We start from the raw sequence: 841,016 nt of genomic DNA on the forward strand, positions 1-841,016 counted from the left end.
TATGTTCCGCATAGACTCAAAATTGGCTGAACTGATTTTTTTTGAAAATTTCAGAGAATATACAAGGAACAACCGAGGTGAAAATAGACTTTTTATTTTTTTGCAAAAGTTATGAAAGTATCAGTCAGAAAATAAATTTGCGAGGCAACGGTTGTTGAATCTCCGACCCTAAGTACTTATTCCATGTAATTTTCAGATTATGCACAGGGATGTCCCTTGGTTAAAGTAGGCTATATATTATGTTAGATTTCGGAGGAGCGGGTTACACCAGTGTGCTATATATAAAACTTACGAACGATTCAGTTTTCCCAATCCTGGGTACATATTTTAGCAAATGAGAACCGACCACTTTCTTAAATATGCTACAATTCAATGGAAATACCAGATGTTATGCATAACGAAGCTTTGGTCTTATTGGAAAGCAAGTGTTTGGATTAGAAGGCAACATATCGATAGCTATAGTTTCATCAGGTATATAAGATACATTATAAGAAGGTGGACACAGTCAGCATGCCTCAAGTCATCAGTTCTTTGGCGATATGTTAAAATTGCATATCGACACCAACATTTCTGAAGATTTTTATACACTCCACCATAATATGGAGGGTATAATTAAATTTGTCATTCAGTTTGTAACATATCGATATATTCAGCGGTGACCCTATACATACTGGGTGCCACCGTGGTGCAATGGTATGCACGCCCGCCTTGCACGCAGAAAGTCGGTGGTTCGATTCCCCGGCCAGGCAACATCAAACATTTTTCAACGGTGGCAAAATACCCCTCAGTAATGTTGGCGACATTTCCTGAGTATTTCAGCCTTGTAAATCTTCTCTACAAGTGGTGTCTTTAGACACGCCGTTCGGACTCGGCGATAAACAGTAGGTCCCATATCATTGAGCTAATATGAATCGGGGTGCACTCATTGATATGAGAGAAGTCTCCCTTGTCCCGTATGGGATGTTGTGGAACAATGTTTGTTTGTTTTGACCCTATACATTATATATTCTTGATCAGAATAAAATTCTAAGTCGGTATAACCATGACCTGTCCGTCTTTTGAAATTAAGATACAGCTCGCAATTTTTAAGATAGATCTTCGTGATTTGGTATAGAAGTTTCTATTACTTCTAGAATGTTTGGTATTGAAAAGGGTGAATATCGGTCAACGTTTTGATATAGCCCCCATAGATCGGTACCTCCTGATATTCGGTATTTTCAAGGTTTTAGCTTCATTATCCCATCATATTTGGTATTTAGTTTAGTCTTCGTTGGGGGTATACAACTTTCCCCTAGAATGTTGTCTGTATAGGATCACGCCTTCATATATCCCTCCCGATTTCCGGCATTTTGAAGGTTAGCCACATTGTTTTACCGAAATTGCTGAAATTTGGTATTTAGTCTACTTCATAAACGAAAGGAAACTAATTGAAGTAAAATTCAATACAACTCATGGTGTAGGGTATAACAAGTTCGGCCTGGCCGAATTTAACGACGTTCTTGCTTGTTATTGATAGTCACTTGCATATCCCAACTAATTTGCGATGCAAAAATATATAATTGGCATAAGAAAAGGTAACATGAACTGTTTCAAGGGCCAGCAACGTTTTTTTAATATAAAACATGACACGTTGTACCTACGAACTTGTATTTTTCCTTCAATTAAATTTCATGATTAATTCCGTTAATGTACGTGGTTTCTTAGCTACATTGTAATCCCAAATAGTGTCCTTTTTTGTCTTCCCAAGTATTTCTGCCCCAACTCCCTTCATCTTTTGTTTTTGTCTGCAAACCATGTAGAATCTTCAGCATGTAATGTCTTCCTGCGTTTAGAAGTTTATCATCAGAGCTTTCATAATCACTGTGAAAACCATAGGGAACTAGACCCATACTGCTCTTTGTTAGCAAAAACCGTGATGTCTTCTATGTTTAATAACATTTCAATCAATTATTATTTTAGAATCATTTAATAATATAATCATTGCACTTACCCGTCCGTTAGAAGGTATTAATTTATTGAATTCAGAATACAAACTAATCTCGTTGTGTGAATAAATGTCCCTAGAGAAACCACAAATCACCAGTTAATAAAGTTAAGTAAGATATACGATAGTAAAAGCAGTGAACATTTTGATTTTTTTTTTACAAATTTTTCAATATATGAGGTATTTGAACACATACAGCATCCCAATTTGTATCAATGAAAAGGCCAGAAGTCCGTCTTTCATAATCAGTTCGCTTATAGGGGAAAATAGATTTCAAATGTAAATTTTCGTTGCAATATATAAATGATCACATTTAGTTTGGTCCACTTGCTTCGCCAAATATCATCCGATTATCATCCAAAGGTGTATGCTAGTTCTTTGCATTGTACCCCAACCATGGATGACGTTAAACTTTATATCTGAACTACATTAGCTGTAGTATTCTTTTAAAATATAAATATTCCTGTGGACTTACGACCTTTTCGTACTCAAATTTGTACGTTTTGTGGACTTACGACCTTTTCCGACAAGAGCAAAACATATAGAAAAACGCGACATACTACCATTTTCTTTGTATCATACGATGTGTTTTGACTTGTACTATCATCCTGTAACAAAAACGCGATTTCCAAAAAAAGTGGACTTACGACCTTTTCCCACGGAGCAGACGATATGTACTTTATAAGTCTCCGACGAATATTTCGATGTGTTACAAAGGGAATAACAAATTTAATTATAATCCCCATATTATAGCGGAGGATATACAAAGTGTTAAACGAACAGAACGGGACGGGTACAAAAGTATATATGGGCTGAAAGAGGGCATTATTCTAAAAGTTCTAGACCACTAAAGTTGGAATTTTACTAAAATTTTGTAAATGAGGAAAATTAAAATAGCTCAATTTGAGTAAACGCTACGGTAATTTATTGAAACGGTTCTTAAAGACAACAATCCTCTCTACCTAACAAAAAAACAATAAATACAATATCTGTTATAGTACTCGAGAAATACACCTTTCTCCAAAAAATTACAAAAATTACGTTTTTTCCAAAACTGCGAAAAAAAATGGTCGTCATTAGGAGCACGTCACTCATTGTCACGACCGTGGCCAAAAATGGTCAAAATCAAGTACTTCGGAATACAAATTTATTGATGAGAATTTGAAGGAATTTTAATTATGGTATTTATTTGTCAAGTAGTTTTGTCGATGTGAAGTTTCAAATCCGATAATTGTTGGAAATGTGTATTTCCAAAATTTTAATATTTAAAGTAATTTATCGTCCTAAAATAAATTCATTAAGATTCACGGTGCTCTTGAAACAATTTTAAATGGAAGGTGCTTACACCTCGAAAGTGCACTGACTGTATCGCCCCCTTATAAAACAATGACATGAAGGGTGCGCCTTAACTAACTTTTGATGAAAACCGCTTACACAGGGGAAGTTTTTGTGAATTCTGAAACAGCAATGTTCATAGATGAGAAAAATCCAAAAACAAGAAAAAATCGCTGTAGGGTATTTTAAATAAATCGCGGTCAAAATTCACATTTTTAGGTGTTTTTTAGGTTTTCACGATTTTGCTTGTAAACCGCAAGTCCAATCGAAATGGAGCTAAAGAAAATGTTGTAGCTGTGAAAAATTCTCTAGAGGATTGGCGATTTTGCTTGAATACGGTAAGTCTTATCGATATTGGACCTGAGAAAACCTTAAAGCTGTGAAAATTCTCTACAAGACTTGCTTGAGTAACTTATCCTAAGTTGTAATTTGCAGTCATGACATTGTTTTATAAGGGGGCGATACAGAATTGAATTGAATTTGAATTGTCCAAATTTGAACATCTATATCTCAAAAACGGTAAAACCGACGAGAATACCATAAGAGTCAATCATGTAGAGAATTTTCATAGCTACAACATTTTCTTTTGTCCCATTTTCATAGGACTTGCGGTTTCTAAGCAAAATCGTGAAAACCTAAACAACCTCTAAAAATGTCAACTTAAATCGCGATTTATTTAAAAAGCGCTCCGGCGATTTTTTTTTGTTTTTTGATTTTTTTCATCTATAAACATTGTAGTTTCAGAATCCGCAAAAACTTCCAAGGTGTAAGCACCTTCCATTTAAAATTGTTTCAAGAGCACCGTGGGTTGCTTTGGATGTAATAAACATAGATTTAATTTTGTTTGGGAGTAAATAGGAATCATATGGTGTTTGCAGCTACCCAATTCTGTGGTACTTAGCAAATCGATTTTGTAAACCAAATTTTAGAATTAGTGGAGTGGGGAAAAAATTTTATAAAAGTGTATATCGATATTATTTGCTGTTTGAATTGTGAAAAGTGAGTACTTCAAAAGGTATAAAGGTTCCAGCTGCAGAGGTTTGCAGACGAACATGTTATTTCTCTTTTTCAGCGACCACCTCACTCAGGGGTTACCCCCTTTTTTAGCAAAGCCTTTTGCGGTGTTGGCTATAGCTCAAAAACGAATGAACCGATAATCATATATGTTTGTGGGCTTATTAAGTACCCAATAATCTTGCTTTAAAAAAAGATACTTTTACAAATATCAATTTTTTAAAAAAAAATGGTGATAAGCGAAATTTAAAATTCTATTTTTTACAAAAAATTTACCTTTTTTGACCATTAATCGTTCAAAAAATGTTTTTAAAGGAAATTTCTCATATATATATAGACCAGATTTTGATGTATTCAATAAGCTCACAAAAAATATGAAGTCTAAACACCAACTTTCAGTCATTTCGGGTGGATATTGAGGCCACAACATTCAAAATACCGAAAATTAGGAGGCATGGTTCTATGGGGGCTATAGGAAGACGAGGACCTATACCGACTGATTTCTGGTGGAACGTTATAAGTCCCAAACGGAGACTTAATACCAATTTTCAGCCATTTCAGTGTGATAATCAGACTAAAACCTTCAAAATACCGGAAATCGGGAGGTACCGTCCTATGGGGGCTATATGAAGGCGTGGACTTATCAGACAAATTTCAATGTGAAAACGTGGACCTACACCATGTGTACCAAAATTGATGCACCTACAATAACTCCTTCTATTTTTGGCCATAGTTAATATGAACTCGCGACAGTGTGCGTCATGCCCACACCATGAAATATTTTGACTTAATTGTTTGGTTTCCTAGTTTCAATATGTTTACTATCGAATCCCATATATAAATTAACAATTGGTGACGACAAAAAATTGGGTTTTGGCCAGTAAAATCGATTCCTGAACCATTGTGCGGAGTAGGCTTGTACAATCTGTTGTGTTTGCAGCTTCTCGGCATCTTGCGGTACCCCTGTTTTAGATCGCACTTTTGCCGCAACATTAGGAAGAAAGGAAGTGGTCCAAAACAATGTTGGCTTCTCGAATCGGTCAGACATCTAACACATTAGAAGAGTGTATTCCGTCTATCATAACATGATGTTGTGTACATTAGGGTTATGACTTTTTTACAACCTCATAACCCTGTATCATAACGTGATGAGTTTCTACATAAGATTACATAAAATTTTTCGATAAAAAAAGCTTTTAAATTTTTCCGAACTTTTGAAATTTTTTTGAAGTCACTGTAAACGGATATTTTACTGAAACAAGGTATAGGAGTAAACGACATACCCAAAATGACATAACCGTTTGTTTCTCACTAATTTTATCATCATAATATAAAATATATATCATTATACCCTATACAACAATGTGGAAAAGGGTATTATAAGTTTGTTTTGGTAAAAATGCATGTAACACCGCGAAATATTCGTCGGAGACCCCCAATGTGGTATACCAATCTTCATATCTCGACGAGATAAAGCGATTTTGAGATGTGTGTCCGTCCGTCAGTCCGTTCGTCTGTCCATTATAAATTGTAAACACGCTCCAGGCCGCAATTATGGACCGATCGTCACGAAATTTTGTATGGAGGTCGGGTTCAGATCAGAATAGATCCCTATTCTTATTGGTGATGATCGTGAAATATTTAGCGGGTGAAATGGACCAATAACATAATAATTATCCAATTTTCTAGCGGATCTGTAGGTCTCAATAATAGTCCGACCAACGCGTAATTTTAAATAAGGTAAGAGTATATCACAAAGGAGAAGCTTGCAATTTGAGATGGCGATCGGATAATATTTAAAGGGTTAAATGGACCAAAACTTTTGTGTGAAAATTGTGAAAATTTTTAATATACAGCTTATATCATAATTCCTGGAAGTGACATTCCGGACATGTGAGATATACTTGAAAGTGGAACGCTTGACCTTTCAACTGATGCCAATTATGTTGGTGTGCATGATCAGATAACAGAGTTACAGTCTAATATATTCCGTTATTTGTTTGTAGTGTAATAATAAACTCGCTAGAAGTCGCAATTATACATCAATAGTCACGAAATTTTGCACCGAGTAAGAGTATAGGGCGAAAAAGATGCCTACAATTTTGAATCATGATCTGATATTCTTTAGCGGGTGAAATGGACCATTACTTTTGTATGAAAAATATACAAATTTTATTTTTGGTCGATATTTTAATTCCTTGAGGACATATATATTTCGCAAAGTAGCCTACATATGGAAAAAACTACTGACCTTTCCTCTGATGTAAATTGCAATAAAGTGTTTGCTAGGTAACGGGCCTACTGCCTAATATATAGTGAGTTCTGTGTAGAGAACCACATTTTTATCCCATGCTACTTATTGTCTCTCCAAAAGTTTATGTAACACCACGAAATATTCGTCCTAGACCCCTTATTTGGTATGCCGAAATTCATATCTCGACGAGATAAAGCGATTTAGCGATGTGTGTCCGTCAATTAAAAATTGTAAATAAGCTTAAGGCCGCAATTATGGACCGATTGTAACGAATTTTTTAAGGAGGTTGGGTTCGGGCCAGAATAGAAATGATTAGTTTTTGGTGATGATCGTGAAATGTTCAGGGGATGAAATGGACCAAAAACAAAATTTTAACCAATTTTGTAGCGGCTCTGTAGGTCAAAATAATAACCCGCAAAATTTTAAACAAAGTTTGAGTTTGTGATAAAGAAGAAGCCAACGTTAAGATCAGATAATACTTAGCGGGTTAAATGCACTGAAACTTTTGTGTGAAATTGGTAAAAATTTCAATAACATAGGAGTTAAACAACGGAAGTATAGTACTACATAAGTGGGTTTCATTACATTTTAGTTTGTGTGAACTAAATTTTCCTTTCCTGCTACAAAAATGTCTTTGTCATGCTAGATAACTTTTTGGTTTTGGTCATAAGTATTATACATTACATCTCTGATATTTGATAATTAAATTTTCACAATCATTGAAATGAAGTTCCGTGGAGAGCGATTGCCCAGGGATAGTGGTGTAGGGTATCCCATGGTCGGCTCCGTCCGACTATAGACTTTTCTTACTTGTTTTATATTATATACTAGCAAAGTGCCCGCTACTTCGTATGCGTTAAATATACAAAACAAATAAACAATATATAATATAGAATGGTGGAAACATTTTGTGTACTAATACGTACCACTTTTGTTCGATTTTCGTCACGCCTTCACATCAAGAGCAATCCACATTTTTTGAAATATTTTAATTGAGGTTCTCAGCGCAAATACGGCCTAACCCAACAACCGCCATCCTCATTTCCAGCACTATCTGTTCCCCCAGAACCAATTATAGAACTATTTAGTAGTTTACATGTAAATAGATAAATACGAACCTCCTCCTATTATTTCAAAATTCCCTTTACACAATAACAAATTGTACCAAATCCTTATTTACAACTTTTCGTATATTTATGGCACATATTTCTTAAATCGGACGTTATAAGCAAATGGTAACAGTAATCTTAATTCCAAATCTCATGAATCCAGATCTATCCGTTCATCCAATTCCACATATTAGGATTCGAGCGCTATAATTTCACCCAAATCCTAATTGTACAAAATGTAGTACTTTTTGTAAGCATAAGTACGCATTTCCAAAACTAAGTACGCATTTCCAAAACTAAGTACGCATTTCCAAAACTAACCCCAACAGTAATATTGACTCCAAAATTCAAGATTCTAGCTCTAATCGTTCGCTCAAATCCAAGTTGTACCAAATATAGTACCGTTTAGTACTTTTCGTACATATAAGTACGAATTACCAAAACTTTCTCAATCCTACACCCCAACAGTAATCTTAATTCCAAACTTCAAGATTCCAGCTCTAGCCGTTCGAATTTCCAAAACTACTTCCATATCTCAATCCGACACTCCAACAGTAATATTAATTTCAAATTTCTTGATTCTAGCTCTACCCGCTCGCTCAAATCCAAGTTGTACCAAATTTAGTACCGTTTAATAGTTTTCGTACATATAAGTACGAATTTCCAAAACTTCTTCAATCCTACACCCCAACAGTAATCTTAATTCCAAACTTCAAGATTCCAGCTCTAGCCTTTCGCTCAAATCCAAATTGTACCAAATTTAGTACTTTTCGTACTCATAAGTACGAATTTCAAAAACTACTTCCATATCTCAATCCTACACTCCAACAGTAATCTTAATTACAAATTTCTTGATTCCAACTCTATCCGTTCGCTCAAATCCAAATTGTACCAAATTTAGTACTATTTAGTACTTTTCCTACCCATAACTAAAAATTTCCAAAATTTTATCAATCCTACAATTCAACAGGTATTTTAATTCCAAACTTGAGGATGGCAGCTACATCAGATCACCGAAATCCAAATTGTACCAAATTTAGTACCATTTAGTACTTTTCGTACCCATAAGTACAAATTTTCAAAACTACCTCAGTGCTATGTTCAAACAATAAGCTTAATTCCGAATTTCAGGATTCCACATATATCCGATAACTCAAATCCAAATTTGGTACCATTTAGTACTATTCGTATCCATAGTACGAATTTCTAAAACTACCTCTATCAACACTCCAACATCAATTTTAATTCCGAATTTCACGATTCCAAATGTATCCTATCACTGAAATCCAAATTGTACCAAATTTAGTACTATTTAGTACTTTTCCTACCCATAACTACAAATTTCCAAAACTTTATCAATCCTACACTCCAACAGTACTCCTTATTCCAAATCTCGGGTTTCCAGCTATATCCGTTCCAAATTTGTACCAAATTTGGTACCATTTAGTACTTTCGTACCCATGAGTACGAATTTCTAGAACTACCTCAATCCTACAAGCCAACAGTAATCTTAATTCCAAAATTAAGGATTGCAGCTGCATCCAATCACCGTAATCCAAATTGTACCAAATTCGATACCATTTAGTACTTTTCGTATCCAAAGTACGAATTTCCAAACCTTCCCCTTTCAACACTCCAACTCCAATCGTAATTCCGAATTTCAGGATTCCAAATGTATCCTATCACTGAAATCCAAATTGTACCAAATTTAGTACTATTTAGTACTTTTCCTACCCATAACTACAAATTTCCAAAACTTTATCAATCCTACACTCCAACAGTACTCCTTATTCCGAATCTCGGGATTCCAGCTATATCTGTTCACCCAAATCCAAATTGTACCAGATTTGGTACCATTTAGTACTTTTCGTACACATACATAAGTACAAATTTTCAAAGCTACCTCAGTGCTATGTTCAAACAAAAAGCTTAATTCCGAATTTCAGAATTCCAGATACATCCGATAACTCAAATCCAAATTTGGTACCATTTAGTACTATTCGTATCCATAGTACGAATTTCTAAACCTACCTCCATCAACACTCCAATATCAATTTTAATTCCGAATTTCACGATTCCAAATGTATCCTATCACTGAAATCCAAATTGTACCAAATTTAGTACTATTTAGTACTTTTCCTACCCATAACTACAAATTTCCAAAACTTTATCAATCCTACACTCCAATAGTACTCCTTATTCCAAATCTCGGAATTTCAGCTATATACGTTCACCCAAATCCAAATTGTACCAAATTTGGTACTATTTAGTACTATTCGTACCCAAGAGTACGAATATCCACAACTACCACAATCCTACACGCCAACAGTAATCTTAATTCCAAATTTCAGAATTACAGCTGCATCAGATTACCGTAATCCAAATTGTACCAAATTTAGTACCATTTAGTACTTTTTGTTCCCATAGGTCCGAATTTCCAAACCTACCTCTATCCAGCACCCCAAAAGTAATCTTAATTTCGAATTTCAGGATTCCAAATGTATCTGATCACCCAAATCCAAATTGTACCAAATTTGGTACCATTTAGTACTTTTCGTTGCCATAAGTACGAATTTCCAAAAGTATCCCAATCCCACACTCCAATAGTAATCTTAATTCCAAATTTCACTATTCCAGCTCTATCCGATCACTTAAATTCATATTGTACCAAATTTGGTACCATTTAGTACTTTTCGTACCCAAAAGTACGAATTTCCAAAATACCTCTATCCTACACCCCTACTGTAATCCTAATTCCAAATTTCAGGATTCCAGCTCCATCCGTTCCCCCAAATCCAAATTGTACCTTATTTGGTACTATTTAGTACCTTTCGTACCCATATGTACGAATTTCGAAAACTACCTCCATATCTCAAACCTACGCTCCAACAGTAATAGTAATTCCAAATTTCAGAATTCCAACTTTATCGGTTCGCCCAAATTCAAATTGTACCAAATTTAGTACCATTTAGTACTATTCGTACACATGAGTACACATTTTCAAAACCACCTCCTTATATCAACTCATCTTCTAAACCTTGATTTTCATTCCAAATTTCAAGATTTTAGATCTATCCGTTCACGTAATACCAAATAGTACTAAATTTAGTAACTTTTAGTACGTTTCGTACACTTATAGTTCGAATTTCCAAAAACCATTTGGTACACCTTTCTAACTCTCCATCAGTGAACCTCATTCCAAATTTCAGAATTCTAGCTCTACGCGTTTGCCTAATACAAAGGGTACCATATTTAGTACCTTTTAGTACTTTTAGTACAGTTCTAGTTCGAATTTCCAAAAATCCAGCCTTATCCGACACCTTCGGACCAAGAGTGACCCTCACCCAAAATTTCAAGATTCTAGATTTAGCCGTTTAGTCTGGGCGTTGATTATCAGTCAGTCAGTCAGTGAGTCAGTGAGTCATCATTACTGAACTCTTTTATAAGTATAGATAACTTAATTTCATATATCATAAAAATTAAAAGTGGTTAGTGCGGGACCTTTTTCAATATTTAAGTGAAATAAAAGTTATTTTAGGCAATGTTTATATTATAGCCTTTTGCAGGGTTAACATTCTTTATGAGGATTTATTTGAAATCTAAGCAATGGAATTGACATTTTTAAAATATAAACGTACTATTAGTCATTAATGGGCAAAAGGCCATTTATTCATGCAAAAGGAAATAATTTTTTGAGAAAAAAAATTTCTCATTTCATAGTATTTTTTCAACAAAAAAATGAAAGTGGTTTGTGCGGAACGTTTTTTCATAATAAAATAAAATGAATGTTATTTAAGGCATTAATAGGCAAAAGTTCATTCATTCTCACTACAGGAAATCGTTTTTGAGAAAAAATTTCAAAATGTCATAACCCTAGTGTACATACAGTCAAGGACAAAAGTTTACATACACCCCATAAATCTCGGGTTTTAGGACAAGTAATGACTTTTACGAAATTCCAAGTATGCAGTTTTATTTCTTCTCACTAATAAACAATATTTGAAACAACAAAAGTATAATCCATAATACAAATAACGGTAAATTTTACAAAAACCAAAAAATGGTGGGGACAAAAGTTTACATACAACCCAAGAAAATTGTGTATTACCGCAGAATTTATGGAATTAGCGGCAATTTTTATACATTTTATCGCTTCAGGGAACGTCTCTGGGTGTCGAAGATATATTTTAGAGAAACAATAATAATTTTTGGGGCTTAAATGCCGTTATTTAAGGTCAGAATTCTTGTATTCCTCATCCATGCTGACCCTTGCTTAATTCTTTGCGTTTTAAGGTATTGTACTTTATAAAAAGCATAAAATTAGTGTCAGATGGCAAATTTTGAGACTCTAGAAGCTGTTCTTGCTCATAATATACCTTCCTGGATGTCGATAAGGCACGTTTTCCCTGAGATTTCGCTGGAAGTTAATAGATTCCGCCGAATTCTTTGCGCAAATTGCATACCGAAGGCCTTGAATTGCCTTGTAATATGGTCTGATACAATCCTTGGACATCAGTTGAACCAGAAATGTGAAATATTCTGTTATAAACCTGCTCCCAAAGCTTCCATAGCATCAAAATATAAACACTACCAAAAAAGCATGAAATTTGTACCGTGAACAATGTCGTTTTTGTATTATGATAATTACCGTCACTATAGGTGCGAAAAGTTTCGGATAATTGTACATTTCTGAGTCAATTGATGTCCAAGGATTGTATCAGACCATATTACAAGGCACTTCAAAGCCTTCTGGATGTAATTTGCGCAAAGAATTCTTCAGAATCTATTAACTTTAAGCAAAATCTGAGAAAAAACGTGCATTACCGACTTCCAGGAAGATATATTATGAACAGGAACATCTTCAAAGCTTTCTAGGGTCTCAAGATTTGCCATCTGACACTAATTTTATGCTTTTTATAAAGTACAATACCTTAAAACGCAAAGAATTAAGCAAGGGTCAGCTTTGATGAGGAATACAAGAATTCTGACCTTAAATAACGGCATTTAACCCCCCAAAAATTATTTTTGTTTCTCTAAAATATATCTTGGACACCAAGATTCGTTCGCTGAAACAATAAAATGTAGACATTTTGCCGCTAATTCCATAAATTCTACGGCAATACACAATTTCCTTTGGGTGTATGTAAACTTTTGTCCCCACCATTTATTGGTTTTTGTAAAATTTACCGTTATTTGTATTATTGATTATACTTTTGTTGTTTCAAATATTGTTTATTAGTGAGAAGAAATAAAACTGCATACTTGGAATTTCGTAAAAATCATCACTTGTCCTAAAACCTGAGATTTGTGGGGTGTATGTAAACTTTTGTCCCTGACTGTATGTCGAAGTATTGGAACCTGATGCTCACTACCATGTTTTAGTCGCTGTAAAATCGATCAGCCTCATTCCAGATCTTACTTTATGAAGACTGACCGTGGGACCAAAGATAATTTCCCTCCCAATACTAGCATTAAAATCACCTAGAACAATGTTATGGCCAGAGCTGGGCGCTCGTACCTCCCCCACATTATTATTCCACATATTATTCATTTCAGGTTCGAATATGCACTATATCGGTCTACTCCTTCAGGTACCTTACACACAAAATTTTCAAAAATTTCGTAAAATTGATGACATATTTTTTTTCGGTCATATATTTTCAATAGGAAAATCTTTCAATAATAAAACTACTTTTTTAATATAAGCATTAAATATTTATTAAAATTCCTTAAAAATATATATAATAATAACATCAACTAATTACTACAACGACCACACAAATATTGGCTCATATCCGCCGCCAATCGTGAGGCGTTCTTACCAAAAGGATCTTTTGCATTAACCGACAAAAAGTAATCTCCTTTTATGTAGCTGGGTGTTGCAATACCCATTGGATATTCCAAACCATCACACTGACCCGCATTATAGCTAGTCAATGAATTACAACGTTTTGCAAGAAAATTATTTTCATTTCCAGGAAAAACTGTTTCAATGAAATACTCATAGGCACGACTGTGTGAACAACTGAATATGACACAACCCGGCTTTATGGGTGCTAAACCTTCAGGATAAAAATCAACATCGCCCAAGGGTTGGGCTTTCCCCAAAACACCAGGATTCGAGTGTATAACATCAACAAAAACGGCATCACCACGATGTAAGCCCGATAGAGCTTCACCTTCATTAAAGCAAGGATTGGCGGGATCTAAACCAGTTATACGTGCCAAAGTTTGTCCAGTGAGTTTTCTAAAGTGGCGACCTGCTTTGCCGGCAATATGTGCACCCAAACTGTGCCCAATCAAATGTATTTTTTTCGCTGGAATTTGTTTGGCTAATTTTGCAATACCTTTACCCACATAAGTGCCCACAGCGTCAGTATTAAAGGCCGACCAAGTGTACAATGTTTGGACAAAATTTGAAGCGTTGAGAGCCTTAAGTAATTGAGAACAATTTTTAATACAAATAATTAAATTAATTGAAGCTTATGTCCAACTCACCAAAAAGTTGTAATTGCCTCTGCAGTGAAATGCCCTGGCAATATCTTCTATGTAGTCTGCATCAATTCCAGACATCCAGCCTGTTATAAAAATAACTACTCTTTTGGTGGCATCAAATTCCGGATAGTCAAGTAGTTTTTGTGTTTCATTCAGGGGAACACTGATGTTTGAACATGGCGTTCTAAGTTGTAGGTGCATTTCATTGAGTTTGGGCGTTATTCGAGGATCGATATTATCCGAAGCCACATAAAGTGAACCTGAAAGAATAAATAATAGCAATAATTGACTATATGCGAATTTAAGAAGCAGTTGCTCACAACTTATCGAATCTGAGTTTCAGAGTAAATTTTCTGTGTGGTATGATCCCTGGGTTTACAGTGTCAGTCTTTTGCCCTCCCTAAATATCAAACACCACGTTCATTTATCAGAACTTCAAAATTCACATGTTTGGGCAATGGGATAGTAGGTTGGCTTTCCACCAAAACTCACTTCTATGGGAAAAACAAGTAAGAACGGCATTAAGTTCGGCCGAACATGTTATACCCTCCTCCACGACTTGTATTGAAATAAAATGGAACAATTAGTTTCCTTTCTTTTATGAAGAAGACTAAATACCAAATTTCAGCAAGTTCAGTAAAACAATGTGGCTAGCATTCAAAATACCGAAATTCAGAAGGTACCGGTCCATGGGGGCTTTATTAAAACGTCGATCTCTATCTAAAAATTTCTGCCGCAAAGTTTTTAGAATCAAAGAAGACTAAATACTAAATTTCCAACATTTCTGTACAACCTTCATAATACCGAAAATCACGAAGTACGCTTCTATGGGATATTTAGAAACCCGCGGACCTACACTGATAATACTCTTCTGGAATATTTTATAACCACATGGAAGACTAAAAAACAAATTTCAGTCTTTCTGTGGGATATTGACGTCACAACCTTCAGAATTACGAAAATCGGGAGGTACCGTTCTATGAGGGCCCCTCCAACAAAGACTAAATACCTAACTTCAGGATTATTGTGGCCACAACCTTCAAAATACCGAAAATAGTGCACCAGTACCGACAAATCTCTGGGGGAAAGTTTTGTACCCCAACGAAGATTAAGTAGCAAATTTCAGCCATTTCGGTGCTACAATGAAGCCACAACCTTCAAAATACCGAAAATCGGGAGGCACCGTTCTATGGGGGCTATGTGAAGGCGTGCACCTATACCAACAAATATCTGGGGGAAAGTTTTGTACCCCCAACAAAGATTAAGTATCAAATTTCAGCCATTTCGGTGTTATAATGGGCTAAAAACTTCAAAACACCGAAAATTGGTATGTGCCGTTCTATAGGGGCTATATCAAAACGTGGACCGATATAGCCCACTTGCAATACCAAACAACCTAGGAGTAATAGAAACTTCTGTACCAAATTATAAAGCTCTATCTTATAAAATGCCAGCTGTATCTTGATTTCACTAGACGGAGGGAGAGTCGAAGGAACAGGCGGACATGGTTATATCGTCCTAGAATTTTATGCTCCGACGAATATTTTAAGGTGTTAAAAACGGAATGACAAATTTTATTATACCCTCCATATTATGGTGGAGGGTACAATAACAGTATGCAACCATATTCTGACACCGCAAAAAAGAGAAGACACGTGTCTCGCCGTTTTTCCTATCTCATCAACTTTCGCGGTTATAGGCCTCCAAAAGTTTGCGGCTTTGAAGTCAAAAAGGGTTAATTTTTTCAGGATTATATCTTCCAAACCGTTAGAAAATTTGAATTAATCTCAGAGGCAATTTGAATTAATCTCAATAAGAACCAAAACTATGAACACATAAACTCCATCAAACTTAATCTTCTAGGTCATAATCGTCAAGATGTAAATTCTTTTTAAATTTTTTCTCGGGTTTTGGTCTACAAATGTGAAACCGATCTAATTTGAAGCAAACTACCAAAAACAAAAATGTACTTTAGACCTCAATAAACATATTTTTAAAACATACAAACTCTGTATAAACGGTTCTTAAAGGTCAAAATAGCAAAGGAAATGGGATTTTTATCCTGTTTTCTCTGGTTCTGGTCCACAGATACTAAACCGTTCAATATGCAAGAAAACATTCAACTACAATAATGTAGCAAAGATATCAGTAAACAACTTTCTGTAGTTGACTGTATTCTTTAATATTGGGAGGTTTGGTATCTATGGACCAGAATCAGAGAAAAAAGTATAAAAATCGAATATTTTCTAAAGTGTTTTGCTATTTTGACCTTTAAGAACCTTTCGCAGACAGATCGTCTGTTTCAGAAAGTTGTTTACTAATATCTTTGCTACATTATTGTAGTTGATTGTTTTCTTGCGTATTGAACGGTTTAGTAGATGCGGACCAGAACCAGATAGCCCGGTCAAAATAGACATGCGTATAAGGGGGAAATAGCAAAAACTCTCACAAAGCTGAATTTTGGTGGAGAGCTAGTTGTTACCATTAGAAGCAACGTTCTAAAAGTCCCCATCGATCCCATGTGTGCAAAACAAGTTATTCGGGGTCAAAGTTCACTTTTAGAGGAATTATTCAGTTTTTTTCTCGAAAACAGTAAGACTTAGCAAAAGCCGGCTAAAATAAAAGTTGTAGATTTAACAATTATCTACAAGAATGATATTTATGATTTTTAAAAAAGACTTACCATTTTCGAGATATAGCGAGGTCAAATTAAAAATTAGACAAGTAAGTACATTATGAGGCTAACCGGTTAAAATAACCAAACTACGTGTTAGGTATTTTCATAAGCTTTCAAACGATATCCACTTTGCAGTAATTGATTCAGTAAAACCGGGTCTAACCCGGTTTTTAAATCTGTCTACAATATTTTCTTTAGTCACTTTTTGATTAGATCAACCGTTTTCAAAAAACAAATTCGAAAATCTAAAAAACCCTTAAAATTTTACCTTTGACCCGAATAAATTTTTTTGGGATTGATGGGGACTTTTAGGGCGTTGCTTCTAATGACAAACCCTATCTCTCCACTAAAATTCCGCTTTGTGAGAATTTTTGCTATTTCAAATGTCTATTTTGACTGGGCTACAGAGAAAACAGGATAAACATCCAATTTGCTTTGCTATTTTGAACTTAAGAACCGTTTATACAGAGTTCGTAAGTTCTAAAAATATGTTTATTGAGATCTAAAGTACATGTTTGCTTCAAATTTTATCGGTTTGATATCTGTAGACCAAAATCCGAGAAAAGATGTAAAAAGAAATTACATCTTGACGATTATGACCTAAAAGATGAAGTTTGATAGTTTATGTGTTCACAGTTTTGGTTCTTTTTGAGAAGTGCTACAACTTTGCCTCTGAGAGTAAATCAAATTTCTTAACTGCTGGAAAGATATGATCCTAACAAAATGATCCCTTTTGACATCAAAGCCTCAAATAGATAGGGAAAACCGGCGAAACGCTGCGGTGTCAGAATATGGTTAATAAAACGTGATTCAAAAAATTACACTCAGTGTTAGTAAAAGAAGCTTAAGCCGCCTAATGTTGACGGCCTCCGCAAAAGTTTTAAGAAACATGATCTGCGGGTCTTCAGCTTACATGGCCAGACTACAGGAAGTGTCATAAAATGGAAAAGACGTCACACTGCAGCACTGTATTATTGCTGCCATGAACCATGGCATGAGATTGGATGTGGATTAGTTATCAACTGTAGTTTAAACATCTCGTCTCCAAATTCATCCCGGTTGATAAAGAACATGAACAAAGAAAGAGTGTTTCTATAGACCCTTTCCGAAAAAGAGTGCTCCTATAGACCCTTTCCCAAAGAAAGGGTGCTTTTATAGACCCTTTCTGAAAGAAGGGGTGTTTCTATAGACCCTTTCTGAGAGAAGGGGTTCATCTAAGTAAGGGTGCTTCGTGGGTGGATGGTCTTGGCTTCAGGAGGTTTTCCGCTAACTAATGTTGTTTTGTAGCTAATGTTCTTTTGCTCTAAATTTGCAGTTTATAGCGGTTATTGCAAAAATGTTTCTTATATAAGTGGGTATCATGGTGCTAAATATGGGCCAGAAAGACCCGCGGTGCGCTCATGTAACAGTGACGACCGTTTTTACGTATGCGGTTCATTTTTTTAACCAATTTTCCTATTTCCATATTTTAAAGGTCCCAAGCACATTTACCAACCTGTTTGATTGTATTTTGGCATTTTTGTGTTCTTCGCAGGTAGAAAAGCGCTTTGCGAAATATTAGCAACGTTGGTTCTCGTTTTGCTATAGCTCCAATATGAGGGGTCCCCCATTTGAGATATTTTGATGGTGTTACGTAATTATTGCCAACGGAGTTTAGTTTACTTGAAAATTTGTATTCTTTGAATAGAAAATGTTCTAATGAAACAATTTACAGCATAGATCCTTGATTTGGCCCGAATTGCCCTTCCCCCGAACTTAGTCCATATTTACATTCGACAATTTTCCTCTGCGGCAATTGTCAGATTGTCGGTGAGAGAGGATGTTGAGAGGCAGAGGGTTACCATACGCCTCAGTAAAAAAGTATCAGTCGGCTTGGCCGACAGAGATATACCCTCAATCTGTGTATATTGAAACAATATTTTCCAAAAAAAACGTATGTATTTAGAAAGTTTTAAAAATTTTGGGCGTATGAACCGGCAAAAATGTTGATTAGGATTAAAGAGCAAAAGTTTGGCGGAGGAAATACTTAAAGGAATGGATCGACATGGACCATTATGGAAGTGGATCTCCAGCCAGTACATATGGTGCCATATGGGGTTTTACACCCTTCGGGCTGTTTGCTCAAGAGGTGTGGATTTGCCCCTGAAAAAAACTTTTACCATCGTAATTAAGGCGGCGAATGCAAGTTGCTTCAACAAAAATCAAAGTGATTTGAGAGCAGGTCTTAAAGCGAACTTATCCGAAATTTTGTTTAAGAGGTACTGGATGACGTGGACAAATATAGTCCATATGTGAACCTGATCTATATCTGGTAGATATAAAAAGTATGGACCAATTCGGCCACTCCCTTCAAAAATTACCGTACGAACAATTTTTCCGAACATTTTTGAAATTTTGTGTTGGAGGTACCTGAAGGAGTGGACCGATATGGTTTATCTTCGAACTTAAACTATGTTTGGACAAAATATTAATAAGGCAATATTTTGGACCCAATCGGCAGATTCGTTCGAGAGTTATCTTGCGCTCCAACAACCTCACAATGTGTCATAGGGGTTTTGTGCAACTTTCAGGCTATTTTCTGAGGAAGTATGGACTTGCCCCTTGTACCGTCGAATGGGGACAGTAAATACAAATTGCTAAAACAAAAATCAAAGCGATTCGAGAGCAGGTCCTAAACTGAACTTATCCGAAATTTTGTGTAGGAGGTACCCGAAGGAGTGGACCGATTGAGTCCATAATGGAACCTCATCTAAGTCTGGTAGACATTTCACGATTTGCAAAGTATGGACCAAATCGGTTACTTCCTTCAAGAGTTATCGTACGTAAAAATCTTCCGAACATTTTCAAACTTTTGTGGGGGAGGTACCGGAAGGAGTGGACCGATATAGCCCATCTTCGAACTTAAACTCAGTTTGGGTAAAATATTAGGAAAGCCAAAATTTGAACCGAATCGGTTTATCCGTTCGAGAGTTATAGTGCGCTCCAGCCAGCCAGACAGACGGACGGACATTGCTCAATCGACACCAAATTGTCTGAAACACATTTCGTCCAAACATACTTGGGGTCTAAAACCATTATTTCGTTGAGGCACATTTTACCCGTTTGAAAGTGTATATACCCTCGTTGGAATAAATGCTGAGGGCATAAAAATAAAAAAAAATATGAGATTTTTTTTTTATAGTATCATTGGATTACAAATTGAACTTTTCGATTGAGGATATGTTCATCTTATTACGCGGCTCTACAAATGAGGCTATCGCCTAAAAGCATCTGGTGTAACTATGATTTGTTTTATGTACTTTACGATGTCCTGCGAAAACTGCTCAAATTTGACCATTTTTTTATAACGTGAATGAAATTAGCAGGAATAACCTTCAAACTATAAAAAGCAAAATTTTTTAGTGTTTGAAGCCATTTTGGCATACCCGAAACCAACAATGACGTCTAATGCGGGAACTTCTATCAAATTTTCAAAAATATAGATATATGAATATTCAAACGACATTCCGAAAAAGTTGCACATCTCTCAAACCTGCGGAAACCTGCAGCTAATTTTAGGTTTACCCAAAGAAAACTATCCTACCTCTCAGAAAATGTGCGATTTATTATCACCACAACACATTAAAAAACCTCCAAAACTTATAAAAAATTTAAAAGGCTTTTAAAAAAGCAAAATTTTGGGGAACGAATAGCAACCAACCTAAATTAGACACAACAACTCTATAAACGCCAAATAATTAAAAAATTGTCAAGAATTATAACACCGACAAAAATATAGTCAATTAACTTACCATTTGTTTCTATCAATATATTTCTTAAGCAAAGCTTGAGGCAATTTTGCATTTCTAGTTGTTTCGCTTGGTAAATCACAAAACTGAATATGAGACATTTGTCGTGGGATACCTAGCAATGGATTCCAACAAGAATATCGTTAGTTCTATGTACTTTAAGCTTTGAGTAAATAAAGTTCCACTAAAGTTCCCATATTTCGCACTGTGCGATGGAGAGAGTTACCTTCATATTGAACATATGCCAAAATATGAACCCATATTGGTAATTTTCTTCTTTGAGCTTTTCTACCCATTGAGAATTCGAAATACCACTACAGTAGACTAATACTTTAAAAGACTTCACATCGAGCGGTGTCTTAGTACCTACCCTCCAATCTGAGAACCAGCAACGCCTCTTCTACGGGAGTTGTATTAAAACGTTCATCTATGTCCACAATTATCTGTAGCCATGTTTCATACCCACAACGAATACTATATACAAAATTTCAACCTTTTCATAGCGAATACATGAAAACGAGGTTCTATACCCACAAATTATTGGTGATATAATGTGGCTAAAATCTTCAACATACCGAAAGTCGGTAGGTACCTTTGTATGGACGATATGTCAAATGGTGGACCTATACTAGGGGGCTCCAAAGAAGAATTACAGCCAAATGTCAGCCATTTCTATAAGATAACGTAGCTAAAACCTACAATATACCCAAAATCGAGATGTACCGTTCTATGGGGGCTATATAAAAACATGGACCGATGTGACCCATTTTCATTATCAAACATCTTAGGAGTAGTAAAAACGTATGTACCAAATTATAAAGTTCTATTTAGGGAAGGAAGGACAGACGGACATGGTTATATCGACCTAGAATTTTATGCTGATCAAGAATATAAATACTGTGTGGGGTTCTTCGAAGAATATTTTAAGGTGTTACAAACAGAATGACAAATTTGATTATACCCTCTATATGAAGCAATGCAACATTGGTACATGATCGAGTAAAAGCTGGGCAATGTTTAAATCACTCTCGAATTGGGGAAAGAACATTTCCGAAGATGTGAGCGTGTTATTTTAACCAAAATTTTTTTCAAATTTTTTTTTTCAAAAAATTTAATTTTTTCCAAAATTAAAAAAAAATTCTACTTGGGTTTTCATAAAATTATTTTAACTCTTATAAAAACTCATATTAAAACAAGTAAGAAAAGTCTATAGTCGGACGGAGCCGACCATGGGATACCCTATACCACTATCCCTGGACAGTAGCTCTCCACGGAACTTCTTTTCAATGATTGTGAAAATTTAATTATCAAATATCAGAGATGTAATTTATAATACTTATGACCAAAACCAAAAAGTTATCTAGCATGACAAAGACATGTTTGTAGCAGGAAAGGAAAATTTAGTTCACACAAACTAAAATGTAATGAAACCCACTTATGTAGTACTACTACTTCCGTTGTTTAACCGCTACGTTATTGAAATTTCTACCAATTTCACACAAAAGTTTCAGTCCATTTAACCCGCTAAGTATTATCGGATCTTCACGTTGGTTTTTACGTTTCTTCTTTATCATAAACTCAAACTTTGTTTAAAATTTTGCGGGTTATTATTTTGACCTACAGAACCGCTACAAAATTGGTTAAAATTTTGTTTTTGGTCCATTTCACTCCCTGAACATTTCACGATCATCAACAAAAACTAATAATATCTATCCTGGCCCGAACACAATCTCCTTAAAAAATTCGTAAAAATCGGTCCATAATTGCGGCCTTAAGCTTGTTTACAATTCTTAATGGACGGACACACATCGCTAAATCGCTTTATCTCGTCCAGAAATGAATTTTGGCATACCAAATAATTTGTCTAGGACGAATATTGGTGTTACATAAACTTTTGGAGAGACAATATGTAGCATGGGATAAAAATGTGGTTCTCTACACAGAACCCATTATATATTAGGCAGTAGGCCCGTTATCTAGCAAACACTTTATTGCAATTTGCATCAGAGGAAAGGTCAGTAGCTTTTTTCCATATGTAGGCTACTTTGCGAAATATATATGTCCTCAAGGAATTAAAATATCGACCAAAAATAAAATTGTTATATTTTTCATACAAAAGTAATGGTCCATTTCACCCGCTAAAGAATATCAGATCATCATTCAAAGTTGTAGGCATCTTCTTCGACCTATACTCTTACCCGGTGCAAAATTTCGTGACTATTGATGTATAATTGCGACTTGTAGCGAGTTTATTGTTACACTACAAACAAATAACGGAATATATTGGGCTGTAACTCTGTTATCTGACCATGCACACCAACGTAATTGGCATCAATTGAAAGGTCAAGCGTTCCACTTTCAAGTATAACTCACTTGTCCGGAATGTCACTTCCAGGAATTAAGATATAAGCTGTATATTAAAAATTTTCACCATTTTCACACAAAAGTTTTGGTCCATTTAGCCCTCTAAATATTATCCGATCGCCATCTCAAATTGTAAGCATCTCCTTTGTGATATACTCTTACCTTATTTAAAATTACGCGTTGATCGGACTATTATTGAGACCTACAGAGCCGCTAGAAAATTGGATAAATATTTTGTTTTTGGTCCATTTCACCCGCTAAATATTTCACGATCATCACCAATAAGAATAGGGATCTATTCTGATCTGAACCCGACCTCCATACAAAATTTCGTGACGATCGGTCCATAATTGCGGTCTGGAGCGTGTTTACAATTTATAATGGACAGACGGACGGACGGACGGACACACATCTCAAAATCGCTTTATCTCGTCGAGATATGAAGATTGGTATACCACATTGGGGGTCTCCGACGAATATTTCGCGGTGTTACATGAATTTTTATCAAACCAAACTTATAATACCCTTTTCCACATTGTGGTATAGGGTATAAAAATCATTTGTGTAAAAAAGCTATAATTTATATGGGAAACGGTATGGAAAAAGCATACCATGTAATTTCAAAAAATTTTAAAAAGCGTTAAGCGGACGGAACGTGACGAGTACAAAAATATATGTGGGCTGAAACGCTATGGTAATTTATTGAAACGGTTCTTAAAGACAACAATTCTACCTACCCAACAAAAAACAATGAACACCATATCTGTTACAGTTTCCGAGAAACAGCTATTTCTTTCTCCCGAAATTTGCAAAAATTACGTATTTTCCAAAATTTCGAAAAAGGTCGTCTTTAGGTGCACGCCAAGCCCAGGCATTCCAATATTTTGAACATTTTTTTTTGGCTTCCTTAGTTTTAATGTGTTTAGTATTAAATTCCATATGCATGAGCATTGAGCAGCGATATAATAGGTGTTCAGTTGTCTCAGATTCTTCCTAATCCTCGCACAACCTGCAGCCGTCAACAGTATCATATTTTTCCCATTTGCAGGTCAGGTCTGATTTCTTCAAGGAGAGCAGAGATGTAGTCCTTCTCTCGGAGATGGTGGGCTAGATTACCTTACAACCGTGTTCGATGTGCCAAATCTGACCAGCTCTGTCCTGATATACATATTTGTTCTAACTGCCGCATGAAATGGCACAAAGGTGGCTTTATTGAGTTGTCGATTTCAGTATCGGTTGACTCAGATCCGCAACGCGCCTGTTCATCCGCTGTTTAATTTCTTCGATGTTGCAATGTCCAGGGACCCTACACATCGAAACGATTGATTTTGGCTCCTCCTAAGATTTCCTGCAATCCAGACCGCCGCAGATTTGATTGAGTTGAGTGATCAGTGTAGAAGAAACATCAGTGTATTTTGTAGCATTGCAGGAAAGATATCGTCCGGACCTCGTGATTAAAAGGGCTTGAAGATATTTATTGCCCATGCTATCTTCGAATTGCGAACTTCGGATTTGTAGTCAAACACACTACGCACTGTGCCACGCGTACCAACATTAAGGATTGTTTAAACGCTTACACCAAGTCTTCGTAATTTTGCTAACAAAAAAATTGTTTGTCGACGGTGATCATTGTAGTCAGAAACATACGATCTGAACGTTACGAAATAACCCAGTATTTTTCAGCTTACTGGTAATGCAAAGTGTAGCTTGTTTGGCGCCCAAATTGTTGAGGGGCCAGAACTCAAATTATAGGACAATCTTTTGAAAAAGTTAATGTAAATCCGCAAAATAGTTCGAATTGGGGATGTACGTTGTATAACCATGACCCAATTTTTACCCAATTATTATGATTGAGTGACCAACATACTTTGTTGATATTTGCACATGGAGTTTTTTTGGCCGCTGTTTCTCTGGCGTCAAAATAGGTTGTTATAATTTGTTTAAACTAACTTTTTTGGCAAATATCTTCCTAAGATTCTGTACTATGAAATACTTTCTCAACTTTTCTATAAATTGAACCGAATTCCTTAAAATATTTAGAATACATACAAATTATTCGTAACACAGTGTTTAATATTTGCACACATTTCAAGATAAATATTTAAAAACTTTCTGTCATTATGTTTGCTTAATTTAAAGGTGTTAAGGTCATATAAAAACAGTTATTTCAAATAGGTATGTATATATGCACATTAGGGTTATAACTTTTTTACAGTTTTTTTTTTTAAATATCAATAATATCAGTACAAAGTTGTGTAAGCCGGGAAGAATATTAAAAATATGGGACGCTATCATGAAGAAAAATTCGGAACTGACTGCATTCAAGCTTCATTGCGGATTTAGATTTTTAGTTTTTAAAAAAGACAGATACGTTTCTTATATATTTGTATACCCTTCACCATGATATGGAGGGTATAATTAAATTTGACATTCCGTTTGTAACACATCAAAATATTCGGCGGAGACCCTATATATAAATATATATACTTTATATATATTCTTGATCAACATGAAATTCTAAGTCGATATAACGATGGGGCACAAAACTTTAAATCTGAAAATTTTCGGTATAGGTTAACGCCTTCATATAGCCCCATACAGAGGTACCTCCCGATTTTCGGTATTTTAAAGGTTGGGGCCTCAAAATTACATCAAAATTTCTGAAATTTGGTACTTAGTCTTCGTTTGAGGTATACAACTTTAGACCTGAAATTTGTCTGTATAGGTCGAAGCCTTCATATAGCCCCCATAGAACGGTACCTCCCGATTTTCGGTATTTAGAAGGTTGTGGCCCACCAACTTTCTGAAATTTTCTTTTAGTCTTCGTTAGAGGTATAAAACTTACACCTGACATTTATCGGTATAGGTCCACGCCTTCATATATATAACACCCATAGAACGGTACCTCCCGATTTTCGGTATTTAGAAGGTTGGGGCCTCAAAATTACATCGAAATTTCTGAAATATGGTATTTTTTCTTCGTTGGAGGTATATAACTTTACAACTGAAATTTGTCGGTATAATTCTACGTCTTCATGTAGCCCCCATAGAACGGTATCTCCAGATTTCGGAAATTGTATTTTTAATCTTCGTTGGAGGTATAAAACTATACACCTGAAATGTATCGGTATAGTTCCACGCCTTCAAATAGCCCCCATAGAACGGCACCTCCCGATTTTCGGTATTTTGTAGCCTCAAAATTACTCCGAAATTTTTCAAATTAGGTATTCGTTGGAGGTATACAACTTTACACCTGAAATTTGTCGGTATAGGTCCACGCCTTCATGTAGGCCCCATATAACGGTACCTTCCGATATTCGGCACTTTCAAGCTTGTGGCCTCAATGTCCAACTGAAATGGCTGAAATTTGGTATTTAGTCTTCCATTGGGATATTAAATATTCCAGAAGAGAATTATAAGAAAATGTCCACGTCTTCATTTTGCCTCCATTGAACTGTACCTCCCGAAGAGCTTAGTACTTTCAAGAAACGAAAGGAAAATAGTTGCTTCTATTCAGTTCGGCCCGGCCGAACTTAACGTTATTCTTACTCATTTCTCATTAAAATATTAAGTGAAAAGCCATTCTTCGTAAGTATAAATTAAATTTTGTGTGTGTTCGAAAAATTAAAATCTAATTTTTTATAAGGAAGAAAGAAAAAAGAAATATCAAAAGGCCGTCAGAAATCGCTTGTTCACCGAATCGTCCAAAGAAACGGGTTGTTATTATCAGGCCAATATTCCCCACATTGTACTTGCATATATTTTTTGTTCTAACCCTAATATACATTTACAATTGCACCAACATACATTTCATTTACACTTCAAACACTTACACAATTGATTTAGAACTTTAAATAAAGCCTGCTCCGGTAAACCGAATAACATTTGTTTCGTTGCTGAAAACAATCGGGATACTGTTGGAAAATTCTGTAATAGCTCTGCACCAACACCAGATATAATACTAGTGGCAGAATTTAATAAATCCAAACCCATTACCGAGAAGCCTGAGCCACCACGAACCACAATGCTAAGAATCAGAATTGTTATAATAAACTTCTTTGTAGCGTGAAACTCCATAGTTGGAAAACTAATTAAATGAATAACATAAATTGTACTTTTATAGCAAATTCTAAGCAAATAATGATGATTCGGTAAAGCAAGCAGAGATCTTGTTTGATTTTAATTGTTTAATTGAAAAAGGTGTCGGTAGACACAAGTAAACAAACAAAACGCACAACATATTTGTGCATAGATAAATGAAAGTTTGCTAATATTAAACAATTAGATTTTAAACCTATACGCAAAAATTTGTTGGAACATATGTTCAAAATCAAGGTTGAATATAGAGGATTAGTGCGGGCAATTCATATATAAATAAAACAACTAAGCCAAGGCTATAGTCGGACGGGGCCGACCATGTGATACAATACACCACTACCTCTGGGAATTAGCTTTCCACAAATCAAATTTTTTATGGAACAAATAAACTTATTGTACACGATGCGCCTTAACTAACTTTAAATGAAAGGTGTTTACACATAGAAGAGGAAAATCAGAAAACAAACAAAATCAACGGTCTAGGTACATTAGACTGTAACTCTGTTATCTTATCATGTACACCATGATCTGAACCCGAGCTCCATACAAAATTCCGCGATGATCGGTCCATAATTGCGGCCTGGAGTTTGATTACAATTTATAATGGACAGACGGACGGACAGACATCTCAATATCGCTTTATCTCGTCGAGATATGAAGATTGGTATACCACATTGGGGGTCTCCGACGAATATTTCGCGGTGTTACATGAATTTTTACCAAAACAAACTTATTATACCCTTTCCACGTAGCACAGAGGGGAAACATAGGCCTAAAGTTGCTCAAAACTCAGAATATGAAAATCATTTTTTATGAAAAAAAATGTTGATAAACGGCAACCAGACTCTTTTCTACATTTACTATAACCATCTTCGACTTTGTAAGCTGAACAAATCCAATGCAGCAGTCGATTGAACTCAGTCATACTGAGAACAAAAAGTAAATTTTCGAAAACTAAGAGATTAGGTGAACATTAAAATGACATTATTTTCGAGAAAATTTATATTTTCCAAGATTTATTGTTTATGAACAGTCTCCGAACAAGATTAGCATTTAAAATTTTCAGATTGAATTTACATCTTTGCTATTTAATAATGGTGATACATATCCTCTTTATAAAATTTTTTTATGATAATTTTTAAGATTACTACAATTTCAATAGTGAAAAAGTCTATTTCCCCGTCGTTTCCCGACCATAGTTTCTTCTAATGTTTTATGCGCTTGAGTCTCAAATATCAGACTCAACCATACAAAATTGCGCATATTTGCGCCATTTCGAAAAAATCAAATTTTTCTCAACTAAAATATGAAATATTTTTATATGGAATTGCAATGTTTACTCACACTACATTTTGTTCCGCCTTATAACCGGGACTCTTATTTATCAGACTAAACCAACACCTATCAAATATGTATGCATTATTCAGAAACATTCAAGGCTTTTCTTATGTGAATTCAGAAAAATTTAATTTAAGTAAGTTTCAAAAAATAAAATTTGGAATGAAATATATGTATATGGGACTATATATACATCTGTACCGATTTGTTTGAAAATTGGTTCAATGTTTTTTAGGCTAGTTCAGGTTGCATGTGTCAAATTTCAGTGATTTTGGTGCATTTTTATCTCATATCAGATGCGAATATATATGGAAGCTGCATCCAAATCTGGACCGATTTTCATTATTTTCTATTAATTCTTAATCCTTGTATAGAAGATATGCTTTGTGCAAAATTTTATATCAATCCGACTATAAATGAGCTTTCTAGGGCTTTTGATCAAATTTTAACACAAATTTCCCCTCTGTGCGTAGTGGAAACTGAGTGAGTGGCTGAGTGACTGACATATAATCTCCCATAGTGGTGCAGGGTATAAAAACTCGAAGAAGCGAACGTGTAAAAAAGTGGATCAAAATTTATGAAACAACTGTTTTTGTTAAACATTTTCCACTTTACAGAGTTAGAACTTATCTTTCACCTGTGCCGACTGAGATATACCCTCAGCTTCGGACCAAAAGAAAGGAAACAAACACAATTTTGTACCGGTTTAACATAAAAAACTTGTTACCAAAATTTTAAAAACTATCCCAGACGAGTCCTTAAACTGCAATCTTTCTAATCTTTTTGTGGGAGGCACCCTACCGAGTGGGCCGCTGTAGTCGCTATTCTGACATAATTCGAAGCTGTAAGAAATAATCCAATGTATGTATGTATGTATGTCTTACGTACTACCCAATGTAGCTGGTACCTGCAGGCTTTTTTTGGATATTTTGGGCCGCCGTAACAGGGACTGCAAGAAGAACTTTTTGGAAAAAAACCAAAATGTTCCTAGATCAGCTTTTAAACTCCCGATGAAGTGATACATGTTGAAATAATACGATGTGCAAAGTTTGGACCAATCAGAAAATCCCTGCAATACCTATTTTGTGGATATGTCATTTAAGTTGGTACCGTCAGGGTTTCTTCGCAATTTAAAGCCATTATTTCAAGCAATATGGACTTGCGCCCGAAAAAAAATTGTACCGTCGTAAATGGAGTCGCAAAAACAAGCTGCTGAAAAAACTCTAAACGGTCCGTGAGGAGCTCCTAAATTTCACTTTTTTCGAACCCGATATATATCTAGAAGGAATAATACGATGTGCTAAGTTTGGACCAAATCGCTTGGTACCTTCTAGAGTTGTAATTCGCACCCTTTTACAGAATCATATTGAACTTTTGTAGGGGAGGTACCCGAAAGAGTCGACAGATATGGTCCGTCTTCGAATTTCATATAAGTTTGGGCAAAATACTAAGACGTGCAAAATTTCCGTTCCAGAGTTATAGTGCGCACCAGCCAGACAGACATGGCTAAATCGACTCCATATTGTCTGAAACGAGTTTCGTAAAAATATACTATACTAAAACCGTTATTTCGACGAGGCACATTTTTGGTCGTATCAAAGTGTACATACCCTCGTTAGCCTAAAGCAGCGTCTCCCAAGAATTTCCATCAATGTTTTAGTATGTGTGCATGTATAGGTGAAGAAAACAACAGCCACATGATGTTTATCGTTTGTTTTTATTCACGTACACTGTAAGTGGGAGAGAGAAGCAAATGCAAAACAAACTCAGTGGCCGCCGTCCCTATACTTCTTTGCAAAGAAGCCCGTCTCTGGCCTAAATGCTGAGATTATTATGAAATCAGGAGGCATTTGTGGATATTTCGACACTTAAGACTTCTGAAATTTACAATTCGGCTTAAATTCTAAAGCGAAATTGTATACCCTCCACCACGACCTGTATTAAAGTGAATAAGAACAATTAGTTTCCTTTCGTTTATGAATGTACTAAGTCCTTCTTCTTATTGCAAGAGGGTATATATCTAAACTGATAATAGTCCCTTCAAAAGAGCTCATATGGGGCGTTATCGTAGTTCTTTCCAAAACCTGGATCAATATTGACGATTTTCCGAATTGAGCTTTTGAACTCCTGGCAACACATAATATTAAATTACAGCAAACTCGGTTCGAAAATTTGACAAAAAACCCCTCGAAATATATAAAATTGGGCCACACTGGCTAGTCTTAAATCTGGATATATCAAGCTTTTTGTAGAAAATTAACTTATGTTGAAACTGAGGTATGGGGTATTGTAACTCGCGATCAGTTTTACTATACCATAACTTTTGACCGCATTTCGGTAATATAAACTGTTTTAGCCCGATTCGCTTAGGAGTTTCTTAAAATAATAATTTGAGCGGAAGCTGTGGTCGTGCTAATGTAAAAAAATCGGAAAAAATCGTTGAAGCAAACGAGTTTCATTATGTTATTTTCCAATTAGTGGTTTTACACCACAAGCTCTACATTGTGTTGCTCAAAGGAGAAGTTTAAGAGTACACTTCAGAGATGAAGTGTCTAATGTATGATTTTTTAATATATCCACTGTATCTACCTCAAACGGATGCTGACATTTTGAAACCTGAAAAATGGGGTTTTTTGAATTTTTGCTCTAGTCGGGACGCGCAGCTGGATTTCCCTAAAAGCTTATTATTTGATTGTAGTACTCGCGATTTCGCATTTTATAATATATAACATGAGGGTGTAGCCCTCACAGGATCACAGTAATTTGCTCCCAAACACGAAATTTTTGTGCGTAAATTTTTCTCAAAAACCTATTTTTTTGGTTTAAAATTTACAAACGTCATTCGATTTCCGTGGAAACCCGCGTAAATTTAGTTTTTTTACGTTCTGAATCTAACAAGCCACGACGCGTAAAAATCCACCCACTAGATCGGCGGATATGATACCCCTCAAATTTCGAAAATTTGCAAAAAATTATTTTGAAAATATCGCATATTAAAACGCGATGTTTCAGTTCTACTTAAATAAATAGATCGATACGTGTGTTTAAACTGCGCGAAACAGATATTTAAAAACTCTCGTAAATCCAAAGATATAATAGATTTTTTCTAGAAATTGAGTGCGATGCTACATCCACGGTTCTGGATGGATCGCTTTAAAACGGCATAGAATGATGTATTTTTTAATGGTGATTATTGAAATCGGATGCGCATAAAATGTAAATGAACTTCGCGGAAATTATGACCATTTTACTGTATTTTGCACTCTAATATGCAGCAGATGCTACATCGAGGCCGCCAAATAGAATTTGACAAACTGTACATCAAATAAAAGGGATTGATTCGCTGTGTTGGAAAATCGGATGCGCATCATGTCATTTTCATAATTACGCGGTTTATATGCGTCTCAAACGTTGTAATATTCAATATAACATTATTTTAACGTTATGCCACAATTGGAATTCCTTGTGATTTAATATAAGGTTCTAATAATATTATCCAATAGGAAAACTATAAGCGAAAAATTTGTTACAACGGAATATCATCATTATTGCGTGAAATTTTGACGAAAATGCCGAAGAACTCAAACATTTTTTCTCCAACGTTTCCTATAAAATAAAAACAAAATTAGAATAATATGATTTTATTTTTAAGTTTGTTTTGGTAAAAATTCATGTAACACCGCGAAATATTCGTCGGAGACCCCCAATGTGGTATACCATTCTTCATATTTCGACGAGATATAGCGATTTTGAGATGTGTGTCCGTCCGTCAGTCCGTCCGTCTGTCCATTATAAATTGTAAACACGCTCCAGGCCGCAGTTATGGACCGATTGTCACGAAATTTTGTATGGATGTCGGGTTCAGATCAGAATAGATCCCTATTCTTATTGGTGATGATCGTGAAATATTTAGCGGGTGAAATGGACCAAAAACATAATATTTATCTAATTTTGTAGCGGCTCTGTAGGTCTCAATAATAGTCCGATCAACGCGTAATTTTAAATAAGGTAAGAGTATATCACAAAGGAGAAGCTTGCAATTTGAGATGGCGATCGGATAATATTTAGAGGGTTAAATGGACCAACAATTTTTTGTGAAAATTGTGAAAAATTTTAATATACAGCTTATATCTTAGTTCCTGGTAGTTACATTCCGGACAAGTGAGATATACTTGAAAGTGGAACGCTTGACCTTTCAATTGATGTCAATTATGTTGGTGTGCATGATTGGATAACAGAGTTACAGCCTAATATATCCCGTTATTTGTTTGTAGTGTAATAATAAACTCGCTAGAAGTCGCAATTATACATCAATAGTCACGAAATTTTGCATCGGGTAAGAGTATAGGTCGAAAAAGATTCCTACAATTTTGAATGATAATCTGATATTCTTTAGCGGGTGAAATGGACCATTACTTTTGTATGAAAAATATAACAATTTTATTTTTGGTCGATATTTTAATTCCTTGAGGACATATATACATCGCAAAGTAGCCTACATATGGAAAAAAACTACTGACCTTTCCTCTGATGTAAATTGCAATAAAGTGTTTGCTAGATAACGGGTCTACTGCCTAATATATAATGGGTTCTGTGTAGAGAACCACATTTTTATCCCATGCGACATATTGTCTCTCCACAAGTTCGTCCTAGACCCCTTATTTGGTATGCCAAAATTCATATCTCGACGCGATAAAGCGATTTAGCGACGTGTGTCCGTCCATTAAAAATTGCAAACAAGCTTAAGGCCGCAATTATGGACCGATGGTAACGAGTTTTTTAAGGAGGTTGGGTTCGGGCCCATACAGAAATGATTAGTTTTTGGTGATGATCGTGAAATGTTCAGGGGATGAAATGGACCAAAAACAAAATTTTAACCAATTTTGTAGCGGCTCTGTAGGTCAAAATAAAAACCCGCAAAATTTTAAAAAAAGGTTGAGTTTATGATGAAGAAGAAGCGTACAAACCAACGTGAAGATCAGATAATACTTAGCGGATTAAATGGACTGAAACGTGTGAAATTGGTTAAAATTTCAATAACGTAGCGGTTAAACAACGGAAGTAGTAGTACTACATAAGTGGGTTTCATTACATTTTAGTTTGTGTGAACTAAATTTTCCTTTCCTTCTCCAAAATTGTCTTTGTCATGCTAGATAACTTTTTGGTTTTGGTCATAAGTATTATACATTACATCTCTGATATTTGATAATTAAATTTTCACAATCATTGAAAAGAAGTTCCGTGGAGAGCGATTGTCCAGGGATAGTGGTATAGGGTATCCTATGGTCGGCTCCGTCCGACTATAGCCTTTTCTTACTTGTTTCGTAATATTTTCTTCATATTATTGCAAATAACATGAACACTATAGCTCCAACCTTCACATTTTAGGTTTCATTTTATTCCTCAAAATGTCTGGATGCTGTTATAATTTTTTTTATATATTTTTCGTAAGTATGTGCGCTATTGTTTCAAAAATATGTTTGTAAATACGTGAAATTATTTAACAAATTTGATTTTTCGCGAATCCATTGAGACTTTGCGATTATTTTTTGCATTATCGCAAAGGTTACGAATTCAGTTAACGATAATAGGATATAACAGCTAACTATATTAAGCTGCGATTTTTTTAGAATTTTTTCTAATTATCATAATTAAAACGGTCATATATTTTGCGCGCAACGATCAAAGTTAGTAACGAAAACAGATTTGGAATGCTGATTTTTTTCTTAATCTATGTGCCAAAAATCATTGATGTAGTACCAAAATATTTTTTTGATTTTTTTGAAATGGAAAATACAATTTTAGACATTTTTCCTGATGTATAGGGACAGCTTGATTGCGAGTAAGTTTTAATCTTCTACTTCTATCTTCTGGAAACACAAAAATCCAATTAACGACCAATTCGGTAAAAAATGTGACTAAAATCTTCAAAAGTCTTATACCCCCAACGAAGCCTTAATACCAAATTTCAGAAATTTCAAAGGAATATTGGGACCACAAATTTCAAAATACCGAAAATCTGGAGGTATCGCTCTGTGCGGACTATATACTCGTATAAGATGGAAAGTTGTATGCACCTAACGTGGTAGCTATATAAAAGCGTGGACCTATACCGACAAATTTCAGGTGTAAAAAGTTTTATACCCCCAACGAAGAAGAAATACAAAATTTTTGCCATTTCGGTGGAATATTGATGCCACAAATTTCAAAATACCGAAAATCGGAAGACGTGGACATATATCAACAAATTTCAAGTGGGAAGTTTTATACTCCCAACGAAGATTAAATACCAAATTTCAGTAATTTTGGTGGGATATTGAAGGCACTACCTTCAAAATACCGAAAATTGGGAGGTAAAGTTCCATGGGGCCTATATGAAGGCGTGGGCCGCGTGGACCATTTTCAGTACCAAACATCCTACACGCAGAAAAATATATCTTAGAAATATGTTTGAATCCAAACAAATATTTTTTAGATCCAAACATATTATGTTTGGGTCCAAACAAATATATGTTTGCAACATTTTGTATCATATCTTAATATTATTTGTTTGGGTAACAACATATTTTTTATGTTAGAACATATTTGTTTATGGGTGGAGAGAGGACTTTTTCAAAGAGAGTAACAACAGGTAATATTTTGTAGAGCAGTTGTTTGGTCACTGGAAACATCAAATGCAAAATGTCAGCTAATTCGGTCAGAAAATGTAGTTTAAATGCTATAAATCGGGAGGTACCGTTAAATGGGGCCAATACCAAAACGTCGACCTATCTTGGAGAAGTTGTTTGGTCATTGGGAACCTCAAATGTCAAATTTCAGCTAATTCGGTCAGAAAATGTACCTTAAATACTATAAGTCAGGAGAAATGGGACCTCTTGAAACTCCAAGTGTCAAAATGGATCCAATTTGGGCGGAAAATGGACCTAAAGTCCCCGAAATACCTTAAATCGGGAGGTACCGTTAAATGGATTCAAGCATATATTTGGTTGCAACCAGTCCAAAACAAATTTATATTTGGATCCAAACATATTTCTAACATATATTTTTCTGCGTGTGCAAGCTTAACTACGGCGTATGGTCTTGGCAACAGACCACTCAGGATTGCAAAAGCAACATAAACGACAGGTGCGTTTGGCTCATGATACAAAGGTTCTCGCCTAGTTCTTTGTTTTTAGGACTTACTACTAAACGAAGAATTTTAACAATAGCTGAGCATAACCCGGACGAATTATTCAATGTTCACTTTTATTAGTAACAATATTTTTCTACATTTTAGTTATAATTTAGAAAAAATATAAGCTTTTTAACATTTGCACAATATTTCAAATTATTTTATTCATCTCCACAATGTCCACAATGATGATCATTTGCGTTGGCTGGAGCATTCTGACCATATGGCCGTTGGGCATTCGCTTCCAAATAATGAATACCCTCCACATCATGTGGTGTTGAATAGCCCATAGGATGCTCAGGTCCATCACAGTGATTAGCATTTAAACTCTCCACCGAATCACAACGTTTGCCCATAAAATTTGCCTCATTTCCCGGTAATACAGTTTCAATATAATAATCAACTGACCGCAGGTGGGAACAGCTGAATTGAAGACATCCTGGTTGTATGGGTTTTTTACCGCCCACATAGAAATCAACATCACCCAAAGGCTCCGATTTGCCCAAAACACCAGGATTTGTATGAATTATATCAACAAACATAGCATCACCACGATGTATACCAGAATTTTTATTGAAACAAGGATTGGCAGGATCTAATCCAGTAATACGTGGCAACGGTTGACCAGTTAATTCTTTAAATTTTCGCCCTACTGCACCAACAACTTGAGCTCCAAAACTAATACCAATTAAATGAATATTCTCTATGGATACAGATGAGGTTAACTTGTTTAGACTTTCAGCCACAGCTTTGCCAATTTCTTCAGTATTTAATGCTGACCATATGTAGAGGGTTTCAATCTTATCTGCAATATTTAAATACTAGAGAATAAAAAAAATAAATCATTTCCACATTTTTAAATTGAGTTCAAAATTAAAAGTGGATCGTCAACCTACCACAAAATTGTAATCTCCTCTACAATTGTAGGCATTGGCCAGTTCTTGAATATGATCTTCACTGCCTGTAGTTGCCCAGCCACTTAGGAAAATAACCACCTTTTTATTAATATCAAATTCCGGCAAATTAACTAGATTTTCGGGTTGTTGCAGGGGAACGGTTATATTTTTACAAGATGTTCTCAACTGGTAATACATCTCTTCAGGTTTTGGTGTAACGAGAGGCTTTTTTATATTCGATGTCATGATAAGAGAACCTTAAATAAAAAATAATAATTAAACAAATCAAATATTTTCAATACTTCTATTGGTCCCTGTCCTTACTTACATGCTTGATTGAGAACCGAAAACATGACTTGTTCTGGATAACCGAATAAAACTTGAATTGGTGTAGAGAACAGTATACTAGGAGATGGTATTTTCTTTTCTCCTTGAGAACCCGAACCCTGCATCATGTTAACGGCCGAATTTTTTATACCATTAAAATCCATGGACTGTGCATTGCCTTCGGTGGTAATAGCACAAACTAAAACTATTGCGCCAATAAATTTCCTTCCGATCATTTTGATATTAACGTGAACTATTGCGGTTTGGAACAATTCTAAAACTTCGTTTTTATATGAAACTGATGTTTAATGATTCACATGTTTTGTTATTTGTTCTATTCATTTTTGTAAAAGACAATTCTATAAAGGTAACAATTATAAAAGAATAGCCGATTGTTTGAAGAACTGATGATACGATAGTGTAGATAAAACACAAAGTTAAATGCTCACGCTAACTATTTCATGGTGAATATCATGATAAATATAACAATGAAGTTACAATTGTGATTTTTTATGAATATTTGTTAAAATTTTTTTAAGGAACAACAACGGGCTTTTTCTTTTCACTATCTGCCTGAAAGATCCTTATTCAGTGATAAAGTATTCGATTTTTGTGACCAAAACCCTATTTTAATAGGACATCATAGTAACAATATACATCAAAATGGAGCTCAAGATCTGAGATCGGAAACCCCCTTTTGGGGGTGAAAATACGTTTTGGATAAATTCAGAACACTCTGAGCCGAACTTTTGAGTTATGGTTGATGTTCCCAATAACCAAAAAAATTTCCAATAGAGAATTGATATAGCCCCCGATTTAAGGTATTTTGAGAATTTTAGCTACATTTTTTGACCGAACTGTTTGTAATTTACAACTTCTCCATTAACAATCGTCAATATAGGTCCATATCTTGGAATACCCACCATATAACGGTACAACCCGATTTTCAGTATTTTGAGGATTTTAGTTACAAATTTTAACCGAACTAGCTGTAATCTGACACTTTAGGTTTTCAGTGGTCACGAAACTTCTCCACCAAAAGTCGATTATAGCTACAATTTTTGATATTTTGAGGTTCTCGGTGATCCCGAAACTTCTCCACCGAAAATAAGTACTTTGCAATTTTCGGTTTATTATGGATTTTAGCTAGAATTTTTAACCGAACCAGCTGTAATTCGACAAAAAATCGTCCACATAGATCCAGGTTTTGGTATATCCCCCATATAAAGGTACCAACAGATTGAAGACATTTTTAGATACACTTTTTTACCTAATTTAGTAATTTAGTGCATCCGTGGTCGAACAATTTTTGCACCTAACAGGAAACTTGTAATTCCATTTCAGTTGAGAATATTTTATGGTGAAGGGTATAACAATTGTTTTCGAACTTAATGTTTTACTTGTTTTAGTTTGTTTTCCAACTCTCAAACTGATAATGTTACCCTTCGTCAAATGCGAGGGCTGCACGAAAACTTTCTTAGCCTAAACGTACTCAGGACAGTTTGACATACTACCCACAGTGGTTCAGAATCGTTTTTTCCTGCTCAAAACTTTGTAACTTTTGAACGGATAGAGATATTTTCATAATACTTTTTTTGTTCACCAGATAACACTTTCAGCTTTTTGACATATTAAAAGCCACAAAATTCGGTTCAGCAGTTGCAGAGGAATTCAAGACCAATATTAAAAATCTGAGGTTTTTTCATATTTTGCATGAAAATATGAGTGTTATTGAGTTTTTCATATGTATGTTCTAACTATTTAAAACAGCTCAAACACATATAAGCAACCCACAAAATACAAAAAAAAAATTAAAAAAAAGATTGGAACAAATAGTTTAAAAAATTTGTTCAAATATTGTTTTTCAAAAAATTAAAATTTTTTCCGAAATTGAAAAAAAACTCCTTGGGTTTTCATAAAACTCTTATAACTATTTAAAAAAAAAGTATTATATGGGAAATGGTATGTAAGGAACACATGTTTTTACCCATGTAATTTCAAAAATTTTAAAGAAGTGTTAAACGGACGGAACGGGCCGTGAAAAAAGTATATATGGGCTCAAAGAGGCCGAGAGGCCATCATTCTGTGATAACGGAACAATGTTCTAAACTGTTCCCTAAAAGTTCTAGTCCACCACATTTACAATTTCACTAAAATTTCACTTCGTGTAAACGCTACGGTAATTTTTGAAACGGTTCTTAACGACAAGAATCCTACCTACCTACAAAAAACAGAACAGAATATTTTTTATAGTTTATGAGAAATAGATGTTTCTTTCTCCAGAAATTTGCAAAAATTACGTATTTTTCAAAATTGGGAAACATTTTTCATTTTTAGGAGCACGCCACGCCCACACCTTCCAATATTTTGATATAATTTTTTGCTTTCCTTAGTTTCAATATGTTTACTATCGAATCCCATATAGAAATTAATAATCGATGACAACAAGGAAAATCGACTTCTGAACCACTGTGCGACCATGTTTTCTGTTGTTTACAATGACTTGAAAAAATCACTTTGAAAAAAAATTAATGTACTAGTGAACATTTTCGACCGATAATTTTTCACAACTTTCGACGTGGATAATCACGATCAAATTAAATCTTTGTATGTCGATAAAGGGCCATCCTATAGCACTATGAAAAATTGGTTTAATGAATTCAATCGTGGTCGACACTCGCCAAAAACGATGGTCGTGAGGGTCGACTAACATCGGCGATTGTCCCACAAAAAAATCCGTGGGTGAACAGACAGTGCAACATCGCCATGTTAAATACCGTGAGATAGAGGCATCCTTGGGCATTTCTTCCACCAACTAACATTTGATATTGTGCAAACACCTGACCCCAAAAATCGATTTTTCTCGTTAGATCTAGTAAAATTGGACAATCGCTCAAAAAACGGATGTTGGGGATTGGTGCAAAGAAATAGTGAATAAAAACAATCACGCTGCTTCAAACGACATTTTTAAGATCGCCACAGACGACGAATCTTGGATCTATGCTAAGGAGCTCGAAACAAAACAGGAATAGACACCTTGGGTCTTCGAAAGCGAGCCAAATCCAACGAAAGTTGTTCATGTAAGAAGCACATCGAAGCAAACGGTCGCCTGTTTCTTCGGCAAAACTTAAGGTGTGGCGATTATACGGCTTGAAAATTGTAGGACGGTCAGTTCTGAGTGGCACACTACAATTTGTTTGTCTGAAGCCTCCTGAGAAATTCGAAAAACGAACAAAAGAACACGAATCATTCTGCATCATGACAATGTGAGCTCTCATATATCGATTCAAACCAGCGCACGGTGGTCGAAAGCACTAATCTAGCGGCGTGAAATTAATAACTTGCAAACGAATTGAGATAGGTCAATGAAATTTTGCACAAACTCAGCTTGTACCTGTGGGTAATAACACTGTGCAGCAGCATTTTTGGGAGGTGGAAAATTTCTTTTGGAGATAAAAGTCCTTGATGAGTATACTAAGAACCCAAAAGAAAATGTTCGCCATAGGTCAAGTTTGTGAGATATCGCGCGATAAAGTTTTTGATTTCTTCCCTATAATACTTGGTAAAATAGCTCCATATCACTGTTTGGCGTTGCTGTAGCATCATTTTGAGATGACATGTCTTCAGTCAAATCTATTGGCGAATATTTTTGTAGAACATTTCATTCTTCTAACTCAATGCCTTTCATGTCCTTTTCGTCCTTTATTTTTTGAACCGTAGTAAAAGTACCACAGAATGAGATTTTTCAGCATCCAAATATTCTACAAAAATGTTTCTCAGACAATTTTAGGTACGGTTCACTTTGGCAACTAATCGATTTTGTCCCGTTTTCATTGTCCTTTTTGATATTTAATCGGTTTTTGGTTCAGAAATGAACTATGTTTTGTTTTTCTGTATATTCGTCATTGGTTATTTATTGGTATGTTGACATAAGAATTGGTTATTGCTTGTGTAGACATCTGGGGTGCTTCTGAAATATTTACCACAAATAGCTCATGTAATGATGAACACGTTAATAACAAATTTTCTTGGAGGATAGTTCCGGTAATCTCAATTCTTGATCCGGATATTCCGACATTAAAACCGATTTTTGAACCGGTTTTAAGTAACCAATTAAACATATATGTATACCGTTAAAAGTTATGCCGTAGGTCAAACTTCGGAGTTATGGCGCGCGATCAAATTTGTCATGTACGTTTTGTCATGTAGGTATGTATAGTTTGTCAAGAAAGAATTCATTTCGCTATAGCTCAAAAGTTTTACCTACGGCATGACTGTCCTTCCGGGTTCGTAATATTATCTTCATCGACTTTCATCGCCAAAAAGAATTGTTCGCCCCCAGCCTTTGATCTCCATATTTGCGCGTACTGATATTTTCCTCAAAAACGGTTTAAGAAAACGAGTTTTTTGGTTTAACACTGCAACTAGCAAAGTTTCAATCAACGCATTAATTACATTTGATTGACAACTCTATAAACTTTTTAACGGTATACATATATGTTTATTCTTATATCAACATACCAATAAATAACCAATGACGAATATACAGAAAAAAAACATAGTTCATTTCTGAACCAAAACCAAAAGGACAATGAAAACGGGACAAAATCGTTTAGTTGCTAAAGTGAACCGTACTTAAAATTGTCTGAGCAACATTTTTGTAGAATATTTGGATGCTGAAAAATCTCATCTTGTGGTATTTTCACTACGGTTCAAAAAATAAAGGACGAAAAGGACATGAAAGTCATTGAGTTAGAAGAATGAAATGTTTTACAAAAAGATTCGCCAATCGATTTGACTGAAGACATGTCATCTCAAAATGATGCTACAGCAACGCCAAACAGTGATATGGAGCTATTTTACCAAGTATTATAGGGAAAAAATCAAAAACTTTATCGCGCGATATCTCACAAACTTGACTTATGGCGAAAATTTCCTTTTGGGTTCTTAGTATACTCATCAAGGACTTTCGTATCCAAAAGAAATATTCCACCCCCCAGACTTTGAGTTCCATTTTGTGTCACAGTGTAATGGACCAAATATGAACAATATCGGCTAATGTTTTGGTATAGCCCCCATATAACGCTACCTTCCGATTTTCGGTATTTTGAGGATGTAAGCCACAATTTGGTAGCAAATTAGCTGTAATTTGGTACTTAGGGTTCCTAGTGGTCACAAAATATTTCCACCAAAAATTATGGACATAGGTGCACGTTTTGATATAGCCCCCATGTAACCGTACCTCCCTATTTAAGGTATTTTGAATATCATGACCACATTTTTAAACCAGCTTGGCTGTAATTTGGCATTCCGTGTTCTCACTGCGTATAAAATCTTCTTACAAAACATTTTCAATACGGATTTATGTTTCGATGTAGCCCCTTTTATGGTACCCCCGATTCGTTGAATTTTTACTTGTTATCCCATATTTAATAACATATTTAGCTATAATATGGTATTATAGTGTCTCCGGGGGCAGAACTCCTTCCTCCTTGCAAACATTTCTCAAGATAGGTCCATATTTTGATTTAGCTCCCATACAAATGCACAGCTAAATTTGTATGAATGTCATGCAAAATCCCTTATTTTAAAAGTGTAGTCATCAAAAGATTTGCAAATATTTGCAGCCCTAATGTGGTTATTCCGTATCCAGAGAGTCCAACCCATAAAACCATAAAAACACTAAAAAATTCAATTTTTTTAAAAATTTATTGCTATATAACTAAGTACCTCCAGACCCCAAACTAATTTTTATAATTTAAATCACACACTCTGCTATTAATTAAAAATAAAAATAGGTTAAAAAAACTTTTTAAGTTAAACGGTTTTATGTTAAACATACATTGCAATGTTTAAGAAAAATGTACTAAAAACCAAAAAATAATAAAATAGATACAGTCGTGGGAATTGTAAACATATGCATAGACTAGACTAAAATAAAACCGTGGGGTACGTCAATTGTCTACGAATTATGGAATTATGGACTTAAACATTGCAATGTATGTTTAACATAAAACCGTTTAACTTAAAAAGTTTTTTTACCTATTTTTATTTTCTAGTTTTTAGTTTTTATTTCGCATTCTGTTTAATTCGTTTAGTGCTTCATTATTGCAAGGTTTCTTGCCCGTTAGTTTATTGCAGTCCAACTATTCTATACGTAGTCCCTGCAAAGATCTTACTCTACTAAGAGCCACGTAGGCTTGACCTTCTTCAAACAGCTTCGCACCTAAGTATACGACTACGTGATCCACAGTGCTGCCCTGCATTTTATGTATTGTAGAAGCCCATGATAGTATTAAAGCCAACATTCTTCTTTCAGCCGTCCTGTAATTGTACTTAGCTGGAAACTGTATGGCTTTCGGATGTATAAGATGTACTGTATAGTGCACTGTATTCTTCTTGTCAATCCCTTTTATTTGATACCCATATTGGTGGGATTGATAAAAAAAATTGTTATCAGCCATTTGGTAGCGGCTGTCATCTTAGATTAAAATTTTGCATAGTAAATTGTATTCTACTTGTTGAGACCTTTCATTTGATACCCATGTTCATGGGATTGATAAAACCTAAGTTATCCGCCATTTTGTAGAGGCCGCCATCTTGGATTTTAATTTTATATAGTACATTGTATTCTACTGGTTGAGCACTTTCATTTGGCACCCATATTGATGGGATTGATAAAACCTACGTTATCCGCCATTTTGTAGCGGCCGCCATCTTGGATTTAAATTTTTTATAGTATATTGTATTCTGCTTGTTGAGCCCTTTCATTTGATATCCATGTTGATGGGATTGATAAAACCTACGTTATCCGCCATTTTGTAGCGGCCGCCATCTTGAATTTCAATTTTTTATAGTATATTGTTTGTTGAGCTTGTTGAGCCCTTTCATTTGATACCCATATTGATGGGATTGATAAAACCTACGTTATCCGCCATTTTGTAGCGGCCGCCATCTTGAATTTATAATGATAATGAATAATTATACCCTACACCACTATGTGGGGAGGGTATTATAAGTTGGTTTTGGCCAAAAAGTTTGTAACGCATCGAAATAATGGTCGTAGATCCATACTTATATATATCAAAATGAATGTCTCGACGAGCTGAGTCGATCTGGCTATGTGTGTCCGTCCGTCAGTCCGTCCGTCCGTCCGTCTGTCCGTCTGTCCGTCTGTCCGTCTGTCCGTCTGTCCATCTAAACCTTGTAATCACGCTACAGGTCGCAATTTTGATCGGATCGTCACGAAATTTTGGATGTTGACGGGGGTCCCTGAGGGGAAGAAGCCTATTGATTTTGGTGATGGTCGGATAATATTTAGGGGTCGGAATGGGCAAAAAACTTATTTGGATAAAAAGACAACGTTTTTTTTCAAAGCGAATATCTTAGCTTCTGTACGGGGTATACCAAAAGCAAAACCTGACAATAAAAGTAGAAAATATCGCCATTCTAATGATGTAAAGTAGGTTCTCGTAGGTGATCAAACAACGAAGATATCACAATAGTCGCTAATAAAATCCAAATTTTCATTTTTGCAATTTTAATTAAAATGACGAATATCACAGCCTTGGTTGGAGACTTTCCAAAAGCAAAGCCTGGCTGTGAAATTAGAAGATCCCATCTTTACAATGATGTAAACTAGGTCGGCGTAGGTGACCAAATAACGGAGATATCGCAATAGTAGGTAATACATCTCATTTTTCCACTTTTTTGGAAATCACGCTACAGGTCTCAATTTAGATCGGATCGTCACGAAATTTTGAGGGTTAATGGGGGTCACACAGATAAAGAAGCCTATTGATTTTGGTGATGGTCGGATAATATTTAGGGGTCTTAATGGGCAAAAAACTTATTTGGAGAAAAAGACATCGTTTTTTTCCAAAGCGAATATCTCAGCTTCAACATGGGATATATCAAAAGCAGAACCTGGCCATGAAAGTAGAAAATATCGCCTTTCTAATGATGTAAAGTAGGTTCTCGTAAGTGATCAAACAACGAATATATCGCAATAGCCGTTAATAGAACCCAACTTTTTATTTTTGCGATTTTAATAATAATGACGAATATCACAGCTTCGGTTGGGGATCTTCCAAAAACAAAGTCTGACTATGAAAGTCGAAAATCCCATCTATACATTGATACAAAGTAGGTTGGCGTAGGTGGCCACATAACTGAGATATCACAATAGTCGGCAATACATCCCATTTTTTTCATTTTTTTGTAATCACGCTACAGGTCGCAATTTTAATCGGATCGTCACGAAATTTTGGGGGATAATGGGGATCCTACAGAGAAAGAAGCCTATTGATTTTGGTGATGGTCGGATAATATTCAGAGGTCGGAATGGGCAAAAAACTTATTTGGAGAAAAACTCAACGTTTTATTTCAAAGCGAATATCTCTGCTTCTAAAAAGGGTATATCAAAAGCAAAACCTGGTGATGAAAGTAGAAAATATCACCTTTGCAACGATGTTACGTAGATTGTCGTAGGTGGTCAAACAACGAAGATATCGCAAAAGCCGCTAATAGAACACAACTTTTCATTTTTGCGATTTTAATAATAATGACGAATATCACAGCTTTGGTTCCGGACCTTCCAAAAGCAATGTCTGATAACGAAAGTAAAAAATCCCATCATTACAATGATGTATAGCAGGTTGGCGTAGGTATCCAAATAACGGAGATATCGCAATAGTCGGTAATACATCCCATTTTTCCACTTTTTTGGAAATCACGCTACAGGTCGCAATTTTAATTGGATCGTCACGAAATTTTGGGTGTTATTGGGGGTCCCACAGAGGAAAAAACCTTTTGATTTTTGATAATGGTCGGATATTATTCAGGGGTCGGAATGTGACAAAAAAAAAAAAATATTTGGAAAAAAGGCCAACGTTTTATTTCAAAGTTAATATCTCCCTTCTGTAGGAGGTATATCGAAAGCAAAACCTGTCAAGGAAAGTAGAAAATATCACCTTTACAACGATGTGAAGTAGGTTGTCATAGGTGGTCAAACAACAGAGATATCGCAATAGTCGGTAATGAATCCCTTTTTTCATTTTTGTGCAATCACACTACGAAATTTTGATCGGATCCTCACGAAATTTTGGGGGTTGATGGGGGTCTAACACAGAAAGAAGCCTATTGATGGTTGGCATACATCCCACTTTTCCATTTTTTATTTGGGTTGTACTGTCGATGCACTTAAATGCGTTTCAAAAAATAGACCTGCGTTAATGAAGACATTCAGAGCAAAGGCGCTAAGCTATCCCAATTTTAATATTTTGAATTTTATTAGTCAAAAGCTTATGAACAAGGGTAGTGGTGTAGGGTATCACATAGTCGGCCCCGACCCGACTATAGCCTTGGCTCACTTGTTTTTTTTTTATTTTATTTACATTAACTAGTAGTAAATACAAATTTAATAAGAAGGTAGCATTGGCTACTAAGGACATCAGCTATAATAATGAATAAATATAATTGTATTGTCACCAAAATCCAAAGTGTATACAAAATTTCAGATTAATCGGTTGACAGGAAGAGGGTGAAATTTGAATTACTAAATTTGACCCAAGAATAAATAATAAATAAAACAAACGGGGTGAGCTAAATAAAACCATTTAATTAATAAATCTTGTCCAGTTTCATTACGATTTTATTTAACATTTAAACAAATATGAAGTTAATTTTTTTGCTACAATTTTTTAAAATCTGATGCAACAAAAACTCTTGTATTTGATAGTGAATAACTGAGTGAATATTTACAACAACAAAAATGAAAAAACAAAATCTTTGTCTGCAAAGTGTCTGTAATCGATACAATGGAAAATATTTCGCAATTTTATAGTTCGATTTTTTGACTTTCGCGCCGCTAGATCAGGTGTTTCGACCAGTGTGCAGCGCCTGTTTGATCGGACAAAACGTGGACTTGATGTGTCATCCGGAGTGGAAAAAGTGCTTCAACAATTTGTTTGATCGCATGAAAAAGTGTATAAATCATGTTTGAGACTACTTAAGAAAACAATAATACTATTTTTGATGGTAAATATTCGCGTTTTAATTGTTAGGCCAGATATTTACAAACCCCCAATATGTAATATGTATATTGCACCAAAAAAGGGTGTTGATGCTCCAAAAAATTGTTCCAAAATCGGATGAAAATATATATTGGAACTATATCCAAATCTGAACTGATTTCAATATAATTTAGCAAATCGGACAGAAAAATTATATTCCCCAATTTTTATTTGAATCGTACAATAAATGCGACCTATACTTTGATTATAAAAGTACATGGACAGTCGGACGGACATGCATAAATCGACTCAGAAAGCGATTCTATGTATATGCCTAAAAGGAACTACGGGTCTATCTCGTTGCCTTTTGCATGTTACATACAAATGCACAAAAACATAATACCCCTACCACAATGTGTCCAAATTTTAACTCGACTACTTTCACTTAATCAATTATAACTTCACAAATTTTCTATTATGAAGGGTAGGCGTTTTTTATTTGGGATGACAACTTCTATTTTGCTTTTCAAAATTGTCAACGTGGCAACGTGGATCAAATGGAAAACATATTTACATAGGAGTTGACAAAAGTGTTGGGCAGACAATAGTAAAGTTACAAACCATTTTCACCAATACATTTATACTTTTCTCAAACCGGCAAACCAAAATCGGATGAAACATCCGAGTTCGAATGCGAATTCGCTCCGAATTCTGACCGAAAGTCATATGGAGTAGTTGACGTGTTCTCTGATCGAAATTCCGATGAAAATCGGATGTGTTTGTCGACTTTCGGACCGAATTCTGATTAACTATCGTATGAATTACGGATTTTTTAACTGACATTCGGACAGATATCGGTCTTATGAAATTAGGAAGTTTTGGCTGACTTTCGGACCGAATTCGGCCCGTACTCTGATGAACTATCGTATGTATTTCTGATTTATTATTAAAGGTTTAATATCATCTTAGGCTTTTAAATATGTATGCGTCACTTTGGCAATTGGTACACGCAGAAAAATGTATGTTAGAAATATGTTTAGATCCGAACAAATATATGTTTGGGACCGGTTGCAAACAAATATATGTTCGGGTCCAAACAAATATATGTTTGCAACATTTTGTAACATATCTCAATTTGATATGTTTGGGTAAAACATATTTTTTATGTTAGAACATCTTTTTCTTGGGTGGAGAGAGGATGTTTGTCAACGAGAGTAATAACAGTGCTCTCGCGGCTGCGGAATGCTGTTTTATAAAAAAAGAGTTGTGTGTATTGTATAATAGAAGACGTAGAAGCGAAGAAGGGGGCTTTGGTGCTTTGATGGCGTGTATGCGTCAAACTCGTGTGTTTCTTATTTTGTTGTTGTTAACCAACGTAGCAGGCGAAGAGGATAAGAAGAAATGGTATGAATTATTTTGTTTTTTCTTTCTTCAGTGTTTTAGTTGCCAGCGTAGCGTCAAGACGGTAAAGTGAGTCAATAAATCAGCGTTTTGTGTTTTCTTAAAGAAATTGTATTTTTAGTAAATTAAATGCCCAATACATTTTATAATTGAATCGAAAAGTTGAATGGAATTATTTTATTGGACAAAGAAGAAATCGCATTTAATATTGGTAATTACATACATATGTATATTTGAAATATGGTATATCCATATTTATTTATTACATAATCATTTGATTCCAGATGCCGATTCCCCACTGATGATGTCAACTTTGAGTAAAATTTGTTTTATTTCAGAACTAAGGAGAAGCGTTCAACTACGTTTCTATATATTTTTCTTTTTAAAAGTGTGACTATTTACAAATTATTTCAATCAGTTTTTCTTTTATTAAAGTGTGTTATGTATTTCTTTGGAATTTTGTATGTACCTATGTGTCTGTTGTTGTTGTGCCTTTCAATAAACAAAAACACCATCATTTGTGTGTATATTATAGAGATAACAAGTGAGCTCTTACAGAGAGCAAGAGAGCATACATTTCAAAGTGTTTTACATTGAAATTTACGCTCCCTTGCTCTCAGTAATCGCCCACTGGTGCATGTGTTTGTTTTTTTTTTGTGGCTTTTGGGTTTCTATTTGTTTGTACCCATACATTTAAATTGTTTGCACCCAAACATTTAAATTATTTGCACTCAAACATATAAATTGTTTTGACATAAATTTGTTTGCACCCAAACATATATTTGTTTGCATGACCCAAACATATGTTATGTTTGGGACTGTTGCAAACATATATTTGTTTGCTGCAAAATATGTTTGGGACATATGTTAGAGAGGCCATGTTTTTTCTGCGTGTAGAAAAAAGCAATATGTTTACTTAACAGTGAAAAACAATAAGTTCATCAACAGCATCTGCGACATATGTAAAACAATTGTTATTAATATATAAAATACTTGTATTCACATGTAAAAGTTGATATAAAAGTATTCAGAAACTTAACTTTGACAATATGTATAAAACATATGACTTTACACGAAACAGTGTTGAAGTTTGACCGAGAAAATTTTAACTTTAACTCACTTCATAAAACTAAACAAATATTATACAACGGATCACTATGAATTATCTTTAAACACTATCATGTATCAAGACGCATAACAAAAATAAACCAACCAATGCCCGAACACTCATTTTTTAGTTCGTACTTCATCAGCGTCGGCAAATCAACAATTAAACATTTACAATTTATTTTCTCTCTGCTTGCTTATAACAAATATTGCAACCCAAATACAAGAGGAAGTAGAAAAAATTCCCTTCAGAGAGAGAGCGAGAGAAAAATTCCCCAGTCATGTCGGACAGAATTCGGACCGAAGTCGATCAGACGCGTCGGAAAAACTTCCGACTTTGAGCAGACGCATCAGCAAAGCAGTCGTACCGACATCGTAACGAAATCGGAACAAAATTCGGACGCTACGTCCAATGTCGTATCCAAAATCGATATCTGGACGAAAGTTGTATGAAGTGGTTGGCATAATTTCGGAAAGAAATCGGATCGATTTCGGTCCGATTTCCGAACGAAATCTGAAGAAAATCCTTGGGAATTTCGGAATGGAAATTTAATGGCGACATTCGCTCCGAAATCGGTACAAAATCTGAACTATTTCCGACTCAGAAAATCGTTTAGAAATCGGAATGAAATCTGAACGATTTTGCTTCCGAAATTGTTAAGACGCGTCGGACATACGACATTTGGTTTGCTGGGAATACACACATAAAAATTTGCTAATGTATTGGTGAAAAATATTTGTATTTTTGCTATTGTCTGCCTAAAACTGTCGTTTGTAAACGCCGGTTTAGAACACAGCCAACCCAGAAGAGGGCACACAAAATTCTCAATATTTGCAACTTTTGACAGTGTGTTAGTAACGTTATATGCACGCATGCTGCAAAACAAAAACAAATCAAAACATTTGTGTGCTCTTTCGTTGCGTTCGGGTCGTGTGTGTGTGAATTGCCGAAAAACTTCGTAACTTTAACAATATCAAAGCACGACATTGGTTTAGAATAATCCAACAAATAACATTTCATTTTAAAACAATTTATTAACAAGTGCTTATAAACATAAAGTGCAGGTTCAATATATAATATATGTAGGTAAATTTGTATATATTCTTATAAATATTCTATATTTACGACAGTGTCAAAGCTTTCAACTTTTATTGTTGACTTTCACACAGACCACATTGATTTGGTCGAATAATGGCATTATCTGAAGCATTTTGCCCATATGGCTGGTCGGCATTTACATCCAAATAATAATCCCCCGCCAAATCATACGGTACCGCATATCCCATGGGAGATTCAGATCCACGACAACGTTCACCATCTAAACTCGCCAATGAATTACAACGCTTCGCCAAGAAATTGCGTTCATTTTCAGGATATATAGATTCAATAAAATAATACAGTGAGCGTTCATGAGAGCAACCAAAATAAAAACAACCAGGTTTAATGGGACCTTTTCCGCCCGGATAGAAATCAACATCTCCCACTGATTCTGGTATACCCGCAACACCAGGATTTGTATGAATTATATCAACAAATGAAGCATCGCCACGTGAAATACCCGATAACGTTTCACCTTCATTGAAACATGGATTAGCTGGATCTAAACCAGTAATATGGGGCAAGGATTGTCCAGTTAAGTTTTTATATTGTCGTCCGGTTTTGCCCACAATTTGTGCACCCAAACTGTGTCCTATTACATGGATATTTTCGACGGGTACACGTTCCGTAAATTTGCGTAGACTCTCAGCTAGAATATTACCAATTTCCTCAGTATTATAGGCTGACCATGTATAGAGCGTTTGTATAGCAGCAGCGGTATTTAGATACTAAAATCAAAAGAACAATAAATAATTCGTCGATTACCTAATACAAAGTGTATAAAAACGTGTTCTCTTTAACTTACCACAAAATTATAATCACCGCGACAGTTATAGGCATTGGCAAAATCTTGAATATAGGACTCATTGCTATCAGAATGCCAACCGCTAACGAAAATAGCAACCTTTTTGTTTATATCAAATTCTGGCAGATCAGCAAGTTTTTCAGCTTCTAGCAGTGGAACACTTACATTTTTACAAGACGTTCTCAATTCGAAGTACATCTCCTCAACATTTGGTGTAAAACGAGGATTTATTGCACCCGAGGCCAAGTAAAGGGAACCTTAAAGAACTTTGATTTAAAGGAATCTAGAAATTGACATTTTGCTTTCTACTTACATGCTTGATCGATAATTGCAACAATTGTTTGTTCAGGAAAACCAACTAAAACTTGAATTGAAGTATAAAACAATTCTTCTGGTGTTGGTAGTTCTCTTATTGTTTCTGAGCCCAATCCACGAATAATATCTCCAATTGAACTTCCCAAACCAGTTGTATTAAAACGTTGAGCCTTCCCCTGCTGGGCTAAGGAACAAAGGAAAAATGTACTGGCAATAAATTGTACTGCTGATTGAAGCTTCATCCTCAACAGAATATTGATTTACTTAATCTACTCGAACTCATCTTTATATATAGAGAAATTAAAGCCACAATGATACTAAAAATATTGATAATTTAGTGTTACTTGCTATTGCTGTTAACGTAGTAACTACCACAACAAATTTTTATATGATCATTAAATATAAATTACAATTTTCCAAGCTTATTCTACATATAACCATAACGGACAGGGAAAACGTCCACTTGCAAAAACAATAGTAGAGCATGATTGTTGAATCTGCACTTGGAAAACCATTATCAAGTAAAAACCGAGTTAAGTTCGGTCGGGCCGAACTTTTTGAACCCTCCACAACAATAAGAACAATTAGTTTCCTTTTGTTTATGAAAGTACTAAGCACTTCCTCTTACTGCAGGAGTAATATATCCCAACTGATAATACTCCCTTCAAAAGAGCCCATATGGGGTGTCATAGTAGGTCTTTCCAAAACATGGATCAATATTTACAATTTTCGGAATTGAGCTTTTGAACTCCTGGCCACACACAATATTACAACAATCTCGGTACGAAACTTTGACAAATGTTGGGGCAGAGATAATTCCTTTTGGAGATGAAAGCCCTTGGTGTGTGTATATTAAAAACCCCGAAGGACAGATGCGCCGTGAGTCGAACTTCCGCGTTATGGAGTGATGAAGTTTTTGCATGAGACCCTGTAAGCCATCATGAATTAGTATTATATCTTTGTTTGTTGTTTTTGTAGAGCACTTAAGCAAAAGTGAACAAAGATATAACATTAATTCCTGATGGCCCAGAGGGTCTCTAACAAAAATTTCATCACGCCATAACGCGGAAGTTCCACTCACGGCGGATCTGTCCTTCGGGGTTCATAATATACTCACCAAGGCCTTTCTTCCACAAGAGGAATTTTCCGTGCCCCAGACTTTCACCTCCATTTTGTTGCACAGTGTTATCTAATCTAATCTAAAAAAATGTGTTCAGCTAGGTGAAAGGTACCACCTACGGGTGGCGGAAAAGTTTTATAGCTGCAGGGAACTTCAAGAGTCAAATTGAGGGTAGTTTCATCAAAACAATGTAGACGCTCAAAAATGGATCCATGTTGACGAATTTTAGTGCTGAAATTTCGTGACCACTGAAAATTCCCGAAAATCTGGAGGTACAGTTATATGGGGGGATATACCAAAACATGGACCTATATTGACGATTATTTTTGAATAGACAAAATTGTAGCTAAAATTCTCAAAATACCGATCATTACAGCTAGTTCGGTTAAAAATTGCAGCTAATATTCTCAAAATACCGAAAATCGGGAGATACCGTTATATGGGGGCTATACCAAAACATGGACCTATGTTGATGATGTTTCGTTGGAGATGTTTTATGACCACTGAGAACTTCAATTGTCAAATTACAGCTATTTTGGTTAAAAACTGTAGCTAAAATGCTCAAAATACCGAAAATCGGGAGGTACCGTTATATGGGGGAGGTACCACTATATCGGGAGGTACCGTTATATGTTGACTATGTTTCGTGGAGATGTTTCATGACCACTGAGAACCTCAAATGTCAAATTACAGCTGGTTCGGTTAAAATTTTTAACTAAAATGCTCAAAATACCGAAAATCGGGTGGTACGGTTATAATGGGGCCATACCAAATCATGGACCTATGTTGACGATGTTTAGTAGAGATATTTCATGACCACTGAGAACCTCAAATGTCAAATTACAGCTATTTTGGTTAAAAACTGTAGCTAAAATGCTCAAAATACCAAAAATCGGGAGGTACCGTTATATGGGGGAGGTACCGTTATATCGGGAGGTACCGTTATATGTTGACGATGTTTCGTGGAGATGTTTCATGACCACTGAGAACCTCAAGTGTCAAATTGCAGATAGTTCGGTTACAAATTGTGGCTAAAATTCTCAAAATACCGAAAATCGGGAAGTACCGTTATATGGGGGAGGTACCGTTATATCGTAAGATACCGTTATATGTTGAGGATGTTTCGTGGAGATGTTTTATGACCACTGAGAACTTCAAATGTCAAATTACAGATATTTTGGTTAAAAACTGTAGCTAAAATGCTCAAAATACCGAAAATCGGGAGGCACCGTTATATGGGGGAGGTACCGTTATATGTTGACGATGTTTCGTGGAGATGTTTCATGACCACTGAGAACCTCAAGTATCAAATTTGCAGATAGTTCGGTTACAAATTGTGCCTAAAATTCTCAAAATACCGAAAATCGGGAAGTACCGTTATATGGGGGCTATACCAAAACATGGACCTATGATGACGATGTTTAGTAGAGATATTTCATGACCACTGAGAACCTCAAATGGCAAATTACAGCTATTTCGGTTAAAAATTGTAGCTAAAATTCTCAAAATACCGAAAATCGGGAGGTACCGATATATGGGGGCTATTCCAAAACGATGTTGTCAAATGTCAAATTGCAGATAGTTCGGTTAAAAATTGTGGCTAAAATTCTCAAAATACCGAAAATCGGGAGGTACCGTTATATGGGGACTATACCAAAACATGGACCTATGCCCATATCCTTTGGGATATAAGTTTGCTGATCACTAGGAACCCTAAGTGCCAAATTATAGCTAATTCGGTCTGCAAATGTGGCGAAGAACGTCAATATACCTCAAATCCGGAGGTACCGTTATATGGGGGCTATACTAAAGAGTGGACCGATATAGCTCATCTTCGAACTTGACCTGTCTATAGAATAAAGACCCTCGGGTGCAAAATGTCAGCACTCTATCTCAATTATTGCGGACGCTAGAGTGATTACAACAGACGGACATGGCTAGATCGTCTTAGAATTTTATCCTGATCAAGAATATATATACTTTATAGGGTCGCAAATGATTAGTTCGATGTGTTACAAACGGAATGACAAACTTAATATACCCTCCATACTATAATGGAGGGTATAAAAATTGGGCGTAAATGTGGGCGTTGCATAAAAACCTAAGTTGGGTTATGGCAAACATTTCACAAAAAGAATTATCCAAATCGGTCCAGCCGTTCTCAAGTGATGCCATTACCAACGAGCGACATTTGATTTTTATTTATAAATATTACTAAGGTGTAGTCACAAAGTTGTATGTCTCTCAGTTCTGATTCTATAGGGAACTTTGAGTAATCGGATTGCAACACCTGTCAACTTCTGGCACTTGTCGTAAGTGCAATACTACAAATTTCTAATGAAAATGTCGTTGAATTGTTAAACGTGATCAAGTTGTATAATATCAATTAAATTCGCTGTTTTTCATCAAAGATTTCAAAACGAACATGTGAGTAAAAAACCCAAATTGACATGCATGCAAAAACGTCATAAACATTAAAAGTTTGTGACATCCTACGGAACACGTCCCATGTCAATGGATACTGGGTGGATAAGTATTTTTATTTAGATCAAAGACGGGTGATTATTCAATGTTTTTTGAAGAATTTGGACCTAGACATATACGGTCCCCTGAAGAAATTCTTATTTTATTAAACAATTTAATGTACACTTCTAGGCAAATAAGTAAGACGGACATAGGGCACAAAAACAATGTGTAACATTTTTCTGCCAACCACTATAGTACGGAGGGTATATTATGTTTGTTTTCCGTTTGCAGCTCATTGAAATAATACTTTTAAAAGTAATATGTGGGGACCTTCTGATTGAAATCGAACACTTTTACAAAAAGTGGTTTTTGATTTTCTGGCTGGCTGGAGCGCACGATAACTCTCGAACGGATCTACCGATTCGGTCCAAACTTTGGCTTTCGTAATATTTTGTCCAAACTTAGTTTAAGTTCGAAGATGATATCGGTCCATTTCTTCCGGTACCTCCCTCACAAAAGTTCAAAAATGTTCGGAAAATGTGTGCGCACGATAACTCTTGAAGGGAGTAACCGATTTGGTCCATATTTTGCACATTGTGAAATTTCTACCAGGCTTAGATGATGTTCTAATATGGACTCAATTCTTTCGGGTACCTCCCACACAAAATTTCGGATAAGTTTAGTTTAGGACCAGCTTTCGAATAGCTTTGATTTTTGTTTAAAGAACTTGTATTCACTGCCCCCCATACAACGGTACAAGTTTCATCTGAGGCAAGTCCATACTTCCTGAGAAAATAGCCTGAAAGTTGCAAAAAAAACCCTACGACACCGTGTGCAGTGGTTGGAGCGCAAAATAACACTCGAACGGATCTGCCGATTCGTTTCTAAATTTAGTTTAAGTTCGAAGATAAGTTTTTCAGGTAACTCTCCCACAAAAGTTCAAAAATATTCGGAAAAGTTGTGTGCACGATAACTCTTGAAGGGAGTGCCCATACTTTACACATCCTAATATATCTACCAGATATTTATCAGGATCGAATATGGACTATATATGTCCAATCCTTCGGGTACATCCCACACAAAATTTCGGATAAGGGGCAAGTCCATACTTCTTGAGAAAACAGCCCAAAAGTTGTAAAAAACTTTATGGCACCATATGTAGTTTATGGAGAGCACGATAACTCTCGAACTGATCAACCGGCTTAGTCCAAAATTTGGCTTTTTTCATATTATGTCCAAACTTAGTTTTATTTCGACGATGGGCAATACTGGTCCATAACTGCCGGTACTTTCCTCCAATATTTAAAAAATGTCACTAAAATGGTATGCATTTTGGATCCACTAATATTTTTAGTTTAACTTCTAAAATGGCCCATATCGGTTCTCTCCTTAAGGTCCCTCCCTCACAAAAGTTCAACATTTGTGTCTAAGTGCATTTTAGGATCTGTCGGAAGATACTTTGGAAATGTATACCGATGCTGTTCGTTGTGGTCCTGTTAACAGCGATATTATGTTTTCCGTGGACAAGTTCATGCTTCCTAGCATACTGGTCCAACAGTTATACGTTGACCCACTGAAATGACTAGTGGGCGCGATATCTATCGAAAAGATATGACTCCCAAAATAAGATCCACTTACATAATGGACTATACCGGTCCATTCCTTTAAGTACCTCCTCCGCAACACTTTTGAACTTTAATCCTAATCCACATTTTTGTCGGCAAGTTCAAATGCCCTAAAAGGGCCACAAAATTCCCCAAATACATTCGATCTGTCCTTAGATAAAAGTTTCAATTCACATAGGCTGAGGGTATATCTTTGTCGGCAAAGCCGACTGATACTTTTTACTTGTTTTTGTTTTGATACTGCTCATCATTGCAGTTTTCTTTACTAACGGTTCCAGAGTTATAAAAAGTCGAATCCTGTAAAAACTATACAGGATACTCATAAATAAATACTCATAAATAAACGCAACAAAAATAGTTGCAATAACTCGGTAATTCTGAATATTTTCGTAGGTTTTTTTCATTTTGATTTAGTATTGTCTGTTATCTGTCATTCCACATTAGTTTCATTTGGCCTATGCATTTCCACGCATTAGGCATTTTTAAAAGATAGCCTGATTACAGGAAATCTATCCGTTTTAGAGAAAAAAGTAAGAAAGGCATTAAGTTCGGCCGGGCCGAACTTTTTATACCCTCTACCACGAACAATTAGTTTCCTTTCGTTTATAAAAGTACTAAGCTCCTCTTATTCAGGAGCAGATGGCCTACCAGCAGAGCTGTTCAAAACCGGAGGCGACACGCTGATAAGGTGTATGCATCAGCTAGTTAGCACCATCTGGCAGGAAGAACGCGTACCCGACGATTGGAACGTGAGCATCCTATGTCCAGTCCACAAGAAGGGTGATAAGACTGTGTGCTCCAATTATAGGGGCATAAGTCTGCTCCCTATTGCATATAAGATAGTATCTGGCATATTGTGTGAGAGACTAAAGCCTATGGTCAATGAAATTATTGGACCCTATCAGTGCGGCTTTAGACCTGGCAAATCCACCATTGACCAGATATTTACCTTGAGACAAATCCTGGAAAAGACCCAAGAAATGCAGATCGACACCTTCCATCTTTTCGTCGATTATAAAGCATTCGACAGCCCTATACGTTCAAAGGTGTTCCAAGCCATGTCTGATTTTGGTATTCCTGCAAAGCTCATTCGACTTTGTAGAATGACATTAACTGAGACGAGATCCTCAGTTAAAATTGGAAAGAACCTCTCCGAAGAGTTTACTACCAAAAGAGGTTTCAGACAAGGAGACGGCCTGTCGTGTGATCTATTCAACATCCTGCTGGAAAAGGTCATACGAGACGCGAAGGTCAAAAGAAATGGAACGATATACACGAACAGCCACATGTTACTGGCTTATGCCGACGACATTGACATCATGGGTCGATCGGTAAAGGAAGTAACTGACACCTTTGCAAAAGTCGAAAGAGAATCTGCTAAAGTTGGTCTGGCAGTAAACGGCGTAAAAACCAAGTTGATGGTATCGACGCGTAATATGTCCATAAACACCGCACCATCTGTGAATGTTGGTACCTATAATTTTGAGGTAGTAAAGGACTTCGTCTACCTCGGCACCGCCATAAACACAACAAATAACATCAGTTGTGAAATACGAAGAAGAATAGTGTTGGCTAACAGATGCTACTTTGGGCTGAGTAAGCAGTTTAGGAATAAAGCCACCTCTCGTCAAACAAAAATAACACTGTACAAAACACTGATACTACCCGTGCTAATGTATGGTACCGAAGCATGGGTACTTGCTCAAGCAGATAAGGCAGTGCTTTGTGTGTTTGAGAGAAAAATTCTTCGAAAGATCTACGGGCCAATCTGTGTTGACGGCGAATATCGGCGTCGTATGAACATCGAGCTGTATCAACTATACAATGACATCAATATAGTTGAACGAATCGAGATACAACGATTGCGATGGCTAGGCCATGTTATAAGAATGAGTGATGATGAACCCGCTAAAAAGGCGTATAAATACGGGCCGCATGGAGGTTCTCGCAGATCTGGAAGGCCAAAGCTTCGTTGGAGCGAACAAGTGAAACGAGATATCACAAAGCTACATATCCCTGATTGGGAAAATACAGCAGCAAACAGAGAGGATTGGAGATTTTTTCTTAGTTCGGCTTATGGAACAAATGTTCTGTAAAGGGCCAGCTAAGTAAAGTAAGTAAGCTCCTCTTATTGCAGGAGTAGTATATTCCAACTGATAATACTCCCTTCAAAAGAGCTCATATGGGGCATCATCGTAGTTCTTTTCAAAACATGAACCAATATTTACAATTTCCCGAATTAATCTATTAAATAATATTAATATTAAATTACAGCAACCTCTGTTCGAAAACTTGACAAAAAATCCTTGAAATACACAAAATTGGGCAATAGCGGCTAGACTTAAACCTGGATATATATGGACAGTTTGCTTACGAGTAAGTTTTCTATCTCCGGGAATACAAACATCCAATTAATAGCGAATTCGGTAAAATCAAAGTGATTCGAGCGCAGGTCTTAAAGTGACCTTCTCCGAAATTTTGTGTTGGAGGTACCGGAAGGAGTGGACAATTATAGTCCATATTTGAACCTGATATATATCTGGTAGATATATTAGGTTGTGTAAAGTATGGACCAAATCCATCACCCCCATCAAGAGTTATCGTGCGCACAATTTTCCGAACATTTTTGAAATTTTGTGGGGGAGGTACCTGAAGGAGTGGACCGATATGGCTTACCTTCGCACTTAAACTTTGTTTTGACAAAATATTACGAAGCCCAAATTTTAGACCCAATCGGCAGATCCGTTCGAGAGTTATCGTGCGCTCCAACCACTACATACGGTATCATAGTGGTTTTTTGCTACTTTCAGGCTATTTTCTCAGAAAGTATCGACTTGCCTATAGGGGGTAATGAATACTAGTAACTACAACAAAAATCAAAGCGATTCGAAAATAGGTGCTTAACTGAACATTTTCGAAATGTTGCGTGGGAGGTACCCGAAGGAGTGGACCGATTGAGTCCCTATTGGAACCTCGTCTAAGTCTGGTAGAAATTTCACGTTGTGCAAAGTATGGACCAAATCGGTTACTCACTTCAAGAGTTGTCGTGCGCACCAATTTTCCGAACATTTTCGAACTTTCGTGGGGGAGATACCGGAAGGAGTGGACCGGTATATCCCAATATTACGAAAACCAAATTTTGGACCGAATCGGTTGATCCGTTCGAGAGTTATCGTGCGCTCCAGTCAGCCAGACAGAAATGATTTTAGTTCCCATAGGATATTAGCTTATGTTACACATTTTATAATTTTTGAGTAAAATTTTAAACTGTTTTAAATTGTTAAAGAAATATGTAAAGTAATTGGAAGCATTACAGAGAATTATTTAACTAGATTGCTATACTTATTGTCCAACATATTTGAAAATTTAAAAATAATGAACAAGTTAGGCTTTTTGAGCAATTTCATGCATAGTTCTTGTTAAGTTTTAAGGTGTTGTTTAAGCGTTTAATCGGAATTTTAGGCTGACTGTAAGTGTTACTGAGGTCAGAACACTACTTTTATTTGTATCTATTGAACGTTTGTAACATATTACGTCCAATACTTTGGCTTACAACATCCAAAAAACCATTTTTGCGATATTTTGCTTTTGAAATTTTTTATAAGAGCAATTCAACAATAAAATGTAAAACCGTTGCTTAATCTTTGTGGTTTTAAGTTTTTGTATATTTCCTCTAACAAGTTTTTTAATGAACTATTTTGAAATTTCAGAACAATTACAAATTTCTGAAATTTTTATAGCCTAGGTTACCTTCAGGCCATGTAGTAATATACTCTGAACATTTCAGGAAGATCAGTTCAGCGGTTTTTGAGTCAATAAACTTCAAACAAACAAACGTACAAACATTTTTCTACTTTATATATATTGATTTACAGTGGTGGCCAATACATTTGCAACAAAATTGCACCTTTTTAGAAATTTTATTTTAAATATTTTTTTGAAAGTAATTTTTTTTTGCAATTATTTATATTTTATTGTCTCAAATATAAGAATATAAAAATTTTGACACGTTATACAACAAAAAATTTGAAAAAAATATGAAAATACATAACACGCCTAAAAATTTAATGGTCAAAACATATGCAACTGAACCAAATCCGATGCAAAAATCTTCAATATTTTGTAAAATATAATTTTTTTGTTTGATTGAAGTAATTTGTATTTGTTTTGGGAAGATTAAAAGTGAATAAATTTTGAAACTGGTCGTACGGGAGAAGTATGGATATGGATGGGACCAAGGGTCAAAATTTTCAAAACTAATGGAATTTTCTTCACATTTCAGTTGTCAATTTAATAAAATTCAAAGCTTAGAGTGCAGTTGCATCATTTATTTGCAAAAGCCAGAAGTCTGGGTATTGAAAAACATATGATCGTAGGGATTTGGTCCATATCAGAATGATGGAGACTGATGTATTGAAGTTATAACGGGCAGTATCATTGGAACTTAAAAAGTTTTAGAAAGCTCATCAAATGATAACTAAACACCAAAATTGAGTATGTAGACACTTCCAGAAAAACGAAATGAATGAGCTATAAATAATTGCAAATAAATACTTAATTTTAATTTCAAAAAATATTTTAAATAAAATTTCCTAAAACGTGCAATTTTGTTGCAAATGTATTGGCCACCACTGTATTACATATTTTTTCCAATCGGAAACAGTATCTTCTTCGTAAAAATCTCAACAAGTACTATAAGACTTTGCGGACAGGAATATACCCTGAGCCTGTGCGAACTGAAACGTTCATCTATAGCCAGATCGAATAGCGTCTACACAGCCAAAATCCTTAAACTCAAAAACTATGCATTAGGAGATTTTCAGAAATGTTTACCCATTTTCGAACGTACGAACTTGCAAACAAAATATGGATTTGTCTCATTGTGTTGCGGAGGAGGTATAGATAAATTGACCGGACCGACGTAGTTCATTTTGGGAGTAGATCTTATTTTGGGAGTCATTACTTTTAGAAGATATAGCGCCCACCAGTCATTTCAGTTCGCCACAGTATAATTTTCAGCTTTTGACTCTAATGTCAGGAAATATGTACTTGCCCACGAAACACAAGGAATACCTTCAGTAAAAATTTCTAAAGATCCTCAAATATACATCAAACTGCTCTTAAATAGCTATTTTAAAGGTTTGCGAGGGAGGTACCCCAGTATGCCCCATTTTCGAGCAAAAACTAAGTCTGGAAAAAAAATATTACTAAATCCAAAGTTTGAACCAAATCTGTTGCTCCGTTTAAGAAAACTCGCGCATACCACTTTAGCTAAAATTCTGAAAATACCGGAAGAAGTAGACCGAAAAGCAGGATCTCCGAATTTTGTATGTATAATGCTCGCTGAAATATTGCGATAAACAAAGTTTGGACCAACGCATTATCCGGTTCGAAAGTTGTCGTGCGCATTAGCAACAACACACACTTTCCTTAGGTGTTCTTTACAGCTTTCGGGCGGTATAATAGGAGCCCCGGGAACACTTGTTGCAAAAAAGCGAAGCGTTTCCAGAGAGTTTTTTTATTTATTAATTTATTTATTTCATATTTTCACTTATAACAAAAAGGAAGTGAAGCCATGACCATTGAGGTCTTAAGCCTACACAGCTTATCCAGAGAGGTCTAAAACTGCACTTCGCTTAAAATTTTTAAAATACTCTGCGGAAGTTTGCCGATTGAATATATCGATATGGCCCATCTTCGAAGTTGATCAAAAAATCACGAAGGCTAAATTTTGGACCGAATCGGTTGATCTGTTTGAGAATTATCGTGCTCTACAGGTATCTACACATACGAACGGACATAGATAGGTCGACTCCAAGTTTTCTGAAACAGATTTCTTCCAAACACACTTTCGCCCTAAAGTCATTATTTCGATGAGGCACATTCTGGCTAAAGGCTGAGAGTATAAAAAAATTTAGATTGGCAAAAATTGTATTTATGGATTTTTGCTAAAAGAATGTATACATGTATAGACCTTGGATTGGGCGACATAATTTCATTTTAAAAGAAGTTAAGACTGGATTCCAGAGTTTCCTTTGTTCCTGATAAATTTATGAAAAGAATTTCTATAAGTGAAGTCCGACGATTGTACGCAAAAATTAGTCTATTGACAGATGCACGATTTGGCGACAGAATTTGTCATTTGCATAACCGCGATTAGGTGCTAGAATTTCTTGATGGATAGACTAACTATTGTTCAGCATTAGTTCTCGGCCTTCAGAAATTCTTTGTGAGAAGAAGACATCGGATTTCTGCATATTTTTGAAAATTATAATGTTAAGATATTTGAAAATTAAATGTTATGATAAATTTTAAAGTTTTCCGTTGTATTCGCTTTCTTTGGTCTTACCGAAGTGATATCACTGAATTTCATAACATTCACTGTAGTTGTGAATTATTTGATAAATGATACGCCCAAAAATATATGGCATTATTAATATATTCATTGATTTGACCATATATTAACTGTGACATATTGTCAAAAAAGTTCTAAAAACAAGATAAAATTGGTCAAGAAGTCTTGCGCCATATGAACTAAAAAATAGTATTGAAAATTATTTCATCAGTAGAATATGTCTAATATAAAGTTTACATCTTTGCAAAACAAGACATTTTCGCTAACATGAATTTTCAAAATTTTGGTCAGGTGGGTTATTCGAGGTCAAATCATTTTTCCACGTACAATTGTGGACAGGAAAGAAAACTAATTATTCCATTTTATTTAATATTATATAATAAAAAGGTCAAATGTCATTTCATTAACGAGAAAGGACAGACATATGGGTAAACAATTAGAAAATAACTGTTTTACATGCATTTGCTCATAAGCCACAAAACCAGTGTTGCCGTTCGAAAAAATTTTTTCGGACCAACATCTTCCTAAAAAACGGCCCAACATTTAAAATTCAAACAAAACATATTTTCTGAGATTGAGTTTTTTTAAAATGTATTTATAATTTTTATACGCTCCACGATAATATACGGCGTATAGTTAACTTTAGAATTCCGTTTGTAACACATCGAAATATTTGTTGGAGACCCTATAAGTACATATATACTTGACCAGCATAAAACTCAAAGTCGATATAACCAAGTCGGTCTGCGGAAATCAAATTACAACTCGCAATATTTAAAATAGAGCTTTATATTCATTCCCCCTAGGTTTTTGGTATTGAAAATTGGCTATATCGGTCCAAGATTTGATATAGCCCCATACAACTGTACCTCCCGCTTTTCGGTATTTTAAAGGTTGTGACCTCACTATCGCACCGAAGTTGGAAATTTGGTATTTAATCTTCGTTGGGGTAAAGAACATCCAACCAGAAATAAAACGGTACCACTACATTTGCGGTAGTTTGAATGTTGTGGCCTCATTATTCTACCGAAATGGCTGAAATTTGGTCTTCGTTGGAGTTACAATAATTTCCTCTAGACATTTCTTGGTCAGGTCCACGTATTTATACAGGCCCCACAGGACGGTACTCCTGATTTTCGGTATTTTGAATGTTTTAGCATCATTTATTAACCAAAATGACTAAAAAAACATCCCTTGGAAAAAGTATAGCCTCAGCATATGGGTACCACCAGTTTTAAGCTTTGTTGAGGATTTTAGTCGCATTTTTTTACCGAACTGGTTGTCAATTGGAATTTTGTGTTCCCAGAAGATAGACTTACTCGCAAAACACTTTTCATATATATGTCGGTATGATCCTAGGCCCCATGAAGCGGTATTGCATAATTTTATGTATTTCAAGGATTGTTTGCCAACTTACGAACCGAGATTGCTATAAATGGGTAGAAAACCTCCATGCAGAAAATTCTCAATAAATAGGAATTTTCCTAGGAATAAACCTTAATGTGGAGGAAGAACTAAATACTTTCATACATTAACCAAATTAATTGTTCCTATTTACTACACTAAAAAGTTCACCCCCTCCGAACTTAACGCCGTTCTTACTTGTTTAAAATTGTTCACAAAAAAACGGACCAAAATGGATTTGTACCGACCATCGGACCAAAATAAAAACAAGTAAAAAAGTATCAGTCGGCTTTGCCGACAGAGATATACCCTCAGCCTGTGTACATATATTGAAAAAATACGTATGTATTTAGTGTGTGTGAGATACTAAAAGGAATGGATCGACATTGACCGTTATGGAAGTGGATCTCAAGCCACAACATATGGTGCCATAGGGGGTTTTTACACTCTTCTGGCGGTTTGCTCAAGAAGTATGGACTTGCCCCTAAAAAAACTTTTCCCTTCGTAATTGAGGCAGCGAATGCAAGTTGCTTCAACAAAAATCAAAGTAATTCGATAGCAGGTCTTAAAGTGAACCTATCCGAAATTTTGTGTGGGAGGTACCGGATGGAGTGGACAAATATAGTCCATATTTGAACCTGATATATATCTGATAGATATGTATATTAGGATGTGTAAAGTATAGACCAATTCGGCCACTCCCTTCAATAGTTACCGTACTAACAATTTTTGCGAACATTTTTGAACTTTTGTGGGGGAGGTACCCGAAGGAGTGGACCGATATGGCTTATCTTCAAACTTAAACTATGTTTGGACAAAATATTACTAAGGCCATATTTTGGACCGAATCGGCAGATCAGTTCGAGAGTTATCTTGAGCTCCAACCACATTACACGGTGTCATAGGGGTTTTTTGCCGCTTTCATGCTATTTTCTCAGGAAGTATGGACTTGCCCCTGATGGAACTTGTACCGTCGTATGGAGGGCAGTGAATACAAGTTACTAAAACAAAAATCAAAGCGATTCGAGAGATGGCCCTAAACTGAACTTTTTCGAAATTTTGTGTGGGAGGTACCCGAAGGAGTGGACCTATTGAGGCCATATTGGAACCTCATATTACCCTGGTAGAAAGTTTACGCTATACAAAGTATGGACCAAATCAGTTCGAGAGTTATCTTGAGCTCCAACCACCTTACACGGTGTCATAGGGGTTTTTTGCCGCTTTCATGCTATTTTCTCAGGAAGTATGGACTTGCCCCTGATGGAACTTGTACCGTCGTATGGAGGGCAGTGAATACAAGTTACTAAAACAAAAATCAAAGCGATTCGAGAGATGGCCCTAAACTGAACTTTTTCGAAATTTTGTGTGGGAGGTACCCGAAGGAGTGGACCTATTGAGGCCATATTGGAACCTCATATTACCCTGGTAGAAAGTTTACGCTATACAAAGTATGGACCAAATCGGTCACTCCCTTCAAGAGTTATCGTGCGCACAAACTTTCCGAACATTTTCGAACTTTTGTGGGGGAGTTACCGGAAGGAGTGGACCGATGTAGGTCATCTTCGAACTTAAACTAAGTTTGGGCAAAATATTACGAAAGCCAAAATTTGAACCAAATCGGTTCATCCGTTCGAGAGTTATCGTGCGCTCCAGCCAGCAGGAAAGACAGACAGACAGACGGACGGACAGGGCTAGATCGACTCCAAATTGTCTGAAACACATTTCGTCCAAACATACTTGGGGTCTAAAACCATTATTTCGATGAGGCACATTTTCATCGTATCAAAGTGTATATACCCTCCATAGCCTAAAGGCTGAGGGTATAATTAATTTTTATGCCCAAACACTGCACAAAACATAGACTAATGAATGTATAGACTACAAATGTTTCTCAGCTCTTATAATCGAAAAAATTGAAGCAATAGATGTCGCAGACAGTTTTTTACGGGTTGAGTGAAAGCTACTCGCTTCACTCAAACCAAAATTCATAAAAATTTAAACATTTATAAAGTTATTATTCACTTAAAGGGCATTTTAGTTAATTTGACTCGATGAAGTCGAAAAATTACAAAACAAGTAAAAAAGGATCAGTCGGCTTTACCGACAGAGATATCGGCCTTTTTGTAGAAAATTGACTTATGTTGAAACTGAGGTATGGGGTATTGTAAATCGCGAATTGTTGTAATATACTATAACTGTTGAACGCTTTTAGGTAAAATAAACTGTTTTAGCTCGATTCACCGATGGATTTCTTAAAATTATAATTTGAGCGGAAGCTGTGGTCATATTAATGTAAAAAATAGGAAAAAAATCGTTGGAGGAAACGAGTTTTTTAAGTCAATTTTGAATTAGTGGCTTTATAATGTTCAAAGAAGAAGTTAAAGAATCCACTTCAGAGATGAAGTTTCTAATGTATGATTTTTTAATATAACCACTGCATCAATCTCAAATGGATGCTGACATTTTAAAGACTGAAAAATTGGGTTTTTTGAATTTTTGCTCTAATCGGGACGCGCAAATGTACCCGTTAAAAAAATGATTATGAGATTGCAGTACTCGCGATTACGCATTTTTTGATGTATAACTCGGGCATGTAGCCTTCAAAGGTTCACAACAATCTCAGCTTAAATTTTTATAAAAAACCTGTTTTTTATACCCTACACCACTATGTGGGGAGGGTATTATAAGTTGGTTTTGGCCAAAAAGTTTGTAACGCATCGAAATAATGGTCGTAGATCCATACTTATATATATCAAAATGAATGTCTCGACGAGCTGAGTCGATCTGGCTATGTGTGTCCGTCCGTCAGTCCGTCCGTCCGTCCGTCTGTCCGTCTGTCCGTCTGTCCATCTAAACCTTGTAATCACGCTACAGGTCGCAATTTTGATCGGATCGTCACGAAATTTTGGATGTTGACGGGGGTCCCGGAGGGGAAGAAGCCTATTGATTTTGGTGATGGTCGGATAATATTTAGGTCGGAATGGGCAAAAAACTTATTTGGATAAAAAGACAACGTTTTTTTTCAAAGCGAATATCTTAGCTTCTGTACGGGGTATACCAAAAGCAAAACCTGACAATAAAAGTAGAAAATATCGCCATTCTAATGATGTAAAGTAGGTTCTCGTAGGTGATCAAACAACGAAGATATCACAATAGTCGCTAATAAAATCCAAATTTTCATTTTTGCAATTTTAATTAAAATGACGAATATCACAGCCTTGGTTGGAGACTTTCCAAAAGCAAAGCCTGGCTGTGAAATTAGAAGATCCCATCTTTACAATGATGTAAACTAGGTCGGCGTAGGTGACCAAATAACGGAGATATCGCAATAGTAGGTAATACATCTCATTTTTCCACTTTTTTGGAAATCACGCTACAGGTCTCAATTTAGATCGGATCGTCACGAAATTTTGAGGGTTAATGGGGGTCACACAGATAAAGAAGCCTATTGATTTTGGTGATGGTCGGATAATATTTAGGGGTCTTAATGGGCAAAAAACTTATTTGGAGAAAAAGACATCGTTTTTTTCCAAAGCGAATATCTCAGCTTCAACATGGGATATATCAAAAGCAGAACCTGGCCATGAAAGTAGAAAATATCGCCTTTCTAATGATGTAAAGTAGGTTCTCGTAAGTGATCAAACAACGAATATATCGCAATAGCCGTTAATAGAACCCAACTTTTTATTTTTGCGATTTTAATAATAATGACGAATATCACAGCTTCGGTTGGGGATCTTCCAAAAACAAAGTCTGACTATGAAAGTCGAAAATCCCATCTATACATTGATACAAAGTAGGTTGGCGTAGGTGGCCACATAACTGAGATATCACAATAGTCGGCAATACATCCCATTTTTTTCATTTTTTTGTAATCACGCTACAGGTCGCAATTTTAATCGGATCGTCACGAAATTTTGGGGGATAATGGGGATCCTACAGAGAAAGAAGCCTATTGATTTTGGTGATGGTCGGATAATATTCAGAGGTCGGAATGGGCAAAAAACTTATTTGGAGAAAAACTCAACGTTTTATTTCAAAGCGAATATCTCTGCTTCTAAAAAGGGTATATCAAAAGCAAAACCTGGTGATGAAAGTAGAAAATATCACCTTTGCAACGATGTTACGTAGATTGTCGTAGGTGGTCAAACAACGAAGATATCGCAAAAGCCGCTAATAGAACACAACTTTTCATTTTTGCGATTTTAATAATAATGACGAATATCACAGCTTTGGTTCCGGACCTTCCAAAAGCAATGTCTGATAACGAAAGTAAAAAATCCCATCATTACAATGATGTATAGCAGGTTGGCGTAGGTATCCAAATAACGGAGATATCGCAATAGTCGGTAATACATCCCATTTTTCCACTTTTTTGGAAATCACGCTACAGGTCGCAATTTTAATTGGATCGTCACGAAATTTTGGGTGTTATTGGGGGTCCCACAGAGGAAAAAACCTTTTGATTTTTGATAATGGTCGGATATTATTCAGGGGTCGGAATGTGACAAAAAAAAAAAATATTTGGAAAAAAGGCCAACGTTTTATTTCAAAGTTAATATCTCCCTTCTGTAGGAGGTATATCGAAAGCAAAACCTGTCAAGGAAAGTAGAAAATATCACCTTTACAACGATGTGAAGTAGGTTGTCATAGGTGGTCAAACAACAGAGATATCGCAATAGTCGGTAATGAATCCCTTTTTTCATTTTTGTGCAATCACACTACGAAATTTTGATCGGATCCTCACGAAATTTTGGGGGTTGATGGGGGTCTAACACAGAAAGAAGCCTATTGATGGTTGGCATACATCCCACTTTTCCATTTTTTATTTGGGTTGTACTGTCGATGCACTTAAATGCGTTTCAAAAAATAGACCTGCGTTAATGAAGACATTCAGAGCAAAGGCGCTAAGCTATCCCAATTTTAATATTTTGAATTTTATTAGTCAAAAGCTTATGAACAAGGGTAGTGGTGTAGGGAATCACATAGTCGGCCCCGACCCGACTATAGCCTTGGCTCACTTGTTTATAGATCTATATGTCTGTTTAAAATGTGCGAAAACATATATTTCAAAACTATCGCTAATCCGGAGATACAATTGATTTTTTCTAAAAATTAAGTGCGATGCTACATCCACGGTTCTTGTTGGATCGCGTTGGAACGGCATAGAATGATGTATTTTTTAGTGGTGATTATTGAAATCGGATGCGCATAAAATGTAAATGAACTTCGCGGAAATTATGACCATTTTACTGTATTTTGCACCCTAATATGCAGCAGATGCTACATCGTGGCCGCCAAATAGAATTTGACAAACTGTACATCAAATAAAAGGGATCGGATGCGCATCATGTCATTTTCATAACTACGCGGTTTATATGCGTCTCAAATGTTGTAATATTCAATATAACATTATTTTAATGTTATGCCACAATTGGAATTCCTTGTGATTTAATATAATGTTCTAAAAATATTCGCCAATAGGAAAACTATAAGCGAAAAATTTGTTGCAAGGGAATATCTTCATTATTGCGTGGAATTTTAACGAAAATGACGAAGAACTCAAACATTATTTCTTCAACCTTTCCTATAAAACCATAAAAAATAAAATTAGAATAACATGATTTTTATTTTTTCGTCATATTTTCTTTGTATTTTTGCAAATAACAAGAATACTATAGCTCCAAACTTCACGTTTCATTTTATTCCTCACAATGTCTGGATGCTGCTATAATTTTTTTATATATATTTTTTGCAAGTATAAGTGGTATTGTTTCAAAAATATGTTTGTAAATACGTGAAATTATTTAACAAATTTAATTTTTCGCGAATCCATTGAAACTTTTCGAATTTTTTTTTGCAGCATCGCAAAGGGTGCGAATTCAGTTAACGATAATAGGATATAACTGCTTACTATATTAAGCCGCGATTTTTTAGATTTTTTTTCTAATTAGCATAGTTAAAACGGTCATATCTTTTACGCGCAACGATCAATGTTGGTAACGAAAACAGATTTGGAATGACGATTTTTTTTCTTAATCTATGTACCAAAAGTCATAGATGTATGTAGTATCAAAAATGTTTTTTGATTTTTTTGAAATGGAAAAGACGATTTTAAAAATTTTTGCTGATATACCCTCAGCCTGTGAGAATTGAAACACTTTTTTTCCAAAAACGTATACATATATTTAAGGGGTTTTGACAATTTTAAGCGTATGAACCGACAAATATCGCGTGTAATATTTTAGCTAATATTATCGATTTTTGGTGAGGGAGGTACCGGAAGGATCGGACCTACAAGCACCACCTTCGAATTTCATCTAATATTCCAATAAATATTACGGGAGTTGTCGTGCTCTCCAGCCACTACATGGTGCCATAGAGCGTTTTTACACTTTTAGGGTTGTTTTCTCAAGAAGTATGGACTTGCCCCTGAAAAAATTTTTACCGTCGTAACGGAGGCATTGAATGAAAGTTGCTTCAACAAAAATCAAATTGATTCCAGAGCAGTTCTTAAAGTGAACTTATTCAAAATATTGTTTGGGAGGCACCCGAAGGAGTGGACACATGTAGTCCATATTCGAACCTGATATATATTTGGTAGATATACTGGGATGGGTAAAGTATGGACCAAATCGGTCACTACCATCAAGAGTTATCATGCGCAGAATTTTTCAGAACATTTTTGAACTCTGAGGAAGTAGACTGATATGGCTTATCTCGAACTTAAACTAAGTTTGGACAAAATATTACGAAGGCCAAATTTTAAATGAATCGGCAGATCAGTTCAAGAGTTATCTTGCGCTCCAACCACTACACACGGTATCATAGTGGTTTTTCGTAATTTTCAGGCTATTTTCTCAGGAAGTATGAACTTGCCCCTGATAAAGCTTGTACTGTCGTATAGACGACAGTGAATGGAAGTTACTGCAACAAAAATCAAAGGTATTCGTGAACAGGTCTTAAACTGAACTTTTCCGAAATTTTGTGTGGGAGGTACCCGAAGGAATGAGTCCATATTGGAACCTCATCTAAGTCTGGTAGAAATTTCACGATGCCCCAGTTAACCGTGAGTCAGTCGACTAGACCCAACATTACTTTGTGCGACATCTGTTAGGAACAGAAAGTGAAAGCTTTTGGTGTCTATATTTTTCTTTGTCTATGGGCTATATTTAATTAGTTTATGTTAAAACTTGTTGAATAGCAAGACGACCAACCATATCATTAAACTTAACTTACTTGAAATTGATGCATACTTTTGGGCATATAAAAAAACTTTTTATACCTTCCACCATGAAATATTCTGAACTAATATGGACCAAGCAAAAAATTCGGCCCGGCGGAACCATAAAATAAATATTGTGAACTAATATGTAATAATTAGTTTCTTTTCCTATCCACAATTTTAGGTGTAGAAGTTTTTCGACCACGTATACTCCAAATGCCTAAATTAGGACAGAAAATGATTGAAAATGTTTTCAATGGGTCGGTACCATTATATATGTGCTATGTCAAAGTGTGCAACTATGTTGAGGAGTGGAAAGGTATTGTGACCACTGGGAACATAAAATGTCAAACTACAGATAGTTCGGTCGAGAAATTCTCCAAAACACTTCAAATCCGCAGGAATCGTTAAATGGTTGTTATACCAAAACATGGACAGATGTTGACAATTTTTGATGGAAAGATTAGGGGATCACTGGGAAACTCAAATGTCAAATTAATCCTCAAAATACCGAAAATCAGGATATACACCAAAATGTGGCCCGATATAGGGTGCAAAAATATAGCGTTCTAGCTCAATTACACTGTGCAACAAAATGAAGCTCAAAGTCCTGTTAGAGATGAAAGCCCTTGGTGGGTATATACAGAACCCCGAAGGACAGATTCGCCGTGAGTCGATCTTTCGCGATATTAAAATTTTCTGGCCGACATTTTTGCAGAGCATTTTGAAGCTGAAAAACGTCATCTTGTGGTACTTTTATAGCGGCTCTTAAAATAAAGGACGAAAAGGACATTGAAGAAAGCGAGTTATAAGGTCGAAATGCTCTACGAAAATAATCCTCATTCGATTTGACTGAAGATATGTCATAACAAAAATAAGCTAAAGCAACAGTGAACAAAGATATAACGCTAACTCCTGATGGCTTACAGGGTCTCTAGCAAAAACTTCATCACGCCATATCGCGAAAGATCGACTCACGGCGAATCTGTCCTTCGGGGTTCTGTATATACTCACCAAGGGCTTTCATCTCCAATAGGAATTTTCCACCCCCCAAAATTTCGGTTCACAGTGTTATTGTAGACGCAAGGGAAATGCAACTGACCGACAGACGGACATGGCCAGATCGACTCAGCATTTTATCTTGATCAGCATTTTATCTTTTATAGGGTCGCAAATGATTATTTCAATGCGTTTCAAACGAAAACCAGTAAGGAAAAGATCAAAGTGATGACTTATTATTCGGAGGAGAAAACAATAGATTTTTTGGACGCCTTTCATGTTTCCGTTACCTATAAAGGTTTATAAGATGAAATGGAACCGATTTACATCTTAATAATTTATTTATATCTTAATGTATATCTTACAATTTTAATAGGTCAGTATTACTATATACCTCTCGGTAACTGTTTGTATTTCATAATAAAATATATATGGGAGCTATATTTAACTCCGAACCGATTTAAATTAAATGTTGTTACGATATATTTCGCCACAATTCTGTCACACATCCCAATTTGATTCAAAGATCTTCCTCTTTTTCTTTGCAAGAACAGAATATTTTAACTGATAATATTCCCTTTGAAAGAGTTCATATGGAAAGTCAACATTGTTCTTTCCCAAACATGGATCAATATTAGGGTGGGGCGATTTGTGTGGAAGCAAAAAAACCTTAATGAGCCCTTCGCGTTTCTGATTCCTGGGATTGAACTGAGCAAAAAAGTCCACTGGACCATATATCTACCGTGAAAATCGAGCCTCCCGATTTTGACTTTAAGTTTTTTATTGACGTTTTTTGGATATTTTGGCATATAACAGCCAAACCATTGGGATTTTCGATCCAACACAAAGACAAACATTGTAGCCAAGACAGTAATTGAAAACTCTCTAATACATCGCAAAAGCATTGGAACGCTCCTTCAGGCAGTTTTGGCCTTAAGAATGTGCAAACTTTTCGGAAAATGTCGATAAATGACATTGTGCTACAAAATTTGACCCGAAAAATATTCAAGTGTTCTGATGCAAAATTATATCGTGTTGGGATCCATGGACAACGACAATGCCTTTAGTTCGTTGGGGTCACTTCGTTTTATTTTTTTATAACGGTGAAAGTAGTGAAAATCTGGGTTTCTTACATTTTCAAATTTAAACGGGCATATCTTATTTTTTCCACAACGGATTTCTTTTGATCCTTCTTCCTTTTAAAGGGGTGAATAATGTCTTTTGAATAAGCTATTATTGTTTTAAATCGGTTAACAAATGGCTAAGTTATAGTGGTTTATGTCTGAAAACCCCCACAAAAAACCTATAAAGGAATTTCTCATAATTTTCAAAATAAATATTGAACAAAACAAAAAAAACATTATATTTTTGAAAATTATGAGAAATTCCTTTATAGGTTTTTTGTGGCGGTTTTCAGACATAAACCACTATAACTTAACCATTTGTTAACCGATTTAAAACAATAATAGCTTATTCAAAAGACATTATTCACCCCTTTAAAAGGAAGAAGGATCAAAAGAAATCCGTTGTGGAAAAAATAAGATATGCCCGTTTAAATTTGAAAATGTAAGAAACCCAGATTTTCACTACTTTTACCGTTATAAAAAAATAAAACGAAGTGACCCCAACGAACTAAAGGCATTGTCGTTGTCCATGGATCCCAACACGATATAATTTTGCATCAGAACACTTGAATATTTTTCGGGTCAAATTTTGTAGCACAATGTCATTTATCGACATTTTCCGAAAAGTTTGCACATTCTTAAGGCCAAAACTGCCTGAAGGAGCGTTCCAATGCTTTTGCGATGTATTAGAGAGTTTTCAATTACTGTCTTGGCTACAATGTTTGTCTTTGTGTTGGATCGAAAATCTCAATGGTTTGGCTGTTATATGCCGAAATATCCAAAAAACGTCAATAAAAAACTTAAAGTCAAAATCGGGAGGCTCGATTTTCATCTTAGACATATGGTCCAGTAGACTTTTTTGCTCAGTTCAACCCCAGGAATCAGAAACGCGAAGGGCCCATTAAGGTTTTCAAATCGCCCCGGCCTAATCAATATACACCATTTTCCGAATTGAGCTTTCGTATCTTCTGCAACACGCAAGCAGATAAGGCAGCTTGCTTGGTGTTTTCAAGAGGAAAATTAGGTAAGAAAAAAGTAATTTTCTTTAGCGGCACGCAACGTTAACTCTTTCTAATATTTTGACGTATTTTGCATTTTGTTTTCCTTGCTCTCATGTTTTCTATAGAATTCCATAAACAACTAAAAATTCGATAAAGACAATTGCTGGTTGTGGTCAGAAAATTTTAATTCTGAATGGTGTAAGTCTCACACCTCTAACATAAAATTTCTGACGAACGTACTGTGTGAGTTGATAATACTTATGGCCAATGAAATAAGCGGCATCTCTGCCAGACTTTCAATGCCAAACGATCACTTAGTTGTGTTTCAGAACCTGCAAACTAGTACTATTAAGTACTATTTTTCTAATTTTGTGCTAGAACATCGATCTTTTGCTAACTTTACAATAAAACAAGTGAGCCAAGGCTATAGTCGGGTCGGGGCCGACTATGTGATACCCTACACCAATACCCTTGTTCATAAGCTTTTGACTAATAAAATTCAAAATATTAAAATTGGGATAGCTTAGCGCCTTTGCTCTGAATGTCTTCATTAACGCAGGTCTATTTTTTGAAACGCATTTAAGTGCATCGACAGTACAACCCAAATAAAAAATGGAAAAGTGGGATGTATGCCAACCATCAATAGGCTTCTTTCTGTGTTAGACCCCCATCAACCCCCAAAATTTCGTGAGGATCCGATCAAAATTTCGTAGTGTGATTGCACAAAAATGAAAAAAGGGATTCATTACCGACTATTGCGATATCTCTGTTGTTTGACCACCTATGACAACCTACTTCACATCGTTGTAAAGGTGATATTTTCAACTTTCCTTGACAGGTTTTGCTTTCGATATACCTCCTACAGAAGGGAGATATTAACTTTGAAATAAAACGTTGGCCTTTTTTCCAAATATTTTTTTTTTTTTGTCACATTCCGACCCCTGAATAATATCCGACCATTATCAAAAATCAAAAGGTTTTTTCCTCTGTGGGACCCCCAATAACACCCAAAATTTCGTGACGATCCAATTAAAATTGCGACCTGTAGCGTGATTTCCAAAAAAGTGGAAAAATGGGATGTATTACCGACTATTGCGATATCTCCGTTATTTGGATACCTACGCCAACCTGCTATACATCATTGTAATGATGGGATTTTTTACTTTCGTTATCAGACATTGCTTTTGGAAGGTCCGGAACCAAAGCTGTGATATTCGTCATTATTATTAAAATCGCAAAAATGAAAAGTTGTGTTCTATTAGCGGCTTTTGCGATATCTTCGTTGTTTGACCACCTACGACAATCTACGTAACATCGTTGCAAAGGTGATATTTTCTACTTTCATCACCAGGTTTTGCTTTTGATATACCCTTTTTAGAAGCAGAGATATTCGCTTTGAAATAAAACGTTGAGTTTTTCTCCAAATAAGTTTTTTGCCCATTCCGACCTCTGAATATTATCCGACCATCACCAAAATCAATAGGCTTCTTTCTCTGTAGGATCCCCATTATCCCCCAAAATTTCGTGACGATCCGATTAAAATTGCGACCTGTAGCGTGATTACAAAAAAATGAAAAAAATGGGATGTATTGCCGACTATTGTGATATCTCAGTTATGTGGCCACCTACGCCAACCTACTTTGTATCAATGTATAGATGGGATTTTCGACTTTCATAGTCAGACTTTGTTTTTGGAAGATCCCCAACCGAAGCTGTGATATTCGTCATTATTATTAAAATCGCAAAAATAAAAAGTTGGGTTCTATTAACGGCTATTGCGATATATTCGTTGTTTGATCACTTACGAGAACCTACTTTACATCATTAGAAAGGCGATATTTTCTACTTTCATGGCCAGGTTCTGCTTTTGATATATCCCATGTTGAAGCTGAGATATTCGCTTTGGAAAAAAACGATGTCTTTTTCTCCAAATAAGTTTTTTGCCCATTAAGACCCCTAAATATTATCCGACCATCACCAAAATCAATAGGCTTCTTTATCTGTGTGACCCCCATTAACCCTCAAAATTTCGTGACGATCCGATCTAAATTGAGACCTGTAGCGTGATTTCCAAAAAAGTGGAAAAATGAGATGTATTACCTACTATTGCGATATCTCCGTTATTTGGTCACCTACGCCGACCTAGTTTACATCATTGTAAAGATGGGATCTTCTAATTTCACAGCCAGGCTTTGCTTTTGGAAAGTCTCCAACCAAGGCTGTGATATTCGTCATTTTAATTAAAATTGCAAAAATGAAAATTTGGATTTTATTAGCGACTATTGTGATATCTTCGTTGTTTGATCACCTACGAGAACCTACTTTACATCATCAGAAAGGCGATATTTTCTACTTTTATTGTCAGGTTTTGCTTTTGGTATACCCCGTACAGAAGCTAAGATATTCGCTTTGAAAAAAAACGTTGTCTTTTTATCCAAATAAGTTTTTTGCCCATTCCGACCCCTAAATATTATCCGACCATCACCAAAATCAATAGGCTTCTTCCCCTCCGGGACCCCCGTCAACATCCAAAATTTCGTGACGATCCGATCAAAATTGCGACCTGTAGCGTGATTACAAGGTTTAGATGGACAGACGGACAGACGGACAGACGGACGGACGGACGGACTGACGGACGGACACACATAGCCAGATCGACTCAGCTCGTCGAGACATTCATTTTGATATATATAAGTATGGGTCTACGACCATTATTTCGATGCGTTACAAACTTTTTGGCCAAAACCAACTTATAATACCCTCCCCACATAGTGGTGTAGGGTATAAAAACTACAGGAACAAAGCAATTGTGAGACCTCTGTAATATCCTAATGATAGGTTGGCTTATAGTTACACTTTAATAAATTTAATCAATACCTATGAGTTCAAAAATAACACTAAACTATACATATATCAGTTAGCTACTTAGTATGCTGATTAGGTCGGCATAATTGTTTCAATCATTTCGCAATAATGTGAATTTATAGGCCATAAAAATTTCATTGCGAACGCATTCATCTTATCACTAGTCAATTAACTTAATTTTATCATAGTCTTACTAAATGATTTGGTTCATTATAAATACAGAAAAGCAAACATCCCAAATGACAGGTTATTTATCATATTCGCTTGACATAACAAATCTCGTATTGCATGTAATTCCGAATTCAAACTTGTATTTTATCTGACATTTTCAAACTCGACTAATCTAAACACGTAATCTTTTGATGATGGAAATTAATTGGCTTCTTTCTTACTATCAATGTGTACAAAAATATTCATGCATATTTCGAGAATGTTTTAGTTACAAGTATTCTATATTTTGATAACTTTTCGAAAACAATACAGTTTTAAGCTGCATTAAATGGTAAATCATTGCGAAGTTGGAGTCATTGACACAAGTAAACAAGTAAGAAACGCGTTAAGTTTGGCCGGGCCGAAATTTTTATACCCCTCACCACCACTGATAATTTCCTATGTGGAGATTTTCTACCCATTGAGATTCCACACTACCAGGTTACATCCACTTCAGAAGGAAAGTGTAGCAACCCCCTTTAAAAGAGCTTATCGTTGTTCTTTCTATATTCTGACTAAACACAATACCAAATTACAGCAATCTCGATTCGAAAATTTGACAAAAATTTGTTGAGTGCTACGTATTACTACTGACTTCAGGTCAGAATTAACATTTTATCCCAACTATACCATCCACCATAATACGGAGGGTTAATTAAATTTGTCATTCCGTTTGTAACACATCGACATATTCGTCGGAGACCCTATAAAATATATATATATATATTCCTGATCAGCATACAATTCTAAGTCGAAATAGCCATGTCGGTCTTCACGTCCGTCCGCCTGTTGAAATCCAAATTCAGCACGAAATTTTTAAGATAGAGTTTTATAATTCGGTACAGAAGTATATAATACTCCTAGGATGTTTGGTATTGAAAATGGCCTATATCGGTGAACGCCCCCATAGAACAGTACCTTCCACTTTTCGGTATTTTGAAGTTTTTAGCCACATTATCCCACCGAAATTGCTGAAATTTGATACCTAGACTTCGTTGGGGGTACACAACTTTCCTCCTGAACTTTTTCGGCAAAGGTCCACGCCTTCATATAGCCCTTATAGAACGGTACATCCCGACTTTCGGTATTTTCAAGGTTTTAGCCTCAATATCCCACCGAAATGACCAAAATTTGGTATTTAGGGTTCGTTGGAGGTATGCAACTTTCATATAGCCCCCATAGAACGGTACCTCCCGAATTCCAGTATTTCAAATGTTGTGGCCTCAAAATCCCACAGAAATGGGTAAAATTTGGTACTCAGTCCTTGTTGGGGGTTTATACCACCTCAACGTGAAATTTGTCGGTATAGGGCCACGCCTTCATATAACCCCCATAGAACGGTTCCTCCCGATTTTCGGTATTTTGAAGTTTGTGCCCTCAATATCCTACTAAAATGGCTGAAATTTGGTATTGAGTCTTCGCTGGGGGTATAAAGATCTCCACCTGAAATTTGTCGGTATAGGTCCAAGTCTTCTTATAGTTTCCTTAGAACGGTGTTCCCGATTTTCGGTATTTTGAGGGTTGTGACCTCGATATCGGTGCCCGCTTTGATATGGCCCCCATAGAACGGTACCTCCCACTTTTCGATATTTTGAAGTTTTTAGCCACATATAGCCCCCATAGAACGGTAGCTCCCGAATTCCGGTATTTTAAGGTTGTGGCCTCAAAATCCCACCGAAATGAGTGAAATTTGGTACTTAGTCCTCGTTGGGAGTATACAAATTTCCACCTGAAATTTGTCTGTATAGGTCCACGTCTTTATATAACCCCCATAGAACGGTACTTTCCGATGTTCGGTATTTTGAAGTTTGTGATCCCAATATTACCGAAATGGTTTAAATTTGGTTTTACCCTTCGTTGGGGGTATAAAACTTTCCACCACAAATTTCTCGGTATAGCCCCCATACAACGGCACTCAAGGATTTTCGACATTTTAAAAGTTTTAGCCAGGGGTATAAAACATTATAACAGGTACAAAGCATCTCTTGCAAAAAATCAGGCAGTATACGTCCAAGTTTTGCGAAAGGCCCCATCTGAGGGTACTCCCCGATTTAAGATATTTTGAAGATTTTAGTCACATTTCCCTACCGAATTGGTTGTTGATTGGAATTTTGTATTCCCAGAAAATAAAAAACTTTCTCGAAAAAAACTATCCATATATATGTAGGTTTTAGCCTCCATTTAACCGTTGTTGTCCAATTTTATGTATTTCGAGGGTTGTTTTGTCAAATATTCGAACCGATATTGCTGTGATTTGGTGTTGTTTGTAGTCAGAGATGTAACAACGATGAGGTCTTTAAAAGAGTGTTGCTATTTCTGAAAATTATCAGAATAAAGTAATTATCATCAGTTAAGATATTATTCTCCTCCAAGGAATTATACTTAAGCTTAGTAGTTACTAATTATTCATATTTACTTCAATACAGTGGTGGCCCGGCAGTACTTAACACATTTCTTACTTTTTAGCCGCTAGTCTTTCTTTCATCCGCCGAGGTGATTTGTGCAACACACAGGCAAACTCATGTCCGGTTTCATGACAGCTGCAATACATACAAGTTCTTTACAAACAGTTTCCCATCAGGATGTAAGCTGTGCCTTCTCGTCAACTAGGGTTACTACTTTTCTACCTATTGTTCCCATACGAGATCATGGTACATATTACATATGTTAGGTGCTCAACAGACACGCGATATTTCCATGTACACAACGCGTCCTGAAGAACTCAGAAAAAGCATCCCCAAAACGTGCAAATTAGATACAATATAGTTTAAAATAATTCCTACTATAGGGTATGATGCTGTGCTGTTAAATTTTCACACAAATGTTACTAGAAAACTGCACTGCATGCAATAGTTCAGTCACTTCGAAACTCTGTTGAATATCGGTCGGTAGAGCGGAAGAAAATCATCTGTCAATATAATTCTAACGAAAAAAATGTTATATTTTCTCTTAATAATATTCACATGCCTAAGCTTTCTCATTTATTTATTTCTCATTTGGAATTTTGATCATTGGCAAAATAGAAATGTGCGTGCTCCAAGGCCGTACCCACTATTCGGTTCATTTCCCAACCTATTGTTGCGACGTCAACATTTTGCTGATGATTTGTGCGATATTTACAAGTTAAGTGACAACGATGGTGTTAATTGCGGATAAATTAACAAATGAATAAAAACGATTATAAGTTTGTTTATAAAGTTTTGCCTTTTGATGCATTTGAATGGTCGATTTTCCGCTTATTAATACCGTGAATGAATGATTTTTTGTGTTTGTCTGTTTTTAGGCGATACAAAATAACTGACAACTACGTGGGAACCTATTTGATGCGCACGCCAACTCTAATGGTAATTGAGCCACAAATCGTGCATGATATTTTTGTAACAGCATTCAAACATTTCGATGATAATGATGTTGGTAAATTGGTGGGTAATATTTTTTATTTGTCGTTATTTAATATTTTTCATAAAATTATACATTTATAAATTTATTATGAATTTGTGTGACAATAATTGAAAAATTGCATGGTAAATTCAATTTGGTATGTAATTTTCCTATTATTTTAAAATATTTAGAAAAGAAAAAATTATAAAAGTGCGGCCGTGTGAACTTTTTCTATGGAGAAAACCGTGGTGCAAAAAAGAAGATGATACATTAATACAAACTGATGTGAACAAATGTGTTCTCCACATAAGTTGTTTGCCCATTCCGACCCCTGAATATTATCCCATCATTACCAAAATCAACAGGCTTCTTCTTCTATGGGAGGGACTCACACAAACCCTCAAAATGATGTGACGATCCGATCAAAATTGCGACCTGTAGAGTGCTTAAAAAATTGAAAAATGGGATGTATTACCGACTATTGTCATATCTCCGTTATTTGGTCACCTACGACAACCTACTTTGCATCATTATAGAGATGGGATTTTCTACTTTCATAGTCAGGCTTTGCTTTTGGAAGGTCCCAAACAAATGCTGTGATATTCGTCATTATAATTAAAGTCGCAAAAATGAAAAGTTGGGTTTCATTAGCGACTATTGCGATATATTCGTTATTTGACCACCTACAACAACCTACTTTACATCGCTAGAAATGCGTAATTTCATTGTCAGGTTTTGCTTTTGGTACACCCCTTATAGAAACTGAGATATTCGTTTTGGAAAATAAGTTTTTTGCCCATTCCGACCCCTAAATATTATCCGATCATCACCAAAATCAATAGGTGACGTCATTCACTATTACCCCCTTCTGCTCTCGCTTATTTCTTACCGCTTCCCTATTAGCTGTTTACATTAATGTGTCTGTTTGTGTATCCGCATCTCGTTTGAACATTGTAGAACCTCCCAGATGAAGGCTGCTAGAACAGCCTACGCATACGCAAGCGGGTATAAATACTCGAGCGGTGTGGGTGGGCAGTTGAGTTGTACATTATACCGCGACTTTAAACCGTCAGTGTAATCTAAAGAAGAAAAGTATAAACTAACTGTACTGAAGTCTTGTGTGAATAAGTGAAGTAAAGTCAATAAAGCAATGTAGAATCGTAATTTGAAACGAAACCTCGTTTTATTTGGTACACGTAATTAAGTTAAACCCAAATTCCGTAACGATTTGTATCAGAAGTGGGATTACGAAAAATCTTACAATGAATTTGAAGGATCTACGAGTGGAAGACTTGAAAAGGGAGCTTCGCAATAAGGCTGAGCTACAAAAACGTCTTTTGGTTGAGTTCGAGCGCCTCGGCAAGGACGTCCACACATATGAGTTCGACATTTTGGAAACAGGCTTAGAGGAAGCAAAAATTTGCCAAATACAAAGATAAATTAGAGGAAAATTCCATATAAATTAACGAGAAGCTTGAGACTGTTACACAAGTCATTAAAAAGCGAATGGAAGATGTAAAAGTACATATTAAAGATTTGGATAAGAAAATTCAGTCCGTTGATAAGAAATTTCTGGCTCAGGACGAGAAGTTTCTGGACATTGAGAAGAAAATGTCAGAATTGGAAATAAAAGGTGGTCCCATGAGAGTTATTGACAACAAAGGTGATCTTTTTATGGCTGGAACAGATGTAAAACAATGAAGTTAATACAAGGGGTCCTTCATATCTCGATTTCTGCAACGAACATAATTTAATCGTTCTAAATGGACGGACGGTAGGCGATGAGGATGGAAATTTCACATACATTAGTACTGCTGGCGAGTCTGTTAATGATATATGCGTAATGTCCCATGCCTTGCTACAATATGTGGACAGTTTTCATGTAGAAAAAATGGTCTGATCATCAGCCAATAGTAGTTACAATGGAATTAAGTTCACCGGCTCAATATGCAAATAAATTGAAATTGTTAACCAAACAATTGTGGAAAGAATCAGAGAAAAATTTGTACCAAAATAAATTCAATTACAATCTTCAAAATCTTCGAGAAACAAACGAAAGCCTTTGTTTGAAAGACTTAGCTGACATTATTGTTTCAGCATCAAACAAAAACAATATAATCAAAAGCATATACCCCCAAAACTAAATGGTTCAATGAAACATGTCATTGGGCTAGAAAAAAGTATTTGAACAACTACGCAAATTTCGGAAGACCAGCAACGAAATCCAGAAGCAGGCATATTTTCATGCAAAGAAGAAGTACAAAGAGGTATGTGAGATATGCAAAAACAGGAACTAAAAATAAGCCAAAAAATATCAGCCGAAGTGTTTAAAGAATACGTTCGACACTTGTTAAACAGTCTGCAATGAATGCTCATAACAGACCACTATTTGGATAAGGAAATATCAATGGATGAAATCAAGCACATGCTAAGAATGGTAAAATATCAGAAGGCACCGGGTGAAGACGGAATCCTTTATGCGTTTTTTATCAACGCCGCTGATGGTTTTCTTACCGAATTAGCTCGATCTTTCAAAGGAGACTACGAAATTAAAGACGTAGAGGATTCTTTTTCGTATACCCTTATATTTCCGGTCCATAAAAAATAAGTCTAAACGAGGTGTCCAATTACAGGGAAATATCTTTCGTGAATAGTGTGGCTAAAATCTTTATGAAGTTATCATTGAAAGACTATTCGAGCAGGCTGTTTTCAGGAGGAATTATTCAACAGCTGGTAATGTGTACAACCTGGCCTCAATAGTCAACTTTAAATTTAAATTGTATGCACATTTCGTGGATTTTATTTGATGATATTTGCCGGAGCCTATTAATTTACAAATTACAAGTTTGTGAAAATGATAGGAAGCATATATAAAAGAACCAAATCAGCTGTACTGAATTGAGAGGAAAGATTATATTATTTTGACGCAGTATCTGGTGTGAAACAGGGCTGCCTGTTATCACCTCTTCGCACTATGCATTAATGATCTTCACGACTGCTTGAATGGAGGAGTTACTATAGAGAATCTGAATATCAGATTATTGTTGTACGCAGACGATATCATTATCTTAGCAGAGGATATCCAAATACTTCAGAATATGGCAACGAATTTGGAAGAATACTGTTCAAAATTATATATAATAGTGAATAAGAACAAGTCAAAAATAATGGTTTTCCGAAAAGGAGGCAGATTATCTACAAAGGAAAAACCTATATACCGTGGCGAGCAGATTGAAATCGTTTGACAATACGATTATCTTGGTGTCATTGTTACTCCGCAAATGTCGTTCCGAAAACACATTCAAAATTGAAATAGTCAAGCAAAGAGTGCATTGAATGTCTTCTTCTGTTATCCTTCACTCCCTGTGGAGCATAGGGCCTCAACCATTCTTTTGTATCGAACTCTGTTGTGCGATCCTTGATTGACGTCGTTTCATTGAATGTAACATGGAAGAATTTTATAAACAAAAATGAGATTGATTTGCCTCAGAAATGTAACGTACATAAATTTTGGTCTTTTTGGGATTCGAACCGTACATTTGCTAATGTATGCAAATATTGCGCACTTTTAATTGTTATTACGGAAGACAACCTTATTGTCTATCAAATAAAACTAATTGTTTGTGTTTTCAATAAGTTATAGTGATATTTATCCCTAATACATTTTTATTCCAACAGTGTATACTAACTTTTGCGACAGACTGTATATCAAGCAGTTTGTAGGGCAATTCAATCATATGCGGCGCAAGTATGGGGTCACCTACACTTTGGTGAGACAGTTAAGCTTCAACGTTTCTTTCTCAAATGGGTCTTTAAATTACCGGATTCGACGCCAAACTATACCCTTTTGATCGAACCAGGCATAGAGGCAGGACATATCCACAAGCTCAAATTGTATCTATAATATACATATATGTAGGATTTTGTTCCAATGCAGCAAAGACAGATTACCATGAAAGCTGAGCGAAATATTGTTGCGGAAATCAATCTTCTGGATCAGATCTTTAAACTAGGTGCTGAATACAGTGCAAATGCAAACAATGGAAGAGTATATTTCTCAAAATGATTGGAATATTATGGAGTCAACTTTAATAGATCGATTAATATCAGATTATAAAGCTAAAAATTTAAAGAGGGCTCCTCAAAGTAATTTCCCTATCTATAAGAACTTAGACCTATATTTAGATGAGATCTACAGCCAACAAGAGATATCCTGAATATTTAAGACTAGGTGTGACCTTTTTTTACTTAATAGAAGTCACAATATACCAGAGCCAGACGCAAATAACTTTACGATTTGCAACCTTCGCGAAAAAGAAACCCTGTAACACTTCATCGGTATTTGTCCAATATTCAGAGAGTATCGATTACAAATTCTGGCGTTTCATCCGAGATACATACATTCCGACCAAGGTAGACATTTGAGTCGGCAATATTAAAGGAGATGTGTGACTGCTATGGAATTAAGAAAACCAGGACAACGCTCATACATCTCTAATCCGACATGTCCTTTAAATTCAATTGTGAGAAAATTTTAAATTGTATGTTGGAGGTACCTGAAGAAGTGGACCGATATAGTCCATATTCGAGCCTGATCTAAATATATTTCGAGAAACAATTATGGACCAAATCATTTGTTCCGTTCAAAAGTTATCGTGTGCACCACACTGTCTTGTTGGTTTCTGTTATTACTTATCTTACCAAAAGCAATTACTCAAGTATAAATATTTTACTTAAAAACAATTTACATAATTAAACGTGATTTTAAAATTTGTATATTTTTAAATCATTTGTGCTAAACAGCAGCAGAATAAATACCATATGGTTTATTCCAACAAATTCTTTTGTTATATAAATATCAGTTTACCTAAAAAAATAATTTCTTTTGCAGATCGACACAACGAAAGACCCACTCATAGCCAAAAATCCCTTTATATTGAGTGGAAAAGAATGGCAATTGCAGCGTTCACTGATATCACCAGCTCTAACCGGTTCCCATATTAAGCAAACCTACCATGCAATTGCTTTAATTTGCCAACAAATGTCGAAATTTATTATCAAACAAGGTTTGTGTGGAATCAATGGGAAAGAGGTATCTATTAAGTGGAGTTTAGATCATTGGAACTATTTTCAAAACTAATTTTCTTTCTTACAGCTAGCTTTACGTTTCACAGCGGAAAGTTTATGTAGCAGTATTTTGAGTATAGAGGCAAACAGTTTCACCGATCGGCCACTACCAATTTCGGAAAATGTAAACAAATTTGCTTCCGACAATATAGCTTTTACAATTTTTACACTGCTTGTCGGTTTATTTCCCATGATTTTGAAAGTTTACCAAATGAAATTCTTTCCCAAAGATTGTGAGAAATTCTTTACAGATCTTATAGATCGGGCCTATAAATTGAGATGTCTCGAACATTGTGCTTCCAATGATATTTTAGACCATTTATTGAAAATTAAAGATTTGCAAAACCTCAGTCAGATGGATTTATATTCTCACACAATGACATTCTTAATAGATGGCTTGGATACTACGGCGACTGTTATTTCTCATTGTTTGTTAATGGTGAGTTGTGGATTTTACAAGAAAATGGGAAAATATAAAACTGGAAAATATTAAATTACAGTTAGCATTGGAACCTACCTGTCAGAATACATTATTTGAAGAAATTCAACGATCGTCCGAAAATGAAGCTGAAATATCTTTTAACAAATTGAATGAAATGCCTTATTTAGATGCCTGTATCCATGGTAAGTAAATTGTATAATACGGAGTACTTGAGTGAAGTGAAAAAGAAAAGTGAACAAAAGTTGTGTTCCAGAACTAAAAAGTTATTAAATTTTTTACCACTTTTGCACATTTTGCGTTCCTCACGCAGAGAAGAGATATTGTAGAAGCAATCATATTCTAAGAGGAAAATAGTGTATTTTAAAAATCTGATAAAATATATTATTGGTGTAACAATACATTTTGTGGCATTATGTTTCCTAACACAAAATATATGGTTGAAACAACAATATATATTTTCACATTTTTAAAAAAACACTATTTTGCTCTTAGAATATGATTGCTCCCACAATATATCTTCTCTGCGTGCTTACACCAAAACACATCAGGGAGTCGCACAGTGTCACGACCGTGGCCAAAAATGGTAAAAACCAAGCACCCCGTAGTACAAATTTATTGTTGGGAAATGATAAAAAACAAACAGTACCTACTATATAATAAATTAGAGGATATTTACTATCATTTGAAGTCTAGTCTTATCATCTCCAATTTGTTTACACAATGCATGTCGAGAATATCTTTTCGGTCCAATTGATTCTTTATATTTTTGCAAGCAAAATTGATGTTCTTTGACGATCGAATTAATTGGACATTGAACGTCTCCTATATAAATCCTACAAGTAGGTTCCCCACATCCAATATATCGATATTGTCACGTTTTTATTGTCCTTACATAGTTCTATCCGCTCCATTCTCAAAAAAAAAAAAAAAAACGTTATTTTAATGTATTTCCGTACATTTCGTAGTAGTGATTAACTACGATGCATGAAATTCGGATGGTTACAGTGTTATGTTACAGTGTTATGACCCCTTATCCCTGTATAATATTTTGATGCGATTTATATAAGATTAGATAAAATCTTAATTATTCTATAAAAATCTAGTAAATATGTACATCAAAATCTAGTAATTCATCGAACGATTTAATTCTTCAAATTGTGTTTGCCCGTTTATGACCAAAAATTTCAGTTCTAAGCCAAAAATTTTAAATTTGAATTTTTCTATCCATTATTCCCGTAAAATCTAATATTTTTATACACAATCGATCGATGAAGGACTAATCTTTGTTGTCCTTGATAAGCCCACAAAAATATTTATTATATTCCAACGAATGCTTTTCTAAAGAATATTTTAGGAAAAACCAACAGATTAGCCTATATGGGCCCAAATATAGGAAAAAGTTAATAATTTGTGCACGCTTTATTAATTTTAAGTGCTATTGGAATTTACCCTCGGAGTCGGAGCCGGAGTCGTGAAAAAAATATGGTCTGGAGTCGGAGTCGAAGTCTGAAAATATCTCGACTCCGAAACCCTGGTGCGAACAATTTTGTATAAAAGTGTATATCGATATTATTTGTTGTTTGAGTTGTGAAAAGTGAGTACTTCAAATGTATAAAAAAGCCAGCTGCACATATTTGCACACGAATACGTTATTTACCTTTTTCAGTGGCCACGTCATTAAGGGGTTATCCTCTTTTTTAACAAAGCGTTTTGCGGTGTCTACTAAAGCTCGATAAAGATAGACCGATCATCATACATTTTTGTAGGCTTATTATGTACCTAATAATCTTGTCTTTAAACGAGGGAATTTAAAAAATATGGTGTACATTCAAAATCGAAATTTCCAACAATTATAAAATATTTTGTTGCAGCTAAAATTTTACAAATTTGTAAAGAACTAAATGTACTAAAAATAAAATAAAAAAATCTACGCGCCATCCTGCGACAGTTGAAAGAAAATCGGATGTCACATGTTTTTAGTGTAAAATCCGAGTTACAATAAATAACATCTTATATTAAATATTTTTACTCACCTGTCTTCACGAAATGTGTAATACAATAAAGCTTTAAAATTACTTTGTAGGAAGACTGCATGCGACTATAGCAAATTTACTACAAAAAAATATTTTAAAAACCACTACATAAATTGTGGACAAAAAATGAACCTTTATTCCGCTCTGCCTGATGTAAAACAAATTATTTTAACTGTCGTTTGCACGCTAGATCGGTATTTTTTCCACTGTGGTCCGTTTTTATACCCTCCACCATAATATGGAGGGTATAATTAAATTTGCGATTCCGTTTGTAACACATCGAAATATTCATCGGAGACCGTATACAGTATATATATTCTTGATCAGGGTAAAATTCGAAGTCGATCCAACCATGTCCGTCTGTTGAAATCAAGATACAGCTCGAAATTTTTAATTTGGTATAGAAGTTTCTATTACTCCTAGGATGTTTGGTATTTCAAATGGGCGATATCGGTCCACATTATGATATAGTCCCCATAGAACGGTATCATGCAATTTTCGGTATTTCGAAGGTTTTAGATCCATTATCACACCTAAATGGCTAAAATTTGGTACTTAGAATTTAGTCGGTATAGGCCCATGCCTTCACATAGCCCCCATAGAACGGTTCCTCCCGATTTGCGGTATTTTGAAGATTGTGCCCTCAATATTCCACCGAAATGGTTGAAATTTGGTATTTAGTCTTCATTTGGGGTACAACAATTTCTATATGAAATTTGTTGGTATTGAAGGTTGTAGCTTCAATATTTCTCCGAAATGGCTGAAATTTGGTATTTAGTCTCCATTTGGGGTATAAAACTTTCCATATGAATATTGTCAGTATAGGCCCACTCCTTCATATAGCCCACATAAAACCGTACCTTCCGATTTGCTGTATTTTGACGGTTGTGGCCTCAATATTCCTCCGAAATCGCTGAAATTTGGGGTATAAAACTTTTCTCCAGAATTTCGTCGGTATAGGTCCACGCCTTCATATAGCCCCCATAGAACGGTACCTCCCGATTTTCGGTATTTTGAAGGTTGTGGCCTTAACATTCCTCCGAAATGGAAATTTGGTATTTAGTCTTCATTTTGGGTATCAATTTTTCCATATCAATATTGTAGGTATAGGCCCAGGTTGAAGGTTGTGGCCTCAATATTCCACCGAAAAGGCTAAAGTTTGGTATTTTGAATTTTGTCGGTAAAGGTCTACGCCTTCGTATAGTCGCCATAGAACCTCCCGATTTTACGTATTTTGAAGGCTGTGGCTTCAATATTCCTCCGAAATGGCTGAAATTTTTTATTACCACCAACGAAGGTGGTATAAAACTTTCCTCCAGAAATGTGTCGGTACAGGTCCACGCCTTAATATAGTCTCCATACAACAGGTCCACGCCTTAATATAGCCTCCATAGAACAGTATTTTCAAGGTTATGACAACAATAATCCATCGAAATGGCTGAAATTAGTCCACGTTGGGGGTATTCAACTTTCCCCTCAATATTCCACCGAAATGGCTGAAGTTTGGTGTTTGGTCTTCATTTGAATAGGTCCATGCCTTCATATAGCCCCCATAGAACATCGCATCCCAGTTTTTGGTATTTTGAATGTTGTGGCCTCAATGGCTGAAATTTGGGATTTGGTCTTCATTTGGGGTATAAAACTTTCCATAAGAAATTTGTCGGTATAGTTCCACGCCTTCACATAGTCCGGCTTCTCCGCGCCGAACTTAACGCCGTTCTTTCTTTTAAGGAAAATTCTCTTATTTAATGAAAACATTTTTATATATTCAATAAGCCCACAGAAATCTATGAAGACTTAACACCAAATTTCAGTCATTTCGGATGGATAATGTGGCTAAAACCTTAAATCGGACGGTTAGTGGCCGCAATCAAGGCACCATCAACCAATATGCCTCATTTCAGCCCACAGGTGAACAGTGCGGCAGTGGATTGAGCGGCGGATATTTTCATACTTCTCAGATGGAAGAACTGCACTAAGTCAGATATGTAGACATTTAACCTACCACATATCTCATCGACGATAGTACCCTACGCAAAGATCGTACAATAATCCACTTACATTACGATATCTATATCGTCTGGAGGGTGTAGAGTTTTAGAAAGTTAGAGATTAAACAGTTCCGGAGCTAACGCCCCGCTTTGGGGAACACCCAGTTTCACTATACGGGTCTTGGACTTCTTATTTCTGAATTCTAAAAACGACTGTCGTCCATATAGTTGATTCAAACACGACCTATATCCTCTAAGAGTTTGGCATGGTAGACGGTAGTCCAGAGCCACCATAACTGTTCGGCTTGCTCCGGTGCTCGACTGATACGTGTACATATGTCGTATAATGTTGTTGTAGTGCTGTGTGTTTTCCGGAATCTATGCTGATGTTGGCCAACTGGCAAACTTTTCATCAGTAGTGCCTCAAAAATCTTTGCTACGGGCGACAAGAGGGAAATGGGCCTGTACGATTCACCTCTTCAGTAGCGGGACCACCCTGTCAATTTTCCAGGCTTCAGGTACAATATGGGTGGCTAACGATAAATTAAGGATGACCAACGTTTTGGATGATTTCACTTTTCAGAAAACGTATTCAACTTCGCTCTTCTTAAATTGTGGTGGTATCTCCTCCTGGTCATACCATGGGTTCCAGTAATTTAATATGCAAGTTGCATGTGGTTGCAAAACTTCTCCTCGAATTTGTAGGTATTTTGAGAATTTAAGTACATTTTTGACCAAACTATCTATAATTTGACATTTGAGGTTCCCAGTGGTCACAAAACTTCTCCATCAGAATTTGTCAACATGGTCCCTGCTTTGGTATAGTCCCCCATTAAACCTCCTTCGGTATTTTTATAAAAGCTATAAAAGCTATAAAACATTTTTGTCGATATAGGTAATATGTTCGGCTTGGCCGAACTTAACACCGTTTTCACTTCTATTTTTTTGTACTCTCCACCATAGTATGGAGGGTATATTAAGTTAGTTTTTCCGTTTGTAACGCATTGAAATAATCATTTGCGACCCTATAAAGTATATATATTCTTAATCAGGGTAAAATTATGAGTCGATCAATGCATGTCCGTTCGTCCGCCAATCTGTGGTAATCACTTCAGCATTGAGATAGGACGCTGAAATTTTGGGAAAATGCGTCTTTTGTTTGCAGGCATGTCAAGTTCGATTATGGGCCATATGGGTCCACGTTTTAGCATAGGCCCCTTATAATGGTACCACCCGATTTCAGGTATTTTGAAGTTTTTAGTCACATTTTAAACCGAATTAGATATAATTTGACATTTAGGGTTCCTAGTGATCAACAAACTTATAATCCAAAAATTATGGGCATAGGTCCATGTTTTGGTATAGCCCCCATATAACGGTACCTCCCGATTTTCGGTATTTTGAGAATTTTAGCTACAATTTTTAATCGAACTACCCGTAATTTGGCTTTTGAGGTTCCCTGCAGTTATAAAACTTTTCCACCAAAAATTGTAAAGACAGGTCGACACTTTGATATAGCCCCATAGGTGGCATCTTCCCCAGGCTGAATACATTTGTTAGATTAAATAAGTTAGGCATTTTGTGTGTTCATGGTAGAAAAATGTTTCCACCTAAAATTGTGAAATTATTCCATTTTAAGTAAGACTATTTTATGGTGGAGGGTATAAAAATTTCGGCCCGGCAAACGTACGTTTTTACTTTTTTTTTTTTTTTTTTTGATCTGTTGACAGTCAGTATTACGAATGTCGAGGTGCTTAAATCTGGTGCTACTAACTACCATATTTGTCGCCGCTGCGAAGTCTATCATACTTATTCCATTGTCAGATGTTCCACCGACTATTGGGTCAAAGATATTCTCCTGTTCCTATTAACATCGTCCGGAATAATATTTTTGTCATGGGTCGAACACCGATAATATATTTTTTAAGTTCTTGTAAAATATATCTTTGTTTTGCAGTTCCTTGTCTTCCGTGGGGACATGAGCGCAAATAATAACAAATTTAGCGTGCATCTGAATTGTAGCAAGTCTTTCATCCACCGATGTCAAACAGGATACCAAATATTTTAACCTAAAACTAACAGCTTCGTTGTGACGCCTTTCCGAAGTAACTATGCCAGTGCGTAAACTGTACCTTCTCTACAAAGAGTCCGATCATTCGAGGCACATATTCGCAGGTCATGGTTCTTAAAACGTTAACGGGGGTCGTCAACTTTAGAAGTCTCTGTTCATCCCCTACAAAAATAACACAATACTGTAAAATTCTTATAATTCACAATTTTTAGTGGGGGACCGCCCACTTAATATGAATTATTGGAAGTTTCGATTTATCGGCATACGAATTATACCAATTCAATTCTATCAACAATATTTCATAGCTAATAATGTGTTATTTTATTATTTTTCTAGAATCTCTCCGCATTTATCCTCCCGGCTTGTGGGCGACGAAATGCTGCTCAAAATCCTACCAACTCAAAAATAAGGATGGAAACATTTTAACGCTTCAAAAAGGTGACTCGATAATAATACCCATTTATGCGCTGCATCATGACAGTAAATACTATCCAGAGCCGTATAAATTTAAACCCGAAAGATTTTTACAGGAAAATGGTGGTGTTAAGCATTATCGAGATCATGGGGTATTTTTAGGTTTTGGTGATGGACCCAGGACATGCTTGGGTACAATTATTTTTTACATTTAAATACATTTTTCATATTTCACGATATTCTCCTTCATCTATTATAGGTATGCGTTTTGCACTATTCCAAAGTAAGGCGGCCATAACATCGCTGATCCGGAGATTTCATATCAACATAAATCCGAGAACTCAAAGGGAATTTAAATTGGATCCCAAAAATTTTCTGGCATTGCATAATGGTGGAGTTTGGTTGGACTTTGAAGAGCGTTAAGAAAGTTAATACAGAAGTTAAGAGGTTAATACCGTAGTAAATGGATGTAGTCTCTATTTTAAAACAAGTAAAAATGCGACCGGGCCGAACTTTTTATACCCTCCACTTGGTGATGCCAGATTTGCCGATTTATAGGCATTTTGACGATTTTTGGACCAAAACAACAGAAATGCCGATTTTTACCCCTAAAATGACGATTTTTAGTTGTGACAACTTTTTCACAAAAAATTTGCGTTTTGTGTGAATATTGTCATTGGTAGCATTGATCTCTGAAATACAACTATACATAAATCTATCACCTTATTATATTACATTTATATAAAACCGAATTTAATAAAGCCACTGGGTTTTAAATGACAATCCCATTATGCATTCGTCAAATAAATCCTCATAAAGAAGGTAAACCCAAAAAAGCCTATAATATAAACAGGCTTTTAATTAACCTCTTAAAACTTAGTCGTACAGCTCAAAAAATAAATTTTTTTATGATTGTTTTTTCAAAAAAAGTATTACATTTTTAACATATATTTTTTCATGAGAAAAGACACATTTTGATCTACCTTCGGTAATTTTTTGATGAAAAATATTGCATAGTTTTGTGGCAAATGGCCATCTACGAGGCACTGTTTACAAAATCGTCTTGCGGTGTCCGCTCTATCTCGAAAACTACTGGACGGATCATCACATATTTCTATTGGCTTATTAAGTACCTAACAATCTTGTCTTGAACGAGGGAATTTAAAATGTTAATTTAAAAAAAAAATGGTTGATTATTAAATACAAACTTTGTTAAAAAATTGGGTAGTTTTTTTCACCAAAATAACGTTCAAAATTAAAAAAATCTCTTTTTTAAAGAAAAGATTTTTATGTACTTAATAATTTAGTATAATTGCCAGAAGCGGCAAGTGAGGCTTGGGTTGGTATTGTATAAGCCCACAAAAATATATGATGATAGTTACAGTCCTTCTCGACCTATAGAGAATACCACTTTTTTTTAAAACAGTATTTCGTAGGTGGTCATTTGTCACAAAACTGTTTTGTTTTATGAATTGGTACTTGTTTTCTTTACTTAACATTTTATTTTCTAATTTATATAGTAATAATTTGAACTGAAATACTGTATTTGCCGATTTGACGATTTTGGCTCCCGAAAATTGATGATTTTCGACAAAACTTATCTGGCATCACTGCCTCCACCATAAAATATTCTGAAAAAAGCACAATAATTATCATATTTCCTGTACACTACCGTTATATGGGGGGCTACAATAAAACATGGACATATGTCCATAATTTTTGATGGAGAAGTTTCTTGATCACTGGGAACCCTAAATGACAAAATATATCTAATTCGGCCTGCAAATGTGGTTAAAAACGTCAAAATACTTGAAATCGGGCGTACCGTTATATTGTGGCTATTCAAAACGTAGACCTATATTGTTAGTGGAGAAGTTTTTTGGTCATTGGAAACCTCAAATGACAAATTTCAGCTAATTCGATCAGAAAATGTAGCAAAAAGCCTCAAAATACTTTAAATCGGGAGGTACCGTTATATAGGGGCTATACCAAAACGTGGGTCTATCTTTGTAATTTTTGGTGCAGAAGTTTTTTGATCTCTTCAAACTCCAAGTGCCAAATTGGAGCAAATTTAGGAGGAAAATGTAGCTAAAATCCTCAAAATACCGTAAATCGGGAGGTGCCGTTATGTGGGGGTAAACCAAAACGTGAACCTATGTGGACAATTTTCGTGGAGATGGTTTGTGACCACTAGGAACCTTAACTGTCAAATAAGAGGTAGCTTGGTCAAAAATGTAGCAATAATTCTCAAAAATCGAGAGGTACGGTTACATGGGGCTATACCACAACATGGGCCTATGTTGACAGTTTTTGGTGGAGACGTTGTGTGACCACTGGGAACCTCAAACGTCAAATTGCAGGTAGTTCAGTTAAAAATTGTAGCGCAAATCCTCAAAATACAGAAAATCGGGAGCTACTGATATAGGGGCTATACCAAAACATGGACCTAAAATCGATTGGGACCGATATATGTATGGGAGGTTATACAAAAACATGGACCTATGTTGACAGTTTTTGGTGGAGATGTTGTGCGACCACTAAGAACCTCAACTGTCAAATTACATGTAGTTCGGTTAAAAATTGTAGCTAAATTCCTAAAAAATACCGAAAATCGAGAGGTACCGTTATATGGGGGTTATACCAAAATATGGACCTATGTATGTTTACAGTTTTTGGTGGAAATGTTTTGTGACCACTGGTAACCTCAAACGTCAAATTACAGGTAGCACGGTCAAAAATGTAGCTGAAATCATCACAATATCGAAAACCAGGAGGTACCGTTCTATGGGGGCTGTACCAAAGCATGGACCTGTGTTGACAGTTTCCGGTAGAGATGTTTTCTGACCACTGGGAACCCCAAATGTTAAATTACAGGTAGTCTGGCCAAAAAATGTTGCTAAAATCCTCAAAATAACGAAAAGCGAGAGGTACCGTTATATAGGGTTACACCAACATGTACCTATTTTAACGGTTTTTGGTGGATATGTTTTGTGACAACTGGGAACCTCAAATGTTAAATTACAGGTAGTCTGGTCAAAAAATGTGGCTAAAATCATCAAAATATTCAAGATCGGGAGGGGCTATACCAAAACTTGAGCCGACAAAGCATATCTTCGAACTTGACCTGCCTATGGAAAACAGACACTCGGGTGCAAAAATACAGCGTCTTTCAATGCGTTACAAACGGAAAACCCAACTTAATATACCCTCCATACTATGGTGGTGGGTATAAAAACAGTTACAGAATTCCAGCATATGAAACATGAGTACTAATTACTACGAGCATGTACATTAGGGCGGCAAAAGAAATTATAATTCCTCCCCCCTACATTTTTCCCCTTTGATCCAAAAACCTTACATATGCTTTTTTTGTCAATCGTTTAACGTTAACCCGTGCCACTCGATCCTGATCCAAAAAAAAAACATTTTTTTTTTTCGATTTGATTCACCACCTGGGGGATCTTTGTTTCCATAGTAATTTATATGGGGCCAAAGGTGCATTTCCACAAAAATTCTTTAAAGGCCGCATTTATGGTCCAATCGATGAAAAAACATTACCAGTTTATTATTGTGGCTAAAAACCGAATCCTACAAAAATTTTGAAAATCGGATCAGAGTTTAATATAGCTCCAATATGAATATTTGGCCGATTTTGGGCCCTATATAGCTATGTCAGCCATTTGCTTTATACAAATTTCAATGGAAACAAAGATCCCCCAGGTGGTGAATCAAATCGAAAAAAAATGTTTTTTTGGATCAGTCTAATGTACATATATATCGATATTATTGTATGGACTGTTATATTTAGGGATTTAATTTTAAATTTTATGAGTATATTCCTAGGGTTATATGAATATAGCACCGTTATTAGCCAAGGTTTTGGTCCGCCTAAACTTAATAAATCATCTTTAAAATTTTTATGTTATCTTTTTTAAACTAAAAATAAATAATTTATAACTAACTCAAATCTAAATCATTTTAACCAACATTGATCTCCAAATATATTCAACACAAATAACATTGTTTGCAACAACAATAACAGCTATTAATTTCATATAAAAAACATCAGATTCTGTTAAACGACGATGATGCCAAATCAAATATCCAATTCAACAAATAAAAACCCACAATTATCAAACCCAAAATGATTGTTTGTTTTACTGAAAACTAATCCAAATGAATGGAAATAAAGAGATCCAATAAATAAATATATGCATCATGCATACAATTAATAAAACGATTTTGAGTTTATTAACCCATTTCTATTGTAGTTGTTGTTGTTTTTTTTCAAATGTGATTTTCAATAATACAGTTTTTAAATACTGACAAATTTTTTGTTTCAATAAAAGAGGTCAATGTTAAGGCCTACAGCTATGAAAAAAGTGAGAAGAAGTCTATTGTAAAGGCTCAATTTTAAACAATGAAAAGATTAGTTGAAGAGCATTTGTAAGTGATAGGGGAAGTTTCGGATGTTAAGCGTGAATTGGAAACATCATTTTTGTACGTTCTAAAAATTTAAACAAATAACAAGGCAAAGGCAATGTAGACATTGGCATACCATCAATTCAAAGAAGTATATGGGACCTATACCCAAATATGGAACTATGTTGACAATTTTTAGTTAAAAAGTTTTGTGTCCACTGGGAATCCCAAATGTCAAACTACTGGTATTTGTGTCAAACCATGTAGCTAAAGCCCTCAAAATATCGAAAATCGGGAGGTACCGTTATATGGGGGCTATATCAAAATATGGACCTTTGTTGACGATTTTTGGTGGAGAAGTTCGATTAAAGATTGTAGCTAAAATCCTCAAAATACCATTACCGTACCGTTATATGGGGGCTATACCAAAACGTGGGCAGTTGACCTGCCTATGGCAAATATACGCTAGAGTGATTGCAACTGATGGGCAGACTGACATGGCGAGATCGTAGAATATAATTCTGATCCAGAATATACATATGTATATACTTACAGAACATTTGTTCCATAAGCCGAACTAAGAAAAGATCTCCAATCCTCTCTGTTTGCTGCTGTATTTTCCCAATCTTGGATATGTAGCTTTCTTATGTCTCGTTTCACTTGTTCGCTCCAACGAAGCCTTTTTAGCGGGTTCATCATCACTCATTCTTATGACATGGCCTAGCCATCGCAATCGATTCGTTCAACTATATTGATGCCGTTGTATAGTTGATAAGGCTCGTTGTTCATACGACGTCAATATTCGCCGTCAACGCAGATTGGCCCGTAGATTTTTCGAAGAAATTTTCTATCGAACACACCAAGCACTGACTTATCTGCTTGCGCAAGTACCCATGCTGCGGAACCATACAATAGCACGGAACCATACAATAGCGAGATGTGGCTTTATTCCTGAACTGCTTACTCAGCCCAAAGTAGCATTTGTTGGCCAACACTATTCTTCTTCGTATTTCACAACTGATGTTGTTTGTTGTGTTTATGGCGGTGCCGAGGTAGACGAAGTCCTTTACTACCTCAATATTGTAGGTACCAACATTCACAGATGGTGCGAGATCTGTGGGCGTATTACGCGGCGATACCATCAACTTGATTTTATCGCCATTTACTGCCAGGCCGACTTTAGCAGATTCCCTTTCGACTTTTGCAAAGGTGTCAGTTACTTCCTTTACCGATCGATCCATGATGTCAATGTCGTTGGCACAAGCAAGTAACATATGGCTGTTTGTGTATATTGTTCTACTTCTTTTGACGTTTGCGTCTCGTATGACATTTTCCAGCAGGATGTTGAAGAGATCACATGACAGGCAATCTCCTTGTCTGAAATCTCTTTTGGTATTTAAGTTTTCGGAGAGGATCTTTCATATTTTAACTGAGGACCGAGTATCAGTTAATGTCATTTTACAAAGCCTAATGATCTTTGCGGGAATACCAAAATCAGACATGGCTTGGAACACCTTTGAAGGTATAGGGCTGTCAAAGCTTGCTTTATAATCGACAAAAGATGGAAGGTGTCGATCTGCATTTCTTGGCTCTTTTCCAGGATTTGTCTCAAGGTAAATATCTGGTCAATGGTGGATTTACCCGGTCTAAAGCCGCACTGATAGGGTCCAATTATTTCATCGACCATAGGTTTTAGTCGTTCACATAATATGTCAGATACTTATGACTTATACCTCTGTAATTGGAGCACACAGTCTTATCTCCCTTCTTGTGGACTGGACATGGGATGCTGACGTTCCAATCGCCGGGTATGCGTTCTTCCTGCCAGATGGTGCTAACTAGCTGATGCATACACCTTATCAGCGTGTCGACTCCGGATTTGAACAGCTCGGCTGGTAGGCCATCGGCTCCTGCTGCCTTATTATTCTTCAACCTGTTTATTGTTGTTTTTACCTTATCTTAGCCGGGCGGTATATGTATATTCAATGCCATCTTCTGGGATTGGATTTGTGGTATCTTTGATGTCTTCGTTAGTATTGGATACCAGCACTTGGAAAATTGTTCTTTCCATATCCCGAGCACACTATCTGTATCAGTTGCCAAATTACCTTGCTGGTCTCTACAGGAGGAGGTGCCTGTACCAGATGATGCTACACTCTTTGGTAGAATTTTCGGACTTCATTCTGGCTCCTGTACATCTCAATTTGTTCGCACTCCCGCTTCTCTTTTTCTCACTTTTTCCTGCGGAAAAGACGTTTGTTCTCTCTTCTTTCTCCCGATATCTATCTCGTGCGCTACGCGTTGCTACGGCACAGATGAACAAGATGAGAACTCGCCTTTACGTTTTCGTACGATTCAGCATACAAATTCTCTCTTCTATACGCCGCATTTTTCTCTTCGGTAGCAGCACGACTCTCCTGATCATACCATGGATTCCTTGGTGGAGGTCTCTGGTATCCAAGTATTGATTTTGCGGCTGTTTGCATGGAGTGGGCAATGCTTTGCCATTGCGCTGATATGCAATCGGGATGAGGAGTGCTTTGATTAAGCAATTGGGCCACTTGTGTGGAATATGCAGTGGCTATTTGTTGTGATTGCAGCGTACCGATGTCTAACTGTCGACTGTTGTATCTGTTCGTATTTTATTTGCTACGTTTAACAGGGTACGTACCTTTGCTGCAACACGGTGGTAGTTCGACTCTATGTTTGCTTCTCGGAACGAGCGTACCTCCAACACGCTCGATGACTGACTTTCATCTATTAAAACGTGATCAATTTTATTTCTTGTCTACTGATCTGGAGAGAGCAAGGTGCTCTTATGAATATGAATCTGGTGCTACCATGTTTTTTGCCGCTGCAAAGTCTATCAGCATCGTACAATTGTCAGAAGTTTCACCGCGGAGACTAAATTTCCCCACTATTGAGCCAAAGATATTCTCCTTTCCAATTTTGGCATTAAAATCGTCTAGAATAATGTTAATATCAAGGGAAGGACAACGGTCATGTGCGCAAATATAGCTGATGTTGAAAGATTTAGCTTTTATCCGAAATGTAGCAAGTTTTTCATTCACTGGGGTGAAGCTGGAGAACAGATGTTTTAACCTCCGGCCAACAGCAGATATGGGTAAATCCTGCGTGACGAACGCTACATTTGTACGCGTTTTCGGGCAAAAATAGTAACATTTTTTGAACTTTCCAGATAGATGCATTGAATCTATACATGGTATTTAATAGAATTTGGTAGCACTTTCAAATGCCATAAAACAATTTTTTTTAACAAGTATAATTAGCGGAAAAAATTGATTATAAGTTATTGTGACGCACGCCACAAAAAGTGGAAGTAGCTTCCGACCTTGTGCTATGTTTTCATAATTTTTAGCAAATTTTGCATAATAAAGCACACAAAATGAAAATTTTAAAAGAAAGATGAATATAAGAGAATTCTAAAACAATTAATTTTTAGGCAAACAATTTTGTATTTTTTTTTTCCAAAATCAGCGAACCTAATGTGACGCACGCTACGTGATGCACGCTACATTTTTTCCAGTATATAGTAAATAAAAACCAGTGTATTTATTTTAACGAAACAATGTATATTTCTTGTAAATAACGTTATTTAAGTCATATTTTATGTTCATAAATAAGTTTATCAATGCGTATATGTCTATAAATAAATTTTATGTTTTAATGAATCTGACGTTAGTGCGATTTTGAGCACATTTTTGTTATATGACGAAAAATAATGTTTGCTTTTAATTCCGGGAATGCTCTTAACGTTAGCCCATCTCTCCGAAAGAATTCCAGCTGATTTTTGTATATAACTTCTGCTTATATATAAAATGAAAATACCATTTGTATTCATTTTTGCCAATTTAAAAAAAAAATCATGGGCGTTATTAAGAACAATATTCGGAGCTTTTACCATTTTCCAATTTTTTTTCTTTACGACAGCTCTGATTCCGTCTACAGCACCCTTTCCGTGCAGTTGCAAAAAATTCCACTCAAATTTTTCTTTGAAAAAGTGTATACTACTTAAAATGAATTTGTTTTTAAATCGACTTGCACATCCATCAGAAAATAAATATAACTTTGAAATATCATTTCATTTTTTTAATTTCTTAACAATTAACTGAACTCAAATCGCTACGAAAACAGAATAAAACAAAAATAGAATACAAGAGAAAGTGAAAACAGAATTAAAAGGCAAATGTTTTTTTTTTTATTTTTTGGGAGAACTCAAATCGTGACGAACGCTACAGAAATTAATGCACTGTAATTTTTTTATTTTTTATTATTGTAGATTTTTTTTCTATTTCCTTAAAATCAGGATATTAATTTAATTTAAATTTATAGATGAATTTAAAAAAAAGAAATTTCTGCCCACAGTATAAAAAAAAACATAATTTTTCGTGACGAACGCTACACCACTTGGATCTGTCTTTTCATACCTAATTTCACTTTTTCCAAAATAGTAAAAGATAATATTTTCTGTCAAAATCTAAGAGAATTGAGTGAATAACAATATAGCTTTTGAGTTTACCACTTATGTTAACACTAAAGTAATAATATGAACATGTAAAAAATGTACAATTTTTGTATAAAATTAAAAAACCTGAGGTAGGGTAGAATTTTGTAATAATTTTTGTGTTAATAATGATAGAAAAAAAAGTTTTTAACATATTTCTAAAATTAGATATCCAGCCTAATCTTCTGTGAAAAAATAAATTAATTTGGATATAATAAAAAAAATTTTGGCTGGTAGACTGTTTCTGGGATTTGCCCATATTTCAAAACCGGTTAACCGGTTTAAACCGGTTTTGTTAAATAATTGATATATATTTGATTAAAAATGGGCGGCAAGGGGTAAATTAAGTATATTGACTTCGTTATTATATAATAATTATCTCATAATATCCTTGTTATTTGACAATAAACCTCGAAGTGAGGACAGCAAAATTAAGATTGAAATTCGGCCCTAAGGACAGTAAAAGCCCTTACAAATATAAAATTGTGTACTAAAAGAATTAAGTTTACATTTTATTACGTTCGGATTCTTCGTCTTGCTTTGCCAACCTCAAATTATCGTGAAATGCCTGAAAATTCGGCGGTCATTTGAATAATGACTAAGTTGGACCAACCACTCGTTTTAAATTGTAGCTACTATAGCTCTAGTTCCTAGTTCACTGTATTAGTTCCAAAATGTATGAGTAACTTCAAACACAAACTAACGTGTGATATCACGTATACGCAAAATTTTCATGCAAATGGTGGGTACCATTGGAACTGCGTAGTGAACTAAATTGGCACAACTCTACATTTTACACAAAATATTTCTAAGATTTAAAGATATCTGACATTTAAAACTTTGCCGTACCTGGTGTTAGTTAAGTTTAGCTTACTTTTGAGAATACAATTGTAATGAAATATTTAAAATATTACTCCTTTTTTAAAACCGGTTAACCGACACAAATAACCGGTTTTTTCGGTTAACCGAAAATGACGTTTTTGGCGAAAACCGGTTTCGGTTTTGTCACTCAAAACCGGGTAACCGGTTAACCGGTTTCGGTTTTGGACACCCTAGTGCGAACCTTCCGCGTGCAGATTCGCAGTCGTCAACTTTAGCTACCTTGCTAAGGGGTGATGCCCCCTTGTAAAGTCCAAAAAAGAAAATGTTTCATGATTTTTTTCCAAGAAAACTAACAAACTTTTTGGACGATTTTTTTCCTCTGAAAAAGCAATAAAATATTATGTGGTTCCGTGGCAAATAACCGTCCACGAAACCCTTTTTTGTAAAGGCATTTTGCGATGCCAATTCTAGTTCGAAAACTAAGTAACCGATCATCATATATTTTTGTGGGCTTATTTAGAACATAAAGATCTAGTCCTTCATTGATCAATTTAAAAAAAATAGATTTTACTGAAATGGTTGTCCAAAAAACTCAAAATTTCAATTTTTGGCTGAAAAAACTGACGTTTTTTGGTTATTCTACTTAAAAATAATAATAATTGTTCCACAAACATCCCCGAAGGGTCAAGGGAGAATTCTCTCATATCAATGAGTGCACCCCAAAACATATTAGCTCAATGATATGGGACCTACTGTTTATCGCCGAGTCCGAACGGCGTGTCTTAAGACACCACTTTGTAAAGAAGTTTCACTTGGCTGAAATACTCAGGAAACGTCGCCAACTGAAAAATGTTTGATGTTGCCTGGCGGGGAATCGAACCCACGACCTTCAGCGTGCAAGGCGGGCGTGCACACCATTGCACCACGGTGGCACTTAAAAATAAACCAATAAAAAATTTTCGATTTTCTGAAATTTACAAGTGGGGGCCACCCCATAAATGCACTTAGCCAGGTCGAATCAGCTCGTCGATGCATTAATTTCGGTATATACGTATATAAAGGTGAGTCTACGAACATTATTTCGATGTGTTACAAACCTTTGGGACAAAAACAACTTATAATAAATACCCTCTTCGTTTAGTGTCTAATAAAAATTTTCTATTAACATTCATGGAATGATTTCCCAAGAGCATATATTTATGATCGAATAATAAGTCAAAATCAAAGACAACACAGAAAAATAAGAAGAGAATAAGAATCTACTATTTTTTAAATTTCTGTCAATTATTTATTTTTTCTGGTTATTGGTTATTTTCCATGAGTTCAAATGAGATCGTAAGAATTTGGATTGACTCTAATTGATAAAAACAAGTACCCGTATAATAAATTAGCAAGTAATACACACGATATTAATTGCTAAGGTGAAAAACAACTTTTCTTAATGCGTCGATCTTTTTTGTTGCCATCCAATTCGAAGTTGAAACGTACAAGCAATGAACCGATTCTGCTTATCGCAGTCAATATAAGTTGAAAGATGGAGGCACCTTCTATATATTCGTTTGTTTGCTTAATCCAAATACCTTTTGCTATAGTTAAAGGAAACACTCAATTTTTCATTTTGTTGACCAGTGTAATAATTGATTACGTTTGCAATTTGGGTATTTTGGTACACACTCAAAACAATAGAATAAGTAGGCGTTATTCAATATCATACACTAGTTTAATTAATATCATCTACACACGTAGATACAGATGAAGGAACCGTTGTGAATTATTCAATTGCAATCTAAGAAATAATTTACTGCGCTTTTGTTTATTGCCAAAAATATTCATTTACGTGTTTCGAATTAATTTAGCTATTTCAATTCACAGACTTGTTGTTTTTATTTGTAAACCACTCATAAATAATTATTATTTCGAATAAATAGAACCAGTTTGGTCTAATTTGAAAGTATTTACACTTTGCTTGAGCCTAAAAATTCAGCAAAAATGACAGAAGAATATATAAATAGAATAGAATAACCTTTATTGTATCAATTTAAAAAATATTTTTAAGATAAGGTAATGAATGATATGGTATGAATGGAACAAATTTGTTCCAAATAGACTGAACTGCAGAACAAGTCTCAAAAGAATTTTAAGTTCTCGGGATACACACTTGTAACAGTTTAATTCATAAGCAACTTTTCATTCCTAGCCGGTATTTCTAGGAAATTTGCTGCTAGTATTTCGTATACACACATGCAGCATGTAAACATCTCGGAAATGAATAAACAAGTTTCGGAATGTCATATTTCAGCAAATCTTTAGTGTATTTTATTAAGTCGCTCCTATTAGTGGGCGATGTTTTCGCGTCATATGGAAATGAAACTCGTGTAACGATCTTATTCAAAATATAACAAGTAAGAAATGCATTAAGTTCGGCCGAGCCGAACTTGTTTTACCATCCACACAAACTTTATTCAAGTAAATAGAAACAGTTTAATTTCGTTTCCTTCCTTTTATTGTGGCGTCATCGTTGTTCTTTCCAAAACATGGACCAATATTTAAAATTTTCCGAATTGAGCGAAATACATACAATTGGGCAATACCGACTAGGCCTAAACCTGGATAATCCGGATTGGGATGGTCAACGAACATCAGGGGCGCCGTTCTATGGAGGCTGTATAAAACGTTGACTTGTACCGATAAATTTCTGGACGAAAGGAAAGTTTTGTAACTCCCGCGAAGACTAAATACTAAAATTCAGTTACTCCGGTTGAATAATGTGGCTAAAACATTCAAAATACCGAAAATTGGGAGAGACCATTCTATGGGGGCTATATAAGGACATGGAACAATACCGGACAATTTTAGATGAAATGTTTTATACCACCAACGGAGACTAAATATACAAGTTCAGCCGTTTCAATGGGATATTGATGGTACAACCTTCAAAATACCGAAAATCGGGAAATATGCTTTTATGGGGGCTATTTGAAGACATGGACTTACACTGATAATTCTCTTCTGCAATGGAAGTCTAAATTCCAAATTTCAGTCATATCGGTGGTATATTGAGGCCACAACCGATAGGTACGGTTCTATGGGGATTAGTGAGGCCACAACTTTCAAAATACCGAAAATCGGGAGGTGCCGTTCTATGGGGGCTATCTGAGGACGTCACCGACAAATTACAGGTGGAAAGTTGCAAACCCCCAGCTTTAATTTTCTACCAAATATATAGGCCACAACCTACAAAATAACGAAAAGCGGGTGGTGCCGTTCATGTGGGCTATATGAAAGCGTGGACCAATACCGACATATTTGAGGTGGAAAGTTTTATGACCTCCACGAAGACTAAGTATCAAATTTTATCCATTTCGGTGGCATATTGAGGTCACAACCTTTAAAATACCGAGAATCGGGAGGTACCGTTCTATGGGGGCTATATGAAGGCTTGGACGTATACCGACCAATTTTAGGTGGAAAGTCGGGAGGTACCGTTCTATGGGGGATATATGTAGGCTTGGACCTATACCGACAAATTTCAGGTGGAAAGTGTACCACAAACAAAGACTAAATACCAAAGTTCAGCCATTTCTATTGGGCTATATGAAGGTGTGAACCTATACCAAATGTCGTCTATTTCGGTGTTATAATGAGGCTAAAACCTTCAAAATACCGAAAATCGGTAAGTACCATTATATGAGGGCTATATCAAAACGTGGATCGATACCGACAAATTTCTGGTGGAAAGTTTTGTAGTCCCACACAAGAACAAAAACCAAATTTCAGCCATTTCGGTGTAATAATGAGGCTAAAATCTTCAAAATACCGAAAATTGGATCTATTTACCAGTCACGGAAGTAGGGCAATAACAACTTTATTTTGGCCGAAAATTCTTCAAGGTGTCAAAATGTTTGTTTACGTTTTCATATAATTTATTCACAATAACAAAAAATTTGACAGATTGAAACTACGACGCTGGCGTTTTACGCTACCTTATAATTTCATCATGGACATAGTGTTCTATGGGGGGGTACATAAACACGTGGACCGATACCGACAAGTTGAGGGAAAGTTTTGTTGCCCCGAAAGCGACTAAATAGCAAATTTCAGCCACTTTGGGGATATAATGAGGCTAAAACCTTAAAAAATACCGAAAATCGGTAGGTACCGTTCTATGGGGATATATCAAAACGTGAACGTATATAAACATTTTTTGTTTCTTAGCCTCTGTAAACACAAAATACCAAATTACAACATACATATAGGGGGTGTTATATGGGGGCTATAGCAAACGTGGTGGTTGTTGTTAGAAATGTTTGTTTCGGTGGTCAAATGGGATACATATCTTAAAAATTCCTTAAACTGACGACGCGTCACTTTGTATGGGGGCTATACCAAAACGTGGACCGACATAGCCCGTTTTCAAAACCAAAATTGCTACGTACATACATTTCAATAGAACTTGCGGTTTCCAAGTAAAATCATGAAAACCTAATAAACTCTAAAAATGTGAAACTCTAAAAAAGTGAAATTTAAAAAGCGCTCCGGCGATTTTTCTTGTTTATGAATTTTTCTCATCTCATTACTGTTTCAAAATACTCATTAAAATTTAGTTAAGGAGCACCGTGCATGACACTGTCTTAAGGGGAGGGGATACAGTCAGCGCATTGTCCCAATGTGAACTTCTATATCCCAAAAATGGTAAAACCTACGAAAATATCATAAAGGCCAATCTTGAAGAGAATTTTCACAGCTACAACATTTTCAGTAATGCCATTTCAATAGGACTTGCGGTTTCCAAGAAAAATCGTGAAAACATAAAAACCCTAAAAAATTGAGCTTTGATCGTCGATTATTTTGTGTTTTGTTTTTTCTCATCTATGAACATTGTAGTTTCAAAATCCGCAAAAGCTTCACAGGTATAAGCACCTTTTATTTAAAGTTAGTTAGGCTCACCGTGTTTGTTAATATATATTCAGGATATCGATGTGATAACCAGGTGCTGGATTCTTGTTCTATGAAAATTTGAAATTAAAAATATTTCCTTTATAATTTTTTTTTCATTTGACAGTGTTTTCCCTTATAACAGTTTTTATTTCACAGTATCATAGAAATAGAATTGAGCCCCAGATAACAAAATTCGATATTGCTAATTATTTTCACTTATCTGTTTTGTACGATCCGATCAAAATTGCGACCCATAGCGTAATTACAAAAGTTTTGATGGCCATGCAGACGGGATGGACGGGCGAAAACGCATAGCTATACAGAGATGGTCTGTATGACGATTTTTTAGGTTTTCGACGGTAAGAAAGTTGTAAACGTCATATACCCGTAGAAAACGTATAAAAAGTAGTAAACGTTATAAACCTCAAAAAATGTATGTTACCATCATATTTTTCACTTAATATTAATTCTGCAAACCTGTCTTTGTTATTGTATAGCGTCCGTACCTTTTTTGAAAATAACAGCATATTTTTTTATTCATATTTCAATTTTTAAAATAACTGAAATCATTGATCAATAAATTGGATTACGCACTTAGCACACCATCTACAATATATTCTGAACACTACCACTACTTTACGTATGATTCAAAGAATTTGCGGATGAAGTAATAAACAAACATATGTATAATGTCCATATAATATAAAAAAATATATAAAATGTACATTTTAGAGTGAATTCTATTTACGCCTGTTTTTTAATAAAATAGGATCTCAACAAATAATAATAATATGAGTTTTATAATTATAAAAAATTATAGATTTTTAGGTTATAAAATTCGTTTGATTATGTTGATATTATATATCAAATTTTTATCCTTAAACTTTTTTTGTCTCTAAGGGTGTTTTACATAAAGTTTTCTCCCTACTTTTTGATATTTTTCCCATGTGTATATAAAATGAATAAAAAACGCTCATATTTAAGTTTAATATTTTATATTTAATATTATTTAAGTTTATTCTGTCAAAAGCCTTGTTTGTTTGGCTAGGTTTACGACGTTTCCGACGTATGTAATATACATAAGAAATGTATTTCAGATACGTCATAATTTGCAGACAGACCATCTCTGTAGCTATATCGACTCAGATCGTCAAGACGAAGGTAGGTCTACGACCTTTAGTTCGAGGCGTTACAAACGTTTGATCCCAAAACAACTTATAATACACTTCATGACAAAGTTTTATTATAACACTAGTATGTATCCGCTCCTTCTTTAGCGAAAAGTTCTCATTTCATTATAGAAAAGAGAATGCAAACTACACGCCAAACTTTTCCCCAAATACCAAATTTCAAAAATGTAATATCCTTGCCACCAATACCAAATTTAGTACCATTTATCACTTTTCGTACACATATGTAAGTACGAATTTCCAAACCTCCATATCTCAATCCTACACTCCAACAATAATCGTATTTTCAGGATTCCAGCTCTATACGTCCGACCAAATCCAAATTGTACCAAATTTACCACCATTTAGTATATTTCGTAGACAAAGTACGAATTTCCAAAACTATCTCAATATCCCAATCCTAATCTCCAACATGAATCTTAATTCCAAATTTCAGAATTATAGCTCCATCCATTCACCCAAACTAAATTTAGTAACATTTAGTACACATAATTACGATTTCCCAAAACTACCTCCATATCTCTATTATACACTTCAACAGTAATCTTAATTAAACGTTTCAGAATCAAGCTCCATCCGTTCCACCAAATACAAATTGTACCAAATTTGATACCATTTAGTACTTTTCGTACCCCTAAGTACGAATTTCCAAAATTACCTCAACATGACACTCCAAAAGTAATCTTAATTTCAAATCTCAGGATTCCAGTTTTATCCGTTCACCCAAATCAAAATTGAGTACCATTTAGTACTTTTCGTACCCATAAGTATGAATTTCCAATACTACCTCAATCCTACATTCCAACAGTAATCTTAATTCCAAAATACAGGATTCCAGCTCAATTCCTTCACCCAAATCCAAATTGTACACACATCTATGTAGTACCATTTAGTACTTTTCGTATACATACATATGTACGAATTTCCAAAACTACCTCAAACCAACAATCTAACAGTTATCATAATACCATATTTTAGGATTCCAGCTATATCCGTTCATGCAAATTCAAATTGTACCGAATTTAGTACCATTTAGTACTATTCGTACCCATAAGTATGAATTTCCAAAACTACCTCAATCCTATAATACAACAGTAATCATAATTCCAAAATTCAGGATTCCAGCTCAATCCGTTCACCTAAATCCAAATTGTACCAAATTTAGTACCTTTTAGAGTAATTTTCGTGCACTTTTAGTTCGAATTTCCAAAACCCCTATGGAACATCTTTCTTACCCTTCATCAATGACCCTCATTTCAGGATTCCAGCTCTATCTGTTCACCCAAATCTAAATTATACTAAATTTAGTATCATTCGCATTGGCAGACGTACTTGAAAAATACAAGGCCGATATTACTGCCATACAGGAAATACGATCGACTGGGAAAGGCGTCACAACAAAGGTGACGCACTGTATTCTAGCTGCCATGATACAAAGCATGAGTTTGGTTGCGGTTTTGTAGTTGGTCAGAGGTTAAAACATCTATTCTCCAGCTTCACTCCAGTGAATGAAAGACTTGCTGCAATTCGAATAAAAGCTAAATTCTTCAACATCAGCTTTATTTGCGCTCATGCACCCACTGAAGAAAATGACGAACAGACCAAAGATATATTTTACGAGCGCTTAGAAGAAACATATGACAGTTGCCCTGCCCATGACATTAAAATCATTCTAGGCGATTTTAATGCCAAAATTGGAAAGGAGAATATCTTTGGCCCAACAGTCGGGAAATTCAGCCTCCACAGTGAAACATCTGACAATGGTATGAGGCTGATAGACTTTGCAGCTACAAAAAACATAAAGCACGAACAGACTCAACGCGGAAGTTGGACATCGATAGGCTGCATACACAACAGATAGCCACAGCATATTCCACTCAACTAGCCCAATTGCTTAACGCGAGCACTCCTTGTCCTGATAACATAACAACACAATGGCAAAATATTGCCCACTCCATGCAAACAGCCGCAAAATCCATACTTGGATTTCAGAGACCTCCACAAAGGAATTCATGGTATGACCAGGAGAGAAAAATGCGAAGAGAAAAATGCGGCATATAGAGATACTTTGCAATCAGTATCAACTCGTAGCGCGCGAGAGATATCGGGAGAAAAGGAGAGAGGAAAAACGTCTTTTCCGCAGGAAAAAGAGGGAGATAGAAAAGCGGGAGTGTGAAAAAATCGAGATGTACAGGAGCCAGAATGAAGTCCGAAAATTGTACCAAAGAGTGAAACATCAAACAGATGGCTTTGGTACAGGCACATCCTCCTGTAGAGACCAGCAAGGTAATCTGGTAACAGATACAGATAGCGTGCTCAGGATATGGAAGGAACATTTCTCCAATCTGCTGGTATCCAATAGTAGCGAAGACGATGATACCACAGATCCAATCCCAGAAGATGTTATAGAATGTATACCGCCCGGCCAAGATAAGGTAAAAACAATAATCAACCGGCTGAAAAATAATAAAAAAGCAGGAGCCGATGGCTTACCATCCGAGCTGTTTAAAACCGGAGGCGACGCGCTGATAAGGTGTATGCATCAGCTAGTTAGCACCATCTGGCAGGAAGAACGCGTACCCGACGATTCAAACCTGAGCATCCTATGTCCCGTCCACAAGAAACGAGATAAGACTATATGCTCAAACTATAGGGGCATAAGTCTTCTCCCTATTGCCTATAAGATAGTGTCAGGGATATTTTGCGAACGAATAAAGCCAATGGTCAACGAAATAATTGGACCATACCAATGTGGCTTTAGACCTGGCAAATCCACCATTGACCAGATATTTACCCTGCGGCAAATCCTAGAGAAGACCCAAGAGATGCAGATCGACATATTTCACCTTTTTGTCGATTATAAAGCAGCATTCGACAGTCCCCTCCGATCAAAGGTATTCCACGCAATGTCTGAATTTGGTATCCCCGCAAAGCTCATCCGGCTTTGTAAGATGACTTTAACTGATACTAGGTCCTTAGTTAAAATTGGAAAGAACCTCTCCGAAGAATTTTGTACCAAAAGAGGTTTCTGACAAGGAGACAGCCTTTCGTGTGACCTATTCAACATTTTGCTGGAAAAGGTAATACGAGATGCAAATGTCAAAAGAAATGGCACAATTTACACCAATAGTCACATGTTACTTGCCTATGCTGATGACATACACATCATGGGACGATCAGTAAAGGAAGTAACTGATACCTTTAGGAAGGTCGAAGCAGAATCTGCGAAAGTGGGTCTGGCGGTAAACGGCGAAAAGAACAAATTGATGGTGTCGACGCGCAAAGCGTCCATAGAGCTCGGACCAACTGTGGAAGTTGGTACCTACAATTTTGAGGTAGTTAAAGACTTCGTCTACCTCGGCACTGCCATAAACACAACAAACAACATCAGTTGTGGAATAAGAAGAAGAATTGTATTGGCCAACAGATGCTACTATGGTCTAAGTAAGCAATTTAAAAACAAAGCCACATCTCGTCAAACAAAAATAACACTATACAAAACGCTGATACTACCCGTGCTAATGTATGGCTTCGAAGCATGGGTACTTGCGCAAGCAGATAAGGCAGTGCTTGGTGTGTTTGAGAGGAAAATTCTTCGAAAGATCTACGGGCCGATTTGCGTTGACGGTGAATATCGACGCCGTATGAACCACGAGCTCTATCAGCTATACAAAGACATGAATATAGTTAAACGTATCGAGATGCAACGATTGCTTTGGCTAGGCCATATCATGAGAATGAGCGATGATGAACCCGCTAAAAAGGCGTATGAATACATGCCACATGGCGTTGCACGCAGAATAGGCAGGCCTAAGCTTCGATGGAGCAAACAAGTGGATGAAGAAATGGAAAGGCGCGGTATTCCAAAAAGTCAAACGAAAAACAGAGAGGAATGGAGATCTTTTCTTAGTTCGGTCTATGGAACAAATGTTCTGTAATGGGCCAACTAAGTAAGTAAGTATAGATCGAACATCCAAAAGCCCTATGGTACATCTTTCCTACTCGCCATCAGTCTAGATCTACCCGTTTACCTAATACACAGGGTACCATATTTAGTACCTTTTAGTACTTTTCGTACCGTTCTACACCATTTTCAACTGTAATTTAGAAAATAGCAGTTGCAATTTAGAAATTCCATTTGAAATTCAGATATTTTATTTGTAATTCAGAATTTCCATTTGAAATTCAGATATTTTATTTGAAATTCAGATATTTTATTTGTAATTCAGATATTCCATTTGAAGTTCAGATATTTTATTTATAATTCAGATATTCCATTTGAAGATCTGATATTTTATTTGTACTTCAGATATTCTATTTGATATTCAGAAATTACATTTGATATTCAGAATATTTCATTTGAAATTTAGAATATTTCATTTGAAATTTAGAACCCATCAATTATTTTTTCTGAAAATAATCAATTTATGAAATATAATTTAAATATGATGTGGTTTATTTACATCAACAGAGAGACTTGCTAGCGTTATAAAGTAATTCTGAATTTCAAATGAAATATCTGAATTTCAATTGGAATTTCTGAATTTCAAATGGAAATTCTGAAATTCAAACGATATATTCTGAATTTCAAATGAAATATCTGAATTTCAAATGGAAATTCTGAATTTCAAATAAAATATCTGAATTACAAATAAAATATTTGAATTTCAAATAGAATTTCTGAATTAATCGATTTATCTCAATATGCTTAACATTGAAAAATTCCCACACAATAACTTAGATAAAAGATTTCTAGTTTTTTAACTTTTAAATCTACTGCTAGTCATACGTTAAAGAGTTCTTTATTCTAGTTTATTCAGTTTATCTTCTATGACCTTCTCCATTGATGTAGAATACAATAAATAAATCGGAATTAAATTGTTCAACTAACAAAATCTCTGTGGTGACCTGTTAACGTGTTTGAACAATTTAAATTCCAAATCAAAGAAAATGAAACTATTAACAAAATTCCCACAGAAGTTGCAACGAAAATAAAACAAAATATGTTAATTATTTTTTTTTTTAATTTATTCGTAAAAATATAATTTTTTTAATATATGGCTAAAATAAGTATGTTTGTGTTTTGTTTGGTAAGAAACAATTTACATACAATGCGAAGAAAACGATCACTAACAAACAAAAAATACTAACAATAAAATGTAACAAACCAAACAAAAAATGGCAACAAAAACTAAAGAAAATGAGGTGAAGTTTTGAAACTAAATGGGGCAAGATGCTCGGCACTGGTGCTGACTGCTGACTACTGACGGCTGTAAATGATAATGATTACGACAATTAACAAATCACATAATTAATGACTTGCTTTAGCCACTGATGAAACTTTGCTAATGTGGGGTGAGATAGTAATTAAACCAAAAATGGGCTATTAATTGGTCCATAATGAGTCCCAGCCATAAACGATGTTTTCACATAGGCTTACGAAATTCGCACAGGTAAGCAAGTGAGAGATGTCGTAATTTAGTTAGTGGTTATGATTAAAGCTAAGATATGCTATAACGTGTTGCCAAAAACGCAACACGACATTCGAATTGGGTCGAAGAGATGATGTTATATGAATGAGTGTCGGAAGGTCGGAAGACCTTTTAACTCTTAACAATACGTCTGCGACCCCTGGGTGTGACCCTTTTGTGATTACGTTTACGGCGTGGTGGCAAATATGCATGGGATTCTCCTCCACTTGTGTGCTGCTCAATAACATCCTGATGATCGTTAAAGATTTTGACCGTTTGTACTGACTGCTCATGACCATTAACAACTTTTACGACACGATGTTCTCCCTTGGGTTCTTCATTACTGGTTCCTAGAATTTTTATCGTCTTAACACCGCTGTGATCCAGGGACTCCAGAACTTTAAGAGTTTTCACGGCTGTAGGGTTTACAATTTGTACGGTGCGTATTTTAGCCGTAGCTGTTGGAGCAGAAGACACCTTTGTATTGGTGCTGCTGGAAATGGCTGTTGACGAACTGGTGACAACATTTGAACGACCACTGGGGATTTCTTGTCGTAAGTCTTTGGGCATAAATGCCTGCAAGGCTTGACGTGTTTGTTCATTAAAGGCGGAGCTGGTAAAGCTATGAGTGGCTTCTTGACTATAAGCCTGTGTACTGATTGTGTTTTGGGCATAGGACATGGCTGGAGCGTAATACTGGGGTCTGCTGGCTGCTTCTTTATACATGGGGGCAACTTCATTGGTTGTTGTGATTGCTGTTGTTGTGGCTGCGGGTGGTGGTCCATATTCGGCAAAGGGCTTTCTGGCACTGCCGTAACGTTCATAGGGCTGTACACTGGTCATGTAACTGCTCAGAGGGCGCATATAACTGTGTTGTGGTGCTGGAGTTTGAGGTGAACTAACAAATGGTGGTAAATAAGCAGGTCCCTGATATCCTGCAGAAGGTAGGGCATAGGAGGGTCTAGGTTCATTGGAAGTGGGTGGCAAATAAGCGGATGGCTTAAAGTTAGAAGACACAGGATTGGGGGCCTGGAATACTGAAGTTGAAATTTGCGGAACTGTCGTGGGTGGTAATAGACCTGAAGGTTCATCATTAGCTCCACCTGCATTTAATGGAGGTAAATACTCGGGACCCTTGAATGGAGTTTGATTGTTGGGTGGCAAATATCCAGGGGCCTTGAAGTTGTTGTTACCAATATTTGTTCCTTGATTGTTTTCATGTTCTGCAGGTTTTTGGAAATCATAACCAGGAGGTAAATAGCCGGGAGCCTGATAGTTACTGGTTGCAGCAATATTTGATTGTTGAACAGTTTGACTTTGAATCGATGATCCCTGATTGACTACTTGTTGTTCTTCAGGTTTTTGGAAATCATAACCGGGTGGTAAATAACCAGGAGCACTATAACTCTTCGATTCTGTTTCCACATTTCGTTCGGAAATTTGTCCTGGGCTTGGTGGTAAATAGCCAGGTGCTTGATAGGAACCACCCTGTGTTGGCGTCGATTGGAGTGGTGGTGGTAAATAACCAGGGGCCTGATAGGAACCACCCTTTGCTGGCGTGGATTGGGGTGGTGGTGGCAAATAACCAGGGGCCTGATAGGACCCACCTTGGGTTTGCGATTGTGGTGGAGGCGGCAAATAACCTGGAGCCTGATAGGATCTGTTCTGGGTTTGGGATTGTTGTGATGATGAAGTCTGATAACTGGAAGCAAGGGCAGTTGGACTTAGTGGAGTATTACCAGGCTTAGGATTACCATAGATAATATCTGAGGATTGTTGTTGCCCAGTAACAGGTGGTAAATAACCAGGACCTTGATATTGGCCAGCAGATACGTGATTTCTTGACTGCACTTTTCCTCCAGATACCTTTAAATGGGCATGTACAGTAACTTCTTGTTTATTGTTGTTGTTGGCATCATCATCGGGTAAGGTGTGAAGTTCGTTGATGGCTGCTTCGGCATTTTCTGGCTTAACGAAATCATATCCGGGCGGCAAAATACCAGGAGCATTGAATACATTTTGAGCTACACTCTGTTGTTCTGCACTTACTTGAGGTGGCAAATATTCTGGAGCTTTGAAGGGATTACTTTGAGGTGGTGGAGGTGGTGGCAAATAATCTGGCCCCTTGAAGGGATTATTGTTGGCATAGGAATTTTGACCATTAGCAGGTGGTTGAGGTTGGTTGGATGTTTGGTATGGAACTTGGTTTGCTGATCCACCATTTGAGCTTGGTGGTGGCGGTAAGTAATCGGGAGCCTTAAATTGTGTGTTCGTTTGGTAGGAACCTTGATTAGTGGCACCTCCGTTAGAAGTTGGCAGAGGTGGTAAATAATCGGGACCCTTAAATGATGTTTGCGTTTGGTAGGAATTTTGTGGCTGATTTGCTGCTCCCTGGCTTGATGAATATTCCGGGGCATTATATTGTTGATTGTCGAATGATCTGCCTTGGGATGCATTATTTTGGTATGAAGAACCTTGATTTGTTACTCCTCCAGTGGGGGGCAAATATTCGGGGCCCTTGTAGTGATGGTTGTTAGTGGAAACACCTGCCGGTGGTGGCAAATAATCTGGACCTTTGAATGGCACACTGGGTTGGAATTGCCCTTGATTTGATGATCCTACATTAGGTGGCAAATAGTCTGGCCCTTTGAAGGGTCTGTTATCATTACCTGTTGACTGTTGACTTCCAAGGGGTGGTAAGTATTCGGGAGCCTTAAATACTTGACCTGTACTTTCTCCACTACCAGTTACGGGTGGTAAATATGGACTGCCTTTGAATGGTGTTGCTTGAGGAGCAACTTCGTTTTGGGGTGGCAACAACTCCGGAACTTCATAGGAATTTACAAATGCATTCGATTGTTGCTGTTGTTGTTGATGGTTTTCATTGTAATTATTTTTCCTGGATGATTTTTCTGGAAAATCATGACGATAGTTTGAGGGGAATGGTATGGGTATTTGTTCGTTCTTCGGAATAACTTCATTATCCTCTATCCTACTCTCACCGGCAGCACCATCGTTAACAATTCTCAGCAAAGTGGCATCAAGATTTGGATCATCCAAAGGAAAACCAGGTGGTGCATTGATGTGTTCTATGTGTATTTCTTGTGGCCGTCCAGAATCTCTCGCTGGACTATTATAACCGTTATGTACCTCGAACACTTGATATTTCGAGTTGCCATATTTAGATTCTTCAAAGTTTTGTTGCTCATTTCTTGATTCTCCAGTGTTTGGGGGTAAATATTGGCTTTGTTGTTGTTCTTTCAATTTCAGTGAAATATCGGCGGCGACAAAGCCCAATAATAGTAATCCAACAAAATGGGCAAAAAGCTGGACATCAACGTTTATTCCAATCAAATCCAGACGAAGTTATGACATTAAATTTTATCAGAAAAAAGGTAAAATATTAGAAATAATTTGAAAAAGACAGCGCTTGTGTGTGTTTTGTGAGAGGCTGAGCGGTAATCCACAGTTGCTCGTTTGCCATCACAAAAATCCAATGTTATCTCTAACTTACCTTCATCTTGATGTTGGTCTTGTGTGTATCTATCGAGGTTCCAACATGCAATGTTACTACTAACTGACCTATCCACACATTTTATATCAATCTAATCTTCCAATAAACGAATCTAAGCGTTTTACGCGTCTTTGTTTCATTCATAAAAACGACTCGTTGATGTCTCATCCACTCATCTCCATTGTGCTTGAGTTGAGCATGCGCAGCACTTCATAAGTTGACTTAGGTGAAAACAAACAAAAAATTATACAAATTAATAATATCAGATAGACAGAGTAAGGTGTATTAGTGTGATCTAGTTAGTCGTTTATCTAGCTAGACGATCAATTTCGTTGGCTTAGCCTTTTTGGCACAGTGGGTGCAAAAACAAATTATTATTATTAAGTGAAATATGAAATAAAGACATTTTTATTTATTTATTTATTTCAAACATTTATTATAATAAAAAATTACAATAAAATTATATAAAAAATAGCACTAGCATCTAAGGCTATCGGCTAAAATAAAGACATAGTCTCATAGATTTGCCATAATATGCAATGAAATGTACAATATTATTAAATTAATAACTCCCACTGACATAACTCCCAAAATGATTTTGGGCGTTATGTCCGCTTTGTTTTGCGAACATAACTCCCAACGATTTTTTTTCAAACTTTTCGGAAAACTTTTACCAGAATATGGTATTCGACAAAGACATTTCGTATACATCCATTATTTTTTAATATAGACTAAATATAGTTTTTTCTTAAATTGTAGTAATAAGAAAAATCGCTATTTTTTATTTGAGCGATTTTTACAAAAAATGTTATTTCTTAAATCGTAAAATCGTGCAATTTTTTAAAAAATGTTTTCGCCTTCGTCGTTTTTTATATTCAAAAAGTATTTGCATATTTTTACCAAAAATATTTTTGAACAAAATCGAGCGATTTTTTACAAAAATATTTTAAATTTTTATGAAAATAAAAACTTTTTAAAAAAAAAAAACGCAGGCGAAAATATTTTTGAAAAAAAAACATTTATTATTTGCTTATAAAATTAAAAATTTGTTGTAAAAAATCGCGCGATTTTTTCAAACATATTTTCGCCTGTGTCGCTCTACTTTTTTAAAAAAGTTTTTATTTTCTTAAAAATTTAAAATATTTTTGGAAACAATTTTCTTCAAAAATATTTTCGCCTCCGGCGCTTTTATTTTTCAGAAGGTATTTGCGCGCGATTTTTTCCAAAAATATTTTCGCCTGCGGCACTTTTCTGTTTTAAAAAGTTTATATTTTCCTCAAAATTTAAAATATTTTTGTAAAAAATCGCGCACATTTTTACAAAAATCGTTTTGGGAGTTATGCCACGGCACCCACTTTCACCTCCAACAAAATAAACCTCCTCAAAATACCGAAAATCGGGAGGTTCCGTTCTATGGGGGCTATATGAAAGCGTGGACCTACACCGACAAATTTCAGGGGGAAATCTTGATACTCTCCACCTATGAAAAATATGTTCTAACATAAAAAATATGTTGGTACCCAAACATATAAAATTGAGATACGTTACAAAATGTTGCAAACATATATTTGTTTGCAATCAGTCCCAAAGAGATATTTGTTCGGATCCAAACATATTTCTAACATATATTTTTCTGCGTGTAATTTATTATTATTATTATTATTATTATTATTATTATTATTATTATTATTATTATTATTATTATTATTATTATTATTATTATTATTATTATTATTATTATTATTATTATTATTATTATTATTATTATTATTATTATTATTATTATTATTATTATTATTATTATTATTATTATTATTATTATTATTATTATTATTATTATTATTATTATTATTGTTATTATTATTATTATTATTATTATTATTATTATTATTATTATTATTATTATTATTATTATTATTTATTGCTTTTACGCCAAATCGTGGGCACATAGTGTCAATACAAAATTATTCCAATCATTTCTATTTGAACTTAAAGTTTTAACATTATTCCAAGATAGATTTCCTGGATGTATGGTTATTTCTTCTTCAATGTTTCTTATCCAGCTACCCCTTGGTCTGCCTCTTCTTCGCATTCCTTGTGGATTCCAATCAAAGGCTTCTCGACATATATCATCCGCTGGTTTACAAAGAACGTTGCCTATCCACCTCCATTTCCTTTCACAGATTACTGTGGCAATCGGCTTAATATCACTCCTCTGATAAAGATCCAAGTTTGATATCCAGTTATTTGGCCACAATATGCGGAGAATAAAACGCAGGGATCTATTAACGAAAGATTGCAGCTTATTTGTGAGCTCGTTGGACACAAGCCAGGTTTCGCATCCATAAAGAAGGACTGACAGAACATTACTTTTAAATATGCGTATCTTTGTTTTGGTACTTAGTTGATTGGACCTCCATATTTTATACAAACCCGCAAAAGCGACCTTAGCCTTTCGGATACGGGTTGATATATCATCACGTGTACCTCCATCTTTCGTAATTTGACTGCCTAGGTACGTAAAGTTCGCCACCTGTTCGATGTCTTGTCCATACAGAGAGAGCGGTTGTCTTTGAGAGGAGTTTAAGTGAAGTGATTTGGTCTTGTCCACGTTAATCTTTAAGCCATATGTACTTGAAGTTGATGCTATGTCGGTTATTTTGCTTTGTACATCTGATAACCGCTTAGATATTAAAACAATGTCATCAGCATATACAAGGTCGTTGAAGTGTCCCATCTTTAATTGGTGCCACAATATTCCTCGGCGCTGATTGTTGTCGATTGTCCTGACAAGTATTTCATCAATAACAATAAGAAATAGCAGCGGTGACAGCACACATCCTTGTCTCACCCCGGATTTTACGGATATAGCAGGGGAGAGTTTATCGCCATGTCTTACTCTGCATTCAAAACGGTGGTATTGTGCTTCGATTAGGTTACAAATCTTGTCGGGGACACCTTTTCTGCTCATAGCTTTCCAAATACTCTGGTGATTAATTAAGTCGAACGCTTTTTTGAAGTCAATGAAGACAAGGTGGAGCGAATCTTGCATTTCGTTTATTTGTTCCATTATTATGCGTATAGTGGCAATATGGTCGACACAATATTTGCGACTGCGGAATCCGGCTTATTGGCGCCTAAGCGTATCGTCAATTTTCTTCTCAATACGGTTTAGAATGATTTTGCAGAATATTTTTAGACAGCTGCACAGGATAACGATTCCTCTCCAATTGTTGCAGTCGCTTAGTGCCCCTTTTTCTGTATTTTTACCACTATTCCTTGTAGCCAATCGTTTGGAAACGTTTCTGACGTCCAGATATCCTGAAATAATTTATGCAAAGCCATAGCAGATAGTTCATTATCCACTTTAAAGAGTTCTACATGGACATTGTCAATACCGGCCGCCTTCCCACTTTTCATACTCCTAATTGCCGACTCAATTTCTGTGATGCTGGGGCATTGGGACCCGACGCGGTTGATATGCTGGATTGCGTAATGAGGTACGAATTCCGCCAGGTTGTCATTATTCTCAGATGGAACCTGAAAGAGCTCGGTGAAATGCTCATACCATCGTGAGAGCTGTTCTACTTCTGAGGTAAGAATTGTGCCATCATTAGCTTTTATTGGGACATTTCCATTTATTGGTCTACCTGACAATCGTTTTGTGCATTCGTAAAGCATTTTAGTCTTCCCAATTGCAGCTGCAGTTTCTGCTTGTGTCGCAATCGAGCCGATCCACATCAGCTTATCGTGTCTACACATTCGCTTTGCAGATTTGTTTGTTAAAACACGAGTTCTTGCTGAATTTACAGCTGCCTTTTTTCTTCGGCGTTCATCTATAACCTCCCAGGTAGTTGTACATATCCAGTCTTTTTTGGTTTTGCGTTGGTGACCGAGTACTTTTGATCCTGCATCGATAAAAGCATCACCATGCGGTGCTATGTTTGTGATGTTTAATTGTAGCTGTTGACGTTATTGCTGTCGGATGTTTGGATTTTTGAGTTTTTGGATGTCTAATCGTGTCGATGTGTGGATGTTACGAGTGTCAGTGCGCACAATTTTTAGGCGGAATTCGCCGATCAGAAGATGATGGTCTGAGCCAATGTCCGCACTACGTTTGTTCCGCGTATCTAAGAGACTGTGTCTCCACATCTTATTTATGCAGATATGGTCAATCAGATTTTCGGTACGGCCATCTGGGGAAACCCATGTAATCTTATGGGACCTTTAAAATCGCCAAGCAAGATCTTAATGTTTCCTCGAGGAATGTTGTTCAGCGTGCCATTGAGTTTACTATAAAAACGATCTTTTTCGCAAAATGGTGAAGTTTCCGTGGGTGCATAGCACTGAATTATAGTGGCATTTCTACATCTAGTGCGGAACGTTGCCGTCATAATTCTTTCATCAATAGGATCCCATTTGATTAGAGATTGGTGGGCATTACGGCTGAGTAGTAGACCGACACCATGGTGGTGGGGTGCATTGGAAGCGGTTAGTCCCGAGTATAAAAATACTTGTCCAGTAGAGAGTTTGTGATCGCCATAGTTGGACCATCTCGCTTCAGATATACCAAAAATTTCTATGTTAAAGCGGGACGCTTCTCTTGCGACTTGAGCCAGTTTACCCGATTGAAAAAGTGTTCTTACATTCCAGGTTGCAATTGGTGTCAGTTTTTTCATGCTAAGGGTCGTTGCCAAATTTCGATTCATTTTTAATTTTCTATTGGTTTCAGGCATCGCTATCATGATCTTTACGCTTACTGGACCTCCCCATCGCGCTTGAGATGACAATCCATCTGCGTGTAATAGTATATAGAATATCTTTGATAAAAGCCAAAAATGCAAAATATTGTAAATCACATGGAACAAAGTGACAAAAACAGTTTACTATTTTTGCCTCAATAAATTCAAACCTTCTAAATCGGAAATTAAAGTTCTGGTTTTTGGAAGATGTTTTTGAAATTGCAGTTTATTAAAATATTAATGTCATACCTGAAAAGAGCTTAAGCTTTCGGCCCGAAACGTGATATCTCAGAAACTAGAGAAGATAGGAAAACCCAAGAAGCTATTTGGTCAGAAAATGTAGCCTAGAAATATAAGAATACCTTAAATATGGGGTCTACCAAAACATATACTGATATAGCCCATCTTCGAAATTGACCAGCCTGCAAACAAAGGACGCATACGTGCAAAATTCCAGCATCCTATCCCAATTTTTCTACTTTTTTTACCCTGCTCCAGAATATTTGAGGGTCGCAACTGATTATTTAAATGCGTTAAAAACGGAAGGACATACTTATTATACTCTCCATACTACGGTTTGAAAATGTATGCCGTTTTCCTTTAGCATAAATTCCCGACAAATTTTGCAAAATATGTTACACATGAATTATTTTGCCACTTAATTGGCAATTGCTACTTCATGATAATATTTCAGATGTATTTTATATCATGTTTATAAGTTTGGAAACACAATACGACAACATATTTATTCAATTCATCGCAAACAAATTATATCTCATGGAATAACAAATCTCAAGTGGAGAGTGTAAATTAAAGTGTTTCAAAGACATTGGCTAATTTTTGCCAAACAAATACAATTATTAAATGGCATTGTATTCAAAATGTGGTTCATGATCGCCACAACAAGTGTTTCAACGAATTCACGACTTCATATAAACACTCTATTGACATTTTTCGAATTTTTAGCGACGCCTACAATGAAATATATTGTCATATTAAATTATAAAGATTTGATATTGACACATACAACCAAATTTGGATTAGATTTTAAATGTACTTACTGTAGTGACCAATGTAAATAGAATTAAATTGTTATATCCTCCACCATATAATGGAGGGTACACTAACTAATTTAAAAATATCCGTCCCTTGTCGGTACCAACCGATTAAGGGTTTTCTAAGAGTTTAGTCAAATTTTCGAATAGAATTAGTTGTAATTTGGCATTTAAAAATTTGAATGATCAGAAAACTTCTCCACGATAGGCATAGGTTTATATTTTGATGTAGCCCCATATAACGGTTCCATTTTTGACCAAGTTAGCGCTTATTCAACATTTAAGGTTTCAAAAGGCCTGAAAATTTCTCATCGAAAAATTGTGACATTCCATATTTTGGTATAGCTTCCAAATGACGGCAACTCACGATTTTAGCTACGTTGGTTATTGTATCTACATTTTCCGATCAAAATATATAGCTGTAATTTGCAATTTAAAGTTTTTAGTGTTTAAAAATGTATGTTGTGTAAGCTGAGCTTCAACAAGGTAGTTGTTGTTGTTGTATCAGCATGAAACCTACGTAGAAGCAAAGGCTTGATGCTGGGTTGGCAGCCGCTGGACGGAACCCTATGCATTCGTCTTTATTCGGTAAGAACCGGCTGCCGTGGGATTGTTGTTTTGCTCTAGCATCGCAAATATGTTGGTTCGTATATCTTTTAATTGTCTGCCCTTGGTTCCTCTGTGTCCAAATTCAATTATTCTCAAACCGACACTGGCTGCGTCCATAATGAATCAAAATACAGGTGAGCGGGTTTAGCTAGACAATTAAACAAATGCAGAGTGTCGTAACATCAATTCGAACCCAATATGCATGAGGCGGCTGCATTGTACGGATCTTAACGGGTCTTAAACCACTCGTGTTTGCTTTGGCAGCTAGCGTTCTATTTTCATTTCTGCATCAGCGTGAATGCATTCAGGCCAGGGTTTAAAAGTCAGCATCTAAAAACATTAGCATTAGCTGTACACTTCAACTGCTACACAATATTCACACACACCGCTAAATAAGCAACCGAACGCATATTTATTTTTGTAAATTTTTGCTTATTTCGTTTTTTTGTGCCTAATCTTGTTTTCGTTAGGCATAATCGACAACCACGCTACATATTTAGCTGTCGGCTGACCATTCGTAAGAGGGAATTAGCAACCGAGGGTGGTTTTGTGATTAGAGTTGCCAACGCAGTAATAAAAAGGGTGTCATTTAATGTCAAAATGATGATGGAGGCATTTGGTAGAACCTAAAGAATACTAATTATAATTGTTTAAAAATAAAAAATATATATTGAACGGCTTCACCAAAAATTCACATGTCCTTTGAACGAAAAAGTGGAATAAATTATATCGTGATTTTAAATGCATTACACTGGTAACCCTGATCTCAAAAACAATTGTTTGCTGAAAATATGGCTAAGCTGTTAAAACTTTGTTGCTTATTCTCTTTCCTGATATGTGTTGATCATGTGTGCTGCAAAATATGAGTATGCGTGTCCGTTGCTATTTTATTATAGCGACAATATCAAATAGCATCAGCATCGCTAGCAATAGTTGTGTCTTTTTACGTGATAATTTGTAATAATTATTACTAATGTTGCATATTTTGACAGTTGTACAAAGGAAATGTTGCTGAAAAAAATGTTTCAGCAACATTTAGTAAGTAAAAATACACCCCTAATATTTTTGTGAAATTTGTTGCTACATGTTGCTGTTGTTCTTTTTGCTAAACATATTTCGAAGAAATTTTAGCAGGCAAAGCTGGAAATATTCGGTGCATTTGCTAATATGGCGTTAACATTTTAAACCCTGATTCAGGCCTGCCTGTGAAACACTTTGATTTAGAGGTTCCCGCCTATTCCTTTGAGACTCTCTCTCCCTAGATTATGATAATCTCTCCTGACGTGCCTGGTCGTTACAGAGATGCTCACAGCGGTAACACACAAGCAGGTACTACATCGACCACATCTTGTTATGATAAAATACCGGTAAAATATTCACCTCTTTTTGAAGTTGACCCACCGGTATCATGAGCAGGGACCCTGTTGCAATCCTCATGGAGGCATGCTGATAGTCGGCAACTCAGCCTCAAGGGTCTTGTTCCTGATGACATTCGCAACATCATGTCTTGTAAATTGTGATGGTTCATCCTCGGCAAGCGTAATACTCTTCGCTCTGTCACTTCCGTTGTGCTTCCCAAAATGTCGATTAAAATAACTTGCGCACCTCTTTGCATCAGTCAACATAACGTCGCCAAACCATAGACTAATGAATGCATAGACTACAAATGTTTTTCAGCTCTTATCTTCGAAAATTTTGAAGCAATAGATTTCGCAGACAGTTGTTTACGGGTTTAGTAAAAGTTACCCTCTTCACTCAAACCAAAACCAGATGACTGGCCCCAACATCAGTTTGTACGACATATGTTAAGAACAGAAAATGAGAGATTTTGTTGTATATACATTTATTAGTTCATAGCCAAACATGACTGAGGTCCTATCTTCCTTCCTTCCAGAGTTCGAGAGTGAGTTCATCATTGCCCACAATTCGCTTATTCCCTCTCCAACTCTTCCGATGATTTAGCTAAGTTTCCAGTGTCAGCTCCCGGACTCGGGGCTCACTGGGTCGGCACGACGAAGCTCATCTCGCTCATTTGCTAATACCCGGAAATTTGGTCTCACTTCGAGTATATAGAACAGCAACTAAATGGCGAACGTCAGGCGAAGTGATATTGTCTCGGAACGTCGTTTCTTCTACCCGATCATCAGAAGGGTTGGGCAGATCATTATAGCGGTGATTTGTGAAACTGAAACTATGTCAGCTTTCCTATGATTTATGAAAGTGCGGTGTTCAGAGATGATGAATTATGGCGGTCTTCTGATGGAGATGAATGAATGATGAATTATGGCGGTCTTCTGATGGAGATTATTATGGGGAGATTGTCTGATCCAAGAGAAACGACAGATTGTTAGGTGTCGTCATTTCTCAGACTAGATGGCACGACGATTATGACTGGTGGGGGCGTCCTATCTTAAGCAACTCTACCTCGGCTGTTGCACACCTGACTGCTACACCCATACATTCCATGTGAGCCAGTCTCAAGCGAGATAGGTCTGTATTGGACAGACTGACGCAATAGGAAAGCTAATTCCCCACCCCCTGGTGCGATCCGTCCTCAGTACGTTGAAACCATCACAACGTTTTAAACTACAGTTGTTGTTGTTATGCTACATGTGTACACTGAGGTGGCAGCCGCTAGCCGGAACACGGGTGATGTGTGGTTCCGGGACAATCTGGTATCAATGAACCCGCCTCCGTGGGATTGTAGTTAACGGATACGATCGGATCGGATTCCTCAATGGCGATTCTGGCGAGCTGTTGTTTAAACGCTTATGTGTATGTACGAGTATATCAAGAACAAGAGATAGTCTATGGACCACCATTATTCATTATTTAGTAGTGAGTGAAATAAGTGATTTTTCTTGCAAAATTTCTTAGAAATAACACATTACATTACTTTGTAACGGGTTATGCGGTTCATGTGGATCACTAATTATTGATGTGCACCTCGCTAAAGACCTTGTATCTCTATCTCTTGCTAGCATCTTGACTTGACTCCATGTAAATTTAGCTCCTTCGTATTCTTGTTTCACCCAGCGTATCCATGTATTACGGCTGCGGTTCCCAGTATACTGGCCCAACAAGTGATTACCAAGTAATGACTTTATTAAGTCAATTTTGGCAGTAGTAACTACTTACAAATTTAACGTAAAAGTCATTATTTTTACCTGGGGATGTCATAGGAAGGAAGCACATCCTTAAATATATTTTTAAGTACATATTTAACCACATACCGACATTAAAAAAAAGCTAAAACACGTACGTTATAATTTTAGAACAGCATTCGGCACACAAAAACAACAATTTGAGCAAACACTGTTGTCAGTGCAAGGTTTTTCAATAAGTGAGTGGAGAGAGAAGCTCTCTTTGCTAGCTCGCGAGTAAAGAAGTGCCGAATTCTGTTTTAGAACCATTTGGGTGAATTTATGTTCAAATTCAACACTCCACATTTTTCTTGTTATACCCTCCACCATATGGAGGGTATAATTAAATTTGTCATTCCGTTTGTAGGTCCATATTTACATTAGGCAATTTTCCTTGCGGCAATTGTTATTTTGTAGGAGAGAGGTGAGGTATGGTAACCCTTTGCCTCTCAGCACCTACAAACTGACAATTGCCGCAAGGAAAATTGCCTAATGTAAATATGGACAAACACATCGAAATATTCGTCGGAGACCCTATAAAGTATACATATTATTGATCAGCATAAAATTCTATGGCGATTTAACCATGTCCGTCCGTCTGTCTGTCTGTTGAAATCAAGATGCAGCTCGAAATTTTAAAGATAGAGAGTCAATATTTGGTACAGAAGTTCTTATTACTTGCAGGATGGTTGGTATTGAAAATGGGATATATCGGTCCACGTTTTGATATAGCCCTCATAGAACGGTACCTCCCGATTTTCGGTATTTTGAAGTTTTTAGCTTCATTATCACACCGAAATGGCTGGAATTTGGTACTTAGTCTACGTTGGTGGTATAAAACTTTCCCCCTGAACTTCGTCGGTATCGGTCCATGTGGCCTCAATATTCCACCGAAATGGCTTTGGTTTTGTAGACTTCGTTGGGAATACTCAAACTTCCCCTTTAAATTTGTCGGTATAGGTCCACGACTTCATGTGCCCCCATGGAAAGGTACCTCCCGATTTTCCGTATTTTAAAGGTTGTGGCTTCAATATTCCACCAAAATGCCGGAAATTTGGGGGTCGATTATGGATAGCAACTCAACTGTAGTTGCGTAGCCAGAAGAGAAAATCATGCTATTAAAATGAGTAAAAAGACGGAAATATTTGTCAAATTCAATCAATATCAGTGTTTTGAACCTTCAGCTATTAATTTAATTGTAAAAAAGTATAAATTTTAATGCAGAAATAGACAATTATATTACTAAATTTGCTGTAGGCAACGCAACTGGAGTTGGGTTGCTATCCATAATCGACCCCTTGGTATTTAGTCTTCAATGTGATATAAAACTGTTCAGCAGAAATTTGCCTGTACAGGTCCACGCTTCCATATTGGCCCATTTCCGACTAAAATTAGTCGGTATAGGTCCACGTTTCCATATAGCTTCCCTAGAACAGTACCTCCCGATTTTCGTAATACTGAAGATTGTGACGTAATATCCCACCGAAATGGCTGAAATTCGTTATTTAGTCTTCCAAGAGTTATAAAATATTCCAGAAGAGTATTATCAGTATAGGTCCACGTTTCCTATAAACTTGAAATTCTACTGAAAATTGGGTATTTTTGATCGAGAAACTTCAAATTCCTTCGACTTCTATTCCATAATACGGGTCAATGATGGCATTAAGATAAGTTAACCATTTAAGTATCAGGTGATTGTTATTGCTCTGAGTCTGAGCCAACAAAGATACTTCATAAAATTACAAACCAAGATATATAAACTTTCCCGAGGTTATTCCACGGATATCGACTAAACTGAAGTAACAAAAAGCAATTTGAAATGTGCTATTGACATGAAACAGAGTGTATATCCCCATAGGAGCGTACTTCTAGATTTTCGGTATTTTTTAAGTTTTGGTCACATTATCTTACCGAAATATAGTAAATTTGGTATTTAGTCTTCTTTGAGTCTAAAAACTTTCCGTCAGAAATGTTTCGGTATAGATCGACATTTTGAAATAGCCCCCATAGAACGGTGCCTCACATTGTTTTACCAAAATTGCTGAAATTTAGTAATAGGTCTTCTTCATACACGAAAGGAAACTAATTATTCCATTTTACATCAATACAACTTGTGGTGGAGGGTATAACAAGTGCGGCCCGGCCGAACTTAACGCCGTTTTTACATGTTTTTGAACACACTAACTTCTGACTTGTGCCACCGTACTCATTACTTAGTAAGTACTTAGTAATGAGTAAAGTAAGTTGTTATGTGTAAGTCATTATTTATGTACTGCCTGATAATGCGGAGAGTAACGAGCTCTCATTACTCGGTAATGCATGAAGTAATGGCATGTGCTACCAAATTTTTGGTGGGTTAAAGCGTAATATTTTCCTGAGGCAGCGGTTCACAAAGGAGTGTAACTTTTGTTGCGTTGCTTTTGTAAAGCTACATGTCGTACATCCGCATAGCAAGACAGACTTGACGTCAATGTACGCTTTAGTTGTATGTATGCTGTCACTAAGACTGGATCCGTGTATTATGTCTCGGTGATTCCCATATATATTTGTGGATATTTATGTGCTGGATTTTAATCCCACCCATAAAAACCGATGGCGTGCACAGAAGTCTAGTCTTTATCCATTATTGTTACTTACCTCTCCAAGACCGTTACTCCACATGACCGATTGCAGGTTTTCGTTATCTGACCCTACTTTTGCATTGAAATCACCTATGCAAAATTTCATATCACCGGTATGCAGCGAGTTCGTTATCGCATCGAGTTGGTTGTAGAAATCATCTATAATATCATTTTCATCAGGTTCTGTTCGGGGCGTAACACTGTACGATGCCTATGTTTCAAAATTTGCATTTAAATCTTGCTCTGATGATTCTGTCTTTGTGTTCAATCAGTGCACTCTGAGCTTTAGGGGAAATAATAAATCCCACGCGTCTTATTTTGTTATTTGAATTGCAACAATCATGCAGTTTACTATCAGTCCATCGGACATCACTTAGACCCAATATATCTATCTTATACGAGGCTATTTTTTCGGGCTTGATCAAGTCTCGCTGGTTCGGAGGGCTTGTTTACATTATTTTGAAATATGCTGTTCAGATCATTTGCCTTCAAGTATTTTGCTAGGCTACTCGTAGTTATTTACTTATTATTTGTACTCGTATTGTCGTCAATAAATCTCGAACCAACGGCTTTCAGTTTTGTAGTTGGACATTTAGTAATTTTGCCTTGAATTTTAATGGAAAAACTCATTATTTCTCATTTACTAGTAATGCAAAAGGTAGCTGCTTTATATTACATTGTAATGCAATGTAGCTCCCAAATTTTTGATGGGATGACACATAAGTATACTATTTTCGCCCACTGTGCTGAAAATTAAGATTTTGATAAATTTTAATACATATTTTAGCATTTTCACTAATAATCGCAGTGCCGTTTTAATTTATACAGTTTGTAATGTTGTTGGTAAATACATAGTGGATAAAGCAATGATATTTGCAATACTGTCTTCGTTATGTGAATTTTACTGATTGAGTTGTTTTTTTTTAGGAGACAATGAAGCACTGTTTTGGCTGGTTGTTGAGCTATTAATTTGTCATTACAAATGATGTTGGGTCTTCAGATTTATGTTTTTCTTATTTAATATAATTTTAGTCATTATTTTGATTAATGTTTATATTTTCCGATTCGTTGAAATCGACCAATAAAAAGCTACAACAGAAACACACCAAAATTAAATCACAGAAGGAGTTTAAGGCAAAAAGAAACAATAAAATATGAATTTAAATCGTATTTGAATTGATTTGTTATAAACATATGTTTTGATTCATTCGAGACAATCAAAATATTTGCATACATGTGCTGTAGTGGATGGTCAAATAGCCGCAACCATTTTGCCCGTAACGACAGACAATAAGCCAAAAAAAAATATAAATATTTGTCTTTTATTAATATTTCTCATTGGCTTTTGGTGTATATTTGTTTTATTAATCTGTTGAATAAAAAATAGATTTGTATCGGGATTATTATAGTTTCAGAAGGTTATGATCTCCAACACATCATTTATCTTTTCGGCTGTTCCATTCTCAAATAACAGATGTTTTGTTTTGTCAATGCAAAACTTGGGGATCCCTAGACTCGTAAAACGCCTTTCTACTTACGACAATCCATTGCAGATATATCATTGTATTAGATCGGGTGAATGGTGTTGACTTTGAACTCAATAGCTAAAAGAAAAAAAACTGTACTATGTCATCCTTCAAAAATCTTCAATAAAACATGCAAAAAAATGTTTTGCCTTCTATCGTGTACACATATAGCAAATTTGCATAACCAATTTATGAATTTAATTCCAACTTTAAATCATTCGAACTTTTGACATTTTATCTTATCCCTAGTTCAAATGAATATGCAATTCATTAAATTGAAGATAGCATCAACATGTGTTATACTTCATGTATTTTATATTGTTTTTTTATATATAATTAAGAAATATAACTTCATGGCAGTTTCTATGCAATGCAGAGGTGTTTTTAACCAAACTTCCTAAATCATATAATAATAGTTATTCCTCATTGTCAAAAATGTATAACAAGACACTCCTTTAAATTTAAACTGATTAAAAGTCATCTAGAGATCAACCACTTTGAAAAGAGAAAAAATAGACAATTGTCCATTTTTGCACTAATTTTCAACTACATCCATTTCAGAAGGAAAATGTAACTAAAACCTGGATACATATGGATAGTTTGTTACGGGTAAGATTTCTATCTTCTGGGAACACTAAAATCCAATTAACACCCAGTTTGGGTCTATACTAAAACGTGGACTTATGTATAAGGGAGACTTCTCTAATTCACATTAGCTCAATAATATAGGACCTACTGTTTATCGCCGAGACCGAGCGACGCGTCTTAAGACACCGCTTGTAGAGAAGTTTTACATGGCTGGAATACTCGGAAATGTCACCAACATTATTTTTGAACATTTTTGATGTTGTCTGACCGGGGTATCGAACCCACGAACTTCAGCGTGCAAGGCGGGCGTGCATACCATTGCACCACGGTGACACCCAAACCTATAGTGTCTGATTTTTTTTCAAGCGATATTTTGTACCTGATATAATGTTTTATACCATTAGCGAAGACTAAATACGAAATTTCAGTTACATATATCGGTTGAATAATGTTGCTAAAACTTTCCAAATACCGAAAATCGGGAGTACCGCTGTATGGGGATGCCTGAAAACGTCGACCTGTACTTTCAAAATACCAATTATGGGGGTACCGTGGACCTATACCGACAAATTTTTGGTGAAAACGTTTATACCAATGAAGGCTAAATAGCACATTTCAGCCATTCCGATGGGATTTTGAGGTCACACACAACCTTCAATATAACGGAAATCCAAAGGTGCGGTTCTCATAATTCTATCCCTTGGGGGATAAATACCAAATTTTATCCATTTCGTTAAAAATACCGAAAATCGGGCGGTACCGTTCTATGGGGGCTATATGAAGTCTTGGACCTATGCTGACGAATTTCTTGTGGAATGTTTTATACCGTCAACGAAGACTAAATACCTAATTTCAGCCATTTCGATGGGATATTGAGGCCACCGATTTTAAGTACCGTTCAATCAAAACGTGGACCAATATTTTTTGCTAATACAATTGTTATATACACAAACAAAACGTTCACGAAGAACATAGGGCATTAACAAAATCTCTCCATCTCTCTCTATCTCTTGCTAGCATCTTGACTTGGTTCCATGAAAGTTGAGCTGCTTCATATTCTTGTTTCACACATCGTATCCATGTATTACGTGGGCGCCCTTGGCTGCGGTGCCCTTGAGGATTCCATTCAAATGATAATCTTGATATTTCTGATGGTGGTCGTCTAAGTGTCCGACCAATCCATGTCCACTTTCTCTTCCTTATTTCAACGGATAATGGACTGCAGTTTGCCATTTGCCATAAAGCTTCGTTTGAGATCCAGTTGGGCCAATAAATGCGTAATATTTGCCTCAGACAGCGGTTCACAAATGATTGTAATTTCTGTTGCGTTGCTTTTGTAAAGCTCCATGTTGTACATCCATATAGCAAACAGACTTGACGCTGCTGTTGAATATTCTAAGTTTAGTTTTCTTGGATATTGTTGGATCTCCATATTTTATAAAATTTCATAAATGCTGATCGCGCCTTATTGATACGATCATTTATGTCTTTCGCTGAACCGCCATCTCTAGATATTGTACATCCTAGGTAATTGAATGAAGACACATCTTCAATAGTTGTACCATTGATTGTCATTGGGGTTGAGTTTTCGGAACATATACGCATTAGTTTGGTCTTGGTGAAATTAATTCGTAATCCGACCTTATTCGCGTTTTCGGATAATTTCTTAAGTTTTGCTTCTATAACAGAGTGTTTATGAGTCATCAGACAGATGTCGTCGGCGTAGTCAATATCACCAAGAAAACTGTTTAAATTCCATCTTATACCCTCAGGAACTTGTGAATTTGTTTCCTCCATTACCCAGTCCAACAGTATGAGGAATAATGTGGGGCATAATACACATCATTGTCTCACTCCAGCTGATGTACTAAAAGGGTTGCTCTCCTTACCAAACGTACTTTATATTCTGCTTCGTTGTATAGTTCTTGTATTGGAGCAACTATTTTTTCTGGTTTACCCTTATTTAACAGTGTTAACCAGATAGCATCACGAGAAACGGTGTCAAATGCACGTTCAAAATCAATAAAAGGTAGATAAAGCGGGGAATTGTACTCTATCGATTGTTCAATTATAATACGCAAGGTGTTAACATGATCTACACACGATCGCCCCGGTCTAAACCCTGCTTGCTCTTTACGCAACGTCTCATCAATTACAGGTTGGATTCTTTGTAGAATTAGTGTAGCTATAATTTTGCCGATCGAGTTCAGCAATGTTATACCTCTCCAGTTTTTGCAGAGTGTTAAATCACCTTTTTTGGGAATAGTGATAACCGTACCCTCTTTCCAGTCATTTGGAATGTTGTTGTTGATCCATGCATTGTGAATAAGAGGAGTTGAGTATTCCGCTATCGTATTGGACCCATACTTCAAAAGCTCTGCCGCAATGTTATCTGGGCCTGCCGACTTACAATTTTTCATATTGTCCAATATAGCTATCATTTCCGTTGTTGTTGGGGGATCCGTTGAAATAGTTCTTCTGGGGTTGCGTCTGGTAATTAGTATATCAGTTTCAGATACGATCCACCGGACTAATTATTCTTCGGTGGTCGTTAGGTCTGAACCATCATTAGCCTTCAAGATTGCCGTACCTCTGATATTATTACCGCACGGCTCTTTAATGGCAGTGTACACGCCCCTTAGGTTGCCGGTGTTCGATGCTAGTTTAGCTTCGTTTGCTATTTCGTTTAAATATCTCTCACAGTCAATACGGAACATATACGTTACTTTGCGTGCTGATTCACGGTATGCAATTCGCGCTTGATTTTTGGTGCCTGGACATTTAGAACAAAAAATAGCGTTGTGAAGCTTTTTGCGGTTTTGTATTTCATTCCACGTTTCTGGCCCAATCCAAGGTTTTATATTTTTGGGTTTAGTACCGAGAACCATTTTCGCTGATGTTTTACATGCTTGCTTGATGTGTTGCCAACTGTTCTGGGAGTTTTCATTGAGGCGTAGATGTAGGTTTTGGTTTTATGATGTCACTATTGCAGGATCCTTGAGCCGAGCTGTATTATAACTCTCATTATTTGTTCTTGAGTTATTTATTGGTGCTGGTCTCAATCGTAACGTTGCTACTACAAGGTTGTGATCACTGTCAATATCGGCCCCTCGCCTTGACCTGACATCCATTAAAGAACCCAAAAAAAGTTTGCTCACCAAGAAGTGGTCGATTTGATTTCTTGTATAATGTCCCGGCTGAAGTCTCTGGCCGGCAGAACTTGGGGTGCTGACAAAGAAACATTGTAGGCCTTTTATAAAAAAATAACTCGGCCTGCGGTAAACTATGCGGCGTCAGTGCGGAATGCAAATGATAGCGATACGCTAACATTATTTGAAACATGATCCTAGATTATATTCTTCTGTTATACTATTATTAAGCTCAAAATTTGCGGGGATAAAGATAGATAGGGGTTTTTATCACACTAGCCTACGAAAAACATAATAATCCTGTAAACAGGGCCACTAGGAAAACCTTCAGTAAAAATGTCCAAAGGATCCTCGAACATACCCTTAACCGCACAAAAATGTTGAACATTTGTGTGGGTGGTACCATAAGGATTGGACAGATAGGACCCAAATTTGAACATAAACTAAGTTTCGACAATATGTAGAGATCCGAAGTTTGGACCAAATCGGTTGCTATGTATACTCGAAGAAATATTATAATATCCAAAGTGTGGACGCATGCAGTATTCGGTTCAAGCTCTCCACCCATATGTGCCATAGAGGTTTTTTACAACTTTCGGGCTGTTTTCTCAAGAAGTATGGACTTGCCCCTGAAAAAACTTTTACTGTCGAAATTGTGGCAGCGAATGCAAGTTGCTTCAACAAAAATCAAAATGATTCGAGAACAGGTCTTAAAGTGAACTTAGCCAAAAATTTGTGTGGGAGGTACCAAAAGGAGAGGACAAATATAGTCCATATTCGAACCTGATCTATATCTATTAGATATATTAGGACGTGTAAAGTATGGACCAAATCTGTCACTCCCTTCAATAGTTATCGTGCGCACAATTTTCCGAACATTTTTGAACCTTTGGTGGGGGGGGGGGTACCTGAAGGAGTGGACCGATATAACTAATCTTCGAACTTAAACATAGTTTGGACAAAATATTACGAAGGCCACATTTTGAACCGAATCAGCAGATCTGTTCGAGAGTTATCTTGCGCTCCAACCCCTACACAGTGTGTCAGAGGGGTTTTTTGTTCATTTCAGGCTATTTTCTCAGGAAGTATGGACTTGCCCGTGATGAAACTTATAGCGTTGTATGGGGGGCAGTAAATACAATTTGCTACAACAAAAGTTAAAGCGATTCGAGAGCAGGTCCTAAACTGAACTTTTCCCAAATTTTGTGTGGGAGGTACCCGAAGGAGTGGACCGATATAACCCATCTTCGAACTTAAACTAAGTTTGGACAAAATATTACGAAAGCCACATTTTGAACCGAATCGGTTGATCCGTTCGAGTGTTATCGAGCGCACCATCCAACCAGGCAGACAGACAGACGGACGGACATTGCTAAATCAACTCCAAATTGTCTGAAACACAATTTCATCCAAACATACTTGGGGTCTAAAACCATTATTTCGATAAGACACAAAAGTAATGTAAAAAGTCACAATTCTGAGCCTTATTTATATAGCGACGGAGTGAGTTGCATTTGTTTTGTCTTCCTAAAAAATGGGATATTTTTTTAAGTACGATATTAAAAGTGGAACGCCCTTATAAGGTACAAAAACTAATTATGGGTGTTTTGTTCCGAGTATGAAGAACATTTTGTCATGTTTTGTCCGATACTGTAGATCATTTTCGAAATAAATCAGTAAAGTTCTATATTGTCGTACATTTTTATACGCCGCTTGCACTTAACCGGATTTAATAAACTCACTGTGTTTCAAATGTTAAACGTCAAATATCACCTCATAAAGAAGGTTAACCTTGCAAACGGCGCTAATGCAAACGGCGTTTTAACGACTAATTAAATTTTGAAAATTCATTTTCAGTTACCTGCGCATATGCATCTACTTTAATTATTGTGATATGTTTGAAATCAACAAAAAAATAAGTGTAAACACCGGGGTGAATTTCAGGATTTCTCGAAATCCAGTGGATTTTGGAGCGTGAGTGTAAACTTGGCATAAAACCTTCAAAATAACAATAAAACATGGAACACATGGATATAGCTTAGTCCCCATATAAGGGTACCATCCGATTTTTTTTTGTATTTTGAGGATTTTAGCTAAAATTTTTTGGCTAACTTTAATTTGATATTTGAGGTTCTTAATGGTTACTACTAAAGACTGTCAACATAGGTCCATGCTTTTGTAAAGCCCTATATAAGGATGCCTCCAGATTTTCGGTATTTTGAGAATATTAGCTACATTCTATACCGAAATAGTGGTAATTTAATATTTGAGGTTCCCAGTGGTCACGAAACTTCTCCACCAAAAATTGTCAACATAGGTCCATGTTTTAGTATAGCCCCCATATAACCTCTTGATTATCGGTAATTTGAAGATTTTAGCTTAAATTTTTAACCGAACAAGCTGTTTTTTGACATTTGAGGTTCTCAGTAGTCACGAAAGATCTCCTCCAAAAATCGTCGACATACACGCACAGAAAAAATATTTTTCATTTTCATTTCATTTTTTCAACATTTTCATCAGGCAAACGAACAAAAGATTTACGACATTCTAGCCAAAAATGAGTTCCCACATAAAACTATCGAAGAATTAATAAAACATACGAAAGAAAAACATAGAATTGTCAAGGAAACCAAAGAAGCAAAAGCATACAAAGCGATTACCTATGTACCTGGATTCTCAGAGAGGTTTAAGAATTCCAATATATATAATAAGGACAATTACCAGTTAGCTCTAAGGACTACGAACAACGTCAACAACATATTTAGCAAAACAAAATCGAAGTTAAAAAAGGAGGATAAGTGTAATGTTGTTTACAGAATCAAGTGCAATGGAGACGGAACCAACATATGCCCTAAGGTATATGTTGGTACAACTAAAACAAAATTAAAAACCAGACTTTCCGGACATAAGTCGGATCAAAATACGGACAAACCCTTAGAACAAAAGACGGCCTTAGCAGCACATTGCACATTAACTGGACATACGCCAAATTTCAAAGATGTGGATATATTAACGCAAGAAAGCAATTACAAAAGACGATATACTTTAGAAATGTTGCACATAATAAATACCCCTACAAACATTAGAATGAACTATAAAACTGATACTGACCACTGTGCACACATATACAGGAACTTAGTCAACAAGCACTCAAGACAACAAGAAAGAAAAACTTAGTTTAGCTCAAACGGCGTAAGAAAGCAGAGGCTTTTCTCTTTAAATGTAATTTTTGTGTTATAATTGTAATGATCAAATTGTAAATGATTGTTCTTTTTGTAGTTTATCCCTGAAGATGGTTGACGAAGTCAACCGAAATATTGGAACAAAAATAAAAATTTAAAACTAAACACAAACAACGTTTTTTCACTGACCTTTAGCCGAAATATACATCACATTAAAATTACCATACAACAGGTCAACAATAAATAACAACAAAATATTTTTCGCTTTTTTTGGAACAAAAATATATGTTTTGGTTCCAAAAATGTATTTGTTTTGTTCAAACATTGTAATCCAAATCCAAAAATACCATCTTTTGTTCCAAGCATAGAAAACAAAAACAACTTTCGAATTTCCGCAATATTGTTAAAATCGTAAACAATACCGATTGTATGAACTATCATAATCTAATTTTGTTTACAAAAAGTATTGTCAATACAGAAAACCAGCCCAGAAATTTTTGATTTGAGTGCATATACTTCTCATATACACTTTTCGCATAACTTGGATATAAATGTCGCGTATAATATTGCAATCATTGATGAACACAATACATGGTTTGCTGCATTGGCTGACAACAAAGACAAACAAAAAGCCACAAGAACCCACCACAACATAAGGAATAATTAAACACCATAACAAACATGAAAAGGAAAGAAGAATGAAACAAAACAGAAACAAATAAAAACAAGAGTCTCACAAGTACATACACACAAAAACAAAGGTAAAGGCAGCATGTCATACAAACACACCACAACTCACCAAAATTGTTTTTTCAACACGGCATCGAATAGCGAGAGAAGAGAAACAAATTTTCGAAGAAAAGAGAGAAATATTGTTCAGTTGACACAAACTATTTTTGGATTTACAATACTACATGAATCCAACAATATGTTAACAATACATATTTTGCTCTTGGAATATTGTTGGATCAAACATATTTTTTTCTCTGCGTGTAGGTCCATGTTTTGGTATAGCTTTTTAGCAGCATGTTTTGACCTATCTACACACCTGTAATTTGAAATTTGAGATTTCCAATTGGCGCAAAACATCTACAAGAAAAACTGTCAAAATAGGTCCACGTTTTGGTATAGCCCCCATATAAGGGTACCTCCCGGTTGTCAGAATTTTGATCATTTTAACAACATTTTATACCTAAATAGCGGTAATTTTACATTTAAGGTTCCCAGTGGTCGCAAAACACTGACCACTTTACAAAACACTGATACTACCCGTGCTAATGTATGGTTCCGAAGCATGGGTACTTGTTCAATCAGATATGGCAGTGCTTGGTGTGTTCGAGAGAAAAATTCTTCGAAAGATCTACGGGCCAATCCGTGTTGACGGCGAATATCGGCGTCGTATGAACAACGAGCTGTACCAACTATACAATGACATCAATGTGGTTGAACAAATCGAGATACAACGATTGCGATGGCTAGGCCATGTTATAAGAATGAGTGATGATGAACCCGCTAAAAAGGCGTATAAATACGGGCCTCATGGAGGTTCTCGCAGATCTGGAAGGCCAAAGCTTCGTTGGAGCGAACAAGTGAAACGAGATATTAGTAAGCTACATATCCCAGATTGGGAAAATACAGCAGCAAACAGAGAGGATTGGAAATTTTTTCTTAGTTCGGCTTATGGAACAAATGTTCTGTAAAAGGCCAGCTAAGTAAGTAAGTGGTCGCAAAACTTCTGCACAATAATTTTTTTGCTTTGGCCCGAGTTTAGGTAAAGCCCGCATATAACCATACATACCGATTTTAGGATTGTTTCGAGAAATCTAGCTACATTTATTGTCCGAAATATCTGTAATTTGACATTTGAAATTTCCTGTAATCACAAAACTTCTCCACTAAAAAAGATCCATGTATTAGTTTAGCCACCATATAAGAGTACCTACGGATTTTCGGTATTTTTAGGATTTTAGATTCAATTTTTTAACCGAACTAGCGGTAATTTTAAATATCAGTAATTTTACATTTAAGGTTCCCAGTGGTCACAAACTTCTACGCGATAAATATTTAACTTTGACTTCTCCACCAAAAATTGTCAAAATACTCGTAGGTCGACACTTTGGTATAGTTCATAGGTACCCTCGATTGACGACATTTGTACATACATTTTCTGACCTTATTTAGGCATTTGGGGTATCCGAAAAACTCTTTCATGGTGTGTTTTTATGGTGGAGGGTATAAGGCACGGTAAACGGCGAAAAGACCAAATTGATGGTGTCGACGCGCAAAGCGTCCATAGAGCTCGAACCAACCGTGGAAGTTGGTACCTACAATTTTGAGGTAGTTAAAGACTTCGTCTACCTCGGCACTGCCATAAACGCAACAAACAACATCAGTTGTGAAATAAGAAGAAGAATTGTATTGGCCAACAGATGCTACTATGGTCTAAGTAAGCAATTTAAAAACAAAGCCACATCTCGTCAAACAAAAATAACACTATACAAAACGCTGATACTACACGCAGAGAAAAAAATATGATTGATCCAACAATATTCGAAGAGCAAAATATGTATTGTAAAGATATTGTTAAATTCCAAATGTAGTATTGTGATTCCAACAATTGGGTTTTGTTAAATCCAAAAATAGTTTTTGTCAACTGGACAATAGTTCTCTCTTTTCTTCGACAATTTTTTCTCTTCTCTCGCTATTCGATGCCGTGTTGAAAAAAACAATTATGGTGAGTTTTGTTTGTATGACATGATGCCTTTATCTTTGTTTTTGTGTGTATGTATACCAACAATGAGACTCTTGTTTTTATTTGTTTCTGTTTTGTTTCATTCTTCTATCTTCATTGTGCTTTGAGGTTTGGTGTTATATGGGGAGTTTGTTATGGTGTTTAATTATTCCTTATGTTGTGGTGGGTGCTTGTGGCTTTTTGTTTGTCTTTGTTGTCAGCCAATGCAGCAAACCATGTATTGGGTTCATCAATGCTTGCAATATTATACGCGACATTTATATCCAAGTTATGTGAAAAGTGTATATGAGAAGTATATGCACCCAAATCAAACATTTCTGGGCTGGTTTTCAGGGTTGACAATACTTTTTGTAAACAAAATTAGATTATGATTGTTCCTACAATCGGTATTGTTAACGATTTTTACAATATTGCGGAAATTCGAAAGTTGTTTTTGTTTTCTATGTTTGGAACAAAAGATGGTATTTTTGGATTTGGATTACAATGTTTGAACAAAACAAATACATTTTTGGAACCAAAACAGATATTTTTGTTCCAACAAAAGCGACAAATATTTTTTCTCTGCGTGTACCCGTGCTAATGTATGGCTCCGAAGCATGGGTACTTGCGCAAGCAGATAAGGCAGTGCTTGGTGTGTTTGAGAGGAAAATTCTTCGAAAGATCTACGGGCCGATTTGCGTTGACGGTGAATATCGACGACGTATGAACCACGAGCTATATAAGCTATACAAAGAAATGAATATAGTTAAACGTATCGAGATGCAACGATTGCGTTGGCTAGGCCATATCATGAGAATGAGCGATGATGAACCCGCTAAAAAGGCGTATGAATACATGCCACATGGCGGTGCACGCAGAATCGGCAGGCCTAAGCTTCGATGGAGCATACAAGTGGATGAAGAAATGAAAAGGCGCGGTATTCCAAAAAGTCAAGCGAAAAACAGAGAGGAATGGAGATCTTTTCTTAGTTCGGTCTATGGAACAAATGTTCTGTAATGGGCCAACTAAGTAGGTAAGTAAGGGTATAAGGCACGTCCGAACTTACCAATATTTTTCTTGTATAGATTCTCCTTTAATTTATCTTATTAATTTGCTCCTATTGGTTTTTGTTTGTTGTTGTTATTTCTGCTATTTTCGCATTTATTACCTTGATGTTGTATAAACCAGACAAAGCCACAGATACATATCAGGAAAAATGTCTAAAATTGTCTTTTCCATTTCAAAAAAATCAAAAAAAAATTTTGATAGTACATCAATGATTTTTGGTACATAGATTAAGAAAAAAATCAGCATTCCAAATCTGTTTTCGTAACTAATTTTGATCGTTGCGCGCAAAAGATATGACCGTTTTAATTATGATAAGTAGAAAAAATTCTAAAAAAATCGCGGCTTAAAATAGTTAGCTGTTATATCCTATTATCGTCAACTGAATTCGAACCCTTTGTGATGATGCAAAAAATAATCGCAAAGTCTCAATGGATTCGCGAAAAATCAAATTTGTTAAATAATTTCACGTATTTACAAACATACTTTTGAAACAATAGCGCTCACACTTACGAAAAATATATAAAAAAAATTATAACAGCATCCAGACATTTTGAGGAATAAAATGAAACCTAAGTTGTGAAGGTTGGAGCTATAGTATTCATATTATTTGCAAAAATACGAAGAAAATATTACGAAAAAATTAAAATCATATTATTCTAATTTTATTTTTTTATGGTTTTATAGGAAAAGTTGGAGAAAAAAATGTTTGAGTTCTTCGGCATTTTCGTCAAAATTTCACGCAATAATGATGATATTGCGTTGTAACAAATTTTTCGCTTATAGTTTTCCTATTGGATAATATTATTAGAACCTTATATTAAATCACAAGGAATTCCAATTGTGGCATAACGTTAAAATAATGTAATATTGAATATTACAACATTTGAGACGCATATAAACCGCGTAATTATGAAAATGACATGATGCGCATCCGATTTTGCAACACAGCGAATCAATCCCTTTTATTTGATGTACAGTTTATCAAATTCTATTTGGCGGCCACGATGTAGCATCTGCTGCATATTAGGGTGCAAACTACTGTAAAATGGTCATAATTTCCGCGAAGTTCATTTACATTTTATGCGCATCAGATTTCAATAATCACCATTATAAAATACATCATTCTATGCCGTTTCAATGTGATCCATAAAGAACCGTGGATGTAGCATCGCACTCAATTTTTAGATAAAATCTATTATATCTCTGGATTTACGAGAGTTTTTAAATATCTGTTTTCGCGCAGTTTAAACACGCGTATCGATCTATTTATTTGAGTAGAACTGACACATCCAAAACGCGTTTTAATATGCGATATTTTCAAAATAATTTTTTGCAAATTTTCGAAATGTGGGGGGTATCATATCCGCCGTTCTAGTAAGTGGATTTTTACGTGTCGTGGCTTGTTAGATTCAGAACGTAAAAAAACTAAATTTACGCGGGTTTCCACGGAAATCGAAAGACGTTTGTAAATTTTAAACCAAAAAAATAGGTTTTTGAGAAAAATTTACGCACAAAAATTTCGTGTTTGGGCGCAGATTACTGTGATCCTGTGAGGGCTACACCCTCATGTTATACATTAAAAAATCCGAAATCGCGAGTACTAAAATAAATAATAAGCTTTTAGGGAAATCCAGCTGCGCGTCCCGATTAAAGCAAAAATTCAAAAAACCCAATTTTTCAGGTTTCAAAATGTCAGCATCCGTTTGAGGCAGATACAGTGGATATATTAAAAAATCATACATTAGAAACTTCAACTCTGAAGTGTGCTCTTTAACTTCTCCTTTGAGCATTAAGCTCTACATTGTGTTGTAAAACCACTAATTGGAAAATAACATAATGAAACTCGTTTATTTCAACGATTTTTCCCGATTTTGTTACCTTGGTACGACCACAGCTTCCGCTCAAATTATTATTTTAAGAAACCCCTCAGTGAATCGGGCTAAAACAGTTTATTTTACCGAAATGCGGTCAAAAGTTATGGTATAGTAAAACTGATCGCGAGTTACAATACCCCATACCTCAGTTTCAACATAAGTTAATTTTCTACAAAAAGCTTGATATGTGTAAAAAATGCAAAATATTTTAATATATTCTCTTATTGTAATTTTTAAGTGATTGCCGATTTACTAAAAAAAAATAATTTTTGGCAAGATAGACGACATATCTTGATATGCATATGTTATCTAATTTTACATTGACTTCAAACAACCCTGTACCATAAAACACCCTAGAATTTTGTAAAATAAACTCATGTTCATTCATTTAAAAATGTTTACAAGCTACAACATAATTCTCAAAATAGGCACACCAAAAACAGGTTTTCCATTCATTGTGGCGCCCAAATGCAACTTCTCTTCTTTTTTCACCTTGTGGCTTAAAACAATCTTCTCTGCGCAAAGTATCAACACTTTGTATCCAAAACCAATGACCTTGATACTGAAGTACGAATTCAAACTTAATTATCATATTAATGAGTCCCAATAACGTTTTACATCGACAGTGATGAGTGATATTGTGATTTATTTAGATATAAAATCGAAAGTCATAGAAATATTTATTTGTTGCAAATCTAGACAATAGGTAGCCAATTTAAATTTAGCTTCTCATCAAATCAAACAACAACTGAGAAGTGCAAATCGATAAAACAAACATCTTTGGGAATATTGTCTTTTCAAATCGAAACAATATTAGCTCCCCAGTTTATAATTGCCAGCAGATTATTATCAATAAAATACATAATTTGTGAATTTTTATTTGTGGTTATGTGTTTGTTGTTGCCTTTTGCTAATTTTTAACGCCTCATTTATGCAGCGAGGTGAATCGAACAATAAACTGTGACAGTTATGGTTTCATTAATGGAATTTGAATAAATTTATTGGTTTTCACGATGAGGCGGGTGGTCTAACATAAATATATGTATAGTTTTCTATGAGATAAAAATAACAGCTTTTATGGAATAAGTCATACATTTCCCTTTATCTCAAGTATGTACTCGTACTTATAAAGGTTGTGAAACAACAGCTAAAATACTGAATAAAAATTCTCAATATTTATGTGGCTACAACATTTCATCATATGACCCATAATGTAAAATATTCACACCGTACTCGTCTGTTTAAACTTTTTATATCAAACACGAAATACAAACATACGATTATTTATTTCCCTCAAAATGTCTAACCCTAGTACAAATATCCCAAACATGATTTAAACAACAAAAATATGAACGAAATCTTCAAATCAACGGAAACTACATAACAACTTTAATTAAGGGAAGCCTTAAAACCAAGAAATTATTTAAATTGTATTTCCACAGACAAAACAAACATTCACAGCTAAGCTATGCGGGTCATCAATCCATAGATGGACTGACAAATAAATTTTAAAATGTAAAGAAATGTATAATTTAAAATACAGATGTTAGTAACACGATATTTGTTAACGAAATGCATTCCAGTTCGCTGGGAAATACTATACAAATTAAAAACATTCATCATCTTCGTGTGGCCGTTGTCGATCAACTTCAGCATCTTCCACAAAGCCAGTGATCTTCACTACCATAATTGGCTTTACCAAATAAGTTAATGGTTTTTAATTAATGAAATCAACACCAATCATCACATTCATACCGAATATATCGTTATGTGCAAAACATATTACAAATGACCTTGAGAATTGTTTTAATGAAAAAATTTAAAAAAATATTTCACACATGAAATCATTACTGCAATTTTTTAATCTGAACATGTCTCCCGGCTATACCCATGTGTAAAATTCCCTTAAAGATGAATGCGTATTTACATACGATTATGTTCAGTGCCGGCATAATTATTTTGACAAGTTTGAAAAAATGATGTGTTTGGTTTTTTACCGGATTAGTCTTCTACAAAAATATGAACAAATATTCCGGCTAATCCTTTACTAGAGTACTCAAAATTTAGTTATAAATGTTATCAATTCAAATATACGCTTACACTTTTGTAATGGAAATAAAATTTCACTGCGTGGCATAAGTATTTTGACAAAATTGTTCTATTGATTTTTAGACCTCAACAATTCAAATTTTATTTAACTGAATTCATCGAGCTAACATGGCCTAAGGAGTTTGCATTGAAAAATTAATTCTAGCGAAGTACCACACATCCAACCATTATGCTACGATCGTTTCGCTGGTGTTTTTCAGCCAGCTCATCAAAAGACAAAGGCTGATTTTGATAACTTCTATTTATACAACCATTTTTACAAAATTGTAGATGTGAAGTATTTTTTGAAGTCTTTTTCTATATCAAGTCAAGTCATCTAGGAATCATTTTCTCAATACATACACATGTACAATCGTGAATTGTAATGCCTTCCATTTCGGAAGTTTTGTTGATATCATATCAAGAAGATTGTTGATATGATAGATTGGCAGTGGCTTAGAACGCTAAGACCTCGACAACATTGTCTGTTTGTTGGAGATGACACAGGTTCAAATCTCAGCCGGGGCAGCCGGGCTCTGCTGTGAGTTTTTATTTATTATTGTCTTTTTAGGACGAAGGCTATTATTTATGAAAGTTTTTAATTAATTAATTGAATTAATCGAGCTAACATGGCCTAAGGAGTTTGTATTGAAAAATTAATTCTAGCGAAGTACCACACACCCAACCATTATCCTACGATTGTTTCGCTGATGGTTTAAGCCAGCTCATCAGGTATATTTGAATGTAAATGGCTAGAAGACAAACAATCTTGTTGATATCAACAAAACTTCCTAAATGGAAGGCATTACAATTTATGAAGGAAAACCCCCTTCGATTGTACATGTGTATGTATTGAGAAAATGATTTCTAGACAAAACACTAGGGTGACTTGATATAGAAAAAGACTTCAAAAAATACTTCATATCTACAAATTTGTAAAAATGGTTGTATAAATAGAAGTTATCAAAATCAGCCCTTATCTTCTAGCCATTTACATTCAAATATGCCATTTTTATGAAAGTAAGAACATTTTTATACCCGCCACCATAGTATGGAGGGTATGTTAAGTTTGTTTTTCCGTTCTTGATCAGGGTAAAATTCTGAGTCGATCTATGCATGTCTGTCCGTCTGTGTTAATCACTCTAGCATCCACAAACGTGGAGATAGGACGCTGAAATTTTGGAAAGATGCGTCTTTTGTTTGCAGGCAGGTCATGTTCGATGATGTGCTATATCGGTCCACGTTTTGATATAGCCCCCATATAACGGTACCGCCCGATTTCTGGTATTTCATCGTTTTTTGTCACATTTTCAAACCGTTTAGGATTCCTAGTGATCAATAAACTTACATTCAAAAAAGTATGGACATAGGTCCATGTTTTGGTATAGCCCCCATTTAACGGCACCTTCCGATTTTCGGTATTTTGAGAATTTTATAAACAATTTTTAAGGGCACTAGCTGTAATTTGACATTTGAGGTTCTCAGTGGTCGCGAAACTTCTCCACCAAAAATCGTCAACATAGGTCCATCGTTTAGTATAGCCCTCATATAACGGAACCTCCCGATTTTCGGTATTTTGAGAATTTTAGAAACAATTTTTAACCGCACTAGCTGTAATTTGACATTTGAGAGACCCAGTGGTTACGAAAATTCTCCACTTAAAATCGGCAACATAGATAAATGTTTTGGCATAACCCCCATATACCGGTACCTCCGATTTTCGGAATTTTGAGGGTTTTAGCTACAATTTTTAACCGAACTAGCTGTAATTTGACATTTGAGGGTCTGCGGGCCACGAAACTTCTCCACACAAAATCGGCAACATAGGTCCATGGTTTGGTATAGCCCCCATATAACGGTACCTCCCGATTTTCGGAATTTTGAGGGTTTAAGCTACAACTTTTAAGCGAACTAACTGTAATTTGATATTTTAAGCTCTGCGGGGTCAGGATATTTCTCCACCAAAAATCGTCAACATAGGTCCATGGTTTGGTATAGCCCCCATGTAACGGTACCTCCCGATTTTCGGTATTTTGAGAATTTTAGCAACAATTTTCAACCGAACTAGCTGTAATTTCACATTTGAGGTTCTTAGTGGTCACGAAACTTCTCCACTAAAAATCGATAACATAGGGCCATGGTTTGGTATAGCCCTCATATAACGGAACCTCCCGATTTTCGGTATTTTGAGGATTTTAGTTACAATTTTTAACCGAACTAACGGTAATTTGACATATGAGGGTCTCAGTGGTTACGAAAATTCTCCACCAAAAATCGGCAATATAGATAAATGTTTGGTATAGCCCCCATATACCGGTACCTTCCGATTTTCGGTATTTTGAGGGTTTTAGCTACAATTTTTAACCGAACTAGCTGTAATGTAAAATTTGAGGGTCTCAGTGGTCAGGATACTTCTCCACCAAAAGTCGTCAACATAAGTGTATGTTTTGGTATGTAACGATACCTCCCGATTTTCGGTATTTTGAGAATTTTAGCAACAATTTTTAATTTGACATTTGAGGTTCTCAATGGTCGCGAAACTTCTCCACCAAAAAATCGGCAACATAGGTCCATGGTTTGGTATAGCCCTCATCTGAGGTTCTCAGTGGTCGCGAAACTTCTCCACCAAAAATCGTCAACATAAGTCTATGATTTGGTATAGCCCTCATATAACGAACCTCCCGATTTTCGGTATTTTGAGGATTTTAGCTACAATTTTTAACCCACCTAGCGGTGAGGATTTTAGCTACTATTTTTAACCCACCTAGCGGAATTTAGGATTTTTTCACCTAAAATTGTGAAAGGAAATTAATTAAATTTTAATTAAGACTATGGTGGAGGGTATAAAAAGTTCAGCCCGGCCGAACTTAACGACTTTTTACTTTTTTTTCTTAAAAATGTGATATTTGAAGGAAATATCTTTAAGTTTGAATCCGAAAAATGCTGCAAACGTGCTCCACAACATTCCGACTTACCATAGTAGCAGTGTTCTGTAAATTAATACATAACACGTCGATCAGATCGTTCAAAGTGCCAAAATGTTCATTATAGTCCACAGCATGAGCGATAAAAATTACATATCGCAGTATTTTAAATGGTGGATCAGACTATTCTTATGCCTGGGAGCATTTGGGCATGGAAATAACATCAGAAGAACATTTATTTCACAAAGATACCCAACTTTTTGGCGGTTTTTTGACTCAAGCTAACCGAAAATTGTATTTTAAGATAAATTATGTTCAAATACATTTTTATCAGTTCACAATATGCTCTGCCACAATGATTGTGTGGGGTAAATGATTTTTATTGAAAATGGAATAGTAGAGTGAATAGCAAAATATGACTTCAAATAATTTTTTTTCTAATGTGTAGAGCAAGGCCTACAGAAGGTCGGTCATTCAGAGTTCTTTGCAATATTGTGATTTGAGTTTCTTTGTATTTTAAATCACGATAATGTTTATGAGAACAAACATAACAATCAGTTGCGGGAATCCAATGATTTTGGATTCCAAGTCACGGCTTTACGGCACATAAATTCCACGTTGTCCGGTCAAAAAGGCGCTGGTTTGAATCGATGTGCGAGAGCTCACATTGTCATGATGCACAAGGATTCGTCTTCCCTTGTTCGTTTTTCGAATTTCTCAGAAGACTTCAGACAAACAAATTGCAGCGTACCACTCAGAGTTAACCGTCCTGCGTTCCTCAAGCCATATAGTAGCCACATGCTCCGTTTATCCAAAGAAACAAATGAAGGAAGTGCTTCTTCCATGAAAAACGTTCCTTGGATTTGGCCCGCCTTCGAAGATTGTTGTTTTGTTTCGGGCTCATAGATCCAAGGTTCGTTATGACGATCATATAAAAATCGCTGGAAGTACGGCGATTGTATTATGCACAAATCGACAAGAGTCTTTTTTGAGCGATTGTCAGGATTGTGCTGGATCTAACCAGAAAAGCCCATTTTTGCGGCCAGTTGGTAGAACAGCAACAACAATATTAAATTAGTTGGTGGAAGAAATGTCCAAAGATGGCTCTATCTCACGATATACAGCATGGCAATCTTGCATTATCCGTTCACGCACGTCTTATTTATTTTTTTTTTTTTTTTTGGCAACGACCGTTGCTGGACCTAAAATTCGAAGGTACCGTTATAAGCCCCCATAAACCAAAAACATGGACTTATATTGACAAATCTCAGTGGTGAGGTGTTATGACCGTTAGGAATATACAGTAGAAACGCGATAATTCGTAATCTTCGATAATTCGTAACAAACTGCCTGTCCCTTGAAACCATTTCCTCGAAATTCGTAGAAAATGGCCGGTCTCTTGGATTACGAATTATCGAAGTTCCGCTGTAATGGAAATTTGCATCTAGTTCGGTTAAACATTGTAGCTGAAAACCTCAAAATACCGAAATTCAGGAGATACCGTTATATGGGCGCTATACCAAAACATGGTAATTTTGGATAGAGAAGTTTTTTGACCACTGGGAACCTCAAATGGCAAATTACAGCCCGTTCGGTTAAAATTTTTAGCTAAACACCTTAAATACGGAAAATCGGAAGGTACCGTTATAAGGTGGCTATACCAAAAGTGAACCTATGTTGATAATTTTTGATAGGGAATCTTTGCTTTGGTGCTGTGACTTGGAACTTCAAACGGCAAATAACAGCTACACCTAGAAAAAAATTTAACCAATAAAATATATGTTTGGGTGCAAAAAAATATATCGTCTGCTCCGTCGGAAAAGGTCGTAAGTCCACTTTTTTGGAAATCGCGTTTTTGTTACAGAATGATAGTACAAGTCAAAACACGTCGTACGATACAAAGAAAATGGTAGTATGTCGCGTTTTTCTATATGTTTTGCCCTTGTCGGAAAAGGTCGTAAGTCCACAAAACGTACAAATTTGAGTACGAAAAGGTCGTAAGTCCACAGGAAAATGTATACTTTAAAAGAATACTACAGCTAATGTAGTTCAGATATAATGTTTGACGTCATCCATGGTTGGGGTACAATGGTTTGGATGATAATCGGATGATATTTGGCGGAGCCTGTGGACCAAACTTTTGAACAAAAATGTGATAATTTCTATATTGTAACGAAAATTTACATTTGAAATCTATTTTCCCCAATAAGTGAAATTATTAGGAAAGATGGCCTCTTTCCTTTTCATTGATACAAATTGGGTGCTGTATGAAATTAGACGATGGTGTCATGGGTCTAGTTATCTACGGTTTTCACGGTGATTCTGAAAGCTCTGATGATAAACTTCCTAAACGCAGGAAGACATTACATGCTGAAGATTCTACATGGTTTGCAGACAAAAACAAAAGATGTAGTGAGTTGGGGCAGAAATACTTGGGAAGACAAAAAAGGACACTATTTGGGTCCACATTGCTGGCCCTTGAAGCAGTTTATGTTACCTTTTCTTATATCAATTAATTTTTTTGCATCGCAAATTAGTTGGGATATGCAAGTGAATATCAATAACAAGTAAGAACGTCGTTAAATTCGGCCAGGCCGAACTTGTTAAATGGGGCTATATGAAGGCGTGGACCTATATAGACAAATTTATGGGAGAACGTTTTATACCCGAAACGAAGAATAAATACCAAATTTCAGCCAGTTTAGAGGAATATTGAGTGCACACCTTCAAAATACCGGAAATAGGGAGGTACCGTTCTATGGGGGCTATATGAAGGCGTCAATACCAAACATCCTAGAAGTAATAGAAACTTCTATACCAAATCACGAAGATCTATCTCAAAAATTGCGAGCTGTATCTTAATTTCAAAAGACGGACAGACGGTCATTGTTATACCGACTACGAATTTTACTCTGGTCGGGTCTTATTGCTAAAATATGTACCCAGGATTGGGGAATCGTTCGTAAGTTTTATATATAACGCATTTACAAAGATAGGGCAGAGCTGTAACCCGTCCTCCGAAATTCAACAAAATATATAGCCTACTTCCACTAAGGGACATCCCTGTGCATAATCTGACCGTTGCCTCGCAAATTAATTTTCTGACCGATACTTTCATCACTTTTGCAAAAAAACGTTTTTTTTTAATAGGGCCTACCCCCGTCCCCTCCGAAATTCAAAAAATATAAAACCTATTTTTACCTCGGCTGTTCCTTGTATATTCTCTGAAATTTTCAAAAAAAAAAATCGGTTCAGCCGTTTTTGAGTCAATGCGGAACATACACACATTGTCTTTTATATAGAAGATTTCACACAAAAGTTTTGGTCCATTAAACCCGCTAATAATTATCTCATCACCATGTTAAATTTCAAGCTTATTTTTTGTCCTAAACTCAAATCATTCTTAAAATTTCGCTCCGATTAGAATATTACTGCAATCTACAGGACAGCTACAAAGTCGGGTAAAAGTTTTAAGTTGGTGAATTTCACATCTTTCGATCATAACCAACATCTAATGGGGTCACTTCTGGTCGGAACCCGACCTCTCCACAAAAATTTCGTGACGATCGTTCCAAATTTGAGGCCTGGAGTTTTATTACAAGACGGCCACACATAGCTATATCGCTTTATCTAGTCAAGATATGGAAAAATGGCAAGGGGAGGGGGTCTACGACAAATACTTCGCGATGTTACACGAATATTGGACAAAACGAACTTATAATGCCCTTTGCACATTGCTTTGTAAAGTATAAATATTTTATTTTAAAAACGTCCGTAAATTATAGGAAAAGGTCGTAAGTCCCTACAAAAATATAAAACTGTACAAGGAAAAGGTCGTAAGTCCAAAGACATCCAATTATCTCCCAAACGCAATGGAATTTTATCAAACAAAGTACAGGTATTGAAGCGGAAAAAATAAAAGAAAAATACTGCCTTTACCACCATAATAAAATATTTAATGCAGAAAGCGCTGGAATGTTTTTTCTTCCTCCTGAAAAATTTATTTAGAGGGACTTACGACCTTTTCCGACGGAGCAGACGATATGTTTGGACCTGCTGCATTTTTTCTCCGTGTAAAAATTGTAATTAAAATTCTCAAAATATCGAAACAAGGACCTATCTTTACAATGTTTAGTGGAAAAATGTTGTGACCACTGGGAACCTCAAATGTCAATTTACAGGTAGTTCACCGAAAAAAGTAGCTAAACTCTTCAAAATAATGAAAATCGGGAGGCATGGATTTTTACCGTGATAAACAATATAGAAAAATAAACTTAATATACCCTCCATACTATGGACAAAAATATAAATAAAAATTCTAAAATCGTTTTATGCTTGCGGTTTTTATTGAATCACCTTATAATAATAAAAATAATCAAAATAGGATAGGAGGTTGTAAAAAAGTCATCACCCTATTATTCATATGCCTCAGCATAGAGTTCCAACTGGCTTCAGTTTTTGACCCTTTTTCAAATGTCACAATTGATAAGTGTTAGCCCACCAGAATGCAGAACTAATAAAAACCCAAAATTGTTTTAAAATACAACATTTTTCGTTGCATTTAACATTTGACCCGCTGCCAAACAATGTTTGTATGTCAGAAGCATGTGAAATGCTTCATTTAAACGTTTCGACTCAATGACAGTAAAATATTAACCGCTTATTAACATTTTGAAATATTTGATATCTTCGTTATGAATATAAAGTAATATTTATTTCTTTGGACATCATAAATATGCTAATTTATTTTAATATCCAACAGAAAATGATTAATTGTCGTTTGTTTCGCTTTCAAAATAACTTTAGTACAAAAAGTCACATCAGTTTTGAACTGAAATTTAAAGTAGTATTTAACTAAAATTTGTTGCAGTAACACAACGCAAAAAAGTACCACAAAAATGTCGTGAGAAGATTATAAATTATTTGAAATTTTATTGCTATTTTCCCCCTCAACTGACACCTACTAATCATAATCAGCGTAGCTATCATCTATTAAAGCAATGTCATGATATCTACAAACGATATCATCGATTTATTTCTGCTTTTTGTTTGTTTAAATTGAGACAGCAATTAATTTGTAAACATTTAACAAATTAATTGGCGGTGTTTGTCACAAACTTGGGTTTGTAAACTGTTCTACTGTGGAATAAAACCGAGGAAAAAAGTGATAAGTTCGACCAGGCCGAACTTTGTTACTCCCCACAACTGAAAAAAACAAAAAAATCGTCTAATAAAAAATAAACTTATAAATTAGGGCGGGGCGATTTGTATGGAAGGAAAAAAACCTTAATGGGCCCTTCGCGTTTCTGATGTCTGGGACTGAACTGAGCAAAAAAGTCCACTAGACAATAGGTCTACCGCGAAAATCGAGCCTCCCGATTTTGACTTTAAGTTTTTTATCCACGTTTTTTGGACATTTTAGAATATAACGGCTAAACCATTGAGATCCTTGAGAAGGTGCAAACTATTCGGAAAATATCGATAAATGACATTGTCCTACAAAAGATGACCAGAAAAATATTCAAGCGTTCTAATAAAAAATTTTATCGTGTTGGGATCCATGGACAACGTGAGTGCCTTTAGTTCGTTTGGGTCACTTCGTTTTGTTTTTTTATAACGGTAAAAGTAGTGAAAATCTGGCTTTCTTACATTTTCAAATTTAAACGGACATATTTTCTTTTTTTTACAACGGATATCTATTGATCCTTCTTCCTTTTAAAGGGGCGAATAATATCTTTCGAACAAGTTATTATTTTTTTAAATCGGTTAACATATGGCTAAGTTATAGTGGCTTAAGTCTGAAACCCCCCACAAAAAAACTATAACTGAATTTCGCACAATTTTCAAAATAAATATTGAACAAAACAAAAAAACATTATATTTTTGAAAATGATGAGAAATTCAGTTATAGTTTTTTCGTGGGGGTTTTCAGACAGAAACCACTATAACTTAGCCATTTGTTAACCGAATTAAAAAAAATAATAACTTGTTCGAAAGATATTATTCGCCCCTTTAAAAGGAAGAAGGATCAAGAGATATCCGTTGTGAAAAAAAGAAAATATGTCCGTTTAAATTTGAAAACAAAACGAAGTGACCCAAACGAACTAAAGGCAATTACGTTGTCCATGGATCCCAACACGACAAAATTTTGCATTAGAACGATTGAATATTTTTCTTGTCAACTTTTGTAGCACAATGTCATTTATCGATATTTTCCGAATAGTTTGCACCTTCTCAAGGCCAAAACTGCCTGAAGGAGCGTTCCAATGCTTTTGCGATGTATTAGAGAGTTCTTAATCACTGTCTTGGCTACTATTTTTGTTTTTGTATTGGATCGAAAATTTCAATGGTTTGGCCGTTATATGCTAAAATATCCAAAAAACGTGGATAAAAAACTTAAAGTCAAAATCGGGAGGCTCGATTTTCGCGGTAGACCTATGGTCTAGTGGACTTTTTTGCTCAGTTTAATCCCAGGAATCATACATATTATTTTTTCAAAAGTATTTATTCATCAACGATTGAGGAGATAAAAGAAAAATCGAAACAGGAGCTGTTGGCTATACCAAAAAGCGAGTTTCAGAAGTGTTTCGAGGATTAGAAAAAACGCTGCCATAAGTGCATTTTATCTGAAGGGGCTTTTTTTTAAATAACTTTATTGATGATCTTAAATTAAAAAAAATTTCATTGGCCTACGAACAATCAACAGTGGTACTATTAGTAAATTGCAAATTAGGCTGTAGACTTCATTATTTAGCCTGTTTTTCTAATTTAAATAATTATTTTTAGTGTTACTTATCTAAAAACAAGTAAGCAAAGGCTATAGTCGGACGGGGCCGACCATGTGATACCCTATACCACTACCCTGGACAATAGCTCTCCTCGGAACTTCTTTTCAATGATTGTGAAAATTTAATTTTCAAATATCAGAGATGTACGAGGGCAGTTCGGAAACTTCTTAGCCCAGCACAAAAAGCGCGGTATAAAGAGAAAAAAGTTAAGTGTTTTGGAAACTTCCATCTCTGTTATGAACAAATTGTTACGGAATTAGATTTAACTAATCTCCGTGTAGACGTTGTTTTATTCCCCGATACGATTTGTACCAAATAAAACAGGGTTCGTTTCAGATTACGTTTCTACAATGCTTTATTTAATTTATTACACTTATTCGGAGCTGACTGTTATAGCTAAGTACACCGCTTTACTTTACTAGTTGATGTTTCACTTCGGTATAAAATTCACAACTAACTCAATGTTGCCGTTCCTATCGCTATTTATACCCAAAATCTCCTTGGTCTAGAATTATCTACAAAATCTAGCAACACATCGAATCTGTGCAGCGAACACACAGACGCACATTCGCACTAAGCGAACAACCATACTCACATACATACAAGTGGACAAACACAGTAATGACGTAATTACAACAACAAACAAATGCAAGAAATAAAGAAGTAACAAACTAAACGATAATTACATGATTATGGCAAAACAAAATAAAAGCGCATTAATGAAAGGTAAAGAACTAGAATGATGAAGAGAGTTCTACATGGTAGTTGTTGTTGCTTAAATAAAGTAACTGCGTAATACGAACTTTACGTTACAATTCAAAATTTTAAATTAACGGAAATTAAACTAAATTAACTTAAACCTATCAGTTACATTCGTAACATTGCCTCCCGCTTAAGCCTGTTCGTCCCAAATAGGCACAGTTCCCTCTCGGGGGTATGGGCATTGGTAACACTGCCTCCCGCTTAAGCCTGTTCCTCTTGATTAGACACGGTTCTCGTTCCGTAGTGGTGGCAACCAATTTAGACGTACCCTCTACGCCATCTGCTTTGGACTTTCGCTCTTCTAGACGACGTTGCTTTCTCTCCAGGAATCGCGACGTTATATCTTCTTTCTTCGTGGTCACCCTCCTAAGTGCCACCTGTTCTTCATCGGACTTGTCCTTCCTTGCTGTACGGCCGCTTTTCCATGGACCATTCCTAGACGTACATCTTCGCTTTTTCGCCCTCGTTGCTGGATTTTTCCGCTTCCCTACGGACCAATTGTCGGCGGCTTCCACCTTCAGCGTACGGACATCGACACCGATCTCGCTGGATTCTGATTTCGGGCGATGTTTGCTTTTCTCGTTGTAGCCCACACTTATCGGTATTTCCACATTGGACCAAGTCATCACACGGTGCTTTATGTCCAGGTTGATATCGAAGGCAATCATGAAGTCTACACCAAGTATAACTTCGTCCACAATATCGGTCACTATAAAATCGAAATTTACAGATTTTCTACCCATACTTAGCCTTTGTTAGGCCTTTCCATGCACCGTTGTAGTCTCGCCTGTGGCCGTCCGCAATTTGACTCCATTTAACGGCAATACCTCCCCTTTTACCAAATCCGGCCTAATAATGGAATTTGTTGCACCGGTGTCCAATGTCAAGGTATGCAATACACCATTGATAAAGCCCTTAACCGTTAAGTTGTGATTCTTCTGCTGGACTATGGCTATAGAAATTGTGGGACCATCGTTTTCATCATCTCCTGGCGGCGCCTCGTGATTAGCAGAACTTGCTGTATTTGATTCACCTGATGTCTCTCTTTTTAGATTCTTGGCCACCGGTTGGTTGTCGCTTTTTTAAGGCGGTGAGGTGGATCTGGACCTTGCTTGCCGCAATCTGCATTCTCGGGCCATGTGTCCAGTTTTCCGACAGTTATAACAAGTCTTTTTCGTTCTAGAAGCCCCTCGCTTCACATGCATTAGTGCATCTTTCAGCGGGTCGACAACGGTCTGGGAATTGTAGTCCTCAACGTCCAGCCTCCTCACGTTGTAAGCTTTAGGTTTCACCAGCATCCTCGCGGTTTCTTGGGCCAGGGCAAATGACACGGTTTCTGCAAATGTGCCGCATACGTCGCAAATTTTACCTCTGGATCGCGAATACCACTAGCAAATGTCTCAATCTTTATGCGGTCCACCAATGGATGTGTCTCTCCCGGATATGCCAGCTGCGCCAATTGCTCTATATCAGCCGCAAAGTCTTGTAAGGTCTCATTTGGCTTCTGGACTCTTCCCCTCAGTTCCATTCGGTAGATCTCTTGCTTGTGTGCACTACCGTACTTACGTTCAAGAGCAGCCATTATATCTCCGTAGTTGTTTCTCGAGTCGGCGGGAATACTCTGTAATACGTCAGCAGAGCTGACTGTTATAGCTAAGTACACCGCTTTACTTTACTAGTCGATGTTTACACTTCAGTATAAAATTCACAACTAACTCAATGTTGCCGTTCCTATCGCTATTTATACCCAAAATCTCCTTGGTCTAGAATTATCTACAAAATCTGGCAACACCTCGAATCTGTGCAGCGAACACACAGACGCACATTCGCACTAAGCGAACAACCATACTCACATACATACAAGTGGACAAACACAGTAATGACGTAATTACAACAACAAACAAATGCAAGAAATAAAGAAGTAACAAACTAAACGATAATTACATGATTATGGCAAAACAAAATTAAAGCGCATTAATGAAAGGTAAAGAACTATAATGATGAAGAGAGTTCTACATGGTAGTTGTTGTTGCTTAAATAAAGTAACTGCGTAATACGAACTTTACGTTACAATTCAAATTTTTAAATTAACGGAAATTACACTAAATTAACCTATCAGTTACATTCGTAACAATATGTTAAATTTTGTTTCGATCTGGCAACTCCTTCATATAGAAACAGGTGTTCAAAAAAGACGCATCCGCAATTTTTTTACAATGGAAAAATTAGAAATGCGTGCTGTCATTAAATATTTACATAAAAAAGGTTTATCGGGACAATAAATTCATAATGATATGGTGAATGTGTTAGGTGAAAGTGCTCCTTCATATGCAACAGTAAAAAATTGGGTTGCTGAATTTAAACGTGGTCGTACAAGCATTGAAGATGAACCACGTAGTGGACGTCCAAAAACAGCAACAACAACAGAAATTGTAGCCAAAGTGCATGATATGGTATTAAATGATCGACGAATAAAAGTGCGTGAAATTGCTAATATCATGGGCATCTCAAATGATCGAGTGCATTTAATTTTGCATGAAGAACTGCGGATGAAAAAGCTTTCTGCCGCATTTGTTAACAGTCGATCAAAAACGCATAAGAATGAACATTTCTCAAGCTTGTTTGGATCGTTTTAAGCAAAATAAAATGGATTTTAAGCGTCGTTTCATAACTGTTGATGAGACATGGATCCACCACTATACTCCAGAGACAAAGAACAATCCAAACAATGGACTGAAGCTGGAGGAAGTGCCCCAAAGAAGGCAAAAACAATTCAATCGGCTGGTAAGGTTATGGCAACGGTTTTTTGGGACTTCAAAGGTATTTTATTGATTGACTATTTGCAAAAGGGTAAAACAATAAATTCAGAGTACTATTGCAACCTTTTGGATCAATTAAATGTACAAATTCGAGAAAAACGTCCTGGCATACAACACAAAAAAATAATTTTTCATCAAGACAACGCACCAGCGCACAAGAGTGTTTTAACAATGGCTAAAATCAACGAATTAAAGTACGAGTTGCTTGACCACCCACCTTATTCTCCTGATTTAGCGTCCAGTGACTTTTACTTGTTCCCAAATCTAAATAAAATTCCTTGCTGGCAAGCGTTTTACCTCAAATGAAGATGCAATTACAGTTGTAAACCACTATTTTGAAGACCTTGAGGAAAACTATTTTAATCAAGGGATAGAATTGCTAGAAAAGCGTTGGACTAAGTGTATTGAAGTTTCAGGAGATTATATTGAAAAATAAAAATATTTTTGAAAAACTAACTATTCTCTTTCATTGATAGGCTAAGAAGTTTCCGAACCGCCCTCGTAATGTATAATACTTATGACCAAAACCAAAAAGTTATCTAGCATGACAAAGATATTTTTGTAGGCCCGTTATCTAGCAAACACTTTATTGCAATTTACATCAGAGGAAAGGTCAGTAGTTTTTTTCCATATGTAGGCTACTTTGCGACCAAAAATACAATTTTTATATTTTTCATACAAAAGTAATGGTCCATTTCACCCGCTAAAGAATATCAGATCACCATTCAAAATTGTAGGCATCTTTTTCGACCTATACTCTTACCCGGTGCAAAATTTCGTGACTATTGATGTATAATTGCGACTTCTAGCGAGTTTATTATTACACTACAAACAAATAACGGAATATATTAGGCTGTAACTCTGTTATCTGATCATGCACACCAACATACTCGTAATTGGCAACAATTGAAAGGTCAATGGTTCCACTTTCAAGTATATCTCACTTGTCCGGAATGTCACTTCCAGGAATTAAGATATAAGCTAGAAGTGACGAAGCGGCGTATTGGCTATTCTGGTCCCAACCTGTATACTGAACTCCCACTGTTTTTCAAGAATATATGTATATGTTTGTCTACATTTAAATTTAATTAAAAAAAAAATACTTACTACTCAATGTGGAAACACTTTTAAATCTGCAACATAATTGATTTTATTAGTTTTGTTTTGCCAAGCGATTTTCAATTCAAAGTAATACGTATGTAGATATACATATGTATATAAATCGTTGCCTTTTTTGCCTCTAAGGCGCAGGGGCTTTTATTGTAAATTTGTGTAAATTAAACAGTTCAAAACCAACTCTCGTCAAACAAAATACACGGATACTACCCTTACTTGTGTATGGATCCAAGGGTACACACGAAATCAGATGAGACAGAATTTGGGTGTGTTTGAGAGAAAAATTCTTCGAAAGATTTATGGACCAATATGCGTTGACGGTGAATACCGAAGTCGTGTGAACCACGAGCTGTACGAGAGGACAGACATGGATTTAGTAAAACGTATGTAACTACGAAGCCAGCGAGTCTAGAAGGTGTGATCGCCCCGGAGAATCTCCGAGTGGCGGTCATCGATAAGGCTGATCTAGATGGGAGGATCAGCGACACGCAGTGGAACGCCTTCTTAGGAAGGCCATCACCTCCGATGAGGTAGACGCCAGAAAGACGGCTTCGGCAGAGCGGTTGTCCAAAGGGGAATCAGAATCCTCTATTGTCAGGATGAGGAGTCGAGAGACTTCCTCATTCAGTTAATAGAGGGTGCTGGTGACCTCTGGAACGGCTGCATGCTGGTTGCTGTCCCTGTTGATGAGATTCCCAGGAGGATCGTAGCCACAACGTGGGTGCCTCCTCCTGACTCTGATGCAGGGGAAGTAGTCAAGATGCTGACGAAGCAGAACAGGGACCTTTCTGTTGATGGCTGGAGGCTTCTCAAGCTTTTTAAGGAAAGAGACGGCATGGTGATGCGATTCACCATTGATAGTGAGAGTGCGGGCTACATCAGAGACTGTGGGGGAGTGCTGTTCTTCGGTTCTGGTGGACTTCGGTTCCGGTTCTCGAGGTCGCAGTAAGGTAGTTCAGCAGCATGGCCTTCGGGTGCTGCAGATAAATCTGCATCACTGTAAGGCCGCGGCTGCTGAACCCCTTCTCTCCCTCACAGACTCTGCAGTAGATATTGCTTTGGTACAGGAACCCTATTTATATAAAAATAGGGTTTCTGGACTAAACAATAAGCATTTCTCACTATTCTATACGAATAATGGAGACAAGGTAAGAACCTGTATTGTAGCTAGAAAAAGTCTAAATCTTATTGAACTCTACAATTACAGTGATGGCGATACGACTGTAGTGAGGCTAGACGAAGTTACCGGTAGGGCTTTAGTTCTGGCCTCGGTCTACATGCCGTACGAGGCACCTAACCCACCAAGCGGATTGGTGCGCAAACTAGTGGAGGAAACAACGGGCGGATGCAGGTTAGTGATGGGCTGTGATGCAAATGCTCACCATTTCCACTGGGGAAGCAGAAACACCAATGCGAGAGGTGAGTGCATATTCGATTTTATTTTAACTAATAATCTACGAGTATGTAATAGGGGTAACACTGCCACCTTCCATAATAGGGTAAGGGAGGAGATCATTGATCTCACCCTTACAAATATGGAAGATACAGCCATAGTGAACTGGAGAGTACCGGAGGAGTGCTCTTTTTCAGATCACAGAGCGATACACTTTCAAGTCCACTGTGGAAGTAAAAGGCAACCGCCTCATAGGAATCCAAGGAGGGCAAACTGGGAAAACTACAACTCCCTTATTTCCTCGAGGTTGTGCGAGTTCCCTGAACCACGCACAACGGAGGAAATAGATGGCCATGATGCAGATCTTACGTGTGTCCTCCAGGGTTGTTATGAGGTCTTGCCCATTATTTTATCCTGGCAGGAGAACTCAAACAGTTTGGTGGAACAAGGAGCTAGCAAAGCTTAGAAAAAAAAAACAGCAGGAAAGCTTTTAATAAAGCTAACAGTACCAAATCTGATACCGATTGGAATCTCTATAGAGAGAGCTTTAATCGGTATAAAAGTGAAATCAGGAATTTCTCATAATTTTGAAAATAATTATTGAACAAAACAAAAAAACATTTTATTTTTGAAAATTATGAGAAATGCAGTTATAGTTTTTTTCAGGGGGTTTTCAGACTTAAACCACTATAACTTAGCCATTTGTTAACAGATTTAAACAAATAATAACTTGTTCTAAAGATATTATTCACCCATTTAAAAGGAAGAAGGATCACTAGAAATCCGTTGTGAAAAAAAAGAAGATATGTCCATTTAAATTTAAAAATGTAAGAAACCCAGATTTTCACTACTTTTACCGTTTTAAAAAAATAAAACGAAGTGACCCCAACGAACTAAAGGCATTGTCTTTGTCTATGGATCCCAACACGATATAATTTTGCATCAGAACACTTGAATATTTTTCTGGTCAACTTTTGTAGCACAGTGTCATTTATCGACATTTTTCGAAAAGTTTGCACCTTCTCAAGGCCAAAACTGCCTGAAGGAGCGTTCCAATGCTTTCGCGATGTATTAGAGAGTTTTCAATTACTGTCTTGGCTACAATTTTTGTCTTTGTGTTGAATCGAAAATCTCAATGGTTTGGCTGTTATATGCAAAAATATCCAAAAAACGTCAATAAAAAACTTAAAGTCAAAATCGGGAGGCTCGATTTTCACGGTAGATATATGGTCCAGTGGACTTTTTTGCTCAGTTCAATCCCAGGAATCAGAAACGCGAAGGGCTCATTAAGGTTTTCAAGCGAAGGCGAAAACTCCGATGAAAAGACCGTTTAAGAAGTAAGAACAATTGGGATGTTTGAAAATCTGTTCTAAATTCGGCTTATGGAACAAAACGTTCTGTCATAAAAGCGAACTAAGTATGTTCGCACTGATGCATAAGTCTATAGGGCAGTGACCATGCAAAACATCTAAGAACTTCTAGTACGTCAGCAAATCCAAATCGTTTGTTTACAGTTTTTTTCTCAGTACATATCTATATATATAAAAATGGTGTAAAAAATGTATAGTAATTCATAAAATGAGAACGGCTGGGCCGATTTCTGTAAAATTTTTTGTCAGTTATTCGTATTTTCGAGGAGAAGGTCTTTACGGAAGAAAATTTTGGAAAATCTCTCTGGAAAAGTCGGAAAATTGGAAAAATCGAAAATTGAGTTTTTGTATGAAATTTTATTCCTTAATAGCGAGACGAAGTTCGCCGGGTCCGCTAGTTTAATATATATTTTAACAAATAAAAAAATACTTTAAAAGTCTTAAAAAATAATCTCTTAATGAATAGTATAAAAATTATTTACATTTTCGCTTAATATCTATCGCCTATCTAACTTGTACATCATAGTTTTGTAGAATGTCAATGAATTCTTTCAAATCGAGGGTTGTTAATTTCTTTAGATATTCAATGGCATTCAATTCTAAAGCCTCTCTATTAGCATCATGGCACAAACCCTCCACATCATCCCAATAAAATTGTTGACCTTCAACGACCAATGTTGTGTTGCGCACCATTACTTTCAAGTCCGGTTTGCGACGTAACAATTCTTTGCGCACAATCATTAGTTTGTCTTTGCGTTTACGTTGTAGTGGTGAAATTTCTGGTTCTATAAAAATGCCAGTATCTTTAAGTTTAGGAATTTGTCGGAGAATATTTTTAGCATCCAAAGGATTTTGTAATTCAATAAGTAGACATTTTTTCTTAGAATCTACGGAAAATGGTTTAGTTGGTGGTATAATGGTGCAGTTGATAATTTTGATATCCTCTAATCCAAGTTTTTTGCACAGAAAGATTTCAATTGATTTCTGAGGCTTTTGATCATCTTTAAGTTTTAAGTTACGTATAATTAGTTTCCGTTGATGTAATAGTTTGTCCACACTTTCCAATTCGTTTTGTAGTTGCCTTTTACTAGCCTGTGATTGCTGCACCGCCAGCCGTAAAGCTGAACACTCTTTTTTCAAATTGTCTACTTCCTTCTTGAGTTGATTGAAAGCTGTCGTATCTGAGGAACTTTTTTGAAATGTTTCCACATCCGATTGTCTTACAAAGTCTTTTAGTTTTTCTTCAACAATTTTGTTAATTACTTCCGTTAAATGATTGGTTGTTGAATCTCTTTCTGATATATTAATGTTGATATTATCTGAATTACCACCTTCATTCGCCTCTGTCGGTTGGGGATTTGTAAAATCATCATCATTGTCAGAATTTTCGTAATTTTTATTATTCTCATCTTCCGCCTCTGCTTCCGCATCATTTTCACCATCTCCTAATTCCGATGAATCTAATACAACTGATGCCTCAATATATTGTGAGCAATTTTCATCATCATTGGAATCACCAACAATGCCAGAACTATCATCTCTTTCAAATTTCCCATTATTTACATCCATTTTGCAGCCTGCAATTATTTGACTTATGTGCGGTAGTACACCCGTCTTGATGCGATACATTTTATAGCTGTCATAGATTTTATTGATCTCTGGATGACCACGTTTCATGTGTTTTATAAAGTTGGAGGATATACTTTTATTGCCACGAACAACTTTGCCGCAAGCATAACAACGAGCCGCAATGGCATCTTTGTGGTTGGGTGATGTGAATCCTTCTAACTGAAATTAACATAAAAGGGGAAACAAGTTATATACCGTGATTAGATCAAATTGATAATTATGAGAGGAGGAAATGTTTAAATTGATATAATTCTCATTTTAGAAACAATCTTCAAGGACATAATGCGTTTATAGATTTCAAGAAATAACTATTGTTGTTGTGTTGTAGGTTATCTGGTTCTGGTTCCTTGGTATCTATACTCAAGAATTCTGCAACCTGGACCGGTAACGTCTATAAAAATCCGGAGACAGGTGAGTGAGGTTAGCTGGGCAGCTAAACAAATGCAGTGTATCGTGTGGCCCCAATCCACATGCTGCGCATGTGTTGGTTATCGTGGTGTCAACTCGGTCCCAATATGAATTGAGGCTGCTGCATCGTCCGGATCTTAACTGGGCTAAAACCACTCGTGTTTCCCTTGGCAGTTGGCGTTCTTCTGCTGCGATGGATGGGGGTGGTACCCAAGCAAGGCATTCGCACTGTATCTCTGTACTTACTGGCTGTGCAACCATGTCAGCGTGAATGCTATCCAAGCCTACATTATAGGCTCGTTGGTCTAGAGGTTATCTTTTCTAACTTGGACCTCTCTCTCTCTAGATCATGAAGATTCCTACTGACGTGCCTAGGTTGGGGAAGCCTGTCCATTAAATCCAGACAGGGATGCACACTGCGTTAACACCCAAGCAGGTACGGCATCGACAACATATTGTTGTGCTGATGCACCGGTAAAACCTTCGTCTCCTCAAGAACTGGTGTCATGAGGAGTCACCCTTGCAGTCCTCAGGGCAGCATTGTGGCGGGTTTGAATATTCTTCCACTGCGTAGCGTTAACATTAGCATACCACGCTGGTGCCGCGTAGCTTACCACAGACCGGCCTATTGCATAGTAAGAGGTCAACTAGGTTACTTTGTCCGCAACCCGATATTTTCATATTCCTCAGATGGAAGAACTGCACTAGGTCAGGTATGTAGACATTTAACCTATGTAGACATTTAACCTATCACATATGTCATCGACGATAGGACACCAAGATCATTCGCATACATTACGATCTCCATGATGTCTGGAGGTTGTGGAATTTCAGAGAGGTAGAGATTAAAAATTCCGGAGATATCACACCTCCTTGGGGAACTCCCTGTTTCACTTTACCGGGTTTGGACTTCTTTGTCTCTGAATTCCACAAACGACTGGCGTCCGCACATATAGTTGATCATCCAACGTTTCAAACACGGCTGGAGAGTAGTCTTCTCTATATCCTCGAACAGCTTGGCATGGTTGACAGTGTCGAAGGCCTTCGATAGGTCAAGAGCCACCATGACTGTTCGGTCGCACGGCCTGTTCTAGTTCAGTCCTCTACTGATATGTGTGGATATGGCTATAATGCTGTTGTAGTACTATGCTTATTCCGAAATCCAAGTTGATGTTGGGCAAGTGAAAAAAAAAACTTCTTATCGTGGGGAGGAGTAGTGCCTCTAGGATCTTTGCTACTGGCGACAGGAATGAAATCGGCCTGTAGATTAACCTCTACTGGCATACTTGTCAGGCTTTAGTAGCGGGACCACCCTTCCAACTTCCAGTCTTCTGGTACAATATGGGTGGCGACTCTTGGGGTAGTTAGTCTTCGGTCACAGTCACGATTTATTAGCGAACATTTACGGGACATGGACTAATACAAAAGAAACGACGGGTTGCCAGGGGAGGTCATTTGTCAGACAAGGAGACACGATGGTTATTTCTGGCGAAATGCTAATTCTGGTAGGCGCGTCCTTATTGACCGTGCAAAACGTAGAGCTACCAATCTTCTCTGCCAGCACTATACCTATCTAGTCATTTTCGAGAACCAAATGCCACAAATCATGACGAGCATGATATTCTTCCGACTCATCTTGCCTAAATACATATAGTTTTTTTATACACGTTCTAGTTCCACGAAATCATATTGTTACTTTGAAAACTGTCCTAGACATTTGCAGGTGCCTATGGACAAATTGGATTGTTAAATGCTACCTCTAAGAAGAATAAAACCGAATTGATGTTACCTCTGTATACAAAATATTAATGTATGTTTATGTCCGTTGCTTACCAATTTGAAAAACGGTGGGCTAAAAAGTATGCTGGATTCTCCACGCTTATATTTCTTCATAGGTTTAGCTTCGGTATGGGAATTTGTATTTGAACCATAAAGATGATCTATGTGTGCATTTAATTGATTGAACATGTCATAATCAGGTGGATGGGATGACATACTACCACCGCTAACACTTCCAGCATACGACGAATGTGTGTTAAAATAAGGATTTGTCATATTGCTGTTGGAGTTATGATAATTTCCACTTCCAATTGAAGTGATACTGTTCTGTTGTTGTTGCATCTGGTCAAAAGTTCTTTTCATCGCCATAGTTGTCGAAGTCGTTGATTGCTGTTGACGATGTCCTGACTGGTGCTGGGAAGCCTTTTGATTCGCGGAATGTTCAATTGGATTGTCGTAGTAATTAGGATTCATTGTTTGTATATCGTCTTCGCTATATTCCACTTCATAAACATTGCCATCAAAATCTTCGTATTTTCATGGTAAATTGTTAATCATTTGTGAGCTGCTTAACTGGCCTTATACTAATAAGTATGTCCACTTTGGCTTTAGTGCATTTTAACCGACCATTCCAATTCAATTTCAAGTACTACACAAGAAATTCAAGTATTATCTGCCATTTTGTTATAAGTACTTTTTCAGTTTTTTCTTTGTTCAATTCTTTATTTATCTATGTTTTGTTGTTTTCTTCTTATTTAGGGTGGTTCACATCACAGGTAGGCTCTCCATATGACAAGTTTAGTGTTGTAAAACTCTATTTTAACTGAAAGTAATGCCAGTTACTGTCAAATTTTCCTTGGTTTTTGGTGTAGCATACACTCAGGCGCACTATTAATTTTAAAAGGAACTCAATAGCTTTGTTCTAGAACTAAACAGTTTTTACAATATTTACCACTTTTACGTTCCCGTACACAAAAAAGTTGAAAAATGTTCACTTCTTTTTAAACAAAAATGGCGCTGAATGACACCCTTTTTAAAAACTTTTTACTCGCCAAATTTGAGCGTGTAAAAAATAGTAACATGGTTGCCACCATCTGATTGTCTGGTAGACCGACTTTAACCCTGCGTTTACCAATGACAGGACAGTTGACTTCATGTATTGATTGTCAAAATCCCACAACTTGCCTGTGTGACGTAAGCGTCCGGACAACTCAACAACATTTGTAAAATTTTGAATGAAAATCATCGATTTATTTTTGTTTTCCATTCTGATATTTTGTTTTTGTTCATGTTCTTTTGTTTTCAACACATTTCAATTATTATCTCACTTATTTTTACAAAAATGCCAAAAAGTTGTCTTCCTTACTGTCTGTGAAAAAATGATGGACAGCTGTAAGACAAACGACAAATGTATATATGTGTTAGTAAATCAGAGTTGTATTTGAAGACAAACTGTCTGGTGTAAACGCCTAGCGATGTGCTTTTTACACAAGACAGACTGTCTACAAATTCAACTCTGATTTACTAACACATATGTACATAAATTTGTCGGCTGTCTCCCAGCTATCCATCATTTTTTCACAGACAGTCGGGTTAACAAATGTTTGACACTCTTGTAAAAATAAGTGAGATAATAATTGAAATATGTTGAAAACAAAAGAAAATGAACAAAAACAAAATATATGAGCGGAAAACAAAAAGAAATCGACGATTTTCATTCATAATTTTACAACTGTTTTTGCAGTTGTCTGGACGCCTACGTCACACAGGCAAGTTTTGTGTTTGTTTGTGTGACAATCATGGTTTAATAATGCTAAGTTTACATTTACGAAATCCACTCGATTTCATCTGTCAATTCCATAGCTCAAACGTCAAATGAAATCTCATCTTAAAACCATTGGATTTCATTTGACGTTTAACCTATGGATTTGACAGATGAAATCGAGTGGATTTCGTAAATGTAAACATAGCTTAAGAAAGGTTAGCTAAAGCTTCCTGTCAATTTAAATTTTTTCTTTCGACTGTTCCTAAAACGTCAAAACAATATACAGTAGTTTTCACTTAGCTGCATTAGTTTTAGCTGCGTTTTGGCGTTAGCTGCCCAATTTAATTTTTCTTGCGTAGAACAAATGTGCTATTTTATATCAAATTTATTTATGATAACCGCATTTTTGGCTTACGTGCACAAAAATGTCTGCAATTTTTCAATGTGCAGGTAAGCGAAAACTACTGTACACAATTTTTGTATTTGTGTGTGCTGTTTGAATAATATCCCAAACAATTTTAAAAGCAATCGAATTCAGTGGTTTCTAAAATAGTTTTTAGAACATTTGTATGGAAGAAATTTGTCAGCTTTTCATTGAAACAAACATTTTATCATATCCACAACTCGATTATGTGGAGTAACCTTGGCCCTTCATTCATTTTCGCGTGTTTTTATCAAAATCTCAACATTGGTATTGTAAACAAACCCACTTGTTGCTTTTGGGTTTACTAATTTTGATGTTTTAAGCTGAAAACAGATACAACGTTTGATTAAAGTTTTGCGTTTGGCGTCGAGAAAAAAACAACAACAACAGGGCGACGACGATACCAAAGTCCAGCGTTTATGTTTTTGCCGGCATATATTTCAAATGAATTTGAATTTTTCGGCATCATGCCCAACAGTGTAAAAACGGCCAAAACGACACAAAACTTTACCCAAAGGTTGTATCTGTTTACAGCTTTAGGAATTCAGGAAAAACAAGGGTTCTATAGATTTTTTCCATTTAAATCTACCTCTTTACTTATACCATGTTGACAATCAATACATGAACTCAACCGTCCTGTCATATGTAAACGCAGGGTAATGTGCTTTTTACATTAGCACGAAAAACAGGTTTTAGGGCTGTTTCGTCATTTATTTGCTAAAACTTTTTCGTTATTAGCTGTGTTCCTTTACTTACCTGAGGTTACCATTTGTTACAATTTTTAACCTGCAAAGCGTTCCTTAACCCCGAAAAGTGGCAAAACTGGAAGCAATTTTTAAAAGAGTGAGAGAGGAGAGAGGTCGAAAATGGCTTTCTCTTCTACCACAGGCTACCAGCAAAATTTTTGCAGATAAAAAATGGCAGAATTGATTTTTCGACTTTTGTTTGACGGTTACTTCACAATGAAGAAGAAAATGTACGAAAAACAAAAGAAAATGTCGAACGCTGACAAAACTAAATTAAAAACTGTGAAATAAAAGACGAAAATTGATTTTTATGTTTCTTTTTGACATTGATGCCAGATCTGCCATTTTTCCGTTCCTTTACTTTCCTGGTAAAAATGTTAATGAGAGAGCAATTTTGAGCAATATTGACACTTTTCTCTTTTACCACTCTTACCATTAAAAAAGTAAAGGAACAAAGCTATAAACTACCAAAAAATGCAACTGTTTTATGATGTCTTTGTTTATGTGTGTTGTAGAAAAAGAAAAACACTCAAACGATGACAAAAGTGTAAATAAATGGTTAAAAAAATGCAAAAGTTATATTTTTTAATTTTGAATTAAGTCCCGGTCCGCACTAGATTGAATTTCATTAAAAATTTTCATGAAATTAGGTGTTCTTAGGTCGAATTCCCCACTACAGCAATTTCATGATTTTACTCTACTATGGAACTCGATCTAGAGACGCATAATTTCATGTCAAAATTTCAGTGGAATTACTCTAGTGTGGCTCGGGACTAAGTCAAGTTAGTTGGTAAACACTAGTGTTGTGAACTCTTATGAAATTCTTGTCATGAAGAAATACAATTCAACTGCTAAATATCTGTGAATTTATAAAAACACATTTGCATTTGAAAAACCAAAAGTTCTAGGACAGAGAAGCCAACCAACAGGCGATACGTCTGAAGAGCTACTCAACTAAGCAAAACTAGGGGCTCAATTCTGTTTCTATGAAAATGTGAAATGAAAACTTTTATAAAGGAGAAAATTGTCAAATGAAAAAAATTATAAAGGAAATATTTTTCCGAGTCCTTGGCTTTCTTTTTCACTTGAAAAAATTTTCGATCATTTAGAGCTTAACTCTAAACGAGAAAATTAATAAAAATCATTAAAAATGATCTTCGCCTTTACAGGCAAAATTTCAATAAATTAACTTTATGAAATGGACTGCTGGGTACCAACAAACAACACAAAGAGATGTTTCATAAATGCAGAAATTGTCGTCTGTCAGGATAAAAAATTAATTCAAATTAAGGAGTTTTTAATGCAAATTAACTCTGCCGTCTGTCTAGGAGCGTTTTCAGACGATAGGGTTTGACTGCTCAAACACGCGTTGTCCGTTTTGGTTCTCATTCGCAAACTGTGCCAGTGTTGAAACAAAATGTGGAAGTAAATGAACGAAAACGTACATAAAGTACTTTTTTTGCTAAATTCGTCCTTAAAATATTTTTTTATTTATTTTGTATTATATAAACATTACTTCAAGAACATGTTATGATTTTTTAATTAATTTCTTTTATAGTTTTCGTAATTGAGATTATTTTAAATGTTTTGAAATAAAAAAATGTTCGAACAGAATTGTTTGTATAAAAGGGAACGAAAAAATACGTCAAGGAAAATTGCCTAATGTAAATCTGATCATGGTATAATTGCCTAATGTAAATCTGATCATGGTATAAGTAATAACTGTTTCCTCACATATTTTTATAAAATAAGAATGTGTGTGTGCGAAATGTGTAAGAATAAAAATGTAAACTAATAATCATTTTTGTGTTAAATGCTGTAAGAAGTGACAATACACACGTAAACCTTTAAGCTGAAAACACATACAACGTTTGAGTAAACCCAGCAAAAAGTTTGCATCCACGGAAGCAGTTAAATCACTGGTGCAAGTGTCACGAAGTGCTTCTTTTTCTATGAATTCCTCAGTGAATTTTACAAGGGAGCGCGCAGAAAGGAAGCACTCCATTTTGCTTCCGCGGCACGCAGTTAGGAAGCACTCCATTTTGCTTCCGCAGCACGCAGCTAGGAAGCACTCCATTTTTACAATTTTTACCACTTTTACGAGTTTTGCGTTCCCGTACACAAAATTTGTATGAAAATCGTTTACGACTTTTACCACTTTGTAAAGTACGGGAACAGGCCATTAATAAGACATTTTAATTTTATTCTTATAGGCCGTTTATATATATCAAGGTTAACCCAGTGGGTCTGGGTTTCAAATGTCATTTCCATTGTATATACTTCAAACAAATCCTCATAAAGAAGGTTAACCCTGCAAAAAACTATAATATAAACGCCGTATTACTTTAATTTCATTTGTTGAATGAAAACTGAATTTTTTATCGTTTATACATAAAAGTGGTTGTTGGATGTAATCCAAATGTGAGGAAAAGGATTGCCTTTTTCATTAGTCCACTGGAAGCGCATCCATGCATGTAATGAAATCCTCACTCCAACTTGCACCACTTCCATTTTTTTTTGCTGGGAAGTTTTGTGTCGTTTTGGCCGTTTTTACACTGTTTGGCATGATGCCAAAAAATTCAAATTCATTTGAAATATATGCCGGCAAACACATCAACGCCGGATTTTGATGTCGGCGTCGACCTGTTGTTGTTGTTTTTTTGCCAACGCCCAATGCAAAACTTTAATCAAACGTTGTATGTGTTTTCAGCTTTATGGTACATTTATGTAAAACCGTACTTCTTTTTGTTCAAAAAGTACGCTTGTATAAAATGACTTCAAAAACGCAACACTAGATGTGAAAATTACGAATGAGAGTCAAAACGGAAACCACGTTTTGAGCAGTCAAACCCTATCGTCTGAAAACGCTCTAGGGTATTAGCAACTCGCAGAGTTAAGGGTTGTTTACACCATCTATCAATGTCGTATGAGATGCCAAATTTTCTACCTGCGAATGTTGTACACATAGTGTAACCACTATGAAAATTTTCATCTATCAAAATGATTTGGCAACTCATATGTAAATTTTTCATTTAGGGAGCGCTCTATTTGATACGGCATTCTCGTATGTAAACATAAATTTATCAGCTGTTTTCTGACATTATCAAACAAAAAATGAAAAACAAAATCTTTTAAAAAAAGAAAATGGAAAGGTATGTATCTTTAAATATTCAGTAAAGTAAATAAATGGCGTTTATAATGTTATTTTCAGATCGATTGGTCGAAAGAAGCAGTCTCTGAAATGATTGTTTGGCGCCAAAAACATGAATGCCTCTATAACTCCAAACACCAATTCTACCAATTCAGTTTTCTTCAACCAAAATTAAAATTTGCGCAAAATTGCAACTCAACAATAAATGTAAATAATGACAAAAACAGCTGTTTTTATATTTTTAGGTTATGTCATACGAAAATAAGACTTGCAGGTATGAACGCACAAATTGAAAGTTGTATGGATGACGTCAATTTTGACAAACATAGAGAATGTCGAATGGGTGAAAGAAATGGCAGCCCATATGACATTGATAGATGGTGTAAACAGCCCTTTATATGTTTTGCCCTTAAATAAAGAATGATATACCTTGTAAATTGTAGTGTGGCTACGCCACTTAACTTCTCCATCTTGGAACACTTTACATCTGGCAACATTCTTCAATTGAAACCATAATTACGAATGTCAGCTAAATGTAATCACCGATGACAACAATGAGAATTTTGCAACATTTAAAGCATCCAATCCAACTATAATACCCCAAGTGTGTCTTCTTATTAGATTATTAAAAATGACTGAATAATTTCGGTAATAAATGAAGGCAATAGATTTAATTGGTTGCATTTAAACAATATCCGTACAAGCTGAATTCTAAAACCAAGAATAACAAATAAATTATATTTAGGTAAAACGGTGAAACTTTACAGACGAGTCAAAGGAAGAAGAAAGGAAGAAAGTGTTGTCTGCAGTGTACACAAGTGTTTTTTGTTTGGATTTGACCAAATATAAACAAACCAGTGTGAGGTTAAATTATTTAAATTATTCTTAAAAGCATAAATTGATAACACTTTGTGAAACTAGGGAAGCGTTTTGACGATTTCTTAAAAACTATTATTGCCAGAAACGCTAACCAATGAAAACCGTGCCGTTTTTATTGTCAGCCCTTGTGTTTTGATTTGTCAGCCCCTTTTTGATTCTCTTTTGGTGTTTTGTAAAAATAACAACTAATTATTGTTAATACTCTGTCGCTTTTGAATTGGGGTCCAACTCGGTGGTTGCGTTCAGTTTATGTTTGTTGATGCTCCATTTAAGTTTGTTGTTTGTCGTGAGTTCGTACGTTCGCCGTTTGTGAGTACGGGGGAGCATTAACAGTGTTTGTGTGTGCTATTCGGAGTATACTCTTTTTAGTGGAAAGAATACATATTTGTATATCAACGTGACAGTAGTATCCCGCATCCCGCCTTCATTGTTTGCTGACGGAACGTTGGTTTGATTGTTTGACGTTTAGCCAATCTAAAGAAATTGAAAAAAGAATGAAAAAATGAAATATTGAAAAATTCGTCAATAAAAACGTGTATTGTGCGTTCTCTGTCTGTGTTTTGTGTGTGAGAAAAAAAATCAGATTTCAGTTAAATGCCAAAAATATAAAATACAACAACAATAAAAGTGCTAAATTAAATTGTGTTTTTTCTTAATAATTTTGCATTTTCGCCTACCCATCATCTTACCGGTATTTTTCGGCAATTTCCTTTGTTGGTTTTGCGCTGTCAAGTCTCTGCCACTGTCTCGCTCTGCTCTCCGCATCATTGCTGTTGTTGTTGCGACGTCTACGTCCAAGGGGTTTGTTTGTATCTGCGCATGGTGTATTTTGTCTCGATTGCCACTGACTGTCATTGCCTTCATCATCAACAAACAGCTGTGAATACAAGAAAACACCTTCAATTTATTGACGTTCTGTATTACGCCTGCGTTCGCAAAAATAATAACACAACAACAACAAAAAACGTAAATTAATAACCAAGAAAAGACCATCAAAACCCCAAATAATTTTATAATGTATCGCATTGGTCCCATAGGCCGTAAATCCAATTTCCATAATCGTGAGAAATGTCTCATTGGCTTGGTATTGGCCACCTTGTGCTTCCTTTGTTTTGGTGGCATATTTCTACTACCCGATAATTTTGGTGGCGATCGCGTGCTGCGTGTCTATAAACAATTTCAAAAAGCCGGTCCTGAAATTTTTATACCGGCACCACCCTTAGCTAAACATGCCCCCAAAGACCAAGACCCACATTTTATGAATGACCGCCAAAAGCTACAAGCCAAAATAAAAGAAGAACTCGGTGAAATAATGGATAAACCACAACTACAGAAAGACAATGCTATGGACAATAGTGAAGATACGGGCGATGATGGTTCACCCCAGCAATTTGATGATACAGCACCTGGTGCGGGTGGTGCCGGTGGCGGTGATGAACAGGGTGCTGCCCCTCCCGTCAATGGCCAGTCAAAGAAAAATCGAAATAGCAACAACAATAATGACGACATTGCTGCCGTTTTAGACAACAATAATCTGCCCCTGGGAAATGTTAATTTACAAATGCCATTAGGAGGTCATGCCGACAGCGACGCCAGTGTGGAAGAGAAACGTCAAAAAGTAAAAGAGGTAAGTGAGAACGTAAAGTAGATAGGTATGCATTTTTCTTTTGTGTTTTGTTTAGCTATTGTGAAGACCGACCGGTTAAAGAAACAGGGTTGTGTTCCCTTGATTTTATAAAAATTTCTACAGATAATTAGCCAAATTAAGTCGCTATTAATTCCCGAGATATGGACCTTGAAATATTCGAATATATTTCTGGTTTAACCCAGCCAATATTGGCATCCCTGAAATACAATTTATTATAAAATGGGGTACAATTAACTTTGTCATTCGAAATATTCGGCCGGTTTAACTATGTCCGTTTGTCTGTTAAAATCAAGATACAGCTCGATGGAGCGGGTACAGGATGTTCGGTACAGAAGTTTTTTCTACACCTAGGATGTTTGATAATAAAATTTGGTTATATCAATACCTGTAGTAGAGATGTACCTGCCAATTTTCAGTATTTTCAAGGCTATATCCGCATTTAATTTTCGGAATGACATAAATTTGGTATATAGTCTTGGTTAAGGGCAGAAAAAAAATAATGCAGAAAATTGTCTGGAAGAGCCGGGAGTGGAGTATCTAACTAAAGTTCTCAACCTGTCTCTAGCCACCCTTATTGTTCCCGAAATCTGAAAATGGCCAGAGTGGTCCCGCTACTGAAGCCAAGCAAGGATGCCAGCAAAGGTGAATCGTACAGGCCGATTTCGCTTTTGTCGCCCGTAGTATCAGGAATAGAAATCAATTTGCTGATCATCAGGATGGATTCCGTAAGCAGCACGGTACGATAACAGCGCTGCACGCCATCTCCACATGTATTTGTCAAGGTCTTAACCAGAGACCGCCGTGTGACTCAACCAGAGATCGCCACCAGTGATGGTGGCGCTTGACTTATCAAAAGCCTTTGATACTGTCAAGCACTCCACGCTATTCGAGGATATCCAGCAGACAACCCTCCGGTCAAGTCTGAAACGTTGGGTAATCAACTATATTTGTGGTCGCCAGTCGTATGTGGAATTCAGGAACAAGAAATCCAAGCCCCGTATGGTGAAACAGGTAGTTCCCCAAGGAGGGGTGATATCTCCGGAACAGTTTAACCTCTACATTTCCTGTATTCCGTCCCCTCCAGACGGCATTGAGATCGTAACGTATGCGGGTGACTGTACGATCTTGGCGTCAGGTACCTACCCTGATGACATCTTTGAGAGACTGAACTCCTATTTAACCGATCTTACCACATTTTTCCACGCGAGGAATATGCAGATATCCGCCACTAAATCGACGGCCACACTGTTCACCACATGGACGGCGCAGTATAGAAGAGAGCTGAATATCAGGGTCGATGGTAGAAGAATTCCGATCACAAACTTCCCCAAAATTCTAGGGGTCACATTCGACACCACTTTCACGTCGTCCTCGCATGCCACAGCTATCTGCGATAAACTGAAATGTAGGAACAAGGTCCTCAAGACCCTAGCCGGCAGCACTTGGTGCAGATAAAGAAACCTTGTTGACAACGTATAAAGCGATAGGTCGGTCTGTGGTATGCTATGCGGCGCCAGTTTGGTCCCCGAATTTATGTGACACGCAGTGGGATAAGATTCAAATTTGTCAGAACGCCGCCCTGAGAACAGCAAGAGGGTGCCTCCTCAAATCTACAGTGGACCATCTACATGAGGAGGCAAAGATTATGCTATCGTTGCAGTACTTGCCCGGGTGTTACCGTGAGAGCCATCCCAATCACCATCTGCTGGCCACCGATACACCCAGGCATATCAAGAAGGATATTCGTGCTCTAGAGACGGCGGTCCAACAATATAGGAGAGAACCTCGAGATCAACAGGCATATCAGGTAGGTTTGAACAGCATTCACACGGACACAGTTGCTAAGACCATTAGTAATTATTGTGTGAATGCCGTCGTCGATGTACATCCCCCATCTATCGCAGCTGAAGAGCGTCAGCTGCCACGACAAACCAGAGTAGTTTTGGCTCAATTACGCTCGGGATATTGCAGTAGCCTTCCTATTGGGCGGGAATCGATCGCACCGTGCAAGACATCTGCCCAGTATGCTGCATGGGTCCGCACGATACTAAGCACCTATTCAACTGCCCCGCCAAACCTACTCATCTAACTCCAGTGGATCTGTGGTTACATCCCATCGAAGTAGCCACTTTTCCTGGAACTGGAGATAGACCCAGAGCCAGATTGGACAGGAGAACGAACATACAACATATATTTTCTATATATACCATCATTTAAATATACATAGTCAAATCAGTAGTTTGATTTTTTTTCCAACAAAAACCATTCTAATATTTCCGGTTCTTACTACAGCAAAAACAAATTATTTAAAGTTGCCTTTCCTTGGGTTTTTTGCTGATCTATGTTAAAAGACAATGAATTCTACTCATTTTGCAATACGTTGCAACAATACAGAAGAAAGTGTATCGTAAAAAATTCAGAGTATTTGGTTATATTTGAATTTCTTTGTTCCATATCCGTTGCAAAATATGTCGTAAACGTCAAAAATATGATAAATTGGAAAATAACGATATATCGAACGAATACTACGCAGGAAACGTTTTCAGTGGGGTCAGCTCCAATTGTTATATTCACTCATAACGTAAAATTATTGGAACAGTCTATATTCTGATGACAATTTTTTCCTGTTTATTTTGAATTTGTTTTTTCTTCGTAATTTTTAATTTGATATGGACTTCGGCGGAAAAACTTCAGATACCCATACAAGAGATACCATTGTGCACTTGTAGATGAGATAAAAAAAACTAAAACGACATGAAGGGCGACAACTGTAAATTAAACTGGAAAATTATTCGAACAATTATGTCCAACAGCTGTATGAAGACAGAGGTAGAAAGATACGAATGGAGATATTTAGTCTACGGTATTCTAAAAACTTTGTAAATATATTTGAAACACGCTATAGTAATATTTTCAGTTTTACGCTTCTTTCATATTTTTTTTGACTATCAACATTTTACACGTTTTTCTCTATAAATGATAATTAATATTTTTACGGCAACATCAACAAACTTAACAACTGATGCGCTATCATTTATTTATTCATTGCGTGTCTAAAGGCAATGTAAGGGGAAACGGGGGTGGTAACAAGTTTAAGTAATAAACGTATTGATTCAAATGTGATTACAAAACGTTAATGGCACCAAAGAACTTAGTTTTTTTTCTACGAATTTTTCATAAAGTGAATAATGTTGTTAGATAAAAAGTTGTTTTTTAAGAAACAATACCAAACAGTTTCTAGCGTAAAATAATGAAATAAAACAAAAAATTTATATGTATATTCTTAACTATTTTTTGTTTTGGTTTTTGATCAACACGGAATTTTGGAATGTTTCATAACGTGAATAATATTATTGAAATATTAAAAACAACTTTGTATCACGTGAATGCGATATATGGAAACTTTAGCGGAACTTTATAACTTTTAATGTGAAAAATGTATACGTGGTTAGTATGGGGTTGAATATGCACCATAAAGACCGGAGGTTTCGTGCAGTCCTACTTAACAGCCTTTAAGTGTTATTTTAATTTTTGACCAATTTGTATACACGTCTATTGGTTATTGCTTATATAGACATCTGGGGTGCAATGACAAATTTTCTTGGAAGATAGATCCGCTTCGCTAAATTTTTGAGTCGGATATTCCGATATAAAACCCGGGTTTTGAACCGGTTTTAAGTAATCGATTAGGCTTATACATATGTATACCATTACAAAGCTTATAAAATCGTCAATCACATGAAATCGTATATGGAAACAAATCAAAAATTTCAGCGCGCGATATCTCACAAACATGACCTATGGCGACAATTTCCTTTTGGGATATTTATATACTCACCAATGGCTTTCATTTTCAAAGGGAATTTTCCACCCCTCAAAAATGCTGCTGCACAGTGTTAGAAGTCCAAGTTTTGGAGTAGGCACAAATCTAGTTGAGTATGTTTGACAGGGCAGTTGCTGACGTCATAGCGTTCTGAACCGCAATCCACATAAAAATCTTCCGATGTGAAAGACATACTACAGTATGATGAAAAAAAAAGCTATCAACTGTAATATGATGTAATATTGAAAAATTGATTTCCAGAATAGAAGGTGGACAAATGAGTCAGTCGTCTTTGGAAATAAAAAAGCTTCAATTTGAAATTCACAAATGCACATTTGCAATCTTGGATGCTAAATAGAAGCTCCAAATGGCGAAAATTGTCTAGCAACAACAACAGATAATATGCCTGAGAATGTTAACCTAACCAGTTAACGAAACGATCGTCGCATAGCGGTTGATGTGTGTGTAGGACTTCGCTAGATATCAATTTTTCAATGTAATCTCCCTACGTCATATAGCTCGATTAATTAAATTAATTAAAAACCTCACAAATAATGGCCTTCGCCCTAAAAAGGCAAAAATTTAAAAATTAAATTCTTTTAATTTATTATTTTTTTTCCATCGCGTTGCTCTTATATTCGCTGATAACACTGGTGCTGTACAGCTTACCAGAGACCGACCTAGACCGAGTTACATATGTGTGGTCAAAAAGATTTCTTTTACTGTACCACAAATGCTGCTGTCTAGGGACTTGAGTAACTTCTTCCTACATATCACATTATCGCAGGTAGCTGTGGCATGGGCGGATGATGTGAACATGCTATTGAATGTGACCCCTACAATCTTGGTGTAGTTAGTGGTCGGATTTCTGCTACCACCGATCAAACTCAGTGCTCACATCTGCAGTCCATGTTGTGAACAGGATGACCGTAGATTTATTGGCGGATATTTGCATATTCCTCGCGTGAAAAAGGGTGGCAAGATCAGCCAAATAGGACTTCAGCCTTTTACAAATGACATCGCGGATGGTATCTGACAACAAGATCGTACAATCAATCACATACTTTACGATATCAATACCGTCTGGAGGGTGTGGATACAGGAGAGCTGGAGGTTAAACGGTTTCAAAGATATCACCCCGCCTTGGGGAACTCCCTGGGAACGATGTGGGTGCCTAGCGGCTGGTTGAGAATGGCGTTCCGGATGCAAACATCATCCATTGTAAATTGTGGTAGTATCACCTCGGCTGGCTGAAAAGTAATACGACGTTGTACTCTTCTCTTTCCTCTGTTATTTCCGGGGTGCTCGATAAACTGTTGATTAAAACATCTTGCACTTTTTTTTGGATCAGTCGGCGTAACGTCGCCAAACTGCGGTCATATCTTCATTCTCTTCGTGAGTGACTTAACCGTTGCCCACAATTCCTGCTCCTATGTCGCAACGCTTCACATGATCTAGCCACTTGTTCCGCTTATGCTCACCGACCAACCTCTTAATTTACAGTGTCAGCTCCCTGGTTCTGATATCAAGTGGATTGTCATTTGCTAATACCGCCGCCTCTGCTGGGAAATTTGGTGTCACTTTTATATGACGAGGGACTGCAGCAGTGATGATGTCTGAAGCGGTAATTAGTGAACTCCCTGAAACTAGCCTAATTAGCTTTCCCATGATTGATGAAAGAGCTGTCTTCGTGCGAGATTGAGAAAATAATGGCGAGATGGTCTGGCCCAAGAGAAACGACGGTTTTCCGGGTGACGTCATTTGTCGGAACAGGTGATTACTTACTTAGCTGGCCCATTACAGAACATTTGTTCCATAGACCGAACTAAGAAAAGATCTCCAACTCTCTCTGTTTTTTGCTTCGTTTTCTGGAATACCGCGCCTTGTCATCTCTTCATCCCCTTGTTTGCGCCATCTATTCTTTCGCCTGCCGATTCTGCGTGCACCGCCATGTGGCACGTATTCATACGCCTTTTTAGCGGATTCATCATCGCTCATTTTTATGATATGACCTAGCCAACGCAATCGTTGCATCTCGATACGTTTAACTATATTCATGTCTTTGTATAGCTGATATAGCTCGTGGTTCATACGACGCCGATATTCACCGTCAACTCAAATCGGCCCGTAGATCTTTCGAAGAATTTTCCTCTCAAACACACAAAGCACTGCCTTATCTGCTTGCGCAAGTACCCATACTTCGGAGCCATACATTAGCACGGGTAGTATGAGCGTTTTGTATAGTGTAGTAGCATCTGTTGGTCAATACAATTCTTCTTATTTCACAACTGATGTTGTTAGTTGTGTTTATGGCAGTGCCGAGGTAGACTAAGTCTTTAACTACCTCAAAATTATAGGTACCAACTTCCACAGTTGGTCCGAGCTCTATAGACGCTTTGCGCGTCGACACCATCAATTTGGTCTTTTCGCCGTTTACCGCCAGACCCGCTTTCGCAGCTTCTGCTTCGACCTTCCTAAAGGTATCAGTTACTTCCTTTACTGATCGTCCCATGACGTCTATCATCATCCGCATAAGCAAGTAACATGTGGCTATTGGTGTAAATTGTGCCATTTCTTTTGACATTTGCATCTCGTATTACATTTTCCAGCAAAATGTTTAATAGGTCACACGAAAGGCTGTCTCCTTGTCTGAAATCGTCTTTGGTACTGAACTGTTTGGAGGGGTTCTTTCCAATTTTAACTGAGGACCTAGTATCAGTTAAATTCATCTTACAAAGCCAGATGGGCTTTACGGGGATACCAAATTCAGACATAGCATGGAATACCTTTGATCGGAGGGGACTGTCGAATGCTGCTTTATAATCGACATAAAGGTGATATGTGTCGATCTGCATCTCTCGGGTCTTCTCCAGAATTTGCCGCAGGGTAAATATCTGGTCAATGGTGGACTTACCAGGTCTAAAGCCACATTGGTACGGTCCAATTATTTCGTTGACCATAGGTTTTAGTCGTTCGCACAATATCCCTGACACTATCTTATTGGAAATAGGGAGAAGACGTATGCCCCTATAGTAGGAGCACACAGTCTTATCTCCTTTCTTGTGGACGGGACACAGGATGTTCAGGTTCCAATCGTCGGGTACGCGTTCTTCCTGACAGATGGTGCTAACTAGCTGATGCATACACCTTATCAGCTCGTCGCCTTCGGTTTTAAACAGCTCGGCTGGTAAGCCATCGGCTCCAGCTGCTTTATTATTCTTCAGCCGGTTGACTGCTGTTTTTACCTCATCTTGGCCGGGCGGTATACATTCTATACCATCTTCTAGGATTGGATCTGTGGTATCATCGTCTTCGCTACTATTGGATACCAGCAGATTGTAGAAATGTTCCTTCCATATCCTGAGCACGCTATCTGTATCTGTTACCAGATTACCTTGCTGGTCTCTACAGGAGGATGTGCCTGTACCAAAGCCACCTGCTTGATGTTTCACTCTTTGGTAGAATTTTCGGACTTCATTCTGGCTCCTGTACATCTCGATTTTTTTCACACTCCCGCTTTTCCATTTCTCTCTTTTTCTTGCGGAAAATACGTTTCTCTTCTCTCCTTTTCTCCCGATATCTCTCTCGTGCGCTACGCGTTGCTACTGATTATAAAGTAGCTCTATATGCCGCATTTTTCTCTTCGGTAGCAGCACGACACTCCTGGTCATACCATGAATTCCTTTGCGGAGGTCTCTGGTATCCAAGTATGGATTTTGCGCCTGTTTGCATGGAGTGGGCAATATTTTGCCATTGTGTTGTTATGTTATGGGGACAAGGTGTGCTCTCATTAAGCAATTGGGCTAGTTGAGTGGAAAATGCTGTGGATATCTGTTGTGTTTGCAGCCTATCGATGTCCAACTTCCGCGTTGTATCTGTTCGTGCTTTATTTGCAACCTTTGCCGCAACTAGGTAGTGTTCCGAATCAATGTTTGCGCCTCGGAACGATCGTACATCCAAAACGCCCGATTACTTGTTCTTTGATTTGGAGATAGCCAGGTGCCCTTATGGATGTCGAGATGTTAAAATCTGGTGCTGCTAACTACCATGTTTTTTTCAGCTGCAAAGTCTATCAGCCTCATACCATTGTCAGATGTTTCACTGTGGTGACTGAATTTTCCGACTGTTGGGCAAAATATATTCTCCTTTCCAGTTTTGGCATTAAAATCGCCTAGAATAATTTTAATGTCATGGGCAGGGCAACGGTCATATGTTTCTTCTAAGCGCTCGTAAAATATATCTTTGGTCTGTTCGTCCTTTTCTTCAGTGAGAGGATGAGCGCAAATAAAGCTGATGTTGAAGAATTTAGCTTTTATTCGAATTGCAGCAAGTCTTTCCTTCACTGGGGTGAAGCTGGATACCAAATGTTTTAGTCTCCGACTAACCACAAATCCGCAACCAAAACTCATGCTTTACGTGATGACAGCTATAATACAGTGCGTCACCTTTAGGTGTTGTTGTGACGTCTTTCCCAATCCATCGTACTTCCTGTATGGCAGTAATATCAGCCTTGTACTTTTCAAGTACGTCTGCCAATGCGAAGACTGCACCTTCTCTATAAAGAGTGCTAACATTCCAGGTGCAGATTCGCAGATCATGGTCCTTAAAACGTTTGCGGGGTTCGTCAACTTTAGAGGGTTTCGTTTTTTCATAGTAGGCTGTTTTTTTAGGGGAGGGTTACTAACCCGACGCCCAAACCCAAGTTTTTAACGTTCTTATGTGTGAACGCGCTGCACATGTTAGCTCACTACCTTTAACGGGTGTTAAAGGTAGTTCCCCAGGTGACACCACGGGGAGGTCAGTGTCCACTTGAGATGAAAGAGGGACCAAGATAAATCCTGGGCTTTGCCATGTTAAAACCGGTCAGGACCGTTCCTTGGTATCTTCCATCCCCTACGTCGATGGTTATGGTTATATCTGCCGAACTGTGACACTCTCCGCAAATTTCGTACGCTCTCCTCATTGACCGTGCAAAACGTAGAGTTATCAATCTGCTCAGCTAGCACTATACCATTCTGGTCATTGCCGAGGACCGAACGCCACAATTCAGGATGCAACATAGTTTTCTAGGACCAGTCAGTTATTGCAGCCCATTTTTTGTAAATTCTGTTAAAATCGCTTTTATTTTTTCAAAACGTTCTTAGGGTTATGTCTTTGCAATTCAAAATTAATCTTCATGTAGTTCTCCATTATATTTTAGTTCTTTGAAATAGGGTACAAATCCTTGACCTTTCAGTACTTCTAACAAAACTAATGTTTAATATGAATTTTCAAGACAAAAATTGAATTTCTAAAGTCCGATATTGAAATACCATCATGCCCTTTTTTATTTGTTCAATCGTAAATCAATGAATTTATTTTATACATTTTGAGGTTATTGACCTTGCAATTATCAATTCTCGCTTTAAGACATAACCTGCTCACATTGAATAGCCAACATCTAAATACATACTTCGTCATCGACAAGGCAACAACATCTGCAGATAAGTGATGACGATTTTCAATTATTTATTAATTACGACGATATAAATCAGTCTCCTGCAATTTCTTAATGAAATCTTTTGCATTAGAATTTCAAAAAAGTATTGAAATTCTCTAACTCTCTCTGTCTCACAATCAAAGAACCTAAACTAATTCCACAGACGTGGCCAGCCAGCCAGGCGTAAAATTATCAGCATTTGTTGTTAATAAATGTGCTTTTTATTGCTGTTTTTGCTATAGTAAACATTATCATAGTTTCGTCTCACCAATACAAACAAACAACATCACATTTGCATACAATTCGTAACATCAGCTTAGAAGAATTTGAGTGGCGTTAACATCTAATGATGTGATTTTGTTTTGTTCTATTCATCGCATTTCATATAGAAGAACTGGGTCAAACTAATTCATAACCACAATAAAACCACGACCGAAAAATATTAAAAAAAAATATAGTGAGACGAATTAATAAAATAAAACCTCAAAATTCTCGCTTGATGTTCAACCACAAACTCGTCACTGCTGCGGTGCATTTAACATTTTTGCGATGAAAATGCTAATCATTTTGATAATTCGACTTAATTTGAAGCATTGTGGCGTTTTTTTATTGGGATAGCGTTTGCAATTTTGTTTTTTCAAAATAGTCTGGCTTAATCCCATTGTTGTTGTTTTAATATTTTAAAACAACTATTTTATTAGTGGAAAAGATTTGGCATTGTTCGCCAAGGGGTAAGGCAGGGAATACTATACTTTCGATCCACGCCACTGGATCTCATCAGTTCCCTTGTTTCTTGTTTGTGGATATTCTCCACCGAAGTTATTTTTCAATAACTTCTTCAACAAGAAACTTTTTATACCCAAACATCAATCGTCAGCTCGAAGTATAAAGGTAAGCAAAGAAAAAAGTTCAATGAGAAGTTTTTCCTTGGCAACCTCATACAACAGCCAGACTATTTTGAAAAAACAAAATTGCAAACGCTATCCCAATAAAAAAACGCCACAATGCTTCAAATTGAAGACACTGGCACGACGTGTGTTGTTTTTGCTGTAAAGCAGACCAACCAAATTTTGGTGTGTGCATTCGTCAAAATTCGACGACACATACAAGTGGAAGAGGTTTGTATTGTTTCGCAGACACTTTCGTCGGAGTTGTATGAGGTTGCCAAGGAAAAACTTCTCATTGAACTTTTTTCTTTGCTTACCTTTATACTTCGAGCTGACGATTGATGTTTGGGTATAAAAAGTTTCTTGTTGAAGAAGTTATTGAAAAATAACTTCGGTGGAGAATATCCACAAACAAGAAACAAGGGAACTGATGAGATCCAGTGGCGTGGATCGAAACTATAGTATTCCCTGCCTTACCCCTTGGCGAACAATGCCAAATCTTTTCCACTAATAAAATAGTTGTTTTAAAATATTAAAACAACAACAATGGGATTAAGCCAGACTATTTTGGAAAAACAATTCGACTTAATGTTAGGAATTTTTTTATTCATGCAGCGGTTTGAGAAACAGCGTTCCATTGCATCCGATGAATTGTGACGTTCCGCAGTTATTAAACATCGTTTTATACCCTCAGTATTTATTTATATACACTTTCATGCGGGCAAAATGTGCCTAATCGTAATAATGGTTTTATACCCCAACTATGTTTGGACGAATCCTCTTTAAACAACTTGGAGTCGATTTAGCAATGTCCGTCCGTTTGTCTGGCTGGCTGGTGCCTCCCCCTTTAAAATTAAAAAATTGTCGCTAAAATGATGCTCGCGATATTTCTTCCAGACATAGGTCATTATGTATTATATCGGTCCACTACTTCAGATATGTCCCACACAATATTCAAAAATTTCAGCAAAAACACAGTTTAGGGTTGCATATTTCGGATTATTTTTCTGCTTAATCTGACTCTAGGTATATATCCAGTTCTAGGAATGAAGCTGTTCCGATGGGTTGTAACCACAAAGGTACTGGAGCTAGTTGAGTACGTATAGCAGAGTAGTTTAAAAGGTGCAATATGTCGACCGGGCCTCTGCCGCATGCTGGGCAGGTGGTTTGCACGGAGTCATCAATACTTGCTCTATAGGGATTTAGACGTCTGCACCATTCCGACACCGTTGAGCCAAAACTACTCTGGTTTGTTTTGGGGCAGCTAAAACTACCATAGATGAGGAATGTACTCCGAGGATCACATAGTTGTTGATGGTATCTGCGACCACATCAGTCTGAATGCTCTGAATGCTGAATCCCTCCTGACTTGGGTGGGTGGGGTGTCCTGCAACGAGAGCATGTCATTGTGTTGCTGTATTAAAATAATTTTTTCTCCTCATGTAGGTGGTCCACATGAAGAGGCACCCTGGCTTTGTGACAGGTTTGAATATTTTTCACACATAGCTTACGACAGACCGACCTTATATGCGGTCAACAAGGTTTCTTTACCTGCTGGCGGCTAGAGACTTGGGGACCTTATTCCTTTATCTCAGCTTGTCCCTTATATTTGTGCCATGCGCGGACGACGTGAACAGACTCTGGAATCACTGGGGTTGACTCGACAAAGCTCAATACGCTCATTGTCCTTATAGTCCCGTTGCCCTACAGGGAAATTTGGTCTCACTTCGGGTATTTGACCAGCATGCATATACTACAATCTTTTCTAATACCCGATCATCAGAAGGGTTGGCTAGATCTCAGAAGCGTTGGTTGGTGAACTCTTTAAATCTAGGCCAATGAGCTTTCCCAGGATCGATGAAAGTGCGGTGTTCAAAGGGGAGGATGATGATAATGATACTGATGAAGACAATTATGGGGAGAGGGTCTGGGTTGCAGGTGACGTCATTTGTCAGACCAATTATCTGGCGAACTGTGACTTTGACCGTTCCGGTTTTCTCAGATATCTGTGGCATGCGCGAACGAGGTGAAGACGCTGGCGAACGTGACCCCTAGAATTTTGGGGTAGTAGATGATTTAGCCACTTGTTCCGCTTATGCTCACTGACCAACCTATTAACTTTCAGTGTCCGGTCCTTGACTCTGGGGTCACGGGGGTTGGCTCGACAAAGCTCATCACGGTTATTTGCTAATCCCGCCGACTCTAATGGGAAATTTGGTCACAGTTCGGGTATTTAACCAGCAGGTATATAGGGAGCGGCTGCAGCTGTGATGATAACACTTTTCAACGCGACTTTTGTTTCAACCGAAATTTGTTTCGTTTCTAACTAAAATCGGTGAGTTATTTTAAATTTTCATGACGATTTTTAGGTTATGGTCGAATCATGGGCGCTATGAACTTTATATTATATATTTGAATACTGGACTATAGATATATGAAGAACCTATGACTTCCCACGATGACGTAATTACAGCTTAAAGTACACAAAATATGCAATTTTTACAAGGTCCGTCGTATGTTTTCTCTATTTTTCATATATTCAAAAACTTTTTGAATCGAGCGTACAACATGTCCTTGATATATTAGTGTCGAAAAACCCACAAAAATATTTGTTTGTATAAAAAAAGAAGTTCGGTGTAAAACTCGTAAAAAACGATTTTGAGCTGTATCTCAAGAACAAGAGCTGATGGAGAAAAACCGAGACCGGATTTGAAAATAACTCGCCGATATTAGTTAGAAACGACAAAAAAATCGGTTGAAACATTCAACTTTTTAAATTTTGTTCAGCAGTGTAATCGTTTATGAACATCAGAAGGGTTGGACAGATCCCTGAAGCGATGATTAGTGAACTCTCTGAAACTAGGCAAATTAACTTTCCCTTGATTGATGAAAGTGCGGCGTTCAGAGGGGGAGAATGATGGGGAGATGGTCTCACCCAAGAGAAACGACAGGTAATCAGGTGACGTCATTTGTCAGACCAGTTGATATAATGGTAATATCTGGCGAAATGTGATATTGACCGTTCAAAACGTATAGCTCTGGTAATTGCCGAGGACCGAATGTTACAACTTATAACGCGTATTAAAGGCCCCTAAGACCAGCCCCTATTTCGACCGTACACTTTCTTCGTGGGTAAGTCCATACTTCCTGAGATAACCCACTACCTCTGAAAACCCCTATCGGCACCAAAAAAATTGACTGATGAGCACGATAACTTAGGAATTGAGTATCTGATATGGTCGAAACTTTGGATTTTCGTCTAAACATACAATAAGTTCGAAGAGGAGGATAGGACAACATAATCACAAAAGTGCATCATCGATAGAGTACCGTTTAAGGGCTGTTAGCAGATCCTTTAGAGCGATATAATGTTTTTCCAACTCCATGTTTCCAGGCCTAAAGGTTTTAAAGCTCTAAATCCTAAGGCGACCAAATAAAATGACTGTTTTGGAGGAGATAAATTTTGAAAGTAATGAATCTCAAAATTATATCCACATACAAAATGGACTATGTATGACCAAAACGTAAATATTTATTAGAAACGACCACAATCGTTAAGTTAAATAACTCAAAAGTTTCTATGTTCTTGTCGGGAAGTTCACACCTTCAAAAAGTCCAAAATTCTGGAAACCTGTTTAAATGCGCTTTTTAGTGAAAAACATTTCTTTCGGTTATGTAGCCGGTATTCGTTGTTTCTATTGATGAAAGTCTCACTACTCACAGGCTCTCTGTCGACAAAAACGGTTGATACGTTTTTACTTGTTTAAAGCCATTATCATCACTGTCATTGGTTTTTTTGTATTTAGAGTATTTATTTTTCTGCTAAGCCGACTGATTTTATTTTACTTGTTTATTTTATTATCTGCTCGTATTATTTGGAATGTTTGGAATTTTAAATAAATGGTATAATTCTGATTGCTTCACAAGAGCTGTTATCAGTGTTTATTTAAGCATTTCCTGCATTCGAAATCTGTTTTTTTTTTCTAATTTACTAAGCAATATGGATGAATATTATTATTAAAAAATGGAAAAGGGGTGTCGTTTACTATACTCGAAAGAAATTGGATCATATGGAACACTAGTATTCATCGTCAGGCTTTAAAAAGTCGACGATTTGTTAGAATGTGTTTACCGTGGTTCTTCTCTAGAATTTGGAGTCGAGTGACCATATTTTTGGTCATTTGCCCAATATGCCTGTCATTATCGGATGTTGTTGACTTATGTGGACTAAACTTGCGATCGTGGTCCAAATGTATTCTCTCTAACAATACACAGTGCAAATTTTCCAAAAAACCCGACCAAAAATCGAAAAAAAGTTATCAATTTACACTAAATAGTGTAAAATATGTTTTATAGGAACGCATTTGTAACGGACCACCACTCGGTCCCTACTTCCTCCCGAAGTGGCTACCTCCTTACCTCGGCCGTGCTCAGTCTTGGGGCAGTTCTTTCCCTTCTGGAGTAGGCTCGGTTTTGAAATCATAAAAGTAAAAATAAAGTAGCTCTTATAGAAGAAGGAATAGAATTGAAATGATAGTAGGAACTGGGAAAAGATTAGTGGGAATAAAAATAAATAATGATGTTACTATAGGGTGCAGTAGCAGATGATATTCTACTGCTTCAGCGTAGCCTCCCTTCCATGCTGAATTGTAAGCTTTCAGTTTTAAACACCTCTTATATAAACACCTTCTCCTTTCGCAAGTGAAAAATTACCACTTAACAATTCATAGTATTTATATTTAAAACTTGAGTAAACATTATCGAATATTAAAATTAGAGTTCATATAAAATTGAGTAATTTTGGAATAATAGTACAATATTGAATCCTTGTAAGCAAATAAAAAATGATTTATGTTCTAGCTATTATCTCCATATAAATCGAATATGTTATTAGGATAAGATAATAAACACTAGTTAAATTGGTATTATTTAATAATAAATGATGAGAGCTAAGCAAACTTTAAAATGGGTAAGACTCACCAATTAAATTTCGCGTTGTCCTCAGGCCTATTGACTTTGATTCACGCTTTTAACTGCGGTTAAGTTTAAATGATAGGATTAAGTTTGCTTAGCACGTATGTGGAAATTGAAATGAGTACAACAGAAAATGCAAGATTAAAATTCAAAACTGGAACTTCAAGGTCCTGCGGGTCGTATGGTTAATATATGATATTGTGATTACAGTATCGGACAAAACATTTGCAACAGACGCATAAAATTTAGTTTAAGCGCTATAATTTTTGTAAAAATTTGTTACATTATGCTTCGTAGGGCTTTAATCGCCAATAAGTTTGAGAATATGGCAAGATGGACTTTCGTATATAGTCCAAGTGTGTTTATATAATCGTAATATTTTTCCATGGTTAATTCCGATACATAACTAAAATTTTTCACTTCTGTCGTCTTTATGAACCTCCATAAATGGACCCGGTATGGGACCGTTATTCACAGCAGACCTTTTATGGACTTCAGCATACAAAATCACTTAAAAACGTGAAAAAATCATTAAATTTATCTTGTATGGTCTTCGTATGTAACTAAAAGCTATTCTTAGGTATGATCCTAGCTTGTATTCTCCCGTTATAGGATTTCCTAGGCCTTTTTCAAACTTATCAAGTTCCTAACACAAATTAGATTAAAATATTCTGTTCCTATTCACAATGTAACATTTCTACTTGTATATATTGATGTATTCAGTCTTAAAGATACCATTAACTAATAAAAATCTGGATATGACACAAAAATAATGTAAAAAGTCATAATTTTGAGCCTCATTTATGTAGCGACGGAGTGAGTTGCAATTGTTTTGTCTTGCTAAAATATGGAATATTTCTTTTAAGTACGCTATTAAAAGTGGAACACCTATATAAGGTACAAAAACCAATTGTGGGTGCTTTGTTCGGAGTATGAAGAACATCCTTATGCTGAAAAACTGAACAAAAAGATGTTTTTTACACAAATTATAGCGCTAAAACGAAATTTTATGCGTCTGTTGTAAATGTCTTGTTCGATACTGTATGTAGCCATCAGGTATCACGTTAATTAATGGAAACTCTTATATTTATGTGGAGAATATTCTTATTTCAAGATGGCTTCAATGAATTTTCGCCATATTGAATCGTTAATTGGGAAAATTGGTTCCCGCTTTAGCGGGATTTGCTCTAAATTGATATAATTCCTTTTGTTGCCTCTGGTTTTATTCACAAAATTTAAAAAATCTGGTTCAGCAAATTATAATTTTAAATCCGTATTTTATACTATACACAATCTTGCAAATGCTTGTATATTTTTTAAATCAGGCGTAAATCGTTGATACTTTGTAGTAGCAAAACTGTATAAAAGGTTTCAGTGAATTGGTATGTTCGTTTGATCTACATGGAGGAAAAAAAGGCCTCTCTAACATATGTCCCAAACATGCTTTGCAGCAAACATATATTTGTTTGCAATCAGTCCCAAACATAACATATTTTTGTTTCCTGCAAACAAATATATGTTTGGGTGCAAACAAATTATATGTTTGGGTCCAAACAAATTATATGTTTGGCTGCAATCAAATACAAACCCAAAAGCCGCAAAAAAAAACAAGCATACAGTGGCGGCCATATAATTAAGAACGACATCGTATTAAAAAGTATTTGACTTGCTACGTTTCAAATATTTGAATATTTATATGGAACAAAATTTGTAAATATAGTACAGGGTAAGCACTTTCAAATAAAGCCAAAACATGTTTTAATTCTCCCTCGTTTATACGAAAGAAACCATGATTTATTTAAATAGTCATAAATCGACCTGGCCACATAATTAAGAACGATATAAGTAAAGGTTACTTTAAGGTAATTTTCATACACAATGTGTGAATATATCGTTATGTATTTTAGAAATCGGTTACTTTGATTCATTTTTAGTATCAAATGTCCTTCAATGGTACCTATTATTGAGTCTAAATTTGATAATTAGGCCATACCAAACGTTTTCAAAGACTTGCCCATAATTTGACGAATTTATTTTATTTTTGGGATCTAAAGCCACAGTTTTGGCTTCCTCTCATTCCCTGGATGACGCTCTAAACGATACCTTGTGATTGTCGTTCCATAGTCGGCGCTTATTTACCCTTAAATTGGTCTTTACCCCACTTCTTTGAGTCCTTTACCAGAGAATTGTCTAGGAAAAAGTTTCGTATGAGCCATTTCCACCTTATAAATCGGTAGAATTGTTGTCTGCAGATAGTAGACAGGAAATAAAAAAATAATTTCGTTTTGTACAAAAAATTGGCCTAACGGTATACCGAACAAAAATAAAAGGTTTAATATTTTAAAAGCCTTCATTGCACAATGTCTTTGTGGGTGTGGTGGGCATAGCTATGAAAGACTTTTTAATCAATGAAGCTCATATTAATATCACAATCAGTCAAATCAATAATTTTTATGGTTGAAAATACAATTTTTGTATAAACTAATGTCTGATGTACATACACAAAATTATTGTGGAATTCGAGCATTCAAAACATTATGTTAGTAAATGTTATATTCGGTGTGGAATTCTTCCAATTTTTGTATAGACGTGATATTATTGTTTCATTTCCTGTCTACTACCTACAGACAACAATCCTACCGATTTATAAGGTGGAAATGGATCATACGAAACTATTTCCAAGACAATTCCCTCGTAAAGGACTCAAAGAAGTGGGGTAAAAACCAATTTAAGGGCAAATAAGCGCCGATTATGGAACGACAATCTCAGGGTATCATTCAGACCGTCGTCGAGGGAATGAGAGGAAGCCAAAACTGTGGCTTTAGATCCCAAAAATAAAATAAATTCGTCAAATTATGGGCAAATTTTGGAAGACCTTAGGTGTGCGCTAATTATCAAACTTATACTCAATAATATGTACCATTGAGGGACATTTGATACTAAAAGTGAATCAAAGTAACCGATTTCTTAAATACATAACGATATATTCACATATTGTGTATAAAAATTTCCTTAAAGTAACATTTACTTATATCGTTCTTAATTATGTGGCCAGGTCGATTTATGACTATTTTAATAAATCGTGGTTTCTTTCGTATAAACGAGGGAGAATTGAAACATGTTTTGGCTTTATTTGAAAGTGCTTACCCTGTACTTTATTTACAAATTTTGTTCCATATAAATATTCAAATATTTGGAACGTAGCAAGTCAAATACTTTTTAATACGATGTCGTTCTTAATTATATGGCCGCCACTGTATGTACCAGTGGGCGCTTACTGAGAGCATTGGACCGTAAATTTCAATGTAAAACACATTGAAATGTATGCTCACTTGCTCTCAGTAAGCACTCACTGACTATCTCTAACATATACACACAATTATAAATGGTGGTGTTTTATTGAAAGCCATAGAAATACCAAACACAAAAGCAACAACAGGCACATAGGTACATAAAAAATTCCAAAGAAATACATAACTTAATAAAAGGAAAACTGAATGAAATAATTTATAAAAAGTCAGACATTTAAAAAGAAACAAGTAAGAAAACGTTAAGTTCGGCCGGACCGAACTTTTTATACCCTCCTCCAAAATTAAATTGAATGAGAACGGAATAATTAGTTAACTTTCATCTACGAAAGTACTTAGCTCCGCCTAATTACCAAATTTCAACCATTTTGGTGGGATAATGAAGGTAAAACCTTCAAAATACCGAATATCGGGAGGTACCGTTCTATGGGGGATATATGAAGGCGTGCACCTATACCAACAAATTACAGGTGGAACCTTTTATATCCTCAACGAAGACTAATTAACAAATTTCAACCATTTTGGTGGGATAATAAAGCTAAAACCTTTCAAATACCGAATATCGGGAGGTACCGTTGTATGGGGGCTATATAAAGGCGTGGACCTATACCAACAAATTTCATGTGGAAAGTTTTATACACCCAACGATAACTAAATACCAAATTTCAGGTAGGATAATGAGGCTAAAACCTTAAAAATACCGGAAATAGGGAGGTACCGTTCTATGGGGGCTATATCAAAACGTGGACCGATATATCCCATTTTCAATACCAACCATCCTGCAAGTAATAAAAACTTCCGTACCAAATATTGACTCTCTATCTTTAAAATTGCGATCTGTATCTTGATTTCAACAGACAGACAGACGGACGGACAGACGGACGGACAGACGGACATGGTTAAATCGACATAGAATTTTATGCTGATCAATAATATATATACTTTATATGGTCTCCGACGAATATTTCGATGTATTACAAACGGAATGACAAATTAAATTATAACCTCCATATGGTGGAGGGTGTAAAAATTATGTATGTATATAGAAACATCGCTAAACGCTTCTCTTTAGCTGTGAAATAAAACGCATTTTCCTCAAAGTTGAAATCATCGGCAGGAAAGCTGGAATCAAATGATTATATAATATAATAAATAGGTACATCCCTATTTCAAATATACATATGTATGTATATGAAAAATGTATTGATGTAATTACCAATATTAAATGTGATTTCTTCCTTGTTCAATAAAATATTTCCGTTCACCTTTTTGATTCAATTATAAAATGTATTGGACATTTAATTTACTAAAAACACGATTTCTTTAAGAAAAGACAAAACACTGATTTATTCACTCACTTTACCGTATTTACTCAACGATTGTATTTAGACAACTTCAGAAAAAATAACAACATAATTAATACCATTTTTTCTTTTCCTCTTCGCTTGCTACGTTAACAACAAAGCACGAAACACGCGTGTTTTACTGCACCAAAGTTTCTATTACAGCATACACACAGCTCTTTATTATAAAACAACATTCTGCAGCCGCGAGAGCTCTGTTGTTACTCTCTTAGCTACTCTCTCCACCCATAAAAATATGTTCTAACATAACAAATATGTTGGTACAAATAAAATTGAGGTATGTTACAAAATGTTGCAAACATATATTTGTTTGGACACAAACATATTATGTTTGGATCCCAACATATATTTTTTCCAATCAGTCCCAAACAAATATTTGTTTGGATCGAAACATGTTTCTAACATATATTTTTCTGAGTGTATAGTAAAATTTTATGGCGAACACATTTCTGGAATATTTTGATCTGATACGAACGATCACATTTTATAAGAAAAGGAACCAAAGAAAGGGACTAAACTGGTGACCGCCTGAGGGCCAAATAATATGAAAAATGAAACCAGCGACCCTAAAAACATTAGAACCCAAGGTTAGGTCAAAATCCATTCATTTTTAGAGTTTTGCCCAGGTTTTTCGGCCAATTGGCCACGGTGCATTGATATAATTAAAATCATAAGTACAACCTTGAAACTTCCAACTAACATCTTAAATATCTTCTGGTACATTCTCAATATCACAGCTACAGCTAGGTTTTTACAACATTTACATTCCCAATTATCATTTTTCTGTTTAAGAGATTTACCTAGAGAAATCAATGTTCAAACTTGTTAATTACTAATCAAGCCAAAGATCTTATCATTAAATAAACAGATAAATCATTTTTCAATTTTTTTATTACACACCTAAATATAAAAGTTCTTTATCGTATTGTATGTCAACAGTTATAGTTTCCATCTGATACAAATCTATATCCCCTTTACAAATATAGACAAGCTTTTATTATTTTATGGTGGCATTTAATGGTCTGTAAACAAAAATTAATTGTTCACTGTACTTACCGAACGATTTATTTGTCATAAAACTGTCCGTTGGCTATTACACCTGTCTAATCATTTAAAAGCAAATGAGCGATAGAATTATGATTGTAAAACGATTACAGCTACATTCAACACCTTAATATAAGTGGCAATAGCAAGAAGAACAATAACAAATGTGATTTACAAACTAAGCTGGAAATGTTTAATTACTGTTTTGCATTTAGCCATATCAAATGACTTTGACAATGAGCATTGAATAACAAAAATGCCTTGGTTCACTCTACCAAAGCCAATGGAAGCGATGGTAAAGTGCATTCATAAAAAAAAAAACAAAAACAATCAGTGCATTGACCACTTCTGCTGACTAAACTGAGTTTCCAAACAACAAGTCTCTAAACGCTTGAGTGAACGAAACAAAATTACAAAAATACATGCATTCGTGCGTTGCTATTTTTTAGTCGCTTTCAAGCAAAGCTTTCGCTGTAGAGATTAGTCCATAATTATTCTCCTTTTAGTAGTTTTTATTTATTTTTTCCATGCTTTTTGATTTTCTATTCGTTAAATGAGTTAGTTGCTGATTATACGGCAGATTTGTATACTTTTCCTTGTGTTATTTTTTTTTTTCAAAGCATTGTTGTGAAGTGATTTTTTATAATTTTGTGTTTTTTATTTAGGCGACTTTGTTACACTCGAAAAAAAATCCACTGGAAATAGTAACATGATAGCAATGTGTTCTGGGTTCTGCTTTTACTGGAAATGAAGAAAATAAATATTATCGGCATGTATTGCTGTCAAAATGAAGACCAAAAATTTTCCAAAACAGTTGAACATCAACATCATACTTAATCTCAGCCAAAATAATGTCAGCATTACAAAACGGTTATATGGGGGTGTGATGTCTTTTATCGAATCACCTTTTATGTAAGATTTTATTTAATCTTAAAAAAACAACTCATTAAAATATGATGCCCTAATTTAGATAGACCCTAATGCAAATCTATATAAATAAAAATCAAATGTCGTTCGTTGGTAATGGCATCAGTTGAGAACGGCAGGAACGATTTAGAAAGTTCGTCATAACCAAACTTAGGTTTTTATGCAAAGAAAATTTTATCACGCCCACTTTTTTCAGTTTTCAATTTTAATTTTTGTTGGTTTAGTTTGGCTTTTAGGTCTGGAATAAAAACAAGAGTTTTTGTATTTTTTTTAGTTTGCTTTATTATCCAATATTTCGAACGCCCTCGACGTTCATCATCAGGGATTTTTAATTTCACTTAATTAGCTATCCGTTACAACATCTGCACTTCACAACTAATGTCCAGTAAAGTGCAGATGTTGTAACCGATAGCTGATAAAGTGAATTTAAAAATCACTGGCGATGAACGTCCAGGGCGTTCGAAATATTGGATAATAAAACAAACTAAATAAAAACAAAAACTCTTGTTTTTATTCCTGACCTAAAAGCCAAACTAAACCAACAAAAATAGACAGTCCAAAGGTCAACAGAAACTACATTCAACAAATTTCAATTTTAATCTTTTCTACAAAAACTACTGAACTGATTTTCCTGAAATTGTCAAGGAATGTACAGGGAATGAAAATAGGCAACATATTTTGTTGAATTTCGGAAGGGGTGGGGTACCTCTCCTATACCCTATTTCTTTAAAAATAAATAAAAATCAAATGTCGTTCGTTGGTAATGGCATCAGTTGAGAACCGCAGGACCGAATTTTAATCTTATCTACAAAAACTATTGAATCGATTTTTCTGAAATTGTCAGGGAATGTACAGGGATGGCCCCCGGTGAATATAGGCTACAAATTTAGTTTCGGAGGGGGCGGGTTGCTTCCCCTATACCCTATTTTTTTAAAATGCTTTATTTCCAATATTTACGAATGTATCGGTTTAAAAATTAATTTGCGAGACAATTGTGGTTGTGTCTCCGACCTTACCTACTTTTTTAGGACGCAAAGACTTGACCACTCCCACTTTTTAAAATATGTAACATCTACAAAACTACTGTAATTGTCAGGGAATGTACAGGGATGGCCCCCGAAAACAGGCTACATATTTTATTGAACTCCAGAGGGGGCGGGGTATCTCCCCTATACGATATTTTTAAAAATGATTGCAAAAATTACGCATGTATCGGTTTAAAAATTTACGAATTAACCTACAATCTAGGTACTTCTTTGGGGCCTAAAGACCCGGCCACAGCTGCTTTTTTAAATATGTTATATCTCCAATACTACTGAACCGATTTCCATCAAATTTACAGCAAAAGCTCACTGTTTGCCGTTGTATGAATTTCTTTAAAACGCTGTATCTATAAGCCAAACTTATGGTTATATCGGTTTCAGAATACATTTTGGGAGGCAAAGGGGTTGTGTGTACCGTAGGTACATATTTGGAGTCAAAATAGCGGACCACGCCCACTTTTTTGAATATGTTATTTCTTGAAAGCTGATGACCGCGCCCACTTTTTTCAATGCATTATTTTTCCAAAACTACTGAACCTAATTTCGTGCAATTTTCAGAAAATGTTCAGGATTGTACCGTGTTCAAAATGCTATATATTTGCAGACGAATTTCGGGGGCCTATTGTTTTATAATCGCTATGATTGCTAAACTTATGAGTGCTTTAATTAATTTTCGAGAAAACGGTGCTTGCGCCCCGATCAAGAAAAACGATATATTTACAAATTTTCAATAAGCGGGAGAATTTGACTTAAACACTTTTTTTAACTTTTATAATTAGATCGCATTATGATTAAGACAGGGGACATGGACGATAATAAATCCTAAACAGCATCAATGGACGAAAAAATCCGACAAAGTCCGTAAGAGAAAAGAAAGGTTACAGACAAAATCAGTTGATAAATTTAAAATCCTCCTCGGTTTGACAATGGACCGAAAAAGTAAGCTAGAAAATACCTATTTTTGAATTGTCAAGCTGAAAGTCCATAAAAAGTTGTCATTAAAATTCATTACGACGGGCCAGCAACGCGGACCCAACACATGTTCGTATGTAAAACTGTCCTGAGTACGCTTATTGTCTAGGCTACATAGTTTTCTAGTGAACCTCGTATATTTGGTTTAAAGCTCAAAAGTTTTGCTGAGGAGGTACCTGAAGGAATCTTATGTAGGGAGTCATTTTCGATAGATAGATAGATAGATAGATAGATAGATAGATAGATAGATAGATAGATAGATAGATAGATAGATAGATAGATAGATAGATAGATAGACAGATAGATATATAGAAAGATAGATAGATAGATAGATAGATAGATAGATAGATAGATAGATAGATAGAAGATAGCGCGCCCTCCAGTCATATCAGCTGGTCATCGTATAACTTAGTTATTTTGGACAACACCGTCAGGAAGCATGGATTTGCCGATGAAAAACATAATATCGCTGTAAACCGGACCACAACGAGTAACATTGGAATAAATTACCAAAGGATATTCGAACAGATTCTAAAATGCACTTAACAAAATGTTGAACTGTGGGGGAAAGGTACCCTAAGGAGTGGACCGATATAGTCCATATTTGAACTTTCTCTAAGATTCGCAGAAATATTACGATGTGCAATGTATCGAGAGTTATCGTTCACTCCATTCTAGCGAAATGTTTTGAACTTTTGTTGGGGAGGTACCTGAACGAGTGGACCGATATGGCTCGTCCTCGAACTTTAACTATGTTTGGACAAAATATTACGAAAGTCAGATATTGGACCGAAACGGCTGATCACACAATTTTATAGTTTGATATTTTGAATTTCCCTCCGCTAGATCACTGATTTCGACAAGTGTTTATCGGCTGCCACCACAGGGTTAGGGGTTTACGTCTTGGGGCATTTCAGGTGACGATATGTTTGTATTTGTATCGTTTATCTGTCTGTTCTGGATAACTTTAGTCCGTATCGGGACGGAGGAAAATCCAGGACCAGTATGGATGTGCTCGGGTTTTCAGATACACACCACTCTAACTTCTGTGAGTTAGTAAGATCAACGAAAAAGTGGACTTTGTAAGTCGGAGGAATATCATGGTTGCGGCGGTGCTCAACAACAACTGCAGTTTAAATCATTGTGATGGTTACAACGTACTGAGGAAGGATCGCATCAAAAGTGGAGTTGGGGGACTAGCGTTCCTTTTTCACTAGTCTCCAAATAATACAGACTTATCGCCGACTAATAAACGTACTCCATGTTATAGGCACAACATTATTCCGCTTTTGGAAGCTCGTAACATTCTGCTCTTATCATGATTTGAGTCATTCAGTCCTCGGCAAGGACCAGAGGGGTATAGTGCTGGCTGAGTAGATTGAGGACGCCCCTACCAGAATTAGCGGAGAGTGCCGTAGTTCGACAGACGTATCTATCGTGTCACCTGGTCTGACAAATGACGACACCTGTCGTTTTTCTTGGGTCAGTCCACCTCCGTATAATCGTCTCCATCAGCAGACCGCCCGACTTCAACATCTGAGAACGCCGCACTTTCATCTATCATGGGAAGAGATATGTCCAACTCTTCTCATGTTCGGGTAGCAGAATTGATGTTCCGGGACATCATCACACCTGCAGCCGCTCGCTATATAACTGCCGGTCGAACACCCGAAGTGAGATCAAATTCCCCAGCAGAGCGGAGGGATTAGCAGATGAGCGTGGTCAGCTACGTCATATAAATCCAAGTGACCTCGAAGTCAGGGAGCTCACACTGCACAGTGGTAGCACTTACATGAGAAGATGTGACAAAAATACTTCTAAATGCTATATCGAACTGAAATTGTTATCAATGGGTCATAGTGGCCTAAAAACATATTATTGTGGTCCTCGGTCCAAAATTTCGCGTGGTTCCCATCAAACGAATCATCTTGAATTTAAGTATTTTACTGTTACCAAGACATTGTTCAACCAAATTTGCTGTAATCCGGTACCAGGAGTTATTATTGCATTGTAAGCATCCCCACGAAAAATTGTCAGTATGATTTATATATCGATTTATTTGGGCAGATGTCAACCAAATATTCTAAGCGACTATGTTCTTATAATGATCTCAGACCTCAGAACACAATCTTATAAAGAATTGTCATATCGGTCCACTTTTGACCACAGCCTCCATATAGGGTTACCATCCTTTTCTTGGTACTTAATATGATTTAACCAGTCTGCAGAATTACTAGTAATAATGAATTTTTGGTTCTCAATGCGGGGAAAAAATCTCCACTTTTTAGCGTGGTCCAACATTAGGGTGTCCCAAAAATAAAATAAGTTATTTGTTAAAGTGAATACCCCAAAATCTTTTTTCGCGAATTCTCATTACAGATCTAAGTTACCATGACCATAGAAATCGCTAATAGTACAAAAACATTATATTGAAACCAAATTTAAGAAAGTATGTTAAAATTACTTAAAAATATTCCAAAAAATATAAATTCAGCAACTAAAAAAGGGTGTTAAACTTTTGGTCATAACTGCCAAAACTGCAAATTTCCGCAAAAAGTCTATGACGTTTTGAAATCTACAGGCGCTAGTCTTCAATTTGGTACTAGAGGCCATTTGTGCGAATTTGTGGAAAGTAACTTAAACTTTAAGGAAATCCATACATCTATATTAAATATTTTCATTTTGACCGATATTATTACCAAAATATATGGCAACCCTTGAAATTTAGAGGAATTTTCATAAGTAGAAAAATGAAGCTAAGGCAATTTACTAAATGATTCAACTTATGTTAAGGCATTAAAAATAGTGATTGTTTCATAAATTTGATTAAAATATAACCATTTTTTCTCATTATACCCTACACCACTATGTGGGGAGGGTATTATAAGTTGGTTTTGGGCAAAAAGTTTGTAACGCATCGAAATAATGGTCGTAGACCCATGCTTATATATACCAAAATGAATGCCTCGACGAGCTGAGTCGATCTGGCTATGTGTGTCCGTCCGTCCGTCTGTCCGTCTGTCCATCTAAACTTTGTAATCACGCTACAGGTCGCAATTTTGATCGGATCGTCACGAAATTTTGGATGTTGATGGGGGTCCCGGAGGGGAAGAAGCCTATTGATTTTGGTGATGGTCGGATAATATTTAGGGGTCGGAATGGGCAAACAACTTATGTGGATAAAAAGACAACGTTTTTTCCAAAGCGAATATCTCAGCTTCTATACGGGGTATACCAAAAGCAAAACCTGACAATAAAAGTAGAAAATATCACCTTTCTAATGATGTAAAGTAGGTTCTCGTAGGTGATCAAACAACGAATATATCGCAATAGCCGCTAATAGAACCCAACTTATTTTATTTTTGCGATTTTAATTATAATGACGAATATCACAGCTCTGGTTGGGACTTTCCAAAAGCAAAGCCTGGCTATGAAAGTAGAAGATCCCATCTTTACAATGATGTAAACTAGGTCGGCGTAGGTGACCAAATAACGGAGATATCGCAATAGTCGGTAATACATCCCATTTTTCCCACTTTTTTGGAAATCACGCTACAGGTCGCAATTTTGATCGGATCGTCACGAAATGTTTAGGGTTGATGGGGGTCACACAGATGAAGAAGCCTATTGATTTTGGTGATGGTCGGATAATATTTAGGGGTCGTAATGGGCAAAAAACTTATTTGGAGAAAAAGACAACGTTTTTTTCCTAAGCGAATATCTCAGCTTCAATATGGGGTATACCAAAAGCAGACCTGGCCATGAAAGTAGAAAATATCGCCTTTCTAATGATGTAAAGTAGATTCTCGTAGGTGATCAAACAACGAATATATTGCAATAGCCGCTAATAGAACCCAACTTTTTATTTTTGCGATTTTAATAATAATGGCGAATATTACAGCTTCGGTTGGGGATCTTCCAAAAACAAAGTCCGAATATGAAAGTAGAAAATCCCACCTTTAGAGTGATGCAAAGTAGGTTTACGTTGGTGGCCACATAACGGAGATATCACAATAGTCGGCAATACATCCCATTTTTTCATTTTCTTGTAATCACGCTACAGGTCGCAATTTTGATCGGATCGTCACGAAATTTTGGGGGCTAATGGGTGATGGTCGGATAATATTCAGGGGTCGGAATGGGCAAAAAACTTATTTGGAGAAAAAGTCAAGGTTTTATTTCAAAGCGAATGTCTCCGCTTCTAAATGGTTATATCAAAAGCAAAACCTGCTAATGAAAGTAGAAAATATCACCTTTGCAACGATGTTACGAAGGTTGTCGTAGGTGGTCAAACAACGAAGATATCGCAATAGCCGCTAATAGAACACAACTTTTCATTTTTGCGATTTTAATAATAATGACGAATATCACAGCTTTGGTTCGGGACCTTCCACAAGCAAACTCTGACAATGAAAGTAAAAAATTTCATCATTACAATGATGTAAAGCAGGTTGGCGTAGGTATTCAAATAACGGAGATATCGCAATAGTCGGTAATACATCCCATTTTTCCACTTTTTTGGAAATCACGCTACAGGCCGCAATTTTAATTGGATCGTCACGGAATTTGGGTGTTATTGGGGGTCCCACAGAGGATTGATTTTGATTTGATTTTGGTGATGGTCGGATAATATTCAGGGGTCGGAATGGGCAAAAAACTTATTTGGAGAAAAAGTCAACGTTTTATTTCAAAGCGAATATCTCCGCTTCTAAATGGTTATATCAAAAGCAAAACCTGCTAATGAAAGTAGAAAATATCACCTTTGCAACGATGTTACGTAGGTTGTCGTAGGTGGTCAAACAACGAAGATATCGCAATAGCCGCTAATAGAACACAACTTTTCATTTTTGCGATTTTAATAATAATGACGAATATCACAGCTTTGGTTCGGGACCTTCCACAAGCAAACTCTGACAATGAAAGTAAAAAATTTCATCATTGCAATGATGTAAAGCAGGTTGGCGTAGGTATTCAAATAACGGAGATATCGCAATAGTCGGTAATACATCCCATTTTTCCACTTTTTTGGAAATCACGCTACAGGCCGCAATTTTAATTGGATCGTCACGGAATTTTGGGTGTTATTGGGGGTCCCACAGAGGAAAAACCCTTTTGATTTTTGATAATGATCGGATATTATTCAGGGGTCGGAATGTGAAAAAAATATTTGAAAAAAAAAGACCAACGTTTTATTTCAAAGTTAATATCTCCCTTCTGTAGGAGGTATATCGAAAGCAAAACCTGGCAAGGAAAGTAGAAAATATCACCTTTACAACGATGTGAAGTAGGTTGTCATAGGTGGTCAAACAACAGAGATATAGCAATAGTCGGTAATGCATCCCTTTTTCATTTTTGTGCAATCACACTACGAAATTTTGATCGGATCCTCACGAAATTTTGGGGGTTGATGGGGGTCTAACAGAGAAAAAAGCCTATTGATGGTTGGCATACATCCCACTTTTCCATTTTTTATTTGGGTTGTATAGTCGATGCACTTAAATGCGTTTCAAAAAAAATTTACCTGTGTTAATGAAGACATTCAGAGCAAAGGCGATAAGCTATCCCAATTTTAATATTTTGAATTTTATTAGTCAAAAGCTTATGAACAGGGGTAGTGGTGTAGGGTATCACATAGTCGGCCCCGACCCGACTATAGTCTTGGCTCACTTGTTTTTAAATAATTTTTTTTCTTCAAAATTAGTCATTCTTGTGCGGCTTTTTCTCCTTAAGAACCGCGAAAAATGGAAATAATAAGTTGACTTTCGAAAAATTTGGAAAGTTTTGAAGCGATTTGCATTTTTAAATTTTTGAAACGATGTCATGAATTTTTTATTTTTTTCGTTGGGCGCATCCACTGTGCACTGGAAGTTAACAGGTTGGTCGTTGAGTATAAGCATTGGACCCTGATACAATCTTCACGGTTATGCTGAAACAGCTGGATATGGATTCTTAACCTGTCGCTAGCCACCCACATTGTTACCGAAGTCTGGAAAATGGGCAGGGAGGTCCCGCTACTGAAGCCAGGCAAGATGAGTCGTACAGATCGATTTCGCTTTTGTCGCTCGTAGCCAAGACTCTTGAGGCTTTACTCAAAAATAGCTATCATCATCATGAATTCTGTGAGCAGCGCAGCACTACAACAGCGCTGCACACAGATTAGCCGAGAATGTAACCATAACAAGCCATGCGTTTGGACAGTGTTGGAGGCGTTCGACTTATCAAAAGCCTTTGATACTGTCAAGCACTCCACACTGCTTCAGGACATTGAGCCGACCACCCTCCGACTACTGTTTGAAACGTTAGATAATACATAGCACGCGTGGACTCTCGCCATATGTGGAATTTAGGAACAAGAAGTCCAAGCCCCAAAGAGTTAAAAAGGGAGTTTCCCAAGGTGGGGTCATATCTCCTCTTAAACCTCTACCTCTCTTGTATTCCATTCCTACAGACGGTATTGAGGCCGTAACGTATGCGAATAATTGTACGATAGTATGCCATTTGTTAACGATTCGATGGCATCAGAATTCCGACCACTAACTACCCCAAGATTCAAGGGATAACTTTCGGCAGTATCTTCACATGGGAGCCCCCCGGGTCTGACAGGTTCATACGCATTAAAAGAAAATCTAAATGAGCTCTTTTAAATAATTTAAATTTAACTTCGAGTGTAAAAAAGCCGTTTGTTGTCACAGATAGTTTCTTTATTACTTTTAATTACTGTAACGTGCTTAGTTCTTTCTGCCGGAAATAATTTATTATGCAACTGATTTGCGTGAAAGTGACTGAACTATTGTAACCCATGTAGAAATGCTATAAATAGCTTTTCAACATTTTTAGTTCGACTAACTTATTCTATTCTAGTATACGAGTTAGTATAGGTATTAAGCTTGTGACTGTAATACCAAGATACATACATATGTATGTTCCCACAAACATTCCGGAGGGGTTAAGGAAGACTTCCCTCATATCAATGAATGTACACTGATTCATATTCAAATTTTAGATGCCGATGTTGTTTTTTAATGAAAAACGATTTATTTAGGAAATATTTGTCATTTCTTATTATGATACGATGGCTGCTAGAAAAGTGTCTGGCCTAGGCAACACTACTCAGTGATTTGAAAAAATCACTTTGCCAAAAAATGGAATTCACTTCTGTACATTTTTGTCTAGTCGTTTTTCACGACTTTCGACGTGGATTATCTATCACGGCAAGAGTGAATCAATGAAATTAAATCTTTGTAGGGGGATGGAGCACTATCCTATGGCAATAAATTCATTCGTGGCCGATGCTCGCTCATTGACGAAGTTAGTGAAGGTCGTTCAAAAACGGATGTTATGCCATAGAACATTGATGCCGCGCGTGAACTAATAATTCAAGATCGTCATGTAAGAGGGCATTGGTTCACCACCATACATTCACACGAACACCTGTCTGTAAAAAATGTGTGTCTTTGTTGGACTCCGCACAACTTGACAATAACTCCAAAAAGGCTCGTTTCGATTGGTGCAAAGTAATTTTGAAAAAATACGTTTGTGGTGCTTTAAAACACGTTAATGAGATCGTCACGGATGACGAATCATGGATATATGCGTGTCAGCCCGAAAGAAAACAGCAATTGACCGTGGGGGTCTTCGAAGACGAGTCAAGTCCAACAAAAGTTGTTTTAGGAAGAAGCACTTCGAAACGAATGGTTGCCTGTTTCTTGGGCAAAACTGGCCATTCGGCGACAGTTCCGGTTGAGCAACATAGGACATTCAATTCTGAATGGTACATCACAATTTATTTGCCTGAAGTCTTCGGAGAAATTCGAAAAACGATCAAGAGAATACAAATCATTGTGCACCATGACAATGTGAGCTCTTTCACATCAGTTCAAACCAGAGGCTTTTTGACGAGAAAATTTGGAATTGATGGATAATCCGCGCCGCACTCTCCTGACTTGGAACCGACTGACTTACTTTTATTTCCGCACATCAAGAAAAAAACGTGGTCGATGGTTTTCGTCGCCTGAAAATGCTGTTGAAGAACTTTCTCAATCGGAGTGGAAAAATTGCTTTGACGCTACGACGCGTAGAGAAGGACGCGTGTTACGATCGTGACACTAAACAACACAAACTAAAGTCTTGGTTTGTTAGTGTCAAGATGGTGACACGTGTCCATCTCTAACCATGTTAGATAACACCGCCATTAAATTTGTCACGCAAAAGAGCCAATGTGTAGTACATATCATGCACATCCATATCTTTCAATTCACGACATCGAAAACCATTCACTGTAACAGCCTGCTCTGCCCCATTTTGCAAAAAAACACTGATCGATAATTATACCAGCCCATAAGGCGCACCGAGCAGTCACTCCTTGGCGGTGCATCAGTTTTTCGTCAATCAGTATTGGACTATCATTCGTCCAATTCAACTCTGTTTATTAATTTAACCACCCTTTAAAACAATCAATCTTCATAAATCCGACAATTGTGGGAAGTTAACCTATTACTTCTTTGAGGCTCCATTATTATTCAAATTCATTGGTCTCATACCCCATTTCAAGTGCTCACCATAGAATAAAACTCAAAGAAGATTTATAAAACAAATAGTTGCAAAAAAAAAAGCAACCAATGAAAATTGTGTCGCATTCGAAACCGTATTTCTTTCGTCACGTTTATTTACGATTGCATTCAAGCAAATGTGACGCCATAAAATATAATTGCTTCCATATTCTGACAACTGAGAAAGAAGCAGAAGCCACAAATGCATGGAACTAATTAATGTTTAATTAAATTTCATTGTCACCAGAGTATCAAAACGAACTAAAGACAATGAAGAAGTCGGCAGATAAGCATTGCACTGCAATAAAATATTGTTGTGTGACCCCGTAAAATAACGCCATGCAACCAACAATGCAATGCACCAGTTTGAATATTCGTACAGAGGTTAAATGTAATTATCACTTGGGAGCGTCACAACAGTCATGGCAAAATGTTATTGTGACACATAAAAAGGGGAATAAAAAGAATGACGAGCAGGAAAATTGAGAAAATATTTTTTGAAATAGTCTTTTGGTTTGAGTCCGACAGACTTCCGAAAAAAAATTCTAAAACTGATTTCGATCTCGACTTCGTGGCAACATTTTATAATAGACAAGCGGAACCTGGTCGAAGTTGCTGTTCCATAGCTTTGATTTTTAATGGCAATTTGTTGTGCCTTTTATACTTTGCAATTCAAAAATAGGTACTTTCTAACTTATTTCTTCGCGCCCGTTATCAAATCGATTTTTTGGTATTTTGAAGTTTTGGCCTCATTATCACACCAAAATTGCTGAAATTTGGTATTTAATCTTCGTGTATGGTATAAAACATTCACCCAGAATTTTGTTTGTATTGATCCACGCTTTCATATAGCCCCCATAAAACGTTACCTCCCGATTTTCGGTATTTTGAAGGTTGTGGATACAATAATCTCCGGAAATGACTGAAATTTGGTACTTGGCCATCATTTGAGGTATTAAGCTTTCCATATGAAATTTGTCGGTATAGGTCCAATATAGGTATAGGTCCCGACTTTCGGTAATTTGAAGGTTGTAGCCTCAATATTCCTCAGAAATGGCTGCAATTTGGTATTTAGTCTTCGTTTGGTGCACAACTTTTCCCCAGAAACTTTTCGGTGCAGGTCCACGCCTTTGTATAGCTCCCATGGAACGGTATGTCCGGTATTTTGAAGGTTGTGACCTCAATATTCCACCGAAATGGCTGAAACCAACTGATTTTCGGCATTTTGAAGGATTTAGCCTCATGGTTGAAATGGTTGAAAATTGGTACTTAGTCTTCGTTGGGGGCATTAAACTTTCTCCCAGAAATTTGTCGGTATAGGTGCACGTCTTCGTGTAGCCCCTATAGAACGGTACCTCCCGATTTTCGGTATTTTGAAGATTGTGGCCACAGCAACCAACCGAAAGGGCTGAAATTTGGAGTTTAGTCTTTGTTGGAGGTAAAAGCCTTTCTGACTGAAATTCATCGGTATAGGTCCACGTTTCGCTATAGCCCCCATAGAACGTAATGTTCGCAATTCTGAAGGTTGTGACGTCAATATCCCACCGAAAGACAAATTTGTTTTTTTTAGTCTTCCATGGGGTTATAAAATATTGCAAGAGAGAATTATCGGACTAGGTCAGCGGGTTCCTGTATCCCCCATACAAGCGTATCTCTTGATTTTCAGTATTTTGAAGGTTTTACCGAAATATCGGAAACTTGGTATTTAGTCTTCTTTGGGTCTTAAAACTTTCCGCCAGAAATTTGTAGGTATGGATCGACATTTTGATATAGCCCACATAGAACGGTACATCCCGAATTTCGGTATGTTGAACTTTCAAAAATGTGGTATTTAGTCTTCTTCATAAACGAAAGGAAACTAATTGTTCCATTTTACTTCAATACAACTAGTGGTGCAGGGTATAACAAGTTCATCCTGGCCGAACTTAACGTACCAAATTTCGATATTTTGACGTTTTCTGCCACATTACCCAAGCGAAATGGCTAACATTTGGTATGGGGTTGGTTGGGGGTATAAAATATTCCGACAGAGAATTGTCGGTACAGGTTTAAGTTTTGACATTGCCCGTAACGGTACCGACCGATTTTGGTAATTTTGAAGGTTTTACCACCCCTCGAAATCTATAAAAATATGCATTGCCTCGTCAAAACTTCTGAGAAACAACCACCAGTTTTTCCCAAATTAAATTTCAAACCGATACGTCGACAATTTTAACAAATATAGCGTTTAAAAAATATGGCACAGGGAAAGTGCCCAAAGCCCCTCCGAAATTCCTCAAAATTTTCTTTCTGTTCTGTTCACGATGAGACAACTTCAAACATTGTCTGAAAATTTCATGAAAATACCTTCAGTAGGTTTGTAGATAGATACAATATATTTAAAAAGTGGGCGTGATCGGGTCTTCAGGCTCCAATAAATAAGGTCGGAGACACAACCACCATTGTCTCACAAATTTAATTTTCAAACCGATACATTCGTAATTTTTGCAAATATACCGTTTTATAGGGGAAGCAACCGATCCCTCCGAAATTCCACAAAATATATAGCCTATCCCCGTAAATTCCACGAAAACTTCAGGAAAATACGTTCAGTAGTTTTGTAGATGTAACATATTTAAAAGAAGTGGGCGTAAAAGTGGGTGTGACCAATTTTACTTTCCGTAAAAACAAAGTTGGACTATTTAAGAAAAAAATTATTCAAATCGATTCAGCTGTTCCAAACTGATGCAAGTACCAACGAACGACATTTGATTTTAATTTATAAAGATTTGAAATAATCGACAGTCGGCTTTCGGTTGAAAGTGCAATTTTACAGTAAAGGTCAAGAATTCCATACTCCGGTATTCTCAGCCATGTGAACTTCTTGTAAGTTGCAACTGGTGGTAACACCTTAAGGAATGGAATACTTTATGTTGAAACTTTCTTTCACTACTAAAACTAGTATAAGTTAGAGAGCCACCGTGGTGCAGTGGAAAGCACGTCCGCCTTGTCCTGAGAAGGTCTGCGGTTTACTCCCCTACCAGAACATCAAAAATATTCGCCGGTGGCAAATCCCCTTAGTGTAATATTGGCCTACATTTCCTGAGTATTTCAGTCATGAAAAACAACTCTGCAGGTGGTATCGTAAAATACGCCGTTCGGACTCCGCTGCAAAAAGTAGGTTCCATATCACTGAGCCAATATGCACCGGCGTGTATTCATTGATATGAGAGAAGGGAGGGGATATTGTGTTAACATATTTACGAGTATATATGAAAAATAGTATCATTCCCATAAAAATTGATTGTTGATTGTAACTCTAATTGTTTTTTTTTTGCGGCAACTGTTTGCGCCATTTCACTTCCAGTGTTTCCTTTTTTAATTCGCCCAGAAATCAGTTTAATTGCAAACATACATGTTTTCATTTAGTCATTCGTCGTTTCATTGATTCGAATGCCGGGCAATTCGCAATGACAAACATTCCCAGTCTACGGCGTCACACATTCATTAATTTTTGCATGCACCAGTAGCTCAACACCAAGCAAGCTTTTGCTGTTTGCCGCGTTTTTTATTGCATTAATTGCCAACATTTATACGCACAAAATCATTTCTCAAGTCTACATTAAAAGTGGTTTATATCAACTCAGACATACATTCAATAAGCAGCGAAACTCTTTCTCACTGTTTAATTAAAATTGATAATTGCCACATTATCTGTTTTAATGGTGGGAAAACTGAAAGAAATGAGGTTATGAAATACAAAATGTTAAATATGTATACATAATTGTTTATAAATCTGGGGCATAATTTTATAACTTAAGTCCGTAATTCAGGAATTGGATAAGATAAATGGTAAGTGATTTGGAACATGTATTTATTAGATGAAGGACAAAATTTTGCTGAAGAAACGCATAATTAACGATTAGATCCTACTCAATGCAGCAAGCCCGAACAACATGAGAAAGTAACACCGGACAATAGATAATCCCACAAGTCGAAGGGGTAACAAGAACCAAGCAGTAAAAAAATGTAATGGTGAACTACTAATGAACGATAATGGAGAGAACATTTCGAAGAAATTAGTAACGTTAGAAACACCTTTTTTTGACAGATCACGCGAGAGTCGTGTCACGTGTTCTTGTTATTTTTGTTTACTACTGTTTGACATTTTATCATGGAAAAGCTTACGCCTCTACAATGTTTACAAATCGTTCAACTTTATTACGAAAATTCGCATTATGTGGGGAGTGTGTTTCGAGCCTAATTTTGTTCAGTGATGAGGCACATTTCAGGCTTTATAGGTATGTAAAGAAGCAAAATTGTCACATTTGGGAAGAAGAGCAAATTAAAGAGATTCAAGAGCTGCCACTTTATTCAGAAAAAATAACGGTTTGTGGGTAGGTGGAATCGTCGGACCCTATTTCTTCAAAATGATGCCGGTTAGGACTTCATCGTCGATGGCGACCGTTATTGCGCCGTGATAACCGACTATTTGATGTCTGAAATTGAAGCTCGTAATCTCGGAGATATTTGGTTTCAACAAAACGGCGCGACTTCCCACACATCGCATCAATCAATGAATTTATTGAAAGAACATCTTCGGTGAATACGTTTTGGACCAGTCGATTGGCCACCAAGATCATCTCATATCACTCCGTTAGACTTTTTCCTATGAGAATATATAAAGTCAAAGTTGTATACGGATAAAGCTGCTACGATTCCGGCCTTGGGAAAAAACATCAGACGTGCCATTCGCCAGTTACCAGTTGAAAAGCTTGAACGAGTCATTGAAAATTGGACTCAACGGTTGGACCGTCTGAGACGTAGCCTAGGTCAATATCTGTTAGACATAATCTGCAAAAAATAAATGTAAGCCATATGGGAAGCATTGAGCAAAGGGGAGTATAACGATGTACGAGGATGCAGAACTCTCAGTTCTTCCCAACGGGATCATAAGCCAACCGTCACACCTACCCTCTGTCACAGAGAAGAAGCATAACATGGATTCTCTTATGACAACTCGAAGACTCACAAGATATCCAACATGCAGTCAAAATTAGAAGACTTGGAGAGACTTGTTCGCAATGTTCAACTTGAAATTAACATTAGGAAAACAAAGGTCACGAGAATAATGTGTGATGTGCGTGAAGATAAAATCGATTTTATCTAGCGAAGATAAAAACCACAATACTAGAGGTATAACAGATTCGTAGAAAGGTAAAAACGATTTTCAAGGATATATGTTTACGCGACTGCATAGCACTCAGCATTTCTTTGTAGAACATTTGAAAAAATTAAAAAAAAAATATTTTGAAAAAATGCGATTTTTCAAGAATTTAGTATCTTTTGACATATTACTCAGGATCTAAAAAGGATGCGCCTATAAGGAAAGTCGCGTTGGACAGTTGAAGGTGTCTAGCTTCCAAAAATTGTTAGCACTAAGCATTTCATTTTAAAAATGTTGACAAAAAATTTTTTTTCAAGAGAAAACTAATTTTAAAAATTGCGATTTTTCAAGAATATAATCAGGGTTATCATGAATATTTCCCGCGGAATTTTCCGCATGGAACATAATTTTGAAAAGTGAAATTCTTTTAAAATAGATATTGAAGGGAAGTGCTAAAAACTACTAGAATCAAGTAATTATTCAATATTCTCACCAAAATAAAAAATTGTAAAATTGGGGAAAGGGAAAAAAATCCGCAAGGAATTTTTATTCATGATAACACTGAATATGTTTTGGCCTAATACTCAGGATCTAAAAAGGGTGCGCCTATACCGAAGGTGACGTTAGAAAACTGGCGATCTCTCCTTTCAAAAAATGCATAGGATTTAACATTAAAACTATTTTGGAAAACTGCGATTTTTCGCGAATATAATATATTTTGACCTATTACCCAGGATCTAAAAAGGAAAGTAGCGTTGGAAAGCTGACAATCTCTCCTTTTCAAAAATTAATAGGATTTAGCATTTCATTGTAGAAAATTTGAGATTTTTTTTTTTTTTTAAAAACTTTGAAAAATTGCGATTTTTCAAGAATATAATGTGTTTTGGCATATTACTCAGGATCTAAAAAGGATGCGCCTATACGGAAGGTGGCGTTAGAAACTTGACGATCTCTCCTTTCCAATAATGCACAGGAATTAACATTTCATTGTAGAAAATTTGAGAAAAAATCCTCTACAACATTTTCTCTAATCCCATTTCGATAGGTCTTACGGTTTCCAAGCAAAATCGTCAAAACTATGAGCCCTAAAAATGTGAACTTTTACCGCGATTTGTTTGAAAATCCCTCCGGAATTTTTTTCGATTTTTCTCATCTATGAACATTGCAGTTTCAGAATCCGCAAAAACTTCCCAGTTGTAAGCGGTTTTTATTTGAAGTTAGTTAAGGTCCACTGTACATGACATTGTTTTATAAGGAGGCGATACAGTCAATACATTGTCCTAATTTAAACTTCTACGAAAATACCACAAAGGTCAATCTTATAGAGAATTGTCATGGCTACAACATTTCCTTTTGTCTCATTTTGATAGGATTTGCAGTTTCAAAGAAAAATCTTGAAAACCTAAAAAACCCTTAAAATGTCAACTTGAATCGCGATTTATTTAAAAAGCGCTCCGGCAATTTTTGTGTTTTTATTGATTTTTCTCATCTGTGAACATTGTAGTTTCAGAATCCGCAAAAACTTCCCAGGTGTAATCACATTCCATTTAAAGTTGCTTCAGGAGCACCGTGATTTGTTAAGGCGCACCGTGTACATTGTGCAGCGAGTAAAATATTAATACATTTAGACGGCAGATCGTGTTCAAAAATATAGTAAAGCATGTGCATCGGATATTTTATTGAAGAAATGGATAAGAAATGTCTATTAAAAATTGAAAAAGGATTGGATTTTGATATGCTTATTGGAGCTTTATCAAAATCCGATCCGATTTTAAAATTTTTTGTAGAAATCGTTTTTTAGCCACAATAATGGACTGGTAGAAAATGCACCCTTGGCCTCATACAAAGTACAAAGGAAACAAAGATCGCTATTTACTTACTTAACTGGCCCATTATAGAACATTTCTTCTATAGGACGAACTAAGAAAAGATCTCCATTTCTCTCTGTCTTTTGCTTCTCTTGTTTGCGCCATCTATTCTTTGGCCTGCCAACTCTGCGTGCACCGCCCAGGGGCTCTTATTTATACGCCTTTTTAGCGGGTTCATCTTCGCTCATTCTTATGATATGTCCTAGCCAACGCAATCGTTGCATCTCAATACGTTTAACTACATATATTGATGTGGTTGTATAGCATATACAGCTCGTGGTTCATGCGACGTCGATATTCACCGTCAACGCAGATTGGTCCGTAGATCTTTCGAAGAATTTTTCTCTCAAACACACCAAGCACTGCATTATCTGCTTGCGCAAGTACCCAGGCTTCGGAACCATACATCAGTAGTATCAGTGTTTTGTAAAGCGCTATTTTTGTTTGACGAGATGTGGCTTTGTTTTTAAACTGCTTACTTAAGCCAAAGTAGCATCTGTTAGCCAATACAATTCTTTTTATTTCACAACTGATGTCATTAGTTGTGCTTACGGCGGTGCCGAGGTACACGAAGTCTTTTACTACCTCAAAATTGTAGGAACCAACGTCAACAGTTGGCCCGATCTCTATGGACGCATTGCGCGTCGACACCATCAACTTAGTCTTCCCGGCGTTTACCGCCAGACCCACTTTGGCAGATTCTTCTTCGACCTTCATAAAGGTATCCGTTACTTCTTTTACTGATCGTCCCATGATGTCTATATCATCAGCATAAGCATGTAACATATGACTATTGGTGTAGATTGTGCCACTTCTTTTGACGTTTGCCTTTCGAATAACCTTTTCCAGCAGGATGTTGAAGAGATCACACGAGAGGCTGTCTCCTTACCTGAAACCTCTTTTGGTACAAAATTCTTCGGAGAGGTTCTTTCCTATTTTAACTGAGGATCTCTTGTCAGTTAAAGTGATTTTACAAAACCGAATGAGCTTTGCGGGGATACCAAATTCAGACATGGCCTGGAATACCTTTGAACGTAGTGGGCTATCGAAGGCTGCTTTATAATCGACAAAAAGGTGGTAGGTGTCGATCTGCATCTCTTGGGTCTTCTCCAGGATTTGCCGCAGGGTAAATATCTGGTCAATGGTTGACTTGCAAGGTCTAAAGCCGCATTGGTATGGCCCAATTATCTCGTTGACCGTAGGCTTTAGTTGTTCGCACAATGTCCCTGACACGATCTTGTAGGCAATCGGGAGTAGACCTATGCCCCTATAGTTAGAGCATACAGTCTTATCTCCTTTCTTATGGACGGGTCACAGGATACATAGGTTCCAATCGTCGGGTACTCGTTCTTCCTGCCAGATGTAGCTAACTAACACCTTATCAGCGTATCGCCTCCGGTTGTAAACAGCTCCGGCTGCCCTATTATTCTTCAGCCGGTTTATTGCTGCCTTTACCACATCTTGGCCGGGTGGTATACATTCAATACCATCTTCTGGGATTGGATCTGTGGTATCTTCGTCGTCTTCGCTGGATACCAACAGGTTTGAAAAATGCTCTTTCCATATCCTGAGCACACTATCTGTATCAGTTACCAAATTACCTTTCTGGTCTCTAAAGGAGGAGGTGCCTGTACCAAAGCTATCAGTTTGATGCTTCACTCTTTGGTAGAATTTTCGAACTTCATTCTGGCTCCTATACATCTCGATTTTTTCATACTCCCGCTTTTCCATCCCTCTCTTTTTCCTGCGGAAAAGACGTTTCTCCTCTCTCCTTTTCTCCCGATACCTTTCTCGTGTGCTACGCGTTGCTACGGATTGTAAAGTAGCCCTATATGCCGCATTTTTCTCTTCCATAGCAGCACGACACTCCTGATACTACCATGGATTCCTTGGTTGAGGTCTTTGGTATCCAAGTATAGATTTTGCGGCTGTGTGCATGGAGTGGGCAATGCTTTGCCATTGCGCTGATATGTTATCGGTCTCTTGTGTTTGCAGCTTACCGATGTCTAACTTTCGTGTTGTGTCTGTTCGTACTTTGTTTGCTACGTTTAGCCGGGTGCGTACCTCGAAACGAGCGCACATCCAACACGCTCGATGAGTGTCTTCCATCTATCACAACGTGATCAATTTGATTTCTTGTTTTCTGATCTGGAGACAGCCAGGTGACCTTATGTATGTCGAGATGTTTAAATCTGGTGCTGCTAACTACCATGTTTTTTGCCGCTGCGAAGTCTATCAGCCTCATGCCATTGTCAGATGTTTCATTGTGGACTGTATTTTCCGACTGTTGGGCCAAACATATTTTCCTTTCCAATTTTGGCACTAAAATCGCCTAGAATAATTTTAATGTCATGGGCTAGACAACGTGCATATGTTTCTTCTAAGCGCTCATAAAATATATCTTTGGTCTGTTCGTCCTTGTCTTCAGTGGGAGCATGAGCGCAAATAAAGCTGATGTTGAAGAATTTTGCTTTTATTCGAATTGTAGCAAGTCTTTCATTCACGGGTGTGAAGCTGGATACCAGGGGTTTTAAGCTTGACCAACTACAAATCCGCAACCAAACTCATGCTTTATGTCATGGCAGCTATAATGGAGTGCGTCACCTTTATGTGTTGCTGTGACGCCTTTCCCATTCCATCGTATTTCCTGTATGGCAGTAATGTCGGCCTTGTATTTTTTAAGTACATCTGCCAATGCGTAAACTGCGCCTTCTCCATAAAGAGTGCGAACATTGCAGGTGCAGTTTCGCAGATCATGGTCCTTAAACCGTTTGGGGGGATCGTCAACTTTAGAGGGGTTTGCTTTTCTTTTCTTTCGTTTTTTCATAGTAGGCTGTTTTTTCTAGGGGAGGGTTAATAACCCGGCCCCAAACCCAAGTTTTTAACGTTCTTATGGGTGAACGCGCGGCACATGTTAGCTCACTACCTTTAACGGGTGTTAAAGGCAGCTCCCCAGGTGACACCACGGGGAGGTCAGTGCCCACTAGAGATGAGAGAGGGACCAAGATAAATCCTGGACTATGCCACGTTAGAGCCGGACCGTTCCTTGGTATCTCTCATCCCCTACGTCACCCAAAGATCGATATAAAATAAAATTTTATATAAAAAGTTTTTGGATCAAATGGAAAAAAAAATTTGGGGTGCAGGAAATCCAAACAATTTGTTTTGTTTTTTTTTTTTGGGTCACTCCATTGTACTCTCATTGCCGGTAGGTCATACCCAGTAATATTGTTAGTTTCCATCACGTTACAACACCATACATCTTCATCTAAAAAAGTTCTCAAGCTTTTAAAATAATTAAATGTTTTTCAATTTGTAACCATAAAATTTCTCTTTGATCATCAAAAAAAGTGATAATTGGAACACCAATAATGTTTGAAGCATACGCGAAATGTAATTGGCACTATCATTATAGATGTGCGTGAGACAACAGTAATAGATAGTTGTAGTGTAATTGTCAAACGAAGTAAGTTATGGAAAGCAAACACAATCGGCAGATAACACTGTGCAACATTTTTAAGGTGATCTTGTGCAAACAATTCGAACTGAAGATTTTTTGAAAGTACAGACCCAAACGCCAAGAAACCCTAGTTGGGTTTTGTTGTGTCAGATCCAGCTCGGATTTTATGGCCCCATCTAAACATGGTTACATATTGAGTTTTTAAAGAAATTCGGGGCTATATCTCTGAAATCAATGCGAATCTTCTTCTGACCTCTGAAACAAATTTGTAGACAAGGACAAGAAAACAATATTTGGAGAAATAATGAACTCGAAAAACTACATTTATTGCCTCAAATTTCAAAATATATGCAAAAATACCACAATTTTTATACATTTCGCACCGATCTCCAAAACCGTTAATTTTTTCTGAATATTTTCTTTTGGAAAAATATTCCCTGGAATGTAATACACAACTCTTCAGAACATGTCATTGTTGTAAAATGCCTCTGTCCCGTTGTTTTCAGTACATTTCTCAACGACGATTTAATAAAAATGTCAATAAAGTAGTGAACTCCGAAATGCGAGAATAAACTGTTGGTGTGAACTGTGTTTAAAATACTTGTTGTAAAAGATATGATGTAAAATACCGCTGAAACAACATGAAGTAAGCATATTAGAGTTTGAGAATGTTCTGAAGAATTGTTGTTATTTGGAAGATTTTTGCAAAAAGTTACTTGGTTCAACTCCCAATAGTTTAGCCGATACTGACCAGAATTTCAGCAATTATGTAAAATTTTCTATATTTTATAGATTTTGATGCCCTAGATGGAGTTTTTCTTATGTGGTTTCTTCAAAAGATAAGTTCTACTAGTTTATGGCTACAATATTGCTAAAGATAGCAAGGTCAAATTCCTATTCGTTTCTGAAATAAAGGCCTGATAAATGCAAAAAAGTGTAGATTTAGCCCGGTTTAGATGAGGCCATAAAATCCGAACTGGATCTGACAGGACAAAACCCAACTAGGGTTTTTGTAGTCTAAATATGTACTTTCAAAAAATTAATACTAGAAGTTGTTTGCATTTTCAGTGTTGCATAGTGTAAAAGTCGGACTGACAATTATTTTAAATACAAAAAATAATGTCTCGATGAGCTTGGCAATCATATGGTAAAACAACTCAGTAACTTATTTCGAGAGTGATAATAAATTTTATTTTAAAAAGATGATCACAACACAAATTCAATATTTAAATGAAAGTGAGTTATAAACAAATTCATAGACACATTTTGTTTCTAACCATCAATAAAAATTCATTCACATACTACACTTCGTGTTGCCAACTAATGACAGCAACACTGGTCGTATGTACACGTAATATTTATGACCAAATCTTCATATTGGCTTTTGCCAATTTTCATGCTTTCAGACGTTCAATGAATACCAAACACCCAGACGCTGAATGAGATCAATTGTTGTAAAGAGTGGTTCGTTCAATGGATATGATATCGCTCTTAGTCTGAATTTCTGGAGCCAATGGACAGACAACAAACGACACATTCAGACATGATTATTACTACTACATACTTATTACCGGCGGTCATTGAACCAAACAAATCAATTTGCTGGTTGAAATCATTTGTGAAATGTGTGGAGCTGAAGCTGTTTTTTGGCGCTGTTGTGTAAAACACCACCATCATGTCTGACCATACTTTGACGAACATCATGGTGGGTTGGCCAACAAACGCAACAAGCAAAAAAAATATTAAATACCATTTTCAAGCACGGCTAAGACTATTTACCGGTCATAAAACAATTACCCTTAACTGGTAGGTGGGTAGGGTATTTAACAACAAATGTAAACACAAAAGCAAACAAATTTATTTAGTGTTTATGAACTGACTTAGTGGGGTCTAATTTCTTGGTCGGTAGTTGTTGTTGTTACCCACTTAATATTGCTTAAAGGTAAATAAACATCAAGTGTTTACATGAGTCCCTCTCTCATACCCACGAATAACATGTTTTATGTGGAGATAACAAGTGTTGCACTGTGGGTTTAAATAAGGGGAATTTTAAATGCTACATTCGCACAGTGGGAAAAATACCGATCTATCTGAAATGCAGAAAATCAAAAAATGGACTGAAAGTAAACTATGAAACGCTAGTACAGTATTGAACTAGAGTGTTGACTGTACTTAACGGCATATGTAATTATTAGAAATAGTTAGTCAGAACGGAATAACGGTACATTTAAAATTGATATTTTTTACAATGTTAACGATGACCTTTTTATACCCTCAGCATTTATGCAAACGAGGGTATATACACTTTCATACGGGCAAAATGTGCCTCATCGAAATAATGGTTTTAGACCCCAAGTATGTTTGGACGAAATGTGTTTCAGACAATTTGGAGTCGATTGAGCAATGTCCGTCCGTCTGGCTGGCTGGCTGGAGCGCACGATAACTCTCGAACGGATGAACCGATTCGGTGCAAATTTTGGCTTTCGTAATATTTTGCCCAAACTTAGTTTAAGTTCGAAGATGGGCTATATCTGTCCACTCCTTCCGGTACCTCCCCCACAAAAGTTCGAAAATGTTCGGAAAATTTGTGCGCACGATAACTCTTGAAGGGAGTAACCGATTTGGTCCACCTCTGCCCATCGTAAAGTGTGTACCAGACTTAGATAATGTTTCAAAATAGACTCAATCGGTCTACTCCTTCGGGTACCTCCCACACAAAATTTCGGAAATGTTCAGTTTAGGGCCATCTCTCGAATCGCTCTGATTTTTGTTTTAGCAACTTGTATTCACTGCCCCCCATACGACGGTACAAGTTTCATTAGGGGCAGGTCCATACTTCCTGAAAAAATATCCTGAAAGTTGCAAAAAAACCCCGATGACACCGTGTGAGGTGGTTGGAGCGCAAGATAACTCTCGAACGGATCGGCCGATACCGTCCAAAATTTGGCCTTAGTAATATTTTGTCTAAACATAGTTTAAGTTTGAAGATAAGCCATATCGGTCCACTCCTTCAGGTACCTCCCCCACAAAAGTTCAAAAATGTTCGGAAAAATTGTGCGCACGATAACTCATAAAGGGAGTGACCGATGTAATGCATACTTTGCACATCGTAATATATCCACCAGATATAGATCAGGTTCGAATATTGACTATATTTGTCTACTCCTTCTGGTACCTCTCACACACAATTTCGGATAAGTTCACTTTAAGACCTGCTCTCGAATCACTTTGATTTTTGTTGAAGCGATTTGCATTCGCTACCTCCATTACGATGGTAAAACTTTTTTTCAGGGGCAAGTCCATATTTCTTAGTTTCATGGGGCAATACCGGTCCACAACTTCTGGTACTTCTCCCAAATATTAAAAAAATGTCACTAAAATGCTAGGACGATATCACTTGAATGGGGCAACCAATTTGGTCCAAACTTTGGATCTTCTAATATTTTGTCAAAATTTAGTTTAACTTCTAAAATGACACATATCGGTCCTCCCAAGGGTACCTCCCCCACAAAGGTTCAACATTTGTGTCTTGGTGCAGTTAATTCCTAATCCACAATTTTGTCGGCAAGTTCAAATGTCCAAAAAGGGCCACAAATTTCTGAATAAACCTTAAAAACATTCGATCTGTCCGTAGTTGAAAGATTCACTTCACATTGGCTGAGGGTATATATCTGTCGGCAAAGCCGACTGACACTTTTTTACTTGTTTAGGTGTAAAATTGCGATAGACGTGTGAATTCAGAGAATATATTATTGCTGAATCTACTGAATTAATAAATTAAACAGTTTTGTAACCCATAAGTTGCTTTAATTTAGATGTTTCGGGGTAAATAACTGTAAGGCCCATTTTCTCTAATACTTCAATTAAAATAGGAGTTTAGAATGGAAATTAGTCGAGTTTAGCTTACATTTTTTTATGTATCTTGTCTAGAATAATGTATTAAATTTTTACCTGCGACTTTTGGTTTTATATCAATTTTTAGGAAATATGCCAATTCGGAAATTAGTTTTTTTAAGTTTGGTTCAAATAAAACTAAGATAATGGGAAACATTTTGATAAATAAGATAAAATACCACTTGGAATTGATAACGGCATACCAGATAAGAAATTACAAAATGAAAACGTCCGTCCTACGGTTCAACGATACAGGTGGAAGTAGGAAACTTAATGCAATGATGCGTCTCCAAACAAACTGTTAAATACAAGTTTTTATTACCAAAAAGTGCAGAATGGGGTGATTTTTACTTCTTATTACACCCTCCACCATAAATTATGTATATTCAAATGAATGATGTGGGTGAAGTTTCAAAAATACCGAAAATCGGGCGGTACCTTTCTATGGGGTCTATATCAAAAAGTGGGCCTTTGCCGACAATTCTCTGTTGAAATATTTTATACCCCCAACGAAGACTAAATACCAAATTTCAGCCATTTCAGTTGGATAACGAGGCTAAAATCTTCAAAACTATAAAAATCAGGCGGTAACGCCCTATGGGAGTTAGATAAAAAATATATAAGTTATACAAATAGGCCAATTATATCAATAAATGAAGTAAAATTGCAATCTAAAGCATTTATTTTTATTTTCTGCACGCTAGACCTGCATTTTTCCACTGTGAATCGGCATGACGAAGTAGTTACCAAACAGAATCTTTGTAAAGGTTTCTATAAATATATTCTTAAAAATAAATATATCGACGCATCTTTGTAAAGGTTTTCCTAAAATTATTCTTAAAAATCCGCCCACTTTTGTAAAGGTTTCTCTAAAAATTTTCATAAAAATCCACGCAACTTTGTATAGGTTTCTCTAAAAATATTCTTTAAAACTTTACGCACCTTTGTAAATATTTTTCTAAAAATATTGTTAAAAACCCAACGCGCCTTTTTAAAGGTTCTCTAATTTTTTTTTTGCAATCAACGTACATTTGTAAAGTTTCTCTAAAACCTTTGTAAAGGTTTCCCAAAAAATATTGTAAGAAATCCACGAAACTTTGTAAAGGTTTCTCGAAAAATATTCATAAAAATTCACGAAGTGTTTTAAAAGTTTCCCTACAAATATTCTTAATAATCCACTCACCTTTACAATGGTTTCTCTAAACATTTTCATAAAAACACACGAAGTATTGTAAATGTTTCTCTACAAATATTCGTTAAAATCAACGAACTTTTATAAAAATATTCATAAAAATCCACGCACCTTTGTAAAGTTTTCTCTAAAAATATTCTTACAAATCCACGCAGCTTTTTAAAGGTTTCTCTAAAAAATCCTTAAAAATCTACGCACCTTTGTAAAGGTTTCTCTAAAAATGTGCTTAACACGTTCGCGGACACCCAATTTTTTCAGAAGTTAGTTTTTTTGTATTTATTAAATAATTATTAGTCCTATTACAATTTTTTATTTATTATATTATGGATATTGATAAAATTAATAGTACTATGCACTTTAATCGCAAAAACGTACGATTGTATAGAAGTAAATGACAAAAAATTGACTTTGCAAATGAATGCTATAGCATTCACGTCCGCGAACGTGTTAAGAATCCACGCACCTTTGTAAAGGTTTCTCTAAAAATATTTTCAAAAATCCACGAACCTTTGTAAAAAAATAGCTGTATATTTTTTAAAAACGTTTGTAAAGTTTTCTCTAAAAATATTATGGAAAATCCACGAACCTTTGTAAAGGTTTCTCTAAAAGTTGTCTTAAAAATCAACGCAACTTTGTAAAGGTTTCTCTAAAAATGTTCTTAAGAATCCACGCATCTTTGTAAAGGTTTCTCTAAACATTTTCTTAAAAATCCACGTACCTTCGCAAAGGTTTCTCTAAAATTTTTCTTAAAATCCACGCACCTTTTTAAAGGTTTCTCTAAAACTAGTCTTAAAATTCCACGAACCTTTGTAAAGGTTTCTCTAAAATATTCTTAAAAATCCACACACATTGGTAAAGGTTTCTCTACAAATATTCTTAAAAATCCACAAAGTTTTGTAAAGGTTTCTCTAAAAATATTCTTAAAAATCCACTACGTTTTGTAAAGGCTTCTCTTAAAATATTCTTAAAAAATCACGAAGTTTTGTAAAGGTTTTTTTCAAAAAATGTTCTTAAAAGCCCACGAACCTTTGTAATGGTTTCTCTAAAAATATTCTTAAAAAATCCACGAAGTTTTTGTAAAGGTTTCTCTAAAAATATCCTTAAAAATCTACGAGAAATATTAAATATAGCTAAAAATATTCTTAAAAAATCCACGAAGTTTGGTAAAGGTTGCTCTAAAAATATTCCTAAAAATTCCACGAAGTTTTGTAAAGGATTCCCTAAAAATATTCTTAAAAAATGTACGAAGTTTTGTAAAGGTTTCTGTAAAAATATTCTTAAAACTCCACAAAGTTGTGTAAAGGTTTCCCTAAAAATATTCTTAAAATCCTCGAAGTTTTGTTTCTTTAAGAATATTCTTTAAAATCCACGAAATTTTGTAAAGGTTTCTTTAAGAATATTCTTTAAAATCCACGAAGTTTTGTAAAGGTTTCTTAAAGAATATTCTTAAAACTCCACGAAGTTCTGTAAAGGTTTCTTTATGAATATTCTTAAAACTCCACGATGTTTTGTAAAGGCTTCTTAAAGAATATTCTTAAAAATAAACGCACATTTTTAAAGTTTTCTCTAAAATATTCTTGAAAATCCACGAACCTTTTTAAAGGTTTCTTTAAAAAGTATTCTTAAACATTTACGAATCTCAGTGTTTTTTATTTTATTTTTTTTTGTAAAGCATCTAATTTGTTTAATAAATGAATTAATATATTCTTTCTTTTATTCCAGGTAAGATTTTACGAAAGATAACACACATACTTATTTCACTCTACCTAAACGTAAGTCCCCCCTTTAATCTAAAATCCCATTGTTTTTTTTTATTGCAGTGACCCATTGTTTCATAATGGGTTAATAATATATATTTACATTGAGTGAAATCAATTATTCATTGCTTAGGAATTTTCAGCATTCTCGGAATTGTCATTGAAATAATCAACAAATCACCAAAGCAAATAGATACAGAGCTCTAGCCCCATCATTCCCCCACCCTTGACATTTGCAACTAACTACTGCTGCATTTGTGCTTGGGCACCAACAACGTGGTGAAAACAACAACAACACCACCAACAAATCAATAATCCATGGAATGAAAGAAGCACATGTTTTTCGAAGTTGTAATTGTATACAAATGTGGCCTCCAATCTGACCGCCCTTACTCCGGAAGACACACTCCAAATCTGTTGTTGGCTGTGGTGGCCTTGAGCTTTGAGCAAGCAATTGATTTTTTCTTTTCGCTCACACAAATCACGACGAGTACCTAATTTTTCTTTCCTTCGTTATATTGTTATTCACCTAATGATGATACACATGATACACCACCAATGACGAAACGAACAACCGCACCGTACATCTGACACACCAACAAGCCGTTGCTATAATAGAAGTTGAAATATAATCCGGATTCAGCTGCTTGCTGGCTGGCCGACTAACATCAACAATTCAATTCCATTTGGGAATAGAAATGTAATTGAGAAGCTTCAACTTTGTTGCGGAGAAAGCTTTGCAAAAAAAGTTTTCTCCATGAAATTAAAAGAGGAATGAAGTGGTATTTGAAACGGGAAGGAGAAATGAAATGTTTTGAGAAGTAAACTGCTGGAGAAATGAAAACTTTTAGAATTGCCAAAGCTTTGTGAAATGTTAGGGGCAATTTGTCATGCTTTGCGGTGCGTTTTTGTCTGTTGGAGGGGAATAAGGGCTTTATTGGTTGTTTAACTTTAAACTTGAACTTAATATCAGGGTTCGGCTTTTTGTAATACAATTTTGTGAACTTAAAGCACCAGTAATGTTTAAGAACTAACTCCGAAAAAAACATGTTCATTCTTCGATTTAACTTGTATTTTAAACATCGCGAAAATGCGAGGACTTCAAAAAAAAAAAAAAAATAATAATAATAATAAAATAAATAAATAATAATAAATAAATAAGCGAAATTTAATAAGGAATGCTCAGAAGAACTGCAACATTATTCAAAGATAGAGGTTATGCTCATTTTATTTAAAAATTATTGAATTCACGAAACTTTGTAAACGTTTCTCTAAAAATATTCTTAAAAATCCACGAGTATACTTCAAGTTCTGGATTATTATTTTTGGTATCGTAATACCTCACCAATAGGAAGGCGTATTCTCAAAGTTTTTCCGAAAAATCCATAGACTTTTTGGGCGCCATTTTCAAAATATTCAAATATTTAATATACGAACAGAAAAATCTTTGAGATCATTCTTTTCCGATACCTTACAAAAATATTCTTAAGATAAAGAATCTTTTGTATTAATTACTTAGTTGGCCCTCTACACAGAAAAAAAATTGTAGCCATTTGATAAAGAAATTCAAAGGTTCAACCAAAAATTTATCGATTTTCCGGCAATAAAAAAAAATTGTCATATTGACAAAATTCGATAAAATTATTTGATCACAAAGTAAAAATAAAAAAAAAAACATTATTCCACAACATCCCATACGGGACAAGGGAGACTTCTTTCATATCAATGAGTGCACCCCGATTCATATTAAGCTCAATGATATGGGACCTACTGTTTATCGCCGAGTCCGAACTTGTAGAGAAGTTTTTCAAGGCTGAAATACTCAGGAAATGTCGCCAACATTACTGAGGGGTATTTTGCCACCGTTGAAAAATGTTTGATGTTGCTTGGCCGGGGAATCGAACCACTGGCCTTCTGCGTGCAAGGCGGGCGTGCATACCATTGCACCACGGTGGCACCCAAAGTAAAAATACAGTTTGATAAAATAAAATTGTAATATTGACTAAAATATTTATCGAATTTGTTTATCTTGATCTGATAAAATATTTCACATATTGACAAAAATATTTATCAAAATATTCCACATTTTGCTTGATAAAAACAAAATATTTTCTTGATTAAAAAAATTGTTGAATGCATTTTTTTCAATCGATAAAAAATGTTCATATTTACAATTATTTCGTAGTTTATTTATTTTTTTGTTTGTTAAATACAAACCCAAAAGCCACAAAAAGATACATACAACACACATTTATAAATGGTGGTGGTGGTTTTTTATTTAATTAAAACGCATAAAAATGCCAAACAAAAAGCAACAGCACACACATAGGTACTTAAAAATAACAGATACAAACAAGAAATAACAGATGAAAGAAAGAAAAACGGAATGGATAATAATAAATAACAGAAGTAAATAATTATTTGGTGCCTCACTTCAATTTTAATAAAAGAAAACAAAAAAACACTTTTAAATATAAAATACAGGGAACATCGTTGAACGCTTCTCGTTAGTTGTGAAATAAAACACATTCTTCTGCCACATTAAAAATCATCTGCGGAAAAATGGATATCTGTAATTACAAATATATTACATATTTCAAATATATAAAATGTATTGACGTTATTACCAATATCACATGCGGTTGCTTCTTTGTCCAATAAAGTATTCTTATTCTCCTTTTTCAGATACGTGAATTCAATTATAAAATGTATTAGGAATTTAATTTACTTGAAAGACACTTTTACTTTAAGAAAACACAGAACCACTGATTTGTTTCTGCGCTACCGATCCACACACAACTACTGCTTTAAAGAGACTGCCAAAATTAACCAAACTGACGGTTAAGAAATATTATCTGCCTAACTTAACCACCAAACAGAACAAAACATGAGAACTCGTACCATTTTTTCCTTCCCTCTTCGTTTGTTAGGTTCCTAAAAAACAGTAAGAAACTTATTGTATACATACAAGCCTTCACCCGAGCACAAGTAGATAAACAAACCAAATGCCAAACAAACGCATCATTCCTCCATTCCGCCCATAAACATAGCAACGACAGTCACATTTCATGAAAAAACACAGCACATTGTTGTAGCGCGCGCTCTCTCTCTATGCCGTAAAAAAGTTTTTTTCTCTCGCTCTTGAGAGCGAGAACATGCGACAAACGTTGAAACCCATTTTAACAACAGAAATTCATTAATAACCATAAACAAATTTCAATAAATTATTTGTTTGAAATCGTTTATCGATCGCTTTCTAGTGACATATATTCGTAATATTTTATCACCATTCGACAAAAATATGGTGATAAAGCTTTTAACCAATATTTTCGCGGTGGCTTTTTTTCTGTGTACAGAACATTTGTCCTAATAGCCGAACTAGGGAAATATTTCGATTCATCTCTATTTGTTTCTTCATTTCTCTATTTTGGAATTTCGCGCTTTTCGATCTAATCTTCCACTTGTTTACTTCATCGAAGCCTTGGCCTTTATACGACTTTTTAGCTTATGGCATGGCATAGCCAACGTAATCGTTGCACCTAAATACATTTCACCACGCTAATGTCGTTTTATAGCTGGTACAGATTGCAGTTCATACGAGGTCGATATTTACTGTCAACGCAGATTGGCCGTAGATCTTTCGAAGAAATTTTCGCTCAAACTTACCAAGCTTTGCCTCATCTGTTTGTGCAAGTATCCAGGCTTCGGAACGGAAATACATTAGCCCGGTAAAATCAGCATTTTGTAAAATGTTATTGGTTTTATGGAAGCATTTCACGTCGATACCATCATCTTGTCGCGCTTACTGCCAGCCCCACTTTAGTAGATTCTTTTAACCGAACGACCCAATTTTATCAATGTCGCACAGTGGTGCCGCTTCCTTGTAAATGTGGACAAAAATAGAGGGAGTAGACCAAGGATGATAAATTCTGTGCAAGTACTTATGAGGGCATAAGAATGAAAAATATCAACTTTGGACCATATCGGTTCAGATTTGGATGTAGCCCCCACACACATCTTTCCCTGATTTTGCAATAACTCCGTCAATTTTAAAAGAATAGACTTCAAATTAAATACGTGATATATTCATAGGCCCCTGATCAGTTTCGCCGATTTTGACAAAAATCGGTTCAGATTTGGATAAAGCTCCCACATATATTTTTGCAATAAATCGGCCAATTTTAACTGAATTGCGTTCAAATTTAATATGCATTGCTTTCTTGGGTCGTTGATAAGTTTTATAGATTTTGACAATCGTCCCTATATATCATTCTCCGATTTTGCTATAACTCAGTAAAATTTTTATTGAATATCCTTCAAGTTTAATATAAGATTTTTTCTAAGGTCCCTGTTAAGTTTTACCGATTTAAACAAAAATCCGTTCTGATTTGGATGTCGTCCCTATATATATGATGTGTTCAACGTTTGTCTACACCGCGTTAATTACGCTAATTATAGTCCATTAACACGGGCTTTTTGTTTTATTAATTCCGTTAACTTGAATTACCAAAAAAAAAAAAAAAAAAAATTAAACAGCATATAGAATTCAGCATTTCAAAAGACAATTTTAAATTTTATTTTATAAATACATTTGATTAAAAATATATTTTGTTCTTATTTGTACATATTTATTATCTCATAGTCTCTAAGAAAATTATGTTCCATAGACCGAAATAAATAAATAAAATGGTGCTATTGTTTTTAATATTCCGTCTTTAATAACCTGCCTGGAGTTGCCACATAGTTAGTTTGAATTTCTTATGGGAGAACGTTCTTATAGTTGAAAGCGCGGCGCATGTTCACTCACTAACTTTAACGGGTGTTAAAGTCAGCTAGCTAGCGATTTTCCTGAACAAAACCCAAATTTTTGTCGTCATCGATTGTTAAATTCTATATGGGATTCGATAGTAAACATATTGAATTTCCCAGGTGAAACCATGGGGCGGCCCGTGTCCATTTGAGATGAACGAAGTACTAAGATATGTCCGGGCCTTTGCCATGTTTAAGTCGATCGGCACCATTCCTTGGTATATTTCAACCTCTACGCCACCCGAGTAAGGGTATATTGTTTTTTTTTTTTTTTGTGGATGTGGTATGGGCTGTTCATTATAGGTGTGGGTACTAACCCCAGGCCCATTCCAAATTTTTATCCTTATGGGCGGTTGCGCGTTATATGTTAGCTCACTACCTTTAACGAGCTTTAAAGTTAGTTGAGATGAACGAGGGGCCAACATAAATCCTGGGCTTTGTATGTTAAAGTCGGTCCTTGGTATAATTCAACCCCTACGACACGCGACTAATTGTATATTAAATTTGTGTCAACAGAAAATTTTATGTTTTATTTCGAAAATTTCCAAGCAAAAATTTGGTAGCCACGAGAGCAGAATAACCCATTATAAAGTTACTACATATTTTCTGCATTACCAGTAAGATGAAGAATAATGGGATAATTCTTAAAAAGTTTACAAGGCAAAACTACACACTTTGCTCCTTACTAAGTAATGAGTACGGTGACATAAAGCGTGTATGTCCGACTACAAATCCGAGGGTTCAACGCTCACCGTCGTCTCTTGAATTTTTTGTAACCAAAATAACGAACAGTTTGTGATGGATATGAAAGCGTTTAAAGAACCCTTAATGCTCGTACGCAAGACACAGTTTGTAACGTATTTGCCTATAAATCAAAAGTTCACATGATCAAATCCAGCAGAGAGCAAAATAAAACAAAATAAAAATGTGGAATGTGTTGTAATTGAAAACAAATTCAACTCAACTGTTCTAAAAATAAAACATATTTTTTATACCCTCAGCCTTTAGGCTAGAAGGGGAATATATCGACAGTTTTTGATCGGAAATCGTCGAAAAAAATGGGCAAATGGCCAATAAAATTTGGAAAATCGTCAAAATTTGGACTCCTACATTTCTCACAACGAAATGGACGATTTTCGTCCATTAACAACCCTAAACTGATATAATTCGAATGTGAGGGGAAAAAAGCTGGAAATTGCTAGGAACATTAAAAAAGCTCATAAAATCGTGTTTGCAACAATGTTGTCTTTAAACTCTTAAATTTTTTCGTTAAATTTTGGTTAAAATACAGTTATCCTGTTTTATTTCATGCAATTTTGGCTAACATCAAAAATCGTCATTTCAGGGTATAAAATCAAATCGTCATTTTCTAATTTTGTGCCAAAAAATCGTCAAATTCGGCAACACTGGCATATACATTTTCAGACAATTTGGAGTCTATTTAGCCATGCCCGTCCGTCTGTCTGGCTGGCTGATGCCCACGATAACTCTCGAACGTTGATCCGTTCGATTCGAACCAAATTTTGGGTATCGTAATATTTCGTCCAAGCTTAGTTTAGGATCGAAGATGGGTCATATCGGTCCACTCCTACGGATACCTCCCCCACAGAGTTCAAGATTTTTCTGTAAAATGGTGTGAACGATAACTCTCGAAGCGAGCAATCCTTTTGGTCCAAACTTTGCACATCGTATTATTCCTTCCAGATATAGAGCGGGTTCGAATATGGACTATATCGGTCCACTCCTTCTGGTACCTCCCACACAAAATTCGGATAAAGGAAAGTTTAAGTAAGTTTTCCTTGCGGCTCCCTTTACGTCGGTTCAGTTTTTTTTTCTTGCTCAAGTCTATTACTTACTTACTTAGTTGGCCCATTACAGAACATTTGTTCCATAGACCGAACTAAGAAAATATCTCCATTCCTCTCAGTTTTTCGCTTGACTTTTTGAAATACCGCGCCTTTCTATTTCTTTATCCACTTGTATGCTCCATCGAAGCTTAGACCTGCCGATTCTGCGTGCACCGCCATGTGGCATGTATTCATACGCATTTTTAGCGGGTTCATCATCGCTCATTCTCATGATATGGCCTAGCCAACGCAATCGTTGCATCTCGATACGTTTAACTATATTCATGTCTTTGTATAGTTTATATAGCTCGTGGTTCATACGACGTCGATATTCACCGTCAACGCAAATCGGCCCGTAGATCTTTCGAAGAATTTTCCTCTCAAACACACCAAGCACTGCCTTATCTGCTTGCGCAAGTACCCATGCTTCGGAGCCATACATTAGCACGGGTAGTATCAGCGTTTTGTATAGTGTTATTTTTGTTTGACGAGATGTGGCTTTGTTTTTAAATTGCTTACTTAGACCATAGTAGCATCTGTTGGCCACTACAATTCTTCTTCTTATTTCACAACTGATGTTGTTTGTTGTGTTTATGGCAGTGCCGAGGTAGACGAAGTCTTTAACTACCTCACAATTGTAGGTACCTACTTCCACAGTTGGTCCGAGCTCTATGGACGCTTTGCGCGTCGCCACCATCAATTCGGTCTTTTCGCCGTTTACCGCCAGACCCACTTTCGCAGATTCTGCTTCGACCTTCCTAAGGGGTAGTTTACACTATATGTAAATGTCATATGACATGAAATTTTCCATCGTTATATATACGCTAATTTTTGCAATATTGGAGATTTTCCTTACGCCATTTACTCTGTGGGCCCACACCATCAAAAATGTAAAAAAACTACGTCTCCACATTGCCTCCGTGGGTAGATATGTAATGGTTTTTTTTCGTGTCATATGACATTGACAGATAGTGTAAACTACCAATTTTAACTGAGGACCTAGTATCAGTTAAAGTCATCTTACAAAGCCGGATGAGCTTTGCGGGGATACCAAATTCAGACATTGCATGGAATACCTTTGATCGGAGGGGACTGTCGAATGCTGCTTTATAATCGACAAAAAGGTGAAATGTGTCGATCTGCATCTCTTGGGTCTTCTCTAGGATTTGCCGCAGAGTAAATATCTGGTCAATGGTGGACTTGCCAGGTCTAAAGCCACATTGGTATGGTCCAATTATTTCGTTGACCATTGGCTTTAGTCGTTCGCACAATATCCCTGACACTATCTTATAGGCAATAGGGAGGAGACTTATTCCCCTATAGTTGGAGCATACAGTCTTATCTCCTTTCTTGTGGACGGGACATAGGATGCTCAGGTTCCAATCGTCGGGTACGCGTTCTTCCTGCCAGATGGTGCTAACTAGCTGATGCATACACCTTATCAGCGCGTCGCCTCCGGTTTGAAACAGCTCGGCTGGTAAGCCATCGGCTCCTGCTGCTTTATCATTCTTCAGCCGGTTGATTGCTGGTTTTACCTCATCTTGGCCGGGCGGTATACATTCTATACCATCTTCTGGGATTGGATCTGTGGTATCATCGTCTTCTCTACTATTGGATACCAGCAGATTGGAGAAATGTTCCTTCCATATCCTGAGCACGCTATCTGTATCTGTTACCAGATTACCTTGCTGGTCTCTACAGGAGGATGTGCCTGTACCAAAGCCATCTGTTTGATGTTTCACTCTTTGGTAGAATTTTCGGACTTCATTCTGGCTCCTGTACATCTCGATTTTTTCACACTCCCGCTTTTCCATTTCTCTCTTTTTCTTGAGGAAAAGACGTTTCTCTTCTCTCCTTTTCTCCCGATATCTCTCTCGTGCGCTACGCGTTGCTACTGATTGTAAAGTAGCTCTACAGTATCGGCCAAAACTAAAGCACCCCCTCAGTAAATTTTTTTGAAATGATAATTTTTTTATGAAATCTAAATTATAAATTTATTTTTTATTTTTCTTTTTATTTATTTATATCTTTATAATTGAAAAATACAAAAATAAGGAGATCAGAATTTAATAAACAAAAGTTAAAATTCAAAAAATATTTTACGTCGCAAATATAAGCGGACAAAACTAAAGCACCCCCCCATTTGAGGTACAGCAAAAACTATTGAAATCAATATTTCGTTGCTTATCCTCTATTCTGGATGACACAATCACATCTTTTAGGCATAAAGGATACTAAATTATTAATTATTGCAGGCGAAATAATCGGTTTTCGGAAAATTTAGCCTAAATCCTCAAAATACTGAAAATCGGAAGGTACCGTTATATGGAGGCTATACCCAAACGTGGACCCAGGTCCACGATTTTTGGTGGATACGTTTTGTGACCACTAAGAACCCTTAGTACCAAATTACAGCTAATTTAGTAGGAAAATGTGGCTTAAATATCCGAAATACCGAAGATCGGAAGGTACCTCTATAAGGGGGCTATACCAAAACATTAGCCGATATTGTTCATATTCATCCAAAAATGATGCTACAGCATCCACTAGTCAAGTACAATACGCTAACGTTTAAAAATTAGCAAAAGAACGAATTGCAGAAGAACGATAGACGCCGGCTTCTTCAGTCGACGACCAGCAAAAAAAACGTTTCATGTCGACTAAAAATGAAGGAGCCAGACTGGCATTCGCCAAGACCCATTTGAACTGTTTTCCGATGAATCTATGTTTAATTTAAAGTATTCAGATGGTAAAAGGCTTGGACCAAATGGGCAACCGTTAAATCCTAAATATTGCAAAGACGCTGTAAAACATGGAGGCGGAAGGTTTTTTGCAGGTCGTCGACTGAATAAGCCGGCGTCTACCGTTCTTTTTCAATTCGGTATTTTGCTAATTTTTAAACCTAAGGGATTTAGTATTTGATCAGAGAATGCTGTAGCATCATTTTTGGATGAATATGAACAATATCGGCTAATGTTTTGGGATAGCCCCCTTATAGCGGTACCTTTCGATCTTCGGTATTTCGGATATTTAAGCCACATTTTCCTACTAAATTAGCTGTAATTTGGTATTTAGGGTTCTTAGTGGTCACAAAACATATCCACCAAAAATCGTGGACCTGGGTCCACGTTTGGGTATAGCCTCCATATAACGGTACCTTCCGATTTTCAGTATTTTGAGGATTTAAGCTAAATTTTCCGAAAATCAATTATTTCGCCTGCAGTAACTAATAATTTAGTATCTTCTATACCAAAAAGATGTGATTGTGTCATTCAGAATAGAGGATACCCAAAGAAATATTGATTTCAATAGTTTTTGTTGTACCTCAAATTGGGGGGTGCTTTAGTTTTGTCCGCTTATATTTGCGACCTAAAATATTTTTTGAATTTTAACTTTTGTTTATTAAATTCTGAATTCCTTATTTTTGTATTTTCCAATTATAAAGATATAAATAAATAAAAAGAAAAATAAAATATAAATTTATAATTTAGTTTTCATAAAAAAATTCTCATTTCAAAAAAATTTACTGAGGGGGTGCTTTAGTTTTGGCCGATACTGTATATGCTGAAGTCTATGCTTCCTGAGATATTGGCCTAAAAGCTCCAAGAAACCCTGACGGCACCAACCGAAATGGCAAATCAGCAAGATAATTCTCACAGGGAGTTTCTGATTAGTGCAGACTTTGCACATCGTATTATTTCACCCAGTCATATATCACAATTCGGCTAAAGTAGAGGATGAGGCAGAGGATATTTATTATTTGAGCAACACCATCATCAATTTGTATGTCTATTTTGCCATGTCAATATATCAGTTGAATTCAGTACAGAGTTTTATGTTATATATTTTTAATATAGGAAAAAATTGTAAACTTGTACATATTTAATCTTTTATAGTGGCATTGAAAATTACCCTCGGAGTCGACTCCGGAGTCTGGATTTGTGAAAAAAGTCAACTCCATAGTCAGAGTCAAATTAAAAGTAACTCGACTCCGAAACCCTGGTTGCGATCAAAAATTACTGGTAAAACCTGTTATTTTTTTGGTCGGTTACAAGGTACACGGTGCTCTTGAACCAAATTTAAATGGAAGGTGCTTACACCTGGGAAGTTTTTGCGGATTCTGAAACTACAATGTTTATAGATGAGAAGAATTAACGGTAAAAACTACGAAGATATCATAAAAAGCTATCTTGTAGAGAATTTTTATAGCTACACATTTTTTGTCCCATTTCGATAAGACTTAAAAAAGTCAACTTGAATCGTGATTTTTTTAAAAAGCGCTCCGGCGATATATATTTTTTTGAATTTTCTCATCTATGAACATTGTAGTTTCAGAATCCGCAAAAACTTCCCTGGTATAAGCACCTTCCATTTAAATTTGGTTCAAAAGCACAGTGGCCAAGTGACAAGGATTTTTTGAATACAGAATTAGGGTTAATGTGTAGCTATATTCGCTGTGAGAACTTTGCTTATCCTCTGATTTACATCTTGTTATGCTGCCACTGACACATAGCGCCATTGTTGCCATATTTCAAAGCTACATTCCGTTATTTTTAAAATCAGCTGTCATTTACGGTAATATTGTGTTTGTAAACATTTTATTGGCGCGCTTTTACAAAAGTGTGCTCTCTGTTGTGGTTTTCAACAAAGCGCACTGAAAGAGTAACGCCGAGAGAGATGGTAAATTTAAATGTCACAGTTTCATTTTGAAATCTCTCTCTGTTTACATTCATGGCGAAATGTTGATGGCCAACATTTTGTATTCATGAGGATACTAGAGCGTTCTTCTTCTTCGTTTAACAATGTGTTGTGATGGAATTTTAGCCAGCTTCATTTTCTCCACATCTACCACTACCATAAAATAGTTGGAAATATTGGTTGAATTACTATGAGTAGGTAGGGATGTGTGTGTGTTGGAGCTCCTCTTGAGAGCTCCACATACTTTGTATATCCTTATGAAAGAAAAAACTGCGTAACAACAATCATTCGTATGATGTGCTGTCGTAGATGGTCCTCGTAATGGCTTCGTGTGTGTTAATGATTGACAAAACAAAGGACCGAAGCACACAACACCAGGATTGCCTGCTTGCACGAATGACTTTTTCAGTTCTTAGCCGTTAGTTCAACTTTGCTGACCGAGCGCCCGCAACCAAAGTCTCTGTAACGGACGGAAAAAAATCCTTTTTGTGGAAATTTAACTCGAAAGCGGGAAACAAACCAAATTTGGGGAAATAAATTAACAAAGAAAAATAGAGAAATCCTTTACAGGATAACATAAAAAATAACAACAAATATGTGAAAAATACCATAAAACAAATGTGCAGCATGTTGTTAAAATAATAAAAAGTGCAACAAATTAAAAAAAAAAAATGTGAAAAAGTTTTGTTTTTCTCCCTTTCTGACTCAAATCATATTTGGAGAAGTTTCCTAAAAAAACAATCTCTCTAGCTCTCTGTTTGACTGGAGCATTGGTGGCAGTGTTAAACTTCATCACCGTTGCCGTCTTCTTCTTTTTCTTCTTGTGCTAGTTTTTTATGTTGCTCTGTTTATTTACGCAATCTTCTCCATCTCCATCTCCACTCTAAGTGAGCCAACAAAAAAATCTCCAGCACCGAGACTGGGCTTTATTTACTTATTTATTGCTACCACGACCACGACCACTGTGACTTTTGTGTGTTCTTTGTGCTATGCTACACTTCATTACCTAAGGCTAAAAGAAGCGGCAAAGTCCTTTTTGCTGCTTGTGTAACTGGTGTGACAAAAAGTGAAAAGAAGAAAGGTTTTTTTTCGGCGACAGTGTTTGCTTTAATGGCAACATTTGTGCTTTGGTATGGCAAATTGTCTATCAACAACAACAATCAAATAAACAATAATGACAAATAAACAAATAAAGTGGTTAAATAAATGACAACAATAAATAAATATTTTGTGGTATATGTCTAATAATTAAGAATTATTTTCCGTTTTTTTTCAAAAAGGACTTTTAATTTACATTTGACTTGTAGTTTAGATTATTAAATAGTTTCCCCTTATTTTGATTGGTTGATGGAAATGTTTCATATACTTTTTGGATGAAAATGTTTGATATAGATTCATGGAGTTACACTTTAATTAATCTATATTAGATCATATTTTTCCACGTCCTTGTTAAAAACAGGAAATCCTGTTAACATAAATCAAAAGTCCTCAGCTTTAATTTTCTTTGCTTATAAAAATATTTCTAGAGTTGTTTGAAATTTGTAACACTTATAAATACATATGTAAATAATTTAAAGAATTTTCTCGTGTAAACAAGGTTACCTAAAATTGCAGATTTTTGTTCTAACCAAACAATTAAAAAAAATACATTTAAAACTTCTTGGTTAAACATATGATTCATGATTAAATTTCTAGGCACGGTGCTGTTGAAGCAACATTAAATGGAAGGTGCTTACACGTAAGAAGTTTTTGCGGATTCAGAAACTACAATGTTCATAGATGAGAAAAATCAAAAACAAAAAAAAATCGACGGAGCGCTTTTTAAATAAATCGCGATTAAAGTAGACATTTTTAGGGTTTTTTAGGTTTTCACGATTTTGCTGGAAACCGCAAGTCCCATAGAAATTGGACTAAAGAAAATGTTATAGCTATAAATACTCTCTACAAGATTGACCTTTATGAAAATTTCATAGGTGTTACCGTTATTGGGATATAGAAGTTCAAATTGGGACAATGCATAGACTGTATCGCTACTTTAAAAAACAAGTTCATACGTGGTGCTCTTTAACTAACTTTGAGTGAAAACCGCTTCCACATGGGAAGTTTTTGCGGTGTAGTATAACAAAGTAGCGTAAACACAATGTCACACAGTGCAATAGCCCGCAATGTTCATAGGTGAGAAAAGTAAAACAGAAACAAGAAAAAATCGCTGGAGGGATTTTTAAATAAATCGCGGTCAAAATTCACATTTTTAGGTTTATTTTAGGTTTTCGCGATTTTGCTTGGAAACCGCAAGTCCTATAGAAATCGGGCTAAAGAAAACGTTGTAGCTGTGAAAATCCTTTAGAGGATTTACCATTATGATTTCTTCATAGGTTTTACCATTTTTGAGATATATAGATGTTCAGGTCACATTTTTAGCTTTTTTGTTAGGTTTTCAAGATTTGCATGAAAACGGTAAGTCTTATCGAAATTGGAGTAGAGAGAGTCTTTTAGCTGTGAAATGACCTTAGTAATTTTTTCCTAGGTTGTACCTTTTTCGAAATATATAAGTTTCAAGAGTACTGTGTAGGTTTTCTTTAAAAATGTTTAATTACTTAGTTTTTGTAAAATTGTGTCTATTTCCAGCAGGGCACTATGGGTCTCATATCCTAATTTTGTGGCCAAAACTACTTCAGCGACCATTTTGTATTCACATTGATTAGTATTTATAATATACAGTTAGAAGACAACAAATGTATTGCAAAGACGAACATTGTAAACAATTTCATATTAACACTGTGTGTAATTTTTTGTATCATGGAAAATTAACCACATTCTGACACCGCAGCCTGATAGAAGACGAAAAATAAGAAGACACGTGTCTCGGCGTTTTTCCCTGTTACTTCGAATTTCGCGGTTATGGGCCCCCAACAACCTGAGGCCTTGATGTCAAAAAGGACAATTTTGTCAGGCTCATATCTTCTAAAACGCTAAGAATTTTGGTTTACTCGTGGAGACAAAGTTGAAGCTGTCATCTTAAAGAATAATAATGTTCATATGTTCTAGGAAGTTGTTAACTGAGATCTTAGGTATATTTTTGTAGTTGCTTGTATTCTTGAATTTTGAACGGTTTGGTATCTATGGACCAGAATCGGAGAAAAAAGTATAAAAATCGAATATTTTCTAAAGTTTTTTGATATTTTGAACTTTAAGAACACTTCGTAGTGGGCTCTAATGTTCCACAAAGTTGTGTATTGATATATTCGCTACATTATTGTGGTTGAATGTTTTCTTGAATTTTGAATGGTTTAATTTCTATGGAGCAGAAACCGAAAAAAGAAAACAAATATTGCATTTGTTTTGCTATTTTGACCTTTAAGAATCATTTCTACAGGATTCGTATGTTCTAGAAAGTTGTTTATTGAGATCTATGGTACATTTTTGTAGTTGGTTGTTTGTTGGCGTTTTTTATTGTTGGACTGCAGAATTTTACATCTTTGTGTTTATTTCAGCTTGAGTCCATATTTTGTTGTAATTCAATTGTTTGAATAACAACAAAATATTTTAAAGTGGATATGAAATTGATTAGTTGCGGGCGAAGGGTAGGGAATACTATAGTTTCAGTTGTCACCAAACAACTTCATCAGTTCCCTTTTTCGCCGACTCTGTATCGATAAACAGGTCAATACAGCCATCTAGCAAATTAAATAAAATGAGAAATTTGCTGTATGGCCCTACAGCTGTTTACCCTACAACAGTGTTTCATATCCACTTTAAAATATTTTGTTGTTATTCAAACAATTGAATTACAACAAAATATGGACTCAAGCTGAAATAACCACAAAGATGTTGGTTGTTTGATTCAATTTTGATCGGTTTGATATCTGTAGGCCAAAATCTGAGAAAAAATTATAACGAAAACTTGACCTTAAAGATAAGGTTGAATGGATTTTATGTCTTCACAATTATTAATCTTTAAGATGAGAGCTACAACTTTGCCTCCACAAGTAAACCAAAATTCTTAGCGGTTTAGAAGATATGAGACTGACAAAATGGTCCATTTTGACATCAAGGCCTCAGGTTTTTGGGGGTCCATAACCGCGAAATTCGAAGTAACAGGGAAAAACGCCGAGACACGTGTCTTCTTATTTTTCGTCTTCTATCACGCTGCGGTGTCAGAATGTGGTTAATTTTTTTCGTGTCGCACAGTGTAATTGTTCGTTTATGGCAACAAATTATGTAAACACTATACTGTTTTTTAGGTAAATCTCTTGCTATTGGTTCTCAAAACAATATTCCGTCAAATTATACAAAGGTTTTTTGCGATTTTTAAGAAATGCGGACTAAAATAAGAATTATGTAAGACTTGGGGGTGACAATAAATAAATTGTAAAAATTACCAAATCTATGGTTTCTTGGAGAATTACCAAAGTAATGTTCCTCAATAAATTGTTTATCCACTTTGGGCATTTATTGGGGCTTTAATGAGCTTGGTTAACCCAAAATGAAGGCTCGGCATGTTCCACTCTAGGGGTACTGGTTCCCCAATTTTTAGTAAAGCTTGATCCTTCGTTGGAGGATCTTTTTCGAGTTTGTTTCTTAAAATGGACCCAAAGATTTTATAAGGGTCAGGATTTTGGCCCGAGGTATTGAAAAGTATAGTGTTGTTATGTTACATCAGAAATTTACACAAATAAGATTAATATGTTATGATCAGGCCTTTGGAATGGTGATAGTTGAACTGGCTTGAACTTTCTGGATCCCATTTACTGACTTTTAGAATAATGACTGTTAAATATTTCCTAATTATGTCAGTGGAGAAGTCTTCCAAATCATTATTATGTCCATGAACCCAATTTTGCATACTTTTTTACTTGGTAAAGAATATACTACCCAAAAATTCGGTATTCCAGCTTTTCTGGAACGGGTTTTATTTCCATACTTGATGGGTTCTAATGGCCACTTTTTGAGATGTATTATGATAGCATAGGGTAATATATATCCATTTAGTAAAAATCAAGTCATTCCAATACTATTGAGAGAGAGGAAATAGAGCTCTCTTGTTGGTCGTTTCAAAATACTGCACTGAGGGCCTATTTTTCCCAATACTTTCCAGAGATATTTTGATGCTTTCAAAGCCAAAATCGGACTGTTGGTCCATTATCCGACAATATATATTGAGTCAAATATTCATTTTTTGCATACTAGTCTGTGGCCAATTCGTCAGTCTTTCTTTATTGTTAATATGGTCTTAAGCGTTTTTTACCTGTATGAAGACCCTCCATGACGGCTTTTTTATCACTAAACTTTATCACATTCAATACTGTTAGACCATAATTAGCTGCAAAAGTCATAAAAATGCATAATGACTACAAAAATTTCCAAATATGATTAGTTTTATAGTACTGTTTTTGCCTTTGCAATACATTTATTGTTACCTTAAACTAGTAGGTAATTATTATTTTAGCACGCATTTGTTATAAATTGCAAGAGATTTGCACAAAAAACCGTATAGTTTCTATATAATTTGTTACAATAAACGAAGAATTATTATATTTTTTACCATTTTGGTCTTTACATTACATTTGTTGTCTAACTGTGAGTGAAAAAACACTATTACGAGGTTTCGGCCAAAATAACGAAAAACCTCTAAAATCCATTGAACCGGGTGGTCCCGTTGTGTGGGGTCTAAACCAAAACATTAACATATGTTAACAATTTTTGATACGAAGGATTCTTATCTTGCAAGAAGTCGAAGTCGGTGACAACGATAGCTGGAAAACGAATTGACCGATCAATATTTTTCAACAACAAAAATTCCAATAGTACTATAAGATTTGTTCTTTCAGATGAAAAAAAGAAATACTTAAAAATGTAGGTTGTTTCTTTGAAAAAAAAAAAAACTAATAATGAAAAATGAGGTTTTTGTTCTGCACAACTAGGGATAACCCCTTAATATTAGGCAAGTAGCCAATTTTGATAGTAACCTTATTCGAGTTATACCAAGCATTGAAGTCTTCAATATTCTAGATCTTTAAATTTAGTAACTGGGACTACAAATACCTACTATATTTAGAGATCTTAAGCTGCAATTATAAAGTTTTCAAAAATCAGACGCGATCGCGGTATTCTGCTTCCAACACATCAATTGAAGGTAGAGGTCACAATTACTATTGTTTTTTATACCAATACGTCCAATAATCTCTAAATTAATCAGGATGTGATCTTAGGGCGGCTTAAATATAAATATGAAACCGGATGAAACATATATATGAAAGCTACATATCTGAACCGATTCCTACTAAATTTTGCAAATGTATTTGTATGCTCATTTTAAACATCGGAACGAAATTTGGAAGTTCCAGCTGCTTCCAGTGACGTGTTGCCTAAAAAACCTGTCATTGGGCTCATAGTGCAGAGTTTCGGAGTCTACGAGACGAGTCAACAATTTCGCTGGAGTCTGAGCAAAAAAAAAAAAAAAATAAATAAAATAAAATAAAACTCGACTCCTACTCCGACTCTCTCGATAATTTTTTTTTTACATTACAGAAATATAATATTAAATTCGAAACAGAAATATTTTTTTGAAAATCGTTACTTTTTTTAAAATAGAGCTAGAAAAAACATATAAGCAAACGGTACATATATTATACTAAGTTAGATGATATTAACTATCCTTTGAAGTCTAGTCTTTTCATCTCCAATTTGTTTACAAAATGCATTTCGATAATAATTTTTGGTCCAATTGATCCTTTAAAAGTTCTATGACATTCGAATTATAATTGGACATTTTAACGTCTTCTATATAAGTCCTACAAGTCTTCTACCGGAAGACCTACTGGTCTTCTCACATAGGTCTACTGCTCATCTTGTCTGTTGGACTCATATGAAAGACATAGTGGTCTTTATGGGAAATCCTATCATTACACTGTGACACAAAATGGAAGTAAACGTCTGGGGGTGTAACATTCCCTTTGGGTATACTAAGAACCCCAAGCTGAAGTTTCGTAGTTATGACGTAATGATTTTTTGATATCTTTGTTTGGCGATATTGTTTCATCATTTTGAGATAACATGTTTTCGGTTAAATAGAATGAGGAATCTTTTTATAGAATATTTTGTCCTTCCTTTTTGTTCTTGAATTGAAATAGTACGGCAAGATCAAACTCTCCTGGAATGTCCATTTAAGTGACATCTCTTCTTCAGCATAAGACAACATCACGCCTTTTAATACGTTACGATACTTGAAATGATCCTTAATTCCATTAATTTTATGAATTGGTCCAATCCCTTACCCCGAGAAAAACTTAAAGACCATCCTGTTCCGCCATTGCAATATTTAGGTTTTAACCGTTGCCCATTTTATCCACGCTTTATATCATCTGAATATTTTAAATTAATTTTAAAACAGCACAGTCCTCCATTTTTTGACGATCCAGCTCAGATGGGTCTTGGCGAATTCTACTCTGGCTTTTTCATTTTGTTTGTCAATATGAAAGGTCTACCGCTCTTCTGCAAATCGTTATTTTGCTAATTTTTAAATCTAATCGATTTTGTATTTGACCCGAAGATGCTGTAGGGTCATTTTCGGATGAATATGAACATTATCGGCTAATATTTTGGTATATCCCCCTTATAGCAGTACCTTCCGATTTTCGGTATTTTGAGGATTTAAGCCACATTTTCCTACTAAATTAGCTGTAATTTGGTACTTAGGGTTCCTAGTGATCACAAAACTTTTCCAACAAAAATTGTGGACCTGGATCCACATTTGGATATAGAGATTTTCAGTATTTCGAGGATTTAAGCTAGATTTTCCGAAAATTAATTATTTCGACTGGGTTATCCAGAATAAAGGATACACAACGAAATATTGATTTCTGCTTTAATTTTGTGCGCTTTCATTTCCGACTTAAAATGTTTTTTTTTTTTTAATTTTAACTCTTTTATTGCATTCAGAATTCCTAAAGATTGTGTTTTTACAATAATAATAAACAAAAATAAATAAATTAAGAGAAAAATATAAAAATTACAACCATGGTTACTAAAAAAATAATAATTTTTTTAAAAAAATTACATATAGAAATAAAAAATGTGGAAAGGGAACAACTTTCGCAATTTCTTTAAAATATGGAGGCTATTTATTTGGTATGCTTTTTTGATAACCTTTGATCTCTACGCTTTTCTTGGTAATATTTGTTCGGCTTAAGGTCATAGTAACAAAACAAACTTTATTTTGTTTTATAATTGTATTTATTTCCGATATTTCGATGCGTCTTCCACGATCATCATCAGGGATATTTTCTTTAAATAGAAAAAAACAAACAACATTTACTTACATATATGTAAATACAAACAAAAATATTTTTAACAAATAAGTAATATAAAGACTCCCTTCAGTTCGTCTATAACGACTGCCCCCAGTTCGTCTATAAAGACTCCCTTCAGCTCGTTTATAAAGGCTCAATTCAGCTCTTCTATGAGGACTCCCTTCAGCTCGTCTATAAATACTCAATTCAGCTCTTCTATGAGGACTCCCTTCAGCTCGTCTATAAATACTCAATTCAGCTCTTCTATGAGGACTCCCTTCAGCTCGTTTATAAAGACTTAATTCAGCTCTTCTATGAGGACTCCTTTCAGCTCGTCTATAAAGACTCCCTTCAGCTCGTCTATAAAGACTCAATTCAGCTCTTCTTTGAGGACTCCCTTCAGCTCGTCTATAATGATTCCCTTCAGCTCGTTCCTATATATAGAGTATATATAGAGTTCCTGCAGCGCGTATATAAAGACTCCCTTCAGCTCGTCTATAGAGACCCCAAACCCGTCTATTCAGCTCGTCTGTGAAACTCCCCTCAGCTCGTCTATAAAGACTCCCTCCAACCCTTCTATAAAGAGTTCCTGCAGCTCGTCTGTAAAGACTCCCTTCAGCTCGTCTATAGAGACTCCCAACCCGTCTATTCAGCTCGTCTGTGAAACTCCCCTCAGCTCGTCTATAAGGATTCCCTATAAAGACTCCCTTCAGCTCGTCTATAAAGACTCCCTTCAGCTCGTCTATAAAGACTCCCTTCAGCTCGTCTATAAAGACTCCCTTCAGCTCGTCTATAAAGACTTCCTTCAGCTCGTCTATAAAGACTCCCTTCAGCTCGTCTATAAAGACTCCCTTCAGCTCGTCTATAAAGACTCCCTTCAGCTCGTCTATAAAGACTCCCTTCAGCTCGTCTATAAAGACTCCCTTCAGCTCGTCTATAAAGACTCCCTTCAGCTCGTCTATAAAGACTCCCTTCAGCTCGTCTATAAAGACTCCCTTCAGCTCGTCTATAAAGACTCCCTTCAGCTCGTCTATAAAGACTCCCTTCAGCTCGTCTATAAAGACTCCCTTCAGCTCGTCTATAGAGACTCCCTTCAGCTCGTCTATAAAGACTCCCTTCAGCTCGTCTATAGAGACTCCCTTCAGCTCGTCTATAAAGACTCCCTTCAGCTCGTCTATAGAGACTCCCTTCAGCTCGTCTATAAAGACTCCCTTCAGCTCGTCTATAAAGACTCCCTTCAGCTCGTCTATAAAGACTCACTTCAGCTCGTCTATAAAGACTCACTTCAGCTCGTCTATAAAGACTCACTTCAGCTCGTCTATAAAGACTCACTTCAGCTCGTCTATAAAGACTCACTTCAGCTCGTCTATAAAGACTCACTTCAGCTCGTCTATAAAGACTCACTTCAGCTCGTCTATAAAGACTCCCTTCAGCTCGTCTATAAAGACTCACTTCAGCTCGTCTATAAAGACTCCCTTCAGGTAGTGTATAAAGACTATTTTAAGCTTATTCAAAAATCCCCCTTCACCTTGTCTACAAAAACTCCCTTCAGCTTGTCTACAAAGGCTCACTTCAGCTCGTCTCATTTCAGATGTATCACTCCTTATAGTTCCCTGTTCCCCAGAAATTGTTTATCCATTTTTAAGGCATTGATTTTTCTTATATATAATTTTACCTAGTCCGAAATAAAGTCCATTGAACATACAGCTGCCAACGAAGACAATATTTATTCGTTATTACAGCAACTATTCTTTTCAATCCATCCACTAAAAATCCTCTTGAATCGATTAAAAATAATATCCTAAAAAGCATACACGATACAAACACAAATTTCTCTGATGAATATGTTATGCCTAAAAGTATGCAATGCATTTTATAGTATTAACAAAAATTGCATAAAATTCCCATGGAAATATATTCACATAAAATTCATGTTTTTATATCTGCTTTCATATATATTATGTTTTCTTTTTACAAAAAAAAAAAAAATGAAAAACAATAATGTTTATACAAACATACACAACTGTAGAACTGTTATAGCAACAACAAAAACAACAAACAAAACAAACTATAAATTTACAATATCTTCCTAATACTAAATATTCAGCTGTAGCAACAAATACAAAATATCATAGCCCCAGGATAGACAAAAAGTAAATGTCACAGCACACAATTTTGTGCATATGTTTGGGATCACATGGACACACACTTCCAGCTATATTTAAAGTACTGATGGTGGTGTCTGTATGCTTTGATGCAACTCATGTCCATATGTGTGTATTTTTTCTACACGTCTACATATACCAATAGTTATTGCAAATAATTATATTAGTGTGATTTTGCGAAAGTGCTCAATTCTTGTATGAAACCAAAAAAATAAATTTTTGAAACCAAAAATCATATACTTCAGATTATAGTCGATTATATTTTCTGGGAGTTCCAAACTGTCCCCGGCGTGAACATTCTGTTCCTTCGAACATTCGGTACGAGGTTAATATCTTCGGCTTCAACTAGTCTCTTAAGTCTCCATTCTGCTCCTCTGTAAAGACTCCCGTCTCGCCTGAAAAACCCCCTTCACCTAGTCTGCAAAGACTATCTTCAGTTTCTCTGTAGGGAATCTTTACAGAGCAGCTCAATGGAGTCTATAGGGACTAGTTTGAAGTCGTCTAAGAACGTGTCCTATTCAGGTACATTTCGTTTATAGATTTGTTGTTCATTAGCTCTTTTCTCAGAACTACCTTTACCTCATCTAAAACTACTTTCTTCGGCTGGTCTAAAAAGACTCCTACCGTTCGTTTTAAACGACTTCCTTTAATTACTTTAAATTCTACTCATCTATAAACTCCCTTTATGTCGTCGAAAAATACTCCTGTCAACTACTCTCGCTATTTCGTTTAAATAGAGTACCTTCAGCTCGTCTATAGAGACTCTCTTCAGCTCGTCTATAGAGACTTCATTATGCTTATCTGGACTATCCTTCAGCTCCCATCAGCTCGTCTAAAAGGGCTCTATCAAACTGGTTTAAAATTAGTCTCCCCAGCTCGTCTAAAAAGTTACAGGTTACAGGTCACCTAAAAGACTCCATTCAGCTCATCTATAAAAAGACTTCCTTTAGTTCGTCTATAGAGACTTCCTTCAGCTCTTCTATGAAAACTCTGTTCAGATCGCATGTAAATGCTCCGTTTAGCTCGTCTATAGAGAATCCCAACTTGTCTATCACTTCGTCTGTGAAAACTCCCCTCAGCTCGCCTATAACGACTCCCTTCAGTTCGTCTATAAAGACTCCCTCCAGTTCGTCTATAAAGACTCCCTTCAGCTCTTCTATAAAGACTGCCTTCAGATCGTCTATAAAGACTCCCTCCAACTCGCCTATAAAGAGTTCCTGCAGATCGTCTATAATAATTCCCTTCAGCTCGTCTATAGGGATTCCATTCAGGTCGTCTATAAAGATTCCCTTCAGTTTGTCTATAAAGACTCCCTTCAACTCGTCTATAAAGACCCCCTTCAGTTCGTCTAGAAAGACTCCCTTCGTCTCGTTGCCTTTCAGATGTATCCTTATAGTTGGTCTATAAAGACTCCATTCAGCTCGTCTATAAAGACTCCCTCCAACTCGTCTATAAAGAGTTCCTGCAGCTCGTCTATAATAATTCCCTTCAGCTCGTCTATAAAGACTCTACAACTCGTCTATAAAAACTCCCTTCAGCTCGTCTATAAAGACTCCTTTCAGCACTCTATCGAAACTCCCATCTCGTCTATAGAGACACCTTTCAACTCTTCTGTAAAGAATCCCTTCAACTCGTCTATAAAGACTCCCTTCAACTCGTCTATAAAGACTCCCTTCAACTCGTCTATAAAGACTCCCTTCAGTTCGTCTATAAAGACTCCCTTCAGTTCGTCTATAAAGACTCCCTTCAGTTCGTCTATAAAGACTCCCTTCAGTTCGTCTATAAAGACTCTCTTCAGTTCGTCTATAAAGACTCCCTTCAGCTCGTCTATAAAAACTCCCTTCAGCTATAAAGACTCCGCAACTCGTCTATAAATACTCCCTTCAGCTCGTCTATAAAGACTCCTTTCAGCTTTCTATCAAGACTCCCAACCCGTCTATTCAGCTCGTCTGTGAAACTCCCCTCAGCTCGTCTATAAGGATTCCCTTCAGCTCGTCTATAAAGAATCCATTCATCTCGTCTATAAAGACTCTCTTCAGTTCGTCTATAAAGACTCCCTTTAGTTCTTCTATAAAGACTTCCTTCAGTTCGTCTATAAAGACTCCCTTCAGTTCGTCTATAAAGACTCCCTTCAGCTCGTCTATAAAGATTCACTTCAGCTCGTCTATAAAGACCCCCTTCAGTTCGTCTATAAAGACCCCTTTCAGTTCGTCTATAAAGACTCCCTTTAGCTCGTCTGGAAATACTCCCATCAGTGCGTCTATAAAGACTCTGCAACTCGTCTACAAAGACTCCTTTCAGCTTTCTATCTAGACTCCCAACCCGTCTATTCAGCTCGTCTGTGAAACTCCCCTCAGCTCGTCTATAAGGATTCCCCTCAGTTCGTCTATAAAGATTCTTTTCAAGTCAGGTGTAAAGACTCTTTTCAGCTCGTCCAAAAATCACCCTTCAGTAAGTCTATAAAAAGCTTAAGCTTAAAACTGGCATTTAAAGCTGATAGTGTGTACCCCGCTTTAGTTCTCAGTAGGTAAAACAAATTGCCTTGACATTTTTTGAAGCCCAGAATTACTATGTTTTTTGAGACCTGTGATATAGACTACGTCCGTCCCATTCAGATTAAAATCCATGTGCTGTGTTATTCATTGATATGTAGGACAACCCCTTTTCATTTCACGTTTCCAATACTTTTGGCTCCTCCCATTAACAAAAAAGCAATATTCATATTTACGAATATTGATCCACCCTTTTATTAATATTGTTGCACATAACCTCTATGTTATGTTTCACAAACCCCCATCACGTTATGTACTTAAGAATGTTTTATATTTGGCACACAAACACCATCGTAAAATATACTTCATTCCACAAACAAACTCACACAGACTCGCACACATCCATTTTAGAGATACGTTTACAATATATGAAAGAATGTAAACACTTTTTTTACACACATGATGTCGGATGATGACACCTGAAAGAGGACTACAAACTACTATAACGGACTGGTGTGTGTGTGTTTTGTATACATATGGGAACGATTCGGTAGATACCTTTTGACTCGCACACACTTCTGTAACACTCAGCCTGATGCGGATACACTGTTGATGACATTGGCTTTAGTAGGTATACTCACTCCTCACTGTGTAAAGTTAATGCAATGCTTTGCACTTTTAAGCCAGGTTAAGTGTTGTTTACAATACACTTGAATGCTTCAATTTTTTTGCGCTAGCTTGTTGTTTTTTTGCTCTTCTTCATTTTTATGGGCCTACCTGCCCTTAGACTTAAGAGGTAGGATTTATGCATTTATGTGTTGCACATACCACAGTAGAAGTGATAGAGGCAACAATGGAATTTAAAACGTCACACATACTCCTAAACATGCAATTACTTTGCGTTATCTTGGTGTGCGAGTGTGTTGATTTCTATGCATCATCATTATCTGTTTGCGTTACGAGGAAAATTCTATGTGCCACAGATGTGGACATGTTGGTCATCCATCCACTTTTTCATTTCCTTAAAAACACAGGCTGTCACCGTGGTGGCATGGTAGGTTAGCTTTGCATCCTTGAAGTCTGAGTTGGAATCCCAAATAAGAATACATACCAAAACGTGGATCAATATTATAATTTTCAAAATCGGTTGGTTAATTGTGGTTAAATCCGTCAAAATACAAGAATTGGGGTACCTTTATATGGGGGCTATATCAAGATGGGGACATGTGCCCATATTTTTTGCAGCCTACTTACAGCCAAATATATTGGAAAATATGGCTAAAACCTTTAAAATATCAACAAGTAAAAGTAAATCCAACTTTAACTGAATAACACTGTGACACAAAATGGAACTCAAGTCTGGGGGGTGGAAAATTTATTTTGGAGATGAAAGCCCTTGATGGGTATACTAAGAACCCAGAAGGAAATTTTCGCCATAGGTCAAGTTTCTGGGATATCGCGCGATTAAGTTTTTGATTTTTTCCCTATAATACTTGGGAAAATAGCTCCATATCTCAGTTTGGCGTTATTGTAGCTTCATTTTGAGGTGACATGTCTTCAGTCAAATCGATTGGCGAATCTTTTTGTAGAACATTTCATTCTTCTAACTCAATGCATTTCATGTCCTTTTCGTCCTTTATTTCTTGAACCGTAGTAAAAGTACCACAAGATGAGATTTTTCAGCATCCAAATATTCTACAAAAATGTTGCTCAGAAGATTTTAGGTACGGTTCTCTTTGACAACTAATCGATATTGTCCCGTTCTAATTGTCCTTTTTGACATTTAATCGGGTTTGGTTCAGAAATAAACTATGTTTTGTTTTTCTGTATATTCGTCATGGTTATTTATTGGTATGTAGACATAACATTTGGTTATTGCTTATGTAGACATCTGGGGTGCTTCTGAAATATTTACCACAAATAGCTCTTGTAATGATGAACACGTTAATAGCAAATTTTCTTGGAGGATAGATCCGGTTATCTCAATTTTTGAACCGGATATTCCGACACTAAAACGGATTTTTGAACCGGTTTTAAGTAACCGATTAAACTGATATGTATACCGTTAAAAAGCTTATAGAGTAGTCAAACAAATTAAATTAATTTGCTTCTGGAAACTTTGTTAGTTGCAGTTCTAGAACAAAAGAACCGTTTTCTTAAACCGTTTTTAAGGAAAAATATCAGTACGCGCAAATATGGAGATCAAAGGCTGGGGGGTGAAAAATTCTTTTTGGTTATGAATGTCGATGAATATAATATTATGAACCCGGAAGGACAGTTATGCCGTAGCTCAAACTTCTGAGTTATATCGTGATCAAATTTCGTTAGGTTTTTTGTCATGTAGGTATGTATAGTTCGTCAAGAAAGAATTTATTTCGTATGCAACTTTGCGAACGATGTAGAATAGATTTGTGAAAACACACAAATGAAAGAGAAAAGTCATGCTCCCGGCCTGTACGGTTTCTGGCAGAGCAACGAACTGTCAAATATATATATAATTGTTCCACAGACATCCCAGAAGGGACAAGGGAGACTTCTCTCATATCAATGAGTGCACCCCGATTCATATTAGCTCAATGATATGGGACCTACTGTTTATCGCCGAGTCCGAACGGCGTGACACCACTTGTAGAGAAGTTTTACATGGCTGAAATACTCAGGAAATGTCGCCAAAATTACTGAGGTGTATTTTGCCACCGCTGAAAAGTGTTTGATGTTGCCTGGCCGGGGAATCGAAGCCACGACATTCATCGTGCAAGGAGGGTGTGCATACCATTGCACCACGGTGTCACCCAAACGAACTGTCAAATACAATAAATAAATTGTGGAGAAGTCTTGTGTCTAAAAAATAGCCTGTGCACAATTTAGCTAAAATTTTTAAAACACCGCAAATCGGGACGTAGCTTTTTATGGGGCTATACCCATATAAGTCCCAATTTACATTAGAGTTGGGTCGTTCATGAACGAACCGGCTCAAAGGAACGATTCCGTGAAAAGAACGAACGGATCCGTATCCAGCTCATTGTTTTATATCGTTCATTTAGATCCCCGATGGACGAGTCATTGCTGCTTACAAAATTAGCAGCATTGGTTTTGCTCTAAACAAACGCTGCGTTAGCGGAAGCAGCACAAATTTCCACACAAAACAAACAATGATTCAGAGAGCTACTCTCGCTCAGTAACTCACCTCATTCAGTAGCACATCTCGGTCATATCTTTCTTTTGCATCATTCGTTCATCTGGTTCTTTCATATCAAAACCACCAACACTACGTTCAGAAACAAAACCACCCCCATTAGCACACAAACAAGCAAGTAACACAACAGTTGTGTCATTCGTAAACGAACATTTTCAAAAGAACGATTCGGTGAAAAGAACGACGGAGTCATATGCAGCAGAGAACGAACGACTTCAAAAGAAAATAATACAGTCAAATGTATTGTTGAACGAAAAGGAGCCAACGAACGAAGTAAATGACCCGGATCTTTTTGGTGAACGGAATGAAAAAGATCGATCCGCTCAATGAACGAGATTGCCCAACACTAATTTACATTAGGCGAGTTTACTTGCGGCAATTGTCAGTTTGTCGGTGAGAGAGGGTGTTGAGAGGCAAAGGGTTACCATATTCCTCACCCCTCTCTTCATCAAACTGACAATTGCCGCAAGTAAACTCGCCTTATGTAAATTGGGACTATGTTGAAAATTTTTGTGACCACTGGGAACCTCACCTCAAATGCCAAATAGCAGGTAATTCTGTTAAAATATAAAGCTTAAATCCTCAAAATATCTAAAATCGGAAGGAACTGTCATATATTATGGATCCATTGGTGCTAAACGGTTCGGAGATGTTACTTCCTATTTTAACTGAGGGGATATCAAATTTAAAACTGGATTGACTTAGCATTGAGCGTATGGGGCCATGGAAGGCTGCTCTTTAATTGATAACAAGATGATAAGTATCGATCCGCATATCTGGACTCGTTTCCAGGATTAGTTCCAAGGTAAATATCAGGTCATTGGTGGATTTGCAAAGTCTAAAGCCGCATTGGTATGGCCCAATCATTTCGTTGACCATAAGCTTTAGTGGTTCACACAATATCCCAGACACTACGTTATACGCAATCGTGAGCTGATTTTTGTCCCAGTCTCATGTCCTTTCTTGTGGATGGACGGGACATACATAGGCTGCTCAGGATCAACACACTACCTTATATGCAATTGAGAGCATTAGTATTTCATACTAACAGGTTGAAAATTTTCCCTATCCATATCCTTAGCACACTATCAGTATCTGTTACCATATTACCTTTCTAGTCTCTACAAGAGAATATGCGCGAACCAAGGCCATCAGTTTTATGTTTCATTCTTTCATTCATTCATTCTTAATAAGAAAGTGACGTTTATACTCTCTCCTTCTCTCCCGACAACTCTCTCTCTCGTGCGCGCCAAAGTTTGTAGAGTAGCCATATATATCGCATTATACTCTTCCCCAGCAAAATGTTAGATGCCAAAGATGTCATTCAATCATGGGTGAAAGTGATCTGGCATGCCATCTTTTTAGCATCTTCATCGATGAATTTTATATGAGCGTGGACCCCAAAAGATGCTATTCCTTTTTGGATCCAAAGATTGTCATTTACACCAATGCTTTGGCATGTCATTTTCACCAATGCTTTGGCATGTCATTTCCACCAATGCTTTGGCATATCATTTTCACCAACTCCTTGCAATGCAATTATCATTATGACGAGAGTTTTAATAACGTTGGTTGTGATTTCATCATCATGCCTATTGTAAGTAATTAATCTTATATATTTAGAAAAATGAGTATAAATAAAAACACAAAATTAATCTCTATTGGATCGATGGAATGGGTTCAAATGCTGGTGAAAAGATCGGATCTTTCACGACTTCCTTTGCATGGGTTCAAATGCTGATGAAAAGATCGGATCTTTCACAACTTCCTTTGCATTTGCTCAAATGCTAATGAAAATATCGGATCTTTAACGACTTCCTTTGCATTTGATCAAATGCTAATGAAAAGATCGGATCTTTCACGACTTCCTTTGCATTTGCTCAAATGCTAATGAAAAGATCGGATCTTTCACGACTTCGTTTGAACCAATGCAAAAGACGCCATGAAATCACGTCATCGCATGGAACCCCTTCCCTCAAATTTTGCTTGGTCGTTAACTGCACGGCACTCCTGGTCATACCATGTTTCTAACTTATGGGCTGTTTACACTATCTATCAATGCCATATGACACGAAATAAAAACATTCCATATCTACCCACGCAGGCAATGTGAAGACGCATTCTCATTACATTTTTGCTGGTATGGACGCACAAAGTAAATGGCGTAAGAAAAATCCCCAATATTGTACATATTAACGACTATATAACGATGGAAATTTTCATGTCATATGACATTTACATATAGTGTAAACTACCCCTTAATAATCACTTGCAAAAAAATCTCGACAATAAAGCTTAACTCTAAACGAGAGAATTAATAAAATTAACAAGTATGAAAGTATCAGTCAGCTGAGCTCATTGACAAAAAAAAAAAATGGTGCTCAGGAGGTATTGACTTACTCTGGAAAAGGTTGAACCTTTGAAAATGAGGCCGCTAAAACAACCTACTGAAAAAAGAATCAAAACGATGCGAGAGGAGCGCTTAAACTTTACTTTTTTCGAACTTTGTGTGGGAGGTACCCGAAGGAGTGGACCAATATAGCCCATATTCCAACCTGATACATGACTGGAAAAAATAATATGATGTGCAAAGTCTTCACCAATCAGAAACTCCTGCGAGAATTATCTTGCGGATTAGTCATTTTGGTTGGTGCCGTCAGGGTTTCTAGGCACATTAAGGCCAATATATCAGGAATTATAGTCTTGCGCAAGAAAAAAATTGTACAGTCATAAAGGGAGTCGCAAGGACAACCTGCTGAAAAAATTCAGGACGACCCGAGAGGAGCTCTTAAACTTCACTTTATCCGAATTTTGTGTAGGAAGTACCCGAAGAAGTGGCCATTATGGTTGGTGTCGTCAGACAGACAGACGGACGGACATGGCTAAATCGACTCCAAATTGTCTGAAACGAATTTCGTCCAAACATACTTGGACCAATATACTCCATATTCGAACACGATCTATATCTAGAAGGAATAATACTACGTGCAAAGTTTGGACGAAAACGATTGTTCCCTTCGAGAGTTATCGTGCGCACCAGCCAAACAGACGGACGGACATGTCTAAATCGACTCCAAATTGTCTGAAACGAATTTCGTCCAAACATACTTGGTGTCTAAAACCGCTATTTAGATGAGGCACATTTTTGGTCGTATCAAAGTGTATATAGGTGCATTACGATAACTTTTAAATTGAAGTCCCAAGCCACAAACCACGCAGTTGGCAGAGCGTTAGCAGCGCACAACATTAAAGCTATTGCAAAATTGATTTTCATACAAAATCGAATTTATTTACTCAATTCAGCCAAAAAGGATCAAAAAGGACACTTTTTACTAATTTCTATTGTTTACCAAGTAATCCCGGCTCTATGGTTATTTACAACCTGTATGTAATAACAGAAGTATAGCGATCGGTCATTTGCGTACTACGTCCACAAGGACAATCCTGCAAGGACAAAATATATACCAATGGAAAGCTATTGATGAGTAGCATCTACTGAAATAATAAAACAGTCGAAAAGTTCAGCTAGTTTTCGAGATATTTGACCATTTTGGGAGGTTACCCTTAGTCAGGACGATTATTCTAACTCCTGCGTCCGCAAGGACAATTCTGCATGGTCAAAGAGGGTACCAATGGAAAGCTCTTGAAGAGTAGCATCCACTGAAATAATAAAACAGTCGTAAAGTTCAGCTAGTTTCCGAGTTATTTGACCATTTTGGCGGTAACCCTTAGTCCTGACGATTATTCTGACTCCTGCGTCCGCAAGGACAATTCTGCATGGTCAAAGAGGGTACCAATGGAAAGCTCTTGAAGAGTAGCATCTACTGAAATAATAAAAAAGTCCGAGTTATTTGACCATTTTGGCGGTAACCCTTAGTCCTGACGATTATTCTGACTCCTGCGTCCGCAAGGACAATTCTGCATGGTCAAAGAGAGTACCAATGGAAAGCTCTTGAAGAGTAGCATCTACTGAAATAATAAAAAAAGTCCGAGTTATTTGACCATTTTGGCGGTAACCCTTAGTCCTGACGATTATTCTGACTCCTGCGTCCGCAAGGACAATTCTGCATGGTCAAAGAGGGTACCAATGGAAAGCTATTGATGAGTACCATCTACTGAAATAATAAAAAGTCGAAAAGTTCAGCTAGTTTCCGAGTTATTTGACCATGTTGGCGGTAACCCTTAGTCCTGACGATTATTCTGACTCCTGCGTCCGCAAGGACAATTCTGCATGGTCAAAGAGGGTACCAATGGAAAGCTATTGATGAGTAGCATCTACTGAAATAATAAAAAAGTCGAAAAGTTCAGCTAGTTTCCGTGTTATTTGATCATTTTGGCGGTAACCCTTAGTCCTGACGATTATTCTGACTCCTGCGTCCGCAAGGACAATTCTGCATGGTCAAAGAGGGTACCAATGGAAAGCTATTGATGAGTAGCATCTACTGAAATAATAAAAAAGTCGAAAAGTTCAGCTAGTTTCCGAGTTATTTGACCATTTTGGCGGTAACCCTTAGTCCTGACGATTATTCTGACTCCTGCGTCCGCTAGGACAATTCTGCATGGTCAAATAGCTTTCCATTGGTACCCTCTTTAAAACCGCTGTTTTCGCAAAAACGCGAGTGACGTTTCAGTTTCTTCATTGACAAGGAAACGATCCACAGAAAACGCGATTAAATCCCCGATATTTTCAAAAACATTTTTCACACATTTTTCGGTTATTGCAGTTGCTGTTTTCGCCGTTCTAGTGGATGGATTTTCACGATCTATGATTTATATGATCCGGACCGTCAAAAAACTAAAATATCTTGGGGTCCCAGCACAATCAAAAGGATATTGAAAATACTGTACCCAAAAAATGGGGTTTTTCGAACAAATATCGCTGTATGGGCTACATAGTCAATATTCGTATCAAATTATGCGTAATTGCGAGTACTTTAATCCTATTAATGGTTCATAGAAAAAGCCGAATGCGCGTCTTTGTTAAATAAAAAATACAAAAAACACCTAAAATCTGGCTTCAAAATGTCAGCATCCATAAAAGGTGGATGCAGTGGAAATTTTGAAAAGTGATACATTAAAAGTGTAATCTTCCTTTTGTATTCTTCTACTTTTTCTTTCGGCAGATATCCGTACTTTAAACGGCTTTACCGTCAATCGAACAACAACGTAAAAAAACTCGTTTGCTTCAACGTGTTTTTACCTATTTTTATTCATTTACGCGGTCATAGGTTCCGCGCAAATTAACTTTTTTAGCCAAATTTTTGAGCTTCGATCAAAAACACTTAATTTGGTCCAACTATGGTCATATTTTGTGATACGCTTGAATACTATTCTTCGTAGGGACAAGGGAGACTTCTCTCAAATCAATGAGTGCACGTGGACTCATATCGGCTCAATTATATGGGACCTACCTTTTATCACCGAGTACGAACGGCGTGTCTTACGATACCCTTGTGAGAAGTTCTTCATGGCTGAAATAGTCAGGAAATGGATGCCAACATTACACTGAGAGGATTTGCCACAGCTTAAAATGTTGATGTTTTGGCCAAGCATTGAACCGCAGACCTTCTGAGTGCAAGGCGGTGGTGCTGTCCATTACAGCACGGTGGCTCCCTTGGATAATATGAAAAATCGTCATTTTAGACCATAAAATCGTCAAATCATCATTTTTCATTTTTGGTCCAAAAAATCGTCAAAATGACGATAAATCGTCAAATGCAACAACACTGATAAAAATGCGAATTAAATCGCTCAAGGATACGAGAGTTATTTTTTTACGAATGTATATGCTGTTTTATTTTTCAGGACACGAATTACTGTATACTCGCAGCAAAATACAATTGAGCTGGCTCAGAATGAGGTGGTACTTCTACTGCTTCTTTCAAAGAAGTCCACAGGGAGTCATGATGGATGCACTGCTTTCTTCATATTTTTAAATAATTCAAATTAGAGTTGTGTAGTTCCGGAACGACCTAGTTCCAAGGAACTATTCCGGACTTGAAACTATTGGAACTATATCCGGCTCTTGCATTTATATAGTTCCTTTAGTTCATATAGTTCCAGTCGTGTATATTATCCATTTCATTTGTATAGTTCACTCTCTTCCTTTACTTCCACACTCACTTCGATATTTCTCGTTCGGTTCGTTCATCATTCAGATGCGCAAACATTGTTAAATAAACGTAAATCACATCCTTCTTAAATCACTGCAACTTATGATAAAAAGGTGAAAACAAGAAGAGAAAGATTCGTTAAACTTCTTCAATGTCGGAGCTATTTGGAACGTAGAAAACTGAAAGAACGATGAAAGAGAAAGATTCATTGAACTATGTCGCTCTCGGAACTATTGAACTATATTAAGGATATAGTTCCTTTTGGAACTAGATCAATCCGCTCCAGAAACTAGATTGCCCGACTCTAATTCAAATGATGACTTCCTCCTCGTAAAAAGTTTCGGAAGCTCTACACGATTCAATTATATTTTCTTCTTCAAACACTTGGCTAGGTTTTCAGAACATCAGAACATAAACACAAACAAAGGAAATCACTGCAAATAAATATTTCCTATGTTACTAATTTATATTCATCTATCCTAACCCATGGCCCTTAATGACGGTATATTAACACCATTAATTTTAATATTTAGCTGTTTTGAAATTATTATTAAGTTATTTCATACACATGTTCGTCAAGGCTGGAAACTTTGCAAATTTCTTATTAATAATTAATTTTTCCCCACGAAAAAGGCTTTGTTTATTTTTCAATTTGAAATTTATTTTCTTAAAGCTCATAATATTCCTGAAGTTGTTTGCTTTGGTTATATAACTTTTTTATGAGCATTGAATTGGGTAGGCTTTAAATGTTTTTTTTGTACTGATTGCCTAAAAGAATGCTATTTAAATTGTAACATGGCGTTTGATTTTCACAAATAGGAATATCAAATCGAAGAATATAAGTCAAGAAATTTCTACTACCAATAAAACGCCTATTTTCAACACCGACGTAGCTCATAATATTCCTGAAGTTGTTTGCTTTGGTTATATAACTTTTTTATGAGCATTGAATTGGGTAGGCTTTAAATGTTTTTTTTGTACTGATTGCCTAAAAGAATGCTATTTAAATTGTAACATGGCGTTTGATTTTCACAAATAGGAATATCAAATCGAAGAATATAAGTCAAGAAATTTCTACTACCAATAAAACGCCTATTTTCAACACCGACGTAGCCAGGGGGGGGGGGCCGCCCCCCCCCCCCCCAAAATGATTTTCGTTCCCATAGGATATTAGCTTATGTTACACATTTTTTTAATTTTTGAGTCAAATTTTAAAATGTTTTAGATTTTTAAAGAAATATGTAAAGTATTTGGGTCAACTACATTGGTTTACTTATTGAAAGTATGAAATAATGAAGAAGTTAGGTTTTTTGAGCAATTTTCTGCATAGTTGTTGGTAAGTTTTAAGGTGTTGTTTAAGCGTTTAATAGTAATTTTAGGCTGACTCTAAGTGTTGTTGAGTTCAGAACAAGATGTTTACTGGCTTGTAAACAATATCTAGAAAAAACATTCTTGTGGTCCTTATTCTTTATTATGTTTCAAATTTGCAAAAAAAGAACTATACCAACCATTTTTTATGCTAAAATTTCTGTTCCACCGCAGTCTCGTTCGTTGAGATTATTAGAAACTGGTCTCTTGTTACAAATTAGTAAATGTCTATTGTACAAAAAAGGATTTTTCTGTCGTACTTTTATGTTTTGTACTACCTTTCGAATGTTAATAAAACCAAGATTAATGAGCTTGAGGTCAATATTTATATTTTATTTATGGCATATTATTTCCAATATTTCGAAATTACATTGAATTTCAACTTCAGGGATTTTTTTCTGTCGATTACACTGTGCAACATTTTTAATGTGATCTTGTGCAAACAATTCAAACTGATGATTTTTTGAAAGTACAGACCCAAACGACAAGAAACCTTAGTTGGGTTTTGTTGTGCGAGATCGAGCTCGGATTTTATGGCCCCATCTAAACACGGTTAAATATTGAGTTTTTAAAGAAATTCGGCGCTATATCTCTGAAACCAATGCGAAACTTCTTCTGACCTCTGAAGCAAATTTGTAGATAAGGACAAGCATAAAATATTTGGAGAAATAATGAACTCGAAAAGCTGCATTTATTGCCTTAAATTTCAAAATATATGCAAAAATTCCACAAATTTTATACATTTCGCACCGTATCTCTACAAGCGTTAATTTTTTCTGAATATTTCCTTTTGAAAAAATATTCCCTGGAATGTGATACACAACTCTTCAGAACATGTCATTGTTGTAAAATGCCTCTATGCTGTTGTTTTCAGTACATTTTTCAACGACGATTTAATAAAAATATCAATAATGTAGTGAAATCCGAAATGCGAGAATAAACTGTTGGTGTGAACTGTGTTTGAAATACGTGTTGTAAAAGATATGATGCAAAATACAGCTGAAACAACATGAAGTAAGCATTTTCAGAATGTTCTAAAGAGTTGTTGGGAACTTTATTTGGAAGATTTTTGCAAAAGGTTACTTGGTTCAACTCCCAATAGTTTAGCCCATACTGACCAGAATTTCAGCAGTTATGTAAAATTTTCTATATTTTATAGATTTTGATGCCGTAGATGGAGTTTTTCTTATGTTTTTCAGCAAGGCCAAATTCCCATTCGTTTCTGAGATAAAGGCCTGATAAATGCAAAAACGTGTAGATTTAGCCCGGTTTAGATGAGGCCTTAAAATCCGAACTGAATCTGACAGGAAAAAACCCTACTAGGGTTTTTGTAGTCTAAATATGTATTTTCAAAAAATTCATACTAGAAGTTGTTTGCATTTTCAGTGTTGCATAGTGTTACTCTTTGAATTGTATTTTGGGAGTTATGGATGCACATTTGTAGAAATGTTCCTTTTTCCTGCTTTGACAAAGGACTTTGTGACGACAAACGAAATCAAAAAAAAAAAAAAAAAAAAAAAAAAAAACTGATCGGATCAGATTCTCTTCTTCGTCAAAATCTCAACAAGAATCAGTCGGCTTTGCGGACAGGAATATACCCTGAGTCTGTGTGAACTGAAATTTTCATCTATGGATAGATCGAATAGGGGCCACACATGTATTAGGAGATTTTCAGAATTGTGTAGGCATTTTCGCACGTATGAACTTGGCGACAAAATGTGGATTATATCACTGATCACAAGTGTTGCGGAGAAGTTACCTGAAGGAATGGACCGGACCGACATAGTTCATTTTGGAAGTAGATTTTATTTTGGAAGTCATTCCTTTTAAAAAATTTTGCTCCCACCAGTCATTTCAGTTCGTCACAGAATATTTTTCAGTTTTTTTTTCACGAAAAACACAATACCGTTCTAAACACAAGGAATACCTCCAGTAAACATTTCTAAGGATCCTCGAACAGACCTTAAACTACATTTAACAACTATTTTGATGGTTTTTGAAGGATGTACCGCAGTATAAGGTTCGAAAGTTATCGTGCGCACCAGTCACTACACATGACGGCCGCAGGTGTTCTTTACAGTTTTCGGGCCATTTTCTCTGAAAGTATGGACTTGCCCCTGAAAAACTTGTACTGGAGTAATAGTGGCCCCGAGAACACTTGTTGCAAAAAAGGAAAGTGTTTCCAGAGAGGTCTTTTTATTTATTAATTTATTTATATCATATTTTTACTTATGACTACTTAGGTCTTCAGCTTACACTTATCCACTCATTTATTGTCGAGAGAGGTCTTAAACTGCACATCTCTGAACATTTTTGAAATACTCTGTGGAAGGTTACCGAAAGAATGGATTGATATGGTCCATCTTAGAAGTTGATCAAAATTTGGACAAAATAAAACGAAGGCAAAATTTTGGTCCGATCTCTTCGAGAATCATCGTGTCCTCCAACAAGACGGACGAACATAGCTAAGTCGACTTCAAGTTTTCTGAAACAGATTTTTACCAAACACACTTTGGCCCTAAAACCATTATTTCGATGAGGTTTATTTTGACTAAAGGCTGAGAGTATAAAAATGTAGATTGGGAAACATTTTGTTCATGGATTCTTGCTAAAAGAATGTATACATGTATTGATCTTGGAATGGACGCCAGAATTTCATTTTAAAAGAATTCAATACAGGTTGCCAGAGTTTTCCTAGTTCCTGATCAATTTATGAAAAGATCCACGATCGGAAATAGAATTCTCCATTTACATACCCGCGATTAGGTGCTAGAATTTCACGATTGATAGATTCACTATTGCTCAGAATATTTTTTTATCAAAAAAACCACTATCTGAATTCGGAAATTCTTTGTGATAAGGTCTACCTACGATTGGACACCAAAATATCTTTAGGGAAATAACGATAGTTGGTTTCTTTATGACAATAAAAAACGATTGGACACCTGAACTTCCGAAATTGAAAAATTTACCATACTCTGCAGTGGAAAATTTTTAATTAAAAAATAGTAATGAAAATTATTTCATCAGTAAAATAAGCCCAAAATAAAGTTTAAATCATTGTTAAATAATAAATTTTCGCTAACATTAACTTTAAAAATTTTGGTCAGGTGGGCCCCCCCCGAAATGAAATCCTGGCTACGTCCCTGATTTTCAACGTATGCTTTAAATTTGCTACAGAACGTCACTAAATTTGTAATATTTCAAATTTTGTTTATTTGCCTCGTAAACTTTTACTCAAATTTTAAGCAGCGTAAAGTTTTTTTGTTTTTCTAAATTTCTTACTTCCAACAAAATTTCTCCTCTCTTCATTTCATATTGTCATATTTACCAAGGGATTGAACTAGTTTGCTATTTTATAGCTCAAACAAAAACAACAAAAAATGCATACATGTCTACTTTTAGGAGGATGAATTTTGTTTTTGTTTGAAGCATATGTTAAGGCAGTCGTCTACGATGTGTGTTAAAAAGTTTTAAAGAAAGTTTTTTTTTTCTTCTAATGTGTATTCTTTCATTCTCTTTTTTGATTCTTGTTTGCGGTGGCCATGAATATCAAATATGGTTTTGCCCAAAAATATTTTGTTCCCTAAACTATATATATTTTGTTGTGAATTCAACCGTGGCATGGTTTGGGTTTTATCTATAATCAAAATACGTGCTAAATCATATAAAGAAAAGAAATTATTTAGTTTTTGTTAAATGTTTGTTCTATGTAAATGTTTTCATTTCTTAGATATGAAACTATTAAAAAACTAGGAAGTTGGATAAACTTAATATTTCCGCATGATAAATTTTATTGAATTTTAAAAACTTTTGCAGATTTAAGTATGTTTATTTAGACAACTCAAATAAAAAAGTAAAACAATCATGTTACGAAGGGAGGGTATAAAAAGTTCGGTCCGGTCGAACTTAACGTTTTCTTACTTGTTCAGTATGGAAGTCTTCATCGAAATGCTTGACATGGTTGATGGTATCGAAATCATTCGGTATCATATTATACGCTGCTCGATGGAAGCCTTCATCGAAATGCTTGGCATGGTTGACGGTATCGAAAACCTTCGATAGTTCGGGAGCCACTATAACTGATCGGTCACACTGCCTGTTCTGGTTCAGTCCTCGACTGATATGTATGGCTATGGTATGTAGTGATGTTGTGGTGCTGTGTATATTCCGGAATGCATGCTGATGTTGGACAAGTGGGAAACTGCGTCTCATTATGGTAACGATTAGTGCCTTTAAAATCTGCTGCTGTTGTCAAGGTGGAGATCGGCCTGTAAGATTTACCTCAGCTGGCATCCTTGCCTGGCTACGGTAGCGACACCACCCTTTCAACTTCCCAGGCTTCTGGTACAATATGGGTGGCTAGCGGCAGATTGGGGATACTTGACAAATATGTACTTAACTCCGGGTTTATCCAGTTGCATATCCGGTTGGTAGAGCTCTTATACTCCCTAGCACTCTCCTTTTCGCCCTATCATCCTCGGGGTGACTATAAATTGGCGGTTAAAATAACACGTGCACCTATTCGAATCTGTCATGCAGTTGAAATGCAACAGACGGATTCGTGAGCCATTTAACCGTTGCCGACCATATACATAAACAATGTTGCATTGCTTCAGGTGGTCTAGTCACTTTTTCCGCTTATACTCCCCTACTACCCTGTTGACATCAAGAGTAACTGAAGCGGTGATTGGTAAATTCTATGAACTTTTCCCAATCAGGTTTTCCATGGTTCAGAAAAGTACGGCGGCCAGCAGATATGAAGTCGGGGTGGTCTGTTAACGGAGATGATGATGGGAAGAATGTCTGAGCCACGGTAAAATGATGAGTTGCCAGTACACGTCATTTATCAGATAGGGTGCCACATTTGTGATGTCTGCAGTGCTATGGCAATATCATTTTTTGCTAGTAGGAGCGTTTTCGTTCACCGTGCAAAATGTGGAGCTATGAATTAGCTTGGCAAGCTCCGTGCCCTTCAGATCATTACCTAGGACGGAATGCCAAAGCTCATGATAAGCATAGAAATCCCCTGGCACCAGACGGTTATTGCCCTCCAAAAGCGAACTAATCTCTGGCATATAACGCAGGACACAACTATTTATCGGCGGTATGTACACATTAAGCAGTTCTACCTCGTCAGTAGCACACTTTACTTCTGTTCCCATACATTCGATGTAAGGGTCACTAGAGTCGAGCTCAAGCCAGATTGGTCTGTACTATTTAGACTATGTATTGGCAAAGCAAGTCCTCCTCCTCCGCTTTTTGTACGATGACGAAGAGTCTTGTTTTCTGGCTCGCAACGATCATTATGTTTCTCTTTCTCGTAAAGTCTACAATTTCCAATTGCAATGCAAAAACGTTGCATTTCCTGGGCGCTGATCAACAATGTGATGTTGGATGCTGTTTTTTTGTTGGGGAGACTGCGTGGGTGTTTTGTGTTTGAACGCCGCGCCTGGTAGATGTTCTGGCGCAACAAACAGCAACATGCCTTCAATCGCAGTACCCCTGGAAGCGGTTAAGACCAGAGCTGTTTCGGAAGTCCACCCATTACTTATATCCATAACATCTCACCGATGTTGAAATGTGGTAGTTGCGTTTGTGGCAAACGGAAAAGATTTTTCTCTATCCCGTCATGGACCAAAAGCGTTCATAGCTGGCATTCCACTCCCATGGTGAAAAATATACGAACACAAACGTTGTGGGATTGATCGGGTTCATTTAAAAACAATTAGTTGGTGCCGGCAGGGATTTGTAGAGCTTTTGTGTCATCTCAGGAAGTATGGACTTGTCCACTAAACAAACTGTACCATTGTTATAGAGGCCGCAGGAGGCATGTACTTAAACTGCAATAATGCAATTTTTTTTTAAAAATTTTGATTGGGAGGTACACGAAGCAGTGGCCTGGATGTGGCATTTTTTCGAACACATTATCATGAGGACCAAATTTTGGACCGAATCCGTTCGAAACTTATCGTACTTTCCAGCCAGATAGGCAGACGGACGGACAAGACTAAATCGGCTTCTAAAACCAATTTTTGAGTCTTACAACTGGTGGCAACCCCTTTAGCAGGAAACAAAACACGTTTTTGCTGATCTTTATTTAAGGAAATGTCAACCATTCCTTTCTCCACATTAAATTTAACATCCTACAGATATGAATCTGTTCACAGGAAACGCTAAAAACCAAGCATGTATACTTGATAGCTTATGCTCTTACGTTTGCATCTGAACCTTCAAAGGAATCACCTTTTAAACCTTTTAAATACCAGCTTCCTTAGGAAATCTTTAATTTCTTATCTTCCAAATAATTGAAACAAAATCGCATTTCCACCACGTTTTTCTTATCGGATGAGCATACCTATATGTATGCTTCCACGTGACTAAACGCTTCTTTCGCCTATATTCTGCTGCAAACATTTCATTTTTCTTCAATCTCATCTAAACGGAAATTTCCTTTAGTTTAACCTGTCCTTCTACATTCCATTTTTAAAAACTAATCGGGCCTTGTGTTATCATTATCATCAACAACAGCGCGTCATCATAGTCATCGGTGTCATTAGTTTGTATATCAACTGTCTCTTCTCCCTTTCCTTTGCTTCGCTTACATCGCTGAGTAACTTTCATGACATTCCTCTTGCTCAACATGAAGCTTCAATACTAAAAGCAGGTATAAACAACTAAAACAAAATTGTATGCCTTGATTTGTTCCAATTATTTTGTCATTTGTGTATTTTTGTAAATGTGTTTGTACACGAATTCTATACAAAGATTCCAGGCCATAGTTATTTCCCGTGTCCTCACATTTCAAAACACAGACAAAAACTATTCATTCGTTCACTGAAATGTCTACCTGACTATTTGTGATTACTTTTTTTGGTTCTTTGCTTTTTATTTTTGACTAGTTTGATGCATTTTCTTGTTCGTTTGTTTTCTATTTGTTGTTTTTTTTCTACCTTTAATCAATGTTGCTTAACCTTTAAAGGACACAGACTAGCTATAACTATCTTCCCAACTATTTATCCACTAAACATATGCCTTCTTTGTTATGACATATTTTTTATATTCTATGGATGGATTAGGATACATTGGAAATAGCTGATTAAGTTATAAAATTAATATCTTTCTCAGAAAAATACTTCCCAGCAGTTTCTAGTGGAAAATCATTTTTTTCACAGAGAAAAACCACTTATCGGAGAAAGACTACTTCTTAGCAACTTTTCTGTGAGGAAAGCTGCCTCTAAGAAACTTTTCTATGAGCTGCTTCTTCAAAACTTTTCTAGGAGACTAGCTGCTTCTCAGCAACTTTTTAAGAGAAAAACATCTTTTCAGATATATTAGATATGTTTCTATGGGAAAAGCTCAACAACTTTTCTATAAGATAGGCTGCTTCTCAGACACTTTTCAATGAGACAAGCTGTTTTCAGCAAATTTTTAAAGAAAAAAACTGCTTCACAGCAACTTTTTAATGACAAAATTTGATTTTCTAAGAGAAAAGCTGTTTCTCAGCAAAAATGCTGCTTTTCAGCAACTTTTCCATGAGAAAAACTGCTTCTCAGCAATTTTTCAATAAGAAAAGCTGCTTCTCAGAACCTTTTCTATGAGAGAAGCTGCTTCTCGGCAAACTTTCTATGTGAAAAGCTGTTTCTCAGCAACTTTTCTATGAGAAAAGCTACTTCTCAGCAACTTTTCTGTTGGAATAACTGCCTCTTAGCAGCTTCTCAGCAACTATTTAATAAGAAAAGCTGTTTCTCGGCAACTTTTCTATGAGAAATGCTGCTTCTCAGCAACTTTTTTATGCATCTCACCAACTTTTCTATGAGAAAAGCTGTTTCTCAGCAACTTTTCTATGAAAAAAGCTGCATCCCAGCAACTTTTCTATGAGAAAAGCTACATCCCAGTAACTTTTCTATGAGAAGAGCTGCCTCTCAGCAAAAAGCTGCTTCTTACGAACTGTTTTATGAGAAATGCTGCTTTTCAGCAACTTTTCCCATGAGAAAAACTGCTTCTCAGCAACTTTTCAATAAGAAAAGCTGCTTCTCAGAACCTTTTCTATGAGAAAAGTTGCCTCTCAGCAACTTTTCTATGATAAAAGCTGTTTCTCAGCAACATTTCTATGAGAAAAGCTACTTCTCAGCAACTTTTCTATGAGAAAAGCTGCCTCTCAGCAACTTTTCAATGAGAAAAGCTGCCTCTCAGCAACTTTTCAATGAGAAAAGCTGCCTCTCAGCAACTTTTCTATGAGAAAAGCTGCCTCTCAGCAACTTTTCTATGAGAAAAGCTGCCTCTCAGCAACTTTTCTATGAGAAAAGCTGCCTCTTAGCAACTTTTCTATGAGAAAAGATGCTTCTCAGCAACATTTCTATGAGAAAAGCTGCTTCTCAGCAACATTTCTATGAGAAAAGCTGATTCTCAGCAACATTTCTATGAGAAAAGCTATTCTATGAGAAAAGCTATTCTATGAGAAAAGCTGCTTCTCATCAACTTTTCTATGAGAAAAGCTGCGTCTCAGCAACTTTTCTATGAGAAAACCTGCTTCTCAACAACTTTTCTATGAGAAAAGCTGCTTCTCAGCAACTTTTCTATGAGAAAAGCTGCTTCTCAGCAACTTTTCTATGACAAAAGCTGCCTCTCAGCAACTTTTCTATGAGAAAAGCTGCCTCTCAGCAACTTTTCTATGAGAAAAGCTGCTTCTCAGCAACATTTCTATGAGAAAAGCTGCTTCTCAGCAACATTTCTATGAGAAAAGCTGCTTCTCAGCAACATTTCTATGAGAAAAGCTGCTTCTCAGCAACATTTCTATGAGAAAAGCTGCTTCTCAGCAACTTTTCTATGAGAAAAGCTGCTTCTCTGCATCTTTTCTATGAGAAAAGCTATTCTATGAGAAAAGCTGCTTCTCAGCAACTTTTCTATGAGAAAAGCTGCTTCTCAGCAACTTTTCTATGAGAAAAGCTGCTTCTCAGCAACTTTTCTATGAGAAAAGCTGCTTCTCAGCAACTTTTCTATGAGAAAAGCTGCTTCTCAGCAACTTTTCTGTGAGAAAAACTGCTTCTCAGCAACTATTGTGTGAGAGAAGCTGCTTCTCAGCAACTGTTCTGTGAGAAAAAATGCGTCGCAACAACTTTTCTATGAGAAAAGCTGCGTCGCAAAAACTTTTCTATGAGAAAAGCTGCGTCGCAACAACTTTTCTATGAGAAAAACTGCCTTTCAGCAACTTTTCTATGAGAAAAGCTTCCTCTCAGACACTTTACTATGGGAAAAGCTGATTCTCAGTATTAAAAACATTGAGAGGTATAGTGGGAAAAGGTGTTTTCAATATCTAACTAAATATCAATGTTGTGGCAACTGTAATTCTGAACAATGTATTTGCACTAATCTATATTTCATGTAATGAACAAATATAAAGTTCGATGGAAATTGTACATAACATCCACTAATTAAAACTTATGAAAAAAATGCTGATCTTGAACTCATATTTTTATCCTTCACAAATCCAATTTGTAAAATTTGTGTAGAGCTCTTAATATACGTTGTTTTTGTGACGCTTTAACGCCCCATTCCCTTTTGGCCTATTAAATTGTATTCACAACATAATTATGATAATTTCATTGAGGGACACAGCATCCATCCAGCCACCGTCAATCACTTGTTCCACAACCACTTACAGCCTGAAATGGAAAATGTTTGCTACTGACATATAACACGTGTTTGACAACTATGTTGGTTCGTTGGTTGGTCATATGGTTGAGGTAGTTCAAGGTTTTAATTGAATTTAAACGGACATGTTTTGGCATCAAGGCTTCATAAGTTTTTTTTTATTTCGTTGGTAGTCGTCTTTTTTCATTTGGTTAGCAAAGAGCAGTGGCATTTATACCAGGAGAAAAGGACCTCAACCGCATACCCTCATTTGCACCTTGTTGATGTTTGTGTTTGCATATTAAAAAACATCAACAGTCGTCAAAACAGCCGAAACAACAAACAAGACAACTTACCGACCACCGTCGTGGCATCCATCCAGCGGCAACTAAATGAACATAAAAGGAAGCAGAAAAAATATATGTTATAATAATGACCTGTTATGTTTTAATTAACACGTAGACTTTTGTACGCAAACACTTGCACACATTTATAGAGTCATGAGCTAATAAACACGCACTCAGGATATTCATAGTACATAACAAATCTGCTGTGGAAGATGACGACAATGTCAAGTTAAATATTACTAAGTTAAAGGTATAAATAACATGTGTATGTTTTCGCAGAGATAAGTTTGAGAGGATAATTAGGGGATAAGTAGGAAATAGTAAATGGGGAAGACGATTACAGGGCTTTAATTCAATTAGACGTTTTGAAGATAAGAAAAATTGCATGTCAGCAACTTGACTATGGGAAAAGTTGCTTCCCGGCGGCTTTTCTGTGAGAAAAGCTGCTTCTCAGTAACTTTTCTATGAGAAAAATTTCTTCTCGGCAACTTTCCTATGCGAAAAGACGCATCTCACCAACTGTTCTATGCGAAAAGTCGCATCTCAACAACTGTTCTATGCGAAAAGTCGCATCTCACCAACTGTTCTATGCGAAAAGTCGCATCTCACCAACTTTTCTATGCGAAAAGTTGCCTCTCACCAACTTTTTGTAACGTGGTTTTCTCGTCGGCTGGGGTAAGTCCAGTCGCGTCCAGGGTCTCCATAAGGACCCACTAAACCTTACGAAATAAAAGACTAGTTTTATCCCTTCTAGGGGTTCAATAGGATATTTATTGATCTAAATACTAGTATGTTCTACTTCAATGAAATGCGATATTATTACTTTGGCCCTTCTTCGGAGCGGAGGATGCTGATAGGACAGATGATAACGATTTATAGGTGATCGGGAACTTTATCAACTCGTATGTGTTGGTGTTCGGCAACTAAGCAAAAGCTGTTCGGGAACGACGATGGTTGATGAAGCTCGGTGATGTTCGGGAACGGAAATGGTTGACGAAGATCGGTGACGACGATTCGGCAACTCGGCTAATGCTGTTCGGCAACGACGACGCTTGACGAAGCTCGGTGACGACGATTCGGTAATGTTCGGTAACTCGTCCGAAGTTGTTCGGGAACGGCGACGGGTGACGACGCTCGGTGATGACGTTTCGGGGGTGTTCGGGAACGCTGATGGTTAGCGGGGATCGGTGATGACGATGCTGGGAACGTGTTGATTGATGTCGGGCGGGTTGACGACGATCTGCTGTTCTGTTCGGAACGACTACTACACAACACTAATTACAGCTACGAACTCATACAGACTACTGCGTATATCTAGGAACAAAGAACCAAAGTCCCTGTGTGGGACGGGAAACCGAAGTCTCCGTGTGGGACGGGAAACCGAAGCCTCCGTGTGGGACGGGAAACCGAAGTCTCCGTGTGGGACGGGAAACCGAAGTCTCCGTGTGGTACGGGAAACCGAAGTCTCCGTGTGGGACGGGAACCCGAAGTCTCCGTGTGAGACGGGAAACCGAAGTCTCCGTGTGGTACGGGAAACCGAAGTCTCCGTGTGGGACGGGAAACCGAAGTCTCCGTGTGGTACGGGAAACCGAAGTCTCCGTGTGGGACAGAAAACCGAAGTCTCTGTGTGGAACAGGAAACCGAAGTCTCTGTGGGGGACAGTAAACAGAATTCACTGTGTGCAATTTATTAATGGGACAGCCACAATGGGTAGTCCCTTCCAAAATTTGCCAACGCAACAAACCACCCAGGAATGCCTTGGTGGATAGCAAGCCCCCAGCAGTAGCAAGCTGACTCCAACCGCGAAAACCAAAATACTAAAGGCTTACGTTGTACAGAGTGATTGCGAATTATTTAATATACTTAAAGTGAGCAAACAACCCTGCTACACGACTGAAGTAGATGGAGGCGCTGTTGAATGCGTATTGTCTCACTGTTGTTATGATATTACTTGCGGACAGTGGGTGTTGTTGTATGTGTGTGCTATTTGCCTTGTTGGCGCTACGCTGTTAAAGGCAGAACGTGGGCGTTGTTGCATGTATGTGACACTTGTCACGTTACATTTTCTATAGGAAAAGTCGTCTCTCACGAACTTTTCTATGCGAAAAGTCGTCTCTCACGAACTTTTCTATGCGAAAAGTCGCCTCTCACCAACTTTTCTATGCGAAAAGTCGCCTCTCACCAACTTTTCTATGCGAAAAGTCGCCTCTCACCAACTTTTCTATGCGAAAAGTCGCCTCTCACCAACTTTTCTATGCGAAAAGTCGCCTCTCACCAACTTTTCTATGCGAAAAGTCGCCTCTCACCAACTTTTCTATGCGAAAAGTCGCCTCTCACCAACTTTTCTATGCGAAAAGTCGCCTCTCACCAACTTTTCTATGCCAAAAGTCGCCTCTCACCAACTTTTCTATTACGAAAAGCCGCCTCTCAGCAACTTTTCTGTATACGAAAAGCCGCCTCTCAGCAACTTGTCTGTATACGAAAAGCCGCCTCTCAGCAACTTTTCTATATACGAAAAGCCGCCTCTCAGCAACTTTTCTATATACGAAAAGCCGCCTCTCAGCAACTTTTCTATATACGAAAAGCCGCCTCTCAGCAACTTTTCTATATACGAAAAGCCGCCTCTCAGCAACTTTTCTGTATACGAAAAGCCGCCTCTCAGCAACTTTTCTGTATACGAAAAGCCGCCTCTCAGCAACTTTTCTGTATACGAAAAGCCGCCTCTCAGCAACTTTTCTGTATACGAAAAGCCGCCTCTCAGCAACTTTTCTGTATACGAAAAGCCGCCTCTCAGCAACTTTTCTGTATACGAAAAGCCGCCTCTCAGCAACTTTTCTGTATACGAAAAGCCGCCTCTCAGCAACTTTTCTGTATACCAAAGCCGCCTCTCAGCAACTTTTCTGTATACGAAAAGCCGCCTCTCAGCAACTTTTCTATATCGAAAAGCCGCCTCTCAGCAACTTTTCTATATCGAAAAGCCGCCTCTCAGCAACTTTTCTATATACGAAAAGCCGCCTCTCAGCAACTTTTCTATATACGAAAAGCCGCCCCTCAGCAACTTTTCTATATACGAAAAGCAGCCCCTCAGCAACTTTTCCATATACGAAAAGCCGCCTCTCAGCAACTTTTCTATATACGAAAAGCCGCCTCTCAGCAACGTTTCTATATTCGAAAAGCCGCCTCTCAGCAAGTTTTCTATATACGAAAAGCCGCCTTTCAGCAACTTTTCTATATACGAAAAGCCGTCTCTCAGCAACGTTTCTATATTCGAAAAGCCGCCTCCCAGCAACTTTTCTATATACGAAAAGCCGCCTCTCAGCAACGTTCCTATATTCGAAAAGCCGCCTCTCAGCAACTTTTCTATATACGAAAAGCCGCCTCTCAGCAGCGTTTCTATATTCGAAAAGCCGCCTCTCAGCAACTTTTCTATATACGAAAAGCCGCCTCTCAGCAACTTTTCTATATACGAAAAGCCGCCTTTCAGCAACTTTTCTATATACGAAAAGCCGCCTCTCAGCAACTTTTCTATATATGAAAAGCCGCCTCTCAGCGACTTCTCTATATACGAAAAAAGTCGCCTCTAAGCAACTTTTCTCTATACGAAAAAAGTCGCCTCTCAGCAACTTTTCTCCATACGAAAAAAGTCGCCTCTCTGCAACCTTTCTCTATACGAAAAAAGTCGCCTCTCTGCAACTTTTCTCTATACGAAAAAAGTCGCCTCTCAGCAACTTTTCTCTATACGAAAAAAGTCGCCTCTCAGCAACTTTTCTCTATACGAAAAAAGTCGCCTCTCAGCAACTTTTCTCTATACGAAAAAAGTCGCCTCTCAGCTACTTTTCTCTATACGAAAAAAGTCGCCTCTCAGCTACTTTTCTCTATACGAAAAAAGTCGCCTCTCAGCTACTTTTCTCTATACGAAAAAAGTCGCCTCTCAGCAACTTTTCTCTATACGAAAAAAGTCGCCTCTCAGCAACTTTTCTCTATACGAAAAAAGTCGCCTCTCAGCAACTTTTCTCTATACGAAAAAAGTCGCCTCTCAGCAACTTTTCTCTATACGAAAAAAGTCGCCTCTCAGCAACTTTTCTCTATACGAAAAAAGTCGCCTCTCAGCAACTTTTCTCTATACGAAAAAAGTCGCCTCTCAGCAACTTTTCTCTATACGAAAAAAGTCGCCTCTCAGCAACTTTTCTCTATACGAAAAAAGTCGCCTCTCAGCAACTTTTCTCTATACGAAAAAAGTCGCCTCTCAGCAACTTTTCTCTATACGAAAAAAGTCGCCTCTCAGCAACTTTTCTCTATACGAAAAAAGTCGCCTCTCAGCAACTTTTCTCTATACGAAAAAAGTCGCCTCTCAGCAACTTTTCTCTATACGAAAAAAGTCGCCTCTCAGCAACTTTTCTCTATACGAAAAAAGTCGCCTCTCAGCAACTTTTCTCTATACGAAAAAAGTCGCCTCTCAGCAACTTTTCTCTATACGAAAAAAGTCGCCTCTCAGCAACTTTTCTCTATACGAAAAAAGTCGCCTCTCAGCAACTTTTCTCTATACGAAAAAAGTCGCCTCTCAGCAACTTTTCTCTATACGAAAAAAGTCGCCTCTCAGCAACTTTTCTCTATACGAAAAAAGTCGCCTCTCAGCAACTTTTCTCTATACGAAAAAAGTCGCCTCTCAGCAACTTTTCTCTATACGAAAAAAGTCGCCTCTCAGCAACTTTTCTCTATACGAAAAAAGTCGCCTCTCAGCAACTTTTCTCTATACGAAAAAAGTCGCCTCTCAGCAACTTTTCTCTATACGAAAAAAGTCGCCTCTCAGCAACTTTTCTCTATACGAAAAAAGTCGCCTCTCAGCAACTTTTCTCTATACGAAAAAAGTCGCCTCTCAGCAACTTTTCTATATCGAAAAGCCGCCTTTCAGCAACTTTTCTATATACGAAAAGCCGCCCCTCAGCAACTTTTCTATATACGAAAAGCCGCCCCTCATCAGCTTTTCTATATACGAAAAGCCGCCTCTCAGCAACTTTTCTATATACGAAAAGCCGCCTCTCAGCAACTTTTCTATATACGAAAAGCCGCCTCTCAGCAACTTTTCTATATACGAAAAGCCGCCTCTCAGCAACTTTTCTATATACGAAAAGCCGCCTCTCAGCAACTTTTCTATATACGAAAAGCCGCCTCTCAGCAACTTTTCTATATACGAAAAGCCGCCTCTCAGCAACTTTTCTATATACGAAAAGCCGCCTCTCAGCAACTTTTCTATATACGAAAAGCCGCCTCTCAGCAACTTTTCTATATACGAAAAGCGGCCTCGCAGCAACTTTTCTATATATGAAAAGCCGCCTCTCAGCGACTTCTCTATATACGAAAAAAGTCGCCTCACAGCAACTTTTCTCTATACGAAAAAAGTCGCCTCTCAGCAACTTTTCTCTATACGAAAAAAGTCGCCTCTCAGCAACTTTTCTCTATACGAAAAAAGTCGCCTCTCAGCAACTTTTCTCTATACGAAAAAAGTCGCCTCTCAGCAACTTTTCTCTATACGAAAAAAGTCGCCTCTCAGCAACTTTTCTCTATACGAAAAAAGTCGCCTCTCAGCAACTTTTCTCTATACAAAAAAAAAATCGCCTCTCAGCAACTTTTCTCTATACGAAAAAAGTCGCAACTTTTCTCTATACGAAATGTCTCGCCTGTCAGCAACTTTTCTCTGTACGAAAAAAATCGTCTCTCTGCAACTTTTTATGTGTGTTTCTTTATAATCCTAATTGTATTTTAATTATTCGTATGACCATGAAAAATTTTTTTCCTAAAAATTCATAAATTTGTTGTGGCTTTAACTAAACATGTTTTTTTTGGTTTTCACATAGCTTAATCAACATAGAAGGTCAAAAGTTTTACTGAGTGGTAAGCAAAGAGTTTATTATTTTCATATCACTTGCTGCCATTGTGTGTGTCATCATCATTCTTAAGTACTATCATATGTGGGAATAACTTCCTGTAACTTTGAGGGGAAATTTTGAAAAAAAAAACAAAAAATGGAGGTTACTTTTTGTTGTCGATATCATTTTGTTGGCTGTCATATTTTCCAAGGCAAAAGAGGATTTTCTTGTTGAGTTGTTTCCCCGTGTGTGTGTTTATGTTTTTTGTTTCGTTTAGAAACAATCCTGTCAATTTTTGTTGTCATTTTCCCTGTGAATTGTTGTTGTGAAATTTGCTAATTTCCGTTCACTGCTTAAAGCCAACCAACCATCCAGCTTTGGTTAAGAGTAGCATTTTACGTTTGCCACAAAATACTGCTCATAACAAGCGACGTGTGATGCATGTCAAAAGACAAGGATTGTAGTGATTGTCATGAAAAAGTGAGGCGGAGGGAAAAGGCCAGAAGGACAAACTGCTGCGAAAGAAAACGATAGTGAAAAGGAATCATAATTAAGTTTCATTTATCCATTTTTATTTTCATATACAAAAGACTTCTTAAAGGCTTAAGTTTATTGTTATTGTCGGATTTCATTAGATGTTGGCATGAATGCGGCGGGGTTCGGTGTGATCAGTTTGGGCAATTTTTCTGCTTCTTAACTTCTCTTTGAGATGTAGTTGCTTCTGAGTAACTTCTGTATGAAAAAGATCTTTGCTCCTCACCATTTTTCTGTCAGAAGGGCGGTTGATTAACTTCTAGTTGCAAAAATGTACTGTGAAGGCTATTCATTCAACAACTTTTTGGGAGAAAAAATGGTTTTCAGCAACATTTATGTGGGAAAACCTGTTCACCAGCTGCTTCTGTTCAAAACTACCATCTTTTGAAGGACAGTTTGAACTTTAAATAATTAGTTTCCAAAAACATTATTAACTGAAGAGGTGATTTTTTATGAATATGTTTTAAGGATATTTTGAGCTATAAATATAGAATTTTCGGAATATTTTTAGAAAGGCATTTTGAATTTCTGTAAGTAGAATATGTCACTTATAAGCCGAACTAAGAAAAGATTTGCTTTTTGGAATACAGCGTTTTTCGAGCTCGCCTTCCACTTGTTCGCTCCATCGAAGCCTTGGCCTGCCAGCTCTGGGTGTACCGCAATGTGCCCCTTTTTATATGCCTTTTTAGCGGGTTCATCATCTTGTGAGATGGGCCAGACAAGCCAATCTTTGTATCTCGATACGCTTAACTATACTGATGGCGTTGTATAGCAGATACAGCTCGTCGTCATATGACGTCAACGCAGATTGGACCGTAGATCTTTCGAAGAATTTTTGTCTTAACCCTTCATTGGACATCTGAGTCCGGCCAGGCCTTTTTCATTTTATTTTGCATTTTAAACTGGGTTACAATAACGCTAAGGACCTGAGATTCCAGGTAGCTTCCTGAAATTTTCTTACATTTACGAAAGAAACATGAAGTCAAAAGGATCCCCAGAAAAGGAGCTACAAGGATTTTTTGGCATACATATCACATTCGTAACACATGAGTCTGGCCAGACTCCACCTATTTTAATACAAATTATTTGATAAAATGAATACCCTTGTATGAAATTTGTCGCATTTCTCCCTACCATGTCTTCAAAATTGCACATTAAAAGGTCGCAAAAGTAGGGGATGGGTTTGAAATCAGTGAATGTAACACAACCTAAAAAATCCTTTGCAAATAGGGTTAAACATTTATTTCAGACAATTATACACATAACTGAACAAATAAAACCCATTACATAGCCTTTATGCTCTTTTTGTGGGGTGGAATGGTTCAAATACAGGATTTTCCATATGAATTAAACGAAATCCTTAGGATATGTGCCTCCATTTACCTATTGATATTATCGTTATTATACTGCAATAAGCTGTAAAGTTATAAAATAGACACTATTCATTCTGAATAATACCCCAAAATAAAATATTGTGTATCAAAATTATATATAAATAGGATTTTCGAGCATTGATACAAGAAAAATCCGAATTTTTACTTTATAGGCATATGTCCGTTTTTATTAACTTGATAAAATTAACTAAATTTAGTGTTTATCGGCATATTTTTGACAAATAAGGATTATTTATGTAAGATTAGGATCCTTTAAACATATTCTATAACTTTTTATACGAAAATGTTAATTAAGTTTTCTAAAAAAATATAAATAATTATATGGGTCTGTCCAGACTCATGTGTTACGAATCTGACAAACAATATCGGTGTCCAACGAAGGGTTAAACACAACAAGCACTACATTTCATAATTAGTGCGCTTATAAAACAAAATTGCTGTCAAGTATACATTTCCGTTGCAAAAAAAATAAATAAATCATCAAATAGAAATTATCAGATTTGTATGCAAAAGTTCGATCCTTTGGCTCCGCCAAGTATCATTCGATTAGTGTCCAAAATTGTAAGCTGCTTCTTTGCAAAGTACCCCGACTATGAATGACGTTTATCATTACATCTGAACTACATTAGCTGTAGTATTCATTCAAATTATAACTTTTCCTGTGGACTTAAGACATTTTCCCTATTTTGTGGACAGGGGCAAAACATATAGAAAAACGCGACATAATACAATTTTCTTTATGTCATACGACGTGTTTTGACTTGTACTATCATTCTGTAACAAAAACGCCATTTCCAAAAAGTGGATTTATGTCATTTTCGTGCATCGCAGACGATATTTATCTTTTTCTATTTTTAGAACAGTTTTGTTTTAATTTCTCCACACTTCATATTTTTATTTTATGTTGCTCTCAACGGTATTTGATCATGCGAATATTCACCACCAAATGTTCTTTGTTTTTTTTTTTACAAAAAGTACCCGGTCGACGGTGAGCGTTGAACACACCACCCTCGTATTTGTAGTCGGACACACGCGCTCTATGCCAACGTACTCATAACTTAGTAAGGAGCAATATAAGTTGTTATTTTTGTTTACATTACTTTGTAATGGCTTACATAATGACTACCGGATCCGAATTTTTGCCGGGATGTTCGTACATAAAATCGTACTGAGTAGGCTACAGCGCGTTAAACTTTCAAATGGATTTGTCAAATGGCGCCTGGCAACACGTGGTATTTCCTAGGTCGGAGACTTATCTACTAGCCCTCGTAGCAGCACGGCACTCTTGCTCATACCATGGGTTCCTTGGCGGAAGTCTCTAGTATCAAAATATGGATTTTGCCGCCGCACATTGGGGCAACAGGGTTTAAAATGCTAACGCCATATTAGCAAAAGCACCGAATATTTGCAGCTTTGCCTGCAAAAATTTCTTCGAAATATGTTTAGCAACAATGAACAACGGCAACATGTAGCAACAAAATTTCACAAAAATATTGCTAGTGATGTTGATGCTATTTGATATTGTTGCTATAATAAAAAAGCATCGGCCACGCATACTCATATTTTGCAGCACACATATCAGAAAAGAGAATAAGCAACAAAGTTTCAACAGCTTAACCATGTTTTCAGCAAACAATTGTTTTTGAGATATCACCAGTGTAATGCATTAAAAATCACGATATAATTAATTCCACTTTTTCGTTCAAAGGACATGTGAATTTTTGGTGAAGCCGTTCAAAATATATATTTTTTTTATTTTTAAACAATAATAATTAGTATTCATTAGGTTCTACCATATGATGGGGACATTTTGACATTAAATGACATCTTTTTTATTACTGCGTTGGCAACTCTAATGACAAAAACACCCTCTCTGGCTAATTCGCTGCGACGAATGGTCAGCCGAGTGCTAAATATGTAGCGTAGTTGTCGATTATGCCTAGCGAAAAAAATATTTAGGCGTAAAAACGAAATAAGCAAAAATGTACAAAAATAAATATGCGTTGTGGAATAACCTACATTTAAAATATTTTGCTACTTTTTTAACTCTAAATACTTTTCAAAAATAGGGAAATATGTATACATTATGGATACATATCGCTCATTTACTCAAAGAGTGACACATCTCGAAAAAATCTAATTTCGAGAAAAACGCTTTTTAAATTGCAGACTGAAATTTGACTTCCCAACTTATTACACAAAAACTAAAAAAATGTTGGACCATCTTTTATAAAGAGCTAGCCAGATATAATAATAATTGTTCCACAAACATCCCAGATGGGACAAGGGAGACTTCTCTCATATCAATGAGTGCACGCCGATTCATATTAGCTCAATGATATGGGACCTACTTTTTATTGCCGAGTCCGAACGGCGTGTCTTACGACACCACTTGTAGAGAAGTTTTTCAAGGCTTAAATACTCAGGAAATGTCGCCAGCATTACTGAGGGGGAGTTTTGCCACCGTTGAAAATTTGATGTTGCTTGGCCTGGTATTCGAACCGCAGACCTTCTGAGTGCAAGGCGGACGTGCTAACCATTGCACCACGGTGACCCCAGATATCAGTGCTAAATTTCTGTTCACGTTCAAGCATAATTTGAAGTGCTTTATTCATTACCACAAAAAACGTTTTTGATGATTTACGCCAAATTCCTAGAAAATAAGCTGTAACTTGTTGAGTTTTAGAGATATCAACATGCAATTTTGAAACAAAATAAAGTAGAAGTCGTAGAAAAAATAGATATTGCTAACTCACAAAACGCATTTTTTGAGTTATGCCACTCTTTGAGTAAATAGGCGATATGTTTCTAAACTTCTTTTGCCATAAATATATTTTTTTAAGATTCTAAATCTACCTGAAGATGACGGTTTCATTCTAAAATGGACACTTTTGTTGTCTTAAAAAAATTACTTTAAATTATTGCTGCTCTTATTGGTGCTCTTCAAATTATTAAAAATTCTTTAGCTTTAACACAGTGTAACTTAAGAAGTAAATAATATGTGATATTGACACTTTGGTTAGGGACTTAAAATTTTATACCATATTACCATGTAACGACAGTTATACCAAAAACCGAATTTAATTATTTTAATTAATCTCCTTTTTTGCGATTTCACGCCTTGTGTATCGCCATTATTCTATATAAATCATTATATATAGTACCTATAACATAATTGTGGCCGTGCACACATTATCTTATGTAGGGTGAACACAGACATTAAGCCAAACCACGACATACTGCACAACAATAACAGAGAAAATGAAGACAAAAACCCCAAAATGCAAACATTTGACCCAATGTTATTTTCATTTTTTGGCATAACTCAAAATGCGTAAGCAAGACGCACGTTTTGTTTGCGCAATATCAAATACAACACTCAAGAGAAAAATACAAAAAATGTCTTTCTTTCAATTAAGACCCGTTTTTTTTCAATCTTGCGCCAACGTGCGCTGTTTGTATGTAGTGGGCAATACTTTGCCACTGTGCTGAAATATTATCGGAACGAGGAGGGCTTTGATTAAGCACTTGATTAAGCACTTGATTCCACTTGAGTGGAATACACTGCAACTATCTGTTGTGATTGCAGCTTCCCGATGTCCAACAACCGTGTTGTGTCTACTCGTACTTTATTTGAAATGTTTAATGGGGTACATAACCAACACACTCGATTTATGTTTAATTTTCGAGGTGCATTACGATAACTTTTAAATTTAAGTCCCAAGACACAAACCACGCAGTTGGCAGAGCGTTAGCAGCGCATAACATTAAAGCTATTGCAAAATTGATTTTGCTACAAAATCGAATTTATTTACTCAATTCAGCCTAAAAAGGATCAAAAAGGACACTTTTTACTAATTTCTATTGTTTACCAAGTAATCCCGGCTCTGTGGTTATTTACAACCTGTATGTACTAACATAAGTATAGCAATAGGTCCTTTGGGTACTACGTCCACAAGGACAATTCTGCAAGGACAAAATAGATACCAATGGAAAGCTCTTGAAGAGTAGCATCTACTGAAATAATAAAGCAGTCGAAAAGTTCAGCCAGTTTTCAAGATATTTGACCATTTTGGCGGTAACCCTTAGTCCTGACGATTATTCTAACTCCTGCGTCCGCAAGGACAATTCTGCATAGTCAAAAAGGGTACCAATGGAAAGCTATTGATGAGTAGCATCTACTGAAATAATAAAACAGTCGAAAAGTTCAGCTAGTTTCCAAGATATTTGACCATTTTGGCGGTAACCCTTAGTCCTGACGATTATTCTGACTCCTGTGTCCGCAAGGACAATTCTGCATGGTCAAAGAGGGTACCAATGGAAAGCTATTGATGAGTAGCATATACTGAAATAATAAAACAGTCGAAAAGTTCAGCTAGTTTCCGAGTTATTTGACCATTTTGGCGGTAACCCTTAGTCCTGACGATTATTCTAACTCCTGCGTCCGCAAGGACAATTCTGCATGGTCAAAGAGGGTACCAATGGAAAGCTATTGATGAGTAGCATCTACTGAAATAATAAAACAGTCGAAAAGTTCAGCTAGTTTCCGTGTTATTTGTCCATTTTGGCGGTAACCCTTAGTCAGGACGATTATTCTAACTCCTGTGTCCGCAAGGACAATTCTGCATGGTCAAAAAGGGTACCAATGGAAAGCTCTTAAAGAGTATCATCTACTGAAATAATAAAACAATCGAAAAGTTTAGCTAGTTTCCGAGTTATTTGACCATTTTGGCGGTAACCCTTAGTCCTGACGATTATTCTGACTCCTGCGTCCGCAAGGACAATTCTGCATGGTCAAAGAGGGTACCAATGGAAAGCTATTGATGAGTAGCATCTACTGAAATAATAAAACAGTCGAAAAGTTCAGCTAGTTTCCGTGTTATTTGTCCATTTTGGCGGTAACCCTTAGTCAGGTCGATTATTCTAACTCCTGTGTCCGCAAGGACAATTCTGCATGGTCAAAGAGGGTACCAATGGAAAGCTATTGATGAGTAGCATCTACTGAAATAATAAAACAGTCGAAAAGTTCAGCTAGTTTCCGTGTTATTTGTCCATTTTGGCGGTAACCCTTAGTCAGGACGATTATTCTAACTCCTGTGTCCGCAAGGACAATTCTGCATGGTCAAAGAGGGTACCAATGGAAAGCTATTGATGAGTAGCATCTACTGAAATAATAAAACAATCGAAAAGTTCAGCTAGTTTCCGAGTTATTTGACCATTTTGGCGGTAACCCTTCCGAAGATGGGCCATATCGGTCCACTCCTTCAGGTACCTCCCCCACAAAAGTTCAAAAATGTTCGGAAAAATTGTCCGCACGATAACTCTTGAAGGAAGTAACCAAATTAGTCCATAGTTTGCACATCGTGACATTTCTACCAGACATAGATGAGGTTCCAATATGGACCCTATTTGTTCACTCTTTCGGGTACCTCCCACACAAAATTTTGCTTAAGTGCAGTTTAAGGCCTGCTCTCGAGTCGCTTTTATTTTTGTTGCAGCCACTTGTATTCACTACCCCCATTACGACGATACAATTTTTTTCAGGAGCAAGTTCATACTTCCTCAGAAATCAGCAAGAAAACTGCAAACAACCCATATAATACCATGTGTCGTTGTTGGAGCGCACAATAACTCTCGAAAGGATCAACATATTTGGTTCAAATTTTGGGTATATCAATATTTTGTCCAAACTTAGTTTAAGTTCGAAGATAGACCATATCGGTCCACTCCTTCCGGTACCTCCCCTACAAAGGTTCAAAATTGTTCGCCAAGATAGTGGGCATGATAACTCTAGGAGGGAGTAACCGAATTGAGCCAAACTTTGCTATTGGTAATATTACTTTCAGGCATAGATCGGGTTCTAATATGGACTATATCGGTCCACTCATTTGGGTACCTCCCACACAAAATTTGGAAAAAGTATAGTTTAACAACTCCTCTCTGATCTTATTAATTTGTGATGCAGCAGGTTGCACTTGCGGCCCCTGTTACGACGTTGTATTTTTTTTCGTGGGCAAGTCCATAGCTCCTGAGATAATGACCCAAAAAGGTCCAGAAAATCCTACCGGCACCACCTAAACTGGCTAATGTATAAAATAACCCTTTAAGAGAGAAATCGATTTAGCTCAAACTTTGTAAATTGAAAAGTAAAATTGTAATATATTTAAATTCAGAAAATTAAGTACAACATATTTAATTATATAGTCTGTAAGGAAAATATCCATAGACTAATAAAGAAAAAAATATTTCCTACAGATTTGTATTAGGTCCGAATATATACTACATCGGATCACTCCGATGGGTACACCCTACCCAAAGTTTGGAAAAAATTCACTCGTCTTGGATGATTCTGAATTTTGTTGCAACATGTAGTTTTTTGCGGCCCTTTTCATCCTGGAAAATTTTCCCAACAGCTAAAAAACCTACAGAAGTATTGTGTTAACTTTTTTTCTCCGGGTACGTGGCTGAGGGTATATCTCTGTCGGTTCAGCTGACTGATACTTTCTTACTTGTTTTTATCGTTATTGGTAAGATTGAGATCAGATGTTTTTAACTACCCCCATGAGGTAGCTATGCGGGATTTTGGTAACTGCCTTTTCCGCATAACTGCACACAAAACAACAACTTGATTTTTTTCTATAGAAAAAAATTCACAAAACCACAGTTTTGATTTTTTTCTATAGAAAAAAATTCACAAAACCACAGTTTTGATTTTTTTCTATAGAAAAAAATTCACAAAACCACAGTTTTGATTTTTTTCTATAGAAAAAAATTCACAAAACCACAGTTTTGATTTTTTTCTATAGAAAAAAATTCACAAAACCACAGTTTTGATTTTTTTCTATAGAAAAAAATTCACAAAACCACAGTTTTGATTTTTTTCTATAGAAAAAAATTCACAAAACCACAGTTTTGATTTTTTTCTATAGAAAAAAATTCACAAAACCACAGTTTTGATTTTTTTCTATAGAAAAAAATTCACAAAACCACAGTTTTGATTTTTTTCTATAGAAAAAAATTCACAAAACCACAGTTTTGATTTTTTTCTATAGAAAAAAATTCACAAAACCACAGTTTTGATTTTTTTCTATAGAAAAAAATTCACAAAACCACAGTTTTGATTTTTTTCTATAGAAAAAAATTCACAAAACCACAGTTTTGATTTTTTTCTATAGAAAAAAATTCACAAAACCACAGTTTTGATTTTTTTCTATAGAAAAAAATTCACAAAACCACAGTTTTGATTTTTTTCTATAGAAAAAAATTCACAAAACCACAGTTTTGATTTTTTTCTATAGAAAAAAATTCACAAAACCACAGTTTTGATTTTTTTCTATAGAAAAAAATTCACAAAACCACAGTTTTGATTTTTTTCTATAGAAAAAAATTCACAAAACCACAGTTTTGATTTTTTTCTATAGAAAAAAATTCACAAAACCACAGTTTTGATTTTTTTCTATAGAAAAAAATTCACAAAACCACAGTTTTGATTTTTTTCTATAGAAAAAAATTCACAAAACCACAGTTTTGATTTTTTTCTATAGAAAAAAATTCACAAAACCACAGTTTTGATTTTTTCTATAGAAAAAAATTCACAAAACCACAGTTTTGATTTTTTTCTATAGAAAAAAATTCACAAAACCACAGTTTTGATTTTTTTCTATAGAAAAAAATTCACAAAACCACAGTTTTGATTTTTTTCTATAGAAAAAAATTCACAAAACCACAGTTTTGATTTTTTTCTATAGAAAAAAATTCACAAAACCACAGTTTTGATTTTTTTCTATAGAAAAAAATTCACAAAACCACAGTTTTGATTTTTTTCTATAGAAAAAAATTCACAAAACCACAGTTTTGATTTTTTTCTATAGAAAAAAATTCACAAAACCACAGTTTTGATTTTTTTCTATAGAAAAAAATTCACAAAACCACAGTTTTGATTTTTTTCTATAGAAAAAAATTCACAAAACCACAGTTTTGATTTTTTTCTATAGAAAAAAATTCACAAAACCACAGTTTTGATTTTTTTCTATAGAAAAAAATTCACAAAACCACAGTTTTGATTTTTTTCTATAGAAAAAAATTCACAAAACCACAGTTTTGATTTTTTTCTATAGAAAAAAATTCACAAAACAACAGTTTTGATTTTTTTCTATAGAAAAAAATTCACAAAACCACAGTTTTGATTTTTTTCTATAGAAAAAAATTCACAAAACCACAGTTTTTTTTCTATAGAAAAAAATTCACAAAACCACAGTTTTGATTTTTTTCTATAGAAAAAAATTCACAAAACCACAGTTTTGATTTTTTTCTATAGAAAAAAATTCACAAAACCACAGTTTTGATTTTTTTCTATAGAAAAAAATTCACAAAACCACAGTTTTGATTTGAAAAAAATTCACAAAACCACAGTTTTGATTTTTTTCTATAGAAAAAAATTCACAAAACCACAGTTTTGATTTTTTTCTATAGAAAAAAATTCACAAAACCACAGTTTTGATTTTTTTCTATAGAAAAAAATTCACAAAACCACAGTTTTGATTTTTTTCTATAGAAAAAAATTCACAAAACCACAGTTTTGATTTTTTTCTATAGAAAAAAATTCACAAAACCACAGTTTTGATTTTTTTCTATAGAAAAAAATTCACAAAACCACAGTTTTGATTTTTTTCTATAGAAAAAAATTCACAAAACCACAGTTTTGATTTTTTTCTATAGAAAAAAATTCACAAAACCACAGTTTTGATTTTTTTCTATAGAAAAAAATTCACAAAACCACAGTTTTGATTTTTTTCTATAGAAAAAAATTCACAAAACCACAGTTTTGATTTTTTTCTATAGAAAAAAATTCACAAAACCACAGTTTTGATTTTTTTCTATAGAAAAAAATTCACAAAACCACAGTTTTGATTTTTTTCTATAGAAAAAAATTCACAAAACCACAGTTTTGATTTTTTTCTATAGAAAAAAATTCACAAAACCACAGTTTTGATTTTTTTCTATAGAAAAAAATTCACAAAACCACAGTTTTGATTTTTTTCTATAGAAAAAAATTCACAAAACCACAGTTTTGATTTTTTTCTATAGAAAAAAATTCACAAAACCACAGTTTTGATTTTTTTCTATAGAAAAAAATTCACAAAACCAAAGTTTTGATTTTTTTCTATAGAAAAAAATTCACAAAACCACAGTTTTGATTTTTTTCTATAGAAAAAAATTCACAAAACCACAGTTTTGATTTTTTTCTATAGAAAAAAATTCACAAAACCACAGTTTTGATTTTTTTCTATAGAAAAAAATTCACAAAACCACAGTTTTGATTTTTTTCTATAGAAAAAAATTCACAAAACCACAGTTTTGATTTTTTTCTATAGAAAAAAATTCACAAAACCACAGTTTTGATTTTTTTCTATAGAAAAAAATTCACAAAACCACAGTTTTAATTTTTTGGAGCAGGATGAATGCTTGGACTGGATTCGGATCGATCTGATATTTTTACCACAGATAGGGCTTGCAGTGCTGATAACGCCAAAAATATATCATGGGCAGGAAGTCCATGCTTCTAGAGGTATAGGCCCCGAAAGTTCAAAAAATCCCTTGGTATTCAAAATATGTTTAGGTTAAATCGAATTTTTTCATAGAATAATCGTTTTATTATTTCAGTAGATGCTACTCTTCAAGAGCTTTCCATTGGTACCCTCTTTGACCATGCAGAATTGTCCTTGCGGACGCAGGAGTCAGAATAATCGTCAGGACTAAGGGTTACCACCAAAATGGTCAAATAACTCGGAAACTACCTGAACTTTTCGACTGTTTTATTATTTCAGTAGATGCTACTCTTCAAGAGCTTTCCATTGGTACCCTCTTTGACCATGCAGAATTGTCCTTGCGGACGCAGGAGTTAGAATAATCGTCAGGACTAAGGGTTACCGCCAAAATGGTCAAATAACTCGGAAACTAGCTGAACTTTTCGATTGTTTTATTATTTCAGTAGATGCTACTCATCAATAGCTTTCCATTGGTACCCTCTTTGACCATGCAGAATTGTCCCTGCGGACGCAGGAGTTAGAATAATCGTCAGGACTAAGGGTTACCGCCAAAATGGTCAAATAACTCGGAAACTACCTGAACTTTTCGATTGTTTTATTATTTCAGTAGATGATACTCTTTAAGAGCTTTCCATTGGTACCCTTTTTGACCATGCAGAATTGTCCTTGCGGACACAGGAGTTAGAATAATCGTCCTGACTAAGGGTTACCGCCAAAATGGACAAATAACACGGAAACTAGCTGAACTTTTCGACTGTTTTATTATTTCAGTAGATGCTACTCATCAATAGCTTTCCATTGGTACCCTCTTTGACCATGCAGAATTGTCCTTGCGGACGCAGGAGTTAGAATAATCGTCAGGACTAAGGGTTACCGCCAAAATGGTCAAATAACTCGGAAACTAGCTGAACTTTTCGACTGTTTTATTATTTCAGTATATGCTACTCATCAATAGCTTTCCATTGGTACCCTCTTTGACCATGCAGAATTGTCCTTGCGGACGCAGGAGTCAGAATAATCGTCAGGACTAAGGGTTACCGCCAAAATGGTCAAATATCTTGGAAACTAGTTGAACTTTTCGACTGTTTTATTATTTCAGTAGATGCTACTCTTCAAGAGCTTTCCATTGGTACCCTCTTTGACCATGCAGAGTTGTCCTTGCGGACGCAGGAGTCAGAATAATCGTCAGGACTAAGGGTTACCGCCAAAATGGTCAAATATCTTGAAAACTAGCTGAACTTTTCGACTGTTTTATTATTTTAGTAGATGCTACTCATCAATAGCTTTCCATTGGTATCTATTTTGTCCTTGCAGAATTGTCCTTGTGGACGTAGTACCCAAAGGACCTATTGCTATACTTATGTTAGTACATACAGGTTGTAAATAACCACAGAGCCGGGATTACTTGGTAAACAATAGAAATTAGTAAAAAGTGTCCTTTTTGATCCTTTTTAGGCTGAATTGAGTAAATAAATTCGATTTTGTAGCAAAATCAATTTTGCAATAGCTTTAATGTTATGCGCTGCTAACGCTCTGCCAACTGCGTGGTTTGTGTCTTGGGACTTAAATTTAAAAGTTATCGTAATGCACCTTAATTTTCGGCTGCCAGCGGTCGCTACTCAAAAAGCTGAGAGGAGAAACTCTACTACAAAAGTTGCTTCAGAATCTCGCTTATAATATAACTATTTTCTCATTCTAAAATCATTTTTGTTAGCCTTTTTCTCCGCGAAAATGGCAAAAATAAGTTGAGTTTCGAAAAATTTGAAATGTTTAGACGCGATTGGCAACTTTGAATTTTTAAAATAGTGACATAATTTTTGTCGTTTCCACTGTACAGTGGGAGCATGAGCGTAAACAAAACTGCTGTTGAAAATTCGGCTTTTGTCCAAATTGTAGCAAGTTTTTCATTTGCCGGGGTGAAGTTAGTTTGTCGAGTTAGCGACGACTCCAAACCGAAGTTTTTTTCTCCATATGGGCGAACGCTCGGCACATGTTAGCTCACTACCTTTAACAAGTGTTAAAGGCAGCTCCCCAGGCAGAAACCAAGTGGAGGTCAGTGGAGGTCCACTTAAAATGAAAGAGGGTCCAAAATAAGTCCTTGGCTTTAGCAGGTTAAAGTCGATCAGGTCCGTTGCTTGGTATCTTTCATCTCCTACGTCACCCAAACAACAATAATATATATTTTAATTAATGATTTTGGATACCCTCATTTAGATTAATATCCTTTATTATTTATAAATATTATTAGTAGCCCTTTGTGGCAATAGGCCATTATAAGTTTTTCTTCAAACATACACACATATCTTAATACAGTCTTTTTTCTGCCACTAATGTCAAATACAATGTGACCTTTTAATAGTCATCATAAAGCCACACGCGCCCACAAATCTTCCTCTCCCTCTCTCTGGCTGTCCTTATATTTTCAACAAATCCTTTTATCATCAATTCCAACTCATACACATGTGTCGGCATTTTGTGGTTTGTGTTTGATTATATTTTGTATAATTAAATGAATCTAAGCAATTATGTTTTTTTTTTCTACATACGTATGTATGTACATATGTATTCGAGGGCGTAGATATTTCTGTGCGTTCTAATGTAAAATTGTATACATTTAAGTGGCTTTCAGCTTCAGCTTTGTGACATTATTATATAGCCGTCATATTTGAGGTTTTGTTTTCATGTATTGTCCTTATGGAGATTATATTGGGCCAAGCCTACAGGGAGCTGTGTGTGATATTGTGATATGTTCATTATTAAATAGAGACGACAATTCCTAAGTGTTAGATAGATTTTTGTTTGAGAATAAAATTTCTTCTGAAGACAATGAAATGAAGGACACATTTATTTTTATTTGAAGCTGTGGTAGTTTTTTCGGATGTCCAGAGAGGAATATGAAATTGATGTTACTACCTCAAGGAGATACCCTTTTATGTGTCTGGTCGTTTTTAAACACCCTGCTCGAGAAGATGTTTGACATTTTCTTGAGACTTTTAAATCTGAAACAAAGAATGGCGGTTCAAGAGAAAACAAATTTAAGAACAAATCTTTTCTTCTGAGCATTTTATTAGGAATATGAAGACCACAAGCAGTGGATTTTAAGAATGTCTATTAACTTATAACCCTTAACTAACCTTTCCAAAACAATTCAACAAAATTTAATAATTCTCAACATCATGTACCCGGAAAATTAGCACAATTTTCCACTACCAGCCAGCCAGCCATGCATTTCATTAACCATATTTACTTTCGGAAATAATTTTTCCCTAAAGCCATTACCATTATCCTGCCACCAACAATTATCCCGGCAACACCTCCATTTCTATGACATTGTTGTTGTGGTGGTGGTACAGCGAACAAAATGACATTTTAATATTTGTGCACTACAACATCCTTTTGGCTTATGTTCGTTCGCTGGCGTTTACAATTTTACAGCAACAAAATTGCAAAGCTAAATGTTAAACAAAATCATCTCATAATTACCCTGAAGCGTTTAAGCTCTACGTTTTGTTACATATTTTAACAGTGTCAGCAATGGCATTCCGGTATTCTGCATTCTGCCATTGTATTATTCGTGTTCAGCCATCATCTCTATTGGCCTTAAAATCCTTGTAAAATGGGATTTATTTTTATGACATTTTCGGATATTCTGTCATGGTGTTGTGTTTATCTGGCGTGGGAAGATTTGATTATAAATTGAAATATGTTAAGGCAATGGTGGAGAATAAAAGGGTATATAAAGTTTTGGGTTAATTTTCAGCGTTTTGTTTTAAAAATTTATTTGAAATGCCAACTAGAAGGTCTATTGTAGTAACTTTGGGCCTTAATTTAGAGTTTTTTATAGGATTCTTACAAAGTTTTTGGTAATCACAGAAATTAAAGTGTCGTGAGACCTTATTGAAAGGTTGAAAATGTGAGGTTTGGCAAGGTTAAAGAAAGACTTAAAGCTAGTAATGCCATAAAATAATGCAAATCCTGAAGACATACATTCCTTAAGGCCCTATAAGCTCCTGAGAAGTGAAGTTTATACCCTCCACCATAATATGGAGGGTATAATTCACTTTGACATTCCGTTTCTTACATACTATTTATATGCCCATTAAGATAAATTAGTATGTATTAAATTAGCGAGGACACAAGCCACCCTAGCGGAGACACAAAGCGCTCTGATAACACATTTGCTAACAGCGCGTTAGCAGACTCCTATTAATGTTAACAGAGCTATTTAAAAGTGGTTCTTTAAGGAAAATTCTGTCAGGGCAACATGGGTACCATTGGAAAGCTTATCGAGACAGCTATCCCCTGATCTATTCAAATATATAAAAAATATTGTCCGATGTCGCTTTATTTACTGTTTATGGGAATGACCCTGTAATAAGACTATTCCGTTAGAAGAGTCCTATTAATGTTAACAGAGCTATTTAAAAGTGGTCCTTTAAGGAAAATTCTGCCAGGGCAACATGGGTACCATTGGAAAGCTTATCGAGACAGCTATCCCCTGATCTTTCAAATATATAAAAAATAATGCCCGATGTCGCTTTATTTACTGTTTATGGGAATGACCCTGTTATAAGACTATTCCCTGAGCTAATAAAATCTTCATATTTTGAAGGTCGTGGCCTCAATATTCTACCGAAATGACTGAAATTTTTTATTTGGTCGTCGTTGGGGGTACAAAACTTTTCACCTGAAATTTGTTCGCATAGGTCCACGTCTTCATATAGGCCCCATAGAACGCTACCTCATGATGTTCAGTATTTCGAAGGTTCTCGCCTCATTATCACACCGAAATGGCTGAAATTTGGTATTTGGTCGTCGTTGGGGGTACAAAACGTTCCACCTGAAATTTGTTCGCATAGGTCTACGTCTTCATATAGCCTCCATAGAACGGTACTTCCTAATTTTCGGTATTTTGAAGGTTGTGGCATCAATATTATACCGAAATGGCTCGAATTTGGTATTTAGTCTTCGTTGGGGCTATACAACTTTCCACCTGCAATTTGTTCGCATAGGTTCAAGTCTTCATATAGCCGCAATAGAACGGTATTTCCCGATTTTCGGTATTTTGAAGGTTGTGACCTCAACATCCCACCGAAATAGCTGAAATTTGGTAATTAGTCTTCGTTGGGGGTATGAAATTTTTCTACCGAAATCTGTCGATATAGGTCCACGTTTTCATATAGCCCCCATAGAACTGTACCTCCCGATTTGCGGTATTTTGAAGGTTGTAGCCTCATTATCACACCGAAATGGCTGAAATTTGGTATTTAGACTTGGCATTTGTCGGTGTAGATCAGTGTCTTCTTATAGTCCCATAAAACGGTGCCTTCCAATTTTCGGTATTTTGAAGATTGTACCCTCATTATCACGACGAAATGGCTGAAATTTGGTGTTTTGTCTTCGTTGAGGGTATAAAACTTTCCACCAGAAATTTGTCGGTATAGGTCTTATATAGCCCCCATAGAACGGTACTCACGGAAATCCGATATGTTGGAAGTTTTAGCCGGGGTACAAACCATTATAACAGCAATCAATCTGACAGCATACGTCCACGTTTTGCCAAAGGCCACATGTAAGGGTACCACCCAATTTAAGGTTTTTCACCCAATTTAAGAAATTTTGTTTTCCCAGAAGAGAGAAAACTTACTCGCAAACAACTATCAATACGAGGGGCACTAGAAAACCTTCACGCAGTGTCGCCATTCGTCTTTGGAAACTTTTTGGAAAGTTTTACAGTTTTTAGCCTAAGCGTACTCAGTAGAGTTTTACATACGACCATGTGTTGGGTTGTTTACAGTGGCTTGATTGAGACACCTCCAAAACACGGTTTTTGAACGCTTGCTCTTCTGGTGACGAAAATCTTTGAACACACGCCTTTTTTTTTGATGTGCTGGAATAAAATGAAATTATTGGATCCCCAGTCAAGGCTGTACGGCGCATGACCCATCAATTCCACGTTTTGTCCGGTCAAACAGGCGCTGGTTTGAATTTATGTGTGTGAACTCGCATTGCCATGATGCAGAACGGTTCGTCTTCTCTTCTTCGTTTTTCGAATTCCTCAGGAGATTTCAGGCAAACAAATTATAGTGTAACACGCAAAATTAACCATTTCTCAAGCCGTATAGTAGTAGCCACACGGTCAGTTTTGCCGAAGAAACAGTCGTTTGAAGCACGGCGATTGTTTTTATTCACAATTTCTTTGCACCAATTCACAAATACCTTTTTTGAGCGATTGAATAATTTTTGCTGTATCTAATGAGAAAAATCCATTCTTGCGGCCAGGTGTTCATGCAATATCAAATGTTAGTTGGCGGAAGAAATGTCCAAGGATGCCTCTATATCACGGCATATAACCGTTCACGCACGGCTTTTTTTCTGCCACAACGGCCGATTTTTGGCGACCCTCACGGCCTTCGCTTTTTTCGAGTGTTGGCCACAATTGAATTCATTAAACCAGATTTTCATAGTGATATAGGATGTCCCTTTTCGACATACAAAGATTTAATTTGATCGATGCACATGAAAAATTATCGGACGAAAATGTTCACAAGTAAATTCCATTTTTCTGCAATGTGATTTTTTCAAGTCACTGTAAACAACCCAACACAAGGTCGTATGCCAAACTGTCCTGAGTACGAAGAAGGTTTCCTAATGTCCATCGTTTACATATATGGTTTTAATCTAACCCACATGGACGTGTATTGCCTAATTTTATGTATTTCGAGAGATTTTGCCGAATTTTCGAACCGAAGTTGTTATAATTTGGAATTGTGTTTAGTCAGAGGATAGAAATAACGATTCCAAAATGCCAAGTTACATGCTCTTCGTTATTTCTATCCTCTGACTAAACACAATACCAAATTATAACAATTTCGGTTCGAAACTACACAGAAAACGATCAGTATAAAGCACGGTGCTCTGGAAGCAACTTTAAATGGAAGGTGCTTACACCTGGGAAGTTTTCAAGAAAATGTAGCTATGAAAATTTTCTACCAGATTGACCTTTATGATATTTTCGTAGGTTTTACCGTTATAGATATATAAAAGTTCAAATTGGGACAATGCATTGACTTTATCGCTACCTTATAAAACAATGTTATACTTGGTGCGCCTTAACTAACTTTAAGTGAAAACCGCTTACACGTGGGAAGTTTTAGCGGATTTTGAAACAGCAATGTTCATAGGTGAGAAAAATCCAAAAAGAAGAAAACATCGCTGGAGGGAATTTTAAATAAATCGCGGTCAAAGTTCACATTTTTAGGTTTTCACGATTTTGCTTGGAAACCGCAAGTCCAATCGAAATGTGACTAAAGAAAGTGTTGTAGCAGTGAAAATTCTGTACAAGATTTACTTGTATAATATTTTCGTAAGTTTTACCGTTTTTGAGGTATAGAAATTCAGATTTTTTCTCAGGTCTTGCTTGAAAAGCGCATGTCCTATCGGAATTGGGACTAAAGAAAATGTTGTAGCTGTGAAAATTCTGTACAAGATTGGCTTTATCATATTGTTCCTAGATTGTGCCATTTTTGAGATAAGTTGTTAATTTGCAGTAATTTGCACTGTTTTATAAGGAGACAATACAGTCAGTGCATTGTCCCTATTAGAAGTTCTATATCTCAAAAATGGTAAAACCAATGAAAATACCATAAAGGTAAATCTTGTAGACACTTTTCATATCTACTACATTTTCCTTTGTCCCATTTCGATAGGACTTGCGGTTTTTAAGCAAAACCCTGAATACCTAACAAAAAAATCTGAACGATTAATCGTAAAAACCTAAAAACCCCTAAACCCCTAAAAATTTGACCGTGATTTATTTAAAAATCCCTCCGGCGATTTTTTTGATTTTTCTCATACAATGTTCATTGTAATTTCAGAATCCGCAAATACTACCCAGGTATACGCACCTTCCATTTAAAGTTGCTTCAAAAGCACCGTTTAAAGTGATTATAATCAGTTAAGATATTATTTTCCTCCAAGGTATTATACTTAACGTAGAGAAAAAGCCTCCATCCATAAAGGCCCGGAATTTAACGCCGTTCTTTCTTGTTTACATTTATCGTTATAAAATCACTTTATGAAGTCAAACACCAAAGTATTTTCGTCGTCCGTGGACTCCAACAAAACCAAATTGGTACATTAGATACCCTGCATAATTTTGGTGTAGCAGAGTGTAATTATTGGTCCAATTCTACCTTTGTCGTCCTCCGAGGCTAATGCGCTCTCTTATGTTTCTAAATGATAACACGGTGCTACACGAAAAATTTGCAGGGGTTCTGATACATAAATTCGGAAAAAATAAGATATGCCCGTTTAAAGTTGAAAATCCAAGAAACCCCGTTTTTCACTACATTTTCCGTTATAAAATCAAGAAAACGAAGTGACCCAAAGAAACCAAAGGTATTTTCGTCTTCCACGGACTCCCAAAAATCCGAATTTATGCATCAGAACCCCTGCAAAAATTTTTTGTCAACTTTTGCATCACAGTGTAATTTAAACTAAATTCCCATAATCACTTTATGAAGTCAAACACTTTATGAAGTCAAACACCAAAGTATTTTCGTCGTCCGTGGACTCCAACAAAACCAAATTGGTACATTAGAAACCCTGCATAATTTTGGTGTAGCAGAGTGTAATTATTGGTCCAATTCTACCTTTGTCGTCCTCCGAGGCTAATGCGCTCTCTTATGTTTCTAAATGATAACACGGTGCTACACGAAAAATTTGCAGGGGTTCTGATACATAAATTCGGAAAAAATAAGATATGCCCGTTTAAAGTTGAAAATCCAAGAAACCCCGTTTTTCACTACATTTTCCGTTATAAAATCAAGAAAACGAAGTGACCCAAAGAAACCAAAGGTATTTTCGTCTTCCACGGACTCCCAAAAATCCGAATTTATGCATCAGAACCCCTGCAAAAATTTTTTGTCAACTTTTGCATCACAGTGTAATTTAAACTAAATTCCCATAACGTTCCTCCAACTGTCCATGGATTTAATGGTTTTTCTTTTGACTGATTTAAATTTAAATGCATTCACTGGCATATTGACATTTGATCAAATTGCACACTATTGTGGTTCTATTAGTTTATTTATTTGTGTTTTATTTTTCCGCAATTTCTTTCTGCTGTGCGAATCTCGACAATTGACAATTTATCAATGAGTTGGCAAATCACTTTTGTGCGCTGTCATAAACCACAATAATCGCTGTGAAATTTCAAACAACAATAAAATTTTGTGATTCATATTTAACAAAAAAAGGTCAATCGATATTTGATTTGCCATGGGTCGGTCTGTTAGTTGTTTGGTGGTTAGTTGGTTATATTTCGACATAAAAACAGAAACTGGAGAAAAAAAGTAAAACAATTTTAAATGCTTAATTTACATTTTATTTTTTGGTGACAAAGCAAATCTTTTGATTATATTTGCTAAATATCACTCAATTATGGAGCTAAATTAAAAAAAAAAAAAAAAACAATTTTGTCATGTAATTAGGGTCAGGAAAATATAGCTGCAATTTGGTGGGGGAACTAAAACATGAAAATGTGATCGTATTGAAAATTTCAGGCAGGGATTACTGAGGCAATATATAAAGAATCATTTTAATAATTTCAATTTTATTTATTTAGTACATATCCACTTGGCTATCTTCAAATATGTTTAATTATTCAATATCGTATTATGTTGAAATATTCGTTGCAGTTTTATTCCTTCTTTCCACGTACCTCTGTGTTTGCATATTCCGCCATACAATTCTGAATATAAAAGAGTAGCGAATCACTTTGATTTGATGCAATCCTTTGTTCCGTCTTAAGCCAACGGAAAGCTAATTGCAATTTCTTGTACACCACAATTTGCAATTAGCATTCTGTTAGGAACAAATCATTCAAATGAAATGGCACGACTGTTGTCAAAGGCTAATGAAGACAATTGACAGTGTAACCACTTCGAAAACTACTTGGAAATTCTCTTGTCCGTGTAAAATCGATAATTTGATGTTTGAGGCCACAAACTTTAATGAGTTAGTTTTGTGCACAGATTTTTCAGTTGAAAAGGAACAGTGCCTCGTGTGGGCTTGCGGCGCATGCTGGGCAGATGTTTTGCAAGGTGTCATTAATTCTTGCCCTATAGGAATTTAGACGGCTGTACTATCCCGAGCGCAGTTGAGCCAAAACTGCTTTGATTGTCGTGGCAACTGACGTTCCCCGGCTGTAATAGATGGCGGATGTTCTCCAAGAACCGTATTCACACGATAGTTCTGTGTGACTGCATCTGTGTGAATGCTATTTAAACCTGCTTCATAGGTTTGTTGGTCCAGGGGTTCTCTCTTGTAACATTGGACCTCTCGTTCTAGATTATGAAGGTCCCTCTTGACATGCCTGGATGGGGAGGATAGGATGCATATTTTCTTGAATTTCTAAGGGGGTTGGGGTACTTCCCTTTGCCATATTTAAAAAACGCCGTTCTTTATGACTAAAAATCAAATGCCGTCATAACCCAATTTAAATTTTTATGGTAAGAAAATTGTACCACGCCCACTTTTTTCAATTTTCAATTTAATTTTTTTCTGCGAAAACTGGAAGTGCCAGGGAATGTACGGGGAAGGCCCCGAAAACAGGCTAAATATTTTATTGAAATCCAAAGGTGCGATATTTTTACAAAACGCTATATTTGCAAAAATTACGCAGGTCTTGGTTTAAAAAATTACGCATTAATGTACAATCTAGGTACTTCTTCGGGGCCTAAAGACCCGACCACGCCTGTTTTTTTAATGTGTTTAATATCCAATACTACTTAACCGATTTCCATCAAATTTGCAGCAAAAGCTTAATGTTTGCCGTTGTTATGTATATTTTATGAATTTCGGAGGAGGTGGGGTACCTTCCCCACGCCTTTCTTTTAAACGCTATATGTATAAGCCAAGCTTATGATTATATCGGTCTCAGCATAAATTTTGGGAGGTACATATTTGGAGCCAAAATACCGTACCACGCCCACTTTTTTAAATATGTTATATCTTGAAAACAGATGACAACGCCTACTCTTTTCAATACATTATTTCTCTAAAACTTTTGAACCTAATTTCATGCAATATTCAGAAAATGTTCAGGAATGTCCCGTGGTCCAAAATGCTATATACTTTTAGCCGAAGTTCGGGGGCCTTTGGTTTTATAATAGTTATATTTGCTATATTTACTTATGAGTGCTTCGGATTGCAAATTAAAATGATATATTTACAAATTTCCTTAAATGGTGAGGTTCAGCGGTCCATCAGCCATGAAAAACTAAAAAAATTTGACTTATCAATAAGCGGGAGAATTCGACTTAACCATTTTTTTTTTTAACTTTTGAAACTATATCGCATTAGGATAAAGACAGGTTACATGGACGATAATAAATCCTAAACAGCATCAATGGACGAAAACCCCCACAAAGTCCGTAAGAGAAAAGAAAAGTTACAAAGAGGTTACAAAGGTTTGACAATGGACCGAAGAAATGAGGTAGAAAATACCTATTTTCGAATTGTCAAACATAAAGTCCATAAAAATTTTTCATTTAAATTCATTACGATGGGTCAGCAACGCGGACCGGGGTCAGCTAGTAAGCTAATAAAAAATCTTAGATTTCTTTTAAATATGCAAGTGGGTGTAACCCCTTAAAAATTAAATTAAAAATGCTATGTTTGGTATGTTGGGATTTCAGTTGTTCTGCAACAAGTTTTTTTTTAATTTTTTTTCTTTGTCTTAACTAGCTCTTTTACTCGATTTAATTTCATCGCCGAAACAATTAAAATAGCTTGTCATGTGTTTTGTAATTAAAATGTTTTTGAAAATCGGACCTCCGCTGTTGCCTCTCTGTTTATGTTCTTGTTAAAGTGTCGCCTTCTATGAGGTTTAACTTTTCCTCCTATTCCAATCTAGATATTTTACAAATGGTATTTCATGTCAGTTCCAGAGAAAAAATGTGTCAGACAATCAACATTTCTGCTTGCCAACACCACCATCACAATCAACATCATTGGCAATTGCATTCTGTCTTTGAAGATGACGACTACGACGAGGACGTTGCATTCAGTGGTAGTAGTAGCCATCAGCGAGAGTGTCATTGTCGTTCACACTTTGTTAATTGTTTTGCTACGTTTATGTTCTATGTGCTTCGGCTTCTTTTTTTTCTGGTTAACACATGCTTTAGTTTTTTTTTGGTAGTGTTGCCAGGTTTCGGGATAATATTCTTCGATCAAGAGAGTATATTTGGTTTCTGAGTTTTAGGACTAAGGGAGAGTTTCTATGAAGGCCTAGATGTCCTTGATAAGCCCACAAAAATATATGACAACTATTCGTTTCGTGCTAGAATGTGGCACTGATTTTAAAATTTCATAACGAAATCAAAAGTATTTTTGCGGCCTGTTTTTCTAGAACGATTCGAAAGAAAATTCGTTCGAATTAGTACTGAACTCCTGTAGTCCTATTCTGTAACTTTTAACAACTATCGATATTGTTTAAGTTTCTTTTGTTTTCGTAACAACTACAAAAAAATAACAAGTGAAAACATTGAAAATAAACAATGTGTAATGTTGTTAAGAAAGTTACAGAATAGGCCCCCTGTAGTGTGATTCTCTAACTCATTCTTTGAGTTACCGACAAAAATCGGTAACATTAAAACCCAAAATTATGAATGAAATTTTCAAATAAAAGTTGACAAAACTGTTGCTATCGGTACAAATGTATGAATTTTTCATATGCAAAAATGTATGCATTTTGCATAATTTTGCATATGTCATATGTTTCGATTGCAATTTAAGCAGAAGCCAAAAATATGCCCAATCCCAAAATTTGACATGAATCGGACAAAAAATAGGGGTTGCATAAAATTCCGCTGTCTAATAATGAACCAAAAGCTCCAAACCCCTGGCGGCACATACTAAAATGGCTATTGTGCAAGATAACTCTAAAACTTTTTGAGTCCTTTATGAAGAAGTTTGGTTACTAAAAATTTGTTGGTATATATGAATAATTTGGTATAGCCCCACATTACTGTACTTACAGATTTTAAAGCACACTCGCCATACAAAATCCATATATTTTATATACGGCATAATTATTGTGTTTGGTTTGGTTGTTTTTGTTTTTTTTAAGTCCTGAGGGTATATCTCTGTCAGCACAGCTGTCCGATACTTTCTTACTTGTCTAGTTTTAAATGCATTTATAAATAAAACACTGTAACGTAATTTTTTTAATTATTTTTTATTATTTAATGATTCTAACGAATTTGGATTCGAATCGTCTTAGTGAAACTGGGGGTTAGTTTCTATGCTACACACAATACATTTTTCCCTTTCAACACTTATATCTCAGGACAGTATTATTCTGACACTTATATCTCAGGAAAGTATTATTCTGATCGACTTGAAAATGTTACCACATGTTCTGTGCTACTTACATTTTTTATATAAATTTCGATTTTCTGAAATTTACAAATGAGTGGGGGCTATTCCGTAATCGGAAGCGTACAAATCGTAGGATTTAAACGAGTCGAAGGAGGGAACATTTAGCATTCAAACATAATCAGAAGATCATCCGAGTTCAGACAGACATGTCTGGACTTGAAAAGGAAACAATTAAAAAAATATCATTCAAAATGACCTTCGCCTTAATAACGCAAAAATAAAAAAAAAAAACAGATAAGACATTCAGTCCAGAAATTGTTCGGAATTTCTTCAGAGCTATTGAAAACAAGTTTAGACAGTAGAATTGCATTTCTGCAAAACAACAAAAAGAAAAAAAAAACCTGAAAAATATTCCTAGCAGTGGCATCTCTGTTATAACTCTGTCAATATCGTTTAATCTGCTTCTACTGTTGTTGTCGACGTTAGTTTTGGTGTTGAACATTTTTACGTTATGCAATTTTTTTACACCATTTGAGATGATTTCTTACTGCAACAATTCATTTCACACCTTTGTTTGATTTACTCAATAGTGGTTTTCCTTTTTTGTGTAAAATTTGCAATATGAATCTATCTCTCTCTAATAAGATAGTTCGACTTGCATATGAGTATGTAATTCTCTGAGCTGAGATTAAACAGGAATGGGAGTTGTTACTAACGCAAAGTGGTCGCTGTCATTGGCTAATAGCCTAGACAGACGGCAGTTTTAATTTGCATTAACAGCCTAAATTCAAATTTATTTGAACATTATTAGAGATGGTTTTTACCGGGTATTTACCCGGTAAATACCCACACGGTGGGTAAATACCGGGTAAATACCCATTTGTGGGTATTTATTTGGGTATTTACTATATTGAATGGCAAATACAACATTTTACACCCTATTCCTGGGTTTAGGTTGTAAATTCGTTTCAAATGGGTAGTTTAACAATACTTTAGACTAGTGGGTAAATACATGGGTAAATACCCGAGTATTTACCCTAGTGTTGGGTAAAAACTCATTAACTGCCGAACTACTTGACGTAGGCTGACAAAATTTGGCTTACGTCTTTCTTATGGCAACAGAACTTCTGGTACTGAACATGGGGTCTCTGGGTCCATGTTTTGACATAGCCCCCATATAGCCGTACCTCCCGATTTAAGGTATTTTTCATCTATTAGCCACATTTTACAACCAAATTGGCTGTAATTTGGCACAGTGAGTCCTCAAGGAGCAGCAAATATCCTTGCAAAAATTTGTCAATATAGGTCCACGTTTTCTAATAGCCCCCATATAAGGGTACCCCGATTTCGAGTATTTACCCAAATTTTGGGTAAAAACTCCTTAAGTGCCGAACCACTTGACGTAGGCTGACGAAATTTAGCTTAAATCTTACTTTTGTCAAGAGAATATCTAGCATTGAAAATGGGGTTTCTGGGTCCATGTTTTGATATAGCCCCCATATAACCGTACCTCCCGATTTAAGGTATTTTTTGTCTATTTGCCTCATTGTACAATCATAGTGGCTGAAATTTCGCATAGTGAGATCTCAATATGTAGAAAATGCCCTTGCAAAAACTTGTCAACATAGGTCCACGTTTTCTAATAGCCCCCTATATAAGGGTACCCCGATTTCGAGTATTTTCCCAAATTTTGGGTAAAAACTCTTTAACTGCCGAACCACTTGACGTAGGCTGACAAAACGTGGCATAAATCTTTCTTATGTCAAAAGAACTTCTGGTACTGAACATGGGGTCTCTAGGTCCATGTTTTTATAGCCCCCATATAGCCGTACCTCCCGATTTAAGGTATTTTTCATCTATTAGCCACATTTTACAACCAAATTGGCTGTAATTTGGCACAGTGAGTCCTCAAGGAGCAGAAAATATCCTTGCAAAAATTTGTCAATATAGGTCCACGTTTTCTAATAGCCCGCATATAAGGGTACCCCGATTTCGAGTATTTACCCAAATTTTGGGTAAAAACTCTTTAACTGCAGAACCACTTGACGTACGCTGACGAAATTTGGCTCAAATCGTACTTATATCAAGAGAATATTTAGTATTGAAAATGGGGTCTCTAGGTCCATGTTTTAATATAGCCCCCATATAGCCGTACCTCCCGATTTAAGGTATTTTTCATCTATTAGCCACATTTTACAACCAAATTGGCTGTAATTTGGCACAGTGAGTCCTCAAAGAGTATAATATATCCTAGCACATATTTGTCAATGTAGGTCCACGTTTTCCTGTAGCCCCCATATAAGGGTACCCCGATTTCGAGTATTTACCCAAAATTGGGTAAAAACTCATTAACTGTCGAACCAGTTGACGTTAGCTGACAAAATTTGGCTCAAAACTTTCTTATATCAATAGTAATAAGGGTATTGAAAATAGAGTCCCTGGGTCCATGTTTTGATATAGGTCCCACATAGCCGTACCTCCCGATTTAAGGTATTTTTAACTATTAGCCACATTTTACAATCATACTGACTGTAATTTGGTACAGTGGGTTCCCAATATGTATAAAATATCCTTGCAAAAAATTGTCGACGTAGGACCACGTTTTCTTGTGGCCCCAATATATGTTTCTGAAATCGGGAGGTGCGGCTATATCAAAAAGTGGACCCAGGGACTCCATTTTCAATGCTTTTAATACTATTGATATAAGAAAGTTTGTAGCCAAATTATATGAGCCTACGCCAATGGTTCGGCAGATAAAGAGTTTTTACCCAATATTTGGGTAAATACTTAAAATCGGGGTACCCATATATGGGGGCTATAAGAAAGCGTGGACCTACGTTGACAAATATTAGCAAGGATATTTAATGCTCATTGAGGACTCACTCTGCCAAATTACAGCCAATTTGGTTGTAAAATGTGGCTAATAGATGAAAAATACCTTAAATCGGGAGGTACGGCTATATGGGGGCTACATTAAAACATGGACCTAGAGACCCCATTTTCAATACTAAATATTCTCTTGATATAAGTAAGATGTGAGCCAAATTTCGTCAGCGTACGTCAAGGGGTTCGGCAGTTAAAGAGTTTTTACCCAAAATTTGGGTAAATACTCGAAATCTGGGTACACTTATATGGGGGCTATTAGAAAACGTGGACCTATATTGACAAATTTTTGCAAGGATATTTGCTACTCCTTGAGGACTCACGGTTTAAAATTACAGCCAATTTGGTTGTGAAATGTGGCTAATAGATGAAAAATACCTTAAATCGGGAGGTACGGCTATATGGAGGCCATATTAAAACATGGACCTAGAGACCCCATTTTCAATACTAAATATTCTCTTGATATAAGTAAGATTTGAGCCAAATTTCGTCAGCGTACGTCAAGTGGTTCGGCAGTTAAAGAGTTTTTACCCAAAATTTGGGTAAATACTCGAAATCTGGGTACACTTATATGGGGGCTATTAGAAAACGTGGACCTATATTGACAAATTTTTACAAGGATATTTTCTACTCCTTGAGGACTCACTGTGCTAATTTACAGCCAATTTGGTTGTAAAATGTGGCTAATAGATGAAAAATACCTTAAATCGGGAAGTACGGCTATATGGGGGCTATATTAAAACATGGACCTAGACCCATGATCAGTACCAGAAGTTCTTTTGACATAAGATAGATTTATGCCAAGTTTTGTCAGCCTACGTCTAGTGGTTCGGCAGTTAAAGAGTTTTTACCCAAAATTTGGGTAAATACTCGAAATCGGGGTATACTTATATGGGGGCTATTAGAAAACGTGGACCTATGTTGACAAGGGTGTTTTTTCTACATATTGAGAACTCACTATGCCAAATTTCAGCCACTATGATTGTACAATGAGGCAAATAGACAAAAAATACCTTAAATCGGGAGGTACGGTTATATGGGGGCTATATCAAAACATGGACCCAGAGACCCCATTTTCAATGCAAGATATTCTCTTGACATAAGTAAGATTTGAGCCAAATTTTGTCAGCCTACGTCAAGTGGTTCGGCAGTTAATGAGTTTTTACCCAACACTTGCGTAAATACTCGGGTATTTACCCAGGTATTTACCCACTTGTTTAAAGTATTGTAAAACTATCCATTTTGAATCGATTTCATAGCCTAAACCCAGAAATAGGGTCTAAGATGTTGTATTAGCGATTCAATATAGTAAATACCCAAATAAATAGCCACAAATGGGTATTTACCCGGTATTTACCCAATTTACCCTATTTACCGGGTATTTACCCATTGGGTATTTACCCACTGTCCATCTCTAAACATTATCAACATCTTTAATGGACAAAATCAAACTGAATTTATATTGAATTTAGAAATTTCAATATGGCAATGGTGTTGAAAATCATTTGTCTTTTGTCAAATTAAATTTCCAGGTTTATGAAAATAAAAAGGAAAACAAATTAGAAATTTGCCGGTTTTGACATTTTTTGATGCTGTTCCCAAAATACTATCGATACTTCCCAGGTTGCTTTTGTCATTTTCAAAATGTGCAGGCAAAAAAAAAAACAACTTTTCATGCATATCGTAGATAATACCGAAAATCTGGTGGTAACGTTCTATGTGAACAATATCAAAGTATGGACCTTGGACCTACATACATATAGCGACAAATTTCTGCTAGGATTTTGTTTACCTCTAAGAAAAATTTAATGCTAACTTCGGTCATTTCGAATGGATAATGTACATATATAAAACTAAATTCCGAACACCGGGCGGTACCATTCTATGGAGACACTGTCCAAAAGTGGACCCACCTCCAATGATCTGCCCATGAGTAAGAAATGATTGAACAGATTTTACGCAACCTGTTCCGGGTTTTTCAGGCATCAGGATAAACGCAAGATGAGTTAGGATAGCACGAAAGTTCTAGCGCGCATTGCACATGTTTGGGATCTTCTTTAACTTCACCATAGAAATCTCACTCCACTCAGAGAAGTACTGCAGAGAAACTTAGTGTTGTTTGTACGTTCACTTTCAGCCTAATCTGGTTCTGGGTTCAACTCCAGTTCTAGGAAGGTTGCGACCATAATGCTACTGGAGATAGTTCAGTAGGTTTGGCAGGGCAAATAGGAAGGTGCGATGTGTAGTGCGGGCCTGTGTCACATACTGGGCCGATGTTTTGCACGCTGACAGAGATCCTTGCGCTATATAAATTTAGACGGTTGCACCATCCCGAGCATGGTTGAGCCAAAACTAATCTTGTCTGTCGTGGCAGTTGTCGCGCCTCAGCGGCGATATATGGGAACTGTTCTCCGAGGACCGCATTTACACGTTAGTTGTTTAAGACATCTGCGACTGCATTTGAGCGAAAGCCATTTGAACCTGCTTGATAGGCTTTTTGATCTAGGGGTTCTCACTTGGAATGTTGGATCTCTCTTTCTAGATCATGAAGATCCCTTTTGACATGCCTGGGTGGGGGGTCCTATCCACCATCTGTTGGTGATTAGGATGGCTCTCACGGTTACACACGAGCATGCCACTGTGTTGCTGAACTGGAAGAATCTTTGTTTTCTCATGTTGGTGGACCACTGAAGACATGAAGAGGCACAATGATGCAGTTCTCGGGGCAGCATTCTGACAAGTTTAAATCTTTCCCCATTGTGTATCGCATAAACTCGTGGACCAAACCCGCGGACGATGGGAACATGATGTCGAATGTGACCGCTAGCATTTTGGGCTAGTTGGTGGTCGGAATTCAGCTACCATCGACCATGATATTCAACTCAGTGCTCATCTCTGCAGTCCATGGGGGATATTAGCATATTCCTCGCGCGGAAAAAGTGGTAGGATCCGTAAAATAGGACTTCAGCCTTTCACGAATGACATGGAATTCTGTAACCATTTTTCGAGTTACCGACAAATATCTGTAAAATTGAAATGTTAAATTTTTGGGAAATTAACGATTTTTCTGTTAGTTAACAACTAAATTAAAGTTGTCGCTTAGTCCTACCGATATCAACAGTGTTGTCAACTGTTATTAATACTTTTCATTCATAATTTTGCGTTTACGTTTTACCGATTTTTGTCGGGAATTCAAAAAATTTGTTACAGAATTCCACTACAGGGAAGGTACCTGACACCATGATCTTACAATCATCCGCATACGTTGCGATCTCATTGCCCGCTGGAGGGTGGTGGTGAGGTAGAGGTTAAATAGACATCACCTCACCCTGCTGAACTTCCTGTTCCACTCTACGGGGCTTGGACTTCTTGTTCCTGAATTCCATATACGACTAGCGTCCAAACATATAATTGATTATTCAACTTGGCCGGCGGTTAGTCTGCTCAATTTCTTAAAACAGCGTGGAGTGCTTGACAATGTCAAAGGCTTTTGATAAGTCAAGTGCCACCAACACTGTCCTATCTCCTTGAAGCTGGGGAGGACAAAAGCGTATTAGGTCTGGCCATTTCCAGACTTCGGGAACGATGTGGGTGGCTATCGACACGTTGAGAACTTTAGTGAGATATTCGACTCCCGACATATCCAGCTGTGTCAGCATTACCATGAAGATTCCATCAGGGTCCAATGCTTGAGATGATTTAGCGTTCCTGATGACATTCGCAACATCATCCATTGTAAATTGTAGTGGTTCATCTTCGACAGGAAGAGATCTAATGCGTCATGTCAGTCTAGAGATGGACAGTGGGTAAATACCCAATGGGTAAATACCCGGTAAATTGGGTAAATACCGGGTAAATACCCATTTGTGGGTATTTATTTGGGTATTTACTATATTGAATCGCTAATACAACATCTTAGACCCTATTTCTGGGTTTAGGTTATGAAATCGATTCAAAATGGATAGTTTTACAATACTTTAAACAAGTGGGTAAATACTTGGGTAAATACCGAACCACTTGACGTAGGCTGACAAAATTTGGCTCAAATCTTTCTTATGTCAAGAACTCTTGGTACTGAACATGGGGTCTCTGGGTCCATGTTTTGATATAGCCCCCATATAACCGTACCTCCCGATTTAAGGTATTTTTTGTATATTTGTCTCATTGTACAATCATAGTGGCTGAAATTTGGCACAGTGAGTTCTCAATATGTAGAAAATATCCTTGCAAAAATTTGTCAACATAGGTCCACGTTTTCTAATAGCCCCCCTATAAGGGTACCCCGATTTTGAGTATTTACCCAAATGTTGGGTTAAAACTCTTTAATTGCCGAACCACTTGACGTAGGCTGACAAAATTTGGCTCAAATCTTACTTATATCAAGAGAATATCTAGCATTGAAAATGGGGTCTCTGGGTCCATGTTTTGATATAGCCCCCATATAACCGTACCTCCCGATTTAAAGTATTTTTTTATATTTGCCTCATTGTACAATCATATTGGCTGAAATTTGGCGCAGTGAGTCCTCAATGAGTATAATATATCCTTGCAAAAATTTATCAACGTAGGTCTACGTTTTCTTGTAGCCCCCATATAAGGGTACCCCGATTTCGAGTATTTACCCAAATGTTGGGTAAAAACTCTTTAACTGCCGAACAATTTGACGTAGGCTGACAAAATTTGGGTCAAATCTTTCTTATGTCAAAAGAACTTCTGCTACTGAACATGGGGTCTCTGGGTCCATGTTTTGATATAGCCCCCATATATCCGTACCTCCCGATTTAAGGTATTTTTTACCTATTAGCCACATTTTGCAATCATACTGACTGTAATTTGGAATAATGAGTTCCCAATATGTATTAAAATATCCTTCCAAAAAATTGTCGACGTACGTCCACGTTCCCTTGTAGCTCTTATATGGGTTTCTGAAATATAGGGGCTATATGGGGGCTATATCAAAACATGGACCCAGAGACGTCATGTTCAGTACCAGAAGTTCTTTTGACATAAGAAAGATTTGAGCCAAATTTTGTCAGCCTACGTCAAATGGTTCGGCAGGTAATGAGTTTTTACCCAACATTTGGGTAAATACTCAAAATCGGGGTACCCTTATATGGGGGCTATTAGAAAACGTGGACTTATGTTGACAAATTTTTGCAAGGATATATTATACTTGTTGAGGACTCACTGCGCCAAATTACAGCCAATTTGATTGTAAAATGTGGCTAATAGATAAAAAATACCTTAAATCGGGAGGTACGGCTATATGGGGGCTATACCAAAACATGGACCCAGAGACCCCATTTTCAATACCAGATATTCTCTTGATATAAGTAAGATTTTGGCCAAATTTCGTCGGCCTACGTCAAATGGTTCGGCAGTTAAAGAGTTTTTACCCAACATTTGGGTAAATACTCGAAATCGGGGTAGCCTTATATGGGGGCTATTAGAAAACGTGGACCTATGTTGAGAAATTTTTGCAAGGATATTTTCTACATATTGGGAACTCACTGTGCCAAATTTCAGCCAATATGATTGTACAATGAGGCTAATAAGTAAAAAATACCTTAAATCGGGAGGTACGGATATATGGGGGCTATATCAAAGCATGGACCCAGAGACCCCATGCTCAGTACCAGAAGTTCATTTGACATAAGAAAGATTTGAGCCAAATTTTGTCAGCCTACGTCAAATGGTTCGGCAGTTAAAGAGTTTTTACCCAACATTTGGGTAAATACTCGAAATCGGGGTACCCTTATATGGGGGCTATTAGAAAACGTGGACCTATGTTGATAAATGTTTGCAAGGATATTTTCTACATATTGGGAACTCACTGTGCCAAATTTCAGCCACTATGATTGCAAAATGTGGCTAATAGGTAAAAAAATACCTTAAATCGGGAGGTACGGATATATGGGGGCTATATCAAAACATGGACCCAGAGACCCCATGTTCAGTACCAGAAGTTCTTTTGACATAAGAAAGATTTGAGCCAAATTTTGTCAACCTACGTCAAGTAGTTGGGCAGTTAATGAGTTTTTACCAAACACTTGGGTAAATACTCGGGTATTTACCCAAGTATTTACCCACTTGTTTAAAGTATTGTCAAACTATCAATTTTGAATCGATTTCATAACCTAAACCCAGAAATAGGGTCTAAGATTTTGTATTAGCGATTCAATATAGTAAATACCCAAATAAATACCCACAAATGGGTATTTACCCGGTATTTACCCACCGTGTGGGTATTTACCGGGTAAATACCCGGTAAAACCATCTCTATGTCAGTCCCAGACTGGGTGTCCCAGTACGCGAAACGTGACTGATGTCCCTTCTTCCTTCTTTCCAAGAACCCTTATCCACAATTCACTTATTCCGTCTCCAATGTTGCAAGTCTTCAAATGATTTAACCACTTGTTCCGCTTATGCTCACAGACCAAACTGTTAACTTCCAGTGTCAGCTCCCTGATTGTGGGGTCACTGGGTTTGGCACGACAAAGCTCAACATGAGCATCTCATCTGCTGGGAAGTTTGGTCCCACTTCGGATATTCTACCAGCAGCTATATGGCGTCAGCTGCAGTCTTTCTGCAACCCGAACATCAAAAGCGTTGGGCAGATCCCTGAAGAATTGACTAGTGAACTCTCTGAAACAAGGCCAATTAGCTTTCCCATGATTGATGAAAGTGCGGCGTTCAGAGGTGATGAAATCGGACGGTCTGCTGATGTAGACAATTCCAATTGAATCGACGGGTTGCCAGGTGACTATATTTGTCAGACCAGGTGACACGGTGGTTATGTCTGGCGAACTGTGACACTATCCGCTGGTAGTGACGTCCTCATTGACCATACAAAACGTAGAGCTATCAATTTGCTAAGCCAACCGAATTCCACAACTCATGTTGAATATCAAAGTCCCCCACGCATATAAATTGGTCCTGAGTTTTCTTCCGTTCCGGCTCGGATCAAAAGAATCCGGAGGAGGAATTCTGGGATATGCCAGAAAACAACACAGAAGAACGTTACAAATACAAACATGTGTACACTGAGGTGGCAGCCGCTGGCAAGAACACGGTGTTGCGTAGTTCCAGGTAAATCCGGTATCGAAGAGCGCGTGACCGTGGGATTGTACATTTCTTGTGTATTTAACTTTTGTAAAATTTCATACAGAAGTATTTTCGCACAACATCCCTTTATAAGACAACATACCTTTTTCCCAAGTGGAAATTGTGCAGTATTGTTGCATTGTTAAACAACTTCCATCTCTGGCAGTCAATATATCTCATTTTTTCTGAGCTTCTGAATATTTCACTCTCCACATTTTAATGTTTGCCAACATTCGAGGGAGTATGGAAGGCCGTTACCACAGATAAAAAATACAAACAGGAATAACATTGAAACGGAAACCTTAACAACAACAACAACGACTACTATCACTAAATATACAAAAAACATAATCCTCGAGCATGAATGTAACCAGTCAGCTTGCCAAAAGAGTCAGACCAAACACTACAGTTCTGATGACGGTGGTGGTGGTGCCAATGGTGATGATGATGAAGGAATGAAAGAAAACACAAAAAAACTTCTTCCTTGTTATGTGTCTTGTTCAATTCTCAACAACATCATGTTGCGAATATCTAAATGTCATGTTTTGTTTTGTCGTTTTACCGCTGATGTTGATGCCAAGCCAGCCGGATGCTATGGTTTGTGCTCTGTCCCGGTTTCCCTTTTGGTCCAAAACAGCAACACTGACAGCAGCTGTTGCTTTGTTACTGTTTCTGTTGGTGTCTGTTGCAGTTATTGTTGGCTGATTATTATTATAAGCCATGTTCCTGTAGCATGACTGCTTATGTTTCTGCAGCAGTGGCTTGTTGTTGTTTTCACTGGCATATCTTCAGGCCATGTCGCTAATGTTTTAGTTGCAGAGCTATGCACTCAACATGTTTGTAAAGTTGTCGATTTGTCGTTTACATCATAAAATCAGACAAAAAGAAACATATATTTTGTCCTTTGTTCTCTCTCTCTCTCAACATCCAGCAAAAGCATGCAGCAACAGCTGTTTTGAAGTTTTAAATCGGTTCAACGTTTGGTTTGGATGAATGGCTTATGGCCGCTGTTTTGGGATTAAGCCAGAAGTTGCTTATGACTGGTCTCTGGCGACTGTTTTGTTTGCTTTTTCAGGGCGTTAAGGAATTCAGTGTGTCATTTCTTTTTCTTCCAGTGGTATCATTCACTCTGTCATTTTATATTGTTGTGTGTTTTCATCCTCCTCCTTCTCTGATGTCTGAACGTTGGCCCACCCACAATTGTGCATACACATGAGTCATCAGTATTGTTATTGTCGCAATTATTAGGTTGGTTCTCGGATGTGAGATACCTTTTTTATTGATTTCAAATTGGCGAACAATGTCAAATATTCCGCACTAATAAAATATTTCGAATAAAATACTAAACCAAGTTAACCATTTTGATGACAACAATTTTTAAAAAGTTCAGATCTTAGTTTGTGCATTGATTTCGGGGTGGTAGACAAAATGTAGCTAAAATAACACTGTGCAACATTTTTAAGGTAATCTTGTGCAAATAGTTTGGGCTTAGGATTGTTTTAAAGTACAGACCCAAACGGCAAAAGCCCTAGTTGGATTTTGTTGTGTCAGATCCAGCTTGGATTTTATGGCCGCATCTAAACATGGTTAAATATTGACGTTGTGAAGAAATTCTGGGCTATATCTCTGAAACCTATGTGAATCTCCATCAGACCTCTGAAGCAAATTTGTAGATAAGGACAAAAAAAATATATATTTGGAGAAATAATGAACTCGAAAAACTACATTTATTGCATCAAATTTTATTAAATATCGAAAATTTCCATAAATTGTATAGATTTTGCAGCATATCTCCAAAACCGTTAATTTTTTCTTAATGTTTTCTTTTGGAAGAATATTCGCTGGAACGTAATAAAATGCCTTTATCACGTTGTTTTCAGCATATTTTACAACCAGCATTTCCATGGTTCTGTTTACGGATACAATGATCGGAAGATGGTCTGAGCCAAGGGAAATAAAGGATTGCCAGGACACGTAATTTTTCAGACCGACATGTTTGGTGAGCTGTGGCAATCTCCTCTTATTCTCGTAGGAGGGCCTTCATTCACCGTACAAAGTGTGGATATATCATTTAGCTTGGTTAGCGCTGTGCCTCTCTGGACAGTACCTAGGACGGAATGCCAAAGCTTATGATGGGCATTGAAGTTCCCTAGCACCATACGGTTGTTGCCCTCTAAAAACGAACTAATGTCGTGCATATACCGCAAGGCGCCGCTATTCATCGGCTTATGTACACATTAAGCATCTCCACCTCGGCAGTACAACACTTTACTGCTACCCCCATACATTCATGTATGTGTCACTAGAGTCAAGCTCAAACGAGATAGGTCTGTACTGGACAGACTATATATAACTGTTCCACAAACATCCCATGCGGGACAAGGGAGACTTCTCTCAATGTGTGCACCTCGATTCATATTAGCTCAATGATACGGGACCTACTGTTTATTGCCGAGTCCGAACGGCTGACTATACGGACTTAAAAATGACAGAGTAATGACACGTAAACTTATGAAAGGCTTCAGTCATGGCTCGTGGACTTACAAATACCTGAGACCTGGCATATAAAATGCCTGCGTTGAGTATCTGCACTTATAAAAAGCCTGAGATACGGATTGTGAACATGTAAAAGGCTTGAGGTATGGCTTCTGGGCTTATAAAAGACCAGAGATACGGCTTGTGGACATATACAACCCCTGAGCTTCAGCTTCTGCATTTATAAAAGGCCTGAGATACAACTCGTGGACTTATAAAAGTCCTGAGCCATGGCGCACGGGCGTATAATACACCGGTGAATTAGGAAGGCAAGTCCTCCTCCTCCGCTTCTTGTACGATCCTTTCGCTAAACGTTGTAACCATCGCAACGTTGCAAGCTACAGGTAGCAGTGGGCTTTGTTACCTGAATCGCGGCGACCATGATGTTTTTCCGACTCATAAAGTCCACAATTTCGCTGACCTTATCACGGGGACCGTTGCAATTGAATTGCAGGAATGATGAATTTCCGGGGCGCTGAACAACAACATGCTGCGTTTGTTGTTCTTGGGGAGACTGCGGGGGCGTCTCGTATTCCGACGACGACGAAGAATCGGACTACGAATTTAGAGAGATCTTCTGGCGCAGCGAGCAGCAACACACCTATCGCAGTGATCCCGGGTGCGAATAAGGCCTGAGCACCCATGGAAGTGCATCCCACATCCATTACATCTCACCATTGTGGACATGTGGTGGATGCGGATATGGCAAACGGAACAGACGGACACGGGGTTCATCTCTCTCTGGGGGCAGGCATTCCGGGATAAATTGCCGCTGCCATGGTGAAAAAATATTACGAACACAAATACATCCTCCTAGTCAAGGAACAGCCTCGGGTGGATGCTGTAGACTCGATGATGATCGGGTTGATATAGTTGGCTCGATGGTTATCTGGTGGTTGTAGTCGGCGGTTACTGACGGCTAGATGGTGATCGGGTTGATAAAATCCGCTTGATCATAATCGGGTGCTATTCGGGTGGCTGTTGGCTCACTAATCGTCGGGTGATTGTAGTCGGCTTGATGGTAATCGGGTTGTTGGTGGCTTTTGAAGTATTTTGATGCTGTCGGCTCTAAGGTAATCGGATACTGTCCGCGCTCGGCTGGGATCGGCTGTAGTCGCATGTGCAATACACGGCTCTGTGACGATCGGCTGTGCTATTCTGCGCTAACATTTGCATACCACGCTGGCGCCGCATAGCTTGCCACAGACCGGGCTATTGCGTTGTAAGAGGTCAAAAAGGGTTCTTTGTCACCACCCCAAGTGCTGCCGGCCAGCGACTTGAGGATCTTGTTCCTACTTCTGATCTTATCGCAGATAGCTGTGGCTTGCGCGACGACTTAAACATGTTATCGAACGTTACAGTTACCCGAGGATTTGAGGATCTGGGATGGGCAGCTCTCTGAAGCGGTGATGGTAAAATCTCTGAACACTTGGCAATCAGCTTTCCCATGGTTCAGGAAAGTACGGGGTTCAGAGGTTATGAAACCGACTAGTCTATTTACGGAGACGATGATAGGGAGGTGGTCCAAGCCAAGGGAAATGACGGGTGGATGCGGATATGGCAAACGGAACAGACGTACACAGGGTTCATCTCTCTCTCTCTCTCTCGGATCAGGCATTCCGGGATAAATTGCCGCTCCCATGGTGAAAAAAATACACGAACACAAACACATAATTATGTATGTATTGTTCTTGTCTCTACTGCAGTAATCCCAGCCAGCAATTGGGAGTGAGTGAGTCACTTCCTCTATCAAAAGTAATCGCTTTCTGAACTTCTATTCTAGAAAATAGCGATCCTTTATCATTTTACAATAACAATTGCATTGCTGTCCCTTTTTGAACTTCTTGAATAACTACCTAGTGTCAGAAAAGGAGATCGAAATTCTATTATTGCTTTTTTACACTAACAATGCTACTACTTACGACTATCGCATGGGCAGACACTTTCTCTGGTCAATGCAGACACTTCGATTGTTTACGTTCATTTGAGGCGTGTACAACCTTAAACTAATATAAGACTTTAGCCTATCTGGTGTTTAAAAGGTACGGTGGTGCAGTGGTAAGCATGTTCGCTTTGCATTCTTAAGGTCAGGGGTTTGATTCCCAGGCCAGGCAACATAACATTTTTAAAAGTACAAAAATTAATGAAGATGGCAATTTCATCTAAGGATAGTGTTCTTTAAAAACGTATGTAATTTGAAACATTAATTAGAATAGTAAAAAAATAAAAATTAAAAGAATAACAACAGGTAAAATGAAAAACGAAAAAAATGTTTTTTTTCGTCACAACCAATTTTATCGCTAAAAGTACTTCTAGGAAGTCTCGAAAGCGGCATTGACAAGTAGTGTCGTGGACGTGGTTCATTTCTTCCCGAACGGTGTGCCTACTGCAATTAGAATGCGAGATCGCGGATGTGTATTTCTATCGCCTGGGAGTGACTGCTTCGGGTAATGGGCGATAATAAATGCTTGCTGGGATGAGACTGATGTAGGTAGATCATATGTAAAGGTCACGTTACACACTTGTATAGAATTTTTTTCATGGCTGAAATACTCGGGAAATGTAAGCAAACATTACACTTAGGGGATTTGCCACCGCCGAAAATTGTGATGCTCTGTTCGGGGATTGAATCGCAGACCCTCTGAGTGCAAGGCAGACGTACTTATCACTATACCACGGTGGCTCCCATATTTAATTCCTACCTTCAGCAATAAATTATTTTGTTTTTGACTGATTAGGGCGGAGGTCATTTTATAGCGATATTTGATTTAACTATCTTTCGAATCGAGCTGTTATGAACAAAGAGGTGCAATGGAATTTTATGAGTTCACCGAAGTCCACACATTCAACTATTATTTTGTTAATATATTTTTCGATACATCCTATTACACATATGTATACAATTTAAAAATACACACAATCATACATACATTTTACATTATGAGTTCCCAATATTTGGTTTATTATTAAATTGTGGAATAACAACACATTGTGGACAATGCGGCGGGGAGTGTGCATGGAAAGAGTTGTGTTCTCTGCATGTCTGTGAAGCTTATAAAAATGTGACAAATTATTTAACAAGACATAACAACACACGCAAACACACCCAGATATTGTAAAATTCACACTCCAACACACAATCGCATTATAACCCTTTATGTTGTGGTGACATATTTGAAAAAAAAAATCGAATCAAGCAGACAGACAGACCGAATGAACGAACAAAAAAGAAAATGGACAAACATTTCACACATCAAAAGGATAAAATAATGGTAATATTTGTCATGTCCATAAAACATAAAAAGGACGAATGAATATAAAAAGAGAGAGCAAAATCATAAACAATGTACGTCTCCTGTACATTGAAATTGTTGAAGAAATATTTAACCATTGTTGTTGGTTTTTATTATCTGCTGTTGAAAAAGTTGAAAAAAGTTATTTAAAATATTGTAATAATTATTGTTGACCTTTGGACTTTTTAATTTCATAAGAATTGTTTTGGCTCTTATGTTATTTAAAATATTTATTTATAATTTGTTTTCTCTGTAACCGATGTATTTATTATTGCCTTTGGGATTAATACTATCTCACCCCCTTTTAGTTTACTGCAGAGATTTGTGTTCGCAATCACTATAGTGGAGGGGCATCTACACCTAAAACTATCCCTAAGTTCATATTTTGCAAATCTCCGGGGAGCTAGTTCTAGCTTCGGTGCCATTGATATACAACGACTGCATGTTGCAATTATTTTTTCATTCAAAAGTATTTCCAAAGATGAGTGTTTTGCTGTAAATCTTGTATTTTTTACACTGCCTTTTTGGTTCTGATAATGCAGATCATCATCTGATGTTTCCCCTTGGAAGCTTTTGTTTTTTTTTCTGTTTTTCCTTGTAACAGATAATTATAAAATATTCGAAATAATTTTGTCAGACACTGACTGACAAGCACCAAGTAAACCAGTCAACCTACCTACCTCCACCATTCATTCACCTTACAAAGTATCGTTAATAACATGATGGGAATATTTTTCTTAAATTATGAGAATATTTTGGTGTTGCCGCATGTTATTGTTCCGGAACATAAACTAGAAAAGATGGAAGAGGAATTAAATATTCAAGTGTGGATGGGATTGTAATTTACTATAAATATGCAGAAAAATTTAATAATACAGTGTACGTCTCAGTATTTTGAAGTTAAATTCAGGCATTTAACCAAACATTTTCTTACATTTGTGGTGTTGCAAAATCTGTAAGATAGTACTCTAGTACTACTTTTCCAATTATGTGCTACTCAAAGTTGTTTCTTACTCCCAAACGTAGCGAAACTAGCTCTTCTCTAAAAACAAAAATTGCGCAGTTATTTCCTCGAACCTTAGTCAGCAATAAGCGGCCAGTCTAATATGTCTGAGCTAAAATCACGAATTTCCAATATTTTTGCAGAAAAGAGACATTGTGGGTAGTACCAATCATGTTATTGTTCAACAATATGAAACAACAATATATATTTTAAGATTTTTAAAATACCGTATTTTGTTCTCAGAATATGATTGTTCTAGCAAGATCATGGGTACCTAATATCATGAGTTTCAGACTCGGGTGACATATTTACATGTTTTAGTCGAGCACAATGGTTCCGAAATCAAATTTTCTGGCCAAAACCCAAATTTGTTGTCGTCACCGATTGTTAATTTCTATATGGGATTCGATAGTAAACATATTGAAACTAAGGAAACCACAGAATTAGGTCAAAATATTGGAAGGTTTAGGCATGGTGTGCTCCTAAAGACTACAATTTTTTCCCATTTTGGAAATTTTTTAATTTTTACGCATTTCTGGAGAAAGAAATAGATATTTCTCAGAAGCCATAACAGATATTTTGTTCATTATACCCTACACACTATGTGGAAAGGGTATTATAAGTTTGTACGTATGTAATCTTATGTACAGTACCGGCCAAAACTAAAGCACCCCCTCAGTAAATTTTTTTGAAATGATAATTTTTTTATGAAAACTAAATTATAAATTTATTTTTTATTTTTCTTTTCATTTATTTATATCTTTATAATTGGAAAATACAAAAATAAGGAATTCAGAATTTAATAAACAAAAGTTAAAATTCAAAAAACATTTTAGGTCGCAAATATAAGCGGACAAAACTAAAGCACCCCCCCCATTTGAGGTACAGCAAAAACTATTTAAATCAATATTACGTTGTTTATCCTCTATTCTGGAAGACACAATCACATCTTTTAGGCATAAAGGATACTAAATTATTAATTATTGCAGGCGAAATAATCGGTTTTCGGAAAATTTAGCTTAAATTCTCAAAATACTGAAAATCGGAAGTTACCGTTATATGGGGGCTACACCCAAACGTGAACCCAGGTCCACGATTTTTGGTGAATATGTTTTGTGACCACTTAGAACCCTAAGTACCAAATTACAGCTAATTTAGTAGGAAAATGTGGCTTAAATATCCGAAATACCGATGATCGGAAGGTACCGCTATAAGGGGGCTATACCAAAACATTAGCCGATATTGTTCATATTCATCCAAAAATGATGCTACAGCATTCTCTGGTCAAATACTAAATCCCTTAGGTTTAAAAATTAGCAAAAGAACGAATTGCAAAAGAACGGTAGACGCCGGCTTATTCAGTCGACGACCAGAAAAAAACTTTCCGGCTCCATGTTTTACAGCGTCTTTGCAATATTTAGGATTTAACGGTTGCCCATTTGGTCCAAGCCTTTTACCATATGAATACTTTAAATTAAACATAGATTCATCGGAAAACAGTTCAAATGGGTCTTGGCGAATGCCAGTCTGGCTCCTTCATTTTTAGTCGATAATGAAAGGGTTTTTTTTTGCTGGTCGTCGACTGAATACACCGGCGTCTATCGTTCTTCTACAATTCGTTCTTTTGCTAATTTTTTAACCTAAGGGATTTAGTATTTGACCAGAGAATGCTGTAGCATCATTTTTGGATGAATATGAACAATATCGGCTAATGTTTTGGTATAGCCCCCTTATAGCGGTACCTTCCGATCATCGGTATTTCGGATATTTAAGCCACATTTTCCTACTAAATTAGCTGTAATTTGGTACTTAGGGTTCTTAGCGGTCACAAAACATATCCACCAAAAATCGTGGACCTGTGTCCACGTTTGGGTATAGCCTCCATATAACGGTACCTTCCGATTTTCAGTATTTTGAGGATTTAAGTTAAATTTTCCGAAAATCAATTATTTCGCCTGCAGTAATTAATAATTTAGTATCTTCTATACCAAAAAGATGTGATTGTGTCATTCAGAATAGAGGATACGCAACGAAATATTGATTTCAATAGTTCTTGTTGTACCTCAAATTGGGGGGTGCTTTAGTTTTGTCCGCTTATATTTGTGACCTAAAATATTTTTTGAATTTTAACTTTTGTTTATTAAATTCTGAATTCCTTATTTTTGTATTTTCCAATTATAAAGATATAAATAAATAAAAAGAAAAATAAAATATAAATTTATAATTTAGTTTCCATAAAAAAATTATCATTTCAAAAAAATTTACTGAGGGGGTGCTTTAGTTTTGGCCGATACTGTATGTATGGCCGGACGGCTAAGATATGTCGCAGTCATATAAAATAAATTCCGCAGAAAAACTAGTACCCAGGGTTAGTGGTGTAGGGTGTCAATGGTCGGCCCCGTCCGACTATAACCCTCTCTTATTTGTTTTTTGTTCAGTTGGTAGGATTATTGTCGTTAACAATCGTTTTAATAAATTACTGTAGCGTTTACATAAATTGAGCTATTTTATTTTTCCTTAGGTGCTAAATTTTAGTGAAATTCGTTTGCGTCCGTTTAAGACTCTTTTTAGTTTGTTGAAATTACAGGGGTAAAAATATTTTTTTCTTACGGTTTTCCACATAAACTATAATATACTAGGGGCAATAGAAACCTTCTGGCCTAGGCAACACGTAGTGTCGCCAACAGCATCGGGGAAATCGATGTGTGAGAGCTCGCATTGTCATGAGATTTCACGCAAACAAGTTATAGTGTAACACTCAGAATTAACCGTCCTACATTTCCCAAGCCGTATAGTCGCCACACGATCAGTTTTGCCCGAAGAAACAGGCGACCATTTGCTTCGAAGGTCTTCTTCCATGAACAGCTTTCGTTGGAATTGGCTCGCTTTCGAAGACCCAAACGGTCGATTCCTATCTTGTTTCAAGCTCCTAAGCATAGATCTAAGATTCGTCGTCTGTGACGATCTTATAAATGTCGTTTGAAGCACCGCGATTGTTTTTATTCACAATTTCTTTGCACCAATCCACAAGGGCCTTTTTTGAAAGATTCGCCAATTTTGCTGAATCTAGCGAAAAAATCCATTTTTGGGGCCAGGAAAAAATTCCCAAGAATGTCTCTATCTCACGGTATATAGCATGGCGATCCTGCATTATCCGTTTACAAACGGCTTAATTTTTTTTTGGCATAGTGATTTTTTTCAAGTCACTGTAAACCAACACATGGTTGTATGTCAAACTATCCTGAGTACGGTCAAACTCTCCAAAAAATGTCAAACTCCCCAAAAAATGTCAAATACGCCTGGCGACACTGCATTTTGCCTTTTAGTGCCCCTCGTACTATAATAAACTATTATTATTATACAAATGTACATTTTTGAAATAAATGATTTTTTATATAATACTAGCCGAATCCGGTGTGCTTCGCTACCCCGCACCACATTTATTTGTAGGCCAAATTCCGTCACACATTCCAAATTTCATTGAAATCGGGCATATATAACGTGTTTGTTGCATCAAATACTTGAAATCGGACGAAAATATATATGGGAGCTGTATCCAAATCGGAAGCGATTTCGATATATTTTGGCACATTTAGTTATAGGCCAAATTCCGTCACACACTCCCAATTTCATTGAAATCGGAGATATATAGGTTTTTTGGTGCATCAAATACTTGAAATCGGGCGAAAATATATATGGGAGATGTATCCAAATCGGAACCGATTTCGATACATTTTGGCACATTTAGTTATAGGTCAAATTCCGTCATACATTCCAAATTTCATTGAAATTGGACATATATAGCGTGTTTGGTACATCAAATACTTGAAATCGGACGAAAATATATATGGGAGCTTATCCAAATCTGAACCTATTTCGATATATTTCGGCACATTTATTTGTAGGCCAAATTCCGTCATACATTCCAAATTTGGAGACTGTATCTGTAACCGTTCTAGAGATATTTGTATACAAAGTTTGCATTTTTTGGAGGTACCTCCGATTCTGGTGCTATATCTCCGGATCAGAGCGGAATTTCAAAACTGTTTATACCCTCAGCATTTATGCTAACGATGGTATATACACTTTCATACGGACAAAATGTGCCTCATCGAAATAATGGTTTTAGACCCCAAGTATGTTTGGACGAAATCCGTTTCAGACAATTTCCAAAATTTGGCTTTCGTACTTACTTAGTTTAAGTTCGAAGATGGACTATATCGGTCCACTCCTTCCGGTACCTCCCCCACAAAAGTTCGCAAATGTTCGGAAAATTTGTGCGCGGATAACTCTTGAAGGAAGTAACCGATTTGATCCATACTTTGCACATCGTGAAATTTCTACCAGGCATAGATGAGGTTCCAATATGGAATCAATCGGTCCACTCTTTCGGGTACCTCCCAGACAAAATTTCGGATAAGTTCAGATTAGGACCTGCTCTCGACTGTTTTCGATTTTTGTTGCAGCAACATGTATTCACTGCCCCATACGACGGTACAAGTTTCATCAGGGGCAAGTCCATATTTCCTGAGAAAATAACCTGAAAAATGCAGACAGGCCCTATGACACCGTGTGTAGTGGTTGGAGCGCAATATACATAACTCTGGAACGGATCTGCCGATTCGGTCCAAAATTTGACATTCGTAATATTTTGTCCAAACATAGTTTAAATTCGAAGATAAGCCATATCGGTCGACTCCTTCAGATACCTCACCCACAAGAGTTCAAAAATGTTCGGAAAATTTGTGCGCACGATAACTTTTGAAGGGAGTGACCGATGTAATCCATATTTTAAACATCCTAATATATCTACCAGATATAAATCAGGTTCGAATATGGACTATATTTGTCCACTCCTTCGGGTACCTCCCACACAAAATTTCGGATAAGTTCACTTTAAGACCTGCTCTCGAATCACTTTGATTTTTTGCTGAAGCGATTTGCATTCGCTACCAGCATTACGATGGTAAAAGGTTTTTCAGGGGCCAGTCCATATTTCTTGAGAAAACAGCCCGAAAGGTGTAAAAAACTCCTATGTCACCATATGTGGCGATCGGAGAGCACGATAACTCTCTAAATGTTCAACCGATTTGGTCCAGCATTTGGTCTTCGTCATATTATATCCAAACTTAGTTTCATGGGGCAATACCGGTCCACAACTTCCGGTACTTCTCCCCAATATTAAAAAAATGTCACTAAAATGCTAGGACGATATCACTTGAATGGGCAACCAATTTAGTCCAAACTTTGGATCTCCTAATATTTTGTCAAAATTTTGTTTAACTTTTAAAATGGCCCATATCGGTCCTCCCTAAGGTTACCTCCCCCACAAAAGTTCAGCATTCTGTCGTAGTGCAAGTAATTCCTAATCCACATTTTTGTCGGCAAGTTCAAATGTCCAAAAAGGGCCACAAAAATTCTGAAGAGACCTTAAAGACATTCGATCTGTCCGTAGGTGAAAGTTTCACTTTACAATGGCTGAGGGTATATCCATCCAGCTGATGGATACAACTTATCAGCGTGTCGCCTCCAGTCTTGCACATCTTGTCTGGCAAGACATCGACTACTGCGGCCTTATTATTCCCCGCCACGGGCCGCCTTGGCTACGTCGATGCTTCTGGGTTTGAAACTGTGGTACCTTCGTCAACAGTTTGGGAAATGCTCTTATCATTACCTAAACATCCTATGTGTGTGTGCTACCAGATTACATTGTTCCTCTCTACCAAATCAATGAATTTTTTTTTTATTATTATTTCCTTTTATTAGTCAATGGAATTCAATATATTCTTACAGACTAAGATACAATATATTTAAGTAACAAATGTTTAAACTTAAACAAAAAATTAAAAGCTTAAATAGATATTATATAAAATTGATTTAAAAATGTCTTTTGATGTACTAAAATCAATATATGATTTCGATTCCCTTTGTAGCTTTTTATTTAAAGCATTTAAATTTAAAAATGTACGAGTTAATGGCCCATTTAGGGCATAATTAGTGCGGTGAAAAGGAACGTTGAATAAATTTATAATGCGTAAGCTTCTTGAAGGTACAAAGATTGGAACTAAGGATAACAAATCTGGAGAATCAATGTTGTTATTGAGCAATCATCAGCAATTTTATGTTTCATTTTATGGCAACAATTTCCAACTTCATTCTCGCTCCTATAAATCTCTATTTTTGTACTCCCGCTTTTTCATTACTCTGTCTTGCCAGTCAAAAAGACTTTTCTCCCGTTACCATGGGTTCCTTGGTGGAGCCCCCTGGTACATAAGTATGGCTATATGAGTGGAATATGCGGTAGCTATCTGTTGCAATTGCAGCTTAGCGATGTCCAACTTCCGTGTTGCGTCTGTTTATACTTTATTTGCCATTTTTACTGTGATCAGATGTCATATTTTTATTTCTTATTTCTTATTCTTATATTTTGAGTTCAAATAAAACTAATATCCCTACAATGTGTGACCTTAATAAGAGATTGGCTACCATTGATTAAAAATTTCATAACTTCCGTATATTTTGTCCGTTCAAGAGCCCAATAGTTTAGCATCTCCGTCCTGATCAGCGTTAAGCCAACGAGCTACATGTTAGTCAATTTTAATGCTTAAAATAGTTGCTGACAAGCCATGATTTTGTTGCAGTTCACTATTTTTCTTCTCCTTTTCTGTATTCACTGAAATTACGCTCAGGAGGAACATAGTTTCTGTCATATTAAAATTCTTCCACATAAATCACTGATTGCCACTAATAATTGCCACCCATAAGATTTTATGTTAGTGCTTTTTTACGTAGCCTAGCTATGGTATGGCGCAGCATATGTGTTTCGGGGATTCAGGATGAAGTTATGAATGTTTTGTCGGTTATCTGTATGTATACTGCTGCTCACTTGACTAGTATCCTCTGTTGCAAAAGACTAAATTGCAAATAACTCGCGCATTGTTCACTTTTTGGTATTTTTTTGCGAATGACAACAGAATGACTCAGAAAAATTACAGACTTAAGAAAAATATTGCATTAGATAGAATACTGTGAAATCATTTATGTTGAATATGCCTTATTTAAAATAATTAATAAATGGAAGTAGTGCAGATTTTTTTTATGTGACAAGAAAATTTCAGCACAATTGTGCTTCCATTCATATACGGGCGGCCATGTAAATAAACCTTCACCACCTTATTTTTCCCAAATTTTTTAAAGTTCAACAAACAAAAGCACTATTTTAGGAGACGCTATTTAAGTGAACGGTAGTGTATTCGTTTGTGTACATTGTAATCGGCAAGCAGAATTAATCATAGGGAGAAACATTTTTTTAAATTCCACAAATATTTAGACATCATCAACTGCTGCAACATTGTTTTACAAAACTAGTATTTTGTTGTGGCAAAGAATATAACGACAAATCACAAAGTTAATCAAGTGTTGGGATTTTTTCCAAAGGAAAAATGTTCTCATGGATTAGGGACATTGGTGTTCAGAACTGAACCACATCAAGATTTAGAGCTAATACATATCCCATGAAGCAACAACCGCTAAAAATTTAAGAATTTTAGGGAAAGGAAATTGCGGACAACATCACATACTTCAGGGTTACCTAATCCTCTTTGGTCTGCACTACCTTGTCTTCAGTGGGACCATGACCGCAAATAAATTTGATGTTGAAAAATGTAGCTATTATCCGAATTGTAGCAAGTTCTTCATTAACCGTGGTGAAGCTGGAGACCAGAAGTTTTAAACTCCGATCAACTTTAGGTGTTGTTGTGACGCCTTTCCCAATCTATAGTATTTCCTCTATGCCAGTAATATCGGCCTTATGTTTTTTAAGTACATCTGCCAGTGCGTAAACTACACTTTCTTAATAGGCAGTCAGGTGCAGATTCGCTGATCATGGCCCTAACAACTTTGGGGTGTTCGTCTATTTTGGACGAGTTTGTTTTTATACCCTCAGTCTTTAGACCAACGAGGGTACGGGCAAAATGTGCCTTATCGAAATAATGGTTTTAGACACCATGTATGTTTGGCTGAAATCCGTTTCAGACAATTTGTAGTCGATTTAGTCATGTCCGTCTCTCTGGCTGTAGCGCAAGATAATTCTGGAATGGATCAGCCGATTCGGTCCAAAATTTGTATTTTTGTCTAAACATAGTTAAAGTTCGAAGATGAGTTATATCGGTCCATTCTTTCAGGTACCACCCCCACAAAAGTTCAAAACTTATCTAAAAGTGTGTGCACGATAACTCTCGAGTTAGCCCATACTTTGGGCATCGTAACATTTCTACGAGACATAGAATAAATTTTTATATAGACTTTATCGGTCTACTCCTTGGGGTACCTCCCACACAAAATTTCGCACAAGTTCAGGTAAAGCCTACGCTCAAATAGCTTTGCTTCTTTTCGCAACAACTTGCATTCGATGCCCCTATTACGACGGTACAAGTTTTTTTTCAGTGCAAGTCCATACTTCCTGAGAAAATGTCCCGAAAGCTGTAAAAAGCTCTACTGCGCCATGTGTAGTGGCTGGAGCTCTTTTATTTGGAGTACATATAGGTCATCTCCTTAGAGTATCTCCCCATAAAACTTCGACATTATTGTTTAAGTGTAGGTTGGGATCTGTTCGAAGATCCTCTAGAAATGTATACCGATCCCAAAATAAGATTCACTTCCAAAATTGATTATTTTGAGCTATTTCTTCATATACCTCCTCCGCAACACGTTTGCGCTTTAATCCAAATATACAGTGGCGGCCATATAATTAAGAACGACATCGTATTAAAAAGTATTTGACTTGCTACGTTCCAAATATTTGAATATTTATATGGAACAAAATTTGTAAATAAAGTACACGGTAAGCACTTTCAAATAAAGCCAAAACATGTTTTAATTCTCCCTCGTTTATACGAAAGAAATCACGATTTATTAAAATAGTCATAAATCGACCTGGCCACATAATTAAGAACGATATAAGTAAAGGTCACTTTAAGGTAATTTTCATACACAATATGTGAATATATCGTTATGTGTTTTAGAAATCGGTTACTTTGATTCATTTTTAGTATCAAATGTCCTTCAATGGTACATATTATTGCGTCTAAGTTTGATAATTAGGGCATACATAACGTTTTCCAAAATTTGCCAATAATTTGAAGAATTTATTTTATTTTTGGGATCTAAAGCCACAGTTTTGGCTTTCTCTCATTCCCTCGATGACGCTCTAAACGATACCCTGTAATTGTCGGTCCATAGTCGGCGCTTACTTACCCTTAAATTGGCTGTTATCCCACTTCTTTGAGTCCTTTACGAGGGAATTGTCTGGGAAATAGTTTCGTAAGAGCCATTTCCACCTTATAAAGCGATAGGATTTTTGTCTGAAGGCAGTAGACAGGAAATGAAACAATAATATAAGGTCTATACAAAAATTGGAAGACTTCCACACCGAATATAACATTAATTAAAATAATGTTTTGAATGCTCGAATTCCACAATAATTTTGTGTATGTACATCAGACATTAGTTTATTCAAACATTATATTTTCATCCATAATAATGATTGATTTGACTGGTTTTGATATTAATATGAGCTTCATTGATTAAAAAGTCTTTCATAACTATGCCTACCACACCCACAAAGACATGGTACAATGAAATCTTTCAAAATATTAAACCTTTCATTTTTGTTCGGTGTACCGTTAGGCCAATTTTTTGTACAAAACGAAATTATTTTTTTATTTCCTGTCTACTATCTGCAGACAACAATCCTGCCGATTTATAAGGTGGAAATGGCTCATACGAAAATATTTCCCAGACAATTTTTTCGTAAAGGACTCAAAGAAGTGGGATAAAAGCCAATTTAAGGGTAAGTAAGCGCCGACTATGGAACGACAATCACAGGGTATCGTTTAGAGCGTCATCGAGGGAATGAGAGAAAGCCAAAACTGTGGCTTTAGATCCCAAAAATAAAATAAATTCGTCAAATTATGGCAAATTTTTGAAAACGTTAGCTATGCCTTAATTATCAAACTTAGACGCAATAATATATACCATTGAAGGACATTTGATACTAAAAATGAATCAAAGTAACCGATTTCTAAAATTCATAACGATATATTCACATATTGTGTATGAAAATTACCTTAAAGTAACCTTTATTTATATCGTTCTTAATTATGTGGCCAGGTCGATTTATGACTATTTTAATAAATCGTGGTTTCTTTCGTATAAACGAGGGAGAATTAAAACATGTTTTGGCTTTATTTGAAAGTGCTTACCGTGTACTTTATTTACAAATTTTGTTCCATATAAATATTCAAATATTTGGAACGTAGCAAGTCAAATACTTTTTAATACGATGTCGTTCTTAATTATATGGCCGCCACTGTATGTATATATTTATCGGAAAGCTCGTGCGACCAAAACTGGGCCACAAAATCTAAAAACCTCCCAAATACATAATTATTGGTGAAAATAATTTTGGTTTCGTAGTCGTTATTCGATTCGATATTGTTAATAGATGAACGTTTCAATTCACACAGCCTGAGGGTGTATCTATGTCGATAAAGTCGACTAATACTTTTTTACTTATTTTTCTTTGTTTTTACTGACCCATCCCAAGTTTTAACGTTCTTATAGTACGCTCGTCACATGTTTGCTCACTACCTTTAACTTGTCTTAAAGGCAGCTTCCCAGGTGACACCACGGTGAGGTCAGTGTCCACTTGAATGAAAGTGGGACAATGATAAGTCCTGGGTTTTTCCATTTTGAAGCCTGTTGCATGGTATTTTTCATCCTCTACGTCTCCTGGGCACTAAAACATTGTACCGTTTGTCATGTGTGTGTGAAGATAAATTGGATTTCAAATTGGAAAATTTAAATTTAGCAAAGACACGAACCAACAACAGCGTACTGTACAGATCACTTCTAGGGCCTAATTTAAATTTGAATTTAATGACAAAATTTAATTTAAGAATGAAAATTAATATTTTTATAATATTTAACTGAATTAAAGGAAACTGTAAATATTTAATTATCATACAATTTTATTATATTAATGAGGTTTGTTTAAACGTTTAAATAATTACATACCACGGTGCTCTTGAATCAAATTTAAATGGAAGGTCCTTACACCTGGGAAGTTTTTGCGGATTCTGAAACTTCAATGAGAAAAATCAAAAAACTAAAAAAATCGTCGGAGCGCTTTTTAAATAAATCGCGATTCAAATTGACATTTTTAGGGGTTGTTTAGGTTTTCACGATTTTGTTTAGAAACGGCAAGTCCTATCAAAATGAGTCTGAAGAAAATGTTGTAGCTATGAAAATTCTCTAAAAGATTGAACTTTCCGGTATTTTCGTAAGTTTTACCATTTTTGAGATATTGAAGTTCAAATTGGGACAATGCACTGACTGTATCGCCACCTTATAAAACAATGTCATGAAGGGTGCGCCTTAAGTAACTTTTAATGAAAACCGCTTACACAGGGGAAGTTTTTGTGAATTCTGAAACAGCAATGTTCGTAGATGAGAAAAGTCCAAAAACAAGAAAAAATCGCTGTAGGGATTTTTATATAAATCGCGGTCAAAATTCACATTTTTAGGTGTTTTTTAGGTTTTCGCGATTTTGCTTGAAAACCGTAAGTCCAATCGAAATGGAGCTAAAGAAAATGTTGTAGCTGTGAAAATTTTCTACAGGATTGACGTTTATGATTTGTTTTCAGACTGTACCATTTTTGAGATAAAGAAGCTCAGTTTACATTTTTAGGTTTTTTTGTTAGGGTTTCGCGATGTTGATTGAATACGGCAAGTCTTATCGGCATGGGACCTGAGAAAATCTTATAGCTGTGAAAATTCTCTACAATACTGGATTATGTAATTTTTCCTAGGTTGTACCATTTTTTTTAGATATATAAGTTTAAGTTGGGAAATTGCAGTCATGACATTGTTTTATAAGGAGACAATACAGAATTGAATTGAATTTTAATTGTTCCAATTTCAACTTCTATATCTCAAAAGTTGTAAAACCTACGAAAATATCATTAAGGTCAATCTTGTAGAGAATTTTGATAGCTACAACATTTTCTTTTTTCCAATTTTTATAGGACTTGCGGTTTCCAAGCAAAATTGCAAAAACCTAAACAACCCCTAAAAATGTCCACTTGAATCGCGATTTATTTAAAAAGCGCTCCGGCGATTTTTTTAGTTTTTTGATTTTTCTCATCTATGAACATTGTAGTTTCAGAATCCGCAAAAACGTCCCAGGTGTAAGCATCTTCCATTTAAATTTGATTCAAGAGCACCTGTGATACGTGTCAAAAAAAATTGGAAAAAAATTATTTTATATACCCACTACCATGGTAGAACAAATACAAGGTAAAGTTAATACTACAACAAATACAACTCGAACAACAACCACAAAGGAATTTGTTTTTGTTTGTAAACCTTAGTGTCAACGTAAATGTAAACAAAACAAGGAAATGTCTATAAATTATTGGAATTTAAAAAACTAATAATTTTTCACATTTGATTGAATATTTTGGAAAACGTGAATGAAAACTCGTTAGATTTTCAATTTGAATGTTTCCATATCATTCCACTAAATGCATAATTTCTCGCAGAAAGTAGAATACTTGCAAAAATGTTACGGGTCGCTGGTAATTCATTGAAAAAAGAGAAGATGTTTCAATAATTTGCTTTTGAAAACAAAAAAGCACATGTTTATTAGGGCTTTATTCTTTTCAAGTTTAACAAAATACCACACATATTAACAAATATTGTACCGCCTCTATAAGCGGTGTTTTAGTGTGCGGCATGTCGTTCGGACCTGGAGGAGGTTACACGTCAATGATATGAAGCCGTCTTTATGGGAAATAGTTTTTTTTTTCTGATGAATAAATTTGTTCTTCAAAAATATATATCCCTAATATACATCGAACATAGAAATAAATACATAAAATGTCGAATGAAATTTGACACTAACACTACAACCCAGTTCAGTCAGCTGGGTATTGCTGCTACCTTTTCTTGTTCTACCATGACCCACTACGAAAGCTGGTAAAGGGTAATTACTTTGTGGCCTCCCACTTAATGATCGGGAGGGGTTCTTCCACGAAATAATTTTTTCTGGATAGGGCATGTACATCAAGCCCATGTCTTTCAATAGATTTTAAATATATTCAGATTTTGGAAAAAAATTATTTTATATATTCACACTACGAAAGCTGCTAAAGGGAAATTATTGTGCCCCCCACTAAGTAATGGGGAGGGGTTCGTCCACGGAATATTTTTTTTTTTTTTGGATAGGGCATCGAATGTACATCAAGCCCATGTCTTTCAATAGATTCTAAATATATTCAGATTGTGGAAAAAAATTATTTTAGATTTTTGTTGATTTCTTCGACCTTTCTATTTGATAATAAAAGACAAGTTTTTTTGAGCTTGAGGTCTGTTATGTTGTTGTTTTTATTTTCTTTCCAATATTTCGCAATTCACTGAATTGCTTCTTCAGGGAAATTCTACAAACATAAATTGATATTTAAAATTAGTTTCACAGCATAGTTTTTGATTTAAATTATTTGAATTGTTTGAATTATTGAACAAAAAACAAAACAATACCAACAAAGAATATAACACAGAAATAGGCTTACAAGTAAATTGAGTGTCAAATTAACTTAAAACTATGATAGACTTCACCATCATCGTCGAATGTAAATATTGCACTGAGTTTACTTATTGCACTTCTTCTTCTGTGTTAGGTGACGGAGAATGATGTTAGAAATGCTTCATATAAACAACCTACCAACAATGAAGAGAATAAACTTCAAGAGTGACACCGACAATGCAGCGTTCTGTTACCGTCACCTAACACAGAAGAAGAAGTGCAATAAGTAAACTCAGTGCAATATTTACATTCGACGATGATGGTGAAGTCTATCATAGTTTTAAGTTAATTTGACACTCAATTTACTTGTAAGCCTATTTCTGTGTTATATTCTTTGTTGGTATTGTTTTGTTTTTTGTTCAATAATTCAAACAATTCAAATAATTTAAATCAAAAACAAGTAAGAACAGACTATAGTCGGACGGGGCCGACCATGTGATACCCTATACCACTATCCTTGTGCACTAGCTTTCCGGGCTAGCTGTTATAAGATGTGCATTAGAAATTTTACCAATTTTCACACAAAAGTTTTGATCAATTTAACCCGCTAAATATCATCCGATCATACCGTTGACTTGCACGCTACTTCTTCATCTCAAACCAAAACTACGTTTAAAATTTCGCGCCGATCGGACTATTATTGCGACCTACAGAGCGGCTACAAAATCGAGCAAAAATTTTGTTTTTGGTCCATTTCATCCCTTTAACATTTCACGATCATCGCCAAAAACTAATCAGTTCTATTCTGGTCCAAACCCGACCTCCATACTAAATTTCGTGACAATCGGTCCATAATTGCGGCCTCTAGCTTGATTACAATTTTTAATGGACGGACAGACGGACGGACGGACGGACACACATCGCTAAATCGCTTTATCTCGTCGAGATATGAAGTTTGGTATACCACATGAGGGGTCTACGACGAATATTTCGCGGCGTTACATGAATTTTTGGGAAAACAAACTTATTATACCCTTTTCCACATTGTGGTATAGGGTATAACTATGCTGTGAAACTAATTTTAAATATCAATTTATGTTTGTAGAATTTCCCTGAAGAAGCAATTCAGTGAATTGCGAAATATTGGAAAGAAAATAAAAACAACAACATAACAGACCTCAAGCTCAAAAAAACTTGTCTTTTATTAAAAATTATTTTATATATTCCCACTACGAAAGCTGCTAAAGGGAAATTACTGTGGGGCCCCCACTAAATAATGGGGAGGGGTTCGTCCACGGAATATTTTTTTCTGGATAGGGCATCGAATGACCATCAAGCCCATGTCTTCCAATAGATTCTAAATGTATTCAGATTTTGGAAACAAATTATTTTGTATATTCCCACTACGAAAGCTGCTAAAGGGAAATTATTGTGGGGCCCAGCACTAAATAATGGGGAGGGGTTCGTCAATTTTTTTGACACGTATATAATTATTTAAACGTTTAAACAAACCTCATTAATATAATAAAATTGTATGCTAATTAAATATTTACAGTTTCCTTTAATTCAGTTAAATATTGTTCAAATATTATACAAATATTAATTTTCATTCTTAATTAAATTTTGTCATTAAATTCAAATTTAAATTTGGCCCTAGAAGTGATCTGTACAATACACTGTTGTTGGTTCGTGTCTTTGCTAAATTTAAATTTGCCAATTTAAAATCCAATTTATCTTCACATACATCCGTTTGTCTGCGTTTGTGTTGGTGCCTATGACTGATTTATACTAAAGTCATTTGGAAAGTGTACATGAGAATTATATAAAACCAATATAAAACTTCAGCGACTGATTTTCTGGGATGAAACCCCTATTGTAAAAATGTAGATCACGTTCATGAAGACAATTTTTTTTATAGTTTTACCAAAGGTTTTTTTTCAGATTTGAAATAGCAGTGTAAAAAATGAGAAAAAAATAAAATCATTGTCCTAAAAAATATATTTTTTTCTGTGTGGATAAGTAAAGTTTAAGTGACGTCTTTATAACATGGTTGAATGTATGCCGTCTGATTCTGGGTTAAGTACCCAAAACTAATCTTCGGAACAAAGACGCTAGGGTACAATTTGAAATGAAATATACCTTATTCTTCGCGCTTTCTTGATGTCTACCATAATATGCCATTATTCTTGTGTGTTCAAACAACTCTAGAAATATGAAGTAAATTTTAATTAATTGCATGCTTTATATACAAACGTTAATTGCAAATATTCACGTAATTTCTGTTTTAAGAACGAAATAAATAAAAGACAATTGATTTGATATTCCATTTGTGCAGTAAAATTTATAAATAAACAAATGAGTTGCATAATTTAAAGGTAAAAAAAAAAACAAATATAAAAATAACCCAAATTAACATAAGACAAAAACAAAAACCAACAAACAACAACAATTGATATATTTTTGAAAACATCCAAATGGAGTACCCAAGAGGAATGTTGTTAAACAATGACCAACCTCAAAATGAAGCTGCCACAGATTTTACTGCAAAGTCATTGTCGTCATCAGCAAGAGCAGCAACAATAACAACAACAACCAAAACAAAAACAACATCAGCAGCAACAACAACATTATTACTTTAAGTATTATTATCAAAATGAATATTTTCTCGTTGTCAACTCAAAAAAGATCAATGTCCAGTGGTGGTAAAGTCTGTCTCGTCTGTTGTGTCCGTCACCAGATTGCCAAGGAGCTGAATATAAAGATACACAACGCGCATACATAAAAAAATTAACAAATTGCAGCAGCAGTATTACCGCCAGCAGTCACAACGATAACAACAAAAACTAATAACAACAATTTTAATCCCCCTCAAAACCATTATTGCCGGCACTACTTAAAAATCTACCAATTCTTCTTCTTCTACTACTACTCGTTGCTGCCAACAACGATTTTGAGAGGGAGCTGCCTGGGCAATTAACCAGAATAGCAACAACAAAAACAACAACAACAACAGCAGCATCAATAATATCGCCAACAACGATCACATGTAACAGCAGCAGCCTTTAACCAGCCTCAACACCGACTAAAAAAGTGATTTATAAAAAAAAGTTAAGCCTTCCCAAAAAAAGGGGGAGAATCAGAAGAGAGCAAACTTTTTACAGAGACTTACTTCGAACAGAGAACTAAGTAAACATTGTTTAAAAAATGCCGGCTTAAAGGAGAGTTTTGTGTTTTTTCAGTTCAGAACTTAATGATCATGAGAGTGACACTATAACCAGAGAACATTAAGCGGAGCGTAAAAGAGTTAACCCCCCATTTTTCTCTTTTTCACTCTTCATGTGGTGTTATTATTTTCCCCCAGAATTGTTGATTGTTTCCTCCTCCTTCTGCTGCTGTTGCTTGCTGCTCATTACTTGTCAAGTTATCAAACCTAGCAGACGCGCGCTCCTCTGTTAACCGATCTCCATTCCATTTCCCCCAAATGTAAACGTGTGATGCGTGCGTGAATGCGATTTTGTAAAATAATACAAAAAAATCACTTTAATTGTTGTTAATTTTTTAACGAAAATAAAAAATATATGTATATGAAATTAAATTGAAGATCAGAAAAAGTTGGAGTATTAATAAAAAAAATTTGCTCCCTCAATTAACATAAATACCAAAGTGTGAAGTGTTAAAACAAATTATTTAATAAGTGCCAATAAATGTTAAAAACAGTTTAAACGCAGTTTTTATCCAGTGTAAGAAATGTTTGTTAAAAACAAAATACAAAAAAAAAAAAACAAAGAAGATCAACCATTTGATATCCTATTTCGCAACCTATAATATGAATTTTTATAAAGATAAAACATTTAGTCATTATTGCCATATGAGTTTTCAAAATATTTAAAAATATGCGATTAGAAGAGGACTACGTAAATATAATAGGGAGTTTTCTTTAGCGAAAAATGTTAATTTTAACGAGTGAGCAAAGGCTATAGACGGGTTGGGGTCGATTACGAGGGCTGAACGAAAAGTATATGGCGCGTGTTGCCAGGCGCTTTCTGAAAAATTTTATGGAAAGTTTGATAGTTTTTAGCCTAGCCGCACTCATGACAGTTTGTCGTACGACCATGTGATGTGTTGTTTACAGTGACTTGAAAAAATCACTTTGCAACAAATGGAATTTACTTGTGAACATTTTCGTACAAGAATTTTTCAGAATTTTCGACATTGATAATCACGGCAAGAGTGCGTCGATGAAATTAAATCTTTGTATGTCGATAAAGGACAATCCTATAGGACTATGAAAAACTAGTTTAATGAATTCAAAGGTGGCCGGCACTCGCCAAAAAAAGAAGGTCGAGATGGTCGCCAAAAATCGGCAGTTGTGCCAGAGATCGCCATGTTATATATCGTGAGATAAAGGCATCCTTGCGAATTTCTTCCGCAATCGCTCAAAAAAGGCTCTTGTGCATTGGTTTAACTAAATTGTGCAATCGATCGCTGTGCTTCAAACGAGGTATATAAGATCGTCAAAGACGACGAATCTAGGATCTATGCTCAGGAGCCCGAAACAAAGCAGGAATCGGCCGTTTAGGTCTTCCAAAACAAGTCAAATCCAACGAAAGTTCATGTAAGAAGCACTTCGAAGCAAAAAGTCGCCTGTTTCCTCAGCAAAACTGACCGTGTAGCGACTATACGGCTTGAGACATATAGGACGGTTAATTTTGAATGGTGCACTGCAATTTTTTTGCCTGAAGTCTTTTGAGAACTTCGAAAAACGACAAAGAGAAGATGAATCATTCTGCATAATGATAATGTGGGCTCTCACACATCAATTGAAACCAGAGCCTATTTGACCGGACAAAATGTGGAATTGATGGGTCATACGCCATACAGCCCTGACTGGAGATCCAATGACTTCATTTGATTCCAGCATATCAAGAAAAAAGGATTGGTCAACGATTTTTGTCGCCTGTTGAGTCTGTAAATGCGCTCAAAAACCATGTTTTGGATGTGCCTCAATCGGAGTGGAACAAGTACTTCTCCAATAGGTTTGAGCCCACGAAAAAGTATATAAATCATGCTGGAGACTACTTAAGAAAACAATAAAACCGTTTTTGTTGGTAAATATTCGCGTTTTCATTGTTAGACCAGATAGTTATCGTGCAACCCCCGAATGTGATACCCTACACCACTACCACTGTGCATAAGCACGGTGCTCTTGAAACAATTTTAAATGGAAGGTGCTTACCCCTGGAAGTTTTTGCGGATTCTGAAACTACAATGTTCATAGATGAGAAAAATCAAAAAACAAAAAAAAAATCGCCGGAGCGCTTTTTAAATAAATCGCGATTTAAGTTGACATTTTTAAGGGTTGTTTAGGTTTTCACGAATTTGCTTAAAACCGCAAAACCTATGAAAATGGGACTAAAGAAAATGTTGTAGCTATGAAAATTCTCTACAAGATCGACCTTTATAGTATTTTAGTAGTTTTTACCATATTTGAGATATATAAGTTCAATTTGGGACAATGCACTGACTGTATCACCCCTTATAAAACAATGTCATGAAGGGTGCGCCTTAACTAACTTTTGATGAAAACCGCTTACACAGGGAAAGTTTTTGTGAATTCTGAAACAGCTGTGTTCATAGATGAGAAAAATTAAAAAACAAGAAAAAATCGCTGTAGGGATTTTTAAATAAATCGCGGTCAAAATTCACAATTTTTAAGTGTTTTTTAGGTTTTCACGATTTTGCTTGGAAACCGCAAGTCCAAACGTAATGGAGCTAAAGAAAATGTTGTAGCTGTGAAAATTGTAGTTTCAGAATCCGCAAAAACTTCCGAGGTGTAAGCACCTTCCATTTAAAATTGTTTCAAGAGCACCGTGTAAGCTTTTCACTCGAGAACATTTCTTTTAGGGAGGTACTACATTTTTCACCGGTCTGGCTTTTATACTAAATGACTTAGGCGAACTGAACAAAAATAATTAATATTTATTGAACATTGGTGGCGTTTATTTAATTGGGATAGCTGTTACAATTTTGATTTTTCAAAATAGTCTGGCTTAATCCCTTTTGTTGTTTTAATATTTAAAACAACAAGTTTATTAGTGGAGAAGGTTTGGCATTGTTCGCCAAGGGGTAAGGCAAGGAAGACTAGTTTCGATCCACGCCACTGGATCTCATCAGTTCCCTTTGTTTCTTGTTTGTGGATATTCTCCACCGAAGTTATTTTTCAATAACTTCTTCAACAAGAAACTTTTTATACCCAAACATCAATCGTCAGCTCGAAGTATAAACGTAAACAAAGAAAAACCTTCAATGAGAAGTTTTTCTTTGGTAACCTAACACAACTCCGACGAAAGTGTTTACGAAACAAAGCAAACCTTCTTCCACTCGTATGTGTCGTTGATTTTTCAACAAATGCACATACCCAAATGCTGTTTGGTAGCTTATATACCAACAACAAACAAAACCGTGCCAGTGTTTCTCAAATAGAACATTGGTGGCGTTTATTTAATTGGGATAGCTGTTACAATTTTGATTTTTCAAAATAGTCTGGCTTAATCCCTTTTGTTGTTTTAATATTTAAAACAACAAGTTTATTAGTGGAGAAGGTTTGGCATTGTTCGCCAAGGGGTAAGGCAAGGAAGACTAGTTTCGATCCACGCCACTGGATCTCATCAGTTCCCTTTGTTTCTTGTTTGTGGATATTCTCCACCGAAGTTATTTTTCAATAACTTCTTCAACAAGAAACTTTTTATACCTTACCCCTTGGCGAACAATGCCAAACCTTCTCCACTAATAAACTTGTTGTTTTAAATATTAAAACAACAAAAGGGATTAAGCCAGACTATTTTGAAAAATCAAAATTGTAACAGCTATCCCAATTAAATAAACGCCACCAATGTTCTATTTGAGAAACACTGGCACGGTTTTGTTTGTTGTTGGTATATAAGCTACCAAACAGCATTTGGGTATGTGCATTTGTTGAAAAATCAACGACACATACGAGTGGAAGAAGGTTTGCTTTGTTTCGTAAACACTTTCGTCGGAGTTGTGTTAGGTTACCAAAGAAAAACTTCTCATTGAAGGTTTTTCTTTGTTTACGTTTATACTTCGAGCTGACGATTGATGTTTGGGTATAAAAAGTTTCTTGTTGAAGAAGTTATTGAAAAATAACTTCGGTGGAGAATATCCACAAACAAGAAACAAAGGGAACTGATGAGATCCAGTGGCGTGGATCGAAACTAGTCTTCCTTGCCTTACCCCTTGGCGAACAATGCCAAACCTTCTCCACTAATAAACTTGTTGTTTTAAATATTAAAACAACAAAAGGGATTAAGCCAGACTATTTTGAAAAATCAAAATTAATATTTATTCTTATATTTGACAACTGTCGACATCTACTTGATACTGATTGAAAGCTTTTCTGGTCTTTTTGATTAGCATGTTACATGTCTTTAATACACCAAATAACAGCAGAGGTATTTGTCATTAAAGTAAAAACGTCAAAATATTAAATTTGTGGTACCTTAAAGCCTTTTGCAATAACTCTGACATTTTACCATAAATAAATAACGCAATTGGGAACTTTTTAAAGCTCAGAATGTCTTCATTGTTGAATCGCATCCAACCAAAGCAGAGATACTCGTTAGTACAATTCAAATAAAACAAGTACGAAAAGATATATCCTCAGCCCATGTGAATTGAAACTTTTATCTACCGACAGATCGAATGTATTTAGTGTCTTTTCTTGCCGACAAAAATGTGGATTAGGGTTAAAGTTCAAAAGCGTTGCGGTTGAGGTACTGACAGCATTGGACCGACATAGACCATTATGGAAGTGGATCTTATTTTAAGTGTCATATCTTTACGATATCGCACCTACTAGTCATTTCAGTGGACCATCGTATAACATAATGACCAGTATGGGAAGCATGGACGTGTCCACGGACCACAACGAACAGCGTTGGTATACATTTCCAATGGATCATCGAACATACCCTAAACTGCACTTTGACGCAAATGTTGAACTTTTGTGGGGGAGGTACTCTAAGGAGAGAACCGATATGGGCTATTTTAGAAGTTAAACTAAATTTGGACAAAATTGGACCAAATTGGTTGCTCCGTTCAAGAGATATCGTGCATACCATTTTAGTTAAATTTTTTAATGTACCGGAATTTGGGGACCAGTGTTGCCAATCTTCGAACTGATACTAACGAACTGGACAAAATATGACGAAGGCCAAATTTTGGACCTAATCGGTTGATCAATTCGAGAGTTATCGTGTTCTCTAGCCACTACATATGGTGAAGTATGGACTTGCCCTGAAAAACTTTTAGCGTCGTAATTGAAGCAGCGAATGCAAGTTGCTTCAAAAGAAATCAAATTGATTCGAGAGCAGGTCTTAAAGTAAACTATCCAAAATGTTGTGTGGGAGGTGCCCGAATGAGTGGACAAATAAAGTCCATATTCGAACCAGATCTATATCTGGTAGATATATAAAGATATGTAAAGTATGGACCAAATCAGTCACTCTCTTCAAGAGCAATCGTGCGCACAATTTTTTCGAACATTTTTGAACTTTTGTGGGGGACATACCTGAGGGAGTGGACCGATATGGCTTATCTTCGCAATTAAACTAAGTTTGGATAAAATATTAGGAAAGCCAAATTTTGGACCGAATCGGCAGATCAGCTCGAGCGCTCCAACCAGGGTTTTTAGCAACTTTCAGGTTATTTTCTCAGGAAGTATGGACTTGCCCCTGATGAAACTTTTACCGTCGTATGGGGTGGTAGCGAATACAAGTTGTTACAACAAAAATGAAAGCGATTCGAGAGCAGGTCCTAAACTGAACTTTTCCGAATTACCCGAAGGAGTTGACCGATTTGGTCCATATTGGAACCTCATCTAAGTCTGGTAAAAATTTCACGATGTGCAAAGTATGGACCAAATAGGTTACTCCCTTCAAGAGTTATCGTGCGCACAAATTTTCCGAACATTTCCGAACTTTTGTGGGGAAGGTACCGGAAGGAGTGGACTGATATAACTTCCATAACTATCTTCGAACATAAACTAAGTGTGGACAAAATATTACGAAAACCAAATTTTGGATCAAATCGTTTGAACTGTTCGAGAGTTATCGTGCGCTCCAGCCAGACAGACGGACGGATATGGCACGGATTTCGTCCAAACATACGAGCCCTAACCACTATTAATTCGTACACCAGGTATTTTTTCACTATTTAACATGAAACTTAATTAACACCAAATGTATGTCTAAAAAGAATAAATTTTCATAAATCTTTGTAGGATTCATTTTTTAGGCACAATAATATACTGGTAAATTCTTTTTCCATCGATTGGAAAATAATTATGGCCTGTAAGGCGATTTTCGGAAAATTCGTTTTTGGTCCCCATACAAAGTTTTATGAAAAATAAAGAGCGGCCAGGGGACACGGGTTATCGTTAACTGATCGTCATAAATTTTTGTAGAGATCATTTTTTAGCCACAATAATGAACTCCTAAAGTTTTTTCATCGATTGGACCATAATTGCGGACTTTAGAAAATGTTCGTGAAAATGCACCTTTGACCCTATACAAATTACTATGGAAACAAAGATAGCTCGGTAGATACGGGTTAACTTTAACCAATCCCCGTAAAATTTCATATATAAGGTTTTTGCATCAAATGGAAACAAATTTTTGAGCTAGGAGCTTCAAAATAAACATATTTTGTTTTTTTTGGGTCGCCCTCATATACATACTTTAATAACACATTGTTGAAATATGCTCTGTGTACGAATTAATAGTGGTTAGGGCTCGTACATGGGGTCTAAAACCATTATTTCGATGAGGGACATTTTGCCCGTATGAAAGTGTATATACCCTCGTTAGCATAAAACATGAGGGTATATAAATGGGAAAGTGAGATGGGCGCTAACCCATTTTGCATCATAATAAAGGTAATATTTTTCTCATCCATTGACGGGCTTTCCTTTTGGAATAGACTACTAAAAGCGGAGATATTCGCATACGAATAAAACTTTGAATTTTTGTCCATATACTTTTTTTTGCCCATTTCGACTCTTGAATAATATGCGACCATCACCAAACTGCTTCTTTCTTTCTCGGAGCCCTATTAACCACCAACATTTCGTGACGATCCTATCAGCGTGATTACAAAAAATGGAAAAATGGGATGCATTACTGACTTTTACGATATCTCCGTTATTTGACCGCCTACGCCAACCTATTTTGCATCATTGTAAAGATGGGATTTTTTATTTTCATAGTTAAGCTTTGTTTTTCGAAGATCCCCAACCAAAGCTGTGACATTCGTCATGATAATTAAAATCGCAAAAATGAAGAGTTGGTTTTCATTAGCGACTATTGCGATATTTCCATTGGTTGACCTTCTACGAAACCCTATTTTACATCGTTGTAATGGTGATATTTTATGTTTTCATTGTCAGTTTTTGCTTTTGGTATACGCTTATAGAAGCTGAGATATTCGCTTTGGAAAAAAAACTTTAACTTTTTCGCCAAATAAGTGTTTTGCCCATTCCGACCTCTAAATATTATCCGACCATCACCAAAATCAATAGGCTTCTTTCCTTCCGGGACCCTCTGTAGCGTGATTACAAAGTTTAGATGGACACACACATAGATAGATCGACTCAGCTCGTCGAGACATTAATTTCCCTACGTTACAAACTTTTTGGCCAAAACCAACTTATAACACCCTGCCCACATAGTGGTGTAGGGAATAAAAATTGAGGAAACTTATAAGGCTGTTTTGGGAAAATGTGAACCTACAGTGTCGGCCAAAACTAAAGCACCAACTTAGTTTATTTTTTTTTATGTTATTTTTTTTAAGAAAAGGTTTATTTTTTTTTTGTATTTTTCTTTTTATTGATCTATATCTTTATTAGAGGAAAAACACAAAATTACAGAATTCTGAATTTAATAAAAAAGTTGAAATTCAAAAAACATTTTAAGTCGCAAATATTAGTGGACACAACTAAAGCACCCACCCACTATATTAAAGAACAAAAAAAAAAAAAACTAGTGAAATCAATATTTCGTTGCGTATTCTTTATTCTGGAGGATGTTAAATTATTAATTATTTCAGGCGAGGTTATTAAATTATAAATTATTACAAGCGATATTCCTTACCAGGCTGCTTTTACGGTTTCAAATAAAGTTTTTATGTTTTGCAATTTTTTTGATTGATTTTTGAGTTAACGATCTCACACAAGTCCCAATCGGGAGCTGGTATCAGGGAATTCGGCAGGCCAATGGAAAACTTATGTGGGATTTGTTTGGAATCACTCCTTAACCACTTTCGATACATGTTTTGGTTCGTTATCTTCCTGGAATGTCCATCTAAGTGACATCTCTTCTTCAGCATAAGGCACCATGACGGATTTTAATACGTTACGATACTTTAAACGATCCATGATTCCATTTATTTTATGAATTGGTTTAATCCCTTGCCCCGAGTGCCTTTCCAATATTTAAGATTTAACCGTTGTCCATTTGATCTATGCCATCTGAATCCTTTAAAATAAACTTAGGTTCATTAGTTCAGATGGGTCTTTGCGAATTCAAGTATGGCTTATTCATTTCTTGTCGATATGAAAGGTTTTTTTGCTGGTCGTCGACTGAATAAATCGGTGTTTGGTAGTAACCTAAATAGGCGTGGCAATTTCCGCCCATTTCTACAGGTTTTGAAATATTCGACATCAGATTCCTTGGAATCCTTGCATTTTAGGTATAAAGTGTCTTTGGCAATATTACCGACAACAATGCGGGGTATCTTTTTATGAAAGAAATTAACCCTCATGCGAGTCAATAAACGGGTCTTTTTGGTCTCTCTTTTCAAAAACGTTTAAAAACTCTGTCTAAACTACGTTTAAACTTATAAAATTATCAATTATAATTAGCATAACATCCATCTCTGTAAATTCATTTAAAATTTGGCATCATTGTCTTCTTATTTCTCTATTCCTTTTTTTCCTGTCACTTTTTTTGTAAACGTCAAATGCAACTTAATAAAAATCGGCCTCTTTTATCCACGGCCACCGAAGGAACCACAACTCAGCTCTAAGGGAAGTAATAAAACACTAATACAAAACTTACTTGGTATTTCTTTTTGTTCAACCCCGCTAAGGTAATCATTAGCCACACTTCGATGGTTTTTGTAGTGATTCTCCTATCTCTGGAAATTGCGTGCCTACTCTTCTCTCTACCAGGTTTTAAAGTTTTCAAACAGTACCAGAAAGTACCCTGCAACTTTCTTCAAACTCCTTTAAAATGTGATCGTATCAGATCAAAATATTCTACAAAATTATTTGTCGTACACTTTTATTTTAGGCCCCCGAATACATCAAAACTCAAAATCGTACCTAAACGGCAGGAATCTGCCAAAAGTAAAATCACGTTTAGTGTTAATGTTGTACTTTATTTGAGTTTATTAAGTTTTGTTCCACAAAACTTCATTCTAGATAGAAGACGTCAAAGACAAAAATGTTCTCCATTAAATTTCAATATAAGTCGCCGAATAAATTAAATATGTATTTACAATATTTTTTAAAGTTTTTATTTTTAAAGTAAGACCCACCTTAATCACAGATTTGTTGTTTTCAAATTTTAAAAACAACAAGTTTTTAAAGTGGGGTAGTTAAAATTGATTTACTTTAGGGAAAGAAAACACCCAAATATTTTTTGAATAAATTTGCTTTGTTCTTTTTTCGAGTTGATGCATGAATGTAACATGAAATTTAGTTTTAGACGTAAGGTTTAAAAAGGTTCATCTATGCACATTTTAGTTTCAGAATCCGTAAAAACTTCCCAGGTGTAAGCACCTTCCATTTAAATTTGGTTCAAGGGCACCGTTAATAATAAAGATATACATACATAAATAAAAATAAAAATAAACAAGTGAGCAAAGGCTATAGTCGGAATTTATACCAAATGACAGACGAACTGAAGCAAAATAATTAATATTTAATAGAACATTGGTGGCGTCATTGTTTATTGGGATAGGTGATACAATTGTGGTTGTTCAAAATAGTCTGGCTTAACCCCATTGTTCTTGTTTTATTATTTTAAAACAAAAAAAGTTTGGCATTGTTCGCCAAGGGGTGAGGCAGGGAAGACTAGTTTCGATCCACGCTACTGGATCTCATCAGTTCCCTTGTTTCTTGTTTGTGAATATTCTGCACCGAAGTTATTTTTCAATAACTTCATCAAAAAAAAAAAAAAAAAAAAATAAATAAATTTTGTTTTTCAAAATAGTCAGGCTTAATCCCATAGTCGTTGTTTTAATATTTTATTAAAACAACTTTAATTTATTAGTGGGAAAAAATTGGCGATGTTTACCAAGGGGTAAGGCAGGGAATACTATAGTTTCAGATCTCGCCACAGATCTTCATCAGTTCCCTTATTTCTTGTTTTTCAACAAGAAACTTTTTATACCCAAGTGTCAATTGCTAGCTCAAATAGATACGTGCGCAAAGAAACACTCTGATCGAGAATTTCTTTGGCACTACCTAAACTCTAGCAACTTCACTTGCAAACAAATCCAAATTTTTCCCACTGCTATGCGTTCGTCGATTCTCGACGAAAAAGCACATAACTAGTTTGTTGGTATTGCATACTACAGCAATAAACAACATTTTGACGGTGCCCGGTCTCACAATTAGGAGGGTTGGCGTTTTTTGTTTGGGATGACGACTTCTATTTTGTTTTTCAAAATAGTCAGGCTTAATCCCATAGTCGTTGTTTTAATATTTTATTAAAACAACTTTAATTTATTAGTGGGAAAAAATTGGCGATGTTTACCAAGGGGTAAGGCAGGGAATACTATAGTTTCAGATCTCGCCACAGATCTTCATCAGTTCCCTTATTTCTTGTTTTTCAACAAGAAACTTTTTATACCCAAGTGTCAATTGCTAGCTCAAATAGATACGTGCGCAAAGAAACACTCTGATCGAGAATTTCTTTGGCACTACCTAAACTCTAGCAACTTCACTTGCAAACAAATCCAAATTTTTCCCACTGCTATGCGTTCGTCGATTCTCGACGAAAAAGCACATAACTAGTTTGTTGGTATTGCATACTACAGCAATAAACAACATTTTGACGGTGCCCGGTCTCACAATTAGGAGGGTTGGCGTTTTTTGTTTGGGATGACGACTTCTATTTTGTTTTTCAAAATAGTCAGGCTTAATCCCATAGTCGTTGTTTTAATATTTTATTAAAACAACTTTAATTTATTAGTGGGAAAAAATTGGCGATGTTTACCAAGGGGTAAGGCAGGGAATACTATAGTTTCAGATCTCGCCACAGATCTTCATCAGTTCCCTTATTTCTTGTTTTTCAACAAGAAACTTTTTATACCCAAGTGTCAATTGCTAGCTCAAATAGATACGTGCGCAAAGAAACACTCTGATCGAGAATTTCTTTGGCACTACCTAAACTCTAGCAACTTCACTTGCAAACAAATCCAAATTTTTCCCACTGCTATGCGTTCGTCGATTCTCGACGAAAAAGCACATAACTAGTTTGTTGGTATTGCATACTACAGCAATAAACAACATTTTGACGGTGCCCGGTCTCACAATTAGGAGGGTTGGCGTTTTTTGTTTGGGATGACGACTTCTATTTTGTTTTTCAAAATAGTCAGGCTTAATCCCATAGTCGTTGTTTTAATATTTTATTAAAACAACTTTAATTTATTAGTGGGAAAAAATTGGCGATGTTTACCAAGGGGTAAGGCAGGGAATACTATAGTTTCAGATCTCGCCACAGATCTTCATCAGTTCCCTTATTTCTTGTTTTTCAACAAGAAACTTTTTATACCCAAGTGTCAATTGCTAGCTCAAATAGATACGTGCGCAAAGAAACACTCTGATCGAGAATTTCTTTGGCACTACCTAAACTCTAGCAACTTCAACAATTTTTTCCCACTAATAAATTAAAGTTGTTTTAATAAAATATTAAAACAACGACTATGGGATTAAGCCTGACTATTTTGAAAAACAAAATAGAAGTCGTCATCCCAAACAAAAAACGCCAACCCTCCTAATTGTGAGACCGGGCACCGTCAAAATGTTGTTTATTGCTGTAGTATGCAATACCAACAAACTAGTTATGTGCTTTTTCGTCGAGAATCGACGAACGCATAGCAGTGGGAAAAATTTGGATTTGTTTGCAAGTGAAGTTGCTAGAGTTTAGGTAGTGCCAAAGAAATTCTCGATCAGAGTGTTTCTTTGCGCACGTATCTATTTGAGCTAGCAATTGACACTTGGGTATAAAAAGTTTCTTGTTGAAAAACAAGAAATAAGGGAACTGATGAAGATCTGTGGCGAGATCTGAAACTATAGTATTCCCTGCCTTACCCCTTGGTAAACATCGCCAATTTTTTCCCACTAATAAATTAAAGTTGTTTTAATAAAATATTAAAACAACGACTATGGGATTAAGCCTGACTATTTTGAAAAACAAAATAGAAGTCGTCATCCCAAACAAAAAACGCCAACCCTCCTAATTGTGAGACCGGGCACCGTCAAAATGTTGTTTATTGCTGTAGTATGCAATACCAACAAACTAGTTATGTGCTTTTTCGTCGAGAATCGACGAACGCATAGCAGTGGGAAAAATTTGGATTTGTTTGCAAGTGAAGTTGCTAGAGTTTAGGTAGTGCCAAAGAAATTCTCGATCAGAGTGTTTCTTTGCGCACGTATCTATTTGAGCTAGCAATTGACACTTGGGTATAAAAAGTTTCTTGTTGAAAAACAAGAAATAAGGGAACTGATGAAGATCTGTGGCGAGATCTGAAACTATAGTATTCCCTGCCTTACCCCTTGGTAAACATCGCCAATTTTTTCCCACTAATAAATTAAAGTTGTTTTAATAAAATATTAAAACAACGACTATGGGATTAAGCCTGACTATTTTGAAAAACAAAATAGAAGTCGTCATCCCAAACAAAAAACGCCAACCCTCCTAATTGTGAGACCGGGCACCGTCAAAATGTTGTTTATTGCTGTAGTATGCAATACCAACAAACTAGTTATGTGCTTTTTCGTCGAGAATCGACGAACGCATAGCAGTGGGAAAAATTTGGATTTGTTTGCAAGTGAAGTTGCTAGAGTTTAGGTAGTGCCAAAGAAATTCTCGATCAGAGTGTTTCTTTGCGCACGTATCTATTTGAGCTAGCAATTGACACTTGGGTATAAAAAGTTTCTTGTTGAAAAACAAGAAATAAGGGAACTGATGAAGATCTGTGGCGAGATCTGAAACTATAGTATTCCCTGCCTTACCCCTTGGTAAACATCGCCAATTTTTTCCCACTAATAAATTAAAGTTGTTTTAATAAAATATTAAAACAACGACTATGGGATTAAGCCTGACTATTTTGAAAAACAAAATAGAAGTCGTCATCCCAAACAAAAAACGCCAACCCTCCTAATTGTGAGACCGGGCACCGTCAAAATGTTGTTTATTGCTGTAGTATGCAATACCAACAAACTAGTTATGTGCTTTTTCGTCGAGAATCGACGAACGCATAGCAGTGGGAAAAATTTGGATTTGTTTGCAAGTGAAGTTGCTAGAGTTTAGGTAGTGCCAAAGAAATTCTCGATCAGAGTGTTTCTTTGCGCACGTATCTATTTGAGCTAGCAATTGACACTTGGGTATAAAAAGTTTCTTGTTGAAAAACAAGAAATAAGGGAACTGATGAAGATCTGTGGCGAGATCTGAAACTATAGTATTCCCTGCCTTACCCCTTGGTAAACATCGCCAATTTTTTCCCACTAATAAATTAAAGTTGTTTTAATAAAATATTAAAACAACGACTATGGGATTAAGCCTGACTATTTTGAAAAACAAAATAGAAGTCGTCATCCCAAACAAAAAACGCCAACCCTCCTAAAAAAAATAAATAAAATCTTTTTATGCCCAAATATCAATCGTCATCAAAGCAAAAACTTCAATGAGAAATTGTTCTTTGGCAACCTCACACAACCCCGACGAAAGTCGGATTTCGTCCAAACGTACCTAAAACCATTATTTCGATTAGGCACATTTTGCCCTTATGAAAGTGTATACCCTTGTTAGCATAAATGCTGAGGGTATAAAAACAACGTGATAGAGGTTTTTTACAACAACGGCATGTTCTGATGGGTTGTGTATTACATTCCAGCGAATATTCTTCCAAAAGAAAACATTAAGAAATAATTTACGGTTTTGGAGATATGGTGCAAAATGTATACAAATTATGGAATTTTTAGATATATTATAAGATTTGAGGTAATACCTCCCCTAATATCTTATTCTTATCATTATCTACAAATTTTCTTCAGAGGTAAGAAGAAGATTCGCATTGGTTTAGAGATATAGCCCGAATTGCTTTAAAAAGTCAATATTTAATCATGTTTAGATGGGGCCATAAAATCCAAGCTGGATCTGACACAACAAACCCCAACTAGGGTTTTTGTCGTTTGGGTCTGTACTTTAAAAAATCCTCAGTTCAAATTGTTTGCACAAGATTACCTTAAAAATGCTGCACAGTGTTATTGTGTTAAGGAAGATTTTCATTGTTTCAATGAATGAATATTGATGCAAGGAAGACTTTTTCTTTCAGTGTTAAACTAAAATCAAAAAACTGTCAGATGGATCCTAAAATATAGTAGAGAACATTTAAATTGAACATATGAATATATTTTTGAAATTGGGGAAAAAGTTGGCAATGCATTCCTTTAGAAAAACTACAAGAAATGTGTTTTGAAAATGATGTTTTCTCTAACTTTTTCAGAAGAAATTCGATCATAAACCAATATATAGGATATTAAGTGGTTGATCATTTTCTTTTCATCGCAAAGTAAAAATAATACATACTTTAAAAAATTATATTTATAGAAAACAAACTCTGTGAACAAGAGTGGAATTCAATATCAACAAAAGTGTAACAATAGAAGATCTTAAAGAAAATAAAACACAAATAAAAAAATAAATTAAGAATTGAACGTTTTACAAAAATATTAGCAAAATAGTTTTCAAAATGTTTAAAAATTAGAACTATGTTTGCTTAAATGTTTCCAGTTAATAAAATTAAATTTGGAATTAAAATTCAATACTACTTTCCTGAAGAAAAGCGAAAAATCACACCCAAATGTTTGTGCCTTAATAAATAATAACAAGAAAAACTTAACAACAATATTTTTATGGGTGTAAAGTGATCAAAATCTCAATATCGCAAAGTAACCACCTTCGCTACCTGTGGTTCTTTGGCATTTCCAAGTTATCTCGCATTAGTCACTATTACGCTGTGATCCTCGTGCGCTCCTTTGCTCTTTCTTTGTCGTTTTTGTTTTGTTACCGTATCTCTTAATTATCTTGTCGTTTTGTCTCGTCTTGTGTCGTCTGTCGGTATTTCGGTTTACGGTACGACAAACAATGTGCACAAAGAAATGTTTTCGCATGCCCACGTTAGTCATACTCGGTGTCATTTTCACAATCGTTTTGGTCTTCATTACCGGCATCACCCTGACGAACAGCATCAATATTTCGAATATTATAAAGTTGCGTGAAAAGGTTGCCAGTGATTCGGCCGCAGCCAATAGTGCTAATGCGGCCCAAACTCGAGCGGCATTGGTTGAACAGCAGTATTCTACGTTGCAGCAACATCATTTGTCGCGTAGCGATTTAAACTATATTACCGCAAATCATCCGAAAAATCTACAACGTTTTCAACAAAATTCAGCGAATTCACAACAAGAACAACAGCATCAGCAACACTCGTTGCCTCATATCTCAACAGCAAATACGAACAATAAAATTATCATTGAAATTGGTATCAGTAACTACAGCTTGCCACAAAAAACGCCAAGTTCTGCACTGAATTCCAATAACAACAATAATGCCACATCATCGGTGTCCTCCTTTGATAGTAATCAAGGAGCATCCGACTTAACTGCCTCTGCAGTTCACCGAACTGCCTCCTCTGCTGTTGAAGATTTGGTGGCGCCTTTAAATGGCGCCATTATTGATGGTCACATAGAATCCATATCAGTGCCAGCCACATCAGAAATTCGTCAACAATTAAATGAGACTCTTAAATATTTTGGAGGAAATGGTCAAAATGGCCCAACGGCACAACCTCCACAGTCAACTTCTATGCCAACAATTTCAACGGTGACATCAACTTTTCAAACTGAAACCACCTTGAATTCCAGCATAAATGGTGCGGCACCCCTTAATGAGCATCCCAAGAACAACAACAACAACCACACATCCAATGCTGTTGTTCATCTACCATTAACAAAATCCGTGGCCTCATTGGTCTCCTCTTCATCCGAAACTGAAACATTTGAAAGCTTTTTAAATAATTCTTTAAATTCCGCAACTTCATCATCGCCAGCAGAAGCAACAGCAATAAATGCATCATCTTATACTTCGTCAATTTTAAATGCTACAATTTCACCAGCCTCAATTCCAGCTGCCAACTTATCAACTGGAACCGTTTTTATTGCCACAGAAGCACCATCGTCATCGACATCTTCGCCATCATCATCAGTGGCAACAAATCAATTAAGCATTGAAGATCATAATCCCGGCATGATTGATTTTGAAAAACGCAATTATGTTAAAAAGGTAACTTGAACCAATTCAAATAATCCCGCAATCATTTATCATTTCCTAAAACAGCATGTGAAAAGCCGTTTAATGTGCGGAATTTGTATGGGAATTGTTTTCAATAAATCGATTTGAGTCGTCATGCCGTCATGACAATGAAACGGTAACTAAAAAAAAGCAGACACACAGTAGTAATATGGATTAGATTAGGCCTACCTACCTCATCACTAATGAAAAATAACTTTAATCCTAAGGCAAGATTTCTCATGAAATGTTTGTTTAACCTAATTATTTGTCGAAAGCTTGTTTTGAAGTTACAGTGTGAATGAAAAGTATTTACCTACTTACCATGGTGCGTATAATTTAAGATTTGTTCATGAAGCTGAACGTAGTATAACATCCAGAAACCGACACCAGATCTTCATTTGTCCTTCCTCCTTTGTCTGGTATATCGATTTTTCCCAAACTCTCCTCTTTGTTCTAGCGTACCGATACATCTAAGTCTTTTGAACACAAGGTGGCTCACCGAAATGCTCTGTTTAGACCCTACTTTATTACTGGACTATATCGGCCAACGACCTTCTTACCGTCCATAAAAGTGGAGAAATAGCCCTCATATAATTTCACTTCCACGAATATTGGGTAGATAGTCGGTGAAACATATTTTTTAAAAAAATCCACGTTTATTGACCGGATAGTCGGTGAAAAATATTCTGTTAAAAATCCATGTTTATTGATCGGATAGTCGTTTAAAAATATTCTGTAAAAAACCACGTTTATTGGTCGGATAGTCGGTGGAAAATATGCTGTAAAATATCCATACTTATTGGTCGGATAGTTGGTGAAAATATTCTTTAAAAAATTCACACTTATTGGTAAGATAGTCGGTGAAAATATTCTTTAAAAAATTCACTTTTATTGGTCGGAGGGTCGGTGAAAAATGTTCTGTGAAAAATCCAGGTTTATTTGTCGGATAGTAGGTGAAAAGTATTAAAATCCACGTTTATTAATAGGATATAGAGATGGGCGCATGCCTAAAAATTAGGCACGAACATGCACGAACACGGAACAACATTTTTATGCACATTCACGCTCAAACACGGCGTTTTTCAAGAAGGCACGAACACGCGCACTCACGCCTAAATTGCAAAGAACGATATATTCATATATTTGTACAATTATTTGTTCAAAAAATATTAATATATACTTCTAAAATATTCATATTGCTAAATTACTTATAAACTAATATTTACATATTCTTATTTAAAACAAGTAAAAAAGTATCAGTCGGCTTTGCCGACAGAGATATTCCCTCAGCATGAATATATTGAAACTTTTTTTTCCCAAAAAACGTATGTATTTAGGGGGTTTTAAAAATTTTGGGCGTTTGAGCCTACAAAAATGTTGATTATGATTAAAGACCAAACGTTTTGCGGAGGAGATACAAAAAGGAATGGATCGACATTAACCATTATGGGAGTGGATCTCCAGCCACTACATATGGTGCCATAGGTGGTTTTTACACCCTTCGGGTTCTTTGCTCAAGAAGTATGGACTTGCCCCTGAAACAACTTTTACCATCGTAAGTGGGTCAGTGTATAGAAGTTGCTTCAACAAAACTCAAAGTGATTCGAGGGCAGGTCTAAAGGCCTGCGTACATAAGCTGCTTTGCCTGATTGCCTTGCTTGCCTGCTTCATTTCTGACGTAATAAAAGTAATAGAATAAAGACGAAATTTTGAACTGGGTTGCCATCAGTTGGAAATTGGGTCGGCCTTCTTTGTTCTTTTATTTTTTATTGAAGCAGCAAAGCAAGGCAATCAGGCAAAGCAGCTTATGTACGCAGGCCTTTAAAGTGAACATGTATCCGAAATTTTGTGTGGGAGGTACCGGATGGAGTGGACAAATATAGTCCATATTTGAACCTGATCTATATCAGGTAGATATATTAGGATGTGTAAAGTATGATCCAATTCGGCCACTTTCTTCAAGAGTTATCGTACGCACAATTTTTCCGAACATTTTTGAACTTTTGTGGGGGAGGTACCTGAAGGAGTGGACCGATATGGCTTATCTTCGAACTTAAACTATGTTTGGACAAAATATTACTAAGGCTAAACTTTGGACCGAATCGGCAGACCTGTTCGAGAGTTATTTTGCCCTCCAACCTCCTCACACGGTGTCATAGGGGGTTTTTGCAACTTTCAGGCTATTTTCTCAGGAAGTATGGACTTGCCCCTGATGAAACTTATACCGTCGTATGGAGGGCAGTGAATACAAGTAGCTAATGCAAAAATCGAGAGATGGTCCTAAACTGAACTTTTCCAAATTTTTGTGTGGGAGGTACCCGACGGAGTGGACCGATTGAGTCCATATTAAAACCTGATCTAAGTCTGGTACACGCTCCACGATGGGCAAAGTATGGACCAAATCGGTTACTCCCTTCAAGAGTTGTCGTGCGCACAAATTTTCCGAACATTTCCGAACTTTTGTGGGGGAGGTACCGGAAAGAGTGGACCGATATAGCTCATCTTCGAACTTAAACTAAGTTTGGGCAAAATATTACGAAAGCCAAAATTTGAACCGAATCGGTTCATCCGTTCGAGAGTTATCGTGCGCTCCAGCCAGCCAGACAGACAGACAGACAGACGGACGGACATTGCTCAATCGACTCCAAATTGTCTGAAACACATTTCGTCCAAACATACTTGGGGTCTAAAACCATTATTTCGATGAGGCACATTTTGCCCGTATGAAAGTGTATATACCCTTCATAGCCTAAAGGCTGAGGGTATAAAAACATTATTTCCAGATGTGGAAAAAATCTCTCGCTCGTTGCTGAACTGGCGGGTGTAAAGCCAAAATTTTCTTGGCTAATTGTTTTAAAAATTTTACATTACATTTACTGTTTCCAAAAGTTCAAAACATCAGTCTGGCTAGATACGGCGCTCGCTAAATATGTATCAATTTATTTATCAATTAGATACTTGTCCATTTTTCGTCTATTTGCCAAATTCGGAACCAAAAAATCTGAAAATTCGTGTAAATGTGGCATTATAATTTCCTGCTAATACTTAGAAAACTCTATGTTCTCACTTAGTTTATCAAGTAACAAGTGTATTTTCCGAGCTTAATTTTTCGGATCACTCTTTGCATATTTTGACAAAACCCAATAGAGGTTCTAGCAATGAGAACTTTAAGTCAGATGTAATACTCTTAATCTAATTCCGGACTTGGAATATGCTCTCAAGCATAATATATGTTGAATTCCATCGTGTTCTTATATCTTGTCAAAGACATAGAACAGTAAAGATTGGACAGAGTGCATAATGCAGTTCAATTTTACTATTAAACCATAGATGGTGTTTGTGTATAACAGACAACGTAAAGAACACGACGGCAACAAAAGCAAGTATAACATATTTTTATGTCACCATATTGGAACATAACATTATGTTAGACCTCCAGCGCCATCTGCCGATGTATAATAGCAATGGAAATGTCTCATCTTGTTATATTTTATATCTTTGATCTTGTTAACTAAGTTCAAATTGTGGCAAGCGCAAGGTATACATTTAAATCTTTTAAAATCCGAAACAACGTTGGAACCATTCTCGGTTACAAATACAGAATTTCCCAACTTGTCTTCAATGTCAAATTTAGCAAGATAAACAACTGATTTTCAAAGACGGTATATTGCGTTAACCCGCTGAGTATGTATTTGCTTCTCTCTCATGAGCAAAACAAATGGCAAACAAACATCATCTTTTTGCTCTGGTCTCTCCATAACAAAACGGCAAAAAGTACCAGACTACAAAAACGAAGCAAATAATTTTGGGTAAACTACAGTTGGTGAATTTTGTGGTCGGTTTTATATACTTGTTCGATTTTTGCGTTTAGTATAGTCTCTCGCACGACTTCTAAAGGAAGCCAAAACATTTAGCACGATCCTGACACACAGTGCAGATTGTGTTTGGTCGAGTCGTGCAAAATCGTGCCTTGAAAAAAGGCACGACACGTGCCCACTTCTAATAGGATAGTCCGTGAAAAATATTCTTTAAAAAATCCACGTTTACTCGTCGAATAAAACAAAACAATTCTTTAAAAAATCCACGTTTACTCGTCGGATAGTCGGTGAAAACAATTCTTTAAAAAATCCACGTTTATTGGTCGGATAGTCAGTGAAAAATATGCTTTAAAAAATCCACGTTTATGGTCGGATAGTCAGTGAAAAATATGCTTTAAAAAATCCACGTTTATTGGTCGGATAGTCAGTGAAAAATATGCTTTAAAAAATCCACGTTTATTGGTCGGATAGTCAGTGAAAAATATGCTTTAAAAAATCCACGTTTATTGGTCGGATAGTCAGTGAAAAATATGCTTTAAAAAATCCACGTTTATTGGTCGGATAGTCAGTGAAAAATATGCTTTAAAAAATCCACGCTTATTGGTCGGAAATATTCTTTAAAAAAATCCACGCTTATTGGTCGGAAATATTCTTTAAAAAAATCCACGTTTATTGGCCGGATAGTCGGTGAAAAATATTCTTTAAAAAAATCCAAGTTTATTGGCCGGATAGTCGGTGAAAAATATTCTTTAAAAAAATCCACGTTTATTGGCCGGATAGTCGATGAAAAATATTCTTTAAAAAATCCACGTTTATAGGCCGGATAGTCGGTGAAAAATATTCTTTAAAAAATCCACGTTTATTGGCCGGATAGTCGGTGAAAAAATATTCTTTAAAAAATCCACGTTTACTGGCCGGATAGTCGGTGAAAAATATTCTTTAAAAAATCCACATTTATTGGACGGATAGTCGGTGAAAAATATTCTCTAAAAAATCAACGTTTATTTATCTGATAGTCGGTGAAAAATATTCTCTAAAAAATCAACGTTTATAGGTCGTATAGTCGGTGAAAAATATTTTTTAAAAAATCCACGTTTATTGGTCGGATAGTCTTTGAAAAATATTCTTTAAAAACTCCATTCTTTAAAAAATCCAGGTTTATTGGTCGGATAGTCTTTGAAAAATATTCTTTAAAAACTCCATTCTTTAAAAAATCCAGGTTTATTGGTCGGATAATCGCTGAAAAAATGTTCTTTAAAAACTCCACGTTTACTGGTCGGATATTCGTTGAAAAATATTCTTTAAAAAATCCACGTTGATTGGTCGGATAGTCGTGAACAATATTCTTAAAAAAATCCACGTTTATTGATCTGATAGTTGGTGAAAGTACCGTTATATGAGGGCTATGTCAAAGCATGCAACTATGTCGACAATTTTTAATGGAGAAATTTTGCGACCACTTACAACTAAAAATACTGATTAATGGTGGCTATAACTTTCATAACTTCATTAGTATGTTTAATATACCACGCCGCTCGTGTAATGATTGATATTCCGTTATAATCTATTGGCAATTATAACCAGCCTGATGGTTTGAGAAATCTCAAAAAGTCTCCCAGACCTAGTTCGGTTGTCTCAGCGGTATTGAACTCGGGACCGTCGTACTAAGAAAAGAGTAGATACACAATCGCCTCCTCCTCCTATTTTTTTCTTTAGTTGTTTATGTACCTAGTTGTTGTTGTTTAGTCTCACAATCGTGACACGCGCCTACCTTTAGTTTACACCGCAATCAGTATTGCGAGATTCCGTTGTTGTTGTAACATCATATGCTAAGTTCATTTGTCTCCTGATTTTACGTCTGTCCTAGGGTAAAAGTTTCGAATTCCGTAATGCGAAAGTCGAGTTCCGAAAATGCATGACCCCCATGTGGTATACCAAAATGCATATATCGACGTGATAAAACGATTTTGAGCTCTGTCCGTCCATTAAACATTGTAATCAAAGACCACTCCGCAGTTGTGGGTCAATTGTCACGAAGTTTTGTATGGAGGTCGAAGTTTTGTATAGAAAGAAGTTTTTGGTTGTGATTGTGAAATATTTAGGGAGTGAAATGGACCAAAAACAAAATTTTCTTTCGGTTCTGTATCGGCTTGCAATTTAACAGATAATATTTCGCGGGTTAAATGGACCACAATTTTTAGTATAATGACTATATGTTTATTCCTCGAAGATATGTTCCATCCCCGTAAGTTATATTTAGAAGAAGATCTTTTGACCTTTCCATGAATGCCAATTATGTTGATGTATGTGGTCAGTTATTTGTATGTAACATCGAAGTTTTAAATGCGGTTTTCTCAAAATGCCATTTTGGACGGCTGTGTCCACTGTAGCTCGAAAACGGACGATCCGATCTTTATATGTTTTTGTGGGATTGTTGTACATATTAAAAGCTTGTACTTAAGAAAGAGGAATTTTTTAAATTTTTTTGACGGATTTATGGCGGAAAACTTTCAATTTTTTAGTTAAAATCTAAATAAAATAATATGTTGATCGGTTTATTCGTTTTCGAGCTACAGTGGACACAGCAGTCCAAAATGGCTTTAGCAAAAACAGTGCTTCGTAGGCGGCCATTCGTCAGAACACCGTTCAATTTTTTCCAACAAAAAAATCTCCGAAAGTAACTCTAGTTGTGAACTATCAGATAAAACAAAGTCTTCTAAAAAAATTGGTAGATTTCTTGTCAAAAATTCATGAAAAATTTCATTTTTCGTGGTCAATAAGTGGTCAGAAATACATCTCGAGAGCTTTTCGGATGGGGCCCAATGGGCAAAATTTGAATATTTACGAGAATATGTTTGACGTTTCCAGAACCTCTACTGTACTGTACTAACCTCTCTAATACCAACGGCTTCGATGCGTAGTTTCTTTCAATAAAGGTTGATTACTTTCTCCGCAAAATAAATCCAATATTTCCTATAACTTTGATCCAAATGGCAAAAATTGTTTACGTTGCATTTGAATTAGAAGACATTCTCATATTCCATTTCTCTCACTCATTTCCGGTTAATATTGTTCCCTTTAATCAACTATCTCTTAAGGGGTTACCTCTACTTATCGAAAAATATTTTATTGGCTTATTGTGAAGTACAAGTAATATGGAGTATGCCGCAAACAATGTCAATCGGAGCAATTTTGGCTGAGATATGAGCATTGGAAAGGAACATTTTATTGTGATTTGTATGTATTTTTGAAGTCGTGCCAACGATAACTCGAAAACGAATTGACCGATCTTCATATGGTTTGGTGACCATATTAAACACATAAAAAGCTTGTCTTTATGCGAGACAAAACGATAAATTTTTTTTCGTTAAAATCGAAATCGAAATTTTGATTTTAAAATTCGGTTTCGCTTAAGGAAAGATAATTAGGTTCTTAAAACGCCCACAAAATATATAATTAGGTTTTTAAGATTTTGTTTGGAAACCGCATTATTGCAGTTAGGTAATTGTACCTTTTCTTGTCCATGCGGAGAATGATGTTGACGTTTCTAGTACCTCTACAAGCTGTACTTACCTCCCTAATATCAATGTTTGAGCTGTATACATTTTTAATTTATAGTTTGATTACTTTCTCCGCAAATTCAATTCAATATTTCCTATTCGATCCAAATGTCATTCTGATTTCCGGTTAATATTTTTTCCTTTAATCTACTCGCAATCTCGTAATGACAAATTATCAACACAAAATATTTTATTTAGTTATTGCTTTTGCAGTCTCTCATAGGTTCCCGCTGCACCCTGGAATCGCACACGCTTACCTTTTGCTATTCAATCATGTGAAAATGTTAATTATCCATATTATTTAACCGTCATTAAATTCTGCTCGTAGCACGATTACCGTTGCTTCGATTTTTGTTGTGATGCCACTGGCGAACGAATGTATGTATGTTCGAATATTTTATCAGTTTGCTGAGAACAGATTTTAATGACGGCTATGTTGCACTTGACAACTTTCAGCTTACCGACTGTCGTCTTTGTTGATTGGTTGACGGGATTCGTGATTCTCTTTTACAGCGGTGGTTAGCACCTTTTGAATGATTCGTCTGAACTCTGATTAATTGGCGATGTTTCGGTTCGTCTGAATTCGCATTTGCACAATAGTCATTTCACAATTCAATGGAGCTCTTGAATATTCATCAGTTGACAGTCTTTCCTGTCATTTTTTTCGGAATAAAAATGGTAGCAGGGAGTAGCTCTCATTTTTATTTCCTTGCGAAATGCAATCGTTGGCTAATTTAAAAGTTCTTTTGGCCATTTTTACGGTCCACAATGTTGGTTCTGGTCCTTTTATGGATTCTTTGGAATTGAGCCAATACAAAAAAAAAAAAACATTCTTAGAATTTTCTTTTCATCTTGAAATCGATATTTGTTTGGTTGTTGTTTTTGCGATGTTTTCAGCATTCATTAACCGTCATCCTCGGTTGTGGTTGATGGATGAGTTTTGACAAATTGCCATCAGTTTTGTCATGAAATGAATTACTTAGAATGTGTTAATGATACCCAACAAATAAATAATTAATCTAAAATGTGTCCTTTTCTTTTTTCGTTCCAGGTGAGTTGTGAAGTTCGTTGTTTCCTTGGTTTCTGTGTCCAACATACATGTAAGTATGTTACTTACAACTAAAAATACTGATTAATGGTGGCTATAACTTTCATAACTTCATTAGTATGTTTAATATACCACGCCGCTCGTGTAATGATTGATATTCCGTTATAATCTATTGGCAATTATAACCAGCCTGATGGTTTGAGAAATCTCAAAAAGTCTCCCAGACCTAGTTCGGTTGTCTCAGCGGTATTGAACTCGGGACCGTCGTACTAAGAAAAGAGTAGATACACAATCGCCTCCTCCTCCTATTTTTTTCTTTAGTTGTTTATGTACCTAGTTGTTGTTGTTTAGTCTCACAATCGTGACACGCGCCTACCTTTAGTTTACACCGCAATCAGTATTGCGAGATTCCGTTGTTGTTGTAACATCATATGCTAAGTTCATTTGTCTCCTGATTTTACGTCTGTCCTAGGGTAAAAGTTTCGAATTCCGTAATGCGAAAGTCGAGTTCCGAAAATGCATGACCCCCATGTGGTATACCAAAATGCATATATCGACGTGATAAAACGATTTTGAGCTCTGTCCGTCCATTAAACATTGTAATCAAAGACCACTCCGCAGTTGTGGGTCAATTGTCACGAAGTTTTGTATGGAGGTCGAAGTTTTGTATAGAAAGAAGTTTTTGGTTGTGATTGTGAAATATTTAGGGAGTGAAATGGACCAAAAACAAAATTTTCTTTCGGTTCTGTATCGGCTTGCAATTTAACAGATAATATTTCGCGGGTTAAATGGACCACAATTTTTAGTATAATGACTATATGTTTATTCCTCGAAGATATGTTCCATCCCCGTAAGTTATATTTAGAAGAAGATCTTTTGACCTTTCCATGAATGCCAATTATGTTGATGTATGTGGTCAGTTATTTGTATGTAACATCGAAGTTTTAAATGCGGTTTTCTCAAAATGCCATTTTGGACGGCTGTGTCCACTGTAGCTCGAAAACGGACGATCCGATCTTTATATGTTTTTGTGGGATTGTTGTACATATTAAAAGCTTGTACTTAAGAAAGAGGAATTTTTTAAATTTTTTTGACGGATTTATGGCGGAAAACTTTCAATTTTTTAGTTAAAATCTAAATAAAATAATATGTTGATCGGTTTATTCGTTTTCGAGCTACAGTGGACACAGCAGTCCAAAATGGCTTTAGCAAAAACAGTGCTTCGTAGGCGGCCATTCGTCAGAACACCGTTCAATTTTTTCCAACAAAAAAATCTCCGAAAGTAACTCTAGTTGTGAACTATCAGATAAAACAAAGTCTTCTAAAAAAATTGGTAGATTTCTTGTCAAAAATTCATGAAAAATTTCATTTTTCGTGGTCAATAAGTGGTCAGAAATACATCTCGAGAGCTTTTCGGATGGGGCCCAATGGGCAAAATTTGAATATTTACGAGAATATGTTTGACGTTTCCAGAACCTCTACTGTACTGTACTAACCTCTCTAATACCAACGGCTTCGATGCGTAGTTTCTTTCAATAAAGGTTGATTACTTTCTCCGCAAAATAAATCCAATATTTCCTATAACTTTGATCCAAATGGCAAAAATTGTTTACGTTGCATTTGAATTAGAAGACATTCTCATATTCCATTTCTCTCACTCATTTCCGGTTAATATTGTTCCCTTTAATCAACTATCTCTTAAGGGGTTACCTCTACTTATCGAAAAATATTTTATTGGCTTATTGTGAAGTACAAGTAATATGGAGTATGCCGCAAACAATGTCAATCGGAGCAATTTTGGCTGAGATATGAGCATTGGAAAGGAACATTTTATTGTGATTTGTATGTATTTTTGAAGTCGTGCCAACGATAACTCGAAAACGAATTGACCGATCTTCATATGGTTTGGTGACCATATTAAACACATAAAAAGCTTGTCTTTATGCGAGACAAAACGATAAATTTTTTTTCGTTAAAATCGAAATCGAAATTTTGATTTTAAAATTCGGTTTCGCTTAAGGAAAGATAATTAGGTTCTTAAAACGCCCACAAAATATATAATTAGGTTTTTAAGATTTTGTTTGGAAACCGCATTATTGCAGTTAGGTAATTGTACCTTTTCTTGTCCATGCGGAGAATGATGTTGACGTTTCTAGTACCTCTACAAGCTGTACTTACCTCCCTAATATCAATGTTTGAGCTGTATACATTTTTAATTTATAGTTTGATTACTTTCTCCGCAAATTCAATTCAATATTTCCTATTCGATCCAAATGTCATTCTGATTTCCGGTTAATATTTTTTCCTTTAATCTACTCGCAATCTCGTAATGACAAATTATCAACACAAAATATTTTATTTAGTTATTGCTTTTGCAGTCTCTCATAGGTTCCCGCTGCACCCTGGAATCGCACACGCTTACCTTTTGCTATTCAATCATGTGAAAATGTTAATTATCCATATTATTTAACCGTCATTAAATTCTGCTCGTAGCACGATTACCGTTGCTTCGATTTTTGTTGTGATGCCACTGGCGAACGAATGTATGTATGTTCGAATATTTTATCAGTTTGCTGAGAACAGATTTTAATGACGGCTATGTTGCACTTGACAACTTTCAGCTTACCGACTGTCGTCTTTGTTGATTGGTTGACGGGATTCGTGATTCTCTTTTACAGCGGTGGTTAGCACCTTTTGAATGATTCGTCTGAACTCTGATTAATTGGCGATGTTTCGGTTCGTCTGAATTCGCATTTGCACAATAGTCATTTCACAATTCAATGGAGCTCTTGAATATTCATCAGTTGACAGTCTTTCCTGTCATTTTTTTCGGAATAAAAATGGTAGCAGGGAGTAGCTCTCATTTTTATTTCCTTGCGAAATGCAATCGTTGGCTAATTTAAAAGTTCTTTTGGCCATTTTTACGGTCCACAATGTTGGTTCTGGTCCTTTTATGGATTCTTTGGAATTGAGCCAATACAAAAAAAAAAAAACATTCTTAGAATTTTCTTTTCATCTTGAAATCGATATTTGTTTGGTTGTTGTTTTTGCGATGTTTTCAGCATTCATTAACCGTCATCCTCGGTTGTGGTTGATGGATGAGTTTTGACAAATTGCCATCAGTTTTGTCATGAAATGAATTACTTAGAATGTGTTAATGATACCCAACAAATAAATAATTAATCTAAAATGTGTCCTTTTCTTTTTTCGTTCCAGGTGAGTTGTGAAGTTCGTTGTTTCCTTGGTTTCTGTGTCCAACATACATGTAAGTATGTTAAATATTTTAAAATGGGAATTTCGCTGAAACGATTTTTAAAATGTGAAACTTTCTACGTTTGCGAACTGTTAAAGGAAAAATCGTATTTGATTATGATCTAATTCTTTTCAAGGTTCCGGATCCAATATTTAATTCATTCGTTTTGGCCACAAATATTGTTCCAGAAACAAGACTAGGGATTGATTTAAAATGCAACGAAGCTATGATAATTAAAAAGAAAGAAATTCTGTAGCTTTAGACAAATTTTATCTAATGCCCTTTTTGTGTTTTATTTCCTTTATATACTGTTCACTTCGACATTTTCAGAAAATCTCTTAGGTTTTTTAACATTTCTCTTTGCACAATTAAAGTCAAAAATATTATCATAAACAAAAACACTTAATTGTCAATGGGCAACCACCGGCCACCCACTAGCTGTGTAACTTGACAAATATTGTACACACCTTTTTTTCTTGCCAATGCTGCTGTCATTTGTCCGTCTATCCATGCAACGAACCAGTCATCCGTCCATCCATCCTCAATGTGAAAGCTCGATGCCACCACAATCCTTTCGTAAGACAAAAAGCAAAATTAATGAAGCTCATTTGTGTATGAAATTTTCAAAAAAAAAAAAAAAAAAAACTAAAATGAGAAAATAAAAACAAGCCGTGTAAGAGAAGAACAGCTATAAAAGCGAAACATTCAGCCATTAATTACAAGCAGCATCAGCAAGCGAAACCAAGAAGAATCTGACGCTACCATAAAACACGGAACAACAGTTACGTAAACTGTTGTATGGGAAATAAATAATAACACCGCGCACAAGACAAAATTATGTTTACACCCTGTTGGCAGTGTTTTAAAGATCACAAAAGTGTTCAATGTTCTTAAAAAACAACAGATTTTAATAAAAGTACAAAATACACCTTGGAACATTGTTATCTACACAGAAAAAAATATTTCTAGTATTTTTACGTATTTTCGTTCCTGATGTAGTTTTTTCATAATGTACAGTAGGGCTATAACCAAAAAAATACCACCACATAGCCGTGTAGAGCATGGAAAACTATTATGAAATACGGCGTCAATTTTTCTCTATCGCGAAAAAAGTTTCCGCACCAAATGCATTGAAGTTCAGTAATGCATTTTTTAATTTTAGCTGTTATGAAAACATATTTGCTTTTAATTAAAATTTTTATTTTTTTGTAATCTAATTTAAAATCATTACCAAAGCGTTCTGGACCAATTTGTTCTCAAATCGCGCCATTTCGGAGCATTTTAGGAATTTTTGACACTATTGCAATTTTTGTTTTTTCTTTATAAACTCGTGAATTTTATGTTTATATTTATTGTACCTATCGGACAAGAGAATATCGTGTCATTTGCAACAAATTCGCGAAAGTTACAGACAGTTTTTAAGGACTATGCCTGTGAGAATTGTATTTTTTTCTATGAATATTTATTCAAACAAAGCAAATTTAAAATTATAAGTAGAAAAAATATCAAAAGGGTTTTAGTAATTACAGTCGGCGCGGAAACTTTTTTCACCGAATCGATCTTAGAAAAGCGTTTTCATTATTAGGACAAAATTCCCCAAGTGGTACTGGTGTTGTATTTTTGTAAAAAACATATACGATTCTCACAGGCAAAGTCAACAAAAACAGACTGTAACTTTCGCGACTTCGTTGCAAATGACCCCATATTTTTTGTCCGGTAGGTACATAAAATATAAACATAAAATTCACGAGTTTATAAAGAAAAAGCAAACATTGCAATAGTATCAAAAGTTCCTAATATGCTCCGAAATGGCGCGATTTGAGAACAAGTTGGTCCAGAACGCTTTGATAATGATTTTAAATTAGATTACAAAAAAATAAAAAATTTAATTAAAAGCACATTTGTTGTCATAACAGCTAAAATTAAAAAATGCATTACTGAACTTCAATGCATTTGGTGCGGAAACTTTTTTCGCGATAGAGAAAAAATTACACCTTTTTTCATAATAGTTTTCCATGCTCTACACGGCTATGTGGTGGTATTTTTGATATTTGCAAAAAAGTGCAAAAAGTTATATACCTAATGTACAGGTACCTCACATAAAATACATGTGCAGTTTCTTATATATGTACATATGAAAGCCACTATTTTTTCAAAAATATGTAAGATTTTCATGAGATGCAAAATCACTTTCCTATTTTTCCTTACATTTTCATTATTTGCTCTCATGTTTCTCTCTTGTTTGGTAAATGCTCTCAGTTCTTTTGTCTTTGTTCTTTTTTTCCTTTAAATGGTCTCATCGTCTCACCATCACATTGCCAATGTATCAACAAACCACAACACAACAACCTGACTGAAATACAGCTAAATGTGGTTTTTCCGCCCCACCATCGTCTCACCGTCACATTGAGACTATATGTATCAACAAACCACATAAAACACAACCTGACTGAAATATAACTAAACGCATTACGCTAAACTACCACCGTCGTAACAACTGACAAACCCAAAAACTACAGTACGTTTGGTGTAAAAAAAAACAAAGTGATTGGCTATACGATATTATTCGCATCTACAATTTTTAAATTTCTTAAATATAATGCCAACATCTAATATCTCAAACTAGTGTTGATAGACTCAACATATACAGTGATGTTCAAAACTTTTGCAACTCAGATGCCTACATCACATTCAATCTATTTTAGGGACATTTTGAGTTTTGAAATATCTTTGTTTTTATTATTTGATTCTTTATTGGCCTAATTTTCAAGATTTAAAAATGATTATTCAGTTATGAACTCTTATGTTATGAACACTTATGTTACAAAAAGGTGTGAGATGTTGGAGGAACACGTGTTTTAGCCTGCTCAAAATATTTGCAACTCCGTGGTACGAATATTTATTAGTTCATTTTAGACGAGTTCATTTGTATTGATTGTCATCAGATTGTTTTTAATCAGAATAAGGGGGCAAAAAGCTTCCATGAGGAGTACATTTTATCCCACCTATGTTTAATTTTGACATACAATTATGCCGAAAACAAGTCATTACCAATTTTGTAAGAAAAACTTAAATTATGACCAGAAATTTATATCACAGCTTTCCTAAAATGTTAATTTTTGAAAATTGTTGATCCAACGATGTCCAAAAATAACAATAGGAGTAGCACTATCTATATCTATAGCAATATCTAACAGAACAGAACTGGCTACCGCGTAAAATAACTATAATCGCCATAAGATGGGAAGGAGGTGTAAGGGCAACAACATCTCCTGCAGGGGATTATCAACTAATTATGTGAATTATTAAGCAGATTTTTCAGAGGTCATCAACAGATATTAAAATAAGACTTGACACCATTAAATCTATACAAACCTCTCCGATACATACCAAGGATATACCCGTATCCAAAATAGGAAATTATGTAAAACAGTAATTTCCAGGAAAATGAAAATTTTTAATGGAAATTTTGCAAACAAGTGTGGTGGTGTTTTTGGAGTAGTGAAACCGAGTACTTCTCGTCCCACAGTGGATCCACTTGTATGGAGAAAGTGGCCAAAAATATTAAGAGTGTAAAAATCAAGGCAATGTGCCGGTGCCGGCGACCCACCATTTACAGTCTGGCACTAGATGACAGCGGATTTTAATACTGAATAATCTTAAACCCATGACCTACTTTGGAAAATTATTCCCGAGGTGGGCACTGGTGGGCATCATGACTAAAACCTTAGGTCAACTTTAAATATATGATCGAATTGGCATTACAATATCCACTAAAAAAATATGCAGCTATCTGGAATTCCACAACACGCTAAAACACTATTTTTTAATGAAAATTAAAATCCACTATATTATATTGCTATACGTATTAGTTCCGCGATATTTTGAATATATTTACTTGCACTTTAAATATAGGTTGTACTCACAACAAAAAATATTAGACAAATGTTCCGACTTTTGAAGCTGTTCTTAAGAAGATCGCGTTCGAATGATAAAAAACTAATATATTTTTAAAAAGGTCCATGTCATAGCTGTCAGATTTGCCAGATGTTGTACCAAAATTTTGACATTCATTTTTTATTTTTGGCCAATGGGTGGATCCACTGTGCGTCGATTTAAACCTCCGTCATGCACATGTATCTGGCCACATATTTTACGAATTCAACTGCGATTTAAATATATTTCTGATATAGCTAGGGGTTTGAGTCTCCAGGTACCCTCTACAAATATTGTAAGGTATCGTTTTATGAAAAAACACTTTAAAAAAACAACAACAATCTAAATTTATGTAGATTTTTTCATCTATACATCGTATACGTAGCGCATGTATCTGACCAGATACACACACATTTTGCTCCAATCCGCTTTGCCTACAACAATCGAAGTCAGATTATAGCTCTGTTCCAGAACTAAAAAGTTTTTACAATTTTTACCACTTTTACACATTTTGCGTTCCCGTACACAAAATTTATATGAAAATCGTTTACGACTTTTACAACTTTTACGACTTTTACCACTTTATAAAGTACGGGAACAGGCCATATACATGTTTTAGTTGCTTACCTGAAGCTTTGTTAGACTTTTTTAATTAAGAATTAATTAAAACTTACTTTATAACTACTAAATTTAATTGAAATGAACTTTATACCAATTCTTCTTAGTTTTTTGACATTACGAGTAAACACAAAAATACAATTTTTCTTGTTTTATTTCTCATATTTTTTTACACGGGTTAAGCATGTACTAAGATCAAAAAAAGTGAAAATATATCTGCCTGGCATGATAACAATACAAGAATATAATATTATCACTAAAATAGCATATTTTTCGTATAAATGTACTGAAATACATACTGTATCTGGCCAGATACATGCGCTACGTACGTGACTATTGGAACATGTGCATGACGGAGGGTTAAATCAATACTTGAGTTATATGACCGGAAAAATTTACTGGGTCACCAGATCGAAAAATAATAGCATTTGTCCACAAAATGTAGAAGGTGTTTTATATTGTCCTAGAGGTATTTTTATGGAGAGAAATGGGACTGGATGCATGAAGTCGAGATGTTTATTAGATGCTAAAACTAACCGGACAGATAACATGCAAAATCTTTGGCATAATGCCGCCTCTAAATCTATATATAACCACGAAAAATAATAATATTTTGCAAATATGTTTATGTTCTTATAGGGCCCTATCAGCTTAACTAATTTAAATTCATATAGGATGTTCCGGGACTCTAGTCTGGACTCTAGACTATTACATATCGAATAAAACCTAGGTATTTAACAATTATCCTTAGAGCACAGGATTCCAAAGGATATATTACATTATTTAGTTAACTGGTTTCCTTTATTATGTGTCCAAATAATAAATAAAATGTTTAACTAACAATATATTATCAAAACATCAGATTTTGAATCAAATTTTCTCAGTTGCAAATGTTTTTAGCAGAACCAGAAGTGAGTTCGAGCTTTGTTTTGTATATTTTTGTAAAATTAGTGCAGTTCTTGCGAATTTATTTTTTAAATCTTTAAAAAGGGAACTAATAAACATTCAATCTACAAAAATATTTGCATTTCAAATCCACAAACTAACTCAAAACTAGATAAAATACTTGCAGTGCCCGCTATTTCGTATGCCGAAAGGATATAAATAACAAATAAAGGCGTTTTATTATGTAAGTAGCGAACACTGAAAATTGTATTGTAATAATACCAATTTTAATCAATATTTATTTTTATTTAAGTACTGTTTGTACCACTTTAGTTCGATTTTCAAAACAATCAGCCGTAGCTCACCCTTATCCATCAACAGCGAGCCACATTTTTGAGGCATTGTAATAAGGGGTTTATGTCCTCGGAAGGTATCACATTGTTATAAAAAATAAACCCAAGACCAATCTTAGTACCATTTAGTACTTTTTTTGCGTTATAGTGGTATTTCCAATACCATTTCAGACCTCTGTGACCCTGATACCAAATTTCAGAATTTTGAACGCATTAAAAAAACTCCCTATATTATGGTTCATCCAACAGTAATCTGAATTCAAAATTTTAGGATTCCAGCTCTATTCGTTCAACCAAATCCAAATTGTACCAAATTTAGGACTTTTCGTAACCATAAGTATGTATTTTGAAAACTTCCTCAATCATATACGCCAACCGTAATCATAATTTCAAATTTCAGGATTCAAGCGCTTATCCGTTCACCCAAATTCAAATTGTACCAAATTTAGTACCATTCAGTACTTTCCTTACCAATAAGTACAAATTTCCAAAACTTCATCAATCCTACACTTCAACTGTAATCTTAATTCCAAATTTCAGGATTCCAGCGCTATCCATTTAACCAAATCCATATTGTACCAAATTTAGTACTTTTCGTACCCATAAGTACAAATTTCCAAAACTTCTTCAATCCTACACTCTAACAGTGATCTTAATTCCAAATTTCAGGATTTCAAATCAATCCGTTCACCAAATTTAAATTGTACAACATTTAATACCATTTAACACAAGTACGAATTTCAAAAAGTACCTCCATCCTACAATTTTAGGTGTTTGATGGATTTAATGCTTCAACAAAAATATTGCGAGGGTGTTGGCAACTTTTTTTCCTTTGTCACTATCGGTATTTGTTCTATTTTGCCTCATGGTGAAGAATAAATGTTATTTATTGGCTCTTTTTAACAGTTTCCTATCTGCATGAAAAATAAAAAAAACATTTTTTTTAATTTAAAGAAACATTTCGACCAGATATTGTAGGTGACTGACTGTCTCTGTCAGTTATTGCCCTTATTCTTTAGCTTAATATTAGCTGACCGTGTTAACGAATTCGTTTAGTTCGTGCAGTTAAGTGAATCTGCGTGCGAGCATAATAACTTAATGAAGGCAATTTTCATTTAAATGAAATAAATAACACCTTTTTTAAACAAATCACTGTGACTGACCGACCCATAGCTGTGTATTGTTGGTGGCTGTCTCCATGCTTGTGTGCCTGCCTGTACAGCTGTGGCATAATATTTTCCAAATTTACATTCATAACATTTTTGGCAACAGTTTAATGACTGGCAGCCATCAGGACTACATACCGAATTTTAGGTGGTTAAAGAAAGCAACGTTTAAAATTTTCATAAATATGGTCATTTTGTTTGCCCATCTCTTCCCTTAAATTCGACTTCTTTTAGTAATTTCTTTATCACATGATTGTTGTCCGCAGGACATGACAGCCGCTGCTTTCTACCGTCTTGACGAGATAATTGTGCAAAATGAAAAATTTATTCTTACTTTGTTTTTTGTTAAGCAATTTTTGAAATATCTTCAAGATATTATTTAAAATGTGTGGTCCTTTTTTGTTGGGAAAAATACCGCACGATCATTATAAGCGGGTGTATGACTTGCTTACGAAATAAATATATAATTTTATTATAAATAAAAATAAACATTTTTATTACTATAACGGTATGTCTGTTTTACATATTTTTCATATGGCTGGTATACTATGCGGAATTTTATTATACTTTAAACCACTATGTGGGGATGGTATTATTAGTTGGTAACTAATGTTTGTAGGCCCATACTTATATATACCAAAATTAATGTCTCGACGAGTTGAATCGATCTGGCTACGAGTGTCCGTCCTTCCGTTCTGTCCGTCTATCCATCTAAACCTTGCAATTTTGATCGGATCGTCACGAACTGTTCGTGGGAAGAAGACTACTGATTTTGGTGATGACCGAGAAAAAGTCAACGTTTTATTCCAAAGGAAGTATCTCAGCGGCTAAAAATTAAATATTAATTATTTTGGTTCAGTTCTCCTGAAGTAATTTGGTATAAAATCCAGATAGGTGAAAACTTTAGAAGCTCCCTAAAATAAATGTTTACGAGTGAAAAGGGGTAGTGGTGTAGGCTATCATATAGTCGGCCCCGTCTATAGCCTTTGCTCACTTGTTTTTTTCAGGAAGAAATGTACTCAAATTTCAGTAGAAGTTCAAGTTTATTTTGTCCCATCTGTCATCTACATATCATTCTTTATAAATCTTAAAAAAAAAAACTGTCATCTTATGCCAAATTTTTAACTAATTATAGGCAATTAGAGACCACAGCCTTCAAAAGGTCTTATTTCCCTGGTATTAAGGCCATAGTTTGGCCAATGTTAGCGTTTTAAACTTAAAATGGCTTTTATTGATTCCATTTTTAAAAATATGTAACAGTATCATTGAAAATTTGAATTGTGGGTTTTATTGAAAGAAAATTAAAATATATAGTCAATTAATTTGGTCAAAGTATAATTTACAGCTTTTGGGTTATTATATCAGGAGACATGGACTTACTTATTTGGCCCTCTACAGAACATTTGTCCAATAAGACTTTTGCGGAAAGTATAATAAATACCAAATTAATGGGACATACAGAAACACGTGGACCTATACTGATAATTCTTTTCTGGAATAATTTATAACCCCATAGATGACTATAACCCATGGATGCCGACTGAAAAACCCTCAGCCTATGTGAATTGAAACTATCATCTACGGACAGATCGAATGTATTTAGGATCTTTTCAGAATTTTTGGTCCTTTTTGGACATTTAAACTTGCCGACAAAAATGTGGATTACGATTAAAGTTCAAAAATGTTGCGGAGGAGGCACTTAAAGGAATGGATGGTCATAGTAGAGCTGGTAAACAATCGATATACCCAACATTAGATATTTTCGATATTTCATTTCAAAAAAATCGATTGATATCGATATTATCGTTAATTTGTCATCACCATTAATTTGGAAATGAAAATGGCGGAAATGTCTGTGTTTTTGTTGACATTTTGCATAAGTAGTCCCCAGAAATATAAAGGAGAAAAAACAATTGCTTTTATTTAATAAAAATACTCATAAATACAGTTTACTTTCCCGAAAAATTTGTACGTGTTTATACGGACTTACTTTCTCACGTCCACAAAACCGAAAAGTCACGAAATTTGTAGTTATTTCAATTAATTTTAGGTTAGCGGGTTTCAATCCGATAATATCGATAGACAAAACTATTTATCGATATTTAATTTTTAGAAAATTATCGATATTATCGATAGTTCCATCGATTTTTTGCTAGCTAACTATGTCGTACATAGTCCGTTATGTAAGTGGATATTTTTTGGGAGTCATATCTTTTCAATAGATATCGCGCCCACTAGTCATTTCGTACAACTATTGGACCAGTATGCCAGGAAACATGGACTTGTCCACGGATAACATAATATCGCTGTAAACAGGACCAAAACGAACAGCATCGGTATACATGTCCAAAGGATCTTCGAAATTTGGACAAAATGTTAGGAGGTACAAAGTTTGGACCAAATTGGTTGCCCTGTTCAAGAGATATTGTGCATTCCAGTATAGTGAAATTCAGTAGTTGTGGACCGGTATTGCCCATCTTCGAACTGAAACTAAGTTTGGACAAAATATGAAGAACGCCAAATTTTGAACCAAATCGTTTGATCATTTCTAGAGTTATCGTGCTTTCCAGTCACTACATATGGTGCCACAGGGGTTTTTTACACCTTTCGGGCTGTTTTCTCAAGAAGGACTTGTTCCTGAACAAACTGTTACCGTTGCAATTGAGGCAGCGAATGCAAGTTGCTTCAACAAAAATCAAAGTTATTCGAAAGCAGGGGCTCAATTCTGTTTCTATGAAAATGTGAAATGAAAACTTTTATAAAAGAGAAAACTGTCAAATGAAAAAAATTATAAAGGAATCCAGCCCAGGTCTTAAAGTGAACTTATCTGAAATTCTGTGTGGGTGGTACCCGAAGGAGTATAAAAATATAGTTCATATTCGAACCTGATCGATATATTGTGTAAAATATGGACCAAATAGGTCACTCCGTGCGCACAATTTTTTTCGAACATGTTTAAACTTTTTGGGAGAGGTACCTGAATGAGTGGACCGATATGGCTTATCTTCGAAATTAAACTAAGTTTGGACAAAATATTATGAAGGCCAAATTTTGGACCGAATCGCCAGATCAGTTCGAGAGTTATCTTGCGCTCCAACCACTACACACGGTGTCATAGGGGGTTTTTGCACCTTTCAGGCTATTTTCTCAGGAAGTATGGGCTTGCCCCTGCTGAAACTTGAACCGTCGAATGAGGTGCAGTTGTTACAGCAAAAATCAAAGCGATTCGAGAGCAGGTCCTAACCTGAACTTTTCCGACATTTTGTGTGGGAGGTATCCGAAGGAGTGGACCGATTGAGTCCACATTGGAACCTCATCTAAGTCTGCTAGAAATTTTACGATGTGCAAAGTATGGACCAAATCGGTTACTCCCTTCAAAAGTTGTCATGCTTACAAAATTTCCGAACATTTTCTAACTTTTGTGGGGGAGGTACCGGAAGGTGTGGACCGATATAAACCATCTTAGAACTTAAACTAAGTTTGGACAAAATATTACGAAAGCCAAATTTTGGACAGTGGGATGTTGACGCCACAACCTTCAGAATTACGAAAATCGGGAGGTACCGTCCCATTGGGACTATATCGAAACATGTCCCTATTCCGACGAATTTCAATCGCAAAGGTTTTTACCTCCAACGTAGACTAAATACCAAATTTCAGCCATTTCTGTGGAATGTTGAGGCCATAACCTTCAAAATACCGAAAATCAGGAGGTACCGTTCTATGAGGACTATATGAAGCCGTGGACCTATACCGACAAATTTAGAGGGGAAAGTTGAATATCCCCAATAAAGACTAGATGAGGATTGATTTTTTTTTGCATAAAAATACTTTATCATGAAAATTGGTATTTTACCAAAGCAGAAAGTCCTGAAAACCTATGCCCTAAAATTGATTTTTTTCTGGTAGAAAAATTATCTGCCTGGTTGATAGATTTTTTCCTATCCTGGGTTTGATTTTTTTCTATAAGATAAAATCGTCAGTCCTGAGAATTGATGTTTTCCTTTAGAAATAACCCACAGACCTGAGGATAGATTTTTCTATAGAAAATCCTCAGAAATAAACTAAAGACTTGAGGATTGATTTTCTTCCTATAAAATCCTCAGCACTAAGGTTTGATTTTTTTCCTATAGAAAAAATAAGAATGTCCTCAGTCCTGAGGATTGTTTCTTTTGTGTAGAAATAATTCTTAGTCTATGAATTGCGTTTCTTTAGAAGAAAATTCTCAGACCTTAGGATAAAATATCCCCTATATTCGCCATTTTTTATAGAACAAATCCTCAGATCCTAGAATTGATTATGTCCCAAAGAAAAACGTTCTGTCATGAGGATTTATATCTTCGTATAGAAAAATCATTACTTTTGACTATTGAATTTTGTATAATAAAAAGTAAAAGTATAATAAAAAGCAAACTACGGCCAATATTGACGGAAAATGTGGATAAAATCCTCAAAATACCTGAAATCGGGTGTTACCGCTATATGGGGGCTATTCCAAAACCTTGGCCTTTATCCACAGTTTTTGGTGGGAAAGTGTCTGTACCATTGCGAACTCCAAATGCCAAGGTACAACCAATTTGGGATAAGAATGAAAATAAAATCCTCAAAATACCTGAAAACGGGTGGTACCTTTATATGGGGGCTATAGGAAAAAATGGACCCAAGTTGGTTTTTGGATATGCGAAATAAAAATATCAGATCCGTGAGAGATGGAAGCTTCAAGAAATTTGTTTAAGTCAAGATCCATGTATGGGAATTTTTCCCAAATGAATCATATCATGAAGATTGATTTTTTGTTCTTAGACAAAATATTCTAATTTCTGAGAATTAAGAACTAAGAAAGCATTCGAAATATACGAAAAAACGCAATAAAAACCCCGCAAATAAATTCCCACAGATTCCGTTTGGCTTTTTGTTTTCTTCTTCAAAAACCAAGTCCCAAAGAATTTAAATACCGAATAAATACCAAATCCTATAAACGGAAGCCAGTATAAACAATTAAATCCATCTAAATTCCTTTGGAACACGCACTAATTCCGTTTCCATGCTGGCTTTTGTTTTGCGCACGGCCTTGTGTTTGTGACTTCTTTATTGTATTTATTGTCCTCCCCATAAGTGAATGAGAGATATTAGCGTCACAAAACACGTCAATAACAACTTTGAACTTAGCGGTTTTCTTTCGCTTCCTGCTGCTTGCTCTCTGCTGTACATACTTCATGACAAAAAAGTCGCAGCATGCAAACAACTATTAAACAAAACGGCAACGACAACAAGAAAATTCGTGTAATTCGCTTTAAACAAGTTTGTGTTTCTTAACACTTCCAATAATAAACTCTATAAAATGTTCATTGCGTTCGTTCATCGTTCAGCTCTTAAACTTTGTTTTATAGCATATGGCCGAGAACTGTTAGTGCTGATGTTGTTGTTCTTGTTGCTGCGTATCAGCTTGGCCAACTCAGAGCTGACTGAGTGAGTGACTCTGTGATTACAATGCTGCTGGTGACAACGACAACGTAAATGTTTTGCCAACAACCAACCAACAAACCACCAGCATTTTACAATGAACTAGCCAAACGCAACCGCCAAGAAAAGCCAGCAAGTTAGCCAGTCCGGAAGACAGTCAACTAAAGAATTATACGCACGCATAAAGTTACAAACAATACGACAATGAGATGAGACATAAACATGAACATGCCGAAGTTTTTTTTTGCTTTTTTCGTTTTGATATTAAGCCCCGTGAAACGTGGACCAAATGGTATAGAAAAGAGATGGACAAAGGATTCTTATTTTACGAAAAATCTTCCGACATTTTGACTATTTTTAGTAATTATTACATAGTGGGGGTTATTCTGAACGTAAATTCCCCGTGATTTTTCTCACTCTCTTAAGTGGAAACGGCGGAAAGAAACAATTTTTGAATTAATTCTCTTTAGATTTGAGCTGTCTATGGGAAAAGTTTGGAATTAAATAACTGACATTAAAATAAATAAATAATTCGAATATACAACTTTCGTATGATTTGTGGTATAAATGCTAGTTTCCAAGCATAGCCTTCTTCCACCCACTAAAATAACATTCTAATATGCCTGACGATCGGACTTAACCACCCGTGAAACGTTCCTTAATGGTTGAATGTATGGAGGGTATACTTAAATTTGTCATTCCGTTTGTAACACATCGAAATATTCAGCGGAGTCCCTTTAAAGTATATATATTCTTGATCAGGGTAAAATTCTAAGTAGATATAACAATGTCCTTCCGCCCGTCTGTTGAAATCCAGATACAGGTAGCAATTTTTAAGATAGAGCTTTGTAATTTTGTATAGAAGTTTCTACTACTCCTAAGATGGTATTGAAAATGGGCTATATCGGTCTACGTTTTCATATATCCCCTATAGATCGGTACTTCCTGATTTTCGGTATTTTGAAGGTTTTAGCCTCATTATCACACCGACATGGCTGAAATTTGGTACTTAGTCTTCCTTTCCACCTGAAATTTGTAGGTATAGGTTCACGCCGTCATATAGCCCCCATAGAACGGAACCACCCGATTTTCGGTATTTTGAACGTTCTGCATTTAGTCTTCGTTGAGGGTTAAAACTTTTCCCCTGAAATTTGTCGGTATAGGTCCACGCCTGCATATGGCCCCCATAGAACGGTAGCTTCCGATTTCGATATTTTGAAGGTTTTAGTCTCAAAATACCACCGAAATGACTGAAATTTGGTATTTAGTCTTCGTTAGGGGTTAAAAACGTTTCCCCTGAAATTTGTCGGTATAGGTCTATGCCTTCATATAGCCCCCATAGAACGGTAGCTCCGGATTTTCGGCATTTTGAAAGTTGTGGGTTCAATATTCCACCGAAATGACTGAAATTTGGTACTTAGTCATCGTTGGGGGTATAAAACTTTTCCCCTGAAATTTGTCAGTATATGTCCACGCTTTCATATAACCCCCAGGGTAAAATTCTAAGTCGATATAACCATGACCGTCCGTCCGTCTGTTGAAATCACGATACAGGTCGTAATTTTTAAGATAGAGCTTTGTGAGTTTGTATAGAAGCTTCTATTACCCCTAAGATGTTTGGTATTGCAATTGGCCTATATCGGCCCACGTTTTGATATAGCTACATAAAACGGTACCTTCCGATTTTCGGCATTTTCAAGGTTTTTGCCTCATTATCACACCGACATGGCTGAAAATTTGTTACTTAGTCTTCGTTGGTGTTATAAAACTATCCCCCAGAAATTTGTCGGTACAGGTCCACGACTTCATATAGCCCCCATAGAACAGTACCTCCAGATTTTTGGTATTTGGTAGATTGTGGCCCCAACAACCCACCGAAATGACTGAAATTCGGTATTTAGTCTAAGTTGGAGATAAAAACCTTTCCGACTGAAATTCGTTATTTTAGGCACACGTTTCGGTATAGCTACCATAGAACAGTACCTCCCGATTTTCATAATTTTGAAGGTTGTGACGTCAATTTGCCACCGAAATGTTTGGCATTTGTTTTTTAGTCTTCCATAGGGTTATAAAATATTCCTGAAGACAATTATCAGTATAGGTCCACGTCTTCCCATATCACTATAAAATGGCCCTCGCTTTAATAAAATATATTCTTGCAGCTGAACTCCAGATATACATACATACATCTAAGCTTTTACCCTCTGGACTTTTTCAACAGTTTCTAAAATTCAAGCCAGTTCACCTGGTATCCCTTCACCTATAATTACCTTATTATTATTCAGACTGCTCACTGTTATCTTGACTTCAGTCTGGCTAAGCGGTTTATGTTCAATACCCTCTTCAAGGATTGTGTGCCGCCATGGTGACGGGGCCGTCTTCGTACTTTAAGACTTCCCTAAACGAGACAGGTGCAGTATTAGCCTAGCACCAATTGCGGTTAGGTTTTACTTCATGACCATAGGTTTCAGAATACGTCAAGTTCAACACATTTCTCGTCCACATAATAATGACCCTAAAGAAGGTTATTAAAAGCTGCTGGCTTGCTGCAGTTAGACATTGACTTGACATACGTTGTTGCATTTATCTACAAGATTCTCTGTGGTTCACTGAGAATGAAATTTATTCCAATATAGAGCACTGTCAGGCAGAAGAAGACTCACGGGACAGCTCTCATTGAACATTTAAAATACTTTGACCACTTCGCTTATTGCCGTTTTCCTTCCTTTTGTCGGTACTTTTGGATCCCTTAACATTTGTTTTACTTCTTCGAGTTAATCTGCATATTTGGGTTTTTTGTACGTCCAGAGGGTTAGGTTAGGTTTAGGATGCGTAACTGAGGTCCATTGTGATCATCCTGACTATTGCAATATATGTGTTGTGAAGATGATGATGATGTTACTGTGATTCGATGAGGTGTATGGTTGGTTATTGATTTGTAGATGAAGAATGTGGCTAAGTGTATTGTTGAAGAGGTGTACCGGTTGTGGATTCAGAGGGTACTCAGTTTTAAGTTCTGTCACAGCTTAATCTAGCAATTTTACTGGCTGGCTCATTTACGATACAAATACTATAACCATGCTGTTGGAGGAAGGACAGGAGGTCAGTTAGATATGGTCAGAATTTCAAACACATAACGATTTAGTTTTGAATCTCGTCTTCTTATTTCCCGCACAATTGTCAATCTCTTCTCAATTGCTACGCCTATAGCTTTATTTTTCTTATAGAAGAATTATCAGTTCTATATAACACATCCTTTGTCTTGAGTATTAATTTTTCCCTTAAAACAAAATCTTCAATACTGAGGAGTGATTATTTTCTACGGGAAAAGCATAGAAAAAATCTCAGCCCTGAGGATAGATTTTTACCCATAGAACAATATTTTTCGGTAGGATTGATTTGTTCCTTAGAAAAATGATCTGTTCTGAGAATTGATTTTTCGTATAAAAGAAAATCGACAGTCCTGGGGATTGATTTGTTTGTATAAAAAATACTTAATGAAAAAAAGATTATTTTTCCAAATAAGAAAGTCCTAAGTCCTGAGAGCCTCTGCCCTGAGGATTGATTTTTTTTCTTTATAAAGAAATGGTCCGTATCTTCGGGTTTTCCTATCCTGGGGATTGATTTTTTCATCATAAAAGTGAAGTTTTCCTCAAATTGATGTTTTTTTTTCAGAAATACACAACCAATCTAAGGATTGTTTGTTTGTTTTTTTTTTTTTCTATAAAAATTCTTATTAGTGACGTTAATTTTTTTCCTATAGAAAAAAGAAGAATGTTCTGATGATGCTCTCGTATAGAAATAATTCTTAGTCCTGAGAATTGACTACAGAAAAATATCCTGAGCCATGACGATAAGAAATCCCCAATATTCGCTTTTCCTACAGAAAAACCTAAGAGCCAAAGAAAAATCCTGTCCTGAGGATTGAAATTTTCATATAAAAAAAAACACTATATTGATGATTAAATTTTGTAAAAAAACATGTTCAGTCCTGAGAATAGATTCTTTCGTACAAAAAATAATTGTAGTATTGAGGATTGAATTTTTCGTACAGAAAAATCCTCAGTTCCCTTATAAGGCATCTTCCAGCCCTATTGATACAAAAATCTTCAGAGTTTGGCTTTTCCTATAGGAAAAAATCATCAGACCCAAGAATTGGTTTTTTCCCAAAGATAAAAGTACTGTACTGAGGATTGAGATTATCATAGAAAGAAATCATTTCTTCTGAGGATTACATTTTGTGAAATTTTGTGTGGGAGGTACCCAAAGGAGTGGACCTATTGAGACCATATTGAAACTTCATATTACTCTGGTAGAAAGTTTACGCTATACAAAGTATGGACCAAATCGGTCACTCCCTTCAAGAGTTATCGTGCGCACAAACTTTCCGAACATTTTCGAACTTTTGTGGGGGAGGTACCGGAAGGAGTGGACCGATGTAGCTCATCTTCGAACTTAAACTAAGTTTGAACAAAATATTACGAAAGCCAAAATTTGAACCGAATCGGTTCATCCGTTCGAGAGCCAGTAGGACAGACAGACAGACGGACGGACGGACATGGCTAGATCGACTCCAAATTGTCTGAAACACATTTGGTCCAAACATACTTGGGGTCTAAAACCATTATTTCGATGAGGCACATTTTCATCGTATCAAAGTGTATATACCCTCCTTAGCCTAAAGGCTGAGGGTTAGGCCGGGGCGATTTGAAAACCTTAATGGGCCCTTCGCGTTTCTGATTCCTGGGGTTGAACTGAGCAAAAAAGTCTACTGGACCATATGTCTACGATGAAAATCGAGCCTCCCGATTTTGACTTTAAGTTTTTTATTGACGTTTTTGGATATTTTGGCATATAACAGCCAAACCATTGGGATTTTCTATCCAACACAAAGACAAACATTGTAGCCAAGACAGTAATTGAAAACTCTCTAATACATCGCAAAAGCATTGGAACGCTCCTTCAGGCAGTTTTGGCCTTAAGAATGTGCAAACTTTTCGGAAAATGTCGATAAATGACATTGTGCTACAAAATTTGACCCGAAAAATATTCAAGTGTTCTGATGCAAAATTATATCGTGTTGGGATCCATGGACAACGACAATGCCTTTATTTCGTTTGGGTCACTTCGTTTTATTCTTTTATAACGGTAAAAGTAGTGAAAATCTGGGTTTCTTATATTTTCAAATTTAAACGGGCATATCTTATTTTTTCCGCAACGGATTTCTTTTGATCCTTCTTCCTTTTAAAGGGGTGAATAATGTCTTTTGAATAAGCTATTATTGTTTTAAATCGGATAACAAATGGCTAAGTAATAGTGGTTTATGTCTGAAAACCCCCACAAAAAACCTATAAAGGAATTTCTCATAATTTTCAAAAATATGATGTTTTTTTGTTTTGTTCAATATTTATTTTGAAAATTATGAGAAATTCCTTTATAGGTTTTTTGTGGGGGTTTTCAGACATAAACCACTATTACTTAGCCATTTGTTATCCGATTTAAAACAATAATAGCTTATTCAAAAGACATTATTCACCCCTTTAAAAGGAAGAAGGATCAAAAGAAATCCGTTGCGGAAAAAATAAGATATGCCCGTTTAAATTTGAAAATATAAGAAACCCAGATTTTCACTACTTTTACCGTTATAAAAGAATAAAACGAAGTGACCCAAACGAAATAAAGGCATTGTCGTTGTCCATGGATCCCAACACGATATAATTTTGCATCAGAACACTTGAATATTTTTCGGGTCAAATTTTGTAGCACAATGTCATTTATCGACATTTTCCGAAAAGTTTGCACATTCTTAAGGCCAAAACTGCCTGAAGGAGCGTTCCAATGCTTTTGCGATGTATTAGAGAGTTTTCAATTACTGTCTTGGCTACAATGTTTGTCTTTGTGTTGGATCGAAAATCCCAATGGTTTGGCTGTTATATGCCAAAATATCCAAAAAACGTCAATAAAAAACTTAAAGTCAAAATCGGGAGGCTCGATTTTCACGGTAGATATATGGTCCAGTGGACTTTTTTGCTCAGTTCAATCCCAGGAATCAGAAACGCGAAGGGCTCATTAAGATTTTTTTCCTTCCACACAAATCGCCCCACCCTACTGAGGGTATAAAAACGCAGTTTCATTAGGGCATATAGTAAAATCATTAGTCTTGAGAACTAAATCAGTCCTGAGGATAGATTCTTTCGTATAAAAATAATTCTTCGTCTTGATTATTTGACTTGTCGTACAGAAAAAATCTCAGTTCTCTTTAAGGCATCTCCCAGCCCTATTGATACAAAAATCATCCGAGTTTCCCATAGAAAAAAAATCCTCGGAACCAAAAATTGGTTCTTTCCTAAAGATAAAAATACTGTCTTGAGGTTTTATATTTACATATAAAAAAATCATTTTTTGAGGATTACATAAAACAACATTGTTCCACAACATCCCATACGGGACAAGGGAGACTTCTCTCATATCAATGAGTGCACCCCGATTCATATTTAGCTCAATGATATGAGACCTACTGTTTATCGCCGAGTCCGAACGGCGTGTCTTAAGACACTACTTGTGGAGAAGTTTTTCAAGGCTGAAATACTCAAGAAATGTCGCCAACATTACTGAGGGGTATTTTGCCACCGATTAAAAATGTTTGATGTTGCTTGGCCGGGGAATCGAACCCCCGACCTTCTGCGTGCAAGGCGGGCGTGCATACCATTGCACCACGGTGGGGATTAAATTTTGTAAAAAGACAATATTCTCTGTCCTGAGGATAGATTCTTTCATATACAAATGTATTCTTAGTATTGAGGATTGAGTTTGTCCTATATAAAAATCTTCAGCTGCTTTAAAAGGCAACTCCAACTCTGAGAATAAAAAAAAAATCAGCATTTGGCTTTTCATAGGGAATAAAATTATGTTCGGTTATTATTAGCTTCTGTCGTTCTTTCTGGATCCAAACACTGACCTGTAAGACGAGTGCTATTGGCCAGTGGTTACAGTATTATTATCTAATTCAGTCATAACTTGTAATACATTTGGGACTTCAATCTGGCTCCTGTAGATCTCGATTTTATCATATTCTCGTTTTTCCATTTATATATTTGTGGAGTAGCAATTTTCTCTAGGAACGAGGAGGTTTGCATTAAGCAATTGGATTGGAAAGTGGAGTAGTGTATATTGTAGCTATTTAGTTGTGATTGCAGCTTACGGATGTCTAACTTCCATGTTGTGTCTGTTCGTACTTTATTTACTACCGTTTAATCGGGTACGTACCTCTGCTGCAACGAGGTGGATATCCGAGTCGATGTTTGATCCTCGGAAGAATCGTACATCTAACACACTCGATGCATGATTTATTTACAACATCAACTACTGTATAGATTTTCACTCACTGTTTTCCATGTTTATTTTATTATTGTTTTTGTTGAACTCTCTCTTCTTCTGCTCTTCTTTTGATTATTAAGTTATCCTTCTACATCAGCCACGGCACCGAATACATACACATTTTGTAATTGTGTTTGTTTAAAAATATAAGCACTTTTTCAAGTTTCCCAATATACCATTTTTTCGTAGATAATTAAATTAAAACAAATATTTGAAAGAATATTCTACAATTATGGTATGTTGGATTTGTTTTTTTTTTTTTTTTTTTTTAACAAAATGAGTACATATTTTGAAAATTGTCATTTGAAAAACAAAGGTTTTCTTTTTTATTATCGGTGTGAAAAAGGTTTACACACTACTAGAAAAGGGGCTCCTATTTCCGAGGCCCGTTTTACATTGTGATGCCATTCATTCTAACCCCTCCTATACTCTCTCTTATTCATTACCAATGTCCATTTGTTGTTTACATTCATCAGTCTCTTTGTATGTGCGAATCGGTTATCATTTCGCGTGAACATTAGAGAACTTCCCAGATTATGGAAGATAGGCCTGTTCTACATTGTGACGCCATTCATTCTAACCCCTCCTATACTCTCTCTTATTCATTAACTATGCCCATTTGTTGTTCACATTCATCCGTCTGTTTGTATGTGCGAATCGGTTATCATTTCGCGTGAACATTAGAGAACTTCCCAGATTATGGAAGCTAGAACAAATACGGGAGAGTAGCAGGTTGGTGAGTTGAGTTGAAACTCAGACCGCGAAGTGAAACCGTCAGCTGGAGATAAGTAAAGGAAAGTTATGTGCTAAGTAAATAAAGTCGTTTACGGATAGTTAAATTCAATACAGTTAAACCGAATCCCGTAACAGTATCTTTAGTCCTACGGTGGTTGCTTGGTGTTGCAAAAATACAGCCCCTAAGAAACTCAATAATTTTCAATTAACTAAAATTAAGTTAACTGGGTTATCTCAAATCCCAATTAAATACATGTTCTCATTGTCCCGTTTGTACATATGATCTTGTTGTTAAACTATTAAATTGATGGTTAAACTTTAACGTATGCACTTATGTACGTGTGTACGAGTGTACACGTAGGTATGGATGAACTGGCTTCACAAGCTGCTTACATTCATAGCAGCGGCAACAGCAGGGCAATAAAGTTGAAGAGTATTAAACATTCTCAAGTTTGTTCGACGGCTTGGCGTTTAGCTGGTGAGAATGTGCGTTGCGAAAAAATTCAAATGTTTTATTGGAAAAACTAGAAAAAGTTCTCACTGGCCAAAAGTTTATGTAGTTTTTTTTCGTGCACACTCTACGCAAGGGAGCTGTTCGTGAAAAGAACATTTTTTTTATTCTATTGGTTATCCTACTACGCTGGCACACAATGAAAAGCGGAGATTTACATTAATAATTTAGTGGTGAAATAATGTAAAGAACGTTTTGTGTGGTGAACAATTTAACTTTGCCACTGTTATTGCTTGCTGAGGCTACAAAGCTTATGCACCGCAACGCCTTCTTTGTCCATAACTATTGTATAAAATTATGCATTTGTGTACGTAATTTTTCCCTTTCAACGCAACCCTTCGCATGGACCACTAACATTTTTAACAATTGCTTATTTACATTTTAATTTGTAAGCCATTAAATTAAATTGCCACTGTGGTGTGAGGAATTTAAAGCATGGAATATAATAGTAAGGGTCAAGAGTAGAGCTGGCAAACTATCGATATTCCCAACATTAGATATTTTCGATATTTCATTTCAAAAAATCGATTGATATCGATATTATCGTTAATTTGTCAACACCATTAATTTGGAAATGAAAATGGCGGTATTGTCTTTGCTTTTGTTGATATTTTGCACTAGTAGTTCCCAGAAATATAAGGGAGAAAAACAATTGCCATTATTTAAACAACAATACACAAAAATGCAGTTTGCTTTCCCGAAAAATTCGTACGTGTGAATACGACCGAAAAGTCACGAAAGTTCTATTTATTTCAATGAAATTTAGGTAAAGGGTTGTTAATCCGATAATATCGAGAGTCAAAACTATCTATCAATATTGAAAAAACTAAAACTGAATTTCTCTCAATTTTCAAAAAAATAAGTTTTTTTGTTTTGTTCAATATTTATTTTGAAAATTGTGAGAAATTTAGTTATAGTTTTTTGTGGGGTTTTTCAGACATAAACCACTATAACTTAGCCATTTGTTAACCGATTTAAAAAAATAATAACTTGTTCGAAAGATATTATTCACCCCTTTAAAAGGAAGAAAAATCAATAGAAATCCGTTGTGAAAAAAAGAAGATATGCCCGTTTAAATTTGAAAATGTTAGAAACCCAGATTTTCACTACTTTTACCGTTATAAAAAAATAAAACGAAGTGACTCAAACGAACTAATAGCACTTTCGTTGTCCATGGATCCCAAAACGATAGAATTTTGTAACAGAACGCTTGAATATTTTTCTGGTCAAATTTTGTAGCACAATGTCATTTATCGACTTTTTCCGAAAAGTTTGCACATTCTTAATGCCAAAACTGCTTGAAGAAGCGTTCCAATGCATTTGCGATGTATTAAGAGTTTTCAATTACTGTCTTGGCTACAATTCTTGTCTTTGTGTTGGATCGAAAATCTCAATGGTTAAGCTGTTATATGCCAAAATATCCAAAAAACGTCAATAAAAAACTTAAAGTCAAAATCGGGAGGCTCGCTTTTCGCGGTAGATATATGGTCCAGTGGACTTTATTGCTCAGTTCAATCCCAGGGATCAGAAACGCGAAGGGCTCATTAAGGTTTTCAAATCGCCCCGGCCTAATGTCCGTATATTTGCCACGGGTTTTCGTTTTTTGTAATTTAAATGTCCTATTCGTATAGATGGGATTCTTCCAGGTATTTATCTAAAACATTGGTAAATAATTGGTAAATACCTTGTAAATGCCTTTTTCGGATGTTTATTTGGGTAAATAAATTTGTATTTTGAAATCAAAATTTTGCATTTCAGTCAGAAAGAAATTAAAAAAAAAATACAAGAAAAGTGGTTTAACCACGCGGACTAAACGTTTTATATGTCAAATCTAGCGTTGGAGTTGCTTGTGCGAAAAAGTCAATGCAGACTGCAAAAATTATATCTTTGTCGAAGAGGACCTACATCTCAAGATTATCAACTGAAATCGAGGGTTAAGCCATCAGATATATGACAAGATTTGAATCTGGGTCTGTGTATTTCTGTTTTTCTCCAACGAAAACTTCAACCAACCGCTCTTAAAGCTCTCAAATATCAAAAATTATGCTGTCACTTTATATGAGAGATTTGTTGGTCTTATTTTAACATGTTCCATATCCAAAATAAGGTAATTTTATTCATAGTATGTACATTTTTTTTACTCATCTAATTGGGGGATTTTAGTTTATACAGTTTGTACCCACATATTTGGTAAATTTCTGGTATTCACCCATTAGTACCCAACTTACCCATTTTAATGGCTATTTACCATTTGGGTATTTACACTTAAATTTAAGATTTTTCAAAAAGTGGAGTTAATCGATGTGTGCATTGAACAGCTCAATTATCAGTTCTCTAGCACAACGGCCATTTTGGACGACTATTGTCTTTGATCGAGCATCGGCCACTATTGAATTCATTAAACCAATTTTTGGCATTACTATAGGATGGTGCCTTCATTGCAATACAAATTTTAAGTTCATATATGCAGTCTTATGCTAATAATCCACGTCGAAAGTTTAGAAAATTGATTGGACTAAAATGTTCACCAGTAAATTCAATTTGTTTGTCAAATTGATAGAGAACCGAAAAAGAGGAGACATGTACATACATATATCGGCGTTTTCCCCCATCACTTGCACTTGCGTGATAATTTAAGATCGTAAGATTTAAGGCCTTCATTTAAAACAAATCGTTAAGAATTTGATTTTACTCTTGGAGGCAAAGGTGTAGCTCTTGTTATAAAGAACGAATGTTGCGAATAAATAAAGTACATTAAACTTAATTATCAAGGTGAAAATCGTCAGGATCAAATTTCTTTTATAAATTTTTGTAGGGTTTTGGTCTATATATCAAACCATTCACACACTTCAAGCAACCAACTAGCTACAAAACTTTACCAAAGATCTCAATAAGCAACTTCCTGGGAACGGTTCTTAAGGGGTGACACCCACTTGTAAAGCCCAAACCAATTTTTCCCAAGAAAACTGCCAAACATTTTTGGTAGATTTTTTTCATCTGAAAGAGCACATCCTATTCTAGTGTCTGCATTTTTTTCTTGAAAAATATAATGTAATTTTCCGAAACCTTTTTTAGTAAAAGCTTTTTACGGTGCCAATTCTGGCACGGCGTACTAAACGTTCGTCATATATTTTTGTGGGCTTATTTGGAACATAAAAATCTAGGACCTTATGGATTGATTTTTTTTAAAATATTAGATTTTACTGAAATGGTGCACCAAAAAAATTTAAAATTTCAGTTTTTGGCTTAAAAACAGACGTTTTCTAGTAATAAACTGAGAAAAAAAAATTAAAAATAAAATGAATCGAAGATGGGCTGCATTTTGATGTCCTTAATAATCCCACATAATTGTATGACAATCGGTTCATTAGTTTTCGAGCTAGAGTTGGCACCGATTTCAGACTGTCTATGCTGCATACAATTAATTTTTCTCTTCCAATGCTCATATCACTATCATATCAGGCAATATTGTTCCGATTGACTTTAAAATTTTACCACACACACTACTTTAAAATAAACCAATAAACAAATTGTTCGATTTTCTGAAATTTACAAGTGCGGGTCAACCCTTAAATGCCACAGATCGATTATTGTTCCTAATTGTTTCTAGTTCAGATCCTTAAAAGCCAAACCGTTCTAATTTCCTTGAATTTTTAATAGTTCTTTTTTATTTACGGATCTGGCCAAGTAACGGCCTAGGCCGACATTAACATTGCAAAGTCCAGTTCTTACATTGGTCCCTCTTTCATCTCAAGTGGACACTGACCTCCCCGTGGTGTCAGCTCCCTGCCTTTGACACTCGTTATAGGTAGTGAGGTTAAAACATATGGTCTCCAGTTTAACCCCGGTAAATGAAAGACTTCCTATAATTCGCATAAAAGCGAAATTTTTTTCAACATCAGGCTTATTTGCGCTGATGTCCTTCGGTGTGGATAAGGACGTGCATACCAAAGATATAATTGAGAAGCACTTAGAAAATGCAGCCCATGACATTAAAGGGTGACACCCAATTGTGCATAGAACAAGTCGATCGGAACAATATTACCTGAGATATGAGATTTGGAAGGTACAAATTTATTGCGTTTTGTATGCAACATAGAAAATAAAAAGTAAGAAAGTATCAATCAGTCAAAAAAAAAAAAAAAAAAAAAAAAAAACGCAACAACAAAACCAAACCAAAATCTGTACGTACCGTATTGTGGTGCTATACCAAATCATTGACATATCGTCGCCATTTGCATGATTCGACAAAACCTCAAGTTAAAATTTGAGCCCATACTGGCTAAAAGTGGTGCAAAAATCCAATACTTTAAGAGCTCAGTTCTACTAAACTAAACTCAAAGAATATATCAGGAGTTTATTTTATTCACATATCTGTAATAATCTAGAAGTTATGGTCAATTTTTATAATTGCAAAACGTTGCTTCACTTTTTCGAATTTTGTATGTTAGGTACCCGAAGTTGTGGACCGATATAGTCCATATTCTAAACTGATACATGACTGTATGAAATAATACGAATTTCAAAGTCTGCACCAATCAGAACTCCATTCGATAATTATCTGGCGGACTTGCCATTTGGGTTGGTGCTGTCAGGGTATCTTGGAGCTTTTAGGGCAATATCTCATTAAAATATATCAATCAAATTGTACCGTGGCAGAGGGAGCCGCAAGGAAAACCTAAACTTAAACTTCACTTTATCCGAATTTTTTGTGTGAGGTATCCTAAGGAGCGGACCGATATATAATCAATATTCGAACCTGATCTATATTTGGAAGGAGTAATACGATGTGCAAAGTTTAGATCAAATCGACTGCCGTTATTTCGATGTGGCACATTTTTGGTCATTTCAAAGTGTATATACATTAGGGTTAGTCAATTTTTAATTTTTTTTTCGAATATCAAAAATCTGTGGAAATGGCATGTAGGGCAGGCAAAAATAATAAGAATTGCGTTTTTACTTTTTCGAAATTGTAAAAAAACCTTCCGCACAAAATGCAATTACTTTAGCTAAAAACAAACTTTATTAGTTTACTTTTTTTTAAATTTTTAAATTTGAGAAATTTTTTCTGCAATAGTTGTTCTTGGAAATAATTTTTTTTAGTTGGTTTTAGTGCATCGATTTCAAATATGCAATTTGATCAAAAATCTGTCATTTAGTTTTTAAGCTACATCTATTTTAAAATTTGCAACTCGGTTTCATTTCCCAGTTTTAAAAATTTTAAACGAGTTGCTCTAAAAAAATTTTGACAATACAGAAGTAATGTAAAAATAAATGACATATTTTGGATCAAATTATATTTTATTAAAAATTTCTCAAAATTTATTAAATAAAAAAGTATAAAAAAAAAATTAAAAAAAATATTATTAAATTTTAAAAATCACAAAAAAATCAAATAAAAAAGTTGGTTTTGAGCTAAAGTAATTGCATTTTGTGCGGAATGTTTTTTCACAATTTCGAAAAAGTAAAAACGCAATTCTGCTTGTTTTTGCCTGCCCTATATGCTATTTCCACAGATTTTGAATCTAAAGAAAATGACTAACCCTAATATACATACCCTCGTTAGCCTGAAGGCTGATAGCACGAGGGCTGCACGACAACTATCTGACCTAACAATGAAATCGCGAATATTTACCATAAAAATAGTATTATCGTTTTCTTAAGTAGTATCCAGCATAATTAGAGATGGACAGTGGGTAAATACCCAATGGGTAAATACCCGGTAAATTGGGTAAATTGGGTAAATACCGGGTAAATACCCATTTTTGGGTATTTATTTGGGTATTTACTATATTGAATCGCTAATACAACATCTTAGACCCTATTTCTGGGTTTAGGCTATGAAATCGATTCAAAATGGATAGTTTTACAATACTTTAAACAAGTGGGTAAATACTTGGGTAAATACCCGAGTATTTACCCAAGTGTTGGGTAAAAACTCATTAACTGCCGAACCACTTGACGTAGGCTGACAAAATTTGGCTCAAATCTTTCTTATGTCAAAATAACTTTTGGTACTGAACATGGGGTCTCTGGGTCCATGTTTTGATATAGCCCCCATATAACCGTACCTCCCGATTTAAGGTATTTTTTGTATATTTGCCTCATTGTACAATCATAGAGGCTGAAATTTGGCATAGTGAGTTCTCAATATGTAGAAAATATCCTTGCAAAAATTTGTCAACATAGGCCCACGTTTTCTAATAGCCCCCATATAAGGATGCCCCGATTTCGAGTATTTAACCAAATGTTGGGTAAAAACTCATTAACTGCCGAACCACTTGACGTAGGCTGACAAAATTTGGCTCAAATCTTTCTTATGTCAAAAGAACTTTTGGTACTGAACATGGGGTCTCTGGGTCCATGTTTTGATATAGCCCCCATATAACCGTACCTCCCGATTTAATGTATTTTTTGTATATTTGCCTCATTGTACAATCATAGTGGCTGAAATTTGGCATAGTGAGTTCTCAATATGTAGAAAATATCCTTGCAAAAATTTGTAAACATAGGTCCACGTTTTCTAATAGCCCTCATATAAGGGTACCCCGATTTCGAGTATTTACCCAAATGTTGGGTAAAAACTCATTAACTGCCGAACCATTTGACGTAGGCTGACAAAATTTGGCTCAAATCTTACTTACATCAAGAGAATATCTAGCATTGAAAATGGGGTCTCCGGGTCCATGTTTTGATATAGCCCCCATATATCCGTACCTCCCGATTTAAGGTATTTTTTGTATATTTGCCTCATTGTACAATCATATTGGCTGAAATTTGGCATAGTGAGTTCTCAATATGTAGAAAATATCCTTACAAAATTTTTTTAACATAGGTACACGTTTTCTAATAGCCCCCATATAAGGGTACCCCGATTTCGAGTATTTACCCAAATGTTGGGTAAACACTCTTTAACTGCCGAACCATTTGACGTAGGCTGACCAAATTTGGCTCAAATCTTTCTTATGTCAAAAGAACTTCTGGTACTGAACATGGGGTCTCTGGGTCCATGTTTTGATATAGCCCCCATATAACCGTACCTCCCGATTTAAGGTATTTTTCATCTATTATCCACATTTTACAACCAAATTGGCTGTAATTTGGCACAGTGAGTCCTCAATCAGTATAAAATATCCTTGCAAACATTTGTCAACGTAGGTCCACGACTTCTTATACCCCCATATATGAGTACCCCGATTTCGAGTATTTACCCAAATATTGGGTAAAAACTCCTTATCTGCCGAACCACTTGACGTTGGCTGACAAAATTTGGCTCAAAACTTTCTTATACCAATAGTATTAAACGTATTGAAAATGGGTCCATGTTTTGGTATAGCCCCCATATAGCCGTACCTCCCGATTTAAGGTTTTTTTCATCTATTAGCCACATTTTGCAACCAAATTGGCTGTAATTTGGCACAGTGAGTCCTCAATGAGTATAAAATATTCTTACAAACATTTGTCAACGTAGGTCCACGCTTTCTTATAGCCCCCATATATGAGTACCCCGATTTCGAGTATTTACCCAAAAGTGGGTAAAAACTCTTTAACTGTCGAACCACTTGACGTTGGCTGACAAAATTTGGCTCAAAACTTTCTTATATTAATAGTATTAAAGGTATTGAAAATGGAGTCCCTGGGTCCACTTTTTGATAAAGCCGTACCTCCCGATTTCAGAAACCCATATTGGTGCTACAAGAAAACGTGGACCTGTCGACGATTTTTTGCAAGGATATTTTATACAAATTGGGAACTCACTGTACCAAATTACAGTCAGTATGATTGTAAAATGTGGCTAATAGGTAAAAATACCTTAAATCGGGAGGTACGGCTATATGTGGGCTATACCAAAACAATTACCCAGGGACTCCATTTTCAATACGTTTAATACTATTGGTATAAGAAAGTTTTGAGCCAAATTTTGTCAGCTAACGTTAAGTGGTTTGGCAGATAAGGAGTTTTTACCCAATATTTGGGTAAATACTCGAAATCGGGGTACACATATATGGGGGCTACAGGAAAACGTGGACCTACGTTGACAAATGTTTGCAGGGATATTTAATACTTATTGAGGACTCACTGTGCCAAATTACAGCCAATTTGGTTGTAAAATGTGGCTAATAGATGAAAAATACCTTAAATCGGGAGGTACGGCTATATGGGGGCTATATCAAAACATGGACCCAGAGACCCCATGTTCAGTACCAGAAGTTCTTTTGACATATAAAAGATTTATGCCAAGTTTTGTCAGCCTACGTCAAGTGGTTCGGCAGTTAAAGAGTTTTTACCCAACATTTGGGTAAATACTCGAAATCGGGGTACCCCTATATGGGGGCTATTAGAAAACGTGGACCTACGTTGACAAATGTTTGCAAGGGTATTTAATACTTATTGAGGACTCACTGTGCCAAATTACAGCCACTATGATTGTACAATGAGGCAAATAGACAAAAAATACCTTAAATCGGGAGGTACGGTTATATGGAGGCTATATCAAAACATGGACCCAAAGACCCCATGTTCAGTACAAGAAGTTCTTTTGACATAAGAAAGATTTGAGCCAAATTTTGTCAGCCTACGTCAAATGGTTCGGCAGTTAAAGAGTTTTTACCCAACATTTGGGTAAATACTCGAAATCGGGGTACCCTTATATGGGGGCTATTAGAAAACGTGGACCTATGTTGACAAATTTTTGCAAGGATATTTTCTACATATTGAGAACTCACTGTGCCAAATTTCAGCCACTATGATTGTACAATGAGGCAAATAGACAAAAAATACCTTAAATCGGGAGGTACGGATATATGGGGGCTATATCAAAACATGGACCCAGAGACCCCATGTTCAGTACCAGAAGTTCTTTTGACATAAGAAAGATTTGAGCCAAATGTTGTCAGCCTACGTCAAGTGGTTCGGCAGTTAATGAGTTTTTACCCAACACTTGGGTAAATACTCGGGTATTTACCCACTTGTTTAAAGTATTGTAAAACTATCCATTTTGAATCGATTTCATAACCTAAACCCAGAGATAGGGTCTAAGATTTTGTATTAGCGATTCAATATAGTAAATACCCAAATAAATACCCACAAATGGGTATTTACCCGGTATTTACCCACCGTGTGGGTATTTACCGGGTAAATACCCGGTAAAAACCATCTCTAAGCATAATTGATACACCTTTTTATGAGCCCAAACCATTTGTTCAAGCACTTTTTCCAATCCGATTGTAACATCTACAAAACATGGGTTTTGAACTCGTTTACAGCATCCTCTGGCGAAGAAAATCATTGACCACACCTTTTTTCTTGATATGATGTACTGGATCCCCAGCCAGGACTGTTTGGTGGATTACCCATCAATTCCACGTTTTGTCTGGTCAAACAGGCGCTGGTTTGAATCGATGTGTGAGTGCTCGCATTGTCATGGTACAAAATGATTCGTGTTCTCTTGTTCGGTTTTCGAATTTCTCAGGAGATTTCAGGCAAATAAATTGTAGTGTACCACTCAGAATTAACCGTCCTACGGACCTCAATTTCTTTGCACCTATACATAAGAGCCTTTTTTGAGCGATTGTGCAATTTTGCCGAATCTAACGGGAAAATCCATTTTTGCGGCCAGGTGTTCATGCAATATTAAATGTTAGTTGGTGGAAGAAATGTCCAATGATGCAACTATCTCACGGTGTATAACAGCTTAATTTTTTTCTGGCACAACGACCGTTTTTCGGCGAATATAACGACCTTGGTTTTTTAGCGAGTGTCGACCACGACTGAATTCTTTAGACCAGTTGTTCATAGTGCTATGGGAAAACCTTTATCGATGTAAAAAAATGTTAATTTGATCGAAAAATGATCGGACGAGAATGTTCACAAGTAAATTCCATTTTTTTGCAAAGTGATTTTTTCAAGTCACTGTAAACAATACAACACATGGTCGTATGACAAACTGTCATGAGTACGTTTAGGCTAAAAACTCTCAAACTTCCCAAAAAATTCCAAATGACGCCTAAGTTAATTTCCTTTTTGGTGAAAATAAATAATTATACTTTTTGTTTTTTCTTCTAAGCAACCTAAAGTTCAAAAAATTGTCCACTTCCTACAAACATCTGTAGTGCGATTCTCTAACTCATTTTTTGAGTTCAAAGTTCAAATAAAGGTTGACAACGCTCTTGCTATCGGTAGAACTTTACGACACATTTTTATTCGTCGCTAACATGCCGAAAATCATCTTTAATTACCGAAATTATAAGCATTTGAATTTTACCGACATTTGTCGGTAGCTTAAAAAATTAGTTAGAGAATCGCACTACTGAAGTATCACTTTTCTTGTTTTTTTTTTATTTTAATTTGCTCAAATAACCACAGATTTACAGCTGTTCGTGCAGTTGGCGAGATTTTAAATACTGATTGTGGGAAAAACAAAAAAAAAATATTCAAAGGGATATTATCGATACGCGTACTTCGAACAAATTTGCAATACCGGAATTTGTTGTTTGTTTATGCATTATAATTATAATTTTAATATTGCAATTAATTTTAGTTATTGAACGTTAAAAAAATTCACAATAATTGTTTGTTTTGTTTTTTATCTCTTCCTTCTTTTTTTTGTAATTGCATTCAAATTGTTTGTTGTATTATAATTTTATAAATTCAATTTGACAAATCACATTTTGTTATGTAATTTTTAATTTTTTTTTCGTTCGTAACATTGTTTTGTTTACATTTGTTGAAATAATGCGAGTGAATTAATTAGATTGTGTAAAAATTGAAATTATGAAAACAATAATTCAAAACAAAAAGTGAGAGGATTTTAATTTAAATTGCATTGATAAACAACAATTATTGTCTAATAAATTTATGACAATTACATGTGTACGGTAAGGGTAATAAAAACATAAATTATTAAAAGAACAAAACTTTTTGTGAATAAATATTTTGAAACATAAAGGGCGGCATTGCAAAACATTTATGAACATAAACGCATTTTACAATTCCGTACAATATCTGTCAAATAAATGACGCAAACTCCCAAAACACCTGTTTTAATACAGGTCATTAACATGGAGATTTCAGCAGGGACCAAAGCTTGGGATGATTTAGCGTTCTAGATGACATTTGCAATATACGAAGACGAAGACCAAGTGGTCTACTATACGAAGAACAAGTGGTCTACTATACGAAGACCAAGTGGTCTTCTATACGAAGACCAAGTGGTCTTCTATACGAAGACCAAGTGGTCTTCTATACGAAGACCAAGTGGTCTTCTATACGAACACCAAGTGGTCTTCTATACGAAGACCAAGTGGTCTTCTATACGAAGACCAAGTGGTCTTCTATACGAAGACCAAGTGGTCTTCTATACGAAGACCAAGTGGTCTTCTATACGAAGACCAAGTGGTCTTCTATACAAAGTCCAAGTTGTCTTCTATAGAAGGCCAAATTGACTTCCGAGCTTCTTCTCGTCGACATATGGGTTCTACTTTTCTTATCCCGAGCAGTGATAGATTCAAATCCTACAGACTGAGCCCAATTTTGTAAGCGGTTTTGATCGTTTCAGTTATAAAATGCGCAAAATACATTCCGGAATAAAGTGGATCTTAGGTGACACCACCCTGGTATTGCATAGCAAATGTATAATCTCTGGCGCCTAAAAATGCTGCTCCGTCCATCCCCAAAATCCATCAATGATACTCAATTTTGAGCAGAATTTTATTACTTTCTAACTTTTATTGGTAATTAAGTTTCCTCAGGCTCTTGGGATAATCGTTTGTTATTTATCTCCAATTATTATTTTTCTTTAGACTTTTCTGATCCAAAAATAATATTTTCTACCTTGGGCCTGAAAAAAAGAAATTGTTTTAATAACTTTTAACTAAGCTGCTTAACGAAGAAAATTACCCGTCTCTATTATCCGTATTTGTAGCCTACATTTCGGCTGGGTTGGTTGCTGAGATCACAATCATTAACCGTAATTTGTAAAGCATAGTTTCAGGCTTAATGTCAAGACTTAATGAAAGTTTATTTGAATACAATTTGCTCTTGAGATTTAAATAGGCTTAAGTAATAAAAATCCTTTTCTTTTTCGTCTTCGTCTGCTTCTTCTTGCTTGCAGCAACTTAATTTTTGTTCCTTTCTTCCCTCCCTCCCCCTCCTCTGCTTTGTGGACTATTGTTCAAATTTATTACCGAAAATTCTTTTTAGTTTGGGGTTTTACGTTTTCAGATTTTCTTTTTGTTTTCTTGAAGTGCCTTCCTACCATGTTTCGTTATTTTCATTCACACAAAGTTACAGTTTATATTTATACTACAGTCAAGGTTTTGTTGGTGGTATTTTGGATTTTCGCAGAAGAAAGTTCAGAGAGAAAACGTGTGTCTGTTTATGTACTGTACATAAAACTAAATGAAAGGTTGAATGGAATGTTATATATCCTCAAGCCAAAAAGTTCTATAGTCTATTCCCTTTGCCTTTCATTTCGGAAGCAGTAGCAAAGCATTAAACAGAACAATGCCTTCGAAAACAGACGATGATGCAAAATCCTTCCATTATCCTTTTGTGTAATTTCCTAGAAGTAGTGTTGTGTGCACTTTACGCAAACGTCTTTGCATTTCATTGTTTTTAGCCAGCATTCGGTTTCATTTGTTGGCCGTAAAGAGCGAATGACTGACTGACTCACTCTCCAAACAGCAATTGTTCGTTAGTGGTATAAAGTGGTCGCGCCTTATCTATTACAAACAATGAATGATAAAGAAAGGGTGTTTGGAGTGTTGCTCATGAGACTGCTGAAGTACTATTGTGTGGCTGGAACATTTGTTGCCAATTTTTTGACTTTTTTGTTTTTTCTTTTTTTCTGACAATAGAATCCTTGGCAAAAGTTTGAATAAATGTTAAATTTCGTCCAATGGTTTTAAGATTTAAGCTAAGTTTTAACTTTTTTATCAGCTGCTACCAATTTTAATGCCAAAATATTTTTAAAACAATTTTTCAACTTTTGTTGCTAATAAATTTCCCAGCCTTGCCCATTAACTACTTTGAAAATTTTCTCATTCTAACTTCCTCTTCTCTTCTTCTATCTTTTCAGGTAAATTCCATAATTGTTTAAAAGCTTTTTGACAATTACTTTAATTTTTCTGCCATCAGTTGTCGGTCGAAAGTCCGGCACAAATGGAGAAAATGTAACATCTTAGTGGTAAGTAAGTCTTCTAGACGTCATGGTCTGCTACGCTCAACACTCATCCCACACACTCTGTTGGAGGTTTGCTGGCTGGTAGTAGCTGTCGACTAAAAGTGATCCAAAACACATGTATTTTCACAGCTGTTGCTGAGTGAGAGTGTATGACGGTGGTGGTGGTCAAGGCGTTTACTAAGCAAAAATTCCATTATTATCATTTAAAAAGCCCACATAAATCTTTAAAAACACGAAGATGTTGTTGGCTAAAAGAAAATATGTATGTCGGCATTGTCAGCAATTGCCTCTTTTTTTCAAAACTTCTTGGCTTTTAGTTTGGTTAATAGCTACCACTTAATACTGAATATCATCACCTCTTCTACCACCAACGTCCGTCCTTTGCCTTGGCTATTAATGAGTGCAAGGCAAAAACAACACGGCATTTGTCCATTGTAATCATTGTTATTAGACCTAGTGAATGCGAACCATGAAATCGGAATTTCTTTTCATGTTAGCCAACCAACAAACTACTCCTCAGCTAAGTATGTGACGTATGTTGTGTTTACATGCAATTTCGATTGATAAGAGAAAAAATAGAACAAGACACCCTAAGTACAATTAGTAGCTAGCAACGGAAGTAAAGCACGGTGCTCTTGAACCAACTTTAAATGGAAGGTGCTTACACCTGGGAAATTTTTGCGGAGTCTGAAACTAAAATGTTCGTAGATGAGAAAAAAAAAAAACAAAAAAAAAAATTTAGGTTTTTTTAAGTTTGCACGATTTGCTTGAATACGGAACGTCCTATCAGCCTTTATGCTAGAAAGGGTATATACACCTTGATACGACCAAAAATGTGCCTCATCGAAATAACGGTTTTAGTATGTATGTAGTAGGTTAGGTTAGGTTAGAGGATGTGCAGCCACTAAATGTGACTGCGCCACTCGGAGACCTTATGGTCCATTGTGATCATCCTTTAGAAAAGTGGAGAGAGATAAAAAATAGATAAGAGAGATAGAATAGAAATAATAGAATAAATAGATAAATAGGAATAAAAAGAATTAAAAGAACTAAGAAACAGATAAGAAAACAAGGTAGGCAGAATAATCGAAAAAACAAAGCGTTACGCATTTAAGTTGCGCTGTCCCAGCCACTTTAGATTTTTAACGATGTTGCAGATTACAGTAGGTTCCACAGTTGAGTAGAAGGTTAGAGACGGCGGAAAACGAACACCCACTAGTCTGTGTCGTCTACGAGCCAGAGCTGGACAACGACACAGGAGGTGTTCGATCGACTCCGACTCCTCCTCATCCTCACAGAGTCTGCAGTAGTCATTAACATCCCTATCCCATTTAATGGTAAAGGCCCTGACATAGCAGTGTCCAGTGATGACTCCCGTCGTTACCTTCACTTCCGCTTTGCTCAGGTTCAACAACGAATTCGTTCTTTTGGCTGACAGAGACGGCCATATGGATCTTGCCACAATGCACCTAGGTTCATTGCGCCACAATTCACTGGCTCTTTCGTCAGAGAACGCTTCAACTTTTTGGAAAAAGTGACAGATGGGTGGTTTGATAGAGTCAGTGATAGCTAGATCAGCGGACTGTGATCCTCGTCTAGCTAATTCATCTGCTTTTTCATTACCCTGGTAGTCACGATGTCCAGGTACCCAACATAGCCGAAAGCCGTTAGTTAGCGCATCCAGAGCTGCTCTACACTTGAGGACGACGTCGGATTTGATGTTACAGGATTTGATGGCTTTAAGAGCCGCTTGACTATCCACATAGATAGTCACCGGTTCAAAGATTTCTGCATCCAGATTTTTAATCAATTCTGCCGCCTTCCAAGTCGCGAAGATTTCAGCCTGGAACACACTACAGTTGCTGTCTAGCCTGTATGTGCATTCAAGTGATAGACTTTCACAGTAGACACCGGCACCGGTACCTTCCTCCATCTTGGAGCCGTCTGTATATATAGCCAGACCGCCCAGAGGGGGGTTAGTGCGGTTCCAGTCGTCTCTACTAGGAATAATGACTTCTATATCGTCAAATCTCAAGACTGGTGATATATAGTCACTTATTTTGCCACAATGGTTCACAAAAATACCTGATTCATTCAGGATACACCCATGCCCATAGGTACGACCACGCCAAAGACCCTGTTCATGAAGCCGCAGGGCACTCCTGGTTGCCTGACACTTAATGCTGATACTCAGTGGTCTTAAGTTCAGCATTGCGCTCAGTGCAGCCTGTGGCGTGCTCCTGGTAGCTCCAGTAATAAGAGTTGCGGCGGCTCTTTGTACCTTATCGAGCTTAGTGGATGTTGACTTTTGACGCAATGAGTGCCACCAAACGAGAGAACCATAGGATAGGATGGGTCTAACCACTGTATTATACAGCCAGTGTATAATCGAGGGAGTTAGTCCCCAGCTTTTCCCAATGGAATTCTTACATGAATAAAGTGCAATCATTCCCTTCTTCGCCCGCTCCTCAGCATTCCTATCCCATCGCAATTGACAGTCAAGGATTGTGCCCAGGTACTTTGCTTCGGGGGAAAGTTGGAGCTGCACCCCATCCAGTGTTGGTGGAACAAAGGCGCCGAGCTTACGCTTTCTTGTGAACATTACCAGTTCCGTCTTCGTTGGGTTAACCCCAAGGCCATTAGCCTTGGCCCAGCGTGATAGAGTCGATAGTTCTCCTTGCATAAGCTCCGAAATGGTTGACGGAAATTTACCGGAAATCAGCAGTACCACGTCATCGGCATAAGCAACAACTTTGATACCTTGATTGTCCAGCTCCATCAAAATATTGTTTATAACAAGGAGCCACAGTAATGGCGAGAGCACACCTCCTTGAGGGGTGCCTCTAGTCACTGTTTTCCTTATTTTTACCTCCCCAATGCTAGAATTTATAATCCTGCTTTGAAGCATATTATTAATCCAGCACGTTAGGGGTTCAGGTGCATTAACTTTCTTCAGTGAGAGATTGATGGACTCAAGTTTTACATTGTTAAAAGCTCCTTCTATGTCTAGAAAGGCAGCCAAGGTAAAGTTTGAGTCTTCCATGTTTTTCTCAATGAAGCCGACCACCTCATGCAAGGCCGACTCAACAGATTTACCTTTAACATAGGCGTGCTGTGAGTTGCTTATAGAGACGGTGTCTACATGACTCCTTATCTCCAGGTCGATCAGTCTTTCGAGTGTCTTAAGGAGAAAGGATGATAAACTTATGGGTCTGTAGTCTTTAGGTGCAGAGTGACTAGGTTTTCCCGCTTTGGGAATGTAAGTTACCTTTACCTCCTTCCACAGCCCCGGTATAAAAGAGAAAGTCAAGCACGCCCTAAAAATCTCCTCCAGGATTTGGTATAAGGTCGGTGATGCAAATTGTAGCATCGCCGGCGTTATGCCATCCGGCCCAGGAGACTTGTAAGGCTTAAAAGTGCTGACCGCCCACTTAATTCTACTTCTGTTGACCACCCTGTCAATGAGTACCAAATCCAAAGGCTCCTGAACTCGGAAGTCGTCACGCTCATTGTTGACAGTATCCTCATCCTTGCAGCCTGGGAAGTGGGTCTCCGCAAGGAGATCAAGAGTCTCAGTGGCGGAGTCTGTCCACGCACCATCTTGTTTCTTGATACTTCCAATGGATTTGGGGTCCTTGGAGAGTAGTCGTCGAAACCTAGCTGCGTCGTTAACTCCTTCTACCGACTCACAGAAGTTAACCCAAGATGTTTTCTTTGCCCGCTTGATTTCACTCTTATATTTATTGAAACTCACTTTATAGGAGTCCCAATCAATATCGAGTTTAGTCTCATGCGCCCTGTTATACAGTCGTCTAGTGTTTTTCCTAAGTTCGCCAAGCTCCTTGCTCCACCACACCGGTTGAGATTTCCTCCCAGGATATGTTAGTGGACAGGACTCCTTATAGCAACGAAGAAGAACATCAGTGAGATTATTTACGGTTCCATTGAGGTCATCAACTGTTTCCGTACTAATATTAGGAGTTAGTTGCGAGTTCGTTAGTTCCGTGTATTTGTCCCAGTTTGTCCTTCGTGGGTTCCTATAAGGAATTTGGCGACCTCTGTCCAGAGAGACCTCAAAGAATATCTGCATATGGTCCGAAAAGGAACATTCTTTAGATACCCTCCAATTCCTCAGGACAGAGTCATCTAAATTAGAAAGGGTTAGGTCAATGACCTCTTCCCTGTTCCTAATATCCGTAATATCCTACATATCCTACATAATATCCTACATATCCGTAAATTATAAGATAAAATAAAATCGAATATGGACTCACCCCTCTTGTTGGTGTCCTTGCTGCCCCACTGGAAATGGTGAGCGTTTGCGTCGCAACCCAGGATTACGTTACAGGTACCCATCATCTCGTCAAGCAGACGTCGGACACACTGGTTGGGTGGGTCTGGGGCCTCAAAAGGCATATATATAGATGACAGCAGCGTGGCCTTGCTTTCTCCATGCTCCATCCTGACCGTGCATATGTCACCGTTACTGTAATTAGATAGAAAGATTAGATTTAAACTCTTTTTACCTACTATACAAGTCCTTACCTTGTCCCCCTCGGACGCGGCAAAGACGTCGAAATTGGCATTGTTTAGTCCAGAAACCTTATTTTTATAGATATAAGGCTCCTGGACTAAGACAATGTCTACTTCAGAGTTCGTGAGGGACAAGAGCAGTTCAGCGGCAGCGGCCTTGCAATGGTGCAGATTAATCTGCAGTATGCGCAGCCTTTGCCGCTTCCCTACCCTTACTGTTTTTCGTGAGGTGGACTCAGTCGAAACCGAACCCATCCTGAACCGAAATTCAGCTTTCCCTCACGTTCTCTTAAGTATAACTCCCCAGGGGGGTCGACCGCCACTCTGGCCACTAAGCCACCCAACTCGCTACAGGGGACTAGACTAATAACAGTCCAGCCTGTTGTAACAAGATTGGGATTCTGCAACCTCAGCATTCTCAGCAGGATTTCCTTGCTTACCGTAGGTGGGGGAATCCACGCTGAGAGTACCTTTCTGGACGGGATGTCCGATAGGGAGACCGCCGCCAGATCAGCTCCTTCCCACAGAGCACCAAGACCACTCACTGTCTGAACGAGAAAGTCTCGCGACCTTTCATTCATACAGTTGATGACCTTGACACCCTTACGCAAGAAGGCGCTGCCAAGCTGACGGTCTTCCGGATCTTCCGGTCCAGAAACTATCGCAGCCCGAAGACCAGTTTCAAATAGCAACCAGTGACTGTCGCTGATTTTTCCATTTGGATCAGCTCTGTCGATGATTGCTATTTGCAGGCCATCGTCTGTCACAGCAGTTGGTCTACCGTATGGCTTATTGCGCCTTTGACCGCGTACCTTGGATTTAACTCTTCCAGAAGAGGCGGAAACCTTCTCCGTACTCAGTTGCTTCTCCTTGGTCACACGCTCAGCGGCCGCTGCATACGAGGTTGATGGTTCGATCAGCTGAGAAGTCATCGTCTTCTTGGCTGAAGGCTGCGGACCCTCAGAGGAGCGCACACGCTTCACAGATTTACTCTGCGAGGCGCTGTTCTCCCCACCCGAAGACGATATTTCCTTAGCTGGTCCAACCCTCTCCCTGTTGAGACCAGCATCTTCGATTGCGTCACCCTTGCCTTTTGGAGCAGAATCGGGCTTTGAGGCAGAGTCCTTTACCGCTCGATCACCACTAGGGGTGACTGTTGGCTTAGGGGTGCTCTCAATAGCCTTTTTCTTTACCTCTCGGTTCGGGTTAGGCTTCGAAGAAGAAGATTTTGGCGCAGCACATTTACCAGAGGTAGCAGGCTTTGCCTTCTCTACTACGTCTTCCGGGAGGAAGATCCTCTCCACCGGGAATTCGCGATGAAATTTACGAGGGTACATTCTTTCGAACTTCCTCATAAATTTCAACTTGCCCTTGATGAGGTGGACCTCCCTCTCCGAATGCAAGCTAGCATCTCTCCCTACAAACCTGCGGAGATAGGATACGGCACGCTTGTAGTGTCTCGCATCCGATGCTTTGCGGGCCGAGGCAAACTTTGAGCAGCTGTCCGCTTTCGGGTCATCTACCGATTCCCCGTCGTCGGACATCATTTCCGTCGCCTCCTGCCTTTCAAGCTTTTTGTCGGCATGTGCCGACACAGGACCAGTCGGAATACGACTTGCCTCCGGTTGAGTCACCAGGCTTATACCCCCTTCGTCAGGGCTGCAACAATCTACCCGTGTAGACTTGGCCGGGATCACCGTGGTGTCCAGCTCATCGTCAGTCAGAGTAAGATTGTGCAGCAGTTCCTCCGGGAACATGTCCTCAGTGGGTTCTTCCGGCACAAGCCTTTCCAGCTGGTCGAGGAGTTCCCTACTCTGTCTCTCTAAACTGTCGTCGATAGTTTTTTTGAGATTCGTCCTAGGGTCGTCCCCGCCCAAACTTGCAGTCCTGTCTGCCTTGGACTGGCTTTCACCAGCCCTGGTCAAATCATGATCCTTACGAAAAGCCGAGTCGTCAACTTTGGGGTTAGAAACTGATGCACTTGTAGCAGGTACAGCTGTAGGTGCCAAGGCATCCACACCTAAAACAGCCGGATCACAATCACTTGATCTCGACGACACATGGCTTGTGGTCACACCAACACTTGCCGCCGGTACTGGGTTATTAACTCCCTGCACCGTAACTTTATTCCTTCTTTTTCTTCTACCCATGTTTAGTTAATTATTTAAGGGGACTACCCCGATCCAGTTTTTGTTCCACGGGGGGTCCAAAGACTCCCAGAGTCCCCACAATGTGCGGAAACGGCCCCGTCTTTGGTTGCCCTAGGACGATTTCGTTTTCGCACATTGCAGTGACCCCCTTCCCATCCGCCACCCGGGAAGACGCGCCTGGTAGGAGAACGGCAAACTCCACTGTTTAGACGAAATTCGCTTCAGACAGTTTGGAGTCGATTTAACCATGTCCGTCCGTCCGTCTGTCTGTCTGACCGCACCAGCCAAAATGGCAAATCCGCAAGTAATTCTCGCAGGAAGTTTCTGATTGGTGGAGACTTTGCACATCATATTATTTCATCCAGTCACGTATCAGGTTGGAATATGGACTATATCGGTCCACTTCTTCGGGTACTTCCCACACAAAATTCGGATAAAGTGAATTTTTTCAGCAGGTTGTCCTTGCGACTCCCTTTATGACGGTTTAATTTTTTTCTTGCGCAAGTCCTTCCTGAGATATTGGCCTTAATGTTCAGAGAAACCCTGACGGTAACAACCAAAATGGCAAATCCCCAAGATAATTCTCGCAGGAGTTTCTCATTGGTGCAGACTTTGTACATCATATTATTTTATCCAGTTATGTATCAGGTTGGAATATGGGCTATGTCGGTCCATTCCTTCGGGTACCTCCCACACAAAATTCGAAAAAAAGTGGAGTTTAAGAGCTCCTCTCGCATCGTTTTGATTCGTTTTTCAGTAGGTTGTTCTAGCGTCCTCGTTTACAACGGTGAAATCTTTTTCCGGAGTAAGTCAATACTTCCTGGGATAATGGTCCAAACCACCATCCCGTGCCGGCACATATTAAAATCGCTATTGTACAAGATAACTCTAAAACTTTTTCTAAAATTTCTTTCAAACTTAATTTAACGAAATTTAATATTTCGAGTCCTTTTTGAAGAAGTGTGGTTACTAAAAATGTTTGGTATATATAAATGATTTGGTTTAGCCCCACATTACGGTATAGATTTTAAAGCAAACTCGTGATACAATATCAATATATTTTATATACTGCATAATTATTGCTTTTTGTCAGTGGCTGAGGGTATATCTCCGTTAGCACAGCTGACTGACACTTTCTTACTTGTTGAGATATAGAAGTTCAAATTGGGACATTTTACTGACTGTAGCGTCTCCTTATAAAACAATGTGAGGACTGCAATTTCCCAACTTAAACTTATATATCTCAAATATGGTACGACATAGGAAAAAATTACTAAAGCGGACAAACCTAAAAAAAAAAATTGACCTGAACTTTTATATCTCAAAAATGGAAAACCTAGGAACAAATCATAACGGCCAATCCTCTAGAGAATTTTCACAGCGACAACATTTTCTTTAGGCCCATTTCGATAGGACTTGCGGTTTCCAAGCAAAATAGCGACCTAAAATAAACCTAAAGATGTGAATTTTGACCGCGATTTATTTAAAAATCCCTTCAGGGATTTTTTCTTGTTTTTGGATTTTTCTCATCTATGAACATTGCTGTTTCAGAATCCGCAAAAATTTCCCAGATATAAGCGGGTTTTATTTAGAGTTTGTTAAGGCGCACCGTACATGACATTGTTTCATAAGGAGGCGATACAGTCAGTGCACTGTCCCAATTTTAACTTCTATATCTCAAAAATGTTACAACCTACGAAGATATCATTAAGGTCACTCGTGTAGAGAATATTCACAGCTACAATATTTTCTCTAGTCCCTTTTCGATAGATGGGGTTTCCAATCAAAATCGTGAAAACCTAAAAAACCCTAAAATTTACAACTTGAATCGCGATTTATTTAAAAAGCGCTCCAGCGATTTTTTTTGGTTTATTGATTTTTGTCTTCTATTGACATTGTAGTTTCAGATTCCGCAAAAACTTTCCAGGTATAAGACCCTTCCATTTAAAGTTGGTTCAAGAGCACCGTGAACGCTAAGGCAGACATAGCTCTAAGCCCAACAAGGCTAGAAATGGTAAACAAAACGTTTTTATTGAACTTTTGAGGGTTTTTATAGTAGGCGGAACATTGCAAAATCCCACGGCGGCGGGATCTTCATTACCGCATTGACCCATAACCACACAACACCCGTGTTCCGGTCAGTGGTTGCCATCTTAGTGTACAAATTTTTGTAGTTGTATCGTTTTGCTGTGTTGGGAGCAGCATATACGAGGGGCACTAAAAAACCTTCTGGCCTAGGGAAGTTTGACAGTTTTTAGCCTAAGCGTACTCAGGACAGTTTGACATACGACCATGTGTTGGGTTGTTTACAGCGGCTTGATTGAGACACCTCCAAAACATGGCTTTTGAACGCTTTTACAGCATCTTCTGGCGACGAAAATCGTTGACAACTCCTTTTTTTCTTGATGTGCTGGAATCAAATGAAGTCATGGGTCCCCTGTGATGGCTGTACGGCGCATGACCCATCAAATTCAAGGGTTGTTTGGTCAAACAGGCGCTGGTTTGAATCGATGTGTGAGAGCTCGCATTGTCATGATGCAGAACGATTCGTCTTCTCTTGTTCATTTTTCGAATTGCTCAGGAGACTTCAGGCAAACAAATTGTAGTGTAACACTCAGAATTACATTTCTCAAGCCGTATAGTCGCCACACGGTCAGTTTGGCCGAGTATTTAAAATATTTCACTAAAGTGGAATGCACGATATCTCTTGAAAGGGGCAACCAATTTGGTCCAAGCTTTGGATCTCCTAATAGTTTGTCCAACTTTATTTTAACTTCTAAAATGGCTCATATCGGTCACCTCCTCAGGAAACCTCCACCACAAATGTTCCACAATTGTGTCTAAGTGCAGTTTAGGGTCTGTTGTTCGTTGTGGTCCTGTTTACAACGATATTATATTTTCCGTGGACAAGTCCATGCTTCCTTGCATACTGGTCCAAAAGTTATACGATGACCCACTGAAATGACTAGTGGGCGCGATATCTATCGAAAAGATATGACTCCCAAAATAAGATCCACTTCCATAATGGACTTTGTCGGTCCATTCCTTTAAGTACCTCATCCGCAACATTTTTGAACTTCAATCCTAACCCAAAATTCTGAAAAGACCCTAAATACATTCGATCTGTCCGTAGATGAAAGTTTCAATTCACATAGGCTGAGTGTATAATATACACTGGACATATCTGTCTTCAAAGCTGACTGATACTTTTTTACTTGTTTTTCTTTTTTAGCAAAAGTATCCCCATAACTTATATTTTTACACATAATTGAAACCCAACAAGAATACAAGCTTCTCCATGTGCCATCTTTTCCCCCATTTACATTTATATAGCCATTGGAAAATCTCAGTGAGAAAACAAGTTAACACTATTCTTTACATTAAAATAACAAAATTAAAATTTAATTTCCATATTCCGTGCTAGTTACGACAGATTTAAATCACTTAAACAGTTTTTTTCTGAACGTTGCTCTTGTCTCTGTTGATCTCCCTCCCTGGGTCGTAAAAAGGGTAGAAAACGAAACATGAATTTCTAATAAAACTTAATAACAATTGTTAGACACAGGCGAAATAAAATCAACAACAACAAACAACAATTACATGTATAGTCATACCAGAAACGTGAAATAGAATACATTAAAGTTGTTACGAGGTATGTTAAGGAAGTACGTGTTAAATTAAAATGTTAGTAATTCCAATTTACTCTTTAATCACGAAAACTTTTCACACAACCATTAATATTCAAACAAGATGAAGATAAATTGCCATTTGGCACAAAATGTTTAACTCTTATTCAAACCTAACACAAATTCTTCGTCTTTCTTGACAATCACCATAAATCACTTGAAATAATTTCGTTCAAATTTAAACGAAGAAATGCCAACGAAATTTCTATAAAATGTATGCATCTTTGGGAGAATGCATTACCACCACCAAGCGACTGCATTCAATGGTGTGGAAACTTAGTTTATCGGTCATTAAAATTGACACACACAATAGAATGCCAAAAAAAAAAAAAAAAAATGAAAAAGAAAAAAAAACAAAAGGTCAGAAGTTTAAAAACAAATCATGTAAATGGTAGAAATTAAAGCTGAGAAAAAGCTATTCTCTTGGCGGGAAATGGGGCAATTATGTTTTTCTAAAGTTTAAAATGCATTTTCAACAATCTCAACATTTGGGAAGTCATGTTTTCTTTTAGGAAAAAGTTTCTGTCCCAGCTGACCGGATAGGAATATAATAATAATGTTCTACAAACATGCCAGAAGGGACAAGGGAGATTTCTCTCATATCAATGAGGACATCCCGATTCATATTAGCTCAATGAGTAGGTCCCATCTACTGTTAATCGCCGAGTCCGAACGGCGTGTCTTACGATACCACTTTATAGAGGAGTTTTACATAGTTCAAATACTCAGGAAATGTCGCCAACATTACACTGAGGGATATTATAACGTGGGTTTTATCTAAGGCTGAGGTAAGTCCAGTCGGAGCCAGTCGGGTCAACTCAAGGACCCACGAAACCTTAAGTGAATACACGAGTGATGAAGATTCAATTCTTTATTATCACCTCTTGGTGCTTAAATTATGATAACCATGTGGATATTTTCGTGATATACTTAGATAAGTTGATTGGATGAAATCTTACTGTGGGCTCTCGAGGAAGAAGAATGTTGGTACAGTTGTGGTAGTCGGCTCAGCGGTGCTCGGATGGCAGGTGTCGGCTCGATCGTACCCACTGGTAGTGGTTGATGTGTTGATACTCGGCTGTAGTAATCGTACCCGGCGACTCGGCCTGCTGTATTCAGGTTGATCATACTCGAGATAGTATAGTCCTGCTGATCAGGGATCCATGTAAGTGATGTCAGGAATATCAAGGACCCTGTCAGGCATGTCAGGGATTTCAGGGACCCTGTCAGGGAACCTGTCAGGGGTGTAAGGGACCCTGTCAGGCATGTCAGGGATTTCAGGGACCGTGTCAGGGATCCCTGTAAGGGATGTCAGGGACCCTGTCCGGCATGTCAGGGATCCCTGTTAGGCATGTCAGAGTTGTCGGGAACCCTGTCAGGCATGTCAGGGATTCCTTTCAGGGAACCCTGTCAGGGATATCGAGGATCCCTTTCAGGGATGTCAAGGACTATTTCAGGGATCCACCACAGGGATGTCACTGTCGGGGATGTCACTGATGTCAGGGATGTACCGAATGTCAGGGACCCTGTCAGGGATGTTAGGGACACTGTCAGGCATTTCAGGGACCCTACCAGGGATGGGAGGGACCCTGTCAGAGATCCCTGTCAGGGATGTCAGGGACCCTGTCAGGCATGTCAGGGATTTCAGGGACCCTGTCAGGGATCCCCGTAAGGGATGTCAGGGACCCTGTCAGGGATCCCCGTAAGGGATGTCAGGGACCCTGTCCGGCATGTCAGGGATCCCTGTCAGGCATGCCAGGGTTGTCGGGAACCCTGTCAGGCATGTCAGGGATTCCTTTCAGGGAACCCTGTCAGGGATATCAAGGATCCCTTTCAGGGATGTCAAGGAGCCTGACAGGGATCCATGTCCGGGATGTCAATGTCGGGGATGTCACTGATGTCAGGGATGTACCGAATGTCAGGGACCCTGTCAGGGACGACAGGGACCCTGTCAGACATGGCGGGGATCGCTGTCAGGGATGTCAGGAACTCTATCAGCCATCCCTGTCAAGGATGTTAGGGACCCTGTCAGCGATATCAGGGGCCCTTTCAGGGATCCCTGTCAAGAATGTCAGGGACCTTGTTAGGGATGTCAGGAACCCTGTCGGCGGTGTCAGGAACCCTGTCAGGGATACCTGTAAGGAACCCTGTAATGGAACCCTGTAATGGATCCCTGTCAGGGATGTCAGGGATGCCTGTAAGGGATGTCAGGGTTCATGCAGCATCATTTGCTAGATTAGGAATTATTCTTCTGTAATCTTCAATATCATATCTTGTTGGTATGTAACAACTGTATACTATTAATCCGGCGACAATAACGCGGACAAATCCGGATTTGGAACTCAAAGCATTCTGTGTTGGTTTGTTTATGGACCAGGCGTTTCACATAACGAATTTGATGAGATAATGTTCTTGTAGGACTCGCTGATAATTGCTAGAGCCACCTCTAGTTCCCGAACTATCTGCCACGCAGTGAGTTAAATTTAGTTGTAATATTTCATAGAGTTCATCTCAGTTGGCATAGAGCCTCCTTGTATCTCGGACACACAGTCGACCCTGTCATGTAACCTCTATCTATCAATGTATCCTTGCATATCATACTTTTGGGAGGGTTTTTGCTCCACAGCAAATGCAGCGATTTGAATTGTCGTTCGGATTTTTACATCTAGCTGCCGTATGACCATTTATAGGCATTTATAGCACCTCCTTGGTATTAACTTTTTACGTATCGGACAGTCATCCCATCCAAACCGTACTATTCTTTTCTGAATTCATTTGTGTTCTGGTGTGCTGGTTTTCACGTTTAAGATAGCCCAGCTTTGTTTCAATTTTCACTTGTTTGAGAAGTTCTGCATATGAGGAGTTCCACACGATTTAATTATTATTACATCATTAATGTCATTAATGAATCCGTTACACCATGAATTACATATGTACACGACACCATTAAAAGCTAATGACAGATACAATATTCTGTCAGATAGTGTATACGATGCTCGGAGATCAGTGCAATCAAAACAAGCTATCACAATACAAGGTCATATAACCACTAAGCCAGCTGCAAATCAAATCAACGAATCCCAACACAAACACATTGCCTTCAACCAATAAACGTTGGGCAAACGCAAAACATTATTTATTACATTTCCACAATGCACCAGTGTATCAATCCCTGGCCCTCGTGATGCCACCATTAGCCTAGAAGTGGCATATACAACTGATAGAGACTCCTCACATCCGTACTAGAAAAGTTGTATCAAAGAGGAAGGCATGTTGCAAATTGAATTACACATTTGATGTGTGAGTTTGTGTGTTTTGCGTCCGGGTATTCATGCCTTCTGTTTAAATGAAGACAAGGACTAACTCTTTTCGTAATGTCCTTGCTTTGCAGGCACTTATCGTCATCATCATCGTCAACATCATAAACATCCAATCGACAAGTGGATACTGAAGAAAGTATATCTTTCTTACTCTCAAAACAGTTTTACTAGCTGGGTATGGGTCTCGTTGAAAGTTTCAATGGTGAAGGATGTGTTTTGTTTAGAACTTTAGTATCATATTTCTTTTTATATTTTTGTTTTGTTGTTATTATTTCGAAATGAAAACAAAGACATTCAGTGTACTTTTATTATCTGAAATTGTTATTGAATATCTAAGGAATTGTTAGCAATAATAAACTTGTTTGATAACTCAACACAGAACATGAAAGGAAACTATCATCTGTGCACCAGAAACAGAAACGAGAATTTTTTTTCTAAGATGAAATTTTATATTATTTCCCAAGTGGTTGGCATCGACACATGCTTGAAAAAATGTGCAGTGACTGTAAAAAGTTGCAAATCAAAACAGTGTCCAAAGGTTTAACGCTTAAGAATTCTGAATATGGAAAGGGCTTTTGGTTTTAAGGCTTTCAGTCCACAGGAATTGTCATAAACATAACCATACATAAACAGTTCCTAATGACTCAGTTTAAGGGTAATGTTAAAATTAAAAAAAAAAAAACTATAAAAAGGTAAATCCCAGAGGCTTGGAGTTCTTCCAACGTGAAAAAACAATCCACAAGTAAGGTGCGCTTTTATCGATAGCAAAAAACCAGACCTTACATACGGTGCACTTTTCTTTTCTCCATGATGTAACATACCCTTATAGTAGTCTTAGGAATCACCCTTTTCTTTGGAAATGGTCTTAGGAAGCACCCTTTCCTTTGGAAAGGTTCTTAAGAAGCACATTTTCCTTTGGAAAGGTTCTTAAGAAGCACATTTTCCTTTGGAAAGTATCTTAGGAAGCAACAATTCCTTTGGAAAGGGCCTTAGGAAGCAAACTTTCCTTTCGAAAGGGTCTTAGGAAGCAAATTTTCCTTTGGAAAGGGCCTTAGGAAGCAAACTTTCCTTTCGAAAGGGTCTTAGGAAGCAAACTTTCCTTTGGAAAGGGTCTTAGGGAGCACCCCTTCCTTTGGAAAGGGTCTTAAGAAGCACCCTGTTCTTTGGAAAGGATATTACGAAGGACCCTTTACTTTGGAAAGGGTCTTAGGAAGCACCCTTTTCTTTGGAAGGGGTCTTAGGAAGCACCCTTTTCTTTGGAAGTGGTCTTAGGAAGCACTCTTTCCTTTGGAAATGGTCTTAGGACGCACCCTTTCCTCTGGAAAGGATCTTAGGAAGCACCCTTTCCTTTGGAAGGGGTCTTCGAAAGCACCTTTTCCTTTGAAAAGGGTTCTTAGGAAGAACTGTTTCTTTTGGAAAGGGGTCTTAGGAAGCACCCTTTCGTTTGGAAAGGGTCTTAGAAAGCATCCTTTCCTTTGGACAATGTCTTAGAAAGCACCCTTTTCCTTGGAAAGGGTCTAAGGAAGCACCCCTTTTCGATTGGAAAGGGGTTAGGAGGCACCCTTTCCTTAGGAAAGGATCTTAGAAAGCACCCTTTCCTTAGGAAACGGTATTAGGAAGGACCCTGTACTTTGGAAAGGGTCTTAAAAAGCACCCTGTTCATTGGAAAGGGTAATAGGAAGGACCCTGTACTTTGGAAAGGGTCTTAGGAAGGACCCTTTACTTTGGAAAGGGTCTTAGGAAGCACCCTTTTCTTTGGAAGGGGTCTAAGGAAGCACCCTTTTCTTTGGAAGGGGTCTTAGGAAGCACCCTTTTCTTTGGAAGTGGTCTTAGGAAGCACTCTTTCCTTTGGAAAGGATCTTAGTACGCACCCTTTCCTCTGGAAAGGAAGTTAGGAAGCACCCTTTCGTTTGGAAGGTGTCTTAGAAAGCACCTTTTCTTTTGGAAAGGGGTCTTAGGAAGCACCTTTCGTTTGGAAAGGGTCTTAGGAAGCACCCCTTCCTATGGAAAGGGTCTTAAGAAGCACCCCTTTTTTTGGAAAGGGTCTTAAGAAGCACCCTGTTCTTTGGAAAGGGTCTTAAGAAGCACCCTGTCCTTTGGAAAGGGTATTAGGAAGCACCCTTTACTTTGGAAAGGGTCTTAGGAAGCACCCTTTTCTATGGAAGGGGTCTTAGGATGCACCCTTTTCTTTGGAAGGGGTCTTAGGAAGCACCCTTTTCTTTGGAAGTGGTCTTAGGAAGCACTCTTTCCTTTGGAAAGTGTCTTAGGACGCACCCTTTCCTCTGGAAAGGATCTTAGGAAGCACCCTTTCCTTTGGAAGGGGTCTTAGAAAGCACCTTTTCCTTTGGAAAGGGGTCTTAGGAAGAACTCTTTCTTTTGGAAAGGGGTCTTAGGAAGAACTCTTTCTTTTGGAAAGGGGTCTTAGGAAGCACCCTTTCGTTTGGAAAGGGTCTTAGGAAGCACCCCTTCCTTTGGAAAGGGTCTTAGGAAGCACTCTTTCCCTTGGAAGGGGTCTTAAAAAGCACATTTTCCTTTGGAAGGGGTCTTAGAAAGCACCCTTTCCTTTGGAAGGGGTCTTAGAAAGCACCCTTTCCTTTGGAAGGGGTCTTAGAAAGCACCCTTTCCTTTGGAAGGGGTCTTAGAAAGCACCCTTTCCTTTGGAAGGGGTCTTAGAAAGCACCCTTTCCTTTGGAAAGGGGTCTTAAGAAGAACCCTTTCTTTTGGAAAGGGGTCCTAGGAAGCATCCTTTCTTTTGGAAAGGGGTCCTAGGAAGCATTCTTTCCTTCGGAAAGGGTCTTAGAAAGCACTCTTATCTTTGGAATGAAATTCTTAAAAACCGCTAAATACATAAGTTTTTGTGGAAAAAAAGTGTTTCAATTCGCACAGGCTGAGTGTACATCTCCGTCGCCAAAGCCGACTGATTGTTTTTTACTTGTTTAACAACAGATTTCTATAATTTTTCTTTTCTCTAGAGGAGTCGAAAATTATCTGTCATACAAGCAAGTGAAGGATAACAAATGGCTAAGTTATATTGGCTTAAGCGTTTTTTTGTTAGTGTTTTTTTTAATGTAGGGTCATGTGTGGTGTATTTTATCTCAGTAATAAGAATAGTACACCTCAAGAGAATAGTACAGTAATAAGAATAGTACACCTCATATAACATATTAATTGATTAATGTTTAATTATCATCCGACCTTATTTGTCGATAAACCCGACAAATATTTTCATATTTTCCTTTTTTGTTGTTTTTATTTACTATTAAATCTGCCAACTCAACTTAACTATCAAATTTCAGATTTTTGCGAAATAATTTAATCCATCCAAAATGTCTGTCATCGTCAAAATAAATCTCGGATATTTGCTATTTTTGTAAATTTATTCTTCAAAACTATTATTATGACATAATACTGAACTAAAAAGTATTGCCATCAACGACGTCATACGTTATTCTAATCACTGTCATGTAATGCCACATATAAACACGGGTAACTTGACTGCAAATGCAAGCAACATAAAATGATTGATGATTTTTGGCTACTACTTTAGTCGAAGTAAGAGTGAAGAAGAGAAAGCAAACAATATCCTTTGTAGTTTTGAGTGCTGTAGTACTTGAAGAAATTTTCAAGAAATCATATCCGGACACAATTAAACTTCTTGCAACAAAACACGTACATACATACATAGAAAAACTATTTTTCTTTTCCTTTTAAACACTTCCCTTTAGTTTATGTGAACAATTTCTGTTTAAGTAACAAGGATATTTTACTGCAATCTTTAGAATTCTTCACAATGTGATTCGATAACATTTCATGCAGCACTTCCATATTTCTAACAGATGTTTATGTAACTGTAGTTGAGTTTTATACATCACTATCATAACAGTTGCAAAATGTGTGGAAGAAAATCAGAACAGAGTAAACGCAAAAACAAGTAAAAAAATATCAGTTGCCGACAGAGATATACCCTCAGCCTGTGTGCATCGAAACACTTTTTTCCCCAAAAACTTGTGTATTCAGCGGTTTTTCAGAATTTCGGGCGTACGAACTTGCCGACAAAAATATGGATTTGGATTAAAGCTCAAAAGTTTTGAGGCGGAGATACCTAAAGGAATGGGCCGACATAGTTCATTTGTGTCTTATATTGGGAGTCATTCCTCTCGATAGATATTGTGCCCACCGGTCATTTGAATTGGTCACCATATAATTTAGAGCCTTTGGAACACATAACATCGCTGTAAACTGGACCACTAGGAGTACCTTCGGTCAAAATTTCCAAAGGATCCTCGAACAGACCCCTAACAGCACTTGAACAAAAATGTGGATCATTTGTGTGGGTGGTATCCTAAGGAATGGACCGATAGGGCCCACTTTTGAACATAAACTAAGTTTGTACAAAATATTTCCAAATCCAAAGTTTGGACTAAATCGGTTGCTCCTTTTATGAGACCTAAGACCCTTTTCTAAGGAAGGGTTGCTTCCTAATACCCTTTCCAAAGGAAAGGGTGCTTCCTAAGACCATTTCCTAAGAAAAGGTTGCTTCCTAAGACCCTTTCCTAAGGAAAGGTTGCTTCCTAAGCTCTTTCCAAAAGTTGCTTCCTTAGACCCTTTCCGAAGGAAAGGTTGCTTCCCAAGTTCCCTTTCCAAAGGGATGTACTCGAAGGAGTGGACCGATAGAGTCCATAGTGGAACCTCATCTGTACCTGGTAGAAATTGCACGATTTGAAAATTATGACCAATTCGGTTACTCGTTTCGAGAGTTATAGTGCGCAAAATTTTTCCGAACATTCTTTTAACATTAGTGGGGGAGGTACCTGAAGGAGTGGACCGATATGGCTCATCTTCGAACTTGAACTAAGTTTGGACAAAATATTATGAAAGCTAACTTTTGGACCAAATCGTTTAATCCGTTCGAGAGCTATCATGCGCTCCAGCCAGACGGACAGACATCGCTAAATCGACTCCAAATTTTCTGAAACGGTATGGATCCTATTTACTGATTTCCAGAATAATGAATATTAAATACTTCCTAATGATGTCAGTGGGAATGTCTTCTCAATCATTATTATGTCCCTGAACCCGATTTCGCATACTTTTTGCTTGGTAAAGACAGTGCTACCCAAAATTTCGGTATTCCAACCTTTCCAGAAGGGGTGTTATTTCCATATGTTATGCGTTTTATTCGATTTGGAGCACTTTGTGAGATTTATTGTGATAGCAGAGGGCAATATCTATCCATTTAGTAAAAATGAACTATTGAGAGAGGATTTAGAGCTATGTTGTAGGTCGGTTCAAAATACTGCACTGAGGGTATATTTTTCCATATACTTTCCAGAGGTATTTTGATGTTCTCAAAGCCAAAATCGGACTATTTTGCATTGGTCCATTATCCGACAATACATATTGTATCAAATATTCCTTCTTTGTATACTTGTCTGTGGCCAATTCATCATTGTTTATTGTTAATATGGTCGCGTTTTTACCTGTAGGAAGACCCTCCACGACAGTGAAAAAAACACTGAATACTGTTGGTCCATTATTAGCCGCAAAAGTCATAAAAATGCATAATGACTACAAAAATTTTCGAAAATGATTAGTTTTATAGTACTGTTTTTCCCTTTGTAATACATTTATTGTCACCTGAAAGTAGTAGGTAATTATTATTTTAGTCTATATTTGTTATAAATTTCAAATAAATGTTGTATATAGCAAGAGATTTGCACAAAAATCGTATAGTTTTTACATAATTTCCCAGCACAATTTGAGGGGTTCCTTGCGATGCTGTGATTTCATGCCATATTTTGCATTGGTTCAAACAAAGTCGTGAAAGATCCGATCTTTTCATTAGCATTTGAACCAATGCAAAGGAAGTCGTGAAAGATCCGATCTTTTCATCAGCAGTTGATCCCATGCAAAGGAAGTCGTGAAAAATCCGATCTTTTCATCAGCATTTGAACCCATTCCATCGATCCAATAGGGATAATTTTTGTGTTTTTATTTATACACAATTTCTAAATATATAAGATTAACCCCCAGTTTATGTATTTCGAAACGAAAATGTGTGCGCACGAAACACACCTAAACTTTAGTTTTTGAAATGTTATTGCCTTTACTTTTGCTTCAAAACAAAAAACAAATTTGAAAAACACACTCAAATTTGGTAGTTTTTCTTGCGCATTCATTTTCTTATCGACATACATGAACAGACCCTAAGTATTTACAATAGGCTTGATGTTGTCGGAGTCTCGAAATCACAACCAACGTTGTTAAAACTTTCGTTGTAATGATAATGTCATTGCCAAGGGTTGGTAAAAATTACATGCCAAAGCATTGCTGGAAACGACATGCCAAAGCATTGGTGAAAATGACATGCTTTGCATCCAAAAATTAATTGAATCTTTTGGGGTCCACGCTCATATAAAATTCATCGATGAAGATGCTAAAAAGATGGCATGCCAGACTACTTGCACCCATGATTGAATGGCATATTTGGCATCGAACATTTTGCTGGGAGGGGGTTCTATGCGATGACGTGATTTCATGGCATCTTTTGCATTGATTCAAAGGAAGTCGTGAAAGATCCGATCTTTTCATTAGCATTTGAACCCATGCAAAGGAAGTCGTGAAAGGTCCGATCTTTTCATCAGCATTTGAATCCATGCAAAGGAAGTCGTGAAAGATTTTGTGTTTTTATTTGTACACATTTTTCTAAATATATAAGATTAGTTATTTACTCTCATCGTAATGAAAATGTCATTGCAAAGGGTTGGTGAAAATGACATGCCAAAGCATTGGTGGAAATGACATGCCAAAATATTGGTGAAGATGACATGTCAACGCATTAGTGTAAATGACATGCTTTGGATCCAGAAATGAATAGCATCTTTTGGGGTCCACGCTCATATGAAATTCATCGATGAAGATGCTAAAAAGATGACATGCCAGATCACTTGCACCCATGATTGAATAGCATCTTTGACATCGAACATTTTGCTGCGTTGTTGCCATAAACGGACAATTATTATGATTTTTTTTTACAATTTTGGTCTTTGCATTACATTTGTTGTCTAACTGTAGCTTCTTTCAAATTAAAAATGTCTATCAATTTTTTGTGTAAGTCACTGAGCCTTCCTTATCTTTTCCACATTGATTTCAAATCGTTTTTTGTTAATAGAATTTATTTGCAAATAAATGTCACTTCCGGCACTTAAAATCGTTGAAATACCAATGTTCGAATTGTATATATTGACAAAAACAACAACATCAATAAAAACAACTTGTATGTGTATTGATTGGTATTTGGTGTAGAGAACAGAATTGTCAACATTTTATTTAGAATGTTATGGTTGTGTGTGTAAATGTGCTGAAAAGGAAATTTACGCATAATGTCAACCGGAAATTGAATAGTTTCCGGTATTGAACCAGAACGTGTCTGTACACCAAATATACGCGTAGCAATACACAAATGACAAAATACATGTAGCGTAACAGCAGGACCTGAGCTACGTCCGTCGTACGTTTTAATAAAATCAACAAGGTCTTCCTCTTACTCACCTACCTACCTTCTCTTAAATAAACAAACAGATTCATCCTTAAATAATGGAGACACAATTTTGTTACACTTTTAGTGACATTTTGAACTTTTTGAATCTTATCCTTCGTTTCTCTTTCATCATCCAAATTGATACGGAAGAAGATTTGAAGTGCTTCTAACCACAAAAGGAAAACATAATCTCCCCTGTGTTGTCACAACATCGGCCATGAACAAATGTGAGGTGCAAAGTGAAATCAGCCGTTCAAGCGTAAATGTTACTCGTGAAATTTTGTCAATTTATACACACCCGAAATATTGCTACCACAAAACGTATGTTTTTTGCCTCAGGTGTAGCAAAATAAAGTATTCTCCGTGGTGAAGAGATGAGATGCTTTACGAGAGGCACTAGAAAACCTTCTGGCCTAGGCAACACGCAGTGTCGCCAGGCGTCATTTGACATTTTTTTTGGAAAGTTTGATAGTTTTTAGCGTAAGCATACTGAGGACAATTTGAGCAAAATTCGTACCCATTACAAAGTAATGTAAACCAAAATACCTACTTAAATTACTCCTTAATAAGTTATGAGTACGGTGGCACAGAGCTAGTGTGTCCGGCTACAAATCAGAGTATTGTGTGTTCAACGCTCACCGCCGGTGGGGTACTTTTTGTTAAAAAAAAAAAAAAAAAAACAATGTACACTTTGTGGTGAACATGTAAACATTTAAACAATCCTTAATGTTCTTGTACGTGGCCTAGTATGTTGTGTGTTCCGCTTCAAAGCAGAAGTTCGTGTGTTCAAATCCAGTAAGGGGCGAAATAAAAATATGAAGTGTGTTGATATTGAAAACAGATAAAAAATTCCACCTAAACTGTTCTAAAAAAATAAATATTTTTTTTAAAATATAGCTTATTTTTCAACTTCCAGTGGCCGTAGAATAACTAGTTATTCTAGTTGTCATAAAATAACTAGTAATTCAGTGCGACATGCCCTCGTTAAAATAATGGGTTAGTAGGGGGATTTGTAAGTAGTTACGACTGCCAAAAAATCCCTTACAAAACCCATTATTTTGGGAGGATTTTTTTTGCTGGTGTATAATGTAATAAAAGAAAAAACAAGTGAGCCAAGGCTATAGTCGGGTCGGCGCCGACTATGTGATACCCTACACCACTACCCCTGTTCATAAGCTTTTGACTAATAAAATTCAAAATATTAAAATTGGGATAGCTTAGCGCATTTGCTCAGAATGGCTTTATTAACACAGGTCAATTTTTTTGAAACGCATTTAAGTGCATCTACAATACAACCCAAATAAAAAATGGAAAAGTGGGATGTATGCCAACCATCAATAGGCTTCTTTCTCTGTTAGACCCCCATAAACCCCCAAAATTTCGTGAGGATCCGATCAAAATTTCGTAGTGTGATTGCACAAAAATGGAAAAAGGGATGCATTACCGACTATTGCGATATCTTTGTTGTTTGACCAACTATGACAACCTACTTTACATCGTTGTAAAGGTGATATTTTCTACGTTCCTTGCCAGGTTTTGCTTTCGATATACCTCCTACAGAAGGGAGATGTTAACATTGAAATAAAACGTTGGTCTTTTTTCCAAATATTTTTTTTGTCACATTCCGACCCCTGAATAATATCCGACCATTATCACAAATCAAAAGGTTTTTTCCTCTGTGGGACCCCCAATAACACCCAAAAATTTCGTGACGATCCAATTAAATTTGCGACCTGTAGCGTGATTTCCAAAAAAATGGAAAAATGGGATGTATTACCGACTATTGCGATATCTCCGTTATTTGAATACCTACGCCAACCTGCTTTACATCATTGTAAAGATGGGATTTTTTACTTTCATTGTCAGACTTTGCTTTTGGAAGGTCCCGAACAAAAGCTGTGATATTCGTCATTATTATTAAAATCGCAAAAATTAAAAGTTGTGTTCTATTAGCGGCTTTTGCGATATCTTCGTTGTTTGACCACCTACGACAACCTACGTAACATCGTTGAAAAGGTGATATTTTCTACTTTCATGGCCAGGTTTTGCTTTTGATACACCCCTTTTAGAAGCGGAGTTATTAGCTTTGAAATAAAACGTTGACTTTTTCTTCAAATAAGTTTTTTGCCCATTCCGACCCCTGGATATTGTCCGACCATCACCAAAATCAATAGGCTTCCTTCTCTGTAGGATCCCCATTAGCCCCCAAAATTTCGTGACGATCCGATCAAAATTGTGATTACAAAAAAAAAAAAATGAAAAAATGGGATGTATTGCCTACTATTGTGATATCTCCGTTATGGGATGGGATTTTCTACTTTCATAGTCAGACTTTGTTTTTGGAAGATCCCCAACCGAAGCTGTAATATTCGTCATTATTATTAAAATCGCAAAAATAAAAAGTTGGGTTCTATTAGCGGCTACTGCGATATATTCGTTGTTTGATCACCTACGATAACCTACTTAACATCATTAGAAAGGCGATATTTGCTACTTTCATGGCCAGGTTCTGCTTTTGGTATACCCCATATTGAAGCTGAGATATTCGCTTTGGAAAAAAACGTTGTCTTTTTCTCCAAATAAGTTTTTTGCCCATTACGACCCCTAAATATTATCCGACCATCACCAAAATCAATAGGCTTCTTCACCTTTGTGACCCCCATTAACCCTCAAAATTTCGTGATCTGATCAAAATTGAGACCTGTAGCGTGATTTCCAAAAAAGTGGAAAAATGGGATGTATTACCGACTATTGCGATATCTCCGTTATTTGGTCACATACGCCGACCTAGTTTACATCATTGTAAAGATGGGATCTTCTACTTTAATAGACAGGCTTTGCTTTTGGAAAGTCCCCAACCAAAGCTGTGATATTCGTCATTATAATTAAAATCGCAAAAATGAAAAATTGGGTTTTATTTGCGACTATTGTGATATCTTCGTTGTTTGATCACCTACGAGAACCTACTTACATCATTAGAAAGGTGATACTTTCTACTTTTATCGTCAGGTTTTGCTTTTGGTATACCCCGTATAGAAGCTGAGATATTCGCTTTGGAAAAAAACATTGTCTTTTTATCCACATAAGTTTTTTGCCCATTCCGACCCCTAAGTATTATCCGACCATCACCAAAATCAATAGGCTTCTTCCCCTCCGGGACCCCGATCAACATCCAAAATTTCGTGACGATCCGTGACAAAATTGCGACCTGTAGCGTGATTACAAGGTTTAGATGGACAGACGGACAGACGGATCGACTCAGCTCGTCGAGACATTAATTTTGGTATATATAAGTATGGGTCTACGACCATTATTTCGATGCGTTTCAAACTTTTTGGCCAAAACCAACTTATAATACCCTCCCCACATAGTGGTCAAAGATGTCAATATTATAAGATAGGAAAAGTCAATTGTGAAAAATTAACTGTAGGTGGAGTTAACCTCTGTTGCTACGACATCATAGCAACATTCTGTTAAAGGAAAACTGTTACTCATTGGAATATTGACAAGAAAAACAATTAAACTAAAAATTTCCGGCATTCGCTTTTGATTTTTTATTAAATAAACAATAAGAAAAGTAAAGAAACAAATTTTAGCCACAAAACACAACGTTTATGTTTCCTGTGCGGATAAATGAGAATCAAAAACGATTGGCATTGATGTTATCAATTCCAGTAAGTTGTTTTGCCATCTGTAACCAAAATGTGGAACTATTATCATATGTTTTTGGAAAATGCATTTGTTCGAGTCTTTATTTCTCAACGTCTTTGTAGTGGTGTAGGGTATAAAAAAATCACGGCAAGGGTGCATCGATCAAATTAAATCTTTGTATGTCGATAAAGGGCCATCCTATATCTATATGAAAAAATTGCTTAATGAATTCAATCGTTTCCGACACTCGCAAAAAAACGAAGGTCGTGAGGGTTGACCAAAATCGGACGTTGTACCAGAAAAAAATTAAGCCGTGCGTGAACGGATAATGCAAGATCGCCATAATATACCGTGGGTATATCTTCCACCAACTAACATTTGATATTGCATGAACACCTGGCCGCAAAAATGGATTTTTCTCGCTAGATCCTGCAAAATTGGACAATCGCTCAAAAAGGCTCTTGCGGATTTGTGCAACGAAATTGTGAATAAAAACAATCGTGGTGCTTCAAACGTCACAGATGACGAATCTTGGATATATGCTTAGAAGCCCGAAACAAAACAGGAATCGACCGTTTGGATCTTTGAAAGCGAGCCAAATCCAACGAAAGTTGTTTATGGAAGAAGCACTTCGAAACAAATGGTCGCCTGTTTCTTCAGCAAAACTGACCGTGTTGCGCCTATACGGCTTGAGAAATGTAGGACGGTTAATTCTGAGTGTTACACTACAATTTGTTTGCCTGAAGTCTCCTGAGAAATTCGAAAAACGAACAAGAGAAGACGAATCATTCTGCATCATGAGAATGCGAGCTCTCACACATCGATTCAAACCAGCGTCTGTTTGACCGGACAAAACGTGGACTTGATGGGTCGTCCGCCGTATAGCCCAATGACTTCATTTGATTCCAGCACATCAAGAAAAAAGGCGTTGTCAAAGATTTTCTTAGCCAGAAGATGTTGTAAAAGCGTTAAAAATCCATGTTTTGGAGGTGTCTCAATCAAGCCACTGTAAACAACCCGCTTAGGCTAAAAACTGTCAAACTGTCAAAAAAAAAAAAAAAAAAAAATGTCAAATGACACCTGGCGACACTGCGTGTTGCCTAGGCCAAAAGGTTTTCGAGTGACCCTCGTAATGCAGCTTTTCAAAATTTAAAAACAAACAAGTTTTGTTTTTTTAAGTTGGAGGTAGTTAAATTGATTTACTTTCGACAATGGCTGAGAAGACTATAGTTTTGTTCAACGCCACCAGGGAGCTCCTCTAAACTTGTGTACCATTAGAATAGCGGGACATCGCTTACAATTATAGCCTCTTTAAAAAATCCGATGTAGTAACTTCAAAGCATATTTTAATACTTCAGGCTTTCTTCTATCGGATCGTAATAATAGGGTTCACATAAAATCGTCGAATTTCCTTGCCATTTCAAATACAACGGTAAAACCAACGGAATTTTAATTGTTTCTTTTAGCTAGCTTGTTTTCTATCTTTACAAGTAAACATTTTTGGAAATTCTTAAAAACATGCATATTGAATTTGGCCACACTGTGCAATGCATTGATATGGACGACACAATGGGTTCTTGGAAAGTATTTTTAAGTTTATTTATCTTGCTTGCTTGCCAAAGCTGATATGACTCTCTCAATTTCAATTATTTAACTTTAATTGCATCACGTACATTATTAAGGATATTATGAGAATACAAACACAAATTTGTATTATTGATGTTGTAAAAATAATAAATCCATCTTCTTTATTTGCTACCGAAATCCTGTGATATGGCAATCTTATTTGTAACTAATACATAAATCCTCCAAATTATTACAATTACTGATTGCTATCAATCTTCTTCTGCTATCGCCGCTTTCCATTTACTTCTGTCACAGAGTGTTGTTTTTATCTTCGTTTGAAGATTCTTTGATGAATTCCTCCTTGTCATGTTTAAATGCTGCCTGCCTTTGTGATGGCAAGACTGGTGGTACTCTGTGTGTACTTTTGTTTGTACAACATATCCACTTACAACAAATAAGCAAACAAAATGACATTAACATATATTTACATAAATCTCCCTACGTGCTTTCCTTTTTAGTAGTCATGTTTGTAATACAGTCATCCGTCATCGACAATCACTTTGTCTTGAAGTTAGAAGTATTCTAATAGTTTTTATTTTTTGATTAAGACGAGGATGTTAAGGATGTGTTGTGTGTGACGTCAATCAAGTTGATAAATTTAAAAACAAATGTGTGTAAATTGGGAATGTATTAAAATGTCTATTAAGATATTTTGATATATGTATATTTCTATTGACTTTTAATTAAAATGATAAGTAAGTCGTCAACCAGAAGGATACTAAATCTATGACTAGTCATCATGTTTACAGTTCGGACAAGTGAATCAAATATTTTACTAACATCTAAAGAAACAAGTAACAAAGTATCAGTCAGCTGTGCTAACGGAGATATACCCTCAGCCACTGACAAAAAACAAAGAAAAAACACAATAATTATGCCGTATATAAAATATATTGATTTTGTATCACGAGTTTTCTTTAAAATACGTGGAATATATAAACTAAATAATTGACAAATACCAAAAATTTTTATAAGGCAAACTGCTGGTTGATAGAGGACTCGATATCTTAAATTACGTTAAACTAATTTTGGAAGACATTTTTGAAAAAATTTTAGAGTTATCTTCCACTATAGCCATTTTAGTATGCGATGGCAGGGGTTTTTGGAGGTTTTGGGCCATTATTTCCGAAAGTATGGACTTATACTGGAAAAAATTGCACCCCTGTAAATGGGGCACAAGGTCAACGTATTGAAAAAAGACTCAAAACAAACCGAGACGAGCTCTTAAGCTTAACTTTTTCTAAATTTTGTGTGGAGGTATCCAACGGAGTGGACCGAATATGGACTATTCCAACCAGATACATCACTGGATGAAATAATACGATGTATTTTTGATTGACCTAAACTTTGGCCAATCAAAAACTTCCTGCGAGAATTATCTTGCGGATTTGCCATTTTGGTTGGTGCCGCCAGGGTTTCTTAGAGCTTTTAGACCATAATTTGAGGAAGTATGGACTTGCGCCCGATAAAAATTGTGCCATCGTAAAGGAGTCCGCAAGGATAATCTTCTGAAAAAAATTTCAAAACGATCTGAGAGGTGCTCTTAAACTTCACTTTTTTTCCTAATTTTGTGTGGGAGGTACCCGAAGCACGGTGCTTTTGAAGCAACTTTAAATGAAAGGAGCTTACACCTGGGAAGTTATTGCGGATTCTGAAAATATAATGTTCATAGATGAGAAAAATCTAAAAAACAAACAAGAAAAATTGTTAAAAGGATTTTTAAATATATCGCGGTCAAACTTCACATTTTTAGGTTTATTTTTGGTTATAGCGATTTTGCTTGGAAACTGCATATCCTATCGAAATCGAGCTAAAGAAAATGTTGTAGCTGTGAAGATTCTCTAGAGGATCGACTGTTATGATTTGTTCTTAGGTTTTACCATTTTTGAGATATAGAAGTTCAGGTCACATTTTTAGGTTTTTTTTGTTAAGTTTTTCACGATTTGTTTGAAAACGGTAAGTCTTATCGAAATGGAACTAGAGAAAATCTGGTAGCTGTGAAAATTCTCTACAAGATTGGCTTTCGTAATTTTTTCTTAGGTTGTACCATTTTTGAGATATACAAATTTAAGTTGGGAAATTGCATTGCCTTATAAGGATACAGTCAGTAAATTGTCAAAATTTGAACTTTAATATCTCGAAAATGGTAAAACTTACGAAAATATCATAAAAGACAATCTTATAGAAAATTTCACTGCTACAACATTTGCTCTAATCCCATTTCGATAGGACATGCGGTTTCCAAGCAAAATCATGAAAAGCTAAAAATGTGAACTTTGACCGGGATTTATTTCAAAAGCGCTTCGCCGTTTTTTTTTTATTTTTCTCATTTATGAATATTATAGTTTCAGAATCCGCAAAAACTTCCTTTCATTTAAAGTTGGTTCAAGAGCACCGTGAAAGGAGTGGACATTTATTTTCCATATTCTAACGCGATCTATATCTGGTAGGAATAGTACGATGCGCAAAGTTTTAACCAAATCAATTGCTCCTTCGTCTTCGAGCATTGTCGTAGACACCATTTTTCAGAAAAATTTAGAACTTTTTTGTGGGAGGTACCCGAAAGAGTTTACCGATATCGAACATCGAACCTAAACTAATGGCCCCTTCCACTAAGACGATTCGTATTCAAATTCGTTCGAATTACAACCAAACTCCTGTTATTCTAAAAAATTTGGTTTAATTGAAAATAAAAAAAATTGTTAGTAGTTCAACAAATTTGAATTCGAATCGTCTTAGTGAAAGAGGCCATAAGTTTGGCAAAATATTACGATACCCAAAATTTGGTCCGATTCGGTTGATCCGTTCGAGAGTTATCGGGCGCAGCAGCCAGACAGACGGACATGGCTAAATCGACTCTAAATTGTCTGAAACAAATTTTGTCCATACATGGGTCTAAAGCCGTTATTTCGATAAGGCACATTTTTGGTCGTATCAAGGTGTATATTGACTTTTTGTATATGACTTTTTTACAACCGCATAACCCTGTATGAGTTCTTACCTAAGATTACATAAAATTTTAATCATAAAGTGATTCGCTGAAAAGCTCGGTTCAGTAGTTTTTTTAGATGTAACATCTTTTAAAAAAATTGGGCGTGATCAAGTCTTTGGGTCCTAAAAAAGTAGGTAAGGTTGAAGACACAACCACAATTGTCACGCAAATAAATTTCCAAACCCGATACATTCGTAATTATTTTAAACATAGCATTTTTACAAAATAGGGTATAGGGGAAGTACCCCGCCCCATCCGAAACTAAATTTGTAGCCTATTTGCACCGCACGACAACTCTCGAACGGATCAACCGATTCGGTCCAAAATTTGGCTTTGGAAATATTTGTTGGTTAGTTGAAGTTGGAAGCCATATCGGTCCACTGCTTCCGGTACCTCCGCCACAAAAGTTCGAAAATGTTCGGAAAATTTGTGCGCACGATAACTCTTCCGCGTATTGCCCAATTCGGCCCGTACTTTACACATCCTAAAATATCTACCTGATATAGATCATGTTCGAATATGGATTATATTTGTCAACTCATTTGGGTACCTCCCACACAAAGTTTCGGATAAGTTCACTTTAAGACCTGCTCTCAAATCACTTTGATTTTTTTTTGAAGCAACTTGCATTCGCTGCCTCGAATTCGACGGTAAAAGTTTTTTCAGGGTCAAGTCCATACTTCTTGAGAAAAACGCCCAAAAGGTGTAAAAACCCCCTATGACACCATATGTAGTGGCTGGAGGGCACGATAACTCTCGAACTGATCATTTGGTCCAAAATTTGCCCTTCGTCATATTTTGTCCAAACTTAGTTTCTGTTCGAAGATGGGCAATACCGGTCCACAACTTCCGGCACTTCCCCCCAATATTCACTATAATGATATCTCTTGAACAGGGCAACCAATTTGGGCTAAACTTTGGATCTCCGTATAGTTTGTCCAAATTTTGTTTAACTTCTAAATTGGCCCATAATGGTCCTCTCCCTATGGTACCTCTCCCACAAAAGTTCAACATTTGTGTCTAAGTGAAGTTTAGGGTCTGCTCGAATATGTATACCGGTGCTGTTCGTTGTGGTCCTGTTTATAGCGATATTATATTTTCCGTGGACAAGTCCAGGCTTCCTGGCATACTGGTCCAAAAGTTATACGATGACCCACTGAAATGTCTAGTGCGCGCGATATATATCGAAGAGATATGACTCCCAAAGTAAGATCCACTTCCATAATGTACCAAGTCGGTCCATTTCATTAAGTACCTCCTCCGTAACACTTTTGAACTTCAATCCTAACCCACCTTTTCTCCTTATTGTCTGCATGTCCAAAAAGGCCAACATTTCTGAAAAGCCCTGTAAATGAATGTGTGTGAAAATAAATTGGAATTTAAATTGGAAAATTTAATTTTAGCAAAGGCGCACACCAATAACAGGGTGATTATGAGATGACATTTTAAATTTAAATTGGACAAATTTAATCACAAATTCCAATATAAGGTGACATTTTAAATTGAAATTGGACAAATTTAATCACAAATTCCAATATAAGGTGAAATATTAAATTAAAATTGGACAAATTTAATTACAAATTTTAATACGCAAATTTGCTGATGTGCATACTGCTGGAACCACTGTTCGAAAACGGTGATGGGTGCGCCGGCGGAATAATTTTTTTTGTAATCAACATCGAAAATGCCTACAGGCCATGAATGTCGGATTTTTCTATATATGTTCAGAGGCTGGTAAACAATTATTTGATATATCCCCAAGAGAAAATTTGATGAAGTTTATATATTGTTTGGCCCACTATTCAAAAACGGTGCCTCGTGCGTCGATGAAATAATTTTTGTCGGAATCAGCATCGAAAATACCCCTAGGCCATGTATTTTGGGAAGATCAATGCTTATTAAAATCTTGGAAAAAAATTTATTTGTATGTACACCCAATGAACCTCTCGAAGTGCATTTCCTGTTGGGCCCACTGTTCTGAAACGGTGGCTCGTGCGTCCGCGGGATAATTTTTTATTGGAATCAGCATCGAAAATACCTCTAGGCCATGTATTTTGGGAAGATCAAAGCTTATTAAAATCTTGGAAAAAAAATTATTTGTATATACACCCAACTTGCAGAAATGCATATTTTTTTAGGCCCACTATTCCGAAACGGTGGCTCGTGCGTCCACGGGATAATTTTTATTGGAATCAGCATCGAAAATACCTCTAGGCCATATATTTTGGGAAGATCAAAGCTTATTTAAATCTTGGAAAAAATTTATTTGTATGTACACCCAATGAACCTCCCGAAGTGCATTTCCTGTTGGGCCCACTGTTCTGAAACGGTCACTCGTGCGTCCACGGGATAATTTTTATTGGAATCAGCATCAAAAATACCTCTAGGCCATGTATTTTGGGAAGATCAAAGCTTATTAAAATCTTGGAAAAAAAATAATTTGTATATACACCCAACTTGCAGACATGCATATTTTGTTAGGCCCACTGTTCTGAAACGGTGACTCGTGCGTCCACGGGATAATTTTTATTGGAATCAGCATCAAAAATACCTCTAGGCCATGTATTTTGGGAAGATCAAAGCTTATTAAAATCTTGGAAAAAAAATAATTTGTATATACACCCAACTTGCAGACATGCATATTTTGTTAGGCCCACTGTTCTGAAACGGTGACTCGTGCGTCCACGGGATAATTTTTATTGGAATCAGCATCAAAAATACCTCTAGGCCATGTATTTTGGGAAGATCAAAGCTTATTAAAATATTGGAAAAAAATAATTTGTATATACACCCAACTTGCAGACATGCATATTTTGTTAGGCCTACTGTTCTGAAACGGTGGCTCGTGCGTCCACGGGATAATTTTTATTGGAATCAGCATCGAAAATACCTCTAGGCCATGTATTTTGGGAAGATCAAAGCTTATTAAAATCTTGGAAAAAAATTATTTGTATATACACCCAACTTGCAGACATGCATATTTTGTTAGGCCTACTGTTCTGAAACGGTGACTCGTGCGTCCACGGGATAATTTTTATTGGAATCAGCATCAAAAATACCTCTAGGCCATATATTTTGGAAAGATTAAAGCTTATTAAAATCTTGGAAAAAAATTTATTTGTATGTACAACCAATGAACCTCCCGAAGTGCATTTCCTGTTGGGCCCACTGTTCTGAAACGGTGGCTCGTGCGTCCACGGGATAATTTTTATTGGAATCAGCATCGAAAATACCTCTAGACCATGTATTTTGGGAAGATAAAAGCTTATTAAAATCTTGGAAAAAAATTTATTTGTACATACACCCAATTCCCAACTTGCAGACATACATATTTTGTTAGGCCCACTATTCCGAAACGGTGGCTCGTGCGTCCATGATATAATTTTTATTGGAATCAGCATCGAAAATACCTCTAGGCCATGTATTTTGGGAAGATCAAAGCTTATTAAAATCTTGGAAAAAAAATTATTTGTATATACACCCAACTTGCAGACATGCATATATTGTTAGGCCCACTGTTCTGAAACGGTGGCTCGTGCGTCCACGGGATAATTTTTATTGGAATCAGCATCGAAAATACCTCTAGGCCATGTATTTTGGGAAGATCAAAGCTTATTAAAATCTTGGAAAAAAATTATTTGTATATACACCCAACTTGCAGACATGCATATTTTGTTAGGCCCACTATTCCGAAACGGTGGCTCGTGCGTCCACGGGATAATTTTTATTGGAATCAGCATCGAAAATACATCTAGGACATGTATTTTGGGAAGATCAAAGCTTATTAAAATCTTGGAAAAAAAATTATTTGTATATACACCCAACTTGCAGACATGCATATTTTGTTAGGCCCACTTTTCGGAAACGGTGGCTCGTGCGTCCACGGGATAATTTTTATTGGAATCAGCATCGAAAATACCTCTAGGCCATATATTTTGGAAAGATTAAAGCTTATTAAAATCTTGGAAAAAAAATAATTTGTATATACACCCAACTTGCAGACATGCATATTTTGTTAGGCCCACTGTTCTGAAACGGTGGCTCGTGCGTCCACGGGATAATTTTTATTGGAATCAGTATCGAAAATACCTCTAGGCCATGTATTTTGGGAAGATAAAAGCTTATTAAAATCTTGGAAAAAAATTTATTTGTACATACACCCAATTCCCAACTTGCAGACATACATATTTTGTTAGGCCCACTATTCCGAAACGGTGGCTCGTGCGTCCATGATATAATTTTGATTGGAATCAGCATCGAAAATACCTCTAGGCCATGTATTTTGGGAAGATCAAAGCTTATTAAAATATTGGAAAAAAATTATTTGTATATACACCCAACTTGCAGACATGCATATTTTGTTAGGCCCACTTTTCGGAAACGGTGGCTCGTGCGTCCACGGGATAATTTTTATTGGAATCAGCATCAAAAATACCTCTAGGCCATGTATTTTGGGAAGATCAAAGCTTATTATAATCTTGGAAAAAAATTATTTGTATATACACCCAACTTGCAGACATGCATATTTTGTTAGGCCCACTGTTCTGAAACGGTGGCTCGTGCGTCCACGGGATAATTTTTATTGGAATCAGCATCGAAAATACCTCTAGGCCATGTATTTTGGGAGGATCAAAGCTTATTAAAATCTTGGAAAAAAATTATTTGTATATACACCCAACTTGCAGACATGCATATTTTGTTAGGCCCACTATTCCGAAACGGTGGCTCGTGCGTCCACGGGATAATTTTTATTGGAATCAGCATCGAAAATACCTCTAGGCCATATATTTTGGAAAGATTAAAGCTTATTAAAGCTTTAATCTTCCCAAAATATATGGCCTAGAGGTATTTTCGATGCTGATTCCAATAAAAATTATCCTGTGGACGCACGAGCCACCGTTTCCGAACAGTGGGCCTAACAAAATATGCATGTCTGCAAGTTGGGTGTATATACAAATAATTTTTTTCCAAGATTTTAATAAGCTTTGATCTTCCCAAAATACATGGCCTAGAGGTATTTTCGATGCTGATTCCAATAAAAATTATCCCGTGGACGCACGAGCCACCGTTTCAGAACAGTGGGCCTAACAAAATATGCATGTCTGCAAGTTGGGTGTATATACAAATTATTTTTTTTCCAAGATTTTAATAAGCTTTAATCTTTCCAAAATATATGGCCTAGAGGTATTTTCGATGCTGATTCCAATAAAAATTATCCCGTGGACGCACGAGCCACCGTTTCCGAAAAGTGGGCCTAACAAAATATGCATGTCTGCAAGTTGGGTGTATATACAAATAATTTTTTTTCCAAGATTTTAATAAGCTTTGATCTTCCCAAAATACATGGCCTAGATGTATTTTCGATGCTGATTCCAATAAAAATTATCCCGTGGACGCACGAGCCACCGTTTCGGAATAGTGGGCCTAACAAAATATGCATGTCTGCAAGTTGGGTGTATATACAAATAATTTTTTTCCAAGATTTTAATAAGCTTTGATCTTCCCAAAATACATGGCCTAGAGGTATTTTCGATGCTGATTCCAATAAAAATTATCCCGTGGACGCACGAACCACCGTTTCAGAACAGTGGGCCTAACAATATATGCATGTCTGCAAGTTGGGTGTATATACAAATAATTTTTTTTCCAAGATTTTAATAAGCTTTGATCTTCCCAAAATACATGGCCTAGAGGTATTTTCGATGCTGATTCCAATAAAAATTATATCATGGACGCACGAGCCACCGTTTCGGAATAGTGGGCCTAACAAAATATGTATGTCTGCAAGTTGGGAATTGGGTGTATGTACAAATAAATTTTTTTCCAAGATTTTAATAAGCTTTTATCTTCCCAAAATACATGGTCTAGAGGTATTTTCGATGCTGATTCCAATAAAAATTATCCCGTGGACGCACGAGCCACCGTTTCAGAACAGTGGGCCCAACAGGAAATGCACTTCGGGAGGTTCATTGGTTGTACATACAAATAAATTTTTTTCCAAGATTTTAATAAGCTTTAATCTTTCCAAAATATATGGCCTAGAGGTATTTTTGATGCTGATTCCAATAAAAATTATCCCGTGGACGCACTAGTCACCGTTTCAGAACAGTAGGCCTAACAAAATATGCATGTCTGCAAGTTGGGTGTATATACAAATAATTTTTTTCCAAGATTTTTGATAAAATATAAATGGCAACCCTCATAGCAACATGTATGACGTTCGTTGTACTCACACTCTTCTAGTGTGGGCATATGTAAATATTTGCAAAATACACTTTATCAGTCTCTTAATAAAACTCCTGAAGTAAAGTCATATTTTAGTTTCTTAATTATTATTCAATAAAAACTCTTTTTATAAAACGAAACAACACAAGTGTTTTTCTTCAGGTTATGAGCCCAGAAGCATAACTGCGTAAAAGAAATTGTGAAATAATAATTAGAGAAACAATTCAAGATGAGTGCACCCAATTTCCAGATTGACAAATTGGACGAAAACAACTATGATAGTTGGGTCATCCAAATGCGCAGCATTTTGATTCATTGTGGCCAGTGGAAAATTGTAAGTGGACAATTGAAGAAGGCCAAGGAGAATGAAGATCAATGGTTGCTGGAGGATGAGAAGGCGTTAGCGTCCATTTTTCTGTGTGTGAAGCCAACACAGTTGGGGTACATAAGGAGTTGTACCACATCACACGAAGCATGGAAGAAATTGGAGGAGACATACAGACCTCGTGGGCCATTGCAAAAGGTGTCGCTGTATAAGCGTTTGGTAAATTTGAAAATGGCAGAAGGAGGCAGTATGGTGCAGCACATCAACGAGTTCGCCGAGGTGTATGAAAAGCTGAAAGAAGCCGGAATAGAGATGCAGGAGGAGCTCTTGGTTATCATGCTGTTGTCGAGTTTGCCAAGTGAGTATGAGAATTTCGTCATAGCCATGGAGACGCGGGACGATCTACCTTCTCTCTCAGTTGTTAAACAAAAACTTCTCGAGGAGGGGAAGAGGAGAGAAGAGAAGGTGGTTGACTTGACAACCGAGCAGGCGTTCGCGGCAAAAGCTACAACAAGCAAAAAGGAACAGAAACCGAGTAGCAACAACAAGAAAAAGAATTTCAAGGGCAAATGTTTTGTGTGCGGTGTAACGGGCCATTTCGCCAGTAAATGTGAACAGCGAAAAGCAGGTACAAAACCGCAAGCATTGACGATGGTGGCAGCGACGGATTGTGCATCGATGGGCAGCAGCAAATGGTACGTCGACTCCGGAGCCACATCGCATATGTGTAACCAGCGGTCTATGTTCGCTAATTACCAAGATCATGATGAGATGATTTCTTTGGCTGGTAACAAGCACATCACCGCAAAGGGAAAAGGCGACATAACCCTGAAGCTACACGAATGCGACATTTTTCTTGAGAATGTTCTCTATTCACCAGAATTGCAGGCAAATTTTATTTCAGTGAGCAAAGCCGTCGACAGAGGATTGAGCGTCAACTTTAATTCAAATGGTGCTGTAATAAAACGGCCAAATGGTGAGGTTGTCATGCGTGCAAAGAGAAAAGACAACATGTTCGAGGTATGCGAGAAGAAAAAACAGGGGTTGTTTTCGGCTACCAACAACAACAACACAATTACATGGCACAACAGGTACGGTCATTTGAATTTCAATAGTTTGCATGAGTTGTCGCACAAGAGTATGGTGAAGGGCATGCAGGTAGAAAGGGCTACTGATGTGCATTGCCGAACATGTATGGTGAGTAAAATCCACACATTGCCATTTCCCACAGAGTCGCAGACAAAGTCAATGGAGTTGCTAGAACTTGTGCACAGCGATGTGTGCGGGCCATTTAGGACAAGTTCGATAGCTGGTTCGAAGTACTTCGTTACCTTCATAGACGACAAGTCGCGGCGAATATTTGTGTACTTCATGAAGCACAAGAGCGAAGTATTGGCGAAATTCAAGTTGCTCAAGGCCATGGTTGAGCGTCAGACAGGTCGTAAAATAAAGGCGCTTCGAACCGACAATGGTAAGGAATATGTGAATGCCGAGTTCGACAAATATTTGCAAAGCGAGGGAATATGCAGGCAGCTGACTGTGCCATACACACCACAACAAAACGGCGTTGCAGAGCGGGCAAACCGAACAATTGTTGAGATGGCGAGATCGATGATGCTTCATGCCAATGTGCAGCAGCGGTTGTGGGCAGAGGCTGTTAATACAGCGGTCTATATTAGAAATAGATGCCCGACGAAACAACTGAAAGACAAGACGCCATATTATGTTTGGTATGGTAGAGAGCCGAATGTCAAACACTTTAGAACGTTTGGTTGTGTTGCTGTAGCACTTGACAAATCTGGCGGTAAGTCAAAGTTTGATGCTAAAGGGAGTCAGTGCATTATGATTGGGTATTCAACAACAGCGAAGGCATACAGGTTGTACGACATGAAGAAAAATAGGGTGTTTGAGCAGCGAGACGTTCTCTTCGACGAAAACAATTTTGGCACTGCTGACAACAACAAAAATGATCAGGAGGAGTCAAACAACGATTTATTTGTTTTTCCTTTTGTGGCTGAGGGGGAAACGCGTCAGGGTGTTTGTGCTGATGTAATTGAAGAAGATACCGGCGAACACGAAGAGAGTTTCGACACAGCAGACGAAGAAGAGGAAGACAATAACATCGTTGTTGATGCAGATGATGATGACATCGATGATCATAATGATGTTGAGGTAGAGCAGCGTATTGGACGAGGAAGGCCGAAGATAATTAGAACGGGTAAGCCAGGTAGACCAACAAAGCAATATAATAAAGTAAATAGCGCCATAGACGAGAATTTACCACAAACATTAGACGAAGCCCTGTCATGTAAAGAGAGTGGTAAATGGATAGAGGCAATGAGAGCAGAGTACAATGCTCTGCAGAAAAACAAAACGTGGTCGTTGGTAAGTTTACCTGAGGGGAAAAGGGCAATACCGTGTCGATGGGTTTATGCCATAAAGAGAGACGTCAATGGAGAGATTGAACGTTACAAGGCGAGATTGGTTGCTAAGGGGTGTAATCAACGTTATGGCATAGATTTCAATGAGACATATTCTCCGGTAGTGCGGTATTCGACAATACGAATTCTCTTGTCATTGGCCGTGAAAGAGAAAATGCATCTTCATCAATTAGACGTTAGCACAGCGTATTTGAATAGTACCCTACATGACGAAATTTATATGCAGCAGCCTCCACATTTTGCGAACAAGAAAAACAAAGGCAAGGTGCTGCGGCTTCATAAAGCGATATACGGGTTAAAGCAAAGTGGGAAAGAGTGGAATGAAAAACTTGATGCAACTCTTCGTCGATTAAATTTGGTGCCGTGTGCAAACGAGCCATGTTTGTACAAAGGAATGGCAGATGGCAAATTGATTGTTGTTGCGGTGTATGTTGACGACATTATTATAGGGTGCGTAGACAAATCCGTCATCATGAAGTTAAAGTCGCAAATTGGAGAGCAATTTGATGTGAGCGACAAAGGAGAACTTCGACACTTTTTGGGGATGGAAATTGAACGTAACGGCGAAACAGGTAGCATAAAATTGAGCCAGACACAGTACATACGAGATGCACTAAAACAGTATGGCATGGAGAATTGTAAATCTGTTTCTGTTCCGCTAGATGCTGGCTACCAGGTAGATTGCAATGGTGATTGTGAAAAGGTAAATACACAACAATATCAATCGTTAGTGGGTACATTGATGTATTTGGCCATTTGTACGAGACCTGACATTTTGCATTCGGTAACAAAATTGGCGCAGCGTAATTCAGATCCTCATAAAGAGCACATGACACAACTCAAACATATTCTTCGATATTTGTCTGGGACAATAAATTTGAAATTGCATTATGAGAATAGAGGGACAAAACTAGAAGGTTATGTGGATGCTGATTGGGGTGGTGACTCTGTGAATAGAAAATCATACACTGGTTTTGTGTTTTCTCTTTATGGATGTCCAGTGACTTGGCAGTCAAAAAAGCAAACATCGGTGGCGCTTAGCAGTACTGAGGCCGAATATGTGGCGGCGTCAGAAGCGGCGAAAGAAGCTGTTTATTTAAAACGGTTGTTAAATGAAATTAATGCTTTAAGAGATGATACGGTGATTCTGCATATTGATAACCAAGGTGCCAAGAAGTTAGCAGAGAATCCAGTTTATCATAAGCGAAGTAAGCACATCGACATACGTTTTCACCATATTCGAGATCTGGTTCATAACAAAGAAGTTGAACTGGTGTATTGTCCGACAGCTGATATGGTGGCCGATGTAATGACAAAGAACCTGCCAAGAATCAAGCACATTAATTTTGTGGAATTACTGAATTTAAAATGAATCTTATTTTGTAAGATGTCATCCATGTTGAGGAGGAGTGATAAAATATAAATGGCAACCCTCATAGCAACATGTATGACGTTCGTTGTACTCACACTCTTCTAGTGTGGGCATATGTAAATATTTGCAAAATACACTTTATCAGTCTCTTAATAAAACTCCTGAAGTAAAGTCATATTTTAGTTTCTTAATTATTATTCAATAAAAACTCTTTTTATAAAACGAAACAACACAAGTGTTTTTCTTCAATTTTAATAAGCTTTGATCTTCCCAAAATACATGGCCTAGAGGTATTTTCGATGCTGATTCCAATAAAAATTATCCCGTGGACGCACGAGCCACCGTTTCAGAACAGTAGGCCTAACAAAATATGCATGTCTGCAAGTTGGGTGTATATACAAATTATTTTTTTCCAATATTTTAATAAGCTTTGATCTTCCCAAAATACATGGCCTAGAGGTATTTTTGATGCTGATTCCAATAAAAATTATCCCGTGGACGCACGAGTCACCGTTTCAGAACAGTGGGCCTAACAAAATATGCATGTCTGCAAGTTGGGTGTATATACAAATTATTTTTTTTCCAAGATTTTAATAAGCTTTGATCTTCCCAAAATACATGGCCTAGAGGTATTTTTGATGCTGATTCCAATAAAAATTATCCCGTGGACGCACGAGTGACCGTTTCAGAACAGTGGGCCCAACAGGAAATGCACTTCGGGAGGTTCATTGGGTGTACATACAAATAAATTTTTTCCAAGATTTAAATAAGCTTTGATCTTCCCAAAATACATGGCCTAGAGGTATTTTCGATGCTGATTCCAATAAAAATTATCCCGTGGACGCACGAGGCACCGTTTCAGAACAGTGGGCCTAACAAAATATGCATGTCTGCAAGCTGGGTGTATATACAAATAATTTTTTTTCCAATATTTTAATAAGCTTTGATCTTCCCAAAATACATGGCCTAGAGGTATTTTCGATGCTGATTCCAATAAAAATTATATCATGGACGCACGAGCCACCGCTTCGGAATAGTGGGCCTAACAAAATATGTATGTCTGCAAGTTGGGAATTGGGTGTATGTACAAATAAATTTTTTTCCAAGATTTTAATAAGCTTTTATCTTCCCAAAATACATGGCCTAGAGGTATTTTCGATGCTGATTCCAATAAAAATTATCCCGTGGACGCACGAGCCACCGTTTCAGAACAGTGGGCCTAACAAAATATGCATGTCTGCAAGTTGGGTGTATATACAAATTATTTTTTTTCCAAGATTTTAATAAGCTTTAATCTTTCCAAAATATATGGCCTAGAGGTATTTTCGATGCTGATTCCAATAAAAATTATCCCGTGGACGCACGAGCCACCGTTTCCGAAAAGTGGGCCTAACAAAATATGCATGTCTGCAAGTTGGGTGTATATACAAATTATTTTTTTTCCAAGATTTTAATAAGCTTTAATCTTTCCAAAATATATGGCCTAGAGGTATTTTTGATGCTGATTCCAATAAAAATTATCCCGTGGACGCACGAGCCACCGTTTCCGAAAAGTGGGCCTAACAAAATATGCATGTCTGCAAGTTGGGTGTATATACAAATAATTTTTTTTCCAAGATTTTAATAAGCTTTGATCTTCCCAAAATACATGGCCTAGATGTATTTTCGATGCTGATTCCAATAAAAATTATCCCGTGGACGCACGAGCCACCGTTTCGGAATAGTGGGCCTAACAAAATATGCATGTCTGCAAGTTGGGTGTATATACAAATAATTTTTTTCCAAGATTTTAATAAGCTTTGATCTTCCCAAAATACATGGCCTAGAGGTATTTTCGATGCTGATTCCAATAAAAATTATCCCGTGGACGCACGAACCACCGTTTCAGAACAGTGGGCCTAACAATATATGCATGTCTGCAAGTTGGGTGTATATACAAATAATTTTTTTTCCAAGATTTTAATAAGCTTTGATCTTCCCAAAATACATGGCCTAGAGGTATTTTCGATGCTGATTCCAATAAAAATTATATCATGGACGCACGAGCCACCGTTTCGGAATAGTGGGCCTAACAAAATATGTATGTCTGCAAGTTGGGAATTGGGTGTATGTACAAATAAATTTTTTTCCAAGATTTTAATAAGCTTTTATCTTCCCAAAATACATGGTCTAGAGGTATTTTCGATGCTGATTCCAATAAAAATTATCCCGTGGACGCACGAGCCACCGTTTCAGAACAGTGGGCCCAACAGGAAATGCACTTCGGGAGGTTCATTGGTTGTACATACAAATAAATTTTTTTCCAAGATTTTAATAAGCTTTAATCTTTCCAAAATATATGGCCTAGAGGTATTTTTGATGCTGATTCCAATAAAAATTATCCCGTGGACGCACTAGTCACCGTTTCAGAACAGTAGGCCTAACAAAATATGCATGTCTGCAAGTTGGGTGTATATACAAATAATTTTTTTCCAAGATTTTAATAAGCTTTGATCTTCCCAAAATACATGGCCTAGAGGTATTTTCGATGCTGATTCCAATAAAAATTGTCCCGTGGACGCACGAGCCACCGTTTCAGAACAGTAGGCCTAACAAAATATGCATGTCTGCAAGTTGGGTGTATATACAAATTATTTTTTTCCAATATTTTAATAAGCTTTGATCTTCCCAAAATACATGGCCTAGAGGTATTTTTGATGCTGATTCCAATAAAAATTATCCCGTGGACGCACGAGTCACCGTTTCAGAACAGTGGGCCTAACAAAATATGCATGTCTGCAAGTTGGGTGTATATACAAATTATTTTTTTTCCAAGATTTTAATAAGCTTTGATCTTCCCAAAATACATGGCCTAGAGGTATTTTTGATGCTGATTCCAATAAAAATTATCCCGTGGACGCACGAGTGACCGTTTCAGAACAGTGGGCCCAACAGGAAATGCACTTCGGGAGGTTCATTGGGTGTACATACAAATAAATTTTTTCCAAGATTTAAATAAGCTTTGATCTTCCCAAAATACATGGCCTAGAGGTATTTTCGATGCTGATTCCAATAAAAATTATCCCGTGGACGCACGAGGCACCGTTTCAGAACAGTGGGCCTAACAAAATATGCATGTCTGCAAGCTGGGTGTATATACAAATAATTTTTTTTCCAAGATTTTAATAAGCTTTGATCTTCCCAAAATACATGGCCTAGAGGTATTTTCGATGCTGATTCCAATAAAAATTATATCATGGACGCACGAGCCACCGCTTCGGAATAGTGGGCCTAACAAAATATGTATGTCTGCAAGTTGGGAATTGGGTGTATGTACAAATAAATTTTTTTCCAAGATTTTAATAAGCTTTTATCTTCCCAAAATACATGGCCTAGAGGTATTTTCGATGCTGATTCCAATAAAAATTATCCCGTGGACGCACGAGCCACCGTTTCAGAACAGTGGGCCTAACAAAATATGCATGTCTGCAAGTTGGGTGTATATACAAATTATTTTTTTTCCAAGATTTTAATAAGCTTTAATCTTTCCAAAATATATGGCCTAGAGGTATTTTCGATGCTGATTCCAATAAAAATCATCCCGTGGACGCACGAGCCACCGTTTCCGAAAAGTGGGCCTAACAAAATATGCATGTCTGCAAGTTGGGTGTGTATACAAATAATTTTTTTTCCAAGATTTTAATAAGCTTTGATCTTCCCAAAATACATGGCCTAGATGTATTTTCGATGCTGATTCCAATAAAAATTATCCCGTGGACGCACGACCACCGTTTCGGAATAGTGGGCCTAACAAAATATGCATGTCTGCAAGTTGGGTGTATATACAAATAATTTTTTTCCAAGATTTTAATAAGCTTTGATCTTCCCAAAATACATGGCCTAGAGGTATTTTCGATGCTGATTCCAATAAAAATTATCCCGTGGACGCACGAGCCACCGTTTCAGAACAGTGGGCCTAACAAAATATGCATGTCTGCAAGTTGGGTGTATATACAAATAATTTTTTTTCCAAGATTTTACTAAGCTTTGATCTTCCCAAAATACATGGCCTAGAGGTATTTTCGATGCTGATTCCAATAAAAATTATATCATGGACGCACGAGCCACCGTTTCGGAATAGTGGGCCTAACAAAATATGTATGTCTGCAAGTTGGGAATTGGGTGTATGTACAAATAAATTTTTTTCCAAGATTTTAATAAGCTTTTATCTTCCCAAAATACATGGTCTAGAGGTATTTTCGATGCTGATTCCAATAAAAATTATCCCGTGGACGCACGAGCCACCGTTTCAGAACAGTGGGCCCAACAGGAAATGCACTTCGGGAGGTTCATTGGTTGTACATACAAATAAATTTTTTTCCAAGATTTTAATAAGCTTTAATCTTTCCAAAATATATGGCCTAGAGGTATTTTTGATGCTGATTCCAATAAAAATTATCCCGTGGACGCACGAGTCACCGTTTCCGAAAAGTGGGCCTAACAAAATATGCATGTCTGCAAGTTGGGTGTATAAACAAATAATTTTTTTTCCAAGATTTTAATAAGCTTTGATCTTCCCAAAATACATGGCCTAGAGGTATTTTCGATGCTGATTCCAATAAAAATTATCCCGTGGACGCACGAGGCACCGTTTCAGAACAGTGGGCCCAACAGGAAATGCACTTCGGGAGGTTCATTGGGTGTACATGCAAATAAGTTTTTTTCCAAGATTTTAATAAGCTTTGATCTTCCCAAAATACATGGCCTAGAGGTATTTTCGATGCTGATTCCAATAAAAATTATCCCGCGGACGCACGAGCCACCGTTTCAGAACAGTGGGCCCAACAGGAAATGCACTTCGAGAGGTTCATTGGGTGTACATACAAATAAATTTTTTTCCAAGATTTTAATAAGCATTTATAACAATCTGGTTTCGATTGTATATAATACACAAGCGACGATTGATGTTGACTGCCGGAGGAGCACTTTGTCTCATTGTGATCTTATCTGGTAGTTACCATAACGTGTTAGAATGGAGATCACCCCTTGTGATCTTATCTGATGGTTATGTAACGCGTTAGAATGTAGATCACAGACTGAGCGATTTTATTGAATTTTGTTCTAGCCTAAGTACTAATCGTGAGAAGAAATAGTAGGGCGTTAATAGTTTACAGTTGCATAAAATGGTATATCGAAAGTAGTAATTAATGGGTTGTTTTACAAGAGTAGTAGAATAAATTATTTACATGGTTGCATTCTGTCAGTTAACTTTAAAATACATTGAATCAATCACAATGGGAAATTGGAATATTTACAAACTCACAATGACAAAGGTACAAAACTATGAATATTGTTACTATTGAAATGTAGAGGGCATTAAAGTGTAATTATTGAAATATGGATTGCTTCAGTCTCCCCCTCTGATGCTGAAAGCGTCCCGATGAAGCATCAGAAATTACGGATTATTGAACTTCTATTGTAACCTGCATCAGGATTGTTGCTTCTGCTTAGGATGGACTGCCTCAGGAACAATCGGATGTTGAAACTGCTATTGTGCCAATAAGACTGTAGTAAATGCATAAGGATGGCGTTGAAGACTTTCTGCGGAACCTCCCCCTGGAGTAAAGGTGACTAACTAACAGTAGAGGTGGATGTATTTTGTCTCCCCCTGGAGTAAAACTGCATCGTACACGTACATTGTTGTCATCAACCTTCTTCTTCTCAACATGGTTCGCGGTTCATTTTGCAGGAGTAAAGATGAATAACTGACAGCAGAGGTGGATGTATGTTTACCTCACCCTGGAGTAAAACTCATACATCGTACACGTACCTAGTTGTTGATTCATCAAGCTTCTTTTCCAACAGGCACTTTCTTCTTGTGGGTCATCTTTGGATACGAATGCGGCAACTGATCGTTCCAAGATTTACGCTGTGCTATTGAATTTGTTGTTGTTGTCCTCGGCTATTACTCACAGATTATGGTTGGTGTGGTCGCGATACATGGCCCCACGTTGGGCGCCATTATAACAATCTGGTTTCGATTGTATATAATACACAAGCGACGATTGATGTTGACTGCCGGAGGAGCACTTTGTCTCATTGTGATCTTATCTGGTAGTTACCATAACGTGTTAGAATGGAGATCACCCCTTGTGATCTTATCTGATGGTTATGTAACGCGTTAGAATGTAGATCACAGACTGAGCGATTTTATTGAATTTTGTTCTAGCCTAAGTACTAATCGTGAGAAGAAATAGTAGGGCGTTAATAGTTTACAGTTGCATAAAATGGTATATCGAAAGTAGTAATTAATGGGTTGTTTTACAAGAGTAGTAGAATAAATTATTTACATGGTTGCATTCTGTCAGTTAACTTTAAAATACATTGAATCAATCACAATGGGAAATTGGAATATTTACAAACTCACAATGACAAAGGTACAAAACTATGAATATTGTTACTATTGAAATGTAGAGGGCATTAAAGTGTAATTATTGAAATATGGATTGCTTCACATTGATCTTCCCAAAATACATGGCCTAGGGGTATTTTCGATGCTGATTCCGACAAAAATTATTTCATCGACGCACGAGGCACCGTTTTTGAATAGTGGGCCAAACAATATATAAACTTCATCAAATTTTCTCTTGGGGATATATCAAATAATTGTTTACCAGCCTCTGAACATATATAGAAAAATCCGACATTCATGGCCTGTAGGCATTTTCGATGTTGATTACAAAAAAAATTATTCCGCCGGCGCACCCATCACCGTTTTCGAACAGTGGTTCCAGCAGTATGCACATCAGCAAATTTGCGTATTAAAATTTGTAATTAAATTTGTCCAATTTTAATTTAATATTTCACCTTATATTGGAATTTGTGATTAAATTTGTCCAATTTCAATTTAAAATGTCACCTTATATTGGAATTTGTGATTAAATTTGTCCAATTTAAATTTAAAATGTCATCTCATAATCACCCTGTTATTGGTGTGCGCCTTTGCTAAAATTAAATTTTCCAATTTAAATTCCAATTTATTTTCACACACATTGTAAATGAAAGCTTCAATTCACATAGGCTGAGGGTATATCTCTGTCGGCAAAGCCGGCTGATACTTTTTTACTTGTTTATAATAAAATGGAATGAATGTTATTTTAGGCATTAATAGACAAAAGTTCATTCATTCTCACTACAGGAAATCATTTTTGAGAAAACATTTCAAAAAGTTATAACCCTAATGTACGAAATTAAACTAAGTATTGTAATTTATACCCTAGTATTTATACCCTCATTAGGCTAAAGGCTGAGGGTATAAAAACTTCTGATGAACACCCTCTAGCAGATTGCGGGCATTAGCTATTGTAGAGATGTTCTGAAGCAATGAAATATACCTACAAATATAACTTATTTATTTCTATTAGTGTATAATACTGAAGCTAAACAGAGACAATTTGTATCTACCCAACGTGTTATCCTTATAGTTTCTTCACTAGCTGTCAACAAAGGATTTGTCTTAAAAAGGAAACAAAACAAATTGATATGTCATCACAATCAACACAAAACACTTCTTCAACCCTTTTCGTCGGCATTAAGTTGGCAATCAAACTACCAAATTGGGAACTCCCCAAGGATATTAGTACACCATGAACATTTATTTACTCTGTTTTCACTTTTATGCTTAAAACATTCCCAAAAATATACTTAACAAACTTATAAAGAACAAATAACTGTATGAAAGCTGATGAAAACATAAAGGAGGCAGGAGAGAATAGGGAGGATGTGTTATTTAGCTTCGGAAACAAATTTAATAGATTAAAGTTGTCAGGAAACCTACCGAAATGTTGAAATACCAAAACTTGCTTTCAAATCTGGGGTATTTATATTAACGCTTATTTGCTCGATAGTGTGGATGGTTGGTATCCCAAATGTGCTATCCATATTATACCTTTTTTGCCAACTAGTTCTATAACCTGAGGCAAGGATACAAACAAACACATGTCAAAAATAACAAAAATTGTTCTTTTTGTCCTTTTTCCCCTTGTTTAAACTGGTGTACTCGTTGTTGTTGATTTCTTTGACAAAAAAAACCTTTCGACTTTATGGACTTTTCTCGTGTTGTTGTCGCTATCCTTTTTGTGATTCATTGGGATTTTCCCTCGTGGTCATAGCTTAACACTAAAATAAAGGTCACCACCACAAATGAGTCAATAACAAAAGAAGGATATGTGACCATGGTTTCAGTGAAATCAACACAAAACTTAAATCCACACCTAGAACATAACTATGGGAGCATAGCATACACATAAAAAGGGTTAAAGGATTTAAAAGTAATGGTTGTAGAATTATTGCCCTTAACCGCTGAGTTGAATTTTATTATGTGGTGGATTTAATACAGAGTATTGAAAAATTTACAATTTACGACAATCAAAACATTTGTTCCCTTCGTTACGCTTATCCTTGACAATCCTGTAACCAAAACTTTATAACCTCGTCAACTCCAGCAAACGACCATAATCTAATTAGGGTTTTTCTTTTCCCGGACTTTTTCATTTTCCGGGAAATCAGGAAATATTTTTCAATCTTGGGAATTCCCGCTCATATATACTATAATGGTAAATCGCAGTATAATGACAAGAAAAAGTAAATATCAAGGGCGAAAATGTACCTAAGAAAATTATAGCTCTTAAATTAGCTTTCTGTTTATCTCTGCAGGAATTATCTGATTGAAAACTGAGAAGTCTGGTGTTTGAAACTCGTTTAAAATCTTCACAATTTCCCTTAATTTGTTTATTTTATTATTCTTTTATTTAATTACGGAATTGAGCCATGGGTATACTACGACTCACTTCCATCAGATTTAGAGAATTAAAAAATGAATTCTTTTGTAATAATTTTTTGAATTATTACAAATAATAACAATTATTGTGGAGCTACTGAACAAATAGGCAATTCATTTAGATACATACATTTCAAATCATCAGTACGTCGAATATCACAACGATAAGAAAACAACAAGTAAAAAAAAAGTATCAGCCTGCTTTGCCAACAAAGATATACCCTCAGCCTATGTGAATTGAAACTTTCATCTACGGACAGATTGAATGTATTTAGGGTCTTTTCAGAGCTTTGTTTCCCTATTTGGACATTTGAACTTGCCGTCAAAAATGTGGATTAGGATTAAAGTTCAAGAGTATTGCGGAGGAAACCATGTAGAAGGTTTGTAGAAGACATTTAGAGGTTCTTCTATCAGTAGAAGAACTTTAGAGGTTCTTCTATCAGTAGGAGACCCTTGGAGGGTCTAGAAGACCTTGTAAAATACCAGAAGAGGATCATTAGAGTTTCTTCTATCAGATATATACCTTTAGAGGGTCTAGAAGACCTTATAGAACTCTAGAAGACCTTTAGCAGGTATTCTATCTCTAGAATACCTTTATAGAATACGTTCCTATCTTTAGAAGACATTTAGAAGCAGCAGACCTATTTAAGGTCTTCTATCTGTAGCAGAGGATTGCCTTTGTGTAGAGGACCTTTAGAGATCCTTATGGTTTCTTCCACCTGTAGAAGACGTTTAGAGATTGGACCTACATAGTCCATTAGCGAAGTAGATCTTATTTTGGAAGCCATAACTTTTCGATAGATATTGCGTCCACTAGACATTTCAGTGGGTCATCTATAACTTTTGGACCAGTATGCCAGGAAACATGGACAGGTCCTCGGAAACATAATATCGCTATAAACAGGACACAAAGAACAGCATCGGTATACATTTCCAAATGATCTTCGAACATACCCTAAACTGCACTTAAGCTCAAATGTTGAACTTTTGTGGGGAAGGTACCCTAAGGAGAGAATCCATATGGACCACTTTAGAAGTTAAACTAAAGTTGGTCAAACTATTAGGATATCTAAAGATTGGGCCAAATTGGTTGCCCCGTTCTGTGACATCTTTTTATACCCTACACCACTGTGTGGGGCAACGTTTTATTTCAAGGTGAATATCTCCGCATCTATAAGGGGTATAGTAAAAGCAAGACCTGCTAATGAAAGTAGAAAATATCACCTTTCTAACGTTGTCGTAGGTGGTCAAACAACGAAGATATCGAAATAGTCGCAAATACAACCCAAATTTTTATTTTCGCGATTTTAATTATAGAGACGAATATCACGGCTTCCAAAAGCAAAGCCTGACTATGAAAGTAGAATATCCCACCTTTACAATGATGCAAAGTATGTTGGCGTAGGTGGCCAAATAACGGAGATATAGCAATACATCCCATTTTCCAAATTTTTTCGAAATCGCTATCGGATCGTCACGAAATTTAGGGGGTTTATGGGGGTCCCACAGAGGAAGAACCCTATTGATTTTGATGATGTTCGGTCAGTAATATATACAATTTTTCCATTTTTTGTAATCACGCTTCAGCTTGGAATTTTTATCGGATAGTTACGAAATTTTGGGGGTAGATGGGGACCCCACAGAGGAAGAAGCCTATTGATTTTGGTGATAGTCGGATAATATTTAGGGGTCGGAATGGGAAAAAACTCATTTGGAAAAAATTCAAAGTTTTACTCTTTGTGAATATATCGGCTTCTAGTAGGGTTATTCCAACGGCAAAGCCTGTCAATGGAAGAAGAAAATATTACCTTTACATTGATGTAAAGTAGGTTGGCGAAGGTGGTCAAACACAGAAGATATCACAATAGTCGGAATGCATCCAATTCCTCTATTTTTTTGCAATCACGCTACAGGTCGTAATTTTTATCGGATGGTACCGAAATTTTTGTTGCTTATGGGGGTTCCAGAGAGAAAGAGTCATATTATGTTTGGTGGTAGTCGGATTATATTCCCTAAAAGAAATGTTTACCAGTGAAAAGCTTATGCGCAGGGGTAGTGGTGTAGGGTATCACATGGTCGGCTCTGTCCCGACTATAGCCTTTGCTCACTTGTTTAAATATGGGAGAAAATACCTGAAGTTGTGGACCGGTATTGCCCATCTTCGAACTGAAACTAAGTTTGGACAAGTTTGGCCGAATTTTGGACCAAATCGGTTGGCCAGTTCTTCAGACACTACATATGGTGCCATAGGGGGTTTTTACACCTTTCGGACTATTTTCTCATGAAGTATGGACAATATAGCCAATATTCGAACCTGATCTATCTCTGGTAGATATATTAGGATGTGTAAAGTGTGGACCAAATGCGTCACTCCCTTCAAAAGTTATCGTGCGGCAGACCACTGTCCTATACAGCCAGTGTAGTAAATTCGGTCTAAGACCCCATCTTTAACTATGGAGTTCTTACAGAAATAAGGTGCAAATAGGTCCCCTCTTGGTGTACTCCTCAATGTTCCTATTGCATATTAACCGATGGTCAAGCATCACCATTGGTAGAGATATTTAATTGCACGCCATCCAGTATTGGCGGCGGAAAGCTGGTGGCATGCTGGTGGCATACCGTTGCTGCTTTTTGAGACGACGTTGAGCTTATAATAAAACGTCTAGCAATGCCTGTTGGGTTATGCATCCTTCTGGTCGTATATGCTGCCATTTCATCCTCCCAAGGCTATCTTTACTGCTGTCGAATGAGTGCGTTGTACTTTCGGAACAATCACGTATAGCTGAGCTGGTAATTGTGGACACGGTCGATTCCATTGTCCGCATTCGCTTGGATGGATGGATGGTATTGGCACCAGCAGGTTTACCAAGTTATAATTAAACTCTACACCACTAAGAAGTGTATAACTTTTTTTGACCAAAAAGTTTGGTAACACATCGAAAATGAATGTCTCGACGAGCTGAGTCGATCTGGCTATGTGCGTCCGTCCGTCTGTTCATCTGAACATTTAAAAGGTACAGGTCGCAATTTTGATCGGATCGTCACCAAATTTTGGTTGTTGATGGTGCTCCCGGAAGGGAAGAAGTCTATTGATTTTGGTGATGGTCGGATAATATTTAGGGGTCCGAATGGACAAAAAACTTATTTGGAGAAAAAGTCAACGTTTTTTTTCAACGCTTCTATAAGAGTTACACCAAAAACCTGACCTGACGATGAAAGTACAAAATATCACTTTTCTAACGATTTTAATTATAATGACAAATATCACAACTTCGGTGACTTTCCAAAAGCAAAGAATGACTATGAAAGTAGAAAATCCCGTCTATACAATGATGCAAAGTAGAATGATAACGGAGATATCGCAATAGTCGGTAATACATCCCATTTTTCATTTTGTTGAAATCACGCTACAGGTCGGAATTTTGATCAGATGTCCCGAAACTTTGGTTGTTAATGGGGTGCCGGAGGGGAAGAAGGTTACTGATTTTTTGAACAAATATTCTTTGAAAAGTAAAATCGTTGGGTCTTCATATACGAAAACTTAATTCTTTCGATTTAAAATTTGTAGATTGCCTAAGTAACCATGACAAATGAAAGCGCTAATAGCATCAATAATAGTCTTAGTACAATATATAGACCCTAAAAACATTTATTGAACATATATAAGAAAATGTAAAAAATACATTAAAATATTCCAAATAATATAAATTCAGCACCTAAAAACCGAGATAAACTTTTGGCTATAACTGCCAAAACCGCAAAAAATCTAAACAGTTTTGAAATCCATAGACCCTAAAGCAAGAATTAGACGTGACATAACCATAACTCCATAAGGCCATATCAGTCAGCTGATTGAACCAAATCTATGGAAATCAATGTATAAGATTAGTAGTAACATAACATAATGCCACACCCATAACCATAAGAAACCAATTGGGTTTTGGTTTTCTTTTATGTTATGGCGTTATGGCTATGTCACGTCTAATTCGACCTTAATACCCTAGACAGACGGTAGCATTAACTGCCTTATTTCAAATTTATTCGTGCATTATCCACATTCAATATGGCAATGCCGTAGAAGAGAGCCCATATTCATACGAGGGAGAGAGCATATTCATGCTCTGAGACACAAGGAAAATAAAAAAGACAATGCAAACAACAGCAATCAGCTGCTTCGTAAATGCAGAAACTGTAGTCTGCCAGGATAAAATGAAATGCACATCTTAATGCAAATTAACGCTGCCGTCTGTCTGGGTTATTGGCCTCAATTTGGTACTAGTGCATATGTTTGGAAACTAACTAAATCTTTAAAGAAATTCATGCATCTATATTAAATATTATTATTTTTCCCAATATTATAACCAAAATATTTGGCAACCCTTGAGATTTAGAGTAATTGTTATTAGTAGAAAAACAAAGCTTAGGAAATCTACTTAAAGATTCAACTTAAGTTAAGGCATGAATAATAGTCCTTTGTTTCAGAAGCTCGCTTTTAATATAACTATTTTTTCTCATTTTTAAATGTTTTTGTTTTTTTTTCAAAATTGGTCATGTTTGTAAGGCTCTTTCTCCTTAAGAACCGCGCAAATGGAAAAACAAAGTTGAGTTTCTAAAAATCTAAAATGTTTAGAAGCGATTGGCATCTCTAAATTTCTAAAATGATGAAATGATTTTTTTATTTTTGTCGGTGGGCGCATCCACTGTGCCTTGTTATATGCCTTCCAGCTGGCTTTTCTGAGGTTGGCCAGAGCTTTATCTCACCAAACTGGTTGAGTTCTCCTATCTGGATATTTTAAGGGGCAAGACTTCTCATAGCCATACCGATGAACATTCGTGAGGTCTTCCTGTCATCTTCCCTCCCTGTGTAAAGTTCTGGAATTTAACACTGTCTTGAAGAAGCTAGAGAGCTGAATTCCTAGCAGTTGGCCCTTTTGGGCCAGGCAACATCAAATGTTCAACAGTGGAGAAATATGCCTCAATGTATTGTTTGGCGACATTTCCTGAGTATCTTAGCCATGTAAAACTGCTATAAACCGTAGGTCGTATATTATTGAGCTAACATGAATCGGTGTGCACTCATTGATATGAGAGAGTTTCCCTTTCCCTTCTGGGATGTCTGTGGAACAATAAGTCTAAGTTGGGACAGTATCACTCTGGGTTGCCTAGGATTGTATCCTCTACAGCCAATGATGAACGATGCTCTCATGACACGGCCATCTCCTTTACTAGTCTAATTGACAAATTTAATCCCAAAACAATCTTGTACGATGCCTTTAAACGAATTTAAATTGGCCTAGATTTGTAAAACGAAAAACAAAAATAGGAAAACTACGCAGCACACCCACATCAAATTGTCATTAACTTCATCACTCTTTTGCCTCTTTCATGTGTATTTGCTTATCGTCGGCCTTTTGCAGGCCTCTATTGACATTTTAACCATCTCTTAGGATTCCCAGCTGTAATTGTATTTTCATGCTGCTGCTTAATGGCCAATTTGAGGATTTTTATGCCAATAAAAACAAAAACTTTATTGAACAGTGACAGTTGCAAGAAGCTAAGAACAATTGAGAGAAAAAGAATAAAGAAAAGGAAGTGCTAGGAAACATTAAAAAATATGAATGTTATTGGGCGGGGTTATTGTCAACACAATGATGGTTCTTAATGGAGAAGAAGAACTGTTGTCTTGCAAGTAATGTCCACAGATTTTTGGATTTCAAACTGCCAAGGCGAAGAGGAATTTTGTGCTGGAGGAGGAGGAGCTTGGAAGCTTGTCAATTGGTCATAAATTTTCTAAAAGTCCTTTTGAGATGTTTTTTATTTAAAATGAAATTTCATTTGCCACTTTTGCTGGCACTAAGTGTCTCTTGAATGTGACAACAATGATGACATTTCTTCTTAGCACTTTCCATCCTAGGTCATGGTACAATATGTTTTCCTCTACTGACACACACACAAAGGGGAAGAGATGTGAAAAAACATTCAATGTGTTTTTTGTTAATGGCAATCAACTTGTGATATTTTTAGCTATAATAGCGAAGCTATTCCAAAACCATCTGATCCATGGTAAAAAAAGAATGACAACAAGTATAGGGGGAATGGTTACAAAAACATGTGGATGTTAGTGGGACAAGGGCAGCAACAAAAATTGACAATGCGATTCAACATAGCGAAGGAATTTAAATGTCTAATAGGAGTTTAAAAGGATTACTTCAAACTTAATATTTAGTCCAGGACTGCGATTGAAAGTAGTAGCAGGTTCGTATTTGGAATAACTTAGTACCATCCTATACATTCTCATTGTATACTATAAGACTGTAAAAGTTGGTTTTATATTCTTCATGAAATTGCCTAACTGGTAGATCGATTAAGGTTTTAAATACTTTCATTTCACAAGATTTTGAACAGAATAATTAGGCACGATTGTGACACGCATGTTTCGTGGGAGTTTCAATTTTACATAAAAGCATAAGTAATGTAACCACGACCCAAAATTTTTGGTGCACGTGTGACACGAAACTCGCCTTTTTGAGAAAACACGACAAACACTACTCACGACAAAATAAGCGCCCATCTCTCTCTACTCGGAACCTAACATTTGTTCGTTAAACTGAACTTAAGTTGGAAACATAATACTTTTACATGATTATTCTATGATTCTTAAAATTGAAAAAAAAAATTGTGAGAAACAAAAAAAAAAGCTTTTTAAATTTATGCTAAATTTATAGTAGCCACCGACGTAACCAAATTTAGATATTTGTTGTATATTTTACTTGCAAAAGTTCAAATTTTGTCCGTTGGGAAGGAATCATAACCCAACAGACATTGCCCGACGCTTTATTATAAGCTGTAGTCCCGTAGTAGCAACGGTGGATCACCGCTGAGGGCATATCAGGAATCCACAACGTTATATATAAGGAAGTTGCTCGGATGAAGGAGTACTTGGTAAGCAGTGGAACATACCCTTTGACGTCAAACATAGAAATTAAAAAGTAGGCTGTGCTGAAATTGAAAGATGGGAAATCTCAAACAATCGCAGAAGCACTCCAGAATGTGTTAAAGGGTTTCAATCTGTGGGCATCGATTGTTGTTGTTGCTGTGACAGGATAGGATATGGATCTATTTCCAGTTCTGGGAATGTGACTGTTTCGATGGGTTGTGGGGTAAGTTGAGTAGATACTGGGGTAAGTTGAGTAGATTTGGCAGTTCAGTTGAAAAGGTTCAGGGTATCAGGCTGTCCTGTACCGCTGATGTTTTTTACCGTTCCTTGTGCTATAAGAATTTAGACAACTGTACCATCCCTAACGTAGTTGAACCAAAACTAACTACTCAGATTAGTCGTGGCAGCTAACACTCCTTAGCTGCAATAGATGAGGGATGCACTCCGAGGACCGCAGCCACACTATAGTTGTTTATGGCATCAGTGACTACACGTGTGTGAAACCTTTTCCACCTACTTCATAGGGTTCTCTATGCCATGTTTGTCTTCACTTTCCAGATTACGAAGATCCCCCCTTACATTTTTGGGGGGGTCCTATCCAACATATGGTGATTAGGATGGCTCACACATTAACAACCGAGCATGTACTGCAGCGAGAGCATATCATTGTGCTGCTGTGCTGGAAGAATCTTTGTCTCGTCAGGTAGATGGTCCACTGAAAACAATGGAAGGCACCCTGTTGCAATTTTCAAGACGGCAATCTGATAGATTTGAATATTCTTCCATCGCGGATCACACTGGCATCGACTAGCTTACCACAGGTCGACCTATCGCGTTATATGTGGTCAGAAAGCTTTCTTTGTCTGGGCCCCAATGCGGGATACTCATACTCTGTAATGAATATTTTTGCTGGGATAGATCGAACGCCACAAACATTGTCCCATCGCACTGCTTGTTCTGGTTGAGTCCTCGACTAATTTGTATGGAGATGGAGTTCATCACAGTTGTAGTGATGTGCTGCTTGCGGTACCAACGCTGATGATCGGCAATTAGATAGCTGTTTGTGACGCTAATCAGGGTCACACGCTGTGGATGATTTAGCGTCCCATTGTAAATTGTGGTAGTTCCTCCTCGACAGGATGAGATCTAATGCGACGTACTAGTCTTCTCTTAGCCCTGTCACTACCAGTGTGCACGACAAATTGTCGCACCTCTTCGGATCAGTCAGGGTAACGTCTCACAGTCGTTCAGAATCGTTTTTCCTGGTCAAAATTCTGTAACTTCTGAACGGATAGAGATATTTTCATAATTCTTTTTTTGTTACACATACAACACAATCAGCTTTCTGACGAATTATAAGCGGCTAAATTCGGTTTGGTAGTTGCAGAGAAATTCAAGGTCAAAGTTAAACTTTTGAGTTTTTTAACTATTTTTCATAAAAATATGAGTGTTTTTGTGGTTTTTATATCTTCCTATGTATTAAATATAGTCAAACACCAACAAATAAACAATAAAATTACAAAAAAAAAAAATAAACAAATACTTCTTGGGTTTTCATAAAACTTATATAACGCGTAATTCATATGGAAGCATTATAGAAAAATACTCATTTTTACCCATGTAATTTCAATAAATTGAAAAAAAGTGTTAAACGGACGGAACGGGACGGGTACAAAAGTATGTATGGGCAGAAAGAAGAGATTCTCGGGCATATTTCTGTGAAACAGAACTTTGTTCCAGAAATTTGCAAAAATTACGTATTTCCCAAGAATGGGAAAAATGTAAGTCTTTAGGGGCACACCACACCCACACCTTCCAATATTTTGACCTAATTTTTTTGGTTTCCTTGGTTTCAATATGTTTACTATCGAATCCCATATAGAAATTAAATATCTTTGACAAAACAAAATTTTGATTTTTGGCCAGGAAAATCGATTCCTGAACCATTGTGCGTCGCCTAACGGACTGCGATCCAATCTTCGTTCGTTCTAAGAATCGACCGTTGCCCATAATTCACCTATTCCGGCTCTAATGTTCCAACTTTTCAGATGATTTAACCACTTGTTCCACATATGCTCACCGACCAACCGCCTAATTTCCAATATCAGCTCCCTAACATTGGAGTCACTAGGGTTGGCTCGTCTAAGCTTATCATGCTAGTCCCGCCGCCTCTGCTGGAAATTTGGTCTCACTTCGGGAATTCAACGAGCAGGTGTTTAGCCAGTGGCTACAGCAGTAATTATCTCTCGGAACGTCCTGTTTGCTATCCGAATTGTTGGGCAGATCTCTGAAGCGAGTATTAGAGAACTCCTCAAAACTAGGCCTATATCTAACGAACTGCGACACTCTCCGCTAATTCTGGTAGGGGCGTCATCATTAACCGTGCAAAACGTAGAGTTATAAATCTGATCAGCCAGCACTCTACCCCTCTGGTCTTTGCCGAGGGCCGAATGCCACAACCTATAATGAGCACTAATATCCCCTAAGACCTGTCGATTGTGACCTTTCAAATGCGGACTAATGTTGGACTTTTAACCTGGAGTACAAGCGTTAATTACCGGAATGTATGATGCGATATTTCCTCAGTACGATGTAACAATCACAACGTTTTAAACTGCAGTTTTTTTGTTGAGCTTGGCCTTGGTCGATTACTTTTGCAAAAAGAATGCTTTTGCAAGGATTGCGTAAAATCCGTTCATTCTTAACCAAGGGCGGATCACTGATTCAGTAGTTAATTGTTTGGAGCCGAAGATTTTATATAACTACCTATAGCTCTGAATGACTACTCAAAGCGCTGAAATGCTTCAAGACCCACTGGAAAAAAGATGAATTTCCAATAAGCCATACCTAAAGCAACCAATATGGTGAGCGCACGATCAAAGTTGTGTAAGATTTATACCACTTCTGCCGAAAGAAGTACAACATATCTCTAATGTTACATAAAAGTAGTTCCAAAGCTTGTGTTCAATTATATATCTGCTTACAATGACTTTGAGGAATTGCCAAAACATATAAATAAAAAGTTTAAAATTATTTTCTGCTTTAGGTTTTTTATTGAATCACCTTATATTTAATATTTTATTTTATCTTAAATAAAAACTCATCAAAATATGTTACAGGGATATGAAGTTGTAAAAAACTTATCACCCTAATCATCAATCATTCTCATGGCTCATTCAGGCAATCACGCAGATAAAATCATTCTGCAGTCTGTCCGATGACATCGACTTAGCCTGGTATATTTAAAAAGCCGACAGTTTGAAATTGTAGGTCTAATATTTTAAGGTGTCGGTTCATATTTTCGACGAATTCAGTTTCCTCTATATTGTGGGGTTTCAAAACTTAGACCTTGTCTTTCTTAATGCATCTCTCGCGATCTTTTTATAATGTACTAGCCGACCCGGTCCTCGTTGCTGGCCCTTTAAACAGTTGTATGTTACCTTTTCTTAAATGAATTATATTTTCTTGCATCGCTAATTAGTTGGGATCGGCAAGTGACTATAACTAAAAAATCTTCAGAAATGTTGGTGTCGATGTGCAATTTTAACATACCACCAAAAAAGTAAAGACTTGAGGCATGCTTTTATTTCATCTGCTGGAATAGTATAACTGGAAGTGTTTGTCTGAAATTTAAACGTGAATTCCTTCTTAAATCCTTCAAGAATCGTTCTAAGGCTTATAGTCAATTTTTCGGGGAAACGTTCGTAAGTTTTACAAATGTGGCGCATTTAAAAAATAGTGCTTCTCCGAAATTAAAAAAAAATATATATATGGTAACATGGGGCGCCTTCGCCACGTTTTTGTTCAAAATGTTTTCATACCGACACCGTTAAAGTTTTTTCAAATATTATTTTTGGTACAAATATTAGCATATATTGACTATAAGTTTTGATATATAAATGGTTATAATTTTGTTTTTAAAATATTATTTTTGAGAATTTACAAAATGTGTAAAAAGTGGCGAAGCCTCCCCACCCATGGGGCAGCTTCGCCATCGATATTGAACATTCTCCAACGGACTCTAAAAATGTAATTTACCATACTTCCTCCTTAAATATCATCATTATACAAATAATTAACATGTTTTCTATTGAATAATCAAAAATTATTTTAAAATTCACAAAAAGTAACCGATTCTAGCGGTTAATTGATGTAGGTGCCTTGAATTTATGTACAAAAATCATAATATAACTAAGACAAGATACGTTTAGGATAATATTTGATTTTAACTTCATATTATAATGTGGAATATCTATGGTATAAAGAATTTAAGTTAAACATGGCAAATTTCTAACATTAACCCACCACGCCCCTATCATGGCGTAGGCGCCCCACCCCTTACATATTTCATAATATAAATATATTGATATTTGCAATTGCTTTTTTCATGATAATTATTGGGATTCATATTCTTCAGTAGTTGTCTTCTAACGGTATAAAATATGTTTTTGATATCACAAAAGGTAAAGACGATATCACAAAAAATACCTACCATAAATATTTTTCCCAATACCCTGAAAACACAAAACCGCGTACGTTCGCTATCATACCTATGACACAACTGCAAACTTTTGGGAGATGATAGGTCTTCATTAAACTTACAATTTTGCTTTTAACGGATTTTTTCTAGCACTTGTATTTTGCGAGAAATCGGCGATGGCGTAGCCGCCCCAGTGGCGAAGGCGCCCCATGTTACCATATATATATAGCCTATTTCCACCAGGGGTCATCCCTGTACATCATATAAAAATTACATGGAAATCGGTTCAGAAGTTTTGGAGATATAACATAGTTAAAAAAGTGGAAATTGTTCTTGAAATTTTCTGTAGTTTCAGAGATATAACATATTTAAAAAAACGGGCGTCGTCGGGTCTTTAGGCCGTAAATTAATTTTCTAAGCGATACGTTCGTATCTTTTGCATTAATAAAATTTTTAAAAAATGGGCCTCCTGTTTGGGAGGGACCTGTTTTGCACCACGAGTCCTCCCTGTACACTCTCTGAAGTCTCCCGGAAAATAGGTTCAGTAGTTTCGGAGATATAATACACTTTAAAAAGGCATAGTCGGGTCTTTAGGCTCTTAATAAGAACTTAAGTTTGAAGAAAAAACCACTATTGCCTCGCAAATTAATTATCTAACCGATACGTTCGTCAGTTTTGATAAAATAGCGTTTTGACAAAATAGGGCATAGGTGAGGTACCCCGTCCTCCAAAATTCAACAAAATATATAACCAAAAACCAAAATATATTCACCACGGGTGTTCCTTGTACATACTCTGGAATTTTCAAGAAAATCGGTTCAGCCGTTTTTAAGTCTATACGGAACATACAAACATACACACATTGTCTTTTGTATATAAGATATGTTTTTGACGTAAAGTAACATTTTGCTAATTAAATGTTTTTTCTTATATTTTCAGGTACGTTTTCAAATATTTTAAAAACAGGTGAATTGAATTTAAATACTTATTATAACTTTAAATTATTAATATATTAAAATAAAAATGATGTCTAAAAGTATGCATTAACAATCGTTTTCTCCACCATTGTTTAAATATTTCTTAAATTATACTAAAAATACTATCATATTCCTACACTTCACCCAAACCACGTGGAATACATATTCCTAGCCTTTTTCTCTTATCCTTTGACTTCCGAACATTATTCCCTCTACCTTTGCCATTTTAATGCAATTTGTTGCTCATATGCCGTTGTCTACCATAGTTTTGTTCAGGTGGTGGTAAAAGATTTAGTGTGGTTTACTAACCATTTTTTCTGGTTATCATTCCGAGCATTAGCATTACGGCTGAGGGAAATTTTCATAGCCTTGGCTATGAAAATCACCTTTTTCTATTATGTATTCTCTGTGTATGGGGATCGTAATAATGGCTATGGCTTGTGTTTTTTTTTTCTTGCCTACCTTTTCCTGCAAAAACTCATCAATTATGTTTGGGCTTTTGCGGTTTCTCCAATGCGGCTCTCTCTCTTAAATGTAATTAAATTGTTATTATGGTCTAAATACATTTCTGTTTATAAAAATTTTTGTTATTTATGTAATTTTTGTTATATGCAATTTATATTATGGATATTACAAGAAATTTGTTGTTGTTTTCTTTGGAAGGTTTTAATAGCTTCAGAAACAGAACTTAAAAATATATATGTACATATTGAATTATTTTATTTGTCCTTGTTTTGCAGCTGTAGAAAATGAATGAATTTGAATTCCCAGAAACCTCTTTTTAATTGCACTAAATCCTAACAATGTGCCATGAAATTAAAATTGTTTTCATGGAAACTTATTTCCTGGCAATGAAATGAAAATTTCACATTCACATTTCACACAAATAACATGAATATCACCACATCAAAGAAATCGTATTACCGGATTATTTTTCTCCGAAAAGTATGCTTTTCCCCAAAAATGTTTTTCATGCCTAACAAATTCTGTTCGCATCCCCTTTGGGATATGCAATATTAATGAATGAATGAATGAATTTGTCTGTAACATAAAACTGCAATTTGAAACTTTTCTCGACTGTTTCAGTTTCCGTTTTGTATTTGCATTGCTGCTGCTTTCAATTTGTGTGAATGATTTTTATTGGAAAATTATCAATTTTACACATCAATGAACTAAGCGGGCGTTGTTTACCGACGACAATGTCACCCACTTGCGTCCCCAAAAATGATTGTTGAAAATTATAGAATCCTTTACAAACAAAAGGTAACCGAAAGAATTAATGTCTGTCTGGCAATGGCATTGCATTTTTCTATGAAAAATGACAGTATTGTTGTTATTAAATTGCTTTTTTGTGACAATAAGTTCTTTATTCTTAAATCCTCTATTGAAACTTTGCAATTTTTATTATTGACTTTGCTATAGAAATTTGTATTCCTTCTTTTAAAAATCTGTCAGGTATCGTTTCTTTTACTTGAGGTATATTACACAGTACAACAAAGTTCAATTACAGGAGGAATCGGGCAGATCATGCCAGAGAAGCAGAAAAATGGAGGCGTTTCCAAAGTTTACTTTGGAACGGCCAATATTCCCGGTTTTTACCTTTTTTGGGAATATTCGCCCAAGACTTCAAGGATAACAAGAGGTCTTGATCCGAATAGTTGTAAAAATATCAGCGTACGTAAAATACTTTAAATAACATTTCCATTCGTTTCGTATTTTCCATAGGAAGAATACAAAACGAAACATAACCCAAGCTGTTTAGCTTCGTTTTGTTTACATTCGTGAGTGCGAACAAAACGATTATCGAAAAGTACTCAACTCCACAAGAGCAGATAGAAAACTAAATAGTACTAAACACATGTGAATAAATCAAAAACGTTTGGTGGTTGATAAAATATTCCCTGTGGTATGTTGATGTTAGTTTGTTGGGTTGTTAAGCAATCACATGTGTGTGCCTGAGTGTGTTATTGACCATAACGCACGGCAAACGTTTGCCAAAAATTCTTTTTGTTCCGGTGGTGAATGAAACAACTCGGCAAAGCATAGCCGAAGTGCGTTTGAGCAATCGTACGGTTTTCATCTTTACACATTGAAAAGTTTGTGGTTTTGTTTTGATTGTGAGAATGAAACGATTCAGAGAAGCTGAAAAGTATGTGGCTTTGTGTAATTGGTACGGGAATCGTTTTGTTTGTTTACTTACGTTCATTGAAAAATATTTTAAAAATAATTTAGGTAACTTCATAAAATGATTTTATATAGAGATAAAAGTAGAGAACAACGGAGTTTCTTAGATTCATCCTCTCCAATGACAATTTTAAAGTGTGATAAAACGCAGCATATAGAGGTTGATGTGAAAAACGCCTTAAAAACAGAAAAATATTTTTCCTAGGGCTGTAAGCTGGTTAGAAGACACCAAACAATATCACTATTTCAAAAATGGTAGGGAACAATAAAATCGGTTAAAAATTGATAAGTTATGACATTTTTTGTGTTTTAACTTTTCGGTTTTGTCATTAATATTTTGCTTTTTTAACATTTGAATACCCTTGCGAATGATTCTTATTATTTAAAAAAATTATAATATGAATCATACGCATAGGTGTTCGAATGCTAAAAAACTTTTCACGCTTTAACAACTATAAGTTAACCATTTGTAAACCGATTTTAAAAATATATGGTTAGTTTGAAAAATAATATTTGATTTTATCATAAAAATAAATAGTTATGTACATACAGTGGCGGCCAATACATTTGCAACAAAATTGCGTTTTAGAAAATTTTATTTAAAATATTTTTTTGAAAGTAGAATTAAGTATTTTTGTAATTATTAATAGTTCATTGCTTCAAATATAAGAAAATAAAATTTTTGACACTTTATACAACAAAACTTTTGAAAAAATATGAAAATACATAATAAATAATAAATAACCCGTTATAATTTCAATATATCAGTATCCATTATTCTGATATGGACCCAATCCCTTCGATCCTATGTTTTTTGAGACCCAGACTTCTGACTTTTGCTAATAAATGATGCAGCTGCACTCTAAACATTGAATTTTATTAAATTCACAACAGAAATGTGAAGAAGTGTCCATTACTTTTGAAGTTTTTGATCCTTGGACCCATGTCCATACTTCTCCCGTACGAACCGCCACTCCCCCAAAGAAGTGCGTATGACTGATATCAGTTTCAAAATTTTAATCACTTTTAAACTTCCAAAAATTAAAATAAATTATTTGAATCATATAAAAATTGATATTTTGCAAAATTTTTCAAAACTCCTTAGGTCATGATAAGCTCAATTAATTCAATTAAATAAAAACTCTCACAAATAATTGCCCTTCGTCCTAATAAGACAACAATTAAATAAAAGTTCTGAAAAATAAAAACTTTAATAGATTTTTGTGCGAAAGCTTTTTTTATCGAATCACTTTATAATTAAGATTTTATGTAATCTTATGTAGAAACTCATCACGCTATGATACATGGATATGAGGGTGTAAAAAAGTCATAACCCTATTGCATATGTTTTGATCATTAAAACTTTTTATTTTCTTATATTTGTAGCAATAAACCATAAATAATTGCAAAAAATACTTAAAATTATTTTACATAAAATTTTCAGAAATGTGCAATTTTGTTGCAAATGTATTGGCGACCACTGTATATTGTTTGGTATATTCTAAACAGCTTACAGCCCGAACAAAAACATTTTCTTTTAATTTTTTAAGCGTTTTTTCCACGTTGTCATTGGAGGGCATTAATCTCAGTGAGAGGTTGTCCTTCGTGAGGCAGTGTGCATTGCAGTGAAGATAAACGTTAAGTCTGCTTTGCAACCGTATGTTTCCTTAATCTCAGTATTACCATTGCTGAAGGCTGCTTTAAATTGAGCATAATTGTTCATCAAATTCTGCACAAAGAACTACTGGATGTTTGGTGATTTATTCGATCCATGAATTAAGGAAACGTGATCCAGCACATTATGCTGAAGTTGGGTGTGGGGTGGGCTTTTTCTCTGCGAACATCTGCTGCAGCCGAACTACAACGCCTGTCATTCATATGAACAGCACGCTTGTAGTATCAGCAACAATCATAGCAATTGATTGAATCGTACAGGCAGAACTCCACGCTGTCGAGCAGACAATCCTCCGACCAAGTTTGAAACGTTGGATAATCAATTATGTGTGGACACCAGTAGTTCGTAAAATCCAGGAACAAGAAGTCCACGCCCTGTAGAGTGTAACAGGGAAAGATGTAAACCGCCCAGACTAAATAACAAATTTCAGCTATTTCAGTGGGCTATTGAGGACACAACCTTCAAAATACCGAAAACCGTGAGGTACCGTTCTTTAGGGGTTATATCAAGAAGTGGACCTACAGACAAACTTCAGGTGGAAAGTTTTGCACCACCCACTGACACTAAATACCAAATTCCAGCCAAATCAGTGGGATATTGAGGCCACAACCTTCAATATACCGAAAATCGGGAGGTACCGTTCAATGGGGACTATATGAAGATGTGGACCCAAACCGACAAATACCACATTTCAGTCATTTCGGTGCGATATTGAGGACACAACCTTCAAATACCGAAAATCGGGCGGTACCGTTCTATGGAAGCTATATGAAGACGTGGACCTATACCGACAAATTTTATGTGGAAAGGTTTGTACCCCCAACAAAGTCTAAATAACAAATTTCAGCTATTTCGGGATTATAATGAGGTTAAAACCGTTATAGCCCATTTTCAATGCCAAACATCCTAGGGATAATATAAACTTCTATACCAAATTACAAAACTCTATCTTAAAAATTGCGAGCTGTATCTTGATTTCAATAGACGGACGGACGGACATCGTTATATTGACTTAGAATTTTATGCTGAACAGAATATACACAATTTATACAAAAACAAGCAAAAAAAGTATCAGTCGGCTTTGCGGACCGAGATATACCCTCAGCCTGTGTGAATTGAAACTTTCATCTACGGACAGATCGAATGTATTAGGGTCTTTTCAGAATTTTGTGACCCTTTTTCGACAATTAAACTTGCCGACAAAAATGTGGATTAGGAGTAAAGTTAAAAAGTGTTGCAAAGGAGGTATTTGAAAGAATGGAACGACCGACCGATAGTCCATTATGAAAGTGGATCTTATTTTGGGAGTCATAACTTTTCGATAGATACAGCGCCCACTAGTCATTTCAGTGAATCATCGTATAACTTTTGAACCAGTATGCCAAGAAATATGGACTTGTCCACAGGAACATAATATCGCTGTAAACAGGACCACAACGAACAGCATCGGTACACATTTACAAAGGATCTTCGAACAGAGCCTAAACTGCACATAGACACAAATGTTGAACTTTTGTGGAGGAAGTACCCTAAGGTGAGGACCAATATGGACCATTTTTGAAGTTAAACTAAATTTGGACAAAATATTTGGAGATCCAAAGTTTGAACCAATCCCATCTTCCCATCTTCGAACTGAAACGAAGTTTGGACAAAATATGACGAAGGTCAAATTTGGGTGAAATCGGTTGATCACTTCGAGAGTTATCGTGCTCTCCAGCCACTATCAATGGTGCCATAGAGTTTTTTTACACCATTTGGGCTGTCAAGAAGTATGGATTTACCCCTGAAAAAAACTTTTGCAAGTTGCTTCAACAAAAATAAAAGTGACTGGAGAGCAGGTTTTAAGTGAACTTATCTGAAATTTTGTGTGGGAGGTACCCGAAGACGTGGACAAATGTAGTTCATATTCGAACCTAATCTATAGCTGGTTGATATAATAGAATGTGTGACATATGGACCAAACCGGATACTCCGTTCAAGAGTAATACTGCGCAAAATTTTCCCAACATTTTTGAACTTTTACAGGGGACGTACCTGAAGGAGCGGGCCGATATGGCTAATCTTCGAAGTTAAACAAAGATTGAACAAAATATTACGAAGGCCAACTTTTGGACCGAATCGGCAGATCCGTTCGAGAATTATCTTGCGCTCCAACCACTGCACAGAGTGTCATAGGGGTTTTTTGTAACTATCAGTCTATTTACTCAGGAAGTATGGACTTGCCTCTGATAAAACTTGTACCGTCGTATCGGGGGCAGTGAATACAAGTTGATACAACAAAAATCAATGCGATTCGAGAGCAGGTCCTAAAGTGAATTTCTCCAAAATTGTGTGTGGGAGGTACCCGAAGGAGTCCATATTGGAACCTCAACTAAGTGTGGTAATAAGTTCACGAGGTGCAAAGTATGGAAAAATTGGTTACTCACTTTAAGAGTTCAAATTGTCTGAAACGGATTTCGTCCAAACGTAGTAGGGGTCTAAAACCATTATTTCGATGAGGCACATTTTGCCCGTATGAAAGTTATATACCCTCGTTGGCATAAATGCTGAGGGTATAATAATGCGCACGATAACTCTCTAAGGGACTAACCGTTTGGGTCCATACTTAGCACATCGTTACATTTCTACCAGACATAGATCATGTTCGAATATGGGCTTTATCGGCCCACTACTTCGGCTACTTCCCACACAAAATTGCGGAAAAGTGCAGTTCAAGACCTCCTCTCGAATCGCTTTGATTTTAATTGTAAAAATTTGTATTCGCTGGGTAAGTCTATACTTCCTAAGAAAAAACACGCTAAGGAACTATGTGTAGTCGATGCAGAGCACTTTAACACTGCAAAGGATAAACCAATTCGGTAGTCGTAATATTTTGTGCAAACATTAATCAAGTTCTAAGATCGGCCATATCGGTCCACTCCTTTGGGTACTTCCTCCACAACAGTTAAAAACTTTTCGCTAAAAAGGTGCGCACGATAACTCTCGGAGGCAGTAACCCATTTGGTCCAACGTTGTTTTAGTCATTAATAAGCATAATATTCATTCCTTTCTGCTACAGAAAGACATTTTTGAAGAAAAAGTCGAAAAGTCATCACATTCGTACACACATTAAATAAAAAATAAATTATGAATCAACAGTAAAGGAATTTCGAAAAAAAATATTTTTCATAATTTTGCATTTATTTTCTAACGATTTTCTTCCATTAACGGAAACAAGTTACAGAATTTCGCTACGGTAACTGTTGCATACCGACTTACCGATTCATAAGGGAACAACAGCCAAACGTACATGATTCACAAAATGAAATCTATAACTTACTGCCCAGACACCATCATACCATTACCATAACCTTTCATTTAAAATATTAAACACATGACTAGCAACGTTCTGCACAAATGTGATAAATAATGGCATTGCAAATGTGAACCAGCATATTTAATGCGGTGTGTGCAATTGTGCAAATATGCAATAACATTAGCATAATAAATGAGCCTGAAAATATGTTACACATTATAAAATAAAATTAGCTAAACATATATGATCAATGAATTGTAATCAATTGCTGTTTTCTGTTGTAGAACATATTTATAATATTTCGATAAACATTAGTTAAAGGGAATAATGAGCATAATGCCAATATACTGTATTTATTGCATAATGCCTTGATATTTAAAATTATATTTTTAGCTAATAATGAAATAAATTTGTTTGGGAAACATTGAATAAATCGCTTATGGTTGGTAATCACATATGATATACATACATTCGAAATCGCTTATAACGTCATCGTTTATAATGTCATATCGCGTATAACGACGAAATCCAAAATTCCTGAATTTCTGTCTTTTAAATATAATTTTTTTCTATCGGTTATATATATTTGGATTTTTGTATCGTTTATAACAACAAAACATACGAAGAAGCAACAGTTTGCTCTACTTTTTGTTGCATTTTTTCAAACTCAAACAAGTGTTCAAGAATATGTACTTGTAAAATAGCCAACATATGTGCAACATGTTCGAAGATGAGGTTGAACTACCGAGTTACGACCAACAAACTATGACTGATTTATAACAAACAAGTTGGACGGAAGTCTTTCTTTGAATAGCGTTCTGTGAGAAAAAAACACAACAACGAAGTTCAATACAAAATGTGAAATGAGGGTCACGGCACATTCTGCTCTTTTTTACACTAATACCTCGATTTGCGTTAACAAAAAAAAAATAATAGATGTTGTTTCGATTTGCGTTACTGATTCGATTTGCGTTGTAAAAAACAATATATGGGGATTTCTGAGCGATATCGGACACTTTTTTCAAAATTAGGTTTTTTGAGTTCCTTTATGTTTTGCTGCAATGATACTGCTCATTACCAAAACATTTTAGTTTATCTTAATTTTTTTGACTAAAGGTTCAGATATATCGCACCGGAAAAGGCTAATTCTGTAAAAACTATATTCAAATAAGTACTCATAACTTATTTAATATTGGTTCAAATGGTTAAAAATCTTTTTTTGTATTTATTTATGAGCTATCTAATAAAAATAGAAAAAAAAATTGCACAGTGGGCTTGGATTCAATTTTCGCGATTTAATATTTAAAATAAAATTTTATCAATGATTGTACTCCAGCCACTAAACATGCCGCCATATAGGGGTTTCTCAGAAAGAAGGAACTTGCTCCTGAAAAAACTTATACCGTAATAATTGGGGCGGAGAATGCAAGTTGTTACAACAAAAATCAAAGGGATTGGAGAGGAAATTTTGTATGGGAGGTACCAAAAGGAGAAAACCGATATGGTTCGTATTGGAATCTCATATATGTGTGGTAGAAATTTTACGATGTACAAAGTTTGGACCAAATCAATTGAACCCTTTTCGAGATATCGTTCACAACATTTTACAAAAAAAATCAGAACATATGCGGGGGACGTACCCGAAGGAAAGGACCGATATGAAGTTTGTCGTTAGACCAAAGACTGAGGCCGTAAACTTATCTTCAAACATTTGCGAAGGAATTTATCAGTAATTAATTTATAACTGGGCTCAAAATATTAAGCCGAATTGTTATGGCTCTTGCCGCGCTGTATATAAAATGTATCCAAAAAATGGGGGAGTGAATGTAAATTGTATGCTTATCCCTTCTCAAGGCATATAAATCATATTCCAAGTTCTGTTTACTTCGCATTTCTAACCTAAACTTAAACACAAACCAGTCACACCAATTTACACACACACAATTAATTGCATTTCTGTCTAATTACCTAATTAACAATTATACAGATGAGCATATACAAGAAAAAGAGTTTTGTAGCTAATTATTTTTTTGGGTAGTAAATCTCTGAACTTGAGAAATTAACGGTAATGAATCGTTGCCAACCATCATCATCTTCTCTAAAAAGGTGATTATACATTTTGCGTCCATGACTGGCTTTAGCCACTAAAGTATTCGCAAACAAACACACAGACATACACAGTAATATTATACAACATGACAAAGCATTATCGGTCATGGTCAAGCGAGGCCAAGAGTCCTTCTCCTACGGCAAATGTGTAGTAATAATAATTTGTTTGTATTATCCTGCGGTAAACAGAAGGACCAACCAAAACCAGCAGAAGCAATTTATTGTTTATTTTCCGATGTTTATCAGATGTTCTCGTTCTCTCCATTGCTGTAGCATGAAATTACTATTTCCGTACTCTAGTTGTCGTTTGGACATTACATGAAATTTATTTATGTTGGCTTTTGTGGAATCATGTTTCAGTCATTTATACCTGACATAAGTGGTTAGTTTTTCTCTTTTGCAAATATAACTAATTTGTATTGAAATGTTTCAGGGGGATAGTAGGCATAACTTTGTGGTATAGAAGAAGACTTTAAATAAGTAATAATAATACTAAACATATATCTATTTCTTACAAAGTAAGAGTGGAAGACTTCTTAGTTTGCTTGTGTTAAGATGTCCCGATACCGAAGATTTGTTCCATAATCGACCTAGCAATATATTTTCAATAAGTCAATCTGTCAAATCTTCATTCGTCTCTTCCTGGTTTCGAGAAAAACGCGTTTTAAGTTGTCGATTGAAATTTGACTTCCCAACTTAAACAGTTTATTACACAAAAAATAAAAAAACTGCTTAGACCATATTTTGCAAACAGCTAGGCAGATATCAGTGCTAAATTTCGGTGTAAGATTAAGTATGATTTGAAGTGTTCTAATGCTTCATAAACTCAAAAAAACTTTTTTTGTTGAGTTATGTCAAACCCGTAGTAAATGAGATATAACTCGTTGAGTTTAAAAGATATGATATGGCCTGTTTCAGACATTTTGGAGTCGATTGAGCAATGTCCGTCTGTCTGATTGGCTGACGTGCGCATAACTCTCGAACGAATCAACCTATCGGGTCCAAGATTTGGCATTCGTAAAATTTGGTACAAATTTTTTTAAGTTCGTAGATAGGCCATATCTGTCCAATCCATCCGGTACCTCTCCCATAAAAGTTCAAAATTGTTCGCTAAAATGGTGCGCACGATAACTCTCGACGGGAGTTACCGAATTGGTGGTCATAACCTTGCGTATGGTAGTATTACTTCCAAGCAAAGATCGGGTTCGAATATAGACTATATCAGTCCACTTCTTCGGATACCTCCCATACAAAATTCGGAAAAAGTGAAACTTGAGAGCTCCTCTCAGATGGTTTTAAAATGTTCTTCAGCAGGCTGTCCTTGCGCCCCCATTACGACGGTACAATTTTTTTCGGGGGCAAGTCCATACTTCCGGTGTTAATGGTCTAAAGGCTCCAAGAAACCTTGACGGCACCAACTGAATTAGTAAATCTGATTGGTCCAAACTTTGCACATCGTGTTAGTTCAACTAATCATGTATCAGGTTGGCAATATGGTTTATATCGTTCCCGCCCTTCGGGTACCTACCACACAAAGTTTGGGAAAAGTATAGTTTAGCAGCTCTTTTAGGATAGTTTCAAAATTTTTTTCAAAAAGTTCTTCTTGTGGGGTCCATACTTACTGAGATAATGGCCCAACATATCTGAGTAGACGTAAGATAACCTTCCAAGGGAGAAATCGATTTGGTCTAATCGTTGTACAACGTACTATTTCTTACAACTTCGAATTATGTACGAATATCGACTACATCGGACCACTCTTTTCAGTACCTCCCACACACAGTTTGGAAAGAGTACAGTTTAAGGACTCGTCTGGGGTTTTTAGCAAACATGGTTTTTATGCGGCCCTAGTTAAGACTGAAAATCCATACTTCCTGGGAAATTGGTCCAGAAACACAAAAAACCCCTATAAACGTCAGATGTATTGTGTTTGCTTCTTTTCGTTAGGTGCGAGGCTGAGTGTGTATCTCTGTCGGCACAGCAAGACACTCCTGGTCATATCATGAGTTTCTTGTATCCAAGTGTGGATTATGCGGCTGTTTGCATGGATTGGGCAATACTTTGCCATTATGCTGATATGTTATCGGGATGAGGAGTGATTTGACTAAGCAATTGGACCAGTTGAGTGCAACATGTTGCGGCTATCAGTTGTCATTGCATTATACTGATGTCCAACTTACGTGTTGTGTCTGTTCGTACTTTACTTTTATAGCTGTCATGATCTAAATCACGAGTTAAGTTGTGGATTTGTAACTTAGTCGGAGGTTAAAACATTCAGCTTCATCCCCTTGAATGGAAGACTTGCTTGAATTCGAATAAACGATCAATTTGTCAACAGCAGTCTTATTTTCGCCCACATCCAATTATATCTAGTCCGTAGACTCTATATTACTCACGATTTCGTAATCGGTATGGAAGCGATAATTGCCTCTGTAATTAGAAGCTACAATCTTGTATCATTTTAGGTGAACGGTGAATTTTGGCATTGTTTGCCAAGGGGTTAGGCAGGCAGAAACTACACACAGAAAAATTTATGTTAAAAACTGCAGCAAACATATAATAGGTTTGGATGGAAACATAAAATATGTTTAGATCCAAACATATTATTGTTTGGATGCAAACATATGCTATGTTAGGGACTGTTGCAAACATATAATATGTTTGAATCCAAACATATTTTATGTTTTGCAAACATATTTTATGTTTTGCAAACATATTTTATGTTTTGCATCCAAACATATTATATGTTTGCAACAGTCCCTAACATAGCATATGTTTGCATCCAAACAATAATATGTTTGGATCCAAACATATTTTATATTTCCATCCAAACCTATTATACCAAAAGTACAACCTGACAATGAAAGTATAAAATATCACCTTTCTAATGATGTAAACAATGAAGATATCACTATAGTCGCAAATAAAACCCGAATTTTCATTTTTGCGATTTTAATTATAATGACGAATATCACAGCTTTGGTTGGGGACTTTCCAAAAGCGAAGCCTGATATGCGACCAAATAACGGAGATATAGCAATAGTCGGTAATACATCCCATTTATCCATTTTTTGGAAATCACGCTACAGGTCGCAATTTTGATCGGATAGTCACGAAATTATGAGGGTTAATGGAGGTCTCACAGAGGAAGAAGCCTATTGATTTTGGTGATGGTAGGATAATATTTAGGGGCCGGAATGGGCAAAAAACTTATTTGGATAAAAAGACAACGTTTTTTTCCAAAGCGAATATCTCAGCTTCTATAAGGGGTATACCAAAAACAAAACCTGACAATGAAAGTAGAAAATATAACCTTTCTAATGATGCAAAGTAGGTTCCCGTAGGTGATCAAACATCCAAGATATCAAAATAGTCACAAAAAAACCCAACTTTTAATTTTTGCGATTATAATAATAATGACGGATATCACACCTTTGGTTTGAGACCATCTAAAAGCAAAGCCTGACCGAGAAAGTAGAAAATCCCAACTTTAAAATTATGCAAAGTAGGTTGGCGTAGGTGGTGAAATAATAGAGATATCGCAATAAACGGTAATACATCCCTTTTTCCACTTCTTCTGCAATCACACTACAGTTCGGAATTTTGATCGGATCATCACGAAATTTTCTCACATATTGATGATGGTGATGTCGATAGTAGTCAAATATAAAATTAAAAAAAAAAATAGTTCGCATTAAGTCATTTGGTATAAAAGCCAGGTAGGTGAAAACTTTAGTATCTCCCTAAAAGAAATGTTTTCGAGTGAAAAGATAATGCACAGAGGTAATGGTGTAGGGTATCAAATAGTCGCACAGAGGACGAAATCATTGATCTAGCGGCGCGAAAGTCAAAAAATCAAAGTATAAAATTGCGAAATGTTTTCCATTATATCGATTGCAGACACTCTGCTGACTAAGATTTTGTTTTTACTTTTTTGTTGTTGTAAATATTCACTCAGTTATTCAGTGTCAAGTGCAAGAAATTTTGACGGATCAGATTTTAATAAAATTCTTCCTAAAAACCTGATCTCATATTTGTTTAATTGTTAAATAAATTCGTAATAAAACTAAATAAAGTTTATTTTTTATTGATAGGGGAGGGTTTAAGTTAAATTAAAATAAAATGTTTGGGGCCTGAAGTTACATAGTTTATATTTTCAAAAATTATTATTTTTTGTATGTTTTTAGTGCAATATACTTTTGTTGGATGGGGCGTAACTGCAAAGGTCCACCGAGGTTCGGTCCAGTTATTTTTTTAATAATTAAATTGGACTCCCTAGATTCCGAATAACCAAAATTTAGCTGCAAATAGCTGCAAATCTTGCTGATAAATGGTCTTGAAAAATAGCTTAAATCCCAAAATCTGTCAGTACGGTTATATGGGGCTATATCAAAATGTAGACCTATGTTCGCAATTTTCGGTGAAGAATTGTTGTGTCCACTGGGAACCCCAAATACCAAATTACACCTAATTTGGTCGGAAAATGTAGCTTTAAATCCCCAAACTACTGAAAGTCTGGAGGTACCTTAAAAGTGGTCTAAACCCAAACGTGGACCTATGTCCACAATTTTTGGTGGAATAGTTTAGTGATCACTAGGAACCCTAAGTACCAAATTACAACTAATTTGGAAGGAAAAGGTGGCGTAAATCCTCAAAATATCGAATATCAGGAGGTACCGTTATATGGGGGCTATACCAAAATATTTGCCTATGTTGGTCATATTGAGTCCATAATTACCCACAGACACAGATTGAGTTTGTGCAAAATTTCAGAAAGATATCTTCATTCGTTTCCAAGTTATTAATTTCGCGCCGCTAGATCAGTGGTTTCGACCACTGTGAGTCGGCCCCGTACTGACTACAGCCTTTTCTCACTTGTTTTTTTTTAATTTGTCAATAAAATGTTTCGTTTATACAAGTGTGAAACATTCGTTACTTTACCAAAAAAAAAAAGAAAAAACTTAATTACATTTTTTAACATTTGCTTTGTTGTTTTATTTAGGAATTTGTCTTAAACATCTTAAAAACTGCGTCATTTTTCGATTTTAAAAATCTCCAAACATAAAACAAAATTATGTATGGTAAACAAAAAGGTATTAACTTTATTAATTTTTAGTAGCTCAAAAAATTTCTTTGGACCTATTTCGGGGTCGAAATTGGATATCTACAGTTGCATTCAAAATAATAGGAGTGCCCATACAAAAAGGGAATGGTCCAAAAAAACATGGTTAAACTTCTCCATTTTGGCTTATTTTTTATTTGGTTAACATTGTTGACATTCCAACTGTTATTCCATTTAGAGAAATGTGGCAAATTTTATTAAATTATGTCATGTTACACCAGCATTATAAATCGTCTTAAAATTTTTTGTTCAAAAAATAGGAGTGTGGAAGAAAAAGGACAATAAAAATATTTTTAATTGAATTTACGACCAAAACTGTAAATATTTATGTTGATAGTACTAAATACAATATATTTGATTTTTTTTTTTGAAAACAAAAGTCCTTTGGTAGTATCTAAAACAGGCCATTGTCCCTGTGGCGACTTTTCCAATAAATTAAGCTCTTATTGGGGAATACAGTGGATTTTATACACAAAACCTTCATTGATTAGACTTGTTTAACACTCTGACTGTTACCTTAAACAAATAATGATTGGTATCCCATAAATTGGTGTATTTTGAACCATGAACCAAATTTCAGCCAGTTTCCATTAATCCTTTATGAAAGGATCGGCCAAAACAGCGCATTTATAAGTCATTTATTCCTCCACCAAATAAAATTATGAGGTCCTCAGGATGTTAGCTTTATGTACACAATCAATTTCACTTCTATTCCAAAAATATTTTAAAGCGTAAACGGTTGATATTAGTTTTACACCATTTTGTGATAATCCGGCTTTGACTACTCTGTGGTTGGTATACACCGTACTATATTTTTCTACATAAATTCATGTTTTTCGTTTAAAATTACTTCATTTAGATTAGTTCTCATAAAAAATTGTGTTTTATTCGATGGAAACCTAATAAACATATTCGCAGGGCAACTTCAGAAGTATTTCCTTAAAATTAGCTTTTTAACAAAGTGTGTAGAAAAATGGCTCATATCTGCTAATAAAATATAAACAAAATAATTGTTCTGCGTATAGTTAACGTTCTAAGGGCTTTAAAACAGTATTTGGTCGAGGAATTAATGCCTTATAGATACGATTTTTTGGCCAATACTTACATAAAAGTCTATTGGAAACTGGCTAAAGCTTGGCTCAAGGATCAAAATGTACAAATTTATGGGGAACCAATCATTATGTATTGTTCGAGGTAACAGCTAGAGTGTTAAACAACTCTAATCAACAAAGGTTTTGTTTATAAAATCCATCGATTTGCCAATAAATGCTGAATTTATAGGAAAATAGCTGCAAGGACAATATCCTGATTGTGGCCACATCCAAAACCCTTTTTTGTTTTCAAACAGCCTTCAAATCTATTAAATTCACTACTAATAACTAAAATATTGTCACTTCTGGTCCTAAACTCAAATAAAAATTGTTTTATTCTCCTTTCTCTTCCACATTCCTATTTTTTTGAACAAAAATGTTTAAGACGATTTATAATGTTGGTGTAAACAGTAAATATTTTAAAACATATTGCCACATTTCTGTTAACGAATTAACAGTTGGGATGTCGACAATGTTAAACAAATGCAGAATTGACGAAAATGGAAAAGTTTAAACATGTTTTTTGGACCATTCCATTTTGTGTATGAGCACTCCTATTATTTTGAACACAGCTGTAGGTCGTGGAGCCAATCAGGTATCTGCTGTCAACAGCAAACGTTTTCTGTGCACTGAGAAATTCTTCACACGAAAAATTAGCAAAAAAAACCCATTTCCCCCATTTCACTTTTTTATACCTTCCTTTTTATTTAATCATCTTTCGTTGTATTTGAGGTAAAATTTGTATTGGTTTAATTTATTTTTCATGGATTTCAGCAGTCTCTGGCAAATCTGTTTTTCACATCGTTTTTTTAAGTTTTTCCTCAACACTTAGCCGATCCTAACAAATTCTTTTTCAAATCCCTTTTCAACTTCGAATTCTATGCAAAGACTTTTCTCATTACGGCAAGCAGCCTTTTCTATCTTATCCTTTAACAAATAACAAAAAAAAAAAAAAAAAACGCTTCAACTGTTTGTTAGTATTGGGGTTTTGTTCCAAAGCGTCGGCTTGAACAATATTTAATCAAATTTCGCCAACCTAATTTAATAGAAAAGAACAACACAAAAGCTTTTCTAAATTTGTACAATATTTGATTATGCCTTCGAAAGGTAGGTGTGCCAAAGGCCTTATCCTTGCTGCGATGTTACCAAAGAGTTCCTTAAAAACAAAACACAAATTGTACAACGGATAAGGGGTTTTGTAGGTTCACGGGAGAGTACATAAACCCTATTACAGATTACCTTCCACCCAACCTGCATTATGATCCACGCTGTAAAACATTGACAGTTGTTATTTTCATTTCTCCCCTTTTGCACTCCATCTGTCTCCCTCTTCCGCTTTCTTTTACTCATTTACACTTAGTGCTTGATGTAATGACTGTGAAATTAAATCAAGTGTTTCCTTAAGAGTCATAACGTTGATGATGCCAGTGGCTGGGTGTTAGCTGGTAAAGGTCTCGTCTACATCAGCACTGGCATCAAATCAATTAATTTATTGCTCTTTTTGATGATGATGAGGTTGTTGTTGTTGTTGCTGTTCATAAGTATAATTTGTTTTTCCTTTTCCACTTGACATAATTGAGTTAAGACGGTTGTGCGTTCGTTCGTCTATACATTTAAAAACAACAACAAAAACACTCGATTCTAATTAAGATGTATGACATCATTAAAAAATATATTGCCTACCATAAGGATTTTGGTCTTATTAGAAACCAATAGACTTGGTGTAAAGTCGTTGTGACTTTTATGATTTAGAATATACGAGTATTTGTAAAATACCTATATGTTTTGCCAACTTCAAGGTATTTTTATGAACAGTATGAAGAGAGATGGTGCGCACAACAACTTCTTAACTTTATACTGGGTTGTTCCAAACTTTGCAACGTTCGAATATGGTACTTATTTGTCCACGGTACCTCGCCCACAAAAGTTCAAGAATATTCGATACTGGCGATATCTCATAAAGGATCAACTGATTTGAATTCCCTAATTTTTTGACCAAACTTAGTCAATGTTCGAAAATGGGCCATATCGATACACTCTTTTCTTTAAGTTCAGCTGAAGTCTTTTTGGTCGTTTTTACAACGATATTATGTTTTTCGTGGGCAAGTCCATACTTCGTGACATAATGATCCAAAAGCTCCAAGTTTTACGGAGACAATGTGAAACGACTGGTGGGCCCTATACCTATCAACAAAAATGACTCCCAAAGTAAGATCCACTTCTATAATGGACCATGTCGGTCCATTGCTTCATGTATCACACAGGCTGAGGATATATCTCAGACCATGGATCTCAAGTGTAAAGTTATAGAAATTAATTAGGCTGTTCTCATTTAGCTGTGCTGCCTTTACAATAGTTGTTTATGGAGTTTGCTACTGCATCTGTGTTAATGCTATATAAATCTGCTTGATATGCTTGCTGATCTAGGGATTCTCTCTTGTAACATTGGGTCATGAAGATCCTTCCTGGCATGACTGTGTGGAGGGTCCTATCCACCATAAGGCGATAAGGATGGCTCTCACGGTAACACACAAGCATGTACTGCAACAGGAGCATACCTTTGTGTTCCTGTACTGGAAGAGGCTTTGTCTTCTCATGTAGGTGATCCACTGAAGACATGAGGAGGCACCATGATACTCTTCACAGGGCGGAATTTTTAACAGGTTGATTATTTTTCCATTGCCTTGCGCTTATATTCACTGGCCACATTGGCGCCACATAGCTTACCATGGACCGAACTATTATCGCATTATATGTGGTCAAAAAGGTTTCTTTATCTGCACCTCAAGTGGTGCCGGCAAGAAATTTGTGGACCTTGTTTAGTATATCACAGCTTGTTGTCGAATATGACCTCTAGAATCTTGGTGGTCGAAAGTTTGCTACCATTGACCAAGACATTCAATTCAGTACTCACCTTTACAGTTCATGTGATGAAACATTAGATTTAGTGGTGCATATTTGCATATTCCTCGCGTGGAAAAACGTGGTAAGATCTCTCAAATTAGTGTTCGGCTTTTCACAAATGACATGCCAATATAACACAGTCATCCTCATATGCTACCATCTCAGTGCCGTACCGGGAGGAAATGGAATACAGGAGGGATAGAAGTTAAACAGTTCCGGAGTTATCATACCAGCTTGGGTAATGCCCTGTTTTACTCTACAGTGCTTGGACTTCTTGTTCCTGATTTCCGGGTACAACTGGCGTCCACACATATAATTGATTATCCAACGTTTAAAGCTTGGCCAAGGGTAGTCTGCTCAATGCCCTCAAACAGCGTGGAGTGCTTGATAGTTTCAAAGGCTTTTAATAAGTCGAGCGCTACCACCACTGTCCTCTCACACGGTTTGCTCTGGTTGGATGAGTCTTAGCTAAAGGCGGCAAAATCGAAATCGGTCTGTACGATTCACCTTTGCTGGCATCCTTGTCTAACTTCTGTAGCGAGATCACCCTGCCAATTTTCCCGACTTGTGGAACACTATCCACCCACGGCTAGTGACAGGTTGAGTACTTTGGTGAGATAACCGGCTCCCAGCTCATCCAGCTGTTTCAACATTACCATGTAGATACCATCAGGTCCTGATGACATTCGCAACATCATCCACTGTAAATTGTGGTGGTTCCTCTTCGGCAGGAAATGATCTATTGCGACGTAGTATTCTTCTCTTCGTCCTGTCACTCCGCGGTGCCTCACAAACTTGCGATTAATATAACTTGCGCATATTTTCAGACCAGCCAGTGTAAAGACCTCAACGTGACTGATGTTCTATCTGCCTTCTTTCTAGAGTTCGAGAGTGACTTAACCGTTGCCCACAATTCACTTATTCCGGCTGCAAAGTTGCAACTCATCAGATGATTTAGCACTCGATCTGCTTATGCTCACCAACTAACCTGTTATCCCTTGTTGTTGTTTTAATATTTGAAAACAACGAATTTATTAGTGGAGAAAATTTGGCGTTGTTTGCCAAGGGGTAAGGCAGGGAAGACTATAGTTTCGATCTTCGCCACAGGATCTCATTTCTTCCCTTCGTTCGTCTCGGAACGCACCAAAAGAATCCGGAGCAAGCACTCCGTTATATGCTGCTCTCACCACAGAAAAACGATTTCCATGTCAGATATTTCTGCTTCTGTTGGACATATTCCAACCAAGCGGATCAATTTTTTATACTTTTTATACCCTACACCACTATGTGGGGAGGGCATTATAAGTTGATTTTGGCCAAAAAGTTTGTAACGCATCGAAATAGTGGTCGTAGAACCATACCAAAATGAATGTCTTGACGAGCTGAGTGGATCGGGCTATGTGTGTCCGTCCGTCCGTCTGTCCATCTTAACCTTGTAATCGCGCTACAGGTCGCAATTTTGATCAGATCGTCACCAAATTTTGGGTGTTAATGGGGTTCCCGGAGGGAAAGTAGCCTATTGATATTGGTGATGGTCGGATAATATTTAGGGGTCGGAATGGGCAAAAAACTTATTTTGCAAAAAGTTAAAGTTTTTTCAAGACGAATATCTCAGCTTCTATAACGGGTATACAAGAAGCAAAAGCTGACAATGAAAGTATAAAATATCACCTTTACAATGATGTTTTCGTGGTAGGTCAAACAATGGAGATATCGCAATAGTCGCTAATGAAACCTAACTTTTAATTTTTCCGATTTTAATTATAATGACGAATATATCCCATGTTTACAATTATGCAAAGTAGGTTGGCGTAGGTGACCAAATAACGGAGATCTCGTAATAGTCGGTAAAACATCTCATTTTTCCATTTGTTTGAAATCACGGTACAGGTCGCCGTGGTCCCGGTGGGGAAGAAGCCTATTGATTTTGGTGATGGTCGGATAACACTATGCAACACTGAAAATGCAAACAACTTCTAGTATGCATTTTTTGAAAGTACATATTTAGACTACAAAAACCCTAGTAGGGGTTTGTCCTGTCAGATCCAGTTCGGATTTTATGGCCTCATCTAAACCGGGCTAAATCTACACTTTTTTGCATTTATCAGGCCTTTATCTCAAAAACGAATAAGAATTTGGCCTTGCTGTCCTTAGCAATATTGTAGCCCTAAACTAGTAGAACTTATCTTTTGAAAAAAACACATAAGAAAAACTCCATCTAGGGCATCAAAATCTATAAAATATAGAAAATTTTACATAATTGCTGAAATTCTGGTCAGTGTCGGCTAAACATTGGGAGTTGAACCAAGTAACCTTTTGCAAAAATTTTCCAAATAAAGTTCTAAACAATTCTTTAGAAGATTCTGAAACTCTAAAATGCGTACTTCATGTTGTTTCAGCGGTATTTTGCATCATATCTTTTACAACACGTCTTTCAAACACAGTTCACACCAATTGTTTTTTCTCGCATTTCGGATTTCACTACATTATTGAAATTTTTATTAAATCGTCGTTGAAAAATGTACTGAAAACAGCGGCATAGAGACATTTTACAACAATGACATGTTCTGAAGAGTTGTGTATAACATTCCAGGGAATATTTTTCCAAAAGAAAATATTCAGAAAAAATTAACGGTTTTGGAGATACGGTGCGAAATGTATAAAAATTGTGGAATTTTGCATATATTTTGAAATTTGGGGCAATAAAAGTTCATTAATTCTCCAAATATGTTATCCTTGTCCTTATCTACAAATTTGCCTCAGAGGTCTGAAGAAGATTCGCATTGGTTTCAGAGATATAGCCCCGAATTTCTTTAAAAACTCAATATTTAACCATGTTTAGATGGGGCCATAAAATCCGAGCTGGATCTGACACAACAAAACCAAACTAGGGTTTCTTGTCGTTTAGGTCTGTACTTTCAAAAAATCCTGAGTTCGAATTGTTTGCACAATATCACCTTAAAAATGTTGCACAGTGTAATATTAAGGGGTCGGAATGGGCAAAAAACTTATGTGGTGAATGTTCAACGTTTTATACTTAAGCGAATATGACCGCCTCTTGTAGGTAGATTCCAAAAGAAAGGCCCGTCAATGGAAGAAGATAAGATTTCCTTTATAATGTTGCAAAGTAGGTTGGGGTAGGTATTCAAACAACGAAGATATCGCTAAGTCAGTAATGCATCCCATTTTATCATTTTTTGTGATGACGCTACAGAACACAATTTTGATAGGTTCGTCGAAATTTTGGTGGTTAATAGGGCTCCCAGAGAGGAAGAAGCCTGTATAGCTTGGTGGTGGTGGGATAATATTCAAGAGCCGACTCGGGGCATAAAATGGGCAAAAACCTTATGTGGACAAAGATGCAATGTTTTAATCATATGCATTCCAAAAGGAAAGCCCGTCTATGGATGAGGAAAATATCTCATTTATTTTGATGCAAAATAGGTGGGCGTTCACCTACTTACCCATTGTTTTATTTGAATTGTTCTGACGAGTATCTCAGCTTTGGTCGGATGCGTTGCAACCATGGAGATATTCAATGCTAATCAAGAAATCAGTGCCAAGTAGATGCCGATTGTAGTCAAATATAAAATTTAATATTAATGTTTGTTTTGTTTTGGTTGAAGTTTCAATCTCCTTTGATTGTTTTTAAGTCCGGGTATTACCCCAATGGCTAAAACTACATCATTACTTTCTGTTACAGATAATCATGTTTTTCAAAACGAACTGACGGTGTTGAAAGTTTTTACTGATCGCTACCAATAAACTGATTTCATTCCAGCGAAGGGAATTATCAGTTGGCTTTTCAGCTTTTTGAAAGGAATGTTTTTTTAGCGAAAAAACCGAACTCTTTAAGTGTCTAGTATGTATTCTCAAATAAATGAGAATCACACTCACTTTTCGGCTTTCCCAAAGAAACATCAGAACAAAAATATTTGCAAACAACTATCAGCACGTATCAAGTAAGAACTCAGCCAGTTCTGTAAGTTGAAAAGAACATCACCGCAGTTGCCTGTGAGTAATTGTTGTTGGAATTTGTTAAATTCCCCTGCGCGTGCCATCCGCTGTTTTTGTTTGTTTTGTTTTGGTCGACCAAACATCGAGACTTGTGCTAGATTCATACATGTGAAAAAGCAGATGGTCTGATGGCGGCCTTAGTTGGAAATAACTTTCACAAAAGGCAAAACTGCGATTAAGGAAGCAGTCGGCTGTAGAGGCGACATTAGTTTTCTCCTCCGTCACTTTACTAAGAGGAATGAATCTGATATGCATGAACATGTTACACGAACCATTCTAGATCTTCTGTAGATTATACTGATGCCTGAAACCCGAAACAAGTTGCGTAAAATCTGTTCACTCATTTCATACTCATGGACTGATCTTTGGGTCAGTGTTCAATTGTTCCGCTCTGAAAATTTTGAAGAACTACCTGAAACTCTGAATGACTACCCAAAAGCTCTCAAATGCATGAAGGTTTTTTATCGATTGGACCATAATTGCGACCTTTGGAGAATTTTAGTGAAAATGCATTTTTGGCCCCATACAAAAAAAAAGGGGGTAGGAGTTCAAAAACAAATCTTTTGGGTCACATGTCCTATTCAGCGGCCTTCATCATTGGTGTACTTTGTTATTATTAGCCATTCTTATAGTCAGGGATATTCTATCATCATACCCCAATCTTTCAAATATTCTTAGCAAATATTCAAAAAAAAAAAAAAAAAAACAAAAACACTGCATATCCTGATTTACCATCTAATTAATATTAAAATTTTAAAATTTTCTCTATGTGTTATTTTGCTAAATGTGGTCAGTGGGAGTTTGTTAAACAGCAAATAATGGTGGGGAGGGAAATTTGTATTTACATTCTGTCTTCTGACGGATGGATGAACTTGTTGTGTTAAACAATAAAAAACACATATTTACATACCTGGTATCAGTGGTATGTGGCTTATATTTGTTGTTTACCTACTTTAAAAAAACGCAAATACGTTATTATATTGTTCACTTGTTTACGTGTCCTGTCATAACTTCATTTATTTTTTATGACCGCAAACGACACGTGTTGCCGTTTTAAATGCGACTCGAAAGCTCACGTTTTATTTTTTTCTCACTCAACTCAATGTGGAATACTGTGAAGGAGGACGAGAAGGAGAATATTGGGAACAACATTGGTAAAAGTTAATGGTTTGATGTTACAACCTGAACACATTTGTTGCATGCTCTGATGGTGGTTTTAACATTATTCTTAAAGGGACCTCGGAAAGTTGTTGACATACATATTGTGTAAAAAACAGCATGTTTGGGGACATGTGATAACTGCCAACAATAAATTTATAAACTATATTAAGGTCAAACATAATAAACAAAAAATACAAAATATAAATATTACTTTTGGGAATATGAATTTTATGTATTATTTCCACATTTGAAATAAAAATTATTGTTTTTGTTTAAAGTAAGCCTTAACGTATGCCATAATATTCGCACATCCGAAAAGTAGGCAACTTAAAGAGCATTTTTTGTTTGTTTTTATTCAGTGTTCGAAAATAAACACTATGGTATCGTACCGTACCGTTCTGTACCGTACCAAGGTGGATAGGTACACTACGATAGTGTACCGCTCCGGAACACAAACACTAAAAAATATTTTAGTGATACTGTACCGGAACACAACGATAATCGTAGTGTACCACATGCCGGAGCACTAAAAATCGTAGTGCTCCGACTGCGGAGGACTAAAAATCGTAGTGTTCCGACTGCGGAGCACTAAAAATTTTAGTGTTCCGACTGCCGGAGCACTAAAAATCGTAGTGCTCCGACTGCGGAGGACTAACAATTTTAGTGTTCCTACTGCGGAGTACTAAAAATGTTAGTGTTCCGACTGCCGGATCACTATAAATCATAGTGTTGGAACACAAAAAATAATAAAAGTATTATGTTTTCTTAGGAAAATTAAATATTTGGTTAAATTTGATCAAATAAAATTTAAGATAAACTGTTACATCCATGTATGTTTAAATTAGTTAAACACATTGCGAAATTTGGTCAAAATTATGAAAAAACAATATTTAGTTTTTTGTGGAATGAAGCACAAAGATCGTCGTGCCGGAGCACTAAAAATCGTTTTTTACCACGTTTTGAAACTATAAGGTAATGAACCATACATGAATTTATTATGATTTCTGAGGAAATTAAATATTTATATATATTTTTTAAAAAAATAAAAATTAAAAGAAAATGTGTAAAACATCTGATTTGGTTCTTGGACAATGGAGTACTAAAAATCGTAGTGTTCGTCTGCGGAACACTACAAATCGTAGTGTTCCGACTGTCGGAGCACTAAAAATCGTAGTGTTCCGACTGTCGGAGAACTAAAAATCGTAGTGATCCGGCAGTCGTAACACCACGATTTTTAGTGCTCCGCAGCCTAACACTACGATTTTTATTGTTCCATTGTTTCGATTTTTAGAGATCCGCAGTCGGAACACTAAAATTTTTAGTGATCCGGCAGTCGGAACACTACGATTTTTAGTGATCCGGCAGTCGGAACACTACGATTTTTAGTGCTCCGCAGCCGAACGCTACGATTTTTATTGTTCCATTGTTTCGATTTTTAGAGATCTGGCAGTCGTAACACTAAAATTTTTAGTGATCCGGCAGTCGGAACACTACGATTTTTAGTGCTCCGACTGCGGAGCACTACGATTTTTAGTGTTCCGACTGCGGAGCACTACGATTTTTAGTGCTCAGACTGCGGAGCACTACGATTTTTAGTGTTCCGACTGCGGTACCCAACGTTTTTAGTGTACCAAAATGTGGTACACTACGTTTGTCGTTGTGCTCCGGAACAGTATCACTAAAATATTTTTTAGTGTTTGTGTTCCGGAACACTAACGCTAAAAATATTTTAGTGATACTGTATTCGGAGCGGTACACTATGTTAGTGTACTGTTTATTTTCGAACTCTGTTTTTATTATCCTCTTGACTTTGAATGAAAACCAAATTTTTTGGATTTTGTTCAAAATTTTTTCTTATCTGCCGACCATGAGTGCTTAAATATTATCTCTCTCCCTAGACGACATATTTATTGTCTTTGGAAATGTTCAGTTTGTTTTTTTTTTTTTTTTTTGGCACATTACTTGCGCTGCAGCTACTAGTGTGTGACGTCAATGAGAACCTTAGCCAAAAATCTGGGTCAGACGAAACCAATGGTAAAGTTCTACACTGCTTCATGCAGTTTGTGTAAAAACAATAAACAAAAAGAAAATCTTTTTTAAAATAAAATTTAAATTTAAAAGCAACTGTAGTTTATGCGGACAAATTGTGTTGAGATATGTCATTGTAACTTAAAGTAGATAAGCTTTGTAGGCAAAAAAACTGGGGAGGAAGGACAAATGCGAGCTAGCTAGACAGATGCGAGCTAGCAATAGTTATTAAAAAATACTTTAAAATAGATATAGATCTTAGAAAAATGGAATCAGTGATTTTAAGAGGATGAAAGCATGCACTAAAATAATCGAGTGTACTGTCAAAGCCAAAATTCTCCAACATGTTAACTTACAATATCTTCTAAGCAAAAACGGTATGAAACGGTAGACACGAATTCCGCTTTAAACAAAGGAGGCACCACGTTGCAAGCCTCTGGGCGCATTCTGGTAGTTTTGAATATTTTTCTACTGCGTATAGCTAACATTTGCATACCACACTGGAGCCGCGTTGCTTACCACAGACCGGTCTATTGCTTTATAAGAGATCAACAAGGTTTCTGCCGGCTAGCAACCTGAGAATCTTCGGTAGACATTTAACATATCACATATATCAGCCACGATTGGACCCGATGTGAAGATCCTACAATCATACATTACCATTCTTATTGCTCCTGGAGATGTGGAAATTCAGGAAGGTAGGTTATTTTTCAAATTATTCAAACGACTAGCGTACACACAAATAACACTGTGACACAAAATTGAGGTGAAAACCTGGGGCAGAGATAATTCCTTTTGGGGATGGAAGCCCTTGGTGAATATATTAAGTATCCCGAAGGACAGATCCGCCGTGAGTCGAACTTCTGATTTATAGCGTGATGAAGTTTCTGCTGAAGACCCTGTAAGGCATCTGAAATTAGAGTTATATTTTTGTTAACTGTTGTTTTAGTTTATTTATGAGATGACATGTCTTCAGTCAAATTGAATGAGGATTATTTTCGTAGAGAATTTCGACCTTCGACCGAAATGGACATTGAAGGAAGCAAGTAATCCTTCAATGTCCTTTTCGTCCCTTATTTTAAGAACCGATATAAAATTACCGCAAGATGACTTTTTTCAGCTTCGAAATGTTCTGCAAAAATGTCGTTCAGAAAATTTTAGGTACGACTCCCATTGGCAACTAATCGAAATTGTCGCGACGGCGGATGTGTCCTTCGGAATTCTTAATATACTCACCAAGGGCTTTCATCCCCAAAAGGAATTATCTCTGCCCCAAAATTTCTGTTCACAGTGTAATTCATTATCAAACGTTTCAAATTTGGCCGGAGGGTAGTTTCTCTATATATCCTCGAACAGGTTGGCATGGTTGACGGTATCGAAGGTCTTTGATACGTCATGAGCCACCATAACTGTTTAATAGCACGGTCTGCTCTGGTTCAGTCCTCGGTGAAAATGAATATGAATGTAATGCTGGCGTAGTGTTGCTCCTTTTCCGGAATCCATGCTAATTTTTGGCAAGTGGGGAACTGTGTCTCATCATGGGAAGGAGTACACCATTTTTAACTGTAATTTCAAATAGAATTTCTGAATTACAAATAAAATATCTGAATTTCAAATGAAAATTCTGAATTAAAAATAAAATATCTGAATTTCAAATAGAATTTCTGAATTACAAATAATATATCTGAATTTCAAATGGAAATTCTGAATTAAAAATAAAATATCTGAATTTCAAACGGAATTTCTGAATTACAAGTGCTATTTTCTGAAGTACAGTTGAAAATGGTGTAGTTCCTGTAGGATTCATCTCTGCTGGGATCATTGTCTGGCTTCAGTATAGGCACCACCCTGTCAACTTTCAAGGATTCTTCTACGATATGGGTGGCTAACGATTGTGGACACTTGTTAAATAAGCAACCCTGGGTTCATCCAGATTCTTAAGCATTACCATTGAGATTCCGGGTGGGTCCAACGCTTTGGATGCTTTTGCGTTTCGGGTGACTTCGGCAACATCGTCTATCGTAAATTGTGGTGGTACTCCCTCGTCTGGGAGAGCACTTCTTTTACGGCGTATCACACTCCTCTTCTCTCTATCAATCTTGGTTTGCTCTGTAAGCTGCCGGTTAAATAACTCACACACACCTCTTCGGTTTTGTTACTGTCACTCCATTGAAAATAACAGCCGTTCTTTCATCCTTCTTTCTGAGTTTCGAGAGTGATTGCCAACAATTTGCTTAATCCTGTACCATTGTTGCATTGCTTCAGGTGGTCTAGTCACTTTTTCCGCTTGTGTTCGCCTACTAGCCTGTTAGCTTCAAGTGTAAGCTCTTTAATTCATGGTTTTCAGGGTTCATACGACGAAGCTCATCTAGCTGATTTGCTAGTCCCGTTGCTTCTGCTGTGAAATTTGGTCTTATTATACCCTCAGCCTTTAGGCTAAGGAGGGTATATACACTTTGATACGATGAAAATGTGCCTCATCGAAATAATGGTTTTAGACCCCAAGTATGTTTGGACGAAATGTGTTTCAGACAATTTGGAGTCGATCTAGCCATGTCCGTCCGTCTGTCTGTCTGTCCTGCTGGCTGGAGCGCACGATAACTCTCGAACGGATGAACCGATTCGGTTCAAATTTTGGCTTTCGTAATATTTTGCCCAAACTTAGTTTAAGTTCGAAGATGAGCTACATCGGTACCTCCCCCACAAAAGTTCGAAAATGTTCGGAAAGTTTGTGCGCACGATAACTCTTGAAGGGAGTGACCGATTTGGTCCATACTTTGTATAGTCTAAACTTTCCACCATAGTAATATGAGGTTCCAATATGGTCTCAATAGGTCCACTCCTTCGGGTACCTCCGAAATTTTGGAAAAATTCAGTGTTTTAGCAACTTGTATTCTCTGCCCTCCATACGACGGTACAAGTTTCATCAGGGGCAAGTCCATACTTCCTGAGAAAATAGCATGAAAGTTGCAAAAAACACCTATGACACCGTGTAAGGTGGTTGGAGCGCACGATAACTCTCGAACGGATCTGCCGATTCGGTCCAAAATATGGTCTTAGTAATATTTTGTCCAAACATAGTTTAAGTTTAAAGATAAGCCATATCGGTCCACTCCTTCAGGTGCCTCCCCCAAAAAAGTTCAAAAATGTTCGGAAAAATTGTTCGTACGGTAACTCTTGAAGGGAGTGGCCGAATTGGTCTATACTTTACACATCCTAATATATCTACCAGATATAGATCAGGTTCAAATATGGACTATATCTGTCCACTCTATCCGGTACCTCCCACACAAAATTTCGGATAAGTTCACTTTAAGACCTTATATCGAATCACTTTGATTTTTGTTGAAGCAACTTGCATTCGCTGCCTCATTTTCGATGGTAACAGTTTTTTTAGCGGCAAGTCCATACTTCTTGAGCAAGCAGCCCGAAGAGTGTAAAAACCCCTTGTGGCACCATATGTTGCGGCTGGAGATCCACTTCCATAACGGTCAATGTCGAACCATTCCTTTTAGTATCTCCTCCGCAAAACTTTTGATCTTTAATCCGAATCAAAATTTTTGCTGTTCAAACGCCCAAAATTTTTAAAACCCCCTAAATACATACGTATTTTGGGAAAAATTGTTTCAATATACACAGGCTGAGGATATATCTCTGTCGGCAAAGCCGACTGATACTTTTTTACTTGTTTTTTCGGGGTATTTGACCAGCAGATATGTAGCGAGCGGCTGCAGCAGTGATCATGTCCCGGAAAATTCTCTCAGATAACCGTGGATCTGAGGAAATGGACTCGCCAATCAGCTTTCCCGGATACGACGGTGAGGGGGTATGAAGTCGGATGGTCTGTTTACGGAGACTATGATGAAGATGGTCTGAGCTAAGGGAAATGATGGGTTGCCAGAAAACGTCGTTTACCTGAGCGGGAGCAGTAATGGCGATGTCTGTGGCAATCTAGTCTTATCCTCGTGGGACGTCTTCATTCACCGTGCAATTTGCTCAGCCAGTGCTGGACCCCTCTAGTCATTGTCTGGAACGGAATGCCAAAGCTCATGATGAGCATGGAAGTCCCCCAGAATCGTACGGCCAGGTCTTTACTGGACAGACTGGTGTATAACTAAGGCAAGTCTTCCTCCTACGCATCTTGTACGATCCTTACGCAAAACTTTACAAGCTACAGGTGATGGTGGGCTTTGCTTCTTGTATCCCGTCGACCATGTTGTTCTTTCGACTCATAAATTCTTTTATTTCGCTGATTTTGTTGCGGAGACCGTGGCAATTGAATTGCAGGAATAATGCATTTGTTAGTTGCTGAACAACAACAACTTTGTGTGTTAGATGTTGCATTTGTTGTTTTGCGGAGACTGCGGTGGTGTTTCGTATTCCGTCGACGAGTCACACTAGGAGATGTTCTGGACCAGCAAGCAGCAATATAACTCCTATCGGAGTAGCGCTGGAGTCGACTAAGACTGTGCAGCCTCTGAAGAGCCCCCATTCCATTACATCTAAACTAAGGACGGTGCGCCTGAACCAAGTTCAAGCGGAAAATGCTTACATCTGGAAAGTTTTTGCGGATTCTGACGAGAAAAGTGATAAAACAAAAACAAGTAAAAAAAAAACATCAGTCACCTTTACCAACAGTGGTATTCCCTCAAACTGTGTGAATTGGAACACCTTTTCCCCAAAAAAAGTATGTATTTAGGGGGTCTTCAGAATTTTTGGCCGTATGAACTTGCCGACAAAGATATGGATTAGGATAAACTCACAAAAATTTTGCAGGGGAAATACCTAAAGGAATTGACCTACATTGTCCATTTGGTAAGTGTGACTTATATTGGAAGTCATTCCCCTCGATAGGACCATTATATCAAGAACAAAGGCTTGCCCACGAAAAAATCATATTGCTGTAAACAGGGCTACTAGGAGTACCATCGGTAAAAATTTTCAAAGGCCTCTCGCACAGACTCTTACAACAAAAATCAAAAGTATTCGAGAGGAGGTTTTAAACTGCACTTTTCCGAAGTTTTGTGTAGGGGGTACCCGAAGGAGTTAACCGATATAGTGCATATTCGAACTTTATCTATGTCTGGTAGAAGTATTACGACGTGCAAAATATGGACCGAATCAGTTAGTCCCTTCGAGAGTTATCGTGCGAATAATTTTTGCGAAAAAATTAAACTTTTGTGGTGGAGGTACCCGAGGAAGTGGGCTGATATGGCCCATCTTGGAACTTAAACTAAGTTTGGACAAAATATTACGAAAGCCAAATTACGGACTAATTCGGTTAATCTGTTCGAGAGTTATCGTGCGCTCGAGCCAGACAGACAGACAGATGGACGGGCCTTGCTAAATCTACTCCAAATTGTCTGAAACGGATTTAGTCCAAACATACTTTACTGCATGAAAATGTATATACCCTCGTTAGCATAGATGCTGAGTGAATAAAAATCGCCGGAGCGCTTTTTAAATAAATCGCTGTCAAAGTTCACATTTTTAGTGTACTATTAGGTTTTCACGATTTTGCTTGGAAATCGCAAATCCTATCGAAGTGGGACAAAAAAATCTTGTAGCAGTGAAAATTCTCTACAAAATTGACATTTGTGATATTTTTGTAGGTTTTACCGTTTTTGAGATATAGAAGTTCAAATTGATATGTATAGCTGCACAAATTGGCCTGACCTTGGAATTTCATACATTGAACTATGGCACCTCTCGTTCCCTAACATGCAGTACAATCATGCAATTCCATATGTTTTTGTATCAAAAAGAAAATAAATGCAATACAAGGGTAAACAAATGCTATTATATGTTGATATTCATTTTATATCCGTCATTTTTGTGAAATAGAGACCATAAATGACTAGGAAACAGAATATGGTTAAGAATACCAACTGGAAAAAAAAGATGTTAAAAACAAAACGCATACAACACAATTTATTGCTGCTCCAAGTACACCAACCAAACTCATAAATAACAATTTCCGAATACATACATTTACTACATTTGTGGAAATAAATGAAAAGAGAAATAGGGGAAATGAGGAAAAACACAAAACGTTGAAAATGACATGAAACAACAACATGGAAATAATTCCAAGTGCAGTTTCCCACATGAAAAGTTCACAAGTTATAACAGTGCTCCAACAGTTTTTTCCGAAATATATGTTCCCTCATAACTTATATTTCATACACTCAATTACAATCAAATGTAAATAAGTTCGTCATAGTGTAACTCACAATGACATTAAATGGTTGGCAAAAAAAAGTTTTCTGTTTTTTTATTCACTTGAACTCACTCACATGTAGTTTTATTTGTGAAATGAAATCAAAGCAATATTTTAATAATTATTTTGTACACGCGAAAGGTGGTATGATTTGTGTAACACATACTTGACAGAAGCTGTTATCCTGACTTAAAAACCAAAAATATACCGAAATTATTTAGGTGGCATATTCAGAAAAATATTCTGTAATTTGATTTTAGAAACACCATTTCTTTCAGAAGGGGTCTATAGAATCACCCTTTTTTCATAAAAGGTCTATAGAAACACCATTTCTTTCAGAAGGGGTCTATAGAATCATCCTTTTTTAAGAAAATGTCTATAGAAACACCCTTTCTTTCAGAAGGGTCCATAGAAGCAGCCTTTCTTTCAGAAAGGGTCTATAGAAGTACCCTATCTTTCATAAAAGGTCTATAGAAGCAACCTTTCTTTCAGAAGGGGTCTATAAACGCAGCCCTTCTTTCAGAAAGGGTCTATAAAAGCATTTTTTTTTTCAAAAAGAGTCTACAGAAGCACCCCCGCTTTCAGAAAGGGTCTACAGATGCATCCCTTCTTTCAGAAAGGGTCTATAGAAGCACCCCTCCTTTCAGAAAGGTTCTACAGATGCACCCCTTCTTTCAGAAAGGGTCTATAGAAGCACACCTTCTTTCAGAAAGGGCCTATAGAAGTACCTTTTTTCAGAAGTGGTCTATAGAAGCAGCCTTTCTTTCAGAAAGGGTCTATAGAAGCACCCTTTTCTTTCAGAAAGGGTCGACAGAAGCACCCCTTCCTCAGAAAGGGTCTATAAAAGCACCCTTTCTTTCAGAAAGGATCTACAGAAGCACTCTTCAGAAAGGGTCTACAGAAACACCCTTTCTTTCAGAAATGGTCTATAGAAGCGTCCTTTTTTCAGAAATGGTCTATACAAGCAAACTTTTCTTCAGAAAGTGTTTATAGAAGTACCCTTCTTTCAAAAAGGGTCTATAGATGCGCCCTGTCTTTCAGGAAGTGTCTCTAGTAGTACCCTTCTTTCAAAAAGGGTCAATAGATGCGCCCTGTCTTTCAGAAAGTGTCTATAGAGGCACCCTCTCTTTCGGAAAGTGTCTATAGAAGCATCCTTTCATTCAGAATGGGTTTATAGAAACACCCTTTTCTTCAGAAACGTTCTATAGAAGCGTCCTTTCTTTTAGAAAGGGTCTATAGAAGCACCCTTATTCTTCAGAAAGTGTCTATACATAGGTGACATATTCAGAAAAATATTCTGTAATTTGATTTTAGAAGCACCATTTCTTTCAGAAGGGGTCTATAGAATCACCCTTTTTCAGAAAAGGTCTATAGAAACACCCTTTCTTTCAGAAGGGGTCTATAGAATCATCCTTTTTTAAGAAAATGTCTATAGAAACACCCTTTCTTTCAGAAGGGTCCATAGAAGCAGCCTTTCTTTCAGAAAGGGTCTATAGAAGTACCCTATCTTTCATAAAAGGTCTATTGAAGCAATCTTTCTTTCAGAAGGGGTCTACAAACGCAGCCCTTCATTCAGAAAGGGTCTATAAAAGCATTTTTTTTCAAAAAGAGTCTACAGAAGACCCCCGCTTTCAGAAAGGGTCTACAGATGCATCCCTTCTTTCAGAAAGGGTCTATAGAAGCACCCCTGCTTTCAGAAAGGGTCTATAGAAGCACCCCTTCTTTCAGAAAGGGTCTATAGAAGCACACCTTGTTTCAGAAAGGGCCTATAGAAGTACCTTTTTTCAGAAGTGGTCTATAGAAGCAGCCTTTCTTTCAGAAAGGGTCTATAGAAGCACCGTTTTCTTTCAGAAAGGGTCGACAGAAGCACCCTTTTCTTTCAGAAAGGGTCGACAGAAGCACCCCTTCCTCAGAAAGGGTTTACAGAAGAACTCTTCAGAAAGGGTCTAAAGAAACACCCTTTCTTTCAGAAATGGTCTATAGAAGCGTCCTTTTTTTCAGAAATGGTCTATACAAGCAAACTTTTCTTCAGAAAGTGTTTATAGAAGTACCCTTCTTTCAAAAAGGGTCAATAGATGCGCCCTGTCTTTCAGAAAGTGTCTATAGAGGCACCCTCTCTTTCGGAAAGGGTCTATAGAAGCATCCTTTCATTCAGAATGGGTCGACAGAAGCACCCCTTCCTCAGAAAGGGTCTATAAAAGCACCCTTTCTTTCAGAAAGGATCTACAGAAGCACTCTTCAGAAAGGGTCTACAGAAACACCCTTTCTTTCAGAAATGGTCTATAGAAGCGTCCTTTTTTCAGAAATGGTCTATACAAGCAAACTTTTCTTCAGAAAGTGTTTATAGAAGTACCCTTCTTTCAAAAAGGGTCAATAGATGCGCCCTGTCTTTCAGAAAGTGTCTATAGAGGCACCCTCTCTTTCGGAAAGGGTCTATAGAAGCATCCTTTCATTCAGAATGGGTTTATAGAAACACCCTTTTCTTCAGAAACGTTCTATAGAAACGTCCTTTCTTTTAGAAATGGTCTATAGAAGCACCCTTATTCTTCAGAAAGTGTCTATAGAAGCATCCTTTCTTTCAGAAAGGGTCTATAGAGGCACCCCTTTTCAGAAAGGGTCTATAGAAGCTCCCATTCTTTTAGTAAGGGTCGATAGAAGCGCCACCTTTTTTTCAAACAATACACTATAGAAACACCCCTTCTTTCAGAAAGGGTCTATAAAAACACCCCTTCTTTCAGAAGGGGTCTATAGAAACACCCCTTCTTTCAGAAAGGGTCTATAGAAGCACCCTACTTTAAAAAAGGGTCTATAGAAGAACCCCTTCTTTCAGAAAGGGTCTATAGAAGCACCCTTCTTTCGGAAAGGTCTATACCCTTTCTTCCAGAAAGGGTCTATAGAAGCACCATTTCTTCCAGAAAGTGTCTATAGAAGCCACCTTCTTCCAGAAAGAGTGTATAGAAGCACCCTTTCCTCCAGAAAGGTCTATAGAAGTACCCTTTCTTCCAGAAAAGGTCTATAGAAGCACCCTTTTCTTTCAGAAAAAGTCTATAGAAGCATCCTTTCATTCAGAAAGGGTTTATAGAAGCACCCCTTTCTTCAGAAAGTGTGTATAGAATCATCCTTTCTTTCAGAAAGGTTCTGTAGAATCATCCTTTCTTTCAGAATGGTTCTATAGAATCATCCTTTCTTTCAGAAAGGTTCTATAGAAGCACCCCTTTCTTCAGAAAGGTTCTATAGAAGCATCCTTTCTTTCAAAAAGGTTCTATACAGGCATGTCACAGAAACGAATTCCGATCGAAAGTGGAATTGATTCCGTATTTAGCTTCTTCAGAAAACGAAAAACGAAGAATTTTTCGGAATGAAACCACTTTTGATTTTGCATACGGAATTGTATTTTTATTTTGTTTAAATCTCCCACTTTAAAACACTCTAAAAACACTTAGAAATAATTAAAATGTTGTTTTATTAACAAATTTACATTTACATGAGAGAAGTCTCCCTTGTCCCGTATGGGATGTTGTGGAACAATGTTGTTTTTTTGTTTTACATTTAATTTCGCATTTAAAATAAATAATTAAGTTTTTTGACTTCACAAAATCGATCGGAATCTAAAGAAGCTAAGACAAAAACGATCGAAATGAAATTTCGGAATTGCAACTATTCCGATCGGAATCTGTGACATGCCTGATAGAAGCACCTTTTCTTTCGGAAAGGGTTTATAGAAGCACCTTTTCTATCGGAAAGGGTTTATAGAAGCACCCCTTTCTTCAGAAAGGTTCTATAGAAGCATCCTTTTTTTCAGAAAGGGTCTATAGAAGCATTCTTTCATTCAGAAAGGGTTTATAAAAAGCACCCTTTTCTTCAGAAAGGTTCTATAGAAACATCCATTCTTTCAGAAAGGGTCTATAGTAGCACCCTTTTCTTCAGAAAGTGTCTACAGAAGCATCCTTTCTTTCAGAAAGTGTCTACAGAAGCATCCTTTCTTTTAGAAAGGTTCTATAGAAGCACCCCTTTTTCAGAAAGGGTCTATAGAAGCACCTTTTTCTTCAGAAAGTGTCTACAGAAGCATCCTTTCTTTCAGAAAGAGTCTATAGAAGAACCCTTTCTTTCAGAAAGGTCTATAGAAGCACCCTTTCTTTCAAAAATAGACTTTCTTTTTGAAAGGGTCCATAGAACCACCCTTTTCTTTCAGAAAAAGTCTATAGAAGCATCATTTCATTCAGAAAGGGTTTGTAGAAGCACCCTTTCTTTTAGAAAGGGTCCATAGAAGCACACTTTTCTTTTAGAAAGGGTCTATAGAAGCATCCTTTCATTCAGAAAGGGTTTATAGAAGCACCGCTTTGTTCAGAAATGCTCTATAGAAGCATCCTTTCTTTCAGAAAGGTTCTATAGAAGCATCCGTTCATTCAGAAAGGGGTTAAAATAAACACCCTTTTCTTCAGAAAGGTTCTATAGAAGCGTCCTTTCTTTCAGAAAGGGTCTATAGAAGCACCTTTTTTTCAGAAAGGGTCTATAGAAGCATCTTTTATTTTAGAAAGGGTTTATAGAACCATCCCACCCCACCCCCTTGTCTTTAGACCCTTTTCCAAGAGCAAAAATTTCCATTTGTATATCCTAAAATCCTGGCTTTCCTCCCATAATACCAAAGAAATTATTTGCTGCTTGCAACAAAAATATTTCACTAAAATTGTAGAATCTTAATCCAATATTAAGGACAATTTTCTTGCATAATATAATTCCCGACAGGTTCAACATAAATTTATTTCCAGTAATGCTTAAAAAGCTACGGCGTATGCTCCACATTGCCGTCTTGGAAGCATAAAAACCATTAACTGCTAACAACATTCATAAATTCATAAAGCCAAATGTCGGTTTAAATTCAATTAAGTTCTGTGTCAGATTGAGGTTGCTCTACGTCCATAGTGCTGAGCACCATCATCACCTTCTTCTACATCATCTTCTTCTAGGTTTGGCCTTTGTGGTGTACCCCAGTCTGTCTCTGCTTCGGCAATTTTACTTAATTTCGTTTTCGGTATTCGCACAGTAGCGCCAGTCTGCATCCTTCGTGTTGTACGTTTTTCCATTTCCGGGGTTGCACTAACCAGCTAGCCCTCCACCCAGCCAATATTGCATAATATTGCAGTCAAATGGCTATGTTAGTTATGTTAGTTCTTCTTGGCAAAAATATTGGGAAGTTGGTGGGTAGCCACCACTTTCGAATGGCAAAAGAACCTTGTATTGCAATCTGTTGTAGTATTTTTTTCTTTTCTTTTTGTGTGTGGCCCGTACGTGCTCCTGCACAAATGCTTTATCAGTTATAGAAACAAATATAAGGTCTTTACTTCCGTTTGCCACCTCCTTCCGGTTAATTTGTTGCCGCCTGTTAGTTAGGTCGAAGGCAGTCAGGCTTTTTTTTTTGCATATGATTTATTAGTTTTACTTTTCATAGTTTCCCAATGTGCCTGCATTGCTGCCTCCTGTTACTGTTTGTCGGTTGTTATAAGGCAAAAGGTGTCTGGGGCATATTCAATTTTTTTTGCTTTAAGCAGAGACAAATGTTCCTTCTCTGCTAAGTATGAATAAGTTTACTTTCTTAATTTGATGTTTTATTTCATTCAATTTGTTTGAAACTACTATGAGCGTTTAAACATCCCCTTAGTGCTAAAAAGCGTACTGCTGTGTGTATTGTATATACCCAGCAAATGTCGGATGTCCGACACATCTGAAAAATTTCGAAAGCAAAATCGTTCAGATTTCGTTCCGATTTCTATACGATTTTTCGTAGGGAAATTCGTTCAGATTTCGTTCCGTTTTTGGACAGAATGTCTGAAGTAAATCTCTCTTCGAATGTACAAATGTTTTTCTTCCGATTTCGGTACGAATCCAAAATCGTTCAGAAATCTTTACGAAGATTCGGAAGGTACGTCCGAATTTCATGCGACATTATTCCGAAATCGTTCAGAAATCTGTCAGAAAATTCCAAAGAAAAAATTAGCCTTCCGAATTTCCCAAGGATTTTCTTCCGATTTCGTACCGAATTCTGACCGAAATCGATCCGATTTCGATCCGACATTTCGTTCCGAAATTATGTCAACAACTTCATACAACTTTCGTTATGATATCGTTACGATCGGATCCGACTTTTGTTCCGGTTTCGTTACGATGTCGGTACGATTGGTTTGCTGGGTAGGTACAAAGTAAAAGTTCCCATGTTCAATCCCATCATAAGTTAATCTCTTCGGTTATATTTACGCATTCCACTGCTCTATATACCACTCTGCCCCATTTGTATGACATTAATTTCAAATTAGGTTGACATAATTTAAATAGCAATTGCTTGTATGGCTCAATACCTCTCTGTACCAACTAATTTCCTGCTAATGGATTTTTCATTTACTTATATTGCTCTCCCGTAGTGGTAGTAGCCGTAACAGCACTGGTATTACATCACCTCACATGGTCCTCTTTATCAATTTCACAATCAAGAGCATTACAATATGAAATGCTCTATTAATTGCACTTACCAGACAGACAACAAACATTGTAGGACGCCATTTTGTCCTGCAACTGACGCATATAAAGTCTGCACTGGAAACTAATTAAAGTATAAAGTGCCTTTTATTTAACACACAAATGTTGAGAACTTTCAATTAGAACTTAATTATGTTGATAATCAAATGAAAATTACATCTGAGTTCGAAGCATTAGTGTGTAGTTCACAGGTTCATGGAGAGGTCCTCCATGGATAACATATGGTTGCAATGCAAAAGGATTTTATATTATTTGTTATTAATTTAATAATTAAATTTAAACCAGATACTTCAATATACTTGAGTATGTTTGTATGTTTGGACGAAATCCGTTTCAGACGATGTGGAATCGTAGCTGGTGCGCACGATAACTCTCGAACAAATCAACAGGTTTGGCCAAAAATTTGGACCTCGTTATATTTTATCCAAACTTAGATCATGTTGGAAGATGGGGGATATTGGTCCACTCCTTCCTGTATCCTCAAGAAAAGAACCATTTAAATTCAATTTTAGAAAGTTTTTCATAAGTTTCGGATGAGTCAACCAATTTTGGTCGTTTTTTTCCAGACATACAGTGGTGGCCAATAAATTTGCAACAAAATTGCACGCTTTACAAAAATGTCTGTAAAATATTTCTTTGAAAGTTCAATTAGGTATTTTTTGCATTTATTGTCCAATGCTTCAAAAATAAGAAAATAAAAAATGGTGACTCGATATACAGCAACAATTGTGAAAAAAAAATATTTAGAATACATAACGCGCCTTAAAATTTAATGGTCAAAACATGTGCGCTTCCTCGCAAAATCCTGAAAACCTAAAATAAACCTAGAAATGTGAACTTTGGCCGCGATTTTGTTAAAAAAATCACTCCAGCTAATTTTTCTTGTTTTTGGATTTTTCTCATCTAGGAACTTTGCCATTTCTGAATCCGCAAAAAATTTCCCAGGTGTAAGCGGTTTTCATTTAAAGATAATTAAAGCGCACCGTGCAGAACGTTGTTTTTGAAGGAGGCTATACAGTCAATGCATTCTATTAATTTGAACTTCTGTATCTCAAAAATGGTAAAACCTAGGAAAAAGTCATAGAGGTCAATCTTGTGGAGAATTTACAACATTTGTTTTAGTCCCATTACGATAGAACTTGCGGTCTCCAAAAAAAATCGTGAAAATCCTCATGTGAACTTTGTCCGCGATTTATCTGAAAATCCCTCCGGCGATTTTTTTTATTTTTCTCATCTATGGGTGGCACCGTGGTGCAATGGTATGCACGGCCGCCTTGCACATTGAAGGTCGTGCGTTCGATTTCCCGGCCAGGCAACATCAAAAATTTCAACGGTGTAAAAATACCCCTCTGTAATGTTGACGACATTTCCTGAGTCTTAAGACACGCCGTTCGGACTCGGCAATAAACAGTAGTTCCCGTACCATTGAGCTAATATGAATCGGGGTGCACTCATTGATATGAGAGAAGTCTCCCTTTTCCCGCATGGAATGTTTGTAGAACAATAATAAAAAAATAATAATAATAACATCTATGAACATTGTAGTTTCATAATCCGCAAAAACTTCCCAGGTGTAAGCACCTTTCATTTAAAGTTTTAGACCCCAAGTATGTTTGGACGAAATGTGTTTCAGACAGTTTAGAGTCAGTCGTTTTAGCCATTTACGTCCGTCTGTTTGGCTGGTTGTTGCGCACAATAACTCTTGAACGAAGCAACCGTTCGGGTCCAAAATTTGGCATTCGTAACATTTTGTCCAAACTTAGTTTATGTTCGAAGATGAGCTATATCGGTCCACTTCTTGAGGTACCTCCCCCAAAAAAGTTCGGAAAAATTGTACTACCGATAACTCTCGAAGAGAGTAACCGATTCGGTCCATACTTTGCACATCGTGAAATTTCTGCTGGACTGTCGGTACACTACTTCGGGTACCTACCACACAAAATTTCGGAAAAGTTCAGTATAGGACCTGCTCTTGAATCGCTTTGATTTTTGTTGTAACAACTTACATTCGGTGCCTCCATTACGACGCTAAAAGGTTTTTTCAGGGGCAAGTCCATTCTTCCTGAGAAATAGCCCGAAAGGTGTAAAAAGGCGCTATGGCACCATGTATAGTGGATGGAGCACACGATAACTGTCGAACGGATCGTAATATTTTTTCCGAACTTAGTTAAAGTTCGAAGTTGAACCATATCGGTCCACTCCTTTAGGTACCTCTCCCACAAAAGTTCGAAACTTTTCACGAAAATGATGCGCACCATAACCCTCGAAGGCAGTAACCGATTTGGTCCGTACTTTGCACATCGTAATATTTCTACCAGACTTAGATCAAATTCGAATATGGACCTCCCACACAAAATTTCGGAAAAAAACTTGAATCTTTGTCGTAACAACTTGCATTCGCTGCCCCAATTACAACGGTACAGTTTTTTGCAGGGGAAAGTCCCTGAGGAAATAACCCGAAAGCTGTAAAAAAACCTTGTGGTACCAGTGGCTGGGGCGCACGATAACTCTTGAAAGGATCAGCCGAATCGGTCCAAACTTTGGCATTTATAATATTTTGTCCAAACTTGGTGTAAGTTCGAAGGTGGGCACTATTTGTGCGCAGCTTCCGGTACCTCCCCCAATAGTTAAAAATGTCACGAAAAAGGAACGGAGCAACCTGAAAACTTTGGATAACCTAACATTTTGTCCAAATGTAGTTTTATTTCAGAAATGGTCCACATAGGTCTTCTACTTATGGTACCTCCCCCACAATAGTTCAACATTTTTGTTTAAGTGCAATTTAGGATCTGTTCAAAGATCTTTTGGAAAAATATACCGATGTTTGTGGTACTGTTTAAGCGATACAATGTTTTTCGAGGGCAGGTCAGTTTTCCCTGACATAGTGGTCCAAAATAAGGTGACCAACTGAACTGACTAGTAGGCACTATATCTATCGAAAGGAATGACTCTTTAAACAAGATCCACCACCAGCAAATATATTTTTTGTCGGCAAGTTCATACTTCCAAAAAGTGCCACGAAATCTGCGTAGCCGGTAGTAGATTCATTATTGGCAAAACCGACTGATACTTTTTTACTTGTTATACCCTCCGCCATATGGAGGGTATAATTAAATTTTCATTCCGTTTGTAACACATCGAAATATTCGTCGGAGACCCTATAAAGTATATTTATTATTGATCAGCATAAAATTTTATGTCGATTTAAACATGTCCGTCTGTTGAAATCAAGATACAGCTCGCAATTTTAAAGATGGAGAGTCAATATTTGGTACAGAAGTTTTTATTACTTGCAGGATGGTTGGTATTGAAGATATATCGGTCCACGTTTTGATATAGCCCCATAGAACGGTACCTCCCAATCTTCGGTATTTTTAAGGTTTTAGCCTCATTATCCTACAAAAATGGCTGAAATTTGGTATTTAGTTATCGTTGGGTGTATAAAACTTTCCACCTGAAATTTGTTGGTATAAGTCCACGCATTCATATAGCCCTTATAGAACGGTACCTCCCGATATTCGGTATTTTGGAGGTTTTAGCTTCATTATCCCACCAAAATGGCTGCAATTTGGTATTTAGTTATCGTCGGGTGTATAGAACTTTCCACCTGAAATTTGTTGGTATAGGTTCACGGCTTCATATAGCCCCCATAGAACGGTACCTCCCGATATTCAGTATTTTGAAGGTTTTAGCTTCATTATCACACCGAAATGGCTGAAATTTGGTACTTAGTCTTTGGGGGGGTTTAAAATGTTCTCCCAGAATTTTTTCGGCATCGGTCCACGCCTGCTTGCAACCCGATTTTCGGTATTTTGAAGGTTGTGGCCTCAATATTCCACCGAAATGGCTGAAATTTGGTACTTAGTCTTCGTGGGGGGTATACAATTTTCTCCCAGAATTTTTTCGGTGTCGGTCCACGCCTACATGCAGCCCCCATAGAACGGTACCTCCCGATTTTCAGTATTTTGAAGGTTGTGGCCTCAATATTCCACCGAAATGGCTGAAATTTGGTATATAACCTTTTTTTTGGGAGTATAAATCTTACCCCCTAAATTTGTCCTTATAGGTCCACGCCTTCATGTAGCCCCCATAGAACTGTACCTCCCGATTTTCGGTATTTTGAACGTTGTGGCCTCAATATTCCACCGAAATGGTGGTATAAAACTGTTCCCATGTCTGTACAAGTCCACGCCTTCATGTTGTCCCCATTCCCGTCTAAAATCCGTCGGTATAGGTCCACGTTTCTATCAATATTCCACCGAAATGATTGAAATTCGTTATTTAATCTTCCAAGAGGTTATAAAATATTCAAGAACAGTATTATCAGTATAGGTCCAGGTCTTCCTATATCCCCATAGAAGCGTACTTCTTGATTTGCGGAATTTTTAATTTTTAGTCACATTCTCTTACCGAAATATTTGGTCTTCTTTGAGTCTAATAACTTTCCGTAAGAAATTTGTCGATATAGATCGACGTGCCTCACATTGTTTTACCGAAATTGCTGAAATTTGGTATTAAGTCATACACGAAAGGATACTATGTATTCTATTTTACTTCAATACAACTCGTGGTGGAGGGTATAACAAGTTCGGCCCGGCCGAACTTAACACCATTCTTACTTGTTTAACTGTAAAAAATTGTCCTGTATGTGCGGTTTCAATATTTTGGCAGTTGGATCAACCATCTAGTTTAGAGAAAATACCCCTTTATGTTGGGTTTGCATTATTTCATTACTTGACCTCCCTAAAAGCAATATTCCATCATGCTTTCGTAGTTTTTGGATTACTTTCAACGATTAATTACCAATCAACTATCCTATATGGGTGGTATAGGTATGTCTGTCTCTCCATATGTTACATGTCTTTCTGCACTAATATTATTCTAACCTTTACCTTTGTGGTGAAAATTATTGCTACTTTCGAGGTTAAACAAACTAAATTAATAGGAAAAACAAGTTAAACAATAAGCCAAAACTAATGTCTCCACCATGTTTGTAGTAGCCATGGAATGTTAGAATTTCAAACATACAATTGAAAATACCAAACCCATGCTTAACATTGAATTAGTACTGAACATAAACGTGCATTATACAAACATAAAGACATACATACCTACACACACAAGCAAAGATATTTCAAAAAGCCATTTATTTTCTATTGCCATGAACATTAAGCCAATTGCAGACCAACAAAAACAATGGTAATGCTTATAATACCCCCAGCAGACATCGAATGCCCATGGTTAGACTGTGTGGAAAGTTCAATGTTTATCGTTAGACCAATGAGCCGAACGAATACACAAGACCAGGGGAAAAGTTTTACAGCGATGGTTAGATCAATAGCATACAAATAATATTTAGATTCTAAATTTTAGAATATTAAAATAGTGAACTTGGTAAAGTCAATCCATGGAGATTAGAGTAGTAAATTACAAAGTCTACACTTGTAGAGCAGTGATTGGCACACAAATATTTTTGGAGTTTAGCGAAGTATTTTTGCCATGACTAATGCATACTCCTCTTCTAATACTTTCAATGAATAACCTGAAAACCTGTTATTTTCCTAAAAATTTTGCTATTTTACAAAGCAGATCACACAAATTTTGCTATATTTTTCTTCACCACTCTAGCGAAATGTTGGCTAAAAAAGAAAAACAACCGTAACAATATCGTTTAAATAAGTTTACCATAGCGGAAAAATTCAATTGCCAAGTAATTAAAATTGCTATTGAAACGTTCAGCTAGAATTCAAGAGCATCAGACTCCAAGAGCATGTGTGCATGAGAACTCATGATAACGTAATATTGCAACCATACACACAGAATGATATATGGAATCGGCTTTGTTGGGGATGAAATCTGGCATAAGGTCAATATACAGTGCTGCTCAAAATATTTGCAACTCAGATGCCTATATCACATACAATCTATTTTTAGGGACATTTTGAGTTTTGAAATATTGTTGTTATTTGATTCTTTATTGACCCTATTTTCAAGATTTAAAAATTATTATTCAGTTATGTACACTTATGTTGCAAAAATGTGAGAAATATCGGAAGAACAATGTGTTAGCCTGCTCAAAACATTTGCAAATAAGTGGTACGAATATCTATTTGTTCACATTTGGGTTTTTTTGTACTGATTGGCATCAGATTGTTTTTGATCAGAAGAAGGGACAAACAGGTTTCATGAGGAGTACATTTTATTCCACCTCTGTTCACTTTTGACCGATAAGTATGCCGAAAAAAGCATGTCTAATTTTTTAAGAAAAACTTAAATGATGACCAGAAACTTATGGCAAAGCTTTGCTAAAATGGTAATTTTTAAAAATTGTGGATCCAACGAATTCCAAAAATAAACATAGGAACAGTCCAATACCCAAAACAGATGCCGATTAAAAAAACTAAAATCGCCATAAGATGAGAAGGAGGTGTAAGGACAACAACATCTCCTGCAGAGGATGATCAAATAATTATACGAATTATAAAGCAGATTTCTCAGAGGTCATCAGCAGATGTTAACATAAGAGTTGGCACCGACAAATCTATACAAATCCCTCCGATACATACTACCAAGGTTACTGGTATACTAAAACAGGCAAATTTTGGGAAAACAGTAATTTTCAGGAAAAATTTAATTTTTCATAGAAATTTTTCAAAAAAATGTGTGATTTTGTTTTTGAAGTAGCGCAACCGAGTACTTCTCGTCGATTTAAATCAATATTTAAGTTATATGACTTGAAGTTGTGTTAAACAAGTTATCAGTCGGCTTTCCCGACAGAGATCTCAGCCTCAGCCTGTGTATATTGAAAAAAATTTTTTCCCAAAAAAACGTATGTATGTATTTAAGCGGTTTTAAAAATTTTGGGCGTTTGAACCAACAAAACTGTTGATTAGGATTAAAGATCAAAAGTTTTGCGTATGAGATACTAAAAGGAATGGATCGACATTGACCATTATGGAAGTGGATCTCCAGCCACTACATATGGTGCCTATGGGGTTTTTACACCCTTCGGGCTGTTTGCTCAAGAAGTATGGACTAGCCCCTGAAAAAAAAATTTACCATAGTAATTGAGGCAGCGAATGCAAGTTGCTTCAACAAAAATCAAAGTGATTCGAAATCAGGTCTTAAAGTGAACTTGTCCGAAATTTTGTGTGGGAGGTACCGGATGGAGTGGACAAATATAGCCCATATTTGAACCTGATCTATATCTGGTAGATATATTAGGATGTGTAAAGTAAGAACCACTTCGGCCACTCCCACCAAGAGTTACCGTACGAACAATCTTTCCGAACATTTTTGAACTTTTGTGGGGGGGTACCTGAAGGAGTGGACCGATATGGATTATCTTCGAACTTAAGCTATGTTTGGACAAAATATTACTAAGTCCAAATGTTGGACCGAATCGGTAGATCCGTTCTAGAGTTATCTTGCGCTCCAATCACCTCACACGGTGTCATAGGGTTTTTTTTTTGCAATTTTCATGATATTTTCTCAGGAAGTATAGACTTACACCTTATGAAACTTGTACCGTCGTATGGGGGGCAGTGAATACAAACTGCTAAAATAAAAATCGAAGCGATTTGAGAGATGGCCCTAAACTAAACTTTTCCGAAATTTTGTGTGGGAGGTACGGGAAGGAGTGAACCGATTTAGTCCATATTGAAACCTTATCTAAGTCTGGTACACATTTCAGGATTTGCAAAGTATGGACCAAATCGGTTACTCCCTTCAAGAGTTATCGTGCGCACAAATTTTCCGAACATTTTCGAACTTAAACTAAGTTTGGGCAAAATATTACGAAAGCCAAAATTTGAACCGAATCGGTTCATCCGTTCGAGAGTTATCGTGCTCTCCAGCCAGCCAGACAGACAGACGGACGGACATTGCTCAATCGAATCCAAATTGTCCGAAACACATTTCGTCCAAACATACTTGGGGTCTAAAACCATTATTTCGATGAGGGACATTTTGCCCGTATTTGTAAACCTTTTTGACATTGTTGTAACAAATTGCTAATGTATCTACCATATCAAATGTACGGTTGGTGTAATTCGTATGTCGTAATTTTGATCGGGTCTTCATTTGTTTGTAATCACGCTACACGTCGCAATTTTTATTGCATCGTCACGAAATTTTTGGTGTTAATGGGGTCCCACAAGGAAAAAACCTATTGATTTTGGTAAAGGTCGGATATTATTCAGGGGTCGGAATGTGTTTTATTTCAAAGCTAATATCTGTCTTCTGTAAGAGGTATATCGAAAGAAAAAGGCAAGGAAAGTAGAAAATATCACCTTTACGACGATGTGAAGTAGTTTGTCATAGGTGGTCAGAGATATCGCAATAGTCGGTAATGCATCCGTTTTTCTATTTTCTGTGCAATCACACTACAGGTCGGAATTTTGATCGGATCGGTTGATGGGGGTCTCACAGAGAAAGAAGCCTTTTGATGGTTGGCGTATATCCCACTTTTCCATATTTTTATTTGCGTTTCAACAAAATTGACCTGAATTTATGAAGACATTCAAAGCAAAGGCGCTAAGCTATCCCAATTTTAATATTTTGAATTTTACCAGTCAAAAGCTTATGCACAGGGGTAGTGGTAGTCGGCACCGACCCGACTATAGCCTTGGCTCACTTGTTACAAATATTATAGCGCTAAAACTAAATTATATGTGTGTGTTGCAAATGTTTTGTCCTATACTGTATATAAAATATGAACTAGTCATTCCAATAAATATGAACTAGCTCCTGTTTTGAGTCGCACTGTATATTATGAATGTTTTAAACATTGCACAGTGTATCCACCCATTGGCCAAAAATAAAAAAATTAGTGTCAAAATGTTGGTACAACATTTCGCAGCTCTGACATATATGGGATGGACCTTTTTAAAAATATATTAGCTTTTGTTTCATTCGAACTCGATCTTCTTAAGAATTGCTTTAAAAGTCGGAACATGTGACTACTATTTTTTGTTGTGGGTACAACCTATATTTTAAGTGCAAGTAAATATATTCAAAATATCGCGAATCTTACACGTATAGCAAAATATTATAGTGGATTTTGAAGGTGGATGTAATAGCTTAATTTTCATCAAAAAATAGTGTTTTAGCGTGTTGTGGAATACTAGTTACCTGCATATTTTCTTAGTGTATTTTATAATGCCAATTCAATCATATACTTAAATTTGACCTAAGGTTTTAGTCATGATGCCCACCAGTGCCCATCTCGGGCATAGTTTTCCAAAGTAGGCCATGGGTTTAAGATTATTCAGTATTAAAATCAGCTGCCATCTAGTGCCAGACTATAAATGGTGGGTCGCTGACTAAAGCTGCCCTAGAATAGGGTTTCTATGGATATATCAGCGTATAACTCTGTTATCTGAACACGTACATTAACCTAATTGGCATCAGTGGCAAGATCAAGAAATCTTCTTCCAAATTTGTTATATGTTGGCGGTACATGCCTTCCAGGAAGAACGCTATAAGATCTATATTAAAAATTTTACAAATTTTCAGACAAAAATGTTGATTTTTTTTAATCCGCTAGATTGGTTGGATTTTATGTTGTTTTGGAGATTGTTTTGTTTTCCCAAGCCTATTTTTCCATTATAAGATAATCGGGACCTTTGTTCATGTCATTTTGTATTAACAGCATAATACAATTCTTACCGTATACCCCCTCCAGAGGGGAAAGGGGGGAGAATGTTGTTTTCTTAAAACACTCTTCGCAGCAGCACAAAGCTGTAACCGGCACATTGGCTTGATTTTTACACTATAAATATTTTTGGCCACATTCTCCATACAAGTGGATCCACTGTGCATTGAGACATTTCTAATAAAAAGGGCATTTAAACTAGACAAATTATGCCAAATTGTAATCTACCCTCAGCCTGTAGGCTAAGGAGGATATATAAACTTTGATACGAAGAAAAATAATGGTTGTACACCCCAAGTATGAGTGGGTTAAATCTGTTTCAGAAAATTTGAAGCCGATTTAGCCATGTTCGGCTGGATCGCAGGATAACTCTCGAGCGGATGAACCGATTCGGCCTTAGTAAGATTTTGTCCAAACTTAGTTCGAAGATGAGACATATCGGATACCTCCCCCACAAAAGTTGAAAGGAGTACCCATTTTGATCCATACTTTGCACATCGTGAAATTTCTACCAAACATAGATGAGGTTCCAATGCGGATACTATCGATCCACTCCTTCCGGCACCTTGTTTTCGCTGCCCCCATTACGACGGTAAAAGTTTGTTCAGGGGCAAATCCTGAGAAAATAGCTCAAAATTTGTAAAAAAAAAAAACCTCTATGACACTCAATGTGCAATGACTGGATCGCACGATAACTCTCTCACTGAGCAGTGCCCAGATGAAGTGCTGTAGGGTATACATGGTCGGCTCGGTCCGACTATAGCCTTCTATTACTTGTTTTATTATATATACTAGGCATAATCTTAATATATAGACGTGTTGGTTGATGTGTGAGTGACTGACTGACAGATTAACGCCGCACAGTGGTTCTATTAAAATGTGCGTAGAAGTATTTGTATTTGTATTAAAGTTCTTTTGAACGGTCGAATTTGTTTTGGAACCATTTTACGCCAATATGTTTAGTTCTTTTTCAGTAGGATATAACTAAAAAGTTCCACGGGGTTCCACTATTTTAATGGTACAGAAATTTAGAAGAACTCTCGAAATATCAATTTCTTAATAGATTAATTGCGACTAACTGCGACGCCGGGGAAAAGACCCCCTACAACGGTACCGCCGGATTTTACGTACTTTCACGATTTTACCTACAATAACACTATGCAACACTGAAAATGCAAACAACTTCTAGTATTAATTTTTTGAAAGTACATATTTAGACTACAAAAACCCTAGTTGGGTTTTGTCCTGTCAGATCCAGTTCGGATTTTATGGCCTCATCTAAACCGGGCTAAATCTACACTTTTTTGCATTTATCAGACCTTTATCTCAGAAACGAATAGTAATTTGGCCTTGCTGTCTTTAGCAATATTGTAGCCCTAAACTAGTAGTACTTATCTCTTAAAGAAACCACATAAGAAAAACTCCATCTAGGGCATCAAAATCTATAAAATATAGAAAATTTTACATTATTGCTGAAATTCTGGTCAGTATCGGCTAAACTATTGAGAGTTGAACCAAGTAACCTTTTGCAAAAACCTTCCAAAAAAGTTCTCAACAATTCTTTAGAACATTCTGAAACTCTAAAATGCTTACCTCATGTTGTTTCAGTGGTATTTTGCATCATATATTTTACAACAAGTATTTTAAACACAGTTCACACCAACAGTTTGTTCTCGCATTTCGGATTTCACTACATTATTGACATTTTTATTAAATCGTCGTTGAGAAATGCACTGAAAACAACGGTACAGAGGCATTTTACAACAATGACATTTTCTGAGGAGTTGTGCATTACATTCCAGGGAATATTTTTCCAAAAGAAAATATTCAGAAAAAATTAACGGTTTTGGAGATTCGGTGCGAAATGTATACAAATTGTGTATTTTTGCATATATTTTGAAATTTGAGGCAATAAATGTAGTTTTTCGAGTTCAGTATTTCTCCAAATATTGTTTTCTTGTCCTTATCTACAAATTTGCTTCAGAGGTCAGAAGAAGATTCGCATTGGTTTCAGAGATATAGCCCCGAATTTCTTAAAAAGCTCAATATTTAACTATGTTTAGATGGGGCCATAAAATCCGAGCTGGATCTGACACAACAAAACCCAACTAGGGTTTCGTGGCGTTTGTGTCTGTACTTTCAAAAAATCTTCAGTTCGAATTGTTTGCACAAGATCACCTTAAAAATGCTGCACAGTGTAATCAACCGATTTAACTAAAAATGTAAATATAACATTTTCTACGAGTATAGTATCTCCTTACTAAAATTGTCAATATAGGTCCATATCTTGTTTTAGCCCCCCATATAACGGTGACAACTACGAAACTCCTGTTGTTGTGAAAAAATTTTGTTTGATTTAAAATAAAATTATATCAACATTTTTCAAAAAACATAAGTTTGGTCGTAGTTCGATCGAATTTGAATTCGAATCGCTTTAGTGAAACAGGCCATTAATGTAGGTCCACGTTTTGATATAGCTCCCATATAATGGTACCGCCGATTTGAGGTTATAAATTAAAAAATATATAAATGTTGTGTAACTCTTTAAAACAAAAGATCTTCATTCGATAAACATCTCCTCCAATTATCATAGCTCTATCTTCATTCTTTAGAAAGTATAGATTTTTGACACACTGTGGCGTGGCGTGCTCCTAAAGACGAAAAATGTTTCCCAATTTTGGAAAATACGTAAACATGGGTAAAAATTTATGTTATTTCCATACCGTTTCCCATATCGACGCCTCCAAACAATAGTATGCTAAGTCGACTTAGCACGTTTTCAAGTTCTTTACATTTTTATATTCAACGTCCTTTCACCTAAATTCTGTCAAATTTTGATAATAATCGGACAATCCGAACAGAAGTTATAAACAAATATTTACTTTTAGAGCTTGTCCTGCAGAACTCACTGTTCAGAACTAGCAAACTATTATTTGAGGTGTCGAACGTCCTTTAACTTAAATTCTGTCAAATTTTGGTAATGATCGGTCAATCCGAACAGAAGTTATAAGCAAATATTGACTTAGCATAGTACTTAAGTTCAACAAAATTTCCACACTTTGAGAGCTTCTCCTGCAAAACTCACTTTTTAGACTTAGCATACTATTATTTGGAGGTGTCGATATAAAATATTGCTTTTTCACACCAAGTGGACAATTTTTTTAATGTACGAGTTCTTATAAAAGTTATAAGGGTTTTATGAAAACCCAAGGAGAATTTTTTTCAGTTTTGGAAAAAAAATTAAAAATTTTTTTGAAAAACATTTTTGAAAAAAATTTTAAATTTTTTTCCAACAAAAAAATATTTTTTTTTGTATTTTTATGATTGTTTATTGGGGTTTGACCTTTTTAATAGTTACAACATATGAAAAACTCAATAACACTCAAAAAAATTCTGAATACCTGAAAAGACTTTTAATAATTGACCTTTTGTCCCGAATATCTTCTATTGCACTCATTACATTGATGGGGACTATTAGGACATTACTTCTAATGGCAAATTGACCACCAAAATTCATGTTATGGGAATTTTTGCCATTTCATTGTCTATTTTGGCTGAACAATTTTTTCTACATTTTCAAATCTATTCACCTGTGGTGTGTACCAGCCAGGGTTTCGGAGTCGATCCATTTTTCCTTCGACTCCGACTCCGACTCCAGGCCAGTTTTTTGTCACGACTCCGACTCCGGAGTCGACTCCGAGGGTAATTTCCTATACCACTAAAAATTAATAAAATTTGCTAAATTTTTCAACTTTTCATATACTAGGACCCTATATGCTTATCTGTTCTTTTCTCTAAGACAATTTGTAATGCAATGCGATGTAAAATTGATGTTCCGTATTGAATCTGCTGTATCTTATATCAAAAAGAACAACAACAACAGAAAGAATTTAGAAAGTTTCAGTAGATTTTGCCGAAATATATGTACGAGTATACCCTCAGATTATCAATTTAAAACAAAAACAAGTAGAACTGACGAGTTTGATTAAATTTTTTTTTGTACGGAAGCATAGAGGGAAAACATAGGCATAAAGTTGCTCAAAACTCAAAATATGAAAATCGTTTTTTTTTTTTATGAAAAAATGTTGATAAACGGCAACCAGACTCTTTTCTACATTTGCTATAACCATCCTCGACTTTGTAAGATTAACCAATCCAATGCAGCAGTCGATTGAGCTCACACGGTGCTCTTGAAACAATTTTAAATGGAAGGTGCTTACACCTTGAAAGTTTTTGCGGATTCTGAAACTACAATGTTCATAGATGAGAAAAATCCAAAAACAAAAAAAATCGCCGGAGCGCTTTTTAAATAAATCGCGATTTAAGTTAAAATTTTTAAGGGTTGTTTAGGTTTTCACGATTTTTTTTAGAAACCGCAAGACCTATCAAAATGGTACTAAAGAAAATATTGTAGCTATGAAAATTCTCTACAAGATCGACCTTTAGGTATTTTCGTAGTTTTTACCATTTTTGAGTTATAGAAGTTCAAATTGGGACAATGCACTGACTGTATCGCCCCCTTACAAAACAATGTCATGAAGGGTGCGCCTTAACTAACTTTTGATGTAAACCGCTTACACAGGGAAAGTTTTTGTGAATTCTAAAACAGCAGTGTTCATAGATGAGAAAAATCCAAAAACAAGAAAAAATCGCTGTAGGGATTTTTGAATAAATCGCGGTCATATTCTCATTTTTAGGTGGTTTTTTGGTTTTCACGATTTTGCTTGGAAACCGCAAGTCCAATCGAAATGGAGCTAAAGAAAATGTTGTAGCTGTGAAAATTCTCTATAGGATTGACGTTTATCATTTGTTCCCAGCCTGTACCATTTTGAGATAATGAAGCTCAGTTTACATTTTTAGGTTTTTTTGTTAGGGTTTCGCGATTTTGCTTGAATACGGTAAGTCTTATCGATATGGGACCTGAGAAAATCTTAAAGCTGTGAAAATTCTCTACAAGACTGGCTTAAGTAACTTATCCTAAGTTGTAACATGTTTTTAGATATATAAGTTTAAGTTGGGAATTTGCAGTCATGACATTGTTTTATAAGGGGACGATACAGAATTTAATTGAATTTGAATTGTCCCAATTTGAACTTCTATATCTCAAAAACGGTAAAACTGTCGAGAATACCATACAGGTCAATCTTGTAGAGAATTTTCATAGCTACAACATTTTCTTTAGTCCCCTTTTGATAGAACTTGCGGTTTCTAAACAAAATCGTGAAAACCTAAACAACCCCTAAAAATGTCAACTTAAATCGCGATTTATTTAAAAAGCGCTCCGGCGATTTTTTTGTTTTTTGATTTTTCTCATCTATAAACATAGTAGTTTCAGAATCCGCAAAAACTTCCGAGGTGTAAGCACCTTCCATTTAAAATTGTTTCAAGATCGCCGTGCTCAGCCTTACTGAAAACAAAAAGTAAATTTTCGAAAACTAGGAAATTAGGTGAACATTAAAATGACATTATTTTCGCGAAAACTTATATTTTTCCAGATTTATTGTTTTTGTACAGTCTCCGAACAAGATTAGCATTAAAAATTTTCAGATTGATTTTACTTCTTTGCTCTTTAATAATGGTAATACATATCCTCTTTATGAAAATGGTTTATGATCATTTTTAAGATTACTACAATTTCAATAGTGAAAAAGTCTATTTCCCCGTCGTTTCCCGACCATAGTTTCTTCTAATGTTTTATGCGATTGAGCCACAAATATCAGATTCAATCATAAACAAGTGAGCTATAGTCGGGACGGGGCCGACCATGTGATACCCTACACCACTACCCCTGTGCATAAACTTTTCACTGGTAAACATTTCTTTTAGGGAATATAATCCGACTACCACCAAAAATAATATGTTTCTTTCTCTCTGGGACGCCCATAAGCAACCAAAATTTCGTGACCATCCGATTAAAATTACGACCTGTAGCTTGATTGCAAAAAATGGAAGAATTGGATGCATTACCGACTATTGTGGTATCTCCCTTGTTTGACCACCTTCGCCAACCTGCTTTACACCAATATAAAGGTAACATTTTCTTCTTCCATTGACAGGCTTTGCCGTTGGAATACCCCTACTAGAAGCCGATATCTTCACAAAGAATAAAACTTTGAATTTGTCTCCAAATGAGTTTTTCCCCATTCCGACCCCTAAAAATTATCCGACTATCACCAAAATCAATAGGCTTCTTCCTCTGTGGGGCCCCCATCTACCGCCAAAAATTTCGTCACTATCCGATCAAAATTCCAACTTGTAGCGTGATTACAAAAAATGGAAATATTTTGTATATTACTGAATTTTGCAATATCTCGGTTTGCTCACTTACGCCAACATACTTTGCATCAATATAAACGAGATATTTTCTTCTTCCATTGACGGGTATTCCTTTTGGATTACTCCAATCAGAAGCGGAGATATTCGCATAAAAAAACGTTGACTTTTCTCCACATAAGCTTTTCGCTTAGTCCGACTCCTGAATATTATCCGACTATCACCAAACTAAATAGTCTTCTTCCTCTGTGGGACCCGCATCAACTCTCAAAAAATTCGTGACGATCCGATCAAAATTGTGACCTGTAGCGTGATTATAAAAAAATCGGAAAATGGGATGCATTATCTACTATTGCCATATCTCTGCTATTTGACCACCTACGACAACCTGCTTTACATCCTTGTAAAGCTGATATTTTCTACTTTCCTTGCCAGGTTTTGCTTTAGATACATCTCTTAAAGAAACAGAGATATTGGATTTGAAATAAAACGTTGACCTTTCCCCAAATAAGTGTTTGCCCATTCAGACCCCTGAATATTATCCGACCATCATCAAAATCAATAGGCTTCTTTCTCTTTGGGACCCCCATTAACCCCCAAAATTTCGTGACGATCCGATCAAAATTGCTACCTGTAGCGTGATTACAAAAAAAATCGGAAAATGGGATGTATTACCGACTATTGCGATATCTCCGTCATTTGGTTACCTACACCGACCTAGATTACATCATTGTAAGGACGGGATCTTCTACTTTCAGAGTCAGGCTTTGCTTTTGGAAAGTCCCCAACCAAAGCTGTAATATTCGTCAATATAATTAAAATCGCAAAAATGAAAATTGGGGTTTTATTTGCTACCATTGTAATATCTTCGTTGTTTGATCACCTACGAGCACCTGCTTTACATCATTAGAAAGGTGATATTTTCTACTTTCATTGTAGGGTTTTGCTTTTGGTTTACCCCATATAGAAGCTGAGATATTCGCTTTGGAAAAAAACGTTGTCATTTTATCCACCTAAGTTTTTTGCCCTTTCCGACCCCTAAATATTATCCGACCATCACCAAAATCAATAGGCTTCTTCCCCTCTGGGACCCCTATCAACATGTAAAATTTCGTGACGATCCGATCAAAATTGCGACCTGTAGCGTGATTACAAGGTTTAGATGGACAGACGGACAGACGGACAGACGGACGGACGGACGGACTGACGGACGGACACACATAGCCAGATCGACTCAGCTCGTCGAGACATTCATTTTGGTATATATAAGTATGGGTCTGCGACCATTATTTCGATGCGTTACAAACTTTTTGGCCAAAACCAACTTATAATACCCTCTCCACATAGTGGTGTAGGGTATAAAAATTGCGCATATTTGCGCCATTCCGAAAAAATCTAATTTTTCTCATCTAAAATATGAAATATTTTTATATGGAATTGGAAGGTTTACTCACACTAAATTTTGCTCCGCGTTATAACCAGGGCTCTAATTTATCAGACTAAACAAACACCTATCAAATATGTTTGCTTTATTCAGAAACATTCACGGCTTTTCTCATGTGAATTGAGAAAAATTTAATTTAAGTAAATTTCAAAAAATAAAATTTGGAATGAAATATATGTATATGGGACTATATATACATCTGTACTGATTTGTTTGAAAATTGGCTCAATGGTTTTAAGGCTAGTTCAGGTTGCATGTGTTAAATTTCAGTGATTTTGGTGCATTTTTATCTCATATCAGATGCGAATATATATGGAAGCTGCATCCAAATCTGGACCGATTTTCATTATTTTCTATAGGATTAATCCTTGTGCAGAAGATATGCTTTGTGCAAAATATTATATCAATCGAAGTATAAATGAGCTTTCTAGGACTTTTGATCAATTTTTAACACAAATTTCCCCTCTGTGGGACGGGTCACATATCTTTTTCGTTTTATTTTGTCGAAATATGAAGATGGGTATGCCAACAGTAATTTGTTACTTACAGATTTTATGAAAGCGAAATTTTGACTTCTACAGTTCCCTTTTTTTTAAATTCATATTTTTTAATTCGTTTCGCTTAAATACACGATTATTATGTTCTTAATGATCCCACAAAAACATATGCTGATCGGTTTATTCGTTTTCGAGCTTCAGTGGTCACCGCAAACTGCTTTAGTAACAAGTAAAAAAGTATCAGTCGGCTTTGCCGACAGAGATATACCCTCAGCCTGTGTATATTGAATTTTTTTTTTTCCCAAAATACGTATGTATTTAGGGGGTTTTAAATATTTTTGGCGTTTGAACCGACAAAAATTTTGATTAGGATTAAAGATAAAAAGTTTTGCGGAGGAGATACTATAAGGAATAGATCGACATTGACCGTTATGTAAGTGGATCTCCAGGCACAACATATAGTGCCATAGGGGGTTTTTACACTCTTCGAGCTGTTTGCTCAAGAAGTATGGACTTGCCCCTAAAAAACTTTTACCATCGTAATTGAGGCAGCGAATACAAGTTGCTTTAACAAAAATTAAAGTGATTCGATAGCAGCTCTTAAAGTGAACTTATCCGAAATTTTGTGTGGGAGGTACCGGATGGAGTGGACAAATATAGCCCATATTTGAACCAGATCTATATCTGGTAGATATATTAGGATGTTTAAAGTATAGACAAATTCGGCCACTCCCTTCAAGAGTTACCGTACGAACAATTTTTCCGAACATTTTTTAACTTTTGTGGGGGAGGTACCTGAAGGAGTGGACCGATATGGCTTATCTTCAAACTTAAACTATGTTTGGACAAAATATTACTAAGGCCATATTTTGAACCAAATCGGCAGATCCGTTCGAGAGTTATCTTGCGCTCCAACCACCTCACACGGTGTCATAGGGGTTTTTTGCAACTTTCCTGCTATTTTCTCAGGAAGTATGGACTTGCCCCTGATGATACTTGTACCGCCGTATGGAGGGCAGTGAATACAAGTTGCTAAAACAAAAATCAAAGCGATTCGAGAGATGGCCCTAAACTGAACTTTTCTCAAATTTTGTGTGGGAGGTACCCGAAGCAGTCGACCTATTAAGACCATATTGGAACCTCATATTACTCTGGTAGAAAGTTTACGCTATACAATGTATGAACCAAATCGGTTACTCTCTTCAAGAGTTATCGTGCGCACATTTTTTCGAACATTTTCGAACTTTTGTGGGGGAGGTACCGGAAGGATTGGACCGATGTAGCTCACCTTCGAACTTAAACTAAGTTTGGGCAAAATATTACGAAAGCCAACATTTGAACCGAATCGGTTCATCCGTTCGAGAGTTATCGTGCGCTCCAGCCAGCAGGACAGACAGACAGACGGACGGACATGGCTAGATCGACTCCAAATTGTCTGAAACACATTTCGTCCAAACATACTTGGGGTCTAAAACCATTATTTCGATGAGGCACATTTTCATCGTATCAAAGTGTATATACCCTTCATAGCCTAAAGGCTGAGGGTATAAAAACAGTGTTTCGTAGGTGGCCATTTGTCAGAAAACTGTGCAATATTTTTCAACAAAAAAAAATTCTGAAAGTAGCTCAAGGTATTATAAATCAGATGAAAACAATATCTTTTGGAAAAAATTGGTAGATTACTTGTAAAAATTCATGAAAAATTTCATTTTTCGTGCACAATAAGTGACCATAACCCCTTAATTGTGGACAAAATAAACTTATAATACTTTTTCCACATTATATTGTGAAGTATAAATATGTGAGATCGAAAACTAGTATTCCAGAGTGTATATAAGTTTTGTCATAAATGTGATGGTATATTAAGAAATCGATTCATATTGAAAGATGCAATTATAATTCTATTGTCATGGAACATTACTAAATATAATAAACCCTTTGCTTACAAGTTTACTCATAGATTTCCTATAAAATGAATAAACGATTTATCAAAATGTTAATAAAGTTAATCTCTCTATCATAAAAAAATAAAAAACTCTTTTGATAAATGTAGAAAAAAACATTTTGACCGGAGTCGGAGTCGAGCTTTTTTTCACGACTCCAGACTCCGACTCCGACTCCAGCAAAATTTGCTAGACTCCGACTCCGAAGCCCTGGTACCAGCCGGCCAAACAATTTATGTTGTTTGCAAAGGCCTAAACCAACACACAATCTTCCGGTCAATGGCAATTCGTTTAGTTCGTTTATTCCAGGTGTCTGATTAATGACATTTTGTTTATTTGTTGACGACATCGATGAACTGCACTGGTTGTAGTTGTCGTTGTCCTTTAATTCAATATCCTGTTGTTATTTCGTATAATTCGAAGCATGTTTTGGTATTTTATGCTTCTCTTTTCCCCCATGATTTTCACAATGTATTCCATTGGACTTTGCCGCCCCATCTGATGCCGTATTTTGGTTTGTGATTTTATTTTGCAGCATCTGTTTTGTATTGTGGCAGCAGCGCCTATGGGATAATGGTTTGTTGTGGACGTGTTGGTGTGTGTGTGTGTCCTGAAGGCCTTAAGGATGACAGTGTTGTTTTTATGGTCAATAAATTATTGAATTATTTCGATTTATGTATGCTCTGCTCTTTCTCTCTCTGTCGTTTTCTTCTATTAGTATGTCAATGTGGCAAATTGTGAACACTCGCCAAAAATTTGTTTAGAATTTTCACAATTTTTATGACCTTATCGAAACAATGTGTTGCATACAAATTATACCGTTGGCAGAGTTTTCAAATGAACTTGTATGAATATCCTTGTAGAGTGGTGGTATTGATATTAATTAAAAGCCGTAACTAACGTAATTTATTCTGTAATAATTTTGCAATTTTTATTACATTTTATTTCAATGATTTATAAATCTGAACGCGATTCGCAAACAAAATTCTACTTCCCTGCCAATTATTTGAATAAAATCAAAGTTTTGGTCAAGTCAGTAAAAATAAAACCTGTATAAATTCAAATAACGACTACTCCCATCACTGTTGGGTGGGTACCCATACCAGTATATACACGAAATAGGGGTAACAAGATAGCTAACTCTTTGGCTAAACATTTCAAAGAACAAACTACGATAAACAAACTTAAGAGCGGCGCACATAGAGTTAAAAGCAAATGTCCATATATCCCTTTGGAATAATGAATGGAATAGGGGAAGACATCAAAATTCGATGGTGAAAGTCAGAGGAGGACAATCAAAAATCCTTACAGAAGGTGTCCAGGGCATGCGGAGAGAGCGATGAAATGTTGGAGCACTTTCTCTGCCATTTCTAGCTTTCAGGGCAAACGAGTCTTGAACATTTGTTCTGGAAGTAAATGTTATATACATATAAGGAGGATATTTAAATTTAAGCTTTGCTTATTAGATCTTGATATAGCACCGTAGCAGAAAGGGCCTACCGTAGCACCCCTTCATTCAAAAAGGGTCTACAGTAGCACCCCTTCTTTCAAAAAGGGTCTATATAAGGGCCCTTTTTCAGGAAGGCTCTATAGAAGCACCCTTACTGTGAGAAAGGCTTTACAGAAGCACCCTTTCTTTCAGAAAGAGTCTATGGAAGCACCCTTCTTTTCAGAAGGGGTCTATAGAAGCACCCTTCTTTTCAGAAGGGTCTATAGAAGCACCCTTTCAGAAAAGTCTACAGAAGCAAACTTTCTTTCAAAAAGGGTGTACAAATGCACCCTTTCTTTAAAGAAAGGTTCTACAGAAGCACCCTTTCTTTCAGAAAGTGTCTACCGAAGCACCCTTTCTTTCAGAAAGATTATACAGAAGCACCCTTTCTTTCAGAAATGGTCTACAGACGTACTCTTTATTTCAGAAAGGGTCTACAGAAGCACCCTATCTTCCGGAAAGGGTCTACAGAAGCACTCTTTCATTCAGAAAGGGTCTACCGAAGCACCTCTTATTGCAGAAAGGCTCTACCAAGGCACCCTTATAGAAGCACCCCTTATTTCAGAAAGGGTCTACAAAACCACCCTTTTTTCAGAAAGGGTCTACAGAATCACCCCTTCTTTCAGAAAGGGTCTACAGAAGCACCCCTTCTTTCAGAAAGGGTCTATAGAAGCACCCTATCCTTCAGAAAGGGTCTACAGATGCACTCTTTCGTTCAGAAAGGGTCTACAGAAGCACCCTTTAGTTCTGAAAGGGTCTACAGAAGCACTCTTTCATTCAGAAAGGGTCTACCGAAGCGACCTTTATTTCAGAAAGGGTCTTCAGAAGCACCCTTAATTTCAGAAAGCGTCTACAGAAGTACCCTTTATTTCAAAAAGGGTCTACAGAACCACCCTGTCTTTCAGAAAGGATCTACAGAGGACTAAAGAAGCACCCTTTATTTCAGAAAGGGTCTACAGAAGCACCCTTTAGTTCGTAAAGGGTCTACAGAAGCACCATTTAGTTCGGGATGGGTTACAGAAGCGCTCTTTCATTCAGAAAGGGCCTACCGAAGCAACCTTTATTTCAGAAAGGGCCTACAGAAGCACCCTTTAGTTCGGAAAGGGTCTACAGAAGCACCATTTAGTTCGGGAAGGGTTACAGAAACGCTCTTTCATTCAGAAAGGGTCTACCGAAGCAACCTTTATTTCAGAAAGGGACTACAGAAGCGCTCTTTCATTCAGAAAGGGTCTACCGAAGCAAATTTTATTTCAGAAAGGGCCTACAGAAGCACTGTTTATTTAAGAAAGGGTCTACAGAAGCACCCTTTATTTCAGAAAGGGTCTACAAAAGCACCCTTTTGTTTCAGAAAGGGTCTACCGAAGCCCCCTTTATTTCAAAAAGGGTCTATAGAACCACCCTGTCTTTCAGAAAGGATCTACATCTATAGAAGCGCCATATCTTTCGGAAAGGATCTATAGAAGCACCCTTTCATTCAGAAAAGGTCTACAGAAGCACCCTTTCATTCAGAAAAGGTCTACAGAAGCACCCTTTCATTCAGAAAGGGTCTAAAGAAGCACCCTTTCATTCAGAAAGGGTCTACCGAAGCACCCTTTCCTTTAGAAAGGGTCTACAGAGGCACCCTTTCTTCCAGAAGCACCCATTATTTCGGAAAGGGTCTACATAAGCACTCTTTCATTCAGAAGGGGTCTACCGAAGCATCCCTTATTGCAGAAAGGCTCTACCGAAGCGCCCTTTCTTTCAGAAGGGGTCTTTAAAAGCACCGTATCTTTAGGCTAAAGCACCCTTATAGAAGCACCCCTTATTTCAGAAAGGGTCTACAAAAGCACCCTTTTTCAGAAAGGGTCTACAGAATCACCCCTTCTTTCAGAAAGGGTCTACAGAAGCACCCCTTCTTTCAGAAAGGGTCTATAGAACCACCCTGTCTTTCAGAAAGGATCTACAGAGGTCTAAAGAAGCACCCTTTATTTCAGAAAGGGTCTACAGAAGCACCCTTTAGTTCGGAAAGGGTCTACAGAAGCACCATTTAGTTCGGGAAGGGTTACAGAGCGCTCTTTCATTCAGAAAGGGCCTACCGAAGCAACCTTTATTTCAGAAAGGGCCTACAGAAGCACCCTTTAGTTCGGAAAGCGTCTACAGAAGCACCATTTAGTTCGGGAAGGGTTACAGAAACGCTCTTTCATTCAGAAAGGGTCTACCGAAGCAACCTTTATTTCAGAAAGGGACTACAGAAGCGCTCTTTTATTCAGAAAGGGTCTACCGAAGCAAATTTTATTTCAGAAAGGGCCTACAGAAGCACCCTTTCATTCAGAAAGGGTCTAAAGAAGCACCCTTTATTTCAGAAAGGGTCTACAGAAGCACCCTTTTGTTTCAGAAAGGGTCTACCGAAGCCCCCTTTATTTCAAAAAGGGTTTATAGAATCACCCTGTCTTTCAGAAAGGATCTACATCTATAGAAGCGCCCTATCTTTCGGAAAGGACCTATAGAAGCACCCTATCTTTCAGAAAAGGTCTACAGAAGCACCCTTTCATTCAGAAAGGGTCTAAAGAAGCACCCTTTCATTCAGATAGGGTCTACAGAAGCACCCTTTCCTTTAGAAAGGGTCTACAGAGGCACCCTTTCTTCCAGAAGCACCCTTTATTTCGGAAAGGGTCTACATAAGCACTCTTTCATTCAGAAGGGGTCTACCGAAGCATCCCTTATTGCAGAAAGGCTCTACCGAAGCTATAAAAGCACAGTATCTTTAGGCTGAGGCATTGATTATGTTCCGGAACATTCTCCTACGGGAAAAAAATGCAAAAAAATATATAACAAAAATTACTTTGTTTGAATAGCTCATGTTAGATTTGTTATGGAAATATATAGTCCCACTCCCTCTGATACCCCTTTGAAACAATGTTAAAATTATGAATTGAATTGGCGGTATCGGATGCCCGTTTTTCTATCATGAACTGATGGTATATTTCTGTGGGCAAACCCGGCTACTAATTTCTTCGTTTGCTGTTGAAGACTTAGGTGTTAATTATAACTATTATTTCTTATATCTTCCGTTAACTTTAGCTTTTCAATATTAACATAATTGTATTTTTTCTTTATATTTTCAGGTATGTTTATCCTGTCATAACATTAATGTTTTTTCTCATAAAGAATTTGCTGTGGATCTTATTTTGGGACCGTGCTAGTTACTGTAAGATTTTATTTGTTATATTTCAAAATAACACCACACAAAAAACAATAAAACATTTCAGATTATTTCGTTGTGCTATAGGGAGCAAAAAGGACGAACGACCTCCCGTCGGAGTACGATATGTGTTTCTATCACACTGCGACTACATTACAATTTATTAACATATCTCCACATGTGGTGTGAAGAGAAAAAAAAACAACTCATGCCTTTACAAAAACAACAATATTTCCTTAACAGATAAAAACATTGTTAGAAAGTCAATCCCTCGTCTTCCAACAGAATGTAAATTGGGTGGCAAACAGCAGTGTAATAAATTATCTAAAATAACATTATTTATGAATAACCGCAAGATATCTGTTATACAAAAAAGAAAAAATCCTTCAATAAATATTTTGCTTTGTCTTTTTTCTTCGTTGAATATGCTTTTGAATAACCTTAACTTCAAGCATCCCTTTCCAATTGCCAATGAGGAGATGGAATAATAATATAAAATATTCATGGTCAAATTGATAAGAGGCCTGATTTTGGGGTCGAATGTAATTATTCATTTCGTAGCCAATAATGTTTGACTTTTTACAAATCAATTTGTGATTTTTATAAAATATATTTACGAAAAAGGCTACTTATCAAGTCAAAGAACGGACATTCAGCACTTTATATTCTTATTCCTTCAATATATTTTTATCTAGAAATAAAATAAAACCAAAATATACATACATAAATCAAGAAAAATTTAACTTAAACCTAAAATATGCGCTACGATAAAATATGAATTAAAAGCTTGTTGTTTTTAAACACATTGAAATACTCATTTGCGACCCTATAAAGTACATATGAGTAAAGGACAAAAATTAGCTTCCATGCCAAGATTTGTACTATTATAATACGAGAACTGTTTTAGTTTAACAGTAACTATGACTATTAAGTGTTATTAAGTGTTTTTGAACAAAGCTCAAAAATTTAGCAAAAAAATAAATAATTTGCCTGGAAGTTATGACCGCGTAAATGAATAAACATAGGCAAAAACATGTTAAAGCTATCGAGATTTTTTACATTGCCATTCGATTGTTGGTTCAACTATTCAAATGACGGACATCTGTCCAAAGTAAAAGTAGAAAAATACAAAATGAAGATTACACTTCTAATGTATCACTTTTCAAAATTTCCACTGCATCCACCTTTTATGGATGCCGACATTTTGAAACCGTATAAGTGTTTTTTTGTATTTTTTTTATTTAACATGGACGCGCACTCGGTAGTTTCAAAAAACCAATCATATGATTAAAGTACTCGCAATTACGCATAATTTGTATAATGACAATGTAGCCCACACAGCATCACAGTAATCTACTGTCAAAGGCCAAAATTTAGTGCGATATTAAAAAAAAAAACAAATTTTGTTGGTACAGTTTTTACAATATCCTTTTGAGTGTGCTGGTAACCCGCGATATTTTAGTTTTTCAGCGGTCCACTAGATCGGCGAAAACGGCTACTGCAAAAATTGAAAAATTTTCGAAAAATGTTTTGAATCACTCACGTTTTTGCGGAAACTGAGGTTTAAAAAGTTAATCGGTATGGAAACTCTATTGGATTTATCCCAAAAATACTGTGTGATGCTACATCCACGGTTTAATTGAAATAGGTGTAGATCAGTGCATTTTTTCTCGGTTGATAGTGAAATCGGATGCGCAAAGAAAGTGTGTGCACTTTGTGCAAATTATTAGCGTTATAAAATTTTTTGCACACTAAACTGCAGACGATGCTACATCGCCGCCGCCAAAGTAAATCTTGGTAAATGATGTACTTTTGTTGACCTTTGGACTCTCTATTTCTGTTGGTTTAGTTTGGCTTTTAGGTCAGAAAATAAAACAAAATTTTTGTTTCCAATATTTTGAACATCATCGGTGTTCATCACCCTCTGAGCAAGAAGAGATGTGTACCGATAGTCGATAAAGAAACACCGAAAATGTAACTATTTTGATGAACGCCGATGATGTTGGAAATATTTCGCGATTTAGACGCATCTCAAAATGTATATTACCCGATACAGTATTCCTTCAAAATTATTCCCCATTGAAAGGTACCCAAAATGTTTATGAACATCTGCCCTATCTTTCACAAGATGTTAGTGTGTATTCGGGAAGTGATTACAATGATAATGTGCGTTTTCGTGTGAATTTTACACAGAAAAAATATTTCAAGAATTTGTACATATTTTCGTTCGTGATGTAGTTTTTTCATACTGTACATATACCTCACATAAGATACATGTGTAGGTTCTTATTTCCATCCGAAAGCCACTATTTGTTCAAAAATATGTAAGATTTTCATTAGATACAAAATCACTTTCCTATTTGTCCCTATATTCCACTATTTCCTCTCTTGGTCGGTAAGTGCTCTCAACTTAGTTCTCGTTTTCTTTTGAATGGTCTCGTCATCTCACCATCGTATTTACAATGTATAAACAAACCACAACACAACTCCCACCATCGTCTCACCATCACATTGAGACTATATCAACAAACCACACCACATGCATACACACCACAACAACATATCTAAACTACCACTGTAGGTCGCAACAATTTTGTTGTTAGTTAACTGACAAACCAAACAATAACAGTGCGTTTGCTGTCGAAAAAACAAAGTGTTTGGCTGTATAGTTCGCAACTACAATTTTTTAATTTCTTTAATATAAAGGCAACATCTAACATCTCAACCTAGACTCAACATGAATGTACATATGGTTCGTATTGTTCTGCTATGTTCACAAGACGATAACAACTACAGTGAAAATGCATTAGAAGAAACGGTAAATTAAAATAATTCCAAATAAAAGCAATGAAATCAGGAAAAAAATTCTGAATCGATTCTGTTCGTCTGTTGTAATCACTCCAGCGTCCGCAAAAATCGAGCTAGAGGGCTAAATTTTTGCACTCGATAATCTTTTTTCCATAGGCAAGACAAGTTCGAAGATGGGCTATGTCGGCCCATTTTTTGGGAATAGCCCCCATATAACGGTACCTCTCGATTTTCGGTATTTTGAGGGTTTTAGCTACAGTTATTAACCGAACTAGATGTAATTTGACATTTAATGTTCTTAGGGGTCACAGCACTTCTTCACCAAAAACTGTCAACATAGGTCCATGTTTATGTATAGCCCCCTTATAACAGTACCTCCCGAATAAAGTTATTTTGAGGAACTTAACTACATTATTTGACGGAACTACCCGAAATTTGCAGTTACTAAACTTGTTAACCAAAAAAATTCTTAGGGGTGCATGTTTAGGTTTACCCCCCATATAACGGTACTTCGGGATTTTCGGTATTTTGAGGATTATAGTAACGGTTTATAACCGATCTAGCTGTAATTTGACATTTGAGGTTCTTGGGGGTCACAGCACTTCTACACCAACAACTGTCAACATAGGTCCATGTTTAGGTATAGCCCCCATATAACAGTACCTGCCGATTTCCGGTTTTTTTGAGGGTTTAGCTACTATTTTTATCCGAACAAGCTGTAATCTGTCATTTGAGGTTCTCAGTGGTTACGATATTTTCTTCACTAAAAATCGTCAACATGGTTTGGTATAGCCCCCATATAACAGGACCTCCCGATTTTCGGTATTTGAGGGTCTCGATTTTCGGTATTTGAGGGTCTTAGCTACATTATTTGATGGAACTACCCGTAATTTGCACCAAAAATTGTCAAGATAGGTCCACACTTTGATATAGCCGCACACGTGGTACCTTTCATCTGGTTGAACACATTTTTATACCCTCAGCATTTATGTTAACGAGGGTATATATAATTTCATATGGGCAAAATGTGCCTCATCAAAATAATGGTTTTAGACCATAATTTGGAGTCGATTTAGCTATGTCCGTCCGACTGTCTGGCTGTTGGGCACGATAACTCTCGGACGGATGAACCAATTTGGTCCAAAATTTGGTGTTAGTAATATTTTATGCAAACTTAGTTTAAGTTCGAAGATGAGCCATATCGGTCCTCTCATATAGATACCTTCCCCACAAAAGTTCGAAAATGCTCGGGAAAATTGTGTGCACGATAACTCTTGAAGCGAGTAATCGATTTGGTCCATACTTTGCACATCGTGAAATTTCTACCAGACATAGATGAGATTCCAGTATGGGCACTATAGGTCCACTCCTTCGGGTACCTGCCACACAAAATTTCGGACGGTACAAGTTTTATCAAGGGCAAGTACATACTTCCTGAGTAAATAGTCTGGAAGGTTTAAAAAACCCCTATGGCACCATGTGTAGTGGATGGAGCGCGCGATAACTCTCCAACGGATCAGCTGATTCGGTTTAAAATTAAGCGTCCAACTCATTCAGGTTAAAACACAAAATTTGTGAAGAGTTCAGTTAAAGGCCGTTTTTTTCAGGGGAAAGTCCATGCTTACTGAGAAAATAGTCCGAAAGGTTTAACCCACTTAGCACCGAGAATTTTTTCGCGAGAAAACTGAAGATTTTATATAAAAATTATATTGTTTTTCAAAATAGTCAGGCTTAATCCCATAGTCGTTGTTTTAATATTTTATTAAAACAACTTTAATTTATTAGTGGGAAAAAATTGGCGATGTTTACCAAGGGGTAAGGCAGGGAATGCTATAGTTTCAGATCTCGCCACAGATCTTCATCAGTTCCCTTATTTCTTGTTTTTCAACAATAAACTTTTTATACCCAAGTGTCAATTGCTAGCTCAAATAGATACGTGCGCAAAGAAACACTCTGATCGAGAATTTCTTTGGCACTACCTAAACTCTAGCAACTTCACTTGCAAACAAAACCAAATCTTTCCCACTGCTATGCGTTCGTCGATTCTCGACGAAAAAGCACATAACTAGTTTGTTGGTATTGCATACTACAGTGGGAAAAATTTGGATTTGTTTGCAAGTGAAGTTGCTAGAGTTTAGGTAGTGCCAAAGAAATTCTCGATCAGAGTGTTTCTTTGCGCACGTATCTATTTGAGCTAGCAATTGACACTTGGGTATAAAAAGTTTCTTGTTGAAAAACAAGAAATAAGGGAACTGATGAAGATCTGTGGCGAGATCTGAAACTATAGTATTCCCTGCCTTACCCCTTGGTAAACATCGCCAATTTTTTCCCACTAATAAATTAAAGTTGTTTTAATAAAATATTAAAACAACGACTATGGGATTAAGCCTGACTATTTTGAAAAACAAAATAGAAGTCGTCATCCCAAACAAAAAACGCCAACCCTCCTAAAAATTATTTTTTTGAGACTTTTTAAAAAATAATTTTTTTCTCTAAAGCGTAGAGTTTCCTGCAATCGGGGCTCCTCTTAAAAGTGCCGAAAACTTTGAAGGGTAATATAGGTGTATTCTTAAATGCCAATCCCTTGGTTTTTGATTGAGAAAATACTCTTACTATATTCCTAACAAATCCATGACCTTATATGAACGTAACATTTACGATTAAATTTTTATCGCATATTTAAATTTTTCATTAAAAGTCGAAAATTACAGAAGAGTCGATTTTTTGAGTTGCTTGCGTTTCAGGCCAATTGCGTGAAAATGCAAAGGCCAAATAAAGCTTTATAAGCATGGAATGGCAGATGACAGACAATACTATAACAAAATACAAAAAAAAACTCAAAACTTTGCCAAAAAAAACCCGAGTTTTACGTAAATTTTTGCAATCATTTTATGTGGCGTTTAAACAACCAGTGCTTTATCTTGGTTAAAATACCCCTGTGGCACCGAATCGGTCCAAAATTTGGACTTTGAATCCCTTTGATTTTTGCTGTAACAATTTGTATTCGCTTTCCCCATTACGACGGTCTTTTTTTAGGGGCAAGTCCTTACCTCTTCAGATAATGGTCCAAAAGCTCCAAAAAAAGCGTGCCGGCACCAACTGAATTAAGTAGTACGTAAGATAACCCTCGAAGGGAGATACCGATTTGGTCCAAACGGTGGACATCGTATTATATAGACGTCATAAGTATTGTATGTTACTTCATTAGGTCTGAGGCTGAGGGTATATCTCTGTCGGCCAAGCCGAGTGATACTTTTTTACTTGTTTAGACTAAATTAGATAATTAGGCATTTGGGGTATCCGTGGTCGAAAATTTTTGCACCTAAAATTTAGGACAGGAAAGGAAACTAATTATTGCATTTTAATTAAGAATATTTTATGTTGGAGGGTATAAAAAGTTCGACTGACCAAACTTAACTTTTTAATTTGTTAAATTAAAAAAAAAAACATCCGAGATTGAGCTGAAATATTTTACAAACAATAAGTTACTGAAAAATCTTAACTTTAGTAGGTTATTTCTCCTATTTACTTCCTTTTGTACGCAAACCTCAAAAATTTTTCCTACACTATTACTTCGAGGTCAAACAAGGTTTTCTATTTTTCAGTTTTCATTAAAATTGTTAAATTAACCTTTCAATTTAACAGTTTTAATCAAACTTTTTGTTCTTTATAGCACACTTCTTCGCATCAACAAACACAAGCTACCAACCAACCACTTGAATTGCTTTTTCAATATGAATTACCCTGGTGCTGTTTTCCAATGAATAAACATATGCTTAAGTACCATCCTCCTCCTACTCATCATGCAAGCACTTTATACAAGAGTGCAACAAGGACTCTCTTACACTCGCTCTTTATCTTTTTGCATGTATTTTAAGTTGACAATAATAAAACCCTTGACAATTTGTTTGTTGTTGTTGTAGAACACATATTTATTTTCTCAGTGAAATACAAAACTTGTGAAATGATAGTGGGAACAAATTACAGCTGAGGTACAGGCGATGACAAAATTAAAATTAACGAAAAGCTTAATGGTTGATTTTCGCAACTTCGGTAGCAAATCAAAAAAAAATCCAATAACAACAATTTCCGCTATAATAAAAAACACGTCATTTTTGAAAGTTATTGGGGAAAGAAATTGCGTTCATTCGAAAACTTTAACAGATGTTGTGTTTATTGTTGTTTGTAAGCTAAATAGGATTCTTGTATTTATGAAACGTTCGAGTAAATTACCGGATATGGTGCTAATCGGTACACTCCTTTCGTTACCTCACTCACAAACGAAAGGAGTGTACCTCCCCACAAACCACAGGAGTGTACCGAAAGGTAACGAAAGGAGGGTACCGATTAACGCCGTCTTCGAACTTTTTTAAGGTTTGCTGCAGGGAGTCGGAGTCGAGCAATTTTGCTGGAGTCGGAGTCTGAGTCGAAAAAAATTACTCGACTCCGACTACGGGCAATTTTTTTTTTAATTATAAAAATATAACATTAAATTCGGGATACCAAAATTTGTTTGAAAAATCATTATTTATTTTTTAAAAAAGCTATAAGATAACATACAAGTATACGGTATATTATACTAAGTTAAAGGAAGATTTACAGCATATTTACTATCCTTTAAAGTCTAGTCTTTTCATTTCTATTTTGATCACAAATCGCGAGTAGATAATATTTTTGGTCCAATTGATCATTCGATTTTTTGAAACCAAAAGAAAAATCTATTACAATCGAATTATAATTGGAGATTTAAAGTCTTCTATATAAGCTTTGACACTTAAATTTAATATTTTTAAAAGCAAAGTTAATCAATGTGTGCTCTGAGTAGCTCATTATATAAAATCCTAGTTATAAAAAAATTAATAAGGACATCAAAATCTAACAATTAAACGACTGATTTTATTTTTCAAATTTTGTTTGTCCGTTTTATGTATGACCAAAAACTTCAGCTTGTTAAGCCAAAAATTGAATTTTTGTTTTTTTCTGACTACCATTTCCGTAAAATCTAATATTTTTACAAAATCGATCGATAAAGGACTAGGTTTTGATGTTTATTAGTTTTCGATCTTGAGTTTGCGCCGGAAAACACTTTAATAACAAATAAGAACGGCCGTTAACGGAATTCGGTTCGAAACTTTAATAAAAAACCCTTGAAAAACATAAGATTGGGCAATACCGGTTCATGGAGGCTAGGCCAAGATATACATATATGGATAGTTTTTTTGTAAGTTTTCTATCTTCTGGGAAAGCAAAATTCAATTCGATAGACACTTGTGACTTAAAAATTTAAGAAAAACAGAAATGGGGGTGCAAATATGTATATATGGGGGCTATACCGAAACGTGGACCTATACTGTCTGATTTTTTGCAATGTTCTGTAACCTTAGCGAAGAATAATTGCAACATCACGAAAATAGGGAGTACCGTTCTACGAAGTCTTCAGGCGAGAAATTTCTGGAGGAAAGTTTTGTAACTACAACGAAGACTAAATACCAAATTGCAGTCATTTCGGTTGAACAATTTGTTTATACTTTCAATATTAGGTGAAAAGTTGTACAACCCCAAACGAAGACTAAATACCAAATTTCAGCAGTTTCGATTATCGAGAGCGCAATCTTAAAAATACCAAAAATCGAGAAGGACGCTTTTATGGGGGCTATATGACGATATGAAAATATATTTATAAATCTCGTCTAGAATATTTGATATCCCCATGGAAGACTAAATACCAAATTTTATCCATTTTAGGCCACAGCCTTGAAAATACCGAAAATCGGGATGAATCATTCTATGGAGGCTATGTGAAGACATGGACCTATACCAACAAATCTCAGAAGGAAAGTTGTATACCCGCAGCCATTTCGGTTGGATAATTGGGCTAAAACCTTCAAAATACCGAAAATTTGGAGGTACAGTTCTATGAATCTATATCAAAACGTGGACCGATATAGCCCATTTTCAATACCAACCATCCTAGGAGTAATATAAACTTCTGTAACAAATTATAGATCTCTATTTTAAAATTTGCGAGCTGTATCTTGATTTCAGCAGACGGACACTGTAAAATCGACTAAGAATTTTATGCTGATCAAGAATATACATGTATATTTTTAAGGTGTTACTATATTTCGATGTGTTACAAACGAAATGACAAATTTAATTATCCCTTCAATTTAATGGTGGAGGGTATACAAAAAGGGTTTCATAAACGGTCATTTGTCACAAAACTTCTTAATATTTTTCAACAAAAAATTCAGAAAGCAGATTAAGTTATTCTCATTCTGATGAAGAAAACATCTGTCACAAAAGTTTTCTAGAACAAAAATCATGAAAATGGGTTTTATTGGGCTTTCAACTGGATGCCACACCTTAAGGCTCTCGAAGCACTCTAAAAAGTTGGCTTACTTCCATGTTTAAACCTGGTCATGAATTGCTTTTTATCGCATGTAATCCTTATGTTTTGTATTGCCCCTCCATTTTCACATATTTTAAAAGCTTAAAATTTTTTTTTTCACGGGGAAGAGTTCCTTCCAGAATATACTCGTGCAAAAAACCGGCAAAACCGACAAATACTTTATATCTCGTATTTTGTTGCCGTTTTTTAAAGTAAGATTTAGACGACACAATATAAGTATTCATTTTACTTCATATTTATGTTCTGTAGTTGAGTATTATAACCGAACGAATGCTCTTTCTAAAAAATAATTTAGGAAAATCCAACAGATTAGCCTATATGGGACCAAATATAGGAAAAAGTTAAAAAGTTAAAAAAAAATGTCCTGCAGACAAGCACTTGGCTTCGCGGGAATCATGAAATGTAAATTATATGACAATATCAATAAAGATTTAAATTAAAAAAATATATTAAATTACACTGGGAGTCGACCCGGAGTCGGAGCCGGAGTCGTGAAAAAAATTGGTCTGGAGTCGGAGCCGACCCAAAAATACCTCGACTCCGAAACCCTGGTTTGCTGAAATATTTGTATAAGCTATGTTTGGACCAAGGCAGAGTAGCCTGTTCCAGAGTTGTAGTGCGCAACAGCCACCAGTGCACAGTGGTCCCACTTGTATGGTGCGACAAAAATATTTATAATCGTCGGATCAATCTGATTTTTTCAGTATATGCTAAAAATAAGTAAAAAATACTTTTTCCAAAAAATCATCAATATTGGTCAAGTTTTTACTATAGCCCCCATGTAGCGGTACCACCCGATTTCAGGTATATTGAAGCTTTTATCTACATTTTCGGCCCTAATTGGCTGTACTTTGGTATTTGGGGTTTCCAATAGTCCAAAACCTTATGCGGCAAAAGTTGTGGTCTTAGGTCCAGGTTTCGGTATAGCCCTCATATTACGGTACCTCCCGATTTCAGGTATTTTGAAGATTTAATCAACATTTTCGGCCCAAATTGGTTGTAATTGTCATTTGGAGCTCTCAATAATGAAAAACCTTCTGCGCCAAAAATGGTGGTCTTAGGTCCAGGTTTCGGTATAGCCCTCATATTAGTTACCTTCATATTTCACTTCAATTTGTAGGACTTGGAAAAAAATCCACAAAAAAGTATTATAAAAGATGTGATTTCCAGCACATTTTATGCGAATAATGTGTACACATTTTTATGTACAGTTAATTAGAAAACCTTGTACTAAAACTTCCATTTCGAAAAAAATAATTTTATCCTTTCAATTTTGAGTTACTGGCCTTGTAAGAAGTCACAACCTTAGTGATGTTTTTAAAGCTTTTAAGAGATCATACGTAAATGTCAACTTCTTCTGTTTTGTTTTGTCAAATACCGTTACAAATTACAAAAACAGTGTCGGAATATTAAAATATGATATGTTTAGAGCAGCGTCGCCCATAATATTTCCATCAATACTACAGCATATGTGTATGCATGGGTGAAAAAAACAACAACCACATGATATTCATCGTTTGTTTATTTACACGTACACTCTACGTGAGAGAGAGAAGCAAATGCAAAAACAACTCAGTGGGCGCCCTCACTATACTTCTTTGCAAAGACAGCGCGACCCTGGTTTAGAGACAACTTTCTGAATTGTCGCAGAGATTTGCTGATATCGATTTTTCGATTTATGTCGCAGGTTGGGACCAGTGTGCAGTGTAACGGCACAATATGATCACGTACATAACACAACAACTACTACCACTTACACTTACAGTCTTACAGTCATGGGTAAACAGCGCTTTGACAACACTCCAGCATACATTGTCTCTACCTGACACTAGTGGTGGAACAGGCCACACACTGGTAAATTTAACTCCAGTGAATTTTTGCAACCATCGTAGTCAGTGCTTAGGGTGAATAATTCGCATTCACTTCATGCCTCGAGTCACTCATATATTTCAGAGTTGGTTGCTGATGGCGAGCTGGCTACTGCAGGGAGTTAGCTACACGGGTTGGAGCTAATCCAAATATATACGCATTGAATGCATTCTTAACGTATTTAAACACAAGTAGATTGTCAATTAGTATTTAATCAATAAATCCCCGATTTAGCCCCCAGGAAAGGGAGAATACTAGTATTTTCATTTCGTAAGGTTTAGTGGTCCCTTATGGAGACTGAAGCTACCCCAGTCGACGAGAAAACCACGTTACACCAGCCACACATGGTGGTCGTAGAGATTTTTACAGTTTTCCTGTTATTTATTCATAAGGTAAGGACTTGCCCCTGAAAAACTTGTACCATCGTAATAGGGCCCCGAATACAGCCTGTTGTAAAATAAAAGCAAAACGATTTGCGAGGGGGTTTTAAGCTGCACTTTTTCGAAATTCAATTTTATCTAATTTTAACAAACAATTTTGAAAATATATGGTGGAGATACCCGAAGATGTGGAAGGTATGGACAAAATAAAACGAGACCACAAGTTATACACTGTAAGTGCAGTTGTACCCTCTGGTGACTGCCATTTAGGGAAATGGCAATTCTGTCCATGTTTGCAAAAGGCTCAACTCAGAGAGGGGCTTTGAATTGGATTAGAAATTTGTATGATATATCATTCACTTCCGCCAATGTATCAATATTAATTGCAACGTCTTCCAAACAGACATTCTAGCTGTTAGGAAAGCATCCGAGTTAGGAAACTTGAATCCAGCCCCCCCTGACAATATTCTTATTTAAAACGGCTTAACCCACAAGATGAAAAAATTAAACAGGCTACAAAGAAAAAAAATCCGGCGATAAAAAAAATGATCATATTGACGAAATTCGATAAAATTATTTGATTATAAAGTAAAAATACAACTGATAAAATATTTCACATATTGACTAAAATATTTATCGATTTTTTATATTGAACTGATAAAATGGAATATGTGTAATATTTTGATAAATATTTTTGTCAATATGTGAAATATTTTAGCAGTTGTATTTTTTACTTTGTGATCAAACAATTTTATCGAATTTTGTCAATATGACAATTTTTTTATTGCCGGAAAATCGATAAATTTTTGAATGAATCTTTGAATTTTTTTTATCAAATGGCTAAATTTTTTGTCTTTGTATAAAGATCTATCCGAAACCTTTTGAAAAAAATAGTAAAAATCTCCATATTGCATTGTATAACACTAGGTTATACTACATGCTAAAACAATTCAATATGGATTTTTTAAGTATTTATTTCAAACGGTTTCGGCTAAATCTTTTTTTGAACATGTGGGTTAGGCCGTTTTGGTTCTGAGCGCCTCATTTGTCCTATAAGCCGGACTAAGAAAAAAATGTCCATTCCTATACATTAGTTGTTTTATTTCTTGAAGCGTTTCTGCTGGTCCGGCTATTCTTAAGAATTGCTCTAAAAGTCGGAACATTTGACTAATATTTTTTTTAAGTGCAAGTAAATATATTCAAAATATTGCGAAACTAATACGTATTGCAAAATATTAATGTGGATTTTGAATATGGAGGGTATAATATGGAGGGTATAATTAAATTTGTCAATCCGTTTGTAACACCTCGAAATATTCATCGGAGATCCTATAAAAGCTCGCAATTTTTAAGAAAGAACTTTTTAATTTGGTGTAGAAGTTTCTATTACTCCTAAGATGTTTGGAATTGCAAATGGGATATAATATTCCACCTTTTTATATAGCCCCCATAGAACGGTACCACCCGATTTTCGGTGTTTTAAAGGTTTTAGCTGCATTATCACACCGAAATGGCAGAAATTTGGTATTTAGTCTTCATTGGAGGTATAAAAATTTCCCCCACGCCTTCATATAGCCCCCATAGAACGGAACCTCCCGATTTTCGGTACTTTAAAGGTTTTGGCCACAATAATCCATTGAAAATGCTGGAATTTGGTATTTAGTCTTCGTTGGGAGTATTCAACTTTACCCTCTAAATTTGTTGGTATAGGTCCACGCCTTCATATAGCCCCCACAGAACGGCACCTCACGATTTTCGGTATTTTGGAGGTTGTGGCCTCAATATTCCTTCGAAATTGCTGAAATTTGGTATTTAGTCATCGTTGGGGATACGAAACTTTCCCCCAGAAATTTTTTGATATATGTCCACGCCTTCATATAGCCTCCACAGAACGATACCTCCCGATTTTTGGTATTTTGAAGGTTATGGCATCAATATTCATCTAAAGTGGCTGAAATTTTGTATTGGTCTTCGTTAGGGGGAATAAAACCTTCCCCAGAAAGGTCCACGCCTCAATACAGCCCCCCTAGGACGATACCACCCGATTTTCGGTATTTTGAAGGTTTTAGTTTCAATATCACACCGAAATGGCTGAAATTTGGTACGTAGTCTTCGTTGGGGGTATCACATTTCCATCCAGAATTTTGTTGGTATGGGTCCACGCCTTCATACAGCCCCCAATGAACGGTACCTCCCAATTTCCGTTATTTTGAAGGTTGTGGCCTCAATATTCCTCCGAAATTTTGAAATTTGGTATTTAGTCTTCATTTGTGGTATTAAACTTTCTATATGAAGTTTATCGGTATAGGTCCACGCCTTAATATAGCCCCCATTGAACTGTACCTCCCGATTTGGGGTATTTTGAAGGTTGTGGCCACAACAACCTACCGAAATGGCTGAGATTTGGTATTTACTCTACGTTGGAAGTAAAACCCTTTCCGACTAAATTACATTGGTATAGGTCCGCCGTACTGTCGTACCGAAATAATTGAAATTTGGAATTACGTCTTCTTCATAAACGAAAGGAAACTAATTGTTCTTAAATACCACTCGTGGTAGAGGATATAACAAGTTCGGCCCAGCCGTTCTTACTTGTTTTTTAACTTATTGTGAAATTCCAATTAGCTGTATGTTTTCTCAGTGTATTTTGTAATGCCAATTCGTTCATATACTTAAATTTGACTGAACGTTTTAGTCATGATACCCACCAGTACCCACTTTGGGGATAATTTTTCAATGTAGGACATGGGGTTAAGTTTATCCAATATTAATATGAGCTGTCATCTAGTGCCGACTTTAAATTGTGGCTCGCAGACTGAAACTGCCTAGAATATGGTGTCTATGGATATATTAGGATATAACTCTGTTATCTGACAACGTACATTAAAATAATTGACATTAATGGAAAGGCCAAGACTTCTTCTTCTAAATGTGACTTTCGTGGGCGGTACGTGTCTTCCAGGAAGAACGCTATATTAAAAATGAACGATCTGTATTAAAAATGTTACAAATTTTCAGACAAAAATTTTGGTATTTTTAACCCGCTAAATGGCTGGTTTTTATGTTGTTTTGTTTGCATCTTAAGATAATCGGTGCTTTTGTTCATGAAATTTTGTTAAATACAACAATTCATACCAGAAGGGCAAGAGGAGAGACTGCTGCGCTCATGGTTTCTTAAAACAATCTATATTTTTTACATATTTAGAAATATAATATTTTTTTACATATTTATAACTAAATCATAGACATCAGCGTTTCTTACAAATAAATAAATATAAACATGCAGACATGATGATGTCTGATTAAATAAAATACAATCAACAAATTAGGTTATTAGCGCTTTTAATGATCTTTACCGCTGACAATGCATTCAATTTTAAATCATTTCGCCCGCTTTTGATTTGTTCATTACACAATACAATGAAAGATTTACCACCATATCCTATAATTGATTATGACCCAGACTCATTGCGCAATACGTTTTAATGGCGGTATAACCGCTAAAGCTATGCAAAACCACTTAAACCAGTTCCATAAAAACAAGACAGGAAATGCATTCTGAATTGTGTTCTATTTCATGGTTTTTTATTGGTGCCTCCCGCCATGGCAAATGAACAAACATAAATGCACACACACACACGCAAACATTTCACAACACCTCAACATCAAATGGAATTGTCATAAAAGATTTGCTTGCTGTGACAAAATTTCCTTATCTTCATCATTGTCATTTTCCATAAATTCGTTTGTACAATTCGTTTGAGTTTGCAATTTCAAATATAGTGCGGCTGCGGATGGCTGTGGTTAGCGACATTCACTCACTCTTAGCTCTACCAGTTTGAAAAGAAAAAAACTAGGAAAAAAAGCATAATTTTTTATAGACACTCATAAATATACCCCACTGTGTTAAGCTGTGAAATTGTAATATTTATAACAACAAGAGACCGACCGTTCGTTGTACACCAAAGAATGACCGGCGGACCACACCATAACATGGCGTAAACCATAATCCACAGTTATTGGTATCCTGGATAAGGCAGCAACAACGTCACTTCGTGATAAATAGAAGATGGAAAGACATTTGCTGTTGCTGCTGATGATGATGACGATGTTTAAGCGAAGGCTGATGGAAAATAATGTCACTGAATTGTTGTGCGTTTTCTGTCTGCCATTGTGAAATGTTGAAAAAGGTCTGCTTGCATTTTAAGAAGCAAAATAAAAACGTTTTATGTCCTTTTTTCTTCGCCATCAGCATATTCCAAAACAGTTTTACTTGTCAGGAATATCACCCACCATAAGCTTGGCGAAAAATAATAAAAAAAGCATATTGGGTTTTTGTCACTTTTCTATGACAAACTTCAATCCATCCAGACCATAATAGTTGGTTGGCTGGGCCTTGGCAATCACTATCTGCGTACTTCTTCTATACAATTGTCACGTTGTCTTGCTGTGATTCTGTCCCATGAATTTCTAAGTTCTTTTTACGACACTTAAACTTTTGTCGTCTAGTCAAAGTGTACCACTTTAAACTCAAGAGCAAATGTCTGTTACTAATAAAAATACAGTTTTTTGTTGTATTTGAATTTTTAAATAATAATAAAATTACAAAACCCAGCGAACATTACAATAAATGGCAGATATGACAATATGGTACTCTACACCTTTATGTAGAGGGTATTATACAGTCGAACCTCGATTAATCGTAAAGCTCGCGACCGGAAGCATTACACGGAAGCAAAAAACGGCCTGTAGTCAATTATCTACTCTCTCGTATTTATTACCTATGTCCCATTTGTTGTTTACATTCATCCGTCTGTTGGTACGTGTATTACGAATCGATGAACATGTCTCTTGATCATTGCAGAACATCCTAAACTGGGGAATCTAGAATAATTCTCATTCTCTTCTTATTTATTTGCACATTCGTTTTCCGAATATTAGCGACCAATACAATTTAATTACAATTATCATATATACATTATTTGTTTTCATACATTATTTATCAAATCTGCAAATCCCTCTCTGTCTCTCGCCATGCTTAATAGATTTGTGACATCTCGAATACCGGTCCATTCCGTGATGTTATCAAGCCATGTTAACTCTTTTCTTCCTCTAATGGGGTTTCCTTCAATTTTTATGCGGGTTATATTTTGTAATAATTTATATTTTTGATTCCTCATAATATGTCCCAAATAAGCAGTTTTTCTTCTCTTTATGGCTGTGATGAGTTCTCTTTCGCAATGCATTTTCCTCAATACTTCAGCATTTGAAACATGAGCAGTCCAAGGAATTTTAAATATTCGCCGATATATCCATATTTCAAAGGCTTCTAACTTTTTAATATCGGCAGATTTCACTGTCCACACCTCCATTGCGTACAGTAGGACTGACCACACATATGCTTTGACAAATCGAGTCTTCGTTTCAAGATTGACGTCATGGCTGGTAAAAACTCGCTTGTATTTCAGAAATGCATCTCTCGCCAACTCTATTCGGCATCTTATTTCCTTCGAGGAGTCCCATTGTTCGGTAATTGTAGCTCCAAGATATTTAAAAGTTTTAACTCTCTGTATGTTTGAATTGTGTATTTTTAATATGGCGTTATTGTGTTCTTGTTTTTTGCTTATAATCATAAATTTTGTCTTCTGGATATTAATTTTTAAGCCATATTTTTCACTGCAAGTTGAGAGTGTATCCACAAGGTTCTGAAGTTGGGATATGTTATGTGCCATTAGAGTTGTGTCATCAGCATATCTAATGTTGTTTAAAACCGTACTGCCTATATGGATGCCATTTCGCAATCAATTGATCGATTCGAGAAATATTTGTTCTGAAAAAATATTGAAAAGCAATGGAGACAGTATACACCCTTGCCTGACTCCTTTGGATATACATAGGTATACTTTCCGTCATTTCTCCGTTTACCTCAATTTGAGCAGTCTGGTGCCAGTATAGACTCTTTATACATTGTATTTCTTTCTTATCTATATTTATTGAGTTAAGAATGTCTATCAGTTTATCATGTAGTACGTTGTCGAAGGCCTTTTCATAATCAACGAAACATAGGAATACATCTTTTTGGGCGTTTCTACATTTTTGTATCAGAGTGTTTATGGAAAAAAGGGCTTCTCTGGTACCCATGCCTTCTTTGAAGCCGAACTGAGACGTTCCCATTACGCTTTCGCATTTCGGATATATTCTTGAATGAATAATTCTAAGGAATATTTTTAGAGCATGGCTCATAAGACTAATTAGTCTGAACTCGTGACAGTATTTAGCGTGACTTTTTTTAGGGATGGTAATAAATGTCGATTTTAACCACTCCTGTGGGTATAGGCCTGTATCATATATGTTGTTGAATAATTTTGTTAAGAGATCCATGTTTTCATGATTTATTAATTTTAAAATTTCAGAGGGAATCTCATCTGGGTCACACGCTTTTTTATCTTTTAGCGACTTTTTTGCAGATTCTACTTCTGCTCTACTTATTGCTGTTCCTGATAGATGTTGCTGGGAGTGCTGCTCAAAGATTGATCTGGTGTCGTCCGTAAATACTTCTCTTATGTAGTCTCTCCATAAAGTTTTCTTTTCATCAATGTCAAATAAGGGTTTGTTGCTTTTATTATACAATACATTTGATAACGTCTTTCGGTATGCACCGGCAATTTCTTTTAGTTTTCGATGGAGGTTGAAATCGTCGTGTAGTTGTTGTAGTCTTTCAATCTCCAGACATTGGTTTTTTAGACATTCCGTATTTGCAGTGCGTATTGAAGCTTGAATTTCCCTATTCAGCTCCCAATATAATTCATGATTAATAATTTTATATTTTCTTCTCCGGTCCACCAAGTTCAATATATCTTGTCTCATCCATTCCTTGTTTTTAGATCGGTTAATAATATCCGAGAGTATTTTCTGCTATGGGTTTGAGTTTGCTCTTTACATCGTTCCATATGCTTTCAACATTTTCTCATAACAAAATAAAATAACGAATCTAAAAGAACACAATGACAATACTAGTTGGTGCTATGGGATTGCCATCAAATAAACAGTGGGAAACACGAATTCAAGGCGTTTTTATAACAATTAATTTTATTGTAAAACAACTCTAAAATAATATTAGGAATTCCTCAGAGGAAGTCGACAAAAAGGCGACGAAACGTCGTGAATAATAAACAATAAAAACTTTGTTTTATTTACTTCAAATACCAGAGGTCTAAAAGCTTAACCAAAACCAACAACAAAAGACCGAAAAAATAAAATAATATCTTGTTTTTTTAAATTTCCACTGAAAAATTAAAATAATTTAATAGATAAAGGAAACTTTCTTACCAAAATTTGTCGACTTGGACCTTTATGTTTTAGATTTAGCACCAAAATGCGTTTTCATTTGCCTTTCTGGTATGGTTACACTGTGCAACAAGCAAAAATTTACCATATTCTGATATCGGGGTCTTTACTTAGATACACATTGACAGCTTTGTTGAGATATGTATTACATATTATTTTTAAGGTCACTTTTTATGGCAAAATATCTACATTTTGGAACCGCAGCATGATAGAAACCTAAAATAAGGAGATACGTGTCCCGGAGTTTTCCCACATCACTTGCACTTAAGAGGTTAAGGGCCCCCAAAGGCTTGAGACCTTGATGTCAAAAGGTATACTTTTTTCAGGCTCATATCTTCTAAACCATTAATCATTTTGATGTAATTTAGAGGCAAAATTATAGCTCATGTCATAAAAAACACAGAAAATCCATCAAACTTCATATTCAAATTCAAATTAATTTTTTTATTTGGTGTGGTTTTTTTTCTAAAAAGCCGGGCCCGAAAATTTTGATTTCGGGCTTTTCTTTCTGATTTTCGGGCTTTTTTCTGATTTTCGGGCTTTTCTTTCCCATATACCTAGTTAGGCTTCGGACCCCATACATTAGCATTAGCAATATCTGGGCAATGCTTGCTTGTGGAAGAATAAATCACAACAACAACAAAGAACGAAACACACGCGTTTGGCCGCATACTGCGTACACACCACCAAAACAAAAACAAACTGTTTTACCCTCGCGTCGTCGCTTCAGTGGTTCTATTCCACCATACACATAGCTTTTTATTATACCCTCCATCATAATATGGAGGGTATAATTAAATATGTCATTCCGTTTGTAACACATCGTGATATTCACCGGAGACCCTATAAAGTACATATATATATTCTTGATCAGGGTAAAATTCTAAGTCGATATAAACATGTCCGTCTGCCCGATTGTCCGCCTGCCCGTCCGTCCGTCTGTTGAAATCTAGATACAGCTCGCAAGTTTCAAGATAGAGCTTTGCAATTTGGTATAGAAGTTTATACTACTCCTAGGATGTTTGGTATTACAAATGGGATATACCGGTCCACGTTTTGATATAGCCCCCATAGAACGGTACCACCCGATTTTCAGTATTTTGAAGGTTTTAGCCACATTATCACTCCGAAATGGCTGCAATTTGGTCCTTAGTCTTCGTTGGTGATTTTCAAATTTTCGTCCTAAATTTGTCGGTATAGGTCCACGTCTTCATATAGCCACCATAGAACGATATTTTGGCCTCAATTCAATATTCCACCGAAATGGCTAAAATTTGGTATTTCGTTTTCGTTGAGGTTATAAAACTTTGGAACAAATTTCCTTTTCGTGAGATTCTTTTAATAGCCGGGCTTCGGCCAGGATTTTTAGACTTTCTCCTATTGACAGGTACAAATCTCGGGAACGGGAACACACTTTTCTTTTAATTTATAATTTTTCTCTAAGTAGCCGGCTATTGAACAAGGAAATTTTAGAAACTTCAGAGACTCATATCCTTCGTATAGCTCCCATAGAACGGTACCTCCAGATTTTCGGTATTTTGAAGGTTGTGGACTCATTATTCCATAAAAATGGCTGACATTTTATATTTAGATTTCGTTGTTGGTATAAAACTATCCCCCAGAAATTTGTCGGTTCACGCCTACATATAGGCGCCATAGAACGGTACCTCCCGATTTTGGGTATTTTGAAGGTGTGGCCACAACAACACACCGAAATGGCTGAAATTTGGTATTTGGTCTATGATGGAGGTAAAAACCTTTCCGACTGAAATTCGTTGGTATTGGTCCACGTATAGCCCTCATAAAACGGTGTGTCCCGATTTTCAGTATTTTGAAGGTTGTGGCCACAACAACCCACCGAAATCGCTGAAATTTGGTATTTGGTCTTCGTTGGGGGTATAAAACTTTCCCCCATTAATTTCTCTGTACTGGGCCACGCTTTCATATAGCCCCCATAAAAAGGTACCTCCCGATTTTCGGCTTTTTGAAGGTTGTAACCACAACAATCCACCGAAAAGGTTGAAATTTGGTATTTAGTCTACGTTGGATTTTTAAACCTTTTCGACTGAAATTCGGTCCACGTTTCTGAAGGTTGTGACCTCAATATCCCACCGAAATGACTAAAAATTTTTATTTAGTCTTCCAGGGGTTTATAAAATATTCCAGAAGAGAATTATCAGTATAGGTCCACGTCTTTCTATATCCTCCATAGAAGCGCACCTCTTAAATTTCGGTATTATGAAGATTTTAGCCACATTGTCTTACCGAAATATCGTAGATTTGGTATTTAGTCGTCTTTGAGTCTAAAAACATTCCGCCAGGTATAGATCGACGTTTTCGTATAGCCCCCATAGAACGGTACATCCCGAATTTCGGTATTCTGAAGTTTAGACATTGCTTTACCAAAATTGCTGAAATTTGGTATTTAGTCTTCTTCATAAACGAAAGGAAACTATTTGTTCCATTTTAATTCAAAACAACTCGTGCTGTTCTTACTTGTTATAAAATAAGCGAGAGCCCTGTTGTTAGGCTCTCTGACAAAAATCCTCTCTCCGCCTATAAAAAATATGTTGTAACATAAAAAAATAAAACAAACAAATAAATAAAATTAAGATATCTTACTAAATGTTGCAAACATATATATAGTTTTTGGACTCAAATATAATATAGTTGTTTGCAACCAATTCCAAACATATATTTGTTTGGATCCAAACATATTTCTAACTTATATTTTTCTGGGTGTAGGCATTGAATTTTTGTATAGATACAAAATCAGTTACAGTGATTACTCAAAATCTTCCATTCTCTATAGAAGCATGAGCCTCCCCCAAAATCATCAGTTTTATGCTTCTCTTTGTGGTAGGATTTTTGGATGTCATTCTGACTCCTAAACATCTCTAGCCTAAAATACAGTGACCCTATTTGTAATTAAATTTTGTAATAGAAAAGCGTATTTTTAGTTTATAGCATCACGTAATGTTTTTATTTAATTTATATGTAAAAAAAAGAGTGAAACAGAACACAAGGCATTTGCCATTTTGATTTATCTTGTCGTTATTTTTCTGGTCTGCTTTGATGACATCTTTTTTGTCATTTTGACTGATTTTCATTATACTTTTTGACAAAGATGAATATGAAAAATAACAATTGACGGTGCAGCAAAATGTTCACTTTAACGGAAACGGAAATGGTATAGAGTTTTCTAGATTTTTTATCACAGAAATCCTAAAGATAACTTTATACCATGCCTTAATTCTGTTCTATTTTTTTCTTGTCTATTTTGTTTTGTTTTTTATTCTTTGTCATTTTTCAGCCTTGTGGCAATTTGTCGTTGTTTCTTATGGGCTAAACAGATTCAAGGAAGGTGTCATATCCTTATTTACGGTGAAATGTGTATATGTTTGGTTTCTTACACAATGGTAGATGTATAGATAGATGTACGGATCAAATGCTACGTGTCATTGTTATGTGTATTTATGAAACAACAAGCGAGATACGTAAGCTTAGTTGGAAACATATGAACTATGCCACAGTGCTTAGGTAAATTTGGGAAAAGTTATGATAAACTTTGGTAACGTTTTTTTATGGAAGAAGTTTTAAAATTCGTATTTAGTTGCAAACAGAACGCTAATCGTACATTAATCGAAAGGAAAGGCAAATTGCTAATGATATCTAAAAGATTTAATTTATTTCTTGTGGCAAAATATGAAAAATAATAAATAATAATAAAATGAACAAGTTAAACCCCAAATGCCTAAACCATCTAATCTAAACAAGTAAAAAAGTGTTAAGTTCGGCCGGGCCGAACTTTTTATACCCTCTACCATAAAATATTCTGAAGTAAAACGAAATACTTATTTTCTTTCCTGTCCACAATTTTAGGTGACCACTAATACCTAAATAAGGTAAAAAAGTCATTACAAATGTATTCAATCGGTCGGGAACTTTATATGGGGCTAAATCAAAGTGTGGACCTATGTTTTTGGTGGAGAAGTTTTGTGTCCACTGGGAAACTCAAATGTTGAATTGCAGATACTTGGGTCAAAAGTTGTAGCTAAAATCTAAAAACCGAAAATCGGGAGATACCATTATATGGGTATGTCAAACAATTTTAGGTGACCACTGATACCTAAATAAGGTAAAAAAGTCATAACAAATGTATTCAATTTGTCGGGAACCTTATATGGGGCTAAATCAAAGTGTGGACCTATGTTTTGGTGGAGAAGTTCTGTGACCGCTGGGAAACTCAAACGTCGAATTGCAGATACTTGCGTCAAAAATTGTAGCTAAAATCCACAAACCGAAAATAGGGAGGCGCCGTTATATGGGGGCTATTTCAAAACATGGACCTGTGCTGACCGTTTTTGGTGGAGATTTTGTTTGACCACTGGGAACCTAAAATGTCGACTTAAAAATAGTTCGGTCGAACATTGGAGCTTAAATCTTCAAAATACCGAAAATCGGAATGTAACGTTATATGTGGGCTGTTCCAAAACGTGGGCCTTTGTTTACGGTTTTTGAAGGTGATATTTTGTGATCACTAGGAACCTCAAATGTCAAATTACAGGTAGTTCGGTCAAAAACTTTAGCTAAAATCCTCAAACTACCGAAAATCGGAAGGTACCGCTATATGGGGGCTATACCAAAACATGGACTTATGCCAACAGTTTTTAATGGAGAAGTTTTGTGATAACAAGGAACCTCTACTATCACATTACTACTTTGGTGCAAATTTTTAGTTTAAATCCTCAAAATACCAAAAATTGGGAGGTACCGTTATATGGGGGTTATACCAAACATGGACCTATGTTGACAATTTTAGGTGGAGATATTTTTTGATTACGAGGAACCTCAACTTTTAAATTACAGGTAGTTCGGTCTAAAATTGTAGCTAAAATCCTCAAAATACTAAAATCGGAAGGTACCGCTATATGGGGGCTATACCAAAATATGGTGCTCTGTTGACAGTGTTTAGTGGAGATGTTTTGTGATCACTAGAACCTCAACTGTCTAATTACAGGTAGTTCGGTGAAAAATTTAGATAAAATTCTCAAAATACCGAAAATCGGAAGGTACCGTTATATGGGGGCTATACCAAAACATGGTCCTCTGTTGACAGTGTTTAGTGGAGATGTTTTGTGATCACTAGAACCCCAAACGTGAAATTACAGGTAGTTCGGTCTAAAATTGTAGCTAAAATCCCCAAAATACCGAAAATCGGGAAGTACCGTTATATAGGGCTATACCAAAACATGGACAGGGTGGAAAAGTTTTGTAACTGCAAATTACGGAAAGTTCCGTCAAATAATCTAGCTAAGACATCAAATACCGGAAATCGGAAGGTACCGTTATATGGGGGCCATACCAAAACATGGACTTATGCCAACAGTTTTTAATGGAGAAGTTTTGTGATAACAAGGAACCTCTACTATCACATTACTACTTTGGTGCAAATTTTTAGTTTAAATCCTCAAAATACCAAAAATTGGGAGGTACCGTTATATGGGGGTTATACCAAACATGGACCTATGTTGACAATTTTAGGTGGAGATATTTTTTGATTACGAGGAACCTCAACTTTTAAATTACAGGTAGTTCGGTCTAAAATTGTAGCTAAAATCCTCAAAATACTAAAATCGGAAGGTACCGCTATATGGGGGCTATACCAAAATATGGTGCTCTGTTGACAGTGTTTAGTGGAGATGTTTTGTGATCACTAGAACCTCAACTGTCTAATTACAGGTAGTTCGGTGAAAAATTTAGATAAAATTCTCAAAATACCGAAAATCGGAAGGTACCGTTATATGGGGGCTATACCAAAACATGGTCCTCTGTTGACAGTGTTTAGTGGAGATGTTTTGTGATCACTAGAACCCCAAACGTGAAATTACAGGTAGTTCGGTCTAAAATTGTAGCTAAAATCCCCAAAATACCGAAAATCGGGAAGTACCGTTATATGGGGCTATACCAAAACATGGACAGGGTGGAAAAGTTTTGTAACTGCAAATTACGGAAAGTTCCGTCAAATAATCTAGCTAAGACATCAAATACCGGAAATCGGAAGGTACCGTTATATGGGGGCCATACCAAAACATGGACCTATGTTGAAGGTTTTTAGTGGAGAAAATACCGAAAATCGGGAGGTAATGTTATATTGGTTTTTGACATGGACCTAAATACGGTTGTAGTGTTGTAGTTAAAACCCTCAAAACACCGAAAACGGGAGGTACCGTTGTATGGGGCTATACCAAAAAATGGGCCGATATAGCCCATCTTCGAACTTGACCTGCCTATGGAAAAAAAAGATAATCGGGTGCAAAAATCTAGCCCCCTAGCTCGATTTTTGCGGACGCTTGAGTGGTTACAACAGACGGATAAACGGACGAGCCGAGATCGACTCAGAATTTTATCCTGATCAAGAATATAAACATATACTTTATGGGGTCGCAAATGATTATTTCAATGTGTTACAAACGGAAAAACAAACTTAATATACCCTCGGTACTATGGTGGAGTGTACTGCCTGATTTACAAAATACTATAGATCTTAGCCATATTCAACTTATATGTGGTCTTAATGAAACGGTGCCGCACAGTGTCACGACCGTGGCCAAAAATGGTAAAAACTAACTACTTCGTTGAACAAATTTATTGATGGGGAGTGATAGAAAACATATTAGTTAAGAAGAATCTGAATTTTGGTACTGATACGTGAAGTAGTTTCTGCTATATGAGGATTTAAATCCGACAATTTTATTTAATACGCATTTTTGTGTTTTTTTTTTTTCTAAAATTAATAAATTATATTATGCGTTTATATTTAAAATTTAAAAGTAACGGTCGCTGCAAAAATGGTTCCTGAGTTCTCTTTGGATGTAATAAACTTGGCTACACTTTTGTTTGCATGTAAATATTAATCATATGGTTTTTACATTTACCCAAACATGTATTACTAAGTTTATTAATTTTCTGAAGCAAATTTTAAATTGAGGGGGGTTGGGAAAAAATTGTATAAAAGTGTATATCGATATTTTTTGTTGTATGAGTAGTAAAAAGTGAGTACTTCACATATATAAAGGTCCCAGCTGCAGAGGTTTGCAGACGAATGTGTCATTTCACTTTTTCAGCGACCACCTCACTGAGAGGATACCCTCTTTGTTGACAAATCGTTTTGCGGTGTTGGCTATAGCGCGAAAACGAATGAACCGATCATCATATATTTTTGCGGGCTTATTAAGTACCTAATAATCTTGCTTTAAAACTAGAGAATTTTAAAAATATCAATTTTTAAAAAAATTGTGAACAGCGAAATTCAATATTCGATTTTTTACAAAAATTGACCGCTTTTTGACCACTAATCGGTCAAAAAAATTGTTTAAAGGAAATTTCTTATATATAAAGACAATAGTTTGATATATTCAATATGTTCACAGACAATATGAAGACTAAAAACCAAATTTCAATCATATCGGGTGGATATTGAGGCCGCAACACTCAAAATACCGAAAATGAGGAGGCACGGTTCTATGGGGGCTATAGGAAGACGAGGACCTATACCGACATATTTCTGGTGGAAGGTTATAAGTCCCCCAACGGAGACTAAAAACCAATTTTCAGCCATTTCGGTGTGATAATCAGGCTAAAACCTCGAAAATACCGAAAATCGGGAGGTACCGTCCTATGGGGGCTAAATGAAGTCGTGGACCTATGCAGACAAATTTCGAGGTGAAGATATAATGCCCCCTACAAAGATTAAATACCAAATTTCATCAATTTCGGTGTAATAATGAGGCTAAAATCTTCAAAATACCGAAAATCGGGAGGTACCGTTGTATGGGGGCTATATCAAAACGTGGACCTAAGCCCACAATTCTCTGTTGGAATGTTTGATACCTCTGCCGAAGACTAACCACAAAATTTGAATATTTTCGGTTGGTTATTGTGTCTAAAACATTCAAAATACCGAAAATCGGGAGGTACGGTTCTATGGGGGCTATATCAAAACGTGGACCGACCAGCCCAATGTCCTGAAGATTGTAAGTCAATAATAGGTACGTGTACCAAAATTGATACACCTACGACAACTCCTTCTATTTTTGGCCACAGTTAATATGAACTCGCGACATTGTGTGCCGTTTACCGCAGGGCATAAATTGTACGCTGCAAGTATTATACGTTTAACTAATTTCTCGTTGAAGCTGTTCTTAATGATCGCAGATCTTTTGCAAGTGAAAAGACGATGATTCGAACTCACTTAACCACCATTATGTGAACTGGTATCGCTGTTGGTAGCAACTCATCAGACATATCGGCTGTGGAGTGGCTCCTGTGTCATCGAACTTTTCCTTTTCTCATTCAAACTGTATGATCTCGACTACAAAGGCTTTTAAGCGCAGCCTTCGGAAGTTATGAGTTTGGCCTTGAACGCTAACACGCCGTGATAACACTTTTCATATGTTTTTCAAGGACATGGGTTCAAACCCACTCTGACTCAAGCAGATTTTTATTTATTTGAAAATTTTGCCTATTATGGCGATGATGATTTTAATATAAATTTTAATTAATTTCTCGTTGGAGTCGAGCATAATTTCCGAAGGAAAGCCGAAGATTCGATCCTACGAAATTACACTTTTACTTTTACATCAATACAAGTATAGCAATTTGATAATTTTTCTTTTTTCCTTTTTGATACTCATTTTCTATGAAACAAACAAAACATGTAATCCAACACCAACATTTTTGATGCACACAACGATACTGAGGTGCTGTGAAAAATGAAACATATTTTCGACATTTAAGATAAGTCGTAAATTGTACAACAAGACTCGTTTAGACAGACACATCGTAATCATGGCATTAGCTAATCTTTGGTACTAAAAAATAAGGCTCCCACAGAACGTTGCCATCGCCACAACCACCGCCGCAGCACACAATTGACAATCAATATTGTGGCTTTTTTCTGTTATATGACTTGATTTGACTGCGTCACCACTGGTTGAAATTACCCACAGCTTACGGTAACTGCTTGAGGATTTGACTTTTTGTAAATCCTCTTTTAATGACACCTTCGTTACACGGTTACACCTTTAAGTGTCTCTTGTGTCTTTGTAGAAAATTTATTGCCTATACATGTGTGTGTGCGTTATTTTTAGTTGTTTTGTTGAGACTGAAGAGTACTTAAGAAGGCTCAAAGATTTCGAACTTTGTTTGAATTGGACGTTTTGAAATATTGAATGTACTTAAACAAACTAGAAAGTAGAAAAAATGATATTTTGTTAGTTGCTCGGGCTGATGAGTGCGCATTAAGAGTGGACAAAACAGACAAATTGCAACTCAACCTTTGAAACAAATCTCCCTACGAGAAAACTAAAAAGTACCCTAATCTCAAACTGGAATGCCCATACAAGACCCATAAATGGCTGAATTAACTGGAACGAACGATCGTTGTCCTGAAGGGTTAGAAAAACTTATAAGAGAGCAGGAGAAAGCACTGGTGCTAAAACTTCCAAATAAAGTAGTACCAAGTAAAAAAGTAGCAGTCGGCTTTGTCGACAGAGAAAACCTCTGCCTGTGTGAATTGAGACTGTCCCCTATGGACAGACCGAACACAGGCTACACATCCGAAATCATTTTCACCAAAAATATCGAAAATGTTGGGGTATTTGTTTTAACGATTGTTGACGTTCTGAGTATATGTTTACGTTTTTCTGATAAATTCAATTTGGCTTAAAGCACAAAACTGTTGAATTTTATGGGTGTATATATAGGTACCTTTAGGAATGGATCGATAGTGCGTTTTGGGAGTGAGTCTTATTTGAGGCGCAAGGTGCTCCTGAACAAATTTTGAACGAAAGGTGCTTACACCTAGGAAGTTTTTGAGGATTTGAAACCAGAAAAATAAAAAAAAAACAAATAAAATCGCCGGAGGGAATTTTAAATATATTTTTTTTAAATTTACTTTGGCAGATTTGTTGAGATGTTAATTTTAAAAACAAGTTTTTTTTAAGTTGTACCCTGTTAACATTGTTTTAATTTGGGAAATGCAGAGAAAACTAGTTTCGTCCAACGTCACTTGGCTTCATCTGTTCTCTTAGTTCTTTGTATTGAAACAAAGAACTCATTCCCAATTTAATGATGGCACGAGCTCAAGAATAAATGTGACCGATTAATTCATTTAAATGCGATTTCAACAGAAAAATCTAAAAATCTCGTAGCTGCATATGTTAACCAAATAACTACTTTCCCCTGTTATGCGTCCTAGCTTTGCTGAGAATCAACAAAACAATTTGATGGTTTGTTGTAAAGCAACAACAACCTATCTTCCACCGTGCTGTGTGTGTCTATTTTTAGATTCACTTCATTTTGTAAAGGAATGCAGATTAATCTTAATTTTTATTTTTGTTTACATTTTGGACGAAACTAGTCTTCTCTGCCTTTCCCAAAATTAAATCAATGTTGCATGCATCCCACTTAAAACAAAACTTGTTGTTTTTAAAATTTAAAAACAACAACAAACTGAGATTAAACTGCATTATCTTACAAAAATTTGTTTTGTAAATTTTAAATAAATCGCGGTCAAAGTTCAAATTTGTAGGTTTTTTTAGGTTTTCAGGATTTTGCTTGAAAACTACAAGTCCTATCGAAATGGGTCTATAGTAGTACTTATACCTGGGAAGGAAAAATTTCAAGGCTAATATTTTAGAGAATTTTTACAGCTATAAGATTTTCTCTAGTCCCATTTCGATAAGACCTACTGTTTTGAAGCAAATCGTGAAATTGTTAGGTTTTTACAATTTGCTCGAAACCCCTAAAAATGTGACCTTAACATCTATATCTCAAAAATGGTAAAACCTAGGAACAAATCATAAAGGTCACAATGAGAATTTTCAAAGATACAACATTTTCTATAGCCCCATTTCGATAGGACTTTCCGTTTTGAAGCAAAATCGTGAAAACCTAAAAAAACCTGAAAACGTGACATTTGACTGCGATTTATCTACAAATCCCTTCAGCGTTTTTTTTTTCTTGTTTTTGGATGTTTCTCACCTATTAACATGACATTAGGTTTATAAGGAGACGATGCAAATGGTAAAACCTACGAAAATATCATAAGGTCAATCTTTTAGAGAATTTTTACACTTTTCGCCAATCCGTTTTCGATAGGACTTGGGGTTTCCAAGCAAAATCGTGAAAACCTTAAAAAACCTAAAAATGTGAACTTTGATCGCGATTTTTTTAAAAAGCGCTCCGGCAATTTTTTTCTCATCTGTGAACATTGTAGTTTCAGAATCCGCAAAAACTTCCCAACTGTAAGCTCCTTTCATTTAAAGTTGGTTCAAGAGCACCGTATACAATACGTAACCTTTAGGTGTTGTTGTGACGCTTTTTCCCATTCATCGCATTTCCTTTATGGCCGTAATATCGGCCTTGTATTTTGCAAATACACATGCCAGTGCGTAAACTGCGTCTTCTCAATTAAGCGGCCGAACAGTCCAGGTACAGATTCGCAGATCATGCTCCCTAAAACGTTTGCAAAGGTCGTCAACTACGGAGGATTTGTTTTACTTTTTTTGTTTTTTCTTCATAGCAGGATGTTTTTTAACAGGACGCCCAACCTATTTTTTATCATTCTTATGGATGAACGTTAGCTTACTACCTTTAACGGCTGTTAAAGATTACATGTGACACCGCTTGGAGGTCGGTGCCGACTTGACGTAAAAAAGGAACCAACATAAATCCTACGCTTTGACATGTAAAAACTGGCCAGGACCGTTTCTTGGTATCTTCCATCCCCTACATTATGGACCAATAACAACAATATTTTGAGAAGAGATTTCTTGCCAACAGTGAAGCGGATAAGCTGAATTAAACCACCAGCGAAACGGTCGTAGCATATTGGTTGAGTGTGCGGTGACTTCGCTAGAATTCACTTTTTCAATACAAAACTCCTTAGGTCATGTTAACTCGATTAAAATTCAATTCATTAAAAACTTTCATATATAATGACCTTCATCCTAATAAGACAACAATAAATAAAAGTGAACAATAAATGCTTATATACACAATTAAATCTATTGACGTAAAAATGAATTCAATGACTCAACTTATATCAGTGTTTCAATTCAAGTAAATGTGAAAACTTTTTCATTAATCGGGATAATCCGCTTTTGTGGATTATATATCCACATTATACAAATCATTTGATTCGTCCATTAACTTGTTTAATTGACTGAGATTTTGAACAAATGTGAAGCGAAAGAAAACTGCAAAAAAAGGGGGAAAAGAAGTAAAAACATTTCAAAGTTTTATGTTCAACACATCCATGCGAAGAAAAATAGATGCGCATTAATACCAAAAGCATAAAATAACAATAAAATGGGAGATTTTTTTGCAACTTGAATTTAACATGAAATGTTACAAAACTACAACTCATTGTCATTCACTTCGCTGTGATTTGTTCGTGAAAAACGAATTCGTACCTCATGAGTATTGTATTCAGGTAGCAGCAAACATTTGAAATATTGGGGTAGATATGATAACAGGAGTACGAGGGCGGTTCGGAAACTTCTTAGCCTATCAATGAAAGAGAATAGTTAGTTTTTCAAAAATATTTTTATTTTTCAATATAATCTCCTGAAACTTCAATACACTTAGTCCAACGCTTTTCTAGCAATTCTATCCCTTGATTAAAATAGTTTTCCTCAAGGTCTTCAAAATAGTGGTTCGTATGTAGTTCAAAAATGTTCGGAAAACTTATGCGCACGATAACTCTTGATGGGAGTGACCGATTTGGTTCATACTTTACACATCCTAATATATCAACAAGATACAGATCAGGTTCGAATATGGACTACATTTGTCCACTGCTTCGGGTAACTTCCACACAACATTTCGGATAAGTTCACTTTAAGACCTGCTCCCGAATCACTTTGATTTTTGTTAAAGCAAATTGCATTCGCTGCCTCAATTATAATTGTAAATGTGTAGTGGGTACTCTCCACTGATATACCGATTTGGCCCAAAATTTGGCCTTCGTCATAAAACTTAGTTTCAGTTCGAAGATGGGCAATACCGGTCAACAACTTTCGGTACTTCCCCCAATATTTAAACAAATTCACTAAAATGGTATGCACGATATCTCTTGAACGGGGCAACCAATTTGATCCAAACTTTGGATCTCCTTATGTATTGCCCAAATTTAGTTTAACTTCTAAAATGACCGATATCGGTCCCCTCCTTAGGGTACCTCCCCTGCACACATTTTTGTCGGCAAGCACAAATATCCAAAAAGGCCACAAAATTCTGAAAAGACCCTAAATAATTCGATCTGTCCGTGGATGAAAGTTTAAATTCACATAGGCTGAGGGTATATCTCTGTCGGCAAAGCCGACTGATACTTTTTTTATCTGTTTATTTTAAACTTCGTCATTATACCCTCAGCCTTTAGGCTAGAAAGGGTATATTTTTGAAAATTTAACATAGCTGAAGACAAGGTTTACCCTTTTAGAACACGCGACTTGTGATTGTATATTAAGCAAATTAAATATTTTTGGATAAAATTAAATGTTTTTGAACGTGGCAAAATATTGGCTTTAAAAGATAATTTGCGTGGAAGCTGTGGCTATATTTATATTAAAAAATGGGTAAAAATGGGTTGAACCAACCAACTTGTCTTTTTTATTTTCTCTCGATTTGTGAGTAAACCACACTTCTCACGATTTTCCTGTCAAAGTAAAAGTAGAAGCAATCTAAATAAGGACAATCTCACTAATGTATTACTTTTCAAAATTTGATCTGTTTCAGTCAGATTTACAGTGTTTTTTGACATTGGTATGCAGATGTCAGCGCTAGACGGTGAAAAGATATTCAAACCTTTCAGAATGCTGCACTGAGGACATCAACAGGTTGCTTCTCACGACACCAGTACATCAACACAACCAGATGTTGTGGAGGCAGTATCTTCTTGGGTGTTACTGCCGCACAGTGGTCAAACTCTGTAACTTTTGAACGGATAGATATATTTTCAAGGGCCATTCAACCCATTAACATGGAGTATTTAAGCCATGAAAAACTTCTCTACAAGTGGTGTCGTAAGACACGCCGTTCGGACTCGGCAATAAAAAGTAGGTCCCATATCATTGAGCCAATATGAATCGGCGTGCACTCATTGATATGAGAGAAGTCTCCCTTGTCCCATCGGGATGTTTGTGGAACAATTATTTATATTATTTTTTCAAAGGCCAATAAACCAATAAACTTGGATTTTTAAAGAACAAATTTTCAAGGGCCATTCAACCAATAAACGTGGATTTTTTAAAGAAAAAATTTTCAAGGGCCATTCAACCAATAAACGTGGATTTTTTTAAAGAAAAAATTTTCAAGGGCCATTCAAGCAATAAACGTGGATTTTTTAAAGAAAAAATTTTCAAGGGCCATTCAAACAATAAACGTGGATTTTTTAAAGAAAAAATTTTCAATGGTCATTCATCCAATAAACGTGGATTTTTAAAGAACATTTTTCAAGGGACATTCAACCTTAAACGTGGATTTTTTAAAGAATATTTTTTCAACGTCCATCAATCAATAAGCGTTGATTTTTAAAGAACTTTTTTTCAAGGGCCATTCAACCAATAAACGTGGATTTTTAAAAGAATATTTTTTCAAGGGTCATTCACCCAATGAACGTGGATTTTTTAAAGAACTTTTTTTTCAAGGGCCATTCAACCAATAAACGTGGATTTTTAAAAGAATATTTTTTCAAGGGCCATTCACCCAATGAACGTGGATTTTTTAAAGAACTTTTTTTTCAAGGGCCATTCACCCAATGAACGTGGATTTTTTAAAGAACTTTTTTTTCAAGGGCCATTCAACCAATAAACGTGGATTTTTTTAAAGAATATTTTTCAATGGAGACCATCTCTATCCATCACAGCAGAAGAACGCCAGCTGCCAAGGCAAACACGAGTGGTTTTAGCCAGCTAAGATCCGGACGATGCAGCTGCCTCAATTCATATTGGGCCCAAAGTAATGGCACGATTCTCAACACATACATACATATATATGTATGTGCTGAATTTGTTTAACTGCCCAGCTAACCCCCCACTCCTGACTCTTTAGGGACACATCCAATCCACGTTGCAAAATATTTGAATACGGATGTAGAAAATCCAGAACCAGATAACTGAATAAAATATACGAATTAAAGTATTTACGTTTTTACCACCCGTGAAACGTAGTGTAATTGTTGGATGCGTGGGACTTCGGTAGACTACTAATTTTTCAATGTATCTCTCAAGGCCTTACAGCTCAACTCGAAAGAAAATTAATTAAATATCACTACAAATGGCCTTCGCCTTAATAAGGCAAAAATAAAAAATAAAGTATTTTCGTCTTTCATGGACTTCAACAAATTCGAAATGGTACATCAAAACACCTGCAAATTTCTTGTTTTCAACATTTGCACCCCACCTACCCTACTGTACTGCTGTGGTTTACATTTGCATTGTTGTGAACAATAGTCGTTGTAGTTGTGCACCTCTTTCTCATTTTGTTATTTTGTTTGATTGCGTGTAAACACACATAAAAAGTGCATCATGTACAAGCCGATTTGATGCTGCGCATGTTGTTGTGACAACATTAGCCTTCACAAAAGGTTTTATAGCCTGCGGTTTGGCAATCGTTGCGACACCGTGTGTAACACAGAACCCCGCACACCTAGCTACAAATCATACACAAGATAACTGTCGAATGTTGTCAGTCTGGCTGTCATATGCATAAAAAAACGACAAAAACGTGCCTTATCACTATTTTGTTAGTCTCATGTGTAAGGGGTGGTAGTTGTTGGCATTTGTTTCATTAAAATATCCTAGACATTTGTGTTTCCATGTTATATATGTATGTGTTCTTTAAATTATTATTCTTTCGATGAATTTTTTACATTTATATTTTAATATATATACACTTATGGCCAAAATAATAAGTACATCATAGTTTATGTTTGATTTTGTGCTCAACAATCAGTATTTTTCTCAAAAAGATGTGAACTGCTTTACATTTCGAAACTTCTATTCGTAAACAATGATGCAACAAGCATAAAAACACAAAAAATTGGTAATATTTTGTTTCTGTGCCACTTTTTTTCTAAAAGTTCAAAATTTGGTTGGCCAAAAAAATAAGTACATTTTGGATTTTTTATTATTTACCAATAATCGAGTAAATTTTAGGAAAGGTGGGTTAGTAATTTAACTTTGCTAATAATATTAGACAAACATAAAATAAAAATTAATTGATGGATGCGACGAAATGAGCACTATTACACTGGAGAGAGGAGATTGGCGTCAAAATTAAGAAATGAGGGAAAAAATTTTCGATAATAGCCAAACCTCTGGAAAAGCCGGCGGATTTTTTCTAAAACATATTGAAACCAAAATGAAACCGAAGAAACATGGTGTAGGCCTAAAAAGCCAACAATAAACAATCGATAGACCCATTATTGCTCTCGCTTTAGATACCTATTAAACTCATGTTGGGTAATTACTGTTGGCATAGGTAATGTTATATTCACCCGAATAGCTCGGAGAATACTAGGGGCTACAAAATTACCAGAATAATTAACAAAAGGCGTTCAAATGTTTCGGGAAAAATTTTTGTTGACGAGGTCTTCCTTAGCTAACAATCATATGGGTTGGTCCGGAAAAACGTACATGGGCAAAATTGGCGAAATTTCCTCTAGAGCAATGAAATAAAAATGAATAAAATAAATTTATTCAGTAACAATTACGGCAAGATGAATTTCAATCTCAAGGGAGAGGAATTTCATACAATAATTACAAAAATCCAATTAAACACGGAGGTAGCCACCTAATGGTGTGAGGCTGATTATTTTTCCTGGTATGGTCTTTATCCAATATATCGCATTACAGATGCTGGGACCCATTTCCAATACAAAAACATATCGGTCAACACATTGTTGCTGCAAGCAGAAGAAAATTTGAGTTTTATATGGATTTTTCAACAGAACTACGGTCCAAAACATGCATCCCTATATGTCAAGGATGGGTTCCAGAACAATATAATAAAGTTACATGACTCGCCTATGCAGTAATCGGACATGAATGCAATAGTAAACCTTTGCGGACACTTAAAAAAGAGCGTTGGTACACAATCGTTCCAAAATAAACATCGAATTTGGAATTTTATTCAAAAAATCTGGTATTAAATAACTTTTGAAAATTACAGCAAACTTCTAAGCAATATGCCAAAAAGAATACAAAAAGTAGGTCAAAATAAGGATTGAAGCAACAAATATTAAGAATATAAACATCCTAAATTACAATCAATCCTAAAACAGTTGAATATACTAATATTAATTAATGATTTCCAAAATGTACTTATTATTTTGTCCATCAATTTTTATGACTTTTTTCTTAATATCGCATTTAGAAGTTTGTTTACCTTGAAGATCTACGCAAAATTTATTTTTTAAGTGTCATTTATGTTTCAAAACTTAAATTTAAACTTAACTTTGCCTTACAGTGAATACATTTTCTGAATTGAAAGAAAAATATGGATACTTATGTTTGTACTTATTATTTTGGCCATAAGTGTATATTTTTTTGTTTTATGGGAGCGTATTAGTAATCGTTGGTTCACTGGTTCGTATGAGTAATAAAATTGAACATTTTCTGACTTTGAATACAAAAAGGCGTTCCTATAAACTCTAAAGCTGGCACACTATCGATAGCACGACTATTTTGTTGTTCTTGTAACAGTGTTTTATTCTACGTTTGTAAGTTTGTTTCCGGATTAACCAGGCAGGGTGTATATCAAATTCTAGGAATGTGGCTGTTTCGATGGGATGTAACCACAGACAGTTAGTTGATTAGGTTCGGCAGAACAGTTGAAAAGGTGCAGATTGTCGTGCAGGCCATTGTGTTGTTGTCATGGAAGTATCTGCCTCCTAATCAGATGGTCCACTAAAGACATGAGGAGGTACCCTGTTTCACTTCTCAGGGCGGCATTCTGACAGTTTTGAATATTTTCCAGTCGCGTTCTACTTATATTTGCGACCCAGGTGCTGTCGGCTATTGAGTTAAGGTGGTAAGATCAGTCAAATATGAGTTCAACCTTTCACAAATGACATCAGGGAAGGTACCTGGTGTCAAGAACGTACAATCATCCGCATAAGTTACGATTTCAATGCCAGAGAATACAGGAAACGTGGAGATTAAACAGTTCCGGAGATATCACCCCACGTTGGGGAACTCCCTATGTCACTCCACGGTGCTTGGACTTCTTGTTCCTGAATTCCACGTACGACTTGCGTCCTCACATTTCAAACTTGGCCAGAGCGTTGTCGAGCAGCGTGGAGTGCTGGCTCCAATAGCGGGGCTACCCTGCCCATTTTCCAGACAGCGGGGACAATGTAGGGTGACAGGATTAGAACTTTAGTGAGATACTATACTCTAAATCATCTTCAGATGATTTAACCACTTTTTCCGTTTATGTTCACAGACCAAACTGCTAACATCCAGTGTCAGCTGTTTGACTCTGGGGTCTCTGAAACTGGGACGGCAGAGCTCATCATGCTCATTTGCTAATCCCGTCGCCTCTGGTGTGAAATGTTGTCCCACTTCTGGTATTTAGACAAGCAGGTATATGACAAGGGGCTCCAGCAGTGATGACGTCTCAGAAGGATTGTGCAGACCTCAGAAGCGGTCATTAGTGAACTCTCTGAAACTCGGCCAATTAGCTTTCCCATGAATGATGAAAGTGCGGCTTACAGAGGTAGGGAAATCGGGCGGTCTGCTGATGGAGACAATTATGTGAAGATGGTATGATCCAAGTGAAACGATGGGTTACCAGGTGATGCCATTAGGTCACGCCAGGTTACGCGATGGTTATGTCTGGCGAACTCTGACAATCTCCGCTAATTCTGGTAGGGGCGTCCTCACTATACCCCTTCGACGACCGAACGCCACAACTCATGATGAGCATTAAAGTTCCCCAAGACCAGACGCTTATGACCTTCCAAAAGAGGGCTAATGGTGGGTCTATAACCTGGGGTACATGGGCAACTCTACCTCGGCAGTTCCACATCTGACTGCTATCCCCATACATTCCGTGTACGTTCATTAGAGCCAGGCTCAAACGAGATAAGTCTGCATTGAACAGACTGGTGCAAAAGGAAAGCTAGTCCCCCACCTCCACTTCTGGTGATATCCATCCTCAGTACTTTGTAACCATCACAAAGCTGTATGCTGTTGAGCTTGGTTTCCTGCACTGCCGCAACCATGATATTCTTCCGACTCATGTGGATTTCATGATCATCTTCCTCGATCTTAACTCGGAGTCCACTGTAGTTAAGTTTCAAAAAAGATGCACTTTCAGGAATTGAAACAACGACGGTTGGTGTTAAGTGCTGTGTGTGAGGCTGCTATTGGGGAGGATTGCGGGGGAGTCGCGTAATCAGATAACGACGAGTCACTGGGGACTATGTTCACGCAACATGCAGCAACATAGTCCCCGTCGTAGTCGCTCGCATGGACGACTGCGGAGCAAATCCTGAGATGCACCACCTCCCCACATCTATTGCATCTGACCGAAGGTTGAGCGCGGCGGATGCGGACGTGGCAAACCGAGCACATATACATTTGTCCTGGGCCTTCCTCCGTTCATGACTGAAAGAATCGGGATCAGGCACTCCGGATATGCTACCAACACAGAAATACGATATAAATACAAACTAAAACAAGTTATTAAAAACATAATTGCTTCTAAATCCGCTATAAACAACGCCTTGCAACAGTAGTCAAAACGATAGTCCGATTATCGATAGTTTGCCTATTCGTAATACACTATATTAACTTTATATTTTAAATATCAACAAATATATATATATATATATATATATATATATATATATATATATATAAATATATATTTTTTTTTCATATAAATTTTATTAATTATTTATACTTATCACGGTGCTCTTGAATCAAATTTAAATGGAAGGTGCTTACACCTGGGAAGTTTTTGCGGATTCTGAAACTACAATGTTCACAGATGAGAAAAATCAAAAACCAAAAAAATCGCCGGAGCGCTTTTTAAATAAATCGCGATTCAAGTTGACATTTTTGGGGGTTGTTTAGGTTTTTGCGATTTTGCTTGGAAACCGCAAGTCCTATCAAAATGGGAATAAAGAAAATGTTGTTGCTATCAAAATTTTCTACGAAATTGACCTTAATAATATTTTCATAGGTTTTACAACTTTTGAGATATAGAAGTTGAAATTGGGACAATTCAAATTAAATTCAATTCTGTATCGTCTCCTTATAAAAAATGTCATGACTGCAATGTCCCAACTTAAACTTATATATCTAAAAAATGGTACAACCTAGGAAAAAATACATAAGCCAGTTTTGTACAGAATTTTCACAGCTATAAGATTTTCTCAGGTCCAATGCCGATAAGACTTGCCGTATTCAAGCAAAATCGAGAAACCCTAAAAAAACCTAAAAATGTAAACTGAGCTTCTTTATCTCAAAAATGGTACAGCCTGAGAACAGATCATAAACTTCATTCCTGTATAGAATTTTCACAGCTACAACATTTTCTTTAGCTCCATATCGATTGGACTTGCGGTTTCCAAGCAAAATCGTGAAAACCTAAAAAACACCTAAAAATGTGAATATTGACCGCGACTTATTTAAAAAGCCCTACAGCGATTTTTTCTTGTTTTTGGATTTTTCTCATCTATGAACGTTGCTGTTACAGAACTCAGAAAAACTTCCCCTGTGTAAGCGGTTTTCATTAAAAGTTAGTTAAGGCGCACCCTTCATGACATTGTTTGATAAGGGGGGCGATACAGTCAGTGCATTGTCCCAATTTAAACTTCTAAAGGGTGTTTTTTAAGCTAGATAGAACTTTAAATTGTAAAAAGTAACACAAAAAATTAAATTTTGATGAAACTTTTTTTTATTTGTTTCAGTATACTCTGACAAATCATCATGAATAGACTCACGCTTGAACAACGCTACGAAATTATCCAAATTTACTTTGAAAATTAGTCGTCGATTCGCGCAACTTATAGACGACTTCGTCATTTGTATGGCGTACATAATCGTCCATCTGAACAAGCCATTCGTCGAACTGTGGATAGATTTCGTACACACATACTCATACACAATCCACAAGAGACCCTACAGACTCCATTACGTCCAGAAAAATGCACCGTATGGTGCGGTTTTCACGCTGGCGGCATCATCGGACTTTATTTCTTCAAAAATGAGACCGGAGCTCGCGTTACGGTCAATGGAGATCGTTACCGCACCATGATCAATGATTTTTTGTTTGAAAATATGGATGACATTGATCCGGAGGAGATGTGGTTTCAACACGATGGCGCTACGTGCCATACGGCGAACGCAACCGTCGACTTATTGAAATCAAAATTTGGCGATAAGTTGATTTCGAGAATTGGCCTCCAAGGTCGTGCGATTTGACACCTCTCGATTATTTCCTGTGTTATTCGTGACATACGGCCAGCATTGCTCGAAAAAGTGGCCAAAAATTGGACGTCCAGAATGCACTTCGTCAAGAACAGCCGCGGTGCCCATATGCCCGAAATCATTTTCAAATGTTAATGTCACGTATTGATCTTTCGAATAAAAAAAAATTTGATTACAATTTAATTTTTTTGTGTTATTTTTTACAATTTCAAGTTCTATCGGGCTTAAAAAAACACCCTATATATTTCAAAAATGGTAAAACCTACGAAAATACCGAAAAGGTCAATCTTGTAGAGATTTTTCATAGCTACAATATTCTTCGGTCTCATTTTGATAGGACTTGCGGTTTCTAAGCAAAATCGTGAAAATCTTAAATCATCTATGAACATTGTAGTTTCAAAATCCGCAAAAACTGCCCAGGCGTATGCACCTTCCATTTAAATTTGATTCAAGAGCACCGTGTTATGTACATATATTAATTTATTATAAACTTAGTACACGTCTCTTATCTCAACTTATAAGCATTTTACATATTTGTCAGTGAGGATCACGTCGATCTCTGTCTAATTTTTCAAAAATAATTCTTATTTTTTTGAAATCAATAAAAATAAATAACATTTATTTATTTATTTCTTTTCAGGTAAGTCTCAAAATGTGATCATAATGACGTAAGTAAATTTATTTTTATGATTTGAAATGCTGGTTAAAAACCAAATGCCTTATATTCAATCAAGGAACCAAAAGCGATATTAATCAACTCAGTTGGATCGTTATATACATACGTATGTATATATATACGTCAACATATTTACTTGTATTGTATGCAAAACGAACATGACCAACATATTACCCTAATAATTATATGCTTCTATGTAAATTACTTTCCATTAAAATGCACTCATATGAATTAACATCCATAAGCATAATGAGACTACAAAAGCGAACAATTGTAACAACAACAAAACACATTACCACAAAATGACTTCAAATAGAACATCCGCAACAAATGTAATCACCATAATACATTTAGGATTATTAACACACCTACATTTCCTCTTTCACTTTGCAATGTTGAGTAGTTCTTATTTTAATAAAAGGTAAATTTGGTAAAAAAAAACAGTACCATAGCTTTTTTGTATTTACAAAAAAAAAGCTCTGTGCATTACCTTGTCAACGCAATGCATTTTTACAATGACAAAAGAACGCCTATAAAGTACAATAGGCGTGTTTTCACTCTCTTCACAAGAATGTCATTCAACAAACAACGTTACTTTGCATGTAATTTTGAGCTTAAAACAGCTCACAACAAACACACACACACTCAAACAAACAGCCTCACAATGGCTATGCATTACACATCTCGCTTATACAATGCAGGTGCAATGTGGAGATGCCATTACTAGTGAAATAGTGCATAGAAAGGACTGCACAGTGTTTTGAAATTGTCGAAATACGTTGAGACGAAGTAGATTCCCAAATCAAAGGAATCAATTCTAACCATTTATTCTTAGGACATGTTGCTCAACTAGAGTTGAGCAATCTCGTTCACTGTCCTCGTTCAAAAACGTATGATTAATGTCATACAAACGAACATATGAAATTAAGTATACGCATTTTGTCATACAAACTACCGGAGTCCATTGAACGAGATGGGGAACCGGATCGTTCAATTGATCGAGATTGGCACAACTCTAGTCAGAACACTTTCAAATTGAAAAAAAAAAATCATATGGATTGCTTCACTGTTTCAATTTCAAAACACTGCACGTCGTTTGTATAATTTAAACAACAACGATATCAAAGAATGAATGAAGTGGTTGCTTGGTTGGTGGTATTGTGCATTTGTGTAGTAAATTTGTATGCACCAACACGTTGACACAACAAAAACAACAAACAACCCAAATTGCTTGCATTCGGCGGCAGCAAAAACAAATACTATGGCAAACAATAGAAATGCATTCACTCATTGTTATTGGTTATGTTTGGTCTTGATAAATGGAAATGTTTGGACCAGTGGTTTTTACACATTTTTTGGGGACAATGAAACCAGCAGAATTCGCGCACTAAATGTGGTTCAGTAAGTAAATACGCAGGGTATTTAGTTGGCATTGTTATTCCAACTAGCAGAAGTTTGGATAGGGTGGTAAACGATTGTAAAGTATAGCGAAGTAATTAATTTGTAAATAACATCCTACCATGTTTGATACTTTTCCAGTGGGTCTTCAAACATTTGAGAGCTTTTGGATATGCATTCAGAGCTACAGATATTTCTTCAAAATCTTCACCGCGGTACAATTGACTACGGAACACATTATCAGCCCATGAGTAAGAAATGGATGAAAAGATTTAACGAATTTATACCCTGAAAGCATTTAGATGTGGTTTTCTAACTCCCTCGAGACACACCAAGGAAGCTTAAAGAAGATTGTTGATTCATCGCGTGTGTAGACACTTCTGTGTGACTTCCTTCGGATTAAAGGGAGATTATATACATTTCTTTAAGAATTTAACACAATTGTAGAAACATAGGACATTTTCTATCTGAGGATTATGTGACACGTGGGTGCAGTGGTGAACGTTGGTTCGTTTCCCAAGCCAGACAACATCACATTTTTTAAATGACAAAATTGACATAGGTGGAAATTTCTGAGTATTTCAGATATGTGTAAAATCTCTAAAATAATACATCTCGTTTGGGTCTGACTCTAATGACCCGTACATGGAATGTATGAGGGTAAAAGTTATGTGTGGAACTGTACATCCCGCCTAAAAAAAGCTGTATTCCAGGTTTGGGCCCAACATTAGCCGGTTTTGGTAATTGGGCAACTCTATTGCTCATCATGAGATGTGGCATTCGGTCCTCTGAACGATGGCCTGATCTAAGAACGATGCACTTTCATCAATCATGGGAAACTTAAACCGCTTCAGAGATCTGTCCAAGCATTCTGATTTTCGCGTATCATAAAAAAGGGGGTTCCGTGAATCATCGCTGCTGCAGCCTCTCGCCATATACCCCCTGGTCGAATACCCAAAGTGAGTCCAAATTTCCCAACAGAGGCGACAACGTGACTGAGGTACGTTTGGCGATTTCTCTAGACCCTCGGGAGTGACAGGGCGACGGAGGAACCACCACAATTTTCAATGGATGAGGTAGCGAATATCATTAAATCATCTAAAGCGTTGGCCCTTATGGAATCTATATGGTAATGCTGAAACAGCTGGATGAGGCGGGAGTCGAGTATTCTCACTGAAGTTATGAACCCGTCGCTAGCCACCCACATCGGCAAATGGGCAGGGAGGTTTCGCTACTGAAGCTATGCAATGATGCCAGCAAAGGTGAATTGTAGATACCAGTGACCTGCAAGCGGTAGCAATGTAAAGTAATAAGTAAGGTAATAATTTTCTTGCTTCATAAAAATGATTGACTTCGTTTCGAGTTTACTTATCGATACGACTTACGAAAGGAAAGCAAGCCAAAACACATAAAAAATTTATGTACATCAAATATAATCACAGTTATGTAGGCCGCTATACGTTCGTAACACCAAAAGAAACGCGTTCTATGTTTAGCTAACATGGCCTTTGTGTGGCAGAGCAACATGTCTCTCGCATAAATTCCTCATATTTTGTGGTGGCTATGTTTACACACCGTGGTGCAATGGTATAAATACCCGCCTTGCACGCTGATGGTCGTGGGAACGATTCCCCGGCCAGGCAACTTCAAATTTTCATCGGTGGCAAAATACTCCTTAGTAATGTTGACGACATTTCCTGAGTATTTCAGTTATGTAAAACTTCTCTACAAGTGGTGTCGTAAGACACGCCGTTCGGACTCGGCGATGAACAGTAGGTCCAATACCATAGAGCTAATATGAATCGGGGTGCACTCATTAATATGAGAGAAGTCTCCCTTGTCCCATCTGGGATGTTTGTCGAACAACTATAATTATTATGATGTTTAGACCGGCATTCCGCAGCCCTTTACTCGCGAGCAAGCAAAGAGAGCTTCTCCCTCCATTAACTCATTGAAAAACAGAAATGCTCGGCCTCATACACAAAAGTGTAAAAAATACATAAGTCTCTCGCAATTTGCCCACCATTGTTGACATAGATGGTCAAAATTACTCTTAAATATGTTTTAAGGGAAAAATATAACAGCGTTTTTGTTAGAATTTTTTTACTTTTTTAATATTTTTAACACACAGACGACATCTAAACAATTACAAAAAACGATTTTATAAATTATAAAATAACTAAACAACATGTAAATGTTTATTTATGTTGTAACAACGAAAAAGAGAAACAAACCACAGCAACGCTGGCGTGCGTGAAAGCCCATCTATGATTGTTGAAAAACTATGCACTCACACAGTGTTTGCTCAATTTTTTGTTGTTGTGTGCTGATTGCTGGTTTAGACCAATATGTTTGTGCATTAGTCTCTCTGAGAAAATCTTTCCTTTGCTAAACCATGACAGATGAGAATAAAGATAACTTGTGTTGTTGTTGCAGTCACGTTAACGTATATGTGTGATCTTGGCTGGTTTAGACAACCGTGTTGTCTTTGTTCTCAGTTCTCTCGCACTTTATGCCATGTAGGATTATTCCTCTCTATTCATGCGGTGATTGTTTATCCATGCAACGACCACTCATTAGTAGTTTGTAGATCAATGATGCACAAGAAGAGAATGCTATTTTGTGTTTTGTATGGGAAAGAGAGTTGTAGTTAACTTTTTCGTAAAGACGCGTGCATGGCTGTTGTAGATCACACACATTTATGAATGAATTAAACCGATTGTATGAGACAACAAATGATTCAATCATGTTAACGGAAATTCTTTTGGTAAAAATTAATGATTTCTTTACGAAATGATGCGATACACTACAAAGTTGCGTAGATGCAAAGCAGGCCTCTGGTACGGACCGATTTCGATTTTGTCACCGGTAGCAACAAAGCCTCTAGAGGCTCGGAGAGTATAAGTGTTATCGGATGTAGGTTCATACTGACGCCAAAATATTAATCTTTATTTCTAGTCCAGTTAAAATAGACATGTGTATAAGAGGGAAATAGAAAAAATGCCCACAAAGCTGAATTTTGGTGGAAAGCTAGGGTTTGCCATTAGAAGTAACGTCGTACAACTCCTCATAGATTCCATGTGTGCAAACGAAGTTATTCAGGGTCAAAGGTAATATTTTGAAGGCCTTATTCCGTTTTTTTATTTTTCTCAAAAACGGTAAGACCTAACAGAAATCGACTTAAGTAAAAGTGGTAGGCTTACAAATTTTCTATCAGAATGGTCTTTATAACTATTCAATAGGAGTCGCCATTCTTGAGATATCGTGATATGAGTTTCAAATTACACGTGTGAAGAAGTAAATTGCGTAAGAACATCATAAAAATAACAGCGCCGTGTGTTAGGTATTTCCATAAGCTTTCAAACGATACCCACTTTGCAGTAATCGGCTCAGAAGAACCGGGTCTAAGCCGGTTTTAAATCTGGCCTTTCGGGCCAAATAACCTCGAACCGGAGCGCAACAAACCCTGCCTTTTGACAAAAATTCACAGAAATCGGAGAGTTTTTTATGAAAAATTGTAAAAATTTGTGAATCCAATTTTTTGCTTTTGCTCCTTCTTCACAAAATGCGAAAATTCTTTAAGGATGTCGAAAAATGAATAAAATTGCTTGTGCACAGGCTCAATAGTTCAATAATTTTATGCAGTTAATTGCTCTGTACCAGAAATTGCAAAAGTTACTATTTTTGAAATGTTGGCAATATATGTATATATTGCTTTGTTCACTCATGGCATATTGAATAGGTAGTGTTGCCACACCAGCTGTTCGAATATGAAGTTTCAAACACGCTTTGGTAAAATTATTAATGTCGTAACATAATGTCAATTCCAGAACCCTCAAGATTATAAAAATGTTTACTGCCATAACATTTTTCCTTTTTGGCATTGAAAAAATAGTAAAACTGAGTAGATTCCTGCAGTTCTGGAGCTGACCAACAAAAAAAAAATTTTTTGACAACATATTCCAAATATGACGATGACACTACCTATTCAATATGTCTTGGATAACATCTTTAGAACAAGTTATTATTTGTTTAAATCGGTTAGCAAATGGCTAAGTAATAGGGGTTTAAGTCTGGAAACCCCCACACAAAAACTGTAACTGAATATATCATAATTTTCATAAATATAATGATTTTTTGTTTTGTTCAATACTTATTTTCAAAATTATGAGAAATTCAGTTGTAGTTTTTTGAGGTGTTTTTCAGACTTAAACCACTTTAACTTAGCCATTTGTTAACCGATTTAAACAAATAATAAATTGTTCTAAAGATATTATTCACCCCTTTAAAAGGAAGAAGGATCACTAAAAATCCGTTGTGAAAAAAGGAGATATGTCCGTTTAAATTTGAAAATGTAAGAAACCCATACTTTCACTACTTTTACCGTTATAAAAAAATAAAACGAAGTGACCCAAACGAACTAAAGGCATTGTCGTTGTCCATGGATCCCAACACGATATAATTTTGCATCAGAACACTTGAATATTTTTCTGTTAAACTTTTGTAGCACAGTGTCATTTATCGACATTTTTCGAAAAGCTTGTACCTTCTCAAGGCCAAAACTGCCTGAAGGAGCGTTCTAATGCTTTCGCGATTTTTGTATTTGTGTTGGATCGAAAATCTCAATGGTTTGGGTGTTATATTCATATAAATTCAGGGATTTGTTAGGAATTGTGTAAGTGTATTTTCTCAATCAAAAACCAAGGGTTTGTCAAAAGGAATATACCAATATTACCATTCAAAATTTTCGACATTTTAAAAGAAAGTCCGATTTCAGGAAAACTTTAAGTTTTAGAGAAAAAAGTTATTTATTAAAAAATACTTAAAAAGTTTCCGAAATATCATTTACATATAAAATTTTAAATTTCCTGGCAAAAAAAAATCTGGGCGCTAAGTGGGTTAAAATGCGATTATCTCAAAACAGAAAATGGCTGGAAATAAGTATAAATTCCATTTTTTTCTGGTGCCTAGACCCTTACACACATCATATTCACTTTCACACTGTGTATGTTCATCACTGCTAAAGCAAACTTTTGTTCCACAGTGTAATCTTAAACATGTGTGTGTGCATTGTTTACTTATTTTTTCATAAATATGGCATCTCTTGCTTTGAATTAAAAGCTGTATGTGAAAACGAGAAGCTTTTAATTTCAACTTTGAGGTCTATTAGCGACTGTTAATTTGAAAATGCAATAAGAAATTATTGCGCAAACTCCTGAAGAATGAACTTTTAAACTTATTACCCCTTAAGAAAGTATGGGAAATGTTGCATGGATTTTCCACATCCTTAGCTTTTGACGGAGGAGAAAATGTTTTGATTAAAAGTCTAATGGCAGCACGTGCGACAGCTGGGCGGGCGGTCTTGTACTTTGTTTTGGCCCAGGAGAGAGGCATTGAAATAAAAATGTTCCTTGGTTTACAGAGAGTGAGTGAACTAAATAGAATTAAACGGCGGGCAACCTACCTCAAGCAATTTTGCGTTGAATCTCCAAAACACAACAAATGTTGTGGTTAACGGAAAGAGCGGGTAGCTGTTGTGTTGTTTGTCTGTCACACAAGTGACAGTTTTTTGTTATTATTTTTATTTTGTTTCACCCGCATAGTTGGGGCTGAAAAATTGCCAGTCCCCCTCCTCTCTTCTTCTTGCTTCATTTCCATTGCGTTTCTCTGCTCTGTATTATTTTGTTGTTTTCAATTACCCTCAAACGAAGAGCTTAAGAACACCGAAGAACCGAATGGAATTGTACACCGCACGGTCCCAGCTGAGATGACCATAAAAATTCAAATACTTTTTATGTGGGTTTTTAGTTTTATTTTTGTCGCAACAACGAACGGGCGGTTGTTTTTGTTTGTTTTCTTTGGTTCGCACGTTCGTTTAGCAAAAAATAAAACAACAATCCAAACCGAAAAAATAATAGTGGGCCAAAAAAGAATCATCAGCAACAACAACAAAAAGAAGTATTTAAACAAAAATATGTTGTATCAATTGAAATTTGAAATAAATTGATATACATATGTATGAGTGTGGTGTCTCAATTAATCAAATAATTATAAATAAAATAAAATGTGAAGTGAAGTGAAAACATATTCGTAATTGGGCAACAAAAGTGCAAGTAATTTTCCAAGAAATATGGGAAAATTTTTGGAATAATTTACAATCTGTGTGATATTCTAAAAATCCATCACAGCAATGCCCCAAGCGTTATTGCAATTACTTTCATTACTCCCATAAAGTTCCATCTACATATTCTCATTACTATCATTGCCATTATCCTGACCAGCAGAGCAGCATCCACAAAAATTGTTGGGAAAAGCTTTTAATTCAAACTGTTGCTAATAGTTTCCTTTGCCATATTCCCCATCATATATTCTTCATTTGTTTCTGATGCTCTCCTGTTTTTCATTTTCACAGAACATTTTAGTTTTTTTTCAGTTTGTTTTCATTGCCGTCATGTTTAGCCATGCATGCTGCCATACATATAAACAAAAACAAAACCAAACGTTAAAAAAATCGCCCATCAAGGAAACAAAATAACTTTAGGCTATTTGCAATGTTGTTTTGTGTTTTAAAGAGAAAACCCCATGAAAGGATATCAACAACACAAACTGAAAAAAATGAGGATTTCTACACAACAACCGACATCAAAAGTGGAATTGGTGGTAATGGTTTATGCTTATAAAAACACGCACACACATTGAGAAATGTGTAAATAAATTATGGTAAATTTAAAACATATCTTTCCAAATCCGATTTTGAACTTTTCACAACAAGTATGATGTTGAACTCTCACGTAAGGTGAAAATAATGATCGCCTTGGTTTGTATTGTCTCACATGCTATCCTGTACAATCTTCTCCAGGAATATCTTGCAGATAACACCCAATAGAATCCTATATTTTGTCCAATGGCTCGAAAAACCTTATCTATTTTATTTAATTGAATTAACTGAGCTTATCATGACCTAAGGAGTTTTGTATTGAAAAAGTGATATCTAGCCAAGTCCACACACATCCAACCAATATGCTACGATCGTTTCGCTGGTGGTTTAAACCAGCTCATCAGGCATATTTAGATGTGGTGCTAGACAAAGGCTGAGTTTGAAAACTTGTACATGTACTAAACTTATTGCAAATTTGCAATTGCGAAGTATTTTTGAAGCCTTTTTACTCTCAAGCCAACCTAGTGTCTCTGGTCTTGCTAGAATCCTTCTTCAATTCACACACATATACAATCGAAGACTTTTTTCTTCAAAAATTGTAATGCCTTCCAGTTCAGAAGTTTGAGAGATTGCCAGTGGCTTAGAACGCTAAGACCTCGACAATATTGTCTGTTTGTTGGAGAGGACCCAGGTTGAAACCTCAGCGGGGGCAAGATGGAAAGACGATTTTTTTTCACTGCATACGCGTCCTCTATCAAGTTAGTAGCATCCAGGGATGGAAAATCCAGTACATTATTACTCATTCCGAGCATTTCATTGGAGATGTTAGTGCAGAAGAAAAGTCTTTACATAATATCGGAAAATCAGATTTAGGATGTGGATTCAAATATCTTAGACACCTTTCGGATAGCAAACACTTTCTTATCGCAGGAAACACTTATAAGTATGTAAGAAGAAGTCAAAATACCTCAGTCTTTATGCTAACGAAGGTATATACAGTTTTATGCGATGAAAATGTGCCTCATTGAAATAAGGACAAAACGATCCGAGAGGAGCTCTTAAACTTCACTTTATCCGATTTTTGTGTGGGAGGTACCCTAAGGAGTGGACCGATATAGTGTGCACTAAATCGTCCAAACATACTTGGGGTCTATAACCGTTATTTCGATGAGGCACATTTGTGGTCAATCAAAGTGTATTTACGCTTTCTAGCCTAAAGGCTGAGGGTATAAAAATAAAATGCTTTTTAATACATAGATTTTTTCAATCATTGTTAGAAGGTAGACTCCATTTCTTCTGGTAATTCCCAGCATAAACTCGGAACCGTTAGTCGTTATGTAACCCATTACAAAGAAATGTAAACAAAAATAACTACTTATATTACTCCTTACTAAGTTATGAGTACGGTGGCACAGGGCGTGTGTGTCGGACTACAAATCCGGGAGTTGTGTATTCAACGCTCACCGTCGGTCAGGTACCTTCTTTCTTTAGACAACACAAAGACCTGTTGGTGGTGCACATGTAAGCGTTTAAATAACCCTTAATGTTCGTACGCGTAGCATAGTGGGTAGTGCGTCCGGCTACAAAGCAGAAGTTCATGTGTTCAAATCCAGCAAAGAGAGAAATAAAATAAAAATATGAAGTGTGTTGAAATTGAAAACAAATTTCAACTGTCATTCCGTTTGTAACAAATCAAAGTATTCATCGGATACCCTATAAAGTATATATATTCTTGATCAGGGTAAAAGTCTTAATCGATATAACCATTTCTGTCTGTCCGCCTGTCCGTCTGTTGAAATCAAGATACAGCTGGCAATTTTTTAGATAGAGCTTTGTAATTAAGTATAGAAGTTTCTATTACTCCTAGGATTTTTGGTATAGCAAATGGGCTATATCGGTCCACGTTTTGATATAGCCCCCATAGAACGATACAAGCCGATTTTCTGTATTTTTATGGTCTTTTCTTCATTATCACAATGAAATGGTTGGGCTGTAAAAATTTTCCCCAGAATTTTGTCGGTATATGTCCAGGCCTTCATATAGCCCCCATACAACGGTACCTCCCGATTTTCGGTATTTCGGTTTTGGCCTCAATATTCCTCCGAAAAAGCTGAAATTTGGTATTTAGTCTTCATTTGGGGTATATAACTTTTCATATGAAATTTGTCGGTATAGGTCCACGCCTTCATATAGCCTCCATAGAACGGTAACTCCCGATTTTCGATATTTTGAAAATTGTGGCCTCAACATTATTCCGAAATGGCTGAAATTTGGTATTTAGTCTTCATTTGGGGAATAACACTTTCCATATGAAATTTGTCGGTATAAGTCCACGCCTTTATATAGGCCCCATAGAACGGTACCTCCCGACTTTCGGTATTTTGAAGGTTGTGGGCTCAATAATCCTCCGAAATGGCTGAAATTTTTTATTTAGTCTTCGTTTGTGGTATAAAACTTATTATATGAATTTTGTCGGTATAGGCCCACGCCTATAGCCCCCATAAAACGGAACCTCCCGATTTTCGGTATTTTGAAGGTTGTGGCCTCAATAATCCTCCGAAATGGCTGAAATTTTTTATTTAGTCTTCGTTTGTGGTATAAAACTTTCCCACAGAAATGGGTCGGCACAGGTCCACGCCTTAATATAGCCCCCCATAGAACGGTATCTCCCGATGTTTGATATTTTCAAGGTTATGGCCACAATAATCCATCGAAATGCCTCAAATTTTGTATTTAGTCTTCGTTGGGGTATTCAACTTTCGCCTCTAAATATGCTGGTATAGGTCCACGCCCATCATATAGCTCCCATAGAACGGCACATTCCAGTTTTCGGTATTTTGAAGGTTGTGGCTTTAATATTCCACCGAAATAGCTGAAATTTGGTATTTAGTCTTCGTTGGGTGTGGAGAACTTAAATTTATAGGTATAGGTTTACGTTTTCATATTGCCCCATAGAACTGTACCTCCCGATTTTCGATATTTTAAAGGCTGTGGCTTCAGTATTCCGCCGAAATGCCTGAAATTTGGTCTTGTTAGTTGGTCGTATAAAACTTTCACTCCGAAATTTGTCCGTACAGGTCCACGCCTTCGTATGTCGGCTATAGGACGTTACCTCCCGGTATTTTGAAAGTTAGCCACATTGTTATACCGAAATTGCTGGAATTTGGTATTTAGTCTTCTTCATAAATGAAAGGAAACTAATTGTTCAGTTTTACTTCAATAAAACTCGTGCTGGAGCACGCAAAAAACGGCCTCTCTAACATATGTCCCAAACATATTTTACAGCAAACATATATAGGTTTGCAACAGTCCCAGACATAATATATGTTTGGGTGGAAACAAATATAAGATTGGGTGCAAACATATATATGTTTGGGTGCAAATATATTTATGTTTGGGTGCAAAGATATATATGTTTGGGTGCAAACAAAGATATGTTTGGGTGGAAACAATTTTATGTTTGGGTGCAAACATTTTATATGTTTGGGTGCAAAAAAATACAAACCCAAAAGGCACAAAAAAACATACACATGCACCAGTGGGCGCTTACTGAGAGCAAGGAAGCGTAAAATTCAATGTAAAACACTTTGAAATGTGTGCTCACTTGCTCTCAGTAAGAACTCACTGGCTATCTCTATAGTATACACACAAATGTTGAGGTTGTTTATTGAAAGGCAAAAGAACAACAAACACATAGGTACATACAAAATTCCAAAGAAATACATAACACACTTTGATAAAAGAAAAACTGATTGAAATAATTTGTAAATAGTCACACTTTTAAAAAGGAAAAATATATAGAAACGTAGTTGAACGCTTCTCCTTAGTTGTGAAATAAAACAAATTGTCCTCATAGTTGAAATCATCAGCGGGGAATCGGCATCTAGAATCAAATGATTATATAATGTAATAAATATGGATATGCCATATTTCAAATATACATAAGTATGTATGTAATTACCAATATTAAATGCGATTTCTTCCTTGTCCAATAAAATAATTCCATTCAACTTTCCGATTCAATTATAAAATGTATTGGGCATTTAATTTACTAAAAAGCACAATTTCTTTAAGAAAACACAAAACACTGATTTATTCACTCACTTTACCGTCTTCACTCTACAAAGGCATCTAAAACACTGAAGAAAGAAAAAAAATATAATTCATATCATTTCTTCTTTTCTTCTTCGCCAGCTAAGTTGGTTAACAACAACGAAACAAGAAAAACACGAGTTTGTCGCATACATGCCACCAAAGCCCCCTTCTTCGCTTCTACGTCTTCTATTATACAATACACACAACTCTTCATTATAAAACAGCATTCCGCAGCCGCGAGAGCACTGTTATTACTCTCGTTGACAAACATCCTCTCTCCACCGATGAAAAAAATATTCTAACATAAAAAATATGTTTTACTCAAACATATCAAATTGAGATATGTTACAAAATGTTGCAAACATATATTTGTTTGGATCCAAACATATTTCTAACATAAATTTTTCTGCGTGAGGGTATAACAAGCTCGGCCGGGGCGAACTTAACGCCGTTCTTATTTGTTACATTTAAAAACAAGGTTGAGGATATTCAGATTGATGATTTGTACAGCTAAGGACATCCTATAAAGCCCACCACGTTCATTTCAGTAAATGATTACCCACCACCTGTTTGCTATAGCCTTCGAGGAAGTACGTTTTTAGTTCATATTTATTTGTTTTTTTTTTCCTACTGCATGCATCTATGTCTGTTAGTTTTCTCGTGCTATGTCGTGTTTTAATTACCTTTGGCCTTGAATTGTTGTCAGGATGTAGTTTTGTTTTCATGGTTTTACTCTTCTTTAGTAGTGGCAGCATTTGTGGAAGGTATAAATTTCTCTTGTTTTATGTCTTCTATATGTCTGACTTGTTATATTTCAGCATGTACATATGTACGTACATATTTGTGCCTTGATTATGCTCTTCTCGATGCTGTTGATGTTGTTGTTTACTTAGAAGTACATACAAGTAGTTATTCCTTTGAGTGTCTGTGTGTACGAACGAACGAGAGTGCGGATATTAAATATTCAAATGAATTTGTACATTGCTTTAGCTTTATCACAAGCAAAACTTTTGTGTTGCTTTTCAGTTTGTTTATACTTTGTCTTCTCTGTTTTTTTGCTTGCTAAAAAGAAAATCCTAATGATATCTAATTGCAGTTGCAATTTGTTGATTGTGTGTATGTATGTTTGAGTGTGAATTTTCAAAAGAAATGAAAAAAAATCTTCAAAATTATACTAAAGAGCATCATAAGAATAGTTGGAAAATCTTCATCTTTGCAGCCTAAATTTTCCGTTTTTTTTTTCATAAATTAAAATATTACCTCTTTTTTGTTAATTGTAAAAAATTTTATCATCATTACACCCTAATATGATTCCTTACTGGCAAGTTAAATATTTCATATGCATGTCTGTAGCTAGTTTATGTTACGCTAGTTTTTCAAGACGCTCTTTTCGTGCATTCATACGATTTTTTGCTTTCAATTACGTGTTTGATGTGTGCGATTTTAATTAGTATTTCATACTTTGAAATAAATCAAGGTTTTTTTCGTGTAGTTCGTTACGTTTTGTTTTTTCTATTTTTGACGTTAATGGAATACTTCCAATATGTCAAATACTAGAAGAATGATTAACATGCATTTTTCAGAATGCATGTTTCGAAAGGAAGGATTGCCATTAATTAAGAAAAAGACAAACATTGAAATTCCGCAAGCTTCCAGTGACACGCAGTGTGCGACAAAAATTGAAAAGTCGATGGCAAGAAATTACATTGTCAAGGCAACTAATCTCCTTACAACACAGCAAACTTTAATATTTCAACTTTGTTTTTTTATTTCTAAATGTATAATCGGATGCCAACTTTTACCTACGATAAAGTAATTTCGTTTGCTAACACAGTATCTACAGGTTAAGTAAAATTACACTGTACAACCAAAAAAAAAAAAAGTAAAAACGTATCAGTCGGCTTTGCCGACAGAGATATACGGGACAATAATGAATATTTCCCTCGGAATTTTCCGCACGGAAAATAATTTTAAAAACTAAAATTTTTTTTAAATCAATATTTTGAACCTTTGAAAACGATTAGAATCGCTTAATTATGGAATATTCTCGCCGAATCGAAAAAATATATCCACTTTGGACATAAATATAGAAATAAAAAAAATTGAAAATGGGGAAAGAGAACAAATTCCGCACGGAATTTTTAATTTATGATATTAGAGTTGTGCCAAAGGAACTATATGGAACTATCTAGTTCACTTCGCAGTTCCAATGGCCCACATTTTTTCTTTGAACAAGCTGCGTATACTTAATATCACACGTTATATTTCATGATGTTACTCATACGTTTTGGAACTAGTACAAGGAACTAGATTACCCAACTCTACCTGATACCCTCAGCCTATGTGAATTGAAACTTTCATCTACGGACAGATCGAATGTATTAAGAGTCTTTTCAGAATTTTGTGGCTCTTTTTGGATATTTGAACTTGTCAACAAAAATGTGGATTAGGATTTAAGATCAAAAGTGTTGCGAAGAAGGTAATTAAAAGAATGGACCGACATAGTCTATTATGGAAGTGGATCTTATTTTTGGAGTCATATTTTTTCGATAGATTTCGCGCCCACTAATCATTTCAGTGGGTCATCGTAAAACTTTTGGACCAGTATGCCAGGAAGCATGGGCTTGTCCACGGAAAGCATAATATCGCTGTAAGCAGGTCCAGAATCGGTATATATTTCCAAAGGCTCTTCGAACAGACCCTAACATGCACCTAAGAGAGTACCGATATGGGCCATTTTAGAAGTTAACCTAAATTTGGACAAAATATTAGGAGATCCAAATTGGTTGCACCTTTCAAGAGATGTCGTGCATACCATTTTAGTAACAAAATATGACGAAGGCCAAATTTTGGACCAAATCGGTTGGCCAGTTCTTCAGCCACTACATATGGTGCCACAGGAGGTTTTACACATTTTCGGGCTGTTTTCTCAAGAAGTATGAACTTGCCCCTGAAAAAACTTTTACCATCGTAATTGAGGCAGCGAATGCAAGTCGCTTCAACAAAAATCAAAGTGATTCCATATCAGGTCTTAAAGTGAACTTATCCGAAATTTCGTGTGGGAGGTACCGGATGGTGTGGACAAATATAGTCCATATTTGAACCTGATCTATATCTGGTAGATATATTAGGATGTGTAAAGTATGGACCATTTCGGCCACTCCCTTTAAGTGTTACCGTACAGACAATTTTTCCGAACGTTTTTGAACTTTTATGGGGGAGGTACCTGAAGGACTGGACCGATGTGGCTTATCTTCGAACTTAAACTATGTTTGCACAAAATATTACTAACGTCAAATATTGGATCAAATCGGCAGATCCGTTCGGGAGTTATCTTGCGCTCCAACCACCTCACACGGTGTCATTGGGGTTTTATGCAACTTTCAGGCTATTTTCTCAGGAAGTATGGACTTGCCCCTGATGAAACTTGTACCGTCGTATGGGGGGCAGTGAATACAAGTTCCTAAAACAAAAATCAAAGCGATTCGAGAGATGGCCCTAAACTGAACTTTTCCGAAATTTTGTGTGGGAGGTACCCGAAGGAGTGAACCGATTGAGTCCATATTGAAACTTTAAGTCTGGTACACATTTCACGATGGGCAAAGTATGGACCAAATCGGTTACTCCCTTCAAGAGTTATCGTGGGCACAAATTTTCCGAACATTTTCTAACTTTTGTGGGGGAGGTACCGGAAGGAGTGGACCGATATAGCCCATCTTCGAACTTAAACTAAGTTTGGGCAAAATATTACGAAATCCAAAATTTTAACCGTTCATTCGAGAGTTATCGTGCGCTCCAGCCAGCCAGACAGACAGACGGACCCTCCTCCCTAATACCCCGTTTGCACTTACCCAGATTTACCCAGTTGGTTTTGTTTTCAAATGTCAATTCCATAGCATAAAAGTCAAATAAATCCTCATAAAGAAGGTTAACTCGGCAAAAAGTTCTAGTGAAAATGCCGTTTAAGTGTAGTTTAAGGGTTATTCGAGTATTTATTTTGATTCTTTAGTCCTTGTGATTCTGATTACAACGATATAACATTTTCGTGGGCAAGTCCATGCTTCTTCACATAATGACACAAGGGCGGTAAAAAATCCTACGGTGACCCGCTAAATGTCTGGTTGGCACGATAACTATCCAAAGGAATGTCTCCGAAGAGCTGCGATCCACTTTCCGAATGGACTATGTTGGTCCATTTCTGCACGCACATCCTTTGCAAAAGTTCGAAATTATTTAATTATTTCCCCCATAATTATTTATTAGGGTGTTTTCCGATTTTGTGGGCATTTTTAGACGTATAAACTTGCCGACAAAAATATATTTGGATTAAAGCTCAAAAGTGTTTGAGAAGGAGGTAACTGAACTAATGCATCGTCAATGCATGCCCATTTTGAAAGTGGATCTTATTTAGATTGGAGTAATTTCTTTTCGATCCTCCAGTCATTTCAGTTGGTCATGGACTTACCCAAGAAAAACACAATATCGCTGTAAACAGCGAATCTTCGAACAGACCCTAAACTGCACTTAAACAAAAATGTTGACATTTTGTGGGGGAGGGGCCCGATATATTCCATATTCTAACTTTATCTAAGATTCGCAGAAATTCTATTACGATGCGCAAAGTATGGACCAAATCGAGAGCTATCGTAAACACCATTTTAGCGAAAAGTTTCGAACTTTTGTGGGAGAGGTACCCATTATTTCGATGAGGCATATTTTGGTCGTATGAAATTGTACATGTCCTAGTTAGTCTAAAGATTGCAAAAATCTAGTAAAAATTTGGTAGTTTTCTTCAAAAAATATCATGAAAATGGGCCCTACAACTATTGGCAGCCCCTTAATAGCTAAACTATATGGCGTATAAGTATTATATTTATTAATAATAACATTACTTATACGTAACATGGTGGTGCAATGGAACACACACCCGCCTTACACACCACAACGCACAGTGGTCCCACTTGTATGGGAAGGTGCGACAAAAATATTTATAATCGTCGGATCAATCTGAATTTTTCAGTGTATGCTAAAAATAAGTCAAAAATACTTTAGCCAAAAAATCATCCATATGGGTCCAGTTTTTCCTATAGCCCCCATGTAGCGGTATCATCCGATTTCAGGTATTTTGAAGCGTTTATCTACATTTTCGGCCCTAATTGGCTGTACTTTGGTATTTGGGGTTCCCAATGGTCAGAAACCTTCTGCGCCAAAAATTGTGGTATAGCCCTCATGTTGCGGTACCTCCATATTTTTATGTTGTTTTGAGGTTTTTATCTACATTTTCGGTTCGAATTGGTTGTAATTTGCTATTTGGAGTTCTTACAGGTCAAAAAACGTCTCCGACTGGTATCGTGGACAGGAAAGGAAACAAATTATTCCATTTGAGGTCAGAATATTTCATAATAAAGTTCAATGCGACCGAACACACTTAAGTAGATGCCAAAACAAAAATGTCTAAATCTTTAAAGAAAAAAACCAAAACAAACAATTAAAACGCAAACCAAAGAAGAAACTGAGAATACAGTAATACGGCATATTCACTGAAACGACCAGAGGCATCGTCAGTATTTTTACTGTCACACACGGAAATGCAAATATATGCAGCTGGAACCAAATTTTTTGTAAACTTGATACTATTTTGAACATTCTTCAAAAAATTTGGAGAGTTGTGAAGGATGGCGAAGTTAGTAAAACTCTACTTCAATTTTTAGGACTTGGAAAAAACATCCACAAAAAAGTATTATACAAAATGTGATTTCCAGCACATTTTATGAGAATAATGTGTACACATTTGCATGTAAAAGTAATTAAAAGCCCTTGTAATAAAACTTCCATTTCGAAAAAAATAATTTTATCCTTTCAAATTTGAGTTACTTGCCTTGTAAGAAGTCACAACCTTACTGATGTTTTTAAAGTTTTTAAGAGATCATACGTAAATGTCAACTTCTTCTGGTTTGTTTTGTTAAATGCCGTTATAAATTACAAAAACAAAAAATATAATATGTTTAGAGAAAATTTGCTGAATAGTCGCAGAGATTTGCTGATATCGATTTTTCGATTTTTGTCGCAGGATGGGACCAGTGTGCAACGGTGGCAATATATAGCCCTGTAATGCTGGCGACATTCCCTGAGTATTCCAACCATGTAAAACTTCTTTACAAGTGGTGTCTTATGACACGACGTTCGGACTCGGCGTTTAAAAATGGGTCCAATATCATTGAGCCATGGCACAATTACCAAGGTAGTGGTATCACACCAGCTGTTCGAATACGAAATGTCAAATCCCCTTATAAAAAAAATTTGTTGTAATTTCCCCAACAACACAAAGAAATTTTTAACATAACATATTCAAAATTTTACGATACCACTACCTGGGTAATAGTGCCATGCATTGAGCTAATATGATTCGGCGTGCACGCATTGATATTAAAGATGTTTCCATTATGCCTTCGGGGATGTGAGTGGTAACATTTGTGTGTATGTAATTTTAGTATTTTTGGCCTTAAATTTTAATCATAACTGCTTTAAATAGACAAAAGATACCGTAAAGTAAAATTCATGGGTGGCATACTCCCTGAAATATCACTGATGTTGAGAATTACTTTCCTTTTATGTTTGATATGAAATCTCCTTTAGCCCCGAAACACAGAACAACAATCTTAAACGTTATTCATAACTAGCTTAAAATTTATAGGCGGCTTATTTCCTGAAATATTGAAGCTAAAGTGTCTTACCTCTTTATAAATTAAAAATTTCTTATATTGACTCATGTTGACAATAACTTTCCCTTTATATTTAATAAAAAAGAATCACCTTTTAACCCAGATACACAGAATAATAATCTTATATTCCCATGCCAATGGTTCAACCTCTTGTTTTTACTTCTTGTTAATTTTGTTTTATTGGATCTGACCATGTTTAATGTACAATATTGTTATACTCATAGCCATCATTGACGATGAGGATATGTACATATTCTTCCTCTTCAGTTCTCAAGTACATATGTCAACAGCTGAGATGAAATTTTCTGCCATTCTAGACTGCATGAATAAACGAAAGTAAAACAAGCAGAACAAAAATGGGGTAAAATATTAAAACTTGGCTGGTTGGTTGGTTGGCAGGCTGGCTGGCAATCCGCTACAACTTTTTGAATAAAAACAGAATATTCAAAAGAATTTTATTTAAACAAAAATATCCTTTTTATCATATTACATTTTTTGCTATTTATATTTGCTTTCTTTTATGATAGATATACCCTTTTGTTTGTACAACATCATTCGATACTATTGTGGCTATGGGATACATATACCTTTTTTAACGTGGAAAAGCAATAAGTTCGGTGTAAACAATCCTTTGCTTATTATAACAAGAAAAACAAATGTATTGGAGCACCTGGTGCAGTGCTCAGTTTCAAATAAGTTTCCACCAAGGATATACTTTCTTCTTTGTTATGTAATAAATTATATATATTTTAATAATTATAGTAAGCTTAAGTGACACAATTATTTTAAGGTTTACCCCAGCCTTGCAGCCCCAAAAACCCCAATTTCATTATTGTTTTCCATGAAAATCATCGGTCTTTTTTAACAGATCTTTCTTTCATATGAAAGGGCACATCTTGATCTACTTTCGGTATTTGTTTTTTTGAAAAATGTTACATAGCTTTGTGCCGAATAGTCGCACTGTGTTTAATAAGCAAAAGCGTGTCAGTCGGATTTTCCGACAAAAATATACCCTCAGCCTTCAACAGCCTTCAGCCTTCAAAACTGAGATTAAGGAAACAGGCGGCCGCACAGACGACATGAAGTTTCTCATCCGTCACTTCTATGAAAGGAATGAGATCCCTATTCTAAAATTTAAGCAGATCCCAATGTAAAACTTCTCTACAAGTGGTGACTTAGGACACATCGTTCAAACTCGGCGATAAGCTACAGTTCCCATATGATTGAGTTAATATCTATCGGGTTACACTAATTGTTATCTGAGAAGGGACAACTGCGAAGTTTGCGGAACAATTATTTATCTCTGTAGCTCTGAATGACAAGTTCTCAAATATTTGAAGAATCACTGGAAAAATGTGAATCTCCTATTAGCATTGACCGAAGCAACCAGTTCTGTGAACGTGCGATCAGAGTTATGCCAGAACTCCGCAGCCCCTTAGCATCACCTTAATATACACATTTTGAAACGATGAAAATGTACCTCATCGTAGTAATGATTTTAGAACCCCCCATGTGTTTGGACGAAATCCGTTGCAGGAAAATTGGGCACGTTTTAGCCCTGTATTTCCGTCTGTCTGTAAGTCTGGCTGGAGCACGATAGCTGTCGAGCGGATAAACCAATATGGTCCTCGTAATATTTTCTCCAAGCTAAGATCATGTTCGAAAATGGGCCATACCGGTCCACACCTTCCGGTACATCAGTTCAAAATTATTGGCTAACAAATTTGATCTTCCTAATATGTATTTCTTCCAGACATAGATCATGTTTAAATGTGGACTATATCGGTCCACTCCTTTTTGTACTCCCCAAACGAAATTTCGATTTTTTACACAAGCGAAGTCTATGAATATGTCTCAGATCGTTTTGAGTTTTTTTGCATGAGGTTGTCTTCGAAGCCCCTATTACAGCGATATAACTTTTTCCGGGTACAAGACTATACTTCCTGAGTTAATGGCATAAAAAAGCTCTAAAACAACCTGCCGGCGCCAACTAAAATGACTGATTAGCACGAGGATCCGATTTAGCCGAAACTTTGCACATCGTAAAATTTCTACCAAACGTATTTCAAGTTCCAAGAAGGACTATATCATACCTCCCTCACAAAAGTTCAAAATGTTCGCTTAACTACCGTTTAAAAGCTGTTCGAGGACTCTTTTGAAACTTGTACTGAAGGTACTTTTTGTGTCCCTATTTACAGCGGCATAATGTGTTTCATGGGCTACTAGTCCATGCTTCCAGATATAATGATCCATAAGCTCTGAAGTCTGCTAAAATCCAACGGTGAACTCTTTGACTGACTGGTAGTCACTGTAGTCGAAAGGAGTGGCTGATATTGGCCTTAACTTTGCACATCGTAATACATATTTCCCTCCAATGTACATCAAGTTCCAAAAAGCTCTATATTGGACAACACCTTCAGGTACTTTCCTTAAAAAAGTTCCAAACTTTGCTTAAGTTCAGTTTAAGGCTTGTTCGAGGATTGTTTTGAAATTTTCATCGAAGATAGTCCATTGGATTCTGCTTAAAGCATTATATATTATATTTTTTTGTCTGCAAGTCTATGCTTCCTGGCAAAAGCTCAAAAATAGTTGCAGCATTGGAGCCGAAAAGTGAACGGTTATGTCACTCTCGAACCCTCGAAAAAAGGAAGACAGGACATCAGCCATGAATAGGCGCGCAAGTTATTTTAATTGGACAGTTTGTCGAGCACCCCACGAATGACAGGGCGAAGAGTAGAGTACTACGGGTGTCCTTATTTGAGCTGGAGGTTTCTCTAGTCGTCGCTTCGATGGGGTCTCGATGCGGGTTGTTTTATTTGTACCGATTGCTTACCGATTGTAGTATTTCATTGCCCTTAGGTATCCTTTGGCATTTTTGGAGTTTTGCGGAATAAGTGAATCATCCGTCTTATCATGCTGTTCTCCTCCTCCAGTGTTTTTTACCTGAGAAACATAAGTTTGCCAGATTTTTCTAACACTGAAACGCGTCCAATTGGAGGTTGGGACATGGCTCAATCCACTTCAGTCAGCGATAAATTCTTCTAAATATCATCCAAAATGCTCTTCTCCTAGAGGATCAGGGATACGCTTTCGTCAATAAGGTTAGCGAGTAACAAAGTATGTTTGTTTAAGCTGTCGTTGCTGCTTGACCGCATCTGGAGCGTCGTCCCCGCCCTTATTAGCAGTCCGCTTATCTGCAACACCAGAGTTTGAGCTGCTGACTCAAGATTATGGGATTCGTTGTCAGCCTCCATGTTTCTGTTGGTCAGGGATAAAGTGGTTGATGCACTTCAGGGAGTGAAGACTGAGGGTGCCAAGGCATACCTACATCAGTCGTAGTATTATTTTTGGGGGTTTTTATTAAAAGTTCATGTATCCATGATTTATGGAGGGACTGAGTTCAACCGTGACATAGCTTCCTTACCACGACAGGGAATTGACAGCTAAGCCTAATACTCGTTGAGTCGCCCAGGTGTAAACGAGGCTCCGTTCAAATGCAGTTGGTACCCTAATTGCAAACCTTGAGGACACCGAGATGCACGATGTTGCTTAACACCCCGGTGCTAGGGGATCTCATTTAGGGTAGGAGATCACTACCTAATTCTACGTCGCTCGTCCACAGATGTATTATTGAGTGAATTAATTCCCCTCATCGGCTCGCGACAATACCTCCTCGTTTTTCAAAGGGGCGTGGGGACGGCTTCGGTGGAGGTGGATACCAAGGACCTTTAAACAATTTTCCAAAATCCTCTTTTTCCGCCTGGTCGTTTATTCTGAGTCAATCAGTGCCTCAACACCTAGCTCATCTCTATACAGATTAAATAAAAATCACCAACAAGAAAACTCTTTAATATTTATTGCTCACTGTACAAAATCCTCCTCCCTCCATTGACTTATATTATACTTTACTGTTATCACTCTTCAGAGATTTGCCTTTGTATAAACAAAAGAAAAGTAAATAGAGAATAGTATAAAAAAGCTGAATAGAAACTACGTTCATTCACACAAAAAAAGAAAAAAACAACTTTTTAACGACATACAAATTGTAGGGCAATAACATCGCAACACCTCACAGCACACCCCCAATGGAATCTAAAGCATACCCTTCAGGGTTACACAGTCATTATCTAGTCATCATTAGAACAGCTGTTGCTGTCAATGTTGGTTGGGTAGTTGGATGGTTGGTTGTTAAGACAGATGTAATTATTTTTTAAATACAAGTGGCATAGCAGAGATAATGTTTGCATTTCAAGCATCAGCTATTCATGGTTTTTTTAATTTCTTACAATATAAGAAAATTTTCAAATTACATGGACTTGTTCAAAAAAACAAGAAAACGAAATGCATGTCACGCACACACTTATGTCATGTTACACACATTCTTCGTTATGTTTATCCTTGAGTAAATGTCAAAACACTTCTGATATCATTTAAAATAGCAAAAAAAAATGTTGATGTTTTCTTTGCTAAAATTTCAATTTGTTTGTGGATGCATGCGTTGCATATTTGGTATTTGTATCAACATAAATTCTAAGATTTTCTTGTTGATGATATTACTAAAGGTACTTCCACAATATTTCCATCTAGAAAATAGTGGAATTGTGCAACGAATGCAGATTGGCATCAACGTCATATCTTGTTGCTACACATAATGCATCAAGGACAACAAACTCATCATCATCGCCAGCATCATAGCTAGCATATGAACGTTACAGAGCATAGAACTTTTAATTTCCGTATACACAACCTTCAGAAAAAGCTTTCTTTTCGAATCACTCATACTCGCTTAAACAGCGAATGCGTCATTATTAATCCACTAACTTTACTTTGATAATTTTTTTATTAAACAAAAAGGAAGAATTGGTCGGCTTTTGGACCCAAAACGAAGCAAAAGGACTACTGGAAGTAGTGGACCAAATGTCCCATGAAGAAATCTGAAACAGGCGATGTGAATAAGGAAAGTCCTTAACCCTCTATTTTAGCAAGAAACATTATTTTCAGAATTTAAAAATGAATGTAATTTTCGTAGTCGACAAAAGAATTTTGATATATTCAATCTTATATTTTTGAGCTTTTATGAGTCAAATTATTCCGTCGGCAAACCTAATCTTATATTGCAAGAATATCTCTTTGGCGGAGCTTTTTAAACATTCGCGCCATTATCAAGACGTTATAACAGAGACCACAAAGACTACGTAAAACTTAAGTGCGAGAGGTCTATAAAGAAGTGGATGTAAATACCGGGACATTTCGGGGCTTCATATCTCAGGAAGTATTGACTTTCCCTAATAAACAAATTAAATCTTATAGTCATGAAAACACAACGACTAGCCTTTATTGCAACACCATCCGAGAAGTGTCCCATATCTCATCTGAAGGAAAAAAGTGTTGGTCATTTTAGCTCTTGGATCATCATGTCAGGAAGCATGGACTTATCCACGACAACAATTATATAGTTGAACTACTTCAATGAAAATTTCAAAACAATTCTCAAACAGCCCTCAAACTGCACTTTTATGAGGAAGTCATACCAAGTAGTTGTCCAATATATTTTATCTTCGAACATGATCTACGTTTGAAAAAACACATAAGAAAGTATTAGTCAGCTGTGCTAACGGAGATATACCCTCAGCCTCTGACCAAAAAAAGAAGCAAGCATAATAATTATGCCGTTTATAAAATATATTGATTTTGTATCACGACTTTGCTTCCAAATACGTGGAATCTGTAGGCACCGTAATGTGAGGCGGGAATAATTCCAAATCATTGACATATACCAAAAAGGTCTATGGAAGCACCCTTTCTTTCAGAAAGCAAGAAATTAGGAGGGTTGGCGTTTTTTATTTTCTATTTTGTTTTTCAGTTTCCTTGGTTCTTGTTTTTCAACAAAAAACTTTTTATACCCACTATGGGATTAAGCCTATTTTGAAAATCAAAATAGAAGTCGTCATCCCAAATAAAAAACGGTTTGAAGTGTTTCACCGAAATAGCACATTCTTTAATAATTTGAGAATGGCTGCAAACGCTAAAATTTGTCAAACGATGACTTTAAACTGGTGAAATAAGACGTTTTGAATGCCGCGGCCTTTAATTGTCTATAATACGTTAAAAAGTTGGCATAAGTTGACAGTTACTTGTTAGATTTATTAAGAACTAATGAAAAACGAATGATAGAAGAGAGAGGGTGCAAAATAAACTTGAACTTCTACTGAAATTTGGGTACAGTTCTTCGTGAAACTTCAAATTCCTATGACTCCTACACGCAGAGAAAAAAATATGTTTGATCCAACAATATTCCAAGAGCAAAATATGTATTGTTAACATATTGTTGGATTCCTCATGTAGTATTGTAAATCCAAAAATAGTTTGTGTCAACTGAACAATATTTCTCTCTTTTCTTCGAAAATTTGTTTCTCTTCTCTCGCTATTCGATGCCGTGTTGAAAAAACAATTTTTGTGAGTTGTGTTGTGTTTGTATGACATGCTGCCTTTACCTTTGTTTTTGTGTGTATGTACTTGTGAGACTCTTGTTTTTATTTGTTTCTGTTTTGTTTCATTCTTCTTTCCTTTTCATGTTTGTTATGGTGTTTAATTATTCCTTATGTTGTGGTGGGTTCTTGTGGCTTTTTGTTTGTCTTTGTTGTCAGCCAATGCAGCAAACCATGTATTGTGTTCATCAATGATTGCAATATTATACGCGACATTTATATCCAAGTTATGCGAAAAGTGTATATGAGAAGTATATGCACTCAAATCAAACATTTCTGGGCTGGTTTTCTGTATTGACAATACTTTTTGTAAACAAAATTAGATTATGATAGTTCCTACAATCGGTATTGTTAACGATTTTAACAATATTGCGTAAATTCGAAAGTTGTTTTTGTTTTCTATGTTTGGAACAAAAGATGGTATTTTTGGATTTGGATTACAATGTTTGAACAAAACAAATACATTTTTGGAACCAAAACATATATTTTTGTTCCAACAAAAGCGAAAAATATTTTTTCTGTGCGTGTATTCTATAATGGTGTCCAACGTTGGCATTAGGTAAGTTGATCGTTAAAATATCAGGCGATTTTTATTATTCTGGACCAACATACTATAAAGAAAAAGCCAGATCCTTCCTATACACACAAAGAAAAGAATGTTCTATTTCGGTGAAACACTTCAAACTGTAAAAATTATAAAAAAATATAACAGGACTTTATCGATGCAACACATTTTGTGGAAAGATACTTCATAAGTGTACGAAACAAGATATACAAACATATCCCAGGATATTCGACTCATGCCAACTAAAATGAAGTAACAACTAACAATTTGAAATGTGCTTTTGAAATGACACGGAGTGTACTCGTACTAAGTATTCAGCAGATATTTCCAACAGCGGCTGCTCCAATAAAGTTTGAATATGACTTTCATTATATATACAGTGGTGTGAAAAATAATAAGGACACTTCAATCCATAACCAAGATTACATTGAAACCTGACTAAAAAAGTGAAAATTACATTAGTTTATAAAATTTATTGTTTTCTTAAAATGTAAAGAAAAGTATTATAACAATATTTTGATTGCTTGTAACCATATTTTATTTATCTTTTATATTTTATGCGAATTGTCGTAGTTTGGTGTGTGAAAAATAATAAGGACACTTCATGACATCTTTTAATAAGGACCAAACTTGAAAGAAATTACTGCAGGTTTTTACTAAATAATGGTAGATAAAGTGTTTCAGTGCCATTAATACTTTGTAGATGATCCTTTGTTTTCTAAAACAGAAGCGCATCGTCTGGGCATCGAGTCGACAAAATTTTGGCACTTCTCTACAGGTATCGCGTCCTACGCAACCTGTATAAGTTGCCAAAGGTCGCCATAATTTGATGGACACTTTCCCCTGCTTGATTTTTTAACTTCATTCCACAACATTTTTCAATCGGGTTCAAATCAAGGGATTTTATGGGTCATTCTAACAACTTAACTTAATTATCCTGGAACACCTTTTTTCATTTTGCCGTCATTTTTTGGTCATTAACCTTGCTGAAGACTCATTTGAGAGGCACACCCCTTCAGAATACGGAATAATTATATTTTTCAAAATTTCAATCCAATCTGGTGATTTCAAAAACAGTTTGAATTCTGTATAGAGACCCCACAGCATAGTAAGAAAAGGAGCCCCACACCATGCAGTAACCTCTGCCATATTTAGCCGCCTTCAGAGTATATTTTGGGTTATATTATTGATTTTTAGGTCTTCAACCCTGATAAACTCCTCTATCGGAACAAACAAATATATTTGGTTTCATCAGACCAAAGAATAGTACGCAATTTTTCTTAGACCAAGCGATGTGATTTCTAGCAACCTGTATTATTTGCTGAATATTTTTATACCCTACACCACTACGTAGGAAGTGTATAATTTTTCGACTAAAATGATACTTTTCTGACACTGTGAGCTTTAATGTGGCCACCACAGAGTATTTTAGGAGTCGTTGATGCGTCAAAATTAATATTTAAGTAGTTTTTTATTTGTAAAGATGTGGTAAAAGGATCTTTTTTAATCATCGAATAACACATTTATTATTACAGGTGCAATTTTTGGATTTCTGCTACGACTTTTATCTTTGAAGTTCACTTAGCTGCATCCTCCACCATTGTTTTTAATGATTCTAAGCTTTTTCTGTAATTCTTCTGTATGAATTTCCTTCTTTATGTAAACATTTAATGATTTCTCGAGTAGCGTGATAACAATGCGTATTTTTACCCATATTTGCAAAGAAAAACTAAAAAATATCGGTAGATTTAACATTTAATGAATAGATATTAATTCATTTTAAACTTTTACTTACAGGAAAGAATCACAAAAAATAATATCAATTTATTTTTACTAAAACGAAAAACTGTCCTTATTATTTTTCACAGCAGAAATCACGGATTTTACGAAAAATATTTGTTTTGTATAAAAACTAAACAGAAAGAAAACAAAATCAAAACGGGATTTCTTATTGCAATACATGTACATTTTCAAAAACAAATTTCCATCGCAAATTCTTCCATTTTACACATTTTAGGAGCGACCAAAAGTTGTGAATGTCACTGTCCTTATTATTTTTCACACCACTGTACATTAGTAGACATCGGATTTTAGCATGTTTTTTATTTCTTATCCGATTGGACTCAAATTTTGGATCTAGGCGTTTTGAGGGTCAATTTTTCGATATTTGGGGTCATATCAAAAATATGCAAAATATATGCAAAAAATATGCAAAATTTATGCAAAAAATATGCTAAATATGCAAGTGTTTTTTTGACAAAAACCGTCAATTAAATTTGGAAAATCATCAAAAAAGCCTTCTAAATTAAGTTTTTTGACGTTTAACATAACTTTTTGGCAGATTATTATGTTATTGAGACTCTCCAGATATTCCGCCACAGCAATAAATCTAGACTAACAAGACTTAAATCAGTTTTCACAAGGTGAGAAAATGTCAAATAACCCAGCATTCCTATTACAACATAATTTGCTTCCTATACAAATGTAGATAGATAATGGAAAAATTTCAAAAACTCAATCAGAAATGTCAAAATCAACAGGTCCAAATATGATGATATTTTCTAATCGGCCAAAATTGTCTAGTAGAAAAACAAAGGAGCTAGAGTTAGTCATCGCTATTTTTGTTTAGATAAAAGTGCAATTTTTCTAGTTTTTGGAAAAGGGTTCGTTTTTTAGCGCAAAATGGGAAAAGTACTAAAGTACCATTTACGATTCAAGGTTCTGGAATATAACTATAATTAGAAGAATACGTTTTGAATATCCACATATTAGATTTGAATAAATTTTATAGTGTTAAGTCCTATATTTGTGGTCAAAAAGCTTCTTTGGAAAAAATGCTGTAACTTCCGCTTTAATATTGATGACATGGTTTTAGTTTAATGCACTAAAAATACATAATTTTATATGTATATTGTAAGCATACAACCGCTTAATGCAGAATTGGGAAATGTTCACTCCTCGGCGAAGAGTAATGCATTATTTTTTTAGATTCACTTTTGGCAGTTTTGTTGAGATGTGTATTATTTTATTGTTGTAAAATAATTTCAGCTTAATCTCGGGTTTTGTTGTTTTCAAATTTTTAAAAACAACAAGTTTTATTTAAAGTGGGATGTAGTTAAAATTGATGTGAAGAACACCAAATGATTAGTGCAAAATGACATCACTCAGAAAAACCACATAATAGTGTGGTAGTGGTAAAATAAGTCACACCCTTGGAATTATCTTTAACATGGCAAAATCACTCACATATTTCTGCTAGAAAAGCATTTGGAATGCTAAAAAATATAGTTCTTTCATTCCTGCTGCAGGAAAACAATTTTGATAACACAGTCGAAAAGAAATTATACAATTAATTAACTTATACCTGACCGTGTACTTGATAATTTGAACTAATTATTACAAATGTTTCGAATGGAGAAAGAATGATCGAGTACAAGGATATAACACATTAGTCTTGTTGTCTAGGATATAAATAAATATATTAAGAAAAATATTCACCGCAATATTGTCATTAAAGTTGCCAAAGGCACTATACACCTAGAAGGCAAAGATTTCAAGGAATCTTAATTTTCAAATTTCACACCTGTCTCGTGTTTTGCTTATATCCTGATGTTTACTTTAAAAACGCCATATTTCTAGCTCTACTTTCACAATCTAGTTGGCGTTTTCTGTAATTTGGAAAAATTGAGTCTTGTTGGATGGTAAATTGGTAAAAAGTAAGGAAAGGAACAAATACGGGCAATGCCAATAAAAATTTCCGGACTGTCGTATAGAAAAATTTCACTATTTTTAAAACTTAGAGCACGTAGAGTATTATATATAGCATTTCCAAATTAAATGAAACCTTTTCCAAATTGAATGAAACTTTTTCCAAATTGAATGAAACCTTTTCCAAATTAAATGAAACCTTTTCCAAATCAAATGAAACCATTTCCAAATCAAATGAAACCTTTTCCAAATCAAATGAAACCTTTTCCAAATCAAATGAAACCTTTTCCAAATTGAATGAAACCTTTATTTTTATTGAAAGAAAAAATATTTTGAAAAGAGAAAGAAATAAAAAATTATATGGGTTATCAACGATTTTTTTACTTAAATTTTAACCTTAAGTAATGACATAAAAGTGTAACTCGCTGCATGTTTTGCTTCCTTGAAGATAAACATTGTATAATTTTTGGGCATCAATTAAGGTTATAGCGAAATAATCCTAAAGAGAAAGTGTATGTTTAAAAATTCCTAATAACACTGTGACACAAAATGGAAGTGAAAATCTGGGCAGAGATAATTCCTTTTGGGGATGAAAGCCCTTGGTGAGTATATTTAGAATCCCGAAGGACAGATTCGCCGTGAGTCGAAGTTCCGAGTTATGGCGTTATTAAGTTTCTGCTGAAGACCATATAAGGCATCTGAAATTAACGTTATATCTTTGTTAAAAGGTGTTTAGATAATTTTTGAAATGACTTGTCTTCAGTCAAATCGAATGAGGATTATTTCTTCTAACTCGCTTCCATCAATGTCCTTTTCGTCCCTTATTTTAAGAACCTCTATAAAAGTACCACATGATGACGTTTTTCAGCTTCGAAATGTTCTTCAAAAATGTCGCTCAGAAAATGTTAGGCACGACCCTGATTGAAAACTAATCTATTTTGTCGCGTTTTCATGGTCTGTTGTTTGAGCTGACACACAATTTTATTTTTGAAAGTTTTTTTAGGATAATTTAACTTAATAGGTAAACGAATACACATAATAATAGAATTAAGCCGGTGTAATTTTAAATTTTTATTTTTATTCAGCAATGTTGAACGCAATAGTAATGGCATTTTCAAAAATAAAATTGTGCACCAGAGTGGTACTACGCGATCAGACAATGGATCGTAATATCGCTGACGTGATTGAGCATGGCAACCAACAGCTCAATAAACAGGAATGCTCCAATTATGTAATGAGTATGTCCATTAAAAATTCCGCAAGCAGCAAATCGTGAACCACTTCATTAGGCAATACAATTAGCCCCTGTTATTATTAGCAATTTTTTAAACCTTAATTCCCTCTTTAGCATTATTTCGCTATAACCTTTGCTTCAAGGAAGCAAAACATACAGCGAGGTGCTCTTTTATGTCATTACTTATGATTAGAATTTAAGTAAACAATTATTGAAACCTCATATAATTTTTTATTTCTTTCTTTTTTCAAAACATTCTGGCTTTTTTCTTTCAATAAAAATAAAGGTTTCATTCAATTTGGAAAAGGTTTCATTTGATTTGGAAAAGGTTTCATTTGATTTGGAAAAGGTTTCATTTGATTTGGAAAAGGTTTCATTTAATTTGGAAAAAGTTTCATTTAATTTGGAAAAGGTTTCATTCAATTTGGAAAAGGTTTCATTCAATTTGGAAAAAGTTTCATTCAATTTGGAAAAGGTTTCATTTAATTTGGAAATGCTATATATCTACCACGAGTTATTTAATCATAGAAAATAATATATTTTCTTTACTATTCGTTAATCCGGACAATTTGATGATTCGGACACCGCCGAAACCTGTGGTGTCGGGATTATCGAGATTATCTATATATATAAAAGAGTAGTGAGGTGAGTGACTGACTGACTGACTGACTGATTCATCAACGCCCAGACGAAACGGCTGAAGCTAGAAACTTGAAATTTTGGGTGTAGGTTGCTGTTGGTGTGTAGGGGTGAGATAAGGCTGGGTTTTTGGAAATTCGACCTAGAAGTGTACGAAAAGTACTAAAAGGTACTAAATATGGTACCCTTTGTATTAGGCAAACGGTAAGAGCTAGAATTCTGAAATTTGGAATGAGGGTAACTGATGGAGAGCTAGAAAGATGTACCAAAGGGTTTTTTATAAGTGTACGAAAAGTACAAAAGGATACTAAATTTAGTACAATTGATATTTGGGTGAACATATAGAGCAGGAATCCTGAAATTTGGAATGAAGGTCACTGATGAAGAGTAAAGATGAAAGGTTTTTGGAAATTCGAACTATAAGTGTACGAAAAGTACTAAATGGTACTAAATTTAGTACAATTTGGATTTGTGTGAACGGATAGAGCTGGAATACAGGCATTTGGAATGAGGGTCACTGATGAAGAGTAGTAATGAACGGTTTTTGGAAATTCGAACTGTAAGGGTACGAAAAGTACTAAATGGTACTAAATTTAGTACAATTTTGATTTGGGTGAACGGATTGAGCTGGAAGACAGACACTTGGAATGAGGGTCACTGATGAAAAGTAACAATGAAAGGTTTTTGTAAATTCGAACTATAAAGGTACGAAAAGTACTAAATTTAGTACAATTTGGGTTTGGGTGAACGAATAGAGCTGGAATCCTGAAATTTGGAATGAAGGTCACTGATGGAGGGTAAAAAAGAAAGGTTTTTGGAAATTCGAACCATAAGTGCACGCAAAGTATTAAATGGTACTAAATTTAGTACAATTCGGATTTGGGTGAACGGATAGAGCTGGAATCCTGAAATTTGGAATGAGGATCACTGATGAAGAGTAAAAATGAAAAGTTTTTGGAATTCGAACTATAAGTATACGAAAAGTAATAACTGGTACTAAATTTAGTACAATTTGGGTTTGGGTGAACGAATAGAGCTGGAATCCTGAAATTTGGAATTAAGGTCACTGTTGAAGAGTAAAAAAGAAAGGTTTTTGGAAATTCGAATTACAAGGGTACGAAAAGTACTAAATGGTACTAAATTTAGTACAATTTTGATTTGGGTGAACGGATTGAGCTGGAATACAGACATTTGGAATGAGGGTCACTGATGAAGAGTAACAATGAAAGGTTTTTGGAAATTCGAACTATAAGGGTACGAAAAGTACTAAATGGTACTAAATTTAGTACAATTTGGATTTGGGTGAACGGATGGAGCTAGAATCCTGAAATTTTAAATTAGGGTCACTGGCGGAGAGTAAGAAAGAAAGGTTTTTGGAAATTCGAATTATAAGTGCACGAAAAGTTCTAAATGGTACTAAATTTAGTACAATTTGGATTTGGGTGAACGGATTGAGCTGGAATCCTGAAATTTGTAATGAGGGTCACTGATGGAGAGTAACAAAGAAAGGTTTTTAGAAATTAGAACTAAAAGTGCACGAGAAGTACTAAATGGTACTAAATTTAGTACAATCTGGATTTGGGTGAACGGATAGAGCTGGAATCCTGAAATTTGGAATGAGGTTCACTGATGAAGAGTAAAAATGAAAGGTTTTTGGAATTCGAACTATAAGTGTACGAAAAGTAATAAATGGTATTAAATTTAGTACAATTTGGGTTTGGGTGAACGGATAGAGCTGGAATCTTGAAATTTGGAATGAAGGTCACTGATGGAGAGTAAAAAAGAAAGGTTTTTGGAAATTCGAATTAAAATTATACGAAAAATACTAAATGGTACTAAATATAGTACAATTTGGGTATGGATTAACGAATAGGGCCGGAATCCTGAAATTTGGATGAAGAGTAAGAAAGATGTACCATAGGTCGAAAAGTCCTAAATGGTAGTGAGTTTAGTATGATTTGGATTTGATGAGCTGGAATCCTGAAATTTGGAATTAAGATTACTGTTGGAATATAGAATTGAGGTAGATTTGGAAAATCGTACTAATGTGCAAGAAGTAGTACTAAATGGTACGAAATTCGCTATAATTTGTATTTGCGTGAACAGATTATTGTTGGAGTGTATGATTGAGGTAGTTTTGGAAATTCGTACTTATGGAAAAGTGCTAAATGGAACTACATTGGCTATAATTTGGGTGTAGGTGAACGGATAGAGCTGAGATATGAAAGTACATGTTGGAAAATCGTGTACGAAAAGTGCTAAATGGTAAAAAATTTGGTACCTTTTGGTATTTGCTATATGGTATAGAATTTTGTACAATTTGTGATTTTGTAAAGGGTAGAACTGGAATTTTGAAATTCGGTATTAGATTAGCAATTGGTGTTTAGAGTGGAGGTAGGGAGGAGGTTTTGAAAATTCGTACTTATTTATACAAAAACTACTATATAGTCCTCAAATGGGTTTCAGGGGAACTGGAAAACTGAATTGGGGTTAGGATATATGTTGAATATAAGGAAGTAATTTTTGAAACGTTTACCTATGTGTAGGAAAAGTTGGGTAACATGTTGATACCAAAACCATTTTAAATAGTTAAGGTACTAAATTTGGTGTTGGGCGTAGGAACAAAGCTGGGATTATATAATTTAAAAATACGCTATTTGTACAAAAAATACGAAATGGAAAACATTTGTTATGAAGATCGCTCTAAAGTTTGAGACAAAGTTCTGAGTTTGAAAAATTGTACTGAATATTGTCCCATTGATTTGATGTTAACTCCAAGGAGTTTCTAAATAATGTACTGAAATTAAGTAGTCAAACGTGAAGTATCTTTTCAAAAAATGTTTTGTTGCTCTGACCGCTTTGGTATGTAAATTTGAAAACGTGGTCCAATGCGAAAATTTTGTTAACTAGGTATTTACCCCTGATATTAAAAAATCCTAAATTGAAATGCCTTCAAAAAATTTTCCGTTATATACGGTTGACATACCGGTGCACATTAAGTACAATTTTTTGTAAAGAAGTTTTCTAACCTTTCATGCCACAAATTCCGAATTTCGGTTGGAAAATGTGCAGGAGATCTTCAAAATACTCTAAATCTTCAAAATATCTCTTCTAATAAACATGGATTTAAATTAAACTTCCATATCCTCTGAGTATTCAAGGTCCAAATTTAAAGAAAATTGGAAAATATACATTTGTTTTTCTTTAAAAATACACTAAGTCGAGAGGTACCGTTATATGGGGACATACGAAAACGTGGCCGAAAATTTAACGGACCTACTCGGGTTCTGGGCGAAACCGCTAAAGCTAGAACCTTGAATTGTGAATGTGCGTGATTGTTGTTGTGAAGGGGTGAGATAAAGTTTAGTGTTTGGAAATTCGTACTGGAAGAGAATGCTGTGTTAGTGAAGGTGTAAAACCAGGAATCAAATCTGAAATTTACAATATGATACGTTTTACAATGTGGTACGTATGATACGTTTTGGAAATTCGAAATAAAAAATATGGTAGCTGCGTAGGGATGCGATACGGCAATTTTTTTTTTTTTTAAATTCTGACTACAATCGAAAAAATATTGGTAATAAAAATAGGTCTTAGTACAACAGAATCTCCAGTATTCACCATTCCCGTATTAAATATTGTTTATATATATTTCGTTTCCTTTCCGCATACGAAGTAGCGGGCATTTGCTAGTACTGTATATATGGGTGCAATATCCAAATCTGAATCGATTCTTACTAAAATAAACAGGGGTCGCCCTAGGGCCAAAAAATCTCCAATTTTTATGCGAATTGGTCATTAAATGTGACCTGTACTTTGTTTTCAAAAAGACCTGGCCAGATGGATAAGTGCGAATCTATGCAGATAATCAAAAGGAACTGTGGGTCTATTTCGTTTCCTTTTGCATGTTGCAAACTCATTCACTAAGACATAATACCCTTATGATATTAAAATATAGTTATCAGTGCAATCATGGATAAAAATTCCGTGCATAATTTGTTTCCTTTCCCAAATTTCACAATTTTTTTCCATATTTATGCCCAAAAAGGGAATATTTTTGTCGATTCGACTAGAATATGCCATCATGAAGCGAATCTAGTAGCTTTCAACTTTTAACAAAGATTGATTTTAAAAGAGTTTCACTTTCTAAAATTATTTTCCGTGCGGAAAATTCGGTGGGAAATATTCATGATTGCCTTGTATATGTTTTTATATGTTATATGTTTTTAGTAAAATATGAAAGATTTTATGTAATATTCAATATTGTCTTAGTTAGTCTTAATTTCTAGCTCATTTGTTATTCTGTCAGACAATTTGGCCGAGCAGAAACTATCAACATATTTGGATACGTTCATTTTGATATTTCTGATTGAGTTTTTGAACAAATTTGTATTAGAAAGCAACTTATGTTGTAATAAGAAGGCTGGGTTATAGGAAATTTTCTAAGTCTTTTAGTCCAGATTTATTGCTGTGGCGGAATAATAATTAATAACATAATAATCTGCTAAGAAATCGACGTTTAACGACAATAAACTTTATTTAGAACACTTTTTGATGAATTTCCAAATTTAATTTGACGATTTTCGTCAAAAAAATTAGTTGCATATTTTGCATATTTTGTGCATATGCAAAATATGCAAATATGCAAAAAAATAAAAAATATGAGCCCGTCATTGCATTCAGTTTTCTTCAAAACGAATTTTGGTCCAATCAGAATTTTCGTATCTTTATTAATAAAAAATATGCAAATATGCAAAATCCGATGTCTATACATTAGGCAATTTTCCTTGCGCAATTGTCAGTTTGTTGCAGTGTGAGAGGGTGTTGAGAGGCAAAGGGTTACCATATGCCTCGCCTCTCTCTCACTCAAACTCACAATTGCCGCAAGGAAAATTGCGCAATGTAAATATGGACTAAGGGAACGTATGCGAATGTGTGGCGATATTCAAAAATAGTCTTCTCTAACTTATTTTTACAGTGTTTTATTTAACTTGCTTTGGTGTCCGTTTAGTTCAAATCTAGTAACTCATTTTCCACACAGTTGCAGTTGACCAATCGAACTAAAACTTTGCACACTTTTCAGATTTGGATGAATATGAAACCTAAACTCCTATGAGTTTAGCGGTACCACCCGATTAAGGGTATTTTAAGGATGCTATCTTCATTTTTAGGCCGAATTGGCTGTAATTTGGCATTTGTAGTTCCCAATGGTACAGAAACTTCTTCACCAAAAATGTTGGACATAGGTCAAGGTTTTGGTGAAACTCCATATAGCGATACCATCCGATTTCAGGTATTTTAACTTCATTTTCAACCCGAATTGGCTGAAACTTGGCATTTGGAGTTCCCAATGGTACAGAAACTTTCCCACCAAAAATTATCGACATAAGTCCAGTTTTTGGTATAGCCCTTATATAATTGGCTATAATTTTGTTATGAGGTTCTCAGTGGTCAAAAAAGTTAAAAATAAAAAATAATTAAAAAAATTAAGTTACAGTGTTTTATTTATAAATGCACTTAAAACTAGAAAATAATTTTTCATGATGAAATATCTCAAATAAAAGGCTTTTAAAAATTGTGGCAATATTAAAGTGCAAGCCTTTTTATTGAGAGATTCCATCATGAAAAATTATTTTCTAGTTTTAAGTGAATTTACCCCCCATACCATTGCTATCGCAAACGATATCGTTTTCGAATGTTTTTCGATAGTTTTGCGGATATTTTGTTCGAGAACGACACACGAAAACGAATCAAAAACGATTCACTGGTCGCTCAGTTTGTGGCAGTTAAACTTTCGTTTTCGAAGTATCGATAATAATATTATTTTCGAATCAAAAACGATACGGAAACAAATACTTTAGCGATACTTTAACGATTCGTTTTAGATATCGCTAGAAGCTCTTTAATGATATTATTATCGATATTTTTGGTGTTTCATTTTCCACCCGTTCCCCAATAATAAAACTGGTATTTTAGGTTAATTTTAAGACATGTACATATTTTTATTGAGTTAATTAATAGGAAAATGTATCGCAAAAACAAAAAAATAATTTAATTCAATGTAAGAAATGCAAAACAGACAGAAAACATAAGAATTAATTAAAAGTATTAAATAGCAGGAGAAACTAAAACTATGTAGATTTAAATTTCTTCATTTTCTCTTTGAGATTCATCGATCTTTTGCTTTTTCATTTGGTATTTCGCGACTTTTACAACTCTGTCATGAGCATATTGAAAATGCTTTTGTGATATCCTATCAAAATCGGAATCATCCAAGGGAAATCGTTGCTTAAATGCAGCTTTAAAAAGAAAAAAAGATATATGTTTAAAATTATTATTTAAAATAGACTTAACATAAATATACTTACTCCGAATTGCGGTCGTTATAACTGACCCTCTTATGCAAACTTTAGTTGCTGTTCCACGCCAAGAAAACTTTTCGGCCAGGTCATCGGAGAATATTTTTCTCCACGAATTTCTTACAAATTTTTCAAAAGATTTCTCTGGTGCAGAGCAAAGTTCATTTATCTAAAATAAAGTTGCATTCTAAATATCCAATAAATTATTAGAAGTATCGTAATACTTACAAATGTTTTTAAAGTTTCTTCATTTTCCAAATTTTGTTCAAATATTTTATATTCTTCCAATGTTTTAGTGCAATTTTTGGCATAATGATCGTTTCTGTAGTAGTATTTCTCAAAATCGTTGATTTTACTTTTGCTATCTCATTTCTTACTGAAATTAATTCAGTCGTAATTCGATTCATTTTCTTTTCCATATTTTGTTGGTTATCCACTACTTTTTGAAGGATGTCTAGTACTTCTGAAATTAAACATAACTTTTTTATAATAGATATATGTATGTTCTGTACCAGATCTGCAAGAATTTACTAATTGTTATCGTCCTAAAAATGTTCAAATAGTTAACCTGAAATTCTTACCTCGATTTTGATTTTTACTGGCAGTTTTTTTAGGAGGCACGGGATTTTTTGTAGCGGGTCCATTGAGAAATATTGCATTATAATCGGTCATTATGCTAAAAATGAATTAGTGGGATAAATATATTCATATCATCATTAACAAAACAGCATATTTTTCCAGATATTAATTCAATAGAGTGCTGCTCCGTTATTGGGCCTAGCTGCATGGTTGTTGTGCAAAATATACCGATCAAGGATGACTTTATTGGTTGGGAAAAAAAGTCTTGCTTTCCAATGACTTCTTTGCTATGAATAATATAACTTGAATTTCTGCTTTCTATTTTAATAATTTTATATATTTTATATTCGGAACACTTAATATAATAAAATGAATTAAGACCTTTTAAATTAAATACAAGGTTGTTAATGCAAATTTGGTCAGACGTTTGATTAAACACATTACTTTCGCCTGCGATTGAAATGTTTAATAAACTTCGCTCAACAATACGATTGTAAATCTGCTCCACAACGTGTTCACCCTTTTTCACCAGTTTTTTCAAATGGCCAAGCAAATTCTCAAAGGGGAAGGCGCTAATAGTTGCTAGAGAGTTGAATTGCATTGCTTGGTTGCTTAGGTAGGTGCGTTAAGCAATGGAAATTGAACGTCACCATAGAAAATGTATAGAGAGATGGAACATCGGATACAAAGTCATTCAGCAAAGCAGATGCTAATTCATTCTTTTCGTGGCAGTATTTCTTATGAAGTAGAAGACGTATTGCAACGCTCAACAGTAAAAAGTGTTTATATCTTGCAGGGTCTAAAATGTCTTTCAAAACAATAGGACCAGAGTACAACAAAAATGTTCGAAACTCAGAAGCTTTGAATCTTTCCAAATCTTTAAGAGATCTTGGCTTTCGTTTAATTTCTTTTGGTATGAACTTTCTTAATGACAATAATTTTGAACTAATAAGACCAATTTTGTTACGATCTAGAGAAAACGGATGTCCTCTTACTCTAGTAAGTGCCACTAGTAACGTTTTCATAACACCAAGACAAACTACATGCATGTAGTCAAAAGGGAATTGGTTGACCATATCAATCGGTAAATTTTCAAGAATTAACCTGTCTTTTATATTGTGGTGTTCTGTATATACCCGATTTCTAAAATCGTGATCTGTTCGAGGAACGTTTTCAGACCGCAAAAAAATAATCCTTCTTTGAAACGATTGGCCTTTCTGAGTGCATTTATTGCAACTGTAAAAACCGGAATGATATTTTGTTCCTAAAATAAAGGCACGGGCTGGTGCATCGCAAACAAAGGCTCTAATATTTATATTGAAATATTTATTATGATATATCATACCCTCGCTGACTAAAAGCTGTAGTTCTTCTACAAACTCTTTCAGGTATAAGCTGGCATCTCGAGGTTTGGAGGAACCCGCGTAAATGCCAGCCACCAATACGGGTTTTGTTCCATGTACATTTATTAATATGGGCCACACCTGTTTAAGTGAACTTTTAAACAGTGGGAGCCCGTCGATATTTACATTAAGCGAGATATCTAAACAACCATACTGACATTTACTCAAAAAATCGGTTAGCGCGTCTTTAATACCGTAGTGAACGTACTCGCCAGGGTCAACAATGCGTTTAACAATACTGCGCGGTGTAGATTTTAATGCACGTACGTCTTTTGGCAGATTGGGAATCTTTTCTGCCAACAATTGTAGCAAGTTATTAGCAGCCTGATTACTAATATTGCTAACAGAAACCCAACGCGCTAAACGTACTTGAAAGTCAGAAGGCTCGACATTGATAGAATCTTCTGAAACTATGTGTCCACTTCTTCCAGGGACGCAAACCATCGCCAAACGTTCTTCAACGTCAGGAGACTCACCTTCAACGGATTCTTCTGGCAATATATTCCCACTTCTTTCAGGGACATACATCTCGTCATCTGAATCAAAAGCCGCTTCATCTTGTATATTTTGCACAGCACCCAGACTTTCTATTACATGCTTCGCTTCACACAAATATTTTCTACTTTTTCTTTTATAAGGCATATCACACTCACTCACAACAAAATTTCGCGATTATTCTTTATAAAACTTATGAACACACAAAACTCTTGAAATTGAATTAATCAAACGAACTCACAAGAAACTTTTTCAGAATGATTTTAATTTCACAAAATTAAATTTGACAACAATTCCAAAAAAAAATATTTCTTTGTCTAGACTATCGAAAAAACCATTGCCTACTATTCAAAAATAATATCAATTTCGAAGTTTTGTGGCGAACATTCGAATAATATCCGCATATGGTATGAGGGGTATAAATAAAACACTAATGGCTGAAATGGTATGGAAATGTCTACTATAAGTCCCCCATACCAAGTGCGGATATTATTCGAATGTCCGGCACAACTTTCGAAAACGATATCACTGTCGAAGGATTGGCAAATGTTTTTCGGGTGTACACAAGCACGTTGTTCTTTTGTTCGTCAAAAGTTTAAAAACGATATCATTTTCGAACATTTTGCGAATGTTTTTTCTTCACAATAAAAATTGTTTCGAGAAACATTTTTTACTTCGGAATTTTTTTACGTTTTAAAAAATAATTTTATGTAGTTCGTGAAAAATTCCCATTTGCTTTTTTCAAGTATTTTCGATATAAATGCTACTTATAATATTAACAAGAAGTGATGATAAACACAACATATAGCTTGGTTACAAATACAAGACAACAATGTTTATAAACAGTTACACGCATTGAATAGCAAACATTACAAAGAAGAAAAGGTACATAACAGAAAAATCAAGAGACGTCAGATAAAGTTAAACATGTCATAAAATCGAAATCCGCCAAAAATGATTTTTCGGCACTATCGTAAAAACTATCATCTTTCATTCGCTAATAATATTATTAACGATATTCGAATTCGAAGGTTTTCCTGCCACAAACTGAGCGACGAATGAATCGCTTTTAATTCGTTCTCGAGTGTCGTTTTCGAACAAAATATCCGCAAAACTATCGAAAAACATTCGAAAACGGATCGTTTGCGATAGCAATGGTATGGGGGGAGGCTACAAAAAGTAATAAAATGCTACTAACATTGGTATTGGGTTTCTTTATTTACAAGAATGTTTTACATTCTGAGGACAGAAAGCCCTTAGTTAAAATAAAATGTAATATTGATTAAAATTTGTTATTAGTGCAATAACATTTTCAGTGTTCCCCATTACCATTTGAAATATTGTTTATTTGTTTTTAATATCCTTTCGCGCTTTGCTAGTATGGTGTAAAAGCCAGATTGGTGAAAACTTTAGTATTTCCTTAAAAGAAATGTTTACGAGTGAAAAGCTTATGCACAGGGGTAGTGGTGTAGGGTATCACATAGTCGGCCCCGTCCCAACTATAGCCTTTGCTCACTTGTTTGGGATTGGATCTGTGGTATAGTCGTTTTCATTAGTATTAATATACCAAGTGTTTGGAAAAATGTTCTTTGTATAACCTGAGAACACTATCTTGCTCGTCTCCACAGGAGGGTGTGCCTGTACTAAAACCAGTTTGACTATCACTATTGGGTAGAATTTGCGACTTCATTCTGGGTCTTGCACATCTCGAGCTTTTCACATTCCCACTTTTAGATTTCTTTCTCCTGCTGCGGAAAATACGTTTCTTCTCTCACCTTTTCTTGCCATACCTCTCTCATGCACGGATTACAAGGTAGCCCTGTGTACCGTTTTATTCTCTTCGGTACCAGCATGACACTCTTGGCATACCATGGGTCCCTTGGTGGAGATCTCTTGTAACTAAGTACGGATTTTGCCTCTGCTTGCATGGACTACAACTTTGCCACAACGCTGATATCTTATCAGAACGAGGAGTGTTTTCACTAAGCAATTGGGCCAGTAGATTGAAATATGCTGTGGCTATCTGTTGTACCGATGACCTCATGGTCCTTAAAAACTTGTTCTTTGATTTTTTTCATAGTAGCTGTGTTCCCTTACTTACCTGAGGTTACCATTTTTTAACCTGCAAATCGTTCCACAGACTACCAGACAAATTTCTACAGGTAAAAAATGGTAGAACTGATTTTTCGACATTTGTTTGACGATTATTTCACATTAAAGAAAAAATGAACGAAAACAGAAGAAAAGGGCGAACGCTGACAAAACAAAATAAAAAACTGTGAAATAAAAGAAGAAAATTGAAGTTTTATGTTCTTTTCGACATTGCTACCAGATCTACCATTTTTACGTTCCTTTACTTTTCTGCTAAAACTGGTCATGGGAGAGCAATTTTGAGCAATTTTGACAGTTGTCTCTTTTACCAACTTTACCATTAAAAAAGTAAAGGAACAAAGCTAGTATATTGGTTTTTGGGGATATGGGCTACCAACCTCAATACCCATCCCAAGTTTTTAACGATCTTATGGGTGAATACGCGGCACATGTTATAAAATCAAAATTTTGAAATCAGAATCCTTTAATAATTTTAGTGTAGCGCAGTGCTATTAAAGCAGTGTTCACCAGCAACAACAATTTCAACCGCTGCGTTTGTGTTAGGCGCACACATGAGATTATCTGTCCCTCTCTAGATAAACATCGGGTGCGTTAATTCATTGCTAAAACAAAGAAGATATTCGGTGATGGGAGTAACATTGAAACTCACCACAATTGAGATTGTGTGTGTTCACACAGACACGCCTCGCGAGCCCAGTAGTGATGAACACTGTATTAAAGCATGACCAGGCAACAACTTATTTTTCTTGCCTTGTGTACGGCCAACATCAACTTGTCTACTCCGATTAATCTTCATGAGTGCTCCAAAATTTAATTGCGTTTTTATTTAATTATTTTTATACCCTCAGCCTTTAGGCTAAGGAGGGTATATGGTAAATTTCAAATTTCCTTTACAATTACATAGAAAAAAAAAATTAAAAATTTTTTTGGCGAGCACATCCGCCATTTTTGTTACATGAGTTACGAAAAAAATCGTGGTTTCAAATCTGTTCGCGTTCACAAAATTGGATGCTGCACTCAAAAGTTATATGCTGTTTTACTCTCTTGTAAAGAAAAAATATTTAAAAATTCCTATGGTGTTGTAATAAGAACATGTATATATGAATCGTTAGCAGCATTTGAAATCTATCCGTAGATGCTAAAATAGTTGCTATTTTTTTTTTTTATTTTCGCGGAAAATCAAAAAATATTGAAGAAATCTTGGAATAAATTTTATTTATTCTAAATCAGAGTCCAAAAAATCTCTAAAAAAAATAATTTAAAAATACGAACTGAATCTAGACAACGCGTAGAAAAATGTGAGACCAAAATTATAAAGATCGCGTTTATAACTTGCATATTACAGCAACAACAAAGAACGGAAACTTATTGTTGGAAATTATTTCAAAAATATATTTTTGGTTAAATACGAAAAATTTGAAAAATAAATGTGGTGAGTTATTCTACTATTTCGCTAAATTTCCATACAAAACCTGAAGTATTTTGCTAAAACTTCTTCGAGGAAAATAGTTTGTCATCGTGAAAGTATATTTGCTTAGAATGATAAGCAATAGAGTTAAGAAGTACAGAGTAATATTGAAATCACAACCAAAGAAAAAACACAAAAGTTAAAAAGCGTGTAATTCGCGAATCCGTTTAAATCAGTTGAGGTGCATGTGCTTTACGGATACAGGGAGTCCATGTCTGTCTATATGCATGGATTTTCCCATGTTTCATTCAGCGGCCAAAGTGTGCCATCAGTTGCATCTTACTATTCAAAAAACCTTAAAGTGGGCAAAAATTACGCGATGTGCATATGATTATAAGGTGCATCCGATTTCAATGGCCGCCTATTAAAAATACGTCAATATAAATTATTTTAGACAGATTCGTCAAGAACTGCGGATGTGCCACGGCATTCTATTTTGGGATAAATAGGGATATTACTCCCGAATCTCTGTAATTTGTGACACTCCTTTTTGGCAAATATTATAATCGTGTATAAAGGATTACATATATGCAACAATAATCAAAGAAAATCGCGGTTCAATTCGCGGAATTGTCAAAATATATTTTTGCAGATTTTCCTACTTTCAAGGTATCTATATCCGGCGTTTTAGTGGATGGATTCGACCGCGGAAGAGCTCATTAGATCCGGCACGTAAAAAAACTAAAATCACGCGGGGTTCAGGGGTACCTGTACGACAGTTGTAAATTTTTAAGCCAAAAAATAGGTTTTTTCAGAAAATTTACGCACCAAATTTTCGTCTTTGGACTCCTATTACTAGGAAGCTGTACGGAGCACACTCATGAGATATACATCGAACGACGTGGAATCGCGAGTTCTACAATCCTATAAACTAGTTTGGATTATTATCTAGTTGCACCATCTAATTATAAGAAAAATTCGAAAACCACTGAAATCAAAACTTCAAAATGTCAGCATCGATTTTAGGGGGATACAGTGTATATATCGAAAAGTCATACACTAGAACCATATTGCCTAAGGGGTATTCTTTAGTTCTTTCTTTGAGCATAGGTTTGAATTTTCCGTGGTTTGGCCAGAAATCAAGAAAGAACACAAAAAAACTTGTAAACTTCAACACATTTTTCCCATTTTTTTATATTACCACGAGCACAGCTTCCACGAAAATTATTTGTTATGGCCCATATTATTAGATCGTAGCTAAAACACTTCAATATATATAAATGTATTCATATTTTATAAAATATATTAACAGTTCGCGACTTATTAAATGGTGAATCTCAACTTCAACGATTGTAAAACTTTTTTGAATATTACCATATACACTTTGATACGATGAAAATGTGCCTCATCGAAATAATAGTATGTTTGGACGAAATGTGTTTCAGACAATTTAGCGTCGATCTAGCCATGTCCGTCCGTCTGTCTGTCTGTCCTGCTGACTGGAGCGCACGATAACTCTCGAACGGATGAACCGATTCGATTCAAATTTTGGCTTTTGTAATATTTTGCCTAAACTTAGTTTAAGTTCGAAGATGGGCTATATCGGTCCAGTCCTTCCGGTACCTCCCCCACAAAAGTTCGAAAATGTTCGGAAAATTGGTGCGCACGATAACTCTTGAAGGGGGTAACCGATTTGATTCATACTTCGCCCATCGTGAAATATATACCAGACTTTGGTGTGGTTCCAATATGGACTCAATCGGTCCTCCCACACAAAATTTTAGATAAGTTCATTTTAGGACCTGCTCTCGAATCGCTTTGATTTTTGTTTTAGCAACTTCTATTCACCGCCCCCTACACGACGGTAGAAGTTTCATCAGGGGCACGTCCATACTTCCTGAGAAAATAGCCTGAAAGTTGCAAAAAAAAAACCCTATGACACCGTGTGAGATGGTTGCAGCGCAAGATAACTCTCGAACGGATCTGACGATTCGGTCCAAAATTTGGCCTTAGTAATATTTTGTCCAAACATAGTTTAAGTTCGAAGATAAGCCATATCGGTCCACTCCTTCAGGTACCTCACCCACAAAATTTCAAAAATGTTCTGAAAATTGTTCATACGGTAACTTTTGAAGGGAGTGGCCGAATTGGTCCATGCTTTACTTATCCTAATATAGGTACCAGATATAGATCAGGTTCAAATATGGACTATATTTGTCCACTCCTTCGGGTACCTCCCACACAAAATTTTGCATAAATTCACTTTAAGACCTGCTCTCGGATCACTTTGGTTTTTTTTGAAGCAACTTACATTCGCTGCCTCAATTATGATGGTAAAAGTTTTTTTTCAGGGGCAAATCCACACTTCTTAAGCAAACAGCGCGAAGGGAATAAAACCCCCCTAGTGGCACCATATTTAGTGGCTGGAGATCGACTTCCATAATGGTCAATGTCGATCCATTCCTTTAAGTATTTCCTCCGCAAAACTTCTGCTCTTTAATCTAATCAACATTTTTGTCGGTTCATACGTCCAAATATTTTAAACATGTTGAGGGTATATCTCTGTCGGCCAAGCCGACTGATACTTTTTTTACTTGTTTATTTAATTTTCAAATTATTTTTAAAATACATATAATTTTGATATATATCTACATATTATACAGTCAATCTGAACAAAAACCGCCAATAACACGACTTCAAACTTCACAATTAGTCCCCTCGTTAGACAACTTTAACTTCATTTACATTTCCACACAAATTGCTGTGAGGTATAATATAATTTATATTGCTGGCTGTATCAGTAATTATAACAATTTTCCCTCCATTGTTTTTATACAAAACTTTCTCTTTGACTTCAACCGTCAATCGTATATAATTTAATATCCTTAATATGTTTACATATATGAAATTAATATACAGTACTACTGCACTGCAGTAGTTACATATATTCGTGTGTTTCATCCTTTATCCGTTCTTCGTTCATTATGACGATGTAATTACAAAATAAAAGAAAATAAATAACATCAATATGCCACCATAATGCCACTGCAAATATCGCAGAATCCGTCCACATACGATAAATGCTTTTGGTTATTTTTCTCTCCAGAAAGAAAACTTAAAATAGCCTAAAAGTATGCATTGAACATTGTACAATTATGTGTATGTGTGCACATGGCATGCAATCCATCCATGCACTTTGGCATTTCACCAACCATGTGCATGCCTGCCTGCGTTCAACTTTGTGATATCTGTTTAATCCCTTTGCTATTATTTTTGCTTAACAAAGCGATGCTTCTCAAGATTTTATTTGCTTTTCTCAGAATTTCACTACCATTTTGGCGTACAATCCCTTTTGGTTTCACACACTTTTGTTATGGAATCTCCAGAGTAGCTTCATCGATGGTGAATTATAATAATCTGACGCTTAATGCTTTAATTTGTGGATAAACAAACAATTTTAAGGGAAATATTCACATTCACATATTTAAAATGGTAAAATGTGCATTAAATACGAGAGTACAAAGAATGATAAACTGTTGAAGGATTAAAAGTTATTTATGGTGTACTTTCTCGCAAACAGCAAAGTTGCATTTTGGCTATAATTTAATTAATGCGCAGTTTCTTTAGTATTAACTTAATTAATGTTCAATCAATCTAGTAATTATATTAGTCAATGTTTAAAATATTGAGACTTTTGCAATCAGATGTTACGGTCATATAAGTTAGTCAATAATCAGGACAATGTTGTTCTTTATAACGACTTCTTCTTTATAACGACTTCAAGTGTGGTTGGCTACAGAGTAGAAAGTTATACACATCCTAAGAATTACCAAGATTTATTCATTCAAGTACCTATGGGAATAAAAAGTTAGGTGTTTTGGGCAGTACTGCAGGATCTTACACATAAGTCACGCAAACTCCTCTCATTTTTTGGTACAAATAATGGAGGTTATTCTGAACGAAAATTCCCCGCGAATTTGTGTTTCCGGCATTTCAATATAAAGGAGAGAGTGAAACTCACAGGGAATTTACGTTCAGAATAACCCCCAATAAAAAACAACCTAAATACGGGAAATGCGAATAACACTTTCAGCAAAATTAACACCACTATAACCACAGCATTTTTTGTTAAAAAATGAAGAATGAGGTGCTAAGTACACATACTTAAAACAAATACTTGTCGTAAAATATAATAGTTAACAGCATTTTAGGAGAGAACACACACAGAAGCCACAGGCAAAAACAGACAAAAAAAATTTCCTTTTCGTAGATTTCAACAACACTGAAAGAAAATATAGAATAGCTATTCAAAGTTAAAATTTATCATAATCAACGTTGATGGTAGTGTTATTTCTATTAGTTTGGAAGCCTTGTTTCCGTTGTAAAATCAACCATCAAATCATTTTCTTTTTCAAAGTGTACAAGTCCTCCTTCAATGTTTAAAAATCACTTTATCAAAAGCATAACAAAACAAACTAAATGCTGTCACAACATACTTATATATTATTACACACACGCACGCACAACAAAAAACAGATTCGAAACAATAAAAAATGCATTAGTATTCTAAGGATTGTTATTTTAATTGTATATTTTTACTACAACTGTGACGTACACATAATGGGACAGACGACTGGGTCACGATGCATTGTGTATTTAGCTTCCTCATACCCTAACTAAGTTTCACAAGCAGTCGCCAACTTAACAAAAAGTAAAGGATGAATTATAAAAAATACGTATGTGTGTATGTATTTATATGTTGAAAGTGTTAACATTGCTGTACTTGACACCGAGTACTTTTGTGACACCTACGACCTCACTCACACATACACACCGTTACAGTTGTACACACGATATATAAGAAAAGCGTAAAATTTCATCTGTAACGTCTACATGACAAGAACATATGTAATGCACAATTGGTTATGTATGTGATAAAAAATTGCATTTTTATTGCATTCAAAAAATTTTATTGCTCTCTAAAGCAACTGGAAAAACTGCAATCCGTTTATTTTTCACTTTTATATGATACAATAGCAGGTTCTGTACAAATGGTAAAGTACATTTCATAAGATATTTTGTCATAGATTTTATTCTACGGGATCAATGGATGTGCTTTGGTTATGATGTGCACCTTGCACATTGAAGGTCGTGAATTCGAAACTCCACCAAGACAAATTTTTCGGCGGGCACAATGGTCCAAATCACTGATACAGCGGGGCAAGAGTCAAAAATCAAATTATAAAATAGCGAAATGTTTTTCATTGCATGGATTATAGAAACTGAGTTGACTTTATTCCATTTTACATAATTGTATCATAAGTTATTTCTATGGAACAATATTAAGGTTAAAATAACAAAAAGTAAAAAAGTATCGGGTGCCACAGTGGTGCAATGGTATGCACGCCCGCCTTGCACGCAGAAGGTCGGGGGTTCGATTTCCCGGCCAAGCAACATCAAACATTTTTCAACGGTGGCAAAATACCCCTCAGTAATGTTGGCGACATTTCCTGAGTATTTCAGCTATGTAAAACTTCTCTACAAGTGGTGTTTTAAGACACGCCGTTCGGACTCGGCGATAAACAGTAGGTCCCATATCATTGAGCTAAATATGAATCGGGGTGCACTCATTGATATGAGAGAAGTCTCCCTTGTCCCGTATGGGATGTTGTGGAACAATGTTTTTTTGTTGTTAAAAAAGTATCAGTCGGCTTTGCCGACAGAGATATACCCTCAGCCTTTTTTTCCAAAAAATGTATGGGAGTATGAACCGACAGAAATATGGATTTGATTAAAGCTCAAAATTTGAGCGGGATATTGATAGATAGGGCTTTTTTTACCATACTAGCCTACAGGATGAATCATACCAAGGAACGGTATTGACCGGCTTTAACATGGCAAAGCCCAGGACTTATCTTGGCCCCTCATTCATCTCAAGTGGACACTGACCTCCCCGTGGTGTCACCTGGGGAGCTGCCTTTAACGCCCGTTAAAGGTAGTGAGCTAACATGTGCCGCGCGTTCACCCATAAGAACGATAAAAACTTGGGTTGGGCGTTGGGCTAGTAACTCACCCCGTCAAAACAGCTTACTATGAAAAAAAACAAAGTAAAAGAAGAAAAACAAACCCCTCTAAAATTGACGACCCCTGCAAACGTATTAAGGACCATGATCTGCGAATCTGCACCTGGAATGTCAGGACTCTTTACAGAGTAGGTGCAGTTTACGCATTGGCGGATGTACTTGACAAGTACAATGCTGATATTATCGCCTTACAGGAAGTGCGATGGAATCGGGCAGACGTAAAGATCACAAACGATTACGCAATGTATTATAGCTGCCATGAAACGAAGCATGAGCTAGGTGTTGGATTTATGGTAAACCGGAGGCTTAAAAATCTTATATAGGAGATTTTAATGCTAAAATTGGAAGGGAAAATATATTCGGTCCCACGGTCGGCAAATTCAGTCTTCATGAGGTAACATCCGACAACGGAATGAGGCTGATTGATTTTGCAGCGGCAAAGAACTTGGTAGTGAGCAGCACCAGATTCCCACACCTCGACATACACAAGGCTACGTGGATATCCCCGGATGGGAAAACAAAAAATCAGATTGATCACCGATCGATTCGAGTTGCGAACATCGGTTCCGTCCATTTCCTTGTAGCAGCCAAGGTACGCACTCGTCTTAATGTTGCGGCAAAAGTGCGATCTAACACAGGACGGAAGCTGGATGTCGAGAAGCTGCAAACACAACAGACAGCACAAGCCTACTCCGCTCAACTGACTCGCATCCTGGAAAACAGCACCCCTTGTCCCGATAATGTAGAAGCACCTTGGCAAAGAATAGCCCACTCCCTTCAGACTGCCGCAAAAACCATACTTGGGTACCAAAAACCTCCACCTAAAAATTTATGGTACGATCAGGAGTGTCGTAAAGCTACAGAAGAAAAGAACGCGGCATATAGAGCAACACTGCATTCAGTAGCAACACGAAGAACGAAAGAAACTTATCGGGAGAAGAGGAGAGAGGGAAAGCGTATTTTCAGGAGAAAAAAGAAGGAGCAAGAAAAACGTGAGTGTGAGAAACTCGAGATGTTCAGGAGTCAGAATGAAGTCCGAAAATTTTACCAGAGTGTAAAACACCAGACTGAAGGATATGGTGCAGGCACATTCTCCTGCAAAGATGACCAAGGGAATCTGGTAACTGATACAGATAGCGTACTGAGGAGCTGGAAGAAGCACTTTATGTAGCTTTTTATATCGAATATGGATGGGGATGAAGATACCCCAGAACCAATCGTAAATGATAATGTTGAATGTCTACCACCTAGCCATTAATCGGCTGAAAAACAATAAGGCAGCAGGAGCTGATGGACTTCCCGCCGAATTGTTCAAGACCGGTGGCGAAATGCTGGTAAGGAGTATGCATCAGCTAATTTGCGAAATTTGGCAGGAAGAAAGCATACCCAACGATTGGAACCTCAGCCTACTGTGTCCCGTACATAAGAAAGGAGACAAAACGGTTTGTGCAAATTACCGAGGTATAAGTCTCCTTCCCATCGCATATAAAGTGTTGTCGAGCATACTGTGTGAACGGTTAAAACCCATGGTCAATGAAATAATCGGGTCATACCAATGCGGTTTTAGACCTGGTAAGTCGACAATTGACCAAATCTTCACACTGCGCCAAATATTGGAGAAGACCCACGAAAGACAGATCGACACATATCACCTATTCGTCGAGTTTGGCATCCCTGCAAAACTAATTCGACTATGCAGGATGACATTGGCTGACACAAGATCAGCGGTTAAAATAGGAATGAACCTCTCCGAGCCTTTCAACACAAAACGAGGTTTCAGACAAGGTGACAGTCTATCGTGTGACCTATTTAATATCCTACTGGAAAAGGTCATACGAGATGCGAATATATATACGACCAGAGACAAAAACAGCACGATATACAATAAAGATGTAATGTTGCTTGCATACGCAGGCCAAAACTCCGATGGAAAGACCAAGTTGAAGAAGATATCACAAAACATGGCGTCCAAAATTGGAGAAGTAAGGCAAAAGATCGCTGCGTTTGGAAATCTATTCTTAGTTCGGCTTATGGAACAAGACGTTCTGTTTAGTAATAAAAGCCATCTAAGTAACTAAGTAAGCCTACGAAAAGCATAATTTCGGGCCACTAGGGAAACCTTCGGTAAAAATGTCCAAAGGATCCTCGAACGGACCCTTAACTACACCAAATATTTCGAGATCGAAAATGTGTACCAAATCGGTTGGTACGTTTGTGAGATATTGCGCTTATCATTTTAGCTAATATTTTCGTACTTTTTTGGGAGAGGTACCGGAAGCAGTGGACCTATAAACACTACATTCGAATTTCATCTAATATTCGAAGAAATATTACGATATCCAAAGTGTGGGCGAACGCAGTATTCGGTTTGATCTCTACAGCCACTACATATAGTTAGTGTTGGGCAATCTCGTTCATTGAGCGGATCGATCTTTTTCATTCCGTTCACCAAAAAGATCCGGGTCGTTTTCTTCGTTCGTTGGATCTTTTTCGTTCAACAATACATTTGACTGTATTATTTTCTTTTGAAGTCGTTCTCTGCTGCATATGACTCCGTCGATCTTTTCACCGAATCGTTCTTTTGAAAATGTTCGTTCACGAATGACACAACTGTTGTGTTACTTGCTTGTTCGTGTGCTAATGGGGGTGGTTTTGTTTCTGAACGTAGTGGTGGTGGTATTGATATGAAAGAACCAGATGAACGAATGATGCAAAAGAAAGATATGACCGAGATGTGCTACTGAATGAGGTGAGTTACTGAGCGAGAGTAGCTCTCTGAATCATTGTTTGTTTTGTGTGGAAGGAAATGTGTGCTGCTTGCGCTAAAGCAGCGTTTGTTTAGAGTTTGACTGCAAAACCAATGCTGCTAATTTTGTAAGCAGCAATGACTCGTCCATCGGGGATCTAACTGAACGATATAAAAGAATGAGCTGGATACGGATCCGTTCGTTCTTTTCACGGAATCGTTCCTTTGAGCCGGTTCGTTCATGAACGACGCAACTCTACATATAGTGCCATAAGGGTTTTTTTACTCCTTTCGGGCTGTTTTCTCAAGAAGTATGGACTTGCCCCTGAAAAAACTTTTACTGTCGTAATTGAGTCAGAGAATGCAAGACGCTTCAACAAAAATCAAAATAATTCGAGATCAGGTCTTAAAGTGAATTTATCCAAAATTTTGTGTGGGAGGTACTTGAAGGAGTGAACAAAACAAATATAGTCCATATTAGAACCTGATCTATATCTGGTAAATATATTAGGATTTGTAAAGTATGGACCAAATCGGTCACTCCCATCCAGAGTTATCGTGCGAACAATTTTTCCGAACGTTTTTGAACTTTTTTGGGGGAGATACCTGAAGGAGTGGACCGATATGGCTTATCTTCGAACATAAACTAAGTTTGCACAATATATTACTAAGGCCACATTTTGGACCGAGTCGGTAGATCCGTTCGAGAGTTATCTTGCGCTCCAACCACTACACACGGTATCATAGGGTGTTTTTGCAACTTTAAGGCTATTTACCCAGGAAGTATGGACTTGCCCCTGATGAAACTTGTAACGTCGTATGGGGGGCAGTGAATACAAGTGGCTACAACAAGAATCAAAGCGATTCGATAGCAGGTCCAAAACAGAACTTTTCCGAAATTTGGTGTGGGAGGTACCCGAAGGAGTGGACCGATTGAGTCCATATTGGAACCTCATCTAAGTCAGGTAGGAATTTCACGATATGCAAAGTATGGACCAAATCCGTTACTCCCTTCAAGAGTTATCGCGCCCACAAAATTTCCGAACATTTTCGAACTTTTGTGTGGGAGGTACCGGAAGGAGTGGACCGATATAACCCATCTTTGAACTTAAACTTAGTTTGGACAAAATATTATGAAAGCCAAATTTTGGGCCGAATCGGTTGATCCGTTCGAGAGTTATCGTGCGCTCCAGCCAGACAGACGGACGGACATGGCTAAATCAATCACTGTAAACTACAAAATTACGACCAATTTGAATTAAAAAATGTATTCGAGTAATAGCACACTTCCAAAAATCCTCAGGATTTATTTCAAGCATATTCCATACATAAGAGATAAACGCGTTCGTATATGAATTTTAAATCTTTTAAAATGGGTGTTGACCGTGGTGCAATGGTATGCACACCGCCTCGTGTGTTCGATTCCCAGGCCAGTCAACATAAAAATTTTCAACGGTGGCAAAATACCCTCAGTAATTTTGGCGACATTTCCTGAGTATTTCAGCCATGTAAAACTTCTCTACAAAGTGGTGTAGAGTAGGTTCCATATCATTGAGCTAATATGAATCGGGGTGCACTCATTGATACAAGAGAAGTCTTCTTTGTCCCGAATGGAATGTTTGTGGAACAATTAAACAACTTAATTAAACACTTCTAGCATGGATTTTTTGAAAGTACATGTTTAGACTACAAAAACCCTAGTTGGGTTTTGTTCTGTCAGATCCAGTTCGGATTTTATGGCCTCATCTAAACCGGGTTAAATCTTCACTTTTTTGCATTTATCAGGCCTTTATCTCAGAAACGAATAGGAATTTGGCCTTGCTGTCTTTAGCAATATTGTAGCCCTAAACTAGTAGAACTTATCTCTTGAAGAAACCACATAAGAAAAACTCCATCTAGGGCATCAAAATCTATAAAATATAGACAATTTTACATAATTGCTGAAATTCTGGTCAGTATCGGCTAAACTATTGGGAGTTGAACCAAGTAACCTTTTGCAAAAACCTTCCAATAAAGTTCTCAACAATTCTTTAGAACATTCTGAATCTCTAAATTGCTTACTTCATGTTGTTTCAGCGGTATTTTGCATCATATCTTTTACAACACGTATTTCAAACACAGTTCACACCAACAGTTTATTCTCGCATTTCGGATTTCACTACATTATTGACATTTTTATTAAATCGTCGTTGAAAAATGTACTGAAAACAACGGCGTAGAGGCATTTTACAACAATGACATGTTCTGAAGATTTTATCCAAAGAAAATATTCAGAAAAAATTAACGGTTTTGGAGATACGGTGCGAAATGTATAAAAATTGTGGAATTTTTGCATATATTTTGAAATTTGAGGCAATAAATGTAGTTTTTCGAGTTCACTATTTCTCCAAATATTTTATTCTTGTCCTTATCTACAAATAAAAAATCGAGATACAAATTTGACAAATATTTTCATCAATCATTCATATTTGCATTTAAATTATTTTCACTCTATTATTTTCATTGTCATCAGTGATGTAAAGTATTATCCTTTCTACCCACTACACCACAGTACCCCAAAGAAAACTGAAATTAAATAAAATCCAAAAAAATTGAATATCTCAAAGATTCAAAAAGTGCACGAGCCCTTTAAAATGAAATTATTGAATAGTTCCATTTCAATGAATTGGAAAAACCTTCAAAGTCATATAAATTATATGAAAAACAAACAAGAAATTGAAACACGCAATTCGAACGAAAAGCAACAATACCCATGTATACCGATGATGGTGGCGGCGTTTAATAAAAATCGGAAACCAACAGAAAACGGCTACAACAACAACAACGAAAACAAATTTTAAACAATAGCATACCTCGACTTAATTGAAACGCCCTGAACAAAGCACTCTGACGAACGAACTTATTCAACATGTGTCCGAAAACTCCTAAAACGCCCATTTTTTTAATTGGCGGCATTTGTTTCGTTATCATTCTGGTTGCGATATGCGGTGTTACGCTCATCAATAATATCAATTTATCAAATATTATTCGCTTAAATGAAAAAGTTGCCAGCGATAGTATGGCCACCAGTAATCAACAACATCCACAATACGATGACGATGATGATGACGACGACAATGGTGGTCGTGGTGGCTACAGTAGTGTTGAAACGGTGGGTGATATTGACCAGGAACCAGCTGCTGATGAACGTTTATCGAAATACTCACAAAATCATCCGAAAAATATCTATCGTTTTGACAAAGATACCGGTATGATGACCGAACATAATGTCTCCTCTTTTAGGGCTGGAGTGAATGAGCAAAGTAAACACCACCAGCAGCAGCAACAGCAACAAATCCACAATAATCAGCAGCAACCAGCCAGTCTATGGCCCACTGCCAGAATTGTGGACAACGATCGAAATATTGACACATTGCAAATACAAGAAATCAATGCCATTTCGAGTGATGATGCCGCCAACAAGAAGTTAAAACACGAGTCAGCCATTTTACAGAATCCAAATGTAGCTGCATCCACGGCGACATCACAAATGCCAGTTTCCGTTACCACTTCCGTTGACGGTTCCGGTTCGTTGATGGATAATTCGAATGTTCGTGATGATGATGATTTGTTAAATGGCAATGTGGGGATTTCGCCAACGACATCAACATCCACAGCAACATCTGTTACATCAGAGCTATCAAGCAGCACTGCTGCTACCACGACAACGACCACAGTGGCGCCACCATTCTTGGTGATAAGTGACAAAAATGCCTCAATGATTGATTACCCAAAGCGTTCTCATGTCGTAAAGGTGAGTAGCTGTTTGTACTTATTCTCTACTTTGACTGTTAAGCGAATCTGTCTCAGGTAATATTAATGATTTTTTTGTCTCTTGTGTGTGGTATTCTCAGAGCAGTTTGAAAGTAAACGTTTTTGAATTCCATCTTACATTTTAAACAAGACAGTTTTATGCTTGGATTTGCACTTGGATAAGTGCAAAGTTCAGACAACTAATATTTGGCAATTCTACTTTTACTTTTAATGTCGTTATGGCCGTCTGGTTGATTGACAGATAAAATATTATCTAAAGGTAAGGTTAGATTAGGCAAATATTTGCTCCAGCGACCGGCGGCAGTGTGTGCTTACTGAGAGCAAGTGAGCATAAATGTAATGCATTATTTACGCTCACTTGCACTCATTAAGCGCACACTAACGGTAGCTGGAACAAATATTTGCCTTATGTGACATTACCTTTAGTCCATTTCTGGTCGCCTTTAATAACAGAAAAGGGACAACAACAGAAAAGTTTTGAAATGGAAACATTTTTAAATGTATTGTTACGGAATTAGGATTGGAAGTTGTTTTATTCCCCGATACGATTTGTACTAAATAACAAGTAAGAACTGCGTTAAGTTTGGCCCGGCCCAACTTGTTATACCCTCCACCACGTGTTGTATTGAAGTAAAATGGAACAATTAGTTTCCTTTCGTTTATGAAGAAGAGTAAATACCAAATTCCATCCATTTCTGTAAAACAATGTGGTTAACTTTCAAAATTCGCTTTGTGGGCGCTACATAAAAGCGCGGAACTGTACAGACAAATTTCGGGGAAAGTTTTATACGACCAACGAAGACTAGATACCAAATTTCAGCCACTTCGGTCCACTATTGAAGCCACAACCTTCAAAATACCGAAAATCGGGAGGTACACTTCTGTTGGGGGCAATATGAAGTCGTGGACCTATACCTACAAATTTCAGGTGGAAAGTTTTGCTGCCCCAACGAAGACTAAATTCCAAATTTCAGCTATTTCGGTGGAATATTGAGGTCACAAACTTCAACATACCGAAAACTGGGATGTGCTGTTCTATGGGGGCTATATAAAGGCGTTGACCTATACCGGCATATTTAGAGGCGAAAGTTGAATACCCCCAACGAAGACTAAATACCAACTTGCAGCCATTTCGATGGATTATTGTGGCCATAACCTTGAAAATACCGAAAATCGGAGGTATCGTTAAATTGGGACTCTATTAAGGCGTGGACCTGTACCGACACATTTCTGGGGGAAAGTTTTATACCACCAACGAGGACGTAAGTACCAAATTTCAGTCATTTCTGCGGAATATAGAAGCCACAACCTTTAAAACACCGAAAATCGGGTGCTACGTTCTACCGATAAATTTCATAAGAAACGTTCAATACCCTAATAGAAGACCAAATACCAAATTTCAGCCATTTCGGTGGAATATTGAGGTCACAACCTTCAAAATACCGAAAATCTGAAGGTACCATTCTAAGGTGGCTATATGAAGGCGTGGACCTATACCGACAAATTTCATATGGAAAGTGTTATACCCCAAATGAAGAATACTTACCACATGTCAGCCATTTCGGTGGATTATTGTGGCCACAACCTTCACAATACCGAAAATAGGGAAGTACCGTTTTATTGGGGCAATATGAAGGCGTGGACGTATACCGACAAATTTCATATTGAAGGTTTTATACCCCCAACGAAGATTAAGTACAAATTTCAGCCATTTCGGCGTGATAAATGAGGCTTAAACCTTCAAAATACCGAAAATCCGATGGTACCTTTGCAATATCATTTGCAATATCAAACATCCTAGGAGTAATAGAAACTTCTGTACCAAATTACAAAGCTCTATCTTAAAAATTGCGAGCTGTATCTTGATTTCAACAGACGGACGGACATGGTTATATCGACTTAGAATTTTACCCTGATCAAGAATATATGATACACTTCTAATGTATCACTTTTCAAAATTTCCACTGCATCTAACCTTTTATGGATGCTGACATTTTGAAGCCAGATTTTAGGTGTTTTTTCTATTTTTTATTTAACAGGGACGCGCATTCGGATTTTTCTTTGAACCATTAATAGGATTAAAGTACTCTTGATTACGCATAATTTGATATGTATATTGACTATGTAGCCCCGCAGCATCGCAGTAATCCACTGTCAAAAGCCAAAATTTAGTGCGATATTTTTTCGAAAACCCCTGTTTTTTGGGTACAGTATTTACAATATCCTTTTGATTGTGCTGGGACCCCAAGATATTTTAGTTTTTTGACGGTCCGGATCATATAAATCATAGATCGTGAAAATACATCCACTAGAACGGCGAAAACAACAACTGCAAAAACCGAAAAATGTGCGAAAAATGTTTTTGAAAATATCGGGGATTTAATCGCGTTTTTTGTGGATCGTACAATACAATTCTTTTTCTTATTTAACAACTGATGTTGTTTGTTGTATTTATGGAGGTGCCGAGGTAGACAAATCATTTACTACCTCAAAATTATGGGAACCAGCTTTTACCATTGGTCCAAGCTCTATGGACGCATTGCGCGTCACACCATTAACTTGGTCTTCTCGCCGTTTACCGCCAGACCCACTTTCGCAGATTCTGCTTCGACCTTCCTAAAGGTATCAGTTACTTCCTTTACTGATCATCCCATGTCTATGTCATCAACATAAGCAAGTAACATGTGGCTATTGGTGTAAATTGTGCCATTTCTTTTAACATCTGCATCTTGTATAACCTTCTCCAGTAGAATGTTGAATAAGTCACACGAAAGGCTGTCTCCTTGTCTGAAACCTTGGTACTAAACTCTTCGGAGAGTTTCTTTCCTATTTTAACTCAGGACCGAGTATCAGTTAATTTCATTTTACAAAGCCGAATGAACTTTGCGGGGATACCAAATTCAGACATGGCTTGGAATACCTTTGAACGTAGGGGGCTGTCGAAGGCTGTTTTATAATCAAAAAAAAAAAAAAAAAAGTGGTAGGCGTCGATCTGCATCTCTTCAGATCTCCAGGATTTGCCGCACGGTAAATATTTGGTCAATGGTGGATTTACAGGTCTAAAGCCGCATTGGTATGGCCCAATTATTTCGTTGACAATAGACTTTAGTCGTTCACACAATATCCCTGACACTATCTTGTAGGCGATAGGGAGAAGTCTTATGCCCCTATAATTAGAGCATACAGTCTTATATCCTTTCTTGTGGACAGGGCACAGCATGTGCAGGTTCCAATCGTCGGGTACTCATTCTTCTTGCTAGATGTGCCTCCCATTTTAAACAGCTCGGCTGGTAAGCCATCGGCTCCTGCTGTCTAATTCTTCAGCTGGTTTATTGCTGTCTTAACCTCAACTTTGTTGTTGGCAGTATACATACAATATCATCTTCTTGGATGTGATCTGCATAGCCTGTTTTAGAATCCTCCGTCTAGGACATTAATAATTGTTCCACAAACATCCCAGATGGGACAAGGGAGACTTCTCTCATATCAATGAGTGCACGCCGATTCATATTGGCTCAATGATATGGGACCTACTTTTTATTGCCGAGTCCGAACGGCGTGTCTTACGACACCACTTGTAGAGAAGTTTTTTTATGGCTTAAGTACTCAGGAAATGTCGCCAGCATTACTGAGGGGGAATTTTTGCCACCGTTGAAAATTTGATGTTGCTTGGCCTGGGATTCGAACCGCAGACCTTCTGAGTGCAAGGCGGACGTGCTAACCATTGCACCACGGTGGCCCCCGACATTGGTGCTCAAATATTTTGTGTCTTTGCCTCTCATGAGTCTCTTTCCTTTGCTAAACAACGGTAGATGAGAATGAAGAGAGAATATGTTGTTGTAGGCCCGTCATTTATATGGGCGAGGATAACTATTCTAAGATGTTTGACAATGGTCAAGTGAAATATCAACCCAGCAAACCAAAATCGGATGAAACGTCCGAGTTCGGATCCGAACTCTGACCGAAAGTCATATGGCGTGGTTGACGTATTGTCTGACCGAAATTCGGATGAAAATCGGATGTTTTAGCCGACTTTCGGTCCGAACTCTGATGAACTATCGTATGAATTTCTGATTTACTTACCGACTATCGGAGAGATATCGGCCCGAATTCGGAAGTATAATCTTATGAAGTTCGAAAGTGTTTGCCGACTTTCGGACCGAATTTGGTCCCAAGTCAGATTAACTATCGTATGAACTTCTGATTTATTTACCAGTATTCGACCAGAATTAGTTTTTATTATTAAAAGATGTTTAAAGTACACAGTTCATGAAATATCCAAATCCTATAAATGTTTATCTACTATAAACATATTAAAGGTTTTAATATCATCTTATGCTGTGTTAAATGTGCTACTTGGTGGAAAAGCAAACTGTGGAGAACACCAAATTTGTCAACACGATCTGTAAAATATGTAAAACAATTGTTATTAATATATGAAAAAATACATGTCTTCACATGCAAAAAATGTTGATACACATAAAAGTGTTAAGAAACTTAACTTTGGCCATATACAAATATAAAACATATGACTTTCCACGGAATAGTGTTGAAGTTTGACGAAGAAAATCTTTACTTTCATTAACTTCATAAAAATAATGAAATACCTATGTTTGCAACCGATCACTATGAATAAAGGCCTCGACACATAAGAAGCATGACATTCTTGCTGAAGTCATATCTAATAACAGACTAAAGACCAAGTTCGACCTCATAAAAAGATTTCAGAATCACATTTGAATTAGGTCGAACTTGGTCTTTAGTTATTTACCAGGTATGACTTAAGCAAGAATGCCATGCTTCTTATGTGTCGAGGCCTTAACATTTAAACACTATCATGCATCAACACGCCTACCAAAAATAAATCAAATTTGTTCTCCGATACAGAAATTAAAACCCGAGCACTAAATTTGTCGTTCGTACTGCATCCACGTCGGCACATCAACAATTACACATTTACAATGTAAGCGAAACATGTACAATTCTTTTCTCTCTGTTTATTTACACTTAATTTTGCCAAAGCAGTACAAGGGAAAATAGAAAAAAGGGAGAGAGAGGACGGGAAAAAGTTCGTCAGACTAGTCGGACCGAAGATGGTCAGACGCGTCGGAAAAAACTTCCGACTTTGAGCAGACGCGTCGGACGTCCGACATTATGTTTGCTGGGAATCGATTCAAAAATACATATAAAAAAGACAGATGAAAGTAAACAACAAATGGGCCTGAGTTAATAAAAACGAGAAAGTAGAATGACGTCACAATGTAGAAGAACAATTAAGCTAGAAATGGTAAAAAAAAAAATAACTGAAAGAACAACAATAGCAAAATAAACAGGGAAAATTTATTGTAAAAAGTTCATTACAGTAGTTGTTATTCTAAAAGTTAATGCTTAATTAAAATTGGCGCTATAATTTAGGTTTTTAAATTAATGGCCGGGCTGAACTTAACGACTTTTAACTTGTTTATTCTTATAACACTTGTCCATTCTAACCCACTGTTTTATTATTTTCTTTCCAGGTTTGTATACTGCTTCTATTTGTATACATAAAGCCAAACAGGTAACAGATTATTTATCTCAAGGAACATATACTTATCCATTGCCTATTACGTCTAACGAAATCGGGTACCAATATGTGGCTAACCTAGAAAAAAGAAATTCGGGAGATACAGTTCTATGGGGGGCTATATCAAAACCTCGATCTATACCTACAAATTTCTGGCGGAGAGTTTTTAGACTCAAAGAATACTAAATTCCAAATTTCGGATATTTAGGTATGATAATGCGGCTAAAACCTTCAAAATGCCGAATTTTTTTTCCCCAAATTAAGACCAAATACCAAATTTCAGCTATTTTGGTGTAATATTGAGGCCACAACCTCATAATTCCGGCAATCGAGAGGTACCGTTCTATGGGGGCTATATGAAGGCGTGGACCTATACCGACGAATTTTAGGGGGGAAGTTTTATACCCCCAACGAAGACTAGGTACCAAATTTCAGCTATTTCGGCATGATAATGAGGCTTAAACCTTCCAAATACCGAAAATCGGGTGGTACCGGTTTATGGGGACTATATAAAACGTGGACCGATATAGTCCATTTGCGATACCAAACATCATAGGTGTAATAGAAACTTCTACCCAAATTACAAAGCTCTATCTTAAAAATTGCGAGCTGTATCTTGATTTCAACAGACGTACTGACGGACGGACGGACGTACATGGTCATATTGACTTAGAATTTAACCCTGATCAAGAATATATGTACTTTATAGGGTCTCCGATGAATATTTCGATGTGTTACAAACGTAATGACAGATTTAATTATACCCCCCATATTATGGTGGAGGGTATAAAAATTTAGGGTTATCATGGTTACTCCCATGTCCAAAAATATGCTGTAGAATTTTACTTATAGAAATCCCTATATGATGCAAAAGTTTTTTTATTTTCTATGTTGTTTTAACTAGCAAGAAAGAACACTTTTTCTTAGTCTGTACATTTTCTACAACTATTTTGAAAATTCATGCTCAAACTTTATATAGAAAGACGAAAATGTCTGGGGATAGTAGACAACGTCTGATATGCAACTTTTTTATTTTACTTAAATCCCCAAAATCAATCAAAAAATTCGTTGTGTCTTCATGCAGGCTTTACTGAATTCACATTGTGTTATCTTATGCTTTTCCCTCAAACAGAAAAACAGAAACAGAAAGAAACTTTACAAAATCAATAGTTGCAACATTTCTTCTTCAAACTCTTAGTTCCCACATAAACTTAAGCTATTGTACTTATGCACAATAAACCGTGGCATACTTTCAGGCATTGGCAACGTCGCCGTCTCATATAAAAGGGCAATTGTAAAGTTGAACTGAATAATTGCAAAAGTTAAGTGGCAAATCAATTGTTCAAATCACAATTTATCAACAACATTAGACCTTTCTTCCGTTTGAAGGTATATCGATTGTTGTTGCTGCGAAATGGTGTAGTATCATTACAATGTCAGCAATTCGAACACGTTTCAATTGTTCTAATAGACATGGTATTTGAAAACGTGTTTTTTCTTTCATTTTGACATTTGGTATTTTTGAAATGCGTTCATGTTTTTTGTTCGTGGGGTTTTTCTTGTTTTCAATTCTGACATTGAAATGCATTTGCTATTTATTATGCATATCAATGCGAATGGAGAATCAGTTATATAAAAATAGTTTCTGTCATTTGGATTGAATTGTTAATCGTAAACATGTTTAAGCTAATCGAAAAAAAGCTGGTGGATTTTTTTCAGTAGCATCAGAGAAATTCACTTTTTACACATTTTTTTGCATTTCCGATATATCAATTTTTCGCAGCACTATTCCCCTTTGATAATCTTTTGATTTCTGAATTCAATTTTGAACGGAAAGGAAACTAATAGATGTGTGTTTTCCATTGGTTACCTCTTAGGGATTTTTTACACATACCACATTTATGACCGCTCATTATTTAAAGTCCTATTTAAGGGTTAAGGTTCAATGGAGCAAAGCTTTTATATTTTCACATATGTATATCTGATCAACCAGTTTGTGTAAAACAAACAAAGCATCTTGAAGACGACGAGCGGTGCAGACGAAACGTTGATTCATTGAAGGAACGGTTTGATATTAGCTATGTAATAGGCGAATTAATATGCAAAGAGAACTATAACCTCGACAAACTTTAAGTTGAGAGCAAAGGGCGCATTGGTTACACCATCAGAAAACTTACTGTGTCAATATAATCCACCCAATCCCGTGAAAGAGGACAATTGAAGCGACTGTGTTAACACTTGCCAGCTCAACAATACCTGATCGCTTCGAAAGTAGCACGGACTCCTCCGACAGTAGAACAAATAGTCCTTGGGAGAATGGCTATGTCGGTAGCATCAGCGAGCAAAAACGGAGGTATAACCCAACACGCATAGGCAGACGCTTTGATATAAGCTCAAAACTGTCGTCCCACACAGGGCAGAAGCGATGTGCTATCCACTAAGGGCTTTGAAATCGCAACTACATGTCAATCAGGAATCGACAGGGCTACCTACAAGGAAGATGTTCGGGAGAAGGTGTACTTGGTAAGCTAGCTTTACCTTGAGAAGTGGAGCATGTACTTCGACGACAAACACCTTGAGAGCTTTAAATATCAAACCGTAGTCCTCAACAGTGCATCTATAGAAATTAAGTGGGCTGCGCTCTAATTGAAATATGGGAAAACTCAAACAATCGCAAAAGAACTCCAAAATTCGTTAGACGTATTGTGATGATTGTTGCCGATACAACAGCTTGAATATCAGCTAATCCCACGGCGGATGGTTATATGCACCGGATTGACTTTGAGGAATCTTCGACCAAGGGCCTTCACCTCAACAACAATGTGTTTATGTTAATATACTTTTTTCCATCATTGGAGCGGCAATGTATCCCGGAATGCCTGCTCCTAGCTCTCTTGGTTCGTGTCGAGATAGAGAGCGATAGGAGTTATTTTGATGCTTACTGCGCCTTCTTTGTCATCGGAATATAAGACACACCCGCAGTCTCAAAAAAAGCAAACACAGCATCTAACAGCCCTTGTTGTCGTTCAGCGCATCGAAAATGCATCATTCCTGCAATTAAATTGAAATGGTCTCCAGAACAAAGTCAGCGAAATCGTAGACTATTGGAGTCGAAGGAACATCATGGTCTTTGCGATCAACGAAACAGAGTTCACCGTCATCTGTAGCTTGCAACATTGCGATCGTTACAACGTTACGCGAAAGGATCGTACAAGAAGCGGAGGAGGGAGACTTGTCTTCCGTATACACCAGTGTGTCGAGTGCAGACCTAACTCGCTTGAGCTTTACCCTACTGACCATTACATGGTATGTATGATGGTAGCAGGGAAGTGTGGGACTGCCGAGGTACTTTATTTAATGTACATACCACTGACGAATACCTGTACCTTGCGTTTCATGCCCGACATTAGTTCGCTTTTGGAGGGCAAGAACCGTTTGGTGCTAGGGGACTTCAATGCACAATGATCATCATGAGCTTTTGCGTCAGCCCTTAGCAATGACCAGAAGGGTACAGCGCTAGTTGAGCAAATTGATAGCTCAAAATTTTGCGCGGTGAATGAACACAGTCGTACGAGAATAAAAGAAGTTTGCTACAACTCGACTGACATCAAAATTGTGCCACATGTTCTGATAAATTACGTTTCCTGACAATCCGTTATTTCCCTTGGCTCAGAGCATTTTCCGATAGTCAACTCCGCCCGTTTTCATAACCTCTTCTGAACCATGGAAATCTAATTGAGAAGGATTCATATTATTTACCAATCACCGCTTCAGAAAGCAGCCCACTCGCCCAGATCCTCTGGTAGCTGGGAGAATTTTCCGGGACATTATCTCTGCTGCAGACGCTTGCTACATACATGTTGGTCGAATACCCGAAATCAAACCACGTTTCCCACGAGAAACAACAAATGAGCGCGATGAGCTTCATGGTACGAGCCAAGAAGATCAAAGAATTGGAGAACTTACTCTTGAAGTCAAAGGCTAGTAGGCGAATATAATCGGAAAAAGTTACCAATTGGCGCTTAAGAGAGCTGCCCATTTTCCAGATCTGCGGGTAGCTGAGAAAATTTTCCGGGACATCATCACTGCTGCAGCCTCTTCCTACACACCTGTTGGTCGAATAACCGAAATCAGTCTAAATTTCCCAGCAGAGGCCACGGACTAGCAAATAAGCGTGATGAGATTCATCGTACGAACCCTGAACACTCAAGAGTTAGAGAACTTACTCTTGAAGTCAACTTGAAGGCTAGTAGGCGAACATAAGCGGTACAGGATTGAGAAAATTGTTGGCAACGGTTAAATCACTCTCGAATCCGGGAAAGAAGGATGATACTTTCAACTGCGTTATAATAACACATCCGAAGAGGTGCGTGTGTTATTTCTAAAGGCAGTCTATAGAGCACATGAGAGTGAAAGGGCTGTTCTCCCCATAATGAGAATCAGCATGGATTCCGGAAAACCGACGACTGAACCAGAACAGGGCGTGCGACCGAACAGGTATGATGGCTCTTGACCTATCGAAGGCCGTCGATATAGAGAATTCTTTGAGGACATAGAAAAGACTACCTTCCAGCCGTGTTTGCAACGTTGTATAATCAAATATATGTGTGGGCGCCAGTTGTTTGTAGAATTCATAACTTAGAAGTCTAAGACCCGTAAAGTGAACAGGGAATTCCCCAAGGCGGAGTTGTTCAACCTCTACCTTTCCGGACCGCATAGAGATCATAATGTATGCGGATGATTGTACGATCTTGGCGTCAGGTTCTATCGTCAATGACATTTGTGACAAGTTAAATGTTTAAATGTCCTTCCATCTTAGGAATATCCGCCTGGACGGCTGAAATGAGGTCCCCCTAAACATATTGGTCGATGGTGACCTGATTCCTATTACTAACTTCCCCAAGATATTAGGTGTAAAGTTCGACGGGATGTTTAAGTCGTCCGCGCACAGCTATTTGGGACAAGAATAGACGTAGGAATAAAGTTCTCAAGTTGCTGACCGGCAGCACTTAGGGTGCTGATAAAGAAACCTTGTTGACCTCTTTTCAAGCAATAGGCCGGTCTGCCGAAAGCTATACGGCGTCAGTATAAAATGCACATGTTGGCGCTAAGCAGTGCAAGAATATTTAAACCCGCCAAAATAACGCCCTGAGGACTACAACAGGGTGCCTCCTCATGGCACCAATGTGCAATCTTCAGTAGGAGACGAAGATTTTACAAGCGCATCAACACAATAAGATGTTGTCGATGCAGTACCTTCCTGAGTGTTACCGCCGTGAGCATCCCTGCCACGATCTAGCGGAAAGGCTTCCCCACCCATGCACGTCAGCAGAGTTCTTCATAAGGATTGTTTGGCAATATTTCGTAATTTTACCTACTAATGCATCAAAAATATGTTATCTTGTGATGTAGAATATAAAGTACATATAAAGTATATTTTCTCAAAGTGTTAATGATGACTATTACAAGTGTTTTTCCCAAACCAACCAACCCTTAGTAACATAATCCACTAAATGCTTATAAAATTTATCGTTGTATGTTTCCGTTATTAAATGTGGAACGAAAACAATAACAACAACAATAAGCCAAAAAAAGTTTTTCTACAGCACAAACAAATAACGGACACATAATCTATTACAAGCCGCAGGAAACTTTTAATAGCAACTACTACCAGCCAGAAAAACAACAACAACTACCGTAAATACAAAAGTTAACACTTTAGTTTTTAGCTCATAAAACGAAAATTGCGTGAAAAAGTTTCAACACTAAAAATGTTTTCATTTGGTTTTCTCTTCTCTTTTTTTCACCCACCCGGGGTATCAATTTAAACATTAAGTGAATTCTTTTATCCTTGACCCCGGCTGAAATTATTTTCCCCAAAAACGTTTAATAACACAACATCTTGTGGGGGAGCGAACACAAAAAATAATATAAAGACCTAAAACTGATGCTCTGTAAACAATGCTAAAATAAAACGCAAATATGATATCGTTAGACAGACTTTGTTCCCTCAGTTGTTCTCTTTTTTTGTCTCTTGTCATCGGTTTTCGCAAGTAAGTTTCCGTGAATTTTTCCACTGCACTTCATATCTTCCTTTTCTTGAGATATCAAATTGCTTGTTTTCTTCGGAGGGTAAGCCAGCTAGAATTTCTAACACAGGGATTGTGGAAAACAAGGGGTTTCTTAGAATTGAGAACGAGATATTGTAGTGTTTAATAATAACATCTATGCATATTTGTTGTTGTTGCATTTAATTTTAATTAAAAACAACTCGAGCGTATAACGAACGTCATAAATCATACGCCCAGTGTAATATGAAAAAATATTTTTTTAATAATCTACAATATCAAAATTTAAGAATCCCTGAAAAAAAATAATATATTTTATATGAAGTGCATTTTTATTAACGAGGAGAACTAGAGAAGCATAGGGCTAGACAAGATGTAGTGTTGCCAGACGCCATTTGACATTTTTTGGAAAGTCTAAACGTACTCACGTTTGTGTTATGTTGTTTACATTGCACTATGGGCCCAATGTCAAGTTTCTGAGGCAAAAAGTATATTTTTCAAGTCATATATTTGAACAAAATAGTAACGGAATTAGATTCTTGACACTTTTTACTACTTAGAAACAAAAACATTTCAACCTGACAACGTTTCATGATGGCATACCGGTCTGTCAAAGATAGTACATCATATATTGTAAAATTGTATAAAAATCAATCAGAAGAAGAACAAAATTATTTCGCTCGACAATTAAACGCCGTCAACATAATTAACCTTTCTTTTTAATGGAAAATACGTGGAAAGGCATGCTAATTGAGATTGTGATTAAGAATTTACCACGTTAAAGAATTTAAAGTTAAGTTAAATGGGATAAGAAATTGAAGGTTTAGACATGTGTAGTTTGTATTGTTGTTGATATGCTTTTTGGAATAGAATATCGGTATTGCGACGCATCCGCGAAACTATATATGTGGTAGAAAGTAATAGTGAGTACTACAAGTGTAGAAAAATTATCCCCGTATGTCCCCGAAAACATATAAAAATCTGCTGTCACCCTTTCCCACTTAAAAATTTGGATAGTTTTAAGTATTCGGTTGGGCTTGGAGTGGGACTTGTCAACATGACACGAGTCGCCAAATTTTATAGTAATCTTAATTGAGTTGTACCAAGTATTGAAATCCGCGGTATCAAGGGAAGTGATAAGATTCTGTGGCGTTTCTATTTTTTTTTTTTTTTTGTTTTTTTAAATGGTGAACAGCCAAAGTCAACATTCGATTTTTTACAAAAAAAATTACAGTTTTTGACAAATAATCGGTCAAAAAACGTTTCTAAAGAAAAATTCTCATTCTTGAAGAAGAGGGCACAACCTTCAAAATCCCGATAATCAGTAGGTACAGTTCTATGGGGGCTACATCAAAACGTGGACCGAATATTCCGATTTTTTTCTCGAGATTATAAGTCAACAATAAGTACGTGTACCAAAATTGATGCACCTACGAGAACTCCTTCTATTTTTGGTCACAGTTAATATGAACTCGCGACACAGTGCGTCGGACGCTAAATTCTAAGTGGTTTACTACAATTTGTTTGCCTGAAGTCTCCGGGGAAATTCGAAAAAAAACGAATCATTGTGCACCATGGCAATGCGAGCTCTCAAACATCGATTAAAATCTGCGCCTTTTTAACCGGACTAAATGTGGAATTGTTGGGTCATCCGTCGTACAGCCCTGCCTTGGCACCCTCTGACCTCATTTAATTCCCGAACATTAAGAAAAAAAGGTGTGGTCATCAATTTTCGTCGCCAGAAGATTCTGCACAAGCCTTCAAAACCCGTGTTTTGGAGGTTTCTCAATCAACAACAACAACAACACAACACACGAACTGTCCTGACTACGTTTAAGCTAAAAATTGTCAAACTTTCTAAAAAATCTGCAACAGTTTTTGTTGTCTAGGCAGCAAACGAGGATATATGTTTTTCCGTTGGCTACCTGTAAGGAATGACTTTTTTTAAAGAAGTAGGTGCATTACGATAACTTTTAAATTTAAGTCCCAAGACACAAACTACGCAGTTGGCAGAGCGCTAGCAGCGCACAACATTAAAGCTATTGCAAAATTGATTTTGCTACAAAATCGGATTTATTTACTCAATTCAGCCTAAAAAGGAAAAAAAAAGACACTTTTTACTAATTTCTATTGTTTACCAAGTAATACCGGCTCTATGGTTATTTACAACCTGTATGTAATAACAGAAGTATAGCGATCGGTCATTTGCGTACTACGTCCACAAGGACAATCCTGCAAGGACAAAATAGATACCAATGGAAAGCTCTTGAAGAGTAGCATCTACTGAAATAATAAAACAGTCGAAAAGTACAGCTAGTTTCCGAGTTATTTGACCATTTTGGCGGTAACCCTTAGTCCTGAACATTATTCTGACTCCTGCGTCCGCAAGGACAATTCTGCATGGTCAAAGAGGGTACCAATGGAAAGCTATTGATGAGTAGCATCTACTGAAATAATAAAAAAGTCGAGAAGTTCAGCTAGTTTCCGAGTTATTTGACCATTTTGGCGGTAACCCTTAGTCCTGATGATTATTCTGACTCCTGTTATCTTGAAAACTAGCTGAACTTTTCGACTGTTTTATTATTTCAGTAGATCCTACTCATCAATAGCTTTCCATTGGTACCCTCTTTGACCATGCAGAATTGTCCTTGCGGACGCAGGAGTCAGAATAATCGTCAGGACTAAGGGTTACCGCCAAAATGGTCAAATATCTTAAAAACTAGCTGAACTTTTCGACTGTTTTATTATTTCAGTAGATGCTACTCATCCATAGCTTTCCATTGGTACCCTCTTTGACCATGCAGAATTGTCCTTGCGGACGCAGGAGTTAGAATAATCGTCCTGACTAAGGGTAACCTCCCATAATGGTCAAATATCTTGAAAACTAGCTGAGGTTTTCGACTGTTTTATTATTTCAGTAGATGCTACTCATCAATAGCTTTTCATTGGTACCCTCTTTGACCATGCAGAATTGTCCTTGCGGACGCAGGAGTCAGAATAATCGTCAGGACTAAGGGTTACCGCCAAAATGGTCATATATCTTGAAAACTAGCTGAACTTTTCTACTGTTTTATTATTTCAGTAGATGCTACTCATCAATAGCTTTCCATTTGTACCCTCTTTGACCATGCAGAATTGTCCTTGCGGACGCAGGAGTTAGAATAATCGTCCTGACTAAGGGTAACCTCCCAAAATCGTCAAATATCTTGAAAACTAGCTGAACTTTTCGACTGTTTTATTATTTCAGTAGATGCTACTCATCAATAGCTTTCCATTGGTACCCTCTTTGACCATGCAGAATTGTCCTTGCGGACGCAGGAGTCGGAATAATCGTCAGGACTAAGGGTTACCGCCAAAATGGTCAAATATCTTGAAAACTAGCTGAACTTTTCGACTGTTTTATTATTTCAGTAGATGCTACTCTTCAAGAGCTTTCCATTGGTACCATGCAGAATTGTCCTTGCGGACGCAGGAGTTAGAATAATCGTCCTGACTAAGGGTAACCTCCCAAAATGGTCAAATAACTCGGAAACTAGCTGAACTTTTCGACTGTTTTATTATTTCAGTAGATGCTACTCTTCAAGAGCTTTCCATTGGTATCTATTTTGTCCTTGCAGGATTGTCCTTGTGGACGTAGTACGCAAATGACCGATCGCTATACTTCTGTTATTACATACAGGTTGTAAATAACCATAGAGCCGGTATTACTTGGTAAACAATAGAAATTAGTAAAAAGTGTCCTTTTTGATCCTTTTTAGGCTGAATTGAGTAAATAAATCCGATTTTGTAGCAAAATCAATTTTGCAATAGCTTTAATGTTGTGCGCTGCTAGCGCTCTGCCAACTGCGTGGTTTGTGTCTTGGGACTTAAATTTAAAAGTTATCGTAATGCACCTTAAAGAAGTAATATTTATGAGCGGTCATTACCTAAAGCTCTATTTAAGCCTGAATGCCCTGTGAAGCAAATCATTGAGCTTGCCTCATCATCCAATGTGGGCAAAACTAAAAAAATTCTTGAAGAATACGAAGAGTGCAGAAAACAAAATGTTTATTCATTGAAGGAACTGACATCACAAAAAAGTAAAAGGCGAATGTATATAAGTGCAAAGAAGAAAATAATCTCTACAAGCTGCAAATTGAGAGCAAAGGCCGCATTGGTTACTCCAGCGGCAAACTTTCTTGTGCCAATACTATCCAACCATCCAAGCGAAAGATGCCAAAAGAATCGACTGTGTCCTCGTACTACTGTGTTCCGAAAGTAGTACGAACTCATTCGACAGCAGTACATATACATATTTCTTTGAAATAATGACAGTGGATCAACAATGAGCAAAAGGAATCATACCCCAACATACATTTCAAACGATAGAAACCACACGTATCTCAAAAAGTCAAAAATTTCCTATGAACACTTAAGCATTACACCGATGATATGCATAATGATGCTGCTTTAACTGGAGAAGTGGATCATGCACTTTGACGACTAAAGCCTTAAGAGATTTGAGTATCAGACCGGAGTCCTCAAGAGTGAATTTGAAGACATGAAGTTAGCTGCGCTCAAAATGATAGATGGGAGAGCCCAAACAGTCGCAGAAAGGTTCCAGATTGTGTTAGATGTGTTCAATAGGGTTATGACTTTTTTACAACCTCGTATCCCTGTATCATATTTTGATGAGTTTTTACCTAAGATTACATAAAATCTTAATTATAAAATGATTCGATGAAAAAAGCTTCCGCACAAAAAGTTTTTATTTTTCAGAACTTTTGATAATTTTTTTAAGTCACTGTAAGCAGATATTTAACTGAAAACAAGGTATAGCGGCACACGACATAACCAAAATGTCATAATCGTTTGTTTCTCGCGAAGCTGTCGTTCCATTCCAGCTCTTCTTTCGTTTTTGCTTATGACTGAAACCCGTAACAGGTTGCCTAAAATCTATTCACTCATTTCTTCTTACTCATGGTCTGATCATTAGTGCAGTAGTCAATTGTTCAGCGCAGAAGATTTTTAAGAACTATATGTAGCAGTTCATAATTAAGTTACAATTCGAATTGAATTGTATTCTTCTAGCCCATAAGAATTGTAAAGTCATCTGCATAAATGATTCGTAAAAACCTTTTTTTGGTAAAACGGATATCATATTGGAGCCTACTTTTTCGAAGGTTAACAAAAGATTCTCAAATTGGTTATTCAATGAAGGAATTGACAGTGTTTGCTCTCAGCGTAAAAAGAGGAAACTTTTGTATTCTAGATTCATATCGCTTGCTTCCCAGCAGATTTATTCATCTTCGCCAGTTCCGAAGATGTGAAGGGAGAGTCCATTTTGAAGCATCCTGTTGTGTGTGTCTAGTGCATCACATGCCATTAAAGGCTTGGATGAGGCAATACTTCCTCTTAGCTTCCTATTTTTTCGCAACTCTGATTTTTTCCTGAAAAGATTTGAACATTACCTTCGCCTTTCGATAGAAAGGTACACACATACATATGTAAAAGATTTATGTGCACGTTTTCTAGATTATGATGAGGTATGACTCGTTGCCGACTTGCCAATGTTTCAGAACGACCCCTTGCAGTCCCCTCCTGGTCCACAAATAATATTATATTACATTACCTTAAGCAAAAGAGACTTCCGTACATTTCAGCAAGGTAGTGAGAATATCTAACATACCCAATGGGCAGTCATTAAGATACGGACCACTACCTCGGGACAGTCCTAACTCTTTAATTCAACTTTAGTTACAACTTTCTTAGTTTGCAATCATAATTTATGCATATATTGACTGCAAGTAGAGATAAATGTTTAGAGATAAATTAGTTAATTATTTACTTAATCCCCACCATTGATGTAATTGTTTTAGACATGTATAGTTGAATGTTGAACTTTTATATTTTATTGATTTAAATATGTGACATGTTGTGTTCAGTTAATTAAATGCAATTGTTATATACAGTATCAGCGAAAAATGAAGCACACCCTCAGTACATTTTTTTATTATTATATTTGTTAAGAAAACCAGGTTGTAAATTTGTTGTATTTTTTCCGTCGTATTTTTTCCGTATGCTTGACAGTTGGACTTTATGCCTGACCTCACTTCTTCGGTCCATTGTCAAACCGAGGAGGATTTTGAAATGTATCTGCAGATGTTGTCGGTAACCTTTCTATTCTCATACGGACTATGTCGATTTTTTCGCCCAATGGTGTCGTTTAGGATTTATTATCGTCTATGTCCACTGTTTTTTTACTAAAGCGATCTAATTATAACAGATAAAAAATGGTTAAGTTGAATTCTCCGGCTTAATGAGACTTATATGTTTTAGTTGTTCATGGCTGATGGACCGTTGATCCTCACCATTTAAGGAAATTTGTGTCGGAGGCGCAACCACCGTTGTCTCGAAAATTAATTTGCAAGTCGATGCACTCATAAGTTTAGCAAATATAGCGATTTTAAAACAATAAGCCCCGGAAATTGGTCTATAAATAAAGGGCATTTTGGACCACTGGTCATTCCTGAACATTTGCTGAAAATTGCATGAAATTATTTATGTTCAGTAGTTTTCAAAAAAATAATGTATTGACAAGATCATTAATTTTCATAATATAACATATTGAACAACTGGGCGTGGTCCTGTAATTTGGCTCCAAATATGTACCTAGTATACCCCATTGTATCCCAAAATATATGCTTAAGCTGAATCATAAGTTTGGCTTATACATATAGCGTTTAAAAGAGATGTGTGGGGATGGTGGGGATAATAACAACGGCAAACATTGAGCTTTTGGAAAATGGTTCAGTAGTATTGGAGATACTATTTAAAACAAGTAAAAAGGTATCAGTCGGCTTTGCCGACAGAATTGAATCTTTCATCTACGGAATTTTCTGAATTTTGTGGTCCTTCTTGGACATTTGAACTTGCCGACAAAAATGTGGATTAGGATAAAAGTTCAAAAGTGTTGCGGAGGAAGTACTTAAAGGAATGGACCGAAATAGTCCATTATGGAAGTGGTCCTTATTTTGGGAGTCATATCTTTTCGCTAGATATCGCGCCCATTTGACATTTCAGTGGGTCATCGTATAACTTTTGGACAAGAATGCCAGGAAGCGTGGATTTGTATACGGAAAACATAATATCGACACCTCCAAATAATAGTATGCTAAGTCTAACAAGTAAGAACAGACTATAGTCGGACGGGGCCGACCATGTGATACCCTATACCACTATCCCTGTGCACTAGCTTTCCGGGCTAGCTGTTATAAGATGTGCATTAGAAATTTTACCAATTTTCACACAAAAGTTTTGATCAATTTAACCCGCTAAATATTATCCGATCATACCGTTGACTTGCACGCTACTTCTTCATCTCAAACCAAAACTACGTTTAAAATTTCGCGCCGATCGGACTATTATTGCGACCTACAGAGCGGCTACAAAATCGAGCAAAAATTTTGTTTTTGGTCCATTTCATCCCTTTAACATTTCACGATCATCGCCAAAAACTAATCAGTTCTATTCTGGTCCAAACCCGACCTCCATACTAAATTTCGTGACAATCGGTCCATAATTGCGGCCTCTAGCTTGATTACAATTTTTAATGGACGGACAGACGGACGGACGGACGGACACACATCGCTAAATCGCTTTATCTCGTCGAGATATGAAGTTTGGTATACCACATGAGGGGTCTACGACGAATATTTCGCGGCGTTACATGAATTTTTGGGAAAACAAACTTATTATACCCTTTTCCACATTGTGGTATAGGGTATAAAAAGTGAGTTTTGCAGGAGAAGCTCTCAAAGTTTGGAAATTTTTTTGAACTTCAGTACTATGCTAAGTCAATATTTGTTTATAACTTCTGTTCGGATTGACCGATCATTACCAAAATTACACAGAATTTAAGTTAAAGGACGTTCGACACCTCCAAATAATAGTTTGCTAATTCTCAAAGGCGAGTTTTGCAGGTCAAGCTCTAAAAGTTTGGAAACTTCTTTGACGTTCAGTACTATGCTAAGTAAATATTTGTTTATAACTTCTGTTCGGATTGTCCGATCATTACCAAAATTTGACAGAATTTAAGTTAAAGGACGTTAAATATAAAAATGTAAAGAACTTGAAAACATGCTAAGTCGACTTAGCATACTATTGTTTGGAGGCGTCGATATCGCTGTAAACAGGACGACAATGAACAGCATAGGTATACATTTCCAAAGGATCTTCGAACATATCCTAAACTGCACTTAGACGCAAATGTTGAACTTTTGTAGGGAACTAGTCTAAGAAGAGGACCGATATGGGCCAAGTTAAACTAAATTTAGATAAAATATGAGGAGATCCAAAGCTTGGACCAAATTGGTTGCCCGTTAAAGTGCTATAGGGAGAATGCCAGGAAGCATGGACTTGTATACGGAAAACATAATATCGCTGTAAACAGGACGACAATGAACAGCATCGGTATACATTTCCAAAGGATCTTCGAACATATCCTAAACTGCACTTAGACGCAAATGTTGAACTTTTGTAGGGAACTAGACTAATAAGAGGACCGATATGGGCCAAGTTAAACTAAATTTAGATAAAATATGAGGAGATCCAAAGTTTGGTCCAAATTGGTTGCCCCGTTAAAGTGCCATATGGAGTTTCTTACACCTTTCGGGCTGTATGGATTTGCCTCTGAAAAAAAACTTTTACAGTCGTAATTGAGGCAGCGAATGCATGTGGCAACAAAGTGATTCGAGAGCAGGTCTTAAAGTGAACTTATCCGAAAGTTTGTGTGGGAGGTATCCGAAGGAGTGGACAAATATAGTCCATATTCGAACCTGATATATATCTAGTAGATGTATTGGGAGGTGTAAATTATTGACCAAATCTGTCACTCCCATCACGAGTTATTGTGGGGGAAATACCAGAAGGAGTGGACCGATATGGCTTATGTTCGAACTTAAACTATGTTTGGGCAAAATATTACGAAGGCCAAATTGTGGAACGAATCGGCAGATCCGTTTGAGAGTTATCTTGCGCTCCAACCACTATACACGGTGTCATAGGACTTTTTTTGTACCTTTCATGTCATTTTCTCAGGAAGTATGGACTTGCCCTTGATGAAACTTGTACCGGCGTATGGTGGGCAGTGAATACAAGTTGTAACAACAAAAAGCAAAACGATTTGAGAGCAGGTCCTAAACTGAACTTATCCGAAATTGTTTGTCGGCGGTACCCGAAGGAGTGGACCGATTGAGTCTATATTGGAACCTCATCTGTCTGGCAGAAATTTCACGATGCAAAGTATGTACCAAATCGGTTACTATCTTCAAGAGTCATCGTGCGCTCAAATTTTCCGAACAGTTTCGAACTTTTTTGGGGGAGGTACCGGAAGGAGTGGACCGATATAACCCATCTTCGAGCTTAGACAAAGTTTGGACAAAATATTACGAAAGCCAAAGTTTGGACCGAATCGATTGATCCGTTCGAGAGTTATCGTGCGCTTCAGCCAGACAGACAGACGGACGGACCTGGCTAAATCAACTCCAAATTGTCTGAAACTGATTTCGTCCCAACATACTTGGGGTCTAAAACCATTATTTCGATAAGATACATTTTGCCCGTATGAAAGTGTATATACCCTAGTTAGCATAAATGCTGGGGGTATAAAAAGGAGGCGTGGTCGCGCCTTTAGAAAATCGGTTCAGCAGTTTTGTATATGTAACATTTTGGGCCCAAATAAGTAGGTAAGGTCGTAGACACAACCACAATTGTCTCGCAAATTAATTTCCAAACCGATGCAATCGTAATTATTGCAAATATTGCATTTTTAAAGAAATAGGGTATAGGAGAAGTATACCGCCATTCAAAATTCTAAAAAGTGTAAGTCGCAAATATAAGTGGACACAACTAAAGCACCCACAATTAATGGAACAAAAAACTAGTTAAATGAATATTTAGTTGCGTATCCGTTATTCTGGATGGCACACGCATATCTTGTCTGCATGGAGGATATTGTTAATTATTTCGGGCGATCTAGTTCCTATTTCCTTGAACTAGTTCCAAAACGTATGAGTAACATCATGCAATGTAACGTGTGATATTAAGTATACGCAGTTTGTTCAAAGGAAAAATGTGGGCCATTGGAACTGCGGAGTGAACTAGATAATTCCATATAGTTCCTTTCGCACAACTCTAATTTTTGGATAAATATAAACAATATCGGCTAATGTTTTGGTATAGCCCCTTATAGCGGTAACTCCTGATTTTCGGTATTTTGAGAATTTAAGCCACATTTTCATACTGAATTAGCTGCAATTCGGTACTGAGGGTTCCTAGTGGTCATAACACTTTTCAACCAAAAATTGTGGACCTGGGGTCACGTTTGGGTATAGCCCCCATATAACGGTATCTCCCAATTTTCAGTATTTTGAGGATTTAAGCTCCATTTGTTCAAAGTTATTTATTTCGCCTGAAATTGAACGATCCAGTTCACTATCTCGTTCAATGGACTCTGGTAGTTTGTATGAGAAAAGTGCGTACAAGCAACGAAATATTGATTTCACTAGTTTTAATTGTCCCTTAAATTGGGAATGCTTCACTTTTGTCGACATAAAATGTTTGCGACTTAAAACATATTTTGAATTTTAACTTTTTTTATAAAGTTTGTGTTTTGTTTTTCATTAATAAAAATATAAATAAATAAAAAGAAAAATGAAAAAATTACAACTTTGTTTTGTCCGAAACTGCATCTACAAAACACTAATTGTATCTGTGGCGAATGATTGATTGATTGATTTCCACACGTACATCATACGTCCACTTGTCACTCAATTATTGTCTATCACACACTTCATTGGCGGACATTGAAGGGGAATAAACTACGTTCATAATATAGTTGGGTAATCTAGTTCCTAGTTCACTGTACTAGTTCCAAAACGTATGAGTAACGTCATAAAAACTAACGTGTGATATAACGTATACACGGTTTGTTCATACAAATGATGTGGGTCAATGGAACTGCGTAGCGACAATTTTCTGGGGGTAGACTACCTCCAGGAAATATTTAGTGGAATTTCGGCCAATTGAATCAATAATTTATATAAAACCTTCAATATTCCGAAAATTGGGCGGTACCGTTATATGGGGACCATATCAAAACGTGGACCGTATTCAAAAAAAATTTTGCAAGAAGGTTTTGTAACACTAGGGAATACCGATAGCCAAATTTCGGCCAATTTCATTGAAAAATGTGGTCAAGACCCCCTAAATGCCAGAAATCAGGGGGTACCGTTCTATGGGGGCTATACCTAAAGTTGGACCTAGGTTGAATTTTTTTTTTGCTCGTTTTTATTTGTGTTGCTAAACTAGCCTTTACTGAAAATTTCGAATTGATATCGGCACAGGAAGTATTTTTGGCCGCTCTTCCCATATAAGTTCCACCACAGTGCGTTGTCAACTGATGCCTTTACCAACGAACGACATTTGATTTTTATTTATATAGATATCTTTATTATTAACAACATGTGGAGATTTTTAAGCAACTCAAATAAATTTATGAAATATTTACATTCTTAAGTGGCTCTTCTTGCGCAAGTATGTATGATTAGGAACAATTCTTTAGCAGGGTAGCATCAGAATTTGTAAAGTGTGATTTTAGTGCAATGAGAAGTGGTTTTGATAATAAGTTGCTTAGTTAGTTATTTCACTTAGTTATTGTCGTTTGTTATATTTATGCCAAGGTAGATGAAGTCAGACTCAAAATTATAGATACCAACTTCTACAGTTGGTCCGAGTTCTGTGTAAGCATTTCCCGTCGCACAGTGGTAGATTTGAAATATTTAGGCGGCCAAAAATATTTTTGGACGTTAATGGCTTCGAAAGACAATATTTTAAAAAGATATGTATTTATTTAACAAAATAAATAAGAAAAACATATATTTTATAATAAAAACACATTTTATTTTCATAAATCATAAATAAATAAAAATTATAAATAAATTAAATTGTCTTATTAAATGATGCTTCTATCTCGACTTCTTCGTGCTCAATACATGTGTGTGGAGTTCGGCAGGTTCTAATAGTTCTATAACTTCACTGGAAAACATCTTGTGTGAAGTTTTCTTTAACGATCTTTCACTACTTATGAGTGGATCTGATGTAAGAAGCAATCTTTGATAAATATCACGGTTGCCTTGAACATTTTTTTGAAAAATTCTGTCTGTATGCCCGAAAATGTTTATTTCGAGCTTCTGCAGCCTCCTCCGACAATTGGCCGATTGGCAGCAGTGCATTATCTATGATTTTAAATCTATGTATTAATTCGTGGTTAATGTCTGTTATTTCCGCCGCTAATTCTGTGTTTTCAAAAAATCTCCTACTCGTATTGCCATCATTCGTATTACCAAAATTGGCTTTAGGCATGTCCACCAACAGCCCAGTTTCTAAGCGGAATCTTTCTTGGATTTCTTTTTTCTTTTCTTCTTCTAATGCTTTCTCTTCCTGGGTCCTTTTCTTTCCATATTTCTTCAGGGGCAATTTATATGCCAAATGCAGAATGCTTTCAAAAATACGTATTTTTGCGTGCAATACCGAAATTCCAAACTCTAAAACATCGGGACTTATCTCATTCTTTTTGCTTAAATTATTGAAATCTTTGGAAGTGGCGCCACATATATAGCATCGGCTAGTTGAGGTCGTGTTGGTTACAGCATTGCAAACTTTGCCATCAACCATGGTCATTTTTAAAATGTGATTATAAGCAAATTCTTTTCCATCTATATTTACTTTTGTAGGAATGAGGTTCTTAATTTCATTTTGCACATAACTTATTTCCTCTTTTGTTACATCTGTAGTTTCTTTCACATACCGAAATCTGATGGGGCGGCAAAATCGTGGTGATGATGGTGTTGGGTTTTGCCACAACACTTTATTGTTTTCTTTACCACAAATAATTTGAAGTGGGACAAAAGAACTCAAAAATATACTAGCATCGGATTCGGCGTCTTCCGAGAATTTTTGTTTGTACCGTGCTTGTTGTGACCCGTCACACACCCATTTATAAATTATCGTTAATGAATTTCTTTCAATTTCGTTAAGGGTTGATAACACTTCTTACAGATAGATTGATAACCGTTGAATAGTATGATCCATTAGGCATTGTAAATTAATTTCTGCGCAGGTAGCTGTTACTCGCAATGCCGTCTTTGGTGGGTAGCATTCTTGTTTTGCTTTCAACAAAAGGTCGTAACAAGGATAATGCTTTGGGTTAGTTACCCTTATTATTTCATATTGTCGTCTTGTTAGATCAGCTTCTACGAACATTTTGAGTGCTTGGAACGGGGTCAAAGGAGCAATTGTTTCATTGGTCTTGGAATGAGCTTTTCTATATTTTGGTGATTTTTCTATTTCTTTGAGCAATTTTGAGGCACTTCTTTTTTCATTCGTTTGCAATACGACTTGTGCGGCATGTATAATCATTTCATCATCAACATTTGATCGAATTTCCTCAGTTTTTCTTCTCTTGCTTCGTTCACTCGAATCCGAAAATGATTTACTCGGACGACCTGGTTGATTAAGCGAATGCACTGGTATTTCAAAAGTGCCTTCCAGCCACTTCTGGTTGTTTTTCATAAAAACTTCTTCAAATTTATGAGCTATTAGCCATCTCCGTTTAAATTCGTGTTTGATGTAGGAAAATTTATGCTTAAGGTTCTTTTTTCTGTTCACAGTATCTCCGCAAGACAATAGCAAGTGGTTTTCTAAAAACTCCAATTTCTCATCCAAACATGGTAAATTTTGTAGTTGCATTTGTTCAAACAGATATTTACGGGTCACTAGTTTCACCCCCGAAGAACTAGGTATCTCGATAGTTAAAAAAAAAACATAAAATAAAATAAAAAATGTTTTTTTTTAATTTTTTAACTAACTTTGAACTGCTGTATTTAAGGAATAGGCGGGATTCGGCGGCTATTGTTTTTTATAGAAAAGCTGAATGTCTAACGTATTTAATAAACAAAAAAATATGACCCGGACGAATCCTGATCCATAACAAAATTGCTTTTGAAATTAAAGAAATTAATTTTTTTCTGTGAAAAAGAGGTTATGTTCAACTACCGAAAAATATAACGAAAGTTAAAAATAAAAGATAAAACTATTATTTATTTAATAGAAGCTTACTTGAGCTATAGGAATCACTATCACTTTCACTTCACTACACAACTTAAAATAAAAATATATGCGTATTGCGAAATCTATATATATAAAAATGGTGTAAAAAATGTATAGTAATTCATAAAATGAGAACGGCTAGGCCGATTTCTGTAAAATTGTTTGTCAGTTATTCGCATTTTCGAGGAGAAGGTCTTTACGGAAGAAAATTTTGGAAAATCCCTCTGGAAAAGTCGGAAAATTGGAAAAATCGAAAATTGAGTTTTTGTATGAAATTTTATTCCTTAATAGCGAGACGAAGTTCGCCGGGTCCGCTAGTTTGATATAATTTAGGCGCCCAAATAGAAATACGTATCAAGTCAACGATCAAATTGCGTCTAACTGCACGGAAGCGGTGACGTATGGTTCAGAAAAAAAGGTGGGGGTAATTCGCGGAAGTTTTTACTATACCTAGAATTCAATATTTTGCGCCTAGCTAGTATTTAGAATTTTGGACTTTTGGCCGCCGAATTACTCAATATCTACCTATGTGCGTCGTTTACTGCCACACCTATTTTAAATGTATCAGTTATAATTAGACAGCGGAATCCTATGCAAATGCATGTATGATTAGGATGACCATAGACAAAATCTGATTAGACAGGAACACGTTTTTATCACAAAATGAAACGAATTAGGCCCAGAATTTGTTTGCATATTTTGCATATCGTGCATATTTTGACATATTTGCATAAAATGAAAGTCTTCCTTGGGGGTATAAAACTTTCCACCTGAAATTTGTCGGTATATGTCCACGTCTTCATATAGCCCCCATAAAACGGTACCTCCCGATTTCCCGCATTTTGAAAGTTGTGGCCTCAATATCTAGCCGAAATGGCTGAAATTTTGGTATTAAGTCTTCCTTGGGAGTATAAACCTTTTCACACATAGTATTTTGGACGGTACCTCCGGATTTCTGGTATTTTGAAGGTTTTAGTCTCATTATCACACCGAAATGGCTGAAATTTGGTACTTAGTCTTCGTTGGGCGTATAAAACTTTTCCTCAGAAATTTGTCGGTTATAGGTCCACACCTTCATATAGCCACCATAGAACGGTATCTCCCGATTATCGGTATTTTGAAGGTCATGGCCACAATAATCCACCGAAATAGTTGAAATTTGGTATTTGGTCTTCATTTGGGGTATTAAACTTTCCATACGAAATGTGTCGGTATAAGGCCAGGCCTTCATATAGCCCCCATAGAACGGTACCTCCCGATTTTCAATATTTCTCAGAAAAGGCTGAAATTTGGTATTTGGTTTGGTGCATTAAACGTTCCATATGAAATTTCATATAGCCATAGAACGGTACCTCTCGATTTTCGGTATTTTTAAGGTTGTGGCCACAGCAATCCACCGAAATGGCTGAAATTTTGTATTTAGTCTTTGTTGGAGGTAAAAGCCTTTCTGAATGAAATTCATCGGCATAGGTACAGGTTTCGACATAGACCCCATAGAACGTTACCTCCCGGTTTTCGTAATTCTGAAGGTTGTGACGTCAATATTCATTCCACCGAAAGACTGACATTTGTTATTTAATCTTCCATGGGGTTATTAAATATTCCTGAAGAGAATTATCATTATAGGTCCACGGGTTGAGTTTTCTTTATAAACGAAAGAAAACTAGTTGTTCCATTTTACTTCAATACAACTCTTGGTGGAGGGTATAACAAGTTTTTTTTTAATTCCTAATTGGAGTTATTGTAATACTGTAACTGCGAATATTGTAATTAACAGTCCAGTTGTTCAATTGCAATGTTTTTTTTTCGCAGCGACGAGGAACTTCTCATTTCAATCTGCAATGGCTTCCATGACAAACGCTTAATTGATAACATTTTCATATGTTTTCGAGGACGTGAAATTTACATGAACATTTTCTTGAGGTATTATGGGTGTCAGAGATATATAATATATAATAACATCTGAAAGAAAGCAATCATATTAAAAGCTTACATTTATTTACACATATCATATGCATACCTACTGCTTTCGTGACATTCGGGAGTGTATACTCCAATACGATTTGCGTTGCGTGCTAAATCCGATAATACATTCTTAAGTAAAACATATTATCGGTGTTGGGAATATGGATACTGCCGTATAATAAACAAATTTAATAAAAATATCATATAACTCATACGTTCCTGTGTTTGTCTATTAAAATAACTTATACGCCAGTATTACCAAATAAATTTATAGTTCTATTATACATATTCGTGATAATAAATAGAGCAAACAAAAGCAAATAATAATTTTTATGCAAATTTGTCTAAATTTTCTTCGTGTTGATGTTTCGCTTTCATTGTATTCCTATTTCTGTTGGCAAAACGAGTAAATTTGTCTTCCTCTTTTCTATGCAAGTGTCAACTTTTGATGATGGCGCTATACAAACAAACTCAAGTCAATCATGCCTTTTAATTTATTATTCGTAAGTTTCACGTTCTTCGTATATAAAAACTTGTTTGTGTCTTTGGGGGCTTTTCGATTGCTGCACTGATGATGCCTGCGTTCAAAATAACAAAACCAAACCACAAAACAATTCAACGCCCTATAAAAGTTTCGAAGTTAAACGTTCTAAAGTTTTATAACAAAAAATTTCATTTTGACATTTTTGTTTTATTTTATTTTTTAGTTTTCTCCAGTAGTCGTCGTAATATTTTCTTTTTCGTCGTCTTCTTCTACTTGTATTTTAAGGCTTCAGCGTAAAACTTTTGCTTCTTTATAAAGCTTGGGGCTTTTTTTTTGTTTCGTTATGATAACAACATTGCAAAACTTTCAGCTTATTTTTCTTTGTCATGGTTTTTGTGGTAATTTATTGGTAATTTGTGGGACAAAAAAACGTGGAAGTGCATCCGTTGACAGCCGAAGGTCATAATAAGTAGAAGTTTTTGTTATTGTTCAATGGTGGGAGGATTGTTTCATTTAAAACAATATTATTTTTGGGTTTAAACCTCTTTTCCTTTCAGTTTAGAGTGTTGTGGATCAATATAGAAAGACGGGAGGTTTTTTTTGTGAGGCTTAAGTTCAGTTCTTATGTCACATCGGTTCTAGATAAGCAACCATACGAAAAATGCAAAGAAAAAGTCTGGACTCCGGTGAAATACAATATCTAAAGGTAGTATCCCTTACGTTGTGCAAAGAGCGTAAAAACCTGTACAAACTGCGAAAGAGGACGTTATAAGCTACAGTATCCACTCTTATCAGCTTAGCGATATCTGTTTGTCCCGAAAGTAGCACGGACTCATACGACAGCAGTACAGAAAGTCCTTGGGATTCACTACTACTACGATGGTAGTGGGAAACCGTAGGTGTTGTTGTATGTATGTGACACTTGTCACGTTACAGATCTTCAGAAATGAGTCTACAGAAATTATGTTAACTGCGCTCAAATTGAACGATGGGAAATCTCCCAAAACCCCAAAACGTCTCCCGAATCTGTTAGATAAGGGATCAACTGTTGTTGTTGTAATGCTTAATCTGGCTCTGGCTTTATCTCCAGTTCTAAGAATATGGCGGCTTTAATGCGTTGTAGCCACAAAGTTGCTGGAATTAGTTGAGTACGTTTGGCAGGGCAATTCAAGAGGTGTAGTGCTGGGCAGATGTTTTGAACGGTGTCATTTAACCTTGCCCTATTGCAACTACTCCTCTATGTCGTGGCAACTGACGCTCCTTAGCTTGATAGATGGAGGAGGTTCTCCAAGGACCACATTAACACGATAGTTGTTTATGGCATCTGCAACTTCATCTATGTAAATGTTATTTAAACTTGCTTGAAAGTGTTGCTGACAATACTCTCTCTCTCTCCTTATTCTCACTGCCGTGAATTAGAAACGACAGACTCAGGGATGGCAAGTTGGTGGTTTTCCCGCTACATGTGGTGATTTTTGACGTACAAAAACCACTGTTTAAGCAGGAATGTCAACTGTTTCAAGGTTAAAATCGCTACAAACCTCAGAACAGTTGGCATCCCTGGACAGACTCTTTCAGAGAGGCTAATATCCAAAATATTCGTGACATGTCATGGTGGGGGGTCCTATCCAGCCTATGGTGATTAGAATTGCTCTTACGGGAACACTCGAGGAAGTACTGCAACGATACATGCCATTGTGTAGCTGTACTGGAGGAATCTTTGTCTCCTCATATAGAAGGTTCTCTGAAGACATGAGAAGACACTCTGTTGAAGTTCTAAGGGCGACATTCTGACAGTTTTAAATATTTTCCAAAAAATATTTTCCCGTTGCACTTACATATATTTACGGACCACACTGTCGCCGCATAGTTTAGCAAAGACCGACGTATCGCGTTACATGTAGTTAAGAAGGTTTCGTTATCTACACCCCAAGTGCTTCGGCTAGGAACTTGAGGACCTTGTAACTACATATCTAGTTGTCGCAGATAGCATGCGTGACGACATGAACATACTGTCGAATGTGACCCCTAGAATGTGGGGGTAGTTGGTGGTCGGAAATCTAACATTGACCATGACATTCAACTCAATGCTCACCTCAGCAGTCCATGTGGTGAACAGAGTGATTTAGTGGCGAATATTTGCATATTCCTTGCGTGGAAATAGGTGATAAGATCATTCAAATAGGAGTTCAGCCATTCACGAATGATATCAGGGAAGCTACCTGAAACCGAAATCATACAATAATCCACATACGTTACGAGGGGGAGGGGATGGAATACAGCAGAGGTAGAGGTTAAACAGTTCTGGTGATATCTCCCCACCTTGGCAGAATCCCTGTTTCACTCTACGGGGCTTGCACTTTTTTCCCTGAGTTCCACGTACAAGTGGCGTCCGCGCTATAATTAATTATCAAACGTTTCAAACTTGGCCGAAGGACAGTTTGCTCAATGTCTTCAAACAGCGTGGCGTGCTTCACAGTATCAAAGGCTTTTGATAAGTCGAGCGACACCAACAGTGTCCTATCACGCGGCTTGTTCTGGTTGAGTCCCCGACTTGTATGTGTGGAAATGGCACTGTTGTCGTTCTGTGCTGCTTACGGAACCCATGCTGATGGTCGGCACTGGATAGCTATTTCTGAAGTCTCAAGAGTCTTTGCTACAGGCGAAAAAATAGAGCTGGCAAACTATCGTTTTGATCACTATCGGAAAGCTTTGTTTTTATCGGACTCAGACTCAAATATGTTTTAAATAATTCGTGACAGATAACCCAAGTAGATTGTTTAGATGGCCAATGTAACCTTTGTTTTACGACAGCAATCAAAACGATAGTCAGACTATCGATAGTTTGCCAACTCTATGACAAAAGCGAAACCGGCATGTACGATTCACCTTAGCGGAACATCCTGCCCATTTTCCAGACTTCGGAAACGATGTGGTTGGCTAGCGACAGGTGCATAACCTTAGTGAGAAACTCGACTCCCGGTTCATTCAGCTGTTTCAGCATTACCATGAAGATTCCATCAGGGGCCATCGCTTTGGATGTTTTAGCGTTCCTGATGACATTCGCAACATTATCCATTGTAAATTGAGGTGGTTTCTCATAGGCTGGAAGAGGTCTAATACGACGTAGTACACTTCTCTTCAACATGACACACTAGGGATGCTCGCCATTTAAATCTGTGGTATTGTCAATTTAAATAACTTCGCCCCTCTTCGGACTAAGGTCTTATATTCTTCTTTTTCAGGGTTCGAGAGTGAATTAACCGTTGCCAACAATACACTTATTCCGGCACCAATGTTGAAACTCTTCAGATGATTTAACCACTTGTTCCGCTTTTGCTAACCGACCAACCAGTTAACTTCCACTCCATGACTTTGGTGTCAATGGGGTTGGCGCGACGAAACTCATCCCGCTCATTTGCTAATCCCGTCGCCTCTGCTGGGAAGATTGGTCTCACTTCAGGTATTCGACCAGCAGGTATATGGCGAGCTGCTGCAGTAGTGATGATGCCTGGCCACATCCTTTCTGTAACCCGAACATCAAACATCAAACAAAGAACAATTATGGGGAGATGGTCTGACACAAGAGAAACGACGGGTTCCCTGGTGACGTCATTTGTTAGACCAGTAATCCGATTATCTAACTCATTTTTTGAGTTACTAACAAAAATCGGTAAAATTAAAACTCAAATTATGAATCAAATGTTCAAATAAAAGTTGACAGCACTCTTGCTATCGGTAGAACTTTACGACTAATTTTTATTGGTTGCTAGTTTACGGAAAAATATCGTTAATTACTGAAATTTTAAGAATTTTAATTTTTCCGATTTTTGTCGTTAACTCAAAAATGAGTTAGAGAATCGCACTATAGGTGACACGATGAGTATATCTGGGGAACTGTGACACTCTCCGCTAAACCTGGTAGGGGGTCCTCATAGATCGCCCAAAACGTAAAGCTATAAATTTGCTCAGCCAGCATTATACCCCTGTGGTCAATAGCGAACACCCAATGCCACAACTCAGGCTGAGAATTAAAGTCCCCCAAGACCAGACGGTTATGACCTTCCAAAAACGGGCCAATCTTGTAAACTGGGGTACAGCTATTTATCGGCGGAATGTATACGTTAAGCAACTCGACCTGGGCAATTCCACACCTGGCTGTTACCCCTATATATTCCATGTACGGGTCATTAGAGACAGGCTCAAGCGATATAGGTATGTATTGGACAGGAAAGCTAGTTCCAACCTCAACTTCTAGTGCGATCCTTCCTCCGTACATTGTAACCATCACAACGTTGTAAGCTGCAGTTGTTGTTGAGCTTGAGTTCCTGCACCGCCGAGAACTTGATATTCTTCCGAGTCTGCTGTTGCAGGATTCCGGGGGAAGTCTCGAATTCTGATTATGACGACTCAATGGGGCTGTGTTCACTCAGAGGGCAGCAACATATTCCATAGTCACATGGACGATTCCAGAAAAACCCCCCAAGATGCACCCACTACGAGCATCTATTGCATCTCACCGATGTTTGAGCGTGGTGGATGCGGATGTGAAATAAATTGGTCATGGGCTTTCCTCCATCCTGACACGGACCAAAATAATCAGGAGCAGGCATTTCCGCGATGTGCTGCTGCCAACACTGAAAAACTATACAAATACAAACATGTGTACACTGGGATGGTAGCAGTGATCAATTGTGATTATTGTTGCCAATGCAATAAGCTTGAATGCCAGCAAAAAGACAGACGTTGTAGTTCGCCTGCAGCAAAAGTTCGAAGAGAAAGGTTACTCCGCACCCAAGTTCATCAGTTGGCAGCATCATGTGCTGAATGTTTTTTTATGAAGATGAATGGATGAACTGCATTAGCCAATTCTTTTTTTAAATTTATTATGTTCAATGACAACATGAAGTACATAACTGAAATGCTGAGCTTTATCTTAATAACAAGCTTATTTTCAATTTCACATTGAAAATATGATTATTAACTAGCAAACGTAGGAAAAGAAGGTTCATAAAAGGAATGGCGTTTGATTTTCAGTAAACTGATAGAACGTTTAAACAAAAGATGTAAAAACGAAGAGGACATCACTTTTTCTATGTTTGTATGTATGTATCTATACAAATAACAACGTTTTCCTTAATCTTAACTTTTTTTCTTTAATCAACAGAGATTATTTTTAATATTTTAGGAATTTTTACAAAATCTGCTTTTCCACATAGATGTTTTAAAAACATCACATTTTGGAGGAGGTTAAGCCACTCAGAGGAATGCCAGCTTCCTTCCTGAGTATTTCAGTCATGTAAAACTTTTGTTCTATGAATTAGTTTTTTTTTATTTGCTTTTGCGTAGGTTATGTTCTTTTGACGTAAACATATGTACATACGTAAAACTCATAAAAATTTCAAAACTTATCAAAGAATCTTTATACAGAATTTTTGCCCACATAACTAATCTTAAATTTTCCCCTTGTTTATCTTTTCAGGTATGTTTTCAAACTTGTTGCTTTGTTTGTTTCATCAATACAAATAGTTGCTAAGGTAACAAATTCTATGAAAGTTTACTCCCACATGACATCTTCAGCAATACATCAACATTACATAAGAATGAAGATATTTTTTTACCTTGTTCAAATGTCAACAAGGTTTGATTGGAGTGAATCTCATGTTGCGAATGAATTGTGATGACACTTCAGTGTGTTTACTTTTTTCACAATAATAAATTATGGACCAGAGAGAAAAGGAATTCTAAAGGTCATTTCAACTATGTATTTATGACTGAAGTGCATTAGTAATATTACATTGTTGAATGCCAAGTGTGGAAGAAGGGTTTCTTTGAATCACAAAAGGAGAAAATAGTAATATTTCTTTTAGATAGACAAGAACATGTAATGCAATTCTAGTGTCTCTCACATTGGAAAATGAATGTACTTTATGCACGATTTTTTACAATGGACCCGCAGTTTGTTACAAATTACACTGCGCGACAATAAAAAAAATGACAAGGAAAACTGTGTAGATTATGAAAGTAGGGCTAAAAATATGAGACACGTGTATCGGCGTTTTTAAAGTTTACATCGGAAAGTAACCAAAGTAGGCGGGGCAAGTTCCGCCCATTTCTAGTTTTTTTTTTCGAAATATTCTAGTTAAGATATTATTGAATCCTTGCATTTTTTTGGTATATATTGTCTTTGGCAACTTTAAAGAGGAGGATATGGGCAATATTTTTGTTAAAAATTTTAACCCTCATGCGGTTCATCAAAGGACCTTTTTGGTCCTTTTTTCGAAAATCTTTCAAAAACTCCTTAAATGTTACATTAGGTCTCAGAATACACTAAATCTGTAAATCTTATCTAGTCGCCAGAAATCTCTTCTGTGAACCTCACCGGGAAGCGATACCTCAAATAGTTAATATTTGCTAAAAGAATACAAAAGCTTAGTTCAGACGATTCCATTCATATCTCCTGACCTTATAAAAAAAATTATTTAAGCAATACATATACGAATTCTAAAAATTCTGGAGGAAATATTTCAGTTTCCATGTTAATGGCAAATTTCTCTAAGACTATTCGAAACCAAATTCGTTCCAATCACTACCAAAGATCTGGAAAATAGCAAAAATTCCCACAAAGCTGAATTTTGGTGGAGAGCTTGGGTTTACCATTAGAAGCAATGTCCTAAAAGTCCCCCCATCGATCCCATGTGTGCAAAAGAAGTTATTCAGGGTCAAAGGTCATTTTTTGAGGTATTATTCAGTTTTTTATACCCTCCACCATAGGATGGGGGTATATTAAGTTTGTCACTACGTTTGTAACTACTCGAAATAATCATTGTAGACCCCACAAAGTATATATATTCTTGATCAGCGTGCAATTCTACATCGATATAGCCATGTCCGTCCGTCTGTCCGTCTGTGGAAATCACTCTAGCGTCCGAACGGATTGACGTAGGTTGATGAAATTTTGGGAAAATATGTTATATTTACGTAGGACTTTTGGTATTGAAAGCGGGCTATGTAGGTCCACGCTTTCGTATAGCCCCCATACAAAATGACGCGTGGCGCGTCGTCGTTTTTAGGAATTTTTAAGATATTTGGCCCATTTTACCACCGAATTGATTGTAATTTGGTACTTTGTGTCTCCAGAGGCCAAAAAATATTCCTACCAAAGTTGGGTTATATAGGTCCACGTTTTGGTATAGCCCCCATATAAGGCCCCATATAAAGTACGCGTCATTTTAATATATTTTGAATGTATTAGACCCATTTGACCACAGAATTGGTTGTAATTTAGTATTTTGTGTCTTCAGAGGTCAGAAAACATTCCTACCAAAGTTGGGTTATATAGGTCCACGTTTTGGTATAGCCCCCACATAAGGCCCCTTATAAAGTACGCGTCATTTTAATATATTTTGAATGTATTAGACCCATTTGTAACTTTGTATTTTGTGTTTCCAGAGGCTAAGAAACATTTCTACCATAAAATGTTTATATAGGTCCACGTGTTGATATAGCCCCCATAATACAATATCTCCCGATTTTCGATATTTTGAACGTTTTAGCCTCATTATCACACCGAGTATTTAGTCTTCTTTAGGCGTATAAAACTTTCCCCCAGAAATTTGTAGGTATAGGCCCACGCCATCATATAGCCCCCATAGAACGGTACCTTCCGAATTTCGGTATTTTGAAGGTTGTGGCCACATTAATCCACCGAAATGGCTGAAATTTGTGGTGGAGGGTATAAAAAGTTCGGTCCGACCGAACTTAATGCTTTTCTTACTTTTTATTTTCATAACAAGGATAAGACTTAGCAGAAACCGGCTAAAGTACAAGTTGTCGCGATCTAAAGGTCAAATTAAAAATTAGCCGCGTAAATACATTAAATAAATACCATGTATTAGGTATTTCCCTGAGCTTTCCAACGATATCCACTTTGCTGTAATCGGTTCAGTAGAACCGGGTCTAACCCGGTTTTTTAATCTGCCCTTTTGGGTCGAATTACGGACAAACGAGATCCGCCGCCCATAAAAATTATACATCTTCGTAATCAGGGCAACACATCCCACATTCGAACAAAAATTCAAAAAAAAAAAAAATCGGAGAGATTTCGTTAAGGTCGTTGCCGTTGGGCTTACGATTACACTTGTGGCATAAATGGGCTAACTATCCCCTTAGCATTTATGCTAACGAAGGTATATACATTTTCATACGGGCAAAATGTGTCTCATTAGACCCCAAGTATGTTTGGACGAAATCCGTTTCAGACAATTTGGAGTATATTTGGCCATGTTCGTCCGTCTGTCTATCTGGCTGGCTAGTGCGCATAATAACTCTCGAACGGATTAACCGATTCGGCTGTCGTAATATTTTGTTCAAACTTAGTTTAAGTTCAAAGATGGGTCATATCGGTCCACTCCTTCGGGTACCTCTCCCACAAAAGTTCAAAAATGTTCGGAAAAATTATGCGCATCATAAATCTTGAAGGGAGTAACCGAGTTGGTCTAGACTTTAAACATTGTGAAATTTATACCAGACATAGATGAGGTTTCGATATGGACGCTATCGACCCACACCTTCTGGTACCTGCCACAAAAAAATTTCGGATGAGTTCAGTTTAAGACCTCCTCTCGAATCGCTTTGATTTTTGTTGTGACAACGTGTGTTTACTGCCCCCCTTACGATGGTACAAGTATTTTAAGAGGCAAGTTCATACTTCCTGAGAAAATAACCCGAAAGTTGTAAAAATCCCTATGGCACCATGTGTAGTGGTTGGAGCGCACTATAGAACTCGAACTGATCAACCGATTTGGTCTAAAATTTGTTGATGGTAACATTTTGTCCAAACCTAGTATAAGTTCGAAGATGGATCATATCGGTCCAATCCTTCAGATACCTCCCCCACAAAAGATAAAAATGTTCGGAAAAATTGTGCGCACGATAACTCTTGAAGGGAGTAACCGATTTGGTCCATACATTAAACATTGTGAAATTTCTACCAGACATAGATGAGGTTTCGATATGGAAACAAAATTTCGGATAATGATTTGATGATTGATTTTTGTTATGAATTAACCCCCACCGCAAAAAATTAAAAAAATGACACTAAAGTGGTACACGCTGGAGCAATCGATTTGTTTAAAATTAGGATCTCCTAATATTTTGCCCAAATGTTAGTTTAATTTCAAAAATGGTTCATATCGGTCTTCTCCTTATGATACCTCCCCCACAAAAGTTCAACCTTTTTGTTTAGAAAATTATACCTATGCTTCTCTTTATGGTCCTGTTTACAGCGATATTATGTTTTTCATGAACAAGCCCATGCTTCCCCACATAGTGGTCCAAAAGATCGCATGTTAAAATGACCCAAAAGCTCCACACAATTCTGAAACTCCTCAGTATTCGATCTGCCTGTAGATTAAGCTTTCAATTCACATAGGCTGAGGGTATATCTCTATAGGCAAAGCCGACTGATACTTTCTTACTTGTGTTGCATAAAATAAATCTAACATAGAATAACTCTACTAAAGACTCTCCGATCTTCAAGGGAACATATATTTTCGGCTCGCCTGAATATGTGCATATTTCCCTTATGCACATGTGCATAAAAATTATGTGTTTTTTAGAACAGCTATATCTCAAGAATGGTTCATTCTAGGAAAAAAATATTTTTGCTGTCTTCAATATTTACTCTAGTCACTTTCTTGTTAAGCCAGCCGTTTTCAAAAAATGAATCCGAAAACCTAAAAACCCCTTTAATTTTTACCTTTGCCCCGAATAACTTCTTTTACACACATGGGGACTTTTAGGACGTTGCTTCTAATGGCAAACCCTAGCTCTCCACCAAAATTCAGCTTTGTGGGAAATTTTTGCTATTTCAATGTCTATTTTGACTGGGCTATATTGCAGCAGATTTCTGTTTAATTGAAAGCAAAATTAATCAAATATTTATCCAAAAACAGTAGTTTTGTAGTAATTCGAACGAATTTGGCTTCGAATTGTCTTAGTGAAACAGGCTATAAATTTTAGCTCCAAGTTTATTTTAACTATTTATTTTAACATCTTAAACAAATATAAGAAATAAATACGTATGTAAATACAAATAAATGTCTACCAAAAAACTATAAAATCTGAATGAAAAGCTTCAGTTGCATACATTTTCCGCAGCACTGTATATCTATGAATAGAAATAGCTTGGGGTTTGCAATACTTCGTGATTTGATGGCACAACAAAATTTATTTCAATCCAAAGGTGATTGATTGTTTACACTCCATGTGTGCAAATGTATGTGGTTGGATTTTGACATTTTTAGAGAATTGTATGTTTTATTTTCATTGTTGTTTGGGAAATGTTCGTAGCATCAATAGCGGTATGAACATTTTCCACTTGAATTTAATTTTAGTGAATTATTTATTTCATTCATTTTTTGCCACGGTTCTTTTAAAAGGCCACTAAAAGGTCAAGCAAAAACTTTAAGCAAAACCAGCACATTTGCTTTCGGATTTTATTCTAAGATAAACTGCTTAAAAAGAAGAAATGTGGCGTAATATGCTTACTTCACTGGTCCTATCCCTAACATGCTTTGGTGTCGTATTGTACAATCCGCCGTTCTGCCCACCATATTTTTCTATTGCACACTTTACGGGGTGTCATTATGTGAGTGCATGCTTTTTTAATTAGTTGAATTGTGTGTGTGGAGAGAGAAGCGTTCACTGAGCGCACACGTGCGACGCTGATGTATGGTAAAATATAATCTGATAATGATAATCTGTGACATTAAATAATTGTCCCGGCATTGCTGCGTATGCCTTATTTTATTGTGTATTAAAGACCCTGATGTATATATTTTTGTCAAAGTCTCTTTCGCTATATCCACACTTTTAATTGTATACCTAAAAAAACAGAATAATGTATTTCCACAACAATTAAGAATCTTATTGAAATCTCTAAAACAATGTTTGACAACTATGTACTTACATATCGTTTAATAATATCCCATTATTCCAAACCTTTTTCTAAGTAAATCTTCTTTAACGGGTGTAAATCCACTTTGACGTACATTCACAATCGATAATCGTGAATTTTATGGCGTAACACCAGACATTTGTCCATGTACCTCTTTCGTTTAACATTCATTCGTATGCAGTCGGTTGTAGTCATAAAACAAAAGCTGTGTCCTTGTACTTTGTACACTGGTGCCTGCCATGGCGTGGTGTGGTGAGTGCGACCTACGTAAAACTCTTTTTTTCTTGCTTTCATATTAAAGGATTTTCAGTTGTGGTTGTTTGTTTCATTTGCATATTGTCACTCTGACTTCGTCGCTAGAACACAAAACATCCGTCCATCCATACATCCATCCGCCGTTGTCATTCCATTAAAATGCATTGAAATGTTTAACTTTGTTTTTTTTTTCATGTGATATTTTTCTGGTTCAACATGTGCGGAACATGTATCCGGCATACATTAGAGTGTGACGAAGTATTGATGGAAGAATTTTTTGGGTTAATAATTGATGGTCCTACACATCTCCTCTAAAGTATATAAAATATACTTAAAAAGTCTTTTGCAAAATAAAAACCATTTAAGGGATTATGGATTTTACAAAATCGAAAATTTTTTATTGGCTTATTTTAAAGTACATGTAGAATAGAATATGTTGCAAAAACGTTCGAGTTAATAGGACAAAAACTAGCTGATATGATATGAGCGTTAGAAAGAGAAAATTCATTTGTGATTTGTATGTAACATCGAAGTTTAAACGCGGTTTTCTCGAAATGAAATTTTTGAATGTGGTACAGTGGTCACCTCGAAAACGGATGATCCGATCTTCATATGTTTTTGTGTGATTATTATACATATAAAAAGCTTGTACATAAGCGACAACCTTTAAAAAATTGACGAATTTATGGAGAAAAAACTATCCATTTTTTAGTTAAAATCTAAATTTTAACTTCGACAGTTCACATTTTGATTCCATGGACATTTTTAATTCCGTTTCGTTTAAGTACAATATTATTATAATTTACATTTAAACGAACTCGAGTGGATTTCAACTGTCGATTCCTTTGGGTATATGTCAAATGAAAACTCATGTGAAATCCTTTGGATTTCATTTGACGTTTAAACAAAGGAATTGACAGTTGAAATCGAGTGGATTTCATAAATGTAAACCCAGCATTAGGTTCTTAATGATCCCACAAAATATCTGCTGATCACTTTATTCGTTTTCGGGGTACAGTGGGCACCACAAACTGCTTCAGTAAAAACAGTGTTTCGTAGGCGGTCATTTGTCAGAAGTTCTGACTCAGAACTATGTGCAATATTTTTTAACAAGAAAAAAAATCCGAAAGTAGCAGTAGTAGTGATCTATCATATTAAAACAAAATCTTCTAAAAAGATTTCTTGTAAAAAAATCATGAAACATGTAATTTTTCGGGTTCAATAAGTGGCCATAACCCCTTAAAGGGCCCTAGTTTGATGCCTGGATCACTTTGTACGGTGAAGATCTTCAAGAAGCCTTTTATAAAAATAATATTTTTAGATTCACTTTGACAGTTTTGTTGAGATGAGCGTTTTACTTACTAATTTGTAGGTAAGTCAAGCTTAATCTCATATTTGTTGTTTTCAAATTTAAAAACAACAAGTTTAAAGTGGGATGTAGTTAAAATTGATTACTTTAGGGGATGGCAGAGAAGACTAGTTTCGTCCAACTCCACATCAGTAATAATATTTTTAAAAATCTCCGATATAAAGAGATTTTCAATTCAGAAATTATATTCTAGAAGCCTTCTAGTATTATTCTATTCGCAGGAGATTTTTATACCCTCAGTCTTTAGGATAAGTAGTGCATTTAGACCTAAAGTATGTTTGGACGACATCCGTCCGTCCGTCTGTCTGGCTGACTGGAGAGCACGATAACTCTCGAGCGGACTTTGGATTTTGTTATATTTTGTCCAAACTTAGTTTATGTTCAAAGTAGGGCCAAATCAGTCTATTCCTTCGGCTGCGTAACTCTCGCACAAAAGTTCAAATTTTGTCGTGCTCACCGAAGGGACTATCCGATTTGGTCTATACTTTGCATCTTCCAATATTTCTACCAGACATAGATCAATTTTGAATATTAGCCATATCGGTCCACATCTTCAGGTACATCCCACACAAAATTTCAAAATTTTTCGCAAAAATGCAGTTTAAGGACATATCTCGGGTCGTATGTAAATGATGATGTCATGGTCCGAGACTAGCCTTCTGAATGCAAGACGGGAGTGTTTACTACTGCGCCACAGTGGCTCCCACTATAACCTACAAATTAAGTGTCAGATTTAGCCGAAACATTGCACATCGTAAAATTTCTTCCACATGTATATCAAGTTCCAAGAGGATCTCTCTCGGGCAACATCTTCGGGTATCTCACTCACAAAAGTTCAACATTTTCCCTTAAGTGCAGTTTCAGGGCCGTTCTAGGATGCTTTGGAAATGTTTACAATACCCCTGGCCGTTCTAGGATACTTTGGAAACTTTTACAATACCCCAGGTGGTCCTGTTTACAAAGATGTTATGGTTTTCTTGGGCTTCCTGACATAATAGTTCAAAAGCTCTAAATCCTACGGTGGTCATCTCACAAAAAGAGCCAAATCCTTCAGGTAACCTACTTCGCAAAATTACAACACTTATGCGTTTTAATATAAATCAAATTTATTAGCAAAACCTAAGCATTTATTCGGAACGTCCATCAATGTTATGATAAATAACCCCCAAGTTGTGCCATTTTTGTCGACAAGTTCAACCTACAATGGCCACAACATTCCGAAAACCCCTAAATACATAATTTATGGGGAAAATGATTTCGGTTGTGTAGCCGGTATTTGATCGGTTCAGAGATAAAATTCGCAATTCACACAAGCTGAGCGTATATCTCTGCCGACAAAGCCGACTTTTACTTTTTTTAAAAAATCCCGGGATTCGGGATATAGAAATTCCCTAACCCGGGTTTTCGGGATTTTCGGGGCAATTTCGGGACTGCGGGATTTTTCGGGATTCGTCACTATAGGAGAATTTTGTAATGTAAAAAATTAATTTTTCATTGTAAAGTTAAATAAAAAATAGAGTAATAATATGAAATATGAAGCAGTATCCAACGAACTCAGAGAAATTACTTACTTACCACTGAGACCTTAGTGTTCTTTAAGTAGCCATTTTCACTGTGCGTCGCTAGATTTCCGATGTTCCTTGTGGACACTTTGCGTCGCTTCAGTTCTCAGTTTTTGTAACGCATTAACAACGCGAGACGAGTTCTAGGGGTATAACTCGGATAACTTCCGTATGGTATTTCCAATGACCAGCATTAGTGGATGTCTTAGATGCGAATTGCTTTGAAGCGTAGCGTTTTCATTTTCTTTCCGTTTATCTTTCAACGTATTCATTTACGGAACATGTTCTAAATGTGTTTAAAATTATACCCTTCGTGGCATTCTTGATCAATTATATTTTCAATAACTCATTTTACAGATGATTATTTTTCCATAATTAAGTAACTTCTAAAATCGCGAGGCCCGAAAGAAATAAATCCCGGTATTCGGGATTTTCTAAATCCCGAAAAAACGGGTCTTCGGGATCGCCTCCCAAATTATGAGTATGAGTTTTATGGTGCTGTAATAGTTCATTCTCGCTGCAACCACTTTAGACTCTGGCTTGGTTTTACAAAAGGTTGTCAGAGATTGGATTGTGTATTCTCCCATGATTCGCCGTCTCCGGGCCGTGAGCTCAGGACAGTGACATAATAAGTGTACGATTGTCTCAGTTTCTTCTTCATCCTGACATAACCTGTAGTAATAGCAGTATCATATCTTTCTCTCTTTCAAGCCATGAATCTTTATCTGCAGTGACCCGTTATTATATTCACCGTTAGTTTAAGGTCAGATTTCTTTATGGAAAGTAAATATGTAGTTCTTCTCTTGGAGGGGATTGGCCAGATTGTGTTGGATACCTTACATCTAGATTCATTGTATCTACCAAAGTTGCAAAGGGTGAATTTTTAAAAACTTAAATGAGTGCTACGGTATGACAATTTTTAAGAATTTTTTTCCCATAACTCAAACTCAGATTCTGGCCTGTTCTGAAAATACATTCACCAATGTTACCCATCTATTTGTGTATATAATCTTGGCAATGCCAATTTCGAAAACTGTTATTGGCATTTATTTTTCATTGCCTCAATAACAACACGGCCATAACATGATATTCCAATTCAGTTATACACCCAAATGCACATTCATGTGGTCGTTGTCATCCTTTGCCAGCAATATGTATACTCAGTTATACCCTTCCCACAATGTTGCAGTTTATCGAAGAATGTGATCTAAATTTTATTATGACCAACATAAAATGGCTGGTGGTGAAATATCTCGTCGGACATCCACACTATATGTCGATATGTCTGCTACTGCCAAGGCAATGTATTGCAATAATATTAAAATTTCATTTGATGATAGTTTTGGAACACGATGTACACGATTTGCTGCTATCAATGTCACCGCGACAAGATGGCTATTTTATGCAGGAAATCCCATACACATAAACACTTATAACCGCAAACGGAAATGTCATTTTTTTTTCAAGCGTAGTTTTTCCGGCATTTTGATTGATGTGTTTTTTTTTTCTTTTGATACACATCACGGTGCTCTTGAAGCATCTTTGAATGGAAGGTGCTTACACATGGGAAGTTTTTGCGGATTCTGAAACTACAATGTTCATAGATTAGAAAAATCGAAAAACAAAAAAATCGCAGGAGCGCTTTTTAAATAAATCGCGATTCAAGTTGACATTTTTAGGGGTTTTCACGATTTTGCTTGGAAAGCGCAAGTCCAATCGAAATGGAACTAAAGAAAATGTTGTAGCTATGAAAATTCTCTACATGATTGACCTTTATGATAATTTCGTAGGTTTTAACGTTATTGAGATATAGAAGTTCAAATTGCATTGACTGTATCGCCTCCTTATAAAACAATGTCATGACTTCAATTTCCCAACTTAAACTTATATACAGTATAGTCTCGGTAATCCGGACAACACATGTTTCGGCGATGTCCGGATTATCGAAATGTACGGATTACCGAGTAGTCCCAAAAACACATAATTTAGTATGTTAAAATCATTAATATCGGACGTTCACTAGACAATAACCTGACATCTAAGGTAAACGAATTTATATTCGTTCCAGCGTAATTTGGGTTACATTTCCCGTGGTTTTTTATAGTCTAAAACTTCTCTACAATTAGTGTATATTTATTCATAGTTTTTTCAAGGATATAAACTTTGTAGCCCATGTACACATATTGACTTTCAGTGCCCATGGGACGTAAGCCTCTGACGACTTGAGATATAACTTCAGAATTCAAATGCACTCATATCATATATTTTAGCATTTCTATGAACATCAGCATCTGATTTTATCAAAAATGGTAAAACCTATGAACAAATCATATCGGTCAATCTTCTAGAGAATTTTCATAGCTATAACATTTTGTTTAGCCCCATTTCGATAGGACTTGTGGTTTCCAACCAAAATCGCGAAAACCTAAAATAAACCTAAAAATGTTAATTTTGACCGCGATTTATTTAATAATCCCTCCAGCGATTTTTTCTTGTTTTCAAATTCACAAAAACTTCCCAGGTGTAAGCGCTTTTCACTTAAAATTAGTTAAGGCGCACCATGTATGAACTTGTTTTATAAGGTAGCGATACAGTCAATGCATTGTCCCAACTTGAACTTCTATATCTCAATAACAGTAAAACCTACGATATTATCATAAAGGTCAATCGTGTAGAGCATTTTCATAGCTACAACATTTTCTTTAGTTCCATTTCGATAAGACTTGCGATTTCCAAGCAAAATCGTGAAAACCTAAAAACCTCAAAAAAGGTCAACTTGAATCGTGATTTATTTAAAAAGCGCTCCGGCAATTTTTGTTGTTTGATTTTTCTCATCTATGAACATTGTAATTTCAGAATCCGCAAAAACTTCCCAGGTGTAAGCACCTTCCATTTAAAGTTGCTTCAAGAGCACCGTGACATTCTACTGATACACATGGATTGGGTTTAAATTTCCAGAAATTTCATGCAGCATACATGCAATCTGTATATGAGAGAAGGCGCTCAGCACCAAAACGGCCTAAAAGAACCTTTTTAAATATATACTAAAAAACTATATATTGCAATTCATAACACTAACACAATGCAATATGGAGTTTTTTTAGTATTTGTTTTAAAAGGTTCCGTTTACATATTTATAGTCAGTTTATTTATTTTTTTTTTTTACCATGTGGATTATACCCTTTTGGCGCTGAGCGCTTCATATGTACATACATATATACTGGATTTAAAATTGCTTATTATGAAGTTTTATTTAAAAAGTTTGGCAATAAAAACAATTTTAAAATTGATAAACGATGTTAACTTGGATTTGGGTGAACGGATAGAGCCAGAAATCTGAAATTTGGAATTAAGATTACGATGGAGTATAGGATTGCGACATGGGGGTAGTTTTCGAAATTCGTACTTATGAGTACGGAAAGTACTAAATGGTACAATTTGGATTTGGGTGAACGGATAGAGCTGGAATCCTGAAATTTGGAATTAAGATTGCTATTGAAGTGTAGGACTGATGTAGTTTTGTATGCTCGTAATTTTGGGTACGGAAAGTACTAAGTGGTACTAAATTTGGTATATAAAATTCAAATTATAAAATATAAAATATATTCTTCTTCTATTATATAAAACTCAAATGACGTTCGTACGTGAATCAAAAACTCGACCAATTTACAACCGATTTGTTTCGCGTTTGTCTTAAAATATTCGTATTTATCCAAGGAAGTATTTTATTCTTGAGATATCGCGAAGAATCCGCGAAAATGTGCAAAAATATATTTTGAAGAAAGTTAATTGTTTCCTCACATTTCGTTGCGGGCTTTTGTTGCCGACTTGCTTATTTCCACCTTTTTCAATTTTTTAACGTGAAAAATCCGATACAATTCGCAAAAATATATTTTGAAGAAAGTTAATTGTTTCCTCACATTTTGTTGGAGGTTTTTGTTGTCGACTTGCTTATTTCCACCTTTTTCAAATTTTTAGCGAAAAGTGTATATGACGAAAAGTAAAAAAAAAATAACATTGATGAAGCCAAGATTTGCACTGTTATAATTCGCGAAATATTGCAGTGTACCATGAAATATGACCATAGTTGCATCAAGCGAAGTGTTTTTAATCAACGCTCAGAAATGTGGCTAAAAAGTTAATTTTCGCGGAAGCTATGACCGCGTAAATCAATAAAAACACGTAAATGGTGAAAACACGTTGAAGCAGATGAGTTTTTTTACGTTGTTATTCGATTGACACGGTGCTCTTGAATCAAATTTAAATGGAAGGTGCTTACACCTGGGAAGTTTTTGCGGATTCTCAAACTACAATGTTCATAGATGAGAAAAATCAAAAAACTAAAAAAAATCGCCGGAGCGCTTTTTAAATAAATCGCGATTCAAGTTGAAATTTTTAGGGGTTGTTTAGGTTTTTGGGATTTTGCTTGGAAACCGCAAGTCCTATCAAAATGGGAATAAAGAAAATGTTGTAGCTATCAAAATTCTCTACAAGATTAACCTAAATGGTATTTCCTAAGTTTTACAACTTTTGAGATATAGAAGTTGAAATTGGGACAATTCAAATTCAATTCAATTCTGTATCGTCTCCTTATAAAACAATGTCATGACTGCAATTTCCGAACTTAAACTTATATATCTAAAAAATGGTACAACCTAGGAAAAATGACATAAGCCAGTCTTGTAGGGAATTTTCGAAAAAGGTTTAGATCGATGTATTTTTCCTTGGATGATAGTGGCATCGGATGCGCATAAAAAGTCTATGCACTTTGTGCAAATTATAAGCGTTATACCGTTTTTTTGCACACTACGCTGCGGGCGATGCTACACCTTAGCGGCCAAAGTAAATCCTGGCAAATGTTTACAAATTAAAAGAGAAGAATCGATAAACCGCATGCGCATCAAGCTATTTTGAGGATTTCGCGATTCACACGCATTTCAAAATGAACAACACCCGATAGAGTTTTATTTCAAGATAATACCCCATTTAAAGGAACCCAAAATCTATTTGAACTTGATCTTCCGTATTGAGAAATCAGGCAAAACCTAATTTCAAGGATGGTTAAATAACTAGAACATCTAAAAAATGTGCAAGGGTCACTAAAACGACGGGCCAACAATGCGGTGTATCTATAATCTATCTAAATGTATATAAAGTTCTTTATGAATAACATGATGTTCTAAATTAAACTTCCGAGTCGCTTAGTAAGTGGGACAGCAAAAACGCCATGAACATTGATATCAATGTTTTTTAATAAAGCAAAGTCTAGATAAATCCAACTAGCATTTTGAAGTAATTTTTTATGAATTACTGATGTTTTCATGTTTAGGAGTGTAAAATAATAACGTGTTCAATGAAAGAGGGCTTTGTTAACTACAAGTAAAAACGATGTTATGTTCGACCGGCCCGAACTTCTGTACCCACCATTCTATTGTAGCTGTATTAGAACGTTGACCTATTCCGATAATTCTCTGCACAAATGTTTTATACCCCCAAGGGAGACTAAGTACCAATTATAGCCATTTCGTTTGAATAATGTGGCTATAAATTTGAAAATACCGAAGAACAAGACGTATGAAGACTATTTACAAAACCTGGACCTATAGCGAATGTTCTATGTTTTATACCCTCACTGAAAACTAAATAACAAATTGTAGGCATTTCGGTGGAATAGTGAGAGTAAAACATTCAAAAAATCGAAACTCGGGAGGTACCGTTCTAGGGTAGCTCCATCATTTCGGTAGGATAATAACCTTGAAAATACCGAAAGTCGGGCGGTCAGTTCTATGGGGGCTATATCAAAATGTAGACTGATACAACCAATTTTCAACACCAAACATTCTACTTTTTAGAAACTTCTGTATGTAACATATCGCGAGCTGTGTCTTGATTTCAACAGATAGACGGACATAGTTATATCGACTTATTTATGTTGATCACGAATATATGCTTTATAGGTTCTCCGAAGAATATTCCGATGTGTTACAAACAGAATCAGACAGTTGATTATATCCTTCATCCTTAAAGTAATTTTCTATATTACATCTGGAGGTACCATTGCATGAGGGTTATACAAAAACTTCGATATATCATCAATTCGGTTCGAAAGTCTAGAGGTATCAGTATTAAAAGATAAATTGTAGATAGATTACTAAGGCTTACACGGAAATCCAAAACAACGGGCCAGCAACGCGGAACCGGGTCAGCTAGTCTAAATATATAAAAGAACTTAGTGATAAGTGAGTAAGTGACTGGTATATCATCGCCCAGACGAAACCGCTGGAGCTAGAAAGTTGAAATTTTGACTGTGGGTTGCTGTCGGTGTGTAGGAGTGAGATAAGGCTGAGTTTTTGGAAATTCGCCCAAGAAGGGTATGAAAAGTACTAAAAGGTACTAAATACGGCAAACGGGAAGAGCTAGAATTCTAAAATTTGGAATGAGGGTCACTGATGGAGAGTAAGAAAAATGTACCAAAAGCTTTTTGGAAATTCGACCGACAAGTGTACGAAAAGTACTAAAAGTTACTAAATATGAACAGATATATTTAATTAATTCTCTTTCGAGTTGAGCTGTTGGAAAATTAGGAGTCTACCGAAGTCCCACGCATCCAATCATTACGCTACGTTTCACGGGTGCCGATCTTCAGGCGTATTAGGATTTTGCTTTTGTGGCAGACGAAGGCAAAGCTTGGAAACTAGTATATATATCGCACTTCATTAGATAAATGCATATGCGAAATTATGCCAGTTAATTGAAACTCCAAACTTTTCCTATAGTCCTGCTTGGTAATCCCATTTTTCAATGTTCACAAATACTATGGTAAGTTTTATTCCTACGTCATTAGTAATTGCTCTTCTATATCAGAAGATTTTTTGATAATCAATTATTGTCTACAAAAGTTTTGATATGGATATAGTTAGAATCTTTAAATTTAATATGGGAATCAAGGTTAGGAAGTGGTGTTGATATAAGGAAATTGTTTTGGAAATTCGTACTTATGTATGTGTATGAAAGGTACTTAATGGTACTAAATTTAGCACAACTTGAATTTGGGTGAACGGGTAGAGCTAGAAATCTGAAATTTGTAATTAGGATTACTTTCGGAGTGTTTTGGAAATTCGTACTTTTGTGTATGAATAGTACTAAGTGGTACTAAATTTAGTAATCCTGACATTTGGAATTCAGATTACTGTTGGAGTATACGTTTGAGCTAGTTTGGGATATTCGCACTTATGTGCGAAATATTGCTAAATTTAAATAATACAAAATTTAGTACAATATAAATATTGGAGAACAGATTGAGCTAGAATTCTGAAGTTAAGATTACAGTTGGAGTGTAGGATTGAGATATGCAGGTAGTTTTGGTACTTATGTGTGCTAAATGGTATTAAATTTGGTACAATTTGAATTTGGAAGAACGGATAGAGATAAAATCCTGAAATCTGGAATTAAAATTACTGCTACTACTACTAAATGGTACTAAATTTGGTACAATACAATGGATTTGGGCGAATGGGTAGAGCTGGAATTCTGAAATATGGAGTTAAGATTACCGTTGGAATGCAGGATTTCTATATTTGGGTGAACAGAATATGGAATTAAGATTACTGTAGGAGTGTAGGATTAAGGATGTTTTGGAAATTCGTCTTATGGATACGAAAAGTACTAAATTTGGTACAATTTGGATCTGAGCGAACGAATGGAGCTGGAATCCTGAAGTTTGTAACTAAAATTACTGTTGGACTGTGGGAGTTTTGATAATTCGTACTTATGGGTACGAAAAGTACTAATTGGTACTAAGTTTTGTACAATTTAGTATTGGACTGTATCCGTTGGAATCCTTAAATTTGGAACTAAGATTACTGTTTTTATTTTGTACTAGCGGACCCGGCGAACTTCGTCTCGCTATTAAGGAATACAATTTCATACAAAAACTCAATTTTCGATTTTTCAATTTTCCGACTTTTCCAGAGAGATTTTCTAAAATTTTCTTCCGTAAAGACCTTCTCCTCGAAAATACGAATAACTGACAAAAAATTTTACAGAAATCGGCCTAGCCGTTCTCATTTTATGAATTACTATACATTTTTTACACCATTTTTATATATATAGAAGAAGATTACTCAGTTTGTTGTTGGGTGTAGGGGCAGAGCTGGTATCTGTATATTATGGAGTTAAGGGTGATTATTGGTGTGAAACGGTGGTATAAGCACGTTTTTAAGAAAGTACTAATGCTGCCTAAATGTTGTATCTGGTGTTGGAACAATGCTGGAATTCGAACATTTTTGTTAGAATCACTGTTGGTATGTGGGGTTAAGATATGGAGATGACTTTGGAAATGCATACATTGAAAAGTACTAAATGGTACAGAGTTTAATATAAATTGCTATTGTATAAAGGACTTAGCAGGAATTTTTGAAATTTTAGGATGAGTTTGTACTTATGTATTTATATGTAAAGTACTATAATAGGGTTTGGGGGAACTGATAGAGCTGGAAATGAGAATCGCGGTTGGTATATACGGTTGATATAAGAAGGTAATTTTGTAAGGTGTACGAAAAGAAGTAAATTTGGTACCATTTTGTTTTTACATGATGATAATATAAGTTTCCTTTTTTTTTTGAATGCGTACAAATTCTGAAATATGGTATGAGGGTCGCTGATGGCTTAAATGGTATTTCAAATACCTACTATAAGGCTACGAAAAGTACTAAATGGTACTGAAATTGGCCTTGGGTTTATTTTTTGCAAGAATGTTTTACCTTCTGAGGACAGAAAGCCCTTAATAACAAGTAAGAAAGTATCAGTCAGCTGAGCCGACAGAGATATACCCTCAGCCTGTGCAAATTGAAACACTTTTTTCACAAAAAAAACTTATGTATTTGGGGGTTTCAAAATGTTGGTCGTATGAACCGACAAAAATGTTGATTATGATTAAAGTTCAAAAATTTAGAGGAAAAGGTACTTAAAGGAATGGACCGACATAGACCATGGGGGTGCCATAGGGAGTTTTTACACCCTACGGGCTGTTTTCTCAAGAAGTATGGACTTGCCCCTGAAACAACTTTTACCATCGTAATTGAGGCAGCGAATGTAATTTGCTTCAACAAAAATCAAAGTGATTCAATAGCAGGACTTAAAGTGAACTTATCAAAAATCTTGTATGGGAGGTACGGAATGGAGTGGACAAATAAAGTCCATATTTGAACCTGATCTATATCTGGTAGACATTATGAGAATGTGTAAAGTATGGACCAAATCGGTCACTCCCATCAAAAGTTATCGAGCGCACAACTTTTCCGAATATTTTTGAACTTTTGTGGGGTAGGTACATGAAGGAGTGGACCGATATGACCTATCTACGAACTTAAACTAAGTTTGGAAACAATATTACGAAGGCCAAATTTTGGCCGGAAATGGCATTCCCGTTCGAGAATTATCTTGCGCATCCACCCATACACTTGGTGTCATAGGGTTTGTTTTTTAACTTTCAGGCTATTTTTTCAGGAAGTATGGACTTGCCCCTGAGGAAACTTGTACCTTCGTATAGGGGACAGTGAATACAAGATGTTACAACAAAAACCATGGCGATTCGAGAGCAGGTCCTAAACTGAACTTTTCCGAAATTTTGTGTGGGAGGTACTCGAAGGAGTTTACCGATTGAGTCCATATTGGAACCTCATCTAAGTCTGGTAGAAATTTCATAATGTACAAAGTATGGACCAAATCGGTTACTCCCTTCAAGAGTTATCGTACGCACAAATTTTCCGAACATTTTCGAACTTTTGTGGGGGAGGTACCGGAAGGAGTGGACCGATATAATCCATCTTTGAACTTGAACTAAGTTTGGACAAAATATTACGAAAGCCAAATTTTGGACCGAATCGGCAGATCCGTTCGAGAGTTATCTTGCGCTCCAACCACTACACACGGTGTCATAGGGTTTTTTTGTAACTTTCAGGCTATTTTCCCAGGAAGTATGGACTTGCCCCTAATGAAACTTATAGCGTCGTATAAAGGACAGCGAATACAACTTGCGTAAACAAAAATCAAAGCGATGCGAGACCAGGTCCTAAACTGAACTTTTCTGAAATTTTGTGTGGGAGGTACCCGAAGGAGTGGACCGATTGAGTCCATATTGGAACCTCATTTAAGTTTGGTAGAAATTACACGATGTGCAAAGTATGGACCAAATCAGTTATTCCCTGCAAAAATTATCGTGCGCACAAGTTTTGCGACAATTTTTGAACATTTGTGGGGGAGGTACCTGAAGGAGTAGACCTATATGGCCCATCTTCGAACTTAAATCGAATTTGGACAAAATATTTCGATACCCAAAATTTGAACCGAATCGATTGATCCGTTCGAGAGTTATCGTGCGCACCAGCCAGCCAGCCAGACAGACGGACGGACATTGCTAGATCTACTCAAAATTGTCTGAAACGGATATCGTACAAACATACTTGGGGTCTAAAACCATTATTTCGATGAGGCACATTTTTGGTCGTATCAAAGTGTAAATACCCTCTTTAGCTTAAAGGCTGAGGGTATAAAAATCAAGAAATGTGGGGGTGGGATAGGGCTGTTTTTTTTTTTTTTTTTTTTTTTTGAAAATCTAACTAAAGTGGTACGAGCAGAACTTAAATAAAAATACATATTGATTAAAATTGGTATTAGTACAACAACAGTAAGACAACAAATGGTGTTTAACATTTCCATATTAAATATTGTTTATTTGTTTTTATATCCTTTACGCATACGAAGTAGCGGGTACTTACACTGTGAGAGATCTAAAGTGTAACTATTTACTGTAACCTTGGGAATCGACAAATCGACATTGCTGTAAAGGCCACATTTTTATCACTTCATTGCTGTGGCTAACAAAAGAATTCCGACGAATCCTATAATATAGCCTTATATTAAAAACCAGCCGATTTTCACAATTTATCATCGATTGCACAATAACACCGTTGGCCCCAAAGAATTTACAATGGAAACGTGCAGGCCCCAGTGGCACGTGTTAACCCAGATATGCCCAAGGCTTGATAGTGACCATGATCATTTTTTACACATTTTTTCTATATTTTTCTCAAAAAAATTAAAATTTTTTGTACTGGGCCCCTTCGAAATTTTGCCCAGATGTATTTCTAGCTATATCCTTGAGGTCAGAAATAAAAACGTTACTTTTATAAAGCTGACATTTCATGAAAACAAGAATTTTTTGTGTCCTATATATAGGGCATATTCCAATTGTGCTCATACGTTGGTAATATTGAAATCCTATAAATAGGACATTGGGCATATTCCAATTGTGCTCAAACTTTGGTAATTTTAAAATCTAACAAAACTAAACATTTTAGTGGGGTGCAACCTAAAAAAATCTTACATCGATTTGTTGCCTGAGTTAAAACCAGCCTAATGCCTTCAGTGTTGTATTTATGTATGGAATGGCAAATTTAAATTGAAGCCTTTTCCCAAATTCGAGTCATTTGTCTCACTTTTTTAGAAATCAATTTTCAATATTACTTTCATGTTACAACCGATAGCATTTCTTCAACGTTAGGACGTAGAAAACATTTTCTGTTTGTTGGCGATTAACTAGGATCAAATCATATCCCAGCCGGGCTCATTTATTTTATTTATTTTTAATGTTTGCCTTATTAGAAGGAAGGTCATTATTTATTAGATTTTAAACAATAATTTTATTTTATTTAAATTAAATTATGTTACCCGGTAATGGATTATTCGTTTAACCAATTATTTTCTATCTACTGATAATTACGTTGCTACTTTATAATACGTTATTCAGATCATATTGCTCCCATTTTCTTATTCAAATTTGTCACTTTCCCATTGTGTAGAAAACATTGCTGCAAAAATACCTGCCTGCTCAATGTTTTTCGGTTATTTTCCAAACCAATAGTTCCTAATGTCCTTCCTACCTTGCATTGTCTACGACATCTCCAAAAAATGCAGTAAACAGTAATACAAAAAAATATTTGTCATTGTTGACACATTGCGGAAATTGTTTTTTTACTCCTTATGATTTCCAGGAAATGTTTTGCGTATTTCCGTATGACATTGAAGAGATTGTATATATTTTTTATGTTTTCTTCGACTTCTTAGAAGATGAAATATTTTGCCAACTAAAAGATTTAAATTTAAAAATACAAATATGTATTTTTTAGAAACTATTTTAAAATGGAATTCTTAAGACTTCCATAAACAGCAGTACCATAGTTGTGAAAACTTAAAAAATTCGAATAATTCTAATGAAAATCAATAAAATAGGTACAACTTTTAAGAATTCTAAGCAGAGTTTAAGTACATCTATTTTTAAAGAAATCCTACGAACACTCCAAAAAGTCATGAGGTTATTTCATTAGTGAAACTTAACATTTTTAAGTACATATTATACATGATTTTAATATCAATTTTATTCCAAAACTATTGCATCGAATGAAAAAAATTGGCTGAGATTTTTTTAAAGATAGGTATAATTTCGTTCTTCAACAAAACATATACTTTTTGGGGGACAGACCCGGTTATTTGTTTCTTTTCCTGTCCACGATACCAATCGGGAACGTTTTTTAACCACTAAGAACTCCAAATAGCAAATTACAACCAATTCGAACCGAAAATGTAGATAAAAACCTCAAAATAAGTGAAATAGGGAGGTATCGTAATATGAGGGCTATACCGAAACCTGGACCTAAGACCACAATCTTTGACGCAGAAGGTTTTTGATCATTGCGAAACCCAAATGGCAAATTACAACCAATTCGGGCCGAAAATGTTGATAAAATCTGCGAAATACCTGAAGTCGGGAGGTATCGTAATATGAGAGCTATAACGAGTCCTGGACCTAGGACCACCATTTTTGGCGCAGAAGGTTTTTCACCATTGGGAACCCCAAATACCAAAGTACAGCCAATTCAAAGTACCTGAAATCGGGTGGTACCGCTACATGGGGGCTATAGAAAAAACTGGACCCATGTTGATGTTTTTTTGGCTAAAGTCTTTTTTACTTATTTTTAGCATATACTGAAAAAACCAGATTGATCCGACGATTATAAATATTTTTGTCGTACCTTCCCATACAAAAGGGACCCCTGTGCACCGTTTTCAAAAAAAATACCTAAAAAATTCATTAATTTTGACTTTTGGACCCTGAATAAGTGTTTTTGCTCACATGGGATTGATGGGGACTTTTAGGGGATTTTTTAGTAGCTCATTACAAACCTCCTTTCCCACCCATTATTTTAACAAGGGCATATCTGGTTATTTCGTAACCACTGAACAAAGTAGGATGAAACCACTAAAATAAGTAGGTACTGAGTAGATTCTGACTACTTATTTCAGTGGTTACATTATTTCATAATATTTATATTGCTGCAGTATCGTTTGGTTTCAAAAAATTGAATTCTAAAAACAAAGCAAAATGGAAGAGGTAACCGTCACTGATGGTTGACTATGTTCCGGCAGGATTATTCGATATTATTTTCCTCTTTTTTAAAAACTTTAGTTACTAAATCTTAATTGCACCTCACCTCAATTAGTACCAAAATTTTTGAGTTATTGCCAAGAAACACAATATAACTTGTGAAAACTTGACAAAAAATTTGCATTCACTTCAAGTGTTAGAAAAATATGCATCATTTGTCAGAAAGAAATATTGCCTAAAAGTATACTACAGTGTTTATACAGTGTTCAAAATATGTATATTTGACTTTTATGTAACGCTTGACTAACTTTTTTTTGAGAGAAGAATGACTTTGAAAACAAAAGTAAAATATGTTATTTTACTAATGGTGGAAAATAAGTTAGGAATACATGAACGAACATCAACAATAACAAGAGAAAAACAATTTGCCAAAAAAAAAAAAAAAAAAACAATTGTAAACAAAAGTTTCAAAGGCCTACAAATGTCAGTACCTTACAGTATGAGAAAGTGAAATTGAAACATATTCATTGAGTTTTAGCCACAGAAAAAAAAGGGTCACAAGTTGTGGTTATTATAGAGTTATAAAATACCATATAGCGTATTGTAGGCCAGACGAACGACTAATGGTATATGGTGTCGATGGTCGGAGGTTCAAACATCTATGGTCTCCAGTCCTCCTTAAATCTAGATTTTTCAACATTAATTTTATTTGGGCGCATATTTTACCAGCGTTTAGAAAAAAAAAACATATGACCGGTGTTCTGCCCATGACATTAACATTTTCCTAGGCCATTTTAATGACAAAATTGAAATGGCAAATATCCTTGGCCAGACAGTTGAGAAATTCAGTCTCCAGAGTGATACGTCTGGCAACGGAATGAGGACGACGGAGTTCGCAGCGCCAAAAAACATGGTAGTTAGCTGTACCAGATTTAAGCATCTCGATATTCATAACGTCAGTTGGCTTCCACCAGATCAAAAAACAAGAAATTAAATTGATAACGTCATGATAGATGAGAGACATCGAGCGTGCAAACGTCGATTCTTGTTGAAGCAAATACAGCAATTAAAGTTCGAAAAGACACAACACGGAAGTTGGACATCCGTAAGCTACAATCTTAACAGGTAGCCACAGCATATTCCACTCATCTGGTCCAATTGTATAATCAAAGCACTCCTCGTTCTGATAATAAATCTGCACAGTGGCAAAGTATTGCCCACTCCATGCAAACAGCCGCAAAATCCATTTTTGGATACAAGAGACTTCCTCCAACGAATCCATGACCAGGAGTGTCGTACTGTTACTACAGAGAAGAAGCACACGAGAGGGGTATCGGCAGAAAAGAAGAAACGACTTTCCACAGAAATAAAGATAAATAGAAAAGTGGGAGTATGACAAAATTGAGTTGTACAGGATCCGACATGAAGTCCGAAAATTTTACCAAGGAATGAAACATCAAATTGATTACGAGCAAGGTAATCTGGTAACAGATACTGATATTGTGTTCAGGTTATGGAAAGAACATTTTTCAAACTGTTGGTATCCAATACTAGAAAAGACGTCGGATATAGCACAGACCTAATACCAGAATATGGTATTGAGTGAATGTATACCGTCCGACTAAGGTGAGGTAAAGGGCTAGAGAAGGGCGGGTGTCACGATCATGACATTAAACATGAACATCTAAAGTGTTTAGTACTGAAGTTACGTTATGTTAAATGACGCGTAGCTGTCGTAGTAGTAGCATGGCCTTCATTTGGAGACATTGTAGTTCATTGTGTTCATCCTAATAGAGGGCTGAGTGGTGAACTATAAGAAAATAGATAACACTGGTCAACAGGACTCTTGTTTCAACCGAAGTTGCAGTTGTTTCTAGATGAAATCGGCGAGTTATTTTCAAATCCGGTCCCGGTTTTTCTCCATCAGCTCTTGTTTTTGAGATATAGCTGAAAATCGGTTTTTACGAGTTTAACCCAGACTTTCGTTATTTTCGGATACAAACATATATTTTGTTGTGGGTTTTTCGACATTAATATAGCCCCCATGATACGGCCATAACCTAAAAATCGCCATGAAGACTGCTAAAGGGAAATAATTTACCAGTGATATCATTGCCACATAAGCCAATTACTTTTCAATGGCAGTCTTCATGATGATTTTTAGGTTATGGCCGAAGCATGGGCGCTATGAACTTTATATTATATATTTGAATACTGGACTATATAGTAGACACCCTAAGCATATCCGCATTGCCATATGAAGATCCTATGGCTTCCCCCGATGACGTAATAACAGCTTAAAGTACTCAAAATAAGCAATTTTTTCAAGGTCCGTCGTATATTTGCTATATTTTTTGATATATACTCACCATAACTATTTCAAAAACGATTTGTATCGAGCGTACAACATCTCCTTAATATATTAATGCCGAGAAACCCACAAAAAATATTTGTTTGTATCCGAAAATAACGAAAGTCTGGGTTAAACTCGTAAAAACCGATTTTGAGTTAATTCTCAAAAACAAGAGCTGATGGAGAAAAACCGGGACCGGATTTGAAAATAACTCGCCGATTTCATCTAGAAACAACTGCAACTTCGTCTGAAACATTCAACTTTTTCAATTTTGTTGAGCAGTGTAATGGGGACCTTCTCCTTCGGTGGCTCGGTTTGGCATAAGATTTTTAGAGTTTGTCTCCGGGTCGTGAGCATAGGACAGCGACATAATTGGGGCTATTCTAAACAAAAATTCACCGTGGTTTTTTCACTTTCTCCCTTAAGTTAAAACGGCGGAAAAACAAAACTCACGGGTATTTTCGTTCAGAATAACGACAAACGATTGTCTCTGTTGCTTCTTCATATTCGCATTACCTGAAGTAGTCAGCAGTATCATCTCTTTTCCATTTACAAGACATTGATTTTATTCTGCAATGATCCGTGATTATTCCCACCGTTAGTTTCATGTCAGATTTTGTTCATGGAGAGCAGAAATGTAGTTCTTCGCTTAAAGATAATTGAGCAGATTACCTTGGAAACCTTAGGTTAATTGTGGCAACTTCTAGGTTAATCAGGCTAGCAGTATTCCGATATCCATGTTCCAACTGCCGCATGACATGCCACAAGGGTGGGTGGCTTGATTGAGTTGACGACTTCCATATCGGTTGATTCCGATACGCAACGCGCCACTTCATCCACTATTTCATTTCCTTCTATGTTGCAATGACCCGGGACCAAACTCAAGGTAGCGATTGATGTTAGCGCCTTCAGGGCGTTCTTGCAGTCCAAAACCGCCACAGACTTTATGGTATGGGAACTAAGTGATCTAAAGGCCGCTTGGCTATCAACGTAAATAGTCTGCTGTCCTACTGTGTCCCTTTTCATGTTACCTATCAATTCTGCGGCTTTTTTTTTTTTTTTTTGATCGCAAAGATCTCGGCTTGGAAGGCACCACAATTTTCGCTCAAGCTGTATGAGAGCCATTAGTTGAGGGTACCACTTGCTGATTTTCCCGTTTCCATTTGGAGCCATCGATATATAACTTTATACCGAGTAGAGGTGATGAGTTGTGGATCCAGGCCTCCCTGTAGTGTATGTGACAATTTATCTGGTCAAAGTGCAGTTTTTCTTTCGGTTCTAGTGGTGATGCCGATCGTCGTTGAATTGCATCGTAACCATATTCGCAATTGTGTCATGAATTTATCTCATTGATCCGAAGTGCACACTTGGCTTCCAGCTTCTGCAATACGTGCTTAGTTGTTGTTGTTTAGTGTCATGACCGGAGGCGACACACTGATAAGGTATGCATCAGCTAGTTAGTACCATCTGACAGGAAGAACGCAACCTGACGATTGGCGACGATCCTGTGTCCCATCCACAAGAAGGAAGATAAAGCTGGGTGCTCTAACTACTGGGTCATAAGTCTGTTCCCTATTGCTTATAAAATAGTGTCTGGGATATTGTGCGAACGACTAAAGCCTAATGTCAACGATATAATGTGGTTTTAGACCTGACCCTCCCGCAAATCCTGGGGAAGACCCAAGAGATGCAGATCGACACCTACCACCTTTTTGTCGATTATAACGCTGCCTTCGACTGTCCCTAAGGTTCAAAGGTATTCCAAGCCATGTCTGAATTTGGTATCCCCGCAAAGCTCATTCGGCTTTGTAAAATGACATTAACTGATACTCGATCCTCAGTTAAAATAGGAAAGAACCACTCCGAAGAGATTAGTTCCAAAAGAGCTTTCAGACAAGGAGACAGCCTTTCGTGTGATTTCTTCAACATCCTGCTGGAAAGATTATACGAGATGCAGGTGTTAAAAAAATGCACAATTTACACCGGCATGGCGACGACATTGTCATTATGGGTCGATCAGTAATAGATGCAACGAATACCTTCGAAAAAGTCGAAAGAAAATCTTCTAGAGTGGATGTGGCAGTAAACGGCAATAATACGCACAATGCGTCCACAGAACTCGGACCACAATTCGTACCTACAATTTCGAGGTAGTTCACCTCTGCACCGCCATGAGCGCAACAACATCAGCTGTGAAACTTGATGGAGATTCTAGTCTGGTTGGTCTAAGTTAACAGTTTAAAAACAAAGCCGTATCTCGTCACGAAATTCACTGATACTACCTGTGCAAATGTATGGTTCCGAAAACTGGGTACTTGCGCAAACAGATAAAGCAAACCAAGATCTACGGACCAATCTTTGTTGATCGTGAATATCGATTGCGTTGGATGGGCCAAGATAGACAGACATATAAATACATGGTCCGGTTTGGCCTTTTGGTTTCCATGGAATTATATGATCCCACTGTTGTTCACTCTGCCGTTTATATACTAACTTATTCGATTGACTAACCTTCCTTAATCACTTAAGGCTCAATTGTCTGTCATGACACTGTATTTGTCCTACAAACTTTAAAGAGTTGAGTGAGTTTCCATGACGTACAAATATAGATTTTTTCTTCTTGTTTTACCTCCCTACGGCCAAGTCACAGCAGGCTAAAGGATTCCGAAACACGTGTTTAAGGTAACAAGTCACGTTTTATACTCCATTGCAGCAGAAAAACACGACTTACATTCACACACACACACGCATACTCAGTTGTGCACATAAAAAACAGGCCATATGACAAGGAATTTGACTATTCTACAACTTAAGCTAGAGGATGGTCGTAAATTGTGGGATTTAAGGTGTTTAAAATGTGTGTTTATGTGTATGTGTGTGTCCTTTGTAGGCCATATGCTTTAAATGCCATCTTATAGGCACAATGGAACCCCCATAATTTCTATGTGGATGTGTGTGTTTGTGACATTTCTTTTCTTCAACTTTTACACAATATGCACCATGGCAGAGACAACTATAAATTTTACCTATTCACATTTGTAAAAAGTGTATTTAGGAGTATGTGTGAGACCAAAATAGGTGAAATGTTTTCAAATTTTATTGCATAATATGTGGTCTACAATTTGTGGCAACTCGCCACACACATACACATAACAGTGAAACTAAACCACATCAACGAAAAAAAGCTGATGCAGGTGAAAAAAGTAAAAGAATTTTTGGGAAAAGGACGAGCATGTGTGCCTAACATGGTGCACATCGTGTATTGTGTCAAAGCTGATGTCGTTTTTACATTCATATTAAATTACATAAATGCAATGTTGGCATTCTGACAACAGGATAATGTGCTTGCATACAATTAAGCATTGTCGTGCTTAGCATAGTTTTGGGGGTTTGAAAGAATTAATACATGTTGACATGTATTTATGATGGGTGATTAATTAAGGGACAGGTATTTGTACTAAGACCACCGATATTTTATGACTAAAAGTAACTATATTCGGATTGTTTTACATTAAATTTAAGGTAAGTGATTTTTCAAGGATGTGTGTTTTTTTCCGTTTGATATCTGTTAGCAATGAGTTTTTTCAGAAACCACATTTATTAGCCGTCATTATATAAAGCTTGAAACTCTATGCAGCAAAACTTTAAACTTGCGGCGTATTTCTGATCAACCAAAATGAGAAGGGATGAGCAAAGGTGATAACAACCTCTACAAACTGTAAATTGAGAGCCTGCTGCAGGCAATAACATCCACGTTTACCAGCTCAGCGAAACCTGATTGTTCCGAAAGTAGCAGGGACTAACTCAACAGCAGTGCAGATAGTCCCTTGGATGATGACAACGCAGCATCAACGAGCAAAAGGAAGCATAACCCAAGAGGTATTGTAAGAGGCTTTGTCATAATCTCGAAGCTGTCGGCCCATAAAGCAGCAATGGTGTGTCATTAGCTTTCAGCTGAGGACATTGAAATCCCAACCCCATATCAGTCAGGAATCCACAAGGCTATCTACAAGGATGTCGCTTGGGTGAAGAAGTACTTGGTGAGCATGATTTATCTGGAAATGAATGATCTCGAATGTTATAATCTCGAAGCTGACCCCATAAAGCAGCAACGGTGTGTCACCAGCTTTCAGCTGACGACGGTATCAGTCAGGAATCTATAAGGATGTCGCTTGGGTGAAAAAGTACTTAGTGAGCATGCTATATCTAGAAATGAATGAATCTATGGAAACTAAGTTGGATGCGCTCAAATTGTAATATGGGAAAGCTCAAACAATCTCAGAGAGATTCCAGAATGTATTAGCTGTGTTACAGGTATGCTCACTGCGATAACACCCAAGCAGGTACTGCATCGACAAGATCTTGTTGTGTTGTTGCACCAGTAAAATCTTCTTCTCATGAAAATAGTCCACTGGCGTCATGAGGAGTAGTATAAAGAGAGGAGTGCCGATTTTGTGGGAGCGCCACTGGTCACGAGTTTTTGAACATACTAAAATTTAATGGGCGTCACCTAGTGATCAAAAGTAGAACATAGCAGGTATTCACATTTTGGATTGTGTCTTTGCAATACCATTGGCAACACTATTGGGAAAATTTTGTGGTTTGTGCGTTTACTATTATCGTTGGGAACACACATTCAGTTGTTTACCACCATGCGCGCCCCCACAAAATCTGCACTCCTCTTTTTATACTACTATGAGGATGTAATTCCTTACAATCCTTAGGGCGTCATTCTGACAGGCTGGAATATTCTTCCATTGCATAGGGGTTTAATTTGTAAGCACCCCAAGTGCTGCCGGTCAGCGAATTGAGAATCTTGTTCCAACTTCTGATCTTGTCGCAAATGGCTGCAGCATGCGCCAACGACATTTAACCTATCACATTTCTCATCAAGACCCGACGCCAAGATCGTACAATCATCCGCATACATTACGATCTCTATCCCGTCTGAAGGGTGCGGAATTTCATAGAGATAGAGAGTAAACGTTTCAGACATATCACCCCTCCTTGAGGAACTCCCTGTTTCACTCTAATGGTCTTGGACTTTTTATTTCTGAGTTCTACAAACGAGTAGCGTCTACTCATATACTTACTTATCCAACGATGCAAACACGGTTGGAGGAAAGTAGTCTCTATATCCTCGAACAGCTTGGCATGGTTGACTGATATGTGTGGATATGGCGTGTAATGCTGTTGTATACTACACATTTTCCGGAATCCATGCTAATGTTGGGCAACTGAAAAACTGCTTTTCATCATGGGGAGGAGTAGTGGCTCTTGCAGAAGTAGTGGCTTCAGTAGCGGGACCACCTTACCAAATTTCCAGGCTTCTGGTACAATATGGGTGGCTAGCAACAAATTAAGGACACTTGTTGAATACTCTACCCCAGGTTTACCAAGTTGCTTAAGCATTACTATTGAGATTCCATGAGGGCCGAACGCTTTGGATGATTTCGCATTTTGGATGACGTCAGCAAAATCGCTCATGGTAAATTGTGGTTTTACCTCCTTTGTCGGATGGGCCCGAATACGGCGTAACACACTCCTCTTCGCATTATCACAGTCGGGGTGCTCTATAAACTGCTGTTTGAAATAACACGCGCAACTCTCTCCGTATCTGTCACTGCCACGCCGTTGAAAGTAACAGCCGTTTTATCATCGTTCTATACCGGATTCGAGAGTAATTTAACAGTTGTCCACAATTTACTTAATCATGTATTAATCTTGCATTGCTTCAGGTGCTCTAGCCACTATTCCACTCTTTGGCTTCTAGTCTTTTGACTTCAAGTGTAAGTTCTCTAACTCTTGGGTCTTCAAGGTTCGTGAGAAGAAGCTCATCACGCTCATTTGTTAGTTTCGTGGCGTCTGCTGGAAATTTGGTCTGATTTCGGGTATTTGACCAGCAGGTATGTAGCAAGCGGTTGCAGCAGGATTTCAGGTAATGGACATCTTTGTGAATCTGTGATTTGTAAATACTCCGAACCATTGCCATGCTGATTGCTCATGGTTCAGAAAAGTCAAAGGTTATGAAGTCGGGTCGGGTGTTAACGAAGACGATGATCGGAAGATGGTCTGAGCCAGATTGCCAGGACACGTAATTTATCAGACCGGGTGCCCCAATGGTGATGTCTGTGGCAATCGCTTCTTATCCTCATAGGAACTAGTGGATCTATCAATTTGCCCGACCTGCTCTGTACCTCACTGGTCACTGCCTAGGATGGGATGCCAAAGCTCATTATGAGCATTGAAGCCCTTTACCACCAGATGGTTATTACCCTTCAAAAGCGAACTAATGTAGAGCATATAACTCAAGGCACAGCTATTCATCGGCGGTATGTACATATTAAGCAACTCTACCTTGACAGTCCCACACTTTACTGCTATCCCCATACATTCCTCTATGGGTCACTAGAGTTAAGCTCAAGCTAGTTAGATTTGTGCTGCACAGACTGCTGAATGAAGAAGTCAATCTTTCTCATCCGCTTCTTGTACTATCCATTGCACCGCTTGCCAGCTACAGGTGACGATGAGCTTTGTTCCCTGGATTGCGGCGACCAAGGTATTTCTTCGACTCATAATTTCGCATTTCGGGACGCTGAACAACAACATGTGGTGTTAGAGACTGCGGGGGTGTCTCGTATTCCGACAACGATGATGGTTCCGACGACGAAGTTGAAGACACGCTGGAACCAGCAACATAACTCCCATCTCAGTAGTTCTGGAGGCGACAAAGACTATGACTAGAGCAGCCTCGGAAGTGCACCCTACATCCACTGACAAACGGAACAATTCCACGACCTGGGCACGGACCAAAAGTTCTCGGCGCAGGTATTCCGGGATATATTGATGCTCCCATGGTGAAAAAATATAGGAAAAAAAAGAAATTATTGTTGAGGTGACGACCCCTGGTCGAAAATTCCTCCCAGTCGATCTGGCGCAAAGAACAGGCAGCCTTGACGTTGGCATTGAAAATTTGATTTGTTTGTGTTGTTACAAACACAAAAGAAATTTAAACAATGCCGATAGTTAAATTTTATACATAAAAAGTAACCACGGTGCGCCTAAACCAACTATAAATGGAAGGTGCTTACACCTGGAAAGTTTTTGGGGATTCTGAAACTACAATGTCCATAGATGAGAAAAATAAAAAACAAAAAAATCGCCGGAGCCCTTTTTAAATAAATCGCAGTCAAAGTTAACATTTTTAGGTTTTTTAGGTTTTCACGATTTTGCTTAGAAACCGCAAGTCCTCTCGAAATGGGACTAATGAAAATGTTGTAGCAGTGAAAATTCTCTACAAGATTGACCTTTATGATATGTTCGTAGGTTTTACCTTTTTGGAGATATACAAGTTCAAATTGGGACAAGCACTGACTGCATAGCCTCCTAATAAAACAATGTCATGACTGCAATTTCCCAACTTAACCTTATATATCTCAAAAATGGTATAGCCTAGGATAGAATTAAAAAAGGCGAATCTTTTAGAGAATTTTCACAGCTATAAGATTTTCTCCATTTCCATAAGACTTGCCGTTTTCAAGCAAAATCCTCAATACCTAAAAAAAAAACTAAAAATGTGACCTAAACTTCTATATCTAAAAATTGGTACAACCTCGGAACAAATCATAAAGGTCAATCCTCTAGAGAATTTTCACAGCTACGACATTTTCCCGTTTCGATAGGACTTACAGTTTCCAAGCAAAATCGCAAAAAATAAAATAAACCTAAAAATGTGAACTTTGACCTCGATTTATTTAAAAATCCCTACAGCTATTTTTTCTTGTTTTTTATTTTTTCATCTATGAACATTTCTGTTTCAGAATCCGCAAAAACTTGCCAGCCATAAGCGATTTTCATTTAAGGCTGACTGTATTAGACATTGTTTTATAAGGATGCGATACAGTCAGTTCATTGTCCCAATTTGAACTTCTGTATCTCAAAAATGGTAAAACCTACGAAAATATCATAAGGTCAATCTTGTAGAGAATTTTCACAGCTACAAAATTTTCTCTAATACCATTTCAATTGAATCATGAAAACCTAAAAACCCAAAAATGCGCCGGCGATTTTTTGATTTTTCTCATCTATGAAGATTGTAATTTCAGAATCCGCAAAAATTCTCAGCTTTAAGCACTTTCCATTTAATGTTAGTTCAGGCGCACCTTGTAACTTATGTACTAATACCGAAGATAATCCTGACTACGAAAAGCTTCAATATTTTCCACATTACCCTTTAAGCCAGGAACTTGTGGTACAACCAGACTTGAATATTTCTACTCCAAGCAAAATCATGAAAACCTAAAAACCTCAAAAAATGCGAACTTTGAACTCGATTTATTATTTATAAAGCGCTCCGGGTATTTTTTGTTTTTTGATTTTGCTCATCTATGAAGATTGTAGTTTCAGAATCCGCAAAACCTTCCCAGGTGTAAGCACATTTTCCATTTAAAATTAGTTCAGGCACACCGTGTAACTTACATATGTACTTATACCGGAGATAATCTTGACTACGAAAAGCTTCAATATTTTCCACATTACCTTTTAAGTCAGGAACTTGTGGTACAAGCAGACCTGAATACTTCTACTCTGACAGAAAAGGCTGCAAATAGGACTTCTCTGCCACTAAATTTAATATGCAGTACAAACGAGAAAAGGAAGTCTAATAAATTAGAACAATTAGAAATTAGAAAAACATATCCAACTACCTACTACAATTTCTAATGTTATTTTTGTTCCTCTAAGAACTCTGATTCCTACGTGACATTTTGTCTTCGTCCCTCATTAAAATGAAATGAAGTGAAATGAAAAAAACTGTAATTAAAAATGTTACTATGGTCTTTATTTTCGTACATGGTGACATACATATACTAACGTTTCGTACTCATCTATCCTCCGCAAGTTTTATACATACTGTGACCATTGAATTTCCAATTATAAACATTTACACATGTGACGTGAATAAATTTCCGTTCTAGTTACGAAATTTCAATTAAATTCGTACTCGAATCTAATTGAAAATTATGAATTCGATGAGGGTGTAAAGTACGTGCGAATAGAATGCTGATATCGAAAACAATAAAGAGACAGCTACAATTGAAAAATCATGTATAATTGAAATTAAAATTATATTTATTTTGTAAATCTAGTGATTGAATACACTACTGATGGAACGTTGATGTAACTATGACAAGTTCTTAGAATCTAGTATACTTATGTATTTATGTTGTTTGCAATTTGAATGAATACGATAGTCTCATTAATATTGATATAAAATGAGTGCACATTAGGGTAATTTTAAAAAATCGATGTCGGATTTTTTTGGCGACACCCCCTAAAATGTTTAGTTTTGTTAGAATTTAAGATTGTCAAAGTTTGAGCACAATCGAATGTGTTAACATGTGTCACTGGGGCCTCGAAGTTTCCATAGTAATTTGTATGAGACCAAAGGTAAATTTTCACGAAATTGCTCTAAAGGCCGCAATTTTTGTTCAATCTATGCGAAAAATTGTGCCAGTTTATTGTTGTGGCTAGAAAACGAATCCTCGGGCTCCCATGCCTTCCTTAAATCCAAACTGGGATGTTCCCATGGCCTTTTCGAACTTTGAGTATATTCTGGTGTGAATTAATTATCCGTAGAAACATTTTTAAGGCATGGTTCATAAGACTTATAAGTCTGTGTTCGTTACGATATTGATTTTAACCTGTCTTTTGGGTATGGTTAAACAATTTTGTTAAAAGTGGGATGTCTCACTTATTCCGAGTATATCGATGTTTAATCTGTTAATTTCCATTATGGTGTTGGTTATTTTTTTTTTCTGCTTCATAGAGACTGCTTACATTCCATGTAGCAATTCTTAAATGTTGTTGCCGTGTATTTATTTCATCATTCATAATTGTATGGTTATCTAGGGAGAAAGGTACTTCAGCGGGTTCCCCTTGCCATCTGGAGGGTTTACAGTTTTCCTTCTACATATTCAGACGATGTTTGGTGCCGCCAATTCTTTTGGTCAGACGCTGCCTTTTTTTTTTGGTTCGCCTCGCATATTTTATTTTTGCGGTACCTGCCATATCTGATGAGCGTCTTTTTTTGTTAAAAAAATATTGTCAGAAAAATATGGCAAATTCCCGCCTACGAAACACTGTTTTTTACTAAGCAGTTTGCGGTGCCCACTATATCTCGAAAACGAATAAACCGATCAGCATATATTTTTGTGGAACCATTAACAACATAATAATCTTGTCCCTAAGCGGAAAAATGAAAAAATGCTGAACTGCCAAAGTCAACATTTCGATTTTAACCAAAAAAGTGACAGTTTTTTCGATATAAATCCGAAGTCTATCGCTTAAGGACAAGCCTGTTATGTGTATAATAATCCCACAAACACATATGAAGATCGGATCATCCGTTTTCAAGCTACAGTGGGTACGGCTTTCAACCGCGTTTAAGGGGTTATCCCTAGTTGTGCTGGCCAAAAAACTCATTTTTTATAATTTTTTTTTTTTCTGAGAAAACTCCCAATATTTTTAGGTAAATCTTTTATTTTTATGAAGGAGCACATCCATGTTTGAAAAATATTGCACAGTTTTGTGATAAATGGCTACCTGCGAAACCCCTGTTTTGTAAAAGCGTTTTGCGGTGCCAACGCTTGCTCGAAAACGAATGGGCCGATCTTCATATATTTTGGTACGCGTTTTAAGAACCTAATAATCTTGTCTTTCAGCGAGACAGAATTTTCAAAAATCTATTTTAACAAAAATAGTGACCAGTAAAATTTCGATTTTAACGAAAAAAACGGACTGATTTTTGACCAAAAATCGGCCAAAAAAAATTAAAAAATCTGTCTCGCTTACAGACAAGGTTTTTATGTATTTAATAAGCTCACCAATATATACGAAGATCGGTCTATCCGTTTTCGAGCTATCGTTGGCACCGACTTCAAAAATGACATTTCAAGAAAAACGCGTTTTAAGTTTTTATTTCGGTTTACATGAATAAAAAATGTATTTATGGTAAAATTATAAGGAGTCATCTATTCCCGGTCCATAGAGGAGCTCTTCCGCCAACGATGCAGCTTGTAAAATGGAAATTTGGTGTTGCCTTCGCAACATTCTTCCTTCACAAGTGCACTCGGCCGCTCGTCTCTCTGACAGTGCAATTCGTGCTTGGTCGATTTTTTAGCATATTCGTGTGCGTTTTGTCCACAGCTCACTGCGGTCGAGCTCAAATAAAATAACGACTATGTAATGGCTTCTCTGTCCTAGAACTTATCGTTATTCAAATGCAAATGTGTTTTTATACATTAACGGATATTTGGCCGTTGAAATGTATTTTCTTCACAACAACCGCTTTTTGCGATGCCTTTGAAGTTATGAGTTTTGGCTTTGAACGCTAACACGCCGTGACAACATTTTTTTTTGATATGTTTTCAAGGACGTGGGTTCAAATCCCAGCCGGGCTCAGCCTAATATCCGTTAATGTATAAAAACACATTTGCATTTGAAAAACGATAAGTTCTAGGACAGAGAAGCCATTACATAGTCGATACGTCCGAAGATTTGCTTTACCACCAAAGAAACCAGGTAACGTAATTTGGTGACTATGTGGGTTCGAGTCCATGGCTTTCCTTTTTCACTTGCAAATAATTTCAGATCATTAAGCTTAACTCTAAACGAGAAAATTAATAAAATCATTAAAAAAAAATGATCTTCGCCCTAACAGGCAAAATTTCAAAAAATAAAAAATAGGCTGAGCCCGGCTGGGATTTGAACCCACGTCCTTGAAAACATATCAAAAAAAAAATGTTGTCACGGCGTGTTAGCGTTCAAAGCCAAAACTCATAACTTCAAAGGCATCGCAAAGAGCGGTTGTTGTGAAGAAAATACATTTCAACGGCCAAATATCCGTTAATGTATAAAAACACATTTGCATTTGAAAAACGATAAGTTCTAGGACAGAGAAGCCATTACATAGTCGATACGTCCGAAGATTTGCTTTACCACCAATGAAACCAGGTAACGTAATTTGGTGACTATGTGGGTTCGAGTCCATGGCTTTCCTTTTTCACTTGCAAATAATTTCAGATCATTAAGCTTAACTCTAAACGAGAAAATTAATAAAAAAATAAAACAAGTAAAAAGTACCAGTCGGCTTTGCCGACAGAGATATACCCTCAGCCTGTGGATATTGAAACAATTTTTCCCAAAATAAGTATGTATTTAGGTTGAGTTTTAAAACTTTTGGGCGTTTGAACTGACAAAAATTTTGATTAGGATTAAACATATGATACCATAGGGGGTTTTTACAATCTTCGGCCTGTTTGCTCAAGAAGTATGGACTTGCCCCTAAAAAAACTTTTGCCATCGTAATTGAGGCAGCGAATACAAGTTTCTTCAACAAAAATCAAAGTGATTCGATATAAGGTCTTAAAGTGAACTTATCCGAAATTTTGTTTGGGAGGTACCGGATGGAGTGGACCGATATGGCTTATCTTCAAACTTAAACTATGTTTGGACAAAATATTACTAAGGCCAAATTTTGGACCGAATCGGCAGATCCGTTCTAGAGTTATCTTGCGCTCCAACAACCGCACACGGTGTCATAGGGGTTTTTTTTGCAACTTTCATGCTATTTTCCCAGGAAGTATGGAATTGCCCATGATGAAACTTGTACCATCGTATGGAGGGCAGTGAATACAAGTTGCTAAAACAAAAATCAAAGCGATTCGAGAGATGACCCTAAACTGAACTTTTCCGAAATTTTGTGTGGTATTGGAACCTCATGTTACTCTGGTAGAAAGTTTATGCTATACAAAGTATGGACCAAATCGGTCACTCCCTTCAAGAGTTATCGTGCGCACAAACTTTCCGAACATTTTCGAACTTTAGTGGGGGAGGTACCGGAATGAGTGGACCGATGTAGCTCATCTTCGAACTTAAACTAAGTTTGGGCAAAATATTACGAAAGCCAAAATTTGAACCGAATCGGTTCATCCGTTCGAGAGTTATCGTGCGCTCCAGCCAGCAGGACAGACAGACAGACGGACAGACAGACGGACGGACATGGCTAGATCGGCTCCAAATTGTCTGAAACACATTTCGTCCAAACATACTTGGGGTCTAAAACCATTATTTCGATGAGGCACATTTTCATCGTATCAAAGTGTATATACCCTCCTTAGCCTAAAGGCTGAGGGTATAATAACAATGGTTTTGTACCTTCGTTAAAAAGACCAATCGCAATGCAAGCTGCTAAGTTTACAACGAGTGCTCCACTTGAAAGGGTTTTGAAGCAAATTTTCCAAATAAGTTGATTGAAGTTTTCATTGCTATTTTGATTGAAGCCGCTGACGCATCTTTCGAGTAAAGACTCTTTACTTAGATCGTTGTATATAGGTCTAATAGCATCCATCCTCTTTTCTTGCCAACAGGTAGCCATTGTGAGGTACATTAAAATTATGCAAAAAGAAGTGGTATAATAAACCAGACAATTTTTGTTTTTAAAAAAAGAGCCAATAAAAAAATTCGATTTTTTTTTTATTTTTAAGTGGCCATAACCCCCTTAAGGTCAATAAATTTGAATTGATAATTGACGATGATTGTCCTATTAAGTTAAATCGTATTATTACTTTTTAACCATAAACCTCTTAAGTAAATTTAGACATTTTCAGTTGTGTGCCTTAATATATGTATCGTATTCTAATTGTAGTATATGTGCACCTAATTGTATACTACGAATTTCATTAGTAAACTTTTTATGTACATTTTATTTCTTTGAAAATGTAGATTTAAAAATAAAATAGATTTCTAATTGTGAATATATTTTTCTTCTATTCTAGGTAAGGCGATGCAGTGTTCTGCAACCACTTGGCAAGTATACATACTTATACCTATTACAGACTACATCTTTATATCGCTTATTCTGGTTCCTTAGCCTAAAAGCTAAGGAGGGCACATGATACGATAAAGATATGTGCCTCATAGAAAAATTGGTTTTATATTATTTTAAGTTGAGAATGGGGGCGATACAAAAATCGGCACATGCCCATATGGTCATACACTTAAGTGTAGTTCGTAGCCTGTAGGAGGTAATATTTAGATTATATTATTAATTAACATTGATTGTCATGTGATTGCCACTTAAGTTTTAAACTCGTTTTGCCTAATTTGGCGGAGTTCTTGTATTTTGTCATTTCCCATGAATTTAGTTCAAAGAATCGCGAAAGCTGCGCAATGACAGAGATAGTGCTCCAACGTTTCGTCGTCCTCTCCACATGCTCTGCGTTCACTGTTTTCTGCACAACCTGTCAGTATAATATTAAGAGTAGGTCCTTTGTATTGTCCTCGTCTGGGTCCCACTATAGCATTTTATGTAATTCTTTGTCCATGTTATAAATCCAGACGCGCCGCTTTTAAACCATTAGCAATATATAGGCTTACCGTAGTTTGCTCCCTGGCGTGTTTTTTGCGCTGTTTGCCTTGGTACCCCTATAATGTTTACCGAACCATGCACAGTGGTGGCACTTACATGGTGATAAAAATACTTTTAGATTATATATCGAACCGACATTTTTATCAATGGCAGTCGTAGATCCAATTTTCGCGTGGTTCCCATGTATTGAATCATGCCGAATTTAAGTATTTTACTGTTACAAACACCTTGTTCAACAGAATTTGCTGTAATCCGGTACCAGGAGTTCTTATTTTATAGTAAACCTCCCCCCGAAATATTGTCAGTATTGTTCCATGATTTGGTATACTCCATATATGTTTTATATCGCGATTTATTTCTGCAAATGTTAACCAAATATTCAAAACGAATGTGTTTTAATAATGAACTCAGAGTTCAGAACAAAACATTATAAAGAAATGTGATATCAGTCCACTTTTGGTCACAGCTTCCATATAGGGTTACCATCCATTTTCCGGTACTTTATACGATTTAATTATCTTTTTTGCAGAATGGCCTCTCTTTGGTTCTCAGTGCGTGGAAAATTTTTATTAAAGTGAATGCCCATAACATTTTTTTGTTTTTTTTTTTTTTTCACGAGTTGCCAGTGCGGCTTCAAGTTACCACTATAATAGAAATAGCACAATAAATATTATATTGGGCACACATATAAGAAAGGATAATAAAATTACTTTAAAATATTTCAAAAATATAAATTCAGCACCTAATAAATTCAGCATCCTAAGTTAAACTTTTAGTCATAACTGCCTAAACCGCAAAAAGTCTAAACAGTTTTGAGATCTTCAATATGCAATACTAGCAAAATGCCCGCTACTTCGTATGCGGAAAAGGAATAACATACGAACAAAAAAAATTTTTAATGCACACCTTTTGTTCGAATTTAAAAAAAGACCCTTATCGCACCTCTACACTTCACCAGCGGCCTACATTTTAAATTCCAGTCAATGTTTTATAAAAAAGGTATGGGTATTTTAAACATATTATCCACATTTTGTATCCCCATTTTCCAACCGAATTTTGGTATTTGTGATATAAAAATGTAGAAAACGTTTATTCAAAAGATGTTACCCTATGTAACAGTTAATTTTTTTGAGACATTTTATTTTAGGCCTTTTTATTCTCAGGGTTTAAAAACCTTCTTATAAAACATTAGTCGCATAGATATACTTTTTCAAATGAACTTACTATAACGTTCAGAATAGACAACAACAAAAAAACAAATTTTGTTGAAAAGATACGTTTGACTTTTTGATTTCAGTACAATATTTAGAAACCGAATTCGTGTTAAGATTAAAACAATAGTACAATATTCAGTACAATTTTTAAAATCCAGGACCTTAGCTCAAATTTTTCAGTTTTAGCTCTACTTGTTCACCCAATGCCAATGGGGCAACCGAATTTTACAATTTCAGCGCTACCCCTTTACACATTAACAATTTGAACCAAATTCTGTGCCATTTAGTAATTTTCGTACATTTATTGTACGTATATCCGCAACCACATCCATATCTCAACCCTACACACCAACAGCGGCTATAATACCAAATTTCCGAATTCCACCTCTATTCATAATACCATTAATACTTTTCGTGTGAAAGCACGAATTTCAATAACTATCCCCAACAGTAATTCCGAATTTCAGGGTTCCACCTATATCCGTTCACCCAAATCTAAAATGTACAAAATTTAGTACCATTTAGTATTTTTCATATACATAAGTTCAAAGAGTAATCTAAATTCCAAATTTCAGGATTCCAGCTCTCTCCGTCCACCCAAATTCAAATTATACCATATTTAGTACCATTTCGTACTTTCCGTACCCATAAGTACGAATTTCCAAAACCATCTCAAACCTACACTCCAACAGCAATCTTAATTTCAAATATCAGGATTCCAGCGACATCCGTTCACCCAACTTGTACCAAATTTAGTACTTTTCGTACCCACAAGTACGAATTTCCAAAACTTCCATAATCCTACACTCCAACAGTAACCTTAACTAAAAATTTCAGGATTCCAGCTGTATCCGTTCATGCAAATCTAAATTGTACAAACTTCAGTACCATTTAGTACTTTCCGTACCAATAAGTACGAATTTCCAAAACTACCTCAATCCTGCACTCCATAAGTAATCTTAATTATAAATTTCAGGATTCCAGCTCTATCTCTTCACCAAAATCCAATAGTACCAAATTTAGTACCATTTAGTACTTTCCGTACCCATAACTACGAATTTCCATAACTACCTCAATCCTACACTCCATAAGTAATCTTAATTCCAAACTTCAGGATTCCAGCTCTATATGTTCACCCAAATCCAAATTGTACCAAACTTAGTACTATTTAGTACTTTCCGCAACCATAAGTACGAATTTCGAAAACTATCCCTATCGCAATCGTATACTCCTTCAGTAATTTTAATTCCAAATTTCAGGTTTCTAGTCCTATCCGTTCACCCAAATCCAAATTGTACTAAATTAAGTACCATTTAGTACTTTTCGTACACATGAGTACGAATTTCACAAACAATTCCCTTTTATAAACACCACTTCCCAACCTTCATTTCCATACCAAATTCCAAGTTTCTAGCTAAATCCGTTCAAAATATACAATTGGTACAAAATGTAGTACTTTTCGTACACTTAGAGGTCGAATTTCCAAATACCCTTTGGTACACCTTTCTAACTCTCCATCAGTTACCTTCGTTCCAAATTTCAGAATTCTAGCTCTTTGCCTAATACAAAGGGTACCATATTTAGTACCTTTTAGTACTTTTCGTAAACATAAGTACTAAAACTACCCCATATATCAATAGTACACTTCAACAGTTATCTTAATTCCAAATTTCTGGTTTCCAGTTCTATCCGTTCACGCAAATCCAAATTGTACCAAATTTAGTACCATTTAGTACATATCGTACCAATAAGTACGAATTTCCAAAACTACCTCAATCCTGCACTCCATAAGTAATCTTAATTATAAATTTCAGGATTCCAGCTCTATCTCTTCACACAAATCCAATAGTACCAAATTTAGTACCATTTAGTACTTTCCGTACCCATAAGTACGAATTTCCATAACTACCTCAATCCTACACTCCATAAGTACTCTTAATTCCAAATTTAAGGTTTCCAGCTCTGTCCTTTCACCCAAATCCAAATTGTACTAAATTTAGTACCATTTAGTACTTTTCGTACACATGAGTACGAATTTCACAAACCATTTCCTTTTATAAACACCACTTCTCAACCTTCATTTCCATACCAAATTCCAAGTTTCTAGCTAAATCCGTTCAAAATATACAATTGGTACTAATTTTAGTACTTTTCGTACACTTAGAGGTCGAATTTCCAAAAACCCTTTGGTACACCTTTCTAACTCTCCATCAGTTACCCTCGTTCCAAATTTCAGAATTCTAGCTCTTACCGTTTGCCTAATACAAAGGGTACCATATTTAGTACCTTTTAGTACTTTTCGTACCCTTCTAGGTCGAATTTCCAAAAACCCAGCCTTATCTCAGCCATACACACCGAGAGCAACCCACAGTCAAAATTTCAGATTTCTAGCTTCAGCGGTTTCGTCTGGGCGATGATATACATGTCACTCACTCACTCACTCACTTATCACTAAGCTCTTTTATATATATAGATTTGCATATGCTGGAAAGTTCAGTAACTTTAAGGAATAATAATCCTTTTAAGGAATAATAGTCCTTTGTTTCAGAAATTCCCTTATAATGTAACCTTTTTTCACATTTTTGTTTTCACATACATGTTTTTTCTTCAAAATTAGTCAATGTTTGTAAGGCTTTATTTTCTCAAGAATCGCAAAAAAATGGCAGAAATAAATTGTGTTTCGAAAATGTTGGAATGTTTAAAAGCGATATGCATCTTCATATTCTTAAAATGATATCGATTTTTTTTTAATTTTTGTCCACTGTACCATGGTGGTAGTATTCGTTAATTGAATTTTTACACAATTTTGACTTCGCTGTCTTTTTTGTTCAAATTCCATCGATTCCACGTTTTCGCCGGTCAAAAAGGCTCTGGTTAGAGCCGATGCGTGAGAGCTTGCATTGTCATTGAGCACAATTTTCGTCTTCTCTTGTTCGTTATTCGAATTTCTCCGAAGATTTCAGGTAAACAAATTGTCGCGTATCACTCAGAATTGACCTCCCTATGTTGCTCAAGCGGAATAGTCGCCAGTCGGAATAGTTTGCCAAAGAAACAGTCGACCATTTATTTGCTTCGAAGTGATTATTCAACGAACAACTTTCGTTGGATTTGGATCGGCATGAAGACCCACGATTGCTATATTTCTTTGATTCGTGACCTTTGACAATCTTATAAACGTCTTTTGGACGTATTTTTTGCACTAATAGACACGAGCTTTTTTGAGCGATTGTTACTTTGTGCGGCATCCAACGAGAACAAACCTTTTTACTGACAGGTGTTTGTGCACTAAAGAATGTATATTGGTGAAAGAAATAATAATAATACCCACGGATGTCGATATCTCACGGTATGTCTTATGACGAAAGTTAATTATCAGTTCACGCACGGCATCTCTAGTACAGCGGCCGTTTTTGTACTACCTTCGTCTTTGAGCGACCGTCGGACACAATTGAATTCATTGAACAATTTTTCACAATGCTATAGAATGGTGCTTCCGAAACTTATCTATTATTCCTCGTATATGTGCTAGGGTTCCATGGATCCACATGTCATTGTCCGGTATTAAGACTTCACATAAAGCGACTTCATTTGTTTCAGGTACACAGTCTGATACAATATGATCTATTGACACACCGGTTTTGACTCGTAGTATCTTTTGGTGGTATGTTTGGTGGTCTCTTTCGATCCACTCGCTCATCGATTTAAGTCTCATAAAAAGGAGACTTATATCCCGACCCTTTCTAGCCGAACCCTAATGAGCATAACGGAAAAATAAATGAAATAAAAATTTCGCACTACTCTATTCGCCTTGTACAAGGAAAATCCCATAATATACCGATTCCATGTTAACCTTATGAAATCAATGACCTTTAGAAAATCGTTCAGGAATATCTAAAAAAAATGCTCCCTTGTGTTTATTTGAACATGCATTTGGTTTCACATTTCAAATCGGGCTGCACGCAAGGAGAAACGTTTCAATGTGGAGTAACATTTCCATCATGGAAAAAGGTATTATGACCTTAACCTCATTTTGACTTAAGTTTCCTTAAATTATGCATCCTGCATTTACTTCTCCAATTATCATAAGTAGCGAATTTCGTTTGTTTGCCCATTAAATTACTTCAACAACATAAAATTTTGTTTTCACCCTCTTAATTTTTCACTAAATTAAACAGAGTCATCTAATAAAGTCCAGATGGTAACAGCTTGTTTACTATAATTTTGTTGTTTGTGCTGTTGGTTAGCTGTTTGCTCTATGCGTTCAAAATTTTTGCGCAGTTCAAAATAGTTTTTGTGTTGTTGTTGGTATCCTGGCAAACTATTTTCCATGGAATTTTGCAATGAACTGAAATCTAAATGTTAGAAACTGTAAACGAGATTCTGAGCTGAGAGGGGTAGCGCGTATTACACAAAGCGCATAATGTAGTATGTAACAAAGCCAGTCAGACGGCAAGTAAGCTTTGTAAATGGTAATGGAAAATAAATTACATTCCAAATGGACAACCACGCAGGGATTTAGAATCGCATAATAATCCAATTTTTAAGTGATTTCTGAGTAAATAAGTAAATAGCTGCTGAAATCAAACGTGCGGCAGTAGACCACACACATAATGTGAAAGTTAGAAGTAGCGAAATGATGAACATGTTTCGCATATATGAATAAAACAGTCATTTATTAAGAAGTTTAAAAACAGAAAATTTGATTAAAAAGATCGGATCCTTTAATTCTTTTTATACCCTACACCACACTGTAGTAGCGGATATTATGTCTTTGTGCATTTGTATGTAACACAGAACGAAACGAATTAGACCCATAGTTCCTTTTGGGGATATCACTTTCTGAGTTGATTTATGCATATCCGTCCGTCCGTCTGTCCATGTATTTTTGTTCGCAACGTAGAGGTCGCATGTTTTGTCCGATTCAGCTGAAAATTGGGGAATATAATTTTTTTAGCCACAGGAAGAACGCTATTGCTTTTCGGTGAAAATCGTTTCAGATTTGGATAATGCTCTCATATATATTTTCGGCCGATTTGACGTATTTGCTGCACCAAACACGCTATATACGTCCGATTTTGATGAAATTTGGAATATGTGACTGAATTTGTTCTGAAAATAAGTTTGCCAAATTACATCGAAATCGGTTCAGATTTTGGATATAGCTCCCATATATATTTTCGGCCGATTTGACGTACATATTTGCGGCACCAAACACGATATATATGTACCTCCCACTTTGATGAAGTTTGGAATGTGTGACTGAACTCGGTCTAGAAATAAGTGTGCCAAATTATATCGAAATCGGTTCCGATTTGGATATAGCTTCCGTATATATTTTCGCCCGATTCCAGGTATTTACTGTACCAAACACGCTATATATGTTTGATTTCGATGAAATATGGAATTTGTGACTTAAGTCGGTCTAAAAATAAATGTGCCAAGTTACATCGAAATGGGTTCTGATTTGGATATAGCTCCCATATACTATATTTTCGGCCGATTTGACGTAATTGCGATTTTGATGAAGTTTGGAATGTGTGACTGAACTCGGTCTAGAAATAAGTGTGCCAAATTATATCGAAATCGGTTCAGATTTGGATATAGCTCCCATATATATGTTCGTCCGATTTGACGTAATTCCTGCACGAAACACGCTATATACGTCCGATTTTGATGAAATTTGGAATGTATGACTGAACTCGGTCTAGAAATAAGTGTGCCAAATTATATCGAAATCAGTTCAGATTTGGATATAGCTCCCATATATATTTTCTCCCGATTTTTGCTGCACCAAACACACAATATACATATGTTTGCTTTCAATGAAATATGGAATGTGTGACTGAATTCTGTCTTGAAATAAATGGTCCAAATTACATCGAAATCGGTTCAGATTTGGATATAGCTGTTTTATGTTTACTTTTCATGAAATATGGAATGTGTGACTGAATTCTTTCCAAAATTAAATGGTCCAAATTATATCGAAATCGGTTCAGATTTCGAGATAGCTCCCATATATATATATATATATATATATATATATATATACAGTGTTGGTCACAGAATTAGCACACCCCTTTGGTGCAAAATGATTTCAGTCAGCTAAGAGTTTTGGTAGGACAAATTGAAATATTTTCGTAAACAAAATCCTTTTCTATAATGTATTTAACAGATTTAATGATATAAGTGAATAGTATTATCAGTGGTTTTTTGAAAATAAAAGTTTTGTGAAGACGCCCAAATTATCAAGGGGACATTTAATTAGCACACCATAAGATTTTTTAATTTAATTCAGTTAATATACAAAAATTAATTTATATTGATGTTAATTCATATTCAAAACGTATTGAACAAATCATTTTTTGAAAGAAAAAATAATTTATCACCCCGGAATCTCAAAATATATCCCAATAGCGGACCATTTTTTGTAATGTACACTTAAACGTCAGAAAGTCACCAAAACTTTAAAAATAAATGTACAATTGGATCAGAAATTATTGGAATTGTTAACCGATTACCGAAATTTAAATATAAAGTGCAAAAACTTTTCAAAAAGTTTTTAAGGTCGATGATTCATTCAAGAAAATTTTCGATTTGGAAGGGGTTTATAGAAAGAAGATCAATAAAATGCACCCTTATGTGAAGAAAAATCAACTTATAACACCATTTGTAATTCAAAATTACACGTCTGAAAAACACCAAGGACCTATCATTACAAAACTGTCAATTAAGCACTAGATGAACACGTGGCACGTGGGTATGTTTAAAAGTATGACCCCTTTCTGACCATAAGGGATTTTGAGGTTTGCTGAAATTGGTTAAAATCCATGAAACTAGGCATATAATATTGAAGATAAATGTTTTCTGGATTATTGATTTCAAATTTAATCATTTTAAGCTCCGGGTAACATATTACCTTGCGTTCTCACAAGACTATCTCCCATTTGCCTTATGTTTAGAAAATTATTGAAATTTGTGTAGGTCCCTTAGAGATGAACATAGGTTTATCGTGACATACATCACGACATATCGGTAAAATTCAGTCCAGATGGATAAGTATTTATGAAATCAATAGCTCAACGCATCATATTACAGTTTTTTAATGAAATTTTTTGTATCAAACGGACTTTACAGATGCACACTGCTGGTGGGTACATCCCACTATTCGAAAATTTACAAAGATGAACAAGAATATGATGTTTTATTTGATGTTTCTATGAACTACTTGCCTCAATGAGTTTGTTACATGTGAAAAAATCGATAAAAAACACTAAAAAAACTGACATTTCCATCAGTCTTTGGGACCCAAGGTGTACCCCATATAATTCCCTTCTGACACTAAAATTTCGGAGACTGGAGGAGAGTATAACTAGCAGACTGGAACTTATTCCCAAACGAAAGGGATTTAAAACTGAATATGGACGAAAATATTGAAACTATTCACAATATTAGTGATTCTTTTAAGGTGTGCTAATTACGTGTCCAGTGAATTTAGGACATTTTTTAGATTTTTGGAGGTTATTCAAATTGACAATTATGTTTCAGTTTTTGTATTGCGTTGTATTCTTTAAGCATACTACTGAGAATATATTAGTACAAATACTTTATTAAATACAACTACTTTTGAAGGTCTTTTTAGGCAAAATAAATGTTGGTAGTGGGGTGTGCTAATTGTGTGACCAACACTGTATATATATATATATATATATATATATATATATATATATATATATATATATATATATATATATTCGCCCGATTCCAGGTATTTGCTGCACCAAACACGCTATATATGTTTGATTTTGATGAAATACGGAACGTGTGACTGAATTCAGTCTAAAAATAAATGTGCCAAATTACATCGAAATCGGTTCAGATTTGGATATAGCTCCTATATATATTTTCGCCCAATTTCTCTTATGTATTTTCTGCACCAAACACCCTATATGTCCAATTTGGAATGTGTGACGGAATTTTGTCTAGTAATAAGTGTACCATATTATATAGAAATCAGTTCAAATTGATATATCTCCTATGAATATTTTACATATTCACAGTGGGGTAGGGTATCATATAATCGGCCCCGCCCGACTATGATTCTTTCCTTACTGTTTTTTTTTTTTTTTGTATTATAATTTATTAAATTTTATCTAAGTTCACTTTTTAGGAAAATATCGGTGTAAAGTTTTAATTACTGATGATGACATCTGGACTTCTGAGACTTCATATTATAATTTGACGTTCCCCTGGATATTTGTTGACGTCCTTTCACCTCTATCCCCTTATCATATGAACGTTTATTTACAGAATACTATCAAACTTTATTATTAAGTGGTCCAAAGTGTCAAGAATCTAAACCCGTTACTACTTTATTCAAATATATAACTTGAAAAATAGACTTTTTGCCTCAGAAACCTGCCATTAGGCCCATAGCGGTGCTTGGAATCTTGCAAAATATCGTATTTTTTAAAAAAAAAAATCTTAAATTTCAATTTGTTTTGCTTCCACGCTAAAATGCTTGCCGATTAAGCGAATCTTTGATAAATATTTCACATATTTAGCTCGCTAATCCATTCACTGAAACAAAAAAAAAACAAATTCTAATAGAAATTAATAGTTTTTAAATTAAATAAACGACAAAGATGTAAACAATAAATTTCACTGTAAACCCTCATGCTGCCTGCTAGAGCGTGAGCATAAGCGCCGGGACCATAAACAACCTAGCGCCGCCAACAATGATTGTGCAATCGTTGCAAAATTTTTTCATTTTAAAATTGAAAAATTATCTGTCATTCTTTATGGGCGGTAGCAGCAGCATTGCATGCTTTTCTCTCTATTTTGCAGCTTTGCTTATCTTTAACTACAATGTCACGCTAAGTGTTGACGCCATTCATCGTACGCAAGGCTGAGACGCACTTGTTAATTTGACTTTTTGTATGTCGTCTGCCTGCCATCATTGTTTGAATTGAAGATGATGATGCCGCTGACGACGATGAGCATATGTTTGTTTGTTGTCATTTTTGCCTCGCCTCTAATGGAAACATGCTGCTGGATGACTATTAGAATGGATAGATAGATAAATGAATAGCGCTGTATAGATCCTTTCAAGTTGTTCTGATTATTTGTTGGGGGAGTATCATTATCATCAGGCCGTGATGAATGCGTCCACCATGTATGTACATAGTGAAGTATAATAAAAGTGGTTTATTTGTAATCCGATGGCGCCTATTATAATAGTATAATCGTACATAGATTTGTCTCTGGAATTCAATACTCTCGAGATGGTGGTAAATATAAATAAATGTGCAACTAGAAAGTTGTTGGCTTGTAGGTAAATATGTGTTTATCATAATACCTCTATTGGTATTTCATCATCTTAACCACCAGCATGACATAATTTTCACGATTGATTGATGCTACTCACCATCGTAGTTGCCTTTGAATTAAATTGGTTTCCAAGAGATTTAAAATAAAACAAACTAAGTACACCAATGTGTAAATGTTATGTGTATGATATGTACATACAAACGTGGTCTTCTATGTATAATTTCGAAAATTCAGCCATTTTGATTATATACTATAGGTAGAACCTTCAGAATACCGAAAATTGGGCAGTTACGTTTTATGTGGACAATATCAAATTGTGGACCTACATATATCGACAAATTTGTCTACCGCCAGGAAACATGAATTCCTGGTTGTAGGTCCAAAATTTGCCTGTTTTTGGAAGGTCATGACCGTCTGGTTTTGGGGAACTTAATTTATCATCATAAGGTTTTTCAAGGTGAATGAGGGCGCTCCTAGCAGAATTAGCGGAGAGTGTAACAGTTCGCCAGACATAACCATCGTGTCACCTGGTCTGACAAAAGACGTCAGACCACCCCCCCCATAATTGTCTCCATCAGCAGACTGCCCTATTTCAACACCTCAGAACGCCACGATTTCATCAATCATGGGAAAGCTTATTGGCCTAGTTTCAGAGAATTCATTAATCAACGCTTCAGAGATCTGCCAACCCTTCTGATGTTCGGGTAGCAAAGAGGACGTTCCGAGACATCATCACTGCTGCTCCCTATGCACTTGCTGGTTGAATATTCGACGTGAGACCAAATTTCCTAGCAGAGATGGCAAATAAACGTGATGAGCTTCGTCGAGCCACCCCAGTGACCCCTTAGTCAGGAAGCTGACACTGGAAGTTAACAGGTTGGTCAGTAAACATAAGCGGAACAAGTGCCTAAATCATCTGAAGAGTTCCAGCATTGGAGCCAAAATAAGTGAATTGTGGACAACTGTTAAGTCACTCTCGAACCCTGGAAAGAAGGAAGATAGGACCTCAGTCACGTTTCGCGACGCTACGCTGACTGATTCGAATAGGTGCGCAAGTTAGGGCGAATAGAAGAGTACTACGTCGCATTAGATCTATTTTTGTCGATGACGAACCACCACAGCGTTGGGACCTGATGGAATCTCCATGGTAATGCTGAATCAGCTGGATGTGCCCAGAGTCGAGTATAATACTAAAGTTCTCAACCTGTAGCTAGCTACCCACATCATTCCCAAAGTCGGGAAAATGGGCAAGGTTGTCCCGTTACTGAAGCCAGGCACAAATGACAGCAAAGATGAAGAGTTCAGACCGATTTCGCTTTTGTCGCCCGTAGCAAAGGCCCTTGAAGCTTAAGTCCCAGACAATTATATGTGTGGGCGCCAGTCGTAAGTGGAATTCAGGAACAATAAGTCAAAGCCATGTAGAGTAAAACAGGGAGTTCTCCAGTTATTTGATCTTACCACCTTTCTCGTTCAGATATCGTTCCGATTTCTAAAAGATTTTTCGTAGCGGAATTCGTTCAGATTTCGTTCCGATTTCGGAGAGAATGTCGGAATATGCTACTGTTTTTCTTCCGATTTCGGTACGAATTCGGATCGATATATCGGAAACAAATTTCCCTCCGTACAACAGCCACCTTTTTTATATATCTAACAAGCAACATTTTAGTTTGTTGTCGAAAAACAAAATGCTTGTTCTTAAAATTCGCATATACAATTTTTAAATATTTTTAGTATAAATGCAACATATAAAAATTCAGCCAGTACTAATAGACTCAACATATTTGTACATAAAGTTTACATTGTTCTACTATAACTACAAAATGATAACAACAGTGAAAATCATTAGATGCATTTGAAATTACAATCTTCCAATAATAAACACAACAAAGAAAAATTGATCAATAAAAAAGAGGCGTCAGAAAAAAATGTTTCCTTTCCTATATTCATACGACATTATTTCAAAATCGTTTAGAAATCATTACGAAGATTCGGAAGGTACCTCAGATTTTCATACGACATTATTCCGAAATTGTTCAGAAATCTGTACGAAAATTCGGATGAACAAATTCCCATTCCGAATTTCCCAATGATTTTTTTCCGATTTCGTTCCGAATTCTGACCGAAATCTATCCGATTTCGCTCTGACATTTCGTTCCGAAATTATGTCAACCAAATTTCGTTAAGAATATCGTTACGATTTCGGATCAGAAATCGGACGTATCGTCCGAATTTTGTTCCGATTTCGGTACGATTGGTTTGCTGGGTTTGTACTGCTTGCACAACTGCATCAGTATGAATGCTATTCAAGTCTGTCTAATAGGCTCGTTCATCTAGAGGTTATTGCCTTTGAACCTCTCACTATACATCTGAAAGATCTCTCCCGATCTTTCTACTAGATCGTGACAGGTATACTCACGGTGGTAACACCTAACCTGGTGCTCCATCGACAACATGTTGTTGTATTTATGTACCGGTAAAATCTTCGTCTTCTCATGAAGAGGGTCCACTGGTATCATGAGGAGGCACCCTACTGAAGTCCTCAAGGCCGCATTCTGGCAGGTTTGACTATTCTTCGATTGCGAAGCAGCTTTATCCGAATACAATTTGACTTTACATATTCTTATAGGAAAAAGTCTAACGGAGTGATATGAGACGATCTTGGTGGCCAAACGACTGGTCCCAAACCAAATATTTTGGCCCAAACTATTTTAACGTCCATTTTGTATTGAAATTGGTTTTTATTTATAAAAACAGCAATGTATAAAAACAGCAATTCTTACGTTTTATCGACCAAAATTACCAAAGACTGCCAAAATTTATTGAACAGGGGTTTAAATCAAAACATTGACATATTGTTCATTTACTCACAGAGTGACAAATATAAAAAAAAACAAGTGAGCCAAGGCTATAGTCGGGTCGGGGCCGACTATGTGATACCCTACACCACTACCCCTGTTCATAAGCTTTTGACTAATAAAATTCAAAATATTAAAATTGGGATAGCTTAGCGCCTTTGCTCTGAATGTCTTCATTAACACAGGTCAATTTTTTTGAAACGCATTTAAGTGCATCGACAGTACAACCCAAATAAAAAAATGCAAAAGTGGGATGTACGCCAACCATCAATATGCTTCTTTCTCTGTTAGACCCCCATCAACCCCCAAAATTTCGTGAGGATCCGATCAAAATTTCGTAGTGTGATTGCACAAAAATGGAAAAAGGAATGCATTACCGACTATTGCGATATCTCTGTTGTTTGACCACCTATGACAACCTACTTCACATTGTTGTAAAGGTGATATTTTCTACTTTCCTTGCCAGGTTTTGCTTTCGATATATCTCCTACAGAAGGGAGATATTAACTTTGAAATAAAACGTTGGCCTTTTTTCCAAATATTTTTGTTTGTCACATTCCGACCCCTGAATAATATCCGACCATTATCAAAAATCAAAAGCTTTTTTCCTCTGTGGGACCCCCAATAACACCCAAAATTTCAGGACGATCCAATTAAAATTGCGACCTGTAGCATGATTTCCAAAAAAGTGGAAAAATGGGATGTATTACCGACTATTGCGATATCTCCGTTATATGGATATCTACGCCAACCTGCTTTACATCATTGTAATGATGGGATTTTTTATTTTCATTGTCAGACTTTGCTTTTGGAAGGTCCGGAACCAAAGCTGTGATATTCGTCATTATTATTAAAATCGCAAAAATGAAAAGTTGTGTTCTATTAGCGGCTTTCGCGATATCTTCGTTGTTTGACCACCTACGACAACCTTCGTAACATCGTTGCAAAGGTGATATTTTCTACTTTCATCAGCAGGTTTTGCTTTTGATATACCCTTTTTAGAAGCAGAGATATTCGCTTTGAAATAAAACGTTGACTTTTTCTCCAAATAAGTTTTTTGCCCATTCCCACCTCTGAATATTATCCGACCATCACAAAAATCAATAGGCTTCTTTCTCTGTAGGATCCCCATTAGCCCCCAAAAATTTCGTGACGATCCGATCAAAATTGCGACCTGTAGCGTGATAACAAAAAAATGAAAAAATGGGATGTATTGCCGACTATTGTGATATCTCCGTTATGTGGCCACCTACGCCAACCTACTTTCCATCACTGTAAAGATGGGATTTTCTACTTTCATAGTCAGACTTTGTTTTTGGAAGATCCCCAACCGAAGCTGTGATATTCGTCATTATTATTAAAATCGCAAAAATAAAAAGTTGGGTTCTATTAGCGGCTATTGCGATATATTCGTTGTTTGATCACCTACGAGAACCTACTTTACATCATTAGAAAGGCGCTATTTTCTACTTTCATGGCCAGGTTCTGCTTTTGGTATACCCCATATTGAAGCTGAGATATTCGCTTTGGAAAAAAAACGTTGTCTTTTTCTCCAAATAAGTTTTTTGCCCATTCCGACCTCTGAATATTATCCGACCATCACCAAAATCAATAGGCTTCTTTCTCTGTAGGATCCCCATTAGCCCCCAAAATTTCGTGACGATCCGATTAAAATTGCGACCTGTAGCGTGATAACAAAATAATGAAAAAATGGGATGTATTGCCGACTATTGTGATATCTCCGTTATGTGGCCACCTAAGCCAACCTACTTTCCATCACTGTAAAGATGGGATTTTCTACTTTCATAGTCAGACTTTGTTTTTGGAAGATCCCCAACCGAAGCTGTGACATTCGTCATTATTATTAAAATCGCAAAAATAAAAATTTGGGTTCTATTAGCGGCTATTGCGATATATTCGTTGTTTGATCACCTACGAGAACCTACTTTACATCATTAAAAAGGCGCTATTTTCTACTTTCATGGCCAGGTTCTGCTTTTGGTATACCCCATATTGAAGCTGAGATATTCGCTTTGGAAAAAAACGTTGTATTTTTCTCCAAATAAGTTTTTTGCCCATTACGACCCCTAAATATTATCCGACCATCACCATAATCAATAGGCTTCTTCATCTGTGTGACCCCCATTAACCCTCAAAATTTCGTGACGATCCGATCAAAATTGAGACCTGTAGCGTGATTTCCAAAAAAGTGGAAAAATGGGATGTATTACCTACTATTGCGATATCTCCGTTATTTGGTCACCTACGCCGACCTAGTTCACATCATTGTAAAGATAGGATCTTCTACTTTCACAGCCAGGCTTTGCTTTTGGAAAGTCCCTAACCAAAGCAGTGATATTCGTCATTATAATTAAAATTGCGAAAGTGAAAATTTGGGTTTTATTTGCGACTATTGTGATATCTTCGTTGCTTTATCACCTACGAGAACCTACTTTACATCATTAGAAAGGCGATATTTTCTACTTTTATTGTCAGGTTTTGCTTTTGGTATACCCCGTATAGAAGCTGAGATATTCGCTTTGGAAAAAAACGTTGTCTTTTTATCCACATAAGTTTTTTGCCCATTCCGACCCCTAAATATTATCCGACCATCACCAAAATCAATAGGCTTCTTCCTCTCCGGGACCCCCATCAACATCCAAAATTTCGTGACGATCCGATCAAAATTGCGACCTGTAGCGTGATTACAAGGTTTAGATGGACAGACGGACGGACGGACACACATAGCCAGATCGACTCAGCTCGCCGAGACATTCATTTTGGTATATATAAGTATGGGTCTACGACCATTATTTCGATGCGTTACAAACTTTTTGGCCAAAACCAACTTATAATACCCTCCCCACATAGTGGTGTAGGGTATAAAAATAGATACGAGAAAATCGGATTTTAAGTTGGCGGTTGAAATTTGACTTCCCAACAAAAGAAGAGTATTACACAAAAAATAAAATAACTACTTGGACCATATTTTTGTTCCAGCACAAAGCCGCTTAAAATGTCCAATGCATATTATTCATATCTGATTGACAATTTTAATAGCCTTCTAATAATATACATATACTGTTAATCGGTTCATAAAAACCTGATAAAAATTCGGTTTTAATATCAGAATAACCGGTTCCATAATTCGGATATCCGCATCTTTATTCCAAAAAATAATGAAATTATCGTGCTTAGCGAAACGAGATCCAACTGTTTGAATTACACCGAGAATTCTAGGTCATCAATAGGTTAACAATAATATATTGAAATAAATAGATATAGGGCTGTCTGAGCAAGTTTCGGGTAAAAGTGAAAAACGACCGCTTAAACAAGATTTTATCGATTTTATGTCTTTGGGAACCGTACCTAAAATCTTTCGAGCGACATTTTTGTAGAATATTCCGAAGGTGAAAAATGTCATCATGTGCCACTTTTATTGCGGTTCTTGAAATAAAGGACGAAAAGGACATTGAAGGAAGCGAGTTAGAAGGTCGAAATGTTCTACGAAAAAAATCCTCATTTGATTTGACTGAAGACATGTCATCTTAAATATAAGCTTCAACAACAGCGAACAAAGATATAACGCTGATTCTAAATGGCTTTTAGGGTCTCCAGCAAAATATTTATCACGCCATATCGCGAAAGTTCGACTCACGGCGAGTCTGTCCTTCGGGGTCCAGTATATACTCAACAAGGGCTTTCACCTCCAATAGGAATTTTCCACCCCCCAAAATTTCGGTTCACAGTGTAACCTGATAAAATTGTAGAAGAATCGGTTCATTAGTTTTCGAACGAGAGTTGTCACCGATTTCAAAATGGAATTTTGAGAAAAACGCTACATACAAAACACAATAAATTTATCCCTTTCAACGCTCCGATCGACTTGAAAAATTTACCTCATATTCTATCTCATTTTTACTTTAAAATAAACCAATAAAATGTTTTTCGATTTTCTGAAATTTACAAGTGCATCGTGCAAAGTCTGTTATATTTGTATACAAAAAAGTGTCAACTTTAGCACTGCACCAACTAACCGTATTAATAAAAACTCATTATTTTCGATTGGTTTGAACCGTCTTTTATTATTCTGCGCAAAAACAAATTAAAATTTTGAAACTTCAAAAAATTGGGTTTAGCCAAACATTTCCTGATTGAAACCATAGTGCGAGGGAGAAACTAATGCAACCTTTGCTTTCAATTTTGCAGTTTGTAGCAGTTATTTTCCTCTTTGCTCATCCATTCGCTTTTTACTTCGATGAACAGTTCCTTAAAAGATTCAACGTCTAGTGTTTTTTTGCCCTTTGCATTAATATGGAGGATCATAACCTCCAGGGTACTTACTTACTTAGCTGGCCCATTACAGAACATTTGTTCTATAGGCCGAACTGAGAAAAGATATCCATTTATCTCTGTCTATTGCTTCTCTTTCTGGAATACCGCGCCTTGTCATCTCTTCATCCACTTGTTTGCGCCATCTATTCTTTGGCGGCTCATATTTATACGCCTTTTTAGCGGGTCCATCATCGCTCATTCTTATGATATGGCCTAGCCAACGCAATCGTTGCATCTCAATACGTTTAACTATATTGATGTTGTTGTATAGCAGATACAGCTCGCGGTTCATGCGACGTCGATATTCACCGTCAACGCAGATTGGTCCATAGATCTTTCGAAGAATTTTTCTCTCAAACACACCAAGCACTGCCTTATCAGCTTGCGCAAGTACCCAGGCTTCGGAACCATACATCAGCACGGGTAGTATCAGAGTTTTGTAAAGCGTTATTTTTGTTTGACGAGATGTGGTTTTGTTTTTAAACTACTTACTTTTTATTTCACAACTGATGTCGTTAGTTGTGTTTATGGAGGTGCCAAGGTAGACGAAGTCTTTTACTACCTCAAAATTATAGGAACCAACGTCAACAGTTGGCCCGATCTCTATGGACGCATTGCGCGTCGACACATCAACTTAGTCTTCCCGCCGTTTACCGCCAGACCCACTTTAACAGATTCTCCTTCGAAGAAGGTGGTAGGTGTCGATCTGCATCTCTTCGGCCTTCTCCAGGATTTGCCGCAGGGTAAATATCTGGTCAATGGTGGAGTTGCCAGGTCTAAGGCCGCATTCGTATGGCCCAATTATCTCGTTGACCATAGGCATTAGTCGTTCGTACAATATCCCTGACACGATCTTGTAGGCAATCGGGAGTAGACTTATGTCCCTATAGTTAGAGCATACAGTCTTATCTCCTTTCTTATGGACGGGGCACAGGATACTCAGGTTCCAATCGTCGGGTACTCGTTCTTCCTGCCAGATGGTGCGTGTCGCCTCTGGTTTTGAACAGCTCGGCTGGTAAGCCATCGGCTCCTGCTGCCTTATTATACTTCAGCCGGTTTATTGCTGTCTTTACCTCATCTTGGCTGGGCGGTATACATTCAATACCATCTTCTGGGATTGGATCTGTGGTATCTTCGACGTCTTCGCTGGATACCAACAGGTTTGAAAAATGCTCTTTCCATACCCTGAGCACACTATCTGTATCAGTTACCAAATTACCTTGCTGGTCTCTACAGGAGGAGGTGCCTGTACCAAAGCCATCAGTTTGATGCTTCACTCTTTGGTAGAATTTTCGGACTTCATTCTGGCTCGTGTACATCTCGATTTTTTCACACTCCCGCTTTTCCATCTCTCTCTTTTTCCTGCGGAAAAGACGTTTCTCCTCTCTCCTTTTCTCCCGATGTCTCTCTCGTCATCTCCTGATCATACCATGGATTCCTTGGTTGAGGTCTCTGGTATCCAAGTACGGATTTTGCGGCTGTTTGCATGGAGTGGGCAATACTTTGCCATTGCGCTGATATGTTATCGGGATGAGGAGTGCTTTGATTAAGCAATTGGGCTAGTTGAGTGGAATATGCTGTGGCTATCTGTTGTGATTGCAGCTTACCGATGTCTAACTTTCGTGTTGTGTCTGTACGTACTTTGTTTGCTACGTTTAACCGGGTGCGTACCTTTGCTACAACTAGGTAGTGGTCCGAATCTATGTTTGCTCCTCGGAACGAGCGCACATCTAACACGCTCGATGAATGTCTTCCATCTATTTCTTGTTTTCTGATCTGGAGTCAGCCAGGTGCCCTTATGGATGTCGAGATGTTTAAATCTGGTGCTGCTAACTACCATGTTTTTTGCCGCTGCGAAGTCTATCAGCCTCATGCCATTGTCAGATGTTTCACTGTGGAGACTGAATTTTCCGACTGTTGGGATAATATCTTTTCCTTTCCATTTTTGGCATTAAAATCGCCTAGAATCATTTTAATGTCATGGGCAGGACAACGGTCATATGTTTCTTCTCAGCGCTCATAAAATATATCTTTGGTCTGTTCGTCCTTGTCTTCAGTGGGAGCATGAGCGCAAATAAAGCTGATGTTGAAAAATTTTGCTTTTATTCGAATTTTAACAAGTCTTTCATTCACGAGTGTGAAGCTGCAGACCAGGTTTTTTAACCTCCGACCAACTACAAATCCGCAACCAAACTCATGCTTTATGTCATGGCAGCTATAATACAGTGCGTCACCTTTTGGTGTTGTTGTGACGCTTTTCCCGTTCCATCGTATTTCCTGTATGGCAGTAATGTCGGCCTTGTACTTTTCAAGTACATCTGCCAATGCGTAAACTGCACCTTCTCTATAAAGTGTGCGAACATTCCAGGTGCAGATTCGCAGATCATGGTCCTTAAAACGTTTGCGGGGGTCGTCAACTTTAGAGGGATTTGTTTTTCTTTTCTTTCGTTTTTCATAGTAGGCTGCTTTTTCTAGGGGAGGGTTACTAACCCTGCGGCCAAACCCAAGTTTGCAAACACATTTGCATTTGAAAAACGAAAAGTTCTAGGACAAAGAAGCCACTACATAGTCGATACGTCCGAAGATCTGCTTCACCACCAGTGAAACCAGGTAACGTAATTTGGTGACTATGTGGGTTCGAGTCCTTGGCTTTCCTTTTTCACTTGCAAATAATTTCCGATCATCAAGCGAAAACGAAAAAATTAATAAAAAATCATTAAAAATGATCTTCGCCCTAAAAAGACAAAAATTCAAAAATAAAAAACAGGCTGAGCCCGGCTGGGATTTGAACCCGTCCTTGAAAACATATCAAAAAATGTTGTCACGGCGTGTTAGCGTTCAAAGCCAAAACTCATAACATCAAAGGCAGCGCAAAAAACGATTGTCGTGAAGAAAATACATTTCAGCGGCCAAATATCCGCGTATATGTATAAAACATATTTGCATTTGAAAAACGAAAAGTTCTAGGACAGAGAAGTTACTACATAGTCGATACGTCCGAAGATCTGCTTCACCACCAGTGAAACCAGGTAACGTAATTTGGTGACTATGTGGGTTCGAGTCCTTGGCTTTCCTTTTTCACTTGCAAATAATTTCCGATCATCAAGCTTAACTCTAAACGAGAAAATTATTTAAAAAACACGTTTTTAACGTTCTTATGGATGAACGCGCGGCACATGTTAGTTCACTACCTTTAACGGTCGTTAAAGGCAGCTCCCCAGGTGACACCACGGGGAGGTCAGTGTCCACTTGAGATGAGAGAGGGACCAAGATAACCGTTCCTTTGTATCTCTCATCCCCTACGTCACCCGGGTTATGACTTTATATATAAAGTAATTACTATCTGTCCTATAAAAATCCACAACTTTATTAATATTTTCTAGAAATAGAAAAAAACTTCTTCGGATAAGTCCCAAACAAATACTACAAAAAGACCATGTCGACGCCTCCAAACAATAGTATGCTATGTAGACTTAGCATGTTTTCAAGTTCTTTACATTTTTATATTGAACGTCCTTTAACTTAAATTGTGTCAAATTTTGGTAATGATCGGACAATCCGAACAGAAGTTATAAACAAATATTTACTTAGCATAGTACTGAAAGTCAAAGAAATTTCCAAAATTTTAGAGCTTGTCCTGCAAAACTCGCTTTTCAGAATTAGCAAACTATTATTTGGAGGTGTCGAACATCCTTTAACTTAAATTCTTTCTAATTTTGGTAATGATCGGTCAATCCGAACAGAAGTTATAAACAAATATTGACTTAGCATAGTACTGAAGTTCAAAAAAAATTCCAAACTTTGAGAGCTTCTCCTGCAAAACTCACTTTTTAGACTTAGCATACTATTATTTGGAGGTGTCGATGTTATTGTATTTCCCAATGGTTGGAAATCATAAATTTCTTTCCGGAAAAAAGTTTATATAAAAAATCATTTAAAATCTACCACTTGTTTTATGTTTCGTATGCCCTAATAAGATACATAAATTATACTTATTATTACCTACATCCTAAGTGTATGCTTCGAAATTACAATTGATTTTAATTAACTGATAGGACGACCACCATCATCACCACCACCAACAAAAGTAACAAATTAACAATAAAACATCAAGTGTTTTTTAAACAAATGAAATACCGTTAAAGAGATAATGGTTAATTACAACCTCAGATTGTGTTTTGTTTCCCTTCGGAAATTAACAATGGCAGTAAGGCGAGAAGACACTTTCACTACAACAGTTTGCAAAAACAAGAACAATAAGACAATGCAAGTACAACAACACAATACAAGACAATAAAGCAAACATAGAAAAAAGAAACAAAACAACAACAACCACAACTGACATCTTTTAATGAATGTTGACAATTCAAGTACAAATGAATATTAATAACAACAAATAAACAAAACGAAAAACACACAATGAATTGTTGTAGTTTAAATGTAAAAGATAATAAAAGAATGAAGGAATAAAATAAATTAAGAGAAATACAAGCAAATGTTTTTTTAAATAATGCAAAGAAGGGTCGGCAGTAAAGATTTGCAAGGATAATGGTGTAGTAAGGCTTTCACATTGGCATTCAGAGTATCAAACAATGTGTCGCAGACAAAGGTATTTAGAAGGAAAATGAAAATAAGGAAACTTGTTGACAAATTAAAACAAACTAACAATAAGTAAAAAGCTATGAATATTCTTCCAACGCTATCTTCATGCCTGCAATGATAAACTTTTTTATTAGTTCATGCCCACAATTAAAAACATTTTTCATTACTGAGATTTTTTTAAGGTTACGTAGAGGTTGTTAAATTGGTATGGATGAGTTTCGTTAAGACGAAGAAAACTGAGCTTTAGCATGATTTAGAGGTAATTTTCAGGAAGGCTGTTTATGGAGGTTGGAAGAAGTACCAAGCAACGAACCTGATCGGCTTTGACAGGGAAACGTCCCTCTTTCATCTCAAGTGAACATTAATCTTCTCAATCCCTTGGTAACGGGTTCTTCTATACCGGATTGGCCTAGAACCACACAACATCCGTGTTCTGGCAAGCGGTTTCCACTTCAGTCTACACATGTTTGTATTTGTATCGTTTTTCTGTATTGTAAGCATCATATCTCATAATGCCTGCTCTGGACTCTTTGAGGCAAAGAAAACCACACATATGCATCCTCTATACTCAAACTTCGGTAAGATGCAACAGATGCCGGGATTGGTTGCTTTCTGGGGTTGTTATATTGCTGCATGCTGCGAAAACACAGACCACAGTGATTTGTCGTCGCGGTGATCAGAATACGAGACTCCCCCATAGTCCCCAAAAAGCAGACGAGCACGCAGCACTTTTGAAATATAACTGTAATGAACTCCAAGGTTAGGTCGAGGAAAGAGTGGATTTGTGTGTCGGTCGCGGAGGTGCACGAAATCAAGTTAAACAAAAGCTACTGCTTACATCGTTTGATGGTTACAACGTACTGAGGAAAAATCCCACCAGAACTGGAGAAGGGTGATTAGATTTTCTATTGCACCAGTCAGTTCAATGCAGACCTATCTCGCTTAAGCCTGGCTCTGATGACCCGTAAATGGAACGTATGGTAGCAGTCAGGTGTGTAACTACCGAGGTAGAGTTGCTAAATAAATAGCTGTACTCCAGGTTATAGGCCTAACATTAGCCCAGAGAGTGTTACAGTTCGCCAGACATAACCTGGCGCCACCTGGCAACCGGTCGTTTCACTTGAATCTGACCATAGTTGTCTCCATCGATTTCATTACCTCTGAAGGCCGCAGATGATGACCGATAATGTTGCGAATGACATGTAAAATCAATCAAAGCATTGGTCCCTGATGGAATCTCCGTGTACTACTGAAGCAGCTGGATGTGCCTGGAGTCGAGTATGTCATTAAAGTTCTCAACCTGTCGCTAGACAACCACATTGGTCCCGCTACTGAAGTCAAGCAAGAATTCCAGCAATGGTGAATTGCTTTTGTCGCCCGTTGTAGAGTTGAGAACTCAGTTGAATGCCAGGGTCGACGGTAGCAGAATTCCGACCACAAACTACCCCAAAATTCTAGGGGTCATATTCGACAGCATATTCATGTCGTCGGCGTATGTCACAGCTATCTGCGAGAAGCTGAGATGTAGGAACAAGGTCCTCAAGTCCCTAGCCGGCAGCACATGGGGTGCAGATAAAGAAGTTATGCAGATAAAGAAGTTATGCGAAGTAAGTTATGCGACGTCCAGTGTGGTCCGCGTATATAAGTGTAACATAATGGAAAACTATTAAAAAATCTCAGAATGCTGCTCTGCGAACTGCAGCAGGTACCCGCTTATGTCATCAATGGATCATCTATATGAGGAAAAAATTCTTCCAGTACAGCACCGCATGATTTCGTTGCAGTACTTGCTCGAATGTTACCATGAGTGCCATTCTAATCACCATATGGTGGATAACACCCCCCACACTGGGTTGTGAGAAGGGATCTTCATGATCTAACAAGAGAGGTCCAACGTTACAAGAGAGAACCCCTAGATCAACATGCCTATCAAGCAGGTTGAAATATCATTCACACAGATGCAGTCACAGCTACCATAAACAAGTATCGTTTGAATGCGGTCCTTGGAGAACATGCACCATCTACCGCAGCTGTGAAACGTCAACTGCCACGACAAACCAGAGTAGTTTTGGCACAACTACACTCGGTATGGAACAGCCGTCTAAATTCCTATAGGGCAAGAATCGATGACACAATGATAAACATCTGTCCAGCATGCGGATATGAATGTCCAGATACTTAAATTTGATGCTGCAATCTGCCATGTTCTTTTGCCGATGCGAAGTCAGCCTTATATTGTTGTCAGATGTTTCATTATGAAGACAGAAATTCCCGACTGCTGGACCAAAGATATACTACTTTCCAATTTTGGCATTAAAATCGCTTAGAATAATTTTAATATCATGGCCAGAACAACGGTCATATGTTTCTTCTGAGCGCTGGTCTGCACGTCCTTGTCTTCAGTGGGCAACTAGAATACAGTTCGTCACCTTTAGGTATAGTTTTAACGCCTTTCCCAATCCTTCATATTCCGGAATGGCAGTAATATCGGCCTTGTACATGCAGAGATTATACCTACAAGTAATGTTGCAAGCATGAGTGATTGTCCTGCCAACAAATTATGAAGAAAAGAAAGGTCAATTTTTATCAGTAGGTTCAAATGAAGGAAAACGTCTAAAAATATGGTGTCAGTTTAAGTCGGTAAGGCGAGGAAAGCCCTTTAGGTATATCCTAAGTTCGACTGCTAAAACAAACTTTATTTTGTAGCTATGTTATAGCCATATTAAGAATTCTGAACACTTACACGTTTGTTGTATTAGTGTTAAATAACTTAGCTTGTGAGAGACGCACACCACATTACCTACCACAAAAGCCTTAAAGCCTCCACACGCTTTAAACTTCAAAATAAGTTGACCTTCGACAAAGCTAGTATAAAGCCTTCATATATTCTTAATCTCTATTGTATATTTGAAGATTTTCCTGTCTCACTTTATACTTTGCTTTAAATCCATTTTCCATACTTAATTTCAAGCAAGAGAATACGTAAACAATGCTAACATTGAAAATCATTAGATTGGCAACTGGGCTATGGCCGGCCAGCAAATTCAAAGTCAAAACGTTGTGGCGCTAAAAAGATAATAGAATTGTTTACACTTTGAAAAATAACAGTTACATTCTTTTCACTGCCACTACAGAGATGTGCGATTCTTAACCCTTTATTGCATGATTTTTTTCTTTCTGGACAAAATTAATGGAGGTGATAGATTTCGAGCTCCTAATTACTGAAAAAATAGTTAAAAAATTTTTATTATATATTTGTAGCATAAACTGAGCACAATACTAAATTTTTTTAAAATATTTCGTCATATAATATTTTCTATACTTTACGAATTTTTCTTCAACTCATTTTCTTCTTTCATCTCATTATCTTGTTTTAATCTTCAAAATCTGAAATATAAAAAAAATTAAAATAAATATAAAATAACATTGTTTAATGTTTAATTTTCAAACAGCGGATTTTCAACTTCAGACTCATTTTACTGTTAGTTACAGTTGCTTTTTTTGGGGGGTTATTTATTTTTTCCTATGTAGTGGACTTTAAAAAGATATCCAGACATGATAATCATGAAGTGAAATTGCCCTTTCATATATTGTTTGTGAATTTAATGATATGATGGAAATTTACTTCTATATGCAAAGAAGGATTAACACCTACACTAATGAAAACTAAAATGTGTGGTGCATACTTTTAGGCAACTCAGTAGTGGATGTCTTTAACACGTTCGCGGACGTGAATGCTATAGCATTCATTTGCAAAGTCAATTTTTTGTCATTTACTTCAATACAATCGTACGTTTTTGCGATTAAAGTACATAGTACTATAAATTTTATCAATATCCATAACATAATAAATAAAAAATTGTAATAGGTCTAATAATTATTTAATAAATACAAAAAAACTAATTTCTGAAAAAATTGGGTGTCCGCGAACGTGTTAACTAATGTCGTTTACCAAAAATAATCGGTAAAATTAAAATACAAATTTAATGGAAAGTACTAATAAAAATGTTACCGATTTTTTCAGTAACCAAAAAAACTGAAAACTCCACTTCTGAATCGATGGGCATTTTTAGCAATATTTAATAATTTTGTTAATATTTAATACATCTTCTTGGATTTGTTTTAGTTTAGTCTGTAGCCAGTTATCTCGTATTAGTACGACTTACAACAGGGAAATTTTCAGGTGGGCACCCAGTTGTTGTTGTAACATTTGTTAGTAAGTTCATTCATCTGCTTAATATGGCTCTGGGTCTGTCTCCAGTTCTAGGAATGTGGCTGATTCGATGATATGTAACCAAATATCTACTGGAATTAGTTGAGTTTTTTGTTTTGCACGGTATCATGGATACTTGTCCTATAGGATACCGAGCGTAGTTGAGCCAAAACTACTCTGGTTTGTCGTGACGCTCTTCAGCTCCGATTGATGGGGGATGTTCTCCGAGGAACATAGTTGTTTATGGCATCTGCAACTGCATTCGTATGAATGATATAACCTGCTTGGTGATCTAGGGAGATATCACCCCACCTTGGGGAAGTCCATGTTTCACTCTACGGAGTTTGGACTTCTTGTTCCTGAATTCCACGTACGACTGGATTCCAAACATATAACTGATTATCCAATGTCTATCTGCTCGATATCCTCAAAAAGCGTGGAGTGCTTGACAGTAGCAAAGGCTTTTGATAAGTCAAGCGCCACCATCACTGTCCTGTCACACGGCTTGCTCTGGTTGAGTCATCGACAAATATGTGTGGAGATGGTGTGAAGCGCTGTTGTCATTATGTGACAAAGCTCATCGCGCTCATTTGCTTGTTCTGTCGTCTCTGCTGGGAAGTTAGGTTTCACTTCGGGTATTCGACCAGCAGGTATATGGCGAACGGTTGCAGCAGTGATGATGTCTCAGAACGTCCTTTTCGCTACCCGAACATCAAAATTATTGGGCAGATCTCTGAAGCGGTGATTAGTGAACTCTCCGGCGCTCGGTCAATTAGCTTTCCCATATTTGACGAAAGTGCGGTGTTCAGAGGTGATGAAGCCTGGAGGTCTGCTGATGAAGACAATTATGGGGAGATGGTCTGATCCAAGAGAAACCACTGGTTGTCATCATGTCATGGTGACATCATTTGTCAGACTAGGTGATACGATGGTTATATCTGGCGAACTGAGACAATCTCTGCTAATTCTGGTGGGGCGTCTCATTGACCGTGCAAAACCCCTGTGGTCATTTCCGAAGACCGAATGCCACAACCAGAGCTCCGAATACTTGCTCGAATTCCACTCGCGAGTGAAACCCTTATCAAATTCCCCCAAGCAAAAACTCACCCCCAAATAAACTTGCCCCAACCCGACCAAAAATTGCACCCAAAAAAACTTACCCCCTCCACCCAATTTTCACTGGCGAGTAAATCGGAGCTCTGGCCACAACTCATGATGAGTATTAAAGTCCCCCAAGACCAGACGGTTATGACCTTCCACAATCGGGCTAATGTTGGGCTTATAAGCTGGAGCACAGTTATTTATGGGCAGAATGTATGCAACTCTACCTCGGCAGTGGCATACCTGACTGCTAGCCCCATACATTCCATGTGCGGGTCGTTAGAGCCAGGCTCAACCGAGATGTATTGAACAGACTGCTCCAATAGGATATCTAATCCTCTACCTCCACTTCTAGTGTGATCTTTTCTCAGTAACCATCACAACGCTGTAAGGTGCAGTTGTTGTTGAGCTTGGTTTCCTGCACCGCCGCGACCTTGATATTGTTCTGACTCATGAAGTACACTATTTCCTCGATCTTACCTCGTAGTCAATTGCAATTAAATTGCAAAAAGGATGCATTTTCAAGGATTGGAACAACAACGGCTGGTTTTAAATGCAGCGTGTGCGGCTACTGTTGGGGGACTACGGGGGAGTCGCTTAATCTGACGACGCCGACTCACTGGGGACTATGTTCACGCAGCATTCAGCAACATAGTGCCTGCCGTAGTCTCTCAGATGGACAAGTCCAAAAGAAGCCCTTAGATGTCCCCACTCACGACATCTATTGTTTCTCACCAAAGATTGATTTTGGGTGAAGATGCGGATTGGTCCTGTGTTTTCCTCCGTCCCAGCATAGACCACAAGAATCCGGAACAGACATTTCGGGATATGCTGCTCCCAACACAGGAAAACGATACAAATACAAACATGTGTACAATGAGGTGACCTCCGCTGCACAGTGGTTCAGGAATCGATTTTCCTGGCCAAAACCTCAAGTTTTTGTCGTCGCCGATTGTTCATTTCTGTATGGGATTCGATAGTAAATATATTGAAACTAAGGAGACTAAAAAATTAGGTCAAAATATTGGAAGGTGTGGGCGTGGCGTGCTCCTAAAGACGACCATTTTTTCGCAATTTTGCTATTCCTCGGAAACTATAACAGATCTCTCTATCTCTCTCTCTCTCTATCATTTCAATAGTTACAGAGTTTTGACTGGGAAAAAACGATTCTGAACCACTGTGCGCTGGCTGGAACACGGATGTTGTGTGTTTCCGGGTCAATCCGGTAAGAGAAAACCCGTTGCCGTGGGATTGAATTTGCCCACAGCAATATTTATATTTAAAATTAGCTTTGAATTAAACGTGTATATTTCACCATTATTAAATCTTCATTAAGGGTCACTATTGAAGCAACAATGGGAGATAGAGCGAATTTTTGGGAAATTCGTCTCTGAAGAATAAAATAGTCATAAAATATTTAACTAAATCCAAAGTATAATTTCTACTTATTTATTTTTGCTTTTAAAATCTTTCGCTAGATTTCCTTCCTAAGATTTTTAAATATTTTTCATAAAATTTTACTTTTTTCAGTGTATTTTTATTTAAAATTGACATCTTCGTTGCAGCTCAGCTACTGAAAATCATTCCTTGCAAGACTGGCAGACAGACAAATAGTTCAATTGTACATAACATTTGTTAGTTCTGCCGCCCCTCGACAGTCATGATAATGACAATGGTCATTGAGTGTCAAATGCCCTCCAGTAGATATAATAAAAAGAAATAATGCTTGTCTAGTCAAACACCGACAAGTAAGCTCCAAAACATAGTCGTACTTAACCATTGGTGGCAGAGTAACCTACCAAACAAACGATAGAAGAAGACCATGTGAAATTTCCATCTAAAAGAACGACCACAACGACGATAGACTGTCGTCAGAACATGGTGGACCATGACTATGACAACGGCCAATTGCAAATGCTGCCCTCCATTGCAATAACAATTAAAGAAGTAGGTTAAAGTCGTTGGTTGCATTGCTAAAACCGAGAATTTGAAATAAAATTGAAATTGACATAAAATAGAAATATGTATATGGGCAACACGACAATATGGTGATAAGTTGCGTGTGAAAAGTCATAACCTCCAGTGGAAGATGTAAAAAAATATTTTAACGCTATGAGGAAGATGTTTGTAGGTAATAAACATTGGAGAATGATTGTTTTCTAGAAATCACAAAATGACAGTCACATCTAGTTGCTCAAATCCTTTGCTACAGCACACATTGGGCCCAATGACAGGTTTTTGAGGCAAAAAGTCACTGGAAGCAGCTAGAGCTACCAAATTTCGTTCCAATGTTTTTAATGGGCATAAAAGTACTTCTGCAAAATTTGGTAAGAATCGGTTCAGATATAGATATAGTTTTCATGTATATGTTTCATCCGATTTAATCCGATTTTATATTTAAGCCCCACAAAGGTCACAATTTGCATCCGATCGCCTTAAAATTTGATATGGTAAATCCTGTTCAGGTTAGAATCAGGTCCTGAAAATTTGGCTCTGATCGGTTCAGATATATATCTACATATATATAGAAACCTTTTCAGGTATACAATGATGTTCGAAATATAAATCTTCTGAAATGCTGGACCGAATTTGATAAAATTTTGTTTGTAGATTCATAAGGTCTGAGAATAGATCGTAAGGTACTTTTTATACCGAAAAATGGAGGGGGTGGGGGACCTCCCCCACAACAAGTTTTAGCCAAACGCGAAATCTCAGAGATTATTAGACGCATTGGTATACAAAACAATAGTAATTGTGACCTCTATCATTAACTTATGTTTTGGAAGTAGAAAACCGCGATCGCGTCCGTTATTTGAAAACTTTATAATTACAGGTTAAGATCTTGAAATTTAGTAGGTGTTTGTAGTACCAGTTATTAAATTTAAAGATCTAGAATATTGAAGATTTCAATGCTTGGTGTAACTCGGATAAGATTACTATAAAATTTGGCGACTTGTGTCATATTGAGCATCGTCCAGTCCCAACCCAATCTAATAAATTAAAATATCCACATTTGTAAGTGTCACGCTATCTGTAAGTAATTTTCTATAAGTATTCGGATCCATACGGACATGAAATTTTTTTACACATATAGTACTCACTATTACCTTCTATCAGATATATATAGTTTCGACAATACGTCGCAATACCGCGAGTTTTATTCCAAAAACTATTTAAACTACAATACGAACTACACAAAAAATACACCACAAGTCTACTTCAAATATTCCTTACCAAATCTAACTTCTTTTATTTCTTAATCAGAATATTAATTTATATACCTTTACACGTTTTATCCATTAAAAAAAAACTGTTTATTAAATCAGCGGTTTTTAATTGCCGAGCGAAACAAATTTGTTCTTCGTTGGATAAATTTTTATAAAATTTTACAAAGTAACATGCAATATCTTTGACAGCTCGGTATGTGACCACGAAGCGTTGCCAGGTTGAAATGATTTTGTTTCTAAGTGGCTCAAAGTGTTAAGAATCTAATCCCGTTACTAATTTATACAAATATATGACTTCGAAACTAGACTTTTTGCCTCAGAAACCTGCCATTGGGCCCAATGTGCAGCAGTACGGGTAGTAGCAGTGGCATGTCGAATGTGATTTTGTTTGACGAGAGGTGGCTTAGCTTTTACTTAGAGGAAGTCTTGGCCTTCCATTTCTGTGTTACTGCATTTTTATACGCATTTTTTATATGTTCATCATCGCTAATTATTGGGCCTAGCCAACGCTATAACTATAAGGGGGCGTGTCACGATCATCACACTAAAGAACAACAAATAAGCACTTTAGCACAGCAAATTACTAAGCACTTTAGTTGTTGTTTAGTGCAACGATGGTGACACGTGCCCATTTGGAGACCAAAAAAACGACAAAGTATTTGTTTTTGATTTTTTGTTCCCTAAATTTTTTCAATTTGATCCAAAAACCTTGTATATGAAATTTTATGGCGATCGGCTACCGTTAACCCGTGCCAGAGGGATCTTTGTTTCCATAGTAATTTGTATGGAACCAAAGGTGTATTTTTTACCATGTCATTGTTGTGGCTAAAAAACGAATCTTACAAAAAATTGCGAAAAACGGATCAGATTGCCTAAAATTGTCCTATCGAAGCTATACCAAAATCCATTTCGATTTTAACAATTTTTTGTAGGATTCGTTTCTTAGCCAAAGAAATGAACTGGTAAAAAATGTTCATCGATTGGAACATAAATGGGGATTTTAGAGTTTTTTTTTTTTTTTTTTTTTTTTGAAAATACACCTTTGGTCCCATACAAATTACTATGGATAGCCAAAAAATGTCTTGTTTGCAACAAGGGGCACCTATGAGCGTCTACTTTGCTCGAAAGTATCTATGTATCTCATCTGCATCTTCACATAACCTACAGTAGTCAATGTCATTGACATTCCATTTTGCAGTTAGAGATCTCACTCTGCAGTGACCCATTTTAAGTCCCACTGTTATTTTCATCTCATAGTGTAGAGTAATAGGACGGAGATCGTTGTACGAGAGAGACTACAGGCTAGGCTGCATTGGATTTTCTGCATCCAATTTCCAAGAGCCATCCTGGATGTGCTTTCTCGATGTAGATCTGACGAAATTTGCCGATATAGTAGCACATAGGGGGCCGGAAAGTTTCATCCACTTGAAGGTCGATAGACTTAGTGCCACCTCGAGCTAGTTCATCTGCTAATTTCTTTCCCATTATACTACTATGACCCGGTACCCAGAAAAGTTTTACGAGGGTGGCTCAAGAATTTATGGTCCGGAATTTTAGAGCCTTGAGGGTCACTTGACTATAGTCACTTCTTCTTTATTTGCCATTCCGTATTCGGGTTTTAGCGATCATACTATTACATAATGATAATTTGGTATATTTAACAAATCAGTTTATTAATTTATATATAGGTTTCTGTTTTTGGCGGCATTCAGAAGAGTTCTTTCATTATGGTCACTGGTCCTGTGAAATTGTCTTCGAGTCTTTTCACCAATTTAGCTGCTTTCTTGATAGCAAGAATTTCTGCCTAAAATACGCTGCAGCTATCCTTAAGCTTAAATGAATGTTTAATTATTGGTTTCTCGTCATAAAACCGGCGCCAGTGCCCTGCTTCATCTTGGACCCGTCTGTGCATATTGCTAGACAGTCCAGAGGAGAATTGCGTTCAACCCAAGTGTCCCTACTATGAAAGATAACGGATAAAGAGACACACCTAAAGAACGTGAGCGTATAATCGTTTATAGAACACCTGTCATTTAATTCAAGCTGACTACCAGTTAATTTTAAGACTTTCGCATGTCCGAAGTGTGAAGTTTTTCACTATAGACGCTCTCATTCGAAGCGGGGAAGACTGTATAGGTCTTGTCGCTTAACTATGAACAAGGGGGATGTGGATGTCTAAGGTCGAGAGAGTTTTCAGGAGTTCAGCAGCAGCTTTGCAATGATGTAGATTTAGCTATGTTTGTGCTGCTTCCTTCCTATTGCTGATTTGGAGGGATTCGCAAGCAAAACCTTCCTAGCCAGAAGTTAAGCACCCCTTCCAATTCTCAAATAGTCCTCCCCAGACTTGTCGGTGGCAAAATTTATGACAATACCGTCGATGCAGGAGAATGGACGGGTTGTGACAGTGTCAACTTCTTCGCTATAGGAGGGCGTTCCTCTGGGTGGTGATTTTGGATTGGTCGACTCAGGATCGCTCTGGTACCATCATCCATCACCCTTTTCGTGTTTTTGAGTCGAGGCAGATGAGCAGTCAAGTGAAACCTTGCCGGAGTAGTTGGACACTTTTTTGATTCTTTTCAGACTTTTTTGAAGTCTGCAAGTTAGTGGCATTGGAATGGGTGTCTTTTTCGAACAAGAGGTTTATCGTCATTTCCTTTAAGGTTTCGATAGGTGCTCCTGCAGTTCTTGGAGTGGTAATTTCGGAAAGAAGATGTTCCCTCTTAGTTGCATGAGGATAGTCCCTTTCGAACTTCCTCACGAACTTAAGGTTAGATCTTATCAGCTGAAATTTCCTTACACTGATGATATTTGGATCCCTGTTTACATACCGATTGCTGTATGTTTACATATCGATATACATTCATATCCAATACCTTTAGTTTTTGGAGGTTTGCGGCATCAGTGAGTCATACGTCTTATTGCCTGCCAGTGCTTTTTGCTTGAGAAGCGAAGATTTGTCGGATTTGACCTCAGAGAACATCCTCCATCTATCGTCTGCTGCCACGACAAACCAGAGTAGTTTCCGCTCAACTACTTTCGGGATGGCGCAGCCGTCTGAATTCCTATAGGGCAAGGATCGATGGCACCGAGCAAAGCATCTGTCCAGCATGCGACATAGGCTCGCACGACACACTGCACCTTTTCAACTGCCCTGTCAAACCTACTCAACTAACTCCATTCGATCTGTGGTTACAACCCATCGAAGCAGCCACATTCCCAGAACTGGAGATAGACCCAGAGCCAGATTAAGCAGAAAATGAACTTACAAGCATAAAATAAAAACACTGTTATAACAACAAGTAGTTGCTGAGTGTCGTCCCCACCCTTGGCTGCAGTACATTTCTTTGTACGTTGTCAGTTTCAATATTAGTGATGGTCAGGGATAGTGAAGTTGGTGCACTTGTCGGAGTGAAGACTGAGGGTGCCAAGGCATCCACACCTGTGTAGATCAATTGAAGTTTTATTTGTTTGTTTTTTGGGGATTTTTGTTAAAAGTTCGTCATTGATTGATGGAACGACTGAGGTCCACCGCGACATAGACACCTTACCAAGGCAAGAACTTGACAACTAAGCCTATTATTCGTTGAATCGCCCAGATATCAACGAGGCTCCGTTCAAATACAGTTGGTGTTCTAACTGCAAACATTTAAACACCGATAGACACGATATCGCTTAACATCTCGGTTTTAACGTTTCTCATTTTGGGTAGGAGGTTAGTACCTGATTCTATGTCGCTCGTCCAGAGATGCATTTTGGAATAAAGCAATTGCCTCCTCCTTTTTCAAGCGGGCCGGCTTCGGCGCAGGGTAAATCGACTCCAAATTGTCTGAAACGGATTTCGTCCGTCCAAACACCTGGGATTTAAAAGCATTTTTTGATAAGGCATATTCTGGTCGAATGAAAGTGTATTTTAGAAAATGTACTCTGAAACTCTGAGCCAGTGTCGGAGTCTCTCGACTCCGTCTCCGCAACCCTGCTTACATTCTCTCTGCAGAAATGATTCTGCACTTTTTTTCAGAAAATCCTTCAGAATATTGAAAAAAAAGCAATTTCAATCTGATCTACATTCTGCAAAATGAATTTTCTTTATAAATCACTCTCTAAAGATTGCAATTTGGCTGATAAGAAAGACAACAGAAAAAATAGACGATTTTATGTATCACTTTTGTTTCGATTTCCATTCGCATAGCTACATAGCTATTATAGCTCAATTGTGGGGTTATAATATCCGAATAATTTATATGCGGTTTAATTAAATCGTTCTGTGATGCTGTTGTTCATTTCGCATTGTTTGTTGTTGCCGGTGGCGGTCGCTGTATTAAATTGATTGCCTTTTTGTGCAATTTTATTTTGTTGTTTGTCGCCAACAACGACATTGACTTTAGTCGCCTATCTGCTGGTGCTGATGACATGAATGATATGTGAATGTGTGCATGTTCGGGTAATAGATGTATATCTTGGGTTTTGTTTACAATTCAAATTCAGATTCTGTAGACATAAAAAGTTCATATGACAAAGGCTTCTTAATTGTTCGGTGGCTGTTGTGTGGTATTCTATATCACCACAATTAGGCTTATTTTCACCTTTTTTTTTTGAAGCTAACATGTGTTTGGAAACGTGAGACCACCGCCAAAAAGGCAGAGCATAGTAATGACGTTTAGTGGTCTAGTTTTCCTAATAACTTAGCAATCATTAGGATTTTAGGAACTCACCTTTGTAACCACGCTCTGTCAAGAAATGAAGAGCACTGCGGGTTTTACTCCTTTGCCAGGTATTTGATGCAGTCACATTGTTTGCCTCAAGTCATGCTTTGCATTTTTAACAATTCTTTTAAAATAATTTAAAATTATGTCCCTTTTATGTAATCCGCCACGAAATCTCTTTCCCCTTTCCTTTCCAAAGCTCTTATCTCTCTATATTTTGTTGTCCATAGGTATTAATTTCAATTAAATCCTTAGCTAACCGGAGACAGTTTGAAATAACAATTATTTATTTAAATGATCATTTAAGCTGCTTTTCTCATCTTTTCCGTTAGGCTTTCCTCTATTGTCTGTGTTTGGGCGAGGTATTTTTGGGCCACTAGTTCTATTGTTCTATGGAGCTCCCTGGCAAACTAGAGGCATCAACATTGATAACCAAAAAAAAAAAAACACAACAACAACAATAAAACACACAAATGCTCATGAACAGACGAGCGACATTGTTGAGGCTTGATGTTGGCATTCTGTCATTGTTTGACTTAAAATGTTGAAATAGCTTCTGGCACAATGCCAGGCAGCCAGCAATTTACCATAGCTGGCTGGCTGAGCGATGCATTTTTATAGCTGGTATTATATGCTGGCTCATGAACCTAAAACCACCAAACTACCCACAGACCAAATTATGCAACGTGACCCTCCCTCCCCTCATCCATCTCGTATGATTTGAGAGAAGTGAGCCTCTAATACCGAGCATCATTACAATTACAACGTTATGATGAGTTTGAACATCATAACATAGTAATTGTTGTTGTTGTAGTTGTTGCTCCAACTGTGTAAATGTTTATTTATATGTTAATTTAATTGCTTTGAGATTATTATTTTAAATATTTAATAAACGTTTTATTGGTTTTGGCATATTACAGTATAACCTTTGGGCATTATTAAAATGTCATACTACTAAAGTATACTTTTAGGCTGTATGAAATAATTTAAATAGAAAGAATAACTGCAATGTGCCTAAATGGATTAAATTGGAAAGTAATTAAAATTAAAAGATGACTTTCTGAGCTACACACAGGGATTTTAATTTGACTTTATTTTTAAAGGATTTAAAAAGAATGGTGCAGTGGTAAGCACGTTTACCTTGCGCTCAGAAGGTCGGCGGTTCAATTCCTGACTTGAACATCAACATTTTTGGCGGTGGCGAAATGCTCTCAGTGTAATGATCGGCATCTGAATAGCTGTTTTTGACGCTGAGGAGGAGTAAAGCCTCAAGGGTATTCGACTCGGGCGACAAAAGCAAAATAGGTCTGAACGATTCAACTTTGTTTGCATCCTTGCCTGGCTTCAGTAGCGGGATCACCATACCTATTTTCTAGACTTCGGGAACGATGAGAGGTAGATTTAGAACTTTGGTGAGATACTCAAACCCCTGACGCACACAGCTCTTTCATCATTATCATCCAGATTCCATCATGGCCCAACGCTTTGGATAATTTAGCGTTCTTATTTCATTCGCAACATCAGCCATTGAAATTTGTAGTGGTTCCTCCTCAGCACGAAAAGATTTAATGGGACGTAGTAATCGTCTCTTCGCCCTATCACTCCCGGGATAATTTAGCGTTCTTATTTCATTCGCAACATCATCCATTGAAAATTGTAGTGTTTCCTCCTCAGCACGAAATGATCTAATGCGACGTAGTAATCGTCTCTTCACCATATCACTCCCGGGATGATCAACAAACTGCCAATTAAAATAACTTTCCAACCTCTTTGGATCAGTCAGCGTAACGTCGCCAAACACGACTGGGGTCCTATCTTCATTCTTTCCAGGTGACTTTCGAGTGTGACTTAACCGTTGTCCACAATTCACTTATTCTGGCTCCAATGTTGGAACTCTTCACATGATTCTACCTGTTCCGCTTTTGCTCACCGACCAACCTCTTATCTTACAGTGTCAGCTCCCTTGCTCTGGAGTCAATGGAGTTAGCTCGACGAAGCTCATCATGCGCATTTGCTAATGCCGTCGCCTTTACTGGAAAGTTTGGTCGAGTATTCGACCAGCGGGTATATGGTGAGCGGCTGCAGCAGTGATGATGTCTCGGAACGTCCTTTCTGCTACTCTAACATCTCTGAAGCGGTGGGGCAGGTCTCTGAAGCGGTGATTAGTGAACTCTCTGAAACTCCGCCAAAAAGCTTACCCATGATTGACGAAAGTGCTGGGTTCAGACGCTATGAAATCGGGCGGTGTGCTGATGAAGACAATATGGGGAGATGGTCTGATACAAGAGAACAGCGGATTGCCAGGTGACGTCATTTGTCAGACCAGGAGACACCATGGTTATGTCAGGCGAACTGCGACACTCTGCGCTAATTCTGGTAAGGCCCTCCTCATGGACCATGCAAAACGTAGAGCTATCAATATGCTCAGACAGCGCTATACCCCTCTGAGAACCGAATGCCACAACTCATGACGAGTATTAACGTCCCCCAAGCAGTCCCAAACCTGACTGTTACCCCCATACATTCCATATACGGGTCATTAGAACCAGACTCAAGCGAGATAGGTCTGTATTGAACAGAATTGTGCGATATGAAAGCTTATCTCCCACCTCCACTTCTGGTGCGATCATTCCTCAGTACGTTATAACCATTTACAGGGATTGAAACAACAATGGCCTTAGTTAAGTGTGCGGCTGCTGTTGATGGGATTGCGGGGGAGTCGCGTATTCTGATGACGACGACTCACTTGGGGATGAGTTCATGCTGCATACAATAATATAGTCCCTGTCGTAATCCCTCGCATGAAATAGTCCAGAACAACCCCTGAGATGCACTGAGATGAGTGTGGATGCGGATGTGACAAACTAAGCACAAATAAATTGGTTAAGGGGTTTCCTCCGTCCCCGTAAGAACCAAGAAGCATTCCGGGATATGTGCTCCCAGAAAAACTATGCAATACAAACATGTGTACACTGGCCAGAACACGAGTATTGTGTGATTCCGGTATCGAAGAACCCGCTGCCTTTCAGAGGACTTAACTTTTATAGAACTCCCTTTCAGAGATCTTCTTTTCTATAGAAGACCTTTTCAGAGGTCTTCTTTTCTATAGAAGTTCCTTTTAGAGGTCTTCAATTCTATATTTTCAGAGATCTTCTTTTCTATAGAAGACCCTTTCCGAAGTCATCCATTCTATAGAAGTCGATTTTAAAGGTTTCTATTCTACAGAAGTCGATTTTAAAGGCTTTCAATACTTTGCGAGGTCTTCTATTTTAAGAAAGGCCATTTCAGAGGTTTTCTATTGTAAAAAGATCCTTTCAGAAGTCTTCTACTGTACAGAAAACTATTTTAGAGGTCTTCTATTTGATCTCTAGAAGACCCTTTTAGATGTCTTCTATTCTATAGAACACCCAAACGAATGCTCCCCATCCTACATAATATGATTTGAATGGACCTTATTTATTTAAAAGACCTTCAGAAGTCATATATTCAAGAGAAAACTCTTTCAAATGGCTTATTTTCTATTGAATAGGTCTATCTTATCTCGACCTTTGCACATTTCTCCTGTAAAAATATTTTACAAAGGTCCCCTATTTATAGAAGATACTTTCTGAGTTCTCTTTTTCTATAGAAAAGGCATATTTGGAACTTCTTATCTAAATATTACCTTATTCTACAGAAGACTTTTCGAGATTTTCGTTTTGATAAAAAGGCCTTATAGAGAAAGTGTTTGGCCACTTCCAGTGTAAATATCAAGGTGATGCGCTGGTTACAGCTTTGTGCTTTTGTGAGGATTGTTTTAAGAAACTATGAGCGTAGCATTCTCCCCTCTTTTCACTCTGGAGGGGGTATACGGTATAAATTGTTTTATGTTGTTAATACAAAATGTTATAAACAAAAGTACAGATTATCTTATGATCCGAAAATAGGCATGGAAAAAAATCAGTCTCCAAAACAATCCTACCAATTTAGCGGGTTAAATATACCAGAAGAATTCTTCACTTTTCCAATTTTGTTAATGTACGTGGTCCGATAATATAGTTATAGCCTTATATATCCATAGAACTCATATTCTAGGGAATATATTTACTTGCATGTAAATTGTAAGTAAAAAATATTAGTCAAATGTTCCGTCTTTTGAGGAAGAACGCTTTCGAATGGAAGAAAAACTAATATATTTTTAAGTCCCATGTCATAGCTGTCAGATTCGCCAGTTGTTATACCACAAATTTGACATTCATTTTTTTATTTTTGGCCAATGGCTGGAACCACTGTGCAACGGTGTATGCTGCAGAAATTCTAGTTCCATTCTATTCATCGGCTCGGCTATCAGTTTTCAAGTTTTACTAATACATATGTACATATATTTCCCTATAGAATAATAAAAACAATACTAACATTTTCTATTCGAAATTTCTCTTTTCAGATGATGCAACATGCCTGGCAAAATTACAAACTTTACGCTTGGGGTAAAAATGAATTACGCCCGCTATCACAACGTGCCCACATTGGTAGTATATTTGGTTCCCAAGAGTTGGGAGCGACAATAATCGATGGTCTCGATACCCTCTATATAATGGGACTGGAGAATGAGTACAAAGAAGGACGTGATTGGATAGAACGAAAATTCTCACTAGACAATGTGACGGCTGATCTGTCAGTATTTGAAACGAATATTCGTTTTATTGGTGGTCTACTAACCATGTATGCCTTTACCGGTGATAATTTATACAAAGAGAGAGCACAGCATGTAGCCGATAAACTATTACCAGCATTCCAGACGCCAACTGGTATCCCATATGGTTTGGTGAATCCCAAAACTGGTATGAGTAAAAATTATGGTTGGGCATCAGGAGCCAGTTCTATACTTTCCGAATTTGGCACTCTGCATTTGGAATTTAGCTATTTAAGTGATATTACCGGCAATCCATTGTACAAGGAACGAGTACAGACTATTCGCCAGATTTTGAAAGATATTGAGAAGCCCAAGGGTTTATATCCAAACTTTTTGAATCCTAAAACAGGAAAATGGGGACAATGTAAGTTTGAACGATATTAATAAATTATGCCAAATTTACCTTCTTTTGTTCTAAATTTTTAGTACACATGTCCTTGGGTGCTTTGGGTGACAGTTTCTATGAATATCTATTGAAAGCCTGGATACAATCTGGACAAACCGATGAAGAAGCCCGGCAAATGTTCGACGAAGCAATGGTTGCCATTATTGACAAAATGGTGCGCACATCTCCAAATGGTTTGACTTATGTATCTGATTTGAAATTTGATCGTTTGGAACATAAAATGGATCATTTAGCTTGTTTTGCTGGTATGTTTTGATTTTGTGTTTTATTATATAAAGTACTCAATCTTGTTTTTCTTTTCCCTTCCAACAGGTGGCCTTTTTGCCTTGGGTGCAAATACAAGACAAAACGAACATACCGAAAACTTCATGAATATTGGTAAAGGTATTACGAATACCTGTCACGAAAGTTATATCAGAACAACAACACGTTTAGGACCAGAAGCTTTCCGGTAAGTAATTGTAAGCTTGAAGTGATTTACAGACAACTTCTTGGAGGACAAAGTCGGCAAGTACAAGTCTACATGCAAGTGCTTGGTATTAGCTCCATACGAATAAAATCGAATGCTATACCATCCTGATGTAAAACTGATCTGACATGCATGGGTGGGTTAACAGAGGGACTGTCGATTTAGTAGTGGATATTAACATATTCCTCTCGTGAAAAGGTGTTAAGACAAGTCAAATAGGAGTTCAACCTCCCACAAATGACATCGCAGAAGATATTCTGGAGCGGGTGGAATACAGTAGAGGTAGATATTAAACAGTTCCGGAGATATCACCCCACCTTGGGGAACTTCTTGTTTCACTCTACGGGGCTTGCACTTTTTGTCCCTGAGTTCCACGTACAACTGGATTCCACACATATAATTATCCAATGTTTCTATCAGCCCAATGCACAGTGTCCGATTTTCCAAAAAACCTGTCCAAAAATCGAAAAAAAATTATCAATTTACACTAAAAAGGGTCAGATATTGTTTATAGGATCCCAGTGCGTGTAGTTATGAAAAAATATATACATTTCTTGTTTAATAAGTAAGAGTAAAAGCAGGTCGAAGTGACCCTATTTGGAATTTTTTTTCTTTTCAATATTTAAGTTGTTTATAAATCTATGATAATATGCAAAATAAACAACGGTTATTAAATATTTTCTTTTTGTAATTGTAATGAAAGGTATGTGAAACGTATTTAAGATGTTCAGTGTCGCCAATGAATTGTGCATTCTTTAATAATTGATGTCCGTACTTGTTAATTTTTTTCAAGATCCATTTTCACAATAAATTATGAAAATAGTTGTGAGTAAGATCGAGTTGGGCCGTGTAATTTATCATTTCATAAAAAAGGAAGAGTTTTTTTTACCAATTTCCATCGAAACATCCTGCACATATTTGCACTTTTTGTTTTTATGTGATATTTTGTCTTGCAGGTATGTACAGATTTTCTTTCATTTAGAATTTCAGAATATAGTATAGGGTCACTTTCTGACGTTTGGGTATAATTTGGAGTTTTGTTATATTCTATGACCTATAGTAAAATTTTATGGCGAACAAATTTCTAGAATATTTTGGTCTGATCCGATCACATGTTATAGGAGATTTTCAAGATCTGTGGAAAAAGGGACCAAAAGGACCCCTTTTATGACTCGCACGAGGGTTAATTTTTTTAAGAAAAATATTCCTCGCATTCTTGTCAGTATAGTTACCAAAGACATTATACACCTAAAGTGCAAGGAATCCAAGATCTTAACTCAAATATTTCCAAAACTGTAGAAATGGTGGAAGCTTGCAACCCTATTTTAGTTTCTTGTTTTTTTTTTTGCAAAATTGATACCGATATTTTCTTGGTATGTAATGCAAATAGAGATTTCTTTTCTTTGGTAACTTATAGTGAAATTTAGCAGAGAACATTTTTGTCTTTGACGGCATTTTTCTAAAATGATGCTTTGTATGACAATTTTGCCAAAACTCACATGAAGTACGCCCTTAACCCTAAAATGAGTTTATAATTTTGCATATTTCTGGAGTTTAGGTAAGGTATAGAGTTCTGGTGTATTCTAGGACCCATAGTAAAAATTGATGGCGAACAAATTTGCAGAATATTTTGATCCGATAAGATCACATTTTATAGGAGGAGGGACCAAAAAGACCCCTTAAATGACCGCCTGAGGGTTAAATAATATCAAAAATGTAATCAGCGGCCGGAAAAACATAAGAACCAAAGGTTAGGTCAAAATCTATTCATATTTAGAGTTTTGGCCAGGTTTTTCGGAAAATCGCACACTGTGCAATGTGCTCAAACAGTGTGGAGTGCTTGACAGTATCAAAGGTCTTAGATAAGTCTAGCGCCACCAACACTATCCTATCGCACGGCTTGTTCTGGTTGAGTCCTCGACTAATATGTGTGGAGATGGTGTGTTGGACTGCTGATGGTCGGCAACTAGTGACAGGTTGAAAACTTTGTTGAGATACTCAACTCCCGACTCATCTAACTGTTCAGCATTACCATGGACATTCCATCAGGACTAGAGTTGGTTAATCTAGTTCCTAGTTCCTCGTACTAGTTCCAAAGCGTATGAGTAACATCATGAAATATAACGTGTGATAGTAAGTATACGCAGTTTGTTCAAAGAAAAAATGTGGGACATTGGAAATGCGAAGTGAACTAGATAGTTCCATATAGTTCCTTTGGCACAACTCTAATCAGGACCCAATGCTTTGATTCATCCTCGACGAGAAGTGATCCAATGCGACGTAGTAATCTTTCCTTCGCCCTGTCACTCTCTTTTGTACACCGCATCGACGCAGTCCGCGTAACGTCGCCAAACATGACTTAGATCCTATCTCTCTACTTCCCAGGGTTCAGAGGTGATGAAGTCTGTATGTCTGCTGATGGAGACAATTATGGAGAGATGGTCTGATCCAAGAGAAACGACTAGTTGGCAGGTGACGTCATTTGTCAGACCAGGTGACACAACGATCGATATATCTGGTGAACTGTGGTACTCTCCGGTAAGTCTGACTGGTGCGTTCTCAGATAAGGACCTTGCAAAACGTAGAGCTAATAATCTGCTCAGCCAGCACTATACCTCTCTGGTTATTTCCGAGGACTGAATGCCACAACTAATGATGATCATTAAAGTCCCCCAATATCAGTCAGCTATGACCTTTCGGGCTAATGTTGGGCCATAACCTGTAGTACAGCTATTTGTCGACGGTAATTAGAGCCAGTCTATATTGAACAGACTTTTGCAATAGGAAAGCTAATCCCCCAACTCTACTTCTGGTTCGATCCTTTCTCAGTAAGCTGCAGTTGAGCTTGGTTTCCTGCACCGCGACCATGATATTCGCCCGACTCATAAAATCCTTTATTTCCTCGATCTTACTTCGGAGTTCATTGTGGCTGCTGTTGGGGGACTCTCTCCCGTATTCTGATGATGACAACGACTCACTGGCGTCTGTGTTCATGCAGCAACATAGTCCCTGTCGTAGTCCCTCACCTGGACGAGTCTTGAGTATCCACCCACCACGCACACTAGTTCAACATCATGTGCTGGATCGTTTTCTTCGTGTTGTCATGGAAGATGAGTTCCATGGTAATTAACTCACCAAATATCCCGTATTTCTTTGTACAAGATTCGAAGAGCAAGCAACATGGTAACATTTAGTATATGAAAACAGGCGGCTGCAGAGACTACATTAAGTTTATCTTCCATCACTACACTGAGAGGAGTGAGATCACTTTTATAAAGTTTAAGCAGATCCCGTGTTTATTCTGATGTCTGAAAACAGGAACTGGTGGTGTAAAATCTGTTCATTCATTTATGATCATTGGTTCAGTAGTCAATTTAATCAACAATCTGTAGCTCTGAATAACTGCCCAAAAACTCTCAAATGCTTGCACTTGGAAAACGCTGTATCTCCAGTCAGCATTGCACGAAGCAACCAGTGATATGAGCCTGCAATCATATTTAAGCAAGACTTATGCAACTCCTTTACTTAGAGGATAATGACTATTTTGCGGGAGTTCCGCTCGACACAATTTTGTATGCGTTGGAAATAATATACATATGTATGTATGTATGTATGTATATTACTGTATAATTGTCATTGACGGGTTTTTCTATTTTTACATATTTGACATAGTACCAGTCGGTGAGCATACCTTCCAGATGTTTTTACTCACCTGAAAAAGGTATCGACAATTTCAGATCGATAACCACCTGTCTAGAAACATAACGCATTCAGAAGTTGTTCATTTTTTCTTTCTCTATAGCTGTGTTTAGACAGTTCCTATAAGATTGATTTATAATATTATTTTTTTACTTTCCATTACAGCTTCAGTGAAGCCGCGGAGGCACGTGCCTTGAAATCGAATGAAAAATACTATATTCTGAGACCAGAAACAGTAGAAAGTTATTTTGTACTGTGGCGTTTGACACACGATCAAAAATATCGTGATTGGGGCTGGGATGCTGTACAAGCTTTGGAAGAACATTGTCGCACTCCACATGGCTATTCGGGTATTAAGAATGTCTATCAGGAGGTGCCGCAAAAAGATGATGTACAACAGAGTTTCTTTTTGGCCGAAACACTTAAGGTAAGAAATCTCCCAGATGATACAATGAACTTCTGATTTAATAATAATATTTAATTTCATATTTTTTTCTAGTATTTATATCTCTTGTTCTCGGATGATTCACTGATACCCTTGGACGAATGGGTATTCAATACCGAAGCCCATCCATTGCCCGTTAAGGGGGCAAATATTTATTATCGCCAAGCGGCATCAACATCGGCCGCAGCAACGAATGCTTCCTAAAATGCAAATATAGCCAAATGGTGGGATATCGCCTTAGATACAAATCTATTCCATATGCTGCTCGTAATTGTTTTAAGTTTATTTTTCTTTATCTATTATCGCTGTTTTCGTTAAACTCAAATCGCTATAACACCGCCAATAATTTGCAATATGATAATTTATCTCTAGGATCAAACTAAGTACATAATTAAATTTCGCATTCCATTTTTTCTGAAGTCTTGTGAAATCTGTTTATCGGAGAATGGTGGTAGATCTTGTGTATATAGAAGAACTGCATTCCATGGAAAATCTATGGATGTTTTCCTATATATGAGGTCCTTAGATAGCCTTGTAGCAATTGAAGATCCCCGTATGTATACGACTGTACATATACTCCTTTAGATAGACCAAAACAAAAATTGGATTTTTATAAAATATCACACCTTCATATAAATGCGGTCCTCCTTTTTTAGCATTTATGTATGTCCTCCGAACCATGTTGCATATTATTTAAGGTTATGGCTAGCTTGATTAAATTACGAAAAATTATATAGAAGCTTTTATGTCTTTTATGCATATTGCTGAATCTCCAAAAAAATCTCATTTTACATTAGTCTCATATGGTTTTTTTTATTTTTTAAAAATGTTTTATCTTATAAAAACATTATTTTTTTCGTATTTAATCTAACTAACCTTAACCTAATCTGAGTTACGTTGCAGCATTTAGATTGTTTTATTTTTCGAACACTTTATTTTCTCCTTTGCTATTTGACAAAAAAATTGTTTTCTTATAATTTTGATCAACTTTTTTCCTAACGTTTGTAACCAAAAAATCTCCATAAGCAATTAAATATTTGCTGCAAAAATAATTACTTTACAAAATAATAGAATTCGCACATTTATAGCTGTAACTATTGAATCTCCACTAAACACCCTCTTGTAGATTTATTTTTCTATTTTGTAAATTAATTATTGTCTTATACATATACACATACATAAGCATACGAGTACATACAAATAACTAAAAAGTCAATCTATTTGTAAAAGTTAAAAATCACCCATAATTATTGTTTAGTTTTTTTTTTATAGCATAATTTTGTTTGTCTCTTAAGTTTTAGTTATTTTATTATTTTGAATTCTTTTATTTTTGAAATATGTGTTTTCATAATTTATATTATGTTTTACTTAAAACTAAAATAAATATTGTCTTCTCCTCATATTCTATTTAGTTTACCTAACTACCTGCACATAAATTTCCTCAATATTTGCAACTGAGGCAACTTTATACATAGATTAAATATCGTAATTAAGTTTCAACTTTTGTTAATAACTTAGCAATGAATAAACAAAGAATAGAAGTAATGGCTGATATTTGTATTCGAATAAAAAAGAAAAACAAATTTTAATGAAAAAAACTGTAAACTTTTTGTAACAAGTGTAATTCTTTTAAAATACAAACGAGAGAGTCTTTTCTCTCAATGTGTTTGCAATTTCCTGCAATGAGGATACAAATATTGCTCCATAAATAATTTCTCAGACAATGTTTTCTTTTGACAAAAATGCCAATTTGTATTTAATATTTCGCTTTGGGTGTTATCAAGATCGTGGGCTTCGAATCGTTCAAGTTCAGCCTTGTTCTGGACGTAAATTCCCCGTGAGTTTTCTCACTCTCTCTCTTTCAAGTTGTAAGTAAGGCTGAATATGAGGTAATTGTTGACTTTGAGTAATCGATGTTTTAAGGAGTACTTGGGAGTTTGAAAGTATTTGTATGTCACATCTGCCTTAATCGACTGGATAGAGATAGAGGGAATTCAGATAGGAAGGTAGCTACCAATACTACACGGTACTAAGAAAAAATTGAAAGATAAAACTGAAATGCTAAATTTGGCTGTTTTGAATTTAATATCCAGTACTTGGGTATCGCCCTATATCATAAATTGAAGTAAAAATAGGATACGAAGGAACACCTGTATTGCGATTCTCTAACTCATTTTTTGAGTTACCGAGAAAAATCCGTAAAATAAAAATGCTTTCGATTTCGGTAATTAACGATATTTTTCGATAAGATAGCGACCAAAAAATAGTAGTCGTAAAGTCCTACCGATGGAAAGAGTGTTGTCAACATTTATTTGAACATTTCATTCATAATTTTGCGTTTTAATTTGACCGATTTTTCTCGGCAACTCACTACTATTGTCATTTGATAGCAGTATACTACTGTAAGTCCATATTTATATTAGGCAATTTTCCTTGCGGCAATTGTCAGTTTCAGGGAGAGAGAGGTGAGGCATATGGTAACCATTTGCCTCTCAACACCCTCTCTCACCTACAAACTGACAATTGCCGCAAGGAAAATTGGCTAATGTAAATATGGACTAAAAAAAACAGCACGAACGATTGCTATTTTTGGATAGTATTGAATTGCATCTCGAATAGTTTGTTCTAGATCATAAATTGATGTAAAATACATAGTTAACGTCTGAAGTGTCTGCTTAATAAAATATCCTTAATTGGCTTTAAGGATACTCAGCCATCTTATAATGTAGGTGACTGCTGCTTTCGGAGACCGTTGGTCTATTGTGTTCACCCTGTATAAGTTTGAACATGATAAGGAGACATGGGTGCTCAGAATAGTTCGTGTATTAGTAGTGGTAAGACACTCTCCCCATTACTAAACAATGGCAAATGAGAAATAAAGAGAGAATACGTGTGGTTTGTTTTTACGCTACCGTAAGGAAGTGATCACCATAGTAATGAGATAATGATGAGAGAGTTTTTATAGCCATAGGAGGGCGGCCATTCTACGAACGCCAGGAAGATTGCTTTGGTTATCATCAGTGTTTGAATTTGCTACTAGTTTTTCACAGCACAGCACAAGGCCTATGCTGGTGCTGTGAACGTGACGCAGCATAGCACATAGCCACAGCATCAAAAATAAAAACGAGTGCTATTGCTATGCTGTGCTGTTTTCAAAAACAAAATCGAAAACTGTTGCTGTGCTATGCTGCGAACATAAATGTAGCATAGCACATAGCATAGTCATGAAATCGAAAAACGATTGCTGTGCTCTGCTATGCTGAAAACATTTCTACATAGCATAGCATAATTAATGTTAACCCAGCAAACTCACTAACCCCCATTATTATAAAGCCTTCTTTGGTTATAGTTTGGATTTTTCTATCAGATTTTTTAGCGTTCCGGTTAAAATAATATTAAAAGGGATCATTCAATTTCAAAGAGAACTTTCTTGGCATTAACTTATAATGAGAAAATTATAATTTTAATGTCTTCAAATTCATTTATTTTGCGTTTTCAAATACAGAGTTGTTCAGTGTTGTTTATTGCTTACAAGGTACATACATGGTACTTTTTCATCGATTGGATAATAAATGTGGTCTATAGAGTGATTTTGTGAAAATTCGCCTTTGGCCCTATAAAATGGGGACCAACTTTAATTTTAATTTGTATTGGCGAATTTTCACAAAATCACTTTACAGATCACATTTATCGTCGAATCGATGAAAACAGTTTACAAGTTGCTAAACAAGTAATCCCACAAACATTTTTGAAATCGGGTCAGATTTTAATTTTGGCTATATAAAGGGCCCATGGAGGCCCCAGTGGCACGTGTTAACATACTCCGATTGAGATTAAACTCTGACAATCTTAATTTTTAACAAAACTAAAAGTTTTAGGAGGGTGCCGCATAAAAAATCCGACATCGATTTTTAAAACCACTCTAGTACATATATTAAACCAATAAGGAAAGGATCAAGGCGGGCGGGGCCGACTACATAATACCCTACACCACTGTGAATATGTAAAATATATATGTGAGCTAAATCCAAATCAGAACAGATTTTGATATAATTTTTCACATTTATTTTTAGACCGAATTCCGTCACAATTTCATCAAAATTGGACATATATAGCGTGTTTCGTGCATCAAATACCTATATCGGTCGTAGATATATATGGGAGCTATATCCAAATCTGAACCGATTTCGATATGATTTGGCACAGTTATTTCTAGACTAAATACCGTCGCACATTCCAAATTTAATTGAAATCGGACATATATAGCGTGTTTCGTGCACTAAATTCCTTAAATCGGGCGAAAATATATATGGGCTATATCCAAATCTGAACCGATTTCTATATAATTTGGCACACTTATTTCCAGACTAAATTCCGTCGCACATTCCAAATTTCATTGAAATCGGAGATATATAGCGTGTTTCGTGCACCAAATGCCTTAAATCCAAATGCGAAGATATATACGGGGCTATATCCAAATCTGAACCGAAATAAATAGCAAAATAAATAGCGTTCGTCCTTTGGCCAAAAAAAACTATCTTCCGCAATTTTCATGCGAATCGGACAATAAATGCGACCTATACTTTGTTTACAAAAATACATGGACAGACGGACATGCGTAAATCGACTCAGAAAGTTATTCTATGGAAAAGTGTCAACATTTCAAAAATAGTAGACTATTGCAGGTTCTGGAACATAGCAATTGTGTAGTAGTGTGTTAAAAATATCGAAATGTGCAATTAGTCATGGTTTCACAGCTCAATAGCAAATTCTCTTATATTTCAAATACATACTTCTTTGCCATCAAACATTTTTCTGGGTTATGTTTGATGCTATGCTGTTGATTTTGTTCATAGCACAGTACAGCAATAGTTTTCGTTTTTGTTTTCTTGACTGCAGCTGTTTACTATGCTGTTAAAATGTCTGCAGCACAGCATAGCAATAGCATTGGTTTTTGATTTTGATGACTATGCTATGCTATGTGCTTCGCAGATTTCAGATGCACAGCATAGACCATGTGCTGTGCTACTTTTATGTTCGCAGCATAGCACAGCAACAGTTTTCGATTTTGTTTTTGAAAACAGCACAGCATAGCAATAGCATATTTTTAGTGATTTCAGTGCTGTGCTGGTAGCAAATTCAAACACTGGTTGTCATGCATACAGGTTCCAAGAGCCATCTGCCATGTGCTTTCTCGAAGTAGTTGTCACGAAGTCTGCAAATTTATCGATAGACTTAAGCCATGTCGTGCTAATTCATCTGCTAAATGATTTCTATTTTATTACTACGACCTGGCAGGTCGTTCTACGCTGAGCCAGGAAGAACGCATCCGCGTTCCAAGAGCCATCTGCAATGTGCTTTCTCGAGGTAGATTTCAAGAAGTTTGCTGATGGAGTAGCACATAAATGGTCGGACAGATTCATCAATTATTAGATCGATAGACTTAGAGCCACCTCGTGCTAGTTCATATGCTAATTGGTTTTCCTTTATATTGCCATGACCTGGGAGGTGGTGTCTATAAAGTCTATGAGGCAGGAAGATAGCTTTGGATGTCCTTCATCCAGGTTCAAAGAGCCATTTGCGATGTGCTTTCCCGAGGTAGATCTAACAAAGTTTGCCGATGTATTAGTATAGTTTCGTCCCGCTTAAATCCCTAATGTATGGCATTTATTGTTTCTATCCCGAGAAAGTCTTACAATTTACTGATTTGATTTACTAATTCCTTCCTTTCGTAACTAAAAGAATTATATTTAGATGAATGCATGTTTAAAGTATATTTACAAAGTAAAAAGATTTAAATAAATGAAATAGATAAAAATTAGAGTTTTGCCGAAGCATATCTGTGAAGTTTCGCGTCGTCGTATGAATTCATTTCGAGTATGAGTGTGATGTATAAGCATACCAAATTTTCTCATCCCACGGTAGTACATTGGCTGCCGGGAAGATTCGGCAACTGGTAGATCGATAGACTTAGATCCACTCCGGGCTAGTTTATCTCCTATTTCGTTTATTTTTATATTACTATGACCTGGAATCCAGCAACGTTTAGCGATATTGCCTATATGACCCAGGACTTGAAAGCCTTAACGATAGCTTGACTATCGACATATGTATATAGGCCCCGTCATGTACGTTTGTTTTCAAGTTTCTTACCAATTCTGCTGATTTCCTGATAGCAAGAATCTCTGCCTGAAAGATCATTAAGCTATTATTTAGCTTAAATGAGTGGTTGATTAATGGGTTCTCCCTTTAATCTTGCCCCCATCTGTATGTATTGCCAGACCTTCCAGAAGAGAGTTTATTTCAGTGTCCAAATGCTTCTACTTGGAAAAATTACGGATAATGAGTCAAACTTGATGTAGGTGGGCATATAATCGCTTACACAACTCCTGTTATTTAATTCAAGCTATTAATTAAGATTAAGACCTTACAATGTCCGAATTGCGAAGTCCGCCACCATCCTAACTCTCAGAACATAAAATCCATCCTCGCAGCCTAAAACAGGATCAGGATATCCAGAGGTTGGAGATCCAGAATCACGTTCAAGGTACCTGAGGCGTACTTGATTGACCCGGTAATAAGAATTGGCGCAGTCCTTTGCACACTTGATGCTGAAAGACGGACTTTATAGTAACGTCACTCATTAGAATATGTCATTATCTTTGATATTATGTATGAATTACATAGTCGTATTTTAAGGTAATAGACAGAATCCTACAAGGAGAAAAAACATCATTAGGAACAAATTCAAAAATTAGGAAGGTTTAATAAAAGTCTCGAACCAAATTGTTCAGAGGGTAATGCTTTATTCGCACGTTCTTGCCAGCAGATAAGTCCGCCGTAGGTTAAGATGGGCAGGACAACGGTTACGTACCAAAACCATTAAAAGGCAGCTGGGCGCCTTTTGTACCAGAACACTTTGCATGAAGTCAAACTCTCTTCTATGCAGGAAATGATGATCCTACATTTAAGCATGTCATCTATCCATTCCACTAGGATAGAGGAAATACCGGTGTTGCTGAGAGCGATATGGATGGATTCAAGCTTCACGTTGGTAAAGTTTAATTTTTCCATACGCAATAACTGTCATGAACAAGATAACAACTTTAAATAAATACAAGCTGCGACTACAATGGTCCGTGTGATTCTAAATGCTTTCTTTGAATTATGGACACGAAAATAAAGAATTACTCTAAATATGAATTTTGAGAATTTTCCCCACATAATCGAAACATTAAACATTACTTGCTGAAGTAATTTTTAGATCTTGGGCGAAGTTGTATAGCTCGTATATCTCCTGGTACATACGATGGCGACAATAAATGTGTTTGGATTCATAGAACATGCCTCTCAAATACCTCTTCTCATAAATACCCATTTATCAATCTGTCTGTTGCCCATGGGTATTATCATGGACATGAGCACGTGGAATGGAAACAATGATTTTTGCAGTAGGCCTGGTCGGCCACCAAATACAGTGCCCATAACAATATTGCTGAAAACTGTCTTAAGTATTGTGATGTGGTTCGTTATGGGAAAGATAGATTTTGTAGTAGTCCCCATATAAATGGTATTTTGAAGGTTTTTACTACATTCCTGAATATATTTTTCTGTAATATGGACCTGAGCAAGTGGAATGGAAACAATGATTCTTGCAGTATGTATGATCGAATATAATCAAGACATAAATTTGACATATTAAAGATTGACGTTTCCGGGAAGACTTGTTGCTTTGACTTGTTTTGTACATCTGTCAGTGCGTAAACTGCGCCTTCTCTATAAAGAGCCCGAACATTCCGGGTGGTGATTAGCAGATCATTGTCTTTAAAACACGTCCGCGGGGTAGTCAACTTTAGAGGGGTTTGTTTATAACCTCTGCCTTTAGGCTAAAGAGGGTGTGCCCGACGATAACTCTTGAAGGGAGTAGCCGGTTCGGTCCATACTTTGCACATCGAAATATTTCTACCCGACATAAATCAGATTCGACTGTGAACTAAATCGGACCACTCCTTTGAGTACCTCCCACACAAAATTGCGGAAAGTGCAGTTTATGAACTTCTCTCAAATCGTTCTCTCAAAATTACACGAAAGCTTTAAAAACCTCGACGGTCGCCATGGAAATTTTTACCGAAGGTACTCCTTGTGGCCCTGTTTACAACGACATTACATATGTTTATCTTGTGCAAGTCCATGTTTCCTGATATAAAGGTCCAACATTTCTAAATTATACGGTGACCAACTGAAATGACTGGTGGGCAAGATATTTTTTGATAGGGACTACTCCCAAAACAAGACCCATTTCCAAAGGGGACAATGCCGTCCATTTAGTAAGGTACCTCCTCCACAACACTTTGGAGGTTTAGTCCAAATCCATATTTTTGTCGGCAATTTCATACGTCCAAACAGGGCCATACAATTCTGAAAGCCCGTTGATCTGTCCATAGATGTACGTTTCAGTACACACTGGCTGAGGGCATATCTCTGTCGGCAAAGCCGACTGAAACTTTTTTCAAATGTCATACTTATGTATAATGACACGCACGGTGTTTTTGAACCAACTTTAAATGGGAGGAGCATACACCTGGGAAGTTTTTGCGGATTCTGAAACTACAATGTTCATAGATAAGAAAAAACAAGAAAATGGCCGGAGCGCTTTCACCTTTTTGTAAGTGAAAAGTTCACATTTTTACGGATTTTTTAGGAGGCGATACAGTCAGTGCTTTGTCCCAATGTTAACTTCTATTAGGTATGTGATGGAAAACGATTCGTCTCGTTTTGCCATAAATAGAAATCGTATATCTCTAATTTTGGTGAATATTTTAATGAAATTGAAAATGGGTTTTAAAAATATTATTCAAATAAGGGGCTTTTACGAAACAAAACTATATATATCATCAACGACACTCCGATTATATACCATTTCGATTCTGCAAATCGAGTCGATTCGGTAAAACCTACGAAAATATCATAAAGGTCAATCTTGTCCCATTCCTATAGGACTTGCGGTTTCCAAGAAAAATCGCGAATACCTAAAAATGCGAACTTTGACCGCGATTTATTTAAACAGCGCTCCGGCAATTTTTTTTTGTATTTTGATTTTTCAATGAACATTGTCGTTTCAGAATCCGCAAAAAATTCTTAGGTGTAAGCTCGTTTCATTTAAAATTGGTTCAAGAGCACCGTGCACGGTGTACTTTCTCTATGGTGCTATCTTTTCATTCCCATACTTTCACATTAACTGAAGAAAACTAATAAATAGGTATTACACAATTAAACCCCAGTTTGCATTTTTTAGCAAATATTGGTATTTTTAAAAAATTTTTATTTTTGCAAGTCTACTGAATTCTATCTTTACATGGGGTGGCACACATGTTCACCAATTCTTTGTCATGATATTTTGCATCAATTCTTCGTCATGGAATTTTGCACCAATTATTTCATCTGACTTTATTTTAATCATAGCAATAACTCCTTGGGGTAAATAACTAAAAATTACAGTAGAATCGCGATAATTCGTGCCTCGATAAATCGAAAATCTCAATAATTCGTATAAGCTGTTTGTCCCTTGAATCCATTTCCTTCGCATTTTGAACTCGCTAATTCGAAATCTTCCATAATTCGTATAAAATGGCCGGTCCCTTCGATAACGAATTATCGAGGTTCTAATGTATCGTGCTATTAGTGGCAACACTGAAACCATTTAAAGTAATAATATCCAAAGCATGTTCTTGGCTTTCAAATTTGTTTTCAAATTAATTAAAAAATACATTGCATAACAAAGAAATCATTAAACGGGGTAATCATGAATATTTCGCTCCGTATTTTTCCGCCCCGAAAATAATTTTATTGGAATAAATATGGGAATAGAAAGAAAACTGTTAAATCGGGGAAGGGGAAAAATTCCGCACGGATTGCCCTAAATAAAAACAAATACGACATTTTATTAGAAAAGGTTTTCTTCAACGCCAAATATAGTAAATAATAATTATATTTATTATACAAAACTGATGTATAAAAAGCATTAATAACAACAAAAATGATTACAAAAGAAAATAATAATAAAAAATACACAACAAAAGCTTTATAATACAATGACAGTGTAAAATAAAAAACATTGCTCTGTTCCAGAACCTGCAAGAAGCTACTATTTTTTACTACGATAACATTTTTTCCCTTATGTTATCGGAAAAAATAGTAGAAAATAGTAGATTCTTGCAGTTCTGGAACAGACCACATATTTGAAGAAAATAACTTACATATTATTATATGTTAATATGCAAATACATATAATACCCAAGAAACAAAAAATATTATGTTTAAGCATTAAATTTAAAAATAAAAAACAAAGTCATCAAATGGGGATTTCTGAAAATGTTTTCTTTTGTTAAAACTTGCAAACGACAAGTGAAAAATATATTACAAAAATGAAAAAATAAACTTAAATATATGTATTGTACATTTTTATATGATATTGCAATATTGTAAATATAAAATAAATACTTAAATAGTAATTACAAGAAAACAAAAGGTAGTATTTTTTAATTCAAGAAAAAAGAAACACAAAACGTCTTAATACCAGCTATAAAATTTAGTGTAAACATAGTATAAATTACTAAAATTATTCTCTGTAGTAACATTTTTTAAAAAATCTATCTATAAATTTAACAAGATTTTCTCTATAACAACAAAGAGCATTATCAAAATCGAATTACAAATCCAAATTTGTATGCCAGTAAATGCATGGTAGCCCGCCCTATTGATTAATTAATTGAAAACTGCAATGAATCTCTCTGTCTCTCTCCCTCACTCTATGTCAACACTCTATGAATGTCTAAAACTTTCACTGTGTCTTTTTCAGTTTTAAACAACTTTAAACTTATTTTATTCAGTTTTTAAAATGTTTTGCTTTCTTTGGTTTAATTGTTTAAATATTATAAAATATTTTTTTAATTTGTTAATTAAACGTTAACAATATACAAACAAAGTGAATATTCCAATATTTATATATGTATATTTTTTAAATGCAATTCAAGTATATATTGAAAATATTGCATTCATAATTTGCAATGCATATATACACAATTAATATTATAATATAATTATTTTGTAATTTTGTTAAAGTAACACTTTAATAAAATAGTTTAAATTTATTATAAATAAAATATTTAAAGAAAATTTTAATATAAATAAATTATAATTAAAAATAATAAGAATCAATTAACAATGTTTAATTTAAAAAGGTAAGTACAGTTTGTTTCAATCATTATATTGTTGTAGGAAATTGTTAAAATTCGAGTAGGGGGCTGTTCCATACACTTTCTGAACATTTTGCTTTCAAAAAGTCATATTTGGTCTAGTGAGCTGAGCTGCTATTTTACTTGTTTTAAATTAAGTTTACAAAATTTTATAGGGTTTACTCATGAAAATTAGAAATTCGAAATTTACTTCCATAGAATGCTTCGTTTCATCCTGGTGGGGCTCAATTCTGTTTCTATGAAAATGTGAAATGACAACTTTTATAAAGGAAAATACTGTCAAATGAAAAAAATTATAAAGGAAATATTTTTCATTTCAAATTTTCATAGAACAAGAATCCAGCCCCTGATCTATATATTGTTGTTGTTGTTGTTTGAAATTAAAAATATTTTTACGGAATTAGATTTAACTAATCTCCGTGTAGACGTTGTTTTATTCCCCAGTACGATTTGTACCAAATAAAACAGGGTTCGTTTTAGATTACGTTTCTACAATGCTTTATTTACTTTATTACACTTATTCGGAGCTGACTGTTATAGCTAAGCACACAGCTTGTATCTAGTAAGCACGCAGCACTTCTTTAACCGATCTGTTCAGTTCAACGCTTAAAACACAACTCACTCGTCATTGCCAGTTCCCCTGTATTTATACCCCAAAGTCTCCCTGTTCGAGAAATATCTAGAACATATGGCAACACCTCGAATCAACGAACACACAGACGCACATTCGCACTAAGGGGTAGTTTACACTATATGTAAATGTCATATGACATGAAACTTTCCATCGTTATATATTCGCTAATATGTGCAATATTGAAGATTTTCCTTACGCCATTTACTCTGTGGGCCCACACCAGCGAAAATGTAAAAAAAACTGCGTCTCCACATTGCCTCCGTGGGTAGATATGGAATGGTTTTTTTTCGTGTCATATGACATTGATAGATGGTGTAAACTACCTCTAAGCGAACAACCAGACTCACATACATGGGGAAAGAACAATACAGTGGACAAAAACAGTAATGACGTAATTACAACAACAAACAAATGCAAGAAATAAAGAAGTAACAAACTAAACGATAATTACATGATTATGGCAAAATAAAATAAATGCACATAAATGAAAGGTAAAGTAACATCTAGAATAATGAAGAGAGTTCTACATGGTAGTTGCTGTTGCTTAAATAAAGTAACTGCGTAATAAAAACTTTACGTTACAATTCAAATTTTTAAATTAACGGAAATTAAACTAAACTAACTTAAACCTATCAGTTACATTCGTAACAATATTTCCTTTATAATTTTTTTCATTTGACAGTTTTTTCCTTTAAGCCCTTACCTAATTAACTGCGTGTTGCGTGTGCGTTCAAAAAAACAAAAACAAAATACATGTATTTGTAAAGGCTTTATAAAAGTTTTCATAGAAACAGAATTGAGCCCCAGGTTCCATGGTAGAACAAACCAGGTAAAGTAAATACTACAACAAATACAACTCAACAACAACCACATTGAAATTTGTTTTTGTTTGTAAACGTTAGTGTCAACGTACATGTACGTATGTACAAAATAAGGAAATGTCTATAAATTATTGGAATTTAAAAACTAATATTTTTCACATTTGATTGAATATTTTGAAAAACATGAATGAAAACTCGTTAGATTTTCAATTTGAATGTTTCCATATCATTCCACAAAATGCATAATTTTTCGCAGAAAGTAGAATTTTTGCAAAAATGTTTGGGGTCGCTGGTAATTCATTGAAAAAAGAGAAGCTGTTTCAATCGTTTGCTTTTGAAAACAAAAAAGCACATGTAATAAACATGGGCTTCATTCTTTTCAAGTTTAACAAAATACCACATATATTAACAAATATAGTACCGCCTCTATAAGCGGTGGTTTAGTGTGCGGCATGTCGTTCGGACCTGGAGGAGGTTACATGTCAATGAGTCTTTATGGGAAATAGATTTTTTCTGATGAATAAATTTGTTCTTCAAAAAATATGTATATATCCCTAATATACATCGAACATAGAAATAATACGACCCAGTTCACTCATGCCCAGGTTCGAACAAATTGTGAAAAGCAAAGCCTGTGTATATTTGCTTATTCTGTCAAAATTACTATAAATAAATATGCAGCAGGTTGTACTGTTTATTTGTGTTTTTGGGCCATTTACTAAAAAACTTTAAAAATGAAGGCCACGTTTTTTTACGGAGTCAACACTTATGCTCAAAAGTTTGTGCCGGTCCACACTAGAGTGATTTCAATGAAATAATTTCATGAAATTAGGCTTTCCTAGATCGAATTGCCCACTACTGCAATTTCATAAAATGACTTTAAGATTAAACTCGATCTAAGAACGCATAATTTCATGATTTTTTTCAATGAAATCACTCTAGTGTGGACCGGGACTTTGTTTCATCACAAGGCTGATGAATTTGATTCCAAAGAACGCTGTAAAAATAATTTCTATTACAACTTAATTTTGATATGCTCAAAACATTTGATCATATTTTTCAAATCAATACACACTTATGTAAATTGGGTATACAGATTTGAAAGAATAAGGGGACTGAAAAAAATCAGTAGTGGGTTTCTCAAACGCATTTTTTGATTTACCGACAAAAATCTGTAAAATTAAAACGCAAAATTATGAATGGCTAGTAGGCGAGCATAGCGGAAAAAAAGGCTAGACAACCAGACTCAATGCAACCTTGATAGAGAATTAAGTAAATTGTGGGCAACGCTTAAATCACTCTCGAGTCCGGGAAAGAAGGAATATAGAAGGACTGTTGCTTTCAACGGTACCATCAGAATTTGCGATAAGCCATGTTGCAGATGTTATCCGAAACGTTACCGTTGTCCAACCATAGGTCTGTCTGGTTACTTTCCAAGCAAGAATTTCCAGCAAGAACTTTCTCGGAGAGTAAGGAGTTTTTATTCTCTTTTGCAAGAAAAATGTAAAAAGTAAACAGACACCTTCTCTGCAAAAACTTGCAAGCAATCAGCTTATTTGCCAAAACAGAACAATTTGTCCGCCATTTGAGAAACCAAAGCAAGCAAAAATGTTATAGGTATTTTATTAAAAATAAAAAGAAAATGACACAAAAAAGGAATTTTCCATTTTGCAACTTTGTTTTCCAAAAATACAAAACAATTAGGCTTGCTAATTTCCACATTAAAATTGTTTTGAATTTGCACAAACATAAATCAACGAATAATTGACAACAGATGATTGATTGTTTTCAGGAAGAAGAAGAGTTGCAAGTGGTTGCTAAAAGAAATTTGTCCAGCAAGAATTTGCAAACTCTCAGTAAAAGTACTGTTAAAATGTCTCTCTAGAATCGCTCTCTATTGATGGACTTTTGTGTTAACAAGCGACTTCCAGCAACAATTGGTACAAATTTTAGGGTAACCAGACAAACCTCATATTGTACCAGAATTTGTGTTCTATACTGATTCTAAATTTCACAAAAAAATCGTAAACACCAGGTCACATTATGCAGCACGCGATTATACCCTCTTCAAGGCAGGTTTTCATGTAATATAGGCACGTACTTGAATTTCTGTCCACACCTTTTTATACTATGATCTTACAATATAAATAAATATTCGTTTCAAATGCTATGTAAACAAATCTGATTAGTATTATTTTATATATGCAATTATCTTTGCAATGCAAAGAATTTTTAAATCAGAGAACTCAGTTCGTAGATTATTGTTCAATATCAACGTGTTTACAATTAATTAAGAACCCTTCCACTATGTAAGTTAAAAATATGCAATTAAATTGCATGCAAACATGATACGAATTGCACTTTACATGCAAGTGCTTTTATTACATGACCAGTCCACGAAAGTCAAATATGTACAGTGAGTGTCACAATAAACTTTATACTCGACAATAATTTTTAAATTACATGATTATACCTATAAAAGAATATGAAAAGTACTAATAAATTTTTTTAACGTATTTTATTTTAATGCCTATATCTTTATTCGGCGAAGAATATTATTTATTCAAATGGATCTTTTGAACATTCCGTTGATGCCAATTTAATGTATCATCATACTAGAGTAGAGCTGGCAAACTATCGTTGTTCCCAACATTAGATATTTTCGATATTTCATTTCAAAAAAATCGATAGCTCCGATATTATTGTTAATTTGTCATCACCATTAATATGGAAATAAATGCTCTGTTCCAGAACCTGCAAGAAGCTACTATTTTTTACCATAGACTAATAAAAGAATAGACAGAGAAATTGTAGTGTGCTTGTTTTTGGTAGGGGTCGCCCTAACGAAAACTACACAGACATCTCACTCAATTGCATTTTGTTTTGGGGTAAATTGCAAGATTTTGTTGAATTTGTTTATATGAGGATGTAGATCTGGTCAAAGACTACCCAAATGTTGTCTTTTACCAGCATAAATAGTTTAAAAATGTACCCGCTTGGGCGATGGGCTAGTTCGGCATCGGAAACTCGTCGATTCTCAGCGTTACAGTAACTAGTTCCACTTCTAACCCCTCACAGTGCAATCAACTGTAAACTTTAACATGGGGATGTCATAGGAGGTAACCAATTGACACTCTATGCATTACCTGTAGGTGGTATTGTACTAGTTCCAGGTTTACAGTCATATACCAGTTTATTTATAAAAAAAAAGTGGTGGGAAATAGTCACACAACTGACGCTTCGTCGTTTACTTGGGGATATATAGGTGTTAATTGGTTCCCTTCGCATTACTTATGGGTCAATTGTGAACTAGTACCACTTACCTCTAGTTTAGGACTATTTAAATTGCGACAATTGGAATTGCTAGCGGGTAGAGAGAAGAAGAGGGCGATTTGCATATTTCCGTCGTATTCCTTTTTTATACCAGAACAATATGAATAATATGAACGAAGATATTCATTCCATCAACACTCTTCTGTTATTGGATGCTTCATTAATATTAAAGTTATGAAGAAAATGTAAATGTGAATTATTTATACAACTCGTCGTTTAAGTTAAGTTAATTAAGTCGCAACTGACGCCTCCTCGTTTACTTGGGGATAAAATGGTGACAATTGGTTCCCTTCGCATTACTTAGGGGCCAATATTTGTACTAGTACTGATTAGAACTAGTTCTGGACTACTTAAATTGCGACAATTGGAATTTTCGTCCCCACAGGGTATATTTATTGCCATTTTAAAAATTGAGTGCATATCTAACTGACTCAATTCACACTCGGTGAGAGAATTTAGGTGAGAGGATTTCTTTGTCTATTCTTTTATTTTCTATGTTTTTACTTCGATAACAATTTTTCCTTTATGTTATTGAAAAAATAGTAAAAATTTGTAAGTAGATTCTTGCAGTACTGTAACATACCAAACAAGTAAGAAAAGCGTTAAGTTCTGCCGAGCCGAACTTTTTATACCCTCCACCACGAACTGTATTGAAGTGAATAGGAACAAATAGTTTTATTTCGTTTATGAAAGTACTAAAATCTTCCTTTTATTGCAGTAGTACATATATCTTAACTGATAATACTCCCTTCAAAACAGTTAATATGGGGCGGCATTTTTGTTCTTTCCAAAACATGGACCAACATTTACAATTTTCCGAATTGAGCAAAATACATAAAATTGGGCAATACCGACTAGACCTAAACGTGGATATTCTGGATTTGGATAGTTAACAACATCGGGAGCGCCGTTCTATGGAGGCTGTTTAAAACGTTAACCTGTACCGATAAATTTCTGGAGGAAAGTTTCGTAACTCCAGCAAAGACTAAATACCAAATTTCAGTTATTCCCATTGAATATTGTGGCGAAAATTGGGAGGGATCTTTCTATGGGGGGTATATAAAAACATGGAACAATACCGGAAATTTTCAGGTGGGAAGTTTTATACCACCAACGGAGATTAAATACTAAATTTCATCCGTTTCGATGGGATATTGATGACACAACCTTAAAATACCGAAAATCGGAAAGTACACTTCTATGGGGTTATTTGAAGAAAGGGCTTATACTGATAATTCTGTTCTGCAATATTTTATACACCCATGGCAACTTAAATACTAAATATCAGTCATATCGGTAGTATATTGAGGCCACAACTTTCAAAATACAGTAAATCGGAAGGTACGGTCCTAAGGGGGTATTTGAGGACGTCGACCTATACCGGCACATTTCGGCTGGAATGTTTCATACCTCTATCAAAAACTTAATACCAAATATCATCTATTTTGGTGGATAACGAGCTATATGTACAAAATCGGGAGGTACCGTTCTATGGGGGCTATATGAAGACATGGACCTATACCGACAAACTTCAGGTGGAAAGTTTTATACCCTCAACGAAGACTATGTACCATCTTGCAGCCATTTCCGTGTTATAATGAGGCTAAAACCTTCAATATACCGAAAACTGGGATTTACCGTTCTATGGGGGTACCCCCCAAAACATGCATGTATACCTACAAATTTCTAATTGAAATTTGTGTAGCCCAGAAAAATACTAAATACCAAATTTCAGCCACTTCGGTGGAATATGAGGCTAAAACCTTCAAAATACCGAAAATCGGGCGGTGCCGTCCTATGGGAGCTATATGAAGACGTTGACCTATACCGACTAATTTCAGGTGGAAAGTTTTATACCCACAACGAAGACTATGTACCAAATTTTAGTCATGTCGGTGTTATAATAAGGCTAAACCCTTCAAAACTGGTAGTATAGTATAGCTAAGATCTTCAAAAATACCGAAAATTGGGAGATATCGTCCTATGGGGACTATATGAGGGCGTGTGACCTATACCGACAAATTTCATATGGAATGTTTTGTACCTCAAGTGAAGACTAACCACCAAATTTCAGCCATTTCGGTGGAATATTGAGGCCACAACCTTCAAAATACCGAAAATCGGGAGGTACCGTCCTATGGGAGCTATATGAAGGCGTGGACTTATACCTACAAATTTCCGGGTTTTATACACCCAACCAAGACTATATACCAAATTTCAGACATTTCGCTGCGATAATGAGGCTAAAACCTTCAAAATGCCGTAAATCAGGAGATATCGTCCTATGGGGTCTATATCAAAACCTAAGAAATATTTCTTAGCCTGTGGAAACACAAAATACAAACTTATAACCGATTCTGTGGTCAAATGGGACTAATTCATTCAAAATATCTTAAAGTGACGCGTACTATATATGGGGCGTTATATGGGGGCTCTACCAAAACGTGGACCTATATAAACAAACTTTAGTAGAAATGTTTTTTAGCCTCTGGAGACACAAAATACCAAATTACCACCAATTCAGTCCTCAAATGGGACTATAGATTCAAAATATCTTAAAATTACGCGTACTATATATGGGGCATTATATGGGGGCTATACCAAAAAGGTGGACCTATGTAAATATTTTATGGTAGATATGTTTCTTAATCTCTTGAAACGCAAAATGCAAAATTAACCGACTCTGTGGTCAAATGGGACTAATACATTCAAAATATCTTAAAATTACGCGTACTATATTTCAAATAAATCCTCATAAAGAAGGTTAACCCTGCAAAAGGCTATAATATAAACATGGCCTTACAACCAATTCGGTGGTCAAATGGGACAAATATCCTAAAATTTTCTTAAAACGGCGTCACTTTGTATGGGGGCTATATGAAAACGTGGACCTACGTAGCCCGCTTTCAATACCAAAAGTCCTACATACATATAATATATTTTACCAAAATTTCATCCACCTACTTCAATCCGTTCGGAAGCTAGAGTGATTTCCACAGACGGACGACGGACGGACACGGCTATATCGATGTAGAATTGCACGCTGATCAAGAATATATGTATATAGTTCGTGGGGTCTACAATGATTATTTCGAGTAGCTACAAACGGAATGAGAAACTTAATATACATGGGGGGTGGAGGGTGTAAAAATGGTTGACATTTTGCACACAAATATAAAGAAGAAGAAAAAAAAAACAATATATTTAATAAAATAGATACAAAAATACAATTTACTTTTCCGAAAAATTTGTACGCCTGACTACAGGCTTACTTTCTCACATCCACAAAACCGAAAAGCCGCTGTCAGATTTTTTTTTTATCCAAATCGCCAAATCTAGTATCGAAAATCGCAAAAAATTGTCAAACCGAAAATTCTTCAATTTATGTTAAAATTATACTGCTTTTAGCTTTTTATATTATATCAAGTTGCTTTTTTACGTTTGTAACGACCTTATAAAGTATATAAGGGTGAAATTCTGAGTCGATCTATGCAAGTCTGTCCGTCCGTCTGTGCTAATAATTTTAGCATCCAGATAAATTGAGATGGGACACTAACATTTTGCACAGATGACTCCTATGTTTGCAGGAAGGTCAAGTTCGATGATGGGCTATACGGCCTACGTGTTGGTATAACGTTTATATAACAGTTCCGCCCGATTTCCGTTTTTTTAAGTTTTTCGCTACATTTTCTGAACGATTTAGCTATAAGTTGGCATTTACAATCCAAGTGATCAAGAAATTTAACAATCAAAAATTATGGATATAGATCTATATTCTGGAATATCCCCCATATAACGGTGCTTACAAATTTCAGGTATTTTGAAGTGTTTTAGTTACATTTTCTGACCGAATTAGCAATAATTTGGGATTTGAGATTGTAGCGTATTATCTAAATTTGTTTAGAAGCTAGAGTGATTACTACAGGCACACGGACGGAAATGCATATATCGATTCAGAATTTACCCGGATCAAGAATATTCAGTGGTATGCCAAAACTTATTTTGTAAATAATGACGCTGTGCAACACGAACAAACATTCTGACACTGCATCGGGATAAAAGGCTTCAAAAGATTTTTTTTTATTTTGTCAGACTCATATCTTCCAAATCGTATATCATCTTAAAGCTTCATTTATTTTCGAATAAACGTTTTATTTTGCTCTGGATTTTGTAAAATTTATTTTGACGCTCGCTATATAAGCAATTAAGTATTCAATTAATGCAATAAATAGTCTCCCCACTTCATTGACATACATAGCTTTGTGGATAGGTGGAGATGAATCTAGTCCCCTATGTAACTAATTTAGACAAAGTGCGGTTACATATGTATATCCGTACACTCTTTTAGCATAGACTTGATTTCTAACAGAGCTGAACGAACTTTTTTAAACATATGTGAATACTTTCTTAAATCGTACATAAATCAAATTAATAGACAAATAATTAGGGGGTTTTCAGCATTTTGTGTCCCTTTTGTGAACTTAAAGCTCAAAAGTGATGCGGAGGAGGTACTTGAAGGAATAGACCGCATTGTCAATTTTGGAAGTGGATTTTTTTTCGGGAGTCATTCCTTACGATAGATATCGCGCACACCAGTCATTTCAGTTGGTCACTATATAATTTAGAGCAGTTGGACCATTTTGTCAGAAATCATGTAAACAGGTCCACAAAAAAGTACATTCGGTGAACATTTTCAAAGCATCCTCGAACAGACCTTAAACTGCAGTTAAACTAAAATGCTGAACTTTTGTGAGAGAAGTACCTTAAGGAGAGGACTGATATGACTCACTTTTATACCCTCCAACATAATATCGAGGGTATAATTAACTTTGTAATTTTGTTTGTTACACATCGAAATATTCGTCGGAGACTCAACAGAAATGACTGAAATTTAGAACTTAGTCTTAGTTGGGAGTGAAAAACTTTCCGCCAGAAATTTGTCAGTATAGGTACCTCCCATTTTCCGATATTTGAAGGTTGTGTCCTCAATATGCAACCGAAATAGCTTAAATTTGTCACTTAAACCGTAAACACATCCAACGTTTCAGCAATGATGGTATTGCATATACATACATATGTACATATCTAAGGTGGCGTAAAACGCCAGCGTCGTGGTCTCAATCTGTCAAATTTTTTGTTATTGTGAATAAATTGTATGAATACGTAAACAAACATTTTGACATCTTGATGAATTTTCGGCCAAAATACAGTTGTTGTTGTGCGACTTACTGGACCTGGTACATAGATTTTAGTTTCAGCAAAGTTGGGCGTCATTTCTGATAAAATAATGAAAGATCGAGGGCAATATAGATCGATCTTTTTCTTTATTTTCTATCAGAAATGGCGCCCAACTGTACTGAAACGTTGGATGAGTTTACAGCTTTAGTCTTTATTGAGGGTATAGGTCCATGTGTTCATATTGCCCCAATAAGAAGGTACCTCCGGATTTCCAGTATTTGAAAGGTTTAGTCACATTTTCACACCGAAATGGCTGAAATTTGGCATTCTTTGATGCTACAAAACTTCCCCTCAGAAATTTGTCAGTATAGGTCCACGTTTTGATATAGCCCCTTAGAACGGTACCTCCCGATTTTCGGTATTTTGAAGGGTTTAACCGCATTATGAGGGTTAATTGCAATTAATATACATTTTCATTAATTGAGTAACTGTACTTCTTTCAACCACCAGAAAACTATCATAAATAAGCAGGTCTCATGTTGTTTTAAACATTATGCCTATCTCCTTTAAAATTTATCCAAATATCCTTTCACAATGGGTGGTATGGTTCCAATTGAGATTATGGTATGGTTCCAATAGTTAGGTATGTAGCCTAGCCACATGGAATGTTAAAAAGTGCTAAATTCATAAGTCAATATGAACAATTTATTATCAACTTGTCACAGTACGTTGTTTTTTTTCTTTGAGTGTGCTCTTGGCAGGTATACTTATCTATTCCATTAACACACCCCTCTTTTTCGAAGTGCGTAAAAACATAAACATAAGTGTCCACGTTAGTGGGTGAGCAAGACTAGAAAGTCTGTTGACGTTATGTTTTTATTTTTTTTTTACCCGTCGTCGACGATGTATTTGTGTGTGTTGTGTATCTGTGATTACCTCACCCAACTACAATAACAACAAAACAGACCTTTGGAAGACAGGCGAAAAACCTCGACGCAGCTCGTAACGATTGTTGAAAATAAAAAATAACATAGAACCGGCAGAAAATAGAAACAATAACAAAAAATGGAAAAGCACAACAAATCCATAGTTCCATAGTATGCGATGTTCAAAAGAAAAACAAAGAACAATTTAGAGAGTCTGGGTCTCTCGCCCAATGACTAAGGACTGTAACGATAAGAAGAAAGACACATGGCGGGCGGAAACACAAATACATGTTTTGTAGCAAACAAGTCAACAACAGCCAGCAACAACTATATACATATAATGTGAAACACAATCAAAACGTTTGCGTTAAATCGTAACGATATGTAGATTTGTAAACTATTTTTATACGCTCCACCATAATATGGAGGGTATATTAAGTTTGTCATTCCGTTTGTAACTCATCGAAATAATCATTTGCGACCGTATAAAGTATATATATTCTTGATCAGCGTAAAATTCGATTTAGCCCTGTCCGTCCGTCTGTTGTAATCACGCTATCTTCCGAATGAGTTGAGCTACAGGGCAGAAATTTCGTACACATGTGTTTTTGGTCTGAACTTGGATCAAGTTCGAAGATGTGTTATGTATATCGGTCCACGGTTTAGTATAGCCCCCATATATATTTTGACGTTTTTAGCCATATTTTCAGACTGAATTAGCTATAATTTGACATTTATGGTTCCCAGTGAGCAAGAAACTTCTCCACCAAAAATTATGGACATAGGTCCACGTTTTCTTATAGCCCCCATTTAGCGGGCGATTTCTGGTATTTTGACGTTTTTAGGTACATGATCTGGTCGAATTAGCTATACTTTGGCATTTAGGGTTTTTAGTCATCAAGAAACTTCTCCACCATAAGTTATGGTCATAGGTCCACGGTTTGGTACAGCCTCCATATAGCGGTACCGCCCGATTTCACCTATTTTGACGCTTTTAGCAGCATTGTCAGACCGAATTAGCTATAATTTGACATGTAAGGCTTCCAATGACAAAGAAACTTCACCACCATAAATTATGGGCATATAGCGGTACCGTCCGATTTCCAGTATTTTGAAGTTTTTAGCTACATGGCTATAATTTGGCACTTAAGGTTTCTAGTGGTCAAGTGACTTCTCCAGCTAAAATTGTGTGCATAGGTACTTTCGCAACAGAAATAAAACTAATAATTACATATTAGCTCAGAGTATTTTATGGTGGAGGGTATAAAAAGTTCGGCCCGGCCGAACTTAAAGCTTTTTAACTTGTTTGCTTTTATCTTAACGCAAAAGATTTTTATAGCACATTGTCTTCCTTATCACAGCTGAAGGGACGCAATTCTTATCAAATTTATTATATTTTAAACAAATATTTATCAATGACAAACCTTAGTATACACTTATTTTTTCGCTTTTCATTAAATAGAAACTTTATTAGTATACAATAATGACTGATAAGTTACGTTATTAAGTAAAGACTTGTCACTTGGAGAAATAATGAAACTGTAGGGAGAGACAACTTGGAGGACTTTTAATTACATGCTCTGCTCCAGAACCTGCAAGAAACTACTACTTTTTACTACGATAACATTTGTTACTTTATGTTATCGAAAAAAATAGCAAAAATTAGTAGATTCTTGCAGTACGGGAACAGACCAACTATAATATCATTTTTTTGTAATCTTTACGTGAACTTTCAGGTAATGCCATGGAAAAGCAACGGCATAAGTTACCCAAAAGAGTACACAAAGCATATCAGCTGTCATGAAACGAGACATTGGCTAAAATAAATATTTCCCACGAACATGGGGAGATTTCTTTCATATCGATGAGTGCAGCCCCATTCTATATGAGTTCTCAGCTAACATTTTTTCCGAATTCGTTCAGAATCTCTGAACAAATTTCCGATTCTGATACCGAATTCGGTAAGAATGTTATGCGGAGTTTCCCGACGAATTCGGTGCGAATTCGAAAGAAAATTCTTGGAAAATTTGTTGAAAATTTAGATTTTCAGAAAAGATCGGTCCGAATTCGCGAAAAAATCGAAGAAAAGTCAAGATTTTCTGAAAAAAATTGGAAACAATTATTTGATATTAACACAACAAAGAACAAACACCACTCAGAGACAATTCTCTTCTTATAGTACGTTTATATATAGCCGGATTTAACAAACCCACTGGGTTTCAAATGCCATTTCCTTTGCGTATACGTCAAATAAATCCTCATTAAGAAGGTTAACCCTGCAAAAGGCTATAATATAAACATGGTCTTACACGGCGTTTATATTATAGACTTTTGCAGGGTTAACCTTCTTTATGAGGATTTATTTGAAATATAAGCAATGGAATTGACATTTAAAACCCAGTCGGTTTGTTAAATCCGGTTATATATAAACGGGGTATTATGCCATTTTGGTGATTAATAGTAAGGTCATTCAGAATTCTGTTAACAACTTTTGACAACAAACATAATAGATTTTACATTATTGTGATTTGAGTTTCTTTGTATTTTAAATCACAATAATGTTTTTGACAACAAACATAATAATCAGGTGAGCTTATTGGCCGACCTTGTATAGGCCTTGGTACAAACTATCAACACGAGCTTTAATTATTATTTGATGCATTAATATTAAAAAAATTAAAAATTGTATATGCGAATTTTATAACCAATCACTTTGCTTTTCAACAAAACCGAACAAAAAATCCCTTAGAAAATCGATTAGAAATCGGAACGAAGATTCTTAAGATTCTTCAGAAAATGTTCTTTAAACAAAATACTTTTAGAAAATCGTCCAATTTCTATGAAAATATTAGAGAAATCGCAAAATTTCTAAAAAATATTCAGAAATTCCAGGAGAAAAATCGGAAATCAGAACACTCGGAAAAAATTGTTAGCTGGGTTGGCTCTAATGAACCGTACATGGAGTGTATGGGGGTAGCAGTCAGGTGTGGAACTGCCGAGGTAGAGTTACTTTACGCATACATTCCGCCGATAATTAGCTATACTCCAGGTTATAGGCCCAACATTAGGCCGCTTGTGTAAAGTCATAACACTGTTTTGGTGGACTCAGGAGTTGTAGCATTTGGTCCTCGGAAATGACCTGATCATATTAATAGCTCTACGTTTTGCCCGATCAATGAGGACGCCCCTACCATAACTGGCGGAGAGCGTCAAAGTTCGCTCAGATATAACCACCGCGTCACCTGGTTGACTAATAACATCACCAGTCAACCCGTCGTTTCTCTTGGGTCAGACCATAAATGTCTCCATCAGCAGAAAGAACGATTTCATCACCTCTGAACCCCGTACTTTTATTAATCATGGGAAAGCTAATTGGCCTAGTTCCAGAGAGTTCATTAATCACCGCTTCAGAGAACTGTCCATTCTTTCTGATGTTCCGATAGCAGATAGAACGTTCCAAGACATCATCACACTGCAGTCGCTCTCTATCGTGATCGAATACGCGAAATGAGACTAAATTTCCCAGAAGAAGCGACGGGATTTATAAATAAGTGTGGTGAGCTTCGTTGAGCCAACCCCAGAGTCAGGGAGCTCACACTGAAAGTAAACAGGTTCGCCGCTGAGCATAAGCGGAACAAGTGGCTAAATCATTTGAAGGGCTGCGGGAGTGACTTGGGGAAGGTAAGGGTACTACGTCGCATTACATACAGTCTGTCGCAAAAGTTAGTATACACCGTTGAAACCAAAATGTATTGGGGATAAATATCACTATAACTTAATGAAAACAACAAACAATTAGTTTTATTTGATACATAAGAAGGTTGTCTTCCGTAATAACAATTAAAAGTGCGCAATATTTGCATACATTAGCAAATGTAGGGTTCGAATCCCAAAAATACCAAAATTTATGTCGCAAAAGTTAGTATACAACGGAGAATCCTCGTGGAACTGTGTAAAAAATTCTTGATATTTTTGAACAAAATGAAACTAAATCTGTACTTAAGATAAGAAAGAGTATATTAATTGGTTTTAATGACAGTTATAGTACTTATATTGACAAGTCCAACGTACGTACTGTACTAACTTTTGCGACAGACTGTATCTTCCCGCCGAGGAGGAACCCCCACAATTTACAATGGATGATGTTGCAAATGACATCAGGAACGCTAAATCATCCAAAGCGTTGGGACTTGATGGAATATCCGTCGTAATGCTGAAACAGCTGGATGAGTCGGGAGTTGAGTATATTACCAAAGTTCCCAACCTGTTGCTAGCCACCAACAACTTAGCCAAAGTCTGGAAAATGGACAGGGTGGTCCCGCTACCAAAGCCAGGCAAAGGATGCCAGCAAAGGTGAATTGTACGGACCGATTTTACTCAGAACCGATTTTACTCAGAGTAAGATGTGTTATGGAACACTGACAGTGGCTTTCGACTTATCAACAGCCTTTAATACTGTCAAGCAGCAGGGACGTACGCAGGATTTAATTTCGGGGGGGCCCAACTTGACCAAAAATTATGAAATTAAAAAATGTTGTGTAGCATTACGTAAAGCTATTTTAAAGGGGGTTTAGTTAATTTTATATGAAATATTGATACAAAGTATATAATTTCAATAGAGAGAGTTTACAATATTTTAGATATAACTTTGAAATTTGGAACAGAGTATAATAAATTAGTCTTTGGATGTTTAGAATTGAAATTAACCATATCAGAACATGTTCAGTGTAGTCCCCATACACAAATTCCGCCTGGTATTTTGAAGATTTGAACCAAATTTAAACTGAACATTACCCATATAGGTTTACTTATTAATGTATCCCAGAATTTTTAACCACAGTAGCTCTTATTTGGTATTTTTGATTCTATTTCAAAGATTTTCAGTATTTCTTCTTCTTTAAAGTACATATCCAAATATCCCACATTAACTTCAGTCCCATTAAAAAAATTTTGTCTTATTTTTGCCTTATTAAGTTATCAATTGGACACATTTTTACCACGAGGACTGATTCTGACATGAAGATCTATCTAAAAACCTATTAATGTTATTTGTGTACCATTAATTATTTGAAATCAATAACTCCAAAAAAGAATAAATCGAATTCGCGAGTGCACATTGGGCTTGTACCGAACTATTGTTAGAAAATAATATTCTTTTATGTCAAAAGAACACCAAAACTTTACTACTTTACCAGAAGTGATAGAGTTCATGCAAACCAACTAAAAATTGAGAAAATTACATTTATGGTCTGTTCCAGTACTGCAAGAATCTACTCATTTTTAGTAGCAAAAATGTGTAGATTCCTGAAGGTTCTGGAACAGACATTTAGAAAAAAGAGAAAACATTTTTATCAGAAGTAGGGCGATACCAACTACGACTCATAGACTCCGAATTCTACTCGCAGTACTGTTTGAGACTACGAAATCCACATTCTGTCTTGGCAAAATATTGTCTAACACATTTTTTGAGTTACCGCCAAAAATCGGTAAAATTTAAACCCAAAATTATATATGAAAAGTTCAATAAAAATTGAAAACAGTCTTACTATCGGTATAACTTTACACTGTTTTTTATTCTTCGCTAACTTACCGAAAAAATCGGTAATTACCGAAATTATAAGTATTTTAATTTTACCGACAATTGTCGGTAACTCAAAAATTGAGTTAGAGAATCGCTCTACTGATATCCCAATGGTTGTTGTTCCGCCTTATTTCTATCTTAATTGTACGATTAGATGTTTATGAACTCGATGACATTTAAAACCTTCCAAGGACTATGACTTCTGTCAGCACAGCGGAGGTAAACTTAAGAAAATTCATAACTTTTGTTTTCTCGAAAACAAGTAAAAATAACTTCGATAAGAGCGCAAAAGTTTTGCACTTTTGTGGAGAAGATACCTGAAAGAATGGTGCATTTTGGAAGTGGACATAATTTTGGAAGTCATTCCTTTTGATAGTTATGGTGTCAAGCCGTTATTTTAGTTTATCATGATAAGATTTAGAGCTTTTGAACCGTTATGTCAGGAAGCATGGACTTACCACGAAAAATAGAATATCGCTGTAACCAAGACCGCAAGCAGTAGCATTGGTCAAAATGTCCAAAGGATTCTTGAACAGCCCATAAATTGCACTTATGTTGAAATTTTGTGAGGGAGGTATCCGAAGATGTTGTCGCATATATACTTGATATACATATCGCTCAATTACTCAAAGAGTGGCATAACCCAAAAAAATGCACTTTCTAAGTTAGCAATTTCTATTTTTTCTACGACTTCTACTTTATCTTGTGTCAAAGTTTCATGCTAATATCTCTAAAACTCGACGAGTTACAGCTGACTTACTACGAGTTTCTGAGTTAGCAATTTCTATTTTTTTACGACTTCTACTTTATCTTGTGTCAAAGTTTCATGCTAATATCTCTAAAACTCGACGAGTTACAGCCGACATACTACGAGTTTCGCATAGTTCAACACAAAAGTTTTTGGAGTTTATGAAGCAACAAAACACTTCAAATCATGCTTGATCTTGCACAGAAATTTAACACTGATATCTGGCTAGGTGTTTGAAAAATATGGTCCACATAATTATTTTGTTTTTTATGTAATATTCTTTTTAAGTTGGGAAGTCAAATTTCAATCGCCAACTTAAAACGCATTTTTCTCGAAACTCGATTTTTTGAAATGTGGCACTCATTGAGTAAATGAGCGATAATCGGATATTGAAATTTTGTGTGCGAGGTACCTGAAGGAGTGAACCGATATAATCCATATTCGAACCTAATCTATGTCTCGAAGAAATCGATTTGGACCTTCGAGAGTTATTGTGCGCACCATTTTAGCGAAATATTTTGTATATTTTCGCTAAATCGACGCCAAATTATTTGAAGCGGCTTTTGTCGAAAGATATGAGAAGTCGAAGGTTATTATTTCGATGGTACATTTTTATCGTTAGCCTAAAGGCCGAAATTACAGCAGATTTTAATACCATTTAAGCGATATTTGAGCATTAATTTCGTTTACGGTTGTTTTCAGCTACAACTTTGTTAATGCTACTTATAGCAGATATTAGCACTTTATGACGCACAACAATGAATTTTTCTCCATTAAATAAATAATAAAAAAATTAAGGTAGTAAAACCGGGCCCCGTGCGCTATTAAATCTACGGCCAACCTGTTCACCATATCGAGCCCTTCCCGCGAAAAAGGTGTAAGCGACAAAAAGCAAATTTTACAGGGGACGGTTTTTATTGAATAACTTTTGATGTAACCAAAATTTTTATTACATTTTGGTATAGTTCCGTTACTAAATCCTATTTACTAAAAAATAAATCATTTGTGGAATATCTTCAATATAACGGTAATTTGTGTCGCTTACATCCTTTTCGCTGTCACGCAATCAGGCATTACATTAAAAAGTGGCGGTTACATTAAAAAAATTTTGTTTGAAAAAAATCATTTTTAGTGTAATTCACATCTACAATTTAAAAACAAAGCAACTTACGTTTATAGCAAGTATTTATTCGAACAATTATAAGATTAAAGCGTATTTCTTGTAATATAGTCGAATAAATACTGTTACGAATGTAACTGATAGGTTTAAGTTAGTTTAGTTTAATTTCCGTTAATTTAAAAATTTGAATTATAACGTAAAGTTTGTATTACGCATTTACTTTATTTAAGCAACAACAACTACCATGTAGAACTCTCTTCACCATTCTAGTCGTTACATTACCTTTTGTTAATGTTCTTTTGTTTGTTTTGCCATAATAATGTAATTATCGTTTAGTTCCTACTTCTTGTATTTCGTGTAGTTGTTTGTTGTTGTAGTTACGTCATTACTGTGCTTGTATGTATGTGAGTATGGATGTTCGCTTAGTGCGAATGTGAGTCTGTGTGTTCGCTGCACAGATTCGAGTTGTTGCCATATTTCTAGATATTTCTAGACCAAGGAGATTTTGGGTATAAATAGAGTCACGAATGGCAACATTGAGTAGTTGTGTTTTAAGCGTTGAACTGAACAGATCGGTTAAATAAGAGCTGCGTGCTAACTAGAGACTTGTTTTGTGCTTAGTAATTAAAGTCGGTTACGAATAAGTGTAATAAAGTAAATAAAGCATTGTAGAAACGTAATCTAAAACGAACCCTGTTTTATTTGGTACAAATCGTATCGGGGAATAAAACAACGTCTACACAGAGATTAGTTAAATCTAATTCCGTAACAATACATAGTATGTTAATGTGAAATTTTGATGTAAGCGACAATTCGCTGTCACCTAAAAATGTAAACAAAACAAAAAGGGCGCTTACATCAAAATAGTTTTTGCTCTAATTTCGTAACGGTACAGGGCAGAGTTATAAAAATTTGGGAGATGGCGTATTGGAATATTCTTTATCGAATTCCGTAAAAAAAAGAAAATGAAAAAAATGTCGCTTACATCTTTTTCGCGGGAAGGGCTCGATATGGATTGAGGGGATGAGCACTGAGTTGAATGTCATGGTCGATGGTAGCAGAATTCCGCCTACAAATTATCCCAAGATTCTAGGGGTCACAAAATACAGCATTTTCGCGACATACGCGCATGCAAAAACTATCTGCGAGAAGGCGTTATGTAGGGACTGATCATCCAATCCCTTGGAGGCACATATAACACTATAGGTCGATCTGTGATAAGAGAAAAATGCCAAACTGTCAAAATGCCGCCCTGAGAACTTCTACATGGCGCCTCCTCATGTTTTAAGTGGGGGAAACGAAGATTCTTCCCGTACGGTAATACAATTGTATGCTCTCGTTGCAGTACTTGTTCGGGTGTAACCGTGAGAGTCATCCCAATCACCGTATGGTAGATAGAACCTATCCACCCAGGCATATCAGGAGGGATCTCCATGATCAAGAAGGATAGGTCTAAAGTTCAAAAGAAAAAAAAAATAAATAACATTTAATGGCTATTGAGAAAGTGTGAACCCATTATTTTCGTTTAAATGTATGAGGTGGTATTTCCAGGTTTCTTACAATACCTACAAAATTGACTAGTTCAGCTGTACTTCCTATACAAGATGGCAAATATGTATGTATTTCGGAAACGGTATTAACCTCCCAGCAAAATTTTAAGGAAGGGGTTCCATGCAATGACGTGATTTCATGGTAAATATATCAGATTATTTATTTACAATAGGCTTGATGTTGTCGGAGACTCGAAATCACAACCAACGTTGTTAAAACTCTCGTCGTAATGATAATGTCATTGCAAAGGGTTGGTGAAAATGACATGCTAAAGCATTGGTGAAAATGACATGTCAAAGCATGGTGTAAATGAAATGCTTTGGATCGAAAAATGAAAAGCATCTTTTGGAATCCACGCTCATATAAAATTCATCGATGAAGATGCTAAAAAGATGACATGCCATATCACTTGCACCCATGATTAAATGGCATCTTTGGCATCGAACATTTTGCTGGGCTTCGATGTTGTGTTCTGCAGGTAAGCAAAGTTTGATTTGATCTAATCAAAATATAGAAAAACACCTTCAAAATCCATGGGTAGATGGATTTCAAATGGCTATAATATAAAGATGGCCTAAAATGTTCGTTTAATGTAAAATGCGTTTAAGTATTTTATAAACATAATTCTTCATCAATTTTTTGATGCATTTCCATAATCTCCGCGAGTTTTCACAACGTATTATCTCTAACGACAAACGACTTGATTGTATTTATAGAACACCCATATTTCAAGAGTTGTAAAACAAGTGGCTTTGGCTACAACATCAACAACAATAAAAGCAGGCGGCAATGGCATGAGGAGGGGTCTACTATGTATGGAGTACAGCCATACATACAACCATAGGGGACGAACGACAATTATACTACGTCGTATTTTTATATGTTATTGGCTGTGTGTGTTTGTGTTTTGTTGTTTTTGCTGTGTTGTTTTGTTTTCAACGTTTTGGAAATATTTATGTCCCAGCCACGCGTATTTATCAGCTCAGTTCACAAAGAAACCTCAAGGCGACAACAAGTAAAGTGAGAGAACCAGTGCGCGGGTTTATTCATAAAAAAAGTATTGAAAGAAACGTGAGAACTATTCGGAGTGTGAAGAAAACTGCATATTGAAAACAAACAAAAAACTGTTGAGGTGCAACGACAGCAAAAGAAAACGAGAAAAACAAGTTCAACGTTCAAAACTTTTTTCGCTTCGAAAAAAAAAAAATCTTTCAAAAATGCCTTTCCCTCTCCGTATTCCAAAGCAAATGCCATGCCCCCACTGGAACCACTTTCCTGTTGTTTCACACATTGGATCCATTTCCGGTACGGCACCACCAACACCCGAGCTTTTGCCATTCTGTAGAATTTGTAGAGAAGAAGAGAACAAGAAACGGCCTTCGGTGTAAGATATCCAAGGATAATGGATTGTAACGGTTTTTTAGCATTTAAATAAGATACGAGGATCAGTTTCACAGTTGGAATTTAAGTATCATCCAAATGGAGGAAATTTTCTGAAAGTAAAGTCATCTTCAAGTCGATTGCCAATATGAAAATATTTTATTATCGACTAGCTGGATTCCCAGAAAAAATTCGTCGCCTGCTAACGTAGTTGCAACAAGTCTGTCAGTAAGAAGAGAAGAGCTATAAGAAAAGCGGATCTATTTTAAATTTCATCTCTGAAAATGGTCCTTATGATTAAAATTCATTCATATCGAATGCCCAGATTTTATTAACCTTAACAATTTTAAGATGGTCTGAATAGCTTTAAGAATACATAGTAGTAAGTGTAAAGAAGGAAACAAAACCAATACAGTTTTAAATTGTCCAAAATTGTAAATTAATAAAAAAAATAATAACCAACTCATATTATACAAATATTTACATATATGTATGTACTTATATATCAAAATGAAAGTATATATAAATTTTTTCTTATATTTTATAAATGTATGTGTCTTGGTATTTTTATAAAAAATTCCATTAGAAATATTATGGCAATTAAAATGAAAAATAACACCAACAACAATTTAAAAATAAAAAACTTTATATTATAAGTGAAAAGATTCTGAGTTGTTTGTTTTGTTTTTACAATAAGCGATAAGAAGGTAAACAAGTAATTGTTGCTTGAATTGAGGTTGAAAAGTCATTTCTATGCAATGGGGTACGGTATGATAAATTTAAGAAATTTACAGGCACTTTATGAGGATTTATTTGATGTTTACGCAATGGATTTGACATTTGAAACCCAGTGGGTTTATTAAATCCTGTTATACGTCAACGGACTATTTGGTCAGTTTCACTAAGACGATTCGAATTCAAATTGGTTCGAATTACTATCAAACCTATAGTGAGATTCTCCAACTCATTTTTTGTGACCAAAAAAGCAGTCGTAAAGTTCTACCGATGTGATTGATGGTCGTATAATATTTAGGGTCGGAATGGGCAAAAATAAGTGTTGAGAAAAATTCAACATTTTATTCTTATGTTAATATCTCCGTTTCCAATAGGGGTATTCCAAAAGAAGAGCCTGTCAATCGAAAAAGAAAAGATCACCTTTACAATGATGCAACAAAGTAGGTTGGCTTACCATTTATAAACCATCAGTCTTTAAACTAACGAGGGAATATACACTAGTGTTTTAAAAAAAATCGATGTCGGGCTTTTTTATGCGGCACCCCCTAAAGGGTTTTTATTTTTGCGCTCCGTCCGTCAGGCTGGATGCAGAGGCTTACGCAGCTCGAAAGAAGATGTACCAAAAATTATGGGAACAGAAACAAAATAACTATACCGCAGAATTGAGGCCAGCCTTGATAGCAAATTGCTAAGGAAATAAGTCCCGGTCCACATTAGAGCTATTTCATTGCATTTCATTCCTTACTAAAGTAATTTTATGAAATTGCTGCAGATTCATTGAAATCGAATCAAAGCGTTGGTATGGATAAAGAAAGTTGGTATAGTACTTGCAAACATTAGTATGGGAAATAAAGAATACGAGCTTTATACAACACATTCAAAGTTCTCAAGAAAGCCAACATCGAATTTACAGACATTTAAATCCTCAGATGGGTACAACGTATTGCAAGAGCAGATACAGACAAAATCAAATATAATTTTTAGCTTTGTTCCTTTACTTTTTTAATGGTAAAAGTTATAAAAAAAAGCTGTCAAATGAAAAAAATATAAAAATCAAAGTTTTTTAATTTTGTTTTGTCAGCGTTCGACTTTTTCTTCTGTTTTTCATTCATTTTTTCTTCATTGTGAAATAATCGTCTAACAAATGTCGAAAAATCAGTTCTACCATTTTTTACCTGCAGAAATTTGTCTGGTAGCATGTAGTAGAAGATAAAGGCATATGCGTTCTTTCCTCTCTTACTCTCTTAAAAATTGCTGGCAGTTTTACCACTTTTTGGGGTTAAGGAACGCTTAGCAGATTAAAAATGGTAACCTCAAGTAAGTAAAGGAACACAGCTTATAATGAAAGCAAGAGCTGGGATGCTCGCACTGAACTGCAACGACTTCAGATCAGAACCATCCAATCTATGCTGTATATGCAATCTTAATGAGATAGTAACTACACAACAATTCATGGGAAGGTGTCCCATATTTAAAAAAAAAAAAACATTAGAAGACGTTATTTTAATAAAACTGTATTATCAGAAAGTGAAATAGTCAATGTTTTCAACGGTGGTGAAAATTATAGCTGGTCAAATTTATATTATTACATAAAAGAAGCGCTAAGATATATACAAATGTTAATAAACGAATACAATAATTAATATGTTTATAACACTCATTATTCCGGCAGACGTTTTAATTTAAAACAAACAAATTTGTAGATATTACTAAATGTACATATTAATATTAATTGAGAAATAAAGTTTATTGAATTGAAAAAAAAATTGAATTGACTGTTGGACTTCGTAATATTTTGTCGAACCTTAGTTTAAGTTCAAAAATGGGCACTATAATTTCATGTAATTTTTTCAATGAAAACACTCTAGTGTGGACCGGGACTTAGTATATATTTCTCAAAATTTCATTTGGAGGCTAAGATGTAGCATCGACTGCTTAGATGCTGTACCAGTTTTTTCATTGCAACGGATATAAGCAGCAAAAAACGGAATAAAATGAGCAATATTTTCAAAATGAATTTTAGGTGATGTTCCTACTTTGGAATTTCTCGTATCACACGTTTTAGTAGATGGATTTTCACGAATAATGATATTTATTAGATCCGAAAAATCTAAAATTTGCAATCAAGTACGAAGAAATCGAATGACATTTCGACACCTCCAAATAATAGTATGCTAAGTCTAAAAAGTAAGTTTTGCAGGAGAAGCTCTCAAAGTGTGGACATTTTTTTGAACTTCAGTACTATGCTAAGTCAATATTTGTTTATAACTTCTGTTCGGATTGACCGATCATTACCAAAATTTGACAGAATTTAAGTTAAAGGACGTTCGACACCTCCAGATAATAGTTTGCTAATTCTGAACAGTGAGTTTTGCAGGACAAACTCTAAAAGTTTGGAAATTTCTTAGACCTTCAGTACTATGCTAAGTAAATATTTGTTTATTACTTCTGTTCGGATTGTCCGATTATTACCAAAATTTGACAGAATCTAAGTTAAAGGACGTTAAATATAAAAATGTAAAGAACTTGAAAACATGCTAAGTCGACTTAGCATACTATTGTTTGGAGGCGTCGCACAATGGTTCAGGAATCGATTTTCCTGGCCAAAAATCAAAATTTTGTTTTGTCAAAGATATTTAATTTCTATATAGGATTCGATAGTAAACATATTGAAACTAAGGAAACCAAAAAATTAGGCCCAAATATTGGAAGGTGTGGGCGTGGCGTGCCCCTAAAGACGAGCATTTCCCCCATTTTTGGGAAATACGTCCTTTTTGCAAATTTCTGGAGAAAGACGAAGCTATTTCTCTGAAACTATAACAGATATTGTGTTCATTGTTTTTTGGTAAGGTAGGTAGGATTGTGGACTTTAAAAATCGTTTTAGTAAATTACCGTAGCGTTTACACAACATGATCTATTTTATTTTTCCTCGGGTACTAAATTTTATGAAATTCCAAATTTAGTGGACTAGAACTTTTGTGGAACAACATGGAACAAAGTTCTGTTTTCACAGAAAGATGCCTGAAAGTCTCCTCTTCCAGCCCATATATACTTTTGTACCCGTCCCGTTCCGTCCGTTTAACACTTTTTTCAATTTATTGAAATTACATGGGTAAAAATGTGTGTTTTTCTATACTGTTTCCATATGAATTACGGGTTTTTGACACAAATTACAACTTTTTTGAGTATATGAGTTTTTATACGAGTTATATAAGTTTTATTAAAACCCAAAGAGAATTTTTTTTTTAATTTTTGAAAAAATTTAAATTTTTTTGTAAAATTTTTTTTTACAAATTTTTGAAAAAATTTCTTTCGAAATTTTTTCGAATTTTTTTTTTTAGTTTTTTTTGGTAATTATTTTGTTTACTTGTTGGTGTTTGACCATCTTTAATACATAGGAAGATATAAAAACCACGAAAACACTCATATTTTGATGAAAAATAGTTTAAAAACTCAAAAGTTTAACTTCGACCTTGAATTTCTCTGCAACTACCGGACCGAACTTGACCCCTCATAATCCGTCTGAAAGCTAATTGTGTTATCTGTATAACAAAAAAAGAGTTATGAATATATCTCTATCCGTTCAAAAGTTACAGAATTTTGACCAGGAAAAAACGATTCTGAACCACTGTGCGTCGATTTTAAAAAAAAGGCCCTCAAAAAAAATATGAAAAATGTTCGAACAAAGTTTCCGTATTTGGATACATATTTCTGTGACTACATTCACGACACATACAGTCAGGGACAAAAGTTTGCATACACCCCATAAATCTCAGGTCTTAGAACAAGTGATGATTTTTACGAAATTCCAAGTATGCAGTTTTATTTCTTCTCACTAATAAACAATATTTGAAACAACAAAAGTATAATCCATAATACAAATAACGGTAAATTTTACAAAAACCAAAAAATGGTGGGGACAAAAGTTTACATACACCCCAAGGAAATTGTGTATTACCGTAGAATTTATGGAATTAGCCGCAAATTTTTTACATTTTATTGTTTCAGGGAACGTCTCTGGGTGTCCAAGATATATTTTAGAGAAACAAAAATAATTTTTGGGGCTTAAATGCCGTTATTTAAGGTCAGAATTCTTGTATTCCTCATCAAAGCTGACCCTTGCTTAATTCTTTGCGTTTTAAGGTATTGTACTTTATAAAAAGTATAAAATTAGTGTCAGATGGCAAATCTTTAGACCCTAGAAAGCTTTGAAGTTGTTCCTGTTCATAATATACCTTCCTGGAAGTCGATAATGCACGTTTTTTCTCAGATTTTGCTTGAAGTTAATAGATTCTGAAGAATTCTTTGCGCAAATTACATCCAGAAGGCTTTGAAGTGCCTTGTAATATGGTCTGATACAATCCTTGGACATCAAAATCGTAAAAAGTGTGGTTTAATCACAAATCGAGAGAAAACAAAAAACCCATGTTTACCCATTTTTTAACATAAATATTGCCCAGCTTCGGGTGCCACCGTAGTGCAATGGTATGCACACCCGCCTTGCACGCAGAAGGTTGTGGAATCGATTCCCCGGCCAGGCAACATCAAAATTTCCTGAGTATTTCAGCCATGTAAAACTTCTCTTTAAAGTGGTGTCGTAAAACACCCCGTTCGGACTCGGCGATAAACAGTAGGTCCCATATTATTGAGCTAATATGAATCGTGGTGCACTCAATGTTATGACAGAAGTCTCCCTTGTCCAGTCTGGGATGTTTGTGGAACAATTATTATTGCCACAGCTTCTACGCAAATAATCTTTTAAGGGCAATATTTATTGCCAAGTCCAAACGCATTTCACTTTATCCAAAAGCATTTTAAAATGGTAAACCTTGGCTTCAGCTATCTTAAATTTTCAAAAAATATTGCCCATATCTCTGTCGACAAAGCCGACTGATACTTTTTTACTTGTATCACTTGAATTGTACTAAGAAATATTGCAGATTTGTTGAGTGCATTACAACAAAAGTGGCCTATAATAATCAAGACATTCTGAGCTTTACATTAATCCCAGTTGCGTTACCAAAAGTGGTCAAATGCTAGAGATATAGACAAAGACCAATTTGTGGAATTTTATTTCCAATGCGGATACCTCTGCTTCTGTTGGACATATTCCAGGGGGAAACCTTGATAGTAAAACTATACCATTTGAGCTTTAAATTAATAGCAAAATAAGCTAAGCTAGCCCAATTTTAATATTTTGGATTGTTTATTTTAGTGACAAATACCTCTACGTCAAATATAAAATTATTAATTATTTTGGTTCATTTGGTATAAAAATGTTTACCAGTGAAAAGCTTATGCACTGGGATAGTGGTGTAGTTTATCACATAGTCGGCCCCTTTCCGACTATAGCATTTGCTCACTTTTTTGGAATATATAAGTATGGGTCTACGACCATTATTTCGATGTGTTACTAACTTTTGGCTCAAAACCAATTTATAATGGTTTTGAAGTTACCCTGCGTTTACAAATGCCAGTATTGGCAAGACAATAAAAAATACAAACCTTTTACCCAAATACATTTATACATTTTTAAATATGTATACCCAGCAAACCAAAATCGGAATAAACATCCGAATTCGGACCGAATTCGATCCGAAAGTCGGAAAAAACATCCGAGTTCGGATGCGAATTCGGTCCGAACTCTGACCGAAAGTCATATGGCGTGGTTGACGTGTTCTCTGACCGAAATTCGGATGAAAATCGGAAGTTTTTGCAGACTTTCGGACCGAATTCGGTCCGAATTCTGATGAACTGTCGTATGAATTTCTGATTTATTAACCGACGTTCGGACAGATATCGGTCCGAATTCGGAAGAAAAATCTTATGAAATTCGGAAGTTTTGGACGACTTTCGGACCGAATACGGTCCGAAGTCTGATGAACTATTCTATGAATTTCTGATTTATTTACCGCCGTTCGCACAGAATTTGTTTTTATTATTTAAAAGTGTAAAATGTACACAGTTAATTCATGAAAACTTAAAATCTTTAAGTTTAAATGTTTGTTCACCTACTATAAACATATGAAGGGTTTTAATATCATCTTATAGCCTGTTTATATTATAGATTTTTGCAAGGTTAACCTTGTCTATGAGGACTTATTTGACCTAACGGAATTGATATTCGAAACCCAGTGGTTTTCTTAAATCCGTACGTCCCCACCAGCAGTGGGAACAACAAATTTATCAATAGGATCTGTGAAATATGTAAAACCATTTTACATGAAACTAGCTGACCCGGTCCGCGTTGCTGGCCCGTTGTTTGGGTTCTCTGTGTTAACTTTAGTTATCTGTCCAGTATTGATGTCAATGTTTTGACATAAATTCCATGTAATGGTATCTCCCAAATTTAAGATATAAAATCTCTTTTATTATACCCTTCACATAAATGGACAGTTTAAAGCGCTTTGTGACCCACATATAATGGTCGGTGCAGGTCAATTAACATTGCTATATATTGGTTTGCTGGTCTCGGTTGGGGTTATAAATATTACTGCAGAGAATTGTCAGTATAGGTCCACGTTTTGATATACATAGCTCCCATAGAACGGTACCGGCTGATTTTCACTATTTTTTTTAGGATTTAACATCATTATCACACCAAAATGATCAAATTATAAGAAATGGAGCTCCTGAAAAGCTTTGTGAGAAATTCTCTTTTTCTCGGTATATACGCAATCAACAAGTGCGGCTTCCTCGTTTTATATCTGTAATGTGTGATCGATCATTCGTCGTAAGAGTGGCTAGGGTGTGGAATTATCTTCCTCTCAATCTACGTAGTTTCGCCAGTTCTCCTAGTACATTTAAACGAAATTATTTAATGCACCTTCGTCGACGTCAATCTGGTTCTTGAAATTAAATTTTAGGGTCAGCATTTTTAACTATGAGTCTTTTTTATTTTTATTTTCATATATATCTTATTGGCTGGGGAGCCAAAGTTTTTCCAATGTTACATTTATATATATACTAGCTGACCCGGTCCGCGTTGCTGGCCCGTTGTTTGGGTTCTCCGTGTAAACTTTAGTTATCTATCCAGTATTGATACACCCATAATTAGGCATCCCTCTAGAAACTTCATAATATGAATCAATGTTTTGACATAAATTCCATATAATGGTATCCCCCAAATTTAAGATATAAAATCTCTTTTATTATACCCTTCACCATAAATCGACAGTTTAAAGCACGTCAATTAACATTGCTATATATTGGATTGTTGGTCTCGGTTGGGGTCGTAATTATTACTGCAAAGAATTGTTGGTATAGGTCCACGCTTTGATATAGCACCCACAGAACTGTACCGGCTGATTTTCTCTATTTTTGAGGATTTAACATCATTATCCCACCGAAATGGCTGAAATCTGGTTTTAATATATTTTAAAGAGGAGAGCATAAATATTCGTATCGACCGAAAGACACGCCTTTTTATTTGCGCTCGGTATGTAACAGTAATAGGTTCACGTTTTGATATATCTCCCATAAAACAGTTCCTCCCGATTTTCGATAGTTCAGAGATATAGCTACTGTTCAGTATACGTCCTCGTTTTGATATAGCTCCCATAGAACGGTGGCGCCTGATTTTCGCTATTTTTGGTGGATTTTACCTCATTCAGCCCGATCGAACGTAACGCCTTTTTTCTTCGCGCTCTATATGCAATAGTGGTAAAATACCCCTCAACGAAATGTATGTTCCTTCGGGATATGTATGGCAACATTTATATAATTCATAAAAAAAAATACTTCTATAAATTGTAGTTGTTATTATCGAGATTTTGCTGTATTTAAAAAAATGTATCTATACCTAGCTATTCCAAGGACTGAAATCAATGCTCATGAAGTTCACTTCCCACATTTTGAGATTTTATCCGTAATTATAATATTTTCAAAAATCGAACACGATCGTGGTATTCTGATTCCAATGATTATATTGTATTGTATATCAATAGCTTTGTTTGATTTCCAATGGATCTTTCTGGAATTTCGATCTTGTGACATCTCAAGTTATCCGGATTTTACTGTATTCCAAAATGTGGAGTTGATCGCGCTGTCCCACTTATTGTTTAGTGTTCAGCGTTTATAGCTTTTTTTAGTCACGCTTACAAAATTATGTATATTATCTGAAATAATAAATGTTTGCAAATTTTGTGATGACCGCGATATTTCACTTTTCGCGATATTTCACTTCCGCGAAGACCATTCAGGGTCAATACAGTAATTACAGTAGTATTGCAAACAATCTGTCAACAATACGCTCAAAAATATCATGGACTTCAGATTTAAAAAAAAAAAAAAAATTAAGGAGAACCTCTGGTCACTACACTTAGCCGTATTAAAATAGCTCACGACCGCGCTATCCCACTTGTTCACGCCAGTGTTTATATCATTTTTGTGTCACGCTTACTAAAATTATGTATATTAATTGAACATTTTTGAAAACTTTGTGATGACCGCGATCATTCAGGGAAAACAATCTGTAAACAATACGTTCAAAAATATCAAAGATTTCAGATTTTCTTAAAAACATTGTGGGGGAGGACCACCGGTCACTACTCCTAGCCGTATAAAAACAGCTTACGACAGTTCTAATTAATTGAAATAATACATTTTTGAAAATTTTGGGATGACCGCGATTTTCACTTCCGCGACGACCATTCAGGGTCAAGACTGTAATTACCATAGCATTGCAAACAATTTGTAAACAATATATTAAAACGTATCTTGAATTTCGCGGTTTTCTTAAAAAAATTGTGGGGAGGACCACCGGTCACTACAATTAGCGGGATAAAAAAAAAATTACGACCTATTCTCAGACCCAAAAACTCCACATACAAAATTTCATAAGATTTCCCAATCGATTTTTTGGAATTTCTATATATGTAGTGACATCTCAAGTCATCGGGATTTTACTGTAAACCAAAATATGGCGTTGACCGCGTTATCCCACATATTGAAGCCAGTGTTATAGCGGTTTTGTAGTCACGCTTACTAAAATTAGGTATATTATCTGAAATAATACATTTTTGAATAATTTGGGATGACCGCGATATTTCACTTCCGCGACGACCATTCAAAAAAATATATAGCCTATTTTCACCATCGGTGTTTCCAGTACATTATCTGAAATTTTCAAGACAATCTATTCAGCCGTTTTTGAGTCTATTCGGAACATACAAACATACTAACATACACACATTGCCTTTTATATATTAGATATATGAAAAAATACATGTCTTCACATACAAAAGTTGATATACATGAAAGTATAAAGAAACTTAACTTTGGCAATATTTATAAAACATATGACTTTCCACGAAATAGCGTTGAAGTTTGACGAAAAAATATTTACTTTCATTAACTTTATAAAAATAAACAAATGTGTATACAACGGTTCACTATGAATGATCTTTAAACACTATCATGCATCAACACGCATAACAAAAATAAACCAAATTTGTTCTCCGTCACAGAAATTAAAACCCGAGCACTCATTTTTTCGTTCCCACTTCATCGGCACATCAAGAAATACACACAATTTGCCCAACATGTGCGAGCGCAACATGTACAATTCTTTTCTCTCTGCTTATTTACAATGAATATAGCCAAAGCAGCACAAGAGAAAAAATAAGAAAAATCCCTTCAGAGAGAGAGAGAGAGAGAGGGAAAAAGTTCGTCAGACTAATCGGACAGAGTTCGGACCGAATTCGGTCAGACGTGTCGGAAAAAACTTCCGACTTTGAGCAGACGTGTCGGACGTCCGACATTGTGTTTGCTGGGTAGAGAAAAGTATGAATGTATTGGTGAAAAAGGTTTGTAACTTTGCTATTGTCTTGCCAATACTGTCTGTGTGTAAACTCCTAGTTAGAGTGTGCTAAAAACAAAACAGAAGTTATATTCGGTCCAACATTTTTATTCCCTCCACCAAACTCCATTCGACATATTCTATGTAGAATAGATTGCATCAAAAAAATGAATTCGAAAATTTCGAATTGCAGCCGATATTCTTAAAAATTAGACAAAGATTTTCGAAATACTGAAAGTTTTTCGATGGTGAAACGTGGCAATCTGCAGGAATGAACCCAAAATACCAACATGAACGGATGTCCTTGAAAATTTTTCTGCAATGTCAAAAGGTCAAATAAATCCCCATAAAGGAGTTTAGCGCGTCAAAAGCTATCAATTTCATTCAAACAATACATTTGTTGAGTAATCTGTAGTGCGATTCTCTAATCCCCCGTTTGCACTTAACCGGATACTAATGTTTTCACCATCCTGGCTTTTATACCAAATGACTTAGGGCTAATTGAACCAAAATAATTAACAATTCTATATTTGACTACTGTCGACCATGTACTTGGTATTAATTGAACGTTTTGCAGAAAAGAAAAAGCAGAAAGAAACAGAGCTATTTGTCATTAAAATAAATACTTCAAAACATTAAAATTGGGATAGCTTAGTGCATTTTGCAACAACTATAATTTTTGTTATCAATATTTGTTATTAATTTCAAGATCAGATGGTATATTTTCACTATCAAGCTCTCCTCTTATAATATGTCCAACAGAAACAGAGATATCCGCATTGAAAATAAAATTTCAAAAATTGCAAATTGGGATATCTGTCGTGCAATTCTCTAACGCAAAATTATGAATGAAAAGTTTAAATAAAATATTGATAAAAGTGTAGAACTTTACGACTACTTTTTATTGGTCGCTAACATACCGAAAAATATCGTTAATTACCGAAATTATAAGCATTTTAATTTTACCGACATTTGTCGGTAACTCATAAAATGAGTTGGAGAATCGCACTGCTGGGCGTCTGTTTCTGTATGCATTTCTAGTGCTTTACCACTCTTGGTAATGTAATTGGGATCAATTTACAGCTCAAAACGTCGTTTTTGTTGAAATACCAAATCTGGAATACCAAAGCTGGAATATTCGTCAGTACAATTCTAATAAAATATGGAATAGTGAGATGTACGCCATTCTATTTTGCACCATTGAAATGTGATCTTTTCTTTTTCCATTGACGGGCTTTACTTTTGGAATGCTGCTTTTAGAATCGGAGATATTAGCATAACAGTAAAACGTTGAATTTTACTCCACATAGGTAAGTTTTTTGCCAATTTCGACTCTTGAGTATTACCCAATCATCACCAAAATCAATAGCCTTCTTCCTCTCTGGGACCAACAACACCAACATTTTGTTACGATCCCATCAAAATTGCGCCGTGTAAGTTATTACAAAGAAATGGAACAACTGAATATTATCGTCTATTGTGATATCTCCATTGATTGACCACCTACGCCAAACTACTTTGTATCTTTGTAAAGGTGAACTTTTCTACTACTACTTTTTGAATTTTTCTCCACATTAGTTTTTTCCCATTCCGACCCCTGAATATTATCTAACCATCTCCAAAATCAATAGCTTTCCTCCTCTCTGGGACCCCCCTAAGGCCCCAACATTTCGTGACGATCCGATCAAAATTGCGAACTGTAGCATGATTACAAAAAATTGGAGTACTTTTCACCCCACATAGTGGTGTAGGATGTAAAAGTAAATTTATTACTTTGTTTTCTTTAAAAAATAGCATTTAAAAGAAATGTTGTACTTTGGGGGTGCTTACATTTTGGCCGATACTGTATGCAATCTAGTATTTTTATACATTAGGGTTATGATTTTTTACAACCTGTATTATATTTTGATGAGCTTTTACATAAGATTAGATAAAATCTTACTTATAAGGTGATTCGAAGAGAATAATTCACGCACAAAAAGCTTTTAAAGTTTTCACAAATAAGTGTTTTTGAAAAATTGTTGGAGTCACTTTAAGCACTATATAACTCAAATCAAGCTTTAAAGCCACACGAAATAACCAAAATGACGTAAGCTTTTGTTTCACACCAATTTTATCGCCATACCATCACATACATATATATTATTTTATATCATATATAACTTTATTCCATATATCATATCAAGTGACAGTGGTTTGTGCGTGGCCTTTTTTCACTATTTAAGTGGAATAAAAGTTAGTTTAGTTTCAAAGTGGTTTGTGCGCGAATTTTTTTGATAATTAAATGGAATGAACGTTATTTTTGGCGTTAATAGGCAAAAGTTCATTCATTCTCGCTACAGGAAATCTTTTTTGAGAAAAAAGGTCAAAAAGTCATAACCCATATACATACAGTCGGACCTCGATTATCCGTGATGGTCGGGACCGGATGCATTACGGATAATCGATTTTCCCGGATAATGGAGGCAATGCTTTTATGCAGTTTTTGAACATATTTTTAAGTAAAAATGGGATAATATTGTACAATAATATGAAAATCTGCAATTTTTATTAAATTTGTTACGGTAATCCACCAAATTTTAGAAGGACACATAGTATCATCATCATCAGATTCATCTGAATTGACTTTGTCCCATGATACCATAAATACACAAATTGTGTAATACGGGAGAATTTCCAGTTTTCGTTTGTTTACCTTTTGTTTGCTTAATCAAATTAATTGGAAAGTGTGTTTTTACTCCCGGGTAATGAAGTTTATAACGAAAAATAGAAGAAATGGAAAAAAGTCCAACATTTCTTTTCTATCACGGATAATGGAGGTTCCCGGATAATCGATTCCCGGATAATCGAGGTTCAACTGTATATACATACGTATGTAGAAAAATGTCGAAGTCACATTTAATCCGATAACAATTTCTGACAACAAAGAATTATACGTTATATTAATAATAACAATTGGATTTATTTAATTTTGTCATATTTATGTATGTATTTATTACCACTTCAACAAAAAATAGTCATACTGTTATTATATATAAACAATCAATATTTGGGGTTGTTTTATTGTTTGCACTTATTTCTCCAAAGAAATTATAGGAATAACATCTCTATTGTTGACAATAAGTTGATTGAAGTGCTTGATAAGATTTGTAGGTTTACCTACTTATTTGTAAGAAAAATGTTTTTAGAACTCTAACACCAAGTGTTCGCAATTATTAGATAAAGTTATCACAAGGTTATTCACATTTCTACAATAACATTTGTATGTTAAATTTAAACATAGTCAAAATTAGCTGCATAGTAGTTAAAATTTATCAAAAGAGTCCTTGGCGTGCAAAGGTTAGATTAGGGAAATATGATGGGCTACGGACCAAAACAGTCTTGGCTTGTTATTTCTGGAAAAAATAAAGAATTTATGTTGTTATTAAGATTTGAATTAGGTCGTTACTGTTCTAAATTTAGTTGGGGTATTAAACTTGACACAAAAAGAAAACAAGGCATACAGTGACCACAAGTGAATTTAGTATATGAAGGTGAAGGTGTGTGTATCTATATAAATATGTTGAATATGCATTGAAAATAGTGTATCCCCAAAAACTAACACATAAATAAAATTATATGTATGGACATAATAACAATTCTACCCACTGTGACGTATGTTTATAGTATAAACATACTCCAATAATCAATGTTCTTTATCTATATTTTGGCACAAATGCGAAAATATTAAACAAAAATATGTGCGTATAAATGTTATAAACTAGAAATATGTATATATTTTCGTTATTACGTGCCGAACCAAACGTGCCCCTTTTTTCTAATTTTAAATAACAAACATGGTCTTCGTAAACACGCAAATCTAGTGTATTCGAAATATTGTCCCATGACTTCTCAGATGAAAAATTCCCAAAACATACATATAAAAATATTCTGCTATAATTTCTCAACGATGAAAGTTTGTTTATTTGTTTTGTCAACAACATCAATTTTATCATAAGTATCAATTAAAAAGTATTTTTTATATCGTGGCAAACGATGCAGGAGACGAATCTATTTTGGTTGCTAACAGACTTGTCATGTGGATACAAACAAATGTCGCTAAAAAACTTATACGTGAAATCTATATTTAAATGATTTAATTTACGAAATCTATAACTATGACATGGCAATAATTGAATCATTGAATTGAACAGAGGTCCACGTTCATAAATGTTTGCATTTTATAAAAGAACTTACAATTTGCAGAAAGAATACTTCTTGAAACATTACTAAAAATTATCTTCACATGGGTTCAATCATGGTACAATAAGGAAGTTAGAACAGTAAAGTGCGATTCTGTAACTCTCTACCGACGAAAATAACGACAAATGTTGATAGATAGCAATATTTGTCGGTAAATGAAATTCTGTATATAAATTTTGCCGATTTTTGTTGGTGATTACCGAAAATCATCGGGCAGTTACCAACAAAAAAACAGTCGTTAAAGCTACCGACATAAAAGAATTTTCATATTTTAAGCAAAAGAATCATTGAAACACACATGTTGAAGAACAGTAGTGCGATTCTCTAACTCATTTTTTGAATTAACGACAATTGTCGGTAAAATTAAAATGCTTATAATTTCGGTTTTTACCGATGTTTTTCGGTAAGTTAGCGACGAATAAAAAGCAGTCGTAAAGTTCTACCGATAGCAAGAGTGTTGTTAACTTTTGTTTCAACTTTTCATTCATAATTTTGCGTTTTAATTTTACCGATTTTTGTCGGTAACTCAAAAAATTTGTTAGAGAATCGCACTACTGGTAAGAAAAAGGTAAGGTACATACATATAAAAAACAAAATTTTGCCACATATGAAAGGGCTTGGTACATACGATCCGTTGTGGTTGTCGTAAAGCGACACTCAACGGATCGTATGTGAAGAGCCCTTAATAGTAACTATTTTCAGTACTCAGCAGAAAACCTGAGGAAAATTCCTTACTATTGTATGAGAAGTTTGACTTGGCAGCGCTAGCTAGAGCTACGAAATTCGCGCGGAAAATATAAAGAAATGTCCCACTTAAATGCGCATCGTTTAGTTATCCTTGACAGCATATCGAAACCGTTTTTATTTGACATATGTATTTCTCCTTTATAAAAGTTTTCATTTCACATATTCATAGAAACAGAATTGAGCCCCTGCTCTCATATTGAAGATTCTTGCACGTAAGGCGGTCCATACACTATCAAATTGATTTGTCCATCCGATGAACTCCTACAGTACGTGTGTGCTTGATAAGTGTGTAGCAAAGCATTCAATCTGCAACCGAAATCTTCAAATTTTCCTCTAAAAATGAATGAACTTACATTTTTTATTTCTTCGCAAACACAATGTTCGATTTTTTCCAAATTCCTTTTTGACAATTTTGAAAATGAACCATATTCATCGGATTGACTGGGTTTCATTTTGAAAATCAAAAATTTTCCTCAATCCGTAAAATTCACAAACACATTTGGTCTGTTCCAGTAGTGCAAGAATCTACTAATTTTTACTATTTTTTCCGATAACATAAAGGAAAAAATGTTATCGTAGTAATAATTAGTCCCAATTTACATTGGGCGAGTTTACTTGCGGCAATTGTCATTTTGTAGGAGAGAGAGGTGAGGCATATGGTGACCCTTTGCCTCTCAGCACCCTCTCTCACCTACAAACTGACAATTGCCGCAAGTAAACTCGCCTAATGTAAATTGGGACATAGTAGCTTCTTGCAGGTTCTGGAGCAGAGCATATATTATACATATTTTGAAAAAATTACACATACTACTACAAATATTGACATCAAAATTTGATAGTGTGTGGTCCGCTTAACGGAACAGAGCAATTATAAAGGCCTAAGTACATAAGCTGCCTCGCCTGCTTACCTTACTTGCTTCTGATAAAAGAATAAAAAAGAAAAGGGCAACCCAGTCCGAAATGTGCTCGGCCTTCTTTATTCTTTTATTTTTGTTATGTCAGAAATGAAGTAGGAAAGCAAGGCAACCAGGCGTGGCAGCTTATGTACCCAGGCCTTTATTTTTAGCTCTGTTCCAGAACCAGCAAGAAACTGCTACTTTTTACTATGATAATTTTTTTTCCTTTGTTATCGAAAAAATCATAAACATTAGTAGATTCTTGCAGTACTGGAACAGACCATTTATTATGTCAGAAATGAAGCAGGAATGCAAGGCAAGCAGCCGATGCAGCTTATGTACCCAGGCCTTAACTGTCGCCCAATATTAGTTGTGTTCCTTTACTTACCTGAGGTTACCATTTTTACCATTTGTTACCATTTTTAACCTGCAAAGCGTTCCTTAAGCGACCCATACCCTATCAATCTTGCTTGTCCATACGATGAACCCCTCCTATGTGTGTGTGTTTGATAAGTGTGTAACAAAGCATTCAAGCAGTCTTCAATCTGCAAACAAAATCTTCAATTTTTTCTCAAAAAATGGACGATTTCCATTTTTTCTTCACAAACACAATTTTCTATGTATTTTGATTTTCCTCAATCCATAAAATTCACATATTTTGAAAAATATACACATACTACTTCAAATATTGATATCAAAATTTGGTAGTGCAAAAAGTGGTAAAACTGGAAGCAATTTTTAAGAGAGAGGAGAGAGAGCATAAATGCCTTTCTCTTTCTCTTTAAATATAATTTAAAAAAGTAAGCATTTCCGCAAAAATATTTTAATATTAATAGCCTTTTTTATACGTGAACAACATTTAATAGAATACATCCGCCGTTGTTTTCCAAAGGAAAGACTCTCTCAGAGACGCTAAGCAAAAAAACCAACCAAATTCTCTCTCATTTATTTTGAGAGAGAACTATTAAGGTAGATGTATTAGCCATCTTTTACAACAATGTCAAAAAGGTTTTGTAAACATAGATAATTTTCTTAGCACTACTTCATTCCGAAATTATTATTCAACGTATTATTCAACAAATTCCACAAATATTTACATTTTTTCATTCATAATTTTGGTTTTCAGTTTTTGTTTTAAAATAAAGAAGAAAAGGGCAACCCAGTCCGAAATGTGCTCGGCCTTCTTTATTCTTTTATTTTTGTTATGTCAGAAATGAAGTAGGAAAGCAAGGCAACCAGGCGTGGCAGCTTATGTACCCAGGCCTTTATTTTTAGCTCTGTTCCAGAACCAGCAAGAAACTGCTACTTTTTACTATGATAATTTTTTTTCCTTTGTTATCGAAAAAATCATAAACATTAGTAGATTCTTGCTGTACTGGAACAGACCATTTATTATGTCAGAAATGAAGCAGGAATGCAAGGCAAGCAGCCGATGCAGCTTATGTACCCAGGCCTTAACTGTCGCCCAATATTAGTTGTGTTCCTTTACTTACCTGAGGTTACCATTTTTACCATTTGTTACCATTTTTAACCTGCAAAGCGTTCCTTAAGCGACCCATACCCTATCAATCTTGCTTGTCCATACGATGAACCCCTCCTATGTGTGTGTGTTTGATAAGTGTGTAACAAAGCATTCAAGCAGTCTTCAATCTGCAAACAAAATCTTCAATTTTTTCTCAAAAAATGGACGATTTCCATTTTTTCTTCACAAACACAATTTTCTATGTATTTTGATTTTCTTCAATCCATAAAATTCACATATTTTGAAAAATATACACATACTACTTCAAATATTGATATCAAAATTTGGTAGTGCAAAAAGTGGTAAAACTGGAAGCAATTTTTAAGAGAGAGGAGAGAGAGCATAAATGCCTTTCTCTTTCTCTTTAAATATAATTTAAAAAAGTAAGCATTTCCGCAAAAATATTTTAATATTAATAGCCTTTTTTATACGTGAACAACATTTAATAGAATACATCCGCCGTTGTTTTCCAAAGGAAAGACTCTCTCAGAGACGCTAAGCAAAAAACCAACCAAATTCTCTCTCATTTATTTTGAGAGAGAACTATTAAGGTAGATGTATTAGCCATCTTTTACAACAATGTCAAAAAGGTTTTGTAAACATAGATAATTTTCTTAGCACTACTTCATTCCGAAATTATTATTCAACGTATTATTCAACAAATTCCACAAATATTTACATTTTTTCATTCATAATTTTGGTTTTCAGTTTTTGTTTTAAAATAAACACATTTTTTGGCGTCTACCTTTATAATATTATAAAGGTAGATCGATTACCGGTTACTATTGAAAAAACGAACATTACTACATTACTTGAACATTTTCGATCGAGTTTTGCCATGCCGTTTTTAATCGTGTCGAAAACTTAGTGCTGTTTTACATTTAAACGATTTGTCTTACGATTTTTTGTCTCCTCTTTGCTCATCTTCGTAGTTGTCACACACAGGGATGCATTTTTTCTTACTTTTTACCAAGCGTACCTTTTGTTGTAAAAAAAGTACCTCAAATGTAAAAAAGGGCATTTTATGATTTCTAAATAAATTTATATTTAAAAACGACGTTTTTCTGCAAAAAAAAAAAATCAAACAGGTGTTGTCACTTTTGTAAGGTAGCTGGGTTTTTCTGTAAAACATTATTAACTTTGCAAAAATGTGTGTGTGGACAGTTATTTTTCCATATTTATTACATCTGTATATTTATGTTTACGAAAGTAATTAAGAAGCATACAAAATAATCAGTTTTGGAACAAGCTTTATTTTGTGAACACCTATGTTATGTTTGGTTTACATTCGGCGTCTTTTCGTGATTTCGCATACACAAATGAAATCATCTCATTTCGTGATTTCAGCGAAATCAACATCGAAATCGCAGTACACATGATATACAACCCTGTTATTGCCTGAAAAAGTACCAAAAGTTGCAACACTTTTCACGTATCACAATAAACAAGGTAGATGGTCAATTGATGCAACAAAAAATTTTAGTATCAAAATTTGTAAACAATGTGAAAAAATATTAAATTACTTTGTCACAATGCTATTTTTCAGTGTGTTATTGTACTTTTTTAATGGTAATGTTAGAAAAAAGAGCGAATTGTCAAAAATTGATTCCCCATACAAATTTCTTAAAAAATAATGGAACGAAAAAATTATGGAAATTGCAAAAACTGCAGCAAATCAACGTATCAGCTATCGTATTTAGATGTTAATGAACATGTTGCTAGTTTCTACTATGCCAAAATTGTACGGCAAAAAACAGGAGAATAGGGTGTTATTCGGCGCTGTTTTTGTTTAAAGAGAAGTGCAAGTCTTGCTAAACTTCGGAGTACGGGAACGCATTTTTAGCACTAAACGGGAAAACTGCTGCAAGTTCTGAACACAACTTTTATCTATGAAAATTTATTATTATGATGTCTCAACGATAAAATCATTTTTTTATTTTTTCATTTGTTATTACTATACACAATTAATACGATATATAGATAATTTTACGATAATTTTCGAAATAAAGTTGTAAAGTTCTATATTGTCGTATATTTTTGATGACTAATTCAATTTACAACAACTTGTTTTGAAAATTCATGTTCGATCAGCTGCGCATATGCATCTACCTTGATCATTGTGATATGTTTGAAATCAACAAAAAAATAATGGCCTGTTCCAGTACTGCAAGAATCTACTAATTTTTACTATTTTCCCCGATAACATAAAAGAAAAAATGTTATCGTAGTAAAAAATAGTAGCTTCTGGCAGGTTCTGGAACAGAGCATAAGTGTAAACACCGGGATGTATTTCAGGATTTCGTGAAATCCAGTGGAGTTTAGAGCGCAAGTGTAAACTTGGCATTAAAAACATTAATGAAGTTTTATGGTCTGTTCCTTTACTTTTGAAAGTGGTAAAACCGGCAAAAGTAGCAAAAGTTGTAATCTGCTTCCATATGAGTTGTATCGTGTCTGAAGTAAAGGAACGCTTTTCGAGTAAAAAGTTGTAAAACTTGAAGATTCTTGCACGTAAAGGAACAGAGCTTTAATAATTAAATTTATGTTAATGCATTTCTTTATTATTACAATTTCCACAAAAATTATTTTATCTATAAATTCGTCATAAAAGTACCTTTTGTACATTTTCTTGCTGTCTCTCTTACTATTTTTTGCAACTCTGCCTAACAAGAATAACCACCACAAAGAGGAGACAAAAAATCGTAAGAGAAATCGTTTAAATGTAAAACAGCACTTAAACTCTGTTCCTTTACGTGCAAGAATCATCAAGTTTTACCACTTTTTACTCGAAAAGCGTTCCTTTACTTTAGACACCGTACAATTCATATGGGAGCAGTTTACAACTTTTACTACTTTTGCCGGTTTTACTATTTTCAAAAGTAAGTCTGTGTTTAGACACACAAATTTCTCGGGAAAGTAAATTGAGTTTTTTGGGAGAGAGCGGAGAGGAAAGACCTCCTCAATACTCTTTCCTACCCCCTATTGCCTAAAAACTGAATTTACTTTCCCGAGAAATTTGTGTGTCTAAACACGGACTAAAGGAACAGACCATTATTCACGAGAAAATTCTCGATCGAATCGAATCACGTAATAAGGCCCCTGATTTTTCGACATTTGTTTGACGATTATTTGACAATGAAGAAAAAAATGAACAGGACAGAAGAAAAAAGCGAATGCTGACAAAACAAAATAAAAAACTATAAATTAGAAGAAGAAAAGTGAATTTTTATGTTTCTTTTTGACATTAGGTCTGTACGATGACTTCGCAAGTAAAAAGTACTCAGCAAGTTCTCAGTAACTTCTCTCTACTTATTCTACTCTCTCGAAGCTAAAAAATTGCAGAATGTTATCGAACAACAATTTGCAAAACCTTGCAAGAATTCAGCTGATTTGACAAACAAGAAGTTTGACGGATAATACTTGGTTTACATTCGGTGTCGTTTCGTGATTTCGCGCGGAATCAAGCAAAATTTATCATGATTTCGCATACAAAAATGAAATCAACTAATTTCGTGATTTCAGCGAAATCAACATCGAAATCACAGTACACATGATATACAACCCTGTTTTTACCTAAAAGAGTACCAAAAGTTGCAACACTTTTCACGTATCACAATAAACAAGGTAGATGGTCAATTGCTGCAACAAAAAAATTTAGTAACAAAATGTGAAAAAATAAAATGTAATTACTTTGTTACAATGCTATTTTTCTTTGTGTTCTCGTACGTTTTTACTGGTAATGTTAAAAAGAAAGAACGAATTGCCAAAAATTGCTTCCCCATACAAATTTCTTAACAAATACGGGAACGGAAAAATGACGGAAATTGCAAAAACTCCAGCAGAAATGTCAAAATCAATGTATCAGCTATCATATTTAGATGCCAATGAACATGCTTGCTGCTAGTTTCTACTTTTTATTAAAAGGGAAGTGCAAGTCTTGCTAGATTTCGGAGTACGGGAACGAATTTTTAGCACTAAACGGGAAAACTACTGCAAGTAGTAATATTTTGCAGGTTCTGAGCACAAATTTTATCTATCAAAATTTATTATTATGATGTCTCAACGATAAAATAATTTTTTATTTTTTAATTTGTTAGTCCTTTACACAATTTATACGATATATAGATAATTTTACGACAATTTTCGAAATAAAATTGTAAAGTTCTATATTGTCGTATATTTTTGATGATTATATCAATTTATACCCCGGTTACACTATTGAAGGTTAACCCACTGGGTTTAATAGATCCAGTGGGTTAATCTTTGCTGGTTACACTTAGCTTTTCGAGGATATAAACTGTCAGCTGATGTTTGTTTACGTATACATACAAAATAACTAATAAAGTCGTGTTTTACACTTTTACAATTTCTCGTATGAGATATCGTCCCCTCTTTGCTCATATTAGTATATTTTACACACAGGGATACATTTTTGTATCATGGTATCAAGCGTACTTTTTGTTAAAAAAGTGTATAATGTAAAAAAATAAATAATTTTATGATTTTCAAATAACTTTAGATTTATTAACTCTATAAAATCTCATGCGACCATTCGTAAACGTGTAAAACACGACAAACTCTGTTGCAAAAACAGTTGCAACTTTTGGTACTTTTTGAGTAGAGTTGGATTTTTTTTTCACAAATACCGAATACAACACTGTATTTTTGGTGGATTTGTGCCGGATTTAAAATAAACCCAGTTGTGAGAGGATTTAATTTTTGAATGGCAAATCTGGTCAGATTTGACCAGATTAAGCAATAAATCCTCATGTAGTGGTTTAAGCCGGCAAAAAGCTGTAGTGTAACCGTACTATTACATCAACTTGTTTGGAACGTTCATGTTCGATCAGCTGCGCATATGCATCTACCTTGAAATCCACAAAAAATAAGTGTAAACACCGGGGTGTATTTCAGGATTTCGTGAAATCCAGTGGATTTTGGAGCGTAAATGTAAACTTGGCATAAGATTTAATTTAACAATCAAAATTGTTTGATTATCCATTGCTACAAAAATAATTCTCTTTCCATATCATAAATTAACGGCTGGCCGTCCACATGGTTTACATTCGGTGTCGTTTCGTGATTTCGCGCGGATTCAAGCAAAATTTATCATGATTTCGCATACAAAAATGAAATCAACTAATTTCGTGATTTCAGCGAAATCAACATCGAAATCACAGTACACATGACATACAACCCTGTTTTTACCTAAAAGAGTACCAAAAGTTGCAACACTTTTCACGTATCACAATAAACAAGGTAGATGGTCAATTGCTGCAACAAAAAAATTTAGTAACAAAATGTGAAAAAATAAAATGTAATTACTTTGTTACAATGCTATTTTTCTTTGTGTTCTCGTACGTTTTTACTGGTAATGTTAAAAAGAAAGAACGAATTGCCAAAAATTGCTTCCCCATACAAATTTCTTAACAAATACGGGAACGGAAAAATGACGGAAATTGCAAAAACTCCAGCAGAAATGTCAAAATCAATGTATCAGCTATCATATTTAGATGCCAATGAACATGCTTGCTGCTAGTTTCTACTTTTTATTAAAAGGGAAGTGCAAGTCTTGCTAGATTTCGGAGTACGGGAACGAATTTTTAGCACTAAACGGGAAAACTACTGCAAGTAGTAATATTTTGCAGGTTCTGAGCACAAATTTTATCTATCAAAATTTATTATTATGATGTCTCAACGATAAAATAATTTTTTATTTTTTAATTTGTTAGTCCTTTACACAATTTATACGATATATAGATAATTTTACGACAATTTTCGAAATAAAATTGTAAAGTTCTATATTGTCGTATATTTTTGATGATTATATCAATTTATACCCCGGTTACACTATTGAAGGTTAACCCACTGGGTTTAATAGATCCAGTGGGTTAATCTTTGCTGGTTACACTTAGCTTTTCGAGGATATAAACTGTCAGCTGATGTTTGTTTACGTATACATACAAAATAACTAATAAAGTCGTGTTTTACACTTTTACAATTTCTCGTATGAGATATCGTCCCCTCTTTGCTCATATTAGTATATTTTACACACAGGGATACATTTTTGTATCATGGTATCAAGCGTACTTTTTGTTAAAAAAGTGTATAATGTAAAAAAATAAATAATTTTATGATTTTCAAATAACTTTAGATTTATTAACTCTATAAAATCTCATGCGACCATTCGTAAACGTGTAAAACACGACAAACTCTGTTGCAAAAACAGTTGCAACTTTTGGTACTTTTTGAGTAGAGTTGGATTTTTTTTTCACAAATACCGAATACAACACTGTATTTTTGGTGGATTTGTGCCGGATTTAAAATAAACCCAGTTGTGAGAGGATTTAATTTTTGAATGGCAAATCTGGTCAGATTTGACCAGATTAAGCAATAAATCCTCATGTAGTGGTTTAAGCCGGCAAAAAGCTGTAGTGTAACCGTACTATTACATCAACTTGTTTGGAACGTTCATGTTCGATCAGCTGCGCATATGCATCTACCTTGAAATCCACAAAAAATAAGTGTAAACACCGGGGTGTATTTCAGGATTTCGTGAAATCCAGTGGATTTTGGAGCGTAAATGTAAACTTGGCATAAGATTTAATTTAACAATCAAAATTGTTTGATTATCCATTGCTACAAAAATAATTCTCTTTCCATATCATAAATTAACGGCTGGCCGTCCACATAGTGCTCCTCCTACTCCACGGATGCGCCGCTTTTTGCTGGGATTTGATACCTTAGAAATAAAATAATCATCACAAACTACAAAATAAGTTATTTTACAAAATAAGTCGTTTTCCATAATTTATTTAGTTATCTCTTCTCTTTTTTATCTTGTTTGTTTATGTTTTTGCCAAAAATTGCAATGTCCGCCACAAAACATTCGAATGTAAATCAGCTGATCAAACTTGCAAAAGTCTCCAAAATTCTCTCACAAGTCTCTGCAAATTGGATTTCTTTTACTTTACAAGTTTGTTATCGAACAGAATTTTGTAAAAGTTTTTACACATTTGTACAAACCATGGTTTATTAAGAAAGGTTAGCCAAAGCTTTATGTCAATTTAAATTTTTTCATTCGAGTATGCCTAAAACTTCAAAACAATATAAACAAACTGTGTATGTGTGTGTGGTGTTTGAATAATATGCCAAACAATTTTAAAAACAATCGAATTCAATGATTTTTAAAATTGTTTTTAGTCCATTTGTATGGAAGAAATTGGTGAGATTTGCATTGAAACAATCAGTTTATCATATTCACAACTCGATTATGTGGAGAAAACTTAACTCTTCATTCATTTTTCGCGTTTTTTATAAAATGATAAAAAAATGAATTGTAAACAAACCCACTTGTTGCTTTTATTTTGAAGTTTTAGGAATTCAAGAAAAACAAGGGTTCTATAGATTTTTTTCATTTAAATCTACCTCTTTACATATACCATGGTACAAACTTTGTTTTTTCAAAATAGTCTGGCTTAATCCCATTCCTTGGCGAACAATGCCAACTTTTTTCCACTAATAAATTAGTTGTTTTAAAATAATAAAACAAGAACAATGGGATTAAGCCAGACTATTTTGAAAAAACACAATTGTATTAGCTATCCCAATTAAAAACGACGCCACCAATGTTCAATTTGTACAAACTTTTGGGTTATCGTACAGACCTATTGCTACCAGTAGTGTGATTTTTTGAGTTACCGATAAAAAATCGGGAACATTAAAACACAAAGTTATGAATGAAAAGATCAAATAAAAGTTGACAACACCGTTGCTATCGATAGAACTTTACGACTACCTTTTATTGGACGCTAACTCACCGAATAATATCGTTAATTACCCAAATTATCAGCATTTTATCTCTACCGATTTTTGTCGGTAAAACCATGTTTATATTATAGCCTTTTGCAGGGTTAACCTTCTTTATGAGGATTTGTTTGACGTATATGTAATGGAATTGACATTTAAAACCCAGTGGGTTTGTTAAATCCGGTTATATATAAACGTGCTATAACTCCCATGGTATCATGGGTAACTCCATGGTACAATAATTCATAGGTAGGCCAGGTATGAGAATCGCCAAAAAAATACAACCCTGTCGCTATGGCTTAAAACGTCAAAATTGTTTTGATGAATGATAACGGATGAGTAAACAAAGAAGAAGAAGAACGAAATGTTGAAATGAAAACAAAACAGAGTTGAATTTTTTGATCAATAATAAATATCAACTCTGCATGTCAACACGGTTTTGACAGATTAAGCCATAACAAAAAAAAAATTGTAATCAGCTGTTAGCTGTGGCCTACCTAAGAATTATTGTACCATGGGTAACTCCAAACATGTGTTATAGAATTGCACTACACAATTTTTTTCGTTCCTTTTCTTTTCTGGTAAAACTGGCAATAAGAGAACAATTTTGATAGGTTTCTCTTTTAGCACTTTTACCATTGAAAAAGTAAAGGAACAAAGTTTTTTCTTCTCGGCTATAATCCGCCTTTAAATGGTTTGTGTACTAACTAATTGCTAATGATGTATTTTATACGTTACTACGTCCAATAACTGCAATATGTTAGGTGAGTAATCGACACATAGAACACTATACATACAGCGTTTTTGTTTTGATGGATTTGTTGTGAAATGTTTGCAAGAAAATAAAGTTAAAATTATTATTAAAAAAATATTGCATAAAAATGGCTATCGAAAGTAAAAATTCAACAGCAGCCAAGGAAAATCTATCTTCGAATGATGCCGGCAAATCTGAAGATATGAATTGTGAAGGAATAGCAGATGAAGCCGCTGACAAAACAATGAAACAAGCCAATGAAGCAAACACTAACAGCGGAGAGACAGCTTCAAATACTCCAGCTAATAGTACCGAATCAATAAATGATGAAATGCAAATAAATACTGGAGATGTTTATATGATAAGAAGAGCCGACGGTAATTGTCATCCGGCACAGATTATACAGTCAAGAGAAACAGAACCCGGCTCCAGTGCTAAGGCAGAGTATTATGTCCATTATGTTGGATTAAATAGACGTTTAGATGAGTGGGTAACAAGAGATCGTATAACAGATGCAACACAGACTGATGGAACTACGGCGGGAAGTGGCAATGTAACCACCGAATCGGTAGGTGGTTCCAAGACTATAAAACAAGTTAGCAAACAACAAATAGCCTCTTTGGAAAATCCCTCAGCTGCTGAAAATGGTGACAGAAAGTTAACTCGTAATCAGAAAAGACGTCACGATGAAATAAATCACGTGCAAAAGACCTATGCCGAAATGGATCCAACTACAGCTGCCTTGGAAAAGGAACATGAGGCCATAACCAAAGTGAAGTACATAGATAAGTTACGCATAGGGCATTTTGAAATCGACACATGGTACTTTAGCCCATATCCAGACGAGTATGGCAAGGTGGGAACTTTGTACGTGTGTGAATATTGTTTAAAATATATGCGTTTCCAGAAAACCTATCGCTATCATGCCTCCGAGTGCACGCAGAGACAGCCACCTGGTAACGAAATCTATCGCAAAGGAACTATATCAATATTTGAAATAGATGGTAAGGATCACAAGTTATACTGTCAGCTGTTATGCCTCATGGCAAAACTGTTTTTGGATCACAAAACCCTCTACTATGACGTGGAACCATTTTATTTTTATGTACTCTGTGAAATTGATAAAAAAGGTGCCCATATTGTGGGTTACTTCTCCAAAGAGAAAGAATCTCCCGAAAACAATAATGTCGCCTGTATCCTTATATTGCCACCATATCAACGTAAGGGCTATGGTAAACTATTGATAGCATTTAGTTATGAGCTATCGCGACGTGAAGGAATTGTTGGCAGTCCAGAGAAACCCTTGTCGGATTTGGGTCGCCTAAGTTATCGCAGCTATTGGGCATATACTCTGCTAGAGTTAATGAAAGATTGTCGAGCTACAACGCAAAGCATTAAGGAGCTAAGTGAGTTGAGTGGCATTACACACGATGACATTATCTACACATTACAGTCAATGAAAATGGTCAAGTATTGGAAGGGGCAGCATGTCATCTGTGTAACACCAAAGACAATATTGGAACATTTACAACTGCCACAATTTAAGAAGCCAAAACTTACCGTTGATCCTGCCTATTTGCGTTGGGTGCCACCTAAACGAAATGCTACTGGAAAATTTGGCAAGAAAATGTAATATTAAGGAGTTTTAGATGTAAGAAATATTTGTTTGTATAAAAGTAATAAATATTTGGAAAATATTTAAAATCCAGAAAGATAAAAACTAACGTTCATTTATTGCATCATGGACAAAAACTATGCATTGTTATTTTACACCAGGTAAGTTTTAAATTATAATGGAATTTCACGTTCTATGTTTATTGCCTACTTTGTTTACCCTAAGAATCTAGTCAAAATCTCCGGTTCACTTTTTGCTTTCATTTCACTTTTATTGACCATTACAATCCACAATAATTGTCCTCCTTGGTTGTTCCTAAAAACGTTTCTAATATCCATGTTTGTTATGTCTGACAGACGGTTGAATTAAGCACGTTGATTGCACTCCTCGGTCTGCTGCTAAAATTTTTGCAAAATCAACGTATACAGGTCTCCTTTATCGATGTTATTTGCCCCTGCTTCTAATACTTCGTAGAAGATCCACGACTTAGTATAGACCTAGAACCAAAATTCTGGTTTTTCTGTGTTGAGTGGCGGGACGGAAGAAAACCCTGGACCAATATGAATGAGCTTGGTTCGTCACATTCGCATTCACCACACTCCAACTTCAGTGAGATTTAATAAATGCCGCGAGTGGGTGCATCTCATGTGTTCCTCTGGACTCGTTCATGTGAGGGACTATGTTGCTACGTGAACACAGTCCCAGTAAGTCGTCAACAGAATGCGAAACTCCTTTCAGTCCCCCCAACGACAGCCTCACACGTACTGAGAAAGGATCGCACCAGAAGTTGAGGTGGGGGATTGGCTTTCGTATGGTAACATTTTGTTCAATAAATACCTATCTCGTTTAAGCTTGGCTCTAAGGCCTGCCAGAGTTAGTGGAGAATGTCACAGTTTGCAAGATATAACTATCTTGTCACCAAGTCTGACAAATGACGTCACCTGGCCCGATTTCATGGGGAAGCTAATTGGTCCAGCTTCAGAGAGTTCACACATCACCGCTTCAGAGATATGCCCAACCATTCTGATGTTCGGGTATCAGTCGCTCGCTATATACATGCTGGCGAATACCAAATTTCCCAGCACAGGCGACGAGCGTGATCAGCTTTGTTGAGCCAATCCCAGTGACCCCAGAGTCACGGAACTGACACGGGAAGTTAACAGGTTGGTCGGTGAGCATAAGCGGAACAATTATCTGAAGAGTTGCAACATTGGAGCCGAAAAAAGTGAGTTGCAGGCAACGGCTAAGCCGTTCTCGAGCTCCAGAAAGAAGTTAGTTATGAAAGTTACGTTTGGCGATGTTACATTGACTGATCCGAAGATGCTGAGGATAAACAACCACAGTTTACAATGGATGATGTTGCTAATGTCATCAGAAACGCTAAATCATCCAAAGCGTTGGGCCCTCATGGTATTTCTGAAACGACTGTGTGCCGGGAGTCGAGTATCTCGCTAAAATTCTCAATATTTCGCTAACCACCTACATCATTTCCGCTACTGAAGCTAGGTATGGATGCCAAAAAAGGTGAATCATACAGACCGATTGTCGCCGTTAGTAAAGACTCTTGAGGATTTACGCCTAACCAGCGTTTGTTGCCGATCATTAGCATGGATTCCGAAAGCAGGATAGCACGATAGCAGCGCTGCACACTATCTCTACACATATTAGTCGAGCACTCAACCAGAGCAAGCCGTGTGATAGAACAGTGGTGATGGCGCTCAACTTTTCAAAAGTCTTTAATACTGTCAAGCACTCCACGTTGTTTGAGGACATTTACTGCCCTCCGACCAAGTTTGAAACGTTGGATAATTAATAATACTCCAGTCGCACGTGGAAGTCCAAGTCCCTTAGAGTGAAACCGTGAGTTCCCTAAGGTGATATCTCCGGAACTGTTTAACCTCTACCTCTCCAGTATTCCACCCCCTCCAGACGGCATTATGATAGTAACGTATGTGGATGATTGTGGCTGACATCTGTAAATGTCTTAATGTCTGTAAATGTCAAAAGCATCCTATACCATATCGCGTGATACAGAACTGTTGCGAAGTACGCCAAGATTTTTCATTCGACATTATGCATGTATGTTCACAAGGTCCCCAAATCCTTGAATAGACCTTGTTGACCACATATAATGCAATAGGTCAGTCTGTGGTAAGTTAAGGGGCATCATAAGTGCAACACTATGGAAAAGTATTCAAATCTCTCAGAATGCTGCTCTGAGAACTGCAACAGGGTGCCTCCTCATGTCTGCAGGAGACCCGCTACATGAGGGGACAAAGATTCTTAAATTACAGCAACACAATTGCGTGCTCTCGTTGCAGTACTTGCTCTGGTGTTACTGTGAGAACCATCCTAATCGCCATATTGTGGATAAAGAGTTTATTTTTAATACATTGCCCGGATTTTGTGCTTTTAAGGGATTTTTTTGGTTCGACATTTATTGTCCTTTTTGGGACCTTATAAAAATACGAATTATGCAATTAATTCTAATTAATATTTATCATAATTTAGATAAAATCTGTTTTTATTATCTTTGTTATATCGGGACTTTGTTTTAACTAACAATTTAATTGAAATTTGAAAAAAAAGGAGTATTTATTTAAAATTTAGTTTGTGTTTCTTCTGTATGGTATTTGTTGTGTGTTTCTTATGTATTACGGCTTTTGAGGCGATTTATTAACACAATAACGTTTTGTGGCTGGACCGGTGATTTGATTATATGTCTGGTCCAACATTTCCAAAAGTGTACGTTGTCTTGGCTTTGATATACCGGGTGAACCAAGTTTTACTGTTGCGATTGGCGATGGTTTTTCTTGTTTCTTGCTGGGAGTTAATGTTTCACAGGCTCTATCTGTGGCAGCCACCAACATTTGATCAGTGTCACTATCATCCGATATGCTTAGATCTATAGACGTCACTTTTGGCGGTGTTTGATTTGAATTATTCTCAGCTTCGGAGGATGTCGAAGCGAATACATCCAGACTTTCCTCTAAGCTACGTTTTGCATTCAAGGACGTGCTTGGCTTTGGGGAAAGGGATTTACTAGGCGTTAATGCTTTGGGTTCCTTGGTTTCAACCTTTGATACAGTTGGTTCATTATTCGGGTTGCTTTTTTCCTGCTGACTACGCTGAAAACATACGATAGATATTGAAGGAAAAAGAGAACAAAATAATGTATCTTTTTAGAAATAAAGCATCATGAAATGAAGTTGTATAATGGAATGTAGAGTAAATATGTTATTTATTGTTATTGGTTATATATAGTTGAATATGAATATTATATTCTACAATTTTGAAACCCTCTTAAATCATGACTTTCGTACGTCTGATGCTTGGCAAATGACTGTAAATGTGTGAAGTATGTTTCATAACGCAATAGTACTTAACAACTGCAAAACTAAGTGTTTCAAAACGTCACAAGTACGCATTTTTAACGCAGGTAAAAAACAAACATGTATCATTTGTATTGCTGATGCTTTTTCGAGGAACAATGCATGAGTGTGCAACTGAAATATTTCGACGAATTTTAAAAAATACAAAACAACTGACGGTAAGGTAGTCAGCCTAATTTACATATCTTGCACCAAATAAGTCTCTCCATTCTTATATATCTCAACGTCCAAAAAGACGGAGGTATATAGGAAGGAGTCTCCCTTTAAAAACGCATAGAAAATAAATGTTGTCCACGTAAGACCTATGGAGCTCTTATATATGGCGAAAAACAAAAATGTTTTACGATCGATGAATCCGAGTTTCACCCATTCAGAATTCGCGGAATGTTAGCATATTCTATATAGTATGATAAACATTCTTTAAAATGAAGTGTTTTAGGAGGGATCCCATAATATCGACCATTAAAATTAATTTACGTGGAAGCTGTGTTGGCATCAATGTAGAAAAATAGGTAAAAATGGGTTGAAGCCAACAAGTTTTTTTATGCTCCATTCCGATTTCTGGCTTAACCTTACATTTTATAGACATATGCCCAAAGAAAGACTCAAAGAAAGCTTCATGGGCAATATGATACTAGTGTATCATTTTTCGATATATCCACTACATCCACCTAAAATTGATGCTGACATTTTGAAGCCGGAATTTCGGGGTTTTTTGAATTTTTTTTTTTAATAATCCGGACGCGCAACAAGATAATATTCCAAACTCATAATAGGATTATAAAACTCGTGATTTTACGTTGTTTATGGCTTATCTCATGAGTGTGCTCCTTACAGCATCCTAGTAATTGGAGTCTAAAGTCCAATATTTGATGTGTGATTTTTTTTAAAAAACCTATTTTTAGCGTTTAAAATTTACAAGTGTCATTCAATTTCCTTTGTACCCCGCGTGAATTTAGTTTTTTTACGCGACGGATCTAATGAGCCCATCCGCGATCGAATCCATCCACTAAAACCTCGGATATAGATACCCTGAAAATAGGAAAATCAGCAAAAATTTATTTTGACAAATCCGCGTACCAAACCGCGATTTTCTTTAAATTTTTTTACGTAAATGGAATCCTTTATACGCGATTACAATATTTGCGAAAACGCGTGTCATAAATTACAGAGATTCGCGAGTAATATAGGATTTTTACCAAAAATAGAAAGTGGAGGCACATCCGCGGTTCTTGAAGAATCTGATTGAAATATGTGTAGATGAACATATTTTTGATGGGTGCTACTGAAACCGGATGCGCATCAAAATCGCATGCAAATTGCGCGATTTTTACCCACTTTAATGTTTATTGCATTGTGTGATGCAACTGGCGGCACACTTTGACCGCAGAGTGAAACATCGAAATATGCATAAATATTGAAAGAGATTGATTCGCTGTATCCAAAAACGGATGCGCATCAACTGATTTTAACTTATTCGCGAATAATAGGCTTTTTAATTTACACATTTTTTGAATGATTGTAATTTCAATATTACTCTTAATTTCCTATCCTTATAAGTTATCACAGTAAGCAAATAAGCTTTCACGATGGTAAACCATATTTCTTGATGAAGTATTGTTGTTGTTGTTGTAACAGTTCGGTTGTATTCGGAAGCTCTTTCCTGAAAATTATTAAGGAAGAATGGAACGAGAAAAGAAAATGGAATATATTATTAATCAGTTGTGTGAATAGGATTTGATGTTGGCAATTGAAGGAATTGTGCTACTTCAATTGGATGTGACCACAAATCAACAGGGGTTAGATTTGTGGGGGCGGACGGACAGTTGAATAGATGTGAAGTATCGTGAGGGCTCTGATGGCAGGAGGGGCACCTGTTTATGGTACCAGGAACAATGCGTTCTCTGTAGGAATTGAGAATGCTACTGTAACCAGACCTAAGTTGTGCCAGTATGGAACGAGTTTGCCTTGGAAGAAGCCTCTCACTATCCGAAATTGCTGGAGGATGTTGATTTAGGACTTTATTGTTTTTGTACACACTTATGGCTTCGGAGACCGCCCGTTGGTGCACAATGTTCAGGGAGTCCGTGTAAGACAATCGGTTGACGTCCGATGGAATGACGTCTTGGATGTCATCACGGTAACACCTGAAGTCCTTACGGATGCGTCTAGGTGGTGGATCTTCCATCACTACGTGATGGTTGGGGTGACTCGGCTGATGACTAGCCAGCAGGAACTGTCTAGTCAGCAACACATTATGTTGCCTGACTGACAGCATCCTGGTCTCCTCATGAAGATGATCTACCTGTGACATCTGGACGCAACCCGTAGCAATTCGGAGAGCATTATTTTGCGTCGTCTGCAGGATTCTCCATTGGGTGTCACTCAGGAAGGAAGTCCAAACCGGGGCAGCATAATTGAAGACAGACCGACCGATGGCCTTATAGGTCGTTATTAATGTCTCCTTATCTCTGCCCCAGGAGGTGCCAGCTAAAGCTTTAAGGACTTTGTTCCTGGATTTCACTTTCTGGTTGATGTAGGTGGCGTGCGAAGAGAAGTGGAGAAGATTGTCGAAAACTACCCCAAGGATCTTTGGACTATGAACAGTGGGGATACGCCTGCCTTCGACAAATACATCAAGCTGGTTGTTAACTTCCTTCGTCCAGGAAGTGAATAAGGACACTGAGGACTTTGTAGGGGATAGCTGAAGATTGCGCTCCCGGAAGAAATTTGTGATGGTGGCTAGGTAGTTGGAAATTCTAGCACTTACGTCGTCGATGTCAACACCAGATGAAATTATGGTGCAGTCATCGGCATACGACACCACCGAAATATCTGCTGGTGGAGGAGGGAGATTAGCAAGATAGATGTTGAATAAAATGGGGGACAGTACTCCACCTTGGGGTACTCCCATTTTAATCTTGCGGAATTTGGATTTTTGGCCTCGGAATTCAACGAAGGCTTGCCTACCATTAAGGTAATTGGCAATCCAACGCTTGGCGTCATTGGGAAGGGTGGAATTCATGACGTCAGAAATCAGCATGGAATGGTCGACCGTGTCAAACGCCTTGGACAGGTCAAGCGCTGCCACAATGGTCCGTTTGGGTGGTCGTAGCTGATTTAGGCCGTTCGCAATCTTTGTGGTTATCTCTTGCAAAGCCGTGGTTGTGCTATGAGCTTCCCTGAAACCATGTTGGTGGGAGGCAAGGTGGAAATGCTGTTTCAGGGATGGGAGCAATAGGGACTCTAAAACCTTTGCTACTGGTGAAAGCATGGAGATCGGGCGGTAGGATTCCCCATTTGTAGCGGATTTGTCTGGCTTTAGAATAGGAATTATACGAGCCACTTTCCAAACGTCTGGAATTACCAATTGGGAAATTGATAGTTCCAGGACCTTTGTCAAGTAGCTCAAACCTACTGCTCCCAACTTCTTTAACATTACCATGGATATGCCGTCTGGCCCAAGGGCTTTAGATGGTTTGGATTTGGAGATAATTCTCTCGACTTCACAGGATGTGAAGGAGATGGGCTGCAAATCACGCTTTAGTGACTTGCATCTCCGGAAAACGGCTCGCCTGGACCTGCTCTGCGAAGATGGATGCTCAATGAATTGGCGGCAGAACTGTGTTGCACACTTTTTGGCATCGGAATATGTAATGTTATTGAAGGCTATAGCAGGGAGATTTCTATTCTTGTTGGAACCAGATAGACTTTTAATTGTGGACCAAAGTTGCTTGGAATTAATTGTGCAGTGGTCGAGATGTTGAATCCACTTGGAACGCCTGTGTTCGAGAACCAGGTTCTCAATTTCCGCGTTCAATTGCCCAATTCGTTCGTCAGCTGGGTCATCGACACGTATTTGATCGCGCTGTTGTGCCAAACGGGATGCCCTGGATGGATAATTTGGTCTCATGAGAGGAATTCTGCCCGCTGGAATAAAGCGTTTTGCCGCTTTGAGGATTACTTCCCTTAGTGTTCTCTCACCCTTTCTGGCACATGAGGGCGGCGGCAAGTGACGTAAGGAGTCGTCAATGAAATTCGTGAAGCCATGCCAGTTGGCTTTGTTGTAGTACACGAATGTGCGCTTGTCGGGCTCAACGAAATCGCTAGGTTTCTCCACTGTGACCAAGATTGGAATGTGGTCGGAATTTAGCGCGACTTTTGTTTGCCAAGATGCGAAAGGAAGGAGCGAGGGACTAACGATGGAAATGTCCGGAGAACTCGAGCATCTGGCTGTAATTCTAGTGGAGGATTCCTCATTGATGGATGCGAAGTCGGATTCGTCTATCTGGTCCGCAATGAGAATACCGCGTGGATCGTTCGGCAACTGGGAGTGCCATATCTCGTGATGAGCATTGAAATCGCCAAGAACAATTCGGTTATCCCCTTGAAGCAGATGAATTATGCTAGGGTGATAACTTGCCCCAATGCTGTTGACGGGCGGAATGTATACATTGATGATCTCGATATCAGAATCATCGGAATGAACTGAGATGCTCATGACCTCAAGGAAAGGATCGAAACGGGGGGGTACAGGAGGCGGCGTCAGAGTGTATCTGACGTCTCGCTGGATGATAAATGCGAGGCCACCTCCATGATCCCTTTCCCTATCTCGTCTGATGATGTTATAATTCCCTGAGGACGAGAGGGAACAATTACTGGTCAACTTCGTCTCCTGGAGAGCAGCAATTAGGATGTTATTGTCGTGCATGAAATTGGTGATGTCAATAACCTTATTCCTTAAACCATTGCAGTTGAACTGCATGATTTGGAATGAGGCCATCGAGTCACCACCCTGCACTAATTGCTGCTGTGGGTGCCTTTGCTGAGACTGTTGGATGGAAGGATCACTGCTTTGCTGTTGTCTGGAATGGAGATTGGCGCGGTTCACTGGATCTGGATGACTAGGCGGAATGCTAGCCGCACTACTAGCGAGGGCACTAGTAGGGGTACTACTGAATGACAAACTAGTCGGAATGCTAGCTGTAGTACCACGGGAAGGAATAGCAGGAGAACTAGCAGAAATACTAGATTGGAAACTAGTATATGTACCAACAGATGGAATAGTGGTACTGGACGAACTGCTAGTAGAATAACTAGCTGGAATATGGCTACCATTAGATGGAATATTGGAGCCGGAACGAATACTAGTAGAATAACTAGTAGATGCACCACTGGATGGAAGTGTGGCACTGGAAGAATAGCTAGTTGAATAGCTAGATGCGCTACTAGTTTGGACACTAGAGCTGGCACTGCTGGATGGAATACTAGACGGAGTGCTAGTCGCAGTACTGGATGAATACCTAGCGGAAGTGCTAGTCCTTGCTGCACGGATGTTGGAGCAGCACGCGGCTATGAACCTGGGACTCCAGTCCCTGTGAGTACGCAAGGTGGTACATCTCCTCATATGGCACCAGTTTTTGCAGCCATTGCACTTAACGGATGTTATATTTTCCCAGATTACACCTCTGCATACTGAACAGATCCATTGAACAGGCTGAACAGTTTGCTGCGAGCGGTTGGAATTGCTCTGAGGTGCAGGGGACGGCGTGCTCGATGTTGTTGGCTGCTGACAGCAGCTGGCAATGTATCGTTGTGACCAGTGGCGGTGTGTGGTGAGACCTGAGCACCTCCTCAGGTGGCACCAGTTTCTGCAGACGTTACATCTAACGGACGGTGAGTTTGTCGCAATACGCCTATTGCACACTGAACAAATCCAGATCGATGGACCGGGGTTTTGCTCAATGCCGGCTCGAATTAGAAGGATGGCGAGCAAAGTTGCCGGCATATTTTGCTCACCTGTGGAAAAAACTTCCGGTTGATACAGCTGTCGCTGGGTTGACAATCTCTGGCCGGGATGTTCCCGGGTCGTTCCGGAGCGAAGATCCAATTGTCGTGGGAAGTATTGTAGTACACATTAGTTATTGTATGGGATTTTAGCGAAATAGTTGGAGAACTCCTAAATATTTTTTTTTAATTTTTCGAATCAAACCTATAAATCTATAAATTTGGTATCATATTTTTATACGCATTGTCTAGATTCCGCATATATTTTTTAATTTATTTGTAAGTGTTTGTACGGACTCTGGGACAGGATAATTTGGATTTTCTTAAAATTTTTTGTACTATTTGTTTATTTTCCGCGAAAATAATAATAGATTTAATAACTATTTAAACATCTACGAATAGATATGGAATGCTGTTAACGATTTATGCATACATTTTCTCATAACAACAAATAAGATATTTTTAAATATTTTTTCTTTATATGAGAATAAAAACCGCCATAACTTTTGCGCGCATCGTCCAATTTTGTGAACGCGAACAGATTTGAAACCAGAATTTTTTTCTTAACCTCTATGCCAAAAATTGTAGATGTGCTCGCAAAAAAATTGTTTAATTTTTTTCAAATGGAATTGCAAAGGATTTTTGTTTTTCGCCATATATCTCTCAATATGGAATTCATTTTAATGGTTTCTTCAGCATCTTCAAAATATGGACCTTAAAACGCATTATAAGATATAAGATAAGATATAATGTATCATCCTCTGTTATTCCTATCTTTAATAAAACCATACCGATTCAATGAAAATAAGAAAATATTAATTTTTAATAGCACATATGTATATAAATCTTTGTGGTTATTTTGATTAGCTATAGACTAGAATGATTTGTATAAAATATGAATCATAAAAATTATAATATCATAATATATTCTGCAACTTGGTTGCTGTGGTTATGTGGTCCCGCTTGTAAACTAAAAAAATCTATTCAAATAACACCTATGTATCATCAGATTCAATCAACGAAATGAAATAAACAACAGAAAGCATTCTTCACCTGTGGGGATGAAAACAAATCAAGAACAATTCTACAAACTTATTCTACATACTTACAAACAAGTGATGATATAGGCTTACCTTCAATTTGTCCAATTCACTGTAGATAAATTTATACAATTCATGACCGGATAACTTGGTGGCATGAAACTTTTTCAATACCATCCATAGCTCTTTGATGAGTATGTTATTTTCAATGAAATAGGTGTGCATTTTATGGACTTCATCGCGCAACTCTTCATTGCCAAAGGTAAAGTAGACCAATGGTCGACTGGTTATTGTACAGGCCATAAGTTGTAGTAGAGCTTTTAGATTGGCATCACCACCAAATGCTCCACAGCCCCAATTTCCTGAGGCAACCCCCGGGGCCGTGGTACTCAGTGGGTGGAAGAATCCCACATACGCCTTATTCAATTCACGCAACATTAACTCTTCGCGATATTGATGTGAAGATTGATGAAAGAGTAAAGCATCGATGGCCACAATATGACACATGCGACGACGTGAGCAATCGCGTGGTGTCATATCTTCATGATTACCATCCCATTGAAAGGTATTGGCATAACCACTATAATTGCTATAACGCTCACAGCCCACCATTACCAATGCTTCAGAGGGTTTCAGACATTCAGTGAAAAGTTTCGATACAATTAACTCTGGACAAATAACAAAACGTATTTCTTCTTGGACACATCCGCCGCCCAAAACACCACCACCCAGAAATTTATTGGCGAAATCGACTTGTAGCAATCCAACACCCTGGTCCTCGATAGTACCAGCGGAATTAATGTGCAACGGCGTCACACCCAAAGGTTTACTGGATGCCGACCAATTTGGTAATTCTGTTAATGGTATAATACGTCGTTCAAATGTAACACAGCCCGTTGGCACGTTACTGCGGTCATTTTCCTTTGGGCACACTCGACGAAAATAATGACAAATACATTTGATTTTTTCCAATACTGCTGAACCAGATGATTGGAATAATCGATTAAAATTAATGTCTGGGAAGGTACTATATTCCGATTTCTTCTTCAGCGTATTTCGACGTGGATATGTGCAGAGAAATGCATTTGCCAGTAGACATGAAATTTGTTCCTGTGTCAATGTTATCGCATGACATTTCCCCTGTTTAAGCAAAGGTATTGGCGCCTGCACCAACTCCGGCATTCTCAAAGCCAAACGTATAACACGCGGCAATAGGTCTTCAAAGAACATCCGTGACTCATCTTCATCTAACTCTTCTTCGAAGAGTTTATGTAAAGCACGAAAAGTCCAATGACCCTCATATTTGGTGTTATATGATAATATAGCAGCTTCCAAACCTCGTGAATTCTCTATAGGTCTCAGTAGGGCTTTTTCAATCATTTCCCAACGATTCTCTATGGATGATGTACCATCTTCGCCAACAACGGGATATTGCGATTTATTCGAACACGGCAGTCTTACATGAAATGCATCCCATTTAGGATGACTTTTCAAAGGCTTTGGTGGTATGTTATCGGGTTCCCTTATTGGGAAATGATGTAGCACCGTATGTGTGTCAGATGGTTTAACCGGTGTCAAATGATCCAACTCAAATGGATCTAGATTTCTATAGATTTCATCCATGCAACAGCCACGCCATGTTGTATCTTCATTGTGACCTGGAATCAAAACATCTATAAAAAAACAGGCAAAGAAAATCAATATCACTCTCACCATTATCGGCATTACGGCCTGAATCTTCCTCACCATCACCCAACATTCGTCCACCACACTTGACCGTTGCCACCGTTATACGTCTGCAATTTAATGCAGAGGCAAGTAAAGTTTGTTGGAATTTAAGCAAAATGTTTACTAATTGCTCAGGAATGTGTTTTAAAAATAAAAACTCCTCTTTGGCTGGCACATCACTTATAAATATTTTAGCCGCATAAAATAGAGATGTGTAGTTCGTTCGTTTGGTTGAAGGATTCACCAAAATGAGCATATGAACTAATTCAGAGTAGTGGGAATCTATTTCAGGCCCATATCATGGTGGAATAAGAAGATGTAAAGCCAAAAACAGCTGATCTTCATACCAGTTGTCAAAATGCGTTATTGTGAATAAAATCACATACAAAATGTAAACAAGCAATTCAGAGTAATGCATTATTGTGAGCAAATTTGACGTTTGACATGATTTGATGTAACACCTTCTTATTCCACCATGGCAGAATAACAAGGTAATCTCATTTGAAAAAACCGTCCTTGAGCTGCCAAATACAACACTGCATCGAAACAATATGAAAGTTGTTGTTGTTATTGTATGTCAATTACAATAAAAACAACACACTGTTTACGTTTGGTCCCGGGCCACACTACAGTAATTTCACTGAAATTTTGATACGAAATTATGCGTCTCTAGATCGGGTTCCATAGTAGAATAAAATCATAAAAATGCTCTAGTGGGGAATCCGAGCTAAGAACGCCTAATTTGATGAAATTTTTTAATGAAATTCATACTAGTGTGGACCGGGACTTGTGTATAAAAATTGTTGGAACAGAAAAAAATATATGGCCTGTTCCCGTACTTTATAAAGTGGTAAAAGTCGTAAACGATTTTTATATAAATTTTGTGTAAGGGAACGCAAAATGTGTAAAAGTGGTAAAAATTGTAAAAACTTTTTAGTTCTGGAACAGAGCTACATATATATGAATATTTTCGTAATTTTGGGAAAAATTGTCTACAAAAATGGCAAGTCCCAATTTACATTAGGCGAGTTTACTTGCGGCAATTGTCAGTTTGTAGGTGAGAGAGGGTGCTGAGAGGCAAAGGGTTACCATATGCCTCACCTCTCTCTCCAACAAAATGACAATTGCCGCAAGTAAACTCGCCCAATGTAAATTGGGACTAAGCAGTGTGCGCAAATGAAACGGACATCACGGTCAATGTGAAAACTAGCTAAAATATCTATGTATTTATGTATGTAGAAGCAGATCGAAATTGTATTTTTCTGTTTCTCGAAAGTAAACTTTAATATCTTTGTATGGTCATTGCAGATTTTAGACAAAGCCAGTGGTCTCCGTATAAAAGATAAGAAATCAGAAAAGGCCTCATGGGAATGTGAGGAAACTAAAGATTTCTCCAACGATGAAAGAACAAAGGAAATAAAAAAGCATGTTACCGCTTCATACTTCCTATAGTTTGACAAAAGGATGCAGTAAATATGCAAAAATTTCTTTTACAGACTCAAGTCCGACCAATCAGCAAATATGTGTGTCAACGCCCGGAACATGTAGAAGAAGATATTAGTGGCGACGGTCAATTCCGACACATATAACACCAAGCAAATCAATCTCAATATTATACAAAAACCTCAGAGAATCAAGTCACTATTAGGAAATGGATTTCTGCTAAGAGCTAATTTTTGTCCCCCAAGGAAATGTTTAGTTACGAACCCTCTTTGGATAGTGAAGCCAATGAACAATTGTGTTCCGATGGAATATAGAAATTAAAACATGGGTTCTCATTAATGCTTAAAACGTGTTTTTTATTAATTATTGTACTTTTCTACTACACAGAAAATTAAAATTACAACTATATGGCTTGTTTCCGTACTTTATAAAGGAGTAAAAGTCGTAAACGATTTTCATATAAATTTTGTGTACGGGAACGAAAAATGTGTAAAAGTGGTAAAAATTGTAAAAACTTTTTAGTTCTGGAACAGAGCTATAAGATATATGTATATGTATCTATTTTGTGTTTTAAATGTTCCTGCGGACAGTAAGAGGTTTCTCCTTGTAATATGGAGCGTTGTGATTGGGGTTGACTTCGCTGGGAATGCTCTTCCGTGCTATTTATTTGAGATGTGTAGTCTTAAAACTGCGTTGTTTCAGTTATTGCTCGTGCATTGTAAAAGTATTTTGAAATGCTCACCGTTGGAAAATCTACTCTTAAATGCACAACAGCGACGTTATGGAATATGATGCCTAAAGTGTGTTCTACACGGCATGTATTTTACATATTTGTGCATACCAGCTGTCACTTATTAAAAATCTGAATTTTGTACACATGGTGTGAACCATACAGAAATTTCAATGCATCAAAGTGTTATGTCCATGCATATGTATATTTTTCGAATAGAATGCGCTCTATTCTCGTCTGTACAACCAAAGGTAAACAGCTGTTTTGTTTGTACGCGATATAAATAAAGAAAACAACAGAAAACGAATGAAAAATAAAATTTTGCCGTGCAGAAGGAATTACATATGGGCGAAAAAAGTGACAGTTGCTATGCATGAATATGTAAAAAACATACCGTGTAGAAACCCCATAAGAGATTTACAAAGCAACTGATGTTTTGGAAGTTAGCCATAGTCTTCCGCTTTTTATACTATGTTTACATTGACGAAATCCACTCGATTTCAACTGTCAATTCCATTGCTCAAACGTCAAATGAAATCCACTCGATTTCAGATGAGTTTTCATTTGACGTATACACAAAGGAATTGACAGTTGAAATCGAGTGGATTTCGTAAATGTAAACATAGTATTATACCCTCAGTCTTTACGTGCCCATCGAAATAATGGTTTTAGACCCCAGGTATGTTTGGACGAAATCCGTTGCAGACAATTTGGAGTCTATTCTTAGTATAAGTTCGATGATGGACAATATTGGCACCTTCCGGTACCTCACCCAAAAGTTAAAAAATGTCACTAAAATGATACACGATATATCTCTTGAACGAAAAAAGCAAACAATTTGATCCAAACTATGGATATTTTGTACAAATTGAGTTTAACTTCTAAAATTGTCCATATCGGGCTTCTTCTTAACGTCCACCACAAAAGTTCAAATTTTTTATTGAAGACCAGTTTAGGTAGGGTCTGTCAGAGATCCTTTGGATATTTATACCGATGCTGTTACTTGTGGAGCGATATTATGTTTTTCGTGTGTATGTTCATGCTTTCTGACGTAGTGGTCCAAATGCTCTAATTTATACGTTTACCAACTGAAAGTACTGGGCGCGATATCTGTCGAAATGAAACTGGGAAGTGTTGTTTTTCCCGGGGAAAAATAATATAATGTTGTAGCCATAATTACAGTGACTACAAACTCTTAAATTTTCGAGACGCCATATTCCATCTTGGAGTCATTTCCTTGTAGGATTATTATTACCTTTTGGTCATTATGTCAGGAAGCAAGGACATGCCCATATTTGAAAGAAATATTACGATGTGCAGTATCAAATAAACTGCATTTAAGGAAAAATTTTGTGTGGAGGTACTCAAAGGATTGAAACGATATAGTCCATACCTGATCTAGGCCCGAAAGAAATACTATTTTTAGACTAAGTCAGTTGATCCGTTCGAGAGTTATCTTGCGCACCAGCTAGATAGACGGACGATCATGGAGGCTATACACATTTAGCTTTTAAGTGAAGCTGGAAAAGAGATGTTTTAACCTCTGTAAAGTTATAAATCCGCAACCAAATTCATGCTTTGTCACGGCAGCTAAAGTGAAATTGATCAATGCTTGGAAAAATATTTCGAGGACCAGCATTTGGACCAAATCGGCTGATCCGTTCAAGAGTTATTCTCCAGCCAGATAGACGGACAGCGCTAAATTGACTCCCATCTGCCTGAAATTTTTAAATTAAAAAAAAATTTATTAAATTGGTTTGGAATTTAAAATGTAAATAAACCTGACATATGTATGTACATATGTATATTTTAACATATACATACAAAGTTTGTCAAAATCATTTTGTCAATGAAGGGACGGCAAAGCGAATACAACTCTGTAAGATGTGAGCGTGAGGTTACCTTGTATCATGGGCCCATACCTATATACGGACATATACCCAGAACGTGCGTGGTGAAAAAAGTGTGTGGTGCACATTAATTCCGCTAATATTCTTACTAGGCGTTTACACAAGATAGTTTGTCTTCAAATACAACTCGGATTTACTAACACATACATACATTTGTCGGCTGTCTCTCAGCTGTCCATCACTTTTTCACAGACAGTAGGGTTAACAAATTTTTGACATTTTTTGTAAAAATGTGTGAGCTGATACTTGAAATGTGTTGAGGACAAAAAAACATGAACAAAAACAAAATATGTGAACGGAAAACGAAAAGAAATCGATGATTCTCATTTATAATTTTACAACTGTTTTTGCAGTTGTCTGGACGCCTACGTAACACAGGCAAGTTCTGGGATTTTGACAATCAATACATGTCCTGGGGCTGGATTCTTGTTCTATGAAAAGTTGAAATGAAAAATATTTGCTTTATACAATTTTTCATTTGACATTTATTTCTTTTATAAAAGTTTTCATTTCAAATTTTCATAAAACAAGAATTGAGCCCCTGTATTGTGTAAACGCAGGGTTATGAGAACTACCGAAATACGTCGAGCGTATACTTTTTGTAATACCCCGGTTACACTATTGAAGGTTAACCCACTGGGTTTAATAGATCCAGTGGGTTAATCTTTGCTGGTTACACCTAGCTTTTCGAGGATATAAACTGTCAGCTGATGATTGTTTACGTATACATACAAAATAATTAAAAAAGTCGTGCGTAAGTCGAAGGCAAGATCTATTTAACAGGTCACGTAAGTAGCACAAATACAACTCTGTTTTGGCCAAAAATTCTTTAATATGTCAAAATGTTTGTTTACGTTTTCATACAATTTATTCACAATAACAAAAAAATTGACAGATTGAAACCAATCAGCTGGCCTTTTTACGCCACTTTATTTTTTCATCTTGGTCGAGGTCACACTAGAGAGTTTCATTGAAACAATTTCATGAAAACAAGGGTTCCTAGGTCGAGTTTCACAGTAGAGTGATATCATAAAGTTGCTGTAGTGGGGAACTCGATCTATAAATACCTAAAAGTTTCAATGAAACCACTCTAGTGTGACCTTCGACTTACACTTTCACAATTTCTCGTATGAGATATCGTCCCCTCTTTGCTCATATTGGAATATTTTACACACAGGGATGTAGTTTTGTATCATGGCATCAAGCGTACTTTTTGTTAAAAAAGTGTCTAATGAAAAAAATAAATAATTTTATGATTTTCAAATAACTTTAGATTTATTAACTCCATAAAATCTCATGCGACCAATCGTAAACGTGTAAAACACGACAAACTCTGTTGCAAAAGCAGTTGCAACTTTTGGTACTTTTTGAGTAGAGTTGGATTTTCTTTGCATAAATACCGAATACAACACTGTATTTTTGGAGGATTTGTGCCGGATTTAAAATAAACCCAGCCGTGAGAGGATTTAATTTTTGTATGGCAAATCTGGTCAGATTTGATCAGATTAAGCAATAAATCCTCATGAAGTGGGTTAACCCGGCAAAAAGCTGTAGTGTAACCGTGCTATAAGTTGAAAAAGTTTAACTTTGACAGAACATTATTGTTTGTATGTGTGTGTGTTTTGTATTTTAAAAACAAAAGCCCAACAAAACATGAAATACAATTCATTGCAAAGGAAAATCATTTGTTTTACGAATGAAAACATTTAAGTATGTTTTGGTCGCGGATTTTGTGTTTTAAATGTGATTTGGGACTTAACGCATTTGGGTAATACGGACGCTCAGAGAGCGTTGTTTTGGTATAAGAAGGTGTAGCGCCAAAAACAGCTGATCATCATACTAGTTGTCAAAATGCATTATTGTGAATAAAATCCAAGATCTATTTAACAGGTCACGTAAGTAGCACAACAACAACTCTATTTTGTCCGAAAATTCTTCAATATGTCAAAATGTTTGTTTACGTTTTCATACAATTTATTCACAATAACAAAATATTTGACAGATTGAAACCAATCAGCTGGCCGTTTTACGCCACCTTTTTATTTCATCATGATAAAATCTCATGCAAAATGTAAACAAGCAATTCACAGCAATGCATTATTGTGACCAAATTTGACGTTTGGTATGATTTGATGTAACACCTTCTTATTCCACCATGGTCCCGTCGTTATTTAGGTTTAGCAGTCAAACGTTTGAAAAATGTAATGGTGGAATAAAGGCCTCGACACATAAGAAGCATGGCATTCTTGCTTAAGTCATATCTGGTAAATGACTAAAGACCAAGTTCGACGTAATTCAAATGTGATTCTGAAATCTTTTTATTAGGTCGAACTTGGTCTTTAAGGCCTGCGTACATAAGCTGCTCTGCCCCATTGCCTTGCTTTCCTGCTTCATTTTTGACATAATAAAAATAAAAGAATAAAGAAGGCCGAGGAAATTTCGAACTGGGTTGCCCTTTTCTTTTTTATTCTTTTATCAGAAGTAAGCAGGCAAGGCAGCTTATGTACGCAGGCCTTTAGTCTTTTATCAGATATGACTTAAGCAAGAATGCCATGCTTCTTATGTGTCGAGGCCTTAAAGCTGAAAACACATCTAACGTTTCAGTAAAGTTAATTTGGGAGTCATAATATATATGCTTGTTCCAGAATCTACACCTTTTTACTACAACAATTTTTCTTTTATAGGAAAAAGTTGCAGATTCTTAAGGCCTAGGTACATAAGCTGCCTCGCTGCTTGCCTTGCTTTCCTTCATTTCTGACATAACAAAAATAAAAGAATGAAGAAGGCCGAGCAAATTTCGAACTGGGTTGCCCTTTTCTTTTTTTATTCTTTTATCAGAAGCAAGCAGGCGAGTAGAAACACAATGAAATACGCCGCTTTTTCACGCTCAGTTCTACCTAATTTAAATGCTGCCTAATTCATTTGAATTAGATAGTACTTGGCCTTTAGTCTTTTACATGAAACTGTGCGTGAAAAAAGCGGCGTATTTCATTCTCAGTTTGAGCCTGAAAAATGCGGCGTATTTCATTCTGTTCACACCTTTAAGGTAGAAACACAATGACTTTTGTTGCTTGCTTCACACTCAATTTCATGTAAATAAATAAAGGCCAGGTACTACCTAATAAGCATGAATTTTTCAAGGCCTTGACACATAAGAAGCATGGCATTCTTGCTTAAGTCATATTGATAAAAGACTAAAGACCAAATTCGACCTAATAAAAACATTTCAGATTCACATTTGTATTAGGTCGAACTTGGTCTTAAGTCATTTACCAGATATGACTTAAACAAGAATGCTATGCTTCTTATGTGTCGGGGCCTTCATTGTGTTCTCACCTTTAGAGTTCTGGAACAGACCAAATATCTTTTCGATAACTTCGCAAGTAAAACGTACTTGTAAAACCTTTTTCAACTCGCTCTCTTGTACATACTGAACAAGTTTGTTATGGAACAGCATTTTGTAAAAGTTTTTACAAATTTTTGAGTTATCATACAGAGCTATTTCTGATAGTCTATATCTACATTAGGCAATTTTCCCTGCTTCAATTGTCAGTTGTGGGAGAGAGAGGTGAGGCATATGGTAATCCTTTGCCTCTCAAAACCCTCTCTCATCGACAAACTGACAATCGCCGCAAGGAAAATTGCCTAATGTAAATATGGGCATAAATGAATAAAAGAGCACGGGCAACATAGATCGAATTTTTCTTTATTCTTTTATCGGAAATGACTCCCAACTTTTGGTATGTTCTGATATGAAGGATCTCCTTCACCTCCGCTCTCTCCCAAAAGCTGTGAAAGTTTCGCATGAAATTCTCAACGTGTGGCTTTAGAGCAGCTATGAACAAAGCAGTACTCTAGCGTCGATTCATGGCACAAATACTACAGTCACACATACAGTATCGGCCATGGTTTAATAAGAAAGGTTAGCCAAAGCTTTATGTCAATTTAAATTTTTTCATTCGAGTATGCCTAAAACTTCAAAACAATATAAACAAACTGTGTATGTGTGTGTGGTGTTTGAGTAATATGCCAAACAATTTTAAAAACAATCGAATTCAATGATTTTTAAAATTGTATTTAGACCATTTGTATGGAAGAAATTGGTGAGATTTGCATTGAAACTATCAGTTTATCATGTTCACAACTCGATTATGTGGAGAAAACTTAACTCTTCATTCATTTTTCGGTGTTTTTATAAAATGCTCAAAAAATGCATTGTAAACAAACCCACTTGTTGCTTTTATTTTGAAGTTTTAGGAATTCAAGAAAAACAAGGTTTCTATAGATTTTTTTCATTTAAATCTACCTCTTTACTTATACCATGGTATCGGCCAAAAGTAAAGCACCCCCTCAGTAAATTTTTTTGAAATGATACTTTTTTTATGAAAACTAAATTATAAATTTATATTTTATTTTTCTTTTTATTTATTTATATCTTTATAATTGGAAAATACAAAAATAAGGAATTCAGAATTTAATAAACAAAAGTTAAAATTCAAAAAATATTTTAGGTCGCAAATATAAGCGCACAAAACTAAAGCACCCCCCCAATTTGAGGTACAACAAAAACTATTGAAATCAATATTTCGTTGCGTATCCTCTATTCTGAATGACACAATCACATCTTTTTGGTATAGAAGATACTAAATTATTAATTACTGCAGGCGAAATAATTGATTTTCGGAAATTTTAGCTTGAATCCTCAAAATACCGAAAATCGGAAGGAACCGTTATATGGAGGCTATATCCAAACGTGGACCCAGGTTCACGATTTTTGGTGGATATGTTTTGTGACCACTAAGAACCCTAAGTACCACATTACAGCTTTCTGACGTAGTGGTCCAAATGCTCTAATTTATACGTTTACCAACTGAAAGTACTGGGCGCGATATCTGTCGAAATGAAACTGGGAAGTGTTGTTTTTCCCGGGGAAAAATAATATAATGTTGTAGCCATAATTACAGTGACTACAAACTCTTAAATTTTCGAGACGCCATATTCCATCTTGGAGTCATTTCCTTGTAGGATTATTATTACCTTTTGGTCATTATGTCAGGAAGCAAGGACATGCCCATATTTGAAAGAAATATTACGATGTGCAGTATCAAATAAACTGATTTAAGGAAAAATTTTGTGTGGAGGTACTCAAAGGATTGAAACGATATAGTCCATACCTGATCTAGGCCCGAAAGAAATACTATTTTTAGACTAAGTCAGTTGATCCGTTCGAGAGTTATCTTGCGCACCAGCTAGATAGACGGACGATCATGGAGGCTATACACATTTAGCTTTTAAGTGAAGCTGGAAAAGAGATGTTTTAACCTCTGTAAAGTTATAAATCCGCAACCAAATTCATGCTTTGTCACGGCAGCTAAAGTGAAATTGATCAATGCTTGGAAAAATATTTCGAGGACCAGCATTTGGACCAAATCGGCTGATCCGTTCAAGAGTTATTCTCCAGCCAGATAGACGGACAGCGCTAAATTGACTCCCATCTGCCTGAAATTTTTAAATTAAAAAAAAATTTATTAAATTGGTTTGGAATTTAAAATGTAAATAAACCTGACATATGTATGTACATATGTATATTTTAACATATACATACAAAGTTTGTCAAAATCATTTTGTCAATGAAGGGACGGCAAAGCGAATACAACTCTGTAAGATGTGAGCGTGAGGTTACCTTGTATCATGGGCCCATACCTATATACGGACATATACCCAGAACGTGCGTGGTGAAAAAAGTGTGTGGTGCACATTAATTCCGCTAATATTCTTACTAGGCGTTTACACAAGATAGTTTGTCTTCAAATACAACTCGGATTTACTAACACATACATACATTTGTCGGCTGTCTCTCAGCTGTCCATCACTTTTTCACAGACAGTAGGGTTAACAAATTTTTGACATTTTTTGTAAAAATGTGTGAGCTGATACTTGAAATGTGTTGAGGACAAAAAAACATGAACAAAAACAAAATATGTGAACGGAAAAGGAAAAGAAATCGATGATTCTCATTTATAATTTTACAACTGTTTTTGCAGTTGTCTGGACGCCTACGTAACACAGGCAAGTTCTGGGATTTTGACAATCAATACATGTCCTGGGGCTGGATTCTTGTTCTATGAAAAGTTGAAATGAAAAATATTTGCTTTATACAATTTTTCATTTGACATTTATTTCTTTTATAAAAGTTTTCATTTCAAATTTTCATAAAACAAGAATTGAGCCCCTGTATTGTGTAAACGCAGGGTTATGAGAACTACCGAAATACGTCGAGCGTATACTTTTTGTAATACCCCGGTTACACTATTGAAGGTTAACCCACTGGGTTTAATAGATCCAGTGGGTTAATCTTTGCTGGTTACACCTAGCTTTTCGAGGATATAAACTGTCAGCTGATGATTGTTAACGTATACATACAAAATAATTAAAAAAGTCGTGCGTAAGTCGAAGGCAAGATCTATTTAACAGGTCACGTAAGTAGCACAAATACAACTCTGTTTTGGCCAAAAATTCTTTAATATGTCAAAATGTTTGTTTACGTTTTCATACAATTTATTCACAATAACAAAAAAATTGACAGATTGAAACCAATCAGCTGGCCTTTTTACGCCACTTTATTTTTTCATCTTGGTCGAGGTCACACTAGAGAGTTTCATTGAAACAATTTCATGAAAACAAGGGTTCCTAGGTCGAGTTTCACAGTAGAGTGATATCATAAAGTTGCTGTAGTGGGGAACTCGATCTATAAATACCTAAAAGTTTCAATGAAACCACTCTAGTGTGACCTTCGACTTACACTTTCACAATTTCTCGTATGAGATATCGTCCCCTCTTTGCTCATATTGGAATATTTTACACACAGGGATGTAGTTTTGTATCATGGCATCAAGCGTACTTTTTGTTAAAAAAGTGTCTAATGAAAAAAATAAATAATTTTATGATTTTCAAATAACTTTAGATTTATTAACTCCATAAAATCTCATGCGACCAATCGTAAACGTGTAAAACACGACAAACTCTGTTGCAAAAGCAGTTGCAACTTTTGTTACTTTTTGAGTAGAGTTGGATTTTCTTTGCATAAATACCGAATACAACACTGTATTTTTGGAGGATTTGTGCCGGATTTAAAATAAACCCAGCCGTGAGAGGATTTAATTTTTGTATGGCAAATCTGGTCAGATTTGATCAGATTAAGCAATAAATCCTCATGAAGTGGGTTAACCCGGCAAAAAGCTGTAGTGTAACCGTGCTATAAGTTGAAAAAGTTTAACTTTGACAGAACATTATTGTTTGTATGTGTGTGTGTTTTGTATTTTAAAAACAAAAGCCCAACAAAACATGAAATACAATTCATTGCAAAGGAAAATCATTTGTTTTACGAATGAAAACATTTAAGTATGTTTTGGTCGCGGATTTTGTGTTTTAAATGTGATTTGGGACTTAACGCATTTGGGTAATACGGACGCTCAGAGAGCGTTGTTTTGGTATAAGAAGGTGTAGCGCCAAAAACAGCTGATCATCATACTAGTTGTCAAAATGCATTATTGTGAATAAAATCCAAGATCTATTTAACAGGTCACGTAAGTAGCACAACAACAACTCTATTTTGTCCGAAAATTCTTCAATATGTCAAAATGTTTGTTTACGTTTTCATACAATTTATTCACAATAACAAAATATTTGACAGATTGAAACCAATCAGCTGGCCGTTTTACGCCACCTTTTTATTTCATCATGATAAAATCTCATGCAAAATGTAAACAAGCAATTCACAGCAATGCATTATTGTGACCAAATTTGACGTTTGGTATGATTTGATGTAACACCTTCTTATTCCACCATGGTCCCGTCGTTATTTAGGTTTAGCAGTCAAACGTTTGAAAAATGTAATGGTGGAATAAAGGCCTCGACACATAAGAAGCATGGCATTCTTGCTTAAGTCATATCTGGTAAATGACTAAAGACCAAGTTCGACGTAATTCAAATGTGATTCTGAAATCTTTTTATTAGGTCGAACTTGGTCTTTAAGGCCTGCGTACATAAGCTGCTCTGCCCCATTGCCTTGCTTTCCTGCTTCATTTTTGACATAATAAAAATAAAAGAATAAAGAAGGCCGAGGAAATTTCGAACTGGGTTGCCCTTTTCTTTTTTATTCTTTTATCAGAAGTAAGCAGGCAAGGCAGCTTATGTACGCAGGCCTTTAGTCTTTTATCAGATATGACTTAAGCAAGAATGCCATGCTTCTTATGTGTCGAGGCCTTAAAGCTGAAAACACATCTAACGTTTCAGTAAAGTTAATTTGGGAGTCATAATATATATGCTTGTTCCAGAATCTACACCTTTTTACTACAACAATTTTTCTTTTATAGGAAAAAGTTGCAGATTCTTAAGGCCTAGGTACATAAGCTGCCTCGCTGCTTGCCTTGCTTTCCTTCATTTCTGACATAACAAAAATAAAAGAATGAAGAAGGCCGAGCAAATTTCGAACTGGGTTGCCCTTTTCTTTTTTTATTCTTTTATCAGAAGCAAGCAGGCGAGTAGAAACACAATGAAATACGCCGCTTTTTCACGCTCAGTTCTACCTAATTTAAATGCTGCCTAATTCATTTGAATTAGATAGTACTTGGCCTTTAGTCTTTTACATGAAACTGTGCGTGAAAAAAGCGGCGTATTTCATTCTCAGTTTGAGCCTGAAAAATGCGGCGTATTTCATTCTGTTCACACCTTTAAGGTAGAAACACAATGACTTTTGTTGCTTGCTTCACACTCAATTTCATGTAAATAAATAAAGGCCAGGTACTACCTAATAAGCATGAATTTTTCAAGGCCTTGACACATAAGAAGCATGGCATTCTTGCTTAAGTCATATTGATAAAAGACTAAAGACCAAATTCGACCTAATAAAAACATTTCAGATTCACATTTGTATTAGGTCGAACTTGGTCTTAAGTCATTTACCAGATATGACTTAAACAAGAATGCTATGCTTCTTATGTGTCGGGGCCTTCATTGTGTTCTCACCTTTAGAGTTCTGGAACAGACCAAATATCTTTTCGATAACTTCGCAAGTAAAACGTACTTGTAAAACCTTTTTCAACTCGCTCTCTTGTACATACTGAACAAGTTTGTTATGGAACAGCATTTTGTAAAAGTTTTTACAAATTTTTGAGTTATCATACAGAGCTATTTCTGATAGTCTATATCTACATTAGGCAATTTTCCCTGCTTCAATTGTCAGTTGTGGGAGAGAGAGGTGAGGCATATGGTAATCCTTTGCCTCTCAAAACCCTCTCTCATCGACAAACTGACAATCGCCGCAAGGAAAATTGCCTAATGTAAATATGGGCATAAATGAATAAAAGAGCACGGGCAACATAGATCGAATTTTTCTTTATTCTTTTATCGGAAATGACTCCCAACTTTTGGTATGTTCTGATATGAAGGATCTCCTTCACCTCCGCTCTCTCCCAAAAGCTGTGAAAGTTTCGCATGAAATTCTCAACGTGTGGCTTTAGAGCAGCTATGAACAAAGCAGTACTCTAGCGTCGATTCATGGCACAAATACTACAGTCACACATACAGTATCGGCCATGGTTTAATAAGAAAGGTTAGCCAAAGCTTTATGTCAATTTAAATTTTTTCATTCGAGTATGCCTAAAACTTCAAAACAATATAAACAAACTGTGTATGTGTGTGTGGTGTTTGAGTAATATGCCAAACAATTTTAAAAACAATCGAATTCAATGATTTTTAAAATTGTATTTAGACCATTTGTATGGAAGAAATTGGTGAGATTTGCATTGAAACTATCAGTTTATCATGTTCACAACTCGATTATGTGGAGAAAACTTAACTCTTCATTCATTTTTCGGTGTTTTTATAAAATGCTCAAAAAATGCATTGTAAACAAACCCACTTGTTGCTTTTATTTTGAAGTTTTAGGAATTCAAGAAAAACAAGGTTTCTATAGATTTTTTTCATTTAAATCTACCTCTTTACTTATACCATGGTATCGGCCAAAAGTAAAGCACCCCCTCAGTAAATTTTTTTGAAATGATACTTTTTTTATGAAAACTAAATTATAAATTTATATTTTATTTTTCTTTTTATTTATTTATATCTTTATAATTGGAAAATACAAAAATAAGGAATTCAGAATTTAATAAACAAAAGTTAAAATTCAAAAAATATTTTAGGTCGCAAATATAAGCGCACAAAACTAAAGCACCCCCCCAATTTGAGGTACAACAAAAACTATTGAAATCAATATTTCGTTGCGTATCCTCTATTCTGAATGACACAATCACATCTTTTTGGTATAGAAGATACTAAATTATTAATTACTGCAGGCGAAATAATTGATTTTCGGAAATTTTAGCTTGAATCCTCAAAATACCGAAAATCGGAAGGAACCGTTATATGGAGGCTATATCCAAACGTGGACCCAGGTTCACGATTTTTGGTGGATATGTTTTGTGACCACTAAGAACCCTAAGTACCACATTACAGCTAATTTAGTAGGAAATGTGGCTTAAATATCCGAAATACCGAAGATCGGAAGGTACCGCTATAAGGGGGCTATGCCAAACATTAGCCGATATTGTTCATATTCATCCAAAAATGATGCTACAGCATCCACTAGTCAAATACAATACGCTAACGTTTAAAAATTAGCAAAAGAACGAATTGCAGAAGAACGATAGACGCCGGCTTATTCAGTCTACGACCAGCAAAAAAACCTTTCATATCGACTAAAAATGAAGGAGCCAGACTGGCATTCGCCAAGACCCATTTGAACTGTTTTCCGATGAATCTATGTTTAATTTAAAGTATTCAGATGGTAAAAGGCTTGGACCAAATGGGCAACCGTTAAATCCTAAATATTGCAAAGACGCTGTAAAACATGGAGGCGGAAGGTTTTTTGCTGGTCGTCGACTGAATAAGCCGGCGTCTACCGTTCTATTGCTAATTTTTAAACCTAAGGGATTTAGTATTTGACCAAAGAATGCTGTAGCATCATTTTTGGATGAATATGAACAATGCTTTAGTTTTGTCCGCTTATATTTGCCACCTAATACCCTAGACAGACGACAGAATTAATTTGCATTAAAAATTTCCTAATTTGAATTAATTTTTCACCCTGACAGACGATAGTATCTGCATTTATGAAACAGCTGTTTGTGTTGTTTCTTTGTACCCAGCAGACCATTTCATAAAGCTTTACAAAAGTTCTCCAAAATATGCGAAACAAATACACTTTCTACCTTTGATCTTTTCACCACGATGAAGCAAAAATAAATTTAATTTATTCGCGATATTTTTGAGTCTTTTTAATATTATAAAAATATTGCAAAACTTTAAAAAACATTTGAGGAAGATATAATTTTCGATAGAATTGGTATGTTGGGTAATAGCATTTTTTGTGAAAATACAAATTTGAAAAAGAGATTTGTTAAAAGGCGTGAAAAACGATTAGCTGATATTCTACTCGCGAAAGACCACTACTTATTTTGAAGAAACGCGAAAATTGCTGATTTGCTTTCCCTTTTTATTTTCTTAAACATGGAAATTTGACAAAACACAATTGATTTTCAACAGCATTGCCATATTGAAATTGCTTAATTCAGTTTAAATTTTCTTTGATTTTGTGCATTAAGAAAGGGGATAATGTTCAAATTAATTTGAATTAAAGCTGTTAATGCAAATTAAGACTGCCGTCTGTCATGGTAGAACAAGAAAAGGTAGCAGCAATACCCAGCTGACTGAACTGGGTTGTTGTGTTAGTGTCAAATTCCATTCGACATTTTATGTATTTATTTCTATGTTCGATGTATATTAGGGATATATATTTTTGAAGAACAAATTTATTCATCAGAAAAAAAAACTATTTCCCATAAAGACGGCTTCATATCATTGACATGTAACCTCCTCCAGGTCCGAACGCACACTAAAACACCGCTTATAGAGGCGGTACAATATTTGTTAATATGTGTGGTATTTTCTTAAACTTGAAAAGAATGAAGCCCTAATAAACATGTGCTTTTTTGTTTTCAAAAGCAAATGATTGAAACATCTTCTCTTTTTTCAATGAATTACCAGCGACCCGAAACATTTTTGCAAGTATTCTACTTTCTGCGAGAAATTATGCATTTAGTGGAATGATATGGAAACATTCAAATTGAAAATCTAACGAGTTTTCATTCATGTTTTCCAAAATATTCAATCAAATGTGAAAAATTATTAGTTTTTTAAATTCCAATAATTTATAGACATTTCCTTGTTTTGTTTACATTTACGTTGACACTAAGGTTTACAAACAAAAACAAATTCCTTTGTGGTTGTTGTTCGAGTTGTATTTGTTGTAGTATTAACTTTACCTTGTATTTGTTCTACCATGGCCGTCTGTCTAGGCTATAAAATGTTTTTTGAATTTTAACTTTTGTTTATTAAATTCAGTAGTGCGATTCTGTAACTTTTTTTAATATCGAACCGACATCGGTAGTTAACGAAAATATTCGGTTGAATTAACGATTGTGTTATTCTGTAACTTTATGTTACCGATTGTAGAAATCGTTAACTCATACCGACGAATATCGATGTGAAGAAAAATGTCAATTATTATATTTTAATTTTAATTAAAATATATTTTGAAACTGAGAACATTATTTCGTCGCGAATACAAAACGTAAAGCGTTTAAGGTGTACAAAAAATCTGCTATTTGAAGGAATCTGGCGCAACCAAGTGTCTTCAAGCATTCCAGCATGCGTAACCCAGGAATTTGTAAAGTGTCAAGTGTGTATGTATGTATTTCTAGCAGTTGAATGGCCAATACATTCATGCCATAGATGTTGGTGGTTTTATTTCAGGATATGAATAAACATGTCATTCGCCATCAAGGAATATATCTGCAACAAAATAGCCAGCAAAAAAGAATATATAATGAGTGCAAGGAAATCGAGCCTACATCTTGTTACGTAAAGAAATCATTATACAAGGGTGTTGTGGTGCAGCTAGGATGCTGTCAATTTAGCATGACTACCGATGCCATGACGGTCACTTCTTATTGTATGTGTGTGATTTAAAAATAAAAAGTGATAAAACCCAAAACCCTTTATTTAAAGCGCAGTTAAATTGTTCTAATTAAAAGTTGGTGTCGTATTTTGCGTTGTGGGGTTTTGTAAGGATATTCAGAGCAGTGCAAAAATAGTTATCTTCGCCATATGATTATTTAGATTTGAATTTCGACATGACTTAAGCCCCTGCTAGGATGTTGGTGAATCCACTTTACCGTTATTTGAGTTTATATATTCACATATTCGATTCACGCCCACATTAAATGCAACTTCTCATATCGGAGATTATGAAAAGTTCGGAAATCAAAGCTTATAAGCCATTTTTTGCATTTGGATGCTAGTTGTGCTGAGTTTAAATGTATAAGATTACCACAGAACAAAGTAGGGTATAGAAATACTAGCAGCGTTCATATGTGTGGTAGCATGGGGCATCATCGCCACTGTTGCGCTTTCGCAACCGCCGATATGATGCTACATAAAGATCATCCAAGGGAAAGTTATGAGTTAATCGAAGTTCACAAATTTCTCTTTGGTGATCTTTATGCAGGTTCAATAAAATCGGCGCTGGCATAAGCATAACAGTGACGACGCTGCCCCATGTTATCCTACATAGTTAACACCTATGTATGTAAATGCCTTAAGAAGATTTTTCTCAATAAGACGGACTTTAACTTGTGTGCCCTCCTTATTATCATAACATATGTTCATATAAAAACACCATTTTTAAAAGAAATCAGCAAAATATTGCAATAATGTACTGTCGTTAAGACTTAACGACTACTTTTTTTGGTTGTTAACTTAACAATAATTTTCGGTAGTTAACGACAATATTTACCGACAGAAATCGTTAAAATTTATATACAGAATAGCACTTACCGAAAATTATCGTTAACTACCGACATTCGTCGTTAATTCTGTCGTTAAGGAGTTACAGAATCGCACTACAGTAGTGCGATTCTGTAACTTTTTTTTAATAACGAACCGACATCGGTAGTTAACAAAAATATTCGGTTGAGTTAACGAATGTGCTATTCTGTAACTTTATGTTAACGATTGTAGAAATCGTTAGCACATACCGACGAATATCGATAGAAAGACAAATTGTCAAATATTATATTTTAATATTTGTTAATGTATTTTTAATTTGAAAATATAGTTGTTCGTAACTAAAGAAGATAAAACGCGTAAAGGACGAACAAAATCTGCTTTTGGAAGGAATGTGCCTACAATAAGTGACTGCGAGTGTCCCAACAATGCCTAACCCAAGGGTAACATGAACTTCTAAAAGTCAAGTTTATATGTACATATATAAGTACTTCAAGGAGATAAAAGACCAATGCAAACATTTCATAGATTTTTGTGGTTCTATTCGAGAAAATTAATAAACATTTCGTTATTCTCCACGTAATGTATCCACAAGGCAAAACATAGAATATCTCCAATTTATGTGTTTGAAGTGGACAGGACCATGTCTTTTAGACCAAAAATGTGCCTGCAATCTAAGGAACAGAAGCTGCATTATATATGTTTACCATACATTTATATGTTCAATGCATTACTGGCAAAAATATTTAATAAATGTATGTAATCAAGGTCATTCAAGACAGTGAATTGCATTTTTATGCAGAAATATGTGTGTGATTTAAAAATTACAAATGTCATAAAATCCGCTATGGTATTTTCGTTGATACAGGTTACCGTCATTTGAGTTTATATATTCACATATTCAATTATTTCATTAAATAGAATCTCTCATAGCCGTAGGTATGAAAAGTTCGGAAATCCGATTTTATGCGCCATTTTTAATAATTTGATTGTTAGTGATGCTGAGTTTAAATCTATAAGATTACCACAGAAAGAAGTAGATTATAGGAATACTATACAATTCTGGCCTCAATACGGCATTAAAGCCAAAGAAAGCCTCCTAGAAAGATAGCGTTAAGGGCATTGGCATAGGTCTTACATAGCAGTACCATACTTGAGTTCTTTTGAATTAGCTAAAGTGGAAAAACACTTTAGTAAATTAACAAAGAAAGCGCAGCCTTCATATGTAGGGTAGCATGGGACAGCTTCGCCACTGTTGCGCCTTCACCAGCGCCGATTTAATTGATGCTACATAAAGATCTTCCAAGGGAATGAAAAGATCTACAACTTTCTCCTTGGTGATCTTTATGCAGCTTCAATAAAATCGGCGCTGGCAAAATCACAACAGTGGCGAAGCTGAACCATGTTTCTTAACATCTTCTTAGATTTTTCTCAATAAGGCGGAATTTACCTTGTATACCCTCCTTATTAACTTAACATATGTTCATAAAAAACGCCGTTGTTAACAAAAATCAGCAAAATATTGCAATAATGTTCTGTCGTTAAGACGTAACGACTACTTTTTTTTGGTTGTTAACTTAACAATCATGGTTTAATAAGAAAGGTTAGCCAAAGCTTTATGTCAATTAAAATTTTTTCATTCGAGTATGCCTAAAACTTCAAAACAATATAAACAAACTGTGTATGTGTGTGTGGTGTTTGAGTAATATGCCAAACAATTTTAAAAACAATCGAATTCAATGATTTTTAAAATTGTATTTAGACCATTTGTATGGAAGAAATTGGTGAGATTTGCATTGAAACTATCAGTTTATCATGTTCACAACTCGATTATGTGGAGAAAACTTAACTCTTCATTCATTTTTCGGTGTTTTTATAAAATGCTCAAAAAATGCATGGTAAACAAACCCACTTGTTGCTCATGGTAGAACAAGAAAAGGTAGCAGCAATACCCAGCTGACTGAACTGGGTTGTAGTGTTAGTGTCAAATTCCATTCGACATTTTATGTATTTATTTCTATGTTCGATGTATATTAGGGATATATATTTTTGAAGAACAAATTTATTCATCAGAAAAAAAAACTATTTCCCATAAAGACGGCTTCATATCATTGACATGTAACCTCCTCCAGGTCCGAACGACATGCCGCACACTAAAACATCGCTTATAGAGGCGGTACAATATTTGTTAATATGTGTGGTATTTTGTTAAACTTGAAAAGAATAAAGCCCTAATAAACATGTGCTTTTTTGTTTTCAAAAGCAAATGATTGAAACAGCTTCTCTTTTTTCAATGAATTACCAGCGACCCGAAACATTTTTGCAAGTATTCTACTTTCTGCGAGAAATTATGCATTTAGTGGAATGATATGGAAACATTCAAATTGAAAATCTAACGAGTTTTCATTCATGTTTTCCAAAATATTCAATCAAATGTGAAAAAATATTAGTTTTTTAAATTCCAATAATTTATAGACATTTCCTTGTTTTGTTTACATTTACGTTGACACTAAGGTTTAGAAACAAAAACAAATTCCTTTGTGGTTGTTGTTCGAGTTGTATTTGTTGTAGTATTAACTTTACCTTGTACTTGTTCTACCATGCTTGTTGCTTTTATTTTGAAGTTTTAGGAATTCAAGAAAAACAAGATTTTTTTCATTTAAATCTACCTCTTTACTTATACCATGTTAACAATAATTTTCGATAATTAACGACAAAATTTACCGACAAAAATCGTTACAATTGGTTACAGAATAGCACTTACGAAAATTATCGTTAACTACCGACATTCGTCGTTAATTTTGTCGTTAAGGAGTTACTGAATCGCACTACTGATCTCCTTATTTTTGTATTTTTCAATTGTAAAGATATAAATAAAAAGAAAAATAAAAAATAAATTTGTAATTAATGGTCTGTTCCAGAACTGCAAGAATCTACTAATTTCTACTATTTTTTCCGATAACATAAGGGAAAAATGCTATCGTAGTAAAAAATAGTAGCTTCTTGCAGGTTCTGGAACAGAGCATTAGTTTCATAAAAAAATTACCATTTCAAAAAAATTTATGTTGTGCATCATTGCTTTAGAGTACACGGTATGTTTTATGCATAACGACTGCCACTGTTTACAGACCTGAATTTTGTCCATATTTACACATGGTAGAACGAACAAGGTAAATTAAATACTACAACAAATACAACTCAACAACAACCACATAGAATTTTTTTATTTTTGCCTTATTAATGCCCGTAATTACTACGCGTATGGTCTGTTCCTTTACTTTTGAAAATGGTAAAACCGGTAAAAGTAGTATAAGTTGTAAACTGCTCCCATATGAATTGTATTGTGCCTGAAGTAAAGGAACGCTTTTCGAGTAAAAAGTGGTAAAACTGGAAGATTCTTGCACGTAAAGGAACACAGCTGTAGTTATCTATGAGTTCATAGTCCCGGTCCACACTAGCATGAATTTCATTAAAAAATTTCATGAAATTAGGCGTTCTCAAATCGAATTCCCCACTACAGCAATTTAATAATTCTACTCTACTATGGAAGTCGATCTAGAGACGCATAATTTCATGCAATTTTTTCAATGAAATCACTCTAGTGTGGACCGGGACATAGATATCCCCCGTGTAAGCAAAATTTAATAATTTCAATCCATAGGTAACGTTACCGGGTCGAAAACGGCCGTGTTATTTACACCAAGGATTTTGCCTGGTTGATCGTTGCCAATGTGTTAAAAATTGTAAAACACTTATATGTGGCAATGTTTTTACGAAATCATGAATGAAAATCAACAATGTTACCACATGTTTTCAAAATTTACATGCCTCGGTAAATGGCACGTAGAAATTACCAAACGCGTAGGTAAAGACCTAGGGCTAGAAATTACGGGCATAAGGCGAAGGTCATTTATAGTGATAGTCCCAATTTACATTGGGCGAGTTTACTTGCGGCAATTGTCATTTTGTAGGAGAGAGAGAGGTGAGGCATATGGTAACCCTTTGCCTCTCAGCACCCTCTCTCACCTACAAACTGACAATTGCCGCAAGTAAACTCGCCTAATGTAAATTGGGACATATTTAATTAATTCTCTTTCGAGTTGAGCTTATTATACTATGTTTACATTTACGAAATCCACTCGATTTCAACTGTCAATTCCATTGCTCAAACGTCAAATGAAATCCAATCGATTTCAGATGAGTTTTCATTTGACGTATACACAAAGGAATTGACAGATGAAGTCGAGTTGATTTCGTAAATGTAAACCAAGCATTAGACCTATTATATACATTGAAAAACAAGTAAAAACGGTGTTAAGTTCGGCCGGGCTGAACTTGTTATACCCTCCACCACAAGTTGTATTGAAGTAAAATGGAATAATTAGTTTCCTTTCGTGTATGAAGAAGACTTAATACTAAATTTCAGCAATTTCGGTGAAACAATGTTAGGCACCATTCTATATGGGCTATTTCAAAACGTCGATCTATACCGACAAATTTCTGGCGTAAAGTTTTTAGGCTCAAAGAAGACTTAATACCAAATTTCCTATATTTCGGTAAGAGAATGTGACTAAAACTTAAAAAATACCGAAAATCAAGAAGTACGCTTCTAGTACTCTTCTGGAATATTTTATAACTCTTGGAAGACGAAATAACAAATTTCGGCCATTTCGGTTGGATATTGACGTCACAATCTTCAGTATTACGAAAATCGGGAGGTACCGTTCTATGGGGGCTATATCGAAACGTGGACCTATACCGACGAATGTTAGTCAGAAATGGGGCAATATGAATGCGTGGACCTGTACAGACATATTTCTGACGAACAGTTTTATATCACACTAGCGGACCCGGCGAACTTCGTCTCGCTATTAAGGAATAAAATTTCATACAAAAACTCAATTTTCGATTTTTCCAATTTTCCGACTTTTCCAAAGAGATTTTCCAAAATTTTCTTCCGTAAAGACCTTCTCCTCGAAAATACGAATAACTGACAAAAAATTTTACAGAAATCGGCCTAGCCGTTCTCATTTTATGAATTACTATACATTTTTTACACCATTTTTATATATATAGATTGAAGACTAACAGCGTGTTTTTGTAAAAATGCTTGCCTGTCACACGAACCGTTTATACTAAAACGTATACGTTCAAAATTTGGTTCTTGTAAAATTTTACGAACCATTCGTTTTTATCTAAAAGCTTTCGTCTATTTCATAAAAGCTTTTATATTTTAGGGTTTCCATGATACTTATTTTGTGAATTTTGCATAGGCATCTGCACGTAAAATGTGTTGCTTGATGGCAACCCCGATAAACAGATGACAAACAAAAAATAAGAAAAAAATGTAAACCAATTTTCCAAAAATAATTGTGGTGATATGAAGAAACGGATGTACATATACGCGTGTGATTCTATGGAAATAAATAAAATTGCATTCTCCTCCAGTTTTCGTGTGTTTTGTGCCATTTATTACTCAAATTATTTAAATTTCATTCAAAACGATGGGTCTTTTCCATTCGTTTATTTTTGACGTATTCGTTCGTCTGATTTTGTTACGAAAACCAAACAAATTACGAAAATAAAAAGCTTTCATTTGTTTGTCACACGAATACAAAAGTCAACCGCTATGAAAACCAAATTGTGTCTTCGTTCATGAAATCGACGAACGAATGGGCAAAAACTTTTTACAAAAACACGCTGTAAATACCAAATTTCAGCCATTTTGGTGGAATATTGAAGACACAACCTTCAAAATATGAAAAATCGGGAGGTACCTTTCCATGGGGGCTATATGAAGGCGTGGACCTACACCAACAAAATTCTGGGGGAAAGTTTTATACCCCTAAAGAAGACTACGTACCAAATTTCAGCCATTTTGGTAGGATAATGAAGCTAAAACCTTAAAAATACAGAAAATCGGGAGGTAACGCTCTATGGGGGCTATATGAAGGTGTGGACCGATACCAACAAAATTCTAAGGGTAAGTTTTATACCCCTAAAGAAGACTGCGTACCAAATTTCAGCCATTTTGGTAGGATAATGAAGCTAAAACCTCAAAATACCGAAATTCGGGAGGTACCGTTCTATGGGGGCTATATGAAGGTGTGGACCGATACCAACAAAATTCGTAGGGAAAGTTTTATACCCCTAAAGAAGACTACGTACCAAATTTCAGCCATTTTGGTAGGATAATGAAGCTAAAACCTTCAAAATACCGAAAATCGGGATGTACCTTTCCATGGGGGCTATATGAAGGCGTGGACCCATACCAACAAAATTCTAAGGGAAAGTTTTATACCCCTAAAGAAGACTACCTACCAAATTTCAGTCATTTTGGTAGGATAATGAAGCTAAAACCTTCAAAATACCGAAAATCGGGAGGTACCGTTCTATGGGGGCTATATGAAGGTGTGGACCGATACCAACAAAATTCTGGGGGAAAGTTTTATACCCCTAAAGAATACTACGTACCAAATTTCAGCCATTTTGGTAGGATAATGAAGCTAAAACCTTAAAAATACCGAAAATCGGGAGGTACCGTTCTATGGGGGCTATATGAAGGTGTGGACCGATACCAACAAAATTCTAAGGGAAAGTTTTATACCCCTAAAGAAGACTACGTACCAAATTTCAGCCATTTTGGTAGGATAATGAAGCTAAATCCTTAAAAATACCGAAAATCGGGAGGTACCGTTCTATGGGGGCTATATCAAAACGTGGACCGATATATCCCATTTTCAATACCAACCATCCTGCAAGTAATAGAAACTTCTGTACCAAATTTTGACTCTCTATCTTTAAAATTGCGAGCTGTATCTTGATTTCAACAGACGGACTGACGGACGGACGGACATGGTCAAATCGACATAGAATTTTATGCTGATCAATAATATATATACTTTATAGGGTCTCCGACGAATATTTCGATGTGTTACAAACGGAATGACAAATTTAATTATACCCTACATGTGGTGGAGGGTATAATTAGGAGTCTACCGAAGTCCCACGCCTTTTTTGTTCTACCATGATATATACATTATGCAATTTTCCTTGCGGAAATTGTCAGTTTGTAGATGAGAGAGGGTGTTAAGAGGCAAAGGTTACCATATGCCAAACTGACAATTGCAGCAAGTAAAATTGCCTAATGGCCTCTATACATAAGAAGCATGGCATTCTTGCTTAAAGGGGTGTTTACACTAGCCATCAATGTCATATGACCTGAAATTTTCCATCGTTATACAGTCGTTAATGTGTGCAATATTGGAGATTATCCTTACGCCATTTACTTTTTGCTTCCACACTAGCAAAAATGCAGTGAAATTACGTCTCCATATTGCCTGCGTGGGTAGATATGGAATGTTTTTATTTTGTGTCATATGACATTGATAGATAGTGTAAACTACCTCTAAGTAATATCTGGTAAATGACTAAAGACCAAGTTCGACCTAATTCAAATGTGATTCTGAAATCTTTTTATTAGGTCGAACTTGGTCTTTACCCTGCGTTTACACATAATGTCCAGACAACTGCAAAAACAGTTGAAAAATTATGAATGAAAATCGTCGATATCTTCTTGTTTTCCGTTCACATATTTTGTTTTTGCTGAAAAATATTTCCTTTATAATTTTTTTCATTTGACAGTTTTTTCCTTTATAAAGGTTTTCATTTCACATTTTCATAGAAACAGAATTGAGCACCTGTTGTCTTTTTTGTTATTTGAAATAGTTTTGTTTTCATTAATTCAAAAATGTCAATGTTTACTCTCTACGAAAATTACCAAACAGTGCCGAGGCAACTAGCCAAATGTTTGTATGATTAGTAAATCAGAGTTGTATTTGCAGACAGTCTGTCTTCTGTAAACGCCTAGTTAGTCTTTTATCAGATATGACTTCAGCAAGAATGCAATGTTTCTTATAGAGCTGGCAAACCATCGATATTCCCAACATTAGATATTTTCGATATAATGTTTTAAAATATCGATTGCTATCGATATTATCGTTAAGTTGTCATCGCCATGAATTTGGAGATGAAAATGGCGGAAATGTCAATGATTTTCTTGAAAGTATGCAAAAGTAGTTCACAGAAATGTAAAGAAGAACAAACAACTGCTTTAATTTTGTAAAAAAACTTAAAAAATACCTTTTATTTTACCGAAAATGTGTACGTGTTACTACGGACTTACCTTCTTACACACATATAACCGAAAAGCAGCGAAATTTTTATTTATTTCAATGGATTTCAGGTTAGGGGGTTTTTATTCCGATAATATCGATAGGCAAAACTATCCATCGATATTGAATTTTTAAATAATAATCGATATTATCGATAGTGCCATTGATTTTTTGCCAGCTCTAGTTTCTTATGTGTCGAGGCCTTAAAGGCCTGCGTACATAAGCTGCTTTGCCTGATTGCCTTGCTTTCCTGCTTCATTTTTGACATAATAAAAATAAAAGAATAAAGAATGCCGAGGAAATTTCGAACTGGGTTGCCCTTTTCTTTTTTATTCTTTTATCAGAAGTAAGCAAGGTAAGCAGGCAAGGCAGCTTATGTACGCAGGCCTTAACGATCATAATACGAGAGCATAGTACTTAACAGTGTAAATTTCATAAAAATTTCATGAATTTTTGTAGTGGTTTTATTTTGATGTTTTGGAAACTTTATGGGCGGGTTTTTAGAATAATGCTGTACATTTCTGATTGAGCTAAGGCCCAAAAATTATATTAGACCTTATTACAAGGTAATTCCGAGGCTTCTGCATGTAATTTGTCCCTTTGAATGCTGTGAAAACTATAGAATTTATGAGAAAACTCAGGACTTTTTATATCTAGCGAAGCTCAGGAGCCTATATTATCCACAAGAACAACTTCAAAGCGCTCTAGAATCTCAACATTATTAGTCTGACTGTATTTCTGGGGTTTTATAAACTACCAGACTAAAAAACTCAAAGAAATCGGCAAGGGTCCGCTATACGCGAAGTCTGACCTTAAATAACGGCAATTAATCCATAAATATGTATGTTCCTATTTTAGCTCTGTTCCTTTACGTGCAAGAATCTTCAAGTTTTACCACTTTTTACTCGAAAAGCGTTCCTTTACTTCTGACACCATACAATTCATATGAGAGCAGTTCACAACTTTTGCTACTTTTGCCGGTTTTACCATTTTCAAAAGTAAAGGAACATACCATTTGTCAAAAAGATATCATGGACAACCAAAGACATTCGATAAAGCAATAAAATGTAACATTTGTATTGCTTATTCCATAAATTTTACGGTAATCTTAATAGTTCATTGGGGTGTGTGTACACTTTTTCCCTATTATTTTTATAGAATTTACCTGCTTGCCTTCCTTGCTTCTGATAAAAGAATAAACAAGAAAAGGGCAACCTAGTTCGAAACTGGCTCGGCCTTCTTTATTCTTTTATTTTTATTGTGTCAAAAATGAAGTAGGGATACGTAAAATCGATTTCGGTTAATCGATTAATCGATTATTAGCCGCAAAATTTCTGAAAGTCGTAGTCGATTATTGGCTGTGCGAAAACCGGATAATCGATTATTCTTAATCGACTTTCGAAAGACGGAGTCAACTATTATTCGTAGTCGACCATTAGTCGTAGTCTATTATTATTCGTAGTCGACTGTTCATCTTGGACGACTTTTAGTCGTAGTTGACTATTGGGTGTGCTAAAACCGCGTAATGGACTGTACTTTTTTATACATATATACATCACGGATCGCATCAATGGAAATGGTCGATTATATTCGATTATAATCGGTTTTCGGCGGTTAAGGAATAATCGAAAGTCGACTTTTAGTACATTCTCAAATAATCGACTAACCGAAAATCGAGTTTTAAGTTTTTCACGAAAACCGTATAATCGAAAACCGATTATTGCATTCCACTGCGTATCCCTAAAGTATAGTACACATTGACAAGCAAAACTGACAGTCATCGAGGTCTATTTCGTGAATATCAAAGCCTAATTGAAAATTTTTTTTATAATCTCTAAATAATATCGTAAATATTGTATTTCAAACGTTTTTTGCTAAATAAAAGTTGTTATTTGCCGGAAAATTGTCCTATAAGTACGTTGACTGTCAGTTTTGACTGTTAGTGTGTACTCCCCTTAAAATGCAGCAGGAAAGCAAGGCTGCTTATGTGCACAGGTCTTTATTCGTATTATGGAATACATTTTTGTTGTGTTTAATTTTGTTCATTAGGGATATGCAATAGAACTGTGTACTTGGATTTTCATAAAAATATTTCCTTATCCTTAAAACTCAAGATTTTTTTTTATATACACCCTGTATGTAGACTTTTTTGATTGACTGTACACATTTTCGTCATATTTTTGGGTTTCATAACAAAAAATACAAACGAAAATGTCTGAAAAAACGATGGAGGAAGACTCACAGAGCAATTTTAAGTACAGTACACATTAGGTGTGTCTTTTTACGTGATAATTTGTAATAATTATTACGAAATGTTACTAAATGCTGTCTTTTTACACAAAAGTTCAGTAAAAGAGAGCGAAGTGAGAGAACAATTTTGACAGTTGTTTGCTGAGAAATTGCTAAAAGTTGCTGAAAGAATTTTTCCCCGCAACATTTAGCAAGTTCGATCAGCTTTTTTTTAATCATCTGCTTATGGTCAGCTGCTCAATGTTTACCTTATTTTTGTGGAAAAATACTATAAATATTACGATTCAGCTATATTTATTGATTATTATAGTAATATATTAATAGTTTTTTATTTATTTTGCTTAAAATTTAAGAACTTTTTCATTGCTTTCGAGTTAGTTTTTCTTTCATGCATTGGCGCCAATGTTTTTGTTTTGGTAATCAACTGTTGTCTTGCTAAAGTTTACTAAATGTTGTCTTTTTACTTTTTTCTCTATTTTCGTATCAAAGAGCAAAATATCTCTTACTCTCTGAAAAGAAGTTACTGAATAATTATTACTGAAAAAGTAAAAAGACACAACTATTGTCAGTTTTGAATGACGATTTTTTGCAGTTATCGATAACTGTCCAACCGTCCAGCAACCACAAAATATTTTGTGGTTGCATGATGTGTGTACCCAGCTTAAGAAATGTTCAAAATGAACATATTGGAAATACTGATATGAAAAGCTTTTCGGAATCAGACGAATGCTTTATAAAAACCAAATTTTAAATCAATTCGTTTTGTTACTAAACATGATGAAATTATAAGGTGGCGTAAAACGACCAGCTGATTGGTTTCAATCTGTCAATTTGTTTGTTATTGTGAATCATTTGTATGAAAACGTAAACACACATTTTGACATATTGAAGAATTTTCGGCCAAAATAGAGTTGTTGTTGTGCTACTTACGTGACCTTATAAATAGATCTTGTTACTAAACATTTGCCTCAAAAACTATTTTTTACAAAAACAGGCTGTAAGTCTGATTACAGGGTGATTTTGTAAAAATGCTTGCCTGTCACACGAACCGTTCGTACTAAAACGTATACGTTCAAAATTTGGTTCTTGTAAAATTGTACGAACCATTCGTTTTTATCTGAAAGCTTTCGTCTATTTCTTAAAAGCTTTTATATTTCAGGGTTTCCATGATACTTATTTTGCGAATTTTGCATAGGCATTTGCACGTAAAATGTGTTACTTGATGGCAACCCAGATAAACAGATGAAAAACAAAAAATAAGGAAAAAATGTAATCAAATTTGTCCAAAAATAATTGTGATAATATGAAGAAACGGATGTACATATACGCGAGTGGTTCTATGGAAATAAATAAAATTGCATTCCCTTCCAGTTTTCATGTGTTTTGTGTCACCTATTACTCAAATTATTTAATTTTCATTCGAAACGATGGGTCTTTTCCATTCGTTTATTTTTGACGTATTCGTTCGTCTGATTTTGTTACGAAAACCACAAAAATACGAAAATAAAAAGCTTTCATTTGTTTGTCACACGAATACAAACGTCAATCGCTATGAAAACCAAATTGTGTCTTCGTTCATGAAATTGACGAACGAATGGGCAAAAACTTTTTACAAAAACACGCTGTTAGGTTAGGTTAGTGGGATTCTCTAACGAATATTTTGGTTAACGACAAAAATCGTTAAAATTAAAACGCGAAATTATGAATAAAAATTTCAAATAAAAGTTGACATCACTGTTGCTATCGGTAGAACTTTGCGACTACTTTTTATTCGTCGCTAACTTACCGAGAAATATCGTTAATCACCGAAATTTTAAGCATAAAAAATGCCTTAAAGAATGCCACTACAGGTGTATTGTTGTGGCGAATTGTCGAAGGTCACACTAGAGTGGTTTCATTGAAACTTTCAGGGATTCTTAAATCGAGTTCCCCACTACAGCAACTTCTTTATTTTACTCTAGTATGGAAATCGACCTAGGAACCCTGGATTTCATGAAATTGTTTCAATGTGACCAAGGACATTATTTGTGTGGAATGTCGTAATAGGCCTGTTCGATAACCCAAAAGTTTGACAAATTTGTAGGTACAAACTTTTACAAAATGCTGTTCGATGACAAACTTGTTCAGTAAAGGAGAAATAAGAAGTAGTTGCATTTACTTGCAAATACCTTTTACTTGCGCAGTTATCGAACAGGCCTAATGACATTTTTTCCAATTTAAGAATTAATGGTTCACGTATTTCCGTCAGGAATCTCGTAAAGCGCTCTTTCAAAGCAACTAAATTGGAAACTGCCTTGAGGTCATAAGTATGTAGACTTAAGCTCTGCTCCTTTGCGTGCAAAAATCATCAAGTTTTACAACTTTTTACTCGAAAAGCGTTCCTTTACTTCAGACACTATACAGTTCATATGGAAGCAGATTACAACTTTTGCTACTTTTGCCGGTTTTACCACTTTCAAAAGTAAAGGAACAGACCATTAGTCTACGTATTTTCCAAAAAACGATATTTCAGAAATTTCGCGATTACTGCGTTTAGTAAATTTATAAAAACTTTAATTAAAAGGTCGGCTTTATAGCACTTGGGAGCTACGAAGTCTTTTTCGGCGAAGAAATTGTATATTTAAGAATAAATCCTTGATAATTAAAACACGTGGGATGCCAAGCGTAAACTTAACACCGCCATTTTGTCAATTTGTTTTAAGCCCGTCGGCGTGAATTCTATAGAATTTTATGTCTGTGCTTTGAGCCTTCCGAAGACAAAACTGCCTAATGACATTAAGTCTGTCTGGTTACTTTTCCAGCAAGAACTTTCTCAGAGAGTAAGGAGTTTTTATTCTCTTTTGCTAGAAAATTATAATAAGTAAACAGACACCTTCCCAGCAAAAACCAGCAAGCAATCAGCTGACTTGCCAAAACAGAACAATTTGTCGGCCAATTAAGGAACCAATGGAAGCAAAAATGTGTATTTTATTAAAAATAAAAAAAGAAAATGGCGCAAAAATGGATTTTTCCACCTCGCAAACTTTGTTCTACAAAAAAATAATAAATTGGACTTGCTATTTCCGCAATAAAATTGTTTTTTATATTCACAAACATAAATC

At 36.2% G+C, this 841,016-nt stretch overlaps 8 protein-coding genes and 2 long non-coding RNA genes across 33 annotated transcripts; 4 read left to right on the forward strand and 6 right to left on the reverse strand.

The window, feature by feature from the left end:
- Positions 1-13,438: 13,438 nt before the first annotated feature.
- On the reverse strand, positions 13,439-27,107 carry LOC141400035 (vitellogenin-1-like). The gene is made up of 3 exons (XM_073979440.1): positions 26,854-27,107; positions 14,195-14,451; positions 13,439-14,128 (listed from the first exon to the last, which is right to left on the reverse strand). The coding sequence occupies exons 1-3, from the start codon at positions 27,095-27,097 to the stop codon at positions 13,454-13,456; spliced, it is 1,176 nt and encodes a 391-aa protein (XP_073835541.1). The 5' UTR covers positions 27,098-27,107; the 3' UTR covers positions 13,439-13,453.
- An 8,563-nt stretch (positions 27,108-35,670) lies between these two features.
- LOC141400036 (vitellogenin-1-like) lies at positions 35,671-37,125 on the reverse strand. The gene is made up of 3 exons (XM_073979441.1): positions 36,852-37,125; positions 36,524-36,780; positions 35,671-36,448 (listed from the first exon to the last, which is right to left on the reverse strand). The coding sequence occupies exons 1-3, from the start codon at positions 37,084-37,086 to the stop codon at positions 35,789-35,791; spliced, it is 1,152 nt and encodes a 383-aa protein (XP_073835542.1). The 5' UTR covers positions 37,087-37,125; the 3' UTR covers positions 35,671-35,788.
- Positions 37,126-50,386: 13,261 nt separating this feature from the next.
- Positions 50,387-51,833, reverse strand: LOC141400038 (vitellogenin-1-like). The gene is made up of 3 exons (XM_073979442.1): positions 51,589-51,833; positions 51,276-51,532; positions 50,387-51,198 (listed from the first exon to the last, which is right to left on the reverse strand). The coding sequence occupies exons 1-3, from the start codon at positions 51,830-51,832 to the stop codon at positions 50,521-50,523; spliced, it is 1,179 nt and encodes a 392-aa protein (XP_073835543.1). The 5' UTR covers position 51,833; the 3' UTR covers positions 50,387-50,520.
- Positions 51,834-80,820: 28,987 nt separating this feature from the next.
- On the forward strand, positions 80,821-94,226 carry LOC141397671 (probable cytochrome P450 28c1). Of its 2 annotated transcripts, XM_073974268.1 has the most exons (8): positions 80,821-81,106; positions 81,268-81,406; positions 86,257-86,457; positions 86,521-86,931; positions 86,993-87,116; positions 93,366-93,635; positions 93,703-93,902; positions 93,986-94,226. In XM_073974268.1, exons 1-7 carry the CDS (start codon positions 80,919-80,921, stop codon positions 93,864-93,866), a joined length of 1,497 nt encoding a protein of 498 aa, XP_073830369.1. In that variant the 5' UTR covers positions 80,821-80,918; the 3' UTR covers positions 93,867-93,902; positions 93,986-94,226. The 2 variants fall into 2 exon arrangements, with proteins under 2 accessions (XP_073830369.1, XP_073830368.1); XM_073974267.1 differs by having other exon boundaries at positions 80,831-81,106; positions 93,703-94,226.
- A 69,984-nt stretch (positions 94,227-164,210) lies between these two features.
- On the reverse strand, positions 164,211-168,438 carry LOC141400039 (uncharacterized). The gene is made up of 2 exons (XM_073979443.1): positions 167,744-168,438; positions 164,211-165,661 (listed from the first exon to the last, which is right to left on the reverse strand). Exons 1-2 carry the CDS (start codon positions 168,161-168,163, stop codon positions 164,378-164,380), a joined length of 1,704 nt encoding a protein of 567 aa, XP_073835544.1. The 5' UTR covers positions 168,164-168,438; the 3' UTR covers positions 164,211-164,377.
- Positions 168,439-174,287: 5,849 nt separating this feature from the next.
- alpha-Man-Ia (alpha-Mannosidase class I a) lies at positions 174,288-738,510 on the forward strand. Of its 23 annotated transcripts, none has more exons than XM_073974272.1 (8): positions 569,750-570,051; positions 570,372-570,658; positions 617,784-619,025; positions 731,645-732,257; positions 732,320-732,544; positions 732,612-732,750; positions 736,633-736,894; positions 736,967-738,510. In XM_073974272.1, exons 3-8 carry the CDS (start codon positions 618,141-618,143, stop codon positions 737,114-737,116), a joined length of 2,274 nt encoding a protein of 757 aa, XP_073830373.1. In that variant the 5' UTR covers positions 569,750-570,051; positions 570,372-570,658; positions 617,784-618,140; the 3' UTR covers positions 737,117-738,510. The 23 variants fall into 23 exon arrangements, with proteins under 23 accessions (XP_073830393.1, XP_073830388.1, XP_073830370.1 ...); XM_073974274.1 differs by having other exon boundaries at positions 570,398-570,598; XM_073974285.1 differs by having other exon boundaries at positions 569,750-569,896; positions 570,511-570,598.
- LOC141397675 (uncharacterized) lies at positions 600,024-600,776 on the reverse strand. The gene is made up of 3 exons (XR_012411475.1): positions 600,635-600,776; positions 600,416-600,575; positions 600,024-600,346 (listed from the first exon to the last, which is right to left on the reverse strand). It is a non-coding gene; the product is annotated as an uncharacterized lncRNA (long non-coding RNA).
- Positions 738,511-767,053: 28,543 nt separating the features above from the next.
- Positions 767,054-770,095, forward strand: LOC141397676 (uncharacterized). The gene is made up of 2 exons (XR_012411476.1): positions 767,054-768,537; positions 768,776-770,095. It is a non-coding gene; the product is annotated as an uncharacterized lncRNA (long non-coding RNA).
- A 25,880-nt stretch (positions 770,096-795,975) lies between these two features.
- Positions 795,976-797,661, forward strand: mof (males absent on the first). The gene has a single exon (XM_073974295.1). The coding sequence runs from the start codon at positions 796,069-796,071 to the stop codon at positions 797,572-797,574; it is 1,506 nt and encodes a 501-aa protein (XP_073830396.1). The 5' UTR covers positions 795,976-796,068; the 3' UTR covers positions 797,575-797,661.
- A 2,391-nt stretch (positions 797,662-800,052) lies between these two features.
- Positions 800,053-809,774, reverse strand: Parg (Poly(ADP-ribose) glycohydrolase). The gene is made up of 3 exons (XM_073974296.1): positions 809,489-809,774; positions 807,869-809,433; positions 800,053-800,684 (listed from the first exon to the last, which is right to left on the reverse strand). The coding sequence occupies exons 1-3, from the start codon at positions 809,757-809,759 to the stop codon at positions 800,211-800,213; spliced, it is 2,310 nt and encodes a 769-aa protein (XP_073830397.1). The 5' UTR covers positions 809,760-809,774; the 3' UTR covers positions 800,053-800,210.
- Between the last annotated feature and the right edge of the window lie 31,242 nt (positions 809,775-841,016).

This window comes from Musca autumnalis, unplaced genomic scaffold, assembly GCF_047663935.1.
Source record: "Musca autumnalis isolate F117 unplaced genomic scaffold, ASM4766393v1 scaffold_3, whole genome shotgun sequence".
Taxonomy (NCBI): Eukaryota; Metazoa; Arthropoda; class Insecta; order Diptera; family Muscidae; genus Musca; species Musca autumnalis.

Coding starts and splice junctions, on each gene's coding strand:
- LOC141400039 (XM_073979443.1), bottom strand. CDS start 168,163: ATGAATCCTAATTACTACGACAATCCAATTGAACATTCCGCGAATCAA. Junction 165,662..167,743: donor GCCCACCGTTTTTCAAATTG/GTAAGCAACGGA, acceptor TGTTAATTTCAG/TTAGAAGGATTCACATCACC.
- LOC141400035 (XM_073979440.1), bottom strand. CDS start 27,097: ATGGAGTTTCACGCTACAAAGAAGTTTATTATAACAATTCTGATTCTT. Junction 14,452..26,853: donor TAAAGTTCTAAATCAATTGT/GTAAGTGTTTGA, acceptor TTATTCTTTCAG/GTTCACTTTATGTGGCTTCG. Junction 14,129..14,194: donor GAGGCAATTACAACTTTTTG/GTGAGTTGGACA, acceptor CAATTACTTAAG/GCTCTCAACGCTTCAAATTT.
- LOC141400036 (XM_073979441.1), bottom strand. CDS start 37,086: ATGATCGGAAGGAAATTTATTGGCGCAATAGTTTTAGTTTGTGCTATT. Junction 36,781..36,851: donor TTCGGTTCTCAATCAAGCAT/GTAAGTAAGGAC, acceptor TTTTTATTTAAG/GTTCTCTTATCATGACATCG. Junction 36,449..36,523: donor GAGGAGATTACAATTTTGTG/GTAGGTTGACGA, acceptor TTTATTCTCTAG/TATTTAAATATTGCAGATAA.
- LOC141400038 (XM_073979442.1), bottom strand. CDS start 51,832: ATGAAGCTTCAATCAGCAGTACAATTTATTGCCAGTACATTTTTCCTT. Junction 51,533..51,588: donor TGCAATTATCGATCAAGCAT/GTAAGTAGAAAG, acceptor AAGTTCTTTAAG/GTTCCCTTTACTTGGCCTCG. Junction 51,199..51,275: donor GCGGTGATTATAATTTTGTG/GTAAGTTAAAGA, acceptor TTTTGATTTTAG/TATCTAAATACCGCTGCTGC.
- LOC141397671 (XM_073974268.1), top strand. CDS start 80,919: ATGTTATATTTTCTCTTAATAATATTCACATGCCTAAGCTTTCTCATT. Junction 86,458..86,520: donor GTGGAATCAATGGGAAAGAG/GTATCTATTAAG, acceptor TCTTTCTTACAG/CTAGCTTTACGTTTCACAGC. Junction 93,636..93,702: donor TGGACCCAGGACATGCTTGG/GTACAATTATTT, acceptor CATCTATTATAG/GTATGCGTTTTGCACTATTC.
- alpha-Man-Ia (XM_073974287.1), top strand. CDS start 618,141: ATGTGTCCGAAAACTCCTAAAACGCCCATTTTTTTAATTGGCGGCATT. Junction 732,258..732,319: donor AACAGGAAAATGGGGACAAT/GTAAGTTTGAAC, acceptor CTAAATTTTTAG/TACACATGTCCTTGGGTGCT. Junction 732,751..736,632: donor TTAGGACCAGAAGCTTTCCG/GTAAGTAATTGT, acceptor TTTCCATTACAG/CTTCAGTGAAGCCGCGGAGG.
- mof (XM_073974295.1), top strand. CDS start 796,069: ATGGCTATCGAAAGTAAAAATTCAACAGCAGCCAAGGAAAATCTATCT.
- Parg (XM_073974296.1), bottom strand. CDS start 809,759: ATGCTCATTTTGGTGAATCCTTCAACCAAACGAACGAACTACACATCT. Junction 809,434..809,488: donor AGGCCGTAATGCCGATAATG/GTGAGAGTGATA, acceptor TTTTGATTCCAG/GTCACAATGAAGATACAACA. Junction 800,685..807,868: donor GTGAATTGGACAAATTGAAG/GTAAGCCTATAT, acceptor GTATGTTTTCAG/CGTAGTCAGCAGGAAAAAAG.